The following is a 1,153,433-nucleotide window of genomic DNA, read 5'->3' as shown; positions in this document are numbered from 1 at the left end:
CTTTAACCTATCAGCCTAGGTGCTCCTACCAGAAGTAATATTGAATTAATCCTGCCATTGCAGCTCTAGGAGTCATAGGAAAGTGCAAGCCTTTGCACTGCAAAAAGTCTAAATGGAAAAAAAGGATAAATGATATAATGAAGTGATAACCTGAGGGGAGAAATTTCAGATTAAACAATTATTCAAAAGCTTTATCTTACATCTTAAAATTAAATACCTAGAAACCATGACATAAATGTGGGTTATGCCACCTGAGTTTGAGATATATGGGCGATCTACTGATTTATCATTTTGCCCGAGGGCCAAAAGCTGATGTGACCCCCCCCCCCCACAGGGGTGCAGTTAAGAATCAAGGCTTGGGGGGGGGGGGGGGTTTAGGTGCAACCAATACCGGGGTGTGTGGGGGGAAATAAATACCCTCCAGGATAAGCGGTAGGTGCGAGATTAATAAATTGCGGAATTTTAAAATAAATGGTTTAAAATGTTGAGTTTTACGGCTTTCCGAGAGATATATTTTTATTAATCCTTATACTATTCTATTAATAATATCAATCCAATTGAGTAAAATGGATTAAACTTAAAAATTTCTCCGAGCTCTGGGGGGGGGGGGGGGGTTTTATCCCCCAAATCCCCCCCCCCCTCGCTGGCCAATGCCCCCCCAGGGCGAATGTGTAAAAATTCTATCACCATGTACGTCCAGTGGTTATAGCACTGGATTCCAGATTGTTGGGTCTCTGATTCACATCTAGAAAAACCTTACAGAAACTCAAAAATTGAAACAAGATAACAAATGAACCACCTCCAATACCCTAAATGTTGCATAGCCTAAAACTAGAGGCTAATTCCTGGGAGAACTCCACCCTCATCAATCTAAAACCAACCTTAAGGATGAACCAAAGATAGATTGACATAAAATACATCTGTAATGCACAAGGGCTGATGTTTTAAGGTCTGGTTACACAATACATACATAAGCGCAAATGAGTTAATGCATAATTGTAGGAACGTATGCACACGAAAATTCACTGTGTAACTATGCATCACGTATGGACACATGTCCTTACATGGTTCATTCATTCGTACACGTTCTCCAACAGTCTACCAAAATCATTCATGCTTTCACACATTAACTTGTGTTGACATACTGCATAACCAAGCCTTAATAATCAAAATACACGCTCAAAAAATCACCATTCCGTGATACCTTTGATCCAATAGTCAAAGAGGCAGCATATTCCAATGTTTGGCGCACATTTAACCCTGGCAGAAGATCGCATCGACGAGTAACATATGCACACCTTTCTTGGAAAAGTTTTCTCGTCAAAACACTTCCTCCCAAGTGAATTTGGCCTCTGGTTGTTGCCTCACTCATGTCACCACCTTCTGTACGTCTAGATATTACATCTAGCAAGGCCCTTTTCCCACTCCCTGCAAAAAATAAACAACAAATTAGTGCCTAGATCAACATTTTTCAATCTTTCTGATGAAATGATCCTTTTGTTCAACTTCTCATGACCATGTAATAGTAACTCCCACGATAAAAAAATTGCACTGCCTCTCATTATGACAATCACATTTTTTTCTATAATGGAATTAGACGACCACTTTGAAAGCCTTTTCAAACCCATAAGGGTGCATGAACTATAAGTTGAGAACAGCAGTCCAAGAGCAAGAAGATCAACTACGTCAACTACTAAATGATGAAAAAAGTAGAGGGAACTTTCTTAGATATAGTGATTTACATCATTTCACATCTCGACGAGAACAGTAATGATCCAGTTTTGGAGGCTAAACACAGTAGTATTTCATAGATCTTTCAGAGCTCATGATGATATTTAGGAATCAAAGTAAAATTATTGAGGATGCTGAACTGAGTATACTAAGGTTCATCAAGTAAATATTTAGGTAAGGCCTACTGAGAAGTTAGTCTCCACCTTTTAGTGAGCTTCACCTGGTATTTACATAATTTCAGAAATAATAAATTTCATTGATACATATAGGCTGTCTCATATTGCCTAACACCATAATTCAAAACGCCTATTACCAATAAAGAACACATTTAAATGAAGACAATGAGCTATTGCAGAGGAAATTTTCCTGATACCCAGAAATGTCAAAGGATATATTACACAAAAATGCAGAGATACAGGTAAGTCTGGGGGACAAATTAGCAGCCTGAAACCAATGGACAATGAAGTAGCCAAAAATGAAAATTCGAAGGGTTATGATAAAAATCGCAGATTTAACACAGGTGCAGGAAACAAACAGCATAATGCGTCCTGATTTTCTATCACACTCAAATTGATGAACATTCTACAGGCGGTAAATATTTATCCTAGAACGCACGGGTACACATTCATTCAAATTAACCACTCGTGTAACTAACAGCAATACGACATTCATTAGAGTTGTAAAGAGAGCGAAATTTACATTACTCTACCTTTAGACCCCAATATTGCAAGGACTTCTCCTCGATGAATTTCCAAAGAAATATCTTTCAAAATTAGACCAGTTTTCACACTCCCCATAATTCTCTGAAGCCATGTTCCACTCTCCACCTGAAATTAAATGTTTTAATAACTGAGAGAAACGACCAATTAACATTCTTGAGGGTATTTCTTATGCGATAAAAGTTAATATTTACCTGGCCTGAGTGGAAAACATTGTTGAGCTCCAATATTGGAGTATCTCTGGATATCATCTCGTCGAATTTCCACACTAGTGCACGAAAAAAGACTCTAAACACGCATTGAAGTTTCCATGCCAAATACGAGGTCTTCGGGTTACTACACCATGGATCTAAATAAAATCAGTTCAATGCTGTTCCTCAATGAACTCGCAATGGCTCCGTGGTTCATTAGCCTCTCCGCAAATGTTTACAAACAAGTAGCACACAATTCAATCACAGTCTGTGACCCCTAAAAACGACTACTTGACCACCATTGGGGTTATCACATTCTTCCGCCGACAGGTGGCAGGAGAGAACCGCATACCTTTGGGTCTTTTTATTGTTCGCGGTAACTTCTACGTCATAACAGGTGCCATTGGGTGGAATCTGTTTCCTGAGAAATCTTCTGGATGCGCTACATTCTCACCATCCTTTGAAGCTTAGTGAAGTTCTGCAGTTTAATTTGTGCTTCATTACATTCCTAAAGTTGGGCGGCCTTCACCACTCGCTAACTCATTTGGATATGCCAACATAATGTGGTGGTATTTCCCGTTAGTGGCTCTACTTCATCATTCCACATTCTCTCAAGTGATAGAAGAAATCTCTTGCACCTAAGAGGTAACGGCGAGAATGCGGGCCGTGCATTGACCCCACTTTGGAGTGCCGTGCCCCAGTAGAAGAATTTGTGAGTTCTACGTAATTAGGAACATCGGTAAGATTGTTAAAATGGAATTTTTTCGTCTCCCATTCTCGTTTTCGCGTTTAGCCGACCATGGTCGTTACGCACCGCGAATCGCACGCCATGCCTCCAAACGAACTAATTCACTCCAAGCGCGTCATTATCTTCCCTTTCTTGCCTAAGCTTTATGAAGATCTAAGTTTTCAATCTGCCGTTCGGGCTTAGCATCTTAACCTTCGGACATATTTGGCAGTTCATCAAATCCGTCTGGCGTTGCGCCAGGGACGTCAAAGACAATAGGTAGCCGTCGTTCCCGGAGGCCCCGCTCCTGTTGATTGTGCACCCTAAAGCTTCCCATCAACCTTTTTACTTATATTGCCTCATTCTTTTATCTCCTGCATATCTATAACAGCTCTCTCTTCTGACTACTTTATAGCATGGCTGGGCAGATCTCCCCCACCTTGCTCAACACTTTTTCCATTCTATGAATTTCAGTGATACCTACCTACCTCGGGAAAGTGAGTTAGGTTTCTTGGGAACATCGTAATAATATTTTTGTGTTCCTGCACTGTTTTTTTTTTAATTTGGTATAATTTGTGCATGATTTCCTCACACTCAACGCGGGGAGTGATGGAAGACGATGCCCACGAGATGTATTCCCTTAGTTGAGTTGGAATCATCTCGAGATCATCTTCCATGAAAATGCGATTTTCCGACGATAAGATTCCCTTTATCCCCAAGGTATCTGAAGCACGTTTATTTTTCTGCATCATCGCGTCTTAAGTGAATGCTTTGCAATTCCTGGAACTTTTCAAAGCTAGTCCCTTTAATTTATGTGATATGACGGAGGTACCAGCCATTCAAGTTTTTATTTTATGCTCTCAAAAATTCGAGCATGATTTTGTTCCTGAGATTAGTATTTTTGTAATTATATATCGTGAATTTACTTAGCTTTTTTCCTAGTACTTATTGCTATTCAGATTTGGTAGAATGTCCAGTATCAGTAGGCCCATGTGCAGATTAATTTACTTTTAGTCATGTTAACTGATTTGGATGCCATTGTATAATGATTTTGAAACCTCATTCCATTTTCTGATCAATATATATGCTTGATTGTACTGCAACTTCATGCTTCCTAACATTGTTATATAGTGAAATGTGACTTTTTAGGGGAAGATGGAGAGACGCTACTCAAACCAGCCTAGTGGCAACCAGTTTGAAGCCATGCACATTAGAGGGGGATCTAGAGCATCAGGTGGTGCTGCTTCGGCTGCCTCGGGTAATGCATGGGAGATGGAGCGAAGGTATTCAGTCCCACCGAGTCACAATGGCAGCCACTTGGATGGCCAATCCACTGGTCGTGGAAGTGGTCGTGATGTGGGAGTAGGGCATGGGGGAAATGGTGTTGGTAACAGCACTGCCTCGGAGGACTTGCATGCTTGGTCAATATACAGACAGAACCTCAATTCTGACTTTACCGACTCTGCCCTTGGCAGTGGTGAGAAGTCCCCTCTTCCTTATGGGAATTTCCAACTCAGGGAAACAACAGTGAAATCAATCCTCTCGCATCCCCGATATGGTCCCGCTTCAAGTAGACTGCTCCTCAGCAGCAATAGTGGTGGAGCAGCTGAGCCCACAAAATCTTCAGGCGGAGGGGGTGTGGGCACTCCGTCATCTGGGGTCGCGTATCTCAAATTTGGACTTCCTCGTGTCTTGCCGCTGAATAGAAATGGTGCAAGCCTTCCTCGTGGTGTTGTGGGTGCGACAGCTGGTATGTGAAACTTCTCTTTACATTTATCTTTAACTCACAACTATTTTAATGGCAGAACACCTGCCGAGTCATTCGTGAGCACAACACATGTTGAAAATTTTTGTGATTCCAATTGAGTCAGCCGAGTTCTGTAATAACATGAAGGCCTTAAGTGACCATGTTGACTATCTATATCATGATTCCAACTTACGAAGCTGTTGCGAATTTAAACCAGACTAGACTAATGACTCGGTTAGCTTTATGTAAATCACCGCTATCAATGACCATCTTGATAATATCAGAAGTGTCAAAACCATGGTCGGGAATCAAGTTTCAGTGTGGAACACAAAAATTGACTCTTCTTTTTCTGCATCAAAATCCTTCAATCGTTGTTATAGGTTCATCGTGGTAAACTTAATCCACGCTGTTAACATAAAGATATATGTAAATCCTTACCCTATGATATGTATTCAGCCCCATAAATTCTTGTCATGCAGTGTTAAAGCTTCGAAATCTACCGTATGTATTACATTGCTTTATAGAATTGAAGAATTTAAAAATCTGCATGAATTCCATTGCCTTTGACAATGAGTTATAACTGTGGCATGTTTTAGTGCTTAATATTCATCTCTATGCTGTCAGCTACCAATTCCATTTGTAGTCAGAGTATTGTTTTAAACCATTGGAAATTCTAAACCCAAGGATTATTTATAAGCATTTTTGTGACTATAGTTTTACATATATAAGTAGCTTTCTAATTCCTGCTTTTGAGTTTGTTGATTGCAAAGCCTCAAAGAATGCTCTACTCATTACTGCATTGTTAGCAATTTTTTTAAAAGTTTTTTATACATAAGTAGATGCATATGAGATGTTCTTTGGTGGTTGTGTTTTTGTGGGTGCTTGGAAAAAATATTCATGTAAATATGCGTGCTACATTTAGGACTTGTGGGAAGCTCTAGGGAACCCTAGGATCAGGGTTAGAGGGTCCAGAATATTGCCTAGGTCAATGGGAGCCTGATGGGGATATGGAAATCATTTTTTAATGTTTCACCTTGAAAATACAAATGGAATGGAACAACTGCAAAATATTCCTATTGTAAATTAATTTAAGTAAATGAAAGATCGTAGCACTTTTCCACAAGAATTTTTAATGCGTACTTAAATATGTCTAACTTCCACCAATTGAAGCCTGAATCTGTTGAACTTATATGTAAGTTAATTCTTAATTCTCTCTCTCCATTGCAAGTCTTCATTGGTCTGCCTTGTCATTGTAGCTCATAAATTTGAAATTGTTTTTCTAATTTGCTCTTTATTAAAATTAATGTGGTATGGGCTCTTAGGCGTGCCCATATTTACCTTTCTTTAAATCTGCTCCTGACTGCATATTTTGGTATCAATTTTTTCAAGGAACTTTTGACGTCATTATGCAGTATATTATATAATAAATCCTTAATTTTTTTCTTATCCTGATAATATTTTGAATGTGTATTATTTTTCTTGAATTTATTTGCATAAATTACTTCAACTGGTATTTTGGTCCAAATAAGTGGATGATTCAATTTGACATTTGGTTTAGTACCATTGTACTCATGCTAATGTTATACAAGAGATGAAAATTAATACACTTACCATGTAAAATAGCCTAAAAAATTGACTGCCTTGCTGATCTACAAAAGTGATCTAGGATACTACCTATATGCTCTTCATATGTTGTTTTTAACAATACACATGAAAAAAGAAATTTTTGGTTTGTATGCAATGTAAAACACTGCAAGTAGTGTTAATAATAATAATTTAATTATTAATTTATCAAAATTATTTTTTCTTATTGGATTGGTTTGACGAAAATGCTACTAATACCAGTTCTTTACAATGAAATGAAATCCTCCTTTAACAGAAATATTGATTATAAGCTCATTGTGAGTAATTTGGTCTTTATATGACTGAGGTCAAGCTTCAGAAAAACGATGTTCTTAAAATTATGGAAATAATACAAAGTAAAGAGTTTAATATTGTAGCCAAACTAAACTCATCCAATTGTGGTGCATGTGCCTTGTGTGCCATGGCATAATTTCCAAAAGAGTAACCGTAATCTTACTTGTGACTGTAACAAGTAACTGGTTCCACTAATTGATTGAAAAAGTTTTCAAATGGAAAATACTCCAGTTATATTTTTGGATACTTAACCCATCTCTGGTTATGATCCATGAAGAGCAAATCAGGAAAGACAATGGTTATATATGTGAACAGGGCATGGAGGATTTGGTCCCTCTCTGCCAAGGAATCTGCCAAGAGCCAACAGGAGGCCTACAGGTGGTGGAGGCAGCGTGAGTGGGGTAGTGCGCCGAGGTGCTAACGGGTCAAGCGGTTACGATTCGAGCGATGATGATGCTTCGCCAAGGGTGCGGGGTAGAGCAAGGCGTGGGGCATCAGGGCCCCCCGGAAACGGGGGGCCCATCAATGGAGAGAGACTGCGAGGTGCACGGAGCGACCCAGATTTTGCTGCTCTCAATGGAGGCTATCAACCAGGAGTGGTAAGCTTCAATATCAAGGCTGGGATGGCCAGTAATCATGTCAAAGTGCAATTGCAAATTATGTAGCTGTAAAAAGTACTAACATAATTCACAGTGTCTGGTGATATCAGGTGGATATGTTTTATATCCATGATAATAAAATAAAATGGTAAAATTCCACACAATTTTATTTACGAAGTACCGACCCGGTTTCGATAATTGATAATGACACTACGTGTCGAAACCGGGTCGGTACTTTGTAAATAAAATTGTGTGGAAGTTTACCATTTTATTGTATTCTCATGGATAAAAAGTACTATTTCATTGGACAATTACCATCAATAAATTCCTTGATAACTTATTGAATAACCATTATTACGGAAAGTATATTGAATTTTGTGTCCATTTTAGATTAGAAATTAGTCCAACACGATGTTATTGTGTATACAGAATGTCCAAGTTTTCTGTTACTTCGCTATTTGTTGCCACAATCATTAATCAGGAGATATGTCATCACTTATCAAGAAAGTTTTGCATTTAGTTGTGGAATTTGCAATTACTTGTGTAATTAATATTATGATTAATTATATAGCATAATTATTTTGATAAGGTAAAAGTTTTCATTATATTTTCTACAAAAATGCAGGATTTAGAAAAGGATTGCTTATTTTGTTCCATAACTTTATGTCATGATTATATATTATTTATCTATATTACATGTACGTCTATGTATTTCAATGGGAAATATTAGGAACTTTTTTCATTTAAGTACTTATTTAGTTCCATTTTAACCTGATAGAAAGTTGGGACTGCAGGTAGCTGTTCCTACCATATTACCGAATCATAAAATAGGAACTCATACTTGTCATTTACTAATGCCACTTCAGCTGCTGAACTTGAGCCCAATAATCTACATATTTTAGTTATTGAGTCATCACCAATTAAGTTTTTTTCATTTGAGCATTGTCTATTTGAGTTCCAGTCTAGTTAATGGGTAGTTTTCCGCGGCGTTGTCTAGATGATGTCTCCATGTTTCTGGGTTTCACCGCATGGATTTTCTTTGTGACGACAGTTTCTCCAGTATTCCAACCGGCGTCTTCAGGTCGATGGGCATAATTATATTAAATGTATAAATAAAAAATATGTAATCGATAAACAATCCAAGTTTGGGCAAAAGAGTAGACTGAAATTTTATTCGACCTGAAGACGCCGGTTGGAATACTGGAGAAACTGTTGTCACAAAGAAAATCCACGCGGTGAAACCCAGAAACATGGAGACATCATCGAGTTCCAGTCTAGTCAATTTTACTATAATTTTATCTTGATCGCAAATGCATCAGAGTTTCCTGTTAGCAATTTTACTGGTTGTCAAGTCGTTATTTATGTATAAAAATTTTAATTTACTCACAGGCCGCACGAAGTGGTAGTCCATATCGCCCAGGAGGCAATGCTCCTGGACACCGTCAGTCTGGACACTACTACACTCGCAATCAAAGACATCACCAGTCACCCCACCAGCAAGCTTACTATGGTGTTGATGGTAGAGCGAGAAGTAGCAGTGAAGCTGACCTCTTGGCTCATGCTAGAGCAGAGGAACTCAGGATGATGAATGGAGGAGAAATCCGTGGAGTTTCGAATAGCATGCATCAGCTGCGTAGTATGCATGACCTCAGATCTGCAGGAAACAGAAATTCATTTTATGCAGAAGATGACAATATGCACCTTGAAAGGTAACATTTCTTAAATACCTAATTTTATTCGTCTTATTCTGATATATTGATGTATATCATGAGGGTTTTTTTTTGTTTTTGGTGGGCATATTTTTTATAATTCATTCACCCATTTCACTCATTGATATTGGATCATCAAGCTAAATTATAATCTTAGACATTTACATCATGAGTTTTCACAACCTCAAAATCTGACAAGTTTTTCATTTGACTTACATGGATGCCAGGTAGTTTTGCATCCAGTTTGAATGTAAACTTAATTGATGTAGTATAAATTGTTTTGTAAACCTCATTTCTTATTATGAGCCTGTACCTACATTTCTCCATTTGAACCAATTCTGGCTGATTATTTCCAGGCCAGGGAATCGTCATTCAAGGGCATCTGTTGGATCCAAAGCCATGGAGGCTGAGGTAGATGGACATGCTCGTGAAGATATGGATGATGATGAGGAAAAACGGGAAATGGATGAGCGGCTTTATGGGTACAATGGGCAGCATGGAGGGTATATGCCTCCCAACAGATATCCTCACCTGCAGGTGGGAGACAAGTCTTATTTAAGAGAATATGTGTCATATGAAATAAATTCTTCACATAGCTCGTACAATGCATGGAGTTAACAGTGGAGTGAAAAATATACTGTTTTTGCCGAATGGTTGCTTTTGGTAGATAAGGCAAGAGTGAGGACATAGTCAGCAAAAATTTTCATTTGAGTGGGTTTTTACGTGAAGAAAGGGTGCATATTTGGGGGAAGAGGATGGACCTTTTAAGCAACACTTGAGTCACCCCCTGGCTCATTGCAGCCTTGGTGTAGAACTCATCGTTACTAAGTCTTAAAAATGTGAAAATTGTAGGGGGAGGTTATTTCTTTTTGGCGATTTTTTTACGAAGGAAGCTCTGATGAGAGAATTGAAGAATAGGGTCTCCAAAGGTTCTCATGGATTTGAGCCTAGGCCCTCCAGGCTGTGGTCCAATGCTCAACCTACTAAGTTAAAATGCTCCCAGTGTGTTTCCACCGTATATAAATACAATCTCTATAGTGTTGAGGAAGTACTATTGAAAAAATAATTTTGCTTATGCTAGCATTAAAATAATTATATTAAATGTATAAATAAAAAATTTGTAACCGATAAACAATTCCAAGTTTGGGTAAAAGAGTAGATTGAAGACTGCAAATTGTGGTGTAAGGCACGTACGTAAATTGTGTACTTACAAAGCCAGTTCTTTTTCAGGAGTTATATTGCATGTTATGCATTTTATTTTGGGCATTGCTAAAGGTTTCATCTAGAAAGGCCTCAGTTTACCAATAACCAAACAGTTTACCCACTTGGCTACCTTCTTCTGGTGGTTGAATTACAATGTTTAACTTTTCCCCTTCCTTCACCTAAACAACCCAACTGCTGCTAAAGACAGTAATTCTTTACCCAAACCCTTAAATTCATTCTTTTCTGTGTTAATGACCGAAAAGAAGATGACAAGGGTTGTGTTTTTCCCCAAAACTGCTCTCATCCTTTTCTCTGCCCAGTTACATATTTCTTTGCCAAAAATATTTATTTTTTTGTCAAATGAGGGGGATATCACATTTACCTGGGATCATTACGAGAAATTGAAGAGTTCCATAATGATCAATGCATCCAAAAGAGAGCCAAGTCTAAGAAATATGATATACTTTTAGTGTAGCTCATATTATTTAATTAGTGATAGTAAGTTTTTTATTTAGCAACATTTTTCCAAGGAACCAAAACTTAATGATGCCTGTTTAGAAAGCCATTTTGGCTCAGGGCAATTTATGGCTAAAATCCCTCTGCTCATGGCACAGTAAATATGAAAAGTTTATGGCTATTTCATATGAATTTTGAGAGTTTGTTAGAAATATGGATTGATATTCAGCTACCATACTTAGCATACATGCATCCTGAAAGGATTAGGGTCTAGCCTTGAATTGCAGTTTTGTTTGATTTTACATCACTGTGGTATTTACAGAGTTTATGCTCATGAGGAATAAACCAAAATGACTCTAAAGTGATGAATCACTTCAATTTTTATCAGGTGCGTGGTTTGGAATTGAGTGGCAAGGAAAGACCATTATTGAATGGAGTTTCATTTGAAGTGCATGGAGGGGAAGTGATGGCTGTTATGGCAACTGTGGGTGAGTTCTTCTCTTGCTTACGCCTGCTTAGATATGATCGGAAGAGAGGTTAAAGTTCATTTGTTTGTTTAGTACAGAAAATAACTATTGTATGCAGAATTGATCTTATTATTGCATATCTTTTTAATCTCTTATTCTCTCTCTATGAATGTCGTGGAAAAATTGGCTAAAATAACACAATATTTTCAATGAAATGGTATTATTAATAGGAAAGAGTTAAAATTGGTAAATTTCTCACCAATTCTTATTCAATGTTATTACGACTCTAATCATGATTTTTGATCATATACATATGCATATGGATTAATACCAGCTGCATGTCAACCGATAAAACTAAGTCCAGAAAACCATTATTGAAAAATGTACATGTCCTGATTTACTTTTTGAGATGAATACTTAATACTTAAGGATTTACTTATAAGTATCTCATGAATGGTTTCGTCTTATGCTTTTTCAGACATGATTTGTTCTCCTATCTTAGGTTATGGGCTGGGTTAATAGGTACATTTTTTATGGGACATTCCATGAGGAAAGTACCTAAGTCTGAAGCTGTAATACTGGAAAATATGGGCCTATTATCCTGGCTCAAGGCCCAAGAGAAGTTCCTAAAAATCGCTTGAATGAATTTGATTTTTAGAGCCTACCTTAATGTAGACTTGATTTGTCTTTTTTCCAGAGCAAGAAGGCACTGCTTTGCTTGATGTCCTGGCTGGAATCCGTAAGCCTTCTGGTGGAGATATAATCCTTGATGGGCGACCCATGAGGTCTCAGTTGCATAAATATGTGTCACATGTTCCGAAAGATGCACCTTCTGCCCTCTGTGGAGATATTACAGTACGTCAAACATTAAGATTACACTGGCTTCTGCGTGGTGGAGGAAAGCAACCAAAATGGGAAAAAAGAGCTGGAGGAAAACATGAAGTTGGATCAGTTTCTGTTGATGCCAGGGTAAGTTGGTACATATTTGGAAGCTCTATCCAATTGAGTGCATAAACTGGTTTTGAACCTAGTAATTTCAATATTATCACCTGTATTGTCGACTTGGCAATACAGGTGAAATCACAATTATTGGTCAATACATTTATGTTCAATACAATAAGTAGTGGTACTGTACATTTTTGCTATTCAAGCCTCAAGTGCGGTGATAAAATATCATTTTCTCAAGTTGGCTCTAAGTTAGTATGAGCTATTATCTGGTATCTTGGGAAATACTTATCATATTAATACGGTTGATAACAAAAATTGAATTTCTTCTTGTAAGATTACAATACATTATACCAAACATGCTGGAAAAATTTTTGTATTCTGCGAAAACTATTTGTGGTAGTCATCAAAACTTCAGGTTTTTTTCTAAAGCCTCACTAGAAAAAGGGAATATGGGAAGTTAAAAGTAGGCCATAAAACATTATTGCAAATGTTGCCCTCAGTTTTTGAAAGACCTTAATGATTATTTTTATAAATCTAAAGTAATTTTGTCTCACAAAGTTTCCAGTGTAAATACTGTCTCAAAAATTGAATCTTAATCCTTCCGGATCTGATTATTATTATATGATATCCGCAAAATAATTTTTCCAAGACCACTCAGTTGCTGATAGTATGTATTGTTCTAGACTCACTTAGTTTTTATTTAACTTTAGATTGATGCCCTAACTGAGGATCTGGGGTTGGATCCTGTTCGAGATACTCCTGTTTCTCGCCTTACCTCATCTGAGAAGAGGAGACTTGCCCTAGCCACACGACTCCTGTCCCCGTCCCCTCCTCTCCCTCCTGGCGTTGTGGAAGGTGCAGTGGGTGGGGGTGGGCCTCTCATCTTGGTCTTGGACCAGCCCACGCACGGTATGGACATCTTTGATGCCTTTTTCTTGGTCGAGTTTCTGAGGCAGTGGGCATCAACACCTTCAATGCCACCTTCCAACTATCCCCCTTCTGGTGTCCCTATCTCTATGCCGTACGGAGCATCAAACACTGCGCCAATCATTATCCTTACACTTCATCCTCCCACACATGAGGTAAGTGATACCATGCCCAAATTTTTACGCAGATGTTATTTTCATAATGTTCTGGCCATCTAATTGTGAGTAAAATATGATTTGTTGTGCTGACATAACTTTTTTACCATTTCCGTAGGTGTTTGCAATGTTATCAAGAGTGGTTCTACTATCAACTGGAAGGCTAATGTTTGCTGGAAGGAGAAGGGAAATGTTGCCATATTTCTCCAGGATACATTTTCCTTGTCCTCTGTACAAAAATCCTTCTGATTATTATCGTAAGTGCTTACATGTTTGATAAGAAAAGATTATGATGTTCATGATCATTGAAAAAACTTGTTTCAGAAGTATAATTTTTCATAATATTGTTGATGTTTATTTCAAAGTTAATTAATTGATATGCCATGTGAATTTGATGTCATCCCAAATAATAATGAAGGATGATGTTTACAGTTGTAGATTTTAAATAGGTTTATTTTCTCATTATTGGTTTTAATAAGCGATGATAATTTTTCTTTCTTCATACATTAACCATCATAGTGTGTTATGTAAACAATTCATTTAATGAAAATAGGTAGTTTATTATCTGAATTAATACTTTGAAATGGAAATTTAAACATAGAGGGAGATACATTGTTGTTTGGGAGATACAGTAAACTCTTGATTTTACGAAGTCAGTGGGACCGGAAAATTGGCACTTCGTAAAATCGAGTTTCGTAAATTCAAACCTTTTTCATAAGTCACGAAAAAAATGTTCGCTTTTGTTTCTTCCGCCGTTTTTTGTCTTTAGTGGTCTTATTTAAATGTTTTCGGTGGTTATTCTCGGTATAATTCATAGAAAAGGCTTTTTGCTATCGATTTATGATGTGAAAAATCGTTAAATAATTATACCACCATAAAATTCCCATTTCTTGTTCATACTTCAACATCAACGATCGCTAAAGAAATTCCCGACCAGTTTAGAAAACGTAATCAAATAATGAATTGCAATGTTTATTATAAGAATTTACAGTAATAAATTTGTGGTTAGGAGCCAATAGCTACTATTAAGTATGCAAAAGATAGATATTTGTTTCTGACACCCACGGAATTTTAGCGGCAGCCGGCCTAACCGCCATTTATGTCGCCCTCTATCGCTCAGTGACGAGAAAAAAGAAAAACAAGGGTCTTAGCCCGTTTCCAAAATAACCTTCGTAAATTAATATTTCGAGTTACTTCGTATTTTCAGCAGAATGTGCTCTATTTTCACTGAGATTCAATTACGATCATAAATAACGTAGGATGTGATTATCTTCTGGCGAATATTTGCAGTAAATTCTGTTTGAGTTCTCCGTCCGACTACTGTGTTCCAACATCTTCGCAGACGTTGCCATAAAAGACTTAATTCTTCATCAGGACTGTATTCTTCATACCGGGTGTGAGGTGATCTGTTCATATAGTATGTTTCTCTCCTTTTATGCCGACAGGAGCAAGGTTCCAACCGGAAAACGACAGGAGAAACATCTTACAGTATCGGAGAAATATAGATAGAAACGTTATTATCCACATTGATTGTTTTCCTACAAGAGACGTTTTATCATTTCTCAACGTGGTTAAGTATTGGTTCACTAGCGTGAATTCCCAAAAAATGACACGCAAAAACCTGTACCGTCACCTCATTTAGTTTTCGTGTTCCTTTCTCCGCCGTATTGAAAGTTATGCAAAGGATCATTGACATAGAGAAAAGATTTTCTTAGTTATAGCACTAAAAATAGTCGCGCCATAATCGTAAATAAATATAGTGTGGAAAGAGCAAAGAAAATAATTTCAATTGAAAAGTCAGCTGAGAAGAAGAGAGACAATTATAAGCGCGGCACCATTTTCCCGATAGTGGAAGATACTTCTTCCGCCTCTCTCCGGTGAATAACTTCCCCCAGTTGCAGGTAAAGATGAACCATGCCCTTCTCCACAATCGGGGAACGTTCCCAGTGGGTGGGGTGAATAAGAGTGGGATGGGGATTGCCTTGAGGAAGAAGTGTGTTCATCACAAGGACTGGTGAAGGGGGCAGGACAAAGAAGGGTGGGGAAATGGCCTTCAGCTCTGCCTCAGTCTACTTTTGGGGGCCGTATGTATTTTTTTGCGACGCACACAAGCTCAGTCACCTTAGGGAGGGAGTGAATGGGAAATGCTGGGGAAGGAGGGGTTTGGGATGCGTAAGGTGGGTGTCAGCAAGATCAGCCAAAGGCGGCAAGAGGGAAGGGACAAAGGCTTTTGAAAGACAGAACCCCAGCATGGGAGAACGGGGAAGCGCGTGAGAAGAAAGTTCATGGTTAGACTTGGAAGTGCGTCTTCATTACGAGAAGCCTGAAATATAAATTGGCGGTAAATAGAGCCCAATACTTAAGATATTTAAGTTGTTCATTCACAAAGGCCAATATATACACGAAAAGATATTATGGCGCGGATTGCATGTATCAACGTCCATTTCGGGATGTTATTAATTTCTGTTCCCATTTATAAAAGTAGCAAATAGATTTGAAAGAATGATAATCATGAATAAAAATATCTAAATCGATATCCAAACGCACATGAGCAAAATAGATGAATGTATACATACCGATCCATCGCAAGTAATACCGCTCAAGCTTCTTCCGGTATAGGACTTTAAAATTCTGGATAATGCCTTGGTCCAAGGGCTGGGACTTGGTTGTCGAGTTCGGGGGTAAAAAGAGGACTCGAACATTAGCCAATTTTACATCTTCCACGTATTTATGAACGGTGGCATTATCCATTATTAAAACAATTTTGCTGTTCTCTCCAGCAATTTTTCTCTGTAGACGTATAACAGTTTGCTGGAAAATTTCTCGGGTCATCCAGCTGTTTTTATTTGCATGGTAAAAAACGGGGAGGGCTTCCAATTTTACATGTTTTAAGCACCGTGGCCTTTCAAATTTCCCAATGACATCGGGCTTATTTTGTCCGTGCCCGTTTGGTTGACGCACAGCCCCACAGTAACACGCACTTTACTCTTTTTCCCCCCATGGCACCTTTGCCCTTTGAAACCCAGGGTTGCGTCAGGTAATGCATTAAAAATAGCCCAGTTTCAGGGGCCAGCGAGGGTGAGCTCGTCGAGGAAAGGGTCCCGGATTAGGGACCCTTCGAAGTGCTTCGGCGAAAAGTAGTCAAGTAGTCTTCGTTGTACGTTCACAGGGTTCACGTGGTACGTGCAAAGGGTTAATTAGGGGTGTACGAAATACTCCGCGCGACCTTCCTGGCATGTTAAACTACGAATTATTGTCGATGCTATGTACACGAACAGGCACGTAAATAGGGGCATAATGTCAGCCGCGATATTTTAACTGAACTCCTACTCCCCCTAAATTCCCACAGTGAGGTTTTTGGCGACCCATTTCTCTCCAAAGTTGCATTATCATTTACGATTTTGCACTTTTGATGGACCACAGTTGGAAGCGCTGATTTTTTAGCTACTTACGCCGGCGTAACTAGTTTTGTTGACAAATTTTTCGCCGTAGTTCGTATAAACGAATGCCATTTGTTCCTAGGGACCGAGCCGAGGTTCGTAAATTCAAAAAATTTCGTATAATCGAAACTTCGTATAATCGAATAGCGCCATGTATTTAGCATAGGCTTTTCACCGGGACCGCAATATCACTTCGTATAATCGAAAACTTCGTAAAATCCTGCTTCGTAAAATCAAGAGTTTACTGTATTACCGATATTTCAGTATGTAATTCCTGAAGTTTAAATGAGTCAATTCTTTTTCCAGTTGATTTGGTTACATTGGATGACTTGTCTGCTGAAGCAATGTTGGAGTCAAGTCAGCGCATCGAACAGTTGGCAGAAACCTTTGCTAGAAGGCAACCCCCACTGTCAGATCCTGGACCTCCGGGACCCTTGTTTCAATCCAGTCATTTACCCCCAGGAGTTTTCACCCAGGTTCAAGCTATATTTCTGTGAGTTGGTGGCAATAAAGAATAGTAATAGGGATTGTCTAAGTGAAATATATTCATGGTAGAGCCCTATGCTGCCAACATGCTTAAAAAATGTGCATCAAGCTCGATGTAACATGTGCTCACAATGGCTTGCAAATCAATCTCTACATTGAATGCTGGTAATATCCAAATCCATTTCAATGAAGGCCTCAGGTTTTTATTAATGTGCTGGCATCTGGAGCACTCTTGATTAATTTCTCTGGGGTGGAGAATAGTGAAGTAGTATAACGGGAATGGACATACATTTGTTTTATAGAAATTATTGTAAATTTTAAAATTACTTTGCATATCTAACCACATGTTTTTATGCTATCATTGAGCAGGCAGTCATCTGTGTATGGTGCTCCTGTTGCGCTTGCTAGGTTTGGATCTCGCATTTTGACTGCTTTTCTCCTGTCCATCATATTGGGTGCCATATTCTGGGATCTTCCTGGTGCAAATCAAGAAGCGACTGATGCCAATGATGATAGTGGACTCTCCTCCCCTCAGGTAATAATAAATATTTTTTGTGCTTTTATTGATTTTCTATCCCTTTCATGTTGTACTTCTTGAGTGTAGCTGGTTATTTATCTGTTTAACTGAAAATTTTGTTTTTAAATGGAATTTTATAGAAAATGGAGTAAAGGCAATTTATACTTTTGTCATATTGATATGAAATGATTTTTTTTTCAGTCACCGATTCCCTTGCCTATATTTATGGACCGTCTTGGGTTTTACTATGCTGTTATTGCTGTTACACTTTGGTCAGCTGTTCTGTTACCGGCTATTATTGATGCAGGACGTCATCGTAAAGCCATCCAGGGACAGCTGAGAGAAAAGCTGTTCTCTAGATCCATATATATCCTAACTCAGGTGAGTTAAGATGTGTATATGGTAGAGATGGGTCAGTTCTGGTACCCGGTTCTCGATACTGCCGGTTCTTGGCTGTGGAACCGGTATCAAGAATAGGTGGCATAAAGTCGGTACTTTGGAACCAGCTCGTAACAGTGAGGAGGATTTGAATTTTGCTCTCAAAGCTGAAATGGTCTGCAGTGTATTTAAGGCCAAAAAGTGAAAAGAAGTTAAAAAATGCATATAGATATTACTTTCCGATTGTATGGCTTCCACGTTTTTCTCTTTTGAGAGTGGCTTGCTAACTCGTGCATTTAACGGTTCGTCAGTTTGTCGCTCTCGCCGACTTTGTAACATTTCCGTAGCCGTGAATGCTTAAGCCGCTTTCAAACAAGCTGACTCTTTGCCAGCCGCCATCCATGACATGGCAACGTTCTTTCAACTTACCATAGGTCTCTATGGTTGTGAAATACAGACAATGCTGTATTGAGTCCTCTTTCAGATGAAACGCCATTTCGTTGACAGTAATTCACGTGTAATTCAGGCGGCTTTCAGACGAAATGACCGGAAACGACTCTCTGCAATGCTGTGTGCCATGCGGTGAACGGTGGCCGGCAGAAAATCGTTCCATCTGAAAGTGGTCTTACGATTGAATCATGTACATATACAGTAATTCTTTGACATATGAGTAAGATGCATTCCAAGAGACTGTTAGTAAGTTGATAAACCTATGAAAGGCATTGAAAGGTGTGGTTTTCCTGCAGATTGTAACACTGCATTACAATTTTGTGTTAACTCAGTTTATGTGGCACTGTGGCGTGTCCTGGTACACTTAAAACTAAATAAACAATTACTTTGCTTCATAAATGCAAAAAAATACTAAAAAATCATGAATTTTACTAAATATTTCTTTGAAAAATTAAGTTTTTTTGATTACGAAAAGTGTTAAAATTAGTTTAAAACCCTCTTCTTGGTATCCGGTTTTTTTCCCCCCTTGGTTTTGGACCTCCACCCGAACAAAATTCCTGGCTACCTCACTGGTTGCATCCATATTTCATGATATGCGGTGGAGTTACAATGCTGTGCACCAAATATTTATGCATGCACACCTATTATTGCTGTAGTAAACATATATAGGGATGATTTTACTCTTTATTGTGTGTTTATGGATTTTATGGCCAAAGAACATTTTTGATGGTTCTCTTGAGGTAAGGTCGTTGATGATTTAACTGAAATTCTTTGCCAATACAATAACATGTTGTATTGAAACAATTCAATCCTTAAATAAGTACCTTAGATTCACATAAAAATCGTTAAGATCTTATCGTACTGCAATTTTTGTTATCATTTTTCTTATTACCCTTGATTACTTGGCATGATAAACATCATCTAACTAAATTCTTTTATTTCTGTTCACGGATGTCCCACTGAGTTGTTCTAAAGTGTTTTGAAGTTGTCTTTTACTGTACATATATGTATTTTTAGTCCTGAGGATAAAGTGATTGAAAATCTGAAACATTAGCTAAGAATTGGTATTTCATTATACATTTGACTCCCGATTATCCAGCTGAGGTATATCTGTGTTGCAGATTATCCATGCGTGATTTTCACTTTCGCTCAATATTTTCCGTGATCTTTATAAAAAAATAATATCGGATGCAAAATTATTGGAATTACTGCATTTATGCTAGGATATACTGGGCTGATTATTTCCGTTTGAATCCCCTTCGTGAAACGGAAGCGGTCCTGCGCTAGTTGCATTTACGGGAGCACCGTGTTCCTGTTTTCCAAGCCTCGCAGTGCGCGACCACGCTCCTTGATCACGGATACACGTCCAACAGCAGTTGCAACTCAGGCAACTTAAGAGATATGCAACTACGTGGCGTGGTGGCTGACAGTGTAGCTTCGGACTTCGAGCAGTGGTTTTGAAGCATTCGTGCAAACCACTTTTCTGTATCTGTGATCACATAGCCACGGATGTGTGGTTTTCGAAACCAGGCCTTACAAGGAGCATTAATAAAACGAGTACAACCATGTTATTGCTGCTAAAAAGATCACGAACTGGTGAAAAAAGCTCTCAAAGAGTCCGGGAAGCACTCTAAAATAACAGAATAACAGCATAAATAAAAATATATTGTTTGCTTTATGTAAATTATGAACATTACAAGACATTAAAGTGAAAGTTTGGGTTATCCGTGTTTTGCTATTATTCGTGCCATCTCTGAGCCCCATTATTACCCCGGATAATCAGGAGTGTATTGTATTTATGACCTTACCCTGAGAAAACCATGGAATGTTAATAGAGGTCAATTTGGTGAACTATAAGATGAATATTTTTGGATAAAAATCTTTTAAATGAGTATTTATTACAAAACTTGTTGAAACTGATATCATATTTATCTTTGGTTTTTCGGTATTATTTTAATGCAGATGATGCTAGACTTGCCGGTTGGGGTGTGTTTGTCCCTGGCTTATGCTGCCCCTGCATATGCCATGTCTGGACTCTACCTCCATGCTGATTACTCTCATACCTTCCACTACTACATAGGTGAGTTGGGTCAAAGCAAAATTTTTGTTGCTGCAGAATCTTTCTGCTGTCCGTTTATAAAACCAGTAATAAAATCTGTTAGTAAATGATATTGAACACCTACAATAAATAATCCCCTGTAACCAATACAGTTGTTTCTCGTTTAACTTACTACACAATGCATATTTATTATCATAGAAAACATAAGTGGTTTCCCTATTCCTTTCAAAGTCCTTTCACAAATTAACTAACCACAGGAAAACTATGCAGAATTAAACATGGTGTGTTATTTTTCATTAAATACGCCTTTTAGAACTTTCTTTATTTAGTTATCTTCATCCAAACTTGAGTGTGCACCATTGCTACCCCAACATTTTACTGTCTATTATTAAGTCCTTTGGCTATCTCCTTTATGTATAAGTGCGTGATAAAATTTATCATTAAAGCTAATGGTTGATTCCAAAGAGTAACATAAGTGCCTACCTTTTTTCTCTTCATTATGATTTACTCCCTTGCGGTAAATCACAAAAATATTTTTAGTTATTGACCTGTTACTTTTTTTTCTGGCAGGGTATTTGTTATTGTACCTGATTGCTGTCCGCCAGTTGTGCATAGGGTTGAGTCATGCATTTCCAAGTTGGCCTGTGATGGCTGGAACATTATCAGGCATCATATTCATAATTCTTGCCTTGGGTGCTGGAGGACTTCCATTGCACCCCACTGATCTTGGGCCTATTTCTTGGCTGTCATCATGGCTACCTCTCATTTCACCCTTGCGGTGGGTCTCTGGATCTGCCGTGGTTTTAGATGCTTCAACTGCCTCCATGTTGCAAGTCACTGTGGCCCATTGCAGTGGCAGGAAACATGTTCAATTTCAAGATATAATTGTACAGGTAAGAAATTTTTAATACACTACTATTTTTTGATGATTGTTTTGCTGGTGATTTTTTGTGACATATTCTATAAAATTTCATAATAATAAATAAATCTTCTCCAAAGCACAACATAATTTGAATCCATCTCAGGATTTAATGTAATTGTGAAATCCAGCACTAATTTTTGTAGTATTCCATTATTGGCTAACCTCTACTTTAAAAAAGTCCTCATATGATCAGTTGAGTGTAAACAAATCTAACTAGCACAAATATTAGGCCTGTCTAATTGTAGTAAATTGTTTCACTAAATCTGAGTTTTCACTTGGATGTGAAATATATGACAAGGTGGTGGAAAGTTGTGGATCCATTGATGCGCATTCTGGCAAGGTCTGTCCTAAAATATGATCATTGTTTGAGCTCCATATTTTTTGAAAAAATACAGAACTTACAACCATTTGACCGACAGTTTGTCACTTCATCATGAGAGGCAAAGATTTACAGTGAAATCTTGCTATTTCCTCTTGTAATTCTGCCAATTTTGGTTTTTAATCTCCTCTTATAAACCATTTTGTGGTAAAAATGGTTTATCAGCAAATCTTAAAGCATATATGCACAGAAAAAATGATATCTTATTAAGACATGCCTTGAAAAGATAAAGCTGCCAATAACTCTGTCATGCACCATTCTGCACTCTGTCATAAAAAAAGATGTAAATGAGGAAAAACGTTAATTGTATAGGTGAAATTTTGATTTTCTATGTGTTTTATATTTTAGAGTTAGATGATTGTGCTTCTTACGAAAAAACTCAAAAATCACTCTAGCAGTTTTTCACAGGGTCAGCATTTCATTCAAAAAAGTGAGGAGAGTACAGCACTCCATCATCTCATTATAATGGTTTACAAAAATTTGATGCCTCTACTCATCACATACTTCACTGCTTTATAAAACCTGGCTTTTATAAAATAATTAGACATGGTGACTGGTACATATTACACTTTCTTAGGCTTTGCAAATTCACTGCTTTGCCCAAGGAATGTTCCATTTAACCTACTTCATTCATCATCACTGCTGTCCATCCAACACACCAAAAAATCCTCTTGCATAAGGTGGCAATGCCTTTTCACTGGAGAGAAAACCCCTTTGATCAAGTGGTTGTAGCTTACTGTGAAGAAAATAATGTACTTATTGCTTATCAAGCCCATCAACATTGTTTGTCATGTACCATCAATGAACAGCATACCTGATTTTTCCATTAACAGCTAAAGATTTTTCATAATACTGTAATTCTGGATGGTATCTCAGTGGATAGAAATTAAAAATTTTTAATATCAATGTTTTTTTTGCTGCAATGCTTTAACTTTCACTTATTCAACTCAAATATGTATTCGTTTGGCAGGTGAGGGATCAGACTTATCCACCAGATATTATGAATTTCACACAGTCAGTGAGGAATGGCTAGTTCCTTTCTGAGCCGCCTAGTGCTTTGAGAATTTAACTTCTTAATAAATATGTTTGCATTACTCTTGATAGCCAAATTATTCTCCTCTATTTTTAAAATAACAAATCTCTCATCGGATCCATAACTAAAAATATTCCTACCATAGAAGCAAAAAACAAAAAACATCCCTTATCAAAAACTATTGTTTTTGCAGGTTCAGTGTCCATCAATTGATGGATCTTCTGCACTCCAGTCTCTAATGGGCTGGTGGATGGATCATAATGGAGACATCATACATGCCCCGTGGGGGACCATCACACCTCAAGCTCTAATATCCATTGCAGCATTCTGGTTTATATTTGTTTTAATTGGTGCTATTGCATTTTGTGCTTGCCATGGGAGATACAGGCCGAAAGCAGGTCGTTCATACAAACCTGAATCTAACAGACCTTGAGATTGTGCCAGTCACATTTGAGTGTTAGGTGGAAGTTTGTGGATAGCCATCCCCAATTTAGGGTATCATTCCTATAGGTATGAATGAAACTTAAATGTGAAAAGGATAAATGACCTCCCCTACCTTGGGAGGAGTGTGCAATGATTACTTATAAGGTAAACTAATGAATTATTCATGCTTATATTATTTATTATTCATTTGAAGGTGAATTGATCCTAATGCTTGCAACAATATATGAAATGTTACTGATTGAATGTAATATTTGTGTATCATGAGCCGACTATAAGATACTCAATTTGGGGCATTCCCACTTATGCCCTTTGTTAATCTTTTAAATGTTTACCTAAAGCTTTAAATCCAAATGACATGATGCATATTTTCAGGGCATGTTGAAATATAATTGCATTAATATATGTATAGCTGATTATTCATATAGGTTAATTTTACAGGATTTATATTGTGTGGCCCTTGGCCTTTGTTATATACAACAAAGAATTTAAATTATACCTTTTTCTGAAATCAGGAATATCTTATGTTGCCATATTTTATTGGCCGTTTAACTTTCTTATGTCTGGTAAGCAGGTATATTGTTAATATCTCCCTAGATTATTTGAGAAACCTTTGCTCAATTATTAGCTCAAATATCATATCTTCATCATTTGTAAGAACTTTTAGAAGTATGAGTGTGAAAGATTATGTTCAAGTTATCTTAATTGGTCACTTTAATGCTAGCTTTTTATGTATGAATCACAAGCAATAATGGAGTACCTTCACATGTAAATCATGCCATCCGTGCAGTATTTAATTGGTGGTTTTATTTTCATTTTTGTATTCCTCATCTACATATAAAAACTATTGGTGCTCATGTATGGTGCACTTGTATCAAACCAAATCTGATTTTATATCTGGTTTGCTTAGTGTATATGGTGTTTAATTAACTCTTACAATAAAGGGTTCAAAAAGAAAGTTGCTTTTCTGGTGCATGAATTTACCTATTTTATATCTACAATATTATTTCACTCTAACTTACTCTGAGCAAATGCATGTTGGTGCATTTTTTACAAAGTTCATCAACTATAACCATGTTTATGCTGTGGATGGTATTAACATAAAGTAAACAGACAAAGTGAAGTACCTAGGAGTTATGATAACCCCTAAATTCTCATGGGGAACACAGATAAGGAATATTTGTGGCACAGCCCTGAAGAAATTAGGATTCATCAAGCATATTGTGGGAAGATTTTCGGATGAAAAAATAATAGAAAGGTGCTATTTCACACTCATCCTACAGCACCTCGAATATGCAGCGAGTGAATGGGATACGGTGCAGAAAGACTTAATCCGTGAACTGAATAAAATACTAAGGAAGGGTGTACAGTTCGTCAAAAACTACTACAGGCTTACAGACAGCATTGCCCAGATGTTAAGCGAATTTGGCTGGGAGCCGCTGGAGACTCGGAGGCTGCGCTCTAGGCTTAGATTGCTTGAATTGAGAATGGATAACTTTAAGAGCGACAACAAAGAACATAATGTTAGAGCCACACTGTATTGCCAGGTCCGCCAGAAGAAATATATTAGGAGAGATGTTTTGCCGAACAGATAGATATGGGAATTCAATTTTCCCCCGAACCATAAAGGACTTAAGTAAGTGCTAGTCGTAATAGGGTAGTTTCCTTCATCAAAGAAAACCAAATGCATTGATTGCGATTCCTTACCCACCATTAGTGTATTCATAATATTCAAATTATTTGGTTTTAGAAATCCCAGTTTAGACGAATGGCAACGGTCAATTTTAACCTCATTTGAAAAAGGCCAGATTGGCGCCCATGCAATTCCACTCCACGTGACATCACAGGGACCTAGTTTCTATACGAGTAGAAAGGAGTTTTACTTCGTCTGAGATTACCAATGCATGCATAAGGCACAGAGCTCAGGGAAACATCTCTTGATAATCACCCATTAAAATTACTTAAGTTCGGAAAGTTTCCTTTGTTTGATAGGGTAATAATAATCCTTATTTAAGCCAAGCGCTACCTGCTAGCAGGGTACTCTGCAACCTGCTAGCAGCCTGCGTCATATAAGTGCTCAAAGCCTCGCCCCAAGGTCACCTCACAGGACGATAGCTGGAACTAGAAATACGTCATATGGATTTTTCCCAGCATTCCCACTTAGCCGTCTCATTTTTGCTCGCTTGAAAATTTTCACTTTTCGTTTAATCGCGAAAAATAGATATCGTCATTGGAAAATCTAAGAGCGTGAAATGCATACTCCAGGAATAATAATCTTTCGATTTAGGCAATTAAAAAATAATAGGAAACCACCCTATTGAGCGTTTCCTTTTTGTGTAAATGGCTGGTGTCCTAACACCCCCTGCCACACACCTTTTAGGCGGCTTGTGGGGTAGTATGTAGGTGTAGATAGTATTGCGGAATGGATGTTATGACAATTATTTGGTATACTCTTAGTAAAGGTTTGCCTCATCTTAAAAAAATAACCATGCTACTGATACATTCAAAAACTACAAAACTAACATGGTGAAGGTTTTTGCCAGAAAGACCTCACCATGTGGTTAGATTTCATCAGGCACTGAGGTCTCTCACTTAAGTATCTAATGTTAAGAAAGAATCACAACAAAGCATGCTCCATTGCATTTCTAACAACGATAGACATTTATTCAGGGTCTTTCATTCAAAGTCATTATTTCAGTAGTGAGGGGGAAGGAGGGCCTCTTTCTATATATGGTGTCTAGAGGACATTCTATTCATTGAAAAACCATGTATATGGTCATGAATTTTCTATTTTACCAGGAATTTCTTGGGGCCATGGCTTGCCTCCTCTTCCTCTCCTTATCCATTCCAAGTCCAGGAATTTAAAAACCTTATGGATCCAGAAACTGGGGTTTTCGTTTTTCATTGTGCCTAAAATTGATTGCGGGTGTACTCCTCACATTTTACTGACCTGGTTGTGTATGAGCTACATCTGAGTTATCAGAAATCAGAGTGCATCTCATATTCCCACAGCAAACTCATGTGGGAACCATCAGCATCACTTGAGTGATACCATATCTCTTGAGCTGAATTGGGTGAGAGAGCTAAGGAACATGGTACTGCATGGTATGCCATGTGCCACTTCAATACCCATGGGAAGAAAGATTAGGGTTCACGTCAACAGGAGCCAAAAATATCTTCTATATTATTTCTACTGTATAGATACCTTTTTCTCAACTTATATGCTACCAAACTCTACAAATGAGGTACAAAAATGCACAGAATTTATCAGAGAACATGTGATGGCATATCTTACTTCCTAAATATTGCTATTGTTTCCTAAATTTGGTTTTTAAATAATAAAAAAAACGGTAAATATTCCGGACGTTAATGGCGCACAAACTGATACATTTGTTCATTTGCAACAATATCTCGCATTCTTTAAATAACTTTTACCAAAATGCGGCTGATTCCACATTCAAGTCTCCTGTTGATACGTAAGTATGAGTAATCACTTAACTCACACATCACATGAGGCGTGTAACAGAGGATAGTGTAACTACTTCCAATGTTGTGTTTAAAGAGGTCCTCTGACCTCAATTTGTACATGAACATTCCTATTAAATTTGTACATAAGACCCTTGCTTTTTTTTCTACATTTTAAAATTAGAAACGTGCCTATCCCTCTGTGGACCTGCATTGAAAAGAGCAGGGGAAGCCCGCTGGGAGCGGGCGCATCACGCTCGTTATGAATATTCTCACCAAAGTTGCAACAGCGTGAGTGCCACTTGGACCATTCAATTAAAGTATGCAACCCTAGTCATACCCACTCAAGGGGTACTAAGGGTTAATCTCTTACTGCATTCATCCTTCAATAGGAAAAATTTGCTTTGGCTAAAATATTTCAAGATGGAATGGTTCCACTGCATCTCATCTGAAACAATCCATTTTCTCTTATCTCATATAATAAGCATTGATCTTGGCTGGACTGGAGTTTCTTAGCCTTCTTCCTACTTTTTCTCTAGATTCTTTATTGTGATCAAATGAATAGAATATATTTTATTTAAAAAATATCCTATTCAGTCATGAATACTACTACATGTACAATATACTATGTTAGATAAATTAGTTTCACTTCTAAATTAAATTGCACGAATCACTGATCAGTAACATACTTACGTTTAATGGATCTAAGACACTGATTAGTCACATATGTATTTGGTAATGCCTGTGAAAATACATAAACTACATACCACAAGTCAAATTAAGGGGAGGATAGGTGTTGCATAAAGAAACTAGCATTGTTTCCTCAATTCACCAACATTTATTTAGGAAAATATAGTTATTTTACATTGATTATCACTGATCACTGATTGAATCACTGATCAGTAACATACTTACGTTAAATGGATCTAAGACACTGATTAGTCACATATTTGGTAATGCCTGTGAAAATACATTAACTACATACCACAAATCAAATTAAGGGGAGGATAGGTGTTGCATAAAGAAACTAGCATTGTTTCCCCAATTCACCAAAATTTATTCAGGAAAATATAGTTATTTTACATTGATTTAATAATTGTCATAAAAATATAGCCTTGGAATCACTATACACCAATTTATATGACAAATACCAGAACAAGTTACAGTATGAACTACATATTATTACCCAACCATTTGACAAATCACCCAAATTCACATAAACAATAGACAAAACAAGAATTGACAAGTGGTATACTTAGTCTAAGCTACTTCTGATTTAGTCACTTCAGTAATATTGGCTATACATAATTATATTGGTTTAATTGCAGAATTTAATGAACTTTAACTAAGAATAATGACTTTTATGATGTTTTAATAAGTATCAGTCTTGAAACCAACCAAATATTACAGAATACAAAGCATTCTTCTAAATTATTTTAGAGATATTCAATGAAAAAGCACTACATGTCCTAATCTTTTCATAAATGTAAGTCAAGAACTCTAACAATGTAATGACTAAAATACCCTTTATAGATGTTGCCAAGTTAATTAGTGATTTATATATCACTTGTATATCATCTGAAATTTAAGTTAACCCCATAAGTTGTCACTCCTCATGCATAAACACATTAGTTTTCAATATATTGAATTAATTTCATACCTAAATTACAGTAAATGCTTATTCATAAAGGATTTGTATTTAAACCTTAAACGGTACATAAAAATAACTGATAGAAGAGAGAGCCTTAACCAATTTTTTCTGCCAGCTCTACGTAGCTCCGCCAGCTCTGCATCTTCTTTTCTGATGCGCTGATTTATGAGCGCCCTTCACACATGATTGCCTCAATCTGCTCCACTCTATATCAAGTAAGTGAGAACAAATAATTGTAGTATTTTGAGATAAATTATTATGTCTATTAGCCACTTAATTAGGCATTCAATTAAGGTATCTTGCTCATAGGAAATTCACCAGAATAACCATGTATTTATTTTAATACATGCAAAAATAGCATTATATCAAAAAATATTTTTAAAACCTGTAGGGTCTCATTGTTTTAATAACTGCGTATGTTGGTTAATGCATGCAGTCACCATTGGTGGAAAAATATTGACCAAAATTTAAAAAAATGCATCCTGTAATCTTTCATGCATTTTTTTGCGTAATTCTGAGTACAAGTTTTTTTTTTCAAAGTTTCATTTCCCAGCTTTATCATCAACCTTTTTAATAAAAAAAAACGGGCAAGTAAATGGAGAACATCCCAAAGATTTTTGGTAGATACCTAGTCAAGACAGTAGGCAGCTGGTGCCACCCTGCCAACCCCCAAAATTTTTGAGAGACTTAATTTTCAGTGAACCCCTTCTATATCACTCATGCAGTGAATCAACTCAAAGGCTGTTTTTATTAGGATAGGGTAGAGCTCATTCCAGACTTAGTCACAAGCATTTGCACATTTGGGGTTAGGAGCCAATTCCTTTCCCTGGACCACCTCCCATTTTGAGGATTTCTTTTGGGAGTGTCCTTATGCTTCACCTGGGATTTTAATCCAGGGCCCTTAAACAGTCTGGCTGGTGAGACTTTTCCAATGACAGAGCAAAAGGAGGAGTGGAGAACACTGTGCTAACACAGTTTGCAGCCAATCGCTGTCCCCCAAACGTGCCTCATACCCTCGCCTAATGATACAATGTTGTCACATGCATATGAAGCACCGATACAAGCTTGAACCACCCAAACAAGCCCTTTCTTCAAATCCCCTAAACAAGGGTTTCTCTTTTTGGGTCCTTCACTCTTGCCATCCCTTCCCACTCCTTTCTTCGCACGGAAGCCTTTTGTTTACATGTGACGTAGGCGTTTCCCTTTCTTACCCGGCAACCTTGCCCCCTACCCTGAACTAGACCCTTCTACCTTTCATCAGACAGCTCTCATCAGCCAGACTGTTTCTACTTTCTAGGCTACCATGCTGCCTGTTCTAAATGAATTCACACAAAAACTTTTTTCTGGCTACAGCATTTGTGATTACAGATTTTTTGTGAATTATTCCACAGGAAATATTGAGAGCTTTCCTAACATTCATCTCTTAACATAAAGCCACATTTCTTTTTACAGAATTCATCACATCATAACCTCATTGTAACACGACAGACATGCTCCTCACCAGTAGAAAAAATACTGGGTGTTCAAGCATTGAACCTTGATGAAGAAATTGAGGTAAATACTTCATAGTTTTAAAGTTAGTTGTAAAAAATATTAACTTCGAGCACTTACTTTCGAGGTACATTTGTCAGAAGTTCAGCACCGGTGCAAGTTACAACAACATTATCCTCAATTCTTACTCCACCAAAATTTCGGAGACGGCAGATTTCTTTGGCTACCAAGAATTTTGAATGGCATGAGTCATTTAGTGCTTTATCCAATGCCTGAAGAAATAAGATCATTATTAGCTTCATTCCATTAACTTTAAAACTGAATCAATTCCACCGTAGGTATAGTACTTGTACAGAACAATAGGCAATAACTAAACTATGGCAATGCATAATTTAAAAAACTTGATGAAATAACTGAATGAAGAGTGAGAATGATTTTTTTACATCACCACTTCATAAGAGCAAAGCTATGAAACAGCATTGATTCACAATCAACATAATTTCTGTGCATTTATGAGGCTGACAGAAGAGGGATCATCCTCTTACGTGAGGTATGAAGTAACATCCAGGCTCAATTGTGAGCACCATTCCAGGTGCGAGTAAACGTGCTGTTCTTAGGTTCCTCAATCCAGGCTTTGTGGGTCTCTCAGGTTGCTTACACATTAGAGGGGATGCAGAGCCTGAAGAAGATGCTTCTTCTGGGTAGCCTCCAACATCATGAACGTCGCACCCCATAAAGTGGCCAAGGCCATGGGGCTGGAACACTGCACCCAGATTAGCCTACAAGTATTTACGAAATCAATATTACTTGTTCATAATAGGGATAGAGATAGAAATTCCATCATGCAAATACTAATTATTGCACAGTAAGAAATGTCAGACATGTGAGTAGAGAGAGATACATTTAAAAAATAATCATCACCTCGATATATTATGGTAAAAAAAATAAAGTAGCATGATTATTGTCTTACTTTCATCATCATCTCTATGTCTCCACACAAGATTCCACATCTTGTTAGCTCAGTCAGCAATACTCGATTTGCAAGCACATGCATGCTGACCCAAGATACTCCTTTGGGAAAAATGAATTCTTATGTTTATTTAAGAAAGTAAATACAAAATTTAAGTCTTAGCATAAAGTATGAAACAGTTGCATCACTAAAATTGAGAAAAAGAACAACATAGAGTAACAGTTGATATAAGAAGCACACTATACAATAAATTGAAATAATTTTCCAGTGAGAAAAGTTATTGTTTCATGTGGTCAGTGCTAGGAAATTATATAATTTTTCTAAACAAAACTAAAGTCGTATTAGTTACCTGGTTTAATTTCGGCCAGCACTGCTCTATTTGCCATCAGCACAGCATTATAAATGTTTCGCTGATCTGTAGTAAATCTTCCACTTGCAGGGAAGGAGCAGGTGATATCTGAGCAATACCCATAGTATGATGCACCCATGTCAAATAGGCTGAAAATTGAGGAGATAGAATCATACATAGGTGGTGAAAATATTAAAGACAGTACCATTAATGAAATTATTAGGAATTATTAAACTAAAAAAATAATATGAGGTATATTCATAAAGTAAGGGCCGTTTGCTTGTAAGTATTTAAATATTGGTGTTTCACTACTGTAGAGCCATCTACTGATTCATTGAGAAGCTATAGCAGCATTTGTTTTGTTTCCGAAGTATTTTGCTTGTCCATGCATGTAAATAACAATGTCTGCAACAATCTTTGATCCCATCAGCTGTAAAGTGCGTTCTGTCATATGATTTGTGAATGGAAAAGGATTGTTGGCGGCTGAAATTCATCGGCAGTTTTTCCCAGTTCATGGACCTACCTATGAGCGAAGGAAAGGTAAGACAATAGTGCCATGAAACCAACTTGAAACAGTGGCTTGGAGGACAATGTTTCGACATCAAAGAGGAACTCAGGAATGGCATTGTCAATTAGTAAAACTCTCAGGTGGCGAGCTTCTATCCATAGGGTTAAAAAGCTGGTGCACCAATAAGGAAAATGCTTAGAGGTGAATGGTGATTATGTAGAGAAGTGAAGTAGGTTTGTAGCTTACTAAAACTGCCAATAAAATGTGTTTCAATGAATATGCCTCGTAGAATTAATCCAACGTCCTAGTTATGATAGGCTTTCGCTTATTTAGGCTAAGGTAAAGTTTTCTCTTGGTGTAACAAGCTTATGATATAAAAAAACAACATCTTTATAAAGAAACTTCTGGTATTTGCTTCAGTATTTCATTTCAAGACTGCTAAGAGTTGGGAGAGGGCAAAATACCCAGGGTCCGAGATTGAAGGTGCTAATCCAATAGAGATTATTAGTGTGTAGAGAGGGCTAACTTATAATTTACACCAGTGCTTGGTCTGAGGCCAGGGCCAGCCTGGCTCTTGGTAGTTCAGCAAAGGTCATAATAGAAATGTGAGGGGAGAGGATCAAGTGATTCTAACCCTCCCCAAAATGTTCAAGAGATACAGCATAAAGTACAGCCCAACCAAATTAACCCCATCTAAATTCATCTCCCCTCAACGAAACCCCCCTCCAAACTTTTCCCTACCAAGAAAACCCCTAAAATACTTCTCTGGCTCTACAACCTTGAGATAGGCACATTATTTCTTATAATTTTTTACAGTAGATTTCGGTTGTTAGGGCCACTGGAAATTTGGAAATATTTATTTCTCAAGTGTACCTTGTGGTACTGTCATTGACAATTATGATCCATAATAAATGCATGCATTATTCATAAAAAAGTAAATACTCAGCTATAAAATAGTTGCTGCTAAAACATATTTACAACAGAAAAATATTAAGGAAGCTATTTCAATATCAAATGAATATTGGATAAGAGGGAAATCACTGACCACATATCACCATCTTTGATGATTCTGTTATTTGGGGCTCCCGCATGGCCATAATGCAGCACTGCACCATTTTCACCAGATCCACAAATGCATGTGTAGGACACATGACGGCATCCCCCTCTTGAATATACCTCTTTCTTGAAGATTGCTTCACACTGGTATTCCATGCATCCTGGTCGTATTGCTTTCATGACTTCTATATGAGCTTCTGAGGAAATCTTATTTGCAAAACGTAGCACCTCTATTTCCAGTGGGGTCTTTGTTACACGACTAGGCAACAAAATAAAATAGAAATAACATAGGTGTACAATTTTTTTGTAGTCAAATCAATACTTTTCAATTAATTAGGTGTAATTTTATTCTAAGACATCACATTAGAACGCTTTCACAAAAACTTACCATTCTGAAATTTCCGAATGCAGAATTTTGTTATTCACATTGAATCTACAATGAAAATGTACAATAATTTAGCATTAGTACTTATAATATGATATAAATATAAAAAGCAATATTAGAGTTTGATTAATTATATGTTAACATAAGAGTATAAATGTAGTGCATATATATATATATACACACACACACATATATATAAATTATATATATATATTTTTTTTTTTTCATCTACCACAGCACCGTTGTCCTCGTCCTTTTTCTGTTACATGTTCCTATCCCTTTCTTTCTTCACCTGTGAATTTATTTGTATTTTTGCGCTTAAGGCGTCGTGTGAATGAATGAAGTAGTATATAAATGTATATATATATATCATATAAATACAGTAAATATAATATATGGAGCATATTTCTGTGTGTTTATGAATTGTTCTTTCAAAGCCCGCTCTCATTCTCCTAGTGCATTAAATGGCCGCTTGGTGGGGCATTTCTATGTCCCGTACGACACTGCCATCGCGCGGCAAATTTTACCAACACCTCACCAGAACGCCAACGTAAACAAACATCCCACTCTTCCCACAATTGACCCTTTAGTGGGGCGCTGACAGAATGGAGTGGAATGGGGGAACTCACTGAGAAATTCCATCAAAGGTGGCTTCAACCGCCGTCCTCTTGCTGTCCGTGTTGATTCCACTCTGTAATGGAAAAGATTAGGATTGTTCAGGAATCACTCACTTCTGATCGCCATACTTCTAGAACTATCAACATATTAGGTACCATTTACCACCCTTCATATTATTTGACATTTAAATTTCACTCTCATTCAACCTCCGAAGGAGGATTTGGTAGTAGAGTTAGATATTTCAGAAGTATATAATGGGAAGAGGTGGAGATAAGCGGAAGTGACAAAGGAAATTATTATTGATGAAAGATGATTCAACCGTAGCGAGCTTAAATACTCATTCGTACAAATGTTCAAGTTATTTGGTTAGTGTTTCTGTTTATACATTGTATTCTCCGAATTCAATGTCCTGACGTATATAAGGGCCATGGTTCTGACCTACAGATCAAATCTGTCATTGAGATTTTTGGGCCTTGTTTTAGGTTTTATCCTCAATGGTAGGCTTTTCCATATGGAAACGAAGCACACGTAGGAAAACCTCGTGGGAGCTCAAAAAACTCTTCTCTCTTGGGGTACCTCAGAATGGAATTCGAGAGGGGGGGGGGGGCAAAAGTATAAGCGGCGCCGGGGGATGGGGCAGGGAAAGAGGACCACCTGTGTTCCAGACGGTCTAAAAATGTGTCCGCCATCTTGGCAGGGAGCCTTTAGCGCGGCACCGACAAACAAAAGCTCAAACACGAGGAAAAGAATGCATAGAGTAGATAGTATCCAAAAGGGCCCCGCTAATAAGGTATCACGTACATTATCATTGAATGACGCTTTAAATGTTATAATGATGACGAATTTATAAGGGATTGACCTTCAAAGGCACATGGTTTATAAATAACTACGGCATCTTTAAACGAATACTAATAGTCAAGAAACTCTCAGTAGACATCCAAAACAGCTGGGGAACTTGAGACCAAATAAAAGCAGCGAAATTTCAGCGTAGCGTAACAACGGCATCTCATCAACTCTTTAGCATTATTTGGTACACTTGGGAATTATAACAATACGTAAGCAGATAAGAGCGGAAATAGAGCCAAAAGGACGTTTCCAAGTATACCATCGAAGAACTAGCCATTATGACTGAACATCCGATATCTGCACCTGAAGCAAGTCTGAGATGTCTGGATGGATCTGTAGCCACCTAGAAAATAGGTTTCTACAAATCTCGTGCACTGCGTACATCTAGAGCTCGGTTATGCGTACCCACTCCTCAAAAGATGCGACATCTCATACCGCTTGACCATTGTATCGCTATATTTTAATCTAGCGGGCTTCCGTTCGACCTAACTGAAAACTTCAAGAGCCAAGATATTTAAACATCCACCTCAACTGGAACACTCGGTTGAACTTCACCGCTCGACACATAGAGGAACTAGCCGAGGCCTTTCTTTGGTTGGGGCTACGTAGGCAACGGGGCGGCCGGAATAAACTTAAAATATCGAAAAGGATTGGTATTGTTTTTTGCTATCGCCGTGCATTCATCATGAGGGAGATGTGACGCCCCGGAAGGACTATGGAACAGGATGCGTGCTTGTGGTGGGATGGGGGCAGGCATGTGAGTCGGGGGCAGACCGTTGAAAGGGGGTGAGTGGCGGGAAAGGGGGATTGTGACGGCTGGCCGAGGGAAGGGGAAGGAATGTTTTGATCGCGGGAGGCGAGTGTATGCTCGTGCGAGTGTGTGTGTGTGTTCGTCCGACGACGCGGGTGACTGGACTGCCCCGCCCCACTCCGTACCATCGACCGTTGAAGAAACACGCATTCGTCATACGCTGCTTCGCCTTTCCACATGGCCAGGCCAGCGCGGGCGCCCTGGAACGTGAATGTGCGCGAAGATGGAAATCTGATGAGTTGGCTGTGACGTTGTCAGTGTGACAGAATTCGGCACGAAATATTTTGCAATAGCTTTACCAGCTTCATAATGATTTGCGGCGCGTGATAAAAAACCAAAACGGATCAATCGTATTCGCAATATAGTCAAAAGACTGGTTATACCCTAAGCAGCATAACTAATTAGGTTATTTCGAATTAATAATTGAAAGTAGCCATTTATCTGGATAAATTTCGTGATTATGAATTAATGGTAGATTCAAATACCTGCTTAATGCAAGACCTATCACGGAACGCTGAAAGACCTTGAGCAACATCGCACTTGTTGCGGAATGAGATTTCATAGTTAATGAAATGGATAACTAATTGCGTGGCTGGATTTTTCTTCTGAGCACAATTATGTTCAACACAAAGCGCGCAGTTATGTCGTCGAAAATAGACTTGGGGACCATCGCACAATTAAAATAAAAACCGGGAGCCATGGCAACTGAAGTAGGGTTACTATTCAGGGGGCAAGATTCACCATCATACAATCGGAATAAAATCAAAGATTAGCCGCGTGCCGTTACGTGAATAGTTACGATGTCCCTGTCATCTGTCAAACCGTGGGTAAAATTGGTCACCCTCCAGTTAAGTTTACGGAAATTGCGCATAATAAATGCGTTACATCATTTCAAGACGACTCGTAACCTGAAGAAATCAAACCTTACTGACCGAATTTGAATGAAACACATCTGCAATCACCACCGAAGGACAGGACAGAAATAATAGATAAACTAAAGAGAATAGAACGAAATTCAACGGGCGACAGTCATTGTCTACCCATTCCCATTACATCTATAGAGTAATCCCGCAGCCATTTGATTCCCTGGGGCCAGCTCTCAACCGAATCCATCACCTCAAACTACTCACAACACAACGTATGCGCCGAGTGCGCGGAATGGAAAGTAAAAAAGCTAAAACTCCCATGATGGGGAAGGAACGAGAAGATGAATCGTATGGTGTTGAAAAATAAAAAAAAGAGGAAAACAAGCCTGGGGAGAATTTCGCAGGGAAATGAGCAAAGCAGATCGACTGTGGGGGGGAGGTAAACAAAGCCGTGGAAGGCGGCGAGCGGTGGTGAGGACGGGAGTGCGCTGACAAAACACCTTTTGCAGTGCTGAGCATTCGTCGCGCAGAGGGAAGACTGAAGAGTCACGCATTCTCTCTCTCCCCCAGAACAGAAACACACGCATTCTCACACAAACAACAACGGACGGGGCTGGAAAGAAATGCTGGGGAGGCGAGAGGTGAAGGGGGGAGGCAAAATAGCATTCACTCACGCCTTCTCTCTCACACACACGCAGTCCCCCCTCCCTTCCATAAGAGTCCCTCAAGGTAAGCCGTTCGTTCATCTCGTGGCCGCTGCCCTCGTCTTCCCCTCTCTACCCATCCCCCCCCCCCCCCCCCGCCCGTCAGCCAACACTCGATCCGGCACCACAGCCATCCCCAGCGGCGGCATACCATACTCGCGATCAAACCGGAATGGCGGCGAAAACACTATGGGGGGAGAGGAGCTCGTACATTTACTGACGCAGCCACAAAACACGACCCTGGGAGTGCGGAGCATTTGCAGGGGCAGGAGTTCAATCCAGATCAATCGAAGCAGTTTTCCTTTCAAGATCATTGCACTAAAAACTGAGATTATTTTCGAAAAGGCCACTAAGAGAAAACTTTTAACAATTTTATGTATTTTAATCGATAACAGCATAAATTCTGGGAGAATATTTCACAAACCGACACTTCCCCTAGGGCTACGCCACTACTTCCCCAACCACGATGATAATGGCGAATGTCCTCTCCGCAAAATCCAAATGAATAGCGCGGAGAAAGAATTTACCTAGACTAGGAATGAAACCACGGCATTTAGGGCCAATGCGTAGGCTAATTGACAGCAGGTATCCGTAGTTTGTAATTATCGAAGGGGCTTAGAGAAGGTTTAAGTAACTCTACCTCTATGTCATTAATGAAGAAGAATTTAAATTTTTCACAACAGTCACTGTCCAACTCTAGCGTCTCTAGATGCGATCTTGGGATGAATAAACCCCAATCAACTTATCTTTACCAGTTTCACCAATAAAATGTCAATAATTTTACAATTTTCCCATTTTTTTTCCAAATGGATGGACTTCATTCACTGAAAAACGTATTTTTCAATATTAAATACCCCTGTTCAATTAAAAAAATTTCCTCCCTTCAATTCCTTTGAGCAACTTACTCTCCAACCCATCACTCCCAGAATTCTCCCCATAATAACCCTTCTCAACGCGTCATCACCTCCCACAACTTCCTCAATTCACCCTGGAATTTATAACGTCAATATCATTCCTGCTTCCTCCACGTGCAGCACTTAACAGGCACGTTCAAAAGTCATACGCCGCGTAGTTTAATGTGAGCAATGGTTCTGCACAGCATCATCGAAAACATCGACCCCTCCCTTCCTCCTCGCGTACGTGGGCATCGGACAACAAGCGCGCACTGCGCCATTCGGACGGCGTCAGCGAATGGCGTGCAGAGGAAAGGGCGCCAAACCCTTGGGCCAGTCCGCGCCGGCGCAGACGACTCCGCCGTGGTTACGGGGCTACGGCGTGGCATCCGGTGGCGCCGCCGCAGCGTACGTACACGTCCATACACGAAGGCGTACTCGACGGAAAACGCCCCCTTTTCGAGTAACACCCCCGGAGCCTCCCCGCTGAATCCATCCCCCCTTGCCCGAGAAACCACCTTGTAGAGCGCAGGCCTGCCTTTCTCCCTATACCCATGGGCGTGTCCTACCATCGCGATAAAGAAAGGTTGAACACCGCAGCGCAATCACCACAATTGGGATGGTATTGCAGCGATTACGTTCTATTGCAGTGTCATTGTATGATTTTCTTGGCTTTACTGCGCCGAAAGATTTGAATACACACGTTTGAATCTAAATTAATCCACAGTACAGCACTACATTAATTAGGAGTAAAAAGTAATTATACCTTAGGAGAATTACCTGAATTAATAAAATAAACTATTACAACACTACTAATAGACTCATCGAGTCCAAAACTTCTAATTGGGTGGAGCTTAGAGAACTATTTAATGAAGTATTCAACGGTGTTCGGCGAGATGTTGTGGAACATAATGATACAATGGTAAATGAAGAGCAAACTTAGTGCATGTCCACAGTAATTTTATTTGGTACGACGCGTTTCAGCGACCTTACTTCGCTATCATCAGGTACAAAAAAGCCTGTTTTTTACAAAAGTTTTTTGTACCTGATGATAGCGAAGTAAGGTCGCTGAAACGCGTCGTACCAAATAAAATTACAGTGGACATGCACTAAGTTTGCTCTTCATTTACCATTCTATTTAATGAATTTGACAGCTACAACATTGACCTTCGCCATGTAAAATAGTAGTGTAGTTCACCATGTAGTAGACGTTCGTAATGAAGAATAATTTCCTCACTCAGGCATAGCAATTGTCCAATGATGTCTCGTTGTCTTCTGTGGCGTTGGTGATTCGTTGATCTCTACATCTTTCGGGTTATCGCCGCATTGCTTGACATGAGTTGTCAACTTATGCCAAACAACGCTGCAAATATCCGAAAGATGGAGAGATCATCGAACAGAATTCCCAATTTTCCCCGCTTACCCAATTACCAGGAAGGCTACATAGAGATGCCCCATTCCATCCCATGGGAGGTTGATTTCTGCTGCCACTTCGGTCACTTTTTAATCGGTTTTCGAAAATTTCAGCAGTGCAGCGAAGAGCGATGTGCGATCCATTTATTTCCCCAATATTTTTCAGTTTCGTATTTGCAATTGGAGGAATAGCATTGAAAAGTGATGACTTTAATCGATCACATCACCAAGAACATAAATTTTGGTCCACATCCCCGGCAGTTCCCGTCAGCGACGCGAATGGCGACTTTCGTAATCCTATTTAAATGCGCGGTGAGTGACAAAACTTCTAGAGGACAACTAGAGAATCCTCTATTGCAATATTCGTGACGTGCCTACACTGTCAGTCCAGAGAGTCATTCTTCCTCCCGAGGGAGGTCAGTAGGGTCGCGGATACAGAAAAAACTCGAGGGGGGGGGGTCACCTTTACTTTTTTCCTAATAAAAAATAATCAAGTCACGTGCAGAGTTAAAGAGAATTTTTGTTAAATTTATCACACGCGTATACAAGACAATGCCATCTTATGATATAAAAAAGTTATAATTGTGGTTCTGCAATGGTTGGCAATACGGGCGGGCCCGCAAGGGAGGGGGCGCGCCTCATCTGTATCCGCCACTAAGGGGAATATTGAAGCGGTTCGTTTCCCTCATCGCGTGGGACACAAAAATGGAAACGGTGGCGTCGCGGTCGAAGCGGGCCAAAAAAACAAGCCCACGTGACCCGCCGCGTCACGAGATCGGAATATTTCGCGTGTATTGATGTCGGCGAAAATACTCCGTTATGGCGATGAGATGGGGGTCCGGGTCCCACGAAGCGGATTAGCCGAAAAAGAAGTAGGTAGGAGAGGATTATTATTACTGCGGGCCATCATCGGATATTGACAAATGGTCTGGAGGCGGTCTCAAGGTAAAATTCCACCTCCTCACCTTCGCAAGTATCGACGGAGACGAGCCATAAATGGAACGTTCACCGGGACGCGCCCCACCCCCCTCCTTCGTGCCACGACGCCAAACCGACTGGCGAGTCGGCATTCCGGCCAACTTCTTCATCCCCCCTTCCCACTCGATACTTTCACAGACTAAACAAGGGGATTCGATCCCTAAATGAAAACGACATAACTACCACAATTGAAATTGAATATCGATACTCCCATACCATAATCTTAATCATCATCTCACCAAGCCATTTTCTACATGCTATCACCTGTTTCATGGGTTCAATACTAGCGAAAAAAAACTGCCATTATCATTAGTGACCTAGAGGTCCAGTTCAATTAACATGAACGTCAAAACACAATTTTAATACAATATTATTGTTAGAGGTGCTTCATTCCCAAAAAATAGGGGAGGGGAGTTTTGATAGGGGGAACATTATGGGGGATACTTTTAAGACTATGACTCCCAAACTTTTGGAGGGGGTTTTAAACTCCCGAACCCCCCTCCACACCTTTTCTGATTATATTTCTCTCCTGAGTCGGTCATAACGCCATAACAATGTCCGTGCTAAGTATCGTTAGAAGTCCTGTCGTCCGTCAGACAATAAAAACCCCCGCAGTGAGGTTGCAAAAGGAAGGATGCTTTTTACAAAGTAAACTTGAATTACTTTTAATGCCCGAATAAAATTATGTCCTGCTTCTTCTGACAAATTAGGAAGTAAGCAAACGAGAAGTGGAGCCAACAGAGAACTTTTGGGAGAGCTTTCAAAAAACTTAAGCGACTGAAAAATTGTGTTTCGTATGATTGATGACGAAAAAACCTCAAATCAATAACGACTACTCTGTTCTATTTACCTATAAAATCAGAGTTACTGAAGAAAACAGATATGAGAGCGATAAGCTGTAATAACGCGAGTAAATATGATAATTTAAACAATTAAGTACTTACTTTCATTCGCATACGTGCAACACCCCACTTAATGAAATGAGTGAGTGGTTAAACACGCTGTAGATACATCTTTGTACTCTCACAGCTCATCACAGCTTACGCGGCTATTAGCAGAGAAAATCACTCAAGCGAAATTCGAGTGACGTGTCCTTCTGAGGCATCGCCTTCACTGGAAATCTAAAGGGCTCAAGCTGAGCCACACCCGCCAGGTCAACGAACTGCGAAAGTTACTTTGCGAAATACTCTGGGAGATCAATGTCCCGCATTTAAGCATTACTTACGAGAAGAAAGCTTTCATGGGATTGACTTATTTACATTAATTTCAAATGCTCCAATAAAAGTTCTTCATCCAATGAAAAACATTCTTCAAGGGCTGCTTTTTCAGAATAAGGGAGGTCTCTCTATACTACCATCACTTTTCAACAAGGGAATTTTTCAGACGATTATTGACATAACCCTCTTCTAGGAGACGTACTAGCTTCCTTTAGGCATCTTAACATTTTATTGACCACCAAATACCCTTAACTACTCGCTGCATTTTATCTTCTTTTGCCGTCTAGTTTCACCGAAAAAAGTAGACTTGAAAGTTGTGCTAATCTAATCAAGCAATCCAAGAGGGAAGGCAGAATACTCCTCCTCGAAATGAGGAAAATATATAAAACAATTAGTATATTTCAGAATAAATATCCGTCTAATTGACATTTCTCCTCGGCCGGGAATATCTTTATAAACGGAAAGGTTGGCACTTAAGAGAGGAAGAACGTGTGGCGTCACTTACGGCGGCGGTGAAAATATTTGGCCAAACAAACACGTCGACTTGCTCAAGCGGCGTGTCTGCGGTTTCGGCTCATGGATAGGTCAACGAACTGGAATCGTAAGCAGCGGAAACTGCTCCGCGGCCTTTATAGGATTCGGGGGGGCGGGTGTATTTCCAGCCCCCCCTTCCGCGTCTGACGACAGGACCCAGCTCCACCAAATGGGCATGGGATGGAGCTAAAGAGGACGATGGCGGGACTCTTAACGGGATACGTGAAAGGGAGATTCCCTTGTAACATCGCTTGGAATTCGGAAATGAACCTAAACAACGGCGCCTTGGAACAAAAACCAGCTCATCGGCTGGAGTCATTTTCAGCCAATTCTGAGCCCATCCAACCAAACCGAGTCACGATTGCACCATTCTGCACTCCATCATCATACTATTAGTATGCTGAATAGCACTTCAAGGTTACGCCTATTACATGTAAAGGTTTTGCTCAATATGAGAAAATAAAGGATATTAAACTATTTTATGCCATATGGGTAACGTTTCTCTGGATTCTCACTGGGTTAAATGCTCTATTTTAGCCGACGTTTCGAGCTCCGACTCGAGGCTCATCCTCAGGGCTATATATATAATATTCTATGTCACCACTAAGCCCCTACTAACATAGCTCCAGGGTCTGGCTTCATAAAGCCTCAACCTGTCTAAGAACATTTCAAAACACTGAACACCAAGGAATAAAATGCCGGAACACGATGGTCCGTCACAAATATATAAAAGAAATTGAGGAAAATATATCATCTACATCTACATAATACCCTGCGAGCCACCTCTAGGGTGTTTGGCAAATGCAGCATGCATTTGGACTCCCACATGCACACCACACCGTCCAAAAAACGTCCCGTATAGTAACAAACTATACTACTATATGCTGTTAGAAATAGAATATAGAATAGAAACTCAGAAACATGCATTAAGTTTTACATAGGTTAGTAAGCTACACTACAAGTCATGCAATCTATTTACGAGTTCTATTGCTGCCGTTATAATCTCTTATTGATCGTGGAAAAAATGACATTCGGAATCTGTCTGTTCTGCAATCTATCTCTCTTATTTTATTTATATGATCTGATTTTCCGTAGTACGTTGGCGTCCGCAAGATATGGTTAACTTCGTCAGAAAAGACACTGCTCTTGAATTTATCTAAAAGGTTTAGTCTATTTTTCAATCTACGGTCCGACAGAGATTCCCATCCGAGTTTATCTAAGAGGTCAGTTACACTAACAAGACTATCGCGCTGCACCATAAATCAAATCGATCAAATTCTACAAGAGCTTCTCTGGTATCGATAACGTCTAGTTAGAAAGTTGGGAATGACGATCGACCACTAAAAATCAAATGCTAACTCCCCAAAGATGCTCCCAACATTCTCCATGTTCGTATACCTAATCCCAAATCCAATTCGAAACGCCGCTCCGTCCAGTCATTGATTTTATTTTGCCAATTTTTGCATTCCGATTTCATCATTCTCGCGATTTTATCCAGACGGAAATTACAACAGTGAAATAGCCAAGAAATAGTATATCCAAAAATACAATTCAATTATTTCTTAAAAGTTTTCTCGGGATTTCAACGGTTAAAATTGCTATATATCTCCAACACCCCCATGACGACGAACGAGTCCTCTGTTTAAACGCTGGTGATACACGATTTAAACCGGAGGAAATCCCGATTAGACTTCACGAAAATAATATGCCGGTAAGGCGTTACACTATAATTCACTTCCTACCTGGAAGCAAGGAGGGACGTTCGTAATCTAGTCAGAAGAATTAGGCGAAATAATTTATTTTATTCGGCGCTAACCATATTCTCTGCGCTACGAGTCAGAATCCAATGCAATGTGTCATGATCAATGTTTTCTCCGGCAATTTCAAAATTTCAAAATGTACACCAAAAATAAGGGTGAGGGTTAAATAAGTCTCTAAGCCATCACATACTAGACTATAAACGGAAAAAGACTACTTTTACAGGGATCGAACAGAAGTTCTCCTCGTAAGGAAGTTGATATTAAGAGGGTAAATACATTGAAAGTTTTTGAGAAAATTCGAAGCACAGACTTCAGGATACAGAGCATGACTAGCAAGTAATGCGATAAAAATGTATTGACCTTTTCATCAATAGTTACTGAATATTCTAGTGAAATACGTTTGGCTGCGCTGTATTCATACGTTTCGCACATTTCCAAGCGTCTCCTCGAAATACTTTTGTGAACCTTAATTGTGCCTCAACATCCAATACAGTTAGAGTCAGTCACACGAGCTTTCTCTCCACCGTTCCCAGAATCACTCCGAGGAATCATCCACCCGTAGCATTTCCGAGCTCACGCATCCACTGGGATTCTGAGACACATCGTCCAGTACGCCTCGACGCTATTGTCTCCCCTTCCCACGGCTCGTGGTCACAAATATAGCTTTCGCAAATGCGGGGAGAAATCAATATCGACGCCTACAGTACGATGGGGATACGGGGGAATACCACAAGGAAAAAGCCAACAGCTTAGATTTCCTCGTACGAGGTGGGCCGGAGAGAAGCGGATCGAATAACTGAGAGACAAGTTCCTCGAACCCGCGAGACAAGTCATTATTCCACAGGACACAAATTCAAAGCACCTAACATACATTGAGCGCTATAAGGTGCGAGCATTAAACTGTGGGCGTGGAAACATGACATAGATATCTTCAAGAGGGCACTAAATATAACTCAACGATTCGTACAGTTTGCTTCACGAAATTATTCTCTGAATAAGACGTTTTAAACACCCACTCAGAGAACCACAAAATGTACATCCTTCAATTGAAAAAGATAATATGGATTCTTGTAAAAAACTATAAATACTTAATTATAGCCAAAGAAACCTTACATTCCTGAAACTGATGAGTCGCACCGAAACATTAACAAAATTTTGCTGACTGAATAGATTACATAGAATCCACAACTTTCCGCCAGACACGATATTAATTTTTTTTTACATAAAGCAGTTTTTCGCAGTTACATAGCCTAAGTGAGAAATATTTCATAATGCACAGATGATTGAATCATGAAAATCATTATCGCTCGTAAGTATGCGCCAATCGTTCCATTAATAGTTCATTTGGCGACCTAAATTATGGTGTTAAATTTACTAGAATAAATAACTGGGGAAAGTTGAGCTCAATGCATGTATAATTATTATTATTAATGTATACGTATTATTATTAATGCATTGTTTATTATGAATATAATAATTATGCATTAATGCAATGTATTATTATTAATGCGTGTATAATTATTATAATTAACCGCGTGGTGTGCATGTGGGAGTCCAAATGCATGCTGGTGATTGATCACCCCCTGCCAAAAACCCTAGAGGTGGCTCGCAGGGTATTATGTAGATGTAGAATTACGGCTCCGAATAGTTCATATCGACTTTCGCACCAACTCCGAAGCTCACGGCGTTCATTTGTCCGTCACAAATTGAAATAATGCGTTCTTGGTGGCATCTCACACCATCCGCAAACGAGTGAATGGGTTTGAGAAGTTTTCCATAAGTATGAGGATCATAATGAGAATATGTTCATAAGTATTCATGAAGTGTTAAATGTATGATAGGGAATGTTGGCGAAAACTCATCCCCTGCGAAAAACTCTTCCAGTGTATCGCATAGTTGTATGCTGAAATAGACTAGAAGGTGTCATTATATCACACCCGATGAAAAGGAACTGACTTAGTGGATATTGGAAAATAAAACTGATAAGCAAATTCAAATGGAAAAGCTACAGTTAGATCCTCACGTAGGCATGGCATTAGGTAAGATATCCATGAGCTGCAACTAGTCTCTAACCTCGATTCCTCTCTGCCAATGCTAAAGGCGGCCAAGGGTGTGCGATCAATGGCTTTCCTAAGAAAAATCTGGGTGGCTTAAATGTCCCGCGAATAAACAATGATGCCATCAAGATAAAAGAATAATCAAAATCCGTTGATTATTCTCGCGGACCCTCGCATACAGTTCCCATTAATTCATATCGACTTTCGGACCGATAAAGCCAACACCGAAGCTAACGGCGTTTATTTGCACGTCACAAATTAACACAAAATAAATAGTAGCGTAGGTAGATCACAATTTTCTGCGTGCAATATGAGGAATAATTAGTAACAACCTCGAATTTCCCAATAAATAGGTCTCCATGACTCGTGAATTGAGTGAGATCTTGGCGTAGATACACTCATACTTCGCTCTAAGGGAATGACTTCTTGGAACTAGATCTAGTTTAAATAAATCGTGAGGGATAAAAAAGACAAAAAACTATAAATCTTGATCGCATGAACATGGGAGAAAATTTGAAATGTATACTACATGTATGATACGAGACTCATATAACCAATTTTGAAAAATATTCGGCGGCCCAAACACTGCAAAAAGGGATATTGACTTTGCTACAGCGTAGTAGACACGTCCAGGTGCGTCTCTTCCTTACCATAAGTTAATTGCTATAAAGCCAGTGAGCAAGGTAAACATTTCACCCGAGCACAAAAAGCCGTTATTCAATAATTATTTTGAACACGAAGAGACGCCCAATGGTACATGGAACAATTAGTACATGGAAGGAGCACACACCATCCTCAAACAGGAGAATCGGTTTAAGAAGTTTTCCATAAATATGAGATGGTTGTTCATAAGCATTCCTGAAGTGTAAAAGGTGTGGTAGGGAATGTTTGTGAAAACTTATCCCCTGCCAAAAACCCTTACAGTCTCGAAGAGTTTTATGCTGAAACATATAAGTAGATAGGTGTCACTACATCATAGTAAATCATTAGCATAGCTTAATATTAACTTATAATTTTCTCACGCATTAGGCCGGAGCGCGTTCTCTCAATAGCAAACTTACTTAAAAATAACCAAGACTTTATTAGGTCAAACACGGCCGAACAATGAGAAAAACATTAAACCTTTTCTATTTAGATTTTATTTCCGAAATGTAGTAACACAGGTACACAGGAAAAATACTACAATTTGAGAATAAAGTTTCCGAATGAAGTAACAGACACAGCACCACTCTCACTACCTGTGAGTTCATGACCAACAATGTGTTCCGCGCAAATTCTATTCATCTCCGCTTTTAGCTTTTTAGCTGTTTACGATGCTGGTACCGAAATTGAAATTAACATCAATTTAGCACGTATCGTGCAATGTGATCAACGCCTCATCGGGGCGCAATCACGCTAAATGATAAAATTTTCGTGGGTTCATTAATTGTCGGGAGGGAGAAAATTACCCCAATAACGGCCCTGTTTCCAACGGGAGGGGCGATGCGGTCACATGAGCACGAAGCAGCCCCACCAACCGTCTCATCTCGCCGGCCCCCGTACCTCCCCGTGCGTCATCGGTATTTACGGCCATCAACGGCCCTTCGATCTGAGCCCCCCTTCGCCTTCGACGGCCGAATCACTAGCGGGGGGTTGGCTGCAGGGGGGCCGGGCGCACGCCGCCGCATACTGAGATCTCGGGTTTCGTCACCCCAAAAATACCTTCCACGCCTTCCCCTTTAACTCACCAGCCAGACCGTCCCTTGAAAAGTGTCTGAGTAAGAATCACTGGCTATATGCATCAATATCTAAAGGATACACGGTGTCTGGCAAGAGGGGAGATTCACCTTGCAAACGCCAAGTTACATTATGTAACATTTTTTTAGTTACTCCTGAAAAAACTAAATGTCCATATGGTAGAATAAAAAATAAACTTACTTATATCCAACACAGTGTTTAATAAAAACTGTAACGGTTTCGACCTTTTCAGGTCATTATCACCGGTAGAGTGGAATATAAAAAAGTTTATTCATGATTCTATCATGTCACCTTACACAAAGTGAACTCCTGGCGAGCCATTAATTTGGGTTCATATGAGATCCAGAGGAAAAAAGTTAAAATTTCTCCCTATTAAAAAAATTATTTCAGATTAACCACGTGAGGCTTTGAAACAAAGCACCATCAATAGAATTACTTCCAGGAAGACACCCTATGCAAGGAAACAAGTACAAAACTAACATAACGTACATGAGACCGAGAGGGCATAAAAATCTCTTTTAGCACCTAAATAAGTAATTCAAATTGATTACTCACTCCGGAAGTTCTAAATCCCAAAATTTCAATTCTTGATCCGCCCCCGCGTGGGGGACAGGAGGGTGACATATCTTTCCAACCATGCACAATTCCCTCTTTTAAGACATAGTTGAACCAAGAAACATATGAATGAGTTTTGCAGCTGATCACATGCAGAAATTACTAACGATTCGTCATGTTAAAAGTGCTCGGTATATTTATGAGCCCATGAGGTGACTTGGCTCGGTAATCCCGCGCACAAACCAATAATCACGAAAAATAAAAACTTCTATCATTCTATCGCATTTGAAGCACGATCCCGAATGGAAAATTGGATACATTATTTTCCTTTTCCGAAGATAGATGTTTCCCTGGTCGGTTAGGAAACTTCTAAATGAGAATACGGAGGAGACAGAGTCTAGATGGAGCGAGTACAAAGAGGAAAGGGGATGCTAAAAGCCGTGTGAAGGAGAGTAAGCGGTGGAGGGGGGAGGAAGCAGTGGCGCAGCGAGGTGGGTTTTTTTGGGGGTTTAAACCCCCCCAGAGCTCAGATAAATTTTAAGTATGATCCATTTTATTTAATTGGATTGATATTACTCATAGAATAGTGTAAGGATTCATAAAATATCCCTCAGAAAGCCGTAAAACTCACCATTTTGAACCATTTATCTTAAAATTCCGCAATTTATTAATCTCGCACCTACCGCTTATCCTGGTGGGTATTCCACTCCCCCAAACACCCCGGTATTATTAGCACCTAAACCCCCCCCAGCCTTAATTCCTGGCTGCGCCCCTGGGAGGAAGAGACTAGGATATGTAGATATAAAGGGTATAGATATATAGGGTATATAAAGGATATAGAGGGTATATGTAGGCCTTAGTATAGATTGATCAGGGACGTCCAAGTTGAAAGGGGAGACAGGCTGGGGTAATTTGAAAAATTTTCTACGTAAACTTACCTCCACGTAAACCGGTAAAAAATTTTAGTAAAATAATAATACACGTTTACTAAATAGACAAATCTCGGTAAGGAGTACCAAATGATGATTTCGAGAATTCTGGACGAGGAATTTCCGAAATCGATTCCCACGCAGCATGAGCAGACTGAGCAACCGATTCTCGCAACCGATGCGAAGAGGCCGACGCGATACATTCACGACGAGAGTGAACGTCATGGGGACTACCACGGTCAAGACAAGGAGAATAGCACGATGGGCGAAGAGGGAATGCGTAGCTTCTGATGAGGATTATGGGGGAGGGGAGACGAGGTCGGGAGACGGGTAGACTGCGGAGTTCCCCATCCTACCTCTCCGGTTACCGGAGGGGAAGGCGGTGACGTCACGTAGATGCCTCCCACCGGCATTGCGAAATGGGCGCTATTCCGGAGGAGCTATAAGGGGGTGGGGAGGGAAGGCGCTATAGCGCTTGTCATGAAGGGGAGGACTCTGTGGAGAGGTTTCCGTGGGAACGAGAGATGAGACGGCATCCTCGAAACGGCAAGGATGCTCCCACGGCATGGACTGCGGTGGTTTTGATGTGGCGCGAGATGTGATTTTCCGAGGCGCAAACATTGCCCCCGCGGACGATGAGAGGCGCGCTTGTTTTTTCCACGACGGCCGGAAACTTCTCCTTCACCTTCCAGCCGATGGGAATGGAGTCGAGGCCCCGTAGCCATTGGAGTACGGGTGACGAATGAGTGATCTAATTCACTCAAGTGGGCGAGCCGCGGTCAAAGAATCCTTTGTCCCGCCTGACATATGTTTCGAACACGATGCGACATCGATTCAAGTGATGGGACGACATATGAACATATTTCTTAAGCGTCTAAACCCCACTCCGCCATATATCCGTACAATCAATCAGACAACACAGGAAGGCGTCATTTACATTTTTGTTAAGAGAGATGTTTAAATTCCAATAGAATTAAATTCAAACGAATACAATCTGAAATACTTTCATAGAAAGATCAATGGCCTTGAAGAATGGAAAAGAAAGACCACACATTAGTTATTTAAAACGATTAATTAGGGATGTGATTGAGAATAAAAATGTGATATGTAAAGATTAGGGGATTAAAACTTGAGTGGGAACTGCGGATCTAAAGATTTTGGATAGATAATGATGAAACCAACGGTCAAATTTCGTGGCGCTAAATTCACTGAGTAACTATAAAGGCATCGCCGCTGTTGCAAGGATGAAGGCTCCTTACTTTATGGTGTTCACCGCATTGCTTTTTCATGGGAAAACCATTCCTTCCACCATTCAGCAGACCTCTTAATGTCTAAGTCACCAAAAATGACAAGCGAACAAACGAACGTTCATGAAAACAACGACGTGGGGGAGCTCTACAAGTAACACGAGCAACCATAGCCTAAGTTAACAGCTTCAGCCGACAACGCGAGTTACTGAGGACGAAAAAAACTACAATGGACGTGTGAATTAGTTTTGTGGTTATAATATATATGATATAAATATTTCAAATTCAATGACATGACACGCCCAAAGTACCTACCTTCTTCACGCATTAAAGACAGTATTCAGATTAGATACTCCATAGTATAGATATTCTGGCACAAATTTATTTACTTTTACGAAGATATATTACAGATAGCATTTGGCAATGCCCAGTCAATTGAAAAGAGAGATAATTCTCTGAAAGCACGAGTAATTGCTCGGTATAGTAAGATTTTATTGACATACTCATGTAAAACAACGTCCCATAAAAGCACACCAATTTTCTTTGCGTGCAGAAGCTTTCCAACTGCCTACAGGGACAATATGGGAGACAAAATCCATAAAAAATACGAGCAAATTACAAGAGACCAATCCACACAAAGGGAAATGGGGAGTTCGATCGAGATAAGCAAAACTGTAAAAAAATAAAACGCATTCAAGACCGAGGAGCGAATGAGTCAAGGGAGCGATCAATAACATCAGACCTAACATTGCGGCACAAGCAGCTCCTGCCATTGGATCCTGCCCTTCGTAGAACCATAGTTGAGAATGTGTTTTAATTGCGTATTCAAGCAATGTACTATGCTCTAAAAGCGTACTTCAAGCTCTGTGCGATAACCAAGCGCTTGCGCACTTGCACTAGCTTCCAAGAATGATCATATATATATTTATCTAAGAACATAACACGCGTGCGTAAGGCATACGAGCCAAGGTTACATGCTTTATCACACGCTTCCGAGAAAGGGAAACCAAGTAAATAACCTCTTCGAAGCGATATTAGAGCCACTTGTAAGAAAAAACTCGCAGGAAAGAAAATACCATTCATACAGACACCGGGAAAATTTGAGAAAACTTAGGTAGTCGTGAAGCCTCTGATATTATTGAACAACTATTATTGCGTCAGTAAACTCAATCTAACAGGTAAAATGAGATAAAATATAACTCAAGAACCAAAGGATTTCAATTATCTTTTAACCCCCTCTCATATTCGACCGACTCAATGCATTCTTCGAGGTGTGTGATGTGTAATTCATTGAATTTCTCCTTTGCGACTGGAAAGTATTACGATATCTCTGAGATAACTTCTGTAGATATGAGAGATCATTTTACTCACCAAAAAATTCTTCTCATTTCAACAGATATTTATTCAATACATTCTATTGTGAGTTGCATACGAGCCATTAAATTTGAATCCCACCCACCACACACCCTTTTGTCAGCTAGCAGGGTAAAAAGGTTTGCCACTTATTAGTGATATCCGTAACCTTCAGATTCTGCTATTCTTTCCTTGAGGGTAAGAAACGACTAGCTACTTAAAATGTATGATAGTTCTCATTCGGCATTGAGCTCGAGAAACTTCAAGAACTGGAGGATTTTATTCTATAAATTGTCAATGCAAAAAGAATGCGTGCACTGAAAAAAACGCCATCATTGTAAGAAGTCTATGCGCGATGAGATAGCGGTGCGAGTGTAACAGGTTATTTCGAGGACCAAGGTTTATAATGTTTCGTCAGAATCAATATTTTATCCGAGCGCAATGCGAAAACCGCATGCGAAACAGGGGCAATCATAGTGGTGGCCTTTAATTGACCACTCTTGAAATCTTGCGAATGTAACCAGAACCCCATGCAAATATCAATGACCTCCTTAATTTCACGCCGGACTGAATAGTGCCGAGGCTAACGCGTGAACTCGGCTTCGTTCAACACGCCGCCGTCTCATCAAGTTTACATTTCATTTCAATAGGTCCACTGATCAAAACCACTCTTAAAGAGAATAATACTTGTCATTAGAAGCAGAAGTGCTCCCAGATATAATGTTGGATACTTCTCAAAGCAAATATATGCAAACTCTCGATTCATGGTCAAATTAATTCAATGAACTAGCACTGTATTTCACAAATCCTATCCACGAACGAGAATTAACCCTTGGGCTGCGGGAGTTTTTGATTTTAGCTGCCAGCCAGTGCAGAAGAGACCCCCTGTGCAGTCTGGCTGGTCTGGTAGAGTTACACCTGTTGGCGATCCTTATGGTGAGGGAAAGTGCAAGATGTCCAGGTAGCATTTAAAAATTTTGGGTAAATACCGCAGTCAGCATGCAAAACGTACAAAAATGTTCCCGCACTCTAAGAGATAAAGACATACAAAGACATTGATCAAACGAAATGCCAATATTTGGGCAAATTTTCTCCGAAGTGACAGGCTATACAACATCAGAGGCCAAATAAACAAAATGAGGGCGAGCAAATAGTATAACAAGAATGGCGTGAACAGGTTTAAATTACCCTCCCGAACATATTTGACACAAAAAATATCTTTATCATGAGTACCCTCGCCGGAGAAAATTTACTCAAAGATATCAAATTTACATTCCTTTTGTTTCTTTCTAAGTTTTTGGCTTTTTAAAAAACATTAGCGTGTAAAATTAAACTTTTAAAGCCGACTATTTTTACAAAAGCAATATTTATATACAAATTTCTGTAGAAAATACCCTGCTTTCAGAGTTTCGGCGCACTCAAGTGGTTCTTAAAAGAGAAATCAACGCTTCCCGAGCCTCGCTCCCTCATTATTTCACATCAGCCACCTTGGGGACAGCTTTTCTGCCGTCTCACTGTCATTGGCAACGAACCAAGCGAAGAACGAACGACTTCCCGAGGTTGGCCGGCGTAAACAATCCTCCAAACGCTGTGGGGATGTACTTCGAGCAGAGTAAGGGGAAGAGGGTGAGAACGTGGGACAAACAATACACCTATAGATGAATATTTTCCCGCGGCTCACAAGACTAAGCACTGAGGATGCCGTTCGGCTTATATCCGTGCCCACCCACGGCTATTTAACCGTTCCACTCCCACCACTCGCCTGCTCCATGGGATGCTGTCCCGGCCAAGAGGCTGAGAGTAGCCGCTTGCTCCCTGTGACCGTCCTTGGAACGTAACCCAACAGGTCTCTCTTCTCGCCGCCCCCCGTCTACAGCCAGGAATTCGCGACACGCACGCTCGTGTACACGGTGGAGCGGACCGGCGCTGCCAACCCTTCGATTGAACCAGAAAGTGAACACCTCCAATCCCAATGAAGCCATCGTCCATAGAAAGGAATGCCACACGAATCAAACTAAGGATATTCTGACAACTTCCATCGGATGTATAAATTAGCGAAAAATGGGCAACTAATTTCTATTTTTGGCTAGGGTAATATTCTCTTCAATCGCAGGGAAAGTATTAGGGATACAGCCATTAGTAAATGCAGAACTGTTACGAGGGCTACATTTTTTAAAATTACAACACATATCGATCAACCTTCAATAGTTTTATTTCTGCTATTAGTTATCATAGCTATTTTTATTAGATTTCATCGCTGGAACTTAGGAGTAAGAAGATTTTTTAGTATGCATGATGAAACAGAATTTGATCAGCACATTGCAATACATATTGATACTCATAGCGTCTACAGAACAAAATTTCTACGAAGAATGAATGCAGTTAGAAAAATATCAAATTTTGACAGTAAAAATGCTATTTCTTCTAAGGACTGCTTGCATGCGGGAACCAAAACATTTCGCAGCATTCTGTACTCACCAAATTAAAAACACTTGGCTTGCTGCGCGTGAATAGCATTCAAATTGAGTTCGTCCGTCTGAAAGCGGCTGTGCTAGGCAGACACACTCTCCAATACTTGCCAATGAAACGTATCGGTTGTTCCATTATTATAGTGGAATTATATTAGTTTGGTTTGAATTCTTCATGCGAGCCATCTCGCCCGTAGTACATGATCGCGAGCCGGGTGCCTTCGATGAGCCATTAACCGCAGCTCGGCCGTGCGAAAGGGTTCGTGGGAGAGAGAAAGGCTGCACAATGTTCACGGGGATTTCGCATGATCGTTCTTCGGCGAGCTCTTCCCACTCCCATTATTCCTCGACCCCGCATTCTTCTTTCCTCGCGTCTTAATAGTCCGTTTGCCCCAGGAGGTGATTCGAGTCGGGAAGGCGATTGTGACTCACTTATAAGCTCTATAAAATATAAAGGCTATAAATAAATAAAAACTTAGCACCATCCAAAAGATCCACGAGCTCAATTTGAAGTATCGTTAACTTTTAGAGCGCTATGGAAAATAAAAAACTTTCTAAATTCCAGTATACGAATGAGATTAGTAATTACTGATAACACAATTGGTTACGGCGTGATCATGCGTCAGCGAACAAGATACTCAAAGGATGTGACGTGGTCTTCCAATGCTGAATAGAAGCAATCGATATAAAAAGCCAAGTAGTTTAGGCAATAACACTTATATGAGCGACCTACGATCAAGTAGTACAATGAGATGAGAAAAATGATGACAGAGTTTCTTATACAAGAAAAAATATTACATGCAGTCCCCCTTGGAAACGTGAGCATACATTCTCCAGTAAGACGTCTCACCAAATACGGATGTACGAAGGAAGAAAGGAAGGAATTCAGAGGATTAATGTAGCACTTCTTTCACAATTAAATGAGTCAAAACAACTTTTTGTTGATAGCGGCGCAGAAATGGAAGTTCAATAAAATAGGCATTCATCAAAACATCGTATACTATGATGAAAAATTACGGATAGTTAACTTTAAGCTAACACTATCAACCTCGCAATCATTTATGTTTTTCATCGGCCTAAGATTGCGACAGCAAAAATAAAAACGAATGAGGACAGGCCACCCATGAGGCCGTGGGGCGGGAGGTCGCACTGTACCACACAAATCGATAAATCAAGGGGAATGAATTGCACGTGCTCGACCCGAAGGAGGAAACACTTACGCTAAGTCCGGAACTGCTCTCATCCGCAAGTGCGCCCTCGCCGACGCATCTTCAACCAGCGTCGAAGCAGGAATAAAGAAAACTAATCCAAATGTTATCCTGGAAACAAACTCTGGAGTAGCCATGAATAAAATCAATCAAAGAAATGAGATGAATCGATGAATCTAGCTACTCTCAGAAATGTTTAAGTAGTGGCGACGACTCGAAATAAAAGCAACTTTTAAATTAGTGAGTTCTCTCATCATTGAGTGCAACTGTTGTGAATCTTTGTCAACATACGCGGACTAAGCCCAAAAAAATGTTGATTTCATCCATTCAACGCCGCGGAAACCCGCGAATGAGTGCACATACTCTTACATGTTTCAATAATCAAGGACCAAGGGGATACGACGAGGAAATATGACTATAAAAAATTCATTTCTGAAATGTGAGAATTGTTGTGAGGAGAACACCGATGGCTTAAATATACCCCTAAAGATTGACCGATGCTTGATTTACTGGGAAACTAAGTCACTAGGTGTTTCAAATTGAAAGGGTAAAGCTCACCCCAAACTAAGAAAAAGGCGCGTGAATGTGACACATTCAGCGTTCCTGGGTGAGTGGTCAGTTCCTTTTCCAGTGCAGCCTTGTACAGCGAAAATTCTTGTTTGGAATGTAAAGATGCTTCATACGGGAATCAAAATCAGGATCCTACGGTCAGCAGCTACAAGGTCTACCCAAAAGGAGAAATAAATCGAACTTTTGGGAAAATCAATTGAAAATTACACTCATTAAAACAAATCTACAGGAGAAATTTGACCAATACTTACACGAACAACTAATTTGTACCGAACTTTTACAATAATTATGAATATCATTTCATTGTCCCAACTAGCATAATTACACAGGGGAGAGTCACGATCTTTTTAAAAAAAGTACCCGTTATCATGGCGGCCGTCAGAGCGAAAATATCTTTGTATGGCTGAACGTACTACGAAGGAAAAGTTTCATTTACATAGGATAAACTGAATTATGTGCTCATCAATGAGAATGAGAATCTAGAATGTAAATGAAAAAATAGTTGGAAGCAATATCGCTGAGAAAATTCCAGGTATGGATATAAATAAACTTATCAATCCTTATGTAATTGAATATAAATTAAACGACAGATTTATCCAACGAGATCTTGGCTAAATAAGTATCCGCGCATTTAATTGACCTCAAATTAAAATACTAGAATATTTTCAGTAGTATATTCATGCAAGAGGTGAATTTTCGTTCACACGCCATGCGCGGGTGTTTGCATGCACACATAAAAATTCTCTGCAGCTCTTGGTGACGGAACATGATCCTGGAATCAGCATGCCTGCTTCGGAATACTCAAGCATGACATTTGTATGCCGATCCCAGTCGTTTAAGACACATATTTACGCATTTATTTTTAAATTTGGCACGCTAAACCCATTCTGGCACGCACAGGCGTGAGAATTTCTTTAGCTTGGCTGGCTGCTCTCATAACTTTTTAATCTCTTTCTAGACAGGGTATTTTCTAACGCACGAAATAACTCGAGTAAAGGAATGAGATCAATTGCACGCAATGCTTCTCTCTCCCTCCCTTCAACGTTCTCAGAAATGTTTAAGTGGTGGTGAGGACTCGAAATAATAGTAAATTTTAATTTGTGACCATTAAGGGATGAAAATGCTTAATGGAGGCGAGAGAACTAGACAATGTATATTATGATATGAGAATGCTACTTGAGAGTAATCTGAGAAATACATTTGATTTACAACACAGTATTCATAGTAATTCATATTCATCACTTTAAGAATAGTATTTGTTAAATTGTAGTTCATTGACAATACGGAGCTGTCACAGACAACGAACTAAGTCTATGAGAGATTTGAGACACTGAGGCAAGCTAAGCACTCGGCCTCCTAAAACTAATGATATGTTTTCAAATTAGAAGAAAGAACGTCGTAATCGAATATAATTATTCTTCTGACATTTCAAGCTTAGCCTATCTATTTAGTCCGTCCAGTCCAGACATCGCATTCTGAATTTCAATAAGATATTTCCTCTGTGGATGATCTAGCCCTTCGTTTTCCATTGCAAAATATTACTACGATACAACTCTAGATCGGAGGCGCAAACATTTTAACCGTAAGAACTAGCAATATATTATACTATGAAATCTGACCGATACCCAGCTATAGACGGAAAGATTGCTGTGCTAGATAGAAAGAGGACCAAGAAACATTTCTACCAAGAAACAGAAGGATTTCCAAACGTAATGCAATTACCAACTCGTAGAATTAATTCGAACTGAAACGTGCGAGTACATTCACTTATGCGAGATATTTTCTTAAAACAATGAGACAATGGAAAAGTCAAATTTTACAATGAGATAGAGAATTATTTCATGAACATAGAGAATCGCGTTCAAAAACTATTAATCACTTACGCCTCGATAAAGCGAGTTTGACACCGACGATGGCTACCTAGATATTGTCAATGGCAAGAAGAAGAATGGCAAAGAAGCATTGATAGTGAGTCCCAGGCTGTGGTTCATTGAAAATTGTTGTCTTATAATGGCGCGACCTTGCCACGAGGTGGCATTTCTATACTTTACATCCGTCGCGAAATACACGCCAATAAATAAAACTGTGCCATTATCTTCAAGACGGCAACATACGACATCGTGACCTTGACGCCAAGCAAAATATTTTCATTCGAGTAAGCGTTTACTCCCCTTACGTAAGAGACATATGTCGGGTCGTGCTGTACTTCTATGGAGACAAAAATGCCTCCCGTAAGAGGTCAGCTTTGTTGGCTCTACTGCGTTGCGGTTCACAAAACATCAAGCCATACAAACAGTTCATTATCAGTTTTTGAAGCATATTGATGTAGATGGTATCTAACAGGTGTGAAGAAGTTGAGTGGTTGTAAGAGGTGCACTGGCAATGAAGTGTTCTATGCCATTAGTAGGTAGTTATGGAACATAATAGAGTCATAATGAAACAGCACGAAAAACTATGCTTGCTAATAATTATTATCATTGCCGGTTCTGATTCCATCAATATTTTATGAGGATCTTTAGAAAGGTATACCTTACTAGATATCTATACATGCCGGTACCTAGACGACTCAGATATGAGACTTAAAAAAAGAAACAGTAAAATACACATCTCGAAAAAGAGAGTAAAAAATGCCGCCTGGAAAACAGACAAACAAAGAAAGGACTTGAACTGTACTCAGAATGGAACTACAACACTGTCCCGCATGAGCCCGTGAAGTATCTTCTGAGTGTCTAAATTGTATGCTATCATTGAAATAAAATAATTGAGCGTAAAAAACATTTTTATTTTCCCAATGAATGAAAACAAGTTGACTTCTCAATACACAAAGATTACATTTAGAGATATCTTATTTATACCGTTGCTATAACGAATTTAAAATCATCTTCTGGAGCCCATGGATGTGGCTCTGAATTGAACCTAATATGCCAAAAACGGATGAATATTCTATTGATGCTTTTGCCTTCCCGTTTCAATTAAGAATCAGTTGCGCACTAAGGATACCATAAATACTTAAGAATATATCGGCTACTCATACATTGTGAGACTTTCACATTGAGTATTAAAACATCTATCAAATATCAGAAAAGTTTTCTTTAGATAGATATATAAAAGGACACTTTTTTAAAGACCTCAATTCTGTATGTTTCATATATTTTGAAATATCTTAGACAATTCTGTAAAATATATCAGTCTTCCAATGAATTTTCAAACTTAAATCAACCGTTCCAAGAATAATTTTAATAATTTTCATTGGTTACATAAGCTTCCCGTCGGTGTACCTTCACCGTTATTTGACGCTTAGTGCATCCAGCCATACCTGCTTCTCACTCATTTGTTAGTAAAACAAATTACGGCACCAGAAAATATATCATAAATAGTAACACAAATTGTACACGAATTAATTGGGAACTTACTTTGAGTTTGATATTTTACAGTATGTACTTGTGGGAAAAGCGAAATCAAAACATTAATATTACGCCGTATGTCCCAACTGCGTTTTGCATCACACGAGTTACACATTCGACGTCATCCCTTGGATAATCAGCATGGAATAATACTATCCAATACAAATGCGGACGCGATGTCCTTGTAACTTGGACTTGAACCTCTATATTGCAACATGAGAAAACATAAATAACGCACTTACATTCAGCCTTGAGCCCACGAGTTCGGCATCGACTTCGGGATTCCACTAAATGCATAAAATGTGTATCATAGGATATCGTATGATTTCCACACCAGCTTTGACCTACACTTTCTCATTTTACGCCTTCCCGTGGCAGTAAGCTGTTAAGCCAATAAAAAATGAGAAGAAATCAAATCGCAGAATATATTTCCTGGAGTTAATTTTACTGAATACCAAAAAAACAATCAACTTCATTGCCGGATACGAAAGTGTGTCAGCATATATAATGGGTTTAGGAGTGTAGTGAGATCACAGATAAATGCTAAAGAAGCAAATTTTAATATGCCAGACAACAGTCAAATTCCTCCTCTCATGGGCAGTATTAAAATAGGCGATTCAAACAACAATATTCGTAACATTTCTTCTTTCAGTTCATATATCGTACTAAAAAGACTGCTGCCACTCATTCAGTGATTCAACCACAGGGAGGTTTGGATAAATTAGTGTAGAGCTCACCCCGAACTAAGCCACTGGCTCGTGAAGTTTACATTCAGGATAGGAGGCCAGGTCCTTTCTCTGTGCCATCTTCCACTCCTAGAATTTTATCTTGTATGATATGTGGCATTATGTGGTGGAAGTTATTAGTATTAGTCAAATGAAACATTGTAATATTTCCACTGAAATTATTTGAGCACTACGCTTTTCGTTGTTATAACAACTGCTTGTTTGCACTTGAGAATGCTGTTCAAACAATGGAACACGTCGTGCTCCAATAAATTCATTGGAAATATTGCATGATATAGAATTGTAGCTGGGGTGCCCAAAGCCCTCACCTAGGATAGAACTGTTTCACTGCCATGACGACATTTCTTATTTGGAACAACTAAGAGTAAACGGCACTATTTCTACTACGAAGCAAGGAACTTATGCCTCTCATAAGAGAGTCCCAACGGTTAAATTGAGTGTAGGATCCTTCTCGAACAGCTTTTCGATTTCTCGCACTCCAGCCGCAAGAACTATTTGCACTCCTCGAGTACTTTCGCCGGGCTTGGAAGGCGTTCGCGTCGGAGACATTCTCCGCCAAAAAGGAAGTGGAACAGCGACCCGGGAAGGAGGGTGACTCCTGCATCGTGAGCGGTAAAAGAAAGCGCCAAAAATTACCCTTATGACATCACGGCCGTTACGATGGATGAGTGGGAGAAAAAAATCCTTTATTATTATCATTTATGGTGGAATGAACTGAGGCCGCAAGTAGACCCAAGAGCCCAGCACCTCCACTCTTTGTCTTCTTAAATTTAGCGCGTGTAAATTTAGCACGTGCATTCAATTTGGCCCCACTTGCAGCATGCTGCCAGCACTCGGGTTTCTGCGGAGAAACACTTGAATGTTAGTACGTAGGTTTCCGCGGCGATGGTCTGATCTCTGCATTTCTTTGGGGTTTTCTTCCACGTCAGCTTGTTTATAGACAACAGTTTTGCTGGCTATCCTGCCAGCGTCTATCCAGCCTACGGTATATAAGCGAGGCAGAAACCAACAGCCGACACCTTCGACCTGAAGACGCTGGCAGGATAGCCAGCGAAACTGTTGTCTATTTAAACAAGCTGACGCGGGAGAAAACTCTGAGGAAATGCAGGGATCAAACACTTGATTTTTGAGTAAATCGGGTGCAGTGGCGGATCCAGGGTAGTGACAAGGGGGGCGGGGATAAGTAGGGAGTTCAAGCAGTAGTGGGGGTCCGAACAAAATTACCATTCTATCTAGTGTAAATTGGATACCCAAAGGGGAGAGGGCTCGAGTCCCCTCTTTGCATCTGCTACTGCATTGCAACATATCAAAAGCGTGGAAAGTAGGCCCAAAGTTATAATGGCCCAAAGAGATAATTTGTATTGAAATTCGTTAAATTAGGTAAATATATCGGAAAATATAACTAAATACTTTAGCACAAAAAGGCAATCGTCAAAAATTTCGATTTTATCAAGCGAGTGTTTCGACACAATGGTAAAGCCTCCTTTCCCCTTCCCTCCCCCAGAGATCCACTACTTATCGGGTGCATACAACAGTGGATATATACACGTTAAATATTGCAAGATAAACCGAAAGCTTAAAAAAAAACCTTGGGATTCAGGTGGGAGGAATTCAGGCTATAACGAAGATAATTACTATAGAATTGGGAATTATTTTGTGGAGAGTTAAGATTATTAATTAATAAGAATTATTATTTTTTAAATTGTGGAAGGACTTATGTGATCTTAAATGAGACATTTATTCGAAATAATTGCGTTTGAATATTGATTTGAATCCAAAACTCGGCTATATGGAACTAAATAAATTTATCGTAATTAATTAAATTCGCTGCTTAAATTTAAATTTCACATGTGATATTTTAACTACACATGCTATCGTACTTTTTTCACAGAATATTTGACTTGAAATAAGGCATTAATTTTCGACGGTGATTGAAACAGTTCAGGATATTGTGAGCGTGAATGCTCATGAATATCACGTTTTTTGAGTAGGAATCATACTTAGTACATAGGCAGTAACTAGTCTACAGCCAGAACAATAAATGTCTCACAGTTTATTTGACTGTGAAGACGCGAAGAATGCAAAACAAAAGAGACGATTTTTCCGCAAACTACAGAATCATCGATAGAAACGAGAGAGTAGAATTGAGGCTTGGTATAGAAATAAGAAAACATAAGAAACAAATGTCCGTATTTGTGTTGTAAAATAATCTAGAGTGGAAAGAATAACGCCTTTCATTGTAGAATATAACCCTGGAGACGATGGAAGAGCACTTACATGAACCTGCGGGAACGCTAAAAAAAACTCGAATAGGTGTGAAACGACATAAATGCAGCCTTGGAAAATTGAATAAGTTACTAGTTCGAATCCCGTCGATGAAGTTATTTCTATAACTTCTCTGCGTAGGGGATAAGAAGCAATTAGGTAGGGATACGACCTATTATTAGATTTACTTCTCTTGCAACTCAGAAATGATTGACCTACTTGGATGACCGACTTTATGCAGACTTGTGCTCACATGATGAATGACAACATGCCACGTCATTCTCCAGCAGAGTTTAGCAAAAATCAATGCTACCCTTTTTCAACAATTTTTCAGATAATCGTCGAATTAGGGTATGATACATAAAAGTATGGAATAATTTTCAATGCTGAATGGGATAGTAAATTCTTTAAAGACAGGGTATATGCTTGCTTTCATATTTTCCACATTGGACAGGGTTATCATTATCAACGCCTTTGAACACGGATAGCCATAGCTCAACGCATACAATCCTACGGGAGTAACAGCGAGAAACACAGTTAAGCTCGCAAATACTACTCAGCCAGCGATAAGAATAATCCATCGTACCATAAGACATAGAACCGGACGGCAAACCGCCGCCGGCAGTCACCGAAACTATGCTCGGAATGCGTTTTCCGATCCATTGGCGGCCCGCTCTCAAATGACATAAGGGTCTCAGCATGGAACGGACGGAAATACCTGCCCGGGTCAACACAAACAAGACACCGAGATCCGCCACGCTGGAGATGAGCCGCCGGCAGGTATGACTTGCCAGCGACGCTTCTAAAACCGCGATCCACGGCAAGCCGCCGCGAAATGGTGACGGGGACGACCTATTTGGAGGCAGGCCTGACAGGTGGGCGGCAGCAATTAGGAGGGACAGGGCGATTGGGAAATCCGAACGACGGCAGCGGACGGATTCGCTAACCATCCTCCACGGAGGGCCGCCGTTTCACGGTTATATCACCGGTCGTTTGGGCTGTGCGTTGGTGAGCGAATGAATCATTCACTAAATTTGTCAGTATGTCAATCAGGACAATAAAAATAAGAATACGGATCACCCCCGCTCCATTGGTCTATTTTGCATAATATTCTACCAAATACAATCATAGAATCCCACATTTACGCAAGATGTCTTCTGATGCTGTGTTTTCTTCTCTCTCCTTATCTAACATGCAGAACCTTAGTTTCAAAACGGATTAAAAATTTCTTCATGATATCTTGAACTCAACTTCTGACGGCCCTGAACTCTTCCTCCTTTGAATTTGAGGATACTAACACGTTCCACCAGCTCGCTCTCCCTACTTAATCTGCCTATTCTCAGGATCACCCTTACTAAGCGCTCACCTTTATATCGCCTCTCCGTCATTCTAAATATACTCCATCCTATCTATCCTTTTTATTTGTCATGAAAGAATTTCATCATACAAGCTTTTTTCAATCTGTCAACAAATTGAATGTTTTCCTCTCTCCACTGGTTTATTCCTTATTAGTTTTTATTTTTTTATACTATGACTGCATTTTATCTATTTCATGATTTGTTAAATATTTCACTAAAAATTGGCGTCACGGCTGTATGTAAAATAATTAAAATAAATCAATAAACTTATTGTTTTGGTAAATATATAAATTTGATAAAAAATTATTATACACTTTGATGATATCAAAACTTTATATAACGTAAAGCGTTTTATATTGCGTGTAAAATGCTTAAAGTCATGTCTGTAGTACATTCCATATTTCAATTAATTTACAATCACCACAGGTTTGATTTTATTTTTTCACACTAAATTTTTTCAATGTTTTTCTTAAGGAAATGAGTTAGGCTAATTAGTGGCTTATTGCCTTACAGGCTACCATACTTCCCTGAATGGAAATAATTAGCTGTAAGTGCATATGTATGGAAGAATAAATATTATATATTATTATTTATATTTCGTGATATATTGCGCCTTTAAAACTTTTACTATCAGTTTGAAATTTCGGGAAACATAAATTGAACACTATTCAGGAAGAATAAATATTATATATTATTATTTATATTTCGTGTTATATTGCGCCTTTAAAACTTTTACTATCAGTTTAAAATTTCGGGAAACATAAATTGAACACCATTCAAAAGTTGCCATGGCTGAAATTTTTATCACAGCGTCTCCTAGTTTCAAAATTACTAATTTCGAAATTTTCACCCAATTCCAAAAATTCGCAATGCCAACATGGTCTCCAACAGAAGAGTATTTAAACGGAAAACGAAACCGGTAAAGTTAGAAGGGAGAAAGGAATCAAATTTTTACGAGCTCTGGGCGCGAAAGAGGAATGGAAGAAAGGTCGCGAAAGCAAATGAAATGTCACACTCACAGAATCACTAAATACGATGGCTGCGAAAGACAGCGCATTTCAGAAAGATGAAGAATTTTAAATACATTTTACTGGCATGGAGATATTGATACTTTTTCCTCTAACACACTTACTAGCATACTGTTTCACACGCTGCCTTTAGTCCATAGATGAATCCGAATGTTCACAGCGAACCAACATAATATACAAAGTTTTACACCACTTCTTTAACGCTGAGTGAAGCGAATGACACTCAGCCAATGTAAAACGAACATGTTATTGGATCCAATTTTTTGCCAAAAGAGATATGGGTAGGTTGAAGACTATTATGAGAAGAGTCATTCTTATACACCACACTAATAAAAAATCCCTGACCTCAGACGGAATCATTTAGCCGTGGCGCTAATCAAAACACAGCAATATATTAGTCATTTAGTGATAGTATGAATTGGATAAAATTTCAAACTTTTCGTTCATTAGTTCTCTCCCGTTAGAGAAAACTATAACATTTCACAAATTTTCTTATTTATATTTGACTTACGTTTCGTCTCAAAATAGACGGGTGTGAGTATCCGCCAATAGATAGAAAGATAAAATACACGAAATCACCGTTGGAATGCGTACATAAACATGCAGTTCGACTGCCACAGGAAAGGCATTGTATTTGTTTCACCTGAATTTTCTGAATGTGAACTCATCTCTATACCGATACCTCAACTTCAGAAACGCTCAACAATCGCCAACCAAATCAAATCCGCTCATCTAGTTCTTATCAGGGCAACTTGATGAGCGGATTTGATTCGGTAGGCGATTGTTGAGCGTTTGTGCAGTGGAGGTATCGCTATGGTGGCTGGATGTCACGCATGCTGTATAGTAAATAAATGATGACTATGTCGAAGAAAATATTGGAAGAATCTCATTAGCGACAAATAAACACTTAACCAAGAAAGAACGCGGTTTATTTCAAGCATAATTAATCATAATTACTTAAAAAGCTTAAAGGAAATTCCATATAAATAAAAAGGTATGGATATCTCGTAATTAATACTTAATATATGTACCGAAATAAAAAATGTCACCAAGAATTCGAAAAGATTGCTTCAAGACTTATCTCATAAATGTATTATTATTTAATGCCTTAATAAATTTTCATACTATGGATTGAAAAACAGACGGATGGTGAGATGCACCAATATTCCACACGAAAAAACAAATTATACATTCATTATTATCAATAATTATGCACGTCAACCATGAAAACGAAATAAAAGTATTACAATTGGTTATCTCCGCAATAGGGTAGTTTCCTTCATCAAAGAAAACGAAAGGCATTGATTGCGATTCGTTACCCAACATTAGTGTATTCATAATATACAAATTATTTGGTTTTAGAAATACCGGTTTAGACGAATGGCAAGGGTCAAATTTTATCCTCATTTGAAAAAGGCCAGATTGGCGCCCATGCGATTCCACTCCGCATGACGTCACAGGGACCTAGTTTCTATACGAGTAGATAGGAGTTTTACATCGTCTGAGGTTACCAATGCATGCATGAGGCACAGAGCTCAGGGAAACATGTCTTAATAATCACTTATTAAAATCGGCTAAGGTCGGAAAGTTTTCCTCCATAATTAATAATCCATATTTAAGCCATATCCAAGCGCTACCAGCTTGCATGGTACTCTGCTACCTGCTAGCATCCTGCGTCGTATCAGCGCTCAGAGCCTCGCCCCAAGGTCACCTCATTTGCGGCATTGGGAACCAGAACGACGTCACACGGGAGTTTTCCCGGCATTCATACTTACCCGTCGCATTTTCACGCGCTTGAAAATTTTCGCTTTTCATTTAATCGCGAAAAATAGATATCGTCATTCAAAAATCTAAAAGCGTGAAATACGTACTCTAGGAGTAATAATCTTTCGATTTAGGCAATAAAAAAATAATAAGAAACCACCCTATTGCCAATTATAATTATTTGGTTGCTCTTCAGTATAGCTTCATACTTAAACATAATAAACGAATTTTCCAACAATACACACACAGACAAATTCAATGATTTTGATCAAATCGATGCGTAAGATGAATCTTTAACAACCATATACAGGCGAAAAGCCTTGTATCACCCATTACACGCCGAGCACATTTCCGTATAAAGGAAAAGGAGTATATATTTGATTTTCATGAGGGCGGAAATAGCGATTATCTGGAAGAGAAATTCATATTATTCAGCATACCAAGTAATTTCCAATTTTCCAATCTATTGCCAAGGAGGTATCCAGATGAAATACGGATGAAAATAATTTATAATCCGAAAATATTTGAACTTACTAATCCAGACCAAAATACCGAAAAAATAGGCCCTGAAATACCAAGAAATACCTGGGACTAGACCCAACTGAAAATGACTTTCGCGTGGGTGACTACGATTAGAAAGGCAGAAGGATTACCTAGGTACACCCACGCTGAAATCACCAAGTGAAGAGCACTCAGTTGGCAGCCTCAAGCCAATGTTAATACATTCGCGTGGATTAGAATCCACTTTTAATTAAATCGAGATTATAAACTACTCCCAGCGAGTCTGGCGAAATACACTTTTGTAATTACAAAACTTGGTCGGAGGTAAAACTCATCTCCTCCTACAGTATATGAAAGACTTTAACATAGATTCACAACGAATTTCAAGAGAAATCTATGATAGCTTGTATGTTGTTATAGTAATTAGACATGGTAAGCCCATATTCTCATCAGCACACCGAATGAGACCCTTTAAGCTGCAGGGTCGTATTATTTGAATCAATATATATTAATCAAATTAAAATACGGCCAATATCCCTCATCTGAGCCATAAAACTTTTCGTCTCGACTATTTTGCTTACCACACATGTTTTTTCGGTATTCAACATTCCTTTTGCTGAGCCGCTCTCTATGGCAGCTATTACCATACGAGTACCAAATTGAATATCGCCATAGTATGTTCTCATGCAGTTGAGGATATAATTTATCACGTGTTTTCCTGAGGAACTTATCCTCGAAAAATTTCAACAAGGATATTAAGGCAGCGAGTGTAATAGTAAACGTGACAGAGAATGCTCAAAACATATCCGCAATCACCTTCCAAAAACACGAAAATTACAAGCGTGAAATAGTGAAATTGCAATAGTGAAAAGTGAGGCATTGAGTGGATTAAAACAAGTATAGCAGAGAAAAGCTGGAAATATGCCTTCTAAGTGGGATTCACAAGAGTTTAACTTTTGTAGAAGATACCTTCATATAATACACCATGAAGAAAAAAATGGCTAACACCAAGTATCAATCCGCAGGCCTATGGATTTCTTGGTATGAATGTACCGACCACTTATCTACCCTAGTTCATTATCAATCCTTTTTAACGACGTATTATTGTTCCGAATAAAAATTTATGAGGTTTCCATCGGGGGTAGCTGAGTAGATACCAAATTTTCATGCCACAGTCATTCCACGAGGTGGAGAATCAACTAATCCTGCAGCGTAGGCAACACACAATACGATCCCGCACCTGCAAAATGCATGACAAAACGAGGCAAGGCGTCCGGGAAGAGCAATGCCTCAATATGGGATAAGGGAACTGTATGAACGAAGAATTAAAAGCAAGATTGATGAATTCATCTAACGAGAAGGAACAGAAGAAAGAAAGCCCAAAGGTCGGTTCTTGACGAAGGCCTCGTTGCTTTGTAGCGGAAAATTCACTGGCCTCCCTCTGACGTGTTTATGTCTTTCGCGACGGGTATTCCCCAGATGACAGTGCTCCCAAAAAGATACGTGGCCATCACGAGAGAAATAAACACCTTGGACTAAAGCCAAGAGGAAAGCACACTCCATTCACCGTCAGTTTACACGCTAAAATCAGTTCAAGTAAAATTATTCCAGGATAAATTTTCATTCGGGAAATATCATTGCGCAATTCACTTACATCCGAGTTAATATACATATGTATATTGGCGTCATTTTTCGGTTCATCGAGAGTAAGCGCTCGCCAGATATAAATCGACAGAATTCTAGTAAATATTGTGAATCTTTAAGCAATAAAATCATTGCTAGGATTTAAAAACGAACTTACATAAATAGTTCCCAACGACAATATTGATCTAAAAAGGCAGTGATCTAAAAAAAAATAAACAGGAAAATGACGGTGCCGTTATTATTTGGAATAAAATTTTGAAATAAGGTATTCAGCCACAACCACATAACAATATACATATATAATAATTCCATACAATTCATCACTGATCTATAAAGAAATGTCTTCCCTCTAACCATTAATACATGGGATCTTATGACGCGGATGGTTCACGAAAACTTTCACGTATCTGTGGCAAGTAGCTTTCAGTGGGCAAGCGGCAGAGGTTGTCGGGATTTCAGCCTCTATTGAACTGAAGGCAAAATGTAGCGAACTTTCTGCATGTGAAGCCGGCGAAAGGACGAGAAATACAGGCACCGTGCAAAACCCTTCTGATGTTATTGCCGTGTTCTCCAGCCCTCGACCCGTTCACAACTTCACGGAAAACGCCTCTCACCCTCAACTTTGGCATGCCTTTCACCTCATTTTTCCGAGTAAGGACCTTACATTGTATTTTATCCAAAGATTGTTCTATTTACATTATATATATATATATATATATCAGCATGAAGAATGGCCGCATGAATGGAAGCGGCCGCGGATACTTCATCACCTCATTCTGCATACATTTATCAGAACGTAATTCTATGAAGAGTATAGCTAAAAGAGGTATAAAGAGGTTTTGATAATGATATAGAAAAAAATACAGCATTTTTACACAAAATGCTGAAAAGGTTGGGCCTAGCATTGGCATATAAAATGCGTGATTGGTTATTGCTAAATTAAGAATTAAAAAATTCGATAAGAAAAATATCACCAATCCATATTAAATTATATTTTTCCTTGCGTGACTAAATGATATAATTTCTAATTGATGAAATACGAAAAAAGCAGCTAAAATATTGGATAAACCCTAAACTATGTGCGACTGAGAGTTGCGTCGTTCCCTTCAAAATACTGCTTTTCGTATTTTAACAACAGTGCTGCATGGGACTATCAGTAAAATAATAAGAAATGTTCTAAATAAAGGAACCCTAAGAGTGACTTGTAAGATATTACTTTAACTCAACACAAAATCAAAAGAACTGAAAGATTGGACTACGTAACAGATAGATTATTGATCTTATTGCTACAGAATTTCCTTTTTCCAACCAAAAATTTCAAAATAAAGGAACGTTAAGAGTAACTGGTAAGATATAATTTTAACCCCACATTAAATCTCAAGAACCGAAAGATCGGGATAAAGAGAAGACAAAACATCTATCTGGTTGGTGCAGAATTCCCTTTTCCCAACTCCCTCACAGGAAAAAATCAGCGAGAGAAGGCATCCTTCAACCTACTCTTCCCTAATTCATGACAACAGAGCACCCCATCTGCGTCATACACGGCAAATAAGGTCGTGAGCGGACGTGTATGAACTTAAAAACCTCACTGGATTCCCTTTCCACGCGATCATCTCTTGCAGGAATGCACGCATAGGTCGACTTTTTGGCGTGGATTCGCCCACGCTACAGTAAAAGTGCGGCATTTTCCAAGTCATTAGTCAAGACGTAAAACTGCATATACAGGGTGTGTCCTGAAAGTAATAGGACTGATTTTTTCCCACTCACGAGGACGGTCGGACGGGAGTTTTCTGGGTTTCAGGTGGTGGAAGGGACTCTAACAAAGCGCTGCGAACGCGCGGCAGTCGGCTCTGAGCTCTTGCGGAGTGTGAATCGTATTTCTTCCAGACCTCTGTCAAGTGACCTCGTCACGGTGCGTCATGGAACGTTTAGTGGAGCAGCGTTACGCAGTGAAATTCTGCGTTAAACTCGAGAAAAGCGGCAAGGAGACCCATGAACTCATCAAGGCAGCTTACGGGGATAGTGTCGTGAGCAGATCAACCGCTCAACGTTTGAATATGACCCAGAAACGAAGCGGCAAAGTGCAGAATGGCACACAGCGACATCGCCGAAGCCCAAAAAAGCTCGCATGTCCAAATCGAAGCAAAATTCCATGCTCATGTGCTTCTTCGAATCGAAAGGTGTCATCCACAGTGAGTTTGTGCCACCAGGGCAAACCGTTATTGCAGCTTTTTACATGCAAGTACTGGAAAGACTGCGAAAACGCATCTTCCGCATCCGACCAGCCATCGCCGCTTCGTGGATCCTTCATCATGACAATGCGTTCATTATCGTTGACTACCTGGCGAAACACGGCGTGGCAACCCACCCTACAGCCCGGATATCGCCCCCCCGGACTTCATTCTCTTCCCCAAGCTCAAGACCCCTCTGAAAGGGCGTCACCGCGGGTCGGTGGAAGATCTCCAAAAGGCCGTGACGCGTGCTGTAAAGGACATCCCGGAGTCAGCCTTCCAGGAAGCTTATGCTGCGTGGAAAACTCGCTGGCAGCGTTGTGCCGATGCCCAAAGGGGGCTACTTTGAAGGTTTTTGAAGCGATGTACCTATATGAGAAATACATTTTTTGTTCTCGACTCAGTCCTACTACTTTCAGGACACACCCTGTATATCACCATTAAGAACGAAAAATAGCCAGAAATGAAACGCGGAGTTGGCTGCCAAATAACTGCACATAATCCCGCATTATATTCCGAGACTCTTTGAACACAGAACTGCTTTCTACGCCTCTAAAAGAGGGGCTTTCTATTATGCTGCGATGAGAGACGACGGTGGCCCAAGTTATTAATAACCCTGAAATTTCTCCACTTGATTTAAAGCGGGAATACGGGATTACAGGATGCTCTACTTCGAAACTTATCAACTCTTAGATTACCATCACCTCCTAAGATACTCTTCCAACAATCATTAATTTAATTATTACTCGTCATTTTTTTTGCTAGAGCAAATAGTTGCCACCTTGAGGTACCAAGGTAGCAATTGGATAGATTGCAACCTCAAGGTAGCAATTTATCGCTATTCGAATAACCCTAGTCACTGAAATCCTACTACACGGATAAAGATTCCTTTATTTGCCCGACAATATTGTGTATGACCGAAGTTTATCCGGAGCAACAGTGCCACCGGGACGCATTAGGATTCTCTCATCCGACGAGAACGTCGCCTCGCATGCGGAAATAAGCCATGCATGAACTGCCCCTTAGGCGTGGGGACATTCTTCACCACTGCAAGAATGCCTCTCGTAGTCTTATTGCCCCCTTGCGGCAGACCTCCAAATATAAATGCAAAAAAATGCCGCGGCGCAGTTTCGCAATTATGCCTCGCTGACCCAACCTCCTTTATGATCAGAGCATGGTGGATGATAAATATTTATTGCATTACAGCAATGGTCTCCACGACTGGGTCGCCCCCATGAATAAGAACTACAATAAAGAGAGCTCCGCTCGCGACGAGTGCAATCAGCTTCCGACGAAAGGAACATCGTCACCGCGGGGGTCTCATCTTCTCTCTCGCTTCTTGGCATTCTCCGTTTCCCCACACTACTATCAGACCTTTTAGTCTGACGAAGTGTATCGGAGCAGACGTGAACTGTTTCGAACATGTAAGAAATCATGGAGACGATAAATATTAGCTATAATAATTATGGATATGATAAGAATTATTCTACCAATTCTAACTACTCACATAAGGCAAAACTTGAGACGAAACCGTCATCCTTACGATATGTTTAGAGTTTACATCACAAATTAATCACAAGCACATATTAATGCATAACAAAAGTTAAATAATTTATTTCCTATTTAATGTGTATCATTCAAATAAAAATATAAAATGGGTTCAATAAAAATATTATCAAAGAAACCCCTTTTTGCAGGAGAAGAAACAAATTAATACGAGTAAGAAGATAAGAGTAGAAAAGGTCAAAAAAGAAACTAAACAAGAGAAATTTGCAACTCATTTATGCAGACAGCCATATATACATTTGCAGAAAATAGGGAAAGTATTTTTCGTAAAAATATCATGCGATAAACGCTAAAATAAAAACTCATCGATGTTGCAATCATAAATTATAGGTTGCATAACTGATTCAATGAGCGAGGTAACATCCTCATCAGAGGGGGCATAAAAGCCAGAGATAAAACGAGGATAGAATTGGAGAGCGCGGAAAGAGCAGTGCGACGAGGTAAAGGTGAACATTAAAAAATGAAACGAGAACGAGATGAGACAAGGCATGCAGAGAGGAAGAGAGATGGGGGGCGAGGCAGGAAAAACGAACGGTTGGAACTCGAAGGGAAAAAGGTTAGCAAAACAATGAGGAAAAAAGTGGTGAAAAGATTAGCTTTGCATATGTTTTTTGAAGGACATGGGCGGCTGATTTTCAATGCTCTATTAAGGAAGGGAGAGCATTTGAAAATAGAGAATTTACAGGGATGAAGGCGAACAGATATTCAATCAATATTCGGTGTCATCATTATCAATAAAATTTGCTTAATGCTTCCATATATTCACGTCCTTCAGGCGGATAGATATCTGTGCTCCAAATGTTACCATTGTGGAGATTCGGAATCGAGACAAATCCGTGTAAAAATGTCATCAGAGAATGTAACAGAAGAAGAAAACTCAAAGGAAACACACAAACCTCACGAAAACTTGTAGCCAAAAATGGATGAGGAAAGTAGAAGTGCTATAACAATTTTATAAAGAAAGGAAACTTCCAAAGAGGAGGAAAGCATTTAGAGAATTAGTAAGGAAAAATTAAAGTGTCAATTACGCGATACATATAGCATGGAAAACAAGAAGAGATGCCTTGGAAATAATGAGTTGAAGTGAGAAAATACATATCGAAGGAGGTAGAAGAAGAGAGCCGTAGAAATCGTTGAAAAGAGATAACACGTTGATAAAACGTTGATAACATTGATAACACGTTGATAAAACATGGATGAGAGAGAAAACGAAAGAAGAGATAGAGAAGATGGAACAAAATACAACCGAAGCAGAGAAGGGAAGGTTGAGATGAGGGATGAAAATGAGAATGAATTATGAATGCTTTAGGGAAAAGCGACAGAAAAATAAGGATAGAGTGCAGAGGAAAATAATGAGAGACAATGGAGGGAGATGACTGGAAGAGATTGAGAAGGGTTTCCGGAAACGAGACCTAATTCTGTAGGTATTTTATACCCTCCTTCCCTAAACGCTGTCCTATTTCATCAGTGAAAAAATACGGTTGAAAGCGTCGAGTTACGCCGAGCGGATTTTTTGTGAACGAGTCATTACTCGAATAACATTACGTTCGAAAGAGAACCTTTCCCAAAAGAAGTAAGATGAAAGATGAAAAGAATCGAGTGGGGGTGAAAGTGTAAATGGAGTGAGAGTTGACTCTGGAGGCAGTCTTCACTGCGACACTCTTGTTCACGCACCTTTCCCGCTTCCTTCCATCCTCCCCCCTCCACTCGATCCAAGAGGACCTCACTCTCCAGCGCGACCGAATGAAACGAAACGAATAAAAGCGAAGGAGACATATATAAACACACATTCACTCCCCACACACACACACAAACGACGGGAGGGATGGAGAGAGGAGGCCACACCCCTTGAAGACTGCCACCCCACCGCGCGCAACTGAGTCTATGGTTCCCCTCACCCTTTTGGTGGGGTCGGGAGGGAAAAGAGGGGTCAAAACCCCTCGCCAGGGATCGATAGCGGCGGGGAGTCGTCATCGCCAGACAGCCGGTGGCGGGGGAATGAGGAGAGTGAGGGGAGGGGGGAACTCGCCCATGTCTCAGTCGGCAGCATCGCGCTACATGGAGCCCGACAACCTGTGGTCGACTACCAGTTCGTGGACGTGAAATTAAGGAATTAAGAAGGTTCCATCGCGACTCCACTAATACTTAATGCAAACACTTCACATACGCGGTGAAAAAAACTCATTTATAAACACGCAACCTTCTATCGTAAAACATGAACTTTGGGTTACACATAACATGTGGATTAGCCAATGAATGTAGGTCATTTCATCTCAACTTAAAAAATGATGGACCTACTGACGATATAATAAGGCGTAATTTTTCTAAAATAAAATTAACTTTGGCCCGGGCGTCGATGTTTGATCTTTACGCGACGAAGACGATGATGATGACTAGTAAAAATGCATACAAAAATCTACTTCTGAAGGTGATGTATCAATATTGAAACTTGGATTGAAGTACATTTGGTGGAAGATTTGGAAGAAGATAGTATATTTGGTGGAAAATAGTATATTATTTCCAAAGGCACAAATTCCACCAATTTTCGCTGAAATCCTTATATTTTGAATGATGGACCCTTAATAGTTTAAATTTGATAAAAAAATGTACTGTACCATTTCATCAACCAAAAATAAATTCTCCTAGACCATTTTCGGATGAAGATAAAATCATGTGATTTATGGGCATTTTAATTTAGCCAATATTAACAAAAACAAACACATTTCAGTCCCATTCAAACGACCAAGAGGAGAATAGCCATGTATCATGCGAATTAAATAACGTAAATTTATCGTTTTCTTCAGGCAATGTACAAAACCAATTACGATGAATTGGAAACAAGAAAGTGTAGTTGCCTTGAAGGAAAACCTGAGCTGAAAAAAAGATAATATGAATTCATAGGAATAGCTAAAACTTTAACGTTCTGCAAACGAAAGTAAAAGTAAACTTACAATAAGTAGTATGGGATAGGATAACGATTTTTTAAATGTAGACGAACCTTTGTCTACCAAGCAAACACTACACTTCAGACACGTTGCTCTTGCTAAAGGAATTTACGAGTGAACGAGCTCTAATTGGCATTTTTGCATGAGTTAATATAACGTTATCGTTGTTGAGCGAACCCTGGGAGGAAGGCAAGAGTCGATTGTCGGGAACTGCGGTAGAGAAACCCTTGCTCCAGACAGGGAGATAGAGAGAGCGTGCCCTTGAGAGAGTGGGTGGTGTGAAAAGGGTTAGGAGGCAATCCGGAGCGAGGGAAGAGGCTGCGTAGTTGGATGGAGCATAGATGCAAGGGGGAGGGGGTGTTGTGGGATTGGGTGCGGCGCATCCACCACCTCTGCTCCGCTCACGGCTCAAGAGAGGAATGAGAGAGACACAACTGCGCATTAAGGAGATGGATTCACATGCGGAACAGCGGAGCGAGTCAAGTTCACCAGGGTCGCGGCTCTCCCCTCCCAAACATCCAACGGAGGAAACTTCAATCCCACTTCCCTCGATCGCAAAACAATTTCAGCAAGCCATGCACTTTACATTACAATAAAGTGAGCACTCCAAAATTATGTGCAACGTAAATAAATAAATTCACACCCAATCAAACAACCAACAGGGGAATTGTCATGTATCACGCGAAGTAAATAAAGCAAATATATCGTTTTCTGCAGACAACGTACTGTATCAAGTACAACGAATAGGAAACAAGATAGTTGAGTAGCCTCAAAAGATAACCTGACAAAGTGAGCTGAAAAAGTGATAATCTGAATTGATTTTCTGAGTCCTGCTCACCCAACATCCAGCCCTTCGTCACGGTCTCCAGCATCCAGACTTCCCTAAGTATATTCTCCAAACACTCCCTTGGCCTTCTCTTTATCTCTTCTATAGTTACTAATTAAATGGGAATTTCTAAAATAGATTAATTACGCACGTAAAAATAAATTATGCATGCTTACATTAAGAGAATGATTTTCCAATTATCGGATTACACCTCGTCTATCTTCGTCGTTGAAAAGGGTGGAAATGGTTGGATCACTAGCGAAACTGCTGTCAACGACAAAGCTCGACGTGGCGTAAACCGAGAAATCGAAAATCATCATTCACTCTGCAGAAACCTGAGAAGACATACGAAGAGAATGTGATAGAAATAATAAATTGTTATTACGAATACATGTACCTAATAGATAACCTGACGCCAATTTTGGTTCAACTCCCTTGCGCTATCTCCCCACATAGAATTTCTTTCTTTGGTGCAATTAGAACTTTTTATTCTTCATTATGTCCCATCCTCCTTTCGTCCCCGCTTACCCAACATCCAACCCTTCATAACGGTCTCCAGCATTCAGTCTTCCCTTAATACACTCTCCAGACACACCCATCGCCTCCTCTTCATCTCTTCCAGAGTCATTAATTACAAGAGTCCCATACACCACGAGAGAATACGATTAGTGGTAAAATAAGATTCTAAAATGCGAGGAGTTGTTTCAGGCTTAATCTGGTGGAACTATTGTATATTAGTAAATTAAAAGTCACAGGCAATTTTACGCAAATTCTTTCATAGTTTTACTTCGCGACTGGTTAAAATATATATTTTTTGTTATCTGAAGATAATACTGAATGCATTGATACCGGTATTGAAGAAAAACGAAAGTAATTATGGAAAATTGCCTGTAACATTTAATTTACTAACATGAAAGCATATGGCTTAGAATAACATTGATTCAGATAAGATAGTAGTTCACTTCAAGAACAGCCAAATATAGATAGTATCAGAGGTAAAATTTAGCAGACCTAGACGTTAATTAGTGTTTTAGTCGAGGTAGACGTGTAATCACTGACGGAGCCAAGTAAATGGCAGATGTGTGCTTATAGATAGCTTTGCCTGGATATATGGACGGAGGGTAAATCACTAAGGCTGCTTCACTATTGAAAGTCTATCGCAGATAAATACACAGCACTAGGCTTGGTACGAATAATCAACAAAGCTCTATCAAAAACTCCATGAAAATTGAGGATTATATCACAATTTATCCAAATCAATCCAAATTATTCTAATGCCGTAATAGATAACAATTAAATAAATGGTTGTAATCCATACGATATTTTGGTCAATACCTCATTAGTTCATTAAAACCTATAATAGCCTATTAAACATTAGGCTTAAAAGCGTCGGAGGTCAAATTTCCATGGTTTTCATCTTAAACAAGAGTTTCCGGGAATTGAATCTTCAAAACGCAGCATGATTTCTGGCTTTTATTGATCGTGAGAGACACTACCTAGGTCGTGTGACCGAAATGGAATGGCATATGGAAATGATTAACGCAGTTAAGTTCTCGTGGAGATTTATAATTTCTTCCGTCACAAAATCCAATAAACAGGAATTTACACACTCCAACTCAATACCCTCTGAGAATCTATTTGAACATCATATGCAATGAAGTGTTTGCATGATAAATAATTACATTTGATGATGACGAGCCCTATTACCCTAAGTTCTACCATTCGCATGGTCTCCGCCACCATCATTTTCTACATTTTCTGTGATGCATAAATAAGTGAGCCAAAAAAAATTGGATAACTCAGCCCTAAAGTTCTCAATGTTGCACATCGCACCACTTTTAGCCAAACTCTTCTAACATCGAGTTATTGATGTAGTTTGGGTAATTTGGCTGATACCTTCATGACTTAACTTTTTTGATAGGCCCCAGAAAAGAATGCAGGAAAGGAAAATAAAATGATAACTTCGCAACTCTCCATATCGACCTAATTTCCCGTGTAATCAGTAACAGAAAAGATGACTAATTACTCATTTATTGTTTTTTTAGGGTTTAAATGGTAGACTTTTTTTGACAGCTCTCCTCAAATTGACCAATCCTAGCCGTAAAGTAGTATCTCAAAAAGTCATTCCACACGGATGTGTCTTGAATCTCTTGTCCAGATAATCCTATGTGTAAAATTTAAACCATGTAGTCGTATATGAAATATCGTCCGTTTTTGACTGATATTTTGGCATAAGATTTTATGGACGTATTTTTAGATACGACTATATGGATAAAATTTTACACGTACGATTTTCTGGACTAGAAATTCAAAATAATCCTGTATGGAAAGATTTTTTGAGTCACTACTTTGCGGCTCGGAGGGGTCGACATTTTTCTTCGCCTTCGATCCACCAAAACCGATGGGAAGGTGTACTTGGGAAACAGGAGCTCTCTACAAAGGGCGGGTCATGTGCGTCAGCCCATTCACCCTAAAATGGGAAACCAAGGTGATCGATAAATACATATCCACTCTTCCTCCCTCTTCCTCCGAGCGGGAGGGTTCGACACCCGGCCACCTTCGCCCCACCGACGCCGCCACCACCACGACTTCCGACCCCGACGGAGGCAGCGACCCTCGGGACGCTCATCACGTGCCGCCGATGAAATTTTCAAATCCCCAGCCCACCTGCGGGGATTTCCCTGAGCGGGCAGGTATTTAAACCCGCGTCCATGTTAAACCGACGGCCTCCCCGTGGTGCTCCGACGCCCGCAAAGAGTCGATATTCTCACCGAGTGAAGAGGTTATCGCCGTGGCTTTTGACCTTTCGACGACGCCGACGTATTTTGCAAGTCAAAATCGCCTCTCGTTTGCATGTGGTACGAATCAACTGGAAGTGCCTCACGAATCAGTCACACTTCATACGCGGCATAATGAAAACCGTTTAGGGGTTAAGGGTGTTCCCGATGATATTACTAGTAGAGGTCAACGATGCGGTGCTGGGACCAAAGTTTATCCATAGAAGCTACATTTGATGTTAAAGTACCGTTAAAAGGTGAGCGACAGGTTAACAGGCAGCCATGAAGTGAAAATCATAAGAAAAATATTCTTAAACACTAAAATAGGCAATTGCAAATTGTATTTAACGCGTACATTTATTACCGCTTTAACACAAATTATTGCACCAAACAAAGAGACATTGATTAGTCGACATTCAGTCATGAAATGTAGTTCCAGGAGAATTGAAACATGGGAATATGGGTACACATCAAGCAGTAGGTATATTCTTGTGTATACCTGCGAAATTGCTTGAATGAATAAATGGGAAATAAAACTACTCTTAACTTCTTTAAGAAACGCATATAATTCTGGTTTCTTTAAATAAAGGGGGCGTATAAAAATTTTCCAAGAATAAAATTGCTATGTCCTCGTAGAACTAGAATTCTCTGTCTATGCTCTGTCCACACAGTTTCATCATAGAATGAACACATGAGTAATAAAAATGGGAAATATATTTTAAGGTCTTGGAACTTGGATCGGTGGAAGGATTATGTACATGATTCGCGAGAATAAAGAAATGCACTTTCGAATAATTTTTGACCTCATAAAAGCATTAAAGAGTTACTGTTTCCTAGAAACACGAAGTAGTAATAATTCACTGAAAATTCAACAATAAATGTTCATTACATAGATTCTGAATGGTTAAATATTGATGAATATTTATGATTTAGAATTACGATAGTGAATTACATATGGGGTGCATTTGTGACTTAAACCATAGGCAATTTTAACTTCATTAGAAAATGAAAATTATGAGAATAAAATATTGGATGACACTTTCTTTAGAACGCCCTGACATGGCTTTTAGATATACTAGCTCGGAAAGCTGAGTATCATCATAAATGAAGATGTGCACTTCCCGCTTCATTATATGAAAATACACCTGCACCTAAAACACTAATTTATTCCTCGTTAGACGCACAAAATAATATAATAAACATTTTCATTAATTGTCTAAAATTATAAAATTTTGACAGATTTCATTCATTAAGTTTAAAAGCCGTTGGTATCTCTCATGTTTACGTCAATAGTTTATTTTCTGCACACAGCCATGGCAATTATATTTCCTCCTTAACGATGAATTTTTACCTAACACTTGTCTGGTATCATTATCTATACTAAATAACACAGATAAAATTAATCACGGCTAATAAAAAGAATAAAAATCAAATATTTCCAACTTTAAATATCACTCTGATTAGAAGAAACGCTGATAAGCATTCCTAATCCAAAAAAATGACTAGGTACCCTCTGGCTGTCGCCCGTACCCATAATTTGACCTCGGCACTTCAGGCACTCCCCTTATACTTATCGCCAAGACTTAAGGATCGATAGGGGAAACACACCCGTTCAAAGTCTTCACAGGAATTCACGGCACGAAAAAAGCGAAACTCATAATAACTGGTCGTCACGCCCCGTATCTCCGCAACCCAAGCCCAGCATTAAGATGGGTGGCGGGTCGTTTGTCCTCACCACCCCTCCGGGCGCCTCACAGACAACGACAAGCCAACCGTTCCCCACTTCTACCCTCTTCTGTGTCTACCAAGACGATCCCTCGGGGTACTAGACCCGCCCAGATGAAGATGAGGGGTGGCATTGAAACGAATAGTATCGTATGGAAGGAACATTAGGGCTTGGTCGAGCTGGGCATACTAAGTACTGCCTTCCACAGTCTGGCGAAGTCATAGAATTAGGAAAATAGATGCGACCATGTGGTACCAATCCACCAAGGAGAAGAGAAACCATTTAGCATGCGAATTCGACCTCAGTAAATACAATTATCTCGGAGTCAGCAGTTCGAAAATTTATTCATATTGAGCGAGCGGTATTTCGATTATTTTTCTCCACAAATTTTTCCATAACCACTTGAGCAGGATGAGTATTTTCTTGCCAGGAATCAGACGTTTTCACACCTCTTCACCTCCGCTTATTTCGTGTTTCTCACACCTTTCTTTCACCAAGAGATTGTGTGCATAAATATAGACCAATTCTTTGATTTAATTGACACCCGGAGTCGGATCTCCCGATTTGTGGAAATCTGAAGATCCGCGTTCGAATCCTGGACAAGAAAAATGATGTATTCGCAGAGAATTTTCTCCTACAGCATTTAAATTAGAAACTGTGAAGTGATGAATGACATCCTATTCAAAAAAGCTTTTTTCCAAAAATATAAATAACACAAAAAACGGTATTCTGGACATTCTTGTTTTTCCCTTCAAAGCTCACGAAAGGTATTATAACTCATTAATAAGTTGACCAACTCCGACCTAAGCAGCCATCTATCATCATAATCAGTGGTCAACAATCCTAAGATTGGTTTGACGCACCTCTCAACTCAATTGTCCAATCAGCTACTCTATTCAAACCTAGGTATTTCTTCTCTTTCACATTATACTTTATCTGTTCCATAAATTTTTTCGTAGTCGTGTTCCGTTCTTGCCATCCACTTGTCCCTCAACGATTGCATTCATCAGGCCATCATGTCTCAAGATGTGACCTATTAGGTTGTTCCGTCTTCTTGTAAAGATTTTCATGAGGCTTCTCTTCTCTCCTACCCTTCTTACGACTTCCTCATTAATAACTCGGTCGATCCATTTGATCCTCATCGTTCTTTTGTAGCACCACATTCCGAAGGCCTCTATATTTGCTTTCTCCGCTGCTGTCATTGCCCATGCCTCACTTCCGTATAGAAGTGTACTCCAAATATAGATTCTCTGCCATCCATACCCTAACTTAATATACGGTCAGGTAGAAGCGGAGGCGTGGAATGCAGGATTGAAGAGAGTAGAAAAGGGGGATTGGGTTAGATCGAACGTGGATGAGGAGAGCCCGCGAGGTTTGCCCCGGCCAAGAGGAAAATGGAAGGGATTGGAAAAAAGATGGATGCATTAGACAGTCGGGAAGAGCGGGCGTCTGACAATGGGGCGAGACCCTGAAGCCCTCGGGCGGCCCCTCACATCCCCTCTGGGAACCATTGTCATGGAGAAGATAATAATCAAGGGTTTAATTCAGAACCATTCATGCGACCCACAGCTCGCGTCGAAGATTACGAACGAAATGGAAAATTATTCGAGCGACGGAAGGAGGAGACGTTTAAGAAAGGGAGAATTTTTTTAAAACCGACCGCTAAATGTATAAAACGGTGGAAAATTTCACACGATTACCGAAAGCGTGTGCAATCAGCAATTAAAAAAAACATTTTTTTCTAGCCTACTCTTAAGAATGAAGTTCCAAAGATGGCCAATGTCTTTCTTTCACTGGCATCCTAAATATGTTTTGGTATATGTGATTCACTTTCTTATCCATTGTGATATTTTAAGTTCGTAACGATAAATATGTCAAGATGTGGCATCCATCACTTGGAAGACAACAAAGGTATAGGATTATGTATCAGGATATTTGATAAGGACTTATTCTTTTTCCATACTTAAAATGCAGTTTTACATTAAAAACCTTAAATATATGAGATGAAAAACACCAATTTTAAAAACAGATTAGAACCTGAGACGCGGACAGCAACCAGTCATGCGACGAGAGATAATTAATAATGCTGCAGGGTGGAATACGTTTTCACTAATGCACACAGAAAATATTCAACATAAGTGTCCTTTTGATGAAGTTACAAGGAGGAAGTTAACTTCTACATGTTCACTTAATTAAAAGCGTCTTTAAAGAAATGTAACAAAATATTTAGATGTATATCGAGACTGATCAATGAAAATGGTGAGAATTACAAGACCGAAGAAAAATTCTTAATAAAATAGAGACGTAAAGAATCGGTATCTACGGGTGGTAAAAAACAAGAAAAAATGCTGTACATGGGATCGAGAATAAAGCTCCAAAGATTTTTCTTTACGGCCAATGTCTTTCTTTCACTAGCATCCGAATTATACGACGGGGTTCACTTTCTTTCCCGTTGTACTATTTGAGTTCAGAAGGAAAAATATGTCAAAAACTCAATAGGGTAGTTTCCTTCATCAAAGAAAACGAAAGGCATTGATTGCGATTCGTTACCCACCATTAGTGTATTCATAATATACAAATTATTTGGTTTTAGAAATACCGGTTTAGACGATTGGCAAGGGTCAATTTTATCCTCATTTGAAAAAGGCCAGATTGGCGCCCATGCGATGCCACTCCACGTGACGTCACAGGGACCTAGTTTCTTTACGAGTAGATAGGAGTTTTACATCGTCTGAGGTTACCAATGCATGCATGAGGCACAGAGCTCAGGGACACATGTCTTAATAATCACCTATTAAAACTGGCTAAGGTCGGAAAGTTTTCTTCGTTTGATAAAGTTTTAATAATCATTATTTTAGCCAAGCGCTACCAGCTAGCATGGTACTCTGCTACCTGCTAGCATCCGTCGTATCAGCGCTAAGAGCCTCGCCCCAAGGTCACCTCACTTGCGGCAGCGGGAACCAGAACGACGTCACACGGAGATTTCCCGGCATTCATACTTACCCGTCGCGTATTCGCGCGCTTGTTTCACTTTTCATTTAATCGCGAAAAATAGATATCGTCATTTAAAAATCTAAAAGCGTGAAATACGTACTCCAGGAGTAATAATCTTTCGATTTAGGCAATAAAAAAATAATAGGAAACCACCCTATTACAGTGCGAACCCATTAATCACGTGACATCAGCATTAAATCTTTTAACTCTATACCATATTGATTATGTTTATTTTTACTGGAGAAAACCAAGCACATGGTGATTTAATACTTGGCACAATTATAAAAAAAAAAAAATGAACCTTTTATGGCGTCTTAAGTCTTCGCCACCTCGTATAGTGTCTAAAATATCATGAATGATAAGCTAATAGTCCATCTTATTGTTCTACATAACGAAAGCCCGAAATACAGCAGCACCCTATCCGTGACCATTGGTCATTTGGATTGTCCTTCGACAGTCTTTACCCCAAGGCTCGCCAGACGGACATGGTTGTCATTATTTCACGTCGTCAATCAAAACGCGCACCCGAAAGCTTAAAAATCTCTCTAGATATCGCGTATAAGAAACCCCCCAGATACGTAATACGTGAGCTCATTTCTTTCCTCGGTAGAATTTAGGAGGAGAACATTTATGGAGAACTCTCATGGGTGAAATAAAGACGGTATTTTACGGGCATAAAAATGAGATTGATTAACTTGGCCTCGAGATAACGTTACCAGATTGTAAAACAAGCTATATCTTTTTTCTCGAAAGTTAAAAAAACGTACTGCTTGGAACATGGGAAGACGAGAAATTTGCCGCCACTTTATCTTAAATACCATCGTACTACGTTCCTCCTACTTAGTACTTCGTATGAAGTGGTTTTTACACACATTATATCAATTCTGAAACTATTGCTATACACAGCTAATTATATTTAAAACTGGAATAAAATGCTAACTTTTTACGCGGTCCCAATAAAAAACTAGTATGAAGGCTGCTTCTTGTCTTAAACAGAACTTAAGACAAAGATCAGAACAAAACATAATTTATAAATGTATTTTCAGATAAGATATGGGTGCATGGATCCGATATGGATAGGATGTATCCATCTGAATATATCCATGTATCGGATCCATGCACCCATATCTCATTTAAAAATACATTTATAAATTATGTTTTGGTCTTAAGTTGTGTTCAAGACAAGAAGCAGCCTTCATAATAGTTTTTTATTGGGATGGCGTAAAAATGTTGCATTTTATTCCAGTTTTGAATGATCCTGTTGCAAAGAATCTCCCATGATTTGAACTAATGACTCGAAAATGTTAAAGGAAATTGATTTTTCTTTGCTATAAAAAAACGAACTTAGACCGCATTTTTAATCATCCTCGGTTCTTACGAAAAATATTAAATGGCCAGGGATTTCACGAAATAATTGATTTGTGAGAGTGTTTGACACAACATAAGACTTAAATAACTGCAGTCCAAATTAGTGAAATGTCTAATGCTCTGTAGTGCCCTATAACACAGGAAAAATACTTTCCTGATCGTAAATTGTGTACACCAAAATGATTTTCAAACTCTTACCTTGGCTACGTGATTTTTAAATGTCAAAGCAATTGTTACGTGAATTGTTAATAAGTTACTGCGGTGATAACACACCTACATGCTTTTGTATAAACCGTATTGTAGAGGTTAAAGTAGATTCACAACTTCCTCCTTAATATAATAGATATTATGTATCCTTTTCCAAATCATTCAATTTTCAGCATCTAATCGTCCCTCAGTGCACTATATACCCAAGCGCCATACCTACTCTCTATCTCTACCAGCAGTACATCTCCCCACCCATACCATACTGTACCCTACTACGTTATTTTGTAATCTTCGTCTACTTAAAATTCTCCATCACAATCCTCTCATTTATCTATATCAATGGACAAGTACGAAGGTTAATGCCAGTGTTGATGCCGCAAAGAACAACTGTAACTATTGAGATAAACCTTACGCACGTATTTTTACCAAAGAGATAAAGAATATTAGGAGCTTAAACTATGATGACAAATTGTGGCTATAACTAGAGTTAATGGAAAAAAGTTGCTGGCAAAATCTACATGAGGATGGGGTAGAGTTCTCCAATATTTAGGCCTGAAAATCATATTATTTTTGTTACTTATATTTTTGCAGAATTAAGTGGACAAGAACTCGGTCTATGAACGTCTTTATCGGACCAAAAAAATAGCACAGATATCTACAATCTTAGTATGAAAGAAATATCTTAAAGATGCGTCAACAGGAGGCTAAATAATCATGGGTCTCATAAATGCTGATCATCCTGAGAATCTCAAGTGGCAGGACTGCTTATCCCGACAATATATAGACATCCATGTCGTTCGCACGCGCATGACGTCACTTTCCCAACCATCCCTTACAAGTGCTCAAACAAAGAAAAACGAAATGTCTTATTTAGAAAGAATATCCACGAGGCACCCTCCCTCATTAGGTGACGAAATTCACCGTAGCATTCACAGTCCTATTGGCGACGAACCGGAAGACATGTAGAGAGTCGGAAGTTACGAGTCGGAAGAGCGAGGGAGGGGACCGGAAGAGGATTGCGTGGAAGGGAGAGAAGAAAGTGATTCATTTCACGTAATTCAATTTGAAGAGGCCTCCGCGAACGACACCCCTCCTCCCTCTAATGGCACACGCCCACGGAGTCACATCCGGTGGGGATCACTGCCTCCTCCGGGACTAAATCCCGGGACTCTAGAGTCGGAGTTGTGAGGTGATTGACATTGCACATCCTCATAGACCCATAGTAGGGTTCAAAGTTTTGTAAATGATTACGCCCCCACGATGTAAAATCGCAGAGCAAGAATGGATAAGAACGATTTCCGAATTCTGCGCATGAGATCAAGATTGAAATAGCAACTCCAAGATCACGCGAGGGTCTGATGGGTTTCATTAGCAGATAACGATTATAGCTTTTTCAAGTTGTTTACTTATATTATAAAATTTAATTCTATTAAATTTAAAACTCACGAAGATGAAGAATTACCAGGATTTTTATAAAATTTATTTACAATTTGGAATATTATTTGCTTATTTTTTCAATTCCAATAATAATAATAATAATGACGTTAAGAATTCAAAGCTGGCCATCGCTTATTGTTAATTCGTAGTCATGTCAAGCTCTCTCACAAGCTCTTCTCAATTATTAGTATATTTCCCCAAGTATTTCTGTTATTAAAATACCCTAAGTAGGTTTCAAATCTTTGAGCGCCATTTTCTCGCCCACTATATGATATTATTGACTTCACCTTTAGCTCATTGCATCCTGCATAAGTATTGCTCATATTATTGACTTCACCTTTAGCTCATATGCATCCTGCATAAGTATTGATCATGTTAGGGTCAACGTTAGGGGCTTACAACTATCGTTAGCTATCATATGTGCCCAAACTGGATGCCCATGAGTAAAAGATGAAGCTATCGTTGCTTAATTAGTTATAGGAACTGGGGCGAATTCTCGAGATCCTGGTTCGTATCCACATATGCTGTTTTTCGTCTGCAATTTTCGCATTGCGTTAGAATTTGACTTCGTAAAGGTTAACCGCTAGCTGTTCAGTGTTAATTTCCGAATTAAATGCAAATCAATTGATGCTAAATATTTAGGCGAGTATAGCCTCCAGGTGTTTCCCTCGAAACTTGAGCGTAGTTCTTGAATATTACACCACGGTTGGAAAAGAAAATTGCAAAGCATATATATAAAAATGAAGAGGTTTAAGTATTTTGAATGGGATGAGGCCTGCGGATAGATTTGGCCATATTATCGACTGCGCTTCAAATATATCTCACACGAATTTTTACTGATAAGGCTACGTTTTTCTCCATTCACAAATCGGATTTTTCAGCCTCTGATAAATCTCCGAAGCTACCTTATACCAAAATTCCAGGAAATAAAACATCATACTCGTATCCCATTTGATTATTTCCTCTGATTGCATTCAAATTCTTTGGATGAAGTCAAATCCAGAAAATACTGTGCCATCAGGACTACCACAATTCCCTCTCCAAAACAGCTAGAAATAATCACTGCATTATTCCACTCTAAGCAAATACGGCAAATAATAATATTTGTATAGCTTATCGAAGCTGATGACTGTTTTAGAGGCGTCATAAAGACACTAAACGAGATTGAATACATTGAACCTGATCTAAAATAAATCGCAGAAATATTCTCATCCTATTGAAAGATATACAAAGTTGTGCGAGCACCATAATGATTTTAGTTTCCCCAAGATACCTGCACTGCATACTATATTTTAAAAACAAGCTCCTTAATTTTCTCAAATAAAAGTTGAAAACTGAAGTCGAAGGTTCTCTTGCTTGAGATAAAGGCAGAGCATGTGTTTGACAGATTCATGAAACCCTATACAGTGAAACCAGTTTCCGACACATTAAAGAAGAACCATAATACATAATAAAAATAGAAATAACCTTAAACTGTAGCAGCGGAAAATTCTCATTTCTAAGCGAAAGGAATAATATAAAACAATATTAGAGAGAAAAGCGATTTTCTGATAAACCCCTTTTTCACTATAAATATAGAGTCACCACCAACGCACCCATAAAACCGGTTGATAAAGTCATTGAAAAGTACTCTACACAAAAGCGCAAGGTAATTTTCAAACAAGAAACCCCCCCAAATTCGCAAATCGGAGGATGAAAAAGACATAATCAAAAACTTGAGTTGCGAGGCTGAATCTGCTTTCTTTTTCTTTCTAGGAATCCAAGATCCCATTCACGAGAATGGACTTAAGCCGCGTTATAGAGAGAATGAAAATCTCGATCCTCGTCCAACCCATTTATTTCGAGCTCATAAGCTTTTGGTGATGCCATTTTGGAGGCCGTAAGCTAACCCATGGCTGAGAGCAAATTCATGGGCGTTCAATCGCAACGACTCGGTCATTGCCTAGAAGTAGTTCCCCGCCAAACCACGGCGGCGCACGTCTCACCCAATGTTTTGGACGCACTTATAGTTAGACTTCATGAATGAGGAAAATAAAATTTCAGAGACTCAGATTTGAGAGATTACTTCACCGAAACGCAATTAGATAAGATTTGACGTTTACGACAGCCTCTTCAGATTGCTTCAGAACACAAATAAAGATAACTGAATGGCTCGCTTTCGCAAGTGTCTTTGCAGGATGGATCCTCAGAATTGTGTTATTTAAATTTGGCTTCATGCAATGATGGACTACTCCGATGCTCTCGCCAGGGACTAATGGTAATTCGAGAATGGTCCCAATACTCTGGAATAATTCTTAGCGAATATTTGTGTAGTTAATGAAATGAGAAACCCATACATAGGCATGCGGGCAGGACTTCTAGGGATCATAGGCAACAGGAGATACATAGCAGGAGTTAGCAGCTAAATGAATACTTTTAAGATCTCCAGGTAACAAGTTCGCATTTTTCCTCACAGAAACCCTACCTGAGAGTAAATCTGGCGATTCATCAATACGGATTAATCTCCGTTTGTGTGTTTCATTGATGGTCTCCACACGAAAAAGTTTTCTAGGAGTAAGGCGGGAGATATTTCCTTCCTCCCTGGATCCACCACTGCAATCCACTAAACTATCCTTTCGTGAAATCAAGAAGTAAGTAAGAGGTCTTCCGGCATTCGCAAAATCACCAAAGCTCTGGTTAAAATTCTCCGCACTCGAGGGCGCGGATGAGGGCCATGATTTTCCGGGCCGCCTCCCCTCAGGGCGGAAGTGGCTGTGGCGGCGGAAGGAGCCACGAAAATTAAAGAGACGAGGAAGCCCTCTCGAGCACTCCTTTGTGACAGGTCCACCGAACATGAAAGCGAGTCGCAGGGGGGGCGGCGGCCCGCGGGTTAATGCACACAAGTGGAGTAGGTAAGCACAACCCTTTTGAAACCGATCCCTCGTTTGAGCGCGCCTTTTACCAGAGGAGGATTATTTTCTCTGTCAATATTTTTATTGGCGAGGACGAGACTCAAACGAGTCGATTGGTTTTTAATAAAGGCAGAGGCAAAAGCTCCACAAAAGCCGTGTCAAACGCTCTTTCGTACATACATCCCACTCCTCCGGCTGGAATTCCAGGGGAGCTCTCATTGAGAAAGTGAAGTAATTAAGGCCGCGCGATACCTGGCGAACACATCATATCGACCCAAGGCACCGTAAAAATCCAGTCAATGCTGAGATAGTTACGCACGTATTCATCGATCACATATTAAATTATCATCTTCGGCAAATTGCTAGGATTGAAATTTCATCACACTTGCTGCCATCAAAAACCTTACTTCCTCCACACATGGACAACGTAGGCAATTACGTGATCAGAAAATATTTCTCGCAAGCTATCGCCGTAGGATGCGCTCTTGAAAACGTTTTCCGTGGTATTTTTATCATCGGTCATGAATTTCCTAATAGCTTCACAGGCCAAATTCTCGTAAATCAAAGTATGAAAGGCGTTGATGGATGCATGGCGATGAGCATATTACATCGAAGGGAGTTTGAACAACCACAAGGGAGTTTCTCAGCGAATGCGCGATGAAAACGAATAAGCTCAAGTGAAACTTTCATTTACAAAATACTACCCTAGGGAAATTTTCTTTCACAAAAAGCCACCTCAGCATATAACATCCTCAAAGTACAAAGGAAAAAATAGGATTCAAATCAAGCAGATCAGTCAGTGAGTACAAGTAACAAATTTTTCCAGCAGTTCCTGCCGATCGTAGCGCCATTTGCATTAACTAGCATATTTTGACTCCAATTACACCATTAATTTGTCAATAACTTTAAAATTACAGTATTTACATGCATACGTTTAGTTTTCCTTATGTATCTTGAGTTATGATACACGAAAAATCGTTTTTTTGTGAACGATAACGCAATCACCATTTTTAGACGCATATAAGCAGCATCGCCGCAGATACCTTAGTCCCTTAACTGCAGTACCCTAAAAACAAAACCATTTCAAAGTCCATTGTATCCCACAGAAATCGACACATTACAATAAGACGAAGGTATTTTGAAAATTCCATAAGCATGAAATTTACTTAGTTTCTCGGAGGAAGCTCAGTCAGTAGAATCAACTCACAGTCTCAGCGAGTGGAGTGATCGAATTTAGGCGAGGCGTTGACTGGGAAGTGAGAGGGAAGCACTGGAAAGGGGGCGATACCCTTGGCGACGGGGGTTATGGCCGCTGCCGCCCTCCGCAGGACGAGACTGCAGAGCGGAGGTGGCCGAGGGCGAGGAGGGAGGTCTAGTCCGCGAGAGGAAATAGAAATAGGGAAGTGCAGGGGGCATCTCTGGGCGAGGGGTCACGCCAGAGGGAGAGAGAGGAAAAGAGCGATGCATGGAGCGAGGAGTGATGTTGCACCGGCGGGAAAGCAGCGAGCCTCCTCCACCGAAGACCGGAAATTTTTGTCGCCAGCTATGGGAGACGCTCTGAGCACTCTGTAAAACTCTCGCTTCTAGAAATAAATCCCCTCGAGAGGACCGATTGTAAAGCGATTTACATTTTATGTTGAATCGTCACTATTACCAGATGACGAATCAATTTAAAGGGCATAATTGTATGAAAATGTTCCAAAGTTGAAAAAAATGTATCGTAAACAAATAAGGGAATTTTTCATAGTTGATGACATTTTACGAGTGGAAACAGAATAATCTAAATTAGTAATTTCGAAATGCACGCGTAAAATTATTTCAAATAGTGTTGAATCCATCATAAGTCGAACCCATCGTAGAGCGGAGGTGTGCAGTAATCGTGCATTTTCTACATCCACTTGTAACCCAGCAACCCATCTCAAGGATATTGGTTAAGAAGTGTTTTTAACCCTGAATTGACTACTAAAATATACCATGTAAACCCATCCTAAAATGGTAAATTAATAAAAATTAAAACATGAATGCACTTGGGTTCATTCTACAAACTTTTAGCTTTGAGTAATACTGCTATGACTCTTGCACACATGAGGCTGAGTATAGCGTTTTTCATGCTTCCACCATTAATTTTGCTACTAAAGTATTAAGCGAAGGTTTTAGGAAAGTGTGAAGAAAAGGAATAAAAAACTCCTCTGTTAAGCTATTGAGGAGTCCTCATGGGAATGTGAGCTCTTCAAAAATGCTTTCACACACAAAATAACGAAGACGCAAATGAACGAGCTGCCTTTGTTTTTCCTCTTTGCGCGTGATTATAGTCAGGTTGAAAGAACCATTTTACGATTATTATTCGTTATATGTAGGTTTTCTCAATCGCGTGAATTTTCAAATCCGTGGTTACATTGAAGTGGGCATAAAGGAAGCAGATCAAAAGCGATTAAGCCCCTAAAATTTATCAGTCGCATTTATCACACCGAAGAGTGCCTAGTCGACCTCCCCCCATTCGACCTTAGTAATCGTTCTAAACTTCTCATAATTCAAGCCTATATCTTCTCGTTTGGAATTCCATCTCAGTCCTTCTCCAAAGCCAAAAGATAATAAGAGGACATGCAGTAGTCGATCAGTGGCTAGCGTATGAAAAGGATGTAAGCATAGCGACAATTTGGCACTAAACATTAGTAGATAATGGGAGTCATTTTTTTAACGATAGAATATTTTGGCAAATCATAAGCAACTGCAATTTAGCGAGAGATTTTATAGCTAAGCAATAATTTACCCATAAAAATAAACATGAAATTCAATTTATACAGATACACAATATTTTAAACTTTAATGATGAGAGTGAGAGGAAATTCTGAAACATGGAAGGTCATAAAGTAAAAAATAAATGGGGAGTTTTCATCCGAATAAAACGAGATAACGCCCACAAAATTTCGGGAGCTTTCCAGTTAAGAATTGATCAATAAAGGAGGAGTTTATCACATGAGGCATCCTATCAGCACGGACATCGATTGGAAAACAACGCTGAATTCGGGTACTTATATTCAGAGCCATGAAGAATTTTGCTGAGTCGCATATTTTCATTGACCTTTCCCAGACGATTTCCGGAGTGATTTCGCATTCCAATCCAACCCAAAAAAGGTCCAAGCGTTCATTCCAACCACGACGCTTGCTGAGGGAATTTTCTTGGTGTATTTCTCGGGAGGAAAGTCCGATTGCAATATTCTGCGGGTTTACTTCAACACCATCTGCTATTATTTAAGCTCATAAGACGTGAGATAAGATAGAAAACTTCCTTGAATCGACTACCTCAGAAAAACAGACGTAATGAAACAACACTAAGAGCGCAACTAAAATCGCGATCTTCATCATTAATGATATCTCCACATGTAGGGTAATTCTCATTCAACAAAGAGATAATCAGACATTGATAGCTACCAAATGACAGCCCTGTAATTACCTTTCATCGTCGAGAAATATTATTGGAAAAAAACATGTTTTATCATTGATTCCTTAAAAAACATAGCAATTTACCTTGCACTTTCAAAAGTCGCCCACAATTCCGAAAATTGTAACACTCATTCAAACTATATACGATACAAACGATATCAGCACGAAGGAAAGTAATAGACCCAGACAACAATCCCAGACGCTTTAAAACCGTCCATCTTTCTGCTGTTTACAGCGTAAAATGAGAAGAAAAATGGGCGGACAGTCGTGGCAAATGGGGTGAAAAAGTACCAATGCTAAATTAAAAGTACATGCTTTCTAAATTTTCTTGCCCTTACTCTAACCATTCTATCAATGGAAAAAAATCTCAACCCACCAATTAGAGCCGATTCATGACGAATGAAACAATCTTTAATTTGTCTCGCAGGGAATTTAAGAAGCGAAAATGTGAATTTAGAGTATTGCTGAATGTTTCATGCATCGAAACTGATTTTAAGACTATTATTAAGACGATCCATTAGGTACCTATTTAGGAGCACGATACAAATGTCGAGATCGTTTTCAGATAAAACACAATAAAACTTGCTCATGCATATCTACTACTTACCGCATCTACCCGTAGTTCTACTTCCCGAGAGCTAACCTTGAGGTAGCCGTGAATTATCTTCAGCATGGTATAAAAAAGTTTAAATAGTACATTAAATCCCTTCCATAACTCATGGATGAATGTCAGACCAAGATGAGTTCGATGAGAGTTGCAGTCATCCCATAAAAATCTAAATTTTAGTTGGCTCTCAAGAAGATCCTAGGGCGAATCCATAAGATAATAATCGCGACATCTGCGAGTTCGCGGACCACAGGTTACTGGATGTGACCGATAGGAAGAATACACGCTGGCTGAGAGCGATAACCATGGTATATAAACTTGTGTTACTATGCTAACGCCTTAAATAGAATTCGATAAAATGGAACCAATTACAAGATTGAAATTCCGTTTAACACCAGAGATCCTACAGATATATGTTTCGATTGAACTTAGCTGGAACTACCAAAAGATTGCAACTTAGATGGGGGAAATTTCACCCTTAGCAAAAAGACCGAAAGGTTGTCAGCTATGTACCTACGATGCAGATGAACAAACGACCTCTTTTATGACGTGCCAGCTTATATTATGTGCAGCGAGAAAACACGTATAAGTAATGCAGACATTTATGCAGAATTATCGCTGAGTTATGTAGCGAATAGAAAGTTAACCCCACCAGAATCTCACCGCCGTTTTAATACAGCGCAGCAATTATGGTATGAATAACGACTCGAGCCTTATTCAGTCTCTCCAGCCAGCGAGTGACTCGGCACGACCCCGCGACACACCCGACTGCAATTACCCGACCCCGCCACTTTAATCCGCTGCACCGCGACACTTTCCATTTCCGAGGCATGCGTCGAGCGTGTGTGTGCACGGCCCTTGGGCGACCCGAGTCGACCTGCGCCGACACCCGCAATCCTCCACCCTCGCATAACTGAGGGCTTGATAACATCTCCGAGAAGCTGATTAAGGCGTTAGGTGCTTTGGAAGCGGACGCCGGGGAGTCTTAAAGCGGTTTATTCCTATGCCAAACACTTGACTCGCTCCGTCTCTCTAACCTAATAACCTAAGTGCCGCAGTGAAATAAACATCAGCGGAGGGAGACGTGCTTGTCGCCCGCCGAAGGCCGGGAAAACGTCATAAAGGCGCGCGAGCCGAGGAGACCAGGGGACGAAGTGGTGGGGGCCACTTTGTGACAGATAAGATGTCAATAACTGACCAATCAAACGCTGGGAAATCAGTAATTACCCCAATACTTTTGCTTCAGAAATATTAGGAGGCTGGCAGGCATCTCGGCTGAAAAACTCAAAACAAATACTTTTCGCACATTCTGCTCAAAAAAAGTTATTATGTCGATTATGACATCCATTTGTTGCAAAAAACCGAAATATGAGCGTGGAAACCAAATAATTGCCATTATGAAGATCGCTAACTACCAAAAAATGAGGTCTAATAAGTAAAAATAATAGTGCACATAAAGGGGTCAATTAAATCTCAATTGTTAGCGATGCATTTTCAAGCTTTTTGAGCTGATCGATTGAACGATTTGTTCAATTACCGAATTCTTTAGCTCATACCTAGGAAAGCAGAACCATGGCGTGCCTTAGTTTTACTGCCCTATGATTCTTACGGTATAACGAACTTAAAATCACTATTCTCTCCCAATGACGTTAATATTCTGCATTTGAACATGCTTACACCCGGGATAAAAGACCCTATGTTAAACCTGGATTTTTCCAAAGCAAAATTCGGAAAATAGCATAAAATCCCAATTTTTCATCACCAGTTGGAAAAGTACAATTAAAGAAGAATTTTTAGATTCTCTATGAAAATAACATTCCCTTTGTTTCGCAGCGGAACCTCCCGAAAGATAAAGCAAACGATATTTTCTTAATATTTGCGACTTCATTAGAAAAGCGAGACTCAAGTACTCTACACAGCCAATTTCCATACACTGCCATACCTGCAGACTTCCTTCTACGACGGTGTTTCGCTATTCAGCACAACTTACAGTATACTCCTTTTCATTTAATCCATCAAATGTGAAATACTCCTTTCCGCTATCATATCTTTAATTATTTCCTTGCCCTTCGCAGTAGAATATCCATTCTTCACCTCCTATTGATCTCATGCAGCCACTTCCTCCCTTCACCCACCTAAAATTCTTAACTTGCCATGATATTTTTAATATGAATTGGAGATGAATTTGCGTGGAACTGGATACTAGCATGTGTTTATCAAGGGGTGAAACTTCATCCCTACAGGGGTGGAATATACGGCTTATTTAATGAAATTTATGCAACTGCGTAGCATGATAAAAGTAATAATATTCACAAGGTTTCGCCTCGTAATAAGTTTTAAACAACAATCTTAGACAATGTGTTGGCCCGCTGGCTGAAAGGGCAACTCTCCCGTACTGAAAGGAGAGATGGCTCACCTCCCCTCGGGATAGATGCCCCCGTGCTATCGGTATAGATGCCCTACCTGTATTTCATTTAACCAATACGATAGAAGTACCATTAGTAAGTACGTCAATAGAAGTGTGCTACAGTGAAAATTTCCTCCTAATTTTTAAATTACTTTGATAAAGTCTGATTTTTGGAGATAGGTATTGAGACGATCTCCACGTTTATCGAATCAATTTATTAAAGTTTTTTTTATACCATGCCCTCTCCCGTCTCAGTCCATGACTTATTTACTAAAGCAGAAAAAAATCAGCAATACCTCCTTGGCAAACATAAAATAAATAATGATGGAACCATTCGCAACAGATTCATCATCATATTCTGACGTTTATGCCTTGTTGCATCAGGCTCGTCTCTCTTCTCAGCGCTGCCTCCTTCTAACCATCGTAAGATCTTCCCATCCCGGGTCGAAACTTTACTCCCGGGAACGAAACTAAATCAATCGAAACTCCGCAGCTCATAGTTATGTTTCGATCCCAGAAGTTGAGTGGAGGGGGTTAAGACTATAGACAGATAAGGAATAATTTCGACACATTACGTTTGACGTAGTGCAGAGGTGTTAAAACATTGAGATTAAAATTTGAATGGCCAGTTTGCGTTCACGGTTCTCCCGCTAGTAGTAAAAATATGAGTGTCCCACGTATTGACTCCATTGCATCCCATCAGTGAACGTCTCTACAAATTTTATAACAATGTAAAATACACTCCAAGTTTTGCAAGTATCTTCGCTTTCAATATACTTATGACAGTTAATATTGATCTCATAAAGTTTATCTTAGAGAGCTTTCGCCTAAAATTCATATTAATTTTAAATAAAGTACAAGGAAGAAACTACATCTTATGACAACAAAAACAATTTTTCATAAAATTATAAATATACGTGCATTAAGCACCTACACAGAAATGTGCAGTACAAATTTATCTTAAGGCCATAAAATCTTGAAAGAGGATGAATTATGAGTTATGTTGTGAAAGAGTTCCGTTCAAATTTAATAGATTCATTCTCATTCCGGTAAATCAATTACAACCATAATCCGTTGTCTCTGACGATACTTCATGGAATCGACTTAACACAGCTAAATGTAAAAAACTTCATAATTCCATACACATATATTATTACATAATTAATAAAATTACAACTAGATGAAATCTTTCCACCAAGGAAAAACCAAATAGGAGCCAGTGCATCATCATTTGTATTCATGCCACAATGTTTCCACTTCGCTACAGGAAGTAATACATACGAGAGGATTTTTCATGGAACTTAGAGCGAATTCCGCATGTTTACCTGTATCTGGCACAGTACAAATTATATGTATTGACATATGAATGCGTAAGAAACGGAGACTTTAATTTTGATATCAGCACAGGGAGTATTCAAGCCGCGGTTTTCCAGGGACTTTTCTCATGCAACTTATAACGGCACCTCCAATGGGAAAAAGACCAAAACCAAATCGTATTCAGCAATAATGGCCGCCTTTGTCAGGTACTCGAGGAAAAGGTCAACGCCTGACGCTCGTTTTCTTTGCGTTAGGTGCTGGTGAGGCGAAAATTTTCCAAAACTCGTTCCACAAATTTGGATTGAAGCATAGTTAACTCACAACTGTGTTTATCGTTCTTGCGAAAAAAGCAAAGGTTTCGTTTGCAATCGAGTAGGTGATAGAACTCTGTTTCGACGAGTCGAAAAGGTCATAACCTGGAAAGCAAAAAGAAAAAATTGGATTGCGTTCTTCTTACCCCAGCATCAATGAGAATAACATCGATTGTAACTACTCCAAATGTGTACTGCGTGTGTTCAGACAGTATTGCATCATTAGATACACGAATGCTCTCTTTCTGAAACCTTAAACGGCACATAAGTTTGATCAATGTATCATTTAGAATGATTTCATTCAGTAGAATGTCACACTGTCATAGTGTATAAAGGGTTTCGGGTTGGTGTGGTGGCTAGAGTGTTGGCTTCCCACCCGGCGGGCTCGGGTTCAAATCCCGGCAGTGGCAGAGAATTTTCCAGAGAATGCCCGATCCCTGTTTGAATGTTGTGTGGAGGACATATCAAGCGCAACACTCCGTCCGTCGGATGGGACGTTAAGCCTTTCGTTAAGAGCAGGCTAATGCCGACGCCGGGTTTCTCTCCACCCTTCCTTCCATACCCTTCCCTCAAGGCGCAAATGACCTCAGCTGTCGGTTGCCTCCTCCAAATACCACACACCACCATCATAGTATATAAAGAGTATCTTCTTCCCACACCTGCGGGTCGCGGAAAAGAAAAATTGTGCCAATTCCGGGCAGCCATCATTCGGGCAAAATAAATACCCAGGTTACGGAGATTCAGGATGCCACTCGCCTGAGCCATTCTCACTCGCACAGAAAAAAAAATCTGTTTGGTTTATCCGCGCTCCAGACATAATACATAATTTTTACCTATTTCCTTAATTATTCTCAGCAATAAATTTTCATGTCCCTGTGTGTTCCTCCTCTACCAAACTACATAATGCCCATTCACTCGCAATGGCAAAAATGGCACCATATAAACTGTCGGTTCACTCCCAAAATAGTGAAAGTGACAATTTACCATTATTGCCATTATCGACGACAGCACACACAAAATCACACAAGCCCACAATTATTGATAGGAAAGGAGAAACTGAGATATCGCTCCCAAAAAATCAACTACGAGGAGTTCAAAGACAAAATACATATGTAGAACGTACACATCATGTATAACCTCGCAATCGTTCCGCAAGCAAACGACATCACTGAACCAGACAGGCACTTTTCGGCTTCCGGCATAACTTCTCCTTGATTCGTTATCGACAACATGAGCAATTAGACCGCGGGAAGATCAACAACGAAATTTTACCAGTATTGCCATTATCGTCGGCAGCACACACAAATCACACAAGCCCACAGTTATTGATAGGAAAGGAGAAACTGAGATATCGCTCTCAAAAAACAACTGCGAGGAGTTCAAAGACAAAATACATATGTAGAAAGTACACATCATGCATAACCTCGCAATCGTCCCGCAATCAAACGACATTACTGAACCAGACAGGCACTTTTCTGCTTCCGGCATAACTTCTCCTCGATTCGTTATCGACAACATGAGCAATTAGACCGCGGGAAGATCAACAACGACGAACGCTTTCGGGATCGATAATTCCAGCGGGATCCGGTCTCACGACTCCCGACACGCCGCGCATGATATGCGTGGAAGGCCAAGCGAAATTCATTCGTCCTTCTGTTTCGCGCTTGGGCCAAACAAGCCACGTCTCCCCACCGGGTGAATGGACGCTTCGCCTGGGAGGGACGAGCTCAAGGGAGCCGCCATATGCTTTGATGATAGGGAAAGGGGAGATAGCCTCCCATCTGGTGGTGGTGGTGGTGTTAATGGGGACGGCCGCGAAGACTAGCGTAAGACTTGTTTACCTTCCCATCCTCACCCCCTCGCACCTCCCTGCTATCACGGCGGGACCGAAAAATACTGGTTTGACCTGCGGAATCTGAATTTATTGTGCGACCACGATAAACAAGTCAAGGCTACAAGGCCATTCGGAAAAGAGGGGACCGACCGGGCGGTTACTCAACCGCGTGAGAAGAAGGTTAAAATGTAGATTACGTTTAGAACATTAATTCAACAAATAACAACTCTTCTTCCAATAAAATCATGCAGAATAATAACTACATTTCTTGAGATACGTCTTCGTTCGCTCAATAATTCTCGAGAAAAAGTAAGAGCGAAATCAGAGAGGATGTAATTAAGGAGGGGAAAATAGAGAGGCTCACTTTCGACCTTATCATCAAAAAATGAATGGATTAAAAAACTTAGATCTTTATGAAAAGTTCCAGAGCCGGTCATAATCCTGTATTATTGAAAAGCTTCAGTGTAATTCAATTCCTAAGCCAGTTGATGCATATGATTTCCACGATCGATTTTTATCTCCGTTTCCGTGAAAATTGCTCTAAATCGAAGGACCTAGGAATTTAAATTTATGGGATTCAATGAGATGCATTGAAAATCTTCCAACAAAGGCTTCTCTACAAGCATGTTTGGGGGAACTAACTGAAAAACAAATGTTATCTGGTTTAAAAAATCACACTTCTTTTGAATAGTTTAAGCATCATCAAAAATCCGCACATACGCTCATAACAACGATAAATTATGGTTACATTGACGACCGAAAGCTTCGAACTATATTGTGGTCAACGTTGTATTTCCTCCGAAAGATTTCCACTCGTGGGCAATATTTTTCTACGCAAATCATATACCACCATAATCTCACCATATACTCTGTTCCACAAAAACCTACCGAAACCTCTGGAAAGTAATCGGTGGGACTAGAGGCTACCTAAAACCAAGGCACAAAGTCATGTACCGTAATGTAACTGCATTACCATCGAGCTGGCATATATTTTCAGAAAATAAGGATTGCGCTAACAAACATTTGGGTTTCATTCAAATGATGCGATGAAAACAATGATGGAGGAAAAATTAGCACGATCCAATTATCTGAACAATGCTGAAACGGAGTTGGCTTGATGTAAATAGGACGGAGAATTTTTCCTCTCGAATCTATTGAGCAGCTGCCCCTGGAACCAATTTGGCGATCCTAGGCAGGCACACGACCCCTGGCCGTTGCGTGTACGCAGTCACGTCGCCTATCGTCTCCAGGGTCCAGTTCGACAGGGGAGGGCGTGGGAAGAAAAATCGAGGAGGCGAATTGGAAGCCTACAAGGGTCGCCCTTGCGGCGGCTGTGCGCATCTGAGGTCCCCATGGGGTGACCGACCGAACGGGGAAGATCGTCACGTGGGATCCAAGTGTAAATAAAATCCAATGCGCCCTTTGTTTACTTGACGCAGGGCTTACTTAACGCATTCTGCACGTGCAATCCAACGTGAAAACTTCACACCGACTTCCGCGAAATACTGACACACCCAACTAAGTGGCAGGTAATCAATGACAGGGCTGTATATATGGTGGGATTTACATTGGACTGACACCTATATTACAGACCTTGTACCTATAAAGTAATTCATGGCATTAAATAATATAAATGACTCCACCAAGTCTGAGCACTAACAGCGGCACCAACTAAGGGAACAATACGCATGAAATCGTAGAAAGGCTGTAGTTTTGAAAATGCAGTTCATTAGTCTGACAGGATAAAAGTTTGTTGCGCACCAAATACATCACTACTTCTGCTGCATACATGTATGTGAATCTGAAGAAATGGTGCTTACAAATTTGCACGATAGCGAACTCAGCTACAGCTAAATATCCTAAAGAGGGCGCAGAGTATATAATATCAGACGATCAGCACCAGCCTATGTAGAGGAAAAGCATGCATACGCCAATTTAATGTAACCGATAGAGATTACAGGCAAATTGAACAAATAATTAAAAGGAATTAAAAACTAAAATCTAGAGCATATTCATTTTGGCTCCCTAAGAAACCTAAAATAAAAATGTGATACAAGAGAATAAAATGTGGATGATTGCAGTTACAATTCTACAATGAAATCACGGTTGACTGATCATAAAGATGGGACCATTAAGGGATCACAATATCAGCACAAAAGTAAACTTAGTATCCAAAGATAAGATAAGACGGAGGGAGGTGTATTGCCGCAAAAAGGGGATTAAATATCAGATGGGGAGATGATCAATCATTTATCAAGCTAACAATGAGCGAGGGACATGGAATCCATGATAAACTGCGTTATCACTTTGGGCTCTACGTGATGTGAGTCATCTCCGAAAGTGAATGAATCACTCATAAGATCAGTCAAACAAGTAGCGTATTAGCGAGGGTGGAATATTTTCACCAAAAAGCCGGAAACGTCAAGTTTTTTTATTCATTAAATTTTTCTTGAAGTAAAGCTTTTACAGGAGTGCAACAAATACATGTGCACGAGGATAAATAAAAGAAGAAATAAATGTATCCAACTGGAAAATATTTTACATGAAAATTGAAGGCAACTTGTTCGAATCCCAATCCCGTCACATTTGACGGACTATTTCGGTTACTTTCATCTTCAATTTTAGATAAATATAATATTCATCATTTGAATACGATGCCTGGACGTCTAAATACTAAAAATAAAAACTTTGCATTACGAAACTGCATACTTTAAGCATTAATAGTTCCACCTATTTCCAAGAATGAATTTTTAACATTTTTTTCTTATTTTATATATGATGTTTTCAACCTTCTAGTTATGCATGAATAGCTTTGAATTGATGGATACCGTACATAAACCAAGATACTGAAATGAAAAAGACCTCCCAAAGACAAAGATAACCGTTTGAAACGATAGAGAGGGTCGCGGTTACAACAGCCTCCTGAACACATACATTGAAAAAGGATGAAGGGGAGGGACCATGAAGGAAAAATTCCAATCCCGGAGTGGAATGCATGGGAAAAAATAACGTGACTGCTCAGCTTAGACACAGACGAAGAAACAGAAACGAATTAACCACGGAGAGAATGCGGAGCCATAGCGAAGCGATAGCATTTCCAACCACTGAAATTATTACGTTAACATCCTCAAGCGAAGTCCAGACTTAATTTCAGGGTTGGAAATAAGCGGTATAACACAGGCTATGATAAGTATCTAACATTTCCTAAGCAGAGGTGAAGAATCGTTTTGGAATAAATATCAAAAACAGAAAAACAATTCCATAATACACAAAACCGCCTTAACAACGTCCTTGTCCATAGTAAAAATAACCTAGCATGTTTTACTCAAGATATCAGTATCCACTTAATGGAGCTTTTTAATTAATTCTCAATAAAAAATGAATAGGCCGTTCCAAAATTAATTCTATGGTTTATTCAGTTCCTAAATCCACTGATTTAACCCGCTTTACAGGAAAAACAGATTAATCAAATTCATAGTTCATAAAAACAACTAAATATAGTAATAATGGGAGGTTTTCGCAGTTCGTTTTCACCAAGGTCCACGAAAAACAATCCTATCCCTTTTAAAGTTAAAAAAAAAACTTATTTACTCTTTCCAGGAAGTTATTGACAAAGAAGGATAGGATAATTGTTGAGAAGATAGAGTTAAGAAAGATCTGAGTTTTTCCCGGCGTATGATGATGTTGAAGTTGTTTCCGGTTTCCCACCGGATGAGGTTCTCCATCTCTGCAGACGTTTCGATGGCCCAGTCGTTCATCGTCATCAGGGCTTGATGCGTCATAAAGAGTTGTTTAAAGGAGTGAGACGATAGAAAATCAGTAATTTGAAGTAAATAAAGAGTTTTTTTTTTTGGAAAAAACAATCATCTGACGTAACACCCTGTAGAGAGGCAACAAGCTCCGGACTGTCCAAAGAAATCCCGGACGGGCGGCAACCCCGCCTTGAATGCCATCAATGGGACGTACACAGCAGTTCGTGGAAGCACTCGAACGCCCGGATTCTCGCGGCAGTCGCGTTTTCCACGGTCGTTATCCCCCAGCGTGCGAAACTGATGCAATCGAGAAGACTCACACGAGTGAGAAGAGAGGAGGAGGGGCCGGGGGAGGGGAGAGGAAAGGCATCCACGAGGAAAACTCCACAGCGTGGTAATCAATGGCGCACCAGTACAAAAGGAGAATGCACGTCATTACGACGTCTGGGAGGACTGAACGCGACAAAGTGGCTGTCAGCGAAACGACACACGGAATCCCCGTCCCTCCGCTCGACAAATCCACGGACGCCAACGCAGACACACACAGATAGTATGATTTGCCGCGCATATAATCCTCCACACGTGGAAGGGGTCGGTCAGGATGGATACTAGAGTGACGCACGACCTGGAGAGGCATTTGCAGAGGAATGGGCTCGCTTGTCATTCCGGAGCGATTTTATTGTTTCATTCGGGAGAGGGGATATTCATCATGGAAGTGATGGCGATGAAACCGCACACGTTTACGTCAAATCGCCAATTTCACATCGCGGATACACTTTTTTTCACAACTCGGAAAACGAATTTCATTCAGGGATTTTGAAAATGGAGCACCTCCGGCAAATGAATGATGCCAGCAAGAAAGAAACGGAGTTTAATAATAATATTATTATTCTTTACAGCATAACGTGTACAGGATTGATAACCCATCATCAGGTAGGTACATAATATATCTACGTACTAAAAGCAGCGCGTTGAGTTAAATCGATTGAATGTTTCGTAAAAGGGGCATCTCTCTTTTGCTTACATCATAATCTCGCACTGCATTTTCCTTATACCCTTCAATTAATTCCGCCAGTGAAAATCGCAAAAAATCGTGACAATGCAATAAAAATATTTTAAAAAGTCAGTTGAATGTATTATCAGCCGCTATCGTGTATCTAAATGCAACATAATTCGTGATTGAATAGCTTCATTGAAATTAACCCGCGATTCAAAACGAAATTCTCAAATACATACAGGGCATTAACCCCAGAGTTCACTCCTGGTTGTACTTCTCTGCTTGTATCCACTACGTAAACGGGGTCAAACGTAAGGTCGACAACCCTCCGTGAGATATTCCCGTACTAGTCGATACAAAATTGGGATTGCAGAGATTATAAGCTTAATAATTTACCTAGCAAATTTATTATGATCAAGTGCAATGTATAATAAAATAAATCGAAGGAGTACCTACACACCGAATACGCCGAAGGAGTAATACAGGCTTGCTGCTGGTTAATAAATTAAATATTCTAGAATGAACAGGCTAATAAATTATATATTCTAAACTGTAAAAGGAGAAAGAAGAAGAAAGAAAGAGCATCAATGAAAATGTAACTTGATGATAATAAAAAATTACTTAACTATTTACCTTATCCCGAGTAACGCTACAGAATCCGAAAGGGATTCCAACGAAAAAAATAGAAAAACTCCTCTCCTCACTTTTTTCTGCACCGCCGCTTAAGGCTGTCAGTTGATATCTTTATTTATTCGTCCCCATAGAAGCATTATTTTGAAAAATGGCAATCTATTTTGAACGCCGTATAACCGAGGCAAATTGCAAGGAGAGACCGACACTCATCAACGCTTAATATTTACACATAGAAAGCCAAAAGGTTCTGCAAAAGACCTCGAGAGGAACGCATATTAACATCATGCATAAAATTCACCACTACATTTTGGCTTTCCTTTTTTTTCGACGTCAAACTTCATCCTAGGACGTGTGGAGTTGAAAAACTACTTCCATCCATTTACCTATGTTCCTATACTTTCTATACATTCAACCACACCTGCTGGTCTCTGAAACGTTCTTATACAGACTCATAAAGTGGCAGATCTGACATGTGGCGCATTGAGAGTAGTAGGCGTGCCGACTCATTACGCTGAGAGAGCTTACCAGAGGGAAAAAATCAAAACATGCTGCTGAAAAGCAAACTCTCAACGTGGATGAATAATTCCTGTTGGTTCATGCGACCTTTTGAGCAAAATGTCACAATAAAAAGAAAGCTCAAAAATTCCAAGTATTTCAAGGTGAGTAAGCCTTTTTTGTCTCTCAGAAGTCAAACAAAGCCCTGGAAATGCGGCAGAGAGAACACCATATAGTTTTGAGTCAGAAAACAGGCTTTTTTAAAATAGGTATATAAATTTTATAATCACGGAAATCTAATGGTTTATTCTCGTGCTAAAATTTCTTTGAGCATTATACAAGCACTATTGGATAACTTTTTACAGTCATTAACTGCATACTCGCGATATATTTTTTCAGGAATACCTCTTTCAAGCACAATATTCCAAAACAATTCCATCAAATAACAAACTATACAATTTATCAAAACATTTCACTCGTAGAAAAGGAATAAAAAAGGGACTGTTTTATTTTCTTTCATTTTCTTCCACGTGTCTCATACACACAGAACAGCAATCATTGCAGTTACGAAACCTTATTCTCAATGCTGTGACGCATTGGTTTCGAAGGTAAATGCTCGCACGCTATGGAAGATATGCATAAATGAAACGTACACTGCGCATTTAACTTCTACCGTGGCAAAGAAAGGAGTAGGAGCATCCCACCAAAGGAGTAATTGGCATCCAACCATCCATTGAATACGTGAATCAGGCAACATTTACGAGTAATAAAGTCAAATACGTGTTGTACAGTAAAAACTACTTTAAAACTAAGATACGTACAACAAAGACGAACAAAGACCATGTTGGAGATTAACGACTCGTGCAGCATACATTGCCCTAGACCTGAGTTTGTTATTCTTTTGGATCACTTTACGTATAACCCCTAATTTATTAGCCTATCCCATTATTTAAATTGTAGGTTAAACGTGAGAATGTGAACCGCATTAGCAGCCCTTGATCTCATCATCATGGTCGGTGAAACAGAAAGAGAACTAACACTGCTAAACGTACGAAATAATAATACAGCCAGACCTTGAACAGGAAAGTGAAAAATAGGTGGAGATACATACTCAACCACAAGTGAATTCTAATTAATAAACCTGACTTTGTTAATTAAAAAATGGATTCGTCAGAAGGTAGAAAATACGCTCCATCCACCTTAAATAAAATTGAAATGGAGGCTAGGTAAACGGGATAAAATTTAAGAGAACAAAGTTTAGATAGACATAGTGATGAAGGTATAAATACCATTCGAGAAAAGAAGACAGCCGGTGTGAAGGGCAATGCCAGCTTTCATTCGAACCTTCATCTGTGTATTACCTCAAAAGATATAAAGTGAACCGGGAGAAAGATTAAAACATAGAATTACTGCACTCATTCAGAGCAGAACAGCCTTCGAAGAAGGATCATAGACGACAATAAATCGACATGAGGGCGTATCAAATGTAAATTTATGAATCCAACAGGCAAACTGATTATATTAAATCGTGGAACGTATATTGACCTCTTTTTCATGCATTATTTTAGCATATTAGCATATTTTATATGTTGACTATCGATAAATCACAGTCTCAAAAAATTATAAAAACCTGGGGTTTCATATGCAAGTATGCCAATGAGCTTAGGTAAAAGGCTCCGGGTACGATGCAGTCCTCGCGTGCATTATCTTTTACCTGCTCGCAGCAAATTAGGAAAGTAGAAAACGAATAAAAATGCCGTAAAAGTACAGATCTTCCAATTTTTGCAGCTGAATAAGTACCAAAGAGCAGAGGGAGAGAGAAAAATTAATTATACCATGTATAAAATGAAAAGAAATAGACCTGGTAGCTTTAAGGGGGATTTTAACGAGGGTGGGAGAAATAATGAAGAAGCAGGAGCAATTTCCACAATTTTAAATTTATTGGTACTACCGGTTCCGCTTTACAGCATCATCTGATGATGATCAGTACCTGATGATGCTGTAAAGCGAAACCGGTAGTACCAATAAATTTAAAATTGTGGAAATTGCTCCTGCTTCTTCATTATGTCACGTTTCCACTCCATCTAGCCTGAAACCTCAGATTATAGAGGGTAGGTGAACCGGCTGGTGTGATTCACCAAATTCTCAATATAAACCACCTTCACCTGTAGAGTGTAAAATACCTTTTATAATAACTATTATCGACATTAATAATACAAAGTATTACGAGCTAATTGTAAGGAGTAGGATCAGGGGCATCGCCAAAGAGAAGTAGTGGTGATATGGTTGATCTCTCTCAAGATGGCCGTAGTTGATATATTTTATTTTCTTCCAGCTGGACAGGGCCAGACAAAATTCGTCCAACTCGCCTTTGAGGATTCAAATGTAAATACTATCGATATCGAAGACCAAGGGTGGCATAACAATTACCTTTGGTAACCCCAGCCACGCCCATGTGCTATAAAAAACAATGTAGGTGTAGGTGCTATAAAAAACAATAGGGATTACATATGAGAGCACGCTAAAGAAAATATACTCCCTTCCAAAAATCCTATTAGCGTACCATTTAGGCACAAATGAAAGTTGTGGTTGAATGAAAACGATGCAAAATCTCGGGAGGGAGTAAACATATTATCAGCTCTCTGAGATACTCCGCAGCTCCGTGAAGAAGATTAAAAACACGCCCAGACGACCCCTCTGTTCTCCCAGTCCTCGACGTCACGGAGCGAATGCCTGCAATCCTCGTGGCTACTTGACGAGACGGGAAGGGGAGCGAGCAGAGTCGCGGAAAAACGTCGGCACTCGGCGAAAACATTCCTCCGTCGGAACCGCAAGCCCCGCCGTATTTCCTCAGAAAATCAATGGGAGGAAAAGTTCCACCTCCGCGGCCATTTGCCTCGAGTGACCCCAAATCAACGCTCTCCCACAGAGGGCAATCCCGCTCGGGAGACCTATCAAGGCTGTTACATCTACATTTTATAACTCTCCGACTTTCACAGGTTTCCTAGCGTTGAAGGGAGATATTTTTCTTGCACTTAGGTTATAAATTGACGGCATGAAGTGCGTATGAAAATAAGTAAAGAGCAATTGAGCCAGTTTATAGTTCTTCAAACTCCATCGATATTGAATTGATAGCGTCAGACGTAACTTTGTGAAACTCTATGATGACTAACTCTAAAAGGAATGTTGTTAATACAAACAGAATGTATTATACTGTCAATCTTCTGAATAAAGGGAGTACAGCTCTTTAAATACTGGGGAAGAGAAGGAGTATAATAACAAATAGTCAATGGCTGAAAGAATGTTTAAGGACATACCTTTGGCAAGAAGGAGCAAAATATCATTAGTTACGAACAGCTTAAGTTATCTATAACACGATAAATACTATAGTTGATTCCACATCAAGCTGTACGATTTTGCACCTTCGCTAAAACGCTTTTAAATAACATGAAAAATCAAAACAAGGCTTGGTTGTATGATATATCTACCGGTATAGTAAATGCGAGAACAAACTAAAATATCGATACTACATAAGGTAAGCATCCCAAATTGTGTGGATGAGTGAACACACGACCACTAAGTAGTCCTCATTTCAATAAAGAAATAAGCTAACACTAGAGTCATGCATCTACCCGCATTGGTACATGCATCGTGTTAGCATCAGGGCTCGACTCATGTTAGGCATATGATCCAGGTGTTTTTTTATAAGGTAATTTCAAATTTTGAGTGATAGTGCCGTAAACAATAAGTTTATAGAACGCCATAAACTCTAACTGAAACGGAGTGAGGACCAGATAAAATATTTCCACTGTCATTACACGCATAGACTCCGCTATGATTGCACTACAATTCCGAAACTTTTCAAACGAAGTCACTTCGTAGGAAACAACTGAACAAAAAAAAAACACTTTCTGTCATGCAATAGAACGATGCTTTAGGACTTGCGATAGCTTCTATTTCTCTCTACAGGCAGAACTACCTGTTTTGCTATTAATTAATTGCATGAGAAATTTGAGCTTTTCTCAAATAATAACAAGTCGAGTTCGGCCATTTTCAGTGAATGTGTACAAACAGACGCTCTCTTTGAGTTTTCATCTTCATCGTTAAGTCAAGTGAAAGTATTACGTGAAAATTAGCCAAACCTTTTGTCATAAGTGTTCCTGAGACCAGCATTAGAGTTAAATAGCAAAAAAATAATACTCACAAAAATGGAGAAAAAAATTCTGACAGAAAGAGTTAGCTGAAGTTCATATGAACAAATTTAAATCCACACAAGTTAAGTTCAGTTAAGTTGTCAAACCAAGTTAAGTTTAAGTTAAGCGGATTGAAAATCCGCGCGGGCATGTTGACTGATAGTACTACACAACCTTTTACTCCATATCGATCACGCAATGGGGAGGAGGCCCGCCGACCTTTCAACCGCCCGCATCGTGGTGGTCGTAGTGAGTCGGGTGTAGGTCGACGTACGGAGAACCCTTCGAGAATGGGGAGACGAAAGGGGGCGCGGTTTTTTTTTATTTACCGCCCCCTGCATCCCCCAAGTACACTGCCATGGCGCAGAGGGGACGGCCACACACGAGGGGAGGGAGTTTGGTATGCGACGGATTGATTAAGCAGGAAAAGGCGGTGAAGCGACGAAAATCGATGTGGAAGCACACGGGATATTGAGCATTCAACCGCCATACTTGACTCGGGAGAATGCGTGACGGGATATGTTCACATAGTTGTGGCCACCCGGATAACTGTGCGAACTATTACTCGGATGAGCCGACGGAGCGATAAGATGACACACCTGACGTGGATGAGCTCTGAACTCAAGGGTTATTTGCCTCGATCATGATAATCTGAGCATCGAAACTCCGCTCGATGATGGTGTGCGTACACCGGAACTACTATTCCGACATGAGTAACTTTGCGATGCTCACAATTGTTTAGAATTGTAAGAGAAACAGAATGAATGGTGCACACTTGCTGAGATCTAACTCAAGCCACATATTTCAACATGTTTATGAGGAGCTACCTCAAGCTTGCAGCTACATGCTAGCACGCAGTAAGCTAGCATGTAGCTTACTGCATGCAAAGAAAACTCACTCTTTGCGACGCGATGGCTTGCAGAATACCATGTGCATGTAATTTGCCTTTGCGCATTTGTCTACCATTCCAAGTACCTAAAAGAATTTCATTCTGTATTAATTAGATAGTTTATTATTGACGAGGGCAAATCCTAGCTAATTGTGAACGCTTTCGCGAAGCAGATTTTAAAACAGCCAAATTCAAGTATCTTGCGATGTGGAAAACTCACCTTCAGGAAAATACGTTGATTTTGATTAGTATGGTACTATGGAGATCTTTGATTTCCTCACAACTCACCCTTCACGGAAAAGGGAGGTATAAAACTGAGTAGTTTGCACTAATTGTAAGGTTTCCGTATCACGCGATAGACAGAATAAGAGGAAGTAAGGAATGGAATGAGTGAATTCAACTGACAAGAAGCGTCATCGAGCTTAATAATGAAAGGCTGAGGGAAACAAATGAACACGCTATTTGGAAGGTTAAATACCGATATTTCAAGCTCTACAACAGCTGTAAGAAAAATATGCGTCATGCGCCTATTCCGCACTGAAAGCCGCATATTTCCGCAGAGAAAAAGTGCTCAAACAGCGAGATGAAGTTCCGGCCAAAAAAACTTAAAAGATAATTTCAATGCTCTCCAAATGTAAGAAAAATATGGTGAAACTCAACCCGTACCCGAAAGCCCTCAGGATGTTCGTTAGGTCATTATGCTTAAGGCAATATACTCTTAGGATTAATTAGGGATTTTCATGGATAAAGTTTAATATTTAAAGAAAAATATAACGTTTTTATTTCTCTTTTTTCATCATGTAACTTGTTTTCATGGACCACCATTTAACCGAATCAAATAACGAACATGGGGCTCAATAGGTCCTTAGTTGTGAACACTTCTCTGCATAATTGTCAATATCTAAAAACTTGGAATTTTGTGAACTAGAAGTTGTAGTATGAGAAAATAACTGATTTTATTTTTCAAACGTGGTAAATAATAGCTCGACGTCTAACCGGTCAAAAAGATTTTGCCATCCATTAACTATAGCATGCGAGGAGAGCCATGAGCAAACGTAACTGCTCAGAAGGGAGTCTCGCTTCAGGCTGCGCGTGCTCCTCGAATACTCGGAAATAATAACAATGATAACAAAAGCACGAGTATCGAGTTGTTGTCGTTTCATTAGCGCTCTCCGGAAAACGAGAATTGGCTAGGAATTACGAATCCCCTGCCGCAATCGGCAGGAGGAATTCGTAAAAAATATGAAAAATTGGAGAGGAGAGAACAGATGCAGTTTCTCTGGCTCAAATTTGCGTCCACATTCACCGCCACCCACGGGTCTCGAGCATGAAAATCCTCCGCATGGACAGTAAGAAATGAACAATTGGTCAACACTCGATTACCACAGTCCTCTGAGAAAAATTGCCACTTCATATTTCAGCATGCACGAATCCCACTCACTTCTCGTGGATCCTCGGTTTCTATGGTATATTTCCAATTATTTGATACGTGTATTCTATTGATGTGCCCGTTATACAATTATTAACCAAGATAGAAGAGAAGCCATAAATATAATTTTGCTAGGGTGTCATGGTTTATAATTATTAGAGGATAAGTATAATTACAAGACACTTATTGTTAGAGTTTATTCTCACCAGATGACGATTGTATGACGTACAAAATTTGTCTCATCACAATACCATACTGATATAAAGGGGCACAGCTTTTAAATTGCTACTACGCAGACTTAATTTTCTACTTTGGCAATTAGCACCGAATGAATTGGCTTACTACCCTAAATGACGTAGCAACATAATCAATACCGGCAAGGTCGCATAGTGATTCTATATTCCAATAATGGGGTCCGAAAAATACTAGGAACTGTTTTCTGAAATGTCTGATTTTTTATTAATGCAAATATATCTACTTTTATAACTAACCACGATATAACATTCAAATACAATTTAACGCTGTATGTATTAATCTTCAATCTCTTCCATTTACATTTTTGAAAAAGATCAACTGGAAATTATGGAAAAACTTTTTAGGGTGAAAGTTATAAAAACATTCCTTTTTAGACGCATAGATACATCTCTAAGATGGACGATATTGTCACACCTTCTTTATCTCTTAAAAGGTCGGCTTCGTCATGTTTGTCCAGTCCATTCCGTGATGGGCAAACTTCATTCTGTGCGGGAGATGGTCATCCATCATGGAAGTACGAGTTATTGGTACAGTGCGAGGCTGCTGAATGGTCGTGCAAACCATCCCGGAAACAGTTTTCACAGATGCCATTTAGCACCGGATGAATAGGCTTGTTACCCTAATTGACCTAGTATCATCATCACCACCGCCAACGTCGATAAGTGCTCCCCAGGAAGTGTCATTGATCCTTCTCTAGTTCTCTCACTCACTAATGACATCTGAACCATTATTAAAGGTAAACAGACTCAGACTCAAGAGTTCAAACTCCAAACTTAAAATTATTTATATTCTAAAGAAAGAGACTCATGATTTTTTAAATTTTCGGTGGTACTACCCCCTTCAGCAGAGTCAGAAACAAGAGAGAACAACAAAACTCTTGTTCCTAACTCTGAGGAAGGTGGTAGTGCCACTGAAAATTTAAAAAATCGTGTTGGTCTCTTGTTTACTGTGTCTTTTATTGTCTTTCCCAACCTGGGTAATATTTGTATTAAATACCTTGTGGAGGAATATCAAGAAATATATATTCTAAAAAAAAGGATGATGCTAATGAGTATCATCATCAGAACTAGCTCAATAACAACGTCATAAAAATTAAGAGTTTTACAAAACAGTAGCAGAAATAAAATACTCAGAAATGCGATTTGCAAGAATCCTTGAATGAACATGAAAGTTAAGTGTTCCTCGATATACGTCATTTGCATAGGTTATAAAAGCATTTTTACATATGCTAGTTACAAAATGTTTCTGTATTTGGCAATAAGTCCGTCTTTAGGCCTATTCACCACTACTTGGCGTCTATCTCCATTATGAACAAAATGGCAATATAAGTGAACGTCATGCATACGAAATGCAAGCCAATTGCCATGGTAAAAGATATATTCCATTTATAATTCCAAAATGACATTTACATTTAAAAAATCGTCTCAGGCGATACTTTTTGGAGGTTATAAGCCTTCATCATGAAACACAATATTAAATTCCAAATATTAAATTCCACACTTAATTTTATATCAACCGACGGCCTAGAAAATTAAACAGAGCTGCTGGGATCCGGGTCGATTAATATTGATTACGCGTGGAGTTTATAATCGTTTTCATAATAATGACAAATTGACGGTTATATATAGCATGCTAAAAATCTAGTCTTCACTCTGCATATCTAAGGAATAGTAAAAAATGGCACCGTAAGTTAACGTAACGCGGCGCAGAGAAAAAAAGGAATAAATACGCCAGAATCAATAACACTCGTGGCCTCGTGGACTTTCACGAGCACGCACCACAGGAAGCGCCCATCACTCACAACTCGGCGACGCTGATAATGAGAAATAAAAATCGTTCGCTTCTGAAATGCCCTCTGAAGTCTTTTGATTCACCACTGTTTTCGACAGTCGAACCATAGAAGCGTGTGCAGGCGCAGATGCTGAGCAACGCAATCAAACGGTTCATTTCCAATTCATCGACCGAGCCGGAACCGCTTGGGGTATTCTGCACGTCACCCACAACTACTAAAAAGCTACGAGAGAGTCTGAGAGTAAAGCGTGCCCCCGAAAATATTTGGCATGAAATCTCTTGAAACTTAAGCATATCTATTTATTGCAGACTACCCATAGAGTAGAAGAAAGAAATGTAAATAGCTAGTTTGGTATGGCAGTTGTGACCAAGGTAAAAAACATTAATTTATAAAAAAATGGGAGATCGATTAAGAAAAAAATAGCTAATGGAGAACATAATTCATTAATCAATACAGTATGATATTCTTACTTTAATTTTTTCATGCATCCATAGGTTTCGTAGATTTCTCGAGTGCGAATTTTTGAGATTCGTTGACCCTAGCAGTATATACACGATTTTTGGCATTGGAGGCATATTTACGATTTTTTCTTAGATTATGAAGGGCTTTCGGGCCTTAATACCTCATGTGAGCATTCTAAACAATAAAGAAAACAAAAACAGTTCAACCGATTCTGGCGTGATGCAGTGGAAGTTCGATGTATTGAAAGGAAAGGAAGTTGCACTTTTCATTTCAATAAATAAAGAAAACGCTTAAGTTTACATCCGCGATAATAAAGCAGCCCAATCTACATGATATAACATCAGATTCGTAAACTTTCAACTGATATATTTTGTATTAACCATGAAGAGAAGGAATACTTCAAAATAGAAGGCTGTCGAATATGCTACAATAAGTAAACTAAAGCGTGCGATAAAAGGTGAAGGCAGAAAATAAGGTCGCCTGGCGCTACGCTGTAAGGGTGAAGCGTAAATAGAGGTACTTACTTCCGTGAGCACTTTCTTATCCAAAAGGTGAAGATAAGGAGAGAAAAAACTTCAATTTAACGGGTTCATTGCACCTTACGGGCTGCTTGCAGCGCATGTGGAGTCGCACAGAAATAGGGGGAGGTGAACAAGAATATTACCGGGTGTTTACCCGTTTGAGGATAGGTAGAACCATGAACCATTATCCTCCTGTAGAGAAATATAATTCTTAAAAACCTAAAATATATTTCATGGAACAAATATTTCAAAATTTCTATCGAATCAGCATAATGAAGATTAAATATTGCAGCAGTTCAAAAGTAATAAGTTAATAGATACTATGAATGAGGGCTGAGAGAAGTGAGTAGGAGATCACTAATATTCGTGTGCTTCTTTATCAAAGGCTTTTGCGATCACTCTTCTGCATTTTTACCTGTTTTGACAGGGCATTATCGATGTTTCAATCAATTAATATAAATCAGGGAATGAAATATCTCATTTTAGTTTAAAGGCGACCCTTCTCTAAAAGTTATCTTTTCATAAACACACGCCCACTATTAATGCAGTCTATTCACGATCATTACTGTAAGAGCTCAGGTGTCAAGCTTCTGAGAAGTATTATCCCCACGGCCTTTCACCATGATTAAGCACCTACTCACGCGATTGGGCCCCGTTCGAATCGTGCAGCAACGGAATAGATTCTTGAACTCCGATCCTTAATTCAATTTAATGAGGATTGCCTTTCATGAGCAATAATCCGACGAACAAAGGTTTTCTGTGGTCTCGTACGTCCCATCCCGTTTTTTGAATGGATTCCATGTAGCTTAGTGCATGAGTAAACATTTTGCTCAATACCTATGAGTTAATCGAATACATTTGTGTGGTGATAAACTCTCATTAGGGTCCGACCATTTACGTAATTTTTCTTAAGAGGACCTTCAGAGAATCTTCAGTAGCAATAAAGATGATCTTAAGAAGATGCCGGGAAAACCTTATAACGTAACCCTATGAAGGTAATGGCCAGTTGTTAATTCGTCACGAATTCACCAGCACCCTCGATATCTTGCAGCGTATAACGTAGCTGTAGATTGAATTCAAGACTCCGTTTCTCCCTTCGACCCCCCGAAAACACCAATAAATGCTCCCCCCACCAACCCGCCCCTAATGACCTCAGCCCATGGCCCCCTCGCTAAATGACCGCACCACGATCGTAATCCCCACCACTATGAGAAATGCCCGCATCGACTCCAAAGCTACACGTCGGGAACGCGAGCGGCGTGCGCGAGGCGTGAATCGTGGAGCGGAGTGCACGTAGTGACGGGGGAGATGAATGAAACTGGTTTGGCGAGGGGATCACGCTACGGCTGAGGGGCCGTGCAGAAAAGTTGTGTGTGGACTCGTGAACCGCAGAATCACCCCTCCATCCCCCCCTTTAAAATTTCCCTCCCCCCCCTACCAGTCGCGTATACAAATTCCCCATCCCTCCTCCAACTACTCCACCTTCCCCTCGAACCTCTCCTTAACATTCCCCTCCAGATTCTCCTCCCACTACCACTTCAAATCCCCTTCCCTCCATACCAACATCTCCTCGCTCCCCTCCGTCGTCTCCGCTTCCCCCTCCAACTTCTTCTCCATTCCCTCCACTCCCGGCTCAACAATCCGCCGGTCGATGGCTGACGCGCCGTGACCGTTTGTGTGTGAGCGAACGGCCCCCTCGTGAACTTTGTTCTCCTCATCCTCTCCACTCTCTCCTACTCCTCTCTCTCTCTCCCTCTCTCTCTCCATCTCTTGAGATTCGCCGTCGCTGAAGAAGAGGGGAGGGCATATTGTGCTAGGGCAGGGCCCTAACCGCCATCGAGCGCTGCCATTGGGGCTGAAAAAGTAAGAAGGTCGAGTCGTGGACGAAGGGAGGCACTCAAATTTAAATAGATCATTGCTTTCCTCTTCAGTAAAGATGAGTATCCCTAGACCATGACTTCCAAATGAATACATTCCGAAGATCCAAGCGTGATGGAGAGGATTTTTGTCATATTCAAATAAACAATTACAATGTTCCTCGATTATAAAATTTATTCAGGTATCATCTTCTCATCTTCCCCGCCTCTTTTACTTTCCTCTCTATTCCATTCATCTTCTTCTTCGGGTTATCCTATTTCCTCCCCTTCCCCTTACTTACCCCACTCCAGTTAAAAAATGTATAAATTTAATTACAACACACCATTTACACCTGAAGATGATGAAATAACCTCGAAACCTAGGTCGGAGTAAGTTTTATAACCGTGGAAAATTGCAAGTATTTATTTCAAAACTTCCTAATGAAGGCCTTCTCTTTCCCCAGAAAAGTTGATCTTCTTTCCGCCACTATCCGCCCGCGTCAGCACGATATTCTTCCATCCCTCTTCCATCTAATCCTACTCCAAACCCTAGGGGTATCGTCGCGCTCATCATCACAACAATGCCTCCATCATTTACTTCTTCCCTACCACAAACTCCCTTGAGGATGTGGGGTGAAAGGTTTCGGCCATATACACCCGCGTTAAACAGTGTAATTTAAGACGTATGATAACTTCGTTCCACTTGCTTTACACGTGCAAGAAGATGTATATACTATCACGGTCAAAGTTCTCCTACCAATTTTCAACATTTAAATTGTCGCAATTTTTGACAAAAAAGACTGATTGTAGCTCACAACTCTTGGGGTTCAAAACACCGATTCAGCCGCAGCTTCACAGATGGTTCAAGATAACAGTTAACACCAGATAGTGATACTACGCACGCGATACTCCTTCATAATGAATTTCAAGAACTGAGAAATTAATCAGATTTATTGCTAATCATGTCATGGCTACCGATTAAATTAATTTAAGATCTAGGGCAACTCCCCAACAACGACAACACAGCCCAACGTGGGGGCATATAATATTTAGGTCGAGTCGACGATGAGGTACGAACTCAGATTTAAGCTGGTATAATCACTTTAGGCGTAAATTGCGTTCGAAACGAGAGGTACATAGTGCCACAGTTAAAGATCATACAACTACTCACAACATAGCCATGCATCCGGTTCTTAAGGAGACTGATTCCTGACGCCTTTTCTATATTTTGGGCCAACAAATCATGTCTAAAACTAAACAATTAATCACACTCTGAAACCTCTGTTAGTAAAATTTGAAGAATGTTATACGATATATATTTCGTCACGCTAAGCATTCGCACAGAATATCGAAACAAATGAGCAATGTCAGTTAAAATTGAGGAAAACAAAGACGACAGAGAGTACCGAATATTAATTAATTAAATTCATCTGGTGTATCTCTGGAATCCAGAATAGTTTTATGGAAAGATGATAAATTATAATGAAAATCTGGCGATGCTCCAGTATAGCCAAACTTAGGTCGTGAACGAAAAGAACATTTGGAGAATTACTGGGATTTTATTTTTGTTCGCGTCTTGAGCTTCGCATTAGGCTTAGCCGACGTAAACGAAATCGCATCTCTTCCACTCGACAGTTCGTATTGTGTTTTGTCTCATTTGATGACGAATTACTCGCTACTTACGCTATCATTTTGAAAAACTCTGAGGTAAATTTTCTGATTATTTGAGGTAGAGGCATTTTATACATTGATGAGTGTTAATAAAAGGTCTAATCTATGCATACTAAAAATTTTTAACATTTAAAACCCCAGGAAATAAGACAAAATACAACCGGCCTACGGCAGTGATGCGAACTCTTCAAGAGAAACAATTTCCATATGAAATTCGAACGTTTCGGGTTCTAAATATGCGGAAAGCAATCAGTATGAAATAAAATTTTCCTTTAAAACAAATTTCCATCATTGAGACTGAGTGAAGGCAATTGTCTACCATCCACCACCTATATAACGATAGGAAAGTCTTGTATGATGTTGGGCACGATATGGTGGAAGTTCTTAATATTATTAAAATAAGACATTGCAATATTTCACATAGTTTTATTATTAAACAACGCGTTTCATCGTTACAAACAACATTATCAAGTGTTTGTAACGACGAAACGCGTTGTGTAATAATAAAACTAAGTGGAAATATTGCAATGTCTTATTTTAATAATAACGATAGGAAAGTTCTTTCTGACGACAGGAATGCAAGAACAGAGTAATGGGAGGGGCGAGATACATTCGTCATGAAAAAACTCCCCAAGGGAGCAGCGATATGAATACAGACTTCCTCTGTAGCGTCATTATTGACATGAGGATAAGATAATAAGGGTACGGTTACTTGTGTGGTGAAGGAAAAGGAGACACGAATGGAGTTGGAGTCAGCTTACACTTCCTCTAACGTAAGTATACCGAAAGGTTCATAGTTCAACGACCCCGACAATAAAGAAGAGCTACCTACGCTGTGCGGTAGTTACAAGTGAGGAAAGATACATCCCTAGTTATTTTGCATCTCTGCTACTTTTCGAACGTACGCCAAAAAGGAAATAATCCAGCTATAATAGCAAGCGGTCACACGTTGCAGAGGGCTCTGAATAGGAAACAAGATAGACTTTTATCCTCAACTTCATGGAATGATAAAGCGATTGCCCAATGTTTGTTGGCGTGGCATGTGTAAACATTACGCAAGAAGCCAGACGGAACAAATCGATATATTTTCCATTTAATCTCCGACGAAGCACTCCTCGAGTCAAAAATCTATGAATGAGGTCGGCTGTAACAGTAAAATGAAGATTAAAGTTAACGATAGATAAGGGGTGATCGTTGAGTGTTGATCAATTAATCGTGGATCAAGGAGAATTTGATGACCTTGTCTTTTGCTGCGAGCGTTCAAAGCTTGAAATAAAACGCGCATATTTGGTGTCAATTCTTCTGAAATACCTTTATCTCAATGAATAAGGCTTGACTTTGACCCAAACCTCTCCCAAATACGATCTTTTTCTTACTTCCCCTCGTTAGTAAACTGAGTAGTTTGTATCCGAATTACAATGTGAAGCTATATCGAGTAACTAATAAACTAATTATTGCTAAAAAAAACATACATCTCTCTTAGTTTGGATTGTCGACGTACGAGGCAATGGAAGGGATAACGAAAAAACAAATAAATATTATGTATTAATCACAGTTTTAGCTTACGAACTTTACGGCTAATTGATTCAATATTCTGTCCATATATACTGCATTTATCAGAATAAAATGAGAAATTGAAAAACCACGATACACATTGACCGAAGCTAAGACCCTATTGCTTCTCTGCACAATTTTTTTATTATTTCAATCCGCATAAATTACGCTTTTCTTAATCGAGTTAGTGAGAGAAAAAGAAGGGAGAGGAACTTCGAATAACGTTGCAATCAAGATCAGCGATCTGTTACTCAATGAAATCACGTAGTACTCGTAGTTTTAATGTTTTGACTACATAAAACATACCTACAGGCTGAATAAAATTATTGGCAAGGATATACTTGGTGAAAAATGGCATGGAACTACTGAAGGACTAATGAAAACGTTGTATCATTTTTAGCGATAATGTTTGTTCTATTTCTCAACGAGGCAGGCTTTTTTTAAATACCTTTTAGTGATACTGTTATCTTGGCATTATTTGATGACGATATGTTCACTACGTGCTCATAGAAATATCAACAGGATAAAGAGGCATTTCACTCGGGTAGGTACTCGTACACGTGCAGATTACGGCATCAACCTAATAGCGAGGCAAAATGGAATAATATGACACTGTACATTTTAAAGCATGAGGAGAGCAACTTCATTTACTGCAAATATTCTAAAGCCATAAAATCCTTTTAAAAATAACGCTTGAACCTTCAATGGAAATGAAAACTATACCCAGGTTTATATTCGAAAATAATGCTCATTCATTTATTCATCATTCTACATAATTTTCAAAAGTGGTATCACGTAAAATAAATTCTAATTTTATTTTCCCTTAAGACAGCTGCATTTATTTCATTCAAACACGAATGGGAAAACGACAGCGAATTCTCATAATATAACGAAGTGAGAGATAGAGGTGGGAATGAAAGCCGGTAAAACTACCTTTTGGGTGTATGATCTTAGATTTTCCCGGCGTATCAGTTGCAGAAAGGTTTCTCGGGTTTTCCACCGGTTGATGTCGTCCATGCCTCCCGACGTTTCGATCTGCGACTTGCTGATCATCCTCAGGGGATCTTCCGAAGATCCCCTGAGGATGATCAGCAAGTCGCAGATCGAAACGTCGGGAGACATGGACGACATCAACCGGTGGAAAACCCGAGAAACCTTTCTACCTTTTGGGTGTTTGGCAGGAGAAGAGTGCTTTCGACCGATCAGTATGCTTATACCACATCAGACGTCACAGCTGCATGCATGCAAATGGAGTGATATTGCAAACAAAATCCTGTATTTCACGCGATAGAAAAACTTCACCGGACCACGAGAAGCTACAATCACAGTTTTGTGCCATCGTTATGACAAAATGTCATACGAACTATTCTGTAATCACCGCTGGAAAAATCACCTATCCATGGCTAATCAGGCTACAAGATAAATTTCATGAGTTGAAAATAAAAAAAAGATAATTTTTTTTCTTATTCCTCGCGGGAAAATGAATCTTTAAGTCTCTATGATGTGATGGCCGACGATATCATCAAAGCAAAATTTACTGTCGTGGTTCAATTATGATCGTATATTGTTCAGGTCGTCCGAAAACTGACAGTAAGATATCAGTCCATTTCATTGAGGATCTGTCATAAAAAACTAAGGATAAATATATGATTTACCCCTTACACAGATCTAGAAATGTATAAAATACATGTATTGATGATCAAATTGCGATTCAACGAAATCGTTTCTTATAAATGAAAGCGTTTCAGTTTTTGCATGGTGAAGATAGAATGGATCGACCGTATAAGTAATGAAGTGCTAAGAAAAGTGGGAGAAAAGAGAAATCTTCTAAAAACCTTAAGGAGAAGACGGGACATGTCCTATGATTGCCCGATGAAAACAATCATAGGACAGGTGGAAGGGAAGGAGGGCACGGCTCGGACTCATGAGTTACATAGGACAGGTTATAAAGAATGTAAGAGAGAAGAAATACGTCGCTATGAAAAGGATAGCGGATAGAAGAGCGGAATGGAGAGCGGCGTCAAACCAATCTTAGGATTGATGATTAGTTTTCGGGTTAATTCCGCGTCGACTCATTTTTGGCAGAAGACAGTTTCGGGCGCGTTCCAGCTCCCGTCCTCGGGTCCAAATAATCTGCAGAGCTGCAATCCTTTATATATAAGGTTAGCCAGGCGCCCGTTGATTTGAATTCCATTTGTTGGTTTGAATTCCAACTGTTGTCCGCCAAAAATGAGTTTACGCGGAATTAACCCGGAAACTAATCATCAATTTAATCACCGCGGAAGCCTCCGCATCAATATTGGGATTGTTGACTAAAGATGATCATGAACATATTTTACATGAAGAATGTCGGATAAAACAAATACAACTTCCTAACTGCTTTACGTAACAGCTTCACGTACAACGGATCATGTTCAGCTATTAGAGCTGTAAACTTAACAACAACAAAACACGACCGTAGCCAAGAAAATTCGACATTAATTGGAGCGCTTAATTAAAATAGGAGTTAATTAAGCGCGAGCGACCGAGCGACCATCTTCTGCTACCTGTACACTCAATCACGTTCCACGCAATAGCACACCCTGGTGCATCCGCATCAAAGGGGATCCAAACGTGGCGTTTGCCCTTGACCGGCAGGGTCGATGCCTCGGGTCGCCTCCCGAACGCGTCCCTGGCGGGGAAGGAGGAAGCGGAGATGTGTTGAAGCCTCGCTTTTTTATCTCCCCCTCACGGCCTCCCCCTGAGCTGTGGGGGTCGTCGCAAGAGCCTGACAGGAAATGACAGTCTCCCAACCCGAGGTGTTCGTTATCTTGCATGGTTGCGCGTCCAAACTTGTTCCCAATCCCGGTTCCTCATTGGGACAACGCCATAGGCAGCACAGTGCTCGAGGGAAAACTCAAAAGAGTGGCAACACGGGGAAAATTGACTCACGTCGCCCTCTTCCAGTCGAGATCGATATTGAGTCTCGGAGTTTGCGGTGGAATGGCCGTGACAGGAATGGCAGGGACCATAATGGGGATGGATTAAGGGATAAATTTTGGATTTTGTATGGATTATGACATGACCTCTTAAAAATATAAAGAACGTTACTGTATATAATTAATTATGATTCAGGAACTGAGTAATCATGTAATATATGTAGAGAAACATGTTAATATTTAAGGCAGTTTCCGGTTAATACTGTATTGATAAAGGTATACGCTCCACCATCAAGGAGTAATTCAAAAATAGAAGGAGTAGAAAAAATACCAGAATGTGTAGTAAATTTGCTTGAGGTGGTAGAAGACAGGAAATGTCATTCTTATTGTGATCTCCAATGCATCAGTAGTATTGGATTAGTTCTTGCATTCCATTAATGTCCTTTTGGAATACCGCCCTTCCTATTCGTATGCTCGTAGCATTAATTATATTCCTAGAAAAATTATAATGCCTAGAAAATATGACTCATTTTATAACCTATGTGAACCTCTACAATCAGGTATTCCTTGCTAGCAACATAGACTGTTTCTACTCAATTGTCATCAACAAACTAAAATGATGGCAATGTGTAATAAGAGGCATAAAATCTTAAACTTATTCCTAAATGATAACTTACACATTGCCCAACTGTTTTAATCCTACGTTCACATTATAGACATATCAAAAAGAAAAAAATTAATACTCCGTTAGGAGCGATTCCCCGTGCCAGTATACGATCCTATCGAATTAAATAATATTACATGCGCCTTTCCATTAATTAAGGTCTGTGAATAGAGCCAATCGCAATCAAGCGAAAAAATCCATCTCCTATTAGACTACAGTCTTGAATTTCACACATGCATGTGCACCCATAACCTTCTATTACATCTGAATGATGGCCTAAAAATATCTTAGAACAGACATTGAATTTCACACATGCATGTGCACCCATAACCTTCTATTACATCTGAATGATGGCCTAAAAATATCTTAGAGTACCGATCAATATCACTCTTTAGGTCGAAGTCCATGACCTAGGAAAACCTGTGCATGGAGTAGATCACGGGAGCCCCTGAGCCTCAGCCATAAATCCACTCAGGGAGTTTTAAAAATCGTTTGAACGGCTTCCACGGAAAAATAAACCTTACCGGATGGAGCACTAAAACCCGTCATAACGACAAGAAAATGTCTGATTCTGGGAAAAAGCAAGCATGTACTTTCTTTAGCGCACACGAGCTTGTGATTGGACAGAGAACCTATGAAGCGGATACTCATGAGGATCGGAATATCCCCTAAACTGAATAATCGACTGATCCAGGAGAAAGGGGCGAGACGAAAGGAGCAAATATTAGCCAGCGTAGGGACAAAGCCCGACCCTCTAGATAGGTACCTACTAAGCTTCCTACGGTGCGATTAAAAATTCGGTGGCTCAAATTATCAACGCAAATACAAACATTCAAATGAAATTCTTTTATAAAATACAATTCGGTGAAGGATATCAGCAATTTTTTGCATATCTCTGCAATTAAGCAATTTCCCGATACACAGACTAACTGACTCATAATCTTTCTCGAGTGTTAAATGACAGGGATTATAAAACATTTGTGGAAACTTTGTAAAATAACATGACACAAAAATGTGCGGATCAGATGGAAAGAAAAGTAGAAGTAGTATTTAACAATACCAAGGACTTGAATCGATAGTTTGGAGTTAGTCAGAAAGTGCGAAAAGGAGTATAAACATAAGAGTCGCTGAAAAAGCATACCCACACGGCATTAGCAAGATTGAATAACAAGTTAATTAATAGTACTTACTTTACAAAAATGAAATAAATCCATATAAGCTGATATATCAACTAGGAAGCAAAATATGATCATTTACCGCACTGGAGAGAGACATAAAACTGATAGAAGCACACTCACTCCGGGAAAACAATATCCTGAAGAAATTTTCTTTGAAACCATCGAGAACGTAACCATTATGAAATTACGACGAGCGCTGAAATAAACTCAACATTCATTCCAACGCAGAAAAAGGAGCAGAAAAGCGTGAAATAAAAGCTGTTGGTAAAAATCAACTGTAAAATCGCAACGTACACAGCAGGCGTTTGTAGTTAAAGCAACTGAAAATACATTAACTCTGCACCTACATCTCATATAGTTTTGGTTTCACGAGATCATTCGGAAATTTATTGAGAGACTCATTTTACTTACCGATAGCTACAAATCAAAATGTGACTATGCTTCCAAACCAATGAGGGAAGAGAATGAAACATTTTTTTAAAGCATAAATTTTAAAAATTTATCGGTGTTCAATTTTTCCGAATACAAATTGGTGTTTACAATATTTCGTGGCAAATCAACGAAATTTTGATAGGTCGAAAGAAGACATAAAATGGCCCATCACTCACACCGCACATAGGAAAAATTATGCCTTTATAATTTATACCAGGTATTATTAAGTATAACTATAAAGAAATAAAATACTGGAGGCTAATAAATCAATACTTACACTACGTTCAAAAAGAGCCTTTTAAGGGGATTCAGCCAAACTTACCTGAAAAAAGAGAACGCATAGATGAAAATGATTGCACATTAAATAATTCATATAAAATAATCAGAAATTGAGAAAATAATTAAATACATAAGGGAAAATGCAGTATTTCTATTGCGACCTATTATATTAATAATTATTTGGTATGCATTAATTAATAAAATTTAGCATAAACTGACAGTGAGACTCAGCGCACAATTCAGGTTAACCAGTTTCGTGCACGGTTTCCTTCTTTGATCAAGACTAAATCCAAGCCGTGCATCTCAAGTACACAAGTTAACTAAGAACTACTTTTAATCAGCACTAACCCAGTACTCCAAGTGAAAAAAGAAAATATGACGAAAACTCTATCCACTGCGAGTCAGCATATATTTCCACCAGGAGCACTTGATCTAACGTTAAATTTGAAATCTTTTCTCTGTAAATCTACTTCGAATACCGTTCCTTGATGGACATCGTAAGCCATTAAATGACTAATGGTATGATTATAACACTTGCTCACAGAAGAAATAGAGGAAATACGGTGAAATTTAAACTGCAGACAGCCGGACCTTTTGTGACATGCATAATGAAATGCTGGATGCTCGGTTCACAACTAATTTTCTCAAAAATCCCATTGATGGAGAAAAGATAAGCTAAGGTAGGAGAAACTAGAAATTTGGTGAGAAAAGGAATGCAAAGAGAAGGCGTGGAATTCAAAATAAAAGATCTCTAAGGGCTAATCAACGCTAATACCGTCACTTTCACCCCCTGTGATAGCATTCCACCTATGTCCCCGCAAAATGATTTTTAAATGACAACGGTCCCCATTTCTAAATTACAAAAATTAAGCACACTTAACTGCAGACTTTACTTGGAATCGATGATATTACACCTACAATCATAGCACGCCCTTCAAACTGCCGCTCGATGAAAAATGAATTACAAATTTTTTTTCAACTCGTGTTAAGAGTATTACGCTCGGGCATAAATATTTACACGCAAAAGGGGTTAGGAGGAGAGATAACAAATTACGAAAGCATTAATGTTAAGGTTTTTAATATCGGAGGGCGTTAGAGTAACCTGAAGTGAAATCGATCTCTGGTGAGACAAATAGAAATCAAGAACAACCACACGCTAGCCATACTTCATCAAGTTCTATACGGCAAATCTCAAAATACTGGTTGTAAATTGAAAATATAGATTATATCCTCGCGAAAAGCCAAGGTTTGATTTTATTGTAACCAATCAAGTAAGAAAACAGTCGCTAAATCACTGAACTGTTAAATTCCTCGAGTTAGATTTACCTGAAACTCAAATGTAACGTAATCATTTGGGTAACCGCCCCGTTACACACGGAACGCATACATTAGTAGGCTTACTGTTGAAGAAAAAGAATATAATAAATAAAATTTTTGAATTTTGATCAACATATCAATGATGCTTCTCTGACTTTGAGCCATACATTTCTTAATATCATTGCCAGAGGATAGCGACAGTGAGCTAAATTTTCAGAGACAAACGTTTCTATGGTAGTTTTTTTTTACCGACCCAAGTTTCGACAAACCATGCCACTATCAAGCAGCTTGACAATAACATGATGAAACCTGGTTTGATTAATAAAAATCTGTGGACGACACAAAAGTTTGTGCAATTACGTTGCCTGTCACACGGTTCCACAAAATATCACTATCCAACCTTAGGTTAGTTAACTTCTCATCTTTGAAATATAAATTTTCAAGATTTAGAGACTATTCTTATGAGTTATATTGGCGAGCCTGGACGAAGAGCCCTGGGACGATGAAAAGATCACTTTGCAATTCAGCCACCATCACGAGATTTCGCATTGCCAAGAGGCGCAAACCTCTGAAGGAAGGGAAAGGCAAATCCCCACAGCTAAACTATTTCACTTTCACCGACGCACCAATGTTGCCCAACGGTAGCCCTTCGCACCACCTTCACGCACAGCTGTATGGAGAGCAATTATAACTAAATCAATTTACTCCACTGCTAGTTGCTAATTTATCCCCGGGGTTGGATGATGTGCATTCAGGAGAAAAACAGCCTACAAAATACCTCTGGGCAGTACTAAAGTTTGAGCGATTTCAAAATCATTTGGAGCAGGCAAAGAACATTTTCGCCATTAAAGAAAGCAAAGGAATGGTTGAGATGAGCCCAGCAGTGGTACCAACCTTCTTCCAGGGAAAGTCGCCCAGTGGGCAATGACTGATGGTGGGCTGCTCTTGAAGAGCCCCGTTTACACCGCCCTTATTTAAAAAGTAGACATATTTACAAGTAATGTAGTTCCCGTGAAAAACCTTCGCCACGTCAAGGTTCGAACCTGAAGAATGGAAAGCCAGCGTTATCACCACCACATTACGAATTACCGCCACATCGTTACGATTCCCATAAAAATTACAATTTCTCAACTATTTTTAGCTGCAAATTTAGTTTCCTTGACGTGTGACGTCATCCGTCTTCTGCCCAAAGGAAAGGCGTTTGGCGGCGCTGAAGATTCTACACAGATTTTCATATTTTAAATGTAATATAGGGCCTAAATGCGTAATTTTATACGCTATATTTTAAGCTTTAAATACTTCCCTTAACATAAGCCAACACAAAAATACAAATATTTTACGATATAAGATCTTTTAAAAGTCAATTTTAGTTCATAACCCAATTCCCATGGGAATTATTAATGGGCATTATTTGGGAATCAAGAACCTGGATATCGTCAGTTCAGTTGTCCATAAAGCTGTTGGTCCATTTTTCGATTCGCGGCCTAAGAAAATTTACAATTGTCATGGGAATCTTCGCATGTAAATTAAAAATGATACAAAAAACTTCTATTGCTAGATTGCTAAATTGCTAGATTCCCTTGACAATTATTTTCACAGATATCCTGTATGCGTATGCAACTTAGTATGTTGACCACGAAGCATATCCTAAATGGTATGCAACAATTGAGTTCAGTTTAATACTTATTTGATACCATACCCTTTGTGTTAACACTTCTCAGGACCAGGGCTCCAATATGACATTAAATGAGGAGGTAATTTCTATAGATACATAACGAATAATCACGGTTTACGTAAAATTCATCGTTCCAATTCTAACCTGAAAAAGAAACGTGTCACAGACCGTTGCGATTGCATAGCAATGTACCGAAATAAGTCTTTAAGTTAACGAAGGATACAATGACATACATCTACATGGAGATAATTCCGAATACTATGTATAAAAAGTAAAAACCTTTTATAGTTTTATTCTTAGCATGATGAGAATGAATGATATGAGGGACATTGATTCCCACATTCTTTTCTCCAGTTTTAGGATATGAGATTGTCCAGTAACCCATCACACACTCCTCGACCAGTCACTCCTCGACGCGCCAGTGATTTCATCCCATGTTTTTCCGCCTACAGGCACGTTCCCGCATCACAAGCCTCCATGACGCTGCAGTAAGTCCTCTGCGTCACGTTGAAACATTTATCTGCTTCCTCCAACGAGCGCTCCATGGTTTGGGATCATCGAACGTGAGAACACATCGATAAAAAAAACTACCTAGAGTTTCATTTCGTTTACATTTATGCAAATTTAGGCATGTGTACGAAATCGATCTTCTAGCCGAAAGCGTTACTTAAGTGGGTATACTTGTGTAGAAATGAACAAGGATTAGTTAGACCTCGAGGTAGCATTCATCAAGGACTGTTAATTGGATCGGAAAACTAAGAGTCACGCGAAACCTGCAGCAGATAAGACGTGTCGTGGGCAGGATTTCACTTGGCAAACAACGTAAGGCCACGACCGGAATTCTGTATGCGGCTCCGGTGTTTACATTTGGTAGTCTTCTAAGTAACGTGGATTCTCAAACAATAACACGATGGAAACATAATATAAGCACATATTTGAAAATGACTGCTCAATTCTCTTCTTTATAACTCCATCACTTTCATCAGTTTGTTTTCTGTAAGTTTACATAACAAAATTAAGTGGAAATAATTTCATGGAATGGATATGCAATGTTTTCTCTCAGTTTAAAGAGCACGTTTTAATAAGCAGTGCGATACTTTCATTAATTCTGGGAAGAGCAACCGTAAAAAATAGTTTTTGAACAGGTATAAAAGACAAAATAAAGGACGTGTTTTGAAATGTATTGCAATTAAGGAGTATCACTATATAACAACAACTGCAGCGAGTTGTTAAGGTCTCAGGTGTAATAATAATAATTTGAATATCCATGAATGCTCATCCTCTCATGTGCTGTTTATGTTCCAATATTTATTTAATGAGAAATGGATATGATTTCAAAATATCCGCAAGAGATTAAAATGTTCACCGTGAAACGTCTTTCAGCCGAAATAATACATTAGTAATCGGTAAAAGTTTAAAATAAAATCCATTTTATTGAAAATATATAATCCACTAGAGGAAATCGAAAATGCTTAACAGTTGTTTATTTTTAATATAAAATTGTCTCGACGTAATGACTAACCATTATAGAGGCTTCATACCTTTCGTAAGCCTTTAAATCTCACGGAGAAAATCATTTTCTGTGGACGTAAACGATCATGCGGAAGTATATTGTAGGCCTTAATACGTACGAGGGATTTCTCAGCCTTGATTGACATTAGCCAGATGTTACACTTGAGGACGGATTGCATTAAGACGATTACGACAGCGCTAGAGGCGAAGTGACACGAATAAAATAAACTGTCGAGAGAAGTTCGTACCATGCGTGAACGAAGGAAAATGCATTTCTCTCAATAGAATATTTACCATTCGATATCATGAAATTTAATCAAATAAATTGGATACATACATAGATTTTTAAATATTCAAATAAAAATAACTCTATATGAGTGTATCATCAATATTCTATGTCCATGAAAAGGATACTTCAAAACGCATAAATCTGGTTAGGTATCATGTATTGTAGCTACTACTTTTCGCGTTGGTAATACAGATATAACATTGAATGGGCGAGACAAAGTTTACCGGAAAAACAGAGCCAAATAATCCATAAAATTCATTTAACTGACGTATTCCTATGTGCGAGAGTTTATTGCATTCCAAAAACGGTAGAAAAAATTCACAAGAGGTCAGAAATTTCACTAGTTAGGCTTAGCTAAGGGCTTAGTATCCTCACTTGAGGAAAGAAAATTTCATACACAATGAACGAAACGACGAATATTTATTTTCATTGGAAAATTTTAGGAAAAAAATTCAACAAAAAATAAAATATTCTCCGTGTAGAATTCAATAAATTCCTGAAAGCGGTTTTGAGCAATCCATAGAGAGTTCCAACCTTTCTACTCATCAATACACTTCCAGAAATCCAACATATTCAGCCACTCTCAAAATATTTCTATCACCAGCAGTGAATCTCAAACCATAAAGGGAAATGGATGATGAGAAAGTATTGAGTCATAAAAAACACTCAACAGGCAAGTCCATGTTTTCCTATTAAAAAGAATAGGTATAACTACATCCAGCATGGCCCTTTTGCTATTCAAGAAGAGCTCACCCCACTCTTAAAATTTTAAGCCGGATGCACTCACTGATCTGGTTTCAAACACTTTCTGTCTTCAATCCAAACACATTATGCATGAATCGCAACGGGCTTGTGCACAGTGAATCGATAGCACAATGACGTAAAAAATCCAAAACTGTGGATACCCATTCGCAACCGTAGTCCCATGATGGGGCTGATAGCTCTACATCAAAAAGCATAGGAAAAATATTTCAATAATCAAAACTTGGTGAAAAAGATAATACTTGTGTGCAGAAAAGCACAAGAAGATTATTTCTCGGCAAGAATTTAAATTACTTGCCGGCCTTGGTGGCGGAGGGATAAAGTTCTCGTCTTCCAAACAATAGGTCGCGAGTTCGAGTTCTGCCTTGGTAAGTTGCTCCCATTCAGGAAATGGTTGTTATTGCACGAGTAATTGTTAAATTTGTTGAACACCCCGATGTAAAATTGTCAATATATTCTGTTTTTTCCTGGATATCACACAATTACTTATACCACTTCTTTTTTACAGAGCGCGACCCGGGTTTCAATGAATTATCATCACCTTCAGGCGAAAATTATGATTTTTTTATCTTATTATTGTTATCTAGTTACTTGATGAATTTTGAAACGGACGCCAGAATAGGGGAAAAGGATGGATAAAGATATTCATTTATAAGAGTACTGTCCTAACTTTCAATAATTTTTAAAATTTCTAACGTGGAGTGTATTCATTGAAATGCAGCGATTGCAATGGTGTATACTTGAGGTAGAAAGGGTGAAGTTTTGAAATCACGAAGAAAGAACATTTAAATGCTTGCAAAAATAACAAAGATGAAAAAAATTAATGTTGTTGAACACTTATGCAACTGCCGTATGATCGATTTTAAAATGAATATGAATGAAAACGAATCGGGGATGGGGTGAATGAATTAGTTTTTCCAACAGAGTCACATCACTACATAGGAAGAACATTTATATATACTTCAACGATTTTATCTTAAAAATAAACAACATCAAACAAACAGTCATTCAATAAGAATCTCGATGTTTTCTTGGATTAAAGCTCAAGTTATCTCCGGTTGGGAGCAGGGATGGGGATAATGAGGGTAAGGTTGAGCACCAAATGCCCCAGCAATCCACCAGAGCAATGTTTCTCTCGCATAGCTGAATAAAATGCGTGTAGTGATACACTTTACATTTCCAAGGGCTTCCCGAATACATTCTGCATCAAGCAAAATCGGAGCAAATGGTAGCCATGAGGTGTGTTACATAACACCCACTCGTCAGAATACTCCCACGTGCCATCGAGACAGTCACGGATTTCACGGCGAGGCAGAAGGAGAAGAAGCTTACGCTCGAGCACACAAACAGCCAGTGTATATTCTCTCTCTCCTTCCGCTAGGTCTTCTCACATAGACCGTCCCAGAGGTTTCTCGTCCTCGCTCCCAATAAGGCTAAAGAGAAAAAAACCGGAACGGCAGAGGTAAGCCGGAGGGAAAGTATGACTGTTTACCGGCGCGTACGTGACCATGTTACACACGCCAATGGTTTTGAAGCCGCGAGGCCTTCCACAGAATGAAGCTACGATGCCAAATGCGCCCCAATTACCGCTTAAATTGATTCCGATCAATTGCCAGGAAAAGCCGGTATTGAAGCTGCGGCAGTTCATGAAATGGTTTCACGTGACTTCGAAGGCAGCCGATTGATCTTAATTCAAGTCAAAGCGAAGTTTTTTTTCTAGATTTTGTAGTAATCATACGGATTCATTCTGCTAAGGGACTACGGTGGTGAATGAGATCTATAAAACTGGCCAGAGTAATATCTGGTAACATCGAAGCCGGGAGAGCGTAGTTTCTCACTTTATATACGTCAAAGCATTATCGAATATATATAAAATTTTTAGCCAATCCGGAACATTCAAGTTAATACATTCAGATGCAATCAAAGCTGGTATCCCTTCCAAATACCATTCCATCGTTAACAGATCATCTGCTCATCACTTTTAGAAATACGTTCTTTCGTAAATAGTAATAGGGATATCGGGGCACAAAGGTGTCCATTATTGACCTCAAATTTTATAAATATTTTTCAAGTATAATTTATTACATTTGGTCTTTAATTTTTCGGCAGGATCAAAAAGAATTAGCAAAAGAAGAAGGTACCCCTAAATGCTATACGGACAGAAAAACATCGGAAATTAGGCTTACATAATTACGTGACACTAGTCAGTACGATGCACTTTTAAAATCGCCTGAATAATAACGAGAAGATACCACCGATTATTATCGCCCACGTAAAAATTTGAACTCTACTTCTCACCCAATCCTCCGTCCCAACTTTTGAACTTCACGCGGTCATGGAGACCCTTTGCATTCATATCCATCTAGGCTTCCTCTTCCAAAGGGCCTTCATAGGTGACCAAGCTTCATGGGATATTAATCAACCGGGCGTTTTCGGCTTTAGCTTAGTACCCCGAATTTCCGTGTTGCTAACTTGACTTGGAAATTTAAAATTCTTACTTTTTTCGGAACGATCCCTCTATATTATTCAAGGCTGTTTACGAGTTTGTAACCAAGTAGTCCATGTATCAGTCACCCCATTAATATTTATTTGGTTTGCGGGCTTAGGAACTCCCGAAAGAAAGAAGTGTCCGAGAACTCGCAGCCTTTTTGCCTTTGAATTTATTTTCCTGAAAGAGGAAAAGTTGGAACGGATTCTGGGACTCCTATTGTACGGGAGAAGGCTGGAAGCCTTACAGCTTCATAAAAATCCTCTCACCCAAATTTTCTCCATTGGAATGCAGAGACAAGTCATTTTCTTGCTCTTCTTAACTTGAGCTTACAGATGCATCGAAGCGTTAGTAAATACATCCGTTCACTCATCCGGAGGGTAATTTCCAAATTAATATTCGTACTAAGTATGGGTACTGGTTGAGTTAAAAGAATTTAGCTCCGTAAGTATTATCCAATGTTTTCTGATAGTTTATTCTATACTGTATTTCATACCCAAAAATACACATTAAATATACCGTTTTAATTGCGAAGGATATCTGGTCACAATGAAAAAAAACCTAGGCATTTTCAAATACAAATATTTTAGTTATCGGTACAATAGATAGTCAATAAAGTAAACCACATAATCATAATGAGAATGGCGATACAGTAATGTCAAATGCTTAAAAATGTATCTTTGAACTTTTTTGATAAAAATGTATGCTATCAATTCAATTTTTTATCATCCAAGGATTTAAGAAAGTAATATGAATTGCACAACATTGATGAAAATTTACAACAGAATAAGAATAGAACCACGTGGTCCCTAGTGGAACCTATGTGATTACGTTTAACGATACATACAGTTTAAAATATAAAATTTAGCAAAGTTTAACTTTAAATATTGCAGTATTTCGGTAAATACCCAAGTAAAAAATAAAATGACGCTCCATTTTTGCGCAGACTTAGGGATAGCAATACACATTCCCCAATATTAAATTCAATATATTCTCTACTCCACTTAAATGTTTAGACTGGAGGTCAGTCATCGACCGATTCTTCGAAGGCCTCGATGTGCAAATACCCATATTTACCACACGCCACTCTGAGGCCAGAAATATTCCTCTCTCCCCTACCCTCTCTCCCCTACACGAAAGCCAATATAAAAATCACTCCCTGGGATTTCATTTTCATGAGGTGGATAATAAAAAAAAATAGTAATGGTCCTTATCGTGCAAAGACTGTGACCTGGTTCGGTGTTTATTTTCCGGATCTACTTGTTGTGCAACGCTCACGGTGAAAGGCCGCTCTTTCATTCTTCGGATTTTCACCAACCCCGATTCCACTTTCTCTAAATTTCGTCCCGTACACGGTAAAATCAGAGAAGACGAGGCAGAGCTCGCTTGGACGCAGTCTTACTCCCCGGAGGATCTGCTTTATCTTTTGAGGAAACCAATTAGGGCAACCTTCCGTCGCCGGCCCCTCACGGCCGTTTCCTAATGCGGTTTCATGCGATGTAAACACGATGACGACCACTGCAGAGCACAGTGGAATAGACGTCAAGGAAACTCTATGAGACAATCCATTTACATAGGAATCGTAATCCCGAGACTTAATCAAGACGGAGTTTTGGTAACCCATGACCAAAATGGTTTTCCGATCGAGGTCTAATGCAGTTTATTTTAAATGGTAAAAAAAGAAGTTTACATTAATATCAAGTAAAAGAAATAGTAATAATACTTTAATCCACAATGCACAAATCCTTTAAGAGTACACTGGGATTATATCTAACATATTCAAATTTCACACAAAATTCTCTTAACATGTAACCGGATTCTTTACTATGCAAGATCCATATGTATATCCGAAATAAAATTGAGTTAAAACTGAAAAAAACAAAACAAGCATTCAAAAAATTGTATTTATGATGAATCGCTAAGTTTTAAATTTTATCTGATAAAATAATTTATTAAGATTTTATCGAATATGTTAATTTTCTGTCATTCTTTCTCAATTTACAGTTTTGTGTATTATAACGCTCATGTTTCCTACTACCGCTACTACACAACCACCTAGCCCTATGCTCTGTCACGCGTAATCAACCTCCCGTATTCCAAAGGAAGGCGCATTCTCGCAAAGAAAGGCAATGTTTTCGCAACTAAATCTCTTTATTCTAAGAATTGTATCCTAAACTAAAATAAACATGATAATATTCTATAATCAATATTGAATTCGCTAGGTAAAGGATTTTTGATTAGAGAAAATAATAATGGATTAACTACGTTAACGGGAAAATGAAACAACACATCCACTTGTATAGCCTCATCTCAATTCAAAAAATAAGGCACATAAAAATCCACGATGATTTCAGTTCTGGCAACTCAAACACATCATTCAAAACTATAAGCTTTGAAAACCAAGTTAATTTAGAGAAATTGAATTGACCTCATTCCTACGCATAAGGAAAGCATCGATTCGCTTCGCATCCACAAACCGAATTCTACATGTAAAAATTTGGGCACTTCGGTTACCATTGGGAAATTAAATTAGTATCCTTTTAAATCGAAACTTGAAGCTTGTACGTCGTGGAAGGGCTCCATGTTATCAATACAAGACACTTTGTTACTACCACAATATATGTGGATATTATATGTCTGTTATTTATAGTATCCTTTTCTTATCGGCTTCATTCATAGCCATCTACTGTGTGGCGTATATGAATGGCTTTATTAAGCCGGCCGTAGACTAAATAAGTACATTTTTCAATGCCTGAGTATCTATTATATACATACAGCTTGAAAAATACGTGACACGAAACTTATAACGGTAGATGCGAAGCAATCGTGAACTTCAGTGTCACTGAAGCATAACTACCCCTTTATCGTTCTTTTTGAAGTGAAATAACATTCAGTCGATCTAATTAGGTTATCAATGGAGTTTAAAGCAATTCCAGTAGTTACACCTCAGGAAAAAGCCGTAGAAAGAATTGGTTTTCATGTCCTCAATAGGCGCAAATCACTGAAATTTGTTTTCGTTGTCAACCATTAAAACTAAAAAATAAGACTTTAGTGAAGCTTTGAACACAAAAGCCATTTAAAACCTCTATTCTTCTTCATCGCTCGGCAGATGGAAGGAAATGGCACAAAATTATACTGCAAAAAATATTTAAAATCAGGTTTACAACAGAATGCCTTTTGTATTTCAGCTTCTCTTTAAACAAGCAGAAAAACGAATAACAAGGGCTTTTTATATAGAATTTTAACATTTCCATTCAAAATAGTGATTTCGTTGAGTGCTATGTTCGATCGAAACGGCTCTCCAACAAGAGGAATCATAAATACGAGCGATCTGAATATTTTAACACGAGGCGACTGATTTTTGCAACGTAGTGCAGCCGCTGGCGATACTCACTCCCACGAATTATAATGGGATAGTGCGGGGGGGGGGGGGGGGGGGTAATATGAGCCACATCAGAAATTCATGCGAGGATTGGCAAACCGGAATATTTCATGCAAATATCCACACGTCACGCCCCAAAAAAGAAAACAGCGACGATTTCGCCACGTAAAATGTTTAGAAAAAAGGTAGCGAGATGAACATGGCTATTTTACTTCGAAATAGTTTTTTTGCTCACTTTCCCTTGCTTGTCTCTCCGGCTGAACACGGCCCTTGAAGGCAACATTAGTGTTGGGACCGACGTAAACGTTGAGTTTCACACGGCGACAGGTGCGCTGTGAGGGATCTAAGAGTCCTTTACAGCCTCCTAAGCTCTCTCAGAGGATAAACAAACCAGCGTGGTGCGAAATATTCCGATGACGCGTGTGATGACCTCGTTCGCCGCTTAATAGGAGCGTCTAAAAGAGCTTCCGAGACAGTTTTGTCGAGTTTCTACGGGCTCGCGTATATGACGTCGAGTCGGGGCCTACTTTCGTTGCCGCTGCCTCTATTTTAGTGCGGGACTGACTGAAACGCTCCAGGCAGCGAAGTTGAGTTGGCGACAGAGGACTTCCATTTCCCACACCAATTAGCCACGCTATGCTTACGGACGGAATTCCATGTTCCCAGACAGTCACAAACCTCATAAATATGAATGACGGAAATCAACGTAAATATAAATTTCCTTCATGTTAAAATAGCACATAACAAGTTAACCACGAATTTTATATTCATGCACGATACATAACATATACCGATACCCGATTTCCCATTTTGAATGTAGATCTTCATTTGTTTCGGCGCGATGTTTGATTTCGATCTATGCAATATTTCGAAATTAGTTACGTTAAGTAGTTGAACTTGATTGTAAACAATGACGAAATACAAAGAGACCTTTCAAGCTGCTAAATTATAAGGAGGAAATGACTACTCCGATATGATAAAAATAGAGAGAGAGAGACATTCATTAAAAAAGGTACGTTATCACTGTTTACATAATTTGCGAAGAATCTGGGCGGGGAGGAAACTTTCGAGAAACTGATATCAAGAATACCACAGATTTCTCACTGAAGATAACAATTTGAAAAAATCGAAACTGAATCGATCGAGGCAAAAACAGAGTTGATATGAATACGTATCCAAAATTTTTGAATTGTAAAATAACCTGAACAGGGAATCGAACTGCGGGTTTTAGAGTCAAAGTTAAATCTCTATTTCAGGTGAATTATCTTTCAATGCAACAAATGTACAATTTCGAGCATAATTCTTACGGTAGGTAGTCAACATGTGGGCTAGGAAAACGACAGCTCTTTAAAATGTTTAAAACATTTACATTGGTGGCGTAATAAATTAGCTAGTAACCTTCGCACTAAGGTGGAATTTGGAAAATACCTGATTTCCATGACTCACGCAAAAACAGGCTGATGCAATTTTCGGGTAGGTCGCCTCATATACCACTCCACAAACACTAAAGACAATTTATCTGAAAAGCAAATTAGGGAAAAACTAGTAAATCCTTGGCAGCCTCGACCGTTACATAACATATAGGGAGGGTGTTGTCATGAGAAAAATGAGAAAATCTCCCTCGAGACCGGACTACCACTAAGGAGGCCATGGGGTAGACCGCTTCGAGTCCAACATGTTTTTGACTTCGAATAAGAGAGAAAACAAACATCGTGATTCCTCCCAAACCGGCGCACCACTGAAATTGGGAATGCGTCAGTTATAGGATATGGTCGGTCGATATGTTATTAGATTTTCTTGCTATTATTATTTAGTGACTAGACTAAATTAGTCATGCATGTCCATCTCGGCCTAACTACTCTCGTAGTTTGCGGAATGTATAGTGCATGTTTGGTGAGAGCTTACACCCATCTCGAAATTACCTGCAATTGTGGTAGCTCCAACGTGTAGTTAAATGCATGTTGAGGAAATATACTCACCCCCTGCCACACACCCAAGTGGTGGATCGCAGGGTTTGACGTCGGGGAAGATACATATCCTGATAGCTCTAATTGGCAGCGGTAAACACAAAATGAATTTTATATCTTGGCAAGTTTGCAAGTGGTAATCCTAAAAGCAAAATTAATTTCCTTTAGATAAATTCATTGGAATATTAAATAAATGACAACATTTCTCCACATCAACCGTGTGAAAGGGAGTTGCACGTTTTAAATCCGATCACACGCCTCTCCCCGCTCCCCCAGCATAACGGTCACTTACTCAGTGTTTCAACAGAGTAGAGCTCGTCCTAGACAAAGCCGCTGACCAAAGAACATTTCGCATTAATTACGCCTGACTTTCAATGCTTCACAATAAATTTCATGAAAGGCGTAGCCAAAAATCTCAATGACTGATTTAATCTATCAAAATATCATTTTTGTCCACAATGAGAACTTTTATCCATCCAGCCGAGATAGCCTCCCCGTTGAATTTATATCTATATTCTGCAGTGCCAAATTGTACTCCTTATTTTGATTTAAATATATGCACATATTTCTTTGGATGAAAAATCATTAACTTGTTGTTACTAGCGACCGATGCAGCTCTTCTTAGAAAATTTTCCCAGCCATAATGGCTTTCCGCCTACTTTTGCGACGGCAGGTGAAGCCAACAACACACCGCCGACGTCTTTTTTGAGGGCGAGAAAACGAAAGGTTGGATGTGTGGGGGAGGTACATTATTGGAGGCAGCGAGTGCGGGCCGGAGCCGTCGCCTGGCCCGCGGCCATCCCCGATCGGGCACACGACACAACAAGCGGGCATGCGGATGCCATCGGTGAAAACGGGTACAGAGAGGGAGGGATTAAGATGAGGGCGGCGAGTGAGCGGTTGGAAGCACGGCACGTCGTGACGGGTCCTCGCCACTTTCAATCGCCCGCTCGAGGTCTGCACCCCCTCGGGAGAGAAAGCTCTACATTTTCACTGCTTATTCAGTTTTTCTCGCGGAGTAGTATCCCACTGGGGGAGGGGGAAACATATCATCACCACCGGTACCCAGAGCTGATCATTCTCCTGTAACGTCAGCGAAGGTTGATTTGAAATAGACTCCTATGAATTTGCATCGAAACATTAAGAATCGTATTTTTTGTTGAGAAATATTTGAATGTTCTGATACAATTTTATCCCACTGCAATTTGCTAAATAATACTTTTTTAAATGCCTTCTGTGCTGCATTGCTGTTTCTTACAGAGGTTAGTACAGTAGGAAGTTAGCACTAATCACCTAGATCTTAAAAGATATATACTCCTTTGGTAGTCGCGATGTAAGTTTTTGTACCTTTTCATCGACAGAAGAATGATTTTTACTGGCCAAATGTGGGTGACAGAAAAAAACCACTAATTTTATAATTAGAACTTTCATGAATCTATTGCAACATGAACTATTAAAAACCTTCGTTTATTTGTTACTACTTGAAATGCAGCAAACAAAATATATGCTGATTAACAATTTTCACGAGGAAGGAATTAATCAGAATCAATTTATATGAGAACTTCGTTAGTATTGGTTAAATAATAAATGTTGTAAGATTATTACTAATTACTACGAAAGATATAGAAATCATCCGCACATCAGAAACAAACTACATTTCAAATACTTAATTACTAGAAAGCGACTACGTGCATTTATACACTGGTAAAATTCCTTCATACGACTTTACTTGCTCCCATAAGCCGAATTATAAGCCATTAATCATTCATCATTAGTAAATATCAAGTCTCCACAATTAACGCAAAATTTTGAACAACTCCGGTTCTAATATCCATAATATCTTCAACTTCAGAAGTAGGCGTCATCGAGGAAGACAGTTTATTTTCGCTGCTAATTATGATTTCTGCACAAAAAACTCGTAAGTCCACGAGGCCAATCAAATATATATCTTACAGCTGTACCTTAGAATTATATTTGTATCTTTGAGCTTTGATGACATTCTGACGTTATTATAAACGAAATTATCTGAGCTCTCATCCGCAACTACAGTGCCAATGCTCAAGTTGTCCATCCAACTTTATTTATTCACATTTTTATTAAAAATTCCCCACAAATTTCTCTCCGATGATATCATGCGCAAAACTGGTCTCATTTTGGCCTGACTTGTATTGGTAGTACCCTGGGTACAATCAGCCTACCGACCCACAGGTAAACATTTCCCGTAGTTGTGATCTATTTCACCAAGTGCAGTCCTCATTCGAGACCTATGTAATACACTTGTCTCCATCTTTATTATTTCTCAATGAAATGAAAACAATATATAAAGAAATATTTGGTAATAGATTTGTGAATTCACTTAAATCCATCCGAAGTAACCTCACGCTATAAATGAGGTACCAAACAAATTCATTGAATTTCACATAAATCAATGGAGTACCTCAACTGAGCCAAAACAACGATGCAGAAGGTGAGTTTACCAAGTTATCTATACAAATAGCGAAAAGCACTGCCTTTTATATCTTGAAAACTCTTGCAAATATTTCGCTGATTTTAGAACACACTGAGATATTTGGCAAAAGGAGTATCGAAACCGGTCATTCAGATAAAAGGCAATAAGAAAAATTGCATTAGCAGCCCATTTCAGTTTCAAAAAAATATTTACATACTAAAAACTTTCTTTAACGAAATAAGAAAAGAACTTTATTCGCATATCAGTATTTGACCAAAGTATAATTTCTGTCAATAGAGTCAACTCTCTTGCGTTTCGGACGATTAACTGGCCAGTGCTTGGATTTTTTATGATAATGGGTGGTCGAGTTCTGGATTTCAATTAGGTTCGAGGCCGCCAGCTGACATACATTTTTTTCTACTCATTGAACTGTATCCTTGATTGATGTATGCATGATGTGAGGCGGCTATTGATTTAAAAAATAATTTAATAATAAATTTAAAATTACATCAAGAGGATACATTTTATAAAGAAAAATACTGACAGCCAAACAGCATCGGATAAAAATGAGATTATAAGGGTTTAATTAATTACGAGTAGATTATAGAGACTTTGGGTAGAGTTTCTATTGAAAATCTAACGGCAATGGAGCAACTTTTTGAAAAATGAAGGGGTATTGCTGGATCTTTCTGCAAGAAAATCCTTTATTGGTGTTCGGTACGAGACTTAATTTTCAAACGAAACGGAGAATACACCAAATTGATGAAGTCCTTCGGATGCGGCATTATAATCCTCAGAAATACAAGTGCACGAAAAGTATACGGTTTTGAGTAGTTCCATGGATTTACACCGTGTCACTTAAAAATAGCGCTAATTATACGAAAAATTCCCAAATTTACGATGCACCCTTATGGTATGATATCCACTTCAAGGACAATTATCGGCACTATTATAAGAAGGTTTGTTAGAATGAGGAAGAATAAGATAATTTATCTGATCCTTTAAGCTAGACAAAGGATATTACAATAGCCAAATAATGTGAATTAACAGCAGTAATTATAAGAGTAAAGACCCTCTCCCTTTACGAACGACAGTCGCCATTTGTATAAGCACAAGGATAGCTCTAGTCTTGTAAATTTGATCGATAATTGCGAGTAGGATAGAGATGTACTCGGTTTCCGTTTATTCAGTACTCTCTGCTAACGGCCCATTCCCCTACTGTGAAACCCAAGAACTTGCTTTGAGATAAAGCACGCATCCATGTGATAAATGGCAACATAACGGGGCAAGTACGGTGCTAAAAATCGCAAACGGTCGGTGAGAGTGTACGGATACAGATTAACGGGGAAGAAAAGTAGCCTCTTCAAGAAAATAAATCACTTTATGTTTTCTTTACTGTGGTGTGGTTTATCTTCATTTCAAAATCATTTCGGAATGGATAATTCAATATCTAATTTGGCAGTGTGTACTCTGCCAAACGGTTGATATAAATAGATGCAGTTCACACCATTAATAAAGTAAAGTAAATGACTTCAGTTATAATACGAAGAAGAGAAAGAACTGGAAAGAGGCAAGCAAGGAATTAGAAGCTACAAATGCTTTATTTTTTAAATATTCTATCATAGATGTAAGGGTTTACGCTTTTGAATAAGAGTGAATACTTTTGACCGCGATTTTAAACGTGAAATGCGTTTAATTTTGATTCGTGAATACAAAAATAATGTAATTGAGAAAACATGATTTTCAGCAAGTAAGGAAGCTGATGACTACTTTTCATTACTTTTTTAGAGTCCTTACCACCCTAATACAAGTTTGCATCAGTTACCACAAGTATCATGAACATAAAAATGGATGCAAATCTAGGAACGGGAAAATAGTACAAATTGTATAAGTACATAAATTTTTATAAGTGTTTAGGTGAGATTTTTCTATAATGTTTGGTAAGAGGCAAAAAAAGGTTTCTTTCCGTGAATGGCAATAAAATGATAGAATAAACAGAAAATTAATATTTTCCAACGCTCTAAAGAGTTACATAGCATAAAATGGACTTTCGGTCTCTTGCAGACGCAATTTTACGCTCCGAATTGGATTCCCTGGAAATAAAATGTAAGGGAGCTTTCCTGGTAAATTACACTAGCTCACCGGCCTTCAAGTAGAATACGGAGAAGAGAAGAGAACGCGGAAAATGGGAGACAAGAACTACCGAAATGAGAGCAGACACTTATGTCGAACCGCCGAGGGTTAATGAAAAAGTTCGCAACTCCAGAGAATCTTTCTCTTTGGAGAACACACGTAATAAATCCAAGAGAGTACTCGTCCGATGCTGGGAAAAACGAGAAGTTGGCGAAAAAAGCGGCTTTCTGCTCGCTGCCCGCATAGCAACTCCTTCATAAATAGACGAGAATGGGGGAGGAATTAGCACGGAAAAATAGATTTGTGGACGAAGGAATGGAGGAAAGGAGGAGAGTGGGGTCTGTGGGAGGAGAGGAAAACAGATGGGAGGTTAAGAAGAGAATAGGCATCGGAGGACTTACAAACACACGGGCGCAAGAATAGCGGGTGAAAATGCTGAAGAAAGAAAAAGGAAGGAAGTAAGCCCGTCGAACCCACTGACGACAGCATATATGCATACCGCAATACAGTATAAGGCCTGGTGTTTCAATAGAAAAAAATAGCTATATATATGCCTAGTTAATTTCGAACTCAGCAATTTCATGTCAAATTTTATTTGATAAATTTCAATGCTTGAAACTTGGTATAATGAAGTATGCATTACAGTGAATTCATAAAAAAACCACGCATAAACGTACGCAGGTATACTTTGCTAATTATGCTTGTTGTTAGTAATACGACATAACTTCACTGCTTCTGGATCATAATAAATAGCGTATGCTTTGTTGTCCAAGTGATTATTACTTAGATTATAACTACATGCTAGTCTAGTATCTACATCTATGGTTTTTCTGTAGAGGACAATCCCCCATCACAAACTAGTGTATGAATTTGTTTACACAATCACACAAACAAATACGTAAATGTGCCAGGAGGTAGGTTTCGCGAATTCTGCACCATTCACTCCGGCACACGAGTAGCATGCCTCAATTGCCGCATATGCTACGTATATTTCACACCTATCAAATTACGCACGAGTCAATTTAGTAGCATCAGTAAACATACAGCATTTGTTTCTGCATGAGTTGGCCCATGAAAACTTATCCTGGGTTTCACGGTCCTAACCACTTTGTTGAAACCTATAGAAAATAAATCATCAAGTTGAGTCAATTGGGTAGCACGAGATTACTCATCATGTTTCGCATTACGGGGTTGGTAAATCCCACCCCCTGCCAAACACTCTGGATCTGTCCTCCAGGGTACGAGGTAAATGTAGACGTAAGGTGACAGCAAGGGGGTTGGGAGTGGGTGCGGAGGCGGGGATGAGGAGGAGGGGTGAAGAGAATTTGGAGACGGGGAGGAGGGGGGGGGGGGGAAAGGAGGGAGATGGCGCTTGCGTGGTGGGCAGAATGCGGAAGGTGTTGTCTGTGGTTCCACGGCCGCCAGAGACCGAAGGCACAGAGAAGGGGGTCGGGAGAAAAGTTTCGCGTGTCTCATGCATCGTGGCGCTTTCACAGTCTTCGAAGGGTCGCGTCGGAGCGTTTCGTAACTCTGGTGCGATTGTGATGAGCGTATAACGCGTTTATTGTTGACTAGTAGATTAGTACCCAAAGAAGCAGGAAACTTGGAATTCATGGTCACATGGCAGGATTTTTAGGAAATTAAAAAGTAAAGTAAAGGAATAAAGCAGGTATGATGATAGTCGGCCAAGAACATCATGTGAACGCATACCCTAAATAAAAGGATAGCACCAGGAAGAATAATAATTAAGGGTAGAATCCAATGAGTTATGCTTTCCTTTTGGACGTGTCAAGAGCCGCGCCTACCCGGCAGGATGTCCAACCGCAGAGGTTGTGTGACGTGACGTAACAAACGGTCATGAGTAAACGACACAAAGGACTCGTCGGACGCAACCAAAAGTAGCACTACGGGGTTTTGGAGCATGAGATGCACCTATGCGCTAACTTTGGTCGCAATCCGTCGAGCCGTACGTAAACGCATAGTGGACAGACAGAAATCCTCTTTCATCGTATAGATAGATAAGTATCAAACACGCAGTCTTAGGTATTAACGTGCCTATATTCGTGATTATACCACCTGTCACCTATATTATCAAAGTACCTTAACGTATACTAAAGTATGTCAACGATTCGGCTATCAGGCATATTTTACTTTGATATGTAGGGTCTATAGTTCACCAGGGAGAGATCTATTACCGCGCAAGTTACGCAAAGCATACGTTGTTCACCTTTGAGATCATAATCTATGATTTTATTAGGGGAAAGTAGATATGTTAAACAAAATATACGGTAAAAAAGGTTGAAGAGAAATTTGGTATTTTATTCTTACAAAAATGCGTCCTCGAATGTCACTACATTTCAAATTGAAGCCACTTACGGAGAATGACAGGAGGTTTTGACCTGAAAGTAGCTCTGATACCACCCGATTGGGGTAAAAGAGACGGCTGAAAATTCTGTAAGAACACAGACAAATAAATTCGAGAGAAAAAGGAAGCCCATATTTCCCCCACATAAACCATATAAATTATACCTCAACGGAGATTTAAATCAGGGAAAAGTAAAAATGGACGAGGAAAATGAAAGAAAATAGTTCGCGGAATTAGCAGCTTATTTTTCCATCGCATTGAAAAATCGTGTTTCGAGCAAATTATGAAATCTACGAGTTTAAAAACGTCCTCATAATTTATTTATTATTTTTTCCGGAAATTCTGAAGGGGGACAATATAATAGACATCACTTAAACAGGGAAAAACATTACGTAGAGACAACCGAAAGGTTCGATTCTTAAAATGCATGCTATCAATGCATGGAGAAGGTGAGTCTGGATACTGCAGATGCTGCAGTGAGGAAAATAGGTTTCTTGTTTCCAGAAAACCAAGATATCATCTCATCTTAATGTCTTCGCACAGGGAAAAATAGGGCATTCCAATGCTTTCATGACACTTTGCTCTTTGGAAAGAGATTCTTATGGAGAAAAGAAAAGACAGCGAAATGAAAGACCGCAAAGGATTCTTTAAACCAGAAACTCTCTCATACTACCCGCAGGAAAACTCCAAAATCGTATTTATCTCCAACTTTTCCTTAGATATCCCTCTAAAAGCCATCTATACCGAGGAGAACTGGAAAATAAAAATGATGAAGTTCTTATTACTTCAGAAAAACGGAAAAAATAACAACCAGAAACAGTTACAGCAACTATAACCGCAAATTTATATAATAATAAAATTTGCTCAAGATCAAAAATGAGAAAAAATGCTAGCTAATTCACGATGGCATCTCGTGGCCGAGAATAAGTAATGGTCGTCTGTCGAAGTAAAAATCTAATCGGTCGTTGCCAATACTTCATTTATCAAAGTTTAACGATTTAATAACAAGCGTGGATGAGACAGACGGGCATACTAAAGATATACTGATAAAAAGCGATGAACAGGCTAACATAATAATAAGACGAGAACATTACCGTGAACACAGTGAACTAAGTAAAGCAATAATGTAATTTTATAAGTATTTATAATTCAGTAAAAATACCACAATAGAAAAAAAGGTATTTACGCAAGCTGTCGAAAGACAGTCACACAAAACTCAAGGATAGAATGTAAAAAATTGGCCGGAGTAAAATCTGGAGGTAGGAACACTATAAAGGAGGAATTTATTGACAGTGGACACTTCCATTTTTACGAGCAATTGTTTCAAAGCAAAAAAAAATATCAGTAAAAAAATGATGAACATAGATTGACAGAGTTAAATCCTACTCATCAATGCATGCATACCCCGTTTACAGCTTGAACAATAGACGAAGATAAAATCAGAGGCAATATTTCAGGGAAGTAAAAAACATGGTACACTAGAAAATTTAGAGATATATCGACAGTCGAGGTTAAAAATGATAACATGAAAAATAGAATCTATTTTTCAGTCGGGCTTATTACTAATAATAAAGAGCTAGGCGATAAAATCAGGGCTTGAGAGAATAACTAGTGGAGAAAAGTTTACCTCTATGGTTTAATTTTTGATCATATCGATTTTACATAAAGCTGGGTCGGATAAACGAGCATAGAACATAAGAGTACCAGCGATTACAAAAAAACTGAACATTGGCGCTCACTTGCGTGACTCGCAAGAAAAGCCAAACTGGGGTCACGACAATAGGCACACGCCATGCGACACGGCGATTCCGAGAAAGGGGTGAGCCCGGAGGGATGACGTCACTTCACGCCCACCCCTCCACAGTCTCCGGCGAAAATAGGTATAACTCTTTCAGCGAGCGTATTATGAAGCTGCGGGTGAGAGCTTGAAAATTTCTCGGCCAGAGAAAATGTTTCTCAGGAAGCAGTATTCGGGACGACGACGCCGGCAGAGAAAGACTAAGCAGCCGCCACACGAACCGAATAGCATTTGCACGAACGGGAGAGGGATAAATTAATTACACCGACACTTGCTTCATGTTTGACCCAATAATGACTCTGAAATCCACCCGGCTGACGGATATGATGATTCAGTTTTGACTCTACTGCAACATTCAAATGCTGAGTGGCATTCACAACATTGTAATAGGGTAGTTTCCTTCATCAAAGAAAACGAAAGGCATTGATTGAGATTCGTTACCCACCATTAGTGTATTCATAGTATAAAAATTATTTGGTTTTAGAAATCCCGGTTTAGACGAATGCTAATGGCCAATTTTAACCTCATTTGAAAAAGGCCAGTTTGGCGCCCATGTGATGCCACTGCACGAGACGCCACAGGGACCCATATGGTATACGAGTAGTCAGGAGTTTTACATCGCCTGAGATTACCAATGCATGCATGAGGTACAGAGCTCAGGGAAACATTTCTTAATGATCAACTATTAAAATTGCCTATGGTCGGAAAGTTTCCTTCGTTTGGTAGGGTATTAATAATCCTTATTTAAGCCAAGCGCTACCTGCTAGCAACCTGCATCGGAGCGGCGCTCATAGCCTCGCACCAAGGTGGCCTCACACGGCGGAAGCCGGAACCAGAATGACGTCACACGGGCTTTTCCCAGCATTCATACAAGGCCGTCGCATCTTCGCGCACTTGAAAATTTTCACTTTTCATTTAATTGCGAAATATAGATATCGTCATTTAAAAATCTAAAATAGTGAAATACGTACTCCAAGAGTAATAACCTTTCGATTTAGGCAATAAAAAAAGGAAACCACCCTATTGGAGGCTCAGATTCTTAAACACGATTTACTTAAGAATTGATAACCGCACCCAAAGTTCTTGTTTACATTGATTTATGAGGGTAGTTTTATACTAGCAGCATAGTGGCATGGGAAATTTTATTATCATAAAACCTAAAAGATATTTATACATTGAAATCAATTGCCACGGCCTTACAGTACTAAAAATGACTTTAAGTTGGCTCATATCAAACCAACACTTTTAATTGCACTGATGTATAATGAACTCGTTGATCTTATGGCCAAAACGTAGAATATATCTAACAATTTTAAAGTTGATAGACTTTGCATCGTTCACTTGTGTTTTCATACGCCAATATGCCTCCGTTGATGAAAATAAAACTAAGTCCGCCAAAGATCCATCAGCTCTGTGTGTAATGCTTCGAAGTAATCGCAAACCCTACAAATATTTTCAGTAGACCGAAAACACGATGAGGCTTGCGGTATATTAACGGTTGAACTCGAGCTCTTCGATAACAGTCACTGTTTCTCTCCGATTTTATGAACGACTGAACGATTACAGCCCGAGGTGTTTATTATGCGCTATCGGCCTTCGTGCGGACTCGCGAGGGTTCAACGGACGACAAACAGAATACGGGCTCCCGTATCGATCGCACCCCTAAAACAAACGAGCACGAAGCAGCTGAAATTCACAAGCGATACGAAAAAATAAATAAGACGAAAAAGAACCGGCCTTCGTGATTTAAAATAGCTTTCCAGGAATTTATCGAAAGACTCCATCCACAACGAGCTTATGAAAGTAAACAAACAGAGGCGTAAAAAGGTATGTATACTTCTACTTCCTTCACATCCAATTGATTTTAATACTAAATTTTTATAAAGGGGTGCAATTTCAGTAATATCTATGATTGATTTCTTTCTTATAGTTGAATTAGATAAGAGAAAAAGGAAATCTTGATAAATGTGTAAGAGGTACTTTCATCAAATATGTTTAGGCGCAAAATTTGGTACAATTTCTTATTTCAATGATGCCTTGAAAATATCACTGAATTGACGAAACCGCTTGGGCATTCAAATAATTGAGGAATAGTACATTTTTTTCAAGTGTAATGGATTCCAAAAAGTGACAGCCAAAGTTCTGTACACAGATAATGGTGCTTTGCAATTCACTTCTAAAATAGATGCTTTTAATAATAAAAAATTAACTCTGCTTCCATTCAATAATGTCAACTAACCGATTATGGTTTGAGTACATAAGTATCATCATCAGGCCTAGTTTATAGCCTATCGAAACATCTTCATGGCGGCATATACTGAGCAATTGAACCCTGGATCGATCTATAAAATAAGGTAGAAAGAAAAATTTATTTTCCAACCACGAATATATTTACCAAGTTAAGCAGGGGACCACAGTAATGATATGGCTAAAATTTAGCCACAGCGCACAACAGTGAATTGAATCATCAAATGCCATACAATTTTATCCTCAAAATTGAGCGTTGTTTCTCTGATCACGTCTCTGAGTCCCTGAGACTATGAATCACCAATTTATTAAAGGAGGCAGAATAGCGTGTCCATAGGGCTGAGTCATCGTGGTGAAACTCTCGGATTTAACCCCATATTCTTGGTGAATATTACTCTGAATGATGGTAACGCAACATTCACTTTCTCGGAATCGCTTCGGCAGAAAGTAATATTAAGCATCAAAATTCATCGACCCAAAAAAATGAGTTGAAATCAAAACAGAGAGTGAAGTTGAAGGAAAGCGAGACAGGCATCTCAATCAAATTAATGTAGGCAACTGAATATGACCTATAAAATTCCCTGCACAAACAGGGAGAGGAGGTAATATAGGACACTTTCCCCTTCTATTATCACTGAATCAATAGATTATCAATTAATTAATCACTGAAAATAGATTACGATTAGCCGTTTCTTTGGAAGGAATTCGCAGTTATACTTCACAATGGATGTGCAAAATGCAATTACTTCTTCATTTTTATAATGTGATAACTCGAAAAGGAGTGCTGAGCTTCAATAGTGAAATTTGTACAACTTCAAATTTGTGAAACAAATGCCATACATTAAAGATAAAATTTTTTAAACCTTATTATATTATTCTCACGCAATACCGATGGGATTCCATTCCCACGAACCATGAAAGCTTGAGCAAATGCGAAACTACATATGGCTGTTCAATTAGATGAGATTTCATGCGCTTCCAGCCATATAAAACGATTCTGAGAATTTTGATAAGACATGGATATCAGCTTCGTGTTATCGAGTTGCGATTCATAAAATCAAGATGACTAATTGGTTGCGTCATGCGTAAATATGTTTTCCAGTTCTCATTCATGAATATCAGCATCCAATGTGTGGAAAATATATTTGGTAATGCACAAACGCGAAGTCAATGCTGAGTAAGTGAGACAATCTGACAGTAAAAAAATACTAAAGGCCTTGCGAATATCCACTTTAAAATAAAGATAGCAAATAATCCCATCGTTACGCGAGAGAAATAAATTATTATATCCCCCGAATTATCAGTTCAGTGCTTTTTGTTTCTAATTTCTAAAACTTTATTACTACTTTACTTTAAATCCTCGAATATAAATATTTTCACGTCGTGAAATGGCGTATACTGTGCCTATAATAAGAAGTTCTAATGAATGCGTTTTCCCCATATTCACATTTTAATTACACAAGAAGTTATTAACATTTATATCGTGCTTCGTAAAACTTCGTTGAAAAAACTAAGATATCAGAATTCTGGCACAATGACTTTTCCTTTGAGTTGCATGCAAGTAGACGTACACACTCCATATCCCAGAAAAGCCAGTTTAAAAAAATACGTATATTAATAAGATTCAACGTCAAAGAAAATTCATGCTCGGACATATAGTTTACTTGGTAGACTTAGTAACTTAGTAGTAGTTAAATAGATAACAGGAGCTAAGAAATACCATTCGTCACGTAATATACCGGACACAATTACAAAATAAATACACTGCTTGCTAATGAAGATCTAAAATTCCTTAAAAAAGTGTAATTCAAATAAGTTTTCCGCGCAAGGGTGGCGTTCACCAAAATAAAATCTGAAAATACTCAAAACTCAATTATTAACATCCCCTCGCCAAGGAGAGAACAGTAATTATAAAACATGGTACGTGTCAACACGACGGATCAAAGAAAAGGTCCATGACCGCTTAACCCCACCGAACCAAACCTAACCTTTTGCCCCACCTGCGCAGTGACCTAACCGTTCCTCTAAATTTATTTCTCACCTTTCCCCTTTCTCTTCACCTTCGGAAATTAACAGTTGCACGCTGTTTACACAGCATGCCTTTCACCAGTTCCAACTCCGCGGCTCCGAAATGTACCGAACTAAACCGATGTGAATACGACACGGGAGAGCAAAAGATCAACCACTCCGCAAGTCGTCCGATGGCCGTTGCAAGGGGTGCCCAATGAGCACTGCCCTTTTGTACAAGTGAACGATGGAGATGATAAAAAAAAATTTTTGAGGGTGTTTTTAGCGCATCTATTCTTTACAACGGGTATTTCTTGGGCGGAGGAAAGAAAAATTCTGAATCAATGAAGTCACTAGGCCATACTCTTGATGATAATGCATGCCTGTACTCACAAAATGCATTTAATTTCAGCAGTTTGCCCACTTTTGTATCAGAATAAACATAAAAGTTTTGGCTTAAGTTATCCCCAACAACAAATGGACCTGCATGCTCTAGTGCAGCAATATCGTAATTAATTTAACATTTCGCATATGGCTCATTAAAAAACTTATCCCCAACGTAATACCGATGTGACTTGTATGGTACGATGAGGGTAGAGCTCAGCAATTCATTTAATCGATTCTGACGTAAGGACCAAGCATTATATCGTGGTGCCAAAGATATATACTCCATGTCACCTTGTGGTTTCATTTCGCAAGGTACTCTTCGTGGGTAAGTGAATGTGCATTCGCTCGACTGGTTCACGCCCGGTGAATTTATTGTTTACGCGTCCCTCGCGCTGAGGTCACCGGGCGGAAATTCTAGGCCGGATGCACCAGGCTGGAGGAGGCATCGCTGCGGCCAAGCCCGGGGTCGCTCTCCGCTCGCTCGCATCCGGGGTAAACAAGACGACGACCAAGCCAAGCAAGCCGTGACAATAACTAGTCAACAATTCCGTGTTTTCCTTTGAAAATGCACTTGATAAATGGGGATAGCATTTGGGTGATCGTCAGACCATCGGAAAGTATCTATTTTTTCCTATTGGTGTAAGTGAATTTGGGCTATATTCTCGGGTTGGATGGAGCAATGGATGCTTGATGGGAGCTCACACCAGCTCCAAAATGTGCAGGTGTGGTAATATTTTTTTTTTAACCGTTAAGTCTCCGCCTGTAACTGCTCGTGCAATTGTAGTAGTACCCACATAAGGCTAGCAGGGTATTGAGTAAATGTAGAGGAAGAACATTATGTTGGTGATAGTCATCTTCTGTTAAACACCCGTGCGATAGCTCAAAGAGAATTTGGTCCATGTTGAAACGGAATCCCAGAAAATACCGATCTGAACGTTTTCGACACGCGCACTATGGATTATGCACTGCTCTGCGGAAAAGAGGGAGACAAGTTCGTACAAATATGTAACTATGTGGTAAACATAAGAATTTATTTCTTCGGATGTGATCGCTTGAACAGCTGAAGAAAAGATGTTTTAAGAGTGATTCCGAGTCATTCCGCGGAGCTGTGCGCCGATCGCAGTCAGCACGGATTTATCCGCTAATGAACGCGAGCTAATAATTAAAAAATATAGGATGACTAAAGCCGCCACGAAGGAAGCGTTCAGGAATGCGTTCACAAATTTTAAAAGAAAAACACTAGTAGAGCAGTTACAGGATAACCCAAAAGCATTTTGGTCAAATGTTAGGGAAGTTCAAGGTAAACGATCTACCGTATGTTCGCTGAGAAACGACAATGGAGATGTGTTGACAAGCAGTTACGATAAAGCCAATTTATTAAATTCCTACTTTAAGAGCGTGTTCACGGAGCCTTCCGAAAACTCACCCGAGACCGATGACAATCCCTGTATACATAAGATGCCAGCTATTGACATTAGTACGCTCGGAATAGAAAATATATTGAAATCGCTTAGTCCAAATAAATCACCTGGTCCAGACGAAATCCCTTCTTGCGTATATAAAGAACTAGCCTCAGAACTTGCCCCCTACTTGCAGTTAATATTCAGTAAATCCATCAAGCAACACGAAGTACCTAATGACTGGAAAATCGCTAATGTAACGCCAATATTTAAAAGTGGAGACAAGGAACAGCCATCTAATTACAGGCCGATATCTTTAACGTCCATCTCTTGCAAAGTCCTTGAACACATCGTAGTCAGCTCGGTAATGAAACACCTAGACGCGCAAAACTTATTAATGGGAAATCAACATGGATTTAGGAAAAGCAGATCGTGCGAAACTCAGTTAGCGCTTTTCGCCCACGATATTTTAGTCTCCGGGGAAGACAACGTTCCAGTAGACGCGTTTTTTCTTGATTTCAAAAAGGCATTTGATAAAGTACCCCACGGAAAGTTAATTATAAAACTGAAATCTTATGGTCTAGACGAAGATGTCATTTCCTGGATTAGAGAATTTTTGAGCGACCGCGTCCAAAGAGTAGTATTAGACGGTGCAGTCTCCAATGAGGTTAGAGTCACTTCTGGCGTTCCTCAGGGTAGTGTCATTGGCCCACTCCTATTCCTTCTTTATATAAACGACATTGGCGAAGTAGTGCAGAGTAAGTTACGATTATTTGCAGACGACGCTGTAGTTTACAGAGAAATCCGTTCCAGCAAAGATATAGATGATCTAACGAATGACCTTGCTGCTATCCAAGCTTGGTGCGATGCTTGGCAGTTAGAATTAAATTTGGAAAAATGCGTCGTAATGAATTTCTGGAAGAAGAATAACTCCCTACAGCGTAACTATGCCATTCGGGGCACGCAGTTAAAGGCAGTTGAATCCGTGAAATATCTAGGGGTTAGACTCAATAATGATCTATCGTGGAATAAACATATTCGAGAAATAACCGGTCAAGCTAATCGTAAAATGGGTTTTGTTAAAAGAATATTAGGAAAGTGCGACGACAAAGTGAGAGAAATTAGCTACTTTTCCCTCGTTAGACCACATTTGGAATACGCTGCCAGTGTTTGGGACCCTCATGAAAAAGGCTTAATAACAGAGTTAGAACGCGTGCAAAGAAGAGCTGCCAGGTATGTGAAAGGTCGTTACGATAGTCTTGTTAGTGTAACTGACCTCTTACATAAACTCGGATGGGAATCTCTGTCGGACCGTAGATTGAAAAATAGACTAAACCTTTTAGATAAATTCAAGAGCAGTGTCTTTTCTGACGAAGTTAACCATATCTTGCGGACGCCAACGTACTACGGAAGATCAGATCATATAAATAAAATAAGAGAGATAGATTGCAGAACAGACAGATTCCGAATGTCATTTTTTCCACGATCAATAGGAGATTATAACGGCAGCAATAGAACGCGTAAATAGATTGCATGACTTGTAGTGTAGCCTACTAACCTATGTAAAACTTACTGCATGTTTCTGAATTTCTATTCTATATTCTATTTCTAACAGCATATAGTAGTATAGTTTGTTATTATACGGGACGTTTCTTGGACGGTGTGGTGTGCATGTGGGAGTCCAAATGCATGCTGCATGCTGGTGATTGATCACCCCCTGCCAAACACCCTAGAGGTGGCTCGCAGGGTAATTTGCAGATGTAGATGTAGATCGCTTGTTGCCGGTTCGCTTAGCTTGGGTAATTCAGCAAGGTTGGGGATCGCGGTTTTAAGGTTCTATAATCGCCGACTCTCTATGTTCATGACGTGAAAAATGATTAATAACGTCATCACAAAATCGTTTCAAGAAATGGTAAGGTGCACGGTATGATGAAAAAAGTCTATAAAACACATATGATAGAGAATGGAGGGGATAAAAAGTCAAACATCTATACGTCCTTCTACAACAAGATTTGTTGAAAATAGAAAATTTACTCGGGGGGAATAAACGAGCGACATCACGTTCAACTCGAAGACTAACAATACATTATAAGCCCTCTTAGCAAAAGTTGTAGACTTATTTTACTATTTATCTCATACTGAGGTATTTGATTGCGTTCCTCCAAAATAATTCCGATTTCCTCGTATATTCTGAGTACCATAACTCTGTGAAACGAGTTATCAGAACGAGGTCTTGGAAATTTTAGCAAGGATTATAAAATACCCATTAAAAACTCCATCGAGTTAGGAGATATTTGTTGTGGTGGAGTAGCAAAGAGTTCACTATTTTAATGCACTACTTGGTTACCGGCCAGGAAGTAAAATAAGCAAATATATCTTCTTTAAATAACGCAAAAGTCAAGGCCTCAAAATCTGCCACGTGTAAACTGTGTCTTCCTGAGAAGTATTCCGTAGACTTGGGATGAGCCAACCTCGGTATACCAATCTAAATATACACTAATAGGGTACCAAGGAAGAGAAGTAATAGCATTTTGGCAGGGAATGAGGAGTTTTCCCCCCATCGAGCAATGCGTCATGCATAACTTCAATGGTCACAGCACTACGCCATGCATACCAGCATACGAATGAAGAGAACTCGTTAAGAGCATCCCCTATTTCATACGACGCTAAAATCACTCAACAATGGAAGCCAAATGTATTTTTGGCAACTACACGTACCCTATACACTGATTATAATATACCATACTGTCACCACAACTGTTCATGATATATGGCAATACTCACTTATAGATTATTTATAAGGCACCTCCCTCCAAACACCGTTTAGGAGACTTACTACATTCTATGTTGTCGAATTTGCCTAGATGATTCATTGAAATTAACAATTAAAACTATTGAAAAGTGGATGAGCCTTTTCATCAATCAAGCAATCATCGTTCGCACACTTTCCGGGAAAGTGCAAAATCATTCATAACATACATTTTGTAACTGAGGATTAACAAACGCTTCATGAAAATTCCGTGACTTTAATTTTACATCACCGTTTTACCTACAGTTAAGTATTATATGGCTTCTCTACATGGAACGATATCGCAGAAGCGGAGAGGAAAAAATAGAAGGAAGCATATCTCCCCGCTAGTGACCCGTTGTTTATCCCCAGATCGAAACGAAGGGGTGGGGAAAATGACGTCAACGTAAACATTCCACACGAGAACAGTTTCGGGAGATAATAATGGTTACCGCCTCTGATTTGTCTCCTCGCATAAACACAGCACAGTCAACACTTAACCGCTCGACCACGAGCGTGCCAGACCATACGTCGTATTGGGGACATGACTGTAAGGCAACCTTCGCAAAATAGCCGAAAAGTCTGAGCCATTTATTTCAGGCAGACGAAGCGTGCTGCCCTCCTTCCGTTGGAAATTTCCTCCTCCAGAGACGACTGATCCACTGTTGTCTTTACGCTCTCTCGTTTCGGCGGAAGGATTCGCTTCAATAACACCCACGTACTTCCCCGCCGTTCCAAGATAAAAAATATTGAGAAAACACCAGCCCCCTACTTTCCCTGATTTTTTGCTTTTTCTTTCATTTTGAGGGAATTCATGAGATAAGGTGGCGCCTCACGGGAGATAATGTTATCATTGCACAATTATTCCGAAATATAATTCACTCGTTTAAGTTATCGTGGTCAAGCAGACGAAGAATAGAATTGAGATTGGATGAGCTCTATTTGTGATTTTTACAATTCAAGTTCAGCACCGTCAGAAGAAATAAAAAATGATTGATTTTCTAGTGTTCGATGTAATTTTAAGTCGTTGAGGGAGAAATAATGCGTGGTAAAAATAATCACGAATCAACTTGCATGTCATTAAAAGTTATAGCTTGTCTCCAGCAAAATAAAATAGGCAGTGAAAAGGCTAAAGGAGTTTTAAATACATGGTTTCACCGCGGGATTGGTGAATTGGTGATATCCATACGTCCTGATAGCCGAAGTACAGCACTATCAGCACATTATTACACTCATAAGCAGTTCAGTATATCATATAGAGTTTTCGCTACAGTGCGGTACACTCCAGTAGACTACCTAATCCATCCATTAATCATCAGCTGGCCTGATGCATAATCAATCCAAATTAAGTGCCTCCTGACCTCCTCTTAGGAAAATATCTCCCAATCACGTCCGACCCAACTGCGACCTCAGCTCCCCGCATCATTCGAAGAGAGAGAGCTCTCCTCTGAGAAATCAACAGTAAATATTATCGACATTTTCCCCCAGGGACGAATGGCTACGTGTTTACCGTCTCGCAGACGCAACACACGAGCGCTGCGGAGGGAAGTGCCGGGTTCGGAGAGGGGAGGGAAGAGGACGACGAGGATGGGTTTGTCAGGCTGGCAACCCGAAGTTTCTTTTCCGTTTTCGTCCCACTTACTCAACGTGCTGTTTACGGGAGTAACGGCTCGTTTGGCCTCACCGCCGGCTGTTCCACTTCCCGCCACCTTACCCCCCTCCCACCTCATTCAAACTACAGCGACAGAAACCTCTCTTCCCCCATTCAAATGAAGCCTTCCCACAACATACCGAGCTGGGAAGGTCCTTTCCAAATTCGCCAACTCACAATACTCAATTCCCCGCAAACGCATCGAAATAATTGAGTTAGCACCTAAGGAATCGAGATTCAATGGCTAAAATTAATTAGGTAGCGGTCTACGATAGAAGTGGGTGTAGAACGGGAGAGTGGGCATGGTAATCTAGAGTCGATAGTCAATGATGGCCATCGAAATTCGATGGTCGTTGGTTGTTGATAGTAAGAAATGGCTTTTAGTTGAAAATGGCCGTCAGTGGTATCAGGATTCTCGGAGGAATAAAAACAAGAGCTAATATCAGCCTCTGCGCATGAGGCCAAGATGAAATGGCAAAACCATTGATCACGTGATGCATCTGAAGGGGCCTGATTGCAAGACTATGACGATAGCGCTTTTTTATTTGTACTGTTTATTTCTATTGGTATTTCTATTATATTAAATATTAAAGAAAAATTAAATATCAGGATTTCAATACCATTCATTTTCATATATTTACTTACTGCTTCCATTACCCATAATAATACGTAAGTTGAGGAATCTATTTTTTGGCAAGGGATTTTGGTACCGCAGCCAGCATGCGGACTCTTGTTCATACTTCCTTTGAGGTCCGTCAGACTTCTAAAAATCAGTGGCCCATTGGATCTCCCTATTTCCAAGCGACGTATAATTCGCAAGGGGTGCGCTAAACCTAGGTTGGCTAAATTAGAGAGGACTACAATCCATTTTTTTTCAAATGGGAAAAGCAGAAAATTCGAATGTGATAAAAAGTTTTTTTTGCAGCTTAAATGGGCGTAGGGTATTCTAGTGATTGGTCATCCAAATCGCAATATAATCCAAACAATATCGCGTGATGAAAAGGAGTTGCATTTCCCATTCATAAAATTGTAGCATTTGCTCCGAAGTCCTTCCCTAGATGGATGAGCGTTTTGGCTTCGTTCGGGAATGAACTACTGTAATCGCATTGTATATAATCCATTGCTGGATAATGGGCCAACCGTCGAAAATGGGTGGAGCATCAACATATGACTCGTGTTATCAACATCGAGATGCTCCATCGCATTCAATCTATAATCTAATTGCAAGGTGACATTGATCGAGTTATCCAACAAGCTCACTCAAACAAAATAGGCAGACACCGAAAACAACCACATTGCCGACAAAATCCCAATCAACTCTTCCCTAACCCCTCCATCGACAATCGGTTCAGCATTGAGATGTCATCCATAGTCCTCATCGCAACAAAACCGTGATTTCTTCAATTGCACTTCATTTATTTAAATTTTATTTTTTCAATTATTGTTTGACTTTTATTTCTGCACGTCAGCCTCTTTTTTTAATAATCTCGTATCGTGAAACTAATTTCAATTACTAGTCGTTAAAGGTTTTAAATTTCGATGCCAGCTAGTGTGTCTTGAGGAGCGATGGAGTGATTCTTGCTTGGTTGGTGCACATTGGTGTATTAAATGATCGCACGTACAGAAAGATGTGTATGAGTTATGGTCATATTATTTAAAATCACAAAACGCGCACGTGACGTACCGTGCATTAGTCACCCCCTGCAAAACACCTTAGAGGCCGCTCGAAGGGTATTATCTATGGTATTATGTAGACGTAGCAAACTATACACGACTGTCTCCGTTAATGGAACTATTGAATAAGGCCACTCAGACAAAACAACAAGACCCCGAAAACCAACGCGCCTCCGACCCTCTCGCCCCATCCTTCCTGGTGCCGCCGCCGGCTGATTCCCCGTCACAACTCGATGGAAACAACTTGTCCTCGCTCCCCTCCCCCTTCTGTATCGACCCTGAGCGAGACGAAGAGGAAGGTAGGAGGAAAATACCAAAATTCGGCGGCGGGAGCCTTCCTGGGACGGATGGTACTCGCCTCGGTGGGGGCGTGTCGTCACGGACCGGCCAAGGGCGGAGAAATCCGAGACGGGACTCATTGACAATAGGTTACACGGAAGTGGTAACACTTGGAGATTGGGTGCGGGACGGAAGAGGGATCGAATATTGATATCACCTCCATTGAAACGTGGCTTAAGGTTTCCAATTTCAGATGGGCCGATAGATATAAAATTAATAATCACTCATTTATTCTAAAGAAATTAGGCCTGTGAGGTCCTCTCTTGCATTTCGCTAGTTACGGCATGCACACACAACCAAGCTCTGCATGAGGGATAATTCCGGATACTCAGGCCCTCGCCTCCTAACCCTGAGGTAGTGGTTTTGAGTTTACGCTGTCACCACCGATGATATAATGATAGATAGATAATAAGAATATGACTTGGGATCCACTGGGCCTCAATTCACCCCTAAATCAATTCGATAACTGGTTAGCAATGTTGAAAAATGGCATCGTAACTGTAAAGAGAGATGTTTTGACTCAAATTTTGACTCCCTCACGAAGGAGTAGTTCCGAGGCGGTATTTGCGACAAAACCATCCGAGGTAAGTTCGATTAGTGGCATTGTATTCATGCATGCTCCTTTCCCATTCTACCTACTTCTGCATCTTTAAAAAAGTCCCCGATCTGAGTAGGGTCCATTCTTGGGAACTTCTTCTAACCCCCTTTAATTTTCTTCCCACACGTTGGTACCTTCGCCTAAACTTCCACCCACCCGTCCTTCAATATGCTCCCATTTCTCTATGATACATCCTTTGATCCTAAACCAGTTCGCGTTCCTTTACCTTCTTACACATCCTGGATACTTTTACTATCGAAACAGAGTTAACAGATAACTTCTTGGAAAGTTAATCTCAATATGAATTGCTTATGAGCAGTGGCGCCGACTCCATGGTGCCTGAGGGGGCCTGAGCGCCCTCAAAAATTCGTTATGGGTGTGAGGAAAAATGTGTCAGGCTTGTCGATTTTCCCTGTAGTGTCCAGATATTGAGATTATAGTTATCAGGGTTCTGATGTTGATCATATTACTCTTCTAAAATGCTTAAAAAACATAAAACTCACTACTTATAAAATTTCCCGGGGCAAGATCCCCGGTTTGGGCCCCCCCAATATTTTTTGTAAGTCGGCGTCCCTGCTTATGAGTACCACTTGATAGCATGACCATCTACTATGTTACGACTGCATGAGAAACAAGGTATTTTATCGCGCAATACTCTTTACATAACTAACTTAAATGAAAGACCATCATGAAAAATCCCAGCCCCTCCGAGAAGCGGCATAGGAAATTTCACCGTCGTGCCAAAAGATCCCCTCTGCACTTGAAGGGGAGACTTCTCATTGACATATTCGAGGAATAGGATGAAGCGGAATGCCATTTGAATTCACGCTCTCAAGATAGTCTCCCATTACAGAGAACGAGATGGAGCAAGGGGGAATGGAAGAAGCGAGGGCTGGGAGAGGAAGCTTCGATGAAGAGAAGGGATGGGTGCCAGGGGGAAAAGAGGCCACCCTCGCCTGCGTCACTTTCTGCGGGGGCGGAGGCGAAAAGGGGGGTCCGGGAGGGAGGCTGAAGTTGCGACAGTGAAGAGCGTGAAAGAATCACTTGGCGTTGGTTATCACGCGCTCCTGAAGGCCAGGCGCCGCACTGCAATCCATCGGCCGAGGAACGCGCGCATTCGTTCCAAATGACGATGCCCGGAGGTAATTCACGCAGCTGGAGGAGAGTGGGAGAAATCATGACAAATGACTGCTTCCATCGATGGCCGAGATACTTTTTTTATTCACCGCAATTTGCAAGGTACGGAATGCAAAGAAATATTCGAGGTTATAACAAACGTACTGTCTGCTCATCTACAATGAATGTTCATTTTAAGCACGAAAACCGTAGAATTAATGATATACCGTAGTATGAATATTGAAACCGTAGTATGAATATAGATAAAAAATCTGAAAGGGAAAAGCAAAGAATATACGCGCAAAATTTAAACCGTATACTTGTCCCAAGATCTTTAAAATTAGAAAAATGAGGAAAAGGTCAATTAAAATGGTAGAGAACGCCAAGGTAGTGGAGACGGCTGTCTCAAACGCAATACCAGTGAGTCTGAGAGTACCACAGACTAATAAACCAATGAAATTCTACTATGATGGAGTAGGAATCAGTGCTTTCCTGCCGGGTAACAAGCAGGAATATTGCCACTTAGTGGTGGGTATCCTGATGGTTAAACACCAATAAACCGTTTTAGGCAAGCTGACGAACGACATAACATAGCATTCGATTTAAGATATCTCCCAATCCTCCCATTAAAAGGGAAAGGCTTACATAACTCAATGGAAGGATTAAACTCCATACACCCCATAGGTAATAAAAGCTTCTCTGAACACAGAGGAGACTCAGTATCATGGTGGCCAGAAAGAATGGGGTCAGACTAATTCGGGAGATACGCTACTCCTAACATGAGGTTTACTCGACGAGTAATATTCGTATGAAACAGTGGTTCAATAATTGCCAACATGCTCGATTGGAGGCTGGAGAAAAAAATAATACGCGAACCTGCCGCGTATCCACATCATCATACGATTCCAGGTAGGAAAAGCGGGAGGAAAACAATGCGTTAGTTATCTTCGCTGCGAATGGCGTCATGCTGGAAGAGTGAGTCATCTTACGTGAATATCACGGCAGGTAGGGAAAGCTTGATGTGTCTGGGCGAGGTGGGTGGTGGGTGGGATTAGGGCTGAGGGGAAAAGGAGGGGGGGCAGAGAGGCACTTCCGGTGAAAGCGCAGACACCTCTCCTCTTTGGTGCTTATTGCGTGGAAGGCCGTCGGATTCGCGGAGGTGGGTACATCACTTTTCGTGGAAGCAGATCGGCCAGACGTCTCTCAGAAGGCTATTTCGATGGTACACAATTCCTGCCATCTGATTGAAATAGATAAAATTACTGTCGGGGTTTCGGATAAAAATAGTACCTAAATATCCGTTGATTGTCATTGATTTTCAAATATTGTCATACGTCGAATATCAATGATGCCACTTCATATCAATCGTGGGAGTCTAAAAATCGAATAGTAAATCGGCTACCAATTACAGAGTTTCGAATCTCGTCAACATCACGAGATGCCAAACGCCGTCAATTTCCAAGGATACAATAATGCCCTTAAATTATTTTTAATTTTCGGTCTCGGCGTAATTTTTTTAATAATTTGAATAAATGAATATGACGAAGCGATTAAAATAAAGTTGAGCCTAACTATCAGAAACACCATAAACTTTCGAAAACAGAAAATAAACTAGTCATGCATCTAATTGACATAGAAAGTTTAATCTGATTCTCTGCCAGCCACCCCTTGAATATTGAATCAAGACTTCTGGGTCATAAAAATCATCCAGGTAACAATACGAAAAAAATTCATAATCGTCGAAAACAAAGCCACCCATGAATTGGTAAATCAACCCGTAATTAATTGAGAGTTATCTGAAAGGCCAGTTGGAAGGGAGTAACTATTACCCCACCATGTTGTCTTCATCACCGCATCGTAGAAGACCAATAGTAACGCCAAAGTTTTCGATGAATAGAGGCACTGAGCGAGGCTATCGCGTGGGATGAAGGTGATGACTGCGATGATGGAGATGGATGCCTTCCATCTGCGTCCCAGCGAGGAGTGGAAGGAATCGCGCCACGGCCAGTCGTAGGCGACCCACCGTTAGGGGGGCGGGTACTTCGCTGCGAGGTACTGTTTTTGTTTACCTCGGTGCATCGCGAGAGGGCGGGGCGGCGCGCCGCCGGAAATGCCCGCCCCTTGGGACCTCGGCACGTGGCTAGCAGGAGCGCTCATCTAGGAGGCAGAAGGGGAGGCGGAGAAGGAGGGGCTGCACCCACAAGCATGCGCCCGACTTCCGCTGCCCAGGGATCCGGGAAGGAAGTTTCCTAAGACGCTCAGAAGAACTCGCGGATCATTGAGGAGGACGGATGCGCTGCCTAACACACTTCACCTTCTCGCTCTCACATCTGTGAGTGGAAGGATTAAACAAAAATCATGGAAGCAAATTTGAAGAGCAGGTTTCCGAAGTCATTTTGAGTTCTAGGCCACCTTAGAGTACCGCACGTGCATCCAAGGATACCCTTATCACAATATGACTTTGATTGACTCATTAATTAAACCAGATTAATTTTTGATGCGGCCATTTTCACAAAACTTCTAAAAACATAGTATAATAGCTATTACCTTTCCGTGTATTTCAGGGCTGACGTTTATTCAAGTCACGCACAAGACTAAGGCATAGCGCCTCAAGATTTTTCATCGTGTCTTCAAGGCGTTTATGAGCCACAGTTTGATATAGCAGAGTTATGGGAAAAAAGAAACCTTCATTGGGTGAGAGTCTGAGAGTGAGTGTCAACAAAGACGGGCTTATTATGCATTGCACGGCGAAATTACAACAAACTTACCATTTTCCGATGATAACAATCTCATAACGATTAAGATTTCGATGCAATGCTTGGAGATTAACACATTCAGTTACTTTTACATTTAACCCAGCTAGCCACTTCAACAGCATTTTTCAGGGAGTGATTTTCACGACTAGGCCTACACTGGGTAGCTATGAAACAAATTGCGCTTTCACATGCATGAAAATTTTGCAGACGACCGTTCCAACCAAGTATGCCCTATGCACCGCAGACAACCAAAGAAAAAAGAAACTCTTGGCCACTGGAGCTTCTGATTATTCCCAACCAAGATCAACAAAATAATGAAGGTCGATCATATCGGATTTTCATCTTTTAACACAAAAATATTAAAAAATAATAATTACAGTGCAAATACATATTACAACTAGGTTCAGCATTCAATTTTCAGCACATGAATAACTTCACTTTCTTGCTGAATACCCTCGCACACTTAGTACAGGAAGTGCTAAGGACAATTGATGGAGTAAACAAAGGCACACGGCGCAGAAGACAGGCAAGAGTAAACAAAGCCACACGCATGTAACCTATTGATGCTTGCGTTACTGATTCTTAGAAACTCGATCCACCCACTCCCAGAACCGCTCATGTGGCATCATTGTAGCCTTTCCGAAGGCTACACGGCGCTACGTGACTATGCGCAGAGGCCTGAAAACCTTCCCGGCCGGCTAATGGCTCTCTCAATCCCCCTCCCATTCCCTTCGGATCGCATTCGATCCCAAAGAGACACGGCGACGCAGCCGATTGTAATGAGGTCAAACGAGGACGCGAGGAAGGGGAGCGCCATCTGGACCAAGGAGACGGGGAAAGGCATTCACTTGTTTTTTATTTTACTTCGCAGGCCGCGTCAAGAACGGTGCACTGGCTCGATCCGTTCTGTCGTTCATTCACCGCATTTTGATGCCAATCCGCCATTGAAAGAGTCCCGCTCGCCACGTTGTACGCACTTTGAAGAGGTAAATAATAAGGCCGAGATGGCGTTGAGGGTCTTAGCTGAAGTCATGCACCATGGCAGATTCCTATGCTCCGCCGCCATGTTGATATGACGCGCATTTTCGAAGACACCTAATCAAGTTAATAAACTGCGAATAATATCGGATAAATTTTAATTATGAATATCATCATCTTAGTCCCAAAATTGTGTGCAAAAAACAATTTTATTTCCCAATAATTTTTCCCGAAAGGGTTATGTTTTTCAATACGAGTAAAAGTGTTTCCACAACGCCTGGCCGATCAATATAAATTTTATTCATATAAATTATTTACAGCCCATTTCCACGATGTTTAATTGTAGTATATAAATATGCCGGACTCAGCATTATATTCACTTATGTTTCACCACAGTGACCACCACTTCCGTTTACTTTCTTGTTCTTAAAGTAGTACCCACTTGCAGTATCAGACGATTGAATAAGAATCAAACCTCGGCGAGGGACACAGGAAGGAATATGATATAAAACGGTAGAATAGAAAGGAACTTCAAACAAATCATGCAGGAAATTTTTATCGTTTATATATTGGCATCAAATAAAAACTCATGATTAGGCAAAGTTGTGTGTTAGGGATTTTGAGGATATTTTTTATCCTTTAGGCGTAAAAAGTGTTGACGACTTGAAATTGTTAAGCATTTTATCAAAGATGAGGTACTTAATGAATTTCAGAAACGAATCTGATTCCCAGGAGGTGCTATTCATATTTACTTACGTATGTAAACAGATAATATGGCGCGTGGCATAATAAGATAATTAACCGATATATAAAGAATATTTCTATGGACCACGAATTACCATTTGGATGAAACAATTATAAAAATGTTCACTATTATAGCTTGATAAAAAGAGTGACAGGGGCTGCCAAGTTAGTTACTCTCGCATTCACTTAATTTAATGATAAGTGACCATTCGATGTCTCTCGATACAAGGCTAAGCAAATACGTCTAACAATACAAATTACCAATCTATTATTGACGCGAAAACGCCAGTGTTGACTACCGATTTCAAACCTGTAAAGCATAATTGATGTCCCTGAGGTGTACCAACTCTTATGCTGCAATCTTCTAACTGCCAGTGAATGAGTTGCAAAAATCAGTAACGCCATTAAAACTTGTTTGGGGAATGAATTATTTTTGTTGACTTTGCGATTCACTCGTTTTCCCTTACCAAACAGTCCCCACCCACAACTAATCGGGGACTCCTCATCCCGTATCTCTCCATCGAGAACATGTCTCATCCGGTAGACTGTGGCCTTTGACGAGATATGGAAACAAACACTCTTCTAACTCAACGCCACGAAGACGAGGCACGGCTGCCTTCCTGCCGAAGGGCGTTTGCGACGCTGACATCCGATAACGAGCAGCTGCCTATTGAGTCAAACCTTGAGCTCCATATAAAGGAGGTCTTAAGGGATAATAGGCCTGCATAACTACATCGATTGATGATAGCAAGTCGCCCCTAATCCAGAACGTAATTCCCTCCCGCGGAGACGCGCGAGTCAGAAGAAAAATACATCTGAAGGTGAAAAAAAGATGAGAAGTATTTTAGAATTCACCGCTCTTTTGTTTAGCAGGTAAGAGAACCAGAAACGTTTCATTATACTGCCGTCAAAGCAACGTGATCAAAACAGAAACGAGAACAAAACAGTTTTAACGTATTTTTTCAGTCTTTCAATATCCTTGGAGAACTATAAATACGAGAATATCGGAAATACATTTTCCTTGAGGAGACTGAAAAGCATAGCAATTGCAAAGCGTAAGTAAAAAATAACTTATTGCATAAAATTGCGAACAATTTTCAATTATTATAACTGGCGAAATAATGATCCTTACGCCTTGAATTGACAAAAATTTCATACGACGCTCTCAAAAACCAACACCTGACATATTAATATTGTCCTTTTCAATGAGATTTATAAGAATAATCGTAATAAAAAGATCAGTTAGAAAGATAGAGCTTCGAGCCGCATTTATGGAGGTAACAGAGGCAGAAATGAAAGACTACGAATGCCAGATGTTGATGAACATCCCAGGTTACCGAGAGCGTGGAAATAATAGTAGAGGTTCCGTTTAAGCAATATTTTCTATTTGAGACCTTGGCGGAAACTCAAAATGCTAGAGACAATGGCATTCATTGTGTCACTCGGCAGCCCCAGCACAGCCCCTCATTTCCTGAATCCGCTAGACAGCCGGATGTGGCGAACACTTCCAAGTGAAAGTCTGCCTCAATGCGTCGTCGACAGCACACAAACCATCCAATGGATGGAAAGCACGTGACGACGCTATCAACGAGAAAGCATCTCCGACTAAAAATCTGAGGATAAACATATGAACAATCTGCGCACGCAATTAAAATCATGCCAAGCAGATATATCACTTAAAATCTAAAAAATGAAGATAGATGAGATTTCATATTTCACTCGTAAAGGCTTATACAAGACTTATATATTCAGTCTGCTACTACTCTTAATTAATGATAATATCTCCAATTTACTTCAACATAAAACCCTGCAAACCATTCACGGGGTATTTTGTAATAAGATAGTTTTCACCGACATCTTTTACCCTTTTTCGGTAAATTGTTTTCGAAAATATAGCACATTTCCGTCTTATGTGGTGCTGAGAAGATTTTTTTATTTCTCAAATTTTCTGCATATTTTTCTAGGCAATTGACGCAATCTATCATTGCAGAAATTCTACTTATCTGATATGTTTCGAAGCGATTACAGGCTGTCGGCTGAGCTCCAAAGCGGAAGTCGGATGTCTAACAACCAATCTCTGAAGGTTGAGAAGGCCCAAGGAGAAATTATTGAGCAAAAAGCAAAATCTACATTTACAGGTAGTTTATTTCAACTAGCTCACACATAACGTCCAAGCAAATAATGTCCGCCAAACTCAAAACAGTCCTGGATAAGCACTTAGAATTTAAGTGTCTAATGTGTGACAACGTACCATTTCGTCAACCCCGATATGACTCGTGACTGCGTTCTTGCTTCAATCTTTTCATCGACGGCCTCGCCCCGTTATCGAGACCAGCAACCCTTTGTTTAGAAGCTCTCGTTCCTAATTAAGGTAAGGCCTTCGGCACTCAACCACAGTCTATGCTCCAGGCGTTACCACTCCCTTGTCCATTGTCCCAACGTAAAGTGGAAGGCTTGAGGAAGCAAGGGGAGGACTGCAAAGATGCGGAGGGTCGCGTAGCATGACGTCAGTACTTTCCCCACGGCCTGTTTTGTGTCGGCAGAATCGGAAAGCTTCATCGCACACAACGAGGAAATAGACGGTGGCGGGCGAGAGGAAGAAAGGGGGCTAACAAATACGGGAGGTTACGTCACTTCCGGTTCCGAGAGTCTGCGATAGACGGCAAAATTATGGATCATTGACATTCCGCTGATGGAAGGTTAGGAGGGAAGCACGAGAAACATAGGGCCGCAACTCGCAGAGGAATGCAAATACGAGTCGTGTAAGAGGGAAAGCCGACCTCTCAACATGACGCAATGCATCGGGTACCCATATTTAGATTTCGTTCTATTTGGTGTGATCCGAAGCAGTACTTGTGTAACTTTTCCGTGTCTTGCGTGGAGGGTTCGATACCTCAGGAGAGCATAAAGTTTACCAGTTTTTTAATTACACAAACTATTCCTAAAACAGCGTTCCACCATTTAGATTTCCATTGAGGGATTATCATGATTAAAACCGGAAACAGACCAGTTATTTACTAAATACATGGTTTAAAAAGGCGTGAGATCTGTAAATAGAATCGATCTATGATTGATACCCACATATTAATTTCATATAAATTAGGGCTGTTTAAAAAAGTAATCACTTGCAATATAATTTAATCGTAATTCCGAACGTATGGCCCGATTCATTTAACTGGAGTACGCTCAGGTATCCATAAACGTACCGCCAAGGACGAACCATGTTGCATCACATGGCAAAGTTGTCTATTTGCGTTTGTTTACACTGTCAACAATGGTACTCCGTGGACTCGAATGTTTGAATTAAAGGAAAACTACCTCCGAAGGTCCTTACGCAATAGCATCATGAAAGTTGAACTGCAGCTAGGTCAAGACAAATTGAAGTAATATTGCAAAATTGGAGAGACTGTTTTAGATTTACTCAAATTAAGGGAGAGAAAGAACTTCAAGAGTTAAAGGTGTGGACGGAAAACTCGCAAATAAAAACTACATAAATCACGCCTGTTAACAGATTCGCAATACTGGTATAACTACGACTAATTACTATTCTTTTAGGTGATATTTCACTAAGGCTAACTATAAAAAAAATGCACTGTATTGCGTTAGCATAAGTTCGGATTTATCCACGAAAGCTGAACCGATGAATTGGATAAGGTAAGGGTAGGAAAAATGCATTAAAATTTTGAGAATAAACTATAGAAATAAGAAAAGCCAATCCAATGTACCCTAGATTCATATCCCCTCTAGTGACCTTCGTCACTTACTTCAGCCGATGTCAAAATTTTTTCTCCGGAAGCTATTTACTTCATATCTAAAAGTAAACAGGCATCGTCATTGAGCACAGCCTGTATTATTTGAAATAAAAACAAGAATGAGAACAATAGCACACACAGCTCGGTTACGTAAATGGTTTGAGAACCTCACAAAAACAAAGGCGAGACTCGCTACAAAATAAGGCCACAACCCCACCTACGAGACCCAAAGCAGGGATGCAAAAATGGACCAATTCGACCGCGGCGATATTAACGGTATTTACGCTACACCGCCGAATGGTTACGAACGCTGTTGATCCGCCCGAGAATGCCAAAACAGGAGGGGTCAGCCTGGGGTAAAGCACTGCTTTCAAAGCAGTCGGGCACACAACACCATGGCACTCACTCCTTAAATAATGAGACGGGAGGAACAGTGCGAGTAGGAAGAAGACTCGCAAATAAATCCCGAATGTTCCCAAAACACAAACAACCAAGTTCTCGTACGGAAGAAGGAAGGCTTAAAAAACAACGAATCTCCTTGTATCGCTTTCGAGACGCATAAACACGCTCATCAAATCCATCGTGTTTCAAGGACTACCATGTAACTGTGCCCAAGGAGCTAGGATTCGGTATCCGGAGCTTATAATTTTCTTCGCACACTGTACGTCCCGTCCCTGTGATCTAGAAATAAACCGCTGCCGGTCGCACGTGCTTGTCGCAAGGTCGCCGAGACGTTACAAAACGCATCTCTTTTCGATTGCATGAAAATGACAATAATCCATTTTAACATCGTTTTCTTCCAACCACCTTTGGGGTGTCTGACAAGGCATGAGTTTTATCCGATAGGGACGATAAAATAAATGAAACATTTGTCGAAATGACCGAATGAGTAATGAGGAAGTCTTAACAAGAGTGGAAGATAAGAGAAACCGAATGGAAACCTAAATACATCTACATGTACAAAATACCCTGCGAGCCACCTTCAGGGTGTTTGGCAAGGGGAATAAATAATAAGACGGAACAACTAAATCGGCCATATCCTGATTGATGATGGCCTGATGGAGACGAACGTTGAGGGTCAAATGGACGGCTAGAATGGAAAAAGAAGACCTCGAATAAAATATATGGAGCAGGTAACGAAGGATGTGAAAGAGATGAAAACGTAGGTGTGAAAAGATAAGCTGATAGGTGAATTGAATGGAGAGCTGCGTCAAACCAACTTTAGGAAACATTGATGACGATAATTTATTGAACGGATAATAATGTTTTCCCTAAACAATATAGCTAAGTAGAGTGAATTCACATTAGGCCTCATTAAAACAGTGGCATTGTCCCTAGTCTGGGAACTATTCGACAAATACCATCAGAGAGCCACCTATATTCTTGGATCTCGTTTCCACCCATCCAAGATTCATTTTCGCCACACAAACAGCGCCAAAACCTTAAATGCAGCGTTCAAACAGAAAATGTAACTTTTAAAACTGCCCTGAATTTTTAGGGCTTTTTGGCTGAATAAAAAGTGAGGTTGAGGCAGTTATTGAAGCGTTCAATACCGAAATCTTCGGAAACTAAAACAAGTCAACCACATCTAGGACCTAGTCAACTCAGAGAAAAATTCGTACACGTGCACCAGCATGCGCCTGTCGACTTTTGACCATCAATATGTGGGACATGGGATAATCCCGGGCCGAATAGACGACAAATAATTCACCTCTCGATTGATTGACGATTCATTCGCCGGAGCCACGGATTGCTAGCGAACAGGCTCACGGGTCACGAAGTCAGGACCAGCGAGACCCACGTCCATGGACCCCAATACACTGTCAACGTCCAGTTTGACATCGAGGAAGGCCAAATGGAGGCGGAGAGGAAAACAACTCGATGCCGAAAATGCGCGGAGGTCATGCATGAATACCGAGCTGCGGAAGACGGACGAATATAAAGCACGCGTTGGAGGAGGGAAAAAAATAAGGATGCATGGATGGGGTCGACCTGAATTACGACACGTGCGCCGATGGGTTGGCTGAGAGGAGGGGGCAAGGGGTGTGGGTGGAGCGGGGTGCCCCCTTTCGCCGTGAGAGAGTGCACGTCAAGTCCGGGAAGCGCGGTCGAACCGAATGCGCTAAAATTAATGCGTCCCCGAACGAGAGGCATACACGGCGACTTATTCTCCAGCGCCGAGCCACATTCCCAGCCCCACCACTCGGGGAATTACTTGCTTTTTATGTGGCCTGTAGGTTCGGTTAGCTTAAAGACCCGTTCGCAACCATTTAACTTGGAATGTTTTGACTTCTAATTATCTCGACCAACAACTGAAGCATTACTCTAATCACAACTCACGCTGAACATTATTAATATTCAGTGAGTGCGAAAAGAAATCGGACAGCCCTTGTTGACAGCCACCATTGCTATTTTGATTCCGTTGCACTTTTTCTTCGGAAATTTTTGTTAGAAACAAGACCTGTCCGAATATTTTTGCGCTCACTGTAATCTACTGCAAAGAACTTGCGATATTTTATGTGGCATGACTAATAATCTTGTACACTGGGTAATTTTAAGGGAAATCCGAGTTTTTCTCATCTTATAACTACACTAAATAGCGAGGCGCAAGTTGTTGCGAATAAGCAAAAGCTCTCCTCAAGTTTTTACTCCATAATACGCCGAGTTAAGTCGCTGAGGACAAAGTTTCATGCTTTCCATGTGAGTTACCGATTAATTCAGGTTTCCTACAGTCAAGACTTATTTCCACAGTAAAGCCTTTTAGCGATTCTACAAAATAAATCATTGACAAGGTTTAGTAAAGTAATGGATTAATCGTGCAAAGTCTTCATCAGGATTTCCCTAATTCTTTAGAGCTAATTCCATTCCATTTCCAGAGAATTAACTGTCTACAGTCACATTCAATGCGGAATTTGCCCCGAGAATTGCAGTTTAATTCCTCAAGATTTTTGACCATACGCGTCCAAGACTTAAAATTATAGATCATAAAAATCTCATTTTATTCTAGATTATAAAAATCTCATTATTTCTTATTTCGGTCCTCTACATCTTCAAAATACCCTTAGAGCCACCTCAACGACGTTTTGTATGGGCACGTTTTCATTAGCAAGCCGCATTCAATTGCCTACCTGAAAACCACAGGGTAATGACAACTTGATATTCGTGATGATATTCGTAACACGTGCATACGTATGCGGTGATATGGGGTAGGTGTTGGGAGGTAGGTACACATACTGCCCCATTACTCTCCCATTAGCTCGGTCACATTTTCCTTTCCTTTACGCGTTCCCTTCTACGTAAATATTCAGCATCCCTTGATTTCAGAAAATTTAGACTTTATGCGCGAATATATTTGTGTTGAGTCTTGGGTTACATGGAGTGATGCACGCTTTTTTGGAAGCTCACTCTACCTGTACTAATGTTATACTGTAGGTATTAATTTTATTATAGTTAATTATTTATGACTATGTTGTGAGCAAGTGGGGGAACCTATTGTACGCTCCATGCTGAAGATTGGTCACCCCTACCAAACACCCTAGAGGTTGCTCGAAAGGTATTACGTGGATGCCTCAATACACAGCCCATGCACGTGCATAGTTGCACATCTAATGCCCCCTCTTCTTCTCTTATTTCCATTTTCATCACCCCTGCGTAGTGTATTTCACCATTGCTTTTCCTATCTGTCCATCTCACCCTCTCCATCATACTCAATCACCACACCTCGAAGGCTACGAGTCAATTTAAACACATAGAATTATAATGAGTTGTCGTCTACACAATAAGAATAAATCCGTGAGCGATTGAGAGAGCAGTACGTTGCGTGTTCCGACTGGCAAGACAACTGGGGTTCTCCATGGTCACCCTCGTTTCATGAGATCAATGGATTATTGTTTTTTATGCCGCATTCCGATATAGAAATGTGGATGACGCACTCGAGGGGGAAGAAGGCGAAATGCCGAGTCGACCACTACGGGACTAGGTAAGTCGATTTAAGCTGCCCGCTTCGTTCCTGATTTCACTCGGAATTACTGAGCAAGTTAAGTGAAATAGATCTAAGTTTCTTGAATGTTAAGATTAAAATTGGGGAAAAATTTGGAAGAATAAAACGAATATGTTACGGAGAATAAGACTGTAACTTCTATACACAGAATTTAGGGAAGAAGACAAAAATATAAGCCAAATTATGTACTCAGCAAAAGCTTTGAGCTTTGAGTAACCCGAGGGAAGAAATTCATTTTAAATAATCGAGTTTAAAAAAATTGTTTATAAAATATATTTACACCTACAGAAAGGAGAAACTGTTAACATAACATTATTAAGCATCAATTATTTTTATTTGGCATTTTTTTTTACAAAAATCGATAAAAAAAATTTCTGATAGCTGGGATGAAAATTATCCTCAGTTTTTCTGTAAGCTCCAGTTATTGAGATATTAAAAGTAGTGAATGTGTGCATTAAGTAGGATGCGATGATGGAGACGAAGTATATAGACGCGGTTGATAAATTTCGATATACTTAAATGAGTTGATAAAAGGGTAATGAAGTTACAAAGCTACAACGGGACCATGTTCACAGAGGTCGAACACGCGAGACAAAAAAAAGAGGCATCAAGGATTAAAAAGAGACAGAGGTAAGCAATTTAAAAACGAAACGATCTCACTCCACTCAACTATTAAACCATTGGATTCATGACATATTATAGAACAATATGTAAAAGTTACACAATCGGTCTCGTATTTACAATAAAAATGAAATTACGGCCAAAGAGTCAAAACGGCAATTATGGGAAACAGAAGTATGAATCCAAGAATTTCACCAAACCTTTTAGCAAAAAAGTAGAGATGAGGCGAGCGGTTTTTCAGAATTTAACAAGTAGTTAGGAAACACCACGAGAAAATGCGAATACTACAGTCATTTCCCGAGTTGAATTCCAAAATGAATTGACAATTTTTTTTATCCGGAAGCGACCGTTTTGATGAGGTGATTTTATCAAGTCAAGAGCCCTATGCGAATGGGTGAGGTTGTACGTTGGTCATTAGGGTATTATCAGATTTTTATCTCGACCCGAAAGAACCCTTACGTGACCCCATCGAATGCAGCGCCAGGGATGCAACACGGGAACACCGCATGCACTCTGAGCTAAACGAGAAATTTGAATTAGAATCCGCCCGGTCAAGGCCACATTTGACCGAAATTCGAGGCGGGGAGATAACAGGAGAGGATGGAATGAGACATAAAGCTCCATCACTTCGTCCGGTTCCCTGAAAAAAAATCCCCAATTCATGGACTCGATTATAAAAGGGACACTCCATTTAAATTTCAACGATGTAAAACAGGCATTTCACATACGGGACCAATTTATTCTCATGCATGTAAAGAACCATGCAACCCTCCCTAAAGATGCTGGGAAGTGGGTGAGTTATTTGAACCATACGCTCCCCGTAACCAAGATATACACAACTTGTGACCTAGGTAAGAGCTTACGAAACAATCTATTCCATTCTATAGATACGGCGAATGGGCATGGGAGCCACACAGTACACCTATTTGCTATTCCATGCGATAACCGATTTCACGCAAACTATTCAGTAATAATTACGGTGATTTTATCAGCAAATATTGAGATAATGGATCAATTATTTGAAACGACCTGAAGTATGACCTGAGTAAAAGGTTTATAAAAGGTAAGTAAATAATTGATGGAAGTAGATTAGTTTTTACACTTCTAACTTTTGTTGTCTATATCCATTAATTTTATTCACGTAGACTAACTTATTATAACAGCAATTTGGGTGACGTAATTAGTTTCACGCCAACATATAATATATGAATTTTACTAGATAGGAAAAATCTAATTTTTATAGCAAGGTAACAAAGAAGGCAAAAGATTGGGGTAACAAACGATAATATGGAGAAAAATTCGAGCGTAATCCAATCAGCCAGTGGATAACCGGAGGCAGACTCCTTTCCACTGCTGTTAACTGAGAAGGGTCCAGATATTCCGACTTCGAGAAGTGATTATGATGACGGAAAATAAATTATAGGCAAAAAATAAGAACCGATACCAAAATTTCAACTATTAGAAAACATGAACATTTAGAAGATACACAACATGCAATAAAGATATTCATATTGGTGGCAAAAGAGGAAGCACATCACCTTAGTGCGCGGATAAACTCAATTATGTATTTATTTTACAAGCTGCAAAAGAGAAAAGTTAGGAGGCAATTCAAATATGAAAGAATGGCAATTTTGGTATAGCACGTAAAATCGGGAAAGACCCGAAAAGGTAAAAGCGATAAACCGAAGTACAATAAAATCCTTGAATATTGACGAAAACAGTCTATCTTTGACTCCTGAAATCTTTTTAAATAGGAACACTTTTCAAGATTAAGAGAATAGATTAATATATATATTAAAAAGGAATAATTCACCGTGGATCAGTTCAGACGAGTGGTACGTAAAATATGACCGTCATCATCACTGGTCAACAATCCTTAGATTGGTTTGACCCATCTCTTCCAGTAATTCTCCTGCCAGCTTAACTTTTCACGGCGACGTACTTCTTTTCTTTCATGCATTTCTTTACAATTGCCATAAATGTTATTCGCGGTCTTCCTTTCCCATTCTTCCCAACTACTTGTCCCTCGACAAATGCCTTCATCAGGCCATCATGTCTCATGATATGGCCAGTTAGATTGCTGCGTCTTCCTATCAAGGTTTTCCAGAGACTTCTCTCCTACTCTTCTCAGGATTCACTCATTATCTTCTTGGTCTCCACCCTTGATTGCTTTGCTGATAAAATATGATACTAGCATCGATAATTGCGACTGACACCAAAGTAAAAATATGCAACATAAAAAATAAAGATAAACCAAACGTACTAAGCAGTTATTAGCAAACCTAACTTTTATGCGCTTATAATCTTCATCAACTCACCCTTTGTCGTTCGAATATTTTTTGGCAACACCATTGTTTCGTAGTTTTTGTCATCCATTGCAGAATATAAATCTTAGTTGAAATGGATTCAAAAGTTAAAACAAATGACTCAATGTGAAAAAGACCGAAGCGAAAATAAGAAATTAAATAACTTGAGATGACCCCAGTACGAATGACAACAAGGAAAGCTGGAATATAATACAAGTGGTTGTTTACAATCTCACTAATTACGTAACAAGGAAAAAGGGAGACGGAAAATGAAGCCTCGTCTCAAATCTAAGCCAAAATCTTTCTCAACCTATCACCGATTCACGACGTGCAGATACGGTAAAGAGGAAAGACGGCTTATCTCCATTTAAAATGAAATTCAGATTTATGTGATTAATCAACCATTGATTACCTAAATACTGCAAGGTGGCAACCTCCTCAATCGGACAAATCATCAAAAACGTCACCAGCACAGATTATAAAACGAAAGAATTCTTACATATTATCCTCTTATAATAGGAGAAAGCTACTTCAAATATGATTTTACACTATTCTTGATTAAAAGAATCCAAAATAATGATTATTATAGTTAATGTAACAAAATAACGAGAAGACTAAGGTCATCGCCGATAAAATTGGACAATGCTCTTCCTCCCTCTTCCGCCAATACAGCATCAATAGAGAGACTGACGATTTTTCGTCACCAAACGCGGTATTGCAGATAATAGGAATTGCAAATGCCTAGTCTCGCAACAAAGCAGCGACAATAAGACCTCCAATTTAGGGCTGGAATATTTTTTTAATATTTTTACATAATTAATTCCCACAATCATCCGGAAAAAGCTGATCAAAAGATAGGCGTAATTGTTGAGAAGTTATATAACATTTTTTTTGCGTTTCTTTCTCATTTTTAAACATTCTGAAAATTCGTAAAGAAAAAAATGCCAATAAATACTAAATTATACAGTGGCGGAAACAGCAGGGGTGTGAATCCGTAAAAAAGAACAAAGTGAAACCCACAATTAGAGGAGAAAAATAAAAAGATAGCTTCAACCTAAATAACATTGTTTTGGCGAGGGTCCTGCTATATATACTGCAAATAACACAACATTTGGGCAGGGCAATATCGACCACTCGGTTCCATGATCTGGCACTTTCAAATGACGCTCTTCCTTCACGACCGCGAAAGTTGACTGCCATTACATTAGCCAGAACGCGAGCGCTGAGTTTATTTACGCTTCCTCCAGTAGTTGATATCTGAAAGCGGATTTTCCGGGAAAAAATATTTTGACATCACCCGTCACTTGCTGTTTGAACATGAGATACTCAGAAAAGGAAACTTCTAACATATCGAGATGCACGCTTATCTTTCCTTGCATTGCAGTAAATAAGTACACAATGCATCTTGAGGAGCGCGGATAGGAGAGTGCGGTCGGCAGAAGGTTAAGACAGTGACCATAACATCCCGGGGAAGCGGCAGGATTGGCGTAATGAATCACCTCTTTCCTTATCTATGAAGCAATTCAGTGCAGCAAAAAATAGAGAATTGCATTCATTCTATTGAAATTATATATTCGTACTTTGCGACAATTAACATTCAGAAGTTGGGAAAAGTTGAGAAGCAAATTGAGATATCAATCAACTAGCTTCGACCATACAATAGGGAAACACGAAAATTTGGCGGACTTCCCCTGCAGCAGTAATAAAACGCTATTCGAAAATTTGAAGCCTAAGGGCCTTTGCACACTAAGCCACCATGGAAGCGCCACCACGAAAGTCATTGAGCTATATGTACAACAGCACACTGGGCCACTTTGGTGGCTTGGTCGCGCTCATGGAAGCGCAGCTAAAATTGCGGTGGCCAGACTTTGCTCGCTACCACGGACGCGCCACCAGCCGAAAAGCATTGAATCATATTGCACTGCACTATGTATAACATATACCGCTACTCTGAGGCGATGTTTGTTTTGTTTTTCTTCAGTGTAACTTGTGATCATGGCGAGGCTTGAGGTGGAACGTTTTATCTTAGAAGCGCAAACCATACAAGCGTTGTGGGACATGAGCTGTGAAGTGTACTCGGGCAGAGATGTAAAGCGTAAAAACGGGTGTATCCAGTAAATTCTCCTTGTTTTTTTCTTTTATTCCGCAAGTAAAAAAATATAAGCAAACCCGCAAGCTTCTTCCACATCCATCACGATCAACAGGAAACAGCAAACTGAGCAAGTGTGGTTGCTGATGAAGTGGCTCACCACTCAAGGTTACTCGCCACCAAACGCGCTTCCATAGTGGCGCCACAATGGTGGCTTATTGTGCAAAGGCCCTAAATATTGATGAAAACGTAACTTCAATATTCATAGCAACCAAAACACAGCGTTACGATAAATACAAGAAACCAGGCATCCAACAAATAAAATGCCAAGCCACGAACTAATCCCACTGCCTGCGAGGCCAAACTGGGAGAAATGAAAATGGCAAAGGAAAATAGAAAAGGACCTCACTGTCTTGAATGGAGCAATGGTTGGATCTAAATAATGGATAAAATAAAATGGATAATTAAAATAAAATAAAATGGATAATTGGTAGGATCTAAAGCCAACCCCATTTATGTACACCCATAGTGAAATAGGTACCTATATCATGACCATGAAGTGCAAATGGGGCGTATTAAATGTTGATGAGACTTCACACCCGGCCAAATATGACTGAGGTGCCACGAAACTTATTAGTATGTCCAGGTAGATATTCTAATGCGGCCACTTCTCAATGGCAAGACGGTCGTTGTGTCGGAGTGAATCACCGCCAGATGCATAACGGCTTGCACCAGCCGGATGGAGGAGAGGCGTGGATCTTGCGTGACTCACGCGAGGCACCGATCGCTTGAGCATATGCGAGGCGCCGCACACTCCCTTTGCACCGAGGTGCATGGGCGTCGCCTCCACAGTTCAAGCTCCCACGTGCGCAAAACACTTTCACCCAAACGATGTGTCGGCAAAATTCAGAGACGGTGGGAATCAAAACAGCACCACGAAAAATATAATAATAAAAAAGATAACGGGTATTACATGTGAGAGAATTTTTCAAAATATCTGACGGGATGGCTTAAAAAGATATAAAATACGCATACAAAGTGAATTGATTCTCTTTTCAATTGAAGTTTTAATTTCTTTCAATTAAATTTCCTTGCCTGCCTCGGAGGGGAAAAGTTCTCGAACAGAAGGTCGCGAAGTCGAGTGCCCCTGTCCGGAGCATGGATGTTCGTGCACGTGTATTTGTTGAAGCTGAACATCCCGATATAAAATGGCCAATATGTGCGTTATTTGGTGGTATGGGAATAAATAAATTACATACGGTCTTTAGCGCGTTCTTGTTACAGTGGTTGGCGCTAGAATTTAAGGTCATGTTATTTTCATGTAAATTACAGAAGTTGCAATTAGTGATTGTATTTCATCTTATGATGCCAAACAATAGCTTTTCCTTGCTATATTTGCTGGTAATTGTATTTTGAAATTCGCAATTCTATACAGGTCCTTATGGAGTTACTTCCCTAAGTGTATGAAAACTGTTCATTGTCGAACGAAATTCCATCATACAAGATCCCAACTTGCGTATTTATTGGAATACATAGCCAGTAAGGAGTCTCAAAACGTCTTATCATTTGTTCGGACAAAACCGACCATCTCTTCAAATGTTCACACGTGTCAACTCATCCACTTGCAAGGGTGTATAGAACGTGTAAACAGATCTTATCATAATTACGGTAACCTTTGAACATGTTGACTTAAACGAAATACAGCACAGGAAAGAAAAATCTCGAGCGAAATGTGAGCGAATAATTATAAGAGGGTAATTTAAACCAATAAGATATTCCGTTAGAGAATAATAAGCAACTTGCCAATACATCGAGTAAGAATTGCTCCACTTATAAGAGAAAACATGAAAAACCAAAAAACTATGGTCCAATAAGGTTACAGTCTACAAATAAATAACATATGGCTGGTGACAGCAAAACCCCATCTCTTTTTTCCGTATTTGGTCAGTGTCCCGTTACCAATGACTTTCCCTCATTGAGGAGGTCGACAAACTTTAAAGATTTACTTCAACTCAAGGACATTCGCAAAGCATTGATGAAACAACAAGAAAATGATAGATATTATAACAACTCCTTCACTAAATGAACTAATGCAAAACGCGTCGGAAGATCATTTAAATCACTTAAAAAGAGAAAAATAAATATTCGCGTGTGTTTCTGGAAATCAGTGGAACCTCCACTTTTGGAACGGAATAATAAATATTTGAGTACAACTTGATGTGAACAGACACATTGCATTATGCGAGAAAATGCAAAAAAAACAGGTAGGCAATTAGGATAATCTAACCTTTATAGAGGCATTAAATAAAATAAAAGCCAACGATCACAATATTTCCACTTCAATCAAATAGTGTACGGAAACTTTGGAAAAAGGCCATATTTTTTTTTTACTTGAAATATGGCTGTCATTTTGTTACTAAAAACACATGTGCTTCGGAAAAGAGTACTTATAGACACTGCATTGGATGTGTTTCTAATTTTTGGTCAAAGAGCATCCAACAAAAAAATACTTTCACATCCATTTCCTATCAATCACAACTACGGCAAATAAATATCTATGGATTTGTTATAATTGGACTGTATTTCCGTAAAAAGTATATCGCATGGGCGAAACATCCAATTAAAAGCCTCCATTTCACTATTTCCTCATAACTACTTTATATTTTCCTGAGTAGGTATGTATGTTCAGAGCGTAAATAATTCGATATTTTTTCCTCCACCACATATAGGATACGGAATTTTCTCATAATGCTCACAAATAAACAAATTTATTTTTAATTTTAGCAATTTTACCAGAGATCCACTTTTTATAACTCAAAATGTAAAAAAACATTAAGATTTCATCAAAGAGTTACAGATATATTAATCTAATTATCTGGCATTCGGAAACCACACGTAATTCGCCAGAAAAACTTTACGTAATGACAAAGCATACCGTAGGAAGTCATCATTCATACACTCTTAGCATTATTGGGTGCAGTTGCTAGCGTGAATTGGTTCGTTCTTCATCGCGTAATGCAATTTGCGGAGAATATTATTCTTGATTATCCGTTTGCGTACGTAGGTGCGTTTGCGTATTCTAACGTGTCCAAGGAATTCAAATTTTAAGTGAATAATATCACTAATTATGGAATTGTCGCGAGAGCGGAGACCCTTTTCCAAGTTAGGTTAAGAGGGTTGGATTCTTCACAACTGAAATGTTAAGGTCTCTTGGCGATCTATTCAGCGTTTTCCGCCATCGTCATGAAAACTGTGGAAAATTTTGAAGGAATGAACCAAGCATTCAATGGAAATTGGGGGCCATTACTTGATCCAGAATATAATAAAAACAAAATGCTCCTCAAAATTATTCATTTAAAAAACGAAATTCGATCAACTTTCACTGTTTTATTGCCTTTCAATATTTATAGAAAAGAAAATTGAGATATGCTACATCGACCACATTCCAATGGGACGATGAAAACCATTTCACGAAGCTACAAAGGAAATTTAAATCATTTATTTCTTCATTGATATACTTTCACCCCCGAAATATATCAGGAGAGAGGAAACCATAGTTAGGCTTCACGATGATATTCAGTGTATTTTCTCCAAGCAGGTTATAAAGCTGATAAAAATTAATTTTTCACTTATTTAAAATTTACCTCACTGCTTTTCACTCTTAGCAATGTTAATGAGCTTAACAACATGAACGTGTACATTTTTAGTGATAATATGGTAACTTATTCCACCTTTCAGTGACAGATGGCAATAGAGAATAACATTTATCAATCTGGCGTTCATCCAATTCAAGCAGGCAATGAATTTACAATTGCTTTCCGGAGAAAAATGTAGAACCTATGAGTAAGGCATGAGTTTATTACCATCACCAACGTATTTTAATGTCATATTTATATCAACATGTAAGATTAGGAGTAAGACACTAACAAAAACAAATCGAACGCGCTTTTTGGAGTGCGTTTCAAGGCAATACCTCAATTGATGTCGGTCGGAAGCGGCACAGCAGTTTTTTTTGGTAACAACTTCTCATTTGAGTACCCACACATTAACGCTCATGACATCTCGTTCAAAGAAGAAGAAACGTCGGCGTTCTAACATACACATACGCTAATAATTCTCAAGAAGACACAGCTATCACTGTCGAGATGGCTAGCCTAGTACATTGCAAAAGGGTAATACGTACATGTACACTGTACTTTTTACAGTGCTATCGCCATTATCTTAGCCTAATTTGAGTTCTGCCCTAATCCTCGAAACAAACTTGAAACTTTTGGATTGCAAAACTGAGTGATTGCGATTTGCGACAGCTGGTATGGGAGTCCTTGACCTCTAAGAATTAATCAATTTTCAGTCCAAGTATTTTTGGCAAGTTGTAGCTAGGTATAGGTGCCACCGATAAATATTCACGTGCAAGGACTTCACCTATGCAATTTAACTGTCTTACAAGGCATTACCCTCCCAAAATATATAATTCAACCCTTAGATGTGCCATGAACTTTCAAGCAAGTTCCTATAATTGAGTTTTCAGTTGTTTTCGAAAGTCTCGCTGCTGTCCACTTGGTACGTGAACCCAGTAACTCCCCAGCAACCCGATCCGTGCGCCATTTTTGGAAGACGCTGAAGCGGAAACAGAGTCCACATGCTAATGATAGCAGGAAGAAGAAACGACTTGGGGAATGATGACGCGGAGCAAATGCTAGCGCGGGGGAGGGGGAGGCGCGAAGAATGGTAAAGAGGAGGGGAGGGAAGAAAGGAAAGAGAGAGAGAGAGAAGAAAGAAAGGTTCTGGAGGGAGATGTCACGCGGATACGGAGGCTGCCAGCCTATGCACACGTCATAGGATTTCATTCCACCGGTGCGGGCGACGATGAGTCAATCCCCGCAATCATAGCGTGCTCTATGACTCTATTTCTACCGGACCACGTGACACTCCCTCATTTGCCTTCTCACGGTCTCCTTTGTTGTAACAAGATAATAGAATAGAAATTTCCTTATATTTAAGTGAGTTTCCCAGACAAAAAAGTGATTTCCTTCAGACGTTTTCTATTTTCAGATTGATATAAGAGAGTTTAACATGTAAAATATTTAAATTCCAAATAAAAGTCAGATCACTATTATTTTTACCGATCAAATGAATTGAAAAAATTGTGAAAAGAGGAAAAAATGGGATAATGCGCAAAGTATCATACAGAGTACTGGGGGGAAGGAATATATCAATGCATAGAACTACGTCATCATCCAATTTTTTCGGACAGTTCAACGATGTCCCAGGGCATTTCCTTCATTTCTATGACAGAGTTCAAATAGAATTTCCCGACATATTCATTTTTTCTCGGACTTACTTGACACACGAAATCCCTTGCTAATGTCTAAAATGGTACCCAAGATATTTTTAGCTTTTTAAAAAAGGGTTTCCCAAGAACTTCAAGGTTTTTGCTTAGAATTTTCAAAATACTTTCAATCCAAATTTACTTACTAAAGTGGAGTAATGAGTATATTTTAGGGCAGATAGATCTAGTGAATGGAGTGAATGCCTGGTGAGAGCTAACGCCTGCCATATATGAGCAAGTGCCACTGCGATAGCACCAACATGCAGTTTAGAGAAAGTTAGGGAGGCAGAGTCCTAGAGGTGGCTCGCAGAGTATCATGCAGATGTACTTGAATTACTAGCCAAACGAATCATTCTCGGTGAGCTAAATGCATCATTTATGTATACATGGGCACAGTCTATGAATAAGAACATAGAATAAGGCGAGTGGGAAGTAGTAGGAGAGTAGGTATGGAAGAAGAGAAGAGGGTATGAGGGACTGATCGTCATACAATCGTCGTACATGTCTTTTCTGACGAAGTTAACCATATCTTGCGGACGCCAACGTACTATATAGATACGTCAGATCATATAAATAAAATAAGAGAGATAGATTGCAGAACAGACAGATTCCGAACGTCATTTTTTCCACGATCGATAAGAGATTATAACGGCAGCAATAGAACTCGTAAATAGATTGCATGACTTGTAGTGTAGCTTACTAACCTATGTAAAACTTAATGCATGTTTCTGAATTTCTATTCTATATTCTATTTCTAACAGCATATAGTAGTATAGTTTGTTATTATACGGGACGTTTTTTGGACGGTGTGGTGTGCATGTGGGAGTCCAAATGCATGCTGCATGCTGGTGATTGATCACCCCCTGCCAAACACCCTAGAGGTGGCTCGCAGGGTATTATGTAGATGTAGATGTAGATTCAAAAACAACTCTACCCGCTAGTTTGCAAATCACACTATAGGATAATTGAAAAAAAAAATACCTCGTTTCTGATAATTCGTTAACCAGACATGCAGCGCTGTTCCAGATCTCGAATTTCCCAGATCGTACTAACGTCGTTATTAGAGAAATTGGTGAAATAGTAATAAATTCCCGATTTGAAAGGAAAATTTTCCGTTTTTCTCCCCGATCCTATGGAATTTCAACGAATTCCTGGTTGGTATTATGGGCATACACCGTGCCTTCTCTTCCCCTCCAAGAACAACAACCCGTGCACGTGCGCTAGAGATGATAGAGGGCGGATGGACGAGGGAGGGAAAGCGCGTGACGAAGCCCGCAAAGTTTCCGTTGTGTACACCTCGAAGGCGGACGTCACGTTCCGCAAACGTTCCGATGAGCAGCTCAGGTCATCTCATCGAAGTACCGGACCAGCGGATACGCTTGATGCGAGAATAAGGGAACGAGGGCTAGCTAAAGGAAAGGGGAAACTACACCTTCATAATACTCTGGGAGCCACCTCTAGGGTGTGATCAATCATCAGCATGGAATTGGATTCCCACATGCACACCACACAGTCCAAAAAACGTTATGCATACAAGCAAATTATAGTACCACATTCATGCAAAGGCAAAACTTACGAACCACTCATTAGGTTCATCGGTCAATAAAGCTGGAACACACACAAAATATGCTGTTAGAAATAATAATGAAATTCAGAAATATGCATTAAGGTATACACAAGTTAGGGAGGAGGGGTTAACAGACCACTCGATCTACACCGAAATATTACACGCATCCATACACACTTATACTGTACTATATTGGATTAATAAAAACGTGAGGCCAAATGATAAGGGAGGCCCCGGTATATTTACACGATTTCTCTTTCTTGAAATTGCTAACAATTGTAACAGGACTTATGCCATTTTTCATCGCAATATTATCTTCAAATTTAGCTTCTTTTATTTATTCCTGTACAACCGTAAATACCACCGTTGGCCTTTCAAATCGGAGTTTTTTAACTTCATAATCGTACCATCTATGCCCTAGATACCTAGCAACCTGACTGGCGGGACTCGAACCCGCGACCTCTTGTGCCAGTACCTTTGTTGCCGGCTAATAAGGTACTTTTGTTTTATCAAATTCTATTATTCCTACTCTCTGCGTAAAAACCACATTTAAGGTCACATCATAAAGTCGAAGTAGAAGGCGCTAAACGGCAAAAAAGAAATAAACGCCTAAGAAGCCAAATCTCTCAAACAATTACTTCTCCCCGTAATCTAACGCCGAAAGGTTCAGGGTCCCAACATTCTCCGGCAGAGGATCTCGTATCTGCCGCCAAGGACTTCAAGAATGCCCCCAGCATAAACAAAACACCAGCTTTGAAGCTATACATTTTGGTATTTGCCTTTCGAAATACAATGGGTGGCTGCCAGATGACTAGTTTGCATAATATATATCTATGTATAGATATTTCAAAAACAAGGTTGCCTATCTAACAACCTTATCGAATGATAATTACAATACCTGTTATCATTCCTCAGAAGGTGAGGCAATATTTGGATGTTACATCTACATCCTAGAGGTGCCGTGCAAGCTACCACAAGGGTGTGCGGCACGGAGTGATACCACACCAGGCATGCAGCACTTATCCCAGCCTTAATCAGAAACGCTCTCGCTTGCCGGACACAGGCCAAGCACACACAGTTTCCGGGGCTCTTAGAAAATCCAGAGTATGTCATCAAATTCGCAATAAGTGACGAAAAGGGGAATCTCTTCTCTATCGCAAAGAGGCCAATTTATCAAGAGTTAATACAATGGAGAGAAATTTATATTAGCTATCCCCATAGACATAACTGACCCGGTTATAGACATGAAATGAACTCTCAGCAGAGATAATTTGACTACTACTAGTGGCTTCTCACCTTCACAAAAATAATTTCTGGAACACTTCCACGATCGTTTTAAGAATAACTGGAAGTCTATGTATGTACATTGTAGAACCTATGGTTGAATTTTCAGTAAATAGTTAGGCAATAATAGAAATATTCACCTGTAATTACAAAACTGATTCATTTTCGGTAAAAAAACCTTCAAGAATCTGTAAAAACGAAACTTGGGGACTCGTACGATCCTCGGTAAAAACAGAAGTACATAAAGTTGATTGAGAATTGACCCTAATAAATCAAGCCGTAATGTAATAGCGGGCGCTGGGGAAATTAAAAAATCCCAACTGAAGAATAAATTTCTTCCATGTAATACCGAGAGCATCTTATTTCCCATCCTTATTTTGAATTTCGACCCCTTGATTCTTCAGCGAGTGGTAACGAGGTCGAGTCGCGTCACCTCCACACGGCGTAAAGTCACGAACGGGGGTGAGCGGCGGAGTAGCACGAAGATGAGAAAAAATAACGCATTCTCCGCTTTCCCGCACTCATTTGCAACTTCAGCGTCTGTGAAAAATCATCCCCAAAAATTTAATGAAGCACTCCCTTGCCGTCTTTTGACAACACCATCGCTGAATAAGAAGCGTTACCTTTGCACAGGGCGTGTTGAGCTCCACCATTTCCACGCTTCTCAAGGTGGAGTGCCACCATTAAAAATAATATTTTCTCGTTGCTCACTCGAAAAATATTCTCACACTCCAGGGTCTGATTAACAAAGGATGTTATTAAGCGGTGTATTGCAACGAAACATTTTCTCACGTAATACTTGTACGTCTCGTAAACAAACCACTCCAGCTTAACTGGTGTTTTTTTTTCGTGACGATTAACTTGTTCGAAACTAGGGCTACCGAATTGGAATTCCAAATTTAAACTCAATAGATCCCACTCGGAATTTGTCTGCACCTTAATTATGAAGATTTATATTCACCATATAATTTTTACCCCATTACTGAGGTAATTTTTTCATTCCTGAAAAAATTACCTGAGGTAATTTTTTCATTCATAAGAAATAGTAGTAAAATGACAAGTGTTTCCTCTCTATAACCTGAAAATTTGAAGGTGAATAGAAAGACCCTATGAAATACTTTCTGCGAGGGCGAGCCGATCACTGAGCACAACCACCCTAAACAATCCTTCGACAGATAGATCACTCTCGTCTAAACAAGACAATCAATGATAGTTTAAGCATACATGGGTATAGTGCCTATAAAGTTATCATAATAAAACGAAGTACCTGTGCTGCCAAAAACATGAACAAAAAATTTACTAAGGACAGAGAAATGAAAATTGTTTATTCCCTTACCGCTGTTGTTAATTTAAAGACAAAAGAGGGACAATTTACGGTAAAATTCGTTCATCGACTCTCCATTTACCTCGTATATGAAATTAAATACCCTATTTAGCTGACAATTTAAAGAGAAATATGTAATGTAGACTATATGATGCATTAATTGCAATTCCAAAATAAAAGTCAATACTCATAAATTTCATACTTAAAACATTTAAAACCCATTTTCCTTAGGATGTTTTAGTATGGATGTTTCCATATGCACACAGAACTAACACCTGGCTACAGAAGCAACAACGATAGAAGGCTTGGGAAACAACAAATTTAGATCAGTTTCACTCGAAGGTTCAACGCTACATGCCTTGACATTCAGTAATCGGTGGACGCTGCATCCTTCGGAAAAAAATACCCAAAAACAACATTCGCGCACCACACGGAAGCATCGTATACCCGGATCACCGGCCGACTGTCTCCGACACCGGTTTCGAAAGCTGTACAAACTAGCGGGGAACAGCAATTACATCACGCTGAGACATTAAACGAGCGGCCATCCACTCGGAAACACAAACATCAGCCGATTTGTCGGAAGCCCCGTAAAATGAAACAAAAAGCGTTTGCTACGACCGCATGCAAACAACAGCCGATACGAAAACATCGATCAAGATTTGTCCCGAACCCCGAGGGGCCGACGAAAATCCAACCCTGGAATTCCCCAATGAAGCCTTTATTATCACCATAGTACAATACTGGTCAGCAATTACTTTACCAGGTGTACGCCCGTGTACAGCATGGGGCGATTTGCCAAAACACACGTCGCAAAAAATTGATGCGTGACAGAGGTAAGTGTGGCAATGCAATATGAAAAAAATAAGGAGTTTATGCAGAAGCATAATTCGCCAGCACATTGTGATGCACATTTTTGGGGTTAGTTTCCACCAATTGAGCAATATGCCCTCAGATAAAAGTTCATCAAGTTGAATGATCACTCAATCCTGTTCGCCATGGCGGATTTTTTAAACATTCTCCAAAATATTGTGTGCGACTGACTAAATACATGGCCAGTTAGCGTTGAATTATTTATATAATAACGCATTTTATTTATAAACACATATTTCTAAAACTTATGGGTTAATCCATAATTATAGCGGTCAATACGTGAAATAATTTTTAAGGGTATGATGTGCATGTGTGGAGCCAAAAATGGGATCTAGAACTTTATCTGAGAAAATAAACGGCGGTACATTTCTTGTGTAGGTCGAACAACTTTTTCCATATATATGTTGTGGATGTTGTTAAAATAAAGGCGACAGATGAAATAAAGTATCTGGTAGTTAAAATAACTTCCAAACTAATGCGAGGAATAACTATAGCAAATATTTGAGGAAGAGTCCTAAAGAAGCTAGGATCCGTCATGAGTGTTGTGGTAAGAATTTTGGATGAAAAAGTAAAAGAGAGATACTATTTCGTACTCGTCCGGTCACACCTTGAATATACAGCGAGCATATGACGCAGAAAGACTTAATTAGTGAACTTCATTAAATACAAAGGAAAGCTGCGCGATTCATCAAAAACTGCCAGGGGCTTACAGAAGCGTTACACAGATATTAAACGAATTAGGCTAGGAGCCAATAAAGACTCGGAGAGTAATTAAAATACGTATCCTTTAGAGCGACACGGAAAATATCATGTTAGAACCCCAATATATCTCAAAGTCCGATAGAACCGATTAATTGGGAGAGATATTTGCTGCACAGATATGTATTGAAATTCATTTTCCCCCAGAAGAATAATGGACTGAAAATCGTGCGTAGGTTTCCGCGGCGTTGTTCACGATGATTGCTAATTTTCGGGTTCTCCAGCCGCGTCTGTCGTTTATGGTTGACAACAGTTTCGAAAGCCATCCTGCTTTCGTCTTCAGGTCGAAGGTGAGAAGTTTGCATTTTTTGCCGTCTTATATAGCACTGGCCGATCTCCCCCTATGCGCTGATTGGTCAGCACTCTCTTCCACACGTTGCTGATTGGGTAGAGTTCCTCGGATAATCGGTGAAGGTCCAGCATCTTTTGGTGAATTCGTTCTCTCAAGAGTGCTTCGCCAGTGCGGCGAATAATGAACTTTAATCATTGCTAGGCGGAACTTTGCTAGAGGATAACATTTCCATTTATCAACGGCTGGTCCTAACACCCCCTGCCACATGACTATTTAAGCGGTATTGTAGGGTAGTATGTAGATGTAGATTTAGATGATAAAAAAATCATTCTCTTCCGCTGCTCTGGTAGTAGTTAACAGGGCGTCGACCCGACCAATCCACCGCGACCGGTCCTGGCGGAAAGTGCTGCTCCCGATTTCGCAGACGTGGCCCTGCGTGGGTCGGAATCGCGGGCCACAGACGTGGGTGGTGAGAGAGAAAAGGAAGAGAACGTGTAACGTGGCGAGAAGCGGGACGGAGGCGACGTACACGGGGGAAGATTCGGGTCGTCGTCCGCACTTGCGTTCACGCGCGCGTTTTCCCCCAAACGCTCTCGATGAGGGCATCCAGAGATCCAATCACTCCAGATCGAACGGGATAATTTCGCATTTCTTCATGATTTATTACTAACTCAAAACTAAATCTACCATTATGTATCATTAAAGGTAGCCTCTCAAATTTCTGGGGAGTGAATGGTGATTTTTATTTCTCGGGTTATACCGCGTCCAGCATTGCGTTTACAACAGTTTTTACTTAGAAAACAGGCGACCATCGACCTGAAGGCGTCAATAGAATCACTAGCGAAACTGTTGTCAACGACAAAGCTGGACATGGTGTAAACCGAGAAATGAAAAAAATAATCATTTAAGGAATTTAGAGTGAACCTTTGTGAATAACTGTATCACACTCACTCACTCAGCGATTCAACCCAAAGTTGGTTTGGATACATAGCCATCACCACAGACTTGCTGACGGACTGGATACTCCTCAGAGGGATAAGAGGATTCCACAAATAACAATGCAGTCAGAGCAGCGATCATAAAAATTCAATGACTTTCCCTAGTTTTTTGAAAATTCTATCTTAGTTGCTATTTAAATAAGTCCAAAGACAGGAAATACCATTTTAAGTTTGAACGTAAGGTGCACCAAGCGTGCAGCGAGGCTGCATTAAGCGTAGACTGTCCCAATTCTCATTTTAAGAGTACACTAATGGCAACTCTGGAACCGTACACGAAACGTACTCATGACTGAACGAGATATACGTGGGCGAATCATCCCTGTTATAAATCCTACAGTGTACATATGATGCAAGCTTCGTGTACTCTTTACTTACAGCCGTGAAGCTACCTGTAGATCAGGAGGAGCACAAAATGTGAACGTCTCCTGTACGTAACCATTTTCGGCAGAATAGCTATTATTTATTTAATAGTTTATTTACTTGTGCGGGCCACAATAGGCCAGGTTACGCCGAGTTGTCGTAGACGGGGCTTTGTATTCGGGTCGATTGAGGGGCGGAAGGAGAGGGGGAGGCAACCATTGAGCGATCGAGAACTCCAACCGCCACCCCCGCACAACCCTTTCACCTGCGCTCCCATTAGCACTTCTCTCTCTTTTTCTCTCTCCATCTACCTCCCCTCCTTCCCCTACTCATCCCCACTCCCTGCCTCCACAACCAAAACACCTTCCCCTCCATCCCCTGCTCTCTTCCTCCTCCTCCTCGAACCGCGATCCATCCGATTGCGAGAGATTTAAATGGAGCGCCTACTGCTTGGGATTTTTAACTCCCTCGCCTCATATGATAATTCCCCATGCTCCAGTTTTCATGTTTACGTCCTGATTTATTTGCCCAGCCGAAAGGCGCGCGCACATGATAACAAGGTAGGCACGGCATCTGCATGGCATCAATCACGAGAGACGTGTAATCATTTCGCATCAAATCGCTGCATGCCTGTGGTGCGAGGTGGGTAGAAACACTTTCATGGTTCGATCGTTTTTTGTGGGAGAAGGAAAGCTTGGTGAGTGCATTGCCCACTCGTGTACACTTTGCTTTAAAACAATGCAGCTCAGAATGTGATGGACATTTTTAATTCCTAGTCAGAACAGCTCTGAGGGAGATTGCAATGTAGTATGTAATTGGAGGCGAACGGATATATGATGCCGAGATACGGTAACGATACAAGCGCGCACACATCGGCATATGAACACACTCTGAGAGTCTGAGAAACGGAAGAAAGATTCAACTAGGACGATTTTATTTTATTGTTCCAACACAACACTATCTCCCATCTTTTCACATCACATTAAAAATACGCGCAGATCCCTAATCTAAGCTCCAAAATATCCTTGGGGGACTGGATGCTGAAATTGGTGAAGCCTGAGATGGAAGAGACATTAGCTCCGTATAAAGTAAAAAGGACAGAGAAAGGTTGAATAAGCTAGGAATCATCACAGCATAAAACAATAAATAAAGCGAAGACAGTCCTTAAAATCGTGAAAGATGAGTTCCAGGTAATTATAGCTAAGTAACTAAGTTGAGTACCATTCAGTAATCAACTTAGTGCAATTCTGACTGCTTTTAATTCAAGTGGTCGTTTTTTGATTCGGAACGAATGCCTAAAAGAATAAGGATGATTTGGAGAAAAAATATTCCCAACAAAAATAATTATTAATAGTTAGAGCAGAGAAAGTCATAAGAGTAACTATACGTCTCATTAGTTCAAATATGTTACCCTTCGTCATCCACTTGCTTCTTTTTCTTCAGGATTCGATAGTTTCTCCTTTATTACAACTAAGCTAATGAAAACAAGTATTGCACTCGCTCATTCAATCAACGTCTTTGAAATCCACGTGGGTACCAGTCCGCTGGGGCCATGCACAACAAGACAGCGAATGGTCAAAGCGGAATCACAACCGACCTCGGCACGGGCATCTTATAATAGAGAGGCGAATGGCTTGGATGCCGCAGGGGGTGGGTACATGCCGGGGGATGAGCCCTGGGAATACAGCCATTAGGGAGAATATGTCAGGTACACTGCCAAGGTTCCCGGGACGAATGCAACGGTATCGCGTGCTATCCCGTCACCCCTCCAATCACGCTAATCTACTGTGATTTTCGCGCAATGCATGTGGCCCCAGGAGAAGCATGTGCACGCTGACCTTTAAGGGTAATGACCCCATGATTGACGATTGAGTGGAGAATTTAAACTCTCAGCGACCTCGCGGAGGCTAGACGATGCTTCCACCTGAAGACGAAGACTATGCCTTTGAATGGTAGGTGCCAATTTTAAGTGGTTGGGAACCCGTGGAAACTTCTTAAACAGCGACGCTGAGAAAATCTTAAAATCATCTTAGAATATTAAAATGATACGGTCAAGCAAGTAACACCAATTTTAAGTAATTCCGAATTTGAACGAATTCTTCATTGAGGATGAACAGGAGACAGACACTCACAGACGCCAGATAGAAAATAATAAGAAACAATGTGTTCATATAAAGAGGCATTTTAGAGTAGGGTAAATTTTATCACATTTTCCATTAATCTATTAAAATTCGAAATAAAAAAAACGCCATACCAACCGCAGTGAATGTCAATAGGCCAGAAAATTCAATAAATTAAATTTTTTCGGAACTTAGGATGGAACGATGCCAACTAAGAGTTTTGTGAGTTGAAAAATAACAGGTATAAACAAAATATATAGCACAAGCATAGACTCGAGAATTCGCTGCTCAATAAAAGTTAAATGAATATGATATTATTTTTTCCATGCATACCTAATTGTTGGATGAGTAAAAAATTTTCAACGAAGAGGGCGATGAAATTTTCCGCACCACTTACGGAATAATAAGCAGGATTTCTCCTTACCAGTGGCGTAACTAGGAATATTATGGGGGGGATGGGAGAGCCTGAGAGGGCGACCCCCCCAGGCAAGGGAAAATTTTTGAAAAATGACATACCTGGAAATACATTTCACATCATTTTGCCACTTAAAATTTAACTTAAAGTAAATTCTTTTATTATACATCAAAACTAGATAATAGATGGTGCGAAAATTTCACTGGTGCTTCACAAGTGGACACTTTTTTTGACTAACGCCGATTTCCCTGCTTGCGGAATCCTCCTCGGTGTCGCCTCCTCCTGGACTCTTCACTAAGGAAATAGCACTCAGGGGCGGCGAGACGAAAAGAGGATTAGCCGGATGAGCGAGACATAACCGGAAGGCAGTCAGCGGCGACCACGGTCTCTTTGGCAGGGTATTTAGGAACAAGGGCGTCTTGCGCGGCCGCCGCAAATATGCCCATCTCTCGAGGGACTCACTAGCCGACTTAGGCGTGAGGAGATTAGAGCTGTTCAAACGCGAAGGCTTCCAAGGATCGGAGACAAGGGGAACGCTGAACAGGTGGGATGTCTGTCCTCTTGGAATAAGCGAGGGTCGTTTCTATCTCCCATCGTCTGATGTTCACTGCACCCTTTCTCTTCAGCACGTGCCCCATTCTAAGTAGTGGCATTTAGGATTGCCTTTTTACTTAGATCCTCCAACAGCTGCGGTGGAATTGGTCCGAATAAACTCGGACGTTAAATCTAAGCTAGCACAATGTCCTCGCCCGAAACTGCATTCGACCTTAGCTTTTCTATAGCTAGGCCTTAAATCAAACTGACGGGGGTTCCATTTTTTCTGCCTCTTCTCAGGAAAAGAATGGCTAGGGATTTAGGAATAAATTCACATCTCAAGGGAATGGAATCCTCTAGTCAATACAAAAGACGTTTTTCTATACTTGGCGAATATTATGTCCATCTTTAGCTTGGAAAAAAGTAGCCATATGTTCTTTACATTCCGGGTGCACAATGAATCGAAACAATGCTTGTTCAGTTGCTGACGATCTTCCTCTTCCAACCACAAAAAATGTTGACCCCATAGCCTTAGTCACGGCCGAGGCTATTACTTTAACGACGTAAAGGATAAACGAAGCGATGGCCACGAGTCTGAAATACAGAGCCATTTAAATGGATACCTATAAAATGGTTCGAAAATAAAGAGAGGAGCTGTAGCGGTATACAATTGCAATACCTATCGTTTGACACGAGCACAAAGAACAGTGCGCGAAGGCAGATGAAATATGAGACATAGAGCGCCAACTTGATTCAGGAAAGCACAGATGGAAAGGCGTGGGAATATGGCAACAATAAAATTTTAGTACCACGTGCCGCGATAAGTGCGGGCATAAGAAAGATGATGTGTACCGCCATATTCTCTAACAGTTATAGGCTGACCATTTTTTGAGAATAAGAGTAGAGGTAATATTCACTGTAACCACTGGGATTGGTAAGAGAAGATTTATCTTCGGGGGGGAAGAGTGAAACATGAATTATTAAATATTATAGAAAGCGGCAATTCATAATTCACGTCGCTTCCTATTCGAGTAGAAAATTATATTCTAAAAAATCATAAAAATTATATTAAACAAATACATCATTCCTCTAACCCTTACGCTAGAAGTAATTTCAATAAAACTGCAAATTTCCACTTTCAGATTTAGATTATGATGAGTTAGAGTCAGAGCGTATCGCAGTTAGACGAACGATTACATTTTCAGCAATTTTACAAAGGGTAGGTAGTAGAGTACGTGAGCCCTGATAGATATAAGAGACGAAAAGGGTCTTAAGGTGACTGGTATGCAAATATGAAATGCATTTTCGCCTTAAATTGATGTATTCAGGTCCTTCATGGAATCTCGATAAACATGGTGAATTTCGACTGAATTGTCACAAAAACATATGTGTATTGATTTTTTAAGAAACGACCATGTTCAACCCATTAGACATGATTATCAAATCCCATGTCAGATGCAAGCTAGGGACTGGACAACCCCAACAAATGCAACCAACATTCGAACAATGAATAAGAAAGCGGCTTTGACTGTCATCCACTCACTAACTCAATTACAACACCCGAGAAAGCATCCCACGAGAACGTCGGGATGCATTAACACTTCTCAAACAAATTGAATATCTATTTCCAAATGGGCCAAATTGAGAAAATCTAATGAATAAAAGAAGAATAAAAGCCTAAATTTTGACTAACCATTGATTTCCTAACCTTAATTAATTCAATTGATGTTGTGCTACTGAATCCATTATCCTTTATTTATTCACGAGACACCACACCACCAAATCTCGCATCACACTTTAGTAAGCAAATCAAAGCTTCATCTTCCGATTCCCGAACAGACGGCCATTTAATCTCATCGCAATTTCAATAATTTCTCGAAATTTTCATTATTCATCACCCGAGAGTCTGTTCACCTGCGCTCCACGTCGCGAGGTCTACGAACGCACGCCTTGATACAGCGCGAGGCGAAATCCGAAGAGGCGGATGAGCAAACTCATAAATGCACGATGGCCGGCGAAATAGCGCGTCAAAAATTCAAGCGAACCTTCGTCGAATCACAGCTTCGCCTCCGGACGATTCCTTTTTATGTTTTGGGAAGCAATTCTCGCCCATCGGATGCTGCTCACGTGCCCGCCTTCCTGTTGCAGGAGAAGGCGGGTGCATGAAAAGGAGCACGCTCTGTGACCTCCCGCCAAGAGCTACGACCTTCCGATGACCTCCGCGCGTGAATCGACCCAGCCCGACTCCTCACTTTTTCCTCCACAAAAATACTACTTCCTTGTCGCATATTTTGCTCGGGTTCAATGACACGGGTACCAGGTGAGGAGCGGCGTTAGTTTGGTTAGCATTTTCGAGGAAAAAGGGTTATTGAGAACGCTTTGAACATGCTAAAATATCAATGAAACACCTCCTGGGAACGAAATGTCTTATTTTCGACGACAATGGTGGTTTCTTGCGCAAAAAATGTAACTACGAAGACCTGAAACCCAGTAAAATCAAAAATGAAGAAGTAGCATTGGCTCAAACCTTTGCAATATTCAATCTCTTGAAAAAGGGGAATGGAAGTTCTTGTTTGCAAAGGGGGAGGAGAGGAGGGAGAGGAGATATAGAAGACAGAGCATTTTCTCGCTTACTAATAATCCGTTTCCTCAAAGATAAATGTACACTAAATAAAAAGGCATAAATGTGAGGTTACCACGCATATACTACAATATTGGCGTAACTCTGAGTTGAATATACATTTAACAATTTTGATCAAATAATATTATCATGCTTGTCAAATATTTACTTTTTGTTACGTGGACGTTGGTTGGCGAAGAAGATTAAGGAAACGATCCCTGATTCAGCAAGGTTTCCGCACACCCGAGGGGTTTTGACAAGCAAATGGATCAAAGTTGTATATTGTAGTAGTAGGACTAAACTTCGACTATTCAAGGACCTTAATTTTCTTACTCATACCATAGCCTCGTTACAGAAGCAGACGCTTCTAGGTAAAATTTACACCATAAGTCAACAAAATTGAGAGGCGAAGAGGGAAAACAGCAAAAAAGAATTCAAGACATTGAGAGAAATGAAATGCAGGTGAGCGATATGAAAAAAAAGTATGTTTGCAATGTGCTAAAAAAGGGTGCATTAATGTTTGGACATCTGAGGTAACAGAAGAAAACATGATCACAGATATACTGATATTGTTTGTTCGACAAACTGTTATAATGGTCTGACCCAGGTTTCGACACTATACACTATGCCATTCTCTAAGGTGTATCAAGGGTTCTCAAGATATTGTGTTTAATGTCGCAACCTGGGTCAGACCATTAAAAGAATATGTGGAACATTCAATACTAATGTATCTGTGATTATGTTTGGTGTTACACAGTTCTACCAAATATTAGCATCCACCGTTGAGTTGGAGGTAACATAAGTACAAATACGATGCTTAAAATAGATTTATGGTGATGATAAAATAGAATTTCTTCAGAAAAGTGTTATCGTGACCTACAAATGGGCATGTTGAGGTAGGAACGCTAAAAACAATTCCACACCAAACACTTTCTAACATGCCCGATTTCCATAAAAACCTAATAAGATAACATATAAAAACCTTGCTTATCGGTGAAACTAAAATAATCCGATGTCTAAAAACAGCATCCACGTTAAAGATTTACGGTCATGTTTATCCGTCCGGAGACCTCGAAAAAACAAAAAAAACAATAAAAAATCGAGGCGGGTTATAGACGTCGCATTTGGGGAAAAGAAAGTTTCCTTTTGCGAAAGAGCGGGTTTCGTCAATTTCCGTCAACAGAGGCCTCCGACACGTCTCGCTTCCCACCCACTCGGAGAAAAGAGATAGGCACGCCTATGATGGAAAAGCGGGCCAGAAACCGGTCACGTGACCGACACGTCAACTCCTTTGTCTTTCGCTCTGACGTCGCACTCAATCGCGGGGCCAAGCAGAACTCTCAAGATCCAACCCTCAGAAGGGCATTGCTATTCAGCATTGATTCATTCAACACAGGCTTTCAAACCACATGAGCCCGGCTTTGAAGATCACATTTTTATTGCACAAGACCGAATAAAGTAGCATAAGATCAGTTAAGGCTCCCTCTTTCTTTTTTTAAAAAAAGCGCTTAAAGGTGGAGGGGACGGGAAAACAATTCAAAATTTACCGAAAATTGTGATATGAAACGGGAATCCAAAAAATATCAATATTCTCTTTCTGTATAACTTCTCTGCTTAGGTCCTATTTCATATGAGCTTCTATCTTCGTTAAGATAGCGAAAAAGAACCGAAAAAGGCGGCGCAGATTTTGTCAATACTTTTATCCGCGGATGGCGATTTGAGGCGAGTTTGATGTGATTGAATTCATACAATGCTCAACTCGGATAGGGACTACTGTTGATCAAGTTCTAGACGTTCAGCTGATTCAAATGCGATGGATTGAAAATAAATAGAATGGAACGGTTTACAAATTTTACCACCAAATAAAATGTGTCGAACTTTACCAGTTCAATTTCATTTCTGCTGATCGATCGCCTATGCCTCATTCAATTACATGGGCTGCGTTACTACCCACTTGTAGTCTCTTTTGCCACAACAGCGTTATCAATTTTATTTCAACGTAAATGTCGAATCAATATCGGTTTTTGTGCCATTTCCCATAAATGGCCTCCTGTTTACGCCTGAAATCACGAAAAATTATATGCCTAACATGACCTACCGCGAAAGGGAAACGGGTGTTAGGTAATCGAAAAGAAAGAGAACAGGTTTGGAAATATTAAGAGAGGCAGTCCATACGATGTGCCGAAGACATAAAATCGGACAACAGACACCACGGGATTTATAACCACTATTAAAAGTGTCCGGCTTTTCCATATGGTCCCATTTCGACCCGTAAGTCACCTCTAATTATTAAAAAAACAATACCTCAACGCTTTGAAAACCCAAAATATCACGAAAAATTTGTTAGGGGCCGGAGGTACTCTGAAAAATATTACATTGCATTCATAATAGAACCACGCAGGTACCAATTCAAGCTTGGCCATTTATCACCTGAAAAGGAAATCTGGTAATTGATATGCTTCAGTCACGCAAGCAACAACGTCAACAAAAGAGTAAGCTCTCGTCAGCAATTCTTCATCGGACCACAAAAGGATAAAAAGGATCGGACCACATAGGAGAAAAAACGCGGCAGGAGAATTTTCCCTGAGTGGCTCACTAAATGTTCAATGGGGCGATGGAAGTTTTGGGCGGGTCCGAATTGGGAACCGCGTGGATCCGCGAAGGAACCCGCGGATCTCCCACACGCCAAACAATGCGACTGGGGGCCGCGAGGACGGGAGCATTAACCTTCCTCAACGGCCGACATCCACTTCCTCCTCGGTGATGCATGTGCCTTCTCCCACTCCTCGTCTTCGATCGTAAAACCCCACCACCGCCCGATCCCCTTCCGCTGACCCCCCCCTCCCCCCCACGATTGTTGCACCCGATATTATTGCACCACCCACTACATCCACGTCGGACGTACGGAGGATAATTCGATGCCAACAAAAACATTGGCGTACTCAACCGCTGACCCATAACCTCTTCCGGTGTAGCGTAGTTTTTATTTTCTTAGTATCGATTGCATAAGTTTCCATCTCACAAAACATTACTTCCACATTTTCGTAGAAGCTGTATGCATGTTTATTTTTATAATAGGTGCATGAAATAACACAAATATAATTTACACTATTCAAATATTCCATTATTTTCCGAGTCACTTTTAAAGTAACAGCAAAATTCTTGCAGATATAGTGAATTATTAGGAATCTTTAGCAGTCCGCATTTACTTCAGCACATAAACGTCTGTACGCATATAACTTTTCAAGTTAAGATGCCATTACATAAAATAGACCAAATTATGGAGTCCCGAACCATCTAAAATTCAAATCATTATCATTTTGCGCAGTACGTTCAAAGAAGAAATATTTTCCTTAAGGCAGTCGGACAATTCAGAAATTTTCTCCGTTTAAAAAATACTATGCGATGCATTATAACGAATTTCAAATATCACTTATTCCTTTTTTTAATGATTCATTACTTTTTGAATCAATTGCGAGATTATCTAAGGGCATTTAATGCCTGGCAAAATGGATTTTCATAGATTAGTTCCACCGCATCACCTACGAGAATATTATTTTAATTCCTGAATAATGACGAACAAGAAATAGAAATACATCAGTACATATGAATGAGTAAATTTTCATTAAACTAATTATATCAAGCTTACCCTAGCATATTCAAGCATTCATCCGTACCGAAAATAAATGTACCCAGAGGCAATCGATTATGGGAAAAATAACCACGGGCATGACAAAACTCAGGCTGTAATTTATGAATATATAACTACAAAAAAACTAAAGTGAACAAAAAAAGCAACTAAAATAGGGCACGGAAAAGTGAACGGATTACGATTTTACAGATTTTTACCTCATTCAGTCGGTATCTTGCCGAATTGTTCCGTGGATTACAACATTGAGATAAAATTAATACATTTTCCAGTCACTTCTCAATTATACGAACATCCATGGATCGTCTCAGATAAAATATTCACTGCCTAATTTTGGCGTATAGATACATATAAACAGGAGCGATTTAAACTTATCAAGGGGGGCACAGAATATTCCCGAAAGAAGCTAGGGTCAAGGAGTCTAGCTTGAATCCATTTCATTTAGCGTAAATTACAAACCCCTAGAAATGGCTCTAGCTCCTCTCCCTTCCCCCTGAAACCGCCTACGTACATTAATTAACCAATTCAGATCTGATATATCCCTACATCTAAGCTGTTTAACATTTTCAAGTGAGTTGTAGATTTAATTTCATTGATATTCCCAACTAAATCTTGTCGCCTTAGAGAGAATAAGGAGAAAGGCATACACCGCAGAAAAGAGGGATTTATAAAGCAGTTTTTTTTAGAATATAGGGATAGACTTGCACAGCAATCATGAAATTAATCGCTGATCTCGATAGGGCTACTCAATACATGTTTTCATTTTTCAATTTTAGTATGTCTTTAATTTCTTCGCTTCTTTCCCTTTTTTGTTCATAGCTTGCACGAATAAACCTATTTTGATAAGCGCCCGTTGGCGTAATATTCCCGAGTTGCATGGAGCGACACACGCCAAGTGGGAGCTCACGCAGCCCACGTCACTGTATACATTTGCTGTTTCGTTACATAACTATAAAGTACACACATAGCGTATAGCATGCCGCGTATTAGTAAAAAAAAACTCACCTCCTGCCAAACAAAATTCCGAGGTTTCTAGCAAGGAGTTATGTAGACGAAGAATACTGACCTCAATTCAACAAAAAAATAACTTCGAAACTTAACACGCTTGGATAGAAATGAGCGTAGTGTTCCAGTTAGATGGGTATTTAAATGTACGTATCGACGTTTCACCCCACCTCCAGGGTGACTAGAGGAGGATGGGTCATGTTTCAGGAGGGACTTGCACGTGCAGCCTTCTCTCCCCTCCCCCGACCCTTTAGCCTCGACCTCTCTTCAAGAGCCCGTCCCCGCCCACACTTGATTACTGCGGGGTGCGATGCAGTGGCGCATATTTTTAGACACCGCGCCCCGCCTCGTTTCCTACCCAATTGTTCGCGGGAAGAAGAGTGACGTTAAATTGCGAGTACTCGAATCCCCAGTCAGGAGTGGGGAGGGATGATATAGATAATTACGGCGGTTATACACATTCCAAAACTCGCTATGGTGGCTGCAAATATACTTTTCATTTTTGTTGATAACTCTAATTTTGAAAAGGCACGAGGAATTACTTGAGAGGGTGGGCGAGGAGAGGAAATTTCTAAGGTAGATTTGGAGGATATTGCGTGCTAATGACACAAGTACTTTGAGGGGAGGGTATGCTTGAAGCAGCGTTATAGAGAAAAAACGTTGGGTGAGTGGAGAATGGGGAGGAATAAAATAGAAATTGTGGATAGAAGGAAAAGGAGCCGGTTGTATTGTGAATTGAAAATAGAAATTCAATGAAGGACAGCCCGGGGTGATCCGTAAATGATCCATTTAAAGTAATCTTCTCCGCACCTTTCATTAAAAAGAAATAAAACTTATTTTGTGAGTAGATATTAGCCTATCACAGTTTGCACTTGTGGCTATTTCGAGTAAAGTTTAAGAACGTACCTCTAAAAGAATATCAAAAGGGGTCGAATGTCCTCCAACAAACAAAGCACCATGGTATTTACTTAAATACTTACAAAACTATCCTTGTAGAGTGAAGTCTCAATTACCAGTGTACACTCCGGAATAAACTTACCTGAAAATGGAAAGAAAGCATCTCAATTACTTGACGAGTGAAATATATTTTATCTACAAAAACATAATGAATACTTCAGTTATTGGATGGCTTAAGAGAAAAAAACATGAAATAATTATTCAAAACAATATTCTTATGAGAACTCGTAAATAGTAAAACATCCGTAAATCTACAGTACACATCAATGCCAATTATAGTCTGTTATGCATTTATAAAGGGATAATAAATAAGACTTAGAAGAATTTAAGAACGATTATTTCCCATTTGTGCGATAAATTTGACCAATTTTAAGTTCCCTCATTATGATTACTAATCTAAGGATTAATTAAGAATTCCAAGCTTTCTACCTGAACATGGGAAAAATGAAGGATTAAAATTACAAGAAAGTTAGCTAATAACAAACTAATTCCACAGACTACGACAATGAAGTCCCTTTTGCGCGCAAAATAAAACTTTGAATACAGCAGAAATAAGCAGCGTAAGAAATACTTTAAGCTACATATTTTATTGAAAATAGAGGGTAGAAAATGGACGAGAAAAAATCTGCCTCGACCGGGAACACACAAACCGTGTCCGTTTGACCTTTTCCGGTAAGCGCGCATCTCTTCTCTTTGATCGACCTCACGATTGTGCTCCCATTACACGAGTTCAAAATCATCACAGTACTTGTTAAAGGACTAGGTATAACAAATTGATACAAAATATTTCACACCAAGTAGAGTAACTAAAATTGAATGAATAAAACGAAAATTATGCTATAGATCATTTGTACACCCTAGGCAGCACAATCATTTTTCCTTCCAATGCTAGAAGGTAATAATAAATAAAATTAAACTGAAATCTTCAAGCATTCAATTTAAAACACCCGGAAAAATTAAAAATACAAAAAATTAGCCAGGGTGACTATTTTCGGAGCACAGCATGTTCTCCTAATCTTCAAGAGAACTTAAGCTGGATTTACACTAGCTATTCTACGTGAAAGTAAAATAAAAAACTTACGTAAGAATTTATACTGAAGGAAAAAATTCGGAAATATGTAACAATTGCTTCCACAAGCGTCCCGCAGATCATGAAAGTCTCCGAAATTCATATGGGACATCACTTGCAAAGGTAGCATTGCGCGTAAAATTGCCAGCGTAAATCCAGGATAAAACTATAGAAAAATAAATGCTCATGAACGGTGACCTAAAGCGTCACTCTCATAAAAGATAGCAGTTACCCATGAATCGAAACATGATTGCGAATAATATGATTACGACAGACACCAGATATTCCTCCAATAAAATTATAATTTTATGACAGCAGTGATTGAAAACAGTCCATATATTTTCCAGGGTGCAAATTACACGCAGCGGAAGTGTAGAGCAACCCAAATAGAGGGAATAGACGCAAGATCCTTCCCATTGAACTGTCTCTCTATCTCATCTCGAGTTTAAACCATCTGGCACCCCTCCATCGCCACTTCCCGTAAGATACGGGAACAGGGTGGGATAAGGGACTGAACGGGAGTTTCCGAAACAGAGTGGGACGATGCGGGAAGATCCTTCACTCGACGACATTGACAGCTCGGCGCGGCGTCGCAGAGCCGCTTTTGCTGCGACTCCACCCCGAAACCCCGTTACATCCGAGGAATAGGGTGAAAAATCACTTCCCCAAAAACTGAGGCCGACGCTTGCTCCTTGCGTTCGGGTGTGATTGATTACGGGGCACGAAAAAAAACTCTTTCACACCAAGAGAAAAGTAAAGGAGACACACGATCGATGGAACTCGTTTTCGCCAAACTGAAATCGATGGTCTTTTACTTAAGGTCGTATTCAGTACAATTAAAGAGTCACCAAGAAATAATTAACGACTGAAAAGAATTTTCTCAATTTTCCATTCATCTGGAAAGAGAAGAATCACCAAGAAGCGACTAATGGTTGAAATATATTTTTTTCATTTAGATTTATCAAAAATGGTTGAATACTCTTTACCCAGTGGTCTCACAGGAATTCAATTTCTTCTGAAGTTATGGAGCCGTGAGAAGCACAACAAAATATTATGTAACGAGGATGATTATGGAGGTGAAAGTAAATTTGTCTTGTAAGGTATTGCGGTGATGGGATATTCTGGAAAATAACTGAGCGGAATAAGTATGAACCCATTAAGTTTCAAATTTTATCAATAATGCGAAAAACACAATGCAATTTTTCTTCCGTCGAAAGAAGAACCTTCTGCTACGTCGAAATAATTTACATATGCTGAAGTTTTGTTAATCTACACCACACGTGATATGAATTAGTGGCAAAGTCCATAAAATGCGTTGGGGTAAATCGAAACCGTTATTTCCCAGAGAGAAAAATAGAAATTACAAGTGGAGAGAAAACGCGACAATTTCACAAGTTAATTGAGTCACAGGGAGATTTGCCGTAACAGACTACTGCTTTCCATGAATTTTAATTCAATAATACCCCTACGATTTTCTAACTTGGGATCAATGAGAAAAAATATGTAAACACTTCTTAATTTAAAAAAAATATGATGCGCAACTTGGAATTTATACGAAAAATAGCCCTCATGCATTTAGTAAAAAGGTCATTTGAATATTCTTTGCCTGAATACAGCAGCTGTAATGAGTCGGAAACCTCGTCATCATCCTTAAGACCAAACATGGGATCAATGAGAACGCAATTGCAACGACGCTAAACCCCGAATTCATTCGGAGAAAAATAATGCAAAACCCCCAGGATAAATAAGATTTTTCTCTCTGATGGAATTGAAAATACGGATGCTTTATAGTGTAAAAGAAATAGACTTGGATTGCTATTTGTGGGAAAATGTCCAAGTAAACAGTTTTTATGGCATTTATTCACTCTCACATCAGCAAATAAAACATTTTTTGAGTATTTACAAACATTTTTACAAAAAAAACCCTGATACTTTGCCGATACGTACTCCGGTGTTAATAATAAGGATGTTTCATCGAAACATAGGTGCATGTCTTTATGGTAGTGGGTGGATTAGGGCTATAACAAATTCTTGGATAATATTTCAATTTATAATAATGTATTCCAGTTTTCGTTGGCGTTTTGCCCATTAAAAAAATTGGGATTTTCTTTCCCGATTAATTCGTTGTTGACGCTTCATCTCAGAGGGCAGCTGACGTCCACGCATCGCATCTCAAAACACCAATCAACCCCTTAGCTCCCAAGTGGTAGCCACCCGGTGATTAGAGTCGCTTCCTTCCTACACTCCTACGCGTGCTCACCCTCACCACTCTCACTTTCCCCTCCCGCCGGCCCAGACGCAAGCAACCCCGCAGTATGCACGATGCTCCAGGATCGCGGCTGGGAGACCGCGAGACGAGGTTCCGGGTTCGATACCCTCGCAGCCCGGGCGCGCCCCTGGCGGAAAAAAACAAAGGGGGATCGTGTTTGTCTGGTGACAAATATATCATCTTACAGAAGCTTAAATCCTAGGGGAACAAAATCTCGGGTTCCAAGCTAAACTGATATTGAGAGGGAATGTCGATCCTTATTACGGGTGTATTGGTTTCCAAGTTTATATATTGTTTTCTGAGGAATTATCAGCACCAGTGTGGTAACTCATAATCGAATGTAGTTACAACATAAAGCAAGCGTTAATTATTGAGTTGTAACCCCGTGATATACATTTTCTAGCACGAAACCGCTGTTGGCGAAGGACACGAAATTTAAGACTAATAAGATTCTTCATTTTTCTCCAGTTTCTCCTTGTATTTGTCGGTGCAATGATGCGACCGTTTCACTGATATTACCATAAACATTGTATACATTCGAATTGAGATGTTTTCTGATTTCACACTTTAAGGCACAGGCGGATATGTCGATTCGTAACACTGTATCAATCAACCCGGGTAATACGAGATCTCGCTTAAAAACACGGTCTAGCTAACGAAAAAGGTTTCAATAGAAGAAACTACCTATGACGTCTTTGAAACATTGATTTTCACCTATTGGATAAGAAGAAGTCTTGGATGAACTATTATAAAACCGAATTTCATTGTAAGCAGCCCTAACGCTTTGCACTGTTTGTCTACCTTTGGCAAGCGTGCATACATTCTAATTGTAAGTGTTGCCGATAACTTGATGTCTGTTTGATTTGTAAAATATATTATTTAATGACAAATCTTATTTTAATATAATTAGCGAATTCAGCTTTGAGTTTCCTAAGAGAAGAGAAAAGTACATTCCTCCGTTGGGATTTGTAAAAACGGTTAGGAAATAGTGTTCTGTGACAAAGAGAGAGGAAAGAAATATAAGCTACATAGTTTTCCTTCCCATAAAATAAATTTAGGTGCTAGATGCGTTTCTCCCCCTTTTGAGGGATAAAGAAGCAGATTTTTCCTCCCGAGGACCTCTCTTCCCCATCTTCTAGTCATCTATCCCTCTGGTCATCTCTCTTGTGCACTACCCAAAATTTGGTTTTCTCCTCAAGGATCAACCGATATGGATAGAATTCAACACAGCTGATGGCAGATGGGCGGCAATGATTCGGGTGGATTCAAGTCTCTCCCACGCTCGGTGTAAGAGGAAGTCAGGTCAGGAGAAATAAATCCGATAATATAAGCTGAGAGACAAGGGACGGAAGGTTTGAAGAAATCGAGAGGGGAGGCGTTGACTGAAGTAAGAGACAAACTCAAGGGCATAGCAAGGATAAAAAATAAAAAGGCAAAGATTATAGAAAAATAGAGGAAAATGAGGGATTATGAGAGCGAAAAAATAAACTATTTTAATCGGTGACATTTTCAAATAGCAAGCATAATTGTCCGTATTAACAAGATGAACTATTGTAGTAAGAAGTTTTCAGACTGGAGGATTCGTCAGTTCGTGCCACGGTACCCACCAATGCGGAGAAAACTGGATGACAGAGTCTAATTAATGAGCTGACCTTTGACAGAAGACACGGCCAATTTAAGAATATTAAGAATGTGAAAAACCAGCGGTAAGACAATTGAATACTCAATTTTTAGCATGCTCCTGCCTGACACGTGAACGAAACGTTGAAAAATTTTCATTGCGCTCCTCTAGCTCACAGAAAGGTTAATCAATATAAGATTTTTGTATATAAACTCGAAAGCCTAAATGCTAGAGCACAAAAATTCTCCTATCCCTCCCAAAAGGAAACCAACCCCACAGATTTTCAACCGTATTTCAGCACCATAGATCATGGATGCGAGGGATTTAGTGATTACCTAACCAACCATTAGAAGACAAGAGAGTCAAGTACATAATTCATGAGATAAATTGACGTAGGGTATAATAGAACAGGACCTGAGAAAAGAGATACATCGTGAGGTAAAGGGTTTTACGACAAAAGTTATACGAGTCTTATCTAGGAGCCACAAAAATAATTATATACTTATAGGTTTCAGAGCCAACATTAAAGATGCAAACAGTACCGCAATGATTATCACTCCCTGTCTCTACTCCTCAAATAAATATACCATGAAGTACATAAAACCCGAGAGATATTGGTAATTATTTCTTAAGTACAGAAATTAGATGTTAAAATTCAGATTGTGCGAAAAATCCACAGAGGAAAAATCATTTGCCCTGACTGGGATTCGAACCCGGATACCTCGACTTCTTGCCGAGTGCTTTAGCCAGTTAAGCTACCGATTTTTTGTGGACTACAAAACAAAATCAAAGCAAAACAAATCGAGGTATCCGGGTTCGAATCCCGGTGAAGGCGAATGGTCTTTCCTTTGTGGATTTTTCGCACAATTTGTGCACAGAGGGTGACTCCGTAAAAGTTAGCACCGTGGCTAGTCCCGGTATACTTAAATAAATTAAAATTCAGATTTGAGACTACTCTAGAGGAAATAGATTAACTGAATTTGTACAAAATAGGTAAAGATTTAGTATCCGTATGAATTTGGTGTGTCGAAAATAAAATACTTTTGGCAGCAAATCAAATATTTACAAGAACTGGCTCGTTGAAATTTACATACGATTTACTTCTTAAAAACTTACAAAATGCGAGTACACCCCTGTTTTGCTCACATGGTGGAGTTCTAAACACGAAAATATGGTAAAAACAGACGGTCAGGATTGGATTGAAGAGGGAATACTGTAAAGGGAACATAAGGCGGCAGGAGTAGACTGACTAGTAAAGACATGGAATAAACATGAGCAAAATCGCTTGTTCCTAGCCGAGTGGCTCCACTCGTACGCCCTCCCAGGAAATGGCATGGCCGTACGAGGCTGCGGTGCCTAAAATAGAGAACAGACGTCACTGAGAGGAGAGCGCGGTGGTTAGGATATTGGAGCGCTACCAAAGGATCGATGTCTCAGCGAGTAACAATGATCGGTGGGTGGACGAACAACGGGGAGGGCTTTCGTCAAGTAGAAACTTACGGGCGAGAGCAAGAATACCTGCTTCCCCTCGCTTGTTTGCTATATCCAGGCCGGTGTATTCCCGTCTCGTCTCCCTCGGTTATTCATGGGGTCTCTCCAGCCCTATCGAATACCCTCGGAAGAAAATCAACCCCGTCCTATATCCCGGCTCGTGAACTCACGGGAGAGGTCACTCCGTGTCACCAAGGGTCACCGCTGTCCCATTTTGTTGTGGGCGCGACCTGTGACGGGCTTCACTTCTCTATCTGCACGTACTCAGCTAGTCAACTTCGTACTGTATTTGGAAAGGGACGCGATTTCTCCATATGCACGATGCATTACGATGTACGGTTTTAGGTTCTACTGCACCTAGTAGCAAGGGGGCGACAAAACTGCGATATATCGTATGGAAAACCTCTTTTGTTTTGATTTTTCCGGAGCCCCAGTGGTCCAACGGCCTACCCAACATAGAGGCGCTGGTGTAGCCTGTTTTTCTGAGCAGTAACGAACTGGGGGCTGCCATATTGAATCTCGCTGTAAACAAACGTGATATTGAGGCTTATTGATAGTCATTAGTGTTAACTGCAGACTTTTTTTATTGCTTACAGTGTCCCTTACGATTTTGGAATGTGCTCGATGAAGAATACGAGTCTCAATGATCTTGGTTATTGCTAAATTGCGTGGGTATGAAATGTATTTGGTGATGAAAGTGTGAGTAATTCTGTTTCCTTCATTATTCCATTTTGATTTCAACCTGTGATTAGCTAACCTTTTCTCATGTTTTCAAAATTTTATGGTGTCTTGTATTCCTTATATTTCAATATGTTTTTCATTGTACTTGCAGTTTTTCTAGTGTTCAAACTACTCATTTATCGCTAGTGCTATTCTTAGGTTTGTTTAATGCTAATCATTTTGTTGGTTATGTATGTAATTTGCTATTTCAACTCTGTCCTTTCAACTGTTTAATTGTCATTAATTGAGCATTATTCATTAAGTGTTCTACGATGTTTACATTTCTTAAAACTTTAATCTCTTTCCCTTTGAAGTAAGAACTTAATTTCTACTACATTGGTATGAAATATTCTTCACTTTTCTTGTTTTCTACTTTTGGGATACTTTCTTTCGTATAAGTGATGGATATTAACTTACAAGAATCTTTCATTTTAAGACTCCTCTGCCGACATATGCTATCTTAATGGGTACTCGTCATGAACTACTTCCTACGAAATAATGTCCTTCTCCTTTCATAATTAAATAATTATCTTCCATGAAATGATATTCAAAATTGCATGCTTATTTCTAGTGAAGTAATGTTATGGTCTATGGTTTCAGGATTAGCATTATTTTCCCTGTCCCAGAGGTGTTGCAAGATACATCTACCTCAAGGAATACTGGGTCACCCTCTTTGTCTGTAACTGTGGAGTGTTTACTTAAGTAATGGAATCTTTCTCCTATTACGCAAAGGCTGCTATCTCATGTTGTAATTGATATTTGTTGCTTGTGCATCTCATGTGCTTGTAGAATTGTTAACTTCCACAGATTTCATCTCTAGTATGTCATATTGAAATTGTTATTGTTGTATTTCTTTTACCAGTTATTGTATCAATAAATACCAATGTCCACTGAAGTAAGTTTCCGAGATCATTATTCTTACCAACCACCAGATCGCCAGTTGACTTTGTACATGCATCTTGTATTATGGTTACTAGTTAAGTAACCTGGGGAAGTTCATCAGGAAGATTTTCCTACATTCATTGCTTTTAAGTTTCTCGCAATCGCAGTAGCATTATTAAGCCTGAATAGCACACCCTATCGTGACGCGTAAAAGAACAGGCGCCGAGATGTCCATTCAAATTTCGCGGCAGCGTTGGACCACTGGCATAGATGGCACTGATGTATCAAAACCTATACGCATTATCCTTATGGGTATGTCGCCCCCTTGCTAGTAGTACATGTTGTTTTTATCATTTGATTTTAGCTGAAGAGGCAACATAGATATGGAAAACATATAGGAATCGTCCACTGGGCCTGATTCCTTCCGAAATACAAATCTTTGCTTATATTGCTTGTGCCCACTACTCCCATCTTAACCCCACTTAAATATTATCGTTAGTTTGAATTCATTACCAGACCGAAGGAAAGCGGCGACGACATCTTTCTGAGCCAAAATAGTATTATTCACTAGAGCCAGTAATTTGACCTCGGCCGAAGTATCAGTAATGGTCGGTTCTTGTGATGGGGGATAGCAAGACAACTTTGAGTTCAAATTTATCTTGTATGAGGGATAAATATCGCACCGTCTCTGGTTGGCCTCTCTTCTGATGTTTACGCACTTTTGCTTAGTAGGTATTTTCCATGGAAAAGGACAAAGCTTCTAATGATGAATATGGTATTGGAATCAAAGGTGAAGACAATGAAGCCTTCTTATTGTTGGTAGCTCTTTGGTATGCTTTCAGTTATGTCTTTTATAATTGCAGCCGCATATTTTTTCCCAGAGCTTGGCAATGATATCTGGCTTGCAAAACAAGGTTCTACTTTCGATACATCCTTCAAAAGATACTGGGCACATCTAGCAAAATCTGTCGTATTTTCTGGAGCACTGTTTCCACTTTTTATCAAAATTACTTTTAAATAGAATCACAATTTTCCTGATGTCCTTTGAGGTATCTTCATTACAACTTTCAAATCCTAATTTATGTTCTACGCATTTAATAAATCATCTATAGTCTTTTCTTCCGCAGCAATTATAACAAATTCATGCGATTCACCGCCGGTACCTTGAATCTCTCTGAATGCGACATGATTTCCCTATCGATATAAAAATGTAAAAAATTGTAAGCCATGTAATAAGTATTCCATAATAAGTAAATATTAATAGAAATGTATACCGTACAAAACTACAATAGTTAAAATTAAAAATATTTCTTCTCTAGCGTAATTTATTCCGATATTCCAGACGTCGTCCGAGGAAATGCCCCCAGTCCCGCGTCTCAACGGCTCTCGTTTGTTAACTTCATGGAACAAAAAGGGCATTATTGTCAAAAAGCGCAAGTAGGCGCAAAATGTGATAAAAATATCTATAACTATAAAAACGTTTCAACATGTCTTTGAAGGTTTCGCAATCTTACCTTGACAAATATTTTTTATAAGTCTATTTAAACAATTGAAGGCGATAAAAAACGAGGTTTTAAAGACTGAGAGATTGCCATTTAAAATCTAGTATTTGAAAGCAATTATATTTGAAGAAAAATCACTCTAAATAATGCTATACACCAATGGCTATAAGATCCCGTTAGAAATTGTAGTTCTTTGCGTTATTGCTATCTAGCAGGTACATGTTCATGCTAGCGAGTCAGCCACCGCCTGGGTGTAGGCGGAGGGTAGGCAATCTAAACGCTTGACTTTGCAGCTGCATAACATTGTTATAACTTATATAAACGTTGTAAAAGTTACCAAGTTACCAATTGTGATGAAGCATTTAATTGCGGATATCGCTACACCTACGGTGACTTTATTTTTAAAAGTTGCAAAACTGACTTTTGTCCCGCTAGATTAGCGATTGGGACCACTGTGCGATTGTTGAGCGTTTGTGCAGTGGAGGTATCGATAAAGAGCGCAGTGCCTGCCGCCTGGGTTACTCGACCAACGGCACGAGAGAATGCGTGTATAGACTTTTTTGTAAGAGACAAAAATAACTTTCCATCCGATTGGTGTCAAAAATTCAATTCCCCGAATAGAATGATTATCGAATCGGGGTAAAGGGAACGCGATCACCTGGAATACTCGCGGACACAAGAAAGAAGCTTTTCCCACGTTTATAGAACAGTCCTTCCCATTCACCTGTCAAGTCATCGATTTAAAACGCGCATTTGGCTCGAGGAGGGAAATCATTTACGCTCGCATTGGCATAATTCGCTTCCCTAATTGCATTTGTAAGCATTTTTCGCCTCAAGTCTGTTTAAAATGTACCCCAAATATTATACACCGACCAATCTAGTTACCAAAGCCAAGTCTAAAATGATCGGAGCTAAATCTGGAGGAAAAGACCACACAAGGAAATGACTATGCACACTTCCTTTGGCACAGTCAAATATATGCGCATGAAATGACTACAAAATGTTACCCCAAAGTATTTTATGTAAATTTTTCATCCAAAAGCTTTATATAACTACGGGAGTTTCGCGAGTTCTCAAGGGAAGGCATAGCATTTATGGCATAAATCACGATCTAATACATTCCATACGCAATGAAGGCTAATAATAGGGCTTCCCAAAACTGCTACATCATGGGAGTAGAAATGCTGACCCGAATCTGAGAAATGTTTCGGCAATCGCTCCAATGAATACCTTTTGTCAATCTATCTTCAAAATCAATCCAAGTAGAATCACTTAAAATTTAAACGAAAAAGAAATCACCGATGAGCCGCAGCCAATTGAAAGCAGTAGGAAATGGCATAAAATTTGCCACGAATGAAACGAAGTGAGAAAACATAAATGAATCTTGGATTAAGACAGGGAATTGTATTCAGTATTCAACACTCAACAATACCCCAAGAACAAATGAATGATACATGAACGCAATGAGCGCTGGCTTCCAATTCACAATATTGGGGTTTGAATGATGACATAAGTACAGGATTTTAGCGATTAAAAATCCCTCAATACCTGATTGCTACGTGCAAATCACTTGAAAGTAAAACATTAGCCGTCGTACAGGATTTGAAACAGTGAATTCCGATAAATCTTCCGCTAAGACAAAGGAAACTAGTACACGAGTATTCCCCTTTTAACTATAAGGCTGAATACATATAAAGATATGGCTAACCACACAGAAAATACCCAGTCCATTATTATACTATAGTAATAGTTCTTGAAATGTTTTGCCGACCAATAGCACATCTAATCGCAGGCAGTGGTTGCATATATTACGAAATAATTATAAATGCCAAATGGCCACATAATAGAGAAGAAAACAACGCCATTTTTCATTCCCACACTTGATAATTATTGTTATCTCGAAGCAAAGATGCAAAAGGAAAGCAAATATTTCAGTGGAAAATATTTTTAGACGCATTCAAAACATGAGTCATTGACCGGGGAGGGGAGTCGAATCCACTCATACAGGCGCCTTCATCTTCAAGGCACATTTTCACTCGCCGGATTCTTCTACCGGCACGCGGAATGGAAGAGATATCTAAAAAAGGTGTTTTGGGAACGTGATAGATAATAGTGTAGGGAGCGTGATAGATAATATGAGCGAAAAAAACTCACTCAACTCTCATTGGTAGAGACAAATATTTTTCCTGAATGCAACAAATCAAAGGGGCCAAGGCACTAAAGATTCACTACGACTTTTGGAGTCATCTGGGAATCCATAACATACCAATCAATTTCACATTCAGTTATGAGGCTGGAGATAAAAAGGAAGGCATGCACCAATAGACTTAGGTTAAGAACTAAGAGTTTTTTTTACCTAAATCCTCTAGCCAAAACGGTCTATAGAGTAACGACACATCATTTAGTAGCACAAAAATGCCTCCTTTTAAGTTTCAACCATTGAATCGTGGCTTGAATGTTTTGTACTTTCATCTACTGGCATGAAGTGGAAGAAGATTTTTAGAGACTGGAAAAAATGTGAACTATTGAGAAGATGACTAATGAGAAAAATCAATCGCGAGATAATTACAGCATATTCGCTCCATCTTCATTTGAAAATCGAATTATCTAAGGAAGGCAACTCATGTAATGAGAGTAATAACATCATATCGTCAACTTCCAAGACAGTAGAAGAAATGATGTGAGAACATCAAGCTCCAAATGCAAGATTGAAAAGGTCTTTCAGCGCTGAGACAAGCTATTAAGAATAAACTTCGAGCAATACTGAGAGTAGGTGTTTGTTCCGACTATAACAATCGCCCACAATGGCTCTTTAAATACACGATTTGTCTCATGCGATATGCTTAGGCGTTTTCGAACATTTATTGCATCAGCTTCGATGGGAAGTTTTCCAAAATTTATTGCGTCAGACTCATTTGACTTTTTTTTTAACATTGCCTCTGTATGTCAAAATTACAACCCATTGACTTTCACCTCATCAATCACGAGAATAACTAGCTTGATGTTAAAACTTTGATGGTGATGAAGTTTCAAAAAGCTGTAAAATGCTCATAAATAAAACTTACATACAATAATGTCAACTTTGATCTTCATGTTATTTCTCTCTCAATTTTTAATATAATCTTAGTACTCATCTTAATTAGTAAAGTTACGCATAAAAATCGAGTTACCGACAAGTGCTTGTTTTAAAACGCATCCAATAAAATTTTCGAGTCAAATTAGATACTGAAACTATGGCCAAATGGAAGTTAATATGTGGAAATCTATCGCATTTTAACTAATGAAACCCTATATTCCATCAAATATTGGGACGTGAGTCGAAACAGCAATATCCCGTTAGCGAAGTCTCACGAAATTAATCCGGAAATTACCGCACGAGAGAGCAAACGGAGGTTCATCGGCACCCGAGTCGATAAGCGCCAGCCACCGTCCTCGAAAAACAACCGCGCAATCACATCTCCGTCAACACTCAATTAGCTCACGAGGAAAAAATGACATAGTGCCTAAAAATATCCTCCACAGTCACGTTTTTTTCCTTATATTTCCCGCAGGCGTCTCACTCGGAGTAACTTTATCGCGTCGGCGAAAGTAGGATGCGGGGAGCGGGCACATATATTCACCGCGGATACAAATTCCGCCACTTTCGGTCCCCAACTCGTCCTGCTCTCCATCGATGTTTTTCACCCGCGTTTATCTCTTCGCGGTCCAAAAAATCACGGCCGGGGAGCTTTTGTCTCCTTTTTCCTTCCTTTCTGCCATGTGTTTACATAAACACCGGAGTTGCGAACGTGCGCGAAGAGGCGATTATCCCACGAGCAAAGGTCAGTGGGGCGCGCGGGTGAAATCGTGTCAGCCTTGGGACCGCGATAAATAACGCGCGCGCGCCTCGTGCCCCCGGAGGCGCGGCTCACTCTCGGTAGATGGCGTGCGACCCGGTGCGGGAGAAGTAAGGAAGAAGCTGTACAGCTACATCGACACTACATTCCGCGAGCCACCTAAATGGTGCTTGGCGGGGGTGAGCTTTCATCAACTGTCTCATTACACTGTGTGTGCACCTTAGGGTACAGAGGAAATATGTGCATTTGCATGCAGGGGAGAACTCCAGCCAAGATTGCATCGCTCCATGCAACGCGGAAATTTGCAGCCCTAAATGATGATAATGAGTATTTTAGTCGCATTACAGCTGTCTGTGGGCCCTTCAAAGTCTCCCAAATATGTTAGATACATTCTCCGGAATAGTTAATTTAAAGTAATTGGGATTGTATAAAATTCTCGGGTCATGCATTCATAATAATTCCACAGATATTTAATAATTACAATTAATTTTTAACTTACGGTGTTCTTAAAGAATATTTGGCTTTATGTGTCTCATGCCAAGGTGATCGAATGCGGTTTTATTGTTTTTTTTTGGTGACTTTACTTATTATCTTAATTATGATGGACCTCTCAATGCATCAACAAAAATATAGCTAATCTTTCAACCCGAACATTGGCTTGGATTGAGCGTAAAGATCCCCCCAGATTAATCCACACGTGAGTTTCACTCACACAAGGCAAGGGGTTTAGTTCCTTTTCCAGGGCTACCTAGTACTTCGAGGGTATTTGATAGGGTTATCAAATAATTCACCCGAACCCTAGTTTCAGCAGCCAAACGGTCGATCCACAAGCCCACCACGCTCCCCGACACTCCATGGCTAACAAACCTGAAGGCTTTTATTCAGTATTCCAATTCTTCGCACGAGTTAAAAAACAAAAACAAATAAATACGACTGAACAAGAATTCTGAAGCATCCGCGCCGCATGCGCGGCCGCCCCGCTAAAATATCAATATTGAGAGAAGGAAAGAATTCAGAGCTTGAGCTGAGAGTTACAGTTCCCTTCCGGTAAGTGTTCCTTCACTGGCCTCCCTTACTCCTCCACGCTTTCTCGAGATAGGAAGTGAATTTGCTCACCAAGTGACGCTCCATTAGTACCAAGATCGGAGAACTCAATAGCGGTGAAGTGAACGGATCGGTATGAACTTTCGTGGTGATGAAGTACCGCTACTTGCGGCTCCTTGACATGAGAGAGAAAAGGGATGCTTCTCGTAAATGAAGCGTAAGAAGCGTGCTGTTAATACGTGTGTGCTCCTCCGCGATTTTCTTTCACTTTCAATGTTCAAATAAACGATCCATTTATTCTTTGTTTTGGAACCAGAATTTAATTTAATGGAATATTTATGGAAAGGTAATAATATTTTATTTAGGATAAAAAAGCTAATAGAAACACTGAGATGAACTTATTTAAATCTAACGTAGCACGCCCAAGAAAAAAATCGGTGTCTACCCTTAGGTATCCGTGTGAGTTCTGTAGCCTCCTACGTCATGCTTGTCTTTCTGCTTTGGAACTGATAAAATTTAGATTTTCAAATCAACGAACGAATGCAATAGAGCAAAATAAAATAAATAATGCGTTTGGTTAAGATCTGTAGAAAATAATTTTTCAATATCAACTCCGCCTTCGGCAAACGTAAACTTAAAGATTAAGACTATATTATCAAAAGGCAGTTGCTTTCACTCAAAGAAATGAAACGCACCAAATACCATAATATTTTAACCAAACTATACAAGTAAACGCCGAAAATATTTGTGTTAAACAAAAATCATTAATAATAATGAAAAACCGTTGGGATGTGAAAGGAAGGCACTTAAAAAATAATGAATCGAAATTCTTATAAAAATGAAAACTCCTGCAATATCAAAGAGTAAAACACATGATGCCTCAAAATTTGATGATTCGTGAAAATTCCCAAGTCATCACCGCCGAGCTAGACGGCGAAGAGAAAGCGCCACGCCATGCCATTCAAAAAGGAAATCAATCCAGATCTCAAACGGCACGTCTGAGCGAGAACACGCTCCTGCAGATCGAAGGAAGATCAGGGCAAAAAGAGAAACATCCACTTCGACGAGGGGAAACGATCCACGGAAATTTATAATCTCTACCAGGAGGAATATCGACTATTCCATCGCATGACCATGAACAGCGAGTACATTAGAGGCGGTAATGACGTAAGATATCACTGACGGACAACAACACAAGAATTACGAAAGGATATTTCGGCAAAGACTGAGCACCTACCCAAGACTTAAAATTGAAAATAACAAAATGAGAAAATTCATTATTTGGCAACCGTAAAGATGAAGTTGAATTGGATTCTCGTGATACGAATAGGTAAAGAAAGAATACAAGCCAAAAAAGGCATTCAAGTGTTGATCACAGTATTTTAACAATATGCTGAAGCCCAAGATAACATAATTTAAACGATTGCGGTAAGAATAATTACAACCTCTATTCAGAATGACTTGCCTACCAGGTTTTCTTTCGCTTACATTATATTTATCAAATACAATACTTCCCAAGTGTTCCAGTAAATTTCGTTCGGTGCTTGTCCACGAAATGTTTCAACCACATGCGTTTTTTGGGCAGTAAATCAAACAGCAGTAATTAAATATTTTAAAAATAATTTGATACGATTCGTTTGGAAAAGTGCTAGATTCTAAAAGGATTGGATACATCGCCATAAAATATTCCAAAGAAAATTATGATCCAGAGGGTCTTGTAAAGAAATCCGTGCGCTCCAAAATTTTCCCACCCCAACCCTTATTCTCAACACACGAAGCATGGAGTCAATTTCGGGGCAGAAACTAAGAATAGCGTCAAAAGACGATAATCATGTAAATACAAAAGTAGCAGCTAAGAGTCCTGTACTTTTGACTAGGCTAACATCAATCGATACATCGCACTGCTTCACCGGCCAATTTAATCATTCCATATAACCAGTGGCGTAGCCAGGGGGGTTATCAGGGGGGAAATAAAAAATACTACTATTTTCCTTTATAAAAGAAAAAAATATTGAAAAATCATGAATTTACAAAATATTTCTTCAACAAATAAAGTTTTTTCGATTTTATGAAAAGTGCTAAACTTAGTTTCAAGTCCTCTACTTAGTACCCTGTTTTTCAAAAATTTTCCCCCTTGGTTTTAGACCCCCCCCCGGAACGAGATTACTGACTACGCCACTGCCTATAACAGAATTTTATCGCCACTTTAGAAAGTATCGGCACCCGATATAAACTTTGGCAATTTCAATACTGAGTACCTGATGAATTGCTGGCCGAAACTGACAGGTAACAGAACAAAATAATTCCTTGAAGCCACATAGATAGTTAAATTCATTAAGAAGCACTGAAAATGTTTAATCAGAACTCATTATATTGATTAACATATTCTTCACAATTATGATAGTAGTAGAAAAATACTCTAGTTATAAGAGTACTTTTAGATACAGATTTAAGTAAACATTAATGTTTACTCACGGTAGTATTTCCTTCATTCTAATTCACTAAGTTTAACGAGGATATTCGGGGGTTAGAGGTTTGATTCTTCCGCAGAGAAAAATGCTCCCAACTCCCACCATCCTCTCCCAGCCTACAAACCGCGGATAACTTCCTCGAGGACGAGGAATTGGGCACGCAACGTGCCATACCTCAAGGGAGGTCGGTTTTTAAGTGATATCTCGTGACAGGCCTCGTATCGATCGCTGCAGCAATCTCTGCGGATTAGATGTGCCACCCTCGACAGATGGAAAAACATCTGGCTCACGACAAGAGCCGTAAAGGTTACCTGGCAGAATATTACTTTAAAAGATTTTAGCCTTAAATAGTTCAGCGGAAGGGCAAAATTACACCTGAAAGCAAGAACATATCCATGAAAGATACGTCTTTCTTATTCAGAAGCCATTACATTATTATTATTAAAATATTTAGTTATAAGTCGACCATGAAGTCGGGTGGTAACATAAATTTAGGAAGTACATTAAGACACAATAATATACATAACCCAAAATACAAAACAAAATAATAAGAACCAAAAATTTTTAAAAAGCCCTCAAAATACCATTTTTCACACAATACATGTCCCCATAGCACCAAATTTTTCACCAAAAATTTCACACAATACATGTCCACATAGCACATTATGCGTAGGCTATGGGAGTAATCGATTATAAATAACTGCAAAGAGGTTTTATTACAATAATTTTTTATGCTAGTCAGGAAGGAGGTGCCTTTGTTTTGAAGATAAAAATTAGTAAACTTATTCGACATTTTTCAACGACTCCTGCTTAAAATTTCATTTTTGGTTAATATCTGATGGGGTGACACACGACGTAACGCGTCCATAGCGTGGAAGGAGCGCAGAACAGCGTCAAAACGAAGATATCCCTTTCAATAAAAGGGTAGCAGCTTCGAAAGCCGAACAGTTCATAATAGCTGTATATTTCGTGAACTTATTATTCACTAAAACAACATTATTACCACTTTTTCTGGCACCCGAACCAGATATAAACTTTGAAAATAGAAATATTAGGTGCCTGATGACTTAACGGCTGAATCCGATGGGCTAAGCACTTGATTTCATACACTACATTTTATATAAAAGAACTTTATATTAATGACCATGATTATATGCATTTATACTGTGATACTTTCTAATTATGACTTTGTGCGTATTACTCGGGTGTGACGCGTGATGATCAGGTATTGCCCCATCATACACATCACCATGAGCCCCGAAAGCTTGAAGAAATAATTATTATCATCGAAGTACAATATAATTTACGTTTTTGAACGCTTTAAACTCCCATATCCTCTTGTTAATGCATGCATTTACCAGCATTTGCGCGTAACATCCTGGCGGAGAGCTCTCATCGAGAAGGAGGAAAGTCTCAGCGCCCAATCAACTCGCGCCACCTCGTTCCCTGACCACAAAAGCGGAAGTCCCGGATGACTCACAATTAGAGGAAGTGTGGCGAGATGCTGACTCCCTTCTCCACTTGGGATACTTCTCTTTTACATAAAAACACGGAAACTGTTTGCGCCGCAGTTTCTAAGCCTGCGCGTGTTTTTATTATGATTATTTTTTTCCTCGCGCTACCAAGCCACGCTTTCAGGGCGAGGTTCCGCTTCCAGCACTCTCAATCAATGTCCCCGTATTCCCGCCTCCTTCGCCGCGATTCCCCTTTTCAATATTTACCAACGCAGGTTTTTGTGAGATGCAAACACGTTCTATGCATGACGGAAGGAAATATCAACGTCTTCTTCCTCTATCGTAATGGATAGTATTATTTCACAACGCATTTATTCTACTAAAAAACTGGCTATAACACCACTTTGAGGTGTTATTTTAAGCAAATTGTAAAGATAAATCTTGGTATTTTCGTCATTCTAATTCACTAAGTTGAGTGAGGATATTCGGTGGTTAGAAATTCGCCGCGATTCCCCGTTTCAATATTTACCATCGTAGATTTTCGTGAGATGCAAACACAATCAATGCACGACGGAAATGGATATCAACGTCTTCTTCCTCAATCGTAACGTGTCGTGTCATTTCACAGCTCATTTATTCAACTTAAACCCTAGTCTCCCCGATAACGATGTAATAATAAAATACGAAACCAAATATGTACATGGAAGGGGAGAAAAAGGGTTTGGCTGATTAAAAAAAATGAAATGACGAAAGAATTTACCTGAGCAATTGAAATGAGTTAAAAGAGGGAGATCGCGTGTTGTTAATAGCAGGAAAATAATTTGGGGAGAATATGCACTAAAATAAAGGGATCAAGGGATAGTCAAAGAACAAACAAGTGTAGTAAAAAAAGCGGATGGGAAAGAGATAAAAATGAAATAAAAGAATAAAATTAATCAAGAACAATTGATAGTTGAATTAAGTATATACAAAACATAACTACACAGAAAGAAAAGTGAGTGGAGAGCTTGAAGGCCTTTGCTCTCTCACGTTTATGTTGCTACAATTATTTAAATATGTAAATGTGAAGCTACGATTAACTTAAATGAAATAAAATACGTTTTCCTAACGCACCGTTTCCCATTCTATGTAAAAAAATTAATAACATCACTGACGACAATAATATATACCCTATGTCACTTAAAACACCAACCACCACCAAAAACTATAATCAGTAATTAAATACTCGTGAAAACAGATTAGGCGAATATAATACCATCAAGATTTAGAAACATATTAGTTCACATTAATTCACTTCATTCCACAGCAAAAGAAGAATCTCGCTGTTCGACGGACAATGTTAAAGATGGATTGATTATTGCCGCGTAATAAACAAACCCTGGTCACATGTTTACACAAGGAGAAGCATTGCATTCCAAACAATAGCTTAGTAAAAGGTGAAGAAAACTCAAACCCTGCCAAACATTATAATGGTAGTTTGCATGATTTATTTCAACAAGAGAAAAGTAACATCAACAGTTTACTCGTAACACTTCATCTCTACCCTCACATCACTGCACTGGCGCGCGCTAATTTATTATGAGTACAACTTGCACGGACTAACCAAAGCGGAGCAACTACAATATCCAGAGCGACACCTAGGAAAACAAGCGAGTCATAACCGGCTAGGCGACCCGGATGCATTATGGCTATAAAAAAATCACAAATACTCAGAATAATGGCGTAACCATCGACCTGGCAGCGTCAACGGCTCAAGTGAAAGGTAACCCCTTCACAATGAAATAGGTAACTAGAACGATTTCATTAGCTAGGCCAGAGACTCCGCTAGGAACGCGATTTTACGTAAATAATCGAACAGATAACCTACCGGAAGGGGATTCCATCCCAGATGATTCAACATGATTTGCTGAAGAGTGGCAATGTATTATAAAAGCTGAGTGATAAAAAATTCACTAATATAACAGTAACACCACACATTAAGACAGTGACAAATGCACTTGAGTACTGGTATTCGAAGACCTCGATAATACTTAAATACACAGCTTTCAAGAGTCTGTTTAATCCATATAAATTATGCGAATACTAAAACTAAGTCGTTTCATGCGAATTTTTCTCTTTGTATTTCTTGTAGGCTATGATATTTCCCACCTTTATTAATTTCGTAACCAACGGATATGAGTCAGCTATTTATAGTTTTGGAAATGGTTGAATCCTCAGGTGACCTAGAATATTTCTGTATAAATGTACTCTATGATGTAATTTGAAACTTTATCACAGGAAATTTTTACGGAATTCGGGTACTTTAATAAAATGCTGCATTTGGAAAATATTAATAAGGTCTTGAGTACCCAGGCATGAGATCGGGTAGCCAAACGAATGTACGTATATTAGGCAATTAGTCAAATACCTACCGACCGGTGGCGAATACTTCATATCTCTCCACCAGGGTTACTCGATTATCTCGTCGAAAAAATCACGGATGCCGGGTCAAATGCCTTCGCTTTCATATATATTACACAGGGTACTCGAATACTCATAGGAATACATCGGTACTGGGTTATCTACGTGTATATTTGAATACTCATCTGAGTGCTCAATAACCAATCTGGGTTCTCGAATGTCTGTATTCGAATGGGCGCAGCCGCTACCGAAAATTATTCCACGCCACGACACCGACGCCGAAAGCGCTGAAAATAAGAGTGTGAATCTCTCAAAATGTCCTCAGTAATTGGATGGATTCTCAAAATTTCACCTTAGTTTTGCAGTTGTTCATTCATGGAAGCACCTGTGGAACCACACCGCAAATAATACGCCCGGACTGCAATTGAATTTTTAGTGTCCGCGCAAACCGTCAAATTCGAATAGATTTGGCACACTCCTCTCATACCTCCAGTCGTAGAGTAACCGTTTCAACATTCAACCAGAACTACTCGTCAAACCTAGATATTTCAGCGTGACGATGGCCGCCCTCGCGTTTCCGCTTCGAAATGTGGGTCATGGCACGCTTGTGCGCTTAGATAAATACGCCAGATCGGTCGTGTGCCGCCGGACTATGCGAATAAAAAAGGAAAACACACTCCGGCTCTTCAGAGAAAAATGAGCGTGAGCGTGTTGCTCTATTATGGCGTGCCGCAATAGAGCTGCATCGCTCACGCGGCGGGAGGATAGGGCAATCATAGCGAAGAGATGTGCACTCTATTTTAACTCATGTTCTCCTGTTATATTCTCCACTAGGAGCTAGGAGGCTTTATCATTAATGGAAAAAATCTTCCCTTCCTTCTCGCCGGGGATTTAACGATAAGGGTTTCCTTCACTCCATTTCTGGAGACGAATGAGAATAGGGACACGATTTTTCCTTCCTGCTGTAGGTTTTTTTATGCCGACTGCCAGCAATCTCGGCTATGAGTGAGCAAGATAAGTGAGTCGAGTTTTCCTCTGGGGTTTCACATAAGGAAAATGTTGCCAATCGTGCATTAAATCAACTATCTCATTTGTGTTTTCACACAGCTTCAAAACAGAGGAGATTCTTTTCCCTCCTAACTTTCGCGTAGTTTTCGGAATCTAATTCTTGAATGATATTTTTCACTCGTTGGATTCAGAAAAGGAGTCACGTTCTCGACGAAATCCAAATAAAACTTCTACAACAAACTATTCAAATTTAATCATGCTTTTCAAAACTCATAATGGGTAAAGGAGAGGAAAGTATCGCAGACTAAATAATAAGTAAGTATGGCCCAGCTTAGAGTTCGTAGAAAGTAGGCGGTTAGTCGAAGAAACTAGAGTGAGGCATTAGAAAACCTTTAAATCGAAATTCCTGCAGGAGATTCTAAATAGTTTCCCAAAGTTTTAGAAAGAAAACAGTAAAAATTTGCACTTTGATCGCTATTTTCCTGATAATTAAAAAATCAGAACATGGATAATACATAGTTTCACCGCTAGAGCCAAGCTAATTCATTCCTAAATTTTAACCTCATTTGAAAAAGGCCAGATTGGCCCCCATGCCATGCCACTCAACGTTACGTCACAGTGACCTAGATGCTATACGAGTAAATAGGAGTTTTACATCGTCTAAGATTACGAATGTATGCATGAGGCACAGAGCTCCGGGATACATCTCCTAATAATCACCTAGTAAAATTGCCTTTGGTCGGAGAGTTTCCTTGGTTTGATAGGGTATTAATAATCCTTATTTAAACAAAGCGCTACCTGCTAGCAGAGTACTCCACGCTACCGCCATGGTCGGCAGCAAGCAGCCAGACGTCACACGGGCTTTAAGCAGCATTCATTTTAGCCGTACCGTTTTCGTGCGCTTGAAAATTTTCACTTTTCATTTAATCGCAAAAAAAGATATCGTCATTTAAAAATCTAAAAGCGAGAAATATGTAGGTACTCCAGGATTAATAATCTTTGGATTTAGGCAATAAAAATTATAGGAAACCACCCTATTTAGACAAAAAAATGATTGGGTGAAAGGAGCACCTGTACATGGCATCAATATGCAGTGTGTTTAGAAGAGAATGACATTAGTGTCTCGTTTATGCATCAACATGGTCCATTGAATTGTTCCACATTGCCCAAAGTGAAGTGCCATTGAAAAATACTCTGTGCAAATTGCGACTCATTCACCGTTTTCAGTCAGTAACAGTGGGTGTTCGCACACATTGGATGCCATGGAAGTAAACAAGATTGAACTTGCTTTCAGTCAATAGATGTAACCAATCATTCAGATATGAACTTTTCACTGTTATGAATGCTAAGTAGAATGAAACTTCATTTTCCCCCCTTGAAGGTATGCAATCTTGGTGTAAATAAATCGAAAACATGCCTAACTTTGACGTGCCTTAAAAAAAGTATAAAAACTACCTTTTTTATTTTTTTAATTGATAGCAGAACATTGAAACTACCCACTTAGAAATTTTAAAGAAAACAAAAGGTGGCCTTTTTTAGTAATAAATTGTTAAATAATGACTAATTTTCATTGTTTAAACAAGTACTATTTGTTTATTATTGCTTCAAAAGACTTTCAAGTTATGCCAGAATGAGCATAAATGAATTTTCTTCAAAATGAAATGATAACCACTGCTTAGCGGGCCATGGTTCCTCAGTAATCATCATTCATGTGATCTTTCATCATTTGAGGCCTGCCTCTGCAATGTTCAAATGATGGTAACTTTATAACGGTTCAGCTCTGAGCTGAGATAAAGTGATCATTATTCATCGCTTTCATATATATAACTTTCAGAGAAATTGGTTATGCTCACCTGTCATGATTTTGCACTATCTGCCTGATTTGAGATGAAATCCCCCAGCCAATGCACTGCAGCTCATTTATGAAACATATAAAGATGTGCTGCTCACCAGTTTACACTAAATAACTACAAAATAAGAAAAACAATCGACTCTCAGGGTCGTAAACGCAATGGTAGTCAGCGCGGACCACTGAATAAAAAGTACTGAGAGAAACTCTTGAATGTTACCTGCCACCTAATGAACTGAAAATAGGTAAATCAGAAGACGATTTACGTGAGTTGAAATGGATTACCAGTCGTAACTGGGAAAATGTAATGTATAGAATGAAGGACTTGACATCAGGGTCATAAAACTAGGAGAAAAAACCGTAAGTAACTGCAGCTTATTTTTGGTGGTATATAATGCGCCGGTAAAGGGCTGAATGGCACGGACAGCGAGGATTCTGGAAGCATGTCTTAACACAAAAGTGGTAAACAGCAACCACGACCTCGCCACGTGCGCGAGAAATCAACGCAGTCTAGCTGCAGGATCAATAGTACGCCCCGCCCACCGCTTACTCCTCGGGAAATCAGCCCGTGGACCGGCTACGTCACTCAGCATTTACGACAGCACTTCCAATTATGGCGATCCTTATCGCACAGCTCGAAAACACAAAGCTGTAAATAAAAATGCTCGTCTGCATTTTTATTGCATCTTGTGGGCTACCGTAAGGTTGTTCAGTCGGAATGAACACTCGCCCGTTGCACTACCTGCCCGGAAAGTAAGTTTATTCCACGAACATCTTTTCCATCGATGCCCATATCGGCATTACAACCTCCCATGGGAATGGCAGAGTAGGAGTTTTACCAGACCGTAAGTTCTACATTAATGGACTAGGCCTTACAGGATACAAATACTCGATATCCATAGTTGATATTGTGAAACTAAGTTTTTTCTTCACAAAATTCCGAACGGATTTGTAACATTTTTTGAACACAAATACCAACAATAATAGACCAACAATCCCATACACTTGATTGGGAATTACTCTCACCCCGCAAAGCTTAAACAATAATTAATTCTATGCCGTAGCAAAAATAGTTTTCGGGGAGGTTTACTTGGATGGTAGAATGAATTTCGGGGGTGGTTGATTGGGAGGGAATGAGATTGTATCTCAAAAATATTTCTCCTTGAACCCCTCGACCGCTAAAGCCTTACAATCATGCAATGCTAATTAAAATAACAGTGATCAATGAAATACCCAAACTCCTAACAGAAGGCAATATTTTTACTCTAGGAAATATCTATTGAGATCTGAATATGCCCGAGGAAATTAAATTTTAACTTCTAAGGACAAAAACGAATTTCACAGATTTTGAAAACCACCATCCATTCACCGTAATACTAACATTAATGATATTCTATCGAATTTCATAGCATTAAAAGTTGTGCACCTAGTTATGTAGATCGGTCCTTAGATAGAAGTGAATGGGCTCAAAGCCTTTGAACAACATGGGAAGTAGAGTTCCTTGAGATTGATAATGAATATTGTAAATAGACAACCGACGTACAGAGAGCAACCACTATAAATCAATAGATGCTAAAAAGAAAATGCGTAATGTTCTCTCCACGTCCACAGCCTTGTAAATAAAGCGGGCTACAAATGGAATTTCCCATTATCCTAAAGAAATGACCTGCGCGAGACGCAACTAAATACTAAAAATAGCTCTCAATCATTAGTTTAAGACTCATTTTGAACCGCGAAAGTCGCAATTCAAAACAAATTGGTGCATTTTGTTTAGCATTGCGAATAATTTTATTTTACAACCCACTCACGCATGAAGAACGTGAATATAAACGGGACTCCTTCCTTACGACAAATTAAACAGAGTTTCCAGCACGCAATAAAAGAAGATGGAATTCCTCACGTCACAAATGCTCCCAAGGCAACACAGCTATTATTCAACTAACCACGGTGAAACAACATGGCCGCCCAGTAAAATCACGGCGGAACTAAACTCACAAGGTCTCCGCAGCACAATAAAGACAGCAATAACGACACGTGGGCCGCCAAGTTACCGTTACACGCCACGCATCATCATTACGAATGTGATATACTCCCAAGAAGGAGTGAAAGCCGTTCCATACGAGGACGAGTGAAATAAGAGAAGACCTACGGCACGCTTTTTAAATGTAACACCGGATGCCACCGAAATTCGCGTCGGGTTTTAAAACGCCTAGTTTAAACACAATATGAGGCTTCTCTTATCTTATGTTGAATATGAATTATGAAATAAATCAGATCATGCATTGATGAAATGATAACGAAGAAAAAAATGCAGAAATAACAAAACACATATTAAAATAATAACATTCAATCAGTCGCCTGAGCTAGAGCAGCGATTAATTTCATGAAGTGTGCAACCTTCATTATCCTTAACAGTATGAGGAAAGAATTACGAAAAGAAGTAGGTATTATTTTTTCAGTCTATTTCCTTTATCTGCCACACGTCTCTGTAGCTCTAGAAGCTTTATTTCCTCTCCTCCCATGTGAGAAACTCCCTCGTTCCTCTGCATCCATCTAAACTTCTCTAGTTCCTACATAGCCACATTTCAAAGGCCTCAACTTTATCTCATCCTCCTTTCTCAGCGTCCATATTTCCGCATCGTAAAACTCCACGCCTCAAATAAAACTCTTTACAGTCTTTACAACCCTTTTTTCTACATAAAATATCAGAGAGCAATACCAAGGTTTTAATTTCCATTAGGATCGCTTGCAAACTCTAGTTGTTATACCGAAAAAATACTGAGACAGGCTTTCTGGGGCGAACCAAAGAGACAGGAGCGCAATCCGACGTGGGAACTATCCTGTCCATTGGCAACCCGCAACATTTCTTTTGCTGCCAGAACAACTAGTAGCTGCTAATAATTTTATCAGTAGGTGCTTCAGCTGATTGGATTAGTCTTATAATAAAGGAAGGCATGGGTTAAATTTGGAGCGTAAATAAAATATAATTGCATAAACAATGCGGGAAAATGCAAGCAATTGCATTCCTTCACATTATATTCATTGATTATTTTAATACTGCCTTAAGATAAGGATGCGGTACCATTAAAGTATAACATAACGGACAATTATGGTATTTAATAGGTCAACAGCTACAATTAAGAGTACAGGTAAACAAATGCTTGCACCAATAATGGTTATATTCGCGTCACTTTAAAGAAAATGGCAATTTACTCCGCATATGGGCATTATTCAAGGTGATGCAAATGGAAACTACAGAAATTCGCCGATTCGACATATTTCGAGTATGCTCCTTTTATCTGAGAGCTTCAGATGATACCTGCTGTGCGAAAAATTCCAAATGCCACACCAAAGCTGGTAAAAAATACGATCAATTTTACATGAAAATAATAATGCCAGTTTTATGCTTGACAAGTTTCCTACACTCCTAATAGATAGTATTAACAAACAATGTTTAACCTACACAGAGACTAACATGCTTGTTTGAATTAAAAATTTAATATCACTGCAAGTCAAGTAGAAAATCCATAGAAAATAGTAGTTCTGGGTACTTCGTCCGCTGTAATTTAAGGTACTGTCCCATACTTTTACCGTACGAGCGACTCAGCCGGTCTTAAGGCGGAATTCACGGTATTATGAAGAGAAAGAAATGTAGAAAAAAGATAATAAACGATTCCCTTTCAAATTTCACGAGGCTGGAAAATCAATTTCTCACCAAAGCCTCGGGCCCGGTGGAACGTGAAAAAAATACACTGGAATTGATCGGGACTATCCTATTTCGAGAATCCTCTACGAGTCCCACATCACCACAGAGCTTCCCACGAATTTTAAGTAAGGATAAAGAGATATAGGGGGATGAGAGATTAGAGAAAGAAAGAAGCGAAAAGCGCGAGATATGCCTTGCTCCATCAAATATTCATTTTTTAGAATTCCCACAGTGGTATCTCTCGACGAGCTTAATCCTAAAATTTACTGATTCACGATATTTCAAGATTCTATTTTTCGTAGTTCAATGAATAACACTGAAGAAAGTTATGATACCATTTATGCCTCTATCAAAACAACGTACTGCTTTTATATAATAGCCTAGGGAACGCTTTAAAAAATCACTCGTAAAGCAACGTACCGAAAGGATACTTTTGCGCGGTGGAATCTCAGGAAAGGCAAAGCCCTAGAAAGGAGGAACTTTGAGAAAATATTTGAATCGCAAAATTCAGTCTTTGCTCTTATTTTCTATTAAGTAGAGTTAGAAATGCCTAAAATAATAAAAAATAAAAGAAAAAAGAAGAAGAATAGGCTTTCCTCAACTTCTTGAAAGCAAAATACGCCTGGATTCTGCGAAATGAGTTGCTTTCAAATTCTTCCACATGGCTCTCCGGTAACGATAATTTTTCTTGCTTCCCGAATATTTTCGCATCGATTTAATGATGTTCTTTAAACTGTATGTTCTCTTGCATCTATGGACACCTCAACATTCCATACAGTCCGGATTTACATTTTTCATCAGCTGTCTTCAAGACGGAAATGTGAATAATATAACATGAGAGGCTGAATATGACTGTCGAAGGCTAATAAAAATACAGCTCGGGTCTAACGGAGGGAACATGATCATAAACACTGGATTTCGAAGAGGGCGCCGCATTTTAGTGACATTATCCCAAACCCCATATATATGCCCACATGGATGTCGTAGCTTGCAAACGCTTCAGGTTATTTAGTTAACCTGTTGGTTTTAGTTAACAAGGTTTTTTTTCATCGGTAGAAAGGAAAATAAGCTCCCCGAACGAGAATAAGAAAACGTAACGTAGTCGTCCTGGCGTTATTTACTGCTTTTCAAGGAAGTATGACTACCAATAAACATTGTTTCGTTTTGATTATGCAAACAGTATGTGTGCAAACTCGGACAAAATATTGGTCGCAAGATCAAGTATTTTTCATGAGGAGCCACGAGGAGCTTGTTCTAATCTTGTACTTTCACACGTATTATTAAGTCCCCAAATTTGGTAGTCGGTAGGTAGGCAGTTTCGTGGACCAGGGGCCTTATTCACGAAGGCCTCGATGTTGTCGAATCCTCGACAATGTCGAGACGGCGACGTTCAAGCCTCGACGTTTCCGTAAGTTGCAATTCACGAAGCTTATTGTCGCCGTTTCGAGGCCGCGCCAGACGGAAAAAATATCGAGGCGACGTAGGCCTCGACAATTATTTCGAGTCTTGTTGATCCTCGATTTACAAGGAGTGCAACTGCAGCTGGCATATTTAGAAGTTCATAGTTCAAAAGTTGACGTACGTACGACGGTGATCACGGTCTTATTTCATATATTTAAGAAGGCAAAATAGGTATAATGATACGTATAGTTGTATAATTTTATAATATGATTATTTCAAAAACCGAAGTTTCATACGGTTGTTTCGTGAGCTATCACCTGTGAACTAGCCTTTCAGTTATTTTCTGTGAAGAATCGTGACTAAATATTCGCCACCACGAGTCACAATAGAACTATATTTTTATAGCGGATTTCACAGCCCCTAAATTTTTGGGGATAGGCAATACTCATGAATTCCCGGTAACTGATTTTGGGTTGTGTTCGCTCGTGTTGATTTTGTGATTATTATTAGGGGTCGTGCTCTTCATTCTGTTGTATGTTAGCTCTGTTTTCTGCTGTCGGTGATCGCTGTAGCTATACTGGAAAATCTCTGTTGTATAATTGAGAAAATGAACTACTTAATTGAGGCTTATTTTTTTACCTATACGCTTGCTCGCCAACATCGGAGCAACTTATAGATGTAAATGACGTTTGTGAATGTGTTTGCATTTAACAGTGCGTGGTTATTCTCTTCGAACTTCATCATTTATAGAGTACCAAGTAGGTTATACGTATATATGGGTAGTATGATATTACAATTTTACAAATTGTGTTCATAATATTCGTTCATGATATTGTGCATAGCCTTTCATTTCATTGGTACTATCTTGTGATTTCGTGTGGACTATAAATTATTGTTTTCATTGTGTATCAATTTCCTGACGTTGCATTTTTTATGACCGTGTACCTTATCATAAATCCTATAGTGTTTACGTTTCACTAACACTTTCCTAAGCTATTAAGGGACGATAATTGTGAGATGTTTATGCGTCACCCGTAGGTATTGCTAAGGCTTTATATAAAATTCGCTGGAGTGTTATTGATAAGAATACCCTTACATACTAACATAAGAGGTTTTTAATAAAGATTAAGATTCGCAAGATTTGAGAGTAAGTACCTCTCTTTTGAATGATGAAACAGAAATCATAATAAACGTTATCACAGTATAAACGTTAGCACAGGTTTTTAACGATGAAAGATGAATATTTTATTTGATAAGAATGTAATCAATGCACTCGATGCATGTAACTTATAAATATGAGCTTTATTTAGAATGGTATATGATCTGACTTATCATTAGAATCAGAACTTAGATTTAGCATGAGAAAAACAAAGATATTGAAGCACAATGTAATTGGAAGAGGGATAGGTTACAGGATGCATCAATAGGCAAGTAAGAATATTGATTGGGTGACATCATGTAATATAAGTGATGGTTTTATTTACTTTTGAAAGCTTAGATGATAAATTGATACTCAATTATGAATAATAAGTTTTTGTTCTAAATGATAAGTGTTCTTGCATGGCATGCATATTGATAATTTTTTCATGCTCCTATCTATTGCAAACTTATGAGAAGGCTGAAAGTAATGATGATACATTCAAAGTTGATTAAACATTTATAACCACCCTTCATGAACCTCTGTAGCAAATAATGGATGATGATATCGTAGAAGAAATTTAAGGAATAGAGAGGGATATGTACCTTTTGAAATGCCTGATGAAGCTTTTATGGGGATGTATATACTATCAAGGAATTTTTAAGCTTCTTTTTAATTTCTTATGCAACTGCATATTTTAATTTAAGCAAATCAATTTTCTTTATGAAGTAGGTACTTCGCACTCTCCACTTTCGTGGCCAAGGGTCATATCAAAAGTCAGCTGGCAGTGACAGGTATTTAGGTTTGAGCCAAAGTTCAATAAGATGCTTTATGGATGAGTTGACTGAAGCTATTAACTTCTTTAATAAAGTTGCCAATTGGCTACCTTTCCTATAGTGAGAGCAGAGGAAAGAAGGGAGATGAGTCGAGAGTTAGTTCAAATACTTTGATGATCTTGTAAAAATAATTTAATGAGCAAATTTACCAGGATCTTTGTGCCAGTGTAAAGTCATATGAGATACATGTTTTCAAAGTGTAAGGAGGTAGAAACTGCTGTTAAAGCATGTTTATGTAATTTATATGGAGTAGATTAATATAGTCTCATAAAATTTGCCTGTAACAATTCATACTTTGAAAATTATGTTAACTCCTTCCTCTTTCTAGATTTTTTAAAAAATGTAACACCATGATAAATTTTATGTACCACAATTATTTTACAGGAATTACAGAGAATCTAGGTTCCCTGTGGTAGTTGGCTTTGTTGATGGAACTCATATTTCTATAAGGGCTCCTTCTACATACTAACACATAAATGTAAATAGAAGAGAAGGGTACGCCCATTCAATAAATAACCCGATTGAAAACAGTTAGTTAATCTTAGTATGCCCAGATCATTATGTACTGGATTAATTCATTATATAGATAATTATTTTCACCAACTTGAATAAAATGAGTGTTCACCTTTCTATATCTATGTGATAGTGACCTCATGATACTAAATTGTGTCTCAAGATTCTCTTGAAGCTCTCATGATTCATATGTCTGGGGCCATAGTGAAGCTCACGATGAAATGAGAAGGGTATTGGAGAGCGGTGTTAGGTCAGAACATGTAATTGAGTAAGTCTTGATTATAGATGATTATTTCAACCAATTCTTACATAAAAATAATAGAATGATATAGTTCTAACAGTACTATGGACAGACAACTATTAAATTGCTGCTTTTAGTACTGCCTTTTGTAAAGGTTGAAGTTATTTTTGTGTCACGAACACAAAGCTGCAAAGCTCGATCCACTGTTGAGATGTGTATTAGAGCAATTCAAAATAGCTTTAGATGTCTTTTAAAACACCATCTTTTGCACTATAGCTCTACTCTAAGGTTGGCAGAATAATAACAGCATGTTGCATACAACATAACGCATGTTTGAGAGGAAGTATATCTCTCCCTCAGCATATAAAGGAAGAAGATAAACCCCTCCCTACTCCTAATTCCCCTATTATCCAAGAAAGAGAGTTAATTCATGAGGCACAATGGGTGAGAGAGAATAATATTATGGATTGTTAGTTAAACCATACTTAAGAATATTTTACAAGGGATATTTAATAGTTGTTCATGCATTGCATTTACATCGTTTTCTTTTGGACAATGGACACATATGAGAAAATAACCATAAAGTTTATTTCATGAAATCTTGAGCCTGATGCCTCTATAGCCATTAAAATATGTCATTATGTGATAGTGAAAACTTACCAAAGGGTTTAAAAAACACTTTTGAGAAATGCATGTGATATACAGGTATGCTAATGAAGTCATAAAACTTACAGAATAGTCATACCAGGGTAAGGTGCTATCATTATTATTAGATCATTAAGGCACTATCTTTTTGCAGAAATTGGGATTGATATTGTCAACAATACACCATTTGCATATAGAATATTTTAATGAAGCAAATGATATATTTACAAATGAAATCAATGTTGGCCCTCCTCTGGCTATGATGTGACAAAAAAATCAATAATTTAGCCTTGCATGATTAAAAGATGAATGTAAATTTCAATGTTATGAGACATGAATTTATAATGACATATATTTTAACAATCTTCTTTACTCATTTATCTTATTTCCACATGCAGGTAGATTCATTATTTATGGGCCAATCAGTTACTCTCATCAATTAAAGTTGAGAACTCTAAGGGTCTCTCAGAATAATAGCATACTTCTTCACTCACCAAAGCTAGGAGCAATTTGTGATGAAGAATCATATTTGATGCCTACTTATTACTTCATCTGGGCTTGACTATTTGTGTTAGTAGAGAAGTGCCTGTCCCAGCACAAGTGAAGAAAGATGGTCCCTTCCCACCTCCCCACTTGAGGTGGAAATATGGTGGACTATGGGTATCATATACAACCTTCCACATCAAGGCCTCAGTTAAATATTTCACTGCCCTCAGAATCCCTCTTCCCTCTTGATGATTTTATTGATATTATACATTCAGCCCTGCTCCCGGCATAATCTTTTACCTTGGAATACTTTAAAATAGTGATTTTAATGGGAACAAAATGTGGTGGAGGGATTTCATTTCATTAAGTTGGATGCATTACATTCAATATTGAATTATAATCCTACACTTGTCACTGGCATACTATTCTATGCGGCAGGCCATCATAAAATATACTGATATTTCTTTCATAGTATCTGCTAAACTAGTTACAGCTGTAACCTTTGCCTTGCTGTGCTCTGCCCCAGTGGCGCCGACTCCATGGGGCCTGAGGGGGCCCGAGCCCCCCCAAAAATTCGTTACAGATGTGAGGAAAAAATTTGCCAGGCTAGTCAATTTTCCCCGGAGTGTCCAGATATCGACATTCGAGTGATCAGATTGCTAATGTTGAATATATGACTCTTATACAATGTTTGAAAAACTTAAAATTCACTACTTATAAAATTTACCGGGGCTAGGTCCCCGGTGTGGGCCCCCAATTTTTTTTGCAAGTCGGCACCCCTGGTTTGCTCTTTCCTTTGATGTCATACCTATTATAATTGGAAAAATCATCTGCAAAAATAAAAGCCTTGTTCTATAATAATCTGAAGTCTTTCATGTAATTATTACCCCCAGTACCTTAAAAAATTGTTATAACGCCATGTATTTTCTAATATCTCAATCATGGATTGTTCTTGGATTATGCATTAATACCAGAATACATAATAATATTAACTAATGGTTGTTCATGAGTTGTAAGGCAACATGACATATTATTTCTATTGCAATAGCAGCCGAGTAATTAGGGATATTTTTGTCCCCTATTTACCTACTATATCTGTAATTAATATGTCCTACAAGCTGTAGATAGCAGCTTCCTTTTTCTGGCCCTTATATGACACTTGGAGGATTTGGGTAAGGAAGGGCTGCAGGGGAATGATTCTCTACTGCTGGGAACGTTTTTAAGGTTGAAGCCAATGGTTATATTTCAACGTGCTTGGTAATTGTATTTGCAACTGCTAATACATACATGGCTTTGGATGAATTAAAAATTTACAGGGATTTGGAATGGAAGTTGGTGGGATTCAGTTGATACCACGAATATTTCAAAGGAGTTAATTGGAACTCCCACTGGGTGCTCCCATATGAAGTATCTCCCTCTGCTTATGCTAGATGTGCCTTTAGGAGACTCATACTCTTGTCACTCGACTCTCACCGTGTGAAATGCATTAATTAATGTGCATTTAATACATGTTTAGCTAATTTTAGTTCTAATGAGCTAGTTTGCAACTATCATATGATATCGCTACGTCTTATTCTGTATAATATATATTGGTAATTAGGTCCGCATATTTACCTAAAACCTTGTGGAAGAACGTATTCTATTACTTTGCATTAGAGGAAAATCGTTGTCGCTTGCAATGTACAATGTTACGGTAAAGTTCGCAATAATTATCAAGCATTGGGGTGAGAATGTTGAATAACACGCATCATTTTCTTATATTTGAAAAAATGTACATCTATACTAGTTTATAATAACTACCCCAATTATTATATTTGAAATAATTAACCATTTACCCAAAATCTATGAAAATGTGTTTCAATTGGTTTCCCTAATCATTGAATATAAGAGGAAAAACATTCAAACTTACTTCTCTATTCGGAATCCAATTGAAGCTCGAGCGAGAAATCTTGGGAAAAAGAAGAGCATCGAATATCAATCCCTCGATAATCCATGACGTCACAAGCGTAAATTTCGCCCACCTTCTAAATTCATCGAGTCCTCGATTTTCGCTTCGTGAATAGCACGGAACGCGATTTCCTGATCCTCGACATTGTCGCCTCGACGGCTTATCATTGTCGAGGCGAAATTTCCGATTTGTTCCTGAATAAGGCCCCAGGATATTCTTTAGCCTGGCTTCAACTTACCACGCGCGTTCTTGTACTTATCTTGTACTTCGCGCGTTGTTCTTGTCTTGTACTTTCACACGTATTATTAAGTCCCCAAATATGGTAGTCGGTAGGTAGGCAGTTTCGTGGACCAGGATATTCTTTAGCCTGGCTTCAACTTACCACGCGCGTTGTGTAAAGCAACCAGAATTAAATTTTATTGAATTCAGGATACTGAACTAATAATGTAGTGCTTGGGCACTCAATAAGTACGCTCCAATCAAATTTATGGGAAATCACGCACTTCGATTTTTTTTTACTCATCTCAGATAATTCGGATGAGATTGCGACTTGGAATATAATTTTCGGAACCTATATTGCAGTTAAAGTGAAGATTTTTTGGGTTTCACACCGGGTAAGGTCCTCCATATCTCCTTCCAACGTTCCCATTTCCAACTCGCCAATCGTCCTCAAGGATTCGGGAATCCAATAATGATTTGATTGCTGAACCCTATTGATAACGGGCGAGTTGCACATCGAACGTTGGAAGGATATATGGAGGGCCTTACCCGGTAAGAAACCGAAAGATCTTCAATGCCATTTTTCGACGGGGAAAACAACAGACATTGCATCATACAGCAGTTTTTCCACCTCAAAATGAACTATAATATTAATCGATTTTTTTTTAATTTTCCGCCTAAAATACGTTATAGTCGGCTATATTTGGAGTGCCGGGACGAGCTTCAGCCTGAATTTTAACTGCTACCGTGCGTCGTGCATTATGACCAGCATTCCATTGTTTTCAGCTCAATGGTCTAGAGGGAAGACTAAAGATATCGAACGACCTAGTAATCGTACAACATAGGGCCAGCTGAAAGGGCACCAATTGGCATCATCTGTGGACCGGTATCGGGATTCCAGGACATATATTCGTAGGTGAAAGGAAGGCATAAAGGTTTTGCCCTCAGACAGAGCCATCCTCACACGCGGCCCATCCATAGTCCTCGGCATATTGGCCACCCGGATCGATGACGGATGCCGCGTGGGAGGTGTCGGGCGGGTTCCTTACAACGCCCTAAGGATGTTCCATGCGAAGCGGCGGCGAAGCTGGGAATTATGTGGATCGTGATTGAAAATTATCCCTCTCCCGAGACATTCTCGACTTTCCTAATGACCGCAGTTACGGCCAAGGCTGAACCTCATTAGCCACGTGCCAGGTGGAGAAAGGAGAACTGGGGAGGACGTTAAGTGCGTTAAACGAACGGAACGAGATCTTCAAAATACAATCAAACGGGAAAAACATAACGATGTGAGAACTTGTTTCACTCACACCCTACCGAATACGAAAACGTCAACCCGGCAAATCAGAGCCGTTCTTGGTCTACAGGAAGCCTTTCATAGCTTAATATTATGACTTCAAAAATACGAAAGAAGCAAAGAGCAAATAGTAGGTTAAATTATGTAATTAATACATGTGCGGTAAAACTTCAATCATCTTCCATAATTTGATAACCAATAAACTATATTTTACATATCTACACAGTTGTTATTATTGTAAACATGCACTGAGCACTAGCTAAAATCGTAATTTAGTAATATGAATGCCATTAAGAAAATGAAAATGTTATCCAGGCCTATCCTATCGCAAATATCAAGAAAGGAGTTGAAATAAAGCATAATTGCTATGGTAAATAAATTATAACATCAAAATATTCAATGTTACGCATCGGGAATACCATGCCTAAAATTTGAAAGAAATTTCTCTTTTTGTCCGAAAAATATATTTTGCTACTCCTTTATTATGGAATCTAAATAAGAAGTCTCGTCCTTTATTCAGGAGTGAGTACCATTTTACTTTTAGTACATAGTCTAGAGATTTACACGGGATTTAATCCCAATACCATATAGTCGAGACTCAAGGCTATACATCTGATAGTAAAATCTTTTGATTGTCGATGGGCTCGACTTGGAACATCCTGTTTCACATAATAACTAAAATTAAATAAAATGCTACTTACACCCTAATGAATTGAAAGTCTTCCATTATAAAATTAAATAACGGGCGGAACATGGAGCCCACAGGTTGTAAATAGGAAAAAAACTTTTTTGTGAAAAATATTATATAAAAACATCCAGTATTAATAGCACGAACGAGATGCTCCTCATTTACGTAACTCTTTAAACTTGTAAATATTCCCACTCCCTGAAATTTGGGATGCAGTAAGTTTATACTAGAGGGCTAAACAGTTCCACCAGCCGGCAGCTTGGATAGTTTCCACATCGCATTTGCAGTAAATCTAAGTATTTTTGCGAAAACTCCGTTTTCATTAGGATCCCTTAAACTTTCACAGCATGTTAGATCGGAAGTAATCCATGCTGAACCTTATTTTTTTAAATTAAGTTTTGGATGAGTGTATCTTGACTCCACTAGCTATAAAATTTCAGAGAAGTCGGTGGGCAGACATATGTTTTAATGCAGTACTATGTAGGTACTATTTTTTTCTCAGTCATTCATATGACTAAGAGTTTTATGGCTGAAAAAAAAGACCCTTTGTTCAATGCAGCAAATGCGCAAATCAAATCATTTCATAAAGAACTTGCAAAATATGAGCGGATCCTAAAAGTGTGTTGAATGTTTACTCCAAAAAAATGAATGTCATGCAATGTCAAAAAATGCATGTCATATTAGGCCCAAAATTTTTATACAAAGCGATACTGCGGATGACGGAGATTTAATTCAGGTAACACACATGGTTAGTTGATGCACCGAATGTACGCAGGGCCACAAGCAGCAAACTTCAATGAGAACCGAGACCTTTCATTGGAGATGAGTTAGGGCTATCAAACGTATACTATTGACACTAATATATGTAAATGGATACACTAATATACACACAAATATTAACGGAAGACCGAGTCATAGACACCACCATCGTCCCTACAACGTTGGATCTATTGTTCCTCGACATCGGTGTCATTTTTTTTATGGCCTTGATATCACACGCTCCATCCAACTATCAGCCGAAAGAAAAAAAACATACGAGGAAGAATTCTTTTTTAGCACTTGTTTACGAACTATTTTTATTAAAAAAAACTTAGATTTACTACTCAGAAAATACATTCTATATTTTGCTTGCTTTATTTATCCGATTAATTTCGTGACACAATCTCATCAAAACAAAATTCCACAATTCTATTTTAATAAGATAAGCAGCTAAAACAAAGAGGAGTTGACGGGAACTAGATTGCCACTGGGTCACCACCAGTGAGACAACCGATTTCAAAATTAAAAATTGCACTAAACTTGAGGCGATGGAAAAAATTGACTCCGAAACCTCATGCAAGAGGAATTAAAGGTTAATACTACTACCAATTCGAGCGGGTCACGCTATTCCCATAACAAATAGCGTGCTCAGCGCAGTGTTTCTGAGGATAGCAACGGTATTAAGAGATACCGACTTAAAAGAGGTCTCCTTGAAGGACATCTAGAAAAAGAACGCGGCCATGAGAATTAATGGCAATGAACAGGAAATCAATTGCCAGAGGGGGACAGAGCACTGGAGGTGAGGTCACGAGGGTCATGAAGCATAGAGAAATAATTGGAAAGGTTAATTCACACTTGCGCAAATACATATTAGTGGTTTTTGTACATTCCAAAGCTGAAACACTGCGACATATTTTGAAGATGACTCAGTAATAATCATGAATATTGACCAATCGAACATCGGACGAAGATGAATGTGCAAAATTTAAAATCCCACGAGATGCGTGACGTAGCGTGGAGTATAGCTCTCGGTCATGGGCGTGAGCAAGATTTTGAATAGCGTGAATTAAACGTAAATGCAGCTTCACAAGTGACGTCTTCGTTTAATTACAGTCAACAATCAAAAGACCTTCAAAAAGCAAGAAGATATAAACAAAATGATTCAGCTAAACTATGCATTAAAGCAATCATAAACACCTAAAAAACCGATCAAGTCGGATTTTTCACACTTAAAATGAATGGAATAGAAGATTTCATCTACATCTACATAATACCCCGCAAGCCGCCTAAAAGGCGTGTGGCAGGGGGTGTTAGGACACCAGCCGTTTACAGCTATTAAATAATAAAAAAAGAAGGGCTCTAACGAGGTTGGGACAAGCGTTTATTAAAGTCCTTTATTGTCCGGGGGAAAAAAGAATTCTTATATCTATCCGTTCGGCTAAAAATCTCTCTTAATTTATCGCTTCTGTCGGACCTGGAAATATAGTGTGGCTCTAAGATTATGTTCTCTGTGTCGCTCTTAAATATATCCATTCTTAATTGTTCAAGCAATCTAAGCCTAGCGCGCAGCCTCCGAGTCTCCAACGGCTCCCAGCCTAATTCGCTTAACATCTGGGTAACACTGTCTGTACGCCCGTAGCGGTTTTTGACGAAACGCGCAGCCTTCCTTTGTATCTTATTCAGCTCGCGGATTAAGTCTTTCTGCACTGGATCCCATACACTCGCTGCATATTCAAGGTGCGGTCGGACGAGAGCGAAATAGCACCTTTCTTTTACTTTCTCATCCGAAAATCTTCCCACAATACGCTTGACGAATCCTAATTTCTTCAGGGCTATGCCGCAAATATTCTTTATATGAGTTCCCCACGTGAGGTTCGAGGTTATCGTAACTCCCAGGTACTTCACTTCGTCTGTTGCCTTTATGTTAATGCCATCCACTGCATAAAAATTGTTAGTGTTGGACGAATTCCGCAAAAAATGTACCGCCATGCATTTGCTCAGATTAAGTTCGAGTCCCCACTCTTGACTCCACAAATGAACGTTGTTAAAGTCCGATGATAGATTTCTCTGTGAACTGAACTTTAGGAGGAGCCATCGATAGATACGAAAGTTAGAAAGTCTGTCAGTCACACCAAAGTTAATGGGGAAACCTGGACCCCAATGAAGACACAAATCGAGTAACGATCCAGAACAAGGTAATTCAATACTTTCCACACCTTTTTTTATTCGCACTTTCTCAAGAAGAGACAAACCGTACACCCACGGTCTATGCCCGTCGATTCATGAAGTCTATCCCTCACAAAGTCCGCAGGACTATAAAAAATGTCCTTAAAACGAAAGGACGAACGACAAAAAAGGGTAAAGCCCTGCACATCCTAAAATCTACAGCGTGAGAAGTTCAAATATCAGCGAAAGGGGGACAATTCATTTTCCCACGGCAGCTGCATTTTTTCAGGAACAGCATCAACTCAGACAAATTCTCACCAGCATTAGCGACGGGCCATACACCAACAGGTAAACTACGAGCGTCTCAAACTGTATGAATATGCTTGAGCCAACAAATGATGCTGCTTCGACGTAACAGACTTCCTCCGAAAAAAGTCAATAAATGCGAAACGAAAGGGTTTTGTCGAAAGAGCTGGGCATATTCGTGTTTAATGATCGTCATATTCAAGGAGAGCGCAGTCTGGGAAGCAAAGGGGGAGGGGGAGTCGATGAATGATCCCGCGCAGTCGTGTAAGCGGGCACAAATGAGCATATTGACCTTGGAGACCGAGGCGAGAGCAGATGATCGATATAACTTATCGGTAGTCGACAAAAGAAATTTATCCTTCGAGACAGGATCGAAGCAACACGCTCACAGAAACGCGATTTTGTCCAACGAAAATGACCAATTTAATCCAGCTGAAAATGTTTTTACCCAGTGAGGAAGTTGGCGAGGTTTTAGCTTGGATGTTTGCTCAAATGAGTTTTTTTCAATAGACTGGCATGGTTTTAATAAATCAATTCTTTATGAGACCGCTACAAAGTCACGGCCGACAGAAATCATTTCACATGAGAAATAACATCGTCAATACTTCTTCCATCATCTCCAAATTGTAGGATTTACACCATTTTACGTCAGCTTCACTATCATCACGTATTTTCTTTCAGCCTATATTTTCTGAATTTCAATAACATTGTTACCAAGGAAACTCGTACAATTTAAAAATAAAACTGACTACTAACCTAATCCTTAATCTGAACGCGTTAATAATGGATAGGTGAAGACTCGTTAGTTGACGCTCAAAATACACAGGGAGCGATTTCGGGGCGAGAAGGTGGCAAATGTACTCCTTGTTTTCGTGCGCAGTGGGCGTGGCACACTCTTCCCATCATCCCCCATATCTGCCACGATCTCTTCCGCGGACTGGAACGATAGCGTCTTCTTCCTCCGTAAGCCACAAAAACCCCGTGACTGAAAGCCAGTAGATTATTTATTTCCAACTGATTTTTCCTCCATGTGTGAGAACAAAAACAGTCTTTCAGCGGAAAAAAATAATGATACCTGGCCTGACATATCTCACGTGACAAGCAATGAAAATGCTAACTGCCTAGAAAATAAACCTTGATTTCCTTGATGAACTTATCTAAAAAGTTTGATCCAGTGAACTAGCCAATTAATTTTAGGATATAGTTAAAATTACTTCGCCTAAGTATTTTATAAAGTTGAAAAAATACGTATAATAGTTATAAAAATACTTAAATACTTCATAATTAAAAATACTTCATGATTAGAACAGTAATTACTTGATACGTAAAAATACAAAAGAACGTTACAAAATTGTCGAAATTTGAGCTTAAAGTTTCAAAAATACCTTTAAAAAGCGCTAATAAAAAATATTTAGATACCAATGCATCAGAAAGTTATTTGCACTGAACCATTAATGCGTGCACATTTCACTTAACAGTGGTACTATTCTATCATCACCCAGTCGAGCTGAATTTAGAAAATTATTTCATAAGGAAAAACCCTAATAACCCTTAAGCGCCATGGAGCAGGCGAAATTAATTTATTCAAGGGTTCATACTTATTTTTCACCACATTGCGGAATTAAAAGTACAGAATGATATCCTCCTGATCCATTAAAAATAAATCACTACATTGGGGTACATGAAAAATAAATATTTTGCATGAGTATTACTATAATCCTTTCTTATTCACATTAATATTTCTTCGCAAGAAGAGAGAAGGGGTTCAGAGACCAACGCCTTCCCCCAATATCTACGATCAAGGCAGTACGAGTTTCATATTTTCTAAAATAACACGGGCTTTTCCCAGAATCAGAATCCCCGAGGACGATTGATGGGCGAGTCTGCCTCCAGATAGAGAATCACAACCGAAGCAGAAACACATGATCCGAGAGCAATCGCCGTCTCGAGCTGCGTGTTCTAGAAGGGAACGATTTTTCGGGCGGACGGAGCAGACGATATGGGGTGTGTGGGCGGGTGGACCGTGGGGAGGGTCTGGCTGCTAAAGGGTCTTTACCCTTGCCTGGGGAAAAAAATGAGAGCGGCGGAAAAGTATGGAGGAAATCAACGGGACACCATCTTTTCGACTTCCGTCCCGAGGGGTGTATCGAATTCACCTCCAAGGCGTGGCTGTCACGAACGGTACTGTCGCTCTGTAAGGTCATATCGACCGAGAACACACCTTTTAGGAGACATAACGGAGTCCCACGCAGACTCGGACAAAAACTAAACACACGGTAACGCTTGATATTTAATTATTGATGTTGTGAAGGAGTTGTTGATAGGAGGAGAGCGGAAAAAGGGAAAAGTTGCTCGAAGTAGTGAGGCAAAAAAGAAACAATATGTTTAAGAAAATAAAGAGGATTTGGAGCAAAAACTAACGTACGACGTTCCAACACATAAAATTCATTCTTTCACACAGCATTTCAATCCGTCGGTTGGATTAGATAAATGAGGGTTTAAGTGCATTGGGTTGGTATGACGGCTTGAGCGTTGGCTTCCCCGTTAGTGTCGCCCATGAGCCCGGGCTCCAATCTTGGCGCTGGCAGATAGTTTTTCAGAGGATACCCGATCCTTGCTGGAGTGTTGTGTGGAGGGCAATTATAGCGGAAGCGTTCTGTATGACGCATGGGATGTTAATCCCATGTGTTCCCCAGGCGCCTACTATTAAGAAGGCTAATGTCGCGGCGCGCCGGGTTTCTCTCTACCCTTCCCGCATAACGAAAATTGTCTTGCTAACGGTAGATCATCCAAATATCTTACTCTCTCCGGACTAATGTTAATTTCGCGAATTCGAGGTAGGTGGGGAGGCGATTCATGTCCTTGGGATACTTTCCACTTCAAAGATTTTTGTGCGGGGCGTCCGTTAGTCTCACCCAGCATTCGAACACGGGACCCTTCTGTGCGTAGCTCAACGATCGACCCGCTGGGCTACCACGCTCCCCAGATTTTAATTCAACCATGGCAACTTTTTACCACAGAAGTGTAGTAATGTCTTATTTTGGCTATGACCTCAGCGTCGTACACTTATGTTATTTTTGCTACCATTCAATGCTCAATGCGTTTACCCTTCAGACTTTATGGTTAAAAACGTCAAAGTGAATAGACATAGTCATGGACGTCAAAACTGGGGTTAACCGTTCGTTGTTAACTAACAATTAAGGTGATTTTACCAAAGTGAAAGAGATTTACACAAGAGACAACATTAAGAATGGAGCATGCTGCCAGATGAGATACGTCCAGTCATTGTATGTTAACATTTAGAGGAGATCAGAGCATCAAGAAGACTGAAAACCAATTATTTTACCAACATTTACCCAGATATACGATTCAATGACGCATCAGTGAGCTGTAAACTTCTGCGATAGAGGAAAGGCTGGAACTGTGGGAGGTTCACCCGAGGGGGGCTGCGGAAATGCAACAATATGTTCGGAGGAATGTCTGTCCCGCTGTCGCTTGTCGCCTGGCGCGGATGGAGGAAACCGAAAATACCAAAGGCGACATTTGTCCCTCTTGCAAGTGACAGCGGGGGGCGCTCTTCGAATGTTTTTTTGCTTTCCTACCCCGAGCCGCAGAGTAATTTTTTACCCGACCGGAGGCGTTTTAAAGGGGGAAAAAGACACGGAGAAGCCATTCCATGAATAGTGCGCAGACGCAACATTGAATCCAAGGTAATCCAATATCATCGATATTCATAAATGTAGCCATTTAAATGGAGATTTAAGAAAAAAACTATCTCTTTCGTATACAAGTATGAGGTCAAGAGTTATACGAATAAATTATGGTATGTTATAAAGTTCTTTCGCACTCGAACTTTGTGACAAACCTTATGTATACGTAGAATTAACGATTACTGTTTCTAATCCATATATAAATATCTTACTTTTATCGAAAAACGTTTCGAATGCAATACCCATGCTTTTTATCGAAATGCACCCGATGAAGAAAACTGGCCAGTCGAGACAGCAAAAATTAGTCTCCAGCAACGAGGAAATATTCTTGTAACACCACTTTCACCGTGCTCTTCAGATTATTTATAAAATTACGATTTTAAACAAATATTTTAATTTTTTTGCACAGTTGAAAAATGGCTAAGCCGCAACTTCATTGGCTTCACAAGGTTGTGTAATAGATATTCGCTGATATTTCTCTTAGGCTTCCCTGAAGAAATCTGCGATTTATATCGATATTTTACATTTTCGGAATGACTTTCAGAGAGCAGCAAAAATTTTAAACGCAAAGTAAATGTTGGAAATCACGTCAATATTTCTTTAAAAATAATATATTTAATAATGTGGGGTATCTCCCTTCAGATTTCTACCATAAGCACAATATGGGCTACAACTAAATTAGAATGTAATCAGAGATTGAATGAGGAATTCTCAATCGATTTCCAATTTATTTCCAATTTTGCGAATAGAAAATCCATAGCGGTATTGGGCACTGAAATTATTCGAATTTAATCAAAGAAGGAAGTAATTTTCTTCATTTCACCCCTGTTTTATACGAGTTAATGTGTCCAATAATAATATTAAATTTAAAAAAAAGGTAAGTTATAAATAATTGATACTCAAATTGTCACGCGAGAAACACCTGTACTAGTGAATGTGCTCCAATTTCCACCTTTCTTATCCTTTCCTCCCGCAACAGATGTTTGTTGAACGTAAACAACGGCAGGAAAAAATCGTCATAGGAAATTTATTTCCCTCATTTTATAACATTGCACAAATAAAAAAAATCAATGCCAAATATAAATCACTACAGGAGAAGACAGCACCGTAGTGGCCACAGTTTAATTTCTAACAGCTTTTTTATTGAAAGTGGTATTCCTATCAGCAGCTGCAATTGCGATCGAGAATATGATATACTATTAATTGGGATATTAGCTGGTCAGTGACAATATCTGATCTTGCACAAAATGACAGATGTAATTTGTATGCTTTCACATTGTGAATCTTGTTAGAGTACCACAAGTTTCAAAAAAGTGTCATTCATCCATGCCAAAAGCTTTCCCTCTATCTTTCCTTTTCATTTTAACCTAGCCAAATTCATTCTATCTCATATTTCATGATTTGAAGTCGTTTTATTCCTGCTCCTTCCTTATCTCTAAAAGAAGTTTCCTCTCCACACAGACAAACGCCGAGCGATTCCTCGTTAATCTTCCCCTTCGACAACGGCAAATTCTTCATCCTCCTTTCCACTGCACCTTCGACTGCGTACCTCGACTACGTTAGCATCGTGTCTTGATACTCTAACTACGATATATATGCGTTGAATTTACACAGCGCGAATTTAATGTAATTCACTCGCATGAAATTTCAAAGATCGGTAATGCAGGATTAATCAGGACAAGTTACGTAGATCTCACTGAAGATCTAAGGTGACTCCGAAGAAAAAAGCAACATCCAAGAAAAGAACAAAAACAGAATCTCTTCATCCAATGGATGGAAAAATCATGGGTGATAATTGTAAGTTAATGGGCAATCGAAATATTCAAACAAAAATATGCGTTCTCTCAAAAACAATGCTAACTAAAAGGTTAACAGGCAAGTTAACTAACAGGTTAGTTCCGATAAATAATATGATAATGAGCTTCGATTCCAAAAAAGAGAAATTCATGAAAAGATAAATTTGGTGAGATGCGAAAACTGTTAATAAATATTCATTAACCACCGTCGCATAAACAATCAATTATCAAGGTCAATTAATCATTCCCACATTAAGTCTACGACCATCGTTATCATTGCCAAGGCCTGCCTTTTGCTCGCAGATTCATTATTCATTCGATGATGATCAAGAAGCAGTTGAAAACTAGTTAAATCAAAAAATTTAAGAAACCACAATGGTCACTGAAATGAAATCGTTATCTTATCGTTATTCATAGAAGAATAACGACTTATACCACATACTTACCAGTAATATTTCATATCAGCTGAGAATATTAAATTATGACCTATTCTCGAGATTGAAAAAAATTACCGATGAGGAGTGGCGCGAAAAACGCGAGGCACGATGTCAGCTCGTTGCGTAATTCCCGGCAAGATGACGAATCACGCGGTCACCGTATGGTAGCCAGGCTGTAGTCATGCACTACGTCGTCGGAATCCGCGAGGCGAGATATGACCTTATAAATAACTACTCAGATACGGCGGGGTCAAAAACACACTCGAGGGTAGAGCCGGATCGCGTGAGCCACACGAAATTACCCAATCCCTGAATTATTACATCTCTCCGAAGAACGAATATAGCCAGGCACTGGTTCACAGGGTCTGTCTACACAAGAGATGGTAGATAACTCAGTAACTGATAGAACTTAAGTACATTGATACTTGTAATAGTTAAATTTTAAAAAACGTTACTTTTACTTGAGATCTATCAGTTTTTTTTTTTAATGATCGTCAAATTCTCTCGACTGCAGTGCCTAAGTATCTGAGAGTGCGTGTAGACGTGCCAGGATGCCCAGAATGATAATATGAAAATGCGGCGAATTTACCAAGTCATTAAATGAAAAATGAATTATTTTTAAAGACAAAAATACTGCATCAGAAAATCGCTGACACATCTTAAAATATATCCTCGTGCACAAACCTCTCAGGACTTAAGGTTTTATAAAAATATCTGTACCTATATTTGTAACGTAAGCAATTTCATTAATGTCAGTAAAATGGTACTTTTAACAGATTTAAATTTTAAAAAGGAACTGCAACTATGTCCATTATATTCTTTTGTTGATATGTTTCTATGTCAGCTTTAAACCTACGGCATGGTGGACGCGAATAAGAAAAACGTGAGAAGTCACGAACCACAGTCTACGTCAAAACATGGCTATTTTCACTCGAAGGAATTCTAGGAAAAGTGACTACGAGGATTTTTCCGCTATTCGCTACCTCCAGTTTGAGCGGTTCGAATCATCATCCGCGCAATTCTGCCCAGAGGAGATCGCCGATGGTTGACGAGACGAGATCTCCTCGTTACGTCACCGCCCACTTTTAAAATGCGTACATACGCTCTCACTTTGTGCGCATTTAGAAGCCAACACCCTCCACGTCACACGACCATTTTCCTCCTCATCCGGCTCTCTCAAGCACGAGGGAAACGTGGATTTTCCTGATAGAATCGCTACAAATCACATCAGTACAACTTTTTGTCAGCGTTTATCCTTTAGACATGGGAAATAAGTGTTGGTGACATTGGTATGGACCACAAACCATAAGATGCTACTCCCTTTGCCTCAAAACGACGGTGGCTTAGCCCACCAAATATTATGACCCTATCATTTTTGGGCATAAGTAATAAGGCTAAAAATGAGATTTGATTACTCTTAGCAGATAATTAAGGATTTGATTCGAAACAGGTCTTTACATTCAGTTTCCGTACGAAGAATTTATGCAATTGAACAATAGATTCATTAATAATGTGCCTTGAAGACGGCTTGACCGAATACGATGATGAGATTGTTTCCTCATTACTAAAATCCTTGATTTTTTCAGCCCTAACAAAATTAATCAAAGAAAATATATTTTTGCAATAGCCACAGAGCAGTAATGTCTGAGCAGTAATTGAGAAGGCTGCAATGAAATCGGATGGTCTTCTCAAGCAAGCTGAAACCTTGCATATTTCTCCAATTAGCCAGCGAGATCGATCGCGAAAGATATGAACCAAAAAGGCTTTAATGCTGTGTGGAAACAATACGCTAGAAATTTCATTCAAGAGACACAGTAATATGGAATAGGGTTTGTGTCGCTTATATTATCCAATGGGTTATCTTGCTCAAAAATCCTAATTTCGAGGATAGAAAGGTATTTATAATATGAGAATAATGCTATGAGATAATTATTGTAGCATTAACACTTCCCAAAAACCTACATTAAGCATAGTTCGTTCCTACATACATGAAACTAATCCCATATTTGAAACCCGAAAGATGAATGATACATAGTTCATGATTTCAAGGAGATCATTACCCACCAACAGCTTGAATGAATATTCCAAACATGAAAATCACATGGTTATAGTTGTCAAACTACCAAAAATGCCTCAGCAACGAATATTACGAATTCACATTAACTGATTTATACCAAGCTAGTCTTTTCACAATATTTTTGTCGCTCTCTCCCATTCACTGACTTTAAACTCTTTAACCCCGACGTTTTAAATACAGATTCAAACGCAACACACAATGCCTAGGCTTCCTCAGTCCATCCGAATGACGCAACACAGTGATGGAAACATCAGAAACACAAACGCTCGAGGAAATTCATGCGCGGGAGAAAAAATAAATCAACTCTCTCTTTTTCCCTCCCACGCACGGCCCCGCACCCCCGCGCTCTGCAAAACATGTCGAGGTTCCCCGGGCCCCCGCAAAAGCCGCGTACCGACGAATTGTTTACAAAAAAGAATCGAAAGGATTACTGAAGGGTACATAATGATGGGAGTGAAGGCCAAGGGGAAAGCGAAAATTCTGGGATAGAGCTAACACCTAGTAATTCGAAATTTGGATCGGCGACCACGCGTGAATAGCCTTGGATTTCTTTCTAAAACGAGGAAATGGAGCAGATTAGTCCTCGAAATTTTCTAGATTGCCATTGAAATCAGACAAAGAACGTGAAAAATCAAGGACTTTAAGCTCCTGAACTTCATGCACAATTTTTTTTACTTTCACTTGACTTGGTCTCCTTTCTCTTTGAAAATCTGTAAAAGCACTCCTTTTTCCTCCCGAATATGCTCAGCTCATTCGATGATCTGTAATAGCTGGTTGATGCCAATGATTAGGAAATATAACCGCCAGGGATAGTTTGGATGGCTCAATCCATCTACATGTTACTCTACGTGGCACATTTAGGGTGCATGGTGGGGAGAGTATTTAACCCCAACGTGCACTTATCTTAATGTTGGAACTATCGGAATTGAACGAGCAATGACGCGATAGGGATTAGCTCTCGCTAAACATACAGCAATTACAGGAAGTACTCTGGATGCTTAACTAGTAGGCCCAGATGCATCAAAAACTTAGGGCAAGCGAGAAAAGCTACGCCGCCTATAGAAAGACCCATAATTATCAATTATTCACTCGCATTGTTTTTCTTAAGGTTGAGCAATTACGTTACAAGGTTTTCTTATCCAATTCTGCATACCATCTGCCTCTCGTCATACCATCAAAAATTCCCCCTCCCTCGTCTACGAACATTCGCCCTTCCAGCACGACCTTCAGCATCCCACTCTCCGTTGCGCGCCTTTTTCGTCTACTGTCCGAAAACATTTCAAACCGGGGCACGTCTATCGGAAGCACAACTCTGACACGAATCCGTCGTAAGCTCGACTATCCAGCCAACCCGGTCATTCCGATGGGCGAAACATTCGCTTCCCGGATGGGAAATGTGTAGACATATCAAGAGTTTCCCACGCTTTGTTATTGCGACGGCATGAACGAGAACCTTGAAACAAGTTAGACAACCACGACTTGTACAAGTAGAAATAGCATGTTCTCGCCCATCGGAGTAGGGATCATTTATTAAATAACGATGCAACGACGGTAATTTTAAAGATTTTGAAATATCGCCATAAATAAAGGATAATTAAACACGAATTATGATATTGGAAAAAAAATATTAGTTTACAGAGACAAAAGCCTAAAACTACTGGTCTGGAAATAAAATTCATCACTTACCAATGCCCGACAGGACGTCATAATCTTGCATATGAAAAGATATTCATGAAACGTAACGTTTCCTCCAACATCTCTATTTACTGTGCTTAAAGCTTAAAGAACAAAGTCGCTTTATTGGGAAACGATGATTTACAACGAAACTTTCGTTATTTGCTTTTTACATAAGTTTTATGAGTTGAATATGTAGCCAAACAAAGAAAATACAACTACCATTGAGATATAAAACAATACGGACGAAATGAAAGTGATTAAGAGTAGTCACTCATGGAAATAGTCAGCATATAATAGTCCATCAACAAAACCTGAATAATTATGTATGAAAAGCAGCTATCAGTATTTCCAACCGAGAGAGTAAAAAATGTAAACTTAAACCAACCATCATTTCAAAGTCGTCGGAAGTAAGAGAGCAATTAAAATATTTATTTCAAGCTGGCGACAACTCAGACTGAAAGAAAACATACATGTCATACGAGTTCAAGTGTATAATGTGGAAAATAGCCAAATTTCATCTATAATAAGAAGCGGAAATTGAGTTTTACGGGCCACAAATAGAATGCCCATTCCATTCAACTTTTTTTTCCAGCATTGACGAAAGCGCTCACTGTGATGAATCCACACCACCAATCCACACGATGCGAATAGCCGCCGACATTTACAAGTAATCACAATCGGAAGCACTCAAACATCCGTCTCGAAGCATCCATAAGGACCAGCTCCATAACTTGGCAAGGGAGGACGTCTGAACACGCGGAAAAGGACGAATCCGTCACACCCCCACGCGAGGGAAAGAGAGCACGTGGTCGAACGCGAATTAGCGTCGCTAAGCTTGGAGAGGGAAGACGGGGCAGACAAGGGGGCGCCCTAAAAATATAAAAACGCCCTTATCCGTGGAACAAATGAAACCGAGCCGCTTTGGCAACGGCTTCTCGGGAGTCCCGAAATAGGTCGGCAGAGATATGCGGTAAACAAAAACATTACCCTAGTATCCAATCAATCATTGCTGTCTTCCCCCGTCTTTCTCGCCTAGATACTTCCTCCTCAGGGGATCGCAACATTTTCTCCCGTCCACACCCATTACGAACCACTGCCTCATCACCCGAATTTTTTAAAAAGTAGTTAAGTTCGAAAATAAGTAAGATTGCTCTAAACAGTAGCATAGTCGTAAAACAAAAACCCAGGGATTTCAGAAATTCATTAGCAGTTATCGTTGAAATTCGAAGATATGTTTTTTATAAAAACGAAATAAAAGACAACATTAGTACAAAGTTTAAAAATGATATTGATTTAATGGCCCAAACGCTATTTTCAAGCAAGAAATTCAATTAATACGATTCTACAAGACTACAAATAGGTAACCCACTTCGGGTCATGACGAAAATAATACACAAAGACACTTTAGAGAATGTCAATGATTGATGGGGATTTTATAATTTAACTATAATAATAATTAAATCTTAGTCCGCTAGTTTAGCCTTAACCTTTTAAGAAAATTCACACGCGAATTCTTTTCTTAAGACTTGAAATAATTTCTGAACCCGAAACAGGTTAAAGGGTAAGATTAAAAAACGAGATCATATAAATTAGAGATATTGACTACAAAAACGTTTAGAAGTTAAAAACAATTTTCCCTGAACGAATAAAATAGCAAAATAAAAAATAGCAAAATAATAATTGATGGGGATTTAAATCCATATCGCAAGTCAAGTAGTTAAGCAATTTAGTTAATGACTTATCAAAATATTTCTATGTAAAGAATAGCTTTAAAGCAATAGTTAGCAAGGGATTTTTGAACCTTTTATTAAATTGGAATGATATGCCCGAGATTTGTTGATGTAATTATATTTATATAGTTTGCCTTACTCATATTGAATGAAATGTTGTGTACTTCATCAGATCTCAGAACAAGAAAATCATGAAGGCGTATCCACCAGGAGGAATTTTAATATTCTAAATTTTTATGTATGGTGAACTTTTGCACAGAAACTTAAGTAAAATTACAAAGTGACAGTCTTCAAACTAACCACGGTAGTACGCATATTTATGCTTTCACATTTTGGAGCAGTAGGGCAAAGTCACCCCCTGCCGTACACCGTTAGGGTGACTTACAAAGAAATGAGTAGATGTAGAACCTTCGGACGACGGCCGACGGTGCCGGGCTGGTAACAGGGAGGTGACAAAGAGAATGGGCGAAACCGGGGTAATGGAGAAGGGGGAGTAGCGTTGGGGGTAGGGGCAGGTGTAAAGCACAAAAGACGGTGGAGTGGGATGAGGGCAGGGGAGGGGGGACGCAGTGACGTGGGACCCAGCTACGAAATTCGAATTTGAACAACTGCGACGTCCGCCGCCGCCGGAACCGTGCGATGCAAATTTATTGCCTCCGCTGTGACGAAGTGGCGCGACGTTGCGATGTTAAGTGGAATGACATCCCGTTTCACTCGGTATTTACCTTTACCGGAGCATCACGTCCGAATTTATCCTACCGGCTTCCACCCACGTCTCGTACAAAGAGGAAATTACGAAGCTCTCGTGACAATCGACTAAATAAATACTTTTACAAGATGCTCAGCTCGAGTGATCCCCATGATGGTTTTACCATGAACGCGGGTAGAATGAACTAATATACAGCTATATTGAGCTACTTCCGGTGCGATGAGAAGAAACTTACATCTTAAACAAATAGAACGTTCGCGAGCTACACTTTCCTCAGTGATTTATTGTTTTCGATAGGTGCACGGATATGAAATGATGAGATTACTCGACTAATCGAAATGAGGCGTTAAATGGAAACCCGTAGTACATGGTAACCACGATTTATCAAAAGTAATTAGAAAAACATTGCCTTTTTACAGTATCGCAGAGTCATCTACCCCTTCAAAAATATATTGCCGAACGAAAAGGTTAGCGACACATATGCGAGTATTCAACGCTGAGCAACTTTATCGCAGGCATTTAGCATAATGCATCTTGGAAATAGTTAACTCCAGATACAGGGAGTAATGCGTTTGCGGAGTAAATCCTAAGCAAACAAAACAGCGGTATTTCGTGTGGCAGCAAGGTAAAACATCCCTCGCCACTAGAAGAAGATGGCCTGTACGGTATTACACAGACATACATGTAAGCATGAATGAAACAGAGTAACATAGTTTCACGCGCGTGTTGGCTCAAAAGTAGGTAATACACGCCGGAGTGAACTAAGAGCATTCTACAAAATTTTCGGCACAATAGACTTGATTCTCTCAAACTGCTACTGCTAATGATCAACTCCATCTACAGCGGATGATGATGTATTATAAGCGGACATAGTTTGAGCTGGTGAGGTTCTACCTAAACTGGCCAGCCCTCAAGGGCTGCACGGATCAACCTCCACAATGCACAAGCATGTTGCTTTTGTTTTACGACAGAAGTTTTGGGATAGACGGTGCCTCATAACCAAAGAAGTTAGAGAAACTAAACACACAATCCTTCGTCCAATAATAGCCTTTAATACGCACTTTCTTTCTCATAGTTCTAATTTTGTTCACAAACACGCTGTGGGAGACTGATTTCCCAACCACGCTCGAAAGTCAGTTCTCACGGAAACTCACAACGGACGGAGAACATACAAAGTCGAAAGAGCAACTTGAAACTACAACATCCTGCTAACTCATGGTTCACGGATTTGATCCTCAACGTGGGAAAATAGTTAGCATAAAAAATGTATTGCCCAGGGTATGTTAATAACCGGATCCATGACAAATATTCCCATGCATGTCGGGGAAAACTCAATTGCTGCCACATACCCTTGATGTGGTTCACAGGATATAAAGTATACGAAAAAATTAATGCTGAGGACCAAAAACCATTTTTATGTGTGTCATCCACGTTTTGGATTTGAATGGTAGCTAGTGCGAGGATATAATTAGAAAGCAGTAGTACACATGTAAATCTTCCCAAAAACGGTAACAGCAGACATACACAAAATGTACGTTTTATTGAAAGTACTAACTCCATTGAACCAGAAGAATTGATGAGAAGTTCGAAATTGTTTCTTATCTTTCAAGTAGATTTAGCTGAGGACTGCAAAAATAAAAAAGGCAAAAGAAACTGCGCCTATTATTTAACTTAAGTTAATAAATTTGACATGGGATTGTCTATCATATTCTTTCTACGCGTGCACACTTATATTTCAATTATTACATTAGCTGTGATGAAACAAATATCAGCATGATCGGTATATTATTTTGACTGAACAGATGAACTAATTCCCACATGCACAACAGATGATTCCAGCCAGTATGCGACGAGAGACAAGCATTGCATTTGAAATACAACCTTCACATCGAAGGTGCTTGAAAGCAGAACCTCTAAAGTTCGGTATTCATCAAAATAGCAAGTAGGTACTCCATTACAATGGGTAACTTCCTGGCGTGGGCTCCACCGCTGACGATGTTATGTCTTATTAGTGACCATTAGGCTGCCTGAATTAAAGTGCTCAATCTGTACTTGTGGAAAGTTAAATCAAAATTTCTCTGAAGGGAATACTCTGAAAATACTATGTAATAGTTAATATTTCAATACAAATAGTTTCGGATTATTTAGAAATTTTAATAATAGCTCCCACAATTGATAAAAGCACAAAAAAATCGCACATCGTCACTACGCCGTTCCTATCCCGAAGTGCGCAGTACCTATGTTCATCACGGGACGCCGCCGAAGTCGCAAATCTCGCTGAAATTGCTCACACAAGGCATTTCCACTGAGGAATCCCATTACACTGAGTCATTCCATTTGCTCAGTAAGAGCCCATCTACAACGGGCAAGACCGTGTCGTCGCATTTCAATCTAACACCTTGCTCCCGCAGGATTAAGACCTAATTATTCCACACTAAGCCTCAAAATCGCATTCATTCAACATGTTATTTTATCATTAAAGCACCTCCTAAAACTGTATTCACTGGGCAAACTTTCAGTCATATCTGTGGTTTCACTGCGAGGGATGGATTACCAAAACCGCCCACTTAGCAAAATTTTAACTCAATTTCTTTTCAACCAAAGCTGTATTATAAGAATAAACGCTGAATAATCTTTACAGGATAATCACTAAGACCCAACGACTTCCCCAAAAATAGGAGTGAAAAACTAAGATCAATAGAGAGTGGATTAAATCGAATAAAGGGCCTTGTGAGGCCAGGCTATATCATACTATCACTATAATTAAAGATATTACCGAGTGAGATGACAAAAACAATGGTACTTCAGAGGTCGTTCACAATTAATCCACAATAAATGGCGACTAGCGAAGTTTAGAGCTAGAATGAATATTTAACTCCAGCACCAACTACTAAGTGCACTCAACCCTAGCTGTATTTTCAAGATAAGGTGACCTTACAGCTGAGACTTAGCTTATACTTCCACCAGAGAACAATCATAATTTATTTATCAATTCCACTGATTCCATATCGATTAAATAACTTCTATGCCAACTTCATTCGAAATACTGAAGCTCACCTCACGATTCCCACGCCTTGGACGGCGCCGCATCGCACATTCCAATAGTGACGAAAGAGAAGTGGTGTGGGGAATGACGTCAGCGAGCGGTCAGTGGAGAGGGAGGAAGGAAGGCAGGCACTTATTTGGAGGGGTAACGAGGCACGCGCAAACCAACGCCTATGTTTACATTTATCTCAACGATTACTCACGATTCATACGTCGCCCGAGAGCAAGTCTTCTCCACTATCATATCACCCGCACATTTAACTTAAGACTTCGTAAGGCTTTCGGTAAAAAATCTGGGATTTAATGAGCTTATTGAGAATGGGATAATGAACGCATTCAAACTTTTACAATTGCGGCGTCGAAATGGGTCAGAACCCTCAATACGAAAGGAAATCCTAATTATATGAACATTACCGTTGACCTCAGAAGTTAAAGGGTGATATTGTACCGCATTAGTTGGAATGTAACTGATCTACGCGATAACCCATGGAGATCCGACTGGAAGAGATTTAAAATGTCCTAGGACTTTCAAGGATTGTAACAGGTGTGCCATCAATGATATTAATTGTTGCACTCACTAGGTCGACCAAATGCATGCATTTTTTTCCTTTACTGTTTTCGACTTGTTGGTGCTTGTTTTTGTATTCGGCATCTAACTAGTTTTATGCAACTGCAAGAAAATTTATCCACTTAATAATTTATATTTTTTGCGTGGTTAGTGTCATCTTGCATGGCGCAATGAATGGTTGGAGAGAGCTCACACAACGGAGCAAGGTGGCATGTGCTAGTGTAATGGTCTTCTTTTCAATGACTACGAAGATTTATTGTATTGCATTCTGCATGCTGTTGTATACTCACCCTCTGCCAAACACCCTTGAGGTGGCTCGCTGAGTTTTAAATGGATGTAGATTTAGATCCGGCTTAATAGGAAAAGTTGATTAATTTAAATGAACTTGTTTAAATACAAAGCGGCACTGTGAATCGCTGCGGTAGAACAGTGTCATGAGGGGTTCAGAGGGATTAATTTGAGAACCGGTTGAGATTTGGATGGCCACGATCATTCCATATATTGTTTAAGCCGCACCATATATTCAGATCACACGGATATTATAATATAAGAGAGATAGGAGCATTTTAGACGGATAAGAAAAATATAAACTGGTCTACTTCATGGATACTGAAAAACAATAAGAAAAATTTAGATACAACCAAAAAATTTCCAATAATGAGCGAACTTTCACGAATTCCCCTTTAAATGCTCTAATTTCCGATCAAAAGTGGGGTTCACAGTAAGCTACACTAATGGCGGAACGGCTGGATCATAAAACAACGGGTATACCTGTTATCTACTATGCATGCTCAAAATTATCGTACGCTATTCTGTGCTCTTTTCCAGGTTCACGTCTGCTGTTCTCACAACCCCACCATATGCCACTGATGCAGCTCGCGGAGTGGCATGCAGATGTAAATTTCCATCCCGAAGGATGGAGAAGAGAGACGCCGCGATCTCTGAGGCCGTCATTCCCCACGCCGGGCAGTGGCCGTCCCGCCGCAGTGGCGGCGTGGGCGGACAAATTCATTCATGACGAGGCTGCCTCTTCCGCGTGGTATCGGCCGGGGGCGGACGGGAGCAGAACGAAGGGTCGGTGGCAGGAGGTGCAAGGACGAGGCTAGGGGATGAGGACGGTACCGAAAATCCCTACGTTGGGCCGGATATAATTCAAATCCGACTCACTTTCACTCTTCATCCCGATGGTTGGTTTGGATAAGTGAGGTCGTAGCTCACATCAAAGTGAGTCCAGGGTTATGAGGATGCATCACTTCCTCCCGGCTGGCAGTATTTTTTCTCAATTTCCATGAGTACAGCTAGTTTAGCACTCACGCTATCGACTTGAAATTATCAGGGAAATCCTTCACTTTCAGTGTCAAAGTGGTCCCTTTTCAATAATTAGATTTTTATCGCATTAAAATGAAAAAAATGCATATGAAAATTTAACCCCGGAGAAAATATTAATTCAAGACTGTCTCTATTAATGAAAATACCTCGAATTTCCCTCTATGTGAAGCTCGAGAGATATATATAACCAATATCATTCGTCGGGAAGGCGTCAAAATTGACTCATTTGGGGATATTCTTCATTGATTTGCTGATGTGTAATTATTATCATACGTAAGATACGGCTAATATGAGTAGCAACTTGATGGTTTCAACAAGGGTCGACTAAATATGCCATGAACATCATTGAAAGATGAAATCACACACTTCTGACTAGAATATGGAGAGAAGTTGGAACGGTCGAGTGGTTTTGATGCGTCCTCTCGCGGGAAGGGGGAAGTATTGCAACGCGTTTCCATCCGACGCGTTAAAAGGTTTCATTCGAAAAGTGAAACCAAAACTCTTTGGTTTTTTACCAAAAACACTACACGCTAAGTTCTACGCTACCCTCTAATTTTTCTTCTATATTATTTCTACTGTATAGATACCTTTTTCTCAACTTATACGCAACCAAACTCTACAAATGAGGTACCAAAATGCACAGAATTTATCAGAGAACATGCGACGGCATATCTTACTTCCTTAATATTACTATTGTTTCCTAAAACTGGTTTTTAAATAATAAAAAAACCGGTAAATATTCCTGACGTTAACGGCAAACAAACTGATAAATTTGTTCATTTGCAACAAAATCTCGCATTCTTTAAATAACTTTTATCAAAATGCGGCTGATTCCACAGTCAAGTCTCCTGTTGATACATAAGTATGAGTCATCGTGTGCGTTTAACAGAGGATAGTGTAATTACTTCCAATGTTGTGTTTAAAGAGGTCATCTGACCTCATTTTGTACATGAACATTCCAATTAAATTTGTACATAAGACCCTGCCTTTTTTTCTACATTTTAAAATTAGAAACGCGCCTAACCCTCTGTGGACCTGCATTGAAAAGACGGGGGAAGCCCGCTGGGAGCGGGCGCAGTACACTCGTATCTATTTATTTGTTTCGGTCAACACAAGTAACAAAACGTGTAAATCTTTACTTGAACGGCTAATTTAGTATTTCTTTGCTTCTGAAATTTCGTCCGTGCAAGATTAAATACAAAGATATTGCTGAAATATGAATCACTTCTTGAAAATAAATATGGTAAAAATATTGGAATATTATCATCAAAAACTAGATCATTCACAACGACGTAAAACGACTACATTGTCTCAAAGAGAAGATACAAGAAAATTTTTTTCCAATGGTTGTTATGAAGACGTGACTTCACTAGCCCATACAAAGTCCCATTTACTCAAAGTCACTTTATCATGTCGATACAATTGCGAACAATTTTGCGCCAAACGGGAATGACAAATAAAATACGGAAACATAACACTAGATTTTAGAGAGCAGAAATAAAACATTAACACTTCATTCAAATAAACATAAAATTAATCATCATTATCATAAAAGGAATTCCATTGTTTAATATTCCGCAAAAAAAACAACTAAAAGCCATGTGATAAAAAGCTTCAAAATGCTACCCAACATGCTCAACTGTTCTACTTAAGTTCCAGATTTTATATAGATTCATAGTTTACAAATTTTCATGGATTTCTAGATGATACTGATAAAATACAAATTATTTAGTCATATTTCTCCATTCACCCACAAGATACCCGAGATGGCAACATTGAATTCCCAAGCGCTCCCTCTTCGCCTCTCAGAGGAGAAGATAAATGGGCTTAATCACCATCCCACGCAAATGGTGACGAAAATATCCAAGACGAACGATCATTACAATGTTTTCAAAATATCTCGACCGGGATGCGGGGATTAGAATTTAAAATAATGATCCAGAGATGACCTTCAGCACTGGCCGAAAATAAGTTAATTCTTGAACCTTCTTAACCCTAAGATTTGGATACAAACCAAAAATCTCCTCCTCGCGAAAAATCCGTTCGGATGATGACGGGAGGGGAAGGAGAAGAGATTAGGGGGAAGGATCTAGGGTAGACTGACTCCCTTATAATTCGGTCTCGATCACTCCCTCTCCAATTTATCAGTATCTACTAAGGAACTTTTTCAACGAGCTTCAAGGTGCGAGAGATGTTGCTACGGAAGTATCGCTACATAGCATATAGTCCCGAAAAGTACCAACATGGTTGTAGACTCCAGATTCAACAGATCAAATTTACGGTTAAGAGTGTAATTTGATCCCCATTTGACCTAATGCTTCTGATGATGTTTGTTGCCACCCCTAAATTCAAATGGTAACTACCAAAATACTTTCCTTAAAGTAACAGAGGACTATAGTAATAGAGAGAATAGAATATGATTAGATTACCAAATTAGAAATAACAACGGAGCTGGATAAGAGTTATACCTTAATCTTTTAATTGAAAAAATATGTAAGTACCATAACTAAGGCTAATAATAATCATGATTTAAGCGTATAAAGAAGAAGGGAAAATTGCCAATACTTCATAAAAATCGAAAAAATTGCGAAAATATTAGCTAAGTGGAGTAAAAAACAAGATTGGACCGCTCCTTCATCGAACAAGCGTGTAATATCAACCTTCTGAGAAGCGCAGGACACTAAGTCTGCCTCGAGCATGTTTACTCAGAGACGCCAAATTATATCAGTCGATTACGCTGCAAAGATTAAATAACGGAAAAGGATGCCCGCCTTACTTGTCAAATATTAGTTCAATACGTCATACAGCCCCTGATCTCAACCATATTGGAGAGAGTTTCATTGTAGTTCACCTATCATCCTGAAGTTTTGACAAACAAATAATATATTTTGAAGGAGACATATTCCAGGGTGGGAAATAAACGAAGCCTAATTAAGCACTTTGAAAATACTCCGAGTATTTAATGATACTTACCAATGCAAAAAGAAATTAAACGTCAATTTCAAGGCAATAAATCTAAATTTAACGCAGGATGAAAAATATCGTTAGAAAAAGAGAGCAAATACGGGGTACCATGATGGTGTTAAATATCATCTCTTAGTGTTCTCATAAAATCAATCAGTGGTTCTTTAATACTATATTTTACTGCCTGATTACGAACTTCATGATGAAATTCAAAGGATAAAAGTTTTTCCCTCTCACAATTCACTCTAAATCTCCTTTAATTTTCAACGCCACCGTCTCCAACACTGCTAATTGTGACGAGAAGTTAAAACATCGGAAAAAAAGAGTTTTGAAAGGGAGGAGGCTTAATTATATTCCATCAGAATCTGAATATCACCCATTCACTTCCGGGTAGCATAATAAACCTCGGAAAGGGTGGTCGCAAAGACATACAAGCCACTGAAATCCGATGACATCTTGGGACTTTCAAATCTAATTTTAACAATTTAATTTGCATTGGTAGAAAACTAAGTACTATACGATAAATTATCAATGAAAAATACTTCTAAATCGTAACGGAGAATTTATAACATATTTAGCTAATTTCTCATGAGTAGGTAATCATAGGATTCTTCAAAACATACAAACTATTCTGAAAAAAAGCTACACGCTCCAAGTCCACCAGCTGAACTTCCAATAACTTCCCTCTCAACCCTAAGGTCCAAACCGGCGACGACTCAGAACTCGAGTCAATTCCCTCGCCAAACATTATCCCTAGAATTTGAAGCTACTCTCGGGGGATTTGTCGAGAAAACACACCGCTCCCACGGCCATTTAGAGACCGGGACTTCACAGCAGATCAAGGGAAGAACCAAGTCGTACCAGCAGCGGGACGGTAGTTTTGAGAAGAGGGGGTGCGGGGAATGAGTTGGGGGAGATTTGACGTCACAGGAACGAGGGAAGGAGCGGGAGGAATGCATTGGCAGGGTGGGGGGAGTGAGCCGTAATCCCTCCCCCACTTCTTGGCAGCTCCAAGGAGAAGAGAAAGAAGAAGAAAAGACTGCCTGAGCAGACAAAGGAATCGTGGAGGAGGGTGGCGGGGGAGCTTTTGGGCGGCTGCTGGCTGCCTGCACCACTCCCCTCTCCCAGACATTTTCCCTGCGGACATAACCCCTTGCCCGTCTACTCCCAAATGTCTGAACCAGCGTCACAGATGGGTGGAGTATATCGATATACCGGAACCTAAGGTATATTTATAACATGTTAGCGAGCGATTTATTTTAAAAGGTACGCGGTCACACCAAATATGATAGGGGTACATCGATATTCCGGAACCTAAGTTATCTTATATTACTGCTGTCCAAAAAACACTAAAGGTAACGATATATCGGCTTTCTCCACTTGAATGAAGTACGTAAGATCCAATACATCGCCCCCTCGCCCTATGTCCCACATGGACGTGAATTACATTGTGCGAATTATTATCTTTCAGTTCATAAGCAATAACACATTTTACATTTTCAATCAAAATCCAAAGTCCTACGCCGAAAACTTAGATCACAACATTTTTTTTTAATTCTGAATATTTTGAAAATTCTAATGAGCTTTGAGCTTATTGGGCTGGAAAATCGCATATACAGTATGAGTATAAGAAGAATATATATATATGAGTATAAAAAGAATAAAAAAAATCTACCACATGAGGGAGGTTTTCAGAAATACCTACCGAGAACTGATGTTATTATTCACGCACACAAACCTTGTGTTTAAATTTTATTTTTTAGTGCAACAAATGGACTAACTCTCTTCATCTAGTCCATAACACTGTTCTCTTATATATCTGTTTTACTACAATAATTTCTTGGAAATACAGCACAAACGCCTGTAAAATTGGTAGTCTTGCTAAATATTTTGTGTCATGGACACTTCGATCATACTTTTTTTCTTTACTTCGGATACTAAAAGCAGTTCAGAATTCCTGACCGTAGAATTTGACGAGATGACCAAAGCACAAAAATAGCATCTTATTTCGATATTGCGAAAAGGAGGCAAGGTATAATGTCACCTCAACAACGAACCAATGAGTTAGCTAGTTAATCGTCGTGTAGACGTGTATTATATACCGCCCATTCCAAGCTCACACTGCCCCTTCCCGTGTCCAGTCGAACCCGGGAATAGAAATAATGACAGAGCTCATCCCCGAGCATGCATATTATGCGATCCCTTCCTGGATGATTCGTGATGCCTCTACGCTTGGGGGTGGCGGCTGAAGTTGTTCCGATAGCTCTTTGCGTGCGTCACTCCCTGGAATTGTGCCGGCAGATGCGGGGGCCCTCGCGAAAAAAAACACAGAGATGGAGTAGATGGCGAAACGGACGACGAGATGGCTATTTGAAGGAAACGGTGTCCACTTACCACTTCCAGGGATTCGACAGGATGTTTGGACACTACTATCACTGATAAACTAGAGGTAATAATTCTGGAGTATCAAATAAAACTGAATTCCAAAATTTACTTATGGAATGAGTAATCACAACGTTTGTTTCAATACGTCATTGAAGCTTTTTGTGCCTTTTAAAGATTAGAATATATCAAATAACAAACAAATGAATACATTTTAGGTAATGCATACATCCGTAATCCATACGGCCGAAGAATTCATCAAAAGTGAGGTAGGTAATTTCGACGTACGAGAAGGAACAGGTCGGGTTGTTTACAAAATTATTTTAGTGTATTTTGCAGATACAGGAAAATATCCGCAGTTGATCGCAAACATGTGAGAGTCCACTCAAGCAAAGCATCCGGGCGTGGATATGATGGGCGGTGATACTCGACGAGACAACAGCGGAAAGTTTTTATTTTCCTCACCATTCTGAAACAAAAACGATCGCTGATTAAAACTCCTAAATGCTTTTGCGACATTACAAGACCAAATCAATAGTCAAAATAAGTGTGTTTTCGCCAATCACCATCAGAGATTTCACTTTACTTCTAAGGAAGTGACGAAGATTATAAATACGAGCATCGATGGCAAAAATGCCGAAGGAGTGGTAACACGACGGACACAACAAATCAAAACCTACACTTGAACAAGAGCGAGCCACACGTTGCAACGGAAACTTGAAAAGATGAAGCGATAGAGCATTTCAAAGGAAACTCCGCCGACAAGGCTTTCTTAAGTCAAGGATTCGCCGGCTGACATTTAGAACTCGCTGAGAAACAGTGAGGTAAGTAGGGAGGAGAATGGGAGGGAGAATGTAACTCCAACGTAAGCTGATTACACTTGCCCCATGCTAATTGCTGGCGGAGAGTCCCACAACGGCAGCACCAGTCCAATTACCACCGCAAAACTCGATACGGCAGGGGAAGAGGAGAGGCAGGAGAGGAACGACATTGGGCCAAATTCCCCCGCTAAACAGAATAAATATAATGAACCACGAGAACTCTTGCAACGAACTAAAACCTCGTATCTCATTAAAAAGTTTCACTAATTAGCGGATTTATGCCCTAGTGGTATGACCAGTCATATCAATGGGACAATTCTTATGAAAAGTATTAATCGAAGCCCTAAGTCAGAAGTTAGTTCATTTATAGTTTCTGTAGCATCTATCGTTCAGGAGATTTTGTAATCACCATTATCAATGGTCAACAATCCTAAGAAACGCAGCTCTTCTCTCAATTCTCCTATCAGAAAATCTTTTCACACCTATGTATTTCTTCTTTTTTATATGCTTCTTCACCTGTTCCATATATTTCATTCCAGGTATTCCTTTTCTGTTCTTGCCATCTACTAGTCCCTCGACGACTGTCTTTCTCAGGCCATCATGTCGATTTTCTAATAAAAGGAATATTGGGTACTGGGTGACAGCCGTAGCAACATAGAGGTATGCATATATCAGTGCAATTGAATTCAAACCATCATCGCACACATTCCTCTGCTTATATACACGCACTTTCGCCTCGACTGTGTATGAAGGTGAGTGACAAATGGTGAGCTACACCTTCATGCCTCACTGCCCCTTATAGTTTTATAATAGTCCTCTCACAAGTCTTTATAGTCAATTACCTCCCCATTTCAATTGTGTCCCTATCAATGTGCCCGTAGAAGTAATGGGACGACTGCTAGGCAATGAGTTGGAATGTACTTCTTCAATACTTGTGAGAGCTTAATCCATACACGCATGTAAAGTCATAGTTGTCCACGAAATAAAATTAATATGATACGTACATAGCTAAAACCCTAAGGCAACTCAACCGAGCCACAAATCTCACAAGTGGCAATTAAGGTACTACATAGACGTAAAACGTGGATAAAACAACCCGAAAAGATGGTGTCAAGCACGCCCGATGTCAAGCATCGTTTCATAACTTTTTTGAAATCCCATTCGTTTTCCTTTGGATCGCCGCGGGGCGAGAAAAGTGTAGGAGAGGGGAAATCAACCTGGAGAGGTGGAGGGGGGTCCGTGCAAGGGGGATGAGGCGGCATGTGCTGCTATGCCAGAATGGAGAACGACCGTTAAGGAAGGTTGAAGAAGCATGCGCAATGGCGAACAGCTGGAAGGCCTTCGAGCCACCAGACAGCCTGGAGAGGAGCACACACCTGCCCTTCGAGTCTTAAATACTCCTCCTCCCCCCGGGCTACCGACTCCTTCCTTCTCCTTGCAGCAGCAGCGCTTACGTGCGTATAGACACCCGCTGCCCTACTCCCTCTCTCTTCCTTCATCGCAAGAGGGCCCACCTTTACGACCGAAAACGCCTCCTTGGCGGCCGCGGGCCCGCGCTTCTCCCCGCCCGCACCTGTCCCACCCACCCGCCTTTCACGCCGCCCCCCTACCCATAACACTCCGCCGTCTTCCGAGGCTCTCGTCCCTTACAGACGTACTGGGGGAGGGTCAAAGACCACCGATTCAAGGATAAGAAACGGGCGAAAATCCAAACGAAAACATCGGGGGAAAATTCTCTGGCAAAATAAGAAAAAAAATGTCAGCGGAAGGGGAGGCAAAAATATCCCCAGAGACATTAAAAAAATAGAAAAATATCCAGACGAAAACAAGGATATTAACGGATATAACTCAAGTTTATGGAAAAATAGACAATAGGGAATACGTACCAACCAAACGAGAAGTATAATGATAGGAATGGAAATCATAAGGAAGGTGAGTATATATCATGGATTAAATCCAAATAAATTAAATTCAAACAAAGATAATAACCTCTAAATAGGACAGAATTATTAGTGAGAAAATGATTGTACAAGAGAGATAAGGACAGACACTGTCATTACTTCGTTGCTATAATCCTCGATGTCAGAATCTCTAAGAGGCCGTTTCAATGGCGTGTTTGTAAATAATTATAAATGAAATTAGGGCATTAGGTATTGAAAAATGGTAAGATGAAAACAACATAAACCGAGGAACAAGACAGAAAGATATTAAATCACTGGAAAATAGCAAAATGTTTGCAGAAAATGAAACCTAAATGCAAATGAAACGAAAGACTTCTTCGAATCTTCAATGCAAAGGACTTACACATATGGAGACGATAAACATATAATAATAATAATCGGGAAACTCCAAAAAAAGTCAAGTTTACATGTCTTAGAGACTGACAGAAAAAACTTTCTTCCTTCGAGCAGGTCCAAATAATTTAATCAGGCGATTACATCGCGATTATCAAGATATCGCAATGAATAATAGAAATGATAGGTCGCAATTCAAACGAGTAGCAATAACTTTTTTGAACAGTCAACAAGATAGTAAAACTCATTCGCCATACTCAAGGTTGGAACCTCGATTTAGTCGTTGATGATGCGGTTATCTTGGAATGAAGGTCAGAGGTGGCTAATACCTCGCCAAAAACACTCATAGCCAATCCTTACCACTTTCATCGCTGAATCAAAAATAATAATTGACAAATCACGCAGTTGAACCAATCCACATGACACAATAAACCGTTAAAAGAACAATATTAATATCATAAAATAAACAGCTAAAGTTCAGCATGTAAACTCGTAGATACCCACAATTAACGGCCACAGGTTTAAAGTTCAAGGACTCATGAGCCAGCTGTGGCCGTCGGTTGACTAGCGGGTCACTCAGCGTCCAAACAGGAGGAAACCAGATTCAAACAAAATAAGCAGCGACGATGGAAACAGTGAGCGATGAAGGGAGAGGAATCGATAATGAATCCCATAAGGAAAAATAAAGTGTTGCTATCGAAAATTCATCATGAATTTTCTTTTCGCGCTAAAAATAAAAGGTCAACGTCAGTGGATTTCGTGCTTCCCTGCCATGATGTATTCCTTTATGCGTAACTTTCAGGATATTCGACAGTTTCCTCTCGAAAATCAAATAACGAAGGCAATTTTGAAAGGAAAAACTGGTATTGATATATATGGTATGACGAGAGAACAACTCGATCATCACGGGACTCTTCCATAAAGGGAAAACAGGCATATTATAAATAAAGTTTCGAGCTCATATTTAATACGAGGGCTTCAGGAACTTGGAGCGATCAAATTCTATCATTCTAGAGAGAACTAATAACTTTTTAAAGAAATCAAAAATCTTATCTTTATCAAAAATCTCATCATAAGGCATTACTTTCTAATATGAGTATTCAATCACTCCCTGAATTACGAATCATAACCAGAGTACAAGAAAAGATGGTGCCAAAACAGTTGCGTATGGCCCTAAGAGAACACAAAGAAATATATTTAATTCCAGTAGAAAATAAGCGTTTTTAAAGATTTTAGTCCGCTATGATAATATGAGAATATCAGGTCAAACAAAACAGCATAAACTAGAAAGCCATTTGTTTCCAGTCATCAACCTTAAATAATTCTCGCCTCAATTTCAGAATTCTGCGGTCAAAAATTCGAAAGTTATGTCTCTTGAACAGAGTTTACGTTCCATTGGCTGTTTAATCCAAAGTTAAATTTCAAGCGCTCAAATCTTAAAATTTGAAAATTCACTCTGTTCAAGGGAACATCAAATGAACACCACTCGCAATTTGGATCGCTAAATTACAGAACCGTTGGAGCTTTTCACTTTGAAGAGCACATATTATTTTACGGAGACAAATACTCCCTCTGTCTCAAGGCTGCATTCATTACCCCAAGCTTTACTCCAAGGGCGCTATTCATATCAAAACGTGCTGGAAACAAAATAAAACCAGAACGCCTACCGACAGTGCAGCGAGACTACAATTAAGCTATCCAGTAACACTTATAAATAAGGTTTATTTCAAAGTGGATGGATATTCAAGATGTTCCCTACTGTCGGTAAAACGTGATATTTCATTAATAAAGCCAATGTGGTCAATTCGTGTTTGGAAGGCAACCTAGAGGGATCGAAACGTACAGAATTCCATTACGTCAATACTAAAATGCACATCAGAGGAAGCCACTCCATCCACCTTGGATATCAAGTTTAAGATCCAAACTCGACAATGACAGCATTTATCAAACATTTCATATTAAACGCTCACAAGATAAATACGAGATATAACTCTATTAGCAGAGAAGTTTTCGTAGATCAGGGTAATAATTGTGTGAATGACAAAATGATGAGGCTGTAGAAAAATAAATTGAAGCTCCGAAATAAATATTCTTATCGTAGACATAATATGTCCATATGACTACAACTATACCAGTAATATATGATATTCTTTTTTAATTTTCCTCTAAAGCACAAGACAACGCATGGCGTGAAAATAATAAAACAACATAAGGAGAAACTGAAGGTAACTTGCAACATGCTGGAATTGTCGAGTGTAGTTTCTTAAATCTTCATCCACGTCTATTGTTTATTTTTACGATCTTTCGCCTGTATTCAATAAATTATAGACTTCACAGAAGTCTTCATGTGAAGATTATGGAACTGCTTCCTTGAACCGAGAGTTTCTGAATTATTACTGGCGTAAGCGAAAGGTCATCCGTTAGTATACGAAATGTTTGACCATAACACCGATTGATTTTAGTACATTCATTTATCCTTTCTAACCCCTATTTCCTGCATACAACTCGTAGAGTCTCATTACTCTCTATCAAAAATAAAAAAATACGGCCATAACGCCACGATCAGTAAAATATCCACCTAATTTACTTACCCATGCAATACAACCTAACCGATATCTAATGCAAAACTGCGACTATATAAACCGTGATCTACGTTTTGTACCACCCAAGTGTAATGTAGGGGACATCGGTCAACATTGCCACCCGTTACGAATGCACTTCTCTTAGTCTGCAAGCAATGAAACACACTCAACTGAATTTTTGGTAACCGAGAAGCATTCGAGCGAATGAGAAGCATCCATTGCCTAGGTAATTCACAGAATATCAGATTCATCCGCTACATTTCCTTATTCCATGATACAGCAACAAGCCACGTCACTAAATGGCCTGGTTTGGTCGTCGAGAGGAAAAAAAAGGAACCAATAGATGCGGCTTCCGGTTAACGGAAGCATCACTTTCCTTAAGCCGACTTCTGCTCCATCGCAACGGGTTGTCATGTGAAGCGGCGCGGCGGTGATAGTTAAGGGAGTCATATCAGAGTCATTCCGAATGCCGCAGTCAACTCCAAGGGAGCCATCCATGCCACCGTAAAAAACTTCACACACAATTTTAAATAACTTGGTGGTTAAAGCTGCATCTGAATTCATTACGCTTTAGGAATTAGCCAACAGTGATGATGGCTAAGGGGAGGAAAAACTGCGATAACCATTCGAATGCCTAACGAATTCGAAGATGTTTCAAGATGGCGTCCTGCCAGCGAAGACAGAATTTTCTTATAATTATGTACATAATGTATTAATTCAAAAGTAGCTTTAGTAATTTCTGGCTTTGGTCTCCGCACCTTTTCCACAAGCAAGGTAAAGAACATCTACATCTACATCTACAAATTACCCTGCGAGCCACCTCTAGGGTGTTTGGCAGGGGGTGATCAATCACCAGCATGCAGCATGCATTTGGACTCCCACATGCACACCACACCGTCCAAGAAACGTCCCGTATAATAACAAAGAATTTTTCAAGCATTCCACTTAAGAGTTGAGAGGTATTGTATTAGGTGCTGCAACCAATGATTAGTTGTTAAATTGTTAAAATTGAGGATAAAGTTATTTTTTTTATTTTGACATGGACGCAAAGAATGGCAACAAAATTTAACTTAGTACGTCGCCTTACAAGGAAAACCATCCATACCCCCTCCTCATGCTAAAACAGTGTTCATTCTCCCCTAACACCATTCCGACTCCCTGATTGAACGCTATCCCTCGCTTCTATGACTATACTCATCCCATTGTCCAACTGAATCACCCGCTTTCATGCTTCCCATCCGCTTTTCAAAGCCATTAAACATTTAAGGTACTCCTGATAGAGTGGAGACATGTTTTTTTTTACATTTCCGGCAAGGTCACCATCAATCCTATTAATAGTGAGTCACTAGTAAATCCATGACTACTACTGTATTTAAGGCCACAATTATAAACTAAGCAAAGTATCTAAAATGAAAAGTACTGCATGAAACAAGTGACTTTCTACGCAGTCACGCGTACGGGTGCAAAGTTTTTTACACCAACGATGAAATTAAAATAAGCATCAAAATCTTTTTTAAATCCCTAGATAATGCAAAATATGCAACAAATGATTTACGCATCAAATACATGTTAATTTAGAATATCCTGTCGGTTAATATGTTAACTAAGAAGATAGGTTTGACGAATTGAAATGCCTTTTTTGCTACCTAGAGTGAATAGTGAGTATTGATACCTAATTAATCAAGTCTAAACTAAATCAAAATTAAAATCTAAAATTAGGCAATCTAACTTATTTCATATTTTAACACCGTCAATTGTGTCACCCAGCTACGAAAATTTCGATTGTAGGCCTATTCTCCGCATTCTGTGTCATTAATCACGTTTGAAATTTATGTCGTAAATAAGTTTGCAAAAACATAAATACCCTTAGCATTATTTTTCACGACAAGCAAAATTTATGTACTATGAAGCCAAAATATATGTTAATAAGTATCTTTTAAGAATACACACACATGAAAAGACTTGGAGGGCACTAAATGAAATAAAAATTACTTATGGATTCTACAACAAATTTAAACGCACTTAAAATCTCCAAGCATATCCACAAGAATCTACAAGAAACTTAAGCTCACTCGTTTATCCAAACAACTCTTCACGTCTTTCATCTCAAGATCCCTAATTTCTCTAACGACCCCAAACCTCGACGAAAAACCGGAAAAATTAACTCCCAAGGACTCAATGCAGGCGCGGGCGTGCGGTCGTTTTATGTTTCGGGCTGTTAAGACGTCATTGTGGGTAATGAATCGAGGTTCCGCAAAGGAAAGTGATGGTCTCCCCATTATTTTCGTCTCACATAAATGCCCGCTCTCGGCCGTGGCGAGAGCGTGGAAGTATCAAAACCGCCATTGAGGACTTAATTAATCCATCGTCAATCTCTCTTTCTCCTGCGATGGCGCAAGAAAAAAGCGAATCCGTAATAGCAAACTGCGACCAAATTATGTCGTTGCTAAGGAGATAGATACATATTACGCTTCAAGCAACAAAAAGAAGTGTTTGGCAAGGGGTGAACTATCAACAAGATGCACCAGAGGATTAAAATATACTTCCAGTAACATGCACTACGCAACACAAACTAAACATTACGCATAAGTTAAGGGATTAATCTATACCCTGCTTATGAAGACAATCCGACTATGAAACTAGAACATGTAAAACATCGTGTTAGAAATACTAAGAAAATTTAGAAACATGCATTAAGGAATACATATGTCAGTAAGCTACACCACCGGTCAACTGGCCTATTCGTAAGTCCTATGGCTGCCGTTATAGCCTCTTATCGATCGTAGGAAAAAAGGCATTCTTAATCTATCCATTCAACAGTCTATCTCTCTTATTTTATTTTTATGATCTTGTCTACCGTAGTATGCTGGCGTTCGTAAGACATCTAAATTCGCCGGAAAATAAACTGCTCTTGAATTTACGTAATAGGTTTAGTCTAGTTTTCAATCTACGGTCAACGGACGGGACAATGAATCCTATCCGACTTGTTCTAAGAGGTCAGTAACATTAACTGGACTATTATAACTGCTTTTGACTTACCTGACTGCTCTTCTCTGTACATGTTGTACCTCTGTTATTAAGCCAATTTCATGAGGATCCCAATCACTGGATGCGTATTCTAAATAACATGCTCGCCACTGTGCGATTCAATGCAATTACTTTCCACGTTTGACATAAAGTATGCTTTTAAAACATATAGTACATCCATCAAGTTAAAAAGGCAAAAATAGGGTAGAGAATTTGGATAAGTCGATCCTTTTATAATAATACTTTTTTAACTACTTGAGGGAACTGTGGCGCTAATTTACTTAGATAACGTCATTTGACTTAAATTGGCATATTCTTTTGCTAATAACTCGAAAAATATTCCGGTAACGAGCCTATATATATATAATTTATATCGTGATTATTAAGGTAGAATTAGCGAAATTAAATATCAGTTTATTGTCAAAATCACAGATATGTTCAAATATTAATGAACATTTTTCATACGCTTGAAAAACTATCACCATAAGATGGAAAAATAATTTTCTAAAATGCAAATTTCAAAAAAATATAACACGGAGAACCTATTTCTATGTCCGTCAGTCTATGAGATACAATTGGCGGAGTATATCGAAGTAGCGAAATTTTAAAGAAATGGTGCAGGTTAGCTTTGATTTCTCGCACCAGCCTCGTTCTAGGAAATACTTAAGTCTCGACCACTGGACGAGAAAGGCGAAGGACGGAGTTATTTCAAACAAATTTTCTTACTAAGGAGACCGCCACATTATCCATTTCAACTTCCTTTACGATTCCGCGTATTATTTAGGCTCGGCACAGGATGACCGAAGCATGAGTCCTTGGCTTCACCGCGTGGCTTTCATCCATTATGTGACTTGATAATCAAAGCACCACTGTAATAAGCACACGATTTCAATTCTCCGTTGTTAATCTACACAATAACGAAGGAATTTTACCTGCGAAGGGCCAGCAAATAAAAAAACAGGCGGGTTTTCTATTGATGCCACTACTAATGACTTATACATACAAGCAATGTAATGCATCATGAAAATGATAAGGAATCGTCGTCAAAATCGAATAAATCATCAGTAGATATGCATATTGTACATACATTCCTTTAAACACCGAATAATAACAATGTTTTTACCGGCAGATATTAAGATAATGTCTTGCATAGAACAAAAAAGTTCAGTCCCTAAGGGATTCAGGAATGTTAGTATATGTAATCCATGTATCATCAAAGTTAGTGTTGCACCCAAATGCGGTTGTTCTTAATAAATTCCATCGACTGATAAACATAGTGAGCAACTCCATTAGTCTCAAATAAGTAGGGTAGTTCGTAAGAACAGGATACCTCGGAGGACCAGAGGGTCAAGTGATAAAAAAACATTAGAAATACGAACTAACTCCATTTTTTATAAAACATTTAGGTGGTTATCAAGATATTTTATCGGCATGGAGGTGGAAGTGGAACTCATGCTGCACTACAGAAAATTTTCATGAGGTGAAACGTATAGAGCACTATCACATTACGGATCCGGAAACGAAATTCGGAGATTTTAAATACCAAGACCTAGGAAAGATAACATCCGGCCGTCGATAAAAATAATGCACTTTTTTTAAAGTTCAAGCTCCATAATGAAAACAATACCTTCATCAAACACAAAAATGGCAGGAATGGATAGCCTCAAAGAAAGGGAGGTTATATAGCTCTTTTAGAAATGGACTCCCAAGAGCACTCGACCTACATACCGACCCTTACATTTAAGCACGAGAAGCGTCAGTCGTGCAACACGTTCAAAGGCAGTCAAGGCTCAAGTCATTTTGATAGTGTGACAATAAGACATGCATTTCAATTAATCAGCGGTATAGAGCCTGTGAATAGTCTATTCGACAAAAGCAAATCAGAATTATTCCCGAATCGCAATATTACTACTTCCGAAGTTTTAATCGTGGCTGTGGTTAATTGCCGTAGTTTAAGAAATAAGATTCCCAAATTCCACCATTTAATTCATAGTACGAAGTGTAACGTCATTTTTGGAACAGAAAGTTGGCTAACAGATGATGATTCAGACAATGAGATCTTCCCAAAATCGTTCACTGTTTATCGGAAAGATAGAATTAATCGAGTTGGGGGCGGAGTTTTTATAGCTGTAAAGAATTCAATCGTCAGCCAAGCGATAACCGTAACTGAGACCAGCGTTGAATCTGTGTGGTGTTTAATTAAATGTCCAAAATTCAAAACTATTTTATTATGTTCGTATTACAGACCACCTAACTCAGATATAACGTCAATGTTGGATTTTCAAAATCAAATAAACAGCGTAGCATCCAAGTATCCTGAAAGAAACTTGATTGTGGCTGGAGATTTCAACGTACCCTCTATAGATTGGGAGACTTATAGCTTCATTCCTGGTGGGAGGGATAAAGTGATCTGCGAGGCTTTATTACACACTTTCACATCTAATTCATTGTTTCAAATAGCATCCGCACCAAACAGAGGAGAAAATATTCTTGATTTATTAGCGACAAATATACCACATCAGGTAATAAACGTTGGCACTGTCGAAGGAATAAGTGACCATAGGGTAGTAACTGCAAAGTTTTCTCTAAATACCGCTGTTAACTTTAAAAAAGAGCGTAAAGTTTTCATTTTTAAAACGCGGAAGTGAGAAAATCATTGAGGCGACAGAGAGCGTGTCATGCTAAAATGAAAAAAGTCAGCACGGATTTATCCGCTAATGAACGCGAGCTAATAATTAAAAAATATAGGATGACTAAAGCCGCCACGAAGGAAGCGTTCAGGAATGCGTTCACGAATTTTAAAAGAAAAACACTAGTAGAGCAGTTACAAGATAACCCAAAAGCATTTTGGTCATATGTTAGGGAAGTTCAAGGTAAACGATCTACCGTATGTTCGCTGAGAAACGACAATGGAGATGTGTTGACAAGCAGTTACGATAAAGCCAATTTATTAAATTCCTACTTTAAGAGCGTGTTCACGGAGCCTTCCGAAAACTCACCCGAGACCGATGACAATCCCTGTCTACATAAGATGCCAGCTATTGACATTAGTACGCTCGGAATAGAAAATATATTGAAATCGCTTAGTCCAAATAAATCACCTGGTCCAGACGAAATCCCTTCTCGCGTATATAAAGAACTAGCCTCAGAACTTGCCCCCTACTTGCAGTTAATATTCAGTAAATCCATCAAGCAACACGAAGTACCTAATGACTGGAAAATCGCTAATGTAACGCCTATATTTAAAAGTGGAGACAAGGAACAGCCATCTAATTACAGGCCGATATCTTTAACGTCCATCTCTTGCAAAGTCCTTGAACACATCGTAGTCAGCTCGGTAATGAAACACCTAGACGCGCAAAACTTATTAATGGGAAATCAACATGGATTCAGGAAAAGCAGATCGTGCGAAACTCAGTTAGCGCTTTTCGCCCACGATATTTTAGTCTCCGGGGAAGACAACATTCCAGTAGACGCGATTTTTCTTGATTTCAAAAAGGCATTTGATAAAGTACCCCACGGAAAGTTAATAATAAAACTGAAATCTTATGGTCTAGACGAAGATGTCATTTCCTGGATTAGAGAATTTTTGAGCGACCGCGTCCAAAGAGTAGTATTAGACGGTGCAGTCTCCAATGAGGTTAGAGTGACTTCTGGCGTTCCTCAGGGTAGTGTCATTGGCCCACTCCTATTCCTTCTTTATATAAACGACATTGGCGAAGTAGTGCAGAGTAAGTTACGATTATTTGCAGACGACGCTGTAGTTTACAGAGAAATCCGTTCCAGCAAAGATATAGATGAACTAACGAATGACCTTGCTGCTATCCAAGCTTGGTGCGATGCTTGGCAGTTAGAATTAAATTTGGAAAAATGCGTCGTAATGAATTTCTGGAAGAAGAATAACTCCCTACAGCGTAACTATGTCATTCGGGGCACGCAGTTAAAGGCAGTTGAATCTGTGAAATATCTAGGGGTTAGACTCAATAATGATTTATCGTGGAATAAACATATTCGAGAAATAACCGGTCAAGCTAATCGTAAAATGGGTTTCGTTAAAAGAATATTAGGGAAGTGCGACGACAAAGTGAGAGAAATTAGCTACTTTTCCCTCGTTAGACCACATTTGGAATACGCTGCCAGTGTTTGGGACCCTCATGAAAAAGGCTTAATAACAGAGTTAGAACGCGTGCAAAGAAGAGCTGCCAGGTATGTGAAAGGTCGTTACGATAGTCTTGTTAGTATAACTGACCTCTTAGATAAACTCGGATGGGAATCTCTGTCGGACCGTAGATTGAAAAATAGACTAAACCTTTTAGATAAATTCAAGAGCAGTGTCTTTTCTGACGAAGTTAACCATATCTTGCGGACGCCTACGTACTACGGAAGATCAGATCATATAAATAAAATAAGAGAGATAGATTGCAGAACAGACAGATTCCGAATGTCATTTTTTCCACGATCAATAAGAGATTATAACGGCAGCAATAGAGCGCGTAAATAGATTGCATGACTTGTAGTGTAGCCTACTAACCTATGTAAAACTTACTGCATGTTTCTGAATTTCTATTCTATATTCTATTTCTAACAGCATATAGTAGTATAGTTTGTTATTATACGGGACGTTTCTTGGACGGTGTGGTGTGCATGTGGGAGTCCAAATGCATGCTGCATGCTGGTGATTGATCACCCCCTGCCAAACACCCTAGAGGTGGCTCGCAGGGTAATTTGTAGATGTAGATGTAGATAGACCTTACCACTGACTTTGGAGCAGGGATTATTTCCACAAATATCATCAACACACCGGTTCCATAAAAAGAAGGGTCTCCACAATCAAGAATATAATCGGCAGTTCACTCTAACATGGTTCGCTGATAAAATTTTAACTGACTGATTTCCAATTATTCCGAACACAATACAAACAAGTTCAGTTACAACGGATAAATGCAGTCCAAGATACGCAGTAAAATCTCATTGCACATACACAACCCCCACTGGCCCCGAGGCAACTACTATAGCTCAAAATTATACCAATACCTCAAATCCTGAAAAAAGGATAAGACGTGTGTAAACATCTTCACAGATTCAATTACTATTTCCCCCAAGTAGACTCCAAGCACTCAAGTGGATACAAAATTAATCTATATTTCATTGAAAAATTTGTCTTCATCACATGTTTTTAAACACATAAGTCCAACAAATTAGGTAATAAAGTACATATTTAGTGTCGAGTCAAATCTGAAATTATTTAACAAGTGCGTATTATTTTACATTACAGTCGTTGTAGAGATATAAGGAGACCTGAGGAAAAATTCCATTAACTAGGGAAAACACGACTAGATATATGCTGAAAATCGGTGACTAGAAAACAAAAGTATTTATTTGCAGCAAAAGAGATGATGCGTAGAATAACCTGAAACTAAGATATCATTAACTTAATGACGTGATGGAGTTCTGCTACTTGGGTGGGTGAGTAACCAACGATTGAGAAGGCAAGAAGGAAATAGTAGAATCGCCCAAGCGAAGAGGGAATTCCTGAAAAAGAGGATTTTTCTAATAACTGAAAATACAAACGTTGACTTCAGGAAGCACTTCGTTAGGACTTAAATTTGGAGCATACTTCTTTATGATACTGATGCGTGGACGATGATACCAGCGGAGGAATCTAGGTTGGAAGCTTTTGAAATGTGGCGCGATGGAATAATGATGATGAAATGGATAGATCGTCTGAGTAATGCGGACGTACTAAGAAGAGTGGGAAAGAATTCTTTTGAAAAACTAGGATAGAAAACCAAACAATTTAATCGACCACATCGCGAGACACGAGGGTCTAATGAAAGTTTTCGTCGAAGGATAGGTGGGAGGGAAGAACGGCAGAGTTAGACCACGGATGAGATTCACCACTGAGCAGGTGAAGAAGAGTGTAACGCAGGAGACTAAAGTTGGTGTCAAAAGATTAGCTGACAGGAGAACTGGGTGGAAAGCTGCTTCGAACCAATTTAATATTGATGATGTTGATGTATTATTCCCGACCTTAATTAATCCTTACAGAACCAGAGTTACAAACAACGGAGTAGAGAGAAGAACAGCGGAACATTTCGAGATACGAACGCTCAACAACTTCCGATACCATATTTTCGTATTCAGACCTTCCAGCTTCCGAGGCCGCATCCCTAATCACATCACGGCCCTGACTCTGACATCTGACTTACAATTTCCATTTCCATTTGTATCGTCATGTCCGGTTCTTGATGAATCGTCCTTACGAAACGTCCAAAACAGATGTGGTTTCAGCCCTTCGAGGACACTCTAGTCGTATACGCATTACGTATTATGTAAGGATAGGATGCAGGACTGCCTGCCTTCCCAGCACCCGCTACAAGCTGCTTATTTGGAGAATGAATATAACACAATACAAATTTAAAGTATTCAAGATTTTATGAGAGAACATGTGAATATGACTGCTAAAAATTATCTCTCATTATTAGGCAACTTGGACACAAATTACTGCCGCGAACAGTTTCAACGCGGGTATTGCTATGAAATTCTTAACCCGTTGAGGTTTCAAAGAAGTCCATTCTCCCTCGCTTTACCATCTCGGATGGACCACGTCAGTATACTACCTAGCACCATGAACCTCGGTTAAATTGTAACTGGAATTGAGAAACCTTGATAGCGTAGTGGTCGACACATTGACCCCGAAACCTCTGTGAATTTCACCGCCGCATGCTGCGAAGTTGATAAATATATCACATGGGAGAAAATGAACTAAAATGAAGAGGGAACCAATAAAATAACCAATTTATTAGAACCTAAAGCAAAAAATAAGGCTATTCAGTTCATTAAAAAAACCCTAAACAGGTACAGCGCGAAGTGTGCGCGAGTGAGTTATTTTTGCCTTCCACTTAGGATATATTTATGTGCTTCCTCAAATCCCTCTGTTACAAAAAGCACATGCATTCTGCGCTGCTTGATGCTTTACACGAGAGTTCTCCCATGGCTTTCGGAAAATTTCGAAGGCCAAACATACCGAGAGCAAAAATAAATAGTTTGAATTATTTAAGTCCTGGCTCCTATATGAGTCAGATAGAAGATGATTTACTCGAGAGTCAGAAAGAGAGAGCTAAGTCTAACAACTATAAATATGTGCCTTTCCCATGAAATACATGTCAACATTACGTAGCCATTCGTATTATTAAACACCAAAATTCCGGATATACCAAATAGATAATTAAGAGCCCATATGGCAAAGAAAATTTTTTCGACGACATGTGGTCTTTATATATCAGTTAATAAATCAAAATATGCAACCAAAAAGCAACCCTATGAAATTTGGAAGTGAATAATCCACATTATCCACGGACATAAACGGACGTACAAATCTATTGCTCTTTATACTACGGCATTAGTACACATAAGAATATAGGTATTTTTTCGAGCTCAACTCCAGCCAACCATATCCAAACAGTTACCAACAAAGCAGTCGAGCTACTGTACGTACAATTCGTAACAACTGAAATGCAAGTTTTCATACGCATCCTCCTATTAGCATAGCTGAACACATTAGCATGGAATAAATAGCCTAGAGATCGATTGAATAAACATAAGCCTGACAAGCTTTATGCCAAACCTGTTCCCCTCGCTCGATAATCATTTCATTTGCATACCGTCCACATAATATTGTAACTGCAAGCTGGCAGGGCGCTGATACTCCCGCAGCTAAGAAAAAAAATCGGAAGGTGAGCGGAATATGCCTCACGTGGCACGGGATCCATAACCAGATATGATGAGCGGATAAAGGTATGCGAGTGGACGGCCATCAACGGAACCTGCTTCGTAAATGAGCAAAGTAGTCATCGCGCGAATCCAAGCCTGTGCGTGAACTCGCCGTGAAAAATCAGGATAAACAGGATGACAACGGATTCGCTGGAATGATGTTCGTTTTGCACGGTTCAACGGATTTTATGTGGGAGCAAATGACTACCAAAATGAGACACAAGGAAGACGTTCCCTCAAGTGTGAAGCTTCCGCTTTGGAGCATCAATTACTCCTTCGAATTATCTTCCACATAGATCGGAATAAAGCGAAACCTCCCGTTCCGGTAAACGTGAGGCAATTACTCAGCAAAGCCCGTGCAAGACACGGGTACTCAGTTATGAGATTTTACGTGAATGATTTAACTGCCGGCTTTACGGCCGTAACGGACTTCCTTCACGTGAAACCGCAGCAATATGGGAAGATTGCCGCATCAACGGTAGAGTGGATGGACGAAAGTTCTCTTTCAGGGCTCCCCCCAAAGTCAATGATACTCACATTATACTGAAATTAGTCTTTACGCATTCACATGGCAATAAATTTTCCAATTATTCCGACTAGGGCTACTACCGTGCGGTGTGCATGTGGCGGTCCTCTTGCATGTTGGTGATTTGTCACCCCCTACCAAACACCTTAGAGGTGGCTCGCAGGGTATTATGTAGATGTAGATGTATGCATGAGGAATCGGCCGGCCTCGGTGGCGGCGGGGTAAAGTCCTAGTCTGCCACATTAGAGACAGAGGGTTCCCGTCTGGGTAGGTTGCCCTGATTCCAGGCAGGGATGTACGTGTACGTTTAATTATTAAGTTAAAAACCCCGATGTAAAAGGCTTATGGTGCTGTTTTCGGAGTTAGAGAAATAAATAAATAAAATCAATAATTTCTAAGGTCGCAACTTTTGAAACTCGTCGAGGAAAACTACTTAGAGAACGTGAGTCAAGACCGCGGCTTGAAATCCATTCCTCCCTACGACATCTCATCAGATCAAAAGTCTAAGGAGAGTTCTAAAGATGTCAGAAACACCCTAAATGCCTCCAAATTGGTAAATTAGATCATTGAATTTACACATGTATGTTAACTTCAAAACTGACAGATTAAAAAAATCATACAAGAACGATAAAATGAACAAAAAAACACTGAATTTTTCCTTAAGTTTTGAAGACAGTTATTTTTTATAATAGATATCTGTAGCCCAAAAATTAGTCATTATTAGGCAGTAAAAGCTCACAAACTCTCCGCACCTTTCTTGAGCTAGCACGTTAAATTACCTTGAAAAGTGAGAAATAAAGAATGAGAAAACAAAGAAAATAATGAATGAATGCATAATGTGTAATGCACATGGACAAATAAAACTTTAAATTTGCTCACTAATTATGATCAACCTTCACGCCTAAATGAAGCAAGCCGAGGAGTCCAAATTTGTTGCGGCTTCTTCGAATCGTAGTTATCAATGAAAGAGCAAAAGCATAATGGTTATTATGTCAGCAAAATGATTGAAAAGAGGCCATAAAACTGCATACATAACTCCATGTGTACACAGCACAATACAATGGAAAAGCAATCTGTTGACTATTTCGATCACTCCATTCCGCAGGCTAAATGTAAACGATCGCTCTGACATTCGGATTCGGCAAGGCCTTTCTCCGCACACATGACTGCTATCATTTTCATCGAGCAAAAAGCAGACACTTAAATTACCTCTCCCACTAAGAAGCCTTCCCCAAGGTCGAGCCCTCCAACGTAGGACTGCGAGCTGACGTGGAAGTTTATCGAGCCGTGGACGGAAACCAGAATAAAAAAAAACTCGCGCACCTTGGAAGCGGCCCAAAGTTTGGATTCACGAATAGAGGAAACCAGTCAGGATGAGGATATTTATTCACCATTCCGTGTCTCATCGTAAACCATAGATAGAATTACTGATAAAAAAACGATTAAAGTTAAACTCTAAGGTAAGCGAACGTAACATGAGTCGTTGAGAACATGTGTACTCGCTTTGGTCCTATCTCTATGTGTTTTGATTTACATCATTTCGATCTCTGCATGAATTGTAAAAATCTATACCATAATATGTCACGGCAGCAGAATTAGATCGATCAATTCAGCTTCAATTAGATGGGTCATATTACATCAAAGAATCAGTAGATTTTACACCAAAACCGCTGTATTTTTTTAAATAAAAATTATATTTTACTATTTTTAATGAACGAATTCGACAAAGTGCAAGTGGAAAATGGTTCTAGTTAATAGTACTTTAAATTAGTCGACTCTTAAATCATTGCTATCACTCGTATCGCTTAAAAACCGCAAGCCGATTTGGTTTAATTTTAACAAACTGATTTTTCATTTGAAAAGCGAATTACACATTACGAGACAAATGTCTTACAGCTTGTGAGTTCCACGTTCACTGTCCAAATTTTCTCTTTGATGTAACAGATTGGTGGCGGAAGTAATAAAACATTAGCTCTTACCAAAATATTATGCCAACATCACTCGCTAAAGAATTTTACGGACTCTTAGCTGAAGCTTTTACGCCATCCGCTTTAGAAATGGAACACCTAACAAAATTCTTCATGGCGTCTCGCTTACTTCGAAAAACTGAGGGGTCAATGTCACTTCCGTTTGAGAAAACGATAATGTGCTTCCACAAGTTTTCGGAAATGTGTCAATAATAACACGTCCTGAAGAGGTGACAACACATCCAACTGAACTTCCGTCGTAACGCTGAGGCTGGAAAAAACGTCCATAAAAGAGGCTACATTCACCAAACATTTTACGAGACCGGCTGTGAAATTTTCTTGAGTAAAACTTTCGATGGATTGTTTGGCATTATTTTGAATTTTCACGTATATGATAAAAAGTATGTGATTTAAGTAGCTTTAAGTTTGGCGACCCCACAGGTTAGGTTTCCATTCAGATGTTATGCTAGCGAAGCATAGCAAATCAACTTAATAACATTAAAATGTAAACTGAGGGAACGACAATACATTTCACTGTGGAAACTAACTTGCTTGGCACGCTTTTCCTTTCGACACCATAGTATAGGTAATAGCCGAGGTTTTTGCGCAAACTTAGGCCTTTAATGGATTACAAATGACATATACTTCAATTTTTTTTATTATTTCAAATTTACATGAAGCAATGAAATGAAACACTACGGAAGTTTTTACGAAATAAATTCTGAAATATACAGCGTATATTATACATCCTCAGGTGGAACTTATCGTGTCTTTCAAATGAAAGGCAGTTAGGAGGCATCATGGAAGGACAAATACACTACTAAATATTCAACTAATTACATTTAAGGTGCACGTGGCAGGACCTTGAAGGCAACATATTGGTGTAAACACCAATACTTTCTTCTTATCTCTTACAAAGATCACCACAATTCGATAATTAGGCGTCAATATGGTATTATTATCCGAATTAAGTCTGACTGCATTGGGAAGTCACATGGACATGCCTCTTACGAATGCAACGTGCCTTTTAACGAAACATTATTAGTTCCTTGGGCTAGTACAAATGTATTAGATCAGTGGCGTAGCGATGGGGGTTTTGGGGAATAACCCCCCCCCCCAGCCTCAGCCAAAATTGTAATTTTAATCTATTTTATTTAATTGGATTCATATTACTTAAAGAATAGTGTAAGGATTAATAAAATATCCCTCAGAGGGCCGTAAAACTCACCATTTTGAGCCATTTATCTTGATTTTTTCTGGCGGAGGGCCCCCGCAACTCCTGCTTACCCTGGCAGTTATGCCATACCCCTAGACCCCCCAGTATTAGTTGCGCCTGAAACCCCCCCCCCTTAGTCTTAATTCCTAGCTGCGCCCCTGTGTTAGATGGCTTGATGACAAAATAATATCACACGAACAACACACACACAGAAACATTCCAACACAGAAAGTGAGTTACCTCAGAGTTACGATAAGCTTGAACCTCTCGTGGGGAACACATATAAGGAATATTTGCGGCCTAGCCCTCAAGAAATTAGGATTCGTCAAGCGTGTTGTGGGAATATTTTCGGATGAGAAAGTAAAAGAAAGGTGATATTTCGCACTCGTCCGACTTTGAATATGCAGCGAGCATATGGGATCCGGTGCAGAAAGACTTAATCCGTGAACTGAATAAAATACAAAGGAAGGATGCGCGGTTCGTCAAAAACTGCTACGGGCGTACAGACAGCGTTTCACAGCAGATTTCATGTTCAAAACATTTTCTACCAACTTCTGTGAATGACGATATTTGATGTAACGGTGTAACAGGAAACATAATCACGGATACACTAATATTGTATGCTCCTCAAATTTTTATAATGGTTTGACCCAGGTTTCGACACTATAAACTATGCCATTCTCAAAGACCTATTTTTACCTCATGAAATAAGAGAATTCTTGATGAGAGCTCAATCCAGTCACATTCGTGGCTGTGGTTTTAGTGCTGTGTTCTTTGAATCAGCTTGGTTCATAACGTATGATGGAGAGGTGAGAGAAATATCAAGAAGCCAAGAACTCTTAATATGCCTTTAAAGGTACAACGTGGATGTAAAAACGATATTTCACTGTAAATTACTACCAGTAACATAAAAATCTATGGCTGCCAGACAAAAAAACCCTGGCCATTACGTCTCAATACGCATTTGACGAAAGGGGAAAACAGGGGAGGAGTTTCAAATGAAAAGAAAAAAAAAACCGGTGGAAGCTTTCGCCTGATTGCCGCATACCTCTCGCGGCGATGACAGGGATAATCCTTGATCGCTCGGTGTGCGCGGATTCGAGGGTAAGCCCCGCGACGGGGAAATGGCGTTCCAAGAGCCGGGAGGAAGATCTCCACCACCCACGGCGCAAAATACTCTCCTCCGTCTGCCATAAGCCGTGCAATCTATGCGACACCACTCCGTGTGAAGCCAAAGCCGGCGGACAACGACTCTGAGTCAGTGAGGCAGGAAGGCGGTTACAGCCACTGCTTAATGATGGAAAGGTATTCGGAAAGTGACGGAGAGATGGATAGCAGGAAAATAAGGCACACATACAAAAAGGGGAAAAGAAATTTATAGGCGATGAAACACCAAAAAAAAAATGCCAAAACAGAACGAAAGCTGCTTAACAGCAAAATTGAAATCAAATTAGAAAGTAACGGACTATATTAGGAAGAATTCATTCATCGTTTAGTGATGAAAAATACCTATATTACCACAGTATAAGCAAAGTCGATGGCGATTTTCCCGGTGAAGATGAATGACAGATAACTATTCCTTCACACAAGCTTTCTGGCTAAACCTTACATGGAAAGAATAAAATCTCATTGTTTAAATAGAAGCGTATACACAAATTTTCGCCTTTAATTATACACATAAACTGCTTGGAGGATTAACGAATCACTAGTGCCAGGGACTTAATTCTGCGTAATACGAAGTATTGTTCCCTATTCACAGCATAAATTCAAGTATCACCTTAGCTGAGGATTACCATTGCATTCAAGATTACAATATTTTCACATAGGAAAAATCACGCGGCTTGAATGGACACGAATCAGGATACCTATTCTCACTGCACGAAATCAGCGCAAAATTATGACGACAGATTTTCTTTAATGTAATGAATTGAAACTAATCGAGATATACATAACAGAAATGCGGAGCGATCGATTCACGGAAGTATCGATGTTACAACTCTTCCGTTATCCTCTTTATTGGTGATAGACACACATAAAAAATCGAAATTAATCAATCACTGCATACGTCACTTTCATTGGTGATAACATTAGACCAAACGAGTTAATAATTAAATCAAGGATTTAGTTAAATGTGATTTAGTTAGTGGCCATAACGTTAAAAACAGGACTTTTAACTAATGTGTACGATGGAACATTTGATTAGTATCATTTGATAAGTATAGCACGCTGACATTTTTTCATCCGAACACCCAACGAGACAGTACAACCTATACGCTGCGCAACTATCCAATATTGACTGTATTTGCGATAAAGAAACCATTCGACCGGAATGATAAGGTAGATAGCGACAACAGCTCATTCCTCGGATACGTAACACCCTAGAGCGCCGACTGGAGTAGATGGGTAATCCTCATGGGCGGCGGCATGGAAGGCTAGCTCTAGGATTCTTGGCCAAGACGATTGCAGAGGCTAGAGAAGACGGTAAAAATGAGAGGAAGTTAAGGGGGATGAAGTAGCGAGGGGGGAGCTTCGCAGAGAGAGTGAGAGAGAGAGAGAGAGAGAGAGACGGCGACACACCTGGCCGCCTAGGTGGTTCACCCCAATCTGGCAGCGGAGGCGAAGGGGTGGGTCGGGAGGGAGCACCCTTCCCCCACCCACCCCCGCACCCGAATCTCCCCCACTCCCTCCACTGCGACGGGGGAAGACAACGGTGAGTGCGGAGAGCGGAAGACTTCGACGATGACGTACACAAAACACAACAAAACTCGTGCACACACCGATACAAACTCATCGGAGACGATCACTCCCAGGTCATCCTCCAGCGCCGTGGCGGACGTTGATCCTCCTGCATCCGCACCCGCTTCCGCGCCCCTCCCCACCATGCCGCAGGATATCTGCTGACACGAAATATGGCCCACATTGGCCGATAGGGGAGGCGGAGGATTGGGGTGAGCGCTAATCTCTAACGCACCGAATCGAGGGATCGTGGGGGCTATAATGTAACACGGCGGTGCTGCTGAGAATTTGCCTCTCGTATTAGATTATTCATACCCAGTTTCATAACTCCAGCTTCGTTTAAGCCGCTAGATGATGCGTTCCATTACGCATACGATTCCGTACGCGGATTCGACATACATTTTTCATCAAGTCCTGTGAATCTCCTACCAATGTCGTCCAATATAAATCTTTCTCGCCGAATTTAATTTATACTAATCACCGGTATTTCTAAGACAATGGCATCTCCAATCATTCTCTAGTAATAATTAATACCCAATTAATTATAGCATTCAAAATATTCTGAAAAAATGCCGTCTGAAGTAAATCTGATGGTTAAATGAGGTCCTTGAACACATTTTTACACGAGATTCAAAACTATGTAGAACTAGAAATGAATTTAAAATTATATGAATAAAACAACACGCATTGGAAATAAATACCCATACATTAAGTAAAGAAACCCTTCATGCAAGAAGGTGCTACCAGGCGCGTTACAATCGGGAAAATGAGATACTATCGAGTTTCCTTAGTCATGCCATTACTATTAATACATCTTTGTTTTTGGCATTCTACGATCCCTGTAACCACACGGAGTCTAATACCTTTGGGGTGCTTGTAATTTATTTTTAAGATACGTAAGGAGTTCCATTTACACTAAATTGTCGTTACTAGAAAGTTTGAAGCGAGAGGAACACCTCTAAGCGTGCTATGGTGGTAGCATACGAGTATAATCAAGTATTTCGGTACAAATGATATAGGCCGAATGTGTGGACTCATTCCAACATCCTCGCATAAGTTTTATTACACAGAGAAACCGCTTATCACTTGGACTGAAATTCATTACAACTGACGTAATATTACAAAATAATCTACGCAGGCCTATAACAGTCGATATAACGGCGATAAAATGAAATTACTTACACAAAAATCACGAGTGATAAGAGAGAAATATAATCTTAAAACTAAATTCTTTAAAATCAAGGTCGTCTTTAAGGCTAAGCACTCAGCTCTATGAAAACTCAGAGAAATGGCTCAAAATGTTCAAGATTACCCATGATTCATCATATTACTTGTTGTATGATGTTGAAGGACAGCGAAGTACATGAAAATCTTGAAAGATGACTCCAGTATAAAAATAGCCTGAAGTCAATGTCTAAAGACAATGTCCATACCGTGTACAAAGACAGGTTAGTCCGTAAGTTTTTACAAGGAATAAACGAGGTGTTTTTAAATTTTTAAAGCGTTTTAATCATTATAAGTTATCCTCAAAATCCGGTCATTACGAAGGCAATTATTTCTGGTGAAATCAAAGCTTACATGTATTGAAGAGGGGATTTGTCACCCGCCAACCAATTATTGATTCACAAAACCTTAAGCCTACTATTTCCCAAAGTATCACAATAATATTATCTTTTTGAAGTTACTCTTTGTGGAGTCCCTAATTGAGTGGGAGGATTATTAGATTCTCTACACTTTACCACTTAACAACCAGAGGATTACCCAACGTGCATGGAACTGTAATTCTCGATCTACAAGAAATTTTCACCGGGTCCGAATCCCTAATCTATATTCCAAACGTAGTCTGCCGGCCTCTCATATCACCAGACAGACTCAGGTCACCGTCTTAATCCGCAAATACACAGCGTGGGGTACAGGGAAGGGCCTGGTCCCCTCCCGCAGGACCCTTACCGTGCAGCTCCGTTGCATAATTCACATGCTCCTTATGTGAGCGGGCGGGGTGCGGAGTCAGTTGAGGCGCGGTGGGACGCGGGCCAAGGAGCAGCCGATGGCTTCGGCACAAGACGGCCGTGCCAAAAATTAAAAATACAATCGCTCGAAAAAGAAACGTTCAGATTTTTGGACGGGGATCGAGAATAATTAGAAGTTTTCGTCCCCGGCATCATCATATATTTTCAAGCCAGCTACCCACTTATCGTCGTTTCAAACCGGAAGTAAAATCACTACTACAGGGTATCAAGATATATGCAGAATGAGAAAGCCCACAGCGAGACTTGGTCTGTCCAAAATTAAATATTACAGGGTGATTGAGATTAATCGTAGTAGGTATTCGAAGGACGCGACGGACCCCCATATGCTATGAGGCCCCATAACTTATGGTATCGAAAAAAAATGAATAAAATTAAAGTTCTTCCCTAAATAGAATTTATAGAGAAATATAATAAATATTGATTCCTCTATGATATGCCTATTAGTGCAAACTAGTAACGCACGCGTAATAAACCACTGCATATCTGTGGTCGAGAAAAGTAGAGTCTTCATGTATCGATGATTTTTGTCAAAAATGAAAGAGCACTGCAAACCCGTAATGAGGGCCTTGTTAACTCTGTACAAAAATTACCCGCCGTAGAAATATAAAAAATATAAGCAACAAAGGTCTAAGTATCTATATATTTCGGAAACTCACCCCTTACCAAACAACTAAGCTGTGGCTATCGAAGTCGGTATTTACAATGAAGATAAAAACTCGAGCGGCCTCACTGCAAAAAGAATCTCCCAATCAATAATTTAACGTGTCAATGCCCCTTATCGCTAACCACCAGACTTCAGGGACAGGGGAAAAAAGTCAAACTTTCCCAACATGCGATTCTTAATGCCGGTGATAAAGAGGTAAACGGCGTTTCCGGCGAGATGTGCGGTCAATCAAGAAGTACCTACCCAATCTATAGCTCTTAAATCACTTACTTTAGCTACCCCCTGGGCTTTATATCTATTAGCTGCTAAGCTTACAAAAAACTCACGCCTTAAGTTATTTTCCAAAGGATTATCGTCGCACAGATTCCAGTTTCGTGCTTGAAAAGCGAGTTCTGATCGCCGGAAGGCGTAAAATTGTTGAGTGGATATATTTCCTCGACTTCCGCTAAGTGGACACTGAAGTTAAAAAAGTAACAACACAGGAAGTGAAGAGTTTCTAATCGCAATCGCCTGGCTCAAGTTCATGGCAGCCCTTCTTCGTCTGAGACGGATAAAAAATTAACGTGCTGGCAACCATGACCGGAAATCGACTGAGTGTTTGCAGAAATTTCAAATTAAGGACTATGGTCACAATATGAAACTAGCAAAATGATTAAGCTTAGAAAACACTTTCCAAATTAGAAGAATAGCTGACGGGATGCCCGGATGTTTCTGACTCAATGGGAGTTGCCACATGATAGGGACTTGGGAGGTGGGTAAAACTTTCACGCAACTCCACCAAATTCCCTTGAGGCGGAACTTCTACAACATGTATCACTAGAGATTTCATAAAATGTTTGTTTGACCTTATACGCGATTTAAGGCTATAAAATACAAGTTTAAGAGACAGTTTTCATCGAGACATGGTAGATATTCAAGGAGAAATTAACAATGCTGTACGAATGAGATAACGGTTGCTTGGGTAAATTGGACCAGCAGAAAACAATGCGCTGTACACTATAGCTGTAAAATCGCACATAAGCTGTAGGTTCCTAGGCTCAAACCAGACTGCAACTCAGCAAATATTTGCAGGCATAAGCAAAATATATATTCGAGATCATGATTCACATCGTAGAAAAATGGGACGGTGTATCAGGGTTCTCAAATGCATTCATAGCGAGAATAACTTGAAAACCGTGTTGTTTACAATAGCTGTATAGCATCATAAAACACACGCAATCTTTATCGAAGCGCACGAAAGAAAAGAACCATGCAACTACTACCGGAAGACCACAACAAACATCCTCTCTGATTTCAATCAAAGAATTAAAATGTTGAGTAAAAGAGCCCACGCCTCATTTAGAATATTGGCCGCGGGACGAAAATACTTGTCACGAAAGCCCCGACTGCTTCGGCGAGACGAATTCATCGTGGAGGTCGAGCGCGGAGGGAGAATGGGAAAGAGGGGGAGAAGTGGAAAGGTTCAAGGAGACGACCGACGAAACAAAAGTTTAGTGGCGTGCCTGGTTGGATTTTCTTTCGTAACAGATGCAGGGTATCGATTGGGGAAGGAAGCCAGGGGAGGGGGAAGTAGGCTGACGGAAGGGGAGATGGAGTGGGCAGACTTGTTGTGTCGGCGGGGGAAGGGGGAACTCGGCGGGAGTTCAAGGAAAAGCACCAGAGTAAATAAGAAGAATAGGGAAGGACGAGATGAACTAATCGGTAGGACGATTAAGAAGAGTCTCTGGTGGCCAAGCAAAACAAATTAATATCTTAATTTCAAATTTTCTTACTTATGAATAATGGTCTCATACATGACATTATTCCATGATAAACGTCACAATTAGGGCATATTCCATGTAGATTAATCATTACGCATTTAAATTAATATTTTTCGACTTTTTTTCAGCCGTCTTAGACGCCATTTGCCTTTGACTGGAGTCACACAATAATGATGCTTATAATTCAAAATGCAATATGGCGAGATCTCGAAGTTCCATTTTTACTGTGAACCATACGTCAAAATCTCAATCACTTACTCGTAATACCCACAAATCGTTCTTGTTTTAGGGTTTTCATATTGTTTTCGTTGAAATTCCAAAAAAAATGACCAGTACATATGAGCCCATTTTTTTGAATTCAGTCAGTAGATCCAATAACAAGGAAAATTTAAGCATTTTCACTACAGCGGCATAAAGTTCCTTCATCGGAGAAACTTCCTCGCGGGATTAAGAGGGGTAAAGAAGGAAGAAATAATAAGGTGGAATGAGAAGGTCAATGCGGGTGTACCGTGTATTGGGAAGGAACGATGTTTTTCGCCAACGGATTCGCTCAAGCCAAGGGCAACGACCCTGTCCCAATTCTCCTCCACTCTACACTACTATAAAACTCATTAAGCGACGCATTTTGCGGCTCCCCTCTCTTCTTTTGTCATCCACCAACCTCACGAGCAGTTCACGCCCGCACTTACGAGGTGGGAGATGGGAGAAAGAGTCATTTCCCTCCCGCACATAGCCGTCGAAACGTTCAATGGGGACTGCATTCCACCGTCGAAGTCACGACACTCACGCGCCTCCTGCACGACCCCACACCACCCTTTAAACTCAGGAATTCGCATTAGGGGATTTTAAAGCGCGCGGATGCAGTGCCTCGGAGAATAATCCTCTGACTTTGATTAACTCAAGATCTTACATGTTCCTTTCCATATGTTTCTGAGTTTTCTTAGTATTTCAAACAGCATATTTTGTGTACTCTAGCTTTATTGGCAGATTGGCTTCATGAGTAGTCGGCAAGTTTAGCCTTCGAATGAATGTGGAAGAATAGTTGTGAGTATGCGTAAAATTTTTATGTCCGTGTGGTGTGCGTGGGGTGTCCTCTTGGATTCTTGGATGCCGCGTGGATAACATTTTCACTCAGCGTTTCACTTCCCTTACTGAGAGCGTTATCAAGAGAATGAGAGCAACGTCCTCGTCTCGATATTGTCCGTTGTCTCATTGCTGGCCCGATTTGAATTTTGTATGGAAGACGAAAGCCGATAGGTACTGGAATAGGCCAGGAACGATATCAGGCCAACAATGAGACAACGGAAAGTATATAAGATCGAGACGAGAACGTTATTCTTATTTTCTTGATAAATCTCCCAGTAAGAGGAGTGAAACGTTGAGTGAAAATGTTATTCACGCAGCATTTCCAGGAAGAGACATGTAAGATAGACAAAAGAAGCTGCGAAAATCTGCAAATTAAAATTTACTCAAGAATGTTGGATTCCACTAACCCATCGCATTGCTTGATGATTTTTTTCTTAAAGGTAAAACAATTCCTTCCTCAGTTTCCTAATAAAAGTTTCCATTGATCTGGATTCAGAAAAAAACGTTCTGAGCTACGGAATGGCACTCTGACCCACAGACTTCGTGAAGCGACGCCATTTTCGTGACGCTCTAAGAATGCTGGGAATTTTAACCTTCACAACTCATATGCTCACTAAATACTTGAAATACGACCAAAAATTCCAAAAATTTCTTTTGCTCACTGATTTAATCACAATTTTACCGCACTAGCAGCTATAAAATAGTCCAAGAACTAGAACTTTTTTATATAAATACGACGTATGAACGAGGAAACAAGAGACACACACGAAAGATACGAGATGTGTCGATAATTCCCTAGCGCATTCATCACACTATTTCATACTTACCCATTACTTTTACACACAGAAAGAACAGTGTAGCCCATTAAACAAGGTCGTTCAAATAAAATGTGAAACTTGATAAAACATTCTTAATCCTACTCCCTACTACACTTAAAAACTACGACTTTAGCTGCTTAGTGTTCATGGAACAAATATTTGATAAATCAAAAGTCGCTGCTGACGTGAATCAACTTAAAACTACCGGGTTAATGAAGGTAAACACGGTAGGTGAGGTTACGGAACGATTTGATAACTGCTGCCATTAATTTTAGATAGTTCGGCATTCCTTTGCACTGAGGTCTGCTCCTTCATGTTGCGGAAGAGAGGATAGAATCGAGGCACCAAGCTGGCTGGCGAGGTACGAAAATACCGATTTTAAACACTATACCGAGTGGGGGAGAGGCTTTCCGGGAAGTGAGTTATCCCTCACGCGATTCTCTCACGAATTTTTCCACTGCGGAAAGATTAATCCGGTGGCAACCTTCTCTCGGGAGCTCGGATTATAAATGAATGGGCAAATATCAGACAGCTTAATATACAGGCAGTGCTTGGTTCAGCTAGGATTTGTGTTAATGCATTTCTCTCTTCTCTCCCATAGAGCGGGACGCCAAACATTCATTATTGGTGAATGAAGTAGTAATTTCTTAAAACTACTTACGGAGACGACAGGTTTCGACATGCCACCTTTTTCAACACTTGGGTATTCAACTATATGGTTAAGAGCTAACACCTTAGTTGCAAGAAAATTGGTTGTATTTCATGTTTTGATAAAGTTCGAGGGTTTTTTTTCAAATAATCGGCGGGAAGACTAGTTAGTACCATAAGTCATATTTCGAGCGTGACTGCATAATATTCCTTAACCATAAGTTCAAATTACAAAACATTAAGCATTTAAGGACGAGAGGAACATAAATACCTGCGGCAGATCGGAAGGTTAAACAAATTTGCAACAAAAAGGGGAATAAAGGACAAGTTAAAGGTTGCAATTAAATAAAACTCATGCACATTATGCATTAATTGACTGCGAATTTCGCCAAAAGAAAAATTTCATATAGCAAACTACATAATAATTTAGGGCGCTTAAGATATTTCTGATCATATAACCTGGATCGCCAGCCCCAATAAGATCGAGTTTTCTTAGCACTGGCGTCTGCTATGATGCTTAGCGAGTGAAGGACACTAAAATAAATAACATTTCATTAAATTCAAATTAGAGGAATATAATATCAGTAAGTGCAGACATAGCAACCAAAGCAACTATCTCTGGGCGGTAAAACCTTGTTTTACCTCCACTATGCACAAAGGGCAAAGTTGAAAAGGTCGCGCATGAAATAAAACCCGAGATGGGATTAGTAACCCAGGAGGCAATTACCAGCTTCAAAGGGAATATTCCCGTACGGAGGGCCACTTTGAGTTTAGCCGGTGTCCCACGGTCAAATCCTAGAATAACTTCAAAGAAAGAAAGGAAAAAAAATAATCCCATGAGATTAAAAATATTGCTGTTTATCAACTGAGAATATCATTACGCATAAAAAGTATTTCCGATCGCAGCTTTCATTATTACAAAGTAACATTTAACAGAACTCATTGAGCATTTTGACCAGCTTAGAATCAATACATCCTGCTGTCATTAATGATTCTGGTTAGGACTACCTATTTTAATAAAATATTTTGCCGCACAATTCGAATGCAGAGCGATGATTTAAAAATAGTTTTTGAATAAATATTTGAACACACTTTTAATTCGGGCAAGCGATATTTCGAATGAAAGGATGACGTTGCAGGCAAACAGTTTAGTTGAACACTAAAGCTGAATCCTCTTCATGCAATGGATATGATTATTGATTTTTGCCGATTCATATTTAACCAAAAGCCCGCGCAGTAAACGACATCAGAGAAATAGGCATGCATGTGGCTTTAAGTGAAAATATGCTTGCCATTTAACTCTTTACATGGCCTCATCATTATTTCAGTAGTAATTGGACGACATAATTTGAAATTTTGCGTCCATACGATTTTTATTTCCATTCGGTCGAACTAAACATCAATGAAAAGTTTCCGCAATAAGTTTTATTGAAATGGTGAGGGAAAAAACCGTAATGAACTTTCGATGCCTAAAAAATGAGGTTGTAAAAATATACACATGAAAATAAGCTCATATAATAAATTGAAATAAGATTTTCCCATCTCCTCGAGGCTAACCTTGTGTGACTATCATCACTAACGCACCGGCTGTTTTGCATGGCATATTCGCATGCCTTATATTCTTTAAAGAATGATCGCATAATGAAAACTTTCAACTTAATAGCCAGTTGTAATAGCAGAGGGAAAATATAGTAGCCCTACGAGGTACATATGCATGATACCGCCGAGCAATCTCAACGGTGTCTGGAGAGGGTGAGTATTTGTAATAACCGAGCGAAGCGAAAAGTGGAGGTATTAAATAAAGAAGGCTGATTGAACTCGTAAATCATACAAATAACCCACTGATTTTAATAAATTGGAGAGGCCAAATTAAAACTTAAACATTAAATTACTGTATCTCAAACAAGTAGGGTTGATACAAGCTGTGATATTAATATTTTTATTTATTTTTAGGGTTATAAGGCGTGGGTTCCATCCCCCTCAATTCCCTAATAATTTCGCAACTGATGCACCTTATACAATTTTGGGTTCTACCACGGTGACGCCAATACGCCCGTAATACGCCATCTACGCTTGAGCACTGAAAAGAAGTATCCAATAATACACCATTATACATTGGTGGTTTTCCATGATACTTTGTAGAATTTGTTGAACATTTTGAATGAATAACTTCAACTTTGTATTTCCACAGAAATATTTATTAAACCACGACTATGATTTCGACGGTTCGCGTCATCTTCTGAAGAGGAATACATTGATGCACCATCTCAATTATTATAGGTGTGACATCTGAAATATACATAAAAACTACAGAGCTATTATTAGCTCCACCCTTCTTCCCCTCACCTCTACAGTCCCCTCCACTCCCTCTAGTTTTTATGTCTATCTCGGGTGTCACCCCTCTAATATTTAAGATGGTGCACCAATGTCTTCCTCACCACAAGTAGACGTAAACCGTCGACACCATGGTCGTGATTTAATTAAAAATTCTGTAGAAAAACAAAGTTTTAAGTTATTCATTCAAAATACTGTTATACTACGCTTGGAGCCACTTTTTTCTGGACGTTCTCACAGAGAGGAGCTCTCTCACTCAAGCCCATCGCTTTGAAAATCATCAACATTTCCCGACATTTCCTCCCACAGCTTCCCGTCATCTCATCCCCACTTCCAACCCACATCCCGGTCGCCGTGTGCAACGATATGACTTTCAACAGCCACTTCTCGCCCACTCCCCCACAACAGAAGGCCCGCATGCATTAAACGTGTACATACATACTCCCTGATATCGCAGGAAACGATTCCACCGGTCACAGCATAGCACCACACGACGCCTGCTCTCCCAAGTGTGACGCACGGTTAAGCGATTCTACGGCTGTTCATAGTCACGGTAAACGAATGGCAGCGATACCAATTAACCGACACTTGAGATTACGGGCACCACTATGAGGGAGGAATAAAATGCCACTCGTAACTCCATGTATTTTTTTTAAAGGTGCGATTCACGCTTGCCTGGAGCGACAAGAGCTGGATGCTAAAACTCGACTCCTTATCTTGAAGGAGAGCCGCGATCTTGAGCAAAGCACAATGTGGGAGAAAAATTTTGGAGCGAATAAAAGGTTTCTTGTGCTCGACAAGGGTAGGTTATAAAATGGGGCCACGTGCGCACGGCAGTGGTGGGAGCGCGGGTGGTGACCTGTGAAGTTCGCAAATGCGAATCCTTCTTTTGCTCATTGACCAACTCAGCCTCGGGCGCTTTACTCAAACATGGTTGAATTCTCGAATGCATTGCCACTTTTCCCAAAGAATACATTCATTACAGTCACGCGCATGGGCATGTGACTTCTCAATACTCTCACTAACGTTACGCTTAACGTCATTGTTGTATATTACCATGCGCAGTTTGATAAAAACTCGATGTCCCTTTGCCAAAACTTTGTCTATTGGGAAGTTTCGTAGCTGAAAATTTTTTTGGATTACCAAAATAGGTTAGAAAAATAGTTAAATATCGAGGAATACTTTTATAAACATTTTTCCGCGTGATTCGAATACATCGAAGTATTTAAAAAAATAGTATATATGAAAAAATATTTTATAACACTTTTTATTCGGGCAAACTATATTTCAAATGAACGAATGAACCTGTAGACCAAAGCCAAACGCTGACCCTCAGGCCGAACGCAGTCAACAACCTACAGTGTCGACTTTCTTATCGTTGAGACAGCCGGCATCATCGCTCGACTACATTTTATTCAAAGAATTTTCCACTCACTTCTCACAATGAAACATTTCCACAAACCAGACCACTACCGACTCACACATTTGCATTCGTTCCGAAGTGAAAATGAGTTCTTTTCCCCCTTTTCGACGCTATTTTTTTTAACGATTTTTTTCCATCTTGGCGTGGTTCTGGTGCCAGGGACGCCGTGTAATTTGGGTTATTCCAGCCGCCAATGCCTGGGGCGTCGCCGCCTCTCGCTCCCTTATCTTCAGCGATAGCGGCGCCGAGCTCTCGACCCGCTCACTATTTCATCCCACACATTGAGAGCGTTTCCCTCGTATCAGCCTAAGAATGGTTCCACCATGGCCGAACAACTAAAAACAAATACTTCTTCACGTTTTGATACAGAAGATGACTTCCACAGATGCTTGCCTGCCTTGGATGTCGACGCCTAAAATAATGCTATACCTACAGAATAGTGTATCTTAACGGAGGTTTGGAATTTTGAAATAACAGGGTTAACATTTGCTGAACCATCACTCCTAATTTTTTTATTTGGCGGTTATGTGCTTTTAAATAGCCCCGATGATGGCAAATGATAATATGATGGATGATTCACTTTGAACGAAAGTTATAAAAACTCTGTTCCTGGACATACCTTCTTAAGGATAAATAATAATATAATAAATTAATGTATGTGGATGATAAAATTATTTGGAGTTGTACACAGTAGTTGGACGATTAAATCATTGTATTTTTTAAAATGATGCTTTACGAGTCGACCGCTGCATTTGTTTGCACATGTTTCGCGTAACTAATGTGATTTGACTTCAATGAAAGCATTCATTTGCTATTACGATACTTCAAAATAGAGGGATGGTGACGACCCAACTTTTTCTTTTCACTGTAGTTTTTATGATTTACCGAACCTTGTTTCGGTTTTCGGTCAGAACAAAATTTGCTTTCTACTTGCAGTAGGAGGTTTTCCCACGCTTACACGAGCACCGCCATGCGTGAGTATTCAAAAATTATTCCTTCAAATACGATTTCCAAAAAAACTGACGGAATTTTTAGATATCATCATTCGATTAAAAATAAATCAGTAGAAAAGTTTTGTAACTTTGTTGAAATTTTTTTTGTATTCTCATCGCTTCCCGGTGGAAACTCCAAAAAGTGATGAAAATTTGTAAAAACTCTGGAAAGAAGAAAAAACAATTTAATTTTCCACACAAATATTGAATAGCTTCCTACCATGGTTCCAACATATATTTTGCCAATTAGGGTACATTTTTATCAGAAAAAACATGATTTTTTTCCAATTATTGCAATGTTAATTTTACCTTGATACTGGTAATATGAGCTACAATCACGGTCGATTAAGTTATTCAATTTTTGGGAGAAAAAATAACCAGATTTCTCTATATTTGGCATAGAGCGCCTCTCTCGTTTGACGATATCCTGACAGTTATCCACTCAGCCTTGTGCCCCCGTTTCACCGCTCCGAATCCTTTCAAGTCCCACTCCACCCGCAAATGAAGCTTTTTTTTAACTTGCCTCCCAGCAAACACGATTTCAGCTCCAATAGCAGTCATCCCCCAAAACCATAATAACATTACCAATCCTTTGCTTAGCAAACATCTAAAGGATTGAACGCTACTATTGTCTAAATAAAAGCTTTAAGAACACCATGTACTTCAACAATTCGGCTGCTCGGCTGAACAAGTATGTACATTACACCAAAAAAGAAGGTGAGAGGTTAATTATACATCTTTACGCATGAATGGACTCTGGCCAGGAGTAAAAAACGGCCAGCCATGGCCTGCTGCGATGGTACGAAAACACAAGCGGATGACCAAATAAGTTCGCAGATGTCTCATGAAGATATGGAGGAAACAACAGAAAGTGCAAATCAAAAATCCACCACCCATATATTCCGATTTCCTCAGTAATAACTTCTGAAAATACTTTAAAAGCTTCTCCTTAATCAGAGAAAACGTATAAATGACAACTGGCATTCGCAAATGATTCTCCCCCAAAATACGATTTGGCACACGGATTGGGAAATTGACGTAGTTTAAAAGAAGTGCTCAGGTATCGTTTAACTTATTGACTAAACGCAATGCCAACGATTTTTAAAATGAATTTTAAAAGTTTCCAATTTGGGAGTCCAAATGCATGCTGCATGCTGGTGATAAATCACCCCCTGCCAAACACCCTAGAGGTGGCTCGCAGGGTATTATTTAGATGTAGATGTTAAAAGTGTTTTCAAGGTTCCATAGTAGTAAAAAAAAGTGATCACCAAAAAGTACGATATGGCAGAACGACAACTTTTATAATATCACGATATCCTTTAACAGGGATAAAAGTAGCTGGCATATAAATTAACAAGTCGCTTTTCTCCACCCATGAAGATACAATTTTTCTTTTAACCTTCGTGAGAATACTAGCAGTTCTCCTTACAACGATTACTGACAGTTTATGAACGTATGTTATTTATTCCTAGCACTTGATTTTTATTTTTCCATACTTAAATACAGAAAAAAGCGATGTATTTTTGCCGGGATCTCACGCAAGTCGTATGCACATGTTAAGAAAGAAAGTTATGTTATGTTACCTTAGCAGCTGTTAACTAAGGCTAATATCACTTTAGGAAAAAATACAACTCTGAGGTACCTATAAATATAAGCGTATCGGGTTTAGCTTTGTAAAATCAGTTCACATACATGTCAAAATGAAAAACCAATGGAATATTCCCAAATTTATTTACTTGACCGACTTATGTTTCGGCAACTGGTGCTACTCACCAGAAACGTACTTAAGCCTTTTATGTTGACATGAAATTAGATAATATTATGAATAATATTTTGCAGAAATAAATCTAGTACAATTATATGAGCCATCAAATTCATCTAAAATCGTATAAGTACGTATTCTATGATTGCAGTTGATAACCAACTACGGGAGGAAGATTTTTTTAAACTTAGCGATACTTTTAGTTATAATAGGAGACATTTTATTTGCATGCAATACATTGAAACTATCTTTTAAGCCAACGACTTATAAAAATCCTAGATAAATCCGAAAATAAACTTCAAAATTCCATCTTACTGCAAACATTAAAAGTACTCCCCAGAATTCGCTGAACACTGGAACGTGAACATTTAAATAAAATCCTACTTTCCTGCATAGAATTGTTAGTCTGTTAACACCGCTCTTTCGACTTAATTTTTTTGAAGTGAAATTAATATTACCACCGCAATAGCAGCAAACCAGGGGACAGGTTGAGCGAGGTGGCTAACAATCAAGCCCGAAGCAAATTATTTACAGTTTAAACGCCAGCAGGACGAGTCAACCAGATGCATCTGAATTGATCAATACCCTCGGAAGTATCTTGACCGTAAAGCTGGACACGAGTAGTCTTCACGGCAGCTGTTGACTGAGGCAGAATGACTCGTGGGCAATCGGAGAGCGACTAAATTCCGACTAACGCAGAAAGCGGTGAGAGAGGATGCGAGTATAACAAGAGCACGGTTACCGCGACCCCCTCAACGGAGAGCATTTCCCGTTCATCATTCCTCGCAACTGCTTCACCGTCAAGTTACAGTTTAACAACCTCACATCAGACAACGACATCATCACTCTCTGCAAAGGAAGAGAATCGGATATGGATAAACGGATCTCGAAATGGCTCCTACAGCCCCCTCAGCAAACACCAGGGTTTCTCACTAAAAATGCAAAACAAGAATTCTGTCTCCAAAACGAAAACGAAATGAGCCACTCTAATAACATAATATATTATCATAACAATATTAACATAATAACATTAACATAATGATATCTTTATCATCGGAGAGTGAGAATAAAGGTTAATGATTCTCAGCTATTAACTCCAACCAATGAAGGTAGAGACCGTCATACCACTTGATGGCGGATTGTTAGACAAACTGCTGTTTACAATGGCCATGATCTTGGCATGAAAACTATTCACACTTTTCTGTTGTTTTCTGGCATTGTTTTTATTTGAGTAGTTGACTTAGTATGGGAAAGAGAAATTCCAGCAAATCGAGATGGGAACATGAAAATTAATGCTTCGATACCAGCAGAAATTTAAAATTAAAGCGATAGTTAAGCAGTCCACGAAAACGATGATGATAAAATAGTTTCTAAACGAAAAGGTGAATGAACGAAGTTCACTTTGAGATACTTACACTTCCGACGTAACCACGCTAAAATTTCGCTTTCTAAAAAGCAAAATTTATAGGTATGAAAAAGAGAATAAACGAAAAAGAGTACATAAAAGGTCTTCATACATTATTATAGGAGTTACATACCCAAATTCTAAGTTTTTCGTCACTCGACCTTAATTCAATTAATTATACTCTACCCTCATTTACTCACACATCGAAACCCAAACTAGTTTCCACACAAGTCTTCAAAATTGGTGAGACGGAGAATTAATAACGAAGGTATAATCGAGTACATAGATAGGTATAATTTAAAGAATTATCCCACGGTGAAAACCGTGTTTCCTGAGTATATGGTGAAATAGAATGAAGTTCGTATGTCAATCAGGTAAGGCTGTATGAATGAAACTCAAATGATGACGACAGAGCCCTAGGGGGAAAATAAGGTGTCATATTTGAAAAGCTAATTCCACCCTCTCGCTTCCATTTAAATGCTCATACAAAATATTGCAGCCTGAACTGAATAATATCTCTCGCGATACCGACTTCCCGATACCTTCCCACGAATAAATCCTGAGGAACCTTTGGTGCTGGCGTCTGTTTTTCAACATGAAACAAGGCGATTTCATGAGATGACACGTGCTCACCGTTCAGTGAGATAATATATCCCAAAATACAGCTTGCTAACTCAGCAGGACATACTCGCGGAAAACAGAGGACAGTAAGATATAGAGCGCTGATGCAACTGAGGTCGACGGCGTCTGGTTTCTTATCTTCCCGCGCGACATCTATGTCACGTCACCACACCCAACAGGCCAACTCTAAAACACACATGCTTCATGGCGCAGGACAAAACATTTCGCGGGAAAAAATCTGAGGTTGAATAAAAAACTATGCAATTTTTGTTTGAACACTTCCGGATACTGATTACAGAATAAATATTCATGAAATAAAGTCTTGGAATTATTTTGCTAATTTATTTTTAATTCAGGATTCACATATGCGGCCCTAATATGCTTCCAATATCCGGAGAATAAGAAACAAGTAATTGAGGAGAGTCAAGATTAATAAGAGAATAATAGCCTCAAGGATGTTAAATACCAATCCTAGGATTGTAATGGTATAAAAGAAATATTTTGTTCATCGTGAAACACTGTAAAATCCATAAAGTGGAAAATGAGAACATGCTCCAGAGTTATATTATCTAAAATTAAACAACATTCCGAGTAATGCAGAAAGTTCATTGCTATTGAAAATAACGAGACTAGGCAAGTGGTGCATAATTCAGAAGTGGATTCATCAACTTTATCGGTAATTAATCTCATACGAAAGTACTATATCAAGGCTAAATGATCACTTTAAACACACAAGCACTAAGCGATAAACATCCAAAAATCCAAATCAAGTCAAGTCTGGTAGCGTTTGAAGGTTCTAAGGGTGCCCAAAGTAAGCTTCAACAGCCAAAATAACACAGAGAGAATCCATCTACGAAAGAGAAGTGAACTGATGGGAATTTCAAACAAATACCCATTTCGTGAGGAGCCAAAAAATCTGCTCACAAGGACTCAGTTAAATAATTGCAACACTCTTTAATTTTTCACGCGTATACGAATCATACGCAATACTGAATCAAGGGTTCCTCTCTGCCCCCTCAAAAAGAACGTCACAATCACTGATGACGAAGCGACTTCCGCAGGCTTTCCGCAGACAAGCAGGCGTGCGAAGAAAAATTTCGAGTCTATTCGAGAGTGAACATAGGAGCTGACACCTACCTAATTAAAGAGGAGCAGGAATAAAATAGTAGGCATTCCTGAATCATGCTCATTCGATAGTCAATTTTAAAACTTCGACGTTGATTGTGGAAAGCTATCAAATCAACTTCCTGGAGCAGACCCGAACACTTTCTACAACTTTCGACGCTCACAGAAAATCTCGTTGTCCTATTTTTTTCATATTCATAAAATATAGGAGTAAATCTAAGAAAGGTAAACTTCTAAAATGGATTTATTTTCCCCTTGATGGATGGATAAAATCTTGGTGATTCCATAGCCAAATCAGCTATTTGGTTCGCTTTTTTTCAATCGATTCCCTATGAATACGATCAGAAGCTCTATAAGTATGTAACTTTTTCAGTGGCAAAAATATATGAGAATAAAGGTTTTAAAACACTGCTGCAACGTACACAATAATAAATTATTAGTCTAAAGGCTCACAATTTGAAAATACATGTGCTTTAAAAAAATCATACAATCAAATAAATGCGTTAAAAATATCAAAATCATCGTAGAAACATTCAGAAGAACTTAAAGAAGCATTTAGGCGTTTATCACGAAATCAATATTACGAAAAAATGGTCATATAGCCCAGTGAATATAGTGAAATGGACCCTCATACCTCAGAGAGAGATCCTTGATTTCCTCGAATGTGACAGCATGTTAACAGAGTAAATGATTATCGAAACCGTAGAGTACGAAAGAAATGTTCAAAAAGTACAATATGATCAATGAGGTGGTGACACATTATGATGGGCTACCTAATTGAAAAACTATTTGCAAAATCCTGGCTAAGCATTACAAGATGAAGAATCATGAGTAGTTTTGCGGGTGAAAAAGAGAGATGTATCCAAGAATTAACGACCATAAATGTTGGCAAGTACCTTTGACTAAATTTTATATGAGTTGGTTGACTTAAATTAAAGAAAACTTTTAATTCTAAAATAATACTTCCCGACAACAATTCGCGAAGAAAGAAAAGTGACGTAAGGAAACACTACTAAAGAAGTGCCCACGATAAAAAAGTACGGACACAATCGCTTCAAATTGATATCTCTCGAAAGATATAATTTATTTCCTTTACCAATTTCCGAGGTCTTCAGTAAGCGTTAGCTTACAGGTGATCCTTTCACAAAGTTATAAATAAATAAAAACATGGCAGTCGTGGGACTGCCGCGTTGGAAGTGAAAACTTTTTATTTTAAAAATTTTGGACCTTGATTGATGTTAAAAAATGTACAAGAAGCCAATGCTACTATGTGGATTAGGAATATAAACTCGGAAAAGCCAAGTTACTAGCCGAAATACAAGAAAATATATTTTATAACTATTGCTATGAACAAAATCAACTAACTATTGTCAACACTAAACTTAGCGATTCTTTCTGCTTCAGAATATATTTTCATGCATTAGGAACGAACAAATTCAAAACTCTTTCTCTCTTTATATCCCTCTCTTTCGTTAACAGCGAGGCGGTGACGATTCTGAGGTGACGGTCACGCGAGTTCAGAGTTTTTTACCAATCTGAAAAAAGTGCCTAACAAGAAGTTTTCACTTCAAAAATATTTCTCCACGTGTTTCCTTTTTTATATTTCTACAATATATAATTGTAAACACTTCACATTTATAAATTAATTGTATTGCACAGCATTCGAATAAGCTTATCAAATTGAACGTATAAAAAGAAATTGAGTTATATTGTACATACTAACCTTCACTATTCTTGAATTGAGTACACTCTCCTGCACGAGTATGGACTGGTGACGGTGATGCGAGTCTAAGGGTTTGTACCCCTCCCCAAGTACTGTATATATGGCCAGTATACTGTGTATATATAGAATATACATAATTATACGTATATGTAGTAGCGGTGACGGTGACGGTGTCGCGAGTTCCATCAACAAAAGTGCTCAACGTAAGTGCTCAATAAGAAGTTTTCACTTCAAAATTTGTTCAATAAGGCTTTAAAAAATGGTTAATCAATATAATAACAGAATCCGTCCAAATATACGATACAATGCACACGCCGACATTTTTTTTATATTGCGATACTATGAATTCATATATCTATCATAACATTCCTCGTTGAACACCGCCATTACTGCCAGTCCCATCAACTTATTCGCAAATCCATTCCACCAGTCGACGTTGGCGAAGAGCTGACATCCTTGACGACATAACCGCGAGAATCACTTAAAACGAAGTACTACTACTCCTCAGCCAGAGAGAAAATCGCCGTGACTCGGCAGTAACTTGCACACGTGACATAGCTACACGTGTTGGCAAAATATCCGACTCGAGAAATACACCGTTTTTGTGGCCGCTAATTATAAAACCCCACGACGACCTTCGGTGCGCCGGGAATACATCGCCATTTGCCCGTTTCCCCTCAAAGGGTCAATCCATGCGTTTGCCCGAGTGGGTGGATTGTCGTCATTTCAGGGGCAGGTCTCCCAGCATTGAATCGCCCGGACCAACACACTCCCACGTACGGGCGAGGATGATATCCATTTTGGTCGCGTCCAGGGATGCCAAATATTTGGACGGAGCGGGCCGAGGCAGTGGTGACGCAAATCGGTCACCGCGCATGTGTCACTTCCAGCGCAGCATGACCAGCTTCAAGGCCGCCGCCAAATACGACGGGTCCGGATCGTCACAGTCATCCCTGTCGCCACCAAAGGATATCTACGGATCCAGGATAACACACGAAGATTTTATGCGAAACAGGGACCGCGCGATGACGCATTATCAGCGCGAAATTAAAGAGAAATTGTGCAATTAATTTTGCGGGACGAGAATAGAAATTCCGGAAATGCCGAGGACGATGATTGGATGGGAGTGAGTGGTGGAGGGGACAGCTATGTTTAGAATTGTTTATTAGGATAAACTGACAATCCTTTTCCCCAAAAATGCCATTGATGGGGCAACTTGTTTGGTATATTGGTGCTCGCGTGACACTGCGCGATTTCATAAATACCTCGTCTGGGTGGCTCATTACTTCCAGCATAAAACAGGCGCTTACCGCCAATTTGTTCATCCATGTACCGAAACGCTTCTTAGACCAAAAATAAGGTAAGTAAAACCACTCACAATAAGAGGCGTTCAAACATACTCTTACTCGTTTGAGACATCACCCGGATGGGGAAAAAAGAAGCGCGCCAAAAGGAAGCGAAATGCAGTGGGAAAATGGCACTTCGGTAGATAACTCGCTTATAACAGTCATTTATTGGCAACCCTCGATTCCGATTCCAACTATCCATCAGCAAGAAAACTTTAGCGAATATATTGATAGTGATAAGTCGCCATGCACGCTAACATAAGGAAGTCAATGCCCATGTAGATGCGATGATATTTAAATTACAGAGGAAAATCGTTACAAAAAGTTTTCGGCCTTGATTTTTGGTAATGCGATTGGTTGGAATACTTTTGCATCTATATTTTTAAAGCATTCAATTAAAAGCCAATTCTATAAAATTAATGATTGCAACATAAACCTCTAGCACTGTGAGAAGCTTTCGAACAACCGCACAGCGTCATGAGGACCTTCCTCAACAGAAGGCGACATGCTATCACCTAGGAAATATATGGAAAAAAACTGTCCCTGGTTGTCTTTGAGGGGAATCATTCCAGTGGGCTGTCAAAAAGCCAAATTTAACAACAAGACTGAGGGCTTTTAGAGTAATAATGAGAATGATAATAACTATAAAGTTTGAATGATAAATGAAAAGGAAGGCCTAATTGAACATGTGACAATAGTCAAACTTTTTATCATCTGAGGGAGGCAAATTAATTAGCACAAATGAATCAGAGAGTTAGAAGATTGGAGCTGGTGGGAAAGGGCATACAAAAACAGAGATAGCTATTTGCATCGTTTGGCAGGCATAGAACCTCTATGAAACTATCCTTGAGCCATATCGCACAGGAATTCTAAAGAATGTGAGAAGCATTTCCAAGGACGAGAGGCTTTTATATTGCTGCTTCCCTACGTGATGATTTCCTCGTTCACCATTTGCGTAACGTTCTTGAGCCGCTGATTTGTAAACTACGTCGTACGAAAAAGGTATTATCACTTGATTCGCCAAAGTATCCCAAAACGTAGGGCAAAAAATGGTAACCGATAGCTGAAATAGGCATCGTTGGTGGAGACACGGTGAATGAATTGCGGGAGCTGAGAGAGATTGACTTAAATACTACGCAAACCTTTCAGTTGCCCTAAAAACCTCTTAGCCAATCTATCACGCACGTCAAATAATTATCTAGATATTTTTTGCCGACTGAGGCCTTTTATACACCCTTTAGTTTATAGCCTTAACGCATAGCAATTATAAATATAGAATTATACAGATGGGAAAGGGAAGCCGATAAAAGAATAATCAGTCCCCAAACCACGGGTTAATGAAATGTAGAATAACTTATTTACTGATTAGATTAACTCAATGAAAATTGGTTATTTGCAAATAGAACAGTGAAGGCTGAAATTTCATCTGGCTAGTGGATTGGAAATCTATAAATTCCCGTAATTTGGGAACAATTACCATTTTACGTTAACAAACTCATGAGGAGATATAAAATTTCGGTTCTGATAAAATAGTTTTTGTACCCCTGAATCCTGAATTTCTACTTTATAAAAGTCCACATTTCAAAAATCTATTAGATGAGGTCATACGACACAACAAAGCAGCAAACACGATTTTTTTCTTTATTCTCACGAAGGCCTCAGATTTTTTTTGTAAAAAATTATCCTCGAGGGTGAAATTGCACTTTATTTGTCACTGAAGCGGATTCAATTATTCAACATTATAAACCACATTCCACCCGAGACAATTCCGATAAGTGGTCATGCGTCATTTATTCAAACTCGACGACAGCTGCTTTCTGGCACCTCGCCTCGAACAGGTCGGTATGTAAAAAAATAAAAGCTCCCCAGTGCATCCTCAACCAAGAGAATTTTCCGCAAACAATTTTATCGAGCGATGCACCACATATCCCCTCGAGTCACGCTGTGGCACAGGAAAAGCCTCAGACACGAATTAATTCTGCAAACGGGTCCGGGGGCATCTTTCTTCTCTTTAGAGTCGGATTCAGTAGAAAAGCAACGGGAGAGTGCTGAGAGAAGTAGAGAACCTTCTCTCGCCAGAACACGTCTCCTCAACTTCAAAGTACCCCTCACAAATACGACGACCACTCATTAGAGCAGAAGCTTCTGTCACTCCTCGACGATTCGTGACATACACATCTGCAAAGTAGATGTAGATGTCAAGAATGTCACCCTGATAGGTAGGGGGAAAGGAGCTTTTCCAAATATGTACATTACAAAGCGCATGCATTAAAAAAAACTTTGCATGTAGCGCAGGCATCCTCCTGCTGCCGAATCTTTCAACATTTTCAACAGACATCCCCTTTTTCATACCATGGAAAAATTAATGAACAGTAAATGTAAAATAATACAGCATATTTTGCCACTGTGCCCACTGAAACATTTTAATCGTACCGAAAAATCCTCAAGAAAAGGGCTCAACTTCATTGTTGTTTGGAGGATCAACTAAATGGGTTTTGTTTAAGTTGTAATCGGTTCAGTAAAAGTAAATACGTCTTAAAATAAGTGTCAGACTTCTGGAACTGCTCTCTCCATAAAATGGGGTTAAATCATTTAATTTCAGAATCGTTTTTTGACACAAGGCGACGAATCATATTTCCATTCCAAATAAAGTGATTTTTATAAGCACAGGAAACCAGTCCAAATCTTTTCAGACAGAGTAACTCATACATTTCTGAAGCAAATACTTAAACCTTCCACGATAAAATTACGAAAGTAATTTATCATAGAAAGAAATATTATCAAGTAATTAAATGAAGTAACATTATTTTCCTGACTAATGAAATGGGAATGAAACTTACGTCTACACCAAAATGCTCCAACTTTTTTAATGCATGGAAATATGCAAAAACCGACTTCAATTGCCCAACAGAACTAAATACAACATCCCTGCGGTTGAAAAGGTCTTTAACGTTATCTTTTCATCACTAATTCAACAAGGGAACACCAAAACGACTGTCAGTCGTATAATCATACATGCAACAAATTTCCTGAACTGGATTGAAATATAAATAAAACATAGGAATAGCAATGTTCAATTAATAATCACCGAATAGAATGATCTCCATTCGAATATGGGATGTAAATAATAAACAATGGTACAGATTTGTATACAGTTTAGATTCCACAATTTTCCAATCGCAACGTGAAATAAAACCGATAATTTAATCTTTGGTTCTAATCCACAGAATGCGTTAAATGCGTACCTAGTTTACTACGGCTTTTCAAATTTTCGAATTGATTCAGCGGACCGTAATATGATAGGTTCTAACATCACGCACATTTTACACGTGAATGTTTAAAAAAACACCTGATTATATGTTATTCAGTCACTTTCACACTGAAATATATTTCAATGATTTAGAAGTCACAAGTTTATTCTTTAGGCGCTTAAATTTAGGATAAAACTTATTTATTTTCCCTCATTAATTGCTTCGAAGCTATGGATGACTTTTTCTTTATTTTATATCCACTTACATGAACCACGGAGTCGCACTAAAGCTGTTTATATGACGAATGAGACCGTTAAAAATTTCCGAAATTTTCAAAGAACGGCAAACATTGGGCTCAGTAAAAAGAAAATTAATAACTTTGACAGCTAATGTGAATGGTAGATATAATGAATTAATTCATACATCCCCACAGAATCAAACAGGGACCTAATAACGATACGCTAACACTGAAAGCGTTCGGCATTGAAGAATAAGTTATTCGAAGGCTTATCATATTTTCTCGCTCTGAAAGAGGAAGAAGTACACACATTATAAATAAAAACTTAGGCAAGTGCGATCACCATTGTTACTATCCCGTATACCACTCAAGAATAGCCAATGTGGATGTGAAATAATGGCAAGCATCCTCAAAAGCTATGAATGGACCAAATATCGATTGACTAAGGCACTAATCGATAATATGAGTTGCGAATATAATACCAACTCAAATGGCACTCGACCATGTCTTGCCTTACCCTCTGCTAACGGCTAAACAAAAGTGGAAGGGAAAATGGAAGAAACTAGACGACTGTGATGTATGATCTTAGGTTTTCCCGGCGTATCAGTTGCGGAAAATTTTCTCGGGTTTTCCACCGGTTGATGTCGTCCATGTCTCCCGACGTTTCGATCCGCGATCATCCTCAGGGGATCTTCCGAATAGACGACTGTGGGTTGGGGCGAGATAGGGAAATTGGCACTGGTGAGTTAGCAGCGGAAATGACGAAAGATTCGCAAAAATTCATGAAGGTTAAAAGAGGGGGGAGACTTCGGTTGGACTCCTTAGGGGCGGCTGACGCTGCTGGCGTCCCATGAGGGGGGACGAGAGATGATTCTGGCGTATGGGACGAAATATGTGGGCGGATGAGGAAGGGATTCTCATGAGCGTGAGGAAATGAATGAACAGGCGCTTTCCAACGCTTCTCTCTCCCAAGCCGCTCTCTTACGTCCTTGGTCCGTAGCGTGGGCATGGAGTCACGTGTCAGCGGAACGGGAAAGGCGAAGAGGAATCATCCAAATCATTATATTTCCCTATGAGAAAGGATTATTAGTCACATCGACCTCCAATTAAAACTTAAGTCATGGTTATGGATCTCGACTCGAAATATCTATCAGTGTTTCTTCCGAAAAGGACGATAAAATACTATGTTGTGGAAAATTGCCAATCTTTTCTTTTAATATGTAAGATTTCCGCCACGGTAATCCTGAAGCCAAACGCTTCACTGGCTACTCATGTCTAATTAAATTGTGAAATAGCATATTAAAAAAACTTCGTTTAATATTAAGCAATTTCACCGAGTAATGTCTGAAAATATTGATTACATAACAAAGTAATGTCGCAACATGGAATACACAGACGTATGTAGTTGACTTGGGAATCTCTAAATGGTCACGGACACGTTTTTTTCTGTACCGCATTACCACTGATGACGGAAATGAAGGAGTTCAATAAAAATGTCTATGATCGTAAGCTTAAAATAACTATTGCGTAAAATATTCGCGGTCATAGGATCCAAAATATCACCCGGTTTCGTTTGAAAATTAATCTTTGCCAAAGAACTGTGAAAAAAGCTGAAAGAAACCGTCTTTCTCTTAAATTAATGTGGGCATATTTTTCAGTCAATGCGAGAGAGACTTAAAGGTTTTTCCCATTTTCTCCCGAGAAGAATCGACGCGGATCTTTGCTCATGGACGATTGAAAGAGAAGGAAACATTCATAGAAAATGAGCATGAATTTTTCATTTTTACTTTTCAAATATGTTCCGAAAGAACAATGGAGCCGCCTACACTCGTGCTTGATGCGGCCTGGCCAAACACGTAACCCACATTAGGAGGAGGACGGACGGGCCGAAGAGAGCGATTCCCGCTCATATTTTTTTAGAAATTGACAAGAAGGGAAGTAGGTTACAACAGGAGTGGGTTTGACACGTGGAACTGGCGGATCCAGTTGGAATCGTATCGAAACTTTACTCCACTAATTAAAATCTCCATTCGCTTGATTAAATCCACGAATTTTGACATCAATATGACGTAAACCCACCTCCGCATGCAACCTCCCACGCTGATAACGAAATCCTAAGTTTTACATGACTTTAAATCTTCATCATTCAACCAAACTTGCGTGAATATACCATTAGAGGGATATTCGAGGTAAATACAGGACCCAAATAATCAGGAACCATAAAAAATACATTATAGCCAGGTATGTCACTTGGGTATGGATTACTTCCTTCAATGAAATTCAAAGATCAAGGAAGACATTTCTCAGTAGAGAAATAATATCGATGCAGCATTTTACTCAGGCCAAAGGTTCTTCATAGGTTTTTAGATACAAGCTATTACTCCACATAGTCCTCTAATTTACATGTTCCATTACAATTCATAGATTCTCATTACAATTTTAAGAGGTGGATTTAGTTCCTAATTTGATGTTGCACATAAAAAGATACACCTAATACAAGAGTTAACCATTGTCATCAACCAATTACTAAATATGGTTTATCTGGATAAAAACTTCCTGAACATTAATTTTTTGGTAAATGCTCAATTTCAAGCAATTTCAGGCAGATGAAACAATTCCTAAGCACATAAGGAAACCTCAGTTTAAAACGAGAAAAAAGGCACAAGTTATAAATAATTACATAATATTTCAATTGCATGAAGAGATAACTTCGTTATTTTAAACTAATATGGCTCGATATTCAATCACTGAGGCGTCAGCGTCACAGATGACACTGAAAAACGCTTTTTCTCAATGCATCGTCAAAATATGACCTTCATCGCGCATTGACAGCTAGCGTACCCGATGAAATATTGCCAATTGTTACATAATTATTCCTCACTCAAGATCGAACTTCCACTTTAAATATTAATTGATCAAATTTTAAAGTAGTCTATGCTTCACAGTCTAATCCTAGCACAGCGTAGTTTCCAGCCTTGTTTTGAGAGTCCTTCAGGATCGCACGCTAACGTGGGATTGAATTGTTAAAACGTAAAGAAATAAAATCAATTCATTGAGAAAGAAAATAGAATATTGAAGGTGTAACCAATAAGAATGATGACTGCTTCTGGAAAATGCGATCATCAATTTTCGTTGTTAGTGCTGAAATTAGAGGCTAGAGTTACCTCAAAATTCACTAACTCATAATAACTATGAGTTATTTTTATACCATTACCATTATGTTTTCTTGGAAATTACACTATTTCTTGTACCACTTCTTTTATAAAGGCCTGGTTACACGGTGCATTAACCCGTACGGGTTAATGTCTAAATGTATGAACGCGAGAATGAACGGAAAAATTCACCGTGTAACCACCCCAAAATGTACAAATGCATGAACGCGTGAACGGAAAATAGAACCTGTTCTAATTTCGTTCATGCATTCGCACAAGTTGATAACAGAGCCACCTGGTGGGAAACGACACATTTAGTTGTCATCTGCAGGGCTATTCCACGGCCGTCTTGGCTATTCAGTAACTCTTTACGCGTATTTGTTCATTTGTACTGTATCGTAAGAGCTTGAATCCTACCACAAACATACCATTTGCATCTACACTAATATTCGCATAGATTATCCCTGTATGTATGCCGGACATACCAAGTTTATGTCTATGGTATCTAATTGGTCGTATTATGCCAGAACAAAACAATCGATGAAGTTGTCACAGAGTTTTCAATACGACATTTGTGAAATACAACGGCTATCATACGACTTAGAGAACACATTTAAACATAATTAATATCATACGAATTAACGACAATTCTACCTTTTATACGTCCGAGGTGGGAATGCGCTGGCCCACCACAAAAATACGACTCACATTACGCAAGTTCATAAATCGACAAGACCTCTAAACCAACATCTTTTCCATCAACAGCAAATATCTTCTTAACTTTATAACCGTCCCGGACAAAGGTAGAACAAAGTATTAAAAATATATACTCTCATATATCATCTACACTCAGTGAAACAGATGACAGAAAAATGTCTAGTAAACACGGCTTAAAAACAAGATGCGTCTACAAATTTTCAGCCTAAGTATTAAATTTTATAACGGTTTGAAGTAAATAGAGTACTATTGAGATATAACATTAAGCGAGCGTTAACGATAAATATCAATAAATATTACTGGCACGAAATGAAACAACTTCGGCAACTACAATGAAAACCACTGTTTACACGACAGCGCAAATATATTACCAGTATGTGAAATTTCCTGGTCCTACAGGAAACAACGAAAAGGGAATTATTTTATGGTAGGTATCGTCTGCTTCCTACCTAATGAGACTGTTTTCACATTTAAATTTTGCGCACTGTAAAGGGAATAAACAGAAACTAAACGCCTCGCGTTACGAGAAAATGTGCGAAAACTTGTGCGAACGCATGTACCGTGTAACCGCTCATTCATGCTCCTCGTTCACGCAAACGTCCATGAATTCAGACATGCAAACAGACACGCATTCATACATTAACCCGTACGGGTTAATGCACCGTGTAACCAGGCCTTAAAAAGCGCGACCCGGGTTTCGATGAATTATCATCACCATCTTCAGGCGCAATTTATGATCTATTTATCTTATTCTTGTGACCTAGCTACCTGATGATTTTTAAAATGGACGCCAGAATAGGGGAAAAGGATGGGTAAAGATTATCATTTATCAGAATACTGCCCTGGCTTTCAATATTTTTTTAAATTTCTAACTGCTCTTTCGAGTCCAATTCACGGCGGCCATTGCATAATTTTAAAATATTAATTTTAAAATCGCTCCTATGGCAATTGCATATTGAGTGTTTAGCTAAATTACTTTTTTCGTCTTTTTTATTTTTGTAAGCACTTAAATGTTCTTTCTTCCTGACTTCTAAGCTTCTTCCTGTCTGCCCCATGTAGACTCCATTGCAATCGCAGCATTTCATTGAAAACACTCCACATCAATCCAATTGGTCTATCTGATCCTTACATTTACCCATTCTCAGAGTGACCTCACCAAACCATAATAAACAATGAGAGGTGAGCAACAAATATTTTCCTTTATCTCGATAGCATTCACTCGGGTTGTTGGGAAGAAACATTTACGGATTATTCCGGATAGTTTTCAATTGTGTTCGGTGATATAGAGAATTAATATAATGAATCGAAAAGAGAAAACTTTTGTGTTCTCCACTCCTCTTTGTAGAGTCAGATATCCCCGTTTGATTCATTTAACAGAAGCACACATCAGTGTAGGGATTTTAAAACAATTATATTTAAAGAAATACCGATTTTCAAACCTTAAGCATAGATATAAGTTCTAGTCCCAAGAGTGAAAATTATTAATGTACCTATAAGTTTAGCAACTAGAGAATTTTCCTCAGAAGTATATACGTAAATAAGGTTCATTCCATGTCAAGGTATACATGAGGAACCTGGCCTTTCTTTCATATTGACCCATCATAAGTAAACCTTTTTTCCTCAATTAATATGCATGCACAATTTGTTTCATCACACGTCATATTTTTCAAATCTAGTGCGATAAAAGAATCCTTAAAAAGCAAAACAAGAAATAAACATAGCATTCTTTCCAATTAAATCTTTCTCGCTAAGTGACCCAATATATTCTGCCTTTAAAGTAAACAAGGAAACCCGCAAAGCAGTATCCTGTTACAATATTAATACTTGGGAAATGGCGGGAAGCATTCTAGAATTAAAATGAAAGTGGATGATATCATTCCGCGAAAGAACCACAACTCAAAATGGCCTTTGTGGTGGAGATAACGCGAATTACAACACTGCTCATGACCTGCTGTTTACTCTGCGACAAATATGTTTTCTGGCTAGAAACGCCAGTTTTCCTTGAGAGCTAATCATAGAGATATTGTCTTCCTCTTCCTCGTACTCAGCGAGATAAAGTCACTGGAATTAACAACTCATTTTTTAATGTCGATGCGATAATCTTTTTCGACGTTTTCCTCACAATGAATGCACCGAAGACTTTTATCCTGATTCATTGAAAAGAAAAAAAGGAACTTTCTCCACTGGATTTCACGAACCATATTCCTAATTTACTTTTTAGCCCGATGATGATGTTAATTTGATATCACATAAATGAAGGACTTAGTAGCCAAGGAGACAAGTGATTTTTTTCTCTAAACAGAGTTAGGTACAGAAATTGAAAGACAAAATATACTAAAACTTGGTTGCCCAGGGATACCAGTGAATCTTTGTTATGCGCCAACATGAACTGGAAAATCAAATGTATTAAACATATCTAGTTGGTCTCATTTGTTTTATTTACCTAATTTATGCACCTAACTCTGTTTAGAAAAATAAAAACACTTCTACCCCTTGGATTCTCAACCCCTCATATATTAAATTTTAAACTTATGATGGAAATTCACGGCCACTGCAACGATACTGAATTCCGGTACCAAGCTCTAATAACAGCTCAGCTCCTTTTCCGCGTCATCGCTATTAATTAATCATTATATACAGTAATTCCAATAGGTACTGCAATGCAACGAATCACATAAGATCTCCATCATTCTGCTTCATTCTTACGGCGACATATTATTATTATTATTATTATTATATTAAAAATGATAATGATAGTATTAATAATAATAATAAAAACAACAATAAAAACAATAATCCTGGCATTAGAAAATATAATCGTCAGAGTTAGTCGTTTAAACGTGCGTCGGCACTGGAGATACCTACCGCTAATCTAATACCCTTACTAACTACAAGTTCGCACCACTATAAAAAGAAGACCAACTCCTCCAATTACTTCATTCATAATAGTTGAAACAACAGCGGATACAGAAAAAACTCAAGGGGAGAGGCGCAAAAGATATCTTGAGCTATCTTTACTTCTGTCGTAATATAAAATAATCAAGTCGCATGCCAAGTTTAAGAAAGTTTTATCTAAACTGATTGTACGCATATACAAGACAATACCATCTTCTGAAGTAAAAAAAGTTAAAATTGCGGTTCTGCAATGTTCTGTGAATAGTTTAAATTTTCCCATTTAAACTATTCACTTTCGAGTTCAAAATCTGCTTGAAGGAGCATTTAATATACTAGAAAGGTATAAAATGCATAAAATTAAAGGGTATAAATTTAAAATGAATAATTAACGGTCATATCAAAATTGGGAAGATGCTCGGATTTGTATTGGTAGCCCTGATGTGAGGCTAAACGCCGCAAGCTATATGACGACCAGTTCTCTCCAGGTAGTCGAAAAATGATTTCAATTTTCACATCTACCTAGTACACCAAAGCGACATAAAAAAAACTGCTATGATTTCTGATTGCATAAAAACACTGTGAATTGAACGTGCCCCAATATTTTCCCATTACACGCTCACCGTGACCGTGAGTGGGTGCTTACAGCACGACTCGCCTCGCAGGCTGGAAGTCCTTGAGTCTCGTGCCCCAATTCTATACTCTCATGGTCTCGTGGAAAAATTTCCCTCACGCCGAAGCGTGTTTAAGAACGAAACGAAACAATGGCCGTTCACCCGCGATTATTATAATCTATTATTTTCCATACGGTCCCGGTCGTATTTTTTTTCTCTGCCACACTCTTTTTCGCGCCGAAATGTGCACATCAAAATTGCTAGCCAAGCTGTGATTACTGCAACGATCGAATTTGAGGCATAAGTACATAAAAGCGAAGGTTTGCGCGATTATTTCAAGATAAAGAATATGAATGTATGAACATAAAATTTATCTTATAATTGTTGAGGAAAAATGTAGACAACATTATACACCGGCCTCGGTGGCGGTGAGGTAAAATCCTCGCCTGCCAAACCGTAGGTCGCGGGTTCGAGTCCCGCCTGTGTAGGTGGTCCCTATACAGGTCATGGATGCTTTTGTCGTGCTTTGTTCGCCCTCCGTAGTAAAGGCCTCTATGTGCTGTTTACGGGGAAGTTGGAAATAAATAAACATACTAGTTTTTGGCTCGCATTACACAGCAGTGTAATAATAATAAATCCGGTTAAGGTAGCACGTTCAAAAATACTTTATTCGCCAGTACAATCAAACTAAAGGAATAGTTGACAACATATATTTGAAATTTATTTTTTAATGCTACATTCGCTTTCCATTCCAATGGCTGTGCTTATTTTTAAGTACATCTCCCTTCCGTCTCAGTAAGCAAGTTAATCCCTAATGTTCATCTGCATCTAAATAATACCCTGTGAGCCACCTCTAGGGTGTTTGGCAGGGGGTGATCAATCACCAGCATGCAGCATGCAATTGGACTACATGCAATGTTCTCAATAGATATATTCTATTCTCTAAGTTTCAATGCCATCACTATCAAGCTCCTATTTGAGTAATTCTCTCAATATACCTATATCTTATTTATGTTTCAGTTGTATAAAATAGGTAAGGCAACGAATAATAACTTTCATGCCACGGTTGAATAATACAGGTTAGTGAAGCCCATCTTTTTTATAGTTCCGCAGCTTCTTTCAATAACTTATGGGCATAATTAGTTACATAAGCAAATGATGCTGTGATGTCAAAATAGAAAGGTATAAAATGGGATATAATTGAATCGTATTATTCAACTTGTAAACTTCATGCTCTACACTCCCCTGCCACAGCTGAATTCTTATACTCCTCGTTTTTATTCCGTCATTCGTCTTAAAACTGCGGTGTCAGTACTCCTGCCAATCGCAATTATAGGCACACTATAATGGTCACGAACCATTTTAAGAGTCAGCACTCCAATTAACTAAATCCATCGCTGAATAATTAATTGCTTTCCCTACCTTAGCTGCATTCCCTAGTTCAAACTTTCGGTCGAACGACAAAGAGCAACGAAATCCATTGGTTGTCAATCACAGGGTGGAATAGCGTAATTACTCCTCATGCCAAAAAGATAATATGGAAGCCGACGGAAGTACTAGCTCTCCATTACAATGGCATTAACCAGAGGTTCACGGCTATGAGCTCTCAGCCGTAATCCCAATCTCAGACACAAAGTGAACTATCTCGAGAGGTCGACTTGTGCAATAATTACTCTTCACAGGAACGGATTCGAGAACTCGATGTATCCACATGGAAACCTCATTTTCACATCACTTGATCACTTGCGTACGTGACAGAGAGCAGAAATGGACCTCGTCGGCTGAGAATGAGGACGATGAGGGAGAACATGAAGAATCGACATAGGATAGATTAAACGCCCATCATGGAGTTCAAAGGTTTATCTTTTGTCAATCGCAACGATTAGCTCACTTGCATACCCGTCGATCACTTAAAATGGAACTCCGTCCACAGCAGAAATTTTCAGCTGATGAGGAAGTTTTCCTCTCAGGGAAAATCAGTGGATGCACCAGCTAATTACCTAGTTCGCTGCAAGACACGATGGTATTTTGTAGATCTGAGCCCTTTTCAGCATGCTTGTTAAACTATGCAATATATAACAAAATATGACACAAATATGAGTATTTAAATATGGTTAGTGAACGCTAACAACAACAACAACAACAATGCACAGACGGCTCCATGCGATCAGAAAATGCGAAATAATTAAAAATAATAGTTGCAGGCTTTAAAGAACCCAACGATAGACACTAGTTATGATATGTCGGCCTATGCTAGGTCAAGTAGTTCAAAATTGTTAAAATAATAAATCCAATTGCTATAGCACTCGTATATGATTCATGCCATAAGAACTTCAGTTTCTTCTATTACTCTTCACGTTAGATTACTACGATTACTTAACAAAAATGTTCTTTCGTATATTTACTTTAAGTTTGATTCAAATGCTACTTCGGAAACTCTACGAACGGGAGGCCGTTTATCTCAACCGAAAGTAAACGTAATAATATCTTGAATAAATTTTGCCCATACGTTTCCATACCTTATAATAGCATAAGTAAAGGGTAAGGAATGAGAGGTTAAAGTTTGCCATAACCGCTAATCATAAAAATATTAAGCGAACAGTTCCTAAATATTTACAAAAATCCAAATTTGCATGTTGGTAAAACTACCACACTACTAGACCTCTTTCACTTCGCTCTAGTGTCTCATGTTTTCGTTTTCATATATAATTCGATAAAACCAAATTATGTACGTAAATAACTAAGCCTTCGAATGTGAGCATAAAACATGATACAAGTGAACTAAAAATTCTTTCCGTACAACCGCACGAAGTTTCACACCAAGTCACGATCGCTGGTAAATGATTCCTGGTTCACGAAAGGCAGCATTATCGCCAGATACGAAATGTTAGCTTTGATAAAAGATAACGGCTAGGAAAACACTTGTGCGATCAACGCAATGCGACGGAGCCCTAGATATGTTGAAGCACCTTTATATCCCTCCTCCACTCACGTATATGAGAGCAATATTACACCAAAAACACATACCAAGATCACGCAGCATAAACAAAAGAGAAATACCCGGAGTAAACAAGCCAGGCGTAAATATACGAGGACGTATATCCGGCGGATACATGGCACGAAAAAAGGAAACGGCATTTATATTTCCAAGATTGATGAAGCTCATACATCAAATAGGAGTATATATTTGACTGAACGAGTTCTCAGGAATGAAACCAAAATGTTAAGAGATCTTCATAGCAGTATCAGCATCTTGTTAGGTGAATGCTCAATGATAGGCATCCTTAGTTGAGAGTCCCTTCCAAAACAATACGAAGACCAAGAACGTAACGCAAGCCTTTCGATTAATGACTGAAAATCTCATGAAAGATTACTGCCACATCCAAAAAAAGAGCTTCTACCCTCAGGATGATAATCAAGTACTCCAGCAAAAGCTTAACTCGATAATTATCTACACACGGAGTGCAAAAATGTATTACGCGCGATTCGCCGATTGAGAAAAGAGATTGAAACTTTTTTATTCAAACACCGTCAATCATACCGGGTAAAAGAATTATTACAGCATTTTTCTGGACCATCATTCATCCATACCCATATAATACGCCCAGTACCAAGCGTTTCATATGGAATAACTGCTCTCGGAAATGTACGTAACTATCATGGCTCAACTATCGAATAAAGCGTCCGCAGTGATAACTAATATGACTAGTAGCTACGTGTATGCATGTTTGATGGCGGTAATAGTACATGAAAAACTTCTTATGTGGGACTGAACGAATGTAGAGTCATAAAATCCCTCGAAAAGGAATCACATTGCAGGAGATATAGTCCCTGGAACTATGAATTTTAAAGTCATGATTGTACGAGGCAATGGTGATTACACATAATAAATACCTCCCTGAAACAGTAATGCCAGCCTACCAATCACATTTTAAGGTGGTTTAAACCTTCATGGAAAGCAGTAGATACTCTGTAATGCAATGCAGGTTCTATAATAATTTCGCACTTAAAGGTAGGGAAAACTAAAATGTTTTAATTCAGAAACTACTTTCAGGTCTTCCAGCGGGAGTTCGTTATCATCGCTTTAAAAATCCGAAGAGAACACCTAAATGAGAATCGCCGGAAAATACCAAACCTTTTCTTAAATACCTAGCCAAACATCCATGGGGCAGGGGTAGATTAAGACTGTATTCTTGGTGTGAGGAGAGATAGGAGGGGAAGGGGTCACTTCTATTCTATAGGGGACGCATTACCTCTCCACGAAAATAGAAAGCCACATTTTTGATTACAATTTGCAAATACCCTCAGGAATTATGGTCTTCTTGCATGCTGCATGTTGGTGATTGATCACCCCCAGCCAAACAACCTAGAGGTGGCTCGAAGAGTATTATGTAGGTGTAGAAATTACGGGTTCCCCCGCTGAAATCGCCGCTGCCACAGACGGAGTGGTTACCCCCGGCTCGAACGCTCTCCTAAATTGAAAATGAGACAACGACACAAATAAGAAGAGTCCGGAATCGTCCGTGACCACACTACCGCAACCTAACGTTGTCCCTCCTCTCTTCTCCCGCCAGCAATTAAGTGAAAAACATTGCGGGGCTTCCCTCATTCCAACCGGTGTCCTGCTTCCAGGCTGTGTAGCGCTTCTTACTATTGAAAAGAGCGGTGCAACGACCCGGGATGCGGGCGAAAGGGCAGCGGCGGCGAAGGGGGTGGGGGAGGAAGGGAGAGGAGTTGGGGGCGTGGGAGGAGGCGGGGTGGTGCCGCGTTACGTGGCCGCCGATGGGTGGGTGGGTGCGGGCCTGGGTGGATGACTCCAATACGGCATGTGTACAAATGGATGCCTGGGAGAGCGAGAGAAGTGCATTCCCAGAGGTGGTGACGGTCGCGATTAGGGGAAACTACAGGCGACTGCGTTTACTCCTCCCGTTCACGCCCCCATTGCCATAGACTCCTAAGCACCGAGAGCCGGTAAACAGGCTCCACACGCTCTATACAGTAGATGATATACAGGTAAAATTTGTTTCTCATGTGATCATAAATCATCATCATCACTGGTCAAAAATCCTAGAATTGGTTTGTCGCAGCTCTCCACTCAATTCTCCTATCAGCTAATCTTTTCACACCTACGTATTTCTTCTCTTTCATATCTTTCTTTACTTGTTCCATGTATTTTGTTCGAGGTCTTCCTTTTCCGTACTTGCCTTCCACTTGTCCTTCGACGATTGCCTTCATCAGGCCATCATGTCTCAAGATGTGGCCTTTAAGGTTGATCCGTCTTCTTATTAATTCAAAATCCTAACGCCGAGTAGGGGCGGATTCAGCAAAAAATTTATTTGGATCATGACCTGGGTCCGGGGAGTATGGAATACCTTCTGGGAGAGAGGGATGTTTTTACAGTTCGAAGTATACTCTCTACTATAAATACAACTCATATTTCTCTCGCGTTTGAACTTGTAGCCATGAATTTGCATGTACTCTACAGTGCATGCAGTCTCCCTTTAGAAGGATAAAAAACTATTTAACTAATATATTCTTTTAATTATAAAATGTATTACCCCAGTGACCCTCACTAAACCCGAGACGACTATTCACCAGCATGTTTTCACCCTACACCAAATCTACAGGCCTATTTCTTACTCGCTTGCTGAAACTGCAGGACAAATATCGAGGATTGAAACGATATTTCGTCATTGATATGGTAGATAATTCACCATTAATATACGAGCAATTCCTTTACTGGTAAAAATTAAACAAATGAAGACTCGTACGGTATTTCGAAGATGAAGAAAGAAGTAATCGCGAAAAATTTGGAAACGATATTTATTGCTATTTTATGACAAAAAAGCTTTACATCACGAAATTCACCGTTTTTTTTATAGACTTCAACTGTGTCTGATCGGCTTTACAATTTGTAAAACGGATAATAAGTAAATTGCGGCCAAATATTTCTTTCAGAAGCGTATCTATTGACATCAATAATCGAAGTAGCATGTTAAAAAAAATTCGTGATGGAAAGCCCTTTCGTCATAAAATAGCAAAATATTTACTAAAATTCAGCCCTGCCCCAGCATCCTTGTGCTTGAATAATTTGCGGAGTAGCACCTACTCCTTCTTTCTGCTAGCAAGGAAATACAGTAGTGACTCTCGGCAAGCGGAGCAAGTTACGGCGCCGACATCAGTAGGGTGCCGCACCGTTGTGTACATAATGATGACACTCCTCAGAGGTGCAACTGAGCGAATGTATCCATAGAGCGCTCACAGACGAGCCGACGCAAGGCTACGCCACGAATAGCGAGAACGCTTTTCTTACACTAACAGCAGTGTCGTTTACTAATTGTAAGCTATCGACCAGGTTAAACACGATCACTCGCATCGAGAAATACATGGTTTCCATCGTGCTGGTTCGATAAACGTAGTTCAATTAAGTTTCATTGTCAATGTTTCAGGCAAGACCGCGGTTCACAGCCGTCGTACTTCCGCGGAAGGATAAATATTGACGCAGCTAAAACTAACTTGCACAGTGGAGACAACGCGTTATCAGGATATTTGTCTTCAGATGTGGTGGCGCAACCAAGACATTTAAAAAGAACTACCTGGAATTTAGTTGGATGATATAATTACGAACGCACTAAGGAACGAAGCGACGTTAACATTTTTAAACATGCTTTCATTCCTCTAGTACTACTAATTTTTAAAATCACTCAGAGGCAACAGGGCAACAATAAATAGAAATTCAACTAACAAATATGTATAACATATCAATTGAGCGACGGTAATATGTAAAGCAAAAACCCATAGCATGATAGAGCTAACTGCAGTATTTTCAAAATCTATATTATGTATCTTAACGGAAAATAAGCCATTGTTCACTCAGCGTTGACCGACAGTTTTTTACAAGTTAAGAATGGTAGAATCAATGTCCCTAATAAGAAAATAATATGAGTGCTGCTTCCAACAATTTTAAGCAATTGTTACGGAAAATATTTCAATGAATAAATAAAAATATCGATTATTAACTCAAGTGCTCCATACAACAGGCATGGAAAGCTTTTAAGGGCTCTCTCTAATGAATCGGAAAGGAATCTAACTAGGTTGTCTGAAAGGAGAAGCAGAATGAAGTTTACACGAGGGAAAACGTCAGGTAACGAGCTAAAAGAAATCCTCCATGCATCATGGAAGAAAAAGAAAAATCCTCCACTAATTAAAATATTTTCGGAGTGAATCTAACTCGATTGGCGAAGGAAGCCCATGTTGATAGCCCATACCGACCCTATTTTCACGTTTAATTACGTAGGGTGTCGATTTGGACATTAAAGGTGACGATGAAATATTTTTGTGACTTCCCTGAAGAATAATTCTAGTAAACGTATTCCCCTCGGATATCTAACAAGGATGTTGTCTCCATGCCGGTCAACTTCCCGTTGGAAGACGGTTTCAGCGTCATCAGTTCTGAAAACTTTGCTTAAGTTTTCCAAGGAACATTGGCCAACACGAAGATAACAGCCCGACATGATGGAATCAACAAAATATTCTACTGATTACTGAAAAATAAAATTGACGAAAAAAATACGTAAAATCACATTAAAATTTTAAAAAGCTCTCCTGCTGCCATTGAATTTCAAGAGGAGTATTTTTTAAGGGTGGCAAAAAAAAGATCTTTTATGGCTGTAACTATTTATATCGACGTGTTCTCTTTGAACTCTCATGAATAATGCTCACCGGTTGCGACAAAAAAAATTAATCTTGCCAGAGAGAGAGATGCCCGCATTCCGAAAACATGAAAGACGCAGCTTTTGAGTTAGACTTTCTCCTATCTGTCTCTCAAAATATTTTTATCAAAGGGACAGCATTTCCGAAGCCTCTTTCACACTCGACACGAGTGGCGTAGCTTAAAATTTTAAAACGAAGTAATTTTCATCCCCATTTCAATGATTTCAGAGAAAATAATGGAACGTGAACGTAATAATCTTCATTAAGGATAAAAAACTAAAGACCCCGGCAAGTCTTGACACTTTGAATATAATTAATACAGCCGTAGCAATGAATTATCAGGCTTGAGGATTCTCTAACAGTGGTACACCTAGGAGGAATTCGCATGTACCCAGAAGCTGAAGAGGAACTATCCCAGTTCCTACTTCACGCAAAACAAGCTAGTTTTTAGTAATCAATAAACTAATTTCTATTATATCAGGGTTAATTATTAATAAATTCAAAATTAAAAAATAATTCACTTATTTCGAAATTTCCTTAATGGATAGTTTTAATCCTTGATATATCTGTACTTTTGTATTGATTTCTCTCTCTAGGAATCCTAAATTACTTCGCCCACATTCCCCAACTACACCCTCAGTATTTTCTGACAAAATCACATTAATTTATAAATGTAACTTGTTCTAACGCTTTTTTTTATAAATTTGTCGATTATGTGGGAAAAAACATCACATTTGAATAAGTGGTCACCGACGTTTCACACGAAAAAAAAACCGAGTGACTCTGTCGGTGTGAGGTGTTGTTGGAAATAGGGGATTTTCCTGCCAAGCAATTGGAGGAGGTCGGCAGATACTCGCATAATGGTACGTAAATAAACATGAATGTATACTAAAATGGCTAAAATTCATGTGAAATCGCGGCTCACACCATTTACTAAACACTATGATGAGATCCAACGCGACAGTTTAAAATTGTACACTGTTACAGCGTCGATTCTCTCAGATCCCACAGGCAGTCATCACGTCCTTATGTAAGGGGGATGCGCTAGCCTCAATATACAGAGTTACGCCACAACATGTTTCCTGTCTCAGGACAATCAAGCTTTTTCCGCTAGTCACACCGCATCACTTCATCTACGGACACGATCCCACAGCACCGATCGCCCTTGCTTGCCCAACCTCATAAGATCAGGGCCGGGAATGGGATGCATAGATGAGATTTTAGGACCTCTGCAGATATATTACGTGTCCATTAGAGATTAAATGTTAGGGTTATTTTAATGAAAGGCAAGAGAATGGTAGTTACGAAATAGCATTAATTTTATAATCCTATTTCCGCGTTTATTACACGTAATCCTACTTCTAAACTATGATATCGTTTGCATCAAATTCTGGAATTGTTTCATAAGTTCTTTTTTTTAGTTTATTTTGCCCAACTTTGCTGCAGTTTATTTGTGCATAGCTTCTCAGATGTAAATATACGACTCAAGTATTTTAAGGAAAATATGCCAATATAATTCGATTGTATTGGCATGGTAATATCAAAGTCATACCAACAGGCTAAAGTTATCTTCACTTTCACACTAACACAGATCCCCACATGATAAAAGCAGTAATGTATTGGGGGTATAGAAATTCTTGACTAAAATTTCTGGCAGTTGACGGAGAAAAGAGCAGAAATAAAATCCCTCGGGTATGGGTCTCCAGAAGGAATGTTACGGTTTCCGTGCATGCCTAGCGATTCCACGTAATACAGGTAGTGATATAAGTGAATGAAATTGGAGAAATGAAGCATTTACACAATGCCACCTGTTTATGAAAGAATCAAAGTACTATGATAACTATCACAACACTTGTAGAACACGATATGGAATACCTATTACGTTACGTTGTACGTTACGAAAGTACGATATGGAATCGTACTATAGTAGACGCGATCATGAGAATAAAAGAAAAGAAATAGACTGCAAAACAGAGAGATTTAAAATGTCATTCTTCCCTCGTACTATTAAGGATAGCAACGTTGTCTCAATTGATAGGATCAATGGCATCGCTCGCTAGGATCACTCATTGCATATTTTTTCATAGTTCTGACCTTGCATGTATTTGATCTATGAATTACTAACCATTAGCAATTTTTTTATGAATAAGCATGTATATTTTTCTAGTGTGCGTAATATTTCTATGACCGTGTGGTGTGCATGTGGCGGTCCTCTTGCATGCTGCATGTAGGTGATTTTTCACCGCCTGCCAAACACCCTAGAGGTGGCTCGCAGGGTATTATGTAGATGTAGATAGATGTAGATACCTACAGAGCACACTAACTTTGGAACGACCGTGACACTAACAAAGGTGAACCTACTTCCATATCAATTTACTTAAACGTCATCACTTCTAATAATGACTCTCTACTCTACAATACATTACTTTAGTTGAAGTGCATCTCACTCCTCATCCACCAGAACACTATTTCTAACATTAAAATTAAGTTCAACGAATATATTGGGCACATTTTAGTGGAGTGACGCAGTCCGTTTGAACACAATATAGTTTACATGAGAAGACGAAAATGAATAAGGGAGAGAGGCAAGAATTTCCGTTTTTATAGTTTAAGTGGGATGTTTCAGGTGATAGTTAAAGAAGCTAAGGAAAACTACATTACCGTAAAAGAAAATGACAAGCGACACATCCAAGTGCAATCATGATAATATTCGATCGAAAAAATAAGGAAAAATTAGATTAGTTTCGCACACCATTACGTGTAGAATATATAAATCAGTGCATTATTCTCGAGTTTTCTTCCGTGCCAGTTGGCTTGTGGACAACACTTTTGCTGGCTATCATACCAGCGTCTTCAAGTCGAAGGAACTGTTGTCCACAATCCAAGTGATGCGGAAGAAAACCGAGAAAATGCAGAGATCAAACCATCACCTTCGTTCTAACATATTAGTAACAGTTATTACAGGTAGTTGTTTCTGGAGTAACTTCATGGAATCAACCTGACATAATTAAATGCTTTATAATTCCTAAATTAAATGCTTTATATTTCCGAAATTTATTTCAAAAATATTTAATTATGTCAGGCAATTATGCAATTCCTAATTAATAAACTTTACAATTTCACATTAATTTAATTCTGTACGACCTACGTTCCAACGTGGCACGTCTAAACCTACGTTGTACAGCATTACGTTTACTTGAAATAATAAAGTTTTTTTGCATTTCACTACATGAATCGATAGTACAAGAGGCGATCAACTCAGCGTCATTATTGGAGAAGGGAGACCGACTGAAGGGAATGGACAAGAGGATATGAAGACCACATGGGGCAGTAAAAAATCTCCATCAAGTATTGCGGTATATTTACTAAGCCCCCTACAACAGCCTCCCCAACCGCTTCCTTCTCACCCCGCCGAGTTCTCACCGCAGGAAAACCGAGGGACGGGGACTGGCACGCGAAGATGCCGAAAAAAATTACCAAACCCACCGTTTAAGACCCATTTGCCGGCGAGCAAACAAGTGCTCGGGGAGCGGAGAGGCGTATGTACCGAGACTTTAATTGGTAATCTTCGCACCCTCCAAACACCTCACTACAAATACTCATGGCGAAAAGACCAGATGTGGCACCCCCGGAGAGCCCCACACGGCGTCGTGAATTAAGATCTTGATGCGGCGTTGGCGAGTCTGAAGGGTGTCTGGGAAGAGTAAACAATGAAGACGGCGAATAAAAAAAATAATTCATCACAGGAAACCACGCCCTTGAAGATGCGATAGAGTGCCTCCATTTGTTTGGGGACCGCGCTCATACACAAACAGAGGCTTGTGACGTCGTCGCAGTCAACAGCACCCATTGACGTCGCACAAAGACAACAATCTACAGGCGAGAATTCTAGTTGTCGTCGAAGCGGAGCGACCGGCATCGAAGAATTGTCTCCTCTCCCTGTTTCAACTAACATTCACGGGCACGCATCTTTTTCCAATTTACGCGCTAAAGTAGGAATGGGTTGAGCTGAGTAGAATACTTTGAGGTGTTTGAGATTGAAAAAATAGGAAATACATTTTTCAAATACAAGAATTGCCATGAGAAAAAATTTCCCTGGACCGGGAATCGAACCACGGACCTTAGGAATTGTAAAACCAAATGTCTATGGTTCGATTCCCGGTCCAGAGAAATTTTTTCTCATGGCAATTCTTGTACATTTCACAGCCGTTTACGCGGCAGGATTTGAAATATTACACATTTTGCAAACTTTTGAAAATTCGCGTCCAATAATATCAATCGTTTCGGTACGGTGTAGGCATTTTTAGTTCGGTCATTATTTGTGGATCAGACGGTAAATCACTTTTTTTATTTCCAGCACTTATTATACAGATTGACTTTGGCCATTACAATGTTATTACGGACCAGAATTTAAATGAAGAAGCTATGAATGCTAACTGATACTTGAATTTATTTTTAAAACATACGCATATATATACACGCGATCTTGTTACGATTGATTGAAAGTCCTCTTGAAAAGCTTACTCATCAAATGATTAAATGGGTTTCAGGCCCGGCCACCTTCTTTCCAGACCAATTACGAAATTCATTGTCCAATATTGTAAATACTGACAGATCAACAGGCTATCATAATCTCAATTTAACGCGAACTATGTAAATTTTATGTTACTTTATACTTATCGACATTAATTTTCGATGCTGCTTAATGATCATATTGGTGCTTAGCCTTCCTAAACGGGATGATCTCTTTCTCCATCATGAATCCAATGAAAAACCCCATCCGAAACGAGTCCACAATTAATTCAGCGGAATATGTGACTCATGCCTTTCGGACAAAACACAATGGACTGAGCCATTTCAATTAAAAATTATGCAATCGATCGAGCACACCATTAAGCCAACAAGCACAGCCATTAGGGATGCACTTCCAATCATAAATTACGAGGGAGGGATAATCGCCATCCATTTCCTCCCCACTCGATCCGGTACAAGGAGCCGCAGTCGATACCGGCACGGACGAAGACGGACGAGACTATCTTCCCCTTTTGGGTGGGACACTTATATTCAACCTAAAAATTTATTCGCAGACTGGGAGGGGGTTGGTTGCATTGGGGGAACTGATATGCTCAGGAAAACGGCGAGACCACTTCAGACGGCAGAAAACCGGTCCTCGAGTCGCATTCTTCCCTTTCCCCCCACACAGTCTGGCCTCCCCACGACACACCGTCAACCAACAACCCCTTTGGTGGCGAGCGCAAGGGGGATGCATGCGAAGACCTCGACGGGCGGCTGCGAAAAAAAACCCTTCCACCTCCTCCTCCCCCGTGGCGAAACCCGCAAGGCCTTCCCCTCTCCCTCGCGGAGGCTGCGCGACTGTGGGACCGGGAGGATTTTGTCTGGGCTGCCTGACCTCCACCCCGCCACCCATCCCACTCCCCTGCCTGCCCCAGGTACATCACAGGTGACGCCGGTGTGGTCTGACCTCGAGTTCCTCAACACACCGGTCGGCCGGGTTATTGTCGAGGGGCGTCGAGGGATCGTTAGCAGAGAGAATCCCTACCATACACGGCTAGTGTCAGCCGGGCATGACAACACGGTAATGGCTCGCGATGAAAATAAACGCGGTTCAAAGCATTGTCAAACGACGATTTTTATTCGTTATTTAGGGCTTAGTAAGGGGCTTCCTTTAAGAAAATCTCAGAAATCGATTGCATAATTTTTAATTGAAATGGCTCAGTCCATTGTGTTTAGTCCGAAAGGCATTAGTCACATATTCCGCTCTCTCTTAATCAGTGAGTATTCTAAACAATCGGGTAGCTCGAGTATTTTACAATTGGGAAAAAGTCTATTAGTGCCGGCCTCAGTGGCGGTAGGGTAAAGTCCTCGCCTGCCTAACCGAAGGTCGCGGGTTCGAGTCCCGCCTGGGTAAGTTACCCTTATCCAGGGCATGGATGTTTGTGATTGTAAAATGTTATCAACCCCGATGTAAAGGCCGAACAGTGCTGTTTTCGGTGATGTGTGAAATAAATAAATAAATAGAATACTATTTCGCTATTCAGAGAAATTATCCCGTGATGAGACGTCCAAACCATAACGAAGCAATAATTTCTATTTCATATTTATAATTCATCCATATCATTCAGGTAAATATTATGGTTCTCCGTTATTTAGAAAATATTCCAAGAAATCGTGTTTATTGAGAAATTTACTACGACGGCAAAGCTCTATTGTCTATCCATTCAGTAATCCGGTAGTTTTCACGCAGTACAGGAGAAAATGCATACTTTGTTTTCCTGAACAATATTCAATCCATATTCATAAAAGGTAAAATTTAAAATGATTATACGAAATATTTCCTTTGCACGCGACCGTACGTTTAAGAATCGGATGTTTTTGGGAAACTCAGCTCCTAAAAATGTATCTACCACGATAAAAACAGTAGGACGGATTGTATATCACCAGCAATGTGCGGAAAAGTTGTCTAGATAATATAAAACTTTGAATTCACTTGATAAGCAGGTTTGGCACCTAAATTTTCAATTTTGATAATATATTTATATTTACACTCCATATACCTTTACCATTCCGAAATGCAATACGAACAGTTACCTGAAAATTCTTCAAAATGATACCCAGGGCCTTACCACTCCAAATTAATCTCAACAAAATAAAAGCATTAAAGGGAAAAGAAATATCTAGGCTGTGAATAATTTCAACAAAATAAAAACGTCAGCAGTTTGACGACAAAATGATTCTAAAGATTCGCGACAAAAAAGTAACACTTATGTAAAAAGATCGATTCTCCACTTCGCAAAGCGTATTTCACAAAGTTACATGCCAATGGACCAGTTGACGGTCACGATGACCAAAGTTCCGACCAAAAAAATTCAAAAATAAAGAAGATACCTAGATAAAATACTTACGCTAAGAATATAATGTATTTTTAGGGAACCTACGTATTATTTAGTTTAACATTTCTTAGGGCTACGAAGAAGAAGTTGCTCCTAATATGCGCCAATGAAAAATACTGCCCAAATTGACTTAAATATCACACCCAAATTTTCTTTCTAAATTGACTCAAGGGCCTGCTCAAGTAGGTTCGCCCAATTTCGACATTTCAGTTTCCAGCCTTTGCCTTCACAATCGTCCCTACCATCCCTGAGTGAAGTAAAGTAGGTCCGCCATCATCTCCCCTGCAACAAAAGAAGCGAATTTCGCAAGGAGTGGACCCGACCCGTACCATTCAGAGCAAGGTAGAGGCAATAAATCGGTAAGTGACCCGTGGAGGGGACCATAGAAAGGGAATCACGTCCACCTTTGGAAGTGGCGCAAGGATATGCCATTGGGGGACTGCGAAAGACCCCTTTCCCATCCCAGCCCGTCTGGCATAGGCATATGGCTCCTCTCGCCGAATCCGGCCGGGAAGATTCGCTTCTCACGCACACGGAGGATTGCTATTCTGCAGCCACCTTCCTCGCGGCCATAATCGGACCAACCTCCCTCCAACCCAGTCCCCTCACAACAAACCCTTCTCAGCCTCTCGGCACGAATGCCTTACCTTCTTAGTTGTCGCGGACGAACCTGACCTCCTCTACCAATACCACCCGTAAGTGGATATTCGTCCTAAAAGGCCTATTCTTTACATCGTTAATTGACTACAATAAACTGTGATAATGAAATTAAATAGTTACATAGCATTTGCAGAGGTTTGTAGGGTGAGGAAAGGAAAGAAATATATATCCCATTTTTTCCATCGCCAAGATTGGCTAATAGGCCTAGCCCGTTACTATTTCCCAGCGAATTACCGACTATTTCTTCTAGCTTATAAAATACACATGCACAAAGGCAGACACGGGCACATCCTCCTGACCCGGGGTACAAAAACAATAAGGCCTCCAGTTAGCGTCAGCCATGAAAAAGACAAGTTCCTTCATGATTTACTGTTACTCATACAGAATCAGATTTATGAGTGCAAACTTATGTGTTATTCAATACTCAATCATGAGTGTGTCTCTCCTGTGTGTTCACCCTTTTCAGGATAACTAGAACGATAGTGCAGAATAATTTGCACCACCAAATGTTTCAGGCGGAGTACCGTGTCATCATTCCTTCAAATCCTTAAAAATTCCTTCAAAATCAGATGACACATGAAGCGCTGAAACCCAAATTGTTTTCCATGTATAGAGCAATAGGCATTTCTAAAGTTAACTTCCTGCAGTATTTTTTCTAGAGTCATAACCGCGTTAGGGTGGAGATAGAGATACATGGACAGGGCGAAGGGATGCAGTGCGCTATGTTAATTATTGCACGGTAGAGGAGACAAGGAAGGGAGAGGAAGAGACCATCAGCCACGGATAGAATGAAGTAAAGGAGGCTTGATATTTAACAGAGCGAATAAAATACAAGGTATGGCAATAGGGACGGGGGTGAAAAGGAAAACTGAGGCGGCGTTATCCATGTAACCCTACTTAAACCGTCAGATTATTTGTGAAAATAATACTTATACTGGCGAAAACAGACCAAAAAAGACTAATGCACCGTATTGTTGAGGCCTAACTTATGAGGACTTTCTTATGCTCAAAACTATGATTACACCTCTGGCATCACATTGGTAGAGTCGTCAAACTACACAATTCAACAACTGTGAGAGGAGTCGGAAGCTCCAGCGAAGTTTAATGCTTCAAAATGATTAAGTTTTATATGTAGGTCAATCATTTGAGATCCTATTTTGAAATTAAAACCAAAGAATTATCGCAAATGACGTTAGGACGGCAAGGAAACTGGAGGAAACCCTACGTTCTACACATCTCAATCTCCTTGGGATAATCGGAATATCATCACTCCCAGCGCACTCCTTTCTCTTTCCTCCGCAGCGTCCCTCCACACCCCACGCTCCTCCCCCTCTTCTTCCTCCCTGCCCTCACCCACAGTCTCCCCTCAGCATGCCTACCTACGACACCAACAGCACTCCCCTCACTTCCCCTCCCTGCGCCAACTCTACGCAGACGGGGCTCTGCGGCGGTCAAAACACTCGGGCGCGCTCCATACTCGCCTGGCTTATCGCAAACGGCTTCCTCCCATCCATTCATGCCGCGTACGGCGTTGCCACGTCTAATTACAACGCTCGGATCCAGCGTAGAGTGCTCGGGATCCAATTAGTCTGATTTGTGGAATAAAAAAAATACAAGCCTCCCCGAAGGACGAGAATTTTTCCCCACCAGCCAGATAATGAGGACAGAATGGGAGTCGGCTTTTCGCCTGTTCGATTTTTAAATTTCCTTTGATTCTAGACAAAAGCGACGGTTTTGTGATACGATTACATTTGCGGCACGCAGACGACACCGAAGGGAGGCAATAGGAGTAGGGGCGGGGTAGACAGGATGAGAGTGTTTTCATTGCTATCGATCCCTTTAGACAGACGGTCGCACGCGAAATGGACGGGCATTTCAACTTTAAACATGGATCGCTCTCAGTGGAAACCTTCATCAAAACAAGCTTTCACGAGGGCATACATACTAGGGCAACCATTCGTCCCAGAAAACAGCGATATTTTACCTATATGAGGATTGAAGCAATGCTATCGGTAAGCTATGAATGTCCAGAATGAAGGAAGGATGGTCATACAATGGGATTCATGCGCCTAGATGCATACGAAACTGTCGAAAAACCCACTTATTGAAGTATTCGAACTTTCTGTCTCAGTCACCATAGTAACAATTCGAGCGCAATGATCAACGAAGATATCGTATTGCCCACAATTTTATTAACAGAGTAGCACGTGTTAATTGTCATAAATTCATCATCAGGTACTGACAGAAACATGAAAGTTTCTGTTTGTACCTGATGGGAACATGTAGGTTTCTGTAAGTACCTGATAACGATTGTATAACAAAGGAGACACTCCGTTAATAAAATTGTGGGCAATACGATATCTTCGTTGATCATTAGTTATGTTGTCCCACGACATCTCTCCACAAAAATTTGACTTAATTCGAGAACAATTAATGAATTGGAAATAGATATGTCAATTTATGCTACCTTCCCTATGCTCTAAGGAATATAATCCCTCATAATTTCTACACAAAATTCACGGACCAAAAAATAAATAAGAATAAAAAATATATTTATAAAAACCTATTCGACAGAAAATAAATATGGAATGTTTTGATTTCATTATCGGCGAAATAACAAAAAAAGATGCACTACCAGCACGAAAGACAGGTGAGTGGAGTAAGCAAAAATAAAGGCATTTTTAAATAGCTAAGACGATTCTCATAGTAGGCATCTTTTGCAAAATACGCTTTGTTCAGACTCATAGGCTCTTTTCGCGAGGCAAAAAAATGTTACACTTGATTTCTATAGGAATGGAAGGATGTCCAAAGGATAAATACGCAGTCATCATCACGCTTCCGCTCTTTATTATCCACTTGAAACTATATAATTCGACGACAACCGCTTTCAAATAATCACGGTAAATAAATTACATTTGGCGACATGCCCAATGATGTAGAACGTGAAGATGATTGAATCATACAAATATATAAGTCGACAGCGGAAGAAAACAAAAGACTGTGTAGAACACTGTCAAGCTAGTACCATCGCGAGATTGTTTCGCATTGAAACGCGAGGGTAAACACGAAAGAATATAATTCCTTGGTGAGATATAATAAAACAGACTGAAGAAAATTCTCCGCCAACCGTTTCAACGACGGAAAACCCAGTTACGGTAAGAAACAATGACATCACAAGCCATCCGTGGAAATCGGTGCCATCCACGTTATTTTCCATCCGCAAGAAGGAAAGTTTTCGAAAGGTGGTGTGACAGATGAATGATGAATATCCAATGGATCGATCATGTGAGTGATGTATTAGAATAGTATACGAAGTATTTTAAAAACCTTGAAAAGAAGACGGAGCAGCTGAATCGGCCATATCATGAGACGTTGTGAAGTCCATCTTATGAAGACAAGTGGAAGTGAAGAGCAGTAAATGAAGGTCTCTGATGATAAAAATGGGTCAAATGATTAAGTATGTAAAAAAAGGAAAAATTACGCAGGTGTCGGCAGATTAGGATGTTAGCCGATAGAACTGAGTGGAGAGTTTAAACCAATCTTTGCATTGCTGATGATGAAGTATAAAGAAATATATATTGAGTTATCAATGATGAATTCACGAAAGAAAGACGTCGATGAAGAACCATTCTATATTTCTAATTCTGAATCAACTTACCTAAGAGATCATCATAACATTAAAAAATTATCATGTGTTGATAAATTACAGAAGAACTTTTATTTATAAAGTGGGCAATTTCGAGATCTGACGATGAATATATCTATTACCACCTTTTATTATTCCGCATAACTTGGTTCGGTGGAAAAAGAGGCCGCTTAAACTACAATTAGAACGAATAGGAAAAATTGCAGTACGAATACTCTCTCTCTCTACGTTTTGCCCTTTAAAGAATTACTTGTAAAATACATGAAACAATTTCAATGAACCATCATCGAAAGAACTTGCCGCCTTCGCTTTTGTATGAAGCTCTCATGAAGAATTCCACGTCCAAAATTAAGTCATTTACTTTATCAAATATTGTTCATGATATAACTGTTAGGCTGACTCGAATAAAAGCCCCCTTGTTGGGCACATCAGATATAAATTCCTCCTAAGATGAAGTTTTCTTGGGTGGAAAAACAATTCATTCGTAGTATGAAAAAAATTTATATGACATGGCAGTATAACACTTAACTATCCATTGGTCGAATGAAACAGTAAACAGCTGACCCCTCTGCATATATAGTTAAGATCAGCCTCGCACCTACGCCACGTTTCCATCAACACCCCATTTCCAGCATACACACAAGTGATGTCAGTGCTCTATCACCACCAGCCGAGCTGCTAATATTTATATGCTAATTTACTAGCTGTTGCATTAAGACCTAGTTAAGGGGACGGAAATAATCCTGGGAAATTTCTGAAAATTTAAAATCGCGATTTGCGACCAAATACTTTCCGGCTTAAATTATTAAAAGTGAATAGCTTATACGATATTTGCACACAATTTCATAATAAGCCCAAAGATGAGGTATAAATCAAGTTCAGCCATAAAATATCATTAAGTGAGAAGTTATTTCGATGAAGAACCCAAGGGTATAAGAATAATAAATCATAGCAGGGGAACCAGAAGAATTTTAGTGCTTTAAAATATTAACAGGATACTGATAGGGGTAAAAGAAAATTATAGGTAAATACTTACGATGAAAAAAGGTCAACCTCATAGCAGAGCGAAAGAATAATACAGACATCTCGAGTACATACAGACAGACGACAAAAACGTCTACGACAGATATATATATAAAAAGAAACTGTCTTCCTCTAGCAAATGTAATACGTGTTAATATAGCATAAAACAAGCTTTCTAAAATTATCTCCAACTGAACACCCAAAAAAAGCAACGAAAAATACTTCTTCCATGAAAGTATACAAGCTGTAGTGACGAAAAATAAAGGCGGATGCACGACCAAAAAAAGCTATGAGACTCTCTCTCCAGAAGAGCCAGGCGAGGATGATTGGCAAATTCCGTGACGCATGGGCAATGACGTTGCAGATCTTCGGTTGACTGTGTCAGTCATTCAAAGTTCGGGTCACCAACCCGGCGAACAGAAAAGAGAAAAAAATCAGACTTGCAGACAGAACACATTTCAAGTACCATCAGTAAGCATTCCATCAACATCGAACACTATGAAATGAAATTACAAAGGATAAAAACACCGACAAATTTGATTTTCCGAGCTAATTCCGACTATTTTTCCCCGAAAACTTTCGCCACGAAGACGTAAAGAAAACTACTCCTTCCAGTCGTCGCGACAGGCCCAAGGGAAGGTCCCTTTATGAAGAGAGCCTATTCGGAATAACGACTGCGGAAGAACCCTTTCAGATACTTCCGTTTTAATTTCATTCCCCAGACCCTTCCGCGCTCCCCACCGAATCCAAACTTTCACCCACTTTCTCACAAGAAAAGGCAACATTCCTGGTGGGGGGGATAGCCTTCTCTCCTACTCCTCCCTCACCGCGGAATTTTCGCACGCTTTCGGAACCGACTTGACGTCCAAAACATATAACCCGTAAAAAAAGCTCGCCATATAGAAGGAACGCCTCTGGCCTCGACGTCAATGTAGTGGTGCGGTTGGGTCGCCCCTGGAAAGAAGAATTTTGGCCGACTTTGCCAAGTGTGGGACGGAGGGGAGGACAAGTGGTAGGGGATCGGTCGATAATCTCGCAGATCGATACGATAACTCCAGCCCCCTGTATAAAAAAAGCCGAGTGCCGACCTTAATAACCTCCACCCTTCCCTCCCCACGATCTCTACACTCACCATTCCTAACCCATACTCCCCTACCCAAAACCCTAACGTGCTTACGAAAAAAATTAACTGCCACCAACATAGAGGGGGGGAAGGCAAGTCCAAACACCGCACCGACCTACTTAATTTCCCTCGCCCCGCTCAGCCACCTCGCAGACACATGAACACACACGACTCGTTCCCATCGAACCACCACGACGGACCTTTCTTCGAGCGAAATCAAATCATCCCTCTTTTTTCTTTCTCTCCATCTTATTTGGCGTTGTGTTCGCCAGCCCACGCCCGGGAAAAGTCCCTGCGGACGTGGCGGGCGTGACTCAGCCCAGCGTGGGCTGCGTCAACTAACAAACACACACATTACAGCCGACCTCCCTCCCTTCAGACGACCTCCATTCCCGCTACTTCGGCCACAAGCCTCAACAATCGGATCCGGACCACCTAAACATACTAGTGGGTGGGGATCCTAAAAATGAAAAAAAAAAGTTATCCTCGCCAACGCAACATCCTGCCAGTCACCTCATGGGTGTTTGTTATGGGGCGAGCTTACCCCAACACGTGCTATTTACTAACATGATACGAATAAAATTTTTTAAATTCTAACACATTATACAGGCAATATCAGATACTATTACAATAAGTAAAAATGGTCTCATGCCTCCTGTGGAGCCATATGATTAAGAAACTATCAAACAAGAGGAAAGAGAAATACCTTCTATTATTATAATTATTGTTTATTATTATAATTATTGTTTTAAAAAAATGAGCAGCACTCTCGGAATACGGTAAAAGGAAAAAAATTAAAAACACCTTAAATCACATCAAAAGCAACTACAATTCGTTAATAACTTAAATGAATTGTTATAGAAAATCCAAGAATATCTCTAAGTTATGAGCAGTTATTCCTTAATCAAAAATGCCGCTTAGCATTAATTTACGGTTATAGCTTAATTATCCAACTAACCTCCGGTCATCGTATACTACTGACTAAATACTGAGCCCGTAGTGATGAGGTCTACTTCGCAATATTACAATATTCATTTGCAAGACATGAGCAACCAATTCATTTCCAATTGAGCTGCCATTGACGAAATCCCGCCCCGTACAAGGTTATCCCTCATAGACCATCAATAGCGATCAAATAACATTGGAAAAAGTAAAGTCGTAGATAACAATATTCATGAGAATGAATTCCATTGGCTTAAGTTCATCCCTGCCTGTGTGTGGGTTCAGGTTGAAAGCACTGAAGGATTGGATTGAATAATTACGAGGTCGACGGATGGCATACTATGGCAGCCAATGAATAAACGGTGAACGAGGCCATAAAGCTGTAGAAAGCCATTGGTAAGCATTTACTCTACATCGTTCTCTTCGATTATTCTCCTTGCATCGCTCTATGCTAGATATTTGACTATTTTCCAACTCATTCAAGTTTCATTCCGAACGATATCTCAACACATTACGCCACCTAGAGCAAGCTCGCATTTTTTTTCTCCACCTACGACAGAAAAGAAGAACAGAAGGGAAGAAAATAAATGAAAAAAGTTAACTGAACGAAAATGCTGAAAATGCAGAAAAAATACTGGAATTTATAAGTTATAATACGATAATAATAAGATATAATTAAAAATTAATTTATTTGATTCAAATTCATCTACATAATACCCTGCGAGCCACCTCTAGGATGTTTGGATCACTATTCTCCTAGGGAAGATAACAGATCAAATTTAACGTTCTATTATTTTTTCCATAAGTGAATCCATCTTTTTATAAATCGTATTATTATACGACGCCAAATATTTCCTATGAGCCATCTCACTTCAAACATACATGAGGAGCTGATTTTTATGTATTCGTAACGTTAATACTGCACATCTGTATCCCATTCGGTTTTTCACCGCTTTTGTTTTGACGACAGTTTCTCTGATTTTCCACCTTTTTGTCCACATACCTGTACGGTATTCAAAGACAAAAAACCGACAACGAACTTGTGAAGCTCACAACACTACGGTTCTGTAAATATCAAAGTAGAACCATCGTACATGCATTCCGGAAGTATGCCGAAAACTTGAATTGAGCCAAACAGATAACGACGATATTAAAATTAGTACAATAGATTGGCTGACACAAATAATATCAGCAATAAGCTCAGTACAATGCGTCGAAGCCATCAGTGAGGCGTCGCAATGTCAGCGTGGCACAGATCGCTGGCTTTCTCCAGTCGGATGACGAGGCCTCGGGAGGCCGTGGGGCAATGACGGTGCACTATGACGTGATCACGCGCCACTGGCCCCTTTGCGCCTTTCGTAAAACTCGACAAATGACGAAATGTGAGAGAAAATATCGTCATCTTAAAACAGTATCGCCGGAGGAATTCTAGCGGAGATTCGATAGCTTCTGTCAACTGCCACTCCCGTTATGAAATACACTTCATTTCTGTCGAATAATTATACCAGTAAAAAAACTAAATAGGTAGCAATTAAACTCGAACGATATTCTTAGAATAATATATGTTAATTTTAGAATTGAAATAATGCTAAATCTATAATAATAGATTTAAAACAAACAGAAAATAGGTCGACCATCTGCATTTCCATTTTATCTGTAAACTCCTGCATGTCAATGTGGACAATTATACCCAAGAAAAATCTAATAAAATATATTTCACAATTTCACAAGATGCTGGAGATGCACTTCACCGCTTGCAAGTAAACTTTCATTCATTAGGAATTCCTCACATACCACAAAGCGTTCGGCTGATTGTGAGTTTCCTGTTCGTTCGAAGTGACGTATCCAATATATAATTTTCAAATGAATAACGCAAAATATCATATTTATTCACATAACTAAAAAAAAGCTATTTTAAAATAAAAGATGGTGGCACTTTTACACAATATTTTAATACGTACGACGCGTTTCGGCTCACAGAACCATCACCTGGTAAAGATGAAGGCTCTGTGATCCGAAACGCGTCGTACGCATTAAATATTGTGGAAAAAAGCTGATATCTTTTATTTAAAAATGTCGAACTTCCACCACATAACGCCTGCATCTGTTGAAAGAAACGCTACCATGCTCCGGGGAAGGTCATGCGAATAAGAAATTTTAACAAATACATCTCGGGGGTCAGTAAAGTTCAGTAAACTAGTTAGAATATTAAGTCCATGAGTATGAAGTCTACACTTCTCTGAATATAGTAAGCTACACGAGCATTAAGTACCAGAATCTAGGGCACCCCTAAGGTACCGAGAAACGTTAATTTCAAGCTACACCTCGCAGCTACATAAACCCTGGCGTTCAATCGTGAACAAATACGAAGAAAGCATGTGCTTCAAAGAGAAAATGACACTTCGAGGAACAAACAAAAATGAATCAAGGGCGATAGAAAAATGACCGGGCACGTCGAGACGGAGGAGGCCGAATTAGGAAGATGCCGCTTGCGACAGGAGTGAGAACGAAGTTAGTGGGAGGACGTGAAAGTCGGTGCTCGTCCCAATTTATTCGATTCTGACGGGAACAGGAGCATTGGCGCCATCCTGCAATCGATCCTGATCGAACATTTACCCTTTGAAGCACACAAGGTGAAGCGTACACTGGTTATTGCCCATAAACGACAAGTTAAACCGCTCTTAAACTTATAGAATTTTCGACCATCAAGAAGTAAAATCGTACACTTCGACAGGTGATTATCTATCAAACTCCTGCAACTCAATTGCTATAACTCATTTCAGTAAAGGTAAAAATATGTTTACAACATTAACTTTTTTAACCTCTTCCATTAAAAAAATCCGCATTTGGATATGTAACAAAATAGGTTTTTATCTTTTTTTCTAGTTGCTACATTTTATGAAAATACCCTCCGAATTTCTCGCCAGTACCCCATGAAGACGGATAGCTTTAAGAGGGATAATGAATAGTAATGGAGAAAGTAATTGAAACGAACATTCAAGTCAATCTGTTTCCGAATTTACGTCTAATGGCGCTATAATAATAATGTCAGGTAAAAGACATAGAAAATAGGGATTTGGCGGTTATTTTCGGAATCAGCAAAAGATTCTATTTAAATTTCGATTGCAATGCTCAGACTGTTAACATTAAACTTTATATTGTTTGCGCAAAGGCTAAAGTAAAATTATCATCAATCAATATAATCAGCGAATGATATTTTCCATAGTAGATTAATTAAACAATGACCTTGGAGGAAAATACAATGTAAATAACATTTATACATTCACATTTAAACGATACCCCGCAAGATAATTTGGATCTTTGGACTCATTTATTCGTGATATTCCAGTTTATTGGATTATTTATTATTATAACCATTTATAAAATTCAGACAAAGAGTTCAGTGTCGTCACTAAGATGAGGAAACGAGATGGCTTTTCTCATTTTCACGGTTCCCGCATATTTTCAAATAAAATTTCGTCGCAGTTTTAACACATGCTAATAACTTTGGCTCCAATACTGTCGGTTGGCGAGTTTTCGGCTGTCATTTTTGACAATGGAGAAGCCATATATAAACGAAGACGGTGTTGAGTCACTTTTCCCGACTCAGTATAAAAAATTAAGGCGATATGGAGATTTTCTCAACATTACGGAAAGAAAAATTCTTTTCCTAACACGCGTTACAAACGGATACAGAGGTGAAGTCGGAGCATTCCTTCAGGGAGGTAAGTTAATTTTTTTTTTAAGTCATGAGATCGAACAACTTCTCCCCACCTCGGGTTAAGCGGAAGTCTAATATAGTTCCCTTTCTTTTTATTCATTCGAAGCGAAGTTGCCGGCGAAGGAAAATAACCGGAAATTTAGAAAGACGAAGACTGGCAAAATGTATGAGGCAGAAATAAACACGTGTGGCGGCAGGAAGACACGAATCGACAATATTCCAGGAGCTATGTACTCCGAAAGAAGGCAATGGCGGAAGTGATACGTCCGTTGGTCACGTAAGATATCAAAGTTTCCTCAGCGCATCAGTCCTTGATAGGAGCATTTTTCGAATGCTAAAAAATACGCTATATAACAATTGTAAAAAGAGTAATGAGAAGAATAAAAACGGTAAAATTTGCAAGCGCGAGAGAATTGCCGACATTCATTGAATCCTCGAATGAAAGCGTACAGCTTACATTCCCATTATTATAGCACGCCCGTCAAATCATTCGTAGAAAAATATGGAAATAAACTTTATAAACAATGGCCAAACCTAGAATTCACATTCCTCTAATCCCATGGGAAGTAAAAACGCCGAATTATGCATAAAAAGTATCGGACGCTACACAGCATGAATTCGTTTTGAATTACTCCCTCGTCGAATCTTAAAATTTCACATAGAATTTTTATTTCGCTCTGGGATTACCAGCATTGTTTTACGTATACTACAAACATGAAAACCACATTAGACATTATAGAAGGTCTACGCTATGGAAAATATTGAAAGGAACATGCAAGGGCGGTATTTTTCAACCTCCGATCGCTTATCAAAATCACCATACAAGTGGCAGGCGGGTACTGCGTAGGCAGGGCAGTTGCGCGTCCTTCGTTCCACAACCTCAAGCCACTTCTGACCGTAAGTTGTTAGTTTAAGGTTAGTAGCAATCTCATTAGCTACACTGCCTCATTTGATTCTCCCGCCAAGTGTGCACTGCGGAGAGACGGCCAGAAAACTCGCCGAATGATTACAGCATTGACATGTCTTGACCTTAATGCCTAAAAGAGTTTTATTTAATGCACTGTGGTTAGAGTGTGAAACATTACGTCCACTCCCACACATAACAAAAGAAGAGACATGCTTACTTCTGAGAGTACTCTGATCTATGTCAACGCCCTTCATCTCAGCGCTGATGCAGCCCAACTGCTCCTTGAGCAATTTCAAAGGGACATTTTCGATCACTCGCCGTGCAATATCGACAGTGCCGGGTGACTTCCATCTTTACGCTGAAATGAAGAAGTGGCTAGGAGGAAAGCGTTTGCAAACGGGTGAAGAGCTTTAGGGCGGAGGCAAAATTCGTAGGATGTCATTGGCTGCAACGTCCTATGACGAAGGTATAGTAAAGCTTGCCCACAGGCACGACCAATTCCTCAATCGCACAAGCGATTACGTCGAAAGGATACCACAAGTGTGCTCAACATTTAGCAGTGAAATAATTCTTAATCAATCACTTCTCCTTCTGTTCATGACCCATCGGAGGTTGAATTTCATTTCTACAGAACGGCCCTCGTACATATTATTACGCAAAAGAATAAATAGTCAGTTTTTACCTCTATATTCTTTCAGTTGTATTCATTAACCCTAGTCACGAAGGCACCCGACCCAATCTAGACTCTCCACGCATTTTGAAAGGCCAACCGTAACGACCACTAAATATCGACAAATATTCCTATACACGAATATAAACACATTTCTACAGATTCGCTACAAAGGAAAAATATTTTCAGGAGTCCATTTAGGATGCTTTAAGAAGACTTCCTGGATCAGATCGACACTCTAAATACAAAAGTGCTACACTTCCCAACTCATCCATTAATATACAAGATCTTCATTCATACGTAAAGACTAATTTACTAAATACCTATTTTGTTTTACATACTGAACAGTGGGTACACGATCATTTCCTGAAAGGCTTTGAAGTCCTGAAAATATAACTGGCCAACAAACCTGTACTTGCACCTAAACGAGTCGGCCTAACTACATTTACAGGTGTTGCATTAGCCTTTGTGCAACTTTGAACATAAACATTGAATACGAATGAGTCGCGAAACTCCACCTATTCACTCATCAATATTCACGATCGGACGTTAACCGTCAAAGGGGCAAATGTCAAATGACCCGAATCAATCGAAATGCACACCGCAGCGACGTCTGTTTAACTTAAGATTCTACGATTAAGTAATAACCTCCCATAAAGGGTATTTGGCAAGAGGGTATTTGTACTCCACGTTTAATACATATAACAATGCTTATGGTGCCACCCAGGTTACACGTAACGAGGTTAGCTCTCCCTATGGATTCACCATGTAAAACTGCTATGAAAGTAGTTTAAACAGAAAGAGCGACATATATCCCAAACTAAGGGCACAGAAAAATAACAATGGAAGTGTAAGCAATACAGCGCATACTAATCAGCATACAGGGCAGGAAATCGTGAAAGTAACTAGACTGACTAGCGAAGAATTCTGTGATTCTTTCATAGTTAGCGGGAAAAATGAATTTTTGAACCTCTATCGATCTCTAACGTAAGTAAAATAAATATATTGATGATATCAGAAAAAAATTGAAAGAATGGCAATAAATAAAGTCCCCAAAATAAATCTGAATAAGGATTAATCATACAACGCATATGCACTCAAAACAAACGAGCCATGACCCCCATACCTTCTCACTTATTAACATTCAAGATCACACTTCGGACGTCAAGGCGATAAATTTCAAATGGCCGGAATCAATTGGGACGCGCACAGCTCCGAGGCCTGTTTTCCTTAACATTCAATCAGCGCATGGCGTCTCCTGGGGAAGTGGAGGGTGAGGGGGGGGGGGGATATTGAAAACATCTCGCTCTGACAAAAGACTTCCCCGATTTCTTCCAGCCCGGAGAGCAGCAGCAGCATCTTCGAGAGGAAAAGCGGAAAGTGAAAGCCCCGAAAGAGAGGGGGAGGGAGGATTGATTGAGGTGATCGTCGGGTCGCTCAACACAAGGGAGGCGTGGGAGGAGGGTGAGGGGAAGGGCGAGGTAGGGGCAGGATGTGTGTCGTGGCGGATAAATGAAAGGGGGAGGGGCAGCATTTGCAAGAGGCATCCGGATGGGGGTGGGGGAGATCTAGGAGAGGACTGCGAACCGTGGTCGACTGGTCGATAATATGTTTACGCGCCATTTTATTCATCCTTGACCTCACGGGAGACGTCCACGACACATCCTCTGCATGCGCTTCCCCTAATCTACCGTCCTCACTTCCCATACCCCTTCCCCACCACTGCGACCTCAACTCGTCCACCAAACTATCCACATACATCCGCTCGTAGAAAAACTCGTGCACATACAAGCATAAACGCATGCGTTAAAAACCTATGTTCATTCACTCAACCGTTCAGGGAGAAGGAAAAGTATACAAAACGTTCACTGTAATCATAGCGATACGGGGTTGCGGTAGTAATAACCGGTCAACCTAATGGTAAAATGGGTTTTGTTAAAAGAATATTAGGAAAGTGCGACGACAAAGTGAGAGAAATTAGCTACATTTCCCTCGTTAGACCACATTTGGAATACGCTGCCAGTGTTTGGGACCCTCTTGAAAAAGGCTTAATAACAGAGTTAGAACGCGTGCAAAGAAGAGCTGCCAGGTATGTGAAAGGTCGGTACGATAGTCTTGTTAGTGTAACCGACCTCTTAGATAAACTCGGATGGGAATCTCTATCGGACCGTAGATTGAAAAATAGACTAAACCTTTTAGATAAATTCAAGAGCAGTGTCTTTTCTGACGAAGTTAACCATATCTTACGGACGCCAACATACTACGGAAGATCAGATCATATAAATAAAATAAGAGAGATAGATTGTAGAACAGGCAGATTCAGAATGTCATTTTTTCCACGATAAATAAGAGATTATAACGGCAGCGATAGAACTCATAAGTAGATTGCATGACTTGTAGTGCAGCCAACTAACCTATGTAAAACTTAATGCATGTTTCTTAATTTTATTATTATTTCTAACAGCATATAGTAGTATAATTTGTTAGTATACGTGACGTTTTTTGGACAGTGTGGTGTGCATGTGGGAGTCCAATTGCATGCTGCATGCTGGTGATTGATCTCCCCCTGCCAAACACCCTAGAGGTGGCTCGCAGGGTATTATGTAGATGTAGTAGGATTCACCAGAGCTCAATGTTTGAGTTAATTATGTCATCAGCGATGCCCTATCTAAATAAATGAAAAACAAATCGCCAGACAAATGCACCAGTTGCGCAAAGCGAAGTAGTCTCTCTCCACTTAATAATAGACGGAAACCATTAAGAAAGGCCAACAGAATAAGTTAGAGATTTTCAAAGGATTAGCAGAAATGGCTTTTATTTAGGTACTCATCGTTTCAACTCTATCGATCCACCGTCTCTAAGATCAAACATGTTTCTATACGGCTATTTTTTCATCTATATGGAGAAGAACACAAATCTCTTACCACCGCTTACTCCACCTACAGGCGCAACACGAGTCCAATAATATTATGGCTATCTAAATCGAACGGATGCTGGATGGGCGAATCGAGTCGTAATTCACAATGAAAAACAAGTTGCTGAGTATTTATGAACAAAATCAGAGTAGATATGCCATTTAGAAATATAATCCGCCAAAAAATATGAGCTCTCCAGGTGAAGTAAATATTTTCTCAGTCCATCGAATTATTTCATTCGAAAATCATAAATATAATAATTATGATATACTGGAGAGATTATCCGTTCTTGATCCTGAGAACACACACTGATAACACGGCTGAAAGCAGCAAGTGAATCGAAGGATCCCGTCTCTTGACGTAAAAGGCAAAAATGCGAACAACCTGTTACAAAAGAATCTTAAATTGAGAAATGCAGTCACAAAAAGCATGAATTTATGCCCAGATTATCAATCAGATAAGGAGTACTATATTTACCATGACCTAAACTGAAACGGCTATTGCATTGAGAAATACAAATCGCTCAATATCTGAGAATATTCAAGATCAATGACCCACTTCCATTTCATCGACTCGGTGGCTCCTCCCACACAGCACACAGACATCAAGGAGATCGTAACATATATCATGACCACGCGCTCGCAAAACCCGAGAGGAGAAATGGCCGCCTGTTTTCCTTCCACGGTTTTATCAGCTCATCGATATGAAGGCAGCATTCCGCGCCTCAAACGAGGCCACTCCTTCCAAACAGCCAAAACAAAACAATCAACAAACAAACGACTCTCTAAAGTGTATCTGAGCAGCCACCCGATCGTCCCGATCTTATTCGTTGACAAAATAACAGAGAGTATGCTCGCGGAATCGTGAAAAAATGAGTGAACATCTAAAAAAATAAACAAAAGAAGAGCGGCAAAAAAAAGGTTTCGCAAACGCGGGAGCGGATAGAGGAAATGGAACGGCAACGGCACTCCTCTCGCGGCGAGCGTTGCGTAAGACGAGGTCCCGGTGCCGCACGAGCTTCGTGACGGAGGAGTGGGGGGAAGAGGAATATTGAAGGGGTGGGGGAACTGTGCACGAGAATGGAGAGTGGGGGTGAGGAGGGTGGGTAGTGAGAGGGAGAGGATGGAAAATATTAGAAAGGAGTCCGGGAGGTGGAGGATCTGCATGAGTCACGTGATTCCCAAGCTTGATATTGCATCAATGAACGGCGGTGATGGCTACGTAAGAGATTCGTCGCCGCAACAGCATGTTTATTATTCCGAAGAAGACCTCTTTAGGGCAAATATGGAATATATTATGGTCACATCCATATCGAACTGTGGTGCAAAACAGAAATGAGCATTTGGTTAAACGGTCAACGTACACATTCATCAGGCAAAAACATAAACGCAATAGGAACATAACGAGAGTTTAAGCCATGCAAGACAGGTAAACACAATCAGACAGCTATAGAAAATCGATTTAGCAAGCGGGGTTATTTTAAAATAATGAGTGATTTTTGCTGTATGCTCCTAGTTTAATTTGTTCTTCAATAATTCGGTCGTGAGAATCAAACCCATCATACCGTAATTTTTTTTATTTCGTATGACTTTTTCAGAAGATATTTGTTCCATTTAACGGAAATGCAGGCAAGGTGTACGGCAAGAGCAAGGAAAACAAGAGGACGGAGGCGTCGAAAATAAATCATAAACCTATCATACCTATCTCTCTCTCGCATCAGCCTACAAATAAATCCAGACGAGGATGTTTGCTTGATCGTAGCGTGAAGAGGTATACCGCGAGCTACGTTAAAGGTGTCGGACAAACACAACCATGTTGTACGAAATGCCTCCTCCGCAACGGTCCCATAAATAGGACGCTGGAAGTTTCAAGCGATCGCGACACGAGGCGCGACTGTTTCATAAATATGTGGCTGACACGTAGAAATGCCTAAATTTGTCCCCCAGGCCGACGAGCCAGGAATGCCGGAACACTATGTACAGTCCGATGCACCCACTCGTGGCGGGCGCATGAGGAAACGTCCCGGTTTTTTTCTTAAATCTGGTTATTGCGAAGGAGTGAATCTTTAGACAAAAAATTAGAAAGAGTGAATAGCCCTCTTTTTTTTTATTTGGCACTTACGAGGAATTTATGAAGTACAGAACAGATGTAAATAAATGTAAAAGCGAATGATTCTCCCCCCTTACGTTAGGAAAAAGGTCCAGATCAGACGTCATCATTGCAGTGATGAAATGACATCGGCGGTTTCAGGTTCTATTTCGAGAGATCTAATAACGAGAATGCGAAATACAACATTTTGGAATACGTTTATATCGAATGCGGTATTATTTAAATGGAAAGTACTGCAGAATTTTAATTAGCTTTCATATTCCCATGATGTGTAATATGTACTAACAGAGCATTCATGCCCGACAGTTAGGTAATTTTATCGTAATGAATTAACTTTAATTTTGATAATAACATATTTGCTAGTTTAATTTCCGTAACCTTAAAATTATTACAACAGGAAGCGCAATACTGTGACGAGGGCAATATTCACCCCTATGCAAAAATCCCATTGGCAGCTTACGCACTAGTTTTTAGAAGTATATTGACGAAATTTTTTGAGTCTCGGTGGGTTATTTATTTGCCTCTTCATTAATCCCACTAATCGCTACAAGTTACGTTTTTCGCCCGATTTTATGAAGAATTAAAAAAATCTAAAGACAAACATTGGAAACTAAAACGCAAGAGTAAGAGTAAAAGGCTTGGATTACGCAAGACTGCCCTCCATTAAAATTCTCTATTCCGTTCAAAATTATATTCTTGCGGTTTGGCTTCATATTTATATATTTTCTAAGACTAACTGGAACCGCAGTTCAATAAATAAATGCACGAACCACAGGCACAAGGTAATAGAATGACTTAACAGGAAGAGGTAGGAGAAAAATTCATACATCCGTGCTTCCATACAGAGGTGTAAATAAAGCAGTTCTCTTTTGATACATGAAAACTGAAAAACACAAATTGTCGCTCAGTAACAAATACGAGTGCAATGTTCAGTACTATGATTAGTATTTATTTCACAAATAACCTTCATCTATCACAATTCCTGTATGATTCCGTCATTTCCACTGAGTAAATGCATATATTCATGAGCGTCCTCTGTACCTGCAATGAATCTCGATATACTTACTTTATATTGCAAAAATTATTACTTTGACTCGAAAGTCGACAGCGAGCAATAAAATCGCGCCACTTTTCCAATAATATGGAAAGCATCTGCACAACCATGTTTCGAAGCAGGGGGGAATATAGCGGGCATTCACGGAGGACTACGTCAGTAACGATGGCATTATATCTTTACGCTACCAGGACCACGATGAAAGCAGTTTACTCAGATGCAGAATGGATTTACGTCCATACTCAAATGTGAGATTAGGGAAATTGAATTGCTGAGGAGACAGCAGTGTATAAGCATACAATCAGTCTCGAGATTCCTTTTAGTCGGTGAGACCCAAACAGCAGCGGCATGCTTTGCGGATTTCACAAACGGATTGTAGGAATAAAATAGCTCTTTTCCAAAACAGCTGATAGCTCAATAATTTAGATGTTCCTTGCACAACACAACTAGATCCCATGATATGCCATGATTTTTATAAACGCTTGGGAAGCTAACTAATAACACAAGAAGGACCTAGAGATAATATCACTACGATATCTATCAAAATTACGCAGAAAAAAGTATAGAAATAAATGCTTGAAATTTTCCGCAAAATTTCTCAGAGGTAATATTCTATGCCTGAGGTAGAGGCAAATGTTGACAAAGGTCAATTTTACATACTCTGAAAGTTCAAGATAGTGGCATTTGTAATGCGTCACGAAAAAGACAAAATGAGACCTGTCAATAATGCGTTTTTTATAGCCGCTGGCGCATTGCAGCGTTTAATCGTGGTAAGGACCAATCAGACTTTCTACCACCTCCCCACTCTATATTTGAGTAAACATATTAGACTGATTTGGTGTTATTTGGTGGGGTATAAATTAAAAATACACTTATAATGAACGTAAATGATTGCAAAACACCTTCTCCCGCCTTACTCCCATGAGTTTGCTTGCATCATCTGTACATACATACGTAAACGAAACATTTTTTCGACCAAATCACTCATCCCACTAAATTATTTCTCAAAGCAGTTAAGTGAATACAGTCGGCCCGAGTTCCTACGCATAATGGTGAAGACGATTTTGCAGCAGCTCGTTACAGCAGTGAGAAATACCATCAACAGCCAGTCACAGCCAGCTTATGGCTGCACTAATTGCCAAGTACCAGGCGTACTTAGCTGAGCATGATGAATGAACTCATCATTATCGCAGGCATTCAGATAGCTGGAGAAACACGAAATACGTTACTGGATTCGAGTGACTACATGATTAGCGACCCACCGGGTAAAGGGTGACTGCATTCATTTCCAATTAGAAAAGGAAAAAAAATCTGCAATTCCACGCCACACAACATCATTTATTAAACTGACAAAGCAAGGAAAAATGAAATCACGCGATAAATCCGAGCCTTTTTCAGGAGTTAAATAATTCGTCTTCATCACGAATGTCCTGGCAATAGACCGTCGTTATCTCTCTCTCAGCTTACGGTGAAAACAACCCGAAGATATGCCATAAATGTACTCGCAACATCACAATTCTCTGAGGCATGTTAACCACTTCTGTAAGCAGATGATGTCCCGTTTTGAAATATTTTCCCCATGAAGTTGATTTATAGACTCATTTTTCTTCAGTATTTCTCAAGAAGCAGCATTTTTCTTTCATTACCTCCATGGTACTGGTACACCGGAGGGTAATTATGAATTGCTTTTTATTTATCCAATTTCATTCGTGAAATATTATTTGGCCTGTATATTTCAAATTTAAATTAAATCTATACCAAAATAACTCCAAATTACTTACGCGTACAAACAACCATCTAAATGCCGGCTTTACAACATATCTACCAGAAACATTGGCAAGAGGTAATTTGTGTATTCTTACCCTTAAATTAAAAAATAACATTGGTAAAATTATAACCATGAACATATCAGATACAAGTAATTATTCAAATTTATATTCCATCAAGCTGAGGAGGATAATATTTATCTTCATATACATACCGGGAGCATTGAAAATTAATTATTTACAACACCAATATTTTCCGACTACTATAATAAACCGAAAACTACCTTATATAGAAAAGGCAGACGGTCCGAGATACCTACGACGATTTATCAATGATCAATGACCTCACCACACATTTCTATGAGGCTAGAGAACTACGTTGCAGAGACGCCACCTTGTCTCCTCTATCCACAACGACCGAACAAAATAAAAAAAAACACAAGATCGGCGCAACCTCAAGTGGTAGGAGGCGTATAGCTCACCACGCACGCACAAAAGCCGGCACACGCAAGAATTGCATGAAAACAAAATCTCTTTCGATGAGTCAACGAAAGTTAGTAAGACGTGCGCGGAGAACATTTTTGCCGGGAATGCTGCTCGAAATGGATGAATGAAATGGGCGGTGGCGGATGTTGAGGACGATATACCGAAATATTGGAAAATATAGCGATATATTGAGAGTACAATATAGTTAGTTTAGACCACTGACGATAAATGGCTGTCTGATTAAATACCATATGGCATATTGTCGAGCAACAAAAATCAAAACACCAAGCCAGATATGAGCATGCATCATCCAACAATTATCTGATATGAAGATATTTTATCGTGTACGAAAATATGATAGTTATAGTCCCAATATTAGTCATCATAATAGTCTAATATTTATATCGTATTCCGATATTGGATTTTCAATATAGCCCACAACTGTTGGAGCCCACGCTGCAGACAGCAATGTGTTTCCAGTCGATAACACGAGGGAGTCTTGCATTCCAGACACGGCACATGCCCCGGCCCTCCCGCCGCAGCCTCCACCGGCGCTGGGCGCGGGAGAAAGCGGGGACGAGGAGCGCCGGCATCGAAAACAATACAGGGGCGGTGTGCATAGGGAGAGGCATGGATGCCGACGGCGGAGGCAGGGCAGAATACAGGGCAGGCGCAGACGGCCGCTCCCTCAAGTGTCTAAGAGAAGCGATTCCATTACTAATGGGCGTTCGCAAAATGAAAAATTGATTTATCAATGCCAGTTACAGTTATGTGAATTATAAGTACTACGTAGGGGATCACTTCGAAGAACTATACTGCATCGTGATAATATATACAAACACATCGAGTCGATACATACAACTTTCTTAAGTGATAACTGCATGATGAATTAGTATTAATATTAGGCAGCATTGAATTTGAAGAGTAATTTTTACTCAATACAGCAAGAAATAACTACTACAGCAAGTTTAATTGCGTAAATAGCACGGAAGTATAAGGCAGTAGTCATTTATAAATTGAGGGACGAGTTTCATTACGTTACAGTAAACAAAAATGAAATACATAGCAAGTATCCGACGTTTAAACCAAATCAAGAATATAAGAGTCAACGCAGTCATTTTTCTGCGATAACATCTGGATTTATTTGTTAATAGACAATGCCAGACACTCCAAGATCTGTAAATAAAATCAAAATTATGAGAATTGCAAACGACGATAACTTGAAAATATCACAGTGAGACACAACCTCCAACAGGATGATTCGTATCATTCCGCAGGATAATTTACAAACCTCAATTATCGCATCGAATACTTTTCAATTAAACACCTCGGCGTTCCAAGGTGCTGTCTTTTGGAGCCCATTCTGATCTATGGTGGCCCGCATTAAAAAAACTAAAAGACCCATGTGTGATTGTGTAACTTATTAAATGTAATACAAGGCTGTATTTACCTAATTTAGAAAGTTTGTAAAGACGACATGGGTTCTGAAAATATGATAAACTGTACTTACCAAGGTGAGCAAAACTCCTGGTCTCATGTCCTTGAGCACCTTCGCCATCTGCAATTGAAGAATACATTTCGTTAGGGAACATGAAAAGTGAGTTTAAAGATATAAAATAGTCGATTCTATAGACATCAAGGTCGTCAATAAAAGAAAAAGGAAGATATCTGGGTTATTCATTAGTATCTAGAAAGTGAAATTAGGGTTGATGTAAATGTGCATTCAGACACATAAAAATTAGTAAGGTAAATATTGTTTAAAATATCTGTGAGTGCCGAAGTGTGCCAGAAAGACTCAAAGCTATACAGTTAGAGATGAATAAGTTTATATGAGAAATACATTGGGCGTAAACTACCACATCAGTGCTTTGAAGACAATAATGATGAAACACTTCAAAGAAAGAGGAAGAGAAAAAAATCATTATCATATTCTCTTTCAAACTGACATAACAACGACGAGAGAGAATACAATGATAGAATAGTAAAAATGAAATAAGCTTCAATCGACCAAATTTTTTAAGTACCTCATTATAATTGTCTTCCCATTGTAAAAAATACTATTATAAGGAAAAAAAACTAATACCACAGCTAACTCGACAAGTTCCTATCAAGACAAGCTTTTCCTGTCTCAAAAAAAGATCATGAATCTGCAAGATATTCTCTGTGAAATGGATAACCACGTTAAAAGAGAGGCTGGTGAGAAAGGGAGAACAGAATGAGAATATTATGGGGTATTTTTTCTTTTACGCAAATATTGAGAGAGAGAGAGCGCTAGAAAGCATCCGCTCTTCCATTAAGCAACAGCAAATATAGAACGAAAAATAAAGCAGAGGTATCATACATGGGTAAACTATTATTTGGAAAATAAAAATCCTAATTACATCCTCGGGATCATTAATTTCATTTCTTGGAAAATTCAGGCACGAGGACCGACCATTACCAAAATAAGGACCCCGCTACACCCTGAGATAAAACTCAGTTGTTGATTTGCACAAAATCAGATCTTCGATGGATTTACAAACACATTATAAAGAGAGGCCAGAAATTGACTTCCAGGTGTTACGGAAAAGGTTATGTGGAAAAAACAGGTTGACGTCAGGCGATACATGAAGCGAAGGAACCTATTTCCAAAGCTAAACCTTTATAAGATATGGTAACCAAAACCAGAGACAGAGAAGAAGGATACTTCTCCTCCTGAGCTCATCCATAAAGCCACTATCGAGCTAGCCTGACGCAACACACCTTTCAGCAATTCCAATTGGAGATGGGAGTCCCCGTATAGGGGGTGGTTCAACTCCACCCGCATGCACCCTCCTCTGCCGACCGAATGAATCATTAAAATAATCATTTACCGCAGGGATGGAATGTGTTTACCGTGAGACGACGTGTTTGCGACAGGACATTTTTATTGAAATGTCCGTCCTATGGCTCGATTAATCACGGCATTCATTGGTTGTTCGGCATCCAGAGTCCCGGGGGTCGAGCGTGGCTGTGGACACGTCCGCAACGGCAAGTCCCCCAGGCGCAGCCTCCTTTCTCCCACACACTCCTCTAACCGATTATTTAAACCCACCCTTCTCGATGACGCGGCGTTATTAATATAGTATATTCCCCCAGAAGTAAACAGTTTTGCATTCCGAAGTTTACACGGGAACTATGCTGCTTTCCACAGCAAGGCCGTATAATCAAAAAACTTTGGTGGCGGGGATCGGACCCTAGATTCCACCCACTCACTATGGCCTTGGTTTACACTGGCATTTTATGGCATTATGAAACTGTTGTCTAGAGCAGTGCTGACCAACCTATGGCACGCCTGCCTAAGGTAACAAGAGGAGCTGGAAGGGCTGGATGGTTTGGGTTCGCATACGAGTCGAGCGAGTATGCTCCCATTCCATAAACTTAGGCACTCTAAAAAAGTATATGTATATAATGAAAAAATTATCATTGCATTAATTTGCATACTTTGTTTTTGTGATAGTGTCAAATCATTAGTTTTAAGAGTCCTCTTAACACAAACAACATCAAAACCGACAACGATACATATGCGCCATTTAAATTTACTTATTGTAAACTGGATGGTTTAGGTAAGGACTCGCCAATACAGCAAAATGAATGTGAGACCAAGAAGATCCCCACCGTGCTCTAGATATACAAACATATATGTATGTATATCTAGAGCATGTATATGAAAACGTTAGCTACCAAGGCATCTCTTTCGGTTCAATTGAGGTTGAAGAGGGTATCAATAGCGGGGAGGAAATTAGCGGTTTTCCTTCCAAATATGCAACGCTACCTCTTCCTTCTGTAATTTTTGTCAAACATATAACATCAAACATGTGTCTTCATTAAGGTGAAGTGACACTTAAGAAGTTCACCTTTTCCACTTCGCGAGTTACCACGACAAACTAACAATTTGTGATGCACATGAAAATTTCAAAATATCGTTCCCTCACTGCGTGGACTGACGACTAAAAGATACGTTTGATAATACCAATATTTCCAATGCTATCATGAAATCAGATGTCGAAGCTCAAGAAAAATATTCACACGACCAAATATGTCTCATTTTTTAGTCATTCGCAAAAATGGTGTAATTGGAGTCACACCTAGTTAGCTATATGAAAATGACAATACGGTAAACTCAGAGGGATGGAAAAACAATTTGATTACAAATATCAGGATTGCATTATCCGTATTCTTTATGCTATAATGTTAGTCTTTAAACTCGGCTAATAACGTCAATTAATGCATTTAAAAAAATAAAATTCTCCAATATTATTTGTTTCGAATCGCGCTGTCACAGCCGTACCTCAAACTTAAGGCTGGAAGGCGATACTTGGTGGAACTTGGTGACAGGAAACATAATACTAAAGGTACACTGTTGTATGTTCCACAGAAATTTTAATAACCGATCCAGGTTTCGACAGTACACTATGTCAATATAAAGGTAATGACATAGTGTACTGTCGAAACCTGGGTCGGTTATTAAAACCTCGGTGGAACATACAACAGCGTATCTTTATTATGTTTCCAGCCTTACCTCCATTGGTGGATACCGTAGAGAGATGCTGATGGCAGGATCAGCCGGAGGTTGATACGGCGGCAGAGGAGGGACGAGGCGAGGAAGGCATGGGGTCGGGGGACGAAGGAGTGGGATGTGGGCCCCATTTTGCCCCCTGCAAGAGTCAGCGGGGGAGGATTCAATTCGTGGGGGGGGGGGGGAAGAACACAGGAGAGGTAGGGGTGGGACTTTGGTCCCTCTCGTGAATGTTTCATGTTGTTTTTCCGCGGTGCCTAGGGCTCCCATGGAAATTTCTTCACCGGAAGGTAAACACCCTCCGCACTGTATAATGCTTCCGATAATGTAAGAGATATATTCCGCCAATGCAGCCAGCACGGCGAAAGAATATTTTCACGTGGAGAGCAGCTGACGATGCACCGTTGCGAATGCAGTTGTAATGCGAGCAAAAATGACACCGAAGCAGATATCTCAACAACACGGTTGGTATGCTTTGACTCTTCAACGCTAACAGGTAAAACAGTTTCAACACAATATGGGATTTCTATCAACACAACCGAATAATAATAATGAATGCCCAGTTTGATAGGAATATTAACTTTTGTATTATGATATAAGAAGGATATTATGACTACTACTGATTATACTCAACCTAATTAAAGATATCATGTATAAGGCGGGTCACGTCAAATAGTACGTAGAGCAAATTGTTGTCCTTTAAAATACGCGCAAAATTAGCAAATGAGTACTTAATAGTGAGAGAAATTCTCTCATTGAATACGGTTGTTTTAACATACCGTCATCCCTAATACGAAAATGTACGAATTAATTAATTCTTCGGTCAATGTAGGAGGTATACATGCCCGCATCTTTGATAGCTAGCTGAACTGAAAAATAGAGAAAAGTTGGCTCAATTGTCCTACGACTAATAGTCACAATATAATAGAGAAATGGAAAAAATTAAATGATCACTTACCTATACTAAATTGTGCCAGTTAAACTACACCACAAATCATTTTTAAGAGTATAAAAAGCCGTTTCCAATAATGTTCACAATGGAATTAAATAAAAATGTTATAAATTTGATTGTTGCAGTGCACTGTCCGAAATTTTAAACATAAACTTCTAAAGCTCTCTATAAAGTTGAATATCGTATGAATGAAGGAATAGAAAAAAATGGATATCACGGTTCCATTGAGTATTAAAAGGAAAAATACTCCGCAATGTGTATTGCACTTAATAGGGTAGTTTCCTTCGTCAAAAAAAAAACGAAAGACATTGATTGCGATTCGTTACCTACCATTAGTGTATTCATAATATATAAATTATTTGGTTTCAGAAATCCCAGTTCAGGCGGATGGAAATGGTCAATTTTAACCGCATTTGAAAAAGGCCAGATTGGCGCCCATGAGATGCCACTCCACGTGACGTCACAGGGACCTAGTTTCTATATGAGTAGATAGGAGTTTTACATCGTCTGAGATTACCAATGCATGCATGAGGCACAGAGCTCAGGGAAACATGTCTTAATGATCACCTATTAAAATTGCCTACGGTAGGAAAGTTTCCTTCGTTTGGTAGGGTATTAATAATCCATAACTAAGCCAAGTGCTACCTGCTAGCAGGATACTCGGCTACCAGCTAGCAGCCTGTATCAGCAGACTGCGCCTAACGGCGCACATGTCCTCGCCCCAAGGTCACCTCACTTTGCGGCAGCGGGAACCAGAATGACGTCATACGGGCTTTTCCTGGCATTCATACTTAGCCGTCGCGTTTTCGCGCGCTTGAAATTTTTCATTTAATCGAGAAAAATATATATAGTCATTTAAAAATCTAAAAGTGTGAAATGCGTACTCCATGAGTAATAATCTTTCGATTTAGGCAATAAAAAAATAAATGGAAACCACCCTATTATTTTCCATAAAAGCACAAAACCCAGTTGACACAACAGAGGACTCAATTCATGTTTACAAACATTCTATACCTAATCCAATTTGAAAACAATGAAAATGGAGAAATTTCACGAAGAGAAAGTTTCATCACAGAATCACAGCGTATTATGCAATCAATATCTGAAACTAAGCGGGATAAGGACCACATTTTACGGAAAACCTTTCCAGGAGATTATAATTGGGGACTCTAATAGAAAAATATATCTCATTTTAATAGTATATAGATAAAACAATGTACTACCTTATACAACAGAATTACTAATAGATAAGAAGAACACCAAAACAAACAAAGAATGGCAAATCGGTAATATTATCGATTGCACTAGAGTCTAAAACATCTCTCTCTTCCGAGTACTTCTAAATTGTGCGAAAACATTTCAGCAGGAAGACAAGAAAATCAACGGAAGTCAAAACCTACTGCAAGCATAATAAGCATGACAGATACACGAACGTATTCAGCTAGGGTAAACCAAGGAAGAATGAGAGCACTAAGATGTATTCATCATTAAAGTTGTCTCCATCAGCTGCGGTTATAGAAAGGAAAACAGTGATACGATTGAATGTGAAGGCCACCGCAGCAAACAAGCAACCAATACAAGCCTTTAAAAGAGAACGTGAGACCGGGAGTCCATTAATTTCGTACTGACGTCATTCATATCACCTTTCTTTCGCGACTAGTAGCTAAACATTCGATAGGTATTAGTTTAAAGAGTAATGCTTCACTTATCAGGAAACCGGTCTTGTATACATTCTAACAACCACTCGATTCCACTTAATTCTTCATTAGGTATATTGCAATGAACCTTGAAGGTAATGTGCCCTAGTTGCCCTTGGAGACAAGTAATGGGATATTTATGTGCGACTGATATTCACAATTGACGTGATTTCTGCACAAAGTTGAAGAAACAAGGGTGAAATGTGCGATTCCAATCCACATATAAAATAGCAATGTGTATATTTTTAACCTTGAATATAGAAAGTAACCTTACCATTTCATTAGTAATAAAAGACTGCTTTGTAAATAATAGCCTCGTTTACTAAATGTTTTTGCATAAAACGTTGATAGATGAGATTATTTTAACATAGCAAGTATCATCACATATTTAATAGTTTACGGAAGATATTTTTTCTCCAGACGCCTATGTGGTTTTATGACACAGACAACACTTTTACAACGTTCAGTTCAAAGTTTGGAGCAAATAAAAGATAAATATGGATGCTGGAAACACCATATTTCCCTATTCCAGTGGAATAACAGAAATCCAGATATAAGGGTACAAAAACTTTCTGCAAACTTATTTTAAGGCTAAAAAGGAAAACATGATACATAAGTATTCCATCTAATCAAATCTAATTTCAAGGCCATTTTTAACGGAACATTTACTTGTGCCAAAGCCAGAATGGCTGCACGGAAAAAAGAATTTTCACCAAATCAATTCAGAGAAATACTTATCATATACATTGATACATCATAATAATCTTCCCCGGAAAATGAGGAAACAAACTCAGGCCGAATGCTTATGGCTGGCTCCATGCAGCTGGACTGATGTGGTGTTGTTTATTGCTGAAGGGTTGATTTACAGCGGACTGGGAAACGTATATGAAGAGGAACTACCGTACCATCCCCAACACGACGCGTGAATTTCACGCATGGGTGGGCCCAATACGCTCCGGCCCCAACGATGAAAACGACCTCCGTGTTGAAGGCAAATTCAGTAAATCTAAAATGGCACAATCGTGCGAGTGATTGGTAATTAACCTTTAACTCGGCCTTAATACTGTTCGCCCCTGCTAGAAGTCGTCGCGAGATAATACATATTCTAAACGCCATAAAATGGGCGAGGCCAAGAAGATGAAACATCAGCTACAAAAACCATAAACATGAAACCGTCCTATTTGGTCACTTTAATTTCATTACACAACTGAAATGGAAGGGAATTCCTCCAAATACTCGTGCAAATAACGAAGTGCATATTCTATAAAAGGCAAAGACGTGTTACAAGGACATAGCCGGTCAAGGTTTCGCTGGTTGTATGCACGAGTAGATGATTTTTATTTCCCAGGAAACGCCGGATCTGTCAATTACTCCCGAGTCTCAATAAGTAGATACACCATAAGTAATAAATAGGTACATCTAGGATTGTGTAGGCTCTAAGTAGGTCACACATAGTCAACGAGAAGCTTTATCCTTCCCTACACAGATTGAACTCCAAAACCACGAACCCTGGTAACACAATAATTTGTATACATGCATCAAAATAAATTGGAATGCCAAACTATCACTTGGCTAAATGAAAAAGCATTCCCTTGAAAACAACTCGTAAAAATTATCTACTGGAATTACTAACAAAAAAGAGAAAACCGCTCGTGGAGCTTGGGTAATCAATTAAGACGGCCGCGAACTTCTACAAGGCATTCTGATTTCACGAACCAATCCTTAGATTGGCATGGTTGGCTTCAGACGTGTTAGTCACATATAAATCTATAAAGTGGTGCAGATTTCGTTTGCATACCCATGCGGCTATTTACAAACAATATAATTAACTATTATTATATATAGCATCATATATCCAAAAACAAGCGTTAAATTCCTCAAAATATCTACAACTACACCATTAAATGGAGAAGATCTTAAGGGTAGGAGGTCCCTACCCAGGAAACGAAAGTTTGTGTTGTGCTTTATTGATGTTAAAACCCCCGTTGTTAAGGCTGTTATGTTCTGTTAACGGAGACTCTTGAAATAGGTAAATTAAACAGTATTCTCACGCAATCAACAGAGCAGTACAGCACCCTGATGTCAGCATTATTGCGCAGGAAGAGACGGGAGTGACAAGGTTTATCTCTCACAACGTAAAATCTGAGCCTAAAACGTTTCGCCTGACAACGAAAGACCCTGTTTTTTGAGTCCAGGTCATTTCGCTTGCGAACCGCCGCCGACAAGAGCGAGGAGGAAGACGAAGGGACCCCTCAGAGAACCTTAGGGAGGCGAGGCGGAAGAAAGAAAAAGGAAGAAGACTGGGCCAGGGAGGACAATAGGGGCGCAGTGAGGGACTCTCGGGCTGGCTTCCCCTTCTTGTGGGGTGCCGCGGCGGGAGGGAAGAGGGTCCAAGAAGGACAGCAAGGGTGAGGGGAAGCTAGGAATTGAAGTGGGGAGGTGTCTGTCTGGGGGAGCCGCTTACTTGGGTGTGGAACAAGGATGTTTGGATGGTGTGGGCAGTTGGACACCTATAATGTTGCAAATGCTGGGGACTGGAATCGCCATTGGGTTAACGGAGCGTCAGAAGCCCCAAATATGTATCTAGATGTACGTCTGAGATGACCAAATCCCGTGAGTATCCTTCGACCAAAGGAAGAAGGCATACTCTAAATATATCCAAGTAAAATCCTGAAACTAAATGTTACAGGTCTTCAAGATTCTCATGAAGCTTCTAACAGCATGTTTTGTATGTTCTAGCTTTATTGGTAGATTACCTCAATGAGTAGTTGGCAAATTTTGCCTTTGAATTAATGTGGTAGTATAATTTGTTAGTATGCGTAACGTTTTTGGACCGTGTGGTGTGCAAGTGGGAATCCTATTGCATGTTGGTGATTGATCACCCCCTGCCAAACACCCTAGATGTGGCTCGCAGGGTAAAATGTACATGTAGATGAAGATGCAGAATATCAAGACTAAATTTTTCCTTGACAACTACATAGCCACGAAAGCATATGCATTCAGCTAGGGTATGTTTTCTCCACTAATTCTTTAAATAATTGTGGTATTACCAACACTATCCATGTCGTTGTATATCGGTACAAAATGATTTAGAAGTTTTTTTAATAAGCAATGTATGTCCATGTTTTCATAACTTAAGTGTCCACTCCGATAGACGTGACTAAAGGCAAAAAATTAAAATATTTCATGCTACAAGTTAGGGCTGTTGAAACTTCGCATTTGATCAAGCAATCAGCGAGCGGCAGTCAAGGGGTCTATCCCCGATATTATGCATCATATTAACGTCACAGTGTGGCGCATAACCTCGGGAAATGCGGATCCCTGCCTAAAAGCTGCCAACATGGCACTTTTGAGGCAAAAATGAGAAGGTCCTTTCACCTCAGATGATTTCTCTTTTTCACATTCGCACGTAAATTCTATCAGCAGCTGAATTCAACGGCTTTGTTGGCTCTAGTACAACTAGTGTCGACGCTTTTGCGTCATCTCCAAGTACTGCGTATCTAGAGGGAACTTGAAGGGTAACATCAAAGATGACGATGCAAATGTGAGTCGACACCTAGTTGTTTTTCAGTTTTGCATTGAATTCTCTAGTTGCTACTCGTAATATTTCACTGAACGAGTACTCAGAACCTGAACACGAACGAAATCGTCGAAGAATTTCACTCGAATAAAAATAGGGGACATAATCGATTACCTTCTATCATTTCGTACAATTATTCGCTCAATATACCCCACAACTACAACACTCCAAAAAGCGTTGATTTTAGCCACAAAGCGCAGGTATTGGTATTTGTGTACAGTAGTGCTACACAATCAATAAAGTGAACATATGTATTTCTATTATTTTTTTAAATATCACATTCCGTGGAGTTTAATTACAAGCAGTACGTAGTGGAGCTGTACCTAGGCACGGACGAAGGAGGTAGAGAGAGGCTTGGAGGCTGTGCTCCGGCCCGGGCATAATCAGGGGGTAGCGTTGGATAAGGGCAGGTAGGGGAATGGGCGGGGTGCGTGAAAAGGGGCAGCAGGACCCTTGTCGGAGGGTGGGGAATAGAGGGGAGTTGTTTGGGGGCACATGCATACCCTGTGCTCACCTCAAGCACTCGGGCCAATGGCGAGAGCGTGAATAGTGCGACGACGAAGTCACATCCACGAGTGGTCTACTTCGAACCTCGCCTCTTTCTCTCCGCCAGGCAAGACGCTCCAAGTACTCTGAATGTTTTTATTTTTCGCCCACTTTTGTTATTTCGACGAGAACGGCACGAGGTGTTCTCCTCCTCATAGAATCTCATTTTGGGTAACCTCACGGAGCACACAAGATAGCTATTTTTTCTGAGAAATAAAGGCCAACCCTGTTACTGAAATCACGCTTTTAAATTAAAGAAGACATACCGTAATATAATCACGTGAAATTACTGATTAACAAGTTGTCAACTTAAAATTTTGTTCATCCACCCAGGAAGCCACCTGAGATGTATGAAGAGGTTGAGAATTTTATCCAACATAAACCACGCTACATGCTGAAACTCTTTTTAGGTTTCACAATACTGGCGCTGGTTTAATTATGCTGTTTCGCTTACCACTCGATATTCACTCTGATAAAAAGGCAATTGACGCGCAGCGAGCGTATAACCCTGACATTGATACTGTGAATATTACAAAGCAACCAATTGATAAGGAATCAACTAATTGGATAACTCCATGTAAAAATGCCAAGCTAGAAATAGGGGTAACTTACAATTAGTGATTTTTTATCACTAAGGAAAAAGTCAACATTACACTCCTCCATTCTAGAATGTCTTTCTTTGAATTCATGATCGTCACTTCATCACACAATCGGTGAAGTCGGGTATTCCAACAAGTCATAAGGTTATCCAGCCTAATAAGAAAGAGGTAGAGGTAAAAACAATAATTTCATTTCCCTCTATGCACTGAGACTACATGCAATATAAAAGAAATTAGTGAATTAAAAAAATTATTACTAAAAGAAAGAATGAGCAAACCATGTTTTGGCATATGCAAAATAAACTAGTGCAAGCAATGAAAATTAGCCTTTTTTTTTAAATAATACTGAAACTTGATTCACATAGGCGCAAAATGCATGTATTTACAGGTTTAACGCACAATAAAAATATACAAGACTCTAGAAGCCGATAAAACATGTCGTGTCATAAGCTCTTGCCATTGGATATGGGTCAATGGAACTGCAGAGAGAAAATTACTCCAGCGCTCCGGGGGAGGATACGAGCGCTATGTTACGTAACATAAATTCATGCAATCACAGAGAAATTTATTTGACCTTTTTTTAAGTAAAATGTTGCCCTGGATATTCAAATCGCGATTTCTATGAGGCAAAACTTATAACCCAGAATCGAATAAAAAATACTTTTTTGACGCACAATCGATCAAGAAATAGAAACCTAATTCCATGTTGCGCAAACACTTTGCTAAAAAGCTAATAAAATTACACACTTAATAAGGACATAGCTGGTCGAACAGAAGTAGCACAAATATTATGAACTTAAGTAACAACAACAGTATAGGACAACCATTGAGAATATCAATACAAATATTTAGAGTAGTGGTAAAGATTGTAGTAAGTAGAGATATTTTAATATAAAGGATTTAGGTTTAAATTCTATCCAAAGTTTCAATACTCGCTTAATGCAACTTAAGTATCTATAGCGATAAATAGTGTAGAAGAAGGGAAAGTTCCTCAATACGAAATCTGGAAATGTACGTTTTTGGAAGAGCGTTTAGAAGGTGAGGGCACCCACAGAAGACGATAAGATGGCGCAGAGCATGTCTATCGTTCTAAGCGTTATATTTTCCTGAAAATAAAAAAAAATCACCTATACAGATCATGTCACGGTCAGAGACGCTACGCAAAGAGTGTTATCGTAGTTATGGCATTTTTCAACTGAAGAGTGCCCACGCCAGCAGTAGCATTCGTGCTCACCAGCAGTCAATAGTAAGTTACTCCTCCTTTACTAAGCATTTGTTGATCATTATTTTGTACAAATGAACACAGCAATGAATTTTCATTAAAAAGTATATTGTTTTCATTTATTCGTCTTCATTAATCGTTTTCCCTTAAAAGTTGGTCGCTGGTTAACGCAGTTGTATTCATTGCTAACAATACATCATTTTCTCATTTAATGTCATTTCAAAGCAACCTACTGTGCAAGACTCTACGTCCATAAACAGACGAAATTTCACACTACTGCGTAATTAATCCGCTCACTCTATAACTTCATGATTCAATATTAGTTCTATTATTGACATAAGAATCGTCAAAACAGCGTAAAATGCAATCCAGCCCGTTTAAAATCCACCTTCTCATAAGTGAATGTGTATTTTTCCTCCGCAAAAACTGGAGTTGTAGCAAAAAACTAAAACTAGGTGCATTCCCTGATTTAACAAGTGACCACCTAGTTGTGTAGTACCACAAATGTCGCGAAATATGGGGAAAGCTAGAAAAAATGCCAAACACACCAAAACGAGCACCCATACTTGTAAAAAACTGGGTCAGAAATAAAATAAGTTTGGATTACTTTGGTTAGAGCACAAAACTATTAACACACACTTCCAGAAAAAAAGCGCGACGAGCAGCTCACTTGTCAGAAAAATTGGACAGAGAAACAAGCCACTGTTCCCTCAAATCATAAACACTTGAAATGAAAATTCTTATTCAGAATAACTACTGCAAGGAAAAAAAAGCTCCGACTAGCTTTAATGAACAAGAAAACGTGGTCCGAAAACTTCCACAGAACAGAAAACCTACTCAAGACGTTAACGAGGGAGACGAAAGCAGCATTTAATCAGTGCAACGCCAACTAAATAACCAGATGGATGCACTAAAAAAAACACTGCGTGAAGAAAAACATGGAATGCACCGCGGAATATTTTCACAAAAGCAAAACTCTCCCACGGCTAAAAAACAGGGAAACTGCAGATGGCATTAGGATGGAGAAAATAATGTTGGGGAACTGGAGGTAGAGACGCTACCCCTGATGGGAGAGGGAAAAACCCCTGTGTCCTTCGCCCTTTGAGAAAGGAAACTGGATGCGAGAGCTGGGGTAAAAAAAGAAGCAGGTAGAGGGAGAACGAGAGAGTGCAACCTTGTTTACAAAGAGAGGGACCCTCACATCCACCCATTCCAGCAGTTGAGAAAGGAAGTGCCGTTTGAAAAGGTGCCTTCGTCCTCCCCGCCAGACACCCTTGTCCAATGCGCAAGTTTCGTAGTAGTAGAAAAAGGTGTGAGGGCATGGGAGCTTGGCTGTACCCTTGAGCAGCCTACGTTGCTCATCTCAAGCGATGAACGACCCTGGCTCAAGAGAGCACGGAAACCATTTTGAGGCACGCGGTCGAGTGTGGAAATTCCAGGGCAAATCCATTTCGGGCGGCAAGCCGATTCGAAACGGGCTTCGTCGGGTGAAAGGGAAGGACTATTACAGCAAAAGATAGTGAGGGCACGCGTAAGGAAGGGTGGGTTCCCTCTGCATGAGACGATAACTATTACGCTATAATATGAAAAAGAGGCGATAAACAACGTTCACCAGTCTTCTACGGTTTTAAAATGGGCACATATACCTTCTATGCTTCACTGTTTATGTATAGCATAAAGTATAGGATGCTTAATTAAAACTCGGCATCGATATCTTTGCATGCCCTCGTGCAGAGACTTGTCATCTATATTTATTAGGAACACAACAATCTACATCTAGACATCTATATTTCATCTAACTAATCTTATCCTTTGAGGAAAGCCACTGACAATCTCAGATACTACCACTTGCCTCCCCGGCGGCAGCGGGTTTGAAAAAATGGCCCAGTACGCTACGAATATGGTCAACCGACTGGCGATAGGTGTACGGTAGTTCATCATGTGAAGGCGGTAAGGGTTGTAGTGTTTTGCTGCTGAGATTGTAGATGCTGTTATCCTGAGTATTATACACTACCTATCCCTATCTATCTAATCTTCACCTATGTTCTTAAAACAATGTGCATTGAGTTTACCCAGACCACAACATGCAGTACTTCCTCAAAATCCTCAAAGGTAAAGAACCATGCATGTGCTGGTTTTATTCTAATTTCCTCTCCACCAGGATTATCATAATCGCTATCCTATCATTACTTTGATCTGAACTAACACTAGAGTAATCATTTACATTCACTTCCATTTATCAATTTATAATATACAGTACCACTTCCACAGCCTGTAATGTTAGGCATATAGTCCTATATTCTCCATATTTCAAAGCTTTCTTTTCTTAGTGGAATTAGAACTGTCTGCACCAAATTCTCCTACTAATTGTGAGAAGAACGCGGTCAACAGCACTCGGCAAGGTAGAAATAAATTAAAGAACCTTGTTAATGTAATCAGAGTTACGAATCAAACGCAACAGAGTTGATTTAGGATCCTTATGCCGAAAGTCTAACAGTAGTTGTAAATTAAAAATTACTGGCAATTTTCCACAAACAATTTTATTCTTACGATCGGTTTCATTACATTTCGCAGTATCACCTGCCAGTATTACCTGCCATGCTTTTGAATTTTCTTATTATTTCTAACAGCATGTTTTGTCTTTTCTAGTTTTATTGGCAGATAGCCTTAATGAGTAGTTCGCAAGTTTTGCCTTTCTATGAATGTGGTAACTAATATAATTTGTTTGCAAGCGTAATGCTTTTTGGACCGGGTGGTGTGCATGTGGGAATCCCATTGCATGCTGGTGATTGATCACCCCTGGCAAACACCCTAGAGATGGCTCGCAGGGTATTATGTAGATTACCACCTCACAATAACAGGAAATGTATTGAAACCAGTCGTGTGAATAAAATCGCTTGTGAGAAAGACTATAAAGTTTTTATCTACAACAGCAACAAGTAGCATAGAAACTACTGCCTGGTAACTTAGGTCTTTTAAATATTAGATTTGCCATTTTACTCTTTAGCTGCAAGGTTAAATTTTATCTAGAGGTGTCATCGCTCTGTTAGAGCTACTTGATGTGTTATAAAGAATGAATTTGTCAAAATCAATTTAATCACGACCAAGTCTGAGGCCCTCCTGCTTTTGAAAAACCGTGGAGCGTAGTTTCAACACTGATTGTGAGATAAACTCAATTTCGGCCAAATATCATTTTTTCCTGTATGTCAAAAGGAAAAAAAACAACTGGGAGGAACAAATTGAAAGGTACGCAGCTGTCACCACGACTGCTAAATATGATTTCTTCTTATTTAACGAATAACCGTGAGACAAATGGGAGATTGGCCTCCCCCTGCAAAAGCATCAAAGAGGTGGCTCGCAGTGTATTATGTAGAAATAGATAAACAATAGTGATAATTTTCATTTTTAGGAGATGCTAACGCTGCGAGGTTGCGAAGATCATCATTATGACTACAAAAAGCAGTCCCCTGAAAAAATACCCTTGAGGTGACTTGAAATTTCTTATGATGATGTAGAAAGGACAGAGAAATAAAGATATTTCTATGTAACGTATAACATAACGCCGATATGATCCGTTGGCTTTCGCTGGGGCTAGACTCTACGATGTCGCAACGCTATCAATCCTGGCACGTGCATTTTGAAAGCACCTTTTTACCATGTGGGCTATTCCCGTGATGGAGACGTAATACGTGAAAAAATTGTCTTAGCCCCATTTCGATCTCCCCGTCATCTTCTATGTTATCAGACTTCCGAAGCTGGAGCGAGACGGATGGTAGAAATTCAGGAACAAAACTACTTCGAAAACACTAATAACTATTTCGAACTCTGCGGAAAGAGAAGGGAAAAACTTTCCGCTGCCCTTTACCCAAGCCCAAGGAAGAAAGCCCACGAGTGTAAAATCACGAAAAAGCATGTAGAGCGAAACGCATTTTTCACGCAAAATGTGAGAGTAAATAGCTAAAAATTATTTAGACTAGATTACAACTGCTACTTTCGAGAATAGCAATTTTGTCCTCACCTGTTTTTTTTATTTGCGACATCATTTGGTCAACATTTAAATTATTGGATCGTATTTTTGTTTCTCTCCAAATGCACGCAAAGTCAGTTTCAGCATTAGATCAGTCTTCAAATAGCATCTTTACACTACTCTCTTCGCCAATTCATGTATCTATTTTTCACAAAGGAAATCGTTTTAGGAGCGGCGCCTGTAATTATCCTTAGGAATCTCTAAAGGAATACTTGATCCCATGGAAACTCAGAATATATGACAGCCCATTTCATCTATGAAAACCACCGTAGGTTACTACGTCTTACCTGCCGATTCTGATGGGGAAACTTAAGAAACATACTAAGTCGTGCAATCAAGCGAACGCACAAAATACACCGAGAAAAAGCAAGATAGAAATCGGCCCTGATCCTGCAGACAATGTCACTTCCACCTACGTACAAGCGCAGATCATACACCTAATTACGCATGTTCGTACTTACACGTGGTAGACGAGCTAGATCGCACCATTTGCACACTAGAATGCTTACGATGACGAAACGAGAAAATAAAACACTCCCTAGATAGCAAGAACAGCAAAATCGCTTGCTTTCGCTGTTTTTCCTGGCGTGTGCAAGAGACGATGCGGTGTTGCCACCTCCACCGATCCAAACAACACCAAGGGAAAGTTCCCCGGGGTCCGCTCCGTATCAGGTACCACTCTCTGTTGCATTCAAATACCCAAGAAGGGACGGAGAAGAAACGGCTTCTGGGACTCGGACAATGCAAGAATTCACTCCCCCAACGCTTTCAGACTCGAAAGCTGAGGTTCCACGTAGCAAAACAACTCGTCGCGTCGCGACGCTTGGAGAGTACCCATCTGGAAGTGGTGGTTCCACGATTTTGAAAGCCCGACTTGGCTGAAATCGGTCTGTCCTCGACCCCGAATGCATGCGGGAAAAACATTGCGACACAAGTTCCGTCCACGCGCAACGTTTCAAAACGTTCCACCTAAAAATTTACCCACGCCATTCACCACGTTTACAAACAATGCATACTATTTTTAGGCTGTATATTTTGAATTTTCTCCCGTAGTAATAGATTTTCTTAAGTAATTTAATATATTGGCTAGATGCCAATAGATCGAGTTTATATAAAAGTGGATCCCCTAAATTTTTAACTAAGCATACAAGTTAATGAAACACTGACTTGCAATTTTTTCTGCAAAAAGAAAATTGCAAGTCAGTGTTTCATTATGAATCAATTCCACTCCATCTCGCTTGATTCCCCAAATTTTATAAGCATACAAGTTATTCAGGCAGATGAAGAAACGTGTTGGTCTAAAAGATTGCTGCACTCATGCTATTAACCTGCTATATTCGATAAATACCATTTTCCCACGTATAGATGGAAGCACGTTAGACTAACACCTAAAATCGGAGGCGTGATTCATAATTTTATCGTGCTTGTACACACAAATTTGGAGCCCCTTCCGGTAGTTCTTCATTGTATCGAGAGGAATCATTGTATCGAGAAACACCCTAGAGGTGGCTCGCAGGGTATAATGTAGATGTAGATGTAGAATTTAGACTTAAAGGATACCTGGGTGTCACAGATACCAGAGGTGAATTCTTCAATGCAACCTATCTATCACCTAGATTCCGAAGTGGCGAACGCTGCAAATTCAATAGAGACGATATCAATTTACAGACATAGAAAATGAAATTTATATTCCATGATCATTAGCGACATAATATCGAGACTCAATTTTGCTCCGGTATTACGTCTTCACCGGAAATTACAATTTAAATATCCCTGATGAATACTTCAACACTTCTTCGACTTCGACAACAAACAACAATTGGCTGGTATCAACTGAAAACAAATTGGTTCGGCCTACTATTTAAACATATTTTTATTTAAGTATTGCCACCGAATAGCTAGAATATATAAGTATTAACATAATCCTCGATCGCCGCATTTACGTACACATCGGAAGTTAGTAGCGATATAAACACCAATTACAGTGTAGTGAATCAGGCCTTCTGTGGGATACCCCATCAAATTTTAACCCTGAGTAGATAGTTGCATGAGGAAGGTAGGAAATTTTGATAACGGGAATGCGGATTATTATTGAGGATGATAACCTCATTGCAGGATTGTCGAGTAGAGAATATGGGGCCATTTTGATTCTATGTCTGATAATTAATTAGTGCAAAATCTCAAGGTTTTGCATTAAAAAAGATCATATTTAGCATCATTTCTTGATTGTGATTGTTCCTGGACTTCAAGGGTACAATACCGTATATCGATGGCTAAGTTCTAACAACACGTATCTCAAATTCGGCCGGTTTGAGATAGGTATCAAAAACAAAGTGTAATAACATTATAAAAATAAAACACAAGCAAAAAACAACTCTTTGTTTGCAAATGAATGCTTCTTTTTCAGTTTAATGAACTTTTGGTTTTTCATTCCAGTGTGCGAGTAAAAAACCTTAATATTTTTTTTCTCCTCTTCTGAAAAGTTGCTATTTTTGAGAATCGTGTTGTTAGAACTTATCCATCGGTATGCATTAATAGATTGTACGCCTCCGAAAACTATCTATGAAAAAAAATTGACACCAGGCCTCCCCAGCACGTACTTTTGACTTATAAAACGACAAAACCGGGAATAATCCAAAACACTACGCTACACCGAGCAAGAAGTGAAGCCCAATAAATTGTGAATGAACAAGTCCTTAAGTATAAACGATACCAAGGCATGCCACTGAGAATATTGACTAATAACATATAAATGGAAACAGAAACCTAATACACATCCATAATTAAACACATACCATGCTGAAATAAAGGAAAATACCCAAATCAGATCACTGGCGTGATGCCTTGTTTGGTAGGTACCTTCGTGAAAAACAAAATCAAAAGAATTTTTGCACCATTTTGCTACGTGTATGCATCAATGTTTTTCCGGGATCTCTTAGAGATTATCTCCGAAATGGATCTCACGAAGGATCGAAAAAGTTTACTCGGGTGCCATCGAGTCATTGGCCTTTCTCTCGCTGCCAACGCGGTGCTCACCAGAGCACGGAGCCCTGAAAAACAACCCCGGATCGCGAAGCGACTTCCTGAAGCCCCACACGAGGAGCAAAGACGCTGCAAACAAGACACAGGGGACGGTTTAGCGTCCGAGGGACGTCCTAGTTCTCATTGTTGCGCTTAAAGCTCGGGGCGCCTGCTTCCAAGGACGAAAGATGGAAAAAGAAGAGAAGAGCCCATCTCTGTATTTCCCCCCTCTTTTTTGAGAGAGAAGACTTCCACAGGAAACTGCTTCAAAATACATTTCCCCTTCCGAACGCGCCTTCTCGACTGCGTGCGAGGTTCCACGACGAGTGGATAAAAGGAGGGGAAGAAGACTTGAAAGGGAAGGAGTAAGGCGACTGGGTTGGAGGGGGGACAACAGTAGGGGTGGCTTGTGTTTATACCGGCATACCCACTCGCGGAGGAGGATGGGGAGGACGGGAAGGGAAAGTTCTTCGAAGGCAACATACGCGAAGGAGGCGATGGGGTGGGGCGGAGTTTAAAATGGTGTACGCGGGGTGGGGGAGGAGGAGGTTTAAAAAGGCGGGGGATGAGGGGAAGGCTTGGTGGGGAGGTGGGCGAGGAGGAGAGCAATAGGGGAGCGAGGTCGGTGTCCGCCCGAGGACAGCCCAAAGTCGACGCGGCACACATTTCGGAACAACAAACGAACTCCTCCTCCCACGGCTCGTCTCGGGACCTCCTCCAAGCCCCCACACGCTTCCCATGGGTGTGGGCTTGGGGCGCAAACTTTGGTGGACTTCCCCGCAGCTCTTTGGCAGTGGCAATCGTGCGAATTTTCGCCCGGGACGGAGCATGCGTGAAGAACACTCCCAAACGCTTATTGTATCGCTATCGTCTCATGCTCCGTCGTTCCACCTTCCTCACATCTTATTGAAAACAGTTTCTATGATAGAATTTGTGTGTGATAGAATATGATAGAATTTCTAGAATTTGATAATAAATAAATAAATAAAAACAGTTTCTATGATAGACAAGGATTACTCGTAAATGCAAGGATTCTGGCTATTCGAAATAAAAGGTTTATAAATAACGATAACGGCGTTATAATCAACAAACTAAAATGATTGCATGATTTAAAAATAAATGAGGAAATTTGTCCGGAATATCGGAGATGAATACCATATAATTATTTTCCCTGAATCAAATAAATGACCATAGACTCAACCGACGTGATGACTAAATGTTTGGTGTGAGCATAGGATACGAATGTGGAGTGTATCATTAAAATACTGGAAACCGGAACAACAAGTTCCTCACTGACAACTTAAGTCTCATGCTACAGCTTGAGAGTGAGGGCGAACTTGAGTAACAGGCAGTCGTGGCCGAGTGGTTAAGGCGTCTGACTAGAAATCAGATTCCCTCTGGGAGCGTAGGTTCGAATCCTACCGACTGCGAATTTTTTTACACTCTGTGCATCATTTACGTAATCCATTGCAAGCTGATTTCTTCTATGAGCAATAATCGAAAAGGATCCTTTTGAACTATGAAAATATCGACAATCACAAATCGATAGATCCACATTTGTATAGTTCTACATCACTTACTAAAATGGCTGCTACAACTTATAATCATAAGGGGGTATAAATGGAATATTCACGTATAAGGAGACCGCAAGCAAAGCACAAAAACCCGATAAATGTTTTCATGATCTTAGAAAAATGGATTTCACGGTAAAGGTAGCGCATATAAGAGTTATATTTGAACATTTTCAATTATTCACTGAATTATTTGAATTACTTAGTATAAATTTGAACTTTAAATTTTCTTATCGTAAGAAAAAGCCGCCGTTGCCACTCGCCAGAACTTACAAATGTAAATAAATAAAACACATGCGATTGGTTTTTATTCATATGTATCTGGGGGATGAAAGTATGTTCTTATTAATAAATAACATTCAACGACTCGTAATTTTGTCATTGCATGATCCAATGAGCATGATACAGCAATAGTTATTCACACTAAATAAGGAACTTTTCGAAAGATTTAGTTGCTCCTGTAAATACGTCATGCCGAGACAGAGATACAGGAAATCGTAAAAGATAAATTTTGATCAAATTTCGCGTACTTTATCTTCATGAGGTGGAAAGTATGGCAAACACAGTTCACATTAATCCGGTGATGCTGATAGATCATTTATATATAAGCTATTTATAAAAAACGGATGTTTAGCTCGGGCGCAGACATTGTCATTCTTTGTCTTGAAAACAAATCTCTCACCAATGACCTATATCGCATACACATTTTTAGCATGCGAGTTTTTTAATCGGCATACACCGCGATCCTTCACTGATGCAGGATATAAGATTCAGGCTATAAAAATGGTTGGAAAATCAATTTCTCTTAAATGGGCACGAGTGTAGGAGAAAATTATGCATTAAAAAAGAGATTTAAGGCAAAATTTACTAAAATTAACGGATGCCATCCGTAAAAATATTATATATGTGTTTCACAATGGATAAAAAAGCCAGGACCTTTGCCCAAGTGTGCAACACCAGCCAGACGCAATTCTACGGTATCGTATCGGCCACTAAACGACACCAATCAGCACCAAATCCAACTGTCGGGGAGCACAGCATCTATTCGCTTCCTTATTCGATCCTCGTGAAAACTCCGCGCTTTACCTACCAAGGGTCAGTGCATTGAGGACTCATCATCTAACACCTAAACGCTTCAAAATGAACCTCACGGATGAAACTTGGGAAAATTAACAAGCTAAAGCGTCATACCTGATTGGAAACTTGTTTTACCTGCCGTTGGATCACCAGTAGGAATTGCAAAATAAAACCTTTTGTTATCCTGCGGGCAATGCGCGTGATGTGAATCAGCGAGCGTCTTCAAGGCCGGCAGGTTATTTAACCGCCTCATTCCCGGACCTTTTTGGGGATTGGGTTGAAGGCTGATGTGGCAACCGCAGATGCCATTCGCGGTAATGCCCCTTCACAAGCCCTGCGTACCGTCAGAGCGGGAAAACCACAATGATATCCCTCTGTCAACTCAAGCTAATGATTCAACGAATAACGAGTATCGGCCACTCGAAACATGGATTCACATTAATCGCAAGATGTATCAATAAAGGCCCACGACTGTAACATTTTAACACAAAGGCTACTCTAAAGTTGTGTAAGTTAGGAAGCAAGTAAGATTATGTAGGACTTAATAAAAGAAAGCCAAAGGTCCATGGTTCGATTCCCGGTCCAGAGGAATTTTTTCTCGTGGCAATTCTTGTATAAGTTACATTAATTTGTTGAATCCTCAAAATTAACACACAATAGTCGTTATTTATTACTAACATATCACAGTATATGAAGCAGAAACTACCAAGGGAGTCTTCAAGCACACAACAGTTTTAGCTGTATTGTTTAGGAATCAACTAAAATTTAAAATGAGATAAGTACTTCTATTTTTTTAATCACATATAAGATTGTATTCATAGACTTTCTTCTCTCATATCTCCATGTAATATTTTTCATGCCATGGACAAAAAAAGTTTTAAAACTGAAAAGCAATAATAGTGACACATGGAGGAAAATCGATATAAATATTACTGTATTCAGGATAAAGAAGGCCTTAGGTTACAAATCATATAATGTCCAACAAAAAATAGACATAAACCAATATAAACCACGAAAACTGCTACTGGGGCCTCCATTCGTATATATTTTAAAGTTATTCTCCGCAATAGATTAGCACTCCGCGAAGAAAATTACCCCGGCAGCACAATCTCACCGAATCAATACAATACCGAATCAAAGGACCTTAGAAAGTACAAACTGCCCAGAGATTTTCGTCACACATCAGTTGCATGAGGATAATAAGAGCCACGCCCGAGAGAGGCAAGCAATACTGACCTTTGCAGTCATTTCAAATATACCGAATGGCATTCCGTTGAAATGGGGGTGGATTGAATCATATCGACAATCATATGAAGCGATTATTTCAGTCGTGATTGCAGTTGGGAAGTGAAAGTAACGCGGCGTTTTCATTCCTAAGTCTCGCGTTTTTAGTACCCTTTTAGGGTCAAGCATTCCATTTCTAGCCTCTCACGAAGAACATATTTGAAATGTCAACAGCCGATCTTTCTCGCAGAAAGCACGCTCACAAGTTGACTTGTAGTTATGCACATTTTATAACCACACTTGTGAGTATGATCCATCGTTTAGCAATTAATTTAGACTGAGAGCGAAATAAAATATGCCAGAGAATGGTACAATAATTATAATTCAACAATTGCAAGTCAAAACAACTTTAACGTCGAACTTTCAAGAAATAATAAAATAGCAATTAAAGCAACCATTAATCCTAATAAAGTCTGCCATACAGCTAATTTACTCGTAAAGGTTTGTAATAAGTATGGCAACCAGCAATAAACCACATAACATCCAAGTATCCTGAAAGAAACTTGATTGTAGTTGGAGATTTCAACGTATCTTCTATAGATTGGCAGACGTATACCTTCATTCCTGGTGGGGGGGATAAAGTGATTTGCGAGGCGTTATTACAAACTTTTGTATCAAATTCATTGTTTCAAACAGCATTCGTACCTAACAGAGGAGAAAGCATTGTTGATTTATTAGCGACAAATTTACCTCATCAGGTAATAAACGTGAACACCTCCGAAGGAATAAGTGACCATAGGGTAGTAACTGCAAAGTTATCTCTGAATACCGCTAAAAACTTTAAAGAGCGTTAAGTTTTCATTTTTAAAAGAGCGGATTCTGATAGGTTTAAAAGTCATCTGAAAAATGGTTTCCTCGCGTTTCAAGAATCAATAATAAAGTGAAATGAAGAGGGTAGTTGGAAAGCTTTTCTTTCGCTCGTAACTTCGGGAAAAAATAGCTACATCCCTAGTAAACAAAAAAGAAGGTAGCGAACCGAGATTGTATGACGCGGAAGTAAGAAAAGCATTGAGGCGGCAGAGAGCGTGACATGCTAAAATGAAAAATGTCAACACGCATTTATCCCCTAATGGACGCGAGTTAGTAATTAAAAAATATAAGTTGTATGAAGCCGCCAAGAAAGAAAAACACTAGTAGAGCAGTTACGGGATAACCCAAAGGCATTTTCGTCTTATGTTCGGGAAGTTCAAGGTAAAAGATCTACCGTATGTTCTCTGAGAAACGATAATGGAGATGAGTTGACAAACAGTTCCGAAAAAGCCAATTTATTACATTCCTAATTCAAGAGCGTGTTCACCCAGCCTTCTGAGAACTCATCCAAGACAGTTGACAATCTCTGCATAAGAAAGATGCCGCCTATTGACATTAATGCGCACGGAATAGAATATATATTGAAATCTCTCAGTCCAAATAAATCACCTAGTCCAGACGAAATCCCGTCTCGCATATATAGAGAACAAGCCTCAGAAATTGCACCCTTCTTGCAGTAAATATTCAGTAAATCCATTTAGCAACACGAAGTACCTAATGACTGGAACATTGCTAACGTAACGCCAAAATTCAAAAGTGGAGACAAGGAACAGCCATCTAATTATAGACCGATATCTTCAACGTCCATCTCATACAAAGTCCTTGAAAACATCGTAGTCAGCTCAGTAATGAAACACCTAGACGCGCAAAACTTGTTAATGATAACTCAACATGGATTCAGGAAAAGTAGATCGTGCGAAACCCAGTTAGCGCTTTTCGGCCACCATATTTTAGTCTCCGGAGAAGACAACATTCCAGTAGACGCGATTTTTCTTGATTTCAAAAAAGCATTTTATAAAGTACCCCACGGAAAGTTATTAATAAAACTGAAATCTTATGGCCCAGATGAAGATGTCATTTCCTGGATAAGAACCCTAGAGGTGGCTCGCAGGGTATTATGTAGATGTAGATGTAGAAATAGATAAGATAACTTTATAATGTTGTCTACTAACTTAAGTATACTTTAATGCATGTTTCCGAATTTTATTATTATTTCTAACAGCATGTGGTAGTATAATTTTTAAGTATGCGTAACGTTTTTCGGACGATGTGGTGAGCATGTGGCAATGCTGCATGCTGGTGATTGATCAACTCCAGCCAAACACCCTAGAGGTAGCTCGCAGAGTATTACGTAGATGTAGATCTAGCACTGACTCCACAGTGACAAATCCGACCACAAGAGAATACTCCGAAGCTGCTACTGGAGTCTCCGATCCCACAGCTTAGGGAGATAACATTAACAGTCCCGCATATGTTGACGCTACATACGTAGAATAACTAAGCACACCCAAATGCATATGATAACCTGGGAGGTTGTGTTTGAACGCTCCTGGAAATTCCGAGCGAAAATTATTCTATTTCAGACAACTCAACCACGTAGTTCAAAGCACGTAAACATCTCGAAAGCCGCAGCAGAGTGGAGAATTTTATTAAATCCTCGGCCGCAGGTATCCCCTTTTAGATAGAGTTTTTCTCGCTCGTAATCATCTTGAGAGGAGCATGAATACGGGGAGTCCGATAATCTGAACTGTCTACGGCACACGATGCGGAACGCTGAGGATCCAGCTGGCGATATAAATTCAAGGCTGTATTTGCAGGAGCCCAGGATTGGCACACGGCAGGTGCAACTTTATCCTCGTGTTTTCCACGAGGATTCGAAAGTCGCTGATGGGCTGGCGACCGCCAAAGACACGGGTGAAAGTATTTACACCACGGACGCATCAAGGGGATCGTAATTACCCGGGGTAAATATCAGAAAAATGGCTGCAGTCAGCCATTCCTATTATCTATTTTCAGTATTACTATATTTTATTTTCAGTTCATGCGTCCTTACAAGTTGGGTGGTTACGGCGCATTTAGCCTTCATTCTCGCTTTCATACATTTACACATAAATTCGTGCGTGCTTCTTTCGTACAACCAGACCTTAAAAGGACTCAGAGTGATATAGCGCTAGTATCCATGAGTTCATTTCTTTAAAGAAGTTCAAGGTACTGAACACGTATATACATCGACGTACTTCTAATTATTTCATCGATCAACTACCCTTCAGAGGTGAATTCATTTTACGCAGTCTTCGAAGCGCAGATGCCGAAAGAAATGAACCGCTTCATAAGCAGTTTAATGAACTGAGGGAGAGGGAAAAGGCCTAACAATGGTGAAGTATAAACGCAAACTTCACTTACGTCCTTCAGGTGTCTTTGGCGGAAGGAACGACCAGTTTTTCCTCTAAACCAGTCGTCTTCCCAGTCTAAATTAAAAAAAAGAGGAAACGCAGTTATTATATAATTAACCCCATCGACGATTCGAAAGTCACTATTGTCCTCCCGACCGGCTGCCAGAATACAGAGTCGGAGTAATGACTCAGAAAATAGAATACCTCATCCTTACGCCATTTCGAGGAATCGTCAGTCTGCAAGAGAGGGAGAGAGAGAGCTATGAAGAGTAAAGACGAATTGAAGGAGCTACACCGCTAACGGGATTCCATTATCAAATGCCGAATTCGTTAAATACTTGGGGGTCACCATTACCCGGGATCTTAATGGGGTAAACACATACGTGAAGTATAATATAAAATAAAGTATAATACGGGAAAGCAAAGCGTAAACTGGGATTTGTACTATACTTCATAATTCAAACCATATAAAGATGACATTATCTCAAAATTACTAAAATAAGTAAGCGGATATCATACAAATCTCTCGCGAGCTCTCGACGGCCCTGCAAACTCTGGAGGCATATTCAGCTTACAAGTCCCAAGATTTGTTAGAGTCCCACTTTTTCGACATTTGTGCTAAATCCCGCGAACAACACCTCAAAAGTGAACTCACAAAAGGTTTGACTTCCCACTGGGGAAAACCAGGAGTCCATTCCAAGCGTCACTTAGGAACTGTAGTTGTGTGGGTCATTAAGGTGTTGGCTCCCAGCAGTGCGGGGACAGACCCTTAAACGATTTTCGTGATTCCATGGGCTCAGCGAGGATAAGGACGCTTAGGCAGCACAATACAATTGACCAACTCTTTGGAAGAGCAGCACTATTGGAGAAAATGCTTTTGTTTCCCTCAAAAAGTCGTATAGAAGAAGTATTCCTGGCTGGCGTTGGAAAATCCACATTCCGCACAGTTGTAAGAACCTAATCCAAAGAGACGAGATGCGCCTATTCACAGGGCCGTGAGTCAGCTAGCTGTATGAATATTCGCAATGACTCTTAGAGAGTCTGGATCAGCGGAAGGAGCAATGATGGGAAAGAGGCCAAGAGAAAATGTGGTAGTGGTTCATGGCACTAGAAGCCGGACAATAACAAATGGGAAAAATCACATATTAGAGGTATCGAAACAAAGCAGCATAAAGGAAAGTTATGAAATGTATTACGTCAGATATCGCCAATATCTCGTTGGCTTCGGGCCGTAACGCATGTTAAAACTAGCTAAGATGCTTAGTACGAAAGCAAAAATGCTTTCACGACGTATTGTAGTAGTAGTATTTGGATTTAGGGTGCGTCGACGGCAAGGTCATTTTGCACCATTCACGACGTATTCCTTGACAAGTAATTACGTACAAACTTGAAGGATGACATACTCTCTAAAAAATATTACATTATCTTAAGTGTTAACATAATTACCAATCAATAGAAAATAATAAGGCAACTTCGTCGAAGCAGTAAAATTGCGAAATATAGGCAATTAGTGGACATACACGGCCTAGCTCTTTTTGGCTACTTGAAATCTGCTATCACTAAACCAAATCCGTATGCTCAAAAAATAACTGCTAATTTGAAAGAACTAAACAGCTTTTTCCAAAGGAACACCGATGGCAATAATTTTGAAATCTTGAAATATCAAGAACTTAAGTCACGGTTTTTTTCAATATTATTTATTTCCGAGAAAAATGCACCGATGATTCGTTAAAAATAACATTTTAAAAAGGTACGTCAAACATCATCGCGTAAAAATTGAAAGCAACCTATGATGGGACAGGTAGGTACACACAACAGAGAGTTTAAAGAAATATGCGAAAATTAAGCTAAGAGCCCGAGATGAGAGAGTCAAAAAAATCTTTCATAAAATAAATCTTTGCACGATTTCAAGTACTTATTCCACAGCTATTAAATATATATCATCATAACATCACTTTAGAATAATTTTCTGCTCACAGCCACGAAGAGCTGGTTTCTACAGCACCACGGCCTGTGAACAAGAGAGAGGTAGGGGTCAATGAAAAGCATGGCCTCGAAAAAAATATTTCCGCCGTTTTCAGATGGGATGGGTTTCTGCCAAAACATTCGGAGGAATTGGAAACCCTCATCCAACCTTGAGGCGGACGACTTCTCCCGCAAAATTCTCTTCTCGGCTGAACTCCACGCCAATTATTCTTCCCTGAAATGATTTCCCAGTGAAGCTATTGTGGAAGCGGTTCAAATTATTCCAGCCCGCAAGAAAAAGTAGTGCACAAAATGGTTTTTGTCCGGAAAGTATACTTCTTGCGTTAATGAATAATTAAGGGTGAAACCTGAGATTGCTTGCCGGTATATTTTAGACACTGAATAGAACACTGAGATATTAAACGCATTAAAATTTTCTTAATAAAGCAAGAGAAGTAATATTTAAGTCAATGATACAAGTGTACAAGAATACAATACAAAGTATATTTAAAGAAATAAAATACACTTCCAATCAAAAAAGTGCACGAAGCAGACCGTAAGGCAGCAAACTGCGGAAAGAATGCATACAGATCAAAGTTAATATGCGTCGAAATAATTTCCGTAATAGCCATGTGCGCAACAAATTTGCATCGCTAGGGCATATCAAAATTCCGCGTAGAAGGGAAATCGATGACCTCACACGTCACGTATTCTCCTAATGGCTCCCATAGCAACGCAGCTAATACCAAGAGGAACCGTCCTCCCCTAGCCAGCATTTTATAAACATCTACGCAGTTGGCATTCAATACAAATTTGAGGGCACATGGTAGGACTAAGAGCTATACAAATCATTCATTTACACAATAAACAATTAATGATCACAAGAGTAATTACAGCAATGTAATACTCACTTTCTCGCCAAGCAACGATGCTAAGTATCTGTCATTTTTACTGATTAACTGTCAGATATGCACAGCAGCACTAACAGGACGAATCGAACACGATATCCATATCGTTATCGATGCATACATGCGGCTTGAAACAAACTTTAACGCGATTTAATCCTGACAGGGGTTAAAAATTGCATGAATTTGACTCATTTTTATACATATAATTCAGTAAATGGAGCTAGCCGCTTTCCATGCGCCACTATCATAGCTGTACCCGTTTTACGAGTGTAAGGCCAGGAGGGTCTTGAGATTTCGCTCCCTTTTAAAATAGTAGTACCATTCGATGAGCACCCAAACGCCCAACTCACTACCTACGACACACTCCCTGTTTTCCCTCCATTTCGTCTAGAGGTTTCGAGAAAGTAACAATTTCCGCGAATGAGTTTATCAAATGCGATTAGCTGACTCGGAGCCGCGGAAAGGGCGAGGAAGGAAAAGCAACCGACCATCACCTGCCACTTTCCCCATTCCGTCACGAAGAGCACAACTGCCACAGCTATGGCACCCCAGACATAATTCTGCAACAACTAAGTTCAAGGAAAACCAAGCAGGTGTTTGGCACGGGGCGAGTTAATGGATTTACCCGACACCTACCTCAGCTAGGAATACTAATAGCCTCTATTTGTTCTCTAATGATTCCATGCAATAGCCCGCAAGTGTTCTAACGGCTAAGGAAAGAAGAAGGTACTCAAAAAACAGAATTCAAGAGAGATTCCACTTCTACGGGGCGCCAAACATTACTTATCTCCTAACTCAACCATTATGGACAGAACTGTCGCGCTTTCCTTACATCAACATTTAACGTACTAAATGACATCAAAAGGGACCCTCAGAAATCAGGCCGCAGATGCCCAAAGGGTTAAAAAGCTACTCCCGACATTTTTTGCTGGGTTCAGCACTTAATAAACCCTATCAAATATCTAAATGAGAACGTGCAATTGTTGAAATGTTTATCAAACCTGGATGTAAAAGGCCACTGTGTGCTGCTTTCGGTGGAATGGAAATTAATAACTACTTAATTAACTGGTTTAAATGTGAGAGAACGCCTCGCTGAAGCACCTTCTAAAACATTGAACCTTCGAACTGACAATGAGTGTAAGATAGAAAGTGATCACCTTCAGTCTAACACTATAAAACATGCTATTTAGATGCAGATACCAATCAGCATATACTATGTCACACAAATGGGCGAATTCCAATAACAAGAGAAGGTGGCAGAGAAGCGTATTTTTACGCGAGCGATACACAGCGTTAAGAATCGTAGGGGAAGCCTGATCACCCACTGCCATTGTCCCCGAGGCTTCTTAGCGTGGATGAAAATAAATATGGCTGGAAACGACCCACACGCTGGACCACTGACTGTGTGGTGGCAATGAGAAAAACATTGGGAGGATAAACAGCAACAACGATGAAGCATGAAGGGGAAGGCAGAGGGGGGAAGTAGGCCCATCCATCCCTCCCCACTCGCACCTGCTACCCCCCCACCATTTCCTCCCCCTATCACCCCACTTCCTCTGCCGCCCCGTCCAAACCCTCCCTCGCCACATCGTCTCAAGGTTAGCCTTGGGTTTGTTTGGGTGAATGCTCGGCCAGTAATGCATAGGGGGAAGGGAGCCCGCGGCTGCTAGAGGAGGAGCGAGCACGAGAAAAAGGGGTAGGGCATGGCCAGATGGAGGAAAGGGAACCATAGGAAGGGCTGGCCCTCTAGGGTGGAGGAGGAGGTGTCTGGTGAAAGGATTGTGCTTAGGAAAGGGGTGGCCGGAGGAATTGTTAGCGTAGGCGCCCGTATCACTGCGGGGGCAAGGGTTTTGCTGGTGGGAAGAATTACGGGGGTGATATACCGTAGTAAACCTCCGGAGAGGTGGAGGGGGTGGAGGGGTGGTGGGAGCAGCACCTTTCCTCTTCGCTCCTAGCCCATCGATGGGAATGTTTTCAGGCGTCTTCTTGAGGGAGGGCCACGACTGGGCTTCGTCCCCGACCATGGACGAGCGTTCCATCGCGACAGTGTCTCGCTCGAAATGGCTCCCGATGAAAACCGCACCCCTTGAATACAAATCGCGAGTGGCCGACGCTTTCGTCGCCACCCGGACGGGGACAAGCGAAATATGCGGCAGTCAAGTGGCGCGACGTCTCTCCACTTTCACGGATGGACAGTGTTTACGAGCGAAAATAAATATTGCCGATAACGTAGCTGGTGAGGTCAATTAGTTTAAGACACAAAACCTTAGGAACTGTCTTTCTTCATCTCATACTGAATACCTTTTATGAGTAGAACGCCTAATTATACCGCTCCAAAGGTACGCCGAGCTTATCTCTCATGTACAAAGTGCACTCTTGTTGAATTTTCATCTATAAACAAGCCCCATATTTGAAGAAACCAACATGAGAACAATATAAACTTTTGAGTTTCGTAATTATGACATTTTTTGTATTCTAGCACATAATTTTTACTTGTTTTTGTTAATATGTAGGATAGATGGTGAATAATGATAAAGAAAACGAAAAAAAAAATCTCTAGGGATTTATATGGCACTGATGATTTAAGGACACTTCAAATGCAGAGCTTCGTACATTGGATATGTCTTACAATTGAAATGCCCATTGTGATTTTCATGAAGATTAAAGGCATAGAGGAAGGATTGAGAGGAACCGCTATTTAGAAAAATAAACATACACAGAGCCTACGACTATCCCAAAAATTTCTTCGATCAAAAATGAATACACCATAATCATCGTTGTCAAAATAAGAACCCAGTTTCGATTGCCACGTTACGCCCCCATAATTACCCAAAAGCTATTTGATCTATAGAATGTGTAGGAACAGGAAGTGCTACCCGGAGATAGACGCTATACATAGTTAAAATCAACGCGTTGGATTTTCTGGTTACCAACCTCGCACTTCCATATCATTCCGGGAACCCACGGGCAATGAGAATGGAATAACCTCTTCAACAATCTGTCTCATGTTCATGTGCCTTTTTCTCTCGGTGGTCCTTGGTATACGCAACCCTCACCGATGGAAATGTCCTTCGGGGCTGAAATCGCGGCGTGCACATTTCGTTGACAATCCTACAAAAATTATTTAGAGGAAAGGCCGAAAATTCACCTTTCTGTTCGGAAGTATTGAAATTAAATTCACTAAATTAGTAAAAGCGCATTTATTTCCGCTGTTTCGAGTAATATTCTAGCGCCTTTGGATCATATGTGGTTTAATGGCACGTACGATGAACATACGCATTATATTTAGCAAAGTGAGAAATTTATGAATAAATAATTTACTCAGCGTGAACAAGAAAATGTTAGCTAATTGGGGAACTACATCAAACAAAAATACTGGAGTGGCTACAGTACAGGCAAAACAAAAATTACAAGAAAATACCCCAAACAGTCGTCCAATATTAGTTTTGACTATTGCTAATTCTTCTCGAAGACCCACCTCTCCCTCTCTATGCTTTGTTGGCATAACAGCCTTTCACAAAAGAGAAAGTAAACTTTGAATGACATTTACCTAACATTCTCTCCCTCTTTGAGCGAGTAAAAATGCTTTCGAGAACCACGCCAAGGCCCAAACACCTTCGAGATTCAACATAGAGATGGAAATTCGCATTTCTATGTTGTGTCCTCGCTCACCAAGGGAACACTTGAGGTTTTTAAACCAAAAACTACTATAGTACAAGATATTCAGATTAAAGTATTTACTCCATGTAAGTTTATGTACACGTTCTTCACGTTAATGTGAATAAGCTGGCTTATAGAAGAATTTAGTTGAAAACTATGTAAAACTACTCAAATCTCAGGACTGTTGATCGCTAGTGCTAGTGCAGAAGAGTGATCACTCACTCTACATTCGGTATTCAAAGAAATAAAAAATAACCATTTTATTCGTTATTATATTAACTGTAGCAAATTTTATATTTTTTATTATTCCAGCACATATTATATAAACTCTAGCACATTATTATAGCAACTCTAGCACAATTATCATGTAAAATTATATCAGCACATATTATTTTGTAGAATATTACCCTTCTCAGTGGAGTAACTACGAATATGCTTTCGGGGGTGGGGATGGGGTGGCTTGTGGTGGCGAGCCTCCTCCCGAGTAACTACAATACAGACTTGTGGTGTAGCCAACTAACCTATGTAAAACCTAATGCATGTTTCTTAATTTTATTATTATTTCTAACAGCATATAGTAGTGTAATTTGTTAGTATTCGTGACGTTTTTTGCACTGTGTGGTGTGCATGTTTGAGTCCAATTGCATGCTGCATGCTGGTGATTGATCACCAAACCAAACCCTGCCAAACAACCTAGAGGTGGCTCGCAGGGTATTATGTAGATGTAGATGTAACGGGGTGCGGGTAAAGTTTTGAAGAATGACATGCCTGGAAATTCATTTTGAATCATTTTTACACTAAAACTTTAAATTTTAGCACACGCAGTTATAAAATGTCAAAACTAGACAATAGTTTTACATATTTTTTTTTATTTCTTCGATGCTTTGGGGAGGGATCTATCCCCTCATCCCCCCATAGTTACGCCACTGACCCTTCCTGATACTACAGATTTATAATACATCAAATCCGATATTGATAATTTCACCAAACCACCCCTCAAACGCTTTTCATCACCAATTAAGTAAAGTATACAAGCGCAAAAAGGAGCTACCCGGAATATTAGGACTCCAAACATATACGGCTTATTCCGGGGTCAGTTCAACCAGCACCTAAGCAAACTAACCTTAGGGCTGATTAACTGACTTAGCTCGTTAAGTAAATTACTTATAGTAGGCCATTGATGGCGAGTAGTAAAATTACTCCACGAAGCATAAAGGAAAGCATAATATTTTGATTTTTTTCTTTTCAGGCGAATACTTTCACTTCATCCTTGAACAGTAACAAACCCTTAAAAGGTTTAGCCAGTCTGTGAAGGAGTGGTTTCATACGATAAAACTCCCAACGCCTCCTCACGCCGACTTGTGACTCAGCGGCGCATTCCGAGAGGCAAGCGCACACGAGAGGGAAAGGTCGGCGGAAATGGGAGGTGGCAAGTGTTGGGGGCTTTTGAAATATCGGACGCCGCGGCGGGTGCTGCTGGAGGCCAGAGGAGCGGAGGGAGGGGAAGGGGCGTCAGGACACAGGATATGACCCATCCGCCCTTTGGCCACCGCCGTATCACCTCCAAGGACCCGTGCAGCCAGATAGAAGAGATGGTGCTCCACCGCCTTGCCTACAGATAACCAACCATCGCCGGAGAGCGAAACCTACCACCACACTCCCCTGTTTACACCTTTTCCTTTCCTTTCTCCTCGACGGAGACACCTGAGCGCGTGGACGTGTGCAAACGCTTCCATCCGCATTTCGTAGACCTGCACAAGGCCAAGTGGCATGAGACATTCGAACATTCATAGTATTTATGTGAAAGAATGAACTGCAGAGAAGTGATGGAGATGGTTTTATTGAAGTTTGGTCACTGAGATTGTAATTCGTCAACTTCACCTATGCATCCCTCATTTATTTGAGCATCATCAGGGCTTAATTTTTCGGTCCGATAATTTCAACGATTACATAATAGCTAAAAATATATTCATAAATAAATTATATAAAACAATTAAGCATGAAATATCGACTTTATAAAAATCACACCCCCCTTAATCGCCTACAACCACCCTTGCTTCATTCATACCTCTGGCAATGGCATTAAAGCATGAAATGAAAATTCTGAAACTCTACCTGTTTTAGGTATATAATCAATTAATGGATCATGCTACAATTACCCATTTATGAAAACATCATAATATGCTACCTCTATTTAGCGATAACCTCCTTATGCTGTCTCCTTTTTTTCAGCCCGTTCGGTAGCTGCTCAAGGCAGGTTTAACTATATTTCATTCCACTATGGTCAGATTTAAGGCATATAATTTATTGTTTTCTTATAAAAAGGTATTATTTCTGTTAATGTGCGTTTACATGTGACCATTCACGAATCACCCTACCTGTCCCCCTTTCTCATTCCTTGGTTCACAATCAAATCCAATCCCTTTCATTCTATCCGTGACTACTACTGCCCTCTATCCGCTTAGTATCCTTCTCACCCGCTAGCACATTCTTATACATCTACCATCTATATCTTGCATGCTCCATGTTGGTGATTGGTCATCCCCTGCCAAACACCCCAGAGGTTCCTCGCAGGGTAAAACCCAAAAGAGTAATATCAATATAAGTAAACTATAGCGGGTATCGAGTTCACATTATATTCCACATTCGGACGACTATTTTCACCCTTCAGATAGTGAGTGATACCCAATCAAATGGATTTCCAGCAGAAATACAAAGCTTTAGTCGCCATTTCAGTTCAAGGCGGAAGTTCCACGAAGGCAGGAGGAAGTTTCAGGTTGCCCGAGGATTATATTTTAAAACATTTTCAGGATTGTAATTAACAATAAACAGGCTTGATCTTCATCGACCTATGTAACAATGAAGCTTATTTAACACCTATTATCAATTTAATAGTGATGTGGTTTTCACGATCTCATTATCTCGTTAAAGATTGATCACCCCCTGGATATAATGTAGAAGTAGATTTAAAGCAAGGGAGCTTCAATGAATACGGTGTAGTTTTTTTATTATTAGAAAGCCTGCGTATCAGGGAATTACTCTATTCTATTACTATATTACAGCCATCTAATTACAGGCCAGAATTACTATATTACAGCCATCTAATTACAGGCCGATATCTTTAACGTCCATCTCTTGCAAAGTCCTTGAACACATCGTAGTCAGCTCGGTAATGAAACACCTAGACGCGCAAAACTTATTAATGGGAAATCAACATGGATTCAGGAAAAGCAGATCGTGCGAAACTCAGTTAGCGCTTTTCGCCCACGATATTTTAGTCTCCGGGGAAGACAACATTCCAGTAGACGCGATTTTTCTTGATTTCAAAAAGGCATTTGATAAAGTACCCCACGGAAAGTTAATAATAAAATTGAAATCTTATGGTCTAGACGAAGATGTCATTTCCTGGATTAGAGAATTTTTGAGCGACCGCGTCCAAAGGGTAGTATTAGACGGTGCAGTCTCCAATGAGGTTAGAGTCACTTCTGGCGTTCCTCAGGGTAGTGTCATTGGCCCACTCCTATTCCTTCTTCATATAAACGACATTGGCGAAGTAGTGCAGAGTAAGTTACGATTATTTGCAGACGACGCTGTAGTTTACAGAGAAATTCGTTCCAGCAAAGATATAGATGAACTAACGAATGACCTTGCTGCTATCCAAGTTTGGTGCGATGCTTGGCAGTTAGAATTAAATTTGGAAAAATGCGTCGTAATGAATTTCTGGAAGAAGAATAACTCCCTGCAGCGTAACTATGTCATTCGGGGCACCCAGTTAAAGGCAGTTGAATCTGTAAAATATCTAGGGGTTAAACTCAATAATGATCTATCGTGGAATAAACATATTCGAGAAATAACCGGTCAAGCTAATCGTAAAATGGGTTTTGTTAAAAGAATATTAGGAAAGTGCGACGACAAAGTGAGAGAAATTAGCTACTTTTCCCTCGTTAGACCACATTTGGAATACGCTGCCAGTGTTTGGGACCCTCATGAAAAAGGCTTAATAACAGAGTTAGAACGCGTGCAAAGAAGAGCTGCCAGCTATGTGAAAGGTCGTTACGATAGTCTTGTTAGTGTAACTGACCTCTTAGATAAACTCGGATGGGAATCTCTGTCGGACCGTAGATTGAAAAATAGACTAAACCTTTTAGATAAATTCAAGAGCAGTGTCTTTTCTGACGAAGTTAACCATATCTTGAGGACGCCAACGTACTACGGAAGATCAGATCATATAAATAAAATAAGAGAGATAGATTGCAGAACAGACAGATTCCGAATGTCATTTTTTCCACGATCAATAAGAGATTATAACGGCAGCAATAGAACTCGTAAATAGATTGCATGACTTGTAGCGTAGCTTAGTAACCTATATAAAACTTAATGCATGTTTCTGAATTTCTATTCTATTTCTAACAGCATATAGTAGTATAGTTTGTTATTATACGGGACGTTCTTTGGACGGTGTAGTGTGCATGTGGGAGTCCAAATGCATGCTGCATGCTGGTGATTGATCACCCCCTGCCAAACACCCTAGAGGTGGCTCGCAGGGTAATTTGTAGATGTAGATGTACTCATAAACCTTAAGATTAGCGGGTACCGAATGATTTTATTTCACATTCGCTTTCCATTTATCTACAAGGTAGACAGTAAAAGCTTATGCTTTCTAACAAAATTATGAAACCAGGAAAGAGACGAGAAAAAATATTCTTTAGAATTAGCATTAGTTAAAGTAGTTTAGGAAAAAAATTGCAGCCAGCCGCAAGCAGTGCAGGCGAGGTGAAACTCAACTTTTGTTTACTCCTTGTCGCTTCCTCCACCGTGAGACCCTTCGAGCGAACCAAACATCTTAAAAACCGACGCATTCTGGCGTCCACGGTCGAATTAGGAGTTTTTTGCTGCTTGACTCCTTCCGGCAAACATAGCCCACATCGAAATACGAAATTTTAAGCCATCGTCCCCTCCCATCGCGAAAGCGTTCGCCGAACGCCGACCTTCGTCTTTCATGCACACGATCGCCAGCTCATGACGTCCATCCCCTTGGGCCAGAGGGAGAGTGGGATTTCCCGTGAGAAAGCTCCTTCGCAGAGTCAATACATAATGGGATTTCGCGGACATAATTATTCGGAAGGCTTATGCGCACGGGTCAAGCGTACACTTACAACAGTCCCTACCACGTTGAACCACTAGAGCATTTTCAAAGAAAATTACCTTACGAAGATGGTTAAACCATGGTGGACTATGAAGCTACCTTTCGAAACATTTATTAACTTTGAAAACAATTGATGGCCACCATGAGGCAGCAATAAGATCGATCGAGAAAAAGCTTAGCTCTCTTAAATAACTTTTTCCATAGTGTCTTCTCTAATTTCACGACGAATATATAAACACCTTTAACTCGACTCTACCAAGAACAAATGCCGTCTATTTGTATTTCAAGCAGTGGTTTAGAAAAAAACAACTCAGCTCTATTACTACAAAGAAATCGACAGGCAAAGATATCATTCCAGCTCGAGTGTAAAAGGAATCAGTATCAGAGATAGCGCCTTACTTAAAGAAAGTGGTCGAAAAATCTCTAGCAGAACACACAGTCCCTTAAGATTGGAAAACAGAGAACGTCACGCCTATATTTAAATGTGGGGATAGGGAGAAGCCTAGTAATTACCCTCCGATTCCACTTACTTCCATTTATTGCAAAATATTGGGACATATTATTTTCAATTCGATGCTGGGTCATCTAGATAGCCAAAATCTGTTAGCAAAAGAACAGCACGAATTTAGAAAAGGGAGGTCTTGTGAAACCCAACTTGCTCTCTTCGTTCGCGATATCTTAGCCGCGGGTGACAGACATTGAATGTTTATTTCCATAGTTCTAACCTTTCATGTATTTGATCTAGTAATTACTAACCATTAGCAAGTTTTTTAAAAATATGTATGTATATTTTGCTAGTATGCGTAATATTTCTATGACCGTGCGGTGCGCAGGTGGCGGTCCTCTTGCATGCCGAATTTCATAAAATAACGCAGTTCTATGCATAGAGTATGATGATACAAATTCATCACGATCTGCCAAACACCCTGAACAGCGCTTGAAGGATGTATTATACAGATTCGTATTCCATGTGATAGAGCTTCCTTATTCCAAGGCCACTTGATAACTAAGCAAGCAAACTGTTTTACTTTCCTCCAGCGAGTGAGACACTCTGTTTCCCATGCACGTGGGGCATTATTCTAGACGCACAAAACTTATTAATGGGAAATCAACATGGATTCAGGAAAAGCAGATCGTGCGAAACTCAGTTAGCGCTCTTCGCCCACGATATTTTAGTCTCCGGGGAAGACAACATTCCAGTAGACGCGATTTTTCTTGATTTCAAAAAGGCATTTGATAAAGTACCCCACGGAAAGTTAATAATAAAACTGAAATCTTATGGTCTAGACGAAGATGTCATTTCCTGGATTAGAGAATTTTTGAGCGACCGCGTCCAAAGAGTAGTATTAGACGGTGCAGTCTCCAATGAGGTTAGAGTCACTTCTGGCGTTCCTCAGGGTAGTGTCATTGGCCCACTCCTATTCCTTCTTTATATAAACGACCTTGGCGAAGTAGTGCAGAGTAAGTTACGATTATTTGCAGACGACGCTGTAGTTTACAGAGAAATCCGTTCCAGCAAAGATATAAATGAACTTACGAATGACCTTGCTGCTATCCAAGCTTGGTGCGATGCTTGGCAGTTAGAATTAAATTTGGAAAAATGCGTCGTAATGAACTTCTGGAAGAAGAATAACTCCCTGCAGCGTAACTATATCATTCGGGGCACCCAGTTAAAGGCAGTTGAATCCGTGAAATATCTAGGGGTTAGACTCAATAATGATCTATCGTGGAATAAACATATTCGAGAAATAACCGGTCAAGCTAATCGTAAAATGGGTTTTGTTAAAAGAATATTAGGAAAGTGCGACGACAAAGTGAGAGAAATTAGCTACTTTTCCCTCGTTAGACCACATTTGGAATACGCTGCCAGTGTTTGGGACCCTCATGAAAAAGGCATAATAACAGAGTTAGAACGCGTGCAAAGAAGAGCTGCCAGCTATGTGAAAGGTCGTTACGATAGTCTTGTTAGTGTACCTGACCTCTTAGATAAACTCGGATGGGAATCTCTGTCGGACCGTAGATTGAAAAATAGACTAAACCTTTTAGATAAATTCAAGAGCAGTGTCTTTTCTGACGAAGTTAACCATATCTTGCGGACGCCAACGTACTACGGAAGATCAGATCATATAAATAAAATAAGAGAGATAGATTGCAGAACAGACAGATTCCGAATGTCATTTTTTCCACGATCGATAAGAGATTATAACGGCAGCAATAGAACTCGTAAATAGATTGCATGACTTGTAGCGTAGCTTAGTAACCTATATAAAACTTAATGCATGTTTCTGAATTTCTATTCTATTTCTAACAGCATATAGTAGTATAGTTTGTTATTATACGGGACGTTCTTTGGACGGTGTAGTGTGCATGTGGGAGTCCAAATGCATGCTGCATGCTGGTGATTGATCACCCCCTGCCAAACACCCTAGAGGTGGCTCGCAGGGTATTATGTAGATGTAGATGTAGTAACCGAGGAGTAGCATGCCTGTATTTGTGAATTTAAAACCTGGAAACCGGTCCCGGGTTATTTACTTTGACCGTCAAGCCAACATCCCTTCTGTTGTATACCATCAACTCCCCATACCGCCTATGTCTAAAAAAGGCGTTTTATTTGCTAGCGCCTGATCTAAGGTAAGGACAGACATAAACCACTGTCCACGTTATTTATGGAGTGATTCTTTGTCCGCGGAAAGGAAACATCCCCGTATTGGAATAATGCATTCAAGAACTTGGCATCACTGAGAAGGAAACTTCGTAACAAATACGGATGGTAGAGTGAAGAGCAGCAAAGCTAATTGAACGCCTAGGGAGCTGAAATCGTGCTATTTCAGTCATGGTATTCAACCTTGAAAACATTTGACGACTGATCGAAACTCCTGCGAGCATAAAATATCACACTTAGACCAGTACGGGTATGTAAAATTTCACCCAGGACAACTTATTGTTTCTTACAGTATCCCACCCATAACAGGGGGAACCTACTACAATTCCAGATCATGACGGACAATATTCCTGCATAGGAATTGTCGCATTTAAGTATAGTGCATATGGAACACCAAGAACCTAGTAGCCTCCACTTACAAATATGGCAGTAAAATCATGGCAAGTGTATAAATAGCGCATCATGGGGAAAACTAACGTTCTCCAAAAGCCCTCGTAGGCATAATTTCAATGTACATGAATGATGTAGCTTCATAGTAATGAATACTTCCACCAAGTCGATGCGAAGCCTTCATTTTTATTTGGCTCGATCGCATTATAATACCTCCTCTGAACCATTCGCCCATACCCAGCCTACTTTGAGCAGAGTGCCCTCCCTGCTGGTATAAAATCGCAAGAGAGTACCGCGGCGTATTGGCCATAAAAGTCGCGGCTTTTTTGAGGATCGGAAGCGGGCGGGGAGCGGTGGTAATTGGTCTCGGAATCCGCGGACGTTCAACCGACTCACTCGGAGAGGGGGACGGGAAAGGGAAGAGCAAGGGAAGGGAGGGACGTGGAAGAGGAGCGAACGGGGGCGAAGCAGAAAGAAAGAGGAGCCCTCAGGAATTCTGCCGCGGAGGAGCTCTGCAGGCAGAGGCGGCGGTGGGACGGGAAGTACACAAAGGGATTGCCCCCGTGGGGGGGGGGCGGCGGGAGGGATCCGTCTGCAAGGGCAGCACTAGAAGAAGGGGGGAGTGAGGGGGAAGATGGTCCGGTGTTTATTGTGAGCGGAATGCGACCGCTTTGCTGGGAAGGCAGGCCGACTACTCTTTCGAAGGCCATCTCGGTGAAGAGAGGAGTCGGATGGATCAATGGTCTTTTCCTCGGGAGGGAGAAAGAGGGCAGAAGACTGGAGAGAAGGAGAGCGAGCCATCCAGAATAGACCGATGGTTGAAAGGAATTTTATGACCACATTTTTGTTTCTCACCCATGGAAAAGTTTGCCCCCCCGAAGCCCCATCCGTCGAATGCTGTTGAATCCCGACAGGAGAGCAGGTTGAATGCACACTATTTTGCCAGGTAAGAAGAAGGAAAACAACCGAACTTTGAGAAGTAGATGGAAGTACAGGCCCTTCTATTTAGTTTCACAGAAAAACAAAGCCAACAGGGAAACGAAGAAATATATAACACTTGATCAGATGTCACTATTATAGTCGGCTCAAATGGACTTTTTTAGACGTCAATTTTCATTAAGCAGCAATTTAAGTATATTACCATAAAAATTCTGTGAACTTTAATGCGCCACATTATATTAGATCATAATTTAGAAAATTCGGATTAATATTGAAGACATTTCAGCTATTATTAGTACTTTATAACTAAACATCCATCTTATTCGCCACATTTTCGACAGGCTCCATTGAGGACTTGATTGCCATACGGGTCCCACGAAAATTAGCTTACTTGCAGAATTAGATAAATGCGCATGTTGGTACGGCAAAACCAGCGAAACAGAAACAAGTACATGAAACAGACTTTTTAAGTGGGGAGAAGGGTGAGAAGCATAAGGAAATTCTAGGTGAGTACGTAAGTGAACACTTACATATAAGAATATAAAAGAAAAACAGAAAGAGCTTTTACCTTATCAATTCATGAATGAACTCGAGGCGAGGGAAATCTATAAGAGGAAATTATCATGATAGATATTACCTGAAATAAGTGCTAGGATCTCACAATCAGAACGACTTTAACGTGGCGAGCAAACCTCGAATTGTAAGCAGGATCTTGAATCTGATGCTAGGGTGATACATATAACTGTATATAGGTACCCTAAATGGAACGCAAACGTATACGACCTACCGTACTAATTTTTATCTCGCCCCGAGTCGAAAATAGTCACTGAATGATAGAGTTCCATCTCTGACATAGTTTCCGTATACGTATGATCTCTCAGTTAACTGCACTTAGTGATACATACTTAATTTTCATTCTCCACCTATATTACACCCTGGACGTACTGAACGGTGCCACGTGAACTTGTAGACTTGATGCCTCAACTAGGGTAAGTTGTGTTTACGTAGCCCCACATCACACGGAACAGACGCCACCTACACACAACAGCGCCTTCTGTTTTGTCGGCAGATGATTTCCACCCTTGTTTGTGGTGACTTTTTTGTGTCTAGACGTTTCTGGTACGGGTTGCGGGCCAGTGAAAAAAATCGTGGGTCGTGGTGACATTCTATCATCATTTCAACATCATTCTGACAGCAAACAGAGCGTGGGGAGGAAGTTTGCGTGAAAATTCGGGTTAGATCTAATTCCATGTACGAATTTTGGTAGGTAAATGTATTCTATGAAACGATTCGTCTGAAAATGAGACCTGCGAGGAACAAATGTAAGTAAGATGCAAAATATACAAAAATCTCCTTTAAAAAGCTGCAGGGAGGAAGAATCAGTTCTGAGAGTGCCATTATGTCGAATTAACCTTGTATGACGAGGTTATTGAGTATTTACGACGTGTATTTAAAAACACAGGGAACATGGGAATACGGATAAATATTCACTATGCAAGATCCAGCATCTTTCTGATTGATGTTTTATGTTCATAATGCTAAAGCTGTATTAATGCCATATTTGCCTAAAAGAAAATAAGGCAAATTTTATCATAGTTGCAGCACTATTAACTTAGCAAAATGTGAAAGATTTTTTCATCACCGTGATTTAAATTGTAAGGCAGTCAAACATTATTGCTACCATAGCTGTGATAGACCTTTTAGAGCGCAATAAGCGCAATAAGTGGGCACATCTTCTACATATTCAATTACTCAGGAATACCAGATTGCGGAATTCATGAAATATTAAAGGGAAAAGCGGAGCTTAAAAAATATCGTAACACAACCAATATTCATTAACACTTCAAAGAGGAAAAAAATGCAATGCTCAACATACGAGTGCGTTGTTATATCATCTGTATTTTATCCTCGTCAATACTAGCATTTATTCAGATTTTAACATATTTTATCTTAGCCACCTATCGAAGTTCCGTTGGCATCCAAAGTAGGTACTGTTCTTCGAAGAAAATATATCTCATGTGAGAAAGTATATCCGATTGGATTCTATTAAATCGAAGGAACTATAATCTGACTATCGAATACGTCTATCGTGAAAGCTATGTAAGTAATCAACCATTCATACGATTTAAATCTTCGCAGTCACACAGCTTCTTTCCATTGGCGCAAAATCAAGAAAAAAAGTAGTGAGTTAGGGATCGGTGACAGATTCCAGAGAGAAAATTTCTACGGCATGAATGATGGAAGTGCGAGCAGAACATGTTTACACCGCTGTCGCTACTTATTTGGATTCAATTCGCTCCATACAAAGAGCAGAGAATGCCCGGTGGTGTTGGTAGTTAAATCAAAACAGGGTTAACAATCTGAATTTTATGCATGTCGGACTTCGTATTTTGTCATACAAACTACCAGTGGCGTAACTAGGAATATGCTTTTGGGGGGATGAGCTGGCCTGGGGCGGGAAAAAGTTTTTGAAAAATGACATGACTGAATATACATTTTCCATCATTTTGGCACTAAAAATATAAATTTAAGTAGATACGGTTATTATATTTCAAAACTAGGCAATATTATTAAATAACTTTTTTATTTCTCTGATGCTTTGGGGGGGGGGGGGGGGGATCCCTCCCCTCATCCCCCCATAGTTACGCCACTGCAAACTACTGATTCATTCGAATTGACTTGTTAAATAATATCTCCTTTGAATGACTACACTGTGTACAACGGCGAAAGGGTTGATACTATCTTGAAGGGAATACATCACGTGTGACGAAGTACCTCAAATTGGATTCTATGGGCATATTTTCATTGAAATTATTAAAGTGGTGAACCTCATATCTACGTAAAAAAGTTACAAAAATAAGTGAGTCTGACATGATAATGATGGTTACCAGATGGATATTTATCACCTTTCTTAAAATTTAACCTCGTTCACAAGGAAGTTTTCAAAAATTTTCGTGTCTATAATAAACATTATTGGTGATTTATTATAGTAACGAGCGATGACTAACCTTCCAATTCACAGCGAACACATCGCAAGACTTCACAAAAGATCGGAAAATACAAAGGCGTATTCTGAAAGAGGGTGCAAATCATAGGTAGGCAGGTTTGAAATGTGCGACGAACACTACACATAAGGGGTTCACTTCATGAAAGAAAGATTGCTTTTGTGGTAAAAAGCTGTAGAAAATGTGAGAATGGCACGACCACCTGTCATTCATTTTACCTTCTTGATAGGGTTGTTGTTTAGACTGGGACAGGGAGGTTGTTTAGACTGATTAAATAATCCGTGGCCAACATATGGAGAGAAAAGCAAAGCGAATTCAGCATAAAACAGCCGGTTTTGCCAAACATCTTTTTCTTGACATGCCCGTGGTATAAACTTAATACTTTAATCGTTTTCTAAACTCATAGCTGAATGATTCTTGTACTCACATCATTCATTGCATCAAAAAACTCCTGATAAAAATTTTCACAATCTGCGATTTTCCCTCTATAAATTTATCTTCGTATATTTTACCTTGTAATTTGATAAATTAACACCAAGAAGTAAATCATATAATCCGAAACAAATACGAATTACCGAGAAAATTTTATATCGATTATTATTACGACTTGGGTTTCGCTTTCTTGCTTCCGACTAATCCCATTGCCCACACTTGTCATTCCTGGCGCCGGTTTCCCTATCAGCCATCCGCAGAATAAATAAGGTGAGAATAAGACTCAACTCCCAGTCTCTGAGAGGTCCTTTGTTTAGTTTCTCCGAAGTCTCGGTTGATGGCCGTGAATAGCATCATGGCAGGTGTCCTTGATGAGTCGCCAAACCAATGGCCCCCCACCACTGCCGACCGTTGAGCTCTCAGGCGGCATGGGGTAGTCGGCCATTGCTCAGAGCGACAAGCAAATTACTGATCCTGATATTATTCGGAGATAAGGAGGCAGTACCCAACTTACTTAGGATGGAATACCATCGTGAGTGGTATAGTCTCAGAGCGGACTTTCGCGAAAGACCCTTGGATTCCTGAATCCTTGATGACGATGGGCGAGTTGTCCATCGAAACGTTGGAGGGAGAAATGGAGGACCTGACCCGGTGCGAAACCCGAGAAAACTTCACTGCAGTTGTTCGCCGGGAAAAAACAAAAAATTATAAGACCCTATCTCATTTTCCGTTGAGCGGACTGGCTGATTCATTTATTTTTACCACACTGATCCTGATAATATTCAGCGATACATGTGCAGTGCCTTATTCACCTTCACGCTGAAATTTTACCCATTTTTGGCACCGCTCACCAACCCTAAAATATTTCCTTAAGGCTGGTAACTACGTAAAGCCTGGTCAAAATCACAAAGCGATTCTTAAGTAGGCTTCAAGGGAATCCTCAGTGCCCCGATCTGTACTACCAATATTTGGAGCTCGAAAGTTCTACCTATAAGTTTTTATGAACAATAGTGCGTTCAAACAAGAAATATATTTAATTTTTGACGGAGGCATGCCCTTATTCATCGAATGGGCTACTAAAAAAGCATCTAAATAACGTCAGAGCCAGGACAAAGGTCGAGTTATATAAATCTGTCTATATCTTATAGTTTGTCGCTTAATAAATATTCTTTCTAAAATATTTTATCTGATTTTAAGGTCGTAATCAAATCTAAATTATTGGGTTTCGTATGCATTCCGAAAAGAATTAAGTAAAACATGGAATATTTTTTCCTTTTCTATCAATTACGTGGGTAAATTAAAATTAATAAATTAACAACCATATAATCATACAGCTCTACTTGGCATACAAGATGAAATCTTGTGAAATAATTGTCCTAAAAAACAAAGGGGAACACATTCAAATATTGCCCAAGCTGGCATTGGGGAAATCATTGCAGGAAGAGAATTCCCTTTGAAAAAATATTTTCTGATCAACCGTTACATGTATCGTTGCAATACTTCGTGGATTCTGAAGCTGCTCAAAGGCCCCTTTCGAAGGGCCTTTAATAGCCGTCAGAAAAAGAGCGCATGGCGACAGAGGCTTCCAAACGTGAAGGAGAGTATGGGAGACTCGCGTTATCTCCGAACCGGATGCTTCCCATCATAGCCGCAGATTAGGGGAGAAGCAAACATTAGTACACCAACCATTCCATTGGGGAAGCGAGCGCTCAGTTCTACACGCCCAGATACACAATCGCGCCTGTTCCTCCAAGAGTGGTTTTACTCACTGAACGGTTGGCATGGTGATTTAAACATCGTGCTGCCTCATGCGGGGATCTGGTTGCTGTCTCGAACTACAATTCATGCCTTTATCACGACTAGGAAATCTATGGGGTAGAAGCACGAAAGATTTATATAACAGTTTCACATTTGAAGCACGAGAAAATTGAAACCGTTAAGTTACTACACGGTAATCAATACCATGATTTAAATTATACATTCAAAGAGCGCAAAGTGATTGCTGTAGAGATACTTATACGTAATTTCTTAAAAACGATGTCATACGACAATTTTAGCTTTCCAACCCGGGTATTGATGACGATGATGAAGAACGATAGAACCGGTTGGAAGATGAATTTGAGAAATACCTCGCGAGATGTGCACTATTTAACTGAGAATGTAATCTACAGCGTAGAATTGTTTCCTTCAAAAAAGAAAAGGAAAGGCATTGATTACGATTCGTTACTCACCATTAGTGTATTCATTATATACAAATTATTTGGTGCTAGAAATCCCAGTTTAGACGAATGTTAATGGTCAATTTTAACATCATTTTAAAAAGGCCAGATTGGCGCCCTTCTGATGCCACTCCACGTGACATCACAGGGACCTCGATTATATACGAGTAGATAGGAGTTTTACATCGTCTGAGATTAACAATGCATGCATGAGGCACAGAGATCAGGGAAACATTTCTTAATAATCACTTATTAAAATTGCCTGAGGTCGGAAAGTTTCCTTCGTTAGATAGGGTATTAATAACCCTTATTTAAGCCAAGCGCTACCTTCTAGCAGGGTACCCTACGCTACCGCCATGCTCGGCAGCAAGCAGCCTGCATCATAGCGGCGTTCATAGCCTCGCATCCAGGTGGCCTCACACAGCAGCAGCCAGACGTCACACGGGATTTTCCCAGCATTCATACTTAGCCGTTGCGTTTTCGCGCGCTTGAAATTTTTCATTTAATCGCGAAAAATAGATATCGTCATTTAAAAATGTAAAAGCGTGAAATATGTACTCCAGGAGTAATAATCTTTCGATTTAGGCAATAAAAAAATAATAGGAAACCACCCTGTTCAGAAAAATTATAACAGGTTCTTCACATTATTTAATTGCGGCTGAACATAAACATTCTGATAAACTTCGTCCATAATCGTGCATCGTGCGTCATTTGTTTTCAATATGATGCAGAAACTAATATTTTCGTGACATACCTTAAATAAAAAAATTAAATCGTGTTATTGTTTCACTGGAGCATAGGTTTTCACAAATATTTGTAAAACAATAGATCATCATAAAATTAAAAAATCTCTTTGTAGCTACACATTCCTCCCGCCTCAATCCAAAGCGATAACTGCTTACGAACCAGCGCTTCCGATTGGTGGTAGTTTAATACGCTGTGCGCCCTGATGATCTAATCTATGCGCTAGAGTATAAAAATATAATTTTAAGCATGCACATCCCAAGATTAATTTTTTAGCGCAGCCTACTGATTGGTCCATCATGTTTTAATTCTACCATCAATAGAGATGCAAGGAATACGCACAAACACTTTTGACAGTAAAAACTCACGAAAAGCAACGTAATAACCTAAGCAATGTATAAGAGGACACACATTTCCACCATAACAGCTATGACGGTCACGAAGTTTTGAAACGGAGACGAAGTTGCGACGCCAAAGAGGGATGATTACATAATCCCCAGCCGCCATAAGCATTACAGCTAGGATGCCTCAGTACTTAACGGGGAAGTTTGCAAAGACATCAACACAATGGACGGGCTGGGAACGCTGGCTCATCTCACCCTGCTCGCGTTATACCCAAACACAACAAGTCGTGCACACGCACTCAAAAATGACTTACCAAAATACACCGCAAATTAAAAATTGGATAAGGTGCTAAAAATAAGGATCATATTCGGAATTATAATCTAAGGAATGATAATGGGAGCAATGCCTCATTTACAGCTGCTTGGTTCGGAAGCATTATTATTAACCATGACGACTCCCTCTCAAGGACGTGCTGCGGGTCAAATGCCCCAGACAGGGGAGGGGAGGACGGAAGTGTGTGTGGGGGACGATCGCGAACCGAAATATAAAGAAAAGCCGGTTGTGGGTTTGAGACGGCAGATGGACTGGCGAACGAACGAGGAAAGCTATCGCGTTAGTGCCACGGTGATCAACACGTTATTCACAGACCTGAAAATTCAATTCTTGAGCTTCATTTCCTTTCACGAGGAGGCTTATTTTCGATAAGACTATTATCTCGCAAGTAACAGAAACTGCACACTCGCAGAAGTAATTAAGAAGATTCCGCAATCTCCCTCGACGGGTATGATTTTCTGACATATCACTTGTTTAGAAATTAGGCGTTTATTTCGAAATTTTGGGTCTCAGAAATCTTAGCATTTTAGTATTTGAGGGAAAGACAAATTAGGAGAAGAGTCAAATCTATATGCCCTGATATTTAAAGGCGATAAATGTGAAAATAGTTATACGTCTGGAAACAATACAAAATACGACTGGTAGAACGGGAGTATAGCCCCCCAAAGATTAGTTGATTTCACTACGCTCCAAAAACCTGAAAGATCAAATCACCTCTGCCCCCAAGACTCACTCTTAGACTGCGAAGAGTATCGTTGAATCGAAAATTTCTCGAAATTTAATCTACCCCTTCTCCATCTCAAGCTACTTGTGTGTCTAAAAAGTAATGGCAAATTCAACATTGATTTTTAAAATGCATTAAATGCAGTTGGATCTCCTCGTCCATTCTCATTTATATTTAGTATTGGATATTTTTATTTCATTTATTGTGGTACTTACTACTAATCCACTAAAATTAATTTTTAGCGGCTCAAACGGTACTTAACTTCCTCTAATATGGCATCTCACTCCCCTTCGCCGTCATATTCTTATTAGAGGGGACTTTTTAGTCTCAACCTCACCCGAATAAAGACATTTTATTATTATTATTATATACTCAAGAAATGTCCTCTGAGATGCTATGCTTACATAAAAACGAGGCAATTAAAGAAAACGCGGAGGAAGTATAGCATCTCCATCAGAGGAAAATGAAGTAAATATTTTTGATAATTTGGAAATCATGTCATAAGCTCGGAGGCAAAATCTGCTTCTGGTATGTCGTGCAGTCTTAAAATTTCACACGTAATTCTAAACATTTCAGTCTCTTTAAAAGCGTCTAAGGATATAATAAAAATTCATATTCACAAGCTTTGACGCTCAAAATTCATGTCATGGATTACAAAAAGTCTTTTTTTGAGCTAATAATTTAAGCCACACGATAAATTAAAAGGAAAACGAGGTAACCTTAGGCGACTGGTCCGCATTCAGAAGTCACCGACGAGCGGTTAGCTGAAAAGAGCTTCCACGATAATGAAGCATAGGACGAGTCCTAATTACATTAAAAGAAATACAGGATGTCCTGTGGGACTAAGAGGTGAGCTTAGGTCTGATCAGATAATGCTATGCGACGTATAAACAAGGCGAAAGGCCCGCGTGTAAATGAGCATAAATCCGGTACCACCTCTATGCTATTCAGACGCGAGGGAATTATCCACGGTCATTCATTGCAACGGGCTATTATTGCTTAATGTAGTTTGCCATTTCAAAAGACGATATCAATCTTGTTCATTCCATTAAACTTTTTGCTACTCAAAAATCGGTCACTGGCCTTGTCACTGTCTGGTAATTCAGCCATTAACCTGGATTGCGAATCTCCGAAGGGCATCAAACACCGTAAGTCTTTGCTTTCTCATGTCTGGAAAGTGGCTTTTGTCAGGAATAAGTATCGTATTTGTATACTTACTTCAATATTATATTAACACGACAGTGACATTCAGACACAGATGATGAAAAGGCTCCAAAAATCCACCCAGGATACCGTGAATCTCTCTGATCGCGAATATTTTAACCACTAACCAATTTAAAAAAATTATAACACCAAGTTAAATGTGAACAAGCGTAAAGACCACATGGTATTCTACGCGCGCCTTGAAAAATAAAAGCGTATGGACGAAAGGTTTAGCCGAATTATTTAAGAGGTTAAATATGACTCACTTAGAAGGACCGAGGACAATACTTGACCTAACCTATAGAGTCGAAAGGAGCCAGATTTCAATCATAGCGATGAAATATATTCATGCCCTCAGAGAAAGAAATCAAAAAACCTTATTCGAGGCCTATACTCTACTTCTCATGACAGGATGGATGTGGAAAAAATATCAGAAGAGAGCTCTTGAGAGATTGTGATTACCTTTCAAAAATACATGGAATGAATGCACACAAGTAATTACTAGAAAATACTACCAGACAAAGCGTTACAACGCCGTGAGAAATTTCTCCAATTGAATAAGGAAAGAAATTGCAAATAAAATAATACAAAAATTAAAAGAAGCATAAAATCTAAAACATAGCTACTCCAGCAATAATTAGAACCGGGGTTCACCTCGTCCACGTAGCAAACGCGCTCCACAGCATATCTTCTCCGATAATCCTCCGGCGTGAAGAGCTTCCCCATCCAAATGGCGTATTCTTCAGGAAGTCTCGGAAAGAATAAAATGGAGTTACCAGTCTCAACACATATAGCTCCATAGACTCCGGGTTCAAGAACTCCGAAAGCCCAGTGGAAATATGCTTCCTGCAAGGAGAAAATTAAAAATAGTTAAGTTCGCGGTTATAAACGCACATTGTCCAAGGAAATAACCACAGAATACCCGGGCTATAGAGAATGCATCCAGTAGAGGCGCTATTGGGGTTGAAAAGTTTTGTCAGAGCAATCCGCCACTTCTGACATCACACGCAAATATATATTTTTACGCTAAGTCTTTCACAGTTGGTGAATTTTCCGATATAGTAGGGAACTTCATTACAAACTCGACAGGTTCAAATCGCGTATTCATAGCTAAAGGGACCCACGGTGCCAGTGACGTAAGGAGAGGTACCCAGCTTGTTCCGGCGACCATTCAAAATCATTTAAGGAATACCCCTTACCATCTCTACGAAGTATGCAGGTATATAAAATCTCCAAGAATACACCCCAACTGGCAACCGTGGAAGGATCATATGACTTGACTGGGATTAATACTAGAACATAAGTCTTGTGAGCACTATTCGAAGGGTTCCGAGTTCAAATCCCAGAACGATTCGAACAGACTCATTTATAACTTACTCGACATGCAAGATGACCCAGAGAATGGGACTGTCCCCACTACCCAAAATACGTACTATAGCATTTGTGGCTAAGTCTGGGTTAAGCTCTACGCTCGCCAACGGAAAAACAACTCATAGTAGACCACTGGGTAAGGGATACACTAAGTAGATTAACTCAGACAGAAGTATCAGACTCTTCCTCTTCAAGCGGAGAATTTTTTCACACACATAGATACCCATAGCAAACAGTGATTGTTTAATTACAGCATTTACACCCCACATTATATGCACGAAGTATTTCATACAACAAGCCCTACGCCAATAAGAAAAAAATCAGCACAATTACAGTTTTCTTTATTTCCTCCATCAATAATTATGTAGCAGCCGCCTTATTTAACAGAGGATAACGTTAATAAATAAAATGTGTAAAATTAATGGAGGCACTTAGTAGATTAAAAACTGAAAGAAGAATGCTTGTATGGATCGTAAGAACAGAGATAGGAGCATTCAGATTAAGACCGAGGTGATTAATGAGGTAAGAAACTTGTCAAATAGGTACCTATTCAGAATGAATTTTAAAATATTGAGAAAAAAATGGACATACCTCAGAATGATCTCAATAAAATACGTGGGTAAACGCGAGGACTAATGGTTAGGGGAACTAGGATACAATTGCACAAACTTTAAACGGCAAGAATTCGAAGTTATATTTTTAAACATTTCCCTTGACGACGAAAATCTTAAATACGGGATTACATTAGCAACTAGCTTGCAACTAAAAAGAAAAAAAACTCTAGGAAGCTAAATATGAACTGGAAACGTGGGAACAGCGTGAAACACGGTAGAAGTCTTGGGCGGCCAAGGGGTATGCAGGCAAGCGATCGAATTTACATGACGGGATGGTAAACAATGCGAGGAACATGTGTCTCGTCGATCGAAAAGGGGCACACAAACCTGTCTGAACTCAAGGTCGACATCGGTGTCGTAGAGGCTGAAGTCATTGCCACCCTGGAGGAGCACCATGGCCCGACCGGGGAAGCTGTTGCGGCCGCAGTTGCTCTCGTGTCCGATGCGCTGCTTCAGCCTCTCGCACAGCCGCTGCCTGTTCAGGGCGAACAACTCCATGGGCACCATAAGCGTGTGTGGGCCCATCTGATAGTAGGAACCCATGTCTCCATTTTGGCAACTGCCGAAAAGCAGGAGAAACACGATTAGAGTATACATTCGCTTAGAGAACAAGCTTACATTATTATTACAAGAGGTACTCAGGTAGGTACATGGATGGACTCATTTTAATTACAAACCAGGAGAAAATTTTGGCTTTCCATGTACGTGTACTTGAGTTATGGTCTTGTGTTACTAGCACCAACGAATTCTTGGTGGAAGCTCACACCACCAACAAGAATGCTTATTATCGGATTATTTTAATGATAACAACGGATTTACATTTATTTAAATTGTGCATTGGAGCTTTATTAATTAAAATTGAATATAAGCTTGTGGCTGTTTCATCGGCGTCACTATCTGGCATCAATTAATTGCGAGAAAAAATGTTCAATTGAGGGTCCTAAGTACTTGGGGCACTAGAGGCACGGGTTGCCGTAATTTTAAAGTAAAAAAATTTTAACACGTGAATATAAACCTCATTTGGATCATTTTGAGACTAGGAAAACATAACTTTTCTCAATATTGAAAAATAAGGGCGGGCCTAATGTTCATTTTACGCTAGGATCCATGGCCGCTGCAATAACCAAAACAAATTACATTCTTTTATCAGATTAAATAATTTCCTGAATGGAATTTTTAAATCCATAGATCCATGTTCTCACAAGATGTAAGTAACAAGTGTATATTCTATGAAATGAACTATAACTAGTTTCGAACGGCAATTTGCAAAAATATATCTATCACTTGGCACCATCCAGGATTGAGAGCAGATTACACCGTTAGAAAGATAAAATTACGCTTTTCTTCCGGGAAAAATTCTAAATGAGTGAGGATCAAACTTTGAGCGTTTCCTTAACACATGTGCTAACATGCCTATGCATTAGCCAAACGCCATGGCACATCGATTCGGCCGGCTGAGAGAGCATCTTTTCATTTAGTTTTAACGTTCAAGAAAGGCCTACGTAGGTCGAATTCTTTTCATTTATATAATACTTATGAATTAAAAATATCTATTGAAACACATTAGAAAACAGAGATCGACGGGAATCTCATACATTTATACTTATTTACAAATCTAAGAATTCAGTGACTAAAAATATTTTGAAACTCATCATCATTAGTCAACAATCCTAAGATTGGTTTGACGCAGTTCTCCATTTCTCTCTCCTATCCGCTAATCTCTTCATAGCTACATATTTATTCTCTTTTACATCCTTTATAACCTGTCCTATATAACTCATTCGGGGCCGTCCCTTGTCCTTTTTCCCTTCCACTTGTCCTTCAACGATTGTCTTCATCAGACCATCGTGCCTCAAAATGTGGCCAACTAAGTTGTCCAATGGTAAATGAAGAGCAAACTTAGTGCATGTCCACAGATATTACTGTGGACATGCACTAAGTTTGCTCTTCATTTACCATTGTATCATTATGTTCCACAACATCTCGCCGAACACCGTTGAATACAACTAAGTTGTCCCTTCTTCCGCTTAATGTTTTTAGGAGGCTTCTCTTTTCTCCTACTCTCCTTAGCACTTCCTGGTTACTCACACGGTTTGAAACTACATTTTGAAAAACCAAAGTATGCAATTAATTTCTTAAAATGTACTTCTTCTGGCTGATAATACATGTTTACTTGATTCCACTTTTGAATCCAATTTCTGATCTCAATTTTACTATGAGGTTCGTCCTCGCTGTCGCTATGTCGTGGGACTAACTTAACAATAAATTACTCTCACAGGTTTTCATTCGTTAATCGGCAAAAAAATTTTTGATCGCACCATAAACAGCTATATTCAGTTTAACTATCACAATAGCAAATTTAGAGATTTCATTTCTTTCTATTTTGGCCACTAAATTGGGTTCTTGCCACACTGCGCGTTCTTTGTGGTACGATGTTGACGATCTTATGGTACTGGCTCAATCGCTATCAGCGGGTTGGGTAACATCTAATATTATTATAACTAATATATTAGGTACGCAACTAAGTTCCCGCTGTTTTTAATAGATGACTATAGCAGTGATCGCCGGTCAATTTCGACGTACTGGAAACGTCATGAACCAAGCTTAGACTTTTGGCAAACAAACCGCCATACGACATTAGTAAGTTAGTGGTGGCGTTATATTCTAATTGCTGCGTGAATATGTCTGAGTTTGTGCCAAGTAACAGTCATTTGCGGGAAGTAAACTAGAAAACCGTGACTGCAACGCATCTACAGCCCCAAAGTTTACAAAGATGGTGCTCGAAGTGAAACAACGTACGGTGATTGGTTCCGTCGCTTCAAAGACAGTCATTTCAATGTTGGCGACTTCCCGTGAGAAGGTAGACCAGAAACCTTCGAAGACGCTGAATTGGATGAATTACTCGATGAAGACCCATGTCAAACTCGAGAAGAGCTTGCTTGTGCATTAGGAGTAACCTACCAAGCCGTTTTAAGCAATAGCAAGGAACTTGAGTTCCATATGATTCGAAAAAGTGATTTTACAGCATGAGAACGCTCGACCTCATGCTGCCGAATCCGTTAAAACCTACCTCGAAACGCTACGCAAATGGGAAGTCCTTACCCACCCGCTACATTCCCCAGATATTGCACAGTGCGATTATTACTTGTTCCGTTCGATGGCACGTAGTTTGGCTGTACAGCAGTTGCGCTAATATGAAGACGTCGAAAAATCGCTTGATTCGTGGATAGCCTCAAAAGATGAACACTTTTACTGCTACGGTATTCGAGCTCGCCACAATAATGGGCAAATGTTGTAGCTAGAGGTGGACAATACATTATATAATCCATTAAAAACCATCTTTTCACAATTAAGTTCTATTTTCATTTAAAAAACAGTGAGAACTTAGTTGCGCTCCTAATAGTAATATTACTAATATTTCTGACGGTAAGAATTGGAAAAAATACACAAAGTATCCAAGAAACTGCAAAAGATGAATCAGTTAGATTCCACCCAAAATATGATAAATTCCATTGAAGAATAGTTTAATCAATATAATATTATAAATACTATAGTATTCTAGGTTTCCATGGAGTACTAAAGAAGTAATCTGGCAGCATCCCTTTCCTCCCAGCACTGCCATCCACAATTCACTGTGAGGCCAACTCCCTAACTTATCTAAAAATCATATTTTCTTCCTTCCCCTCCCTCGTTTACATAACATTCTACCCTCCAAAACCGTTTTCAAGATACCCTCTCCGCTAAGTACCTACACTCGCTCCATCCAAACCTTCTGTCTCCTCCGTATCTCATCTAAAAGTTGCCTCTCCTCGCCCACCATTTCCGGCAGTTCGTCCTTTCTCCTCCTCCTCTTTATCCATTTCACCTTCTCTATACCCACATCTCGAATGTCTCCAATCTTCTCTCGTCCTCCTTCCTTAGTTTCGTTTCCGCACCGTAGAGAACTACACTCCAGATCAAACTCTTCACTAACTTTTTCTTTAAACTCTTCCATAACGATCCTCTCAGAAGCTCCTTCCGGTTCATGAACGCCTCCTTTGCTAATGCAAATCGTTTCCCAATGTCCTTATTACTGTATCCGTTTTCCTCTAATGTGCTGCCTAAATAGTTGAATTGCTCTACCCGCTCAAGCTTCTCCCCACCTACTTGTATCTAGAGTCTCACATTCCTCGCCCGCGGTGCTTTACAAAACAGCATTACCTTGGTCTTCATGTGATTAATCCTCATCTCATACTCCTCGCACCGCTCGTCTAACGCATCCACAAGAGCCTGATGTCCCCACGCCGACTGGCTGACCAGCGCTTGATCATCCGCGAACCTTACCGATTTAAACATCATTCCTTCCTTTTTCACTCCAGCTTTCAACTCTCCCCACGCTTCTCTTACTCTCTCCTCAGCGTAAACGTTAAAAAGCAGCGGCGAAAAGGGACAACCTTGTCTCAATCCCCGGAAAATGCTGCCCACCCAGATTCTCCGTCCGCTACCCTCATTTGCGCAGTCTGGGCCATAGACAGATTACGAATCAGTTGCCTATCCCTCCAATCAACACCTATTCTCTTGAATTTATCCATTAAATTTACCCATTTTTTCAAAATCACGAAACAGGCATACACGTCCTGTAATATTCTAGGTTCCTCTCCATGAGGGACCTCATTATTGCTATTGCAACACAAGTTGATTCCCTTTTCTAATACCAAACTAATCTTCGCCCAAATACTCGTTTACCCAAGCCACCATTCGTCTGTTCAATATCTTCAGTACCACTTTCGCCGCGTGCGATATTAGGCTAATAGTCCTATAATCTCCGCACTCCACAGCATTCGTCTTTTTCGGTAGCGGAATTATAACCGTCTTCACGAAATCCTCCTGTCAACAGCCCTCCTCATAGATCCTGCGCATTTAATCGAAAAAGTTTTCCTTATAATGCTTCCCTAGATTCTTCAGGAGCTCACACGGGATATTGTCCACACCCACTGCTTTCCTAGCCTTCATATCACGAAGTGCTCTCTCGATTTCCGAATCTAAGATCCCCCGCCCACGATCGCCCTCCTCCACTGCACTTCCCTCCTCTTAAATCAATCTCTCCAGCCTGTTTCCATCACACAGATGCTCCACGTTTTCCTTCCATCTACTCTGTACGTCTTCTCTCTCGGTTAGCATCCTCCCATCTTTAGCCTTTATTGTTAACAGGGCTTGTCCTCTTTTGCCGCCCCATAGCACTTAACTTTGGGCTACAACGCGCTTACCTCTCCTTCCTTCTTGAAATTTTCCATTTCCTCACCCTGCATTTTCCACCAAGCCTCCATTCCCCCTCTTACTTTCACGTCGTCATCGATTATTAAGTTCCCTATACTTTCTTTTGCCCTGCTCTGTGTCCACGTCCTTCCACTTACTTCTCTCCTCCGTTTCTTTTACTATTGCATCCGTAACCCAAGGCTTCTTCATCCTTCTGCTGTCACCGTAGCCAATTGACTTCTCCGCCGCCTTGACCATTCCCGTTTTGATATTATCCCACACTTCCTCTACAGTCTGGGTACTTCCAATATCCCGTATATTAATGTTCACTAGTTCCTGATATTATCTCCCAATAGTCCCCTTCAGCGCTTCTACATTCCACCTCCTCGCCTTCCTGACTTTCATAAGTCTTTTGAATCTTACGTTGCATTGCATGATAACTAAGTTGTGGTCTGAATCCGCAACCGTTTCAGGGAAGCTGCGAGAGTTTTTATTACTATTCCTAAATCTCTGTCTTGCCACGACGTAGTCTATCTGATATCTCCCCACACCCTCTGGACTTTTCCATGTGTACCTTCGTCCTTTATGAAGATTGAACCACCAACCATTTGTGATGAATAATTTTTCTCCAGCAAAATTCTGCTGCTTTCTCTCCACTGTCGTCCTGTATTCCTAGTCCAAAAACTCCTATTTCGTGTCCATCCCTCCCTTTCCAGGCTGAGGCGTTCCAGTCCCCCATAACTGCCAGATTTTTCTTATGACCCTATAACCATCACTCCAATAGTCCCCCCCACTCCTCCACCTCACCTCGCATAATCCTAAGATTTCCATCCTCCCTTTATCCATTTCCCTTTTGATATTTTAAACTTCCTCGCCCTCATCATTGTCCTCACATTCCACGTCCCTACATTTATAGCCGACTTCTTCTTCTTCATTTTCTTGGTCGTCTTTTCTTCTATCTTCATTGCTGCTGCTGATAATGATAATTATCTGCAAGGATTTCGCATGTTGACGACCCCGAGGACCTTGCCGACCTCGCTGCCGTTAATGACACCCGCCCTCTACGGACGGGTCCCGGTCGATGAGATTCCGAGGCTCATTTGGTTGTACTCCATGTTTTCAGGGAAGAGATAGTTGGTAGGGTTTCCCACTTCCATTCCAACAGTGTTTTTTTTACGAGATACCATCACGTGGACTACCTTTCGTCTGGCTCCTACCATTCGACCTATCTGACATGGGTGGCCCTACCGGGAATAATTTAGAATTAATCCCGCCAGTGAAGCTCTAGGGGTCATAGGAACGCGCAAGCCTTTCCACCGCGACAAGGTTGTGGCCCAGGGGAATGGCCAAAAGAAGATAAAAACTAAAAATGTCAACACAATGATATTTTAACACGTTGCCTTATTTTCAATTACTATTATTAGCCATGTAGGTCCCATTGCGTGATGATTAAAAAATTCCGGAATCCGGTGGCAAACAAAAACAAACATTTTTAAAATACCACAGAGATATTCGAACTACTTGCGATGCCGGTACAATGCGTGATTGGGACTACATTTCGAAATTCAATCTCTCTCGATGTAAGAATAAACTTTTCCTTTAGGAGGGTAAAGCATTCAATGAAGATTGCACAGTGCGAAATTAATTATTTTTATAACAATTTTTCCAATGATTTTAATTAACGGTGATGATCCTAAAACCCTCCCCCTCTATTTTTAGCTTAAGCAGGATTTTTTTTCGTGTGGAGGATCAATGAATTCAAGCACATTCCCACGATGATAGAATGCATAAAAACATTTTGAAGTAACTGACTTCATTCAAGCAAAATGTAAGATCAAAATAAAAACGCTGACGCTTGGAAATTTCCGTTTACAGCCAATCATTACTTGAGCAAGGACATCATCAGGATTTATACTGGACTCAACCGGGAAGGACAACGCTGTCCCTGTCTATGTCCTTCACAACAACATTCGTAAGGAGGAGACGGTCAGTTGTGATATTTCGTTAAAATTATCAGGGTTAGAGTGACTCAGCAAACAGTCAATAACTTTCCTATGCTAAATCTTTCCTTTACTAACAGCAGAAATGAATGAATAGGTACTCATTCCACAACCAAAACACGGGACTATAACAGAAAGACAAGCGCCTCTCGTCTATACCAACGCCAGCATTACGGAAGCAGGGAACAATTACTAAAGTCACAACATCGGAGAAATGGCGCCAATATACCCCGGGAAAGCTCTTCCACCGGTTAAAATTTACTGCTTAATACTTAGTCGAGCTAATCATTTCCACCACAGTCAGGAAAAAGGAGGCACATAAATTCACTCATAGTATTGGAATCCTCAGATTGGCGCAATGAAACCCGAAATTTTTATCTTTCCCAAGCGAGTTTCTTCCGGTACCTGATGTTCGTCTTATTTTTTTGCAGTTTATTTAGCCCTGGATTTATTTATTTCTGGAAGAAGAACAACTCCCTACAACGTAGGTATATAATTCGGGGTACCCAATTAGAGACTGCTGAATCCGTGAAATATCTAGGAGTGAGACTCAATAATGATCTATCGTGGAATAAATATATTCGAGAAATAACCGGTCAAGCTAATGGTAAAATGGGTTTTGTTAAAAGAATATTAGGAAAGTGCGACGACAAAGTGAGAGAAATTAGCTACTTTTCCCTCGTTAGACCAAATTTGGAATACGCTGCCAGTGTTTGGGACCCTCATGGCAAAGGCTTAATAACAGAGTTAGAACGCGTGCAAAGAAGAGCTGCCAGGTATGTGAAAGGTCTTTACGATAGTCTTGTCAGTGTAACCGACCTCTTAGATAAACTCGGATGGGAATCTCTGTCGGACCGTAGATTGAAAAATAGACTAAATCTTTTAGATAAATTAAAGAGCAGTGTCTTTTCTGACGAAGTTAACCATATCATACGGACGCCAACATACTACGGAAGATCAGATCATATAAATAAAATAAGAGAGATAGATTGTAGACCAGGCAGATTCCGAAAGTCATTTTTTCCACGATCAATACGAGATTATAACGGCAGCAATAGAACTCGTAAATAGATTGCATGACTTGTAGTGTAGCCTACTAACCTATGTAAAAATTAATGCATGTTTCTTAATTCCATTATCATTTCTAACAGCGTATAGTAGTATAGTTTGTTGGTATACGGGACGTTTTTTGGACGGTGTGGTGTGCATGTGGGAGTCCAAATGCATGCTGGTGATTGATCACCCCCTGCCAAACACACGAGATGTGGCTCGCAGGGTATTATGTAGATGTAGATGTAGCCCAAAATCTTATCGTTAGGCCATCCTAGGTTGACGTGTTCTTCAAATTTTCCTCATTACGTTCCTCACGTAGTCGTTATGTCATGCCATTTCTACCACGTCCTTCTATGGTGAATGATGCTCCACAGTTCCTTCCCTTCGGTACACACCCTCGTCTCTCACCCGAACAGACACTTTGATCTTCAGTACCCGCCATATGAAGTAATTGACAGCGAAATTTGATGGAAAATACAGATTTTTGCGTGAACCAGAATCTGGGATAGAAATGAGGAAGCAAAAATATTGCGGACTAAAAACATCTTCTACTGAAAAATGAAGTAGAAAAATGAATGTAGTTGTAAATGCATAGCAAGTATGAGAGCTCGGACATGAAATGATAAAATTGAAAAAAAGGGCATAATTATGCATGCTAGGTGGGAGGTCACACCACCACGATGCGAATGAATAGGACAAGATTATAACAATGAAGTGTACAGCATAGCGCGTGTTTTCAAATGCTCCCCTGCTCCAAACTTGGCTAATAGTTATCCAACCAAGAAACCTATCTATAAGCAACCTATAAAAATACATAGAATGATAAAAGTGGTGAAAATATGCCTGAGCTTAAAAGAAATGTATTTCACCTGTTCCGTCCGTCAGTTACCGCACACCGAACATCTTGTTTAATTACATGCTAAAAATGATGCATACTAGAAAGTCGAATAAATGCTCGCAAGGACTATTCACGGCAAATACTGCATGAAATATTAAAAAAAAATTGAAAAATCAGTTAGGATATCACGAAGTTTTGACCAGAGACAGAAAAAAAATTAGTCGACTGGGGAGTGAATGAAATTTGGACTTTTACTTAGAAATGAAATAAATGTTCCCATGCAGTCGTAGCCACTCACGAACGCAATTACGTTGTCCCAGGCTTATGAAAGGAGCATATCAGACGAACCTGCCCAGTTATCAGCCAACTCGATAGGTGTTATCAACCGTCCAAAGGTCTTCAGGTGCAACACTCATGATCACCTCACTTCATGTCCCTCACCATGGCCGCCAAGCTTTCAAATATCAGTAACTACTATACTCATTGTCAGTGGCGCCGACTCCATGGGGCCTGAGGGGGCCCGAGCCCCCTCAATAATTCAAGAAAATAATTAAGTTATATTATGCCTTGTGAAATCACAAAAATATATTGGTGATTTTTATTTCCCATGCTTGCCGATAGTTACCTTTTAATATAAATTCAACAATGAGTGTTGAAATAAATAATTGTAAGGTTAAGCAGGTTAACTGAAGCAAGTGTTGTGAATCATGGTAGTGTTTCGGTGCTGCGACATACTTTCAATTTAACCTCTTCCTGGGGCAAGACCTCCGATATGGGCCCACCAATATTTTTTATAAGTCGGCGCCCCCGACTATACTATCAAAAAGCTTCCACTATATTTACTAAAACCGTCATCTCAAAGCATACATTTATCATTATTATCAATCATATTTATCATTACATATCATTTATATATTATTATAACTACAGGAATCCAGGTTCTTACGGAAAACAACAAAACGCGCACGTGTATTTCGAGGGCAAGCGGGAAGCCTAGTGACGTGGTGTAACACGCTGGGTGGACACATTCCTGAGGAGGATGTAGCAACTTTGTACAGAGCACACGTGGGGTCGATGGACTCGAGGCAGATGAGGTGGCAAAATTTTCCTCCTCGACATAAACACGGCATTAATGAAAAATATATCCCTCAAATCCGCCTGAAATTTACATAAAAACAAAAAAGAAAACGAATTAAAAATAAATCTGAATTGCACTGACTTCTTAATAAGTAACTGTCCCAGCCCTCACTAAAGTATGATAATCTATTATTTAAATTAAAATTTACCAATCTAGAATAACTGCGAAGTTTCGCCAAGTTAACAGGAAATGTGCCAACAAATGGCAATTCCGCCATACAAATATCGGCTAAGGAAGGAAAATACATAAAAGAACACAAGCCGGAGAAAATGAACAAGATGTCGAATTCTGTATCTGATCATCACAAAAAGTACTCTCTGAATGTAATGAAAAGCAGGTTCATAAGAATGCATGAATATTTTCCGCGAAAATAACGCCCCCAATAATATCATTGAGCACTTCCAAGAAGACAATTTTCAAACGTCGGCGCGGCAAGAGTTTCGGCAACTAGCTTGAATATCCCTGACGGCCAGTCTCAGAAACCAGAAGTTGTATAACTTCTAAAACACTCAAAACTGCCAATAATAATTGTAATCGGCAACAACATGAGAGATGGACCCCTACTCAAACATGCATGAAAATGAATCATGGGCGAGGAGGTCACACCCCACATACGACGGAAATTATTGCAAACTGCACTACCTTCAGCCAAAATGTTGCACATTGTGTCGAAAAAGCGATCGCTCAGAACGTTTCTGAGCGGAACTCAACAGACCACACGTAAGCGAATGGGGTTACACAAATCATGTGTGCAACAAAATGGCAAAAATGCACTGCCACGCTGTAATGTTATTCGGCGCTGAGTATAATGATATGGCTGATCATAGTAACTGGCCGCGAATGTGCAGTAGGAAATACAATTTAATGGCTGATTCATGGGTATGAAGGTTAATCGGTAAGATAGCGAAATTTAAGACACTACTATGGTAGGAAGACACACGTATAGGACCATTATAAATGGTATTCAACGCCACAAATAGGAACACGGTTGAAAGAAACAGAAAAACTTACCCTCCCAAATGAATTGAAGCCATCGCTTGTGATGTCGACGTACACCCTCACAGATGAGCTCTGAGTAACGAATGCTTTCGTCGAAATAACTGCCGCTCGCTTTGCGTTGGGTGTTTCTATTCTATCAGATGCGGCCAGATTTCTTGCGATAAATCAGTAGAACCATACCATACCCAGGAAATATCTTGTGTTTGTTCCAGTATCTAGGCAACTTCTTGAAATTTTACTCTCAGTCTGCAGTGCTGTAAACGAAGCTTCTGTCGAGGCCGAATTACCATTTACGCAATGTTATTGAGGTTTTGCCAAAGGCATGAGATTAGGGTTTCCATAAATAATAAAACGGATATTCTTATAATTGTCTTTTAATCATTTTATGCCGTTCGGTGAAAACAGATGAGAAGTTCCATGCACTAAAACATGCACAGTAAACAAAATCACTAAGTACAATATTATTAACATCAAACTCGCTCAATGTATTCTATTAACACAAGTCCGTTTGGTTTCATAATATAAAACGAACACTTACAATCATAAAAATACTCTAGAGCAATTATGCCAATGATACGGACCTTCAGTGAAGCAACATGCGTTTAATTCCCTGAAATGTGAAAAGCAAATAAATAGAAGTTGGTCAAACTTGCACGAAGCACTGAATAGGAGGTCACTCATGACCACTTTTGTTAATACCACTGGCATTAATGTGAACATTGCTAATATCACAAATATTTTAAGAGCCAGCTTACAAGGGAATTGCCGGCAAAAAGCAAAAGAATCCTGCTTTAATTCAAGTATGGCATGCCTTTCCAGCAACAACAAAAAAGGACAAAACAATAGTATGAGATCAAGAATGTATGAAATGTGGTAGATCCTGACGCTAACTTCTTACTTCCAAGATTTAAACTATGGCTCTAAACAGTAGAGACAAGTCAAAATCAGAATGGAAACTTCATTTGCATTCTACACAGATATACTTGATGCTAGGAAACATCAAGCAAAATTTTAAGTAGCAGCACATATACTGAAGAAGTGAGAGCGTAACAGGATAATGAGGAGTGGAGTACGCCGCTTGTATCCACCGTTACATTATACAATAATATATATGAAACACTCGCACCAATATACACGCCATGAGGAAAACGGCCGTATTTCCCCCACCACACAAATAGATTTACCCATACAGATGTAGAATACACACACACAAATAATTTGTTGAAGTCTGGATTTGCACTATTGCTCCATTAGTATTGGTACGATTTGAAAACGAATGCAATGCAATATTAAACATCGCAAAACATCATCGTACACTGTTAAGCGTATTCACATAGTCAACAAAACAAACCACTTTTCACAGAAAACTAAACACTTAGTGCAAGTATGTACAATAGATTCTATGAATCAACTATGTACACTCGCATAAATTCCAATGCATTCGAACTACCCAAGGTTGCAGGTGCGTCTCACGCCCATGCACTGACAATGAGCTCCGAATCCCATAATACCACATGTAGTTACTGCACCTAAATAACACCAAGAAGTGCTATAATTTTTTAAAGTCCGATTCATAGGATCAAATGGTCTAACTTCTACGAAAGGACTCAGGATGGTGAAAATGCCATGGCAGGCAAAAAGTTATTAACAGAGAAATTTCAAGTGCCAACCAAGAAAATTTTATACACTTCAAAGGGAACACTGATTTTTTTTGGAATTATTAGAATATTACGTGTCCTTCTTCATTTATGTCAAAATGTGTAATAAACAGCTTCGACAACGGGGTAGTTGCTCATGAAGAAAACACCAAACAGGCTGGAAAACAGCTCTGAATTATGGGTAAATAACACATCGTTCACTTGCACGCCGGCGACAGTCGATACATTGGTGCGTCAGCTAATTAGTGTTCTAATGTTGACTCAAAACTCATCATTGTAGAACAATTTCTTGAGATTTCTAAATCAAACATCACATACACGAATTCCTCCGCTATTTACAGTAGGCACATCGTCCTCATCGTAGAAATACCGTTGCTTGGGAGAGAGCCCAAGTTGAAGTCTCCTAACAGCTTCTTTTATCAAGCTACCTTCCCTAAGTAATTCCTGTAGCATTGCATAAGGATCTTCAGTCACATCCTGCTTCGTCTTCCCTCGGCTAATTCCTCGAAGGCAAGACTTGCAGGAATCGGCTGCTATAGAGTCATCCAATGGTGCGGCTTTAACTGGAATTCTAGAAAGATAAAAAAAACGGATGGGTTAGTTTACATCTTGCAGGAACAAATCTCCGATTAAAGTTATTAATGAAATCTAACACATTCGCAGGGGCAACGAGCATGGTAACTAGCATCGATCAAAGGGGAGTGTTATGTAAACAGATATTTTTCAGTTACAACTAGGTCGCAAACCACTGAAAAACAATTACTAAAAAGTTAGGATGATTTACATGCAAAGGAGAGTAATTCACTGCGGAAGGTTTTAGCAAATGCCCCATGGCCCCGATATCCTTGTGTCGACACTTGTTTTCAAAACCTAAGTCACTTTCCCCATAATTACGTGAATGCAGGGTATGGGATGAGGTTTTCGATGAAATGGAAAGTTATTAAAAGCTTGAAACGTTCGCCATTGATTAAAATGAAAGCGGTTCAAAAAACTACACTATTTTCGCAACAATGACAAACTATCGATTTGCTATATGACCATATCACTAACAGTTAATAGTTCCATATAATACTCCAAAAAATTATATTTACCTATAGGGTGAGGCACGGGAGGCACTCGTCCTCTTGTGTTTTACTACAGTAGCAAATGCAGAAGGTAAAGAGGGCTTCCCCTTAAATCCAGATAAGCGTAAATTTTCCTTGATCTCATACACGAGCTCCTCCATGTCCCTCGAGAGGAAATCGGAATCTCCTGTCGTAGTTCCCGAGGCAGCATTCGTACTTAAACACATCTCTTCTTTGCTAGGCATTTTGGCCGAACTCACACAGTGTTTCACTTTCGACGCTACCAATATCCCTGCCAGTATAACTCTGATGAAAATATCTCCAAGTGTGTACACTCCAAATCGCAGCAACGCTAGCAACCTTTCACCATCGAAGACTTCTCCAGAGTGAATGGATTCTCTTGCTGAAGTGAGGCTCCGTTGTTATTGTTTTCGTGTCGGCCTCATCACCGTAGCGTAAGTTCTTCCGCCCGCGTAAAACTAGTTCTAGTAAACAAACACATTATTTTTAAATAAAAACTGCTCAAATGTCCATAGTTATAATTTAATATCAATTAAATGAAATGTTTCTATTGTTATGAAATAATTTTTATGCATTTTACTATAATTTAAGAAAATGTAAACAATAAATGTGGAACAAAGGTTGCGCATGAATATACGCTCAAGGTTACTCTTTCCCCCGATACGTAGCACCACGTTTGTTGATTTCCCAATCGTAATACTACATTGAAAATGAGTCCACAATAATAAACTAACCACTGAATTACTACGTTATTAATCCTGGCTTTTGGTGGTAAATAATTTTTCATTCAGAGAGTTATAGACTTTCATTTTTCGAAATTTTCCTCCTTGTATTGGTGTCAGGGATTTTTTAATTGTCTGTAGCGGGATTATTCATTGATAAATAATAAATGGTACTGATGTCTATTAAAATGCAGCGATTGCTTAATATTTGACATGTAATTAATACCATTTATTGGGAATTACATTATAGATTGAAGATCGATTGATATTTTTGTGAAGGTGATAGCAAAATGGTTTGTTTGATTACGCTTAACTTTTGAGATGGTAGAGCCGCTGCAGCTGCTCTGAATCATGAGTTCCTGCAGCTCGATTCTGTAAATGTGATATGGCCGTCACAAGCGGATTTCGTCAATGTATTCACGGCTTTGACGCTGGAGCGATTCTGAAACTTTTTAGTGACGTCACTCTCACAGCCGCGTCCGTGAAAGTATTCACGCCCAAGAGGGCCCGTGGTAGCAGTGGTAGCTTCGTCGCGGCAATGCGCTCTAATTTTTCATTATGAATTTACGCTGTGATTGATAATTAATAGCACATTATTCATTAATTACGATGGTGGCTATTTCATATTGTCACTTCGCATAAGTAATATGTATTAAAAACAAATAAAAGAAATGCATAAAGTTAAATTTACATTCGCGTCCTATTTAAATTGATTGGCGTTCATTGCGATTGAAGTTGGTGGGAAGTTAAACCTTGCGCTGAGGGTTTGACAATTATCTTATATTTGTGCATCTTCTAGAATGTACAATTAAAATACTGACAACTTAATTTTCATAATAATTTGGAGTAGAACCAACGGTAAAAGTATTGTGCGGTATTGAATGTTAACAGATTTATTTAATATTTATTTCGTAAGTTCAAGCCTTCGATTTGTTTTTATTAACGAGAATGGAGGCTCTTTACATACCTCCGCTACTTTTGCATGAGCATCAATGTCGACGGAGGCAATAGATGCACATACTTCGACGGCAGATACGCGATATCAACATTCCCTTCGAGACGCGAGATTGGCGATGGATCACTGAGTTCACACCACGATTAATTCGTAGACGTTTAGATGGCTTGCCGGGGCATACTTTAGTACGTTAAGATAAACATTGATCATCTATCCCATCTCTTCCATGCATTATTGCTGCCGTTCAGTAACACGACCAACATGATTCGTTTTTCTGTTGACATAATAGAAATACTAAGACATGTAAACATCTCGTCCTCTAGCAGAAACTGTTAATAATCTACTCGTATTCGCGCCAGAAACATTTTCATCAGTATAAATCGTGAATAGTGGCATGTGCTTGCACAATCAGACATATATGTATACGCACCACAGCGCATTTAAAATTATGTACTGAAATGATGAGAACAGCTCAAACACATACGAGAGTGAACCATTATTAAATAATAAAATAACACTTGTTCTCATTCCGCGTAAGCATTAGCTCCATATCATGAGGAAATTAGAGCTAATTGTGCAATTACGAGCCCGCTAAGTGATAACTGACTTTGATACGCAGCACTTGACAACATATAAAAGAGGTAATATACAGTTTATAGCTATTAACTAATTAAGCAACCGTAACTTATCATTAATAGGCACTTTTAAAAGAAAAGACCTCACTCAAAATTGAGTAAAGAAGTATTATTTACTTTGGGAGTGAATATTCCACGGCATTGTATATGTTTGACTATGGTAACTGAAGTTGCAGTTGGCCGCTGAAGTAAGTTTGTGTCGGAGATTCTGATTCGTTCCTCGCGTCCGCACAGCTACCAACATAAGAAACTGAAGTGATCGTTCGCAATCCGTCAAACATCTCACGACACAGGCTTACAGGATCGCTTGAACGTCTTTCACGGTGAGAGGCGTGAGAACTCCACTGTGGTTCGAACCACGCGAAGCACAGGTATGACATTTACAGAATCGAGCTGCTGGTAATGGAATTACATATATTCTGTTACATGGCCAGATATACAGCAGGAAAAAAACTAAAAGGAAATTATTGGCAATGTTTACGTTGCAACTAACGGTGAGAGTGGGATTTGTTTATATATTGCCCAGTTGCATCTCAGGGGCCATTTACTCGAGGATTTGTAAAAATCGGTCTTTCGTTTAGATTTCCAGGGAAGTCAAGTGATTCAGGCTCGTATTGTAGATATGCATTCCATTGTCAAGCGATGGCTCTAACTTTTTAGTAAACTGAGTCGCTGTTCAAATACTGGCGGTAACATATGGAGAGTACGAAATCTGTTACATTGTCCTTAATCTGAAATGATACTTTCTGTCTTGAAATGATTCACAAATTTGGTCAGTGAAAGGGTTTTGTAAACTATAGAATGTCCTGAAAATCTGACCAATACTATCCTAATACTTTATGTATTAAGGTTTATTTATCATCCTAATTCGAATCACCATAGGATCCTTTATCTGTTATTGCAACCATGAATCCTGATCTCTTCCCTCACCTCCCCCAGATCCTTCATTTACCATGGTTTTCAGAAACTTCAGCCTACGGAATAAATTCAATATAAAAGACATGACTGCACCTTCATCATGCATCACCAGGCTGCCACTGGACCTGCTTTCTCACCTGCATTCAATGGTAAATTGAAGCCATCTAACTATTTAACTTTGAGCACTAAAGTATTCAAGGTTAAATGAGTTAATTTATGCTATGAGTCAGATGTTGATGATCCGAATCTCTTACAAAAGTTTCCTCCCCTCATCCACTATATCTAAACCTTGCTTTTCAACTCGCCTTGTCCATTCTCCTCATTGGCGACATCAAGAAAAACTTGTCTTTTCTGATTCTCATTCTTTAGCACCCTTCCCATTCCATGTTTCAACCCTGCAAAGTGCGCTGGGGCCCTGAAAGGACCCATATTACTCATTCAAGTGATCTCTGGCCTTTGCTCTCTTATCCAATGATCCACTAATCAACCTTTACCAAATAATAGCATCTCCTTTGCCAATAATTTTCTTTTCTTCATCCCCAAACGACTCTTGCTCAAATAGTCAACTGCCACTAGCCACCTATTCATGTTTGTCACCATCTACCTTAACCTGACGTTAAGCCTCATATTCGCTGCTTTTGAGGCTCTATGAATCTATGATGCAGGTTTTCTTATAGTTTATCTTCATGCTGTGCATATTATATAAATCTGTATTGCTTCCACTGTTTTCCTGAAGCCTCCAAAAGGATCTGCAAGCCTATATCTGATGGGCTAATTAACTCCTGATTGTTAGCTTACCTAACTGATGGAAGAATTGATGTTCTCCACCTGGGCCTCTACTTCCATTTAGTGGAGAGTCACTGCCAATGGCTACCCATACCGATTCCCTGTATCCTCTGTTTATTCATTCACTAAATACTCTTTCTGTGTCATCGAACCAACTGGTAAACATTAATCTAATAGTATGAAGATACGTCTCTTTCGGGTAATACACCGCGTGGGTCCATTGTTCTCGGACGACAGTTTCGCCGGCGTTACAGTCGGCTTCTTCAGGTCAGTGAAGTAATGATGCAGTGAATTGGCCGCCTTATATATCTGTCCGTAGAGGCTAGGTCATCTGCGACAGCCAATCACAGATGACCTAGCCTCTACGGACAGATATATAAGGCGGCCAATTCACTGCATCATTACTTCACTGACCTGAAGAAGCCGACTGTAACGCCGGCGAAACTGTCGTCCGAGAACAATGGACCCACGCGGTGTATTACCCGAAAGAGACGTATCTTCATACTCATCGACCCACGGAAGCCTGCATAAGGAATTAATCTAATAGCTTTATTTAATGAATTATTGACTAGTGAGTGCAAATAATAAGAATTTAGATGAAGGTGTAAATGTCTCCCACTTGATATAAAAGTAAATTATTCACTTTAACCTTTTATCATGAGATTTCTCTTATTATTTTGACCCATTTCAAATTTCTAAAAATTTAGAATTGGTGACATGGGTTCTGTAAGTGATGGGAATTTTTGCATGTGATGTGAACAGCATACATGAACCATTTTTAGATACTGTAAGGATATTGATGCCCGACAGTGGTGGATGCAGGATAGGGAAAAGGGGGTGGCTAAGTAGGGGGTAACCTCCCAGAAGTATTGCGGGTCCGAACAAAATTATCATCCTATCTAATGTGAATCGGATATTCAAGGAAGGGGTTATAGATCCGTCCCATAGATCTGCCACTGATGCCAGAGATTAATGGATGGTATCACTATTACGAGCCTTTTATCTTGACTCCTGCATCTCAGAAAGTGGATAACTGCAAATGGAGTTGATCTATAGATTTCCTGCAGGGTGCATGAATTGTAACGAAGTGCCTCGTGTATTGTGTTATAGAAAGGAACTGACTAGAATGACAGATTTAAAAGTATGGATTGATGCAAATCAGTATGAAAGAGAAGGTTCTGCAGTCAGTGTTGACGTCTACTATCAATGGAGTCAGGCTTGATACAGTGGTATCTTCACTCTCTTACCCACTTTACACTATTTATTTGATATCTCCACTGTACAAGTGCTCAGCGGTTGCCCACAGGATCAAAACCACTCATCTAGGAGGACAACAATATGCATGCCCTCAGCTGGCATTAGCTGAAGTACCTCTGAAGCGTGGAGACTTGGAGGTTTGCTCTGGCTACTGCCAGCTGAGTGCATGCGTATTGTTGGACACCTAGATGAGTGGATTTGATCCGGTGGGCAATTGTTGGGTGCTCGTACAGAGGAGGTATTGTCTTGGTAGACAAATCAGGCAGTGAAAATTTCTGTGTCCTCTCTCTTGGCTGCTCCTTTTTAAATTTCATTTACCCCTTCTTGGAAATTATTCACCATCTTCTTCCTCCTTCCCAAGGACATGCGGCCAGAAAAAATTCACTATCTTCCTTTCCCCCACTCCTAGAATTTATATTTATATTTGTTCTTGCATAATTAAATTATCTTCTACTTGATGATGGTTCTGTGAGTTGAATCATTGTGTGTTACACAAATTCTGTGGAAAAGTGCACCATATGTTTTATAATGACTCTGTTTTTATTTATTGTGGTGAGTCCAGGTTGTAGGTGTGGGATCTGGTCTCTAAGGAAAACACCAGAGAAAAACCAGACATAGCGGAAATGAGAGCACCACAGTTACGGTACCTATCAAAGGTAACTCTCCCAGTCTTAGTCCAAGCCCACCATGGTTCAACTACGGTGATCTCACTGGAGCCGATGTGTTAATGTGGCTAGGCCCTTGCAATGGCACGCCCACGAGCATGTGTACAGTGACATCCATGCTGATATCCATAAGGCATAAAAGTAGCCCAGAAAGTCCAAACCAACCAGAATGAAATGTAAATTTTCCTCCTTAAAAACCAAGATAGAAATGGGCAGTGGCGTAACTATGGGAATGGGGGATGAGGGGATAGATAAAGCCTTAAGAGAAATAAAAAAAATATTTAAAACCATTGTCTATTTTTGACATATAATAACTGCATCTGCTTAAAGTTAAATTTTTAGTGCCGAAATTATGTAAAATGTTTTTCCAGGCATGGAGGAAGAGTTCTCGGGTTTCCAGCCGGGTCCAAGGGTTTTTCTGCACCGACGTTTCGAAGTCTAAGTCTGCCATCGTCTTCAGGGTGAATGGATTAGCCAAGATGTGTCTGTCTTATATACCTTCGCATTGGGTTCAGGTGGGCTCTGATTGGTCGACGGTCGGGCCAATATGTGTCCTCTCCCCATTCAGTTTTTTCAGGGCTGGTTTCCAAGCATTGCTCAGATGGAAGCCGGCGTCTCTGTTCATTTTTCTCTTCTCAAGTCTGATTTCCGCTGCTTTCTTTACCACATGGTCCCAGTAATTGTTTGCATGGCATATTATTTCTGTGTTTTGAAATTTTATCCGGTGTCCATTTTCTAAACTATGCTTGGCCACCGCAGACTTATTGGGGTAGTACAATCTGATGCATCTCTTGTGTTCCTTCAGCTGTTTTTCAATGGTGTGTTCGGTCTCCCCAATGTACACTTGGCCGCAGTCACACGGAATGTGATAGACTCCCGATGTCTTCAATCCCAATTTGTCCTTGGTGGTTCCGAGAAGGGCCTTGAGTTTTCCTGGTGGTTTGTGGATTGTCTCTACATTATGCCTCCTTAATATCCTGGCAATTTTGTTGGATATGGTAGAGACATATGGCAGACAGGCTCTCGCAGTTGGCTTCACTTTAGGTTTTTCGGCTTCTCCTTTTTTCTTTAAGGACCCTTTTAGGGCCATTTTAATGTCTCCCTCTGTAAATCCATTTGAGCGGAAGGTAGTCCTCAGGTGCTCGATTTCCCACTTCAGGTTTTCGGTGTCAGAGACAGCTTTGGCTCGGTGGATGAGAGTTCTCAAAACTCCATTCTTCTGCGCAGGGTGGTGGTGGCTCCTTCCATTGAGGTACAGGTCCGTGTGCATGGGTTTTCGATGCACGCTGTGTCCCAGGCTGCAGTCAGCCCTTCGTTCAATCAGGATGTCAAGGAAGGGCAGCCGGTTGTCCTTTTTGGTCTCCATGGTGAACTTGATACTGGGGTGGACGTTGTTCATATGTGCGAGGAATTGCATCAGCGTCTCGGGTCCATGTGGCCAGACTATGAATGTGTCAACCACGTATGTAAAAAAGTGCTTCGGGCGGAGAGGGGCCAACTCAAGTGCTCGTTCCTCAAAGTCCTCCATGAATAGATTGGCGATGGCTGGTGACAGTGGGGAACCCATGGGTACTCCTTCCTTCTGTTCGTAGAACCCCATCCCCAGATAAAGGAAGTATGTTGAGGAGAGGACATGTGGGAAGAGGTCGACGGTCTTCTGGTCGAATCTTGCCTCGAGGAGCTTCAATGTGTCACTGATTGGGACCCCGGTGAAAAGCGAAACGACATCAAGGCTCACTAGCATGTCCTGTCCTTCAATCTGAATTGTTTTTAGGGTACGGACGAATTCTGCGGAGTTCTTGACGTGGTGATTGCACTGGCCCACGAAGGGGAACAGAAGACTTGTGAGATGTCTCGCCAGGTTATACGTCTGAGATCCTATTGCACTCACAATGGGCCTTAAGGGAACGCCTTCCTTGTGCACCTTTGGCAGGCCGTACAGCCTGGGTGGAATTGGGGCCTGTGGTATAAGATTTAAGGTACGGAGGCAAGTGCCCCCCAGGCCCTTAAAAAATATGAAATATGTTTGATATTGTCCCGTTGTCATTGCATTTGTGTTATTGTATTACTAGGTATCCTTGTGCACCCCCAGAACAAAATTCTGGATACGGCCTTGCTTGTGCCCCCCCAAAAAGAAATCCTGGATCCCCTGCTAATGTACACATTTTCCAATGAATGACTATAAGATATAGCCAGTTAACTCTATAATACACTTTTTCAAATTCCAATACTCATGCATGCACATTACATTGATCCTTATTTTTGAAAATAGTGAAAATTTATGTGTCTCAGAGATATAATTGATAGTTCCCACCCATCTCCTCTCACAACTTCCCTCTTCAATTCAATATGAGGTCCATCCCTCCTATCTACAAATCCTATTCTCTCCCTTGCCATCCTGCACTTACCCAACATTCTTCCTTCTACCATTGTTTTTAACACCCCTCCCCGCTCAAAACTTGCTACATTCAAACTTTATGTCTTCTCTGTATCTCATCTAGAAGCTGCCTCTCCTCTCCCACCATGTCCAGCTCTTCATTCTTCATCCCCCTCTCCATCCACTTCATCTTTTCTGTTCCAACATCTGGAATGCCTCCATTCTTTTCTTATCCTCCTTCCTCAGTGTCCATGTTTGTACATGGTTAAGTGTTACACTCCAGATCAGACTGCCCAAGTCTTTTCTTCAAACTCTTACGCAATGATCCACTCATCAGCTCTTTCCTGTTCATAAACTCCATCTTTGCCACGCAAGTCTTTTCCTGATGTCCTTACCGTTGTATCCATTTCTTTCAAGTGTGCTGCCCAAATAGTTGAATTGCTCCACCTGCTCAAGTTTGTGCCCATCTACTTTAATCTGAAGCCTCAGTTTCTTAGCTCATGATGCTTTACAAAACTGCATAACTTTGGTCTTCTTGTGATAAATCTTTATGTCACATTCCTTCTGTGCTGGGCAAACATATCCTTTAGTGCCTGCAGCTCTCTGGCAGACAGGCTCAATACCATGATTGAACCACAAGCCTTAGTGATCGAAACATCATTTCGGAGGCTTCTGCGGTGATTCAATTGATGATTGGTTTCCAGGTTAATTCCACGTCAACTCATTTTTGGCAGGCGACAGTTTCGGGCACGTTCCAGCTCCCTTCTTCGGGAGCTGAAAATCCGTGTCAGAAAACTGTCATCTGCCAAAAATGAGTCGACACGGAATTAACCCGGAAACCAATCATCAATGAAAACATCAGGAACATAATTTTGACCCCACCGTAACTTCTGCTTCTAACTCATCCCACACCTCTCTCACCATCTCCTCAGTATACACGTAAAAAAGGCAATTACAATATTGGTAAACCTTGCCTCATTCCTCTGCCAATGCTTGCCCAACCTGATTCTCCCATACCTATGTGGGATCTATGATTCTCATTGGCAATCAACTCTGATTTTGCCTAAGTGCTTTTGCCTGTATTAGGGAAATACTGTGGTCCTCCTGCTAACATTTATATAAAGATTCTCTGAGCCTATGCCCTATCGCCAAAATTTAAATGCTGAACTTGATAGGATGGTGAAGGAAAACATTTTAGTGCCTATTAAAGTTTCTAAATGGGGCACTCCCATTGTGTGTGTGTGTACAGAAGAGGGATGGCTTTCTACGAATTTGAGGTGATTATTCTGGAATGGTGAACCACAATTGCCTCAGAGACATTTATATTTAACCCACCATTGATGAAGTTCTTTCAAAGTTGCAGGGAGGAAGTATTTTTCCAGGTTTGACCTCTCTCTAGCCTTTTTTCAGATTTCTGTCGACGTAGAGATGGCCACCGTACTGACCTTAAATACATATAAGGGGTTGTTTGAGGTTTGTTGCCTTAGCCAAGGGTTGTGCACAACACCAAAGGACCATGGAATCCATTATGGCAAGTATTGAAGGAGTTTTCACATACCACGATGATATTTTGGTTCAAGCTCCATCCAGGGAAATCGATCCTAAGATTGGTTTAACGCATCTCTCCATTCCTCTCTCCTATCCGCTAACATTTTCACATCAACATTTTTCTTCTCTTTTACATCCTTTATAATCTGTCCTATGTAACTCAATCGAGGCCATCCCGTGCCCTACTTCCCTTCCACCTGTCCTTCTATTGTTGTTTTCATCTCGGTATCATCATGTCTCATAATGTGGCCAATTTAGTTGCCCCGTCTTCTGCTTAAGGTTTTTAGTAGGCATCTCTTTTCTGTCATTCACCTTAGCACTTCCTCATTACTTTCATGGCTGATCCATTTTATCTTCGTCATTCTTCCACTTTCGACTTCTCTGCTTTTGTCCACGTCCAAGCCTCATAGAAGGACATGCTCCAAATGTAGCATGTGATGAATTTTTTCCCTACTTCTATGCTTGTATTCTCAGCTGTAAAAAAATTATTTTTTTCATAAGAAGTCCTCTTTGCCTGCACTATTCTACTGACTATTGGTTTCTTGATTTGTCCAGCATTGGTAATTCCAGTTCGGCTTCCCAGATAAGAAAACTCTTTCACCTCTTCAAGCTTATGCTTCCCTATATTAATGTTTGTCCTAGCCTCCTCTGTTTTGGTGCACACTAATATCTTAGTCTTCTTTATGTTGATTTTCAGCTGATATCTGGCCATCTTCCTTTCCATATTTGTCAAGGTCTTCTTCAAATCCTTTTCTGTCTTGGCTATGAATGCTATGTCGTCAGCAAATTGCAGCATATTAATTTTTTCTCCATGGATATTGACACCCAAAACCTTTTTGATTTCATTGATGGTTTTCTTGATGTAAACATTAATAATTACAGGGGAAAGTGCACACCCTTATCTCACTCTATTTCCCATTCTTGCTTCTGCACAGTTGGGTCCACATTTTATCACTGCTGTTTGGTTTCTATACAAACAGTGAACAACTCCACTATAATTGTAGAGCACTTGGATTTCTTTCAGAGTTCTAAGCATTGAATTCTATTCCACGTTATCAAATGCCCTCTCTGAATCAACAAATTCTATGATAGCCAGTTTGTTCTTCTCCATTCTCTTCTCTATGAGCTGTCTTTGAGCCAAAATTGCTTCTCTTGTGCCATTGCTTTTCCCAAATCCAAATTGGTCCTCATTCAGGAATTCTTCTGTTCTTTGTTTCATTCTTCTGTAAATGGTTCTCGTGAGTATCTTTGATGCATGTGTCATCAGCCATATGGTCCTAAAATCTTTGCTTTTCTGTGCTTACTTCTTTTTGGGTAGAGGAATGATGATGTTCTTCTCAAAGTCACTAGGTAAATCTCCTGTTGAGTACATATCACAGATAGTTTTATACAGTTGAGTTAAGACATTTTCTCTTGTATTTTTGTTTAGCTTTGCTGAAATATCAGCTTTTCCTGAGGCCTTACTCTTTCTCAGGTCTCTTATTGCATCATCAAATTCTAATCTTAAGATGTTGGCTCCCATGTCATCCTTTTCTACTTCACTTTCCTCCTCAATATTTTTAGAGCTGAGTTTACATCTGTTGTATAACTCCTCAAGGTATTATTTCCATCTCTTGGCTTTAACTTCATTTTGAATCAAAATATTTTATTACTTGTCCCTCATGGAATTCAATTTTGTGCTCCATTTCTTGAAATGGTTCAGCACTATTCTATAGACTGCTTCCACTTTCCTGTGCACAAGGTTATTTTGCACATCCTTGCATATATTCCTCATCCATTCTTCTCTAGCTTTCCTTGCTTTGCGACAAATATCGTTCCTTTTTCTCTTATAGCAAGCCTGTCTTTCCACAATATTCAAATTTTTATACTTTCTCCATTCTTCAGTGAGGTCTAGGACTTCATCTGTGATCCATGGCTTTTTCATAACAAATTTTATCTCCGTAGAACTTTTCTAGCGTCCTCCTGAAGCCCAATTTTGACATTTTTCCAGCTATTCTCTGGTAATTTCTGTCTGATCTAATCCTATCTTGCTCTATACTACTTCTTGAAAGGCCTGTTAATTTTTTGGTTCCATTAGTTTTTCTAATTGGCGTGCGTTCTTTGCTGACTTATTTAATTTCTTGAATTTCAGATGGGATTTCATCTTCACAAGATTATGATCACTGTCGATATCTGCCCCCTGGTAGCTTTTGCAGTCCTTTATCTGATTCCTAAACCTCTATAGCTGCAGCTGCTTCACCAAAATATAGTCAAGTTGAAATCTTCTTTTGTCTACTGGCATATTCCATGTATATCTTCTTCACATGTGATTCTTAAAAAGTGTGTTGGCCACTGACCACTGTGGTCTTCACCTTTACTCATATCAAGAACAGCTGCAGCCCTCTCACGCGGGTGTTGGAAGGCATAATTGTTGGTGGCCTCCCGTCCCCAAGTCATGGTATCTTCACAGGCTTAATGTATAATTTAGATGACCCATCTTACCCAGGGATAGACCTATTCCACTTCGAAATGCAGCCATTTTTTGTCTATGACTGCTTATTGGACAAGTAAACTTGCTTACATTGCAGCTAACCTCTATTTCTAGAGATTGACTCATCATCTGCAACCCAGTAGATGCTCTCAGTGGCTTAAAGCTCAGCCATGAGGCCTGTGTGCAACGTTTGACTAATTGCAATTGTTTTTTTCTTGAAGTTTGCTGGAATAACTTGGGTTAGTGACGCTATCTTCAGTTCTGTCTATCATGGCAGGCAAAAATGGGAATCATGGCTGTGTATTGTGAAGGTTGAGAAATTAAATCGTCTAAAATGAAGACTGAACTAAAAGGGACTTTTGAACAGATGAATGGGAGCTGGTACTTTGGGACCTTTGGACGTACAATCTGGGATAACACTGGGATAACAGGAACTCCAAGAGATAGAATTATACTCAACCATCAACTTGGACAAACTAATAAGAGAACATTCAGTGAAGTGATAGAATTATCTGAGGCAGAGGTGGAACTAAACCCAGAGTTGCAGTTGTAATCTAAGTACATACAAGGGTTGTACCAAAAGTAAGGTTCCCATTTTTTTTACAAGTAGAAAAATTTGTTAATTGCTATTTATTTTCACATTGTTGGAAAGCTTACACTTTTGCCTATTTTTCAATGTATTCTCCATTTTTTCCGACTCACTTTCGAAGACCCTGCTCCAGCTTTTGTATCCCTAAGATAAGAAGTCTCCCGCCAACCTTTTGAGGAAGCGTTGACCTCTGCTCAGATTTCATCGTCGCTCTTGAATCATTTGCCATGTAAGTATTTTGTTGCGGGGGTGTAATGGAACACCCACATTTCATCTTTTGTGACGATAGACTCCAGAAATTTCTCCTTCTTGCCTGACCTCATATTGTTAAAGCAATTTGCGAACACGGTCAAGGCGTTGCTCCTGGTGTCCATCAGTCAGCATCCGGGGGAACCAACGAGCACACATCTTGCGATAACCCAACGTTTCTGTTAAAGTTTCTTTAAATTGTACACCTGGAAGCTTCAGGAATGCACTCAACAAATTCACAGACAGTGACCCTCTGATCTTTGAGCAGCTCATCGTTGATCTTCTGGACAATCGTATCCTCAGGCGGTATCTTCCTTGCGTGGAGAAATCGGGTTACTGCTCGATCCTCACACTTGGCGGGAATGGGGATCATCACTTTCATTGTTGATGGTTGCTAAGCCAATAATGAGCGACACAGTGAATCGCGGATGGGCGAACTCAAGAGCACGGCACAGTTGTGGTCCTTGGACTAGCACCTTCCCTCAACATTGTAGCTCATTGGGACCCTTACTTTTGGTACAACCCTCGTATATTTGCCCCCTAATAGCCGTGAAGAAGATCAAGTTGATAAAATGTACAGTAGCTAGGAAGAAATTACAACCACGGTGAAAGGGGATGAAAATCATATTTTATTCGGAGGCATGTATGCTATTATATGAGAGAGAAAAGAGCAAAAAGTAGTCAGAGCATTTGGACAAGGAATAAGGAATGATAAAGGAGATAAATTGGTGAAATTTTGTTAAATTAATAGACTTTGGTTCATGAACACCTTTTTCAACCATCATCCAAAAAGAAAGTACATATTCATAGAAAATGTCTGGTGATATTATTATACATCAAATAAACTACTTAACATCAAATAAACTACTCAATAGCCCTGTGACATTTTTCAGGAAAAGTTCGGTTTCTTCAAGGGAGAGGGAAGAGCCTCGTGTTTGATGTGTGGATCGAAATTGGGGTGGCGTTGAGGCACAAACAGGAAGAAACAGGTCACTTTTATAATCTATACATCTGCATGCTGCCTCAACAGGCATGTGACAAGGGGTGCTAGTACATCAACCGCTTACAAACAATAGTGCGTATTATAGTGATTCTGAGCAGAAGAGCAACATGGCCGCCTGAGTGAAGACATGCGTTTCTGTCTCTCTCACGTTTTTATATCTTTTTGGTTTAAGTTTATCTTTCTTAGTGGTTTTGCGCACGCATGCAAATGAGAATTTACGTAGTGAATTGCCCCAATCAAAAGTGGTTCTGGTTCCCATCAGCAGCTTCAGCTATAGAAAATTTATATTTTCTGGCTTTGCATCGTGTGGCTTGTCATGGGCCTCCCTGCAGTACCCAGTCACCTCGTCACCAAGGTCCTGGCGGACCGCCGGCCTCTCTGCTACAACCTCTGAACCCTGGAAATGGACTCATCCTCCTGCTTTTAGTGATCCTCTCTGGTGATGTGAGTGCAAACCCTGGCCCTTTCAGCTCTTCCTCAAGAATATACTATCAAAATGTGCCAAGTAATGAAAAAAAATTATCCGTATGCAATTCTCATGATCATAGCTCTCCCCCTTCAACATAATTGCTCTCTCTCAGAAATGGCTGACTCCATCTGTCCATGATGGTGAGCTATTTTTTTGCGATCTCATTCTATCTATCAAAGAGATCGCCATTTGAGAGGAGGCAGAGTTCTACTCACCATCAATTCTGTGCTTCCATCCAAATGAAGAAAAGACTTAGAAACTGAATGCAAAATTTTGTCGAGTAAAACATCACTACCTCGAGTGAAAACCATTAAGGCCACAAAAATACTCATTGGGTATTTTTACCATCACCCATACAGCAAGTGATATATGTAGTGTTTTAGAAAAGTGTCGAATCAATGTTTCGAGCGATAAACTGTGCCCTGTGATTCTAGTTGGTGACTTCAATCTCTTCATTCGCTGGGAATCTCCCTCTAATGGCCATCCACACAATCCCCATGATAGATATTTCATTGAGCATTTCACCAATGCTCTCAAATTCCCCTGACAATATCTTCAGAGCACTCGCAAAATGGCAACCCTGGACTTCTTACTCTCAACCACGGCACCCAAGGCAGTCATCCCTGGCCGAAAATAGTTGGACCATGAATTCATTGATGCTCATTTCCTCTTCCATGGCCCATAGAAACCCCGTGGAGCTCCCCCCACTTATCCAAAAGCCTTTCAGGCACAGTCAAAGGTTCATTGGGAGGACATCAAACCCGCCCTAGATCTTATGCCTTGGGGTTTATTATCCTCTTCGTCCCCTGAAGAAGGAGTGGACTTTCTCCACAGTGTCCTCGAGACCATTGTTAAAGATTTTGTTCCTGTAGTAAAACTGAAGACAAAAAAGTTACTCCAATGGTTTAAACCAGACACCACCCATATTCTTGGGAACAAAAATCGCACTTGGTACCTCAACAAGGCCGTCCCAAATGTAGAAACTCGCCGTTGTTTTGCTGAACTCTGCTGATACTCCAAATTTCTCATTCACCGAGGCTATGAAAATTACAGGCAGGCTGTTTATTGTCTTGTATTGACTTGTCCCTCATGTATGCAATATGTCCTCTGATGATGCATTGTCTTCTATTTCCTTGTCTAATCTGCAGAACCTCAGACTTAAAACGGACTTCAACTTTCTACACAACATCTTAAACTCGACTTCTGATTGCCCTGAACTCTTGAATTTTAGAATACTGACTCATTCCACCTGCTCGCTCTCCCTCTCCATCTGCATATTCCCAGAATCTCCCTGACCAAACACTCAGTTACATACCGCCTCTCCCCCCTTCTAAATTTGCTCTCCCCTTCCATCGATCTTTTTTACCTGTCATGCAAGAATTTCACTCTCAACACAAGCTCTGTCCATCTGTCTGTCAATGGAATGTTTTTCTTTCTCTACTGGTTAATTCTTTGATTGTTTTTATATTGTTATTTTATTGTGTCTAATTCATGTTATTGTTAAAAAATTTCACTTTAAATTGGTGTCACAGCTGTATGTGAAAAATTACTTAAATAAATAAATCAACAGTGAAGCGTAAGTTCAAAAAGCAAGGAAATGGCAGCAGAGCTCACCAAGGTATAGGAAGTGATCATGAATTGGCCATGTTGATATATGAGTTATAGGAATTTTATGGAAATGGAATACATGTATTAAAACCTATTGACCTAATTTCAATAAAGTTGTTCCAGCAGTCAACAGGCAAAAAAAAATATGCATACGATTCCCATTAACGTGATTACAATAATGAATGGGGAAATATCTGAATGTCTTAAAAAATAATATCTTGCAGGCAGCTGAAGATAAATTAACCATGGAAAACGAAAGATGAGAATAGAGTAGATTTCTGAGGATTCAACACAGATGATGGATCAAAGAAGGGAAATACATATAAAAACTCACTGCATGACAAAGGCCTGCAATATGTATAAGATTCTAAAGGGCGCTATACACGGGGAATGATCATGCCCATGATCATGCTGAATGATCACGTGATCATTCGCAGAATCATGTGAGCAAAATAGAACATGTTTTAATTTTCACTGAATGACCATGCGCATGAAGGTTCATTCGCAAATTGTTCCGTCATGCACAGTGAATGATCATGCGCATGATCATGTTGAATGATCATGCGAATGAAATCATTCGCCGTGCATAGCAGCCTTAAGAAAAATAATTTCCAGAAGAGCAAGGCTGGCAAGACAAAAATCACTCTGTAGTGGTCTGTGGTAAAGGAGATGTAATTGAAATTCCAATAACATTGAAAAGAAAAATGTGATCAAGTACAGTTGAGGATCTCAAATCCGGAAAGCAGGGACCAAAGCAATGGCATAGCCAGGAATTTTGTTTGGGGGGGGGGGGTCCAAAATCAGGGGGGAAAATTTTTTAAAAACAGGGCACTAAGAAGAGGGTTTTGAACTAATTTTTACACTTTTCATAATTGAAAAAACTTAATTTTCTCAAGAGCTTAAAGAGCACCAACCAGTGAAGCTTCTACGAAGTAATCTTCAAATTGACTACTAGAAGAGGAATTATTAGTTATCTTTCATTAGATGTTGTTCTCAGCTGCTGCATGTAGCAAATAGTATTGAATTCTTCTTCACCTCTACCTCTATCCTAATGATTCCTTTAAAACCTCCAACCAGTGGTTGACTCAGTTATGTAAGGGAGGCAACTGTACTCCAAAGACTAAAAAATATGAAACACAAAGACCATAGTGTTGTGGATTAGGGGTGAAGAATGATAACCACTTAGTCTTAACTAAATAACAGTATATCCTTCTCACGCACTTGCCAGGGAGGTAACCGCCATCCCGGAATACACTTTACCAACAACTGACTCGGCGTCCCGGAAGAGGGCGCCGCTGACGTCATGACAAAAGACATACAGATTGCACTTCTGCTAAAACAAATATACATCACATAGCAAGTGGAAGAGGAGAGGGAGATAAGGATTTAAAACCTATTGAAATTCATTCCACTCTCCAAAAATGTTTTCTGGTTGCGGCCATGTGGAAACCTACAACATCAGAGGGGCATTCCAAGACCCATCCCCGTACCATTTGTCCCCCTGAGATAGGTATTCCTTTTATCTCCTTCCCAAGATTTGATTCTAGATCTACCTTTTGCGCCAACAGTTGTATCCTTCTGACAGTGTGGGATTCAGGGGAAGGGGCCAGTGGGGCGGCCCTCCAGTTAATTTTGGAATAATTGTAAAGGTGTTAATCATTAAGGATGCCTCTCCAGCATAAGTTTTTATTTCACTAGGTCAACAAAGAATGAAAATATTAGCTGATAGGAGAATTGAGTTGAATTCCTCTTACCAATCTGCTTGTCTCTTACAATCCACAGTTACAGTCTGGTATTCCCTCCTCTACGTTCCCTTCAAATTTACAGTGATTATCTGGTTGTAAAATTTTCAACCCCTAATTAGTCTTTTGAGCCTAAGGCATCAAATTTCAAAGTGGAGGAGTCCTAGAGTGACTTAATCCTTTCAGAGAGGATGATTTTTTAGACTAAGGCCATTTAAAAGGGTGGTGTATGAGTCAGGGAACTCAAACGTCCTGGAAATGATTGCGGCATTTGGTCTTATTTGCATCCTCTCCTTATTAAACCCCCCAAAATGTGTCCCCTGTGCAACAAATACCATAAATGCTTTTTTATACCAACATATTTCATACAATCTACATTAATCTCTGGGATTATTCTTGAGTCGCTAAAACCCATCTACACCTCAGTCTTTCCTCAGTGAAAACTATTCATATCCACAGTCTCCTATACTTTTCACTTACAGGTAACACATTCTCAGTACATATATCCTTTTTTAAAACCAATTTAAAATTTCCACATCTCTCTCCTAAGCCTGTCTGTTAATTGCCAGCTTTTTAATAGATATCAGTGCCTGACTTTGGTCCAAATCCTCATATTCTATGAGGAAGCATCAGTAGAAATTTTTGGCACAGTTAATAAATCTGTGTCTGAACATAGGTCAACAAGTCCAGTTTATCTCTGGTCTGTGCAACAAGAATAGGAGAGAGCTTTTGAGAAGATTGACATGTACAAGCTTTAAGAAAAGTCAAGTTAATACATACATCCTTTGAATTGCAGAGCAGGGGCGGTCTGGTGTGATTGGTGGTGTTTGGCTGGGGCTCATGATCATTGGGAAAATCTTCCTTCCACAGGAAATTTTGAGAAATTGCATGCCTGGATATGAATTTTGACGCTATTCTGGCTCTTGAAAACAAGTTACAAGTTAATAAAAATAGCAATTTTACAATTAAAAACTTTGAAAAGTGATAATTTCACAGCTAATAAAATTTTATAATATCTAATGGTTCTGTTATAATTAGTGAATTGCATAGTTCCTTGAAACAGCACAGAAATCTAAGTGACCTCTAAAATAATCTTTTAGAATAACCCTTTCAAATAAGCATCAAGTTCTCTTTTATCCTCAGACACCATTAATTAATTTATTTTTTAATACATATAATCTTTTTACACTGAGTATCCTGTTAATAAAGCAACTAGTAAAAATGTAGAATTTCAATATTGTAAAAAACGTTTGTTCAATTAATCTGTCTTTTTTTTTACACTTTTCATATGTTTTTCCATAGATGCGAGCATTTTGGGGGCCCCCTAAGCTCAGGGCCCCCAGCGATTGCTGACCAGCTGATCGCACAGCCAGCTGACTGCACTGCCCTTGATCTGGAGAGAAGCACATTGCATTGCAGAAGTGTGAACTCTGAGGAAGGAGGATGAGAAAAGGCTGGAGATGTGTGAAAGGTGAGTACGGAGGAGAATGAATTAGGTGCAGTCAAGAGCCGAACCGAGGATCAAAACTAGCTGGGGGGGGGCAGGCATGGTCGTTCAAACTGTAACATTTTACATTTTAGCATGGAAAAGGTGAATGAAATCAACATTTTAAGACAATTACTATAACAACACTATTAGTTTTTAAAATTATTTGCTTAAAAAAACGTTTTATAGTTACATGTCTTAACACTGGAAGGACGGCAGGGGTCATTTGACCCATTTTCAGAATTCAAATTTATTTTTCTCTTATTAAAATATTTTTTTAAATTTTGAAACTTTTTGACTTTGTTCATTTTGGTCTATATTTTGATAAATTAGTGAAAATTACACAATAATGTTTTGTTTTAAATTTTTATGACATGTTATACCTAGAAGCTACATCCCTAGTAAAACAGTAAAAGAAGGCAGCGAACCGAGATGGTACGACGCGGAAGTGAGAAGATCATTGAGGCGACAGAGAGCGTGTCATGCAAAAATGAAAAAAGTCAGCACGGATTTATCCGCTAATGAACGCGAGCTAATAATTAAAAAATATAGGATGACTAAAGCCGCCACGAAGGAAGCGTTCAGGAATGCGTTCACGAATTTTAAAAGAAAAACACTAGTAGAGCAGTTACAGGATAACCCAAAAGCATTTTGGTCATATGTTAGGGAAGTTCAAGGTAAACGATCTACCGTATGTTCGCTGAGAAACGACAATGGAGATGTGTTGGCAAGCAGTTACGATAAAGCCAATTTATTAAATTCCTACTTCAAGAGCGTGTTCACGGAGCCTTCCGAAAACTCACCCGAGACCGATGACAATCCCTGTATACATAAGATGCCTACTATTGACATTAGTACGCTCGGAATAGAAAATATATTGAAATCGTTTAGTCCAAATAAATCACCTGGTCCAGACGAAATCCCTTCTCGCGTATATAAAGAACTAGCCTCAGAAATTGCCCCTTACTTGCAGTTAATATTCAGTAAATCCATCAAGCAACACGAAGTACCTAATGACTGGAAAATCGCTAATGTAACGCCAATATTTAAAAGTGGAGACAAGGAACAGCCATCTAATTACAGGCCGATATCTTTAACGTCCATCTCTTGCAAAGTCCTTGAACACATCGTAGTCAGCTTGGTAATGAAACACCTAGACGCGCAAAACTTATTAATGGGAAATCAACATGGATTCAGGAAAAGCAGATCGTGCGAAACTCAGTTAGCGCTTTTCGCCCACGATATTTTAGTCTCCGGGGAAGACAACATTCCAGTAGACGCGATTTCTCTTGATTTCAAAAAGGCATTTGATAAAGTACCCCACGGAAAGTTAATAATAAAACTGAAATCTTATGGTCTAGACGAAGATGTCATTTCCTGGATTAGAGAATTTTTGAGCGACCGCGTCCAAAGAGTAGTATTAGACGGTGCAGTCTCCAATGAGGTTAGAGTGACTTCTGGCGTTCCTCAGGGTAGTGTCATTGGCCCACTCCTATTCCTTCTTTATATAAACGACATTGGCGAAGTAGTGCAGAGTAAGTTACGATTATTTGCAGACGACGCTGTAGTTTACAGAGAAATCCGTTCCAGCAAAGATATAGATGAACTAACGAATGACCTTGCTGCTATCCAAGCTTGGTGCGATGCTTGGCAGTTGGAATTAAATTTGGAAAAATGCGTCGTAATGAATTTCTGGAAGAAGAATAACTCCCTACAGCGTAACTATATCATTCGAGGCACCCAATTAAATGCAGTTGAATCCGTGGAATATCTAGGCGTTAGACTCAATAATGATCTATCGTGGAATAAACATATTCGAGAAATAACCGGTCAAGCTAATCGTAAAATGGGTTTTGTTAAAAGAATATTAGGAAAGTGCGACGATAAAGTGAGAGAAATTAGCTACTTTTCCCTCGTTAGACCACATTTGGAATACGCTGCCAGTGTTTGGGACCCTCATGAAAAAGGCTTAGTAACAGAGTTAGAACGCGTGCAAAGAAGAGCTGCCAGGTATGTGAAAGGTCTTTACGATAGTCTCGTTAGTGTAACTGACCTCTTAGATAAACTCGGATGGGAATCTCTGTCGGACCGTAGATTGAAAAATAGACTAAACCTTTTAGATAAATTCAAGAGCAGTGTCTTTTCTGACGAAGTTAACCATATCTTGCGGACGCCAAGGTACTACGGAAGATCAGATCATCTAAATAAAATAAGAGAGATAGATTGTAGAACAGACAGATTCCGAATGTCATTTTTTCCACGATCAATAAGAGATTATAACGGCAGCAATAGAACTCATAAATAGATTGCATGACTTGTAGTGTAGCCTACTAACCTATGTAAAAATTAATGCATGTTTCTTAATTCAATTATCATTTATAACAGCATATAGTAGTATAGTTTGTTGGTATACGGGACTTTTTTTGGACGGTGTGGTGTGCATGTGGGAGTCCAAATGCATGCTGCATGCTGGTGATTGATCACCCCCTGCCAAACACCCTAGAGGTGGCTCGCAGGGTATTAGGTAGATGTAGATGTAGATGAAGGACGGCTAGGGGTCATTTGACCCACAACTGGTTTTCGCGCTATTTTCTTGCCCGTGGGCACTTTAGTGCCATGTATATCATATAATCAGCAAGAGGCTAGTGTGGTAGATGATTTGCTTCATTTTGAATCTGGAAGTACCCGGTTCAATGCCAGTTTCGTCCCAAGGGCTCCTATCCGTATTCAAAAACCTAGGCATAGCGACTTGTTGTGCACAATCTTTCGATATATTTTGGGTAGCAAACGGAAATAAAACCTTTTCAATCCTTGATTTGGGTAAATTCATGTAATTATTATATTTTAATTTTGTGTTATTTATTGTTCAATGATTATTGTATTACCCACACCGAAAAATTGTCACGTATCCCAAGAATTGTTTTCTGTCGTCCAAGATTCAGAGCTCTTAGAGACATTATTTTCCATATTGACTCATCAGGTTTATGAATAACTTTCATTTTTCTGGCCTGACGGCACTGTCACTTGACCTAGCCCCTTTGCCGTGTGTTAGCCGGCAATTAGCGTTACTTCTGAGAATTAGTGACGCCTGACCCCGTCGGGGTTTGGAGCGGGTTGACTGCATGCTGCGTCCTGGGGAAAAATCCTGTCTCTTTTTGAGAGAGCGGAGGAATTGGGTGGACTGTAAAATTCTACTGTAAATCCTACCCTTGGAATCCGCACGTAGGTCGGAGAAGAAGCATTACTGCAAGTTCCTGGAAGATACGAATCAGGATGCGGTTGGTGGTTGAGTCCCTGCCTTTTGAACGGCAATTAGCGTTACTCTGAAAATGTTGTCCTTTTGTATGAATTTCTAATGCTCTCCAGCTCTCCCTACCTCCAAAGCAACCAGAGAAGATTCTACCATAATGCGCTTTCGTTTGTAGATTTTTTGCATGCCATTTCAGTAGCGAGTTGAGGAAGAAAGTAAGAAGTCGAGAAATATATCAAGAAAAGAGAATCGTCGCGATTCAAATAGCTGCAGGGAATTTTGAAGATCAGTCTGGAAGTGAATCGTAAACGTCAGTTCAAGGACATTCTGACCAATCCATCAACATCTGTGTGTGATGGAAGCGACTAAGTCCAAGGTAGTGAATCCGATGGCGACTTTGGCGTGATAGCAAATGCACAGCTCTATCCAACAAAATGCAGCTGTCCTTTTATGAGGTAAATTCCAAATAAACCAGACAAATTTGGAATCGAGTACTGGGTTTTGACAGATGTGAAGTGAAAATACAGCCTAAATGAATTTCCATATTGTGGCAAAGATGATGATTGGCCATCAAATCAAGCGTTGGGGAAATAAATAGTTACTAAAGTGACTGTAACATACAAGAATTCAGGAATAAATGTAACTTGTAACAATTATTTTCCATCCATTAAGATAGCAGAAAATTAGAAAAAAATGGAAAACTTCTCTTGCATGGACGATCTGAAAAAAACAGGCATGATGCACAAATATCCATGACCCCTAAAATAGCCATGTAATCCATTCAACGCGAGTGTTCAAAAATACCTTAGGCCATACTCTTACGTAGAATCAAGCAAACTAGAACAATAATGTACTTTCACTCAGCAGCATGATCTCATACGACACTATTTCCAAAACTAATAAAAGAATACCAGAGACCATCCTATTTCATAATAAAAACAAAGCGGGAGTAGATATGATGGATAGCATGTATCAATTTATTTATACGTCTCCAAAACCAACAGCCATATCTCCACGAGCACAAAAAAGAGAATAGTGCCAAAAATATTGCATCAATTTTCTTTCCATTTTCAAAATTCCTTTTCATGTGCAAATGGCTGGTGTCCTAACACCCCCTGCCACACGCTTTTAAGCGGCTTGAGGGTTAGTGTGTAGATTTAGATGTAGATGAATAAATCGTCCAATGAACGCATTCAGCGCAAAAAAATATTTTGTGGAAACAGCGCTGAAAAAATACGGTCTGTCTGAGATTTACAACAAAGTAATAAGTTTAAAAAATTTTAATCCAAATTTTGTAAACCCACTACCCCTATTGTTTAAACATGCAACACAACTTTTGTATTGGGTGTATGTATTTTCATAATTTGATTTGCAATCGACTACTACATACAGTTTAATTCATGATGCTTTAAAATATGTAATTGTTATTAACTTTTGATGATGGAAATAATATTTAATAATGTTAAATAGTGTTTTTAATGAACTGATTCAACAATTAATACGATTAAACTGAATATTGGTTGAAAATTAGGCGTTTTATTCCAAAATACATTTAGGGGTCAAATGACCCCTAGCGTCCTTCTAGGTAGCGCGAAACTCCCGTCCTCCTAGTGTTAAACTAATATTAAAGAAAAATTGTTGAAAAATTTTGATTCAATTCAGCTAGATTTTCCTTAAAGACTTAAGCGATTTTTGCTTCTAGGGGGGGGCAGCTGCCCCCTCCTGCCCCTCGCTGAGTACGCCCATGGGTACAGTGGATAGTGAGAAAATGGAACAATTAAGGGCTTACATGATGGGCAAGGTGATGAGACTTCTTGAAGGGGATATGGAGGAAACATAGAGTTGTGATGGAGCTGGTACTGAGTGAGGAGAGGATATTAAAATCTCACCTAGAGAGAAGAAAATTAGATAAGCGAATAGGATTTTTATATGGAATAAATAGAGTAAGCTTTATTAAGAATGAAAGAGGGAAGTAGAATAATTTTATAATATCTACTTTTATTTCACCTAGCAGATTATGGGTAATCAGGTAATCACGTGCTCTGCTGATGGCTTATTTCCTTAACTCTTCATTTCATGTAGTAAATGGAGGAAATGTGGTCAAAAATGCAAACTAATTCGTAGACAGAGGGCAGAAGAATGCAGATGGACTACCAAAGCACAGGCACACAGGCGATGCCAGTAGAAGTGTGACATTGCACAGGAGTTGCTGTGCAACTGAATGGCTACGAAATACCTGTTACCAACATGCAGTAGCCATATCTCCTACATTTCCTTGCTTGTCTCAATTATGACTGAGGTGTAGGATTGGTACTCTTCAGTTGCCAACTTGACTCGACAGGTTCTGACTGAAGAGGTTCTCAGTGCCCTGCAGAAGAATCGTGCAGTAAGTTTCTGCATAGCTGCACACCATTTTACATTAAAACTTCATTTTATTTTTCTGAATATTGAACATCATGTGAAAGTTGACCTTCTCATTTATTTTCTCAAAATACTGATGAAGTGGCACTTCACTCACTTCACTACCAAACAGTCACTGCCTAGCATTGGTGGTCATACTAGCTGCAGTAATTTTTGCCCCCATTAGTGAAATCTCTAGGTAATTTTTAGTATTTTACAGAAAAGTTTATGAAAAGTAAATAATTCATGCATAAATTTATATGAACAATATTTTGTAAGTAGGAGTGTAACTGCATACCATATCCGCATCCTTGTGCTTGATTCATTTAACTAATTCATACTGAGGTACATAATTTTTGCGTGATTTTGGAAGGGGACCTGGGTCCATGGTGTCTCCCTCAAATGCCCCTAATGGAGAGATATTTTCATACTAACTTCCTTTACTTTCATTGACTGTAAAGTCAAATTTGAGGTAGGATATGAACCCATTTAAGCCCAGTATTCTATTTTTGGTGCACCTGATACCACTATGAAATGTAATGACTAAGACTCTTAAAACGGCAATGTGTTGCAAATGTTTTCTATACCTCTTTATTAGGGTGCATACTAACACTAAGTGAGCAGAGTTAGCATGTTTTGCTGACAGCCAGTGTCTTGTGAGGCATTGGTATTTTTTGAAGTGATTTTCCTGGGATCATCTCAGGGATTTTAACAATAACTTATAGCCCATAACGTTGCACCCAAATGTTGAAATTTTTTCCTTACAAGTTCAGTGATGGCTTTTCATTAGTGCTATTAAGATGAAAATTTGGAAACAATTTTTTCGACAATTTTTGTTTCAGCAACAAGCTGTTATCTCATAGCATCCAATCATTCATACAATAGGTAAATCCACTACTATCATGGGTGAATTCAGCCACTTTGAGCAATTCGCTTCGCTTTTTTCTCTGGTTAGCCGTGTGATGTGGCTCTGTGGGATAGGAAAGACTCATAAGGAAAGCGACTGGGCATCAGGACTCTGATCAGTTGATATTTTAGCAAGAAAAAAAATAAATCTATAACTTGTTTCTTAACACGTTCCCTGTCGTGGACTTTTAGACGAATTCACCCATTGCGCCGACATGTTTTTCTTTTTTCTTTCATTTTAATACTTGGATCCTTCCCATTTGAGTTTTTGTGCGCATTCGGCAATGCACGTCGCGTCGGTCACATCATATATGCGTTGCCTAAGTATCTGTGACCAACGGCATGCAATAAGCAGCCAACAGAAAGGCTCATTCTTTGGTCATAATGACCAAAACAGCGTGGAGATTTTTGCTGATTTTGCAGTAGGTCAGGAAAAAAAATTAGGTGTCAAAAACAATTAAAGGTATATATTCAAAAACTTTAGGAAATCTTTATTACATGTGGTTTCATCTTTTTAATGTGTTATTTGATGAATTTTTGGTAATAAGAGTTAATTTTTATGATATAAAGAAAATAGTTAATGTTAAAATAAAATGAATATTGACTATTTAATGATTAGTGAACTATCAGCATCTAAGAGTGGCATGCAGGAGAAGCGATATCGTGCTCTAGGCACTTTTTGCGAGAGATAGGAGGAGTGCGATAGTGCTCCCTGGCACTCTAAGGGTTCAAAGAGAAGAAAACAAATGGAGAAGTTATTCATCAGAATCATGCATTCAGGACTTTCCCAATTGGTCATACTGATGACATGATCAACTTTTCACTAAGCAAATGATGACTTAGTGCACTCATCGTCCTTTTTCTTTCCTTTTTGGGATAACATTTGTTATTTGAATGGTTTTAAGATTGTTCCTTGCCCTGCGCAGAGAGATTTGGAGAACATTAGCCTCCCGCAACCATGCATGCTAATTGATTTTTTCTTGAATATTTCTGAGCTCATATATGCAGTGGCGCCGACTCCACGGGGCCTGAGGGGGCCCGAGCCCCCTCAAAGATTCGTTTGGGGGGGCGGAGCCCCCTCAATAATTCAAGAAAATAATTAAGTTATATTACGCTTTGTGAAATCACAAAAATGTATTGGTGATTTTTATTTCCCATGCTTGACAATAGTTACCTTTTAAAATAAATTCAACAATGAGTGTTGAAACAAATAATTATAAGGTTAAGCAGGTTAACTGAATCAAGTGTTGTGAATCATGGTAGTGTTTCGGTGCTGCGACACACTTTCAATTTAACCTCTTCCTGGGGCAAGACCTCCGATATGGGCCCCCCCAATATTTTTTATAAGTCGGCGCCCCTGCATATATGTCATTACTTATGCTACCTAAGCATAGAGCAGATTCTGTTATGCTACAGTTAGTGGTGCAACAGGGGTGAGATAATTGAAACAATATTTCATAAGGTGCATGTTGCAGACAAGTGGCCCATGGTATTTGGACCACATGGGCAAGTTTTCTAATTTATACCATTACGTTGATTAAGAAAGATTCATGAAATTTGGAGCATACAGAATTTACTTCAGCTTTGTTGAGGACACAATAACTTATTTTGGTCATCACAAGTTCAAACAGTTCATTCTGAGAAGACCAATGTGTTGGTGGTGTGTTGAAATGCTATTAGGTCACATTCAGTTTAACCCTTAGTCTGCGGTAATGTTTTTAAATGTTTGACCATTGCTTGACTACCTTCAGCAGTTTTGCAAAATTTTATTGCTGCTCGAGTAGAGCCCATGTGCACTTTCCCTCACTATAGGGATCGCTGATGCGGCGTAACTCTCCCTGGCCATCCCTCAGAGCAGGGGGTGTCTCCCTGTATTTCCTATCATACTGCCCATTTTTTATTCTTTCCTTCCCGCTCCATGCTGTTGATATGCCTACGACAAGTGCCCAAATTGATTGTTTGAGGCGTAACTTGGTGAAAGCGATTCATAATTAACTTTAAAAAGAAGAACTTTATGCTTTCAGTAAGTGCTTGTTAGTGTCTTTCGATGTGTGCAATCTCTTCACCTGTGTCCCACCCAAAGAAGCCGTAGACATAGCAGAATCTATTCTCATCCAGAATTGTGTGGCAGCTCCCATTATAAGTGACTTGTGTGATCTATTGAAGATTTTTGTGTCTCAAAATTATTTCAAATCTAACGGTGTATTTTATGAACAGCCCAAGGGATTGGCCATGGGCTCTTCTTAGTCCCCTCTCCTGGTGGACACATATATGAACTTTTTTGAAAGGAACCTGTTTTCCCCCAATAGTCCACAGACCAAAAATGTAGTATCCTGGCATCGATATGTAGACGATGTGTTTTGTGTTTGGACTGGCTCAAAAAGACAACTACAAATGTTCCTAATTTTTTTGAATTCTTTCGACCGCAATTTGAATTTCACTTACGAAATAGAAGATAATAACTCTCTCAACTTCCTAGATCTGAAAGTCACTTAGGTCAACAATCACCTCGAGTTCTCAGTCTTTCGGAAAAACTCCTATGCGGACCAAGTGATCCACTCCAGTTCAAGACATTGTTTTTCTCAGAAGTTATCAGCCTTTCACAGCATGTTACATAGGTTGCTGCATATTCTGGTGTCCCCTACCAATTTCAATGAGGAATTAAACACAATTAAACTAATTGCTAAAAATAATGGATACAACGAACAGCTAATTGATAGCTCATATCGGAAACAATTAAAAAAACAAGCAGTGGGAGAAATTTCATGGATCCCGAGCGTGACAAGAATCCACGGCCAAGTGTCGTAGAATCCTTTTTTAAAGGACATCGGGCCGAAGATTTACAAAAAAGTCCCTAAGGATAAAATTAAAGTTGCGTTTTACAATAAATCTAACCTCAGGAACATTCTTTCCCTCACAAAAGATCCCATCCCAAGAGAAGAAAGGAGTGGGGTGTATAGGTTAAAATGTGAATGCAACGCGGAGTGTTGGGCAAACGGGGTGACAATTTCAAGAACGGGTGAAAGAACACCAAGCCTGCCGAAGAAATAAAAAGACTACTTCACAATTTGCTATATATTTGTTAGATAGCAATCATCAAAGTGATTTTGTTTTTGAAGTGCTTCATTTTGAACCTAAAGGACCTAGATTAGACGCTTTGGAACGGATGGAAATTTTGCAGCATGTACATTCCAATGACAACATCGTAAACGAATTTTTGTATGACTCCCACTCCCCTCTTTTAAGCCTCCCACTCCTAGATTCCTGGGCTAATGACATGACAAACTCTTTGGCCTCTCTCTCGCCTGAACCATCCCCCCTCCACCTGCCATGCCCTCCCTAAGGAAGCCTCCTACCCCTAACTTCTTTCAAACCATATGACCAAGTTCTTTCCCCCTCCCTCTTCTCTGTTGACCAATCCGTTCAACCTAGTTACCTTCCTCCCTACCCCTCCTAGCCTGGTATAAAAGGATGTGATGGACCTCTGTAGAGTTCACCTGATGATGACGTCTAACGTTGAAACCATGGTCGTGAATAAATATTAATGTGAAAGCACAAAGTTCTTCTTTTTAATGTTAAGTGCCCAAATGCTGGCCCATCCTTTGGTAGAAAGAAAGAAGGGTTTCCCAGGATTATAAGGGTTCACTCCTTGCAAGGCTCTCGCCCAGGCTAGAGGGAAGATTTCTTGGTTTTCTCCCGCACAGGCTGGTAGCTGAAATCATGTGCTCCTACAGCTAAAGGGTAAAGCCTTTTCAAGGTAAAAAATCAAATATGCCATAGAATAAAGCGTTGGTACTTCTGTGTTTTGTACTCTTTGGAAGTACTCATCAAAAAGCATAAAGGAAAATGTCTTTCATTGCTCGATAACTTTATAACATGTATTTCACTCCTCCATACACTCCGTTCAGAGAAACATCAAGCAGCAAACGCAACGAGAAAAGATTGCTTAGATCAAACTCCACAATATGATGCTATCTTGATGATAAAAGATAGAGGTACATACCAAATGAATGGAAAAGGCACTTTTTTGATGATGGCTTGATGGCAGTATTGTTACTATTGTATCACCTGATGTTAATCAATCCTTTGCAGCACGTCAATTGTACCTATTTCTAAAAAGCGCAATAAGACGATATAAGTTACTTGGCCAAAGTTGATTTAGATTCACAATCCAAATGTGGCAGAGGTGGACAGAGGTGATGAATATGATTATAAATATGTATTGAGAATTGGTCCATGGAAAAAATGAAACTCAAGCTCACTGTTGCTCTTATTTGAACTAAAATGAAAAAATGCTTGGAAATTACATAATTCAAGCAAAGTGAAGCTTGTGCATCTTGTTGAATCTCTTGCCTGTGTGGCTCATCACTATATATGGTATTGCTGCATAGTCTGCTAGGAAAGAGAGATTTACGGTAATGTTTGTGTCCAAATTTAAGGTGATAAGTTATTAAGGTACATAAACTTCAGGGGAAAAAACTTGTAAACACTGGGAAAATTATTCAGTGGAATATAATGGTTTTACTGTTTGGATATCCTCAGGTAAACAAGCCTTATCCTGCACAACTTACTTCCTTTACTGTTATCACCATCCACAATGAAATGAATAATGAGAATACACCAGATGTAAATTTACATGCTTGCTATTGATGATGGAATTACAAAGTTGACATGGTAGCTTAGCGGGTAGAGTGATTGGCTGTATATGAAAGGGTCTCGGGTTCAAATTACATGCAGGTGGAGCCTTCAGGCATCCTCAAAAAAATTGGTAATTGGCACCCCTTGGCTGCCAAAGTACCTTAGACACTATACCTAATAAACAGATTTCTGACAGAAATTCAAATTTGCATTTATCTGACACATACATGCCAAGGATACACTCATACCTATGTGAGAAGATGAAAAGTGGTGATGTTATTTTAATTGTCATTTATAAGTCATAATATGCAGTATTATTTTAAAACATACATTGTATACATATAAGCTTATGCATTGCAAGCCTTATATTTGATGATTGGTCACCATTTAGGGATCTTATCATAAAAAATAATACAAACACCATGTGTTAGAAAAATAACGGCATAGTATCTAATAACATTATAAAATGTACCCAGTGCATTATCAGCTGTTCATTGTGCACTTTTTACCTCCTTATTCCATTACTTATCACGATGAACAGCAAGTGTTTAATACATACATATTATATACAATACACTACGGGTTTTATTCCTAGCAATAAATAATTTAACAAGTAAAATGCACTCACGTTTTGAATTTTTCATGCTTTTGTCCAACTTCATTATTGAAACTTCCTTGAGGTCCACTAAATGACTTATTGTGCTCCCTGAGCCAACATGTACCACTGTATTCATTTCCCAGCTAATGAAAAACATGGACACAATATAGAGCTGGAAGATGGAGCAGTGAGTATTCTCAAGGTACATGAAGGAGAGGGAGTTTTGTGGGGGCCTTCAAAGTCACTGAGTGATGCCCAAGGAAGCATTCCTTGAAGAAAGACAAAACCACAAGTTAAGAATTTTCATGTAACAGACAAAATGAGAAACTTGGACAAAAGTAGGCAGATTATGGTCATTTTTGCCAAAACTATGGATCATTTGATCATTTTCCAAAATTGCAGCGGTTAAAAGCATTTGAGCTAACCTTTCCATGCTAGATTTTCATATATTTTTTGCTTACAGTATTTTTGCCTCAAAATTTTAGCAATTTTCTTGACGATGCTTGGTGGATCATGGGAAGACAAGATTCAAAGACATTGGTTGAAGGTTCTTGTAAAGGGGAGGGAGCAAATGGGTTCATAATTGCTCAATTGTATTTGTTATCAACATAAATTTGATGACGTCATCCCTAGTAATCTCCTCAGTGGACAGATTAAATGGACTTCACCCTGAAAATGATAGCTGCAAGATTACAGCTGACCTATCCTTATGCTGACTGTGAAACCAGAAGCCTCTTTCAGTTTGCTATTTGTGAACCAACAATCCTTTATCACTGTAGACACTGTTTAGCTTGGCTGGTTTAGTTAACTGAATTCAAGGCAATCCTTTTTTAAACAAAACAAGATGAATGAAAATTCTTTGTAAGCATAATCATTTCCTTTCTCTGATGCCAATGAAAATTCCTTTGGCTGAGACTAACTAAATATGTATTTCAATGATTTGAAACAAAAAACATTTGAAGACAGAACACCCATGAGCTGTTATACAGCCTAGGTATTTCTAGTGAGACTGACTTCAAAGCAACTTGGAATTTTCCTAAGAGAAGTATTCAAAAACTGCTGGCGGCCGTAACTGGGATTTGTGCCATAAGGATACCTTTAGACCATTCAAAATTTGAGCGTATATGGTCATTTCAGTCACAACTAAGAAAGGTTCTCCCGCAGACTTATTCTACATGATCTTGCTTTGAATTATGTTTAATTCATTCCTTATTGAAAACATAGCTATCAAGAAAGGAACAAATCTGCCAAATGACAGGATTTGGATTAATGGCCCTCAAAGGTTTGGTTTCATAAATACATTGTAAAATACTCTCAGGTACATACCAAAGATTGCAGAGAATATTCTGATGATTAGGTGCCTGTATGGTTTGACAAGTCTTGTAATAGACTACAATCAGTGAGAGAGGCAGTTCATTACTGTTAAGCATTTAGGCAGCCGACTGGCTTGTATTTGGGGTAATATACTTGTCTGTGTCCTGCTACCTCAAAGGCTACATTCCAGTCTCACTATAGAAATGAGTGATATCTGCAAACTATGGCAGTTCATCCTTGAGAAATTAATGCAAGCCAAACCAGAGGAGGCATGTATCTTACCAAGAGGGAATAAGACAAAAGAAACCTTCCATTTGAACATACTATGGTTGTTTTACAGCCTACTTTTTCATTTGATAATCAAGAAGTGAGCTCATAGCATTGCATTTCCACTTGCGTTTTGGTATTTTATTCTGAATTTTTGGCATCATGAATAACCTACTTATATCTAATATGCTATCAAAATATGTTGATATTAGAAATATAATCCATGAAAAAAATATTCATATAACAGGTAGGCAATGGTTACATTAATGTCCATAGTAAGCAACATTTTTGGCATTCATACCTAACATGTAACACTGATATTTAAATTACAATGCATTCATATCATTTAAAATATGGTATTTCAACCCTTGTGGTCACACATTAGTGAGTGAATGTATAAATCAATTAATGAAATATGTACACAATAGAAAAGTTTACACGTATGTACTTTGAGCATCCCCCATTGACTGTGAAGGCTGACCACCAACAGTTGTTGCACCTTTCCGTAGTCCTTCACCACCCATGTTTCCATTCTTCATTATTTCTATTCCGTTCTCATGACCTGAAGAAGGACAACTCTTGCACAAAGACATCCACAGTAACTTCGGATGCTTGCAGAAAAGTTGAGCAAATGTCTGACGAAATTGTCGACTCATAGCACAATATAGAATGAAGTTTATGGAACCATTCAGGAGAGCGAGAAGGTCCATCAGGTCCCCAAAGAGGTGATAGCATGTTTGGAAAAAACATCGCCCCAGAAGTCCACTCATTAATCCAAGAACTCCCTGGGAATTAATAAAGAAGTTAATTTTGTTGGAGTAATTATTAATAACTTCCAGACATTACTTATGCAATAATTTGTCATAAGTATTGCATAAAAATATTCATGAATTTCTGTCAATTTAAATTTTTTCAAATATGCATCATATTAATGGGATAGTTACTCGGGAGGAATAGCCATTTCATGCATTAGCAGGGGAGTTACTATTAAACACAATAGGCCATTGTTCTACAAGAGAAATAAGGATTTGGAATTGGTAGGCGGCCTGCAAAACATTGACTTTTTCATGTACGAATAAAATTGCAAACATCAATTTATATAGGATTCATTGTTGCATAATGTATGGAAAAACACTGGCCAGGTCACACTTAGGATTAATCCCATATTCAATTTGCTAATGTTTTATTGTTATACATATGCCAAAAATATAATTTACTAGCACTTAATAAAAAAAACTTAAAAAGAACACTCACACAGGAAAAAATGTCCGGAGCTTTCGAAGCATATGGCTTCTATCTCAGCTAGTAGGAGAGCAGTCGTCTCCTACTAGTTGGGGAAGAAGCTAAACCATGGACTTTTTTAACCTGTGTCCTTAGAAAGGGCTGGAGTTTGGGGAAGACTATGGAAACTATAGTCAAGCTATCATGAGCTGTCGTGAGGATCAGTTCAGAAAGTTAGGGATTGTAGAGACTTGCAGCATCATTGAGGGGGTATGAGCTAGCAGCAAGGACATTGTGAGTGGGGGGCTGGAAATGCTCGGGGGATACGATTCGAAGAATATCCCCATTAAATTAACACATCCCTCTTAAAATGTATCCCCTCTACAGATGAATTCCACACAAAAATGTTTTCTTGGTATGGCTTCGGCCACTACTAGTGAAATGTAGAGACTTGGGTTTGGAGAGAAATGTAACCCATTTCTTATTTGGTATGTTTTTAAACCAATTGAAATGGTAATTTGTCCAAGAAAAGAACGAAAACTGCACATTCAAGTTCAGTGAAAGCAAAAACATTAAAATTTCAAATAAAGTTTAGTCTCAGAATGTTGTTTTTAGAGGCTAATTCAAACGAATTTTGGAGAAATCTTAGGTGCTATGGAATAACTGGGCGTTAGCCCCTAAATCCTGGCAGGCTTCTCCCATGCATCCAACCCTGGTACAAGTTAGACACCGCTAAACTGTGGTGTTGTTATGAGAGCTGGCGACTCCGTAGGGCCGTAACCAGCCCTAGTTGCACCAAAAGGATTATTTCTGTATATTTTTAAGATTTCAAAATACATTGGTATACAGATTTGCAAATCTGTATATCATACATATTTTATACATGTCTGATGATCCATGGTCCTTGATGTATATCAGAGCCTTTAAAATATACAAATTACGGCGTAACCAGGGATCATCATACATGCATAAGATATTAGTAAAATATACAGATTTACGACGAGTTATACGTATTTAACCCATATAAAATCCATATTATGGCAGCAGATATAATACATATAATATCTAGATATTATCTGCGTGGTGGAGGACATTTGCATGTATTTTATACGGATATAATATATATACAGTGTATACTATGATACGTATTAAATCTAGATATAATCCTTTTGGTGCTACTAGGGAGTAGGAGACGCACCTGGGGGAATTCCGTGACGAGGAAGAGGATGAGGACTGCGACCAGCATTCGCGTGGTCCTCTCCGTCCTCCGACGCCGGCGACGCACCGCGGCGCCCACCGTTGCTACGGCCGCGTCCTGCTTCGCGCCGCCGCCGACGGCGCCGTCCGCCGCCGTCCCCCGGCGCCGCCTCCTAAGCGTCAGCCACCCGGGCAGCCACTCCCTCCGCTGCTGTTGCTGCCCTCCTCGGCCGCCGCCCCCATCGGCCGCCGCCGCCGGCGCCCCGTTGCCCCTCGGACCATCCCCCTCGCCTCTCGACGAAGGCTCCTGCACCAGCGTGGCTCCCTCCTCCTCTTCCACACCCTCCTCCTCTTCCTCCTCCACCTCGGCCGGCGGCCGCGTTTCCTCTTGGCCCATCCACACACCTCCGTCGTCCAGGGGCCGCTCCCTCTGCGGCGGCGGAAACTGTGGGGTCGCCGACGGCTGCCCGCTGCTCCTCGAGGGCGCGGCGTTGGACTTGGACTGCGCCGCCTTGTCCTTCTTCCGCCACCGGCAGAGGGGAAACGACTTTGGCGCGGGCGCTAAAAGGAAATTGACATTGGGATTCATTTACTTCATTACATCAATGCACAGAGTAAGCCGTCGCGCACATACTTCATATTTCAAATTATAAAGTCTCATAATGAATAATGCCTAAGGTAAACGAGTATCAATTCCAAAGCACTGCATAAAACAACATTGTTCGATGAATCCAATATGATATTCGCTTTGGAATATGATGGAATGGGATTGGTGACTAATTTGGTGGGATGCCGGAGCGGCAAACTGAAGATCCGTGTTCGAATCCCAGCCGAGCTGAATTATTTTATTATGGCCAATTTTATCCTTTAATCCATGAAGGTGGAGAATAAAATGGTTGCAGGCACACTCAGTTTGACAGTTTTTGATAGAACGTAAAACCATTGTTATATGAGTTGGTGAGAAGTATCACCACATGCACCGCAAAAAAATGCACTGCTATTGCATTGCATTCAGTTTAATTTCAAAGGCAGATGTTTTAGGCGAATGAAAGTATTCCCTACCTTCATATTTATCTCAAAAGATTACTGAGTGATGAAGGCAACTATAAAGAATGTAGTAAACAAGGTTATTGCAAAAAATGCACAATTTTCCTTTGAAAATTTATAAACACAAATTATCTGTATCTATGTATTTCTGTAAATATGAGGAAAGTAGTAACTTAGTGATTTCAGTCAACCAAAAATTACTTTTTCATCAGGAAGTTTAAAGAAATCATTTTCGCGTTCATTCAATATTTTAAATTCATAAAACTGAACGTTTTCCGTATCATTTTCAATGATATGTACTACATACTATGAAGCATATTTTATTGCCGCTCAACTCACGTATCATTAACTTCGAATTCACATGATATTTTTAACGTATATCGTATATGTAATTTTAGTTAGGGTGTAAATAAAGTATTCTTTCTCATATGCTAATTTTTCTGACAAAAATCTAAAAATACGCTCGATCGTTGCAATAAATGTACTATTAGAAGTTAAGAAAGTCATTAAGGACCAGTGGCGCCGATGCCATGGGGCCTGAGGGGGCCCTAGCCCCCCCAAAAATTCGTTACAGATGTGAGGAAAAAATGTGTCAGGCTAGTCAATTTTCCCCGAAGTGTACAGATATCGAGATTCGAGTGATCAGGGTTCTAATGTTGATCATATGACTCTTCTTAAATGCTTAAAAAACTTAAAATTCACTACTTATAAAATTTACCGGGGCAAGGTCCTCGGTTTGGGCCCCCCCAATATTTTTTGTAAGTCGGCACCCCTGTTAACCCGTTAACGCCTAGCGGTACCAAATGGTACCGGCTGGTAGTGCAGTGCTAAACGTAACTTTTTTTGTCATTCATCGTTATTTATTAGGGTTTTTGAGAGTTTTGAATTGATAAGAATATTTTAAATAACATTTTTCTGAAAAGTTTGGTATTTTAAAGCCGTAATTAACGCCTTTAGAGCCGTTTGAAATTTGTGAATTATCAACTAGCTCAAAAAAACGGAATTGTTAGACCAAGCATTTCGATTTTCTTAACTTACGCCTTATGTACTGTTAATAAAGAGGTTTTATTATGAAATTATGGTTGCTATAACATGTCATCTCATATAAAGTATGGTTATTTGATGTGAGCCTAATATTTGGGATGTAATGATGCAAAAAATTTTAACGGTACCACATGGTACCGCTATAAGTGGTAATTTACCATAAGGCGTAATCATTAGTGGGAAAAGAATAAATGTTGCACGTAATGACTCCGAATTTCATTGATATTTAGATACACGATCACCACAAACATCGCAGAAACTTTTTAGTTCAGGCGTTACCGGGTTAAGGACTCAGATTAAAGTAAAAACTGTAAGAAAATTCAGACTACGTAATATATTTAATTTTCCTTGTTTTATCGTGGAAGTTTTCTCCGAAACCGATGTTGTATTTAGAACTTGTCCTCTTTTTTTTAGAAATGATTTCCCGCGGATTTGTAAACGGACTGTTGAGGAAAGCAGGCGGAAGAGGGAAAGAGAGCGCTGAGCCCGCGTTTGCTCAGTGACGCGACCATTCCAGCCTGGAAGGCCATTATCTCAGCCCTTCGGCTGTACTAAATCGGAAAACAAAGGCCATGCAGGTAAGATTGAATAGAGAATGGATTCCAAAGGTCAGAGCAGGAATAGAGAGGCTCCAATCTGCCGCTGTCGTGCAGATCTTACAACTGGTCTCTCGACTCTCGACCAGGGGTTCGATTAAAAGGATAAAGGGGTATCTTGGATCATGGTTTAGAACAGTCTTTCCCAAACTTTTTCGAGCCACCTTGGATCCATAAACCTAGAGTACTCAACGCCCCCCCTTATCGGTATCTTTAAAATAATAATCAGAATCATATACGAATTAACCAAATGAGGAACATTGTAATAATCAAATTGAAAACAATGACTAATAAATAATTAAGTTCTCTGTGCCGTGAAGTTGTACCAACGATAGACCAAATGAGACTAAACCCCTTCAAACGTTTCCCTTCTGCAAGAAAGGCTTGGAAATATTTTTCAACCGTTCTTACTTTAAAATGTAAGAAAACACATGGATTAAATCACTTCCACATGCGGGATACAAAGCAAACTGTAGAAGCGAAGCTTGAAAACGAAGACAAAAGGAAGGTTACGGAACCTTCGCATTTGTCACATTATCAGGAGCCTCCGGCGCCCCCCTGCTGGCTTGGCACTTTTCGCCCCCATAGACTACAGCAACGCCCCCCAGGTAGCGCCCACTTTGGGAACCACTGGTTTAGACCAATAGAATTAAATAAGTGAATACTTTTATAATGCTTTGGGGATCCCGATATTGGTGGAAAAGGATGGATTAAGGAAGGATGAAGTCGTTTACTCAGACCATGAATCCCCAGAATCCCAGAATGAATTCTCAGTGATAAAATGATGGAAGGAAAAGATAAAATATGACGAAAAATTATCCGCATTCAGCCATAAAATCATAATTTGAAAGTAAAAAAACTCTTATGTTGAATCCCACTTTTTATGAAGAGGAATTGATCACATGATGGTGAACCACTATGAACCACGCGAGACGCTGCGAGGAATGGAGGATTTACTGGCATGCGGTGGCCAGCTCGGCAGGAGCACGTGAAGTCCTCAAATCGTCTGAAAAAGGACCAAAGGTGTCGATTTTCTTGGGATTTCTTTCTTCTCGATAAACGGAAAAATCTGGTTATCTTAACTATAAAATTGAGAATTGGAATTAAGAAATGGCTGGCGGGCCCATTTTAGCTTGCATTTAGAAATGAATGGGATATTATGACCTAAGGTAAGGCTCAATATAGTGTACTAGGGATATTAATAGGATGTTTAAAGATGATGATTATAGAGGAAAGGTAAATTTATCATTGGATAGGATCTACTATTTAATGTAGGTGTGCGCCTCTCCCGCCCAAAACTCTATTTTAATATTATTTACATACATATCTCACTATCATATCCCAATTGGAATAGTTTCCTTTAAAAGTGCATATTAAACTCTGTAAAACTCTTAGCTTTCTAGATAATGGCATTCAAAATTATCATGAGAAGAACTGAAGTCGATAATGGCGTCTTCCCTATGAATCTCTAAACCCCGATCTTATAGCGCGAGGGATATTGAAAGTAGGCAAAAAGTTAAACTTAAATGTATTGCTGGTTGTAAACTTCAGGGAACCACTAAAAATGATGCGTCATGACGTGGTTACGTTACCTAAGTGTATATCAACTGACCTCTATTAAACACTTTCCTTTCATCACACATTTTGCGGCAGTGGTAGTAAAACTATAGATGTATTAAGTACTTTGAATAAAAAAAAAACTCGTTCACGCACTCAAGCTCATGGAGCGGTTGCTGGCTTGGATACCCGAAAATCAATCATTCAGATTGTACCAGCGGATTTGCAAACACATCACGGATGAAGAAGATTACAGCGATGTGGAAGATGGTTAAATCCTAGAGAAAATAACTCTTCCGGAAGCGAATATCTGATTTCACATCGTTTTGGATTCACCGGCTCACCGATCTAAAAGAATATTTTTCCATTTGCGATCATCAATCTTCCAAATCATTTCTTCCTACGCTCTTCACAAAAATATTTGAACAAATTTGAAATATATGGGATGGAGAGTGTCAGGGGAATTCTCTTCAAAAAAGTTCATTTTGAAAGGGAAATTTTTCCGAACTAAAGTTAAAAATTAAACATCAGTGCTACATTTTGCGAAGAGAAATAAAAAAGATACTTTGGAAGACAATCTTAATACTGATTTTGGGTAGTTTACAAGGTAATAAAATAACGAATAGATTTATGAGGACAAGTTTAATTGACATTACAGTCAGCGGCATTTTCTGCCAATAAAGGTCCATCCCTTTTAATTTTAGAGTAACTTTACGACAACATGTGTTCAAACTCATACATTATTTATGAACAGATACAAAAGTAGTTCTATAATTTTTAGTGGCACGTTAAAAAATGAATTTCAGCCACCAATGAAAAACTGCCATTGAAGATAATCATAAACTTGGAGAAAACAAGTTTCTGGAACATGTACCTATCTCTAATCAAAAGTTGTTGGCAGTTTTTATTCTCCTTATAATGAAAAAGTTATTATTTTCATAGTAAAACGTAATAAAGTAATTAATACATTTATGAAACAGATTTCATTCACTTTAAAAATAATGGACCTATTCGGCTTTCACTTGCTGAAAATTCGTGCTGAATGAATTTTCAGCAAGTGAAGCAATGAATGACAAATTTCCTTTAATAATGAAAGTTCTATGAAAATTTAAAAGAGTTATATATCTTCATCTAACTTAAAATAGTTCTAATTATAGTGTCTTCGTGTCGTCAAGGATATATTATCCGTAATGTATAAACCATCTTCAGATTATCCCGAAAGATATAATTTTTATGAACTGATATGAAGTTAGCCACTGCAGCTTTAACGTCGTTAAACCTTTAGGCGTCCTCAAAAATAGAAATCCGATATCGGGAAAAATGTAGCCTCAGAAATCTCCCAAAAATACCTTAAATTTATTTTCCATCGCATAAGTTTTGTGGCCTTATGGTCGAATAAATGCTTAGATTTATCAAAATTAACAAGATATTGAAGAATGAAAACAATTTCCATGTTTTCAGTTTCGCTCTCAGAGTTATATCCTGAATATTGGTTTAGGCAAGCGATGGTAGATCCTACAGTGGTTCATGCGGGGAAATTAGGTTAGACTCACCCTCGTAAGGTTGATGGCGCGTAACACGTGCTCATTTACGGCAGGGATGGTCACTTTGGATCATCTGAGTTCTTGCCTGAATTTTTGTCTTGATAACATTTTACTTTTGCGTGGTTTAAAACGTCTAACATAGTTGTCCTTGGTAGGGATAGGCAATTAATATATCGCTGACTGTATTGATTCATAGATACCATATATCAGTAGTCAATATCTGACTCCATTTTTGATTGTTACCCAAGAATAAAGTGCTAAAAAAACTATAGTAGTATGACGATGATTAAGATTTTGCCGTAACAATGATAAAACGACATAATTGAGCCCTTAAAGCAAAGTTTAAAGATCTGGAGCATTCATTCACATCCCATTAATATCAACGCTTTATTATGAGCACGTTGACCACCATGATGTTTTAGTAGGTACATATTTCTTATGACGCCATCGGTGTTTTTTCATCAGTTACGTATTATTGATTCATGTCACGTAGAAATAACAGTATAATGATTATAATGGAAATTTCACTCTATTATGAAGTAATTCAGCCATAAAGACCACTTCAGTCACGGTTCATGCCAAAGTAATCTCTACCGGTAACCATTAGCGCAAAAAATCCCCTGGGACTCAGTCACTCTGTATTTGATCACCATGAACGGCATAGCGAGGTGAGAAGTTTCATTGCCGGTAACTATGACCGCCGCAGCGGTCAACGTGTATTGAATAAATACCATCGTGTATCATCATTTAAATTTGAGAAATTTACACAAATGAAAAATCATTTGCTTTGGCCGGAATCCTGGTGGAAATATGGATCTGTGGAAATTGCTCTCTTCGAGTGATTTCGCACTTGCGGGTGATTGCTCAAAAGTACGCCCCTGGCTAAGCAGCGGATATTCATCGAATAATCATTATTATTTACCCTTCTTCACGTCTCCCTGGAGGGCCCGGCGTCGACTCTTGGCCCGGCACAGCGTCCGCACGAGACAGACGCTGATGACGGTGAGCACGAGGCAGGGCAGTAGCTTGAGCATGACGGCGTACACCCAGAAGTTGACGATGTAGAGCATCTCGCCCTTGTCCCGCGCCACCTTGCTCAGCTCGACCACATAGGCGACGGCGATGACCGTGGGGGGGACCTCGGGGAGGCGCGTGGGGGAGGACGCTGCGAGGTGCGGGGACCACGGCTCGGGGGTGGTAGTCGTCACCGCATCCTCCGCCGTCCGCCACTCGTCCTCCCAGTCCCCCTCCGCCTCCACTTCGGCCGCCGGTTCCATCTCGGGCGCCGCCGCCCACGCCATCTGTCGGAGCGCCGCCGAAACAGAGGGAAGGGTGCTCGCGGGGCCCGGTCCGTAGTCCGCGTCCAGCGACGACACGGCTGCCGTCGGAATCAACAGGCTCGGCTCTATCCTGTGGATTAGAAAAAGACGGAAATGTTCCGTTGCTTCATCTCTAAAAACCCATTAAGTTTTTTTGCAATGGGGTCTGGGTTCGCCCAGACCCGAAATCGCAAGGTATCATAGGAATTCGGTAGAGGGAAGGTTAAGATAATAATTACGAGGAAAAAAAATCTTCTCCAATCAGCCACTTTCTCATTATTTTAAATTAAAGATAATTCGCACAGTTTTTCGTAACCTGTTGACGTCATTACTGCTGACGTCGCTACTGTTCGTGGATCTCTCCATCTTCCGGGTTTTCGCTACGTTGTTTGTCAGAGGTTGATCTCTCACAGACAAAAATCCAGAAGATGAAGAGATCCATGCATCCAGAACGCCACGGATGAGTTAACAAAGCTACGGTTCATTAACTCGCTCCAAGAGATCCGCTTATTGAGAGAAGGAATGCTCAATAGAGTCATCATCATCATCATCACTGGTCAACAATCCTAGGATTGGTTTGACGTAGCTCTACACTCAGTTCTCCTATCAGCTAATCTTTTCACTCCTACGTATTTCTTCTCTTTCACATCTCTCTTTACTTGTTCCATATATTTTGTTCGAGGTCTTCCTTTTCCATTCTTGCCTTCCACCTGTCCTTCGACGATTGTCTTCATCAGGCCATCATGTCTCAAGATGTGGCCTATAAGGTTGTTCCGTCTTCTTATTAAGGTTTTCATGAGGCTTCTCTTCTCTCCTACCCTTCATAGGACTTCGTCGTTACTAACTCGGTCGATCCATTTGATTTTCATCATTCTTCTGTAGCACCACATTTCAAAGGCCTCTATCCTTGCTTTCTCCGCTGCGGTCATTGTCCATGCCTCACTTCCGTATAGGAGCATACTCCAGATGTAGGTTCTTATAAATTGTTTCTTTACTTCCATATTTAAGAATAGAGTATATAGACAAAAACGAACCATAGGAGCACGATGCGAAGAGGAGAATTGCAGCTGATAAGCGTCGAACCGCTTGGAAAGATTGAATGAGGTCATCAACTTATCAGGGAAAGGGGTATCAGGTCTTTATTTGTTGCCGTGATTAGCTCGAGAAGTAGGTGAAGCATCGAAAAATGAAAAAAAAAGTGGGTTTCTTTATTTTTCAACTTTATCTAAATCAGCAATTGGTTGAACGATCCCATTCTGGTCATAATACAATAAAGCCTAAATTATCCATCGTTCCATTCATCATTCGTAAGATTATCCGCCTATCACTTCCCAAATCGATCCCCTCAAACACCCAAGTGATCTCCCTTTTCTATCTTTCTCTAGTCTCACTACCCTATTCTACCTCACTTCAAAATAAGTTTTTCAATATGGGTGGAGTAAAAAAGATGCAAACCAAGCATAAAAAATAAATTAAATAGAAATATGCTGATAATCTAAATGAATGGAATGTTATTGTCTTTCGATTTGATTCGTAATTTTCGATTTATTCGATATGCCTCTTTCGATTATCGGTATATAATTTCTCCTCCATTAGGACGGACAATCCAAGTTCTACTCAACAAGTATACCCAGAGTTCTACTTTGAATGTGTATAACACAGTAAAATAGCATAACAATATCGTCGATGTCCTCTTGAAGGGTCAGGAATGATAAACATTGCCAAATAAAATGGTAGATGGTCAACTTTACATCATGTGAAAAACATAAAAATGTACTTGCATAACATCATGTTCAATCAGAACAATTTTTTTCTTAAAGTATTTTTTCTTGAATTTAAGAGAATAAAATTTTGGAATAGAATTAAAAAAATTCAATGAAAGGCTGCGAAAACAATATATAATTAGGGGACCAAGAAATTCTTTAAAAATAACGGAACTGTCCTAATGTGTCTATTTGCGTTGCTTCCTCTTCAATGCAGCTTCGGCGACACTACATGGTTCAGCGCTCGGATTGACACAAATTTGCGTTAGAGAGAGGGGAAGGCGTTGGCATTAATGATATGATGGTCAAAGAAGGTCAAAAAAGGTGAAAGCCCCCAATAAAATAATACCGATAGCAGTAACGAAGTTTTAATTGAGCTCCTATTACACTAGGTGAAATTGCTGTATAAAAAAATCCTGCCATTCAAAACCCAGAAAAATTTTTCATTGACAGTTATTTTTTCTTACGTTAAATTATAAACAGCACTTTCATGCCCAAGAAAATAAATCTCTAGGATCTTCCTATTTCTTCCTATCCTTCCTAATTCCCGAACGTTCAATGCTTAGTCCCATTTTGTGATCCTAGATCCATCCATGCCCCAAGTATACGTGACGAAATTTCTACTGCCAGATTTGGAGTGACAACGTGTAGGGAAACTTCAAGTGACCTGACCTGATGAAATAGTATTTATTTGTATAAAGCCCATTCTGCCACGGAATTTCCGGAATTTGGTATACAATTAAAAAACGAGAAATATTTAACTAAGAAGACGGAAAAAGACGGTACTTCACGATAAAACGTCGATAATTTTGTTCAATTTGTGCAGAGGATTATATAATTTTTCTAAATCTTCAACGAAAGATAGATAAATTAACATAGCTGCTTGTAAGAATTAATTTGGAGTAAATAACCAAAATTACCTTCCGGAATTATTCTGCAAAGTATAACCAAAACAATTGCATTAATTCCAAAAATAGCCACCATCGATTTCAGACACATCACGAAGATAATTTTTTCTACTCTTATCTAGGCATCATTTTTTGAGTCATAAGTGAAATCAAATACATTCACTATAGTTTCACCATAACTACTTCTTATGATACTAAAATGATGTATTATAAACCGAATTATATAAAGGAGGCTTGGTGGATCGAAGAAGGTTGGTAAATCCGTTAAACTGGGATCTTTTTCATTTGTCGACTTGTGAAAATGAACTGAATGATTTACTCGGTGTAAAAATATAAAAGCCGTGTTTTATTCAGTTCCATCGTAATAGCAATCCTCCGTTGATGTTTTCCGTCACAGGAAATTTTCATCCGCTGCGATGAATGACAAAGAAGGTAGTGCTACTGCTCAGTTAAGGAAAAAGGTTTAATGGTCCATGAACTGATTTAGAACTTTCTTATTTTCGGGGAAATGGGGAAGCTCAAGTAGTTAGAGACTTTGAGAATCTCATTGTTCCCCGCTCTGGGGTTAAATCCGGACGTCTTTGGTATGTCTTAATATAAAACGAAATGGCTTCTCTCTTCCTCATAGACCCTATTTTTCCGTATTCTAATCTTGATTCCATTTCGCGAATCAAGATTTCACTTTCTTCACAGCTTTTCTAAGCTTTCCTCCTCACCATCAGCTTTAAGGTCTAATTTAACTTTCTATATTTATCTTCTTTGACTCTCTCATGGATTTATCTCAATAGCATCAAGTTTGAAACAGTTATCTCTTACAAACCGTGTTCTTCAACATAACGATATGTCAGTACTCTATACTCCCCATCAAAACATAAAATACTTTATCTACGTTTCAGTTAAGTTTTTTTTCTTCAAAACCCTCGAGCATTTTAAAACTCTCACCATGAAGACAGAAAAGCGTTAATTTAAATTACAGGAATCAGTGAAATCTAAGACTGTATTTACAACATTACAGGAAGATGTTTGCGTGTGCTAAAATAAGCTGAAGTTTTCTGTAAGTACATTTTTCATGTATATTTCTGACCTTCGCTGTGTAACATCGTCAGGTGTCGATGACGATGTCGCATAACGACCACACTGGTCGATATTAAATTTATTTATGCGAAATCAACAAGATTTTTTTTGATTCAACATGAATCAATTTCACGAATTCACGGCTCAAACTATCTGTTGAACATTCGCATGTTACAAGAGTTCCTTCATTTATTGATATTACTTGCATTTACCACGCGGTAAATGCATCAAGAAGCATAAAATTAGCTTTGGAGTTTATTCCACTTCCTTAAACATTTTTTTTTGGAGGTTTAGGAAATCGATCATCTTTGACGCATTAGACTTTCTGATAGTTATCGATCTCATTTTTCACTAACAATTGGCTCGCTCACTCCAACTAATAGGGTCAAAAACCTACCATACAGTTCTTATCCAAAATTATTAAAATCAACGGTTTAGTACTCTATCATGTGCTATACCTCGATTCTGTTGCTTAGTCAGAAAGCAAAAATCAATTTAGGGAAAGAACCTAAACAAAAAAGCTGTTCCTAATTTGTATATCAAGTGACTTGCAGCATACTGCATATTTAGTAGCAGATAAAATTACGATTAGCATTCACTCTCATGTAGTATTTACAAGTACCTACTGGAGTAATGTTAGACCTCCTGCTTTAAAAGAAAATACAGCTGTTAAGCACCGGCTATTTTGCGATGGAGAATCATGCATATGCCCTTGAACCAATAACATTGAAGGCTGCGAATGCAGAGTTGCAAACTCATATTTTTTGATACTGTAGGCATTATAATCAGAGGGCCTTAACCAAGCTCATGTTTGGGGTAATATAAAAAAAAAAAAATGTGTTTTCGGATTTTTTAAATATAACTTGCAGTACACTGCACATTTAGTGGCATATAAAATCGCGATACATAACAATACCGTTGTCTGCATGATTACACGGTTCAAAGAGCTGCTAAGTTTGTTGTTGCTGTAACTACATTAGGATAAATGTGATAGATGTTTTATCAGTTTCACAGAAACAGTTTTACTTGAGGGAGGCCATTACGATAACGAATAATCAAGTTTGAGATATGATAAAAATTAGGAAATATTATTAAAATAGCCCGATAGAAACATTTTAGAGCCTTCTGTCAATACTTCTGAACAAATCTCGCATAGCTTGATTACCTATTGTTCTACCAGCTAAATTTGCATTCGTTACAGATTTTAAAGAGGGTTTAAAAATAATACTTATGAAATGCGTGTCATTCATATCGCACGAAATATAATACTCATACTATTGCTCAAGAGCCATTTGCAAGAAAATAATATTTTTACTCAACCTTTTCACCCCGTAATATAACTATGACGGTTGGTAGTCCAATTTTATGAAAGAACTTTAAATAAAATCTACGAAATCATTATGAAAAATAAATTTGAGGAATCTTAGGTTAAAAAGGGCAAGTTTAGTAGTATAGCATTTAGTTAGTAGTTAGCAAGTTAGTGGTATAATGTAGTATTTCCATTTTGAAAGAAGTTCAGACAAAGCATTAATTCCCTGCCTATTTAATTTATAATGTAAAGGAAAACGCATTTTGGATTGTGCAAATAAGTCACTGAAGATCATATCGTTAAGGAGAACTAAAGTGGTTTCCAAAGTTTGATGACTGTAGAAAGGAAGAAGTGTTACGGTCATTAGAAGTTATAATAGGGTGGTTTCCTATTATTTTTTTATTGCCTAAATCGAAAGATTATTACTCCTGGAGTGCGCATTTCACGCTCTTTGATTTTCGAATGACGATATCTATTTTTCGCGATTAAACGATAAGTGAAAAATTTCAAGCGCGCGAAAACGCGACGGCTAAGTAGGAATGATGGGAAAAGTCCGTGTGACGTATTTCTGGTTCCAGCTGTCGGCGTGTGAAGGTGACCTTGTGGCGAGGTTTGAGCGCTGATACGACGCAGGCTGCTATCAGGTAGCTGAGTACCCTGCTAGCAGGTAGCGCTTGGCTTAAATAAGGATTTTTATTCCCCTATCAAGCGAAGGAAACTTTCCGAACTTTGGTATTTTTAATGTGCGATTATTAAGAGATGTTTCCCTGAGCTCTGTGCCTCATGCATGCATTAGTAATCTCAGACAATGTAAAACTCCTATCTACTCGTAAAGAAACTAAGTCCCTGTGACGTCACGTGGAATGGAATCGCATGGCGCCAATCTGGCCTTTTTCAAATGAGGTTAAAATTGACCGTTGCCATTCATCTAAACTGGGATTTCTAAAACCAAATAATTTGTATATTATGAATACACTAATGGTGGGTAAGGAATCGTAATCAATGCATTTCGTTTTCTTTGATGAAGGAAACTACTCTATTCCACTGGGTTTGTTGTGATAACTTTAACGGAGAGAGACCCCCATGGAACCGTTGGAAATCCCCGTGAAGATGGGGAACTATTGAGAAGTATTCCCGCTGATTTTGGAGCATTTGAATCTTTTCCAGAAATCTGCTTTTGAATCTCCTGCTACGGAAAAAGATGAAAGTCCTTTTAAGCACTCAAAGATAATATAAATGAAAATAATGTAAAAGAATACGAAGCAAAAAGGCCATCATCATAGTCAATATCTGATCAGTCGAAGACACAGCGATGTCACTTTCAGAAAAAAACCTTTGCCTTAGAAAGGACTCAGTGCTCTGAGGCGAAAAACACTAAACAATAATAAAAATTAAATTAACGATGATGGAGATAAGAGCTCGGGATGATATTGCGGAATGGAGGCAAAAAATTGTAGATAATAGTTGAAGTTATTCCGACATGTAACAAAAGATGCACGCACCAGGAAACTGAAGTTAGGTTGGGGTTAAGAGTCTAAGAAGCTCTAACTTCAATCACACACTCCGTCATCTTTAGCAAAAAGTAATAATATGCAAATAGTAATACAACTATGCTTCCGTGACTCATATCAATCCTAAGAAGTGTACATGCACTGTTACCAGTACCCCTCATGACGGCTCGATAGTTGTTCAAAGTTGTGTAAAGAAAATATTGTGATTGATTCGTATAACAGATCAATGCTTTTCAGTTAGAATACTTTAATTTAGCATATATTTTCCCTATGGTGGGTATTAAATTGTATTCAATCGAGAAAAAAAGAGAGAAGATTTATTTTCAATTTAAGAAAAAAACAGAAAGATTATAACAAGTAGTTTTAATATCCACCAATGTATTTGAATCAAAACATGTTCAGCATCATGCTGAGCAGTCCTCTTGAATCGTGGCCAAAGTCAGTGTGTTGCAACTGATGTGAAAACGTCATCTTGCCCCGGAAACGTATTTGAATCAGCTCTAGCAAACTGCTAAACGTATTCATTATATCGCAAGAAACATTTGTCAGATCAGAGAAAGTACAACAAAATAACAAAGTAACTTTCTATCCAAAGTAAAATTAATTATCTCAGAAAATTAAAGAACTCTGTCGTAATATTTTCCCAAATTCCGTTTCCATCCTTTTTTTCACTCTCCCGCTTTTAGGTTATCATTTACGTATTACTGCTGTTATAAACATAAATTGATGTATGCATTTAGATATCTCTCTTTTAAGCGGTAAATGTAATTTATGCCGAGGTAATCGGTTATTTCGGCATAGATTTGGGCTGCAATCATCGTAGCTAATTGGGATCATCGTAGCTAAGTCAATGACATTTGAATAAATTTATGCAAAAATCAGAAAATTTGGAGAAAATGTTGTGTTGCTATGTTGCCTTAAGTGAATATTATATTTTTATAAATGAAAAAAATATTAAATGTAAAAACAATCTATCACCTCTTCCGTTAGTCTCTGAAATAATATTTCAAACAACAACGTAAAAAACGCTGCGATTTTCATTGCTTTAATCCAGTAAAATGAGTTTTCAAACTTTGGGCGTCACTCATTTGCACTAAATGGCACGCCTAATCATGATACATCAAGTGTCGGAACCTGTTATATGCCAATGAAAATTCGAGGCTGTATGACTCGATATAGCACGGATTAAATCACGATGTATCACAGGTTCTGCTAAACATTCGACTACCAAATATGTCAGAGCATGAGACATGTAACTCGTTAATGGTAGGTTACTTCTACAAAATAATTTGGAAGATTTGATACGCCCACGGAAAACAATGAGCTGAAAAAAAAATCACACGCTAAAAACATTAGGTGCGTACTTCGTATTTCGTGGATTCAAATTTGATAGGAAATCAAATCCACAACACGGAACACGTAGTCCATAATTAAAAAGTCCACAGGCATTTCCCACGGGACTATCAATGCCCGGGTCCTGGTCCCTTCTACAAATGGCATATTTGTATGTGTTCAGAGTGGCGCAATTTGGGTCGATACAAAGAGCATGACATCCACCCAGCATGCTTCCATCGTTCAATGGGCGACTAAACGCATTTGCGTTCGAGGTCAATATGCATATCCTGCCGTGATATTCCGATGAAGAGGACATTTCAAAGCAGCGCTCATGGATTTGCACTTTTATCAAATACATGACCCGGCAGATTGTAAATGAAGATTGAACGATCGCTATATCTGCCACACACATACCTTGGTAATTCCCTACACGTAGCAACATGAAAAGAGCGTTCTTTTGCATAGTCATTGCTGATGTCGCTTTTTTTCGAATGCAGAGCAAAGCAAGTAGGTGAAATACGTGTTGAATGTGAACCGGTTTGAAACATGAATATGCATTGCGGAGAGACTGATATTAAAATCTCACCATCAAAGGTATTGCTGGCATAGAAACGTACGCAAATGCGTAGTTATTATTCTTTTGTCTTAATTGTACAACCATGCGGACGAATTGGGAACTTTTCCTTGCTAAAAAGAAGTCGCCCCCTCTATACTATGAGAGCGAAACTCGAAAAATTTATCTCATTTTTAATTTTAGAGATTTCCCCTTTCTGAATTCTCAATTCCCATTATTTTATCCTCTGGGATGCACGGCTTATTTTTTTATTTTCTTTTTCTTTTTCATCCTCCCATGTTTTAATTTCGCTTATCCGCATGACTAAGATATCAGTTAATATGCGCATGCGATCTCTCCCTTTCTTGTTTGCTTTCGCTCATTTTTGACTCGGTATTTTCTCATTTCCCATCTAAAAAAAAACCGCCTCCATATCTCCGCCATCATCTCTGGCAAAATCATTCCAAGCATTTATACTAAGCGTGTGAATCTAAAACGATTCTTTCTCCCCTTGTTCTGTTTTTACTTTCACCATTAAAGGTACTGCAAGCCTGTGTGAACTTCGGTTCTATTTTCTCCTGATTTAATAATGCAAATAAGTGAACGACTTTTGAGCTTTTTGTTGATAAAATATCATCCCTCATATGATAAAACCAGGAACCATTTTTTATCTGAAAATTCTCGTAAGTATAGCTAGGATGCATTTTAGGATACTTAATGTATTTTTTTACCAACTACAAAACGTGAGGGAAACGGTAGGATTATTGGTGGTGGGGAAATGTAATTAGTATCCATAAATGGTGGTAGTCTGTCTAATGAACTCATTCTCGCTGTTATAGCGTAATCAAGTTAAAGATATACTGTGATCAACTGCGCACTATGAAATATATTAGCCAAATGGGCAAAATAAAAAAAATACTTCACGTATCGCACTGAATGTTCTACTGCTGTATAAAAATACCCATTTTAAGCGGTGCATGGTTAATAAATACACTGTTACATTGATTACAATAGTTGTAACACTGTTAGAATAGTATCTATTACCATGAAAAAATATAGCTTGATATTAGGGATCTAAAGAGAGACAGTTAAGATAGATCAGTTAGTTAACAGAACTCTTTTGCTTATTCAAACCAGAAGTGACTAAAAATTAAATTTTATTGATAATATAGCCTATAGAAATATTGGTAAAAATAAGTTAAACCCATTAAGACACCTTTAAGACTTATGTTAGACAGATGGGAATGAAAAAAAACTATTCTTTGCATTTCCGGATTATAGAGAATTCTGGAAGAGGAAAATATATTTTTATATTAAATCAATGTCTACGACATATAAATTTTGAATATTCAAAACTATTTTTGAATTTCAAGGATCAACGAATAATCTTATATTTTATAGAGTAGATTAGAAATATAACTTTTTTCAGTGTACTTGTCTATTGTTGTAATTTTTCGCAAGCTGAGAGGCTGGATATCTTAAATGAAGCTATTACTAAGCCATGATTTATAATTTTATAGAATCATCTAAAAATTCAATACAAGGTTTAAACGATAAAACGTAGCAAAATGCCACTGTGGTGATAAAAAATATATGTAAAAAGAAATTTACTGAGAGATATCTTAAGTGGCTACAAAAAAGAATTTAAATTCAATTTTTCCACTGGCCTCTAACATTTTTCATTACAGGTGGAGAACCAGGCGAGTGGTTGTGTTAATCCCTTTCTTAAATTGTTCATTCATCCAGCCATCAATTAAAAATTCCTCGCAGAACCACATCGAGATTAAAACTCGTCGAAAATGATCTTAAAACATAGAGCTCGTGGGTCCGTAAATCCCTCTTATTATGCTACTGAGTAATTAAATACAGTCCTAATGTGAAATATGAGGGGAATGATAAACATTTCATCCATTCATACTTGACTTCATACTCATTTCGTTATCAAAAAAGCATTTTCACTCAACCCGAAAGTCGAGTTGTAAGTCTTCCCTTGTCGGGTAAAACAGAAATCTCTCGCCTTCCCTTGTGATTCCAAACGCGTCCAACCCTTTTTACCACGGCTACTAGACTTACTAACGGTTATCCACGCTTAAGTCTGGCGCTAAATCGTGAGAAATAGATAACCCAGCGGTGTTCTTCAAGGATATCATGAATGAAGGAGTTCTATACTATGCTAACGATTTATCTACTCTAAGTTAGGAGGAAAACGAAAGAATAAAAGATTGCTAATTACGTAATTACCATAGTATTCAATTTTTCCAAGGAGTTGGACTAAAGATGCTTCATTAAACTTTCTGAATGTAAATGTGGAATATAAGGCGTAACGCACGGGGTAGTGAAAAATAATGAAGAGCTACGTGCATTGCCGTATGACGTAGTAAAGTCATCTATCAAAAAATGAAAATAACGTGATGCATGAGGAAAATTTTGTGAATGAAAATGAACACGCAAAATAAAATCCGAACGAATTTCCAGAAAAAATTTGGAAACTGGAAAAAATATGATTTTATGCTCGTTCGGAGTTTTAAATTAGAAAAGATATAACATTAGATATCGTTCTGAACCTAGTTTTATAGCCTATGAAGTGATAATTTTTTCCTCGAGGAACTCAAGAGGAAAAGAAACTCAATCAAGAGCTGATGAACGGTACACGCCTTTAAATGAAGTATACCGTGCGACCACCGAGGTCAACTAATACAGTTGGTATAAGAAATAAGTCCTAAGGAATCTGACACAATAGTTGTGATGATAAATATACGTTTTTTCTCAAGTCATAGAGTTTTGGTCTTGAATAGAGGGAATTTAAGGAGAGATTAGATGGGTGAATGTCGCATAGTCTTGGAAACATGGAGGTAAATACGGTCCAGATGCCTGTATAACCATCCTTTGTTAAACTAAAATGGCATCCATTTATATGGATTGCGGGCTGAGATTGAAGCATAGAGCCAGGTCTTGGTAGCTACCCCCAGGGGGAAAAAGAGATTCCTGACCACTTCTTCAAGCGATAAAGAAAAAAATTCTACCTTTCCTTGCCCATATAAAACGTCTTGTTGTCCACTAACTACATCTTGACGTATGTTTGAAGAAGAGATGAATTAGATGAAACGACGCACGGAACTATAAAAAGAAATAATCTCAGGGGCTTCTTCGAAAGCGGATGACTTCTCCATCTGCCACAATTGCACCCGGCCCTTGGACTAGTGGACTGGTAGGACGTGCGGGGGATCAGAAAGGGTTGGCAATTCGACTGCTGGCAGAAAATGCCTCTCCTAATCCACTTCCTTTCCATTTCGCATTCTCAAATTGATGGCTGAATCTCTTTTTTTTGTCATTTCCTCCACACTTCCTTCAATTTTCCTCTCTCGTGCCGTTCTCAAGAGTACAGAGCCTTCAACGTTCATCCTACTTAATATTCCCCAGCCGAGGCCAACATTGAAACCAAGGGTTTTGTAAATAATTTTGATGTAGCATGTAAACAGAAAGTTAAAATCTTGAAAAAAGATCGTATTTAAATCCTGAGAATCACCCTTATTTGTGAGTTCTCCATTACGATGGGAATAAAATTTTCACTTGCAATGAAGAATTGGAGCGATGAATTTCAACATGGCACGGGGAAAACTGGCGTGGATTTGTAATGAACAGCTTTTTGTGTATCTTTGGGATCACGACGGCTGTTGCTCCAATTCTTTACGATAGAATAAGATGAACTTCCAATAGAACAAGATGAAACTTTTCCACAAGTTTCACTTTTTCAACACGCATTTCAACTATCATCGGATTAACTCCGCATCATCTTGTTTTACTACCAGTTAAGTATTTTTTCTACATATCGCCTGCCTCGATAATGTTTATTGAAAATAAACGAAGCGAATATATCAATTCAAACGATGCTAACGACGGAATCAGCCAATAAGTGGCCTTCCCTGTTCTGGGTACCGTAAGATCAGGTTACTTTGGCACATCAGTTTTGGCCCACACTCTAAAAAGAGATTTAACATTTCAAATAGTTTTTTCAGTCAACATATTGTCATACTGTTACTACTAGTTGACAGCACTAACTAGAGATTCCTGCAGTTTCCAAGATTCAAAAGCATGTAAGAGTAATGTGATGGGTAAACTTAGTTCTTGGAGAACAACACTGACTTATCATTAAAAACAAGTATCATAATCATGAGATATCATGTGTGGGACAAAGTAGCCTCAGGTCGGGACATCACTGGCCTAACATAAAAAACAATCACAAGGGACTTACTGCATAATGGCTGTATCTGAAATTACCCAATACATAGCCATAACCCCAAAAAGTAACATGGAAAATATTTAACGTCGCATAGATTTAAATTTACCGATTTAAACATATTTTTGTACGCACAATGTGTGGAGTGGGCAAAAGTAATCCCTGTACCCATCTTACGGCATGAGAGCACGAGATTTCGGGTATTATATTTCCCATTCACATTTTCATGCACAGAAGTCAAAGCTCTTCCTTTCAATCTTAACTCAAGAGGTCACATCTTTCCCTCCTCTTTCATCTATTCCGCCCTATCCTGTCCTACCGGCTCCTCCACCCCATTTGAACCTTTCCCACCACAATTTCCAGTCCCATATAAAGGGTCCTTTTTGACTCACATGCCTCCCAGGGCTTCTTTCCCTCGAATCGTAATCTCTGCACCTCTGGACGCCTCCGTCCGGCCCCTTCATGACTCTTGGTCTTCCTCCCCCCAGCCCCGGCCGCTTGATTTCACTCGCCAGAACAAGCCCACCCACCTCGTGGTCCATGTCTTGGCCTCTTCCCTCCACCTGCTCATTAGACCGTGGCTTTTGTGGACAGTGTATGCGGTCGAGTGGGCGGACGCGGTCCTCGGGAATCACAATCAAGGGGTCGCAAGAGGAATTTCAGGGCACGTTTCTTATTGTTACGTCCGGAGAAAGTCAAGAATAAAATCTTTTCCTCCCAAGGGCTCCTTATGTGGTCAGCATTGCCCGTGGGCAATTTTTTCGTCATCCTCGTTCGGAAAATTGCATGTAAAAATAGTACTCCAACATGGTACCAAATTATTAAACGGTTCTGTAAAATGTTTTCGAGGGTCCAGGACAAATCCTACCCTTTCCTAATTCAATTGTCGAGGTATGTAGGTAATATGGTTTCAGGATAAGTAAATTCATTATAGGATAAGGACTTTAATTTTCCACACGACCAGTAGAGATACAAACAGAAATCCGTGATGAAAATGATACCCTTGCCGAGATATATAAAATTTACAAGACGAGATAAAAAATTGCCAGTGTATATTCACCTTTCACGAAGCGAGCAATACCTTCCTTCATCAAGCCTTTATGAGTCGAATGCAATATGCGGTACTATTTTCCCTGCGCATCTTACAACCTTGCTTCTTCCTACTTTCTACTTCTTGCGGTTATTTTCTATTATGTTTTTTTCTAAAGAAAACAATAGTGTAAATCACTATATCTACTCCTTGCTTTCGATGCCATTTTCAAGTGTCCAGGCTCTTTTCTCTCCATCTATTTTTACCGATGTTGGTGGCAAATTTCAGGGGATGGTAAAATTGGAAAAGTGAAATTCAATTTTATGCTCAGGTGAAATTGAGTTATTATACAAACAAATTATTTGTATTCGTCATTTATAACTGAATTGTAGTGTATTAATGTGAGTGTAATATATAAGTATTAATATGTATAAGCGCTTTAATATAAGTGTAATCAAAAAGTGTTCTTCATAATTAAAAATTCTTAATGGCTTACGTACGGTGAGTAATTTCAACTACCGCATCTAAATTTTAAAAAATCCTGGTTTCGGTCCTGATTGGAGGGGAGCTCTAGGAATAGGGTATGAGAAAGTAGGAGGAGCTGATACCTAGCTAGTAGTGAACCTTACGTAGTTTCGACGGCTATAGCGTCATTATATAGACAAACAGACCCAGACCCATCATCAACATGGGCGCAGCCAAAAATTAAGGCTAGGGGGGTTTTAGGCACAACTAATACTTTGAGGGTGTTGGGGTATTGCATACCCGCCAGGGTAATTGGGAGTTGCGGGGGCCCTCCTCCAGAAAATTTTTAAGATTAATGGTTCCAAATGGCGAGTTTTACGGCTTGCTGAGGGATATTTGATTAATCCTAAGACTTTTATATAAGTAATACTAATCCATTAAGTAAAATGGATTAAATTAAAAAATTCTCTGAGCTCTGGGGGGGTTTTAACCCCCAAAACCCCCCCACGCTGCGCCACTGATCATCAAGATCTGTTTGTATTGATAATGACGCTATAGATGTCGAAACTAGTCGATAGTAAATAAAAGATAGAGGAACAGTATTGGGTTTTTGATTCACCATGAAGTTGTATGACGTGACATTACAAACAGCAATGAGAAAATGATGCAAAGGACGCGTTGGATAAAACCGAAAGTAGCAATACGAGGTTCGGGAGTAGGAAATGCACTTACGTACTAACTTTGTTCGCAATCCGTGCAGCTGTAGGGAAATATATGTCTTTGAATAAAATGTGATCAGAAAATTATGACATCATTTTACGACAGGATTTGGAAAATGGTCAGGTAAGATAGAAAGATATTGGGGAAATTTTGACACTTTCAAGAGAAATAGACTCGAATACGATCAATAATGACATTTTCCGACTACAACTTTGATTTCACAGCTGAGTTACGAAAAATGAATTTTTAGTTAAATATTTTCATGCAAAACTTGATATGATCTATGAAGCCTTTAAATTTGCAATTAGATGACTGGGATCAAATTATAATGAGGCTCTCCATCCATAGGATAGATAAATGAGAGGAACCACCTCCTGCTTTCGAGCATAGTCCAAGGCGCAGGAAAAATTCCCTTAATCAAGCAGAAGCAGGAGGATGGAGGCTTCACGCTGATGGGCACACCCACGTCTTTACGTTTCAAGGGTGAAACTGTTGCAGCGAAGAAATATTATCTTCAAAGAAAAATCGTCTTCTTTTAATTTATTAAAGAAGAAATATTTCTGAGTACTTAAAGATAATTTCGAAGAATTGTAAGGGTATTTGTTCAAATAATATTGAAATTAATTTTACAGTGATTATAATGCAACGATTCTTGATATTTGTTTTTAGTTTAGACGTACCTAAATTACAGATGATCCTCTAAGTCAAAGTATTATAAAACGCGTATTGTGTCAAATCTTCTCAGAAAATTCCCGTAAAAGAATAAAAAAATCAGTTAATAATAATCAACAGTTCCACTATCCACCGCTAAAGGATAATTTACGTGATTACTTTTTCGGATAACACATGCAACGTCATTAATGATATTGGAAATATGGAGAGAGACATAACTGAAACAGTAATCACCCATTAAATTAGGATTAATAGGATGTAATGGATTCTGAGAGAAAACTAGCGCGGTGAAAGCTATTAATTTTTATTTCCTATTTTTAGAGAGTATTGGTAAAGTCTTATTAATTTAATTATTTAGAAGAAATTAAGAAGAAATTGAGATGCGAAATTTAGAAAAATATGTCTAAGATTACTTTTGTAATCTTAGACATATTTCTTCTAAATTTCGCATCTCAATGGAACAAAAACTCACAGAAGCTGGCAAGTTAGGCCATAAAATAGCAGATGAGTTAGAATAGATACAGGCCTGGATATGAACCTCATATAATAGAAGATTTTAGGGGAGTCTGTTGGAAAACTAGATAACTAGATAACTAGACATTCATTGAATGGTGAGGTTGCCAATCACAACGCGAACAATCTCTTGTTTCTCCTCTTCACGCAGCCTGAGGCTAATTTAAGCTGCGACAGTGACACAATATACTATTCAAGACATTCCTGTTAAAATTCGCGTCATGGCATTTACGAATTTTGCATTTCTCTAATAATGGATGAAAGCACGTCAGAGACTCTATATTCTCCAGACTATATCAAAATCGTGATTCAAAATTTGAGTGTAGGAGACCATACACGTGGATCATGAAAAATATATCTGAGAGAATACGTGTGTCTCCTAATGCATAAGAAGGTTAGTAATTGGAGTAGATTAAAAGCGGGGAGATTTTCGTAGTCCTTGTAGAGGGAAGTATGTAAATAGGGGTGGGGGAAAGGAACATAAGTAGCTACAAGAACGGGATTCAGGGAGGTAGGCAGAATGTCGGGCTGAAAAAATAAAATCTTGAGAAAAGAAAAAGGTTGTTCGAATGTAAATAATGAGATAGATGTTTCAGCTTCCTTGAAAAACTCTTTTACCAAGTACGTTTCTCCCAGTATGATCATTTTTTAAAAATATAGTGTTGGCGAAAAATTAAAAAAGTAAGCCATTATTATAAAAAATACACAAACATTTAAATAATACTTGAAAATAATATTAATTAGCTCTATTTTGTGCCAATGAGACTGTTGTGAATGTTATCGAAGAGAAGATAGTTTACTGAAGAAAGGTTGTTACAGGCATTGCCTATCGTAAAATGAGTAATTCACTTTCTTAATTTCTTTGGCAGGAGACAAATCTTGCTAAAGTTGAAGTTCCAATGTTAGGAAAGTGTAGGCGCCAACAAGGAGGTAGTGTATTAACTTTAAAATTTTGAGTAATTTTAAATTATAATAAATTTTAAGCGTTGGAACAAAAAAAACTCAAAATTTCAATCAATTTTATTTTCACATTGAGGAAAAAAATTAAAATAAATTCAAATTAGACATACATTAGTACAAAACTTTGTAAAAACAGTACAATGAAAATATGTTTTGACACGTTTCCCTTGTATTCCAACCTAATGCGGTCAGTCCAATATGCGGGTGATAATTTTTTAAAAGTTTTTATGGTTTTGAAAACACAATGGTTCTTATAAAGAAACCATGGTTAATTACTTGAGGTAGCTGACAAACTAGGTTTCCGGAGACAAAGGTGAGTGCAAGGCATGGAAATTTCGATGAAAAGTAGATAGAGACAGGAGGAAACTCACAACGCTCGTGAGAGAGCAGATACACTCTGGCTGCGTCCTCACATGAGCTGAGGGAATATCACTAGGCTAAATCCATCCTTTTAACTGATTAAACCTGATTGAAACTACGGCCCATGATGAGAGTCCCGCGGGAACACGTGCAACTGAGGCAAGGTCGCCTTCATTCCCATTTCCCATCTGCCATTTGCTACTAGAAGATACAAGGTAATCATAAATGATGACACGAGGTACGATTTTTCTCGCGCAAAAACGGGAAGCATACGATTGATGACGTGGGACTATTTTGTTGAGTTGCGTAATTTACTTTAATTTTGAAATTTTACACGTGGAAACCAAAGGCTATTGACTGTAAATGATAGAACAGTTAGACATTTTAATAAGAGCATGAGAATATAATTAACGAGTTTTTGTAAACGATTTTTTTTCCTGAGTACGATACTGATGAAATCTTCTCGGGTTTTTCACCGGGTGAGTGGCTTGTAGGCCGACGTTACGATGACCGCTTCTGCCATCGTCCTCAGGGCATGACAATCCGAAAATGGCGCCTTCTTATATTGCGGTCTGTTTCACGAAGGAGGCCTTTAGAGATCCAAATGGAAGCAAAAAAAAAACTTCAACCATTACTAAGGCTACACTTTAAGCGTCTAATGTAACCCAGCACAACGGAAAATCAAGGAAGAAAGGCAGAAAATTAGCGCGAGCCAATCAGAAGGAACCGAACAACTTTTTGTTAAAAATTTTTGAAAGGAGCCGAAGAGATCTTTGATGAGACCACGTTGTCTGGATAGATCAGCGGGATTTAATTCTATACTTTAGTGCAAGAGAAACCGACGTGAGACCATTTTCTTTTTCTGAGGGATGCACGTTCAGATTGAAAAAGTACAAGATAAAAGAAAATTTATCAAGAAAAACCGTAAAAGTTATCACCGCGGCTAGTCCCGGTATACTTTAAAAGCCGATCTTATTATGTTTTGTTCACCTTTTTAAACATTAAATACCCTCCGTCATCATGGCAGAATTAGCTCGACGCAACTATCCACTCAAATCTCCAGCAAGCTTATACTTTGATGCCGAAGCAGTTCACTACCCTCACATCCTAACATATACAAAGAGGAAATTTTGACTTAAAATGTATTGAATATTGTTTCATTTGTCAGCAATATGACAAATTTCCCTTTGATTTCCTTGATATAATTGACATTCGATCCTCATATCATTGCTAAGTAAAAAGACAACAGGAAAGGATTAGTAAGAGGTGCTAGCGACGTAGAAGGGATTCTTTGAAAGATACTAGATAAGACTACATGGTTTCCCCTTTTTGCCAACGGACTAGGGTTACTTGATCCCATCGTTGACGCCGTGGTTTAGGAGAGATCAAGGAAAGTAATTTTGTTTTTCTCTGAAAAAGATTCTTGAATAAGACGTCTTGGTTTCCATGTTGTGTGGACGGATTAGCGGGACGTAATCCTATCCTATACGCCGCGGTAATCTAGGAATCTAGGAGAGATGTCTGAAGCGAAGCATGCCGCGAAGGATATCGATTGCCATGGGGATAGTCAAAGCGTTCTTTCACGTTAGGCGGCGTTAGGGGAGAGGGATTAGACAGACGCGGCTCCAGCGATATGGTGGTGCCGTTGGTGCGGGAAGGCGGGACATGGCCTGCGCGAGCGGCGCGGTGGCGTGGTGCGGCAAATTGGCTTCGTCCAATCCTTTACAATACCTCACCCCATTCCCTTCCTCGCTCAACCCATCCCTTCATCGAGATTAGATTCCATCCCATATATATATGTATAGCATGTATACATCGAGCCTTATCATGTGTCGTCGCCAAGATATGCGAGAGTGCTGAGGCTTTTATCGCGCCCAGAGGGTTCTTTTCATTGAAATAAAAAAAAGAAAGCGACGCCGCGCTGCGTCGCTTTAGACGACGCTGCCTAGCGAGTGTCTCAACCGGAATGTATCAACAGAACGTATGTGTGCCGCGTCATGTCTCGGGCGCGGGGCGAAATCGAATTTTACAGTGGCAGGCGATTGGATTCTTACGATCGCCGTCTGGTGCCGTATGGATCACGCCGCAATCTGCACTGGGAGAAATCCAAGGTCAGTAAAAGACTTTTTTAAGGCTTTAAAAGGCTTTTACCGACCTTGGAGAAATCCATTATCCGACAGCAGCGCGATGAAATACGGAATCACTTGTGGGAATTCATGCGCGCTGGTGACGAGGGTCGACAGAGGCATAAACATCGATGGCCCCGAATGAATACTATGAAAAGTATTTTTACGCTTAGAGTTCAATGGCGATTCATATTTACTATGTGCTGTTCCGGATAAAGCATGTTGAGGTTTATTATTTGTTAGAGGAGTTTTTGAATTTGCTCTGAAATGGTGGCTTCACTCCCACTCGACCGGTCTTCTTTCGTTATGAATTACTCATTTAAAACTTTAGCTATCATCTTGAAATTTTAAGGGTATGCATGGTGTATCCCCGTCAAAATTTTCCTGTATCACAAAGTCGAAAATCTTCCCTCATTATTTTCTCAAATGCAAATTTTCATCAGAGAGATACAAGTTAAGGGTGACAAAGTTCGATTCAACGATGTACCTTGAAAAATTTGAAACGGTAACGTACGTTTTGAACCAGTGATCCAAGAAATCACGCACACATATTTTGTTAGTATTCTCTGCCAAGTATTCAATTTCTGACAATTAATTATTTAATTTTATGGTAAAGATTCCATTGCTTCCATGGAGTACAAGACATTCAATAATTCATACCTGTAAAAAAATAGTATTTTACTCCTAACGAAGAGGCACGTTAGTCGCCTGCAAGTTTCACTCACTACGGCGCTCACGGACGCGACGATATTTTGGATATTGCTTTTGCCACAATCCTTCCCCAAATTGACCAACCCTGCATTATTGATTCTTCAGCCTCCGACCACCTCCCAATCCTTTATACCCTCAATTGTTCTCCTACTTCCCGCATTCCTACCCCCAAATCAGCCATCAACTTTAAAAAATTTTCCCGACTCATCAGAGACAATCTGCACAGCCTTCAAGAGCTTCCACTTTCTACCCGCGCTGACGCCGATGCCTGCATAAACAAGCTCACCGATACCATCCGCCACTGTACTGAAAATGCCAAATTCATCATTCCATCGGAAAAATCCAATGATGCCTTACCATTGGAAATTCTCCAAAAAATGCGAGAAAGAAACAAGGCTCGTAAAGTTTGGCAATCGCAAAGGACGAGAGAGAGCCATGAAAAATTTAAAGCGCTCAGAAACAGAGTCAACTCTCTTCTTCGCTCGCACCGCCAGTCCTTATGGGACGAGAAAATCGCCTCTCTCTCTACTTCAGATAATTCAGTATGGAGAATGGCCCGGGCTCTCAAAAACCCGCGTCGAGCAACTCCCCCGCTCTCCTGCGAAAACAACACCGCTTCCACGGATGAAGAAAAAGCTTCACTTTTCCGAACAATTTTGGCAAAGCGTTTTACGAATAACCTCCCGTCAGATATGGATGAAGAAGCAGAAGAACATTGGCTAAGCCTTCAACACTGTCCTTCCGATCAACCTGCCGCAACGTCTGCCAGTGAACTCACTGACATTATTGCCAACCTGAAAACCAAGTCTGCTCCCGGTCCTGATGCGATATCAAATAAAATCTTTAAACATCTTCCCTCTCCTGCAATAGCCTTCCTTTCCGATTTATTCAACTTCCTCTTTCAAATATCGTATTTTCCAACCTCATGGAAATGCGCAAAAGTAATTATGATTCTCAAACCATCGAAACCTGCAACTAACCCTTCCTCCTATCGCCCCATTTCCCTCCTGAATACCCTCTCGAAACTATTTGAATCCGTATTTCACTCCCGACTCCTTCATCACCTTTCCCTTCATAATTGCATCAGGCCGGAGCAGACTGGTTTTCGTCGCCACATCTCAACCACGCACCAGATACTACGCCTGACGGAATCAATCATCGGCGGTTTCAAGCATCGATGGATCACGCAAGCCGTTTTCCTGGACTTGGAGGCAGCATTTGACAGGGTTTGGACCCTGGGCCTTGTACTCAAACTCTCCTTCCTCCCGATCCCTATCTACCTCCAGAAATTAATCCAATCTTTTACCTTTGCCCGCACATTTTATGTACAAGTCAATTTCTCATTTTCCGATACTGCAGCCATCTCCTCTGGTGTTCCCCAAGGAGCAATTCTTTCTCCAACCCTTTTCAACATATTCATAAATGACCTTCCCACCATTCCTGGCATTTCTTCCTTTCTGTACGCTGATGACACCACCTTCACTGCCCAGGGTTCAAACCCTCGATCGACGGCTGAACTCCTCCAAAGGCAGATTGATGAATACGAAGAATGGGCCAATTCCTGGAAACTAACAGCAAATCCGCGAAAATGTGTCCACGTCGCTTTCTCTCGCCGCCCAAAGGCAGGGATTGGAGAACCATTATTCTACGGCAACACAGAAATTCCTCGAGCTGTAAAAACCACATTCCTTGGAGTAATTCTTGATCAGAGAATGCGCTGGAAGCAACATATCACCTACTCTACCGGTAAAGCAATGGCTGCCGCAACTTCACTTGGACCCCTGCTCCATCGCATCTCAAAACTTTCTCTGAAGACTAAACTGCTTATTTACCACTCCATGGTAAAGCCATTACTCACATACGCCTCGCCAGTATGGCTTATGGCGGCGAAAACCCACCTGAAGAAAGTGCAAACAACAGAAAATAAGATTGTTAGGAAGATTGCAGGGGCGCCATGGTTCCTGCGCAACAAGGATATCCGGAAAGATTTAAAAATTACCCCTATATTAACAGACCTCAAATCAAATTTGGTAACGGGCAATCATGATTGGATTTGAGCACAGTGATGAATCCATGTTGGCGAATTAATTTGTGAGGAAAGAACCAAGAACATTACATATTAAGCCACACCTTAACTTGTCCTTCTGTGAAGCTAAAGACTAGTTTTTGCTAAACAATTTCTTTTATTGGTAATTTAGGAAAGTTGAGAGCATTTTTAACCTGACGGAGAGGCTGATCACAATTTTGTGTGTAGCGGAAGAGAGATAGCTTTCCCTTTGACGTAAGTTTGAACAAGACGACACCGAAAGAATGATCTAAGGCTTGCGGTTTAGTAAACTCAACATACTGAGAACATCTACTATACTCCGTCACGTGGGAATAGTTAGCACGAGAAGAACCCTTCCATCGAAAAAAAACCTTCATCTGCGCATATTCCCCCATATCTTGCCTGCGTTGTAGATAAATATTTGTGCGGTAAATATTTATGCCATAGGGCGATGACAAGCAAAGGAGACAAGACCGTGCGAGGGAGCGGAATTTGCGCGAGGAACCATGGAGACAGGTAAGTACTTCCCCTTGAGGACCGCAGAAAAGGTCCCTAATTGCGTCGCTATCCTCAAGGGTGAGGACAAACGCGTCCCTTAACACACTTAATCACCAACGGTTCCCTCTGTCCTTGCCTCGACGCTCCGCTCGCGCGGGCCAATAACTTTGTACTTTGTACCCACGCCGTTAACTTTGCTCCTGTTGCTAAACGAGAAGCCGTCTCATGACGGTCGCGGGGGGATCTGCAAACACCGAATATGACGAAGAGAGAGAGATAGGCACGCTGAAGGAACGACCGGGAAGTTGAAGACGAGCCCCAGGGCGGTTGAATCGGATGGTGCCGTCAAGGTGCCGACATGGTCCCCCCCCATGCCCAAGGGCATAAGGGGGCAAGCGCAATATTGTTCCTCCAGATCCAGCGTTTGGACTCAGGGAGCGAATAGTAGCCTTCATTAATGCGCACATACTAATGTACACAAAAATTGACGCACAGGACCGATTTAACCAGCTTCCATAACACTTCGAATTAAATTGATCCACTTCTCTAGTTTTTATCGAAATATCCACACAGAGCGGTGCACTTAATATTTCACACTCGAAAATCTAATGATATTCACTCAATGACCGTTATCAATACGTGTATTTTATTTCATGTAAAAAAATTAGCACGCCAAGCTGAAGCAGTGAGGTAGCCCACTAGCTATAAGGCTTATCGAGAAAAAAATATGGGTTTCATGAAATTCTCATGGATGATAGGTAGGAAGTGATCTGAACCAGGTAATTTCTTGAAAGATGAGGTTTTTAGAAATACAAATCTGGGTATTTACCAATGGCTCGGGTAAACATCTAATAATTAATGTGGTCAAGCTATTTAAAATTTAGCTAATTGAGGCAGTAATTTTTAAAAGAATTATTAAATGCGTATATTGACGAATAGATATCTTTATCGCAACATGTCGGCAAGAATGAATCTTTTACTCTTTTTATAAAAAAATGTCTCTTTAAAGGAAATTCCGTACTCATAAATTCAATATCCATGCTACTATTGCATTTTTTCAAGCATTTTTAGGTATTAATTCATTGCGAGAGTGATTTGAGTAAAATATAATTAGATCACTTAGGATGCACGTCCGCGGTATGTGAACCTCGAACCTACGAGTGAGTTTCATAAAGCAAGAAATGGAAAATAATTTGATCATAAATACATTGCTCACGTAATAGCAATTCTCATTTTACCAATTAACCTAAAATTTATTATGCCTCGAATTAGGATATCAGTGACTGCGACCATCATATAAATGCCTGAAATAAGGATATACTTAACAGATACTTTTCTCAACAGGAACAATCAGAAATTTTGATGAAGAGTAATTCTTGTGAAGGAGAATAAATTCACTTGTATCTGAGATTCATGAAAAACCAATTCCTCTCATTTGAGATGAGTACAAATATCAAATGAATGTGCGAGGTTGACGAGATTGAACGATCAAAGAGGAATGAGAAGTAATACGTAAAACTAATATTTTGGAAAGTTATTTCATTAAATTTTGCAGTCCCATCAAGTATCGACAGGCACAACTGATTTTTTAAGAATTAGGAGCGTACTGAGGATCTCACGAAGGAGCGAATTTGTTTTACATGGGGTGAATGTCATGAAATAATTATATGCTGCATGATTTTTATTAATACCTTATCACAAAGTGTTAAAGCAAGCGTGTTGCTATTGAAAGTTGTTACCAGTGACGACAGTAAATACTCATGTGCTAATTATGTCATGAGAGTCTACTTACATTAAAGCGAAGTAGCAAAGACTTCTTTCCATAGACCTCTCTCGATACTTGCCGCTATTGAATCGCGCCCGTCAAGCCCATTTCAGAATTCCACTCCAAAAGGAATTTTTCTTCTCTATTTGGGGAATTTGTGCATAGCACGACCTGAGCTTCAAGTGGGGAGGTTGAATTGCAACGAGCATTGCATCAAAGGACCATCATAGGTCGTATCAGGCGTCACACGTAGTGGAGTGTTGAAAAATTGTTCGCGTCAGTGAAAGAGACGAACGTGACCAAATGCTTCAAATGCTCTTCGAATGGTTCCAACCAGAATTTTTTATCCTTTCCCCTCTGCATTCACTCATGTGTCTGCATTCATTTACACTCAACTGCACATGCACTTGTGGGATAAAAGCGATGATAGATTTATGATAGGAATATTTTGCTCAACATCAGTCCGTTTTCCGGAGCTATGTGGAACATTAGCCGCATAAAACTTGCCTGGCTTCATCTAATATTTTCATCTCCTTTTGTTTACGATTTTAAAAATGACGTATTTCATAAACCATTACATTGTGTGACAGTTAGTTAAAAGTTGGATGAAATATGAAAGTGTTACATTTCATTTAATGGTATTGTAAAAGTCGTGTAAAATTTTTATATTATATTTATAAAACTTATATGCTTTGTATCATGTAAAAATTAGTTAAAACTCGGATAAAATGCGAAAGCGTCACATTTTATATGTTTAATGCGTTCTTTGAATTTGTTCGCAGGCAAAATTTATCCAAATGCAAGCATTAGGCATTCCACATGCGATTCTATTTCGCAGGTAGGTAGAGGGGGGCTATTCGATTATTATCAAAGTATTCTACCTATTAAGGTAGGTTTCCATGGAGTACTAAAGAAGTGATTTGGGAGCCTCCCTTTCCTTCCAGCGCTGCCTTCTTCAATTCACTGTAGGGCCTAATCCCTTTCAATCTATCTAAAAATCCTATTCCTTTCCTTCCTCTCCCTCGTTTACCTAACATTCTACCCTCTAACACTGTTTTCAACATACCCTCCTCGTTAAGTACTCGCTCCATCCATAACTTCCCTCTCGTCCGTATAACATCTAAAAGCTGCCTCTCCTCATACACCATGTCCAGGACTTCGTCGTTCCTCCTCTTCTCCGTCCACTTAACCTTATCCATTCTTCGCCACACCCACATCTCGCAAGCCTCGAGTCTTCTCTCGTCCTCCTTCCTAAGTGTCCACGTTTCTGCACCGTAAAGCGCTACACTCCAGATCAGACTCTTCACAAACCTTTTCTTTAAATTATTACATAGCGAACCTCTCAGAAGCTCCTTCCTGTTCATGAACGCCTCCTTTACTAATGCAATTCTCTTCCTAATGTCCTTACTACTGTATCCGTTTTCCTCAAACGTACTGCCTAAATAGTCGAACTGCTCAACCTGCTCAAGTTTTTCACCACCCACCTTTATCTTAAGTCTCACGTTCCTCGCTCGTGATACTTTACAAAACTGAATAACCTTGGTCTTCTTGTGATTAATCCTCATCCCATATTCCTCGCAACGCTTGTATAACGCACCTACTAGAGCCTGCAATCCCCTCGCTGAATGGCTAATCAACGCCTGATCTTCCGCGAATCTCACTGATTTGAACATCATTCCTCCCACTTTTATTCCAGCTTCTAGCTCATCCCACGCTTCCCTTACCATTCTTCAGCATACATGTTAAAGAGCAGCGGCGATAGAGGACAGCCCTACCTCACTCCTCGGCCCATGCTTGCCCACCCAGATTCTCCGTCCGCTACTCTCATTTGCGCAGTCTTGGCCATATCAAGATTACGAATCAGTCGCCTATCCCTTCAATCTACACATATTTTCTTGAGAATATCCATTATCTTTACCCAGTACACTCTATCAAATGCTTTTTCAAAATCCACGAAGCAGGCATACATGCCCTGGTCATATTCTAGGTTCCTCTCAACCAGGGACCTCATTAGGCAATTCGATATTTCGCAAATATTTATCGCGGAATTTGACGCTTCATGTACTCCCTTTCCAATCAATTAACTCGGTCAGAAAGAAGAAAGAGTGACCCTACAATTCTATCACGTACCTTAATAGGGGAGGGTTAGGTATAGGAAGTGATAACACCCATTAAAATATAGGTATGACTGAAAATTGCGATGATATTATAGTTTTTTACATTCCAATGCGTGAAAGACACCTAAAATTCATGGAAATCAACGATTTGCTTCAGACTCGAACATATAAAGAAAAATAATAATTCATACTCATATGTGCGGTGACAATTAGGCAACGAGCCTGCTTTTGCACATAAAATTTCCACATATACAAGAGAAACTTTAACCTTTCAATTAATAATGGTGAACATTGTTAATCGTATATTTTTCTATTGTAATTTTTTATTTAACTTTATATATATGAATGAAATCACACTTTAGATGGGTTATGTGGATGAGGGGACTTCTTAGTCTCAACCTATCCCGAATAAAGGAACGTCTACATATGCAATAAATTGCACTCCATGTAGAAAATAAGATAATTATGAGCATTTATGAAAATGTGGTGCAATTTCAAGTTGCATCATTAGTGTATTATATTATTATTACTTATGACGATAATGCCTTAAGAATGTTTTAATACATTTTCTAAAGTGAATTATAAACAAAAAATGTCTACAGCTAACAGAAATAATTAACTTTAAAAGTTACAATTTTCTGACCTGAAAAATGTAAATATTTTACTACTGTGGTAATATACTGAAAACGGGACTGGACACGCCTATTCAAAAATTATAATCACTCTAAATCGCTGATACACGTTACAAAAGTAAAAAAAGTAGGAGAAAGATGTGTATTACAACAAAATACTCGAGAGAAGCCCTGGAGAAGTATTTCAACCTAGTCTATAGTATTTTTACTGCGTGTAAAAATGATAGCAAGGAGTAAGGAGTAAAAAATATGAGTGCTCGTAATCTCTACTAATCCAGTATAACGTGTTGAACTACCCTCGGTACAGCGGAATATGAATGGGTTAATATCGTAATATTTCCGGGGGCGATAAATTCAACATGAATTTAGCGATCCATTCATCCGCTAAAATTCACCTGTTGCTCCCTCAGGGTGCGCTCCACTTCAACATATGAACGCCAGTGCTAAACATGTCACATGCGTTTCGTCATAAAGCCAGCATGCTTTTGGCATAAAACAATAACAAAATTATGTTTTAGCGAAAAATGTATTCATTCTCTTTTTAATTTTTTATCGCCATTTCAAGTGTATACACCTAACTTAAAAGGTATTTCTTTCCGCCTAGAAAGTGCATATAAGTAACTCTGTTATCTCGAAAACTTTCTTATCCTCAGCCAGTTTCTATGAATTTTGCATATTAACTCCTTGACTACGATAACGTGGACCCGAAATGAAAATAATATAGCCAAAATCAACCATGGGGATACGTAATATCTTTGAGCCATGAATGGGTCTGTATTGAGAAATGACTAACAGGCAAGTAGTTACACTTTTTGGTACCATGACAGGGTGAGTGTGTTAGTACAATTGTAAATAAATTATAAAATAAATAATATTATGGGGAAAAAGCCAGTTTAGGCTAACTTTAAGTTGAAAAGTTTTGTAAGTGAAAAGAGAACCTAAATTTACGAGGAAAAATTTCTCATAAATGAATCAACGGTAATGCGCGGGAAAGAAAAGAATAAAAACATTTTATATAAAGTACATCAAAACTTGTTGCAAGAAATATTTCAAGCCAACAACTTGAGGTATAGAGGAAGCGCTGAAGTTTAAACACATTTCATATTAATTAAAATTATGTGAGTGAAGAGATCCATCTTGGCAATGGGCGCTGGAAAAAACGGTTGAAGGTGACGTGGACACTATATTCACCTTTGCAAATAAACATTACAAAAGCATATTATATTAAGGTGTGCATATTTTCTTGCTGTTTACAAATTAACATTTTGAAGTGGTAGAATTAAAAGCTACCTAATGTAAGAACATAAATATTGTTTATTCCGTAATAGTATTTTTAGACTTGCCTTTGAAAATAAGATCATAATTTCTTCAACATTTTAATTTCTAAACGGCTCATTAGGAAATAACATAATGGAAGTAAAGAAAAATATTCAATTTTAAGCCCCATGATTAAAATATTCATCAATTAGAATCAGTAAAGAAACAAATGCACAACAATAATAACGAAATTATCGTTGATTGTAAGCTTAAATCCATTTAATCTCACACAAAGATCGTAACAAGAGAGGGAAAACTGAATACATGAAAAGAGACAGATTAAAGCGTTTGTATTTCAACAGAGTTCATTCAACAGTGATTCGAGGAATGATATTTCAACTGAATCCCAGTAAACCTCGGGGACAGGCAAAATTAAATCGTAAAGCATTTGGGACTTAGGCGAAAAATACGCCGCTTTCCGTCTTTATCTTTCTGCTCATCGGATCATCACATCGATGGATCGGGGAGAGTTGACAAAATTATCGCCAACAACGCTGATGTGATTGGGTAGTCTCGTGGGTGGTGAAAGTGAAACAACGAGGCATGCAGTGGAATTATGAGGAGCATAATTTGAGGACATCAGCAATAAATTGTACGCATATTGATGATGAATGCCAATTTTGTTTGAAGAATGTACATTTTTATGCTTCAAATTGAGACCCAAGTCTTCGTTTTAATTTAACTATGTAAAACACGATTATGCCAAAAATTCGCCATTACATAGAATGTGCGAGAAATAGAATAAATACTGTCGTGTGCTTGATGTATTTTCATGAAGAAATAGAGTCTGCAAAGCACTGGTGTTATTAATGGATTATAATGACTAAATCCTTTGTAATTGATGAATTGTAATGTCTGGGATTGCATATTTTAGCCTAGGCTATGATTATTTACGTTGTGTGAATTGAGTCATCCCTGTAATTATAGCTTTGGAAAAAATATAAAATAAATAAAATAATTCGAAGGGAATACATGATAATGTCAATTGGCTTGTTAAATTACGAAATCACAAATGCTTTCTTTGTAAAATTTGCGATGCACTCACTTTGAATGAAAAGGCTTCAATATCGGATTTTAAGGAGAGTAAATGGTAATTAAGATTTAGAATATTTAAGATCGTCTATAAAACATCTGAGGCCAACAATGATTCTTTGGGACATTTGAAAATGAAATGACAGTTGGCGATCGCAATATATTGTTACACCAGTTGAATTATTACGTGAGCGAATAACAAGAGCGACCACTGTCTGAAAATTTGGATATTTTCCTTATAAAATAGCCAAGCAAACATTTTAACATTAATACTCTACACAATCACATTATCTTCCCCATATACCACGTCAATCAACTCATTTCATGCACTCAAGATTTAGTCTGCAGAAAATTAGATCGTGAATCTCCCAGAATAAAGCCAGTCCTTGGATGCGTAATTCATATTTAATCTTAGTACTTGCACTCATAAATAATTCTTTGAACTCAATTTTTTAATTGTTAGTGACCATAGTCACCGTTGAGGTCATCGACGTGGGCGCCTTATTGCACCACTCGTCACAAAATATTTGCCCGGACGCCACCACCACCAAATGTTTACTGTCAGCGTACAAGTCTCGCGCAAAAACGACGAAGAGCATTTCATTGGCGATCATGCAGTATCGAATCAGGCGGAGAAGCGACGGAAGGGTGTGCAGAAGTTATTTTTCAAATTGACCAGAAGTGCACGATCTGTCGAACGCAGCTAATCATAACCGTCCACGTCAAACATACACCTGACAATATTGCGAGCCGAGATTTGATCCGGTAGAGACTTGGATTTGCATTTGGATGCACACAGCTCTTGGTTTTATCGGGTAATTACATGTTTCCTACCGTGCTTATATTGATTTCGGTTGCACTCCTATACGTTAGCACAGGGCAATTTGAGCCGTATCAAAGATGATTGAATCAACAGAGCAAGCATTCAGTTTCAATGATCAGTAAATGAATGATGAAATGACATACCTCGTTGGATTCCGGGACGTGATGGGCCATTTAATAACATTTTACGCTGTATTATTTCGGAAGGAATTCTATTTACGATATTATTACTCCTAAACTTTGCAGTATCAGGCTATGAATTAAGGCTCAAATAATCTTAACAAGTTAAATCTTATAATCAAGTTAACTAAGAAATAAATTCCTCTGTTTCTGTTAAATATCCAAAATTTCATATCTATTTATTTACTGTTAATAAACTTGATATATCATGTCATTAAAAAGAGATGGGGCTGTAAAAGAAAATGTAGTATGGTGATTTTCAGGTAAAATTTTGAACAATTCGCTTATATTCAATGCATGTGAAATACCTAATGCATGTAGAGTTTGAGCTATAATTTATTAAGTAACCGCCAAGATTGCAGTCAAAACACATTATGCCGTCAGATCTGTCTGACTGAAAATTTGGATATTTTCCTTATAAAATAGCCAAGCAAACATTTTAACATTAATACTCTACACAATCATATTATCTTCTCCATATACCACGTCAATCAACTCATTTCACGCACTCAAGATTTAGTCTGCAGAAAAATTTAGTCTGCAGTCTTACGTCTCACTATACTGCCATAATTATTCAAATTTTGGATTTCGCCTAGTCTCTTCATAACTGCCTCACGTCATCAGTGAAAGAAAAATGTTTGAGACGTAAGAATAAAAGGCTGACTTTAATTTTGAATGGATTTATCTTCGGCTCGAAGTAAAATTATTAAAGGACGCATCATTTCCGCTTAATCGGTAGAAATTTTCCTTGATTTCCTGAATTATTACAAGTTCAAGACTAATACTCTCGTATTTGAAATTTCAGAATGTGTAAAACGGCTTCTTATTAAAAATCAACTGAAGGAAAAGAAGTTGCGATTCGAGGCATGATGCATAAATTAATCCCAAGTAAACCGTACACCAGCAAATTGCTAATACGGAGGTATAATTTTTTAACTTTTGATATTGCAATGTCAAATCCATTTTACCTCAATATTTGACATGAGGTAAATGTTTGCATTTGACATTCAGGGCCTTGACAAGCATCACTTGTGATCTAATAAGCAGCAATACAGCAATATTGCAGAAGTTCTGAGGTAAACTTTTTATACTAGTGACTGCTAATAAAGGTATAAGTATGCACCCTATAAAATTCAATGAGATAAAGTAAGTATATTTATTTATTTCCCACTGCCCCGTAAACAGCACATTGCGGCCTTTATAACGGGTTTTCAACATTAACAAAGCACAACACAAACATCCATGCCCTGATTAGGGATCACCTACCCAGGTGGGATTCGACCCACGACCTACGGAATGGTAGGCGAGGACTTTGCCCCACCATCACCGAGGCCGGTATAAGACGATAACCTCCCGAAGATAACCCCCCCCACACAGCTCAGGGGAATTTTGAAGTTTAATCTATTTTACTTAATGGGATTAATATTAATTATAGAATAGTGTAAGGATTAATAATATATCCCTCAGAAGGCATTTGGAACCATTTATCTTAATCGTTTTCTGGCGGAGGGCCCCCACATCTCCCGCTTATCCTGGCGGGTATTCCATATCCCCTGCCCCCAGTATTAGTTTCGCCTAAACCCCCCCTAGTATTAATTCCTAGCTGCGCCCCTGATAAGACGTGTATATGTTACGAAATCATGACTTTACACGGACGATCGGGCGGTAGTGGTGCATCAGGAAAGCAATGAAGTTCGTGGTAATTAGTTTTTTTTCTTTCAATCGACCTCAATTTTTAACGTTGATTAGTGTCTTGAAGTGTAGGTCTTTAAGAACGAAGTATAAAATTTTTGGCCAACGTTTCGGTGTATATTTTTGTACCTTCATCGGGGATTTTTTTGCGATGAATATGATGTGTTTATTTTAAACATTAATTTTAAATTATTATACACACATCATATTCATTGAAAAAAGCCCCGATGAAGGTATAAAAATATACCGAATCGTTTCCAAAATTTTGCATTTGATTCTTGAAAATTTACACACCAAGGCACTAATCAACGTTCGTGGTAACTGGAGAATGACTTTCATCTCCTTGTTTGGCCTCTTATTACCGCGCATTGAGAGCAAATTCTTTGAAAATCACGCCTTGAATTCACGAAGGGCACCCTTGTGGAAGGCGTGTGAAAGCGTAATTGACTCGAGAGGACAATGGTGATAAAGGGGGCCGAGGAGAATACGGCCGGAATAATAAACGGTCTCGACCTTCCTCTCCCTCCGCTGGGGAAAGGCTATCTGTCCCTCAATAGAAGCGAGGGCATCCGTGTTGTTCCCAACGTGACAACACCTTCGGCATTGGCAACATGAATTACTACGAACACGTCTGTTTTCAGAATTCCTCAACCCCTCCGACGAGGTCGAGGTGGTGAGGAGGAAGGGATTTTCAGATTTAAGGTCGCAACGGCCTTGGAAGTCGGCCCTGGCGAATAGGTTCGGATTGAGTTTTAATGGAAGCCTGCGTGGCGCGAATTTTTACGCATGGAAGTTGGAAGGGATGCCTTTTGGGAACAGAGAGGGGGGGAAAAATGGCAGAAAAGGGCAGAGGGGGTTCGGGGTCGTAAGGATATGAGGCGCGAGGACCCTTAAGGGTTTCTAAGCGAGGAAGGCACGAGGAGAGAAAAAGGGGTAGGAGGGTGAGTGGGGATTGGGAAAGGATTGAGATTTATTACTTTGTAGTTTCTTACGGCGATGGTGGGGTTGAGGGGTTGCTGGGAGTATTGCTAGGGGTGGTTTGGGGGAGAACCCTAAGTGGCTGGGCGACTTGACATCACAGTGTGTGTGGAAGAGTTGGGCAAGAAAGAAACGACAGAGGGATTTCTCTTCCCTTCAGAGTTTCCCTTCAGCAACTTCTCACCAAACAGGTGGTAGTCAAGTTGGTGGAGGCGCCAACGGAGGAACGGCGGTGGAGTTGGGAACTAAAATTATCGTTCTACTCGAGCGTCTTGTTGGAAATGAGCGGGGAGAAAAATATGGTGCTACGTCCCGTTTCCAAGATTTTCCTCTCGTGTTTTTCTCCCTCCGTCTAATCATTTTACGCGACGCATAAGAAAGGATATGCGAGCCAGCGCTTTCTGAATGGAGCTTTTTAAGATTTTTTCTCAGAGGAAGAATAGCAGGATTTGAAAGCCGGAATTAAATTATTTTTTGGCGATGGGAAATTTCCTCCATCTTTTGTGAATACCACGAAGAACATAAACTACACGAACAATTAAGAACACTTAATTTAAATTTCTTTGTAGCTGAACATTTTCAGATAAACAACAATAAAGTTATGGCTTTCTTCGATGAATACTGAGGAGATGAGGAGGCTTTGTTTCGGCGAACGCGACATTTCGAATTAAAGCTTCCGCTGAGAATTATATATTTTCCAGACGGTTATCATTCTGGAAGTTTAAAATAAGATCGCATGCAGCATAGAGATACAGCTAAAAAGATAAAATCCGAAATCCACCGGTGAATAAATTTGGTAATATTAAAATTGTTGAAATTTATTTTTGTTCAACAAGTCAGGAAAGGACTTCATGCTTTTCATTAATGACGTATACTGTTTGTTTAAGGTCGTAGGCACACATTAATGGTGAATTTTGAAGCAACATTTACTTGTAAACTTACGTTTAATATGATATTAGAAAAATCCTCAGGGAAAAATTTCCAAAAATTGATCGTGCATGTAGAAAAGACGGAGTAAATTCAAACAGAGGAGTTGTTTAAAAAAGCCACAGAAATGTGTTGTAAAAGTGTGCATTTATTATCGATTTCGTATGAAAAGAAAGACATCATACAAAATGGAGAGTTTCGGTGAATTGGTCGTGGCTTATTAATATAAAAACGGTATAAATTAGAATCACACACAAATAAAGAAGAGAAGCCGTTTCAATGTGTCAAAACAAATGATGGTAAATGTGTACGTGGCTTATTAATTGCGTATGAAAAGAAAGTGAAGAATTTTTCGGAAAAATAATTCGATTTTACTTGGATACGAGCTGGGATCTCTATTTCACGCCAAATCCTTTTATCCTTAAGAATAAGCTTAAATGGTAACCTCCCATACAATTTTATTTACTAAAGTACCGACCCGGCTTCGATGCGTAGTGGATATAAAACATTTCCACCATATATCGTCGGACATGGTGAATTATGTCATTTTATCCTCTTGAGAAGACTAATCAACCGCACCTGAATTTTTTTCAATTTAGAATTTACGCGGTCGGGTAGTGGGCATAGAATGGGTAAATGAACAGGGAGCGCCGGGTTCAAATCTAGGTCAAACCCAAATTTACATTAACATATATGCAATTTAACGGTATCATTTTCTGCTCATTATGTATTTTCAGTGTACTGAGAGGGCCATAGAAATGAATTGACTCCCCTATCTCAAATAAGAAAATTTTACTATTTTACTTTGTTTGTGACGAGCGAGTTATATTCCTAGATAAAAAACATCATCAACTTTCTAATAGAAAACGAAACAATGAACTTACGTGTGACTCTGTTTGAATGGATTCTCGATGGTTTTCTGAAACAAAAGTTTTTCGTAAAAGTAATAAAATACGGATGTAGCAGAGATCATTGATTACCCAAGGAGCAAATATGTATTTTTCAGCATGGAAGACTCTTGCTGCAAGGACGCTTAGAATAGAATTCAATTACCCAGGAGTTTAAGATGGCTCCCTGGATGTCAAACGAAATAGAAATTAGGATATTTCAGGTTGCTTCCACTCCATAAGGTTAATGAGATATTTCATCTAATGTCGCATATCGCAAAACGGCACTATAACAGGAAATATGGTTAATTGTGCCTGGATTGAAATCTCTAAAATCTCACCTCGGGAAACTGATGTGAGATGGGTTGGAGCAATTAGAGAAATGGATTTTTAAAAGTAGGTTCCATGAATGAAAGGGAATTTAAGCACACAAATTTTAAGCGATAGTTAAGGGATAAAATTAAGCGATAAATCCAATTCTATTTCCATTTTTCAATGCTTTAAAGCAATGTCTTGCAACACTTATTGTTTGTTGGAATTTAAATACAAAATTAGCAATTTTAAAATTATTTAGTGCCAACACAAATGTTTTTCCTACCAAAAATTTCAAACCTCCATTTCCCTAGAGTGATACTTGGAGGCAATTGAAAAAGTGACTAAAAATTTTGGGAAAAAAACGTGGTAAAGGTTTAAAATAAAGATGTAACATGAAAATTAATTTCCGATGATTTTTTTGCGTATTAAAGACCGTAGTTAATACAGCAATATTTCTGATTCGATATTATAGAATCTGTGTGTAAAACGTTTGAGTCTTAAGATCCTTCATAAAGTTTCTAAGAGAGTTTAACTCCAAATTATACACTGAGAGTGAATTATTACTAAAATGTTTCTTTGCAAACCAACGGTGTTAGGGTGACTATCCCGATGTAGCCTATGTAAACTTATTACCATTATTTTAACACTGAATTAGAAAATACAGGTGACGCGTAAAAAATCTCAGGAAAGCGTATTTCGGATTAATAAGGAAATGAGTAAAACCCAATGCTTTGAATCAAAACCATCACTATGGATTGGATTTATAATCTCTAACTAAAAGCATGGATTCGAGAACACCTTTGTGTCCCAATGAATTATTACTTACTTCGACTTATAATTTACTTCGACTATTCATTTCCCTTCAGGGAATAATGAGTTAAAATTGACATACACACTGACTAACTTTGAGATCGTTTTTTTCGAGACAAAAAAACATTGACTTATTAAAATACTATAATGGAGAAAAATTGCAAGGAAAAAATCTGATTCACCAATCACTGAATGTGATATAAGAGGCTTTCTAAAGAAGGGGTGAAAGCTAACATAAAATATGGAGAATGGAGAAATATGACGCAACGTCGAGAGGCTATTGCTCTAGCGAGAGAGAGAGGACGAATGAAAATAGATTTAAAAATACCCTTGTACTAGGTAAGCATCATATTCGCTGCCATTGGCAACAGCTCAATACAGTAGAGGAAACATCCCACGCTTCCGTCCATGCTTCGGGGAGAGATTTGCAAAATCCCTTCGGGGAAATCCCTTTGTGACGTGTGACCTTGTTCCGGTGTCCGTCCCATCTATACCCTTCCATTCCCTCTTTTTTTCTCCTTCTGTCCTCCAGACTTTCCCTATCCGTCGCGTAACGCGCAGTGCCTTCCAGCGATGAGGTTATTATCATGCGTAATATAGAGAGATTTTATTTTTATTACTCTCCCACCGGATAATACCCGAAGACGGACACCTGTCCACTACTTGACAACGTAATCATACTCATCGGTGAAAAGATAATACAGAGACGATCCCACGCGTAGAGCTTTGGAACAGTAAAAAAATATGTATATAACGTATGGGATGCACCAAAAATATGATATCACTTTAAATAATCATGTTAACTGTTATTATCTCTCCATTTTATCCCTCTAAAGCCTTTCATTCCCTGTCTTTTTTTCCCCTTCTGTCCCCAGACTTTCCCTATCTGTCGCGTGACGCGCATGTGCCAGACGAAGTAAGGTCAGTATCATGCGTAATAGAGAGGGGTTTTATTTTTTATTGCTCTCCCACTGGATAATACATGAAGACGGAAACCTGTCCACTGCCTAACGATGTAATAATACTCATCCGCGCATAGATAATCGGCCGATAATAAAGTCGGATATGTCATTTCAACTCCGAATAGCAACGGCTCGTAATATTTTTAATTTTCTATGTCTCTGCTGCCCGGTTTCATCGTGGCAATCCAAGCATTGTAAGTACAAGCAAAAGTAACACGATTCCTGACATTCTAAACAGTAGCTATATATTTTCCTACGTACTCGCATGCTATAGAATTTAAACTCACCACTTAGGAGTACTCTTAGCTGGACGAGATCCTCTGCGCATAAGACATCGGAGCTATGGCCTTAAAGTGAAGTGAGAAGTTTTTAGTTTCTGTACATACGCGTCGTAATTAGAATTTGAAAGTACACACAGGTAAAATATTTTATCCTTTACAACAATATGAAAATGAGTATATATTTTCAATATTAAATTTTACACTAAAAGTAAGAAAAATACTGTCGCTGTAACTTATTATTTGTTATTATCCATCCTTAATATTACTTTTTCTCCAAATTATAACTGTTGACCAGCAGGTATGTTATAACTATTCACCTACTTGTGAGCAGTTATAATGTTCTACTATATTCAATAATTATCTCGTTAGCGTTTAATATTTTAAAATTCGTGGTTGAATATTTATAAGGATGCGCTTGAGGGTCATATGACACGTGATCTAATATTGACAGAGATTCTGCGCTGATGAATAGTCTGCCCACTCCTCATAATTTTCAACGTCATAATTAGGGCAGTGTATCGGTTGATTTGCTTGATTTGCGGAAAACGGAGGGAAAGCTTCGTGCCGCTTTTATTATTGCCTCCATGGAGGAAAACAATAAATAAAATTCGTAACAGTAACCCATTGATATATTATTTCCAACAAAAGTTTCATCAATTAGTGAAAATTACGGTTTTCAAAGAGCTCGTATAGTTCCTTCTGTACAATGAGTGCGAATTTTATTTTGCGAAACTCTGATTTAAATATGAGATCCACCAAAATGCACTCCAATGCTTAGCCTATGACAAGAATGATGAAATTGAGAAAACTTTCCCAATTTAAGGAACAAATTAAATCATAGAATAAGTGTGTACCACCAAAAAAATTGATAGCAAATAAAAGCAATATCTTCTGCATCGAAATCGTGACTTATTATTCATTTATACATCCAAAACCTACTACTGATGACACGGCCAACCTCGAGTGTCATTTAGCTAGAATTTTCCCGCAAGATTCCAATTTAACTTTGAATTATTTATGATGGGAATATATTTTATGAAGTCAAAAACTAATATTATACGTTTAGTTAAAACTACTTGTTACAAAGACTGGTCACAGTACACAGAAAAAAGTACAGAAATATGATTTTGGACGATAGTTACTATTTTCTGGCGGGAGAATACGAATGTATTAATATTATTCGTTCCTTTTTGAAAATTTCTGGAACGATGGGCGTCACGTATTTAAAGCTTTTCAAAGATGATAGCCTGAAAGCTTTATTTTTTGAAATCACCCTTTTATGTGATATATGAATAAGGGATATAAACGACACGCATATCATTTGACACATCCTTTTTTTCGTCATGTAACTTTCACATTTTACATCCACATTCTGAACGCTTCTGCAGAGTGAAAAGCACTGTGCCAACGTTTCATCTCTATCGCACAGGTGTTTCTCGGTAATGTAAGTGGTCCCCACTTCACGCCGTGGTTTGCTACGATTCTCCGCACACGATTATAGCGAATCAAACACTCATACGAGAGATTATTACATGAGCTACTTAGACGACAAAAGCTCGAGCTGTATTCCTGTGCTGTGCATTCTATTTATCTCTGATCCAGATTCTTATAAAAGCCCGTTTGCAGTCTCTTGGAAAAGTTTAAAAGCATACGTACTTCACACTCCCTGCCACGTTTAGCTAAAAAATACAGAAGGATGTCATCAGTCGGTGGGATACTAGTTTGCTAGCGAGCGGAGAAAGTTACCTAGCTTAAGCACGAATTAGGCTGGGAGTCGTTAGAAACTCGTAGGCTACACGGTAGGCTTAGTTGTTTGAGCAATTAAGGATTGATACCTTTTAGAGCAACGCGACGCCTAGAAATCGTCTAAAAAACCGCACTGCTTCCATGGGGGACAGAAATATAAAATAATAGAGACGACGCGACAACTTGGTATTTTCTGCTGACCTTTCTTCAGCATTTGTCTGTTCAGCACTCTTGGGCTCTTAAGAAGTAATAGAGATGTTTTGCCTAAAAGATAATTATAGGAATTAGTTTTTCCCCCAAACAATGAAGGAGTTTGATAAATGCTCGGCTGAACTCAAGAAAATTAGCTTTTATAACGTCAGCCTATATTTTCGTATTCGCTGACCAGTTATGGTATCTTAACACCTCCCACCACATACCATTGAAGTGGCTTGAAAGTTAAAATTTTCACCACTCTGGATTGGAAGCGTGCCTTGAACAAGGGAGACGATTTCTTTATTTTTAAGACGTTGAAGGAGCTTACATTGTACCTCAATTCGAATTTTATACTAGAACTTAGTGTTATTAGGCTTATCTGGAGGAAGTCCATCATAAGAACAAAATATAATGGTAATTGTATGAAAATAAAGTTGGATTGATACTATTTGCAATACAATTCGTAATATCATCCGGTATGAATTATCTTAAGGAACCTTATTTAACGGTTATATTCACCTGACGATAAAACGAATCGTATCATACCGGTAGCGGACAAACCATTCTTGCGGGAAATCGCTAGTATCTAGAATAAATATTTAGTAGTCAAGAATATCCTAGATTCCAGAACATGCTACTTAAATGGATTCTGTAAAATATAGTCGACAAGTTGTTTTCTTTTAATTATGTGGCGTGAGAAATAATAAGATTATTTCCCCATCACGAATCCTCCCCCGCAAACGGGAGGGATGACAAGAGCAGCATTCGAGAGACCACGTGATTGGGCAAGAGAGAAATGGGGAGAAAGGGAGCGACAAATCGAGGACAAAAGATTAAACTGACGCCAACAAAGCTTCGTTTGACAGAATACATATACATACACGTATAAATTCTCGGCGTCCAAGGCTGAAAGGAGGACGGGGGAGAAAGGCAGTTGAAGGGTAGTGAGGGGGGTAACTGGGGTGGGGTAAAGTGGGTGTAGGGGGGAAACGGTTAAATGTCCGATCTGGGGGAGAGAGAAATCCATACATTCGGTCGTCCGAATCGGATTCGGGATGCAGACTGCGGATGGGTTTGTCCACACGACCACGCTAAAATGAAAAAAAAAGAAGATTGATTTCATTGTCGACGTTGCTAACGTAGGAATTGCGCCCAATTAATACCCCGGTAATTAATTCCCTGAACAAACATCAGCTCGGACCACTTCTTCCTAATTTGATTATCATTGAATCCACTTTTGGCAAAGGAATGATTCGCTGGGTGGTGGTAAGAGAGGAACATTCTAAAGATAAGTATGTAAGCCAATAAAACAACGTCGATTCAGTTTTTTTTTAGAGGGGATACTTAGTAAAGAGATTAAAAAAATAATTGTAGTCTATACCTCACTTCTGATTTGCAACGCCTCATTCTATTTATTCCCTTAATGTGCATCATTCAGCGCACAAATTTTAACGAATAATAAATTCAATAAACGTTTTAGACGATGCCGTTGAGCTTGAAGCCAATATCTGTTTCACTTATATGCACATTTTACTACGGCATAAGATGCACTTCCACGCAGCCATTTTAAAATAACTCAAGATTTATGCCTTCAACCACTCTGCTCTCTGCCTAAAATTTGCGTCTTTAATATAGTGCCCTTAATGGCGTCGCATAAGCACGTTGAATGAAGTTTTAAGAGATGACTGTGAAAGTCTTCAAAAGGGAAAAGTATACGGAAAAGAAAAAGTGAGAAGAGCTTTGAGAAAAATGATATCATTAAAATGTTTTCTATTTAATGACTCGTCATTTTTTTGGTGTATCCTTAAATGATGTTGAGGCAGGGGAAGGAGGAAATTTTTGCTCTTACTTAACTGCTAATCCCCCTAATTTTTCCACCTCTGGACCTTAACAAGTTTCGCGACGGAGAATTATTTTCCTTTGAGGGACTTCTAGACTCTCCTTAACAATTCTACAGAAATATCATTTCTGCATGTATCTCCACGGGTTATAAATTAGGGCTCTAATTAGAGCATGTAATTAAGTAAATTACCCCGGAAAAATCTGTCTTTAAAACGTACCAAAATAGCCCACTCATTAAGAGAATAAAAATTCCGTTTGAACTTCAGTGGCCTTTAAAGAAATTATTGGAGCTAGTCGTTTTGCTTCTTGTTATTTTCACTAATCCTCTTCACTCGCGGCGGAGCTTCAAGCCACCGAGGGCGTCCACCAGGTTGCGGATTGTGGGTTGATGCGAGGGTCATTCAATAAGTCTTGAGAAAAAGGTAGAAAAACAAATTATTTTGGGTCAATTTTTTATATTTTTCAACTTTGTCTTCTTTCAGCTCTATAAATTTGTATTGACATTTTCCAAGCATTTTAAGCCGTTCAAAAATTAGAATTTCGGGATCTTCACAAAATAGGCATTATTTTGGGCGATGACCAACTCCTTTGACGTAAACCTTTGTCCATCAAGCCATTTATTCAAGTTGGGAAATGCAAAAAGACATTGAGGGTCAAATCTTTTGTATACGGATAGTTTTGTGACAATTGGAACATCAATTCCGCAATTTTGGCCAATACAACTGCATAAATGTGCAACTGTGCATTGCCTCGTTGAGGAAGGTACTTTTTTCTCTTTCAAATGAGGACGCTTTTCTTAATTTCTACCATCAATTGGTCCAATAACGAGGCATTATACTCCCCTGCTATCGCTTTTCTCTTGTTTAAGTAATCGATGCAGATTATTCCGTATGCATCCCAAACTGTCGCTACCTTGACCTGACCGCCCCATTTCACTATCTTCGCCTGCTTTGGAGACTTTCCACCTTCACAATTCCATTGTTTCGACTATTGTTGTCACTATAGTGTAATAATGAATCCATTTTTCATCAACATCTATGTATTGATTTGAAAAATCCTCAGGATTGTGGCGGAAAGGCGCCAAAACAGCCTCGGAGTTCACCACACGATTTCGTTTATATTCTCCATTGCGCGCAAACGCGGCAGCCATACTGCCGCGATTTTTTTCACACCCAATTTTTCATACAAACTTAAAGAGATTGTGCGTTTCGATATGCCTGTGGCCTCAACTATATCGTGCACTTTGATCTGTCTGTCACTTAAAACCATATCCTGGATTTTGTCAATCATTTCGGGGATGGACACTTTTACAGGGCGCCCGAAACGTTGTTCATTTTTTTGGATGTACGGCCACGTTTAAATGCATTAACCCAATTGTAAATAGTTGCAAACACAAGAGCAGATGTGCCATGAACTTCATAAATCTCAGATTTGATATATTTTGGCGTTAACCCTTTTTAAAAACAAGTTTTTGATCACCACACGAAACTCACTTTTATCCATTTTTATAAACAAATGAAAGGTGTGCACAACAATCGGCCACAACAATGAAACTATGGCATGAATACAGCTGGTAATCCAGCAGCTGACCAGTTAAGAGAGCTGCTTATTGGGAAAAATTAATTTTTTATATTAAGAGTGCAATATCTCGGAAATTCTAAGAACTTAATAAACGACCCTCGTATCTAGATATAGAGGTTAACTGCGATACAAACGAGTTTACTTGCCGAATAAGCTGTCGCGGACAAAAAGTGACGGCATTCCGAGATGGAATGGGTCTATTACGGGGCAAGATAGGCCATTTAAATTATCTATGAAGCCTGTCCAGATTCCGTGACTTCACGACGGGAGGCTGCCAAAATATGCTTTCCATCACCCGGGGGAGAGGGCAGCACCTCTTCTTTATATGAGGGAAGGTAGGGACCACTGTGATCAGAACTCATTCCACTGCAGGCGTGGTAAAATTTACTTTAACGGCTGTGGTGCTACGACGTGGAAAGCTAGGGGAAACCACCACATTATCATCCCGAGGAGTCGTAACTATTATACTCACTTGAATATTATTATATGATGGAATTCTCTCAGGTAAAACTTTCCGAAGGTAAACTAGTTCCCATTCGGATCTCAGGGTGGAGACTTCCGGGCACAACTAAATGGAAGGTGAATTTAACTATAACTTCGTGTTCTTTCATATAATGAATTTCTTCGGTACTTAATTTTTGGACACATCGGTATGTAATCAATGATGACACCAGTGTACTGAAACATGTTGGACCATGGAAATATGTCTGTGGAAGATTACGAAGTCACTGCCCCATATGCGATGAATTAGCTGATAAATTCAAAATCCAACCCCATTTCTGGGCTCTGAGAGCAGCACGTGTACAACGGGATAGCAGAGGTAATTATAACCAGCGCCGAAAGTTATCGGGTAAATCTCAGCGGAGGCAAGGACAAAGGCTGTTACCGCACCTTCCCTCGTCTGCAGGGTGTGGAACAGTGGCGAAGGGTCGGGGGAAGAGTGTGTGGACACAAAGGGAGGGATGGCGAGACGGGGTGGGGAAACTAGGGTACTTGAAGGGAATGGGGGAAGGGGTGAGGAAAAGCATCTTCAGCGATGGCAAAGGAGACCAGTCTAGGGGAAGGGGGAGGGAGGGAGGATGGAATGGGAGAGATTCAGGGTCAACGGGGCGGAAGTAGAGGAGTGAAAGTGGCTCGGGGGACCCTTAGCAAGAAAAAATGGTGTTGGGGGGGGGGATGTAAAGGGGTGACCCTGAAAAGCAGGGGAGGAAAGGCGAAGGGCGTTGACTTCGGAATTAAAGGAAAACAAAGAGTAAAAGAGAAAAATTGCCGCTCCCTCAAATTTCACAATGGACGAATCGCGGCAAATTCAATAGGGAATATTAAATTCCTTTCCATCTACAAGCTTCTAAAAAAATGAAATTTCTCCCTTTCACGAGGCTGTAAAAAATTCTGCGAATCTTCATGCATGTATCCATCGTAGAAAAAGGCATTAGCTTATAGTCTATGGATGAATAAAGTCACTCCCTTCGAGATTAAAATATAGAAAGAATGGGTTGAACCATCCGTTCGTCTTTGTTGCAATCTGTAGAAGGTTAACGTCAAATAATCACAACGATGTTATCCATAGTTTTTATTACAACGCAGCCCAGTTTATAGCCACCGCTAATAGAAAAAGAATGAAGGGTCTCAAATTCAACGTGATGAAAACGGTCGCATTTGAAAGAAAAAATGTCTTAAAATGAAAAAACAGATAAGCTTCCGTAATGTATCAAAATTACACAAAATAAGACATAACAATACAGAAATGATACCTTACAGCGGGGTGATTGTAAATCACAAAGTATCAAAATGTTAACGGACATTTTGTGATTATAGTTTCCATCTGGTCCAAAAAGGACAAAGAATTTAGGCTAATATGGAAAACATTTATAGGTCGCGCATCTTACTCAGTTATCGAAATAAAGAGATTTTCCATGTGAAAAATACGCAATTTTATTCTTAAAAGGGATATGGTGCTTACTTGTGATAAATTTTTACTCGTAAGATGATTGATCAGTGTTTTATCTACGACGGGGCACCATTAAGTGTTAATATGATGGTGTGCGTGAGGACAAGATTTAATAAAGTATTCGAGTTCTATCAATAGTTTGAGGTATCACTTGGTGAAACTGCTTCATTTAAAGTAAAAATTGTAAATTTCACATACGTAACTATGGGCCATCGGTTGTGTCGCGGCGCGAGGTCAGTTGATGGAAAACCGTGACGAAACCTGTCGTCCAAAATTAGAAATGCGTAAAAATATACGTAGATATTTGAGTTAGGGTACTTTATATGAGCGTGGCGGTTGGCTGCAGGAGTGCTCCACTCTGGATATGTAATTCCTTATGGCATCAATAATGTCTTCTTCCGATTAGAAAGTGTGGCAGAGGTGGCTGTTTTAGAGACAAACATCTTTTCTTAGCCGTGCTAGGAGAGCAGAACGTAGAATATATCCATTGCATTATATTTCCGAGGTGTAAGCTTGAAGTTGGCGGTATTTGATGGTAATTCATATAAGTTGCAATCATATGCAGATCGGTGATAGCAATAATAAATAGATAGATGTCCGGTCTGTCATTCTTATAACAACTCTAAAATGCCATCGCATCTGGGACGAAATCAGCATCATTTATGCATTGAGTCTTTCGTACATAAACGAGACCTTTAAGTATCTCAACAATAAATCTTGATTCCTTCTCTATTTCTTCATTGCAATTATTAAACTTCATGAAGAAAATTATTGAAGCTCCAATTATACATATTTACGGCATAAGATGTGAATCTTTGTCTCAATGAATTCAACGCTCCTAAAGTAGTCATTTACTCCCAGAGACAGAAGTTAGCGTTGAAGTTACCCTTCACCATTAATGCACTTGATTGAATGCAGTAGTAATGCAGCGTCCTTCATGATAGATTCGTAAACTTCTGACTCCATGCATTTAACATTTAATTCTCTTCTCCTATATGAATTTAAGTGGTTCGATTATCATTGTGAAATGTGCATGGTTAACTACACATTAACCTACTTCCCGTAGCACGAGGAAGAGTTACTTCTTCAATCATGATGCATTGAACGACTCAATACCCAACGCGCCGTTGGCTTAAATCAACAACATTTACTCGTTTGGAGGACAATCACTGAGGAAGGTTCATGGCGCAGGAATGAAAAAAATGGCACTACCTTCCTGCTTAGGAAATTGGTTCAAAGAGATATCCCGATACAACGAGACTCGTCGACCTTCCCACTCACAATCAGCATTATTTATGCATGGAGTCTTGCGTAGTGCGTACATCGTCGAGACCCTAAAGGACCTCATCAATAAGTCTTGATCCCTTCGCTTCGCTTTATGTCTCTTGATTAGGTATGTCGTAACTTTGAACTTTTCTAGGAATGTGATCCTGAAATAGTATGGAGTAGTGAGCCTATTCTTGGCGCGCTTTATACCAAGGAGCGCTTCTTTGGAGCAGATTTCCCAAACGTTTCCTTTACTACCGACCCCTGTTTGTTTGGAATATCGACGGTTGTCTGTAACACTACTCATACAAAATTAACTATCCAAGAACTGTACCGTATCGCTCCGTTCATCGGGGATTTTAAGGGTTATTTCGTGGCTCTTGGTGGGAGACTTCAAGACCGTTTTCCACAATACTCATTCCAAAAGGCACTGAAAATAGGACTAAACTCACAATGCTGAGTCACAGTATGCATGCAGACTGTGTAAATAGAATGGTTGCATGAAATTGTTGGTTAATATCACAGAGTCATTGGGAGTGAGCGGCTTATTCCATTAGGGACCGCAATTTGGACTCAATTCAGCATACTTATTTAAACAATTCCATCAATAGGTTACAATCGCATACGCTAAATTTTCTGTGGATGATTAATTAATGAAATGAAGAGTGACTTGAAATTCGCGCTTGTCATATGGAATTTTTGCTGTGAGTACAGGAAAAATTTACATTTCCTCCGTCAGCATTTATATTTTCTACAGTTCATCGTTTGATTTTATCGAAAAAACAAAGTAAAATTGTTGATTTTTTCACTTATCTATTTCCATGCATCATTTTTTTCATCCCCGGCAAGTTATCTATATTTACTTTAATTTCGATTTTTGAAAACGTATTTCGCGAAGATATTGTAAGTGATCATACGGTCATCGTCCATGTTGAATCCCTAGGGTGATTTCGCGTTATTGTGCAGTCATTTCAATCGCTCGAATAATTTCTCATTTTGTCTGTATTTTTCCTTTCTGGGTCTGGTCCTTTTCATTCAATGGAAGGCTCATTATTTATTTTTTATTTTCCGGGAAACACGTGTTTGATAAAATGAGTAGTCTCTGATTCTTATAGGCATGGATAGAATACGTAAACAGATACTAAGACATCGCCTGAACTGGAGATATTGTATTTGTTTAGACATTAATGTACTGCTTTGGCATCTACAAGTATATACTAAAAAATACCATATTTACTTTATAGGCATCTCCAAGTATTAACGCAAAAATACTAAATTTACATCTCTCACATCCTTTATTTTAAACTTCTCATTCAATATGTGATTTTTACACAGTAAAAATAAGAGCTCTCTCACTTTCAGCTAGCGCAATGAAGAGGATAATAAAATCTCCATGCCGGAAGTAAGTGAGATGAATATACAAGGAGGAATGTCCCCAAAAATCAGGCATAGTGATATTTTGAGGGGATATTTTACTAAGCTATTCCCTCATTCATACGAACATTCGTATTCGTTACATTAGAGCGTTAGAATTAAAGGGTATTTCCGCAGGGAAGTTGAACGTATGAATTATATAATAGCCATTGTCACCAGGGGCGCAGCTAGGAATTAAGGCTGGGAGGGGTTTTAGGCGCAACTAATATTGGGGTGTCTGGGGGTATGGCATACCCGCCAGGGTATTTAATGGTGCGGGGGCCCTCCCCAGAAAAATTTGAGGATAAATAGTGAGTTTTGCAGCTTTATGAGGGATATTTTATAAATCCTTACACTATTCGATATGTAATATTAATGCATTTAAGTAAAATGGATTTAACTTAAAAATTTCTCTGAGCTCTGGGGGGGGGGGGAGGGGGTTATCCCCCAAAACCCCCCCCCTCTCTGTGCCACCGATTGTCACCTTGGATATAATAAATTCAAAAATAGTCATTTTTCTCCAGGTATATCCCTATCAGGGAAATTTCTAAAAATATCTTAGGATATTGCCCGAGCTTCGCAATAGTCCTCCATCAGAATTTGAAAAATTCTTGACTATGTTCACTTCAATATTAAATCATGATATAGCTCAGCATAATCTAGGTCGGCATTGAAATTTTTAACCAAGGGAAACCAACATGGTATTCTTCATTATGTTGTCACAACAAACGGACTTTATCGGTCACAGATTTTATTGCGATACTTTCAGCGGAGAAACACATTACTTCTGCGCCGCATACCAAGCTCATTAGAGAACGCTTTTATCTACGCTGGCCTTAATAGGGACAGCGAGGAATCATACGTTCGGTATTTACAAGGACTACGAGGGAAAGACGGTGAAAAGAAAGAGAGGCGAGCTGCATACTGCCACCGCGTACGCTCGAGAAATGAGGGTAAAAGATATTTTTCATTAAATGGAACTAATTTTGGGGAAGCGAAAAAGCTCTCATTTTCCCTCTTTATAAATCACATAATGAAGTCGAAATTTAAAACAGTGGGTTTCATAGATGTAAATGTAATATTCTCGTGTTTATACTTGTAGTTACATGAGCAGTTTTTGAGGAAAAATTTTTAATGAGCACGACTTTTCTTCGAGAAACTATAGCCTATACGACAGGTGATACCGTCGTATCTTTCAATGCTATCGATATTGCTATGCTATTTTAGTTCCCTTATTAGAAGTACATTCATAGTATGGAGTGAAATACATCATTTGGGAAAATGAGAATTGCCTAATTTACCGATATAAAACCCTCACTCACTCAGAATTAGTTCTGGAGAAACAGACATATAAGAACCTAGCAAAATGCATGTGCTACAGGCCATATGTTGGCATGGGTAAGCTACGGAGGAGCCCACTCCAAATTAGTCACTTGCGTGTGACTACCACTTATTCGTGGTAGGGTGGCCAGTTAAATATCTTCTCTCTGTCAACTCGTTCTTGAATAATACTTTTTGACACGTGCTCGAAGGCGATTTGAACCCGCAACCTCTCGATCAGTAGCCCAACGCTCTATACACTGCTCCATCACACTCCCTAGTTTCATAGAAATACATTTTTATTCATTGCTACCAACATTGTTTGGTATTAAAGATAAATTTAATATCTGATTAGGTGATTAGTAGTCCATTTAATATTTCTACAACTTGCGCTATGTAGATACATTAAAATGCAAAATATCTAGACGTAATAATGAGTCAATTAAGAGAAGATGCACTCTATACTACTTCATTTTGATAATTAGAGACATTCCATTACAAAATGACAGATTTCATGCCATACATTCAATGAATTATCCATTACTTTCATTAAAACCTTTGTGCGCAAACTTACACTTATATTTGGGATCGGTGGTCCAAGAATGGTTTTTCAAAGCGCAAGCAGGATACTAGAATGGTGCCATTTAAAAAAATATAGCGCGCGTGAAATAAATTTATAGATGGAATAGAAACCGATTCAAAAGCCTAAAATTACTCAGAATGAAAATATTTGCACCTAATACGACATATTGTTCAGTTTCCTGAAGAAATATTCAAAGGAAACTGTAGAAAGAGGTCTATGAAGTAAGGTCATTATATTTCAGCCATTCAATTCTTGGAGCTTTTCGGGCAACTCGGCTATTTTAATTTTAAGAGACCTAAATTTACGCGATCTGCGCTCTTTTCATGAATACTCAAGGGGATCAGCTCGTGAAAGGTTTGGAAGCAATGATTATTCCAGAAATCTTAAAGTCGCACGCATGAATGCTATGTTCACCGAAGATTTTGCTCACCTCATGTAATCTTCATAGTTGGTCTCTGGAGGTGCAGGAAGCGGCCGCAAGGAGGAGAAATTCCTGAAGACTCTATACACGAATGATCCCCTTCGTCAGGTTTCATTTTATGGACTAAATAACACCTACGCACACGTGTAAAGCTCTTGCCGATTCGTAAAAATTTTTAGCATCAAAGTCTAAGGGAGGTATACAGCTTGGCCATAAGATGATGCCTACGCAAGGGTTTCGCAAGAGGGATAATATTTATTTTTGGTTCTCGTATCCTCTAGAGCGTGCTCAAAAGAATAAGGAATGTCTGCTTTCAGTCGATCCCAGCATTGGATTCAATACCCTGGCAGAGTTTTCCTCAAAATGCTCGCTTTTTCCTTAGACTCTTAAGATGGATTCTTGCCAACATCCTGGTAAGGATAGAAAGGAAATGTATGGCATGAATGACAGGGACGAGGGACGCCAAGGGAAAGGATTAGGAGAAACAGATGGACAGTGGAAAGGGAAGACAAAGAATACGGGGGTCAGAGAGATTGAAATGGAAAGAGGAGGTGTGAGATGAAGGATTTGGTTTGGTAGCTCCTTTGAATTGGATTTTTACTCTAAATCTTTCGGAAATGACAAGGTACGAATGTTTTCCTGATTATGTTAATGAATAAATGATTTAAAATAGGAAAAATCCTGTTTCACTTCTATAACCTCAAAACCTGTATTTTACACTAAATATAGAGGGTTTAACGTTTAAAATAATTCTTCATTTTTACACATTGAAGTCAATAAAAAATAAAAAAAATACATAAGGAATATTAACAAAATAAATCAGGACTGAACAAAATGGCGAATAAAATAAGTATTTTCACAGAACCTTCCCATTTTTTACTTAGCACAAAATACCTCTCTTTTTATCCATAATATTCTTTAATATTTTATCAAAAATCGCAGTGAACAAAGTAGTCACAGCAATGTTTAATGTAGAATAAGTTGAGAGTAAAAATTTTTCTGGACATGCTAGCATTTCACTCCATCGCGTGAATGAGCTGTAAGTCCTTCGGAGATGTAAGTATTTTTACAAAGGAAATCTATGGTATGAGTGAAAGGGACATGGGAAGCAGAGGGAACGGATACAAAGGAATGGAAGGAAAAGGGGAACAGCGTTTGTGGGGGTCAGAGATAGAGATAGAAAGGGGAGGAGGAGAATGAAGGATGACGGAAGGGATAAGAAGGCAAATGCAGGTGCCTGAAAGGGCAAAGATAAACACGATGGACCGAGGGAAGATGCGTGTTGAGGCGCCGTGGCCACAGCATTGATCCTTCAAGGTAGGTCTAGTCGCTAAGTGAATATATTGCTCCATGCATTGCACCGAAAATCATACCCGTTCCTGAAGGAGCCTCTTCCGAATCATGGACGTCATGCGTTTATCCTTCTTGACATAAGCTACCTTCGTGCAATTAAGAACCAAATCTTCGAGGTGCACGAGGATTTCTATATCTTACAAAGAGAGATGAATGGAATCGAAAGAATGGAAAACTTTTCACCACATTGTAGATAATCGTTTGTCTCAACCAAGATTTGGCCTCGCATCCTAAGAAATTATTTTCAACCATTTCTCAATCAAAAGAAAGCGGATTCAATGTTTAAATAACATCCGAATGTCGCAGAAGTTTTTTGAGCTGATGCTGGGGCCACGGGCCATTACGTGAAGAAGAAGAACGTCCGGTATATCTGCTGCGAATATGCTATGACCAAAAAGCCTTTTTGACGGTCTGAGTTGTGTGAAATTGATTTTCCGTGCGAAAAGGAGAGAATAACTGGGGGACAGCGGCAGAAGGAGGAAGAGACGAGGGAGTCAAGAGCGGAGGCGAGGCGAGATGGAAAGACAATATCGGAGATGAGAGGGACGTGGGTGCGATGCGAAGGGAAAACATTTAAGGTTAGTGCGAAGGAAAGCAGAAATCCCTTGAGACGCCACGCTTGCATCATTGGGATGGGCTGAAGGCATCCTTTGCGGTCGCCGCCTTGACACTTCAGATGGGCCCGTATTATTTGAACGCTGGATTCATGAAACCGCATGGGAACAGTGGTTTCATTTGCTACGCCTCAGAGTCGGGAGGATAGGCCCATAGTGTATCAGTCTAAGGTTGACAGTTTTCTCCGTACGCCGTTCTTGTTGCAATGTCAAAGTTGTCGCATTAACGGCGATTAATTTCACATAATTGGCCATGACGAAACTTGGCCGCAATATTGGATCATTGGTTTCATATGCTGCACCACGAGAAGCGAAGAAAAGTTTAGAATGTCTGCCGAAACGTATACAGCATTGAAATATGTTGTATAGTCAAAGCTGTTGCGTTTAAGGCGATCGAATCAACGTGAATGATCATGAGAAAAAAATACCGGACCAAAGATCTATCCACAGGTTAGGATTGTATCCCCTGGTTAAAATGAAAATCTGCCGTGAACATATCATGCTGCGCTATTCAACATGCGAAGGTCTCCTGAGTATTTCCAAGAACATGAAGGACGCTGGGAATCGTAGTGGCTTCGCATGGGCTTGTAAAGTTTGATTCCCAGTTCAATACAATTGTTTCCGTTGTAATCCATTCCAATCTATTTAATGATTGAAATACTGCTCAAAGATGGCACTACTAATAATAGGTAGGTCGTAGCACATCTAGTGATGACGTCAGTGGAGTTTTATTTTCAATTTTGTATCAACAGGTGAATATCAATGGGTTGGAGTATACAAGGAGTGTTGTTTACTTTCACAAGGAAATATACCCGAAGAAGAGAGCTTAATTGTATTTAATCTGGATCAGAAAGGTAATATGTCGAGAGAAGCGAATAATAGTATCTTTGTGATGCATATATTTTATTCTTTTTAGCGGTGAGGTTTTTCGTCGCATACATGGGAAGTGATCTCCTTCGTGTAAGGTATAAACTTTCGTTACAGGGATTTCGTAAGTTGAGTTTTTATTTCATTGCAAAAGTGAGTAGGTATATTTAATTCTATTTTGGTTTTAAGGACTAGTGATGGGAAAAGTCGATCATTTTAGTGATTCAATCATTTTGACTCGAGTCACATAAGTGATTCAATCAATTGATTCAATCATTATGATCGAAAAGACTCAAATGAATCAAGATCGAAAAGACTCAAAGGAATCAAGATCGAAAAGACTCAAAGGAGTCATGATTGAAAAGACTCCAAAGTAATCATGATCGAAAAGACTCAAAAGGAATCATGATCGAAAAGACTCAATCAATGGATGTAATAAATCACTTTGAATAACAGAAATAAATACTGCCTCATCTGCGAAGAGCATTGGTAACGCTGATTGCTATCCATATTATCATTTCATATACTATTTTGATTGTGAATTCCAAGATGAGTAAATTAGATTGCAAAAATGAAGGAATTATGGTCATGAAAATATTTGGGAAGGCAAAACTGCCACAGTTTCTTAACACTAATAAAATAATTTCTAACTACATATCTCAAAATATATCACAAAATACACCACACACTATGCATGAATCTGATCTGCAGGATAATTTTATGAACGGCACCATAAAATGTAACCAGCTTTAACTTCTACTTCTTAACGTTCTCCTACAGGAGTCATCTTAATATTTTCCTTTTACGTGTATTGGTGAAATTAATACTGATAACTCCTGGAAAACATTAAAGAAAAAGATTACACAAGTTCTTCTTAACATAGTTTTTAATTTTCTCACAACTATTTCTGCCCTGACGAAAATAGATCAAGCATCGATCATTCCAAATTTTGAAACAAACCGGAATCCGGGATGATTGATATGAAACCGGAAGTCGGAGTGATTGATGATTGACGATCGACTTGTTTAACGAAATGAATCATGAGTCATTTGATTCACCTAGTGATTCAATCTTTTTGATCGAATCGTTCATGATCGACCCATCACTATTAACCCGGTAACGCCTGAATTAAAAAGTTTCTGCGATTTTTGTGATAATCATATGTTTTAATATGAATGAAATTCTGAGTCATTCAGTGCAAATTTTATTCTTTTATCTCTAATAGTTACCGAGATACAGCCTGGTACCATATGGTACCGCTAGGCGTTTAAGGGGTCAAAAAATCAAAATTTGAAAAGCTTTTCGGAAATCACATTTTAAAGCCAAAAACGTTAAATATTTATTATTTTCCGGAAAATACATTCATTTTCATCCAACATTACGCTCAAATATCGATAATATTCAATTAATTATTAAATATTATTGTATATAAAATAGAAGTTATGTATAATTGACGTAGAAATCAAGAATAACATGATTTTAGTGTTTCACTCAGCCGTTGCCGCACATGGAAATGAACAAAGCAGTCACTGCATTGCATTTCAAGCATTCTGTTTTTATTCTACTGGTTCAGTTTTCAGTAGCACACCGTCCCCGCTTGGGCTTGGAGTTTATTTGTTGGTTGTGCCCGTCGAACCTATCAGGGGCATTGGAAAGAAGATAGGCCGCTGTCAGTTGAATGCAATCTTTGAAACATGAATCAATTACAAATCTATTTCTTTAGCCAAGTACCCCATTCCAGTCGCACTTCTGGTAAATTGAGCACGTCCTTGATATTTTAGGGGATCCTTGTATCCAGCTGTGATTATACTACTGGCCATCGGAACTCAGGCTGAGTTATGTTTTTTCACGATTTCCGCATCAGCATCCATACGTTAGGCGTCATTGCATCCAGAATCCAAGTAAAAATGGGCCACGAACATTTTGTCGACCCCCACACTATCTTTCCCAATTCATTTTTCGTAGGCTTTCACATTCCTGAGTTTTACGAAGTAGCTATCTGAGCTATTGATGCACCACACTTTCTAGCCAAACCTAATTAGCCTCCCCCGCATGAATAGCTAACACCCATGTCTTCCAAAAGAGAACATTATCGACTCATTGAAACTCAAGGACTGCTTTTCTCTGAAATATCCGCCGAATCTTTCTTTTCCATATCTTATATGATTTATCCATAGCGGTGTTATTGCCGCAATGAATAAACCTACGAAGTTGTAGAAATCTGTTACGTCTCATTGTGTAATAAACAAGATTATTTCTGGCGTTTAGTGCTGCCTCACAATAGTGCCTTTTACTGGGAGTCGTTTTATGCCAAATTATAAAAAGAATTGCAACAAATATTTTCAGTACCTCATGTGTTATATTTGGGTCATAACTGTTGCAGAATTGTACACACCTATTCGACTCTAACACTTAGTCTGTAAGGACATTTTCGTCAAAGAACAGTTCAAATATTCTAGTTGGAGATGCTTCGAATGAAACAGTGAGTTGGTAATCAGGATTACGAGAAATCCTTTCGTGCTTTACCACCTCTTCATCATCAAAAACGCGTCCTTCCTCCCTATTTTTATACCTTTTGGGTGCTTTACGGCTCTGACCAGTTTTACTACACTTTTGAAAATTCTCAGACATTTCTTGAGATAAACTCAGCTGACTGTCCACCTTTTCGAACAACAACTTCAAATTCGAGCAAAATTGGCGTCCACTCGTTATTCCATTTTCCTCAGTCAGAAGGAAGGTATTCATCCTCTCTTTGCAGCAGCACATGCTATATTTTAAGCAGTATGTGTAAGTTATTTCGGTTTTACTAGCACATGAAAGTGTGAAAAGAATCGGAGTGTGATTGTGATGCGTTAGACAAAAATTAGGATTACGCTGCTCTTGTCGAAGTGATGCCTGTCGCGTGGTCGTCTCTCGCCGCCAGCCGTCATTGAATTTTCCACTTAGCAAGCCCCCTTATTCCCCATCATACCCCCTTCCTAATTGAGTACACCGATACTCTTCCTATTCATGTTCTTCTAAATAGGATTCAGGTATGCAATTATACCTCCCACTCCTTGAGCCCTCTTGAGGGTACGATATTCTGAAAAAATGCGGACAATTTAGGATCTTATGTACTTGGATGACGTCCTTACAAGAAAAAAAATTAATTTATGTACTCATTCAATATGCGTTATAACATTTAAATAACGCAAAATTTATAGTATAAATGATGAAAAATAAATAATTGTAAAATAAATAACTGTTAGAAAACGAAAACAACAGAAATATTGGTATTTACGCTTTCCGCCAAAACATGGTAGTGCAAGCGCCTAGCGGTACCATATGGTACCACCAAAATGTTTTGCATCATAACATCCCAAATACTAGGCTCACATACAAATACCATGCTTAATATGAAATTTACATGTTATAACAATCATAATTACATAAAAACATCTTCGTATTATGAGTACATAAGACACAAGTAAAGAAAATCGAAACGCTTGCACTAAAAATTCCGTTTTTTTCGCATAGCTGAAAATTCTCAATTTTCAAACGGCTATAAATACGTTAATTTCAGCTTTAAAAAAGCAAACTTTTCGGGAAAATGTAAAAAAAAAACATTCTTATTATGTTTAAGCTCTCAAAAACCCAAATAAATTACAATAAGTGACAAAAAAGTTACGTTTAGCATTGCGCTACCGGCTGGTACCATATGGTACCGCTAGGCGTTAACGGGTTAAGGAGTCACATAATTAATGTTTTACGTCGAAAATCGTGGATTCGTATGACTGAAGAGATTTTGATTTAGTCGATACCTCGGCGTTACGTTGTTAATCCTTATTCAGTATTAATGACTGAGGAATGAAATTAGGTTGCAATCCAAATGACATGTGCGCCCGCCAAATGATAATTAAAAGTTTTTCCGAGCCTAATATGTACACCTATTGGCGTGTGATGTTGTATGAATCGCTGTCAAAGTCAAATATCTTGAACCTAATCACGTTATTATGCACTAAAAATAATGCACTGATAGATAAGCAACCTCAATTCAAACAATTACTGATGATTAGAGATACGTGAAAATCGCACTTTCATTTCTATTGTATCGCACTTTCAATAACAGTTTATCGCATTTTGTAGCGTCTATTTTTTATTTTCATAAATTTTCATAAGAGGTAGATGACTATAAAATGTAGTGAAACACAGTTATATGACAAAATACGGAATATTCTAAATAATTATGTTGTAGAACAATGATAAATTAAGGAATAAGACATATAGTGGCGGAGGTGTAGCTTGCCCGCGCCCACTTGTAGTTCGCGGACACGTAGAGTCCTAGCCAACTATAGCATCTGGCCAGTCGTTCACATGCTTTAAGCGGCGAGTGTCGGCGGAGCATTTAAACTGCGCTCGGCACAAAATGTACGAATTTTGCCGTCGAAAAGGCAAATTTGAGTAAAAATATCATAAAAGTCCATTCATCGCATCTATGTCGCATTTATTTGCGCACATCGCATCTGTATGGCATTTATCGCATTTGCGAATTTCACGCATATCTACTGATGATAAGAGCTAATTCTCCTCAGAGGATTCTCGAACATGGAATTCAACAGAATTTTAGCAAAGTACATTCAACAAATCAATCGTAAAAAGACTATACACCTGTATGAACGTGATATAAAAGGTCAGATTTTTGACGAGACAATGAGGGAGATAGCTATGCTATTTATAATTGTTCCACGATAAAAATGACCTTCCGAGTGAGCTTTGGTCAAAGAAAAGGTACCAATAGGCGTAAAATTATTAAATCACGAAAGTTTCCCGTTAAAATAAGAAACATCATAACACATTTCATTTTGGGACTGGAAGCGTGGCTTAAATAAATAGGCGTGGTATAAAAGATTCGATAATTACAGTTTGTGGGAGGATATTATCAATTCGTGGCATTGACGCCATGATTTGGTGATGAAATATAAGTGAGTAGCATCAACATGAAATGGGAGCAATGACGTCGTTATGCCGATGGCAATGTTGACCCAACTGTTAATATTCTCAAATTGTTGCCTCTACCTTATCTCTACACGAAAGATATTGGGAAATTAGGGCGGTAATTAGACCCGTGTCAATATGTTGTCCATGTGTCGAAGATAATTTGATACCCACGATCGATAAAGTAAACTTGGGCGTCCCTTCTTGCGCTCTAAGGGAAAAAGATCTTGGAGATAGAGAGGACCTTCCCCAAAATTGGCAGCGCTGGATTGGAGAGCGACTGATTCCATTTCTTCGAGCTTTGCGTCAACATCACATGCGTGAATTTCCAGTCTATCCTGAGGGACGCCTTACCTAAAAAGGTATTAGTGGCTGAAGAGTGGCAATACGAGTAATTTCAACAAGCTAGAAGATGTTTTAGCCTCCCGGGTTCATTACATACTTAATATGCATTCGATAAGTATCGATGTGTTGTACATGAAGTATCGATACAAAATAAGACGTCGAAAAAATTCGTTAACCACCGTTAGTGGGAGGATTGTGTCTACAAACGATAGATTTGAATAGAACTGAAGGCTTTGATATTTTCCTTCAATGTAATATATTTTATATACTTACTTATGTATAATTTTCGGGTAATGCTAAGTTATTAAAGGTTCATTATGACATTTCGTGGCCACTGTAGGCCATATCATCTGATAAAGATAATAAATCCTGTAAAATGTTGTCTGTATAAGCTGCGAAACGTAATCAACATAGATCAACTCAAGTTAGCCCGGAGACTAATGTAAAACTCAATAGAGTAAGTTTAGAATTTTAGGAAAATAAATTAGTTACGTTTAGTACAGAGTTTTATATTTCCACATACTGAGCGCTATCTGAATTGGAAGAGAATTGTGTCCAAAATTGAGGCCACTACGGGAACAGTTTTCTCCAGGGTTGCCAGTGCGTCCCATTGTAGGAAAGCCCCCCTGAGATACAGACCCCCTGAATTACCCATTACTTACGAGTGACCAAAGAAGAGTGTGCCGTCGGACCGGCGTCAATGGAACATTCACTTAACAAATCGAGGTAATGAACCATTTCTGCCAATACTGCCCCCTCATCTCTGAATGTCCTTTGCCCTTACTTTTATGGCTCCGGTTGAACCGTAAGGTTAACGACCGTGGACCGAAGTACTGGCCTTAAAACGTCCGTTTCGTGTGTAGGAAGGACGAAGGACTGTCCGAGCTAATTTGAGACCTCCAAGAGAACGCTAGGAAAAGATATAAACACACACCATTTCCCGTGAACAGGTGGTAATAGAGATTGAGAACAAAAAGAGCCTATATTCACAGAAAATAGAGTACCTACCTCGTTCCGTTTCACTGTCAGATGAGAAAATGATAATTTCCAACTTTTGGTGAATACCTACTTTTAAAAAATATAAATTCCAAATATTTAGACTTTATGAATTAAAGATAAACTATAAAAAAGTAGATAATTAAATGCAGGGGCGCAGCTAAGAATCAAGGCCAGGGGGGGTTTTAAGAGCAACTAGACATGGGGTGTGTGGTATACCTGCCAGGATAAGCGGAAGGTGCGGGAGCTCTCCCCCGGAAAACTTTGAAGATAAATGGTTCAAAATGGTAAGTTTTATGGCTTTCTGAAGGATATTTTATTAATCCTTACACTCTTCTATAAGTATATTAATCAAATTAAGTAAAATGGATTAAACTTAAAAGTTTCTCTCAGCTCTGGAGGGGGGGGGGGGAGGGTTTATCCCCCAAAACCGCCCCTCGCGGCGCCACTGATTAAATGAGCATATTTTCAAAACATGACGAATTAGTGCCTAAGCTAATTTGAACCCCCGAAAAAATTCTAGGCGGAGTGTAAACGCAAATTATTTCATGAACAGGTGGTTAATCAAGAAAATGAGAATAAAATGAATAGTTTCGTGGTAAATCGGTCTGCGTTGAAAATATTTCGCAGCAATTGTTTAAATTTATGCTCATTTATAACTTTCCTTAAATATTGTCAAAACCTAATTACTTTCCCCTAGGACCTCGGTGGTTGTGAATTAAAGTAAAACTACATTACAATGAGATAATTCAATGAATATATTTTATAAAATCCGCTTTATCCGTAAATATGATTTAACTGCTCAATTTTTATTCAACCAAACAATGCAACTGACTTAAAATACAATTGTTAGACGCAAATTATGACGTAGCTTTATCTATGAGCGTTTTTGACAACCTCCTTAATATTTCAACTCTTATCTGCATGCTTCTTGCGCTAACACAAGTTTTGCCAAAAAATACCATTGATATTTTAGGTTTTTAACCATAATTTCCCCAGATTATAGAACGAAAAACTTAACTATTTTGTTCGGAAATCAAGAACTAGCAAGTAAGGTATTATATTTTGTTATTCTGTGAAAATAGTATTTAGCTAGTTTATCCGCGGCATCCCTTAAAGAATAAATCACGTGCTTCGTATATTGTAAATTGAATGTATCTTAATTAGCATCGTTACACGCAAAAAAGCTATGTGTAATACGAGTCAGGAGGGATTAGAGAGGAACAAGATGATGCTTACGTCGTTTCTGGAATTAGATTTGAAGAACTATGGGCAAGATGTACACGTGGTCCGAAAAAATATATACGGCTGTTTTGCCCCTGTTAATGATTTTGAAAAAACTGAACAGAATATTTTATTTAACTTAAAAATATATAAATGAAGCAAAGGTACCGTTGACACTGGTAATAGTAGTTATTTGGCAATTTACTCTTCCTTAGGCTCACTGACTCACAGAATGTAGCACTTTTATTGACAAAAAAGACCATATGTTCTCCAACGATTCATATTAACATAAATTGCTCTTCAGGCTATATATAAACATATAATTTACGGGCGAATTGTTATTTGTTGAAATTCTTAGGCAGCAATGCTATATGAATATAAAGTGGCTAGATAATTGAAAGTCCTCTCTTAAAGAAAGTTTTGGCTCAAGTTTGCATGCACACTGAAATAAAAATGCATATAAAAGGGTGTATATTAGGAACTAAAATATTTATATGGACATGAAAATAGTTTTGAACTGTCTGAATTCGAATTGTAGAATATTTCCCAGCGATATGTTGTACACTTTGAGCGCTCGGGAGATTTTTGATTGCTTAACTTAGAAGGTGTTTTACGAAGAAGTTCAGGAGAGTCCCATGTACCTATACAAATTCACAGATATATGGACAAAATTCATATCGCTAGCTTTATTGCAAGATTTCTTAACCTCGCTTTCAGTGTGCGTTATCACCAGTTGGATGGAGGGGCAGATAGACCTTCTGTATCAACTTTGAAAGATGAAAGACATAAAATTTACTGCCTATGAGAAAACGGACAAACCTTAAAAGAAAGGGCTATAAAATGGATCATGAAATACCCAGCAAAATTGGATTTCTCTTCGGAATGAAATAACCTTCAAGTAGGCAGCACAGATGGAGTTATTTCGGCAATTTCAGTACCTCGAGTTTCGTAAAGGAGGCGTATTAGGTAGTAATTTACGCGCAGCTCTTCAATTAAGTGCGTTCATTATTTCCCAGAAAGTAGGCTACCGAGCAACTAAATTGAGTAGGATCTTAAAACCACAGTGAATTGATCACTAAACACAAGATGCGGCTAACTATCGAACACGTTCATAATTACAACCTTAAAGCGCTCGTGGGACAGGGTATTTTTTCTGCGGTTAGATAATTAATTAGATAATAACAGGGTAAGAATAACGCCATCTGTTGCTTCATTACTGAAAAAACCAGAAACTTTTCGCAGAACATTTCACGGGAATTGCACCTTAATTATAAATAAAGATGCTATAAATTCACGTATAAACTTTCAAGAGAGCTTTTTTATACGGCTATCAAGCGAATAGCTACGTTTGCATTTCTATCAAAATAAAGTTATTTGAGCATAATAGGGTGGTTTCCCATTTTTTATTGCCTAAATTGAAAGATTATTACTCCTGGAGTAGGTACATATTTCACGCTTTTAGATTTTTAAATGACGATATTTATTTTTCGCTATTAAATGAAAAGTGAAAAATTTCAAGCGCACGAAAACGCGACGGCTAAGTATGAATGCTGGGAAAAGCCCGTGTGACGTCATTATGGCCGTATGAGGCCACCTAGGTGCGAGGCTATGACCGCCGCTACGATGCAGGCTGCTAGCAGGTAGCAGAGTACCCTGCTAGTAGGTATCGCTTGGCTTAAATAAGGATTATTAATACCCCATCAAACGAAGGAAATTTTAATAAGTGATTATTAAGAGATTTTTCCCTGAGCTCTGTGCCACATGCATGCATTGGTAATCTCACACGATGTAAAGCTCCGGACTACTCGTATAGCATCCAGGTCCCAGTGACGTCACGTGGAGGGGCATCGCATGGTCCCCATCTGGCTTTTTTCATATGAGGTTAAAATTGGCCATTAACATTCGTCTAAACTGGGATTACTAAAACAAACAAAAATGTATATTCCGAATACACTAATGGTGGGTAGCGAATCACAATCGATGCCGTTCGTTTTCTTTGATGAATGAAACTGCCCTGTTGGTTAAAAAAATATAGTTAAAGCAATAAATTTGCCATCAAATGATGCTGAAAGATTTCCTATTCAATAAAAAAAATTCTCTAATGTTATAAATCATGAAAGGGACCAAAATTGTCTATAAGGAGATGCAGCATTAAAAGTAGATGGATGAAATACTCTGAGTTGACACAGGGGTGAAATGAAGGTGATAGCGTTAAAGGAGAACATCAGTTTTCATTGATAAACTTGGAAAAATACCTAGAGAAACCTAACGATCAATTAAAGTGAAAAAAAAGAAGCTTAACAACTTGAGTTTGTTTGTAGAAAATTTATTCCTCAAGTACTTAACCAATGCAGTGAATGTGTCGAACACAAATCTAGACAACCATGAAAAGTACTCGCACATCGCTGAACAGGACAGCAACGCAGTTCAGTGGAATTAAGAATCGAAAAAAAAACTGCATCCTAATGATCTGGATAAAAATAGTTGCATTGACTATTTGCGGCCAACCATAAAAAATAAAAAGAAGCCATTTGAAGCACCGAGTTCTAAGTCGAATTAGACAATATTCGAAATGAAAATATTGGTAGAATTATGCATTAACACAATTGAAATTAAAAATGAGGATAATTGATAATTCATTATAAAAAAAGATGAATTTCGAAACTATGAACAATAACCGAAAAAAATCTCTCCGTTATCTTGCATCATATTTAGATAAGTATCGGAGAGATGTGGGAACGAATTGACGTAACAGAAAGCAAGCATTTTCATTTGCGGAATATTAACACTAGAACTACCGATGGAGTCATTTTGACTCCTCGCGATGTTTTTGAAAAACGTGTACCTATTATTTTATTTTCTAGAACTATTTTAATCGCAAAGCCTTATTTCTGTCAAACATGAATAACAGTCATGAAATTTCAGGTCAGAATTTGGAAAATTTTAGTCAGGGCAGAGAAATAAAAATCGCGAGGAGTCAAAATGACTCCATCGGTTGTTTTAGTGTTAAATTCAAAATTTTCAGTTCGGGTCTCATATGCAGGAGCACGAGGAATGTCATTGCACGATTCGAAAGCTTTGATACATACACTGACTCCTATTAGGTATTAGTTAATGCCAATAGGAGTCAGCACTTGTGATGATGTGATAAAATTATGAGAGTCACAGGTTTTCTTGGACGGATGTTTTGCCATCACTTGATTTTTTTCCCAAATTATGCACAAAAGGAATCATAAATGACTTCAAATATCAATGATGTAGTAATAAAGAAGATAATTGAGTATTAATAGTTTCAAATATAATAAATTAGGCGTTAAAGAATTTTATAAAAGACCAAAGGTACGCATTGTTTATATGCCCCATTGGAAATCGTGTAGTAAGGGAAATATAATGCATTATATTAATAAAATTACCTAATTTTAGACGAACGCGTTCATATTTTGCGGCAATGATTTTTAATAAAATGAAATTTTGGACTTCGAGTAGTCCTTCCGAAAAAATTTCTTTTTAATATTCACAGTGTGTGCTTTAGTGCTTAGTAGAAGAAAACACAAACGCAAATGCAATGAGGTCGTGAATTGAACAAAATAAATCCCCGTGATACTTAGTAACGCGAAACACTGCATTCCCATTCTGCAGAAAGTATATCCAATAGAAACTACGCATGTTTTCTAGCGTGTCATTACCAGGCCCCAGATACCAGATATGTTCAGGATTGTGGACTGCGCAATATCAAAAAGCTTCATTGTTCAACATGTTCCTCAACCGAGTCCCGCAACGATTTAAAAGTCGTTGGATTTGGAAAGCTTAGGCGAGTTAAGCTCTGTGTGAATTATTTAAAAAGAAATTTTTGTGTTTGACATAGCAATTAAAATAGCTTTTTTACGTTCCAGAGGAACTTTAGGACTCAGTGTCGACGAGGACAATAAGTGAATGCTATACGGTCATCCATAAAATATTTGCCTACGACATTTTCAATGCAGTTTAAGCGTTGGGGAGTTTCTTGATTGCTTATTGTTCTAGCTATGCGAATAAGTCGACCCTTACCAATCTATTTTAACATATGGTAGAAAATATCAAAGAATAAGAATTGCAAGCCTCACTACTCCCACGTTTCGACTTAACCATGAGACTGAGCTCAGTATCTTCTTCACAGAATGCTTGAAGGCATAAATAATGTAAAGAACTTTTTAAGTCACTTATATCATGAAAAAAATTATATATTTTATTTGGACGCGAGGGAAACCTTTTCAAGCCTCAGGATGAAAAAGGACGACCATTAGTCACTGCTGTGTCTCGCGCCATCTCTTAATCGTGCAGCGGACACGGCGTGAGAATATCAAACGTTCCTCTCCCAAAATTTTGATACTCTGATGGCGTTCCAGGAAATGATGGTGCCCAAATTACTAAGCCATTTCTCATCCTTTCCTTTTCCATACTTGTTCCAAAAAAATCTCCATGAGATATGTCGAATTCAGCATTAAACAACTTCTCTGTAGAAGATTTGCGGCCTCATTTACCGTCCATCAATGGCTGCTGAAAAATGCTCTGGAAAAATACGAAAACCGATGTATGACTTCAATTTTTGAAGGGAGTCCAAAGTAATTATGAAGTAAAAATAATTTGTTACATATTTTTGAATAGGATCAAAAAATGTCTCGCATTTTAGACGAGTTTCGACGTTGAGAAGCAAATTTAGGCAGCGAAGCTTGCAGATGAATGCCTTTTAATCGGAACTTTATCCAATCGTGCCAGTCAACTGTGGTGCTCTTTTTATACGATAGAAAAGTTTGTTTTTGCGTACAACACAATTTCGCTAATAAATTAGAATGCCGTGTGTTGACGTATAAACGTTCTAGTTTTATCAAATTGTAATCTATGATTCTCATTGGGCAAGTTTTATTTTCCACAAATAGGTATTCTGATACCTGCAAATATTATACACAAACACTTGTACCACCTCTAGGGATTACAAAAGATCAATTAGTATTACAAAATAAATATTTGGAGGGAAGCCTACATTTTGAGCGGCATTCGATAGATTGCAAGTAATTTTTTTTTAAATTAAGAGATTTCTATGTAAATGACAATTTGCAGGTGGTATCCACTTAAGTACCCACGTTTAGAAGGTCAATATGTATCAAACGAAAAGTTAGAACATTTAGTTAAATGGAGGCTACTTTTATATGAGAGATGGGGTCGCAGAGTGGATATATGAAAAGGTCCTCCAGTCAACATCCTTATAACTCTAAAGAATTTGTTGTATGTACGGCAACGAAGTCAAGACTTGCACACAGGATACGTTACAATTAAGAATTATCAGCAAAGACTAGCAATTTTAAATAGAAGGATGAAGAAACAAACGTTGGAGCGATTCAACAAACTCCACAAAAGCCGGCAATCTTATTAGCATAATCCGTCTCTTTGTACGTAACTTGATCCTATTCTATGTCCCAATTAATGAGTCACATACAAGGCATAGAGATTTTTAGCAAAGATTATTACAAGATGGAAAAAGAAACATGGTTGGCTGAAGTTCGAATCACAGAATTGAGTTTAAAGGGATTCAATACTTTCTAGTGTGTGAGTTATTAGGAGCGCAACTAAGTTCTCGCTGTTTTTTAAAGGAAAATACAGCTTAATTGTGAAAAAATGGTTATAAATGAATCATTCAAAGTATTTTCTATCGCTAGCTACAACGTTTTCCTATCATTGTGGCGTAGCTCAAATACTGTAACAGTAAAATTGTTCATCTTTTGAGGCTATCCACGAATCATGCCATTTTTTGATGTCTTCATAGAAGCGCAACTGCCGATCAGCCAGACTATGTACCATCGAACGGAACAAGTAATAATCGCACTGCGCAATATCAGGGGAATGTAAAGGGTCGACAAGGACTTCTCATTTCAGCGTTTCGAGATAGATTTTAACGGATTTAGCAGCATGAGGTCAAGCGTTCTCATGCTGTAAAATCACTTTGTCGAATCATAAGGAACTCAAGTTCCTTGTTATGGCATAAAATGGCGTGGTGGGTAACTGCTAATGCCCAAGCAAGCTCTCCTTGAGTTTGAAATGGATCTTTATCGAGTAGTGCCTCCAATTCAACATATTCGAAGGTTTTTGGTTTTCCCTCACACGGATGGGCGTCAAAATTTAAATGACCGTCTTTGAAGCGACGGAACTAATCACGGAAAGTCGTTTCACTTTTTGCAGCATATTCGTAAACTTTTTGGAGAAGAAAAAAAAGAAAATTAACACTTCCCGCAAATAACGGTTACTTGGCACAAACTCAGACATATTCACGCAAAAATCAGGATGTGACGCCATAACAAAAACTCACCTTAGCGATTCGTTTGCCATTTTTCTAAGCTTGGCTCATGACGTTTCCAGTACGTCAAAATCGACCGGCAATCACTGCTAGAGTCATATATTAAAAACAGCGGGAACTTAGTTGCGCACCTAATAGCTACAGGAACAGCATCCATTTTAGTGGCAAACGATATATGTGGGGAGGATATTCCCGTGGATCCAGGAAAAATGACGCAATGCAATCGAAAAATAACACAGGCCAACAAAAAAATTATGTTGGAAAACATTTTTTATTTTAATAGCTGATCTTTATAGATTTTGATGTGCCGAATCCAAACCTGGCCTTAGTTTTTGTGTATCACCCATAGTTTCCAAGCAACATGTATTTAATATTTAGTCTAATACCCCTATACGGTATACAGGGAAATCAATGAAACACTGTGTTACATCATAAAATTGTTTGTATTTACTACAGTGTGATAATACAGGGTTCACTTTTCAACTGGAATTGGCCTACATTTTCTTTCCCTTTTTTCCTTGAAGCTTCTTGTGTAGCTTTTTCTGCGATGAATCGCTTGCTGAACTTCTCGGTGAAGTACCAACAGTAATCCCCATTATCTTCGTTCATTAGACCTACTTTTTCAATTTTATTATAACTATAAAAAAGCTGTTAAATTCTAAAAATATTGCTTGATTTCATAAATTTAACTGTAAAATGTGAATAAATGGTGGGTGATACAACTCTAAAACCATAATATTTGGATTCAGCAACTTTAAAAACACAAGAATAAGGTATTTTCGGTAAAAAAAGTTTTTTCATTGTGTTCTTGTGTAATTCTTAGTGCCCGCAAATGATTTTGTCATCGGATAAACTATCGAGTAACGTGAAACTGTGTTCGTTTGCTGATTCATCGCCCGCAAGAGACTTTGTCACGACACGCTGAACGGTGCGGCAATGTGTGACCATGATGATGCAAAAACGATTTAAGGAAAGTTTGAATAACAATTAAAACAAAGACTACGGAAAACGAAGAAAAGTTATATCACGGGACGCATATGATACGTCAATGGCGGAGTGACGACAGAAATTGAATTCATCGAGGAATTTAGGAAACAAGGAGAAAGCACCGACGCGTGTCTACGATGATGGAAAGTACGTAAAATCACGATGAAATGACTGGTGACAAAAAGGTCCTACGCGTATTCCAGAGATATGCTCCCCATATTTAAGAGCGTGATATTAGTAGTTTAAGAGCTAGCAAATCAAACGGTCTTCGGAGTAATTATGTTAAAAATTTCTATGATGGAAATGAATGAAACTAGAAAATATCACTTTGTGAATTTTATTTATGACGCGACCTGGGATTCAATACTTTGTATCATCTATTGCACAATGTGTTGAACCCCGGGTCACATTAAAATTAAAATGCATGAACTGAAATTCGCAAGTTTTATCAATTTTCTTCTCTCTAAGAGTTACTAAAAACAATTTGGCAATCACAGTTCAATTAGGTAGTCTATGGTTACTAAAAGAATAGTTCTCTAATTAAGGAACTATGTGCACTCGGGAGGGAATTTTTACTGCACGTACCTATCAAGGCGTCTTAAAATACCCATTCCCATTCAGCCATTACGGCCATCTATAAACAAGTAGATGGTGTTCTATTTTAGAATCTATAGCTAAAGTTAACTGGATTGGTCAAACGGAATAGTCTAGAAGCTCTCATATTGCCCTGGCCTACGTCTGAATTTCATCATTCTCTATCCGTCACTAGCGAAAGAACGTATCCTTGAGCATCACTGATCCAATGGACCACAACTTTGAATCCTTATGTCTCTTGCGTGATGAAGATCCATAATTCTTGGATAATTAGAAAGTTCCTTCGTCACAGGTAAAACACTAGCCGTACTGTTCTTCGTTTTCATTATTGATACAGAGTTTTGGCCCAAAATATCGAGAGATAACTCCTCCACCCAGAAGTTACCTAAAACAGAAACTGTCTCACAGAAACGCGATATGAAGTAAGATTCCTCACCAAACAACATGGAAACCCCGTATTCCGGGCTTGCTAACAAGACCACTTCCACGCTGGTTTCTGAGGAAGCGGTGCTAATACATCAGGATGCTGAGAATTTCCGCTATGAATGACGGTGGACTCGCAAGAGTTCAAAACTCTCGCAATCAAACGCTCCCGGGATCGGAGGAGGAAGACAAAGGGTAGGTGGAGAGTGATGAGAGACATCAAATTACAGTATTAAGGAAGGGTTGACTCAACTAACCACGGTGGAGTTATTTTACCGCATTACATCCATCAACCGTCTACATCTAAAGAGACCAATTGACGTGCGTCGGAAAAAAAGTTTGAAGCAATTTTTTTTTTAAAACATGAACCTCCTTTATGAGAACAGTGAGAGAGTACCGCTGAATATTGATGGAACAAATCCGTTTAAAAAGTATCTAGCAGAATCCTAAGCATGCTAGTTAAAATCAGCTTGAAACCACACAATTTATAGATAAGTTAAGGAATGATGTTTCAAAAGCTGATAAGTGATGGCTGATACCGTGTTAACTCAGCAATTTGATTCATACAGCTAGCAAAGTAACACCATATTTACTGCATACTTTCTGCTCAGAAAGGTGAGTTATTTTATACCTGAAAATATGAAATTTAGAGGTCCTATTCTGGAAAAAAAAACATTTAAGAAAAAGGCAAAATTTAACTACAGACTTCAAATACAACCACTGTAACTTAGATTTGTTTTCTGTTGCGCAATTTTTTGCATCAATCCGTGGCAAATATTTTTTAAAAAGCTCGTTGAGAAGAACTAATGACTCTTAATAGTTCAGCTCGAGGTTCAATTACCCTCAAGAATGGTTTGTTTTTCCTCATTTAATATTTAAATTTCGCTACCTTTTTAGTCATTCAATGAATAAAAAAATCAACCACTCAAGTAATTAGATACATTATTTTGATGCAAATGTAGAACTATAATCTCAAAAAATACCCACACTCAGAGCGCTCACTTTATGTTATGATATTTTATGTTCAAATGCAATCTGAAGGTAAAGTATTTAAATGGAACGTGCAAAATTAAAAATTGTGCACAAGAGCATTAATAAATATAAACGATTGCAATAAAAAATTGTGGCAATGAGAGGAAAAGAAATTTTCATCCCTCCAGTGTGACGAGAAAGTCTTCAATGATGCGCCGTTACCTTTGTAAACGTACTTAGGATGGCGGCACATTCTTAATATTATATCTATTTATTGTCGTTATCTACTTAATTTTATATGTTCTATTTTCCCACAAACAATGAAAAAAATTGAGCATTGCCGAGAAAAACTTGAGAGATGAACGAGCGTTAACTCTAACTTAACTCTAGCTTAAAGTAAATAGAAAAGAAATAAATGTTGTTCGGGGAACAAATTTTATCCGATCAGCCTGAGATGTCCCCAAGGTGTAGTATATATATGTATATACAATGATGTCTCTATCGCTGTTTGTGTGAGATTACTTTATCTGTTTCTTAATAAGGGAATGCGAATATTTGATGTAAACGCGGATATGAAAGATATATTATATTAGAGATAGCTTGTGCAATTTGGTTTAATGGAAATGCATAATTTGATTCACACGCTGAGGAAAAGTAAAAATAAAAACAATATATGTACGCTTCGATGAGTATCAACTATTTCAGCATCTTCTTTTATCTTAAGGGGTCAAGAGATGCTGACCTTTTTGGTGCGACGAAACGGCAACTAGGTACGTTATTTATTCTGGTGCACTTTCTATTTCAGAGGAAGGAAGTTGTGATCCTTATCAAACCCTTAGTTGACCTTTCCATGCGAGTCACGATCGCTGACTCTTTCGCTCAAACACGACCACTCTTTGGCGATACTGGCTTTCCTGTTTCGGATTTACCATGGTGATGAAAGTGAGCTACAAAGGTTCATCAAAGTTTTGATACTGTCCGGTTAAAGTGATGAAAATGATAGAGACTTTGACGTCAACGCGCTTTTGATGGACTGCTGCTTCCAATTCTCAGCGCTTTATTTACTCAAAAGAAAATAATTCGATAACTCGTTGGCCAAAGTTCGTGACATACATTCTTGCAGATACCCCTATCGAAAAATATACACTTTCCTTTTTCTGCCGGCGAGCTTCATACAACTGAGCAGCCAAATAACAAAACAATCGGTCATAAATAGCTATAACTATTGGTGGCACGTGACTAGAATTTAATTTTTGGTGCCTTGATCAGCTCTCTTTTTAAAGTTAGGGCAATGATATAAGTTTATACTATTTATATACCAAGGTTCACTATCTATTATTTCTGCATTTCATATGCTGCAGAAAGCGTAATCAATTTAAAGCGAGAATACTAATTATTTTTTGTAACAGAGCGTCTATAGCCAAACTAATAAGGTTCTCCTAGCAATAAATTTCAAAATTATTGCTAGCTTAAGACAAGGTTTAGAAAAAACCTCCAAAAACCCCAACAATGAGGCAAACAGGACACGAGTAGTGAAGGGTACAAAGGCTATCTGCTTGCCTACACCTTTCTCGAGTAAGCACGGTTAATTATGAAATCGTGCTTGCGCACGCTTGGTCCACGTTTAGGCCGGCATCTCTCTTCGCCGCTGGTAAAATACAAAAGGGAAGATGACGTCTCGGCACACGAGAGTTTAGCAAATGTTTGAACAACATTGTGTAATCAGCGCGATTCAGTGTAGCGAAAGTATCCTTTTATCATTCGAATAAAGTCGAACAAAGTGTTGTCTTCCTTATGTGCCATTTTAAATTTCATTCCATTACAGTGCGGGACGCTTGGGTACCACCCGTTTTTGAATCTGGCACGGTATTAAATTTAAAACTTTACCACTTATTTTTAAATAGTAAGAGAAAGTTTTTCTCTTGATGAAAGGCGTATAACGGAATTTTTCCGCGTAAAAACTCGGAGGAGTGTACAAAAATTCCTCATCTTTTAATAGAGAAGGTTAAGAATAAGGTGGATAGCTAAACAATGAGGTGTACTAGTCTTCATTGTAAAATTTAACCGTTTGGCTCCTTTGGCGTCTGCACATATATACCTCGTGGGGACTTTAAGGAGTACGGTAACTATCCGCTGTTATAGCAAAGTTTCATTAAAAGGAGAACAAGATCAATATTTACTTTCGTGACCAATGTAGTGATTGGTTTTAATTTAAATACGAATTACGGTTCTAAGCCTAAAGCCTGAATCACACGATCATTTTCTTTCGTCGCGAAAAGTGATCACTTGAGCGATCCCTCCCGCCGTCGCCTTTCGCATCACTTCCGATATCACAGCTCGTTGCCATAGGACCCGCATCACGAAAATATAAAGCGTGTTTCTGTATCTATATCGTTCCCACGATTGTCAAACGTTGCGCTGCAATCGCTCCATACGGGAATGCGTTCTGATTGGCTGATATGGGGTTTTGGTGACTGTTTCAGCGACGGAAAAAGCGACCGGACGAGTAATGAAAAAAGTGATGGCAATCCTCATCGCGATCGTGATCGCGAAAAATTGTCGGTGACGATCATTTGCGAGTGATCACTCTAGTGATCGCGATAATGATCACTTGGAAATGACGGAAGAAATGATCGTGTGATTCAGGCTTCAGATTTCGTGAAACAAAGACTCGAGGAATCGAACGAAATTCCTTCCGAATTTCGAAAGAGAACTACTGTCAAAATGACGTTGTGTGACTTAAAAATGAAGTGACGAGGCAATCATATGCCCTAAGAATATTCTTTTCCGGAAGAATTCCGAAAAGCGTTGTACGCATTAACTGTATTCTCCCTTATTTAGATTATTTTCAGCTTTTTTCTATACTCTAAAAGCACGTTAAAAAAATCTTCCCCAATGAAGTCACCATTGATCCCCAGCATGTCTTTCTTATGTCCAAAAACCTTCTTCAGTCGTGTCCACCGAAATCAGTTTTTCGGCTTTCATAGAGAATTTGTACATGATATTCGTTCCTACCAGTCTACACACTTCAGCTCAGCCGTATATGGCCCTCATCAAGTTAGACGTAATTTCATATCATACGGAATTTGTGTTATGAATTTTCTAAGCATGAATTTAAAGCATGATGGAATTTAGCCAAAGAGCCACGCAAATATTATGTGGCTACCAAGCTTCATTAGGTCACCCGCGCTATGCTGCATTTTAGCTTTGGTGTTTGCCGCATATGCAAAATTGCTCATAAATAATTAAAATTAGTACATATTTGCAGAAAAGTTAGGCATTTACTGTGTAGTGTATTGTAGAAGTTTAACTATTATAACATATATTTCACAGGAATAACATGGCTTGTGTACATTTTGCCGTAAATTCATTGAATTGAGTTAATCGCTACACTTGTTTTCTATGCAAACAGGTTTGATGGCATGAAAATTACATTAGAATTAAAAAATATGGATTTAAAATATAAGAAGATGAAAATAAATTTTAAAAATGAATCAATAAATAGGGAAATAATTTATTGAAATGCAACACCAGGGTTTTTTTCTTCCAATAGATTAACCGAGATATATTATGTAAAACTAAGAATAAATAATTTTAAAATATATGCCAATTGTAATCCTGATCAATGATGCCATCATTATAACGGTTTTTATCACTCCAAGTGTCAACAAAATTGGGACTCAGAGCAATAATAATGAATAAATCATGTCTCGCTTGAAAAAAATACAATCATCATTCAATGAAAGTTGTTCTTGGGGTGTAATAAAAAAAAACCGATTCCTGATCAACTACTGTGACGTAAAATAATGAAAGTACAGAAACACACAATTTAAATATTAATCGTGTACGGCACGAAGTTTTCATTTCCAATGTCGGTTTGCTTTAATGTTTTTTGGCTCCACGCTGCTCTCACCACCATAAAACGTATTTTATCCCTTAGAGGGTGACATGCTACACCAATGAAGTTGAATTGCGTATCGTCCAGACAATCAGGCAAGCAGAATGTTATTTTATTTATAATGTGTGCGGTTCTAGGCTGTGCTGTTTACTTGAGCTAATAGAGCAAGTTCATTTCGAAAAGTAAATATGCTCTCTAGAATTTTAAAATAAGACTACGACTAATTGTTTTTGCATTTCATTCAGCGGAAACTGTAAAAAAAAGCACACTCAAATACACAAGAATGTCATTCTAGGAAATATTTTTAGGGAGATAACGGTATAAATAAACTTTTGATCTGTTTGCTCTTCGATGCAAAATTGAGCCACGGTCATGGATATGTAAATAGTGCTTGTTTAAAGCTTCGTGAATACGTATTCATCAAATCAAAGCTACAACAATACTGCGCTCCTAAAACAAGCACCATTGCCCTAGCAATAGAAAAATAATTTTTAGGGGTGCTTCTATGAATTTTAATTAATGGAGTAGGAAATCAACTGTAGCTTTAGAGCTCACCCTCCCAGAAATATTCTTCCCTGCTACTTATTGAATGCCTCTTTGTGATTATGCATACCTCGTCAGCAGGTTACCCTTTTTACGGCTTCGCCTCAGATGCTGTATCCATCGAAATAATGACTTCAATTCCCCATCTCGCTGTATGCCACATGATTACAAGAGTAATGTAAAGCTCGCTTCAGTCGAAACTCGATCAAGCGTACCTTTTATAATAGTCTCAAACATACAAACCCTTCCAGTATCGTGTGACTGCAAACCAACGTGTTTTCTAACGAGCATGATCCTTATTGTAACCACTGAGGCCTAGCATTCACAAGTGATAGTGATACGGCTCTATTTGGCTGCTAGCTTAAAGCGAGATCAAGCAGATAGTCGACGAATCTTGTTAGTTTTAATGATCGCTGCTCCATATTCAATGTTTGAAATCACATCTTTATCAACCCCATATTCGCTGTACATTTTTGGTAAGTGAAAATGTCTTCCTGATTTTTTACACGAGGGATTTTTGCCATGTTTTAACAACGTACAAAACCAAGTGCTATTAGATGTGGGAAAGGAAATTCTCTACACTAGTTGACATTTTTATTTCACCAAGTAAGCTTTAAAACTTGAATTTCAGTATCAAAAGAATGATAACGGCACTTCGGTTCCAAATTTGGTATTTTTAAATTACTCTTTGTAATAACGTTATATTTCCTTTTTTAAAGATGTGCAAATTCAATAGATATCGTTTAATGAATAAGAGTTTGTATGCTGAAGAAAATTTTAATAGGCTGTATTGGAAAAAGGGTCATGGCATTATCTATACTTAATAGCAAAAGGGGATTGAAACGATATTCTTTGCTGGTTTATACTCCAATTGTGTGAGAAAATAGGCCAAATAAATACGTAGAATTACTGTAAGACAAGCATCTTTGAATGGTTACTGTAACAAAAAGTATTCACTCCTAATCTGAATAGTTAATTCCGGATGTTTATCGTCCTGACATAGCCCCTGTGATATTGTGCCGTGAGGATTTATTTATCCCCTCCGGTAACCTTTATCTTTAAATAGAAAGCTTTTTAAGGGCGAATGTTCTCGTGGCATTAAAAGTAAGTGATAAATTACCGTTCTCGTTTTAAAACCCGTGTTCTGCCACATATCTACCGTGTTCCTGATAAAACATTGATACGGTAAAAGAGAGTGACTTTCATTAAAAAAATATTTAGCCAACGTACTAAAACTAAGAGACAAGGACACACAGATGTGCATTTAGATGGCAGTTTAAAAACAGATTGAGCTCCAAGCGATACGAAAAATGTTGCTGGCGCAATTTGGAGGGATCAAAAAAAAAAAAAAAGCCAGCCATTTAAAGTGGGCGTTCAAAAAGAACGACATCTATGAGAGCATCGCTGTTTAATAGCAGAGGCGGAATTGAACTTCATCAAATTTTTATAGTGGATGTTTTTCTTTCAAAGAGTAACATGTTGGTTTTGTTTGGTAGAATTCATATGTCTTCACTAATATCAATCGGCTTTGCTTGTTATATTTTTAGATTTGAACAGAAATACTAAGTATATGCTGACAAAATTCTATTTTATCTTGAACCTTGTGTATCAGTGTATCTTTCTGGCTGCATCCAGTGATTAAAAATATCAGTTCCTCTTCTAGCATTTTTAAAGTGCCAGGCTAATAAATTATCACTGATCCTCCGTTTGTTAAAATATTTTTTATACAGCACAACACATTAAAAAACATTGCTTAACATAATATTAGCGGATAGGAAAAATATTACATTTTGTAAATTTAGACAAAAGAATAATTGTTCTTTCCTTCCTAAAATATCTGACAAAAAATCAATCACATAATTGAATTCACATGAATAGGACACATATTAGGGCATTGTTTTTTAGAATTTATAAGAGCAGAGCAAGCGTAGGAGTACTATAGACTTTATCCCATATTAATAAATTAACGTTTAATTTGCTTGAGATGGCAAGGCGGACGGGTAAAATGTGGGATCCTAAAGAGTGAAAGTTCATAAATTACCATTAATGGCAAAGGAAATTTCGTTGAATTCTAATCCTTTAGCAATGAAAATTTACTTGAAAATAATCAGTATGCTAAACGAGTAATGGATTATGACAGATGCTTGATCCTTGAAGAAAAGAGTCGAGTTCTGCTAAAGATGGATTTCTTCTGCAATATACCGTTGGATAACCCGTCTATTGGCAAACTAATAATCTCTCTTTTACGTGGTAATGTACTCCTACTAATAGTACCTACTCCTACCCGGAAAATACGAAATATTAAAAAGTTGACTTGAATAAAAATAAGAACATGTCTTCATATGTATTTACTGGCTAAGTGTTTGCATCCATGCAATGCTTTTACGTATTTTTCAGAAAAAAATCACCAAGAACGTCTCTCAACATAGAATCCTAAATTCATCGTAATGATAATTGGAATTATAGTGGGAGGAATTCGGTATATAGCTAGAAATAAACGTGAAAAATCTTCATATAAAAACCGTTTCTTTATAGATTGCTTTATACCTTGTGGAATAAGCGTTTAGAGTTTTGCGGGACTATTAATTCGTGAAAAAATGTGATATCACTAATGTTACCATAATATCACACTAATAGGGTCTCTGGGCATACACAAGTGGCTTGAAACACTATTAAAATAAGCTGAGTCACGTTATGGTCGAGCCTACGAATTATGAAATTATCGCGTAGTAAAACTGAATCGAAAGACCAAGCGTATATGCAAATTCAATCCAGGGTGAAAAGACATCAGGGCGAATTGATTCGATTTGAGGTGACGCATGAAGGTAGGGAAACTAGAAAAGTTTGAAATACATTAATAAAACATGGTTAAAACACAAGCAAGAAACTTATCGGATATAAATAAAACATGAGGAACAAGAAGTAACAAAATAGAGGGGTTGAATGCATAATTCATGAGGGAAGGCGACAAAGTGCTAAAAGTCAAATTATGTCACGTCTTGTGGCTTGAATATAACAATTTTAACCATTTGCGGGGTCAGTGAGTTACTTCTTTAAGCTTCTCATTGGAATATGTCTTTAAGTTTAAAAGCTAACCTGCAGGATAAAACATCTTAAGCTTTAGTTACCATATGGCCATGGTATCCAGTTTTGTGGGGACGTATAAAGTCAAGGTGATTCAAATTTTGTTAGCACTCCTAAACGCTCTATTTTCTAATTAAAAGTGATAGTAAGTCCTAGTCATTATTATAATAGCGCAATACTCTGGTACATCATACGTTTAATAAGTATATTGAACACGGTATTTGTATCGAATTACACCAGTTTGCAATATAATGTATTAAAATAACAAATCGATGTCTGATTAGTAGAAGAAACCTTTAGAGCAACGTTACTTATAATTTTGTAAGAAATGTACTCATCAAGTTCGTTGACCGCAACGTTGAAATTACAGTAAATAATCAAAATCGAAGTAAACCTCCCGTCAAGTGAGTTCGGGAAGTATTAAAGGATAGTGTAATAACCGGACAAAATTTTATAGCAAATAGACCTAAGGTCTCAAAACAGTTTATAAATGAAAACGCCGGAAGAATGTCTTTTGGCCAACCAGCGAACGTATATTAAAGAGGCCAGAAAATTCCACGAAAAATATGCTATATTCAGAACATCATTGACGAGAGAAAAACAAATACTATTTAGTGCAATGAATTCAAATACATTCACGGTGCAACCTTGACTTGCAGTTATACAACCAATTCTGTCAATTTATCCATACAGCAGCCTCATTTGCGTAGAATTAGGCATCTTCAGGTGAAGTTACTATTTGACATCAAAGACATATGCATGCATCAACGCGCAGGAAACAGCAATGAGGAGACAGGAGTTTCAGTAAACATGATTCTTCAAACAATTATTCCCTATTTTGGAAAGAGATTCGCTTCTGCTACCAAAAGAAGCTACGCAATTCGATCAGATTTGGCGATGAGGATGGGTTTCATTGTTGAAACATGACATGAACATAGTTTTCAGATGCTTGGGCGGTATACTTTTCCAACCGCAAAAATAATGACACCAAGGGGGCACAAATTAGCAGTGAAAGTTCGTAAAAGTCATCGTAAAGTCTCGCTGAATGCATACATTCCGGTAATTACGACATTTATGCCTTCATTGCAGCAAAAGTTGAGCCTGTAAGGGGTGAAATCGAGGAACCGTTAACAATAAGTTAAGTTTCAAGTGATTCCACGTTCAATGGAGAAATCACTGCGTAATATATAAGGAATATATTTAAATTATTTCTAATGAAGATGTGGGGAAAATATGATACTTTAAGAAGCAAGGCCGAGTATTGCAATAAAAAATGGTGTGTTACATCAAATAGGTAGGTATAGTTTTTGCTCGTGTATGGAAAGGATCTCGCCTCGTGCCTTATAAGTTGTCTTCGATAAAATATTCTGTAAAATCTAACCAGAAAGCTTAAGATTAAGACTACAAAAGTAAATAATGGATGATTTATGATGAAGTGGCACTCTTACTTATGTATTTCTAATATCCTGGGATTGTAGTTACAATTGACATTCAGAAAGTCAATGAAATAACTGACAATAAGTACATTGTACCAGATTATAAGCCATCCCAAGGAATTGGTCCATACTCGTTATTTATATATCACTTCAATTCCAGGATTGAAATCATCAAGGAAAAGAATGTGACAACTGAAACCGACATATTATCGTACGAGGCTGTACATTTTGGTTCAAAATTTCAACTTCATTTAAATAAATCGAGAAAAGGATGTGAGGCTAATTGAAATACCAACACAATTGACGATGTAATTAGACACCAAAGATACCAATACTGAATGAAATTAACGCAGACTATTTATAAAACTCTTCCTACAACATAATATATTGAAAGCGAATGGACGAACATGGATTAGCGCGATATCATTTCAGGCACGAGTGCTTTCGTAGAGGACGGGATAGTTTCCCATCGGCGACACGGCACAACTCCGCTGAATGACAATGAGACGAGACATGGTAGACTTAACAGGGACCATTAAGTCCTCCACTCATCATTTCGGAACCCGTGCATGAGGCAGTCTTTGAAAAATGGGGCCCGCAAAACACTGAAGTGGAAACACAGGGAGAGGAATGAACGCTAGGCCCTAACGCCAACTTCCCTAAAATAGGCCTAAGGATGAAAAGAAGGGGTTTGAAAGCCGTGTAATTCAGATGACGATTTTAAGAGAGTATGACAAATATATGGCTATGAATGTCCATACTTGTGATGTAATGCGTAAGAGGGAGGTGAAGCAAGGGAGTCGCAGGAGAAGCAGGAAGCAGAGACTTTAGGTACCACGTGAGACCGCATGGAAGTGGAAAAGATGGCCACATAAATATACGGGAACCTCAAATTTGTATGTAATGTATTTATAATGTAAAATGTATATATAATATGCATTGTAACTTATAACTTATTATGTATTTACACACAGGATAGCAAAACAGATTAACATTCGGAAAATTTATCATTTAACAAATTAATCACTTATTCATCACTAAATGGAATATTAATTTTTTTTAAAAGCTCTAACTGATAAAATGTTACCCTTTCTTCGTATAATCGAATCTAAAACTAAGAAATGAGAAACGGAACGGAGAAACGCTAGATTTTTTTAATAGGCTTCATAAATTTAGCTCTTTAAAGTTCGGACTGGCAGAGACCCGGTTGCAAATCCCAGCAGCGGTCAAACGTCACCGCACTATTTACATCCAAATACTATGTACGACTTAGGAGAGATCCACGTACTCACCAATTTGAGCTGGAAATAGCAAGAGGTCCGAGATTATTGTCGCTATTTGGTAGCCATGTGTGGTTTAATCGCCTTTCCCAGCAATAGCATTATGCTCAACTTTTTTTGTGGTTTCGATCCCATTCACTGCATTAATTGTTTTCATGAATGTTATTTTTCATGTACGTATTTTGCATTTCATTGCTTAATTAACTATTATTTAAAATAGTCACAAATTCATTTGCATGAGAGTATTAGCAGCAAATGTAGTACTTCGATACGTATTCTAAAAATGTCACTTTACTTAAATTACGCCAGAATCGAAACATTGCTTTAAACGTTCACCTTCCCGCTAATAAAACGAAAAAACCTTTCTCGGATATGGCAGCCTGCCTATCCTTGCAGAAACCCGAGAAAAGTTTATGCATGCGCATAAAGCCTTACTATATTGTTGATAGATCCATCAAAGGCATTGTAAAATTTGTATTCCGTTATTATTATTATTTTATTTTATGAAAACTCATTGCACGCCTTTTACAAAAGATTTACAGGATCAACACTATCGTATATTGTGAGCAATGAATCATGGTAAATGTTCCGTAGGGAAATATCCATAAGGAAGATTAAGTGCTCCAAGCCTGATTTATAAAGCAACTACTTTAGAAAAATCCTTTTTGAGAATAAAATTGATTCTCTTCGTAATAAATTATGCTTAACGTAAGTAGTTATCCGATTTTAGGCCCAAATTGTGAAATTGTAGGTTTAAACTGTTATTTTTATTTTGCTTTCGGTAAATACCCCTAATCTGATTGCATCAACTTTTGACACATAAAAATGATCATACAAGTTTTCAAGTACTTCATTTTAAAAATTAATTCTGCAAAACATTGAAGGTGAAACTCTGAGCTTGATAGTTCAAAATTACTCCGAATGACCGATCTAGAGACGAGGAAACTTCGTCTTTTCAAAGATTTGAAAGAGACAGACAGAAACTGTTGGAAAAAATAATTACGCATCGTATCAAAGTCCCTACAATTACACTTCGTAGATAGAATCTTGTGCTTTCCCGGCTAATGCTGTCATTGAAGGTATCTTGATTTCCCCCCGAGCAAAAACATCTATGAAATATTTCTATAGCTGACGAATCGAAGCGTCTCGTGGGTGAACTAGGTGACCTTCACAACGTTTGACACGAAATTAGCGAAATTTTAAAAATGGTTCTTTATGTCGATGTTTTTAAGAAGTCACCGTTGTATTCTGCTTCCTTCACAAAAATATAAGGTCATAAATTTACCGTAAGAAGTACGGCGGTCAGTTTATGAAGAAAGAGTTATTTTTAGCTGTTAGAACAAAGAAAAGCTTAATTTAGTAATGGATTAAATATCAATTTGTTAAATTATAAATTTCCTTATTATATTATAAATAAAACACTATTATTCTTGGTCATTTTTTTCATTTTTTGTTGCTGAAAATAATTGCTTAATTGGATAGTTTTTTTAGGTGGCAATGATAACTCAGATTTTTTCTCAAGGGTGCCAAAATTTCAACTTTGAGGGAAAGAACAACAGGAAAGCGCCTAATAGAATATTTGTGCACATTTTAAACTGACTTAGGCCAATTACTACCTACGAGTTCTCTGTCAACGTAACTCTTTTCAACCTAGTTAATTGTAATTTAAAGCGACACCGTATTTTGAAGCTTACATCCATTTCGTAAACTTCATGATTTGATTTTTTGCGACACATACAGAAATTTTTCAAGTAATATGTTCTTAATACAGAAGTTGTCACAGAGCTGCTATGGTGTCTCGCGGTGGAAGGAATATAAAACTATACCGAGATCACGAAAATACAGTAAAACACCTCTTATTTGGGATATAGCGTAAAATCAATGGTTTGTGCATCAAAATAGATGCATCAGTAGACTTTCTACTGGAAGAAACATACAATCTCTATTTTTCATCAAAATGGGTGAATGTGGTACCTGCTACGTGTAGGAAGAATATCCATACCCAGTCGACGGCTTCTATTTCTATGATAGCATTATGACTATGAAAACGTTTCCTGAGTTAAGTCTTCAAGTCAATATTGCAATACAAATTATGTCAATATTTCAATTCAATTTTGATCGTAGCACAATCCCTAGCGTGTGCTACCGCCAAGCTGCTGCAAAACCCCGATTTACTGCCAAAACCCGATTTTCTATTTTACACCTGCAAATTAGTGAATCACTGAAAGTTTACTTTATATAGGTTCATATGCACTGACGTGCACGGGCATTGTGAAATTGAATTCATGGAACTAGAATGGAATGATAGCAACGTCAATGAAAACTTTTTTAAAGTAAGAATAATACTTCGGAGTCAAGATATTACTCACAAGGAACATTGAATCTACCTATGGCGAGGAGTTAGGAGTGGAGGGGAAATATTTAGTCGCGGAAGTATGTGGTGCGGGCCGTACTTCAGCAGCGCCACGATGCCGGACAGCGCTCTGGAGGATCGAACGGATTGCGGGGCACCATGTCTCATAAACGGTTAGATATAAGTCAAATCAAATGAAATTTGGACCCAAAAGTGCCGGAGTTTTTCATCGGAGGGAAATATTTCAGGCCCAAGGAATCCGATATCGGGTCCTTAGTATTTACAGCCCTTAGGGCACGGGTTCCCATTATTTTAAAGTAAACTTTTTTACATGCATATAAACGTCATTATGAGGCTAGGAAACAATAAGTTTTCCAAATTCTGAAAAATTAGGGCCTACGTAATACCGACACTCTGAAAAATGTTTACTACTTTTTGAATAGTCGACTAAAAATAGCCGACTCTATGCTTTCATAAATATCACTGAAACTGCTGAGATGCTATGGAGTGAAGGATATGAGTACTCCACGTGGACGCTGAAAAAAATCATATTTGGACGATTTAAAAAACGACGACTTTTTCGTAAGAAAGTGCAGCCGTTGAGCTGCCCCGTTCACAAAAACAACACACTCCGAGGCGCTGAAGCAGCAGACAATTTTGGAGCTATCGTTCACTTTGCCTTGCGAGAACATGAACTGTGAGTAAATAGGATGAAGAGAGTTCAAGAAGAAGTTGTGGAGATAGAAGATAATTGATCAGGTGAAACGAATGGAGGAAAAGGCAAAGGGATAGTCAATATATGGTGGGAGGGGGAAGAAAACTGCCAGAAGGGAGAGAAGAACGTGGTGGAGGGCATGGGCGCAGTTGGGAATCAAGGCAAGGGGAGGAGTTAAGGCGCAACTAATACTGGGGGTCTGGAGGGTATGGAATACCCACCAGAGTAAGCAGAAGGTGCGGGGGCTATCCCCCAGAATTTTTTAGATAAATTGTCCAAAATGATGATTTTTACGGCTTTCTGAGGGATATTTTATTAATCCGTACACAATTATGTAAGTAATATTTTTCCGATTAAGTAAAATGGATTAAACTTAAATATTCCTCTGAGAACTGGGGGCGGGGGGTTCCCCCCAAGAAACCCCCTCGCTGCGCCACTAGTGGAGGGTGAGTGTGGAGAGGGTACTTCGGGTAGAGGGGAAGCTGAAAACCGTCATAGACGAAGGAAGTGGGGTAAGCGAGGAATGAAGAGAACTCAAGTTCATTGATATAGAGAGGAATTATAGGCACTGAACCAAAATCAAGACAGAAATTCAATATAGGGAGAGGACAAGCACAGGGGGATAAGTGAAATGCTGAATGATGTGAGAATGAATATTTCCGCGGTATGCGATGAAGTTCTTCATTTCTGGTTAAAACCGCGTCCGTTGCTGTGGCAATTTAAACAGTTTCGTCGGCAGTCATCGTCGGCCTGAAGACGCTTGCCCCAGTGACAGCGAAACTGTTGCTATCGCCCCAGCAACCTTCGTAGTATTAACCGGAAATATTGAGTGAAAACCTGACTTAAGAAGTGGACCGTCATCATCATCACTGCTCAACAATCCTAGGATTGGTTTGACGCAGCTCTCCACTCAAATCTCCTATCAGCTAATATTTTCACTTTTACGTATTTCATGTCATTATATAAATTGAGTGGAGTATCTGCGACTCCTCGGGACGATAATGTGATGGTTTCCCCTTGCATTCCACATCGCAGTACTACAGCCGTTAAAGTAAATGTTACCACGCCTGTAGTGAAATATGTGTCGCTGTACCGACCAGTATGGTCTCCACCTTCGCACATGTGAAGAAGAGCTGCTGCCCTCTCCCCCGGGTGATGAGAGGCATAATTATTGGCGGCCCCCAGACGCCAAGCCACGGTATCTTCACAGGTTTCGGTATCATTCAAATGGTCTACCTTACCCAAGGGTAGCCCAACACCCCCTCAGAACACCGCCGCTTTTTGTCCGCGACTGCTTATTCGACGAGAGAACTCGCTTATCTCGCAGCTAACCTCTATATCTAAAGCTCTACCCACCATCCACAACCCGGTGGACGCACTCGGTGGCTTTAAGCTCAGCCGCGAGAAGTGGACCATAAAAATATAAAATGGCGTATACTCACGTGTACTGGTCCGGGGGTAAAGATGGCGCTCCGTGCGCCGCGGTAGTTGCTGCTACCTGGTGGTGGTACTGGTGGTGAGCGTGGGGTTCGATGGTTATCTCCCGGGCGACGATGCCGAAGAGGATATATGATGGGGTGCAGAGGAGCGGCGGGAGCAGCACGGAGATGGCAAGGGCGACGGAGCAGCGTCGCCGGGAGCAGAGGATGCGGGCCCGCTCCGGCGGCAGGCGAAGGGCGAGGTAACGCCACACGGCCAGCGTCAGTGTCAGGCAGATGGACACAGTGTGCATCACCTGGGTAATGCGTGAGGGGGACGGGAATTGAAACTTTGGGAGAAGATGGAGCGATTTTATATTCTCATACAAATTTGCGGTATACTAGCCTTCGGGTGGTATTTGGTGAGAACCATGGATAAATTACATAAAAAAGAGAGAAATATTTTGAAAAATAAGTGTCCTTTAGAAAAACGACCAGTTTTGTGATTCTCTCTGAACGAAATATTAGGTGGTTTTTAGTGAAAGAAATACATTTTGGATAACTCAATCGATTTATTTAAACAGTGAAAATTCAATAAACTTACCGAAACTCTACTGTCTAAACTGAATGTTACGAAAGTTTTTATATATCGTGTCGCATTGTTATTGTTTCCCAGAAGGGCATAATATCACTTCGTGTTTTATGGGTATATCAATTGAATATTCAATGCTAAATTATTTGTTCAAGCTTCGCTCTATCATCTAGTATTATTAAAAACCCTTGTCGGAAATAGTGATTGGTGAAGTGCACAAAGCTTTTTAGGTTATTTCCCCTTCCAAACTCAGCTTTTAAGCCTTAACCCTTTCCAACCAAGAGCTGTTTCTGGGAGAAATCACATTTCAAGATTTTTGACTTTGAAAACTTGAACATTTTAAACTCAATGATAATTATCCTGGCAGCCAAATAGTTCGTCATTAAAGTCTACACTACAAAATGATATTTAGTTTAGATATCTCCTAAATAGAGCGGCAAGTTTAAACATTTTTGATGTTGCTTAGAAGCAACAATGGGTTATAAAGGGTCAATACCACAATACTTTCCCATCCGAAAAGGCTTTCAAGAATCTAGAATTTCTAATTGGTCGAATTTCCACATGAAAATAAGACGAAATTGCATTATAAGTGATTTGGAACTACGGTCCACGCTGTTTGAATTATGGAAATGTGGTCCGGCAGGCATATTATATAGCCTCGTCCAATATTCGGATTTATTAACAAGAATAAGGAAAGATCAGGATGTTAAGACGAAGTTTTGATTGGGATTTATAACCCTGAGGAAACATAAATAAATTATATGTGTGAAGAGACGATGGTTGTTGACCTCTAAAAAGTAGCTAGAATGGAATGTGCGAGCTTCATAGCAATTACAGAAGCTGATTGAATGATGCAGACTTTCATCATGACGGTCTTATCCCGATAGAGAGCGTAAAAAACTGTAACTTCAAATTAAATTTCATATTTATAATTAATAAACACTGTATTGGTTCTAAAATAAATTTACTTAGTGGAAATGAATTATTTTACGTTTTCATCCTGCAACTGATATTTACTCAGTATAAGTTTTTATTGAATTTTCCGTCATCCTTACTACCTTTTTAAGCAATTAAGCGAAAATTCAATCAGTTCATATGAATAATAGAACTCGAATTGCGACTTAACAATAAAAACACAAAAAAATGTTGTTATGTTTTCATTTAAGAACTATGTTTGAGCGAGGGAGGGATACAACGATTTCATTCACCGCTGGTGTATAAGTGCAAAATATATAAATGGCTGTTGAGGAAAATATTCAAGCTTTGATCGCAGATGTAGAGAAATGGTATGGCAAAAGGACCGGGCTTTAATTACTTTTCAAAGCAAAGAAGAAATCCAACCTTAACTCAGTAGAAGTAGCTATAAAATAACTGAATGAGGTCATGCCTGTGATTAAATGACAATAAGTAGATTTCTGAACAGATGTTTCCACTAATGAGGCTCAAACAACACAATGGCATCCCAGGAACTTGATTTCTTGAAAGGAAATGAGAACAATAGATGTTGTGCAAGGTTAGAAGAAAATAAATAGAGACAGAAAATTGTGCGGGAAATTCAGAGAATGCGGAAAATACTTGGACTAGAAAGGGAGTATGGAGGGGAAGATGAAGAAAGGGAGTAGGGAGGGGAAGATGAAGAAAGGGAGTAGGGGGAGGAAGAAGAAGGAGAGGTATTGAAAGACGTGAGGGAAAAGCAATGGGACACTTCGGATGAGCGCATTCATTCAGAAGGAAGCGACGGGAGAAATAAGAGGTCGGTGGGACTATTCAAATGGATCGATCACGAGATCGAGGCAAAAAAATGAGAAATCTCACAAAAACATTCACATCTCCGGCAGGTAATACAATAACAAAGGTTTTGAAAATGCTTGAGTGCTTGAGCGATAAACTTTAAGAGTTGAGTGATGAAGATAAAAATTACCTTCCTAAGGCGTATAGAAATTACAGTGATATAACCATGAAAAATCAGTTGTTACGATTTGTATGGAAAACCATGATACATCTTCCAAATTTTAAAAGATATTTAATGCACAGAGCTTCGAAAATCACGTTCTTTTGTTGATGAGGGGTAAAGTAAGTGTAGATGCCTCAGTTCGGGAGAAAAATATTTAATGCCTATTGTCTCACAAGCATATGAAAATGGAATTATTGGAGACGGATGGGATTGAAGCCAGAGGGGGTTCAATACTTCCTGTTACAAAATAAATTGATTAGCAAGGAAATAAAAAATACCTGTGATAGCGAAGGAATTTTCAGACTTTTTTCAATATTACTTCGTATTAAATTAGCTATCGAATTTCCACATTTTATCCTGATATCCCATTTTCCTTGCATACCCTACATATCGTTCAGAGAGGTATTCTCGAGCCCAATATTCGCCGCGGCGGCGTCCGCCTCCTACGCTGAATTTCTCAGGACTTTTCTTTTCTTCATCAACATGAAATCAAATCCCTCTATTTACTTTCAATTTCTATCGGAATGAAATAGATTATTAGAGAGATATTTTAGATAATTATTTTCAGTAAATAAGATTTATTTTTGAAACTTCGAGCTTGATATGACTTTCTATCATATAAAGAATCGTTCACTTGAAAAATTCAGCTCATATGAAAAAATAAAACAATTGTTGCAAAAAATCTCGGAGTCACACGTTTGGTCCCACTTACGTTAGAATTCGTTCTATTTACACTATAATAATGGAGTACTTACAATTCAATTATAAATAAAATGTTAAAGGGAATAAGCTGCTGATTGATGATAACCAAACAGTCCAGAAAGGCACTCAATTGAAGGGATCAAAGTTTCCTTTGGGCGTGGAACGCATGATGGTCCCACATATTTACCGTTGCTTTGTTGCCAAGGGTTAATAAATTGGTGCGTGAAAGTAAGCGGCGGATACTGAGCGCGATGAATGAAAAGATATTTCTTGGAACATAATGAAGGCAATGCGAGAAAAGTGGGAAATAAGGAAAATCAATAGCTATATCGTCAAAAATAGTTTCGAAAATTTGAATTATATTTTACAAATGTTAACACTATGTTTACCCTAACTTTGTAAAATATTGCATCAATTATTTTCTCTCAACTTAATGTCTTGAATATGAGTCACCTTTCATCTTCCTTATTGATCGAAGTATGGAGTATACTGCGACGAGCCCGACGCGGGGGGCCGGCGTTACGCCAGTTTTGAGCTTAACTCAAAAAATATTTTTCTTCCACAGATGAAATGTTAACCCTACCAATTTTTTAAAATATTTATATGAGGGTTGCATCAAAAATATATAAAAAATGAAAAGAATCAATGGAGATGCTAGTTTAGCAAAAAATATTGATCGAAAACCTGGTCGAATTAGGGTGGAATGACTCACTTCCATTCAGTGCTCCAATTTCCTTGGTGGCATGGGAGTAGTTTGCGTAAGGGATAGCCACCCCCCGCTCTATAATTATTTTACAGTGCGGTAACTATCATTCGATATAAATAGGATTTATTGAATATGATTCCGTCAAACGCTCAAGTGCATTTTACCGGAATGAAACATTCATATCGTTGTGTACTCTGGGGTTGACCAACATCCTGCTAATAAAAGATACAGTATCCGGCGTGATTGGTGGAAATATTTGATATTCAGCTTAAGGTGACTAAATGCCTTGCAGTTTTCGACGTAGTGATGTTAATAAGCAAGTAAAAATAGTAGTTACTCATCCTTTGACTTGCTACTCACCTGCGAGAAATGTGTGTGGAAAAGGACGAAGGCCGCGCCTGCGAACGGGAACTTCCTCTCGACCATGGCTGCCTCCTCGGCCGGCGTCAACGGCGGAGACCCCGCCGCGTCCCGACCACCCCCAGAACCTACAGGCAAGGAGTAAAGAGATTTCAGCTATAATAGTCGAGAAACTTAACCTCATGCATTTCAGACCTCTTTTACATTTGAGATGGTGGGACTCGGTGCTTAATATCGACCGGATTTTACTCGCCGGAACGGCTTTTCAGCACCTCTCAGAGAAAATTGGGTCTTGACATCGGTTATTTTATACTAAGTTAAAAACAATTCATAGTTGTAACTTTTATTACAATTTTAAAACAATAGGAAGTTTTAAGGGGGGCTTATATTTGAAAATCGCGTGGATTATCGGGCGCTGGTATACGTTCCGGTGCCAAAAGGTTTTTAAATTAAGCACTGGTGGGATTGGCAGACACTACCTTTGCCTGACCAGAAACTAGAAGAATAAAATAGGTTATTTGAAACCTGCCTCAAGTATAATAATGATTTTTACATTGATTTTTATAAAAAAGTAGTCTCTAACACAATTCGGGATATTTAATTTAAATTTTTAGGGTAGTTGAAAAAACATCCTTTTGGTGCTAGATGTGGAATCAAAAATATGCGTGACTATAATCTAAACTATGCGTGAATATACAAAAATCATTTTTAATTTTGCATGCTATGAGCCACGGTTTAATAACAGAAAGAGCTAGCCATCTTTTTGCTAACGATACTTAAGATAGTGAATTCGTAACATATGAGTAATGCTGAAGCTAAAAAAAAAGCAATAACTCGCAAATTTTATAACTGCAGCAATGAAGAGGGTGGGATGAGAACCAAACAGTCCAGAAAGGCACTCAATCGAAGAGATCAAAGTTTCCTTTGGGCGTGGAACGCATGATGGTCCCACATATTTACCGTTGCTTTGTTGCCAAGGGTTGATGAATTGGTGCGTATAGTAAGTGTTGGATACTGAGCGCGATGAATGAAAAGATATTTCTTGGAACATAATGAAGGGTATGCGAGGAAAGTGGGGCGGCAGGCTAAAATAAGGAAAATCAATAGCTATATCAAATAGATGCATTTGGAACCATTTTACATACTAACACGATATTTTTGCCTCCTAAAGTGGGGATATGCTGCATTTTCCAAGTTTCTCTTTTCGCGTTGCAACGTGCCCATTTACTTTGCACCAATTTCATCTTAGCTTTAGCTAAGATGAAGACAACTAAGTTGTACAACACTGAAAATGCAGTATTCTATGTCAAAGAGTCGTACAAGCCTTTGAAGAAATTAGTTGACAGGGATCTTTGTCCGCCGGATATGACTTGGAGTTATGGAACACATTGTATCTTCGGCCAAAATTAGGTCATTGTTGGGCCCAAATTTTCATCACCATTCATCCGCTTCCAAGGTAAACTTCGCCTTGCACACACAAACCCCTGCTCTAATAGCCTAAGTTGCACACCACCTCAAACTGTAGTTTGCCAACAACTCTTACGTATAATCAGCAACTTTGAGTCGATGAAAACGAACAGAATAAGCACACTTCTTTCGAGGTTGTTTATTGAATCACGTGCTGGCTGAAAGACAAAAGTCTGCCGATTGTCAAACTTGAGCTTAAAATGTAGAGGTAGAGGACAAAAGCCATAAAATTATGTCACGGAGCAGGTGATCTATCATGAATATTTTATTTGCTCTTGAAGAGTGTGGTAAACTATTGGGAAGCAATACCGGGGGTAAAAGCGAGGATTAGCATTTTAGTAATTACAATCAGAGTACAGTATGGCAGTATATCATAAAAAAATCGGTTTCACGTGAATACCTTTTCCAAGAAGGAGTATGGAAGAACGTAGACGGGTTCATGCATAAAAATTACTTCTAATAATTAATTTTAATGATAATTGCAATTAATTAAAAAAAATTTATTTTCTACAAACCATTTATATCTCTACATCCATGGTTTTGACGTGAGGGAGTCTATCTCAGGTGCATAATACATATACTAAAATTTTAAATATTAAAATTTTAAATTATTATTTAAATTTTAAATTTTAATGATAACTTTCCCTAGCATTTACTGGACAACGGTCATCACAGTAATTTTTTCCCTGCGCAAAAAAATGAAGAGGGTCCTAGATTCTCTTGAGCAGCTTTAAATTTTAGAAAGCGTCAGTAAATATTGTGAAATAATAAATTACCTATTGCATGCCTTCCGTTCCCGTCTCCTCAATCTTTCCCTATTTCATGAATCTCTCACCACCACACCCTATCTTTCCTACCACCATCAACCGCTTAATCCTTTCTAACCGCCCGGCCCGGGGGTGGTTTTCGCAGAAGGCAAAATTTCCATCTAGACTTCATACCACCGCAGCCCTCTCACTCAACCCAGAACCTCTCCAACCCGAACTCCCCCGTAATTGTTTCTAAATAAGTAAACCATATTCTGCATCATGCACCTGATGATGACACCCTGACGTCGAAACCATGCGCGTGAGTAATAAATTTCTGGGAAAGAAAGTTTAAAACTATTCAAGGTAATCTCTTATTTCCACAATTTGACGGCTGAAACTAAACTAAGTTTTCCAATGCCATTTTTCGTAATATCAGGATTAAGTAATCAGGATTCAGAGGAATAACAATTTTTATATTCTTGATTTTTTAATGACACTAATGAATTCTAAGCGCCACAGTGCTGCACATTGAATATACTCAACTAAGACCCATTAGTAGACTCCCACATGGAATTTTTCATAGCTGCCAATGTGTAAAACCAAAGCAAGGTATTGTAATGAATAATATCCTCATTTAACAAGATAGCGTTTTTAAAATGCTGAATAGCGCAGTGGAAGATGCTGAGCACAAAATTATAAAGGTCCCTCTTCTTAAATAAAATGCAAGAATCCCAATTTTATGCAAGGCTAGGGAAAATTTATCCCAATTCAGGACGAGAAGGGAAAATATGACTCGTACACGTCAAGTTCATTTTTCGTGCTTTATTAGTAGCTTAATACTTAGCTATCGTCATTAAATTTTATGCATATAGTATCATGCAAACCCCTGAAATATCGGCCTTCATCTAAAAATTTGAAAATTTTATCTCAATATTTCCACGGATATAAATTTTTTATGCCCGAGGTACAGGGAAATGTCGAAAAGGGGTTACCTTATATACCATGAAAATTTTAAGGTGATGGCGAATGTTTTTGAGGAATAATAACCCTGGAAATAAAAAAGTATGATAGTAAGATCGGGAGTCCATTCTTTTAGGGAGAGACAAAGGGGAGAAATGCAGGTTCGTCACTCGGGCTGGAGTCGCAGAAAGTCGCTCAGTGAGGCGGAAAAATCCCTTGAATGATTTTGAGGGAAACAGAACTCAAAATATCCTAGGGAACTCTAAAATATTCTAGAGAACGATTACTCCTCATTTTAATGCTCGTTAAATTTCCGTCGCGTAAAATCCCAATGGTAAGAGCCTCTCAAAGTCTCCGTTTTACTTCGGAGGGGGTCAGGCAGTTATAGTACTGTCATGTTTTTCCTTCCTTACCCAGCAGGATCCACCCACTCTCTACCGCAGTGTGACTCCCGAACTGGAGACAAAGCTTGGAGACAAAAGTCATAGAAAGATCAATGACGGTACCTGCTCTATAATACGGTACTTCATTTCTCCAGTCCTGCCAGTAATCCGGCGTTTTTAAACAGGCAGCAACCCAGCGGGTAGATACGAGAAGTCTACTTCCGATGAGCCTGGTCCGACTTAGAAAATAGGGGAATTAGTGTTTCTTGAGAGGGTAGTCATGCACGAAAAGTATAGTGGACTATTAACACGAAAATATATAGTACTGTAATGTAAGTTTTATTTTTATTTATTGTATTTTTACCATAAAAATTCAATTTCATGTATTTGATAATTAAGTTTAGAATAAAATATTGTATATACATGTATGTGTACAGTAAAACACAGCTTCTACCCTTAAATTGCGTCATTAGTAGTGATTTCCAGTACTCCGGCAGTGCTCTGGTCCGATAACCACTATGTCAGTATTTTTAGAGGTTTTTGGAGCAGAAAAAACCTTAGAGCATCCAACCAAAGATATAATTTCTTATTATGTAGTTTAATTTTTTCACCGCCTTGCTTCTTTTAGGAGTCTGTTACCATTGGTGGAGGCATTCAGAAGTTCAGCCTCATATTTTTCTTTCCTTGATCGAGTAATATGTCTGAGAGACAAAGGGAACCAAAATCAACTCAGAATAAATACCACTCAACCACGTTATCATCAAGCACAGGGTGGTGGAATGAATAAAAGAAAAATCAAATACGAAAATAATAACTCGATCTATATTCATTCATGCCCGTTTATGCACACACTATCGCGACGCAAGCGATGATTGTTTTGGTTGTTAGCTTAAAAAAATCTCTTGTCAACTATTTCAATATAATAACTGTCGATTCACTCGATAAACACAAAGTTAACGTTAAAACCCTTAAATAGGAAAACAACTTCAATAGGTAAAAAATGAACTACTCGAAAAACTAGCGAATGAATATGCAAAATTACTTCCTATATCCCTACCTGTAAAATGCGAAGAAATTCAGAAATAGATATTACATAATCTTAATGTAATTTTGTTTCACTCCATTGAATTCATCTCAAACGTAGATACTCACGTACCAGGCAAATGTGGTAGGAACGTGGAGTTAGATATAATTATTTCCTATTTGTAAAATAAATAAATGTTACAGGTTTATTGCTGAAAAATATTTTCTATTTTCTTTTCCATCTTTCAAAAACGGTTGAAAGTAATGTATAGAAGACGGTTATTAACTCGGAAAGGTGAATACGTAAGATTTCTCAACATTTGGACTAACGTGGGACGTACTTATGTTCCCATGAGGAAAATCAGGATAGCTTCTCTGGAGAGAAGAATAATACTATCGTGAATTTTCTTCTCCTTGTCCGCATCTGTTTTCAGTCCGATGAGCACTTGAGTGCTCCGACGATTGATTTCCGTAACATTCGCGTTCATCTTTCTCACTCCATTGAGAACAATTTCATGCAAACTGGCACTCAGCGAAGTGGAATCATTCCAAATCGGATTTGAAATCAAGGCCAAGCCTATAGAAATACAAACTGAAACAGGCACATACGAGTAATCACTTAGGGACCAATACCTTATGGCAGTTAGCAATCATTTATTAAAAGGATGGCTTCAAATGTTTAATGACTACAACTAACGGACTCCTGGCAAACAGTTGAAGCATAAACGTAAACTGGATTCGCTTGAAAAATCGTAACATTTTAGCAGCAGAAAACAAATCTTATACAAGAGGTGTATATGAAAAAATCACTCCCAATAGACAGGTTTTCTTAATAAGCAACGTATATATGATTTATAGTAAAATATAATTTTTAGAAGATTTTTAATAATTAGATTAGTAGTTTACTTATTTTCTGTCGTCGAAATAATATGCTCAACCTCTCCTCTTTACAATTTTCTTTAAAAGGTAATATTACAATTGATGACTTCTCTATAGAGAATGAGTTGAGCGGGATTGTGACCGCATAACCATGAATTAATATTCAAACATTCTCGTTAGGATGGCAGTCAACATCATTGAACTCGTCGCGGAAAAATATTAGGAGCACCACATTCTGTGTGCCTGGACTTGAAATATGGGACGGAATTATTATAATTATTAAAGTATTCTACCAAATAACGTAGGTTTCCATAAAGTAGTTAAGAAGCATTTTGGCAGCCTCCCCTTCCTTCATGTACTTCCCTTTTCAATTCATAATTAGGTCTACTCCCTTTCATTCCATCTAAAAATCCTATTATCTTCCTTCCTCTCCCTCGTTCACCCAACATTTTACCCTCTAACATAATTTTCAATATCCCCTACCCAGTAAGTACTCCATTCATGCCTTCTGTCTTTTTCGTATCTCATCTATAAGCTGCCTCTCCTCACCCACCATGTCCAGTACTTCGTCGTTCCTCCTCCTCCCCGTTCACATCACGTTCTCCCTTCTTCTCCATACCAACATCTCGAACGTCTCCATTCATCTCTCGTCCTACATCCTCAGCGTCCATGTTTCCGCACCGTAGAGAGCTACACTTCGAATGAGACTCTTCTCTTATATTTTCTTCGAACTCTTGCATAACGATCGATAATAGCCGTAAGCTGCTACCTGTTCATGAACGCCTTATTCGGTAACGCAATTCTCTTCCTGATGTCCCTAATACTGTATGAATTTTCTTCTAATGTGATACCCAAATAGTTGAATTGCTCTACCTGAGAGAGTTTTTCCCTACTACATTTACTGAGGGGGAAAGAAATTTTGGGAACTCTCCGATCGGACGTATAAAATCATTTCAGGCTTGATTTGGTGGAAGTTCGATATATCAATGATAAAAACACAAATGGCGATTTTCACTTTAATTCAAAACTCAACTGTCAGCTATGGTTTCAACATATTATGTCATTTCCTTGACGACCGTGGTATCATCATAGTATGTCATTTTCTAGGAAATGACATAATATGTTGAAACCATACCCACATCTCGAACGTCTCCATTCATCTCTCGTCCTACATCCTCAGCGTCCATGTTTCCGCACCGTAGAGAGCTACACTCCGAATATCCTTGAACGACCCTATAGCTCCCTTGAACGACCGTGGTATCATCACAGTATGTCATTTTCTAGGAAATGACATAATATGTTGAAACCATGGTCGGTAGTTGAGTTTTGAATCAAAGGGAAAATTACCATTTGTGTTTTTATGTTGGATCTCCGATCGGAAACCAGTCGAATAGTAACTTTCCCGTCCAATGGGAAAAATTATCGTTCATTAAAAAAAAAATTAGTTCCTTTAATCGTCCACGAACCGTGCGGAGACACTATTTAAGACTCACTCGTCGGACTGCGTGGACGAATCGAGCGAAGGGGACCGATTCACACAGGTTGCAGACAGTGCCACGTACGAACCGAACGACCTCATGATCCTCCTCGCTAGAGAAGGAAGTCGAGCACAGGAAGCGGCATCAGCTGTGTGGACCGTCCACCTACCCCAACCTCTCGCTTCATCGATCATAAAAAAAATATATCTCGACCCCTAAACCTAATCCGTGGGTCGGCATTCGCGCCAGATATTGCGAAAGCGACCCTGAATAAAGAGGAGGGAATTTGGAGGGATAGAGTGGAGGAATAAGATTCTTCGATGAAGCGGTCGCTGAATCCGATTGCTTGCTTTCCGGAAAATGGATGGCTGGGGAGGGATCGATATTGTTGGAAGATGTGAAAAATGTGGTGGGACCAGGGAAGACGGTTTCAAAAAAAGCACAGAGGAGGAAAAACGGTCGATAAGCGTGTTGGCAAGGCTCGCAAGCAGATAGGGTGTAAGAGGATAGAAAAGAGAGTGTAAGAGGAGAAGAGGGCGCAAAGTTCGTGTTTACACGGGTAGCAAGTCGGAGATTTAGGAGGGGTTGAATATTCACTGAAGCAGTGATAGAGTTGTAAAGGTATTTTTTTTAAAGGGAAATTTGATAAAACTACGTCATACTATGCAAAATTCATAATGAAACAGCGATTCTTATGTCATGGAAGAGATGAAAATAAATAAAGGACACAAAAAAGTATATTCATAGACAAAATTAGTCATCATATTTTTCATGATGCATTACTGACTGGATGTTTGGGTTCATCACTAGACTGATATAATTATTTTATAAATGCATAAATTCCATTGCCACAGGACGAGAACATGACGCAGTGTGTATAATAAGTAAAAAGAGAATTTAATAGTGAATACTGTTTGCCAAAGGTTTGCTGGTACAAGCCAGAAACACGATATTAAAGAATTTGATAAGTAACCTGTACTGCACGTTAGGAAAAATCATGGAAAGACAGAGTAATGAGGAAACGGAGACGTTGCTCGGGAAAATTTCACTAAAATGTAAGCACGAGGAGAAGGAGTAAACGCTATTCAGAAACTGTACATTTGAAATTTAGGTACCCAAAAAATTAAGTAAAAAATACATGCAAAGGACAACGAGCAGGTTTTTTTTAGGCAGAACATGAAAACTAAATTACATCGTTATAACTTTGTGTGGCGGAATAAGCTTATTTGGTAAAAATGGGGGACATTTGACTTGCACAAAAAAATAAGAGGAAACAAATTCCGTCGATATTGCTGTAATTTTACCTCCTATTGTACCTGAGCTTTGGACTATTACAAAGCTTACACCCGCGGTCTTAAAATGAAATACCTTAGAACATTCCTACGTTCCATCCCGAAAATCTGCTTCCGTACCTTGCAGTTCTTCCCATAAGTGACTTAAAACTCAAGTCAAGCAAATCAATAATTTTTACACCTATAATTTTGTCATATTTCTTAACTTATTTCTCATTATGAAATTGGATTCTAGGTAAAGTGATATATTATCAACAGCCAACTCTCAACTTATTGAAATTCTTATGTCGAAATAAGGATTATAATTTGAACATCCGGCTTAATTTAAGCATGCTTCATTATTGATACCAATAATTAAATAGTTATACTGATTTTTAACTGAAAACTGTTAACTTAGAACTTTGTAACTGGATTATATTTTTCGTAATATAATTGGGGAATAATTTTCAAATCCAGCCTTTTCTCCTCCTTCTCAGTCTAAAATTTTCTTTCTAGTATCTAAATTTTTGCCTATAATATTTTGCTTATTATATATTTGCCTATTATAGTTTTTCCTATTACTCTCCAACCATTCATTAACCCGTGCCGCAAAACTTAAACGGCAATGCAATGTTAGCAAGAGAGAGACTTTAGAAGGTGGACTTCACGTGGATTACTGGGTCCCAGAGGGAAAAGATGGAAAACGGTAATGATGTAAAAGGATATCTGAACGATGACCCGCTGGGAAAAGAGAAATTGGCTGGGTGTGAAGCTGAGAGCAAATAAAAACTCACTTGAAGACAAAATTGGACGAAGTGGCGCTTCTGATGGTTCTCTGGAGAGTCATTTGCAGAAATTTCAGTCGAAATAGGATGAGAGTAGAAAGGGTTAGATCAAGTACGGGCGTATTAACTTTTAAACACGAGGCAGAGGAGGAAAATGTAATGTGTGACTCGTACGCCGGGTTAAAGCTAGGATTGAGAAGTAAGTTTGATCGTTCAACATCGAGTTTGGTATTTAACTAATCTTAGGTTTAAAAATTGTATTTCTTCTTGCACTACGGGGAAAAAGAGTTATGAAGTGCCAATTTTCATTTTAAATTTCAAAATCAGTAAAAGGTTTAATTATTGATCGAAATCATGCTATATGCTTAAGTAAATACGAATTTTGAGGTTAAAATAGACACATATTTCGATATTAATATTTAAATAAAAATATCATCAAGAAATTTATGGTATACACATCAGTATATATAAAAGTTCAAAATGAATAGCAGATTTTAGTATCGTTCAATATAATTGGAACAGTAATGCAAGTATAACATAGAACTAAAGTGATCTATAAATTAACCTTTAATAATTCAACATTTTCTTTTGATTTCACGAATATTGGCTGAAAAATATTTCTATGTCTGATTCAGGTTGTCTCTCTGAAGGTCGAGGTTAAGATAAATATCCTCATGGCAAGTTATGCGCGCAAAATACAGTATGTTCTCATGCTGTGGATCTCAAAAATTAAATTCAACATGAGGTCTACTTTTAAAAGCTAGTTACTCAAATGTTGTACTGGTGATCAGGCGATTGAATAGAATTGAAATATCTCACTAACAGGAGAGGAAGATACATCTACGATGCTTTCAATAATGAAAATAACTTAATAGAAGGAGATTTGTGCAACGCATAATTCGACGTCGGCGTTTATCTGAGCACTCTTTGAAGGAGGACTCTATGAGTAATGATAGTAGCAAAGAGGTTAATTCTCAGATAATTTTTTATATTTTTGACACACATGAATACGATGACAAAGGTCTAATACCCTGGAAATTTCAGAACATTAGCTTAGGTTTTAAACAAAATTATACTTCACGAAAAAGGACAAAACATGACCGATCAGGGAGAGGCGCATTCTCTTCACGTAAGACTCTATGCTCACCTCCACCTGTGTGAGTTATACTCAAAGCACCCTCTGATCAGCAGCGAAGAGAGTATTTGATTTATTCTCAAAACTACTCGCCGAGAACTGAACGCGGACGCTTACGATTGGAACTACTGACACACGACCACGGATCGCTGCGTATACTGCCGATCAGTATTTCAGAGAATACGTTGGGATCATCGCGAAACCCTCGCTAACAAGATGTAAAGCTTCCGATTGTTTACGCTTGAATGGGAAACGTGATCATAAAGGTCGTAGAACTGAGGATATCTCCTCGGTTGTATTTCCCCTATTTTCCTCATCAATGGTTTCTTCTGCACACGAGGGAAAGAAATCAATGGATGCCGGCGGGAGGCCTGTTAATGGTCTCTGGGATCCGCGAGGAAGCGAAGATGAGAGTGGGAGTTGTTTCTATCCGTACGCCATGTTTTGTTTTTTGCCAAGGGCGAGAAAAATGACTTTCTGCTCACGATGGCGGTGCTCATAAAAAGAGGAGACAACGGCGGGAAAATGCTGGTGTAATAGCCACATTCATACTCTATGGTATGGTATTTTGAAGGAGGCGACCGACAGCTGAGGTCATTTACGCCAATAGGTAAGGGTAGGTAAGGAAGGGTGGAGATAAACCCGGCGTCGGCATTAGCCTACTCTTAACGAAAAGCGCCAAGGGGACCGCGGCTTAACGTCCCATCCGACGGATGGAGTGTTGTCCTTGAAATGTCCTCCATACATCACTCAAGCAGGGATCGGGCAGTCTCTGAAAATTCTCTGCCACCGCCGGTGTTTGAACCCTAGCCCACGGGATGGGAAGTCAACACTCTAGCCACCACACCAATGCGATCCCCCATTCATACTCATAAGTATTAGAAGAAATCTTCAGGTAACAGACTGGTCTTGAGAAGAACTGTGGGCACGATAAAGTTATTAAGAGGACGATTACATCATCATCATCACTTGTCAACAATCCTACGATTGGTTTGACGCAGCTCTCCACTCAGTACTCCTATCAGCTAATCTTTTCATACCTACGTATTTATTTTCTTTCACATGCTTCTTTACTTGTTCCGTGTATTTTGTTCGAGGTCTTCCTTTCCGTTCTTGCCTTCCACTTGTCCCTCAACGGTTGTCTTCATCAGGCCATCATATCTCAAGATATGGCCTATAAGGTTTTTTTCGTCTTCTTGTCAAGGTTTTCATGAGGCTTCTCTCCTCTCTTACTCTTCTTAGGACTTCCTCATTACTTACTCGGTTTCTCCTTTTGATCCTTACTTACTCTTCTGTCATGGCACATTTCCAAGGCCTCTTCCTTTCATTCCTCCGTGGCTGTCATTTCCTCTCTTCACGATTACCAACCACTTGAGTTTATTTCAAATTCCTAAGGTACTTATTAATAAAAAAAAATGAAGCTATTACCTTGAAATATTAAGGATAAGCACGAATTAAAGCTGTCGCAAATACCAGTATTTTACTCCAGAAAATATACTGTGGTAAAATGGTCATTTTTAAGATACATCTGGTTGCTTTCAAGGTGGACTCTAAATGAGGTTATTTTTAAACAAGTAAAAAGTCAGAAAATTAAAACAAAATAAGGCCTATAGATCGGGAGTGATGTTTCCTCTTGCGTCCAAAAGAAGAAATGATCTTTGATGACATGGATGGGCCATTATATACCGACGAAATAAAATAAAAACCTGGTATTTGGAAATCAAGGATGGATGGAGGTAGTATGGTACGGATATGGAAGTAGTATGCATATCCAAGTATCTAAGAAGACGGTTGTCGGTATATTCAGGAACAACGGTAAGAAACATGTCGGGATATAGGGAAATAGATATTGATGCCATACCGAGATTACATAATCGTATATATATATATCCATTAGAAGAAATAAACGTGGTGCTACTTAAAAAATCTCTAATCTCAAGGCTTTCCACCTTCAGCTATGAAGTATTCTATTAAAAAATCTATCACAATGTATTTTATTTGGCTTTCTGGAATAATTTGTGCCCTATTATTGCATATAAAATATATTTTATTTTTCTGCTTCTTGATTAGAAAAAAATTGTCATCGCCTTATTTTTTATCGATTAACATATATGGAGACAAAAATCGCTAATCGAAGTGTTAATCATTTGATAAGAAATAGCCAATAGAGATTTCCTGAGTAGGTTTAAACCACGTGTAAACTTTATAGAAATATAAATTTACACGCAGGAATCCTTCATTTCAATTTCAAAAACTCGGTACATAAGTTGAGTACTTGATTCACAAAAATCGGTTTTTAGAATTAAATTCTAATAAATATATCGTAGCTTTCATCTAAATAATAATACCATAAATAAACATCAGTATATACATATTTTTCGAATGAAAGGGAACCGTGTACATTATTTCAAAGTTGCTATAAGATGGCATTAACGTTTCACTAGTCTTTGGTGGTGGATTCGTCCCGTAAACCATTTTACGACCACATTAACCAGGATGTGGTCGTAAAATGGATTATTGAGTGTTCTATTTTGGCCAATCCAGAGACTTTCCCCCAAGGAAACACCCGACATATTTACAAGGATGAGTTGCATTACTGATTCCAAGAAAGCATTGCTTTAGTAATAAAAATCAGTAGTAATAAAGTGAGTTATCCTATCACTGAAAAATACTGTGCTAAAGGAAAGGATAAAACAAGACATTAAGTTAGACAGTAGTCTTATATAGCCCCGAGGCTAATGCCAGAACTAAGAACGGTTGGGAGTCCATCATATACACTAAGGTATTTCGTGGTTATTTGCTTGAATGGCATATTTATATATCCTGATTTGTTGACGACAATATACTCCAGAAATTCTAAATTAAAAGATTAATTCCTGGATATTAATGAGAGAAAAAACATACGAGCTAATATCAAAGTTTTTTTTTAGCAAATGCTAATCACTTGAAACAAGGAAAAGAACAGGTCGAATAAAATATAACCGTTGCTTAAAACTATGGACAAAATAGATAAGCACGCACAGCGGAGGAGCAAAATGTCTACATGCCACTCCTTGCCAGCCCGTTGCAAATTCTCATGATTAAATTACCTATTCATTCGCAAACCTCTCCGAAAGGCGCCGTGCGCTCTGTTGATTCGTTGCGGGGAAATCCAGTATCACTGGTGGGCGTAGGGAGGAAAAAAACACATTCGAAGAACACTGTATCTGTGGAAAAGGGATTGAAGAGGGAGATAGAGAAAGACATTGAAACGATGAGGAGGAAAAGGGAGGTATTTACGTATACGCATACGCACACAGTCTCTCGTAATGTTCGCTGAGAATTGGAAGCGCCGCCGCCGGCACCGAGGGAGCGTATAGGACGGGAAAGGAATCGGAATATCTATCGATGGAGAAAAAAATAAAATAATAAAAAAATCTTGGTTCTCCCAGAGGAGATTTCATTTTGCGCTTTGGGGAAAAGCCTTCTGGTTTGGAGCTTGCACCCTGCTCTAACACCCCCGAGCAAAGGGTTGACAAACTTTTACCAAACGGAATACCTTCTCCCTCGGGGCAGCGACAAAACATTTCGTGAAACAAAAGTAGAGCTTCGAGAGAACGGAGGAAAATCGAGCTAATGTTTGCTCAAGGATGATTATAATTACAATCCTGCTATACCAGTTGGCTTACGTGGAAGCCGGCGTACTGATATTAATATTCATACCTGCGGGCTCTTAATCTCTATTAGAATTAGCTTCCTCAGCTCAGTATACGACGCTGTGTACATCTATTCATTACATCCAAAAAAACACCGTTATATTCCATTCTCTTTCCATCCTATTTGCTTAAAATTCTCAAGAAAATCTAGTGCATGCCCTGGGAGAATGGAAATAGCAAGTTTTTTTTACATTATCCTTGGAAATCAGATAATTACGAGAGTCTTCGAGAGGGCTGGGTCTCGAATACTAGAAATAATACCCTTTGGCATTATCTTTTTTCTTCTTTCATAGCTTCGGCTTACTGCCGCTCGTTATATCCATAATGCATGATCTTCTTACCGATTATTTCATGGTTTATTTCATTATTCCCTCTCTACGATCTCTTCCAAATGTAGCCATTGTATTGGTGAATCCGCCTCTTATCCCCTATTGCAAATGAAGGAAAACCTATTCCTACTAGAATACCAGAATTTTCAAATGAAGAAAAGAAACCTCGGCGTTAGTGAGCATTGCAAAAAACTCTTGCCATCTGCAGTTCCATAACTCTATTTCACGAACAAGATTCTAAGATATGGAGCTAACCAAAGTTTCCTGATTTTTTAGCAGAACACCCATTCCTGATTTTTCAGAAAGAACAAAAATCTACGCAAATGTGATGCAGCCCACACGACGGGGCATAAAAATGCCCTTTGAAGAAAAATAAAGGCCATCATGAACACGTGGTAGTGATGTAAAAGACTCTTCTCAGATCAGCTTCATCTTCCAGCCATGGATTTCAACGCGAGAGATAAGGATTTATTATTACTGTAAGCATACGAAAGTTGAGCAATGTTGTACCTCGCACACGTTTGAAGAAAAAATAGAGGGTCTTAAAACCTAAACCGAAGAAAGTAAACATCGAATTTGCATGCCAAATCACCTATCGTTTGAAGTAACGCGTCTGGGAGTGTCTGTGAAGACGGCTTGCTCCACAGTGGGCGTTTATATGAGCTTACAGGCTCTTAAGGTTGAGGCGATTCGGCTGGTGCTATTCCCTAACTCCCTCTCTATTTTTTTGTTATCCCCCGAGGTATAGCGGAAACTACCGAGTGGAGGTGGCAACAATGTAAAAACTGGCGTTGGAGCCTAAAGCGACTGGTGGGGATCCAGGGAGCGAACAATGGGCGAAGGAGAAAAAGTTCTGAAGGGCGTCTCCTTTTCTCTGCCTTACATGTACATTGACATATTGGAAATGTGAGATAGAGGGCACATCCCTGTGCAGAATGATGTCGGGGAATAGGGATCGTATGGCGCCACAAATTTTCGATAGCGAAAGGAAGCGAGGATTGAGATTGCGAGCGTATTTTTAAATATTTTCCCTTTTCACTTTTTCAAAATCTAATTTCGTCCGAGAATGAAAGCCCCCGTGGAAAACTTCCATACCACACCGAATATCTCATGCGAGAAAGTATCCGAAATTGGCGCCGACGAAACATTGGTGTGTGACAACAGTTGGAAGCTCTTCCGGGAAATGAAACTGCGTCGGGAACGAAATGAAAACGGAACACTTCATTGTGTGTTTTGATACATGTTCTCAAAGACCTCTCAATGGTCACTCGCTGATTGGTGTTTCAATGACGAAGAGCGGACGTGAATTACTTCCCGGAATTTGTTTGCGCCGCTTTTGTTTTGCGCTCGGATTTTATGCATATGCTTGGTCTTTTGGTTTCCATCAGAAATGCAAATAAAGAGGCGGTCGTTGAGAAGCGATGACTAATTATACCGTGTTTACTGGGAATTCACAAAGACTGGGATGAGTTCCGCAAGCGAAGCTGGAAAATGAAAAAAAAATCAGAGCCTACGCTTTCCAATTCTTTCAATGTTGCAAGCCACAGAGTTCTCTTCCGCTGTAGGCAGCTCTTTACCGGGGAAGCTATGCTCTTGCATAAAAGATTCTGATGACTCTCTGTTCTGTTATACACAACGCCCTACTGAAACATCCGTACAGAGGCTAAGCCAATATCTATAATTTAAACTGCGAGACGGACTCTCACTACGTAATGCTATAAGACACGCTAATGTAAATATAAAATTTTTTTTAAAAACACTAATGATTATCATAATTTAATGCGAAAAACAAAAGGTGTAATTTGGAACTTGTTTGAAAATTTTTAGGCGATGAACTCACGGAAAAAGAAAATAGAATATTGAGGAATGGATAATTGAGAATTATGAAGGATGGATGCTATATTTTATGAAATTACTGCTGCGAAAACAGTCGGCACATAGATGAGGTTTGGAAAGTAATACAACGGGTTAATGCTCATCATGGTATATTTTTAATTCGAGAATTAGCTGAAAACAGCCGTAATCATTCACAGCGAGTTTTCCCATCAAAATCAATTATAGAGCGCATATTGATAAAATATATTTTTGAAAGTTCAAAGTAAAACATATATATATTTCATTCTAGAAATAAATTTTCTACGTTTAACTTTTATGGTTACGGTAAATATATAAATAAACACATAGAATTGTTTTTATAATGTCTAGTATACATTTTAGGGAGCACGAAGACCGATGTTTTATAATTCATCAAATTTGGATCAATAGTTATAGTGACCGTTGTTCTGAACTAAATATCCTTGCCATGATTTTCAACGATTCCTAAGTACTCGCTATGACTTTATCATGTTACACTTGACGCTGACCAGACCAAGGCAATAAAACTAGCCCTGAAGAGGGATTGCATTCATACCGTCGGAAGATAGCAGGACGTGGGAATTCTGCCTATTTGCCACAATACGAGTGAGCGTTTATAGGATAGATATATCTTTAATAAGTATGATTTATCGGTTATGTCTATTTCATTTTCCCACAGACACTTAGCAGGCGTCCTCCATTTCACGATTAAGTTTTCTCCTAGTCCTTTCACTTTCATCTGAGGGATAAACGGGTGATGTCGCCATAAAAAAATCCGCCACTTTCATGACCCTTAAAGGCGCTGAAGCGAGTGGGACTCAAACATGGCCCCGGAAAGGAGGATACACCACGGAAGGGAGTGGGAGGGAGAGTGTGGTGAGATGAGAATTCTCCTTAAGAGATATAGATGGGTGGACGCGTCGTAACGTAGACAACGGATGGAGAGGATGCATGACGGGTGATGACTTTCAGTGAAGACACTAAAAATGAGAGAAAGGGAGAGAAAGAGGTGACAGGACAGAGAATAAAAGGAACAGAGTACCTTTTAGTGATCGATCTAGCTGCTTGAAAGCATTTCTTGGGCTTCCGAATGGACAGGGGCTGGCAGTCGAATAGAGAAACCAAACAGGGAGTCTAGTCGGTGGAAAATGGCAAAAGGAGTGAGGTCAGGAACAGCAAAGCTGCAAAAACGCCCTTGTGATGTAGGGGATTGAATTGTCTGGCTATCTTGATGATGGCACGCTTAACCCGTCATCTTATAAGTTTTGTGGCTGGGAATTAGATTATGGATAGACTGTTTTTTTTAACCTCCAAAATATAATTCAGTAAACAGTTCCCCTACGGAATCACCCCTTCAAGTTCATATAATGTTAGAAAATTCCATAGATTGCCTTTTGAATTCGATCCTACATCACCCGAATGTACAGAAAACTCCGAATTGAAAAAAAAAACCCGAAGCAGTGTATTTTATAGAACACTTGACGCAAATTAGGATGGTTCTGGTACGAATCTGTCAAGTAAAATGTTTTTTTTTTCTCAGTTAATTTTCCCCAAAGTATTCGACCCAATCGAATTTTTAGCAAGCTATTATCATTTATGATTTTTTGAATCAATGAATAAAGTTTTGCAATATTAATTTACGGGCTTCGTCACGTTTTTCAGAAAAAAATACGAAACAAGTGGCATTTTCTATGCATGAAGGTTTCTTCTATTTCAGATGTTTACCGTATGATGCGTGGATTGTATTAACTTTTTTGCGCATTAATATTTCCAACTAGACGCCAACCTGCATCTATTGAAGCGTCATGCGCTCCGTTAAGACAAAGACTTAATCTTCTATCCAATATAAAAGTTTATGTTGTTCATGAATAATTTACACTGCCAGTTTACAATTCCTTCAATATTGAGTAAAATGTTTGAGTGCTCAAAAAGTTGTGGAAATACCTACTCTGTCGTATGAAAATAAAGAAACGTACTAAGTCCAAAAATTAAATTTTAATGATTCACAGTTGATTATTCGGTAATTTCTCCACTTGGGTGTGTGCATTCTTTTTCACGTGAATATACTGCGAATGCCTTGATGGAGTTGTAAATCAATGTCAAGGACGCCCATTTATTATTTCAAGCGGAAATTTTCTCATAAAAAAAAAATAAAATTTGCGTCCTCCAAAAACCTGGAAAAAGTAACCACTAGCTCGACCGATAGCGTACAGTGAGGCACGGCTCATGGTGATCACCAACATATGATTTGTTTGTTGAAATGTGAAGAATAAGGCTAGCACCTAAGACATAAACTGAAAAAAAAGTGTAAACCGCAAACTTGTTGGCCATTGCAAATGAAAGTCATGCTAATAATGATATAGAAGTGCAGAGAAATTACGATTGGTATTTATGTGAGGATATATGAATATATTTGGATTGATACCAATCCTATAGAAGGATATTTGCAGCGATAATGTAAAAAATATTGATAGTTCATCATTTTATTCCCCAGTATTTGGGACCGCCGCATTGTTGAACTCAAAAGAAAAAAAGAGCGTGAATTATTTAAAGGGATTTTACCAGAAAAATTGAGAAAAGATACCCACAAGGATTTTCAAGACCTCTTAGCATTATACTACGAGGCAAATTAGACTTTACTAGGGAATAATTTCGGTCTCTTGTTTCACTGCCATCTTGAAAAAAAAACGCATAAGAAAAGGAAATTATCCACCGAAGTAGCGGCGCAAATGCGAGGCATTAAAAAAAAACGTTAAGGACGGGAAAGGCATTCGCTCAATACCCATCCACTAAGTCGCTAATAAATAAATTTTACAGACGTTGTTTGGCGAGTTTAATGCTCTTAGCAGGTGGGATGGATAAGCAAGGAGAGAAAGATAGAAAATTGGATGGGGATAAGAGAAAGGGAGGGGAGGGATAAAACAGAGGCATGGAAAGAGCCATTCCTAACGGAAAATAACACATTACTTTTCTAACATACCCTTTATAGGAAGAGAAGAACTCTTACGTGCGCGGAAATCATTATGCCCTAGTTAACGCCTCTTTACCTAATATCCTCCATCCTAATATCCCTGTGCAGTTATCCGGATAAGGGAATTTCCTGCGCTCGGAAGATCATGGCTCTGAGGGAGAAAAAGCAGAGGGATACTACAAAATGCTGCGGTCGAGATTCTTGGATGCTGAGAAAAGGGAATGAAGGTTCCCAAATGGAAGGAAAAAAAGGCTGCCCAATTAATAGAAGAGAGAGAGAAATATAGCGAAATATAACGACACGGTCTTCTTAATCTTCTCGCGATTATCACTGGGCTGCCGAGCAATTCGGCGGACCTTTTTCCTTTACGGGGTGGAGGGAGAGGTTATGGAGGAGGAAACGGAGAGTTGGGATGGCTATGAAGACCTGAGAGCGTTGGAGAGGAATTCGAGAGCACAAAGATGGAGAAAAAGGATATGAGCGAAACGGCTAGAATGAAAGAGCGTTCCCGGAATTGAGGTGAGATTGGGGGGAGTAAGATGAGACGAGGGAAGGGAAAGAAGTCAGTGCTGGTGATATCACTCGCGTTCTCAGTGTTCACTCAGTTTCATTTTGGTAGGGGCTTTATCAAACAAAATCAGTATAGTCAGATTTCAGCATTGTGGAAGAGCATTGGTACAATTCTTGCACACATATCAGTTTTCCATGGTTCTGTGTGCTGAAATATGAGCAAATTATATTTATTTTCAATGGCACGCAAGGCTTTGAAATGAGTAACAAAAGATTTTGGGTTTTTCTATGTTGAGTTTCATCCAGGTTGCCTATTGAGGTAATTTTAAAAATAGTTAAAAAATTAACGTATAATAAAATATAAAAATCATTGTTGTATTAATTAAAAATGATGATTAAAATAACTAATAGCAATGAGGATTAAGAAAATAATTATACTGCTAATCTGCCAAGGTTTAATTAATAACCAAAGAAATTATAAACTCCTGATGTATTTACATGTAGGTGCAATTACTTCTCGCCAGCATTCACGAATACTAATACTGGTTAAAAAGAACAAAGTCAAAAACTGACCGACCCAATCTAAACCTAAGACTTCCAGTGACGACATGTAGGACTCATCTCTTTTGGCATCACCAGAAGCAACAAATATAGAAGGTAGAATAGTGTCTGTTCGACCACCATAGGTGACAAAAGAAAATGTGCGACGTGATAGCAATGAGTATGAAGCGTTTATAACTACACACGGCCGCAACATAGAGTTGGGAAGAAAATGCCGTGTCTCGAAAATTTCGGATCGCCCTTTCCGAGAGGAGAGGAAGGAATAAGAAGAGGGAGAAGTGAGTAAGAGTTTCAAGCCGGGAGTTTGGATGGGTGGATAAAATGGAGTTCTTGTAAAGTACAATCGGAGCTCGGAATTGGAATTCGCTGGAAAAAGAACAATAAATATTGGGAAATAATAAAACAAATAAGATATGGTACAGTTGAGACTCGGTAAACAACGGACTAGATATGAAAAAAGATAAATATGCAATATTCATTCAAAAAATGTAAAAATTAATATTCGTTTTAAAAGATGTAACGCTAATACTTAACATAAGTATGAAACAAGCAAAAACCATATACATCTACAAGTATCATTATCGCACATCGACTGAATCAAAAGTGATTGTTGACAATGCGTGTGTCTTTAATTTAATGTCGAATACGGTTTCATTTTTATATACTTACATGAAGAAAAAATCATAAGTTGACAATCAATTCAAAAATAACCTTAAAAATATACATTAAATATGAATCACTAGCACATATTATTTAGTAGAAATGTAAACTTCGCCAAATCATAGAGAACGATAAAAAAAACCAGGAACAGGTAATGAAGAGAAATATAGAGAGAGGTGACATTCACGGGTCCCCTCCTACTCCTGCAATGAGATGAAGGATGAGGAAAGACGAAGTAGTAGTCGAAAGAAGAGCGAAGAAAAAAAGAAGTGTAGCAGAGCGTAGGTGGGTCAAAGTGAAGTGGGGGAGACGGGGGTTGGGAGGAAGCATTCGCCGAACACGGTCCGGTGGGCGGGACGAGTGTTGATGCAAGGGGTCTTCTTCTGCCCTGCCAGGGCCCCGCGTGAGACCCTACCACGTAGTAAGACGAGGCGAGGGAGTGGGTCGCCGAGGAACCAGAGAAAGGTGGTGGATTTGAAGGCAGGGCGAAAGACGGCAGAGAACACGACGCACTCACAAACGTGGAGGCTTTTTTCGAGGGCAGAAAAGGATGAAGAAAAGCTCTGCTGAAATGGAAAAAAGAGGGAAAAGATGCGGAGAAAGAAAAATAATGCTCGTGGAACAAGCGAGAGAGAGGGAAAGAGGCGAAGAATTGGGAGAAGCGAGGGTAAGGAGAATGGAGTGATGGGTAATCATTCTCCCACTCGCGGATTTCCCGTCTCTTATCTCTTGCCCCGCGAACACTTCCTCTCACTTTCCCTTCTTCCACGAAATCTGAGCGTCTCCCATTCAACCCTCCATCTACCTTCCGCGGTCTCTTCTTCGGGGATTTTTGCTATTTAAATCATCTCTCTTTCTCCTCGGATATTTACCACTCTATTTCTGCCACGCTGCAGGGTAAATCCTTTCGAAATGAAATATAAAGAGCCGAATAAATAGAGAAACAAAAAAATAGAGAGCATTTAAAGTTACAAGGTGGATCTCTTTGGTAAACACACGATAAACTACATTTAGCCTCCACACAAGGCTGCCCAATTATTAAATTTAAATACTACTCATCGTAACATGCTCGAAATAATGTATATTTTCTGCTCGAATAAGCTTTTGGCAAGGCCAAGTATGACTGTTGGGCGGCTTGGTTTTCAATTCAGCATGTCCTCGCTGATGAACGGTTATTTCTAGCAATATTTAATAAATAGTAATAGTTTATGTTCATTCCAGCGTATGGTATATGCTACCATATAGTTATATTAATTAATTTAAACTTAAATAACAGCCTTGAGTATGTAACTATTTATAATGGCCTATCACAGATCCAAACATTGGAAACGTAAATGGAGAGAAGGAAAAGTATTAAAGATGTGTCGTTGAACGTAAGTACCACAGGTTTTATAATAAGAATGGTATCATCAGTAAGGCATTTGTCAAGGAAAAGGTGAAATTAGAAGTAATTTCGACTAAATGTACAAGACTTAATTATTACCACTACTTGAAACTACAATTACGAATGGCGAAGGAAAATGGTGCAATTGAGGACGAACATCATTATCATCTACTAAGCATTTCCTCTACGATTAATGTGGCTTGTTGTGCTTGGAAAAAAGTTTTGAAAAATCACTATCCGTGGAGAGAGAAAGCAATCATCTCTTTTTCCGAAAATTGCCTTTGAAAGCCGGATAGCGAATGAAAACTCTTCAACAAAATCTCTGAAATGATTCCGGGAGACTGATTACTGTATCTTCCCTATGATTACCTCTTTACATTTCCCCCATTCTCTCATTATTTCTTTGCAACTACTAAAATCTCTTCCACTCATGCCGTATTTGCCTACCTTTACCAGTTTTTCTGCCTTAACCATTAGTTCGTCCATTAGTCTCGCCCTTCTCCTCCTTCCGTTCTTAGGGTCCTCCTTACTCCAAGCATTTCCTCCATCCCATTCCGATGCGCTTCTTTCTCCTTGAGAGTTTCCACCGTGCGGTATGTTGTACACTCTTCATGATAGCTCTCTCACTTTCTAAATTTTTTCCTTTCCCTTCTCTTCGTTTTCATGTTTTCTCTCCCATAAAATATCCAGAATTTTCTTCTTCTTATTCTTTTTCTCTCGCAAACAGCGTTTTAAAAATTTATTTTAATTTTCCCTCACATCTTATCTTTCTCTTCTCTTTATTCTTTCCCTCCATTCTTCCCATCATTTTTTATTACTTAGCTTGTCTCTTTTCTCTCTCACATACTTCACCAGACTCTGTATTGTCTCAGATATTTTTAAATATAGTTTTCATAGAATTCTTTGTATTGTGTAAGTCGGTCATGTATAAAATGTGGGAATATATTTTTCATTAACTTATCAAAAACCTTTTCCATAACAAAATAATTAATCAGATAAAAATGGATAAATTTCCACCAGGAAAAGAAGGGAGAGTTAGCATTTATTTATAATAATCGAAAGGAAGTTACTTAAAACAAATTAAAGAATGATTCTTTACCAAAACAGCATGTTTAAATATAAAAAAAATGTATGAAAAAAGTATGTGATAACTTTGATATAGGAATTTTAATTTACAGATTTCCTTTAAGAAAAATCACATAAATTACAAAAATGGTGTAGAAAACATCTAGTGTTTCTTTGTAAGTACTTGTGAACTCTTTCCGGGCTTTCTATCCGCTAAGAGTTTTTGATACTTGAGTTTCAGAGATTCTTTCAGGGAGCCAGTGGAGACGACACAAGTTGCGATTGAAGCGTTGGTAGCCAATAGTCTGGTATAGGGGAAAGCACTTGAAGACTTCACGAGAACGACGCTGAAGAGAACTTGACCCTGGGGAGGAGGACATCTGACTGCCTACCAGATGGAAAAGTGTTTGAGTGAAACGGGTGCGGGCCCCTTCCTTTCCTCCAAGTTCACGAAATCGACCTTACTTTCGTCAGGTGCCCCTGCTATCTCCTGCCCGTTACCCCATTTGACTCTGCTCCGACTCCCAATCCTTTTCCTTCAACCCTTTAGAATATTTCGCTCCCTTCAAGACCCCCACACTCCTGTCTCCTTGCCTTTTAGTTCAATTTATTCCGTTTCTACGATTGAGGGCGCTTTCCTTCCCTCCTCCACTCCTTCACCATCACCATTAACGAGCATACCTCATCCATGCTAGGAACTTCTCTTTTGGGCTCTTATGAGGCAACAAGGGTTCTTTTTCAAGTTTCCAGTGCCTGGCTCAAAAGTATTAAACTGCTGCTTCCGTTCTCCCATTCAACATCGAAACAAACTATCGAATTCATGTATACTCCATAGGAGATATTTTGTCGAAAGAATATTCTCCTCCTTCACTGTTGAAGAGGCGCCTATACGACTTAGAGAGTGAATATATATACGCAAACGCACTCGTTTCAATTGCTCAAAACTTATATCTTCCATTCAGACATGCTCCAGTCATCCAAGCGCAAAGTGGAAGGATCATTCGCAGAAATATCATAGTTGATACTTAATGAACACTTTTAACAGCAGTAGAGGGAGCCTACTTAAGCATTTGAATTTGATCAATGCCTTAAGATACCAATTATAAGCACGAGCGAATATGATGGATTTATTATTCCATTTTTTTGGTTAGTTTTCCTCTGTTAAATATCCGTCATTCAATAAGTTATTCAAAAGAGAGTTCGGCATTTTCAAGTATCGCTCTCAAATAATTAGAGAGCATATTTGAATTGGAATTTATGCATAATAAATACATTGATATGACAAAAATAGATACATATTGAATAGAATAAATATTGACGGAAGCAGTATGGATCTCAAAATGGTACTTGAAGAACATTATGCGTATGCGTATGCTGCTACGCAAGGAATTACGCAACACGATGTTATGTCTACGAGGAATAATAGACATTCAACCAGTCGTAAGCTGGAATTTTTTATTTTGAGTTTGGTAATTATACTCAAAGTGCCATTCCTTTCACAAGCAATGGCTAAGAATATTCTCATGTAATATCATTTTATAGCCACTAAAAATTAAAATCCGCCCAAAACCGTGAAAAGTGGAAATCGTTGTGTCCTTGGTTCAATGCAATTTGATTTTACATGCATTGAGTCACTACCATGCTTAATTACTCCCTTTACATGGAAAATGATAAAGATGAATATATGTAGTAGCTTGGCATGAATTTCTCTTAAAAATGGATATGCAACTAAAATACGAAATTTTGAAACATAATGTGAAATGGGGTAGTAAGTTGATGAGGTATGTGAAAAAAATCAATGAATATTCGCAAAATAAAATTTTATGGCTTATTGTTTTACGGGTAATGTAGCAAAATTTGATGTGTTCGTTGCTGAGGAAGTTCATTGAGAAGGTACAATCGAGGAAACCACTATTTAAGACGATAATATCAAAGGACTCAAGTAAACGCAAGGGAGTGAGAGAGACAATCCCCATAAATTCACTGTCACGTTCGAGAACAAATGAACGTGGAAATAAGCACGTAGACACGAGTTTACATTCGAATTGGAAGACTTGGAGGATTTATTCTGCACCACCGCATCGAAGTTGAAGAATTTTTATTTCCATTGTGCTCAGCCATCGCGTGAATCACTGGGTCAAGCAAACATGAATTAAACCCGGAACTAACGGTGCGTAATTAGCTTAAATAGCTTCATCACGACCATACAAAACATAGGCTTTTGGGGTTATCTATAGAGTGTTCAAACGGCAGTTCGGTCAGTAATTAACGTAAAATTTAACGAATATGCAAGCAAATGTGCAATTCTGGTGGCCCAGTTTTTATTTCTTTTTAATAAAAATTCAATCGCTTATGATGGAATAAGTTCATCCTTTCTGTAATAAATGTTGACCCGTACTAACTAAAGTGGAACATTCAGTGGTTTCACAGAGAGAAAGGAACACGGTCTTCTCTGTACCTAACTGTGGATAATAATTCACTGTAAACATATGCATGTAGATGCTGCAGCCCTGGAGCAAGTTTTAGAGCAAAGCAGACGATTTTAGAACAGAATAAGTCTTATCTAGAAACACGTTTTCGCGTGAGAAGAATGGAGCAATGGACTCGTTGCAACAAGTCAATAAGCCCAACAAAACTCGGATTTCATTGGTAATTACTACTATTACTACTACGGCTACTCTGCTTTCCATGTGCTCATATTCCCTTTGTTTTCCTTACCTTTATTCATCCTCGACGTTTTAACTCCCCTATTCTCCTCATTTAGAGGAAGTAAACTTTCTGGAGCACTGTCCCACGAACATTATAATCGAGCGTTCCGCAGTCGGCCTCAAGATGTGTTCTCACTCATCGCCCATTGAAATGGGTTCACAAAAGTTGTCACTAGCGTCGCTGACGGGTAGACCAAGCCAGATTTCACGGATAGGTAAGCTACAATAAGGGATGATAATTAACGTTTATGTTATTAATGATGTGATGTAACAAATTTATAACTTAACAGTGTTTTTCCTCACAGTTGTAAATATCATGTACTAATTATTGGAAAACTAAGGATCCTCAGAAGGATATTGGATCGCTCATCCCTCATTGTCACGCCGCGGAAATTTGTGAAAATTTAGCTTCAACGGTAAGGACTGTTTTCCTTTTATATATTAATTCCCATGATTTCGCACTTCCACCCGTGAACCCAGATTTTAGAAATGAGATTATACTAGTTCCAAAATTGTGTAGATACCTACAGTTCTAGTTGTGGTAGGGAAATAGGGCAAGGAACTGCCCCGAATATGTTACATAGCACAGGTTATAAAGGATGTAAAAGAGAAGAAATACGTTGGTATGAAAATGCCAGCGCATAGGAAAGAAGAATGGAGAGCAGCGTCAAACTAACCTTAGGATTGCTAACTGGTTATTATAATGACCTTAAGATCGACGCTTTAGGTTTTTGCAAGAGCATAAAAATTTGCGGCAAAATAGGAAGAGGAAATTTCCGGACACATACCACTCTTGCTTGCTTGCGGCAGGCGGACGAAGATGACGTAGGAGGCATACTCGGCCATGAGCGCTGCGTCGGCTGCGGCGATGGCCGTTAGGATGCGGTTGACCGGCGCGGGTGCAAGGTGCGGCCGGGTGAGCACGGCCACGTTGAGGGCGTTGGCGAGGGTGCCGAGGGCGCAGACAGTGAGAGCGGCCACCGGGTGCAGCGACTGGTAGCTGCTCACCATCCGAAGAAGCAGGGACCTGGGGTTCTCGCAGTAGCATGAACTACACGAGACCAAATCATTCGTAGAATGGTTAATTAAGTACAATATATTTTATAAAATAAAGTAACACAGGTTAATAAAGTGCAATATATGGTAAATAATGGAATATAACATTCCAGGGCATGCTTCGATGATAGGGGCGTAATAAGATGCTACAAAATGATGAATAAATCAGCTATACCTTTGTGGAGCGCCAAAGAATTTCATTAAATAATGCGCAAGTTCTTTTTAAAAGGAAAGAATTTTTAATTAACGCTCACATCCTCCAAAGGGCTAATTGACCAATGAATTTGAAAAAGGATGGTGAAAATGACCAAGAAGAGGACTATAATAATGACCACATTAACTTTGATGAAAAACCTCATTTTAATGAACCTTGTAAAAGTGCTTATAAATATCACATGATACGGACGTACAAGACTGATATACAGTCTATGAAATAGAAATAAAAACCAAAATGAAATTTAGCTGCCACTAATTTCCAGAGGAATGTTGTACAAAGTTGGGCGAAATATTTCTTAGTTTACAATAAGTTTCGCCAACAAAGTTTGTCATACCGAATTAAGAATCAATTTTCCTGGAAGTAATTAATGATTAAGGAATATATTTTACCTTAGGAGGTAGCATTATAGCTAAACCAACCTTTGAATACGTCATTTATTCATAAAAGTTATAAAATAAAGTTTTGTTTTATGTAAAAGTTTACATTCTCTTATAATCAATGGAGCATCTATCGGAGTTACTGAAAGAATTAAATTGAAGTTTGATTTTATTTTAAATTTCACTCACGAATCTAGTCATCCTGAATGATCAAAAAAATATCCTTGCCATAACATTTTCTTTTAATATTGATTAAACTTACATGTTGCTTGAATCGTCTCCATTCATTTTAGGTCGAGGTTGGATACCAGTATGGTTCCTTCGATGTCCGAGATGAATGGGATAGCCATTTGCTCCCACTAAAAGAGAAATTAAGTTGTAATTTATCAAAGATCATTCTCTGTCATGCTATAAATGTCAGACATGATAGGCTAAATGTAGTACTAGAGAAACATTAATGAGGTCAAAATAAATATCAATTCCCTAACGTGGAAGAGCTAAAATACAAGCTAAGCAACCATACAGCCCAAAAGAAAATAAATATTTAAGCTATTTTTAAATAAAGATGTGAATTATAAACACAGATTGACATGTTATATTATATGCATTGATTATATCGTTCGGGGTGTTTAATTCATTAGCGTAGACGCATAAAGTTAAATATACGTCTTTTCTCATAATAGAAATAAACTTCAAAAAGAAATTCTACAAAAGCAATTATATTAAAAGTCACTGACTAATGAAAAGAATTAGCCTTTTGCGTGACATGATTAAGGGAAAGTTAATGGTTGAATTATTAAGTAATATAATTCTTATTTCTTATTTGTAATTATTCTAAAAATGATATTTTGATACAAAATTATTAAATAAGGTTCCTGCAAATGAAGGGTAACTGAAACATTATATTTTCATTAACGTCATATCTTAAACATGTCTTGGGAATACCAGATTATCAGATATGGAATGATTCCAAGGAATAACAGGGGGAATCCTAATAGAATCGGTATCGATTGGTAAATGGACCAACTGTTATCTCCCCAGCCATATGTGGGTCGACTCAAGTTTTCTGCACGGAGCAGCTGAATCATTACAAAACTAGCTCTTTTTTTGGCGACCTGGAAAAGGATTTTTACCACGTTTTATTATACTCGCTTTCTTGTTTGTCCATCCGAGGAAAATCTTGCAAATCAAAATTTGACCTTTCCTGATTACCAGGAGCACTAAAATTTTCAGAATACCTCAGAATACCTCTGGCACCTGCTGACAAGCCAATTTCGGCTTAGCGGGACCAGAATGTTTGTTTTCATTTGTAAATTTACACTTGTATAAACATTATTTCTTGTTTGTACATAGTTAAATGAATAAATAAATAAATAAATAAATATAAAAATTGAATCAAAATGCAATGTTTTTATACTTTTACCACGATTGGAACAGTATTTGGAGTAATATTGAGAAATAAAAATTAAATATGGAGTCCCAAATGTGACCCCTACCATCCAATGGAGACGCTGCAAACATAATATGCGCGATAAAATAATTGTTTGTAAAGCGTTAAGTACCTGTGTATTTTCTTTTGCCTGTTGATCTGTTAATCTGTTTATTACGAGGACTGCGATTTACCATCATTTTGTGACTTGCCCTAAAAATTGCATATTGCTACGTAGTATTTTTGACTTCTCAAATAACTTCTACCGTCTCTAGGTTCCATTCACTAAATGATTAAACAAAGTTTGCCACAAAATTATTTCAAATTGAAGAAGAAGTTTAGCAAATTTTATTTAGAAATGAAAAGATTACAATCAAAAGAGAAAGTGAGGAAGTGTATAAAAATACAGTGTGGTCAGACATCAATGTTAGGACATCATGATAAGGTAGATATGCAATATGAGCAGTGTTATTTAAATATATTATTAGATTGGAGTTCTTGGGTCACTTGTTTTACTTAATTTAACTAAATAAAAAATTACCTTGTAAGTTTTCGCGGAATAACGATTGAGAATTTCTGGACGAGTCTTGATAAAGCCGTTGAATTATTATTGATATCCCTCGTCGATTTTAAATAACAGAAATTATAAAATATACTTTCAATTTTATAATCAGATAAACGGTGAAGAGAAATGAGTGGAAATTCATCTGATTTTAAAGTTAATGGATGCGAATGTTCTTACGCTTAATTCAAATTGTGACGTAACTATAAGTAAATAGAGTCAATGTGATAGTAATGATTATCCTACTTGATACAAAGGGTTTGTTTTTTTTAAAGATTATTCTGTCTTGCCAACCAAGAAAGCTGTGGCATTTTGTTTCAGATAGATTTTCTTATAGTTTGGAATTATATATTATTAAAAAAGATAGAATATTTGATACAACCACCTGGTGGCTGTAAGTACTTAAAATTTTAATCGATTGAAAACTTCCTCTCCAACAAAACTAAAGGGTCTTAAATAATGTAACAGTATAATAATAGCACTTTTATAAAAAATATGTTTTAATAAAAAAAAGAAAATTACGGCCAACGGCATCTTAAATTATTGAAATTTTCAAATGTGATTGATGAGAAATTTAAAATAAGTATTAAGAGAGAATTACAGTTATCAAAAATGAAAAACGTGGTGCACATGTAAGATTATATTCGCTTTTGCTGAGAAAAAATCTGATATGCGTTTACCAACAGGTATTAAATTTATAATCTTTGATGTGCACCACGTTTTTCGTTTTTTATATTTGAAATGCTATTCTTAACTTATTTTAACTTTCTCATCAATCACATCTGAAATTTTCAATGGTTTAACATGCCGTTGGCCGTTATTTTCTTCTTTCTGATAAGTAGTGTTTTTTTTATAAAAAAACTGTTTTTATACTTCAATGTTTTTATTTTTTTTTCTGTCAATTAATCGTTTTCGAATGTCTGCGAGTTCCTTCAGATTTCTTCAGATTACATTTTTTTTACACCAAAGCATTTCATCGCAAAAAAATCGGCGTCGCTAAAGATGACCTAGAGCATAACCTAAAAAAATGGAATATTATTCGAGGTTCATGTTCCATTCAATGTTTTTATCCTAGAAGGATTAAAAAAAAATCAATATTTTAGATATTATATAGATTTAACATGTACACAGATGTTTACTCCTCTTTTTCCATAGGAATTTTCGTTCTAAATACACATATGAAACTACATTTACGAGATATATTCCTTCAATGCATTAGTCAGAGTTAGCTATTTGACATATACTTAAATATAAGCTTTGTAAACAAATAATAAAAACATAGAGGCATTGAAATGTAGACCTTATCAATAGACAAATAAAAGTTTTTTGAAAGTGCTAATAACGCCCCTTAAAATAATCTAAACTGTCAAAAATGTAAACTTTTGTATTTTTCTTTTAAAAAGTGTGGGAAAATGAAACACAGTGGAAAATTATCATTAAAAAATGAATTATGATTTCAAGGGCAAACAGAAAATATCGTTTCATGAAATGTGATTATTTATAAAAAACATTAGTGCTCTATGGCTAAAATTTTTATTTATTATTTTTATTCCCTGGTTTTAACGAGAAAGTTAGAAGTAAAATTATTATTTTATAGGAGATTTTCCCAAATTGTTTCAAGATATATAATTGCAACAATAAAAATGCCCATGTCTACCAAAGTGAGAAGTTTAGGGAAACTGATATTTATAAGGATTTGCAGCATATTTTTTTCAATGGTTCCCGTGCAACATATGGTAGGTATTCTTAAATCTTGAATGATAATGAAAGCCATGGATATGTGCGAATATTACTTCTTTATCTCGAGTTGAGTTGTGACTACTCTTGAGTAACGAGTAAAGGCAAGCCTTATTAGAACCAACATATTATCGTTTTATCAATCCCCTAATGCAACATATCTTTTGGAAAATGGAAATGGTGACAAGAAACGTTGATGGTAATTGTGTTAGAGATAGTAAATGAATGAAAATTTATTTGTTCCGAACATTTTCAATAGGGCCATTGAATTGAATCAATTACTACTAATAATTTTTAGACGGACTAATGTGTCCAAAATTACTACGAACAACCAAAGTAAAGGCATTTGTACGATTATAATGAAGATGAATCATGTAAAATTTGATACTTTGATGGCCTTGCGGAATTAAAATACTGTAATGGATTTTACGTGCACTTCCGATCTCTCCTGGAGAAAAATATGTATAAAATACTCTTGGCTTCTTAACCAGGTAAGATTGTTAAAGTTTGCCCATTCAGATTTTGCCATGATAACGATGATAGGGTCACTCGTTGAAATGATAGCCTTCAGCAGTATTAACCTATACAAAACCCTAGAGCATATTACCAAAATAAGGAAGTCCATTAAAACACTAAGAAAAAGCATAGCGCCGTAAATTTAGGCAACAGTTGATTCATATACGTATAATGTGTAGTATTTACTCCATGACACACACAAAGGTAGCGATTCAGTTTCCAAAGGTAAACGAGTATCGAGTAAGATAAATAATTAAACTAAAACTATTTTACTAAAAAGTTTTAAATAATGAATACATTTTTTAAACAATGAGATATGGGAGATTACCCCTTGGCGGTCCAACGTCAAGGCTGGCTAGATAGGCCTGATGCAAGCATCATGTTCAGCTCAGTTCACAAGGTTCGCGAAGTTCAGCTCAGCATCACAAAGTTATATCGGGGGAGTATGCAAGGGCAATGTTGCAAGAGATGTCACACATAGATAAGTTTTAAATAATGAACTCTCTTATTTAACCTATTGAATAATATTACAGTCAGTGGACGTTTACTATGGACCGCAAAGGGTTAACGACAACAGATTGATGAACGCTGAGCTGTCAAATGGAGAGGAAGCACTATATGATTCTGAGGCAATTTATTTACAAAATTGTAAAAGGAAGCTTGAGAATAATAGAATTAAATCCTGATCATGAAGAAAAGCTTATTCCTTCCGCAGCTTTCCACAAATACGTCTCCATAAAATTGGACAGGCTGCGGAAACAAAGAGAGAACAAATTATGAGACTATAGATATGATATAACTCTTCGTGAGGAATGGAACGCGCTTATGAGTGCTGCATTTTGAACCATCTTCATTTTGTGATTAAAATTAGCTCATAACTCATTCCATTCATGTAGATGAACAATGGAGGATGACGGCGTGGGTATACAGAGGGATCGAAAATACGTCATGCTCATCTTGCGAGAGAAAGACTGCTTAAAGTTAATTAATGTTCATCGAATGGAATTGGATGCCCTAGCAATAAATACAATTACAGTTTGAATCTAAACGCCTCCACGATATGAAGCGCAGTTGAAAGGAAAAATTTAAGTTGAAAGTATGCTTAAAGAAACAAATCCTCCGATGATTGACAATAAAATAGTAAAACTGATTGGTAGCCATTTATTTTGGAAATTTTGAATTATAAAAACATTTTGCCTCTTATCTATGAGTATCATAAAAATAGGATTTTTTTCTTTTAATGATTTTTTTATTTAATTTTAATACTCATTTTGACCAGCCATAGTTTTGCTGTAGCTAATTTAGTTCTCAAGAAAATAAGTATCTCAGGCTAAGTTTATGAAAGCATTTTCATTAACTCATACGGAAAAGATGAGTTTCATGTTGTAGAAAATGATAGACTACCTGATGATATATAGTTTTTAAATTAAACACAATTCCAAATGCTCATTACTATCATTGATAAATAATAATGATGGTGGTCTGACAAATATCACTACTTACTTTTCGTGATAGCTTTACTTTTCATCACACAACAATAACATTGACTGTTATTAAGTCAAATTAAATAACGTGAAGATAACTAATATTCGATAAAAAAGCTTATATCTCAAATATATTAAAGTGGCTGTTAGTGATTTACGAACAGAGCGGCAGGAAAAGGAGAAGTTAGTAGTTTCCCAAGAGTAACAAACCAAATCGAAGTATGAAATACGTAGAACTGGACAAGTAAATGTGATATAACCTTAACCGTATCATATTTCCTCCAAATAAACGACATATTATAATTCATGTCACTTTGAAAGTGCTACGGTGATTGCACGCAATTGTGAATATTATTCTGATAGAAGAAATCGGACCAGGTGAAGCCGAAAAATTGCACTCTGAGATAGTGATCTTCATACTCCTCGGCGCCAACCTTGGCATATTGACAAATGTTCACGCCTTCTGGCGAGTAGGAAGGAAGGCTCAATGCCAATTGAGATCAAAGTCTTCGAAGAGAATCTTGTATGCAAATTTTAATGAAGGTTATTCCAAGGGGAACTATGAGTTCTCCTTCCTCCGAAAAGAAACACACCTAATGTGAATTTCATTCCGGACCATGGAAAACTTTCTTAATACGCACGGACAAATGTTACCGTAATGTGGATTTTCAACGGCAACAGGAATACGAAGGAATGATCTTTATTTTATCATTTGCCGGTCATGGTATAAGTCAGAGTTGCGCTTCTTTTCAAAGATTCTCTGCGAAGCAGCGCCAAGACGATCTTTGCCCTCCAGTAGTCGATGAATAATGCAGCACAGGGTTTTGTGTCGTATGCCCAGCACGTTTTTCATCATGATACATACGAAGTACGCATCCTATGTCTGTGAAGTCGAACTAAGTTTCATTTCCTGAATAGTCAGGTACTTCGATGCTTTAACTCTTCTTATCTCACTACTTCTATCTCACCGGGGAATTCAAGCATGATTCATCGTACTGGGTTGCCATTATCACTCAATATAAACTATATCTTATCCTAAGTCCATAAATAACCTCGTATTAATGTTGATTTCAAGATACAGTCTGTATTGAACGAGTCTAAACTTAACAACTTATTACAATGATGAATGAAGTAATGAACATGGATAGGATCAAGAAGGTCTTGATAACTCAGGAACGACTGACTTTATCCCCGTCAAATATGATGACTATCCATCATTTCAAAAACTCTCTACTCTTGCACAACTCTTAGAAAATGCATTTATACATTTATCAAGGTAGGTGAAGAAACATTTTAGAACTATTTTGGTTAAGAATTTAGTCAGCACCAGATATTTGAGATGCTGAAAAGTCATTCCCCATAACCAGGCCTAAAAATACAAATTTCCGTTAATTACCGCAGAGAAATGAAAATGACTGCACAGGCTATTAAAAGATGTGAATTTATTTCTATCAATTTGAAGCTGTGGATGCCTGGAATGGCTCATAGCAATAATGTCAGGTATACAAAACGTAAGGGTACTATTGCGTGTAACATTTCATATGTGCTGTATTTTTCACCTACGCAAATATTTAAAACCTAATCGGTGTGCGCAGCTAGCACATAATCTATTGAACTCCGATTCCGGTTCAGGTCAAGCATTTATCCCATGTGGAATGCGTATTCTCGAGTATTGGAGCGTTATAACTTTGAGCATGAGTAATTTTTATTACATATGGCTGTGAAATACGGTTGCATATTTTACGTCCAAGATAGCCATCTCTCTATAGCCCTCAAGACGCCCCTGCACAGGTGACTCATGAATCTGAAAACGGGTTATTTCGGCAAAATCACCACTGTTGACTTTGGGGAAATTACCTCGCCCCGTTTATACTGGGCATTGTTATCTCTTGGTCAAGCTCCGATCGGTAGACATGTGCCGCTATGCGTCGCGTCAAATCCTCATAGGATTCTGGTACCGACATCTGATTGATATTTTTCCACGGAGATAGACGCACGCATAAGTGTGATAGGCTCTTTTTAGGCTATCGTTTGTGCGTGATAAATTACAAGTAGCTTTGTAATAGATCTGAAGATATCCATTGCCAGGGCAGTTCTAATATGCAGGGATGTCTATATTCAACGATACTGTTGAAGTAGTAGAACATGGGTCTTCAACCTTTTTTTTTAATGTAAGGGGCAAAAATCGATTTCACATCTTCTGGAGGCTCACAATGAGTTTACCACCACATCAGTAAAATAAAAAATACATACAATTTCAACGTGAAACAATCTTTAATGGTTGAAAAGTTCAATAAATCAATGAGAATTTTGACATTTTTTACTTTACACGAGTGTGTTGATATACATTTTATATTGTGCGGAGCGATATGTTCTTTAGTATCTAGGGGCCGCAAGAAATTAGCAGGCGGGCCACAGGTTAAATACTCTTACGGTATATAGTAATAGTGATGAACAGATTGAAATGAATTTCAATCCTGGTTATATCTAGCAATTTTTAAACCTGTAGCATAGAACCTAGGAAACTTTTTCCATGGAAATGAAACCTCCAAAGCTAACGTTTGACCAAAAATCACGATTTGCAAAGTGAAATTTCAGTAAATACAATGAAATGAACAAAATCAATCATCATTAAATTGAATGAGAATTCTCATATGGTTTAATTTTCACTCGATTTATCGCATATCATAATCTGGAATAGCTAATGCAATTTACGTACACGCATTTAATTGCATTGACTCTACAATTTATCAATCAGAATTATTCATTACAAACCGTCATGAATCGAGGAAATTTGTTATTAATATCCTGCTATCCCTTCAATAAGGGTTCATTAATGAAACATCATCATCATCGGTTAAAAATCCTAAGCTTCGTTTGATGCACCTCTCATCTCAATTCTCCCTTCAGCTAATATTATCATACGTAGGCATTCCATCCCTTTCACATCCTTCGAAACCTGTTCAATATACCTTCATGGTCTTCTTTTTCCATTCTTGTCATCTGCTTTCCCCGCTATCAGTCCATCAATACCCGATTAGATTGTTTCGTCTTCTTTTAAGGTTTTACCAAGGCTTATATTCTTCCCCACGCTTCTTAGGACCTCTTCGTTACCTACCCGCTCAATCCATTTTATCCTCATCTTTTTTCTGGAGCACCACATTTTTAAAGGCTCCACAATTGATTTTTCCGCTGCTCTCATGTCCATGCCTCACTTCCATGCAGAGGCATACTCCAAATGAAAGTTAGGATAAATTGTTAACTTACTTCTATGCTTAAATTTTGCGCTGTAAGTATATCATTCTTTTGATTGAATAATCTCTTCCCCTGGGCTATTCTACAGATGATTAATTCCTATCTTGCTTCTCTCATCGCTAGTTATACTGATTTTCAAATAGCGAAATTCATCCACGTATCACAGTTTTTGTTTCCCTATTTTAATGTTAGCTATGAATTCTCCTCTTCCACTGCATACAGATGTCTCAGCTTTGTCAGTTTTTATTTTCAACTAAAATGTACCCATTATACTACTCATTTGAACCAGAATCTTCTTTAAATCCTTTTCGACTCTGCTACAATAGCCAAGCAAATCGTAAACTGCTAATTTTTTCTCTATAGATTTTCACTCCGACGACTTTTATTTGATTTAATATACTGATAGGTTTCCCTTTGTAAACGCTGAATTTGTGACCGCATCTTCTTTTGTTTGTCAGCTTCGAACCACTCTCCTGTCATGTTAAAGAAATCCTATTTATTTAACCATTTAAAACATTGTGTTCCAATCTACATTGTCAAAACGCCTTTTTTAAGTCTACAACAGCAACGGACTTCTTCTTTTACATTCTCTTCTCCATTAGTGCAAAAGGGCCAATATTGCTTCTCTTGCGTCGTTGCTTTTTCTGAACCCGATATGCTTCTCATCCAATTATTCTTCTGCCCTTCCTCTTATTCATCTATGGATGATCCTTGTCAGTATCATCGACGCATGTGTTGTTGTGTACAGAGGTGTGAAAGTTGTTATTTGTGAGAAAAATGTCCACATCAAGGAATGTGACACGAGTGGAGGAGGAATATGAAGTAAAATTTACGGATGAAAATGAGTTGAGGCAGGAGATGAAAGTGATTAGGGATTCCATGCCATGTAGCCACAAAAGAAAGATATCATCTATGTATCGGACCCAAAGGGTGGGTGTGAGTGGGTATTGGGAGAGAAAAGACTGTTCTAGGCGGCCAAGAAAAAGAACCCCTTCCCGATCAATTCCTTGCCTTCCCTCTCCCCTCAGTGTTGGACATTTCCTGCACGACAAAAAACATTGTTTATATACTGTTGTGCCAGAAATGCCCGGCTTTTTATATCGGCTTATCCACCACTCCCCTGTGCATCCGAATGAACGGGCATCGCTCTTCGTGCAATAGCGTTTCATCTGTTTCTGCTTCCCTTCCAGTCGCCGTTCATGCTTCCTCCCACAAAGCTCTGAGCTCTGTTTGACTAATGCTATAAAGTGGGAATATTGGCCTCCCTCCCCCCGTCTACCACCCCCCTAGAGCTGAAGGACTTGGAGCAGGCATGCATATGGGCTTTCCGTGCGTTTTCTGGACCAGGAATCAACCGCGCCCATTAGAAAGAACACAACCAATCCCCGTCCACCGTTTTTCCTCCCTCCATCTTTGCCCTCTACTTTGCACCCTTCCTTATGCCCTTTCCTCACTTTCCCTCCTCTTCTCACTTGAGAAAGATGGGCTGCGTCCCATCGAAAATTTGTAGAAGGATTTTATTTTATAGGAAAAACCTGAAAGTAAACGCAATGAATTGGAGGAACGACATTAATGAGAGGAAATAATTCACGAAGTATAACGTAGCGCGTTGAAAATGTTAAAATAATAATAATGACAACATGACCAGAACTTACACAAAGACCAATTTTAGAATCCAATTATCAAGGTCTGTTGCACACGCACGTTCATCGAGTTTATCAGTATTACGATATTCTGAAAGTGAAATGTTTACTATGAATGAAATTTCCGACATTCAAATTATATCTAACACTCGCTCTCAGCATAGATTATGATCAACAACGAAGAAACGTAAGATTAATCTATTCCATTACTTTTGGCCAAATTTTAACTCAGATTCGTGCATCCATAAACCGAGCACATATCTTCTCTGAAATTATAATGGAACTCCATTTAATTAAAGATGACTTTAGTGGAAGCAATGAATTGTACGATTCCAAGAAGCATTGCATTAATAAATAACCAATATCGGTGGTAAACCACACGTGTTTGTCGTAAAAAACGCCAGCATATGGTTTGCGTGAGAGTTTTTCACACGCCACGGCACGTATCACGACGGCGAATCTATCCTCAGCGATCAAAGTCCGCTTAGACGCAGATTATCAGTTTGTGTGCACAAGAACCTCTGGCGCTGATATGCTATCGCATCTCCAACTTGATAGATTGAGGGAAAATGCAACATGCCCACCTTGGGTGGAATTCCAAACCGCGAACAAGGGACTTGTCGTCCTGACCTACCGACATCACTTGTGCGGGGGGATGGGCGGATATTCGTGGAAGCGACAGTCTCGGATTCAGGTATGGATTCAGCCAAGGTGTCGATCACACCATCAATTTCGCCTGGAGCACCCACGAATAGCATCGAAATTTTCATGCCAAGAATTTCCTCGGTAGTGTATTAGTGTAATCAGGTTGGATGTAAAAAAAAAACAGTTTCATCATGAATGAAAGACGGGTACACGAACGCAATACAGTAAAAAATATGTGTTAGACTACACTCTCAGATTTTATACACATAATGATCTTACGGCTATTTTTATAGTATAAAATGAGCTTCTCTTCATAGAGAGTGAGGAAAGAATATAATTTGGAAGAAATTAAAAAAATTGGAGGCTCAAGTTAATTACCATAATTGGCGTGATGTAACCTAGCTTTGGCCACGCGTTAATTGATGCGGAGATTTCAAAATGGCTTGCGAGGTGAATACGAAAATCCATGTCTACATTCGATCAGGTCAACGTAAAACACATTAATAATGTAGCCAGTTGTTTTTATTTTAACATGTCTGAGTAAAAGTGAACGACGCGGTAGTTTCAGGTCAAAAATTCATTAGTGCCCAAAATAATTAATTTTTGGCCACTCTAGAGAAAAATTAAGGCCACAATTGCATCCGGTCGATTCCTTTTATGTGAAACGATATGTATGAACTCAAAATAACTATCAAAATGCGTAATCAGCACAATGGTAGCAACCTATTTTTAAATAAACGATAAACTCTCTAAAGCATCAATAAAGGGAAACAAACGTTAACATATAAATTATTAAAATTAAAACTGAGATGACAAACAAAATTAAATAAATAAATAAAGTGAAATAAAAAGAAAAAAGTTTAATAAGACAACGTTTACCTAGCTGCTTGCTTCCCCGAAAAATTAATTGTTACTTATATCGTCACTTTAAATGTAAAACATCGTAAAGTAAAATATCAACATTTACAGAATAAACAAAAAATATTTAATTTTCTTTAAATACAAAATTAAAATTACTGCATTGTTTTTTTATTCATTAAATTAAATTTTACATAGAATAACTTTCCACCTATATTAAATTAAATTCGAGGTTTTACACCTAGTAGCCTAAAAATCTAATTATTATGAAATTTTTTCTTTGCGAGGTTTTACATTTAAGGTGAAGGTATTTACCACCTGTACTCACCTCCTTCACCAGCGCCCCAGCGCTTCTTCTGCGAGATGTTCCATATGTAGTCGACGTCTTCGGCTGTCAGGTTGAGGGCGTCGATGGGACCGGAGACATTGAGGGCCAGGTCCCAGGGCCACGGGGCCCAAGCCCTTCTGTCCCCGCCCTCCCCAACGCCCCACGCGGGAGCCGGTGCGGGCTCCCGTCTCCGCCTCCTCCTCCGCCGACGCCGCCTCCCCTCCGGGGGCGAAGTGACAGCGGGGGGCGGGGGAGGATCTCCGGGCGGGACCCACTGCTCCCTGCCCCACGCGACTGGGGCAAAGGGGGAGGTGGTGTTTGCGGGGGCGGTGGGCAGGGCCACCGGGAAGAACTGGAGTGCGCCTACGGACATGTTGGTCGCGAGGAAGGCCTGCAAAGAAAACAAATCATCACTCACTCAATACTTCGAGCAAAAGATTCGTTTCGATAGGCGTGGGTTGGGGTTGATGGTACTACGCTCAGGAAGAACACTCAAAGGGCAACAATATTATCATAAATGAGTATTTTACTTGCAGTCGGGTATATACTTGGAACACCGGTAGATACTCTTAAAGACATCAATTTTGAACTGTTCAAGCAATTGCTCAGCAAGAATCCTGTCACCGACCGCATAATAATAATTTACCCATTCAGGGGTAAATACTCCGAATTTGATTGTTATCACTCGGAGGCTACGTATTAGGCTTAGATTGTTTGAGAAATTAAGAATGGATATCTTTAAGAGTGACACGGAGAACATCGTATTAGAGCCCCACTATCTTTTCCAGGTCCGACAGAAGCGATTAATTAAGAGAGATATTTTGCCGAACGGATAGGTTTGGGAATTAATTTTTCTCCCTCACGATAAAGATTTTAATCAATGCTAGGCGCAATTTCAAGCTGGAGCATTTCCTTATTATGGGTAATCGGCTGGTATCCTAACACCCCCCGCCACACGTTTACTTTGGCGGCTTGCGTGGTAATATGTAGATATAGATGTATTTATGAATTAAGGGGTTTTGTCTTTTCTGGGGATTAAAATGAAGTTTTTTAGAAATAATCTAAAATAAGGCACGAAACCTCAGTACAAGTATTATTAACCTGATTTAAAATATTTGCTCTTCTCCCTATTCCCCATTCCCCATCTACTCCCTACCGCGAGGGGATGAATGTGCTTCAGGAAAATCGCTAAGATGTGCCTTAGGAACAAATGTATCAAATGCCATTTTTGCTTTGATAAATACAAAGTTTTAATGTAATAGGCAAGGATCAATCGAGTTAAACAAAGTTCGATTACCTTCTTGTCTGAGTCTGTGGACCAGATGAACTGAAGTGGTGACTCAGCTTCGAACTATTACTTGGATAGTAGGCATCGCAAAATGGTGAGGGGTACGGAGTGCCTTTCACCATTGTGCAATGGCTGTAGGGCCTATGTAGGCCTAGGGCCAATGTAGGCACCAATTACGTTGTAGGTAGTTTTAGGTTGTCTTTGTATGTAGAAACAGGTAGCTATATAGAAACAAAATAAATTCATAAAGTTTGAAAATTTTGAATTAACTAGTTTTTTGGTAAATAGATCATTCACAAATCTCTATCTAGGCATTAATTTGCTTATATTTTCAATAATTTTGGCACAAGGATACCGTTATTTAGTGATAGTTAGTTATTAAGTTTTTATAAATATAAAAATATATACTTAAATTTAGTCCTTTTGAAATATCAACTTGAGAAAGCCACATTTATTTACAAATATTTAATTATAGATATTCATTGGCATGTTGATAGGCTTGTATTTCATGTGTCGCAAGTAAAATATCTTATAAAAAAAGATTTCATAATTTATTTATCTGAGTCCAACTGGTGCACTTAAATAAGATAGAAAAGAAGGTAAGTATGACGAGGATTGTTTTTTTACACTTGTTATGGTGTCAATCGTAATTATTCTCGTATTTACGCATTTTTATGACTTAAATTCTAGGTAAATAATACATTTGTGTAAAAGTAAATGCCCTTTTCATTATATTTTAGAAAGACATCGTTTTTATCGGGAAATGTGGCAATAGGGTTTATTAAAACTAATTTAAATGGAATATACGGATATATGTACATTACGATAGGGAAATAGCTGTCCTTGAACTGATTTGCGTAGGGCCGATTGAAACTCCTTAATCAGATAAAAAAGATGAGATCTGCGGACTAGCATGTACATATGACGACAAAGCACACGCAGCATCAAACATAAAGGAATCAAGTCCTTTACCGCGACCGCGGCCGATGTATCCGTCAGCTAGTTCTACTCCTCAAATTTCTCCTGAAACTGTGTTTCACGCGGCAGTTGGACCGCATCCGGGGAAGAGACCAAATATATGACAACAGCTACAAGAATTGCAACACCATTTCTGTCATGCTCCTCCAAGATCATTTTCATTCAAAATCATGTGTCCATAAGTTATGTAATTTTATTGCCAAGGCTCGCTTGTGGCCGCAAATGCTTTATTCACGTATGCTCAATAACCATTCAGTCGTAAGCATGGCACATGACACAGGGCTTCCACAATAACTGGCTTTAAGCAATAGACAGGGAAGTTAACACTGCTTATCCCTTAATCTGCCATAAGAAAGCTATTAAAAATTTGTACTGGTAGAAAGCATAGACCATTAGATTTTGAAATCATGTAAATGATACTTTTATATTTACTAAAATAATCGGACAACGAAAACTATTAGAAAAACTGTGCAAATAATAATAGGGAGTGACCCGTTAGTTACCAGATATATATTAATTGCAGGCGTAAAATCTTCTTAAAATTTCAATTTTGACGTGCCGAAATTTATTAAAGTTTTCCCTGTTTCTTTTTGATACTGCCGTTTTAATGATACCCGTTGAGCTATCCTCGAGTAAGAAGGCAGTGATAGTGGAATATAGGAAACAAAGCTTATTGATTGTAATATTTTACCTTATATGAAGTATTAAACCTGGCAAAAAGCTCGCATTTAATTTTTAATGATCATTTCCGATGTTTAGTAAATATAAGCAAGCGTAACTCTCTGTTTTTATTCGTAAATCTATTTCTGGAATTATCGGCGAAAACACATTGATTTTCCCTACACCACAATGAAGAGAAACTAGGAAGGTGTCTCAACATTACCATCCTCAGGGTGAAACGTAATTATCCATTTTCATCGTTTTTCCTCGAGTTAGATGAAAACTCTTAGAATGAGTGGCAGATTTAGCATATTCTTTATTCTTTTTTTATTTAATAGTGAATGATCAGGATTGCAAGATTGATTTTTCTGCAGAAAATCTCTATTCCTTATTCATCTATCTTTTTCACATATTTAATTGTAAATGTAGGTCAGGGTCAACTGCTACAAAATTAGAGAATTCCAACCAAATAATCCGACTACAGATCTTTCCGATTTCTTCAGATTTGGTCCCCAAATTCGTTTATATGTTTCAATAGAGTCAATAGAAGAAACAAAGAAATGTCCCTTAAATTCCAAAACGTTAACTTCAAATTGTACTCCATCGACTGACAATATAGATATTATTATTATTCTGATACAGGCTACTTTTAAATAATACATATTTTTTACATAAGTACCTTAGTAATCCTGGTCCAGGCTTAAGAGACAGATGATCACAAATAAAACTTAAGTAAAATTATAAAAACTGACTGATATGAATCGTAAAACCACAAGACTTATTAAAAACAACCCCGTAAGCACGTTTAATTACTTTTTAATGAGTAATTAGCAAATTAATGCAGAAAATTAAGTAAAATAATAAAATCGATGACATTGTGACTTTGTTTTGTATGAAATATAAAGCTTAAAAACTCATTTGTTAAAAAAAATTAGAAATCACCTATCCACATTCTATGTATCCATATTTTTCTTTTAAACATCAATTGTTTTAGTTATTCAGTCGCGCTTCATATTACTTCCGTCTTATTATTTGAGGATATCCCGTTATCTGCTTTATGACAGAACCCATTCGAGAATTTCTCTTAAGAGCGCAACAGATATCTGAAAGGATCTTTTGAAGTTTTATGACAGAGGGATAAAAATGGTAAAACTACTGCAGAATTTTTATTGCGAATCAAATGCTATCTCTATTACGAGGAAGTAATTCGGACATTTTAATCTTGGGACAGTCTCTAGGGCGAGCTACCGACCAGTATACCGCATCTGGCAAACGAAGAGGAGGGACAGGGTAATCGAATGGGGGTCGGCACCTCTTTGGAAACGGCCCATTTTTTCCTCCTGTCTTTACGACGCGATGTAGCGCGATTGATAAGATGAATGGCAAGCTAACAGGGTTCCTTTGAGGCGAGGAAGTCGGGCGTGTCCCGATCGAGAGCGCCAATTTGGACCCTTTGAATGTATCCCCAAATGAGTTAGAGCAGGGTGGGAAGAGGAGATCGACGTTGCCGAAGGGGTTCTATCGGTTGCAGATGTGAATTTTCCGGAATCACAGCGGTGGCAATGTCATGTTCACGGTCATCCGTTCACGTTTAGAGATGTGATGGACACCGATTGTCCGAAGTTGACGTGATCAAATAAAAAAATTGAAAGTAGACGAGCGAGAGATAATAAAAAAAAGTAAGGAAAAAAGACTCGGAATTACAAACTCACGGAAAATGTTTGCAAAGCTGAGCTGAGGCACCCTGACATGCTACATCGTGATTATTGGGTTGTTTTCGGCCCATTATATTACTCAAGCGTAAGGTACCTACAATAGATTATTATTTCAGACGCAGAATTACTGGTAACATTCGCAATTACTATAAATGATATTTTTGAATCATTGGCAATAGATTTGGCTGAGCATGATCTCATAAATTGGAAGTATATATTCATTTACATATAGAAGAACAATTACTGTAATTTGTCTGCGCTATTTTTGAATATCCCACTTAAGCGGCAGAAAAGCGAACGGTTTTATGATAGCCCGTTCAGAAAAATATACAATGAACATGAAGTTTTTATTAAATACATGGTATTATCATTTAATTTTTCATGACACTCAATTAGCTTTATTTTTTAATGAAAAAAATGAAAACGGAAAAATTTCTAGCTCATTATACCTTCAATCCGTTTAACAGAGCACACTGCAGAAATGCACCCTTTTTGTGGGGCAATAAATTTCTTTGGAGGTGATTTAACACTTTTTGGATTCCTTCGCCGTGGCAATGTTCTACTGGCCCCAACGATTCCCGATCGATGCTGGTCGCTTTCTCAAAGGTATCAGATGAGGTACGGATTATTATTATTATATGTATAGGTTCTATACCAGGCTGAATAGGGAGGAGGAGAGGAATGCGGGAAGAGAGGAAGGTTAACGGTTTGGATACTGTTTTCCATGATTTACGGCTACCACGTTCGGCTAATTTTGAGGCCAGTGTATTAAAATATTTCTTGTCTTCCTTTTGTATTTTTATTGATTCTTTCACCAGTATTTGCTTACAGCGATTTAATTTGGCAATGATATTTCCCTTAAGTCGATTGAGTATTCGGCTACTGCGGATTTCGTTGAGACCCACAGTCGAATTGATCTCTTACATTCCTCTAGTCGGGTTTTAACGGATTTGCTTTTTGCCAATGTTATTATTCTCTCAGGTTTCGCAAAGAATGTGGTGGACCCATTCGACTTGCAGCGTTTTTCTGTCCTTGACGGTTTTTACGCGATGTTCCATCGGAACGTGTGTAGAGAAAATTTCCCCGATTTGAAAATTTCTAAAAATATTTCCAATTTTATACTAAGTTTCTATTTATGGTAGAAAGAAGGGGTAGAAAGCCTTTTTTCTGGTCGATGATATGAATTTTTTTTAATAGTGTAAGAGTGCTCGCTTGACGTTCTCGCGTCAGCTCGGATCCGCTCTCGGGGTAACTGCAGAAACGGAGACCGAGTCGTGTTAAGACGAGGCCTTATTAAACACGCCTTATACCTTGCAACCTCTTGGCGTGGGAGCAGTCTCCGTGTTCAGGTACCTAACACCCTCAGCCGTACATCAAGTTGCAACATATTGGCGTGGGACGTGGTCATCATGGGAAGATGCATGTAAAGTAATATCCCGCGGTTCTTTCCGGCCAATAGGAAGACGCCGAGAGAGTCACGAGACGACGCGGGGGCGGTAGGAGGCTGGAGAGCAAAGGCGACTGGGGGAGTCTGGTACTGTGTGTCAGAGGGAACAATGTACTTGTGCTGTGTGCGAATTAAAAACTGTTAAACCAGACATCTACTTGTCATCTTACTGTGACTTCTCCGCTCCCGGCCCTTACTATTAAGCTCAAAGCTTACAAAGGAATATTTCGGTTGAGATTCAATGGTTGCTCTTCTAAGTCTAGATGATTGAGCAATAACGAATGTGTCAGGTGCCAAAATTCCAATACCGTGCTTCAAGGTTCATTGGAATTTGTGCATTCATCCTTTCCCCATTTCTGACTGACTTAACTGACTAGCATAGCTAGGACAAAAACAGAATTCAAACAAAATTCGAGCGGGAATATGGATAAACACTTAAAATGATGTCGGCTACAAAAATAAAAAGAATATAATTATAAACATGTAAATGTCTTTGATAAAATTTTGTGCTGGTCTGAAGGATGAAATAGTTATTAAAGTATAAAAATAATATTGCATAAAAATGCATTTTTACAAACAATCAAGTTTTATAAAAAATCAGAAAATACCGGCCTACGGCATCTTAAATTATTAAAAAATTATGAGAATTTTAAAATATATCTGAAACGGTCTTCTAAAACTTATTTTAACTTCCTCATCAATCACATTTGAAAATTTCAATAATTTAAGGTACCGTAGGCAGTTATATTCTGCTATTTAATAAAACGTGGTTGTTTAAAAAAATGATACTTTTTTACTTTAATATTATTTTAGACTTTTTAGTTTTGTTACAGAGGAATTTTGCTATCAATTATTATTTTAAGTGGAACCGCCATGTGGTTGTTTCAAACCACATGGCGGTTTGTTGTGTGGTTGTTTTATTGTCCTTTATACCCGACTCTTAACTTAAACGATAATGATTTTTATAATTCAAAGTATAAGAAAATCTATTTGAAACAAAATTTCAGAGCTTTCTTGGTCGGCAAGATGGAATAATCTTTAAATAGTACAAGAACTTTGTATCGAGTAGGATAATTTTTGTTATCACGATTGTTCTATTTACTTACATTCAATTCACATTTGGATCAAGTGAAAGAACATTTGCTTCCGTTAACTTAAAAAATACATGGATTTCGATTCACTGCCCTTCACAATTTACCTGACAATAAAATTGAACGTATATATTATAATTTATATAATTTAGAACCACAGGAGAAATCAATAAATAATGCAACAGTTTAAGAAGGGCCGTCCAGAGGTTCGTTATGCATATTCCGTGAAACTCATTATGCATTTTATTTATTAAGTTAAAATTAGTTAATATAAATTGGCCCGCGTCCGCCAACCTGATAAAATATTAATTAAAATGTTCATTTTGTCAACCTACCTTGTCCTGATGTCCTGACATTGGTGTCTTAACACACTGTATTATTATGCAGTTCCTCACTTTATCTTTGCTTTCATTCACTTCAACAACATTTTCTAAATTCAGTATTTTAAATCTACAAGAGATCTCAAGAAGTAATGCAACAGTTTTATGAAGAGCCATCCACCAACCTTGTCTTAATGTTCTAACATTGATATCTTAACACACTGTATTATTATGTAGTTCCTTTATTTTCTGTTTTATTTATAATATCTTCATCTATAAATTCAATTTGTTAAATTTATTTCTTCGATTTGAAATAGTTTTGCTGCATACGTTTGTTTATTCAATTGTTAATTGGAATAAAGAAGACGGCAGACAGAGGCGGCAGAAGTTACGTGCGAAGTCCAAAATTCAACGTAGTATTGTACAATTTTCAGAACAAGTAATAAAAAGAATGATAAATTGTAGTATTCTGTTGAAGATAAACTACGTTAAAAATACACACGCACTTTACGCTTTACAAACAGATACCTACCTTATTTCACGTGCTGTGATTGCAGCACCTCGATTGGATTTCAGTGGCCTTTTTTTAAAATCCACATTTAATTTTTATTTCTGAATATAACTGGAGGTACTCTTCCAATCGTGGTTAAAGTGTAAGAACAACATGCATTGTCATCCAGTTCTGAGGTATCCTGAACATTTCAGCGCTATTGCTAATCAGGAAGTGGTCAAAATTTGAGTCGCAAGATTTTTCCCAGAAGGACAAACAAGAAAGCGAGTATAATAAAACGTGGTAAATTGGGAAAAAATATACATCAACTATTTTTACTCACATTTTGTACGCCTTTTCTCACTTTTCATCGCTGAATTTATAAGACATCAGCAGTCACAAATCTCTAGGGAGAAAGACGAGTTGAAAAACGTTGAATATGTGTGCTTGAAAGGTACCGAATATCCACGATATCTCCCAGTTGAAAATCTACCCAATGAGTTGTCTTAAACTTTTATCCTAGCGTCAATCACTTCTCACTTACAGACGAATGGTTTTTGAACGGAAAACTAAGAAAGCATAGCCGCTTTCGAAGCTGTGAAAAGTCATTTACTCATCAAAAGAAAATGATTCAAATGTATTCAGAGGAAAGAAAATATTTATAAAAACGCCCTACCCTAGAATTGACCAGGTGTTGCACCTAAATCGGCTACTTTGAAGTCATAAATGTTACAAGCTTTTTTTTTTACATTTTCTCTAACATAAACATTATATATTCCTCATTCCAGTGGTTAATACTATATTTGGAATATTCTATCAGCTAAGAGAAGTTTCCGAACTTATGACTCAAAGATTTTAATGCAATTGGTTAATTTAAACATGCAAATTCATGGGAAAAGATTAGTGGACATGGCTGGATAATAAAGAGCTGTGTCAAACCAATTTAGCACGGCTCTTCAACACCGATGATGATGGTGATTCAACCAATTTTAAAGAATCTGTCATTTGTTAATTGTAACCTCACCCTTATTGGCTAACAGCCAAAGGTTCCGCGTCATTCTTGAATATTGCTCTCCGAGTGGATTTTTAATGTAATTATCGCAAAATGGAACTCGTCACACCATTAGTCGACATTTGAACTTACACGCGTGAAGATAAAATGTAATTATAGCTAAGAGAAACTCAGCCTACTATTTATAGTAATTTTGATGTTACACTGAGGTCCAAGTTCAGAAAATAGCACTTGTGCATTTACAGCTGGACGCCTGATTGGTCAATGATTGCTTTAACCTAAAATCGCCAGCCTCAAAAGCACAGAAAATAATGAGCAGATGCGGAATAGAGAGACAAAACGATCTTAAAGGTGAAATTATTTCGGGGTAGAAGTTTCGTTCTCTTCCCGGATATCAAACAAAGACCAATACGTTAATATCCCTACTAACATGATTATTATCTAACAGGACCCTTATGTAATCGATTAGATTTAGAAAATCACTTGCTTACTTCTCCGAACGAACTAATGCCGTTAAAACGTTTAAAATTAAATAAGAGGCTTCAAAATGTTCCTTGCGGATATTCAATTCACATTCATTCAATGTTTTAATTGAAATTACAGGATCATGAAATGGCTCGTCAATATTTCGCTCTTTTTTAAATCCTCGCTGAGGTTTTAAACTCGAGAATTAATAAAATATGAAGCTATTCCTTTTTACTCTGGCCAAGTAAATTGAAATATGTTGAAACTGATCTAATTAATGGAACTAATCACGCTTACCATAAACTTTTAAGATGTGGCACTCATTTTCACCAATAACCTTTACCTGCTACGATAACATTTTAACTATCAGACGAAGTAGCTAACCTGGCTAGTGACTAGTGATTTTATTTCACCCTTAATCCTTACGATAAATGATATCGTAATTGGTCATGATTAAACAGTACATCGCTACATTAACGGTAACCAATTAATTCTGCATTTTATTTGTGATCATATATTTAAATTTAAATCCAAAGGAAACATTATTGTTCATTTCATGGCAGATAAAACTTAAACCAAGTAATTCTACATGAAATACACAACTTATACCCTAAGTGATAACGGATGGGATTTTTTTCCTGCTCGGTAATATCTATTCCAGAAAACCTGAAATATGATACATGACCTTATTGGTAAATACCAAAGGGCTAAAATTGAATTTTATTTCTGCCATATGTTGAATTCAATAATTACTGGGTCGAATACCCAGTAAGTCCAGTAAGCATACATCAGCTTGACAGCGTGACATTTACCTGCTTGATTATCACTCAAAATTGAGAGTCGATGGCGCCACGGGAAAATCGGCCCATTTCACATCGCAACGCATGCATGACGTGCAAGTGAATGTGCGTCAAATTAACGACAGGTACGACAGCATTTTAGGATGACATAAGTCTTTCAGAGCAGGCGGAGTAAACGACAATTATTGTTCCCGAAATTCCATCCATATTCCAAACGATTTGACAGTGGGTCGCAAAAGAGGACCATCAAGAACGTGTATCAGAGGCCACGCTTTAGCAGCACGTGGCGCAGACTGAATGCTGCGTATTGTGGTATGAAGGACACTTTTATTCATAAAAAAACGGACGTTTCCCCGTGAAGTGGTATTAAATGAAAATTTACGTCTGAAATTAAATGGTTGTCCTCGTCATCTTCCATGGCGGTCATAAATTCTCAAATTGGTTCGACCCACTCCACCTGCTCTTTACTCACCTCCTCCATCATCAGCAAATTTCAGTTTTTTTTACGCTGAGGGGTAGATTTTTGAATTTTCCAATCACTTTACAAAAGCATTCGATGTGAGGCATGCCTGTGGACACCATAAGTGTGAGGAAGGTTGCCAAGAATATAATCATTCAGTGTATCATAAAGAAGCCTTTCATCACTTACATATCTGGTTGAGTCTTATAAATAAAACAATCGTCGCTAAGTAGTCCATGAAATATATTCATTACGATGATTTTTGAGAACCAATGGCTACATAATGGGTTGCAAAAAGGGGGATAAAACCTTCTACCCCTAGAGCCCTCTCAGAAGTTTCGTATCGCCAATTGAATGTGATACTATAAGAATTGTGACCTTCTGTGGCATATTATAAAATTTAACATATTTTTCTAGACTAATTTCATGCTTTTAACCAAATTTCCCGTATTAATACCCTGTGTGCAGTGATATTCTATCTGATTCATTCCAAAGCAAACTCCTAATCAGGCCCGCGCCGCTGGTGCTAACATAAGTTTTCAAATGGAGAGACTGTGCATTAAAAGCCACGTTGATTTAATTTTGGTTCTAAAGTTACGGGATATACGAAGCATTTATAAGGTTGAAATAGTCCATAATTTTAGGGCTTATCAAGTATAACTTAATCAGCAACAAAAATACGTAAGTACATAAGTAACGTATACAAAATTTTATTACTATTTCAATATTTATATTTTGTGTTCATCTACGTTTCGAACAATATGCGTCCATTGTAACTTGTAATACTTCTACTAATGGCTTGGCTGCACTGATATGCAATCTCTTACGCGTTAGAAATACACAGTAGCCTTAGTAATTCCCACGTTCCATTCCAATGGCCATTGTTCAATCTAACGTAGATACAATAGAGACGCATGAAAGATCAGTGATCTGAAAACGCCTCACTTGTAATATACTTCCCGGAAATTGCTCAATACCTGCGCCTCATGTCTGCACCTCTGAGCGTTGGACTGCTTTCACAGAAAGCAACCGGTGACAAAAGTAGATCGCCCTGCTTGCACGTCATGTGTCTGCAGTGAAGGAAGAAAGCGCATTAGGTAGCAAGAGCCCATTGTAGTGTACACCACCGTGCTCGTTATCCTTTGAATGTGAAGCTAACACACGAATGACTATGGAAGACAGCCCTCAGCAGCTGTAAATGGCGTATTGCTGGCGCAGCTACGCGGTTGCTCGCCTCCGTCAATGCAGGTGCCACTCACTACAAGTGACCAAGTGGGTACACATGACACTGGAATCAGAATAAGGCAAAGTTACCGCAGGCAATTTACTGAACAAAGGAAGAACTTCTCGAAATGGGTTTTGGTCTGACGCAATCTCCCAAAAGTTGAAAACCTTTCAAGGCTTCACTTAGCTACATACTGATCAAACAATTTCTCGTAAAATGGTGCCACAAGGTTATCCAAGAGAAAACTGTATTAAAAAAGGCTAATGATAATGTCACTCTATGAAGAAAAGATGCATAGACAGAATACCTGCCGAACATGTTACAGGTAATATAAGAAAAAATGATAGGAAATTCTAAATCTGTCAGTGTAGGGACTTAAAAATTATCGTAAGTAATATATTTGGCATTGTCTTTTTCTGGATTGCGCTCCTCAAGGGGTTCTCAGCAAAAAATTTTGCCTAGTTCTCCTCTGTTTAGAGTAGCATTTCTTTTTCAGCTGTACATTTCTTATAAGAAGAATTGATTACGCGCAACTTCAAGTTATTTTACATATGTAAACGAATTCATTGATGTAGTTTTATTTCATAGGGTAGAGATGGATAGTAGCTGTATTCTAATTACCCCAGACGAAGGTGGCGAGTGAAAAATTAGTATAAAAACAAGATTCGTTGCTTTCAGCGCAGGTTGGTTCCTTAAAAAGTAAAGACCAATAAAAATATCGATTATGTGTACTTGTACACCAATTGGAAGAGTAAGAATGCCAGAAAATAATTTCCAACGACATGAAAGTTATCATCAAGTCCAGAAAAATGACAATTCTACCTCAAACCTTGGAACATAATGACAGGCAAATATCTTAATTCTCCTTTTTTCCAATTTCTTATTTTTTAAATTACGGATAATACAAATTTAATATTACATCATTTGTACACCGAAGATATTCTACTACAATTGAAGAAAAAACTACAACCTTACGGCGTAAAATAATAATATTCATACCGAGTTAATAATTGCTGCTTGCTTGGGTATTGTAGTTTCCTTTGTTACTGGTAAAATATATTTCTGGCGTTGAGATATTCTTTTTCCAGGAAATTAACGTAGGCTGTCGTCGCTGTCTGGGCTCAGTCATCCAATCATAATGACATACAATTTAACATAAAGTTAGCTTATAATCTGATTTACTCTTTTATAAACAAATCACGCAGATTTAATCCTCACAGTAACCACTTGTATACAACGCCTTGCCATACATTTACATGGAGATGAAAAAAATGTTGGATCTAAGGGAGGAGCTTATTTAAGCGGTTTTCCCTTACGCACCAATCGCTAAACGTATTGGACATAAAAAATGAAATTGCAATAAATGTGGAAAAATTATGGAAACGTCGATAAACGCTGAAGTGAACAGATAGTTCGTTTCATAGCCACCCATAAAAGAAAGATTAAAACAAGAGCACATCCCAATGGAGTGGATGCTATCATCCTAGCGATTCGGTTGATTTTCAATTCTTTCCATCAGGATGACACATGAAAGTTCTGCTCTCAGTTGATATCCTGTCATTTCTCTCATATGGAGGATTGTGATTCGGATCGGTTTGCGCAAAAGATTACTCCACCCAGGCAGTTTCGATAAGCCGTTGCAAAAGATAAATTAATAAGAATAATCTCTTATTTTTACAATCCCATGAGGAATATTGTATGTAGTACGGTGAAAAACTGACTTTTTGGGGAGCTTGAAGGAATAAAGGGACCCTCTCCAATTCAACTCGTGCAGGTAAACAGTCTGAATTCAACCGCCCGTGTAAAAACTCGTAAGCTAGTATAAAACTGTGTAAAATGGTATCAATGCATCACAAATTCTTGATTCAGCACGAGAGAAAATTTAAAGCGGTTGAAATCAACCGACGTCGGTTTTCGCGTCATTTAGGGCTAGAGTATACCGCTGATGTAATAAATCACATTCCATATACTGCGCAGGCATACAATTTGCCTCCCTGCTATTTCGTGTCGGTGACAGCTCGTGCCTAGGCTAGTGGCCAGGTTTTTCGTGAAGGCAGTGGTGCACACAATTATGACAAAAGGCTATAGAAACCAGTTAATAGCGTGACCTGGTATTAAATGGCCTCAGTCACCACACGACACAAACCATTGGCAGTCCAGCCCGTCTGCCATGAGCAATATAGTGTTCAATGTTAAAATCCGGCATAGTTTATTCCCACTAGTTCGGATACCTAAAAATGTCTTCCTGTTTTATTATATCATACTAATACCGCCTCCTATATATTTGATTATTTGATGCTTTATCAATTTCAATCCTCATAATGTAAAATGAAAAAGTATTTTATTTGAAAAAATCGTTCAGTATTTTTGATAGTTAATTACGTCCAATGAAAGCTATGAGAAATATTTATAATATTTTTTGGACTGGGATAAAGATATTTCTAGGATTGAAACAGTCAAAGCAAAAATTTGTGTGCTGGGATATCATATGGTGCGGTTGAACTTCGAACACGTAGTTGCTGTGATAACGAATTTCCCGTGAAAATTTAAAACAAAAAAGTGTAGTTTTAGACCAGCTAAAATGTTTCAATTGGTATCCACTCAAAACTTTAGCAGAGCAAGATGCCCAGGGAAAGGAACTCGCCTCGATACCCCGAACTTATGAGTTTCACACGCTTATAGCCTCTACGTGGTGAGCCCTACCCTCATCTATCTAAGGTAACCAACAGGTTTTATCTCTGGGTGAAGCAAATATTTTGGAATACATATAAATAAGTGTAATATTAATATAACTTTTAGTAAATTTTCATTAATTATGTTTCATTAATATTAATTTTGTGTGGAAATTTTATGAACTCATGACCATATTTGGCGGTTCGTTAAGTCTCACGTGCACTGAAATAAATTTACGACATTAGCAAAAATTGTGTGTCAAAGTGTGAACGAATTGCAGGGTGAAAATATATATATATATATATATATATATATATATATATATATATAATATATATATATATATATATATATATAAACAGCAACACGTGATAAGCCAACAAAACTCATAATGAGCGTCACCCAAAAAAAGTTGGTAAATAATGTGTATCACGCGCCAGACGAATGCTTTGTGTGTGCATACCTGACTTCCTTACTTCGAGCTTATTGTTGTTGACCCATTTTCAAAGTATACATGCTAAAGATAAGTCATGCTTCGGATGCATTCAAGATTTACTTGATAATAATGTCTTGAGGATGGACGTATGTGTCGGTAAACAGAATTTGCGAGGGTATCTTATTCAGCGAGAGAACTCCTCGAGAGGTGAGAGCATCTCCTTCGCGAAACGTGCCTCTTCACTCGAGTGTCAAACACAAACTAAAAAAATAACTATCTCCCTAGGGAAATACGCAAGGCACGTATTTCCGGAGGAGTGACTGTGTATTTTGCAAGGAAACCCCAATCACGTGATTGTAACAAGAGGCGTGGCGAAAACCAGTCTTGGAAATGGTGAATCCACCATTCATTTCCTAGCTGCAAAGAATAAGTTCATAAGCGTGAAAAAGACAAAATGCCTTCAGATATCCTTTGAAAACATTGTGCGACAAATGAATACGATCCCGACGACACTTTTTACACCTTAAGACTTTATCACCTAGAAATGCAAGTAATTTACTGCAGTGTTCAAGTTTAGCCATGCAAAAACATTTTTAGGAACCAGCCGAGAAAAATATCTAACAAAGAACGCCTTTGGGAACTTCGAAATTTAGCTCAGTTAATGCAATGCGAGTGATACATATATTACAGCAAGTTACAAATTAAAACTAAATGGAGGACGGAAATTTACATTTACAGAAATATTTAAGAATAAAAAAAGAATGGGATGATACAAAGGATTTAATGAATGGGGAGAGGTAAATTTAAAGACAAAATGAATAAACGAGTGTATTTCCTTGGCTAAATACTTGATACTAGCATTCATTTTAAGATTCCTAATAAGCTTCAGTGTTAACAAGATATTGTAGCTAAGGATAATCCATGTTTATCATTATGTATTAATAAACTTACTCCATATTATATTTGAATCGGAAATAATTTCGGAGAAATTATAATTCAAAGGAATCACAATGGAAAGCCACCTATTTGCTGGTAAATTTGAAAATCCTCACTTTCCTTCGCAAAATGTTCATTGAAAAATTAAGTAACAAACATTAAAGGCATTTTCAACTAACAAATACATCAGTCATATATAAAATTTATTACCCAAATTTCTCTGTGATTGCCTTTCCTTTTTTCATGAAAAATTAATTAAGTAAGTTTCCCAGCGAAAGCTCAAGGGAATTTATTGCTCTAGATAAAATTGAGTATTTCGTAGTTACTAGCAGATCTAATTGAGTTGCTTATTTTTAAAGATATAGCATATTTAGGGTCATTTGCAATGGAGAGTAATTCTATTATTGAATTACATTTTTCCCGCATTACCTCAGCTTCATTCATGCACAAAAATGAGGACTAAGACTCGAAAAATAATTCGTTCAATAGCACCCTTCTCGTCCACAGCCTAATAGAATTCATGGTTGTTTTTCGAGATTGCTAACAAAAAATATCACAATAAAATTACTAATGAAAACAAAATTCAAATTTTCACTAATTTATGCATTTAATTTCACATACAGATTTGGTGGTATTTTAAAGACGAATGAAGGGCATCGCGGGAAAAATCTAGATGTGGTTGTGTTGTCCGAGAGGATGGGGAGAAGGTCTTTTAGACATCTATATAGCCTTTACCACTAGATTCTATTCCAGGGTTTACAACAGGAAAATCATACTTGGAACAGTATATTTCATAATATAACTACCTACTAGAAGTTTGCATTATCTATTTATGATTTTTTTTCCGACAGATTAAAACTGCTGATTTGTTTATGGATACTTTGGGTTAAATAAATCATGGAATACGTGACGTGTCAGCGTTAAGTTTTTTCTTTTGCTTGACAAAAGCGAGCATTTGAAATTAAAATGCAACACTGAGATATTATCGCGAGTTTGCATAGCAGAAATTTAGCCGTTCACTGTGTTTGCGTGAGTATTTGTTGACAATTGTTCGGAATTTAAGCGCTTTATTTTCTCAGTACTCCCCGTGCGAATGCTTTGTGTTGGTTATCGTAACGAATATTTCGCTTGGTATATATTTTGTTTACAGTAACACAGCTTGAATTATCATCAGCTTGAGTGCACTTGTCAAATGATGATGTTGAGATTTATCTCAATTGCAAACACTTTGCTATAACATGCTGTTAGTCTTATTTGTATTATGTCAACTGAAAGTGTTATAGGAAAGAGAAAAAACTTTTCTCAGGGAATATTTTTAGCTTCGTAAATTATAGCATTGGTGATTGTAAATTACAGAGAAGTTGGAAATAGTCAATATTACCCATTAATATAGTTTTTGTTTGTTTAATATGAGGTGTTTGTAGCGGTGTTAGTTACCAATAGTACCAATAATTATTGAAGCATGAACCTATCTACGGTAATAAGAAGACGGTTTGTATTCCGATATTCCGATACCGCATTCTATTTTCGGGGGTTAATGTCCCGCGAGGGATTAGGCTTAAACGAGATTAATATCAACGAAGTGAGCATAAAAAGGCGTCTCTAATATGTTGAGGAGAGAACCATCATTATTACCATGAAATTACCTTTTTGTACTTTGCACAAAACATGCCAGAATTAGCTTGACTTCCTTGCGACCCCATTGTCCACCGTTACCTTTAAAAGGAATTTAAACTCAGCCGTTTGAAGCTCAAATAAATACTGGAATGCCATGATGTCAGGCATTCAGTTGTTGCGAAAAATATAATAATAATAAATGACATATTTTGCTGGTGCGACCATGGAATTTTATTTGTATGAATGTATTTTATATCTATTTTTATAGTATTTTCTGTCACAGACACTGAGTAACAGGTACTTAAATGAACATGAACTGCAATTCACCGTCACACTGGAGAAAACAAAAAGGAGATACATCGTATGAGAGCTGATTAAAAAAATAACTGAACTATATTTCCTCGTGTTTACTGTTTTTATTAACTGGCCGTAATCTATCTATCTACCATAAAGACCACTTACGACCACTCATTCACTCACCTATACAAATGTTTGGGGTGAACGAGACGAGATACGGCAAAAAGTCTAATGAAGACCCCCTCTAAAATTGTCTGAAACCCCAGGAAAAATTATGAAAACGCTAAATTTACAATTATTTATCCGTCTATTCAATTAAAAGTGAGTATATGGATTAGTTCAAAAAATGGCCACCAAATTCCAATGGCGGCGCGGCAGCCATACAAACAAACAATCATAGCAACATATTTGTTTATGCAAACAAGAGGAGCTAAATTGGGAAAGAAGATAAAGGAATTAAAACGAAAAACTGATATAAGGAAGGAAATTAAGAAAGTAATATTTGAAGTGTCTATTTCTTTGCGTCTTCTTTCCGCAAGAACAAACATCTGTTTAAATCAAAGCGCATTCAAATGAAAAGCGGAGAAATATAAGGTAGGAAATTAGTTGTTGTTTTTGGTATATTACAACGAAAGTGTGGTGGTTATTAATTTCAAAGTTAACAAGTGCACTAAATGCCAATTTAGAAATATGATTCGTGCTGTTGACTATAGTTCGTATTTTGTTGGCGATACACGATTGTAGTAGAAAGACTTTCAAACAAGTCTTACATAATATAGGTAGGTAAAAATGATTTTATTTTCATTTTTTGTGATGGTGATAACTTTTAATTTTTGTTTACGTTCTTTTTTCCGTTAATGTCCTTTTTAATGTACAATGTTATCCGTGAGCTGCAGGAGTGAATAGGCAGTGAATAATACAGTATGGAAGATAAGTGCAAATAAAGGTATTTCTTATTAAATTATTTGTCTTGCGAAAAGCACGTTTCCTTGAGTGACTAAGTTATTCAACTGTGAAAATTATCGAAATCTTGACATTCACAATGTCTTGTACACCAAAGGCTGTGATCCGTTACTCACCAGATTTATTGCGCATTGCGTTGGATATTAAAGCTGAGATATTTGTGTATCCCGATTCATTAAAACTTTAAATAGAGGTATTTCTGAAGTGAAATCATTCGCGATCACGATAAATAATATTTCGATAAGATTCGTTATACTAGCCCCAATTCATGCTAAGGCGCATTTGTTTCTAGATATTGATATTCAGTCCCAACGTAATTCGCTTACGAAGGGGAACAGTTGTTACATCTTATTCGTATATCAAGAATTTGGTTGAGTTTTGTGGAAAAAAATTAATAAACGTGTTTTTCATTGTAATTCGAAAAGTCGTTATGTTATGATATTACGTATGCATTGGGTGGTACAGTGGAACGTGGTCTCAACGTTTTTTGTATTTGAATTGAATAAATTAGAGAAACTCGTAGAAATTTATTTTACTTTTTTAGCCCCTCAGAAAAACATTTCTCTTTATAAATATTTACATTCATATTGTAGCCTACGTACTATGCGCTCGTTTTACGTGAAAGTGGAAATATTGCTTATACCTAAGCTAGCCAGCTTAAAAGGAAACGATCCTTAAGTAACAAGTAACAAACAAAAAGTGTAAGACCTCCCATAGTGACATAACAGGCCGCAGGCCTTTTTCGGGGGGCCTAGGGGGGGCAGAGCCCCCCCAGCGAGCAAAGCGAGTGATATTATAGATCTCCAGAAGTATTTGGGCTACTTGTGACTAGGAATTATTCGTTCAGTGTGCTCGGATGGTGTGTCTCTGTTCAGTTGATGCTTGCAGCAAAATATCATCTTCCCAGACGGAGTACTTAATAATTACATTTAGCGTTACTAATGATAGGTAACAGTCATTGCAATTTTTTACAATTCGCTTACGACATAACGAGGAAAAAATGAGGAATTTTTCCTTTAATAAAGTCGTATGGTTGGCAATACCACCAATTTGGGGTAGAAATAAGAATATACACTTAGGAAAAGACTAAGGTAGGTACGCTTAGGAAAAGGCTAAGGTAAGAATGAGGTACAGAATGTAATGAATATAATTCACTCATGAGGAATAGAATGAACTGAAGATAATTCACTCATGAGGTACAGATTGAGCTGAAGATATTTCACTTCTGAAGAAAATTCACTCACAATTAATAAAATTGTGCGTATCCACGAGAATTTTCATGCATACTACACGACCCTAAGAGCATCTAAATATTCGGTTACAAAAAAACTGGGTCATGCGCTAAATATTGTCGGAAGGGGCTGAGTGGGTGGGGACTCTTAACGACCTTGTCTTTCCGGTCTCTTAGGTCAGTGGAGGAGATAGCCCATTTTAAACCTTCGCCCCATAAACTCACCCTTCACTTCTCCAGAAAGAAAGTGGCCGACCAAGGGGGATAAGCTCCGACAGGCTCCCTCATCTACGTCCAAGCTCCATGGACTCCTTACTTTCTTCCACTATTATCCCCCAGCCAGAACTCTTCCCCGGCCTCCTTGCTCCACTTTCCAGCTTGCTGTCCGGCCGTATCCCTCCTCCGGTATTCTGGACGAACGAGGAAGGCCGTCGGTCGGAAGTTTAAAAAAAATAACGGGCTGAGCGGATTGGTTGGCCGTATGAAAGGGTAAGGGCTCTGAAAGGGATCCTCTTTACGTTGTGGAAAGGAGAGAGAGAGGGGGTCGGGACGGATAGGGGGTATTAAGAGAATCGCTCCTGAGAAAGGCAAGGTATTGTTGTGGAGAATTCCCTCAGTCGGGGAAACAGCTCAGGAGGAGATAGCCCAGTGCGCGTCTGGTTACGTAAATCGCGGGCCAGACTCTCGTGGGAGCCGGATGATTTGATACGGTCAGGGTTGGGTGGGGATTACGAGTGGAGAATCCTTAAAGGAGGAAGGAAAAGGGTTCAAAAGGTATGAGGTATATGAGGAGGCGTAAAGATACTTTGTGCGCGGGGATTGGAGGAAAAGAGAATAAAGCTGATGATCCCGAGAGGGTTTCTGAGAAGCGAGTGAGAAAACAGAACGAGAGTGCCCCACTTTCTACTCGGACGGGCACCAAAGGAAGAAGTAATAGATGGGTTAACCGTGAGGGAAAGTTTTCTGGGCCACCAAATGTGGCAGTGTGGCACGATTTCCGGTCGGTGCCCTTTAAACGCGTGGTAGGAAATGACGGGAGAGGCGCAGGAAAGGGGTGGAACCGAGGAGGGTTTTGGGATTAGAGAGGTTTGTAAGGAGAGACGGGGGAGTGGTCGGGGGGATTAAGGATTGGGAGATGCTCTCGCTTGCGGTGGGCCTGTCGAAAATATATTCCCCCACACTCTCTCTCTCACTCTCGCCACGTGATTAATCGATTTATACGGAAATGGGCAACTGCTCCTCCCTTAGGAGTGGTATCCCCAACGACAGGTTTGAGGGTAACCCGAAACCAAAGGTGCTTCCTCACTTATTTGGGGGTTTTTATTCGAGAGAGGGAGAAAAGAAATGAGTGAGACGCTTCGATCGTGGTCGAGGGCGAAAGTGCTTGCGTAGCCGAGCGATGGAATTGGTGGGAAAATAGGAAGGGGAGGGAGTAAGATGAGACGTGTAAATGGAAACTCTGAAAGGGTTCGCTCCCTCTAGCGGGCGAGAACGGACCGCCGATGAGAGGATGAATAAGGGCGCGAACGCCTCGAGAAATAAGGAAACACCTCGAGATTAAGCGGAATAGGAGCGCGGCACCTTAGAGCGCAATTGAGTATCGGTCCCGTATGCCGACGGAAGTCGGATATATGGTTATTCGAGCTGAAGAAAGGTATGAGGGATGGTTTCTCGTGCGCTGAAATGGATTCTTTTATTCCCTTCGAAAAGGGTCTTGGGGCTCACGACGCCTCCCACTTCGCCTTTGTTTTTGTTTCGAAAAAATAGGAGGGAGGAAAGAATTTCTTCACCTCTAGTGAGGATTTGCTACGATTTTCCCCACGCAACGGAGACCCGAGTGTGCAGTCCCGTTCCTCTACGTGAGAATCGACCGGGGTGACTGGGAATTTTAACCCAAGATGCTGCGAGCTTCTCAGGTGGTGTGTTTTCCCACCCTTCCGCGTGACAGTCGTCGCTTCAGGCTGTCTCTTGGGTTCGTGCCCTGAATCATAGGTTTTCACCGGTCAATGCGCGCCGAAAACTGGTCACCGGAGGTGAAAAAAAAGATTCTATGGAAAGGTAATGCAGGGTTCCGTTTGAGACGATTGCGAAATGGGAGACAGTTGGACGATCAAGGCTAGGGAAGTAGTCACTTCATATCCTGGTTTTTCCTTAAAAATTGATGCATTTGAATCTAGACTTCGGAAAACTTATGAGAAGTTTCCAAAAAAATTGTAATTTCATTAAAATTGGGACCCTTCTGATCTTAACAGGGGGTGAAGATCATTTTGCATGAATACTAACTGGATCCAATTGTAGTCTGACCTTTTAAATAGTAGTGTGGCTTAACATTAAATTTACGCCCTAGCTTAAATATTAAATCTCATTTTGAAGTTGTCTCAACCTTGGAAAGGCTCAATGATTTAACTCTAAAAGTTCATGGAAACGCTAAGTACTTTTGGGGCTAAAAAAGAGCAAAAGAGCGTTAACGCATACGCATCACCTTAAGATTTCTCCTCAAAGACCGCTAAACGTGGATTAATAGTGACACCTCTACTTTCGCTTTTACTACGAAAAGATGAGAAGACCTCAACTTGGCTCTATTCAAGGCATCAGGGAGCACATTTAAGGAACTGTCAAAAACTTCCAAAAGAAATTTCTCCGTTCATAAGAGACTTCACCGACTTCGAGCGGGTTAGCCCAACGACCCGACTGGCGGGCTAAGTGTGCCATGAATGGAAAGTTTTCGCTTACGAAATGAACTCAGGGGGGAGAAGGGTGAGTGAATGAGTGTGGGTGGCGTTTGATGGCATTTGGGGGTCCTACCCCTCGAAATTAAACCGACCTTCAAAATGAGCCCTTTCGCCCTTTTTTTTTAAAAAAAAAACCCTATCTCCAATCACTACCGAAGGGGGCGGAGGAAGAAGTAGGGAAAAGTTGAGGGCACGTTTATTAGCTCAACGTCGCAACGTTAAAAAAGTCTCCAGGATTTTCTTCCCGTGAATAAATGAATCGCTTACGACGAAGGAAGGGGTGGTTTGAGGAAAGACGAAAGGGGAAGAGGTTAGGGAAAGGAAGGAGGAGGATTTGTAGGAGGGAATAGAAGGTATGCTACGATGGTCCCGAGAAGCTCTTAGGTGTTCCTTCCGGATATCGAGGTTGAGGAAGTGTGGGATGAAAAGTCAATTTTTTTGTAGGCGGCTGATCGAGGCGAGACGAGGAGGATAGCGGGAGAAGAAGGGAGTGGCTGGGATTGATTGAGGACCGAGGGAGGAAAAAACGGAGTTTGGAGGGGCGAGGGAAAGGGAACCAAAAAGGGTGAAGAGGGGTAGAGCGAGGAAGAATTAGAGAAGGGCTTGCCTCGGTGCCCTGAGGGATATTTTTGGAGCGGCTCAGGAGTAGAGTGAAAATTGAGTGAAGATTTTTCCGGGCCGATCCGCATATGCCTCAGGGGAAAGGTACTGAAGATCCCCTGCCTAAAAATCACTCAGGAACATAAGAGACGATTTCTCAGATGGGAAACTAGATTAGAATAATTTAAAGAAAGGGTATAAATTACCACGAGAGGAGATGAGTGGAAGCTACTTTTAAACTTATCTATCGTCAGTGAATCTATCTTTCACGACTTTTATCCAAATCGTTTGATTGCTCAGTCAATTTTGACAGTTTCGAAAACAGCAATGGCATACCGGCCTTACATTTGTTTTTGTTAACTTTCTGAAACGTGGCAGTCCCAAAGGATGGTCACCATATTCTTAGACGACATCTTCAATGCATAAATATATATGTAATAAAATTGCCCCCTAGCTACTTTCTTAAAATAGCTTTTAAGATCCAAAAATATTGCGAAATTTCTCACGTAAGTGGGAGGCAAGAAAATGTGCCGACTCTAAAAATATAAATCCATGAAAAAATTAAATCCTAACGCGAACGAGCCGCAATTAGAAAGGATTTGTCTCTTTCACGGTACAGATAAAAAGGTATTACGCTCGAATTAGAGCCTTGCTTTAAAATCTTTGCTAATTAGTGCAATCATTATTCCACCACCCTGAGAATAATTAAACAAGATCCCGTTATAACAAGCACCTTATGAAAAAAACTCATCGGGCATTATGGAGAGACCCACGAAAATTGCCATGACTTAGAAGGGGTTTGTAAAAAAGTAAGTCTCACTTCCGAGTAGGCCTCTTTCCTCCCTCTCTCTCTTGATTTATGATGACACACTTTCCCACATCAGCATCATTAGTCCACCGCAGACCTCGACCCCGAGATCTCTTTCCGGCCGCGAAGGATATCGCCTTTAAAATTGGTTCTCGCCCGCGAGAGAGGTCTCCCACAGAGGGGCGAGTTGGGAGAAAACCTTCAGATTAAGATTCAGGCTGGGAAAGGTTGATTCCAATGAATCAAAAAGGCGTTGTCGCCTCAGAGCGTTTTGTGAAAGGAATTCGGACAGGAAAAATGGTGGCCTGATTTCAGGTCCTCCTTTCTGCTTTTCGCCTCACCCACGCTTTCTTACTGCGTCTCCGAGGGTTATAAGCGGGCGAGTCTGGGGATTAAGGGGTGAGAATAGAGTTAGGCCGTGTGGTTGGTTGGAGCGGATGGCTTCTGGGTCAGTGGGCCGTCCGGTCCAGGGCCTGGTCAGAACGGCGGGAGAATGCAACGTGACGGCTGAGGTCTTGCAGTTGAGGACCCTTAAGGTTCCTGAAGACGCCGTGGGACCTGAAAATATACGCGAAAATAAGAGTAAAGAAGACGTATGCGAAGAATAAGGCTGTTGGCTTAGTTTCAGCAATTTTTATCTATCGTTAGGGAGAATGCTTTTTAACCCAGTGTTGCTTCTGAGTAATATGAATTTAAAAATTTGTGCACCGTAAATTCTCGGCTACATAAAAGTTGATTATGACCTACTGGTAATTTAATGCAGCAAAATGAAATGTCAAATTAAATGCTGTCATGATAGTAGTGATTGACTTGAAAATGTTTACATTTTCTTAATGAAAAACCTTCACGTTTGATTTTTCCAGAATTAACGGTGGGTTATATTTGTTTTAACGGGAGACACCTACCCTCGAAATTTGGGAAAAATTGGTAATTATAGGCCAAAGGGGAAAATTCTGAAAAAAATCGAGTATTGCCTTTATTTTACTAGGAATTGCATTGCAATAACGACGGAAAATATAACACTCAGATTCATCCGTCAAAACATATCTTTGCATGTGACTATGGACGTTCTAGTGGAAAATTGAATATTTCCGTCTCAATGATCATGCCTGCATGTTGTTTCAAGATCACCTGCTGTGTGGAAAATCCTGTGAGGTTATCGTTGCATGTTATTTTTGAAAAAATCAGTTTCAGCAAATATGTGAAAATCCTCGTGAAAAATGATTCCCTGGAAACATGTGTTAGATTCATCGATTACGTTTAGGAAAAATAATTTAATCTTAATTTAAACTGGCCATTTGATTGAAAAACGATGCCATTTTCATTTTTTAACGTTATCTTATTTCCGAGAGTCACACTTGAATCGCTATTTCAACTTAAATTTTGCGTTAGCACTGTAATAAATTACTTTTTATGATCAAAAGTCTGCCTGTCTGAAATAGAAGGAGATATGACCTCCGGAAAACATGACACAATTCCATTACTTCATGACCTGAAACCTGAAATCTATTTAACGATGGAATAAACTCTTTTGGGCTGAATATGAAAGCGATGCTATTGAAATTAATAACTTCACATACTAAAATACGAGAAAACATCAAAAAACAGTAAAATTCAAGAGATGCGTCCATGATACATGCCAGGTAAAGTTATTTATCCAATTTTTCAACCCTACCGATCTACCCATCAGAACGAGACGGCATTTTTTATGCTTGGAAATACATCCGTCATAAAGTTTTTCTACACTCATTTGTTATAGAAATATCCAACAAAACAAAAAGTAATTGTAACATTTAAGGTACTCTACGAACAAAAATCACCTGGTTTCATTTGATACCGTAAATCAACGTGTATGTTATAGGACGGGCTTGGGAATTAATATAGTTAGAAATTTTACGCATTTTTATTAATAAACATCTCTCAAGATACGGTACATATTCTCCACTAATTTCATGGGTCCCAATGCAGGTTATATATTATAAATATATTTCCTATTTTAACCAAAATATACACATTACAACATTTCATGAAATAACGGGGCTGCACAACATGGAATAGGTTAGAGAAAAAAAAAGAAACAGTCCAATTTTTCATGAAGCATTGACTTTTATTATCCAATTTGCAGTAACAAGCAACGTAAAGAGTATTTTATAAATCAATTTCTTATTTACCTTGCGTATTTTACCAAACAATTTTTGAAAAAAATTGACGATAAAGCCAATGAGAGAGCATGAAAAAATATGTCGGCACTGAAAACTTCAACAGCCTCTCCAAGAGGCAACTATTTCTCAGATAAAAATTAAGTACCATTAAAATGATTCTAGTAAAAAATAAAAAGTTTTCAATGAACGTATTATAATATTTTTATTAATAGTTTACTAACAGAGGGGTTTTGAAGAATTTTGCCTTCGTCCTCAGCATTACGGATCGAGGCTAAAAAATGTTCGTAGGTATCAAATCTTACCACGAATTCGTGTATGCCTTCTCAGGTTTACTCAGTAACAGGGAATTCACAAGAAAGCAAAGCACCTCAATAATAATATTTATTTAACTTGGAATATGCATGATAAATGCATGATATTAACAATTTAAATACAACCAAATACTACCCACGAAAGCGGGTCGTCTAAGTTCAATTCATTGCTTTACTGCATCTTGGCAATAGAAAAGAAAAAAATAAGGTGGAGCCATGCTTGTTGTAAAACAGTAAATTCCATATTGGGAAAATTATAATTCTAGAAAGTTATTTGAAAAAGTGTTATACGTATTTAACCACGAAATTTAAAAAAAATATCACAATTGATAGGGAATATGATTTAGCACTCACTTAACTATTTCAAATAAAAAAAATCGGTTGATAAATTGTAAATATATATCACCACCACAAAGCGTTATAAAAAACGATTTATTGTTATGGAATATTCGGAAGCAGCCTTAAACTTCTGTTTGGAAAAACTCAACCCTGATTATTTTTGTGCTTAGAACTTTTTACGAACTTTTAATGAACCATTTCATTAAAATAATTTCTCAGACTGCACTCCTTTTGCATCTAAAATCTACTAACCGACATAATTAACATCACTCACAATCAAACATCACTTTAATGTACTGCTGCTTAAAAATCCACTCGGATAAACAATTATTTAGCCCCAAAACTTTCCATTTTGTTTATCTTATTGAATCTAAAATATATCAACGATATATTTTAGATTCAATAAGATAAACAAAACATAATATATAATAAATAATATAATAAACATATAATATATATTTACGATAATAATAAAATAAAAAGAAATGAATGCTAAAGAAATAAATTATTATGGCTCGAATTTAAAGAACCAGTAAATTCTAGAAATGTGTGGAATTGACAGTTTCACTTAAACGAGGTAGCTCTGCTCCGTACTATATCCTGCAGCAACACCAAGGTGCATACGATTTAAGTAAGAAAAAATATCAAATATTACCGCCCAACTTCGGTGCAGCACCAATCACCAATGTTTTTTATAGGAAACGAAGTCCTACATTCGTGTCGATTTTCTCTCAGACGACGCTGGCGAAAGCCATCCAATGAGGAAACTACCCTCACGCCAGGGTTCCTCTCTCTGCATTCGGTGTCAGGTCAGATTATCTCATTCCATATCTTTGCACCAGATCACTCTCAGCGAGACGGTTTTTTTTGCCCACGCTGAACTGCAAAGAGGTTGGTTCCATTTGGAAAAATGTAGGCCAGCCAAAGAGAACCTCAACCTATTACTCTCCATGCACTAGAACTCTTTCCTTTTTTGTTTGGTGAACAAATAGATTACACTGTCTGCAAATACACACACGGACCTCAGAAGTTCTCTTTTATGACTCTTTAATCTTTATCTCTCCTTCACCCCGCTTGCCAGCTTTTTGCATCCTTCGCAATGCATACAGAACTTAGAGTGAACAAAAAAATAAACTTTGGTCCTTCCTTTCGTGTTGGAGCTTAAAGAAGAAGGGAAGCTTCAAAGAGTCACGAATGGGTAAGATCCTTCCGACAGGTTAAATTTTTTATCAGGGCTTAATTATGTTATGGTTACAAGATTAGAGACCGTTTATATGTATCTTTCTCCAGAGGGAGGCTTTTTAGGCCAAGCATACACAGTATACGAGTGAACTATGAGGAAAAAATATCGTCAGGGAAGATTAAATTCCTGCTGTGCTATGACGAGGCTATAATAGTTTTGGGAAATCAATGAAAACTCACTAAATATACTACCAAGACTAAGGGTAATATGTTACCGTACTATTCGCATAACAGTACCCACGGTTATTGATGGGTAGAGTTCAGTATATACTCAGGAGTTTACGACCCTCTTAATCATATAATAAGAACCGCAACTGTTGGCGATGACTTAGTACTTCGCTGTTGCAACGGAAAGCATGATTAGAGGAGAAGCACTAAAGGAAAACTTAATCGTCGCATTGGACCTTTTCACATCCAACGCTTACGTGTAGTCCTCACTAGCCAAACTCAGAAGCCTTTTTTGAGGAAGTAAAAGAAAGGATTACGTAAATGAGAAATATTATTCGGATTTCCGCCGAAAAAGTATTTATACGTAGCACGATAACACCAATTCACCGAGAATTATTCTCACGAGAGATACATTCTGCTTACTGAAAGCCGTAGAATGTTTAAAACTTTCTTTTAGTTTCACTTACTCTTGATTGGCTGATATATGGCTACCTCTATTTGTTCATTACGCTAATCCACCACCTAGATGAACTTTTCCCTCCATTAGTCCCGCTGAATTCACTGAAGAACTGCTTCGTTACTCCGCTTGAGTACATGAAGGGGTGAAAAGCAGGAGTACATGTGATTCTTTTCTGAACAGAGTTGGAAACAGAAATTGATAGAAGAAGGTTACAAAAACTTGGTGGCCAAGGGATAAAATATCGAGTGGAAAATTTAATGCACTAATAAATATATAGTTGATCTTGTTTGTTTCCTTCACATAATTTCTGTACCTTACTCTGTTTAGAAAAATAAATCACTTGTATCCCTAGGCATCTCACCCCCTCGTATGAAAAATAATATTACTTTCATTGTTACCGTCATAAGAAAAAAAACAGTATTCCCTGATGATTACATAGCATAGGAAAGTCCAGGATTGGAGTTGGCTCTTGAAAAGACTAACAACCACTGGAACTTATTGGAGGTAGAATTTACAATATTTGAATCATCGGAATGGGACTGAAAAAAACGATAAATCCTTGGTGCAGATGCGACAAAAATTCGCTATGGAGAGGTTTCAATGTACAAACCTCAAAAAATGTTTAACCGAAGGAATTGGCTCACTAAATGAAAAGTCACGTTTTTCCTAGGGATCAAAGTGCTTTACCTTGTGCTTTCAACGGGAATGAATTATCTTCACCGCAAAACTATCACGTTTTCCCCACTAGAAGTATCAACCAGGGATTACGATATGTGAAACAATAAGATGATTTGTGATCACCACACTGGCACGTATCCTAGAGACGGTCGAGGGGAAAAATGAGAGAGACTTAACCCCGCAGGTAGCAGATTGGAAAGCCGTTACGCAATTCCGAGACGAATGGCTGGGACAAAAGGTCATAAAACGGTCATATAAACAGTTGTGTATACAAGAGCAATGGATGACTGGGAGAATAAGTGAAACCTTTTGACTTTGAAATAGTGGGTATAAAGGGGTCACGCTGTTAATATCAGTTTATGTTCTTCCAATGAAGTTGCCTCTTATTTTAGGAAAAATATTTTTACGGAAATCGCTTATGGTAAGGAGTCTTAAATTCATCACCTTGATGGCACTACAATGATGGATGAAGGAACAAAAAAAAATAAAATAAAAAAAATCCAATCAAACATAAATAGCGACGTTTTGATGATAAAGAGTCTGAACCCTGTGCTTCGTTTTCATATAGTAGTAGTATGAGACTAGGGCATCAAGTCATTTCAATAGTTAATGCAAAAATGCGTCGTCTATATTCATAAATTAAAGAAAATGAAAGCACAGCCTATAAAGTAGACGGCATCACCATAAATTACTTAAAACACTGAACCACGTGTGGTTGAGATGCTTTATGTGACTATAGCATTGTATGATATTTTCAAGCTCAAGTGCTTTATTATCAGCGATCACTCAAATAAAAATAGACAAATTATTACAAGCCTTTTCACTCAGACAAAAAATAGAGGTCTAAACAATTAGATTAAAAATTTGGATTCAGTTATAATATTCAATGATTGTGAAATTAGCAATATAAAGTAAATACATAATGGGAAACTTTTCAAACCATTGGACCACCTCTTCTTTATACTCAATTACTAGGGGCTCCTGCCAATCTAAAAAAATAAACGGGGGATTCTAAGAAAGAATGTAATTTTTGTTCTTCCTGTTCTCAATAGCGAGCAATTCTGTAGGTTACGATCGAACTCCCCTCTGTGTGGATTCAATAAGTACTCGTTGCACGGGCAGACCTTCGCGGAAAATATTATAAGGCCCCAGCACTGACGATAATACTCGGGAAACATGAAGGTAAGGAGAGAGAGCTTGCTGCGTTCTATCACTACAAGGTTCCGCAAAGGATAAAGATTAGAGTATCATCGTCAAGCACATGCGTGTGTAATCTATGAAGAGGCAAAACCTTTTGATCATTACAATCGACATGAGGAACAAAAAGTCTGTTTAAATGCATGTGAAACTTTTTATGCACATCGTCCGATTCTCCGCGATGATTTTCATAATAATAATAAATCATTTTTTTTTTACAGATTTCCCTTACAATATTATCAATTCCAGAGAAAAATTTCGCGAGCATGATTTAGTGAGAAAACATTTATGTTACAGAGTGTTAATATGGATTTTATATTCATATGCCTCACTGCTGTTGAGAAGGACACTTTGAGTGTATTTTATTATAAGATACACCTGTATTTCTAAAAGTTTGCGACCTCCCTCAGATGATGCGGATTTCATTCAATCAATTTCTTCTTTCGATTATAAGCAGGACTATAATAATGCTCACTTCTTTTCTTCAAAAGCTAAATGCACTCGAACTAACAATTTATCATGAAAGAATCGGGTTAAGAATGTCAAATACTATCCCCACTATCCTCTGCTCCCCATCATAGTGAAAGTCATACGAATTATGAAACATTTTAATGAAGAAAATGATCCTTTAAACTCGAGTGTAATAGTTTTACAGTAAGCGGTATGGTCAAAGCATAGAGAACAAGAAAGAGACTTATGTGACGAGGGCCATCTTTCTCATACCGATTCAATAAAAGAGGATATGTTAAGAAAGCAATATCTCGGAGAGTCAATTAGTGTTGTGATCACCCGAAAAATTAAGATTGCACTAATTTCTTCGCTTCTTCACAAATTATGATATATTAAAAATGCAATATTCGCTTATAAGAGCTGCAATTTTACTTCCGTGGCTTCAACGGATAAATCAATTTTCATCGAACTATTTGAAAACCTGTCTAGTTCATTTTGAGTGCCTTCCCGATCATATTAAATTCGATTGCGCAATGTACACATTCATGGATTGAATCTTAAAATATATCTCTTGATGATATTTTTTATGTTAACGTGCAGAAGGCTCTCCAAGAATATTCAATAGCTAAAATCTCGTTGAAATTTTATGCATAGCTGGTACATCGTATTCATTGAACCGAACAAAGTGTACAATTTGATTGAAAGCAATATATTCAATGTGACGCGCATATCATCATTACCAGTTTTACCAACTTGAATAAATCAGCACTCAGGGCTGCACAAAATGTACAAATTATATTTCTTCAAGACCTATTCAATTAAAAGCAAGTGAACGGATTACTTGTATAAGGTTTATTGAGGTTTAATAGAAAAACTTAAGAAGACAAGGATACATAACGAAGCCGCGAGTTAACCCGAAATGATGAGGACAAAGAGTTCACGGAAAGAAGCGATTTGCCAACGTAAAGGTCTATTTTCACTCTTTCCCAGTAGTTGTACTATCCATCATCATCAGCGACTCTGTCCGTCAGCCCTGAGGTTGATGAACTGTAATGGAGGGTTGACGCTCCTTTCCACTCTCTTCTACTCAAGCCTTATATTTTCGCTAACACACACTCTCCTTCTTCCTTTTCACAGAGTTCATCCTTTTCCTTCTGTACTTCAACCGATTCCCTTCTATATAGCTCTTCCCACACAGCCTCCCTTAGACGACTCTCTTCATTAAATCCCAGCAAATTGAAATATGTCCAATTAGGTTGCCTTCCCGTTTATTCAAGAGTCCTGCATTACATACTCCTTACAGACTCTCTTCGCCGACTATTACGTCAATCTATTTGCTATACAACATCCTCCTGTGACACCTCGTTTTGAACGCCGCCTGTCTATTCCTTTCTACACTGTGTTTATTGTCCATGTCTCACAGCGTTAGAGATGGATCATCCCTCATTAAATTGAAGTTCTACTCAACTTTTTCGAGACGAAAACGTTAAAAATGTATATTTTTATCAGTATGTAGTTTTTACCCATCTATTAGCAGGCAGATTTGGAGAAACTACTTTTAAGAATTATAATTTTCATCACTAGCTAAGTCCAAATAATCCTAGGGTTAGTTTGGGCTCCATTTTCCATTAATTTTTTAATACTTTCTACTATACTTGTCGCCGTTACTAAAAAGCTATTTAAAGACTTGCTGGAGAATTAAATAAAATTTTAGCCTTCCCGTAACTAGGAAAATGAGAATAACTGGATCAATTTATTTTCTCAGCCTTTCGCAACCCTCTCCTTCAAGATTCCTACATTGGAGAAAATATATTAATATACAAACATTTTCATTCTTCCACATGTATTTACAGTACCTTACATCTGTTGAGAAGGGCGTTGAAGAGAGGAAGTTAAATATATTTTCTTATAATGTACGTCCGTAATTCTAAAAGTTTGTAACTACCCTCAAGAGCAGATTTCATTAAATTACTTTCTGCTTTAGATTCTCCGTTGGACTATCATGACGCTCTCACGTTTTATTCAAAAGTTATTTATACTGGTATTTTACTTCCACGGCTTCAACGATGAAAGTTAGTTTTCATCAAAATGTACACCAGTATTTCGCACTATGAAGGGTTGAATTGTATAATTTTTGTAAGAAACAGGGTAATATTTACAGCCGGAGTACACTAAATAGGCCATACTGGTTTTTACGACTTGCTAAAGGACCGATATTTATTTACAACGAACCAATCAAGCTATCGTAGTAGGAAAGCAAATTTATTCAACCATACCAATTGAAGCAATTAAGCCCACTAAACTCAGTGGAAAAAACGGAAGGAGATACCGGCAGCAGTCCTCTATAATCTATTTACGACCCCACCGCAAGGCCGTCCGTCTTGACCTCGTGGTTCCACGGTCGAAAGGATCGCAGTCGAGGTCTGTGATGGATGGCTGTGGCGATCGTGTGAGCGCGATTGAGAGATATTCGGAGACCTTGTAGTTGAAGGGGGATGTGGAGGGTGCAGTGGGCATAAATCCTCTCGATTCTTTGAATCCAGAGAATACAGGGAAAGTAATATAAGGGAAGGGAGGAAATGAATAGGTCCCGGGGCCAACTCACTAAGCGCTAGGGCTCGATTCTGTATCTTTCCAATGGATTGGTCTCAAGTGAGACGGAGTTTAAAGATTTCTCCGTCCCTGAACTAGAAACGTATGGGTCGGATTTAACAGAGCCCAGAAATTGGGAACAAAAACAACTTCCTCTGCTCTAATAAATTAAGTATCAGAAAGAAGTTGACGGTTTCATTTACTGAAAAAGGAAAAAATAGACTAAATTTAACTTTGTAAGAAACCAATTTATTTGAAAAATGTTATCTATTTCGAAACACAATAAAAGTGACTCTTGAACTCCTTTTGGTAACCTATTTATTTTTCATTTTTAATTCAATCTTGGGCGCTAATCCATTTTTATACGCAATAATATGGTTTTTATTACTCATTAAGTAGAACAAAACATATACAATCTCCTCAATTCCTTGTTTAAAAAGAAATGAATTTTGAAAAAATGTCACTAGAAATGAAGTCTGGACGTAAGTGATAACCAATTAAAGGCTCTAAAAATAAAGACATATTTATTGCAGCCTTACCGGTATAATTACACCGATGCTATTGAAAAATCAAGCATAGAATGACTATGATTGATCTCTTTCTATGCTGGGTGTAATAAGGAGTAAAGTCATAAATAACTTATAGCTATTGACGGAAAGATATTGATTCACGTTTGGTATATTAGTGGATTGTCTTAGATTGTGTTATTCAGTTCGATCTGCATCCAAAAATGTAAAAATAGCACATAATGGCTAAACACTTAATCGACTTCGTCCTGTATTAAGTTAGAGATATTTTTTTTGTAGCAGTTGCTGCCCCAAAACACTATTCCCTCTCTTTGCTAAAAAAATAAACACTCTTATTTCTTCAAGGAATTGATATTTAAATAATTTTTTACATTTATTAAGGTGACATGGAGATTATATTAATATTCCTCGATGCACGAAATACTCTTCTTACGATAAATCTTGAAGATCATGAAAAAAGAAAAAAAAAAAATTCAAAGAAACGGTCAAAAGTGACGTCAAAAAGATGGCTGTCGGGTGATGGTCGGTGATCATGGCCTAAACAATAAATTAAAATTATCTTGAAATGACATTGATTATTATCAGAGCACGTCCTTTGAGAGGAAGGTGATATCAGGGGTCGATGAAATTGGTTTCGAAAGCGATAACGTAGGAACGTTTTTTTCTTGATCATGGCTTCAGAAGAGAGCTTTGGCTGCATTGGCGGTCGAAAAGGAAAGATTAGCTCACTAAGAGAATATTGATGAGACAAAATTACATTTTTTGCATTTATAAAGGTGATATGGAGATGATATTAATAATTCTCCACGAATTAAATACTTTTTCTACCATAAATCTTGAATATCTAATTGCTAATGAAGAATAAAAATGAATAATATCGCGAAGACAAGGATTATCGAGCCATTCAAAAAGACCTCAGTTCATTTCCTATCCCTATTAGAGCCCAAGAAGGAAATTCTGTACATCACCATTTTCATCTTCAGCTTTGACTAGACATGTAAAAATTATGCCCTTTGATTAATTAATTCCATGCGAAGTTTTTTTTTCACGAGAATTACAAAAAATATTCAATATTAAATTGAGTGCGGGTGACAAACTAGCAAAATTATGCATACGAACTTCAAGAAAAAAGCCATTTCTATACTGAGAGGACGCAATGTTCCTGCTCAAGCGGTCTTGTTTGGTTACTCTGGATTGCTCATCTAAAGCTTAAGATATCATTGAAATATTCAGGGTGGATGGAATATACCGATTTTGAAATTTACCTTTATCTCAAATTATCTCAAATAATTTTACCTTTTGTGATTTAATTATTTTCTCGGATATAACGTTTTAGTATTTGAGAGACAAAAACATGTTGATAACTGTTGTCTATTCCACTCACTCTGAAAATTTCATGATGATAGCACAAGTGCTACACGAGTATACCGTCACCGAGAGAGACCGCTCGACAAGCTTGTCCGCGTATTCTTGAGGTGGGCGCCTGTATACTTCTCTTTATTTAGCATAGTTTCTAATATGCTGATGTAGCTTAATAAAAATACCAGAAAGAATAAGCGATGGACAAAAAACTTTTTTCTGAATACATAACCTCTGATGAGACCAAGAAAAAAACAAATTCACCGACACCATTGTGAAACAGACGCAGCAGGTTAGCCATGCCGAGGAGTGTGATCTCAAAGGAGGATCTTTATCCAATTCTCACCAAGAATCCAGTTTTATCAACTTGTTTCTCTGTTGGTCGTCTTATGTGAATGACTAAAATCTAAGGTCTATGGTCAACCTATACAGATATGAGTCATTATTTTGAGTAGGCAACCTAGCAACACCGACAACGGAATTCAAATTTTTGGGAGGTCTTTTGAGAAGTGGGTTGGCTTTTACGCTTATTACTCATCAATGTGCATATTTACCAATTAATACCCTCATTTTTTTTCAATAATATCTCCGCCCAGAATTTGCCTCGCTTAAAATTCACGGGTGACTCTCATGATAAAAATTAAATTACAAACAACGAGTATTTTCAAATTTTGAAATCGTTAATTTAATTACAGCGATTAATTGATTAGCAAAGTCAATAAAATCTCATTGAATCAGCTGCAGTATTAATATGAATTTAATCACAACATCTGAAATGTACACATTTGAAAGCTTTCATTTTAAAAGGACATGTGATACATCACTAAAATAAATCTAGTGTTTGCACGTGTACATATAATTTTTTACTTTCCCATACGGCAAAAAAGTAAATACATAAAATTGCTCTCTATTCCATAGATCATTGTATTCAATATTTTAAATTTATTGGAGTAATAGCCTCCTTTTTATTAAAGAAACGTTTTCTAACCCTGTTGCTGAAATATGTTCAATTTTTTCCTTCGGGCCCATGAAATCACCACAAGTGATATTACTTCTAAGAAGTGTAGACAGTGGACCCTTGATCATCTTGTAAAAGTCTCTGGGGAGGACCTTCGGCATTATGTACGGGATATCATTCATAGCACAAAGTGGGCTGAGTATTCCATGAGCTTCCTCAAAATGCTGAAATAGCACATTAACCGAAAGACGATAGCTCCACTTCAAAATACCAACGGACGTAAATTTTTAACTTAATAATATTAATATAATATAATTAAAGAAGTGATTAAAATGAAAAATGGATAAAACAAATTTTGACATGATAACTCGGGATAGAAAACATTTTTCTTGTATTTAATTTAAGGCAGACCTCTCACTTTACTGCACGCGGTAAGTATTTTAATTTAGTGGAAGATATTTACCTAAAACTTACTGAATCGCTCATGAAACGAAATGCATATCGGTTTGTAGAAGCTCATATGCACTAACATCAAAAGGAGAACATACTAAGCCAAAATAAGTTATGCAATTAATGAATTACCCCTTTCAACGGCCAGAGCAAAAAACGAGTTCATAAGGCTCTCTCATTCAGACAAGGAATAAAAGTGTTTACTTAACGCTGAAACTCATTTAGGTGACTTAAAACTTTAAAGAATGTTTATGGCTATAATATAGTCACGAGAAAATATACACTACATAATATTTTAGGAAAATATTATCTGGAAATATTGTGAGTGGTAGTATTAACTACAGACATACGTTTCCGATATGGACAACATGACAGATGGAAGATGCTCAAGTGCACGGCAGAAGATGGCGAGAGCCTATCAAATCTTACTTAGATACTTTTTGACTGCCCTGATTGAGTGGTTGGTTCAAAAACGAGTTCACTAATGTCTTATTTCTCAAAATAATAAAAAAATATTGAGCTAATTGAAGGTAAGGGGGTCAGTTCAGTAGCAGGTTGAAAACAAAATATTACGAAAATATTAATTTTTAATTATGAATATATTCTTTTAGTGCACTTAATCGATGCAGGATTAAAATAATATGAATCTAATTTCGTCATGAGATGATTTTCCTCCTATTTTTTTTAGAAGTTATGAAATATTCTAAAGAGCCAAAGTCGCTGTTTTACCAGGCTATAATACACGCTCTTTCGAAGGTTTGCACGGCTGCATGTAGATACTATTTGGCACGGAAAAATACGGGGAGACTCCCTCAGACCCTTTAAAGCCTTGAGCGACCCATTCGAACCGTCGGGTCCGAAGCAATCAGACAACTCGAGTGCACAATCGACAAAGATCGACAAACATTTTTCCTGGAATAAAGCGTCAATACATGACAGAGACATATGTTTACAAAAGCGTCCTGGTTCTAACTTACCCTTGAAAACATTTTCCGTCCACATTTTCCTCGGCAGAATAAAAATTTCTCGTTGTAAAATCAGTAGGCCTACCATCCTCTGGCTATCCCTATCAGCGTTATTACCCGGCAGTTTGCACAAGCTAATATAGGCGTGCGGCACCTCTTCAGTCAAAATTGCAAAGACCAATTTTCGACGAACGTACACGACAAAAAGATTAAAATGTCAAAATCTGAGATCACGAAGGGTGCCTAATTGGCTGAAGATAACGATAGCGCTCAAAATATATAAAATCAATAACGCTGACGCGAAATCTTTTCAGGCTTGGTGTGGAGGAAATGTGGTATATCGATGATGAATACAAAAAAATCAATAGTAAATTCTACACTTCATATACAATTTCACTACCAAACCTGGTATCGTAACCCACGTGTCGTTCTCAAGGATAGAAGAAGGACCTTGCGAATAACATACGAGTATCGAAACCATGGTCGGTAGTGGATTAATGTTGGTTTCCAAAGAGCGTTTAAGAAGTATTCTGGCAGTCTCCTAGGCTTCCGTCTTCAATTCATAATAAGGGCTCGTCCCTTTCATTTTATCTGAAATCCTATTCTCTTCCTTCCTCTCCCTCGTTTACCCAACATTCTACCCTCTAACTCGGTTTTCAAGATCCCCTTCCCGCTGTATATCAGTGTGGACATTACTAATGCTTTTTACATTTTATCATGAATAGCGCTCATTTTCATGTTTTTCATTTCAATTTGAAATTTTATTGCATCAAACTTTCACTCGCTAGAATCTCACATAACAATCAGCTTTCGAATTCCGGTCAGCCAACTTGAACGCTCTCGCACATATTTACCTCGTGGAAGATAGGATATGAGGTTACCCTCTCGACCGCTAAACGTCTTACATAGTGCTCGAACGGTCCCTTTAAGTGGTCGGTCCCGAAGCAATCAGTTGACTTGAGCACACTCGAGTAGGAAACCAGTTTCCCCTGTCACTCCACCGCCCCCCCATGGTCCACATGTACAACGGGCTCCGTCGACCGCAACGCTTATTTTTAGCATCGGAGTGCCCACGTCCACCCTTGCTACATTAATCACTGCGTTCGGCCATATTTTCCGCCGGAATTGGTTGTGAGCGACCCGGCCCGAATGGATCTGCCACCGCATTGGAAGTGTACACTGCACACTGGGTCAAATGATTCAGGGAGGCGAAGGAGTTGGTTTCATGTTGTATATACCTTCGACGCCACTCGGACATCTGGATCTGGATATGGGAGGAGTAAGATGCAGAAGAAATAGCGATGAATCATACGTTGGGAGATTTTGAGCAATAGACTAGTTGCATACATTAGTCTATCGCTCACTATGCTGCAGGGGATGTAACACGAGAGAGGGGAAGGGAATTAGGAAGGAATGGGGTGGTGCAAGTATTCACGGCATCGGCGGTTTGAAATTGAATTCCTACAGGTACCTGCGGTTCACCTTGGGATGATTTATTCTCATGTGAAAAGTTTTTTTACTATATTGAAGTCTAACTGTATCATATGATGTGCATAGTTTTTTTTAACGAATTATGATACAGAAAAAGTAATACTTTAGCTGCTATTTATTACTCAGAACCATTTTGCCAAGTCTCGGGCGTCATTTCTATCAGGATATATTTTGTAATTAAGTTCAGAACTTCCAGGCCTGTTGTAAGTGAGAAGACTTCACCATGCTCATTAAGAAGTATCTATGGTGTCACCGAGTACCATATTATATTTTTTGTCCAAAGATCTATATAGTATTTGACCAGAAGAATATTTTGGCCTTTCATCGTCAAAAACTGCTAGTGACCCAATGTTCCCACTACTGAAAAATTGTAATGCAGTAAAAGTTAAATACAAAAAATTATAAAACTATTATAATAACTTTCGTTGAATTAAGAGAAAAGAGATTAGACCAAAACATTTCAAGCTAGAAAGAGCTATCCCCGTTTCCATTTCAAGTCGTACAGTTCCATTATTTACATCTTGTTAAGAGACAAAGATCTAAAACGGTTTTCATCCATGCTCCCTCTACCACTACATAGCTGACCACAGCGTTATTAGGACGGAACCTTTTTGAACCGCTTAGCAAAATTTAGCCACACGTTTTCACGAGAAGGTAGTTTTTAACGCAGCTATCAGTCATCAAAAATGAACAGCACGCTGAGAGAATTTTATAAGGCTTGAAAAATTAATTGGATTATATTCAAATTGCAGCTAGACGAAGATTGTGAGTCACTTATGACTGACTTATTTATCCTTGATGCTACATATTAGGCCCATACCGATAGATGCCATTTCTACGGCAAGATTAGAAACAGATTATTATTTTTATCACTCGTGAGTAGTATAGTGAGGGGAAAACTCAAGAAAAACTCCCCGAGGAAGATCAAGAGATAAGTACTTGGCTCAAATAAAGTAGTACTCAAGGGTTATGGATAAGAGGGAATTAAAGAAAATAGCTTTGGAAAAGGAGAAATTGGAGAATACAGCATAGAAACATAAGGGCTTAATGACTTTAAAGAGATATAATTTGGGCTTGAAATAAACGGGGATGAGGAAAGATACCCTCCCGTAAAATTTGGTGACAAAGATTTGGAATATGTCCACTCAAAACGAAAGGTGACAACGGGAACACGACTTAACGTCAAATTTGACGGACGGAGGGCTGCACTTGAAATAATCTCCTCAAGGAACTCAATCAGCGATCGGTCAGCCTCTGAAAAATCTCTGCCACCTCAACCCTACAATCTTCCTATGAATTACTGAAAACTCACCATAATTTTCTGAAAACGCTGTAATTCTTCACGCATATTTTTAGTAAAATACTAAACGCGGGCGTGGATATATGCTCCCGTTTAAGGGAGTTGAGAACGGAGAGAACCGCGCCATCGCAAATTGTCCTAGAATTCGGCCGATTGGATGGAGGAGGAGCTGCCGCCGGAATCGGGAGGGGCCGAGTTTGACGAATGGAGTGTTGGATTAGGATTAGGGGCAGGGACGAGGTGCTGCTTTGAGCGGGGGCGATCAAGTGAGAAAGACGGATGGGAAGAAGAGAGGAACCCTTGGATGAGACCCTTGGATACCCTCATGCATAGCTCTCGCAATAGAACCTGGCCAGTGCTGCGCGAGAGGGAGGGTAGCTAGCGTTGGGAGGAGTTAATGGAAAGGACAGAGGGGAAGAGAGAGAGAGGGAATGGCAGGGGAACCAAACTACTTAAAGAAAAAAGTTGAAATTTTCCTAATGGCCGACAACGCGACGGCTAAGTATGAATGCTGGGAAAAGCCCGTGCGACGTCATTCTGGTTCCCGCTGTCGCTGAGTGAGGTGACCTTGGGGCGAGGATATGTGCGCTGTTGCGATGCAGTCTGCTAGCAGGTAGCGGTTGGCTTAAATAAGGATTATTATTCCCCTATCAAACGAAGGAAACTTTCCGAACTTAGGTATTTTCAATGTGTGATTATTAAGAGATGTTTCCCTGAGCTCTGTGCCTCATTCATGAATTAGTAATCTCAGACAATGTAAAACTCCTATCTGCTCGTATAAAAACTAGGTCCCTGTGACGTCACGTGGAGTGGCATCGCATGGACGCCAATCTGGCCTTTTACAAATGCGGTTAAAATTGACCATTGCCATTCGTCTAAACTGGGATTTCTAAAACCAAATAAATTGTATAGTATGAATATACTAATGGTGGGTAACGAATCGCAATCTATGCCTTTCGTTTTCTTTGATGAAGGAAACTACCCTATTGAGTACAACAAGGAGTGATGGGGTAGGATCATGAATTCCTTTACCCGTAGCGGAAATAAATTCTAGATACTTATGCCAATACAGATACATGCCAATTTTATTTTGGAAAACATTTTTTACTTACGGTTATATCCGTATATAATCAATTACGGACGGATTAAAAGTCAAGGGGTATAACTGAAATTTTACAATTTTGGAGATAAGTGCAGATGATTGTTAGTGAGGCACACAAAATTGCTGTGGAGAAGTAATAAAAGTGAACCACTGAACGTGCATGTATATACTTACATATTTATCAGTGATTTACTTATATCCCTTTGCTACAACAATATTTTGTGCCTAACCAACAATTATCCAAGATTTTTGCAATCCGAATTGATCCAATTTAATTATGTCTAAAATTGTAAATATTGCACTTGTACCTTCTTCCAGGCTTCTCAATTAGTATTTACCAATTTCATTCATATTCACTCATTCTAATCAGCATTAGCCACATACCAACGCTTTATGCGTTAATATTATTAACTTGAAGCCAATATTCCTCAGCAATAATTCATCGGAAATGTATATTATAAAATGAAGGTTAGAATAATCACCTTATTCATAGATAGATTACTAAGGACCGAGACATTCTAAGGATTATCCGTTAACCCTCGGATCAGGATTCCAACGTCCTTCTCTCAACGTCCACAATTATCCCCAAAGAGTGCGACAATAGACTGTGTAGGAAGCCACAACATTTTGAACAGCTAATGAAATCCCACCGCAAAATGACAAAAGAAGAAATCAAACCAGCCGCAGAAAAGGAGCAAGGAAGCCAGCCGATTCAGGCGAAAAAGAAGTCGAGGGAGGAGTTGGAAGTGGAGACGGACGAAGAGGAAGAGGAGGCGAATGAGCGGGGGATGTCTCTTTGGGTCACCTTGGATGGGAGTTGATTAACGAGATAAATTCCGGACACGGAGACTCGCCGTCCTAACTCGCCCTTATGGAATCGCTCTTCCGTCGCCTCGGCACGTTCCCTCCTCTCGGCCCCACAACGCCTCTGCCCCCCGTATCGCGACGGCAGGCGATCACAGCGGGGGCGAGGGGCTAAGGGGATAAGAGCAGTGCATAGACCGTGACGTTTTAATTGAGGTGATATGGGCGACCGGGGAAGCGTTGGGGCCGATTATTTTCTTCTCATTGGGGCACAGTAAATAAAGGGTTATGGCGATTTAAAATTTTCATAACGTTCTCTTTTCTAACTAGGTGATGGCGGCAATTGCGGGCATAGGTGGTGTGCTTCATCCAATATGTGAGGGGAGGGGAGGGCTATGAGTTTGGGATTAGTTTAAATGCACAAGGAAGATGTTGGGTGCCTAGAGGACAGCTTGAAAAGTAAAATTACGTTTGATAGCCTTCCTTTCAGGCATTTATCAAGTACCAGTGCGCCCACTCATTGAAAATGTGTTCAGTTTACAGCGACATAGAATAATGAAATTATATCATCAACAGTTATTTTTTCGATTATTTTTCCAAGAGGATAAATCCAATTGGAATAATAGATATCGCATTCATTTCAATGAGCCAAAACGCCGGCCGCTATTAGCCCATTAAACAGGCCAACAATTAAAAAAACTGTTTTACTGAAAATACCTTATTCTTATGTTTTTTAAGTTGCTGAATCCAAATATGATGGTTTTAAAGTTGTATCACCCACCATTTATTCAAATTTTACAGTTAAACTTATGAAATCAAGCAATATTTTTAGAATTTAACAGCTTTTTTATAGTCATAATAATATTGAAAAAATAGGTCTAATGAACGAATATAATGGGGGATTACTGTTGGTACTTCACCGAGAAGTTCAGTAAGCGATTCATCGCAGAAAAAGCTACACAAGAAGCTTCAAGGAAAAAAGGGAAAGAAAATGTAGACCAATTCCAGTTGACAAGTGAATCCTGTATTATCACGCTATAGTAAATGCAAACAATTTTATTACGATGTAGTGAACAGTAACTACAAACAATTTTATGATGTAACACAGTGTTACATTGATTTCCCTATATACCATATAAGGGTATTAGACTTAATATTAAAATACATATTTCTTGGAAAGTATGGGTGATACAAAAAAACTAAGGCCAGTTATGGATTCGGCACATAAAAATCTATAAAGATCAGCTATTAAAATAAAACAGTTTTCAAACAAAATTTTTTTGTTGGCCTGTGTTACCTTCGAATCCGTCGGCCCTATCAGACAAAAATCTCGACAAAATGGGTGGCCCTTAAATGATAGTTTACTTTACAGAAATGCTTTGCCATAACAGGCATAACAGGAAAAATTGCTTTGACTAAGCCACAGCGTCAAATCAAGAACTATCATCACGAGAATTTGGCTGAGGATGACCTTTAAATGTATGTGGAGATATATCTGAAATACCTAGAAAAAATATCTTCTCTTAATCTTCCTCGTGAATTAAGACTGTCCCGGAATTAATAGGATGATTTTGGTCATCATGTAATGCGAAAAAATATTTCTAGAATTAAATAATTGGAGTTAAGGCATAGGGAGAATGAATATTCAGTATAAACAAGTTGGTTACATTTTTTCTGATTTTGGTGCAGGACCTAAATACTAATTGTGGTTTAAAGGGATCATATGTTTTTTTATGAAGTATGTAAGGTATTCAGCTGATAAAAACAATCCAATTTCACCAAAATAGACTCATCGTATTAAACAGCGGCCTCATGAACTCGCCACTGCTTATTGATGAAATTTACACGACTGGCATATAAAACGCTCCGCAAAATATGCGCATTGCCATTTGGTGCATTTATGGATAAATATAGAATTCCATCAACAAAGTAGAACTAATTTAATAAACGAGTAAATTTGCGTCTATAAATAACTAAGATATTCGGTGAATATGTGTAGTATGCTTAAATACGGATGAAACAAATGTAACACAAGTAAGAGGTATCCATAAAATACAATAGCCACATAATCATAAAAGCCAAATTTATGATTCCATTCGTGGATACATTATGCATTTTCAACATGTTGTGTAACTAATTAAAAGATTCGATATTTCCACATATAAACCTGCAGAGAGTTATTGGAAGGATAAAATAATGCTCTATGTTATAACTGAAAATGAAATAAAATATTCATAACAAGTAGCTCAGGCCGAAATGACTAATATTCATCAAATATGATTAAGTGAGCTAAGGAAATTGATCAGAATCTCCATAAAAGTAATTTTTTTATTGAACATCAATCATATCTTTAACTCCATAAGTACAAAGCTATGGTCGAATGACCAAAGTTATATAGAATGAGATTTTTAAGGATGAAGGCATTTATGAGGATTTTTTAGGATGACGTAATATTTTTTCTAAATAAATAAACAGTAAATGGCAGAGATATCGCTGGATGAGAATCGCATTTCCCACGAAAAATCCCCCACTGGCGCTTATACAGTTGTCATACTCCACACCGCGTCAATCACACCCAATTCATTTGTCATATTTGAGAGAGGGCCTAACGAATTATCAGTTGATACCTTAGGTATTAATTATCCTGAATATTACCGATTTTAATATTCTCAGCCAATATAGCTAACATTGAATTCTCACAATTTTTATGCGATTTTCTGCAGTTTGTGTTGATCTAGTTTTTATATAAGGTAAAAATTTAGTGTTATAGTCACCTTGTGGTGGTTTACTGGATACTGCGTTCCAAAGGATGCTGTTTCCAAGGTGATATATCCAATGGTAGGATCATGGCCCCATCTCTCCCCCGAAGATTGATAAAATCACGCAACTATCATGGTTAAAATACACATGATGTCTAACAAATCCGGAATCTTGGGTGGGTAAAATTTGAGTAATCTCCTTAAGGACGCGAGTTTGAAAAAGACCATTAACAAAAATCCACCGTTAAAAACATAATGTGTTTATAAATTTTTCGTAAACATAGAAAGGATAAAGTTGCATTAATTTTACGCTATTTTACACGTGCATACTTCCTATAATACAGACTCAGTTAGAATTATGGACCCTCCCCTCTCAGATCGATAAAAACCGAATAACTATCATAATTCAAATCCAGATAAATTTGACCAAATGCGGAGGGAATACAATTTGAGTAATCACCATAAAAACGCGCAGTTGAAAAGATAATCAACAAACAATCTACTAGTAAAAACTTGATGTATTTATTAACTTTTTCTGAAAATAGCAAATAAAAAAGTTCCACTACTTGTAAGTTTTATTACGCGTGCATAATTTGAAAATACGGACCTTTCCCTATCATAATTCAAATACAGGTGAAGTCGAACGGATCCGGGGGAATAGAATTTGAGTAATTACAATTAGGACGCGAACCTGTGAGGACCACCAGCAGAAAGTCCACCGTTAATAACTTGATGTATTTATAAACTTAATGCAAAAATAACAAGGAAAAAAAAATTAGTACTTTAACATTATTTTACGCGTGCAAACTTCCAAAAATGCAGACTGATCCTTCAAAGACCTAACCAGGACTCAGAATTTTGTCCCCGGATAATCAAGGATGTCCCTATTACGCCCCGTTTGAGCCGTCTAACATTCGCAATTGACCATGCTCTCCGTGTCTCCTTTATCGTGTAGAATTCCCAAGAGGGTTCATTCGGTCCCGAGGTCCTGTTTTAACCAACCCCGCACGCGTCGCACGTGACCCACCCGATACCGCGCGACCGGGATCTGATGCAGTCGTCGGGGCTGCGGCGGCCTTCATCACACGGGTCCTGGATCACGAAATCAGTCGGAAGCAGGGAGCGGAAAGCGGCTGTGGTTTTGCATGAGATTTGAGAACGGGAAAAAGACGGAGAGGGCTAAAACCGAGTCGTCGCAGTCAATCAAGGAGCGGGTCCCTACGGCCCAACCGTCCCTCACACAATCCGAAGACCACGGAGTTTTAGGTTGAGGAGGCAAGGTAAAAATCCAGTAAAAGTAAATTAAAGGTTACATTGTAAGAGGATTCTAGTGGAGCGTTTTATGCGCATTTCAGATATTTGTGAAATCTTATTTTTTCATTGGGTGTATATTAAAATTTTGAGGTTCAATAATTTACTTTCACATTCACTTTCATCCAGGTTCATTATGAACTGCTTGTCTGTTTAAGAACAGAAAAAACCAATTACCGACTAAATAACATTTATATGAAATCGTTGGCGGGTCCATATAGACTGATTAAACTGCATGACTTCTTAATAGTTATAAAAAAGTGATCAATATTCTTTGGATACTAGCCTATCCATTAAAATATAATTGTTGCCGGTTTTTGATTGCTTGCAACTATATTTCATCCATTTGACAGTTTTCTTATGTTATTTATTATTTTTTGTTGTATTTGTCGCAATAAAATGCCCATATATAACTGGGATAGAGTACAATATTCGAGTAACTACTCATTCTTCGCAGAAATGATGATGCACGAGAAAGCAGAAGTCCCTCCGCGATTTAGCTCGTAGATAAACTATTTATTCGGAAATTACGTTTTTTAAATATTTACGTTTATTATATTTCCCATTAATCTTAAAATTATGAACTAGTTATTTCGCAGTTATTTTTTTAATTCATTGAAGAAGGACATAAAACAAAACTCATAACATAGGTACTTAGCTAAAATTATACTTTAAAGGATCTCTCTTAGGCCTAAAATTTTTTTATCATCGATATACTTCTGGCTAATTTAAATCACGTATAAAAGTGTTGATGAGTTCACATTTTCTGTTTCCCCTTTGCCAAGTTACTGGTTTATCACTCGCTTTATTCGTCCTGGATAACGTTATGCCATTTTTTTTACTTTATCTCCATTTAGTATTTTAAAAGCAATGCTTCGATTGTGAAACAGTTTGGAAAAACGAAGGCTGGTTTACCAGCTTTTAATAAAATATCGAGCATAAACACTCATAGAATGAATACCGACAAGTCTTTCCATAACGTATAAAATAGAATGAATACCGACAAGTCTTTGCATCACGTATAAAATCGGGTAATTTCCTATCTCCTGGAATATCTCTTTTTTAATTCGATGTCATACGCTGATGGTCACAGTTTGACACGTAGGGTAACATTGGATTGGAATAAAAGTAATTTATAGCTAACTCGTAGTTGCGAGGGTCGTTCGAAAAGTCTTAAGTATCTCCAAGAAATTGCTTTCTTTGTATCGAAAATTAAGTAGGCTAGAAGGTAGCACTCGTGCCTAGTCGGCTGTTAAAGTTTCAGCTGAATCCATCCCATAGTTTTATTGTTGTTGCCGATTGCAGTCAACAAATTTCATTTGTTCATAAAAATGGATAATATCGAGCTTTAAGCGGTGACCAAACATTTATTTTTTCAAGGGTTAACGCCGAAAGATATCAAAGCTAACTTGAATGAAGCTTATAAAAGATCTTACCCAGTGTTTGATACTATTTACAATTGGGTATATGAGTTAAAAAGTTGCCGTACATCAAAAAATGAGCATTGTGGGGATCGGGTTGGTGTGGTGGCTAGAGTGTTGGCTTCCCACCCGGCGGGCTCGGGTTCAAATCCCGGCAGTGGCAGAGAATTTTCAGAGACTGCCCGATCCCTGCTTGGATGTTGTGTGGAGGACATTTCAAGCGCAACACTCCGTCCGTCGGATGGGACGTTAAGCCGTGGTCCCCTTAGCGCCTTTCGTTAAGAGCAGGCTGACGCCGACGCCGGGTTTCTCTCCACCCTTCCTTCCACACCCTTCCCTCATGGCGCAAATGACCTCAGCTGTCGGTCGCCTCCTCCAAATACCATACCATGAGCATTGTTCCGGACGCTCTGTGGAAGTGCCTACACCCCAAAATGATTGACGTAATCCATCATATGGATTTGAGTGCTTGACAAATCAAAGTGCGCAATATAGGTGAGGCCACAGGCATATCGAAATGCACAATTTATATTATTTTGCACCGAAATTCGGGCGTTGAAAAAAATATCGGCAAGATTGCTGCCGCGTTTTCTCACACTAGAGAGTAAACAAAGCATGGGGAAGGTGATGAAATAGGCCGGTCAAGTCATAGCAACGATATTTGGAATGTATGCGGAATTATCTACATCGATTAGTTGGAAAAGGCAAAAACGATAACAAGAGAGTATTATGCATCGTTATTGGACCGGATGATGGTAGAAATGGAGTAAAGCGCCCCCATTTGAAGCAGAAAAATTTCTTCCTTCAACAAGACAATGCAAGGTTGCATACCTGTTCAGAGTCAATAGCCAAAATTACAGAATTAGAGTTTCAATTATTACAAAATACACCGAACCCTCCAGATTTGGCCTCCGGTGGCTTTATATTATTTCACAACTTGAAGAAATGGCTTTGCGGACAAAGGTTTACGTCAAAGGAAGAGGTCATCGCCCAAACTAATGCCTATTTTGAGGAGAGCCGGAAATTCTACCTTTTGAACGGCTTAAAATGCTTGGAAAAATGCTAAAAAAGTTTATACGGCTGAAAGAAGACTATAATGAAAAATATAAAAAAATTGACCCAATATAATTTGTTTTTATGCCATTTTGTAAAGACTTATTGGATGACCCTCGTATATTATCTTCCTTTGAAGAACACAAGGCATTTTTTGCCATCACAACCGTCCAGCATATGACAAGAAAGTTTTTCCTCCTTTCCCTTAAGCTAAAATTCACCCATTTCAATATACTGGACAATACTCACTGCCAAATGCACAATAGATTCGTTGCATATTTCAACAGGTATTACTGAAATTGAAAATAGATGATGTGTATGAAAGAGAAGAATCAATGATAAAATACTGCCAATATAGTCAATTTTTATTACTCTATACCAAGAAATTTCTTTTCCACCTGTACCACAGATTTCCGGTAATATTGTACATCGAGCTATGAAGATGTAAACTATTCATGCAATGCATATTTTTTACGATAAAAAGTGGTTGCCTACGGTATTTTGATGAGGTGAGAGCAATGGAAGAATTCACCCTCTCATATTATGGTCAGATATTTGAGCGTGGGTGGGTTTCATAACAATAACGTCTACCACAGTAAATGGTGGAAATGAAATTTCAATGTACGAAGTATTTAATAGTGAATGAGTTGGCTGTTTTATCTCGAATTAGTGAAAATTGGGAACAATATTAACACTGAAATGTATGAGCAGAATTATTGTGCTTGAAATAATCACATGGAGTAATGCCAATTACTTTTTACTAGCCTTGTTGGCAGGAATGAAGTTCATCGTGCACAGAGACGCTTGATTAAAATAGCTTCAAGCTATTTTTCTTTCCTATTAAACATTGACCTCGAAATAGGGAAATAATAGTTCGTGTATTGGAATTGAACACTAAATTGTGCTACTTGTTTCCAAGTTGATTTTAGAACCGCAGCTCTGTAATCAATCATACGGACCTATGGTCACCCAACAATTTGTAGTTGACCTTCCCTTGGGCCGGAGCAAATTATTTTTCCCAATAGATCCAACGAGTTTCCGGTACAGATCTGCGAGATGCAATCACACTGTGGTACCGTTTTGAGAGGAGTAATGCTGCCGCTGGTCTAAAAACGTCAATAATTTTCCGTAGACTGTTGTCTTTTAAATTGAGTTTGCTGGTTAAATGGAGTTTGCTGAATCCATTCAATGCGTTTTCAAAGGTAATCATGCCAGAGCTTTACCCCATCATTTGGTGGTATTTATGCGCCTCCGGATCGATTCAGTTGGTCGCATTCTATCCTCTACTGCATGCTCTTTTCTCTTCTTATATCAGATTAACCCTCGAGCGGGCGCTCTGGCATATAAAGTACGCCAACCTTCGAAAACCAACGATTTAAAGGATGGTCTTAAGTGGCCGCGTGCATTCTAACAATGTACTTTGAATGTATATAGTGTGAGTTTTCAAAGCCCGAATATTGTACCTAATTTATTTTTAGATCGGCAAGAGGAACCGACACCCGTGGCCCGAGGGCTACAAAGTACGCCGAGCGGCCGGCTGTGTATCAACTATTCCACCTGCGTACCTTTATATCTATATCACCCATGGTCCTGTAAGGTATCACCTATAAATGTGCAAGCTTGAACTAATTTCTACAAATAAAGATAAATTTTAGCAAAAATCGAGTGTTATCATGTAAATTCTATATCGTGGACAAAGAACGCCGCGCGCCCTGTGGTGTAAAAATATCAGGCGCGCCCGCTCGAGGGTTAAAGGTATTTGAAATTCATATTGATTAATTAAATTCATTTAAAATTTTTCCTGACAAAGAATTGCTAGTTTTATCAAAGGTTTTATAACAGAGAGAAATTTCAAAGGAAAATATTACCTTACATGTATCGGTAGTAATAAATCTATATTAAAATGGTAATTTGGATTTTTTCAAACGCTCCTTGGTCCTGTAACATGTTAAGTAAAATCACATTTTATTCAAAATGATAAGTCGTCAAGACTGGTTGTTCAATGGATATTTTTATAAGCATTGACCGCTAATAATCCGTTAAATATTTTGAAAATAGGCACGTTTCTCTTTCCAGAATAATTATTAAGTTGCAAGAGACAGGGGACGAGGATTTTGGGAGAGGATTAATGAGGAATGAAAATCTTAATCCAAGCAGCAATATACAAACGCTTTAATTCCAGGAATGGAGAGTGAGCCTTAAATTAAAAACTACAAAATACAATTGAGTTTGAGAACAATGAAAATTAAAGAGAATAAGTGAGCACAACGATGACTTTGTGTGGAAAAGGCTTTGAAAGCTAAAGATACAAGTTGCCTGAGGAAGTATGCCCCATGAGTGAAATCATGAATTTATGCCGCTAAATAAAAATACCAATGGAGATTATCACAAGGAAACAGAAATTTTACAAGAAATGAAATGAAGAATATGTATATATTTTATATTAGAATTTTGATTTTGCCCCGGTGAAATAAACCGGACTTGGTCCTCTTATTATTTTGATCTTTTTACTGGCATACGGAAAGTTTTTGGACAGTTTTTTTCCTGTTATTCTTAGGCTATATTAAATTGCACGTATACAAAATATACGTCGGTATCCAAAATCAGGGATAAATTAGAAGGAATATGCCAAAGAGCGTAACACTGGAATCTTCTCTTTCTCCTTCTTTTCAAGACGGAGAATGAAGAAATACTGGAGAATAGTAGTTATATATTAATGGTTTACAGCGGGAGTTATTTATAACATTCAAATATTTTCCTAAAGTCACCTTCAGATCCTTCAATGTCGTAATTCACTCCTCGTAAGGGATGTTAACCCACGACTCAACTCCCCGTCGCAAATTCTTAAAATAACAGTGCACTCCACTCTGCTATGATTATAATAAAATTCTAATCTATAAATTACTGTATAAGTACAAACGCTGAATGACTGAAACGCTCGTAAACAATAAACCTTACAAAATTATTAAGATATGAGAAATGCTCTTGTGTATTCGTAAAAAAAAGTTATTTTTTTAATTCCGACTAATATTGATGACAAAATGCCTGAAAATGAGATGTCCTAGTATTTATGGAGAGAACACCTTGAACCATACAGAAATATAGTGCAATTGTATATTATTTGAATTTTGGAGAATCACCAAAAGCAAGGAAGATTAGCATATTAGAAATACTCTTGTATTTACAGCAAAATTATGCCACCTAAAAATATTTTCTACTCATTATGAAATTCACAAAAATTCAGTTAAGCAAAGCTTTAATCGAATCATTGCTAATCGGAAAATAAAATTTAAACAAACAGAAGCTCATCAGTGTTTGGAATACATCGTAACATAATTATAATATACTTGAATAATGAATGAAAATATCTGCTATATTTTCCATTACGCAAGGCGTCAGAAAAAAATTGGCACAGAAGAAGGAATTCAGCATTATTGCCATGAAATGAACGAGAGCTACAAATTCCAACTTATTAGTCGCGCAAAATGGAGCTGAGATTCTGAAGCCGCGTTTATTAGGGCTAATTGCAAATTTATAGATATATCTCGGTTACATTTGGGATATTTGAGGCAATTACATATACTGTGGAACCTTTCTTGAGGGCTCAAGTGGGAGAGCAGACAACATAAAATTAAAATTGGACCACCTTAAATACAAAGCCCTAGTGGGCCAGGAAGACTTCTCCAACGTCTGCTTCATAAAAGTCATATAAAAGTATATGGACCCAGGAATGTAGCCATTCCCTGAAAAGGAGTGGGTATCAATGTCTAGGCGTAACCAGTAGAATTCAGTATTTAAATGATAGGATATTGAATATTAACGGCTCCTTCGGTAGTAAAATCTTTTTCCCGTAAAATTTAACTCCTTCACGGGCAATAATTGTATCCTTTTTTTTGAAGATATGAAACCAGCTAAAACTTCTCGTTTATGGCAGTTTACTATTGGAATGCTCACTTTCTAGAATTTTCGGCTAAGAACCGAGAAAATGATATTTAATTGACCGTGTAACTTTGACGTATATGCTTGTCAAGGTAAAACGTAATAAATACCTATTATAACACTGAAATTTATTTTATACTACGTGATAACGATAAATATGACCTCCTTTCACTCTAATGTTCCCAAAATATAGCTTCTAGAATCCAATAATTGAATTTATATCGGGCCATTAATGACTGTTTTAGAAGGAAATGTAACTTGCTATTCCCTTTCATCGTTTAAGCGAATGAGTGGGAAAGAATCCTGAACAAATTAATTATTGCAATGGAGGTTATTATATTTAAGTTAAATCGATTCAATTGTTTCATGACAGGTTTGAGAAAAAAGGCTACAGAGGTAATTCCAAAAGCAGTTTTACCAAAGATGCGTCTCAAATTATGTGAATTCATATAATTTTTTCATAGTGCTGAATGAGAAAGTAAAATGCCAATAGTTTATAATGAAAAATTTCTCGCTATTACCATTAATTGTGGTCTTCGTTGCATATGGAGGTGCCAATCTCTTGCAACCGACCCATATGACGACCGAAGGGGACGTTAGGAAACGTCGCCAATAAAAGGAGTTCTTCAAGTTTTATTTAATACAAAAATGAAGCCATTATTAGTGATGACATGTCATGGGAACCATCTATGAGGAAAGGAAATGTTGGTACGAGACTGGTTTAGATAGGAAGATCAAGGCAATATCCAAATATTACGTACCTTAAGGATAAACAAGATCACTTGTTTCATGCCTTAAATTCTCATGCAAACATATCTTACATTCAAGAGATGACTTTCAATCAGAACAACGCATATCATTGAGCACCCCATTTTCCACTGTAAGTCAGCAAATATAATAAGAATTACGAAATCGGACTGCCGTTAACCGGTAATGTCGCGGATGATCATGTCCAAAATTGTATTATGGGGAAAAATATGCTGATCAAGAATGAAAACTTAATCTTTAGATGTCCAGGCATGATAAATCTAGGATGGATGATGATGTACATGTATGAAATTAAGTATGTTGAATGTAACCATAGAAATTCGTTAAAAGACTATGTACCCATTCACAAGATCATGGTCGTCAACTAATGGAACTATATTTATACTGTGACGGCATCCCGTATAAAAGAGCAAAAATGCTTATCTCGTTGTTAGTTAATTTTTTTTGTTTTACTTATTATTGTGTGCATTGTTTCTTTTTTTTGTATTTTTTTGAATGAGGGTGTAAGTGAACAAATGGAAAGTGAAAGTGATGGAAATTAGTTCGCCTAGTTCCCACAATGTCTTCGCTGTTCATTCCCAGTGCAGACGACGTTAGTGCTGGAAATGTTTGGTAGTGAGCGATGAATAAAAAGGGATACGCACAAGGAGACGAGGCAGATAGTGATACACAAGCAGTGAGTGAGATAGAAAGAGAGAGAGAAAGGCTCTAGTGGACGCACGACGAAGTTAACACGCCGAGAGGTAGAAAAGTGGGGGAAGGCCTTTGCTTTTGGACAACGCTACGCTTGTTCCTACGCATTGGAGGGTCGAAGTTCTGGAAGAAGTACCTGCCACGATCCAGCAGATGCAACCCGCCGTCTGTTTATCAGAGTATCTTCTACAGTTGATCCTCGCCGGAAAGGAAGCGTAAGATAACCACACCCCAGTCCCTTCTTTCCCCTATTGGAGCTTTTGAAGCTTAAACAGTGTGCTCTAGTGCGTGATTCATGCTCCCATGCATGTAAGGGTAAAGAAAAAGAACCATTTTGTTAATCTCTTACTGTACGCTATCTATCTAAATTGCCTTGACGATTAAGTCATTTTCTTTTAAAGGCATTGCTAAAGGGTGTTAAATGTCATTGTTCATAATTATTGCAGTTTGTTGTACTATTCAAAGGGTATTTTGTGTTTTGAGGGTTATTTCTTGTTCTCATGTTTTGATTTAATAAAATTGGTGTATGTTATAAAGAAATAGGCCTAGCATCCTGTTATTTAAGGGGGAGATTTGTCACCTTATTCGGCGATTCCTCTAGAAGCCTTCAATTTTATTATTTTATGCAAATCAAACGGCGCTGGTCGCTTGAAATCCACGTTCCCACATCTGGATCGGAGGGGGAGGGGGGGGGAGTTGTGGTCAAAATTCGTGGCTCCTCCAACCCAGGAAAAATAAACACGTATGTGTCGCCCCGCTGGCTAGCCTTACTCGTCCTAATATCCTCGGAAGGTCGGAGGGGGAGTGGGGCAAAAGTTTATCCGGGAGTTAGGACCGGCACAATACCAACAAATTTATGCATACGTGCAACTTGCAGACAACTGTCAAATTAATCGGAGGCATAAAAAATGGACGGACGTATTGAGAAAATTTGGGGAAAAAAAGAGGCAACACGCTAGTGTAATTTTATTCAATGCAAGTCGCTGAATTTCGAACTTATGAGTGGGAGATGGACCGTCGTTCATCAATAGCTGAGACCTAAACGTCAACATCAATAGAATATTAAGGTCAAATCCGATTCAGGTGGCCTAAATAATTCATATCTTACAAGTCTAATACTGGAAAATACCCACTCAATTCATAATTCAGCAATTTTACGATGCAAAAATATGCGAAGAGTTGAATATACTTCTGATTAGAGATTTGATTAGTAGATATTCACTCGCACAAAAATTCATACTATCCTCTTCTAAAAAGGAGAAACCATTCTACATTCCTTACGTTCTTTCCTAATGCAGGATATAATGCATAAGTTTTTGAAACGACATATTTTCAATTATTGCTATAGCAGGAATTTTTCGAGGCTGGTTTCCAAATGATTTGAAGACGGTGAAATTCCAGGATGCCTATTTTAAGCAAATATTATCGTGACAAAAGTGATGGATAGATGATTCATGGCTTCTTATGGAAAGTCTCTGCACACAAAGTTTTCTCATCTCAAACTTATTCTAGGATCTCGTCGCATTCTAGAGCTTACGATTGAAAAAATCCCCATAAGTTGACGATCGTGGGACAAAATTATACCGACGTGCGCAAATTCAGCCACGAAGTAAATCAAACGATTCCATCGAATTTGCTTCCAAACACATTCCTGAGATTTTCCCAAGTATTTCTTGTCATCCAAATTCGATCAAACTGGAGAGAGACGGTGGAATATCAAAGCTCCACCAGGTATGGAGTTGGAGTTATTTTTTATCCCAAGCGCGCGAAAGAAATTTCCCCAAGGAAATATATTCCAAGAATATGTTACGAGGGCCTATTTCGAAAAGTACGACTGTTCTGTTTAAAAAATATATATTTAGAAATACAGTATAAAATTAAGGTAGAATAAATTAGGGAAAGATTAAAAGATGGAGTTTCCGGCGTAAATCGGAGGAAATCTATGATATTTAACATAGTAAAAGGACTTGCCTATTTCCTCACCTCTTCATCTCTACCGAGCCAGGTTTTGGCACATGATGCCATATTCATGACCTGTAGATGACATTATGCGCCGAAAACTGGATCTGTAGAAATAAGGAAGTGTGGAATTAGACTGGTGCTTTCATGATGTTAAAGGGAAAGGGAAAGACAAAATTTCACACTTTCAAAAACCCCCGTATTCAGATGTGCAAATAATAAATTACTATATCTCGCTAGCATACTGCACGAATACTTAAAAAAAAAAAAAAAATACACCGATTACTTTTAAATATGCTGCTTGCGTGGAAGAAAAAAGGAAAAAGTTGATTTAAGATTGAATGAACGACGAAAAGTAATAAAATACAGGGACGGAGTTTTCTAGAAAAGATACGCGCTAATAGTGGATTGAAAATAAAACGGTCGATTCATTTCTCATCACAATTTAAGATTTACGCTGTGTGATTAAATAATATATGGTATCAGTATATGATATATAGATGGTATAACTAGGTGTAGAAATTTGTGGTTTTTATCTGTAAAAATTACCATAATTGATATTTATTAAAATAATACATATTGATATAATATAGCACAATAAAATTTTTATTGTTTGTACACTTGTAAATTTTCAATACATTAAAAAAAATTGTTTAATACCTTCACTTATCTTTTCTCTGGTTAAGCTTGCTATGGATGTTGGCAGATTAGTGAAGAGAGAAAAGTAACCAACAGCATATAAAATTAAGATCAGATTTCTAATTCAAATATTAACTAAGATATGCATCAAAGCTTAAGACAATTAATTAAATTAAAATTAAAAGCAGTATTTAATAATAACAGCTAGAATTGTATTATGGTCAATTTTATTTAAAGAAAGAAAGGTGTTTATTCCAAAAGATAAAATAAGGAAACATTTAAGTTATGCGAAACGCTTTAAAAATTATATTTTAAGCGCATATTTTCTAAGACTGACTGTCAAGAATGCATTTTTCAGTTTTGCGAATTTGCTTAGCGACGGTGAAACAAATTTTTCTTTTCATTGGATAAATTTTAAATGTCGATGATATGATTTTTGTTGATTGATAACTTAATAATCTATAAATATAGTAGGCAATTGGCATGGTCTATAAATTTATCTAACCAGAATATTCAGAATTTTATCATAAAACTTAAGTTTTTCCGAGAAAATTTATCAGGAAATTTCTCTTGAATGGTGTTGTTGAGTGAGAACAAACCGAGAGAATTCTAACCAATCTTTCTCAAGAAAATTGCAACAGAGCTACTTAAGGTAATATGATATCTTATTTACTTTTTAGCTACCTCGAAAAGAGTTACCTTCGAGATTTCTGTTTTGCTTCAGATAAGGCGTCAGCGGCGACTTGAGGATTTCTTTGAATTCAACCGATGAAAATGAAAGTCCCAAAGAGGTGAATTATTTTCAAGCACCTCTTAAGTCGTAAAAGGCAAATATACCTAGTATATTGTCGCTAATGTGACACGCTTATTTGCAGGTCCCACAGGACTCCAAGCAATCCAACTACGAGTAACTCCTAATGCACCGCTCACTTCTCTCCCAATTTGCATAATTAAACTCATCACGTAAGCAGCTTATCGCGAAGATGCAAGCGAGCATATTACCTCAAGCCGAACATTACACCCGTCTATGGTTTCCTCCTCAGCCGTCGTCCGCTGCCTTCTTCAATGGGCGTATTATTTTCCTCTTTGAACTTTATTTTCACGCTTTGGCTCGTGCAATCACAGGATGGTTTTGTATAACTATATTCATTCTACAAGAAAATATACCAGCGAGGAAACGGGATTAAATAAGATTTGGTATTACAAGATGATTTCTCTAATCTAAAGGCAAAAAACCTTGTCACAGACTATGTACCCTAATTCTGTGAAAAAATGGCCATTATTGATGAATACTACTGGATGCATTGGTGAGAAACCATTTAAGTGTAGATATATGATAAAAACATTGCTTGCCAGTCATATCGAAAATACATTTTTTTACTAATGCATCGTAAAGCATTTATCACTTTAGGTTTACCCGCCAAATAAAAGAAAAGTCACATCGTTACAAATGGTGCGGAGCATGATTGAGATGATCTTGTGAACAGGCAATTATAATTAATTCTACCTAATCTAACTTTAAGATAAAGCTTCCTAACTGATATAGAAGCAGCATCAATATTCTCCGTGAAATCTTACGGTATTGCGCAGTACACGATTTTGGAATTGGTGGAACATTTTCTTAAAACGCTTGCAGCAGGCGAATGGATTGCACCAGTGGTATATTTATTTTACGATTTTCCAACGATGAAATTTTTCATGACGTACCTTGGAGATGATGCACACCTCTAGCTTGCTTTAAACTTAGACCATCATTTTGAAATTTTCAGGTTAAATAGAGGAGACTCTATTCAACGTTTTTATCTATCTCAAATTTGAACACTCAACCCCAGTATTTTGTAGATCAAATTCAAATATTGACAACGGTCACCTCATTCTGCTCCAACAATTTCAAGATGACAGTGTAAGCTTTAAGCAGATTCAGCATCAAATGTTAGGGGAGTGGGTATTGACCACTGACCAGGGTCCGGGGAGTATAGAATGCCCCCCTGGAGAGAGGGGCGTTCTCCTATGTAAAGCGTTTTGCAGATAACGAGAAATATAACTCACACTTCTCTCACGTTTGGGTCTTGTAGCCATGCATTTGCGTATATACTCCCTTTACTCCTTCAAGAGGACACAAGAATTTAATTCTATTACTCTAATAAATAATATAATAACTATTAATCCAGCAAATCAATCTCTAATGGAAAATTTATTTGCTTATGCGTCGGAAAAAGGTATGGAGAGATACAGAGGTTCAAGGAAATTGCCATTAGTTTGACTTATAAGTAAGCATTGTATTGACTCAATCTGAGATTTTAGAAAACAGGTTTATGGATTGAGATTTTCGTAAATTAAATGAAAGCCTGTCTCCATTCTAACCTCCTCCTTTGCCTTTACCTCATTCCTGCCTCCATGTAAGGCCTGATGGTCGTCTTCCTTCCACACGTCAAATATCACATCAATTGTATCACCAAAGGTAATTGCTACTGCTCCATATTCAAAATCTAAGAATAAATCGATTTTTTCAACCTAGAAACAGCACTCCACGGTACAGATCCTAAGAAAAGTATATTTATTAAATGCATATTGAGGTATCTGACAAGACGCCACCTCCCTGACTGGGAGTCGAAACTTAATGCCGAGCCCAATTCCAGCTCTAAATGTACAGCATACATTATTTGAAGAGGCCAACTAGTGCAGTGAAGCAACCAAAAAAGGAGGAATTTAATTTTATGCTCGAAGCCTTTGATGGTAAGGCGTGTGTTAAGTAGGCTAACCTAAACTGCTCGGTAAAACTATTCCCTGCATACAATATGAAAAAGTGCTTATGAATACCTCACTTTCCATTATCTTTTCTTGTTGGAAAACGTCTGCTTTCTCTTTAATCTGCATGAAAATTTGCTTATTCCAAGGTCTTCCACTGTTCGGGGTTATGCCTAATTAATTTATAAAACAAAGTAAATTCCAGATATGACTATTTGAAGAGGGCATACAGGATTGGTGGCCTTCACAAAAAAACTAATTTGGATCCGTACGAAACCTTAGCTCCCGGAATAACTAAAATTCAATTGTTCCGGGGGAGCTTATTTACCTCTAGTATCCTGACCATATTTCCTGAGATTTCTTGATTGATTTATTGACAGGTATAGGATAACTATCTAGGTGATTGTTGATCGAAAACACGCTAGGATTCAGGTGAACGGAGATGAATTGCAGAACCTTCGAACTTCCCTCCTCTTTATAAAATATTATTTTGCCTGATTTTAATGAGATCCAACTATGCTATAGATGACCTCATTTAAATGCATTGAGTAATTTTCCACCCTTCCTATTCTCTTCCACGAAAGGATAAATAGTGAGTATTTCCTGAAAATATTCCAGATCCCGATCAAGCCCAACGCTCCACGGGGCGTTTGATTTCTCCATTTTATCTTGTATTCGAAAATAAATTGACCTGGAGGAAACATGTAGTTCAAATGAGGGTAAATTAGCGGATCTATGGAAGGATAGAACGAGGAAGTGCTTGAATTGGTAGGTGAGGAGAAGCAGCTTTTGGATGAGATACGGAGAGACAGAAGTTATGGAGCGAGTACTTATCGGGGAATGGATGTTGAAAACAGTGTTAGGGGATTGAATGCTGGGTAAACGTGGGAGAGGAAAGGAGAGAATAGGATTTTTTAAAAGATAGAATGAAAGAAGGTAGACCTTATTGTGAATTGAAGAGGGAAGTGTGGATGGTGGCTCAGGTGGTGAAGCAACAAACACTGTTAGTGATGCAAGCACCGAAGCACTTTCAAAAGCCAATGCTGCGGCTAGTGCAAGTGATAAAACAGTATCTTCATCCAATGTTCCATGCCTCTCTGAGAAATGTAATGTGACCAGTGTTTCTGGTAATGTCTCCTCACCCCCTCAAGTTCCTACCTCCATGGTATTGTCAGAATTAACTGATACTTGTTCTACTGTTGCTAGCCTGAGTCCATTGGTTGCAACAAAAACTTCTAGTCTCACAAAGCCTACCTCATCAGCCAAAACCTTGCCTTGTTCTGTTATCATGCCTACCATGCATGAGGCATAAAGGAAGAAGGCTGAAAAATCGCTACTTATCTATTCCATGGAAACCTACCTCAATCAGTAGAACATTTTTAATTAATGTAGTTTTAATCGATAAATACTTTTTATTAATGTTATTCGTAGTTATTGTAAGGACTACAGCATTATATCTTATAGAGAAATCAATCGAAGGGAGGGGAGACTGCCAGAATATTTCGTAAATACTCCATGGAAACCTGTCATAATCGGTAGAATACTTTCAATAATGTAAAGATAGGGAGGAGATAGAGAGATAATAAAACAAAAGATAGACAAAGAGAAGAGGAAGGAAAAGGAGTTTGGTGGTCCTGCGGTGTACCCCAATCACAGTTTCTTTTATTTTACCTACAAAACCCTCCCCATGGCTCTCTTTGGACAGGGAAAATATTGAAGGCGCATGTTTGGAGACTGCGATCGAGAGGTGGATGGCGAGGAGGAGGTCCCCCTAGAGTGGACGAGGTAAATAAAACGTTGGAAAAGTAGGGAGAAGAGGAGGAGAGGAATAGTTGGGCATAGCGTTGAAAGAAGGAGAAAACGTGAGAGGGGTAGACAATATCGGCCGGGGTTCTGTGATCGGGAAATGAAATGAGGGTTCGAGTATGGGGTTTGGGAATATGGGGAAAGAAACGGGATTAAGAAGTAGCAGGGACTCTGGAGAGGTTACACGAAAAATAGATTCTGGGCTGAGGAGTGCCTTTTACCTCCCGACGGAACCGGAGGTTTTTTTTTTACTTTATATTGAAGCAACGAAATAGTAGCCCAGCAGAAAAGTCGACCCAACCGATGAAAATATGGACCTTAATAAGTCACATCGAAAATTAATGACAGCGAAAAAATGTGGGGGAGGTATTTCATAGAATAAATCACACGGATTAAAACGGTTCAATATATCATTTCATAAATAACTCTTACTAGAGAGTCTATTCGAGGTAAAAAATGGAAAGGGAATCATTCATTGCTCGTGGAAGGAAAACTAAAAAAATATGACGGGCGGTCACCGCCCACATTTCAAAACAGCGGTGTCAAGGGCATACCTGTCATCTACCAAACTGAGAAAAATTATCATGATAAATATGATGATAATTTTTTTTAGGTCGCTTAACTTATTTATTATTTCCCTCGCATCCCATACCATTATTCGAGGTGTGATATACACTACGTGAGCAATTTTGCGATTCAGAGCAGCAAAAGTAAGTAGGTATAATAACCTTATGCTTAAGTTTTTCTCTGTGAATGATTATGATGAAAAACTCTTTGGTCTTCCGATGGTAAAAAGCGTTTTACTGGTGCTATATACTAAGTACTATATACTTCAAGCTGCATAGAGTCCAATGATTACATAAAAAATTGGTTACTCTTGAGGTATGTGAGAACAAGAACTAAATTGAGAACTTAAACCTTAAAATTTACTTTGCGCCAATGTATTTGCACGTAAAAAAGTATCATTAATAATTTGGTTTAATTATATATTGAGGATACTCGTTGAAAAAAGGTTACCCTTCGAATTAAACATTCGATATATAAATGAGGTATTTCTTTGAATGTGCATATGACAATCGCAATCCGTACGAAACAAGCTTAAAAGTACATGCGTTTATAAATCGTTACATGATCCGTAAACCGCACTCCTTCTTAAAATAGTGATTAGCTAGAGCTTACAACGTACATTACGCCAGGTACACGCTAATAAGAACAAACAAAATTGAACATTCGATAGATGATTCCGCGAGAGGTATGCGATCAAATTGATCTTTCCAGATTAATTTTCCGTTTGCGTGCGCAAACCACCACCGGCAATATAATTTCCAACCTACAGATTACATAAACAAAGAGAATTTTCCCAAGAGAATGTCTGAATCGTACAACATACCCCTCAACAATTCACGAAAATAAGATATAGCCACTACCTCCCACGTCGGGCTCAATTTATGACCCCTGGCCCACGGGGATGTCGCGGAAAATATAACAACGAGCAGCACTTCAATTTTACGGGGCGCAAAACTCCATGCGCGACCTCGCACAAGGTATTGCGAGGGCGCAGGACTGAAAAACTCATCTAATGCTAGCGATCGGGGTGGATTTTCGCCGCAAAAAAACATCAGAGAAGGAATTACAATAGCGACGGCAAAGGTTCTTCCGCGCGAGCGGACAAACGAGAGAACGATCGGAAACGAATTCCTCCCAACAGATGGGGTTGAAAAGAGACAGAGGCAACAATCCCTCCGCCCTCATTCCGGGACCGCGGAGAATTAAAATTTTTCGGAAAGAGAGGCGGGCTTGTGGGATAAATTTAATTCTGACCATGAAAGAGGAAAACGATTTTTTTTTGGATGGGAGATTACGAATTTCGTCAGCATGAACAAGCGATTGGAAGATTATTTTTGTGGTGGATCATTGTTGAGAGGATGACGAAAAATAGAATCGAGACGGGTCAGAGGTAAAAGAGAGAGGAACGCATATCCTGCGGTAAAGAGGACGGATATGCATCACATCTGAAGTAAAGAGATTAAATGGACACGTCGGGATTAATTTAACTAAATAAGCATCAGGAGTTACTTCGAGACCGTATTTATGATATCCTATTTGATATTGATGATTGGACGAGTAAACCTGCCGGAGCCAGAGGAAAAAACTAATTTTAAAGTTCTTTGAAGTACATACAGGCATTTAACATGCACAGATATTATAATTAAGGAATTCTCTGCTTCTATCGGGTAAATCGTCAAAAGCAAATGTAAAAATCTAAGGTAATTCAGCGTGCTGCATCCAAAATTTAGACTCAACCGGATATTTTTGAATGCTTTATCAGAAGATGACTGACTTTGAAAACAGTATAAGTAACTGAAAAAAATCTGGTTGAGTCATGAATTAGCTATTTCAACTTCTTTCGGTGGAAATAGCTGATGGAATCATTAGACATTTCTATCAATCTTTAATTTAAAATGGATGTAAAACGTGATTGAAGATTTTTTCGGGCTGCTTCAGGTTACAAAACCTGCAGAAAGAATAACATGGAATAAATGCAACAGTTTACTCCGAAAAATGAATTGATATAAACCTCCATGTACATGACAGTGTATGCGAAGGTGTTATATCTTCCTCAAATTATTCGCGCGTTTTTCCTACTTTCTTGATGGCTAAGAACAAAACGGACCTCGAAACTTCGACACATATGGAACAATTCATTCAGTTGAAAATCAGTGAAACATTTATTCCAGTAATACGCCGTTAACTGAGCAAGTGATACGAATATTTACTCACTCACAGTTAACCTAATTCTGGTGGTTCCTTTTCCAATAATAGTGTTAATTTTGCTCAAATGAACTCCGAATGTTTTATCAATGACACTGACTCTAGGAACAAGGCATTGTTAAAGAGATACTGATTTTTCTACACCACGCCATGCTACTAGGTGACATGCTATTTATTCCTCTAAAAGCCTTCAAGTCGCAACCGAAACTGTTGTGCTCACAAACAAGTCTACGTTCGGCTTTCGGATTCTACGTTATCGGATGCATGGATGACCAACGTATTGCATCCTCGCAACTTCAAGCTAGAACATGGTTAGTAAAGCTTGCAAGATGAACTTCGCAGGAAAGAATGTATTCCGAGTCCATGAAGTATTTTTGAAAAGAGGTTTTGGATAAGTTTCCCCAGTTAGCTAGAAGATATTGTACACTTGAAATACGAAATGGATTTTAGAAAGTTAATAATGTGGCTCACTGTTATAGCTCATGGGCACAAAGTTGCTGCTAAAGAGGGACGCAATTCTAATATTCATTCCTATCTCCAGTATATTAAACATAAATTTGCAGCGCTCGCGGGTTCTTAATAGTTTGAATGAAAAACGCATTCAGATGAAAATTTTGCTTTAAAATACGGCCGTTTATGAAAGATTATCATAAACGCAAATTTTTATGAAAAAAAACATGTCAATAGATAAATCCGTTATGCTCACTTGCTCTTAGCCGTGTCCCCCTGGATTAAGGTGCTTACATGAAATGATTATTGACACCAACTCTTGGTGGACACAGGAGCTCTGAAATGCGAAATGAATACGAAAAATGAGGAAAACATACACACAGAAGGTTGGTATTACCAGGTCTTTCAATAAAAAAATTGAGGGAATCACCTATCTCATCACTCACTGCTTGTCTTCTCCAGGATAAATGTAATCGCCAAGGTGCAAATTTATAGACCCAGTCTAATCCGCGTTGCTATTGACATCTGGAAAAACAAGCTTAACTTCGATAAGGTTGGTGTTTCAATATCAGCCGCACGTGGCACTACACTATCAATGATGATATTCTGCGTTCCCCGTAATTTCACTCTAAGCTTTCTTCCATTGATTCCATATCTCGAAACAATTTTATTCAAGTTCCATGCATAAATTACAAAACATCAATGGAAACAGTATTCCCATAAAAAAATAGTCATTACAAGTCGTGAAACGTTGGAAATATACGCGTATCAAACAAAGCTATTTCTACAAAGTGAGTTTAGAAGATTTCAAAGGAGAAATAAGTCTATTTAAAACTTTGCACTCTGTAAAAGAACTCATTGAGCTTTTTTTTTTTAGCAACATTGAACAATGAAAATGATAAATTTCTAGTAAATTTGTTCTTTTACGTAAATATTCAGGCATTGGTGCCATACTGTAGGTACGTACTTAGATACTGTCTTAACAAGGATATATTCATCCAAGTTGAAGTATAGAACTAGAAAAAACGTGGAGAAATCATCGAAAGGTTTGGTTTTAAAATTGTATTCTATGTAAATTCCATGAAAAAATATATAGAAAAAGTAGCCTTCTAATAACTGGAAGAACCCATTGCAATAGCTTATTCTAACCTTATTTCCATAATATATGAAGGTAGCAGCGTCACCTCTAATTTGTATATGAGAGCGTTTTTCTAACCAGGGAAAATATTTATTCTATTCCTAGGATTCGGTCTCGGTTCCAGAGTCTCCACCTAATGATGCCTCTAACGTTAAAAAATCAACAAGGAAAGAATAAAAAAAACCTTTGCCATTAATAATACACATTTAGACCAAAAATCTACACACAATACATTAATTAAGTCCTCATCTCTAATTTCCCTTCTGGAAAATTCGCATGAAAAATATAGTCTGAAAGATGACTATTGTGGATAATTTTAAAATATCTAGCAAATATCTATTATGCAACCATTTTACAAAATCACTGTATTCCATCACGAAAACTTCAAAGTTGAGAGCACATAGGCAGAATAATAAATGTTGACTTTTTAAATCGAAAGTATAAAGAACTGTATTCTTTTCGAAGAGGCTAATTTTTCGCTAAGATAGACTTTGGCAGAGAAATGAAGCATGTTTGACATGTGTTTTTTAATGATGCATGCAAAATTGGATCGTGCGCAAGTCATTTATCCTGTACATGTCAAGTTGGGATCCAAATTTTACTGTGCTTACGTATCATCGTCAGCGAATTTGAGGCGTCCAGATGGAACAGATGAGAAGGGATTTACACGTCGAGACACAGAGGGGCGAGCAGACTTCTCAGGGTTTTAGGCTGGAAGGGTGGATTCCACTGTTCCAAGGATCCTTGTCTTAGTATTCCCAGGGTACGGAGAGAGGTTTTACAACCAGAGACAGCTCTCTTCACCCGGTTCGGATTACTTGGGATGGGCCCATGACTTGTGAGTTAAAGATCCCACGAGAGAAAACGTCTCATGAAGTTGCCCCCTCGAGAGCCGACCTTAGACAGAGAACAGGGTCGAGTCAACAGCCCCTTCAACCACATTACCCTTCATCCCCGTACGTACAACGCGCAAAAAGACACTCCTTTTACGAGATAACTTTACAGCTTATACGCATGAAATACAAATTGTCTGAGTGCCTCTATCTCGCGATTTAGGAGCGGGGGTAAATGGTTCCTACGCCGTAAAATAGGATCGGAAGATGAAATTGGGGCGTTACCAAATAAATAGTCTGAAAAATTGCGTGTTTTTATTTCACAATCGTTGCGAAACAGTGTCACAAATGAGTTCAAATGTCTAGCATTCAGGATTTGAGACAGGGAACGAGACGAAGAAACGATAAAGCATCAGTACAGGTGAAATCACCCCACAGAGAGCTGAGCTCCATAAAATTGGGGTACTATAAAATGGGTGCGTACCTAAAATGCAACTTACTCCAGAAATAGGTCTCGGTTTTTCAAGAAAATATATTTCAGGGAAAAAAAGAGTGGAGTAACGCATTCAGCTGCACTATCTTTAATGGTTTTTTCTTTTTTTTTTAGTGAAGCTTCAGGAGAGTTAGGGAGTCGGCCGACTTCTGCGCTTTATGACCACGTGAATTCTCCGTAGTTCAAGATAAAATATTCCTAGTCTCAGCTTTCTATTTCTATTTTGGGATACAAGGGTCATGGGGACAGTGGGATAGTTTTTATCAGAGAAAATATTTGTCTCTCCAGTAATGCAAACGTAGCTCATCTTCTTATCTCACTAAATATAAAATTCTCCGAAGAATTTCCCAAGAATTTCTGTGAAAGGTCTGTTGAAATTTCAAAAGGAGAAGATAGGTGCATTATTTGTAAGAAAATCTGAGACATGCTTTCTTTCTCTTCACCGCATAATAGCGTACTAATAAGTTCTTCCACCAATACATATTACCGTAATGTACTCCAAAACAGGCGTAGCCGCTTCTTATGCACGAAATATAACTTCACATACCTGATTGATTTTTCCGAAAATATGGAGACTAACCCTCATAAGGAATGCAAGGAATTCCACAAATTGGGCGTTCTTTTGTGTGTTTACGAAAGAATTTCGAGGCAACCATAAAAGGAAAAAAATAAACACTGTATCCATTATTTGAAGCTGTAATAAAGGATGCGCTTACATTTCTTTCTATTCTGAGACAACAAAAATCCGACGGCAAGATATGTGAGGACAGTTCATTTCCAGCATTAAAATTTATAGTGAAAGAGTCAAATGTCTTCTCTCAAAGATCACGCGTGTAAATAATGTTATGCTTCGTGGAAATATGCTCTATACGTACATAAAAATATATTTTTATTAGCTTCTTGAAATTTTATAATTTTAATTCAATTATATTCAAATATAGTGTAGATTATTCTAATTAAAACTATTACCACGTTTGATTTACACTCTTCAATTTTGATAGAATTATGAGAAATTTTAGGCGGTGATCTTGAACTGAAATCTGAAAGCTCAGGGCTAGTAATGAGCTATGATGGCCTGAATGGATGACATATCGTCAGGAAAAAGTTGACCATTGAAAATTTGTTGGATTATCCCAAGAAAAAGTTGCAGTTAGTTTCTTAGTTCATGCAACTAGTGTATCTTATTCAACATAGGCTTTGCCTCATTATCAATATCATTCTCTGTTTATACGTTAAATGATGTTTTGATAGAGTTATCGTTGATACTATCACTATCAACGAGAGCTATGCCGGAGGGATAAGGAGAAGGATATTGATGTTTGGTAGGACGGAGTGGTTAGTAAGAATCTGAGGATATATTTTCAGCGAAAACTCCCGAAAAGATATCATGCAAGGAAAAATAAACAAAAAATTAGTAATTGATTGTAAGTCAGACTAAGATATTGTGAAATGCAATTAAAAATATGAGGGATACACTAATGGAAACAATCGAATACCAAATAACATCAATAGGCCGGATTAATTCAATGTGGATGATTAATTACTAGTATAAATCTCAAATAATTCATGAAAAAACCAGATCATCTCGTGGATAGGCCTTTTTTTAGTAGACCGGTGTTTTGTCGTGTTGACGAGAGTATGTCGGTCACGTACTCCCAAGGGGTCGCCTAACAGCCCAGAATATTGATATGCTTTTGTTGCGATGCTCCCTTAGATTAGCGTTGACATGATTCAAAGAGTAAGGGATGTAAAGATGTATGGAGGAAAATGCGTGAGCCCTGCAACAAGAATAACGCGATAGCTTCAGCGTTCCACGATGAAAGTAAAGCAGAGAGTAAAGAATACGATGCACGAGGATGCAAACCTACAGCTTAGGGGGCGGCCATCAATGACGTGAGGTGATTTCGGCGATTTTCGGAACCCCCCTACCCCCTAAGTGAGATATCGTGAGATTTGATTATCGTGAGACCCCTCCCCCCTCTCTCTAATCTCACGTTAGATTGTTAAAATGCGTACTTTCAGTGTAAATACGTTAATCTATGCTTCATTGTGTCGGATTTATTAAAAAAAAATTCGTGCAATTATTTTTATTTGAGATTAGTTAAGATTAATATGATCGTAGTCTATAATCATATTTAACGCTGTTTCTTGCGGAAAAAATTACATGATACTTGGCAAGATCTCCCTCTTCCCCACGTTAAATTGGGTGAGATTCGGCTTGACCTATCCCTCCTAAACGCCACACGTAATTAACGGATTAACTTTATTACTTTTCGTTGCGAGAGAGGGGTGGAAAGAAACCCAGCCTACGTATTACCGTACTCTTAATGAAAAGCGCCAAGGGGAACCAAGAGTTCACGTTCCATCCAAATAACGGAGTATTGCACTTGAAGTGCCCTCCACACAGCACTCAAGTAGAGTTTGAGCAATGCTTGAAATATCTCTTTGCCCCTGACGGGATAAGAACCTGAGCCCATAGGGTGTGAAACCAACACACTTGCCACCGCGCCAATTTATCGCCAGTAGTGGTGCAGAAAACTATATTGCGTAGCGTCGATAACGGAAAGACTGTGACGGTATATAAAGATATAATGGGCCAACCATACAAGAAAAATAGCGCGATAAAGGCATGGTTCCGCGGAGAAAGTTGAGCCAAAACAGTGAGATGAGACAGGTTGGAGGCGGATGGAGGAAGAAAATGGGAAATTGTGAAGAAGGCAGGAGGTAAAATATACGCGGAGGATATACGGATACGCGATCATTGGGGTGAAAAGAGCAATAAAGGCTTACAGTATATGGAAAGAGCCATTTTTTTACGTTATCCCAGATGGCTGTATGGGCTGTTTGGGCAAATATCGTGTGTGCGGGGAAGGCTTACACAGCGTGTTAAGGGAGGAGAGAGGGTGGGGAAGTTGAGGGTGTTTTTTAGCGAACAGGGTTGAGGTGTCACGAGTAGGCTCATGGAAATATGAGAGGGCTGTACTTTTGCCGATATCCGCGGAGGCGCGGGTTACATTGATCGAGGTAACAGATGGCGCCCCCGTGGCTCTGCTCGTGAAACGAAATCCCCTTCACGGCGCGCCCTAAATGGATAAGAAGCGCTGGAAATAGCCTAATCACGGGTGATAGATCCATGAATCAAGTCTCGACTTCGGATAACGTACACCATTAAAATGCTAGTACCAATATTCAAAATTTCCAATCGATAATTTGGCTTATACCTTTCGTCCTGCTTTATTGGAAACTTCGGTCCCTTAAATTGCCAAAAAATGTTGAAAGACCTTGCTGTGGAAATTTAAATAGCAGCAATTATATATACTCCAAGCTTTAGTGCAAGTCCAATAATTTACGACAAAGTCTATGTCATCGAGAGTAAATGACTTTCTGGCAAAAGTTTCATCGTTTGTCGAAAGTTTTCGACCTATTATTACTATACTTAAAAAAAATGATGACATTTATTTGGACATCGAATGTGCTTCTATTTATCAATGAATTAAATTAAAATATTTGCTCATAAGTATTGGTTAATGATTGGTTAATTTCTCAAATACGTCAATTTTTAAGAAAAAATGAAGGTAACTATTAGAAGCAGACTGCTCGAAAGGAGGATATCATTATTATTTAGGCTTCCAAAGCGCCAAGAAATGTTGATATCGATAGATATTTCATCTCCTTTCGAAATGTAGATAAAGAGAAACTAAAAACACTGGGTAATTTTCAACACGAATTTATTTTTACCTTTACCGTTTCCACCTACTAAACATAATTTTATAGTGGCATCATTATAATTATAGATTGGTCTCTTAGATTAAAGATTTTTTTCCATATTTTGAACGGGAGTTAAGATTGGGGAATATAAGTATCCAAACCTGACAGGGCAGATAATACCATTTCCTTCAAGGGCTGCTTCTCCTCGACCGAAGATAATGCCACCAATATCTCTGGGTATCGGCCTATTTTGTTGCTCGGAGATAACGATGCATCAGATAGCTAATTTATCGGGAAAATGTCTAGACCCACCGGCTTCATCAATTTCATATAACTAGCCACTTTTCATTCCTTCACGATAATACAAACAATGATCATGTTGATTTTGCATTGAAAATGAATATTTTTACAGAAGAAGTACTAATGTATGAATTAGGTATTATATATGATTTATGCGTTATTGGACACCTGGACGGCACACCAGAATGCTTTAATACCACGTCAAATCATACTTCACGTTTTACATGTATACGAAGAGGACGCGGCGGAATACGAGCGATTAAAAGAACGATTTTAGATTGAATTGTAAGTTTAAAGTAATTAGTAATGCAATATTTTCTACATTTTTATCCAGCTTTTATCAACTATATAAACATGTATAAATAGCGTAAATAAAGAGGATGAAAACTAGAGAAATTCAGAAACATAAGTTCACTGGGTATTTAGAGATATCCTGCCATTAAAAAGAAAAATAAATTGTGGAAATTATCGAATAGGTACATACCCCATTTTCCTCTCACAATATTAACGAGAGCTTCAATTGTAAGATTAAAATTTTTAGGCATAATAAAAATCACTTCACCTAGATACCCCTTTTTAATATTACCAAGCATGTTTCAGACAAAATATTCCACACGGCGACAATGTGCGGTAAAATCCATACATAGAAGCTGTGAGAATACAAACTGTAAAATAGCATCAACAGCCCTATGAGGGAGATGCAATTATTTATTATACCTTTACAGTTTGAAAAAAAACAAGAAAATGCTGCGCTCGAGTTGCCCTGAACTAATTATTTGATTTCCGTCATTATTTTCCATCAATACCTCTAGAAACCACAATTCATTGAAGGATATAGTCTACAAAAGTTTCGTGTTAAACAAAATCTAAGCGAGTCTCCGAGTTTATTTAGAAAATATCATTTTCACTGCAACCAGAAATCAGAATTGAAAAATATCTTGGAGGGATCATGACGACAATTCTCAGAGACAAGAAAATTTCCAATGATATGGGGAAAATTGTTTTTTTCTAGGTGAACCAGGAGAGAAAATGAGGCAAAATAAATGTTTGTAAGATTAGGGAATAGCCTTTACATGGGTTGAAGTCGCCACCTTGGTAACTAATCCCGATGGTAGCCGAAGTAAAGTAGTTAAAACCAGCTAGAAAAGAAAACTTCATAACTTATGGGCTATGGTACATAAGTACATAAGGGACTTAGGGGTTCAGGTTCTACTACGGACTAATAGTTCGATTTCAAGTCCAGGCGGAGCCATTTCCTGGGGGGGGGGGTATTAAGCCCTGCTGATAGCACAGAGAAAGAGGCATATACGCACAACTGTTCTGGATTAGAGTATGACATGAACAACCTATGGCAACCTTGACCTTCACCTATGGAGAAAACAATTTCGATTTATTTTTATTAAATAGATTTTTGGCTACGCGAAGCACGCTACGAAAGAGACGAATCAATATATACATATGCTAGCAGATGGTGATCAACTTAACATGATGATAAACATAACCTGGTCCACATCCCATTTTAAACAAAAAATATCTTGAGGAAAATTTACCAAAAGAAGGTACAGGTACTATTATGCTGAATAATGAATACGATCGTATTATCGTATGTTCTGGGTTTATATCTTGCTTTATAATAACCCATGCATAAATTCCCGTGGATTTGTCAAGAAAAATAAAATTACGGCAAGAGTACTCAAACGCGAATATAATATATGGCGAATGATGCAAGATAACAAATTGAAAAATGCCGAATTGCGGGTAATATATATAAATATTGGAGATAATTTAATATCCCATGCGTCAAAAATTTCATGGCAACGAATAATAAAAAAATGAATATAAGCCTGAAATGAATTAAGAATTTCATTTTCTTTCATGCTGTCATGTAATATTATCATAAGTAAAATATCTTCGTCAAATCGATTGCAAGATACAGGTGAAAATATGTTGTGAATATAACATAAAATTAAGGTTAGAAAATTTGATGTGACTCCATGTATACTATTTATATCGATCTTGTGACAAAGGACGGAAGTGCTTAAGTGTATTATAATGGTCACATAACGATGTTAATCATTATTGGCTTTTCCTTCTTGAAATAAATTGTCTAACCCTTGAAGGTATGTAAAATTAAATACCTCCGTGCTTAAGTTTTCTATAGCCATTTCTTCGATTGAACAATTTTCAGTACTGTTTAGTACAATTTATTTAGTCAATCTAGGTCAACATCCTCCTCTTATCTACGTTTTTTTTACCGTATTTTCATTCAGAATTAAATGACAGGGAACTTCCCATCTTGGTTTTCGTAAGAGATGTTCCGAACTCCATTTCGGAAAAAGTCACCCTCTTAAACTGGGATTTATTTCTTCCAACTATTCATCTTCGTCACCCAGTGACAAAGGCGCTTTGCTACAGGTGCAAAAAATCACCGACCAGTTTCCGCAACGGTTGGAAAAAAATATGGTCTGGTTTTCCAGACTTAAATATAAAGTAATTTTTCCACAAAAAGATCGTTCAGCATGTTTTACTTCCCAAATTATTTTTATTCATTATCCTCATCATTTTCTCTCCTTGTACACCATATGACATACCTACGACTTTCTATTCGTAAACGAGCTATGAAATGGGACGATATAGCTTGGTAGTTCGCAAAATTCCGAGTTAATGTGTTTTTAATAAAAAAACTACATATTGCATGACACGGTGAGTTATAATGTATTCAGTTAGCATCATCATATTTAAAGGAGCTCATAAATGTACCAGAGGTCTTCAAATACGAAATAATAAATATGTGGGTAAAGAAAACTGTGTTAGAATTAATCCAATTTCATTGGTATATGGTATTTCAAAAGTGTATCCAGTAAGTAGTAAAATAAAAACGGTAAAAAGATAGCTTTGCATTACTCACCCATTTAAAAGGAACTACCAAATAGAAGCACCGTAACATCGTTTCCCAAAATACTGACTATTTCAAGAGTTATGACTTAATTTCAAATTGATAACCACCGATTATCACATGATCTATGACTGAATTCATTTTTTCCATTTTATTCTCCAAATTTTTGCATATATCTCATGATGTAGGTATGTATGAATCATTTAAAACATTTATTTCAATCTGCATAAAATATATAATAATAGCAATATAATAATTAATCGTAAATGGTTAAATTATTTGCTTGATAAATTTTGAAATTACTTGAACTTTGGAAATCGATTATTTCTAAATGTGCCTTCCATTCTTTCACATTGAAAATGCTTTTGCGTCCGAAACCTATTGATGAAATCTCATCGACGTCCAAGACGTGAAATTATTGAGAGAAAAATCTGAAATAATTGCGAGGAACAAACTGAGGAAACCAATCGCCGTTAATAGCAATTCGTCGAACACAGTTGCTGAACCTTATCACAGATTTAACATAATGTAAGTACTTATCTATTCTCACACTTATTTATTCCAACCGACACGTGAAGCTGAAAATGGCATTCTTTGCCGAAACCTGGGTTGGTTGGAATAAATAAGAGTGGAAATAGATAAGTACTTTACATCGCGTTAAGTCTCAAAGATATCCACCGAATAACGCCGGAATCTGTATCTCTTATCGCAGGTTGTCGAGCCACCGGAACCTACCTTAGTAGGCCAGCATGTTCTTAGGAGTTCTTAGGTGTGAAGGGAACAGGAGATGAGGTACGAAAAATAGAAGAAAGTGGACTCCGATAAAAAAACAACTGGAAAGGGTTGAATCTCGAGGATCACGGTCGCACTAATGAAAAAAAAGTGGGAGACTTTGAGAGGGGCGAGGAGAGGGGAGGGAGAGACAAGGAGAAGGGCCATCGGGGATTCAAGTTGATGCCTCGGGCCGGCTGTTTGCCGACATATCGATCGTAGAAACGTCGCCCTGCTTGATTTTGAACGCCAAGGCGGGAGTAAGGGTGAAAACGGAGCAGTTTTAGGGTAGCCTGGGGATGTGGAGAGGGTGGAGATTGCCACCGAGTGTGTCTCCTTGCACTCGGTCTTTGTCTCGTCTCGAGCCTCCTAGTTCAAGATTGAGCGTCTGAAGCAACAACCAGGGGTTCTTGGGTTCACGGCTAAAGTCAACCAGCAAGCGATCATCAAATTTCACACTGTACTTGCACCAATCGAGGACGATATTTCCTCCCATCTATGACTTCTGAACTTTCCCAATTTATCTTGAGCAATGGGGAACTTGCATGATTTTTTTTTATTTGACAGGCGGAGAAAATATTATTTTCTTAATTCAACAAAGAAAACCTTATATAAATCTGAGTTTTCTTTCGCGAGATATTCAATGATAAAGATAACGAATTTTAAAGCGCACCAAAGTTTGTCATGGTTGTCAGGGTTGGAAAATATACGCCAAGGTATGTAATTATCAGTGTTTCATCTTAACTGAATAGTAAATAGTGCTATTACGCTATCGATTAATGTCTGACAGTAATGTAAAAATCGTCAGTGGCGTGTTCACCTACGTTATTCACCGTAGGTATGACATTTCACGATCAAGCTATCCAGATCAAAGCTGTGAGTGAAGTTCGTTATATTAGTATATCAACCATATCAACGAATAGCAGTGAAAAAAGTCACCAGTGCCGCTTGCGTGGGCTAATTTAAGGCTCTAATTCAGTGAATAAATAGTAGTTTTCATCATAACGAGCTCTGTGATTGTAAGTTGCACGTGATGAATATAAGAGTGGTAGTTACTTCCATTTTTTGGTGATTGTATTTCCCTATTTCCCATTATTTTTAATTGTGTGAGCTTACATATCGTTCGTGGATTTTTCCTGAATTATTGAAATACGTTGTAACTTGTGTGTGTGTGTTGGCAGTGGAAACGATTCGCAATCTCACATATGAACTGTTTTGCTGTGAATTCGTATTGGAGGAACCAAGGATATGGTGAAACTCTGTCACATTAACGTGATATAAAAGTTTCTTTTAGCAGTAAGTGAAAGTTTTGTGTTTCTTTTACTGTCCATTGCTTTTCATAGATAACGGCCAAAAAGTTATTTTTTAACTATTAAGGAAAGTGATTTTCTTGTGCTCTCTGAATTGGCATTAGCTTTCCCAACCCCGCTACTGACAGGAAAAGAATACAGAGCAATAGATAATTTTTCATTTCACAGGAGTTAAGAGTTTTTATCTGTGGCTCCCCAGCTAAGCATGGGTAACGGATTTTCAGCGGATCAAGAGAATCGGACCACCGTAGGACGGACTATCTTCTCCGCTAAAGCGGCATTGCCAAATTCAACAGCACGGCTCGTAAGCTAGAGAAAGCATTGCCCGAAGCAATCCACCGCTGGGCCAACAGCGCACTAATACGGGTGATTCAAGCGTGCCTACTCAACCCATAAGTGAGTTCACCGATGATTTTTAATTGATTTGGTAATAATTTTATGGTATGCATTTCATATTTTACTTCCATAATCTTACCAAAAAGTTGTTTATGCCATCACTACTCTTTGAGAAATTTTGCTCGATTTTCAGAGTCAATTTTTTAAATTTCTTTTGATGATTAATGGAGAAACTTTAGGTATATCCGCGAGCTATTATATCCGTTGTACCTGTTCAAAACAGTTTTTTTAAGCAATCGACGACCCATGCAAGTTCCCCATTCAATATAATTAAGTTACGAAGTTCACAAAGAGTAAAATTATTGGTAAAATCAGCGAAAAGGCGGGATAATCGTGGTGAAGTGTGGAATAGTGAATTCCATAAAGCAAATATGCTGATATTATTAAAACATATAATGCAGTTTTTCTCAAGAAAGAAAAATAATTGATGTCATGGAAAATGAAAAATCTTCTCTGTCTTAAATTGGTTCCAATGTCGTGGTTCACTGGTAGATTTTAAAGACATTATGAAATCCTGACGCAGAACCATTTAGAAAATTTAAAATGATATATGAATTCTTATTTATAAGGAATCACAAAAATATTTAACTTATCGGCAAGTACTATAAGCTGCACGAAGGAGATAAAGTAAAATATGGAATGGGAAAGCAGAACTATGATGGCTTTTTAGCAAAGGATTAAAAATCCCCAAATCAACAAATTTGTATCACCAACTTTCTGTTCCTCTTCACGCAAATAATAATGTTGATGAATAAAAAATAAAAAAACTCATTTTTTGTAAGATGGTCCCAATGAGTGAATCAATAAGAGGGATTCAAATTAAAAAAAAAGGAGTTTCTTTGAGGATCCTTAAAAATAATTTCCGAATATTAATGGGTATTTTTCGGTACTTTCTGTCTTTGTGCCAACAATTTATTCAAATGCTGAGTTCTGGAGAGTGGAGTAAACCACGAACACTACTAAGTGATTGTTTCACACACCATTCTATTCCATTAATACAGAAGTTGAAGTTTTGAATAGATCATATAAAGTGTTCCTGCACTCTCCTGAAGCCATACATATGATATACAATGAAGGTGAACTTAGGTAATACTTGAATCATGCGGATGGTGAAGGAAGGTGCAACGGTAGAGATATCACTATGAGGAAAAAATAGGATCAAATGGGATATTTCAGATACCCTGGAAGTATAATCATCTGAATTGGCAGCGAAGAAGTATATGTCAAAGAGAATCATAAAAAAGTCCAAAATTTGTTAACAGATTGTAAAATCTCAATAGAAATTATGAAAATATTTACGACAGAAAGTTGTGGTTTTACATGCGGTGGAAGAATGGACCAACAGGAACAAAGAGAAAAATATTTAAAGAGTTTTGAACTGTGGCGACGGGAAAGAATGAAAAAGATAAAATGGAGTGACAGAGGTTTATTCGCGTATTGATGGCGAAAAATATTTCCCAGCATGCGAGCCTTACTAGGTAGACAATTAAATGTTGCAACAGCTCAATTTTTGAGAATACAGTCATAATTTAAACAATAAAGAGTACCTCACAATAGGAGAACATTTAAATGAAATTCATCAAAAAATATTCGTCGATTAAAAATTTTACCTTAAAACAAATTAACTTAATAATTAAAAGAAACAACTATAGCTGAAAATTGTTACAATCATTAAAGCGAAGAAATAGTACATGTTCAGCTGGAATTGATGAAAAAATCTTTCAGATAATCACAATACAGCTAATTTATCCTGCGTATCGCCGAAATGCTATAATTTTGGTGGACTGAACCAAAGTATATAAAACTAATTAACGAATGAAAAATACTGTTATTCTGTGTTTAAAAGTTAAACAAGACTTAATTTATTCCGAAATAAATTACCTTAATGCATATAATATGAAGCACGCTCGCTGAGTTCTATAGGCAGGGTAAAATAAGAGCCATGAAATTCCAATACAAGGGAAAGGGAACTGGATCCAAATCGCAATGAATTTTTTTCAAACGTATAGGCATTCCACACTGGGAGTGAAAAATTTCCTTTTCTAAATATTGTAAATGTTATTGAAAACCCATATCAAAGCGGAAAAAACAAAGAAGACACGTTGAAAACATAAAATGGATAAACTGTAATTAAATTTCTGGAAGGCCTGAGGGGAGCACGCAAATGAAAATGTATACAATTCAATTGACCATCTCACAGGATCATGAAGAATTTGATTTTTTAACACCTCACATAGGCTTTTAAATAAAATTTTCCATTTAATTCCTGTTATACATTCCCACAGCTACGACAAACCGCTTAAAATATTTTTCAAATGAACTTTATATTCTCGACACACCAAATCGGATAGAAGGGAATTCAAAGTGAGCTTGTAATTGCATATTTAAATTCAGAATATACATATATTGCCTCGCGGCTTAGTTTAAAGCCACCGAGTGCGTACCTCGGTTGCGGATTGAGAGTTGATCTCTAGATTTAGGGGTCGGCTGCGATACACGCCAGTATACTCGTCGAATAAACAGCCGTGGACAAAACGTGACGGCATTCAGAGATTCAAAGTTTGGACCTTGTATTTCCTCTTTTACAGTGTATTGATTCCTCGTTCACGCGTAGTGACACCAGATTGATGGTCACACGCAATTGGTCATGAAATATGGATGCCGCAAAGCGTAGATACTCGGTGAAATATTTGTCTTTGCATGTGAAGATTTTTTTTAGAGATCTGTCAAAATACAGGACTTAAGTGATTCAGTATCTCAGTCTGATTTTTGCTTTGATCGTTAATTCTACTCGGTATTCTACGGAAGATCAGGATCATAGGTCTTTTTTTTGCCAAAATTTGGACTCGAGTTAAGAAACTGCTATTTTAATTCGTTTTTTGCCAAAGTTATATAAAATGTCAATGTCAAACTGTATTTAGAAATTAAACATGTTCTTACAAAAATAATTTTTTATGTTCCGTTATCATTCTTTTCGAAGTTTATTGTAGTCATTTTACAACATCCGAAGTTTTCACCTCAGGTTATTTCTTTGACAGAAATTCCTCATGCTAACAAGAGCGTAGAGAATTTGAATTTTGACTCTGCCGCTTAGGTAGCGCTAGTTTAGAAAGTCCATTTTCATTCTTCTTTTAATGGGGAGTGAAAAGCATTTGGGAATAATTGACTTAATTTCGCGGATTATGATGGTGTTTGGAGGAAAATATGCTGCATACTTACTGCACAAGAGTTGCGTACGTCAATTTGCGGATTAAATTTCCCTCTATTGCGGGGTATTGACGTACAAACGAAAAGGATAGAGACCCGAAGGCAACTTATAAAAGAAAAATGTTGCCTTGCAAAATGATTTACCTCCCTGCAACTCTTTGGCTCCCATCATGAGCTCCACGCCCGCCGCCGTGGAAGTTGGGGAGTAACTACATCACAGTTTGTTCCACACGCCCGAAAAGTTCCCCTTTAATCGGATTTCTACACGTTTCTCCGCGCGCTTATATCGTGTCTATTCCACCCCCACCATATCTGTCTGTCTCTCTCCGTTCCTATCGTCACTGTCAAGCGAACTATCCTCATCTCTGCTATATCTTTCCTTCCTCTTTCGACCCCAATCTCCTTCATCCTCCTGGAGAAACTGGATTCGGCATTGGATTTTAGTGCCTCAGACTTTGAGCCCGTCAGAGTTAAAATGCAATTATCGTCGTCTGCGTGCAGCCATTTCCTCCGGGAAAAAGACGGGTAAAAGGTAAGAGAAATCGAGAAATATTTAATCGCAACATTATACAGTGTAAAGAAGATGATGAGTTCTGTCTTTAAAAACCGGTTTTCTATATTCAATTTCTTTTAATGAAAAATTTCTCGATCGTAATGAATGCTACCCACAATTGGCAAGTTATTAAATGTTATAAAAAGTTGGCAGTTAGGAAATGCGGGTTTACCTACGTATCCATCGAAATTCAATGCAAGTAGAAGATTCAATCCATTTAAGTAATTATAATATTCCTGAAATTAATCCCAAATGTTTTCTATGAAATAGAACTTCGATGCTATGTGCATGCTAAAAATTGTGCAATGCCAATGTTTTTCGAGTAGAGGTTCAAAGACGAATATATACTCCATGGAGCTTCATTCGCCCAGCGTTAATAACGTCTAACAATACGTTTCATACTGTAGCGTTTGAGGCTTTCGTTGATACCTTAAATGAATAAATGGTAAACTCTCACTCGCAGGATACGGGTCTCAATGTGTATCCATAATCCGGACGTCATCCTGCACCTTTTATTTCTAGTCAAGATTATTTGTTTTGCTAGCAAAATCAAGGTTGAACACGAGGCATGATGCCGTTATCATACACGCGGGTTTTCATGAGGTATCATTATCTTAAAATGTATAACTTCGTGACACTAGGTCATACCGGGAAACCATTCGCTATGTTCGCTCGCCCAACTTGCTTTCAGTGGAGGGGAATTGGATCGGGCTCTCTACTTTCTCTCCCAAGGCCTCACTTCTCACAGTGGAGCCGCCCGCGTCGCCTCTGTCATCGACTGGTCCTTCTGGGACACGCACCACTAGGGAGCGACGCGCACTCATCAGATCAAATCGAATGACTTGAAATTTCGCCGCTGTGCCCCTCTAATCTTCTCGCAGTGCTAGGGACTAGTCGAGAACTGAGTGAATGGAGGAAGAGACAAGGGTGCAGCGGAATATCCGGAACGAACAAGCGGCCGTGGGAACAAAAACGCTGAAAGACCGAATACGAGGAAAGGAGAGAGACGTGGAAAGAGCGATTAAAGAGAGAGATGGATGGGTGTCGCAAGAAAAGCACAGAGTAAACTCTTTTGGACTTACAGAAGGAATCCAGACCCTATCATCTTATTAATTGTTGAAGTAATTGGTTCCTGGTTCCCATTAGACTTTATCAAGCCTTTTTACATGGTAAATGATTAATTAATAAATATTTTTAATTACTTAAGCGTGTCTAAAACCAGCACGAGAATAGTCGTCAATGTTAACTTTTTAAATATATTTAGAGTCTTACCGGTATAATTATGCTTAATCAAAGTCAGCAAAAGTGTAGCTTTGTCGACGATAATAAAAAAAAAATATATTTACAGTTTCACAGTACATACTGCGTGATGACTCACCTCCAAAGAGCTCCAAAGAATTCATTCCCTGGTATCATAACCCCTACCCTAATTTTTCACATTGGCCTTATGCGCTTTTTTGGCACATATCTATACTTGTGCTTTATTCGCTGCACGCATTTTTCACATAATCGGATGGATGACACGGTAAAGATGTTTCAGTTACCCTAAAATATCCCACACGATTCCCTGGTTTGTAAATATCGGATTAATGATTTAATTAGGACAATTGCATTTCAAATATCTAAAATTTCATTAAAAAATTCCACAGAGAAAATTATTATTGGCCTTGACCGGGATTCGACTATACCACGCCTCGACTTGACGTTATCACGCCTCATCATTTTAACTTGCTAAAGCACTCGACCAGAAATCTGGGGATACGGGTTCGAATCCTGGTCAAGACGAATGCTTTTTTTTGTCTGTGGACTGTTCGCACAATTTGTGCATTGCAGGTGACTCCCGTAAAAGTTATCTCACTTCCTAGTCCCGGTATACTTAAATTATTCCATCAAAAGAATAATTTCAAATAATATGGCACATTATTGTTGAGATAATGGACGTTTAGAGAAGTTAAGAGGCTTAATACAGCTTCCTCTTACTACTATTGGAAGATTTATTTCTTCGAAAGACTGCGATAAAAGGTGCACGTACATCGAGCAGTTGTTGTGGGGAAATTTTCAAAAAGATTATATAACACTCAAATTGTTTTGTATCAACGCGTTTAAGATCTAAATACAGATTCATATTGAGATTTGATATCACTCTGGCAATGAGCTTATAAAAAAATCAGTTTCTGATCTCGATGAAAAAATTTGGAAAAAAGACACTTGTAATCCTCGTTTTCCGTTGAATATCGTATAGTATTAACGATAATTGCAAAAATCAGGTTGACATACTAATCACTTGATTAAGCTGTGTATTACGACAGATCTCTTTAAACCTTCAGATATACAGACCAATATTTCTCTAAGTAGCTACGCTTTGTGGAATCGATATTCTACGACCATTTTAAATCTAATGCCTATTTCTCAACCATCTTACTATATAAATAAAGGGTAATTAATTGTAAAAAGGATAGAGGAATGCAGCAATGATTGTTTTCTACAAATCACAAAGATATTGGAACCCTATATTTGATTTTTGGAGCATGAGCAGGAATAGTAGGCACTGCTTTAAGAATATTATTTCGAGTTGAACTAAATTATTGGGATAATTAAATAGTCTTATTATTAATCTTGATGTTTTATGTCTTCATTTATTATAAATTATTATATTTTCTTCAGAGTTATTACTTAATAATATTGGGTCAATTGGTATAAACCTTATTATAAGTAACCCATTTAATAATAACAAAATAATAAATGAGCATTCGTGTGCGACCATCAATACCGTATCTCTATACATTAGTATGGAATTTATACACAATAAAAAAGCAAATAGGTCAACATTTGCCACTCGGGATACAAGGCTTATAAGCGGGGTCCATTTATTTTCACGCATTCACTGCTGTCCTCCGCTGTAGACGGTATCTGCATAGGCCATTGGTTAACGAAGGCCAAAGGGAAAGAGAGTTAATCTCATGAGCGAAGAAATGAGAAGAAAGTCATGCTTGTAGTAGAATTACAGTGTGCCATTAATTTTCCTGTTCAACACATTCACCTGTTCAGGGCAAGGACGTGGCTTTTCGTCAGTAAAATTTCTGCAATCCCATATAACCCTATTTGCGTTATTTCGCTGACAATGCATTTTCGTTTTAATTTCAATTGTAGTATGAAATTTGATCATCATTACCTTCAGAACTATGAAAACCATTTGGCAATTTTGCTTGCAATTATATCCACTACATTATAAAGGTTCCAAATATATAACAGCTAAGCATATAGGGCCTTAGCCAGTGTTTGTACCACTGTAACACATAATCTATCCGAAGGTTTTAAAAATTGTAATCTATTTGCATGCGAGACTGTTTATTACTCCCTTTATTACTTCTATTACAGAACCCCTATATTTCAATTGAAATCGGTCCTTAAGATTTTTTCTTGGTCAATTATTTCTATTTGATTTTTAGCTGGGTTTTTAAATAGGCAATTATTTTGGCCGACCCTCTTTGGCGAGTGACCTCCGTCATAAATTTCAGGAATTTTCAAAATGTCCGAGGATTCCCAAAACTTGAGCGAATTATATCGATAGATAAGCATTAACATGATACCTAACCCTATTTCCGGCCGTCACTGTGATTAATAGTGGAGTAGTGTGCATAAGAAATCAATTTACCATCAAGTAAAATACGCAGAAGAAGAGGATAAATTAAATATTCCTTTACTCTCCCTTTCTCCAACATATTTCAATTTTCAGTCCGCCAGTATGTACGATAGAAGCATTTGTTATGGCCGATATTGGGGATATAAAACAGGCCGAAAACGGAAGGGAGCAACGGGGAAAAGATTTGGTCTGGCCTGAAGAATGATGAGAGGAGACTTTTCTCACAAACTTTGGGAGCGAACGAAGGGGTAAGAAGATTCATAACCCTTTGGCTGGTCGTGGAAATGGGAAAAGATACCAGAGGAAAAAGAGGAAAATTTGGGGACGTGGGTTTATAGTAGAGCTTCATGTGTATCTCTGGGCGTGGTATCCATGACAACTTGTAAGTCTTAAGCTGGGTCAAATAACTACTCTCCTAAAATCTAGTACCGTTATCCTCGGTGCAATTACCAAGGAAATTCAGGAACCCGGATTGCGTAGCGGTCCGCACAGTGGCCCGGAAAACTGAAGGTCAAAGTGGTTCGGGAGTTTTTTCCCATGACAATTCACGTGTAAACTATTCTCATAGCCTATTTAAAGCGATTGAAGTGTTTTTTGAGGAATGATTATTCCCAGATTTGCATTTAAGACTTCCAAATAAACCTAAATGACAGACACGTGAGTCACGGTGAAGATAGTATTACTATTCCAAGTTCAAACCCCTAATATCAATTTGTTATCGTAGACGAGTGCGTAAAGAAAGATTTTTTGTTTTACTATTGGCGTATTAAACCAACACTCTTTTACTGGAAGACTACGGAGATGGAATACGCGTCCAAAAATCCAGCTAAGATATTCTCAAAAAGAAGCCTGCTACGAAAGTTTTTGGGGTAGTTTTGATTTTTCCCCTTTCTGTTGCTATTGGAATACTAAATTCGTACTCGAGGTTCATTAACAAAATTTCATGACACAACACGGAAAAAATAGCATACCTACTATTGTTAACTTTTGCCGTTTTTTAACTCGCTGTCTTTCTATCAATAAAGAACGATAATAAAGTTAAAGTAAAAATAAATAAAAGTAAAGTAAATATGATTTCATGTGATTTTTTTCATTAAGATTTTTACCATCGACAAACCATTTAGAACTCTGCGTCATTTGAAAATGGCGCTCTTTTTTCGCTATTTCAATTTTTCTATCTCAAAACTCAAGTATCTCCAATTTAACCCAGCGATGGTGGTAGTTACATTTAATGATAATTAAGTCTTATATATTTTTTGCCGCTGACCTCGAAAACAGCCTTCATTTCCTCCCAAAATATTAATGCTTTGAGAGTCGCAAATTTAGAGATTTTCGAAAAGTGATTGATGACGCTAAGCATAGCGCTCGCCACGAATAAATATTTGCATAGCTGTGATTCGAGCCCGGGTCTCCCGATTGCCGGAAGGGTTTATTTTTCAACAGTACCATAGTAACCACGACAACCGTTGCATGTGCCACAGACCGGACACTTAATTCAGTGAAACCCATCCTGAAGTCCGCCCTGGGAAGATGACTTGGTGGTGTAATTTGCTCCCCGCTATCCCGAACCCGGATCCCCGCTAAGTCAAACATTTTCCATGAAGAATTTAATACAATGGTGCATATAAATTTGCACCCATGCGCGTGACTGCGTACAAAGTCGCTTGTTTGATGCAGTGCTCAGTCATTGGTGCACAATGTGGCTTCGAAACGCGTTGTAGTTCAAAAGTCGAGTGGGGGGAGATGAAGGGAAAGGAAGATGAGGAGGCGAATACAAAGGAGGTGATGGAACAAAGGGGGAAATATTGGGGAGGTGTGAGGGGCGAGGATGTAGCGAGACGGAGTGATGAGACGCCCGGACGGATGGGAATATAGAGGAGGAAATGAGAGCGGAAGGGGGAGTGATGGGAGAAGTTGGCGGCGATTGCGATGGGTGGAAAGGGGAGAAGATGATATGGGAGGTTGGGGTGGAGGGCTTACGCCGCGTTTCAATGCATGCGATTCAATATCGTGTAATCCCGGACACTTGCGTCGCTCACAGCCCCCATTTTCATTTATGCGCCAGGGACGAAGGATTGACGGTAGACTGATGTCTTTGTCCTTAAGAGGCAATATTCTCCGATAACAAAACCGCTCTGCGGATCTTAAAAGAATTGACCATTTAAATTTAGTGAAATGTTTTACATCGAAATGATGAAACAAAAAAAACATGAAATTCCACATTGCAAGGAATGTTTTGTAGAAGCGAAACCGTGAAAATCTATTTTTTCAGTGTCGTAATTGATGAATATGGCCGATACTTTGTGAAACACTATTGCATATGGGGTGATGATTGAAAACGTACATGCATGGCACTTATAATATGGTCTTTACCATTTTCAACATACATGAGCCGAACATACCTGACGGGTCACCAGAAACCGAAATACTCTCCTACATATGCCACCATACTTCTTTTTCACCTTTTACCCACCCAACCGCATCTTCCCCCCTCCATGCAATGCAATGTATAAGTATGAGGGCTTAGGAAAAATTTGTAATAACATCTTGATAATGTTACCGTGTGGCGAAACTAGTCGTGAATAAATGCTTTTTTTGAACAAAAAGGAATGTAAACTTTTCAAATCCTTACTGTCAGATGTATGCTAAGAAAAATTAGTTCTTTAAACTTAAAATAAAATAAAGTACCACATAAACTCCCCTTTTCATGCGATTTTATCGCATTAAGCAGGTAGGTTTTTTCATATTAGCGCTTAGTTATAGTTGAAATTTTGGAGAGTAATCAATGTTTTAAAATCACATCTTGATATGGACCTCATGGGGGAAAAATACTATCTTATTAGGCCTTCACAATATAACACTAAAAAAAAAACAGGACAAACTACCTTCCTTTAGTTTCCCTCTTGTCTTTTAACATCATGAAATTGCAGCACAACGAGTCTGAGACTAAGAGAAAAGTCAACCGTGTGATAACAAACAGAATCCGAGATTCAGGCCCAGTAATACCCGTTTACGTCGACCCTAATTACTAATTTAATATGAATTTTAAGCCAATGAATTATAGCAAAATCATAGATTTTGATACTTCAAATGGCTCAAAAGGCGTCTCTTATATTGTAATCACTCATTTAAGATAAAGAAGAGTAATTCCAGGATCTTGGTTCCTTTTTGTGTTCCTTTATTCAATCGACCATACTTAAATTTTTCACAAAATAAGGGGTATATGCATTTTAAATGCAATGGTGACACAATATATCTAGAGAGTGATTTTATTTAGTAAAAATGAAGCAATTAAGTCAGAACAGCGAAGAGAGTGCCAAATTATCAGCCCATACAAAGAGCCCTCCAGCAAAATTTTCGTATTAAAACTCTCGCTCAAATAGTGCTAACATTCACTGAACGGTGTTCATAACAAGTGGAAAAAATGGAATTTTTTAAATCAAAGACACTAATTGGAATGTTATGACAGCAAGGCATAGCTGGAGGGATTTTTGGAGTGACACTTCTATTTGGGAAAACTTATAATAGAAAAAAAATTCTCTCCACCGGCGTGGCGTTAATTAATAGTTACGCAGCAGAACAACTTTCAGGTAATACGAAACAGCAAAAAATACGATTCCGATGTCTACTTGTGACTGTGAAAGGGTTTTCATGGAAAAGCTCACTTCCAAGTTCTAGGAATTTGTTAACGGATTTGATTTTATGGAGGCAAGGGGAAATTTAAAACTGCGAAACTCACTGAAAAGCATTCAGTAGACTTGTTCGGTGGATACCGAAGTATTGTTTGGGGAAACTAACGGTATCAATGCTATGCCCATTACAGCCGATTCTTTTATGACCTTTACCTAAAAATGCAAAGGTTATCCGTGGAATATTACACTAGGCCATGTATCTCCCAGAATGAGGTAAAATATTATTTAATCCACCAATTTTTATTGCAACGAAAATAGTCTTGCTCTAATAACCTTTGGAGCACATAGTAAATTATCTCATAAAAATTCTAAGCATTCATGCTTTTAGATGACGTCTTTATTGAGGAAGTAAATTAAAATATTTAGGTAATCAACGAAGTCAGTTTGAATGACGATCATCTTACGAATTTCAAATTTAAGGAAATGCATTGTCAATATCCATTTTTCAAATTTAATTTAAGGAATGTTCTCCGAAAAATTAAATTCCGATGTAGACAGGAAATGAAAATAAAGACACCCAAAAAAATCAATCAATTCTTCAATAAAAAGACAAAAAACAAAACTAAATGCATTATTAGCAAAGTCGAATAATTTAGGGGGATCAAATTTTGCGTTATTTTTACATTCCAATTTTACTCAAGGATAGGCCTCCAAAAATGTGCACAATGCAGTCATTTGACAGGTAAATCAAACATATCGTATCATATTAAATGAACAATGAAAGACTTTTGATTGAAAATGCCGGGCTAAATTCTAATGGTCCCGAAATGATTGCATACAACACAACGCATCGATAGAACAACTGCGCATGAGGAAATATATCATGCTGCTAGATTAACTAATGCTGCAGAGCCAACTTATATTCCTATTAACTTATCAAAGGGGTCATTACATTTTCCAAATGAGGGAAAAGTTTTAGGAACACATTTCACGTCACTCATAAAAAAGGGATATTCAAGAGAGGCAATAACTATGCAATACATTCACCAAAAAAAATCCTCACTGAAAAGATTCCCATAGCAAATTTGGAAATTTCATGGCCAGACAAATCGTGTGATTTTTATGGATCGGATATTTAATTTATTAGAAAGAGCCAGTCACGAAGTGGCGATGAAGCCGTATATATACCACTTAATTCTGAACGGAGTGCATAGATGCTATGTGCTATCTCGTATCTCAACCCCGCGGGATTTTACGTTGTGGCAACAGCAAATGGGATTAAAATAACGCATGTCACGTTTCAGTGCAGTTTTAAAAAAGGATCCGCGAGGGATTAAGGAATCGTAATCAATGGAACTTCGAGCATATATTTCCAATTTTTAATGCAGCTTCACGCATTTAATTTTGGCAAAACACGCTAAACAATATCTAATGTCTGACCCTTGATGTCTAATCATAAAAAGGACATTCAATTTTACGTTAGAATTTATGAAATGTTTTTGTGAATTTATGGTAATGAATTAAAAAGAATATGGAAATGGATGCGTACTTTCGTACTTATTTGCCTATGGCGATATGTTTTCCTTGATGGATTGATGAATTCACTGCATATGATTGCTTTTTTTGACTTTAAGGAAAAGCTGACTTGAGAAAAACCGCTGGACTGGACATAGAGAACACAAAAAACTCATCCACAGCTGTAAGTAATAAAGAAATGTCACAGCGGAGTTGCCACGACTTGAAATCTACCAGAAGCCCCGTAGTTTGCATTGAAGGCTATAAAAAATTTAACCTTTTGAGCTCACATGTAGAAATTTGCTTACAAAATACACAGGAGCGAATGATTTATTCTTTACACCATCGGATTAAGAAAGTGCAAAGCCGGAGTGACACCGTTTCCAGTGTAAAGTCAAGTAATCGGCTTTGGATACTGGTACGGGGATATTTAAGCCCAAGTCGAGACTTGGGGTCTTCAGGGGAAAAAATTATGTTTCACAGGTAGATTTTGTCATAAAAAAGCTTATTCAATACATGAAGAGAGCTTTAAAAATGCTTAGTCATAAAAACATGAAAAAAGAAACGACCAAATAATACCTGAAAAATCTATTCTAAATATCTAAAAGACTAAAGGAAGAAGTTGGCTTGCACGTCAAAGAGGAGTAACTATCGTTAAAATGCTTACGATGGCAAGAGGAATACATTTTTTTCATTCTCATCATTGACAGAAACTTTCTCTTTGAAGATGGCTAAGCGCACTTCCATCACATATTGATCTCGTTGAACGCTCTGGGATAGCTCATTAGCCAATCCTAATCTATAGGTAAGGAGCTCCGTATGGATACTTTTTTCCTCATGAATTGCATGCGTGTCAGCAAATAAAGTCGATTGTCGGTTGACACTTATCATTTGTTGGGACAAAAAATAACTCAATAAAAGTACTAACTAATTCAATAAAAAGTGCCTTATTCATTTCAATGTTACATGTGCAGGCAAAATTTACGTCGGCTCCTATGTGAAGTAGAATTGTTCTCCTTCGTACAACTGACAAGCTTTGTTTTCACTGTTGAACTGTCTTTATATTAGGTATGATTCTCCTGAAGCTTGTGTTTTATATTTAATATTTATTCAATTCCAGAAATCATTTCAGATTAAACTTCACCCATATCCAATTATGCAAATTCTTACTCAACATCAAATGAAGTTTCCTGAAATTCGCGTAACGTCGGCAATTTGAGGATACATATATTTTAGGGCATATATAAGGTAAATGTGAATGTTAAAGACTTGAGTAATATGCATGATTGAAAACCTTATGCCTATATATAGCTGGTCTCCACATTTTTGATCCCGATCCCACGTAATGAAAGGTATGAAGTAGATATGCAGGCAAGGAGTTTGATTAATCGAACGGAACGCCCCTCAAATTGAGCATTAATGCCCAAAGTCATGCCAATTTGATTTGAATGAAGAGCGGTGCTGAGTGATTGGCGGACGGAGCAGGGTAAGGGAATGAGATTGTTTTTAATGGGTGAAGAAATATGAGGGGGAGCTAGAATGGGTGAAGACGAGGCAGAAATTGGGCTTAATGAGGATAAGGTAGGGTAAGCATTCGCTCTCAGTGGTGAGAAACGGCGGTAAAATGGAGGGACTGAGGCAGGAAAAGAGGAAATAATTGAAAGAGAGCATAAAAAGGTTGAAATGAAGACATGAAATAATAGAGTAAACGTACCTGAGGATAAGGGATCACAAAGAAGACTACAGAAGGAATGATGTCAGTGAAAGATCAAACAAGTAATCAGGAAAAATGATTTCTTCAATTGGTAGGGATGAAAAGTGCAATCGTCCTTGGAGGAAGCCATAATAGATGACCCTCAAGACACTGCAGAAACGGACGAGTTCAGGAGTGGAGTAATTTCAAACCTATGCACGAGACTTCGTCCTCACGGAGAGAATTATCCTAAATTTACTCATGGTTATGCAACCAATTACTCAATTTCCAATGACTTTATCATAATAACCAATAGGGAAAATGAGTTCAAAAAGGAGATGTGAATAATGCGAAATATAAAACATTTGTAAAGAAGGAATCAAGTACCGTAACCCGGATTCGATTTTAATTGCGAACAAAACTTTCCGAACGAAGTGAATTTAAATTGCTCTCTAAGTTTCATGTTATAAGGATACAGCAGGCATTAGGAAAACTTTGAGCCACTGAGTGCAGGAGGAAAAGTTGGTATGAATGCTGGAGGGCTAAGGGGTCCACCTTCAATATGTGAACGACTCATCCCTCTGTATATATTTCGGTTAATATTTGAAGCGGGTTCAATTATTTCCTTATGTTTGTGATATTTTTTTATAAATTATTTAATATTTGTACACCACACAATATAGCAATACGAGTCTTTCAAAACTAATTTTACGTAGGGCGGTGAATTTTCGTTGTGCACTTTGCGCCATATAATGACCAAGGGTACCCCCGGGAAGATTGTATTTCGGTATGCAGTATCCCTAAACAAAAATCATGGATGGCGATGAAAAATTCACTTGGTGTTTTATAATCAGCGTATAAGATGAAGCGATGCTTTATAAGCGCCAAATGTTTTTCGACCAAGGTGATATCCATTGCGCTTATAGTTATCTATCCTTTAAAAAAATTACCCCAGATTTAGCGTATCATTTTCGAAACTTTTGATCATTATTTGACTCAATATTCATATAGGTAAATAGTACTGGATAAAACATATCTCAAGTAAATTCTTTCTCATTGACATGATATTTACTCAATGAAAATAATGGATGAAATTGGAAAAATGCATGAAGAGGGAAAGCACGATAAGTTTTTCGGTATATCACGAGAATCACTCGGTTGGTAACCTTTGGAGTAAGTCGCTTTTCGTTGAGAAAGACTGCATTTATTTTGTGAAGAATGAATAATTCTATTTATCGAAACTAACTGTAACTCCATCAGCAGACGACAGCTGAAAATCAAAACACAAGTTAACTTCACGGAATAATTTGTGAGTTTTGATTCAGGGATCATCAGGGAAAATCAGGGATTGACAACATTTTTTTAATATTTATCAAGTAAATCAACAATGTAATGAATAATATAATAATAAGTTTAATTTTGATGGAAACTACTTCTTTTAAGGTGAGTTTGTAATCCAATGAGGCAGGTTAAGGTTGGAATTCCTTTCAGAAGATTTTAAGGGGGAGCTAAGAATAATTATAGTTTACTCATACTTTGCACTTATAATTAAAAACCTTCTTTATCTCGCGTGGAAACTTTGCTGAAAACAGAACTCCCAAAGGATCCCTGCTCGACCTGATGTGCCTAACCGCTCCATAGGGAATGTCAGTGCACAGTCTCCGAGTACTTAGAATGGCTCGGGCTTAATAATAAAGTTTTTCCCGAGGCTGAAATGACTTAGACACAAATTAATTACGCTGATTTGAATTACGTACATATGAATCTCAAGAGTCACAAGGCATTAGCCAAGCAATAGGAGAGGCTTCTTATAAAAATTGACCAAATTTGAAACCGCTACCTTTGACGCTATGTTTTGGTAATACAGTAAATATTTACCATAAACCTCACACAAAATATATTATCCAACAAACTGAGTGAAAGTCATGACAATTATCCTGTTGATACCACACAGAATCATCCAAATTATTAATTAATGGTGGTGGCAACGAATGGGGACGGATAAACGATTGCTATCGTGGTGATGATATCTGCGCGATCCGCTTTGAAATAAAGATCTCATCAACTATTCCTGCATAAACGACTCGAAAAGAGATGAAAGGATTTACGATGAATTAATAACCTAGACTTATATTTGGTTCATTCGCGATATCTCTATATCTTCCACAGATTCACCAAATTTGATTGTTTACCGTGTTGAAAATCCCACGGGTGTTCCATAAATTATGGGATATGTCAGCGAACCGAAGGCTTTATGCAAATGAATGCTGGTTTAATGTATATTTGATGACGCAGATTTCACATGGATTTAATCAAGCTAGCGAATGTGTGCAGTTTTTCACAAACTCGGTATGAAAAGTTTCCAATTCACGCGGATGTCATCAATGTTAGTTTTCGCGGTTTGATATGCCTAGAATTATCCTAATTGACTCCTAAAAGGCACACAAAAAATGAGGAGGGAAAATATTGGTGATTAACTCTTTATGTTTAGCACTTGAAGGTGTATTACGTCACCTGACCAAAAAATGAGAACTTACGAGTACGTTGGTATCAATTGAACCATGCGAGGCTTCCGTGCGCGATTAACAGATAGTAACAGGAAACTGCCCAGCAGTGCCATGAAGTTGCGAAACAAAATATTGGCTATTATAAGGTTATTCAGACGACGAATTTATGGTGGCATGGTGGAATTTGACCAATTTTGCAATGATCAGGCTAATTAACAGGAATGAAATCGATCGATTATTTTGAATAAATGGAAAAATGCGGTGTTATCACATAAAGTCAAGTACCGACAACCTTATCAATGACAGTTTTTTATTAACCTGACTGGCCTTTAAATGTGTCATGTTGTTCTTCCATTATTTTTAATTTGACATGCATTTGTTACGTCTGAAAAAATGTCTTTTAAAGTAATAATTACAACTATAATTTGTATTAAGTGACCAAATACTAATTTTATGGTCACTAGATAAGATAAATCTCTAGCCACTCTCGCAAGTACTTTCCTATATCCTTCGGTGTATTTAATTCGATTATCCACTCCTATGTAGTTATTATTGCTTCGTAGTCTTTTAAAAACAACGCACTCATTGGGCATACCCTAAAAATTACAAAAAAATGTAAGGGCATAATGACCTTTTTGGTTCAAAGGTATTTTATTCAACGGCAGAGAGACTATCTGATAGGAGTTTTGAAGGGAGAGATACGTCTAACTAATATGTGGACTGTGGAACAAAGAAAAAATTTTGGCAATAAAATCCTTTATCTCAGCTATTTACTCACTTAATTCAGTGAAGCCTGAATAACTGAATATTTCTTGAATTTTCTCGTAATAAAGCATGCTAAGTCCTTCATTTTTTCTTGCAAAATGTCCCGATATGCACACGAGATGAAGCTATATTTTAGAATTGATAATGAGTAAAATGAAGCGATAAGTCTCAATATCTTAAGTGCTTTAATGACAAAGAGGTTATATTAGTTATGCAAGCCGCATGAAGTATTATCAGAATCCGCATTCGGTTAAGAGCGCATAGAATCAACATTTTTCTCGACGAATTTATTGAGAAATTAGTTCATGCAAAAAAACACTACGAAAGGATAACGAGAGGGAACCTGAGGATGAGTGGTACAGGAACCGTTTTGAATAAGCTTTTGTCTCAGCTACTTTCCCACTTCATTCAATGCAATTTCAAGAACGGAATCTTTCAAGAATTTACTATTAATAATTCATGCAATTTATCTACTATTTCTTAACAAGTATTCCGAAACGTACACAAGATGAATACATAGTTTAATATTGATGAGCAAAATTGATCCATATCTCGCTGGCTTGAGTGTTTGAATAATAAATAGGTATAAATTATGCAGGCCGCATGAAATCATATCAGGAGTCGGCAATCGTACCCGCGCACTGGCGTTTGCCAATCCATGTACTAAACACGGGACACCTCGGAGGAAAGCTGATTGCAGCCGCGTTGCAGAGTTTAGGCCCCCAAATGAACACCAGATTCGTGTTTGCACGGCGCACTCTCTCGCACCACGGGGACTTGACGAGTGCGATGACGGAAGGGAAGGGGTGGGCCTGAATTCTCTCCAGCATCCCAACGTAAATACGCAAAGGCGCATGCGCAGTGCGAAGGGAAGCGCCCGTGGTTGAGGTTTCCAAAATCCTTCCCGAAGGGGGTGAAGGGGGAAAAATTAGCAATCGAGTCGCAGGAGAGAGAGAGAGAGAGAGAATGTGGGAAGTTTCCTGTTCACCGATGCAACGCTCACGATTCATGATGCAGCCTTTCCCTTGGAAAAACACGCCGCCATTCCGCGGCGGCGAGCAATCGCGTGGATGAGACTATGGTATGGATGACGACATTCCACTCACGTCTCTGTCCTCGCGCATCGAGTCAACGGGCCTGACGGATAACCCGCGACGAGTAGGGTGTCGACTGATAAATCACGGAGACGCCGGCGTAGAAACAACTAGTATCTCAGCACGCCCGATACCCAGTATCCTTGATCCTACTCGAATGTCGCCCACCCTTTTTCTATCCGACCTACAATTATTAGGTGAGGGCGATATGAAAATAAAAATGCACTGCATGAATTGGCATGATAAAATGAAGAAAATTAGAAATTTTCCACGGTATAAAGTTTAGCGTGACCAGCTCTGATGCACTGATACAGGCTTTTATGTAAGATATCTTTTGTATAATTACTATCGAGTTCTAGTGCTGAAATTGACGACATTCATTAATTATGTTTTTCAACGGACAATGTCTAAATTCACAAATTGTTGCTGCAAAAAATTAAATTCATTAGACATGTTTCTTTCTTATATTCAATTTAATTTTCAATAAATGTTGTAACGCTATGTATGGCATTGGGCCCTGCTGGCGAATTTTTTTAAAACTCTTAATTCCTTCGCATTGTCATCCTTGAATGGCCAAAGAATTACAAAATTTATCTCAGAATTAAGTGATTCTAACTCTTCACCGATTCGAGGTAAACATCTGTAGGTTAATATTCATAGAAATGGAGACTTGTCATTATCCTTTATCTATAAAAATGGCTCTATCTATGACGTTAAATGTGTAACATACACATAACTATAAAAGTAAATTATCCTATAATAATCTAAACACCTAGGAATCACCAGGAGCCACGCAGCATATGGGTTGCATTAACTCGGGGGAAATGTCCATTCCTTTTTCAGCGGAGCGAGTGCTTGGAGAGAGAATAACCTCGCAGGCTTCCTGATGAGGGAACGCATCAAGAATAAATAGAAGCATGGGATACATCGTCTATGCAAAAATCCATGATAATGAGGAATTTGGTTGGCAATTCATCTTATGGTGACATTTTTCACGCTTGTTTGCAATGAAAAATGATAATAAATAAGTTTATTAGTGTTTTCAGCGGTATATCATTAAGTGGTCTTCACATTTTCCCCGTAAGCACTGATTTTTAATACCTCTAACTGCACGCGTGTTGAATCGTGAAAAATAGATATGGACTCATTTCCTTTTTCAGTGGTTCACATTCTTGGTATCAAAATGCGCTAGATAATTGTATGTCCATTCTGAATTTCAAACCCTCGTATAATATGTAAAATACTGAATATAATTCTACAACATGCTAAAATATTTTGAAAATAAACTCAGCCGGGCTATCAACCTCGAGGTAGAGCTATGTCAACTTCGATGAAATTGCATTTTCTCATTTCAGGTCACGTCGGTGTAAGGACCACTTTTTCCCACGGTCCCTCCCAGGAGGAACGTGGAACAAGAAACGAAAGCTAGGGAAGCGTTGTAAACGAAATGGCATGTAAATGGAGACATTATAAATATACAATTATTGTAGTAATTGTTTCACTTGATTTCATTTTTCTACAGGGTTCTTCAATGAATAATAATCGCATCAATAAGTATGTTTGTGCTTGAAAAGCCGTTATTAACTCAATTGTTACAAAATTTATTCAGCCGACACTAACGAAACACTATTTGCCGCAATTACGCATTTTTCATGGCGCTTAATATTCATATGGCCGTAATTTGGCACATACTGACATTTTAAAGTGATTTAAGAGAGATTTCTCATTTATTTAATATTATTTGCATCATCATCATCATCACTGGTCAACAATCCTAGGATTGCTTTGACGCAGCTCTCCACTCAGTTCTCCTATCAGCTAATCTTTTCACACCTACGTAATTCTTCTCTTTCACATCTCTCTTTACTTGTTCCATATATTTTGTCCGAGGTCTTCCTTTTCCATTCTTGCCTTCCACTTGCCCTTCGACGATTGTCTTCATCAGGCCATCATGTCTCAAGATGTGGCCTATAAGGTTGTTCCGTCTTCTTATTAAGGTTTTCATGAGGCTTCTCTTCTCTCCTACCCTTCTTAGCACTTCCTCGTTACTAACTCGGTCAATCCATTTGATTTTCATTGCATATAGATGTATGTTCATATTTGCATAAAGATGTAAAATTGGTATCTTCTTCGGTAGGAAACCTTATGAATGCATGTAATTTATCATATTTCTTCGTAGGACAGAGTCATGCATCTACTTCACTACCAGATCAATAAAAGTAAATTTACGAAATTTTTTTTGCAAGCAACCGGGAATCATTTTGAGTCACGTAAATCTCGGGGCTATGTCAACTCGCGGAAATAGGCATTCTTTCATCAGTGGGTGGAGGGGGGAATTTTTGCACGGCTTCCGGCTATGTTGGGGAGGAAAGAGTTATGCAAAGTAGCGTCGTCTTTCGGAGGGGTTAGATGCGGTGGCGTGGATGTGAATGGCGATGGGGATTCTCCGGAGGCCGCGAGGCGCACATCCTGCGCGGAAAGGAGGAAATGAGTGGGCTCGCGGCCCCACGCCGGGGTGTGTGTGTGTGTGAGCTTCGAAAGGGAAAGTTAGGCCGAGTGAGAACGAAATGGGCGGAAATGATGATGATGGGCGGAGGAGGATTTGCGATGGGCCTCGCGGGGGATTTTTCGGCGAGAGGTGTCGATGATGCGCTGGGGAACGATGGTGAACCGCGGTCCCCCCTTTACTCGTGCCAATTCGAGCGATCGTTGAACAATCGAGCTACCGTGAAAGCTCGCGGGAAATAGAGACGGAAAACTTTCTTAAAGAAAAACAGCAACTATGGCTCTGGAAAATTTTTGAAATACATTTTCTGTTGACTTAGATTTTCGTATAGAATGGAGCTAATTGAGTAAAATTTCGAAAAGACTAAAATTCGCATGCTGTCGTTAGTTTTCTTCTACCGCGACAAGTTTTATCTCTACACCTCATGTGATCGTGACCACTCTGCTAGGTTGAGTGCGGGTCGCAAGAGCATTTAACTTCCGCGGCTGATGACGGTTGACTCACGCCGTAGGAGACCATAGGCAGGCGCATAGTGCTATAGCTACTCAGGAAATACAACAGTGAGAGTTCAGGTGATATTTGGGTTATTTATTCACTATGTTATTCAAATTAACCCACCGCGAAATTTTGTTAAAGAAAAAAGAAAATATAATCTGCGATGACTGAGGATGGCAAAATTAAAATAAGAATGTAAGAATTACTTTATAGGAGCGTAGAAATTCATGTGTCTAGGAGGAAACGGGCTATTTTTTCTCAATGTTTATTATTTATTTCATATACTGGTTAGAACTTACGGAGGAAAAATGATGAATTGCTCTAAATCTACGCATTCCTCCTAGTGACGAAAGCAAAAATATGCTTTCACAAAGGGTCGTGGTGCATGTGGAATTGATTTAAAGGCCGAAAAACGGAGAAATTATGTCAATTCTGCGCAATAAAATGACGAAAAACCGCAGTTCTCACATTTTTTAGTTAACTCTATTGATGGAAAAAAAGTAGCCCGTCGTATGAGCTCGTGGCAGTTGGTTGATTTTTTGCCTGGAAATGTTAGACCTCTCATTGAATTGGAACTTTACATGATTTATCATGAATTCCCTCAGACAGTTTGTCAAATCCAACGGAAATTACGAAATAAGGTATATATAAAAACTGGTGTGAAAAGAAAAGCTGAATTTTTATAAAATACAGGCAAGGCTTCTGAGCACATATGTTCGATGATGCACTGTGGAACGGTGGTGAACCGCGGTTTCCTTTAACTTGGCGCCCATTCCAGCAACCACAGAAAAATCAGGCCGACTTTAAAGCTTGAGATAGGTGTAAACGCTCAATTTTCCACCTCAGTAAAGTTCATTCTCCTTTAGGATAGGTTTTATGGATGAATAACCATGAATTTCCTAATGTGTGCCTCCACCCTATTAATGATAGAATAACAAGCATCGGTAAAAGAACGACAAAGAACAACAAAAGAATGATTTATCCCGAATGTTGGTTTCTAGTTGGTTGAGTACTCTATATAAAACATGTTAATTTGCTCTATATTTCCATGTGACACTCATCATGAAATATTTCCTTCATAAACAAATCGTATATCGCTGGTGAAATCTAATACGCATTCCACTGCCTTCAGTCCTCAATTAGCATTGATTTGAATGAATTATTGCGTTAACAGAAGGAGAATAAGGAAATTAGAACAAATGTTGTATAAAAGTTGATTTATTCTATGATATTAACAATAAAATCCAGTACAGTGAAATGAATGAGGCCAAATAAGAGAGAAAAGAACACATCAAAATATGACGAACAAAATGAAAGGCAACAGCTAGTCAGACTCTAAAATAGTAAACCAAAGGAATAGAATCAGAGATATACAGAGACAATGTCTCATATAATTAATGCAATAAATAAAAATTCAGTGATTGAATACGCTAACAATTATATTCGCTTGGAAGATGTAGCACTTTATGAAGGAAGCACTCAGGGTTCTGTATTGGGCCCTATTCTCTTCTTAACTTATATTAATGATTTATGTAACCTTGAATTAAATGGTAAGATAACAACTTTCGCAGATGATGTGGCCTTAAATTATGTGTATTCTACTTGGGATGAAGTTGTTAATGCCATGCAGCATGACTTATCCTGTCTACGACACTGGTTTCAATATAACGGCTTGGAACTAAGCGAAAGAAAAACACGATGTATGTTTTATGATATTTGTGACTATTATAATCTTGATGTCAAATTACAGTATCACACCTTAGACTGTTCAATGCACTCTTGTACTTGCCCTGTTATTAAAATGACAAAAGAAGTGAAGTATCTGGGAGTAACATTAGATTATCGCCTGAAATGGGATAAGCAAATCGCAAATGTAAGTGCTGTTTTAAAGCGTAGTCTCACCAAATTTTATTTTATCCGTAATAAATGCCCTCTCTTTGCCCGAAAAATGATTTACCATGCTTTGGTACACTCCAAGTTGGATTATGGGCTTACTTGTTGGGGTGGAGCTTATTTTAACACCTTAAAATCAGCCTACTTCGTGCAGAAAAAAATTGTTAGACTATTATTACTTAAAAAGCGTTACGAACATTCCCGTCCTTTATTCATTGAACTTAACATACCCCCCCTCCTAAGATATATGTATTGCTATAAAGTGTTAAAAAATTTTTTTTTTGCGTAGTGGATATAGCCCAAAAAGTTTTGGGAGCTATGTGCTGTTTAATTCTCGCAGAGGTTTCTCGATCCCTATGCACAAGCCTAATTTAACGATGTATAAAAGGAGTTTTTTGTATATGGGACCAAAATTGTATAATATGCTACCAAATACAATTAAAGAGACAAATTGTTTTGGTAAATACAAAAGGTTGATACAGAAATGGATAATGACTTTTGAAGACATCGAAAAGCTATGGTAAAGGGTCGGTATATTGCAGAAAATACCCTAGGCATCATATGTGTTGTACATTATAAGTTGTATCCCATCTTAATGTCAGCTCTGTTATTATATTATTACGCACATGTATTTTTTTTTCTCAAGGTATTGTGTATTTTGGTTGTATGTGTTATCATTTCCGCAATTTATGAAAACTGAAGTTAGCCCAAACACAGGCTTATTGCCTTATGGGCTACCTTACTTCCTTGAATGGATGTAATAGTCTGTAAAAAATATGTATGCATGGAAGAATAAATTATTATTATTATTATTATTAATAGGCATAGAAGTGCTAAGGATCAAGGCAACGACCACATAATGGGAATCAGAGAATAGAGTTTGTTTTCGAAGTCATTTATTATTTCAAGCAGAAGTAGGCACAGGCGAGAACTAATTTTGGGATCAGCAGATTGAACGAAACTCATGTAATTGTGATATCTAGGGCTTCTTCACAGTCGCGTTTGCCCATTTGAGTGATTTCACTATGGTTGAATTTTAGAAAAGAGTGCGTAATGTTAAGCCTTAAAAATCGTGAAAAAACGTAAAACGCTTCTTACATTAACAAAATGTACAAAAATCACATCCATGTACACATTGTAAAGATTCGGAACTGTGAGAATGAAGGTGCCCTAGTGATTGCACTCTCAAATGAAATTTCTCAAATACATCTCCCTGCATTCATCAGCAGCTACATATATGCATATAGCATATATATATCCTGGCCAAAATGAACTACGAGCGCATGCTGATATTTCCCAACGAATTTATTAGGAGTGAGTATAATGAGTATCCGGTGATGATAGACTTATATATCCAGTCGTTATTAATTAGTTCCTACTGCTTCTTTTATCTGTTATTCATTCATTCACACCCTCTCTCGCTTTCTTGCGACGCTCCTGTTATATATGTTATGCTTTCATCCGGGCCCTTTTGATATTGCTACTTATCATTTGTCAGGCAGAAGCGAGAAAAATGCCCATTCCTCTCACAAATTACCATTTTAACGAGGTTTGAGCTCATTCATGCGAACGCAAACTATATTGTTCCATCGCCCTCAATCGCACCCATCTTTCCTTCAGTTCATTGAACTTTATTCTTCTGGAGTGAAATACATCGGCTTTGGTATCCTTCCCCTTTCCCAAGGGTTCTCTCGGTCCAATTAAGCTACACTGGAGCCACTCAGTCATTCATAAGCCCTGCGAGGTTGGATCCCTGAGGGTACACATTGAAGCAAGTTCTGGAAAAATTCGTTGGCAACATTTCCAAAGACTTCAATGACGATAACTCTGAGGAAAGATGGTTGAAAGGGGGCAAAAGTTTCATTATATGTTAAGAAAACCTCATTTATATCTGAAATACTGTTTAACTAGAAACCATTAATACGCGTGTTCAAACGGAGCTCACATGCAGAATAGCAACAACCACAAGAAATTTCTTTCCAATAGGCATTTTATTTCCTCAAAATTCTAAATTATACATAATGAATGGTAAGCAAATTATGTGTAGATGAGGTGAAAATAAGACTGGTGGACACCTTTTCGGTAGGAAAAAGGAATTTTAATGTAACGCATATGGTATGATTTTTTTGGAAGTCAACTTGTTTTTTTTTTTCATTTCTGATGCTGAAAATACCAGTGTAAATTTTTAGTTTTAGTACTTAAAGTGTTTCATTTTCAAAATTCTTGATTCTTAAATAATCCCACCAATTAAAGTTAATGTATTTTTAGAAATGTCATTGTGATATTTTATTTATAAATAAATTTTAAAGAAAGTGGAAATATATTTAGGAGCCTTTTTCAGGACTGAGGCGCAAAAGCGAGCTGAATCAAAAAAGGAACATCAAATTGAAATAAATCCACAACGCGCTTTGTAAATACTCGGCTAGAAGCATTTTAACATTTATGTTCAACTGAATTAAATTCAAAATAATTTTCTCACCTATTCAAGATACAATAAAACGTGATATCCTTGGCGAGATTTTTGGGATAGTTACAATAAATAACACTCACGATTTAAAAAAAGGTTATTCCCACGCAGTTGTTCTAATTTAGGAAATTGTGTAAAACTAGGTTTAACAGTAGGTATTGTGAGTGGATGGAAGAGGATAATATTTCATTTTAAGGTTGACTGACCAAATGAGTTATAGAATAGATACCTGCTCTAATTTCGAAAGGGGTAAAAAACACAAAAAACGTCAAATTATATGATGCAATAGGCCAAAAACACACACACCCAAAGAGTCAAGCTGTCTTCCTTTTCTTTCCTTCACAATTTCACGCCCGCATTCCACGTGGTTGCCGGCGAAGTGACTCCTCGATGCTCTCCACGGAATGTCGAGTATTTGCGGCGTGGGCTCACCAGTTTGAATTCGCACCAACGGCGGATGATTACAGTTCTCGTGAAAGCGCACGTCCTGTGGGTGCGCACAGTAGGGTAGGTGACGGTGGGAGTTGGTCAATCCTGAATACCAAGATCACTTTTTCCATCCCTTTCGAGGGGCATCTCGAGCCATCGCTCCAATGATGGCGGAATTAAGGCCCGTATCATAAAAGTCCCCTCGAAGCCGGCCTCCACCTCATTGTCGTCAGGAGGAGGAGATACGATATCATAAAACCGACCTCAACCTCAAAAACGTCGAATTTTGAGGCCAGCCTCAGCTCAAACTTTGAGGTTAGATTATTGTCGGCTCAAAGCGTTTGAGGTGACTTCCGCCATTGCGAGAAGATGATGATTATTCATCCACGATTATTAAACTCTTCCGTTATTTTGTGCCAGCATCTTGCCTTGCTTAAAACGGACTCCGCATCCGAGCGCTTACACTCAATTACGTCCTTGTACTTGACCACCAAATTGCACAAAATTTCCTGCTCCTGCCTGGCCATGCGCTCCGACTTACAAGGGGAATACACGACCTTCGGGTGGCCGATTGAGCTCAAATTTTCTGATTCGGCAGATCACGGCTATCAATTAAATATGCCGAAGCAAGACGACGCACTTCTCAAAACTTTTCGAGAAAAAAGCAATTAAAATCTTAAAAAACGGGTCTACGGTATATATCCGGTATTTCCTTACATTTACTTCAAGACAGCGGTGGCCCAGTGGTAACGGTGGTTGACTGTGGATGTAAGGACTGGGAGTTCGATCCTCACTCACGGTACTTCTTTTATTTTACTAAATTCTTCGTTTGCAAGTTTCGGGATACTACTCGAACAAACGGAGAACGTGTGCTTTCCTTCGCCGCATCGACTGCCCTGTATTTTTGACGGCATACACGTGTCATTCATGCTTACGAATAATTTTCTCAATTAAAATCCCAATGAAAGCATAATCCGTCGATAGGGTAGATTTCCCTCCCAATTAATAATTTAAATGTCATTATTCTGACCCCACCCCTACAGAAGACAATTTACACTCGCAATACCCTAATATACCTAGAGAGAACAAATAAAGACAAAATCGCCCTTGGAAAGCTCTTGCTTCATTTCCTACCCCTTTCAGCACTTATTATTGTTTAAAAAAAATGAATTAAAAATATTTTCATTGAGCTAACGAAGATAAGAAAACAATCTTTAAAAATGCAAACAATAAAATCCTTGAATAATAAAATAAAAAAAGGACCGTGAGTGAGGATCGAATTCGCCATCCTATTACATCCATAGTCAACCACCGTTACCACTGGGCCACCGCTGTCTTTAACCCATTTACGGCCAACGTTGCGAAAACGCAACATTATTGAGAAATGCAAAAAAAATGTTTCAATTGAATTTTATTAATTTAGAATTCGCTTTTTTCTATAAAAATAAGTTTAAACTGATTTTTAGTGAGATTATAATGACAATTAATAAGAAATTCGATATTTATAAAAATACTCAAAATGTGTCAATTTTCGAGTCTCCTGTTAAGCAAGATAAATAATTTTTCCTAAGAGTAACTATTCCCTTCATTAAGTTTTTTATTCGTCCATGTGGACGTAGAAATTTCAATTAACAGATATTAAAGCTTATATTTCGTCAGAGAGTCAACATTATGCGAAAATCAGATCCGGAAAATAATGTTGCGTTTTCGCAACGTTGGCCTAATCCGATATCTATAGGCAGTTATGCAACCCGCATTACTACATATTTCCGTCTCGTAAGTATATGCCGATTTTACTGTCAGATATAATCCTACGCATTTTTATGCCTCGTATTTGACAGATATCGTCATATTTGATAATTAAAATTCTTAGATATTATATTTCCAATGAGATGCTGCATTATTTTACCTAAATCCAATATAAAATAGAGATGCATTACGGCTTGAAAGAAATGAGTCAAAGCGAATATGTTTACAGAAGATAACGTATTTTCCAGTTTTTAAAAAGACATTTTTATCACAACGGATTGAATTACAACAAATTATTATTATTTATGGATTACATGAAAGCATTTCGGGTGCAATGGAACACACAACTTTGTACTTTCAATCCGAATTAGTCCTTCCTTACTTCACGATTCAGCGATATCACTGACTTCCACAACAGGATATTGGGTGAATTAAGACGATAAGGCGTAGATATGGTTCGGCAATGATTGAACCAAAACATATTCAGATTAATAAAAAATAATCTACACTTATCAGACAATTCCTGTCTGGACAAAAATGACAGATTTGTAAATTATGACCTCAATTTGACGACTTGAAAAATTATTACAATTCGGAATATTTGCGCATAAATTTTGAAAAAATGAGCAAATGGTACCTTACTTTGGTCACTACAGTGCATAAATGTTCTTTTAAAACAAGCCTTTTAGATTTTGCTTTTAACTTTGGTGCTTATGTTATTCAGACGGTTTTAGGGTTCAACCAGGCGATAGAAAATTACTTCTATCGAAATTTAGACTTGGAAGCAAGTGTTATTCTGGAATTTCTCAAGATTATCCCTGATCCCTCGAACCATCGTATGTTTTTCAATAACTTCTTTTCATCTTGAAGACTATTTATTGTTTTGAAAGAAAAAGGATTATTTGTCAATGGAGCCGTCCGTGAAAATACGATTAAATACGTATAACGGAGGAGTTCCTGATAGAATATAATAAAACCATTGACGTGAAACCGAGAGGAACATGAAAATAAACATTTGATAAAGCCCAAGGTCTTAGTATTGTTCGATGGAATGATAAATAGATTGTCCCTGTAGACAGCAATAAAAGTTTTTCGCTTCCATTTGGCACAGGGAAAAGTTTCAGCAGAAAAAAATAAAATACTATTTCACATAATATTCTATGTTAATAAAAGAAAATACCATTCGTGTTATTGGGGAGTATAGTAAATACATGGGAGGTGTGGACCTACTTGATAATGCAAATGAAAATTACCGCACTAGAATACAGGGGAAAAAGGGTCCTAGCTTATCAACTTACTGGACGGCGTTTGCACTAACGCCAGGAGATTGTACAGGTTATGCAACGGAAGTAAATTTCACTGGTAGACTCCAAATCGTATCTAGCAGGGACGCATCTAAAAAGTGAAATGAATAAGTCAGTAGATGACGTACCCCTATACAATTCGCGTCCATAAACATAGAAAAAGTTAGGCCATATAATTCATCGCGGATTCGTGAAGCATGAAGGGACGAATTTGGCCAGAGAGTTAAAAAAAATTCAGTAGTTGCCGAAACAGTGTAAAAGCCAAACCATGTTTGAATGTACGAAATTTTATGTTCCATTGCACCCAAAATGCTTGAGTATTTCATAATTAGCCATTAATTTTTGTAATTCAATCTGCAATGATAAAATTAAAGTCAATGAAAAAATGTGAAATACATGCTCTTCTGAGAAAATTTTCGCTTTGACTTATTTCTTTCAAACCGTAAAGCATGTCTATTTTATAATGGATTTAGGTCAAATAACAACAACATCTCGTTGGAAACATAATATCTAAGGATTTTATTTATCCAATATGACGATATTTGTCATATACGTGGCATAAAAAGGTATAGGATTATATCCGACAGTAAAAACAGCATATTCCTATGAGGCGGCAATGTATTGTAATGCGGGTTGCATAACTGCATACAGATACCGGATTCGGCCAACGTTGCGAAAACGCAACATTTTTTTTTTACCATAAGCAAATTTTTTTGAAGGCCCATATTTTCAATTTACCTTATTTAGCATGTTATTAGGTCAATTGAAAAGAAAAAATTATATATTTTCAAGTATTTCTTTACTCGGCCGGTAATGGGTTAAATAACTGTAAGGAAATACCGGATATATACCGTAGACCCGTTTTTTACGATTTTTAATTGCTTTTTTCTCGAAAAGTTTTGAGAAGTGCGTCGCCTTGCTTCGGCATATTTAGTTGATAGCCGTGATCTACCGAATCAGAAAATTTGAGCTCAATCGGCCACCCCAGTCGTCAGGTCGTGTATTCCCCTTGTTAGCCATTTCTGTTTCTATTGTTGATATTGGCGGGTATATCCCCGGCCGCATTCGGTATATCGCTACTGCGCATGTCTGCGCAAATACGATTCGAAAAAATGAACATGGAACAATGCTGGAAGACTGTCAACTCTGAAACCAGAAACATCGTCCTCAACAATGCGTCATTTCCGCTGGCTCAAACCCCTCCTCCTATGAGCCGAGCTGGAGGAGACTTTTATGATATGATGCGATCGAGGGATCTCCTCGTCGAGCTAGGCCGGCTTCAAACGAGGCCATCCTCGACTCAAACTTCGAGGGGACTTTTATGATACGGGCCTAAATGACCGTTTCTCGCGATCATTTTCCACGATGGATCGAAGGATGGAAATCTCGTCCCTTTTTTCATCGCTGACACCGTTCTTCAGCCAATCAAGACACACGGCCGCTAGTAGCGAAGCCACGATTGGCTTTTAATTGAATTACTCTTGTTCAAAGGGAATGTGAAGGAACAAGTGGTGGAGAAAGGAACGTTGGGAATGGGCGTGTGATTCAGGAAGTAAAGGGTCTTTTGGCCCGTGAAAAAATATCGCTGGATCTATCATTCTGAGGGACGGAAAAATGATTGTGTGAATCTTGCTTTATGGAATGTAAAGGAGGGGAAAGTGAACACATGGCAGACAGAAATGAGAACAAATCCCATAGTGAACAATTGAACCCACCGGGAAGCAATTAAGTAGACAAACGCACTCCATCGTCCTTCCAATACCTTCAGGGAAAAGAAAAAGCACAAACTCAAAGAGTGACTGAAAACATCAAAATCCATAACCCAAAGTCTAAATTAAAATCCACAATGCAGGGAGTAGCTGAAAACATAAAAATTCACTGAATACACACGACAATTTTAACATTTGTTCGCAAAGCGGTGAATATCAGCCGGCCGGGTCAACCCATCCAACCTTGCAAACCAGTTTTTGACGAATAGACTCTTTAATTTCCAAATTCGCCTAATGCGCAGAGCTAAAAGCATTACCGAGTTCTATTCCTACCCAAAGAATAACTTAATAACGCTGCGGATTGGAGTAAAAAGCCTGAGCAAATGAGAAGGCTGCTGTACCACACTAGCACAACTATTTGAGGGGACACTAATTGTAAGTTATGGTAGCCCTGGCCCGAATGATACGGTTCTTTACTGAACGCGACTCCGAATAAAAGGCTCATAATGGAGCGACCATTTAATTTTCTGAATGTGTTCTGTTGGCTGCTCAGCTAATATAAAGTTAATCGAAAGCTAAGATAGAGTTTCAGAAAAGGCCTTTACAAAAGGGAGAATGACGAGGCGAGAGTCACTCGCAGTCAATTCTTACTGCCAGTCATTGGCGCATAACATAATAGGCAATGAACGCATTTTTCAATGAAACTAAAGGGCAGCCGGATAAAGAGGGTGAAAAGTCCCCCCTCCCGGATTTTTCCCGTACTTGGGGTATGCAATTTGGGATCAAATAGGACAAACCTCCCCACATTTCCAGCCCACTAGAGGCCCACCAGGGCCGGCTAGATCGAAAATACGATTTTCACTCTTTTTTTAATATCTCGGTAAATAAGGCATATTTTTAAATGCAGTTTGCAGCATTTGAAACCTTATTTAATGTAACAGGTTTCCAATTGTTTTCAAGAACTTTGAGCGAGGCAAGAAGATATTGCGTTGATTTGAAAATTTCTAACGCATGTTTTTTTAAAATTTGTTTGAGAGGGCCAAAAAAAAAAAACGTTTTCTGGAGGTGTTTTTTAATACCTTTCGGCTGGCGTATTGAAAAAATAATTTTTAGGTGGTGGAACATCGCGAAAAATGCGATTAAAAATATGCGATTTTTGCCATTTGGCTCTATGCTCTGGCCCTCCATAACACCCCTTTTTATTTATTATAGTATTCTAGCGATTAAGGTGTCCACCACAGGAACAGAATTGTATGGATACTGATATAGATATTAAAAAATAGATATTTAAAAAAGAGTGAACATCGTATTTTCGATCTAGCCGGCCCTGGTGGGCCTCTAGCCAGCTGGAAATGTGGGGAAGTTTGTCCTATTTGATCCCAAATTGCATACCCCAAGTACGGGAAAAATCCGGGAGGGGGGACTTTTCACCCTCTTTATCCGGCTATGCCCTTTCATAACAGGATATATAGAAAAATAAGCAGTGGCGTATATCCATTCAACTTAAAGAAGATAAGGGTAGTAACCAAAGCGCAGAGGTAATATTACCACAAAATAAATTTAACGTACGTACATAAGAAAACAAACTTAAATTCAAAGTCGGCCACACTGACATAAACTCACCAAGAAAGTTTTAAGACTAACTCCCCTGTCCCCAATGTCCCCTGGCTTTACTTACATTATCCTCACTCCTATTGAAATCATTTATTTGTGATTAAAATGTAGATAAACGTCATGAATTTTATGAAATATGGCAATGCTTCACTCAAATATTTACAAATTATTCAAACGCATCTTTTGTAAATAAGCGTTTGGAATAAAGAAGTTGGGTAAGTACCTATCCAGCAAACCCATCGAAGGCTTTTTTTAAGGATCGGTTACTTTAACTACTATCTCGCAGACAGTAGGAGAATAAAATACATAAATATGTTTTTTTCCATTAATCAGGAAAATATTGGGTATGGAAAAGAAACTTCTTATGATGGTGAAGAAATTCAGCTTATTTCATGAAACTGAAACAATAAGAAAATTATCCCAACGAATATAATTTCACTATCGTCATGTATAAATAATGAAAATTATAAAAATGTTTGATTGAAAAGATCAACTATATTTTATTTTCCATCTAATGTGTACTTATAATTTTTCTATTTAATAATGATTACTTCACAGCTTTTTACCTGATATTTATATTGCATTTTTATTATTCACAACTGTACTTGAAAATTGAGGGTCTTACGTACGAATAATTAAATATTCAGATTTAACTTTATGTGGTAACTGAGATGGCCAAGAGAACTTTTCCCTTTGGAGAACTGTCCAGTATGGTTCACGAACAGCCAATAAAACCAATAAAATAAGGCATTTGCACGGAACAGTTGTTTTCCGAAAACAAAACGGTTGGTAAATGAGAAATGAATGTTTAACGGATCGACGCATTGCTTATTCCACCTATCCCAACAGAGTTCTGACGCCCGCGATGCGAAGTGGACTAATTCCTACGGAAGGCGAACAGTATCGGAACTTCCGCTGACTCCACTGCGAGCGATAACCACGGCGCGCCGTGTTCGTGGCCGCGGTGGTGGTCGGACGAAATAGAGACGGGAATATCTTGCGTCAAAGTCGTTCCCGCGAGCGACCGCTCTCAATAATCAGACCGCGTGTCATGGATTATTAACGATGCTGGCGGGAGATGATCACGGACAGCGACAGCTCTTCACTCCTCACTATCAGCATAGCCTCCGTGCGTCAGTCACGCGTCAACATAACACGGATAAGAAGCCAAGTGCGTCGCTCTTTAAGCATCAGCGCCACAGACAGGCTAGGAAAATTCCCTGTAAATCGTAGTTTAACGAATCCCCGGAAATTATCTCTTGGTCACATTAGGTGAAATAAGGATAAACCCTATAATATTCCGCCAGCAAATTCATCATGGATGTGGTATTACAGCTTAACCGCGACGTAGAGACCTGAATCCAGTAGGGAATATAAAGTTGAATATAAAGAACATAAAATATTGTGGCTGCTACTGTCTCTGAGCCTTTAAAAATTTGCTTTTACGTATAACAGTGCCATTAACGAGATATTAAAATTGTCCCTTGAATTAAGTAATCATCCCGCCAGATAGGCATACTTTCAATTATACCTTTTGAAATAGTTAAATTATTCCTCTCCTTAGTTTCTCTTTACCTATTTCTCTTACCTTTATATTTCGATTTGTGTATTAATTAAATTATGCACAAGGATATCGTATTCTCACTAAATTTTAGTTCACAACTCTAATACACGGATGTCTTTCGCTTCGCTTGCAAATCATCATCGGGTACTAGGTACCTGATACTATTGAGTACCTGATTATGATTACAAACCAATCGACACACGTGTCGTAGAGTTGTGAAATTAAAATTTATTGGATTATACCTTAGACCATATATAAGCAACTTCCATAAAAGACCATATAAGCAACTTATATGGTCTGAGGATTTGACGATATGCTGTTCCACGATATCTCTCCAGTAAAAGTTAACTCGGTTATTTATGCCCATAAAGATTTGAAAGATATATAATACTAACCAGCAGCGGTAAAATGTTTTCACTTTTAGAATGAATATTTTCTTTGGCCATTTCACGGAATCATATCAAAATAGGTAATGATTTTCCACGAAAAATATTTCATTACTCTACCGACTATAAACGGAGCAATGAAAGTCATTTTGCATGGGATGTACTTATCCTTTCAGCCATGATAAAAACTACAAATGGTAATTTCCACACTTTAATATAATACAAAATACCGATCACGGTTTCAACATACTATGTCAATATTTTTCTGTCGGTGGAGTGCTAGTTGTTCTACCTTGAAAATGACATAATATGTTTACACCATGGGCGGTATTTGAGTTTTGTATAAAAGTGTGGAAATGAGCATTTGTAATTTTTATCATGGGTATATCGAACTTTCATCAAGTTAACACATACCGTGCTCACAATTTTTAAGAGAAAATGCTCGATGACTGACATTTTGGCAAACTTTTTTTATTTTTTATTGTTATTTTAACGAGGTCATTTTATGAGCTGTGATGCTGGGTACGTGTACTCACCCTTTTTTTCCAAAAGTAACCCTCCCTTTGCTAAAAATTTGAAATTAAAATTTTCTAAGCATCCTGCCTGAAACAATTTTATCTTTCCTTTCAGGAACTATTGCCTTGGCATTATATACCGAAACGTTGGCCTGTTGAGTGATTTAATATGTTACTTGGAAAGTTACCTGTTTATTTAATGTTAACATGGGCATGAAAAGTCTACGAATTCCACGTATCCTATACAAATACGTATTTTACGTCGACCAAAGTGGGATATCTCACGACCTCTTCCAACTCCACAGAGATGCAATGTATGAGATCCATGTATCTTTAAAATGGTACAACCAAAACTTAGCACGAAATATGAGTTATTTAGGGCGCCATTATTTTTTATTTTAGATTTAATTTCCCCTCTCCGAAAACAGCGCACTCATAGCAGGAAATTCTAAAAATCAATAACAATGAACTGTCACAAACACCTTTTCCGTGAATCAGTGCAACCTACCCAGACGGGACTCGAACCTGCGACTATCAGTCTTTTATGCAAAGCCGCTGACACCGACTAGATTATGCCATACTAAAAGCAAGGATTAGATTCTTAGGTCGTCTTTGTCTCCAAAATAAGCAGGTATGGCGAGACACTACTCAATCTTATTTGGATTTCCATTCCATCCTTTCGCGAAAAAATTAAGATTTTCTTCCAACAACAGTTTAGAATTTTATAAAATCTTCTGAATTAAGGAAATACATAGATTGATAAAGAGTATTAAAATTTCATGACAAGTGTATGTCATTTTTTGAGATTTAATATTCAGCAGTGACACCACGGAATTTTTAAAAGTCGTAATTCATCTAATTTCTGCGCAAGAGATAATATCATTTCATCAACAGATGAAAGCGTAAATTTTTCGTTTATGGATCTGCAGTGCTGCGTTAATATATGAACTTATAACTTCGACATCTCCTGACTACCTTAAGAGCTTTAAAATTGCATAAGATGGAGGGGCGATCCATTAAACAGTTGCCAACGTTACGGTAAATTCCAAGTATGTTTTCATTTGGCTTTCACTTTCTCTCATTAGTCTCAGGGTTCAGGGTGTGGGACTAATTGAATTCCCGTATTTCCATTAAACCCTCGTCAAGCCCTGCCGTAAGACGTTAAAGAATAAAGAGTTACAAAGATTTGAAGAGTAAGCGTGAAGCAGCTGCGTTAAAGCAGATGGACCCTTTCGCGGGGAAATCGCAACTCGAAGAAGATTTCTCCTCTACGTTTGGGCGAAGGATTCCCATCGTCAAAGTCCCTGTCGTAAAATTTTCAGAGGAAATTGCCGAAAGGGATGATATTGGAATTGCACCATAAAATTCAAATGCCCGTCGGCTGGTACTGCGACGGTTTCAGACGTCACAATATGGAATGTTCATTTATCCAATGGGATAATATCTAACGGGAAGACCAAAGATTTGAGTAGACAAATGAAATTTACACGAGCAAATTTTGAGAATAGCAGCCCTGCATCGTGTAGTATGGGACCAGTTCCATTTGGAATAAAGCATTTTGATTTTACATTCGTAGCCTGAATTTCCAAAGACCCTGATCATAATCTCTAAGGTGTGAATAACGCCGAGGGTTTATTCATGTGCCGCATTTCCCTTCTACATGTAAGGAAATTTTTTCGAGAAAGGAGTGATGCCAATCCTAATTTCTATGAATTTAGGCTTTGCTTTTAGTAAAAACAGAAAATCTGTTAAGTTCGCCATCAGATCATTTTATTTTAATGTAGAGATAAATTTTTTATTGAATTGTGTCACGGGAGTCGTTGTTTGTCTTTCTGTATTAGAATTTCTGCCCAAATATAAAAAAATACCATGTGTTGCACATTCATGAATATTTGATTCATTTTTCGAGCCGTTTTAGCTATTCATTATTTAAATGATCGATCTTCGCTTATTTCTAAAAAAGCAACATCTCACCTAACATGAGTCAGAATCATATATATGCAGCTAATTATGAAACCTGAACATTTTTGAAAACAAAGGGCATTAGGTTTATTAATGAACAAAATTGGAGCTAAAAATTGTTCTTACTTCACATAAGTAGCAGATCATGTGAGATTTTCCTACGGTGGCTGTTAAGAGACACGTATGAAATAGGGCAGGAAAACGTAGGAGACTTAACGAGCTAGGACAAATTGCGCAAGACATTCTTCTTATTACAGCCTTATTTATGCGTAAAGAGAGCAGAATTTTTTCAAGGACAAGGCCCTATTGAAAATTGCTACTACTCATATTTGGAAATCAAATTACAGCTCGTGGATTTTTTACCATGGAAAATAGCAACGTGAGGATTTGAAGCTCAAAGTTAAAGGTTTTTAAATACTGTTAATGAACTTTTTTAAATGGATAACTGTTGTGGCCAGTAAATAACTTCTTTATTACATCGTAAATTACAACTTCTCTCAGGCTCAAAAGAGAACACCAAGGACTGAAAAGAAGCCTACTATAGATTTGGTAAATAAAAAAATTCTTTTGGTATGAAATTACGCGCTCAAGGATTCGATTGCACAGGTTTTAAGAATTTTGAAGACTGGTATAACCAAGAATCGCGGTGCTTACGAGGAAGATATTGAAATCATAAACAAGAACTTTTTCCTCAAATAAGGTTGACGTAGAATGTTGTATGTAATGCTGTAGTTTTCGCTTTTTCGCCAACTGCCGGAATCCTCTTTGATCAATGTCAAGAGCTCTGAGGTGTGAAAGATTTTTTAAGGGGTGCGTTCATCGTGTAATTTGTGCTTCCTCGCTGATGAATTTTGCTGAGGAAAAGGACGGGTCGACCAACCTTTCTTTGAAGTGACAAAACACCAAATGCGAAAAATATTCGTGGCAGCAGCAGTTAGAGTCTTGAGTTCTCAGGTGGAATGAAACTGATTGAAAACCTAATTACACTAGCGAACGTTTAATTAGGTCAAATTCTCGAAGGTTCGAATTTAATTTCCATCGTAATGAAATGTGCTCTCGCTCAGTTAGGTTAGCTTGGCTTGAATAGTCATTTCCGTCTTCTACGGTGAAAAATTATGAAATGAAGCCGTCGTCATATCTGATCATTTTATCCGCATGAATTTCTTACCGCGCATAAAAAATTACCAAAGACGAGAGAGTTATAACATTCATATCACGTTCCCAGAATCTGTTTAGTAACTGCATGAAGGTCATGGCTTTTAGGAGTCGGCCTCCAATGAACGGAAGCTTGAATTCAGTTTGTAAAATGTTATACCTCAACTATCAAAACTTGTATGCGAAATTTCAGTGGAAGAGTTAGCAATGATATAGATAAAAGAAAGTGACTCTTCATCTGCCTATAGAGAACATGAAAATAGCACATTTTATAAAATGATACAAAGGAAATCGTATGGTTGTAGAAAATTAGTATATTTTTAAAAATTTCTTAGGTATTTAACATAAGATGCTGAAAAGCAATCAGCAGATTATTTTCTTCGCGTTTTGTCAAAAGCTTTTGCACTTGTGAATTCCCAAGAAGGGGTCAAACACGTACGATATTTTATTTTGAAGTACTGCATTTACTGACAGTGTTAATGATGAAATATGATAAATTACAACTCACAAATAAAATATATTCCCGATTTTTTTTACGATGAAATTATAAATTTCACAATGTGATGAAACAAATGCAAATTATCCTAAAAAAAAATAGAGAAATCGTGCTAGCTTACCTAAAAGACACCGCAATTCCGATGAACTGCAAAGCGATGAAATTAAGGACTTTTAAACCTGAAAGCAGATGAAATTTAAAAATAAGAGACTTTTAACGGATATAAAACTCAATGAACCAATAAAATGTTAACATATTCACATATTCATTTACCTATTTATTTACATATTTAAAAAATTTTACTCTTGAGTCAATTTTTATCTTCAGTTTATAAGAGAATTCAGATAAACTCAAGATTATTCAAGCGTTTGGATATATTTCTCACACCACCCCATGTTAGATGGCCAATCTAAAAATTGGCACAACATAAAATATTAATCTGAAGTAGAGATCTAAAAAAACCTTAATGATTCAATTCCAAGTATTGGTTACTTAAAAATTTGACTAGAGAGTAAGAGAGAGAAAAAATTTGCTCACATACTTCAATAAAACATTGCATGCTCAAAGGCAGTGGTTTTTACTTCGAATTCCATTATGCTACTTCAAAAATCTCGTAAGTAGACCCTCACCTGAAACGTCTGACGAGTCAGAGCCCTCACTTCAATATTTTGAGAAACCATTGCTGAGAAAACTTTCGTCACCTTTTTTAAAGAATACTTTCGTCACCTTTTTGAAAGGATAATCATGAAAATCTCTCTTCTTTAAAAACTTTTTATTCAGAAAATATGAAGTGATGCGGCTGAATTTGAAAACTGGGAATCGCGTAACATGGAATGCAAAGTGTAGCTAATGGAAAAAGACCATATCAGTAAAATGATTGGTTACATATTCATACAATTTGAAATACATATTTTAGATATATTATAATGTAACTACTATAGTGACGAAGATAAGCAGTGATTAAAAATATTCCTATGATATTAAGTATCGTTTCAGGCATAATTTTGAAAAAAAAAGAAATTTATAATTTTCAGCTGAGTGTACAATATGGTGTTGCCGTAAAAAATCTGTATTCGTCACTCTTCAACATACTGTTTGCCTAAGTAAATATAATATTTTGGACCGGTTGGGAATATCGTTCAATGCTGAAGTGACATGCAATGACTTTTCGAACACCATCCCGGCCTTCGTCATCAATGCTTCCAGATGCAGAAGCAATATTGTAAATACTGCATTACTCACTCACACACCCTCCCAATGCCACTTATGTCCTAGATGACCTTTAGCCGCACCAACTGTTTCCCTCATCTCTTTCTGCTCGCTGCCTCCCGTTCTGAAGCTCCAACCTTCTCCAAATCAGATTTTAGTTGGTCCCTCCATATCTTTCTTTGTCTTCCTTCTCGATCTTCGTCCATTAGGGTTTGCATTGAGAACCTCCTTCATCTTACTTCCGTCTTCTTTTTTCAGCACGTGGCCAAATCATCTCATTCTTCTGCCCCTAATTCCACCAATAATATCGCTACTCTTGTAATCCAATCTCCTTACTGAATTTTCTTCTCCACGTCCCTTGTTCATAAGTGGGACCATACATTTTACGAAAAACATGATTTTCGAATACTATCAATTATTTCTCTTCTTTCTTAATTTTAGTTTATGCTGCTTATTTCCTGTTAAAACATCCAGTCTTTATTTACTTGATAAAAGTGGTAGTGAATCCAATACAATCCTCGTAGTGAATCGAAATTAGATTAAAAAACAAAATAGGCGAACACCGCCGATATTAGCATTTGGACTCCACACACAACTCAAGTTAGTAGTAGGTGCTAGGGATGCGCGAGTAGTTGGTTCTTGACTCGAGAGATTCGAGTAGTATTACGAATGTCGAGTCGAGTAGCTTCGGTTACAGAGTGGTCGAGGCCAGAAATTTACCCATTGCTCGTACTTTCTTATACGATACTTTTATACCCTACCATACTTTTACTCAAACGCCGAGGGAATACGTAAAATTGCTGGGATTTTTATGGAAAAATGAAACTTTTAGGTTTAGGGCAATGCAGTTTTTTCTGGTATTTAACGTCACAAGAAGTGCCATCTCTTGGCCTTTTTGAGCACTAAGTACATCCAATGCTAATTTTAGTTTATTTCTGTATGTCGTTTAGTTTCCCTCTTGAACTAACAGAAAATAGTTGCTATGGATGATTAAACGGAGTAAAAAAGAAAGAAAAATCTTTTTTTGATCTACAAAGCTAAAGCTAAGTTCTATAGTTCGTTCGCTTTGTCCACTAAAATTCCATGACTGTTCAAGATCCATATACATCGTTGATATAACTTTTAATAAAACTTCCCAAGGTTCCCAAACCTTGAAACTTTGGAAATAAAGTACTTGTCCAGCTACAAAGGTGTGTTGTGAAAGACATTTTTATGCAGGCAGTAATACAGAGATATGGATACGTCAAAACCTGCTGCCTGAGTATGTAGAACAATTGGTTCTTCTGCATGAGAATCTAAAATGATCAAATATTACATTATACATTTACGTATATAATCTTAATCAAAATTATACAAATATCTTTGTTGAGGGTTCTTCTGAGCAGTTTGGATACATACTTTGACGACACATTACTAGAGGTTAATTTATTTCAATTATGCTCATGGATCTGTTTAGGACACATTACTTTTCATTCATCTCTTAATTGTGACTCGATTACCATAAACGTTTCTCTTTATCTTTCCCTTTTTACAACAAGCGAAGCATTCAAAATAGATACTTGACTCGAGGTTAAAAAGTGCTACTCCCACATCCCTAGTTCACGGGTTCATCGCCCCCGTTTCAACTTCCCTCGTAGCACCTTTCCCGTCCCCTTGAGTGATCCGCGGGTAGGACACAAATCGAGCGCGAGAGTGTATTTGAATTTGATTCACTCGTGTCTCATCCATTCCTCATAACGAGCAAACGCTAACCTTGTCAACTCTGCCTTCCCATCATTCCATGTCTCAGCCCACACCCGTAACCGTTGCCGAGCCGTGCAAATGCCAAAATGCCTAATTGGACAGGAAGATTTGCCTCGTACACTCCACACAGACATAAACCATGTCAAGCACATGAAATCGTTTCAGGCTTGACTTGGTGGGAATGCAATATAGCCATGATAAAATATAAACTAAAAATGGTAATTTGCACACTTAAACACAAAAATCCAATACCGACTATGGATTTGATATTCTATTAATGAATATGGCATAGAATGACATAGAAATTTTCCTTGAGAATGAATTAGAACGTCGAAACCATGGTCGGAAGTGGCATTTAGAGTGGAAATTACCGCTTGTAGTTTATATTTTATCTTGGGTATGTCGAGCATGGATTCGTCACGAGACACAAGTGCGAACATCTAGATAGCACATGTCCACTTTCCTATGGAGGCAATTAATGCCAAAAATAGGATAGGAGGAAATTCGAGATAGAGAGGGCGGGGAAAGGTGAAACGGGGGTGAGCTGAGAGAATCCGAGATTAGATGACTGGGAGTGGAAGGAAAAAAAGTGAAAGAAAACACTATCTAGAACATAGAATACGTTAAAAACCTTAAACGTTAAAACATTTAACATTTTAACATTTAACGTCCCTCCTTGCCTGAACTAATCCTTTCGTTTAAATCCGGCACGCAGCAGAAATTTATTTAAAAATCTTCTATAGATATAGCTCTGAATTGAACAGAAATAATGTAATTGGCAAAACTATTTGATTTTTAGTAGTCCCTTCTTTGAAAGGGGTTTTAATCAATGGGAAAAGTAAATTTGGTGCTACTAATACTGTGTCTCTCATTGACGGATGGTTAACACAACGATTATCAACTGCTCTGCAGGAAAACATGCATGGTCTGAGTTCCAAAGTATAATAAATAATTACCTTTAGTAGATCAATGGTAATATTAATCCTGGCATCGCTACATAAAAACGAGTTCAGAGTGTAAGGGTGACTAAAACAAAAAAAACTATCTTTGACTAATACATTGCATTAGTATTTCTTGGATATTATGAATGAAAGCAACAGACTTTGGAAGAGTCGTTATTTTTTACTTTGGATATTTTTTAAGAAAATTAATTTTTGTGTGTTTTAAAAGCATTTGCGTAGCATTCAGTTTCAATCGATCCGGATATTTGGAACCAATTGTTAAATAATCACGACAGCCCACATAAAAATATACTAGGATAGATAAATATTATTATTTTCTATATCATATTTTATTTTTCTTGTCTTTATACATATGTTCAAAGCAATCGCTTGTTCTTCATTCGTCTGAGTGTATCCTTACGGCTGTAAGAATTTTAAGCAATTTAATTATATTTTTGTCAAAATAGCGACTTTTTTTAGTTCCGCCTTGAATCCTACCGAAGACTTAAAACGTATCCCACAGAATACTCTGTTTAATAAGCAACACATAAACGTCATCAGAAGAACTCTATTTTTTTATTTCCTTCAGTTTTACATGAAAGCATTTACTAATTCCTTGTAATAAACCGCGTCGAAATTACGATCGAGTGATCAGTGGAGTGGAATGAGACGATTGAACCCAGTCGAAACACGGTCCCTTTGAATCAAACCCTCGCTGCAAAACTCTCCTGGCATCCAAATATCATCCATTTCAGGGAGTTTCCAAGCAAGCGAGATTTAGGATTTAGAAATGAGACAGGACTGCAAGGAAACTGCATTAGATCGTTATATTCGGTCATTTTGTTATGTACACAGTGTAAAAGCACAAAACGAAAATAAATACCGTTTTCAGCCACCAAAGAAAAAACTTACGAAAATAATGTCCACTTAGTGCTCGATCAAAAACCGAATTTGGCTCTGACGGAGGGAAGAAAAAAAAGTTAACTTCCACGAACCTCGTGATACCTAATACCACTGTTGTTTATGAGTTAACGTCATAATGTTTATGACAAAAGTAACTCATAATGTTCCATCGAAACATCTGAATGTAAATTGGGTCCAAGAGATCAAAACAGCAAGATTTTCTACAGAATACTTAATTTGCGTTTGAAATAATGCACTTTCGAACGCAATATAATAGTTTTCACATTTCAATTAATATGAATAATTAATTTTTAAATATTAAACCGAAAAAAATGTAAATTTTGAAAATAAATTTAAACAAATTTTACTTCCCTCGGAGTCCGATTAACATATCTATTCATTTCTCGCAACGACCTGCGTCAAATAATTTTAGCAAGTAATCAGGAAGGAGGAGAGGAACTAGTAAACCCTGTCGAAACCCGATACATTTGAAACACCCTTGGCCCACCCAAAACTCTTTCTCGGAACCCCAATGTCATCGGTGTAAGGGAACCAGCATGTAAGGCGACTTTGCACGGACCGCGGTGGCGGGGGCCAGAACATGATATGCCCATCCCTGCCACTGAGCCGACGCAATGGGGAGACGAGACGCCGTGGAAACCACCGCTGCTCAGGCAAGAGGGCAGTTACAACGACACAGCAACGAGGATACCCCTGATTAACGCCGGGTTCGGCCTGCGCGTGTAAGCAGAGGACTTGGGGGAATGAAATCCGGGGTAGCGTGGTGGGCGTGGCATGTCCCGGGTGATTAATTAAACCCGGCCGAACGCGTCGTCATGATTCGTGCTGGGAGAGAGGGGTGAACAACTTCTCGACAAGAGGAGGAGGGGTTGCGGCAAAGCATTACGGATGTAATCTCTTCCGTGCAAATTGCTCTCTTTCTCGTTTTCCATAATCATCCGTCGCGTCCCACTTCCGCTCTAGCCCAGTGCGTGATGGTGGGCCTCGCTCGTGCTAAATGTCTGCGCATTGGTTTTTGGTTGTGGTTTTTCTTCCTAATCTCATAAAAACTGTTGCTTCCTCATCTTCGCCTAAGAAAATGGTGGCTAAAACTGAAGAAAAATTAATGACAATTTTGATATCTTTTTTTAAATAATGAGGAAAAATCCTGGCATAAGATTTATAAACGTTTCGAAAAATATCATATTTATAATATCATCACGAGCATAAAAATTTCTTCCGGCTATTTCGGTTCACTCAGAAAGTCGCTTATATGTATCTTCCTCACCCTACATATGTATCTTCCTCACCCGTGATGTGGATTTGGATGAATAAAATCATCATTTGATTTTACGTTTTCTTATATTTTATGCCTAATTTTCAGTACACTCTTGTTTCTGACTGGAAGTGGCACATCAACATGTAGCTCAGCTTTTCGTCGTATTCCTTCCGTTCTAACAGCAAGAGTGCCCAAATAAACAATACGCTGATGGGAGTACCGGGATTTTATGCGTTGCTGATACATAAATTCCATTTTGAGATTTTTATTTGTTTGTTTTATCTCGTATCTATGTTCGTAAATTATTTTCGCACATACTTGGCGGAACTCACAAACATCACGATAAAATTCACAAAAAAATCAAGATTCTCAATTGCCAGAAATCCCGACTGCTTAATAGTATGCAATTTACGGAATATTCATGTTTTAAAGATTGTAAATATACATCACGAAGTACACATTGATATGAGCTTAAAAATAAATATAGCAAAATCATGGTGCACGTCTCTAAAAACCATAGACCTGAAGCAGCATCTCAATAGCATGATCAGAAGGTGAATCCAAGTATCGAGGATACACCTATGTGTTCTGGGAAACTGAAAAATTAACGCTTTATTTTTTCATTTACATTATAGACGACGAGTTCTTCAGATTTTACGTCCCATGATACTTCAACCCTTGTCAAACTCGATGACATACGCTGGCTCATTAGGTTTACCGGTAGAGAGGCCACTTGGAAAATTTGGCTCATTACTTTATATAATTATACCTGACCAAATGAATAAATAATTATATATAACTTGTGCATTTCGAAATAATAAGAATTATTTTTCTAATTTCTAGTGTCAATTCCTGCGTATCATACTTACACTTTCGCGCCGGGCTTGAGGGCCGGCCTTTACCGCCAGGGGCACCGAGCCGCTCGGGGTTATTTCTCCCCGTAAAACACACAAATCAGTGGGAGGGGAGAGCCGTTGTCATTCCCCCTATCACCACCGAAGACCGAAAATACATCAATACCGATTTAATGTCCTGGAGAGCCAATGAAAGGGGACGTGTTGCGATGTGATTCAGCATCAAGCCCTAAACGTCAAACACACTATCGTAACGTAATTCAGAGTCCCACTAAATGAAGTGCTCAGTGTTATGAGGCAACGGCAAGGAAATTCCACATCCAAGAAAGACTCGAAATATATCATTCACATACACTATTTTTCAGCTAGTATAAGATTTTCGGGTACGACGTTTTACTCACGCATTTTGGAATTTTCGCTCCTGGACAAATAGGAGCGTTTAATTAGGGCTGTTTTATTTCATTTTGCGAACTGATTATTTTCACTGTGCATAAAAGTGTACAATAATTATCAAGTTTTGTCAAGAAATGGGACACCTCTTGAAACAACGTATTTAAAGCAGCTTCTTATTAACTGAGCAAGTTATTTTTCGTGATGATGTTAGGGTTTCTTGAGTTAAATGCATTAAAAAGCGAAGTGGATAATAAATGCTCCACAGTTAATCATTTGGCGACATAAGTCTTTTTTATATTTTGTATCAAATATTATAACCAGGAAAGATCATTATTAAATGGCATTATACTAAAAGGAGGCACGGGAATAGAGAGATGATTATTATACTGCTTGCAAAATGAAGAGTCATTTAAGGTCACAATCCTGAGTCGGAAAATATGCATTTTTACCACGGCAACCACTTTAACCACTCCAACTTGAATTCAACTTCTCTCTTCATGAAATTACTCTTACCATACGATTAAAATTGAGCAACGTTATTATAATATTATGTAAAGTAGAGAGCTTTTACGATACCCTTATTCGTGGCCAGACAAGGTACGTCCTATCACTTCCAAAAGTGTGTGTACCTACCGAGTGAATTAATGGGGCGATATTCTGGAAAAACTCTCGAAGGTTGGCACACAATGACGTATTTTTTTTCATATACTTTATCACAGCATTGCGATCTCCGTACATTTTCAGAGGCACTGGTATCCGTAAAATGTGGCGAAAATTGTGAGTAAACTGCTAACTTATTGTTTGAAACTGCTTATTTCAGCTTCTCTCCAATGACGCGGCCAAGGAATGTTTGCAAAGAGAGCTTTGGCTGCTCGTATGATCAAAGTAAGACAAGCGAGGAGTGTGAGGATTCCCCAGGTGGTTTTCCTGGTTCCTTTTTTATGAAGGCATGCCACGTGTCTATCTTCGTAGAAAACATGAATTGTGAAGTAAAATACATCATGCATTGCTATCCATATAGTTTTCACCTCATTAAGCTCCCTGAATCCAGCGTCAGATTTTTATTTTCCACATGACGGATTAAATCACAGTACAGGGAGATCATCCTGTGCAACTACATTGGGATGGTACAGGAAAACGTGCCGGTGTTTGAGTTTTACGTCCCTAGACGGTGACCAGCCCCCTTCCTAAAGCCCTCCCTTGAAAACTTTAAAAGCCTTTTGCTGGCCACAATTCACGCATAATAGAGTATTACGTTGCAACGTGAAATAGCTCGTGGCGACGTGTAACTCGAACACCGGCACGCTTTCCTGGATCATCCCGATGTAGTTGCACAGGATGAGTTCTCTGTACTCTAATTAAATCCGTCATGTGGAAAATAAAACTCTGACGCCAGGCTCGGGGAACTTGATGAGGTGAAAGCTAAATGGACGGCAAAGCATGGTATTTTTCTCCCCACCTTGCATGTTTACGGCAATGGTAAGCATCAAGGCATGACTTTATAAAAAAGGAGCAGGAATGTTTAGGTAAGCTATGATACTATTTACCACAATAAATATCAAAATGCATTTTTCCCACCACTGATTAGAATCGCCAATATGCCCTCCGACCAGATACCGTAGCATCACTCACCTCTTATCAAAAGCACAAATTTTGACAACCTTGTATTATTCTCTTCAATGTTAATATTCTTTTCTGATATTCTACAGTTTGGTAAAAATCCGAAACATCTTATTTCTAATGCGCTTACATCATTTCTGTGCATACCTCTGTATATATTTCGTCTTCCTTGGTGGGTTATCATAGGTTACAATTCATGTTTCATTTAAGTAATTTAAATTTATTCGTGGAATTATTTTTCTATATTCCTATTATTAAGCATGAAAGACGTTTTAACCAAATCCGTTAGCTTTTCAATCCAACCAAAAATTAATGACTTCGTAAAAATACTATGGTTTTGCAATAAAATAACTAATGTGTTTCCTCGCCGTATGAATTCTATAACGAGTTGAACGCGGTCCCCAAGTAATTACTATTTTATTAAACATCAGTTTCCAAAGCCGAGTATCAAAAAAATAGTTTGTATTAAGCTTAATTTGAAATGACTACGGAAAAGCAATCAGTGTCACAGCTAAATCCAATTTGCTAAATGGGTGGATTTGCAATATGTAGTCAGTATCACAGTAAAATAAAATTTTAATTAGGAGTACTAATTAGATATCATATTTTGAACATTTCTATTCTTAAATTGATGTCGTATATAATTCCTAAATTAACAATACGATTTAAGTTTCATAGAAGACTATAAATCATTATAAACAGTGTGAAAATGTAACTTGGAATTGCGAAATTATATTCCCGTACGAACAAATTAATTTCATTATTGAAGATAATTAACGACAATTATTAAGTTTTGCAAAAAATGGGCAATTTATTTAAACACAACCTATTTAAAATGGCTGCTTTCAAACTGAATCCGTTATTTATTGTGATTATTTTAGGAATTTTAGAGTTAAATACATATATAGTATTGTAGAGTGGCTTATAAATGATCTCCAGTTTACTATTTGAAGCAAGTTTTTTTTTTTAGTTTTGTCGGAAATTTAATATCCATGAAAGATAATTCTGAAATCGTACACCCAAACACCAAACACTAAAACACCAAACACCAAACCCCAAACACCAAAGTCAAATCCTCCTGTCCCGTGACTCTTTCTGACTTCACTGTGTCCGTCATCTTCAGCCTTCTTCTTCCTCATCTCTTTTCTACTGCCACTGTTTCTTCTACTGCTGTATTTAAAATCCCCAACCATCTTAAAATATTCCCGATCCAATTCCCCTTTCTCCTTCGTACAATTAAAAATAATCCTCTTTCCTCCCCAACTATTTCCAGCACCTCCTCATTACTTACTTTATCCACCCACTTTACTCTCTCCAGCCTTCTCCACACCCATATCTCAAAAGTGTTGATCCTATCTCTATTTATTCATCCCAAGGTCCACGTTTCTCATCCATACAACGCAACACTCCACACATAGCATTTCACCACTCTCTTCCTCAGCATATCCGACAAAGGCATAAAATTCATTTTTAATTTGCAATGATTGAGCGCTGGCACAATGTGTAAGGGTGATTTGCTCTCTTTATCCCCGGTGTATCCCCGGCTCTCTCTATAACATTAAAATAGGGAAGCAAAAACTGATAGAGGTGGATGAATTCTGTTATTTGGGAAGCAAGATAACTAATGATGGGAGAAGTAAGAAAGAAATTATCAGCAGAATAGCCCAGGCGAAGAGAGCATTCAACCAAAAGAGAGACCTGCTTACAGCGGGAAGCTTAAATATGGAAGTAAAGAAACAATTTATAAGAACCTACATCTGGAGTATGTTCCTATACGGAAGTGAGGCATGGAAAATTACCGCAGCGGAGAAAGCAAGGATAGAGGCTTTCGAAATGTGGTGCTACAGAAGAATGATGAAAATCAAATGGATCGACCGAGTTAGTAACGAGGAAGTCCTAAGAAGGGTAGGAGAGAAGAGAAGCCTCATGAAAACCTTAATAAGAAGACGGAACAACCTTATAGACCACATCTTGAGACATGATGGCCTGATGAAGACAATCGTCGAAGGGCAAGTGGAAGGCAAGAATGGAAAAGGAAGACCTCGAACAAAATATATGGAACAAGTAAAGAGAGATGTGAAAGAGAAGAAATACGTAGGTGTGAAAAGATTAGCTGATAGGAGAATAGAGTGGAGAGCTGCGTCAAACCAATCCTAGGATTGGTGACCAGTGATGATGATGATGATGATATCCGGTGTTGCAGGAAGTGATCCTACTTGTTTCAAATAGATCGCAAAGGACAGTTAGGAGCGGGATGCCGTAGGGAACTGGCCTTGCCAACACTACATTCCGTCATAAACTTTGGTGGCTTATACGGCTTCATTCTCGCGCTATTCCCGGGGTTCCCAACACGTACGCATTGTCAGAGCAGTTCATAATACAATTAATTTATAGTAATGGGGCATATTATGGGCAGGTTTTTCTTTCTTCTATACGTGCTACAGATACTACATTAAAAATACAGTCAAGTGTAAAAAAGCGGCCGAGTGCAGAAAATACTTCCATAATGCCTTTTGCTTCTCGTCACATGATGTTTCAGTGCGTCTAGTTTTTTTCTGCCGTTTGCGACGTGCACTCGAGTGGCCATGAAAAATTATACTCCCGTAAAAAGACTGTACCGTACTACAAATTCAAGCCTATCGCCTGATATCCGATTCAGGAGCATTTTACGGGAGGAAATAATTCATTTTTTGCGACATAAATTTTGACACAAACTTGGATGAAATCAAGGCAGTGATCACATGAAAGGGACCAGAAGTGGGGTAAAATGGGACACTTCAACGACATTCCGTTTAAAAGATTCTCGTTGTTATGTCAAGGATAAGCCTGATTTACAACTATAAAGATTTTTACGGAAGTTAAGCTGGCGATAAAACCTTGGGAATCGATATTTGGACCACGAATCTGACAGGCAGATCCCTTCCGGTGCGGAAACGGTAGATTTTTATTGAAGACTTGAGACGGAATCGGCAATGGAGGCAGAAAGTAATATCGATCAACCGATCAGTGACTTGTTAGCCAGCAGAAGCAGTTTATCGGTCACGATGGAAACCCGTTTTTCAAATTACGATTCAAGAAATGATAACTTCATATGAATTGTATGCAAAAAAAAATCGATAATAGCAGCCAATACTCGAGAGAATAGAAATTAATGTCGTCTTTTTTTCTCGACAAGCTCCACCGCCTGAAATCGAGGCAGGGAAGCGATAACCTTCATAAGTAGCGAACGCTGCGCTATTGCAACGCAAGGGACTGCGTAAAGTAAGGTGTAGTGAGAAAGCTAGCCGCTTCATACTGGCCATACGCTGTTACTGCAAGCAATACCGCTGGGCTATCTGGAAATCGACCAAGTGTAGGATATGCAGTGTTAAGCATGGAAATAAATGGCGTGGAATTCAAGGAAAAAATAAATAAATCGTAACGAGAATACTTATGAAAAATTGTATTCATTCCCGAGAAGAGAGAAATTAGACGCATTCATGTCATGTCATATTAATGAGAGCAGAAATAACTAAATATAAAATAATTGGGAAGGTAAAACTAATACTTGGTAGAAGATAAAAAAAACGAGTAAAAGAATAAGGCAAGAAGAAAGTAATTAAAAAAATAAGGGCAAATGAAGCCATGAAGTGAATTGTTAGGCTTGACTTATGAGATGAGTAAGGATAAATTCACCTTGGTGACTTCTGTCAGTGACGACACGGTTTTAAATCTCGCATTTGCCCCGTTGACAGATTAAGCCACCCATATAATAACTACTGAAAACGTAACCCATTACGTCTTCTGTTAATGGACGGTTAGTCTTTTATAGCTCCCAAACCTAACAGTTGCACTATTCGATGCACGATGAAATTCATCTTAAAGAGGTAGCCGTCATGTGTAATTAATCATTATTCACATCTGGACCATAAGACACTAATTATTTCCAATGAATAATTTTTACTATAAAGTAAATCAATCTCTCAAAAAATGCACTGGGAATTTTGGAGAATATGATTTTTTGTATTTAAATTTTCACCAGTCATTTTGAAGATAGATCTTTCGTATTTTACACTGCCAACTAATATCAAATACATCAGTGGAAGATAGACCTACATTCACATTAAGCTACACTTATCTCTTATTAATCCGCCTATTTTAGTAAACAGAAGCGCGATTTGCATTATATGAATACGTATGGTCAGTAAATAAATTATCTAGGGCTTGTCTATTAGGGTAGTGTGCCTTTTTATTTTGTCTATTAACTATGCCCGATCTATTGTTTTTAATAGCTCGGTCAGCTCTGATTTCTGCATTCCAGTATAACATGCACTCATCGCTTTCCATAACATCAGGTGGATGATATTTGTAGTATGTTGCATCGGTGTCCAGGATTCTTTATTATTATTATATTATTTCGCAGAATTTGACGTGTTCGGCAAATCTTCATAGAAACTTTTTCATAATTTTTCTCAACTCATCCATTTCTTTCGATAATATCCAGATACAGTCACCCAACAGCTCGAGGATAAGAATTTAGATGAATGATTTTCCCTTTTTTGCCTCTGAGGCCAACTTCCTGAACAACATCACTGCCTTTATCTCGGACAATCGTGCCTAAAACCTTACTCATCTCTTGCACAAGCCCCTTTTCCCGGGAAACCATTCTCGTATCCGCGTTTCAATTCAACGCGATGCGGGATAGAAGCGGATGCGGTAGATGGGCTAAGTGGGGTTTTCACCTCAATACCACTCCCTCGCACACACACACACGAACTCGCTTCCATGTGGTCGAGACTGTGGCTCGCCGTTATTGGCGACGGGTATTCACGAAGATTGCCGATACTGGCCTGCGATGGAAGAGGAAATGCATCCACTCTCGGAGGCGAGTAATTGAGGGAATTTACAGTCCAGCTGGGATTTCGATTCCGTGCCAGATACCAATTCGTTTCCCCAATTCGACTCGGGACTTGGAATCAACCTCACTCCCTTTCTCCGAAAGGTTTAGTGCTACAAATTCACAGAAGAAATATACGAAAGGAACCAAAGTACCCTGCCAATTTTCCCTCACTTCAGGAAAGTACATAAACGAATATACTACAGCCGGCGTCAAAGTGATGTGCCGCTGTATTTTGCAAATTTATGTCTGGACTTCAGTGCATGCCATAGTTATTAATAGCAGCGGAAACAAGGGAGGAATGGGACAGTGGGAGGTATGGGACAGTTCAAATTTCTCTCTCTTGATTAAAGTTTTTTAGCTCTTGCTTTTCTCACATGTTTGAGAAGCATTAGCTGCATTTCCTCCTAAAATGACTCCCGGTTCACATCTCTCATTGTGAGTTAAGAAGAGGATATTGGTTTTCACACCAATTTTGGAAACTCGTGAGATGCTTTAATTTTAAATTTCTATTATTTTAATTATGATTTCTGTCGCTGGAAGGACTGATGAAAATGCATGTACTTTGGATTTATAACTTATAATTTTGATAACATTTAGTTGTTCCTTAAAACCTAATAATACGTGTGAAATACAAAGTGGCCCTTAAAGGAGGTCTGGGACATGTGGGAGGAATGGGACAGTGTCCCACTCCTTCCAAGAACAATTATATTTTTAAGTTTTATTTTATAAGGCATTTTAATTTTTAGTATTAGGTAATTATGCCTAATAAGTAATGCAGAATGTTAATAGTGAAAAAATCCACATATGGTACCAGTGCCATATTGTATCATTCTGGAAGCTGTCAAGATGGTGTGTGATGAAGGCAAAAGTGTGAGAGAGGTAGCAAGAGTAAAGACATCATCAAAATCTGCATTATCAAGACATGCAATGAAAGCATTTGCTTCCAAGGACAAGGACAGTGTATTTCTTCAAAGTAATCTGATACGTGGAATGATTTTCCTCTTTTTTACTACGCAGGGAAAGGTTTTAGTAATGATTATGATGATGGATGTAAAGTAAAATTCATGCGAAAAGGGGAGCCAATTTAAATTTTTCCTCCCTTAACAAGAAGACATTAGTTTTTCATAGAGAAAAAAGGTATTATTCTGAAAATGAATTCTCCAATTCTATTTAAAGACGGTGAAAGAGTGAAATACTTGTTTACATTTACTGCTGATACCGTAAATCGTATAAATATGATCAGAAATAACTACAATATCTATTATTTACGTATTTTGAATCTATATTTATTTTTTCTTACCACTTTTGCACACATACATAAGTGTCCCATTCCTCCCACTTAACCGTCCCATTGCTCGCGGAAAACTGTCATATGTTCAGAAATGGGAAAAATGTCATATGTTCAGAAAATGCAAAATTCCACTGTACTCACCCATTCTAATTTCTCGAGAAATTTTCTATGGAGTATAGAAGGGTCAAGGCATTTAAGGATTGCAAAAGTTTTTATTTAAGCAGCTAATATTAAAAAAAATTGTATTCCAAAATGTGTCGTAGTCCTCCCTAGTCTCCCCTACGTCATTTTAAAGGAAATTGTATTCTCAATTCTGATTTATTTTTTGTTTTACGAAAATTTCAAAAATGTAGACACGCGAGTGCAACAAATGACTCCGCGCACCATAAAATTAGCCGTTTTGTCAACTTCATGAACTTTGTAACTCAACCTAGGGTAAACTAATACGTCTACAACACTCATCTTCCACAATAAGTTGCGAACATTAATTTAAATTAATAAAATGGCATTTTTGTATTTTTAAAACGCATATTTTGTTGTAAAAGAAAAAATATTTAAACACTATCTAGTCCTACAGTTTACTCCGAAAAAGTTAATAGAAACACACCTTAATTAATTTTAAAATTTTCTATGATCCATAATCTATCAAAATATTGATAATTGTGAATGTCAATAACTTCTATTAATGTCATGTTTCCAAATGCGGCCGCGTTGGGCCAGTGCTGTTTACCGAGGAGCAGACTTTCGCGCGCAAGACGTGGCAGCGCAGCATTCGTTCGCGCCGGCGTATTTTTTTAATGCCTATATATAATCTATGCTACATAAAAATCATGTATTTTCGGATGACATTAAAATCTCGCTAAAATTCTTGGGTAACCAAATAGCATTGCTTTGGATTTATTAGGATTTATACACAGAAAGTTATTATTGCAACATTCTTGCTTAGTCACCATTGATAGACATTAAGCTATTGCTGAAATTCTTGACTCTGGAATGAAAATAGATTTGTAGGTCGTCTACTTAAAGGTGATACTTGCAATTAAGTCCTGATGAGCAATCATTAATGTAAAGTGAGAATAGAAGTGAACCGATGATGGAGCCTTGTTGGGCTCCTCTTGGAGGGTGTACCCAAGAGGATTCCAAATTATTTGCAATTACTTTCTATTTAGGATCCAAAAGATGAGATGTAATCCCTTTGATAACAGAAAGAGAAAAACTCATGCAATAGATTTTAGCTGCAAGAATGTCTTTGTCTAACGATTCAAACGGCCGCATTCATAGATTTCCGCTAAAACACGCTGTTGGGGTGATTAACTTAGTCGTTTACTAAGACCTTTAAGTCTCCTACTATGGATATGGATTCATGGATTTTATTAAGTGAGCTACTAAGGCCTACTAATTTAGTATGCTACTAGCCAGTAGCAACCGATACTCAGTGATAATTTGTGTTCAACCCGTTAGGCTACTCTTAGCAGCACTGCATCCGACTCCTCCGCGGCGCGAATAATTCGTAAAACTATCAAACAATAGAAATTGATTCAGCAAAATGCATCGAAATTTTTACTTGATAATGGATAAATCGATTTAAATCCATCGCAGATATAGTTATTGATTATTTTGAACAAAATAATATGCTGAACCATTGAGAAAGGGGAGATTAATGCGTACTACCAACGCATTTGTTTGTTTGAGATGCAGTTATTCTTGTACAAATTGTCATTATTTTCGACGTGATTCCCCACTAATGTAAGCCCACTTCCTTATCTTTTACCTTGTGACTTGATTTTTTTCTTGTTGAACCCTAATTTTTGTTTTTTTGGTTGTTAGTATGATGTAATATCTCATCTTTGTTTCTGCGCATCCTCCAAAACTCCTTCCACACCCTCCCATTTTAACCGCTCCTTTTCTCCCCCACACCGTACTTCGTTCTGTTTCTATATCCTCTCCTCCCCCACTATTTCTAAATCTATATACATCTTTTGGAATTAGAATTTTTTGCTAGTTTCTATTAGTATGTACCTAAGAATGATTGTATAACGATCGAAACACGTGTAGTGTTCAGTTAATAAATTGTGGATAATACGATATCTTTGTTTATCATTATCAACTGAAGTATTTATCGCTTAAAGATCTCGGTTGATAAAAGAAAAGAGTCGTGTGCATTTGAAGAACTGCAACGAAAGAAGAAAGCTTACACTAAAGCGAATTCCCATACACTCTACAAACAAGAAAAGCGGGTCAGATATGCCAAAATTGTGTACTATGTCTTTCGTATATCAAGCTAAAGGTATAACTGCACACGAGAAAATTTCTTTCTCGACAATTTTCCGGCTGATACGCCTAGAGTTCTATAACTTGTGCAAACTTTAACCTTGTTTATTTGTAAAGCTCTAGTTTACTTCAATAGAGTTTCCTCGATAACTTCTTTTGCTCTCAGGTCTTGAGGTTACCACCACAAAGTGCATTTCCTTTAAGTTTGAACTTCTATCGGCTAACTTTCGTGAGCTTGATATGCTAGATTTTCGTGGATACTTGCTCTTTCGCAAAACAAAAATGGTCAAAAAAGTCCTTATCTAATCGTCCAGTGACGATGTTCTACTCGGATAACGAAATGTTATTTCAAAATCCCACCGAAGGAGCTTTACTTACTCTTTAGATATAAGAGAACTTACGAGGCTTGGATGTGGAGTCACTACTCCACTTAGCAAATTTAAGATCACATACCTCTCCTCGAGAAATACCGAGGCCTAGAAACAACATATTTTTTTGAAGTAAATTGGAAATGGTTCTAATTAATTTTATACTTGCTACTGCCATAGATAGAGAAAAAAACGTATGATGTCGCTCTGAATGGGAGTTCTATGGTGCTTTTTTGATATGTACATACTTATGGTGAAGCATGCATTTCACTCCATCCACATATTTTTATGGTAAAATAATGTAGTAGGATTTTACTTATAACAACATAATATCACTGAAGCAACTTTTACATAAATAAAATATTATTGATCAATCACTTAATTAAGTAAAAAAATCACTCGTAAGTATTCTCTCAATGCTTTATGGTTTTAGCACAAGTGCTATCACTGCTACAAATTTCGACGGCTTGAGAAAATATAAATGAACATAGTGTAAAACAAGAGCGGAGAATATATTTTTGGAGGCACTTTCATGCGTAGTTAAATCTAAGCTCGCAGGCACCATATCTAGAAAAAATTGGGGCTATCATTAAAATTTTTATTTTCCATGTATCCAGTAAATGAGCTGCTTTATCATGAACAGCAATAAATTCAAAAATATGATACAAAGGGGATTAATTAGAACATATATTCAATTAAAATGCACATACGAGAGTACGAATGAAATCCGAATGAATTTTGCTCAAATGAAATGCAATGCACAACGACTAACATACATGTGGCTGAGAAGAGCCAAGCATTTATTAATTTTATACAGCACGGAAATAATAAACTCATGGAATAAAACATTAATAGAAAATTAAATCACGGTGAGAGTAGGTGTACCAATTTTTGCGTTAAATTTTCAACAAAATGTGAAGAAAAGCTAAATTAACATTTGGGATCTGTATCTGTTGACTCTACTGAACAAGCGCACTTTTTCCCTACGTAGAAGAATTTTTAATTGAAAATTAAAAGTTAATTCTGGTATTTATAGAAATGTAATTTAATTTGTTACAAAATCAGCATATCAAATTATATCGCCAGTTTTTGGTGGCGCTACAGTTCATTACGAGTAAGATGACACATGAAAACATTATGTGACAGCGAGACTGATAAATGACGATTTTCCTCCCTGGAAATGCTAGCTGGAAATTAATTTTGCAGGGAAAATACGGGTCACCCTCAAGCGTAGTAACTTAAGAGATGATCAACCGTTGTCATGTGTTTTGAGGTAGCTGATAGGAGAGCCAAATACAGAATAAAAAAAAACAGAATGAGGTGTTCAATGTTTCCTCAATGAGGCTAGGCGCAGGTCTTTGCTGGCGCACATGGAGTACTTAAATAAGCTTAACTCGATACGGGGTACGTCCATTCTGAAGGGGATGGCAATATTGCCGCCCGTAGCTGCGATCGAGCGTCCGCAGAGGAGTATCTAGAATTGAAGTGGGACTCCTTTAGCAACTGGCAGAGGGTGGGAATGTACAATTCCCATAGGTCATTGCCCCGCAGTGCACATACACCTCTTCTCTCAATGGGTCAATGGGACGGTGAAGTGTAAGCGGCGACCATCTAAGTTATAGAATTCTTGCTCCTAAGTGCGTTGCATAATTAAATAGGGGTCAAATTTTTAAAGGGCTTATACGATTGTATTTACCTTAATCCATAAACATTGCAAAAGAGGATGCTCAAGTCGCCCTCTAAATTTTGATTTTGTTTTGTTTTTATCCGCCGGGAATTTAAATGGGTTTGCAAAAGTCGACACTCGTGTCGCTGACGGACAAATTGATCCGATTTTCACGGAGAAATAAGGTATAATTAGGAGTATCAACCAAAATTTATACACATGTAAGTGATCTCTAACAAAGTCATTACTTTTCAATGCTATTCCTTGCAATGAGAACATTCTATTGCAAAATATTGGAAAAAAGTGGATCGCATTGCACTCATCACCGCGCCGCGGACATTTTTGAAAACCGATTAAAATGCGACCGAAGTGGCAACAGAAATCAACCTTACTATATGGGATGGAATTGGGACTCCTTTAAGCAGTTCCCTTGCCTAAAACCATGAAAAACCTAATGGTATAAATACAGATTTCATAATTTCAATCATGTCGAAAGAAAAGGTTTCAAGAAGTGGGAAAAATATTTAAAAAAATCATATTCTTTGATAAATTTCCAGTAATGATTACGTAATGCATGTGGTTTTAACAGAAATGTAATTCACACCAATTACCTGGAGGAATAAAACCGAGCGTGTGGAATTAACCTAATTTATCAATTTATCCAATAAAATTACCTTATAATCGAAATTTAAAATGTCTGCACGGAAGTCTCCAATATCTTGTGGTGATAAATTTCAAAATACTGACTGATTATTATCAGTGGCAAAATTAATATTAATGGAAATGTGAAAGAAGACATTTGACATTTGATAATTGTTACAGTAAATAACCATTTCAATCATTTTACAAAGAGGAGATAAACTGAGACCACCCTGAAAAATATCTTATGTAATTCCATCGTCCCGAAAGAGACCAAAGTTCTTACCCACATTACGGAGAGCGGGTTGTCTTTGAGGGTCCGCTTAAATTGAGCTTTCCCCTCCTGGAAGAGACTATGTGGGAATACGCAGCGGCCATTATGTCGTCATCATTTTTAAAATTTTCCAATGGAATGAATATAAAGAAGAGGAATAAGATAAAAATAGAAATAAGAAATGAGGGATAGACTACGAAAAAACATAATTGTAATAAATACGTTACCTTATCAGTGGAATGGGAAGAAAATATTCACATCTCCATTATGTGACCTATTGATGTAGGCCAGGAGAGAACAACCTTATTGGAACCTAATAACATCCGTCAGCCCACTTACTCCACATCTCAATGTGCTACCAAGAGCGTTCTCTCTCAGCATCAGACCGCACTGACATTCCACTGCGTTTTTGAGATGCATAAACACACAGGACGCTCGTGAGAGGACATTTAATTATCATTCCGTATTCAAAGGCCGACGGAATTCATTGTGATAACGAGAGCCCCTTGCCCGCTATGCCATGATCTGACAGGCTTAGAGTCCCCACAAGAGCTGAACTTGATTATAATTTGAAAAGATAATATCGAGATAATTTTTTTTCTAATATGAACGCCAATATTTTCCGAGGAATGTTTGGAATGTGGGTCAACGTTTTTAATAAAAACGAATGAAAATAAAATAAGAGATTCCATGAGTAGATAATGAAGTAAATAATTATAAATGAAAACAATGGAAAATAAAAAGATTGGTACGCCTCATTATGATGGAGCAAGCTGGTTAAATTAATTCGAAAAAATTATGAACTCACATTAGTGGTAGGCCAATAAACGGGGTGATCTAAATGCTGAATGGAACGCAAACGATAAAACACAATTACGGGCACGTTATTGCAGCTATTGCAAACTGAATGAGGATAAGAAGTACAAAAAGGTTACCTTCCAATTTAAATCATTATTTTGAGCTATTAAGATATCTTTAACAGAAAAACATCATGTTAGATTCAATAGAGATTTACAACTTTGACGACAGGTAAGCTCGAACTTCCCGGGTAGGAGAATTTAAAGGGCCGCGAAAATGTTGAAAGATGCGTATCAAAATTCTAAAGAAAATAGGAGATTCTAAAACCAGGGCCTTGACAACTAACTGCTATGGATGGATGTTTGAAGAAAAATTCTCTTCTATCGATGGGGGTGTAAGGCCACTACAATTATTTCATGAAAATATAAATAGTTATTCATACTTTAAATGCATAGGCCTTATTTCTTTTCCCTAATCCCGGCTATAAATGGGTACCTATTTCTCGGACATTGGATATCTCATGCATGGCGCAAATTTTACCACGCATGGAAATATATAAAAATAATAGGCGTTAAATCAGGAGGCATTCAAAAGATACCTTCTCCATCTTTTCAGCCTAGACTATTACTTCCAGCTTTCAGAAAGAGAGGATATTTCACTGACGTAAGGCTTATTGTTTATTTTCAATATCGTCAAAAATTTGTCATATTTCTGAAAAAAAATCATAGGCAAAAGTGGGAACTCTGTTGTCCAAGACTTTTAAAATTCACGAACGGTTGAAAAAGTATTTTTTTGCGTTTCTTTGATAATCATGGAGTACAGGATTCATACTCCAGTTGCGGATCAAAGCATTACACCACGTGTTTACAGGATAAACATCCAAGTAAATTGTGTTCGAATAACAGGCTAAGGCCATGATTATGGCGAGACGTTTGCTTGGTAGAATACAGAGCAAGGCGAGAGCTCTAGCGTAGTGGAAATGGGATTATAGACAGGGAATGATGGCGGGATGCCGTGGGGATTCATTTGCATTTGCGAGGCTAACGCTCATCTTCAAATCATGAGCCACATACGAACGATTCTACAGGGAATGTCCTTTGGTAACTGTTACACCTATTTTTCACCAATGCATAAAATTAGCAGAAATTGTAAGGATTGGAGGAATCAGGACACTATTCAAATGTATGAATGCACGCAGCATAGGTGAACGCGCAGAACGTAGATAGCACCTTAGCCGTTTATGTAGATATCCTTCGTGGGAGTGCATTACATTTTCTAAACGCCTGAAAAAAACAAACAACTTGTTTTGTGAACTATTTTCTTTCTCAATAGACAAGTCCATTATTTAAGGTCATTTATCGGCGCGTAATTGATCAGGCAGTTACATAATCAACTCATATAATTTCACTGGATTGGACGGACTGGATTTCCGAAGGGCTTGTGATAACTTTACGTCCCAGGTTGTTGGGTACAATGCTTACAACTCCAATGAAAGTATTTCAGCGAGAGCAATAATCTCCAACAGCAGTAGTATATATTTCGCCACCATCCTCTTAAAGCTACATCCATTCAAAAACTAGTAGAAATCCGATCCACGTAACTTCGCTTTGCCGAAAACCCATTGGAAACTATACCTCAATGTAAAACTCTGTCGAAAAACAGTGCCCGCCATTTTGTAACTGCATGGTAAGAATTTATCGACTATTTTCTTTAAGATTACAGAAAATTAAAGAAATAACACCATGAAAACGGATTATGTTTTTTTATTCCGTAAGAATCCACCTTTAACTTCACCATTTCCTTACTATGGAGGATTTTCAGAGAAATTTGAAGACGAGCGTTTTTATGGAAATTTGCTCTCGTTTGAGCCTCTGTATCTCAGTAATGGGTAAGACCTATATCAAATGACATACATATCCATAAAATTCAATCATTTATGAGTATACCTGCGAAGTTTCTAGAGTATAGCTCAAAAAAAGCTAATTTTTAATTTTGTCCGGCTTTTTCCGATTTCCGCCCACTGTACAATGGATCAATTAATCGAAAAAAATTAAAGACTACGGTATGCAACGTGTTAAGATATGGAATCATATATTCACGTCACGGGAAATCTGTCTGAACGTTAAACTAGGAAAAGGAGAATTTTTCAGAAAGTGGTAAAATAACCTTTTTTCACGAAAAAGTATTGGTGTGACAAGCCACATTAGTGTAGCAGGTAAGCAAGTTGGCAAGTAAGCCTAGTCGTTCACTCCCCACGAACCATGCTGAAACAACTATGAAGGTAAGGAGCATTCTCAATAATTGGTTGCCTGACATGGAAGGTACGCAAAAATGAGGAAATCTTAAAAATATGGGAAAATCATAAGTATTGATTCCACGATTAATAAGGTACATAGGTAAGACGTAAGTATAACCAGCCAATTCCCATAAAAAAGGTATTTGTAACAAATAAATAATTTTGGTTTGTGAAATGTCCAGCACCTATTTCCTGGCATTATGTATCTGTCAGATCGAGAGAGTTGCATTGCAGTAGGCAACCAGGTTGAAGAAGATAGTATGATATGCCTTAATAAGCCAACCTCCCTTCCACAGTCCGATCCTTTTCCTTCCCTCTCAGCCAGACGTCATAAGCATACCCTATAAGTCCGAGTTTTCACGGCCCATCCGCATCCTCGTTGGATCCGAACTTAACATTCCCGGCTGTTACCCCGGCCCCCAAAGTGCATCCATTCCAGAGAAAAATACCTTCGAGCCATACTTTTTGCCACTGCTGCGCCATCAATTCCACCACCGCACTACTTTCTTTTCGAGACACGTTTTTATTTCCCCTCCCGCGGAATCCGCGCCTCTTTTGTTGTCTTTCTCCCTCTGTGCCTCTCTCTATCGTAACGCCGGTGGTATGTTTTTCTTTTTATCCTCTCCACGATCTCCGTGGCCCATTCCGACTCTGTTCCCTTTCCATCTCGATAGCACGGTGGGATAAAAAAATGCTTCCTCTTCTCCCACCTTACACTGCACGGGGGGCCGCGTGCTCCGATTCCGAGATTTTTTTTCTCTCCCTACGATCCCCAGTGTTCCAAATACCTCTCGTATTTCCCCATTCTTTTCCGATTATTCTCGCTTTCCTTGCTTACGTTCACGTGGTGAAGCATATATGCATGCACAATAAATACCCTCATTCCCTCCCCTGATCTTCACTCCTCCATGCGAGCAAACGCGACAGAGTGCTACTGTTGTATAGAGCGCTTCGGTTGCCTCAGAGGACATAAACACCCGCACATTTTGAAAAAACGTGCAGGTGGCAATGTTGTGAATCGTAGGAGCGAAGGAGTGGAAAACTTTTATGTTTGAAAAGTAATATAAGTCGCGACTATGTTACTACCAGCAATTAAATCAAAAGGAATGCCAAGTTTGAGATCAATACACAAGGAAAATCCGATTGATGATATAATGCAGCTGTGTAAATTAACCACTTGTATTTCTTTTATTATTGACCTCTCAATCACAAAGAATGTCAAATTTTAGATTTATACTCGAGGAAAATCCGTGATGATATAATGCAGCTGTGTGAATTAACCAGTTGTATTTATTTATTCACATTTTGTTTACGTTTAAATATGAAATATTGAGGTTTTTATCATGTATAAAAAAAACATTTTTTCCAACGCATTGGAAATTTATTTACCAGTTTTTAAGGTTTATTCTATAAAAATGTAAGAGGCTCAATTAACACAGAAGTGGCCAAGTATTGGCAGTATAGTAGTATAATGAAATCCGCAGTTGATGTATCTCGGAATGAATACCAAAGTATTTTGATGCGGATATCCGCGGTTAATAATTACCTAAGGACCACTCCAAATGCTAATAAGAGGTGAGAATTTTCGTTATAAACCGAGCACAGGAGATGAACAGTTAAAATAAACCTTTGAAAAGTTCAGTAAAGAATATAATAACGAGTCGAAGAATTTATCGCAAATTTAAAGTAGAGAACCACATAATTTGGACACGTAATCAAGGAAAAAGAATTCCATTATCATGTATTCCAATACGTGTTCAATAATGACGGCAGTATTCACGATATGATGATAAAGACGGAGGGGACAGTAGGAAACTTTCGTCACAAAATGAAAGTCGCGTTGAGAGCAGTCGATAGATATGCGCTCCTTCGCGGAAAAGAAATGATGACTTCGAGTGAAAACGCTAATATAGGCCAATTAGAGTCCTAAAAGGGAACACTGAGCTACTTAGCCTTTGATAATAGGGCCGAGTAACCATTGGAGTGGTCGAGATACGGTGGCTGCGATAGGTGTCGAGAAGGGTCGGGGGATCCTGCGTGAGGACGTTTGGGGCACTCTAGCGGCAGAAAAAAACGTAAGAAAGGAGAATCCAATTATAGGAAAATAGGAGGAGAAATCGAGTAATTATAAGGATGAGTACACTGAAAGGCACTCCGGAATGGTGATGAGAGAGAACGAGAAAGGAAAAGCATTTAGACCTTGGAGAAAAGAGCGCTTCTCTCAAGCGAGAGATCTTTAACGGATCAGTGTGACCATTTTGGAAGAATAAAATGGGAGAGGGATCAGCTAACATTAGTGGCAATAACCTCCTGGAAATACGAGTAATCAGAATGAGATGTAAAAAAAATATTTTTTCAAACCATGAAACTAATATAGGCAGAACAATTTTTATCAGCTTCTTTTCAATTAGCATTCTTGAATAATTGCAAAATTTATTCCCACCTCTATTTGAAAACAGCTTGTAAAAAATTGTTCCACAATGAATGGCTTTAATAAGTATAAAAAAATGCATTTTTGAATTCATTGTTTCATCAGCTTTATATATAACCTAAATGATTACTGGAATTAACCATCAGTTTTATACGTTTTGTTCAATTGGAGCTATATTTAAAAATTGTTGTTTTATTTAGATATTGTTTGTCAATATTTTCAAGGTCTTTTTTGTAGCTTTGTGTGTGAAAATGTTTTAAAATAGGGTAGAACCCACCACTGTTAAGAGCAACCCGCATTTCCGACACTACGGAGTAAATGGAGCCTTCCTAGGGCCTTCCTCTTGTCCATGCAGAACTCATCTACAAAAGCGCTTAAGACTGCAAACCGCCATCAAACCCTGGGCTGGAATAGAAACCGGTAATAATAGAACAAATTGCGATCAAAATACAGTGTCATCTAAGTAAATAACTTTCGTTACAGATATTTTAAAGAATTTTTTGTGACAGAACAAAATTCCCAGTATCAATTAACGACGAAGATATAGGATATTTTTAGGCATCAAAGATCTACCTATTCCTAAAATAATAGCATAAAATGCTACTCAGTATACTCAAGGGCATGAAACAATAGGAGGGAAATAGAACCGAATGAACGACGGATTGAACAGAAAGCTTTTTAGGAAAACGACTGGCGCGAGATTTATGCGGTTAAAAACTTTTGTTTTTTTCTGAAGGATTAGCGGGTAGTCAAGAAGTGTAGACTTGTGATATCCTCTCTAGGGTAAGAGCAGATATGCTATTTGAAGGGAGGGGTAATGAAAATTATGTGCTCTGAATATCTTCCTCAAGGGGATGTAGATTCATTTGATAAAATTATACAATAGTTGACATTCGAATTTCGAATTCAATCTGAATACAAACAATAACTAGAATACTATGACAGGAAATCATGAGATGGTATTTAACCAGACATTCCCACGATTTAAAAATACTTTTTGGAATTTTTTCTGGTCCAATGTGATGGAAATTTTTTGGATCCTCGTAGCTATTACCTTTGTTCTTTTGTGGATGCTTTTTTAAGGTTGAATTATATGTAATTTGGTTGAAGTGTCGCCAGATTTGGCTCCAAATGAAGCAACTGATGTCATGTTAGCCAACTTCGATCTTCCTCAGAGATCGATATCTCCACGACACAAGCGCTCAACAATCGCCCACCGAATCAAATCTGCTCATATAGTACTACTAGAGCTACTGGATGAGCGGGTTTGATTCGGTGGCGATTGTTTAGCGTTTGTGCCGTGGAGGTATCGAGATTGGAGAAGACGAGTGCATCAGAAGTGCAATATCTAACTGCAGTTTACTAGTCATTCATCATTCTTTTCAATGCACATCTCACTTCAAGCGATAGGTGATGAGAAAGGTTCCCTGCAGTGTCTGAGCAATGAGAGGTGCTCTCTTATTACCAACTATAAATAACTTCATCTTGAGTACGTTTTACTAAACCCGATTTTCGCAGGGGATCGAGTTGCTGTGGTTGCTAGAGTATTGGCCTCCCACTCGGCGGGCGCGGGTTCAAATCCCGGCTGTGGCAGACAGTTTTCAGAGACTGCTCTATACCTGCTTGAGTGTTGTGTGGAGGAAATTTCAAGCGCAACACTTCGTCCGTTGGATGGGACGTTAAGCCGTGGTCCCCTTTGCGCCTTTCGTTAAGAGCAGGCTAATGCTGACGCCGGGTTTCTCTCCACCCTTCCTTCCAAACACTTCCCTCGTGGCGCTAATGACCTAAGCTGTCAGTCGCCTCCTCCAAATACCATTCCATTCCATACCGAATTTCCTGATACTATCCCAGATGAGTCTATTATGGTAAAATTGCTTTTGATGTATGCCAACCGAATAATTGATAATATAAAATTTATTTTATTGGACCCTGCGGCTTAATAGGTAGACATTCGGAATGGGATATGGGTCAGAATATCACGGGTTCAATTCTGGGAGAAATCCATGAACAACGCACTTGAATCGCATGAAAGAGTTTCTCTTATTCGTATAACTGCAAAATTACAGTTCCCAAAAGACACGAAATTATTTGTCTCTTAATGAGATCTCGACCCACTGTACGCTTATAAATGAGTGAGTTCAACCATCCAGCACCAAACTTGCCTTACGTTTGACACCCTGAATGAGCAAAATTACGAAAGTGAAGTGCGCAAAAATCCATAGAAGACCAGAAAACTGAAAATATGTCCTCGTTTTCAAACGAACTCGATTATTTGTGCTCTTTTATTAGAAGTATTGCATGAAACAAGCTACTTTGTACGCAGTGGCGAGCACGAGTGCATAGTTATAAGCACCAATGATGAAGTTCGCCACGAAAATAATATTTGGCTTAAACGGAATTCGAACCTGGATTTCCCGATTACCGGTCAGGCGTATTTATCAATTACACCACCAAACCATCTTCTCAAAGCTAACTTCGGGATAAGTTTTACAGAACAAGATGTTGCCCTCGCCAATCCACACTGTGGCACATGTGAAAAAATTCTTGCTTGCCAAGCCGGGGAAATGAACTACTTATCCGGTATTCGGTGACAAAAAATTTCAAAGCACTGCATGAAACAAGTGATTTTGCTTAAATGGCGAACTTCATCCCTGGTGTATTTAACTCGTATTATTCGCTTATTCCGTTGCCTTGCGCTATTCCTGACCACGCACCTATTTACTAGAGCAGCGCTCTGAGCTTGCTGTTCGTCATCCGCGACGCTCGCCACAACGTTTAGAATGGGCGCGGTGTGGACAGTGTTTTGTTTCGACCCATTATTCCCCATGGTCCCGCGGAAGCCGTTACGCAAATGGGACACAGTCCTTTCCCTTACACTGTCGAGTTTCATTACCCGCCGGAAAAAAACAAACAAAATATTTATTTACATCTCCTTTCTTGGTGCGGTGGTAATGGCCCACACAATTTATACGATTTTTCCTCTCATTTTCCCTTTCAATTTTATAACCCCTTTTTTTCCTCGGTGCTCAAATTAAAGGAGAAACTGAAAACTCTCCAATGCATGGAGAGCGGTAAGGGAATAATAGATGGTTCTGGGGTTTTTACGCCAGGGGTAGAGATATTATTAGCCGTATCCTGAAATGGTTCGAATATCCATTCCATACTGGATGTTAAAATGCATTACTTTGGTATTGGTATTCGCCATATTGCCTGCGGGAGGGACCGTTGTATGAAAAGTGCGACGCAGAATAGTGATGAGGATTTTAAGAGAGGCATAGGATTTGCAAATGGTCCACAACAGCTTTTACTTCTCTCCCGAGTTGGTTGTGAGAGGATCGAGGAATAAAATTTATTGCTTCGAGGTTGATTACGCTTTATCGGGCAGGCATTCCCATCTCCTGCAATTATTTCTTCAGCCGGATTACGGGATAAACGATTTGTTTTTCCTTTAATTACCTCAGAGGAAATCTCGTCCAAATTCCGTATAGTTTTGGAGAGGAGGTGAGACCTCTAAAAGAGATCCTGATCGAAGTAGTCGAACCGGATCTTGAAAAGATATCTTTAGTGTTGGCTTTTAAGAACGCTGATAAGTTTGTCTATTGATTGAGAGTAACATTTCTGGGATACTTATTAATCCCACAGTCCATTCTCAAACTTTCAAGAGAGTTCTGTAATACTCTATGGCTGCTTTTATAAAATAGAGGGAGATATTCCTTTTTAGCCTTGAGATAAAAAGTATCTATTTAACTCAATAATTGATCTATATTGATGCTATTACGAACAGGGCGGAAAAGATGGATTACGAAATACGGAAACATACGCCTCGCCCAATTTATAAAAACAATGAAAATATATTAGGAATACGACATCCCTGAAAAAATGGGGAATATACATATAATGTGACTGAAGTGAGCATAGCGTTTGTGGGGAGTATGTATTTGGAGTTAAATGCTCAGCAGAAAAAGAAGCAATATATTTGTTTTTTAATGAATTTTAATACCATAATTATAAAATCAACACAATAATGACCCCCATAATTCGCCCATAAACTGAAAAATGAATGCGTAGTTGAACACATAATATAATCGATCAAATATTTAAGAGGAACGATTGCCTCGCTTTTAACTTGCAATATTTATACTCCAGAGGGATCCATTAAATAAATCGTTTATCTTTGGATCATAAATATACGCGAATGAAGGGATGGAAGGAGGCGAATGAAAGAACTTTGATGTAAAAATCGTCAACGTCAATTTATGATTTCTTTCGTCACACACAATATTCCTCTCCGGAATGCTTTGCCGAAGTTTGAGTGACACATCGTGCCCTTATATTGTTAATTTTTCACCGTCGTAGTTGGAGAGCTTTGATGCCATTAAGCGGCCGTGGACAGAATACACTTTCTCAAAAAGTTTTTCCCTCGTTGTTATTCAATCAACGCGCGAGACGTCATCCTCCCCAACTGTCATCCATCATAATCTATTGGAAGGTGATTGTGAAGCGAATCCATTGATGGCCTGTGAAATATTCATGCAAAGTTTTCGCGCAATCCGAAAGGGTGATGATGGATAAGCCTCCGAGAAATACAAACGAATTCATCTTGACATTGAGCTTCAAAATAAATTTTCCTTGTCCTTCAGAAAAATGTCGTGAAAATTAATATTTGATGTTTCGTGAATAATTTTCCTGACGAATGACAAAAAATCGTAAGGATTTATATATTTTTCGGGTCACAAAAAAAGGCAAAAGTGAAAACTATACGTCTTGATTGCGAATTATTAAAAAAAAAATGAGATTTCAGCTGCTTGCGAAGGAAAAAAAAAGATTTTCTCACTCCCGCATCTGAGCGAGAGTTATATAGAGTCCATATCGTATTATAAATTATATTCTCCCAAACTCTCCTGATGAGCACCATTATGAAAACAGAATCATGGAATAAACTTGTAAAATGTTCCCCCTGAACGTGCTAAAATGTTTGTTTTACGCACCACTGAATGATTAATTTTAGTCTTAGATACAAGTACAAAGATATTTGTTAGTCTGGCTAAAAGCTACAGGAAATATGACTTAAAACACCATCATGTGCAGAGTTACAAAAAAGTTCTTTCCGCCACTTTCGATAAAAAATACACTGTAAATGAATGTTAACTCTTAAAATAAATAAGTTTCCATCCGAAACTAGGTAGCTATATCATTCACGGTAATTTAAGTAAGATCGAATAACTTATCTCAGAAACCAGCAGATGAATAAAAATGATTGCTGAGAGGAAATTAGGAAAATAAGGGAATATTAAAAGACCTTACTCTAAATAAGGTATCTTTAAATTGAAAGTACCTACTTCAAAGTAATCATTGAATACTCACTGAGAAAGTAGTTTCTTTGGGGAAGTCATGTGTGGCACAATGGTTTCACTGCGAGAGTAGGGAGAGCATAATCACTTGGAGGAAACAGAGGCAAGATTAAAAAATAAAATGGAACGACCCTCATTTAGCTAAGAGGAAGGAAGAAACTTCAGGAAATACATAAAAAAGACGGGAAGTTGCTGGACTTCGTTCGAAGAAAGAAGAAGAGAATGATTGCTATGTGCTTCCGTTCCCTTAGTGAAATAAATTACGACGAGAAATTGCGACACGAAATGGTATTTTTCATGAGAAACCAATTCGTGACTCCAACCATTGACTGACCCGTTGCGGCACTGCTGTCAGTACTCTCAATTTACAACATTGCCACCTGAATCTCCGCTTTCATAGTAATTTAGTAGATCTAGCGCAGATGGAAACTACTTGACGGTATAAATGGGGGTGTTTGTAATGCTCTCATGGATTACGAGCCATGGTTGACCCTCTACTCCCTAGACCGCACTGCGACATATTTTTAAGCCATAGTGAATGAAATACATTATGGAAGTACTAAATTTCACTATTATACTAAATATGCCGCTTAATCTGGAACCGTAATTCATTTCAGTCATTTTTCGTGTTATAACTGTGTGTAATAGCGGTCCGCTTTATTCAAGTGGGTTTTTATTCATATATTTACTCTCATATTTACGAATAAATAATAAAGTAAATAGGTATTTCAATTCTTTGGGAAAAGAATTTTTATATAATTAAGAAATTTTCAAGGTATTACGTCTGAGGAATGCGAGAACTGATTTAAATATATTGAACTTAACCGCTTAGTAGAAGCTTTCTCACATTTTTAACCGAGTAAATGCATCCATCCTAGCCAAAGATTCGCATTTTGAATGGTTCATTGTCATCAGTGTAAAATCCTGAATAATTTACCCCAATTATGAGGAACGATACGTATTTAAAAACATACGCAAAAGCGAAACTCTATCGGCTAAAAATATGAGATATATATGTCTAGTTAATATTTTCAGAAAAATAAGCTCCTTAATCATCGAATCCTGTCATATCTGCTTCCATATAGCTTATTTTTCCTTACGAGGGTACAAAGAGTTTGGTATTTAGGGTTCTCTCCCCTTATTTTTTCGAATTAAATGATGAAACGATCGCTGAAAAGACCAAGTGATTCGGAAGTAAACCTGACAAAGTATTTTCTACTATTATCGGAAGTCAATTTACTGGCATTATAATGCCTTGTTATTTTACAGCAACACTCTAAACCTCATAGACCTCATAATGAGATAAGGAAAATAGGTGAAAGCTGTAAAAGAGACTGCTATTACACGTACATAAGTCTTCCCACTGAATTCATCTTAAGTCTCAGATTATAAAATCTGCAAATTAGTTTAACATGCACCATAAATTTGTTGAGTATTCTACCAAGAAAAAATAATTATTAATAATTAAATCTCCGTTGCACTAAGTTTTTATAACTGGAAACAAATTTGTAATACTTAATTTGAAAACATTTCGTAATCAAGTAGTTCACTCCCATTTGAGTCTAAGAGTTGGAAATCCAGCACTTAAGGCGATAGGTTAATCCAATTCCTCTACCGTTTTTTCTGATTGTGCATACAAACACACGACTCCTACCCAACGGTGTATATCTGTTACACAATGCAATGACGCTTCAAGATAGGAAGAAAACATGAGAGTGAGAACAAAGCACTTCAAAAACAAAAGTTTGAAAGAGGAGCGGACCACTGGAGAGGAATTAAATAAGGAAAAAAAAAAGAATTTGCTTTGCGAGAGCAGGGATTCATCGAGGATGAAAACCCAGACGAGAGAAGCGTCGGGAAGAGAATGAAAGTGAGTTATACGAGAGCGCATAAATAGGAGAGTGGAAGAGGGAAAAAAGAAGAGCATCGAAATAAACCCACAGCTGGCGCGAGTTGGGAACGAATATGCGCGGACAAGAATCCTCCGAAAAAATTTCTCGACCCCTTATTTCGCTGTTCCGTGCGATACGAGCGTATCCACTGCTCGCCGCGCCCTTTCTCCTGGAGAAAGTTATCAAAAGGGGGGGGGGGCGGGATGAGGGATAATGTCGAGAGGTCAAGAGGAAGGGGGGGGGGGGGAAGGACGGAGTCAAGCTAGCACTCGTACGTACTAGAGGGAAAGAACGCAAATGGGTCAGGCTAAGTGGCTGAAGTTCGAGGTTTGAAGAACTTACTCTGAAGGCTGGCTTGAAAGTGGCGGGGAGGGAAGAGTGTAGGCTCACAATCCACTGCGTTTATCCAGAAGAGTAACCTTGAGGAAATGCCAAATTCATTATGTCGTAAACAAAAAGGGGATGAATATCGCATCAGCATGTAATTGCTATGTTGCAATAACAACTATCAAATCCACTAACTATGTATTTGTAAATTCATCACGAGAAAGCGGAAAAAAATTATGATAGCAACATGAATGAATTATTAACCAATGGAAAAGTGTAAATGGCTATTTGAACTGAAAAAAATAATCGAAAGAAAACAATATTTAAAGGTCTGCTAGACTCTCCTAAGAAAGTTAAATTGAAAAGACAAAATGAAATGGAAAAATATATTGCGAAAGGAATGGATATTTTGATTTCAAAATAACAGTTTCATGGTACGCATGATTGAAAAGTGAGGTAACAGAAATAATGTCTTTACATAGCCCCAGATGAAATAGCTCATGAAAATTTTTTAGCATTTTAAAAAGCTAGGAACAGCATATTTCTACCATTTTACTGAGATGAGAAAAGCCAGAGGACTATAAAGAGAGAGGTATATCTGGTTTGAGACAAGAAGGTAAATCCTACACGTCCAAAAAAAAGAGACTGTTTTGGAGTTGCCCGCAATACAGGAGACGGGAAGAAGATAAGTCTGCGGTGGCGCGGTCGCTAGGGACAGACCCAACGGATGGACCGCCTGCAACGTGTAGCCAGAGAAACCACTAATTGTAGAGGAGGAAGAAGAGGACAGATATAATGAAGGGAGTGGCCTGTAACTCGACCTTGGCTTTCGGAAATGGCCAAGTTCACCTATTGTTGTAGGGCGATACCACTGCATGATTATTGGAAGGCCATTTTTAATTTTACACACTTACGGCGGAGAGATAGATATACTCCCAAAAAAACCGGGGTTACTGAGTTCGCAACTGGTTTCTCGTTTTTATGTAGTGGTTTCATGCATGGATTTTAATTATTTTTTCTTTTCCAATAGAAAAAAAGCCCATGAGAAGCCTTCGATACCCCAAAGCAAAAGTGCAACCTATGGAGACTTCCGCGGTAATTAAATTAATAATTATTTTTCGGGTTAATGCCACGTCGACTCCGATACCGCGTCATTACATTGTGTAGCAAGTATATATCGTTTGGTAGGAGTGGTGTATTTGTAAGTACAATGAGAAAAATAGTTATGTAATTTTATATATTTGTTATTTGGCTTTGTTTGAGTTGACGCGGCATCATCCCGAAAAACAATTACCAAAACAAAAGTCTTTGAAGTCCGACACCCCTACCCAGAATTAGTGACTCTCTCATAGTTGATTCTTAAACTTGTGTGAGAAATACTCTCACTTATATATTGAATCCCTTTTGTTAAACCAGTGAGTGAACGAAGCAAATTAATAAAAGAATGCTACATTAACTTTTCCATAAATTATTTCACCTACAAAATAATTCCTAATTCTTGATCTAAGGATGGGGCATCGAAGATAGTAGCAAAGATAAAATGTTTGCAGCGACGTAAGAAACAAAGACTATTTACTGTATACATGTGAAGCAAATGTTTTAGCACTTGAATTATCTTATGAAGGTGAAGAGAATTAGCAAGAGAGTCAGTAATTTTATGCCATTATAATGGATGTTCAAAACTCAAAGCTTCTTATTTTAAAATGATGGGCAACCCAATAGTTTCTCTCATTGCTAAGAGTCTTTGGTTTTATTTGCACAGCTATTCATTTTTGAAGTAGAAGTAAAGTCTTCAAGTACAACTGTTATTCTGCTTACTCTTCGGTTTCAATTGGCTTTGTTATAATTTAAATTCATAAGCTGTGTTGGTCCTTAATTTCATGTGCCCATCATGTGCAATGGCAGAAAAAAAGTTTCTGGGGAGTTGTTTGCAGTTAACTTGCTTGCATGAAAATATTTTCATGTGTTCAAAAGACATTTAGTTACAAAGTTTAATCTGAGTCATACAGCTAAAAAGATTTCACTTAAGACAATGAAAATAGAGAATACTATTTTGCAGTATTTACTATCAGATGCAGTATTTGGTTGCCTTTAATTGTAATAAAGGTATAAGTAACGAGGATTTTGTTATGATTTAATTAGGAAATATAACTTTACAACACTAAGTCTAAGGTCCATGGGCTGGAGAAATGGAGTGAAAAACTTGGGTGCACTAATGGATGCATGTTTTCTTTAAAGATATCTCACCGTTGGATGTCATTTTATCATGAAAATAATTAATTTACTTCCGTTCTCGAAAACGGGTGTCTTTATACGGCATATATGTAGTATTTTGAGAACTTTTTATTTGCAAAAAGTTGTTATGCGATTGCCCCTAAACCAGGAGCTGATTATGTCATGAGCTGAAAGTTTACCATTATGTGAAGTCCATAGTAGGAAAGCCTCACCCCTGCCGTACAAGGATTTGTTGACCAGGCCCGGAACTAGTGCGGGGCACGGGATGCACGTGTCCTGGGTGACAGATGTCAGGGGGCGGAAAATTTTGAAAACTTTTTTTATAAAGTAATTTAATTTTTTTGAAAAGTGCACTACCATAATCAATATTGCTTGATTTTTAATTTTTTTTGTACATTTTTATCAACTTTATTAAACTGACACTGTATACCAAATTATTTTCGTCATTTCAAGACACGACACAAGAATTAATGTAACTCATGGGTCTGGAGTGGAATGGAATATTTTACCTAATATCATGTCTAATACTGTTATGAATTAGTTGCCAGAGCACTTGCCAGAGAGGTGGGGGGCTCAAAAACAGTGTGCTGTATTGTATTTTAATAATTGGTCTTCAATATAAGGTAAAGGTATGCATTAATGTGTATCATTATATTGATATAAGTGTTATCAACAAGTTTTTCCATGAATAAAACTTTTAATAGCATACATACGGTGTGTAATTTCAATAACCGCATCTCAAAAAATAGCTTACGGAGGCATTTTAGTGGTGGGTAAGGGTGGTAGTGTAGAGGGGTGAAAAACTGATCTTTGTACCTCTCTGACAAAACTCCTAGTTCCATCCCTGATATAGACCATATAGATACTGATTCGAAGAATGAATGAATTACCTCAGGCGTGAGGTGCAAGACTGATTAGGGGCAGCGAATTTATGCGTTCCCTTGAAAATAAAATGAGCACTAGATTCATCGTAACTACTTCAGGACTCGGGTCTGAACGTTAAGCAGGAGCGTAGCGCACGTAATTTCATTATTCACCTCTCTGGGTTACGCTCCGGCATCAGGCGCTCCTCAAAAATTGGTCGATACATTGATCCGAGGAACTCTCTCTAATAGGATGCCAATGCGAGCTATTTTCAGGAAAACCTGTACAATCTCGAGTGATCTTGCGATAATGCGTGACTCGGTAATGGGCTTCATTTTCTACGCACACTCTACTTTTCGATACGCGACCGAAAAGAACTTTGAAAGAGAGAGATTCCAATTTTTTTCCTCGGGAAATATCGCAGCTAGTCAGGGCTTACAGGATGCGGAGGATAATTATTTTGCAGAAGTAATGCGACGCGACGCAAGAGAGAGAAGTCAACACAATCCCTTTTTCCAGAGAATTTTACTTAACAAAGCTTTCTCTTTGGATTACAGTCTTTAGAATTCCTACGCAACTTTGGAAAGAGAAAGGAGAAGATAGTCGAAGCGTAGAGGAAAGAAATTAATCCGGGACTCTGTGAAAATTTTTATTCCATTCTATTCAGAAAATAAGTATAATTCTGGACCTTTTCATTCTTATTTCGTTCTCACGGTTCGGCATTCGGCCTCACGGTCCACAAATAAAATGATGTTTCTTTAAGGAAAAACATCTTTAAGTAAACGGAGTGGAAGCAAAATCCCCAGGCTTAAAAATGTAGATTGAAGAACAATGTTTTGTTCGCTAATTACGGGATATATTCTTCATGATAAAAGAAGGAATTTAATTGGGTATGAATTCTCTCTTAGTGACTTGTAGAAGGCCATACCTAAAAATATTCAAGGACCATGTTTCTTCCTTTTCCCATACATTCCAATTCAAGTAACAATGAATGCAAATGTGCATAAAAACAAAGAATTCTCAGCCTGAGGAAATATTAATCGTCGAAACAATGAATTCTGGAAATCTTTAAGGGAAAATACGTGGTCTAAGAGATAAAAATTAAGCAAGTTAAGGCCAATAAAAGTAATTTTTTTCATTATATTTATTAGTGCATTCCCAAAATGGAATCCAATGCGCTCGTATTTAAAAATTAATGTTTGTAATGGTCAGCAGGAAAATAACTTAAATTCAATGAGAATAAAGGAAATATATTAGTAGTTAGACGGTAGTATTAAGACGACGGTTGACGGTACTACAGAGAAGATAGCCCTCAAGTTCACGGAAGTTCTTTAGAGATAATAATGAATGGAAATACAACTGATTTTAGCCTAGTAAGAATAAGAGCTTAAAGATGTAACAATAGAAACATGTTACATCAATAAATTTATGGAAACAGTGGATGATTTCATCTAATCATGCTATCATCATTATTACTATTTGGAATTTTGCATAACGTATGGTAGTCAAAACTCCAATAAAATACTTATAGTCATTATTACCAAGTTTTGTTTAAATATTCCATAAACGACAACTAATGAATTAATTCATGACATTTGGCATTCTTCCCGGAAGGAAACCAACAATGAATCTTTGGGAGAAAGTATTCCATATATAAGTTGTAATGAAAGCGTAATTCCCACTTAATAAGTTGCATATTGTCTATTTTCGTGACCTATCTTTTATTCAAAGCGCAATGGATTATGTTGATATTTAAGAGTATTTTAGGGTCAACCCTGAAAAAATATATCTGTGAATGAAATATAAATATTGAATCTAAAAATTACCCTGGCAAGTCATTGATATTTCAAATAAAGGCAAATTTAAACCAAGGTCAACTCTATATCATCTGAAAATTTCCAGATGATATTGCATGTTTAAAATAAATACAGGGTTACTTTAAATGATGGGTCCATTTTCAAAAATTATTTTTAAAAAATATTTAAATTTAATAAATTGAACTGATATCACAGGTGATGAAAATGACTCTAAAACGTCCTATTTTAAATTGTATAAAGCTTGTTTATTTTGGATATGTACTGGAATAAATAGGAAGTTTTGAAAATGGGTCCATCATCTATATTAACCATGCATTTCAAGAAAAAAGATCGGTCGAGGCAAGGTGATGCGTCTTCTCTAGTGTAAATGAACTAGGATCCTTTTATCTTCGACGGTGTATTCCCAAAAACAATCGTTCTTACACATAAGAACAGACAGATAAAATTGTAAGGATTTACGAATTTTATTTATGAGTCGATTCCATTTTTTTCTATTCCAAATGTAATTCCGATTTTTTTTAAAGCGATTCCAGATTCTATAGATTCTTATTCACACTAACGGGGGGGATATTGGTTTTTCAGTAGCATTGCCATCATCAAATTTGAAGAATTGAATGGAATAAAATACCAAAGGAAAATAAGTGTCCCAAAAAGTATATTCATTAAGAATAGCGAATTAGAAAAGATAGTAATGTATACATATTGTCAGTTATGATGAAATAATAAAAACTTTCACTTTTATAGACATAAATTGCTTCCTTAATTATACTCAGATCACAATGGCTCAGATGTGTGGCGGCTTTTGTGCCCCAAGCTTATAGTCTATTTTCAAAATATTTGTCTTCCAGGAATCGACTGAATCGGAATCCGGTTTTCGATTCCGATTCCGTGCCTGAGAATCGGTGGAATCGACATTTTGAATCGATTCAGCCCTATTTTTTTTAGGAGTTCTCACCGTCAAGTTCAAGTGCGAAGGTGAGGGAGAGATACTATAAAATCCTCCCTCTGCCGGATTTCACGATGTTTTTTTTCACCCTCCCGCTCAGCGAAAATGTTGACCATGAAAGATTCGCCCCGAAAGCTCGCCTCCAAAACTACCAGCTCTCCGCTCCCTTGATCCCGACACCTGCCTCGTCAATTTGATTGCCCAAGGCCTTTCATGACGAGCTCCTCCTCTTCACCACCAGCGCCAGAAGAAGAAGATGAAGGAGAACGGATCACTGGCCCTGGATCCTTTCCACCCTCATACGACGGGAGCATCATGGAATCCGACCAATCGATAAAAAGCAGGATTTTTCATCTTTAAAAAATACAGTTTCCATTCCCTGCGAGGGAATAAGACCGGATGATCCGATTAAAGAGCATCTCTCTCTTGCTGAAAGCGGACTTAAGGCCAGTGATAACATCCGAAATTGTTCATTCGATTCTTTTGTCGTAGATATATGTCCATCGTCACCTACATGGGTTAGAAAGTTTGAGACAGTCATTCAATCTGAAATCAAATCTAACCTAAAATGTAAAAATATATTTGGAATAAATGCCGCAATGGTAAAAATCGTAGGACACCAAAATTTCGTAGTCCGTACAAGAAGCATGTATCCTGTAAAAAGCGGCCTTTAAGATTATGATAGTCCTACCAGAGGTTGTTTCTTTAATCGAATCATAGATATAAATGCTACAGCAGTCTTTTGTTTGCGCTTGAGTTACTTATCAAAACGGCTTTTATCAAAATATGAACCACTGGGTACCCAACTCAATGGACGCATTTATGAGGATTAAATAAGTTGAATGGGTGAGAATCTCGATAAATTTAACCACATGTATTCTATGGGATGAAATTAATTTTGAATAATAATAATTATGATACATATAAAATAGTCGCAATTGCACCAAAGTACATATTTGAATCAAGGATATTACTGTAAAACATAAGCATTTGCCCACAAAATAAATCTACTACTGCTCCTGATTCCTTTCACTGAAATTAGTTTTTATCCCTGCGATCCTCTTTGTATCCGTGCCTTTAAGGTACGAGGAAAAGAGCTTTGAAATCATTCAAATCTTCACCTTTATTTTTTGGTTGGCTTATGTTAGATCACCTGTGGGCTCACGCTGGAGATTTCGAACGATGCAATTCATTGCTCGCTAAAGCTCAAAAGATTCAATGTAAGCTCTTTTCCTGAATCTTCAATGGAGAAAAAACATCATTTCCGTTCAGTTCTCGTCACATATTCGGGACAAAAGTCGCTATTCCAAATCCCAACGACTTGATAGGTTTTTTATTTTGACTAGACGGAACAAAAAAAGTGATTCGATTGGATCGCAGTCACCATGTCTTCCGAACCCCAGCGTCTGCACGAAGACATACCTCCGTTCAAAGCCGAGGCGCGTGAAGAAATAATGGAAGACATTCGTCGAGTCGAAAACAAAGGAAAAGCGATTCACCTGCCACAAAAAAATTAATAGCGACTCTCTTTGAATTTATACGAGGTCATCTCATTCAGTGCTGGCACAAAAAATACGTTTAGAGGATAAAAAAAACTACGATTTTAGACTGAAAGAATGCAGGATAACGCGATTACTGCTTCGGATATTTGCTCCATTTCATTAATGAAAAGCCACTACTTCGGCACACCTGTCATGCCCTCACATTTAACGGCACTTTGAGTAGCAATCATCGTCACTTGTGATACAGAGGTAATTTGGGAGGTAATTTGAAAGTAACATAACAACTACGCAAAATGCCAGAATTCTTTATTTAGGGAATGTCTTCAATGATAACGTGAAAAGCATTGGTGTGACAGGATAAGTATGGTAAATTGGCCGCCGAGAGATATTTCAAGGATTATTGGCCCAATAGTGGATCTTGGTGAGTTAGTGAGCCATGTAAAATATTAACCCCATATTCACGTTAATTTTGAAGTTAAATATTTGGCTTGTCTACATAAATCAATATCGGGCCAAGGAAATTTGAAAGGGGGCCGCTTTACCTTACTTTTCCTACTATGCCCTCTTCTACTATTTAACCTTTATTTGGAATGAATATTATTTTATGAGTGTAAATAAATGAAGTGGCACAAGAACTGTTTCAGGCTCGGTTGAAAAAATTATGATAATGTGAGAAATATTTTGGTTTTCAATTTAATTTCGATTTCCATACGGATATTTTAAACTCGCACGTCACAGTGGTCACTTTTCATAGGAATAATTGCTCGCAGTAAGAGAATTGTTCATTAGCAAGGCTTATTTATGCATGTGACGAAGCAAAATGATATCGTTTACTACAGTTTTTCATTCGTATCCATTAAAGTACCAATTTGAAAGATTTACGGGAACCAATTGTGTACAATTAAAATAAGATGTAGAGATTGATTTTAAATAATAACGAGAAAAATATAATTTAATTCGTAGAACAAAAATTAAAGTCTATGAAGTATTTGGTTGAAGTCCGCAGTAGCAGTGATTGATACGGAGATAGCTAATATCTTATCAATCAACATTTTTATGGAAATAAATGCTTTTTGGGTCCAGCATGAGCCATTGTTGTCACATTGACCTTGTAACTTCAGTTTAAACTTCCACAATACTTTCATTTACCATTAATTACTCAAGGAATAATCCAGATTATCAAGCGGCGTACCTACATGGAGTAAATAACTAGCACAATTTTGTCGCGAAAATTCCACAGAGGAAAAAGTTCAAACCAATTAGGGATTTTCTATGAAATTTGCGCACCAACTACCTGATTTATATCTCTTATTGGAACTAGTACCAGGCTGACTTCGCCAATCTCTAGTACGAAGAGATACGTTGTATGTGGAAGTAAATTTATAAAAATATGGGTAAAATGAACAGGAGCAAAGAAACGGTGTCCTCTTCCATGTATACGCTACATGTAATATGCTATTAATTCACAAACCAGTTGTGCCACCCACTGATCACTTTCTGTCTAGAGCTGCGGGTTAACTAACCAGTTAAGCAAATAAAACGGAATTGTTTTTATCCACATAAGAACACGAGTGTACATGCAATTGGTGAATGTCACATATCGATACCTCCACTGTATAAACGCTCAACAATGGCCCGCCGAATCAAATCCGCTCATCTATATAGCCCTTTTAGTACTAGATGAGTGGATTTGATTCGGTGGGCGTTTGTTGAGCGTTTATGCAGAGGAGGTATCGATATACATGGCCCCACGAGCTAACGAAATGTGATCCAGGAGAGAGAAAATAATTATTTTTGATCATAGGTATGCAATATGTGAACTTGAGCACAATACTGACATCCACGGGAGCGTAGAAAATACACTGATATACTTCCCTAACTAACGAGCGGCCTCGTTTCTCAAAAAAAAAAAAACAAAAATGATAACTCGATATTTAAGGGTTGAGGGAACAGACTGGTATACGGTAAAGCGATAGTTGCTCAAATAGAACGCACCTCAATCCAATTTTTTCTTCAAATGTCTTTCTTTTGCCTTTTTTCCTCGCGTCCTCCACCTCCCGGTCCGCCACCCCTGTGGGCACGGGGATACACATGGATCTCGACCCTCCCACAGCTCTTTTTCCTCCCCAAAGCAAATCTCGTTCTTTTTTATACCGTCCCTCAGGTTTTTACATCCCTTCCCTGCTCTGCTCAACCTATCGGCAATGCAATGCATCACGTGCGGTGGACGTTGAATATTCCGCTTTCTCGGGGAATCTCGAACGCGGTGATCATGTAGGCGGATGAAACCGTTTCACTGCCGTGGGGGTTGCGGGTCTAGGAAGCGAGCGTTGAATGGTAAAGGGCGTGTGGTTCGGAACGTGAAAGGGGTTGGTGAAGAAAAGAGTGATAAAAAATAATCCGGTCACCTCCACTCGCTTCTTGCTCGCGCGAATGTTACAAAAGAGGATCCTTAAGTCGGGCTCTGAATGTTTTGCCGCCCATCGCGCATTTAAATGGGTTCATAAAACTCACCACTAGCGTCGCTGACGGACAAAGTGATCCGAGTTTAATGGAGAAATAAGACGCAATTAGAGGTGTCAACGAAAATATACATTCTTCGTGATGACATCTATCAAATTCATAACTTTTGAATACCATACCTCGCAAGTAAAAACATAATACTGCAAAATATTGGAAAAAAATGGAATGGATCGCATTACACTCATGACCGCGCCGCGGACGTTTTTGAAAACCGATTTAAATGCGACCGAAGTGGCAACATAAATAAGCCTTCTATGGGATGGAATTGGGCCTCCTCTATGCAATCCCCATACTTACTTGCTGGCTTTAATTTCCAACAGCCCCGGAAGAAGATCCAGCTCACCAACATCCCCCAAATAGAGAAGCCGCGGGAGCTAAAATTGCTAAGGCTAGTGTATCCAGCATTGTGCTCATACATTCCATGACACGTTACGATTTACATTTGTTTTATCACAACAGTATACTTTGAAAATAAATGCTCCATGAGCTGATTCACTGCCAGCACAGATACTTCGAACAGCGCTTGCCGTCTTCCCTCACCCTCGGACGCTTCGAAAATCTTCCTCGTAGTTTTGGTCACAATATATTGGAGTGTACTATTCGGAGGGAAAAAACTCACTACTAAGCCAGAAGGATATTCTTATTTCTGCATGCTTACATTCAAATTTTACCATTAAAATGTGTACATCGTTTCATTTCTCAATTATTTCTGTCGATCGGTTCGCGTCCCACGGAGCCAGGAGGACTCTGCCGTTATATTGCGTATCTGATTACAATTATCTCCCTCCTGTTTGAATGCATTGGTTTCCCTGTTTTTGCGCTGTTTGCAAATTACGATCGTATGAAACTGTCCCAAAATTACATGAGCTTTTACCCCAGCCTACTAATGAAAGCCACTGAACAAATAATTTGAAACCTTCGCTCAATTGATGATCAAAAAGCTTAACGGACGGAATATTTACTAATATGAAACTCGGGAGAGCATTACAGGTAAAATATTTTCCTCTTCCAACGAACATGTTGACTGAAACCCTAATTTTGGTTGGATGTAATTTTGATCGATTCCATAGGCTCAGTCCTCGGGCCTTGGTCAAAACGTTATATATGCGTATCTCAAATATCAACGTTATGCACACTTATTTATAGAGAATGAAACTCATAAATGGGAGACAAAGAGGATACTTAACACAGTAGCTCATTTCGGAATGAAGGCCAGAGATCACGATTTATGAATCCAGAAAAAATTTCACCATTTCAAATAAAATAAACCGCGGAATTTTAGAGAGGGTCACACGTGCAGGTCGCTCACTGACATGAGTTGGAAATTATAAGAGCCATGAGTATCATAGAATGTCGGTGTTTATGCCGCCCTCATTTTTATCTACTATAACTATCAGCCACCCACTGGCCACTTAACTTCTCATAAAAACTATCCTTTTTCTACGAATAATAATTCAATAATGATTTTGAATCCTCTGTTCAAAGTTATTAGGGAGTGTTTTACCTGTTGCATGGGGTAGAGAGTATCAAGGGTATATCAAATCAAGGAGTAATATCCCGGTTGTACCACTCGAATGAAATAAAATGGGTTATCTTGTGCCCCTCTCATAATTTATTTCCAAGCGGTAATCACTCCTTTATCAGTTCGTTTAAATTGCTATTGAATGACGTTCTATGAGGTCTCATCCATACATTAAGCCAATGCCACATATAAGAGTGAATATTGTATTGTCGATGCATAAGTAAAATGCTTTATTTTAACAAACTAAAAGTTTTTTTGTTGATACAGAAATAATATCAGTTCTATTGAAAAAAAAAACAAAATTATCAACCCTATTACATATTAGAATGGTTATTCTTCAACAATTAGATGAGTGGAATACTTAGGTCGGGTTCATTAACTATTATCCAATTGATTTTCTCTCATTTGATCGCCGACGCTGCCTTAATAATAGGAAAAAAAAGACGCTCAAAGTAATACCATCCTCTAATCATCTATCTTACGTAATATGAATGCAAAGAAAGAACTCTAAAGATACTCAAAACTGGAAAAACTATACGGCAGTTATTTTATTAATTCACACCACCACCACCACCACCGAAAACAGGACATATTAACCGTTTACATCTGGGTATATTAAAAAAAATATACATGCACGAATAACCATACCCTGGATAGGGGCAACCTATCCAGGTGGAACTCGAACCCGCGACCTTTCATTTGGCAGGCGAGATTTACCCCTGCTGCCGCTGAGGCCAGCATTTAGTTGAGTCTTCCCAGTGTTTTCTCATGATACTGGAAACCTGAGAAAAGAATAACAATTATGAATGCACTACAGAACGCTATATAATGTACTTTAGATGCATCTTAAGTTTTCCATGATTGACTAGCGTGATTTGCTATAATTTTATTTTCATAGATACGCCCATATCAATAAAATTTTCTTGGTGGCAAATATTGCTCGGGGAAACAAAGACACTGTGCGAGAAACAGTTATAAATTTAGACCTTCCCATCATCTGTTTCGTCTCCTAGGCCACTTTCGACGAATAACGATAAATATTCATTTTGTCAGTCGCCTTAGCGCTAAAGTGCCGAACGCAATTTTGGTCGAAGAGCACGCTCCTGAATCGAGTGTTTCCAAGTGCGGCATATGAGATTGCGAAAAACCAACGGAAATTATTTTCCACCGCGTATTGCGTGTGCGGCCGTAAAAAAGAACTAGCGAAAGCAGGTGCAATTCCTAGGGTATGGGCTGAGAGAGAGCCCTTTTACAGCGCGGGCACCTACCACCCATCGATGCCCACACCACATTTAGAAGCAGAAAAGTGCTACAGAATGGGAGAGAACCAGGGAGAAAGGCTGAGTGAGGACGCGAAGGGGTTTCTCATCTTTCTCCAATTTTATTTCGCTGAATAAACTGCTCAAGGGCTCCGCAATCCTCACGCAAGACTGGGAGATGTTTATTGTTAGTTTCTCGACGATATAGTATTTTCTGCAGTCTATGAACTCACAGACCCCTGAATCTCGGTAGTTTGCCTTGAAAAAAAGGTGAGAGAAAGGAGTGAAGTGCCCGATAAGGCTGAAGTAAAAAAACCGTGACGACTATCATAACTCGTATTACTTAACTAGATTTCATTCCATACACACTACGGCATTCTCAACTCAGATGCCTGATACAAGCCTTCACAAATCCCCTATTTTAATATTTCTCGCGAAGAGTTTGCGATTGTGATAACGGAGATTTACACGGTGTGCGTTTATGTACTTCATTTCACGTTACTACCGCGTCGGTTGCTGAGGTGATGGCTACAGTTACTATGTATACTAATTATTTTAGCTGACGTGGCCCAAGTTGCTTATGTGTTCAAAATGGGTCCTTGAAGGTGAGGGAAATGCTATACTCAACGAATCAATACTTATACAACTTCTTCGGCCTGAAGACGCTGGCAGTAGTGCCAGCGAAACGATTATCATTGCCACAGCAACTGACGCGGTAATAACCGGAATTAAAGGACTTCACACTTTGCCTTTCTTGATAATCCTTCCCTATCGTAACTTCTCGTATTATATTCTGTATAAGGCAATTGTGTTTCCAAATGCGAACAACAGTTTTGGCATTAAAGAAAAATAGGGTGCTTTCACGAATATCCAAGCTTTTCTTAGATGCATGGAATCAAAATCCACTCAATCATCACCATAACCCAACAATCATAATTTTTTTATTATTACTTTTTCTTAAGATAACTTTTCACGCGTACGATCATTCTGCCGATATAAATTCTTCAGGTGCCTATTTTCAAGATAATGTACCTTTGGAGACCCTTCCCGATCAAATTTTCTTGCGCAATTTTTGTAAACCACAATTTCTAATAATTTATTTTTTATAAAGTTTACTGTTTTGTAACACTTTTTTCCTACTAATGCATTCTACCTTATTTTATTTCTCAAATAAATAATTTTTTCTAATACCTATATTACCTGCAATAGAGAGTATCACAACATGGATCCGAAACCCAAAGTTGCTGTGAACCCATTATTTCTTGATGGGTTTGTTTGCTACAAGGTAAACGTTTTTAAAGGTCGCTGGTCCTATAAATATTCTAAAGTCGGAGAATGTAACGCGAGAGCAAGCACTTACCCGGAAGTAGATCCAGCTCACCAACATCCCCCAAATCGAGAAGCCGCGGGAGCTAAAATTGCTAAGGCTAGTGTAACCAGCATTGTGCCCATACATTCCATGACACGTTACGATTTACATTTGTTTTATCACAACAGTATACTTTGAAAATAAATGCTCCATGAGCTGATTCACTGCCAGCACAGATACTTCGAACAGCGCTTGCCGTTTTATTGAGTGAGTTGCCAGAGCGGGAAAACTGAAAGCAGTCTTTGAGAAGAGGAATACGATAAGATTTTCCTTCTAACCCTCTAACACTACATGATCTTAAAGTTTTACCCGATCAGCATAAAGTCACACGATCACAAGATAGGTGTCTTCTGTTTGATTCTTGCGACGAAGGTATAGTTCAAGGCAGTGTTATAGTTTTTTTTTGGACACGCACGCGCCATTAATTTGGATTAATTTGATGCTATAAATAATTTTTAGAAAAATTGCTCACGTAATAAGCTAAGAATGCTCTTAATTTGAATAAGATTTAGAATTTAGAAATATTTCATTGAGAAATTTCAGTTTACAAAAAAATTTATTTGGAAAAATATTTTTAGTAAACTACATTATTAGAAAAACTGCACTAGAAAATTTATCAGGGAACCCTGGAGCATATCGGCTAGCTATCTCATTGTTTGAGTTTTCTTGAAACCAAGAGTTTTTAATCTTCTCCACATTAAAATCCATCTCGACGAATATAATATTCTACTCCTTACAATAACTACATATGATAAGATAAACCCACGCCATTTCAAAACCAGATATTAGTTAGAATAAAAACAATTCATCCGAAAAAAGTATTTTCGTTTATATTTTTTCACCTCTCGACTGAGAGAATCAACCATCGATTTTTCTATCTCCATTAACAACTACAAATCTGTGTCCTCAATATTTTGCCCACGTTTCCTTAGCACCTATATTTTTTCCATAAAAATATTATCGAGATGAGGGGCAGGGTACACTTTGCTCCAGTTTTACGCCCCCAATCTCTCAATGAACGACTGAATCCGTATATATTGAAAATCACTTCGAGAAATATTAGAGACAAAAATTATGTGTGCACCTGAAATACAGCGGAGAGAGCTATTTTTCTTCGTCATGCGGCTCGCGGATGAGAAAGGCTGGTGGGATTGAGTATAGTGTGGAGAACGGCCGCGAGAGGGTGCAAGATGTAAATGAATGTCTCTCGCTGTCGTGCAGTAATATAAATGGCGGTAGAGGTCACCCTGTAATGAACTTACGCTGCGTGAGTTAGGAAAGACGTGAATGAATAAGTGGGGTGCGGCCATGCATATTATGGTTGCGTTGAGTTAATAAAAAATAGCAGGATTTAGGGATTCCGTGGATACAGTATCGGTTCTTCGATAGTATCGGTCCATGTAGTGTTGATGAAAGTACTGAGAAAAAGTAACTGGACTCAATTACCGCTACTTGGTAAAAATAGTATTCAATCACGAGTACAAATTACTGATTTCAAAAAGTATTCACTAAAATTAAATTTATAATTACTTCTTGTAAGATTGCCCACTTCTGAGACCACCTAGAAAAAATATGGAATCATCATCACTCTGCATTGCTCTCCACTCAGTTCTCGTATAAGCTAATCTTTTCACACCTAAGTATTTTTTCTCTTTCACATCCTTCTTTACTTGTTCCATATATTTTGTTCGAGGTCTTCCTTTTCCGTTCTTACCTTCCACTTGTCCCTTGACGATTGTCTTCATCAGGCCATCATGTCTCAAGGTGTGGCCTATTAGGTTGTTCCGTCTTCTTGTCAAGGTTTTCATGAGGCTTCTCTTCTCTCCTACTCTTCTTAGGACTTCCTCGTTACTAACTCGATCGATTCATTTGATCTTCATCATTCTTCTGTAGCACCACATTTCGAAAGCCTCTATCCTTGCTTTCTCCGCTGTGGTCATTGTCCGTGCCTCACTTCCGTATAGGAGCATACTCCAGATGTAGGTTCTTATAAATTGTTTCTTTACTTCCATATTTCAGTTTCCCGCTGTAAGCAGGTCTCTCTTTTGGTGGAATGCTCTCTTCGCCTGGGCTATTCTGCTGATAATTTCTTTCTTACTTCTCCCGTCACAAGTTATCATGCTTCCCAAATAACCGAATTCATCCACCTCCATAAGTTTTTGCTTCCCTATTTTAATGTTAGTCTTGACTTCTTCTGCTGTATACTAATATCTTGGTTTTCTTCGTGCTTATTTTGAGTTGATATCTACCCATTACTCTACCCTTATCAACCAGAATATTTTTCAAATCCTTCTCTGTTTCTGCTATAACGGCTATGTAATCGGCAAGTCTTTTCATGCTAATTTTTTCTCCATGGGTATTCACTTCCAATGCCTTTTCTTTGATTTCATTAATGGCTTTCTCAATGTAAACGTTGAAAATTACGGGTGACAATGTAGAGCCTTGTCACTCTCTATTCCTAATTCTTGCTTATTTACACCTGGGTTCTGATTTTATCACCGCTACTTGGTTTTTGTATAAACGGTGGATGGTTCTTCTGTCATTGTAAAGAACCCCAATTTCCTTAGGATTCCAAGCATTGTGCTCCAATCCACGTTGTCAAATACCTTCTCTCAGTTCACGAACGCAATGAACGTTGGCTTGTTCTTTTCCATTCTCTTCTCTATGAGCAGTATAAGGGCCAATATTGCTTCCCTTGTGCCTTTGTTTTTTCTGAATCCAAATTGGTTCTCATCCAAGTACTTTTCTGCTCTTCGTTCTATTCTTCTATAGATGATCCTAGTCAGTATCTTCCACACATTTGTAGTTAGGCTCATTGTCCAAAAATATTCGCAGTTCTCCGCTCTTTTCTTCTTAGGAATAGGGATTATAATATTCCTCTCGATGTACTTTGGTATCTCACCTGTCGAATACATTTCACCAATGATTTTGTATAGCTGGTTCAATGTCTTCTCTCCTGAACTTTTAATTAGTTCTACAGGAATGTCATCAATGCCAGACGATTTATTTATCCTGAGGTCTCTCTCAGCCGCATCAAATTCTGATCTTAAAATTGGGGCTCCCATTCCATCGGCATCCACTTCCCTCTCGTTTTCGATAGCATTCGTTCTTAGGCTGCTTCCTTTGTACGAATCTTCCAGATATTTCTCCCATCCCTGCCCTTTTTCTTCGTATTCAATCATTAGTTCTCCGTTTTTGTCCCTCAGGGCATTACATCTTACGCCCCTTTCCTTAAAGTGATTCCTCACTATCTTCTAGGCGGCCTCTACTTTTTCATGTTTAAGATTGTTCTGTACGTCTTCACAAATATTTTTCATCCACGTATCTCTAGCCTTCCCCGCTTTACGACATATTTCGCTCCTTATTCTCTTGTAACAATTCTGTCCTTCCTCTGTTTTTGCAGCCTTGTATTTTCTTCTTTCTTCAATGAGATCTAATACTTTCTTCGTGATCCATGGTTTTTTCATAACGACTCTTCTTTTACCAAGGACTTCCTCAGCTGCTGCCTGCAGACCACTTCTAATGGTTTTCCAACTCTCTTCCACTGGTTTATTGGTCGTATCCTCCCCTATTTTCTTTTATACAGCTTCTTTAAAAGCCAGTTGATGCTGAGCCTCATAGAATTTTTCAACTTGCCATATGTTTTTCACGGCTTTCTTCAATTTTTTAAATTTAAGGTGGCATTTCAACATAACTAAGTTATGGTCAGTATCGATATCTGCCCCTAGATAACTTTTGCAGTCCTTCAACTGGTTCCTGAATCTGTTTCACTAGAATGTAGTCAATTTGGAATCTTTGAAGATCTCCTGGCATCTTCCACGTCCTTTGCAGGGGATTTTTGAATAAAGTGTTGGCAACCACTAGCCTGTGCTCAGTGCAGAATTCCAGTAGCCTTTCTCCTCTTTCATTTCGGTTACCTAACCCATATTTACCAGTTATTATTCCGTCTTGACTTTCGCCGACGACGGCGTTCCAGTCGCCTAAAATAATAAGATTTTCTTCCCCTCTTACCTGCTTGATAACTTCCGCTATATATTGTTAGACATCTTCATTATCTGACATAGGCATGTAAACTTGCACCACTACAGTAGCTACGGGTTTAGTATCTATCTTCACTATTACTGTCCCTTCATTAAACTGCAGGTAGCTTTTAACATGCATCCCGGAGTTCTTTTTGAGCATTATGCCTACTCCAGCATTATTGGAGTAAAAATGTGGAACAATCGAGTTATAGAAATTGATAAATTTTCAATTTTACTTGTGATGAAATTATAACTGCTGTAACAACACAAGGGGTGTAATATTTTGTACCATCATAAGTTGGCTACAATACCATGGTACTTAGGGACTCGAGTTATCAGTAGAACTTGGCAAATCAGTGAAATAGGTAGAGTTCTCATCGATTGCGAGCAGGTAACGATTACAACAAAAGTACCGATTCTTATTTGATCGGAAAGGAGTTAGGTATTTGAATATTTGGTCCGAAAGGAGTTAATTTCAATGATGAATTACATTTCTTGTAAAGCAATCGTTACTTGTGCAAATTACTGCCAAAGTAATCGTAACGACTAATCCAATTTCTCTAACTCGATTTTTTACCAACACTGCGCCAAAGTTGTTCCCCGTTGAAACGATAAAATGGCCTCTACCATACGGTATGCAATCACATCTCCAGCGCCATGTGCCTAATACGTTGGTGTTGGTGAATAAGTGAGGCGCTGCATTAGCTTCATAGGGATAGTAAACAGGTGACTTCTTTTTATACGTAGCAATGTAAAAAGCAAAAAATGTAAAAAAATAAATACCTCAAGGGTTTCATGATAAGAAGCAAACACAATTACGAAACAAGAAACTTCAAAAATTTCTGTTAAAATGGCCAATGTACTAGGACCGATCAGAAATCATCATATGCAAATTAGGCCAAAATGGAAAAAGTTATAAATGAAATAAGTGGCGTCAATAATTATGGCTGTAAAAAAGGATAAGTGAGTTTCTGAGGAAAAACTACCCCATAGCTTGAAAAGAAACTCCTATAATATGCATGTAAATTTATGTACATAATTCAGTTCTCTAGGCAAATGTTATATGATTTTATTTGTCCTGTGATAACAAGTTTTCTTCTATATTGTTGCTATTTACCAAATTATGGGTGAAATGAGAACATGTCTTATTAAAATTGTTATGCGATAAATCTGGTATTATGTAATAAGTTTGGTACTTCTTGGGATAGGTACGTTCATTGAAAGGTTTTGTACCGACTGTTCTGTAGCATCGACACCTCTCACTGTATGAGCCACTTGTGCCGAGAATATTACTATAGAAGCAAGGAAAAACCACTCGGAAGCTTTTTTAACAAATTTCTGTACAGCGTAGCCATGTAGAAACTAAACACTGACAGCCGCATAAAATTTAAGACAGGAAATAATTCGTATGTAGTTCTTTTGAAGCTTGATTAATATCGAATAAATATAGAATAAGTGAATAGCGAAGAAGAAGGAAAATATGGTGAAGCCACAGCGATAATATCATTTGATTTTTCGTATCGGGAAGAAACGATACTTTAGTGCAGCTATATTTTAAGTTTGACAATGAGCAAACGTGCTTATGATTCCAAACTCTGAAAGAACAATTCCCTTTCGGGATGTTACCTTAATAATTATCGAGAGCTCACAATTTTAAGAAAAATTCTCATAGATCCTTTTTGCCTCGCTTCCGTGATAAGGGGTTGGTGGGTGAAACCTTAATCTCGGAAACAACGATGGGGGGAAGGATGAGGAAAATGACTGGGAGGGAGAGAAAGGACAGGAAACAGGACTGGCAACACAATAAGAGAGACATAAGCTCTGAGGTACGCAATGTGAGAGGACTTGAATAGAAATTAAATAAAAATAAAACAACGCGGGTGACGGAGAACCACGTGTGTGTAACGCGAGGGATTCGGCCGGATTCATTAAGCGCGCGAACTCGCAAGGAGACTGACACACTTGGCAGTCTCCTCTTTCATTAAACTGGTCGCCAAAGCCGCGCCCCGTCGAAACAATAAAAAGCCCTCTACCGCACAACTCCTTCGTCCTACACCTCGAACAAATACTTATCTCAATTCTTTTCTCATATCTAGTTGTAATATGTATGGAATTCCTTGCCGTCATTCATAAAAGATTTTCCTCTCTATATATTTTATAAGAAAATCTGTTTAATTATTACCTCAGAGAGAACTTACGACAATAAATTGTATTTATTTTAATAGCGTCAATTAAATTTGTAGGATGTAAACTACATTCTACGGCAGTATCTTTGTTTTTATGGCGTGCAATCACAAGTTACCTGAAGTATTTTTCTGATCTCTTGCTCTTGTTAGAATCTGTTTGTTCCTCATGGTTTACCTGCGATTAGTTTTGCTTGTTTGTTGCAAATAATGATTTACCTGGTGAATTAATTTATTGTGTCAGTTATATTTGATATATATTGCAATAAATTATTTTTATTTTTGTTGTCTGATAAAATTGCTGTATTTCGTATTTGATCAAAGCATATATATATAAATTTAAATTCATTCACAAAATGTAGCAGAATCACCAGACCAATTAATTTTTTTTACATCCCCGATTTAATACAATCGGTTGTTCCGTAATTGCCCGGCCCCGACATAAAAGTTGTGACGTAATGTCTGGATTTTTCCCAGCAAACGATGGCAATGCAGATTTCACGGGTTTCTCACCTCGTAAGGTCCTTCGTATCTTCCTGCTTTCAACGTTTCGATGTGCAGCTCGCCCATCGTCTTCAGGGATTCATGCGTCCAATTCAATTCCCTTCACACTCCAAATCACATTGGATTTCTGAGTGTCTGAGGACGATAGGCTAGTTGCACTTCGAAACGTCGGAATGGGATATGGAGGATCATACAGGGTGTGAGACTCAAGATATATTCACTGCCATCAAAGTGAGTTTCTCAATGAGTTTAAAAATTATATTTCTTATCGGAATCCAAGGGGAATCGCATCAGCTCAATATTGGAACCTAGTAACTATTTAAAAATAAATTCTTGTAAAAAAAACAAAAATTAGGATTTATAAAACAATATTCCTGCCTAAATTTTTATATGGTTCTGAAGTTTGGGCTTTTATAAAAGTATCACTAAAAAGCTCAAAACGTTAGACAACAAAGTTTTATGATAAATATTCGGTCCAATGAAAGAAGGAGAAAAATGGAGATATGATTATCGCCTCCACTAAACTTAGGCACGGGTCTCGAATCCCGCTGTCATGTGAACGAAGATAGCACGTTTAAGTTTGGCGGAATGCAAACAACATTCATCACTGAGCACGACGGGTAAAGAGTCGATCGGTCATGAACGACCAACAAGCTTGATTAAGATCTTATGTGTGATCGATTGCTGAACGGGATCACACCGGTGAAAGATACGATTTTTTTTGGCTGTTCGTGGCCGATGTCTGCATTTTAATCGTCAGGCATTCGTGACTGAAGTCGTTCGATCGAAAAAGGTTTCCAGTCATTCACGATCATAAACGGTCGCTTAATAAATTCTCTACTAAATTCGATGTCTTTGACTGTCGCTTTTTTCCAATTTCCTATAGTATTCAGGGATATAGTATCAAGGGAAGTCCTGGAGCAAGTGTCGCACTTCCAGTACTTAGGATGCGACATAACATATGACGAGGAAAAAGATATTATAAATAAGGTTAACAATTTCCAGAGAATATGTGGCACTATCAGAAGAACTCTAAAGAACAAAACAAGAAAAGAAACACAAATAAAATTTTACAAAGTGATGGCAGTCCCTACTGTACTCTACGGATCAGAATGTTGGGTAACAAAAAAGAAGGAATTAAGGCAGATAGAATCGTCTGAAATGAAATTTTTAAGATCAGTTAAAGGTTGCACAATATTGGATAAAATAAGAAACACTCAAATAAGAGATGAACTGGGTGTCCAAGCAGTCACTGACAAATTAAAAGAATACAAACATAGATGGAAAGAACATTTACTTCGAATGCCAAATGAAAGAATTCCAAAGCAAGCAATGGAATATCAACCATTTGGCAAGAGAAGTATGGGAAGACCAAGGAAAAGATGGTGATGTGGAGCCGGAACAGGCTTAGTAGCCTAATCCTGGAAGGAAGAAGAAGAAGATTCAGGGATTAATTATGGATTTCCATTCAGAAAATATTATAGAAAACATTTTATTCATACTATACTTCACTATGATAACGCTTGTCCAAACCTTCATAATTTGCTAGTGTTCGTAATTTGGTGCCAATTATATGAAAGAAATGGAAATCAATTCAGTATCTCTACAGTGATATTACAAAATAAACGCAATACGAAAATTTCTACCCGTTTCTGTGGTTGCAAAACGAAGTTTGATGCATTTAAAAAATAAAAATTCAACAAATGAATATTATATTATCATTGTGATTAAGGTTCGTAAAGACGTTGAAAGCTATGAAATAAGTTATTTCAACATTCATCAGCCAGAATTTAAAGCCTGAAATATCACATTCGTAATTTTGTGTTGTGTGTTTTTCGGTTCAGTTCATATCTTTAAATCCAATTTACAGTTTTATGGTGATGAATAGGCCTAAGATGCCTGTCACATAATATTCAGCCAATGTAGTCAATATTCAGCCGCGCTTGATTGCCTCCCTATATGTCAACAGCAACAAAACCGTAATATCTCATCCTCTTATCATAAAAAGGGAATGCTTAGGAGTACCAACCTGCCTGTTCCACAGTCGGGTTGACTCTGCTGCGCTACCGGTCGTTGCCACCAGAGCAAAAAAATAGCATTTGAAACCAGACCATAAATTTGCAAGCCAACACTCCTATCGCTTTGGAATGGTAAAGATGGGAGAGAGATTGAGCAGAGGAGGAAATTATCCTGAGGGCCATCGATGCCAACGATTCCCGTGATACTCCAGGTGTTGATCGCCGACAGGCCATTGAGCGATGGGTGATTGAGATGTAAAAGATGATTAAGGGTCGTAGGCTTTCCCAACGGATACTATGGGTCACCTCTAAATGTCTTTTGGTGGTTGTAGGGCTCCTTCATTTTCACGAAAGCGCACTTAATTGAACCCAAAATTGCTAGCAGTAATTAATGTGATGATGAGGTCCTGGCAACTTAAAAATCGCGGAGAAAATCTTACGCAATGTCACGAACACTAACAATTGAGAAAAATAAAAAATATGAGCCCAAGAACGTTTTTTATTCACGGAAATCATGAAATATAAGTATTTGAAGCTTGGTGACAAAAGATTTCTTTTTCACTACCCCAGTTATATAATAATTAATAGCGACTTGTACTATAAGTATAGGTCTGGGAATGAAATGCAAAAATGTTGGCCAATGTTTCGATGCATTCGTTATATCTTCATCAGGGCTATGAATCATAATGGTTATAGAAAAATGTTACATGAAGGTATGAAGGATTTAAGAAATGTTTTTTTTACAATAATAACAAAAAATATAAAAAGAATTCAACTAAACAGAAATAAAAAAGAAGAGACAAGAGTTTTGACATACCATACTTACTGAATGACAGTGCAATATTCTTATACTTTTACCGCGATCAGAACAGTATCTCGAGTAATATTCAGAAATAAAAATTAAATATGGTGTTCCAAATGTGGCCACTGTAATCCAATAGAAACGCTGCAGTCATAATAGACAAAATAAAACCTGTTTGTAAAGCGTTAAATACATGTGTATTTTGTTTCTGCTGTTTAAATTTAGCAGAAGACAGGGACATACCATTCATTAAAGACATGCCTTGTTAATTGCGCATTGCTACGTGGAATTATATTCGGTTTCGCCTGGAGACAAGTCTGATATGCATTGACCCGCAAATGTTAAATTTATAATCTTACATGCGTACCACGATTTTCGTTTTTGATATTTGAAATGCTTTTTAAAACTTATTTTAACTTTCTAATCAATCCCATTTAAACATTTCAATAATTTAAGGTGCTGGGAGCTGTTATTTTCTTTTTTGAGTAAAACGTTCTTTTTTATAAAAATAATATTATTTATACTTAAATATTATTTATCTTTTAATCTTTGGTGACATTGACTCAGGCGACTGTATAGGTGGGTAGCAAAAGGGTGATAGAAAGTGTATCAGGGGAAAGCTTGACGCGTGATGGACGATCTCAGTGGACTTGACGTGACGGGACAGGTTTTTCCCTTGAGCAAGCAATGCCCCTCTCCAGGTCAGGGCCAGACAAGTGTTGACTGCTATCCACTCGAAGAGGAGAGAGGGAAGCTTTATGACGTTCATCAAGGAGAACGCTCGCGTAGCTTTCTCCTCTTCCCCTTTCGATTTTCCAGGTTTTGATGCGTGAAAAAGATAAACATTTGGTCCGAAACTTTGTTCAAAGAGCGTCCCCAATGCGCTGCTCCACAGAAGGAAGAATTCCTCTCTATAAATCAGTGCATGCGTTGCTAAGGAAACATTCTGGTCCCGAAGTGACAACGCAAACAACAGCTTTTTCATGAGAATCTTGGTCCGGACCAATGGCGTCCGCTAGAATGGTAAAGAAGGAACTGCAAGAGGTTTTTACTTATTATACGTAAATTATCGTTTTCCCTTTCATATGAAGCATGTAGAAAGTTTACGCTAAGCGGTGGAAATGAGTGATAAGGAATGGAATGATTAAAAAAAAATTCCGAATATAAAAAAAAGTTATAAAGAAATGAGAAATTTTATTTAAAGAAATGGAACCGAGTACAATTAGCAAAAATTAAAAGTCATTGGTACCATTTGACGTTGAGGATTCATGTGAAATGTAATCGATTTCTTTTTCTTGACCTAAATTATATAATAATGAATAGCTTCTTGGAGTATAGGTCACAATGAAATGCAAAATTGTTTACCAACTTTTCGATATATTTCTCATATCTTCTTCAGGGTCATAAGTCATAATGGTTACGATAAATTAATACAGGAAAAATGAAAGATTGTTATTTAATAACTCCAAATCGATGGTAACTATGATATTGTACTAGCTTAATTACAATCGGTAAACAAATTTGTGCAAATACGGTATGACAAAGTTCTTGTCTCTTCTTTTTTATTCATGTACAATTGAATTATTTAAATATTTTTGTATTAATATTGCAAAAATATTGTAGCAATATTTATCTCAAACGTTGGAAAACAATTTTCTAATTCATTCTCAGACCTATACTCCAAGACGTTATTCATTATTGTACAATGCAGTGTGTAACAGAAATGGAATTTACCAGAATCCTCTTGATAGTAAGTTTGACACGGCCAATGTCAATAACGCAAAATTATAGAACACTTACTGAATTGTAGAATAATTACTTTCATATTATCAGTCATATCTCTTATGAAGTGAGTATCATGCTATTATCTAGTAAGAAAGTTGGTAACACTTCAATGCATTTTAGTTCCTCGTCTTAATTTTTTCCATAATATGCGAGCTAAATCGACATTTTTAGTAGAGACCATTAGATGTATTTTAATAACAGTGTTCACCAAATAATTCCAAACAAGGGTTAAAAAATTCCTTAATTTTGCCATCGTAATTTCAAGCACGGCGTAAAGAATTTGGTCACCGAAATATTTCCCTCGATTTTCACATAGAAGGATGAGGTCGACCGCGAAGGGTGTGGCAATAGGCAGGATGTTATTTTTTGCTGGAGACGGAAGTAGGGAAAATTTCTAAGAGAACTTCCGGAGAGGTTCAGCTGCCTCGCCTCGGAATCAGCCGGTAGCACACATGTTAGTGCCCTTGTTCCGGTGATCCCCTCACAACGTCCATTGCACGCATAGGTATGGCCTCCACGATAAACAAAGTGATCCTTTGGACTATGGTTGTAGTTTCTCTCCTGTTGCTGGTTGCCAAGGTTGACGGCAGACGTAAGTAAAACTTGTTATTTGTCTATGATTTCTTAATACTTCATTTTCTACACTAAATTTCTCCAAGAACAACAACGAGACATGTAGCGTCATGGGATCAGCAGGAAAAATTCAAGAATTATCTCATGCGGCTTCATCTTATTTTTTTCCAAGTACGGGATGAAATTTTCTTGTATTTGTATACATCCATGTTAACATTAACTCTTTCTCAGTGGATTTTCGTAGGCTTTTCACGCCTTCTTTCTTGAGTGAGCGATATCCTGCAGTGAGTTTTTTCAAATCTGGAAGAAACCCAATATCTTTAGGGTTTTCGCACTTTTGTTCACATCTTTTTACACTTGCTAAATATAACTTTGTTCACTTTGGTTTTATTGCTGTTTTTTTACAGTATGCTTCAATGTCTCTTTTGTTTTAACTTGACTGCATTTAAGTTACTTGACAATGTATTCGTCTGCTAATATTTAATGTATGGCGAGGGGTTAAATGGAAGATGGGACATTCTAGTCCCTATCAACCCAATTAAGACGAATTATTATTATTACTTATAATTTTTTTGACGAAAAAATCTATTTCTAGCGTTACTGCATATATAACTGACTGTGAGTGTGCGAATTAGGCTGTTCCAGAATAAGCGTAGGCCGTGTTAAGACGTGAGGCACAAGAACTTTTTGGGAAAATCAATTTATAATAGGCGACATAACAAAAATTTAATAAATATTAGGCCAGAAGCAAACGAGTTACAATTCCGTAAAACGTTTTGATAATGCAGAATATTTACCGTTACATCCCCATAACTTAGTTTCTGTGATCACTCATTGGCTCATTGACCTGCGGTTCAATTAGTTGTGCAGCAAATGTTTGGCACTAAAGGTGAATTTCAAAGTCATCTGCGTAGTAGGATCGAAATGACTAAAATAATTTTTAGCTTCTGGCTGTAAATGAATGAGTATAATTTAATCAAGAAATTCTATCGATACAATTGTTATACCCTCAACCAACATTTATCAATTGACGCCTACCTCAGATTGTCGAATTGACTGATTGGCGTGATATAAAAATAGATAATACACGTGTGCTGTATTACCGTGTAAAAATATTGGAACAATTGGTTAAATAATATCGTACTCATGTCATTCCTTTCTTCTCCTTCGATAGATAGGGAGCGCAGTTTCAAGCGGGAATATGTGACAAAACATTATTCCAAGCATTCTCATATTGGTGATCTTTGGCATCATCTAGGGGAGCCATTTCGGACTATTCACAGCGCTTATGCATTGTTATTGGGGCTATCGACGAAGAGGCGAGGAGGAGGACAAACGATACATCCAGAGAAGTCATCAACGTAAGTAATCATTGTGAGATTATTGTGAGCATAGCCGAGCGATTAATGCAGGTTTTTGGTGCAGTGCAATGATAAATGCACAATTTATGCAGCGCAATAGAAGTGAAGTGTTTCGTAAATGATTTTGATGACCTCGAAGTATGTGTGTACTGTCATAAGTTCGGATTAAAGCCTATCTTTCTTATATTTTCAGCCTCTCTTACCAAGGATTCGTTTCTCTAGCTCTTACTTTTCAATTTTGTCTCTTCTCATTACCTACTTCAACCACCTCTTTTGCTTCATCTAAATCTCTTTTAACCGGTTTCTTTCCTCCTCAACAGTATGGGGCATTCCTTCATCAACTATTTAATCTGTTAATGATAAACATCACCATTATTCTTCACAACGATTTCTCGTATCCATCTCCTGTGTCATTTTAAGGTTTCCACCACACATGACCCACCTCCTTTCTGAAAATATTACTGTATTTTGTAGGAAACAGTAGCAAGAGCGAGGTTGGCGAGAAGTTAATTTTTTGTGAGAATGTAAAATTATAAATTCTGGGAGCGTTTTATTGTTTGTCAAGATTAATGATGAAGGGTGGAAATCGAATCCTTCTACGTACACGCTGTGCCATACCTCTGTAATTCATCGTTTATCTTAGACATGGAAATGTGTTATGTGGTTACCCAATGGAGTTATCCACATCACCTGAAAACCCTTGTTTCAAATTAATTTGACAATTTTAGCCAATTATGGACGTGCGACCCCGGATTCTATTTTAGCCTCCGTTCCCTCATTGCCATATCATGTACACCCAAATGAGCGCGGGTCCCGATTTCAAACATACAGGAATATAAAATGATAAACAAATATATCGCACCGCCCACTAATTTTATATAGCAGAAAAACGTGTTTCAATTGCTTGATCGAAAAGTGTTTTGAGCTATTAAATAAAATTAGTTGACAGTACGATATCTTCTTTTTATCTTTCGATATGTTGTTTCACGATATCCTTCTCCGTAGTAAGTTGACTTTAAACAAGAATGTAATTAGGATGGCATTTTTCTTTTTCCTGCGTCAGTGAAAATACTACCCCTGCCTCTCCTTCACCCTTCATCTCAATTCCTTTTCATAGGGTTCTGCCGACTATTTTCCCGTACACTACCATAGCTCCGAAGACTGATAGCCCGAGATCCGAGCTCAAAAGTTGCTCCGTGACCAATCCCGGGAGTGACCCTGAGTTGGAGATGAGGAACATGCGCCAACTGGAAACGGAGGGCTGTGGTCGTCTGGAGACGCGGATCTTCGGAGGGGAGAACGCCATGCCTGGCGAGTTCCCGTGGAACACCCTGATCGAAAGCGAGCGTGAGTTTGTGTTTCACCCGGGGACTGACAGATTGCCCCCAAGGCACTATTTAGATCCAGGAGCTCGTTTGACCGTTTCTTTCACCAAAACTTTGCTTGCAGGAATTAAACAATGAAATAATTCCTGACTTATTTTTGCGGTATATTCTTATTGCAATATTCAAATAATGATACAAATTTAAATGCAAACCGACAGTGGATAATGGAGGTGATGCTCCGGAACAGCTTCGACGGTAGAAGAAACTGGGTAGTGAACTCCTTCGTCAACCGGCAGTGGCGTAGTCGGGTCCAACCCCCCCCCCCCCCCGAAATATAATAACAAAACTATTTTCCTTCATAAAAGCAAACAAAATATTGAAAAATCATGAATTTACCAAATATTTCTTTAACAAATGAAGTTTTTTCGGTTATGAAAAGTGTTAAAATTAGTAAAACCTATCCATGTTATTTCAATGAAGCCTAAATTGTATTGCTTCAGCAAAGAATCATGTCCTAGTTATCTTTACTAAGCATATTGCAAGAGTCACGAGCGTGGTACATAATATTTGGATGCCGTACAACTTATAAAAGCCTACTGATAGTAAATTAATTTAAAAGACATAAGATGCCACTAAAATCCCTAAAATGATGATTACTTCATTCGAGGAATGATAATAGCAAAGGGATTCCACAATGATTACTCGAGTACCTAAGTAGTGCCTGAGTATACTTGAGAGTTTTTTTGAGTATCCAGACAACTTGACTAACCAAACGAATACCAACTTGAACACAAATATGGGTAGACTTATGCCCAGTCGGGTTCTGAGTAACTAGGCAGGCCAGATTCAGACTGCCAATTAACAAATTTTTGGCGCTAAAAAATTAAAATCTAAAAAATTAGTGGAATTAAGCTCAATCTATGGGTGATGTGGCAATGGCAGTCAACTTAATGAGATTTGGAAAATAGCATGCTCACCATAAAATTGATTAGTAGGTATAGCTAAAATCAAAATTTAAGAAAACGATTAATGTTTAATTATTACTTATTGAAGGAAGTCCTTAGAGCTTCAGTACATCGTGCGGGCGAAAACACTCGGAAAAAAGGACTACAATGAATATTTTAATTCAACACTATTTTAAGGGTTTGATGGAATTTGGGACATTCTAGTCCCAATATCACCTAATATACCCGAGTTATTATTATTATATGAGCACCAATAAAAAAAAAACTTGCTGGGAAAAATGTTATTTTTTTCAGGAAATCATATTCTTTACGAACTAATACTTAATGTTATGCTTTTTATTGACGAAAGAGAAAAAATATAATTTTTTTTGAATAATGTATTCTCTATATTGTGAATAATTAAATTTTTTATATTTCATTAATCTTACTGAAATGGTATCTTTAAGGACACTCATGTTTTTTTTTTACTTTTTCTAGAAACCTACTTCCCCGGTAAATTCAGTTATGTTTGCGTAGGATCATTGATTACTGATAGATATGTGCTGACTGCAGCCCACTGCGTAGCAAAATACGGATACATTGTGTAAGTACAAAAGGTTAATCTTTCAGAATTTTTGATTTGAACTGAAGCTGAAATGAACTGAAGAATGAAATTTAACGAGGAGAAAAGTAATAAGCATAAACCGTGACAAAATATCAGTATTAAAAATAGAATTTCAACAATGCGCTGAAGAAATAATTTTACTTCAATTAATTGAGCTGAATTGAATAGAAAAATTTAAATAAACTAAATTGATAATTAATTGATAAATTTGATCCATGCGTATTTCAACCCTTTCTAACCTACAGCTGCTTCTGGGAGAAATTTAATTTCAAGGCTTCTCATTTTAAAAATGCGAAAATATTCTACTCAATCATAATTATTATGGCAGCTACATGCTTCGCCATCAAACTTTACAGCACAAAAGAACACGAAGTTAAAATCTTTCCTGAATAGAGCTGAAAATGTATGCATATTTAATGTCGCTTAGAAGCATCATTGGGTTATAATGGGTTCATTTGTCTCTAATGTCAAAAACCTCGCTACGCGTCGAAAATCGGCGCAATTTGATCAACCTAATCCCTTAATTGTACACAAAATTATAATTAATATTTTGACGATGACGAATCGATGCTAAGGATAAATGGCGTGGTTCCCCAAATGACATTATCCACGTCACCCCAAATACTCTTGCTTCAAATTTCTTCGACGATTTAAGCTAATTATGGATATGCGGCCACGGAGACTCTAATCGCCTGCATTCCCTCTGTATCATAATTTGTTCGCCCAAATAAGTGCTGGATCCGATTTTAAACATGCAAAGATAAAATCAGGATAACATTTTTCTTTCTCCTGCGCCAGTGAAAACACCATCTCTACATTCCCTTCCCTGATACATCCAATACGAACATTAGAAAAATACATCGCGATAAAAAAATGTGATCATTTTTTTATTCTTTTCCAGGAGATCGGTGGTTTTAGGAGAGTACAACATTGAGACAGTGAACGATCCATGCTTGGCCGTGGAGAAACTCTTTCTCGAAATTGTTAGCGGAAAGCCTTGCGAAACAGATCCTCCACTGAAGGTGAATGTCGAGTGCACCATTGTGCATCCGAAGTATTCAAACAAAACCCTGAAGCATCCCAACGATATTGCACTGATTCGCACGGAAAAACCGGTTGTATTTACAGGTGACTATTTTATTCGAGTTGCTGCAAATCCGCATGAACGGAGCATAGTAATATTGGAAATTTACGTTTTGAAAAATTTCATTTCTGAAATGCTGCTAACTTGCCGGAAGGTTTCTCGGTTAAACGATTACTTACAAACATTAAAACAAAAAAGTGTTCTTGATATGATTAGGAAAAACCATCAGGTTATAATGCTTCATTATTTTGCTAAATTTTGGCAAATCATGATATAATTTTGTACTATAAGTCATGCAATTTGTATAGACAAAAACATAGTATCTTCAATTATTTTTTCGTCCACATATTGAAATGAATACCAGTTTACTGTTGCATGCTGTAAAATGTGATATTATCGAGAATTTCAACCTCGAATGTCTAAGAAATATTAGCAAAGATTGATTGACTTTCATTGAAAAGGTATCTTACTCCCACGGACGATATAAGAAAAGGTAATTATAGATCATTTTTGCTTAAAGCAATGGATTCAGGCAAATAGATTCCTGTGGCCTGTTATAACTATTTCAGGATTTTTGAATTATTGGCAGATTATTGGCAATTATCGAAGTTAGGTGCTGACTGATCGTCACTGAGTGGTATTCTTTAAATTCACTAGGTAAAAAGTAAAAAAAAAGGAGTTATCAAGGTACTATTGAAAAAAATGAACCTACGTCAAAATGACATCCAAAATATTCAGTATCAGGATATCTCAATGCATCAGAAAAAATCAGAGAATATTATTTCTAAAGTTTCATCCATTATAGGTCGAAACTCTAAACGATAAAACTTTAAATTTAAACTTTAAATAAAAATTTTAAAAGGATTAAAATTTCTCTCGGTGAATGGCTGACGTAAACAGTTCTCAGGTATCCATCAAGGTTAGATCCTCCATCTCAATCCTTTGTGACGCACAGTGGGCTAGAACCGAAAATAACTACCAAAACTTCGAAAACGCTTTTTTTTTGAGCCACGAAATTGAAAATTCGTAAAAATATTTTCAAATGAATAGTTCATAACTCGCCCATTATATTCTTTCCTGAGCTTTGACTTTAACAATATACATGAGGTCAAAGTTGAATAAAAGCGAAAAACGACCACCCTCGATTTTTTCTGAAAATTACTAACTCCATCCTCGTGCAGTGACTTTAAGGATTGCTTTAATAACAAAATTGTTATACATGTTGATAAAAAAATCCTTTTTTTTTTGCATTTGGAGGGTTTTCAAGCTTAAATTTTACTTTCGCCCGCGCGGGAACAAATGGGCAGCCGAATAATTAAATAACTCACTTCAGATGCATGCACTCACAAAGGGAAACGGCAAATGCATTACTTTAGCGCTGAAGTGATCCATAAAATGAAGCAAAACACACATGCAAAAGCAGAAATTATGTTACGTGATATAGTCCGAACTTTCATGATATTTTACTCTTCTCTTACAGCATATATTGAACCCATTTGTCTTCCCGTCGGAGAATTTAACGTAAGAATCAAGGAGGAACTAGATTACCGAACAAAATTAACTGTTTCAGGCTGGGGGAAGACTATGAATGGTAAGCAACAAATTAGTTTAAGACACGGGCTCTGATAATTTCAAATCAATGGGCGCTTTGCACTCAAAACTGAAATTTTTATTCTAATCGATGTTACATCTTCTCAGCAGTCCCATCGATTTTCCATAAAATATGGATGATGTAATCAAATTTCTACATGATTTTTCTTACTTCATTTACATCACTAAGCAAAACGTTCAAAGAATTTTAAAAACGCCAAAGTAATTAAATATTTTAACTAATGGCTTCACTTCTCAAAACCTGATTACATTCATTAATAATGATTCTGATATAAACGAAAAGATAATTGTAATTTCCTGATGGTACCGCAAGTCGAATTCAACGTTTCTAATGATTAATAAGTTATTTATCTTCTTCATGTTAATTGGGCTCTCATTTCCTTTTTTTCGGGAAATTAATAGAGGCACAATGGGTCTCTTTGACATGAATCACTTTTTATTGCTTGCGGAAAATTATGTATACCTATAAAATTTTACTGGCTTGTATTATTATAGATAATGTAATGAAATTATAACAAAACGATAGCTTCCTACTTGGAAAGTTTATTTTTATGCACGCGGGAAAATAACCTAAAACACTCTCTCTCTCGCTCCTGAAACCTGATAGTAATAATTGTTAAGCAATCAGCTGATTGTCACGAAGCAGCTAACCACTCAATTATCTATCCTTTACTCTTTTAAAGCCTATGTAACAGAATTTTCTATTGTTTATCCTTCGTAACATGATCTATACGGCGCATTAAATGCATTGTTCATATTTTTTTTCACTTTTACTTTGACGGATACCTGACGTAGGCCACCACGTCCTAGGCCACCACCGGTTGTTGCTCAATTTTCCTATTAAGGTTTTCAGATTTCCAACTTCTCCCAATCCTCTCAAGTCTTCATTTACGGGTCGTTCAATAAGTCCTAAGAATTTCCGAGAGATTGCACTACTATAATCAAAATTTAATTTTTCCCAGAAAGCAGCACTCTTGAATAGTCAATTGTTAGATTTCCATCTGTATTCATGCCGAAGTTTCACTGCAGCTGCCGATTGTTATGAAAACTTTCATTTGTTTAGAAAAATGGATAAAAGTGAGTTTCGTGCGGTGATCAAACAGTAGTTTTTAAAAGTTTTTTTTTTCCAACTTCCACCAAGTCAAGCCTGAAACAATTTTTACTCTTGTTTTGTTTGTTCACAGAGAGTATGACCAGCATTCCGATGAAGGCGGACATATACCTTATGGATGAGGAGACGTGCAAATCTTGGCACAACTTCATGGACGAGGAAAAGCTGTGCGCGGGGGAGAAGAACGGAAAATCGGCCTGTAGGGGTGATAGTGGAGGACCCCTCTTCACCCGTAAGATGATGGAGACGAACGAGATAGGGGAAGGAGAAATAGCTCACCAGAAGAGACCAAAAGCCATCCAAGTGGGAATTATCTCCACGGGATCGTCGGGTTGCGATGAGCCGTCATTGTTCACATACATTCCAAATTATTTGCCATGGATTCTAAGTAATATTAAACCATAAGTCTCACGGAAACATGAGCAGCGTTGGTAATCTAACGAAGTGGAGGTTGCCTAAATGAATCCAAGCTTCCCTATCTCTCCATGGCTGAGCCCTTGTGTATGACGTTTCAACAGCAACGCAGCCATAAATACAGGGGCATCAATACGTTAGAAACGACTGATTCACGAGTCCTCATAATGCTTATGACGTTATGGTTGCATGTAATTCCCAAATATTCATTATTTAGTGTCGGTTACAAAACAGAGTCGCAATATACGCTAACTAACAATGCAGTCAAATTTCTGATGTAAGTTATCACGGCGTTCAGGTTCGCAGTAGGGTAGATTTTTGGGTTCCATCCGCATTGTCATTTTGGTGTCGACGTTTCATCCACTGCGCTGTAGGCGTCCTCAGGTCAGACTGAATTGGAGAGCGATTCTATGGTGTCCAATATTTATACGTATATACTCGTTGGCGTTACCGTTTAAATATCGGACACGCTCTCCAAATCAGCTTGGCCTCAGGACGCCTACAGCATCGTAGGTGAAACGTCGACATCAAAATAACAACGTGGACTGAAACCGGAAATCAACACTGCTGCGAATGCATTAAAATGTTCTTCTTCCTGGGATTTTATGATATGCATTCTCAAGTTCACTGATAAAGGAGGAAATAACCTAATAAAGACTGGGAGTGCCAGGAAGGCTTATGGAGGGAGTTTCAGGATGTTTACATGAGATCCAGCGAAGTCATCAAAGTCACGAGAAACTTAATTTAGCACCGCATGAGGATGGATCACCAAACCTTTTAAAGTAAGGAACTATTAGGGAAATCTTCACGATATCTTATTACACAGTCACGTAGTTTTTACGTGGCGAGAAAAATCGATAACTTGGACGAAAGAAAACGAAAGCTCCTTCGGACTTGAAAAATGGAGAAAATACAGAAAAAACTGAAAAAAGAAAATAATTTCAGAATCCTCATTTAACATAAGTCGTAAGGCATTTTTCCAGAAGTATATTATACTTCAGAGGGTATAAATCGATGTTTTGGTACTCAGTCCATTTTTTTGTGGTGACATTTGAATGTTTTTTACGTGAATTTAATTTTAACCGGATTGATTTTGTCCTATAATAATCCAGTTGGGTGCGCGTAGAATTTCAGTTAGGAATCGCGTTCTGGATAAAAATATTACAGCTTTTATCCCTTCGGTAAGGATCTCATTCAAGCGAAAATAATAGTTTCAAACTTCTTTATTGTGGTACGGAAAACTTGTAAAAAACACACAGAGGTATTATGTTGCGCATTATTTCTGAGCTTTTTTTCGAAGCAAACAAATATATTTAAAATGAAAGTATAAAAGTAGAGAGAATTTTATCTCTGTTATATCAGATCAGTATTGAGGTGGAGTAGAAATACCTTTTTTATCCGACTAAAGGGTTAATATATTTGCACTTACGCAGCAAAGACCCCTAACGATCACGGCTAAGGTCTACAAAATTATAGGCTAATGCTTGAAGCCCAAAAATGCATTGAAAGAAAAACGAATTACTGAATTTAAAGGACGATGCAGTGTTTTGATATAACATAAGCTGCAAAAAAGGTGGTAATGTGAGATCATAGGCATAAAATCTTCGTTTGTCGTCCACTCCCGCGAGGGGAAAGAAAAGCAAAAGCCACCCAACTTCCTCACTGCTTCTCCTCACAGATTCATTTTTGACTCACTCGCCGGAAACCACAGCCAAATTCTCATACCTTCCCGGCTAATCCTTGAAACTATACAGAAAATATTTCACTAAGTCCGTCACGGGCAAATAATTTTTATATTTCTTCCTTGTGGACACGCTTAGATTAAACAGAGTAATGCATACGAAGCTACTTGGTATCATAAACGTAATTATTTTTAAAATATATTATTCTTTGCGCTTAAATTCAATATTAAATCTTCATCAACTTCAACATTCTACTCTGCAAAACACCTTAAAGGCGTGCGGCTGAGGGTGTTAGGACTCCAGCCGTCTATACGTAAAAAACAAATGCTCAAACAAAGTTATGACTAGCATTTATTTAAGTCCTCCTATGTGGTTCGGGGGAAAAACGAATTCCCATATCTACCCGTTCGGCAAAATATCTCTCTTAATTTATCACTTTTGGAAACTCGGATCTGGAAATAAAGTGAGGCTCTAAGATGATTTTCTCCATGTCACTCCTAAAGATATCTATTCTCGATTGTTCAAAATTGGGATGAAAGAATGAGAGAGAATAATTTTCCATATTCTGTAGACCAGTATCATCATATCGATGCCAAGGACGAATTAAATCGGCAGTTCCCGCGTGGTTCACTGGGTAGAAATGCGGAGGGAGGATTCCTGGGGAGGGTTATCGTGAGAACGCTCGGGATTTGCGTAATTGCCTCACAAACTCACGCAGGGTAATTGCTACTTAACGGCGCACAGGTTTCTGCAAATTAGACCAGCGGGTTCCTGGATTTCCGCGCGCAGTAGTTAAATTTAGCCATCTCTCGTAAAATGGAAAAGAAATTTACTCAACGAAGGACGTTTCCTATACTTCGGGAAACAATAGGAATCGTACGTGCCCTGTGCGACGATTCTTGCCTGGAAGGAAACTCTTTAAAATAGGGTCGTTAAAAAAGTTTTATCGCCACCTTTTCCACGCATTAAGGCTTTATGCCGGTATAGCGATCACTTTGTGGGCGCAGGGAGGCCTTTTATACCCACGAAGGTAACATTAATCCCCGTGTGGGCCCTCGATATGCTGGTTACCCATCATACGAATTCTCAGTGTATCGACGCAATATTATCTCCAAAAATATTCTGGGTCACTTACTATTGCCGGCAATAAAAGTTTTCTCAAAGCGAGAAAATCATTCCATAAAAGTAGCACGTTCTATTTCATGAAAATATAATTTATAACGGTGAGTTATTCGCAATTACGGCCGCATTAACAGCTCCATGGATTAACTGTCAGCTTACTATAGAGGTGGCTGATTTTTTATGGTAACTAAGACTAACTTCGAGACTCATTTACACTGGGGTCCTTGCCAATTATCTATTTTTTGGCTGAATCTGGGCTTAGTCGAAATGATGTTTTGGAATCGGTTAAAGTAAAAAAAGGAAAAAAATAAGACTTGAAACTTGAGCAATATTTGATGGAAATCATATGCAGCGGGCATCACCCAAAAATAAAATTTGTGTTCTAATAATTCATTCCGTAAAATTGCTGCATTTTAACAAAATTGCATATTGGTTCTACGGCTGTTAAAGAATGAACGTCGACCACAACAAGAAACTATGTAGCTGTGATTTAAAATGATGATGGCTGAAGTATATAGCATGATGATTTTTAGACAAATATAATATATTACAGTTAAGTGGCAGTAAAGATTTATCGGGTAACACACCGGGTAAGGTCCTCCATAACTCCTTCCGACGCTTCCATGAGCAACTCACCCATCGTCCACAGGGATTCAGGAATCCAAGGCATCCCTGAAGACGATGAGTGAGGTGCACATCAAAACATCAGAGAGATACTAAGGACCTTATCGGTGAGAGACCCGAGAAATCTTCACTGAAATTGTTTGCTGGGAAAAAATCAGACATTATAATATGCATTAAAGTGATTTGATTATGCCTTGTATGGTATAATAAAAAAAGAGCTTTCCCGGGGGGCGATATCACTTTGAGTTTTGCTCGCAAAAATTCATGGGCTAAATTTCTTTTTTTTCTGAAATTTTTCCCAACCTCTTTTCCCACAAAACCTTCAAGGGGTTTCAATATTTTGACCCTGACCGGTCCCTACATCCTAGAATACTATGAACGTTTCTGAAACATCTGTCCTCTCTCGATGAGCATAACACGGAACCATAATTTACTGCGGTGTTTACAAAGGAGAACTGAAATTTTATACCGCAAACAAAATAGGAAGGGAGTTGACACAGAAGCTTATTCTCAGTTATATTCTTATATAATTTCCGATTACTATTATTTCTAATATAAACTTCATAAGATTGAGTGAATAAAGCAGCATGGATCAATACAGGGAAAGGTGAGGATGATTTCAGGGATATAAAGGGAGAGATTTCAAAGACGGGATGACATTCATTGTAGCTGCCGGGACCAATTGAGGGAATGGAAGGGATATTTTGAAGCTGATAAGACTGGAAGGCAAAAATATAATATCCGTTTGATATTTATACTTATCCCGAGATTTGATTAGATATTTGTATTGATTGATTTGTCGAGTGCATACTGAGTGCTTATCGAGTGTTCCGTGTACCCATTATGAAGGTACCAGTCTATAATGAATAAGTAATTTACCAATAAGTGATATGGCTCTATTTCCCTGGGGAGATAAATTTTAAATGGTAATAGGGGAAAGTAAATTAAAAATAGGATACCCACGTTATTTATTTCGGCTCTCATTGCTTTAATTCCAAAAGAGTGATGTAACAGGTGTGATGAATTTTCTTCGGCGAAACTGGTAAGAGTATTCTATCCTTTCGAAATGAAAAGGTCAGTTACAGGTTAACAAAGAAATTAAACAGTGCCATTCCAATCAACATCTAGATCACTGTGTGGGGCCAATCCTTTTGTCACATCGATAATTAACGGTTCAAAGCACATGTTATATGCTTATTCTCATAAGTACCCAACGGCGTCATTCCGGCGAACGATACCCAACCACCTCAGCGGCGCTTGAGGATTGCCCGGATCCGTGGAAGGAACGTTAATTTTTTCCCTTCGCACCCGCGCACCGCCGGTTTGTGGAAAATGGCATCCACTGGACGGCCATTAAAAAAAAAAAATAGAGCGCGCAGCGTAAATGGCGCGCGGAGAATGGAATCGTCAAATGGGGCGAGTGTCGAGCCGTTAAGGCTCCCGAACCGTTCCCGGTGAATTCAAATGAGATTTGACTCCTCTGGATCAAGAAGGACGGAGCTTTGGGGGAGAGATAGGGGGGCTCGAATGGCTAACGTCGGGTGAGATTGTGAAAAGGGGCAATCGTTAAAATCCCAGCTCGACCGATACGGGAAAAATGGGATGGTCTTCATCTCGGAAAAGGGAAACAAAAAAAGCGATTGCGACAAGAAGGGAAAGAGTGGAAAGTGCGAAAATGGACACAAGAATGAAGTGGAGCGACGCAGAGGAATGAGAAACGTCTATAAAAGTTTTTTTTTCACAAGCAAGCCGTCTTCAACTCTCACTAAATCATTCCAAAATGAAATGTACAAGGGCATGTCGAAATGACAAGAGGTCTAAATGTGAGTGCATTGGAATACTAGACCATTTCAGCACTTAAAATTGATACTTTGAACATGATAGCCACTAATTTTCATTTTTAGAGCATAAAATTAATCGTTGGGAAAAAATTGGAAAAATTGGAAAGCAGTCGTTATTGCTTCAATTGCTTCTAGTTTTAAATTGAAATTTACACTTTTTATCTGTCACATATAATAATAATTTTGTGGTAAGCAACTTAAATCCTACGCTTTATCGTCTTTAACATATGATTTATGGAAAAAATGATTAATTATAGTATGTAATTTTCAGAAAATAAAAAATGGAAAGGACAGTATTTTATTGCCAGCCGATGATGAACGAGTAAAAGAGAAAATTTTGTAATTTTGTTAAAAATAGCAGATAATGTGCTCCTCAGTGGAAACTCCCTGAAGAGGTTAATTTTTGGTGGGAATAGGAGGAAATTAACGAAACGGTACGGAGTACAGGTAAAGAAAAGTTGAGCGGGAACTGCTGTAGGCTCTACAAAGAGAGGGGTTGGATGCTGTTTTGCGGATTATTTACGTTTAACAAGAGGATTAATAAACATCGTTTCAAAGAGTAATTCGGTGGAATATTTCTATGAGCATGCGTATACGAGATCCTCGTATTTCCTCAATCACAATCCCGCAAATACAAGGTAATATGCTGGATTTTTTTACCAGCAATAGCCAAGCAATTTAGGTAGTGCACTTGCCTGGTACGAGACCTAAGAGAAAGAGAAATAGGTTGCACATGTATAGTAGTAACAAGGGATCTTTTGAAAGCTTCAGACATAAGAAATTTAACGAAAGAATATTTCAATTCAGTTCATATAGTCACCCACAAAGTGCTAACTTCCACTTGAGTTTCCTTCTGCGTCATCGAGGAAGGTATTTATTCCAAGGAATAATTATTCTTAGTATTATAACCCCAAGGAATAATTATGCAGTCGCAGTAATAAAAATACGATATAGTTAAGCAGGTTAAGATGGCTAGTTTAAACTTTTATCGGCAGTTTTGGCCTTTAGCAGTCTTAAAGACCCTTGGCCACTAAGCTGCTGGTGTTTTTTGAAAATATAACAAGAATAGGTAGGAATATTAATTCAAAGCGAGAAATTCTTTCTTAGTTAAATTTACCCACGAGTATTTATAGTTACGGATGGTAAGTAAGATGGTAGGTATAGTAAGATGGCTAGTTTAAACACTTGACTGCAATTTTGGATCAAATATCCGTGAACACTACGGTGCTGCTAATTTTTTGAAAATGTGGCAAGAAATATCCCACTCCAATACGTTTATTTTGATGACAAAGGAATGAATTTCTCGCTGCAGAAGTTCACGAATTCATGTTAGCCATAGGATGCTTTTGAATCACGGCGGGAAAGGCTTCCACGAGTGAGAACTTGACTTGTGGCGAACAGTTATTTATTCTCCCCGCATGAATTAAATTGTTTCACGAGCATTCACGGGTCGTGGACCACATTGTGTTTGCTTCGAGTATTTGGTAAAGTATTTGGAGGTGGCGACCGACAGCAGAGGTCATTTTCGCCATCAGAGAAGGTTATCGAAGGAAGGGCAAAGAGAAACCCGCTCTCAACGAAAGGGCCAAGAGGATAATGGCTTAACATCCCATCCGACGGACGGAGTGTTGCGCTTGAAATGCCCTGCAACACAACATTCAAGCGGGGATCGGGCAATCTCTGAAAATTCTCCACCACTGCCGGAGGTAGAACCCGAGCTCACTGGGTGGACAGCCAATACTCTACCCTCCACCCAAACCAGATCCTCGGGTTTTCGGGAGACAGAGAAAGAGAAATAGAGAAGGAAAGAAAGAAAGAGAGAGAGAGAGAGAAAGAAATAGAGTGTGAGAGGAAAAGGGAGAGAGAGAGAGAGAAATGGAGAGAGAAGGATAGAGAGAGAAAAAGAGAGATTTTCCATTAGCTTTCAGGGAGCATCCCAGCGTATGTGCCTTTTCCTGCCAGCGGGCCATGTGGCCGTTGCAAGTAACGACTCGACGAGGTCCGGCAAAATGATTAGAATTAGTCCAGCAGGAAGTAAAGAGGGGGAGACGAGGAAAACATTGAGAAGGAAGGACAAAGAGGGTATTCAGAGGAGAAAAAAGGGGCTGACGGAGTACGATCAATGGGCTAGATTTACGGCGGCGCTGGTTTTGCACCGAGCAGATGCTCACTGGATATAGAAGCTTAATTTTAATTGAAGCAATTCTAGCCACCTTGCCAGCTGCCTTTAAAGGCCTGGTTATATGGTACATTAACACGTACAAGTTAATGTACATTTGCGTTAATAATTTTTGTGGATTGGAACGGAACATGTACGGATGCATGAACCAAATTAGAACAGGTTCTATTTTCCGTTCATGCATTCGTACATGCTCCGTTCCGGTCCACAAAAATCATTCACGCAAACGTACATTAACTTGTACGTGTGGACCGGAACGGAGCATGTACGAATGCATGAACCCAATTAGAACAGGTTCTATTTTCCGTTCATGCATTCGCCCAATTTGGGTGGTTACACGGTGCATTTTCGTGTTCATTCACGCGTTCATACATTTAGACATTAACCCGTACGTGTTAATGTATCGTGTAACCAGACCTGAAGGGAACGCATCATTTCCTCTCAAGCAAACGTGTTTTATCTTATTTCGTGACGTGTTCATGGTTCAATAGTTAGCTATCGTCTTGAAAATTTTAAAGCCTGAAGAAATTACATTCGCCAACATTTTCCTATATATGTAAGTTGTGAATGCCACACGTGATTAAATACTGTGATGAATCCCTTACCCTATGTTGTATCCCAAGCCACCCGAAAAAAAACTAATGCAAGATATATTTGTGTAATAAAACACCTTGGGAAGATGACTTAAAGAAGCAAAAGATATCATTGAACTTAATTCAAAATCAATTATACTAAAGTTAAATTGTGATATTTGGAATGCTGCTACATTGGCCAAAAGGTGAAAATTTTCAAATAAAACTAAAAAAAATAGATGGCATGCTAGAATAATGAGGACGAATCGACAGCCTTCGCCCAAAACCTTTTAGAGATGAGAAACCAATGCCTTTTCGAGCCTGAAATTCAGCATTTTACCGGGAGAGGAGGGATTTATACGCCACGGGTGTCGGACTCTTCTTGGCGATCTAAAAACAATTACTACAATACTTTGTGTTAACTTAAATTCAGCATTTTACTCCTGCTTTAAAAACTCACGCTATAGACAGTCAAAATGACATTGTGAGAATACACGAGGCCATTCAAGAAAAGCAAAGCAGGAGTAAAAAGACCGGTCGCGCGGCGTACTGTGTACGCCACGGGTGTCAGTTACTCTTACCGGTCTAAAAACAAATTAGCTGCAATACTTCGAGATTTAAAAATTCGCACTATAAGCAATCAAAGTTCAATGTAAGAATACACGGGGCCATTCTAGACCAGAACATACGTACAATGTTGAAATCCTTGGTTTTCGAAGATTGGCGTACTTCATACGCCAGCGCGTACGCTCGAGGATTAAACGCACTTGACAGCTGAAACCGGTGGTTCTATGATAAAGAAATTGTGGAAGTCACGCAGTCTCCTCATTGGTATTATGGAGCCCTTCCACCACGTCTAAGCATCCAATTTAGATTGAATTACTGATGTGAAATTTTCAGGTTCGTGGTAGAGAAATTTTTTACTACAGTCTGGGGTATAATAATTTTGACAAGTCACATATTAATTTTGCATACCTTGAATAGATATGGCCTTATTTATTTTAGTAAGTATACTTTTCATTATGTGTTCAATTTAGGTTTTTGCCTCTATATCCCTTGGTCAATGCTCATGAGAAATGTGATTGGTGAGGAAGGGAAAACAATGAAATAAAATATATCAGATTAAATAAATAAATAAATAAATAAATGCGAAAACTAGAGAGAATGAGGGAGGCCCATTTTTCCGTAACAGAAAGTCGAAAGAGTTCGGATGGTCTAATCAAGTGGATGTACCGGACTGTTTGGTGAAATTCAGAAACGTACTATTCTCTATCAGGGATTTTAAACCGTGTGAGGAAGTTTACGAGTGTTTCGATTTTGAATATCTTCACATTTATCAACTAAACTGAAATACTAATTTCAACACTTTATGCGTCTTCTAGTTAGAGTTACAACAAGTATTGCAGTAAAACACAGTTTAAAAGTAAATAAATGAATTGTTGCACTGTTAAGCTAATTCAACTAAATGTAGAAGATGATCTTTCAATTCCTGATTTATTTCATATCTCAAAGTTCCGCAACAACTTCTCTCATATCGTTGACTTATAGCTTGAAGTTTTGAAGGAGCATCGGGAGTCAGAGGCAACACGCGATCGATCGAGAATTTCATTCATTGCAGTTATCCAACCTCCCTTACGGGATCCTGTGCTTTGGACTTCTTTTGTTCTGTTTTCTATCTCCGTCGTGGGCAACGTGAGTAGTGAGGAACGGCGCAGAATGATGCAGACTCAACCAGAGCACCAGAAAACCCGGGGGAGGAATTCGGTCGGAAAAAATGAACAAATCGTTTAAATGTTACTCTCTTTCCGACGCGGTGTTTGCGGCTACGTTTAGGATAACGGGTCCGGTGGCCCTGAAAAATACTGCGCAACAAAGCGACGGGAAAGGCCGGCGGCTGACTGTGGTTATTCATCCCAACTTTGCAGCATAAAAAAGAAACAAAGCAAGCAAGTCCTCCGGCCAGAATACCACTCTTCTCGGGCGCTCTTTAGCCGACTAAAAATATTCCCTTTGTCGGAATGGGAGAGACACTACTTCAGCTTGGTTCAATATGGATATTTTTCATGGCTTTGGGAAGTGTTTACAGGCAGTTCTAGGCAAAGAATAATTCTACTCTTAACAGTGATCTTACAGTGGTATATGCTCATTCTTTATTTCCGGCAATTTCATAAATCCAGTCGAATCAGCAAATTGAGTCCAATGTCTTGTATGATGTTAGGCACGATGTGGTGGAAGTTCGTAATATTGTTGAAATGACACATTGCAATATTTCCACTTATAGATTTATTTTACACTACGCGTTTCGTCGTTAATGTCGTTGTAACGACGAAACGCGTAGTGTAAAATAAATCTATAAGTGGAAATATTGCAATGTGTCATTTCAACAATGAGTCCAATGTATCGAACTTAATGTGGCAGAAGTCATGAATGCAAGCTGTTAAACGTGTAATTCAGACGATGAACACAAGCGCACTGCTGCTTATTCGAGGAAAATTGTGGAGGCAATTACTGGTCTACCCAATAAGGTGTATTTTCCGAAAAATAGCTTCTTTGTGCAAAAATTGGTGAGATATTCATAGAGCGATGCACCATTAATTTCCGAAAGGAAAGGGTCATGGCGAGGGTCATTATTCGTAAAAAGTACAATTGATGTCTGATATTATCAGAGGTAACCCCTCTCATTATAAGTGTTATTCATAAAATTGAGTCCCAGCCGTAATAGAGTCCATAATATAACCTATAAAACACTTTATATGCATATAAAACTAATCTGTGTGTAAGAATCTTGCCAACGTATACAACAACAAGTATTTTAGCATACTCATTAAAAGAGGTCCAAAACATTATAAATGAATGCACAAATACTGGGGTACATTCAATGTTATCAAAATACGAAGTATGTAATTTTAAGAGCATGATTAATGAATGATTGTTTTACATGTTATTTCTATTAAAACGAGGCTGCAAGCATAAAAGATAACAATTATTATAGTGATATGATGGAAGGTTGGTTTCCAGTTGATTGTAAATCGGTTATGATAATGTTGAATAACATTGATCAAGCTGCACATAGTTTACTTTGACCGTTTCCCTTAAATCACTACAAATATTCCCCTTGACTTTAAAAAAATACAAGATTTTATATTTATTTAGTTATTTAGTTTATTCAGAACCTCGAGAAATCCATCTTGATTTTTGTTACGGCATGTTTCGTCTTCTGGACAATTCAGCTATTTGAGAACGTAAAATCGTACACCTTACCATTTATTTCTTATTTAAACTTTTTCTGACTTTCGATTGAGAAATGAAGGAGTTATGCAAGAAACTAGGAGAAAAAAGAAAGACCTCTTATCCAACGGTTTCGAATGAATGAGAAATAGCATATGAGAGAGGAAACTCACGAGAGATTTCACTGCAAAAATATCAAACGACATTAAAGAAATTGCATACCCGGCAGCCAAGTAAAAGTTGTTATTAGCACGAACGAATGTAGCCTAAGGGAAACCTGGAAATGCTCATCGCGAGTAGACGAAACATGTCATTTGAAAGTAATGCCAGAGTTTTTTTTGCATGAAGATAGCCTTTAATAAAATCGAAAAACTTGTGTTCGTGTGAAAACCAGTTATTTTTGGAACAATTTCATTTATATATTGAATATGGGTCCTGAGTATATGAAGGAAGTGTGGGTAATACATAATAATGTGACAGAATTAGAAGCAAAAAAGTTGATTCAGTGAGCAAGTTTGATTTTAAAAGCTTTGTTTTCAGTCATTAATGGGAACACTTTTGAACGTGTATTAAGCAATAAGTTTTTTTAGCCTAAAATGTGTTAAAAAACTGACGTATTCTCTTCACTGAATATTTATAGTAATAGAATATATCTTGAGATTAAACTTCTCTATTTATGCTCAGAAATTTAACTGATTTTTTAAGGAATACACTTGAACCAGTTGAATTGCTAAGAACAAACAATTAAAAAGGCTTGGTTCCAAGCCTTTATATTTTTTTGCTGTTAGCAATTGCTTGAAGCTATAAATATCATTTTAAGTTATGAAATAAGTTAGGCCAATGTTTGAAGACTAAATATATTTGGAGAAAAATATTATAATCATGGCTCCATTTGTTCGCTATCGTTATTGACCATAAAAACTGAAAGGGTGTATTGTGAGTATTTTATGCGTAACATATTACCGGTTCTTATTAACCTTGTTAATTTGGCAGAAAATCAAATAAACGCTATAATTTTACGTTGACATGGATAACATTCTAAAATATCTAGATGAAGTTTATATCGGATTAATCACAGCGCTAATCAGCCGATTTACAATTTTGCTCGCCGAAGAGTGCTACATCGAGGATTCAATAGATAATGGGATCTCAAAGCTTATGTTTAACCAATAGGTTTAAATATTATGAAGAAATAAACAGTTAGTCACATATAATGGCAGCTCATATCTCAATGTAGGCATACGACAGAGGACAGACAGTTAGGCATTGTTTTGACGTGTCGTTCTTAAAGACAGTATGTCTGAAATAAAATCCTACCACTAAATGGCAGCGAAAGAGTATTAGGTATATTATTGCTATTTTATTATCAATAGTATTTTCTTGGAAATAAAAATCCATTAAAATTTTTCGATAAGATGTCAAATTGTCAAGGAAAAGAAACATGTTAACTCTTATCTAAACGAAATACATGCTATAGTCACCAATAAAAACCTAATATCTAACAGTTCACCCTCAAATATGACAAGCAACCCTAGTAAAATGATGGAATTCTTATAAGGTTGAGCAAATATTTATTCATATCGAATAACTTAAACACGAATGCAATGTTTTCTTCTCAACAAGGATTAATGTATTATGGATAACTCATAATGCTTAGGAAGTATTCTAGCTACGGCTATAACAAAAAAGTAAAAGTGGCGCGCGCATGTCTCATCCCATGAGGTAATGTAAAATTATCATCAAATTTAATATGCAGTTTTTTTTAAAAACTCCATATTCTAAAAAAATTGACTAATAGAATTTTTAACGCTTAAAAAAAAGGAGAATGTTCATGAGTTAACATTTTCCATTCATCATTCATTATGTTATTCAAAAAGGAGAGCAGGAGCAAAAAAATAAACTTTAACTTCCCGAAAAGGTGAAGACTTCTGAACGGGGGTAAAGTCAAGCACAGACAGGTCGCGCCATGAATCACTCCGTTCTCGAACAGACGGTAAATTACCGCGAAAATATTGTTTTCTTCTCTCGGGAAACGTTTACTGGGATAGAGGTCACTGTTTAACGCCGCCTACGTTTAGCCAGACGTTGTTTCAGAAGAGAGATAATGGCACATCCAATGGGCGCACATGGAGTTGACGGCCAGCCACCAGAACCCGGAGCTTTTTTTGCCCACTGGCCTTCGCAGATTTATTTACATCAAACATTTCAGTTTTACTAGTTCCCTTTTTTATCATCCAATCCTCACAAGGCTCGGGTGAATATTTTTTTCAACCGAGTTTGTTTCAAACTTTGCCTGGTAATTGGTAACTCACCGCAGAGATAGAAGCGCTCTCAGCACTCAGAAGTAAAAGAATGAGTAGCTGAAGATTTGCGCAATCATTATCACAGACGGTGGGCAAAATTCCATCGTTATTCAGCTACGAGTAAAGCACGATTTTCTCTTTCGGTTAAAGAGTGAGATGTATCAGCTAAAAAAACATGTATGTTTTTACAATGAAAGTGAAAAATTATATTTTAACAGTTAGTTTAATAATGCCCCATAATACATTGAAAAGTTAAAAAAAAGAAACAACGTAGTTTAAAAGATTATAAAAATCTAATAGTTTCATCGCAATTATCAAACGTTCAGGAACATTTATCGAGGGTGGAAAAAAACAAAGCTTTTGTATCGCAGGAAAAATAATAATCTTTTCACGTTTTAAGGACTAATTTTATGAGGATAGGATCCTTTAATAAGTCATTGGTATCCCAAAAGAAGGGAATACAAGGATGAAAAACTGAATATATAGCAACGGAGAAATAAATACTCATTAAAAAGTGGAACGAGGTATAGCTAAAGGAAAACACTTGATAAAAGTCTGAAAATTTCAACTTCAACAACCAGCAGTAAAATTTAAAAAGGAACACCTTTGCTTTCCACCCTTCCACTCCACTTATGACCGATGAATCATTTACTGTAGAAGGGAAATCATTTAGAATATACTATAAAATATTATTATGCATAAAACGTCAGAAAAAATCATAATCAGCATTCAAGCGCGTCCCACTAAGAGTTGGTGGAGAATGCAGGAATTTTTTAAAGATTGGTGCTTCATAAAAGACGAAATGCCGTATTAATTCCTAAGTGGTAGCGAGAATCACCCACGAACCATTTTATTGCAATTGGAATTTGCATTTTATTCAACACTTTCTGGACAAAAATTTTTTACCGGAGGAAAACATTTTCCCTCCAAATCTCAATCAAGGGAGCTAAAAGGAAGCACAGCCACCCATTTAAAAAAAAAAAATTCTCAAAATTGTTAAAATTTAATTACGTACCGAATTTGGTACATTGGGCATTCCGGTTCATTTAGGCTTTAGCAGAAAGAAGGCAACTCGCCACATAATTGTTAGATCAAAAAGAAATAAATCCTTATTAACTGCCTATTTACAATAGCCATTGTTATTAAGAAAACCCGGGAACATCCCTGTTAAAATTTTACCTTCCATATTACATTTCAACTATATTAAAATCAGAAATCAGCTGACAGCATTACAATAATTTGCTAGGAAAAAAGTTATTTTTCCAAAACGTAAACAACAATGTATCCATAAAAAGGAGTCTGATGAAATTAGGTTGCTTAATGAAATAAATGTGGAGATAGTTACATATCATAATCAAATACTTACTATGAAATGGATGCATTCTGTGCAGTCATCATGTCAGCAAAATATAAAAATTATTGGGAAAGTATTTGAAGAATTCCCGTAGATGGTTGGTATAATAAAATTAAAGCGAGTTACTTTTTATGATACTTAATGAAACAACTGGAATTAATACTCAGGCACAAGTGTACATGCATTTTGTACAAAACTTTCTGAACCACTCTCGAAGTCATTAGTAGTAGTCATTAGTCATTCTTAAAGCCCGGGCAATGGAAGCTAGTGTGAGCAAGCGCATGCTTATAAATGCGCATTCAAAAGAGCCCTTCGCGTGGTCTTGCGTTTCGCGCTCCAATTGCTGACGAACGTGGATTACGGCTCGCCGGGGGACGGGACAGTTTGTGTGCGTGCAGCAGCTACGCGAAGCTTGGCGAGTTGGATCTCACGTAATCAAGCGGTAGCCTCGGCACACGAGCGAGCGAAAACTTGAATATGCGCTCGTGGCTATGCCTCTGCCTTGAAGTGGCTACGGGATTCAGTATCTCTCTCTCCGAGGACGGACGGACGGACGGCTTTAGGACGGACACACCCGCGGTCGCATCAGCCTGATACACCTGCAATTATGCCCTTTGATGGCTAAGCGATGCAGAATAGATTCAATCCAGACAACAGGCTGCTTGATATTTGTCATGAAAACAGCGGCAAAGCGTAAGGTACAAGAAGAGTCATTTCATGCGCTGCGTTCAAAGAAAGAAAAATGACTGGTTTACTATTATTTAAGTATTCTATCGATGATGAAAGGTTTACATTGAGTGAGTACAAAGTATTCTGACTATCCTCTCCCTTAAGGCAGGTTTCCATAGACTCAAGTAGCAATCAGGCAGCCTCCCCTTCCTTCATGTACTTTCCTCTTTAATTCACAATCTTGCCAACTCTATTTCATTCTATCTAAAATAAAAACCTACGATGCTCCTTCCTCTCCATCGCTTACCCAACATTTTACCCTCTAAGACCGTATTCAAAATCCCCTCCCCACAAAGTACTCCTGCCAACTATACCTTCTGTCTCCTCCGCATCTCATCTAAAAGCTGCCTCTCCTCACCCACCATGTCCAGTGCTTCGTCGTTCCTCCGTCTCTCTGTCCATTTCACCTACTCGGTCTCCATTTTTCTACATAACCACATCTCGGACGCGTAGAGTCTTCTCTTGTATTATTATTATTGTTTGTCCATAGTGTTAGAATTCAGATCAGACTCTACTCAAGTCCTTTCTTAATATTCTTACGTAACGATTCTCTCATCAGTTCCTTCCTGGTCGTGAAAGCCTCATTTACTAACTCAATTCACTTCCTGATGCCCTTACTTTTGCGTTCACTTTCCCCATGTGTTCTACCTAAATACTTGAACTACTCAACTTGATCTAGTTTTTTCCCACTTACTTTTATCTTGATTCTTCTATTCCTTGCTCGCGATGATTTTAGGGACCTCTTATAAGAGAAGAAGTTTTACTAGTTGCATTTAACTGTTAAATTTAGACTTCTGTTCTTAAAAATTCCTTATGAACTCAAATATTTCGTACTATTATCGATGAATCCATGGATGACTGTAAGCTTCGCCGTAGTGATAATGAAACTGAAATCAATTCTTTCTCTGATATGATAATAATTTTATCCGCATTTTCGTTTTTCTGTAAGAGTTTCAATAAATTTCCCTGCTTTTTACCAGCGATTTGAATATATCTCAGTAATGTAATCACCGAGGAGGATCCTTGGTAAAATTACTTTCGGTTTGTCAAGCCAAATAGTTTTCAGCAATACACATGATTTTTAAATCTCCAACTTCTACAATTGCTGCAGGACGTGTATTGCGGGAGCCCAAAACAGGAGTCGCAACCCGGCTCGCCGGAGGACGGGGCAGTTGTTTGCGTGCAGTAGCTTTGCGGAGTCGACTCTCACGTAATCAAGCGTTGGCCTTGGCAAAAGAGCGAGCGAGAACTTGAATGTGCGCTCCTGGCTATGCCTCTGTCTTAAAACGGCAAAGGGATTCAGTAGCTCTCTCTGTGGAGGAAGCTTCAGGACGGACCCACTCGCGGTCACATCAGCCTGATACACCTGCAATCATGCCCTTTGACGGCTAGGCGATACAGAATATAGATTCATTACAGACAACAGGTTGCTCGACATTTATCACGAAAACAGTGGCAAGGCGTGAGATAAAAAGTAGAGTAAATGTATGCGTTGTGTTAAAAGAAAGGCAAGTAACTGGTTTACCATTATTTAAGTATTATACAGATGATTATAGGTTTGAATTTAGTAATTTCAAAGTGTTTTGGCTGTCCTCTCCCTTCATGGACTTCTTACTTCCATTCCTTAGAAGTGTCACTCCCTTCAATTCTACCTAAAAATCATTTTCTCTTCGTTTCTTTCCCTCGTTTACCCAAACTTTTTCCCTCTAAAAATATTTTCAACATCGCCTCCCGCAGAACTCGCTTCATCAAAAACATCTCCTCTGTATCTCATCAAGAAGTTGGCTCTCCTCACCCACCCCATGTAACACTACGTCGTTCCTTTTCCTCTCGGTCCACTCCACATCCTTTATTTTTTTCTTGATCCACATCTCAAACGCCTACGGTCTTCTCTCGTACCCCTCCCTAAATGTCCATGTTTCCGCACTTAATGAGCTAGAATCCAGATCAGATATATAAGCACAGGTACGTATTTTAGTCACAGCAGCAGATGTGTTACATTCATGAACTGTACCTTCTTTAGGGGTTAAGGTAGATGCAACACCAGGACGTATTAACCAAACAAGTTTTTTCATAAATCGGCCTGGATTATTTTATGGACAATGTTCTGAAATTTGTGGAGCAAATCATAGATTTATACCTATTACCATTGAAAGAGTAAAAATTAAAACATTCATTGATTGAATTAAAAAAATAAGAGAAGCTTCATTAGGTGACTGAAAGTAAGTAATGGTCTCTTAAACCACATGATAGTAAAGTAACGAAATACTCCTAATGAAAAGAATTAGTTAAATAATAACATTAGAATGTCAAACTAAAATTACTAAAGATTTAGTATTCTTTGATTCCTCAAATAGCACCAATAAGATGATTAACTTTATTTTTATTATTCACGCTATCTTTAATTATTATAATAAGAATTAATTACCATCTATTTATTCCTAAAATACAAAGTATAGATCAAGATAAAAATTTCGTTAAAAAAACAATAAGTTGAAAATGATAACAAACCTATTTTCAGTATTTGACCCTTCATCATCAGTATTCAATTCTTCAATAAATTGAATATCAACAGTACTAGGTATGATATTACTACCTATCATATATTGAGTTGTGCCTAGACGAATTATCACGTTATGAAGTAATATGACAAATACATTACACAAATAATTTAAAACAACTATTTACTATTTACACTATTTAGACTATTTACAAGCCTTTCCTCTATCCTCTGACGTAACGATTCTCTAATCACTTCAATCCTGAGCGGGAAAGCCTCCTTTGCTAGCAAAAATCACTTCATGGTGCCCTTATTTTTGTATCCGTTTTCCTCTTATATTCTTTCCTCTGATGTGTTACAGTTGAATTGCTGCACTTGCTGATGTTTTTGCCCACAAACTTTTAACTTGAACCTCAAATTTAAAATTCCTTCTTACTTCAAATATTCTATTTTAGTACCAGTGAATCCATGGATGATCGTAAGCCTCGACATAAAGGCACTGAAACGAAAATCCTTTCCAATTCTAGTAAGATAAAATTTAATCGGCATTGTTCGTTTTCTTTTCTATAAAAGTTTCAATATATTTCAGTGCTTTCTATCAGTGATTTGAAAGTATCTCAGAAATTCGACCAAAAAAAAAAAAGGATCGCATGACTATTTCTTTCCTGTTTTCAAGCCAAATCGTTCTCATCATTGCGAAATATTTGGTGCAAGGCAAGAGTGAGTGAAAATGAGATTTTTCATTAAAATCAAATTTTATAAAATCGATTCATTTATGTCGTCGCTATCATACGATTTATTACTTTTTAATTCGAAATAAATTCTCTATCGGAAACAGGAAGCTTAGATACAATTGATGGAAAAAGATAACTCTATTGAGCGCACTTTTGCGTAAACCTTTCAGTGTTTACGGGAGATTCTTCATGAATTGGCAGTGGCTCATTTACGCTTATTTCGCAAAACAATATAAATATCTCAACAAGGCAATACTCGTTTGGATCTTGTTCAACATTTTTGTCCATGTGCTCCACCGTCTTTAGCATAAAATTTTCGCAACTATCATCACCCTTTGATTTCCGCCAATATTTCTGAAACAGTGTTTCTCAATTTTTTTGTTGCATTTGAAAACAAATTTCTTCAATTTCGTCACAAAAAGTTCAGATAACCACTTCAAAACGTCAAAGGTCAATAACGGCATTTATGGCAGCATATTACTGACAGAGATACTTTTATGTACCTGTAACAAAAAGGATTGCAGTACAGGAAAGTTCAGTGGCAATGATTTGGGTATTCATATCTTTATTTTTCAAAAATATTAAACATTATGTATTATCTGAGCCTAATTTCAAAATGATCCCTGTTTAACTGAAAACCTGCAGCCTTTTCTTAGGGAAATTCCTCTTCATAATCAGATCTGACGGTAATTTAGAATGTAGTTTCAAAATATTTTTGCGCGAATATTATTAAAAAAACTCTGAGAATGTTTAAAATCGTTTCAGGCTCCACTTTTTGGAAGTTCTATACATCCATAATAAAAGAATTCAAATGGTAATTACCACAATTTTAATTCAAAACTCAGTACCCGACCATGGTTTCGACATACTATGTCATTTTCAAGGTGTCACAACAAACAATCTCCCTAGTAATTACACCCAAGGCCAAGGTTGGAGGTGGGGGTATATGGAATTAGCGAGGGGGAGTGGTAGGGGAAACAGAGTGAGCAAATGAAATATCATTACAAAGACCATCCGGACAATTGGCATTCCAAATTTTACCATAGAATCTAATGTGAGCCTTTGGTCATTTCAATGTGAAATATCTATGTCAAAATTGCTAAAATGGTTATTCAAGCATAAATGGTTTGCTAAACAATATTTTCCCTCATTACATATAAAACTTCTTCTGTGTTCCTTTATTCTGCCTCAAAAATTTCTACCTAACGTTTGGCTAACATAACACATACCAAAGTCCTCACACTTTAATTTATACACTCTACTTTTGTCCATTAGATCATATTATTCCTTAGAATTGAATAAAACTTGTCAAGCGTCAGTGGGTTACAAAATGAAAAATTGCAATTATTTTTAGGAATGACATTCTGTAATTAATGAGAAATGTTGCTAATGAAAGGTAGTTTAACCCAGCGGATAATTATAATCGGGACCATTAACTTAGTGGCTCTTTTTGGAGCGCTAGCGTCCTAAACTAGAATTAACCACTGTATAATTTTAGTTTAGGATGCTATAATCCACTATTAACACCTCCTACCTTTGTCTGGGTGTAAATACTGAGAGAGTGCTGGTTGTATCACACTGAAGATGACATAATGTGTTGGAACAATGGTCGGTTGTTGGGTATCTTAGAAAATATTTCTTCAACAAAGGATTTGAAAGAGACCATCTGCCTCAAAGGCTCACTTTGCCTGTATTCGAAGTTTCTTACAACAAATCGAACCATTGCACTGTCATTGAAGTAACTCTATGTGCCGCGCCGATATATTTCTCCGGTGTGGCTCATAGCAGCAAAAACTCATCTCAAAAATACCCAAGTCACCGAAAATAAAAATGTTAGGAAAATCGTCGGGGCTCCGTGGTTCGTTCAAAACAAAGACATAAGGAAAGACTTGAAAATTACCCTAATTCTAACTGAACTCAAGGCTGGCTTAATAACCTTTGAAAAATCTCTGGCATCGACGAAAAGTAGCTTGCTTCAAAATCTCTGGAATTATTCCCCTCTACATTCTGAAACGCACAAATCCAAAAATCCGCCCTTCTCCTCCACCATATCCCTTCCCCTTAATTTATTCCATACTGCCACACTGTGACTTACATACGATTATCTAAAACTGAAATGAAAATTCTATAAAACACATTGTAGACAGCCAAATTGGCTGGGAACAATAACTAACCAAAAGGAAATCTCAGCGTGGCGTGGCGATGTTCCGTAGCTTAACGATCTTTGCTCCACCGAGCTCCGTGTTCTCTGAACAGGTTCATGAATACCTGGAGTTAGGTATGTCACCATTTCATGGACTGTAGTTAGCAGGGGATATATTGCAATTGGGCGACCTCAATTATGTACGGAGCTGGTTACCTGCATAGGGTTCTTCGATGCCAAAACGATTACTCGTATTCCGGTATAGATCGGTAATGCTTGATGACTAATCCACCGTCAATGGTCACGGAAGTTCCACAAGGCAGGTCGATGGTTAATGCCTTATTTAATACCAAACGTTATTATGAGCATGCATGAGAATTAAAATTAATAAACTTTACAACATTCTAAGCAATCATTCTAAGCAACAATCATTCTAATATATAGATTGTGATAAAAGGCTCATCAACTTTTTGGGTTAATTGCAGAAAACTACGACGTGAAATACGGCAGCAGTAGAGTGATGGAACCATCGCAAAGAAAAATATTTTATTTTGTGAATTCATCAATATGGTAAAATATTGATAAATAGATGAGTAATTGTGTGTAGCATGTGATTTGTTCGCCGATTTCTGATACTGCATCCATCAAACGCAGTCTAGGAATAGCTCGAAGCCCCTCCCATAAACGATTCAGAATGCATTGATGAAACTTGGAAGGTTAACTATGAACATAAAGTGATTGGCAAAGACAATTATCTATTGGATAGTCAAAGAATAACTATGCTCAAATACTTAAATGAAATGGAAGTGAGAATTTACGCTTTATAGAAAAAAATGAGAGGCCTCAAATCGAGAGAAAAAATTTTGAGCCGCCATAGTAACCCTTGGGCCAGGATATTGAACGTCAAATTGACTCGACTTCTCTCGCTCAAGAATGAAAAATTAAAGATTAGCTAATTAAAGAATAGCTATATCACATCGTATTCATTCTAGAGGCCAAGGCCATAGATTTTGGTTATCAAAGAACACATTTGAAGTTAAAGTGGTGGAAATTTTATGGTAGGATCAATAGTAGCGTACCCTTTTATTTCCCCCACCCTTGTAAAAATTCTCACCAAAAATAATCTTAGCATTAGCTGTCGACGTGGAAGTAAAGGGAATCGTGGCACTCAAATGAGCAACGAAGAAATACTATTAAATAGTTAATAGTATTTAAAATTATTAGCTATTTAATAATGTGTCACATTATTAAATAGCTTTTTAAACATCATTAACTATTCAATAGTTTTTCACATCATTAAATAGTTAATATTTCATACCCTAAAGTACAAAACCAAGCTAACTCTCAATCAGTATTTCATCCAAAAGATTGATTCGCATTAATAAGCATAGGCATAAACTTTGATGTTTTCATCGATGCAACGAATTGAAAAAAAAAAATCAAATTTAAACACCCCTTGAGATAGTTTGCTCATAAATCTACTAGAAATATCGTGAGAAAGTTTGAAAAGGAAAGCTCAATAAAAATTTACCTGTACGCAGTTTCTGTTAACAGGAAAGAAAAATCAACATAGGTGGAAAAAAACTTTTACTCAAGCATTAAACGGCGGAAACATGGTATTTTAAAATGAAATTGAGTGTCAAAACGATGGCCGGTATCGGAGCTATACATCAAAATGTGTAAATTACAATTCATTTTTTATATTGTATTATGGTACATATTAGACTAGAAAACAAATGGATTAGCGGAAATTCTCTTATTGAGCGAGATCCTACGGTAACAGGCGACGCAAATTATACGGCGACTAACTCTTTATTTTCAATGAGGTGAGAAGCTTCCTCCTCGACAGGAAATTTGACTTGCCCTCTACTCACGAGCCCTGAAGCTCAACAGAGCTGACTGGGCACAGGATCGAGGTACAAGGTACACAAGTAATTTGTCCACAGACGCGACTATCGGGGAAGTAATCGGCGTGGCAAAGTGCGTGCCGACTCTGCCTCCACGGAGCACCGCCTTTGACGCGCGGAGATAGCTTAGCGAGAATCCTTGGATGAGAATGCGATTACAACAATCGGATTCCTTTAAGTAATGGGGAGGAGGATTTAGATACGGAATCGGAGAAAGATGAGGGGAGGAAATCACAATCCCACTCGCAAAATTAAATTACCAGTCGCAAGCAAAAAGGACAATACAGAGAGAAATATGGAACGGGATGGGCGTAATCGGAGATGAGCAGAAATCTTGAGGTAAGAGTTCATCGCTGCCTCCCGTATTTCTTATTCAAAGCTTCCCTTTGTGACCCGGGGGGAAATTAACTTTTGACGCTGATGAGTGAAGCTGCTTTCGCGGCATTGAAAGTTTTTTTTATTCGAGCACACCCTCTACCCGTCTTTCATGGTTGAAGGCTAAAAACCAAGAAAAAATACTTGCTTGCTACATACCTCTACTGTCTTATCAAATGTGAACAGCCTTGTTACCTGAAACAACTTTTTTCGTTGGAAGTAATAAGTCCAACATTTTTTTTTACTAGGGGATAGAGTTGCTGTGGTGGCTAGAGTCTTGGCCTCCCACCCGGCGGGCGCGGGTTCAAATCCCGGCAGTGGCAGAGAATTTTCAGAGACTGCCCGATCCCTGCTTGAGTGTTGTGTGGAGGACATTTCACGCGCAACACTACGTCCGTCGGATGGGACGTTAAGCCGTGGTCCCCTTGGCGCCTTTCGTTAAGAGCAGGCTAATGCCGACGCCGGGTTTCTCTCCACCCTTCCTTCCATACCCTTCCCTCATGGCGAGAATGACCTCAGCTGTCGGTCGCCTCCTCCAAATACCATACCATTTTTTACTAATGGCTCCTGATTTTCTTATCAATCCCCGAACAGAACGACCACTTATGAAAAATCTTTCTCTTTTGCTGGAGCACGATTATGGAACAGTTTTCCTAAAGAAGTGGAAGAATCTGCCTCTTTGTCTGTTCTAAGCAAATATTTTATCACTGCACACAAACTCTTAAAAGAATGTGGTTTCTGTTATTGTTTTCTCTTTTATATTATAATTTTAATATCACTAAAATGTATCCGCACTTTCCGAAAAATTTTCAATAATTTTTTAAAATTTGTGTATTGTGAGCTCCATTTTTCTATAACCATATGCTCCATTTTTCTATAGCCATAAATGTAAAAAATATGAGCTTATATTATATATGCTTTTAACGAAAAAGTAAAAAAAACAATAAATCATCTTTTTATTACAATCAAGAGCGTCGGAGGACTTCTTGGAAGGTCTGAATATAAATTTAAGTTAACCTCATCCGATAGGCTATATCAGTGAATAGCGTTGCCTCAAATCATTTACCACTTGGTTTATGAAAAGATGGTAAACATCATTGGTTTGAAGTATCGCAAGATTGAGAACATCCCACCGATCAACGTAAGCACATTAGGAGCAATTATTGGAGTAATACGCAAATTGAATGCTGTCACTGGTTGTGCTGCAGAATATGCGAATGAAATGGAATACTGCCGTTACGGTGGGAGTTATAATTTGAAAAATGTCAAAAGCAGACATAGGTCACTCTGGGGGTTATTCAGTAGTATTTTTGCACTAATAACGCAAAGAGCAATAATATCAATATTTTTGAAGTCTGGTGTATGTGATAATGTGACATATATTTATGATGCGGGAATTAATCAGAGAATTTAATAATAATGATAATTTGCCTTTATTACATTTTTAAATCAGGACCTTATGGCTTGTCAGAGGGTTTCATAGTAACATACCAGCGGCATCTTACATAGTGGAAAATAATATTTACATGCATAAAACAGTACTCAAAACCAAAAATATATAAATCATAGATTTAAGGGTAAAAGTGAACTTCATTGCAACGAAAATAAAAACATATAGTAACCATGATAATTAGATGTTGGATACCATTATCTTGCAATAGCTATACGAGAAGGTTATTTACTTTTGGGTAAAATTGAACATATCGTAAACGGATGAATGGGACCACGATTGAAGCTGAATTAAAAAGGATGGGTTAAAAATTATTTTTGTGCATCGAAATCATTATCATGGTATATTAATGGCATGGTAAATATTTTTCTTGGTCACCCCTGTAGCAAACTTGAATCTCTGGTAGATTATGGGAGACCCTAACCACTTACTGGCATATAGACGATTTTCCGGAGGAACTAGAAATATCTCACCTTGCTAAACATGGTTAGCACCAGAAGTCTGTAGATAGATACCAGAAGCACATACAATTTTCTTCACTTGTCGAGAAGTGAAACTGAACACTAGTCTGTTTATCCGAAATGGTAAAGCGTCAGAGGGGCCGCAGCGATGAAACATACAAATGGAATCAGGAGGTGAAAAATACTTAAACCCTTTAATGCCGGAATATTTTTTTCCTCCGATTTTTTTCCTCTTTTCAGGGATTGATCGCTATTTACTTAAAAACATATATCCCAAATATTATAGAAGTATGTGCAGTAGTTTCATGAAAATGACTTGTTTCCATATGATCACGCTAGACGGATACCGTAGCAGTAGCATCCCCGCTCCCGTAATTCAACTCTTCGAACAATCACTGCATTTATCTTGCTCTCCGGATAAAGTCTTTGAAAAATATAAAATTTTATATATTTATTTGTTCTTCCGGACATATGATTTATAGTATTAACAAATTAAGCCATGTCATAATAAATATATGTCATATGGCCATGTCAAATTCACATATGTCAGTTTCAATTCAGTCTCCTAAACTCATTAGAGTTATTATCTTAAAGTTGTAATGTTAACAAAAATTTCTACACAAATATGCATATGTATGTGTGTGTTTATTACTGCCTAATTTGAAACATATACCTCTGTGTTATTAGTATTGAATATTTTACATCTTTTGTATAAATATCAACTACTTGTCAAAATGCCTTTGTTAAGATTTAGAACATTTCCTGTATTTTCCATTTTTTAAATTTTTTTTATTTTTTGCTCTCATAGAGCATAATAAAAATATTCTATTCTATTCTAGGCGAGGCGAATTTCATCACTTACTCGGACGTGGATACTACTATTCCTTGATATCAAAGGCCGCCCTACACTAATAGGAGGATTTTTGTAATTTGTCAGATACACTTGGACGATGCTGCGACGAAACTGTAATTGTGAGAGCGTTTTTCCTGATTTCTTATGAAGAACCCACGCATTGTTCAATGACACGTCCACTAGTCATGTGAATATACACCACCACCACTTTTTACCTCTTATCCCTATTCTGTAGGAGGACACATTCTCGTCCATTCTGTCCGTTCCCCCCATGTAACGGTTGTACCCTAAAATCACGGATGGGCGAGGAATGCGAACATTCCTCATTTCTGCCCGTGAAAATCGCCGCACAAGAGTTACGGGCGGAATGCTATGGCAGGTGGTAGCCACGCGAACTGTGGAATTGTCTACCCACTTTACCAAAAGGTTGCCGTCCTCCTTACTGAGGCATTTATCATAAACACCCCTTTGTTTACTGCGTATTTCGTTAGATGGCATTATTGGACAGTCTTTTTTTGGAATACGGTTTTCTCTAATAGTTCCAGTGGCTCCATAGCCCATGGGCCTAAGCTCTTTTAGAAGTTCATACCCAGTAAATAAATTATCAAAATATAGGTTATAGGCAAGGTTCTTTTTTTCTTGTGGAAAAAATGAGTAGCTTGTAGTGATAAAGTTGCATAACGATCACTGGTAGTATATAAGCGACGCAACGGAATCGGAAAAATAATGTTTACAACATATGAAGCGTTAGTGTCCACTGAAAATACTAATTCAAACAAATTCAATAAAAGGAATACCTTTGGCGGAATAAAAACGAAACAAGATTATTGCAAGTACTCTAAAATAAGTCTCCCCGACTAAAATTAACATTCCGCTATAGTCATAGCCCGCATTGATAATTGGGTGCAAAATTATAGAAATACCTCAATTTGATTTACACCACAACTCAATTTTTTTGCTTGGTGAAGGCCATAAATCGGTCCTTGGCAACACACTAATGATTAAATAACCCAGTTTCACTTTTTCTGCATTGGCTTTAGAGGAGCGGAAGATTTTATATACAGGCGGATATACGCCGATTAAACCCGATGGGATCGGAGTCGAAGACGGAGATATGAGACTCTATTTAATAATTTGAATAATTGACTTCAAATAGAATTTTGATTGGGTGGACCCGCGGAGAAATGGGCATTGTCTCCAGACCATTTAGACGGGAGCATGAATGACATTTTAGCCCGTACCATTGACGCGAAGCCATTCACAGCGACATCTTTGCCATAAGGAAGACGAGTTACGACTAATATTGTGCATTTGACATTCACGTTGATTCAGTTATAAAGCATTCGAGAGATGGCATGCGTCATCTTCCAATTTTTAGTCTAAACACTCTACCTCTTCTGTTGGCTAATCTGTATCCACGCTAACTCACCGAGTAACACGTATAGCACGTGAAAATTTACTGAAGCTTCGAGCTCGGTTCTTAACAGTTTTGGCAGAAGGCCGATGAATATGCACGCAGTAAACTTGGCTTGGGAACAATTTGCAAAGCTTAGAGATCAGACTTGTAAGGCAACGGTACTGATGGGTGCGCAGCAGCTTGTGCAGCAACGTGTGATGTAATTAGCGCCACGCATGTTGTAAATTTAAATTGGATAACGTATTAGTTGAGGTGCATTCCTCATCCCCGATGGCTCAGCAGTAAAACGATAAAAATGATTTTCATAGTTTGGATTCAATTTCAGCTGAAAGATTGTGCTTCATCAATTATTAATGGGGATCAAAGATGATTAAAGGTGCAAAGTAAAATTTTTGCAATGCTCGATGGAAAAATTTCCTCCGTCAGAATGAATGGACTACTGCTTCCTACATTGTAATTGAGGAAATTTCACATTTATTGATTCATTCCCTTGGTCATTCGCTCTCTTCATGAATTAGGAATGCTGGAAATATGAGCCCAAATTGTATGTGACAGAGAAATATAACGCTGAAATTTTGTTGAAATTAATGATCATTATGCCACAAATCCATTTTGAAATAAAGAAAAAATCTACAACTAAAGGTTGAGAGAAGTTTATAAAATGGAGGCAAATACGATTCAAAAGCGGTTTATGAGAGTTAGATAAAAATATTATCGGCTCTTTATACTTAACGATAAATCCTTAATACTCCTCCGCGGTATGACCAGAGAAAAAAAATACTTCGCGGTGTTACGTCATATACGATGAGCAAATTATATCGTACTTTTAAACTTTGCGATTTTAGGATATGGGAATTATAATGAAATAGCATTTCCCTTCGCAATATTTGAATTTGTAAAAAAATGTAATAATCTTCAATACAGTAGAAAGGAAAGTTAAAGGCATAACCTCTCTTGTTTACAACTCCAAAAAAATTCCCTCTAAAAACTTTTATATAGGTTCCTTGTCTCATAATTCACGAATAATTGAAGTGAATGAGCATTTTTGAATGAGTCAAATGGGTTTCGACTCCACTTATGAGACCGCACTGACTCCAAACGAGCTCCATCCTAGGAATTATACCCTCCCGCGGGTCACGTGGGAATCAATCTAGAGGCTGTTTTCATTTCGTGCATATTACACTTTATGAAAGGCAAAGACATTAACACTCGGAGGGCCACGTGGAATATTACTTTTTTCTGCGCCTAGGCGTTCCAGGCGATGCATTAACCTCATTTACTCCATTCCATCAGCAGCGACGCGAGAGAGAAATACCCTGGAGACGCAATACAGGGGAGTTATATAGGCAGCGTGAAAGAGGAGAGTGCTTTGGAGCCTCATCCTAGAGAGGCCTGGAGGGCCGGAAAAATCCAAAGGGAATCTCAAAGGGTGGCGACAGAGATCCGAGTTGAGGCTGTATGCTCCAAGCGAAGGGGGGTTGCAATGGGAATTCTGTAGATATTTTTATTTTCTTTTTAAGAGAAACAGTACCGGAGACCTTAAGACCATTAGTATTCCTCTCAGAAGAGCACGCCGAGACGTCAACCTCTTCAGACGCGACGAAGATGAAAGAGTGGGACAGAGCTCAATGCAGTCATCGGATCGGAGAATTCACGACGGCAGCGGTATCGGTGGAGGAGAAAAAAAAGGAGGGGATCATCCCATCGGCGTCAATTAGATCGAGTTCCCTGAAGTGCAAATTCCAATTAATCCCCTCTCTAATCTTTGGAGGATGAACGATTAGCATTCATGGGGATCATTAATGCCACGGGAAAATTACGCGGCTGGCTGAGTAAATAAGTGAGGAAGGAAACCAAAGACATCGAAAAAAAAGGAGAAAAACACATTCCTAGCGTAGAAAATGGAGTGGAGATACTCAAAGAATCGCTCATCATTTACCCGAGAGCATGTGCATAGACGACGAAAAGGATCACTCCCTTGGTATTTTCATGAATTAGGAATGCTAGAAATATGAGCCCAAATTATTTGTGCCAGAGAAGTATAACGATGAGGTTTTTGTTGAATTTAATGATTGTTATGCCAAAAATCCATTTTGAAATAAAGTAAAAATCTACTGCAGAAGGTCAAGAGAAGTTTATGAAAAGGAGGCAAATGCGGTTTATGAGAGTTAAATAAAAATGCTATCGGCTCTTTATAACTTAACGATTAATCCTTCGCACTCCTCCGCGGTATGACTAGAGAAAAAAATACTTCGCGTGGTTACGTGATAAACTATGAGCAAATTTCGTATTTTAAATCTTTACGATTTTACGGTTATGTGAATTATTATGAAGTTGCATTTCTCTTTTTGCAAAAATTGAACTTGTAATAATCTTAAATACAATGGAAAGGAACATTAAAGGGATAACCCAATAGGGGCTCCCTGTTATTTGGATGTTCTTTGGTAAATACAGAGAGTAAAGAAAAGCATCCACGTGTCAATAAATCTGTAAATATAGTGAGTTTATTTCATCGTAGTGCTCCATAGAATTAGTCAATTAATTTAATTAAATCCTTGAGTCCTGACATCAAAGGCAGGAATTTTTCCGGGGAAATAACTTTACACAGGTTTGTCAACCTTCCATGTATCCGAAACCATGCTATATTCCAAAATAGCATTTACTTCATCTATCAATAATGGCACTGCTATTAAAAATTTTTAACTAACATTTTCTACTTGGAAATTGTTAAATTAAAATTTATTCTTCGGGAAAATTACGCGGAATTTATTCTTCGAAGAAAATGTTTTTCAAAATTTCAATAGCAGTGCCATTATTTAGAGATCAAGGAAATGCTATTTTTGGAACATATTATGGGTTCAATTGATTCTAAATATATAGTGATATAGTTCGCATACAATTGCTGTCTAAACATGAAATTTTTAAATAAAGTTAATACCAATGTATGAAGCCTGTGTAGTCTTTTTACTATGTGCTCATAGGAAGGGTCAATACTGTAAAATGACACAATTTGAATATAAGATTTTAATAAATCATAATTTAAATGTCATCCCTATTTAGGTGAATACGTTGCCCTAAGGGTTAAATACATTTTTCCTAAAATATGTAACGGTGAGTTCAACGTAATCATAATGTGTGCTTTCCATTCGTGTAACTCACGCGTCGACTAGTGTAGACTCACGGTAACTGTTTATAACTCCCCAATTCCTGCGTTTAATCGTTTGTTGACTTGTGTCACAACAGTCGGTGACACACGTAGAATGGAACACGAAACCACGACGCAAGTCGACTTGTGTTGACGTATGTCGATGAATGGAAAGCACCCAATTAAAATCGTAGCGGAGGAAAAGTAAATTTAATTACGTATAATAGGTGTTCATAATAAATGGACGTTCACGCATTCAAAAAGCTGCAATACTTGATGTTATTATTTGAAGTTATATTTTAAAAAGAATAGAACACCATTAAAAATATTCGAGTTGGATTCGAAAGAAAAAAATTACAGTAGCGAAACGAGGTGAATACGTTTGTTTAAAATGAGAAAATATTATTAAAAAGGCATCTGTTTCAAATACTACGCTCGTAGATAAATGAATGCGCGTGGTGGTAATGATATGGAAGCCAAAAAATAACTGAAATTATTGTATCACTAGGCAGCGGATAACATTATATAATTCTACTCCAAAGACCGAAAAATGGATAAATACATAAATCAATGGGAATTTCGCTCCATTGGAGAAATTCTCAGCTGCTAACATCAGCAAAACTGACATAATTTGACGAATGTCACCCATAAAAACGTGAATATCCATGGATTGAGTGAAATACGATAGGGTATGAGATCGAATCTTAAAGTTCACTGTGTCGATACCACATGTTCTACATTGTATCGGAATGAGTCTTTATGAGGGAAAAAATTCATGTTAAAAATTGAGTATTTGTTTTTGAATTTTGAAGCACGGATAATAATAAACTAGATTAAATATTTTCAAGGGAAATTATTGAAACTTAAAAATTAATTAAATTAAAATTTCAAAGATTCAATTGCACCTTCGCTGGAGTTTATCCATCCAATTGGAGTTTAAAAATGTTAATACAAACCGACAGAAGTGAGAACCGAAAGTTTGTGGAATCACGAATATTAGCGAGTTATTGAAAATAGTTTCTAGCTGGATGAATATAATAATTGGTCAGTAATGACGAATTATAAGCATTTCATCAATTTCTCATTTTTCAAAATACCTGAAGCTTTTCGTTTATAATCTTCTGCACCTACATTTTTTTGATTTTAAACTTTGCGAAACTCTATGGACTGGCTTGCAAAATTGTTTTCCCTAGATGCCAATCCAATTAACGGCATTTTTAAAATAAATTTTATATTGTTTATTTGGAATTTGGAAACGATTTAATGTTGATATTTTCTTTTAATTATTAGGTTGATGACAATGCATAAATAATATTCACGTCCAGTACCTAAACATTGCTTATGATAATAGCAGTAAATGCATTGATGTAATCTGTTCTTTATTTTCAATGATTGACTCATGCGGTATTCAACGAGAAAGAATTGACCGTTACTAATTAATTCAAATATGTCTACTTGTAATAGAAAACTGCTCTAGGCATACTAAATCGAACATCTTTATTATATTTTTACCATAAATTTAACAAATATGCTCGTGGAATAATTAAGCAATGGCTTTTTCCTGGCATAAAACTAATTCTTCTTTAAATGCATAAGTATGAAATATAAAAAAGTTTTGCCTTATATTTCCAATTATCAAAAAAACATTTACACATATCATGATAAAAGTAGAATTTCTCATGATCGACTTTAATTTTTTTTTGATAATTTGAAATATAAGGCGATACTTTTTTATATTTCATACTTATGCATTTAAAGAAGAATTAGTTTTATGCCAGGAAAAAGCCATTGCTTAATTATTCCACGAGCATATTTATTGCAAATTATGCGCGTTTTTCGGCATGAATAGTCCCTCAGCGACATTATTATTTTGATAAAGGATTAAGCGCTTTGAGCCGTGAAATGGCATGACTCTCATGAATGACAGGCAATATATATGAGGGTATCAAAAGCACAGTTCTCCATCGTGCTCTCCGCTTTAATCATACACTGGAGGAAATTTCAACTTCTGCCTCATAACGCTATTAAAACCCAGCGGGTTAAAATGTCCTGATTCGTGAAATGGGATGGCAGTAGTTAATATGCTTCTCTCGGACCCGGGGTTGCAAGAATATTTGCTCAACACTCAGTTCGTAAAATACCCATTCGAAGAATTCAAATTTCCTGATTTAGTGGAATGAATTCTAGCGTACAAATAGGGTTGTCTGAGTGAATTGAGGCAACATTAATTCCAACATTCGGAAGGAAGAAGGAAATCTTACCAAATTAAATCTGTATAAATTCATGGCGACGATCTTCTCAGACACCCTGTTAATAATTTTATTACCAATGCTACAATTAAAAAAAAAACGTAAATACAAAGTACTGCATAACTTGCGGCATTAAAGCGAACTTGTGGCTGAAATATCTGTTATGTTCAGGTTTGAAGTGACATTTGAAAAAATTAACTGAGATGGAAAAAAGAAAAATAACGTAGATTTATTATCAAATGAATTCCTTTCAATCCATTTATTCACAATGAAATCAGTGTTCGTTTACGATGCATTAAAATAGTCGCTTTCATCATAAATTATACAAGTTGAGGGTATAAACGCGAAAAATGGCAGCGCCAAAGGGAGTTGAAATATATCTCACATTTTTTGCGAATCAATATCCAAATTGTCCTAGTAGGTTACGTTCCCAGCCTCCTAAAAAAATATCATCAAAAATTTGGATACAATTAATAATAGCTATGTAATTTTCTAATTCTGAGCTTACTTTCCTGTTTTTCCTATAAAATTGGCGTGAGACAGTTGATCCGATTGATGTCCAACAATACGTAAATGATGGCTAACAATTAGGCGATGAAATCCACCACTTTTTGAAATATAGCCAGCGACATCTAGATACACAGAATATACAGCACTAAAACAATGTAAGCGGTGAATAGCAAACATATTTTTCTATGCTATTTCCTCGAAAAAATCTTTAGAATATATCTTGAAGGCACTGGTGATCAAATTCAATTCTTCAGGCTAATAGTGTAGAAAATTATTTTTTTTTTGAAACTACTACTACAGAATTCCAGTATGGCAGAGTAGAATTGGACGTTCTCTAAACTGATTTAATTGCTTGGACCCGTCTACTCAACACTAAACCGTTTCAACGGAGATGGAAGCGATCCGCAAGACGGGAGCTTTTCGAGCGACAAGTAATATCCAACGCAACGCGCGCTCGGACGGCATTTGACGCTGACGGTGGTAATGCGATTTGCTAGCTGCGTAACTGGACATAAATAGCTCACAAGTGACATGGACATCCCGTACCATAGGACTTCATTCCAGCCAGCGACCCATACTAAACCTATACATATAAAAGAATGCTAAAGGGTGAATGCACTGTAAACATGCACTGAGGTCAAATTGAAACATTGGTATCAATATGGAAAAAGAATAACGTTGTAAAATGAAATATGTGCTCATAAAAATTCCTTCTTCTTAATTTTATCATCTGAAATAATGCCATGACGTAATAATATTCTTCTAATAGAGACAAAAAGTTGCAGAAATACGCAGGAGACAGCTGACAAGCTGGGAATTGGGAAACTACATATGAAAATAAATTCGTTGTGTGCGTGCGTGCGATGAGCTCGTGAATAGTTTTTGGTAATAACGTGTTAATACTGCGAGAAAAAGTAAGAAAATCTGATTCATCTTTTAGTGTCCAATAAACCTAAAGCTGCACATGTTATATGACAATAATTTTCAGCACATTCCTAAGATGCTGCTCCAACATATTTTCTATACCGTCTGTTGATAAAAACGTAAATATATCCGCCAATATAAATATTATTATCGTTAGCCTTAAGGTAACCATCCCTACTCATGTTTACCTCTTTCGACCGCGTGGGATTTTCCGTCATTTTTCAATTTTAATTTGCGAAAAACAGTAATTCTGTCTTTTAAGTTTATTTCGAACACAAATAAAGCCTACGACTTTAAAATCACAAAATCGAAGACGAGACAGAATTTTGATTTTTTTATATGAAAAAAAAACCGGTGGGACATTTCTTGTAAGATAAGATAACTTAAAATTTTATTTCAAAGGAACAATGGATTAGATTGAAGATTGTTTACAACATAAATTAATTTTTCAATGATAGAAGTAAGGAGATATTAATTAGCAGTTAGGAAAATGATAGATTTTTAAATGGAAATTCGCTTTATGAGGTGGTGTCCTTTTATTTTTATGGAATACTCGTACATTAGTATTAATCTGCGATTATTTTAAAGAAAAATTGTCCAACCACCATTTACGAGGCATTATGAATAAACCATTTATGATGATCACGAAAAAGCACATTTTAATTGCCCCTCTGAAGTGAAATAGGGACTGTATTTAGTTATCACTAAAGGTGTTTTGCCTATTGATATAGATTTATATAGAGAAATTTGCAAATCACCATTCCTATCCCTCTCCCAACTTCACTTCCCCCATCAACCCTCATTCCTATATATTCGTATTAAACCCATTCATTTTCGCCATATCTCTACCTTCATCTACCTCAAATTCAATCACCTCACCAACCATGTAAAGAACCTCAACCCTTCATCTCACTTCCTCCATTTTCCTCTATACCCACACATCTCGGGTATGTTCATTATTTTCTTTTACTCTCTCCTTCGCGTCCAAGTTTCCGCAACGTAAAGCGCTACACTCGCGATCAGTATATTTGGCAACTAATAAGCGTAGATTGTATTACTTACGCAAAAAGAGTCATCAGCTACCCCACACGCTATAATTCAAGGCATATAGGGCATAAACAATACCAGAAGTTCGAGCTCAGCGGAAAACGTAGTTGCTCGCGCAGGCCATGTTGGGCAGATTTTGAAGGAGATTGAACACATAGTACTCACTAATTCATGAACAAATGTGAATGTGGGTACTGTATTCGGTGTTAGGAAATTGAGTGATATGAAATGTCTTCAATTACTGTTAGATGAATTCTCTCCCATTGACATCTGCTTTGGATATAAAACGAACTACCATACAATCGTATTCTTAATAAATGATATAATGAAAAAAAAAGAAAGAAATTCATGCTGAAAATTTCACTTAGATCCGCTTCTCAAAATGAAAAATACTTCGCGAGAGAATGAGAGTAGTTATGTTTCCAAGAATAACGAAATAGCTAATTTAAAAATAATTAATAAAAATCCATTCGTATTCGCTTGACACACATATTTGCGCAGCTAGTAGGTGTGACGAGATTCGTGTAATTCGGAATGAAAAAGTTCAAAAAACCTTTTCTTATTATCCCTCCCTAGATTCTTCAGCATCTCACACGGGATATTGTGCACGCCCACTCCTTTCCTAGACTTCATATCACGAAGGGCTCTCTCGATTTCTGAATCTAAGATCCAGGACGCAAGATTATCCTCCTCCTCTGCACTTTCCTCCTCTAAATTCAATCCCTCCGGCCTATTTCTTCCGTCACATACATCCTCTACGTATTACTTCCATCTACTCTATCTACTCTGTACCTTTTCTCGCTCGGTTAACATCCTTTCATCTTCAGCCTTGATTTTTAACATGGCTTGTCCTTTTCAACCCCCAATAGCGACTTAACTTTTGCGTACAGCGCGCCTACCTCTCCTTTCTTCTGAAAATTTTACATTTCCTCACTTTGTCTTTTCCACCAAACTTCCCTTGCCCTCTTACTTTCACGTTCTAATCGATTATTTAGTTCCCTATACATTCATTTGCCCTGCTCTGCGTCTACGTTCTTTCACTCCCTTCTCTCCTCCATTTCTTACACCATTGCCAGCGTGACCCAAGGCTTTTTTTATCCCTCTGCTGTAAACGTAGCCAATTTACTTCTCCGGCCATTTGACCATTTCCGTTTCAATATTATCCCACCCTTTCACTACAATCTGTGTAATCCCAATTTCCCGAATACTATTGTCCACTAGTTCCTGATATTCTCTCCTCATAGTCCCCTTCAGCGATTTTACATTCCACCTCCTCGCCTTCCTGACTTTCATAAGTCTTTTGAATCTTACGTTGCATTGCATGAGAACTAAGTTGTGGTCTGAATCCGCAACCGTTTCAGGGAAGCTGCGAGAGTTTTTATCACTATTCCTAAATCTCTGTCTTGCCACGACGTAGTCTATCTGATATCTCCCCACACCCCCTGGACTTTTCCATGTGTACCTTCGTCCTTTATGAAGATTGAACCACGTATTTGTGATGAATAATTTGTTTCTCCAGCAAAATTCTGCTGTTTTCTCTCCCCTGTCGTTCCGCATTCCTAGTCCAAAATCTCCTATTTCGTGTCATCGCTGCCCTCCTCGACTGAGACGTTCCAGTCCCCCATCACTACTAAATTTTTCATGCCCGGGGTTTCTCTAACTATTTCCTCAAGCTGTTCATACACCTCATCTACTTCTTCCTCCCTATGATTACTGGTGGGCAAGTAAACTTGAACCACCACTAGGTTGGTGGGTCGCGCCTCAAATTCTACCACCAGAATCCTGTCACTTAGCTGGTCTATTCCTACCACACGCTTACCCATCATCCCGTTTAATACTAAAGCTACGTCTCCCTGCGTTTCCTCTCCAGCACTATAAATACACTATACTCATCACTCCAGTAATTAATTTAAATATTTTTTCATGAAAGTACTTTCCCATAAGACTTAAGAGTTTTTCAAGTCAGACTACAAGTTATGCTTTTATTTTTCAAAAACATGGAAGGGGACATCAACAAACAAGATGTTTACGGATATAATTCCATATCCTGACGATTCATTAGAGAGAAAATCACCGAATGAAATGTATGAGTTCTATAATACTAAAACAAATATGGAGTGACGACGAGAAGTAAACGTGGAAGAACGTGAGGGTATAAAATTCAATTCAAGTTCTAAACTAATGCGCTTCATTTATTTTCATATTTTAAACTTCCATTATAAACAATGAAACTGCACTTTTAAGTTTGAAATCCATTTGTATTAATAATGATTGCAAAACATTATTGGATCTCAATAATCCTACGTAGATGGTCTTAAAACAGAATAGTGAAGACGTTTCTCTAAAACCGAGTTCACGGGAAGAATCAATGCGATGACAAACGAGGATTAACAGCGATCCATATTTAGTGTCTGGATCGTCAAAATTCATCTCTGGTAGATTTATGATTTTTATCTTTTTATTTCAACCCTTTTGAGCCTACTGTTGACTCATTTTCTTGGAAATTTGGCCGGAAACTGACTCACACTCTGTATAACTTCCTGAGCATAAAATTGAGTAAATTATGTCTAACGCGAAAGAAATTCGTAAATTTAAAAAAGGCAATGGATAGAAAAAAAATATTTTGAAGGAAACATATATCAAGCGTTACAATTAAATTATAGAAAATGTTGTGAGTATGCATTTTCGACATCATACATACTTAAGGAGAGCAATCCGAAAAACTCTAGTAAGTTACCAGTTTTTTTAAAGAAATAAATGAATGAAAAAATGACATGAAAACTTAACATTTTCCACTGACAATCGAAATTTTGATATGAAAAGATGGAAAATGGAATAATTAAAATTTTTTGCATTAATGTAAACTAGAGTTATAATAATATTATCCCACCTCCTTCATCCTTATCCCTAACTGGCTCATAACCGCATGCTAGTGATTTATATCCAGTATAACTATCAAGTATACTCTATCAATAATATATCTATCAAGTGCATTCAAAACGTCCCCTGTTTAGCTTCTCTACTCCCTCAAACCAGAATTTACAAGTAATAAGTCCCTTGATTATGATATCCTTAGAGAAGCAAGTCAATATTAAGTTATACAGTCAAAACATTTATTCTTTCATAACGCTCTCCGCTGCATCTCGATACCTTAATCTGCGAATATGATAGAAGAGCGATATGTCTCGAATAAAAATTCCCACCAAGGAAGTCCGCTACAAGGGGAGAAAAATTTCTCGCTGAAATATTCACGACTTGATTTGGTACTGCATTAAGGTTGGGAAACAATTTGCATCCAGCCTAGGAGTTGTTGATAAACTGATGTTCAGTGAAGCAGGGGAAAACCCATTTCTCGTATTCTTCATCGCGGAGGATTCATTGATTACGCTTCTCAGCTATGACACTTAAAATAAGAAAAGATGCACCAAGGTATTGAGCGTCCCTTCCCTAGCCTTCCTAAGGAGAGGAGTGCTTGAAAAATAGGGACCAGCCGTGCACACTGGGTCTAATTGAATCACGAACTTGTCAGACGCTCCGCGTGAAATAATAAGTGCACCGGGAATGAGACAGAAGAAGAGATTATTCCTGGAGTGGTACGCAACAGTACTCGCCCACGCCGCCGAAGAAACCAGGCCTGGCTTCACGCTCGAAATAAATGATGTTTTATTCAAGGCCACACGTAAGCGCATAATTTTTCCTCACACTGGCACAAAAGAATGTTCGTAAATTGCCATGGTTTTGGTTTCTCGGCACAAACTGCCGGGACCAAATCCTTATTCTCTACAAGCATGTGGAAAAATTACTGAAAATAGGCTTCGAAGAAAAGTAAAAAATACAATTTAATATTTGAAGCATTTGATAAAACCTGCCGCATAATCCATTTTAGGGATAAAATATTGCTAAAATTAAAACAACTCTAGAAGTAAGTTAGGTTTTCCGCGCTAATTCCAGGAGCGTTAGTCATTCATCTCAAACTTTTAATAATATTTTTATCGACATGAATTTTCACAGTCAGTCGTCCATATTTCCTTATGCTTACACGTTTTGCGCGATCTAGCAAATATTTATACTCAGATGATTATTTTATTCTAAGGGTATTCTTAAGTAGATGAGACTTAAACCAATGCTTCAAAAAATGTACTTAATTTCTCGCATTTGCAATATTCTCTAAACTTTTGAGCATACTGTTTAACGCAATGTAAGAAAGATACGAAGTAAATTTTTGCAGGTCGTATACCTTACTTTAAACCTAATATAAATGGTTTCTGATCAAGTAAGTACAAAGTATGATACACTGCCGGGCTCATAGGAAATGTCTTATCCCTTAGCATGTCAGGTTAGTACAGAATGACTCTCTGATTTTTCAGAGTAATACAGATGTCCATAATGTTTGGCTCCAAATGGTTTCCTCCTTTAAGAAAAGCTCGCCACGTATGGTAATAAGGGTGATTCCCTAAAAACGTTTACAATGACACAGTTTTCCGCATCAATTATTCGCTTCCCTATGGGATAGTGATATCCCATGGGGAAAGCCATGGGGAAAGCCAAGATATCCATATGTAACTTATCAAATTATCATACGCAAAAAACTGGGAGAAACTGGATATGAAATGTATTAAAATATGAAATGTAAAAGAGTAAGCACAGTGTTTTTCCAAATTTTTCCTGACCAATTGGGTGGTTTGAACTCGGTGTAATTTTGTAAGAACGCTCGGTACATCGTCCTCTATGAAATTATCTAGATGCCAAGAATCTTGCGCATATATTATAGAATTCAGACTTTTCCCGACTTCAGAATTCAGCTTTAATATCAAAGGTGTCGGAATAAGGAATTTGGTTTGCATCATCCTGCACTGCAGAACTCGACCATGCATGCGCCCCATTCAAAAAGTGAAATATGCCAAAAAACACAAATTTGTTTAGCTTTGACGGTTTTCCCGAAGAAAATGATCAAAATAGGAAAATTTACGTTTTTATCAATTCTCCTTTGCATTTTTTCTTCAATTCTACATGCTGCACGACTTGGATGTGCAGTCTTACAAGGCCACAAAAAAGAATCCGGCGAAGTGGAATATTTGAAATGGAAAAGCGCTATTGGCCTTCAAGGCAATTGAGGTGACATACCCACATATAGTATCATAGTATAGTATCATATTTTAACAAACAGTAATTTGCGCACGGGGAAAATATTTTACTGGTCCTAAGTGCTCATCTCCTCGTAGGAAAATCTTTCCTTTTCGTAGAAACATTAAAGTATGGTTTCGTTAGTAGTGGGCCCTGGTCGCTTCTATAGCGGCGAGGGTATTCCCGTCCAGCCCTTCCTTCCCATGGAGGTGTCGTCGGGCTCTCATCGCGGCGATGCCTCCCATCCTTTTTCCTTCCTCTGTCCTTCCCCTCTCGAGATGGCGCGGGAGTATAAGTCTCAGACTTGGTTCCCGGCCCTCGAGAGTGTACCCCACGCGGGCCCGCCCTGAGTTCCCGAATCCACTGGTCGTAAGTGTTACAAAAGGTATATTACCATTTTAAAATAACATACATAGTAATTAATTGATGATTTATCGGATTATCAACTGAAATATATTAAGGAAAACGCTATGCATGTTAAAACTCCTGCCAAAACATTTCAAATGACCATTTCTGCCAAAAAAATGAAAGATTTTTATATTTCCTTGGTGAAAAAACTTAATCAGCATGTAAAGAAATAACAGTGGACATTAAAAATTGAACCAGTCATAACCAGCTAATTGAAAATAAAATTCGAGAAAAAACACAGGGAGCCGAGCGTTAGGAGGGATCATTGAATCGGCCACTGAGTAATTACTAAGCAAAACAGACGGATAATTGGATATGTAGATCGCCGAAGTAATTAGCGTAAAAGTCAATAGAGTGGCAAGGGATAATTGAACAGGTTAAAGTAGTACATCAAATAAATTGGAAAATGATATCTCATATTTTTGGCGACTATTTCATTCACAATTATTCCTCCCCCGAGAAAAGAATGTCGATCTCAAAATAATTTTAGTGTTAACTGACATGCTAATTTTCAAATTCCTTTAGCTTAATAATACCAGCGGGACTTAACATTACATATCACCTTTTTCGTAAGTAAATCATAATATTCTCTCATGATCATAGTCCTGCGAGACTTGCTATACGTAAGCAATATTTTCCCTAAACTATTTTCCAACAAGTCTCGTCGCCATTGAAAGCCTGAGGTGAAATGGATGCAACTATCTTCAGTTAAGGTTATTGTTGAGTTTTAGAGTAGCAGTATGACAATCACTCACTCTTGGCTCAAATAATAATTTTTAAAAACATTTTGAAAGTCACATAAACACACAAAAAGTGCTTTGGCTTACTACTAAATTCGAATATACTCCGCAAAAATAAAGTTTTTGGAATATAAGACTCTGCCAAATATAGAGGAATTGATAATCTAGGCAGTAAGAGAAATTAATGGATGTGAAAAAGCTCTCTTTCTCTATCGGCCATAAAATAAAAATAAACAGAGAAATTATTTAAAAGGCCATTGTGAATCGTAATGACTGTGCCCAGTCCTGATGAAAGCGCCAGTCGACTGGCCGATCGTAATTGAACGAAGAATGCTCTTCAATCTTCATCTATATTCTTTATTCAGGCGCGCGACATGGCGCCATAAAAGTCATTTTCTCCAGCGTGCATAAACACCAGATTAGGAAAAATGGATGCTTCTGCATCACTCTAACAATTTCATTTGCATATGCATCGGTGTTACTGAATTTTTCTCTCAAAATTCCATCTAAATTACAGTTTTGCTGATGGTTCAAGGCCTTTAATAATGAAAAACCATAGAGTGATATCACCACGTGCCTATTTATCGCAAAACTGGTAGCAAATTCACGAAAATATTCCGACTACCTAACTTATTTTAAATAGTTAATTCAAAATTTACGGTAGCTATAAACAAATTAATGTATTAGCTGCTGCCACTAGATATCCTACCTCATATTTTGACTTCCACATTATGTTACTGAAATTACAACGAAGGACTACATAATAGAGGCACGTCATCTATCAGTCTTCCGACGCGCTTCTATGACATAATTTTTCATTGACGCATAACATATCATGGTGAGAATGAAACTATTCTATTATTTACATGACAAATACGATGGCTAAAAGAAAACATGCCTAATTCCTCTCAGAAAATATACCAGAAGTCGGTACTGATTCGAATGAAGAACATATTTTGGAGTACAATTTTAGAATTTCAAAACTGTATCGAATTATGCTTTAAAATGTAAGGTTCTGGTAATTTGTGTTTCAATTATTTAAATAAAGTGAATGTATCGGAAAATATAACTAACATTTTGTACAAGTGGCAACACCTGAAAATTTCAATTTTATCTGTGTTTCGACCCAATTGGGGGCTAAGGATCCCTTTGGCGCCCCCATAGATCTGCCTCTGAATGAGGTCACATGTACGTGATAGGCAACTGTGATCTCCGTTTTTGAAAATCCCTATGAATACAGAGGTGATAAAATCTACCTCTGCATCTGTTCATTTTCACTTTTATGTGTTTGTATTAAGGTCAATTACAAATTCCTCGGTTAAGTCCGCGTTTATTTTTGGCTTACCATTATTTTTCCAGCAGTTCCTATACTTAAACCATCGTTTGTATTCCTTTCTCATTGAAATTTCTTCGTAAGTTCCGCACATATCGGTCCTATATTACTTTTTTTTTACCGTCTACTAAGGCGCTGATGAATGGAAAGACTGCCATTGCACCAGAGGATCATGTGACAGACTAAAGCTGATAATATAAGCCTATTCATACCAATGAAAAAATCTTCAACTGCTAATTCTCTACCACTACTAGTTCTTGAAAATTTATCCAAATAATATTCTCACTACTATAACTACCTCTAACAAAGTTACCCCGAACCGTGTATCGAACCGTAAACCTTTGGCTTTCTAGACCAATCCACATACCACTACGCTGGCCAGATTCCTGAAATCCTATGGCCTTGTACCGAGGTCATGGTAATAGATGTTAGCATCTTATGGTCCATCACATATCGTAACGCGAGGCAGGATCACCGCTGACCTGGCAGGAATGAAATACTACTCATAAAGTATTTTCTGAGCAAATTCATAGAAAGTAAACGACTGGAAATGGACGAAGAAGTCAGTATAAACATACAACATGTCAGTATTTATTCACAAGTATGTAACGTAGTTAAGAAAATGAAATACCTTAATATCACATTTTACATTGATCCCACAAAAAATTTCCAACTCTGCAGCAGTTTAATCAAGTAATTTTCATCGGGCGAGGTGAGCGGAGATATAAAATTTTAAAACTAAGATCATGAGTCTGCGAATTAAAGTTGAATTCTAGTATTACATATATCAGGAGACCACAGAATCACTACGGATGTAGTTTTCTGTTCGAAAAACGCCATCGGATACTTTATTTTATTGTTTTTTTACGCGATAAGGGGTCCCTTTAAAAATGACCTTGTGCATGGTTTTATTTTCCAGGGCAGCGCAATATATCCATCTAAAGTTCGGGTGTCAACGTCACTCACTGCCAAGCGACCAGCTGTTGAAAACCGAACGGGGAGCTTCGCCCTTCGTCCCGGCGGACATATCTCCGAAGCCAGTGGAGGATACACGCCCACGCTGACCATTCATCTATTACACAGAGTTCGCGCCCCGCGAATGGCAATGCACCTGTGATCCTCGGCCACTAACACGTCTCGCCGTATCAGCTCAACGAAAATGGAAGAGGCATATTGAATATCTCGATGGGGCGATCCTCCCGATTCAATGGCACCTATTCCCACACCGTCTCTGTTCACGCCACTATTTCTACATTCCAAGAAAAAAACCTAGGCGATAAAGTTTCCGCCAATTAGCGCGAACATACACGTATCAACCGTAGCTATGTCGGGATTTGCCACCAACTGCCACTACAAGGGCCTCTATGGTGGGCGCGACTGAAATTTAAGCCAATACGATAAAAAAATTAAAGATAGAAGGACGGGAAGAAAAATGGAAAAAAGTGCACTTTACAGCTATGGATATTTTCCACGAAGCGTACATCAACTCATCTAGTAAAAAAATTGAACCTGATATTCCTGGAAACTGTTATAACGCTCTTGTGCTAGTAATGATTTTTTTAGGCATAGAATTTGGGACCACGGTATCATAAAATCCAGGCGAAATCGCGCTTGCAAAATCTCTCCAATAATTCATTGATAACGGAACATCAAGTACGATTTAGATTATAGTCATCAAGAAGTCTTTTATTCTAGGTGTTTTGAATATTAATACACAAACACTGGCAAAACAAAAAAATGTTCATAAACTTGTGCGCATACTATTCACCTATAAAAGGAGTCGGCATCATTGAGTAAGATAGAAAGTTTACCAATTACGGCTTCAAAAAAAAGATAGTACATGTATGTGCAAAGGTCGAGTGTACATCTAGATTAACAATGTGCTTCAAAACACATTTTTAAAGCTCTTTTGGATCCTACCGCCGAGTTCAGGGATATTAACGCCATTTAAAGCCTGTTTGCAAGTTAACAACTGGAAAAAATAACGCAAAAGATATTTTGTCCAAAAATTGCTATCAGCTATCCACCAATTGGTTCTGGTTTAGAATTTCTGTTTGTCTAGGTAGGAGACAAAGACAAATTTCACTGACTGCATTTGTGGGAAATGAATTTGATTTTTTTTTAATGTTATTGATAAATTTAAAACTTTCTTTCCAACAATGCCGGCTCAAAGGCTCAACAATTGTTGCTCTCAACAATCAAATCAAATATCCTCCTTGATACAGATGCAAATGGCGTAAGGCAGTTATTCGTATTTTTGACCGTGCTTCACCAATTTTAAAAATCTGAAAAAAATTAGGATTATAATTTGATAAAGGAAAATAACATAATTTTTTTTCGGCGTGTCTATTGTTTCCTAAAATTTTTAATTTAATTTTGAAAATTTAAAACTTATGTCAAAGCTTAGTTTTCAGTCAATAAATTTTGAAAAAAAATCAGAATGGTGTAACGTAATAGTATATGCATTTTAAAATCAAGAAAACGATTTTACAAAAATAAAAAAACTTAAGATATGGTTATAAAACTGAAAATCGTGACCCTTTGTTGGAACTATTTTGTGCAGCAATAGGTTCCATTTTAATACTGGGATTCCTTATGCCATGCATTTAAGGCCATGACATTCATTGCTTATATATTACAGAAAAACATAGCAAATTAAGGAATTTTGTTGCAGTTCATTAAAAAACAAAATATAAGTTTTTCTTTATTTATTTTTTATTATTTTTTATTTATAAATTGATTTTAATTAATTAATTTTATTTATTTAATCTATTAATTTAATTTACAATTATTGTTAATATTTATAATTTTTAATATATTTTAGAAATCAATAGTATGTTTTTTTGTTTTACTCTACGCTCGACCCGATACATCGGCTCACGGCACCTTTCACCAGTGCCTACATATCGGCCCGTTGTACTAAAAGAGTTAATGCAGTGCATGAAGGGAAAATCTAAATATAGCTATTCCAGAAACTGGTATGGCATATTCCGGAAACTGCACACAGAAAGAGCATCCATCATTTCATAAGGTTCGCTATATAAATATTAGTTGCTCCATGTATCCTAACTACCTTTGCAGCAGACAGTTATAAAAGGGATTCCAAGCGCATAGAATGCTAATACTATCTAATAAATCGACGCAGAAAAGAAACTGCATTTAGCAAGTTGCTGTTAATTCGGCGAGCGAGCGGGTAACTCTACGTCAGTTCATTGCTATCTAAAAAGGCGACTTGTTAAGCAAATGGGTTCCATACAGGGATTTTTTATGACATGCATGAGGGCCATGAGATACATCGCTAATATTTTGCAGTAAAATTTGATTACACGATCAGGTAAAAAATAGCCTTTTTTCTTCTTTTAAATGTAAATCAAGGTATGGTATTTTCATGCCTTTACATTAATTTGCAAATGTGTAAAAATTAAAATATATGCTGATTTTAATAACTGCAGCACATAACAGAAATAACATAATGAGATACGCATTTCTTCTTCGTCCGAAAAGGTCATTATTTCCTTATTTGCCGATGGATATATTTTTAATCTATTGCCAAATTATATAATACATTACGGATTAATATTTTACTGCATTGTTAAAAACTACTTACAATTCCTAGATGGAGGTCAGTGTCTTAGTCGCTCGTGTCGTCAGATTTCCAACCTGAAAATATAAATATATATGCAACATTAGGATAAACTGAGGACCTCTAACATCGTATGCATATTGTTTTATTAATAAAGGAATGCCGTATGCTCTATTCTTCGAAGTTTTTTTACAAACTAAAAAAACACAATACCGAAGTAAGGTTTTTGGTGTCATGACACGTTCTTCACTTCAGTATTCATTCAATTTCAAATTCAATTTTTTTATTTTTTATTAGAAACAAAGTAGTAACTGGTAACTAGAAAATATATATAAATACAAAAAGCATGGAAAACACCATTTAAAATTAGAACCAACAGTTTTCTTGCACTGAATTAACAATTATGCCGTTAGATAAGTATGAACATTCTAACTTAAGAAATTTGATATTAATGCAGTACTTCAATACAATTCACGCAATTTACATACATTAATTTCACAACCAAATTTCAAAACGGAAAATAATAATTTTTACTGTCATAACTTGCATATCTTTTGTATCCATTTCTTTTCAGCCAAAATAGCGCGTTCCTCTCGATATCAAGAGCAAATTATGATTGCTATCAAAAATTCATTTATTTTTCAGTAAAATTATTGTAATGAAGTGACATGAATGCGTTATCACTTTAGATGGAGCGGTATAAAAAAATCTTTGAAATTTTTAATAAAGGGCGGACTAACACAACTCTTTTGGAAAATGCCTTACTATCATGAAAAGCATAAGGTAAAGACTTAAAGTAGTTTTCATGAAAGTTTTGAGATAGGGAGGCTACACGTAATGGAATTCTTTTCGGTTCCGAAAGTGATGCAATTTATAACGAAACCCATCAATAGTTGGAATCCCATCAGTCATTTCACTCAAAAACAAGGTAGAGGCTGACTTTACCACTATCAGACCTTTAAAAAAAATAAATGTAGTGGAAGGAGGCTTAGACACTGTCCAGCTCGGCAAAAGTATTTCTTAAATATTTGTTGAAACTCCCAACCACATCTTAAAAGACATGTTTTGTGATTTGTTTACTAAATATTTGCGATTTTCTTTTAGTTCCACGTTATCTATAAATAAAACCTATAACCTTCGAAGATGCGGATATAGCACCACTCGTATAAAATAAGAAAACCTCGCAAGGATCAATAAGTTACTGATGCTGTACAAGCATAAAAGCTCGAAAGGATACGTACTGCTCTTATGAAAATAAAAACGCCGATATGCACTCAACAAGATGAAAATCTTAAAAATATTCCAGAAACAAGAGATGATCTTGCTCCAAAATGTCTCGATGGTGAAGAGAAAAAAAAAAGGAAAATCCTCACGTTGCAACCCGAAATGCATCTCTCATGCGCTAATCCTCGGGAGACATTCGGGACGGGAAATGCATTCGGAGACCCGGAGCATCTGTGCAACGCCGTCGCAGCAATGACGCTGTCACAGAGATGGACGAGGTTAAGCAAGAGACTCAGATAAGGAAGGGTTAAATCACACTCCACCCATACGGCAGACAACCTTTTCCACTCGATATCACCCAATTCCAAAACTCAGAACATTCCCGGCCGCATTTGTAATTTTTCCAGATGGTTGGGCCAATGGAAACTGAGAAAACAAAAGCAAACTGCCATGTAAGAGAAACTTGAGTATTTTATGATGTAGGATGTACTTTATAATGAGTACTTTCGCACCAACTCCCATACCTACCTTGTGAGACTAAAAAAAAAACAAATTGCTCGATTACTTTAGAAAAAGTGGACAAAAGGCATTAAAAAAGAGACCATTGAAGCTGAAGTATTGAATGCAAGTGGTATATCGACATAAAAATAGTATAAGGTAAGATTAAAATAAGAGTATGACATGATAAAAATATCAAAATGAAAAACCGGATGCAATTTTTGAAATTGTCAATGATATGGATTCGAATATGTGCATTACTGGTTTTTGAAAAGTTTACAATATTGAAAGCATACGTCTTACAAACAACAGAAATACAAATGCTGTTCACTATACGCCTGGTTCTAATAATATATTTTGTGTGTTAGCTATGTGATGAGTATTCCCGAATTGAAGTCTAGGTGATGGTGGGCAATACATTACAGCGGCCCTGGTTCCGATCCCGCTAATTAGGCAGGAATATTTTAACTGAGAAACTCTCACCCTGGCTACGGTGTATATGGAGCAAAATTGAAGCACTGCTTTTCATCTGTCGGATGGGACGATAGCTCCTGATCCAAAAGCCGCCTTGATTGTGAATAGGGTATGAAGACATTTGCAACGTACGTGAAATCATCATTCAAAGGAGAACCGACGCACCTATTCCCGTACGTACCTTGTGAGACAACAGAAAAAAATCGGTTGAATCTTAAAGAAAATGTGTATGTAGTACTAAAGACACCGTTGAATCGGAGGTGCCGAAAATAACTGGAATACTAAAAAAGTCGACCACTGCGCAGTTGATTTCAAAGATATGAAGGATAGAATGTGCTCCTGGAACATTATAGAACACATATCACGGTAGAGTGCGCTGGACTGAAAAGCTGACTACCCCTAATCTACCGCGCCGCATTAGCCTACACACGCGAGAAAAGAGGAGTTCGCAGATGCATCACGGTTGAATATAAATAGCTTCTCTCGAATCCCACCCATGGGCTCCTGTTGGGCCTCTCTAATTTCACTCTACCACTCTTCGACATATTCTCTCCAGTCTTCGGAGGAGTACATCACGTCTTCCTCCCGCCAGGGAGGGAAGCCACCGATCCGGAAGATTAATATTCGAGCACGGGGCACAGCTGTAGTGCATCCCGCGAGAACATGGGTTCCCTTAGAGGGAGCAAATCCTGCTCCTCCTACCTTCAACTCAATAAGTGGGCCTTCGTAACAGGCCAACTACTCCACGTGAAACGGAATCCGGGAATAAGCTTCTTAGAAGCCGAGAGGAAATGGGTAACGTGCACAAGAAAAACCTAGAGGCGAAAATGCCTCGGAACAAACAGCTGGGAGGATGGACAAAGTGGATGCGTGAGTCTCATGGTGGGTTCTCCGGAAATAGGTTAGATACTTCAAGTGCACCTTGCAGGCCTTCATCTCTTAAGTCAGTGAGGAATTTAGAACGAGCTGGACAAAGTTTTCTCGTACTGCAGACAATTTCAAGCATACTATTTATACAACTAGAGCACTAAGGAAGAAAACTTTGTCGCACATTTAGTGAGACAACTCGAAGACTTGCCTTCGGCTTGATACAACTGATGCGCTTCATTATGATAAGTTGTTCCCACCGAGTAAAAAAAATAGATGGCACGTGGAACTAAACTGGTGCAAAAGAAAAATGAGCTATAAATGGAAATTATGTCCAATTAGGATTTCAGTGGAACTTTTGAAGCGGTCCGAAGCCAATAGTATTTGCTAAGCTCATTGAAAATCATCAAAGACACAAAACGCTACGAAAACATGATTCGAAACGCGTAGCAGATGTAACTCGGGTACTATAACTTAGTTTCTGTGTAGATGAGGATTCCAAAGGTGGCATTATTTATGAAACATTTGAATCTTAATGAATTTCTGACACTTTGGAGAGCTCATTAACGGGAAGAGATTGGGAAAAGCAGAAATCAAAAGCACAACTTTTATTCACCACCATTATTGAACATGAAGTTCAGTTCTGAAATTGCTAGACGCTGCAAAACCTTTATCTTGAATTATAGCTGTGTTTTCTATTAATATAATTGGTTTTTGACCATTCACTTTTCATATCGTCATTGGGTGGTTCGACTCGGTTACGGTCGACACTCTTCATTCTAACACTGAGTTAAAATTAACCAAGATAGAAGGAATATCGCGCATTTTTTTAAAGGAATAAGAACACGATTTAAAGTAAATTATCAAGGTAGCGCTACTGTACAAAATAGCTGGATATACAATAAGAATATGAAATGAAGATACACAACCTTGGTAACTTTTCACTGGAAAATTATTTATTGGTACGACGCGTTTCGACGCTGAGGCGTCATTCTCAAGTACACTGTTTACAACATCGACAATCCAATAAATACCCAAATTCTGGCTAGGGGTTATATATAAGAACGCATTACTCTATTCTCGAGCTGAAGTTCAAACTACTACTTTAAATCTTCCGTAAAGTTTGAATCTCAACCAATAATGGAGTATAGTCTAAAATCACCTCTGTCACATCACTAGAAAGGTAGGATTTTTTACCCTAATGAAATCCAAATTGTTTATCTGTGATCGGAAAGCAGATAAGAAAAAGAATGCGAATTCACAAAATAATGTACCAACAACACATAGAAGTTACCACCAATCTGATTGATGATATTAATGAATACAATTACTGTTACAAAGCGCGCATACATATCTCAACCGTTTTAAACATTTTAGTGAGTTAAATTTCAATTTAAAAAATACCTCGTGAGTTAGTACAGGAAACTCCGAGGTGGGAATAATTCTTTTACTGGTGTCACTGGAAAGGACGAGGTATTCCACACAGACAGACGTTTTAAAAACAAAAAAAATGAAGCATTAAAATTTTTAGGAATTAATCGCGAGAAGGGCAGATTTCTTAGAATTTGAAGCTTGAATAGAGTGTAACGAAGCGAAGGAACGCCGATAAATACTTCAGGATTGGAAAAATTGAGAAATATATGTATACATCGCGGTAAAAACACGCCACGGAACCAAGAATATACTTCGAGAATCCTATGTCAAACATTATCACTAAATAAGTCGGACCAGATAAGATAAAGGATATCCAATGAAAGATCCAAAGAACACTTACCAATGCTTTGCAGAAATATAAAATGGGATTCAATACGTTTCGAGGTGTTTGAAGTTTTCCAACGCAATAAAGTCCTGGGAAAGCCTACTATAAATGTAGAATCTCTTCCGAAGAGTAGGCTAAGGCATCAGTAACCGAGTGTTAGCACGAAGAGTCGATACCGACGAAAAATAAACTCTCGCAACCAAACACACTGTTCAAGCGAAACTCAGCAACTGAATCTGTTCCTGCCCTCACCGGAACCACTGTGAATCACCCCACCTTTCCCCTTACGAGCAACCCCTCGCTGGCTGTGACACTCCGATCCCTTAGTTTGCGCAAACATCGCCATTTGACTACATGTCATCTTTAGGTCTCGGAGTGGTTAGACAGGGATCGTCACCAATCAAGGTGCCATGACTCAAGCCGTGAATCCTTACGAGCCATTGCTCAACGAGGTCGCAAGCGTTTCATAAACAACTAGGAGTTCTAATTTTTTAATCCCTACCGAAACAGTAGGGTGATAAGATGAACCTCTTTTTTAGTTTTTGGTTTCCGAGGGTAGTTTTTGGAGGCAAGGAAATTCCCGTCGAAACCGCGTTCTCTATTAACATATTGCCATTAAAATGTAACGGTCCCTGAGAGGACGCGCTCGTTTGAGTAGTACAGTTACTTTCAAAGTTTGGTGCCACAGGTGCCACAAAGTTTGTGGCACCATTTCTGCTCCTGAAGGGAATTTCATTTTCATAACTCCTATTGGTGTCTTAGTTTAAGCTCCGCAAATATTTTGTTTGTGCGTGAAGATATATGAACTCAGAAGTTACTTCGTTATAAAAAAAATATTATTCTGCTTCGATTTGTGATAGATTTAATTTTTCCATTTTGTGTGCATTCACTGCATACTTGCCCTTTTCATTAATGATTTATATTTTGCGTATTATAATGTGGCTCAGTAGATATTGTTGTTCTACTGTGACGGTGGTAGTTGGTATATCGAATCTACGTTGCTAATCACTTAAATAATCTCGTTAACTAGTTTTGAATTTATTTATGGGTTTCAAATTATTATTAATTCACTGCAACTGATTCCGATGCTTCCATCATGCATTGTATAGGAGATGTTTTATCTATACAGATAAAACATCTCCTGAACACCGTCAAGGATAGAACTCCACTCCAAGTGGAAGAGGTTTACCAAATTCCTTGCCAGACCTGCGGGAAGAACTACATCGGCGAAACAGGCAGGTCGGTCAAAACACGCCTAGAAGAGCACGAGAGAGCGATTCGACTGGGGCAATCAACAAAGTCCGCGGTAGCCGAACACGCAGCGCTTGGCCACATCATCGAGCTCAAGGAAGTCAAAGTCCTCGCCAAAGTTAAAGGTTTTAAACAGAGACTCGTCAGAGAAGCCATTGAAATATCCAAAGAAGATAAGAATAATTTCAACAGAGACACCGGCATTAAAATTAGCCGTACTTGGCAACCCGTAATAAGAAGAAACAAGCAGCAACCCACTCCCCCAACCTCCGGCTCCCCTCCCTCCACCTCCTGACACAGACACCTATACAAAAGATCTTAAATTCCCATCTCTCCATAATCCCTTGAAAAAGCGACCAGCATCGGTCGGGAAACGTTGGGGCCACCCAAAGCATTGACGCGGCGACATAGCCCAAAAGTTTTTAATAATAAGAGAATTGAGATTATTTTACAAAATTTATGGTTAAAACTACGACTAAAAACAATCAGGAAAGGATCATGAAAAATCTTCAAACTGATCAATAGTGTGAAAGCAAGCGTTATCGAATTTTAAAATAATAATTATAAATTTTTTGTATTTAATGTTCTAAATTGCAAAAAAGAACTCATACATGATTAAGGTCAGTTATAAATGCTTGAAATGCTCAAAAATGCGTTCGACATGTCGCAAATATTACCGATACGCGATAGTATTGATATTGTTATTTAGACGCATTACACCTATGTATCTCATTAGAAATTTTGAGACTATCATGAACTATTTCCATTATTTGGTTGTTGAAACACCCACAAACTCATAGACGGATTTAGGAATGGGGCACGTACTTAGCACGATGCTTAAAAATAGACGAAATTTTTAGTGCAAATATTAATGAATTTTGCGTTTTAATACAAAAATTTGTTGCTTATTTATTACATTTTTTTATTAAAATTAATAGTGTACTTCGCAGATTAATTGTTGCATGCAGTGTTTAATCCCAAATATGAGATGACCGTTAGCCCTTCAGACCCTGGTTCCCCCCCCCAGAAAAAAATCCTGGATCCACCCTTGAAAGAACAGGTAATAATAGGTAAATTTCACCAAATTGACAGGTATGAAACTTTGGATTAAAGATTCATTCATAGATCATGGATCAAAGATAAATTTCATTCGTAATAAATATATCCGTGTACTGAAGTTGGCATTTATATTCCTCGCAGAAAATCAAAAATAACCTCGATTAGTAATTGGATATTTTGCCATGTTGATGAGAGAAACTCTAATTATAAATTAATGTACACGGATAATTTTGCAAGTCCTAAAGTAAGGCAGAGGAAGCAGAGGCAAGCGCGTATCAAAAGACTAATACCAAACGATTAAAGCCAACATAAATGAAAACAGAAGAATAAGTTTCAAGTAATAAAATGAAACATCCAGCTTCTTGCGCCAGTCTTTAAAGTGCATGTTAACGCCAAAGCCAGGTGACAATGGAGATTCTCGCGGTAAGGGATGAAGTTTTTCACTTCAAATGCAATTTTTAAGTCATCCAAATTACATTAAAAATTAAAATTTTCACTTCATTTGAGATGTAATTTGAATGAAATGACTGAAATTGAGGTAGTTGTTGGACATTCATTATTATAACTATTTTTTAACATTGCTTATTAACCTGATGAAATAAAAAAATGAATACGATAGCCACCGTAAATATAGCCATCTTTCAAAATTTTACCGGATATCACGGGGGGCCGTTCAACCCCCTTAATGGGTCTTGGCTAAGGCAATACCTGATTATTAAAGGTTCAAAGACTAAAGCTCATTTGTTAACGGTAACCATATTCTAAAATCACATGAAAGGGTAAGAAAGTTCTAGGGACTGAATGCCTTTACTTTCGAATACAATATTTCTCCTATATTTATTAATCGGTGGAAATTACTGCAAAAGGTGACGGAAGAATATCAGTAATTAAGTGCCTTGCATATATAAAAGTACAAGGCTAACTAGTCTAAAAATCAGCAGTTGGATAAAAAATTCCCGCGAGCTTCTTACTTCATAGATAAAATCTCAGTTTATTACACAATGCGGAGAAGAGATTTCCTTAAAACTCCACAATTCTTTCACCAAAAGTTTTTCTTCTTATATTGGGTCATTTCATAGATGGATGAAATAGGAAGCTGGCTAGAGAATTTCCCATCTATTGATGGTTAAACTTTCTGATTTCTCCCTGCATCACGAAGCAGTGTATTTTAATTCACCCAAAAAGAAGCCTATACCATGTAAGAGAATTATTCAAATACATTTCACCTTCAATAAGTGGATTTTCAAATATTAGCGATACCTCAATGAAATAAGACTCCCATTGCTTCGATAATAATCTTCTCGATAGGAAATTTTGGTTATTTTCAAATATTTTCCTCGTAAAACGTACTACTCATCATATGGAGAACATTCCAAAAGATCCTAATTAGTACTTAAAAATAAAAATTAAATTATTCACTATCGTAATAAGATGTGTATAATGCATTTATGACATCGTGATTACTTTATCAATCAGAAAACCTACTCCTCTGGGGGATAGAGAGCGAAGCATTTTAAAACTGTGGGAAGGATATCCTACAAGTAACCTCGCAAAAAGTAGAAAAATATAAGGAATAATGACGGTAGCTCATCAAAAAAAATCCACTTCATTTAAGCTGCAAGTGAAGTAAATTCATCAAAAATAAAAATGAAAAAACTATTGTGATATATAAAATATATGAAATATATATATATGAAAAAATATATGGTTATCTTGATCTTTCAAAGGTTTTCGAAGGAAAATTTACTACGCTCATCGGAAGTATGAAAATACATTTGTCTCCATCATCCACCATTTTTAATTACCTTTCAGTTACTTTTAACAATTTGTTCACTATTTTAGTAAGGAATAGTTTTGATATGATAAAATGAACTATCCAATTAAAAGTATGAAAATTATAAAAAAATACTGCTTGGATTAAAAAAATCTTGAATCTGAACATATTTAAGATACTTTTTGTATAGGTAAGGTATTTATTTTATATTATTATTTAATTTATCCTTGAACACTAATGATTTGTATTTATATTTCGTCAAACTTAACCAGAAATAATATGCGTAATATTCCAACCCTTGAATCAGTAATACTTCCTCCCCATCCCATGCCGTTTCATTTCATACCCCGCTGGTCCTTACCTATAAATAGGGATATAAAAATGTAAAACCACTTATTGAAATAAAAAAAGATATTGCATAGCATAGAAAAAGAGAACATAAATTTACCTCCAATCAAGTAACAACTGGAAAGAAAATATATCTCTTCAATATGATGAATCGGGACTTGTGGGAATAAGGAAGTTTAGCAATTTGAGACCTTGTCTCCCTTTGAGATGATATTTCCGTTTATTGTTCCCTATTTGCAATCTCAGGTTCTGCCTACGCAAATAAGAAGTTGATTGGATTTATGTTTGCGGAAGATAGCTGTTAAGGTCAAGCAAAAGCAATACGGAGGCGACCCGAATAGGCCAGAAGCTTGCCTTCAAGGGATAAAATGTATCCATGCATTTAACTACTTGCGACTATTTTCCACGTGGCTCGAAGGGCACTGGAGTTTGTGCACAGTTTGCCTAATAGACGCATAGGAGTCAGGCCCAAGTATGAATATGGGAGGGTATAGAGGATTAATCAACCCCACTCTACCGGTTTCGCATTTCGCATTTATTTTTTGACACTTAAAAAGTAAGCTATCATCTTGAAATTTTCAGTGTATTTAGAATAATCTCATTTCAATATTTATCTGCATCTAAATATAAATATTTTACCTTCATGAAAGTACTGAGGTAAAATTTTCAAATTGGAGATTCATGTAAATGTCGACGACGGCCTACTATGAAATGCTGAAGACGATAGCGTAGGTTTTAAACACGTAAGTGGTGACAAAAAAAGACCAGCTAATGGGGAGTGAGGCGTCCTTTTTAACTTACCTTTTTCACTATTTATTTAGAAACTTTGGCGTCAGAAGAAAACTTTGCCGTCCTCCGGGTGACATATATTGCCTTTTTTTAAATTCATTTTGTGTTCATTCCCTAATTAGTTGGACAAGTTAAAAGCAGGGTATTTAGGTGTGTGATTGCCCGTCTCTGAGTGGCAAATTCTGAGCCTAAAAATGTTGATTTCCTCATTAAGTAGAGGTAGGAAATTTTCTTTTGCAAAGAATTTGTACCTGCAATAGAGATTTTATGGAAAATGCATGTGGTAGCTGCTTTTGCATAAACGTAAACAACATAGATGCCCCAGTGAAAAATAATCAATTTTTATATGTATTGATATTTTAAAACAATGATATTATTATGCTCAGTGAAAAGAAAATTATAAACTAGATGAAACCCATTTTGTGACGAACTGCGTGAGACGCTTGTTTGTCTTAGCAGGTATCACCGTTATATCAACCTGCTGGGTAGAAGACGTAATAAAAATGAACCAGGAATAAAACGTAGGATGTGATTAGAAAGTAATAAAAAAAACTGTCGGAAATTCTACGAACAAGTTGCAGTCAAATCTCCAGCTCTTTCATAATATACGCCTGAAGATGATGATAACTCATCGGAACCTGGGTCGCGTTATGCGAAAAAAGTAGTGGTAGAAGTAATTGTGAAATATCCGAGAAAACTTATGACAGATATAACGCTTAACCGCCATGTTCTTGGGCCTTCTCTAATGGATTCCGCTTGGGTACGAAGGAGAGGGCGGGCTCCACTTCAGTTGTACAGGGCGAGGAAAAGATATATGCATTGAGATGGGAGACTGAAAGCAGAGGCCTGGCTGGCGGCGCCATTCTCTCCAGTCTAGGGTGCGGTGTTTACATCATCCTTCCCTGCGCTGTCAACCCTCCCGACGGGGTCTCCTACACTTAGCCACTGTAAACAGCGGCACCCTCGCTTGCTTCTTAACCTTCCCCCAATGCCGTGTTTCGCCATCCTACCCCTCAACGTTGCTCGGCATGACTGCTCACACTTCGCTCCTCAAAACGCCTTCCACAAGTCCACTTCCTGAATTCCACTTAACCCTCACAGCTTTTTCCCCTTCGAATCTCCTTCACACGCCTCCCTGAGGAAATACCTTCACTTAACAACTTAATACAACTCTTGCCTTTTTCCAGTTACTAGGAGTGCGGATGCAAGCCTATCCAAAAGGGTACGACTATAGGTAATGTTAGTCTATCTATGCAGACTCCTGACTTCTATCCCATTGAGCCAGTGGCGCAGCGAGGGGGGGTATGGGGGAGTTAAACTCCCCCTAGAGCTCAGAGAAATTTAAAGTAAGAAGTTTAATCCATTTTACTCAATTGGATTGATATTACTAATAGAATAGTATAAGGATTGATAAAATATCCGTCAGAAAGCCGTAAAACTCACCATTTTGAACCATTTATCATAAAATTCCGCAATTTATTAATCTCGCACCTACCGCTTATCCTGGTGGGTATTCCATACCCCCACACACCCCAGTATTAGTTTCACCTAAACCCCCCCCCCCCCCCCCAGCCTAATTCCTTGCTGCGCCCCTGCATTGAGCAACAGAAGAGTTGAGTTTCTGACTGTTCGCACGTGGGTTATCCGGGCGTCAGATAATCCATGAGCGAGAGGAGTGCCTTTGCGACTGATTCCGAAATTGTAATGCAATGGAAATATACAATGCTTAAGATACTGTTAAAGTAATGCTACAGTTCACTCTCTTTTGTCAGTATATTTTTTTCGAAGGGTTTTCTTTCGGTGCTTCTTTTGGAAGTAAACCCAATAAAGGTGGCGGATTGTCAGAACTAATGTCGGGCCTGTGTTTTTTATCCAACGCAGGAGTGCATTTCTCTTGTTTGACCATGACAAAATACCAGAGAATTATGGGCGCACACGCATTTTAGTGGGATATACCTGGGGGAAAATTCAAATGCTTACTAATACAACACAACTTTTGACGTGCACGACCGGTTTAAGTAAATTGAGAGCTGCTATGAAATTTATAAAAGCACTTAAGAGTTGAAACCATTTGAATTAGTCAATTTTTTGTTGAAAATATCAATTATTTTATGATTTTATTACGGGAATAAACAAATCACAAAATATCGGACAAAACTGTGTATCCAAAGTATCATTCCAGCGCCTTGAATTCCCATGAAATTACCATTAATGATGGAACTGAAAGAACGCGGTGGTTGCAGAAATAGAAAATTTTTCGATTAGATATAATAGGAAGAGACGGCTGGCTAATTTAAAATATTTTTGAAATAAAATCACAATTGTACTTATTGAAAAGCATAATGCAAATAGCCCTTCACGATAAATATCTTACAGATTACCAGAATATTAACTCGGCAAAAATTCCGTTCGTCGGTGATTCTCCACTGGTTCGAACGAGGGAGAGCATTAGTTACCCGCCAATGTCATGCGATAGAGGTCGAGGCCTTTTGACTATCACCTTCCCCAAGTTATTTATAAGATAATCACAGTTGCGGCACGTCGCTGTCAGGAGATACTATCTCGCGAAAAATATAACTCTCTTTCTTCAAGTAGCTCTTCTCCTTTTTCAGAAACAAAAATTTTATACCTCGCATGAACTCTTTTAATCTCCCCAAAGTTTTCTTCACCGCGCTCATAAAATGTTGTCTCATTTTGGGCAATTTTGGCCACATGCCTACGCTCCATCATCATTGACCTCTTTTTATCTATTATAATCCGTATAATTTCCTTACAGTCCTTATCTTCCCTTTGACAGTGCTAAGATTACGGTGTCCAAAGACTGGGAAGTAGATAATTTAAAACCCATGATTACGCAGGATGTAAGCTTTTTATCCCTCCTAATGACTGTAAACTTTCACGACCTTTTCATGTGTACTTTAGCTCATAAGAATAAAAAAATTTTCCTCTGGTGTTTACCTCTAAGTTTTTCCAATTGTTCACTTCCAGTTTCATAAATTAATTTACACCACTTATTTCCTAAAATAACGCATTTGCTTTTGAAATTACCCTCTAAGTGCTCATAAAATTTTTCATATACTTCCTTCCTGGTTATAGTACATGGCGTGCTCATTATCGTGACTACTTAAATGCTTGGACGTGATTGCATTGGTACGGATCTGATTGATCTTTCACTATTTTGTTATCTTCTTACATTGTAGCATTAAATGCTGTATATGTACTGTACTCGCTTTTGCTCGCTCCAAGACCCCCCCGAAAAAGACGTGCGGCTTGTGGTGGTGAGTATGGAAGGTCTTAACCTTTTTGTTTGCCATTTGTTACTTAAGGATCGTTTCCTTTTCAGTTGGCTAAATTAGATATGTCAACTTTCACGTAAAACCAGCGCATGGTAAGTAGGCTACAATATGAGAATGAATTTTTATAATAGAAAAAAAATTTTATGAGGGACTAAAAAAGTAAAATAAATTTCTACGAGTCAGAGACTATAAATTATTCAGTTCAAATAAAAAAAACGTTGAGGGCATGTTCCACTGTAACACTCAATTCATACTTAATATCATGACGTAAGGGTCTAATAAACGGTCTTTTCTGTCGAAGGCATCTCCCACGTGTAGTCAGAGAACTTGCCCAAAATGGCTGAAATAGGGGAAAGAGCCAATGGAGGAATACTGGAAAGAGGGGCGCGATTTGGGAGGAAAGGGATGGCGATGAAATAAAACAGAGAGTGGAGGCGAGGCGTATTTTACTCTCTATAGCGCATGGAGTTTTCCTTACCTGCCAAGCTCTTACCTCCGCCGTCGACCCAACGTGATACTGGAATTCATTCAGCTGAATCGCCCTCTCACGTTCGGAGAGAGATAACAGTCGCCTACGAGATCGGTAAATTTGGCCAATATCGTATGGAAATCTATAAAACCAGTAAGATATTTTTGGTATTGTAGTAGCCATAATAACTATCGGAGGTCTTCTACAATATGTGCATCAATTTCACGATTGATGTGTGGCCTGATATTGAGATGCTACTGGTGGAATATTTAATTCATCGATCTGGGGGATGAATTAAGTTACGCCAATTTCGCTGTCGTGAATGGGAATTAATATTAAGCTGTTATAAAAAATAAACACTAGGGAAATGACTTGGGAGTGAGATGGAAATAACGCTAATAACTTACAAATATGCTTAGAACAAACTACATCGTCAACTTTAACTTTTTTCAGCCAAATTCTCTTTCTACTCTATCACACCCATAGATATCTCTATGAGATTGAATGTTCTACTACAAAAGACGTATTACGATTAAGCTAGAGAGAAAAATTGCGTCAGAAAATTGAAGTTCCAGTTGAATATCTCATAACAACTAACTCAATTAATCTCTCATGGAGACTATTCTTACCTTTACTCAATATATGAACCACTTTCCAGGCTTATTCCTATTATTTTACGCTGAAAATGTGAGAAGTCGTAATGAACAAGCGAAAGAAAAATATATCCTGTACCACACCTAGTTCTCCGGTCCCAGCAAACGTAAGAGGAGCAAAAGAAAATCTGCTAGCTATTTAAAAGTTTAAACCATGCTGTATTCATCATAGTTCCTAATCGTATTGCCTAATAACATAAGGAAACAAGACAATTTTCTTATGAGTTCTTAAAAGTAATATACAATAAATACTTCTACAACCAAATACATACTTAAAAGAAATGCTAGTAAGAAAGCTCTTGATAAAAAATACTGCTCCTGGAACATGAAAAAACAAGGTAGTTAGTTTAAGGAAGGAGCTAAGAGGATGAGAATAGATGGAAACGACGATAAACACATCTTGCAATTAGATCGAAGGGTTTTGGAAGATTCCACCTATCAGTATTCCAGCCGATTTCCGTAATTCTTTGAAGTTGTCCAGAAGTTGAAGCTTTAAGTAAAGCATGAACAGGCTTGCTAAGCTTTCGTCAAAGACAATTAGGATACAGGCAAACGAGATCGTCAGTTTGAATATGTACTCAATTCGTCCGGATGCAGCTTAAGTTCACTGTTGGAGAGATGGGTGAAGGGTTTTGCATCAGCCTCTCGTCTTCCCAGTTTCATAAGAGGATGGATTAGGAAAATTCTACTCTGTAATGATGATATCTGAGGCTTTCCACTCCCGGATACCGAACCCTCTTGAGCCTATAAGATGCTGCATGAATATGAATAGAACAACGAGGAAAATGAGAGGTATCAAACGGCCTTGGATGCCACCGAAGTCTATGCATGGAAATGATAATATTCCAATCTCAAGTGAAAACGTAGTTGTTCATTAGTCCCCCTCATTGCGATCTTTTACGGTGATAGGCATAGAGTTTTATAAATTCATGCTCATGCAATCATTGTGCACTCCATTGTACATATATTTTAAAATTTAAAAGTGTTATGGTAGTTAAAAGTTATTCCTTGTTTCAACAACAAAAGTTCTCCGTTGGCCGATGGAGCTGGTAGTTAACGATAGATATATCTGGATCTCTAATCAAAACGGGCGAGTTGCACCGTCTTTGGCCGAAATAAAATTGCCACGCATGTAACCGGTCGGTGTCGGCTGCCGGCTGGTATCTTAATACCTCCTGTCACACGCCTTTTTCGGCGGCTTGCGGGGTATTTTGCAGATGTAGATGTAACTAAATTGTCTACAACCCTCGCATGTTTCTACATTCGGTAACTCAAGAACTTAATTTCTGTTTTCTTTTGCTCATTTCATCCCCGGTTCTTGAATAAAGTGCGATAGGAATCCCATGTGCTCCGTATGAAACACAGACTGCATAACTAAAATAATGCCAGAACCATTTATTGCAGGGGAAAGAGGCTTTTAATATATTTTTCGCGATTTATCGCGATGGAAGCCATCAAATAATGTAATACTTTAGCGCAAGCTATTCAGAAGAGTGGCTTGAGAAAGAGATTTTCCTAGAGAACAGGAGCGGGTAAATATCTTTAATTCAGGGGATATCACCATTGAGAACACATTTAGAAGACGTAAAATATATTTGAATTGCAGCTAAAATAGAGAAAAAAAAATTATTTACCTTAAGAATTGCAAATCCACGCAAAACTCAATGAATAAGTGAATCGTTACCTTATTATGATCACGCCAACATTTCTTCTGCCTGATTTCGGCATCCCAGAGAATCGATAGATGTGTTCTTTCTACGGGTAATGAGAATGTTTTTATAATTTATGAAAATGGTAATTTATTCAATATTGATACCCATGAGCACAACAAAGTAGAGACAAATTATCCATTTATCACGCAAGTAAATGGGTTGATATCAATACTAAAGCCTAATACTGCATACCAAAGCCAAATACTGCAGAGAGGATTTTCTCGACCGTATTACCCACCGCGCAGTAGATATTATTTGCCAGAGATTCTCGAGGCTACGATGAGACGTGATTCAGATCATTTCATGCGAATACCCAACACGAGCGTAGTATTCTCAGCATTACGTACACAATGCGGCAAAATTACTGGCAATTTTAGCGAAATTTCGTCGCATTAAGTTTTCAATCACATACGTTTTCAGGAAGAGTTGGTGGATGATTACCGGTACAGAATGGCAAAATGCTCAATTTGGCCTGCTTTGATCCGCATTCGCAACCGTTGTAATGGCTCCAAGAAATTTGATACGAGGGCTTGCGAGCTTAATTTCAACCAGCTGATGGATACGGCAGAGAAGAAGACTGTTATTGCGTGAATAAACACGAATTTCTGTTACTCGCTTCTCTTCTTTAATGCACCCTTTTTGCCAATTTATTGTAAGCAAAGGCTATTTATCAAGAATTGTTGAATCATTAATTTCGAAAGGATTTTAAATTCTGGAGCGCATATTTAATCAAAACCACTACAAATTAACCTATATCGCTCACATTGAGTAATAGGTAACAACTAGGTGCAAAGGTAACCCTTGTTTTCCTTCTAAAATGAGCAATTTAAGATATTCAGAGTATACTTGCTATACTTTTTGAATAATTAAGAAAAATAACCATGCAATAAAACGACAGGTAATCTTATTTAATATTGTAGTTGCTCAAGGGAGTAACATATGATATTAAAAATCAAGGGAAAAAATTCGAACAGCAGAATTTGAATATCCAACTATATAAATCAGGTAATTCAAAAGAATTAATCGGGAAATGTTCCAAAAATGAGCAAAGAAATGAAGCACGATTATTTAGTTTAATTAGCAAGAAAAATAAGAAGCGATGTCACTTTGGCTCGGTCATTAAATTATATCGCACATTTTAATCAGCTATGTTTGGGGTACGAATTTCATCATTTTCTTGGGAGTTGATGGTGGGTGATTTAAATTTAGTAATGCATGCTAAAATAAAAAAAGGCACTATGTACTCTCCACACTTATTTTAATATTCTGCAACCGGTTTCGACGTGTTCTACGCCATTTTCAAGCTAGACTGCCATCTCCAAAATAAGCCAGAGTTCATTTTATAGTGCAAGGTGAGGAATGGGAAGTAGGAAATGTATGTCCCGCATCTTGTAATATTAAATTAACTCTTGCTTGTTTTGGAGATGACAGTCTAGCTTGAATATGACGTAGCCCGCGTCAAAACTGGTTGCAGAATATTAAAATAAGTGTAGAAAGTGCTTTTGTTTTATATTAGCATTTTCTTGGAGATTTCATATACTACATAACTATTGAACGAATTGAAATGATTAAAATACTTTAAACTCTAAAAAGAAAGTGTATGTCAGGATTATTTCACATTTACATTACTTTTAGAGCAGATGGTTACTGAACACGGAAGAAAAGACCTCAGAACAAATCGTTCATCTTTATAGTGATTACAACATTCTGTATAGAACAGCGAAGGGAACTTTGCGTCCATTTTAAGCAATTTACCAGAGAGCCCAAGAAGTTTTTGAGAGAAGGGCTATGCATTCAACCACACGGTAGCTTGGCGAGGGGATAGGGTGTGGCGCAGGAGGTGAAACCGTGCCCTGAGTCACCTTCCAACCCCCAAAAAAAAGAATGTAAGATTTCCAAGATGCCTAGAGAGGGGACGTGGGACCTTTGTGCGGAATCGCAGAGGACGATTCCGAAGGATGAAATCCACGACACTTTCCAGAATCCGCTCTTTCGACTTGTCAGATTGGTGGGCTATATCCACGCACTTCGAACGCCGATCACGAACCCTGCATGCTTCTTTCCCAATCCGACCGCAGAAGATGAGTGTAGAATCCCCGAAAATAGAATAGGGAAAGGCGATGTATCCTACAAATGGGTGATGGGCAAAATGCGACTCGTACCTGAGCTTGAATTTTGATGAGATCTCGAAAAAGGACGTGAAAAATTGAAAATAGACACAGAGGATTCAGCATTGTAGAGATAATGTGAACGATATTCGTCGGAAAGCGTTTAAAACGTGATCATAAATACACAGCATCTTAAGTCATCTCCGAGTGCACTTCGGACCAAAAACAGTTCAACGAGGGCAGACGCAACCACGGAACCAAGTATCGTGGTCACATATATGGCGCAGGATTCTCAAATTGGCTTCTAAATTTGTTGCATACCATCGCGCATTTAAATTGATTTACAAAAGTCACCACTCGCGTCGGGCAAAGAGATTTGAATTTGACGGAGAAATAAGCTATACTCATGGCTATTGAACAAAATTTATATTTCTGATGATGCAATATATTTAGTTAATAACTTTTCAATGCTATTCCTCACAGTAGCAAATTATTCTTCAAATTATTGGAAAAAAGTGGATCGCTCTACACTCAGCATCATACAGCGGACATTTTTGATGACCGATTAAAAAGCGACGAATAAAGTAGCAAGAGAAATCAACGTCCTTTGGGATGGAACAGGTATTTCTCTATGTAGTTCCCTTGATCACATCCTAACGTGGTCCTCAAAACGGGAGATGAAACGATGCTTAAAGAAGTAGTTCCACTTTTCACCGCGGATTTTATACCGATAGTTGCAGTCTCGGTCTAATGGCTCTACAGTTCTCCCAACTATCTCTGTTTGTATAAATCGCTATGGGGAAAATTAATAGTAAGGAATTACTGACAGGGACTGACTATTTCGTAGAATATCTTGCCTCCAAAATTGATGAAACTATGAAATGCAGTTACATATCAATTGACCCTCTTACACTACTTTCAAGTTGCAATATTTTTATTCTGCGACAAGCCAACGCATTATATCATGTTCTCAATGGGTATCCCTCCGGCGAATCTTTGATTTCATAAGATACCACAAATTATTTAATGCCTAAATTAATCTAAGGCTAAAAATTAATTTAAAAAGGACGGGAGAAAAATACACTGCATAATAGACATAATTTGGTAATCACACGATCGTTATTTATGAGATGTTTTCCTCTATTTAGTCAAATGCCAGTCACATTACTTAAATCTTCATCTTTTGATTTCGTAGAAAGAGTGCAGGGAATTGATTAACAATTAAAAGCGACTTCCCTCATGACCAAAGAGAGTAATTTTCTCTCAGCATGCATAATGAAAGAACAACACTCCTTTTATCCAAATCTATAGGAAGGAGAGGGCTCTCAAATTAAAGTGCACTAAATTAGACACATGACAAGGGATATAGAACTTAACGGAAGCTAACGAAACTAACGAGGGGATTACTAAAGTGGTGAAAGGGTAAGTAGGTCAAAGGGAGAAAACTCGGCGGAGGAAATGCTTTTTGAACATATCTCACGGTCGGTTGAGTTGAAGGGAGAAATGGAAGAAAGAATTCTGGGAAAAAGAGGAAACGTCACTGCAATGGCGGCGGCATTTTTAAGAGCAAGAAACAAAGGGGATAAAAATTTACAATATACACCACACGAAGAACTCGGAGATAACCATGAAATTTCCTACCTTATCTTTCTCATCTTTTCGTTTTAATTCCTTTATCTTCTTCTTAAATTTTACTCCTTTTATTTGCATAAACAATTATGTTGATATTATTATTTGTTTGTATCTTCCTCCCAATGATCGCCGCGCCGCCATCTGGTTTTGGTGGCCATTTTTTGAACTAATCTCTCTACTTAATTTTTAATAAATAGACAGGTAAATAATAGGAAATTTAGTATTTTAAATTTTTTTACTTAGCGTTTCAGGAAATTTTGGAGGGGGTCGTCATAATACTTTTTGTCGTATCTCATCTCGTTCGCCCCAAACATTTGTATGAGTCGGAAGTGGGCGTTATAGTGTATGGAAACTGATATTTCTTCATTTAACTTCTTTAACCCATAATATTCTGAACTTAAGTTTGGAGTATACTCCTACACGGAAGTGAGGCATGGAAAATGACAGCAGCGGAAAAGCAAGGAAAGAGGCCTTCAAAATGCTGTGTTACAAAAGAATGATGAGGATCAAATGGATCGACCGAGTTGGTAATGAGGAAGTACTAAGAAGAGTAGAAGAGAAGGCTCATGAAAACCTTAATAAGAAGACGGAACTTTAGAGCCACATCTTGATACATGAGGTCCTGACGAAGACAATTGTCGAGGGACAAGTGGATGGCAAGAACGGAAGGGGAAGACCTCGAACAAAATATATGGAACAGGTAAAGAAAGATGTGAAAGAAAAGAAATACGTAGGTGTGAAAAGATTACATGATACGAGAAATGAGTGGACAGCTGTGTGAAACCAATCTTAGGATTTTTGACTAAATTCCACGAAAATGATGAGGGCAATTTTAAACTTAATTTTTGACATCAATGCCACAAAAATCTTTTATAGCGCACCTATGAATTGTAAATATGGGCTTTGTCCATTAATATACAGATGCCATATCCGAATTGGAAAAGCTTACAAACATTTGGAAAGAAAAAGAAGGAAATGGAAATTAACTTTAATTTAAGGAATGCCTTTTATTTTGAAAAGAAAACATGTAAAATCAAGTGTCAAAAACAAAAAATACGAAATTTGAGAGATAGACAAGCATCACGAATATTGGCGATTCGAGTCGCGAAAATTTCTCGCAGAAAAAAAGTGACGGCTATAGCAGCATATATTCGGGGAACGTGGCGGAAAATAGATGGGAGGAAAGAAAACATCTCGCGCCATGATTACATGACAGGACAAGGTTGATGGAAGGTGGGGTTTCATCTCCCATGCATGACTGAAATTAACGACTATGATGGCTTTGATTCACGAACACGACCGGAAGAGAGGGGAGCTCACGAATGAGATGTGTTATCCCAGTGATTCTCCCATGGAGAGTGACTTTCCCGCCGAAACAACATACTTCATCTCATTTTGACGAAACCAATTGCCAGTGTAGCCAAGAAATGAACAATAATTTCAATCTCAAATGTCAGTGAGGGTAAAATTTTAACTTAGGTTTCACATGCTCTGATAACTAAAATTATGGTACAACAAACTATTATTCGCTTTTTTTAAACTACGATAGACATTTTTAATCCGAGGGTGAACGCCAAATACATATTATATCAGAAAAGGCCGTTCCTTAAATTATACAAAGAATATGAAAAGCAAAGTAAAAAAAATAGTAAAATTGAATTACAAAAATCTCAGAATAACTTTCCATAGTAATTTTATCTAGAAAGACTACAGTGAGAATTAAAAAGTGCCATTCTCTCTGGCTGTAGTGCCATAATGGGTTGAAAGCTTCCAGTTAATATCAGCACCCAATTTATCACCGACATTCTGATGAGAAATACTAAAATTCGTAACGTTAGGCCAACCAAGGATGAAAATTAATATATGAATTAAAATAAGGGCCTAAGAACAATTATTGAACTATCTTAAAGCCGCAATTGTACAAGATGAAACGGTTCATAAACACTTCTCAGACCCTTACCACAATATCCGATCAAATGAACGGTGATATTTAGGCAATTTAACTAATGGGCACAAAATTACTGGGAAAACCGCATTCTTGGGCCGCACTGAGCGCATAAATACTACCTTTATAGAGCTTCTGAAACCACTACTAAACATCCGTTGAAGTATAAATTCCCCTTACTACAGACGCTACCTCACCTCGGTAAATTCCCTTGCGTACAAATCATCGCCGGACCACAGAACACCAATGGTGTGGGAAACGGGTCTCTTTTAAATTATCCTCCCTCACGACACACCGCAACAGCAAGAAATGGATAGAGAAGGATGGAGAGCCCGAAATACAGCCGGTGCCGAACTCATGCGTGGAAAAACTTCTCGTCTTCGGAATCGGACGAGCAGAAAAAACTTCTGAAAGCGATCACACGCAAAAAAAAACTCGAAACTGATCGTCGGAGTGAAGTGCAAAAAATAGTTCGGGTATAGAACTCGAGGATCGATTGCTCGAGACGTCAATTTTTTTTGGCCGTCCAATTACGTCACACATCGACGTTTATCGAAGAACGAAAAACTGTGTTGAGGCTCCTTCGATGGAAGTGCGAAAACATACGACAATACGGGCAAACTCAAGATGAATTGTCCATCAATTTTTGAACAGCTTTAGGTGTAGGAGCGCACCGCAAAAATCTGCTGGCAGTGGGTACGATGAACAGAAAAAAATATGTAAAAAATTGGGCTGAAAATAGGCTCCGAGAAATTGCAGCAAGAAGTTGGACGAGACGACAGGCATGATGGATGAGCGGGTGTTAGCAGTAGCAAATATGAATGAATGATACTCTTTTATTCGAGCCGGGCAAGGCATCACTCAGCCTCTTTCCATGGTGGGTACTCCAGTTTCTAGCAACGGGTAAGAAAAAGGGCATCAGAGGAACGTAGAGGACCTTTTGGTCTGCGATGGAATATTCAATGCATCACCACCAATCTACGTGTTGAATAATTCTTGGCGAAGCTTGGGGCTAGAAAGCCAAATATTTATTTCCTTTCGATTCCGAAATTCATGAGGAATTAATTAAAAAAACAAAGAATCGAATTCCCGACGGCATAAAATATAACTAACTCATGACGTTTAAATGTTATTAAGGATTTAGCTGCATTATGCCATTTTTACGTTGTGTGCATCGTACTAAATTCTTCATTTCTTTGAAAGAAATCAATGTGAGAAAAGTGAAACTTATATTTAAATAGTATTAATTAGACATTTTGATTTTTGTAATAAATTATGCAAGACATTGCGTATAAAAGTGGATGAAATACTCGTAACAGTTTTATGAGTATTTGGTAACATGTATAGTTCCCAACAACCTGAATAAAAAAGCTATCCAATATTATTAAGCAACAGTATTTATCTTCTTCACCACTGTTAATTTTGAGAAGCTACGTATGCCGAATCGTTAAAGAGAATGATTCTCATTTATAGAGAGACATCCTCGTAAAATTGACCAGAAAATGTTTTAAATGAAAAAAATATAGTTTAAATACTTGAGACTTGATAAATATAGGATGAATTATTTTTCATACGATTCCTTCGGATGGATTTTTATGATCACCACTCAATATATTTTTAAATTTGGTTTCAATTCTGTTATGCTTACTAATACGACACAATGGCATAGCAACTCAATCTAAAATAGGAGGAGTCAACATACACCAGGTGAAGATATTCTTCGTCCTGCATGTTCCGCAATAAGTATTGCATCACTCGTTATCGGTTTGGTGTATCCACTGACCATGACTCATTGATTCAATAAAATTCCCTGAACGAGACCGATATGGTGAAATATGGCTATCAGATATTGCGGGCCAATGTCCGTTTAATGAAACACTAAAAACGTATCCGCGTGAGAGGTCAACGAACCCGTGTTCTGTGTAATCTCTTTTTTCCAACTTCAAGGTCACTCCCCTTCCGAGAACCTGAATTCCACGTCGACGCACACACGAGACGTAGGAGAAGTACTGGCTGGCATCTTTTACATTACTCGTAGTAGCACAAAAAAGTAAGCAGTTAGGCCAACGATATGAAATATGCACGAATTATCTCGAAAGAGGGAAAGAATAGCCTTAAGATGAACTTGCGATCGTCCGCGCAACAGATTTAAGCGCAGAATGGATATTACTGGAACAAGAGGGAGCATGGTCCTTAGGAGCACCCTGGAAACGTCAAGATGAGATAGAGACGCGGTCTGGCCGGAAACGCTCCTCGAGAGGGTGGATGGAAAAAACAGGAGAGCATCGGCGCCCCGCACGTCCGAAGACGACTCGCGAACGAAGCTATCCGAAAAAGTTAAATGATGATCGCATGGATTCACTTCCCTTGGCCTGTCTCAAGTATAGAGTAAGTATTGGGTGCGGATGTAGAAGAAAATAGATGAACTGGAAGTTACTCTGAAAAAAGGAGCGATGTCGAAAAAAAGGAATTTTTGTCGATTACGGATCGTGAAAAGGCATATTAATGCACGGGTAATGGCAGCAATAGAAAAGTCAAGGGTGGCAGAATTTCGTGTTGCGGAAAGGTGATATGGTGGATTCGGGGAGATGATAAAATAAATCGATAATGTTAGGAATATGCAAGTCCTGAGCATTGCATAAGAGGAGAAGAAGTCAACTCAAGAAGACGGAACGACTAAATCTCCACAATGGTAAATGACGGTGTCATGAAGACAATCACCGAACGACAGACAGAAAGGAATAACGGCAGAGTATGGTATGGAGTTCCAGATGATTAAGCTCACTAATGTTCAGATTTATGAAATATTGAAAGATAAACAGAAACGAAAATTGAGTGGGAAACTGCATCGAATAAATCCTTCGAATTTTGATTGAAACTGATAATGAATTATATGCCTTTAACTTCCATGCACTTTTAAATTGTCAACTTCCGTAATTGATGACCGCAAATTCTATCACAAGTAATGAAGTGATCAAGAGGATAAGAAGAAAGACATGGCACGGAAAAGCTCGTCTTCCCTTCAAACCTCTCAATTAACTGGACCACTATGATTACAAATAGCGGATGAAATAAGCTTTTGATAGGTGTTTCCCCTTTATTTTTCACTATTGCCATGTTTTATGAGCTTTAAATAACGTATTATATAAGTTTGAGAAACAATCTTTTCCTTTACTTACCATACATAATGCGCTAATTGATTTACCTTTACAACAAATTCCTTTCGTAAAGTCAATAAAGTTTTACTTATATAAAATAGCTCAGCCTATTATCGAAATATCTCCTGCGTACAAATGACAGATCCCTATCATGTATCATCTATACCTGAAAAATGAAACATTTTCCTCACTAACAGTACTGGAGAAGGTAAAGAGACACAAGATCACGGTGAAATAAAACCATAGGGTGGGGAATATGACACATTATATTAGCCCCTCCTAGCGCAAGCCGTAGATTAAGCAAAAAAGAGATTAGTAGAAAAAGAAAACACTATCGTCATTGGAAAACAGCCAAAATATATTTTAAAATCCATACTTCACCATCTACTTGAAGAAGACCAGATATATGAAATTTGTCTCTGAAATATTAGTACTCCTGTTAGTGAGCTAAACCATGAACAGCTGTATTATATCCGCTGGTTAAAAACGAACTGCTTTTTTTGCCTATTTCTTGCACCACATTTTTGGAAACACGCATGTCCACTGCTAATTACGAGTATGAAAACTGTTTTTTCACTATATCAATTTACTTTTGACTTCATACATTCAGACGGCGCCATTTCCAATTAATTCACAAAGCCCTTCCAGATTGCAAGTCAAATCCACTTTTCCCCGGAGGCAGAGAGTGGAAAATATGTCGTGTATTCGGGTAGTCCGTGTACATTTTGAAATAATTAACTTACACGCTCATGCAATGCGGAATATTGCAGATGTTATTTGTATTGCGACGAACGCTATACGGACAAGTGGCTCATGATCATGTAGTGAATACAATTGCAGCTAATGAGACGTAGCTTTTTTGTGCGGTAAACATTTTTTAATGACCTACGCAATGAGCTTTGGGGAGACATTATTGTTCTCTGCAAACGCATGAATTGCAATTCTCATCCACCACTGAATACCAAGCACCAGCGATCAAATCAATGAGAAAGACAAACTTAAATAATGCATTTATTTAACAGTTGTCTCAAAGATATTTTCGTGCACTAACCTTGCATTTTAAACACAACAGACTCAATCAATAGTAATGAGTTCCTCAACCCTAATTCATGACATCATTTTATGGAGGTTTGAATGTGGTGAAAAGTCATATCAGTGATAGTTTTTTATGAGGCACGGACCACCTATCTTGAATTCTGTAGCCTACAGAGTTAAAAATAGTTAATTTACCTGAATTAAAGTAAAATAGCATTCCTTCTCCTTCCCCATCGATATCATCATATCGATATTACGAGCATAACTCGTTACGTAGAGCGGCCTTGCTTTCAGTTGACTATTGGCTCAACATCAAGTAAAAGTGCCTTTTAAATTAAATGAGATTCACCTATTTTACACACGCTCTTCCTGATGCGGACGTTTTTTTAAAAAAATGTAGCGCAGTAATAGTAGAGCATCAAAACATATTTCAAGTAAGAATATCATTATGTTCAGCAATAATCCAACGAACCTATAACAAATGGCACTGTGTACAAACTTCGAAAACAATGGGCCTGCCAGAGACTTCAGAGACTGCCCGTTCCCTGCTTGAATGTTGTGTGGAGGACATTTCAAGCGCAACACTGCGTCCGTCGGATGGGACGTTAAGCCGTGGCCCCCTTGGCGCCTTTCGTTAAGAGCAGGCTAACGCCGACGCCGGGTTTCTCTCCACCTTTCCTTCCACACCCTTCCCTCATGGCGCAAATGACCTGAGCTGTCGGTCGCCTCCTCCAAATACCATACCTATGGGCCTTTGTTTCAGTTGACTATTTTAGATGGAAAATCTAAGGATAGTGGTAGGCTATATAAAATGAATCACTACCGGCAGAAAGTTACCTTGTCCAAGTTGGAAGATTTCCCTATTTTTCTTTAAGTTATTGCTTAGTACAAGACTCAATGTTACCTATTAAAAGGCAACGTGTCCAGTGGACACTGTCCACTTGGTGTTATTAGCATGACATGTTTCCTTTTAGTAGGAAACGTTGAGTCTTGTACCTAGCAAAAACTTAAAGAAAAACAGGAAAACTTCGTCCAACTTGGACAAGATGCTTTTCTGCAGTTAGCAATTCAAATAGGGTCACGACTGGGGTGTCGAATAACTGTGCAGCATAGGGTAGCACTTCTCCAACAGGAGGGTGAGATTCGAGAATGGGTATTCGAATACGGCGCAAGTCGATCCACCCGTCGCGGCCCCATTAACTCGGGAAATGTAATTACCAGTAGCAGTAATAACGGGACGTAACAGACAGCAAGGCTTGCACTACATGCGCGCCGCTTTGGCGTGCAGGGTTTCAGAGAGGAGGGTTGAGTTTTAGAGTAATAAAGGAAAGGAGAGGGAATGTAGAGCTGTCTGAATGCAGATTTTCATTCCAAACCGGTACAGGTGACGCCACTTTGAACCATATCTCTCCTTAGAATTAACCCTTTTTTATCAAACTTTTGAGTTAATCACACTAAAAATAGAATAAAAAAACCCGTTTGATTTCAAACAGAATATCAATTTTTCCCAAATCAATTCCCAGAAATGTGAACAATAAGCTTAAATTTTCAACTAATATGGCAAGTAATATGAGAAATCGTGAGCGTAGGTGGCTGTTTGCTCAAGTGAAGTAGGGAGCTCCCGCACTCATGCGGAATATTTTCCCAGATAACGTAATGACTACGATGTTTTCATGCGGAAATTTTAATCATATATCATCAGTTAAGCGTCCACATTAGGGATGAAATATTAACGTGCCTGTCTACACGCTCAATTTCTCACGCGTTTTTCCTCGAATTCTTCGAAGTAATAGGCATAGGCAATCAATTATTTACGAGATAGTGACATTCAGAGGTGACAAAAACTGTTGGCATACGGATGCGTAAAAAGACATCGCATAGGGGTTTAACCTATTACAGTTCAGTTGAGAGAGGCGAGAAAAGGGAGGGAAAGGAATAGATGTTTGGGCGTGTTGCCTGCGGCGTGGTTAGAAGTGAAGGGGTGTGAAAAAGCTTATCCTTTCACCGGCAGTGGGTGGAGAAAACAAAATAAACACTTTCAGGCCCACGATATGCGTAGTCACATTCTCAAATAGATTTCGGCTAGGGGCGTGCACTGTACGTAGATTAAGTAAGAAAACTATGAAAACGATCAAGTGATGACTTTGCGATTTTTTTACATTTGTAAGAAACTTGAAAAGGACATAATTTTGTGCCGTAATCAGGTGTCTATATGAACCAAAGGTCATTCTATTTCTCATAAAGAAGAATCATAAAATCATCTCTAATTAACTTGAGGGACTAGTTCGCACATTAACATTGGTAACTTTGTTCAAATAGAAACTCGGAGAAAGGATCATATCTAACCATATTTATTACAAAGGAACCAAGCTTACCTACAAAAAGAATTTCCTACAACAATTCCTACAATATATACCTGCAACTTTCTTGCTAGCAGATTTCATGGTGAATACGATAATATCGTCAGAAAAGAGGATTGTCAGCAGGTAAGATATATAGGAAGGTAAAGATCCACGGTTCCAAAATCTCAAATTTTTAGTACAATCATCGAATGCTAAATTACAAAGTTGAGCTTACATTTCACGGACCTAATCTTATTTAATTTTGAAGACAGAATTTGAAATAAAGAAAATAATTTGTCTCATTCCCGGTGAAGGTATTTTTAAAAGATATATTTATACACCAACAATCAATTTTGCCATAAAAATACATTTGAATAAACCGGGATTAGAACCCGGATCTCCCTATAGCCCGTCAGGCGTTTCATTTATAGCGTATTTACCTTTGCAACCGTGCGCGTGGCTGCATTCAAAATCACTTGATTCATTCAGTGTTTTGATGTATTTATGTTCGTACTTTTCATGAGCATATGCAAAAATACTATATTCAGCCGACGTTGCGCATAGTTTAAAAGGATTTCCAATTTTTTGTCAATGAAAAATCCCTGTTAATTTGTGAAACCTTTTGAGAGAGGATTTAAATTATATTCTTAAGATACCTAATATTAAAATTATGAGGATTCGAGGGCCGATCATAATGAATGTGGGAAAGATTTTACTATAGGTATGTTATAAAGTAGACTGCGAAACTCCAAAAATCGTGCAATGTCACCGGGCAAAAACCGTCATGCAATAATACTCACGGCACGAATGAAAACAAATGGAAATACATGTTGATGTATTTTGTCTTTAAAAATAAACAATCGAATGAAAATACAAGTAATTGAGTAAATTTAGTAAAAAAAGTTACAAGTATTTTTCCAATGCATGTGTAATTCAATATGGACAAGTTGTAGTAAAATTTATATACATTATTATTTAAAGATTATTGGTTATTTACCGAACCTTAAATATTTAACCTTTAATTATTACTAAACGTGAATGAAGAGCTTCTTCAGATACATAATTTTCATAATAATCAATCATCAATAACAAAACGACCATCAATCATAAAGAAAACTTAATATAAGGATGATATTGTTGATAAACTAAGATCTGATGCATGTTTTATTTGAATCTGTGCGATACGATGGAGTAATAAAATTAAAAAGTACGATTTGCATTCATAAATATTCCTTTCCCAATTAAAACAATGCATTAATGTGGAGCTGATTTCAGTACATTTAAATGAACTCATTACAATTCGCAATTGAAAACTTAAGTATCAAATCAAGAAGCAATATCTCTAATCCTCTCAAAGCATTTTATGCATGTTGAAAGAAAGAAGAGATGATAATATTGAAAAACAGCTAATCTCTTTGGTCGAATAAAGGGATTTTAGTTAAATAAAACAAAAACCGATTAGGAAAGCAAAAACGAATTTTAAGGCAGAGATCAAGGCTTGCTATAGTATGCATGTTGAACCACGCTACGAGGTACTTTTAATGCAATTGAGCTAATACATATGAAACACTTGTGAGCCGCATTCATGCCCACCTTCCGTGGTGGTAAAATTTACTTTTTAATCGACAAAAAGAGCTACCTCCCACAAAGAACTTCAAAGAATTTATGACCTCTGAGCGCTTGGAATCAGATATGCGCGGCGTGGAGCTTTTGAGTCCACCGTGACTACAGGAAAAAAAATCCATCTAGTTTTATTTGAATTGGATTTTTCATTTTTATTGCGTTTTCTGACGTCTATGAGTTTCAAAGCAAAAAATTTTGACGGGAAGGATTTTTCGCACCCAAGAAACGGAGGGTCTGACTTCAAAGAACAACCATGCCCTGAAAACTGTGCTCGTATTTCATTCCGCAATGTTTGCATATTTTCCCCCTTATGAGGCGAAGAAAGATGGGTTGATTTGTTTTGTTTGCAAATGTCTGCGTAATAAATACACAAGAGAGGGGACACTAAGCCGAGAAACCTTTTACAGAAGGCAACGGTTCAATCTTTTTCTATTTCAAATTCAAGCGATGTGAATTTGGAGAGCAACACGCCATTCGCAGTATCATTGTTCAAAGGAATCCAATTCACTAAAAAAGTATTGTATTAACGTATTGTATTAACTTCAAAACGGATAAAAATTATTAATTATGTTATATTTTCAGTTCAAAGTATTTCGAGTGTTACGCTATCATATTTTTGCCTTTCTAAAGAAGTAATATTGCCCACAATTCTCATTAAAACATGTTTATACGTAAGCATAAATAGCTATCAATACGTTGGCTTATGTTATGTTAATTATTGCTAATATCTATGACTAAGTTCGCCCACCAATAATTTCTTGTGTGAATCCGAATAGGAATTATAATGGAAAACTTGCGTTTAGCTGATGCAATAAAATATAAGCTCTCCGAAGTTGTCATGACATAATCGGTTTTCTGCATACAAAAATACGCTCTTATATTTAAAATTTTCGGGAATATTAAGTATACTCTCATCTATCATTGCGTGTATCTCAAACTTTTACTAACTATATTGCATGAAAATAGAAAGGTAACGTTTTATACTTAAAATAAGATACCTATTATTATATTTTACCTCTACTCTATGTGCTCTGAATGCTACAAAATGATATTAATTAAGAAGACACGTAATTCGACCAGTCAAAAGACAGAGTTGCTTCGTTGGAATTATTTACTGCTATGAATTATACAGTATGGAATAAATAAATATAAGACATTAAAGCTGGTAAAAAAGTCTTATTTGCGCATTTACTAGGCCATTCAATTGCGATCACTGGCTTTGGGGCCTCAATCGCATTCATAAGTCATGCAATTAACTATTATTATGTGGTAATTCTCTCAAAGGAATATGCGTCAATAAAATAGGTAATATGAATGCCTTCGTTATAGTTCCGAAAGGAATTTACAAGCAAGTAGTTCCAATGAAACTATTTTATCTCACGAGATACCTCGTCCTCGCTCGGTCTTTCTTCCTGGAAATTGAACGAATTTTTTTCATGCATCTCAAACGCATTTGCAATTTCCGAGGCCACTAATTCTCATTAAAACATGTTAATTAGAGCAATGAAAGAGAGAATTTCCATTAAGTTCGCACAGAAATTATAAAATTACCTGTTATGATGTAGTCTGGTAAAGTCATCAAGGTTCATAAAACTGAATAATTACTGCTTAATATTAGTTTCTAGAAATGTAAAACAACCTAACTCAGTTGAATATATTTATATAAATATATGTATATACACAGTTTTGTAGAAAAATGAGATGCACGTTGCACATACCATCCACGTATCAAGTAACTAATATAAAAACATAGACACAAAAAAAGAAGAAATGTTTCATTTTCAATCATTTATTTTTCCTGTGAGTGTTTCTTCTTTTTTTGTGTCTATGCTTTAACATTAGTGACTTGATAAGTGAATATATGTATATAAGCAGTTAACCCTCGGCTCCGAAGATAGCGGGTCATTCCGCTGAAACGTCGGTCAGTTATTCTGTCACCTTTGCATGTGTTTCTGTGTATTTCATAGTCAATTTTGTCCGTTCTTTTCGATCGGTTAAATATATATGTACAATTTTTTGGAAAAATGAGATGCAAGTAGCACATAATATATATGGTTCAAGTCACTATTACTAAACATGGAAGCTTTCGAAGAAGTGACTTCTTTCTCATTTTTCAGGTTAGATGGAATATAAAAGCTCATCACGACCAATTCATAAAAGAAACGTCTTCTTACCATCACCCAGACATAACTGTATAAAGCAAAAACTTTCTTCAGAAGGAAAGATCGGTCATGGCTCGCATTCAATGAGGATTTTGAAGGGTTTCCGTCTTCTTGAATGCACTGAGCAGTCATGCAAGCTCATATCGGTGTGTTCATTCGTTTTCCATCTCGAGGACACTCTAGTGATTTTCCTCTCCACCGCAGTTTGCTCGATATGAAGAGCACTTTCGCTGGGAAACACTACCCTCTCGTCCACAATAGAGATGGATGGAGAGTAGTTGCGCACTGACACGAGGGAAGCAGAGGTAGAGAGAAAAATAAGGAGCCCGAAACAAAACTCTCCGACGGCCCAACTAGTGTGTGGCCCTGAGTTGCCTCAGCGCATTCTATCCGCTTATCTTTAATCCGCTAGGGCTCTTGCCCCTGGAGTGTTGACTTCATCTTCGGTAGCCCGGTGTTGTCCGCGTCTATCCTTGTCGGCTCTTGGTGCCATGAAGGCAAAGGATATAGGATGTTTCCTGTGCCAACCATCCAAGTTTTCACCAACCCGGCTCCATCAGTTAAGTTGGACTCGTGGGTGTCTAAATTTTATTGAAAACGACAGTAAACGGCGCAGCGTCGTTTACACCTACTATGTTTCCCTCGACGTCGCCAACGATATCTCCACCGACGCTGAGTCAATGCGCGACGTAGAATTTAACCGAGACTTAGTCAACCCTATCGCACTGTTAAAAATTTGTGGAAAGTATTCGAAGTGACGTGGACTCGTCCACAAATGGGTATCATTTGATTCCACCTTAGGTTCTATCATCCAAATGGAAAATGAGGTTTTCAATTGCACTTAAATAATTGCCCAAAGGTAATACAACTGTTGAAATGCATTCATAAAATAATTACAACCGTCAAAATTCACGTATAAAGTGATAATTAGTAGAGATACGTGAAAATCGCACTTTCATTTTTATTTTATCGCACTTTCAATAACAGTTTATCGCATTTTGTAGCGTCTATTTTTTATTTTCATAATGAGGTAGATGACGATAAAATGTATTGAAACAGAGTTAGTGCCTCATATGAGTCCAGTAATACTTCTCCTTAGCGATGGGTTTAGCATTTTCAAAGTCCACATTGTGCATTGGCCCTTCCCACTCATCGATGGCGGATGAGCGAAATTGTCCATTCCTGGTGGCACTTTTGTGTTCCTTCATTCTTAATATTTCACATTAAATGCGGAAATAACAAACGAAGTGGATGAATAAGAACAGCCAAGACGATGGCAAACCAGGAAGATAATTAACAATTGAAGGCATATTTGGTAACTAAAAATTATAAATGCCTAGGTAAGGAATTATCAAAAACATGAATTAACATTAAAATTGAAGTAATAGGCCATGTAGAAACATAGAACGTAGTATAACTTATCCCGCGGAGAATCCGATTTCTCTGTGCACAGCAAATCCCAAACTGAATTACATCGCCATGGTGGATAATATTTTCCGGAATCATGACTGGCAATACTTTGTAAAAGATACACTTGGATTCGCAACTGACAGAGATCTAATGGATTTGCGATCTAATTTAAGTCAAAATCATCGTAATTGAAGCATAATTGGAATAGTTATCAATAGGAAAAAGCTCTATTTCAAAGACATAAAGGGGGCAATTTGAGCTATAAAGCGCCTGAATGCAAAATATAACAAACTCAAATAGCCCTAAATAAATACATGATAATCATTAACGTTAAATGAATTTTCTTCTTGATAGTGTATGGTAAATTGGGAAGAGACGCTGCATATGGGATAGACTGAGCACTCCCTTTAGTTTCGGCGTTTCCAGACAGATTGCGGGCAGATACACAATGCAGTGGATCAGCAGATGTTACGGAATAATTGAGGATGTCCTGCTTGTTTTTCATTGCTTTTACATATTTTAAAGCGCAAATACTGAGATAAGTCTGGTGTTATACCTTCATAGTTTTTCCTCGCCTTGCACTAAATTCGTATCGGACATTGAAATACTGCTATATTGAGATTGTTTAAGGTGTACAGCAATAACAAGTTCTGCTCGGAATGTCTTCAATCTAGTTACGCCATATTGGCCTGGAAGACACTAGAGCCGGGGGTTCGGCGTCTCACCCGTAGAGAAAGGGAGGAGGAATATACGGAATGAAAAATAATTTCAAATAAATTATGACACGATTGTAGCAACGTTATAACTATTTTAATGTGTATGTATACTAAAAATAAAAATTGTTTTTTTGTTGTGCAGTATTTAATTATTTGTACGCACATTTTGAACATTACTATGCTAAGTTCGTATGCAACAGTACGACTTAAGCAAAGTATAACATACATTAATTTCCTTAATTTATTCAACTTGTATTTTTGAATTCTAAAAATAATTCCTAAATTAAGACTCTGTTAACTAAACTTCTTCGGCACAACTTGTATTTCTCAATAAAAAATCGATAAATACATCCCAAGTTAATTCAATTTCTTGGATTTTACATGTGTATGTTTATAATATAATGACATAAACATAGCTCTAGTTTTACAACCTGCATTTCATTTGCATTAAAATCGTAGACATAACCTGTTAATTAGAAAAATACTAACAATATATATATCTAGAGTATTTGCATGTTTTATCTTTCTCAAAACTTCAATAATGGTACAATTTTTCTTTTTTAATGGAGCTACAGAAATTACTTTTAATCAGCTTTAATAACAAGCAACGTAGCACTCTCATAGTGGCGGCGTGTCACCTGCTACATACGGGATGGACACCTAGAGGCAATGTTTTACAAAAATAATTCTCACAACTAAGAGAAGAATAGTAGAAGATAGAAGAATAGTAGAAGAAAAGGTATGTGTTTTTGTGGTTTTTGTGTGATGTCAGAAACAAGACTAATCATTATATTTACTGGTTAGTTTAATCGAAAAAGCAATATATAGTTATTTTAGAAAATGTGCGGCATCTCTCCCTGATTTATCCTGATGAAATATCTTTCTTTTCCTTACGCAGGGAAGTGAGGAGTAAGACTTTCCTTGTTGATAGGCTTCCTTCTGAAAAAAAGAAACCTCATTTCCATGTGAAGCACGGGGATTACGATTCCAAATTCTGTTTTGAAGTTAAATAAAATACAACTATTACCATATATGAACGATTATTGCTATGTGATGGGATAAATCGTGGATTACCTAGTTTTTTAGTTATTCTGAGAGGGACTCCATGAATGAGGAAAAAAGCAGAATGATTAAAAGTAGAAAAGTAAAAAAATTCCAATCAATAAAGAGCGCTATTCGGAACAGTCGCAGTTGAAAGCCGTGTAGAACCTCCGGCAAACACGAAAGAATAATTACTAGAAAAAAAATAAACGCACGCAACCTGTGTGAGCCCACACAGAGAGACAATCATTCCAAGCCAAAATTGAAACAAGGTCTGACAGCGGGGAATAATAATGTCTTTCATTTGTTTGGTCTCTACAGATATTCCTCTAGAGGAAGCTCTGCCAGTGAATTTGGTACTACAAAAACTAATTCATCACACGTTACTTCAGCTACCCTTAGTTTTTCAGAACCTTTCCCATAACTTGGGCTAACGTCATTATATTCCCACAGATTCAGGCTTTTTCAAAGACATTTTTTGTTCTATTTTTGGCAAGCGATTAAGGGAATTTAGCGCTGGAATGGAAATAAAATGAAGCATGGCCGCTAGAACGCAGCGCCTCAAATTGCGTAGTTCCACACCTATGAAATGAGATTATTTATAAATACGATAATGAAATAAATTAGAGTATTGCAGCATTAGTAGACATTTTAAAATTTAATATCGACAAAAAAGCGAAAAATTAATCTCTAATAACGTCATATCTGCAAATACCCTCCCTTCTTCGATTTCAAACACTTCGTGCCGCAGTCCCTTGCCAAGGCTCGCATGGAAATATTCAGATGTAAATACATATAAAGAGTATGTCCACACCGTCCTTTCACTTATACTTGGAAGCGGGCTGCATCCATTTCTTCTCGGCACCAGACTCATATGAAAAATATGCAAATGACGAAGAAGAAAAATACAATGTGAATTTTTCTCACGGAACCTACTGGCGTAAAATAATATTTTATTCTTTAATTGACTGGTCATGGAAAAGTTTTATTAGCGTTTAACAATCTTCGTAAAATATAAAAATGAAATGAAATACTTCTTGTACAGCCTTGCTTGTTCACCTCGGACTTATTCGCCTATTGAAATGCAAGCATTTTGATGGTGTATTTTCACATCAACATTGTTAAGGGAATAATTTTTTAGACAAGAGTAGCTGAAAATGGTCCGAGGAATGGATTAACATATTCAAGTAGCTGTGTATTACAGCTGCTTAGGATTTATTTTATGTTTAAATTTTAAAAAACTTTCAAGGTATCCAGCAGTCGCAAAATATTTCCAAGTTGATATAGGTGCATTTCAGTTCAAAGAAAAACCACTTTTTGTGAACTGCGAAAAATATTTTCCATGTAAATTATTTTTATCCATTGTTGGTCGTTACGCGTCACTATAAAACGGATAAGAGTAATATATTCTTTGGATATTAAAGATAAATCGCCTTTGACCGAGTTCATGGCAATGGCTTCACGTACTAAGGGGAATATTATTTTTGCAAAGATATTTCCTTTATAACTTGTGGGAATACTTCACCTTGTGTATATAGATGCATTTTTTTCATGTGAATATACATTTTAAAAATCTCACGCTTTGGCGGAAACTTAAAAAAATATTCCTAGTGATCAATGAGCTATTTCAACAAAGCAAACGAGCAAAGCAGCGATGCGAGTGGAAAAAGAAGTAAGCTGGAGGAAAATCATTCAAAAACTAGACGAAAACACGAGAAACGCTAAGTATAAATTTCTTGTAAGGCTTACATTACTACTTAGATGAAAAGCGTCCCTGGAGGCTGTCACTATTTCCCCGAAACGGTGGCCATGAGGTAATTATTCAAACATTTCATCTTATTTTGAGGAAAGGATGGATCCACAGAGTCACGGTGAAGCATTGCTTTGTTAAGAGTGAATTTTGAGGAAGTAGACGGAAAAATATCTCGAAATTTATGATATTTTTACGTTTTTGGATGACCTTTGGTGCACTTCCAGATTCTAAAAAAAATGATACCACATAATTTGTTACTGGCCCTCGTAACTGAGCCCATCCTCTGGGTATTTTGTTATGTAGATTGACTTCGAGCTAATGCGGATTCGCCTCATGCTTTGGATACCCCCTCAAAGGGAAAGAATCTTCACACTTCAACCTGAGAATACTCTACGTTGAGCAACATAACTGCTGTCACTCTTTCCAAGTCATTCGACGGGACGGGATGCCCGGAAGACTCGGACATCACGAAATGGCAACAACAAGAGATTGAGGATCATTTCAAGAAACAGGATGACTGATAGCATTTATTAATGCAAAATTACAGCAAGCAATAACGGTTTGTCGTTTTTTCGGCGGCACCGCGTCCAGTATTCCGTTGGAAACAGTTTCGCTAGTGCTTCTCCTTGCGTCTTCAGTTCGCAGGTTCTATTCAGAGTTTCTATTGGTCATATATAACCCTATATTGCCGCATTAATCATCTATCTGATCGCTGATTGGTTGGCTGGATGGAGTGCCCACACCCATGATTGATGGAGAGGAAATACCTAACCTCAGTTTATTATTGTTCGTGTTTTGGCGATCTCAACAGCTTCCTTTATTAATTTCGGTTAAAAGCGTTTCCCTCCATAAAAGATTTTCACTTCCTAGAAGAAGCTGTACTGGAAGCGGCTCCACCGAAAAAAATGGAAATATCAGCATTTACTTTGCGGAAACCTGAGTATCAGCAAATGATAACGATTGTATATTTCGAGTCTCTTTATTAGTGTTTGTACTTTGTTTTAGTTAGAAAAATACCCAGTTACACGTTCGTTCTTTCTATACTCGATATTTATATTAAAGAATACTGCACGGCATTGTGAAGTGTATTTCATACTTTTTTTTTAATGAATCGCAGCTATTTCCGCGTCAAGCTGAAAAATTGTACATACAATATTTTTAATAAATCCCCTTCACTGTATTTGATGGATACTACGTGTCATTTTTCTTTTTCTATAATTTTATAGCAAGATGTCGCCCCCTCTCTCCCGTTTATCCAATTCCAACCCATTCCACCATACGATCGAAGTCTCCTGCATTTTCTGCTTCACAGCCAACTTTTTATTTAATGAAACCCCTTCAATGGAGTTGATGGATACTGTTTTTCATTTTTAGTAACATTAAAAAGATATCATCGATTCTATATGACCATTGATTATGGAAAGATAAAAAAATTAACGGTTTCATAAATTAAATGAACAATCGCAGATATTAACCAAATGCGTAGCGCTTTTAAATCGTGGTATTGTACCCTCTTAAAGAGGATGTATCCACAGAGGAAAGGCTGTAAGGCATTTTTGCGCGAGACCGCCGTAGACCATCCGATGCGGGGGAGTCGGGAATTTTGCAACTCCCAAGGGTTCACCGAGGTTATTCTAGAGGCGAATGTCGCGAAAAGGGTCTGGCTTCATACTGCTTTTGCACACGCACTAGTGACATCCTCGCCACCCTTTCCAGTAAGCCACCCTGGCATTCTCGAAGTCGAGGAGTAAAAAAAGGGGAGGGAAGAGTTTCGAATGACAAATTGAAATTCCTCGTTCTATTCGTGGCGGAAGTGTTCGGCTATCAAAAGGGATGTCATCCACTCGCGAGTGCGTGCTTACCTAGCCAGCGAGACACGTCGCTTCCTGTCTTTCCCAGTATCTTTCTCTCTCCAGCTCTATCAATCACATCCCCACTCCCTCTGTAGACCAAAGTCTTCCACATTTTCCGCATCACAGTCAACTTATTCATATAATGAAACTCCTTGCACTGAAATGACGAATCTGGCTCGTCATGAAATTACGATACCAAATCGCACAATGACGAGTGCATTCATAATTTTAGCACTATCCAGGGGAAAAAATATAAATATTTTGAAAAATTAACAACGTTAAACAGCAATAATGTGAATTAAGAATTCATTATTCTTGAAATATGATGCATTGGAAGTAATAAAATGTTTTTATTCGAGCAGCGATAGCTGTGATCTCGATGTATTTAAGAAGATAATTTATAATATTAAACATTAATCAGTTTTTGTTTCACTGTTGTACCTTGATTACAAGCTACAAAATATCACTTCATAACCTTCCATTCCATTAAAAAAAATCTCATAAAAATTAGAGGATAGGAGAACGATATTCAGAAAATAAATCAAAGTGGAACGGGTTAAATCGGATAATACCTTCCTATTTTTTAAGCTATCAAGAAAAGATTATATGTATTCCTCATCACCGTAATATAGAATAGTAGAACAAATAATGCTTTTGGATTAGAATGATGGAATATAAGCTAGATAAAATTGAGCGTTTTATGCATATTTCAATAGCCAATTTTCTGGAAATTTTTTTATTGCTGTACTAGTAGCACTCTTATTATTTAAAAATTCTAGCATATGGTACAATCATGATACAGGAAGATGAATTATTCAAATAAAAACTTTTGGAGTCGTAAGGAAAAAAGAAATGTATTGATTATCTATGTTCCACTAGTATTTACAAAGTTTATTTTATTGATTTAATAATGACTAAATTATCCTCGCATTATCATTTCAATTTATAATTCCCAGTATTAAATAATTATAGAATATAATTGAATCTAAAAATGAATGAATATGATGAATTTAATCCAGTGAAGTCTTTTCGGACGATTTTAAATGACAATTTAGTTGGTATTTATCGAGGCAATACAAGCTTTGAATCGTGAAATCGCTCTAAATTATTTTCTTTCGACAAATTTCATACAAATATATCTTTCGAAATTCCGAAAAATAGACTGAGTCTCTCCTGAATGCATTTGTACGGTAATTATTTCGACTTGATGACTACCGATAGGATGCAATGGTGAATGAATACCGAATAGTTGAATACGATTGACATTAAAAAGAAACAAGAACGTGTTTTGGCTCGATATGATTGAAAATAACAAGAAAGCATGAACGGAGAATCCACAGATGACCAAATTATTTATCGACAAATAACATTATTTACTGCTTCACTCTATGTATTAAAAAGATTCCAGGTACTCATGAACATCAAAATCAGCTACCCGTATTTAGTGTCACTTTGATAAGTAGAATTAAATTACGATCATTCTTATTACCATTTCAAGTAAACATATGTTTGAAAATATTCCGATACCCACATTTCACTAATGATAAGTGTGAGCACCATGCAGTTTCGAAATAAAATAAGAAATTAAACAATTAGACATAAGTACTGTTAACTCGCGAACAAGCCGACATTTTTTAATATGAGAGGAGCTACGGCGTACGGAGAGGTGATTTCATGGGACAAAATAGCGTTCAATTTTGGTCACAGAATATAATTTACAATACCAAGGCAATTGTTGATGAAATCCTCTTTTAGGTAAATGCGTTGTTCTGTTACAAAAAAGCCAGAGACTTTTTCTATCTTAAATCAATTTTAAAAAGCAATTATTTTTCATCATAACTGCAACTTAAGTCTATTTTTTTCAATTCGTCTACAACATGTCATAATTTGCTGTCACAACAGAGTGATATAGGATCTATTTTCTGGTCAATGCTTAGTTAGATGAAATTTTATCTAAAGAGATGAATTAAATCAATGCTTCATTAAATTTGATGTATATTTATCTCATATTTAGCTACAATGTTTCCAGATAGTTATTTTCAACACGACAAAAATAATTTAAGTTAAGAGGTCTTTGAGAGAGCGAAAATCATATGCTTGCTCCAGCATATATTCAGAATCTTTTGGACGCGTGACTACTCTTTCCTTATCATTTATCTTCCATAAATACTCAGCAAATCCAATCTCATAAGCCTCTTATACGAATAATATCCTCTTAGATGATTGATATCACATAGCCCCAAAGGGTTTTCACTTTTAATTTAGGGGAACTAAATTTTGAAGAAGGATCAAATTCATGAACAGGAAATAGGTATATCACAGAATATAAAAATAAGTTTTATGGAGGAACGTCAATAGTGAACTACGAAGGAACGATTCAGGAAATTGTAAAAATTGTATTATTTATAAAGGGTTTTACCAATTAAGGTAGGTTTACATGAAGCACTTGAGAAGCATTCTGGGAAAATTCCCTTTCTTCGAGCAATTCCCTCTTCAATTCAGAATAAGGCCTACTCATTTCACCCCATCTATAAATCCTTTTCTTTTCCTTTTTATCCCTCTTTTACCTTACATTCTACCCTAAATCACTGTTCTCAATATCCCCTCCCCGCTAAGAGCCCTCTCCATTCACACCTTCTGTCTCCTCCGTATCTCATCTAAAGGCTGCCTCTCCCCACTCACCATGTCCAGCACTTCATCGTTCCCCCTTCTCTCCGTCCACTTCAATTTCTCCATTCTTTCCACACCCAAATCTCGAATTCCTCCAGTTTTCTCTAATCCTCCTTCCTCAGCGTCCACGTTTTGGCACCGTAAAGAGCTACACTCCAGATCAAACTCTACATAAACTTTTTCTTTAAACTCTTACATAACGATCCTCTCATAAGCTCCCTCCTGTTCATGAACGCCTCCTTTGCTAACGCAATCCTGTATCTGTCTTTACTACTATATCCGTTTTGATCTAATGTGCCTTTTAAGTAGTTCAATTGCTCTACCTACTCATTTTCTCACCACCTACTTTTATCTTGAGTCTCACATTCCTCGCTAGCAACACTTTATCATGCTTCTCGCTTCGCTTCGATGGATTCCGAGGTTCCATTTTTACAGGGAAGAGATAGTTGGTATGGTTTCCCACGATCATTCCAACAGTATTTATTGTGACACCATGACGTGGACTACCTTTCGTCTGTGTCCTACCCTCCGAAAATTCTATAGAAAGCGTAAAAAAGTGAGAGGAAGCTAATAAAATATAGGTATAGAAGAAAGGTATGAAATAATATGGCTGAAAACGATGGGAAAAATCTGCATTTGGCCCCAAGTGCTCCAAATTTGCAAGAAAATGGAGAAGAAAAGAAAATACTGCGCAATTGGTGAGGAACATCATAGGTAACTGCTCCTTTCGTTACATTACTGCAGGGCACTAAAAAATCGTATTTACCATCGAAAAAACATCAAGATTTACTTAGTAAGACATATTACGCATGAAATACATCATAATGATTATCAGGCAAAAGTATTTCTTTCTTCGGCAATCTTTAACTTATAAAGCGAAGTAGTCATTATACAAATTCTCGCTTCCAAATAATACGAGGCTCGTTCACTATGTCCTTAGAATTCCCTAAAGATTGCACTGTTAATATTAAAAATGAATGTTTATCCGTAAGCAGCACTCTTGACTAGTCAGTTCGTAGAGTATCAGCAGCATCTATGCCATAGTTTCATTGTTGTCACCGATTGTAATGAACTACTTTCATTTGTTTATAAAAATGGATGAAAGTGAGTTTCGCGCGGTAATCAAATACTTGTTTTTAAAAGTGTTGACTCTGTAAGAACTCAAAGGTAAGCAATATGAAGTTCATGTCACAGTAGATCCTCTGTTTGCAACTTTTTAGAATTGAGTGAATTAATTAAAACGTAGATGTGCATTAAGAAAATGAACATCGTACCGGCATCCTCCGGAAGAGTATATCCCCGAAATAATTGATAAAATCCACGATATGGTGTTAAGTGATAGACAAACTTAGCTGCGGAATGTATTTTACGCTACAGGCATATAGCAATGTACAATTGATTTAAGTTAGTGCGAAAAATGGTGTGAAAAATATTTTGGCATTTTGACTACTGCATTTGCGCAATGGAGAATAAACGAAATCGTGTGGTCAACTCCGAGGCTGTGTTGGCGCTTTTTCGAATTAACCCTCGGGATTTTTCACGTCAATACTTGAATGTTGATAAGATAGGGATTTATCATTTCACTATAGAAACAAAAACAGTGAAAGCAATGGAATACTGAATGTGAACAGGCTCCAAAACAGACGAGGATGGTAAAATGAGCCGGTAAGGTCATGGTAACCGTATTTTGGGATGTATGCGGAAAAATCAACATCGGTTATTAAAAACAGAGAAAAGCGATGATAGGAGAGTATTAAGTATCGTTATTGGACCGATTGATGGTAGAATTTAATATGTAGTAGCGTCCTCATTTGAAAGAGCAAAATTTCTTCCTTCAACAAGACAATGTACGGTTGCACACCAATGAAGTTTTATTGGCCAAAATTACGGAAATAAAATTCCAATTGTTACAAAATTCACCGTATTCTCAAGATTTAGCCCCGAGCTGCTGTTTTTCATTTCCCAACTTGAATAAATGCCTTGGCAGACATAGTTTTACACCTAAAGAGTTGGTCATCGCCCAAATCATGCCTATTTTGAGGGGAACCCAAAATTCTACTTTTTGGACGGCTTAAAATGCTTAGAAAAATGCCAATAAAAATTTATAGTGCTGAAAAGAGATAATGTTGAAAAATATAAAAATTAGCCAAAAATAATTTTTTTCCTACTTTTTCTAAAGATTTATTGAACTACCCTCGTAGCATAATCTTTTAATGTGTGCAAAAAACAATTCACAACTTATAGGTTTAATTTTCGTAGCGACTGGAAATAAATAACTCCACAAACAAATAGAGCTCGAATCGCCCGCTTCCGTTTAAAATAACTATTTGATCCCAGAGTAAACAAATGCTGCAACACGATGAGTTTGTGTTTTTTTATCCTAAGAGAGGAATTTCTCAATGCTCACCAATATTGAAATTACTTTAGAGGGAAAAACATAAGGAAGAAAAGACTTTTCCTTGACTGGGACTAGAACTGAGGACATCCCAAATTCGCGACAGGTGTTCCTCCTCTTGAATAACCAAACTATCCCAGTATCCTTGGCAGTTCAAGGGGCAAAACACTCGTCCTGAATTTGGGATATCTGGGTTTCTGTCAAGGAAAATGAATATTCCTCTGCAGAATTTCAGGTGAATTTACGGTTAAATCCGTATAGGTCGCGTTAAGAGTTATCGGGATCGCCGCGGGGTTAGGAACTGCATTACTGCATACGTTTCGATGTTGGACTCGGCCATTATAATCAGGGCTATTGAGTGTCGAGTAATCATTTTGACCTGTGTACGTACAGTCACTCTGGTAGTCAGGTGATATCTGATTGGCCGTTTTTCACGGCGCGCTTCGGCGGCGCTGTCGTGCTGTTGATGATTTCGTTTCGTCTCCCGGATGGTTTTGAGATCAGGTTTCCACGTGCTGCTCAATGTACTACCGAAATCTCTATTAATTGCTTTCGGCCACCCTACTTTCAATTGAAATTATACTGGCCGTACATAAGCCGGTATAAATTCTCGCTCGATACTCAATATTACTGAAAATGATGGACAAGTCGGACATCGAAACGTCGGCAGCAATGCTGTTCCTGTCCCGGAAGCGATCCCGTCAATTCTTCACGCAATATATTCGCCGGGAAAGGCGAATCGGCTGCGCGGTTACTTCCCTCGACAATGAAGTCACTAAGGTCAGTGGCGCAGCGAGGGGGGGTTTTGGAGGACAAAACCCCCCATAGCTCAGAGGAATCTACATCTACATCTATATAATACCCCGCAAGCCGCCTAAAAGGCGTGTGGCAGGGGGTGTTAGGACACCAGCCGTTTACAGCTAAAAAAAAGTAATGAAGTACTCTAACGAGGTTGGTACTAGCGTTTATTAAAGTCCTTTATGGTTCGGGGGAAAAACGAATTCCCATATCTATCCGTTCGGCAAAACATCTCTCTTAATTTATCGCTTCTATCGGACCTGGAAATATAGTGTGGCTCTAATATAATGCTCTCTGTGTCGCTCTTAAAGATATCCATTCTCAATTGTTCAAGCAATCTAAGCCTAACGCGCAGCCTCCGAGTCTCCAATGGCTCCCAGCCTAATTCGCTTAACATCTGGGTAACGCTGTCTGTACGCCCGTAGCAGTTTTTGACGAAACGCGCAGCCTTCCTTTGTATTTTATTCAGTTCGCGGATTGAGTCTTTCTGAACCGGATCCCATACGCTCGCTGCATATTCAAGGTGCGGTCGGACGAGAGCGAAATTGCACCTTTCTTTCACTTTCTCATCCGAAAATCTTCCCACAATACGCTTGACGAATCCTAATTTCTTCAGGGATATGCCGCAAATATTCTTTATATGTGTTCCCCACGTGAGGTTCGAGGTTATCGTATCTCCCAGGTATTTCACTTCGTCTGTTGACTTTATGTTAATACCATCCACTGCATAAACATGATTAGAATTGGACGAATTCCGCAAGAAATGTAACGCCATGCATTTGCTCAGATTAAGTTCGAGTCCCCACTCTTGGCTCTACAAATGAACGTTTGTAAGTTTAATCCATTTTACTTATTTGGATCAGTATTACTAATAGAATATTGCTAGGATTTATCAAATAGCCCTTAGAAAGCCGTAAAACTCGCCATTTTGAACTATTATTCTTCAAATTTTTTCGGAAGAAGGCACCCGCAACTCCTGCTTACCCTGGTCGGTATGCAATACCCCCACACCCGTAAGTATTAGTTGCAATTAAAACCCCCCTAGTCCCCTAGCCTTAATTCCTAGTTGCGCCCCTGACTAAGATCACAACTTTTTACGCTCCACGATTTAGGGGGAAGTTGGGATCTATTCCTACTCATGCAAACGATTTCTAATCTTCCCCACGAGGATACAGTGCCCACAAAAAGCAGCCCGCTGGGCACACTTCCCGCTTTCCTTTATCTAAACGGCGCCGCGCCTCAAACGCCCATACACGCACGCATACAACGGCGCCAAGTTCTGGAAGGGAGTCTTCCGGGAGAACTTGGATGTGCCGGGGGAATCCAAACTGTGCTTACATTCGAAGGCGAAAGTCATTAAGGGTGGCCAGACACGTCCGAGGGTGAGTGGGCGGGGGGAGAAAGAGGAGGAAAGTTCTGGGACCGGGCAGTGGCTCGGAAAAAGGAAGGATGCCCTCAAAATTGGCTGGTCGGCTAGGCTGGAGAGGCAAAGTCAAGGATGAATCACTCCATAGCTTAAGGAAGATTATCTCTTAGAGTACCACATTGATGAAGGGCAAAATCTACCGGGCGGATTTGCTCAAAAAAAGGTCTACCTAATATTATTCCATTGAAAGCGTTTCATTTTCACTGTACCGTTATTTTAAAACGACAATGATAGTCTTTGGTATCTTTTGTATTACTGTTTTAATGACATATCTATCATGTAGTGGCATCCACTTCTCTCTCCTCAAGGTCTAATTGTGCACATAAAAAAGCAATTTCTAATGGGCGCAATTTTCCTCGTTCCAGTTATTTACACTAGTTGATTTCTCGCCATTACGGTTGAAATAAGTAGCTTAGTAAAATGAAATTTTAAATTCATACTTATAACCCAAATAGCGCAACATACGAAATAAGATGCAGAAGAATTCCATGAATCCAGATATTTCCACCACGCATTATATGATCCATTCCTTCCAAAGATATTTTGCAAGCAAGAATTGGTATAGCATAAACAAACTATGTCGTATTAATAGCAAAAACATATTCATTTATCGATTTACGTTTATCTGTAGCTTAGCCTTTTAGTTATTAGATGGAGTAATATTAGATCGGTAATCAGGTTGGCCTACGTAAAACATGAGTTACCGCACGGCGGAATCTTTACCAGGCCTACAGATGACAAGCCGCCCAAAAAAGAAACTTAAATGGGAATAAACTGGGGGGAATTATCGTTAAACACGTAGAATTAGAGCAATGTGGTAATTTGATCGACAACTGTAACAATGGTAATTGTTATCGATTGCTCGCATACTCCAGAATTTAAATGAATTATTAATAACCGCCTAATTTCAAAATATATAGGAAGCAAGAGAGATGAATTTGTTGAACGTTATCGAGAGTTTCATTAACTTAGGGTGGTTACTTAGGAAATAAAAACCTCTAAGACGCCTCATTTAAATATTTACTTGTAGTTCCCAAGTGCTTGAGGAAGCGAACGATTAATTCAGTATTTGATAGATTATACCGGATATGTGTAACATTTTTTGGCGTCTTTTTTCCGCAGATTTTGTTACAAAACCTAAATTCAACATGTAGAATTGGAAGGGCGTTCATTTTACAGCATATGTGAACATGAATAGTCCATTGTTTCCAGTGTGCAGCAAACTCTTGGGAGGGAGTAAAAATAAGCACGGCGACAAGAGCCATAAATCCCTCCTGCGGCCGCTGTGTAGCAGTGGTGAGGGAAGATGCATGTATTCCGGCGATGAATGGCAAGTAGCTTTGATTGTATCGAGTTCTCTAGCGGACGCCACAATTACGGCGCCATGGCTCTTCATTAGTGTGAGTTATGGCTGGATGCAGGTGAAACATCCGTTTTCCATTTTAGAGGTGAATCTTATCTCTGCTGTGTGGCCAGCAGGAAAATTATTTTTCGAACGTTCCAGAATAAATTGGACCTGTAGTAGGTACCTGCTCCAATGACGGCCAATTATGGTATCGCTTTCAAGCAAGACATAATGAAGTACGCAATTTCTGCGAAATTCAAGAAAAAAATTAGAGAACCTGTCATATTACAAAATGAGGGAGAAATAAAAGCCACCACATGAAATATATTTAAGATACAAAAGAAACCAAAGATGACCCCATGTTATTTTAAAATAACATTACAATTAAAAGGATAGTTTTCAATGGAGTAATATGAGACAGAATATCGCTGTTTTTTTACCATAATATTACTATTAAGTAAGGAGAAATACCTTGATAAGTTTATGAATAAAATCATTATTAAGTATTTTCTCAGAATGTAGGAATTGAGAAATCATCAAAATAACTTCAAACATATAATATTTCTCGCCTGCTTGAAATTAACAACAGTTTCTTCGAAGTTTTCTGAATTATTTAATTTTTAAAACTACCTCGGTTTTTCGGTTGGAAAAGAAATTCACAAGCACATTTAGCGAATAAAATAGAAAAATAAATTAATTTTAAAAGTATGAAATAATTGACGAAGGAAGAAAGTTGACGGACAAAAGTTTTATAGCTAACACTACGGCGATAACTGACGGTACGAAAAAACACTAAGCATAAGAGAGACAAAGATTTCAGTAAAATCCTATCATTGGATACCATAATTTTCATAAGAACTGGCCCGAAATAGGTGACAGCGACCGTTCAATTCGACTCTGCTTGGAAAGGAGAATGGCCAATTCAATTTCAATCTAGCTCTTAATAACGACGGATAAATTCAGCCAACGAGAGGAGATCAGCAATTTCGACGAGTTGGGCGTTCGAGGATAACTGACAGGGCGAGATACATCCATTGCGTTTTCTACTCCAGCACTAATATGAGTGAATCCTTATGCATTAATATTTAATTTTATTCCGGCGAAACATTTCCACGAGGAAGGTTTTTGCCATTCGGTAAATCTCCTACTGCAATTAATTTTTCTCCAAAGTACCCAATGAAATTAACAAATTATGTGCAACTTGGATACTGGGAGTTGAGGATGAATGAGAACGCGAGGAACATCCACTGTGTTTTCTAGCCCTGCAATAATTATAAGTGAAGTTATACTCCTCAATTTTATAATTCTATTTCCGATAGATATTTTCATGGGAAACGTTTTTGAAATTCGTTATGCTGCATTTACTCCTTCTCGATAATAAGCAATCAAATAATCAAATTATATAACTATGCGTTTTATGATTTACAGTTTTTGCTATTGCCGGGAAACTACCAATAACCTAAGGAATATCCTCAATCTGGTCCATGAAGAAGGTTTTAGAAATACTTTTTAAGTTTGGTACGGTAGTTTTACGAGCAATACGTGACTTGGCGTAAGGGAGAGGAAATAAATACGACTAAACATCAGGAAATATATTTAGAAAGTATTCCGGCTCAGATAAACAGAAAGAAGTTATCTCTGCTGAGTACCCCTTTTACCTTCTCGGAAAAATATCTCCTTAGTTTTTGGAAGAAAGTTAAGTTTTGTTTCTCCCCAAATGGAGCCCTGAATCGAATAACGACGAGAATTCTCTTCCGAACAATATGGATACCATTACTTTCTTATTCTGCTTGGCCAACTAAACAGGGCCAAAAGCGAACATTAATTGATGTTGAGTATGGTTTGATTAAATTACTATTACGTGAAATAAGTTTAAGTATTTCTTAAGGGTTCAGTGAATTGAACATAGGGAATAACTAGAGGATGGGAGAAAAAGAGAGAATCAAAAGTTCTAGCTGTAAGAGTTTCCCATCCGATAGGTGGACTAATTAGGTTATAACTTCTTATGGGCTTCGAGCTGCAAAGACTTTTTCATCAGGAAAATAGATAGATGGGAGATACCTAAAAGTTTGAGGTTATGGGACGTAGGGAGCAAAATGGTAAGGCGGATCGGAAAAAGCGATTTATTTTAGTAAATCTGGCCCAATGAGAAAAAGTTGTCAAACTGATCAAAAATAGAATAAAAACAATTTAGGACCTCAAGACAAACCTCTGGTCCTCAATCATTGCCAATTTTTAGGGTTAGGGTCACAAAAAGACGAATTTAATATCATTCATGATCAATCCCTTGCAGATTGTACAGAATTAATGGATAATAAGGCAAAACTTTCGTGCAATTTGACGTATGTGCCAACTTTGAGCCTCAAAATGCCAATTTTGAGTCCACGTCCGCGAAGAAAATATTCAAACGTCCATGCAGCGTGGCGGGGACACGAGCAGCAGTCCGCTCACGTCTTCTTCCCTCCCCATCTCCCACGCCCCCGAAAGAAACAAAATTCATCCTACGTGCTTTCCTTGGGGAGCGCTCTTTGTTGATAAAATCGGTAGTATTTAAGGAATGAAGGTAGGCCAGAGAGGGGATTCGTAGGAAAATCAAACGATGGTAAAGTGGCTTTTATCAGAGTAAAAAACACCGGCAACAAATACGGTACATTGGCAAACAAAACCAAGCAATGGAGGCAGTCTTATTCTATGCAAGCAGATTGAAATCTCGTACTTTTGGTTTCAGAGCCCAACAATGAATTTTTCGGTGCATCGGCAAATGACGAGAAAGTGTCCTCGTGGCAAAAACCACGGTGAATTTACGAGCCGGGACATTTAGAGGAAGTTTTGTTCCGTGGGTGAGCGGAGCAGGCGTCCAACGGTCTCAGTGGGGCTTCTTGAGTGGCCCTTGGACCCTATAACGACCATTGACCGCCCCCTTATTAATTATAGAAGGTACTTCCCTTCGATACATTTCATGTTATCAAACCTGCGGGGGCTTCCCGCCCATCCTCCCTCCAAGAATATTAAATAATGGACTTAGAAAGCAAGATACCGGTATTTCGCAGGTGAATAGCAAAAGACCGCCGTAATTAAAATTTGCCTACTTCGCCTGTCATTTTTTGTATCGTTTGCCGAGGCATGTTTACCATAGTAAAATACAATTCTCTTTTTTACCTCTTGTCTTACTTGCTATCTTTTGGTGTTTCCATTTAATATTTATCTCATATCCCTTCTCTCTACCATTCCGTAAGCGCATAGTAGCGTTTAATTTAGTGAATAGTTACACCTTGATGGGTTTCTAATTTTTGTAAGTGTATTGCTTGCAGTTGGCTGCCAGTCTTCGTTTAAGTCGTGCTTTCAGAGAAGTATTATTTCAAAGCTAGTCTTCTTCGGTTTGGTTAGTGATGTTTTTATCGTTTGTGAGATTTGTTAAGTGTGTACACGCACTGCTCTTTAAGTAAAATTCCATTATGACGTGAACGCATTAACTGTGAATTAATTTGGGCTTCGAAAAAGCCGAAAAGAGAATGCCTTGTGAGGCAAACTGTTCCTATTTTGTGTCTCGTCGATGTTAAACGAAGCAAATTTACCAAATTTAAGAGGTGAGGAAATATTTTTTTTACGTTCGTGACATTTTGAGTTCCAAAAACGCGGGCAAGGAGCCTGCGGTAGATGAAGTGGTCACTCGAATGACAAAAGAGGTGTGCGACCTTTGGAGATACGTTTCTTTTCCGATAATGCTGGGGAGGGCTGTGAATAAACAAATACTGCGGTACGATTGGAAGACTACAACTGAAGGACAAATGCGAAAAGGCCAAAGAAATGGGTAGCATTTATAAATTGATACATTTTTTAAGAAATCTTTGAAATCATGAAATATTTGTGCGCTTGGGTGCAAAATAATGTGTAAACGCAAGAAAGAGTATATGAAAGGAGCATATGAGACGGTATTGGTGGAAAAAAATATAAGAGGCACGTAAAATCACGCGTTTGGCGACCAACTTGGGTTTTTTGAATTGGCAGATTTTACATTCCAACGAGGAGGACTACCCGCTACTGATAAAGTTGCGAAAGACCACGGTACGTCCGACTACATCTTATCTTAACGCTGTAGTAATTTAAAAAATCGAGAAACGTCAACTTTGAAGTTGAATTTTCCTTTCCACACCTAAGCGGCCGAATGATTTGTGAAGGAGGTCACCCAAGCTTCATTGATGGCTGCAAATGTACGTTGAATGATACTTAAAAAGACAGAAAATAGTGAAAAAACACTGATCTCAGAAACCAACTCTTAGTTCAAGTGTAATCGGTGGAGTAACTTTTGAGTTAATTTGCCTGACTTAGCTACTAAATGAATGGAAATAACTTTCATGTGCCAAGAAAACTTCTTTAAGACGAGTTTATATTATTTGAAACCAATTACTACTAGAACAAGTGCATTTAATTATTTTTTAGAAACTATTTTAACCTGATAAAGACGATGCTTTCCTCAATTTTATTTACCAATATATGGGTTGGTGAAGGAGCTTAACTTTCATGTACCTTCAAGCAGTGAGCCCTGGTAACTATTTAAGCATTATTTCGCTTTTTTGAGAGAAAAATTTAAAAATTGGCTGAATCCTTCACAATCAGAATTATTTTTTCTCTACTTCCGGGTTGATGGGTTCTCTGCTTGAGCGGGGAGGGAACGTGAGCGGCCTGCTTGTTTCACTCCCCGCGACCCTGCGTGGGCTCAAAATTAGCATTTTGTGGTCAAAATGCAGGAAATATTTGTCCTATGGGACGGTCACTCGGCAAAACTGTAATGAATGAGCATGAAACATTAAATTGGTCGATTTGTGACCCTCCCCCAAAAAATAGCCAATGAGCGTAGGCCAGCGGTTCACCTAAATGTCTCAAATTCTTTTGGCCTTACTTTTGACCAGTTATACAAATTTCTTTCACTGTATCAGGTTTCCTAATGAGAATAGATTTTTCCGATCCGCCATATTACATATAGCTCAGTAAACTCGAAAGTAATCATGAAATTTGCTATGGAACAGTCACCAAATAAAGGAAATACATAAGTAAAATACATAAAGGAAAATTCGCATTGAAGTATCCACAGAAAGTTTCTTATGCCCTGTAGGAATAAAATGGTGCAGTTAAAAGGGTAATATTTTTTTAAATTTGATATTCCCGTTATTCTGTTTTATCACATATATGCCGTAAGCTTGATTGATATACAGTGATATCCGGGAAACAAAGAATATAGAGAGTAACCAGATGTGCGGACAAATAAATAATTCTCCGGTGTTATTTAAATAAAAATTTCTCCGGTTACCCAGCGCTAATGATTGAATTATGAAACTGTATCAACTAACTTAATCACATCCACTCATATAAAAACTGAATTAATATTGACGGTTCACAAAAGAACAGTAACAACATTTTGCTAGCAAGAAAAATCAACATTATTTGAAACATCGGACAAAGGGATCTTTTTTCTTAGTAGTGGAACAATACGGTTTCCTTATTTTTCACGGAAAAACTAGTTGTAACAAATATAGAACTTACAGTTCACGTAACAATGTCTCCAATAAACGGACAAAGTGACAATAATACAATGATCATAATTGGTTTAGTGAAGTAGGCCTGAATGCATAAGAGAGAGGAGGTGAGAGGACTGCTATGCAAGAGTGCAAAGAAATGATTAGTGAAGCGTCAGATCTGATGTATTACACAATTATGATTAATTTATTCATAGCAGTCCAAAAACAGCACCATGGTAATTACAGAGGACTCACAATGACAAAGAAAACAATTATGCAAGCAAAACGTAAACAACAATGAAAAAATAGTATTCAACAATATTATCAAATAAATAACAAAGATTGGTAGATGTCATTCGGTGATGCGAGGAGTAGGGGAAAAATTACGATGGAAATGGTGCGAGAGAGATGAATGACGAACATTTGGTACACATTTTGAATAGTAATTAATGGAAGAAGGAAGTCTGAAAAGGAAATAACTCTTTTTAGAGAAAGAAAAGCGGGGTTTGAAGCAATGAAACAGATCACATCTATCTCGTCGTGTACAAAGGAAAACGAAGCGGAAAGAGACAAAGATCTAATGATCTAATCATATTTAAGGGAAAGCTAAGAAAAGGATTGTGGAACAAAGATTTTCAAAATACGGTATTTACGAGTATATTACAAATTTGTATGGCGTAGGATTTATGTAAAAATAAATTGTTAGAAAAAGAACTATGCCAGTAAAAAATTAAAATAAATAAGAGGAAAAATACATATTTAGGCATTAATTTACTAGAAAAAGGCCTCTCGTTACTGTTCCCGAGAGCGTACTTCTCACAGTATTATAATAAATTACATAATAAGCCTCTATGTGAGCGACGCCATTTTTAGGATTAATGGTGTTTATTTTTCTTATTGAAAACCAAACCGCTAGCAAGTGGATGGGCATTATCTTTTGTACCAAGTCATGGAACTGGATGGCTCATCTGATGTCCGAAATGTATAAGCAAAAGTAGGAGCCTTTGAACACACATTGTGTTCCTAAAATACATAGAGGTGAAAAACTCAAATGTAGGCTCATGAATGCATGGACTTAATGTGCCAATATTCTTTCAGAATCCATAAATGTAAATATCATGAATATCATGGGCCTTGCAAATACTATTCGGAAAGTTTCACGAACTATAAAAATCGCAATCTATAAAAACGAAGGAAATCTCCTGGTATCTAAGAATAAAAAATTAGACCTGAAAAATGCATACGTACTGTATTCAAATAGATTATAACAAGATTATTTTTAACTCTTCCATCATTCCGTATCTCACCAATATATAGGACAACCAAATGATCTAATTTGCTTTTAATGGAGTAATTACAATAGGAAGATATCCAGTCGGTGAACCCATCAGTTTCATATACATGGATTTCAAAGATAATGAAAACCACACAACAAATAAACTGTAATTAGCTTCTGTTTTATGAATTGAAAATATATAATCACGATTTTAGCGATAATGTATAGTGGTGAAAGGGCAGCGAATATTTAATTTCGCGTTTAGTCGCCAGGAATTGGTATTGCGTTATCGATACATCCATGCAAAAGATTATCGATTGACAATAATTAGAGAGCATAATTGACGTTATACGGGACATTGCGGCAAATATAGTTCAATTCCCGCGAGGCATTCATTTGTGGTAACTACTAGATAATTATGGAGGCGCGGGACACCCTGCCCTGTAATAATCATTCAAGGATAATATGAACGATATAGAAAATTGACATTTTAACGAAATTTTTGAATCGCAATCCAACTTTTTCATATATATTATATAACTTGGTGAATGATATAATCACACGGAAACCTTAGGATGTGTTTTATGTTAAAAGCTTTGTAGTAGTTATTGCTATTTTTAGGACAACCAAGGCATAAAGGAGAATCTCTGAAGAATAGGTATTTTTAAGGGATACAACCGATTAAGGGCCTCGCTGTAACACATGTGAAGCAATGGATAGCTTTATAACTCCTCTTCAAAAGATTTATTCTAAGAATTACCGACTAACCTGTAGAGCTGACGTAGCCGTTGCTGAGACGCCTTCTACGTTCGCAAAATCGGATCGCGGTTGCTGAAAGAACAAAATATGGTTATTACCAGTTAGATACAAACTGCAGTACATAAAATATAAGCATTAGCTATAAGTATACAGTATATAACTATATAGTATATATTTATAAATATAAATATAGTATGTAGTAGCTGACCCGGCAAACGTTGTTTTGCCACAAAAATTATATTTTGGTGATGAAATAAAAAATAATCAACTAATTGTAGGTGTGTGGCTATGTGGTATATGACTAAAAGTATAAGATGCTGTGAACGATGTTGACCGATACAAAACAGTGAACATTCATTTTTTTATTCATTGTCCTTTTATTATCTTTTATATATGTAAAAGACGGTGTCTATTTGTCAACCAAAGTTAATTCATAGTTGTATTTCATACTCCCAAATCACGTAGTGCTACTTTTGGTTTTGTTCGACGCGTTCTTTGCGTCCTTATGTCATTACCATTAGTTACGAAACGTCGTGCAACTTATTTGCTCGCTTATCCTGCTGGGTAGACAAAACCCATGACACGGTCTGCTAAAACATAACTAAAAGGATTCTACTCTTACTTTTTAATACTCTTGGTGCAAAACGTTTTTCGGGGGTATGCGTAAGTTCATCCCGTGCGCGATATACAGAAATCATTTTTTCCATTGTTTGCAGCTATATATGTATACCATCATCAGACCTGCTTTGTTCTTTTACCTAAAAATCTGCCATGTCACCATAAATTCCCAATTACAAGTTTCCCACTTCTCTGGGTACTATACTTCCCGAGCAACACTGAGTGGTCTGCTAGCAATCAATAAATTTCAAATGACATTTCTGTCACAAATTATGGCTATTAAAAAAAAACAGCGATATTTTTAGTAAATCCATCTTCAGCCAAAACTAACAAACTGGATTGTTTACCCACGCGTGAACATGCCACGTACAATTGTCCGTATGTAGAACACCGCGTGCCTCAAAGCCACAAAAAGACATCGTTTGACCTGAAGAGTTGTTATTACTAATGCCAATCTAATTGGAAATTGAACCCGTTTGTATTCAACTGGCACATCTGCCGGAATAATAGGGATTCGTGGTAGCAATACATCTCCTTGGAACATGCCATTCATAATGTATGGTGATAGAAAGAGATTTCAAACGACATAAACAATACTGACGATCGTCAAGGGGACAGTAAGCCAAAAACGCTAAAATTTCAGCTTTTTTTGGAAGTTTTTTTTTTTTGTAAATTCATCGTAAATCACGTGGAAAACGAAATTCGACTGCAAGAATAAGAATTTTCATTTATTTTTCTTTCCAATGGTATGTCCTAACTTAATGCGACCATAATCACTAATTTAATTATTTATTTAATTATTTAATAAATATTTAATTATTTAATTAAGGTTATTAAATCTTTGCACCAGTTAAAATGCTTTCGTAACCTAATGCCAATACCATTGAGACTCAAACTAGCGAATGCTTTGTTGATTCCTCATAGTGATTACTGTTCTTTGGTGATGTCGAACATTAACAAATGCCAGATATCTAAATTACAGAAAATAAAAAATTGTATCTTGCGTTATGTGTGTGGCATTGCATATTATGAGAATGTCACTCCATATTATAAGAAATTAAAAATTTTAAAAATTGAAAAAAGAAGAAAATTTGAAATGGGTCTCTTTATGTATAAACTTTAAAAAAATGAAACTCCTTGTTTCATTTTCCAGCCTTACATAGATAACTTTATGAAAAAAACAAGATTTACAAGAAATACAAATAAATTAATTGTACCTATTCATAAAACAACCATGTACCAAAATTAATTTTATATTAATTCATGTCATGTATGGAATTCGATTCCTCAAGACTTAAAAAATATCTCAACATTCAATAATTTCAAAAAGTCTTTGTTTTCTTTTTATTTTTATGATACCTGAATTATATAAGCGTCCGCAACTTGCAGTTTATGGGTTTGTATGTTTTTTGTATGGTTTTTGATTTTGTTTCATGTTTTTTGAAATATGTATAAAGGTGGTTGTTTGAGTTGATTGTTTGAGTGTTTAGTGATTTCTTCTTTTTTTTATGTTAACCTTCTCAGTCTGAGTATTTATGATCATGTATTTATTTAGGCTCCAAAGGAAAGGATTCCTAGAGCCAATAAAGTTTATTTATTTATTTATTTAATTTAAATATGCAAAATGAAAAAGGTCTGCAGTCACTAAAAACGAACTTTACATGTATTTCTTATGGAAATGACTCATAGCCCATTCCAGGGCCTCATGGGCCCTGGAGAAAAATGAAAAATAGTTTACAAGATATTCTCAGCCACACTGAACACACACCAAATTTCATAGGAATTGGTCCAGCCATTACGGAGGAGTTTGGAAACAAAGCGTGGCTCGAGAATTTTATTTATTAGATAGATCGATCGATTACTTATAGATTAGACCGATCGAAAAGAACGGACAAAATTGACTGAGAAAAACACAGAAACACATACAAAAGAGGCACAATAACTGACAGGCGTTTCAGCGCGATGACCCGTTATCTTCGGTGCCGAAGGTGAAATGCTGCAGGTGGGGAAAATCCTCCAGTAGTAATATACATTATCGCGTTCTGCACAAATCGCGAGGTTTTATATACTATTATTATTATATATATTGTATATATAATATGAGTATTTTGCTGGAATTACATGATAATATAAACCGAATTACAGATAATATGTATTCCAATTTTATATGTGTAAATTAATGAACCTTAGGACTTTCAAGAAGATGGAGCTGGAAAATATTAAAAATGAATTAAATATCAATTCGTTCATATAAGAGAATGAGATCATCAGAAGGAATATAAGTTTTGGGTAGATAAAAAAAATCTACCCAACTTGAAAATTGTGACTGGCTGGATGCCATTTAATTCCAAGTGGATTCCCAGCATTTCTCTATGCTTTGAAATTAAGCCATATCAGTTCCTGAAGATATGCGTGTGTGATACTATCATTCTTTGCGGTGTGACCATGATTCCTGTAATCGACGAGAAAGGGCATTTCTGAATAAATGATGAGTCGTTGCTAGTAGAATAAATTCCATTAAAGATAAGAATAAAAAACGATATGTGATCAAAAATACATTTAGAGATCGAGAATTAAATACACTAACAATAGAATAAAACAAACAAAACTAGCAAGAGCTATTCATTTGCAGCTAATAAATAGGCAGAAACAGCGCGTAACCTTGTGGATAGGTAATTACCTGGATTACGACGAAGGATATCAAAAGTAATAAAATAGTGATGATATCTAAAACATATTCAGCCCTTTCAAATTTGATTCACGTTTTATGCATTAGGTGGCAAAAGAGTGTAAAATATCATAATCTATTTTCAGTATTTTTTCGCATAAAACACCCTCTGATATACGGTAAAAATTTTAGTGAAAAGATAAAACGCAAATATTGCTTTACTGAGATTAGCAAGACCTCAAGAATAGAATATTATCGAGGAATAAAGATTTACTTTCGAAAAAACGCCACGCAATGGGTTAATTGTGAGCCTGAGGAAAATCTTATTCTCCTATAGATAAACTGAATGTATTTCTAAAATAAAATGCCCCATGTAGCTCGTTCTACCGTCTTTGTGTCCGCACCGTAATCTCGATCTGTTTGGTGGCTTTCCTTACATGCAAGCTGGGCACACAAGACCAAAGCACCACTTCCGTCGCCTTGATAAACCTAGCGTGACTTCCATGGAGGGGAAACTATCTAACCTTCTGTCGTGGCGAGATATCGTCCCTTTGAGGCAAGAACGGCAATGGTTCGGCGGAGGTATAGAAGACGTTGGATCAGAGCTAGGTGCACTCTTCCCTATCACTTCAAACTCGGAAATTCTATTGTGGCATGAATCCAGGCCGCTTTCTTTCAATGCAATAAAACACGGTATCTTGAAGAGTTAAAAGGAAACGTCGGAGAGCAAGGGGCTCCTTTTATCGAGGCATTCAGACAAAGACGACAGAAGGATCTCAGTGCAGTATAATTTGCAATAATTATTCAAAGGGAAGAAAACTGACACATATATGGCAGAAGGAAACAAAATATCTATAACCATTTGGTGGTTCGGAAGGAAAAAAATATGGTAAATTATATTTAGTTATATAACAAAAGGCAAACTCTTATTTCCATATGAAAAAAGAAATGAAATGAAAAGAAATGTTACCTAATGAACCTTTACAGCAATAACTAACGCTACATATTGATGAAAAAGGATGGATTCTAATTCATCTTCATAGTTTAGAGTGAACACTCTTTAAGTGTTCTGACAACCTCCATAAATCCTTCACTTAAAGCTACGTTGTTTTTGTTTATTTTTAAACTATATTTTCCGATTCCGCACATGCTTGCAGTAAGAAATACTTACAGAATTACACTATTAAAAATAGTTATTGCCCTTCGTTACTAAGTTTTATTTTATTTTTTAGGTTGATACTTAAAATTCACATAGTTTTACAGTATTTTTGACCAAATTATTCTCTTTACAGTTCACACGATAGTTTTTTTTTCAATTCATGACACTGATTTTAACTCCAACACTTTTTATTTTCTTAATCTACAGTGATCAACATGCGCTACCTGGCCCTAAGTTCATTCATTTAGTTAAATGCAAAGGACACCATCACATGCCACGCACCTTGCTTGATCTTTACTACGAAAACACGCACGACTCAGGTGTTATACACGTTCACTGTGGGAAGTCGGCTGTTCGTATTAGTGCCTTGCGAATGGTCAAGGAAACGGATGAGTTCGCTTATCCGTGCACCGACAATTAACAAAGGAACAGTTAAAGGAACCCAATGGGGAACCCAACACAGGGGGAATGGATATGCACTGGTGGATCGGCTTAGAAATGGCAGCTATTTCCCGTGTTCCTTTACGATTATTGTACTTGTAGTCCATTACAAATGTATGACACAAAAAATACTTTCATTCCTGGAGCTGGAAAATAGTAAGTGCAACATCGCCCAGCCATACAAATAAATGTCCGCAAAAACAGAATATAGTTCTGAAAAAAAATTCAATTGATGCAATCAGCAAGCGGGATATATATTTGATCCGATTAATGCTGATAACCACCTAATTTTTTCCCTTAGGTATGAGCTTTAATGACTTTCCAATAGTATTTACGAGATAAAATGAAAGATCTTGCATAGAACTGTATGTACGCAGAAAGCCAAACAATTACAACCTTAGAAACTGACTATAAAAATTCCTATTGCTTAGAAATTGTGCTAAAGCCTTCTTCAAAGAATTTAGCCTGGAGATCGCCACAATGCACAAAAAACTAAAGGTTTCGTCATTTCACTACACAAGATATAATGTGTGCAAAGATTAGTTTGGGTTCATCATTCGAAATTGAATACATCTAAAACCGAACCTTTCACAGACATGAATTTCGGCGAATTAAAAAAATAAATGAATTTAATTCGAAAGTTTGCAGCGTTGCCCACTTAAAAATTTCGGTGCGCGCTACCCCCAAAATCAATTTATATTGACATTTGTATTCATCTTATGTGCTCTAGCCATGGTACTACTTGAAAAAATGGATTGACATTTTTACTTTCATTTAATATACCCTAAAGGTTCTGAGTAATTCGATTTCTATGGTTCTAGCGGACTAGCCAGGCCACTACTAGAAAAAAAATGGATTGATATTTTTACTTTCATTTAATGTAACTTGAAGGGGCATGAGTAAATCGATTTCTATGACTCGAGCGGAATTTTATGAGAAAAATCCACTCATCCATCCACTGAAAAAAATCATTCCATTATAATTAATTTTCATTTCATTTGCTGATATTCATTCAATTTGATGAAGTGATGATGACCTCATCCAAAGAAACTATTGATAAAGCAAACTCCATTTCCCAAGGGATTCTAATGCTGTTCAACCATATCTCGTACGTATAGAACTTTATTCAATCTGTGGACATTAATACAAATAGGAGGAGAAGAATAAAGATGGAACACAAAAACAAAACGTTGGAAAGAGCGGCAGCGATGAATGTAAAATTGTTTATCCTTTCCATATTTATTCAGCCAACGTTTATCCACTGCTGTGTCCACCTCCTTGTGTTTTTGTTCTGTCGCTTTGCTTTACCTTCTGTTTATATTTATATTTGCGTATTTGCTTCTATCTGAGTGATCGAGTATTTGATTTTATCCAATACAACATGCAGAGAACAGAATTATAGCAGCAATTCTTCGAAAAACATACTTGGTATTCATGAAACGGTAATTTTGTAATCTAAACAAATAATTAAACTAAAATAACCTAATTTTGTAATCAAATTAAAATAACCTAGGTGCGCTGATTCTGGAGACATTTTCCAGTTACCTGACTTTTAACTATAATTACTACTGAAATTAATGCAAAACACGAGTCTTATCCTTATTCGAAAGATAAAATAAACGTAAATCAGGATAACAATAAAGGAGTTGCAAAGATATATGACGGCACTTTACATAACTTGGTGTTAGACAATTTCATGAGGTTGCTTGGCCCAAATCACTACAGTGAATGATAATGTCTAATGTAAAATAACTTAAAATATGATACTTCCTTATTTTATTTCATTAAAATACCAGAAACAGCAACGTGGATTCATCAGTGGCCAACAAAATGAAAAGTAGTTGAGATGAATTACTTTCTGGTGTAAATTCATGCGGCGCAAAATCTTTGGAAAATCAAATGGAAATTGAAGAAATATAAATTAAATACAAGTTCATATTTGACGAAAAGGTGATACAATTAAAACTCAAAATGAATGATCACCAAATTTTGGAGTTGCTGCGTTAATGAAGACTTCTAGCCATCTTGAAATTGCAAAATTAGTTTAATAGCCCGCTTAATTGAAGGTCTTGCAAAAAATAAAATACCATTTCCTAAAAATTTATTGCATGATGTTTCCAAATTTCCTTTACTTGACCGCTAAATTATATTTCGGGAAAATTAATTTTTTTACGATAATGCATATTTCATAAGTTCATATTAATAATAATAACCAGGTCATATTCCAGATCAATTACATTCGGCAGAAATACTTTGTAAGAGATGATATTAGATCTTACTGTGCTCAAAACGGATTAGGAAAAACTATCTAAACGAATTCTCTCCACTTTTTAAAGCCGAAAAAATCGTTTCTATCAACTCCATTCGTGAAATCAACTCTGGGAGCAATTGGAGAACTTTCACCTGTTTATTTACTAAGAGTGAGACCACGAGTAAGCAAAATAATGAAAGCGTTAATTGCTAGAAAAAGCAAGGAAACAATCAACACAAAATTAACAAATAGCTTGAAATTGTTGTTGCACACAGTCGTAAAATGTCCGAGACCACAGCATTCCCACGCCGTTTATTTCGAAAACCTGAATGTTTAGAATTCACTGACCCAATGTTTGGAAGCGCTTGTATACAAATTCAGCTCAAATTGGTTTAAGAGCATTTAAATCAAACCGGATGTATATCCGTTATTTTATTATTTACCAGAATAATGGAGGCACTTAATACTGTAATAATGATTGGCGTTAATGTAAACGATCAGATAAACTAGCGCACGACATACGGAGCAACAAGGATATTACGCTATTTAAGCGAAGATAAGAAAAACACAACTCATTATAGCTGATTTTTTAATTGTTCCTCAACATCGAACCTATGGGTCAAGGCTATGGAATGGTATTCCTGAACCAATCAAAACCGCAAAATCACTGATGTCTTTTAAAAATCTAATGTTCACTAAAATGCTATTACAAGAAAAAATGTAATTGTACCAATATGCCACTATATTCTGTTACAATTTATTTTCTATTTGTTTGCATGTATCTTATTCTTCTGTGCGCTGAGCTCTAATATGAATGTAAGCCCTTGTATGTTCTTAGTGGACCATAAAGGTCCGAGAACAATAAATATTTCTTTATTCTTTATTCTTCTTTATATTTCAAATGAATTTATAAATCTTCAAGAATAGCGCTTGCTGTTTTCAATGATGGAATTTAAATCTCGAATTGAATAATATAAGGGGCAATTTTTTTCAAGCTCCAATGGGTCATGAAAAAAATAAGAAATGATTGACTAAATTTTATTTCACAGGTAAATACTGAGCACACTTGTGGTGTCCTTTCGACATAAGGCTCGGCGATTGATGAATTGGTCGTGTCTGTGGACTAGCTTAACTATGATAGGATGTTTATTCATATGAGGTTGCCGCCAATGAATTCCAATGAATGTTGCCTTTGCCCTGAAGCTCATTGCCCGTTTGAAAACGCTTCCCTCCTAGCCACATCTTCATTTCAGCGTCAAAATGGAAATCATACGGCACTATGTCGGTGTTGTACGGCGGGTGATCGAGAACGTCCCATTGAAATTGCTTAAGGAGCAGTAGGGCTGCATCGGCGCTGAGATAACGGGCATTGTCATGGATCAGAAGACTTCCGGAATTCAGCATGTCACTTCTTTTGTTTGAATGGGAATCGACGTAATATTTCACGCTGAACAGCCGAGTTAACGCTAAAATTCTCTTTTGTCGGCATAAATATCAAGAAAAGTCAGTGCTTAAGCTATTCGGCGAATTTTCTGGCTGTAGCTCCGCATTGTAAACTTGGCGGGAGAATACATTGAGGTAGTGTAGTTAATGAGATTGCCACTAACTTTTAAGTAACATTCTACGGTCAGAAATGACTTGAGCGTGTGGTGCGGAGGACGCGCAGTAGCCCTTACCCACCTGTCGCTTGTATGGCGTTTTTGCTGAGCTATCGGAGTTTGAATAAAAGGCCCTCGTATGATAAAAAAATTACTTGAAGTAATAGAGAAAAATATAGGAAATTGCACTCATATGAGCATAAAATATTGCACTCATATGATATTAGGATGATTTTCGACTACAAACCTCCTAAAAACTAATGTGAAAGTGAACATGTTGTTAATAGATGAGTTTTAAATAAACATCAGGACTCGAAAATAAGGCAGGCATCATATGGATCTAAAAAGGAACTTAAAATATTCATAGATCATTTGGCAGTAGCAGAAACTTGAGAATAATGCTATCTTAAATTATTTAACTGGATACAGGAGTGTTGTGAAGAACAGAGGAAGAAAAACTACAGCACCGATTGGAGAACTGTCGTCAGCTATGCATATCTTTCCTGCTATTTGTTCATGAAATTAAAGAATTTGAATAATCATTCCTAAATGAATTATATTTCTGCACTGAACAGCTGCATAAATTATAGATAGAAATTGAAAATTTGATTGAATTAATATTGTCAAATCAACTGGTTGATGCCTACCAATTTTTGGAATCCAAGAAGACCCACGATGCAGGAAATAAGATTAAAAAGGGCATACATATAAAGCGGAGGCAGTTCAAAAACGGTGCAAAATGCACAAAAACGATGTGAAGAGTTCGTTAAAATCAGTGAGGCGAAATGTTGCACATCGGACAGAAAAATAGGGAGAATTTATTTTATTTTTATTCAAGGAGTAAAATTCAGTATGTTTTTATACCCTTTGATCAACGTATATCTTTTTAGTAGGCGAGGGAACGACGTGATAACGAGACGAATTTTACGAAAGGAGGTGGTATCTGGGTCAAAAAGTTGCATAATATATTAATCTCTCAATGTTTTCCGCTGATTATGAGAAAAATGTTTAAATTTATAGAAATATTTCTGCAAAGAAACTGGCTTCTTTCATGGATATTAAAAAATTGTTAATCGAGCCATGAAACCTTTTAAGGTGAAGGATAAGGGTCATTTCAAAAGCAATTGCAAAGTAAACTTCATCGGAAATCCTTCAACAAGAAGATCGGTCGAGATGAAAAAGTTTCGTATGGTTCAAGTATTTGTCAACCAAAATCCTCCTTAGCCAAAAATCCAAGGAGTTGCTCACGAATGGTGAAGTAAAATTTAACATTTAATGCGAACCATAAATGGCGAAGAGCATGCGGCGAATAGGATGAAAAATTGTCCAACGGAGAACTTGCACATTTTTTGAAAAAAATAGAGGAGATAGAGGACGTTGAATCATGCACAACGCAAAAAACCCGAGGGCTAGGTAACGCTTCGTTCCCGAGATAAAAATTCTCAAAGTTGTCGAAAATCCAATGGCGCGAAAAACGGCGTTCGAAAGGGGGCGTGGTTGTTTCCAAGGGACTGACGTCACATATGCCGTTCCGAGTACTCCGAGGTTGTACTGCAGCGGGGGCCGCCGTACCAGCCGCTTCCTCCGGGACTCTGGGCGGCACTAACGGGGAAAAGGTGCACGGGCGGAGTTTTGGGGAGCGCAGCGGAGCCTTATATGGTAATGAAATGTAACTTAAATGGCAAATTGTTAGAAAAATTGCGTAAATTTATGTCAATAAAATAGCTGCAGGATTGATAAATTTAGAAAATAAGATAATTAAGAAGTTTGATTAGTTATTGAAATTTAATGAGTCAGTGAGAGCTTGTCTATTATTATAGCAATACTTGTAAATAAAAGAATTAAAAATATTCTACAAACCTCTGCAATCAGTATTTTACCATAAGTTTAGAAGCACCTCATATTTTCTCAGGTAGCTCATATTTTCATATTCACATTACCTACATTTTGCCATCCAGAATCCAACCATTCCAATTATGGAATACAGAGATAGGTTGTTAACATAGACAGTTGACTTCTGGTGAAATTTAAATGGATTGAGGTTTTAAAAGAAATTGTAAAGTAAAATCCATTAAAACATTTTATTGAAATCAAAGGGCTTTAATTAACAGTGGGAATATATTTTTTCTCCAGAATCCCCTGGCCCTGTCAACCAGTGTCTTCGCTAAATTTGTATCATAATTGACAATTTTAATTTCAATTTTGGAATTGACTTCGTACTTAGGGTCAGCAACGCACAATATTCCTTTTTCCTTCCCATAAAACAACATTTGGAGTTGCAGTTGTGCATGGCATCTACTGCCCACTTTCCCACATTTGCTAATATAATTCTTGCATGTTTCAGATGTGGGACACTTCACCATGAACCACATATTCAGAACTAATGAGGCGATGCCACAAATTCAGGGAGTTCAGCTTTCAATAAAAGTCCTGTATTTTCAAAACTAACACCCAACTCTCGTCTTAATGACTTAATTACATCACCTTCTAGGTTTTTCCCCCTCTTCATTGGCCCTGTGATTTTAAAGGGTCGAGCACCCAACAGCTGCTCTGCCAGGGCACCACCACCACCCATCTTACAGTTAGCCTCTGTATAAATCATTGAGGCACCCAATCGTGCATACCTCAACTTATGCCACAGGTGACATGATGCCTGCCCAACAGTCAATGATGATGCTTGTAAACAAAGGGGCAGGGCACGGCCGTCTTTAAACAGGCCGGAGGGATGATATTTGGCAACAACGAGGAGGAGGCCTGTTTATTATTTGTTTATCATTCTACAACAGTGGACTCGTGGTGAATAAGATACTCGACATGACTCGTTTGAAGTTAATTTTCTTCCTATAAACGCTATTTTTGCAGGAGATGACGTTAGAAGATTCATTTTTTAACCTATCATATTTGCTGTAGTCGAAGGTAAGTTATTTATTTGAAGTTGAAGCGTTGGAAGATGATGAGCTCATACTCAATCAGTTCGACCTCCTGGAAATTATGAGCAAACCAATATTAATCACTGCCGGGAATATTCGGGTCTCAATTACGTTTGTGGGTATGCTGTCAGGAAGGCATTGCAGCACTTAACCATTGATATATGCGCATGTTCATGTATTTCAAATGAGGGTAGTGAAGATGCCCATTTCAAAGACTTTACACGGCACACGGAATTGCGCAATCTGACGTAGGTGCGAAGGCGCAATCAAAATTTCGTCGTGTAAAGCGGTGAATTGCTATCACACATGCGAGAATGCGTGGACGCGAGACGGCAAAATAGCCCATGTTCTATTTTCGTTAGAACAGGGGCTATTTTGCCGTCTCTACTTACTACTTCCTCGGCACCACAGCCCGGTATGGGCCTTGGCCTCCGTCAAGACGCCCGTCCATTCTCTCCTGTTCTGCACTTTCTCCCACCATCTGACAATCCTCATAGCCTTTATGTCTTCTTCCACATCCTGCATCCATCTTTTCCTCGGTCTTCCTCTTTTTCTCTTTCCATCCATATTTCCATGTAGCACCTTCTTAGGCATCCTTTCTTCACTCATTCTTTTTACATGATCTAGCCAAGCTAGCCGTTGGGTCTTCACAAATCTCACTATGTCTTCGCCACGGATAATATTTTCTATTTCTTTGTTTGTTCTTATCCTCCAAGTTCCCGGGACCATATATCTTTCGCAAAATCTTCCGTTCAAATATCCGCAGAGCTTGCTCGTTTCCAGCGGAAATGCTCCACGTTTCTGCTCCATATGTCACGACGGGTCTGATAAGTGTCTTATAGATCTTGAATTTCATCTCCTTAGATAGAAGAGTTGACTTCAGGAGCTAAATATTAGCAAAGTAAGCCCTATTTCCAGCCATTATCCTCTTGTTGATCTCTTCGGTCATTGAGTTCTTACAGTTTAAATTAGTACCGATGTAGCTGAAATATTTTACATTTTCAAAGTTGTACTGCCACAATGTAACGTTTTGAGTCCATCTTCTGTCTTCCGTGTTCGACATTTTCATGTATTTCGTAAAGAGTTCTCGGGATCGCCACCGGGTCAGGAACTCCATATCTGCCAACGTTTCGATGTCCGACTCGGTCATCGTCCTCAGGGCTGTGTGGACCTGAGGACGATGACCGAGTCGGACATCGAAACGTTGGCAGATATGGAGTTCCTGACCCGGTGGCGATCCCGAGAACTCTTTACCAAGTCCATTCGCCAGGAAAGCACGAAATCTTTCTTCATGTATTTCGTTTTTCTCTCATTAATACTGAGCCCTATATTCTTACTCTTCTGTTCTAAGATTTTGAATTTTTCTTTCAGAGAATCCATATTCCGTGCCATTAGAACTATGTCGTCGGCATAGGCACATGCCTGAGTAGATTTATGCACAATTGTCCCCTCTAACCCCAGTTCTTTCATGGCTTCATGTAGACACAGATTAAATAGTACTGCTGATAGGGAATCTCCTTGTCTTACTCCAGTTGTTATCTTAAAGGCTTCACTAGTCTTGCCCCCGATATAGGCCGATATAGCTTGAGATCCTTCCATAGCCATATTTACCAACTTAATTAGTTTTTTTGGTATTCCGAATCCCTCCAATGCCTTCAATATTTTTCTTCTATTGACACTATCAAAAGCTTGCTGGAAACCAATGAAAAGCATATGTAGGTCAATGTTGTACTCATAACATTTCTCCATGCATTGTCTCATTACAAAGATTTGGTCGGTTGTTCCTCTTCCCGGCCTGAATCCACATTGGTATTCACCAATGATTACTTCAGCATACGTGTTAAGTCTCCTCTGCAGTATACAAGAAAGTATCTTATAGTGACATTTAGTAATGTGATTCCCCTATAGTTGCTGCATTGCAATTTATCTCCCTTCTTGAATATAGGGCTAATTAAACCAATCTTCCATTTCTCAGGCATCTCTTCTTTCTCCCATATTTCACATATCAGTATATGTAGGTTCTTTGTTAAATTTTTTCCTCCATACTTGATTAACTCCGGTACAATTTCATCTTCCCCTGGAGCTCTCCCATTCCGCTGCTGTTTTAACGACTCCTCCACCTCCTCAATTGATGGCCTACTAATATTGGTGTCCACCCTCATGTCCAACATTTCTCCATCCTCCTCATCTATCTCATTGACATTCAGCAATTCTTTAAAGTACTCGGCCCATGCTCCCATTACTTCTTCCTCTGTTCCAACCAACCTCCCATTCTTATTCTTACATGCTTTTGTTCTTGGTTGAAATTTATTTGTCATCCGTTTGATTGCCTGGTACAACTTTCTACTTTCATTTTGTGTGTTCAGTTCCTCAATCTTTTCCACATGTCCTTTTAAGTACTGTTTTTTCTTTATTCGCAGTATTTTATTTGCTTGTCTTCTGCTTTCTTTATATCTTTCGACATTTTGTCTTGTCTCTTTCTGGATGGTGTTCCTTCGATCTATATTCTTCCTTTCTATAGCTTTTCTGCACTCATTATCAAACGATTCTTCATTCCTTGTTCTCTTTCTTTCTCCTATGGTCTCCTTTGCAGCCTCTTCCATAGCCTTCTTTATATTAAGCCATTTTCTCTCTTCCAAGTCATTTACACTCAGGTTCTCTGCTCCTTCTTCTAGTTTCTTACCCAGGATTTCCTGGTATTGGGCTACAATTTTGCCATCTCGCATCTGTTCTAGCAATTCACCGCTTTACACGACGCAATTTTGATTGCGCCTTCGCACCTACGTCAGATTGCGCAATTCCGTGTACCGTGTAAAACGGACTTATTCCTCCTTGTATGTCTGTAATAAGTGTTGGTCTTCATGTATTGGCCATTATGATGACTGTAGCAGAACCCAAGTATGAGGCTACATTTCTTAAAATTATCCTCCTTGACGATAATTTAAGAGGAACTTATGACGACAGCTGTTTTCAGTGCAATGTACCGAACAGTTATTTTTTTGCAAGATTTATTAAAACTCTGACAAATGTATTTCTAAATAACTATACTAAAGTGAGGAATAACAGATTGGATGTCGCTAGACAGACTTCCAATAAGAGAAAATACTCTACAATTATGTGACTGCTTTCAATTCGGTGACTATATATTTCAATAAAATCATGTTTTATACATGACTAATTTGTATCATTCCTGTCTGCTCCTGCTTCACAATCAGCAATGGATGCACGATTATCCCGTGGTAAGTAAAACAGCAGTTTTTTAGTGGATTTCCTAGCCGCAAAGCGATTTCTTTTGCCGATATTCTACGCCGAAACAATAGACTTGGTCGCAGGTGAGAGCAATCCCGCAGGCCTCCTAGATGACGGGCGCGCGACGTTGCCACATCGGTCACTCCGGCCTGTTTAAAGACGGCCGTGGGCAGGGTCATTTTTGACTTAGCAAATTGAATGAAGTCCTCATAAAGCTCCTTGTGTAGGCTTTCGCGGTGTGGTGAGGATTCAGCAGACAGGTTTTTGGAGTTACTACCGAGTAGATTCATCTCTGCAGACAACAGTTTTGCCGGCATTGCAGCAGGCTTCTTGCACCGGCCTCCGACGGGGTGTTTAAGAGACGGGCGATACCACGGATCTCCATTTCATTGACCTGAAGAAGCCTGCTGTAATGCCGGTGAAACTGTCGTCTGCAGAGATGAATCTACGCGGTAGTAACTCCGAAAATCTGTCAGCTGAATCCTCATAGAGCTTATGGGTCAAATTTTGAGTTTTAAATAAAATGCCAAAATGAAATAAGTCCAACTGCTCAAGGGAGTGAGAGGGAGAGATGTAAGCCAACAGAACACATTGATCGTTATTTTCCCTGCAGTCCATCTATACCCGGTCCTTGAAATCACCAATTCCAAGAATTGGGTCCACAGGCTTCAAATTTACTAGATCAGTGGCCATAAGGAGTTGGTTTCTCACACCAAAGGTGGTTTGTGCCAATAGCACTCAACTTCAGTTGGGGAAGGCTCTAAGCTCTTGTTGTGGAGCCACACTAGGAAAGCCAAGGAAGGCATGCTTGCATCCCCCTTAAAACATGAAGTGGTAAACATTGCATCATTTGTCGTCTTCTAGAAAAATAATTCACATTTTACTTTTTACAAATTATTATTTTACATATTACCATCGATTCTACTTGCATATTTCGTCTATAAAAAACGTCGGTACACGTCTAAACTTTGATGAAATTACAATAAATTTAAGAGTCACTTGAAACCATTACAAATATACATCATAACATAAAGGTACTTATAAAGACATTAACTGTGGTCTCAGCTACTAATAAAGATATGCATGAATTAGTTAATAACTAGTACTAATGAATCATTACGCCGAAGCATTATAATTACCCGACGACGCTGTGCAATCGTGACAGGCAATGCTCAAAATCGTCTTCGACGCTTCGTCGAACACCATGGTGGCATTATAATTTTTGGTCGTAACTTTACGTTCCAGAAAAACACTTCACCCGGCATAAATTATTAGATCTTTGTAATGGCACACGTCAAGTCGCCCTCTCAATGTATTCTTTTCTCATAGATCTGAAATAGAGATTCATAATGTAAACATTGCGAAAAGGTCACATGTATTATCATAACTTTGCTAATAATGACGACCTATTGCAACAGAATTCACATGAAAACAATTTATTTATTCATTTATCTTGTAAATAACATAAAATACTTACGGCAAAGCCTTTACATTTCGCATTTCAGCTGATGTTTACTTGTCACAGCTCATTAAGTACTCCATCATTATGGGAGAAACGACTTCGGGCAGATTTCCGGACTCCTCACGAATATATCCAGCTTCCATGCCGATAATTCTATTAAGTGTAAAACAAAAACCGAAATCGCACTTCTTTAAACTTGTACTACAGCGCAGGAGATGTATATCTCAAGGTAAATCCATTTTCCAGCGTCTCGAACTGATAAACACTTTGTTATGCCTGGTTACCATGCCACGGAACGGCATATATGACGTCACGCGTCATTAATGCCGTAGAACGATATCATTATTTTCAGAGCGCTATTGTTCAGTTAATATGCGTCACTCAGGTTAAAGAGAAGTATACATATTAAAGATTTTTGATGTTCTATATGATGCATGAGTTAAATTGCCTGTACAAAATCCTTGCAAGTTCTCCATTGTAAGTTTTGTTAAATGGCATTTTCAAAGTGGGCTGATCGCACATTGAAGATAGCTTGGGGAAGTACAAAAAGTCTTAAAATCGGAAGCTGAGGAGAGGCTGCTTCAAATATATCTAAAATAACATTCTGAGCCACGAATTATTACAATATGCAGCGCATACGGAAGACACTTCGTAAGTTTCCATGGTGTTGCAAAGAGCAAGTTTATTTCTGTTGCCGCAGGGCCACAACACGTTACGTTTCATGAGTTACTATTTTCAGCCAACTTTGAAAGCTAGCACAAAGTACTTTGATTTCGAATGACGTAGGAAGTAGTAGGACTGTAGTCAGAACCTGCCTTGTGGCTCTCAAGACAGATTCTTCCTCACACGGAGCGCACAGGGCATACCTTACGTGAATTTATTTTTTGACTTGATACTGCATTTTGCAGAATTCAAAGGCTCCAAACTCTTCGAGGTTGGCATGGAGGAAGAGATGGAGATCTCTAAGCGATCTCCCACTCAGAATCTCTTTTAGGAATCTCAGAACTTGAGCAGCTTTCATATTACGCCCCACTTCTATCCCTCTGGTAGGTGAACTACGTTTCTTGGAAAAAAATGATAGACATGGCATTTACGACATAAAGTTTATAAAAACGGACACAAGTACAGTATATTACAAAAGTACATAGGAAAAATTTGAATTGCTGCTAGGATGAGCGTTGAAGGAACGCTACCAGTATAAATGAAACAATAGAAACACAATACCATTTCGGATGAATGTAAGAAATGCTATCAGAAGTATGTTTTTCTGTGTCACAAGTTGTGAAGCGCAAAAGAGACACTTGTGTAGACACTTGATGAAAAGAGAAGTAAAATAATGAACACATAAATTAAATATAAAAATATCTTTCGTGTCAGAACTTCATCGCCAAGGGAAAATATTGGAGAGGCTTAAATAAATTAAATATGGATACTTTCATGCTATAGTTTAACTCATTTGAGCAATTAAAGATATTTATCACTATAAATGGGTACTTCAACTCTTAAATAAGAATCGTATGGATATGGTTATTCGGTATGTAGTGAATTTTCAAAAATATTTTCCGAATGATCACTTTAATACACTGTGAACATTCGCCGATATTTCACTGAGGAGTTCCACAGCTTTCCCACATCTTCGAAGAGTGCTCAGTCCTTTCGTTTTCAAGGCGGCAATTCAGCAATTCACTTCCTCAAACTTAGATCAAGTACTAAAGTGATTCTAAAATCATATTTTTTTTCTAAAGTGCCAAATGCATAAAAAACCTAAAACACTAGATACACCGCCTTCAACGTTCAATAATATTGACATTGGTTTGGTGTCGCTCTCCAATACCAGTCTTCCACCCTCGATAATGTCTTTCATTCACTCAAGGCGTTCCTACGGATCATTTGAGACAATTTTATTCCCATGAATTCATGTATCAGAAAGTAGGCGATTTCCCTTCCAGGATTTCTAACTTACTATTCACCGTTTTTGACATTTTGATTAAGCGGTATTGCTTTTCGTGACAACTGTTTCCGAAGGCAGCTTTAAATGACAGTAATTTTTTTATACTCTTAATTCGTAAATCGCAAAAAGCAGTATCAATACATTTTGGCCCTATAATATGTAAAATAAGGGGATAATAGTCATAATAGCTGATATATACCACTTGATAGAATTCTATAACACATTTTTATGAAGTAGGGGTATTAGTAAACCATTAGATATAGATTAGAATCCACTGAGTAAATAATTAGCTATGCTTCAGTCTATACACAGTGCAATAAAAAACCTATTATTGGTGTATCTCGAAATAGTCAGTGAAAATAGGCTGTCGGAAAATTCTTCTATTATATCAAATGCCTCGTTTAATTTTAATTATAGACATACTCCCCTATTATTATTTGATGAGTTGCAATCAATCCTTTATTGTAAATAAATGATTTTGTTACATTTCCTGTATGAGGTTTTTTCTATCGTTACGGACACGGCATCAGTCTTTCATAAAAGCGGCAAAAACCGCAAAAGTAAAATGTTTGCCCAAATCGGTGGTCAAAGCCAATACCAATGAAAATTTAAAATCATTAAAATTGATTTTCCCATTACATTCATTTCCATGTCTAATGATTGTATTGTTGTCATGCAAGGAAAATTAGGTTCACAGAGTACACTCGCACAAGTAAGCTACAACAAAATTTTATCAAATGTTACCCTCAATAATGTGCGTCACTGAGTGCAAGTAGACTAAATCATCTAATCACTAACTATTCTCATTGGCTTTAGAGAATTATTTGACTATAGAGAGGATCCTGAAAGCTACTATGCATGGTAGTCCATTTAGGAACCATAACTAGCCATAGATACTAAAAGATTACTGATAACAAAGACTAAAAACATTCTGTATTCTCCTGGATTAGCTGGTACAATACGTGCTACAATACATTAAAATGCCTGTTACATCTAATTTGATACTTAAAATTATTAATGAATGCGATCTGAAATTGAAAATATTTGAATTAAAAAGAGTTGGAATATGAACAGTTGATTGCTTTTGAATGGGAATAATATTTAAAAAGTATGGCTCATTTGAATTCACAATTTATTTACCACTGCAATCTTAGATAAGAATGCGATTTTGTTCTTCAATATGTCCAGGCTGGAATCGATTATTATCAAAGTAATATTTGTAACAAAATGAATTACGACTGAGGATTCCACAGAATGGTCGATTGGTCGCCATAATTAGTGACCACCAGGAGGTATAACAATCAGTTAAAACCGTCCAAGATCTGCTCGGGTTTTGTATTTCGCCTATTTAGATATTTTAATTACGTATTTGCAAAAGACTTCTCGCCTATTTCAAAATAAATGGAATATTTTTATCCCTTCCCATGCATGAAAAAATAATTGGAGGTTCCATAACTAGAATAAATGGTATAACCGCCTTGATTGGTTCTAGTACATACATCTTTGGTTTTCTAGTTCCAGATTATGCTACTGTCTATTTTTATTATATTCTTCATTATTATATTTCAGCCTGCTATGTAAGCTTAGTCCTACTTGTTTTTGAAACAAATGTTTAAGTAATTATTTATGAGGATTGTACAATTATTCAAGCACGAAGTTTATTATTTGGTTACCCAATTCCTTTTTGGTACTCATGCGCATTATTATGGGAACACATCTTGGAGGTAACCCTAGTTCCCCATTAGTATAAATGACATACTGTTGCTTGAATTATTTTTGTTAAGAAACCAATAAAAAGTACTATGCCCATATGGTAAAAATAGGGAAACCAAACTATGCCCATGTGGTAAAAAAAGGGGTAACCAAATAATAAACTCCGCGATCGAACGATTGTAAAATCATCATGAATAATTCCTAATTAACTACTATATTGATGATAAAAACCCTCCATATCACTTGACCTTTCAATTTGAATCACTTTCATCTCGCTAAAGAGTGCTGACGTTGCTGTAGAATACCAGCACTCTTCAAGGTAGCTCGACCCAGAGCCATGAAAAACAGAACGTAAAAAATTCATACCTTCATCCCCTTAATTTATTTTTATCTCTTTTAGTACTTTTTTAGTACGTATCCAGCGTCGCATTCGTAAATGCCATCTCTCCGGCGATCTCTCCCGTTAATGAAAACGCGTTAATGAGATAATTAGCAAGGCACCTCGTACCGCGATTGTTGCTCGGCCGTCTCCGTGGAAAACAAAATGAATGCCCATTCATCTTCATTTGACAGCCCCGGCGGTGATAAAATCTATGGATAATGGATAGGGCTGCCATTAATTCTACGTATGGGAGTCGTATCCGCTGACGAAGTCATATAGGCTGAAGAAGAAAGGACGTTTCTATCGAGAACCCGACCAGAAGCGGACAGAAATATCGAAAGACGTCAATAGTCACATGGCCTCCAGGTTGACGTATGAATAGGGTCGATTATGAAGCGAGGTTCTAATGGACCGTCACTGTCCACGCCTGGTCCGTTGGCAAGATCGAATGGGCGAAATAGTGACGTGAATTAACACCGTGGCAAGGTTATAGCTAGTTGTGGAAAGAACTCATTGCAAAGGCATGTTTTCCTTTCCTGATTAATTGGAATTAATTAGAAGGCACGGAATGCGGATAACGTTGATTGAGGTTCGCATAACTCGGAGCTAACAGTTTTCATGCGCAATATCACCAAAAATTTAAAAATAACGGCTCAAGAAAAATAATTATTTCAATTCAAGGCCAAAAAATTTTTATTCGTTCTTCATACAAATTTGAACTATGCGCTGACGATACATCGAAGGATGTCGCTCCGAGCGAGGTTACGAGGTCTCCTAAAAATAACACGACTGGAAGAATTACGGTTTATAATACATGCTATAGCGATCCTTCTGCTAGGTCAAGGTAAATCGATAAAATCCAACTTGTCATGGGGATCAGATTATGCATCGTATTGATGTGATAAATAAAGCAAAATTAATTTACACTATCACCCTTGCTGTAATTAAGGCGTAATTCAGTAAAGGTTGCGAATGAAAACTCATTTTTACAAAACATTATTCCTTTGTAGGCACAATAATGCTGCCTGGGGAAACTCAAGCAGATATGGTTATTTTCAATACCTAATAGGCATTGGAAATATCTGCCATGCCATGACAAAATCAGGATACTCAGCGAAAAATTTTGTTTCAGTTTCATTGGGCCCTTAGTTGATAAGCCTGATGATGCTAGAGACTCTGGGTAACCAAGTTTACCAATGAGGTGATCTTCATCATGCATGTTAGTTTTTTTTGACGCAGGCATCTTAGGAAAGAACTTCTCTTTATACATCAGGAACACATAAAACATTACTTTTAAACTGGGCAATGAAGGTGTAATTTTTAATCCGGATAAAAGATAATGCCTTAAAACACTAAAATTGAATGATTTCGAACAGAGCTGTTTGGCAGCCATTTTAACCGGTGCCCAATTGAGGCGTGGTAAGTTTTCAGCAACTGCCCGGTTTTTTGGAGGTCTGCACTCTGGTGGGACTGGCGTTTATAACGCGCGGCTGAATTTGCCGGGAAGAGGAGAAGAAAGTGATGTTTTTACGCTAGCAGTGGCGTGGGATCATCTTACTCCGATGCATCTCATTAATGTCCACTAGCCTATTACCCTGTAGCCTTTGGGAGAAGGGATCCTAACAACTGGGCTTACGGCAATATGCAAATGCGTATCCCAAAGGCCTTTCAAAATGCAAGTTTTTTTGCGAACAGCAACAACGCAGCCACTAGAGATATGACGATTTAGCATGCTAGTCGATAATTAGAGAGGAATAATATATACACACAAAAAATCGCGGATAAACATGAACTTGTAGAAACTTCTTCATGCCTTGAGGTCTTATTGGAATCAAAGAGTTCTAAAATTCTCTCGCTATCACTGGAAAGCGTGATACCTACGAGCACTTTCAAGCTTTGACCCCGGGGTGATATTTTGTTTCCTCCTCGGTTCTGTTATCTCAGCTGGCGTGGAAGTCCTTTCGCCTCTCCTAAGAACAACCCCTCAGAGAACATTTCCCTCATAGCAAGAAAAGCATTGCCAAATGTTTCACAGTGAGTTCCCTTGTATTTAACTCCTCAATGTTCAGCACTTGAATGCTAATGAAAATTTGTTTCACATGAATTGAGAGAGGAATGGAAATTGTCGAAAATTTCACGAAGGTGGTTCCACAGCCATGTTTTTGGAAAAATCATTTGAAAACAGAAAATAAAATGGATTTTTGAAAAGCGTGCAGAAAGTATGACTTATTTATGAATAATTTAACCTAGAATACGTTATTTAAATTCATTTGTCATCTATAAGGCAATAAATCGGTAAGCAAACAGGTCATCCGGTTTACTTACCGATTTACTAGCCGGTTTACTTACCGGTTTACTAGCTATCTACATGAATTTCTTGGCATATTACAACTAATGCATGAATAAGTTAGTACGCCAACTTTCTGTACTAACTAATAGTTTAACTTTCATGGTAGCATGTCCGTGTCCTTGGCATTCTCCTACTTTCTGGCCTGATCGCGTGTCTTTGTCCTGTGTGCTTGGCCTGGCCAAACACCTTGGTTGCGGCCTGCACGGTACCTCGTAGGTGAGAATGTAAATGATATAAGTCAGGTTGGCGAAGGAAGTGCCGCCTGATTGGTGGATTTTTCTCGCGTCCTTTACATGTGTTGCACAAATGTTTTCCATGTACGGCAGAGTTGAAAACCTATATCGCGGTTAATCCTATTCTATTCCAACCTAGTGGCGTTGGGTGTGGTACATTTTGGCACAATTCCCTTTGAGGTGCTGAGAGTGTTTCATCCAAAAACAACTTTTTCTGCATACATTTACTAACGAGCTTATGTGGGACAGGATAAAAATGCTCTTGGAATAAACTTTAATATAATTATTTATTTGGATCATCATCGCACACGATCTCTTACGTTTAAAGCGAAACCATAGGTGTAATATTTCCCTGGAAATTATCTCTCGTAAATTACTCAGCTCAAGCAAATGCTTGGTGAGGAAAAAGAGGCCTTTCAAAATCTCATATCATAGCAAAAGATGAAAGAGCAAGTGGGTGGTGACAGAGCCGAAAAAAATTAAAAAGCATCCCCTAAGACCGTCGTGCAGGGAATGAGTCTAAATGAAATTAGTCGACTCAAAGTGACAGCGAGTCGTGTTACTCATTTCAAAGGTTTTAATGCTCGCAAAAGGATAAATGAAATTTTACTCTCTTAAACTACGCGAATAACAATCCTAAATTTTTTACTTTATGAATTACACTCTGAGGGATTCACTGAGAAGGTTTTTGCCCAAAGGAATAATATAACCGCAATGGCCCATATCTCAGTGTACTTTATGGGATCTCCCGGCAACGAAAGGGAACCTTGGTCTCACAGAGCCACAAATAACTTCTAGCTTAGTTTAAGAGGCCAAAACACAGAGTAGAACTTATAAGATTATATACAGGGAGGTCTGAAAACATTATACGGCTGCCATCAGCGATTGATTGAGTAAACAACATCCTCCTGTACAGCAGGAGAGGATAAGGTCAAAAGGTAGATGAAGGAATATCAAAGGATTTAGTTAGTACTTATGATAAAGATTGAGAGTGGGTGTCAAATTTTCAATTCAAATTCACCGTCAGTAATATAACGCTATTCACTATTACGCGTAGTTCATGTACCTTCTCACCCTTCACTGAAAAAAAACTCGTCCATATATTTCAGCTGAATTAATACTGATGGAGTAACATCACTTCAATTGACAGGTTTTCCTACTGAAACCAATATACCTGGATATGTGTTTATCCAAGTTTCTAAATTAAGTTTTTACAACGCAAGAATGCTAATAATTCTACCGAGCTTCATCCTAATTCATGATATTTTTGGTTTTGATTTTATCTATATTCATGCTGAACCAATCAGCTGAGTTCAAAGTCTATGCTGCGCATAAATCATTTCAATGTTATTTATATTTCCTGTTTGAAAATTACTACGGTATAAAATTGATTCCCCTATCGAGGTCACCAGTACGGATTCCCTTCTGATGACTATTCCCTGAGATTCCTAATTATTTGAAATAATTTGGAAACATTCTTTAACAGAATTTTAATTATTTGATGAGCTAAAGCTAACATTTATAGCGTTAAGATCCCTTCAAAATTTGAAAGCCAGGGTAACGATAGCATATTCAAAATACTCACGCAGAATTATGTAGATTCAAAGGAATCACACAGAAGACAGTATCCCAGACCTTAAATGAGTCCCATTTAATCGGCAAGTTCCCGTACAATGGCCGGAGCCATGTATCACGCAGCGGTGCAAATGAATCACGGAATATGTCCTCCAATCCCACCCTGCTTCACGGACAACGCCGCAATACATGCCGTATCACGACCGGTACGAAGATATAATAAAACTCCAGATGGATGGCCAAGGGCTGATCACGATAATGGCCATTTAGATAGGAAGATCCTCGAGCCATCATTCTGCGAGCCGAAAACTTCTACATTTCGGATAGAGAGAGAGATAGCAATGGTACAGAGATTGGTGCGCTTCTCCGCAGAATGAAGCGGAACCACTAACCATTTGTAGTCCTACGGTATTATTTCATCTGAACTCAAAGTTTATACTGCACTTAAATCATTGAAATATTATTTGTATTTTCTATTACCATTACAGCGGGATAAAGTATTCCGTTGCCGAGATCATTAGCAAGCATTCTCTTCTAATGATTGTTTCCTGAGACTTGTAATTCTTTGAAATAATTTGGAATTTTGCTATTATAATGTAAATTATTTTAAATAAAAAAAACTGGCTGCTGAATTCAGAGAGAACAAATGAAGTAGGATGAAACAAATTCTACAAACGTAGCAGTAAATAGCTCAGAAGTTCATTGATCTTGTGTCTTGAATCAAAGAAACACAGATGATCATTGTCATAGGATATTTCTCTTCATAGGATAAAACTCTTCATTTTTTGTAAATATATATTAATTTAATTTGATTTGTCATATGCTCGAAATGATATGGAAAATCGTAAATCTAAGGTATGAATTCAATAGAAAGAAGATATTTAAAATCTGGTTTGCCTTTCATCTTTTAGCGGCGAATAATTCTAGGAACAGTAGACGGCCATGTAAAAAAGGGAGTTTTTATGATAAGATTTTAGGCTTTTTCCGAAAAACCGATAATCGTCCCCCTGAGTTTCATAAACCAAGATCCAACCATCGAATAAATTTTGGCTAAAATTAGGTCAAATTAGGTTATATAGATCGAGGTTATATTTACAAACATATGCAGATAATCACAGTCACTTCTTGGTTCTGATAATTCAAGGATTTCAACGGTTCAAGGGTGCGTGAAAAGTGAAGGGCCACTGAACACCCACTTTTGTAGCGTATATCGCGGAAAGCTCGCAGCAAAAGAATTTTGCCAGCAATAAGCATGGACCGTGCCTGTGAAATATGCTTGTGTAAATTATGAGACGTGAGAGAAAGAGAATAATCGAAAGTATTTGCTTAAGACCCCATCATTGGATAAAGGAAAATTTTCGTAGCGTCTGAGTACGTATCATTCCCACCCTATCTATTGTTTTCGTGGCGGATTTTAAGTCAAAGGCTCATGGCATTACCTTGTAATTTCCTCCTCAGAATAGGTACGCGTTTAAGGTCCCTGCTGTAATTTGTCATTGATTCAAATTGTAAAAACTTGCCTCAGATTTTGCTGTAATGAAAATTTTTACATTTGAGTTATTGGGAAAGCAAAGGGAAGTCTGCTCCACATATTTAATAAAAATTTCCAAATAATGGCGTTGGTTTTAAATGAGTAAATTGGCACTAAAAACAGAGCCAAAATACAACGAAATAGAAAAAGTCGCGAAGATTCTTCTTAAATAGAGGGATGCATCTCTCGCAATAGGCTATGCATTACTCTGCGCGTGAATGGGTATAGGCATAGACTGCAGTGGGAGGAGGTGGAGTAAGGCATATGACGGTGGCGTCCCGCTTTGTCTCCCAGACGAGGACAGCACTCGCCGTAGGGTTACCTTAGGGAGAAACCTCCCAGGTTGCAAATGAGACTGACGCTCGCTGCTAGATAGGCATGGTATTATAGATGACTGAAGGGGAAGCTCATGAGGGCGATGATGTGCTGGGCAGGGCGTGATACAAAGGGTGATGGGGAGAAAGATAAAGTGAGAAGCGATCCGCGAAGGAATGGAGACAATGGTGGACACGTTTGATTGAGGGGGTGATGGCGTCCACGCAATTTCGACAACAGTCATCACAGGCTTACGCCAAGCCCCGTTTCATAAGCGGGATGAATGGGCTGCCAAGGATATAATCCTGCGGAAAGCCGAGAGGGAAGGAAACGATCACAACCGAATCGCCAGGCATTCAATGTGAACGAATGGACACAATTCGTCTAGACGCGGGTGGTAGAGGTAAGTTTAATCTCGAGACACGAGACTCAGCATTTAGACCAGTCATTATCTCAACATACCTTCGCCAATAAACTTAAAATACAAATATCAACCTTAAATCTTATCGTAATGTGCATTAGGTGATCTGCAGACAGCTAATGGTTTCTCGACGGAAAGATCATAAACACACAAACCAATAAATATTTGGTCCATTCTTAATTCTCATTCCATTTTTCCCGATCACTTCAAAACATAGGAAATGTTACTAAAATGTAATATGGATCAATCTTTCTAGCAGCGAAATGGATGAAAGTTCTGGAGAAAATTTGGAGAGATCTGGAGAAAAAGGGCAATCATTAAAACCTATTGAAATACTATGACCGGACTTCAAATATTGTATACTATTTGAGAAAATCTACTCCCTTTGTGTTTAAATTTATTCGTCATAGAAAAAATAAAATTATAATCCTATGAAAATATTTTGAATGTATTTCAAGTATATTTATGTTTATTCTAAATAGGGCCTGACAACTTAATGTACTCCACGAGAAATAATGTCTTTCATTCGGCATCACGAGTATACTTGGGGGTGAACCTTGAATTTATACGCAATTTTCGCATGATATATTGAAGCCTGATGCTCGAATTCTTTTATCAAGAAAGTTTTCCAGTGTAGGGCCTTATTCCTGAGGTGCTAGGGTACTCAAATACCGTCAAAAATATGAGTGAAATTCTATAACGAAAACCTGATGCCCACTTTTGAGGGCTAACGTAAGGAAATTATTCCATGAGCCAAACTAGTTAGCCTATTGAATCAATAAATTTGAGCGAAAAAAACCCGTAATGCAGACTGAATCAGCTCTGAGTTATTCCGCTGGCAGGTATAAGTTTTTCATCATTACAATAGAAACATATCGCTATTTATCTAAATTAACGAAAAGATATTATTGCTTCACGCTGGCAATTAAAAAAATGGCAAATTTCCTTTCAAAGAATATCGTTACCAGTAAAAATGAATTTCCAGCAATGAATTTCTCAATACGGAAGAAAAATAGTCCTTTTCCTTTGACTGAGATAATTACATTGCTTTATGCTTGACGTACATGAATATTTATCTAAAAATTAGCTTCATGTGAGAGAAACCAAATAAATTCGTCATAAATTGAGAGAAGAATACGAGAAATATGCATAAAAGCTAAGAGTAAATAATAGTTAACGGTATGCATAATTATGCATAATGTGATAAAAAATTTCGATGAAAATTATGTTGATGGAAAACTGACATTGTATGCTACACTAGGACAGTGGTGCCATTTTAGATATGTGATAGAAATTGTGTAATCCTATGAGGAATCGCAGAGGACTTAGACTTCGTGGCTATCCTTTGTGGAGGGTTTCAACACTTTAGTGAAAATGGCATTGAAAATCTGAATCTGTTTGGGTAATAAGCCATTTCTAAATAGTAAATAATCAATTTTCATCGATTAAAAATCCATTCAAGCACCTCATAAGGAGTTGACATCATAAAAATAGGCGCTACTGTATCAAATTGGAAAGTATAAAACAGACATCCTACAGCATTTCTTGCGGAAACAGTCGCAGTACCATGAGCGCACAGAGTATTAAACCTAACATATGTGCTAATCTCCGGCTCAATGAGGCTAGAAGCACATTTACATGCCCAGTTTGCGTACAGTTCTTGAATGGACCAAAAACTGCTCGCTCGCTCGTTGGTGATTGTTGAGGAGTAAAAATAGTCGCTTCCGCCCACATAGTCCCAAAGTACCACTTTACCTTTACGTGAACTCCATTAAAATATCTAGTTCACAGTGTTCAGAGTTAATTTCCGTATCATACCGGACATTCACTAGAGCATTCAAAATACAACTACGACAATACTACCCTGTTCTCGTAGGTGCTAAATGAGGCGAGAATGCTTCCGCTAGCCGGTTCCTAGTATTTTCCCTTCTGGGAATGTTGAATATTAATTAAATAACAGTTTATATTCTCTCTCATGTATTATACGAGAATAATGCTAGGCACTTTCTCATCAAGGGCTCCCTTGATGAGAAAGAGTCGTGAATGTGCCATGCAGTAGAAAATAGAAAACCAGAGCCACATTATCTGAAGGCTAAATAATACAAGGGGGTTTTGAAAAGTAAGGTCTACAATAAAAAAAAAATGGAAAATATATTTATTCTCAACTTTGCGAATATATCATTAGAAAGGCTAAGCATTTAGCTATTTTTATTCATTGTTGCCTTGATGATTAATTACTTTTCTGCATACTTGTAACCAGCTTTTTATTACTGGCGTCGCACCAATCTGCCATCGCGTTGCGAAGCCAACTGTCGACTGCGTGTTGCATTTCCTCGTCTTACTTTAATGGCTGTCCCCAAAGGAGTTTTTTGAAAGCGGGAAAAAAGGTGGTAGTCCCTCGGGGCAACCTTTGGCCTGTAAAAATTGTGGTTGAAGATATCCCAGCCGAATTCATTGATTATCGTGATCGTTTGATGTGACACATGTGGACGCGCTTTTTTGTCTCCATCGGTGAGCTGCGTAGGGACTCACCTGGCAGACCTCATGCTGTGACTGAGGACCTACGGCACAATATTCTGCACGGAGAAGTTGCTACACTTTTCATTAAGACCTTCCTTTATCTCATGAAGGGTTATTCTCCGATTATTGCGCACCATCTCGTCAATGCATGCCGCCGTTGATTCCGGCAAACTCGGCCTCTCTGACCACTGCTCATTATGGACGTTTAGAAGGCTATTCATTTGATAGAAAATCAGTAAAAGGCATAATTAATGGTTCTCACACAAAAAATCATTCTCCTTTGCACCATCTCACTATTATCTTGCTAGAACACTGTTCTTCAAACCATTTTAAAGTAATTTTTTTCACAAGATTTACTAATTCCTTGTGTTCCAGAAATTTTTAATGTCAGATATCCATACCCTAATTAAAAAACAAACCTCGTTCTCATTTTCCAACCCCCCCTTTTCATCCCTCCATTGCTATATCTTCCTGTCGATTCCTCTCGGGGAAGACCGACACAGTCTAAGATTCATTTTCGGATCTATTTTCTTTCGAACGTATTCCTATTTCTTTATATTACTTCTTTTCCCGACAGTTTTCTCTGTTCGGAAAAATTGTAAAATTTCAGGGAGCATACAAATTTTTCATGTTTATAAATTTATCTGAATTTAGGTAATCTTCATAAAACCTAAGTATAATATGAAAAGTACGCAGCACAAATATTAAATTTTACTTAGGAAAAGAAGTCGAGGAAATTTTATATATTCCGTAATATATGCTACGAGTGTAATGGTGTATAATTCTTCACACTGAGACTACACATCAATTGCAACGAAAATAACCTATCCGTTTTTCGTGAATTTACCAATCAAAATTTGTGTAATAATTTTAGCATAAAATTTACACTAAATGCATAATAAATAGCCAGATTTAATTTTGTGGAAAGAAGTTACGGCTCACATAAAACCTTGCCAAACTGAAAAGAACTGATCGGATTGAGAACGATATACTGTATTTGATGAGATGCCCGAGTATGTGATGGCTCGATGACAGCATAGCAAATTAAAATTTAATAGCAAATGATATTCAAGTCATATGCAACGTTGGTGAATTATTATAAAAACGACAAAAAAACTTTTCTGTGGCTAGATTTCCTAAGGTAAAGAAATTGCCATTATCATAAAATTTATTATCTGATTATGGATGAACAATAAAATTTTCCTTCACGGACAGATGAAAATCTGCAAGAGATAATCCCACAGCTTTAAGGCACAAGAAAATTAAGGAAAGTTTAAAAACGGTTGGCAAAAGGTTTCCAAACAAGTGGACATTTCATTTTTCAGCAATGGAATTCGTTTAAAAAATACATCCAACTTCTGAAAATGTATGGCAATCTCAAAATCAGCTCATAGCAAAACCTTTTAAAAACCGAACGGAATTTGGAGAAAATCCGGCTCTAAATTCTGACAAGAAACCCATATGAATTCCGTTTTTTAGAGAGGAAAAATGCAGATGCTTAAAGTTTTCAAAATTTCTGATATGAATTAAATAAGAAATAGCTTTTGAGTAAATCAGAAACATTGATATTGAGACTTTAAACGACCATGAACCCTTTAAAAGAAATTTCCTGCATCTAGGTTTTCTGTTGATATTTCTTGCAAGTAAATCAGGTTTTCTTAGTGGATAATGTGCTATTATTCCATGATTTGGGGAAGAGAAAAATCACAAAACAACAGCATTAAAAATACAATGTGAACAATACAATCACAATATTAAAAATGAGTCAACTTTTAGACTCATTGTCGAAATTCGGAAAAAAATGTCTGGGTAAATAGGCAGAAGAAAGAAGTACACAGGTCTCATGAAAGGTCTAAGGGAATACGTGATCTGGATCCATCAATTCATTTAATGTAATGGTGGATAATTACAAGAGCACAAAATTATTACATGTATCAAGAGTTTTAAGGTAAACTAGTCTGCACTTGAGCACTTGATTACAAGTTTGATTTTTAAATTGGCATATAATTTAAAAGGGAAATCGAAAAAATAAAAAATTGAGGGAATAAGGGGAACAAATTAGTAATTGCAAATATATTGAAATCGCAACAGCCCAAAATATACCGTGCAATAAAAAATTGTGTCAGAGTGCATAAAAAAATTGTTAAAGTCATTTGTCATTTGATCGGATTTTGAAGAAATTATCATGGTTAGCATTGGAAAAAAATACTCGGACGATTTGATAAAATTTACAAAATGAAAACGAGGTCATTGGAAGACACGTTTTTCCAATTAAAAAAATAAAATGCAACTTGAATGAAATATTACTAAATTCGCCCTTGATTAAGCGCACTAAAGTGCATAAGTATAGAGAGCTGGGTCGTTTCACTGTTAAAAAGCAAAACTCAACTGAAAGATGAATTTGCATCGAAAGAAAAATGATATAATATTATGTATTTTTTACTTATGAAGAATGACGTAGGTAAAATGGCTTGAATAAAACCAATTTATTCTCCGCAGTTAAAATGATAATAATATTGCATATGGCTTTGTGAATTAGAACATTTGGCCCAATGATGCCAATTCAACATATTGTCTTCACTAGGCCAGATTTCCTTGAAAAAAGAAATCGTTTATTCCGACCCGTCCTACTGCATACAGATCCATGAACACGATAGTAATCATCTATGATGCAACGGAATAGCGACCAAATTAACGAAATATGCATGAAAATCAAATGCATTCAAGGTGGAAATTTGAACAAGGAAAGCAGTGTTTCATATTTTACGGCAGCTCTAAACGATGTCTGGACGGTGGCGCAGCCATGCTGGAATCGCCTGAGTGGATCTTTAAAAAAACCACCATGAGAGATGGATGCGCTAGATAGAATTTGTTAATCACTAAAAATGAACCAACATAGGAAAAGGGACTAAAATACATAGAAAGCTTCACGGTGAAACAAAAACACAGTACTATTCCACAAAATTTATTTAAGCTGTCTACTAGTTTCGACGTTTACACCGTCATTATCAAGACTAACTGAGCAATAGCATACAACACCCAGCCTTACCCAATTTATCCAACAATAGTTGGATATGCTATTGCTCAGTTAGTCTTGATAATGACGGTGTAAACGTCGAAACTAGTAGACAGCTTAAATAAATTTTGTGGAATAGTACTGTGTTTTTTATTTCACCATGAATATTTCATCGTTCCACCAAGTAACGCCCAAATCAGTTGATTTTACATAGAAAGCAATTAAACAAGGAAGAAACGACAGTTTTTTGAATTATTATAAAAGTAGTAAAAAAACCCTCACGTGAAAATAGAAATTACAGTATGAGGTAGTCACGGAAAGTTTCTCGTCCCATCTAGGAATAAATCAATGACATTGAAAGGAATGAATACTTAATTTTCAAATGCATTATCCCCGCTGTCAAGTTTTATGAAATGCATAGGTACCGTAATCTTGATTAGTATGCAATGGCATTCGGGAAACAAAGAAGTTACCATATTCGATTAACTGGAAGAATCATTCAACGTTCATGCACCCTCGAGAACCGAAATGTCTCTGACTTCATCCAACTATAGGTTTTCATTATAGTCACTTGCAATATTGAAAAATCGCTAAAATTTATCCAATAAGCAACATATCTACATATCAGCAATAATATATGCACCAGAGTTGATAAGAATAAGTAAATTTTTCAATATTACACCGTGAATGTAAAAAACGCGTCGATATTCTGGGCAAGATGCAAATAAAATGTACTCCCTTAGGGCTGGATTTTATTAACCAGCTGGAAATATTCTCATCATGACCCCAAACTCCAAAATTCATATGATAATACCCAAACACTACATACAAACTCGTACTAAATGTATAACCTACCTTTTAACCGTCTACATTATATGTATAAATACATACATTGCCATAACATGGTATTAAATTACCTAATTATATTCGTCAATTCGGATTTTTTAACGAAAATTTTCAACGAATGATTTCTGTCAACCATATTTCATTGAACTGCAAAAAAATATGTCCGCATATTATATTTTGCACGAAATCTGGCAGCCATCTCCACCAAAGACTAAATGAAAGTTAATTAGCCATCTAGTAACTCTGAAGAGAAAACTCAAGACAAGCAAATACTATGAGTTCTCGAATAAACTTCCTAAATATTGAACACGACAGTGAAACAGATTCAACGGAAATCCGAACCGTTTAACTCCTTCCAAGATTACGGATGCAGACGGAAGACACCTTGAACGAAGTCTTTTAATTTTCTTTCGCCTTTTCAGCAGGAAGCTTTAGCCTTCGTAACCCATTCTGCTAAATTTCTCATAATCAAACCCGGTTCTTCCGAAAGCATTTATTCCCTCCACTCTTCAATCACTCCACCTTTTCCCCGCCTCCACTCATACTGCATCCCTTCAAATTCTACTCGAACTCGCTGCAACCCATCCTTTCCGGCTCGCGCGCTCGCTACGCTAATCCCCAACACGACCGTGCGCCCTTAATTGACCAGAGAGAAACTCGGGCCAGGAACGGGTTCGATTTAAATTGCACTCCTCGGAGTGCGCGCAGATCGGATACAGAGAGAGAGGCAGGTAACTAACAGACCTCTGCGCGCCTCATTCATACGGACGGCCTCACGAAAGAAGAATGATCATCGGGAACCAGTGCCTTCGAGTTGGAGCTAACGGAAACGTTTTTGCCGTTGTTTTCGCGAGAGCGAGAACGGGTCAAGTGTGAGGAAAGGCTGAGAGTATTTTACTCTTCCTATGCAGAAGTCCACTGCGCGTTCCAATTGATAAAAAGAAAGATATCGAAGTGAATCCCCTTCCGGCCCTTTTTGGCAACCATTCGCTGCAACGTTTGGAGGCCAACGGGAATGTGTCAGAAACAAAATTCCGTTCTCCACAACTTCATGTAAAAAGCATTTTCGTTTTGTTCAGTATTAACAAAAAATAAAACCATCCGAAGTACTAAAAAGTACCCACATAAATTACAGATTTCACATCCCAAAATATGGCGTTGTGAAAATTCTTTCCGAATCTCATCGTGAAGGCTAAAGGATTCGTTTACAGATGGCATCAATTGTCATTTTTGTTGGTTTTTGTTTGGTAAAATATCGTCATTTAAAAGAATCATGGTTTTTAGTCTGCTTAATAAATCCTACATGTGAGAAATTCAAATTGTTTGAGATGAATTTTTTATGCCACTTCCTGTTACTTTACCTCTGAAAGCACCTTGTAACTCTAATATTTTGGTTGATATTTTTTAATGTATTTCTTTGTTCTTATGCTATAAAATTGTTATTGAGACTGCTTAAATTACGTCAATCTTATTTGGAGATTTGAAATTCGTTACTTTGCTTTTTCTTTAAGTTTCATTCAATACATTTTCATAGAAGATAATATTTTGATGCTTTGTCACCCTGAATTTAAATAAAATAATCTGAAATTATACCACTATAATAAAATTTAATGTTCGATTCACAATACCGTCAATATTTTACCAGATTTTGATCATAGAGCCAACCGTGCCTGAATATATTGTTACAAAACTAAAAATGAAATTGAAAAACAATTGATCATTCAGTAGAGCAGGGGTTCCCAAACTGGGGAGCGCGCCCCCCTGGGGGGGCGTGGAGAAAGTCCAGGGGGGGCGTGACACCCAAATGAAATAAATTAAAAAAATACAAAAATAATTTCCTCAGATCTTTGAAAAAAGTCTTTCTAAGTTTTCATAATTGTTTTTGTAAAGTTTCAATAAAGTTGTAAACTTTATCAAAGAAGGTTACAGTTTTTAAAACTACAAAACACACAAGAGTTCAAGGTTCTCAAAACCGTCCCCCTCCTTAGGAGTTACTGTCAGACGCATCGGTCAGTCAGTTTTTCATGTAACACTTGTTTTAATTTTCATCATACGTACAACCATTAAATCTTTCCATTCTGCGTTACCGCATTCAACAGTGAACAAAAATATCTACCTACTCATCGTATCAAGTAGGAACATACTTGTACGAGTACAAGTACTTGTACAAGTAGGGGGTGGTATATACGGCACCGTGGAAATAGGGTTTTGCAAAATGGAAAGCTGATATGTGTAGCGGGGGGGGGGGGGCGTGGTACAAAAAAGTTTGAGAACTCATGCAGTCGAGGCTTAGATTAAGTTGGCACGCTAAACGAAAATTGCAATGATTGCCTAGGTGCTAGACTCCCGATAAGGTCATTCATCAACTAATGGAGAAGCAGTTGACCACTAGAAGCAAAAGGAAGAAAGACATCAAGGTAAGTCCGCTTCCTCCTCTTTTTGTAAATCTATAGAACACTCTAGGGAATAGCGTCACAAATAGCATTACTTACACCCTACAGCGCATCCAATATTTTACCAGCAGTATAAAAACCTTTTAACACTATATTTACTCGCTACAATTTGTATGGGAATAAATTTCAACAAAATACTCATAAAATTGAATTAAAAAAGTGATGAAATATGAATTATATATCTGGAGTAAGTTGAATGGAAACCTCCAATCAATTTTGATTCGAAAAATGTAGATGATTTTTAGGAAAAAAATGAGGAAAATTGATACGAACAGTTATTCCAAGTCTTATTGATGCTGAAGGATTTACGAATGATCCCATGAAAGAGCCGTCTTTCGCTATAGAAATGGTTCGCCACTAAACGTGATATGAACTTAATATCAAATCAATTTTCCAGCCAAGGAAACTGAAATTGTGTCACCAGTAACAATCCTTAGCCCACAAAGCGCCTCAAATGCTTTACTAGGGTAAAAATGACCGATGAATCTATTCAGTTTTATAGTGCATGCACGGAATGCACGAAACGGAAAGTTAAGGCTGAAAATATTTTGTGCAGTATGAGGTATATTGATAATTAGTTCAATAAAAATCACAAATTGTTATTACCTTAAGCATGAAAAAAGTGAAAATCAGCAAATGTAAGACAAATTGAACTTTTTGAAGTGCAAACATGCTACGAATGATAAACTGAGGGAATTCGTCTGCTAGAAGCTTAGATTATTCTTGATCTTCAAAGATTTAAGAAGCTTTAAAAAAAGGAGCGTCAATTGATGTCAAAGGTGGGCAAAATGAGAGGATAATATAATTGGAGATGGACATGTGTGAAATAAATAATTTTTTATAATATTTCATGGGGTTTAGGTCAATAAAAACCAAGTTATAGCCAACGTTTCGATTTATTTAAAATCATCCTCAGGGCTATGAAATAGAAAACATGAACAATATAAAATACAAAGATGACAACATACAACGATATACAATATTTTTACATACAAATGTTACGATCGCGTTTTTTATACAGTAATATAATTTAAAGTATACACACATATATATAGAAGAACAGAATAGAATACACAAAAAATTTTGACATACCTCTTAACTTTGCACATATTTATTGATGTTGTGTTACTAAGGTATTGCCACACCTAGTTACCATTAATTTTGATTGATTAAATAAAAATAAATATTACTGAGGTTATCAATGCCTGTTTATTTATTACAACTGTTTTTTGTTTTTGATATGTAAACTATTTCTTTGAAAAGTCTTTTTTTCAATATAATCTCACTATCTAAAATTTCGGCGTTGTCAAAATCAAAAACATGGCAATTGCTTATGCTGTGGCTAGCAAGAGCACACAGTGTTATACCACATTTTACTGTTAATTTGTGTTGTGAAATCCTATTTTTTTAAATATTGTGATGCTTGTCCTATATAGCAAGTGTTACAACACAACATCAATAAATATGTGCAAAGTTAAGAGGTATGTCAAAATTTTTTGTGTATTATATTCTGTTCTTCTATATATATGTGTGTATACTTTAAATAATATTACTGTATAAAAAACGCGATCGTAACATTTTTATGTAAAAATATTGTATATCGTTGTATATTGTCATCTTTGTATTTTATATTGTTCATGTTTTCTATTTCATAGCCCTGAGGATGATTTTAAATAAATCGAAACGCGGGCTATAACTTGGTTTTTATTGACCTTAACTCCATGAAATATCATAAAAAGTTATTAAACAAGGTCAAGAATAGAAGAGGAAAAGTGAAATAAATACTATATAAATTAAAAATATTCTTAAAAACATGATTAAAATAAAGATGGAGATATTCTTGAGATGGTGGTGATAAAGGGTGTGAAGAGCTCTACTTCGATTAAAAATTTCAACTTCACGGGAAGACGGAAATATTCCACTTAGAAATGAAAGTGCTCACAAATAATGAGCCAAACCTTCTCGTTCAGTTGTGGGAGCTTTTTTTTTAATCCGCTATTAGGCGCAGAAGAAGTCGAGAGGGAGTTCTGAGGGGGACATAATTTCGACCTCCTACACCTCTTTTGAGCAGCTAATGCCTCAGTCATTGTAGGATATCGGGCGTTGGCTAAGAATTTTTCCAGGTGAATGGGTATTCATAAATAGATGTGGGTGTGGAGTTAAGGACAGATTACACGCCCACCCTTTGGTATTTCTATAATAACACGATATAAAAAATAATCAGTATTATTTTTGAGGTAATTTGACCTCAAAGAGCTAATTTTTCCTTAAAGGTCTTCAAAACAAGGATGTTTTTGGAAGATTTTCTAAAAATCCTCCTCCATTGCTTTCATAATGATTCTCCTTATGCCTAAATGTCGGTCCATCCCAGATTATGATGGTTTCATTGGTTAATAAACGCATCAATATAAAAGAGTAATGACGTATGCAAGGAATATTTTTTATACATACCAGGTATACTGCACATTGTAGTTACCATGAGTTGTTTACACGTAGGCATTCTTTTCCTCTGGGGATGAAAATTCTAGGAAGATTTAAGTAAAGACAGAAGCAGTAGTTGTATATTAGTCCTTGTAGGGCAGAAAATGCCGGCATATATTACCCGTGAGGAAAGTATTATGTTCCTAAGGAAAAGTGGCACGAATAAATTAGGCTACATACCTGATAACTTGTCAAACGGCCTACGGCCTTACTTACAGCTTGTTACTACTAGAAAAGACAATTGAAGTAATATACAATATTATTCAGCGTGCTTATGTCACAATATTGTAATTATTACAATGCAAAGTACACCATATTACGGCTGAATATGATTAAATTGAAGAATAAAATAAAAAAAGCCATTGAAAGAAAAAATACAGCTTGAAAGATAAAAAATTATTCATCTTGAAGGAGAGAGAGGAAAAAGAGTGAGATTTCAGGAGCGTTAAAAATAAATTACATTGAAATTCGATAAATAGCAGGACATGAAAACTTAATACTCAAGTCGTTCATGTGGAGAAGATAGAAAAGTGATATGCGACACAGTGATGAGAAAAAGGGGCTCTGATGTTAGTGTGGGAGAAAGGGAGACCTTTCCGAAGAAATTGGAAGGAGACAGATAATGCGGAGAGTACGAGCGTCACAGGGGGAGGAAATGACGATGAGATACTGGCTTATGAAGAATGTGGCTTAAAATTAATCTTAACGAAAAAACACATCAAAGGGGCAATTTTTATTGTGATTGGTGAATAGGTGTCGAATTCTATTGCATTGCATATGCGAAAACGACATTTTTATTCTCACATTGGAGATGACAAATGTATTAAAAAATACAGATAAAACCATAAATTGCAAATTTAGTAAAGTAGATAAAAGATGATTTCGTTTACCAGCAAAGAAAGGAAACGAGAAAGCAAAAATAAAAAAAACAACAGTTATAGTAGTTTAGAAAGAAAAATGGGGAAAACAGAGCTATGCTGTAGCAATGCACTACGTGCTGGTGACAAAAGGAAATTCCTTTTTCACTTCCCGTTTGTCACGTCTTGGGCTGCAATTCCGCCCCGAGGGCTCTCTCGAGTCGATGTGGCGTTCTGAGTTCTCTCTTTTTCCCTTCCATTCACGTCCCTTCTCCTGTAACCTACCGAGTTCTTTTTTATCCGTTCCGTTTTCTGGATTGAATCGTAATGATCCATAGCCGCAAGTGATGGAATAAATTTTACTTTTTTACCTTTCCAGCTCCAAAGGTTATTCTGAGCTAAAAGGTGACTGTTAAATTTTAATGATATAACTTTCGCAATACGCATAAAGTTCCAAATGCTTCTGGGAAGTTGGTGGATAATGCGTTCGGCCGACCGATCACCGATTTTTGTCGGACAATGAAGTGAACTGTGCATAATACGACTGTTACGGAGTAAAAATAGGATTGATTGACGTTAAATACAGAATGAATGTGATCATTTTAAGCGTATATGGATTTATCCTTGATATTGTTAACAGAGATCGATTATTTATTTCAGAGTAATATTAAGCAATTTTTCATAGTTTTAATTCCTATATTTACGATTGTTTTATTATGTATTTAGAATAAGAGAAAGGGATCACCTCAGCACACTGATCCTAAAATTTTTATGTAGATTCATAATTATTTGGAACAAATCATAGTCTTTCACTTTAAGCTATTTTGCAGTTATTTTTGCGTAAACCTATTTGCTTACTAATTAAATCCAATATGAGAAGCAGCTTTGTGTTTAAACCACACTTTTTATTTCCAAGGATCGCCACCGGAAAACATTTTTTCATTGTGGCCCTCTCAAAATTATTTTATGCCATCGGCACAATTGACCGACACGGTGATAGCGTTTACGACGACGAGATAAGCCCAATGATCTGCTCGTAAGGTAGCCGTTTCACGAGGTGATGGGCCGTACGCGAAAGATCTAACGCACTTGCTACCAGCCTTTTAATCCAACCCCACTCTCTTCCTCGCACTCTCCACCTGTTATCTTCCCTCTACCACCCACTCTCTTCCATCTCGCCGCTCTGCTTGACCACAGTTCGTGCTCATCCATGCGGAAAACCAACACGAATAAAACGTCGCGACATGCCGTGAGCGGGCCCTCATTTCCAATACGGGCGACGATGCGTAACTTGCTACCCTTTCCCCTGACGTTCCACGAAGAGGGCACGAAAAACAAAATAAAACCCACATGAGTACGGCCAGCGGCCATCCCCCGTTGCAGGTTAAACGTTTCGAGCAAAGAAAGCTGTGCAAAAGCGTGGATCTGATAAAAATGCTCTAACAAGTTTGGAAATTTGTTTAATTTCCCGCACAGGGTAAATTTATATAAGGATACCGATCCAATTTTTTTTCAAATTCGGAAAATATTAACCACTGCCACACGAGCCCTGAATTTTAGTATTTTGCGGGCTGATTTTGAAGAAAGACATCTATGGAGAAGAAATTACCGAAACTGAGACCTTTTGGAGATAAATAATGATGATTTTAATATTCAGAAACTTATCTTAATAATTCTATAGCTTCGTGATGGGTAAGAATGGTCAACGAATTTCGAGTTCAGGCAATCCGCATACAACCCAAATGTCTGGCGGCGAGTGGCATAGTGTGACCGTTTGCCGTTAGTAAGCAAAGGAGGTTTTTCAGAAGCTGCCCGATCTCTACTTGAGTGCTTCGCGGAGGGCACTACAAGTGCAGTACTCCGCCCGTCGGATGGGACGTTAAGCATTGGTCCCCTTGGCGCCTTTTGTTAAAAGCAAACTATTACTGACGCTGAGTTTCTCTCTACTCTTCCTTAAATACCCCTCCCTCCCTCATGGCGCGAACAACCTTAACCGTCCGTTGTCTCCTCCAAATACCAAAGAGTCACCGATACGAAGATTTTTTTTGCAGCAGATCTCAACTTTATTCGCTAATCTTTGAAGACTTACCTAACTTCTTTACTTTTCTCCTGCTATATATCCTTTACAACCTGCTCTAATAATCATCGTCATTAGTCATCAATCATAAGATTGGTTTGAATCAGCTCTCCATTCTTCTCTCCTATTTGCTAGCCTTTTCATAGCTACATATCTCTTCCCTTTTACATCATTTACAACTTGCCCTACGTAACTCATTCGGGGACGTCTCTTGCCCTTCCTTCATTCCATCTGTCCTTCTACGATTGTTTTCATTAGGCCATTATGTCTCATGATATGGCCAGCTAAGTTGTCCTGTCTTCTGCTCAAGGTTTTTAGGTGACTTTTCTTTTCTTCCACTATTCTTAGCACTTTCCTCTTAGCTCTATAAAGAATTTATAATCTTTCGTCCTAGGCATTCAATGACTGTTCATCCCTGCCACTTGTATTATGACCGTTTTTAAGAGGCCATTTGGTCTCATGATGTGACCGATTAAGTCGTCCCGCCAAGGTTTAAGTAGGTTTTCACATTCCTATGGAATGCCTCCCATAGACCAGCTGCTATTGCGCCCCACGCACCGAAGCTGGGTAAAGGCGTGTTGGGGGTGGGGTTGAGTGGGAGGAATTCGGAATCATTTACATCGTATTCCGCCGCTCACTCGCCCCTCCGCATCACACGTTTCACCTTGCCTCTCTGCAACCGTCCCGTGAGGATGTCTCTTCCTCCATCACTCTTGCATCGCCGCACACGAGGAAAACTCCTTTCGTAGTCTTCGATTTCCAGTCTCTTTTTTAAAAAGTAACTTAAAAGTGGATCTGTCATCCAAACACCGTGTTTTCAGCGCGCTGTTCCCCTCTCTGCATCATATTTTTATCTTCAGGAAATACTTATTTCACAACCGAAAGGTAGCATTTCAATGCTATGTTATTCTCTGTCTCAGTCAAGTAAAAACTATTGAACATATAAAGAAAATTATTAATGGAAAATTTGTTTTATTAGCATGCCTCTCTTTTTCACATGTCTAAACCAGCCTTTAGAAAATAATTCTTTCAAAACTCGAATATTTCAATGCTACTATACTAAGTTAAAATGATAAAACTATTTCTTGACTCAATATTATTAACATTTTTGAATGAATAAGGTTAAAAATTGACAAAGGAACAGGTAGTGTACGTACTTAGCTCATATAATGTAATGTTGACTTTCCTAAATTCAAATAATAATTTTTTTTACACAAATGATGCATAACCCACACAGGAATATCACCAGAAAATTATCCATTCATTTCAAGTATTTAATTGTAGTCATGGAATGTCAATCTTACAGTATCCGATTTCAGTATTTATTCATTGAAAGTTGATCATGAGCCCGGAGAGTAATATGCAATTATTCTGCACGTTCAAAAAATTCCAGGTAATGTTTAAAATAATTATATAAGTGTTAACAATAATTCTTTTTGACGTGTTGACATTGTCAAATAGTAATAATGAAACGTAAAAAAATTACAATAGCTCAAAAATGTAATGGTGTACGACCCAAGTTTGTACGTAGCACGTCATCATTAGAGTGGAAAATGCTGGCTCGCAACTCGCATCGTCATCACCAGATGATGGCATGCCACCTCGAAACCTAGGTCGAACAATATTGAATTTATTTTGAATCATAAACTTTTGTACATTTCACTAGGATAAGTGGACTCCATGAAGTCACGCCAGAGATAACGAATCATCAAATGAAATAGAAAAATCCTCAAACTTGCAGCACAAAATTTCAATTTAGTGACCTTTAAGACTAAGGCGTGGCCTCGCGCTCTAACTGTTCCCAGACCAACACCAGAGAGAGAGAGAGGGAGTGAGAGAGAGAGGGAGAGAGAGAGAGAGAGAGAGAGAGAGAGAGAGAGAGAGAGAGAGAGAGAGAGAGAGAGAGAGAGAGAGAGAGAGCGCCGTGAAATTCCCCAACCGAGACATTGGGAGAAGCGGAGAGAGTAGGCGTCTTGACGAGGGGTTGCAGAGGGGAACCTTCTTATTATGTACCACCCTCCCACGGCGCCCTTCCCATCCCCAAAGACCCCGTATCCGAGCAGAGTGGAATAAGATGGCTCGCAACTCGTGATCTTAGGCGTGGCGACACGGGATAAAAAAGACGCCACCACATACATACATCGGGTCCCATCGTCCTCACTCTTAACTCCTCCCCTGCTGCTGCACATGCATGAGCAACTACCCTAGAGGGAAATCCACCAAAAAAAAACAAAGTACGGCAAGTAATGCGCACCATCGGCCGCAGGAAGAATGGAGGGTGGCGTTAAGAATTAATTTTTCCTTCTTTCCAACAATGGGTGGTTGGAACGTGCATAAGGGTATGGAAACCTGGTATCCATTTTCAATATCGTAGTACATATTGAATTAAATATCTCGATAAGTTCTAGAACTACCAGACTTCTTAAAAAACAATATTATAAGAGCTTTCACAAGGCATTTTGATAGAAATTTTGATGCATTACGATTATTATTAAATAATATTTTCACTGAAAAAACACTACGTAGGGGCTATGTGCCAGTTTTACCGCTCTTAAAACATTCGCAACTTAAATAATAGAAGAATAAAAACCTCTCCGCGCAAATAAAAACATCAATATATAAGATTTAGCCATTAGAGGGTTAAAGGTTACGAACTATCGATATATCGATAACTGAATCATAATTTTCAGCGCATTGAAGATCGCAACTCATTATGATGACGACTTGTATTTATAATTCCTGGGATTTACTAATTTTACGGCAATAGCAATTTAGTACTGTACTTTACTTAAATTAATACTTAATTTTCTCAGGAATGTATTAAAATATTTGGTCAGTAACAGCTCAAAATGCAACTTAACCAAAGTTAATTCAAATAATATAATCACAGTATCATAAATATCGTGCAAACATTGCATTTGTGATCAAAAGTCTGCTTATCCGCATTAAGAACATTTTTGTACTTTTACATTATCTCCTACTTCGATTTCATTCATCCAAATATCCATTTTTCATACGACACATTGAGGTTTGTGTTTATGAGAAAGGACTATATATACTGACGGATTCTCGTAAATATCTGCACTCTTTTCCTCATTTATTAAGCTAAATCAATCGTTATACGAGTATCATTATAACGTTAATGAGGTTTATCAAAACATATGTGGCTCATTTGATAATATATATTTTAGAACGACGTATTTTTTTATTACATACAGTTCATTTTTTGTGCAAGCCTGATTAATTTAACATTATCCTCAGCATAAAACATGCGAAAACCACTCGTAAATATTTTTCTGACTTTGAAGGCATTTTAGGAAGGAATTTTAAAATTGAAATCGCAAAACTATTTATAATGATCTCCTTCAACAGCCAATAAAATCAATAAATAGCTCGTGATATTTTTTACCAAATTAACAGTAAATTTTTACTTACTCTAATTGGCTCATTTGGAAATAAACTTGTGAATGAGTACAATTGGTTTAAAGAGGGCCAGAAAATACTAAAGGCGATACCGGCAAATCTCTGTCATTCATTTTGTGACGGCACTATCACGTGTCACCCGAGACAGTTACGGTCATGCAGATCATTCGACCTTCTCGTCTTCTGTCATGATATTCATTATCTGTATACAATATATGTATATGAATATCTTGCAATGAAAAACTTCTACGAGAATGGGCTAATTTATTTTGAATTAATGTTGATGAATGATACCACACGAAGAGTAAATTATTAAGGATGACAAATAAAGAATTCGCTGGATTAATACAGTCACCAATCAACATAATAGAAGCAAAAGCTATAAAAGGTCACTGCATAAATAAAAATGGAGACAACCACGCCCAAATATTGATAGGATATATTCCAAGTTACAGCGTTACTCCGATTGATGTGTTGGTGGTGGTCAGTACAGATATTCATATTTCTACATGCGACCTACTACTACACAGAGGGTATTTAAAAGAGGGATGATACTTGCGCAGCAAAGTTAGGAAAGGTCATGTCAATAATACATTTTAATAAAAGAAAAAATACATTACTACAGATACGCATTGATGAAACTATGGAAGCAGATAATAATAATACCGCAAAATACGAAAAAGGTATACATAGCACGTGGCCATTAAGAGGCCACCGACTGCTCAAACTGGATAGAGGTACGGCACGTGCCCATAAAAGAAGAATATTGAGGTTCCTTGTATAGCCATCACATACCCTCCTCACTATGCGTATCGTCTTCTGGGAGGTTGACGGGTCTTAGCGTCACGTACATTGAGTCTAGGCACCGTCGCGCCGCTGCCATCGTTTCGTGGTACCATTGAGCCAAACAAACGAGCTGAGCCGCACAGCAGTCAGGATGCCGCGAATTAATCGTCCCTGCTGCATATTAAGCACGTGAAGCGGCAAGTATCCACTATTCCCCTCGATTCTCGAGGGACTCCCGCGGAAAGAAGGCTAGATTACGCCGAGGTCAATGGCTGGCAGTAATTTATCCAGCCGAGGTGGTACACCTCCTCGCGAGATTTTGGATTTATCCTAAGTGATAAAAGACGACGGCTTCCTGACCTCCCATGAGGAAACAAAAGCAGGCTATAACTCTCTTCCGCGAGTTAATATTGGCCTATTTTCCAATTCCTAATCAAACCCTCCATCGTTCGACATGGAATCGATCTAAATGGTTGGGAATGAAATTAGGGTATCTAACAGCAATGTTGAGGGACAATGCCAATTTTTTCTATCTTAGTTGTTAAAGACGTTTATTTTTTTAGTCCATTTAATTATAGCTACCACCTCTTATTGAGCTTTTAAGGTAAATTTCCCTTGAGAAATGAAACAAAAGTTTTGAGCAAGAACTCAGTAATTATTTCAACACCACTGAGATAAATGCCGAAGGATAATCAAACAGCTTATTCCGAAAGATATATAGTTTTGGGACAACGCAATAGTTTGCATTGATTTATAATGGAAAACGCATTTCCATGTAACGGAAAAGTACGGATTTATAGATAATATTAACATCATGGAAATGTGGCAGTAGTGACTGCACATAGTTATGAATAACCTCGTTATGTCAGTGAATATATTAATTCATAATTTTACTAGCTGAGCCGGCGAACTTCGTACCACCTAACAATCAAATAACAGTTTAGTTACACCTTTTATTAACAAGAGCAGCTGTACCGTTTTTAATCATATTTGACTTATTGTAATAAAAAAAGGAAACAAATTCAATAAAACTACGTAAATAAATACCAAAATTGCTTATCATAAAGATATTTCTTTATTAAATCTAAATATGGTGGATCGGGGGACGTTTACATGGATTTTTTTCAATGAATTTTCAAATTTTGACGTTTTAACTTAAGAAATGTTGGACATTGTGGTTTTATAAAGCTGTTGATACAGTCAATATTATATGCATTCACTTGTTGGCTATTTGTGTAATTAGCCGTAAAGAAAATATTTTTAGGTGTAAGTCTGTTGCATAAACTTGGCCCGTTCACGGGGCAAGTTAGCGCAATGCTAGACCGACTCTTGATTGATGCTCAAAATCTTGTAAGAAAAGCCCCCAGGAAGCAGCAATCGTATGAAATTACTCTAGGTACGCCTGTTATAGTATCTCTGTTTGGAAAAAATGCACTGGATAAACGTGCTGCATGCGTAGACGCACCCTACACATTCGGGTTTAATCTCGTGAGTCAAGCACCTTCTGATATACAATATTTTTTGATGTGCTTATTAGGCGCGAGATAAAGAGAATGAAGCGAAATAAATATAGCGACGCGAAACAGTGACGCAACGAGGGGGAATTTTGGAGGATAAACCCCCCAAGAGCTCAGAGAATTTTTTTATGAAAATATTTTAATGTGAACAATTTTGTATTTAATATGAGGAGGACGAATGACTCACGAACAAAACATATCAAACTATTTACACGGCCGTTTTAATTTTCTGTACCCTCCAGACCCGCCATTTAGTTTTACCCCGATTAGTTGAACCTAAAACCCCCCCTAGCCATAATTCCTAGCTGCGCCCCTGAAGCGAAGTAAGAAATACAGCGGATGGTTTACCAACTCGTGAACATACCACATATCATTGACCATGAGAAAATCATGGGTTTTCATGAGCACATGAGCACAAACATCACAAAAACTGAAAGACTGACCATGTGATTTGTTAATCGTCATCCTGAATGCAACATGAATTGGAAATTGAATTCCTTTAAGCTCAAAAGGGCATATAAGTTATGATCATGAAATCCTCGGAATGAAAACTTCCTCACTTATGACGTTTCGTTTGAGAATAGCCGTGTGAATCACATTCATTGATAGCTTTTTTTTAAATCGTGGGACGCGTACCGTTGCATAATTTTGGTCGGTTTAGGTTTCGAAGCATCATGAAAACCGAGCCAACCTTTCGCTGTAAATTGTGCCGTGGTTAGCCAGGGGCACCCGAGTACTTTAAAAATCAGATGGATAGTTGGTGACTTCACCTTCGTTTGCTACACAGTGAAGGGATTTGAATGAATATAGAGTACCAACTATTTTAACCTGATTTAGGCCCCTATTAGCCGAGGCAACCCAAGGTGGAAGGCGCGGTTGCGGGGCTCAGGCGACTGGTTTCGGTGGAAAGTCTGGTGGCGCCTCTGGTTGCCTCGGCTAATAGGACTCATTTGATTCTATGCCCCGGGACTGACCAGTTCCACCGGACGCGCCACCGGTGGCCTCGGCTAATAGGGGCCTTACCTAGTTTGAGTCATCCACACCTTCGTTATAGATCTTCAAAATTGCTCGCTCAGTCAACCATTTCTGATTTTTGTAGCGATCAATCATCTTCTGGAACAATTTTGTTGTTGAGGTCACCTTCCCATGAAACGAATTTGCAAAACTTCCAAGGAAATGACATCAAACTGCTTCATTAGTCGACGGGAACTCAGACATTACCGATTGTCAACAATTGCTTATAGGTTTGTTTACAAACACGGTAGTGAAGTGTCTGCTCGAGATGGCCTTACAATCAGCTGAAATTAAATGATTTAAATATATTTCAATATTTTTAATATGTTTAACTATTAAAATGTAATATTGTTACGTAGCTCAGTCCTTAAAGCGGTTAAAAGATAACAAAAAAATTGTTGTTGCAGTGTTAACAACTCCTAAAGTAATACCTCGAAGATCAAGATAAATTTTTTCGTTAACTTTCACTACTTTTAATGTTTATTCTGTCTTCCGGGGAAGAGAAAAATCCAAAAAACCAGAAATCATTAAAATTGGTGAAGCCGTTCTCGAGTTATAAATGTTTTAACTAACACGATTTTCGAGTTTCTTTTATATATATATATATATATATATATATATATATATATAAATATATATATATATATATATATATATATATATATATATATATATATATAATGGCCCACATCTGGGTTGAAAAGGCGTTTGAAACGCCCGGGCTAAACATCGCCCATTAAAAGCCGAAACAAACCCTACCCTCCCTTTCCCCCCCTCTCCCCTTCCCCTTCTTCCACCCCCACTACCTCACCAAGGAGGGCGACTGGAGGAACTTACCCGGCCTGCAGCAGTTCACCTTCAGCACTGAGGATAGCGGATCAATCCGCTGAAACGTCTGAACGTTTATTTGTGAGTGTCCCTTTTTTACGTGTGTCTATGTTTTTAGTAGTACAATTTTTGTTCGTTCGCCTCGATCGGTCACATTTATATATATATATATATATATATATATATATATATAGATTTAGACACTTTTTTTCCTTTAGATTTGCAATGCATAATTTTTGCACATTTCTCGAACGATATCTAAATTGTTTTTGATAAATAATAGGATTTCTGTTTCAAAGCGAAAATATAAAGGGACTGATGTTATAAGGCAATATAATTACTTGCGCTAAGCGTTAAAGAACTTGCCGCCTACCCTTAAAGTGTGAAATTCACACATGTGTACCTTAGTTCGGGGTGAGCTCTATACATACCTATCCAAACCAACCTTCGGACTGAAAAGCGTAGTGAGCGAGTGAAAGTTAATGAAATAAATTACGTATTGGATACTATAATCATTTCAGTTGTAAAAGCTCTCCACTTTGAAGAGGATTGACTACATATGAGATTCGTGCTAAGATTCTGATTCCATTAAACCCATTGAGAATATTTCCATGCAACAAATAAGCGCCATAACAAACGAGCACACTTTTAAAAAGTACAATGCTGAATAAATACCGCATGGTCATTTTCTACTCTCGAGTAAATGTGATTTAATATTAATGGAAACTAAACAGCTAATATATCCTGAACGGTATGCAAAGCAATTTTCTTCCAATCATGTTATGCAATACATTACACATTTTTTTAAACTGGTAGTTGTCACCGTGTCTTGTAACTGCTCACATGAGCTCCAATAAGTGACATCAATAAAATAAGAAATTCGCAATCAATTTAAGGGTGCATCATAGCATGGAATAAATTATAGTTAATATTCAATAACACATGTTAATTACAATGATTTGGCTGCCAAATGTTCGAGGGTGAAAAAGGGATTCATATATCTGCTATTAAGTAGCATAATTTATTAGGTTCAGTCATTAATATTAGCCTTTTCCCAGCATATTTTGCCGGCTCGGACACAATAACATTAATAAATTTGAAATTTAATATGCAAAGCATTAAACGGTAAAGAATTATGAGATGTTGAAAGTATCAGTGATTACGCATCGTGGAGCAAGAAAATAGTTTTGCAAATTTTAGCAAATGCTGCTACATCTATCTAAAAGATGCTGTGGGGTGACTTACTTAGACCCTGTAATGATAAAATATTAACCCTCGTAAGATAACACCTCGTAGAATTAAGAATGGGTTAATAAGTAGAATAGCAATGGAAACGAAAAACAGTCATGTTTGGACAGAAACAAAGTGTATACTGGAATAAAAATGTTTTTTAACACGGAATAAGCGGTTAAGATGTCTGAAAATGGCAATTCGGGAACATCGCATTCCAACAAACGCATATAGCAATTGCATTCCATTAATTAAGAAAAATATATCTCGCTGAAATATAAATAATAGCTAGGGTCTTATAGATAAATATTTGAGGCAAAGAACGTTTGGATAAAAGACACAACAGAAATATTGATACATTTAGAATTACTGGAAATGTATATGAAATACAATGAATCGTTTTCATTACCTATCAATTTCATTACTTCAACCGAGCGTAAAAGATCCCTCAATTGCTTCAGATAACCTTTCTAGCAGCGTAATATAATTTCAGCATAATTAAATTTCATCTGCGAGGGCATCATAGCCTGTTCAAAAGACATCAATCAAAACAGAGAGCATTATATTACTATTTTCCTCGCTCATATTTTCCCTAACCTTTCATTCCCGTTCCATTTCTGGAGTGGATGCACGAACAGTTAATAATGAATATTTAAGAGGCAAAATTAACGCTTATTAAATCCACAGAATACCCAATAAACCCATACATAACACAATCCTGAATACGGCATTAGAAATCAATATCCTATAATTGTAAATCATGCAAGTCAATAACTTAAAATTTATCCCATTGAAACATACTCAAATTGAGGTCACAGCTTGAATAGCCTTCGTTAAGCAAGTACTGCTTCTGAAATTTAATTTCTCTCCTTTGAATCCAAAGGCTATGAAGGAGACATTTTGCCCAGCGCCTGAAAAAAGTGCTAGAAGATAGAGATATTAATTTGCTAGATAGTACTGTTAAAAAAGATAGAGATAAAAAATAAGAAAAAAATACATCGATGCACAAAATGAACACTTTTCGATTCCTAGAAACATGTTATACGGGGAGTATGAATGTCACTATCGTTTTATTCTGGCAAGTACCAGTTCTCACTGTTTTTTGGAAAAATTATCCTAACTAATTGGCCTAATTTCGTTACATTGATTTTGATTGAAATTGGTTATCGATGTAATCAAAAGGACTGAAAAGGTCGTACAAATCACGTAAAGGGCGTATGATTTATCATTATTCATGTTCTACTTATTTAGTTATTTAATTATTTTTTCATGTTCTACCCTAAATGTTGTGATGGGTATATGTGCATACTTAGGTTTTCTTGCTATGATTGTTTGATTTAACTCCAAGATTTCATTTCTATGCCCTGATGTGTTAGCTGTGCTGAATTCCATTCGGAAATATCTGATATATCTTGTACAAGTTTATTTTGTGATCTCTTTTGTATGTAATATTCATCTTATATTCTAAATGGACAATTTGTATTATTGCTTATATATAGATATAGTATGTAAAGTGTAGAACAATAAATATTATTATTATTAAAATTGAATAGAATAAAATGTTTATTTATTGATAATAATAGTAATAACCATGTTTAGTTGTGTTTCAGGAAGGCTTAGACAAAATGAAATATTAAGCTTACATAGAATAAAATGTTTACTTTCAATAAACGTTTGGCGATCGGAAAATAGAACATCAACGTACTAGGAAAAACGTCCTGTTAGATAAATTGTCCAATGCGTTTATAATAACAAACTTTTTTCGGAATTGGTAGATGGATAAACAGTACTACATTTGCGTAAGCGATGAAAATAACAGAGGACCAATACAGTATTCCTGGCAAGCGCATATCCCTGGGCTGATATCTATTGATCGCGAAATCAGTATTCCAATTGATAGCTCAAAAAATTGTCTGAGATATTTTCACATTTGTTCATTCACCTCTTTTGCTCCTATTTTAAACGAATACAATAACAGAAGTATGAATCTAACTTACTTGCTGAAGTTGTATTTTTAATATGCCAATTTAAAAAGGCCATTGAGAAAATAAACCTCCCCGAGGACAGTAAGTAAAATTTACGCGTCTATGTGAAAACGAGTACATTTCTCATCCATTTTATTGCAATAAAAACTGCGTGGAAAAATCTTCAAGCCTAATTATTGCGTAACCTCACTTGAGAAGATGGTTGTAGAGAGGAATGCATATGATATTGATGACTCCCTAAAATTTATCAACGAATCAAATGTAAGCTCGTTAAAATTGTTCTGTGATACGTCACAATTCTCAAGAAAGAAAAGTAGTCATTAGCAGTAGCGGACAAAAAGAACGAGAAAGGGCAACGAAGCTTATAAAAAGGGTTAGCATAAACAATGGCATTAATCCAGGCAAGCTGTAAGATTGGTGCTAATCCAAGGATCCCTGAAAATAAAGCGCGATAGCTAAATGATTTTTTTTCGTCGTGAATATCTCATTTACAGATTTTTTTAATGGCCACTTAATGCAGCTAACCCAAACTCAAACAACTCTGCTTCTATCTTTAGCTCTGCCGCTGGTATTCGCTAGCGATTACATCGATCATTCACCCTCTTCTTATTATAATACATGCCGTCGACATTCGATATCACACTATCATTCTATTGATGCCAATTATGAGGTGCAAAAAAATCCAATAGATACATACACAGAACATGCAAAAGGCATTGTGAAATTGCACGAGAAATTAAAACACATTTTTTCTATTGAAGAGAATAATTATGATTTGATTAGGTAAAATATATGTTATATATTTGTAGGGTAACTTACGAGTAAATATATTTATGTATTTAAAAATAAAAAGGTTCCGACAATAGATAGAAAAATACGTTCCATCTTACTAGAGTTTTTTTGCCAGGAAATATTTTTATGTATCTAAATATAAAAATGTTTGGACAGTAAATTTCAGTAAAACTTCATTTTAATTGATTGGCACTGAATTAATAATTACATTTAGAAAGTGGTCACTAGAGATAGACTTCAATATTCCTTTTTTTGTGGTATTCTACAATTAAAAAAATGAAATAATCGTATTCAAAATTGTCAAAGGCAATAGGGTTAAAGCATAAAATAACGGTTGCTTTTGCGATTACAAATTCAATGATTGGCATATTTTTTGATTTTACAAAATCGTTTATTTTTTTCACACGGGATGATAGACCATACTGAACTCATTTAATTAGGGATGTGCGAGTACTCGAATGCTTCCAGTAGTATTACGAATGTCGAGTCGAGTCTAGTGGCTTCGGTTACAGAGCTGTCGAGGCCATTAAGTTCATAAATCTGCCGACAGGAGGCGCTATCATGAAAATATTGCAATGGCATCGTTTTTAAGGTCGATAAGTCCTTTTAATACCTTAGCCTAGGAGTTTCAGCTTTTGTATACGCAACATTCAAACACTATAGTAGTTGACGTGGGCACCGAATAATAGCCGAAGGTGGCTGACCGTCCTCCGACCTGGCGCACCATGGCGGCATAATCGGAGTGGACCGCTGCATCACGCATACTTTTTTATACGATAATTTATACCTCACTATACCATCTTTACTGAAATGCATAGAAAATACGTAATAATTGTACTCCTACCTTTACTAAGGACTCTTCTGAACAGTTTGGATACATATATTGATAAAATTAACGACATATTACTTGAGGTAAATTTATTTCATTTGTGCTTATGGATTTGTTTAAAACATATTGATTTTCATTCATATCCTAATTGTAACACAAATACCATGGACGTTCCTAATTATCTTTTCCTTTTGATCTAAGCATCCATAATATAAATTCACAAGGGAATTGGAAAAATGAGAATATGCTGGAACTTGCATTGCTGTATTGCCTAGCTCAGGAATTGCATTAATCGACTCGGTATTCGCGAGTAGTTTTCAACTCGACTCGATACTCGACTCGATATAAAAAAGAACTACTCGCACATCCCTACATTTAATGAATGGAAATGTTGCAGTATAATTTTTTCGCATCGATTAAGTTTCAAGAAAAGCTAACTAACGTGGATTATAAAGTTAAGAATGACATTTTGGTAGATATCGTACCTTCATTTTGCAATCGCAGTGAGGGATATTTGAAGTTCCTTATCTGTGTCGAAGAGAAGTTTGAGGAGATAATGACTTACTCTGTGTGCATAAGTCTTCCCTCAGATACCTCATGAACGTCACTGTGACATGAATACTCACCCCTGACTTGATAAGGTTCATGCAAACTCTAGGAAAGGAATCTTAGTTTAATCGGAAGCAGCATGAAAGTTGTGGGAAAGTTAACTAAATAAATGATTACTATGAATGTTAGCAATCTTTGCCAATGAATACACTCATGTTATGACTAAGCCTTAAAATACCTTCTTGTTTGAATTTTTAACCATCAAATTTAACTATTATACGCTTATCCTTGGTTTTGAACCTCATATCATATCACATATTTAAATTGACTATAAAAATAAGGAATAAATATTATTGAAGCAGAATTGATCCAACCGAATATATTAAGAGACTCTTGACTTCAATTTACATGATTACTAGGACGTTGCATACTTGAAAGAAGACCCTTAGGGCGCAAAGTAACGTTCCAACTTTTTAAAGCGCGGGAATACTTGGAGAGAGGATATAACTTGTAAGGTATCCCAGTGACTCACCGGAGAGAATAGACGCCATCATCACCAACCTCATCTCACTGCCTCGAGGGAAGTTGAGCACAACTGAAAGTGATTCTCAAACTTCAACATTTGGGATTATTCAGAGGGTGGAACGTGAATGGGATGGAGTTGGAAGCAAAGAGACCCGAGCCGGGGGCAAAACATGAAAGGGTTTTTGAAGTGAATTGTCCCTCACTCGATCCAATTTGGATGAAGTGGAAAGAAAACGGGTCCTCGTACGCCTTCCATAACGATTTCAGAAGATGCGTAGAGGTGAATGCTGGAGGAAGAACGCGTAACAAGGGTTGCGGGAACTTTTTGATCTTTGACTAAAGAACGACAGCGGATGACATCCTCTATTTTTTGTGCGTTCTATCGACAAGCACTTTCCCCAAAAAGTGCGATGCAGTCAATAGCATGGAAGGTGAGTAGGTCTGAAGCTGACAATAACTCACATCAATAGAAGGCGCGTTCAAGACAAGTATGTTCTTAAAAAATCAAAACATCAATCATAGAAACTTAATATTCCAAAGTGGAAAAAATCATTTGCCTGAACCGTTATTCGAACCAGTATCTCCCCAATTTACACCATTTACCCATCTGACAAGATCTCAGATCCGAGGAAGACATGCAATTTTTCGGATAGAACCCCAAAGCGTTAGATTAAAAAAGTATTTTCGCCCACATAGTAAAATACATTTGCCAAAATATGCAGCTACGTTTTTTTCTCCGCGAAGTCATGTAGGCTTAAAAAGAACAAGGACATTGATGGTGCCATGCACGAAACGTCAGGGGCATTCCTCATTGACATTTTTCAAGAAAATATCCGTGGACAGCCAAGTGATGAACCCTCTTGGAGTCACCCGGAGGTGCAAGTTAAGCGCATTAATCCAGCATAGGAAAAGCTTTGGAATCTCAATCAAGGAAAATGGCATTTGTATCCCGGAAATTGTCTCACTTAAATTGCGTTTGTGGATGATTACATAAAAGTATACCGATGGCTAGTCTGCAGTTATATTCTAGACTCATCGTAGTAAATGGCCAATTGAAATATAACTATCCATAAAAATATGCTCCACAGGTACTCGAGAATTTCTTTTCTCTTATGAAAGTAGAAAAACAAAAGCAAATCATTGAATGGCTTACAATGATCAAATAATGCAAAAGCAACTATTTTCTCAGAAATATTGGAGTATTATTAAAGAAAAAGGTTACGATTTCTTTAGTTAAAAATATGAAATTACTAGGTACTAATATGAAATAACTAGGATTCTTTTGTGCGATAGGGTACTTCCTAGATCAAGGGATTCTGATTTCCCCTGCATGGAATTGAGAATATGGATTCATATGATAACTACAGTGACTTCGGATATTACATGATATCATTTCGTGAGTTTGATAGCATTTCAAATCATATCCATTCCAGGTATTTTCACGTAAAGTTATGTTATTCAAGCATGCAAGTCCTAGATACACGATGAAAAGACATTACCATGAATCAGCATTTTACCGAGACCCAAACCAATTGAGGAAAGAGAATTGAATTCAAAACAAACCATCCATTACATAAGAATAGTATCATGAGTTCTAGTTTTTCCTGATAACGACTCGCATCTGAAAAACATCTAAAAGTAGAAAGCCAGGAGGAGCAAGAACTAATATTTACTATTTAGTGGTAACTCGTTCAAGATTAATTAGGAGAGAATGGAATTAGTAAGAAAGAAGCCAAAGCAAAACATCTTATAGACGCTCTCGATTTGATCCCATCATCCAACCATTCATCGATTGATCATCTCGATTTGATGTAGCTCATTCCTGAAAATTCAGTCAAACGTTTGACTGAAACCTGGTAACTTTTTCTGTTTCATTTGGAGAAAATAAGTGCTTCAATACCTAAAAATTAATGACATTACGAGAATATTTTAACAATGCTAATTTATTTTGAGGTTCCCATGATTATATATCTTTATTTATTCAATAATCAGCATAGTATTATGATATTATGGTCTCAGGCGTTATGTTATAGAATTGCTTCAATATAGAATGAAATAAAATAACTTTGTTTTATTTTATTCTGTATTTGTATCATTGTAATTGCATAAATATAATTATTCTCTATAGAAATCTGGGTTATTATATGCCATACAAATGGGGCCAAAGGGAGTAATAGCTTAGAAGTCAAATGAATGTAAATTGAGACCTGTATAGAATGTGAGCTATAAAGTGCTCTCTGATTCAAATCATTAACTTCTCGGCTTTTATCGTCCTCTTCGAAGGCAATGTAAACGAATGTTCAAAAATGACTAAGATATTAAATAAATAAATGCTAAATAGATGTAAAACTAATGCCTAAAATAAAATTTTCGACGAATAGTGAATGAAAATACCTTTGGAAATAATTTGCATTCAGTACATTTATTATCTCTCAGAACTTCATATTTTTACTCTTAAACAGTTTCAGGCCAAATCTCACTTTCAAATTTTAATTTTCACCACCAAAACTGAATGAATTATCCTACTTTCGTCTGCATCCAAGGTTCTCAGATATTGTGTAGCATATCGATTTCTGACGGAAAATTTTCATCTTAAATAAGATGCCTGATGGCAGTAAGGTAAGCTTCTAAAGCCCGTTATTGAAGGCATTTTGAGCTATGACTCAGTGATCTACGGGACAAAGTCTTGGCTATGGAGTGGAAAACAAGTTTCTATCGTGATAAATTTTTGGCGAATTCTAGCAAATCCTAGCTGTAACTAAAACATATTATTTCTACTTCAGAACTTTTCCTAACTAAATTATCACCTATAAACAAATTTCTTCTGCCATACAATTATATTCCACGCAAACAAGTACCATATTGCAAACAAGCTAAGGCCAAGGACCCGAGAAGACTATAATTTCATTAACGCTAACTCTGTCATCTATACATTTTCAAGGTGTAAAGAGTTAACATTAGAAAATATTTTGCTTTATCTCAAATTTGAACATTTTACCCAACATTAACTTAAGCATAAAATTTGCGCATTTCAGATTTAGAAGAATTTTGACGTAAAATTATCCTTCGTACCCTTAAAATGTTTTAGATTTAGACGAGGAATGCGTAGCAAAAGATCAAATTACGACCGATTGAGCAAAATAATGCGCGTCCTTAAGTTGGAAACGCATTGAAATTGAGGTGAAAGCCTTAAAGAAGTACCTTTTCACCATTCAAAGGAATAAAAAAATCAAGTAAAATGGTTTAGGGAGTCGGTCTATGAAATTTGAAATTCTCTTCGCTGACAAGCTGTGCACAAATGACGAGAGGTACAGGAAACGAGCATGGGTGGAAATCCTACGCTCTTTTAGAGCCGATTGAGGTGAATGATAGCTGGAGAAGGTGGAGAGAAGAGAGGAGTGACTTTTGAATGAGAACAAGCAATTCTCTGAAGTAAGAGTACGAGATGGGAGGAAGAAAAGGTAAGAGGGGACGGGCGTAGAGAATCCCGCACACGCACAAGCGAGAGACAGAGAGCGAGAGAAGGCGTTCCTTTGGAAAATTGAGAGATGAGGGGGTGTGTTGGAATCGTCTTCCCGTTCGGATGGATTTCAGATGGGGGAGGGAGGATGTCGGATGATGGGAAGTGTTCGAGATGAGATGGAGGACAAAAGAATCCAGAGGATGGGGACTACATTTGGCGAAAGGAAACAGGTTGGAAGAAGAGAGTCGGAATTGACTCGAGATGGGATGCGCGAGTATGAATACATAAAAAAAACATTCTCGGGAAACAATTGGAGGTAGGATAAGTAAATCTTGCGTATTTTTCTCTTGTCCTCAAGTCGCTTTACTCCTGACCTCTAACTTGAAACTTTCACCTTTTAGTATGAATAAAAACAACAGGGATAACTATTACGATTGAATTAGGATGATAAAATGGGTAAAAATAAAATGAATTAATGGCGTAAAGTGAAAAGGAAATAGATTATTCAACAAGTCACAATGTGAGATAAAGTAATTAAATGCAAAAAGCCTGAGAAACTGAGAAAAAGAAATATTACGAAACATTGCCATACGGAAATGTTCCAAAAAGAAGATTTGGGATTAAGTTCTAGAGTAAAATGAAAGTGCTCATCCGAAAAGTAAATTTTTAGGCTGAGGATATGGAAGAGTAGGTAGATCATTGCTGCAAACCTAGTACGAGTTTGAGTATAGGTACGCCGTGGATACCTGAAAGACTGACCGGAGCGAGGAAATGAACGATGAATTTCAGGCGAATACAATGGGGCTTGCCTCTATCTCACCGTATGCTGCTGCTTGAGCTCTCTCTGGTGTTTTCAATGGATATTTCAAAACGTGTTTCTCCCTCTGATATCACCCTCGTCCTATCAGATGGAATTATAGTATCATATCCCTTTTTCTTGCTTACCAATGAGTACATTTAGCACTTCAGGAACGCGGAATTAGTTGACGCATGTATTTTAATAGCGAGTAATGGTTAAATGTAGTATAAAATTGAAAATTGACAATTTAATGATCAAAGTTGGGTATCATTGATAACAGCGCGCTGCTGAAAATTGACAATTTAATGATCAAAGTTGGGTATCATTGATAGCAGCTGCAGCGGTACTTGAAAACTATGGGAAATAGAACTAGTTATACTGAAAATAGATTTTCCAGTTACTTATCACAAAGGGGGTAATAGTTAGTGCTAATTTTTTTCAAAGGCTTTCAATGATTTACGATTATTCTTTCAAGTAAGTGTCACGATTTCCTCTACTTATACTCATCATCTAGCAGTGTCCATGAACACTTAGAGAATACAAGGAGCACTCTACTTTTTTACAGGCTCATTTAAATGGAAGATAGCCAAGCTGTAAAAAAAACTGGAAATGTTCTGAAAATATGGTAAAGGAAATGATGTGATAGGAAAACGTTCCAGTGAAGTGATTTCAAGGATAAATTCGGAGCGTTAGCAAAACTTTCTGAATTTCAGATTCAGAGAAAACTTTCTAAAATGCATAGACAGAGCTCGAATGTATATAATACACTAAAAAATTAAGCCTGAAACGAAAACAAAAATTTCCACGAAATACCAGGAAATGAAAGAAAACAAAATAGTAGGAGGCGTCATTTAAAAATACTTGATTACTATGCAGTAAAAATAAAGAAAAGAATATAAAAATATATAGGAAAATATAGGAAAGCCATTAACCTCAGAGGGTTTAGAGTTGGTGAAGATAATTAGGCTTTTCTTTCATGCTCTTAATGTAAAATATATGTGCTTCCGGACGTAGACCGATTTGCGACTCTTTCCCTCCTCAACCAACATCCTATGCTCCTTTTACCTAGTTCAAACTCATTTAAATTGAAATACCCTTGTCACCTTTCATGAAATTTTGGGAAAATAAAAAAAAATTGGAAAATACACAATTGTGTGGAACATATCATTTCTTTAGAGCTGATGGAACTTGCAGAACTAATTAAGCCTTTGCAATGAATTTGAAAGACAGAGAACAAAAATGACTGCATCATTCGCAAGTATATACGTCAAATCCTGGGAAACAGTTTGACATTAAATGCTTGAGCTCCCTGAAAAAAGTTGTCGTAATTAGATGAAGTAACTTCATATTTTCATCCGCAATACAATATTAAATGCCTACACATTGGATTTTTTCCTTGCAAGAAAACACTAGCTAATGTGAGAAAGTTATTCCCCCCCCCCCCCTCTGTTTTGCTGAAACTTCCTTCACCATTTTATGGAACAAGTAAGTTAAGATAAGAATTGTTTACCCTTGGAAGAAACTTTATTCATCTTTTGCGCATCATGAATAACATTAAAACTCAATTACGCGTAAAATTGGTGAAATAAAACGTAAGAGCCTAGCTGTTTTCTCTAAAAATATTAGTCCATGGTTGTAATTTGAAACGCCAACTGGCACATTTCAAACTACATTTTTTTCTCACACACTTTAGACGGATGTACTCTTTAGCTTCCATTTTATTTTTACTCTGAACTTGCTTGTGATAAGCAGCAGTTTTTTTTAGTATTATGCATACTCGTCTCATTTCTTCCACGAAAGTCGTTGTATGACGAACGTACGTGCTGCTGCTGTATCCCATAGCCTTCGCTCGGAGCCAAACTCTTCCGTCTGCCGAAAACATTCTGCCGTTGATATATATGCGGGTGACAGGAGTAGAGAGGATTCCGGCTCAGTCGCTACAGCGCCTCTTTCTGGTTCTGGGGGAGGATAGTCGTGAGTTTTCTCGACTCTTTATTCACGGAAAATAACTTGAGTAATATAATGCTCCAAAATACAAAATGCGAAAACTTTTCCCTGTCTCCCTACAGATATAAAAGCAATGATTAGTTTTCGAGCTCAAATCTTATTTAAAAAAAAGAACCTTAGCAATTAATTAGTTCTGATAACACTACTCCCAAAGTTGTATCAAACTATGCCAGAGGCCTGGTTATAGCACTTTTAACTCACTCCTAAACGTGAGGAGTGGTGGAGCGCTGACAGTTCAACATGTAATTCGATTGATTAAGACTGTGATGCCGTATTCAAATAACCTTTTGAATTGCTATACTTCGGCGGCTTATTTGATGATATAGCATGATAAACTGAGCGATAATTTAGTTTTTGTGGAAATTTTTGCGGAATTGTATTTAACAGTTTTATAAGGATTTTACAAATCGGATTGTTGAGTCATAATGTTGATGATATTGACTGTTTACTTGGAATGATCGATAACTATTTTTTAGTTTGTAATGGCATGTGATAACGTTACCTTTTGAGACTATCTATCTATCATATTGTGGCGAAGAAGTGGATACAGGAGAAAAGAACGGTAGATTATATTCAAACGATGCTCCAGAATTGCTCCTGTAGATACGAATCAAATACATTTGGAAAATTGATAAACAAAAGGGCAGGTTTATCGATTTTAAAAATCTTTGGGGACTCCGTGGAAAATTGTTGGTTGGAAGGCCTCTTTAATCGCAGCGTTTACTATCATATAAGATAATGTCAATTGGAGCCACGCTCAGAACCCATTTGCCAAAATTTTGATGGAGGCCAGACGGTCATCCCCGAAAATTGAACGGAAAAAATGGAAAATTGCTGCGTAGAATTTCGAGATAATTCCAAAATCGAACACGAATAGCCGCTTTTGAAGTCGGCCACGGGCATTCTATAAGATGACCCCAGGGGATGGAACGAACGCAAAGGGGCAAGAACATGCAGCGGAAACCCATTGTCCTAGACTGGGAAATCGGACGCGGTGTCATCTCAATAAAGGAGGCGTACAAAGGAAGCGCCTTTATCTATCGGGTATTCCGAGTCATCAAGGGATTGATAGCTACTATAGCCTATGCAATTCAAGAGTAGATAGCTCATTCGAAGAAGACAGAAGTTAGAGGCAAAAGCAGGAAGCTTTTGATATTTTTATAAAAGTTCTTAACGAGCCGAGTGAAACTTAGTTTCATCATTTTTTAAAACTTCATTTAAGATATTAGAAATGGCATTTAGCTAAACTTCTTTATTTTGATATCTAAGAAAGCGAGCTCAACTGGGGTCGCGGAACAATTTATTTGAAATGCCTTTGGTGTGGCACTGTCTTAAACTTTAAAATTTTAACGTGAGAATACTTTACGCTATAGTTAGAAGATTTAATTTATATTAAATAAAAAAATGGCGGATATTCAATAATATAAAAAAATTTTTTTTTTTTACCAGTTCCAATGTAGTTTGATTAATCCTCAGGTTTAAAATTTCTTTATGGAAAATTGCTACTTTTAATTTGGCATGACCAAATTCCGCCAGTGTATCCTTGAAACCCCACTCTTGGGATTTGAGGATAAGTTTCAGTACTATTAGCTTAAAGGCCTATAAGGGAATGGTTGTAGCACAAGACGAACTCTTGGCAAATATCAGGGTTCTTTGCAGCGGCGTAGCCAGAGGGGGGTCCGGACCCCCCCCCCCCGAAATATAAACACACAACTATATTCCTTCATAAAAGAAAAAATACTGAAACATCATGAATTCACAAAAGATTTCTTTGACACATGGAGTTCTTTCGATTATAAAAGTGTTAAAATTAGTTTAAAACCTTCTACTTAGTAGCCTGTTTTTCAAAAAGTTTTACCCCTGGTTTTGGACCCCCCCCCGAACAAAATTCCTGACTACGCCACTGGTTCTTTGGCCTTTTTCAAGGCCACAGGAGAGAGTCTGTCATTTCGTGTTCGCCTGTGTTTAGCATGATTGAGAAGTGAGGGTTGGGGGGTTGAGGGATTGTGTTTCTCGTCTAACTTGCCATCGCAGGCCGGGAAAGGATGAAAAGTAAGCGTGATCTGTTGGAAATAGATATATTTAGCGATACCTTTGGGAGAGCGGTTAGAATTCCAAGCGATTTTTGAATCAAAACTTCCTTTGGGAGCGTCAATAGCCTACTGAGGCGATTTTGAAGATTTTATGGTTCCTTCCCCCCTTAGGTAAGATATCGTTAAATTTGGATCAATCCTTGTACCCTCAATCTTCCATGAGGTTCTTCAGCATGTGTATTTGTAGGGTAAGTATGTTTAAATCTGTTTGGTACGTTGAATCTATAAGAAAAAACAATTTTATCGATTATTTAATTAATGCTAGATGAGGATAGTGTTTAAAACTACTAAGAGCGTATTGGATAACATTATAACTAACATTACTAAGTCTGCCTTCCCCGCGCTAACTACATCACTTCTTTATGACAGCATTTGTTTCGTCTTGTAGCCTATAAAACGTAGCACTAAGTATGGTTGCGCAGTAACCAAAACCTGGGGCCAGAAGGGGTTTCAGTATTCTTATGACGAATGAAAACAGCCAGGAAAATAAATTCTTTTGTGAATTTTATTAAAGTTTCACCAAAGTATAATATCAGTGAATTTTATTAAAATTTTGATACTGCTCCTTTTTTGTGAATATTATATTTAATAGAAGTAAAACGTCCGTTTGAAGCAAACAACGAGTGAACGAATGCTTTTACAAACGAAGCATCGCATAGTTCTCAAATCCATCGCATGAACTAGTTTATTGCCATTTCAGTTTTGCTCGAATGCACACAAGCCGAAAATCGCTCTATCTACATTGAATTTTCCTCTCCTATATCAATTTGGAAGTTTTGGGAACGTAGTTTAATGGCTGAATGATCGTTCAGCTCCTATGTTAAATTGTTCATGGTTTGAGTATTTATATTTTCCATTTTATTTGTGCATGGTATATTGTAAGACTTGAATGTAACTCATTCTTCAACATTCTCCTTCGAGTGGAAGGAATGGGGGCCCGACCGGAGTTCTGACCTTGTGATTCTCTGGAGATTTATTTTGAAACTAGTGTGCTGAATCTTGAGGCAAGTCATGAGAAATTCTTCGTGAACAAGGATGAAGCATCCTAAAGAGGGCTCGGACTGGGAAGGGATTCGCTAGTCACTCAGATGTCCTGTTATCTATACCCAACTTGTGACGAACTATGTTCCGTGCCCTTCGAAATTGTATGCTTTCGACCGTAAGGCTCTCGAATTCACTCAGCATCCTCGAGGATCCATGAGTTTGCTATTTTGAAGGATTGAGATACCTCGCCGATATTAAATCTGCTCCGGACCGCCGAGGTCGACGCTGGGAAATTTGTTTTTATTCTGTTAGCCGAAGAGATATGAATATCATCTTCAGTCATCAGTTGTGAGTGGAAACAGAATCTACCAAATCGTTTTAGGTATGGTCTGAGTTTACTGGCCTCAATTCTGTAGACCTAAAAATCTCTAAGTAAAAAGGAGCTGCGATGGAATTCCTTGTGGAGAATGAGAAAATTAAGGTAATGAGGGGACTAGATGTATAATCTGAAATGCTGTGGCCTTGATTCAAATTTTAGCAAAAAATATATAGATTCTTCTTAAAATTTCAGATTAATAAGATAGTTCTTTTCTCTTGTTTTGGTGTTTTCCTCAAGAGAATTCATGTTTTTTTCGTAGAACAGACAAAATTGAGTGATAGAAAAATCGGATTGATATATCTAGCTGAGTATAAAATAAGAAAAAAATATTTTTCGACGATAACAGTCGTTTTAAACTTAAGGATATTTTATTTTAGGCCATATTTGTCTGGCATTAAAATCATTTCTCATTCAGACCAATGTAATATTACTGCCCTCGGAAAATCTAAGAGCTTATATTTTTTTAGAAAACATAATTATATCCTGGTACCCATCGGTTGAATATATTTCCGAATTCTCATTTAATACGTTAAAAGACAAGTATGAGCGCAAGAGTCTTGTTTACCATTGAATTAATTTCATAAACTTTTGCAGCCTTATAAGTACCTTTTATAATTGCTCAACTAATAAGTGAGAGGAGGTTCTCAGTGAACAATATTCATCATCCCTATTTAAATCACAGTGAGTTATTCCAATATCACTTTATCGACGTTGAAACAGCATAAAAGGGACCGCAATATCGGAAATCAAAGCATCGTATTTAGCAGCAGTAGAAAAAAAAAAATAATTTCCAAGTCGAATATATGTAAGTTTGATTTTAACTTGTACCTCATTTGGAAAATGTATTATATCTTATTGTCTTCAGTTTTAATAACAGTGAATAGCTTTTTGGCTATAAATATCCTGGGGCGTGCTTTTCCTGAGTGCGTTTTTCGCATTCCTGGAGTTAGTCTAATTAACTGAATTTACACATGAAAGGAAAGATGAGGTTCATTAACATCTATGAGAGATTTAAAATGCGTAGCATGTCATTTCAATTTTTCTTACTGTTGGCTCTATCATACAGTCTATATTGATCAATTAATCCCTACGCTGCGGACAACTTTTCTCAGCAGCAACTGAAAAGTTTTGGCTAACTCCTATTTGCCGAGCAATTTTGAATAGCCTCCCATAGTAATCCACCCCAAGCACGACGGAAAATTCGTCCCACTCGGAACAAATCGGTACTTAAGCACCTGCATTGTAAGCACTTGAGTGTGTTATTTTTTCATTTCCTCTCTTGCAGTTTAAGATCCTCATAGTTATTCTACGTGATTTCTCGGAACACGCCGGAAAATTCTCTTCTTCCCTCTCACGTTCCCTCTTTGTTATGGCACGATCAACTTTCTTCTTTTACTTGACAACCTCTGTAACTTCCCTCCTTCCACCAACCCATCCCATGTTCCCGGACTCCCCTCAGTCCTACTCAATGGTGAAATTTTTCTTATAGCTGCAAACTTCATTGCCTAGAAGTATTCACCCTGCCTACGAGAAGCTTTTTATGCCGCAAGCGAACACTATAAAGTTTCTCTCTATTCGCGAAACATGAGCTGCGGTCCGCATGCCCCTCACGTTTCAGTGGTCACCTTGCGGAGATGGAGACTTCATTATATCGTCCTTTCTCCCGGGTTTTCCCAAACCTCTTTCCCTCTGTCTCTCTCTTTCTCAGCCCCTTTTCTGCCCAGTCTTTCCTTCGTATCGCCTTTTTCCAAGCGGTTCATCGGCATGCGCGTCCTAGGATACGAGAGAGATGAGAAACTCATAAAAAAAAGATCTTGTAGATACACATGGAGGTTCACCAAAACCTCAACTTAGACCCTCCTCTCGCGTGACATCTTTATAAAAGTTGTTATTTCCCCTAACAGTGAATATACAGATACATGTTAAGGATAGGTAGATTTTTTACGCTTGAAATCAATGCAGTTATGTCATAATTATACTTTAAGGAAAGATGGATTGAACGTATGAAATTCGTAGATTCTAACAAAATGCAGAGGAGTTTTCCCGTATTGGAATAACCGAGTGCAATTTTAAAACTATATTTTCGTTTCTTAAGAGGCTCATAAAATGATAAATTATTCTTATACGTGTAAAATAAGATTGTTCGCCTACGAGTGATAAATATTTTTTTTAGTCGACTACCTCTAGATCATTCCAGAGATTATTTAAATAACCGAGTTTTAAATAAGAAAAAACTGAATCGTAATGCACTTTTGTTTTTATTATATCACAGTATTCGATTTTTGTTGTGATATTGCTTCTTCATACATATTTCGTAATGAATATCGTGTTTTTCATTTTTCATCCTGTTGAGTAAAATTCATTCCCTGACGTTTATACCCTTCAAGTTTTAATAGTTATTTAGTGTCCTCGTGTAATGAAAGTTGCCCGATAATATTCTCTGCGAAATCACAAGTTAAATCTTGCAATTTGGAACTTTTTGTGTTCAAATAGTCACATAAAATGAATATACCTCAGCGTTAATTTTTCGTGTGATCCTATTATTCTTCTTTGCTTCCTTTTTTTGCAAACATAGTCAATCCTTATGATTCACTTACAATCAAATATTTGAAGCCGCCTTCTTGCATATAGTTAATAATCTTGCCCAAACAAATTTACTGGGAATACAAGCAATTATACTGCAAATTATTCAAGCATCCCGGTCCATTTCCTGCACTGTTTGACGGGTAGCTCAGTTATTAGGTATCTATATAACCCTATTGTCTATCTAGGGTTCGCATATCTTCGCGTTGGTCATATCTCGCGAAGGATATGCCCGGAGAAAGATTTAATTAATGACTCGTCTAGTTCATGATCGTTTCATTTAATTTAAAGACAAGAATTAACGATGAGAGGAGACTGTCACGGTAAGTTAAAGTCACACTGCAAGCAGAGTAATTGCATTAGCGGATTCGGTGCATTTCGGGGTGTGTCTCTTTGCCTTGCAGTCACCACCCATTAGCCCACATCAATTGGGTTACTGCATCAAGCTCTTCCACTTAAGAATTCATCCACTGTATAGCTCAAGCTGAGTTGAAGTGAACAGTAAGTAGGCTAAAGGACTGTATTTCCGGTAATAGGGCAAATCACGGATTGATATTTTAGGGGTTTTAAGAGAACAAGTGGTTTCAACTTTCTTAAAACTCTCCAACATTGTTACCGATAACTTTAAAATAAAAAGTGTATATGTATTTACAAAAGTGTGCATAGATAATTGAGGGAATGCTAAAACTTTTCACTAATGAGTAATTGAATTTTTTTAAATCAAAAACTTTCGTCAACCTCTCATAATTTTTTGAAATCTCCATTCCCCTGCATTTCCACACAATCACTAAGCCAGGTCATTTCCTAAATATAGTGATCATATTTTGAAGGAAAATAACTTATCCCGCTTCCTAATTTCAATAGAATGTAGCCATATATATTGTAAGGATAATTGGAGCACTTTAACGGGATGAAACCAACTGGAGTGTCGGCACCATTAGGTCGAAGTGTGTATATATGAGATTTTGTAACTGTGGCTCTCATTTTCAGGTTGAGACGTTTGCTCGAAAAAATGCTGCAAATGTCATCTTTGCTGTAACCGATTACTCCTCAAAACTATTTGGCTAAACAAACTTTAATACCTTTAATGTGTCTAAGAATTGAAATATTTTTATTCCCTAGATTTATTTCGTTGCCTAATAGTAGTTATAATGCTATTTCCACAGAAATTAGGTCCTTATGTAGGAACCATGATCAATATAAGCGTAGAATACAGTATGGGATTTCTCGTAAATCTACCGCATCGAGCTTCTGGAGAAATACATAGTTAATAAATATATGCCTACTCAGTATTCATGGAAGTCGATGATAATTATAAGTTATTTAATGGTAATAAATGAGTTCTACCCAATTAAATTTAATTTATTCAAATAAGGACGTTTCTCACACTTCCTATTATTCTATGTACTAGCGATGACGACTGGTAGGAATTAGTAATTCTTTGACGATCATTACTCATTATGTGTTGGTTCCTTCAACATTCTTTCAGAACAGCCTCGTGACTCTATTTCGTATCTCTGCGAATACCGCTAGTATCTCCCAAGTCTCCAAGGCCTTGTATCATGATCTCCCTCTTCCCCATGGATGCTAGGGTAATCGTATCCCTTGAAAGCTACAGGTAATGCTTCCACCGGCAGTGGTACCATCTTAAGTTCGCTTCGTCACCTCGCAGGAAATAAAGCCATACATACGCCCTCGCTTTAGCCCTTAAGAATTAAGGAGCTTCATGAAACTTTAATGCCGTTGCCGAGACGACACAGCGCTCACGACTAACTCCTACCATTAGTCTTCGCCTACCTCACCCTCGACTCCCTTTCCAATCCTTCATTTTCTTCATCTTTCGCTTCCATTTTTATTCCTCCATTTTCTTCTCCTTCCTTTGCATGCATAACGAATGCTTTATGTTGATCTCCATTTTGAGATGCGCATTTATTTTTTCAATCTTGTACTGTGAATTTCTTTTCTTTCTTACCGTATGGATTTATTTGTATGCATGTATGTACTTATTTGCATGTTTCGCTTAAGGCGTCGTGTGAATGAATGAAAGAGTAAGATATACGTTGTATTTTATTTTAATATTTTTATCATATTTACCAGTTATTCTTAAGAGCTTGAATTCTATTTTCAATATATATTTTATATGATATTTTTTCCCAACAAGCAGGACAGCATAGTAATTTTTTCTCAAAAAAGGTATACATTGAACGTCGAAAATCATAAACACTTAATTTTTTTTGCTTTGCTTTTTGCTTTTTTCGCCACTTATCGTTAGTGTATTCAGAATTCTTTTCGTGCGAAAAGGAGCCACTTCTCAAAAAATTTCTTTAACTTCGGCTTCCTTTGAGAAAACTTATATCCAACATATTTTGTATTAGCACATGCTTTAGCATGTAACTGGAAAATAAGTTATTACATTCTGAATTGAAATCGAGAATTCAGGTTTTTATATGAGTGAAATGGAAAAACTCCATTAGTTCCCTAAGTCCTTACCCTCTACTGAGCAAGTTCAGTGATTGGGTAAGCAAGGGAATGGGTAGAAGCGAGGCTAATAAGAATGCCTATGCACAAAATTTGTAACCATCGTCCACACAATCCTTCGTCATCGAATCTTTTAACTTGCTCAGTAAAGATTAAGACCTTGAAGACCCTCAGTTCATTCAACTACTGCAAGGCCGTAGAACGTTCATTAATTGAATTGTGAATAAAGCCGAATCTTCGTGGTGTTTATAGTGTGCTGTGTGAGGGAAATTAGAGAAATTCTGGGTTTCAACATAAAGAAGAGTAATTGAAGTGGGCAGAGAAAATAGAGAGCAAAGTTTTCTCTGGCTAATTTGTATATTAGACAATGATTCAGGATATCTTATGCAGACTAAAAATGTAAATATCAATCTCATTGAATAATCGTATTCTCTATTAGAATTTTTGGTCTGATGATAGCCTTTTAAGGTTGCTTTATTCACCTCTAATACTTTATTTTTGCTTTCGGTATTTGTGCACTATTTTTATGTAGATTTCATAAAAAAATCGGGTATTATGCTTTTTTGTGTATTTTGTAACTTATAGCTTATTCCTTGCGTTCCCTGTATACGTTGCTCCTTAGATTTCTTGGTGGTATCAGCTCCGCACTTCCGAATTTTTTGCGCAAAAGCCTATGTTTTTTATGCCTCTATATCATTATTCATTCGGAATTCGGAATGTACTATCAATCTATAATTTATATTTGCTCAAAACTCCCATTCTTGCTTATTTATTTTCATTCGTAATTTAAACGGAAAACCAATTCCCAGAAGCCCTACCACAGCCATTTTCTGAATTGATTTCCCAAAACGCTCCGCTGCAATTTCTTCAAGACCTTTTAAGGCTTCCCAATTCTCTTTCCTCTTGGTCCTCGTTTTTCCAAACCCATTTGGCTATTCTTCTCTTATCCTCTTCGTAATATTCCCCACCACCCTGATTTAGTTTTCTTCTAACACCTTAACGTAAGAGTCAATTCAAATTCATATTACTGTTACCACGTACCCAGATCTCCGTATGTCAGATTCATATCCAACTTTTAAATATTAGATAAAAAAACCACCTGTAATAGCCTCTTACCGAGGATCATTGAAGTCTATATTTTACGAAGCTGAGTGTTTTTCTCAGCAATGTGATAGTCCTTTCCAGCTAAAAATAATTTCTGCGCGCCTTTCTTTGAATTAAATAGCTATTTCTTTGTAACTTATTGCAGCCTCAGATAAAGTGAAACGCATACTGATATTTGTAACAGCCTGACAAAGATTCGCAATGCCAGGTTTCTATTTTCTTTTAAACATGTAAAACAATTAGCATTACATGCTATTTTTTCAACGAAACCCGTGTATCTGCATATGATAAATTACTTGTATTGAGAAAAAATAGTCAATTTTTTGACTTGATTTTCAACACAAATGGAGTTCCAAACCCTCGAATAACTTTAAATTTTCCGCTTCGAAAATCTCTCAGTTAATTTCAGGAATTAGCAATTTCTAATAGCCTCTCAAAACTCAAACCGGAAGCCAGGTTGAGCGTGCAGACCGGACCCTTTCTACCACCCTCAAAAGTTTTCTCAACTCATCAGGCACTGTCCCCAAGGCCGCGTCCTGCATGTGACCTGTGGCGCCAGGCATTTCCATGAGGACCGCCAAGCAATCAGGCGGCGGTGGTCGACCGGCCGTCCCCGGCAGCTCGTCGTGTGGCCTCGTGATTCTCCTTGGTCTCAAAGTGTACGGGAATTCCGCAGATATTTTTACGAGAGGGTGAGCGCTGCTGAGAATTGGAGCAAGCGGTGTGTGCAAGCTACGTTGTTGGTGTGCGGAGGTTCTGTTCCATGGGATGAATGGTAGAGGGCGCCACTGCGAGAAAATAGGCTGGTGAGTGGAGTGGCGTGTTGAATAGGCGGATCAGGGACCCGTGGTTGTCCTGTGGAAAGCAGCCCACACCCTCACTCGGTAATCTCTCCTCACTCACTTTCCGTATCTCTTTCTCTCGTCCTTTTCATCTGGCGGCCTTCTTTGGCTTTCTAACCTTTCCTTTTCTCCTCATTTTCATAATTTCTTATTTTCTAAGTATAATTCCATGTGAGATGGGTGTTCGTGATGCCATTAACAGAGTTTGCGATTCTATAGCCTTTCAGGAAAACCAAGAGGGCCTTATGGTATGTTCAACAGTTTTCCTGTTGCTCTTTCATTCATATTCAATCTTTTTTTCTTAGCAGTCTCAGTTTCCGGATTCTATTATTCTCAGAAACTTAAATTTTTCTATTTGCTGGTAAATTTATGTCCAGCACATTTGTCTCCTTTGACATTTCTGCATAATTCTCCAAGATTTCTCCTTATGTTGGTTTACATTCACTTGATTTATCTTGCGTGTTGAATTATCAGTAGGTATATATGGTAGTATTAACTGTTACGGTAAAAGTAATTAAATCGGAATATTGGTTTCGATAGGCTAGGTCATATCTCACTCCAGACCAAGCGAAGACTTGTGAAATTCGCACGTTATAGATAAGGGGGCAGTTTTCTTTCCCTTGCTGACCTCCCACCTCGAGGATTTTGATATGACCTGTCCAAAGGCTTCACCAAAGATTTCAACCTCCAAAGAGTCCTTCGATCCGTAGCATAGAGATATGCCCAATAGGCTTCGACGCTTCGAACATAGTATGTAGTCCCAATTCAACTCGCAGAGTAACGTTGGTTTTATTTGTAATGCATTTATATTTTATTCAAGTATTTTTATAGACAAAATGGTCGATTTGTACTTTTATACATCCCCAATAACTTCTAATGAATACTACTTCTATCACGTTATATCCTTTGTCTACCTTTATCTAGTATTAAGAGCTCCTTATCCTCTAATGGTAAAACAACAGCTAAAGTCTCTCACCCTTTTTTGTTGTCTTATTACCACAAGTATCTCCGATATCCATTTATTAAGTTCAGTTTACTCTTTAATGTGAAATGATTGATTTGTAGTGATCATGGTATCAAGTATTTATCCATTTTTGCATGGGCTCGCGGGGAAGCATCCTTCCAAGAAGCAGAAGAAGAAGAATTATTTTTCCTGTATCGATTTATGTTGGGTTTATCGTTTAGGAAGGTTTCTTTTACTCATTTTTAGTTTCAAATGTGACTGAACGTGGGGAGCATTATGCTAACTGTTGCTTGTTCCATGTTATTCCTTATATGATAAGTTTTACCCTCTCCTTTGCTGGCTGAGTTTCATATTTGAAACTGATGGCATATATTGCTTGCTGCTCCGTTTTTTTAGCAATGTGAAAAGAAATACAAGGAAAAAAGCGATTTATATCGTAGTCTGGGATCCTTATCCTCAAATTCTTGTGCCCAATCGGTATCACCTTACTACTTCGCGCGAATGCCAATCTTCTTCGTTTCTGAGTTCCAACTTTTTTTCGCTTGAATTGGCTCTCAATATATTTCGCGGAATATCCCATCTCAAATCACAAGTAGCTGTCACAAGTGTTACATCTGAGTGACGAAGTGCACATATTTTTCCCTCGTGTTTGTTTTCTATTTAAATAACGCTGCCATTTTAATCTTATTCTTGGTGTCCCTCCAGTCTTTTCGATTATCCCACCCTGTCAAGTTTTTCATCGCTTGTCTTCGCGTTGTTTGCTGTGCGCATGGCATGTCGTTCCTTCATCTCCAGAGGCTCTCAAAATGAGATTACTCGGTCGTGTGGTACCGGCGATGCAAATTTGAACTGCAGCTCTGGAGATAATCTTGAAGTTCGAGGAAGGAACCAAGTTTCCACGCTTGAAGTTTTATTTTTTTTAAAGGAGATGGATGCAGGATGTGAAATAACTTGGTTTGTTGGATGTAGAATGGACGGAGCAATTCCCGACTTGTAGTTGTACTTTTTTCTGAACCAAACTGCAGAAAAGAGTTGGAAGTTGTGAGTAATTTTTCAAGTGGACTCCTTAATAAAATATTAGCGTCGTTTTCACTCCTCCGTCCATGAAAAGTCATCTTGCAAAGTTCCTTCTCCCAAGGGAACCAAACTCTCACGGAGTGATTTTGTGAACGCTCATCTCGGCATCGGTGATTTCACAATATATTCATCTTAATGCGCCATAGAGGAATGAGGCGATTTGAAGAGTTTTACCTCATAACCACGAAAAAAAATAGCAACATGGATAATAATTAGAGTCATAGTAATTATCACGAAGGCCCATTTTTGGTTCAAATTTAAATTTGTCTTTCAGACGGCTTAGATGAAGTATTTCTGGTACCCTGATGCGTAACAGCTGGTAGACTGATTTGTTAATTGAGGTCACAGTGGCCATGTCCCCGGTTACCATCTGCTTTCTTTATCCAAGCAGCTTTACAAGAACCCAATATGGGAATATGTTGAAATAGTTTCTGAAGGTATTGCTTACTCCCTTCGCCATAAAAAAAATTACACCAATGGTCTCGCAATTCAGTTACGGGATTCCAGATACCTGAAATTGTACGTGGTTATTATACACAGTTATTTCATGCATTATAATGGATTTTCTTATCTTCGTTTTTAAATCACATGCGGTTTTGTTGAAATTCAATGGGGAACTTGCATGAATTTTTTTTATTTCATAGGCGGACAGAAAATTATTTTCTGAATACAACAAAGAAAACCGCATGTAAATCTGAGTTTTCCTTCGCGAGATATTTAATGATAAATATAACGAATTTTAAAGCGCGGGAAAAACTCCCTCACCCCCCAAGCCACTGCCGACGAAGCCTCGATGACGTCAAAGGTGCCTAAACATCACGCGAAGTTATTGTTGTGATTGTTTGTAATAGTTGCCAGCAGTTGTGAGAGCTTCGTTTGTTAGACGTGTTGATTATTTTATATTTAAAGATAAATATCCGACGATAGAGGCTTGGAAACCCTCGTATTTTGCATTATTTATAATATTAATATCTGAGTAAGGGCATAAAATATAAAACTGGAGCAGTTAAACCAAAAATTTGATAATACCTAAATAACATCGTTGTAGGAGTCTGAGCCACGGCCATTGGAAGGGGGATACGTTAATTGTAAGTTGATTTTATCGACGGCATATCATTCATTTAAGTATGTAATTAGAACGATTTTGATGTTTACTAATGTCCGCTTAGCTTTTATATACAATCACTTCATCCGTTTATTCGTAGGTACCGGAGAATTCGTCGTTTAGGACTGTCTGTGCTTGTATTATGGGGTGAATTCCAGTCAATGCAACTTTTGCTCGCTGATTGGAGACATCTAGGAACATTTTTGTGCCAAAATAGTGTTATTTTCAACGTGACATCTCCCGTTAAGCTACTGCTAATAATCACAGTGCCAGTGGTTGTAATGCACAAAGTTTGACAAGGTTGAAAAATATCGGCCAAGAGTTATCAGTGTTCCATCGTGATTGAATTGTAAAAAGTGCTATTACGCTATCGATAAATGTCTAACAGTAGTGTAAAAATTGTCAGTGGCGTGCTAATCTCCGTTGTTCACCGTAGATATGATATTTCACGATCACGCTATTGAAATAAAAACTGTGTGTGAAGTTTGTTATTCCATTATTTCAACGAATAGTAGTGAGAAATGTCACCTGTGTCACTTGTGTGGGCTGATTTAAGGGTTTAAGTCAGTGAATAAATAGTTGTATTCATCATAACGAGTTCTGTTATTGTAAGTTGTACGTGATGAATATAATAATGTGATAGTGACATCCAGTTTTTGATAAGAGTATTTGCCTGTTTCCCACTATATTTTTATGGTATATGCTAGTATATTGTTTATGGATTTACCTATATTATTGAAATAGGTTGTAGCTTGAGTGTGTGTTGGCAGCGGAACCGATTCGCGATGTCACATATGGATTGTGTGCAGACTGTTTTGCTGTGAATTCGTACCGTAGGACGGATAGAACTACCTTCTCCGTTAATCCGGCGTTGCCAAATTCAACAGCACAGCTTACGATCGTTATCCTCCAGTATTACAAGTTTCTTTTACAACTCGATTTTCCGCCGACGTATAGCAATAATTTGTCTTAACAAATTCCATGAGGGTCTTGGCATCAATTTTTGGTGTCCTAAAAAAAGGCTGGTGTCCTAACACCCCATGCCACACGCCTTTTATCCGGCTTGCGGGGTATTATGTAGACGTAGATGAATTTCAGGTGTACTATTCGAACGAGTGGCAACGTTATCATCCATTTTTCTGATAACTAAAACATACGAAGTGAAACGCTTGTACTTCATCATCCCGATGCCGCATTATTAATATCCCAAGTAATAATCTAGGCACAATAGCAATAGGAAAACTTGCCGAAGAATAACAGAACAAAAAAAAGTGACGATGAGCGGCTAAATACTCCCTAAAAACAAATTTTACACCATGCGCTCAGCGTATTTCCCTACTCCCTACGGTTGTTTAGGCACCTATGACGTCACGCCTGGCCTCGGCAACGCTCGGGTATCTTCGCGCAGTGGTCGGCTCAGAGAAATTTTTCTCGATTTTAAATGCAATTTTTTTATTTCTTTTGATGTTGAATGGAGAAACTGAAGGTATTTTTGCGAGCTAATGTATCCATTTCACTTATTCAAAATAGTTTTTAGAGCAATCTACGACCCATGCAAGTTCCTCATTATTAAAATTGACTGGTGGACCGGAAAATTTTTATGCTTACAGGTTAGTAAAATGTTGGTATGATGAAGACATGCAGCCTTGCACGAAATGTAATGCAACTCAAAACGAAGGGTCATGGAAGGCAGTCGCCGTCAATTTAAGAATTACTGAATGAATTTATTTCATCAAGCGATTGATCTTTTTTAAGGCGAATATCCCAAACAAAAAAGAATTTATATCGATAAATATTTACGATTTTTTCTGTGAAAAATGTTTAAGAAAAATAAATTTAATTTCTCCAGTCAAACTATGGTGTTTAACTCTTATATGCCTTTAAAAATCGTTTTCTACAAGTAAATATAAATATCTCCGTTGGAAGCCGCGTTTTCTCCTGGTATCATAATATAATATACTGCATTATTAGCTGATTTTTGCCTTCCGTTGGAAGGTCTGTTAGTTTTATTACGGCATGAAAACTATGAGAAAAAGCCTGCCGGATGAAATACTAGGATTTACGAGGGTTCCTGGTGAACATTTTAATGGCTTCTCTTAATTTTAATGATATTGCAGTCATTTCACGGTCATGTGGATCCCAGAAGTTTGAGGACATGATTCATCAGGGGAAAGTCTCATTTTAAAAGATTTGTGACTCGTTTGGTCTTCGGCGCGGATGATGGTCGAAGAAATTATAAATCTTATCGTCGTCCCTACTAAGTGTTGCGTGCTCAACATATTTTCCATCATCAAAAGTCCTAAGTATCATGACTTGACATTTTTCCAGGGTGGTGGCTCGGCGAACGTGCACAACAGAAAATTAAATTAATTCTTTTGGTAAAACAATTATTCGTAGCTTTAAAAATCTATGATCAGCTATATTGCATTTTATTTGACATTTTTATAGCAGTTATTTTGTACTTCTCTAATACAAAACGGCGAAATATATTTAAATTTTTGCATATATATTTTATTTTTAATGGTGTCGTTTCGTTTTATCATAATTTCACAATTTCCACGTATATTTCTAATTTATTCATCCTATTTGTTCGCAAAAAAGTTTTCCGAATAAGCCGAGGAAAGGGCATCGAGGAAGGTGATGCCTTACGGCATGAAGCAGCATATAATTAGTAATCTGAAATCAACCCATGATTAGTCATCTGAATCTGAGCCCATAATTGGTATATGGTAATTTTAAAACAAATACTTAATATCGTTTTCTCTCTCAATTTACTGTATTTATGCTGATATCAGGGAATTTAGTGTGGTAATCTTGAATTAAAAATATTTGAAACGGGTAACCTTTTCATGTTTTTGGCCTAGTAGGTAAATTCTTTACAAAGAAAAGTTAAGTATTATATTTAAGTTTTACCGTTACAGATTTAAAATTTTCACTACAAGTAATCTGGGAAAATAGAATGATTAGCGGGGGAGAGCAGAATTTGGGGGAATGGAGGTGCTTAAAAATTCTTTGGGGAGGGACTCTTTGGCTATCTTGGGCCCTCAAGGTTCTTAATCCAGCACTGAGTGTTTATCACATTTGATGGTGAATATAAAATCGTTTTCTACGCCGTTATGCTCATTTATTTAATATTACGTTGAATTAAGGCGGAGAAAGGATTCTGGTGATGGAAGTGATCGGAAATCTCGCGGAAAATTGGTAATAATTGCAGAATCATACAAATCTAAAAATGAATTATATTTCTTCGTCTGCACGATTGGATATTTCATTGTATGGCTTGGTTCATTACGTCGTCATTTTTGCAATTAATAAGAAGTAGGTATGCTGGAGTCAAACGTAGGAATGAGAGAGAAAAGAATCGATTCGATCTCATACAACGCAAGCCGGGTACTCCCCAAGTTTTTCATTGAGTCCAGCGACAGTCCCTTCAATAACCTCGGGAAATTACAGTGGACCAAAAATCATTTTCCAAAATCTTAGACCAAAGTCTATAGAGTGGGCCGCTTTTTTTCTCTCATAGCCTTTAATCGGGTGCTTTCCCTTTTCCTGACTTTCCCTCTCTTCTTTAACGTAATTTAAATATCAAACAGTCACCGAGAGATCAAAGTTTCCTTCATTCGCGCCTTCCTTGAAAGGCATTCCTTCCCCAACTTTATCTTAAATTAGTTTTAACCCGAAAACCGTGTTTTCATTTCAAAAATTTGTTTTCAATATCTTAAAATTTATTTTCATTTCATTCTGGAGAGAAGCCCTTCCTCGTTTGCTTACGAAAAGGAAACTTAGGCGTTGCAAGAATTTTTAATTTATACGTGATATGTAGTTCGTCGAAATATTGATATGTGGTAGGAACCTAATCCGGAAATTGGTTTTTGTGTGTTTAGCCAGTAAATCCCCCTTAAATTTTCTTTAGAGATTAAGCAAATTTTTGATTAACCATGTAGATTTCTTTCAGCAGGCTTCCTTCCATGCTCATCCTTTTCCTGTTTCTTAATTGAAGCAATAGGGATAACTTCGGCCTTTGCTTGAAATATTATAAGGGCTCAAAATCTCTTTGAAACTCCAAAGCTATATATATGGTTTGCTTGTCCGCGTCGTTATTGAGCGTACTTGTCGACCATCATATTTGTAAAGACATAATAATATTAATATTGAAAGAATGTAAAATCTTGTTCACATTTATCTGAAGGAGACCTTCCAAATATCTAGTTTTTTTATTAATTACAATTACATTTGGTTAGAATTCACAATATTTTTACCATATTATGGTACTTTTTTGATCAGTAAAAGTCATTTATATGTAATTACTTTAAAAAGATGTTAACTATTTGCAGATAGCGAAAAAATATTATTTTGGTGTATATTTCATGAAATAAATTGAACTCTGATTATTATAGTCCTAACGCTCTTTCTGGCACAATGTCATTATTTCAATATTTGTACTTTTTATTTATTTTGAGCGGCTAAAAAATAGGAAACTTTTGACAGCTGAGAAAAATTTGCATCGGATCTTAAGTACTTGGTAATGCATCAAGCAATTATTTGAGATTAATATTCATTCATTGATTTTCATATTATGTGAAAGTGATTTCATATTGCCATATAACATTTGCACGTATTAATTAGCATTTTTACTGCTGATGCTATCTTAATTTAAGGTGAATTAGAGCATCTATCAATTCCAAATGCTGGTTTTTTAAAATCCAGCTCTTAAGTCACATTTTAAGATGTAGATTATTTGTTCGTGCGAAAGGAAATTGGGATAGTTCTAGATTTCTACATTTTGTTCACAATTGAACGCTATTACCGAGGATCGAATATGTGGGTTATTCCAAAGTGATGGGTAAACTGGGGCTATTCCCTGTGTTGCTATACACGATTTGAATAAAAGAGTTGGTCCTCCAACAAAGTTCATTATCGTCATGATGCTGTCTTTTTTCCTTAATTCTTAACCACACGCTCTCTAACCAGTGATTTTTCCTGCAAGCCTCTCTATTTCACCATAGAGTATTCCTTCTCTACCGGATTCCCCAATTTTCCCGATATTAACCTTAAGCTTTATTTAAGTATGTTCTTTAAAGAAATTCCATCCTTTATGTTGGCTTATGAACTTAAGAAGATAAAAACCATCTTGTGAAGCTTATCTTTATTTGAGAAGATAGCTGACGGGAGGATAATTGAATTCAATAGCATCTTACATACCTGCAGAGGGATAAGTTTATAATCCTTGAGTTCTGCATAACTACTAAACAAAGCGAATGGCATAAGTAAGAGTTGAGGATAGACCTACAGCAAAAGTTTCTCGCGCTAACTTGTGTGATTAGAGGGATCTAGGTAAGATGTGGACATGAGGGGTTTCAGAGAGGCCGATTTAGGACGACATCGAGGCAGAGATATCCTTCTCGCTAAAATTATCCTTCTTACTAACTTACTAAATTATCCCGCTAACCATTTACCTGCATACATTCCAATAAATGTTTATTTTCCGGGCCTCAAATCGTACCTCATGCTCACTTTGCTTTTGAAAAAGAAGGACTTTGTTTTCTCGACTGGGTATCCTTGCAATGCATTAAGTCCACCATTACCGTCCAACGGTTACCCCATTTTTTCAGTTCACGCACTCTTTCGTGATTCGTGTTGTATCTGTAACGTCAGCCTCGCTGGCGGCGGGGATATGACTTCGCTTACCATTACAAATGTCGTGGGTTTGTGTCCCGCCTGGATAGCTTGCCCCATCGCATGGATGTGTGTACTAGCCTATAGTTAGTTGTTGTTGTTACCCCCGATGCAAAGTTTTCATTGCGCTGTTTTCATGGGTAATTGGCATAAATAAAGAAATAAATTATCCAGGGAAGATGTTGCATTTACTCCTTGTTTTTGCGAGAACACGTTCTTATTTATGATCGTTGAAGTAACCAAATGATGCCGTAAATTTTATTTATGATGGTTTTGTTGTAAGTGTATCTTGGTTTGAGTGCTAAGGGCGGAAAATTATTAGATCTTAACTGTTCAGCAGTCGTACTTTACTGTGATTCCTCAAAGAGAATTGAGTTTTTTTGGGTTTTATGGTATCAAATGATGCTACTTTATAGGCATCTTTGCTATGTTAGAGTCATTTGCGACCCCCTCATTTCCTGAATTTCGTTATTTTTATTTATGAAAGCAAATATACCCAATTGGTATAGATTTATGCTACCGATATTTCGTGCAAAATTTAGAAAATACCGCTTGTATTTTAATGAAGGCACATTTAAAAAAATAGACATCCATTTTTCCTTGTTTTCTCTGTTTTAATTCCATTAATGATATTATCCCCTTTTACATGCAAAGATTCATTAGCTCAGGATTGCTTTTATGAATATTATGATATTCCCTGTGACGAAAATACTAGTGAAAATGTCAAAGCTTCATCTAATGTCATGAGATGTGTCTAAATGCTTTTTCTCATAAGAAATCGAACTCGAAATCCAGTTTCGTTCACCCCATATCTGGGTACGGTGAACGGAGTGGTGGGTACCAGACTGTACTTCACTATGCCTACTTTCTGGCAGATGCCTAATTGAATTCAGATGGGATTGACTTCCACCGATGGGATACCGAAGAAATTGACGTCCACAAGGGAAAAAAGATCCTATTAGTCAATGTTTAAAAATATCAATTATTATTTCGAATGTTTGAACTATCAGACTAGCCTAACCTTAGGGAATTGCACAAGAGATAAAGAGGCTGCTTCCTGGTGATCCGCATGTACGGATAAAAACTTCTCCATTATCTTTGAGATGTAACGGGCCATTTTGGGTCTTAGTCCCCTCCACGATTCGTCTCCTGCCTCCATTATCTTTTGCATGTCTCTATCAACGCGTCGGTATTCATTACCTCTTGGTTTGTAGAATGGTAGTTATCAGCTATTATTTCTTTGGGGGACATATACTTGGGAGATATGAAAATTTAAAAAAAAATTAATAAAATTAGTAATTTAATGCTTAAGGGATTATTAAAAAATAATTCTCAAAATACCGTTTTCATGCATGTAGGGAGTGAAATTATGTCTGAATAAAGTTTTCTTATTCATCCTTTCCCATTCGTGTGTCTTCCTCAATATTTTCCACTCATCTATTCTGTTGGCACTTTCATCTGACCTCTTCGTGGTCGATGGTTTTTGAACCGTAGAAGACCAGTGGCCCAGCGAGGGGGGTTTTGGGTGATAAAGCCCCCCCCCAGAGCTCAGAGAATTTTTTTATAAAAATATTTTCTTGTGAAAAATTTTGTAACTAAAAGTAGGGGACGGATGACTCACAAACAAAACATCAAGCTATTCACAGAACCGAGTTGGACAGCTTGTAGGTCGAGAGGGTAACATGTGCGGGTGCGTAGCCTGCAGTCGTAAAATTTTATTTCGTATTAGCAATATTGTAGCGCAGGGCGTAGTCGCGGATGTAGGCAGGGCATAGTATGCTGTGCGTAGTCTGCAGTCGTAAAATTTTCTTTCGCATTTAGCAACATTGTAGCGCAGGGCATAGTCGCCACGGTGGTGGTTCGAACTGGTATGAACGAACGAGTCTGATGTCGTGGTGGTCTTATATTTTTCAGTACTGATTTGTAGCTCTCAATTGAATTATTCTGTGTATGCGGACGTTGCATATCACATCTCAACTGTGCTGACTGCTTCACAAATGGATGTTAGGAGATTCTTCAGCCGGAGTGCGGGTGCATCATAGAAAACTTCAACATCAGCGTGTGCAGGTAAACTCAATCTTCCATTTTTTCTTTGGACCTCTTGTTGGGCGTTGGGTGAACGACTGTTAAGAAAGTACTTACGGTCGACTATCTATATAACGTTTATAGTAGTCGACCCTTAAAACTTTCATAGTAATTATGCTCAGTTAAATCTTGATTTTAATTTTCAATGCAATTATAATTTTTGCAGATTCAAAATTGCCCTGACTGACCTACTATCGGCGCAAAAAAGGTTGAACGCTGAAGTTAATGCATTTGTATGAAATTCTGCCGAAGCCCCATAGGGTTGTGTAATATATCGTTTTAATCATTGTTTATTCTAATAAAACAATGAATTATTAAACATTGTTTAAACGTAAACATTTAGCTTACACGGTCGAAAGAGTGGAGAAGAACACTCGAAAAACTATTAAAACGGCGACACGGTCGCCATCTACATCCATGAACGCAATTATTTTGGCAAAGCTAGTGGAGAAAGTCAAGGATGCTCAGTGGTTTTCTATTCTTGTTGATGAAACGACAGATGTAAGAACTATAGCTCAAATGACAATCTATGTAACAGTTGTTGAAAATGAAAAGGTTCATGAAGAATTTTTACAAATCATTCCTTTCACAGTCATGACTGGAAAAGGTCTGGCGGATGTAATATGCAAAACTTTAAATGATCTAAATCCTCAACTTCAATTTATGGTAGGTCAAGGTTACGATGGCGCAGGGGCTATGAATGATCATGTGAATGGAGTTCAAGCTATGATAAAGGAAAGGTACCCGAAAGTCCTATATGTTCATTGTAGTTCACACTTCTTAAATCTTGGCATTTCAGAAGGTTGCTCTGTTCAAGGAGTGCGAAACTGCATGGGTACAATTGAGAGTGCTTACAACTTTTTTAACACATCAAAAAGGCAAGTAGTTTTATCGACACCAGTTGAAACAATGACAAATGACCTAAGAAAGAAATAAAGCTGAAATAATATGCCCAACTCGACGAGTTGAACGTCATGATTGTGTTCAATCTTTTGTAGAGTTAATCAAGCCACCCTATACTGATAGCGCTGGATGAAATCAAAACCAGGACTGATAAAAAAACAGCCACTGAGGCTCAGCTTCTTCAGTGTGCAATTGAACATTGTGACTTTTTGATCAGCCTCTTTGTTATTGAGTTTGTGTTTTCACTGACATTTCCTTTGAGTGTGTATTTACAGAAAGAAAATCTTGATCTTACGGCTGCCATTGAGTCTGCTATGACAGTGAAAAAGAAGTTAGATGAAGCTAGAAAAGAGGCAGTTCATATTTTTGCGCCTATTTTTAAGAAAGCAAGTGAGTTATGTGCTTATATCGAGATACCTGTTGTGAAACCAGGGACGATAGGGCGGCAAACAATGAGGGACAATGTTCCAGCTAACTCGGTTGAAGAATATTTTAGAAGATCACTGCTCATCCCATTTATTTTAAACACGGTTGAGGCATTTGGGCAAAAGTTTGAATCGCACAGAGAAATACTGACTAGTTTCTAGACATTATTACAGCCCAATCAAGCAAGCGAGAAAGCAGAAGATATTGAAAAGGGGGCCAATTTTTATGACATGGAAACCTCAGGAATAAATGGGGAAATCATAATATGGCAGGAAATTTTAAAGGAAAAGAAGCCAAAAAATGCAGTAGAGGCTTTGCAATACTGCAACGCTGGTCCCCCTCCAACAGTCTACTCACTTCTTGCTATTTTGGCAACAATAACAGTAACTACATGCAATGCAGAGAGGTAATTTTCGTCCCTAAATCACTCATGACGTACTTGAGAAATAAAACATCAGAAGAACGCCTGAATGGACTTGCTGCAGCATGTATCCATCCGAGAATTCTAGTAACAGAGGACGAAGTACTTCAAGAGCTATCGAAAAATTCACGCAGATTTAACATTACTTTGTAATTGCTATGAGTTTTAATTTTAACGATTTGTGAAAAATGTTTCATTTTATTCAAAACAATAATCATAAGATCTTAAATAAACATTATTTCAAGTAATGCAATAGTATGCTATAATTTTGCTTCAATGCTCTTTAAAAATTCTGTCTATTATTATTATCATAAAATACTTGGATTAATATCACTTATAGAGTAGTGTAAGGATTAATAAAATGTCTCAGAAAGCTGTAAAACTCACCATTTTGAACCATTTATCTTAAAAACTTTATGTGGGAGAGCCCACGCAACTCCCGCTTATCCTGGTGGGTATACCATACCCCCAGACTCCCCAGTTTAGTTGCGCCTAAAACCCCCCCAGCCTTAATTTCTGGCTGCGCCCCTGTAGAAGAGGGGTAGTGTACACTGTTTGGACCAATATTTTATGCATTTAAACTTGGTATTTTTTGCTATTGGTTGTTCCCTGAACGAATGCAAACACGCTCACGAAAACACTCCGAGGGAAGGAAGGAAAAAAAATGTATCGAACGCGTGAAGATGAGGAGTAAAGAATGCGATTAAGCGAGGCGATGCAAAGCAGGGAGTAGAGGATCCTGGAGCGCTTGAATGAAACCTTTTCACAGCCGCCGGAAAGGTTTACGCAAGCACCTAAGAGCTCAGAAGCTAGCGCTGGAGCCGGTTGATAGAGTTATGGTGTAAAACGGACAGGATGTGGATTGACGAAGAACAGATGGAGAGGATCTTCGTGGGCAGCAGCAAAAACAACATTTACACAAGGGGAGTTGGGAGGGAAACTAAAAGCAGACTGGTGACGCCGGAGAAAAAGTATGCTCTGACACAAGTGGAGCGAGAGATCAACATCTTCGTTTCACGAGCCATAATTACGAAGTTTTTAGTTTTTTCTACGTAGAAGAGAAACAACATGAAGGAACTGACAAGAAGGGACTCAGAATCGAGTGGAGGCTTGTACAGAACCCCTAAAATATTAGGATTTCTCGCTAAATAAGTATACCATACCATCATTGAATGGTGAAGTAAAAAAAATTCAGTTTAAATGTTTTTGCAAGTAGTTATACCTGGTTATAATATATTGCCGTATAATGTTTTTTTATAGATAGTTTGCGTACCGTATCATGTTTTTTTAATAGTAAGATAGTGCGGTTGCCGTATAATGATTTTTTTAAAGATAGAACTTTCGTATTTGAATGAAAATAAAGGTATATATGTTTGTGATTATCTCAAAGATGATGAGTTTTGGAAGAGTTATCTGATAACCCGTAATAAGCCCCTAGATTCCTCGTTATCTTGAGGGGTACGAAAGGAAATTGCCTTAGTTAATAATATATGTTTGGATGTGATGCTCTTATAGTGTGATAAATATACCAATATAGTTTTACAGGCCCTCAGAATTTTTTTTCATGCGTATAACTCTTCGAGAGCGATGATAAAAGCGCAATAATTTTCAATTGTACTAAAAATCCCCGCCCCATGCCGGGAAAGAAAAACAATTTATGAGCTCTGTTCCTCTTGTAAAGTATTATGAAAGTGTCCTAGGAATGTAATGCGTGAAACACTTCTAGACTGCGAAAGGCTTTGTAGATCGAGTCGTAAAATTGATATTTAATCAGAAAATTTCTCTCTCTGAATCATCATCAGTCGAAAAAAAAGTTCGGCATCATTTAGTTTGAAAAGGGTAAATTAGATAAGTTTGATGAGATAAAAAATTAACGATCCCTTTTGCCTCTATTCATTGATCAACGCTGCATGATTTCGGAATGAAGTTTCTGAGGTGGGCGTGTACCAGTACCTGCTCTGAAACTCTAACTCCTTTTAAATATGCGATGACGGATTTGCATCTCGCGCTTTCCTTGGTCACTGAATAGTAATGAGGCTGTAAGAAGACGATTAAAAGTTGAAGCACTTAATAGATTCTCACTCGACAGCACCTCCTCCCGAAAGGTCATTAGAAATAACGTCTTGAAAGAAAAGTTTCAGTTTTTCGTTAGCATTTTCCCTTTGAATTTATTAGAAGGAGATGAGTATAAACGAATAATCGCGCTAATTTAAAGAATTCCATAGAATATGAGAAAGGTTTCAAGACCGCCTTTGCAAAATTCTGGTTTAAAAAATTGTTGTTTTTCGTAGCTTTCCTGAAACTAATTTTTAAGATTGACAATCAAGGGTTCACATTATCTGCATACTACTCTTTCAGTTTCGTTTTCTAAAGCCATGGTGTATCCTTTCTTGATGGATTCCTACAGTATTTTCTTTAACAGTTTTTTTCGCGTATTGAATTAAATAGATTTTTTTAATAGATTAAAATCACCATATCTGTCCTTATCGTTGTTGGTCGCGTAGCGTCTACGAGACTCCTAGCCATTTTCTTTTCTTTACACACATCGTGTTTTCAAAGTTAGGAAACTGTCCTTCCTTGTATCTTATTATTTTATGCTTCTGAATTAGTCACCAATTTTCAATCGATTGTCGATCATTTTATGTTTCGTTACATTTCTGGAATTCAAAAGAATATTTGTTGCTTTTGGCGTTCGGTAGACGCCACGCGACAATTCGAGGTACAATGAGTTGTAAGCTATTTCCTTCGCGATATTCATTGCAAAGTTTTTGCATGCATTTAATAATTTAAATAAACATTATTAACAACTATTTAAAGCATTAAATTTGGAGTACGCGACTTTTTGATATATATATACGAATGTTTAAAAACACAGTCACTAAAAATAGACACAAAATAAAAAAGGAAACACTCACACGAAAAATAAAACTGAGAGACTTTCGCGGTTGTAGCCGCTTCATCAGTCAAGGAGAGAATGAGGGGGAAGGAGTGTGTTGGAAAAAGGAATGTGTTGGAAAAAGGGGAAAAGGTGATGGGAAGAGGGGAGGGGTGTATTGGGGCGGGGCTAACTTAACAAGATACATTCAGACCAGGGAGTTTATTGGCTTGTAGACGCCAGATGCATGCCAATTCGAGGGTGTGGAGATTGAGGGGCGAGTCAGTGGGTGACAGGGAGGCAATGATAGAAACTTTGAAACATAGATTAAAGATGGAATCATGCGATAAACAATGTGTGGGGACCGGGAGAGATGCATGTGGGGATGACGGACAGCAGGAAGCGCGGTGATTATTTATTCTAAGGTTTAGGGGGGTGGTGCATTGGCCTATATAAAAAGCGGGGCAGAAGTTGCATTGAAGGAGGTATATGATGTTGGTGGAGGTACAGGTGGTGGAAGGAGATATCGGGAGGAATTTAAGTTTGGAGAGGAAAGAGGCTGGGGGTGGAGAGAAAATTTTACAAGTTTTACATCTAGGACGGTTGCACGGCGAGGGTGGGGTAGTGGGGACTGAATTCAATTTTTGAAGGGGGCGGGTGGCTTTGAAGATGGTGCTGAGGTTAGGTGGTCTCTTATACGTGATACGTGGAAGAGAGGGGAAAATTTGTGAGGTGGATTTGTGGTTGGAGAGAATGGGGTACAAGTCCTTCAGGATGTCCTGTAAGGCATGAGCACCGGGGAAGTAAGTGGTGAGAAGAGATGGAGAGCAATTCTTTTCGGCACGGGGTTTATTGGACCTGTAGGGTTTTTTTCTAATTTTGTTGATTAACAGTTTATCGGGATACCCGCGGCGTAGAAGAGAAGTGTGTAGATTGGAAAGGAACTTCTCAAGGTCTTCGGGGTTGTTGCAGATTTTGTGACCACGGACGGAGAGAGAAAAAGGGATTGAACGTTTGGTGTGTGGTGGGTGGCAACTGTCATAGTGGAGGTATTGCTGTCTGTTGGTGGCTTTGATGTGGACAGATGTCTTGAATTTGTTATTTTCGGAAAGAAGAATGTCCACATCTAGGAAAGTGATGTTGGTGTTAGAGATGGAAGAAGTGAAAGAAACTGAGGCGGAAGAGTTAAGTGAAGAGACAAAGGTGTTAAGGGAATTGATGTCATGTGGCCAGAGAATAAATATGTCGTCAATGTATCTGAGCCAAAGGAGAGGTATTAGAGGGTAATTTGATAGGAAATTTTCTTCGAACAGGCCGAGGAAGAGATTTGCATAGGAAGGGCTAAACCTACTTCCCATAGCACAGCCGGAGATTTGCAGATAGTGGTTGTTATTAAAAGAGAAGGCATTGTGGGTGAGAATGAAATGGGAAAGATCAAGAAGAAATTCAGTGCTAGGGTTTTGAGGAGTGGGTCGTAATGAAAGATAGTGGCGGAGAGCAGCGAGTCCCTCAGAATGAGGGATTGAAGTGTAAAGTGAGGTTACATCAATAGTGGCCATGATAATGGGCTGATTGGGGGGGAGGGAAATGGAATTGAGTTTAGAAAGGAAGTCATGAGAATCTTTGATGTATGAAGGAAGGGACTGAACGAAGGGTTGGAGATAGAAATCAACAAAGGCCGAGATGCGTTCCGTAGGAGAGTTTCGAGAGGAAACTATGGGACGGCCTGGGTTATTAGCTTTATGAATTTTTGGAAGGATGTAGAAAGATGGCGAAGTGGGGTGAGCTGGTACGAGAAGGGAAATGTCAGATGGGCTTAAACCTTCGGGGGGACCTTTTGTTTTTAGAAGTTCGTTCAATTCTCCGGTGAACTCAGAGTTGGGATCTGATGAGAGAGGGGAGTAGGAGGAGGAATCTCCTAATAATCTATTGCACTCTGCGGTGTAGTCGTTGGTGTCAAGCACAACGACCGTGGAGCCTTTGTCAGCCGAGGTAATGACTATATTTGGGTTTTTTCGGAGTTTCTTGAGAGCAGTGGACTCCGACGGGGTGAGGTTTGGGGGTGGGTTAAGAGAGCGTAGGAAGGATTCGTTCGCGACCCTGGAGAGGAGACAATTGATGAACGTTTCAAGAGGGTGGTGGGATGGAAGAGGTTTGGGCTGGTGAGAGGAAGGGGAGCGGAATTTTAGGAGAGCATTGTGAATACTTTCCGGCGCCTGATGTCTTGTGTGGGAATTCCAAAAAACCTTCCAACGGAGATTACGGCAAAATTTCAAAATGTCCGTGAGAAGAGTGGTGGGGTTGATCCTAGGCGTTGGAGAGAAAGAAAGCCCGCGGTTGAGGACAGAAATTTCGGCGGGGCTGAGATCAGAGGAAGAAAGGTTTACCACCTGCTGGTCGGTAGATTCCAATGGGTCCTGGTTATTAGGGTCAGTTGGCTTGGGAACGGAAAGCCGGGTGGGGCGCAAGGGGGCTGCTGCTGGTCGCAGTGGAGGTGGGGGTGGAGTGGGTAGGTTGTAAAGGGTGGCCAGGTCCGGTTTAATGCCTATGAGTGGAGGGGGGGCTTTTGGGGGTGCTGAGAGACGTAGAGGAAGGGATAGGCCATTTCGGAAATGCGACAAGTATAGAGAAGAGAGTTTGTGTAGTGACAACTCGCGTTTTTTCTCGAGAGAATGGTGCGCAGTAACTAGAATAGTATTAACTTCCTTGAGAAGATGAGGCGCACAAAGTGAAATTAATTTAATGAGGGAGTGCAGGGAGTAATAATACTGATTAACTAGCCTTTGATATTGTGTGAGGGTGAAATGACACAGGGAGAGCGAGTATTGATAAGAAAGAAAGTGGAAGGAGGGACGCAAAATAGGCGGTATGCCCGAGAGAGGGAATTTTACTTGGAGACCATTGGGAAAGGTGCCTAGTGATAAGCACGATGAGAGAAATTCTGTGTGGCAGGTATACTGAGCTAGTTTGAAGGAGAATTTTTTGATTTGTTTTATCCAAAGTGTGGTGGGTTGAATGTGATCCATTGGGAGGGGAATGGGAAAAGGTAAAAACAAAGAAATGATGAAAGGAATAAGGGTTTAAAGGATATGAAAGGAGGGATAGGACACTGAGAAAGGTCAGCTACAACTCACAGTACAGGAACCGAAGAGGCAGCCGGTGGACGGACGAAGAAGAAGAAGGCGGGCCGATCCAGGCACAAATATTCAATGTTTTGCAGAAATGCGATGCAACGTAGCACATAATACGAATGTTTAAAAACACAGTCACTAAAAATAGACACAAAATAAAAAAGGAAACACTCACACGAAAAATAAAACTGAGAGACTTTCGCGGTTGTAGCCGCTTCATCAGTCAAGGAGAGAATGAGTTCTCAGTGTCCTATCCCTCCTTTCATATCCTTTAAACCCTTATTCCTTTCATCATTTCTTTGTTTTTACCTTTACACGTTACACTCCTTCCCCCTCATTCTCTCCTTGACTGATGAAGCGGCTACAACCGCGAAAGTCTCTCAGTTTTATTTTTCGTGTGAGTGTTTCCTTTTTTATTTTGTGTCTATTTTTAGTGACTGTGTTTTTAAACATTCGTATTATGTGCTACGTTGCATCGCATTTCTGCAAAACATTAAATATATATATATATATATATATATTTATATATATATATATATATATATATATATATGCATATAAATTCACAGGTAAGGAAAGAAAGGGAAAGGAACATGGAATAGAAAAAGGACAAGGACAACGGTGCTGTGGTAGATGGAAAAAGCCAGAAATCAGAGGGTAAAAATGCGGCCTGACTGGGACTCGAACCCAGAACCTCCTCGTTGCCGGCCAGGTGCTCTACCAGTTGCGCTACCAGGACGCTTAGATTTACCATGATTTCGGCGGGGGTTTATATACAGTAAACTCCCTTTGCTTTAGCCCACAAGAGTAACCAATAGATGGCACTGGGGCAGCTCACCACTCACCAGCAGAAGGAATGGATGAGGACACAAGGATGAAAGGAAAGATACACACTCACAATATATATATGTGTGAATGATTTCTTGTTGTTAGTTACAAGGTGTGATCAAAGAGGACCGCATTGATTTTGTTCCGCGCAAACCGTTCAACGGATATAAACGAAACAAGGTTCGCCATCTTGCGACATATCTGACGACTAAAACGAGAGGTGTTACGTTTGTTTACATCGAGTCGTTACGCAGCAGCAGCGGTACGTGTCTTATCCCTTTCTTCGCCGGGTGCAATGGCAGCAATGAAGGAGCTAAAGGAACATGGTGTGAGAGTGAAATTTTGTTTCAAACTTGGCAAAAATGCCTGGGAGGCATTTGGAATGATTCAGCAAACCTTTCTCATTGAAGCTACGAGTTAAAGTCAGTGTATTGAGGGTTACAGCCGTTTTAAAGCGGGTAGAACCTCTACAATTTCGCGAACGGGCGGCCTTCCACATCGATAGACCCCAAACATGTCAAATTGGTGAACGATTCGTTCCGAAAAAATTGCTGTTTTATTGTTCGGGAGGTAGCCGAAGAAGTGACCATTAGTTTTGGATTCTCTCAGACAATTTTGATACACATTTTGGGAATGACTCGCGTCGCATCAAAATTCGTCCCTCGTGATGGCGTTTCCACCACGATAACGCTCCGACTCACACGCTGATCATGATAGAGTTTTTTCACCAAAACCAGAAATTTAGTGGTCCCGCAGCCACCCTACTCTCCAGACGTGGGCCCATCAGACTTTTTTTTGTTTCCAAAGATAAAATCAACCTTGAAAGGGCACCGAATCGACTCTATTGCGGAAATTAGAACTAATTGTACGGAGGACCTAAAGAGGATCCTTAAGGCTGCCGGGTACATCAGGCACTTCTGAGATGTGGACTCTTCCCCCCACTCCTCAAAAACTCGGCCTCGTGGCTAACGAGCCTAGCCGACTAGCGAGTGGCCTTGGAGTAGAGGGAGGGTACATAGGGGGCAGTGTTTAGGGAAGGGAGGGGAGGCGGTGTGGAGGGGATGGGGTTTAGATGACTGAAATTTTGGGAACCCTCTCGCCAACTTTACCTCCAGCCCTTTACCCCCAACTCGCCGGCATTACCGATAGCAAATGTACGAAGTATATCTCCTCGCATGCAATGTGGGAAATGCATCTTGGTTGTATTGATTCGTTTTTTTTGTAATTACATCGGGACAAAAGATTCAGGGAAAAATAATCATGGTAAGACAGTATTTTGGCAATAGGGTCATGTACTGTTAAATAGTACGTGGCGTTCTGCGCTCCTACCGTGAAACAATTCATGTCCTTGAGCGTGTTGTTGGACAAGATCAAAATTCGGCTCCGAAGCACGCATCACACATACAAGAGCGACCCTCACGCGGCAAAGAGCAATGACACAGAATTCTCTCCCGCCATACCCGGCAGCTCGGCAGCTGCCGGCGAACTGAAGGAAAGAGACTCCATGCAAGCGTTGTCCCCTTCCACTGCCACGATGAGACTCGCTCAGTGGCTGACGGCGATGTGAACGGGAGAATGTCGCCGCCGTGGAGAGCGCAAAAATAGCGTGCAAAGGTTCGCATAGATTGATTTAGTGCCGCTTCTATGAGGACTACATTAAAATGGTATGGATTAATATGAAGATAAAGGATTATAGTTTATAAAGACTGTAAAAAATTTTGGGTTCCGTCATTATACACGCCGTAGCAGGCAGCCAATTTTACCGAATTTCGTGTTTTTCCGTGGTCAATATTGCAGCGTGAAAAACGAGAAATGAAAAATGACGATAATCTTTTTAAATATCGATCTTTCTTCTTCGTAAATATGCATTCAAATGTTATGTGCATAGAATAACAGAGGCGTCAGACGAATCTGCCCAGACGTCTGCAGCGTAGTTTTTGGACTAGGTATCCGGGAGCCTTAAGGCGGCTTACCAGGCAGGATTCGAGAGCTGGAAGAAACGTTGACAAAGGTGTGTCGTCAGAAAACGGACAGAGGTATGTACTTTGATGGTGACAAGTTCAATTAAGCTGTATCCGTCGAAATAAACGAGTTATAAATTCAGTCCGGTCTTTTTTTTATCGCACCTTGTATTTCTACTGCATTTTGCATTTTCTTTAACCATTCCAAAATGGCGTCTGTGAGACGCCGCGCGACATATTCCGTTCCAAAATGTGACGCGACTGACGGAGGGTTATAGACCTTAGGACTTTAGTACGTGCCTCCATCAGAGTCATCAAGTTTTAATTTTAGCATGTGCATATGCTGCGCGGTTTGATATGAGCAGCCAAATTTTATGTTTTATAAATTACTGAAAAAACGTTTACTTTTTTTAGTTCTCTCGCAAGGTAAATGTACGTACTTCATTTGTTCAGTAACACTTTCCGCTAACCATGAATCATATTTATCCATTGTAAATGAAATTATTTAATATTTAGCATGTAAAATAATTGCTAAGAAGTAATAATTTTGTCGACTTCTAATTCAAACAAATTAACTTAAAAGATATTCATCTTTCGAAGCATACCTGATCGGAAAATATGATCTCAAATTCCATGTGGTAAAAGTTTGATTACGCTAGGGCAATACGAAAGGTGCATGGGTTTTTTCGCTAGCTGAATGAAAATAGATTTATGTGTATGTGAGTGCGTAGGGGAGACTGGGGCACAGTGGGACACGGGGTACAGTGGGACAAATTGATTTATTTAAACAATTTACTCGGTCAAAGAGCAAATGTACTAAAATTAAGGAAGTCATGTCACGGGAAATAATGCACACAAATCTTATTTCATAATGTTATGTAACTTCGCATAAATGTTATTAAATGTGTTTTTTGCTATAATTTTCGTAACTTTCATGTTGTGAATATTTATGCAATTTTCCTAATTCTTACAAGCTTCATAAAAAATGACTTGTCGAATACATAGTTTAGAGACTGTATAATATTTTTCAAAACTTATTTTCCGAAAGTTACATGTTTAAAATTTTTGCTGACAAATATAAGACTTCAGGACATGTGGGGCACAGTGGGACACCTCAAATTGGGGCACAGTGGGACAACATGAATTGGGGCACAGTGGGACAACTCGGATTGGGTCATAGTTGGACGCCGACTTACAGCCCAAGTGCTTCGAACTATCAATCTCCGTAACCTAAAAGCACTCTAATTTCATGTCATGGTGACTTTAGAGTGTTTTGGCTCCATATTGGTGCTTTAGGATTTGAAGCCGTACATTTCAATGCAACAAAGTGAGGACAAATAAATAGAATGGCAACAGGAATGCACATAAGAAAAGTAAAGCCGAAGTGAATAATTTGTGTGAACCCCGATCGTATGCGACAATTTGTCTAAATTTCTTGAATCCCACAATAGTTACATGGATAATGCTCTTAATGCGGAACAGTTCAGTCTTGGCCATAAGCGAGCTTTAGGTAGTAAGGAGAGAGTCTTATAAATATTAGTTGCTGCGATATTTCTCCTTTCTATAGGTCTGCTCAGGGAACATTCAGTGATTTGCGTAAAATGAAGAATAACAGGCAATTAAAATTTGTTTTTAAATAGTATTTTGAGGCAAGAGTGTTTGTTACGTATTATCTATTTAATTGAAATTATTTATAAATTGAATTTTTGAGATTATTGCTTATAAAATTAATTACCACCATAGTAAACTGTGGATAACAACTGCAGCACGACTTCATCACAGACCTTCTCCCCTGCCCACGAAAAAATTAGCATATGAGTTTGCCCAGAACAATGGAAAGAAATACCCGCCATCCTGCGGTCAGAAAGAAATCGCTGATGATGATTTGTTTTATGGTTTTATGAAGTGGAATCCTTCGATTAGCCATCGGAAACTTCACTGGCAAAAGCCATGGTCATCTATAGGACGATTGTGAGTGTATTTTTTTCCGATATGTCAGGTCTTTATGTGAAACACGTATTTTCTGCTGGAAGTGTATACAATCATGATGAAAGTGGTTCAACTCCAAGGAAAAGTGATAGCCCCCAAAGGTGAAAAAAAAGTAGGTGAAGTTAACACTTTGACTGCGAATGTTCAGGTGCCCTATGATCCAAAAATGCGGAAATTTTTTTTCTCGCCAACAGGTTTGAAATTGGATGCAATGAACATCCAGTATCACCAAACTAAAATTTTCAATTTTTTTTTCGGTATAATTGGATAATTTATTTTCCACGTCGATCGACGTGGTCCGCCGTTGACAATGGTCCGTGGTTATGCAACCCGTATTACAGAAGGTTGTAAATTTTCTAATGCATAAATACATCTTCTTTAGTCGCTAAATATCGATGATTAAAACAAGTAGATAGTTGATCCGTATTTAATTACTACCCTCGTACCATTAACTGAATATTTGACCTCGGAATCCCACCTGATGCTCTTTTTTTATCGTACATTTTATTCACAAAACATTTTTGGACGTTCACCTTAGATGGGGAGAATATACATTTTGATGTTGATCTTCTGCACATATTTGAGGTAAATACCGGAATTAGGTAATTTTTATGCCTAGCCTCATTATACTTACCTTGGAAACCTATCTTAGACCACTATCTTTTATACTCCCCGCTTGAATGGTTATATACTCGATGGTTCTTGAAGAGTGGTGGAAAAGAGTAGAGGTATATTACAATTCATGCACTCCTCTATGTTGAAAATACACTAATAAATTGGTAAAAGTTTAATTTGTAGGATAATATGTATTTATCTCGAATTAAGATTAACAATTTGCATTCTTAGCAAGAAAAAAAAATAAAAATAGAATGACTTTTACAAATGTTTTATCAGGTTTTATGACCATTAAAAAATAAAACGTCAGTAAATATACAAGAATATGATAAAAACACTCACATAAAAAAACATAACTAAAACATATTCTCCAAACATGATGCACGTAATTTAATCAATCATACCGTGAAACTCTTTGAAGCACTTTTCCAGGCAAAGAGGAGGATTTTCTGCGCAATCAGGGCAGTGGTATATAGTTTGCTGGCGTTTTCCTTTTTTTGTACATACACGGCAGTTTTTTTGTTTCCTTCTATCCCCTTTAGCTGTCATGGGGTTGAACTTGGGAAAGTGCATCTCTAGTGGTTGGGTTTGGGAAACGATGACGTTTTCCTGAGTCCGGCCAAAACTGACGAGTTTTCCTATAATACTGAGTCTAAAACTCTGTAGACTCATTTTCTCTCCCTTTGAATACAATTTATACAGTTGAAAGCTGTTTAATAGCATTATTTGCACAATATGGAGAGCAACCTTTTTATACCAACGCAAGGTCTTTCTTGAGGTTATGTGGTAGGACAAAAGTTGATCTAACCTATCAACACCACCCATGAATTTATTGTATTCCCTCACAGCTTCAGGAACCCTCCTTTCAATTTTCCTTTTGCTCACGCTATTCACCAACTTTCCCGAGTGCTGTGTGCTAATCATTGTCACCTCCCTTTTGTCCTTCCATTTTAGCACACAAACCCCGTCGTCGGACCACATTTCCACAACTTCTCCTTTTTTTATTTTTTTCGCAGTAACTTCCGTGGGATTACCTTTTCGATTAGTCCTCAACGTGCCAGTGCACAAAATTTTATTTGCTGCTAAACTTGCAACAATGTCCACACTGGTGAAGTAGTTGTCCATAAATACACAGTGTCCTACTCCTCCATATGCCTGCAAAAGTTTATGAACAACACAGCCCGCGTGCCCAAGCCCTCCCTCAGAGTTTTCCCCGGCTCCTGTGTAAACTAAAATTTTTGTGACAAGGCCAGTGGGTTCAGCCAGCATGTATAGCTTTACACCAAACTTATGTTTTTTTCCTTTGATGTACTGCCTGAAAGACAATCGCCCCCTCCATAAAATCATGGACTCGTCAATACTCAATTCTCGGGAAGGGTAATATATTTCATCCATTATGTCATCAAAATGATTTAACAGTGGCCTTATTTTCTGAAGGCGGTCAGATGAACGTGGTTTTTGTGTCCCTTCGGCAGGTGCAAAATGTAATACTCGTAAAATTATTTGAAACCTGTCCCGAGACATGTGTGAGGGAAAGAAAGGGATGTTATAAAATTTGTCTTTCCGCCAGTAATCCTGAATCTGAGATATTTGGATCAGTCCCATGTGCAGTAGTAGCCCCATAAACACGAAAAACTCATTCTTTGTGACAGGTTTCCAACATCCTATGCGTGCGCGAGGAGATAGCCTCTCTTTCAAGAAACAGTCCGCGTTATTATTTGTTTCTTGAATAATTTTTTCTACTATTTGGTCTGTGAACACCAGACGAAAAAAATCCCATGGAGTGTCTCCATTTGGTTCCACTTTCAAATTCCTCTGTCTAGTGAAAGTCATTTCTGGCAATGCGGATGTTTCCATAGACCAAGTGCGGTCAGTGCGACGCGCGTGGATAGACAAACCCGGAGTCACAGTTGAGCCATGGCTTAGGGAACTTGAGGAGCTATCACACATACCTATGGATGAATCTTCGAAAGCGTCATCATCCTCTGGATAAGCGCAGTCTTCGGATTCGGTGCTTCCATCATCCTCCATATCGTCGCTACTTAGAAGAAAGCTGTCATCACTGTCCCCTGAACCGGAAATATCATCTTCCAGGATCGCTTCAATTTCTTTCTCTGGTAAATTTCTATCTCTGTATCCCGAAATTGCGTTGGGTGAAGGCATTCCTACATTTGTCGATAGAATAAAATAAATTATATAAATAAAAAACACAAAGGAGGTGCAAATTTTAACAGGCAGATATTTTGTCATCAATTTTTGAAAAATGTTTGCTTTTCTTACCAAGTATTGATGAAGAGGCATTTGAAGGACCAGCTGGAGACTCTTTGGGTATAGAAACTGGATCCAACGACGAATCAGAATCTAAAACGTTAATGCAAAGAGTGAAAGAGCTAATAGTTAGTCCGAGTATGTCCGAGCAATCTCAATTAAACAGATGAAGTAATAAAGCAATAATTACCTGGAGTTGACTGTACTTCAGGAGAAGATGATAATTTGTTTTTGGAAATCCCTATTTTTAAAAATTTTTGTTTCGATGATTCCCCTAAATAGAAAATTCGTTTTTTAGCTTATAGAAAATGAAAACTTGAGAATTAGCACTGTACACAAACTATTAAAATAGGTAAAACCTTACCTAGATATTGGGGAGATATTTCTACTTGGCGTCTTCTTTTCCCCATTATGGATACCACTGACCTAATGTACTGGAGCTAAAATTGCACTGCCCGATGTCAGAACGTCTCTCCTCCACGTTCACGTCTGTTCTGCGTTCTTGAATCTAAAACTTCAGGCTAATTTTCAACCGTGCCGTCACTTTGTAGTACATTGCTTCTGAATTGTTGCTCACCGACTAGTAGGTCAGAAGCACAGCTATTGTAGCAAAATGTTGAATCTGTCGTGTATTTTACTGATTACAACACAGAATGTGACACCAGCAAAAGTTTCCTTTAGGACGTAATGGTATCCTGTTCCAGAAATATCAATTACAGCGAATTTATACCGACGTCCATTCTGCGTATTCTCATCTTACCGTTGCGGGTCTGAAAATATTTTCGGCAGCATTACTTCTTCATCACGGTAGAATTTTTTCTAACGAAGTTTCCACTTTGTATTCATTGTGTACCAATGGGTTCTTTAGTACTCAAAACATAGCTGTCTCAACAAAATCTGAGAGAAAACCTCCGCTAACAAAATCGACGGGTATAGCGCGATTCAACCAACAGTTACAATTGTGTATATATATATACACACACAGTTGTAACTGTGGTAGATGGGGGGGGGAATATATTTATATATATATATTTATTTATTTTTTATCTACCACAGCACCGTCGTAGAAGTAATCATTTTCAAAGCTGTGATATTAGTCTTCACACGTTAAGAAATATACTAAAGATGGCGAAAAAAGGAGCAATGTGTCGTTGTCTCTAAGATAATCAATATTTATTATGTATGTATTAGCTAACCACGCGGTATGAACTGTTCGTAAATATAAATTAAATTTCATAATATTTAATTTATAAAGAATTACGGATTTCTTGACCAATAAATTATGTGAAACACCGATTATCTCGCAAAATGATTACATTAAATCTCAAAAGAGAGCATAAAAAAATGATAAAAGTTACTCGAGGTAATGATAAACATAACTTTCAATGTAAGAAAGGCATCTTGAAACGGATCCGAATATATGATGTCTGGGTCATACAAAAGAAGAATAATTAAGCACAAGTTGGTATATATAGAATTAATCCAATCAGAAGCCATTTCATACGCAAGTGTGTTAGCACGTCGATCGACGTGTTCCGCCGCTGGCAGAAGATCGCGACCACGTCGATAGACGTGCTCCGCAGTGAAAGTGTTAACCTCCTTTGAAAGAGGCTCCTCGATGACATTGTGCTATATTATAAATGCTCAGGTTAGTACAATTCCTCCATTTTTTGCATTATCTAGAGTGAAATTTCTCCCAAAAATACTGTTTAACTAATGAGATCAGTAGGTGCCGCAAACCCATCTAGATGGATGACTATCAATTTAATTTTACTGGTTTTAAAGCTTATCATCGATCATGCAAAGCGTTCTCAAGATAATAATCCATTGCTAATTTTACACAACCATGAATCGCATATTTCTGTTGATGCTATCGAGTAAGTAAAAATGAATGGAGTAGCAATGTTTACTTTGCCACCTCACTGGAGTCACAAACCGCAGCCATTAGGTAACTGTGTGTTCGGCCCTTTGAAAAAATATTAAAATGAATGCGTATGGCCTATAAACAACTCAGTAGAGAGAATTACTAATTGCAACTTGGCAGAGTTAGTGAGTACAGCATATAAAAAAGAATTTACATCTAATAATATTATTTCTACGTTTAGTTCAACCGAGTTATGCTCTGTTAACCCAAGTATTTATACTAACAAACACCTTGCACAAGCAAATGTCGAAGATCAGTGTTGTCGAAGATCAGTCAGAATTTCATTTAGAACCCGAGGAGAATCTCGAAAGCCCGGGACATCCCGGGCTGAAACTTCGTTTTAGAGGGCAAAGTTGTCACCCCTGAAGAAATACGTCCAACGTCTACCAGGCTAATATCTAAGTATACAAGACAGAAGAAAAGACAGGAGATCCCTACGGATATGCTAGTAAAAAAGACACTAGAAAATTAATATCATCAAAGGAAAGGGAGAAAAAACAGCCTGCTTATAAGAAAATATTAAAAAAATGAGCGATAAAAATGTAAAAAAAAATTAAAGATTTTCATATGAAAGGACTACAAAAGGGGATTGGAAATGGATGAAATAGCTACAATTTTAGAATAAAGTCACTAAATTTACCATAAAGAACAGCTGACAGTACTTAAGCCATTAAAATAATTAAATTTTGATGAAAAACACTGCAAGTAGTGATTTAAAATTTATACTAACATGACTAAATATTTTTTATCCACTCATGTCTTGAATAATAATTTTCTTGGTTAATATGTTCATTTGCATATATATATCAAATATTAATGTAAATAAATTCATTTGTACCCTCAATTAATTTGAAATTTGTATTTTATTGACTAATGCAAGTCTGTCCCACTCTGCCCCAGGCTGGGGCAGAGTGGGACACTTTTCATCAACAATGAAATTTAAGTATTTCAACTATTTTAGGCTAATTGTATTACTTGCTGATTTTTTTATACGATTAAGAATATATTCTCCAAGCAATGGTACCAACATTTTCCATTTACCATTAATTCTGTGCGAAATAAAAATGAAATGTTAAAACTGTCCCACTGTGCCCCAGTCTCCCCTATATCCGAGGCTACATATGCAAAGGATACCGTTCTAATGATATATTTCTCAAGTTTTCAGTTCTTGAACTGATTTATTCATATGGTAGAGAAGTTTATCCACTTCATGCGGTAGTGATTTAATTTGTTTTCTAAAAAATGGCTAGGTTTTCTAAAATATTCTGATTCCTTTAATTATACGCCGGAAATTACGCTTCATTGCGAGGGGAGTGCGTTTTATGTTTCGTGAATCCCGTTACGCTAAATATAAATCCCAGTTTACCGTACCGGACATGACCAAACCTCTCCCACATGCCTTCATGAATAATCATATTATAGCACCAATTTTTTTCGTGCAAGCTTCCAAACTAACCCCACCGTAGGCATTTTTTCTCGGCTGTCTCGGAGCGGCACGATGAGAGTTTGCGGTACCAGTCCCCCTTTTCATTATTTTATTTCAGTGTTATAATTAACCCGTGTAGCGCGTTTTGAGGTTTCCCACAATATAACTGCTGCTAATTCAGTAACATTGGAATCAGAGTAATTTCCCTGTTAGTTATTCAGCCGATCGGGACATTTTTCACTCAAGGAGTCGTTGTACAAGGCAAACTTTGCTGGTACTAAAACTCACCAAAAAGTTTTTTCAAATAAATACACTTCATGAAATGGCACAGAAACCAATACTATATAAGAATAATTTTAATTCATGATTAAATTTAAATATGCGACAGCTTGTTTTCTAGATTGGTTATCGCATTCATAGCGCAGTTGTATTATAAACTAACTGTTACTTTTGAGAATAATCTAATTCTGCTAAGTGTAATAATACGATATATGATGGCTAAATTTTTATCATCAGGGCTTTCTTGCAGTAAAGATACAAGCGAAAATAAAAAGGCGAATGAAGAACTCAGAAGGCTAAATTGGCCATTGAATTACAATCGTCTTTGTTCATTCCGAAAAAAAACCTGTCTGCTACTTCTCAATTTTTACATATCCGCATTTCCTAAATTAGCCTTAAAAATTTTCTTTTCTACTCTTTTATAACGGATGGGATAGTGCAAAAAACTTCCCAATTTTTAAGCGTATTATGCTTAATCAGAGTAAGCTCCGATACCCTTAGTACTTTCCTCGTGAATTCTTGCGTCCCCTAGATGCCCTGTGCAAAGGGGGGGGGGACAAAATATGTAAAATCAGTAAGGAAAAGGAAAGGGGGGAAAACAGGATAAATGACATTCAGATTGGCCTACATGGTGCAAGAGCGAGGATTTAGAATTTCCAGCCGCATTGAACAAGTCGACGGTTTTTGGAGCATTACTAATATTGCCGTAAGGTATTCATAAAGGCTTTTTGGCTACGGAGTTGGCTTCTGTATGTGCTGTAATCCTCCACGCAATTTAGCAGGTTTACGAAAGTCGCAAGTCGAGTCACTAACGGGAATAGCGATCTAAATTTTATGGAGAGATATCCTATTATTTGGGCCGATTACCGAAATTTATATTCGCGATGATGCGATCCAATAATGGATAACTTGTCAGTGCTATTCCAACCCTTGCAATTATTATAAATGGTGGAGAAAATTTGTGTCATGAAATTTCAGCCCTGGATAGTTAATTCCAGTAGAAATCAAAATTGCCAATGATTTTAGGTCAAAAACGCATCATTTTTTCAACTACAGAATCTTTTAGCCAAGCACTCACATTAGCAATGCGAGTTTGCCCTATTACTGGATGCCTTGGATGCATCGCGATCTCCGGCAGGCTATGCATTCGCAGTCAAGAGTTGTCTAGTGCATACGGCAACCGGGCGAACTCTCGGCCAATCGGAGTGCTTGGCTTAACGTTTCTATAGTTGAAAGAAAATGCGTTTTTCACCTAAACACCAATTGGTAATTTTGGTTCATACTGGCATCAGTTATCAGTAACTAATTAAAAAGCGGTATGAGTGGCAATAAAAATCAAACTTTTTCGCGGCGGACTGGCGCTTCCTTTACATAGTCCCCTTTTAAGTAAGCAGCCGCACCTTCCACGCTGCCGCTTCGCCAACTATGTCCTTTGAGGTTTATTGCGTGCTCCATTACACACTGCATGGAATCGCAAGAGGCTTTCAATTTTTTCTAAAGTAAATTTTTTTTTAATTGGCAACGAAAACAGCAAGAATATAGCGGTTGAGGATCGAGTCTTCCGTTTGCCAGATATGCGGTCAATCACCGCGATTTTAAGGGGTTTACTGAAGTCACCATTCGCGTCGTTAACGGTAGAGTGACTCGAATTGAATGTAGAAATATGCTAAAGTTAGGGCTATCAACCAAAGTTTGTATGCTTGATGATATAATCTATCGAATTTTTAACGTTTTTGAATGAAATTTCTTACGAATGCAATTACGCTATTGCAAATATTGACCGTAAATAGATTGGTCTGCACAGATCACCGTAATGTGTTCATTTTTTAAAACCAGATGAATAAAAAAATTACCCAAAAAACGAAAGAACCTTAATATGTTGCCACTTAACGCGTCATTTACATGAAATCTTAACCCCGCGGTTTTAGGTGTCTCACCATCACAGACGAGCCATGCAACTCATTCGGTTGGTGGAGATGCTTTAATTTGAAGCCGGAATCCGTAAAAGACAATTTCCCTGCTTCTTCTCCAATTCGTCTCGCTAATTTCGATACGCCGAGTGGGCGTTAAGTGGCAGCATATCAAGATTCTATAGCACGATCGTGCCCAGGACTTCTATGTGGCCCCTTTTGTTCGTAAGCTTGAGCCAGCCGGTGTTAACCTTCCATCCTATTTCTTTATAAAGACTTTTCTCAATGTTGTGGGTGTCGCGAAGTTGCGGAGTAGACAACATTGGGATTGAAAATTAAAAAGTGTTTATTAACATGGTATAAAAATGTTGCCATTGCATCAAATCATGAAATAGCTGCAAGAAAATAAAATTGGAAATTTTCAGAAAATATCGAGGATAGTCGTTTTTCACCAAATTTGTTCCTCTTTGACCTTTGAATATATGGTGTTAACGTGTGAATAGTGGAAAGAATAAAAGGAAAAAGTTATGCACGATTTATATGAGAATATTTATGCGAAGTTTCAACTTTCTATCTAAAAAAAGTCGTTTCTGAGGTTTCGGCCAGCTTTTTTCTATTCCAGCCCACTGTGCGCCGTGTTCCTCTCATGAGGCCCGTATATCTCATCTCTCTCCTACCACGGGGAGTGATTCGAAGTCTTGATGGAGTGTTTTGACCCTAGTTCCGTCCACGCTTGAGTTGAAAGCCCTCGGCCAACGAAGAAATCGCCCGCATAAATAAAAGCGACATTGCGAACAGCCAGCGATGGATGAAGATGGGCAGGAGGCGCCACGGTAGCCGCACGCCTGCGGTTGTAGGTGTTTCACCGTGGAAGACGAGTCAGAAGTTTCATTCAATGGGTGGAGATGCTTTATTTTCACAAGCCAAAATCCGTAAAACATGGCCTTCCCCTCGCCTGACCCTCCACCATTTCGCATCTCCCCGATTTCGAAACGCACGCTCGCATGGACCTTCGACGCCATCCACTATCGTTTCCACGAATGGTTCCATCGATCTCTTTCCAATATGTACCCGGGCATGTAAGACTACCCTTCCCCTCCTCCCATTCCCCCTCCGTTTAAACCTAGTGAACTCAATTCAAGTGAATGAAGATAACCCAAGATTCCAAGAATTTGACCATTCGACCGCGTTGGTAAGAAACTCAGAGCATTATGCCACGTTTAAGGAGCCTATTTCTTCCAATTTAATATGAGCAAGAGACATCAAGAAAGCTGCATAGTAAGGAAGAACGGGAACATTTATCAAATTAAATGCTCACAAACAAATTTCATTAAATCCTGATGCTTTTCCTTCATCGTGAGCGAAAATTTAAATGAATACATTATACCAATCAAAATATACTGCACGAAAACAAACGCTATCGTCATTGTCAGCCAAACATACGCATCACATGATCAGTTTTGTCATATGTACCTTGGTTGCTTGAGAAGAAGGAAATGGACACCTTTGTTCATATTTACACTGAGGTTTCATCGTGACTGAACTACTGTATTGCAATAAATTTCGTATTTTTTGAAAATAGGTTTACTGTCACCGATTGCGTGAATTGATATAAAAAATTAAATTTACGGTACAGATAACGCTTATACATATTCATTTCCACTTTTTAAGATTTATGTGTTTACCTTTGTGCTGTGTACACGAAACAAAAGTGATTAAAAAGTCAGCTACACCATTTATATGCTGTTAATCATTTACGGAGAATGGTAAATTACTTGGCAAATCTGGTGAGTGTTGAAGTTTTATATTTATCACGATACGAATGATTGAACCAGCATTTCATATATTTGTTTTGCAACAACGACCCATAAGTGTATATATAAAAATTCTAAACAAATAATTTTTTTCATATTCATATATTGGGAATATTTTCATTTAAAACACAACTTTTTCAATTATTTCTCATTATTATCAACCACTATTTCGTGATATCAATCTGGCTTCAGCTGATCATGTGCACGGCACACGATGAACCTCATTCCATTGTATGGAGTTCAGAGGTGAAACCCATTCCCCGATCGGCTCCAACCGCCGCTCCGCCCGCAAACATATGGTGTAGTCGGTCTGATGAACACCCTACCCCCTTATAGAGCAGTCAAACAATGGGGATCCGCTGCACTATCCAAATATTCACCGACTATCCCGTCAGAACACACTGCACCGTTTTCCTCTCCCAAACGAGTTCGGAACAAGAACTCAAACACAACCAAACACATACAAAGCTCTCCCCTCCTTCCCTTCACGGCTCGCGCATGGTGGAATGGGTTTGCACTTCTGTTTGTGGTCGCTTCTCTCTGTGTGTGTTTATATGTTTTGGGCGCGCCGTGGCATTTCTCCTCTCAGCAGACAGGGAGGGTAATCCTGTCAGGCTTACTCTCCCTCCGCCATTTCGACACCTCCTCGGCAAAGTGTGCAAGAGCGTTGGATTCGTTCCAGTCACTTCATCTTCCTCCCGTGCGCGCCGAGTGGATTTACGTAATTTACCTTCCCGCGCTCGCCATTTTCCCGCCTGTTTTCGAGGGAAAGGATTTCGAGGCATTTAATACTCTCACCGGGCGGAGAGATGTGTGGGGCGTGCTACCGGAAATGTCTCACTAAACTGCGTTTTAACCGCCATACTCTGTGTGCGCGTACGTTTAAATATACGGCTACTACTTTTACTGACGTGTGGCTTGGGAAATAATTCCAAACCAGCACAAGTGCATTCGATAATTTTTTTGGTACAGCAATTTTTTCTCTCCATATTCTAATCTCTTACAGTTCTCACCTCTCCTCATTCCCGTCAATATATATGCATTGCTATTGCATTATAATTGTAAAAAATCGAAGTTTCAGCTGCAGTAGCCCCAAAAACATAAATGAAACCTTTCGTCTCAAATATCTGTGGACTTGAAAGCCGCAAATTAAATTATTCTTCTTTTGGAATAAAATAAATTAACTTAGTTTTTATTCCTAACTTTATTTTGATGTTTTTACATCAGGTGATGATGATAGCACTAGATGATGAAACCCGGGTCGTGCTATTTAAAATAAAGTGTGGAATAAAAACAAAGTTAATTTGTGTTATTCTAGAATGAAAGAATTCCACAAAATAACGCCTGAGAGCGTGTCTTATATATTCTTCTTTTGCCTTAAGGCATAGAAGTGAGAGAAATCATTCCGGGGATGCCAGCAATCCCGGAGACCAAAAGTACGAGTCTGGCTCCAATGATGATGATGATGTTGTTATCGTGATTATTTTAGTTCTCATCCTAATATGTTATTTTCCCAAAGGCCATGAATAATTATTTTTGTTATTGTTTGGTCGATAAACATTGATCAACTCTAAAAGGTTTGTTCAGAGTGTCAACATTCCGTTTTGCTCTGCCCCCAAGGCGACACAAAGTTGTTTTTGTGTGAATTCCATTAGCAGTGATGGATATTGCACCGTAATATCTCGCGCGTCTCTATTATTCCCTGCAGTCTGCTGATAAAATAAAGTTGTAATTCAAAAATTTTTGGGTTAAAATCTCACCCTTGTTTGGGTAACAACAACATTATTTTAATAATAATTTGTTTGTTTTTATTATTTTCCGCGCAGGTAAAAATAAATATATATCGATCGAAATAACCTATTCGCATGCAGCCATTCAGTTGGAAATTATATCACCTCTGCATTTGATAAACCTAAACGGAGATTTAAACCTAAGGACCTTTACCCTTAACGATGGCATGATAACTTATATTTATAATGATGGCTAGTTTTTTTTCAGTTAAACTGGACCAGTCTTCACTGAAAAGTAAAAGACGCAAATATATTAGCAAACTACTTTCCAGAAGGTACAATAAAGCCCTCTTTTAAAACAATGAACATGGTTATCAACTTCATTTGTTCAAACAAAAATACTACTCTACAAAAAAATAGTTGGATACGTTAATACCAGTGGATCACATGTACCTTGTATCAGGAACTCGGATGAGCGTGCTTATGAATTAAGATAGATTATCATATAGATATCTTTCAATACAACCTTAAAGGTTAAAAATAATCTTCAAAGCAATGATTTTGAAATCAAATATTCGTATTCTATTACATATTATATTAGACTTCTTCTAAATCTCAAATAACCGTTTCAAAATGGAAAGAGTCATAATAGAAGAACTTAAGATACTTTTACAATATATTTTTTAAACAGTTTCTTTTTGTTGGTCGTCATCCTTAGTATGATCAATCATCAAATTTTACCTAAAAGACTCAAATTACTTTGACTTGGGAATGCAATGGCCCTTTTACAGTGATCCAATCCACTCTGAGGAAATGAAGACGTTTTCGCTTTATCTGTTAAGTAGTCGCATCGGGTCTATGTGAACATATGGAAACTGTCGCAGTATTTTCTACACCATTTATTTTATTTATTTCAACCGTTTCAAGCGTTTATACACACGTAATTTTCAAGAGCTGTCCCTTAGCAAGAGTCAGATCTTGGAAATGGTGTTCGTACGAAAGTTGGAACCGGTTGAGAAAAATAAATGAGTGAGGAAAATTAGTGCGGCTATTTCTACTTTGCTACCATGAATTTCCACAAAATTAACTCGTTGAAAATCGATCTGGTCTTTGTGACCCGAAAGATTTTTGAATGAATTAAATTTGAGTCCCATGTATTCTCATAATGTACTTTTCTCTTTCACTTCATTTTAGCGTTTATTTATCGTTTTGACCTCACACGAGTTTACGTATTGAAAAATTCCGATCCACAACTCCTCGCGAACGTTTGTGATACAATTTCGATGTACGAAGATAGTTCTTGCAAATTATAAGTAAAACTATATACTAGAATATTTGACCACTAATCGTATGGATTAAAGAAATCAAGGGCTTAAAATTGCTTCAGTTTCGTAGAACTAAAACCGACATTTATTTCGCAACATGTGACCATCATTACTTAACAGGCTAAAATTATGTTTCACTATGACCCGAATTCAGCGCAAATATTTTCTGGCTCACATTTTCTCTCTCCTCTTCCCATCACAGGATACATGGGACCCCATTTCTCAGTCTATACCCAACCTCTTCGTCAATTCTCTCATCATTGGCGTCCTTTACTTGAGTGCCGTATGAAGAGGGATCCTCGGTCAGAGCGGAATATCTTTGCACGAAACAAAACGCACCAAGAATCATCTCGCTACTTGTCCTACTTCGTCTCCTTCAGCGTCGTAACTTACCTTATCCTCTCGAAAATTTATCGGTGGAGCGCACCGCGCTCGTTTTATTTCGCAATATCCATACGCGGCCTTCATAGGAGGAGATGGGGAACGTAATGCCAACGTAAGGCTGAGAGGGGTCATTTCGGAATCCAGCGAGAAACTCGAGACTACAGGGCACTCATAATGATATCTGCATACCTTTGCATAGGCGTGCGCGCTTTGCGGGTTGAATGCAAACTAGTTTGTCTGGAACGGACGTCACGTGTTTACGTGACCTCCCGCGCGGAAAAGCTCCCTTGATGGTGGCCGTTTCGGAGTGGTGAGGGTACGTCCCCGGAATATAATGGCGTGGTGCAGTTTTTGGCTTTCCCACGCCTGACCTGGTATCTTGTCCGCTGCCTCTTCAAGCCCAAACTCCAAATATTGGAGCAATGAGCTGCTCATGATATGGATTAAGCTGGGGAAATAGCTGCATCTAACGGATCTAAGACTTGAATGAGGCGTCTAAGCCTTTGATGAGATCAAATCGCCTTGTTTGGATCGATAGCTATTTATTCGATAAACGAGAGGAATGTAGAGCGGCGCATTATGGATCGATGCCAGCTTAATTTCCTCATTGGAGAATTTCCTGCCCAATACCGTTATCGAGGATGGTGGCATCACTCCGACCTAAATTAGTCCCAATTTACAGACGAATACCTTAATTAAAACTCACGCCATCACGTTCTTTGGATATATGGATTAGACTCTTAAAATATACATTTATATCTCATACACTTTAATTCAGATCAGAGAAGGTACTGAGGTAAAAGTTTTGTTTGAGATAGAGGTAAATGAAAAGTAAGAAAACTTTGTAATTCCACCTAAATACTTAATGTGCGAATTCGTTTTTTGGGAACATATCGCTTAGCTTTATCGATAACACCTTGTTATATCATCAAGTAATCTATGGTTTCATTAAAAAAGATGGCACATTTTTTGGCAATGTCAAGTAAATGGAAGGAATATCTTGTATGATGTTGGGCACGATATGTTATTTTATTAATAATAAATGGAAGGAGTTTACGAAGTCATAGACTGAATTATTAAAGCAGTCACCTAGTTCAATCGAAAGTTTGTAAGTAATTAACAATAATATCATGATCTCATTATTCTTATGCAATGCATTTTCCTCGATTTTCCAACATTTCCTTTGATCTTTTTTAGTTTTCTACCATAACACTATGTGATATTAACGTGATCATTTCTTAAACTTATATTTTACGTAAATTTTAAATGTAAGCCGTGGAGTCAGAAGACGCCTTTAGTATTATCAACGCCTCTTTCAGTCCAGAAGTTTTGAGCTCTTAGGCTTTAAATTAAATCTGTTGGAGAAGCATTCATCATTACTGCTACCTAACCCTGGTAACCCCTTAGGAATTCACCTGCACTTTACACTGGGAAACCCCTATAATCGTCCATATTTTGTGCTTCAAAAAATAAGCCGTCATCATGTGGCTAAGTGCACCCTACATTCCTTTCCTTGGAAACTTAGATAAACACGCTGTAAATTGTCGCATTTCCTAATTCCCCAGGAAAATTGCGCAGCGAATTAAGGTCACCTGGATGGTATTCCCTATACATATTTGGATGAGAATATGAATTTTTTCCTACCTCTTGCTGTTTCACGTAAAAAGGTTTTAGACATCCTCTCCCCTGTCCCAAATACTCTTTCCTTAAGTTTGCATCCTATTCCCATCTCTGAAGGGTACTTTTAACATGAAAGGACGTGTCAGCGACCCCGTTTTCCACTCATGCTGAAAAAAAGTATCCACTAGTTTCATTCTATCTATGCCGAAAGTCATCATACCTGGTGGCAAGTTGGCATCGACTTGCACGTGGTCGTCATGCTCGTTCTGTCTCAGAGAACGTTCCGTAATTGTGTGAGAACATTGTTGTGTAATGCCTTCGCCTTGATTCAGACTACTTAAGATCATGAGCCCTCTCGTGATAAGGAGTTGGTCTGGCTACTGAGCTTCTGGTGCATTAGAAGATCAACTGAAATTACGAAAATCTGCTAGCCTTGCCAAAATTGTCCTTCTATGACTTCAAGCGACCCTATTGCTTATCGTCGATGCATATTGTGCATGCTATGAGTGCTACCTCCCGCAGGAATATAAATGACGGGGAAGGAGAGGCTTCAATTTGCTCATTGGATTGAATCTTAAACGTAATTGGTATGCTAGGTTCATAGTAAATTCAAAACTCAATTACTGCTGTTTAGGCATATCATACCAGAATAAACTATATTGCAATGATGCAGAAACTTATATTACAAGATAATAGCCCCAGACGCAGAGTTTAATTCAAATTGAAACTCAGATGATTTTTTAAAAACTTATTTTTATAGCTTTGAGAAATGTTTACTTTTCACGAATGTTAAAATGGGATTAAATCTGGATTTCCTTATAATGGAGGCTGATTTAATAAATTAAAACTGTCTTAATAACTAATTTTGTACTTAAATGTTTCTAAAACATTATATTAATGACGAGAAATCCAAATTTTATTAGGAAAATTTGGGCCTAATGCTAATATATTATAATGTAGTAGATATGCAGGTACGTCACTTTCTCGTAATAAAAGCTATGAAATAGTAACTCGAGGAAAATAACTAAACCCTATATATCAAATACCTACCTTGAATAATATTGATAAACGCAGTCGAGAAAATTGATGCATTGATTATCATTATTAAAGCTTAGTATATAGAAGTTACAAAGAAGTATCTGAACTATTAATGGATCTTTATATAATTTCATATTAGTGAAAAGAAAATTCTATCGTATTTATATAATTTCCATGTTTGTCTTTATTTCATAACGTGCTCAATAGATATCCTTCTATATGTAATGACACATTTTCCTATTGAACGTAAATGGTTGGTAAGAAGAATGGTTCTTAAATTACATCTCTTCGTGAATATTCATCCTACGGAAACGATATCCTACACAAGTGCTTAAAAAATAAAATTAAGTGAGAGCTGGAAAAACCTCCCGTCTATAATGGAAGGACGGAAGAAAATATGCTCCAGCACTCAGGCTCTTAAGAGGCGAACGTGATACCGTTGAAATAAAGGAGATAGTTTATTCTTAGTTTTCCTACCAAGTCATATCCTTTCCCGCTCTAACTTCTCTCTGCCTCATTTATTACGAGATCAAGCTACCATTCCTCACGTTCACGGTGAGTTCTAAAGTGCTTACAGTATTGTTCGTTCTCACTAAAGTCACTTAGTAATGTCGATAGGCCGAACGATTTTATGGATAGAATTCGTGGAAACGTTCACGATGTCTCCTGCATTCTAAGACATTGGTATAAATTTATTGAGAAAGTGTGATGCAGAAGAGGACACCAATTTTATCTTGTTATCCACCATAAGTATCATATTTGACTCGTTTCCAATGATCCCTAATGCTTTATAGAGTATAATAAACTCCCGTTCAACCCACAATTTAAATTCTGGATCGGTCATCTTTCGAACCCTTGTTATGCTTGTCTATCGAGATTTTTGTTTATAAAATGGCTTTTACTTTCCTCAGTGCCAACAGCTAATGGCCAAATTAAATATTTTAATTAGTCAACTTTTTTTTTCAAACCTAAGCACAGAATTAAAAATTCAATTGAATTATCAGAGAAAATATCCACTATAGTTCCTTTTCTAACGCTAAACTTATCTCTTTATATGTCACTGATCTGTTCACTTCCGTTTAGGCTGCGGAAGCCCCTAACTTGACTCTAGACTTATTACAAGGCGCTGATAATTAAAGAGATTTAGAGCTTCTAAGCATGTGTCTCTCACAGAACTACTTTATTTATAATGGTTATTTTTCCTTACAAAATACCGGCCTTGCTATGGGATCGCCTCTCTCCCCGATTCTAGCTGAAATATTCATGGACAATTTGGAGTAAAAACTATTTAGGTCTGGTTACCCTTTTTTGGCGTATGTAGTCGGTTGGTTTAGATATGTAGACGATATTTTATGTTTATGAACGCATAACACCAATTAAATTATTTTGACAATCTTTTAAATTCCATCCACGACAAGGTTAAATTTACGGTCGATTTTGTTGGGGACAAAATCAATTTCTTAGATTTAAATATTTCAGTTAATAATGGTGAACATGATCTTTCTGTAAACAGAAAATAAACTTCCATAGATTTTTTTATTCCGGCAGATTCATCTCATCACCATACGCACAAGCTAGCTGCATTGAGGTGTATGATCAACCGGTTAGTGAATATTCCTATTACGGTCCATTACTTCGATAAAGAACACAAAATAATAAAAACCGCAGCAGTTACGAATGTCTTCAACATCCTGTGCTTTGAAAAGATTCTTAAACGCTATGGCTCCAAAAGAACCACTAAGTTATTGGCGTCTCGGTGCGAGATCCAGACTAAATTACCCGCTGCGTCAAACTTCCTTTCATTAACAACATTTCTCATAAATTATAGAATGTCTTCGCTAAAAATAATTGCAATGCTTCATTTTATAACCCACTGACGCTTAACAAAATTTCATTAAATTCTAAGGACAAATATGATCGAAGGGACAAAAGGGGAGAAAATTTCAAGAAACTGAAGAAAATACATGTTATGTCGGAGCATGTGTTGTATCTGTTTTTTTTTCCTTGTCATCCTTTTCAATGTATTAGTTATGCACATATGCTTTGTGATACATCGCACGCTTTATTTTATCATATTGTTGTGGTTTATTGAGTGTGAGTTACTGAGGATAAGTGAATGATGGGCTGCGCAATGGTGGGCTTTGAAGAATCAGCAAATCGAGATTTTTATTTTCAATATACATTTGTATATTTAGAGGCACTCTAACAGCAGGTTCACTTATTTTTCTTCTGGAACTGACAACTGAGCCGATCAAAACTGAGCCGACAAACTGAGGTCTTCTCCGTTTTCGGCTTGATATGTCTTAGTCATATATGTATGCTGCGTAAAGAGTTTTTCGGTATCGCCACCGGGTCAGGAGCTGCATTACTGATCAACTTAAGGCTGGATGGCGATACTTGGTGGAACTTGGTGACAGGAAACATAATGAAAGATATACTGTTGTATGTTCCACAGTAGTTTACTTAACCGACCCAGGTTTCGACATTACACTACCTATGTCATTGACATATTGTAGTGTCGACTGCAATACTGCCGACGTTTAGATTTCCGACTCGGCCAGTATCGAGTACATCTACATCTACAAATTACCCTGCGAGCCACCTCTAGGGTGTTTGGCAGGGGGTGATCAATCACCAGCATGCAGCATGCATTTGGACTCCCACATGCACACCACACCGTCCAAGAAACGTCCCGTATAATAACAAACTATACTACTATATGCTGTTAGAAATAGAATATAGAATAGTAACATAGTACCTCTGGGTTATGTGCAAATAACTCATAATCCTGAGGACGATGGCCGAACCGGAGAATTTTGGAATACTTAACACATTTCAAAAATTGACCGCATAAAATATCTTTCAGCGGAATATTAAATGGTAAGACCGTTACGATTTACTGTGAGGAACGGAATGAATAGCCCTATTAATTAATGCATCCATTTGGCATTACTATAGTTCAAATTTTTACTGGATAGCAGTACTGATGAAGTGCAGAAAGGTATAGTGATACGGGTAGCTCTTGGGTTATCAATGTTTAAGATGCTTCTTAATATAGTGCACCTTCTATATCTGCGACGGGATATAGTATTGAGCTTTCTAGGAAACGTCGAGACATTGATAGTGCCAATATATGTGGTATCAAATTTACCTATCCTAAACTTAAAATTTTTTTCTTATAGGAGGTAAATAACATCAAATCTTACCCAAAATGTTTGAGACAATTGTTGAAGAAATCGTTGCATCAGAATGTTAAATTCCATTATTTAGCTGTTTGTTGCTTTGCTCTTCGTAACATCCGTCGCAATAAGCAATATTTGACGTCGTTGATAGACTGATGTTTGTTGTTCGACGCGTAAATGTTATTCCATTACCCGGCCCTGCATCTAACGTATTGTAACATCTAATTTTTTTTTGCACTTTCTTAAGAATTATGGATGATCCGGCATAGCATTGTAATTTTTATGATGATCGTAAGGAATAGATCCCATTTGTAGTTAATTTCGAATAATCACCAAACTGTGGAGATGTCATTGAAAAGGATTAAATGAGTACATGAGTATTTAGTGTTAGTCTTGAGTCCAATGTATGCAAACTTGTATTTTCTGACTATTCAGCTAGAATTCTAGAGAGCTATTTCAATGAGCCAAAGCCACGTGAGTTTTATTTTTTAGGAATCATTTTACTGCTTTTTGATTGGTCTATACTTTCACTCAATAGGCGTCAACTTCTTTTTGAATTGCGCATAAAATTTCTTAGACGGAGGGATTTACGGGTACTCAAGGAATGAAAATCACCACTGTGAAAAGAGCAAATATTCTTATTCAAATATTATTCTCAAATAGTCTTAGCCACGAAACTTCCCCACGTTACGTGACATTAGAAACACGGGAATTTCGGTGCTAAAACGTATTGGTCTATTTCTTTAATTATTATTCTTAGATAAATCGATTTATTTTTCCTTTCTTTTGACCCCAATTTTTTAATGTTTATTAGTATCTCTGAGTACAGATCTAAGAATGATAAGCAAAATGTTTTGCCAAAGTATCGATATAATTTTTATATATTTTTATTTACTTTAAGGAATACATCCCATGTTTTATTATAATCAAATTATCACTGTAGGAGAATATATCCTTTTTTGGTACTATCAATAAACAATTCATTGCAAAAAAATCCCTGAAATAGATATGAAAATCATATGGAAACGTAGGCAAAACAAGTTGCATATCATTCTTGAACCTAGAAACTAATAAACCATATTAGTTTTGCCTATTACAGTTGTCGCTAGTATGCCATAAGAGCTTTACCATTTTCGATATTTCGGCTGCGAGATTTAACGGTGGCGCACTAATTTTTTTTCAACAGCTGCAGTTTTGTCATCATGGCGAAAGAGCAGAGTTGCAGCGTAGCAGTATGAGAAGGGCAAGATATTTTTCCCGTTAAGAGGGCCTCAGTGAGCTTTCAAGGGGTAAACGTTTGAACCAAGGCCAAGATATTGGATGAAATCTTTCTGGGAATCTCAATATCAAGACCTCCCGTAAACCTACCCCGTAAAGGCGGCCAATTTTCTCCGTGCATCCCTTAGAGCTTCTGCTCTCATGCGCCATCTTATTTCCGTTTCCATGCTACCTCTCCACCGTCCCCAATACCAGACCCTTCCAACGTATTCATCCAGTCTTTGCTTATCGAATCCTTGCGATGAAGTACTCAACCCAAGTCTACCTTTCAACTCACGTGAAATAAAACGATTTGTGTGCAATAGTATAATTTTTTTTAGATTGCAATTTCCTAGTGTCACCGTCATCTTCGAATGAAACCTTTTTCGGTAACGGGAGAACATATAAATATGATCAATCTATGGAGATGGTAAATTATATTATTAACATAGTATTCTACCGATTAAGGTAGGTTTCCATGGAGTAGTTGAGAAGAATTTTGGGATCCCCAATCCCCATCAACCACTTCCCTCTTCAATGCACAACAACGCCTACTCCCTTTCATTCTATCTAAAAATCCTGTTCTTTTCCTTCCTCTCCTTCGTTTACCTAACATTCTACCCTCTAACACTGTTTTCATCATCCCCTTCCCTGCTAAGTACTCGCTCTTTCCATACCTTCTTTCTCATCCGCATTTCATCTAAAAGCTGCTTCTCCTCACCCACCAAGTCCAGCACTTCATTGTTCCTCCTCCTCTACATCCATTTCACCTTCTCCATTCTTCTCCAAACCCACATCTCAAATTCATGCGCCATCTTATTTCCGTTTCCATGCTACCTCTCCACCGTCCCCAATACTAGACCCTTTCAACGTATTCATCCAGTCTATTCATTCAACCTTCTCTCGTCTTCTTTCCTCAGTGTCCACGTTTCCGCACCGTAGAGAGCTACACTCCAGATCAAACTCTTCACTTGCTTTAAACTCTTACATAACGATCCTCTCAGAAGCTCCTTCCTGTTCATCAACGCCTCCTTTGCTAGTGCAATTCGCTTCCTGATACCGTTGCTACTGTGTCCGTTTTCTTCTAATGTGCTGCCCAAATAGTTGAATTGCTCTACCTGCTCAAGTTTTTCCCCACCTACTTTTATCTTGAGTCTCACATTCCTAGCTCGCGATGCTTTACAAAACCGCATTACCTTAGTCTCCTTGCGATTAATTCTAATCCCATACTCCTCGCACCGCTCGTCAAACACATCCACTAGAGCCTGCAGCCCCCTCACTGACTGGCTAATCAGCGCCTGATCATCCGCGAACCTTACCGATTGAAACATCATTCCTCCCACTTTCACTCCCGCTTCCAACTCGTCCCACAGTTCTCTTATCATCTCCTCAGCGTATACGTTAAAAATCAGCGGCGAAAGAGGACAGCCTTTCCTCACACCTCGGCCAATGCTTGCCCACCCAGATTCTCCGTCCGCTACCCTCACTTGTTCAGTCTTGACCAAATGCAGATTACGAATCAGCCACCTATCCCATCAATCTACTCCTATTTTTCTTGAGAGTATCCATAAACTTTACTCAGTTCACTCTATCAAATGCGCTTTCAAAATCCACGAAGCAGGCATACACGTTCTGGTTATATTCTAGGTTCCTACCCACCAGGAACCTCATTATCGCTATTGCGTCACGAGTTGACTTCCCTTTTTGTAAAACCAAACTGATCATTGCCCAAATACTCGCTTGCCCTCGCCTCCATTCGTCTGTTCAATATCCAAAGTACCACTTTCACCGCGTGCTAGGCTAATAGTCCTATAATATCCGCATTCAAGAACTTTCTTTTTCAGAAGCGTAATTAGAACCGTCTTCACGAAATCCTCCGGCCAACATCCCTCCTCATAAATCCTGCGTACTAGGTCGGCAAACCTTTTCTTACTATCCTTCCATAGATTATTCAGAAGCTCACACCGGATATTGTCCACACCTACTGCTTTCCTAGCCTTCATATCACGAAGTGCTCTCTCTTTTTCCGAATATATATTCCCCGGCCAAAGATTATCCTCCTCCACTGCACTTTTCTCCTCTAAAATCAATCCCTCCGGCCTCTTTCTTCCGTCATACAGGTTCTCCACGTATTCTTCCATCTACTCTGTACTTCTTCTCTCTCGGTTAGCATCCTTCCATCTTTAGCCTTAATTCTCGTCATGTCTTGTCCTCTTTTGCCGCCCGATAGCGACTTAACTTTGGCATATAACGCGCCTACTTCTCCTTCCTTCTGAAACTTTTCCATTTCCTCACACTGTCTTTTCCATCAAGCCTCCCTTGCTCTCTTAGTTTCACGCCGTAATCGATTATTAATTTGTATATACTTTATTTTTCCCTGTTCTGTGTCCACGTTCTTCCACTTCCTCCTCTTCACCATTTCTCTTATCATGTTCTCCGTTATCCACGGCTTATTTATTCTTCTACTGTCAAAGTAGCCAATGAACTCCTCAGCCGCATTGACTATTCTAGTTTTAATATTATCCCATCTTTCCTCAACAGCCTTTGTACTTTCAATCTCCCGGGTGCTATTTCCAACAAGTTCCTGTTATTCTCTCCTCATACTCCCTTTCAGAACTTCAACATTCCATTTCTTCGCCTTCCTAACTTTCAAAGGCCTTTTGATTCTTACGTTGCATTTCATATGTACTAGGTTGTGGTCTGAATCCGCATCTGCTGCAGGGAAACTGCGCGAGTTTTTCACACTATTCCTAAACCTTTGTCTTGCCATGATGTGGTCAGATGAATCAAAACATGGAGTTTGATCGAAATGGTAAATATGGTTATATAAAAAAATACTAAATAGATAAATGCCATTTGGCTAGTCATGAAATGTCGGTCTGAAGACTGTAACATACGTTAAAATTGAACATAAAGAACTAAAATTGACTAAATGGCTTTCATGAAAGTCAATCTCAATGATTGTCATCGGTAGATTATCGAATATATTCCCAAAATGGGACAAACGAAAAAGACTGCCTCAATTGACTCCCCTGGCTTCCAAACCGTTCATTTGAATGTTTTCATAAAGTTTGCATGATTCTGGCCATTAGATGTATTTATCGTAACATTAGAATAAGCGTAACTAAATTTTCAGTGTGAGGGATTCATCAGGTGTGATGCGTTACTCAAGCAGTCATTTAGAGGAAGGAAAGTGAGGAAACGGAAACAACGATACTTTTACTTAAAGGTCACTTCGTACTCTATGACTCGTGCGGTCGTACTCTACCCCATCGATCGTAATCTACTCTTCTCGCTATGAATTACTCGTTTAAAATGTGCATTAACGACTATATATTTCCAGGGTGCGCTGTAAATAAGAGCTTTGTCAAGGTTCTTTACAAAATTATGCTTCTTTAGATACTCGCGGAACCGTAATACGTTCTTGAAAATGAAATATGAAGTCAGTGAAGACAAACAATTTAGCCAAACCACGAGGTAACCCATGCGAGAGAATTACCAAAAGCGCTTACGGTTAAGTCAATTACGTAGTTGGCGTGGGAAGGAGCACGATCAGTGGCTTGAAACACATTGAAAGGAAAAAATGGGAGAAATTACACGAGAGAGTGGGAGTGTTTTCAGCGGAATCCGTGATTCCTCATCCCATCACCATCGAATGTCTCTCCTTCTAAACACGTAGGTCTTCCCTTTTACCCCAAGGGGAAAAGGCATCTTTAGAGAGCATCTTATTTCTCTCTCAGTTCGTTTCAAGACACTCTGGTGTCGGGAGGGGTGTTTTAGGAAGTATGTAAAGGAAGTAGGGATATTTCGACTGTTTGTTCTCAGAGAAACGCCGTCTTATACCCTTCTTATTGCCCTCTTCGCAGTATTTGCCTCGGTCGACAAAGTACATTCCATCCCTTTCACCCCGGGAAAATGAAGCTTTAATTTGATCTGCATCATCATCGCCACTTTCGAAGAATTTCGTCAAAGAGTAGCTAATAGTCCCTTAAAAGGACCACCGTGAATGAATTGAGCTTCTATTTCGAAAAGAAGTTATTTCTGGTAGGGTCGTTGCATTATAAGGGTCGTTTTACGGAAGGAATTAATATATTTTACGAAAGCGAAGCTGTGTCATTTCTTTGTGTACCTACTTTGGTTGAGCATACGAACCTATACGGATTCCTTACGGGCGCAGTATTTTGAGAATTCGATTCAAGGAACGGCTTAACAATGACGAAGTAATTTGTTTTACCAGGCGATGCTATGCAACCACCTCGTTGGTCATTTCTTGAAGCGGATGTTGTTTTTATTTTAGACCGCATCATTCCATCTCGCCATATCTCTTCCATCCAACCACTGTTGGCGGCTGTCTTTTCATAAATATCGTTTTCGTGGAATGTAGTTTACATTATTTTCTCATGCTAGCATTAATGGACGAGAGTTTAATGCACGAGAGTTTATATCAGAGTTTTCTCGTATTAGGTTGACTGCGGGGGAAAGTGGTATGTTTTCAATGAACAAAGTCCTTATTTTTCTGGGAGTAGAGTTCGTGGTGAACTATGATAATCGCTGCAGTATAAAATTAATTCATCGCTTTGAACAATTATTTGCTTCGTACCAACCATAAGTTCTCGTCAAAACGTCACGATTTATGATCCATAACAACATTATGCAAGTGAGCGCTGTATGCATCAGATACAAGTGGGGTATAATGAATTGTTGAAGGAAGGATACCGGTGCAGTTTAACCAACAAAGTAACCAATGGAGTGTAATAGAATTCATGGTTAAGGGTTTTATAATAATCACAATTTGTTTTCTGCTAGGCAAAATCTATTTACTTTTATGCATACTGTTATAATTGTCAAAATAAGTCTGCATTTATAATTTGTCTAACCTTAACTAACTGTTTATGTCGATCGAGTCGGTAAAAATAATAAGCATTTTTCAACGAAACTTATGTGAGAATAATATTGTTGGATTGCTGTATATTTTTGAAAAAGTCGTCCATAAGTTAAATTTCATGTCTATAAGATGCAGTACTGGAAGGTAAATTATAAAAAAGGCTTATAATAACAATTCATCTTTGTTTGGGTTGGGTTTGAGTAGATTATATAGAAGTGACTTCAGCTAAATATGTCATGTGCGATATGTAGGTATAGTGCCAGCTAGTGAAAACGAGCTAAATATTTATTTTATTATGGGGACGTAGTGAAATATTTCCAATTTTTGATTTTACTGGCGTAAGTGAGCTTAAAACTATCTGAATAATTCATTTAAATACTTCGATGTAAGGTTCTTTGGACTTTTCGTTTCATTTCGCACGATACCCCTTTGCAGCCGTGTCTATCACGACTTGATGGCTTCCTATTCAGTCCTATATAACTTCCCCGCTTCCCGCAAATGGAGAAGCCGTCCCGGCGTATCGGGGCAACGGCTGCGAGACTACTTGCGGTGCGAACAGAACGTACGAGACCACATTAATAAGTTGCACTAGAAGGCCCAGGCACGTGGACCTGCATGATGGATGTTGAATCTTGGAAAGCCGTCTCCCTCACGGACTCCATTTTCGCCCGACGAAGGGAGAAATAGATAAGAGGCTCGTGTTTTTCGTATTCTAAAGGGACCGGTCCTTTTGCCGACACTGGGGGGAACGGTTTCAGGTCGGGTCTAGACATTAAACGCGCGCTCACTCTTCCATCTTCGAATGAAATATGGGGCTTTACTTGATCCGGGGATACTGTAAACACATCCCCGGAGCGTATATTATGCCGTAAAAATGAGGAAGGGCATGCATATAAATTGGAGCACTTGCTCTTTTCTTGAAGGCGTGGTGCACTTTTTTTTGTGTAGCACGCCGTGGAGTTGACTGGTTTGGCTGCCGCTCGGCTGGGAGGGGGGGGGGGGGGCGTCGTCGTAGATGGAATGATTTGTTGTGATTCAAATTTATGGAGCGTGACGGCCCCAAGTATCTTCAAGCCAAAAATTTGTTATTTGTCGTTGTGACTCATGATAAAAAAATACATTTTTTTGGTCGGATTCCAACAGAATTTCCCTTTTTTTAATGTGGTTTGTGTGCATGTTATCGCTGATTTAATGATATTTAAAGAAACTAATCGTTGGTACCATACCCAAATATGATTAAATTTTCGCAGGTGGTGTAAAATAATGTTTTGAATGTTGGAAAATTTTCACAAAAAATATAACATATTATATATGTTAGGAATATATAAATAAATATATTTACTAGTTTTTAGCATATTATACAAGTCATTAGTATATTACAATATTAGTTATTTGCTTAATGCTAGTATAATTCAAATATAAGATTATTATAACTTAATATACTTTATTGCTCACATCAAAATAATGTTTTCATTTAACGGTCTACATTTCGCAAAAAAATCCAGATTTTTGCCTTAGTAATTTAGTTTTACAAGGAGCGTGTTAAGTGCTATGATTTTGACTTTTCCTTGGGTACATATGTCTAGGTTTTGTCATAGGGCAGTCCTTAATATAAGAGTGATTTAATCATCTATGAAAATAATTGCAGTTAATATAACGTGCGGTTAGGACTTTTATTACCGAAATAAGCTATAAAAGTTAAGGATGGTAGGTAAATCGGCAAATAATTAGTTTATCCGCTAGTTCAATGAATTTCAAACGGCTCTTGAAAGGGGTACAAAATCATGGCAGAGTGTTCAATTTTAAATAAATGTCACTTTCAATTTTATAGTTAATTAATTGTATGCTGCGAGGAAATACGTTTCATCACGGTGATTTATTATTCCATATTGGTACAGACTAACTGCGCAACAATTTCATTACAGCGCAGTTATGCTGGATATGTTTCCAAGTTAAATGTCATGCCTAATATCCCTTTTCAATTTTATGTCTCAGAAATATCTTACAATTGTTTCCTTACAGTTCTGTACGGTAAAGTGAAACAACTATCAGTGATATTGCGAAAATTCAATCATATTTTATTGGCTGTCATAAGGAAATTCTATTGCCTCAATCTCCTTTAGAGGGTTATATACGAACACACTTTGCTGAGCTGATTTTCTTTCAAAACGCGGCCTTTGTTTGCGTCATGATGTGCTTAGACGTCATTTTATTCCAGTTTGGAAGGAAAAAAATATGACTCAGGAGTTCGATTAGTGATCAAATAATACCACCAGTTTTCTTTCAATTGAATTTTTACGCGAAGAGGAATTGATAGTTCAGGTGGATGCTTTTACATATGTCGTAAAATATGATTCACGCTCTTTGATTTCAGTGAAAGGCTTGAGATTCAAGAGCCAGCAGCGATATAGAGAAGTATTATTCGGGAATGATATTGAAAATATATCTACGAACAAAGGTATATCAATAGCTGATATCTAAAGTTTTAGATATTTTTTTACAGCGAGATTAACATTGACTGAATGTAATATCATATTTTCCATGAGGCAATACATAGTAAAGTCATGGGCTAAGCTTATCCAGGATCCTGATGTTACTAGCTATGAGGTGATCACATAAAAATTCTGATCTAGGTAAAAGAAATGCTCCTAAAATAGCAGGAAAACGTTGCTTTCGATAAAGACCTTAGTCGAGGGTTTCTTTAAGAATGAAACAAGAATAGCTTGGATGGGGGCAAATGAACTCCGAAACTAAAATGGAAACTTGGTATTGGATGATGGAAAAATTCAAACTTAGGGTCAATGAATATGGAAATACTGGCTTAAGTGAGCCGGAGAAGTAAATTGTTCTGTCTTCAAAGTTTATGTCTATTAGGCATTTCATTAAAAAAATAGGAAACATAGGAATGGTGTCAAAGCAGTCTTAAACACGTAGTGTATCAAAATTAACCATTGGAAACTATCCTTTCAAAACTTTGGGAAGTTCTTGTATCATAGAAAAAAATCATCCATTATTCTTCTCGGGTTTCCATCCGGGTGAGCTCCATCTCCATCGCTGCCGAAGTTTCGATAGAATCCTTTTCTATCGTCATCAGGGCCGATGATGCCAGTAGGAAAGTGCCAGGTTTATATATCCTCGGTCGTTATGTTGGGTCATTCTGATTGGCGGAGAAAGAGTGCGCTTTTCCCGCCACTTTCAAAATCGGGTTCCATGCCTTACTTAAGTTGAAACCCTCGTCTCTGTTGAAGTTTTTCTTGGAGAGTCGTATTTCAATTGCCTCCTTGGTGAGGCGATCCCAGTAGCCGCTGGAGTGGCAGAGAATTTTGGTGTTTTCCCAGCGAATCGCGTGGTCGAGATTGATGGCGTGCTCCGCAACCGCCGATTTCGCTGGTTGGCACAGCCGGAGATGACGCTTATGCTCTTTGATTCGGGTCTCGATCGTTCTTCCCGTTTCACCGATATACTCCTCACCACACTCGCATGGTATGCTGTAGACACCAGGCAATTTCAGTCCTGCAGGGTCTTTGGCACGGACTAAGACTTGTCTTAGTTTTTTGTGAGGCAGATGCACTGTCCGTATGTTGTGTTTATGAAGAATGCGCGAAATCTTGCCGGATACCGTAGAGACGTACGGCAGGTATGCGTTGGCCACCGGTTTCCGCTCTTCTTCGTGTGTCTTCCTTTTTCCTTCAAAGGCCCTTTTCAGGGCCATGGAGATTTCTTCAGGCAGCGATGGAGATGGAGCTCACCCGGATGGAAACCCGAGAAGAATTCACCGCCATCATACGCCGGGAAAAAGTGAAATCTTACATCATCCATTATGTAGTCTACAGGTGTAGGTATTCCTCTGGATGTTAGAAGTACAATCGAAGAGAAAATGTTTATCCCGGGATTGGCTATATATTCACCTAAATATCGTACAAATATTTTTTTGACGGTACTATTTTTTTAAGTGTACCGTCTTTGGTTACAGCGTCCACTAAAATTTATCTGGGAGATCCTCTCCATAATGGTATCATCCATTGAGATTATTTTACTAATAAACGGTATATCAATTGTATCTTGTTGCATTTAAAATTATCAAAAGTATAATAGTAGCTAACTTTTAGTTTTCATTCTATTTCACTTAAGGGATAAAATATAAGTTAGCGTTCTTTAGAATAATTCTACTTACATCCATTTTTCTGCTCACTTTAAAGAACCTAGTGTTTTCCGTTGGTTTCTGAAATTTGAATGTCCAAGTCTAAAGGAGTTGTATACAGAGCTTTAAGTGGAATGAATGTCTATTATTTTTTAAGTTGATGTGAGAAAAATAGATTAACCTCGTAAAAGATCACAATCATGAAACACTATTAGTCCAAATGGATGGTGTTCTCGCTTTTATACGGCGAGAGCATAGTAAGGTGTATCTTCTGTCTTAGGAATATTCGAATCCATTTCTTACGTGATGCTTCTCCTAGTATTATTACTGTTATGGTTATGACTAAACTACTAGATTGATCAGTTGAAACGTGCGAGACATATTTTACCAGCAATGCTGGTCATTTAGCCGGTCCTTCGATTCTTTGAATAAATGAAAGTGAATTTTTGCGAATGGAAAAAAATAGACATGTAATCAATAAGGAACAGTGAAGGAAAAGCATTTGCTTCACTTTTGATCTTAGATTTAGTAAAACTCGCTTATAAGGAATGTCAGGGAGCCAACGTTATATTTTGTTATAATAAATAAAGGGTTTCGTTGTATCCATAATAAAGGATTACGCTATTTTAGTATTTCCGCCGAATATTCCGTGAATCGCCTTTACTCAAGCAACTCGTCCGTAACCATTACCGAAAGGACCATAGTATCGATCGCAATAGCGAGAATTTCGTCTCGCGTTATACGTTACATGCGAGGAAATTAACATTGGCGATAATAGGAAAGTCAAAAATAAAAACCGGGAACTCACCTCGTTACAGGCGGGATTTCGTTACATGTGTGATCGTTATAAGCGAGTTTTACTCAAATTGCATTTTAAACTTTAGATACAAAGTATAGACAGTAAAATTTGTTGGAACTACTCTGTTAATTCTTTTTCCTTAAATGATAACGTCAAAGCCACTCAACTCCAGTCCTTGTCACAGTGCAGCTTCGGTGGCAGTTTTCTATGAATCAAATCTGTCAACTCACCAAGTCTGTTTCTATTTTGATCCGGCCGTCCATTTAATCTGAACCAATTTTGTATCAATGGGTCACAACTGTGCGTTTCCACTGTGATAAGCGTGCTGTTTAAGGAAAAATCATTTTTATGTCCTTGAGGAAGGCCCATGTTCATCTCACAACTAAAACGTTGATCGTTTCTATCATGATCCATTTAGTAATCCTTATAGTTCTTCACTCCCATTTGATTAAGATACCCTTCCCGTCAAGCGCATGCCTTCACCTACAGAAAGGTAATGTCCTCGGCCTGGGCTTCTTGTGTGATATACAAGCTCCACGAGCTGCGAAAGAATGAGTTGCCGAAAAAAAGGACAGAGAGGCTATTATGCTTCCAAGAAAAGCGCAAATGAAATTTTAGGCATTAATATCAAAGAAATATGAACTCACCTGCTGCTCGTATCCCAGATACTTCGGTGGTAACGTTCTTTCAGCCAATATTTCTCAGTATGGCTTTCCTCCTCACCTCTGAATAGTGGCTATTAGTTCAAATCACGTGTTGAGAATGGTAACAAATATCTCATAAATACCAAATTTATTCAGTTGCTTGCAGCTAAGGAAACGTACCGCGAGCTAGAAATAATTATAAAAATGAATTAGGAAATATTGCATAAAACTCGTAAATAGAATAGGCGTATGCCCTCTAACTAGGCGTAAAAACATGAAAGTCTTTTCCTCTGTTGGTAGCTCTTTAATGAAGATAGGAATTGCAATAAAATTTCCAATAGTACTTTGAGTGGCCTTTCTGTATTTCCTGCTATATTCCTTTGGGTCTAACCTCCGTTATACTAAATTGGAAATATTTTCAAATTAAAATGACTCTGTAGTAACATGCTTCTGCTATTACGCTTATAGTAGTAGATGTAAACTAAAAATTTTAGTGACTTAAAACGGTAACTGGGTTAGCTTGATACTTTTACTCATGAATAATTAGTTGGATATGTTCATTACATCCAATAGGGTTTTGTAGATCTCGTTAAAGTGAAAAAAATTAAAACACTGTTGTCCCTGAGCGAGTGGCGGATTTTCATCTCGAGAGCTGGTACTCGTGGTTGCGTGATGCTTTTATTTATGATAATTTCACAGGAAAGCGACCTATACAGTGTAACTTAGGGTCGTTTATATTTAGGTCGCTTCCCGCCCGGAGGAGAAATATCTCCTTTATGTTGGCCGACTCACATTCACGGCATAGTTTGAAAATGAATATATTATTTTAAGGCCCCTACCTGAAAGCACGGCAAGAATTTATCCCCAAAAGGCTTGCTCTATCATTTCTCGTTGGGATTTTACCTACCTCGCGCTCCTACGCCCACGACACACTTACGTCACCAAATTTTAGCAATATAGTAGCTTGGTTACCAACCTCTCGGTTGGTCAAAGTATCCGTTTTGTACTTTTCCATGAATTTTTTACATCAGAACTTTTAAGGTGGTTAAATATATATCGCAAATTTTATGAGAAATGATATATTTCACAACTCCACAGTATGACATTAAAAGACGATCCAGGTACCAAGAGCCGAGTTAATATTTAAAATGTAAATAACAAATACAAACTTGCGCGCTAAACAGAGTTAAGCATATTTTCATTAGCAAGCAAAAATGTTTTGGCGCAGTGTTTGATTGATACATCGATACAATATAGGTCCTATTTTTATGCCGTGCTGTGTAATAGTAAAAAGCATTGCTTTCAGTTTAATTTGTGAAATGGAATACTACCTGGTAAAACAGAGAGATGGCGGTACCTCCAGCTAATTTATGCTATCACTCACGGTTTTCAGTATTCACGCTACTATCTTTCACTCAGTCTGAAAATTTATGTCTTAAAGGTTTAACGGTAAGCATTCAGCGTAGATATAAATAGTATCAGTTAATATTGATTATACCTGTATGTAACCAACATTCGTTTTGGAACGGACACGATATTCAGTAGCTAAACGGATTAAGTAGCTGAACTAAGTCAGGCGTCGCCTAGTTTACTATGCATATGATTTTAAAGATGAAATGCATGCAAATCTTTCAAGTGTGAGGAGAGAGCTAAAACGGTACATTGAAAACAAATTTGGTCAATTTGTGCGGGTATAATGATGGTAAGGCTATCAGAGTAAATCTGGTAAAGCTATCTAAGTTCAAATGCTCACTTTGAAGAGGATGTGAAGCCACTTGGAGAGAACCGCAAAGAACAGATTAGTCTTTTTTCAAAGCCTCAAGTCTATTCGCATCTACAGTGCACATGAAGCGCTAATGGCTGTTACAGTACATGTGAAAGTACATCCTAATTTGCATTTTCCCTCCATTGCTTCTAGCTCTGCCAAATCGAGTGACTGACTATGGTCATCGTATTCGAAACTGGAAAAAAGAAAATTAAAGCAATTATCCAATTTGTAGCGTTGCAGCGAGAGAGGATGTAAAGAATGCAAGACATGAAGGCTGTAGTAATATTAAAATGTTCTATACGTAAAATACGTAAATTTGAACACAAAATCTGAAAAAAACCTGAAGTGCTTATCAAAAATGTATTTTAGGGGAAACTAGATGTTTGGATACCTAGGTTCTTGTGTGTGGCCATTTTTCCTTGCTGTTGCTGATGACAGCTGATGTGAAAGATAAAGTATTTCAATAAATTTTCTTGCTTGTGTGTACTTCAGAAATGGGTGTGTTTATTTCTTTTCTGATGAATGGACTTGTTTATAACACCACCGCTCGACAACTTACAGGTGTTGGCCGAGGTGAAGGACACTTCATCGTTTAGTACTAGAATGGCGTGACATCAGCGTTTTTGTCATTCGCTCCTAGCATTTTGTTGGCTCACGTTGATGGCAGAAATATTTGTGCCCTACCTCCATTCCCACAATACAAATCTTCGCCTAGCAACGTATATGTATACTTAGGAATGCCAAACGGTAGAAATACTCTAATCTGTCGCCTTTGAACATAAAATCACGGAAACACTGAAGAAGAGAATGGAAATACGTACTTGCACTCCATTATGGCTTGGTTTTTGCGTATCGTTTTCGTGTCATCATCAATGTGCTTAGCATTTGAGGTTGATGCTGAGTTATGCCCCCAAAATTGGCCGTTCTTCTCTCGCTCTGTTTCAAACATTCAGTCGATTAGCCGTGCAGTTTCCGAGTTCCGGTTGCGGCTCTAGTGGCCCCGGCTATTCGCAGTAGCTTGAGTTATTGGGCGTGAAATTGAAATTGTTGTCTCGCTTCGATTACTAAGCGGCTTGCAGCTATCAATATAGCTGGTCATTTTCCTATTTCTGATCATGGCTCTTAAGAAAACAGTGCACACAAGGAATACACATTCAGACAGGGTACCACTTCTAGTGTTGAATCACATCCGTGGTCTACCTAAACCGTTTCCCCTTCCACCTGTTCTTCAACGGAATTTTTCATTATATTCGTATCTCATGATGTAGCCGATTAAATTTTTCCGTCACCTGCCCATGGTTTTCAAAAGACTTTATCTTTCCTCCCTTAGAACTTCCGCATTACTCACATATCTAATCAAGTCTACAGTAAGAAGATTCCTCTTTTTGTGGAATGTTATCATTATTTTCGTTAGTATTTCACGACTTACTTCGCTGGGTTTAGGAAAAGCAATGGGTAGCACGGGAACCCATCACTATCGGATTTTAAATTGACTGATTTAAGGTTTATTGCGATTTTTTTCCTGTAATTGTGGTCCTCAGTGATGCCTTCCGCCCTGGTATTTTTCTTCTCCCCCAGTTTTGGCACCATCACTTAGTGTCAGCACCTCTAGGGGTATCTACCGTCGGCACGGGGCTCACCACCACAGCGAAAAGCGTCTCAGCAAACCGATTCCATTTCCCAGTTGATGGCCCTCGTCCGCTTAAATATATCCGTATATTTGAATAAAAAGGTGAATTTTTTTCTTTCATTACTTCATTTTCTTTCACTTCATTCTCTTCTTTCATTAAGTTCATTTTATCCCATAAGCTGAGAATAAAAAATTGAAACAAATATTTTTTTCCAGTTTTACAACAAATATCCTTGCGCAATTTCTTTATAACTTCCCCGTCAGCCACTTCTCTGCTCTCAGACGGTCGTTCCACCAGCCCCCATTAACGCATGCAGCAACCCTGCATCACCAGTAAACCCTCATTTCCTCCTCCTCCCTCTCCGCCTGCATAGGATAACTCTTGAATTTGTCATCCGGCCTAGTTACCCGCGGCAGGAGACGTGCTGGAGAGTCACTTCTTCCTCTTGTGGTTCATATCCTCTTTCGTGTCGCTGATGATCATTTTGGCGACCTTGCGATGACGGCATCAGTGATGAATTACCTTGGGTAGTCTCCTCGATTGGCTGCGTTCATAAATGTTCAATGTTGCCCTGGAGATATGGACGCAATTCCCTTGGGGGACTCAAAAGGCAGGAAGTTTTTCCTCCAGTGACGAAACTTACTCTATTTGAGTCTTGACCTCAAAATGCAGGCGCATGTTTACGGCACTATAAAGTCTTATGGCCTCTTTCCCATCATCACCCCATTGACGTCTTTCTGTGTATCTATCCATTAATTCTATCATTCATTTCACGCACAAAGTTTATGTCCATCAATAACACGCTTAGAATGACGTCACAAACTTATGCTAGTTCTTTAGAAAAAATGATGACTGATTTCTGTTAGCTTGTAGTATGTATATAGTATATTTTACGTAGATAAAAAATTTATTATTTATTCGATTTCAAATGATTCGCTAAAAATTTATTGCTTCGAATTTTATCCCATGCCTGATTAACCAACTAAAAATTGATAGTTAAGGTGGAGAATTAAGTCGCTTAAATTAAGGTACGACTGTTGGAGAAATGTTGTTTTGGTGACTTCAAAGTCTGAAGCATAATACGTTTTTGTGCTTATTGTGCTGTGAAAATGCGGATATCTGTGATATCTTTCCGACTGTCTTTTGATAAATGGCGATTGAAATGATTTATCTCAAGCGTGCATCGCACTAGCTGTTTCTCACACTCTAACATTTCTATCTTATCGAGAGCCCTTTCCTAAACGCCTATTTCCTCTAAAAGTATTCTCTTCCTGATACCGTAATTATGTGCTCATTTTCCTCTGAGTTATGGCGATTTAATTAAATTGTCCTACTTTCATGTGTTCATTAAATTTTATCCTCTTTGTCATGCTTTCCAAAGTTTTTTAAAGTATTGAGGCAACATTTATTTCATAAAGTCTTTTTAAAAAGACGCTTGTGCGTTGTAGCAAACTAAACAGCCGTCACATTTTATAACCATGGGGTAGAATATACTCATTATGAATGTTCACGATAAAAATTTTAATACAAGTTGTCTTAAATTTGTTTATTCAGCAAAAGCAGTTCATAACTTTATTCAAACCCCAGTAACTATATGCTTAGGATAGAATTTATTTTTAATAAAATAACAAGAACTTTAAAACTGTAGCAAGAGACATACTGTAGGCCAAACTGTTGCGTTGACAAGAGTGCATCCATCAACTCGCCCAAACTAGGACAACCTTTAATGGAAACACATCGTGCATGGAGCTTGCCTGCAGCCCGTGAAATATCATGAATATTAATATTCAAACGCTTTATGCTTCGCTACGTCCTGTGCGGGAAGATTGGATGTGCCCTATTCATTTTAGCGACATTCGCGGAGGATTTCCAATTGGATTCGATTTGCTCGAATCTTCCCTTTACTACGGATAGCATTCGCTCCACATACTTTGAATAAGAATCCCATTCACTTGTTTTACGTGCACACTCCGGCGCCCGGCCAATAACATGCTTCAGCAGTGTATCAGATCCGTCTATGAATCGAGAAATGAGTAAATACAGTCCCCTATGAAATAAATCCCCGCATTATTGAAAAATATGGAGCGTTCTAGGAGCGCTAAATCTGAAACGTTTACCCCAATACTTGATAGGATTTCTTGTCAACGACCACACCTACGTCTGGAAATATAGTTCCGTCCAGAAGGGAGAGAGGTAATTCTGTTCGTTATGCATTGAATCATTCAGTAATCGAGCCCTTCCCTCCATATCATGCGACGAAGTATTTCTAGGAGATAAACATCCATCGCAAGGGCGTCCATTGTTAGGAGTGATGAAATAAGATTTTCTTGGAATAGGATAATACAGTATTTCTCGAGGAAGGGTCGAGGAGACATTTTTGATAGTGGAGCAAGTATCAATGAAGGGACAAAAAAAGCACGCAGTAGCAGCTGTGAGAATAAATATTTATCCTTCGCCTAGATAGACACGTGTCGAATATTTTGAATAGGCGGTTGTTACTATATCTCTCAGATTAGATCTTATTGATGTAACGCTATCTTTGAGAAATGGGAGCTTTTCTAGGTGTTAAGTAACAGCTTGTGTAAAAATATTATCAAGTCAAGTATAATCACCGTCATCACCTAATGGAAAAGTGGGATCATTAAAAAATTATACTCAAGTTAACTTTTGATATGGCAGTCAGTCAGTCAACTCTTTTAATAGTTCTTTAGCATTCGTAAATATTATTCATTTGATGGCGTCATGATGTGTATCTATTTTCTGTTTAAATATTGAATATAGTTACTGCAATAAATCATTTTAAATTCATAATTATGGTAAAATGTGCCAGATACCGGATCAAAATTCAATTTGCTATCTCTCATGATCACTTTTACGCTTCGATCACAATAACGGTTTAGCATTCCGATTGGGCCTACTTAAATATTAAGTTATGTACTAAGCTGGTCATGTCCTTCCTTCGTGTAACCTTTAGCTCGAGTCAACTTTTCAAGACCTGACGTTCCATTAACTACGTGCGGAGTCATAGCGGAGAGAATTCCTAGAATCTCAACCTATCTATGTCACTCTTCCTGCCTTTATATCTGGAAACTCATCAGAAAATACCCAAGAAAATAAATTGCTTGGACTTGCTATTTAACACTGACTTTGGTCCGAAATTTGGAGGAGTTGATTTCCAAGCTTGGATTGATCTACACGATGTTAAAACAAAAATCCATAATCAGTGGGGAATTCTATCTTAAATAGCTAAATCCTAAATATCACTTGCTTATATTTTTTGTAAATCACTTAGGTGTGGTGATATTATTCTTCATTTATATCCCACGAGTCCTATTAGGAACCCCGCTGATTCAAAAATTGAATCTCACTTGAATAACTCTAGAATGACCTGAATCAACAAGGCTATCTGAGCGAGATGATGCAACTCCCTGGAGCTATACCGCTTTGATTCCATTCTTTTTTGGACGTCATTTTCCAAGGCTGAAATGTATTATCCAAAGCCATTGTAACCTGCTTTTGTAATCGTGATGTATCCATTCAAGCTGTCTTTATTTGCAATTTCTTTTCATGTTTTTCTTGCAATGCAATTTGAGTGGATGTATTATATAGTTTTAGAATAGTCACGCCCTTATTAATTGCTTGAATATTCACGGTTTTTTTCCAGCTAACATCTGCATGTACGCATCGCCATTACGATCGACTCGTGTTCCGATAAATTTGCTCGACTGTGCCTCTTGATTGCGTTGTCGCGTTTAACTTGCGTCGTCGATGCAGTTGCTGCTGCAGATGCTCATAAATCGCTCTCGAATGAGTCATCACTGTGCGAATGCGTCAATATGCAAGCGCTAGCACTCTATGCAAGGCTAGATGACTTCACACACAAATGTTGATGCACAGAATTCCAGTTCAAACTAGATACCAATCGGTTTCTAAATGTATCGTCACTCACCGCGCATTTAAATTGGTTTGCATAAGACACTTCCCAGACGGGAAAAGCCGAATTTCGCCTAGAGATGAGCTATTATAATGGAAGTCAACCGATATTTCTATTTGCGATCACGTGATCTACGAAACTCATACATTTTCAATGCGATTCCTCGCGTTTTCAATTTACATATTTTAAATATCAACCTTTGTAGTTGGTACGAACTGGCGCCTCCTCTATAAAGAGTGAAGAAAAATTATGTCTCTATAATTTAACCCTGGATAGCTGATGACAGGAAATGCTTGCGCAAGGAACCCCAAGAGCGACGGCACCTAGCCTCGTGGGCTCTATCCATCGAAATCTCAAGGGGAGGAGGAGAGGATTTGGAGCAGGAAGGTAGAACGCTTACCCCAAGGCCATAGAAAAACCAAGGAGGGCGCGGAGGAGCTATAGCGAAACCTGGCAACAGCCATTAATGTGCCAACGATTTAGGAGGATTTTCCTAAATAAGAGGAAAATCCATCGATGAAATCGTTGGATAGCTGATGACAGTAGGAATCAAAATTACTTGTTATCTCTAGATCTAAAACGCACCATTTTTAAACTACAGAAACTTTGAGCTAAGCGCTCCCATTGGCCGTGAGTTTGCCCTGTTGCCGGATGCCTTTGATACATCGCGATCTCCCGCAGGCAAGCCGTTTGAATTCACAATTGTTCAGAACATCAGGAAAAAGGTCAACCTCGCGACCAATTCGAACGCTTGGGTCAAAGTTGTTTTTTAATGGTGCGTTTTCGACCTAAAAATCATAAGAGTTGAAGGAATAAAAGCTTAGTTTTTTCTCATGGAGCATTATTTTGGTGAGCATGACCGACCATGGCTTCGTTACAGCGTAACATTACCCAGGTATTAATTACATAAATCACTATTTGAACAAATCAATCATCAAAAAACCATATTTTCCACATAATGAAATCATTATGTGGAAATAGCCAAGTATTCATTCCTTCATCTCCCACGATAAAGGATTTCCACCAAGTTATACCCGCTACTATTAATATTATAAAAATCATTAGTAATTTTGGCTCCTACAGACATATACTATTCAGCGTTAAAATTTCGTGGCATAGTATTTCTCCGCTCTGTACATTCCCCTTAACTTCTCTCTTTATTTCGCCGGTTGGGGGGGATGGAATGGGGAATCAGATACTCTCGGTAACTGCACCGAGTGTTTTTTCACTCTCACGGTCCCACGACCCGGTTCACTCGCGTGCGAGAGCCCGGGCACTTCCGTTGGTAAACAAACAGTTCTGCTCGCGCTGTCGTTTCCACCAATACCACCATTATTATTGAAACAGCAACGCTCAAGATATCGTGGGAATCTCATCTCGCGCTTTCGAATGGTGACGAGAGAAGTTACGATGGGCCCTCCTCGCTCGGTCGCGTGGTAACAACGTGGGAGTCGTATTATTACGGCAAGGTTTGGATTTGAACAGCTTGCGATAACTTCTGGCCATTTTTCTCATTCCGCATCTAATCATCCGGGGAGGGTGGGAAAACATCTGCATGTTCACTCCTCCGAGTAAATACGAAACGGGCGATTTTCGGCGATACAAAGATTGAAATGGCCGATTCCCAGATTGCGTGATCTCTAATGGGTGTGATTAGCTGATTTTGGCGTTTATATCTATGTTACATAAAAGAGGATGTCTGCCTGCCTGTCCGCTATGCATTTCCATAAGGCTGCACGGATTGCAACCAAAGTTAGTTCGTAGGTGCATTTCATGCTTCCAAAGCCCGTAGTGATACTTATGGTTGTGTCCGAGGCGTCGTTTTCTCTTTGCCGATTGTCACGTCTCGTCATACAACTTCGGTGGCTAGATATGCTGCTGGGTAGGCACACATCCTGACACGCTCAAATGAAAATCATATGCCATATAATTCTCCATTTAACTATTAATCTTCATAGTGTAAACCTTTTTGATGGGCTATGCGTTCACTCGACGATTTAAGTACGGGCAAACCAAATGATCAATGTTGTGAATAATAAGATGATCCATTGCGCGGTGTACGGATTTCTTTTTTACCATTCTTTCCTGCTTCACGTGTTTACCATCATCATAACTAATGTTTCCTTTACCTAAATATCCCGACTTGTGATCATGAATTCCAAGTTCCAAGTTTCCCACTTCACAGGGCACTATCCTTCCCGAGCAATGTGAGGTGGCCTGTTAGTATTTCAAATAGAAGGTGTTTCAGGAGGAATCTGAGAAAGCTCAGGAGGTGGCTGAGAAAACATTTTAAAGCATTATTTTCAATAAAAACTGTCGCTACTCCTTAGTTACTGATATATGGTAACGCAAACTTTTTTTTATGCACTCTACAGTTGCCATAAAAACGGCTTTTTTTTCTTGGATAACTATCCTTTTGGACATTATACATAGCACTGGATTTTTAAGGACATTAAATTATTAAGACTGGATGAAAATATGCGATTATTGTAGTCGGAAAACATTTACCTAAGAGCTTAATGAGACCTTTGAGCAGGGATTAACCTGACGTAGCTTGATTCGTTCAGTGCAAGGCCAAGTAATGATGTAATCCTTCAATGATAGCCCAAACTACCCATCAATCGCGAAATCGATTTCGTAGCACTTAGAAAAGGTTATCTTACGACACTATACTGAATAGTATGAGAATATATACTCATAGATCGAACTTGAAAAATAAATTATAACCAGAAAATTTTTCATACATGAGTTAATGTTGTCAATATAAGTGTAGCCATGCCAAAATTATTTTTTTGGCTGCTATGTTTGTCTCCTAAATACTACCCTCATGAAATGTTGAGAGACTATCGTTTTATTATGCTCCAAAGGTAAGAATTATTTTGAAGCATTTTTTTTGGCAATTATCCAGAGTGAGCTTCGTCATTGCCATCAGATCTAGGGAGGCGATTTAGCCTCAATAACTTTGGAGTGTTCTCCTTCATATTACTTTAAAAGTCGTTGTCAGACAAATATAATGGTTCATACATACAAACCTGTTGCATATGACATGACATGACATATGCAGGGTTGTGAGATCACAATCAAAAAATCCCTGAATTTTGTTTTGTGCTTTGCGTTGAGATGTCTTATAGAGGTTCCAAAATTTCAACATTTTTGGAGTGTTACCAGTTGTTGCCAAGGTCTAAATATCGAGTGGTATTGGTAAGGGAGTTGAAATGAAATGCCATCTCTCCCTTGCTGGTAGTTTCATTAACGACTACTCTTATCCACATGTGGTATAAAGGAAGATGGTGTAATGCACAATGATTTATATAGGGTACAGCGATTTTGTAAATTCATCAAATTTTGAAAAAGTAATAAAAATTGTGCTTAAGTTAAATTGAAGCCGTTTTAACATAATGTTTTCAAACGCGACTGATATATCAACGCGGTTAATTAAACAATGTGGTACATCTTTTGGTTTTTTAAGTGAAATTTAATATTAACCTCAGATCAAAACCACTAACTGGAGCTACATTATTGACGCTTCTACACCAAATTATTCTGTTGCTCATTTTTTTAAATCATTAGTTACCTTGACTTTATGCCAATTAACTACCCTTTTCAGCCGGTGACGTACAATTTCGGTGTGTTATAATTATCTTTTCTATAATGAAATAAATAATTGAATATTAAATGAGAAAAAATCCAATTACTGTGTGAGTTATAAAAAATAACTTATATTAAGCTTTAATTGCTTTCTAAATTCTCATTAGGATTCTATTAGGTTAGTAATTAAAGCAGATAAGAGGCAGATTTTTTAAATTTTTTGGTCGATCGGTGCCTTTTCGAACGAAAGATGTAGGCTTTATTCAATGGCGTTAATAGGCGTGTGTGTGTGCGTGTGTGAGTGTGTGCGTGTCAAGCAAGTGTATTATAATTAATGGATGCTTTCTATTTAATTAATCAAGTGAACTTGTAGTGGCTGAAGAAAAAAAACTCTATTCCGAGCCTCATGAGTGTTCATTTTTGTCGTCTCCCAACTGATATGTAATAATGTTTTTCGAGAATTATATTAAAAATTGGAAAGCTATTTGGGTGTTCCTTAGGTGGATAAGAAAAATTTTACTGGACAACTTATTACAAGTTGGATTTAAAATAACATGATGAAAAATGCTGATGTCGCATTGGTAAATGTGAAAAATTTTATTTAATTTATTTTTACGTGTCACGTTTCCCGCCTAATTTATAAAAAACGCCTATGTTTTTGAGAAAGCATAAATTTCCCAATCCAAAAAAAGAAAAAACTGAAGTCATGTCTTCACTGCCTATTTCGTTATCTACCGATTCGATCGATGGATTTTTCTTCCTCATAGGAAAATCCACTAGGATTGGTAGAAAATTAATTGCTTATGCTCGGTTTCGCTAATAGTAGGGCCCGCCCGCCTTGTGACGGTGCGGGACTCCTCGTCCCTCCCTTCCTTCCATATCCTCTCCCTGGAGGTGTCGTCGGGCTTTCATCGCGGCGATGCCTCCTCATCCTTTTTCCTTCCTCTGTCCTTCCCCCCTCGAGAAGCTCGGGCGTATAAGTCTCAGACTTGGTTCCCGGCTCTCGAGAGCGTATCCTTTGCGGGGCCCGTCCTGGGATCCCCGAACCTACTGCCTATTTCGTCCTAAAAATGCGCAACAACAGGCATCAACCTTCAACAAAATATTTATCATCAGAAAGGTATATTATTAAAAAATTAGAAAACATCCGATTTGACTTAGTCTGACGAATAAAGGAGATTAATCTTCAGGGAAAGTTAATCCTCTAATAGCGCCATTTGTTGATTAAGATATGATTTATATTAAATCGTTCCTTTTGAATTAGATATCGAGGAGCATTGCTTACTTTAGAGGGAGTTGAAGGAAACGGATACCTTCTATTATATTTTACCAATTATGAATATTTAAGCAGCAATATTAAAGCGACAGATGTTATCCATGATAAAAACACAAATGGTAATTTCCACACTATTTAATACAACACTCAACGACCGACCATGGTTTCAACACTTACAATAGTGTCATTTTGACTGTTGTATTAAATAGTACGGAAATTACCAATTGTATTTTTATGATGGATATAGCAAAATTTCACAAAATCAAGCCTGAAACGATTTTATATGATAGACGTTGATATAGTTAGTTGTGTTGAACATTGAAAATATGATTTCGTAAGGCTACTTGATTAAATTCGTGAATCATCGCCGTTGTCTTGTGCACCTTACTCTGACCCTCCACTTTTTTATACATTTACATTTTATAATGCCTCCCTATAACCAGTGATGAATTTAACTTTCGGCAATATTGAGAGGAAATTTATAGGTGATCTATTAAAAGGTATTGTTCACCGATGTTAGGGAATTGACTACAAAATATCAGTATATGCAACCCGCTCAACATTGAGGCTTTCTATTGACCAAACTTTCTATAGACTACATGCCTGCGTCTCACTATAATATATCCCGTATAACTTGTCAATTATTCACCTGTCGCTGGCCTCCTTCAGCGTCAGTCACCCGGCAACAGTCGCTAATAAGGCTAATGTCAGCAAGATGCCTCCTGTCACTGACGCTCAATCAAGCTGAGTGTGAACACACTTACAGAAGGAATAGTGAAAAAACTTGACGTGGTAGAAGAAAACTAACTACAGTTTTGAAATAGAATGCCTCTTCTCACTTAAAAGAGCTCAAAAATAGAAATCACCAGAAAAAAGTTAAAAATTGTTCCACAGAGTGATGAATGAAACCCACTTTGCAAATGAGTTGAATTTTTCCCTGTTAGATATATTTATGATGAAACGCTTCCACGATGCTTCAGCTAATGCACCTATGTAAATGTGTTACCTTAATTTACATTTGAGAAGAGCTAACTATGATTCTGCCCTCATTTAGTATGCATATCTTGTCTTAAATTTATCCCGTCGCTTTTCAAAGGTGAGATAAGAGAGCAACTCTTAAGTGCATGAAGACTAAGGTTTAGTTTAAGAGTTAATAGAGACATGCTATGATAAGGTGGAAATCAATTAATATTCACATCTTGAGAGATTGCCATATCGTCGGCGAATAATATGAACCCTGTCAGATTACCACTTTCACTAAGACCAGAAATTTTATTGTGCAAGTTAAATAATTTACATAGGGAAAACTCATCCGCGCGGTATTTACCACTCTAGGGTTCCCGTCTAATTGCAAATCCTCTTGCAAAAATTTATCACCCTTAAATTACAAAATCTTAAGCACTAACATTTAGAGGTCTAAATTTATGTTAAAAAGACTTACACCAGAGTAACTTATGAAAGACAAAATCAAAGATATTCTATAATGGAAAACATTGTCCCATACAACTAATTAATTACATTCGGTACCTAAAATTTCTATCCACACACTCCTTGTTCATTAAAAAAAACTGTTCAAATACAAGAGCATCCCGTTTCCCAACCCGGGGAGGTATTTACATAAGAAAGTTATCTAAAAAAGGCGAAAGTTTGCAAAGAATTAGTCTACAAAATGGCTCATATGACTCAATCAATATACTCAAAACAAACTTTAATTCACGTAGCCTAAATCAATGACCCATTAAATCTTAAGAAGCAATATTGTATATAAAACCCTTTGCCACGATTTTGATGACTGCGACATAGGACAAACATCTCAACGCTTAAAAAATAGGAATTAATAACAAATCTAAAAAAACGCATAGATATGTGTACTTGTTAACCATACAAATAATAAAAACCATACTTTCGCTTTTGATAACACCGACATTTTTGAGTCGAAATACTATAATGTACAAAGAAAAAAGAAGACTAGAACTTACTGTCCATTAATTGTTTACCAATTACCGCTCTGCATGCAACAAATACAATGTATTTCATCATTAAATCGTATGTCAGGAATTGGCTACCTGAAAAAGTTTTGAAAGCAATTCAGTAATTTTGTGAAACGATTTCCATTAATTTATGGAATTTTTTTGGAGTCAAATATTTTACGAGAGTAATCACTTGTACATTTTTATTTATACAGACAGATGAATTGGTTTTATTTTTATGATGTTTATATAATACGTAAATTCATGTGAAAGCAATGTTCTTGGCTACTCAAATTCTCGGTTAAACAGTTGCTTATGAAAACTGTGTATGTGACGGATTAATTTATATCTAATTTGTATTATTTATCCATTTATTTTTATTTTTACCATTACGTAAATATGTTTTGTTAACTATTGTATACAAAATTTACGTACTTACTTGATTTTTATAGTATTGGATCACTGTAACACATAGAAATGACACCTGTTGACACGCCTTTGGCTTAGGAGGACCAAGATCTTATCTTGATATTTCATTAAAAAAAACCCTTTCTAACAATTTCATATGTATTTTTGTTATAACTTCCAATATTGATTATTATTTTAATTTTCACAGAACAAAAAAAACTTATTTTCTTATACGTTAACCCATTTTAACCTAATAATGCCTCTAAGAAACATCAAAAATGCATAAATTTTCACCTCTATTCAGGAAAGATATAATTTACGTGTTCTTTATTTGCTAATAAGTTTAATGGCAATAATATAGCTGATACAAAAATCATGATTGAGTAGAAATGTTTTAAATTTAAATGAAAAGAAATTTAATTTCTCCCAGGAACACCTGTGGGTTAGAAAGGGTAAAAATGTGGACAAATACTGCTGAACTGTGAGTTCAAATTCTAGCATTATTATTACTATTATTAGCAACTTTTTGAAATTTTACGCTAAAGTTCATCTTTCCTCGAGGATGGAAAATTTATCAGATGAGGATTTACAATAATCTAATTGGTAGGAATTCTATGAACGCATGAAGAGTCTCCATAGGAATTGAGATCTCAGCAAAGAAGAGAGGCGAACGTTTCACGAGTTGAGCGTCGTGAAAAGAAGAGGTAACCACCATTTTCCCTGCCTCCCCGATTCTCCCCCACAACTCACCCCATCCAAAATTCCCTTCCTCGTAATTTGAAGAGCGGCAGGGGTTGCTACGTGAGACGCGCTTCGTGCGAGAGATTATCGTCGGGCGGGAATCCGTCATCAGATTGGAATGGGAGTTCTGGCCCTCGCCAGAGAATGGAGCAGTGATTGGGGCACCTACCCTACACACCTTGCTCCCTCTCGTGGAGGTAAAGGGAGGAATGGTGGAGGACTATGCGCGGACAAGGTGGGGGGGGGGGGATGAGTCCCACATGGCGAATGGAGGAGGCACCAGGAACACTGAGATGCGTGAGGTGGGGTGATGAACCTTGGGGACGAGTACATTGACAGCGGAGATGGGATAGGAATCTTGAAATCGGACTTTCTTTTTTATCGGAGTGGATTGTCCACTCACCGATAGTTAATAGATCGGAGCGTTCACCAGTGTTGGTTTTCTAATAAAAACAAGGTTTTAAACAAGGTTAAAACAAGCTTTGTGATAAGAAAAGTTTAATGGTGCCTATGTTCAACCGTGCTAATCATGCTAACTTATTTCATTTTTATAAAAAATACTGTAGCATGTTCAAATACAACTAATTTATTTTTATATTAATTTTTTACGAAAGGTTTACTTACTGATTAAAGTTATCTTTTCGTTACTGAAAGCCTTGAGATATTTGAATATTTTTTCAATATTTCTGATAATCGACGACTAATGAGCTGTTTTTTGGCCTTTATCCTGTATTTTTATGGATTAGGTAGTGTATATTTTCCATTCTTTGTGATAGTAGTAATTTGATCCAGTCACTAACCATAGGTTCTTATGGTTTTTATAGGACCTATTGTTCCGTGCCCGATCTGAAAGCAACCTTGTGCAAAGTCCGTTAAATAGTTGGTGACCCATGCACGGACGTCGTTTTTAGGCATGGGGTTGTCTATTTTGAAGAAATACCATTAGACGGGGTTGAAGGTTAAAAATACAATTTTTTGGACTTGATTCTACCTAATGTCTATGCTTGGCTCGGTCCGAAGTGCTTTCCTTCCTCTCTGAAGTCCCCCACCACAGTTACTTTCCCCTCCACTCGCTAGAGTGCTGCGCATTTGTGGGCCACCAAATGTTGACCGAACGGTTTTTTTGAGGTCGGGGACAAAATGAGGCTTTTGAAATAGGATATGCTTTTTAATTGCAATGGATGGTTTAACACACTTCAAAAAAAAGGGTCGTATGTTACAAAATTGTGAGAAATCATGCTGATCTTTAAGCGTTTTATCAAATTTTAATTACTGAGTTAGATATTACAATTTTACTGATTTTTTCTCACTAAATTGATGACTTAATGGCTGAAATCCTTCGATGATTTGAAAAAAATTAACAATTTGAATTTTTAAAATGTATTTATCACATTAATCAACTAAATCAGGGGCCATCTATGCTTTGTTTTTCTGTTATTTGGAATTATTCGGTTTTCTTAGAGATAAAGTTATGTTAAGTATCTCTTTATGAGAGATAGTTCGGAGAATTTTGAGTGGGCACATAAAGGGTGGAAATGGAATGGAGCTCTTGAGGGTGGTCGATCTTTTAGATCGTGGTGAATGACCTATCAGCTTCGCACTCAACTTCTAGAACGCGAGTTAATGTATTATAGCTTTCTGATTATGGTTTTACTTGAGCATTGCGGATTTTTTTGCTATTTTTAAAATTACAATGAATATATTTTACTATACCGTAATTAATGGTTAAGCTGCATCAAATACACAGATAAAAGATCAAATAATAAGAGTGAAGAGCAGTGTCCGCTCAGATGATGGTCTTAACTGATGATTTTAGTCCAGTAAAATGGTAAGTAAGGATAATTAATTTTTTTTTATCAAAACACAGGTACCTTTAAAGTTACGAAAAATACGAAGCGTTACAAAATGTGAAATTTAATGAAATATCTACGTATTAGAAATACGTTAAATTTAATCTATTTTGTATTTAGATAAATTACTTTAAACGGCTCATAAATTAGGAAATCTCCAGTAGGATAAAGTATTTAAATGTTTAAACTATTTGAAATAATTTAATGATTCAATTTCAACAACAGATATACAATGATTTGTTTGGTGACCAAGCAAACATTTTTTGGAGGAAGAAAACCAATTTACGGAAGCAAAAGCCTTTGAATAACCAAAGCATAGCATTTAAAATTACTCAGTAACCTCCTCCTCCCGTTGAAAATAAGCTTTAACTCTGGAGATTTTTTTCCGAAGTAGTCCCAGAATTACATTTAAATTGAATCGGTTACCAACGCCACGGCTTGGTTGATTTTTCTCGTTTTTCACGAAAAGGAGTGGCGTTTGTCTGATCTGTGTTGACATTTCTCTCCCTTCCATTCGACCTGATTACGTTGCCGCCGGCTGGGTTGAGAAAAATTTTTTCCCCCGCGCTCAAATACACCCTCACAATGCTGGAAAGATAGAAGAGGACTTGAAATCTACATACGTTTATTTTTTATCGTTAATGAAATAAGATAGTTTTGGCGGTGATAATTATTTTGTATTATGAAATGTTTAGAATATCATCGAGGGAGATGTTTTTACATTTTTATGCCTCTACGTAAATCTTTCTTGAAATTGGACTCATATTGCTTGTTTTTTTTGTGAAACGTCATGTTTTCTTAATAATTAGGTCAATTATTCTCCTAACAAGTAGTTGAGCCATTTGTCTTCTCCACCAATATACATGCATTTTAATCAAGACTACCATACTGAAATGCCTCCTACTCTTCACTGCTATATACACGTAAATTTTAAGTTTAGCCGTATTTTTAAACTTGGATGAATGCCTTGCATTAAATGTTACATATTTTTTATTCGCTGCCTTAATACATATTTTTTCTCTTACATACATCCGGTTTTAAAATTTATCTAGCCGTAAACTTTTCATGAAAAATTGGCCATACAATTCCATCACTCTTCTTCAAATTTATATCATGTGTAAAAAATGGTGCATGTAATGAGAGTGGTCCTTCACGTTAATTATCATGGAGGAAGATCACCTACACCGAGAATCACGGCGTAAATCGTTGCCTTTCTTCCTTGATATGCTATTTTTGATAACTCTCGGTAGCGGATCACCTAAAACCATTGATTTCGTTTATGTTTACAATGAAAGTTAAAGAACCTTCATTGCGCTGTAGTCTACGCAGTGATCCGGAAAGCTAAGGTCCACTCCTAGCCCAATAAATGCTTTTCTGTTAATTAATTTACGCAAATTCCACCTTTTGTGCTGTAGGTTTGAAATTAATCGTGCGGTGAAACTTGTCAAACTTTTGGAGTGGTAATTTTCGACTGGAAGTTTCCGCTCCGAAAACTTAAATTATTTTTTTTCCATCGCCAACCGCCTATCTCCCGAGCCTCAGTTCCCTGAGTTTGCCCGACTCCGGCCGTTCAGAAACGCAAGAGTAGTCAAATCAAAGACTTTACTTCTAAAGCCGCTAAAAGCTGGCGCTAATTACTCTGTGGGCTAAAACTATTAATAAAATGCCGCCTCGATTGGAAGTAAAATAGCGTCTGATAGTGGGCGAGACGTGACAGTTTAGGGCAGCCCGCAGTCACGGACGGGCGTGATTAATGTCTCCAGCGTATGAGATCCTGGGTTGTCAGTCATATCGCGTCACGAGGACGGGCGAAAATGAGATATTAATGATGGATTGTGGGTGAGCTTAAGGGGGACTCTCTTAAATTTCGTGCCGTCGATTGATTTCCTATTTATTATTAACGCCGATGATTTATTTTGAAGAGCAGTTAAATTTTTATTACTGAGATTCACACATACAATGCATGTTGAATCAAAAAATAATAATATTAATTTACACCTGAAGTTGCCGCACAGCGATATTGGTCGATATTAAAATTATTTATGTAAAATCTACAAGGTTTTTTAATTCAACATGAATCGATTTCACAAAGCAACGCCTCAAACTGTCTATTAAACACAATAAAAATAATGTGAGATGTCCTGTCATAGCATTTTAATTTTTTTTAAAATGATTCCTTTTAGTTTCACGAGATAAAAGTATTAGTCCATTTTGACCTGCAAATTTTCAAGATGTGCTTTATTTTCAAAAGTTTTTTCTCCATCATTTAGTTGTATTACTTAACAATATAACTACTACACGCTGAAGATTGGATGTAATTTTTAATTTCCATCTCAAATTAAAACATTAACGAGAAAATTGAGAGCTTTGTACAACGTGATTTTTGAAATTTCTTTTATGAGTTTGGACGCATTATCTTGTTCACTGTTTTTGTATTTTAAAAATACCCTTATTTTTGTGTATTTGATGCTATGGCACTATTAATTTTTGAGATCAGGCTTATCGCACAGAAGTGCGCTCGATATGAAAATTAGTAACTTCCGTCACTGAAGTGATTGGGAGTGATTCAGATACTACCTGAAAACGCCGCGTTCATACAATGCGTACCTTCTCGTTTATCTTAAATCATATTTCGAAGATATGTTCATCATTTCGTTACATAGAGAAATAAAAGACACCAGATAAAGAAAAGGACTCTCACATTTTATTCCAGGTTTTTTTTTACTGTTATTTGTTTATTATTTTGCGCATGAGTAATTTACATTTACCATGACTAAGATCAACCAATGTAATGTCGGTAGACTGCAATAATTACTCCACTACTTTTTTTTTTGCATTTGTCTATCCCATGCTACTTTCTAAATTGTATCCTCTTTCTCATTCCCTCGTTTGTTGGTCAAACATGCGTTAGGATAATCCAACTTGGACGCAGTTGATACATAACCGTAGTTTATGAAACTCATAAAATGTGGATTTATAGTTTGTTTGGTCTGAAAATATGTTCTTTTATTTTTTTGTAAATATCTTTAGAAGTTAATATTTTTAGAAGTTTTAGGATGACAGTTTCAATATTTTATCGAAAACAACTAGATTAGAGCTTTGTCATTGCCATCGCCGTAGATGAGCAATGCTGCCTGCATTTTTTTGGACTTCGTGACGAGTGTAGTTGTATCCCGAAACAAAGTCTCGAAACCACGCATTTTATTTTATGATGTACGAGGGTGGCCTTTTAAGTGTTGGGAATGAAGAAACATATAAGAGGTACAATATCGCAATTTTTTTATTGTTTTTTCAAAGTAATCTCCACTTTTGCATACGGTGGAACTAGTTATAATATATATTCCATTCCGAAGTAAGGGTAGTCAAAATGGCTGTTTTGTTGGCATCAATCCCTTCTTCAGACGTCTGGAAGCGCTATCCATGTAGATATTCTTGATCCTGGGGAATGTAAAAATATCATTGGGGCTTAAGTCTGGGCTGTGTGGAGGATGATCAAGAATTTCGACGTTTTGCTGTTCCAAAAACAACTTCGTGTCTCGAGCGGAGTGTCAGCTTGCATTGTCATGATGGAGCGTAATGCGTCTATTTGGTTATCTTTCCGATTATTCCGGCCAGCAAATTTTCGTTTACAATTGAGCATTAACTGCTCTTCCATTTTCAAGAGCAATCGTCACTACATGCCCTGATTTGGCTACGAAAGATGCCACCATTTTATTGGAAACGGGACGTATAAAGAACGTTCTATTTCCGACACTTAAAAGGCAACCCTCGTGTATACGTCCATTTTTATAAAATAATTTCAAGGATAAAATTATGCATTTTAAAATAAATTCTGCATGAATTCTCTCGACGTAAATAGAAATTAAATGCAAGAGATAATGTGTTTTCCGGAATTACGTGATTAAATTAATTTCAATGATATTTTTCACCATGCATTATTCACTGCCAGATTTGATACCACTTAACGTCGACTTCTGAAATGGGGCAACGTATTTACTGAGAATATCGTAAATATTCTTACCACGGCTGTTATTTTTCACAGGAATGTGTTGTGTGATGGTGAAATCATCCATGAATACATTTTTCTTCTTGCTGAACGCGGCAGGAAATTGATCATGAATAAAATTTACCAAAATTAACCCATCGACGAACTTAGTTTAAAGAATATACATTAATGTATTTGAAATTGATTTTATGTGTATAAAAATGTTTCAAGGTAAAAATTGCATGATTTTTTTCATTCGAGACATTCATTTGTACGTACAATTTTGTCTCTAAATTCCTTTCTATCTCAATTTTCGCTTTTATCTTACGTGTACATTAAATTTGTCTTTATATATTTGGAAAAATCCTTTTCCTTATCTACTACAGTAAAAGTCTTGAAAGCGTGAAAAAAACAACACGACCTCTTTTCCCTACATTTGTAGATTTTTATCTTACATGTGACGCTGTATTTACGTACATTTATCGCAAGCGGTGGAAATTCGTACACGTTGGAAATATGCTTTACCGTAAAATCTATACTTTCTCAATTAAGACTCGCTTTAAATAACCTTATTTCCTTTGCGAATGCATGCATAATGTGTATAAATATTTCAGTTTCTCTAAATGCTCGGAAAATATTTTTAATTTATCCCAGTGGGTATTTTTAAATAAAATTCATTTAATCCCTAGTTATTATAAGCGCACATACATTTATTTCAGACTTTGTTGTCGTGGGCGGAATGGTAAACAGAGGCTTAATCTATAAAATAGTGGAAAAAAGGAGATAAAAGCGAAACGTGGGTAAAAATAATTTCCACCAATGTTTCCAAGAGTTGCCAAGCACACGCAGCGGCAAAATACAGCGGGATATAGCCGGAGGATTGTTAGATAGAGATTGCAGTGACCTTGCCAAGGTTATTGCAGCAGTGCACTTTGATCTTTCTGATAATCCTACGCTAAAATGTATTCTCTACGCATGATTTCGGTGTTTTTTTGTGTTTGACTTTGATTTGTTGCAGGAACAAATATGCATCGCAGTTACATTAAATACTGTGGTTTGCAGCAGTGCATTTTGATCTTTCTGATAATCCTACGCTAAAACTGTATTCTATATGCATAATTTTGGCGCTTTTTGTGTTTTACCTTGATTTGTTGCAGGAACAAATATGCATCGCAGTTACGTAAATACTGTGGTTTTGTCAATAAATTTGTTGATATCGGCGGAAAATGATCTCTGAAGGACCGGGAGAAAGACTTGGGGTGTCCTAAAAAGATCTTTGAGCTTCCAATACTTCCTCAATAAATTGGAAATTTTAATTTTATATCTAGATATCCTCTTACAGTAAAGGCTTAGAATTTTAAGAGTATAGTCCATCTTTATCAACCTTTGAAGACAACAGTTAGGACAACCTTAGTTGAAATTTTTAACTCCAACGGTGCGTTGCTTAGTGCTCTTTCCTGGCAATACATACAAAGGGTACGATATAGCTCAAGGCGCTCGTTTTTCTATTTAGAATCGTTTATTTGAAAGAGATAAGGACGGGACGGTAGCTAATTCATAGATTTTTTTTCAGATCCAACTAAGTATTTTGTTATCTTTGCTCAGATCCTACTGAAAGGGCAGTAAAATGTATGTAAATGAAGTGGAAGTAAAATTTCAAGTATATGGCCAATGTTACTTAATCAATAAAACACCAATTATCTTCTACTTTATTATTTGTACTTCAATGGCCAAAACTCAATCAGGTACAGCAAAAAATTGAAGGTTTTGGAAATTGGTGGTCGTGACAACAACAAAACAAGAAACAACGAAAGAAGATCGGAAAGGTAAATCAACACATAAAGATAACTTACAAGGTGGAAAAATCACGAATGGGACGAAATTAAATTCGATGGCGAGAGGTACGCAAACATTAATCGCATGTTTCTCAAAAGGATAGTAGAAATAGTATGAAGCAAGCCACTTGGTTAAAAATAGTATAGGCCGAAGAAAAAGGAGAGATACGATTTAACCAACTGTAGAGTAAGTATGAAAGAGATAATGGCAGAGGGAAAACAGACAAATTACCTCCTAATGAGAATAATAAAGAAGGATAGTATAATATTCTTTAACCGAGGGAATTACTTGGAGGAAGCTTCAGTTCGTCTCATCGCAGCTCGATTCATCTTGCCACTTATGGCGGATTTTTTGGGGTTTCATAAATGTGAATAGCCCGGCAATGAGTGCAGTACAATCCAGTCGTTCTTCGTAAGTGCAATGGAGTATTTTCAATCGCAGGGAGAAGTATTGAAAAGTTATGAATTCAATGAACTATATCTCCACGTGTATTAATTTTTGTTGAGAGACCCAATAGGGTAGTCTCCTTCATCAAAGAAAGCGAAAGGCATTGGTTGCGATATTTTTTACCCACCATTAGTGTATTCATAATATACAAATTATTTGGTTTTAGAAATCCCAGTTCAGACAAATGGCAATGGTCAATTTAACCACATTTGGAAAAGGCCAGATTGGAACCCATGCAATGCCACTCCACGTGACGTCACATGGTCCTAGTTTCTATACGAGTAGATAGGAGTTTTGCATCGTCTGAGATTACCAATGCATGCATGAGGCACAGAGCTCAGGGAAGCATCTCTTAATAATCACCCATTAAAACGGCCTGAGGTCGGAAAGTTTCGTTCGTTTGATAGGGTATTAATAATCCTTATTTAAGCCAAGCGCTACTACTAACAGGGTACTCTGCTACCTGCTAGCAGCCTGCATTGTATCAGCGCTCAAAGCCTCGCCCCAAGGTCACCTCACACACCGACAGCGGCAACCAGAATGACGTCACACGGCGTTTTCCCATCATTCATACTTAGCCGTCGCGTTTTCGCGCGCTTGAAAATTTTCACTTTTCATTTAATCGCTAAAAATAGATATCGTCATTTAAAAATCTAAAAGCGTGAAATACGCACTCCAGGAGTCTTTCGATTTAGGCAATAAAAAAATAATGGCAAACCACCATATTATACTCTATTTTCTCCGTGACATTCTGATCACTCTGCGACGGGAGACGCGAGTGGCGCATTTATAAATCTATTTTAATGTGCAGTGGGTGACTGCAGATCAAGTGGCCAAATGCAGAATCCTCCATCATAATAAACGTGTCTCAGAATAATTCCCTCTTATGGATCAGGGAATTCCTGACATTGATGCATGGGATATGGCGGGCGTTGATTCTGAGGTGAAGGTCTAAATGAGTCTACGGAGAAGCGTTTGCTACAAAGAGAGAGGGAGAGGGGATGTGGAGAATTCCTAGGGGTGATGAAGGCGGACGGGTAAGACCGCTGTGGAGTGGGATCGAAGTTAAAACGGGTAGTTCTCAGCTCCCAGCCCCTCCTCCCCCATGTCGCCTGTCTCCATTCAACCCTTCTTCCGCGGCCCACCGGGAAAACACTTGAATTATTCCCCCCAGGCCTCTCTTCTTGCACGCCCGGGGCGCTATATTTACGCGTGTGTATTCTAGGATTCTACAGCACTCAAGTTGCATTTTACCGAATCCGTGGCTTCCAGAATTTATTTCATCCCACCACGGGAATATCCCGCATTGTAGGTACTGCTTGCTTTCTCGGGGAATGTGTGTAAATGAGGTGCGTGGGAATATTCGGTGAATCACATCATTTTTTTTTTTTGTTTGTAAGAGGTGCTGTTTGTAATGTTTTTTAATGCAGACACGGTAGATAAAGGATGTTTAAGAAGCATAAAATCGCACCAATCGGGCGCACTGCAGAAATAGTATTTTTCATGATCTAAAAATGCATTGTTAGCGAATGGAGACTGAGCGATGCAGAGATCAGGTTTTGTAAAATGTGTAACTATTAGATATGAATACTCTTCGAGCTCAATGTTAACTAAAAGATCATAAAGTCTTAGTTATACTGCGCTTAGTATATACCTTTAAAATACCTCGAGCGCATATTCGAGCGTAATTATGATAGTTATGGATAAATTAATGATGGTTTTCTCTCATCTTTCATCTTCAATTGTGTCGTCCGATTCAAATATTTCAATTTCCATTCCTTTTTTGATGCATCCCTTTTTTAGTATGTGTCCCGAATGGCTAGTATATTTGAGAACGGTTTTGTTATTACATTACATAACCAATTCGTCAGTTGTTTTGAACTCGTCTTTCTATCGATTTTTGCGACGGATTACACTAAGTTTCTCCATTTAAATCATATTTCAACCTTGTGGTATACAAGGCATCAAATTATCACCGTTTTACATTTTGCCGACAACGGTAGCAACCAATCTCGTACACAAGGTAGGTATATACTCCTCGTATTTCAGCAGAGTTTAGGGTAGTGCACATCAGGGGCGCAGCTAGGAATTAAGGCTGGGGGGGGGATTTAGGTGCAACTAATACCGGTGTGTGCGGAGGTATGGAATACCCACCAGGATAAGCGGTAGGTGCGAGATTAATAAATTGCGGATTTTTAAGATAAACAGTTCAAAGTGGTGAGTTTTACGGCTTTCTGAGGGATATTTTATTAATCCTTACACTATTCTATTTGTAATATCAATCCAATTAAGTAAAATGGATTAAACTTAAAAATTTCTCTGAGCCCTGGGGGGGTTTTTAACCCCCAAAAAACCCCCACCTCGCTGCGCAACTGGTGCTCATAAGTGGCATTAAATGCTATTTTCATTCTGTTTACAAATCAATTTATTCATTTATTGCTGAGAAAATTATCCCTTTGGGGTTACTGTATACAATCACGTTCCATTTCATCTACTTATACTTACCAAGACGACTTGCACCGTCTTAATTATTCACCATACCCCCTCGCACTTGTCTCCCGCCCGCAAAACCGGTGTTACCTGCGAACGACGACATGCGAACAAATCGGGCATAACGATCCAGCCTTGAAATACGGCCCGCCGACGTAGTGAAGCAAACAGGCCGAATTCGGTCGGATTATATCGGCTTATGGAATGAGGAATCTCCCTGAACATGCTGTAATCTATCGGTGGGCCCCATCTAGTATCCTCTACGCCAAACAAGCGTCATGCGTCTCCCTTCTCCCTCCGATTGAAAGCATGGTGGTCTATTTTTAATTGCTATGCATGAGACGTCCGACCGTCTGCGCCTTATATTGCTTGTACATACACATCTTTTTCAGTGCTCAGTAGAAATATTAACAAGTGCAAAATAAAAAAAAAAAATTGCCGATAAAAATCAGTTAAACTTAAGGATATTTTAGTTTAGACCATGGACCTGTGACCTTAAAATCATTTTGCATTCAAACCAGTGAAATAATTCTGCCCACGATAATCATAAAGCTCATATTTTTTAGAAAAATATAAGCTGTATGATTTTTTATTTTTTTAAAGTAAGAGCATAAAAATTCTGAGAAAAACTATTTCACTTCTCCCATATGTGTAGTGGAAACGAAATGAATGGGCTTGTAAAGAAAAATGATATAGGAAGAGAAAAATGACAATTTAAGTGCGTATGCTGAAATCTACATAGGCTGAGTCGTAAATGAAAGAATGCAATTTCAGGCAAAGTATGACCTATATTATGAGGTGAATTCCGTTGGTACGCCATGAGCCATAAATAATGCGAAAGGGAATAGATAATCCTCCTGTTGGAGCTGAATGCGTCGTAAAATGAGGTCTCTGTCTACAAAAAAAATGCCTCGACAAAAAGGCCCAGTCTGCTCCGCAGGGCACTCTTTATGCATAGATGAGTACGCAAAGATTACCATCATGCTATTCCCTGGTTCGTCAAAAACCCTCAAACGTTATATGGGCCTGAGTTCTATGAAAATATTCAAGCTCATATCTGAATAAGTCCCAAGATAAGCAAAATATTAATATTACCACTGAGAACAGCAATATTTTCCGTATAGGTAAGAACTTTCTGCGTAAATATTCGTAGATATACTGCAAATAAGGAGAAAACATGAATGGTAGGATATGTCTCAACTGAATCAGACCGAAACCCGGTTTACAATTCATCACAAATAAAATGATAAACGAATTCAGAAGGGATCAACTTTCGTTTAAAATAAAAAAAGTAAAATAAATACATGAAAGTTCGTTTCCACTTCTAATTCTCTCCATTACCTTCTATTCAACATTGATAATGTAGTTTATATATACCATGGTTGAAAGTAACCGTTGGTTTTCAATTTTTACTTGGTTGCCTCATGCAGATTATTACTTGAAAAAATTGCGAGCTCTCACCGTGATACATCCTTTTTTCCAGAGATTCTATCCAAGGAATAAACTAGGTTTATCGACAGCAATTCTTTGGCTTTAGATGATACAGGATTAGGAAAATAATAAATTCAAATGGTGAAGCATTTCACATTCATTTAATCGAGTAGCCATTTATTTTTACCATTTATCGAAGAGTAAAACACGTATATGCATAAAAATAAAATTGGACAAAAATCGAAAGACTAAGAAGGAACTGACCATGATACAAAACAATAATGGAAATAAAAAATCCACTCTAACAGGAGGGCAAGTAAATCTCGAAAAGAGTATAAAAAAATAAGTTCTAGATGAAGAGGTAAATGCAACACTATATAGGACTTCGATTAGCAGAAAAATATTTCGTGACGAAGTATAATCAAATGCATGGTAAATGAACCCTGGAACATATTGTTCCAAGATTATTAAACCACCTACCGCCATAAATACATAAAATAGAAAAAATTCAGTATTAAAATTGCATCTTAGAATTTGGCTTCGTGAAAACAGCGAAAACAATTTATGGAAAGTGTAAAAAATGATACTAAGTGTGTCATAAAATGTGCAGAGAGATGAACAGTTTCGGATTGTGTGATTTTTCTGATGAATTCTAATGTATTTGTAAGCTTTTTTTTTTAATTATTCAAAAAAAATCTGTTGCATTGGCATTACTCTTTGTGTGATACGTGTAACTACTGATATATATGTATACTGAAGTCTGAAGGCATTAGGCACTGTGCTATCAGGACCTAGAATTTTAGTAGTTTTTGTCAATTTTCACGTCAATTTCTGTAGCCTTTTCAAGCTTTGAAAAATACATGGGAGTGTTTCTAAATGTCCACCTGGGTATTGAAAGGTATAAAATAACTTGAGCGTGGAAGTAGTAGTTGAAGTTGTTACATTACCATAGAAACTCATTAAGAAGTATGCGGTATTCGTTTTGTCCGAAACATTAAAAAATGAATAGAAAAGAGACTCATTTTTCCGATGATATCTCTTTTCTTACATTGCTTTCTAAGGTCGACTTTCCGTGCTATCCTCTAGAGGACGATCGTTGCAGAGGCGATATTAACCCTTTCACTGCTGTTCAATCTCCGAAAGCCTTCTCCTCACATGCGGCGAAAAGGTTAAAATGCGTTTCGTGTGGCCATGGAGCAGGTACTTCCAGGATGGGTGTGGTACACCCTCCGAAGGGTCGCAAAACCGGGACCCTTACCTAGACGAGATCATCCTCGCTGGGCACTATCTTCGACCCTCCGGCATCTCTCCCCACAAGTGACTGAATTTTGAAAATCTATCACTCAATCCGGTGGACAAGTTTTATCACATCGGGTATAGGAAGGTTCGACACCAAAACCAATGCCCATAAATTAATTATTAACTAATTGAGGCTTTAATTAACCAGATTTCCCTAAAAGGATTGAACGAGAATTTACCTCTTTAGCTTCACTGTCCTGTTTTTATCAATTAAGACCCTGATTTCACGACACATGTTTAATTTGGAACATTTGTCACTGCATGATTATAATTGAGCTTTGTCCACTAAAAACCAAAGTGAACCTTTCACAGTATGTTTTTACATGTAATGCTCATACACACTCAGGAATTAAGGATGAAGAAACTTTAATATCACCAATTATAAAAAGGAGCTTGGATTCCCATAAGAAAAGAATCTGAACGTCTATTACAAAAATGAATACACTCCGTATCATACCGATCATAGGACTAAAGGTAATTTACAATGTAATAAATGTATTTATTTATTTAAAAGCAGTATTTAGGAAACTAGTTTTTTATGGAACTTCAATGTCAGTAATGTGGCAAACGAAGTGCAAGATCCATTATTCAAATAGAAAGGTCATGTTATTTAAATTTCACATCAATGGCCTTGAGGCTTGACCGCTATCGCAAACAAAATGAAAAAAAATCAAAATGAACGTAGAAAAAATAAAAAGAGACATTCAATAAGATCTGAGACCTCATTGAAATTTAATATTTATTGTTATTTTTGTGTGCTCTCACCATAAAAGAATAAGCTCTAATTCGAAGGTATCATGCGATGGTTTGATCGAAACGATGAAATATAATTACTGACTCTCGTTTAAGGCCTCAAATAAAGACATTAAAATGTCCAGAATTTTTTATATTATTTGTATCCATCATTTGTTATACAATTTCCATCCCACGGACAGGATTAATGTCCTTACAGTACTACACTCAGGATATTGTTTTCCATGCCATTGAAGGACTGAGCTTGCAATGAGTGTGCAATGAATGTGAGAGCACATACCATGCCTTTTAGCAGACTAAAACAGATTGGTGGCAACTAGCTTCCTGACATATGTACGTGTTTTTCGGACCTGGCTGTGTGTATGGTAGCTTCAAACGTCCTTCCTTGTGGACCACGATACTGGAGTGTGAGGAGATGAATAGTGATGAAACAGATAGCGCTGAATGTACAGCGGCACCACGTGTCTTTGATGAAGCGACTGCTGCTCGCCTCGATGGACTTCAAAGAATTCCAAAGGACGCATACGAGGGAGTGCTAGAGATGGCGAGACTACCAATGGATTTGAAAAAATATCGAATGCTTTCCCGGCGTATGCTGGTAGTGAAGGCTGGTTCTCCAACGGGTAATCTCCTTCATGGCTGCCGACGTTTCGGGGTACGAGTCGCACTCCATCCTCAGGGCTGAATGTCGTTTCTCGGAAAGTGTTCGTCTTATATAGCGGTGCCGGGATCTCTGGTTCACACTGATTGAACCTTGGTATTAGCTAATCGGATTCTATGCAATACGGTTTCCAGACGTTACTAAGGGAGTAACCGCCATCTCTATTGAAGTTCTTGTCCGTTAGCCGGATCTCTATGGCCTCCTTCGTGATCCTTGCCCAATATTTCTTCTCTCGAGGGATGATCTTCACATCTTCCCAATGAATGGCATGGTTTTGGTTGATGCCGTGCTCGGACACTGGATATTTTTCAGGTTGACATAGCCTGAAATGCCTTTGGTATTCCTTTATTCTCGTGGCAATTCTCCTGCAAGTTTCACCCAAGTAAACTTCACCACATTCACAGGGAATCTGGTATATTCCGGGAGTAGCGAAGCCACAGGGATCCTTGGCTCCAACTAGTTGGTCTCTAAGGTTAGTACAGGGCCGGAAGAAGGATTCAATTCCGTGTCTTTTCAAACATCCAGAATTCTGAAAACTTGTTTAGGAACCTTATCCAGTGTAATGAAAACGTGGTGGTGTCTTATAACTCTGGACAGCGTTACGTGTCACCCTGGAAATATTAAATTTTCGGCAGTTTGCTATTTAACTTTAAAAGAGGTCCTTACACTAAAAAAGCCAATTTATGAGATTTAAATATATCGAGGCTTTATAAAAACATTCCATATTATGCCAAAACGCAACTTACCCAAAAACTTCAGGCTGTCATCGTAATCGGTGTAATATCTAACATAACTGACTTTAAAAATACAAAAAAAATATATTTGTGGGCCCTTTATATGAAGTCTCTAGCGATAAGGTCTACAATTATTAATTGTTGACTTAAGTATAGTTGTAGAAAAAGATATATGGCTTTTTTGTCTATTAGCTCATGAGATTCTTTAATGTATCTAACAGTGATTCTAGTAATACGTTACGTGAAAAACGGGATTAAGGAAGTCAAGTCAACGATAGGTCACCAGGGGTGGGGGAAGAAACAAGAAAGACAGTAGGTAGTGGCGACACTATAATTAAACTGGGAGAGCCTGCATCACGATTCAATCGCTTAATTTTAGTGCCAAAATTTGGAGCCTCCCCATCCGCTTCTAAGCGCTCTTGCATGCCGGCATTAATGTGAGCCAGTTGACTGTCATGACCTACATTTTGTTTTAACATTTTTCCTTTTTGCAGGGAAAATATAAAAGAAAATTATCAAAGATGGAACTTGCTCGTAATTAACAGGATAAGGAAAACTCAGCAGTTTGTCACTTCAAAAGCTTGGTAAAATAATTCGAAGCGGTTAGCGGCCTGAGGGACTTAATGAACCTGTTGTGTTTCACGTTTTTCCAGAAGGGTTTTCCTTCCTCGATGAGAGAACGTCCCAAGCAGCGTTGGAAAAAATGTACTATTTAGTTCCAAGGGTTTCACCGACCCATATCTTGATGAATCACAAACGAACGCCACGTATTTGGGAAAAGAATAATTCATTCAGTTAAAAAAAGTCCTGTGACTTTTTATTAGACTCCAAAAGCCTTCTGCCATCAAGGTTTATGAGTATTGACTACAACAAAAATTTATCTAAATTTCAATGACTGCAATTAAGTCGCAACACTGGAAACCTTCGTGTAACAGGTGATAGAAAAAATATTTCGATGGAAAGAAGTGTTTACTTCAGAGAAAATTCCGCATTTATTTAACAAACACAATAAAGATTTGTGACTATGAATGCTGATAACATCAACACTTAATTTAAAATTCAATCGCTGCAATTAACTCGCGACACTGGATACCTTCGTGTAACGAGTGTTACCAAAAATATTTCAATAGAATGAAATATTTACTCAGAGAAAATTCCACAGATGTAAAGCATTTAAAAGATACTAAGGAATTCTGACTTACACCGTGAAGAATCATTCTTTCCCCATCTTTATTTTAATAATCCGTACAATCACCTCCTATTTTCCAGTTGACGATTGCGACCAATTAATGAAAGCAATAATAATTATATAGTTCTATGACCTTTTTCTATGGACCATTAGTCATTCATGCAATGGGATTCTGCGGTTAAAGCATAACATATGTACCAGCCAAGCTAAATACAATGATAACATATAAACATTTTACAAATTAATTCAATAACGGTTTGTACGCGCTTAAAATATTTAAAAAAATAAGAAAATAAATAAGGTAAATCAATAACGTTAGTCAGTCACATAACAATATAAATCAAACTTAATACGAATCAAAAATGTACAGTAAAGAAAAGTGGATATCCCAATCTTCTGCTTGTGTATGAGTTATGATCTTAATGCAGGAATGAAAATTAAGTATCGCAATATAATTTTCCGTTATAAGTCATTAAAATAAGAAACACGGGCCACTCGGTGAAAACTTCATGTAAACGGAAGGCATAAGTTCAGTACAGTATGTCGTATCCGGTATCCCAATTATCTCTTCACTGATGCTATCAGGTATTTCTATTGACCGTTACCCCCAAACCTTAATTATTTAGAGACAAAAGCTGATTAATCTAACTCCCTCATTTTTAACGCATCACGAAGCCATTTCGAAAATGTAACCTGGAAAGAGTTAACGGGTCAGTGGTTGAATCAATGGTTTTTGGATGAGATGACCGGGGGCTAAGATCATTTGTGACATGAGGGAACGGTATGTAAGGAAGTGTGGAGAGAAACCCGGCCTCGGCATTAGCCTCCTCTTAAAGAACGACACCAAGGGGACCATGACTCAACGTCTCATCCAGCGGACGGTGCACTGCGCTTGAGGTGCCCTCCACAAAGCACTCAAATAGAGTAGTAAGGTAGTATCTGAAAAATATGCGACGCCGTTGGGATTTGATCCCGGGCCCACGGCTTGTTAAGCCATCACTCCAGACACCACACCAACCCGAACCTTATGGTTAAATAAAATACATCATAGTACATTTTAGTGGAGTGATGCCTCAAAGAGATCACGCCAGTCAATTTTTCCGGTTCCCACAGCAACCTATGTCCGCTCGTTCGATTGGCAGGTAGTTCGTCTTGACATCCGTCACCGTAGCCTCTGGAGATAGGCCGGTCCCCGAGGGGGAACAAAAGGTCACGATTTTCACTCTCGGCGAGGTAGACGAGTCCCAACACATTACTTTGAGATGTAAAGGCATCAATCCATTGCTAAACACATGAATACTGCATGGCTGGAAGTTCTACGGAATGTGTGGTTGTCACACGAGTATTGAATATTTAAAAAACGGCACGAAGACAAAAATGGTCATAAGGATTAAATCTCCTCTGCCACGTCAACGGTCTTATTTTTTTGGTCTAGATATCCAAGCGAATTACTTATTTAACACTTAAGCTACCACCTTCAATTTTTCAGCTTCCATTCACCAGGCCCTTCTGAATGATTAATCACTCATTGATATAATGCGAAGGTTGGATTGAATTGGTGAGGGTAAAACTCATCCTAAACTAAGCATGTGAGTTTCATTTGCTGCAGGCATGACAGTAGGCCAGTTCTATTCTCTGGGACACCTTACACTCAGAAAAATGTTTGCTTGTAGTGTCCTAAGGTATCACCGAGGATTCAAACCCAGGACCTTTCGATAAATAGCCCAAAATCCTATATAGTGAGCTACCACGCTCCTCCTAAATGATAGATTGTACCGTTTACATGCAAACCTGGCTAAAGTGAACACAATGAGGTAGCGTAAGTGGGAGGTGATACGTGAGGTAAGCGGGGTGTGATGCGGCTACCTCAGCGATTGGACGTATAAATTCGATCGGGCCTTTATTGTCTTCGATCACTCGTTTAAAAATAATGCAGACATTTTTAAAATTATACAGAGCAAATTTTGGTAAACCATTTTCGGTATCTCAATTTTGAAAATTATAATATTTATAATAATTATTCGTGACAATTTTCCTAGACACGACTATTTTATATTTGAGAAGCAAGCAAATGCTGAAAAACGTATATCCATCTTATAAACTATGAATAGCTCAATGTGATAGCGAAAACGATAGAGGGGAGTTACATCATCGAGAAAGGAAAAGAAAGGGCCGTTTGAGATGGACATAAGCGTCCTCTTAATAACAGGGAAATTGAAATTCAGAGAATTTTTTTTAAGAGTATGGCGTTTTGTTGAGATTGAACCCTAAAATTCTACCCTAAATCTGAGTGGTGCAGTCTGGTTAAAACTTGGTGGCCCCCGATTTGCGCAGAAACCTATCGAAGGGAGGGGAAAGTGGCCGTGGTTGAGAATCTGAGAAGAGGAACAGAGGCGCTTCAAATAAAGCCGGCCTTGATGGCGGCGAGGTAAAGTCCTCACCTGAAAAACAAGAGGCCGCGGGTTCGAGTCCCACCAGGGTACGTTACCCCTATCCAGGGCATGATTGATCGTGCACATGTATATGCTAACTTGATAAAGAACCCCGTAGGAAAGTCCTATACGGGCTGTTTTAGTGGCATGGGAATACATAGATAAATAAGTCCTAAATAAAAATGGTAATTTAAATTCGCACCCCCTTCGCTTCTTCGTCAAAATATATTCGCCCATACCCAAAAGCAATGTTCACTCCGCGGCCACCAACTTTTAAACGAACATGGAATCCAATCTTTTTTAATACGGTGCACTCGTAGTCAGACCACGCAGCCACGGAAAATGACCTCAAAGTTATTAACAATCCAAAAATAAAAAGTTATTAACCAAAACTGAAAAGCCTAGCTTTTAACCAAAAAAAGTCTTTTGAGCAACGATAAGGGAAACAACGTACGTGATATTCGGCCCTCTATGGCTAATATCCGGCAAATCTCCAAGAAGCCGACCAATAAAAATCCAGCCGCAGCTACCCTGGCATATTCAGTCTACTTGCAGCCCTTCCTCTGTTTGATGGAGCTTTAAGCCCTCTAGCAAACCAGAATAATATTTACTTGAGATGAAATTCCTGAAAGTGGACCGCGCTTATTCTGTCGACGCAATATAGCCCGATTATTTTTCCAATATTTCATCTCCCTTCGAGAGCAAACGGAATGGCCTCAGCTGAGTGAATAAAGTGATTAAGGAAGTGGAGTTGTTGAAACGTATAGTGGGATGAGGGGCGGCTAAGGGAGGTATTACGAATCGAAAACGTAAGAAAAATATATATTATATACATAAATCACTATGCCAAAATTGAGAAAAGCAATCCACACAATCTATAGTTGGCTGGGTTGCGGAGATGTGATAACGCAGAAACATAGAGGTAATGCGCTGGTAAATATTCTCCTACTATGCTAAAATCCTTGTAAATATGAATGATGAACAGTAATGATTATGTTTTTTATAATATTGATTTTCATAATATTTTTACCCATAAAGAAGGAATTTTGCTAAGTGGGAGTCCGTAATCACTTGCCAGCAATATCTAATAAGATGAAAATCTAAAAAGATGCAATTGTAAAGTAGTAACAGATTGAATGAACAAAAAATGCACGGATGATCTCTTGGTGGGCATGTACGTCGTCACCCATGCGTATACTTTAAGCAAAAAGTTACTCAGAAAAAATCTCAGCATTTTGTCAAGAGAAAGCTAAAATTATTTTAGAATTGACTTTAACGAATGATGTCATGGGAGAGATTTACCTGCCTCGCGTATTAATATACTCGTCGATAAAAACGAGTAATGAAAAACCATTTAAATTACGAGATAGCATTAGTGGATTAATCGATTTGGAACAGTGGATTCCAAAATCTGTGCCATCCGAAGACACGAAAATACATTAAGCAAATGCAATTTCTCATCGTGAGAGTGAATATTATATGCGAAGAATTATTTTTTCATAAAAATTATCTTAAAAAAACCCAACCATTTATGGGGGAAGCATGACGCTCGAAATGTAATAGTAACGATTGATCCTCTATTTATGATAGAAAATTTTCAGCAACATTGCATGCATAATATTAGTGAAAATTTTAGAATACATATGCGTATATTCTGAGTTTTGTCGATAGCGCAGGGTACACACCAGTCAAAAATCTCAAAATAACCGTTAGCGTTAAAATTTAGCTTAATATTCATAACGAATTATTGCATGCTGTTTGTAGAGGAACGATATTTATCGCATTTAAGTACTCAATATCTCTTTTGGGGCATAAAATGCAAGAAAAATTGGAAAACTGGGAAAACATGTTTGAAAACTGGGGAGGCCGTTAGTAATAAATGCCGTTTTTCTTTTGCCACATCGCTAGCATTTAAGATGTCTCATAATGACCGCACAAATTCATTCGCACCATAGAATGTTCTGGAGAATTGAAGTGGCTCAAGACCCAGATTTTCGGATCACATACCCAGATTAATTCATAGAAAATATCGTTTTGGTCTTCAGGGAAACTTGTTGCCACGGTACTTAGCACCATCATATACCACTAACCCCCACCAATTTGAGGCAGCTAAGTAAACAGGGCTGCCACGTACATGACAAGTTTACCAAATTTTACGAAAGAGCATTAACCACTGAATTTGTGGATGCTGATTCGGTATCGAGTCCAGACGCGGTTTAAATTATATGAAATTTGTAAATAAGGCTAGTGTGCCACAAGGATTGACGCCAATAAAAGATTTATCGCAGTCTTTACCGGTGGATTCGTTCGTAAGGTTACACGCCTTGTCTCCCTTAGCAACATGAAAGATAACCGCTGGGATCTGTACAAGATTTAGGTGGTTAAGGGCCTTCAGAAATCGGAGCTGTTTCTAAGGTGAAAGTCAATAAGGCATGTTAAGCAAAAGATATGTAATTAATGGTTTGAAGTCCGAGAGGTCAGCGTTTGGTGATTTTATTTGTGGGCTTAAGTGTTTTTGGGCACCACCTTGAGCTATAACTTCACACTTATCCATGAAATTTTGAAAAGAACGTGATATCTAGCGGAGAAAATCACAAAGGGCAAACGACAAATGCGCAGGAGTATTCACCCAGATAAATGACTGAAACCAGCTAAATTTGCTGTCAGGTATTTTTATAACAAAAGGAAAAAGAAAGTTAACGGAGAAGCAATAAAAATGGTTGTACCTTAAGGCACAATGGCACTACTCATTAAAATTATGGAAATTGAACAAAACACATCTTTGACGCCAATAGTTTAAAATATTGAGGAAGAAAATAAAAACGACCCCTAAATCTCCGTCCAAATTAGCTTAACATGGAGCAGCCATAACTATATAGCTGATAACTGGAGAGGAGCGAATATCAGTTCACAGCAACTTAAATCGGCGTAACGCGAATAGGCATAGTTATTAACTAAGGAAAGCTTATTTTTTCTAAAATTAAGCTTACTATCAAGGACTAATTCAATGTTTTTCGACAGATATATCTGATACCTGAATTCCTTTTAATCGATTGGTGCTTAGCTGACAGAAAATTAACCCAAACTTTCTTGACTGTACCAAGTACGAAATTTCACACCACACGAATTAAATTGAATGGTTTTCATCCTTTTTTTTGCAAAATGATAAAATTAAAGACCCACGGATCAATCGAAAAATATTCAAAGCTCAAAACTTTTCAACTATTAATAGTTAAATTTTCTGCTTCCGTCCGCCAGAATTATCGGAAACCAATCCTCCCATATCCGAGTACTTCTTCAAACCCCCACCCACAAAGTTAGAATAATAACACTCCAGAATATCGTTGAAATCGCAAAAAATCGAAAAGAAGTCGAACTGCTGCGAAAGGTTTCAAATGGTTACCGTTTCACCGCGGGATCTTTTCAAATCCTCCCCTGACATGATCGGAGAGAGAGGAATTGTCGCTGTTGGAGCTTAAAAGGCGCAATGCCTTGCCACATTAATGGAGTTCGTTAATTTCAAGGCAATAAAAAGGTTCCACCCACGGTTTGATCGTCAAAGGTTGCTCGTTTTTACGTCCCTCAAAACATATCGAATTCCCAAATCTCTTTCCTCCTCCTTCCGCAGATTAGCTCAGGAAGAAGGATTGCTCGATTTTTCCGACTCCACGGTAAAACCACTTTTTGTAATACGTCTCCGGGGATATCACAAGCAAGGGTTTTGCCGCGGGGTCCTTGTGTAAGGGATATCAAAGGCAGTGCTTGCAGTACCTACCCGAGAAATGTACGGAACGGCAAAGTGGGACGGAGGGAACAATATCCTTTGAAGTTAAAACTTTCAAAGTCGAAGAGAAGTCAACAATCACATCTACTCAGGTTGCTGATTGAATTACATCCCTTAATCAATTTGGTAATAATACGATCGTAAAAACCGGTTCTTCAAATTGAACTTAAGTCATTAGCCGATCCTGTCCTTGACAAAATAAATAGGATAAAAATGGACGCACTTTTGGTGAAGGAAATTTGGGCATCATTCCATAACAGGTCAGAATGTATATTTGTATTAGTGAAAATCTTAGTGTAATTTTTCTCTCGTCTGCCCAAGTAAATGTTCCATGCTAGCTAAGTAGAATTATTTAAGAGATTTTTAAAGATACAATACTCAATACTGTTGTACTGCAATAGTACAAAAAATTTATTCCATAGTCACCGCTTGAACTAAAACGAATCAGACTTTATGTGAGGAATGTTAAGGATCCCCGGTCAAGGCGAATGATTTTTCCTCTGCGAATTTTTCGCACGGTTTGAACATTGCGGGTAACTCCGTAAAAGTTATCAGCGTGGCTAGTTCCGGTAAACTTAAAGCATTACATGTAGTTCACATTCATCGTAGTCCTATTTTTTACCATTTGTGCACCGATTTACGACAATAAAAACAAATATACGACATTTATCCCATAAAAAACTAATTTCGAGTATTTATTAAATAGGGATTAAATAATTCGTAAAATAATAATATAGACACTTAAATCGCTCTCAAACACCACTAGGGCTGGAGGGTTTAACGTAAAGATTTAACCACACATTAAAAACCAGAATTTAATCAGAGGAAATTATTTTTTGCATGCTATTGACATTTTAGAGTATTTCCATTGACCATTTCAGTAAGCTAATTTATGTAAGTCAACGATGAAATAGTAGCCTCTCAGGTTTTTTCATGGAAACGAATTCTGTCTCTAACGTCACGCTTCTCAGATTTCTCAAAATAATTACTTTCTCCGTGGACGACCTCACCAACGGATGCTGTTTGGCGGAGGGTAGGTTGTCTGAGTTAAAGCCTGATTTCTAGTTGATTCGCTTTAAACATTACCCCAGAATAGCTTAGTAGCGTTAGAACGGGCAACGCAAGGATTCCTGTCATGCGTTTCAGTTCCTGCTCCTCGGTTTCGACGCAAATCAGACGTCACCCCACAATCCTCCAACATTAGCCGAAACCGATGTGGTGCCAAGATGACATCCAAAATCCGTCGGAATATCTCTCAAGAGCTATGTCACTCCCCAGGAATATATTTGATTAGAAAAGCGATGGTAAGATCAATTTTTAAAGGGAAGAGGTAATTTGGAACCACTTTAACTTAAGCTGGCTTGACTTAACATAATGAAATGCAAAAAAATTTTGACCTAAGCCCCATCGTCCAACGCTTTAGTCAAACCCCTCCCCTGAGAACTCCCGCACACCCCTTAAAACACACACCTCAGAACATTGGGATTCATTGAAATTTTTAAAATGAATTTTCGAAACTATTTATTATGTGTCGTCGATGCAAATGAACCAGATGTTGACCTGACACGTAGAAACCTATGGCGTACAGTAATAAATTTATGTGGATTTAAAAAGTTTTTTTTTCATTTAAATACGAGACATTTAATTGTAAATAAATGACATACATTCCACATGACGACTAGTGATTGATTGGCCAGCCCCATTGGTATATTTTGGTACATTTTTATAACAACTTGTTTTAAAAGTTAACGGAAGCACTGGTGCCAAATATGTTTTTTCGGGTACTTTAAGTATGCAGAATAACTGATGGAGTAATGAGAGCAAAGCAATTTCGCCTAAATTTTATCACCTCAAAGGATAGAGAATGTACTAAAATTAAAAAGCTTTTTAAAAACTAAATAAAAAAATTAATAGTCTCCTTTAAGCAGTATCTTAATATTGGCCTTGGAAACGGTATTCCCGAACATATCTTAGGTATCTCCTACGACAGAAAGCCCTTAATAACAATCAAAAACCATTGTGAGATGAACTGCTCCAAGATCGATGCGCACATTGATATATTATCATGATTATATTTAATCTTCTTACCCGGTGATAATTATTGCACTCACATGGCCACCGGAAAATAAACTATACTTACTGGTAAATAGTTCTGAGAATCATTTAATGCTTGCACGTAAAGAGCCTTTTCATCCAATGAAATTCATACTGATACTGTCGCTATTAAACTGAAAAAAATCCTTCCATTTAAAGACAAATGGAATTAAAGTATAAAATAAAAAAGGCAAATATTTTTACTGATTTTACCAGAATTAGAATAAATTTGAACTTGTAAATTTGAAAAAAGATAGCCATGAAATTGAACCAATTAGCGAGCAAATTGAGCTACTCTGATTCTTAACTTCAGTTTCATAGCTCGCAACCAAACAGATTCGGAGATTTTTGAGTAATGTATTAGGTATATTTTTGGGAAAAATCTTAGAAATTCTTGAGGAGAGGAATCCATTCCTCTAGAAACGACGTTAAGCTACGGACGTTTAAGGGTCTGCATTTCAGATCTGGCTGCTTCCGACATCTTATTTCTCTCGACCGCCCATCCGCTCTCCAGACATCTTTCCTCATCAGATCAACCTTATAAGTCGTAAACGATTTCTTGCTTACTTGTTTCTCTCACTAATCAAGCGAAACTATGATTTAAATGGATTCCAAAAGCTAGAAATTACCATCAATCGTATTCTCAACACACAATGATCGTATAGCAATCGTATTCTCAACACACAATGATCATATTGATGTGAGAACTACGTTACAGGATTGGTTTAGCATCTTTTTAAATTAATTTTAATCGCCCTTTTATAATGATAAAATTCCCTAGGACTGTAATAGAACAAACGAGAATTAAATCAGAGTGGATCTAGTAATGTGTCTGAAGGTGCGTGAATTTTGGTGACAGAAATATATATTAGTTCCCATAAAACGTCCGCAACCAAAAATGAATAAATCAGGAACGCCATTCTCATGAACAGCAATTTTATAATGTATAAATTAAAATAATTGTATAGCATTTTTTACGGTCATGAGTAAAACGCGATCAGTTCGGAGGAAGACAAAATGTTGGAAGCTAGTGCAATAAGGTGTGAAAAGAGGATATTGGCGTGTAAGGACATAAAAATTTGGTCAAAAAACGATCATCATGTTACACTAAGGTTGGCATGATGATAAATGGTTATTTAAAGACAAAATAAAAGAAAAAAAATGAACTTTAGTAGCAAAAATATTTGAAAGTTCTAGTCGGAGAACAACTGAAAGTAAAAGCATATAAAGCACCAAAAACCGAAGTTCTGATGAGGCGCATGATGCATATGTACGATAAATATACAGGACGAAAGGTTCAATGATGGTCATGGAATTATTGAAATAACAGAGTAATTTGAAAGAAATGAAACCCCAGAAGTTACAGAGAGATATTGCTTTAAATTATTTTGCATACGCATCCTTTCCGCTAAATTTATCAAGAAGTACCTACTAGAAGTAATAGCATAAAAGTGAAAGTTATAAGCCCGCCAGGAAAGTATATGATTCAAGGTTGATGATTTTCAGAAGTACGTCAAAGACAGTCTTGAATCGATTAAAACTTATTCTTACCACATTTATTTAAACATTTCGTTTTAACAATAGTAAAATCTGAAGAATAAGGGTTTAATTGAATCCCTAGCTCTTCGGGTAAGCATGCGAAATGATAAACTCTCGACGAAAATCTATGCTAACTGATGCTCGTGGAATAAATTGATGGATTGATTATGTTGCCAGGGTAAAATACGGAATAATTTAGCTCAAAATATTGATATAAAGCCTCGTATTAACTCGGTCGAGCGGGGTGACAGGATAATTTTGGGAAGTCAATGTCGATGACTTGAAAAAGCTAAGTGAGTTAATGAGTATTTTCATTAATTATTTACTGCCAGCTTCCACTCTACTTCTTATCAACACTGTCACGAGAAATTCATATTTTTAATGAACGTTTTCATCATACTAACGATGTGACACGGAAACTCACGGAAATAGGATGGCGGGATCGTAACACGTGCATATAATATTCTTATTCTTTTTGTAACTCTCAACTTTGGTCCATTAATTAATCTTCATTTATTCAGGCCGGATCGAAACGTGAGTGGTACCGTTCGGAAGAGGAAAAATGGGCACTTGGAATAGACGTATTTTTATTTTCGTCAACCTATTTTAAAGTTTCAAGTATACCGGGACTAGCCACGGTGATAACTTATACGGGAGTCACCCTTGTCCGGCAGCGTCCAAAAAATATCCACAGGGAAGAATGACGCCTCGGTAGCTTATCTGACTAAAGCACTCGACCGGAAATCGGGGGATCCGGGTACGAATCCCGGTCAAGGCGGATGATTATTTTCTCAGTGGATCTTTCGCTCTATTTGAAAGAGTTGAGACATGTGCTTGAATGAGGGGTGATTTCGCAAGGGGAACAGGTTGCTATGCACATTATCTTGCGTGCTATGTTCATTTTCACGTTTTCAACAATATGGGCTTTTGGATGGAATAACTATTCCCTTAAATGGACATTGCTTCGGAGTGAGTTTGACAGAAGAGAAACCATTTTCGCACGATTTCAGCAATTAAGAATCTCTAATTAAGTAATTATTATCATATTTTACATCACATTGCAAAACTGGATTTATTTTATTTATTAATATTTCTGCGTGATACATAGCTTCCATATCTGCCATTTGTTGCAGTGCTAGGGACGGTGTGGCGAGGAAGAGTTAAGGGGTCCACAGAATTCATTAAAAACTAAATATGGTGGAATAAAAAGTACTTAAGAGAAGATTAACACTATATACCAAAAGGGTGGGGGGAGATTAGAATAATCACATGTGAGTACATTTTTTAACCACCCTGTAACATCCAGAGACAAAATTGTTTGCGAATTTACGAGGGTTGTCCGTAATTTAAGGTTTCCAACAAGCTCCTCCCTTTAAGCAATCTCGCTTATATCTGTCTACAGCACTATGTTCTTTGATTCAATCACAACGATTTTGGCCGGTCCTCACCTCTCTGCAATGTTCAGTCTTGGCGTAGCAGCCACTGAAGATGGCAAGGAAAATCAACGCTCCCGCCAAGAGCGAACTTCGTTATGTTATTTGATTACAGGGGTTTTAGGTGTCAACCCCATTTCGAAATCCATCGCCAATTGACCAACGAGTATGGAGAAAGGCTTATGGACATAAAAAAATGTGCGTAGGTTGTGTAGGAAGTTTGGAGAAGGCATTACATACACGACGAGCCTCAGGTATCCATCAGTTGCGGACGGCTCGATGACGAAAGTTGAGGAAATTTAGCGCGTAGATCGGTGTGTGGGTCTGCGTGAGTTATTCGGACAAAGAGACGCTGGGCTACACAGGAACAAAGGAAGGGTCAGCTTACAAAGTGAATTTCTATGTAAGCATGCATTTCGTCCAATCACGTTTAACGTGCCGAAGAATATTTCTATTTTTTGGTAACACCGAGTTTAGCGTTGTCCGCCACGACCGCAGTTCTCCACCAAACCATGGGAACGCAACTGAGGCAAGCGTAGGACGCCTTTGAGTGCACGCGCCTGTGCCAAATGGACGTCTTCGCCCCATTCGAGCTCTCAAAGTCGGCCTTTTTTCCTCACCTCAGCACCCCACGTGCGTAAACTCATTCCATGTGGCTGTACAGGATTCGGGAGTTGACGTCATCATTTTTTCGCAAACCAAGACGGACTGAAGTGATTGCGCGACGTCGTTAAATTTTCGAGGGCGCATTAATTAAATTCACTGTCGGGCGTCTACAAACGTAGATTGCGAGCTCGCTAAGACTCCGCATTTCTCAACGAGGGGCGCAGTCCAAAATAGACAAAGGAAGAATTCGCATTTCTTTCGACATAATGAGACTATTCACGCATAAAAAGCCAGAAGGTGACGCATAAAGCATGTGATTTATGTCTCAGAAATTGAGTTTCTTCACAATGCGATGTTTTCTCCCTTTAGACGGGGAGTTAGAGGAAGCTGAGGAAGTAGAGTGACATATTTTTCCACCAAATGACGAATTTGGAAAAAGGGAGGCGGCATCGCGTGAAGAAGGTAGAGAGGAATACGATAAATATAATTATTTTACGTAATAATAGAAGCAAGGACAGACTTTATGGATCCAAACAGAGCGAAATTTTTTAGTCCTAGCAACTCTAAAGTGTAATCCCTCCAAATAATTTCTCTCGATACACGTTAAACTTTAAATACCAACTCCCGAAAGAAATTTTCTGATACGCCTTGCCATAATACATGTAAGTACCAACAGCTTTTTTATTACAATAGCATCACTACATTATATATTTATTAACTATTTTTAAATTTTTAGAATTTCATTTCCGCCTTCCCCGAAAACACATGGCCTTTCCAACGGTGCGTCCAACATTGAGGTTGAACAACATGAAAAACAATTTAACTGTACCGAGAACTAACAAACTACCGAGGCCAGTAAAACTTATTTTTACTTATTTTAGGCCAGTGTTTTGGTGATTTTGACGAATGAATATGCATAAATATTTAAATCGAAATTGTACACGCTTTAGAATGGAGGGTAAGAGATGGCGAGAGGCGGGGATCATCAGATTTGAAAGTTGTCACTAATCACATAATTTCTAGCATCAGTGCATGAAGAATAACACCGGAAGGAAAATAAAATATACAATATCTTTCATAGGTAGATAGTTCTCCCCTATGAAAAAATTGTATAAACCTGTATAAATTGCATACATTCTTATACAATTGTCATGGCAATGCATAAGAATGTATACAAATTTTATACAGGTTTATACAATTTTTTCTTAGGGACTCTTTACTCTCCCTTCCAATTTGGCTGGTTATGAATGCCAAGACATGTTTTCAAACATCACCTCTCGAGAGATTTTAACAGAGAATGAGGAATGGTTCGATATTCTAGAGAAACAGAATTTGCGGACATGGTAACTATTCAATGACCATTTTCTCAGTCTACCTTAATATATGACATATGTCACGGTATCAATATAGCCACGGTAACAGTTATTAAATCATTGACGGCATCAGATTTAGTTCCAAGCTGTCCCCTTTAAATTCAACAATATAAACGGATTAAATGCTAACATCTATAATTATTATCTTCTCTATTCACCATCACCATCTATTCCTTTATTTTTTCCGAAATAAATATCATTCTGTGCGTTGATAACGGACATCGATGACCAAAAATTAATGTCGTAAATAGTGTTAATTCAGTAAAATGGTCACAAAGTTAAATCGTAATATTTATACAGGCATGATATCACAAAATAAGGGCCAATTCAGAAAAATAATATCGAGAGGTATATTAGAAAATAATTAAAATACCATTGAGGATATATGGGGAGGTGAGAGGCCAAGTAGTTCAAGTTATCATTTTCTCAACAGAGTTAGGTAAAGTTAATCGTTTGAAGGAATACACAATAACTTGGATGCCAAGGGATACAAGTGAATCCATGATCTGTGCTGACATCGAGTGGAAAATCAAATGCACTACCATATATCTAGTCGATTCCGTTTGTTTGCTTTACCTGATTCCTTTACCCAACTCTGTGCAGAAATAAAAAATCACTTTTACCCCTTGGCTTCTCACCCATTCATATGTAAACAAAAGGAAGGCTTGATGTTTCATCTGAACTTGAAAGTTTCAGATGACGCACCACTCTCATCGACCATCATTTGCATCATATGATGCTTGTTTACAACTCACGCAATCATCTTGAACTAAATAGGGCATATTGAGTACCTATGGAATTTCATTGCACATTATACACTTGCCAATGAATGTGTCTGCATCTCGACTTTTAAAACTTTCCCTCAAAATTTTTTAAGATGTAAAATTTCACAGTCCAGTAAGGGGAAATGCTGACAAATATCTACTCTGTATGCTGTGAAAATTATTGGATGATAGCAACAATTTTGTTCGAAGAATGCGTAACGAAAAAAAATTTAAAAGAAGACTAGAGAGGAAGGAGACTACCGGTCGAGAGGAAGTCATGCATCTTCTTAGGCGCATGTTTCCAAGAACCTATAATCTGTGGCTGCCTTGAGAATGGTAGATATCACGAGATTGAGGTCGTTGTTTTTAAGGACACGTAAGATCATTGATTAGTGGCAAAACTCATACCCCGGAGAGGTAGTGCACATGTTGTTAGTTTTAAGCGTCTCAAATGAGGGTAGGGTAGCAGATGCATAATCAGGCGGGGCAGTAGTTAGATCAAGCCTAATATTGCCTTATGCGACCTGCGCAAGAGCAGTGCGCAGAAGTACGTACACATTGAGCACTCTTAAGCTTGAATCATACGATCATTTTTTTTGTCATTTTCGAGTAATCACTCCAGCGATCACTCGAATTGCAATCGCGCAATTGTTTTTCGCGATCACTCCAACGATGAGGATTCCCATAACTTTTTTTATCACTCTTCTGGTCGCTTTTTCCGTCGCTGAAACCATCACGGAAACCCCATATCAGCCAATCAGAACGCACGCCCGTATGGAGATATTGCAGTGCAACGTTTGACAATCATGGGAACGACATAGAGCCGTGATAACGGAAATGATGCGAGAAGCGACGGCGGGAGGAACCGTGTTAGTCAGAAAAATGATCACTCGAGCGATCACTTTTCCATTCCGAAAAGCAATCTCTCGAGTGATCACTAAGAGGGAGGAAACAAATGACCGTGTGATTCAGGCTCTAGGGAGAGACGCGAGAGAGGTTTTTGATGAAAATTCCAACTCTTTAGTTAGCTCTGTGACACAATTACCCCTTGCATTCTGATGATAAAGCTAATCTAATACCTGGTTTGGATTTATCCGGGCGAACAATGGCAGTGAAGATATCTCGGGTTTCACGCTGGGTAAGGTCCTCCGTATCACCTTCCAACGTTTCGATATACAACTAGCACACGGTCCCCCGGGATTCGGGAATCCAATGCATTCCGTTCGTGTCTACGGTTTTTATACAAATTACCAGCGTTAAGAGCGGATGGCAGTATACGCTGGGACGGCAACCGCTCTTAACCGCGGCAATTTGTATGTAAACCCAAGGCACAAACAAAATGAGATTGGATACCTGAATCTCTGAGGACTTCGGACGAGTTCCATATCGAAGCGTTGGAAGAAGGTGTGGTGGACCTTACCTGATGTAAAAACGTTAATAATTTTCGTCAAATTTGGTATAAAAATATGTAATACTTAATTTGACCCAAACTCAACTTAAAATCACGTGAAAAAGAAACTCCAGAATAAAAAAATAACATCAATTCGTTTTTATCAGCAAGAATACTGGTATAAAACTCCATGAAATTATAATGAAATTAAGAAAGTATTGAATAAATAATTGTTTCACCCTGAATACACAAATGAGTTTTCCAATGTCGATCGGCTATGTCGATAGGTCTCACTGAACTCATTATATTAGAACAACATCGAATCACTCTGTAAAGTTATCACGTGGGGTCTAGAGAATAACGCTTTGAATAAATAGATACGAGAATAATTCTATAACGATTTCACATGCCAGCTAACAATTTTTAGGCGTGATGAAGAAATAATAAAAATCCCAAAAAGCATAAAAAACCTAGCCGCTCATAAAATATTAATTAGTAGTAATAGTTCAAAAGTACTCTCTAAACGGAAAATGTTTTACTAATGAAATTATTAATTAATGAAAAGAAAATGTAAGAAGCAAAATAAATATTGGAGAAATATATGTTTTAAGTTCAAAAATCGCACTGCTTTAAATTTGCGAGTTACTAATGATAATCAACAGAAGAAGGACTGAAAGGGTGGATTCTGCTCAATAAATTATAGAGGTTTATACACTGGTGGAAACCTTAGACCGCCCATGAGAGGTTCATTGGGTCAAGTTCATATGATGAACAGCAAGAAAGCACCTTTTAAGGCCACTGGCTACTCCACCACTGATTCATATGTTTCCTCCCAATGCGAGCTCATACCAAACACAGACTTGGTAATCCTTCCTAAAATCGAATTCCCACCTAAATCTTTCACGTATGCCTTTAAATTTTCCATTTTTACGTGAAAGTTACGATCATAACCTAAAAATTCCAGGTTAAACGAAAACTGGATACATTTTTTTCTGAACTAGTAATTAAATTTAATTTAAAACCACCTCAAGCAACTGATATTGTTGTTTCGATGAAAAGATTGACCGAAGTACATCAATCAGTTTCATCAATAAAAAAATATTTCAAGTGATGTTTATTCCAAAAATTGTATTCTGTATGGTATGATTAATTTCTTTCCGAAAATTATATCATGATCTTAGTCTTTTGAAATGCCATGGAATTTTACGAAAATTTTATGAATATTTCTTAGAAATTGCAAGAAACTCACGAATAAAAATCTTCTACATTAAAAAAAATATCAGTTTAATTTCAATATAACTGCGCATCTTTGATTCCCTGTTAAAAACTGATAACTTTTTTGGAAATAAGCGCGAAAATTTTCCAAAAAACAATACAAATGCCTAACGTTGACCCTGGCCGATAAAGAATAGTGAAAAAGTAGATAAAGATAAGTGAATCAGGATCAGCAAAACATAATAGAGTTAAATTCACTTCGTTAACAACTGATTTTAATTTCAGGCAAACAGTTAACTTTAATGAAGGTAATTAAAAGTGCACGAAAATGAAAGACTGCCGGCCAGAGAGAACAAAATTAAAAATACATTGTGCACTGCTGGAATGACGGACACAAACTGATTGAGATCAAACGCATATGAAAAAATACGATGATCTGATTTAATTTCTCCATTAATTCCGCTAATTAGAAACCACAACGAGATCCCATCAAAGCAAAGCTCGAAACGCAGCAAGAGAAAATTTATTTAATTTTGCAACTGAAATAATCTCTGTAGAGTACTTTCGAATATCGTAATTTGCGATTGATCCAATTACCAAATTATGGAAATTAGGAATATAATTTGACCTAGTATCATATTTGATTAAAATCATCATAACTGTAAGTATTTTAAATAAGCTATAATGCAATGTAAAAAATATATTTATGAGGAATGCAAATTTAAATGATAAAGATAGGGATGTTGTGAATGTAATATATTGAATCATCAATATCTGCTATAAAAAATATAAGAAAAGAAGCGTGATAATTGGTAACCATTAAAATTTGCCCACAAAATTCACATTTCACATGCATTAAATATGCTTATGGAGACAAAATGCCAACGAAATAATTCACTAAAGTTTTCGTAAAAATGACTAATGATTATCTGAGCGCAATCCACAAATGACTAAAATAATACAGGAGAATGGTGTGAATAGGAAGCATAACATAATGATATGACTCTTACGTGTTTGTTGGAAATTTCAGCATTCCTGAAATATGCTGTAACTGACTAATATGTAAAAAATAAGAAAAAACTAGGATTAAAGAATGAACACGGCAACAGAGTTAAAATAATAATTATTTCTTGTAAAAATTAAAATTTCGGGTAGTATTGCCATGGAATTCGCCTGTTTTCCAAAGCCTTGGAGGAATGCTGTTGTCACCACCAGTGGAAAAGATGAACCCTACCGTAACACATCTTGTTTTTTAAACGTCGAATTTTTCATCACCAATCAATTTTGATATTATTTCCACAGACACAATGCGCTAGCACCCTAGACCAGAAAGATAATAAGCGGGCGTTTTTATGTGCTAGATTTAAATTTCTCCCACGCAGATAAATATTTCCCTTATTTAGGCAACTTGATCTTGAAATAAAATAAAACTTTCAGCTATAAAAACAAGAAGTCGCGAAATCGGTCACCGCGATAATTTGGCAACAAGCCAACAGAATAACTAAAGGAAGAATTCCGTACTCACCACGAACTTCTACCCGATCAGGTCTCAGATGTCCTCCTTTGGCCTCAGTGTGGTACGGGAAATCCTCCAACTCTATCGCCTTCTTCGACGGATCTAAGCGGCGAGGGGACGAAACGCTAGCCGCCGAAGAAGTTCCACCTTCGGCACTTGCCCCGGGCGAACTTGCACGGAAGAGAGAGGTCGTCTCGCGCGGTAGCCGACGGCTTGTTTCCCCTCTTGCGCCCACGGACTGGATTCTCAAGAAACCTCCGATGTGGCAGCAGAAAAGGATTACACGATGAAATTACGCCTTTCCCATACTCGGCTTCCTTGGCAGAGGCAGCGGAGGAGTCTATTTTGGAGGTCACCGATGCGGCTTGAAACTTTCTTACGTGCACAAAAGGAGACTAAACTTCATAGTACATCCTTCTTAGTTTAATCAGATACCCGCACCAAGAAGCAGGCGCATTTGACTCGAAAAAGGAGAATCCTAACGCACAAGCGAGTTCGCGGGAAGTGAGAGAGCGAACGCTGTGCGATATCACCAAAACTACACGCTCACAAGGAGTTCGGTTGAACGGTAATGGGTTGACCGTCCAAACGCCTCTCGCGCAAGAATGAACCAAAATGTTCTCCTTCCTAATAAAAAAACAAAAACTTTGGAAATTTTATCTCTACTTCCCTACGTAGATAGCCGAGAATAATGTTGAATATTCAGACGCTTCCCCCACGAGCGTCTTGAAAAACGCTTCCGATATATTTCCTCGCAATCTCCAACTCCGAATTCAAGAAACCCTGCCTTGTCCGTGAACACAGAAAAACTCCCCACAGGAACTGGACGAACGGCTGAGCGTGGTGAGAGCACTGAGTTGAGGAAGGTGATTGGGACGAAATCTTCACAACACTCACGGGCGAGGGAGTGAGGAGTAAGGATGAGGGAGGGGGGAATGGTTCGATGGAAGTTTTTGGCAAGTTCAAGTGCCGAGAAGGGGGTGGTCGCACCGTCAAAATAGCCAGAACGATTTTTTTCGCGGGCGTGGTACCCACATGCAAAGAATCCACACGGGAGACAAGTGGGTGCCTTTTGACTGCAGGCGGACTTAATGCAAACAAAAGCTGACGAATGGAAATCGTCAATTCATTAATTTTTACTTGAACCTCGGATAAAACACACGGAAGTAAGCGTGGAATTCAAGTTTATTGAAGGAATATTTTCAAGTAATTAGAATGCCTCACTGTCTTGGTTGGGCTTCCTGTCTGCCTTTGGCATTTAAAAAATAAAAACAGTAACCGCTCAAGGGAAAGTTTTTCTCGCAAGATCGCAGATTCTAGGGTAACAGACGTTTGATGAAAAAGACACTTTTTACTGAAAATAGTTATAAATTAGTGATTTTGAACTCGTTCACGCCTGCAAGTAATACGAAGTAGTAAATACTTTCATAAGACGGAAACGGTGATTAACAATATTTGGAGGAAAGTAGAAGAATATATCTCCATGAGAAAAACAGCTTTTAAATTACTTAATTCTTGACGCAAGTTTTTTCATAATAAGTTTCAAAAGTATTCAGAGAGTTCAAGAAGTTCACCACAATTCGATTACTGAGGACACCTCGAGAATATACAGATAACGAATAAAATTATCATAAAATACGAATGCAAAAGTCAATCTCAATTTCTCCAATTATAAAGATGAAGGGCGGATTCGGTATCGTGGAAGTTCAAAACAAGCAGTTCAGCACACGTGAATAAGAGAATATTGGTCGTGGGATATCTTACGAATAATTAATGGAAGAAAATAAACTCCCCTGTTCATTCGAACACCGTCCACACTTTGTTAAGGTCAAACCCCCATGCACTCAGGGATAACAACACTGTCTGGACACTGGGGTAAATAAGAGTTCTCCGGATATGTCCTGAATGTGTGATGAGAACTGGGTCAGGATTAGGGGGTAACGGGGTGAAGGGTAGGAGAGGTATATGGGTGGTGATTCTTTAAACCCTAGACACGAAGAAAGTGGGACAAATTTATTGGGCGTAGATCTTCGATAAATTCGTCGAAGAGGGAAATAGACCGGGGGTGAGATGATCGGGAAACCGGTGGAGACGGCGGGAAGAGCCGCGGAAGAGCTCGCCGACCGATCGGAGGATTTCCCACGGAGAGATTCGCCCAGAGCCACTACGTCTGTGACGGCCGCGCGCAGCAAACTGAACTCGGAACAAAACTCTGCGCCCACGAGTGTGTGCGAGGGCGGGAGACGACGGCGCAACTCGCAGGGACGCCGCCCTCGCCTCACCCCTGCTTCCCTCACCGTGCTCTCCCTCTCTCCCTCGCGGCCCAACCCACCCGACCTTGCCGGCGAGTCCATCCTCTCTTCTCCGCCGAGTTTCCCGCCGTCGAAAGGGGTGACAGGTGGCCCGACCAGAGGGATGTTGTGCCCCATGGGTAAGGAGTGTTGGGAATGGGGGCGTGTTTAAGAGGGCGGGGCAGAGTAGGGTTGGTAAAAAAAATCTGCCATTTTCGCAGAAATTTCAAAACATAAACTTATGACTGTACTTCAGAAAATGTTGGTCACAAAAAGTTAGCTCTTCACGATACAATTTTGAGAAACAGTACGCCGTTAATTAATTAATTAGTTAATTTGGCCGTTTATGCACCGTTAAAACTTGAAATTAGCATTGGCTTCAATGCTACTTTTTTGCATGACATTTTATTTTTCCTGGTGAATAATTTAAAGACATTCTTTTGGTGTTCTACGCCAGGTTAACTCAGTCATATGACTTTTACGGTTTACGATTCACGACTTTTCAGAAAACGACTTTTCTTCCATTTTCAAAGCGAGTTACTCAACAAGTGGTCGCAACTCGCAACATAAGGTTAACTGAAGAAAATAGCTAAAGTATATTCTAATACTAAGATTGTGGCCAGACAGTTTAAGAATTTAGAAAAATTTGTAATATGGTATTCATGTTTTGGTTGAAGTGGGCTGTTCTGACGAATGCAGATATTCGGAGTCTTCGTAGCAATAATACCTACTCGTTAATTTTGGTGGCGAGCCATTAATAACACATGTACATTAAATCATAGGAAAGCAGATGAGCCACCAAAGAATTACTTATTGTGGGTATCTGGTACATTTACGGCCAAGATTAAAAACTTATCAACCATTTATCCAAAAAAAACCTGAATTTTCGGTCGCACATGACATTTATTATTATCCCTTATTGCATGAAAATTATTTTCTCAACCATTTCCATTTTTCTTTTAATTTTCACATCAATAGTTTAAAAATATTACGTTACATTGGGTATATGTTCGGTGCAAAGAAACTGCTTATATAATTATCACGAGTTCATCATAGCTTTGCGGCATCATGGTTTATTCTTCGTTTACTAATAAATGCGCATAATTTCATGAGCAGTATGAGTCTAACCCTCAATATTCAGTAGAGGATAATCCGCAAAGAGAGTGCCTTTCTTATCCATTAGAGCGACTGGACTAAATAACTCCACTGATATTTTCAGGACTAGTCACTTTAATTGAATAATATGGTTTTACGAGCAGTGATAATAATAATAACATTTTACTTCGAACTCTTTGTTCATTTAAGCGTGTTCATTAATCCACTAGAATGCTTATATAAATCACAATTGGTCTCATAGCCTTTAAACAATCCTGTAGATAAAAAAAATACTCTAGCAAATTATCATTTCCAATTTTTTAGCACCATCAGAAAAAAAATTCAAGACTCAAAATATGAATATTTAAGCTTTTATTCCAGCAAACACTTCACCTGGAAGGTCATTCATGATTAAATTTCTTTCAAACTTTCCTCTTCGGCCCCGATTTTTCTCTGTTTTTGAATTTTTGCCGAGGTCAGAGAATTATGACGTCTAATAAATATGAATGCGAGGGAATAATTCAAATTTCAGCTCACCGCATAATATCAATATGTGATAAAACGATTTTTTACTCCATATTTTAAGGAATTAAATAAAAATTTTCCATTGTAGTGAAGCGAACAAAGGAATGAATATTATTTATGGATATCTACGATTTTCGTTCAACGCATTTGGTTCCAAAATCAACAAGATGGAAGAAAATGCTTCGAATAAAAAATCCACTGCGATAAGAACCTAATTTATGGTATGTAATATGATTTTTTGAATGAGACTGAGAGGGAGAACTGTTATGGAATCAGATACCAAGTATTCGTCTTGTCTCTCGCTATTCTCTCATTGCATACTGGAGATGCCAAAATCTCGATAAGTGCAATACAACTGGTTCGTAAAAAAATGTACTTCATTGATCTATGGATCTTAAAATTATCCACAAATACACATGAGTTATACGTTCAAAATATTTGTTATAAGTGCAATTAATATTTCGGTTTTTTGAGAGAGTTAGCATAAGCACTGTGGTTAATGGTGCTCTACCAAATGGCAGTACCACTCATAATAACCACGGAAAAGAAGTCTAACAATAATATCTAGAAACGATTCTTTATTAAGATATACTCTTAAAATAAGACGCCAATGGGTGGCAGAATAAATGGCATGGCATAAGGGCAATGAGAAGTTAAAATTTTTAGCTTTAGGTTATGTTATAGAAGAGCATCTTTAAAGTATAATGTTAAGAATGTGCAGATGGTTCCAAGCTCTTCCATACGCATCATGTCTAGTTTACTAATGTTAAAAACATACAATAAATATATACGGAATTGGGATAAATATTTGAATCAGGCAATATTGAAAAACAAAATTACATACAATGGCATGTCATAATCATTCGAAAATTTGCCCGCACCATAACGAAATCAATTGCTTCATATTCATCAATTGCTTAATTTTATAATAGCTTAATTGATTAAAAAAATAATCTATTGAGAACTAATTCGATATATCTACGTACTTATATTCTCCTTATCTGCAGATAACGGTAATGAACATAACGGATAATTCGATGATTTGATGAGGTTTTCCAATTTTTTCTCGAGTTCACACCTCTAACAATATTCATGTTTTTATCGAAAGACATGCCATTTCGTTAAGCTACTTCAAATTTTTGATGAGACGAAGGCTGGCAATAAGATTTGGGGACAAATTTTGCAGGTGTTGTGTAAGTTAAACAGTTTCAGAACGGTTAATAGTTCTTATAGCTAGAGATGAAAGAGATATTTTCATTTTCCACAATCTAACGTTCTCAGCGCAACTCAACCCCTTATCTCACCTCTTTGTACCGAGCATTTAGTGACATTAGATCAAAAAATACACCGATAGCAAATGCAAGATTTAACGAACAGTTAGGTATAAAAACAAAAGGATCAAATTTTTGCATTTCAAAATAATATTTTATACTTATATATTGCCGAGTTTTAGTGTAGAAAAGTCGATTGGTTCCTCAGAAACACCATTCCATGAGTGCATAATATATATGTTATATTTAACGTATATATAATGCGCTCATGTTATGTTATATTTAACGTAAAAAGGGTTGGTTACATTTCAGTTCAGCCTTTAAAATAATTTCATGTGTAAAAGACAAAACCATAGGTCTCATCGCCATATAACTTTCTTGAAAATCTCAAAGCATAAAATTTAGTCTGCAATAATTTGCAAAATTATAAGTGAAGACGTGAATATATATGGGACTTTTTTTCTTAGAAAGCCGTATTCTGAAACGGCTTCTAAAAAAAATTATGTCTCATCAGGGATAAAAACTAGTTCACACAAGTATATTAGCATGGTGTAAGCTTTGTAGTAGAACGCTCAATAATAGCAAACATCATGGTTGTCTCGTGTGTTCTGAGTGAGAGTGCATTCATTCGAAAGACACTCGTAGGAGAGCGCTGCTGCAGCTCTCGCGGCTGGCACACGCTTCGTGTGCTCCATCACACGGTAGAATAACCACACTACACGCCGGGGTGACTAACATGTGTGCACAACCCTCCGTTGATTGACTGATGATGCTTGAAAGCACCCATCTCCATGGCTGTTGCCACGTCCAGGGGAAACAATCAGCCACGCACGGACACAGCAAGAATAGGCATGGAGTGATCCAACCATTCAAAGTGAGAAAGCATTCTAATGGGAGAAACGATTGATTTGAATCAATTGAAGTGTTTGGTCCGCTTCAACAAAGACTATTCAAATTCTAAAACGGCCTGCTACCCCTGGCCTACGGGCTATCATTAGGAAATTGATTTCCAAATACCTGCTCTCCAACAGGAAAGTAATTTAGTTCCCAAGAGTTAGATTAAAGGGCTTCCGTTCTATGTATTACAGCAGGCTTTAATGAGTCATCCGCCGGCAGATGTACTCAGTAAACTCCGTTTAATGACGTGCTTAAATCTAATGAGAATTTATATATTAAACTAATAAACTATTTTTGAATTAATAAATTATATGTTATGGTCTGGATTAAATTATGTCTTATTTGATAATATGCTTCATTTTTTGGCCGTTTTTACGAATATTTTCGAAAATAATTACAGAAATTTTGGCGTCATGGAAGGTAAGGTAAATAAATTAGACCAACTTGAAAAGCAAACAAATGATAGGCCACGGAAAAACTGAGAGTGCAAAGATGGACCAAGTGAAAGTTGGAAATATTCATTTTGACCTCTATTCCTCTTGACATGCCTAATTCACTGAATAAGATTTTTGATGGTGGTTAGGAGTAACTTTTCCAACGTTCCTTCTCAATCTAGTTAATTCAATCACCAGATGAAAGTTATGACTCTCAAAAAATTTTAAAAAAGAGCATGCGATTTTGAAGCCACGATAGGAAAGAAGGCAATAAAGATACCATGGTGAAATAAATACTTATCACTATTAAGCCATTTGAGGTGGATAAAATGAAAACGGTGACTGTTTAAAGTATCACTACCGGGTAATTTATGTACGCGGACCCGAGTGCCAAGAAAGAATTCATTTCAATGCTACGGATCGTTAAAACTCGAAAATCTTAACTCCCCTTTCTCACATCTTTAATATTTATTTTATTATTTTAGTGCATCGTTAGAATCTCAAATTAACCAAATGCTTTCAAAATAAAAGCTGCATTCTTCATTTTAAAACGTTTTGCAATAATATTCAGGGATTCATATTTTCACGGCAAATGTTATGTCTTACCCAGAGAAAAGAGCTGATTTAAGATATAATAGCTTGAGAATCAAGATGTGACGTGCAGTGATTCACCATGAGGAAATGTGACTGCCATGAAGATGAAAATTGGCCATGTTTTGGACATAAGCAAGGAATAAGGTAATAACGGTGAAAGAAATGCTACGTAAAATTTTCGTAAATTTGTAGGAAATACATTTTACGATGCACGCTTCTTAAAAGATTTATATCCACAGAATCAATTTTTTACAATCATCGCGCGATTTACAGCAAAAAAAAAAACTGTTAACATAAATAGCGTTGAATAGTTGGAAAATATTTCCATTGACAAGCATGTCACTTTAAAGAACGCTTCATACAAAGTGGGTTTGCTAAGCTAAGGAAAAATTTCTATTTTAGTTCACTTTCTTGGCAGAATTTTTTATATATATTTTGAATTGCAAATACGTTTTATGATATTCAAAGATTGAGGCTTCCGTAGCATAAAAAAGATTCAAGGGTAAAAGGAATTTTGGATACTCTCCAAGAAATTTGGCATTATGCAAACGACACATTTCAACAAGAGTAGGATAAATGAGGACAGTTACCCTTCCCTGCAGAAAGGATAGACATTGTGGACGGATTCAACTGGGGTATCAAAGTGAACAGGGATAAGAAGAGGAGAGATAGTGGTCAAAGACATAAAGTGGGCAAAGAGCTACATGCACGCGTTTGCTTTCGTCTCAAGGGCATCACGAAAATAAGATGGCGTGCTTAGCCGTCATTGGAAGTTGGAGGTACTTTGAACAAGTCGTTAGCGGCCGTTGCTTTATTGTGAGAGCCGTAATGTGATTAATATCGTACCTTTGACTGCACAGTGTTACATTTATAGCATTCATCAATTATCGGGGGCTACAAGCAACCTGACAAAACCAATTGCATTACATAACTGTAATTTCCATTCCCAAAGGATAATACACTGGAAGCGCTAGTACTTATGCCATCACGAATTTCTGTCCTGTTCAGAATAATAAACCACTTCTAATTTTTAAGCAAATCAACTCTTTGTAATGATTACTAAAGAATTGACCACAGGTAACCTCATTGAGGTTGAAAATATGAATAACATCTGATAATGGTTGAATAAGTTCACATGCTTATTTAATAAGTAATCACATGTTGATAGTAGATTGTTGTGTAGTCATACATGAGATTTAAAGTAAATGAAAGAAGTGCCTACCCACATGAGAGCAAAGAAAATAAATTAAAATTACGTCTATAGGATACAAAGAATACCTTAATACAGTTACCTATAGTATTTAACAAATGAAAATTTAAACTAAATCATTCAGAATTTGCTATTTCGATCGCTCTCTTAAGAAGAAAAATGACGTCAGCAAATAATCCAGGTACACCAAAAATATAAAATTATTTAAAAAAGATTTTAAAAATTCCTTATGACAATCATGTCTTCTACACCTCATTCCTTTGAAGGATTCCTATAGAATGCACTTCGTTTACGCCTCGAATTCAATGTTGAAGTTGTGGTTGTTCTTTCCTATGCTGCAGGGTGAGTCCAGTTTTTCCCAAGCCTGATCTTATATATTACTTACTATTACCTTACTATTTCCTCCCAAGCCTGATCTTATATAAACACTTTATAGACCTTGCATAACCTATTTATGGTTCTCCGTTATTTCAAAGGTTTCCATCGTATACCCCCTGGTATTCCAATTACACTGTCCCCCCTTTTTGATTCCAAAGAGTGTTTCTGGCTGCTTTCCTTTGAGCTTTTTCAGGATTTAAAATATGTTTTATTGTGAGGATCCAAAAATGAGGTAGTATATTCTAAAATAGGGCAAACCACAGTCATATAGGCCATTTCCTTGGTTTATGTTTTACTCTTTCTAATATTTATCATGATCCAATGCGGCGTTTTAAATGATATTCAAGGTAGAACAGAAAACAGTACAGATCCTCGAAATGTACGGTGCTGTCATGGTAAAACAAACAGCACCATTAAGTTTGTGAAACTGTACTTTGTTTTTTTTTTCTGCCATGAATATCTCCTCATTGTACCATGTCACGCCAAAATCAGTTCATCATCGTCATTCGTTTTAAATGATACTTCCCACTGCCTAACCAATATACTTTCCCCAATATGTTTTTGGTGTGAACTTAGTTTCCAAATATTTAAAATCATATTTGTAGCAAATAATCTCCCCGAGCAGAATGTACAACCAACGATCTTCTTATTGTTTTTTTTTTTTTTGCATTTCCTCGTTATAACATCCATTTTATTGGCTTTTATTCAAGAAGATAATTTAACGAGGTTATTTTGATTGGTACACTGGTCTTCATTGTTTTTCATCCTTCGGTAGTTTATTTATCCCCAATCCTCCGCAAAAAGGCGTATTTTGAGTTGACTCTGACATATATTATATATTACATATAACTTCGATGCTTAATATTCATCAATAACATATAATGCCTTGCCATCAATATATGCCATGCAAAATAAATGCCATCAATAACACATAATCTATATAAAATCAGACATAATTTCATTTATGAATATTAATAACAATAGCGGACCCAAAACGCTTCCTTGCGGAACGCTCGGTGTTACAGCTGTATCCATAGAACATACTATCTGATTCTTTTCTTTTTGCATTCTCTAATCAATATTTTAATCCAAAATATATTACGATTCGTAAGATATGTGTTAAGAAGTCCATTTCAAAAATTTAATAAAAAATTTCCTTTAGTAAAATTTGATCAATTAAAATACATTAATATTTAAAATTCACACTCAAACAACAAAACGGATTAGAATAATGACAATGGAATAAAATTTGGAAAGCAATTCGAGAATTCAGGGCATACTATATGTACTCTTCTGGATTTGCCAAAAATAAAAATAGTACGCAAAAAATATTAGAGCAGTTACAGTGATTATTGCTCACAGACCCCAATATCTAATAAGTGGTAGTCTTTACTATGCATTATAAAGAGTACCATGGGTAATAGCTTGCAGAGATCAAATTAGCCATTACGATTGCCTGAAGGAGAGACATTATCTGAAGAAAAGGTCGTCATCAGGTCTCCCACAAGGAAACGTAATCGGCCCCCATTTGTTCATTACATGCATAAATAATATCTCCTCCCTAATTTACAGTAAAATAGACTTATTTGTTGACGACACTGTCATCTATCGTGAAATTCTTGATGAATGAAGTTTTGTCTTCGGATTTAAAAATGTGAGCTGCACTATTAATAAATAAAACCGATACGGGTGTATAGAAGGCGTTACATGAATGTTAAACTACTTATGCTGGGAGTCGCTAGAGACTCAGAAGCTAACCTTTAGGCTAAGATTGCTTGAGCAATTAAGAATGGATGTCTTCCAGTGCGACACGGAGAACATCTGACTACAACCCCACTATATACTTCCATGTCCGACAGAAACAATAAATTACGAGACATGTGTGGACAAACGGCTAGGTATTGGAATTCCTTTTTCCCCCGCAGATTAAGAACCTTAACAATTGCTTGGTGAAACTCCTTAAGAGTATTCTTGGTTCATTTGTCAACGGCTGGTTCCCTAACAAACCCCGCCATATGCATATTGTTTCGAATTGCGGGGTAATGCAGACATAGTTACTTGGGAAGTAGAATGACTTAGTGTATAGAACTAAACTAGGAAACTACTATCCGAAGTTCCAAAGGTTCAAATTACGATTTAATCATTTAAGCAGCTCAAACGTTTCGTGCTTTCTGATGTGGTGTGAGGAATGAAAACAACTGCCGCTCTCTGAATTTGTGATGCCCATATGTCTCCATGGTGAAATGTAAAATAACCTTACTGGTGTAGTTTAAGTAACATCAGGTGTCCCACAAGGAAGCTTAATCGGCCCCCTTTTTAATTTCAAGCATAAATGATCTCTCTTCCCGAATTTATATTATAATATATATTTATTTAGATTAATGTCAAATATTAAGGACGTCCCATAAGGCATAAATTTTGCAGTGATTCAGTCATTCATTGTCATTACACGTGTTCTGATGTCATTATTGAAATTCTCTTTCCGACCGAACCTAGCGAAACCTTAGCAATAAAAACTAAGCCTTTCTATTTGTGCCGATGCCACGAACTAATAATGTAATACCACCACAAACGAACACTCATGAAATAGTAAATAATTTAATAATAAATGGAAATAGCGTTGATCCATAGCTTAGCATTGACCATAGATGAGACTAAAATAAATCATTCGCTCTAACCTAAATCTGAAGTAAGTACGGCCCAATTGTAAGATATAATTGCAGCATATTTAAATAAATGCTGGTAAAGCCGTTCTAACAAGTAAATTCGGCTGGTACAATGCCTAATTTCGGTAAGAGATAATTCATTCCAAAATCCCAAAAGGTACATTTTGTGTTTTGAATTCGCCTATGCATTCTAATGTGTGATTACAATGAGGTTCAGTACGCGTGCAAAATGTAGGTATCCAATCGATAAATTGCAGACAAGTGTACGAAGGAATTAGCTATTTATTGCAGGTTGAACTTTTTTCTGCGAGTATTTGAAATTGAATATTATATCACATTTGACATGATTGATGATATATTATCAATTATATTACGCTTAAATACACGTATTTAAACGTCACTAAAGGCGTATATGTTTGCTTTTCATCTACTTGGCCATTCATTGTCATAACAAGTGATCTCAACTCATTACTCGAAAGAAACAACTTTTTTAAAATGCTAAGAATTTTTAATTGGGAATTTCCATCAACTAAGTCAACGTCATAGTGAAAAAAATTGGAGGGCTTTGAGCGATAACTATTTATAGCATAATATAGGATCAGCACCTACAATTAGCAGAATGACAAATCACCAAAAGCTAAAAAATGAAATCCTTGACCTTCGTACAAACTTTTCCAAAATGTAAGTCCTCGCTTATTTTATGGCTCAAACGGCCATTCTTGATAAAAAATCGTTTATAGAGACAATGCTACTGACAGCAAGGAAGAAATTCCTAAGTCAAAAAGAAAAATTAGCTGTGGAAACGGCTGAAAATAACTATAACATGAAACAGCTGAAACACCTACATTTCTAACGACCTATGCATTTACCATAATTTTAAAAAGCCCTTTGAAGTTAATAGAATGTTGACAAATTCCCTTGTCCTAAAATTTGATTGAAAATTTGAAGAGTCGTGCAATCGGTGTAAAAAACTAAATTATCCATATTCCCTCCTGTAAATACATAATATTTCAATCACAAGCTAAAATCAGCTCGTGCGAAAGATCCACAGAGAAAAAATCATTCGCCTTGACCGGGATTCGAACCCGGATCCCGGTCAAGGCGAATGATTTTTTCTCTGTGGATCTTTCGCACGATTGTGCATTGCGGGTGACTCCCGTAAAAGTTACCATCGCGGCTAGTCCCGGTATACTTTGAACTGATCAAATCAGCTCCTTTCATGCAAAAACCTTCGTATTTATTGTTCCCAAAAAGATGTTTTATGCACTCGTACCGTTCAGGCGCATTTCCAATCATGGTCGGATTTGATAGCCTGATGAAAATATAACATGAACTCGTAATGCACTCGTTATGATCACTTAAAGAGGTCAGGAAATTCGACAACTGTTGGGAAATTAAATTTGAAACTAAAAGGTGATAAATTTGGAAGTTATGAGTAAGATGAAGTTACGTCCTAATTTTTTATTAAATAAAGGAATTACGTAAACATAAACTTCTTGAAATAAAATTGGGAAAAATATGGTTGTGTTTGTTTACATGCGTTAGTATATTTTTAGGCATTCAATAAGAACTTAAGTAGAATAATTTGTGTTAAAACATTGAAATATACATAAAATCCAACAGCAGAACCAAACTACCAGCACAAATAAAACTGACAATTAAATTATACTGAACGATATGGTATGAATACGAAAGAAAGACAAATGGGTTTAGAAATAGATGCTGAGAGACGAAATAGTTCCACTTGGTTTTCAATACTCCGAAGAGGAAAAATAGTGGTTGCTTAGGCAGGAAATACAAACGGACGCGTTATAGAGCAAAAGTTACACTTGAGTCACCTTTCCGACAGATGGCAGGTCGGTTTATCAGCCCAGTCGACTCAGCAGAAAAATGTCTTGAAATCGTTCTGATCCCCTGGGGAGAGAGAGTACTTTTTTTTCTAGAATCATTTCGGTGACTAAGCGGAAAATAGTCGAAAGCGTTGACAGGTGAGACCCTTTACGGGTTTTTCTCCTTTAGCGGGTAAAGACAGGTTTCCCAGGATATTGTAGGAAGGTCTATAAAACTACGCTCTTTCAGGATTGTCATACTAGACGTTGCCAGCGATGTTAAATGGCACTGCCCTTTTGTCATTTAAAATGCCTAGTAAAAAAACTCATTTGATCCACATTTGCGTCAACTCACTAGAAAGTCTGGTAATACCAAGAAATGCAGCTTATTCAAGTTACCAGCTTACTGAGACCCTACTTAGGTGTGAAACTTTAACAAAGGATACTGAATTAATTTCAGTCATTCCAAATTAAACGGTCATTATATCATTATACAAAATATGTGAGCAACGTTGATTTGAAACAGATTTTAAAAATATTTTAAGGAATTTTGGAACATCGAATAAACAAGGAAAGTGACAGAATTTTCTTGTAAAGGCATCGTAACTGATCATTTTTTATGTTAAAGGATAAGACTGAGGAGAAATTTTAGTAAATATACAGTCAGCAAAGGTGTTGAGGAGTAACACCGGCAGCAAAGGCTGAGCATGAGGGTGGTCCTTTTTTTTAAATTTTCGAATTTCTTTCGGAAACCCCCATATTTGTTCCATTTGGTTAGAAAATAAATAAAAAAAATTATTTTCACAACCGAATACCGTGAAAACGTGCCGCATCGCACTTAAAGTTTTCAAATTTTGGCATTTTTAGGTGTTTTTCGGACATAATTGTAGATGATGTCACTGTCGGTTAATTGTATTGCTTTTCTGCTCTTTACAACTACTCTTTAGACATTTTAAGTGTATTACCTCAAATATCATTCATTGCTGTCCTTTGTTTCCAGGGATATCGCAGCAAGAGTGAGCGCGCGCCACCCCAGGCAGACGTTCTGAGCGTCACGCGTGTTGCATGCACTCAAGAAATGTTGATCAAACTCACCCATCGTTTGACCATAATATTTTTAGTTAAACTTAAAATTTCGTCAATGTAACATTGCATGCTATATACATGTTTAAAAACACAGTCACTAAAAATAGACACAAAATAAAAAAAGGAAACACTCACACGAAAAATAAAACTGAGAGACTTTCGCGGTGGCTACAACCGCGAAAGTCTCTCAGTTTTATTTTCCGTGTGAGTGTTTCCTTTTTTTATTTTGTGTCTATTTTTAGTGACTGTGTTTTTAAACATTCGTATATATATATATATATATATATATATATATGTCAAATTTACACCATGCTCTCAGGAGAAGGGGTTACCCGGAACCCCTCCTCCGGAATAAGATCCGAAAAAAATCATATGTCCCGAAAAAACTAGGCGGGGACAATTCGTTCCTTTCTCTCTGTACGACCTTTTTTCCGGGCGTGGACGTATTGCGTAGGACCCTAAAAGACCTTTTCCCCATCCTCTCAGACAACACGGCCACTTCCAGATTTTTCCCGCGATGCCCTTCACTCGTTTTTAAAAGACCACCAAATCTGGCCAGCATCTTAAAAACAACCAAACCACTGCCCAAACAAAGTACCTATATTAAACCACAGCCCTCGCCCTGCAACCGTGCAAGATGCAAAACTTGTCACATCCTCATCACCGAACCCCTTCCCGATCAATTCCTTGCCTTCCCTCTCCCCTCTGTGTCGGAAATTTCTTGCACAACAAAAAACATTGTATATATACTGTTGTGCCAGAAATGCCCCGCTTTTTATATCGGCTTATCCACCACTCCCCTTTGCATCCGAATGAACGGGCATCGCTCTTCATGCAATAGCGTTTCTTCTGTTTCTGCTGCCCTTCCAGTCGCCGTTCATGCTTCCTCCCACAAAGCTCTGTTTGACCAATGCTATAAAGTGGGAATATTAGCCTCCCTCCCCCCGTCTACCACCCCCCTAGAACTGAAGGACTTGGAACAGGCATGCATATGGGCTTTCCGTGCGTTTTCTGGTCCAGGAATCAACCGCGCCCATTAGAAAGAACAACCAATCCCCGTCCACCGTTTTTCCTCCCTCCATCTTAGCCCTCTGCCCTGCACCCTTCCTTATGCCCTTTCCTCACTTTCCCTCCTCTTCTCACTTGAGAAAGATGGGCTGCGTCCCATCGAAAATTTGTAAAAACAACCTTTCCCCGTAAGTTCCTCACTTTTATTTTATTTTTCGTTTTTCTGTCAATTTCTAAGTTTTTTTGTGTGCCCACCCCAGGGCAAGAAGAAGTTCCTTTACATTATTTATAATGCTCGTGTGAGTTTATTTCAAACGTGTATATAATATATATATATCACTGTTTAGTCATTTTTGCCTGCCGCGTGACCACCAAGCAGTCCGTCCATAGGAAAAATAGTATCCACCCTTCGCAATTCGCACCCCTATAGCCTAGAGTGGGCCGAAAAACAACTTTTCAGGATGAAATATGCCCTCTTCGGGAAAGTTGCCAACTTACATCAAGGGCTCAGGTGCGAAATTTCTCTAAATCACTGACGCCCGGACCCCAAAATTAAAGATTTTGCGAACATTCAGGCTTAATTTATTTAAGTTGATTCACATACAGAATTTCTCCCAATAAAAAGTAAGACAGTAAAATGGATATAAATAAGAGGTTTTAAATATAAAGAACAACGAATCCTAAGAGGCAGTAATTCAAGGTACAAATTGTGAAAAACTTTAAACATGAAATGGGAAGAGGGTGGAGCTTAGTTTTTTACAGCTACATGGATTTCCCTGTATCCGATTATAAAAATAATTTTTACGATATATTAACAAACAAAATGGAGTAAATCGGGGGGGGGGGGGGGGGGGGCATCCTGAAAGAAATTCGAAAACTTTAAAAATAAGGTCCTTACCAAAACTTTCTGAGCATGGCAAATTGTCATATGGATTAAGAAATCATCAAGCATTAGCCACTTCTCGTACATAATGACACAGAGGCATGAAATTATAAAAGAAAATTTTATTAATAATATTTATAAATATAAAAGTACATAAGTTATCATTTACATCTCTTTTAATTTAAATTAGTGGAACTATACCTGAAAACAGTGGCAAAAACTTCTTTGATGACACAAAAAAGTTTTCTCATTGGAAGTATCTAAAAAGACAACTGAAATTTATCAATCGAAGGTTCAATAGCCAAGGCTAAAGAAATTACTAATTAAGGCACAAAATTTATACTAAACGAAATCTAACTCTTCCGACACATATAACTTGGAACTGTAAATTTTAGAGTCGGCCGAGTAGGTACACAAAAATGAGTTATATTAGCATAAAAATATGTATGAAGTCACTTAAAGAGCCAAAAAGCTTCGAAAAACAAGAACCTGAACAAAAAATTTGAACGAAACTTGGTAATTGCATATTACAGTTTCTTCATTTGAATTAATAAATGATAAGCTTTGAGTGAAGGGGAGAAATTGACTTTATGTCTCAAAAGGATGACATACGGGCATGCTAATTGGTTATTAACACTGGTTTATAGTTGAAAAAATACCTAGAAATATTAAAAAAAGGAAGAGATAAAATACAAAATGCGAAAGAAATGGAGGAAGAAGAACTTTTTGGAAAGTAGAGTTACAGGCTTCATGGAGTAAAATAATTTACTCTCCGGAAAAGATATTTCGAGAAGAACAGCACAAAATAAATTAGAATTCAAGGTAACTTGCATTCAAGGATGTTGGAGTAAAATAATTATAAAAGAGAAAAGTGACAAGCACTTGGAAAGTAAACAAGATAATTTTCACTTAAAGACTGAGATTAATGGTAAACTTAAATTAAACGTAATATGTTTACGTAAAATATAACAACAACGCTCAGCAATTTCAAATGGGATACAAAAAGGAACCTGCTAAAAGGAGAATTAGAAAGTAAATTAATTTCACCACTAAAATTGCATGCAAAATATAATAATAGCTACAGAATTATGAGTATGTCTTTTCAATGAATAAACTTTTTTAAATTAATACATATACATTAGCAGAATTGACATGCCGACCGTTCCAGTATATGACAACGTAACCAAATGATTTAGGGCATACGCGTCTTTGGAAGACAACAAAAAAATATATTAAAAACTATAATCACAGGCCATAGTATTTCTCTCTCTGTCTTGTAATCGCTGAAATATTGTGTTTGCTATTGCTTTAATAAGTTTGAATTCCAATTATTCTCTTGAAATGCATTGAAATATTATAAAATTTTCAATGCATCTACAACGAAAAATTAAAATAAGGATTTGCTACACCCATTTATGCATAAAATGTAGCTTACCCTGGGTTCATTTCCGTAAAAAATTCACTAAATGCCAGAATATTTGAAAAAACTACGTTGAACAAGAATGGATTAATATGTACGATCAAGCTTTGATAATATTGCCCTCTTAAACAGCAACAACTATGTGGAAAAACCGGTCAGAACGACATTTTTAACCAGAGGTTCTTATATTCTTTAAACTATATAATAAGAACGCCTAAACAACTAAGCTGATGTTCAATATTAGCTTGAAGCGGATATTAAGAATTGCTTTTTTTTTAAAGGGCAGCTTTTAAGATAGCGACGGGGAAACTATTCTTTTTATGTGTAATGATAAAATAAATATTTTATACTCAATAATTTTCAATTTCTTACACTATGAAAAAAAATTGCAGAAGAAATTTTTCTCAGCATAATACCGCGCCAAGCATTCAGGAGGAATAATGTCAGGGGTGGGCGAAAGAGCCGGTCAGTTTTTAATGGCTCGTGACTGATAATTACATTTAGCCACTCGATAACCCCTCTCTTCCAAAATCCAATCCTCTGCACGAGATAAACGATTCGACGAAGTAACCCATCCAAAACACCACCGGCCTCGGCTTTTTTATAAAACGGCCACGTAATGAAGAGCTCAAGGTAGAAAAAAATGGAAGAAATTTCCAGGCGAGAGGGTGATGAAATAACTGCCCACGTCTGGAAACCCAATGAAACGACCCTCCCGCGAACCGGCCATATTTCAAGCCGAATTTATCCTTAATTCCGTGGAGGGAGTGAGTCCGACGCGCTTACACGAATTCATTTACCTCGCCAGGATGCCTGGGAATAACAACTTTTGCCGACCGCTCGCGGACTTACGAAGAGAAAGTCTTCCCTCTACATTTCTCTCTCTCTCGCCACGAAAGTTTAGTCAAATAGGCTGTGTGTACACCTTTACCCTTCTCTCTCTGCGTCGCGAGGAAGTTTTTTGAAGGGGATGAAAAAATTTTATAAAAGTGAGGAGAGGAAACCTTGGGGAAGACGGAATAAAAAAGTCTTCCTGATGACGTACCCTTTTTCAAGGCAACTGCGGAGGCGAAACAAGAACCAGGTACATCCTCACGCAAGTTTTCTCATGGAAGCTTGGCAGACGGTGAGCGTTAAACGAATGCATGGACTTCTGTTGAAACTTTAATACGCGGAATTTTGTAATTTTTGGCATGCGTGTACCATACATAATTTATCGTTGCCATTTTCATTATATTATTCCATAATTCTTACTCTCCTTCATTTTCAATGTTAATTCTAGTAAGAAGTCATTTAATATCACACCACGCGCTGAACCTTGTATATGTGCACTCAAAATGGAGTCGATATGGTTGGAAATTACAATAGTCAGGAGAATAAACGAAAAGAGTGAGGTGTTAGGATAATCGGGATAATAGGTATACAAATAGGGATAATATTCGGGATGAATAATTAATGATAATTACATTTATTAATAATTTTATTATTTTTCAAATTTAATTTGATTGCCTACTTTGAATGCATACTTTTTATTGACCTGCTTTCATTAGTCAGGCTGCTAATAACGCTTATCATGATATAATTCACTTCCAACTTCAAAATCTGCAAGGAGTATGGTGGAATTGACTCTAATTACTGCTTAAGAAAATGACTACATTCCCATAATTTTATTGCTCATATTTTCATTGGATGAAAATTCAACTAAAATAAATTTAAAACAAGAATGAACATGCGAGACACATCCATAAGCTGATTTAGATACATTCCAAATTTTTGCTTCATCATTAAATGATCCCTTAATTAAGATCCCTTCAAAATTCTTCTTCATTATTTTCTTGCATCTGGTTTGAATTGAAGTCTTATATTTTAATTTTTCCTTGCTAGATCATAATGATTTTCTTACACCACGGAGTATTATCTCAAAATTTAACACCTCCGAGCTAATTATCCTGATATTAACAACATCTTCGAATAACTAAAGCCTTACAATTTAAAGATTAGGAATCTTCATGTCACAAAATGTCTAAAACTCTTTAATAAACTACATTTCCTTTCTCCATTCTTAGGGGTTTGGTTGATGTGTTCAATTTTTTCTCGGCATAAGTCTCTTACAGTATTACATTATATCCAGGTACATTACTCGTAAACCTAGAAATATGCTACTGGCGGAGACTATTGAATTCTTTTCTTAATGAGATGAAATTGCAAGAAAAAATGTTTTATGCTTTTTACAGTTAAAGCATTTAAAAAAATTGTTACGTTACACTTACCGTTTATCAGGGAAAACCGATAAAATGTGTTCTTGGTCTAAGCTCTCTTCGCCCTCACGTTGTAATTAGTGACAACTATAAGAAATCGCCCGAAACTCAACCAGAACGGACTAGAAAATGTCAAGCAAACATAAAATACAATAAAAACAGAAATTTTGGCATTTGTAAGCTGTGTAAAAAGTCAGTATGTATGGCCAAAACACTGCCAAAGTGCCAGAAATGTAAAGAATCTGCAATGTAGATAAAGCTTTTTGGAAGTCTGTGTAAAAAAGTATTCGATTTTTTGTTTTTTTTTACAATGTTTGTGTTTTCTTTTATACAATTTTTTTTGTTAAATGGTCGTGATTGATTTTATTGCTTCCAAATTCTCATCTTTTAAATTAAATTTCCACATTTGAAGACGAAAACAAGATCCAAAAAAAGATGTCGCAGTTCACGAGAACAGAATTTTTCGCATAACATATTTTTTACTTCTGTGGAAAAAAATATTATTGTTTTGAAAATATTAAGGAACCGAAAACAAATATTACAATAAAGATGACGCTTTAACACTAGTGGCTAAGAAAAAAATTATCTGCAACATAACAGGGTTATAAGAACATGGGTGTCAAAATGACACCCTCCCGGCATTCTTGGGGTATGCCAATTTCCCGGCATTCTAGTGTTAAGGAACTGAAAAAGACATATTTCAAAATGCTTGGCTAAAAGGGCTATTCACTCACTCATAACATAATAATAATTGTCTCAACAGATTTTAACAAGGTATAATATCTCCAGGGGAGGTAGATGTAACAAGCTGTTTCCAGCAAATCTGGCGCTATTTACCAGAGACTTTTAAGATTATTTTTATTTAATTCCCATTAAGATTTATATGGCGTCAATGCCTCAAAAAAGCCTATTCCTGTAACAAATGCACATCAAGAAACCCATTTGGGGGATATTTTTTTCGCTTTTAATCTCTTCGCTTAACTTCCTTCGTTTTCTCTACAATCTGTCGACAATTTTATTTAACGCCACTTTTATTGAAAGAGTGCCTTAGTTAAATCGAGCTTTCATTCAAAAAGAAAAAAACGGTGATATTGGGCTCATTCAGGAGGAGAGAGCGCTCATTTATCGAAGCGGTCTTTTCGGCCGCGGCTTGCCTGAAGCGCTCGTCGTAGATTACGGGAGTTCAAATATTAGTTTTAGGTGAGCAATGGTGTGTCGCTACGTGATTCAAAAGCGCCTCTCCGAAGCGCTCTTTCAAATTTCCCATTCAGAGAGTCTGAGATTATGCTACGTAGCGGTCCAATGTATTCCTCGAAGGAGCCACTCCCCATGAACATGAGACTGTGGAAGGGACAACAAGATTTTCAAAAGAAAACACGGAACGATTTACCCAGCCTCATTCATGCTTTTAGTGGGGATACATGTGTTTCAAATCTGAATTTCAACTCCAAATATTTTGATTTTTAACACCATTTTAATATGAGAGCCTAAACAGTCAAGATAAATATCTTCAGGTCAGCGGTTGCCATGGTTCAGCTCAAACATATATTTTTTTATGTTTAACTAAGGTTCATTAGAGAAATTTCGCTTGATTCCCTAGCAAAGGAGTCTTGACATCAGGCACTTACGAAAGAGAGAGCGGATCGTTGATTTTAGGCATGGGATCAAGAAATTTCAACTTTGATCGACTGACATAATCGAGTGATACTGGGAAGAATCCCTAAAAATTAATATCTCTGAATATTTTTATTTGTTATTTCTAAAAACGGTTTCTATCATCCAGCAGCAAACAATAACCCTACGTTAATTTTTCATTCATACCAACCAGGTAGATTTGTTTATCCTACTACGTAATGCAGCTATCATTCCCATTGCAATCGAATTATTATTATGAATGATTCATTATACAAACTGCAATATAAAGTTTGATCTTTTTTGCGCACAGTATTGATTTTATATGTTTTGAAGGGACATGACGTAAGTGGTTAACCCATTAATGCCCAGACGTATCTTTAGATACGTCACACTTTAAAAATTCCTAAATACTCCGTGGTTTCTTGTTAATGCGATTTCTTTACGTAATATGACAGAATAAAGTCTTCAAATGGTATACAAGTGATTTAGATTATTTAAACCATTATTTGCAATTGTTATGCTTACTTACACATGGCTGGTCATGAACTACTCAGAAATCGCTACGCTATGGTCATGTGAAAATTAAATTTTCACATAAACCATTGAGTTATATGAATCCAGTTTTTACCTGTTTTATTTTAAATGTATAAGGAATATTATCTTTTTAAAGAGATTCATTTTTCTTTCATGCTCATCGCAAAACTAATCAGTAAAATTTTGACGTATCTAAAGATACGTCTGGGCACTTGTGACACTAAAAATTCAAGTTTTGACTTATAGGTATGTTTCATTCTATTTATTGATTAGATGAATAAGTAATAATTTTATAAGCCTTATTATGTGATAGATTGAAGACAGTTTTATATTCCTGCCATTTCATGAAGTATAATAATGAACAATTAGAAAAATACAGCAAAACAGGAATTTTCTCAGAATTATTGTGCATCCTCATTTGAATTGTGATAAAGTACCTTCATTGGAAGCAGAAAATGAGTCAGTATTTGAATTTCTGGAAATGCTAATACTAGCAATATCAAGTTGCCTATCCTGGCACAGTAGTGGATACAGAAAAGAATTCAAGGGGGCACAAAATATATCTTGAGCTATCTTTGCTTGTATCGTAATGAAAAATAATCAGGTCACGTGCAAAGTTTAGGAAAGTTTTATTTAGAATGATTATAAACAAGGCATTATTATTATTATATATATTATATAATCATTATATATAGAAGGCAATGCCATCTTAGGATATGAAAGAGTTACAATTGTAGTTCTGTCCTGTTAGGCAATGCGGGCGGCCACGTAAGAGGGGGGCGCGCTCCCCCTTCGCCCCCCATATGTATCTGCCACTGTCATGGCATTACTTGTATTCTGTATCGCCGACGATGGAATGGATTGATTACTTTGTTTCTCGTTCAACTTTCCCCAGGCAATAATATCCAATTTGCAAGCCGGAAATCAGTGTACGAAATAAGCAACTTTGGTGAACATTGATAAAGAAACTTTGTACTACGCTCCATCACCAAAAACTCTGTACTTTGTATTCAAATTCGAGTCTCCGAATGATATACCTGACATAAGGAGGAATCTGCGCTTTAAAGACTTTTCAACCGTCTCTTCTGTAAATACTTTTTTGTTACTTTTGTTGCACACCGCTTGCTATATAAGTCAAGAAAACAGCATAGGGGCTCCCATTTACTGCTGAGAAGAGAAGACGTACCTTAGTGATGGAGCAGAGGTGAAACAAATCTGAAATAGCTCTAACATCAGCGCTGTCAGCAGAAAAAATTCAAGACAAATTTTATGAACAATTGCTAAAAATTACATTCTTCGTACATACTAAGTACATTCTTCGTACGTACAAATCGAAGTGATTTATGAAGTGTTTGGAATATTGCTTCTCTCAGGTCACCGTCTACTCAGTTGATGGCTTTCTCGGAGGTCATCTCCAGACTGCACCATCGAAATACTTTCTCAGTCAATGCGAAGGAACAGGTTTGAAGAAATGTTAAGGTTTCTGCATCTGGCAGATAATTATTGTAATGGGAAGAATGATGGCAAGGATAGGCTATATAAAGTTCAACCTTAGTTTGAGGTTTTGAACTAGACTTTCAAAATTGTAAGCGCTGGAGAATACTGTTTGGTGGATGAATCAATCAATCTCTACTGTGGTAGATATGGCTGCAAGCAATGTATTAGAGGGAAACGAGTAAGATCATGGTTAAAATTATGGTGTATTTTCGAATCAAGTCAACCTTTATCAAGCTGTAGCCAACCTTCAGAGAACAGATCTTGGTCAAGGAGATGTACTTTTAGGACTAGTAGATGAGTGAAAATTACCACCAGGTACAAACATATTTGCTGACAACTTATTCATATCAGAATTGATAACTATTAGCATACATATAAAATGAAAACCCCTGTTTGTTATTCTGTTTCCGAAATGCCAGTGGCGATCGCGGACTACAATTCTCACATGGGTGGAGTGGACATGTGTGATCAATTCCTGGCAAATTACCGGACAACAATCAGGAATAAAAATGGTGGTTTAAATATTTCAGATGAGACTTGGATGTATCAGTTGTACAGGGATGGTTACGGTATAAAAAACTCGGATACCGTATCACACTGCTGTAAAATTTCAAAATGCAAATGTAAATTTTTCACGTAATAACACTATAATAATACTCAAAATTATATTATTTGATGCATAATAATTCAAATTAAAGTATTAAAAACTACTGATGAAGGCATGGGTAATGAATTATATAGCAAAACCGTGCATAAACACAATTAAATGATAATGCGCATTTTTGACCCCATAAGTGCCCAGATGTATCTTAAGATACGTGTAGGATTAAGTACTATGCAAATGTTAGAGATTTTTTAAAATATTTTTCCCCGCATCAGGTATGATGCCTAATCATAATTTAAGCAAAAAAAGTAAAATTTTTAGAAAAAATCTTCTGGGCATTAATGGGTTAACGAATAATCCATGACAGTATTTAAGAGCAATTAAATGTTTATTCATTGACTTATTGCTAGGCCTCTGGTGCTCATGGCCGCCCAGGATTTGTCACTTTAGAGCACAAGCAAAAAGAAAATTCCGACTGTTCCACAGGTCTGGAAGGGATAGAGGGATGGGTGGTCCCACATACGCCGTGGCCATTCACCATTCGTTCTGTAGTTTACGACCCAGTCTGCTGAGTGGAAGGTTGACGAAGCGTCTGCTCCTATTCCTAGTCTCAGAAAATAGAAATGTGGGGAGGGCCTTGGTCTACATTCTTGCGTTAATTTCTGTGCATGTGTGGATAGGTCAGTACGATTTGGTGGACGATAGCATTGTTTAGAGGCTTTAGAGGGCTTAGACGTGTCTTTGCTCTATGACCATTCGCTTGATGGGATTCGGGTGAACAAAGATGAATGCCCATTTCATAAATTATTAACAAATTGCATTATTGGACGGTGATAAATACAAGGGACTACTTTCCATTTAAGGAAAAACACTTTTACGCGCTTGACTGAGAGGGAAAAAGTTAAGATCATGTTACGGACGAATATACTAAAACCACAATAATATGTCAATAAGCCAGTGAAACGTTGAACATATTTGCAGTCACTTTTGAGATAACAGAAATATATAAATCTTTGTTTTTTTTGATGGATTGTGAGCATCGTGCAGTTGGGGTGAAATCACGGCTGAGAAAATAAGTTTTTTTTTTAAAGGCAGCTCTCATGTGTCTTTAATTTTCGCGTTTTCCACTGTCGTTGAAGGTTGAAACTTATAATAGGCGGAATGGAAAAAGGATTCCTCGGAAATAAAATTTAGGAGTAAATTAAAGAGGGGCTCGTTACAACTCACAATCAGCAATCATTGAGATAGCGCATATTCTATCGAAATAAAAGTTGCTACATCCAAACATTGATAATCAGAACAAGTTCTAGATGACATCAATGGCAAAAACAAATCGATGATTCAAAAGGGAAGTAGGTTTTTATTGTAAGAAAGACAAAAAATTATATTGTCCACAAGCATGCCGTACTTGATGAATGCCACTGTGGATCTATGGTGATCAAAATTACTTAAAAGGAAGATACATACGGAATCTCATAAGTAATTTTGAGTAAATTTCTGCAAAGTCTATGGAAAAAACACAATTCCCGAAACTCTTCTCTTATATAGAAAGCAGTAAAGACAGCAGAATTTACGTTTTACGTAATTATGCATTTGAATCTTCACTAACCATCACTTTTTGGTGATAATAAAAAAATAAGATGCGCAACATAAGTATAAAATGCTAAATTTTGACTTCAAATAATCAACATCAGCGCTCAGTAATGGAAGAGATTGTAAGGATCACTTTAATAGTGAAATGAAAAGAAAGCTTAGGCTTCTTAAAATCGAAAGGAATTTTGGGTCGGTGAATGTAATGTTTCAAACGAGGTGAAATTCCCTTAAGTAAAAGCTATGTACATTTAACTGGCGTAATATTAGCTATTTCTTAATTTCACCGTGATTTAAACGTCATTTTCTCCTTTGGCGAACAGAAATTATTCACAAAGCACCCATTTGTGACTTCCATTTTCAGGCGAAGAAAACTGTACTTCATGAAGTAACTTAGAAGTAAAAAATTTTTCTTATATCTTTAAATGGTAATATGATTATTTGTATCTTATATTTATCAAAGAGACCGTGTTTCATAATAACATACCCATTTAAGAACAAAATGAGAGCTAAGAAATCATGCGTTGCACTTAATCAGATATTTATTAAATAATGACAGTCATTTTGATACAACTAGCGCAATTGTGGCTATAGATCGATAGTTAAGGTGATCTAACTCATATGGTACCAGATTAATAAGTCTGCCGGTCCAAAGCGACGTGATTCACGGACCGAAAGGTTGAACAACAGCGTCCAAAGCTTTATTGAGAAAATTTGGATTTAATTGTGCTTGCCTGGTTAAATCAATGTAGCAAGTTGCCCTCACCAAAGAGTGAAAGCCTGTAACGAAAATCATTTTGAATGTTAAGCCCTCTCTTCATATGAATTCGAGAACTACCGATGTGAAGTGTGCTTGCGGTAGAAAAAAATAGATATACTCCTTAAAATACTATCACACTTGGTAAACCCTGCTCCTGTAATACCCAATATGCATTTGCAACTCTTGGCGGAAGTTTAAATTTACTCCGAACTATGTTAACGTGGGCAGCCAAATGAACATCTTTCCCCGTAAAAATAGATTTCTTATAATGCAAATAAAATTTTACTTTTCATTTTCAAATGAATGCACTAAAATATGCAAAGTGGTGACAGGAAATGGAGTGCTTTATTTTGATGCTACGTAGTATTCCATTCCCTTGCCTTAAAGTAAATTTTTTTTCATGTGACATGATCTGCTTCTTTCTCGACAATGATTAGCGTCTATGCTGACATTTTTCATGCAGCTTAATCGCGAACGCCGTTTTTTCGACATCTCTAGAATATTGGAGTCATTTTTTTTTTGGCCAAAACGTACTCTCCTGGTTCTGTTTTTAACGTTCACGGAAGACAAAAAATAACTTGCCTCAACTTTGTGACATAATATTGGCATCTTCCCAGCAAATATTTATTTCCTTGGATTGCCCTAAATTTTACGGGTCATTTTTGCTTCCTAAAAATGCATTCTTTCGAGTAAGCATTCAAAGGTTTTCAAAATTTATCAATCACGAAATATTTCAAGGAAAAGGCAACGCTAATTATTTTCTCCTTTCAATGATCTTCCTCTAAGAAGAACGATTTGAAACTATCCCTGGGTCTATTTTAAGGAGTATATTTTAACATACCTTGTTGAATCAGCGACATCAGTTTTTTTTTGGATCAATTATACTCTAGACCAATTGAATTATCCATGTCACTGCTTGATTAAATGATTACCATCTATTACAATTAGCAAATAAATAAACGTAACAGGGAAATTAAACACGACATATAAGGAATAATAACCTCTTCAACTAGAATTAAACTCTTACCAAAGTGAAAGTGCATGCACTTTCAATGCAAAAATTGACAATCATTGTTGAGGGTCACTCTATAACTCAGTATTTCGAATAAGAAAGACAGACATAACATTATGTGAGTTTCACTCTCAAAAAGGGACGCAATGACATTGAATTCAGATAGATATTTATACTCAGCTCAATGCATTAATTTAATTCACCAAGAACTTTAGAAACATGAAACCAACCAGGCAGGCAGTGAAAACGGGAAAATTGAGTGGGTGTAGAAAAATTGTATGGAGGAAAGAAAAGACGTCATTAATTCCACGTGAGGGTTTCCGCGAAGAGCATCTCGGGAAATTTCAACGAGGCAACATATGAAAATTAAGCCGTGAATAAAAAGCAACGCGCTTACATTATTGATTGCGATCAGATCCTTAAGCAAATCATATGAATAAAAGGGAAAAAAAACGTATGGAATTACTTTCCTCACTTTCAAAAGGAACTGAATTCAAGGATAAGCTTTGGAAAAACTGTACACTGAAAGCGAATGTCATTAAACTTTTAAAGAAGTTAAACTCTGTGTTACAAGCTCCTAAATGCACATTAATGAGCCCTTAAGTGTTTCTATGACTCAATACTTACAATTTCAGGAATAATATTAAAGGGATATCGAAGTGAAAACTGCGGTTATCTATCATCTATTTACAGCATTTTTGTTTCCTGAAATAATTTTTTTAATGCTACTACTAATTGTTATAAATATTGTCACATTTTGTACGTTTGATTGCAAGAAAATTATAATGAATTAGCTTATTAGAATAATAAAGGAAACCAATCCATTAAAACCAACAAATATCATCATTATTTCTCTTTATTGAAGGCATAGAAGTTTATAACAACGGAAAAAGGAAAACGTCAACGAAATTATGTCCAAGTAATTTGATATAGAAAGGAGGTCAAAACTTTTAAATAAATGCAATCTACACGCTAAAGCCATTGTCCGAAGGTTGTTATAAAGATTTAAGTTGAGAAAACAACTGGGTTTTACCGCTTTGTATGAATGAGAGAAAGCATTGCAAGATTACTTTGTCAAACAGTCACCAGATCCATGTGCAGAGATTAATTCAATGCGACATGATAAGTCTGGAACCATAGGTGGATTTATAATTTGCTGTTTTAATGTTTTATGCTTTAATTAGATCGAGGAAAGAAAAACGGATGAGTTGGAATGGAAGAAGGTCATAAAAGGTTAATGAAGTTAATGAAGTAACACTGCAAGTACTTCACAAGAGTCCATTGAGTCTTTTTTTAGCAATATCTTGTATTTTTAAAGTTCTTTTCTGGCTAATGTGTCACCCACATCAGTAGAAAATACCACTTAGCACGGGAGCTCGTTAAATCATAAATAACCATGTCTTGAGGTTGTATTACCCTAGCAATGGGCGAAAAGCCGCATAAATACATTTTTTCTATCTTATCAACTATTCATTTTACCCGGCTCACATCACAAAGGTATCAGATGCGACTGTAGGTCAATGTCATTTAAGCCGGGATGTCAAGAAGTCCGCTTCCCGAGAGATACGTCTCCTCACGGGATCCTGTTGAATGAAGACGCAGACTGACCTCGGCTCAATGGATCAGCGGGACGTAGGCTCTCAGGTAGATTGCGGGTGGAATCGGAAATATAATGACCTGGCCACGCAGAGCCGAGGTTTGGGTTGAGCACCGTGGACTCTGACCCAGAAATATCTGTATCTGTGCTTCAAACTCTTTGATCCCCGAATCGGAAATCACTATCCGTTTCAACGCGTAATGCTCCAGTAGTCTGACGCTATCGCTGGTTTTCAGGAGGAGGAAGGACGTGCTTTGAACGGAAACACCATTGACTTTTGACACCAAATATATCAACAGTTATTTCAGCATTGTACAGTATTTGAATGATGCATCATAACATGTAAATTTTAAAATCCATAACTTGTCACCCATTTACGCAATTTTAATGTATCACTCACTCCCGTTTTTATTGCAGATTCAGTCTATTATAAACTACCTGCGTCGAGATGAGGATATAATATACATTCTCATAGAATGAACCTCTCAGTTTTTTCAGCATTAGAAAGAGGAGGCCGTTTATAATGCCCTACAACTGTGAGTGTTTACGATTATACAAGAAAGTAAGCTACGGAGTTTAGGAGCATGCATGCGAGTGCTCTACTACAAACATTCTCATGATCATAAGTGAGTAATTTTTCAGTCTAACAACAGTAACGAGGAAAACAAATATGGCAAACTAATTACTGCTATTTTTATTGCTGAGTTCCTTTACTTTTCTTTTCCTTAAACGAATTTCCCAGCAAATACGCCTGATCGAAAAAACCGTTCCCGTCGAACAGTGTGAATTCATATTTTATGGGTACATTTTGTTCTTAGCGGGTAAGGAACGAGAGGGATTGGAGTATAAAATTATACCTCAATACATTTCCACATTTGCATAACAGTCTACACCCCTCATACACGCTACATACATCAACGTTACCCTTTTCTTAAATACATAATGGTTTAAAGATTCATGAGATTGACCAAATTATGGAGTGCTAAAAATGCAATGAAATGCACAGATAATTTGCGGAGTGCAAGGTATTAGTAGCGTTTGATATACGTTTGCCTTAAAATTAAGTAAATTAACTGGCCTTGTATCTCCGAGAGAATAAACTACGAAGGGAATAATGAAATCCATACATGAATCATTGGCGATGCAGAAAAAGTTAAACTAAAGCAAATACCAGATTCCAAAGATCAGACCAATAAATCAACAATGATTTAAAGCTCTATGTCTGCAAAAAATATAATTATTCTCCTATATTCCACTGATAATAAATAAATGTTATGTTCTTAAGCCACTATCATGTGATTTTGAATGAAAAAAATAACTTGTTCTCGATAATTAGGTAGCAATTTAATGACTTTGAACGCATATTTAAAGGACTACGGAATACAACTTTTATTTCCTACAGCAGAGAACGTTGTAAGCCATTAAATATATTTTAGTATTCGATATCAAGGGAATAATCAATTCTTTTATCAGATTTAGCTGTAACTGATGAATTATGGCTCAAATTATTCTCATTATAAATTCTAAAACCTAATATAATGTTTATCGCTGTTAAAAAGGTCATCCTCTGATTAACCAATAATGATTATTGATTTAAATATCATCGTTTATTTACTTTATGAATAGTCAAAAGCAAACGATATCAGTGCATAAAATGTGTTGAAATATTAAAATTTCTCATGTATAGAAGAGTGAACAAGGCATAAACCATCGACATATTTCTGCATCTTCGAAATTTAGTCTTCTATTCATACTGGAGCTGACTTTTTTTACCGGAAAGTGTAGGTTTTAGTCAGTGTCAGTCTTTTTGGCGATGCCTACGTTTGGGAAAATATTTATCCATCGATGACGTCTCTTTCCTGGATTAATTTGATGACATAAAAAGTAAAGTTGTTAAGCAAACCTTATTTATATTCGTATTTAAAATCGTAAAAAATCATGCTTCATTCGAAAATAGCTTAAAATTCACAGGATCTGCCAATTTCTTTGAACAAAATGAATTGAATAGTTAAAAATCTCCATTAAAGAAATCAATTTTGACGTGACGCTAAAGTCTAAACTTGCACGCAAGGCATTGGCTACTTTTGATGATAGTTTAGGATTTATAAAAGCATAAGGAAATATACAAATAAGTCCCCAAAAGGAGTTAAATCCCTATAAATAAAAATGCTGAAGGATATAAAGAATAAATCAACGGCTGCAGATTAAAGTCCGTCTCACTTATAGATAAAATGGTGCAGAGTATATAGGTATTTAGACAGATCTTTATTGTGAGCTAATTCATTGCTTGCGGCACGGTTTTGGAAGGACATGGGAAAAGGAACCGGGGTACAAAATACGGAAGAAAGACAAAAGTGATTCGATCACCGTGGAGGTGATTCGCCAGAGTCGGACCACAATTCTCCAAGGCATGCGTCCGTCGACCAATGAGAGGCCAGAGCACTGTCGGTCTATGTCATCCCTTCCTTAAACTTTCACTAAAACTTTCGCAACTTACTCTTATTTCGCTTTGCCAAACCACATGCGAACCTCCAAGTTCGATAGGGAAGGGACTTCCTGGAGTCAGCTTGTTCCAAGTTTCCATCCATTGGCAGTTTCTCAGTACTTCCTCCCACAAGTTCCAGTAGGAGAGCAAAAAGACTAGGCTGAGAAAGAATACCCTTCATTAGTCCGACGGAAAAGTATGGCAACTGTAGGCCGGAGGTCAATACACTTCACTTGCTATCTCTTGGGGGAATCGCCAAGCAATTTTTCCGAACGTTGCGGTGATATTCCCGCGAGGTGGTAATTTTAATTCTATGTAGCTTATTAAATGGATTCCATTTACTTTTTCGTGTATTAAATAATTGTCCACACTTTTGCAAAGAAAATTAGTGGAAGTTTAAAATATCAATGTGGAACATGGGATGAGTTCTGCATGAATTCATATGATTTATTATCAGCCTTATGTAAGCAAATAATGAAAATTGAAACATCTAGCCATATTAAACACACATTGCATGACAAACTGACAAGGAAATACATTATTGAGGTAATATTAAATGAAATTAAATAAACAATAAATACAGTTGTTATATCTTAAAAGCATTGAATAATGTAATAGATTGACCAATAAATGCTAGAATGCATAGAAATTTATATTTTTTTATTTTATTCTCTGACCAATATGGACGGTAAACAATAATCACCAAGGAAATATGGCTGTGCTATAATGAGGTCCAAACTTTCCTACGAATATTATAATGCCTTCTTTAAATCCATTCACTTCCATTCAATTAATTGTGATGGAACTCCATCCGCAACCCCTAATTTATCCGCGATGTCCTTGACCACATTCAATTACTAGGATTTTATTCGTTTTTACGAGGAAGTTGTAGGATAAATTTTCTATGCTTATATAAATACTGAACTACTACCAGGAGTAGCCAATTTCTTGCGTGCAAATTAATTTCAGAAGCAAATACTTGCTAAAATGCGAGAATTCTTTATTATAATTGGAGGTTTACTGCAAATCTGTTTCTATAGTACGATATCAGGTAGTGCAATGTAGTTTTCTTGTATTGATAATACGCTTAAAAAATTTTAATCGGAGGCAATAATGACGGTATTTATTCAGCACTAAATTATTTAATACATAAGTTGCACTAGCGAAACACGCGAAGGCAATCATTATACTTGTTTACGCGGTCAGAAGGATAAGCTAAATTTTCAGGATAGAGTCGAAAATGCGCAAGGATCGTCCTTGGATTACAGTCTTTCGTGGTACAACGTGATTGATTCTTATGCTCCTGTTCGGGTTTAAAGACGCTGCATGCGTGGCAGAAAGGAAGGGAGCTATTTTAGATATTTTTTCTTAAAGTTGTCGCGTAGTGCACGATACCAGGAGTTCCGCCGTCACAATAGCAGATGCTGTGCTCCCCGCTGTGAATGTTTTCTCCTCAGACCCGTCTTCTTGCAGATCCGAGCTGTTACCCACGCGTATCCCAAGTATCACCCACGCGTACTTGCTTTTTCTCCCCTCAAATAATCCTTGCGTTGGCCTCCGCTCCGGAAATATGGCACGGCGCGTGTTCCCCTCGCTGCGTCGCCAAATGTTTCTTTGTCTTTCCTGGAACTGACAGACAGTCTTTGGCATCGGCGCGCCCATATTTCTTAGGCGGGATAACGAAATTCACGCCTATGGACTCATTGCCATTTACTGATAACGGTGCTCGAGGGAAAACTTAAGGAGAGGATACATAGACGCCATAAAAAAGTCTGCTTACAACGAGACGATGAAAATTTTAGTATATTCTCGAAACATTTAGTTTTTTTTATTATTTCATTTTTTAGTATTTTTAGAAAAACAGTATATTTTCGGCTGTGCTCTTATCCATGAAAACTTCATTATATTCAACACTGTGATGCTCGTGATATTTCCATGTGCGGGTTCTGTGAAACCTAGGGTTTTTGATATTTTTTATAAATAAAATCCAGTCCATTTATGAGCAATTAGCGGCTGCTAAATGGTAGAATCTTCCATGCAAGAAGGCCATATGAATAAAGAAATAGGCTTTATAGTTTGGGTCCTAGAAAAATATACGGAATATTTTTCCACGTACCTAATCAAGTACTTCAGCCCGAGCTCTACTCGAACTTGGGTCACTGGCGGAAAGTACACATCCCGAGGTATACACGGGGATAAACTCGAAACTGTTAATATTAAAATTAAAAAAGCAGTAAAACTATCTCACTGTGTTTTATATATTCCTACTCGACAAAAAAAATCACAAAAAATAAATAAACGTGAATTAATCGGAAATTGAGAGTTTAAAGTCAAAGATCAATTCATATTTTGGTAAAAATATATAATCGTTTTCAACTAACTAAAAATTATCGGAATAATTTAAAGTATGCTATGCTACATTAATACTTTACTTCGTTTTTCTTTAGGAATGGAATACTTGGTTCTCAAGCATGGGACTAAAAGGAAAATCTAAAGTTCACCGTCATCAAAAGAGCTTTTTGCCCTCCAGACCGGGGATTTCCATACGAGACAAGTGAGCTAAAAAGCAATAGCCACTGCGCAAAACCTCGCCAATTAGCATGATCAAAACTCTTACGCTCTCTTATTCAGATGCATTACCTTAATTACAATTTCTTAGCGTGCGTGGTCGAGATTTAGCCAAGGACTACATAGCTACTCCCGCATGAGGATTATCTTAAAATTCAATAATGTATGAACTTTACGTGAGCGTTGACTTTTGTGTGATTAAAAGAATCCTTCAAACGAAAGGTATCTGTGGACTCAACGGTGTCTGTTCATAGCCGAGATAGTCCCTCTTTGATGGGGTTTTAAAATTCCACAGTCCTTTTTTTAATCTTATTTCATAATTGCTCCCATAGCTCAAATTTCATTCGAGAGTGTTATTAGCCTAATTTGTTTTGTATCTACCTTCGTGACCTGCATGATTTTTTTATTGTCATAATACGCTATATTAAAAATTCAGAGACTTAATTAGCCTGAAAATATCCTGAGTTGAACCATAAACTACATTTCCGAGCATTTACTTAAATGTATCTGTCTAAGGCTCTCCTTCATTCCTTAATTTCGGAGGCAAATATCTATCCTTTGCACTGTCTGAAAAAAGATATTCTTTCATTTAAACCCAGCACACCCCTGTTGCACTAGGCTGTTTTGATGGAGATAAATCCGAGTAACGCCATTTTTAAAGGCGTTCAAAAGAAGTGAAAATTAATTAAAATATGGTTAAAACTGTTGCCTTCATCATGGACGTTCAATGTGTCTCATAAAACGTCTCTAAAGCGTCCAAAAAGACTAAAACAATACTGTGATTTAAACGAATTCGCAGTTACCACAAAGGGAAGAACATTTTTCATGATTTATTAAATTCTTCCGGGATCATCCCCACGATCTCAGTTTGAATGGTATTTGGAGAATTACAAATGAAAACCGGAAATTATAATGTCATTGGTAATGAATTTTGGGATTTCCACTTCGGTATAAGTAACAGAGGCAGGCGGAATGTATTGGAAAGATATCATATTGTAAATGAAAATAGACATCACTTGTCCACAATTTTAAATTGTGTGCGACGTGTTTCGATTTTTAAGTCATCATCAAGTAAATAGGCACAGTGCAATGTCAGTTAACAATGACTTAGCTCTGTATGTGTACATGATAATGACTTAACAGTCTAAACTTCTCGTACACAAATAAAACATAATGGAAAATCCTATTTATTTTGGCTTACATTTCCACTTTTACATCAATCAGCTTTCAATTAACGAATACCTAAGAGGAAATTTTCAAATTATTTTCCACCCATATTGCGAAAAGTTCCACAGCATGAACCGTAAGGGGACGATTTTCTTCCGCCATGAAATTTCTTTAGGTCAAACCGTTATGCAACTCTGCACTAAATAAAGGCGAACCTTACCGACCCATTTCCCATTTATTCTCATGGTCTGTATTCAGTTCCAATGCAGACCCTATAAAGGTCTTCAACTGATAAATTCACGCACTATTGAACTCCATTCCCAACAAATTTGGATTTTTCACATCAGTTGATGTGCATCGTGACCTCCTTCTGTGCAACAGATCATGAGCAGTCGCTGTGTGGGATGCCAACGTGATTTTCTCCTATTGTGTAAAATTTAGCCTACGAGTGTATTCCAGATGAATAAACTAAGTTAAAAACAGTCTTCTTTTTCTATTTTTATACCACGATTGATTCCTACATCAGAATCAGCTAAACCTAGGAATTTTCCTTCCCCTCAACGATCCATCGCATCGAAAAAGTATTACAAAGAAAGCAATCCAAAGATAGGACAGTGCCCCATTTCCCAACCCAATGTTTTTCTTTGACCCATTTAAGTCTTCCTTTCACGACCCGTGGCGTAATTTTTTCTCGATTTCTCCAGCTCCAATTCGGAAATGAGCCTCACGCCTGCAAGGATGGTCAGGGAATTGGGCGACCAAATGGCACTGTCCGTAATCCTCTTTCTTTACTTCGTTCTTTTGCAGAACGAAATAGGGCGCTCTCCCACTGAAAAGTCATCTCATTTTCCCATTGAATCAATTTTTTTCATTTTGAATGGTTCTGTAAGATGGCGAATGACCCTGCGGGTTATTTCCTGGATGAAGAGTCGAGCCAAGTAGTAAATGAAAAACAAGACCTGGAAGATAGAATTTCAGGAAATATAAAAGACAATATAAGAATTCCGAAAAGGTGCATTCTTAAATGGCTTTGGTGCTAAGCATCCATTAGCGTAGAAAAAGGAACCGAAAAAAGCACTTTAATATATAGATTCATGTGCAATATTTCGATGGTGCCGCGTTAACTGCGGTGAAATTCACATAAATGGCCAAGAGAAGATATTCCTTTGAACCAGGAATCGAGCCACGGACCTTTGACTTTCCGGGCCACTGTTGTACAATTGACAGGGGAATTCAGGAATAGCGTAGTGGTCTTCTTCGTTGCTCGATAAGCCATTGTTCGATTCCCGGTCCAGGGGAATTATTTCTCGCAGCAATTTTCGTGAAAAAATTTATTCATGAGATCTCTTGCTCATTTATTCTGTTATTTAATTAAAAAGACCACAAAATAAAGGATTTTGTAACCTACAAGTCCAGTTATCATGTAACTATTTCGACCTCTTTCGACGAAGTAACGGGAGAATCATTAGAGGATGGCTAGAGAGAGATGAGATGAATTCATATTGAAGAACTAGTGACTTAATACCCAATTAAAGTCTCTTTACAATATTAAGCCATTGATAACAGCACACTTGATAGACAAACTGATGGCATAATATCTTAATAAATACGTATGCCAAAAACTATACAATTCACACATTCACTTTCCACTTGAAGAATTAAACACTGAAAATGAGATAAACATAGAAAACCATGACCGACGCACCACGATCAAGGATTCTGAAAAAAATATTTCCTTACCCCTAAGATTACCCCGTGCACGGAGAAGATGGAAGAAAATGAAACGAAATCCTGACGGCCCATTACTTCACTTCATCAATGAGCTAGTCCACGTCGGTGGGTTTGATTGGACTTCCTCGGTAGGCCGCTCACATGAGCGGTGGAAAGAAAGCCTCATGGAGAGATGATCTCTGCCTAAAAGCAGCTTTGCCCGGAACTGCGAGAAGGTCACCTATGTTTATGGGCAATCAGGGTTTCGCAGACGGAGATACCGAGCGCGGCCAGCAGAGGGCTACGGAATATATGGTGCACTGCATGGAGGTTGTGCTACAATGGCCGTCCACGGTGGAATGCGTTGAGGCCCGTGCAGAAGGAGGTCAAAGGGTAACTGGCGAATCTGTTGAAAAGAATAAGGGCTAGCAACTAACTAGCGAAAACCTCTACTTTATACTGTACTTTCGAACGCACCCTCAAGCTACCTTCATGCCAAGCCTTATCAAAAGGATGAGCAGAGAGTTCTCCCGACTTCTTGACGAGTTTAGTTTTAAACCCAGAAAACTTCCAATTTAAAATTGGTTGAGGATTCTACCCCGGGGCATATATGGTGATAAATTCCATTCCTCATATAATATAACTGCACAATGTTAGACTAGTATTTATATGCCATTCCTTTGATATATGAATCCTCGACTATACTTCATAATAAACCATGCAATAACCTGAGTTGCATAACTAAGGGTAATCAAAAGTTTGAACCGGATCTGTGTAATATATACGTTAAAAGAGGCCGAGATAAAATTTAAAAAGATATATTTAGCTTAAAATAGGGCTTTAGCATTTGGTTTCTAGGTGATTTAGGCTTTAATATCTCAGTTCTTTATTTTTACAATTCTCCTAATCTTTGGGAAACAATTTAGCAGTCATTAATAAATATGATTAATTTAAGTATACCGGGACTAGCCACGGTGATAACTTTTACGGGAGTCACCCGCAATGCACAATTGTGCGAAAAATCCACAGAGAAAAAATCATTCGCCTTGACCGGGATTCGAACCCGGATCCCTCGATTCGGGTTCGAATTCGGGTTCGGCTTAGACTCGGCCGGAAATCGAGGGATCCGGGTTCGAATATGATTAAGTCAACTACTATGGCTACTATGATTAATTAAACCATATTATACTGCTATCGGTAATTGAAAAATACTCTAGACAAATCGTCTCGTACACATATCCAAAAACGTACAGGAGCTTTAAGTCTTAGCTGAAGTGAAAAATGTTAAATCAAGATTCAAAAAGTTAAACAAATTTTCCGTGATCAAGCTAGTAAGTCCTGAAAATATAAGCCAAAGATGAAATTTTACGCTAGGGATCCATGGCGATGCTTCCGAAATAATGAAACACCACAAAATATAGAATAAAATCATTATTCGCTCGTTTCAGTAAAAACTAAAAACAAAATTGAAATCATTTAGGGTTTTTGGTGATTTTTCCATTTAAAATACTCCTCTCTGAAAAAAATCTATCTTGTGAAATGTTTAAAGACGAATATGTTTTGGAACTTCTAGACCCATTGTCCAGATATAGTTTCCGAGGGCTAATGCGTTTAATTATCAGATATTAATAAATATGATGAGATTTGAAAAAAAAATGATTTTAAAACTTCCATCTCAAGGGTGGATGACGATATATGGTGAGACTGTGGGCCATGAAACATAATTACAGATTTACAAATATTGTATTTTCTACTAATTTTTTATTAGTCTGACTTTTTTAAGGTAGACTGATTATGAGACAGCTTTCGGAATTGTACACTATGACACACCTTTGAGAATGATGGAGTTTACGGAATCGAAACCTAGGTCAGATTATTAAAAATATTACGACAAAAGCGTATCTGTGATTATGTTTCATGGAAATTTTCAGCGAAAATTCCTGATGAAGAGCAAAATTTATATTTTATAAATGTTCACTTTAATACAGACAGCCTAAAGAACAGAGTGAGGTCAGAAATAGTGCAGGAACAAAAAGTTCAACGCAAAAAGTTGTAATGAATACAATCCATTAGACTCAACCTTCTTTTTGACGCACGTTGGACGACTAATGCAAATAAGGATATTTCGAAAACACCAAGCGTCGCAGTTGTGTACACGATATAGAGTTCAAAAACACACACAGCCGAGCTATTAACGGAGCTTTCCGCTGTGCTTTAAATGACGGAGGCAATTTGGCCATTATTCGCTCTTCGGAGTGGATGAGAGAACCTTGAGGAATATCCATTGGAGCATATGAAACCTATGCGGTCGGAAAACGAAGCGATGAGGTGAGTTGAAAAGGAAGGAAAGACCACCTGCCCGCCTTCGGTGTTCCCACGCCCCCGATCTTCCCCTAAAGAGTCTTATCCCGGGCAGCGATGACGCCAATTAGAGGCGGACTGAAACTTTCCCCCTCCAACGGGGTCGCGAAGAGGAAGTCGAGAAAACTTTTTATGCGGGCGGGCGGTGTGGTAAGCAAGCAAGCCATAACCCGCCCCTCCTTCCACGCTCCGGAATAAATGGTTTTTCAGGGCGGAGAGTAGCGTGAAGAAGGACAAGGTCGCGGATACTCTTCGCTCCCGTATCAACTGCCGCCCATGTCTCCTTCCCTCCCTTGAAACCCAATGCGCTTCACAGCACTGACGCAACCGAGAAGCGATTTGAAGAGGATGGGAGCAGGCGGCTTGCTAGCACACGGAAACGCAGAGCAGTTTTTCGTGACGAGTCGCCGCGTCACCGAGTCACCACGTCTAAGGACTTAAGGACTATTTAACTCTTAGTTAAATAGTCCTTAAGTACTGATATTTTTTCTCTAGATGTTCACCGGTAAAAGAAATTCTTTTCACTTTCGGTCTTACTGTACTGTAATATACATGAAATTCGTTCATTTTTTTGTTTCAGATAATTCTAGCAAATTTCACATAATTTTCTCTTGTTTACATTGACTCTGGTTATTTACATGAGTTTTCACTTTTATTGTTTATTGTGGTTATATTAATTTGGTAATTTTAAATGTGAAAGATATTTTAAATTTCTATTTGTACGATTATTTGTATTATAATTATAGTAATATTATCTGAATTATACATGAAACTCGTTCATTTTTGGTTTGAAATAATTTTAATTACTTTTAAATACAATAATTTTTATTGATGAAAATAAACAGCTTACGGGTGTTATTTTACGGGATGAATCACTATTTTTTTGGACAAGGCAGTTTTTAAAAGCTAAATTACAATGAGTACGAAATTTCGAATCAAGAAGCTGGGCGTCTTCTTAATCGAGCTTCATCATTTGGAATTTGAGTGGGTGTTATTTTTCTGTCTTGAGTTCGTGCGATTGCGCAGGCTTGAATTTTTATTCCTGGATTAACACGTCAAATTTTGAAATTTACGCTTTTTAGTGCATCAGGTTGCGAAATTGAGTGCCTCGAGTTTATAAATCACACAGCTCACTTTCATATGGTCAATTTAAAAAAATATGTGCGTTCAAACGAAGAAGAATCAAAATCAGTTTATTTCAAATGGAAAGTAAAAAACAACCGACATAGATATTTTTTCAACTGCACTTCATTTTAAAATCCATGAATTTGTTTATTTAAAGAACTACCGTCATTATTTAAAACCCTTACCGTTGCCTTTCGGACTGAAAATGTTCACCGCACAGCATAGCTTCTGCAATTTCGAAAAAAGATATTCACGAACTACTTTTTTAATGTATGTCACTAAAATGTAGGGAATAGTTTGCACATTTCATAACTATAGCAAGCTATAGATCGCAACATAGATAGTTATCTCAAAAAAAGATCTTGAGATGTTCATTTTTTACCCCATCAGAATTGATTCAAAAACTGATAACTCATACTAATTACGCTTTCAAATTATCTCGGACTGTTACTTAACATACTTAGAGCAACACATACACAGTTCATGAGTTTTTTTGTTGAATGCTTAAATTTTCAAAAACATACATTTTCATATGATATTAGTACTATTTATACAATATCCATATCTAGTGCTTCTTAATTCGAAAAGTACCTAATAGCAGACGACGCGACGGCTCCATTGTTGTTGAAAAGAAGCAAGATCATATTCTGGGAGTGGATAGTTGGATAATAGCGATGAAATCAGGCTTGCATTTTTGACACACTGGATGTTGCATTCAAGAAAAGGGTAACATCAATATTACGGACAAGATAATCATACAAAGTTTTCTGTATATTATTCAATGCATTATTTGGAAAAGGTAACATAAAAATTAGGATCCTTTTTAAATATCACATCTATTCAGTTACCTATAATTGTGTTAATATTTTATACCCAATTGTGCGAACGATAAATTTCAGCTATTTCAGCAAACTTCTACCATCAGATACCTGATATCCTTCTATTTATTCTATGATACATACATTTTGCAATCTTTTCTTTCGCTTCGCCACTTCAAGAAAAAATAAAACAAAAAAAAAACACGTAGAAAACTGAACATATGACGCATTAAATTTTACATAAAATACCAAAACTGCGGAACAAATAATACATATTTATAAGTTCACCAGACTTAAAATGATTAATGGCTGATATTAAATCAGTTGTAGCAGAATTATAAAAAAAAAACTTTTTCCCAATATTAGCTTCGTGGAGCTTCGTCATCAAAATTACAAAATTAATCAAGAGTTCCTCCCTTTTTGTTAAATGAAGCGACCCAAATGTAAAATTATTTGATCATGACGGCTTTTTTCCCACCAGGGACACTTAAATAATACCAAAGCAGTTAATTGTGATGCCACAAATTGAATTTTAACTAAATGAGAGTGTTCAAACACGACTGTGAACTTCCACAAAAGAAATGTGTGTTAGCCCTTTCTGATAGTGCATACTCACATTTGGAGAATGGTATCGAGAGCCAATGGGTAGAGAAGAAAATCAATATCAGGGATATCCGGTAGGTTTCTGATTATAACAGAAAGTTAAAATAGCTGTCGGAGATAACGCAATTCACTAACGCAATATGCCTTCGAGAGGTAGTAAGAACTACAAACTGTTATAAATTAATTTTTTTTATTCTTTTCAATGTAAATAATTTTCAAACTTAATGCGCGCGAAGATATGTATACTCATTAGCCGCTACTACCACTTTTTAAATTTTCAACATATTGATAATACCATTGAGAAATATCTCAAGGAAAAAAACAGAAAATTCGAAAATAATCACATATCATGTGCACTCCACTGAAATAACTGTCCTCTAATCACCCATAGAGGTTTGGTTGCAAATCCGAAAGGTATTCTACTTCACCAATATGCTAACTCTGATTTAAACCCAGAAACGCTTGGGATTATACAACAATGTTTAAGTGCTCACCTTTACCTTTAATTGATTCATGAGACCCGGATTTCGTTTAATATTCATTCGCCAACATTTTGAACCCCAAATTGAACGGCGAAAGGATTACAAATCTTGTTAGCCTATCTGAGCTCGGTCACCATAGCACCATGAGTAATCTATCCATATGCATAGAAAATCGTGCGGTTCAATGACTTCATTGTTCCCCTGTGCTACTTTGTCCAAATCTTTCCGACGAGATTCCTCTTTAATGCATGGGTAACCCGCATTCAATCGACCCAACCCAATGGTTGCGTTGAAGGATCTATAGAAAGCTTCGTCCCTTGGGCATTTGAATATGCAATTAGCAAAAGGAAGGGCGTGATGGTGCGGTTAGGGTCGGTGGCCATGCACAGTCGAGTCTAAGGAGTCCGAGCAGGGTTATGAAGGTCTTTGACGGCCAAAGGGTTGAGTGGCCTGAAACCGAGCGAGGTGTGGCATCAATATTCAATATCGTAATCCGGAGAGAAAGTAGCCTTAACCAATCGATTTCATCCAGCCTTTCATGTGCCTTGCTGGTTAACCCGTGCCGTGCCTTCCGGTTGACCCGTCTAATTTTAATGATGCATTATTTGATATTAAGGTAATAAATTATCATATCAAAATTTTCAGGTAACATATCCCAACACTAAGCCGGCGCTTATTAAAAAAATGATCCGATATAAGAATTCAATGTCTCAAAATGTGCAAATTCTTCAGAAAAAAATATAAAAAAGTTCCAGATTCGTATGATGTCGCATAGCCGCTTAAGCATTTAGGCCCCTTGGGCGCCTTCAGGCGCCCAAGGGGCCTAAATGCAGTGGTAGTATAGCTTATAATTTGGCCCAGACTATTATTAAAATGAGACATTGCAATATTTCATTTTAATAATATTACGAACTTCCACCACATCGTGCCTAACATCATACAAGATATGGCCCAGACTAGACGTTTTTTATGATAAACATGATATTTCGGAGTCCTTGGTACAAAATGTTTAACCATTTTGTCGTATCTTGATTTCTTCATACCGAAACGCTGCCTTAAAGATGCCTGCCGTACGCCCCCCGCGTCCCTGCACATTTTGAGACGGATGAATAGGGTACGAATGAATACCAGAGAATGTCAATATTCTAGTCTCTTCTTTTTAAATGGATTTACATCTGAATTTTTTTAAATTTAATATTGTAAAAAACATGATTATAACCTTTTTTGTATCAAATGCATGTACTCACATTCATTCATAACCATAATGAAAGTTTTTAAATACACCGAAAAGTTGGAAAAAAATTTTGATTTAAAATTCTGTAAGTTCTAGACTCCAGGATATTGAATGAGCATTAAACTTACAGGACAAGAGAAGGAGAAAAAACTCAATTCAAGTAAAATTCTCGCAATTAAGAAACAAGATATTTATTTAAAAATGGCCATTGAATATTTTCTTAATATATCAAGACTACGCCAAAATTTTAAACAAGTAGGTACAGTGTCAAAAATTTGAGACAAAACGCAAGAAATGAAGCGGGTTTAATGCGCCCAGTTAACCTGTTGATGCATCCAAGCCAGCATATGTGTCCTACTAGTTGCGGACCTCAAGGATAGGGGTCAAAGGAGTTTGGAATATACTGGAGGGGGCGTTCCGAGCGTGGAGAGAAGTGTGGCAGAAATGGGGGTGCTTGGGCAGGATTAACCACGCCTACTTTGACCAAAACATTGGCAGACACATAAGGGCTACTTCTTACTGTTTCGCGAATTTCTCGGTCATAGGTCGTTATTACATTCAAATAAACTATGGAACCAACACTATAAACTCATTTTTCATTCTTCATTGGAAGGCTTCACGAAGTTAGTCTCAAACATATTTTCCCAGGCAAAACATATTATCAATAACCTCTGTTACGTTCTACAACCAGCTCAGCTGAAAATATATTTTTACCAGTAAAAACTAGTAATTTCCCTGCTTTGATACTGGTATTTAATTGTATTATAGCAAATGCTAATGTAACCATACAGTAAAAAACTATATTTTCAAGGATATCTTCACCAGTAAAGTGGCTAAAAGGACGCATAGTTTATAAATAAATAGAAGTATCGCGAATGATGGGAAAAGTCTGATGACAATCATTTTTAATCATTCTGATGACAACATCGGATAAATTCTAATGATTAATTTTGCATTTTTAACTTAATGTAGCGCATTTTCATTAAAAAAAACATCGCCCCCTCAAAATACCAGTTTGTACAACAATTTTCGGGTTGACCGTGTATGCCCTATCCATCCATTATGAGAGTCTTATAACCAACGTGGCGCAATTTATTTATTTTATTTATTAACCGCCCCGAAAACTGCTAATTTAAGACTTATACATCTGGGAATGTAACAAAATGCAAAATTGGACGATTGCAATGGCCTTGATAGAGACAACCTGACCAGACGGGAATGGAAGCCACGAATTGGAGAAAAAATTTGATTTAAAATTCTTTTCCAATTCAGTTTGTCAGTCAAGAACTTAACACCGCAACCCAGGCCAATATGCATGGTACTATACACCATGTCTGGCCAATGAGCATATCACCTACGGTTCCAAACCTTGGTTTTTGAACTATAATAGGTTCGTGTTCTGGTGGAAATGATTATTAATAAGATCCCTTCATATCCCGCAGAAAATTACTAACACAACGTCATAATATTACATTGAACTGGAATCAATCGTCACTTAAATGCAAATTGTTGGAAGATATTAAAGTTCAGAAGCACGTTGAATGCACGATTTACTTGCACTCTATGAAGTCGGCAGTCCGGTTTTATAGCTTTGTGAGACCTAACCAATAAAGCTTCAGAATAACAAAAAGGAAAATAAAACGTTAGAATTTACATTCAGACAGACTAATTTCATGCTGCGAGAAACTACAGGAAACAAGCACTTACGATAAAAGTATAGATGAAAATAGAATGTCCACCATTCAGCTTGAATAAGAATAAGGTTAGGCCATGGTTCGTTGTCAAGTCCTTGTAATCTGGTACGACTGAAAATTCTCCTCCTCCCACTGCCGTTGTTACCTTCCGCATAATCAATAATTTGTACACAACGTATATCATAGACGTTGAAAACCTACCTTTGATATGCGTTAAATATAATTTTTTCTTTGGGACTTCTTTCTGCATCAGCGGGGGTTCGATCAGGATTCTTTCGGAAATTTAAAATACCGCCAATTAGAAATATTCTATACATATATTGAAGGTAAATCATACTCATATCGCAGTATTGATTACAGCACACACTATAGAAAAAAGAAGTAAGAAACATCCATATGCTTTTATTCCGTGAAAATATAATTTAATTATAATCGTAATGACTGCAAGAAAAAATGCAATTTAAGTGAGCATTAAGGCATTAAAATGGTTTTATATTTTAAGTTGACTATTTTTATCAGTTTTAGACCGAAGAAAATAGACTATACTTACTGTCATCATCGAAAGGGCTCCGATATGAGAGTGAGCATTTTTCTTGTACCGCTGAGGAAACCCCATGTCATTGTGCATTCAGCATAACAAAAAAGATTGATTGAAAAACACATTTTGATTAAGGTACCGTTTTCGTCAAAAATATTAAATGGTGACGATAAAAGGAGAGAAATCAAATCGTCATGACAGGATAATTATTTTTTTCCAGTTTTTCGAAGCGATTGATGCCATGTAAAACGAAAAGCTGCTTTGGACACTTATCTTCTTACTGGGAAAAGGAAGGACACTTATTCCCTGGTGTAATTCTGATAAAATGATCTAATTCCATTTTGTCATTTTTCACTGAAACCTTGCGTTAACAATACACAGTCATTATACATCAACCGTTATATTTTTAATCGCATTAGATATAAATAGTGAAATGGAAGTCATTTAATCCTAATTTAATCCTAAAATATCCTATTCAAATTTAATGCAGACACAAAAAGAAAAATGTTGCGTTTTTTTAATGTAATTTGCCAAAATAAAATTTAATGAACGCTTGGCAACATCAAAAGAGAGGTTTTGAATTAAATGATGTAAAAAGATTATAATGAAAAGTAATATGTCCCAGAGAAGTAGATCTTTGCATTGGTAAATAAGAATAAAGATGATTTTTGCAGCATACATACCAATCTATACTAAGCATGCCTGGTAAATATCCATGCGCTGTATAGTCTTCTAATAACGATACCATAAAAATATAAGAATTCAAATATTTTTCTCATGATAGTATGACCCTTGCATCACTGGAGAAGATGCAGTTCCTGAGACCTCAATCACTTAGAGGAAATGCGGAAGAGAGTATCTTATTCTCCAAGCCCAGTTTATTTGCAGAAGACCTTTGAAAGGACATTCCCTAAGGTTTCTTTCCTAGGCTTCTAATGAAAAAAAGTAAAGAGAGAATTACGAAAACAGGAAAAAGAGATAGTTAGCTATTACTTCAACCAGCGTAATGCACAAAAGATGTCTGCCCACGAGTTTTCACCTAGATAATTATCTCAATGAATTTCACATTATAAACGCTGTTTAACCGCCATTAAATTTAGAAGAGATGCTAAAGTTTGATGCTAAACACTTTCATAGCCATGGAAAATGATTTGAAAAGCAGTATTGAAAGAGTTTTTGAGATATTAACGAAGGAGTTTTTTATTCATCAATTTAAAAATAAGGTCAATTTTGACTGATGGATAAGTCAATTGCTTTCAAATTTCGGGCGACAGTACGAAATTTGGCACGAATAAAAAGATACTGAAATATGTCGACTAATACGTACCTTAAAAATGTTTGAGTGCATTTTCTGGGCACACTGATTTTTCATTCATAGATGAGATAAACTTCCGATCATTGTAAAAAAATAACAGCCGAATATAATGACGTACCCACATTCTTCAAAATATTTTAATTGAATCGGGTTTCTTTTTACTTAATATCATTTTAGCCATATAATACTCTAGTTTCTTTAAAATCTCTTTCCCACCTAGTTTTAATAAAACGGTTATCAAAATAAAATTTCTGCACAAACACGTCATTGCTTAAATTAAGGCACCATGAAATATGATAATCATTTGCTCAGCTGAAAATTCTGAAAAAAAGAAGTTGATACGCGAACGACTGACTTCTCTTCAAAAATCTTTTTGCTCCAACACCGAAAATCACCTCATCGATTCATGGCGGAATCCACCCACGCGAATATCAATTTCTATCGAGAGAAATCCCCTCTGGCCATATTCCCACTCACGAAGAGGAGAGGGAATTATTTCCTGATGACGCGAACGAGGAGGTAGAGGGAAAATATTGTGAATATAATCCGTAGTTTTATGTTAGTTTTACATCATATTTCAACCAAAACCGTCAAAGAAATAGGAAAAAAAACTTAGAAGATACATAAAAGTGGATTTGGCAATCCTTTGAACTACCTGTGGTGATGTGTACAGATCCAATACCACAAAATGTACACACAAGCACCAGAGAACGAAAAAGAAAAAAAACACTTTTCGAATGAATAGGCTACTATTCTACTTGAAATTGGGTGAGGAGAAGGAACCTGGAACGTCGGTTTCTTTAAAAGTCTCACTTACGCGGAGACCCGAGAAAATTTTATTTATTCCGTTCGCCGGGAAAGTGTAAAATCAAACATAGTTTTTGAAGGTTTTCTCATTTTTTCCATGAAATAGAAATCAAAGAATATAGTAATTCCAATGCTTCAAAAAATATATGTCATTACATATGCAAGACTACCATCATTCACTGCCGTCCTCACTCCGTCAATGATTCGGTCCTATCTTTTCTTTTTGCAGCTGAATATGTTTATAATTTTAGCCTCCTTCCAATCTCCTTTCTTCCAACTAAGCCTTGCAAAATAGCATAAAAAGAAGCTGAAGTAATTATTAAAACAGGTGACAGATTATTTTCCCATTTGCGTGGTGAAATTACCACTATCATTCAGTTTATTGTGTCCATTCAGAGTCTATGGTGACCTCTCCAGCTTGATCGATGACTGATTAACTTATCGACCAAATATACCGATTTTCTGTCGTAAAAGGTCAGCCACCTGAGTTGGCTACCTCCTAAGGGTATGGATTTATGTGTCATCTTGAGCAGTAGAGGGCCATCGTCATTCCGCCCACCTGCCTATGACTCAACCCAGTCCAGAATACCGACAAGCTTCGACTCGCTAGCTTCCAAAATAATGCGGGCTTTACGTCACTGCCACGCCGAATCGACCCAAATCGCGTCTTATATCATAGGAAATTTTTAAATGCAAAGGCGTAAAAATACAAATAAATTTATAAATTTATCTGGTTATATTCCTATGGAATTAGTGAATATTTACCTCACGGTGACCTCGGTAACTTACCAAGAGGCGTAAGAAAGTGATTTACCATTACGTTATTCCTGTGAGTATCTCTTGGATACAACATAAAGGCCTCAGGATTGGATATCAAGCCGTGGCCGTGGCCTCCTTGCCGTTGCTATGCTACGAGGAAGCTAATACCAAAGCAGGGGATTGTCTTTCATTTCATTCCTTTTCCCATACTGTTAAAAATAAATGAACTTGTTGAAAAGGGAAAACATTCGGAACATCCACAGTGCAGAATAATGAGCAGGTACGGGTAGTTCCCATTTTTTGACTGGTTACATTCACAGAACCTAAGGTGAAATAACTTACGCCATTCACTGATTATAATTCATAGAATTAACATAAATACCAATGTTTGTTCCAAAATCTGAAAAATTGACACTAGTAAGACCGGGGTAAGCCGCATACCTATAATGAGCCAGTGGTCAATTTACTGTTCCACCTTTCCTTGCACTATTTCGTTCGTTTTCCTTTCAACATTTACTTAACGACTGAGTGATTAATACTTTTTCCATAAATTAGACTCCATTTAACCAACATTTACTCCTCTTTGCGTGAATTTTATCTTTCCTTCAAAGATAAAATTCACGCATCGCAGCTGTGAAATTATTCCCACAAGAATTAAACGCTCTACGACGACTTTCCATGCGTTTTCGGTGACAGGTATATGTTAGAGCAGACATATAGCAAAGAATTTTGGACATCTTGGCAATCGTTCCTACAGCTTAGTTGGTGATGTATAGATGTGACCGTCAGCTTGTTTTTGGAATATCGCCTCAACCCACCACAAAAACTTTATCGTTGTTGAGAGAATTAGTGAGATTTTTTCGTAAGGCCGCTATAAAATAAAGACGCATCCTTGCGTTAACTTCATTTTTCATATATTACTCTCCTCGGAAAAACTATTCGCATTCATATCGTTAATATACATATTTTCTCAACAAATCGACCCGATCTTATACAGCACACCATATACCTCATCTAAACAATCATAGTACCGGTGTAAACTAGGGAAGTTCATAAAAAGTATTGGATAAACCAGCGACTATTTCCATAAAAATTTAGAAGCAATTTATTTCGACCCACTTATACAACCTTTTCACTAAATTTAACTCCAAATTTGCACCTCCCCCTATTTAAAGACACGATTTTTTTCAATTTGCTTCGACTTTTCCATCTCATGCAATTTTTTAGCGCTATCTAAGCGCTATTTTTGCCTTATCAGTTATTAATAGAGCTTGATTGGTAGCGTAAGCATGTGGACGTTTCATTTATCTCCACTTCATGCTTAGTAAAATTTGCATTTTTAAAAATGCATGCAGAGAAGAAAGATTCCTTCGTCCACAAAATTTGTAACTTCACTTATGCTCAAAACTTTCATTCTCTCGCTATTCTCAACACATGTGCATTATTTGATCGTCGTGTTTCAGCCTACTGAGTTGTGTTGAAATATTTTATTTCTTATGTATAAAATCGTATCTTACCCTACCTTGGCCTGGGTATTTATACCGAGAGAGTACTGGATTTTTCACCTTGAAAATGACACTTACGTGTTGAAACCATGGTCGGTTGCTGAGTTGTGACATTAAAAGTGTGGAAATTACCATTGTGTTCTTCTTTTTATCATGGATTTTATTTCTTATATTTGACAATCCATTTGGTTTTTACCTTTTTCCACGCTTTCCGGCGAATTAATTTAACTTATTAAGTATGTTACATATAAAATTATTTGGTTGAACCCATTAAAACTTGACGTCATTATCAGGTCACTTGCAATAATACCTATCATTTCATGGGGGATCAAGTTGGTATGGTGAAAAGAGTGTTGGCTTCCCGCCCCGTGGGCTTGGATTAAGTGTGGTTCGGGTGGCAGAGAATTTTTAGAGAACCCTACGTAAATGTTGTGTGGAGGACATCTCAAGCGCACCACGTCGTCCATCGGATGGGACGGTAAGCCAAAGTCGTCATGGCTCCTTTCGTTGGGAGTAGGCTAATTCCAACGCCGGGTTTCTCTCCACACTTCCTTCCATACCCTTCTGTCATTGCACAAGTGACTTCAGATGTCAGTCATGTCCTCCAAATACAATGATATGCCATGATCTCAGTTAGCTAAGCCAATAAGCACTTTTTCAAAGCTATTCACTCTAAAGCATAAAAGTTGGTAACAAATGTGACAACAGCGATAAAATGAAGCAAATGAAAAGTAAATTATACGTGGAGAGTGGAGGCAAGGTTCCCTTTGGGTTATAAAAATTATAGTACATCGTCAAGAGAAAGCATGAGAGTCGCTCATCCAACGTCGTTGCCAACGCGTTGGGCTGAGTCCCAACTTCCGAATAAGGCATTTTGTATGCTAGTTCATTTGCATCTTAGAACAATGACGATATTATTTTATTTTTAACTGCCTTATTTGGCAAGGGTGCTGGAATACTCTGTTGAATTACACCCCTGAATCTCCATCAATAACCGCAAAGAAATCTTTTCAGAATTATGGTAACTCGCAAAAGGGAGAGAACAGAGAATTAATCGATGGGGTGAACAGTGAAATTCATATTCGTATTCATATTCGCATTAAGAAGTTAGGCACTAAATGAAACTCACAGCACAATTAAAAAAATACATAGATTGAAATTGATGTTAATTTTTTATTTTATGCATAAAATTCTATAGAGTTAATAACAAAAATTAAAATGCATAGGGTAAAGGGGGGTGAATCGGGCCACGAAAAGGAAAATCGTCTATTTCCTCGTTTGTGTAAACAGTTACGTCATGAAAGCATTATCAGCCAAGGACTTGATGTTGTACCCGTTTAAAACGTAATTTTTAGCGTTGTTGCTCTGAATAGAACGGTCCTGGAGCAATTTCTTCAAGAGACTGCATGGTCCTATTCGCCCGACGACTTGGAGGGCGAATCGGACCAGATGAGAGGCTGAATCGGACCAGTAAAATAATGTTAATAATTTTAGTTTTCTTAAGTTTTATTGCATAAAATTTTGAAATTTTTCATCATTACTTTTAACAATGTAGTTCAGTCTCGAGATATTTCGACTACACCTTCTTAGAGTCAAACATAACGTTACAAATAGACATACATCACAAATGTGAACATATAGAACAAATTTACCAAAATAATTAAGCACATTTACCACACGTAAATTTATGTAGCCCCTTAGCACCTACACACAGCTCATGGTACCAACAATTACACTCCATGCACTTAATCCAGTCTCTAAACTTTGACGAATTCGCGCAATTATAAGACTTGGAGCAGAAGCCACACAGCGTATCATCAGATGAGATTTCCCCATTTTCAATATTGCCGTCCCTATCTGAAGATGACTCATATAAGTTCTGCAAGTTCTTTTCATGTTCCTAATATTTTGTTTCTTCAGCCGTTGCTTTGTTTCTTCTATTATATCTGGAGAAGTAAGTATTTGAGCAGTTTGCTTTCTTGACTTTTTCACATTGACTTTCATTATTTTTTCTGGTGTAGGTAGTAAATTATGGAAAGACCTACCCAAAGTATTTGACGATTCCTCAGATGTTGAAGTCGAGGATTGGCTTTCTTCAAAGGGACTGGCAGTTAATTTTTGATCGGAAGATGGATTTTTCGAAAAAGGAGTTGATGCACCTTGTGGTGCGTGTGAGCTTCCGAGATTAGAAGGATGAAGATCTAACTCCGTCAGGACACCCGGATTCAGAGGGAATATTCCTGTTGATCGGAATCCATTTTCAGCGTTGCCAATTGTTGCGGCTTTGCTCCATGCATTTCGAAAAAGCCGACCAAAATTAAATTTAGTTATCTTTCTATCCCCCTTACAAGCTGTCATATACGCATTTGTTTCAATAACATAATATGTCTTTAATGGTTTAAAAAAAGACCTGTCCAGTGGTTGCAACCTTTGTGTAGTGTGGCTGGGTTGTGATAAGAGAGTGATCTCATTCTTTTCACAGAACAGTAGAACAGGAAGAGTCTTATGTGATGCGTGGCCATCGAGGACTAGAATGCATCGGCCAGGAATCCTGTTTGCTTGAAAGTGCTTTAGCCACTCCAAAAAAAGATCCTCATTTATCCACCCTGAATTGGACATAAAAATTTTAGATCCCAACGGAAATCCATCCTCCCATTCTTTGTGGAACTTTTTCCCCTTAAAAATTACAAAAGGTGGTATGTAATGTCCACATGCATTGCAGCATGCAACAACTTTCACCAATTCCCCCCTTTCCACAGACGTCTGTTTTATGACTACATTAGATCCTGTTCTTGCAACAATCTTTTGGGTTTGGCGATTATTTAATACACATCCCGTTTCGTCAACGTTGTATATGAGGTGGGGCCTATCCATAACTCCAGCCTCGGCCATCGAAGTAGTTAACTTTGAAAAAAAATCGTCTACATCTTCCTTATTTAAACCCTCAGCTCGAGCCACTGACAAACCTTCGGGTTTTCGAAGACTTAAAGGATGCCTAGATATAAAATTCAAGAACCAATCCTTGCCAGCTCGTTTTTTTAACGCACAGAAATTGTTTTTTATGTTGTTTTCAATGGAAAATTCATATGCCACCTTCATGACATCATCTCTTGTCAATCCGAACCCAATTTCACATAACCTAAGTATTCTTCTAAATAATGCTTCCTCTTCTTCCACTGAGAAGACATTTTGCCCCCCTCTTGTCTTCAATTTTTCCGTGTCCGCTACTATCCTACGATAGAGACAGGTACGGAGAACATGGAAAAGTTCGGCAGAATGCCTCATGCTTCTTCCCTCTCTGAAAGCTTTCAGCGCCATTCTCATATCCTCCTCTGACCATGTCTGTTCCGTTTTTCACCGGTACTTCCCCATCTTAATCGAAAAGGAAAATCATTAACGGTATGCGAAAATTATTACTTTCATAAATACGTTTTAAATTAAATTTTGCTAATGTTACGCTATCAAAAAGAGGTTGTAAGGCGTTCCACAACTAATCCGGTCGCCATATATAATATTTAATACTCTGGCAATCCCTCTATCACGTACATTATATCACCTCCCTTTCTTTCAGATTAACCATAGACCACTGAGTAATGTAGAATGAATGTAGTTAGGGAAATGTGAATTATTAACTATAAATTTCCATCACGAAATGCGTATATTTTGTAATATTGTTTCAGCGAATAATTGGTTAAAATATATGGAGCACTACACAACAAATGTTACATCAAACGAAGGTAGCTTACCTCTCGCTCAGCCTGTAAATCGTGCTCCTCGCAGTAATAATTCCCCTCTATGACGGGGAAAATCTCTTCCCCCTCCTCGTTTCACGTAGTAAATATCTATAACGTGAAATAGAATGTTATTATAATAGGTTTGTTCCATTAAACTTCTAATAATACTTCAATAAAAGAGTATGGCTTAAAAATATATTTTTAGCCACTTTCCCTCGAACATTCTTATAAACATTTGATGTTATTAATGTAAAACATTAAGTTAAATTAAGAAATTATCAATATTAGTTGTATATCTACTTACTTTTCGGTAGCAGAAGGAGGTTTTCCAAATGCCTGATGAGTATAACTGTTTCGATGCTTCACCCTCGACCAGCGGCTTGGAACTGAACTACTGCGCGTGCTGGTCCTTTTCACCCGACTGAGTAATATGATTTTGTATCATTTTTGGTAACTCCGATATTCATACAAGGCTCAAAAAACTAACCTAATGTCGGAGCTATGGTATTAAATTTCCTTTCAGGAAAGAAAAACTTGAAACCTGAGTAAGTGCTACTATGTCACCTTACTTTGAACATATACGAGGTTTTCTAAATATCCAATTTCACACCTCTCTCTTATGGCAGGCTTCCATTCGACTGAGTATCATATGCTTATATTCAGTCGTCGAGTTCTCGTTTTCACTCTGGTAGAAGGACAAGATTACAAAGAAGCAATGCCTGAAGCGTAGTCATTCTTCTGTGATACCGTTTCGGGTCTGAGCGCACTTTTTGAAAAGCGTTCCTATTCACCCGCTGGTCCGATTCACCCCCTTTACCCTACGTAAAGTGTGGAAAATTCAAAGCATAAATTGTTAATTACTAATTTTTACAGCTACTTGAGTCCACTAGGTATCAGTAGGTGTAAAATTTATTTTGACTTTAAATACTGCATCAGATTAATAACTCATGAAATGCCTTAGTGAGCTGCCTGTTATATTTTTGCTCTGTTTAGAACGTCGAGAGATGCTCTTTTCATGGTAAAACCGCGTCAGTTATTAAAATAAAATACTGAAAGATTCGTTCTTGTCCCTGAAGACAAGGGGCAATGATACATATTTCCTGCGCATCAATTTTTTATCCTCAAACATTTGTATGATTCCTCTAAATATGTATATGCAAAATATTAAAATTATATTAAAAAAATTCAATTCAAGCTAATTGTAACCCCAGCTCGAGTTGACACTTCACTACCCTGTTTTAAACAAATCTCCAAGCAACTGTTGACAATCGGTAATGTCCGTGTTCCTGTTCATGAATCGAGCAGTTTGATTTCACTTCCCCGGAAGGTTTGCAAATTAGTTTCATCGGGAGGTGAGCTCATTTCAAAGACTTACCCCAACATACTGCTGATTGCAGTAATGGTATTTTAAGGACGTAACAAAATAAATCAAAGGAATAAATTTACAATTACTAACTAAGAAATAAGTATATTATCCATAAAAGTGGCTTTGAATATCCATGATAGATGTATTTTCTGCATTTGCGCTTCCACACCCTAACACGTTTTCTGAGGTACCCAATTTATTGAACCTCCTCTGAAACGTAATTTAAAAGCAGTTCCTTTAGCTTTTCTTCAACATTTCCTATTGCTTGGATACTTTAACACACCACACCATACCAGTTCGCACCATAATTGCTTCATATTTAAAACCACGGCCAAATGCAATATATTTTCCTTCATTGCAGGTTTCTCTAGGCATTTATTTTTCATCCAAGGCTAGCAATTCCCATTGAAATCAATGCCTGCATGGACCAAACAATTTTCAAATTCAATTGAGTCGTCAATTCATCGCTTCGTTCACTTCAGAATAATTCATAGACTGAGGAGAGCATGGATGAAAAAGAGAGGGCTCGAAGGTCATCTTTTTATTTTTTTAATTTTTTTAAAATATTCATCTCAATTTCTCACTTGAAATTGGAAAAGTACTGAATGAAAGAAAAATTCATATGAAAATCACTGGGGTGGAAATGAATCAATTGAATTAGTTCGGAGTTTTTACCTTGCGAAGGTAACAACATAGTTTTCGAAGCCACGAAATAAGTAAGAACAATAACAGAAGGCTTTATATCTCTTTAAACAGTATAATTTTTATCTCATTTTCTCATAATAACTATCGGATGAGGAGCTTCTTTGTCTATTTATCACCTTTTCTGTATCAGTAATCAAAGTGCATTTTCCATTGCTAAAATTTGACACGGTTTAATTGTGTATAGATAAAATCGTATTACATCAGCAAGATAAAAGGACATACACAGTTACTGATAATCGAAGACTTTTATTCTGCAAACTTTATGACACCAAAATTATTTGCGGGAAATATAAAGCATGATATTTTATATTTACGGAACAAGTATCAAAGAAATTCATTCTTTATGATGCTGAGGAGTAATTTATAAGATACAAAGAAAAAACTACGTCGATAGGTACCTCGATTCCCAGCTCTCTTTTATTCTAAACCCTTATTCCGTCCAACTATTAACAGGGTAAATTAATAACCTTTGTGGGTTCTTTTGGTATTATGATCCCATATCAGCTCTTCAAGTCACCTTACTGAGGATAGTCCTCCAAAGAATAAAATAAGAACTTAAAAAAACCGTAATCTAAAGTTATATTTTCTTCATTTGTGACAGCATAATGACTATCCCTAAAGCAAAATAAATAATCGTTTAGCTTATAAAAATACGAGCGACAATGAAACTTCCAATCTTTCAGAAAAACAAGGAGGGCAAAAATGGAGGAGGCAGGAAAATATGCACGTCAACGCAAACCATTGTAAAAATATAAAAGCACCGCTACTTCACAGGTATTGGGTATTTTGGGCCACGTGCATGCGCATCCGAATTCCATCACTATCCATAGGGAAATACGGGAAAGAGCCCTTTATAGTGATTTTTTAACGATCCGGAATGAGGTATTCTCATAGAGACACCACCAAAATTTTATTTCGATCTCAGAAGCGAAAAAAGCCATAGAGCAGAACCAATGTATGCCTTCATTTGTGAGAAAATGCCCGTATTATCTCAAACTCATTCCCCAGGGTATTCCCATGACCTTATCTCCAAGCAGCAGGCGACTTGGAAGCTTTTATTTTCAGACGCATATTACATATACCATTTCATCCTCCGTGTCACACTGATGCATTATCATTTTGCATTAGGAAGCCGAATTTCCTATTTTCACGTAAATATGGAATATTTCTCTTTCTATAATAGTCGACTTACATTTAAGTTAAGAAATCATAATCGATCGGTTTAAGGAATCTCTACATGGTGGAATACATTTTTCAAATTTTCCGGCTAAATATTTAAAACCATACCATGCATGCAAAGGGTTAAGCTGGAGATACCATTAAAGGAGACAGTGTCATAAGGAGAGAGAGGGTACTACGCAGGGGTTGGAATGAATCTACCATCACGATCGTTCTCTCTCTCTAATATAGACGAAGCATAGGAGTCAGGCACCCAAAATAGCCGGAATTGCGAGGGATTTTCAAATTGTTTCATACAACGTATCTCGGCTGCGACACAATGGATTTTCAATTGCATTTGGACATGTTCTATCGAGCGATACGCATAAAAATACATTCAGTGGAGGAATTGAGGGCTACAGATATTTATTTTTAGTTACTCAACCCTGTAAAGCACACTCGCATCTTGGGTAGGACTCGAGCACCCCATCATAAAAATGACTTTGCCGGTCAATATTTTCATTCTTAATGAGCTACATGCTCCTATGTGAAGCAGTGGTGCTTCTACTTTTTTACAACGGTTTGAATTGACGTGCACATTTTCAAGCACGTCGTTTTCATTTCCATTTTGTTCCTACTCTTTATTCTGAATAGTTGCAGAATAATATGCGCTCGTAATTTGTATTTCCCTGACCACAAGGAATACAAGATCCACCATCCCTACTCATCACAGAGTTTTATATTCTCCGATGTGGCAGTTTTTGACAGTGTTGACAATTATGGCGTTAAGTCGGGACTAAAAAAATATTGGTCTCCTGAGTGGTGAGATTTTGTGCCTGGGCTTTAATAACTTGATTTAAAATGAGGAACACACTTAAGTAAATATGAATATTACGTATTTCAGCATAAATAATCTAAATATAATATCGGCTTGAAGTAATGGAAAATAGAGACTTGATTTTATACTTAATTTTTATCCCTGCCCTTTATTCTGTACAGTAAAATAAATTAATTCATTCCATAAAAAAATTATAATCCCACATTTAAACTGTGCCAATTTTAAAAAGAGGGTTATGCCCCATAGCCAGAATTGTAAGGCATGAGATATTTGACCTCGCGGCAGAGCTTTAAGCCACCAAGTGCGTCCAACGGGTTGCGGATGGTGGGTCAACCTGTAGATATAGAGGTAAGCTGCGATATAAGCGAGTTTACTTGTCGAATAAGCAGTGGTGGACAAAAAGCGGCGGCATTCCGAGCTGGTACGGATCTATCCCTTGGCAAGATAGGCCATCTAAATGATACATTAAACCTGTGAAGATGCCGTGACTTGGCTATGGGAGGCCGCCAACAATTATACCTCACATCACCCGGGGGAGAGGGCAGTAGCTCTTCTTCATATGAGTGAAGGTGGAGACCACGGTGGTCAGTACAGCGACAGTCATTTCACTTCATACGTGGTAAAGTTTACTTTAACGGCTGTAGTACTGTACCACCACATTATTATCCCGAGGAGTCGCAGCTACTCCAACTTTAAATTATCTGACATGGTGGAATTCTCTCAGGTAAAAAATTCTGGAGGTAAACTAGTTCCACATTCGGATCTCCGGGCGGAGACTACCCGATACTACCCGATACGGTCAATAGTGATAAATTTATGAGGATGGGTACATGGAACGTGAGGTCACTAAGGAAATGCGATAAGCTAGAAAACCTTAAAGTGGAAATGGAAAGATTGAATATTGACGTGTGCTAGGAATCAGTTAAATGAAGTGGCCTGAGGAGGGAGACTTTTGGAGAGGAAGAAGAAGTGAGGAGTGGAAGCTATAGGATTATACACACGGGATCCCTAAATGTTAATGCTGGGGTTAGGATAACGCTTAGAAAGAGCGCCGGAATGCGTATGAAAAGCCTACTACAGTACAACGAAAGGGTAGTTATGGTAAAGTTAGAGACTAAGCCGGTAGATACCGTAGTGGTACAGGTTTTCATGCCTACGACGGACTACGAGGGTGAAGAAGTTGAAGACGTCTATGAAGATATCAGGGAAGTAATCAGACAGATTAGGGATGAAGAAAACGTCGTTGTTTTAGATGACTGGAACGCTGTCGTCGGCGAAGGCCAGGATGGAAGAATAACCGGAAAATATGGATTATAAAATAAAAATGAGAGAGAAGAAAGGCTCCTGGAATTCTGCACAGAACAAAAAATGGTGGTTGCCAACATGTTATTTAAGAATCACATGAGAAGAATTTATGCATGGAAAATGCCAGGAGACCAAAGAAGATTTCAACTGCACTATATTTTAGTGAAGCAGAGGTTTAAGAACCAAGTAAAGGACTGTAAAAGCTACATGGGGGCATATATTAAGATTGATTATAATCTAGTGATGATGAAATGCCATCTGAAATTAAATATTTGAAGAAATCAGCGAAGAATGCATGGCATTTAGAGAAACTAAAGCAGTCAAAAAACCAACAGGCCTTTCAAGAAGTAGCTTAGAGCAAGATACCTGTACGATTAGATCAGACTGAAAAATCAGTGGAGAATAGCTGGACAAATATCAGAAGTGGGCTTCACGAGGCCACTAGAGAAGTTCTAGGGAGATGAAAATGTGTTAAGAAAAAGCCATGGATCACGGATGAAGTCCTAGACCTCATTGAAGAACGGAGCAAATATAAGAATACGAATAATGAGGAAGGATAGGCTTGCTGCAAGAGAACGAAGAACAAGTTTTTTTCACAACGCGAGGAAAGCCAGAGAAGCGTGGATGAGGAACGTATGCTAGGACGTGCAAAATAACCTCATACAAGGGAAAAAGGGGGCGGACTATAGAATAGTAAGGAACCATTTCAAGAAACGAAGCACAAGATGTAATACCATAAGGGACAAAATGGAAATATTCTAACTGAAAACGAAGACAAAGCTGGGAGATGGAAGGAATACCTGGAGGAATTATCCAACGGAAGCAAACAAAGAATTATACAACGGAAGCTCAAAAAGTATCGAAGACGAAACTGAAGTTGAAACGAATTACATTGGAGCAAGCATCCTAAAATCGAATTTGATGCTGCAATACGATGACCTGCGAAAGAATAAGGCCCCAGGAATAGATGGCATTCCAGCAGAGCTAATCAAAAATGCAGGAGAAAAGGTCTTAACTGTATAAAACCATCTGCGATATGTACTCAACAGGAGATTCATCTAGTGACTTCGAGAAGAACAACATCATTCTCATACCCAAAAAGAAGAGAGCTGAGAAGTGCGAAGACTTTAGGACCATAAGCCTGACGACACACGAGTCGAAGATTCTGGCAAGAATCTTTTTCAGGAGAATACAACGAAGAGCAGAAGAATTCCTTGATGAGGAACAATTCGGATTTAGGAAAAGCAGGGGCACAAGAGAAGCAATTTTAGCTCTTAGGCTGCTCATAGAGAAGAGTATGGAGAAAAAAAAAAACGACTATCAAAGCATTTGTCGATTTAGAGAAGTGAAATTTTAGCATTGAAGTTTATTTTTAAAATAATGTGCCTGAGCTGTGATAACATGGATTAAGTACAAGTTTCTACTTTTACTATAAATACCATGTGGTAGTCATCTAAAACACATCCAATGAATCACATGCATCAATATTTTTATATGCTTTAAAGTAGTTCGACAAAAAAAAACTCATGACCAAACGCTGCAATAGGCCTGATAAAAGTAGAGAAAAAAAGAGAGGAGTGGCTTTAGGGACCAAGGAAAGGAGGGTTTGAGGGTTTGTCTGAAGAAAAGGGACGCCATATCGCTTTTGCGGTTCCTACTTCCCCTACCTTCAGTGGTAAGACCCGTCCTCCCATTCAGGTGGGTTGGTTAACGCCCTCGACTTTTTGTCTTCCTCGTTGGGCTCTGATGTAGTTCCGCGCTTAGCAACCGCCATGCAACGCTCCAGTCAGTGCTACTGCCGGTTGAGTACTCAAAATTATTTATTCACATCCTGCTTTTGAAATTCCCCACGAGTATCTTCTTCACGGTAAAACCTCATTTCGTCAATTTCTCTAAACAAAAACAGCACAAATTAATAATGAATCGCCTAAAATTAATACAAATTTTCGTTTAGCCTCCACCTCTATATCTTAAAAAAGAAATATAATTCCCTGAAAACATCAAATGCAAAATATTTTTCCCTAGCCCGAGGTAACGAGCGTTTTATATTAAGTTTGTACGAATATCATAGCTTAGGACTTCCTTGCAGTGCTAAATTTCCATCGCAAGCTCAGCAAAATGAAATTTACTAGGTTCAGATGATAACTTCCTCCAGCAGAAATTTATCGCCGGTAAGTACAAAGAAAAGTCTTGGGAATGGAGAAAAAATCTCGCAAAAGACAAAATAACTCACGTATTTATTTCATTTTCAAGATAGGCCTACGTTATACGCACGAACAGTTACAGAAGGTTACGGAAGGAATAATTTAGCGCTAAGGATACTTTTACACCGAAAATTCTGGCAGCAATTTAAAATTTCTAAGCTAAGCACTCTATTTAGGAATTCTCTCACAGACTGACATATCTTTTCTGCAGTCCCAACAAACTATTTGTTAGAGAAGCCTAAAGTTTTCCTTAAGATTTCACCATGAGAAATTACTTTTAATGTAATATAAATTATGATTTGATGTAATAATCTAACCTTTTACCAGATTAATAAGAATCAAATATGGTACAAAACATAGAAAACCTGGTTGAGAAACTTAGGAACTAAACTGTCATGTGAAAATTCCCTGCATGATCGCAATAAAAGGAATCCCATCCATCGAGTACGATTCCAAGAAATTATGCTAATTTCATTGAGAGGGTTTATTTTCCTGCATTGTTTATGTGCTATTCATTACCCGCGCAGAAAAAGTTATAAGCGACTTTTAAAAACTTGCAAATCCTTAATTCAACACGAAGGTGGAAGGCAGTGAAAATATTGTAATTCGCAACTAGTATAAATATTCTGTACTACATCCGTCTATCACCTCTATCGTATTAATACGAGCTTGTAGACTTCAAATACTACCACCTTCACGCCATACATTTTACACCAACATTTGTAGTCTTTCCGTCCAGAAAAATACTATAATCCAACCATTCACTACCAAAAGTCTTTAACAAAGGTAGATATAGACGTGAGGACACGAATGTGGAACAATAATGCTGATTGCCGGGCCTTAAGGAAGGAAGGGTAAATTACTTAGTTGCTCACGAGGGCGTTTTTGAGTAAATTTCGCAATGCAACTTAGGTCATCGAAATCTTCGGAAAGTAATGGAGTCATGAAATTTCCTTCAAAAACTTTTCAAAAACTTCGTTTCAGGCTTGATTTTTGTGGTAGTTCGCTATATCCATAATGAATAACACAAATGGTAATTCCCACAATTTAATTCATCACTCAACGACGACATATTGTCATTTTCAAGGAGTTGAAACCATGGTCGGTCCTTGAGTGTTGAATTGAAGTGTGGGAATTACCTTTTGTGTTCTTCATTATTTTTCTTCAAAAAGTATGAATTGGATCGAAAAGCTTTAGAACTAGACGAAAGAGGATCAATCCTGATACCAAAGGATAGAGGCTGATGACTCACGCAGGCATTATTTTCCCTCAGGCGTTCTGATTTTTTCCACTCTAAACATTTTCTTTCACTCATCCATGTAAAGATGAATTTTTTCTTTATGCGAACTTAGTTTTCGCTCATTAAATATTTCATTTCTTTTCATTTTCTCGACTGTCTTAAATATAATGTAGCTATTTAACACAATGAAAGTGCTTGTCTATTCCCTCACTTGAAATGGCATCATTTGCCGGAACCTGAGCCGGTTGAAATACAGAAGTGTGGCAACAGACAAGTACTTTCATTATGTTACGTATCAAATATTTCCAACGAATTACGCCGGAAACTACATATGTTATTTGAAGTGAGCAATTAAGGTTTGTTTTGCTCAGCAATAACGGATCTTTACTTCAGTTTTGATTAGGCAATAAATATACACAATCAGTTCCACTTGAGTTACGCAAGTTAAAACAATTTTTTTTTTTAGCTGCTGAGCTTTCCCTTCCAAAAGTCCAGAATGGAGTCAGTCAGATCCACATGCGATGAGACTAATGTGAAAACACGAGCACTTGGGACGGAGGGCCATGCTGCGGGAGAAAGGGAGGCGTTCTTCGTTGTCTGCGTGGGTGAAATCAGAGACTGAAGGAAGGCAATCCGAGATGAAACCTCCGAAATGAAGCGAGATGGGGATAAGGAGGGAAAATTAGAGAAAGGGAAAGCGAGAGAGAAGGGGAAGCAGCATGCGATGACCCTGGCACTGGTTCGTGGGTGGCCAACGGGGTCACGCCAGGGGTCACGGCCGGCTGGATTACGCCTATATATGTATGTTTTCCTTATCTACGTAGCTATAATCCCAGCTTACAGTGAACACTGCCCTGCGCCCCTATTCTCCGTGCTTCGACCAAACCTCCTCTATCTCTCCCTAAGGACATGACGGGTTGAGTGCTGGGAGAGACCTCCGGAGAGATTTATGCTGCAGCTTCTTACCACACCTCCGCAGATCGAGGTGAAAAAAGCGTCAACGAAAGCGAAGTAGGGTCGGTAAGAATCGACCGGAGGAGAATCCTCTAGTTGTTGCAGATTTTTTTTGTTCAGGGCTCGCCACGAACCCTTTCGGTGGTATGTTCTCTGGCAAGATGTTTTTTCCACAGAAATATACCGTAAATAACAAGGTAGCTAATCGGAATTGTGGAATTTATAAAAAAGCATCAATTCATTATTTGGAGTCAAAAATAAGTGAAATTATACCCAACGCATTTAAGTTCGGGAATAAGAAAAGTATTATTATGAGGTAATGTATTATCAGCTGTGATTAAGACATTTATTTTAAACTCTGTTATTAGTCATTTTGCAAATCGTAGGCACAACTTTACTGGGTGCTTTAAATGAAGTTCATGCAATCATTAAGTGTAGAAGCAAATTATAATGAGAGGCCTAAATATGTGACTTGGGCACTTCCATTAGTCTCTCACGCTTTCATGATTTCGAAGGAATAAGTACTTAGATTGCTTGAATAATATTTCATTTCAGGCATAATCATAGGGTCATTCAAATTTTAAAGGATGGTCAAAAAATAACGAGGAAAATTATAAATTAAAATGAGAGAAGTAAATAAAATCAAAAGTAGTAAATGAGGTCATCAGCTAACTTATTCATTCGAAAAGTAAGATGCTCTCTCCCTATTAGATATTTACTTATGAATCACTTATGACTAAGCCAACGATCAAAAGATATATTTTAGTATACAAAATTGGGAAATACTATTCCCTGTTCATAATTATTGCATGTGCTTCATTGAAAAAATCACCGATCAATCCCTTGCCTACGATTTCCCAACTGACTCAAAACAGATCTAAAAATAGATTCTTAATTCTTAAATCTTGTTCGCAGTTGAAAATACTCTCCCTCTTATCTGTCATACACACCATCGTTTTTCTCTCGTTCAGGCAATGAATCAGAAGAGTGGAATAACAGAGGGAAACGCAAGCTTTTTATCCTCTCTCCCAAAAATATCACCGAAAATACCTGCCTCTTTTCGCGCGTGAAAATTTCTGCTCTTTTAAGCGAGAGAAATTGAAAGAAAATAAAATTCAAAATGTGGATTCCAACAGTTAATTTATGGGTAAAATATCGCACATTTTTAGCGTGTGAACTTTGATAAGTTTCCTTGTTTTTATTTCACCAAGTAAATTCCCACAAGTAATAAATATATTCATGCTATAGCTAGCGGTATATTAAAACCTATGGATCGCGGAGATAAATAACCCTCTCAGTGATGGATGTTTATTAATCTATGCATTTAATTTATGAAATAACTTCGTTAAGACTAATTGAGAGAGTTTATTAGCCAGTTTAAGAGGAATGGCTAGATAGAATACAGAAAAGGTTTAATGACGGAACGAAGGCAGTCCATGGGATATTGTATAAGAGTGATGAAGTATATGTATTTAAGTCCGTGAGCATCAATATACTAATTGTATAAATGGCGAAGAGAGCATTCCACCAAAAGAGAGACCTGCTTATAGCGGGAAACTTAAATATGGAAGTAAAGAAACATTTTATAAGAACCTACATCTGGAGTATGCTCCTATACGGAAGTGAGGCATGGACAATGACCGCAGCGGAGAAAGCAAGGACGGAGGCCTTTGAAATGTGGTGCTACAGAAGAATGATGAAAATCAAATGGATCGACCGAGTTAGTCCGATCGAACGAGGAAGTCCTAAGAAGGGTAGGAGAGAAGAGAAGCCTCATGAAAACCTTAATAAGAAGGCGGAACAACCTTATAGGCCACATCTTGAGACATGATGGCCTGATGAAGACAATCGTCGAAGGACAAGTGGAAGGCAAGAATGGAAAAGGAAGACCTCGAACAAAATATACGGAACAAGTAAAGAGAGATGTGAAAGAGAAGAAATACGTAGATGTGAAAAGATTAGCTGATAGGAGAACTGAGTGGAGAGCTGCGTCAAACCAATCCTAGGGTTGTTGACCAGTGATGATGATAAATAAATCCCCAGTGACGACTTGAAAAAGAAAAAAACTCGATTTTCAATAAATTCTGCGCAAATTTCACATGTTCGTTGCAAGATCAGAATTTATCGAGAGCACCTAGCATTTAATGAATCTTATTTATTTTATTAGATTCCACTGATGTATATAAATGTGAACAAGCTCATGCTGAAGTCTCAATAAAAATCCTGCACAAAAAAATACACTTAGTTGCAGCAATAGACCAATTTTCGGCCTTTTATAAGAGCCCGAATCTAATTAAATTCTGCACAGGTTTAAACCCATGTCTTCCAAGTCATACTGCGTAATTATCTCCAGAGGCAAAATTCAACTTCGCTCTGAAGCTTAGAGCCAAGGCTTGCGATTCTTTAGGGGCATATTCCCACACACGTGAGCGTTCATTTCAAACCGAAACGCACGACTGCACAACATGCTCTGTTTAAGGTATTCACGCGGCTTAGTCACGAAAGATTGTGCAGGCATTAACTTTCAAAGATGCGGTCGTGATCCACGACTATCCGACTCAGCGCCTAACTAGAAATTGCGAGCATACGAATAGGAGTGAGAGGAATCTCATAGTATGCCCTTCGTCTATGTTCAACGAATGTCAGCCCATGTTTCCTCTTCCCCAGCAATGTGATTAGCGCTTTAGAGAGACCCATAATCTACTCAACACGACGCAAATTATGCTCCATTTGAATCCCTGAAGATTCCCTCAAGGTACTCACTTTGGTGCGAGACAGGACTTAAGACTTACTCGTTTGCTCAAAGTAAAATCACACAACAGAACGCCTTCTATGGTGCTTGTTGATTAAGGAAGTTTGTTTTCCGATGCTTGAAAATCAGTGCACTCCTGATGTAAGGGGAGGTAGAGACATATTGGTCCCATTTGTTCAAGTCTAACATAGGTGCGTGATATGCGTGAGGATAACGAACACAGGAATGATTGGGTGTTATTTCTAAAGAAGCAGGTCACTCAGGGTGAAAGGGCGTGGCAACTTTCATTCCTGGTTTACGAGTTCGCCGCTTTTATTTCCAAACAAATGATATATTTTGATCAGACCCCTAAATCTGAAGCATTGCTGTGTACACGAATATTATAAAAGAGGATCGGCCTCTAGATGCATCGTCACCGACGCGCATTCAAATGGGTTTACATAAGTTGCCACTCGCGCTGCTGGCAGACACAAAGACCGAGTTTTACCGGGGAGTATGTTCTAGTTAGGTGTGTTAACCGAGATATATATACATGATGATGTGAAACATCAAATTCAATACTTTTCAATGCTGTTCCTCGCAATTACAAACATAATAATGCAAAATGCTGGGAAAAAGCGGATGAGTGAAATTATCACCACCCCGCAGACATTTTTGAAAATCGATTAAAATGCTACCGAAGTGGCAATAGAAATCCGCATTCTACGGGATGGAATTGGGTCTCCTCTGTACAGTCCCCTTGGCTGTGTATATCCAGTTGTTAAAAGTTGGCACAGCCGATGGCGGTGCTTGTTATTTGCCTGTCTTACTTGTAAATGGGTGGTGAGGATAGGGGTGATATATTTCCAATTATTTAAATATCGTTTGCATTTTATAAGGTATACTAACACATATAAGTTATTCTAACATAAACTCTTCAAACACATTTATGCGGGAGGTGGATTGAATGCAAAGAGATATTAAAAGGGTTACTTATGGATCCAAAGCGCCCATGAAAAACCCACAAAAAAAGAATTTATTTATAGTTGCAATCCACATCTTCCCACTCAAATTTCTTCAGCAAATATTTCGGAAAGCTTACATTGTTTACCTAATATTTACACCAGAAATGAGAAACTCATGTGAGGAATTCCATTTTCCAGCAACAATTCGAAACATGACAACCCTTCTTTCATTAAATGATGAGGCTGCGTATTGAAGGGATGAAAATTCATATAAATTTGGTTTTATTGGAACATCTCGTTCTAAAATTGGCTCTCTCGTGGAGAGAAAGCCATTTTATTCCAGGAAATGGCAGTTTCCGCAGTGCGATCCTCCCAAAAACCCATCTCTTTTCCAAAGAATGGAATTCAAATGGTCTCACACACGCTGAGCCCAATGCCTTACCATCACCTCATCAAATACGGACATTGGATTCGGTATAAAGACAGCGGCAAAAAGCAAGTATTCAGAATACCTCAATCACCACAATGGATGCACTAAACTCTATCAGTGGTCAATCTTGCCTACCCATTTATCTATTTATTTTATACATAAAGCAAAATCGAAAGTCGTGTTAGTTACATCATTTATAACTCAAGGACATCAGTACCGATTTTTATAAAACTTGGTTTTTTGGACTCGACTCTGCAACGGAGGACAATAAATAATTTTGAAAGTTTACATTTAAACACTTATCTTGATCTTACGAGTATTTTTGTAGGAATTGGTAATACTCAAAAAGCTGTCAAGTCGGTCAAAACTAGATGATTTGTTTTATTTTTACAAATTCAATAACTGAGCTTCATAGCAATATTTAAAAAAATTAATGGTTAAAACATATTAAAAATAATATTAAAATTCATTGATTAAAGCTAAACCCATGTCAAGTTAAGTCGTCAACGAAAGTGATACTGCCATGTGTCTAAACAAATCTCCAAGCAATTGTCGACTATCGGTAGGTATCCATAATTTTCGCGAACGCGAAATTTCGCATTTTTCGCGAATTTGTCACATTTTCAATTTTTATGCGTTTTTAATTTTATTGACTTTAGCAATTTTTTTCGTAATTTTGAAAGGATTTTTGATCATTTCGCTACTTTTGAAATTTCCAACAACCAAGAAGAGATAATGTTTTTTAAAAGAAATTACGCGAATAAAGTTGAAGCTGCGAATTTTAATTAACTACCGCCACCGTTTTACCTCATTCCAAAAACTCTCATTCGAAGCGTTATCATCGAAATCGCTACGCCGCACAGTGCTCCTAAATCAAAAAAAGCTGGCCAAAAGTAATTTTTTCAGCATTTTCTAAGAAAGTTTTAAATTATGTATTCGTATTCTACAGGATATGGCCTACAATATTTCGTACCTGTTAGGTCTATGTGACTATTCTGTTGACCTGTGTAACCCTTCAAACATGCCCATGTTCAGCTCAAAACGCCCGACGCGTAGAAATAGTTGATTTTAAGGAAATTCAACTTAATAAATGACTGTTTTAATTTCATGGGATTCATCTGGCAATTTTTACAGGGTAAGTTTGCATATTGTTTCACATTATCATGCTAATTTTTGTTTATTTCAGTATTTTTTATAACAATATTTAATAATTTATAATGCTAGCTAGTTTTGGGCCTATTTTTAGTCAAATGTGTCGATATAGTTCTGTGCTCCTCCGTGCTCCTCGAAGATTACTAAGCTGAATCCTTGGGAAGAGTATGTACAACAAGATGGAGAAAAAAATCTTGCCTATACTTGCCTATCCGACATCTAGGGGGTTTTAATTTGAGCGGTGTACCGCTCCGCTGAGGGCGGCTAGCCGGCGGCCGGCGGAAGACCGAATGGCATTATCGTTCAAATATTCCTCTATCAGTGGTCGAACTCGCGTAGTGTGTACAAAACATAATTCCTGTGAGATTCCATGCATCAAGTGTTTCACGCCTATTGTATGAAAACTTCTCGTATGTACACTCACCTTCAAATATATTCTTGAAAATATATTCAATAAGGGCCGGTTTTCATGATATTAATGAGGCAAATTATGCGTGATCCAAAGCAACTACATAAGTCACTATCCGATAAACTAACAGTAGCCACTAGATGTTTTCCTCTGCAAAAGTTTTCTTATATTTTTATAAGGGGGAGATTCCTTACATGCTGGACAGCGTTGTCAGCGCATTATTCTGAAATAACGTCTTGGCGCTAGGAGAAATAAAAGCTCCCCAATCCCCTTAATTATAATATTGCTCCCTTAAAGCTATTCTCACGAGCTTTGAGCGTCAGTCAAGCATAGAACTAGCGCTACGTAAACTTGCCCCATGGAGGGGATATGGAGGGGACGTAACAGGCTTTGAACTAAATACATTTCATTTACGGTTAAAAAACCAACAACTGAATAGATAGTTAGATGGAATTTTTACTTTATTAACTACTTTATAAAACTAACTGTCTAAACTTTCATAAGTTATATATAAAACTTAGAAAATTCATTGGAAAATCTCTCTGCACATATGTGCCTCAGACTACCATGTGTAGATTGAATAAAGAAAAGATCATTCTAACAAGCCATTGTAATGCTTATTTTTCGCAGTTTTCTTGATGTTTCCTTATAATTTGTTATAATTATTAAAATAAATACAGTCTCTCTTGATTTACAAATGGTATAAAAAATGGTAGAAATGGTCTATTCATTGATTACTAGGCAGAGCAAAATTCGCCGGATCTACTAGTAAGACATTTTTCTGAGTTAATTTCTCCTTAGCATCTTCTGTTTTGCAGTTCTATGTTTTGTTTTTTGCTATTTTTCGTTCTTTGAGATATCGATTGTTTGGTTACTGCATTTTTTGAGGAACGACGAATCACTGCATGCAATATATGCTGGGCGAGGAGAGGAAACATCTAGATGAGACAAGGAGGAGGCACAAGGCTTGGAGGGAAAGAGTACTGGAAGGAGAGTCTGAGCTAACTCGCAAATCGTTTCATGTAAATGTATCTTAACCAGTAGCATATTTAAATAATAATGATGGCACTATCCGCACACTTTTGCAGGATTTAATTAGTTATTCTTCTATTCTTAAATAATTAACCATACGCTAAATGCAAGAGCAAGATCCGCAAGGCAGTAAAATATAATTCACGAGAATTAAATTCAGAACAACATATAGTAGTATCTCTTTTACTTTTGGCAAGATACCTAGTTCATTACCAAATGATTTACTATGATATGCTTAACTCTCTATCGTGAGTGTAAATCCTATTACTGTCGTATTCACATGAAGAAACGACTATGTCATAAAAACATTTGTAAAATATTTTATGGGGTAGAAATCAAACGGGATAATTATTTATGTTTTTCGGGGTAAAAAGAAACGTATCTCGCATATAATAGCAAACGCATAACAGTATTTAAAGCATTAAAATAAGATTAAAATCAGGATTTCAAAATCTAAATTCAACGAAGAATTCCCAAACGCTGTAGGGAAGAAAAATAATGCTGTATACCTTCACCGGTAGTCATTTTCCACTCTCTGTATCGGGTTAATCTCGATGTTATCGCAAGAAAATCCAAAAACGCTATCTAAATATAGGAACTCCCATCTCTACTATATATGGAAAGGGAATCAATCGATATTCTGCTTAGATAATCTGTCTGCAGTCTGCAGCTCACCACTCGCAAGTATATCTCTCTCTCCGAGTGAAATTCTTCCCTGGTTTTGGACGGATTTTCGGTACTTGAATTAAAACGACAGCTGGCGTCAGGCGTCTCTCGGCATGCCTTAATTAAGAGTTAATCCTGAGGTCCTTTCACGAATATGCGAGGCGCAAGCGCAGCGAAATAAACGCATACGCCCACTTTGCATGCGTACGGGCTGAATTTTGCGTTTCGAGATGTTTCAGCGAGAACAGCGCCCTAAATAAGTCTTCGCAAAAAGAAGTCTCCAGAAGTCTCTTGCTCTCTTCCTCGCTCTCTCGAGTGTGAAAGCCTTCTCTGGCGATGATTTGGAACGCGCGGGGAGATGTGCCATTCTCAGTCTCACAGTACTCGTAGCCTTGGAAGAAGATGGAGAGGGAGATTTTGAAGAAGAGGAGCGGCTCAACTTCCACTAAACTCGTGAATCACCTGGATATGCATGTAGTGCCTCGGATTTCGAGTTGGTATGAGCACCTCCTGTCAATGTTATTCGCTTGCTTCCTACATCAATATTTACATAATTCCCTCCGAGCCACCTCTAGGGTGTTTGGCAGGGGGTGGTCAACCACCAGCATGCAGCATGCAATTGGATTCCCACATGCACACCACACGGTTCAAAACACGTTACGGATACTAACAAATTATACTACCACATACTGTTAGAAATAATAATAAAATTCAGAAACATAAATTCCTCTTCAGAAACAGAATTCAGGAACAGAATTCCTCTTGCTTTATGAACGAGCACCTCCTGCCAATGTTACTCGATTGCTTCCTCTTGCGTAATGAATGGTTAGAGAAATGTATGTAATTGTAAAATAATGTTGGAATACATATGCAAGCACTGGTAAATTTTAAAGGACGTATCACTACCTCTCGATTGATTTAGTTTTAAAAAATTACACGTTTAAAATTTGCGCAAGTTGCCTGTGCCTCAAAGTTGAAGATTCTGCCCGGGCATAATTTTGGACCTATAATTTTTATACATGAGATACGGGAAAAGAGTTTACTCTGCGCAATCAGTTAATTTTACGACGATGAAGCATATTTTTAACTAGTATTTCGCCGGGAAAAAAGACAACCGAAGGATGACCGTGAGGGAGGGATACGTCTTCTTAATGAAAAGCAGTAAAATTTTCAGCATAAAAAGACATGAGTGTACACCTGTTTAAAATAAATGATTCAATCAAAGTTCATGGAGCATAACATTGAAGAAGGCTGGTATTCTTACTAAAAGAAATATAAAAAATGTGCTAGAACGTATTTATAGCTGTCAACTTACGTTAGCATATTCTTAACGTGCCATCGCAGCACTTCACATTGAGTAGCATATGACTTATTTGTCTATTAAACATGGCATCCACTATAATATTTAACAGGCTTTAGTTAAATATAGGGTAAAATTTGAATTGAGAATGCATCAGGAATGTTTTTAGTATCCAGTACGCCACTTTCTTAAGGGATAAAAATATGGACTATACAGAGAATTTGATACTCGTTAACTTTAAAGTCACTAATTACAGCAACTATGCATCTAAGTACTTAAAAAATTATTCATCACCAGTAGAGCTAAGAATTGATGGAGTAACGTAAAGCATATACTATTAGGATAAAACAAAATTAACCTTCACGATGCCTTACATATACATATAGTTGAAGTTAGTTCCTACGGATGACATTTTGGCTCACCTGACTAGGGCTATTTCATATGTATTTATATGACAGCATATGGAAACACGAAAGGAAAAAAACAGCGAAAAGCAGCAATTTATCAAATTTACATTGAAAATTGCATGTTGATGCGAAAACGTGCAAAGCGTTTGAGAGATTTTAAGCTAGGAGACAAATTATACACATTTTTGCATTGTTCCACGAGGAGGGAGCCAGCAATACGAGAATAGCACTTTATGTAATGAGCACTGATAGATGTTAATTGGTACGCCAATACGCAATGCCCATTGGAAGCTCCAACCAAATACTGTAAGGACAAAAATTGGACTCGTAGTTATACCAATGAATGCACTTGAATCCCCGACCATCTGGCTAATAATTTTTCTTGACCGAATCTTCCCCTGGTACATATTGCTTATCGGATCCGCCCCTATTTCTTTCGAGGAAAAAAAAGCATGAAATATGACGCTTTCCTCTTTTAAGAGGCCAACCTCATACGCATAACCTTTCGAACCCACGCCGTGAACTCTCCCCCCCACACCCTCGATATGCGAGGGTGGCAACATTCCCTTTCTTTACAACTCCATTCTTCCGTAAATCGAAGGGGACCTTTTTAGAATTCCAATGCCTTCGCTGTCACGGAGTGCGGAGAAAGACGCCTTCCGAATCTTCTCTTGCTCGGGTGGCCGTATGAATGATTGAATCTATTCAATCCCTCACGAAAGGGCTTCTCTACATCACACCATATGTTATAAAGACCTGCTCGGGTTCTACACTTTCTTGGCAACCAGCATCCATCTCTGATATCCTTTTTTGGCTCGTAAGAGCGATCATAAGTGTGTAGTAGTGATTCGTCTGATACGAGTTTAACGACGACGTGACGTATACTTTAAGAATATTTGATTTTTTTTAGTAACCAAGGTTTTCAATATTCGTGTATGAAATGGGATCGGGTATCCATTAAAGGTTCCGCGTTGTACTTCAAACTGGAAGAGTGTTTGATGTTTTTGTAAAGGCACCAGGGAAGCAAAATTGGCCTGTAGCCTACTCATACAGAAGAGAATGGAAAAGAACATGCCAATGTTCGTTGAAGTTGAAGTTTGTGGACTTCGAGAAGGCATTTGACAACGCGGATTGGAACATACCTAATGCTTGGAATCCTTAAAAAAAATGGAGTTCTCTACAGTGACAGAAGAATCCACCACAGTTCATACAGAAACCAAGTTGTGGGGATAAAATCAGGACCAAGCTGTGAAGAAGCAAGAATTTGGAAAGGTGTGTCGCAAGGCTGTGCTTTTTAACCCATAATCTTCAATGTTTATATCGAAATGGCCATTAATAAAAGTAAAGAAAAGGCCTCGGGAGTGAATATCCATAGAGAAAAAATAAGCATGCTAGTCACAATTTACTGGGAATATCTTTAAACCATTTTTATTGCCGTAAGGCAAAACAAATTCAGAAAAATAATTACTGTTTCCCCTTTTAAATCAGTAATGTTGCACTCTCAATTCCCCTCCATTAATGGCCGGCCGGCATGTGATCGCAGCACTTTTGAAGAAATAATCGTGATTTTCCTCCTTCAGCTCCTAAAATTATCTTAAAACTATTGTACGTACCTTTAGACAATATGATATCCACAAAATAAGTCCAGTTCTGCCTTTTTACAAGAGATTTAATGCTTCTTTGATCACACGGATACGCTTCACGCATAAGTCGCCATGTTCTCAAACAAACACGTTAGGACCCCCACACAGTGTTGCCAAATTTCCATGTCCCGATTCCATTTGCTCCAATCGCTTGTTCGCACTTTCGTGGCCGGGCCCGCGGTACATGATGACCTCGAGGGAAGAGAAAAGGCTGATCAAACGTGGGAGGTGTCAACATTTACAATCACTACGGCAAGTGACCTCCCATTTGTTCCGAACACAACACAAAGTGAAAGAAAATAGATCCTAAATTGTTAGTGGCCTTAAAATACCTATGCAACCCTTTAACCGTAATTAATGTTTCTCTCGCTGATGGTAATGGAGCATTAATGGTATTACGTGAGCACATTTTTGGCCCATCTCACCATCCACCACGTATGTGAAAATAAGCGTTTTCCGAGGCCTTAAAAAAGCCTTGATTCCTCTGCCTTCCCCTCGGAGTTCTTACGTAAGAATTATACGTCTCCGAGGAGTGCTTGAGGAATATGCTAATCGCACCAGTTTCTCTACTCATTAATTCACGATGTGGCCAATGCCTTTGCCATCTGATATCCATAGACTGGCTTACCCTCTTCCTCACCCTCTTACTTGATCATTTCCACCCAATTGCAATTGTAAACATACCGTTCCCGCTCAGTACTGGATCTATCCAAAGTCTAATTCTCATTCACATATCTTGATGAAATTTCGTCTTCTCCATAGCAGTGCTCGCACTTCCTTTTTCTGTTACCACTGGACTAAAATGTAACCCACATTTTAAAATGTGTTTTCAGAACACAGCGCATGTTTACTTTTATAAAACTCATTATTTCATCATCTTAAGAGAAAAAACGAACTTAAGATATTTTTTCCTACAAAGCTACTCTCGCGATGCCTCTACTCCTTGATTTATATCCATTTTTCAATGTTGGTCCATCTATAAATATATATCTTCATTTAAAATAATAAATTCAGCTCAATTTTAAATAGAATGATTGAAAATAACATTTTGATCACAAGTATAAATTAGTTTCGAATGCCACTATCGAAAAAAATAAATATAAGCGAAGAAAATAAAGGAAATTTCCATCACAAAACGGGTACGAAAAAATAAAAATGAGATGTATAGCAGCATAATACAGGCGCCAAAAGGTAAACCGAGCTAATAATGAGCCACAATGTTGTAGGTATGAGATTTAGAGTGGTAAAAGTGGGCATTAAGACATTAGGCGTAATGTTTTGGGGCAGAATTAACTACAAGAGTTCATTTCAGTTTTATCTTTATGCAAAAAATAAATTATACACAGTTCCTCAAAATGAAATTAGAAACATGAAATCATTGAAGTAGGAAAAATTCAGCTAAGAAATCTCATTTGGTTTGTAAATATTTCCTTCAGAAATGCAGACGTTGGGGAACCAATGGCTTGGTTGTAATTCGAGAAAAACGTCAATTAAGGTGAAACGACAGATTTTGGATTTTGTTCGAAAACGCGTTGGTATAAATTGACTGTAACATAAACTTTTCCAACTGCCTGCATTAAAACTAATTTTGCGCATTTCAAAATGAAAGGAGTAATGCGTATATCAATTAGAATATTCTATAAAAATTATTTTTCCAATAGGAATTCTAGTTTTAATAGGCTGCACAGGGAAACATTATACGGTATTCTAAAGAGGTAATTCTGCATTATCAATACACCAAAGGCTCCATAAAGGCCACTTGGTCTCGCGAAAAGTTTATTAATGTGTGAGGGAAGACTTATTAAGCCAATCTATTTTTACTTTAAACATAATTCGTCAAAGAGAGAGTTCCTCTGAACTTCGTAACGAGCTTTGAAGAGAGACCCCTTTGGCTTGCCATGAAATACGTCGGGTAGAGCACTTATGGAGCAGACCTTTCACCTGGGAAGGAAACTCTCCAAGAAAGAAAATGTGTACCTACTTGTTGCTCCAAAAGATTATTAATGAAATTCATATTAAAAAATAATGATGTCGGAGAAAAAATTCATGCAATTGAAACGATTGCAGCGAGTAAGTTAAAAAAAAGTGCATTATACTTCATATTTTCCATTATCAAGAATACTTTAAAGAAGTAATTCTGCAATTCAATCAATTTACCATAAGTTTGGACTTAAATAGGATTTTATTGTTAACAAAAATAAGGAAATATAAACAAAACACTATAACTGAGCCAGGTTATAATTTACTTCCATATTCCATTCGCAGGAAAAGATGGTGAGGCCAAGCAAGAAAATAATTTTTTGGCAGAACATTTTTTACCCCAAAAAAGTTAACTGTATAATATAAAGATGGCCATACAAGTCACTAATTATTAAAATTGTACTTCTGTGCCATCTGCTTGCCAACTCTTTGGCAACTTATTAATAATTTCACTTTCCAGGCAACTCTGATTCATCGCTAGAACTCCAAGTTATTGCCTTTGTCTCTTTCGTGTATCAACACTTACTTCAACAGAAAATGATTCGAAAAAAATATAGCATTCACCATTTTTGTATGAAAAATCGTAGAAATAACTTTTTTATGCCATAACCTACACTCCCTTTGTAAAAATTCAATTACAATGAATAGACGGAACTCTCATTACAGAAAGATTTAAGACAACCCAGAGTAATGTGATGATTACATACTAAGTTACGTAAAGTTGCGTAACTTTCCTCATCCATCTCATTATGACCATCATTTACTAATATTTGATGATGTGCTTCCTTTTTACTGATATACATTTAGAGACACGTCATGTAAAATTATATTAAATTTCGATTTTTGGTATCGAGTTCAGAGACGTATTTGCAAATGTTTTCGAACCTGAAAGTGTTTTGAAACGAATATACCTGAAAGTGTTTTGATTTACAACAAAGTAAAAAGAAACGAAAAAGAGGCAATGGTGGAGAGATGAGGATATTAGGAGGGGAAAATACGCTCGAAGTGTGAGGCAATCACTTTTTTAAAAATTTGAATTCTAGTTTTGGGAAGAAATTGTTCCAGTTTCATCATTAGTTATGATTGAAGATAAGTTATATTTTAAAATCTTACTTTTTTAAAAGGCAAAATGACGGTTTATTCTACTAAAAATCCTATTATTAAAAACTACATGTAAAAATATAATCGAGTTTATTATTATTTCAATTATGTACCGTACAACATTACTTTAGGTCCAAATATAAAAAATCTAAATGACCCATGAAATATTTTTGCTAAATTAAAGAGTTTCCATTATTTTTCCTTCTTAAATTTCATTAAAGGTATACCTATAAAAGTAAGGCCATCGGCAATGGTAGTCACGCCTAAGCACTTCCTAAAATGCGTCTTAAGGTTAAGAGGTGTATTCAAACCTGATTCCTTCTTGCCACACGCAAATATGACGTGACATAGTTAGCAACAGCATTTAACTTAACATTTCAAATCCATAATTCTTGAAATAAGAGAGGAATAACACGATGGGCACAACTAAGCTCGTTAGGACTAAGAAAACTAAAATGATCCTTAGCTGGGACTTCTCGAGTGGACCGAAGAAAACCCTCAAAATAACACGATGGCTGAAACGAAGCCTTGCACACCACCTTCAGAGAGCTCTACGCGTCAAGCAGACAAACGGAATGGTTCGAAGGCACTTGAGGAAAACTGGAAAGACCTTGGTAGTCAAAAGGAGGCGAAATATGGGATGGGAAGGGGTGGGAAAAGGGGTTGAAGCGGGGAAGGGAAAGGAATTTGTCCAGACCGCCCACTCTCGAATCCTTGCGCCTCAAAGCGAAGCTACTCTGGCGGAGGTATTCTCCCGAAAGGCAAAGAATAGAATTCCTTCCTTTTCGAGAGAGAGAGAGAGAGAGAGAGAGAGAGAGAGAGAGAGAGAGAGAGAGAGAGAGAGAGAGAGAGACAGACAGAGGTGACACGGTGGTATTATCTATGGTGTAGGAGGAGATTACTAGGTGCTAGTGGCTAAATTCTTTAAAGTACTTGGAGAGTTGCAAGTATTACAATTTCATTTATTTCATATGTTCTTCTTGAGCGTTGCTTTGGTCCGATGAATTTGATTAGATGTGATTGACTTACCATACCATATTGAAAAATTTAGGGTACAGTGTATGTTCTTGACAACATATGCATGAACTAATAAATTGAAATTTTTACCCTATTAGATACTCCGGTGAGTTAACTTTCATATTTGAGTCTCGAATACCTGAATGCTGGCAAGAGATGACTCTAACTTACAGTGAAAATGTTGATAGCGTATTTTGGACAAGTGATATTTCGTATAAAAAGACAAAATACAGCTAAGACTCGCTAGACTGGTTCATAGAAGAGATAGAGAAGGATATCTTAAGATGACGCATGCCTCCACCTCGACCGTTTTTTTGTGACGAATGACTTGCGTACAGCTTATGCTGTCATTTAGAAATTTTCAGGGTGAGCTAAGTAAACCCAGTTAAACCTTTGACTGAACCTTAAACATTAAAAATTACATGAAAGATGCATTTAAAACATAAAATATTCAAATTTGAGATGATGGAAAATGCTTGCTAGTGTCTACTTTGTACGCCATGAAAGAGAGATAATGATAGCAAAAACTTTAATCGAGTAATTTAATGCAAAATACCAGTCTAGCTGAAGGCATGCTCCCTCTTAATGCAGGATTAAACAAATCGCTTCTAAGAAAGATTCGGATGGGGACCGGGTTTATGTTGTGACTAAAAGTGCTGGCTTCCTTCCTTGATGATTTGGGGTCAAACCCCGGCTGTGGCAAGGATTTTTCAGAGGCTGGCCAATCCCTGCTTGAATGCCATGAGGAGGACACTTCAAATGCAGCACTCCGCCCGTCGTATAGGACGTTAAACTGTGGTCCCCTTGGCGCCTTTCGTTTGGAGTAGTCTAATGCCGACGCCGGGTTTCTCTCCACCCTTCCCACATGATGCAAATGACCTTAGCAGTCGATCGCCCTCTCCAGTGTCGTAACTATTGGGGAGGGGGATGAGAGGGATAGATCCCTCCCCAAAGTCTGAGAAAAAAAATATTTAAAACTATACCCTAGTTTTGACATGTAATAACAGCATCTGATTAAAATTAAAGATAATTTATTAATATCAAGGCAATCAGGCGAGTAACTGAATACCGACCGCTGACTAAGGAGTCAGGGACATTAACGGACCCCCCGTTGCCCTGGGGGGTCTCTCTACCCACCCACCCCCAACCCCAAAGCATATTCCTACTTACGCCATTGCCCTCTTCCAAATACCAATGTCAAGAGTCCAATATGGAAGGGAAATGAGAGAGAATCGTTAAAAAGACCAAAAAAAGGAAGCGAGATGAAGCAGAGTGGAGGCAATCAAATGCGAGAAGGAACGCCAAAACGTATAATGCGTGCGATGAGGGGCGTTCCCTGGGAAGAGATTTATCCTGCGGGTGTCATCACCGAACGCAGCTCCGCTGAATGAGTTCTGGTGAGAGATTAGCTTTTTCAATTCCCGGCTGCCGCTCCTCCCAAATAACCTGTCATCGCTCCGCTCCAGATGGCACGAAGTTTAAGCAGCGCGATGAACGTCCTTATTAAAGCCCTATACGTGACATCATTGTCGAGAAAATGAGGCAATCAATTACTTGACATTGTAGTCATGGAACTTAAACTCTACCCACATCCTCTTTCGTCCTCTTCATGAGCAGTTAGTTACTCCGTTGACCGTAGTACAAAGGTGAAGGGATCAGGTTGGTGTGGTGGCTAGAAAGCTGGCCTCCTACTTGGAGGGCACGTGTTCTAATCCCGGCAGTGGCAAAGAATTTTCAAAAATTGCCCAATCCCTGCATGAATGTTGTGCGGAGGGCATTTCAAACGCAACACTCCGACCGTCGGATGGGACGTTAAGCCGTGGTCCCCCACGCGCCTCTCGTAAGTAGTAGGATAATTCCTACGCCGGGTTTTTCTTTACCCTTCCTTCCATACCCTTCCTTCATGGCGCGAATGACCTCAGCTGTTGGTAGCCTCCTCCAAATACCATGCCATGCGAAGGTAAAATGGTATCGCTGTGGCCATTTTCGTCACGGAAATTTTGAAAATTGCCTATGATTTTTTTTAGTTCTAACCCACATACAGGCTGAGTTAAAATACGCCAGATACCTGGCTGGAACCTTAGTTCTCCTATCAGATCTGGAGATGGTCTTTATTAATGATAAATAAAAAATGTTATAAGTCGGCGATTAATTCTAAAATTCCAATATGACCTTAGCTTCATGACTCCGTCTGTCTTATAATTCCAGCCACCGCCGATATGAAAAAAAATGTTTATATGAGCGTATTATATGAGTATTGAGGAAAGTGGGAGTCTTCAGATATTTATTTTATTCAAATAGTCAACTAAAATGAAAGTACTTTAATTTCGAACAAATAAAATATACTATTATACTGCAGATAATCTGCGCAGAAAGTTTTAAATTAAAAAAAGATCCGAGTGTGATTTTTCGAATACGCTGTATTGGTACGTATTAGATTTTTCAGGCTCTTTCTTATATTTATTTAGTCTTTAACGTGTGGAGTCTACTTATTACAGAGTAAGAGCAAACAAAACTTCCACAAATCTCATAGAGCTCCTGAAGCGTCACCCCTGGAGCTTTCAGCTTTGAATCTTTTACTTTCGTGATTCTTTCGTCCGAATCCGTCCAGTTCGTTGTTTGCAATGAACGTCTGTATGTCTGTCCTTAAATTCTCTGCACTATTTGCGGATGTCTTAAATTCTGTTAACTCGTCTTCAGAGAAATCTGTGAAAATTCCGGCTCCATTGGATGTAACTTTTGCAACTCAAATGCATCAAAATTTTAAAACGTATTTCTCTTTAAAGAGAATTCGGGGGTATCTCTAGCAGAACAGACAGATCAAATAGGCAAAGCGTTACTAAATTACTTCCAGCCTGTGTTGCTGCCAAAACAGAAAGTTGAATGTGATGTCGGGTAATTGCCAATCAATTCATCACTGTGTTCACCTAACTACTTATTTGCTTTCCATTCGTTTCAGTGTTTACGAACTAAACAGTTCGCGACCATACCAAGTTGACACACGTCCTCAACCGTGTGAACTCAAATGAACATTTTCGGACGAGGAAGTAAACGAGAGATGGTATTTCGCATTCATCCGGCCACTCCTTGGATATGCAGCCAGCATATGGGATACGGCGTGGAAAGACCTATTCCGTGCACTAAACAAAAGACAAATGAACACAGCGTGATTCGTCAAAAACTCCGACGGATAAACAAAAAGCGTTACAAAGAAGAGGCAAACATTTGAAGAATTGATTTAAGAGCCACTAGAGACAAGGACGATTTTCACCAGGCTTAGATTGCTTGAGAAAATTTAAAATGGATATCTTTAACAGATACGGAGAACATCATAATTAAGGGAACCGTACTATATTTCCGGGCTGGATAGAAACAATAAATTAATAGAGATGTTGTGCAGAGAGGATAGACATGGGAATTACTTTACCTCCACACGATAAAATACTAGTATTCTAGACGTAATTTCGTAAGAGTAATTCCTTCTTATGTGTTAACGGCTGGAGACCTAACTCCCCCCACCGCACGTCCGTTGAGGAAATTTACGGGGTAGTTAATAAATCATCATAGTGTGCAATTTACAACAATTTTCAGCAATAGTTTTAAGGTTATTCATAGAATATTATAAGACTTAGATAAAATTAATAAGCAAAATAATTTAAAATAAGCTAAATAACTCTAGGATTCAAATAATTTAGAGAACGTGTTAGAAATTTTAACCAAAATCTTTATATCTCATAAATAGGCTCCATTACTTACAGAATAGAATAATTCCTTTACTCCTAATGTTTCAGAGTTATTTCCAGGCTACACCAATAGCTTTGTAGCTACATATACAAAAATAAGTAAAATCTACCGTAAAGCAGCACTTCGAGACTCCAAAATACGTTATGTCAATTTATATCTCAATATAAGAATTACTTAGATTTAATTAATTTTATTTGGCATTGCAAAATTCTAAATAAAAAATGCGAGCAACGGTCCCCTTCAGCAAGTAAATGAGCAATTTACCAGGACAAATAATCCCTTAAATGGGAGGACTTTTACCCGTTTATAAGTGGAATTACTCCCAAACTAACAACTTAGATATTTCATCAGTAGAATATAGGATTGAGAGTTTTACCTGAACTGTGTGACGACATCCACTAAATGATTTTAAAACCAGCAAAGGATGGTAAAGTTGTTCGTTTATCCAAATTTCAAAACGTTTGGTTTCAAAAGGTCCAATTTCATTTTTAGGACCAGGAAGTGAATTTGCTCAACCCCATCTTTTGAATCATCTTTTTTTTTCTGTGTCATCAACAGAATAATCATCAGGAGATAAAAGGCCCGACAGAGGGAATCCATTTCGTTTAGCGTGTATGGGGTCCGGAATTCTCCGTAAAGTAGAATGCCAGAATTGAAATCTACGTTTTTTTCTCCCGTATGCCGAGAGATGAATCCTCAAAGCGCTCATTACATATAAAAAAAACAAAGGTTTATCAATCCCAGTAATAATTAGTTCGCTACATTTAAATAAAATGAATATATTTTCATTTTATAAATTGTGAAAATATGCATATATAATAACAAATATAGGCGCGTCCATGCAATTCTGTGTTGGATTACTGTCCAACATTAAGTAGCCAATGTTTTACACTCAAGATAGGAATAAAATAAAGTAGTGTCGGGAACCTTTAACGATTATCAATTCTTCACTCCTGCAAAATAATCTCAAGAGGATAGAATCCATTGGGTAGAATCAAATATCTACAATATAAAAAACATATGAAAATATACAAACTCATTACAAATGCTGATCTTGGTGTTCATAGTTTTGAACATTTTTATCTCTTAGTTATGAACTCAATGTAAATTTATTCAACAGTTGTTGTTCGAATGTAATTACTAAGTTGGAGCTGGAAAAAAATAGTTGATATTAAGCACATAGCAAGCTTGTTTCCACATTTTTACCCATAGTTGGCTTAGTAGAGTCTAGCCAATAGAGGGCCAAAACTTTTTCCCAAAACATCATAACAAGTTCTCATGACACTACCACGTGCACTAAAACGTGGCTACAATCGAGAAACTTGAGGCATGACAATTGACATTGTTAAAATTAAGAAATTTTTATCTAGTCTAAGCTTCATAGATTAATATTTGAATCCTTATCCCCTATGACTATGATTCGCTCTAAGACTAACAAAAATGACTCTAATTTTGATAAACCTAGCATATCACAGTCAGTGCAAATTCCGTACTCAAATACAATGCGAAAAAAATTACCTATTTAAATTCATGCATAATATCATTAACCGTTTGCAGTCCAATTTTCTCATTTAAGAACGGATTTATACAAATTCATGAAAATTATATTTCTTATCTGTGAATAATTTCATAGCTATTTTATGTAAATAAAGCATGGCAGTATTTTTTTAACTGAATCGCATGACTTGTGTATTCATTTAGTATACCTTTTCAAAATTGTTTACTTTCATCACCTCTGTAGTACTAAGCATGCGGTTTATTTGGTATTTTCCCCTACACTCTCTCTCCAATTACAAATGCTCATTTATTTAAAATATCAATATATATTACGTTATAAAACTTACATTTTGGCCAAGTGTATATTTATTTCTCAAGCAATGGCAAAATTTCGTGCCGTGTTCCTATTTGAGAACATGCTTTGAAAACGCATTTAAAAATATTTGCTCAGATTTTATTTCATAATATCTCATAATTAGTTGTAAAATAAATACGATATGCAAATAATAGTAAAAACCAGTAGATACGTTAGTTCGGTAACCAAAGGGTTGAATATATAAAAAATTGTTTCATTTTCACTCAGAAAAATTGTACCGATATTCAATTAACCGGTTTTATGAAAAAATCTTGTTTTAGAATGATTAAAATAAAATATCTTCAGATGGGATCCAAGGGAAGAAAGTTATATTTTTCTCTTAAATTCATCAAAATTTTATCTATATTTTCAGTTCTCCTGTCTTTATGTAGCAAATGCGCACAACTGACTGCGGCAGGCGAGATGAAGTGGAAGGAATACAAATTAGCTGAAAGTAATTTACGAGGAACGTTTTTTTTTCAGCCTCCGATCGCTCAGCAAAAACACCACACAAGCGACAGGCGGGTACTGCGCTGACAGGGCAACGGTGCGTCCTCCGCACCAAACGCTCAAGTAATTTCTGACCGTAATTTGTTAGTTTTAGGTCGGTAGCAATCTCACTGCCTCAATGCTGCCTCAAATCTCCCGCCAACTGCGAACGGCAAAGCGATAGCCCAAAAACTCGCCCCATGGCATTAGCATTGGCATGCATTGACCTTAAAGCCCATGAAAGAGAATATTATTAATCTCCTGTGGCTAGTGTGTGAAACAGTGTGAAATATTACGCCCATTCCCGTTCAAAGCAAAAGAGGAGACGTGCTGGAATGAACATGTGGCTAGAAGGGAAACGTTTTTAAACGGAAAATAAGCTTCAGGACATAGGCAAAATTCATTGAAAGTAACTGGCGGCAACATCCTATCAAGAAGGTAGAGTATAGCTTGTCCACAGGATCGCCCAATTCCTCAATAGCCGAGGCCGTTATGTCGAAAGGACACCACAAGTGTGCTCAATGTTTATCACTGAAATGATTTTTAATCGATCACTTCGTCTTCTGTTTATGAACCATCGGAGGTTGATAAAAAGTGCCCTCTAATATTACTCTCTCCACAACTTTTACTTGGGCACTATGCATTTCAATCGCTAGGTCATCATCAGGCACATAAACGTAGGAAAGGCCTGTGAGTCGTATGCTTACCACTCAGAGAAGGGGAAGAAATAATTAGGATGTGGGAGGGGTAAAGTAGTTATTGAAAGGACGGATGCTACGGAAATGGAATTGCGAGGATTTAAGAGAGAAACGGAACCATTTGCTCATTCAACAGAGTACTGCTTCCTCTCTGCACAATTTCCAGTCTTTTAAACACGTCCAGTCTGTGACTTTTCCTCTCCACGTGGAGACCTGCTCTCCATGTCTACGTCAAATGCAGAGTGGCGTTCTTCGAGGAGGTGTTTCGCCACGAGAGAGGCTTGTGCTGCGACATGCGGGTAGCGAAACTACGGCCCGTCTGGCCAACGTATATACATTTTATCACAATCACAGCACCTGATTTTGTACACTCATGATTGGAGGGAACGAAGTACTTTGTCCTTAGCTTGGCACACTGTCCTTTCTAAAAAGATTGGGTGATCAAAGGAGGTTTTTAGTTTGTCTTTCGAGATAAATATAGCACTTGCATACAAAAGGTCACCGATAAATCGTTATTTGCACCACTTTTTGGGTTTAGTTGGGGGCACTAAGTGTGTACACACAAATTTTCAAGCTACGTAATGTTCTTTCTTCATCAGAATCTTGTCGATGACACTGTCTTTAAACTAATGATTGAAGTGATGTGTTTTATTATAATGCGTTCCTTATGGAATTCAGGGGGTTGAAGAAATAAGGACACAAGCATATGAATTGTGTAGAATAAGGGTTGGTATAAATAATGAAACGCTTGAGCGTGAAAATGGTGGGACACAGCTGTAAGAAGTTCAAATTCCAAGTCGATAAACGGAAGCCATCATAACAGTACTGAATTTAAATGACTAGATTAAAATAAATATTCTCAGGTTTGCTTGTTACGAAATATCTAGGGATAGAATATTAAAAAGACAAGGATGATTTTTTAGCCAAATTTCAAGTAAATAAAGTCTAATAAGAAATTTTGACAATATTATATATAGATTAGGAACAACTGATAAGGCCATGATAAATTCATTATTTCTTTCCCATAAGATATATAAAAATGAAAAAGATATATGTTTCCGGTTAGCAATGTATGATTCATGTACCTAATCATCATGTTAAAATCGCAAAATGTTTAATGCATGTCTCTTCTATATGGTGATATTTCTCTTCCATTAAAACATTTTTAGGAAGACGGATGAACTTAATTTTTCATATCTTGCGCCATGATGGCCTGATGAAGATAATCGTCGAGGACGTTGGAATGTGAAAGGAAGATTCAATTTGGAAGAACTAACGAAGGATGCGAATTGATGGGGCGTGGAGTGATAATCAAATATAATGCAGTGGAGAGCTTCGTCAAACCAATCGTAGGTATCTCGGTGATTGATGATAATCCATTTTGCAGTAAATGTAGGTATGAACTGACTAAAAATAATAAATTCATTCATGGGTGGGTGAATCCGATGGGGAATAGTTCTCTTAAAAATTTCTACACCGCATTGTCGGTGAAAGGTCTTTTATCATCAAGTTCATTTCTAGGTTTGATCGCCAGAGGAGGAAGACGTGCACCCTGGAGGGAAAATTATAAATTGCCGCGCAGTCGTCAAGGGCTTCGCCCGACCCTCGTCAAGGACAAGTGCAGCGAGTCACCCTCGTAAACACGCCGAGTTGCCCAACCAATTCTCCGCGGCCTTGCTCAGCTCGGAGCGACCAAAGTCCCGCGCAGCAAACAATTCGATTAAATCAAATGCGCCGTTCATCACAACTTCGTTCTACAATGTCCCACCTCACTTGCAACACCACGGGTCGCGAAAAGAGGAGTGTCGCAAACCGAAATTGAAAAAAAAAGCGAATCGATTCGGCGAAGTGTCTCTTCCCTCTGGCGTTAGTAATGGTTCCGCGCCTCCACCGACGCGGAGTGAAAAGTGTTCTCTAACTTTTGAAACGAGACGAGAAGCTTCACTTCCAACTTCTGAAAGCACTTACTCAATTACGTTTATATTTTTCACTACCTCTTCGGCATTTAACAACGGAAAACATCAATTATACGAAACGAAGTTACTGCGGTGAGGGGAGCCTTACTTGTACGATCGCCAAAGTTATTTTGGCCCCGGGTCGATGACGAGGTGGGTACATACAACAGTTGGTCCTCGGAGTATTTCTAGATGATCGAGCAAGTGGCTTTGAGGGAAACCGAAATGCTGCAAGAGTAACTTAGAAAATGTTCACACATTTATACCTCGCAAACTGAATACGATGTTAACAAATTATTAACACTACAGAAAACTATGCATCACCAGAACCAATACACTGATAAGCAGGCAGGGTTATTATAATTAATGCACTAAAGGACATAATATGGAATTTTTGCACTGCCACCTCGTAATTCTTTCGCCGATTTTAAGGACACGTATGACATGGAATGCATGATATGGAGACACTGAGTCAAGTTATCACTTTACAATTGTGAAGTAACGCAAATAAATGCGATTATTCCTTGAATATTTATTGAAAGGACAAGGAAAAAGTTTTCGGGTCGTTTGACAGCGTGCATTTTTAAATTACCTTCATGAAAAAGATGGAAATGAAGAGGTATTATCCACCGAACCTTTCTTACTAAATTATACCACACTATACTTGAAAGGCAGTAAGTATATAAACACGTAAACGCGAGAACTAAATTCCGATCTATATTTGTCGAAAAAATTTGAACAGAAGTAAGTAATATTCATATTTCAACAAGATAATGCTCATCATGTAATATTTTTTACGCACTTCAACATAAACTGATTTTAACTCACGGAAATACTTGGCCTACATATTTCTCACTAGCTAAAGTATCTCATCGGTCAATTTTCGATGATTCCTATATTGAAGTAGATTTGTGGCAGGCAGTGTGTCCAAGAATGAAAATTATATTTACGCCCATGGTTGGTAATGAGCCCTTTAGTTAATTGGATGATAAAAAAGCCAAAAATACGAAAAAATACAATCCAAACCGAATTAAGAGGTCAATTATGCATCCAATATCAACCCTGGAATCTTTTAGTCACTAAGCCATGAGAAGTTTTCCCGAAGTAACCCAGCATATTGTTAGATATCGATTTCATGTGAACTTCAAAGTCTTTTGGCTAAAGCCATCGCTGGAGTGGGGCAATACATTTTGACCGAAGGGTACTTTTTCTTATGCCCGAGAATATAATTTAAATTTATTTTAAAAGAAATCCGCGGCGTGCAAAAAATTGTTTTGCACCCTTGTATGGATGAATGAGGAGCAAAAAATAATCCATGCGTGATCCACGAAAATAGATTTCATCCGATATTAAATTTATCTTTCCCGAGCGTGAAAGAGATAAATCTTTCTGCTGATGAAAACGCCCAGAAAATCTTTGAGATACGAGGAAGCAAAGACGACGCAAGCAAACAGCCTTTAGAGCTGCCAGAAATTTCTTGAAATTTATCGCGGCTCACAAAAGCACTTTCACACCACTCCTGAGGGCGAGGGGGGAGGACCTGGCTGGAAGTGGAAAGGAATATTGGGGCGTTAATTCAAACAAAGGGATCCTCATCGGAAAAAATATGCCTTCTGTGAAAGTGAAGAATTTTTTGAAGCTCATCACCGCGTTTAATCCTGTCGCCGCGCATACTTCAACACTACAAATACAACTACAAAGGATAAGTTACTGCTAAATTACTCATTTGTTTATTTATTTAGATATGAGCACATATGTTTTATGCCTTATTTTATGCATTTAGTATTGAAAATAAACGAATATTCAACCCCACATTCACTTCTATCATCAACAATGCCGGAATTGCCAAGCTAAGCAAGCGGAAATATGGAGGCTATAGCGGCCGTATAAAGTTATTTTCTTATTTTTATCAAAACGTGGTTTATATAAAAATGTAATTTTTATCCTTTAATACTATTTTAGACTTTTTAGTTATGTTAGAGAGGAATTTTGCAATCGATTTCAATTTTAAGTAAAACCAATAGGTGGTTGTCTCAAATATTGTCTTTTAGACCCGAAAGTGATAACAATTTGTATAATTTCAAGCAGCAGGAAAATTTTTCATACCTACTCAAAACAAAATGCCAGAGCCTACTTGGTTGGCAAGAAAGGATCGTCTTTAAATGATGCAGGTATTTAAATCAGTTACGACAGTTATTATTGCCATAATTTCTCTATTCACTCTTCATTTTTTGAATCAACTGAAAGAACGTTTTCTTCCATTTACCTTTAAAAATGATTTCGTTCACCACCATGATGAATGATATTTCCGTTCACCATTTAATGGAATGAATTTTTCATTCATCATTTATCTGACTGTAAAATTATTAGTGTTTTATTATAATTTCTACTATTTTTAATCGACACGATAAATGAAGAGCTAGAGCAACGGTTTCATCAAGCGCCAACAAAAGTTTCGTAGTGGATATTCCGTAAAACAAATCATCATGCACTGTATTTGTTAATTTAAAATTTATTAAAACATATTGGCCTGAGAGCGCTAATCTGAGAAAATATTCTAATTAAACTGCTCATCTTGCCAACCAGCCTTGTCCTAATGTCCTGACATTCATGTCTTAACGCTTTGCATCATTATGCTTTTCGCACTCTTTCTTTACTTTCCTTCACTTTTCTGTTTACTTTAACTATTATATTTATGTATTTATGGATTCACATTACCACTAATTTAATTTACATTATTTTAAATCGACCAGAGATCTCAAGAACTAATGTAACAGTTTCATGAAGAGCCGTCATGAGTTTCGTCATGGATTGTAATTAAACTGTTCATCTTGCCAACCTACCTTTCTGATGTCTTGAAATTGATGCCTTGACTCACTGAAACATTATGCAGCTCCTAACTTTCTCTTTTCATAAAAATCTTTTGATCCCTAAATTCAATTTGTTAACTTTTTCCTTCAATTTGAAATGGATTTTTGGAAAATGTTTCTTTATTCAATTGCTGGCTTGGATATGGAGACGGCATGCGTTATGTTAAAAGTAAAACATTCCCCGTTGTTATGTTTAATTTTCAGAGAAAGTCATAAAAGGAATGGTTAATCGCAGGCTGTTGTTGAAGATAAAAAACAGAAAAAATATACAGGTACTTCACGCCTTCCAATCAGATACCCTATTTCACCTACTCCCATTGCAGAGCCTCCATCGGATTTAAGTGGCCATATTTGGAGCTCCATATTTAATTTTTACTTCTAAATATTACTCGAGGTACTGTTTCAATCGTGGTAAAATGTTATAACATTGCACCGTCATCCAGTTTGAGCTGTTCTCAAAATTTCAGCACTCTAGTTAATCAGGACGTGGTGAAAATTTGAGTTGCAAGATTATTCTCGGAAGGACGAACAAAAAAGCGAGTAAAATAAAACTTGGTCAAAGCCTGCATCGGATTTAAGTGCCATATTTAAAACTCCATATTTAATTTTTACTTCTAAATATTACTCGAGGAGCTATTCCAATCGTGGTAAAATGCTAGAACGTTGCACCGTCATAAAATCGACAAATCGACAGAGTCATCGACAAATAAACGGGAAGTAAGAAAAATGAGGATCTACATTTGAATCGTTAATTCATATTAACATTACAACTATGGCCAATGATTGCCTGTTGTTAGTTCATCAACAGTTTATAATCAAGGCAAAAGTGATAAGGGTGATAGGTTTTAAAAATTTATAACAAATGTCATTTGTTTTATTGGGTCACAAACTGATCGTAAAGCATACAAATGAAAATTAATATTACACTTTTTGAATATAAAGATAGGCAAAATTCAAACACGGTGCATTAAAATAAATAGTGCCTTATTTCTGTTATGACTTTATACTGGACGTAATGATGCAAACCAGGAGTGTCATGTTTCGCAGTAGTTAAGGAAGTTCTAAGTTGTGGCCTTAAAACTATATTTGAAGTGTATGTACTGCAAACTTTAAGAGGAAATTTTTTCTGACCTTCATTTCATTTTTATACCCGAAAGCGATAACGATTATTATAATTTCAAGCAGTAGGAAAAGTTTTCAAATCTAAAAAAAAAGGAAAATTTTTTTGGGAAAAGTTTCTGCACAGAGTTGGACCTAGAAAAATCGGTATACCAAGTGGATAGAAATAAAATTATATCAGCAATTCTAGCCTTCCTTATCGTCCAAGAGGTAAATATGAAAGATAATACCAACTCAATGAGTCAGATATGATAGAATTTCTATTTTTATTCACTTAACCATGGATAAAACTCGTACCTCGTGGGCCGCACCCTAAATCATTAAGAGGCGATTATTTTAATTATTACGAACAATAATGTACGTCTTTGTCGCTAGATGTAGTATCTAAGATGTTCAAATGCTTCGCACATCTCGAAATGCGGCATTATAACTTTAGTAAATAAGTGAAACTAAGCAGCCTAATTCCTTCCTCTGACACGGTAAAAAGAAATTCCCCGTAGGTAATGTGCACATAACGGCTTCCTCCAAAATTGTGAAGTGTCCCGGTAAATATTTTTCTTGCTTCAGTTCAAAGATTTTTTTCGACAGATGAACGTTTTTTAGACATATACGAAGCAATGTACACAATTTACACGCTCGTACAGAAAATGAAAATGAAAAAAACTAATACCCGTCGAATACGGATGGTTCATTGAAGTTAGACGCGGTCTTTGCTTTTCCTGACATTAGCAGTCCATAGTCCACTTCATGCTACAATTTTTTCCCGCCGTTGAGAACGAAAAATTCTCAAAATTACATTATGATATTAGAAAGGAATAGAATGCAATTTTTATGGGGCATTATCCTCGACAATAGAGCAAAACCTATCCGTGAAACCCTTTTGCAATGCAAAAATCATTTTCGAACTTGCCACTCCGTGACCTGGAAGTTTGTCTGCCGGAAAACGTGACAATTCATAGCGAAAAATAGGAGAAAAAGAACTCCTCTCCTATTTTTCACAAATATAAATGAAAATTCACCAAAAATTTGTCTAATTCGACAGTTACGTAACTTGCAATACGTGGAAAAAATCTTTGATAATTCCTTCCTGAACTATCTAAAGCGATAAAATTATCGCGCGGGTGAATAATAAAATCTTGCTCATTAAAATTCTCAGTACCTAATTGATTGATTTTTCCCACTAAAAAGTAATAGAAAGAACGCAATCAATTCGAGCTGGTTATTATAAAATTATCATCCCTATTTAATTCAAAATTGGTATTATTTTATCGTGTGCAGACCCATATTTGCATAGCTGGCGAATTCAATTATTAGGTGTTCTTTGAAGGGCTTACCGTAAACACGTTTTAATGTTTTTCATTACTACTCCAATATGTCTCTTTCGGCCCTTTCATCATCTCAATATGATATCCTTAACATAATTTCGTATTTATTTTCTGTTTATTTGTCTGAAATTACGCGTCAGAGATTTCTCCAATTGAGAGAGAGAACGGTGATATTTAAAGTATACGGCTATACCGCATGGAGAGGAGAAAATTTCCCTTCAGGAATTAATTAATAGTGTTTTGAAGTCTACTAGTTTCGACGTCGAAACTAGTAGACTTCAAAAATATAAGTTTGTGGAATAGTACTGTGTTTTTATTTCACCATGAATATCTCATCGTTCCACCAAGTAACGCCTAAATCTGTTGGTTTTATTCATTATCCTAGTTTCGTCCAACTGGATACTACAAAATTATATATTAGTATAAAAGTATATATTACTTACTCTATGATACTACAAAAGGAAAGGAGCTCAATATTTCCAACTTAAGAGCCAGATGATACAGTGTGCTTTGTGAAACAGGAAAATGACACTGTGTCGACTAATTTGAGTCTACCCTGCCACGGAAACTTTAGGCCAATATGTACGCAAATTATTCAGGGATAAAAATACGATGACTCAGGTAGTGAGAAAACTTTCCAGAGGTGGATCAATTCTTGAAAATGGAATTATTAACACACTGACAGCTATTTCGTGCGATTTCTGGGAAAAAATCAATCGTTACAAATGTTTACTCAAGGCTGCACGAAGCTATTGTAATTTTTCATTTTAACGTGGACATTTTCTGCTTCAGTTCGACGCAATTAGAAAGGTGATCAAAGCGAGGTAAATTCCAGTTAACCGTTTTAAAAACACATTCTTCCTCATCCACATCATTGTTTTTATGTATTTTAAGTGTCATCAATTGATGATTTATATGCATAGCAGCACAACCATAAGTATTTTGACTAAATATACCTCATCATGTATTTTCAAATATAAAATGACGTAAAAAAATGACTGCCTCATATATGAATTGACATTCCCTCTTTATGATAAACTATTCATAGTATTTGCAGAAAGAGTGCTACTTCAAGACCTCACACGCAATGTGAAATTTAAAATGTATACATAAACTTTTAGACAATGTAGATATGACGGAAATACCCTATTTACCTCCTTTGAAGTTCCCTCTCTTGATAATGAATGTAACAAATTTGTAGGACATACACTCATACAGCCTCAAAAGTCTCAATATTTTTAGCTCCGAAATTCCGCGTAAATTATGCTGATGATATAATCATTATCACGATTAAGATAAATTCGGAAGTACGATTAAAAATACAAAGTATGCTTTCTCATTATTCGCATTTTAAATTTCATGTATATCTTCCCCGGCAAGAATAATGATAATAATTTAGCCACGTGGTTGTCTAATACTCATATCCGAAACACGGTGTTTTGGACTTAATTTCGATGAAATTGGAAGTTTATTTACAAGTGATCACAAAGTAGGAACAGGTTCAATATAATTTCTTACACTATCCATTATCCTTAGCTTATCTCTGAGCCATTATGTTCCAGCATTCCTGACAATAGCATTTAATTTTATCTTATAGATTTTTCTGTAAAATACCTCATTTAAATCCTGTCGGTTCTTTTCATTTTTAGAAAAGGTCTCAAGAATTAAGTGTCAAAGGGTCCCCTCTAATCATTCAATATAATATTCACTGGTTACGAAATATGCAGCAGATTCACACTTTATTTGAATTATAGAACTACTAATAATAGCCATCGACACCCATGCACTTTTATTTGCAACATACCACTTCAGGTTTTCATTACTTGAGTACTCCTTTGCAATGGAAACATTTTTGATTTCTCAAATGAAACAAATTAGTAGGTGAAAAATTTTTATCCAGTAAAGGGTTTAAATATATTTATGTCAATAATTCAGTCCAGGATCCTGCAAAATCCGAACCAAAAGGGGCATTTTTACTGTATTTCAGAATTTCGGCTCACATACGGATTACTTCACAGATTTAGCGAATTTGGGCTATGTGGAGGTTCAATATGAGACCGGCTACGTAGTGAACAGACCAAATTATATCAATCAACATCATATCAATACCAAATCAAAAATACCAAAAGATGTTTGCTTGTAATACCAATTTAAGGAGTAGAAAGTTTTGATTTCTTCACATGAAAAGTCTATGACAGTTTATCATGGACGCTAATACCCAGCACACAACCAATCGCATGCCTTGAATACATTAAATCATGAATATCAAAATATTATGGAGAGAAAATTGTAAAGATGTAATAAAATGGAAATTTAGCAAAATACCTTATTACGATCAGTGACTATTGATATCCACGAAAATTTTAAGAAAGTGTTGTTAGTTTATCTGCAAATCAACAAAAATGGAAAGTAATCCATTTACATTGACTTTATTTTCTAACAGATTTAAACATGTATCATGAAAATATTAAAAATGTGAGAAACACAGGATTCATCCCGATCAAAATAAATAACCATAAACAGCCTGAAAAAAGAAGTTAAGCGCCCTTTAAAATATGAAAACTAAAAATCTAAAATCTTGTAAAAAAGATTAATATTGGCTTATGCGTTGCATGATAGGTTTGCTTCAAACATACTCTGAGCCTATGAGAATAACATCAGTTTATTTTTAAGCCTTCATCAGGGCTGGGCATATAATTTAAATCAAAATATTTTACGTAGGTAATTTATAAAAGAAAACGTATTTGAAATTTAAAATACTATAACAGTGCTAAGGAGACAAATTTAGAGTATGGAAAACATAAACAAACTGAGTTTTCTAACAAAACTACGGAAGTCAAATATGCTGATTTAAATTTTTATGCCCAGCCAGGATGAAGGCTTAAAAATAAACTGGAACGTTGGCAAGCCATATTTTCGTTTAAGCTATACACGTCAAATAATATTAAAATTGCCATCCACAAATAGAAGGAACTTCCAAGTTCCAAAGTTCCAAAAATTAAGTTCCAAGCACAGTGTTCTCTTCAGTGGGATGATTACCGACGCTTTAGACTGCTTTGATATTGAAAATCTCGTATTCATGTCAAATTAAGAACCGTAAGTGGGCGAAATAATCGTCATCAAAGTTGCCAACAAAGCTTACCATGCTCAGAAAAGTCTTCGTATGGATACATGATAGCAATAAAAAGTAGAATATTCACAAAAAATGTCGTGGGATGACAAACCCTCCTTCGCATTATTTTATACTCTTTTGACCCTAACACACCTACGTTATAGCTCTTTTCTCCCTTATTTTTGCCATTTGTATTTCCCCATTCACCCTCGACCTACGCCTGCACTTAAGGGCCTACGCGTTCTCGTCAGATTTCCCTTTCACTTACGCTAAGCGAGCGCAAACAGAAAGGAAATCATACGTTCTCTTACGTGAGACATGCTACTAATGTGAAGAGGTGGTAAAAAAAATGTCTCCTTACACACACCCAATATGATAGCTCGTGATGGATCACCGAATCTGTGAAAAGTTCACGTGGCCAGCAGGGCACGTGTGACAAACGTTTTCATGCTGCCGGAACATGTCATCAGCGAAAGGGACAGTATCAAGGGTAAAGGGGAACTTCTTGACTTTTACCAAAAGGTGTAACAAAAAAAAAAGAAATTGCACGCTCTCTGCATCAATAAGGGCACTGAATGAGTTAGAATGGAGGAGATATTTACAACGGTCCTTTTATTTTCACGCACACCAACACTAATTCGACAAAGCTTATTAAAAGATTAAATAACACAAATATAAAAATATATTATTATGAAAATTTAAGTATAGTAAAGCATTATCATATTCAATGAACATTTGGCTATGCCCTTTCAATTCTAGCAAATCAAAATTTCCATCATTTTTATCGGTGAATTATTTCTCTTTATGTTTTAAAAACGTTATTCTACTCAGGTCAATTCATTTAAGAATGTTTATCCTTCATCCTGATATCCATATATCATGGTCTTTCTAAACTTACATTCTTTTATCAGAATTCATTTCATACTGATAACCTTGAATGCTTAGTTGAGTTGGATAAAGTCCACCACTTTGTAGAAGGAAGTTGATGGCAAATCCCCGCTACTGCAGGGATAGTGAAAAAGTGACTGCGGGCAATGGAAAAGGTGATGTAAAAGAATATTAACGACCTAAAAATTACTTATCTCTTCGTGCATAGAAAGCCGCATAAGGGAGTTTGATCAGTTTGGGAAGTTGATGAATTCTTACATAGCCCTGAAGATGATTTAAAAAATAAATCGAAACGTTGGCTGAAACTTATTTTATAAATGACCTAAACTCCAAGAAATACTATATTATGAATTCTTGGGTGAAGAGCAACTTATAATGAAAATAATGAGCAAATTTTATCCAACTCCTATTTGTAATTACTCTGGAGAGAAGTTTTGTCTGCTGATGATTATGTTAAACCACAAGTAGTTGAGAGCAATGGGAGATCGAGCTAATAAAATACATTTTTCTTTCGCAGGAGAATTAATTATAAAAAAAAAAACTTGTGGCCTTCGCAAAATGTTCTCGGGATCGCTACCGGGCCAGGAACTGCATAACTGCCGACGTTTCGATGCCCGACTCAGCAGTCATCCTCAGGATATCATTGGCCATCGTCTTCGGCATCACCTCAGTTATCGGCGTGGGAGGTCTTAAATTTATCTCTTGAGGCACTCTTTCTGCAATTACTATGAATAGTTTACCATGGACAGGTGGCGATCCCGAGAACATTTTACGAAGTCTGTTCGCCGGAAAAGCACTAAATCTTTCTTCAACTTGTGGTCAGTTTAGCCCCGCTGGATACTGGCGAAGTGAAGCCCAGATACTAAAAGTACTGACTAATTAAAACAATAAACTATAAAGGAATTATCGTTCTGTCATAAAATATTTCGAAATCAGAACCAAATATTCGACATGTTTGAGATGAGCAAAAGTCATTTAATACAAGTGAAATGACAGGTAAAAGGAACAATTTGTATTTAAATTTGAATTTTTAAATAAAATTATAGGAGTTAGGGAAGAAATACTAATGCACTAACTGGGAAGAAGCTAGAACGTAATTTCCTGCTGTTTCCGGTTATCAAAGTAAAGAGGTGAAATTTCAGTTTATTTAGCACAACGCAAACATGCAGTGACATGCACTTCTCCAACCGACATTTAGGAGATATCTGTTCGCAAACCATCTATTACCGCTTCTCACACTCGTTCCTTCCTCAGTGGAGCGTATTAATAGATCATCCAAGTATCAAACACAGGTGTTTTCACCCGCCAAACAAAGAAGTTTACAAACCATCCACAGGAAATTTCAATCACTCGACACTTCGGGGACCAGATATGCGATCACTTTTTTTCTGAAGAGACCTAAAGAGACATATTCTTGGAAA

General features: G+C 38.1%; 8 protein-coding genes and 1 non-coding gene across 11 annotated transcripts in view; 3 read left to right on the top strand and 6 right to left on the bottom strand.

Moving 5' to 3' along the window:
* LOC124166891 (ATP-binding cassette sub-family G member 5) overlaps positions 1-2,730 on the bottom strand; it is a 14,803-nt gene extending 12,073 nt beyond the window's left edge. The window contains exons 1-3 of the mRNA XM_046544606.1: positions 2,645-2,730; positions 2,441-2,558; positions 1,205-1,428 (exon numbers count right to left, since the gene is read on the bottom strand). Of these exons, the coding sequence (XP_046400562.1) occupies positions 1,205-1,428; positions 2,441-2,558; positions 2,645-2,701 (399 nt within the window). The 5' untranslated portion in view covers positions 2,702-2,730. The remainder of the gene's footprint in view (positions 1-1,204; positions 1,429-2,440; positions 2,559-2,644) is intronic.
* A 567-nt stretch (positions 2,731-3,297) lies between these two features.
* LOC124166867 lies at positions 3,298-24,559 on the top strand. Of its 3 annotated transcripts, none has more exons than XM_046544583.1 (15): positions 3,298-3,380; positions 4,518-5,118; positions 7,348-7,631; positions 9,021-9,340; positions 9,697-9,877; positions 11,388-11,487; positions 12,164-12,435; positions 13,125-13,496; positions 13,615-13,753; positions 17,243-17,429; positions 17,792-17,957; positions 18,141-18,320; positions 20,730-20,847; positions 21,397-21,719; positions 23,354-24,559. In XM_046544583.1, exons 2-15 carry the CDS (start codon positions 4,524-4,526, stop codon positions 23,591-23,593), a joined length of 3,477 nt encoding a protein of 1,158 aa, XP_046400539.1. In that variant the 5' UTR covers positions 3,298-3,380; positions 4,518-4,523; the 3' UTR covers positions 23,594-24,559. The 3 variants fall into 3 exon arrangements, with proteins under 3 accessions (XP_046400539.1, XP_046400545.1, XP_046400552.1); XM_046544589.1 differs by lacking the exon at positions 3,298-3,380 and adding an exon at positions 3,452-3,647; XM_046544596.1 differs by lacking the exon at positions 3,298-3,380 and adding an exon at positions 3,699-3,865.
* Positions 24,560-28,102: 3,543 nt separating this feature from the next.
* Positions 28,103-420,501, bottom strand: LOC124166858 (xaa-Pro dipeptidase). The gene is made up of 12 exons (XM_046544571.1): positions 420,314-420,501; positions 409,366-409,597; positions 407,708-407,899; positions 356,573-356,620; positions 34,106-34,167; positions 33,480-33,524; positions 33,081-33,350; positions 31,528-31,676; positions 31,179-31,279; positions 30,754-30,987; positions 30,329-30,480; positions 28,103-28,923 (listed from the first exon to the last, which is right to left on the bottom strand). The coding sequence occupies exons 1-12, from the start codon at positions 420,334-420,336 to the stop codon at positions 28,881-28,883; spliced, it is 1,551 nt and encodes a 516-aa protein (XP_046400527.1). The 5' UTR covers positions 420,337-420,501; the 3' UTR covers positions 28,103-28,880.
* Trnas-aga lies at positions 376,592-376,673 on the top strand. Its single transcript has one exon. It is a non-coding gene; the product is annotated as a tRNA-Ser (tRNA).
* A 158-nt stretch (positions 420,502-420,659) lies between the features above and the next one.
* Positions 420,660-423,427, bottom strand: LOC124166849. Its single transcript, XM_046544559.1, has 2 exons — positions 423,051-423,427; positions 420,660-422,530 (listed from the first exon to the last, which is right to left on the bottom strand). The coding sequence occupies exons 1-2, from the start codon at positions 423,266-423,268 to the stop codon at positions 422,263-422,265; spliced, it is 486 nt and encodes a 161-aa protein (XP_046400515.1). The 5' UTR covers positions 423,269-423,427; the 3' UTR covers positions 420,660-422,262.
* A 6,066-nt stretch (positions 423,428-429,493) lies between these two features.
* Positions 429,494-431,029, bottom strand: LOC124157496. Its single transcript, XM_046532284.1, has one exon. The coding sequence runs from the start codon at positions 431,027-431,029 to the stop codon at positions 429,494-429,496; it is 1,536 nt and encodes a 511-aa protein (XP_046388240.1).
* Positions 431,030-453,912: 22,883 nt separating this feature from the next.
* Positions 453,913-1,057,545, bottom strand: LOC124166836. Its single transcript, XM_046544536.1, has 13 exons — positions 1,055,388-1,057,545; positions 879,262-879,324; positions 824,141-824,193; positions 709,877-709,934; positions 614,270-618,742; positions 593,941-594,331; positions 581,746-581,842; positions 580,622-580,884; positions 553,967-554,094; positions 549,677-549,969; positions 465,025-465,512; positions 458,316-458,875; positions 453,913-456,681 (listed from the first exon to the last, which is right to left on the bottom strand). The coding sequence occupies exons 6-13, from the start codon at positions 594,311-594,313 to the stop codon at positions 456,331-456,333; spliced, it is 2,553 nt and encodes an 850-aa protein (XP_046400492.1). The 5' UTR covers positions 594,314-594,331; positions 614,270-618,742; positions 709,877-709,934; positions 824,141-824,193; positions 879,262-879,324; positions 1,055,388-1,057,545; the 3' UTR covers positions 453,913-456,330.
* Positions 768,997-777,629, top strand: LOC124166844 (phenoloxidase-activating factor 3-like). Its single transcript, XM_046544546.1, has 7 exons — positions 768,997-769,123; positions 770,279-770,465; positions 771,583-771,812; positions 773,233-773,338; positions 774,261-774,487; positions 775,924-776,034; positions 777,239-777,629. The coding sequence occupies exons 1-7, from the start codon at positions 769,039-769,041 to the stop codon at positions 777,568-777,570; spliced, it is 1,278 nt and encodes a 425-aa protein (XP_046400502.1). The 5' UTR covers positions 768,997-769,038; the 3' UTR covers positions 777,571-777,629.
* LOC124157420 (piggyBac transposable element-derived protein 4-like) lies at positions 973,788-977,293 on the bottom strand. Its single transcript, XM_046532150.1, has 4 exons — positions 977,248-977,293; positions 976,896-976,976; positions 975,424-976,780; positions 973,788-973,803 (listed from the first exon to the last, which is right to left on the bottom strand). Exons 1-4 carry the CDS (start codon positions 977,291-977,293, stop codon positions 973,788-973,790), a joined length of 1,500 nt encoding a protein of 499 aa, XP_046388106.1.
* Positions 1,057,546-1,153,433: the final 95,888 nt, after the last annotated feature.

This window comes from Ischnura elegans, chromosome 1 (genome assembly GCF_921293095.1).
Source record: "Ischnura elegans chromosome 1, ioIscEleg1.1, whole genome shotgun sequence".
NCBI lineage: Eukaryota > Metazoa > Arthropoda > Insecta > Odonata > Coenagrionidae > Ischnura > Ischnura elegans.
This window is presented reverse-complemented; position numbering and strand designations above follow the sequence as displayed.

Coding starts and splice junctions, on each gene's coding strand:
- LOC124166849 (XM_046544559.1), bottom strand. CDS start 423,268: ATGCCTAGCAAAGAAGAGATGTGTTTAAGTACGAATGCTGCCTCGGGA. Junction 422,531..423,050: donor TCCCGTGCCTCACCCTATAG/GTAAATATAATT, acceptor TTATCTTTCTAG/AATTCCAGTTAAAGCCGCAC.
- LOC124157496 (XM_046532284.1), bottom strand. CDS start 431,029: ATGACAACGGGACAATATCAAACATATTTCATATTTTTTAAGGGCCTG.
- LOC124166844 (XM_046544546.1), top strand. CDS start 769,039: ATGGCCTCCACGATAAACAAAGTGATCCTTTGGACTATGGTTGTAGTT. Junction 774,488..775,923: donor AAAACCGGTTGTATTTACAG/GTGACTATTTTA, acceptor CTTCTCTTACAG/CATATATTGAACCCATTTGT. Junction 776,035..777,238: donor CTGGGGGAAGACTATGAATG/GTAAGCAACAAA, acceptor GTTTGTTCACAG/AGAGTATGACCAGCATTCCG.
- LOC124166858 (XM_046544571.1), bottom strand. CDS start 420,336: ATGGCTTCAATTCATTTGGGAGG. Junction 407,900..409,365: donor TCGACCTTGAGTTCAGACAG/GTTTGTGTGCCC, acceptor TTCTCCTTGCAG/GAAGCATATTTCCACTGGGC. Junction 356,621..407,707: donor GCGTTTGCTACGTGGACGAG/GTGAACCCCGGT, acceptor CTTCAATTGCAG/ATGGCGAAGGTGCTCAAGGA.
- LOC124166867 (XM_046544583.1), top strand. CDS start 4,524: ATGGAGAGACGCTACTCAAACCAGCCTAGTGGCAACCAGTTTGAAGCC. Junction 18,321..20,729: donor CCATATATATCCTAACTCAG/GTGAGTTAAGAT, acceptor ATTTTAATGCAG/ATGATGCTAGACTTGCCGGT. Junction 20,848..21,396: donor TACCTTCCACTACTACATAG/GTGAGTTGGGTC, acceptor TTTTTCTGGCAG/GGTATTTGTTATTGTACCTG.
- LOC124166836 (XM_046544536.1), bottom strand. CDS start 594,313: ATGTCCGTAGGCGCACTCCAGTTCTTCCCGGTGGCCCTGCCCACCGCC. Junction 580,885..581,745: donor GGAGACGATTCAAGCAACAT/GTAAGTTTAATC, acceptor GGTCTCGTGTAG/TTCATGCTACTGCGAGAACC. Junction 458,876..465,024: donor CCAGGGAGACGTGAAGAAGG/GTAAATAATAAT, acceptor ATTTCCTTTTAG/CGCCCGCGCCAAAGTCGTTT.
- LOC124157420 (XM_046532150.1), bottom strand. CDS start 977,293: ATGGGGAAAAGAAGACGCCAAGTAGAAATATCTCCCCAATATCTAG. Junction 976,977..977,247: donor AATATCTCCCCAATATCTAG/GTAAGGTTTTAC, acceptor TTAACGTTTTAG/ATTCTGATTCGTCGTTGGAT. Junction 976,781..976,895: donor TGCCTCTTCATCAATACTTG/GTAAGAAAAGCA, acceptor CGACAAATGTAG/GAATGCCTTCACCCAACGCA.